Source organism: Rutidosis leptorrhynchoides, chromosome 9 (genome assembly GCF_046630445.1).
Source record: "Rutidosis leptorrhynchoides isolate AG116_Rl617_1_P2 chromosome 9, CSIRO_AGI_Rlap_v1, whole genome shotgun sequence".
Classification (NCBI taxonomy): Eukaryota; Viridiplantae; Streptophyta; class Magnoliopsida; order Asterales; family Asteraceae; genus Rutidosis; species Rutidosis leptorrhynchoides.
The window spans coordinates 164,620,254-165,773,686 of NC_092341.1; the positions used below are offsets into that span (position 1 = coordinate 164,620,254).

The window sequence follows — 1,153,433 nt, forward strand, 5'->3', positions numbered from 1 at the left end:
CACGTAGTTGCTGTTGAATCCAGATGACCTGAGATGTACAGCTGGTCGCGAAAATGTATTCTGCTTCACAAGTGGACTGAGCCATTGCTGTCTGCTTCTTACACTGCCAGGTAACTAGTTTTCTTCCCAGAAATTGACAACCCCCTGATGTTGACTTAAAATCTTTCTTACAACCTCCATAGTCATAATCACTATACGCTGTGAGATCAAAACCATCCTCACACGGATACCATAACCCCAAGCTCGGTGTATCTTGCAAATACCTCAGAATCTTCTTAACCACTAACATATGATGAACATTAGGATTCGCCTGATAACGGGCACACAGACAAACTGCAAACATGATATCTGGTCGAGAAGCTGTAACATACATTAGAGAACCTATGATTCCCATGTATAACGTTTGGTGCACTGAAGCACCCTCACAATCAGGTGATATCCCATGATTCACAGACAACGGAGTCTTAGCTGGTCTTTCTGCTTCCATTTAAAACCTCTTCAGAATATCAGCTACATACTTGGTTTGATGCAAAAAGATGCCTTTATCCGTCTGAACTACCTGCAGACCTAAGAAAAACTTTATCGTTCCCATTGAACTCATTTTGAACTTCTGCTGCATGACGTTCTCAAACTCATCAACCATTCCCTGATCTGTTGACCCGAAGATAATATCATCAACATAAACCTGCACTAACATAAGATGTTGTCCCTTCTTCTTGATGAAAAGTGTTTGATCAATGACACCTCTCCTGAAATCGTTTTCAAGCATATAGTTGGACAACGTTGCATACCATGCTCTCGGAGCTTGGTGAAGACCATAAAGTGCCTTTTCAAGTCGATAAACCTTTTCTGGGAAATGCGGGTCTTCGAAACCGAGTGGTTGTTCAACAAACACTCTTTCATTGATCTCTCCGTACAAAAATGCACTTTTAACATCCATCTGAAAAACTTTAAATCCCATGAAGGATGCAAAGGCCAAGAAAATCCTAATAGCCTCCAGTCTCGCTACCAGAGCAAATACCTCATCATAGTCAATTTCAAGGATCTGTTGATATCCCTTCACCACCAATATAGCTTAGTTTTTGATAACAATACCCTGTTCATCCTTCTTATTTTTCAAAACCCATCGAAGACCATAGGGCACACAACCATGTGGTGGATTGACTAGCTTCCAAACCTTTAAATGTTTAAATTGTAACAGCTCCTCTTGCATTGCACTAACCCACTCGTCATACTTCAATGCCTCAAAGCATCTTTAGGTTCAATTTGGCACACATAACATGAGTGAGCATGCACAAATATTCTTCCTGTCTTATTCAACTATGAATAAAAAGCTGTTACCACATTCGCACTCTCTGTCTGAACATCATCTGCTACTGTTGAACTTACACTTGTCACGGGAACCTCTGATGTAGTCGTAACTCCAGATGTAGAAACTTCATTAGACTTTGCTTGAGGAATACTAATGTGAGGAATGCCTCTTGAATCCACATAATAATCATCAAGATGATTAGGTGGCAGAATAACACGATTGGATCTACGTACACCTCCTGCTTCAGTTGGCGGTTTAGGCACTGTTACAGTTGGTGGTTGATTATATAGAGGATTAAGATGTTTCTCTGTCAGTTGCGTTCGACTAACTTCCTCGTCATCTTCAAGCTCACTATCCTCATCTGTATATACTACCCCGTCCTCATTTGAATCAAAATTACCTCTAACACTCTGCGTGAAATGTCCCGTTCATATTGATTATAAACATTCCATATTAATTGATTTCGTTGCGAGGTTTTGACCTCTATATGAGATGTTTTTCAAAGACTGCATTCATTTTTAAAACAACCATAACCTTTATTTTATCAATAAAGGTTTAAAAAAATATTACGTAGATTATCAAATAATGATAATCTAAAATATACTGTTTACACAAGACCATTACATAATAGTTTACAATAGAAATATATTACATCGACATATGTTTCTTGAATGCAGTTTTTAAACAATATCATACAAACATGGACTCCAATTCTTGTCCTTATTTTAGTATGCAACAGCGGAAGCTCTTAGTATTCACCTGAGAATAAACATGCTTTAAACGTCAACAAAAATGTTGGTGAGTTATAGGTTTAACCTATATATATCAAATCGTAATAATAGACCACAAGATTTCATATTTCAATACACATCCCATACATAGAGATAAAAATCATTCATATGGTGAACACCTGGTAACCGACATTAACAAGATGCATATATAAGAATATCCCCATAATTCCGGGACAACCTTCGGATATGATATAAATTTTGAAGTACTAAAGCATCCGGTACTTTGGATGGGGTTTGTTAGGCCCAATAGATCTATCTTTAGAATTCGCGTCAATTAGGGTGTCTGTTCCCTAATTCTTAGATTACCAGACTTAATAAAAAGGGGCATATTCGATTTCGATAATTCAACCATAGAATGTAGTTTCACGTACTTATGTCTATTTTGTAAATCATTTATAAAACCTGCATATATTCTCATCCCAAAAATATTAGATTTTAAAAGTGGGACTATAACTCACTTTCACAGATATTTCCTTCCTCGGAAATAAGACTTGGCCACGGATCGATTCACGAACCTATACAATTATGTACATATATATCAAAGTATGATCAAAATATAATTACAACCATTTTTATTATGTTTTAAAGATTTGAGTGTATTAAGTCAGTTGTCCTTGTTAGTAACCTACAACTAGTTGTCCACAGTTAGATGTACAGAAATATATTGATATATATTATCTTGAATCAATCCACGACCCAGTGTATACACGTCTCAGGCTAGATCACAACTCAAAGTATATATATTTTTGGAATCAACCTCAACCCTGTATAGCTAACTCTAACATTACTGCATATAGAGTGTCTATGGTTGTTCCAAATAATATATATACATGGGTCGATATGGTATGTCAAAACATTTGCATACGTGTCTATGGTATCCCAAGATTACATAATATATTAGAATACATGTATAATACAATATAAGTTAGCTAGGATATGATTTGTATAGATTTGTTAAACATTTCCCGTAGCTAAAATAATCAAAAAATATCCAATCTTGTTTTACCCATAATATCTTCATTTTAAATCCGTTTTGAGTGAATCCAATTGCTATGGTTTCATATTGAACTTAAGTTTATGAATCTATACAGAAAAAGTATAAGTTTATAGTCAGAATTACAGGTTACAAGTCATTTTTGTAAAGGTAGTCATTTCAGTCGAAAGAACGACGTCTAGATGACCATTTTGGAAAACATACTTCCACTTTGAGTTTAACCATGATTTTTGGATATAGTTTCATGTTCATAAGAAAAATCATTTTCCTAGAAGAACAACTTTTAAATCAAAGTTTATCATAGTTTTTAATTAACTAACCGAAAACAGCCCGCGGTGTTACTACAACGGCGTATATCCGGTTTTACGGTGTTTTTCGTGTTTTCCGATTTTAAATCATTAAGTTAGCATATCATATAGATATAGAACATGTGTTTAGTTGATTTTAAAAGTCAAGTTAGAAGGATTAACTTTTGTTTGCAAACAAGTTTAGAATTAACTAAACTATGTTCTAGTGATTACAAGTTTAAACCTTCAAATAAGATAGCTTTATATGTATGAATCGAATGATGTTATGAACATCATTACTACCTCAAGTTTTCTGGATAAAGCTAATGGAAATGAGAAAAATGGATCTAGCTTCAAAGGATCCTTGGATGGCTTGAAAGTTCTTGAAGCAGAATCATGACACGAAAACAAGTTCAAGTAAGATTTTCACTCGAAATAAGATTGTTATAGTTGTAGAAATTGAATCAAAGTTTGAATATGAATATTACCTTGAATTAGAAAGATAACCTACTATAAATAACAAAGGTTCCTTGATCTTAGATGATTACTTGGAATGGATTAGAAAGCTTGAAAGTAGACTTGCAAACTTAGAAGTATTATTGATTTTTATGAAACTATACTTATGGAATATATGAAGAACACTTAAAACTTGAAGATGAAACTTGAGAGAGATCAATTATATGAAGAAAATTGAAGAATGAAAGTGTTTGTAGGTGTTTTTGTTCGTTGGTATATGGATTAGATATAAAGGATATGTAATTTTATTTTCATGTAAATAAGTCATGAATGATTACTAATATTTTTGTAATTTTATGAGTTATTTCATGCTAGTTGCCAAATTATGGTTTCCACATGTGTTAGGTGACTCACATGGGCTGCTAAGAGCTGATCATTGGAGTGTATATACCAATAGTACATACATCTAAAAGCTGTGTATTGTACGAGTACGGATACGGGTGCATACGAGTAGAATTGTTGATGAAACTGAACGAGGATGTAATTGTAAGCATTTTTGTTAAGTAGAAGTACTTTGATATGTGTCTTGAAGTCTTTCAAAAGTGTATGAATACATATTAAAACACTACATGTATATACATTTTAACTGAGTCGTTAAGTCATCGTTAGTCGTTACATGTAAATGTTGATTTGAAACCATTAAGTTAACGATCTTGTTAAATGTTGTTAACCCAATGTTTATTATATCTAATGAGATGTTAAATTATTATATTATCAAAAAAATTATGATATATTAATATATCTTAATATGATATATATACATTTAAATGTCGTTACAACGATAATCGTTACATATAAGTCTCGTTTTGTAATTCTTGAGCTAGTAGTCTTGTTTTTACATATGTAGTTCATTGTTAACACACTTAATGATATATTTAAATATCATTTTATCATGTTAAATATAGTGTATCAATATCTTAATATGATACATATGTATTTAGTAGACGTTATCATAACGATAATCGTTATATATATCATTTTGAGTTTCTTAACTTAGTAATCTCATTTCTTATGTATATCACACATTGTTAATATACTTAGTGAGATACTTACTCATCATAATCTTATGTCAACCATATATATATGTCTATATATATATATATATATATATATATATATATATATATATATATATATATATATATATACCACAACATGTAGTTTTTACAATTTTGTAACGTTCGTGAATCGCCGGTCAACTTGGGTGATCAATTGTCTATATGAAACTTATTTCATTTAATCAAGTCTTAACAAGTTTGATTGCTTAACATGTTGGAAACATTTAATCATGTAGATAACAATTTCATTTAATATATATAAACATGGAAAAGTTCAGGTCACTATAGTACCTACCCGTTAAATAAATTTCGTCGCGAAATTTTAAGCAGTTGGAGGTGTTGACGAATCTTCTGGAAATAGATGCGGGTATTTCTTCTTCATCTGATCTTCTTGTTCCCAGGTGAACTCGGGTCCTCTATGAGCATTCCATCGAACCTTAACAATTGGTATCTTGTTTTGCTTAAGTCTTTTAACCTCACGATCCATTATTTCGACGGGTTCTTCGATGAATTGAAGTTTTTCGTTGATTTGGATTTCATCTAATGGAATAGTGAGATCTTCTTTAGCAAAACATTTCTTCAAATTCGAGACGTGGAAAGTGTTATGTACAGCCGCGAGTTATTGAGGTAACTCAAGTCGGTAAGCTACTGGTCCGACACGATCAATAATCTTGAATGGTCCAATATACCTTGGATTTAATTTCCCTCGTTTGCCAAATCGAACAATGCCTTTCCAAGGTGCAACTTTAAGCATGACCATCTCTCCAATTTCAAATTCTATATCTTTTCTTTTAATGTCGGCGTAGCTCTTTTGTCGACTTTGGGCAGTTTTCAACCGTTGTTGAATTTGGATGATCTTCTCGGTAGTTTCTTGTATTATCTCCGGACCCGTAATCTGTCTATCCCCCACTTCACTCCAACAAATCGGAGACCTGCACTTTCTACCATAAAGTGCTTCAAACGGCGCCATCTCAATGCTTGAATGGTAGCTGTTGTTGTAGGAAAATTCTGCTAACGGTAGATGTCGATCCCAACTGTTTCCGAAATCAATAACACATGCTCGTATCATGTCTTCAAGCGTTTGTATCGTCCTTTTGCTCTGCCCATCAGTTTGTGGATGATAGGCAGTACTCATGTCTAGACGAGTTCCTAATGCTTGCTGTAATGTCTGCCAGAATCTTGAAATAAATCTGCCATCCCTATCAGAGATAATAGAGATTGGTATTCCATGTCTGAAGACGACTTCCTTCAAATACCGTCGTGCTAAATTTTCCATCTTGTCATCTTCTCTTATTGACAAGAAGTGTGCTGATTTGGTGAGACGATCAACTATTACCCAAATAGTATCAAAACCACTTGCAGTCCTTGGCAATTTAGTGATGAAATCCATGGTAATGTTTTCCCATTTTCATTCTGGGATTTCGGGTTGTTGAAGTAGACCTGATGGTTTTTGATGCTCCGCTTTGACCTTAGAACACGTCAAACATTCCCCTATGTATTTAGCAACATCGGCTTTCATACCTGGCCACCAAAAATGTTTCTTGAGATCCTTGTACATCTTCCCCTTTCCAGGATGTATTGAGTATCTAGTTTTATGAGCTTCTCTAAGTACCATTTCTCTCATATCTCCAAATTTTGGTACCCAAATTCTTTCAGCCCTATACCGGGTTCCGTCTTCCCGAATATTAAGATGCTTCTCCGATCCTTTGGGTATTTCATCCTTTAAATTTCCTTCTTTTAAAACTCCTTGTTGCGCCTCCTTTATTTGAGTAGTAAGGTTATTGTGAATCATTATATTCATAGATTTTACTCGAATGGGTTCTCTGTCCTTTCTGCACAAGGCGTCGGCTACCACATTTGCCTTCCCCGGGTGGTAACGAATCTCAAAGTCATAATCATTCAACAATTCAATCCACCAATGCTGCCTCATATTCAGTTGTTTCTGATTAAATATGTGTTGAAAACTTTTGTGGTCGGTATATATAATACTTTTGACCCCATATAAGTAGTGCCTCCAAGTCTTTAATGCAAAAACAACCGCGCCTAATTCCAAATCATGCGTCATATAATTCTGTTCGTAAATCTTCAATTGTCTAGACGCATAAGCAATTACTTTTGTTCGTTACATTAATACACAACCGAGACCTTGCTTTGAGGCGTCACAATATATCACAAAATCATCATTCCCTTCAGGTAATGACAATATAGGTGCCGTAGTTAACTTTTTCTTTAACAATTGAAACGCTTTCTCTTGTTCATCTTTCCATTCAAATTTATTCCCTTTATGCGTTAATGCAGTCAAGGGTTTTGCTATTCTGGAAAAGTCTTGGATGAACCTTCTGTAGTAACCAGCTAGTCCTAAAAACTGGCGTATGTGTTTCGGTGTTTTCGGGGTTTCCCACTTTTCAACGGTTTCGATCTTTGCCGAGTCCACCTGGATACCTTCTTTGTTCACTATGTGACCGAGGAATTGAACTTCTTCCAACCAAAATGCACACTTTGAAAACTTAGCATACAGTTTTTCTTTCCTCAATACTTCTAGCACTTTTCTCAAATGTTCTTCGCGCTCTTGATCATTCTTTGAGTAAATAAGTATGTCATCGATGAAAACAATGACAAACTTTTCAAGATATGGCCCACACACTCGGTTCATAAGGTCCATGAACACAGCTGGTGCGTTATACAATCCCAACGGCATAACCATAAACTCGTAATGACCATAACGCGTCCTAAAAGCAGTTTTTGGAATATCATCCTCCTTTACTCGCATTTGATGATATCCAGAAAGTAAATTGATTTTCGAATAAACTGACGAGCCTTGTAGTTGATCAAATAAGTCGTCAATTCTCGGTAGTGGATAACGGTTTTTGATGGTAAGTTTGTTCAACTCTCTGTAGTCAATACACAACCTAAATGTATCATCCTTTTTCTTGACAAACAAAACAGGAGCTCCCCATGGTGATGTGCTTGGTCGAATGAAAGCACGTTCTAATAGTTCTTGTAGTTGGCTTTGCAGTTCTTTCATCTCGCTGGGTGCGAGTCTGTAAGGAGCACGAGCTATTGGTGCAGCTCCTGGTACAAGATCTATTTGAAATTCAATAGATCGATGTGGAGGTAGTCCCGGTAATTCTTTCGGAAATACATCGAGAAATTCTTTTGCGACGGGAACATCATTGATGCTCTTTTCTTCAGTTTGTACTTTCTCGACGTGTGCTAGAACAGCATAGCAACCTTTTCTTATTAATTTTTGTGCCTTCAAATTACTAATAAGATGTAGCTTCGTGTTGCCCTTTTCTCCGTACACCATTAAGGGTTTTCCTTTTTTTCGTATAATGCGAATTGCATTTTTGTAACAAACGATCTCTGCTTTCACTTCTTTCAACCAGTCCATACCGATTATCACATCAAAACTCCCTAACTCTACTGGTATCAAGTCAATCTTAAATGTTTCGCTAACCAGTTTAATTTCTCGATTCCGACATATATTATCTGCTGAAATTAATTTACCGTTTGCTAATTCGAGTAAAAATTTACTATCCAACGGCGTCAATGGACAACTTAATTTAGCACAAAAATCTCTACTCATATAGCTTCTATCCGCACCCGAAACAAATAAAACGTAAGCAGGTTTATTGTTAATAAGAAACGTACCCGTAACAAGCTCTGAGTTTTCCTTTGCCTCTGCCGCATTAATATTGAAAACTCTTCCGCGGCCTTGTCCATTCGTGTTCTCCTGGTTCGGGTAATTTATAATAATGTGGCCTGGTTTTCCACATTTATAACAAACTACATTGGCATAACTTGCTCTGACACTACTTGCTCCGCCATTACTCGTTCCGACACCATTTGTTCCTTTCGTTCTGTTAACCCCTGGTCCGTAGAATTCACACTTCGCCGCGCTATGACCATTTCTTTTACACTTGTTGCAAAATTTGGTGCAGAACCCCGAGTGATACTTTTAACACCTTTGGCATAGCTGCTTCTGATTGTTGTTGTTGTTGCGGTTGTTATTGTTGTTGGGATGATTATTGTAGTTGTTGTTGTTGTTGTTGTGCTGTTTGTTGTAGTTGCGATTGATGTTGCGATTGTTGGGATAGTTATTGTTGTTTTGGTGACTCTTATCACCGTTTTCCTCCCACTTTCTTTTTACTAACTTCACGTTGGCCTCTTCGGCTTCCTGTTCTTTAATTCTTCGCTCAATCTGGTTCACTAGTTTGTGAGCCATTCTACATGCCTTTTGTATGGAGGCAGGCTCGTGTGAACTTATATCTTCTTGGATTCTCTCCGGTAACCCTTTCACAAACGTGTCGATCTTCTCTTCCTCATCTTCGAATGCTCTCGGACACAATAGCCACAATTCTGTGAATCATCTTTCGGACGGTACTTCTCGTTCATCAAGTGCTTGAATGCTGACCACGGTAGCTCGTAAGCAGCATCTTGTCCCACTTGCTCTAGATAGGTATTCCACCATGTTAACGCAATACCTGTGAAGGTATGTGTAGCGTACTTAACTTTGTCCTCTTCAGTACACTTACTTATGCTAAACACCGATTCGACTTTCTTGGTCCACCGTTTCAATCCAATTGGTCCTTCGGTTCCATCAAATTCCAAAGGTTTGCAGGCAGTGAATTCTTTGTAGGAGCATCCTACACGATTTCTTGTGCCGTTAGCTGTATTGTTAGATTCAGAGTTATTGTTGGTATGTAGCGCGGCCTGTACTGCGGCTATGTTTGAAGCAAGAAAGGCACGAAATTCCTCTTCGCTCATATTCAAAGTGTGTCGAGTAGTCGGTGCCATTTCCTTCAAAATAGTCAAATGAAACAATTTAATCATACAGAATATTAAGAGTAGGCAATAGTATCTCGTAGCATAATATGAACTCATTTATAAAAGCTTTTTCTTCATATTAGCGTTTTATAAGTTTAAATTCGAGTACTATCTACCCGTTAAGTTCATACTTAGTAGCTAATATACAATTCAACTACTACAATTCCATATGAAAAACTGATTATAATAATATATCACATACATATATTCTTCAAACTTACAACTTCGCTATATTACATATAACATGAAATATAGTACACTATGATACAGGACAGTTTTGAAGATAAATCTAGTTAATACGCAAGTTGTTCAGCAAAAGAAATAAAGACACGTAATTTATAAGTCCACAAACAAGTCATGCATTCTGGTTTTACTAAGACGACTTCCCATCCTTGGTCTTGTGGAAAATAACCGTTATGACCATTAGCTAGGCAGCATGTTGTAATGTCGTCAAAAGGACGAGGGTTTCGTAATGTCCAACAGCCCCGTAATAATCTAAAAACCTTGTTTCTCACCCCAACTACTGAATCCGTCACTTGTGGGAAAGTTTTATTTAAAAGCTGCAATCCAATGTTCTTTTTCTCACTTTGGTAAGAAGCGAACATCACTAACCCGTAAGCATAACATGCTTCTTTATGTTGCATGTTAGAAGCTCTTTCTAATTCACGAAATCCTATGTTGGGATATGTTGAGTCAAAATAGGTTCTTAACCCGTAGCGTAAAATTGTATTTGGGTTCCCCGCATTTAACGCTTTAAAGAAAACACGGCGTAACTTAAAGTCTCCCCAATGTGATATACCCCACCTATCAAAGGAAAGCCTTTTATAAACTAAGGCATTTCTAGAAAGTCTTTCAAATGTTTGACAAGTTAATTTCGCCATAACTAAATGTGATGATGAATTCTGACCGACTCTAGACAAGATTTCCTCAATCATATCCTCTGGTAGGTCTTCTAAAATATTCGATTTTCTACCCTTAACGTCCATTTTGTTTTTATACTGTAAAATAGACAAGGATTAGATTCGTAATAACAAACAATACAAGCAATTTTTACATAGAACATAAAAGTACAAGCATACTACAATACATTTATTACACAACATGCTCACACCCCTCTAATGTGAATCACTGGTTTCTTCTTCTTCGGACTTGGTTCTTTTTCCTAATCTTTTAGGGATATATGATGTTCCTCTAATACGAGTCGTCATTTTCCACATTGGTTTAAAAAAACTTGGTGGTTTAGAGGTTCCCGGGTTATTGTCACGATATTAAAAATACGGGTGTTGACGGTACATATAAAGTTCACCGGGGTCGGAATCAGATTTCTCTATTTTGATGCCTTTTCCCTTATTTTTTTCTTTTGCCTCATTAAATTGGGTCGGGGTAATTTCTATAACATCATCGGAATCCTCATCAGGATCCGATTCATCGGAAAATTGGTAATTTTCCCAATATTTTGCTTCCTTAGCGGAAACACCATTGACCATTATTAACTTTGGTCTATTGGTTGAGGATTTTCTTTTATTTGACCGGTTTTCTGTGGTTCCTACTATTCCCCCCTCCGGAACCTCTTCTTCTTCCGGTTCCTCTTCTTCTGGTTCCTCTTCTTCCGGTTCCGTTTCTTCTTCCGGTTCTTCGGGAACTTGTGAATCTTGCCAATATATATTCGACTCTTCGTTATTATTAGGTGAGGTAATGGGATTTGTGCTAGAGGTAGACATCTATCACACAATATCAAACATGTTAAGAGATTAATATATCACATAATATTTACATGTTAATAATATATAGTTTCCAACAAAAATGTTAAGCAATCATTTTTAAAGAAAACACGGTCGAAGTCCAGACTCACTAATGCATCCTAACAAACTCGATAAGATACACTAATACAAATTTTCTGGTTCTCTAAGACCAACGCTCTGATACCAACTGAAATGTCCCGTTCATATTGATTATAAACGTTCCATATTAATTGATTTCGTTGCGAGGTTTTGACCTCTATATGAGATGTTTTTCAAAGACTGCATTCATTTTTAAAACAACCATAACCATTATTTTATCAATAAAGGTTTAAAAAAAACATTACGTAGATTATCAAATAATGATAATCTAAAATATACTGTTTACACACGACCATTACATAATGGTTTACAATAGAAATATATTACATCGACATATGTTTCTTGAATGCAGTTTTTAAACAATATCATACAAACATGGACTCCAAATCTTGTCCTTATTTTAGTATGCAACAGCGGAAGCTCTTAGTATTCACCTGAGAATAAACATGCTTTAAACGTCAACAAAAATGTTGGTGAGTTATAGGTTTAACCTATATATATCAAATCATAACAATAGACCACAAGATTTCATATTTCAATACACATCCCATACATAGAGATAAAAATCATTCATATGGTGAACACCTGGTAACCGACATTAACAAGATGCATATATAAGAATATCCCCATCATTTCGGGACACCCTTCAAATATGATATAAATTTCTAAGTACTAAAGCATCCGGTACTTTGAATGGGGTTTGTTAGGCCCAATAGATCTATCTTTAGGATTCGCGTCAATTAGGGTGTCTGTTCCCTAATTCTTAGATTACCAGACTTAATAAAAAGGGGCATATTCGATTTCGATAATTCAACCATAGAATGTAGTTTCACGTACTGGTGTCTATTTTGTAAATCATTTATAAAACCTTCATGTATTCTCATCCCAAAAATAATAGATTTTAAAAGTGGGACTATAAATCACTTTCACAGATATTTCCTTCCTCGGAAATAAGACTTGGCCACGGATCGATTCACGAACCTATACAATTATGTACATATATATCAACGTATGATCAAAATATAATTACAACCATTTTTATTATGTTTTAAAGATTTGAGTGTATTAAGTCAGCTGTCCTCGTTAGTAACCTACAACTAGTTGTCCACAGTTAGATGTACAGAAATAAATCGATATATTATCTTGAATCAATCCACGACCCAGTGTATACATGTCTCAGGCTAGATCACAACTTAAAGTATATATATTTTTGGAATCAACCTCAACCCTGTATAGCTAACTCCAACATTACTGCATATAGAGAGTCTATGGTTGTTCCAAATAATATATATACATGGGTCGATATGATATGTCAAAACATTTGTATACGTGTCTATGGTATCCCAAGATTACATAATGTATTAGAATATATGTATAATACAATATAAGTTAGCTAGGATATGATTTGTATATATTTGTTAAACATTTCCCGTAGCTAAAATAATCAAAAAATATCCAATCTTGTTTTACCCATAACTTCTTCATTTTAAATCCGTTTTGAGTGAATCCAATTTGTAACATCCCGCCTTTTTCCGTTTACTTTTCCGTTTAACTATTTAAATCCCGTTATATGTTTATAACATCTCCCGTTAATACGTGTTTTAAAAATATCTCGTCTAGGTAATTCACGCACCCGCAACCGAACTTGAGGGACTAGTTTCTCCAAAATGCCAAAGAGGTGACTAGCCTTTGACTAGTCAACCCCCACCCCCATCTTTTCTTTTTCATTTTCCCTTTTCTTCTTCTACTTCCATATTTTCTCTCAATTTCTCAAACAAGGAATCATCATCTAAATCCAAGCTAGCGGGTGTCTTGCAAAACAAATTACATATTTGAAATCCTTGCAACTTCCTCTTCGATTCCATACCGACTTCATCAAGTTTGGGTAACTTTCTAAAATCACTAGATTTTGTGTTCTTGATATTTTTGAACTTATAAAGTTGTTAATTAGTGTCTATGGCTCAAGTCTAACATGAATATATGATTTATATGCTCGATTTCGTTATTTGAAGTAACTAGCTTGAGTATGAACTTTGGTGTGTTTGATTTGGTGATTTGGTTGTTTGAATGTTGTTAAATGTTATAAATGCATGTATTAAATGTGTTCCTAGTATCACTAGCTTCAAATTGATGTGTAGGTTGCTTGAGAAAACTCCATAAACTTGATTAGTGATTTTGGTGAATTCGGGTTAGGGTTTGATAAGCTTGAAATGAATATTTGATGCACTGAATGACATGAATTGTAGTTAGTAAGTAGTTAGTTGTATTGTATGCTCGATTACCTACAAAACGGCATGTTATATGTATGCATTAAATGCCCGAATCATAAATGTGCACTTATCAAATTTGTGTATTAAATGTGTGCATTAATTGATCATTTACTTTGGAAAGCCGATTGTTACAAATAACATTTTTGGTTGGTGAAATGTATTTAGATGTGTTCTTTGTCAAATTACCTTTCTAACGATATAAGATACGAGTTCTAAGTATTAGCGGTTTGCGAGTTATGCTTGAAAGTGTTTGGAATTGAGACTTGGACATTTGAGACTGACCAGGTACCAGTTCCCGTGTATTGTCGCGGCGCGACAATTTGGGGCCGCGGCGCGGCCTAAGCCGAGTCCAGTTTCTGACCTCTTTTGTCAAAATACGAAAAATGTTTGGCACACTATGGACCTCCGATTCACATGAGACTTGTTCTAACATGCTTATATATGAATAAAAACCTCAGAAAAATAGTTCGGGACCCGACCCGAACGTGTTGACTTTCGTTGACTTTGGCCGACCAAAGTTTGACTTTTTGTCAAACTTAACCAAATGATTATGCAACCTTCCTAACTTGTTTCTGTACTTGTATCTTGCGTGAAACTTGACAATTTGATTCACATGCTACATAATCGAGTCGTAACGAGCCATAGGACTAATTAAACATCTTTGACCTATCGTGTTTACCGTTATTGATACGACCTATTGGTTTAGGTCAAGACTAGCACTATCCTTCGCACACGTTACTTTGTGAAGTACTTTTCATACGTGCACTCAAGGTGAGATCATAGTCCCATCCTTCAAACAACTTTTATGCTTTAAACTATGGGATGAGAAACATATACGTATCATACTTTTACACTTTGAACACAAGTACGAAAACGAACATTCCACGTACGGGTTTGAACAAAAAGCCTCAATTCAATTATCATTAGTTACACTTGCAGGGTGTAAACGTGAACTTTTATTATGTGATCACATGGGCTTGACGAGCCTCATTCGGACGGTTCGCTACCGTTAGCGGATGAAATATATTTTCGGGTCTAGTGTATGTTCTAACACTACGCGAAGGGTGCAAAACAGTTAAGTTTGATAATTGGGTGCCCGCGAAACAAATAACAACTTTGGAATGCAAATGATTTAGATAATCATATTATATTAAATCTTGTGGTTCAAATGCAACGTTTACTAAAACACCTATTGTAACACCCCAGCTTAACATGACCACAATATTGTCCGCTTTGCCAGCAGGAGCACGGCTTTTTCTTGGCGACCACACACGAGAAGCACTTTCCCAGGAGGTCACCCATCCCGGTAGTGCTCTCGCACGAGCACGCTTAACTGCAATGTACTCGCACATCTGCTCTGCCTGTGATCCCAAAACGCGTTGTGTCATTTAAGCGTGAGTATTACCTTATAATCCCATGATCACTCATGTTCGTGGGTGATGTGGGATTTGCCTAGGGTGTTACATTCACCCCCCCTTAGGGACTCATCGTCCTCGATGAGGTTTGCCCCACCACCCCCAACGACACATGAGTGGCTCTGATACCATTCTGTAACACCCCAGCTTAACATGACCACAATATTGTCCGCTTTGCCCGCAGGAGCACGGCTTTTTCTTGGCGACCACACACGAGAAGCACTTTCCCAGGAGGTCACCCATCCCGGTAGTGCTCTCGCACGAGCACGCTTAACTGCAATGTACTCGCACATCTGCTCTGCCTGTGATCCCAAAACGCGTTGTGTCATTTAAGCGTGAGTATTACCTTATAATCCCATGATCACTCATGTTCGTGGGCGATGTGGGATTTGCCTAGGGTGTTACACCTATGATTTCACCAACGTTTTCGTTGACAGTTTTCTATATGTTTTCTCAGTTCCTTAAAAGCTACTTGATACATGCTTCCGCACTCTTTTTGATACTTGCTTGGATGTCGAGTATACATGCATAGATGGAGCGTCTTTTGACTACTTTAAATTGTGTCGCATAGGTTTCATTCGTACGTTAAACATTGTAATGTAACTAGTCTTTCGAACTACATTTGTTAACTTGAAACATTCTTTTTCTTATAAAATAAATGCGACATATTTTGGTCAAAAGTCATAATAAAGACTTATGACCACGCAACGGGACCGAAGTAGTCGGCGCCGTCAAACATGATTTGGTCGGGTCGCTATAAATGGTATCAGAGCGTTGGTTGTAGGGATTTAGAGTTCATTGGTGTCAACCCCGAGTCATAGGGTACATTGGTGAGTCTAGACTACAACCGGCATATAGACTTGAAGTAGGAATTACTTGACTATTTGTGCATTTATACTCGAACGCTTCTACTCATATCTACTCTTATTTCATCTAAATCTCACGTTGTTTAATTTGATTGACACGCCACCTTGACTATATGAAATAATGTCGAATGCACATATGAATCAGGGTAATATAATTTCCGGGATTATATTACGGTGACTCATATGAACGTTCCGACATTATGACATAAAGAATTTAAGGCGAGTCAAGGAAAATTTTCTCTCTATCTTTATTCCATATCACGGTTAGTATTATTTAGAATACTAACCAACGGTATTCTTTTGTTTTGAAGGAACAATGCCTCCTCGTCGTGCATCACGCCGTGAAACACCCGAACAAGCTCTACAATGCATGATAGCCACCGCCGTAGATGCGGCCATGGCCGGTCACTCATCCAACAACAATAACAATAATAATAACAACAACCAAAACAACAACAACAACAACAACAATGGAGCCGGTAACTCAAACGAGGGATGCTCCTATAAAGCCTTCATGGGGTGCAAACCTCACACTTTTGATGGAACCGGGGGACCGGTTGTGCTCACCCGATGGTTTGAGCAAACGGAAGCCGTCTTTAGCATAAGTGGTTGTCGGGACCAAGACAAGGTCAAATACTCCACTCACACTTTCGCCGGTGTCGCTCTTACATGGTGGAATACTTATGTACAATCGGTGGGTACCGATGAAGCTCACGCCCTCTCTTGGGCCGATTTAAGGGAAAAGATGGTCATCGAATATTTCCCTCGCGAAGAAACCCGAAAGCTCGAACAAGAGCTAAGAACCTTGAAGGCGGTCGGAAACGATCTCAATGCCTATAATCAACGATTAGCCGAACTATCCTTAATGTGCCCAAACCTCGTGAACCCCGAATCTCAAAGGGTCGAACTTTATATGTATGGTCTTCCAAAGAGCATCAAACAAGGGGTGATGTCATCCAAACCCGCTAACCTACAACAAGCTTTGAACATGGCCCGCCAATTGATCGAAACGGTTGACGAAATCGTAGTACCGGCGCCTAAAGCCGAGGACAAGTCGGGTAACAACAAAAGAAAATGGGAAGCCCCTCAATCAAGCAACAACTACAACAACAACTTCACCAAAAAGCCTTTCACCTCCGATGCCAAGAAAAGTTATGGCGGAAATAAACCCTTTTGCAACAAATGCCACAAACACCACTATGGTGAATGTAGCAATCTATTTTGCCATCGGTGCCAAAGGGGTGGTCATATGGCCAACGATTGTAGAAGTGTCGCCCCCGTCGCTCAAAAGGTGCCCAATGCACCAAAATCGGGTACTTGTTATGAATGTGGCCAAACGGGTCATTTTAGAAATGCCTGTCCGAAGAAGAAAGCCAACCCCAACACACGCGGCCGAGCTTTCAACATCAACACCGAGGAAGCCCGAGATGACAATGAATTAGTCACGGGTACGTTTCTCCTCAACAACACTTATGTTACTTGTTTATTCGATTCGGGTGCCGATAAGAGTTTTGTATCCAAGACTTTGACTCATTCTTTTAGCACTCCACCACTTCCACTAGATACCACTTATACCATTGAAGTGGCTAATGGGAAACTATTAAGTGCCGACACATATTACCGGGGGTGTACGTTAAACATTTTGGGTAAGGAATTTGAAATTGACTTGATACCCATGGAACTAGGAAGCTTTGATGTAATAATCGGTATGAATTGGTTAGTCAAAACGAAATCTCACATCCTTTGTGATCTTAACGCAATCCGAATTCCTATCGAGAATGGTGAACCTTTGATTGTTTATGGCGATAAGAGTTGCACCAGACTCAACCTCGTTTCGTGCCTTAAAGTTAGAAAACTACTCCGTAAGGGTTGTTTTGCGATCCTTGCCCACGTTAAGAAAGTCAAGTCCGATGAGAAGCATATCGATGATGTGCCTATTGTTAGTGACTTTTTTGATGTATTTCCCGACGAATTGCCGGGTCTTCCACCCCATCGACCGGTTGAATTCCAAATCGATCTTATTCCGGGAGCCGCACCCGTAGCACGTGCACCATATAGACTCGCTCCATCCGAAATGCAAGAATTGCAAAGTCAAATCCAAGAACTACTTGATCGTGGTTTTATCCAACCTAGCCATTCACCTTGGGGCGCTCCGATTTTGTTTGTTAAAAAGAAAGACGGATCCCTACGAATGTGCATTGATTATCGTGAACTAAACAAATTGACTGTTAAGAACCGATATCCTCTTCCTCGCATCGATGACCTCTTTGATCAATTACAAGGGTCTTGCGTATATTCAAAAATCGATCTCCGCTCGGGTTATCATCAATTAAGGGTTAAGGGGGAAGATGTCTCCAAAACCGCTTTCCGAACTCGGTATGGTAGTTATGAATTTCTTGTAATGCCATTTGGTCTCACTAACGCACCGTCGGTGTTCATGGATCTTATGAACCGCGTGTGCAAACCGTATCTTGACAAATTCGTTATCGTGTTCATCGATGATATTTTGGTCTATTCAAAAAGCGAAGAAGAACACGAGGAACACCTCCGACTTGTGCTTGAACTTTTAAGACAAGAAAGACTCTATGCCAAATTCTCCAAGTGTGAATTTTGGTTGAAGGAAGTTCAATTTCTTGGTCATGTTGTAAGTGACCAAGGTATTAAAGTCGATCCATCAAAAATCGAAGCCATTAGTAAATGGGAAACTCCTACTACTCCGACTCACATTCGTCAATTCTTGGGTCTCGCCGGGTACTATCGTAGATTCATCGAAAACTTCTCTTTGGTTGCACGTCCTCTAACCGCATTAACTCACAAGGGAAAGAAATTCATTTGGGCGACCGAGCAAGAATCCGCGTTCCAAATCTTGAAGACAAAGCTTACCACCGCTCCTATCTTGTCACTTCCCGAAGGCAACGATGATTTTGTTGTGTATTGCGACGCCTCGAAACATGGTTTTGGGTGTGTGTTGATGCAACGAACGAAAGTCGTTTCTTATGCTTCTCGACAACTCAAAATTCATGAACGAAACTACACGACACATGATCTCGAACTCGGAGCCGTTGTCTTTGCACTTAAAATGTGGAGACACTATCTTTATGGAACCAAGAGTACTATCTTTACCGATCACAAAAGTCTCCAACACATCTTCGATCAAAAGCAACTAAACATGAGACAACGAAGGTGGATTGAAACCTTAAACGATTACGATTGCGAACTTCGTTACCATCCCGGGAAGGCAAACGTAGTAGCCGATGCCTTAAGTCGAAAAGAAAGAGCGGTGCCTCTTCGTGTCCGAGCCTTAAACATCACCATCCACACCAACCTTAATAGCCAAATTCGGGTAGCCCAAGATGAGGCTCTCAAGTATGAAAACGTTTCACACGAGCTCTTGAACATTCTCATCTCTCGATTCAAAACTAAGGAAACCGGACTCCGATATTTCGCCGGAAGGATTTGGGTGCCTAGTTATGGGAACCTACGAAGTCTCATTTTAGATGAAGCCCATAAGTCACGATACTCGATCCACCCCGGTGCCAATAAGATGTACCACGACCTTAAACAACAATATTGGTGGCCGAACATCAAAAGGGACGTAGCTACTTATGTTTCCAAGTGTTTGACATGTTCCAAAGTCAAAGCCGAACACCAAAGACCGTCCGGACTACTTCAACAACCCGAGATCCTGCAATGGATGTGGGAAAGGATAACGATGGATTTTATCACCAAACTACCAAAAGCGACGGGCGGTTATGATACCATTTGGGTTATTGTTGACCGTCTCACCAAATCCGCACACTTTCTTGCCATGAAAGAGACCGACAAAATGGAGAAACTTGCGCAACTTTACATTAAAGAAATCGTAGCCCGACACGGTGTACCTTTATCGATTATCTCCGACTGAGATGGCCATTTTGTTTCTAGATTTTGGCGTACCTTGCAAGAAGCGTTGGGAACGCGTTTAGACATGAGCACCACATATCATCCTCAAACCGATGGACAAAGCGAACGTACAATTCAAACCTTGGAGGACATGTTACGAGCTTGCGTGGTTGATTTTGGAAAAGCTTGGGACAAGCACTTACCTCTCGCCGAGTTCTCTTACAACAATAGTTATCACGCGAGTATTAAAGCCGCACCTTTTGAAGCGCTATACGGCCGAAAATGTTGTTCACCTCTTTGTTGGGCCGAGGTAGGCGACGTGCAAATCACCGGACCCGAACTCATTCACGAAACCACCGAGAAGATCGTACAAATCCGAGATAGGCTCCGGACGGCCCGGAGTCGTCAAAAGTGCTACACCGACAAAAGACGCAACGACCTCGAATTTCAAGTCGGTGACCGAGTAATGTTAAAAGTTGCACCTTGGAAAGGTGTAATCCGTTTTGGGAAACGCGGGAAGCTAAATCCGCGGTATATTGGTCCTTTCGAAATCTTGGAGCGTATTGGAAACGTTGCTTATCGTTTAGATCTTCCGCCTCAATTGAACTCCGTTCATCCTACCTTCCATGTATCTAACTTGAAAAAGTGTCTTGCTGAACCCGATATCGTCATCCCTCTCGAGGAACTTACTATTGATGACAAGCTTCATTTTGTGGAGGAACCGGTTGAAATTATGGACACCTCCGTCAAGACATTGAAACAAAGCCGAATCCCGATTGTTAAAGTCCGTTGGAATGCCAAAAGAGGACCCGAGTTTACTTGGGAAAGGCAAGATCAAATGCAAAAGAAATACCCTCATTTATTCCCAATTCCGGAAACGCAGGATTCCGAGGAAGAAACAACGACTACTACGCCTACTTAAATTTCGGGACGAAATTTCTTTTAAGGAGTAGGTAATGTAACATCCCGCCTTTTTCCGTTTACTTTTCCGTTTAACTATTTAAATCCCGTTATATGTTTATAACATCTCCCGTTAATACGTGTTTTAAAAATATCTCGTCTAGGTAATTCACGCACCCGCAACCGAACTTGAGGGACTAGTTTCGCCAAAATGCCAAAGAGGTGACTAGCCTTTGACTAGTCAACCCCCACCCCCATCTTTTCTTTTTCATTTTCCCTTTTCTTCTTCTACTTCCATATTTTCTCTCAATTTCTCAAACAAGGAATCATCATCTAAATCCAAGCTAGCGGGTGTCTTGCAAAACAAATTACATATTTGAAATCCTTGCAACTTCCTCTTCGATTCCATACCGACTTCATCAAGTTTGGGTAACTTTCTAAAATCACTAGATTTTGTGTTCTTGATATTTTTGAACTTATAAAGTTTTTAATTAGTGTCTATGGCTCAAGTCTAACATGAATATATGATTTATATGCTCGATTTCGTTATTTGAAGTAACTAGCTTGAGTATGAACTTTGGTGTGTTTAATTTGGTGATTTGGTTGTTTGAATGTTGTTAAATGTTATAAATGCATGTATTAAATGTGTTCCTAGTATCACTAGCTTCAAATTGATGTGTAGGTTGCTTGAGAAAACTCCATAAACTTGATTAGTGATTTTGGTGAATTCGGGTTAGGGTTTGATAAGCTTGAAATGAATATTTGATGCACTGAATGACATGAATTGTAGTTAGTAAGTAGTTAGTTGTATTGTATGCTCGATTACCTACAAAACGGCATGTTATATGTATGCATTAAATGCCCGAATCATAAATGTGCACTTATCAAATTTGTGTATTAAATGTGTGCATTAATTGATCATTTACTTTGGAAAGCCGATTGTTACAAATAACATTTTTGGTTGGTGAAATGTATTTAGATGTGTTCTTTGTCAAATTACCTTTCTAACGATATAAGATACGAGTTCTAAGTATTAGCGGTTTGCGAGTTATGCTTGAAAGTGTTTGGAATTGAGACTTGGACATTTGAGACTGACCAGGTACCAGTTCCCGTGTATTGTCGCGGCGCGACAATTTGGGGCCGCGGCGCGGCCTAAGCCGTGTCCAGTTTCTGACCTCTTTGGTCAAAATACGAAAAATGTTTGGCACACTATGGACCTCCGATTCACATGAGACTTGTTCTAATATGCTTATATATGAATAAAAACCTCAGAAAAATAGTTCGGGACCCGATCCGAACGTGTTGACTTTCGTTGACTTTGACCGACCAAAGTTTGACTTTTTGTCAAACTTAACCAAATGATTATGCAACCTTCCTAACTTGTTTCTGTACTTGTATCTTGCATGAAACTTGACAATTTGATTCACATGCTACATAATCGAGTCGTAACGAGCCATAGGACTAATTAAACATCTTTGACCTATCGTGTTTACCGTTATTGATACGACCTATTGGTTTAGGTCAAGACTAGCACTATCCTTCGCACACGTTACTTTGTGAAGTACTTTTTATACGTGCACTCAAGGTGAGATCATAGTCCCATCCTTCAAACAACTTTTATGCTTTAAACTATGGGATGAGAAACATATACGTATCATACTTTTACACTTTGAACACAAGTACGAAAACGAACATTCCACGTACGGGTTTGAACAAAAAGCCTCAATTCAATTATCATTAGTTACACTTGCAGGGTGTAAACGTGAACTTATATTATGTGATCACATGGGCTTGACGAGCCTCATTCGGACGGTTCGCTACCGTTAGCGGATGAAATATATTTTCGGGTCTAGTGTATGTTCTAATACTACGCGAAGGGTGCAAAACAGTTAAGTTTGATAATTGGGTGCCCGCGAAACAAATAACAACTTTGGAATGCAAATGATTTAGATAATCATATTATATTAAATCTTGTGGTTCAAATGCAACGTTTACTAAAACACCTATGATTTCACCAACGTTTTTGTTGACAGTTTTCTATATGTTTTCTCAGGTCCTTGAAAGCTACTTGATACATGCTTCCGCACTCTTTTTGATACTTGCTTGGATGTCGAGTATACATGCATAGATGGAGCGTCTTTTGACTACTTTAAATTGTGTCGCATAGGTTTCATTCGTACGTTAAACATTGTAATGTAACTAGTCTTTTGAACTACATTTGTTAACTTGAAACATCCTTTTTCTTATAAAATAAATGCGACATATTTTGGTCAAAAGTCATAATAAAGACTTATGACCACGCAACGGGACCGAAGTAGTCGGCGCCGTCAAACATGATTTGGTCGGGTCGCTACACAATTGCTATGGTTTCATATTGAACTTAATTTTATGATTCTATACAGAAAAAGTATAAGTTTATAGTCGGAATTATAGGTTACAAGTCATTTTTGTAAAGGTAGTCATTTCAGTCGAAAGAACGACGTCTAGATGACCATTTTGGAAAACATACTTCCACTTTGAGTTTAACCATGATTTTTGGATATAGTTTCATGTTCATAAGAAAAATCATTTTCCCAGAAGAACAACTTTTAAATCAAAGTTTATCATAGTTTTTAATTAACTAACCCAAAACAGCCCGCGGTGTTACTACAACGGCGTATATCCGGTTTTACGGTGTTTTTCGTGTTTTCCGATTTTAAATCATTAAGTTAGCATATCATATAGATATAGAACATGTGTTTAGTTGATTTTAAAAGTCAAGTTAGAAGGATTAACTTTTGTTTGCGAACAAGTTTAGAATTAACTAAACTATGTTCTAGTGATTACAAGTTTAAACATTCGAATAAGATAGCTTTATATGTATGAATCGAATGATGTTATGAACATCATTACTACCTCAATTTTTCTGGATAAAGCTACTTGAAATGAGAAAAATGGATCTAGCTTCAAAGGATCCTTGGATGGCTTGAAAGTTCTTGAAGCAGAATCATGACACGAAAACAAGTTCAAGTAAGATTTTCACTCGAAATAAGATTGTTATAGTTGTAGAAATTGAATCAAAGTTTGAATATGAATATTACCTTGAATTAGAAAGATAACCTACTATAAATAACAAAGGTTCCTTGATCTTAGATGATTACTTGGAATGGATTAGAAAGCTTGGAAGTAGACTTGCAAACTTGGAAGTATTATTGATTTTTATGAAACTATACTTATAGAATTTATGAAGAACACTTAGAACTTGAAGATGGAACTTGAGAGAGATCAATTAGATGAAGAAAATTGAAGAATGAAAGTATTTGTAGGTATTTTTGGTCGTTGGTATATGGATTAGATATAAAGGATATGTAATTTTGTTTTCATGTAAATAAGTCATGAATGATTACTAATATTTTTGTAATTTTATGAGATATTTCATGCTAGTTGCCAAATGATAGTTCCCACATGTGTTAGGTGACTCACATGGGCTGCTAAGAGCTGATCATTGGAGTGTATATACCAATAGTACATACATCTAAAAGCTGTATATTGTACGAGTACGAATACGGGTGCATACGAGTAGAATTGTTGATGAAACTGAACGAGGATGTAATTGTAAGCATTTTTTTAAGTAGAAATACTTTTATATGTGTATTGAAGTCTTTCAAAAGTGTATGAATACATATTAAAACACTACATGTATATACATTTTAACTGAGTCGTTAAGTCATCGTTAGTCGTTACATGTAAATGTTGATTTGAAACCTTTAAGTTAACGATCTTGTTAAATGTTGTTAACCGTATGTTTATTATATCTAATGAGATGTTAAATTATTATATTATCATGATATTATGATATATTAATATATCTTAATATGATATATATACATTTAAATGTCGTTACAACGATAATCGTTCCATATAAGTCTCGTTTCGTAATTCTTGAGTTAGTAGTCTTGTTTTTACATATGTAGTTCATTGTTAACACACTTAATGATATATTTAAATATCATTTTATCATGTTAAATATAGTGTATCAATATTTTAATATGATACATATGTATTTAGTAGACTTTATCATAACGATAATCGTTATATATATCATTTCGAGTTTCTTAACTTAGTAATCTCATTTCTTATGTATATCACACATTATTAATATACTTAGTGAGATACTTACTCATCATAATCTTATGTCAACTATATATATATATATATGTCTATATATATACCACAACATGTAGTTTTTACAATTTTGTAACGTTCGTGAATCGCCGGTCAACTTGGGTGATCAATTGTCTATATGAAACTTATTTCATTTAATCAAGTCTTAACAAGTTTGATTGCTTAACATGTTGGAAACATTTAATCATGTAGATAACAATTTCATTTAATATATATAAACATGGAAAAGTTCGGGTCACTACACTGCGGACTTGGTTGCGAGCTAGAAACCGGATTCTGAACCTGCGTTGGAATAGTGATAACATTCTCTGAAGAGTTTTGAGAATCAAACAATATCTGAGTCAGGATTTCTTCTTCTGTAGCATCTGGTGGAAGATTGAAGGAATCAAATAACTTATCATATTCAAACTGCCATGCGAACCCTTTACTAACACGAGGTGGAGCATTGCGTTGAATATCGACATCATACCGTTCTTCCACACACTTTGACTCAGTATTATACACTCTTTTGTTTAGATTCCCATATCCCAAGAAGATCCCAGAGACAACCTTTGAATTAAATTTTCCTCCAGCGTCTCGTACCAGAATAGTACAAGGAGCACCAAAGGGTTCAAAATGTTTAATGTTCGGTTTTCTCTTGTGTAACAGTAACCACTAGAACTCTGTTCATCACATAGAATGCAGTACTCACAGCTTCACCGCAGAAAACAATTGGAAGACATGAATCAGCTAGCATTGTTCTTGCGGTTTCAATTAGAGTCCTATTCTTCTTTTCAGCAACACCATTTGACTGTGGTGTATAAGCAGGACTAAACTGTTGTTGTATCCCTCTCTCATTGCAAAACAGCAGCATCTGATTGTTCTTAAACTCTGTACCATTATCAGTACAAATCTTTCTAACCTTCAACTTATATAAACTTTCTAGCTTTAGAATCAAAACTTTAATATGCTCAAAAGTGTCTGACTTGCATTTCAACATCACAACCCACGAGAAACGGGAATATTCATCCGTAACTACCAAGCAATAAGACTCTCCAGTGAGATTTTTACAGTTAACTGGACCAAAGAGATCCATGTGCAACAACTCTAAAGGAATATTAACTGAATGATGTTTCTTGGTAGTATGTGACTTTTTAGTCTGTTTCCCTTGCTTACACGAAAGACAACCTTCAGGAATATAAAAACTCTTAACATTCACACCTTCAACTAATTCATTATGGACTATATTATTCATCTTCCTTAGACTCAGATGACACATACGCTTGTGCCAGATAATCGACTCCTGTTTAGTAGCCTTAGAAACGAAGGCCTGATGGCCTGTAGCTGCTTTAACATGAGCCTTACGCATATCAAGGATATAGAGATCCTTGCACCTTGGAGCCATCATTAAAATCATGTCTTTCGGAATTACAAACTCTTTTCTCAAAATATAACAAAACTTATCATCAAAAGCAACAGAATACTTTTTTCAGCAACTTGTGAAACTGAAAGCAGATTGTTCGACATCTGCTCTACATAATTAACTTTATCAAAGCTGACATTCTCATTAGCAATAACACCCTGAGCAGTAATAAATCCTCCTTCACTACCTGCAAAAGAAACTGGTCCTCCATCCACTATTTTCACATTAGAAAGTAAAGACAAGTTCCCTGTCATGTGCCTGGATGCCCCACTATCAACAATCCAAGTACTACAGAGTGGATTGTAGGCGACCTGCACATTAAAGTAAGAGGATTAGTTAGAAAGAGCCACCCATGCCCTAATGGCAGTGGGTTTCCCATCAACACCAACAACTGGAAACTCCACCCATTGTCCTTTAGATCTAGAAGGACATTCAGGATTTTGAACACCCTTAACTTCTGATTTAGGTTTCCAAACTGTGTTATGCGGTAATGGTTTTCTATAGTAATCATTAGTTTGAAAAAACTTTGTTTCATTTGTTTTCACAGAAGAAGATTTAAACACTGGTGAAGGTGATCTCCTATTAAAGTAACGATTTGGATTAAGATCAACCTCCCTTCGGGGTGTCTGTCGAATGGGTCTACAACTTACAACCCTGTGTCCCAACATCTCACAATTGAAGCAGTTAACATTATCAAAATCATTAGAATGAAACCATTTGCGACTAATTGGTGAAAACTGTCTCCTAGGTGGTTCAGTATGTTGTCTAGTCGTAGGGGGTGACGAGACTTGTTGCTTAACAGTCTGTCGAAGACCAGGCAGAACATACTTGGACACATTACCAGAATTGGAACTCTCACCTTTTGGTGGTTGTTCTACCTTAGGACCTGTTCCGTCTAACACTCCCTTACTAACAAACTTAGGTGACACTCCCTGAGTGTTCTTCTTCTTATTTTGTTTGGGAATCACAGTGCTCTTAGACTGAGCCTTTTGACTTTCAGTCACCTTACTAACATTAGCAGGGTTTTTCAGGATGGTAACCGGTTTAGTGACAAGCCTAAAAGGTTTGTTTTCTTTCTCAGTGTCGATACCAGTATCTGACTCTGTTTCATAGATAACATCTATAGGTTTCTTTGACTCAACCACCTTATTAGAACTCTTAACAGGTGTTTCCTTAGGCTTACCATATCTTGGTTCTACAACCGGACCCTTACATTTCTCATCTGGTTTGTTAATATACTCACCCATAAGTGGTGGGGCAACCTGGTCATAACCTAAACTCTGCTGGTTAAGATGATTAAGAGTCTGTTTCACATAAGTCATCCTCTGCCAGTTGTCAATCCTAGCTTTCTCAGACTCATATTTCAACTTAAATGAATCCTTTTCTGCCTTAAGAGTCTCTATCTGTCCCAAATACATAGTAATCACTTTTCCATCATCTATAACAGTTGATTTTAAGTGACCAACCTGATTTTCTAAAGACTTAATCACATCAACATAGTCTTTCTGTTTATTAAGGTAGAAAAGTGCATCCTCATAGTTCTTTTTATTAGTCCGATTCTCTAAACTTAGGTTCTTAAGTTCAATTATAAGCTTAGGGCAGGTCTCACATATAACAGATATCTCATTAAGCTTAGTGATAATACATTCAAGCCTCTCAATTTCCTGTTCATAACCAATGCATTTAGAACAATTAGAAACTGAGTCATTACATACCTTATCATTACCAGACGTGTTAGCCATGAATTCATAGTCATTTATTCCAACCTGAGAATCTGCATCTGATTCTGATTCGGACTCTGAGCTCGTACTATCTGAGTAATCCGCCTCATAACCTCCTTTACCCTCACCTTGATCTGAACAAACTGGACTCTGAACCGTAACGATCTTCTCATCACCACTCTTAAGATCACAGTTGAGCAAATGTTCCAGCTCTTTCCTGAACCAAGTACCAACATGACAACTCATCCCTTCTTCTTCATCAAACGAATCAGTAGTAAACTCAAGATCTGATAAGTCTTTAGCTTTGCGAAACTTATCATACAACTGATCTTTAATCCTCTTCCTAAAGCAGAATTTCATAAGCTCTTCTGCTCTCTTCAACCTTGCATCACATTTGCACACATAGCATGTGCAATTCGGATTATCCTTACCAGTACAACCTGCATTTTTCCGAACAATTCTCTCTTCTTCATTTTCAGCTTCACTTTTACCTACAAACACAACGTTAGCTTTCTGTGTACCTACCGAGATGGACCAGTCACATACTTCATCAGCATACGTTGTAGTCAAAGCCTTAGATTGAACAGAACCCGAAGATTCTTTCTCTACAATTACATGTTGTGGAGTAACTGAGATGGTTGTATTGTGAAAAGGATCATGAAAACCGGGCTTGGGTGGTCTCATGCAATTTTTCTTAAAGTGACCATATTCATCACAATTGTAGCACCTAACCTTTGACATATCAAAACCAAACTTCGAATCGCGATTTAAACTCAACGACCTTTGTCCTGTTCTCTTCAAGTACTTTCTCGCACCTCTCACAATGCTACCCATACAGTAGAGTATATCCATCCTCTCAAGCTCGTCCTCATCAATCTGATCATAGTCTTCGTTTTCAAGATGACTATTAAGCACTTGTCCACTAATCATATCGTTGTATGAGTTAACAACGATAACTGCCAAAGTCATATCTTCCTGAATAGATTCGATAGATCTCTTCTTGATATTCTCAGTTTGAAATACAGGAGTCTGAGTCTGAGTCTGTTGAATCGGAGAAGCTTCAATCATCTTAATTGTAGAATTCTGAGCTTGTAATTTAGCATTAAAGTAGCCGGACTGAGACAATGGTGCAGACATTTGTGAAGCATTGGCTGTTATGTATGCTGTCTGTAGTGGAGCATGAGTACCAGAAGATGTCCCAGTAGTGGATGCAGCAGCAGCTACAGAACCAAGTCTCTTTCTCTTTGCTTCAACCTGAATGTCCTTCTCCATTAACTTCGATGTAAAAGCTGTCAGTGTTAACGTACGACCTAATGAACTGTACCTGTTCTGAATCTTTTCTATCTCATAATCCTACTTTTCTGGAAGACCATCTTTCAACACCTTGACTGCCTTATCATCAGGCACCTCAATCCCATAGTCTTCCATCTCAGCAACCAATAACCGATATCTCTCCAAAGTTTGTCCTAGAGATTCTGATGGAAGAGCTGCAAACACCCTCCATTCATCCTTCAAATTTACCCTTAGTCGCACGATAAGTAGCTGTACCCTCTGTAGCAGATTGAAGAGCCAACCAGATAGTATACGAGGTTTTGTTTCTGTTCTTAAATTGCTGAGAAATCTCCTTTGACAAAGCTTGCGTTAGCTGAGCATAACATCTACACTCAAGATTGTACTCTTCACGTTCTACAGGACTAAACTGTGTAGTTTCTTTGGGTTCCCCATCTGCTCCGCATGGCCATACATACAGATTCTCAATACATTCCCAAAGTCTAGAATCAACACCATTTATGTAAATAACAAACCTAACTTTCCAGTCCAAGAAGTCTTTAAGATTGTCAAGTCTAGGGTACTTTATTTGATGAACCAGATTCACTTTCATTAAGTAATAGTTTTTGTAGTCCAGGTGCAATTACTAATGCACTGTATTCATTTGTCACATGTTCGTTTGTGTCAGACATTTTAACTGATTGAGTATTAAATTAATGTAGTTATAAGATTCTGTCTCAAAAGAGGATCGGTCGAAGGACAAGACAATCGATCGAAGGTCTATGACAATCGGTCAGAGGTCTATGACTAACGACCGATGGTGTTAACATTGGAACTGAATCTTAGAATTAAGACCTTCGGTCGATGGAAGCTACTATCGGTCGATGGTAGTGGACGATCGGTCGATGGTAAAAACAAATGGTTATATGATATGACAAACTGTTCTCCGGTTCAATATGAGACGATCGGTCGATTGTGTCTGACAAACGGTCGAGGGTCGGGACGAATGGTCGATGGTCAAAGATGATCAGCCGAGGGTAGTTCTTAGGAATACAGGGCAGGAAAAACTAGGGTTTTCGCTAAAACTACAATTTTGATCGATTTTTGACGTTCTAGACTTAAACCAAACCGGTAGAAACCTAGATAATACACCCAGAGACACAAAGAAACACAAAAACACGAGATTCAAACGTAAAAATATCAATTTTTAATCAAAAACCCGTTTTGACCAAAAACCCTAAAAACTCAAACGATGAATTCGACTCAAAAACGTTTAGATCAACAAGCCTACGCTCTGATACCACTTTGTCGACGATCTAGGACCTTAGATTAAACGTTATACCTAGATTAAAGGCGGAAAACAATAAGCTAGGATGACTCGAATACGAGTTTCACTTTGGGATCAATCTAACCAATGAAATATTGATAGAATCGACGCCTAGATGATTGTATTCGGTTGGGGTTTGGTCTGGGACAATGGTAACAGCGAAATACGATGGCTAGAGGGTGAAGGTGTGTAAACTAACAATGTAACACAACACCCGTATTTATACAAAGTTACAGCGACCATCGACCGGTGGTCTCTGACCTACGGCCGATGATGATAGTTGATAATGCTAAAAACGAACATATATTTCATAGCATTATTCCTCAAGAAAGACAAGCTTTTAGTTGCAATTGTTCTATTTACAAGAGATATTCGTTTAAATATTAAAAGTGAAGACAAAAGGCAGATTCGACAAATTGTAGACAAAAAGGTCCAAAGAGCTAAAAAGTACAAAAGACAACTAAAAAGGTTCAAAATATTGATGAGGAACGTCTCAAAATGACAAGAGTACAAGTTACAAGACGCAAAGTACACGATATAAAATAATACGCGAGGACGTCCGAAAATCCGGAACCGGGACCTGAGCCAAGAAGAAACGCCCGACGCAACGGACCAAAAATATCTAGTCTACTATGCACAAGAATATAATATAATATATATATAATTATATATAATTATATATTATATATATTATTATTATTATATTACGTCGGCAAGAAGAAAACAAAAGTAGTTGGCTGAATCCAGGGTGGCCATGCGACTCGCATGGCCAGAAGCACAAAACCATGCGAGTCGCATGGTGTGAGATTGCTGGTCAGGTCCTATAAATAGCCAGTTTTCTGACGAGTTTGAGAGGAGATATATCTCTCTCAATATATACGATTTATATTTATAATTTATATTTTAATTTTAATTATAATTCTAATAATAAGGGTATGTTAGCGAATGTTGTAAGGATGTAAGTCGAAATTCTGTCCGTGTAACGCTACGCTATTTTTAATCATTGTAAGTTATGTTCAACCTTTTTATATTAATGTCTCGTAGCTAAGTTATTATTATGCTTGTTTAAAACGAAGTAATCATGATGTTGGGCTAATTACTAAAATTGGGTAATTGGGCTTTGTACCATAATTGGGGTTTGGACAAAAGAACGACACTTGTGGAAACTAGGCTATGGGCTATTAATGGGCTTTATATTTGTTTAACTAAATGAAAGTTTGTTAATGTTAATATAAAGATTTACAATTGGGCGTCCCTATAAATTACCATATACACTCGATCGGACACGATGGGCGGGGTATTTATATGTACGAATAATCGTTCATTTAACCGGACACGGGAATGGATTAATAGCCACTAGAATAATTAAAACAGGGGTGAAATTACATTCAAGGGTAATTGGTGTAATTGTTAACAAAGTAGTAAAACCTTGGTTTACACGCAGTCGATAACCTGGTGTATTCATTAAACAAAGTATTAAAACCTTGTTACAATTCGAATCCCCAATTAGTTGGAATATTTATCTTCGGGTATAATAATAATTTGACAAGGACACTTGCAATTTATATTTATGACTGATGGACTGTTATGGACAAAAACCAGACGGACATATTGAATAATCCAGGACAAAGGACAATTAACCCATGGGCATAAAACTAAAATCAACACGTCAAACATCATGATTACGGAAGTTTAAATAAGCATAATTCTTTTATTTTATATTTAATTTCCTTTATTTTATATTTAATTGCACTTCTAATTATCGCACTTTTATTTATTGTTATTTTATTTTATCGCACTTTTAATTATCGTACTTTTTAATTATCGCAATTTAATTTTATCGCATTTTTATTATTCGCAATTTCATTATCGTTATTTACTTTACGCTTTAATTTAAAGTCTTGTATTTATTTTATATTTTACATTAGGTTTTAACTGCGACTAAAGTTTTAAAATCGACAAACCGGTCATTAAACGGTAAAAACCCCCCTTTATAATAATAATATTACTTATATATATATTTGTATTTTTATAAAATTAAACTAATATAGCGTTGAGCTTTGCTTAAAGATCTCCCTGTGGAACGAACCGGACTTACTAAAAACTACACTACTGTACGATTAGGTACACTGCCTATAAGTGTTGTAGCAAGGTTTAAGTATATCCATTCTATAAATAAATAAATATCTTGTGTAAAATTGTATCGTATTTAATAGTATTTCCTAGTAAAATTATAAACTATTTTATATACACCTCGTTCGATACCAAGTATTTTTGGCGCCGCTGCCGGGGAACGCTCGAAGCGAAACGCCATATTTTTAATTTTTAAGTTATAATTAGTTTTTGTAAAATTTATATTTTTGTTTAAATAATAAAAAAAAAAAAAAGAGCTTTTAAAAACCGAAAAAAAAAAAAAAAAATATACTTATATATATTTTTAAGATTTTTATTTACAAAATTATCAAATATTTCTATTTTTAGTTTTATAAAAATATAAGTTTTTATTTAAACTATATAAATATTTTATATTAAATAGAAAAAAAAAAAAAAAAAAAAAAATAATAATAATAATCGGGCCAAGGTACTGTAGCAGCCCAACTTTTGGCCTGGATCCGAACACCATGCGAGTCGCATGAGATTTCAACTAAACCCCATGCGAGTCGCATGAGGGGTCTGACAGGGCCACATTCAAACCCTAATTTCGCATTTAATGCGTATTAATTTATTATTATTATTTAAACCCTAGTTTTATTTATTATTATTAATTAAGTTTTAGTTATTTAAATTAATTATTACTTTTAACTAGTTTTAATTATATAATACTTAATACTTTAAATTATAAAATATAAAAATAATATTTTTATAAAATCTAATATTTTTATAACTTTTAATAACTTTTAATATTTTGTACCTTTTTAATCGTTGTAGCGTAATATTTGTATTTTTAGCTCATATTTAATTTTAAACTTAGTTTTCGCTATAGTTATTTTTACTCCTATATTTTTAGGCTTCGCCGTAGAACTCCTTAAGTGCTTTTTCTTTAGACTAAGATTTAGGTGCTTTAGAATTTTGCGACGCCTTTTTACGTTTTAGTTTCTTTTTAAGTTATTTCCATTTGGGATTTAGTTTTTCCTGTAAGCTTTAATATTTTTAGACCTTTTACTATGTATCAATTATCATTTCAATTAGTAATTTCAATTTGCGATTATAATTTTAAGTTAGTTGTAGTAATAAGGTTAGGTTAGTTAAGTATTTTTAAGTTTTTTTTTTTTAAGTTTCTTTTATTTTTCCGTCACCTTTTATTTTTCAACCATTTTTCTTTTTCGACCTTTTTCGACGAACTCTTTGTCTTTCTTATTTCTCGCTATTCTAGTTTTTAGGACTTAGAATTTTATTCTACTTCTTATCTAAATTTCTTAAAATTACGAAAATTTATTTTAAGTAATTAAATTGATAGACATCAAAATTTTCTGGTTCGTAGTAATAGTTGGATTTGTACGTGGACCGGGTTATTGGAGCCAAACAGTCCTCAATTATATTGAGACCAAACGAATCCTGCCCCTCTGCTGCATCTTTTGGCTATTCGAAACGTGGGCAAAATCAGAAAAGTCTATTGATTGGATAACTTATTATAATTTTTCTTTCCTTTTAAAAACTAATAGGATATTCTGTGAATGCACCGAGCAAGACGTTCATCACCTTTTGTACGTTCACCACCTGTAACTCGATCAAGACATCGTTTAACAAATATAACCGCCGTTGATTTTTCTTTAGAATCGTCATCCAGTCGACCAAGTACTTCAGTTCAAATTACCGATAATCCAGTTTTTGAAACCAACCTCACAATTGAGAATCCAGAAAATATTCAGGAACGGTTCATAGATCCTGAACCATTAAACTTTCCTCCGGAACCACCAATCATTCAAACAGAGATTGTTGAGGAACGAACCATTAAATCTGAAGCATCTAGTGATACCGAGTCAACAAATTCAATTATGGAGAATCTGGAACCTTTAAGTATGGAAGACCGAATGAGAGCTAAACGCACTGGCCAAGGTCACGCAATTACTCATCCAGACATTAATGCGCCAGATTATGAAATCAAAGGACAAATTCTACACATGGTGACTAATCAATGCCAATTTAGTGGTGCGCCGAAGGAAGATCCAAATGAACATCTACGTACCTTTAATAGGATCTGCACACTATTTAAAATACGAGAAGTGGAGGATGAACAGATATATCTCATGTTATTTCCCTGGACTTTAAAGGGAGAAGCCAAAGATTGGTTGGAATCGTTACCTGAAGGGGCGATCGATACATGGGACGTTTTAATTGACAAATTTCTTAAACAATTCTTTCCTGCATCTAAAGCCGTAAGACTTCAAGCAGAAATTGTTACGTTCACACAGAAACCAAATGAAACTCTATATGAGGCATGGACAAGATATGGAAAGTTGTTAAGAGGATGTCCGCAACATGGTTTAGACACCTGTCAAATAGTACAAATATTCTACCAAGGATGCGACATCACTACAAGGAAAGATATAGATATAGCAGCTGGTGGTTCTATTATGAAGAAAACCGAAACTGATGCTTACAAAATTATTGATAACACTGCTTCCCACTCACATGAGTGGCACCAAGAAAAAGATATCATTAGATCATCTAAAGCAGCTAGAGCCGATTCTAGCCATGACTTAGATTCCATTTCGGCAAAGATAGATGCTTTCGAAAGACGAATGGAAAAGATGACTAAAGATATTCATGCTATACGAATTAGTTGTGAGCAGTGTGGAGGACCACATTTGACAAAAGATTGTCTAAATATTGAATTAACAATGGAACAAAGAGAGAATATTTCATACATAAACCAAAGGCCTGGAAATAATTATCAGAATAATTATCAACCGCCAAGACCGATTTACAATCAAAACCAGAATTATAACCGAAATATTCCATACAACAACCAACAAGGTCCTAGCAATCAACAAGTATCCAATAATACTTACAATCAGCAAAGACCGAATTTTCAAAACAAACCACCACAACAAACCGATGATAAAAAGCCGAATTTAGAAGATATGATGACGAAGCTAGTTGAAACTCAAACGCAGTTTTTCACATCTCAAAAACAAACCAATGAACAAAATGCTCAAGCATTTAGAAATCAACAAGCTTCTATTCAAAATCTGGAACAAGAAGTAAGTAACCTAGCAAGGTTAATAGGTGAAAGAAAACCGGGAAGTTTACCTAGTGATACAAATGCTAACCCCCGGAATGAAACAGCTAAAGCTATTACCACAAGAAGTGGTACAACACTTAAACCACCTGAAATACCTGTAACTTCTGATGAAACTATTCCTACTCTACAAGAACCAAAACCTGATCAAGATAAGGAAAAAGAACCGGTAGTTGAAAAGGTTAATGAAGATAACACAGTTAAGGATAAACCTTATGTTAAACCATACCAACCACCACTTCCTTATCCGAGTAAAATGAAGAAGGAAAAACTTGAAGCCGAGCAATCCAAATTCTTGGATATGTTTAAACAGATAAATGTAAATCTTCCTTTCATTGATGTGATTTCAGGAATGCCAAGATATGCTAAATTCTTGAAAGATCTAATCACGAATAGAAAGAAAATGGAAGAACTCTCGGCTGTTACTATGAATGCTAATTGTTCAGCAGTGCTGTTGAATAAGATACCAGAAAAACTATCTGATCCAGGAAGTTTCACAATTCCATGTTTTCTGGGTAGTCTTAGTTCAATAGAAGCATTGGCAGACTTAGGTGCTAGTATAAATCTAATGCCGTATTCACTATACGCTAAACTAGACCTTGGAGAATTGAAACCAACCAGAATAAGCATACAACTAGCCGATAGATCAATAAAATATCCTAGAGGGATAATGGAGAACATGCTAGTTAAAGTTGGTACTTTAGTATTTCCAGTAGATTTTGTTGTTTTAGACATGGAAGAAGATTCTCAAGTTCCTCTCATATTAGGAAGACCATTCTTAAACACGGCTAAAGCAATGATAGACGTGTTCGGTAAGAAACTGACCCTAAGTATAGAGGATGAGAGTGTTACCTTTTCAGTTGATAGAGCAATGCAACAACCACAATCTGCAGATGATACATGTTATTATATTAAAACTATAGATGCACATGCAGAATTATTAGAAGAATTTCCAGAATTACAAGGAACAGGAGAATGTTCTTTAGGAGAAGGCAATGAACCAATTGATGAAGCTGAAATGTTAGCTACACTTATAGCTAATGGATATGAACCAACAACAGAAGAAATTCAAATGCTAAAAGAAGAAGACAGATATCGATATAAATCATCGATAGAAGAACCTCCGAAATTAGAGTTAAAGCCGCTTCCAAACCATTTGGAATACGCTTATTTACATGGTGAATCTGAATTACCTGTAATAATATCGTCTTCTCTTACTGAAAATGAAAAATCACAACTCATTTCTGTGTTGAAAGCTCATAAACCAGCCATTGCATGGAAGATTCATGATATTAAAGGAATAAGTCCTTCGTATTGCACACATAAAATCCTTATGGAAGAAGGTCATAAAACGTATGTGCAACGCCAACGAAGACTAAATCCTAATATGCAAGATGTAGTTAAGAAAGAGATTATTAAACTGCTAGATGCAGGTTTAATATATCCAATCTCTGATAGTCCATGGGTAAGCCCAGTTCAATGCGTGCCTAAGAAGGGTGGTATGACTGTCATCACAAATGAGAAAAATGAGCTTATTCCTACTAGGACTGTAACAGGATGGCGTGTATGTATTGATTATAGAAAATTAAATGACGCCACCAGAAAAGATCACTTTCCCTTACCTTTCATAGATCAAATGTTGGAAAGATTAGCCGGAAATAGTTACTATTGTTTTCTAGATGGATTTTCCGGATATTTTCAAATTCCAATAGCACCCGAGGATCAAGAGAAAACCACATTCACGTGCCCTTATGGTACTTTTGCTTACAAACGCATGCCATTTGGACTTTGTAACGCCCCTGCAACCTTTCAAAGGTGTATGATGGCGATTTTTCATGACATGATAGAAGAATGCATGGAAGTATTCATGGATGACTTTTCAGTCTTCGGTGATACATTTAAATCATGTCTAGTTAATCTGGAACGAATGCTAATTAGATGCGAAAAATCAAATCTAGTACTTAATTGGGAGAAATGCCATTTCATGGTTAAAGAAGGCATCGTTCTTGGACATAAAATTTCAAAAGAAGGAATTGAAGTGGATAGAGCTAAAGTAGATGTAATTGCTAAACTTCCACATCCCACCAATGTTAGAGGAGTTAGGAGTTTTCTAGGGCATGCCGGTTTTTACCGACGTTTCATAAAAGATTTTTCTAAAATTGCCACTCCTATGAATAAACTCCTAGAAAAGGATGCGCCATTCATCTTTTCAGATGAATGTATCAAATCTTTTAATATTCTTAAAGAGAAACTCACTAATGCACCGATCATGATAACACCAAATTGGAATCTACCATTTGAACTAATGTGCGATGCAAGTGATTTTGCAATGGGAGCCGTTTTAGGACAAAGGATTGAAAAACGATTTCAACCTATATATTATGCTAGTAAGACATTACAAGGAGCACAAACGAACTATACAACTACTGAAAAAGAACTCCTTGCTATTGTCTTTGCATTTGACAAATTTCGATCATATCTCGTTCTAGCAAAAACGGTGGTCTATACCGACCATTCTGCTCTTAGATACCTATTTTCAAAACAAGATGCTAAACCAAGATTAATCCGTTGGATCTTACTCTTACAAGAGTTTGATATTGAAATCCGAGATAAAAAGGGAGCAGAAAATCTCGCCGCTGATCATCTTTCTCATCTTGAAAATCCCGAATTAGAAGTTCTGAATGAATCGGCCATACAAGACAACTTTCCTGATGAATATCTATTGAAGATAGATTATAAAGAAATCCCATGGTTTGCAGATTATGCAAACTACTTAGTTTGTGGATTCCTTGAAAAAGGATTATCGTACCAAAGACGAAAGAAATTCTTCAGTGATATAAAACACTATTTCTGGGAAGATCCACATCTGTTTAAAAGTTGTCCCGATGAAATAATACGCCGATGTGTATTTGGAGATGAAGCGAGTAAAATTTTAAACCATTGTCACACAGGACCAACAGGAGGGCATTATGGGCCTCAACTAACAGCAAGAAAAGTTTATGAAGCTGGATTCTATTGGCCTACAATTTACAAAGACGCACACCTTCTTTGCAAATCCTGTGATGCATGTCAAAGGGCCGGAAAAATAAGTCAACGTGATGAAATGCCACAAAATGTCATCCAAGTATGTGAAGTATTTGACATTTGGGGTATTGACTTTATGGGTCCATTTCCAAAATCTCATAATAATTTATATATACTCGTAGCCATTGATTATGTATCTAAATGGGCGGAAGCACAAGCTCTCCCAACTAACGATGCACGAGTTGTAGTCAACTTTTTAAAACGTCTTTTTGCAAGGTTTGGAACACCGAAAGCTTTAATAAGTGATCGGGGAACTCATTTTTGTAATAATCAACTTGAGAAAGTTCTTAAAAGATATGGAGTAACTCATAAAATCTCCACCGCATATCATCCACAAACAAGTGGACAAGTTGAAAATACAAACCGAGCTTTAAAACGTATTCTAGAGAAAACCGTAGGATCAAATCCGAAGGAATGGTCCATTAAATTGGAGGATGCACTCTGGGCTTTTAGAACAGCCTACAAAACTCCAATTGGAACCACACCTTTTAGACTTGTTTATGGAAAAGCGTGTCATCTTCCAGTAGAAATTGAACACAAAGCATTTTGGGCTTTGAAGACATGTAATCTTGATTTACATGAAGCCGGACGTCTACGATTAAGTCAACTAAACGAATTAGAAGAATTAAGACATGAAGCATACGAAAATTCGTTAATCTATAAAGAAAGAACGAAGAAATGGCATGATAAAAGAATCAGAAGTTCAAAAGAATTTAAAGAAGGAGACAGAGTTCTTCTTTTCAATTCACGATTCAAGCTATTTCCTGGAAAATTGAAATCAAGATGGTCTGGACCATTCATAGTCAAAAGAGTTTTCCCATACGGAACGATAGAATTAATAAATTCAAATGGGATTGAATTTAAAGTTAATGGTCACAGAGTTAAACATTACATACAGGGTCCGATGGAAGTCGACAACGAAGTTAATCACAATTTCGATACCACAGCTAAATAAGTGTGGGGAGAATCAAGTCTTTAAAGGATAATATGTATTTCTGTTAGAGTTAGATTGTCTGTTTTCGTGTAGTTCTCGAAAATGGAACACGTATGGTCTTTCCCTAGCAGACCCTAAAGAACTAGTCTTCTCCCCCCATTCTGAATTTTTATTTTTTTAGGTTTTTACGAAATGAAGACTGCCTGTGAACTAAACCATGGTCTAATGCTACACGCTTTGATCACTAAAAGAAATAATGACATACTACCGAGTGAATTAGTATCAGTAATCAGAGAAAGAATGGACGGAGTTAGAAAAGGATCCAGATGCGAAGATAATAAGTTACAATTTGGTAAAGGAAAATCAAAATCCGCAGCGAAAAGAAGAGCACGACACCTAGAAAAATGTCACAAATGCGGAAAATGGTCACATGGAGGTAAATGTTCAAATAATCAAACCTATTCAAATACAGAATTTGTTACTTTATGCAGAGACGGACCGTTCATATGTTTAGAAGAAAAGACAATGAATGCTCGAGGTTACGCTTATGCAGCCATGGAAAACCAATTAAACCGACTATCTTATGAATATAATAGATCATATAACTAAGAAATCTATTTCACAGGTATGTCTGTACAGTTTTGTTTTTATTTTTATTTTTATTTTTTTAACCTTTTGATAATAAACGCTAATTTGTTCGCTAAAAAGTATTAAATTGGTATTAAATAAAATTAGGTTTGGCGACCGAAATTATTGATATCATTCAAAAATTTATTACATCACTGCGAAATTTAACGTTTATTCTTAAGGTATAAATATCTTTAATCAATCAACCCAAATTATTTCAAAAATTCGTCATGAGTTAAATTAGGTCTTGGAACCGAAATTACTTTACCGAAAAGAGGGGCGCATATTTTTGATAATATTTGATTAATTAAAGTGGGATAAAAAGACAAAAAGATTTTTAATTTTATTTTTACCATGTTTTTTTAAAATTAATATTTAAATCTTAAATTAATATTGTAAACTTTGTAAAAACAATATATTTAAATTATAAATATTTGAAAAATTAATATAAGTTTGATATGAATTTATGAATTTTTAAATTAAGTTTGGTGTGAATTTTTAATTTTTAAAATATGAATTTTAATTTTATGCATTTCAAATTTTAAGTTTGGTGTGAATTTTTAATTTTTATTTTTTTAATTTTGAATTTTATATTTAAGTTGTGTGAATTTAAAAACAAAAATTTACTTTATCTCATTAAGTTAAGAATATGATTTTTAAAATTCGTCGTAAGTTGAAGACTAGGTCTTTGAACCGAAATTGCTTTACCCGAGGGAGGGACGAGAACTTTTATTATCATTATTTTTAATCTTATTGATTTAAAGTATGCCAAAAACATTAAAAAAAACCCAAAAATCTTAGCTTTTAAAACAATCGCTACAAAAAGACAAATTTTAAAAATTTTGTCGAGGAACGGACTAGGGCATCGTCCCGAAACGACTTCGTCTTAAAAAGAAACAAAATTTTTAAAATTTTATTTAATTATATGTTTTAAAAGTATAAGGTTTATATAAAAAAAAAAAAAAAAAAAAAAAAAAAAAAAAAAAAAAAAAAAAAAAATATTCTGGAAAATACCCCCATGCGAGTCGCATGGGGGAAAGGCTTAAGCCATGCGACTCGCATGGCTGTTAAAAACTGGACAGGATCAAAAAGCAGCCGAGTTCTGCTTCTTTCACAAAACACACACATATACACGAAAACTCTCCCAAATCCTCTCAAAAATCCGCCATTTTTCACCAAATTTCTTGCAAAACTTCACAATAATCATGCCTAGATTCAGTAGTCTCAACCCCTTCAGGAGAAAGGTAAAGATTTCACCCCTAATCTCTTTAAATTCGAATTTTTGTGTTCTTGAGCTAGAAAATTTATATTTTGATTTTGTTAAATTTAGGTGTAATTAGAGCTAAATTGTTGTTATATTATGCATGTATATCCTAGATAGAAGCTATTTAACATGAATTGAAGCTAAAAACTTCAAATTTTTAAGAATCTAGGGTTTGTGTTCTTGAGCAATTTGGGGCTTTTTGATATAAACAGGTTATGGCCGATTTTTGTCATGAATTGTTGCTAAATTAAGTAGTGTAACATGTTTAGGTAGTTAATTGATCCAAACTTTGAGCCTAAACATGTTTTTGAGAATTAAAGTAGACTTTTTAAGTCTAAAAATTCATGAACTTGGATAATTTGATATAAAGGCCATTTGAAACTTGTTTCATTGCTAGTAGTGATTATTTTGGCATGTTATTTAAGATAAATGCTTATGAACTTGATGTACATTTTTCGTATATGCTTATTTGACAAAGTGTAGACTTGACAAAAATAAGAAAATGAGCGCTAGTTTGATTTGAATGCCATGTAACAAGTGTTTAATTGTTATAATAATTATTGTTGACATGTTTAAGAGTTTAAATGTGATAAAACATTGTACACATTTTCGTATGTAAAAGTATATAATTGTTATTTTTAGGAAAATATGTATAAAATATGTTATGAATTGAACATGTCATCATAATTGTTTCAAGTTATTATTTTGCTAACACTAATGCATATTTGGATGCAAAAATTTTGTGTTTAATGTGTTTTGCAGAAAGCCGATACTGGAGGTTCAGGAGCATCATCATCCAGGCAACCAGAGCCCGAACCGCAAATGTTTCATGAACAAGAACAACATATGCAACAAGAAGAAGAAGAACAGGAGGAGCAACATATTCCATATTACGATCAAGATCAATTATTCGTGAATCAGTTTCGTCAATTCGCTCCACATCAAAGGATTCTGAGTTTAGACATTAATGAAGATCAGTTACACCCAAATCTGAGATTTGATAGATGTTGGATAGAGTATCCAGATTATCAAAAGAACATGCACATTCTCTACTTTAAGGTTGTTGAAATGCCAAGGGCAATTGACTGGGTACCTTTGGAAACAGTTGACCTTGCCGAACCGATTCGGGGATTATTGGTGCAAAGGTATGGTAATTCTCAGTTTAACGATTGGATGCGCCTATTTTCCATTCGTAGAACCATATATAGGGAATGGTGTATAGAATTACTTAGTACTATTAAGTTAAACAGTGATGTTAGGAGGATAGATGATAGAAGCTTTATTAGATTTCTGTTAGGTGGACGCATGTACAGAATGTCCATGATAGATTTAGCCAGGGCCTTACAGATTTACACCCCTGCTGAACTTTTGAGCCCCGACTGTAATAGCCTGATTGCCCAAGGAGAAAGGGTAGATAGGGAATTTGATGTTAACGCTGTCTGGAGGCGTATGTCACACTTTAATGAATTTCACGCCAGTGGAAATCATACATACTTAGATATAGACAGAGCTGAACTCCGGGTGATTCATAGATTCTTAGCAAACACAATTACACAAAGGGGTAGGAATAAGGAGAAATTGACCGTAAACGATTTGTTCTACCTTAAGTGTATTAGAGACCCGAGGAGTTTCGTTAACATTCCCTATTGTGTTGGTTATTATCTCGCTAATGTAGTTTCGGGGATGAAATCGGGGAGTATTATAGGTGGTGGTATTTTCATTACTCTCATTGGAGAGTATTTAGGTGTAGATAAGCACCAAGGGGGTCCAATGAACGAAATAGAGGACGGAGGTGAAACTATAAGTTCAAACCTTTATCACGGTGCAAGGGTATTATTGATGAGACGTGGTCGGGTATATCGATACGAGGGACCTCAGCGACAGGTAGAGAGAGGTTCGGATGATGAGATGGAGGAGGCGAACAACATTATAGGAGTTGTTCGGGAGACTGCTCTTGATTTAGGTATTCGTATGGAGGATGAATACATGACGAACTATGATAGGCATATGCAGTACGAGGCATGGCAACGCCGGAATGACTACGAGCATTCCCGGCAACGAGAGCATGACCGATGGGATTATCATCAGCGCCAAATTATAAGCCAGTTGCAGCCTGGTGAGATGTATTATCCGACCCGACCCGCATACTATCCCGCACATCAGCCAGAGATGAGACCACCCTATGATTCATATGATTATGACGCAGCATACCAGTACACCTATAATCAGCCATGGAACCCGGACGCGAACATGAATTGGGATCCCTATCCTAATTATCCTCCTAACCCACCTCCTGATCAGTAGAGATAAGTGGTAATTTTTATTTTTATTTTAAACACTTAACATTTTATTATGTTTATGTAATGTTGGATATTTTATTATTATTGTGTACTAATATTTTTCTTATAGTTTGAAAGTGGGATGCCAAAGTTCCATTTCAAATTGCATGTATGATTATATTTGTATTGTATGTATTCTATTTTATGCACAAAACAGGGTAAAACAACGCGTTTTCAAAGACTGGCATTAAGTTCAGCAAAAGCAAGTAATTTTGACGACAATGATGCAAAATGTATGTGAAATAACAACAAGACGGAATGAACAAATGACGTGCACCATTTATCATTCAGCAAACAAACGCCAATATATTTGGAAACTTTGGTAAAAATTTAATCATTTTCACACAAATCACCCTCAATAATTTAAATTGTTACTGATTTCTTGCAAATGAGGACATTGCAAGATCTTAAGTGTGGGAAGGGGTTAAATTCTTTCGGATTTTAAAATTTTTATATTAAACACTTGGTTACCATTAAAAATACTAGTAAAGCAGTAGTTGTATTAGAATCTAGTGCTCTCTGATAAAAAAGAACAGCCCTAGTCTTATATACTGACTACCCAATTCTAGTAAAATTTTTCAAAATTTTCAATTAAATGAATTCAAAATCATGTTTATACATATTTATGAACGATAAAACTAGGTTTTAACACCGAAATTATTGTTACCTCGGAAAGGACATAAATTGAGAAACAAACTAAAATGTTAAAATTCATTTAAAATGGAATAGAGGACGATAAAAAGGAAAATAAAAGCCAAGTGTGGGAAAATTTACCAAGTTATTTTAAACATATGTCACATATATTTGTAACAAATAACTGAAAATACTTTTGCTTTGGACTAAACTAAACTGTTTTACCCGATGAAAGAAAAGAAGAGATGGATCTATACGATGAATCAATTCCATCACTAAAAGGAAGTAAAGTCTTCCGAAAAAGACACGCGCTTCTTGATTTAGGTCATGAAGTTGTCGTTCAGACCAGCTGTAGGTTGACGAAAAATCTAGAAAAGTCATCACTAAAATCAGCAGGAAATCCACGGACCTCAGCATTAAACAGGGTCGCCAAGTGGTCAGATTTATCCTAACCATGAGAAGGATTTATCTCGTACAATGGGGGGGCACCGTGCAAATTAGCTGGATAAGACTAATGAATCAGATCCCCAGAAAGGATAATCTCCTTAAAGATTAAAAATCAGCTTTTAAGACTGATATTACTCAATCCTAGAGATTGACCTTAAAGATTGAGAATTACAAACTCATGGAATTCAATGATATCTAAACTCAAGCTTGAACGAGAAAATATTTTGATCAAAATTATAAACCGATTTGTTTTCTGAAAAACCCTATTTTCAATGCGTTCATTACCATTGAACGTAAAATCCTAGGAATTCACCTGGAATTCATTAGGTCACCTGAACTAAATCGGGTGTCAACCGTAAGAACGGTGGTTGCATAGCATGGTCAAAGACAGGACCTTGTGCCAGACCGACAAATTATAAGGGTGAGCTTTACTATTGCTCCTACCAAGGATAGTAATTGCGTCCGACACGTTATAGACATAATCAAAAGCATGTCACGGGACATTGCCTTAAACAGTTGCTTGTTCAACGCTTTCCTTTACAACCGGACGGTAGTTTGCCGAAAGGTAATATACGGAACAAGTAAACTGGACGTGTTGCTTTCCAAATACAAGGTTAGCAAGTGGGTGACACAAAACCGCAAGTTTTGAGCTAAAATTTTCAAATTTGAAACCCACCAAACCCAAAAAAAAAAAAAAAAAAAAAAAAAAAAAAAAAAAAAAAAAAAAAAATATTTTGCAAACACCGGTAAAGGGTTATTCCGGAAAACTTATCTAGGGTAAAAACTAGATTTAATTTTCAAAAGATCAAATGTTTTCATAAAGATCCAATTTCCTTAATGGATCTAAATTTTTATAGTCATGTGGGACTGTAAACCATATCGTCACTACCATTGTTTATACCGCCGTATAGAAATCACTGATGTACAAAGTATGAAGAATAAAGAAGTGATTCTAGTATTTCAAGACAATATTGCTTGAGGACAAGCAACGCTCAAGTGTGGGAATATTTGATAATGCTAAAAACGAACATATATTTCATAGCATTATTCCTCAAGAAAGACAAGCTTTTAGTTGCAATTGTTCTATTTACAAGAGATATTCGTTTAAATATTAAAAGTGAAGACAAAAGGCAGATTCGACAAATTGTAGACAAAAAGGTCCAAAGAGCTAAAAAGTACAAAAGACAACTAAAAAGGTTCAAAATATTGATGAGGAACGTCTCAAAATGACAAGAGTACAAGTTACAAGACGCAAAGTACACGATATAAAATAATACGCGAGGACGTCCGAAAATCCGGAACCGGGACCTGAGCCAAGAAGAAACGCCCGACGCAACGGACCAAAAATATCTAGTCTACTATGCACAAGAATATAATATAATATATATATAATTATATATAATTATATATTATATATATTATTATTATTATATTACGTCGGCAAGAAGAAAACAAAAGTAGTTGGCTGAATCCAGGGTGGCCATGCGACTCGCATGGCCAGAAGCACAAAACCATGCGAGTCGCATGGTGTGAGATTGCTGGTCAGGTCCTATAAATAGCCAGTTTTCTGACGAGTTTGAGAGGAGATATATCTCTCTCAATATATACGATTTATATTTATAATTTATATTTTAATTTTAATTATAATTCTAATAATAAGGGTATGTTAGCGAATGTTGTAAGGATGTAAGTCGAAATTCTGTCCGTGTAACGCTACGCTATTTTTAATCATTGTAAGTTATGTTCAACCTTTTTATATTAATGTCTCGTAGCTAAGTTATTATTATGCTTGTTTAAAACGAAGTAATCATGATGTTGGGCTAATTACTAAAATTGGGTAATTGGGCTTTGTACCATAATTGGGGTTTGGACAAAAGAACGACACTTGTGGAAACTAGGCTATGGGCTATTAATGGGCTTTATATTTGTTTAACTAAATGAAAGTTTGTTAATGTTAATATAAAGATTTACAATTGGGCGTCCCTATAAATTACCATATACACTCGATCGGACACGATGGGCGGGGTATTTATATGTACGAATAATCGTTCATTTAACCGGACACGGGAATGGATTAATAGCCACTAGAATAATTAAAACAGGGGTGAAATTACATTCAAGGGTAATTGGTGTAATTGTTAACAAAGTAGTAAAACCTTGGTTTACACGCAGTCGATAACCTGGTGTATTCATTAAACAAAGTATTAAAACCTTGTTACAATTCGAATCCCCAATTAGTTGGAATATTTATCTTCGGGTATAATAATAATTTGACAAGGACACTTGCAATTTATATTTATGACTGATGGACTGTTATGGACAAAAACCAGACGGACATATTGAATAATCCAGGACAAAGGACAATTAACCCATGGGCATAAAACTAAAATCAACACGTCAAACATCATGATTACGGAAGTTTAAATAAGCATAATTCTTTTATTTTATATTTAATTTCCTTTATTTTATATTTAATTGCACTTCTAATTATCGCACTTTTATTTATTGTTATTTTATTTTATCGCACTTTTAATTATCGTACTTTTTAATTATCGCAATTTAATTTTATCGCATTTTTATTATTCGCAATTTCATTATCGTTATTTACTTTACGCTTTAATTTAAAGTCTTGTATTTATTTTATATTTTACATTAGGTTTTAACTGCGACTAAAGTTTTAAAATCGACAAACCGGTCATTAAACGGTAAAAACCCCCCTTTATAATAATAATATTACTTATATATATATTTGTATTTTTATAAAATTAAACTAATATAGCGTTGAGCTTTGCTTAAAGATCTCCCTGTGGAACGAACCGGACTTACTAAAAACTACACTACTGTACGATTAGGTACACTGCCTATAAGTGTTGTAGCAAGGTTTAAGTATATCCATTCTATAAATAAATAAATATCTTGTGTAAAATTGTATCGTATTTAATAGTATTTTCCTGCTAAAATTTAATAGTATTTTATACCCCTCTGCTTTGACATCAATAGTCCCTCGACCGATGGTCTCTATCATCGGTCGATGGTCTGAGCTGCAACCAAACAGCTCGAACCATTTTACGTCATTTCTTAATCAATTCAAACACACAGTATCAATGACAATGTTTATACACGACTGAAATGTAAACGATAATACAAATAGAACTTATTACATCATAAAACTCGGGATTATGCACCAACAAACGTTCGAAGATGGGTCAAAGGATCAGGTTCATACGTGTTGCAGATGTCAAAGATCCAGATAGATTTGCAAGGCTTTTGTGTTTGATCTGGGTTGACAACGTCCGGTTGTTTGCCAAGGAGGCCAAATTCCAAAAAGGTAATCGTAACCCTAATGTGAATAAAGGTTATTCGAATCGAGAACATAAAAGACAGAAGCAATTCGTTTTTAAGAAGGCTGATTTTACTGTTACACCTGCCGAATCATGTTGTAAGACCCAAATATTTATTGTACATAATGTATTTATGGAGTATGATGTGTGTATGAAGTGTACGTGTTGCTTGCTCGAACGTCGAAGGAAACTGGACATTGTCTGAAGTGACAAGGTGTGTACGTATCTTTTCAACCCCAAATAAAGTTTGAGTTGATGTTTCAAAGTCTTACCATTGGAAATAATATCTTATTACGTTTCCAACGATATTTGATTCATCAAAAACGGAGCTACGGTCAAAAAGTTATGGCCAAAACAAGTTTCTGAAATCTGACCTGCATATTGGAGCGGCGCCCCACCATTTGGCGCGGCGCGCCAAAAGCGTCTGATGCGTTTTTTTCAGCATTTTAAGTATTTAAATGAAGGGTATTATGGTCCTTTCGCATATGGACGGTTTTAGGCCACAAATGGCAGTTTGGGGGACTCATTCACCTCCACATATCTTTTTATTTCATTTTCTTTTCCATTTATTTCTCCATTTTCTCTCTAAACTCTAAACACACTCAAGATTCAAGTGGAGATTTGAGGTTCAAGGCTCGTGATTCGACTTTCGGTGCGTGAAGGTTTCTCGTTCCTCTCGTTCTTGGCTACACGAAAGTACAAACGGTAAGTGTTAACTTCAAGATCCATTTTTGATTGATATCTCATATGATTTGGGGTTTAATTTGTGTTAATGATCTTGTTGGTTAGTTTAAAGAACCCCACTAGTCATGAACATGAAGGTTTAAACTAGTGATGATGAAAATGGTTGTTTTAATGAGATTAGGGTTTGATAAAGGTGATTAGTTGATTAAGGAACTTAATTAAAGGGTTTAATTCATCTAAGAGTCTTATGATTAAAGGATTGATGAAAGAACTCATGAACTTGAAAGTTTGACTAGTTTAGTTCATAAAATGGGTTTTTGAGTAAACGGCCCTATAAATTTCGTTTAATGGCTATAAGAGTTAAGATTAGCTATTTCGGGAATGCGGGATGTGATTTCATAAGTTTTGGACTTTTGAGTATTGTTTTATGCATAAAATGGTGTAAAACACACTTTAGGACCAAATGGGCGGGTCGTGTGTTTAAATGAGTGATCGGTTGACCAAACCATGTTTAAATGATGTTGTTGAGGCATAATCACAAGTCATTTGGGATTATGAAGGTTTTCGAGCGAAAAATGGTCATTGGTCAAAGTTGGTCAAGTAGGATGTTCTAGAAGAACATAAGTGTTGTTTGAGTCGAATAAGCATTGTGTGTAGCTTATTTGCATTTATACTTTGCATAGGTGATTTGCGTGAAGTCGGTGGAAGAAGTTAAGATCGCGGGATCCGTTCTTCAAGTATTCGAGGTGAGTGGAATAATTATATGTGTAGGTATATAATGTATCTATTTGTTGTAGCGTGAAATGTGTAGTGTCGAGGTGTTAAGACACCATGTTTCACGTGAAGAGTGTAGCATCGAGGTGTTAAGATGCCACTCGGGTGTAGCAGGTGTTAAGATGCCACCTAGGAGTGTAGTGTCGAGGTGTTAAGACACCACTCCGTAAAAATAATGAGTGATGCATCGAGGTGTTAAGATGCCACTCGGGGTGATGTGCCGAGGTGTTAAGGTGCCACCCTAGGGGTTAGTGGTGCGAGGTGTTAAGTGCCCTAACGGATGTTATGAACACCGATGGCGTTTTCGCGAGCGCCGTTCCCTTGTACTATTGGTTAACCATGGTTATTTGTGTTGTAAGCATATTATATTATTTGAGTTATATTTATATGCGGTTGTTATGCTAGCTTGTGGTATTGGAGATTTATAGCTTGTTATTGTGACGATAAGCTAATTGTGTTTGCTAGCATGTTTGCGGTTTGTGTAAATGTTTGCAAGTAGGTATAATTATATATTTATTCGTATAATTATTGCATTCACTAAGCTTTGATTACCCTCTCGTTGTTTACTATTTTTATAGGTTCGGTTGTGGACAAGGGTAAGGGCATTACCTTGGACTAGAGATCCCGCTTTATTGTAGGGGACGCTTTTGGATGTGTTGACTTTTGGGAGTTTGACCGAGACGTGGGTAGTTTAATCCCAAACGCCATGCTCATAGTGTAGTTTGGTACTTAAACTTTTTGGTGGTCGAAACTCATAAATTGTATTAAACTTGTATTTTGGGTTGTGTGGGCCCCGCTTGTAAAACATCATTTTTATGTTTGAATCGTGGTAGTTTTACATATTTGGATGTGTGGTTAAAAGCGTTTCGTCTAAAAATGTCGGGAACTAGTCGATCTTTTTCGCATTCCAAACTTTTTGGGACAGACCATTTTGGCGCGCCGCGCGGCCATATGGCGCGCCGCGCCATTTGCTGAACGAGCAAATTTTTTTTTGTTTTGTATTTTTACACGAGTTGTTCGTGGTTTGGTTTGGGTTGTTACAAGTGGTATCAGAGCATGGTCTAAGGGATTTAGGTGACTTGAGATAGGTGCCTAGACTTAGACTTTTGTGTGTGCTTAATTTGTTGCGGGACTTGTAGGATTACGGGTCGGAACGGGTTATAGTTAGTGCCTCGTTTGTAAGTGGACTAACGTTTATATTAGTAATGCGGATATTATTAATATATTATTGTGTTGTGTTAATAATTCTCGCGTGTGATTTGTCGTGTAGAATTTGTTTGTGTTTGTTTATATCATCGAGCGGGGCGGTCGTTGTACTAACAAGTTGATACGGCGTGTATGCGTAATAAGGACTTGCAAACCTTATTACGGGTGCAAATAATGTCTAACAAGTTATGTACGACGAGTGTTTAGCAAGATGGAACGGTGTTGTGCGTATGGTTTACACGCTCGTGATCTAATCGTTTGCATTCCTTACAATGAAAATGGAAGATGGATGTGGAACGAGTGAGCCTATTCACGAAGGGAAGGATGAGTTAACGTTAAGGATTGAGGCCGAGTTCGAACGCTATATTTCGATTTTCACCGACAAGGTTAAACAAGTTCTCCAAGAGTCGTTCGAGGGAATAGTGACCGAGATGGTCCGAGACCTAGTGCCTAAGGTCGTGAAGGGAGAGTTAGAAAAGAGGTTTCCTAAACCTCAAGGTGTCGGTGACAAAGGAGCAACTATGGGGATTAAATCTCATGCTCCTAAATTTGCGGATCACTCTTTGGGTAAGAGAAAGTTGGAATCAAGAGGTGCTCCTAGTAAGAGGGCGAGAAGTAAGCCCGAAGGTGTTGAAAAAGTGAAGAAGAGGATTAAGGGAGGTTATGGGCCTACGTGCTTTAGGTGTGGAGGACGAGGTCATTTGGAACGGGATTGTACGAGTGTACCTTTAAGCACAATCAAGTGCTTTATTTGCCAAAAGAAGGGACACCATAAGTCGGAGTGCTCCGAATCGTTTGTCGATCGGGTTAGGAGGTTAGAGCGTGACTATCTGAGGGTCAGTGAAGCGCAAGGGTCCAACGATGATGTTTCAGGTATTTTCGTCTTTGGTACAAATATGCCTTATTATTATTTATTGTGTGCCGATGGATTCATGTATGTATTAGAGACTTAAACTTTGTTTCGTGGTCTAATTAGTCTCAAGTGAGTGTATGTTTCAAAGGTACCCATAAGGGTGGGGGTTAGTGAACTCGGTGAAGATTCGGTTTGTTAGCGATTTTGATGATAGTGCACCGGGGTAGCTTTTGAGTCGTTGACTCGTGGAAATGCGCCCTGGGGACGAATGCATGGCGGTAATACGTAGTATTAGTATGGGTGGAATTCCTAATGGAAACACCCTATGATGACGTTTGTATTGATGGACAAGGGCGTAAGACTTGGTGCAACCAAGCATTTCTTAGTGATGGGGTAAATGATTCTACTAGGCCATAAGAACGGACTTTGATATTAGGTTGTGAGCGCGGGTTCGCTTTTGTAGTGAAAGGGGTGAAACCCTTGAGAGCATGTGTGTATCGTTGACCGGATGCTTTCGTAGTGGTAACGGGTAGAAAGGATTTGATAGTTGGAAAAGTCTACCTTGCGGGTAGCGGTAATTTCGTTCTAAAAGGATACGTGTTATGTTGACATTGTATCATCACTTTAGTGGCGCAATCGGGTGACGGTAGACGTTAGTATTTATTATTATCGAATTGAGCTCTCGAGAATTCAGGAAGAGGGACCGACGCCAAGTATGGTCGTGTACGATGGTAAATGGCGAAATCGTTTGACTTTGTAATCTTGACGATTTGATTTAGGAACGAGGTTCTACGTTGGGAAGTTGGTAGTGTTACATCAAAGAAATTGTGTCGACTTTATTAGGATTTATATTCCTACCGAGGAAGCGTAATGAGATTTGAGAAAGGGTACGATGCCTCATTGTCGTATACTTTGGGTAGTAGTTACGAAATAGCCATTTTGTGTACTACGAGGAAATTAGATATATGTGTTTATCGTCGGGATTTATTGTTAAGGACGAATTCGCGAGAATTCAAGGACTATGACCAATGAGGATATTGGTTGTGTATGTTGATAAGTGGTCATTCCACGGGATGCTATTGTTCGATGATGTGGTTACGAAGCGGAGTTCTAAGTGGGGGAGTTTGTACTCTTGCACGAAGGTGTTCTATTGCAGTGATATTTGGATGATGCTCGTAGGGATTCGAAGCTAGTGTTGAGACCTACATTGGTCGATTGTCGTAAAAGTACGATTTGGAATAAATTGTACTTATGGTTTTTGGATTTAAATTATCACCGAGGTGGTAAGGTGGTAAATCTCATTGGGAGATAAGTTACGTGTTAGACGAGCAAAGTAAGATCCCTCGGTTAAGGGATGTGTATGCCGGATTCTCTTCTAGAGAATTATTGTTGTGTCTATGCGTAATATGGGTGGTTCTTGGCTCGATTGTGGTAGCCGTGTGGTTACCTTTGGGAATAGAGTAATGGGACTTTGAGAAAGGTTACGATGCCTCATTATCGTATACCTTGGGTGGTAGTTACACGATAGCCATTTTGTGAACTACAAGGTGGTTACGTGGTGTTTATTTGGGGTTATCTCTATGTTGACCGTGTTTGACTTATGATAGGTGACGAGGGATATCCGAAAGGATTAGCTCTTCGTTAACCACTCGTGGTTGTGATTGATGGTGAGCGGTTTTTGAAAGGAACCGTTACTTGTAGGGTTATGATGTTAATTGCCCGTATAAATTGTGCACATAGCCGTTTTGTGCACATGGTTGTGAGTGATAGCCGATTTTTACTCACACGTTGGTAAATAGTGATGCGATAGCCGTGTTTCGCTCACATATGGTTGGTAATGTCGCAATAGCAGTTTTTGCACACTACGGATATATCACGATAGCCGTTTTTGTACACCATAGGTTTCGTGTGAAATAACCTTCGCGTTGTTGGACTTGAGAACCACTTGTTGTTTTAAGCTCTGATGGTTCGGTCGTAAGGACCATGTTGTGTGATTAGTGATGTAATAGCCGTATTTTGCTCACGTAATTGGGTAGTTGCGTATTAGCTATGCTTGCGCACTACTAAGGGTGTTAGATGGTAAGTGTTATCCGTAAGGATTCGTCTTTACTTAGTCTTCATCGTTTGGGTTGTTGACCTTAGGTCAATATTTGGTTGTTTTTAGCATTGTACTTGGAAAGGGTACGCTATAGGGTTGATATCTCGATACGAGATCGGTTGAGTTTTTCCCGATGTATGGGGAATTGAGCAGGTTTTAGTGCTCGGATTTTAGTTTCGATAAAATTGCGGGTGATGATTTTAGTTGTTAAAGGCGATTCATTGGGAAGAATTGCTTAGAAAAGTCGGATTGGGACTTATAATTGAGGACCGTTGAGTAGTTCCGGATTGGTTAAGTGGAGAAGATCACGAGGACGTGATCGAGTTTAAGTGGGGGAGAGTTGTAAGACCCAAATATTTATTGTACATAATGTATTTATGGAGTATGATGCGTGTATGAAGTGTACGTGTTGCTTGCTCGAACGTCGAAGGAAACTGGACGTTGTCTGAAGTGACAAGGTGTGTACGTATCTTTTAGACCCCAAATAAAGTTTGAGTTGATGTTTCAAAGCCTTACCATTGGAAATAATATCTTATTACATTTCCAACGATATTTGATTCATCGAAAACGGAGCTACGGTCAAAAAGTTATGGCCAAAACAAGTTTCTGAAATCTGACCTGCATATTGGAGCGGCGCCCCACCATTTGGCGCGGCGCGCCAAAAGCGTCTGATGCGTTTGTTTCAGCATTTTAAGTGTTTAAATGAAGGGTATTATGGTCCTTTCGCATATGGACGGTTTTAGGCCACAAAAGGCAGTTTGGGGGACTCATTCACCTCCACATATCTTTTTATTTCATTTTCTTTTCCATTTATTTCTCCATTTTCTCTCTAAACTCTAAACACACTCAAGATTCAAGTGGAGATTTGAGGTTCAAGGCTCGTGATTCGACTTTCGGTGCGTGAAGGTTTCTCGTTCCTCTCGTTCTTGGCTACACGAAAGTACAAACGGTAAGTGTTAACTTCAAGATCCGTTTTTGATTGATTTCTCATATGATTTGGGGTTTAATTTGTGTTAATGATCTTGTTGGTTAGTTTAAACAACCCCACTAGTCATGAACATGAAGGTTTAAACTAGTGATGATGAAAATGGTTGTTTTAATGAGATTAGGGTTTGATAAAGGTGATTAGTTGATTAAGGAACTTAATTAAAGGGTTTAATTCATCTAAGAGTCTTATGATTAAAGGATTGATGAAAGAACTCATGAACTTGAAAGTTTGACTAGTTTAGTTCATAAAATGGGTTTTTGAGTAAACGGCCCTATAAATTTCGTTTAATGGCTATAAGAGTTAAGATTAGCTATTTCGGGAACGCGGGATGTGATTTCATAAGTTTTGGACTTTTGAGTATCGTTTTATGCATAAAATGGTGTAAAACACACTTTAGGACCAAATGGGCGGGTCGTGTGTTTAAATGAGTGATCGATTGACCAAACCATGTTTAAATGATGTTGTTGAGGCATAATCACAATTCATTTGGGATTATGAAGGTTTTCGAGCGAAAAATGGTCATTGGTCAAAGTTGGTCAAGTAGGATGTTCTAGAAGAACATAAGTCTTGTTTGAGTCGAATAAGCATTGTGTGTAGCTTATTTGCATTTATGCTTTGCGTAGGTGATTTGCGTGAAGTCGGTGGAAGAAGTTAAGATCGCGGGATCCGTTCTTCAAGTATTCGAGGTGAGTGGAATAATTATATGTGTAGGTATATAATGTATCTATTTGTTGTAGCGTGAAATGTGTAGTGTCGAGGTGTTAAGACACCACGTTTCACGTGAAGAGTGTAGCATCGATGTAACGACCCGACAAAATCGTCATTGACGGCGCCGCTAACTTAAGTCCCGTTACGTGGTCGTAGTCCCTATATGAGACTCGTTTGACCAAAATTATGTCTCGTTCTTTTGAAACGTATCATGCTTGCAAAGTTTAGTTTACAAAACCGTTCGACAACAATTTTAAGTTTGCAAAAGTATAAATTATAAATGAGAAAACTTGCGACATAATTAGTTTAAAATCACGGTTGCTATAAATAGAGTAAGATGTAAACGATATGTTTGAATCCAAAGGTGCTATCACTAGCGTATGTATGTATGTATGCTTGACCCCAAGCAAGAAATCAGAGTGTATGCATGTATGCTCCACTCCAAGCAAGTATGAGTGTACGCGGAAGCATGTATCAAATAGCCAAGTATGAACCTGAGAAACATATAGAAAACTGTCAACGAAAAACGTTGGTGAAATCATAGGTGTTTGTAATAAACGTTGTTTTTGAACCACAAGATTTAGTATTCCCATAACGTTGATTATCAAAATCGTTTGCATTCCAAAAGTATTGTTCGCGAGCACCCAATTATCAAGACTTAACATTTCCTTCCATAGAACCCCATCACAATAGTGTTAGAACATACACTGTTTCTAGAAAATATATTTCATCCGTAGACGGTAGCGAACCGTCCGAAATGAGGGTTTGTCAAACCCGTATGGCCACACAATATAAGTTCTCGCTTACACCCTGCAAGTGTAACTAATGATAATCGAATTGAGGATTTTTGTTCTAACTCGCTGTGGAATGTTTGTTTTCCTTGTACTTGTGTTCAAAGTATAAAAGTAAGTAGTACAAAATGTAACAAAGTATATGTTTCTCAGCCCACAATTTAAAAGTATAAAAAGTTGTTGAAAAGGTGGGACTATGATCTCACCTCGAGTGCACGAGTATAAAAGTACTTCACAAAGTAAACGTGTGCATGATAGTTGCTTAGCCTTGACCTAAACAAATAATTTGTATCAATTAACCGGTTACGACACAAGGTCGGGTGAAATGTGTTCAATTAGTCCTATGGCTCGTTACGACTCGATTATGTAGCATGTGAATCACGTTGTCAAGTTTCATGCAAGAATCACGTATAAAAGCATGTTAGAACGATTGCATAAAAGTTTGGTTAAGTTTGACTAAAAGTCAAACTTGGTCAAAGTCAAAGTCAAAGTCAACGGGGTCGGGTCGGGTATCCGACAATTTTCCTAAGCTTAGAATTCATATATAAACATGTTTGCCAAGTTTCATGTTAATCGGAGTTACGAGTAAGCGGGGGTGAAAATGTGAAAATCAAAAGAATTTGGGACAGGCCCAAATGGCGCGCCGCGCGGATTTTGGCGCGCCGCTCCATATAACTGATCAGCAAGTCTGGCAGTTTTCACACTCAAGCACGAATCCAACTTCAAATACCCATAAATCCTAAACCGTAAACATCCAAAACAAGTATCTTATATCGTTGGAAAGGTATTTTGACAAGAAATACAACTAACCACTTTTCATCAAGCAAAAACATCATTTACAATAGCCGAAATCTCGTCAAGTGGTCATTAAATGTTCAAAACTATCGTTTCAAGTTTACAAAACGCATTTTAAGATTCGGGAATGCAATTCACACATATGATATGCCGTTTTGAAGGTAATGAAACATACAATACAACTAATCACTAACTAATAATATTTCATGGCATTCAAAGCATCAAAATTTCCTTTTAGAGTTCATCAAACCCTAATCAAGAATCACAAAACCAATAATCATGTTAATGATGTTTTCTAAATCAACCTACACATCGAATTGATGCTAAAGATGCTAGTAACACTTTTAAAACATAAACTCTAACAATTTAACAACATTAACTCATCCAAAATCAAGGATTAAGCACACCCATTTCAAATGTTCAAACTAGTTACTCAAAACAACGAATCGAGCAAACAAAACATATATTCATGTTATACACGAGCCATAGACACTAAATAACACCATTTCAAGTCAAAAACACGAATTTAGAGAAATCTAGAGTTTTTAGAAACTTTACCCCAAGCTATGAAATTGGTACCAAATCGAAGAGGATGAAGAGAGGATCACGAAAATGTAATTTGTTTTGATGTTTGCTTCTCCAATCGGATTTAGATGATGAATTTGTGAGTTGGGTGTTTATGGTTCAAAAATGGAAGAGAGAAAGGAGGTAGAAGGAGAAGAGGAAAAATGAATGGATGAGATGGGGAGGTGGTGACTAGTCACCAAACATTTGGCCAAATGCCAAGATTAGTCCCTCAAGTTTGTTGTCGGGTGCGGGAGTTAACTAAACGAATATTTCTTAAAACGCTCGAGTAAACGAGTGATGTTATAATTAAATAACGGGAATATTAAGAACGTTAGTCATCGGAAAATACGAATTTAAATAACGAAAGATATTATATAAAAAAAACGGTGTTAAAATTAAATTTAACGGAAAAACGAGGGATGTTACATTATCCACACCTCAAAAAAAATTTCGTCCCGAAATTTAGTTGGAAGTAGTAGTTGTTGTTTCTTCTTCAAAACCTTGCATTGTAAATTCTACGAATAAGTGAGGGTACTACCTTGGGCATTTCAACGAACTTTGACGGTCGGGATTTTACATTGTTTTAAAGTTGGTTTCACAATTCATAATTTCAACCGGTTCTCCTAGGAAGTGAAGTTTGTCATCGATAGTAAGTTCATCAAAAGAAATAACAAGTTCTTGCTCGGCAAGACACTTCTTTAAGTTTGGTATATGGAATGTAGGATGAACGGGGCTCAAATGAATCGAAAAATCTAAATGGCTAGCAACGGGTCCAAAACGCCCCAAGATTTTTAAAAGGATCAAAATATAGCGGATTTAGCTTTCTACGTTTCCCGAAATGAATTACACCTCCTCAAGATGCGACTTTTTACGTTACGCGGTTTTCCACATGGAATTTGAAAAGTTTACGTCTAACAGTGGCATAGCTCCTTTGGCGACTACGGTCGTCTCGAGCCTTTCTGAGGTTAAAGTAGTTTCTTGGTTGTTCCATGAATTAGCTAGGGTTCGGTGGTTTGATTATCATTTACTTGGTTCTACAAAAGGAGAATGACGTTTCCGGTCACATAAGATTTCAAAAGGTGTGACGTTAAGACTTGAATGATAACCATCGGCGTAAGAGAATTTAGTAAAGGCAATGACTTTTCTCAAGAAATTTTGAAGTCGATAACACGAATTCGTTTTATGATTTCCAAGGTTTGAATCGTATGTTTTTTTTTTGGCCCTTCGAGATGCGTTGATGTGTTGTACTCATGTTTAAACGTGGTCCCGGGGCTTTTCGTAAAGCACTCCGAAATCTAGAAGTGAAACAAGAATCTCGATCTGAAATGAGGTACATTTCTGTAAGGTATGTTTGAACGGGTACATCAGGACTCGAAAATGTTAGTTAGAACAAGTTTCTCAAGAAATTTGCGTCGCGAAAGATTTATCTGTTTCCAAAAACGTTTGTCGAAGCAAGTTCTCATCGGTTTCTGAAAACGTTCGTCGGGGCTATTCACCCTCGAGGCGAGTACTAGTATAACGTGAAGAGTATATCTCTCCATTGAAAATTTAGATTCAAAGATTTCCTTATACGGAAGTACGAGTGTAATACGAGAGAAGTTTCCACCTCGGTGTGAGCATAACAGGTATATTGTAGTTCGTTGATAAAACTATGCGAGGACGAGATAGTATTCATGTATAACGTATGTTTAAAGTTGAAAGAATTCGTCATTCATTCGGAAGCATAAATATGGTTCGACAATATTCGAAGGTGTGTCCCCGGTATGGTTGTTGTCAGTACTTTTGGAGTTTTCAGAAGTCCAAACATGAATAGATGAAGTCATGTACATGGCACATGGTGGTGATTAGGTTGATCGAGTCTAACCACCATCACGTGTCATTACAACTTTGGTATGTCTTACCGTAATATAACCACGTTGACCGAGTGTCGTTATATTACGCTAACTCATACCTCCATTCCCACATCACTCCATAGATTCAAGTTCGTGTCATCGTGAAGATCTAAAATGAACAAAATGTAACGACGTCTCAAACGTGACTCGTATTAAATCGAAAGAATTTCTGCAACTCTAAGGAAGCGTTCCCCGAGGGAAGTGTATAAATGATTGTTCACGTCAATGCGGTTCGAGTCAGACAATAATGTATTTAGGTATGAAAAGAGTAACGAGTCATGATAACGAGTAGTACGCAACCGTAGTGATAAATAGTGATGACGATACTCATCTAGAGTGGTGGTGGTAACTTTACAACACTTGTGGATAGTAAGCTGAGACGGGGTGGATAACAACCAAGGAGTCAGAATTCCCGAACTAGAGTGACTAACGAAGTCGTGGTCATCCGTACGCGTATAAACCTTGAATTCACGTGTGTTACCAAAAAGTGGCGGAATACGAGTTCGTATGATGAAGGTTGGGTACCATTAAAAAGTTTGCCTAAGAATGATTCAAGTATAATGCACAAGTATTCAAGTAAGTGCTATCTATAGAAAATGTATGTCAGAATGCAATGGCTAACTATCCGGTTGTAGTCTAGATTCACTAATGCGTCCTAACGACTCTGTCAGACACACTAATGCATATCCTAGTTCCCTACAACCAACGCTCTGATACCATCTGTAACGACCCGAAAAAATCGTCATTGATGGCGCCGCGAACTTAAGTCCCGTTACGTGGTCGTAGTCCCTATATGAGACTCGTTTGACCAAAATTATGTCGCGTTCTTTTGAAACGTATCATGCTTGCAAAGTTTAGTTTACAAAACCGTTCGACAACAATTTTAAGTTTGCAAAAGTATAAATTATAAATGAGATAACTTGCGACATAATTATTTTAAAATCACGGTTGCTATAAATAGAGTAAGTATGTAAACGATATGTTTGAATTCAAAGGTGCTATCACTAGCGTATGTATGTATGTATGCTTGACCCCAAGCAAGAAATCAGAGTGTATGCATGTATGCTCGACTCCAAGCAAGTATGAGTGTACGCGGAAGCATGTATCAAATAGCCAAGTATGAACCTGAGAAACATATAGAAAACTGTCAACGAAAAACGTTGGTGAAATCATAGGTGTTTGTAATAAACGTTGTTTTTGAACCACAAGATTTAGTATTCCCATAACGTTGATTATCAAAATCGTTTGCATTCCAAAAGTATTGTTCGCGAGCACCCAATTATCAAGACTTAACATTTCCTTCCATAGAACCCCATCACAATAGTGTTAGAAAATACACTGTTTCTCGAAAATATATTTCATCCGTAGACGGTAGCGAACCGTCCGAAATGAGGGTTTGTCAAACCCGTATGGCCACACAATATAAGTTCTCGCTTACACCCTGCAAGTGTAACTAATGATAATCGAATTGAGGATTTTTGTTCTAACTCGCTGTGGAATGTTTGTTTTCCTTGTACTTGTGTTCAAAGTATAAAAGTAAGTAGTACAAAATGTAACAAAGTATATGTTTCTCAGCCCACAATTTAAAAGTATAAAAAGTTGTTGAAAAGGTGGGACTATGATCTCACCTCGAGTGCACGAGTATAAAAGTACTTCACAAAGTAAACGTGTGCATGATAGTTGCTTAGCCTTGACCTAAACAAATAATTTGTATCAATTAACCGGTTACGACACAAGGTCGGGTGAAATGTGTTCAATTAGTCCTATGGCTCGTTACGACTCGATTATGTAGCATGTGAATCACGTTGTCAAGTTTCATGCAAGAATCACGTATAAAAGCATGTTAGAACGATTGCATAAAAGTTTGGTTAAGTTTGACTAAAGGTCAAAGTTAAAGTCAAAGTCAACGGGGTCGGGTCGGGTATTCGACAATTTTCCTAAGCTTAGAATTCATATATAAACATGTTTGCCAAGTTTCATGTTAATCGGAGTTACGAGTAAGCGGGGGTGAAAATGTGAAAATCAAAAGAATTTGGGACAGGCCCAAATGGCGCGCCGCGCGGATTTTGGCGCGCCGCTCCATATAACTGATCAGCAAGTCTGGCAGTTTTCACACTCAAGCACGAATCCAACTTCAAATACCCATAAATCCTAAACCGTAAACATCCAAAACAAGTATCTTATATCGTTGGAAAGGTATTTTGACAAGGAATACAACTAACCACTTTTCATCAAGCAAAAACATCATTTACAATAGCCGAAATCTCGTCAAGTGGTCATTAAATGTTCAAAACCATCGTTTCAAGTTTACAAAACGCATTTTAAGATTCGGGAATGCAATTCACACATATGATATGCCGTTTTGAAGGTAATGAAACATACAATACAACTAATCACTAACTAATAACATTTCATGGCATTCAAAGCATCAAAATTTCCTTTTAGAGTTCATCAAACCCTAATCAAGAATCACAAAACCAATAATCATGTTAATGATGTTTTCCAAATCAACCTACACATCAAATTGATGCTAAAGATGCTAGTAACACTTTTAAAACATAAACTCTAACAATTTAACAGCATTAACTCATCCAAAATCAAGGATTAAGCACACCCATTTCAAATGTTCAAACTAGTTACTCAAAACAACGAATCGAGCAAACAAAACATATATTCATGTTATACACGAGCCATAGACACTAACTAACACCATTTCAAGTCAAAAACACGAATTTAGAGAAATCTAGAGTTTTTAGAAACTTTACCCCAAGCTATGAAATTGGTACCAAATCGAAGAGGATGAAGAGAGGATCACGAAAATGTCATTTGTTTTGATGTTTGCTTCTCCAATCGGATTTAGATGATGAATTTGTGAGTTGGGTGTTTATGGTTCAAAAATGGAAGAGAGAAAGGAGGTAGAAGGAGAAGAGGAAAAATGAATGGATGAGATGGGGAGGTGGTGACTAGTCACCAAACATTTGGCCAAATGCCAAGATTAGTCCCTCAAGTTTGTTGTCGGGTGCGGGAGTTAACCAAACGAATATTTCTTAAAATGTAACAACCCAAACCAACCCGCATTAAACCGCGTTAAATTTACAAAATAAAAAAAAATTGCTGAACTGCCACCTGGCGCGGCGCGCCATATAGGCCGTGCGACGCGCCAAACCTGACTGTCCGGAAAGTCTTTAAATGCGAAAATGTTTGACTAGTTCCCGACGTATTTAGACAAAACGCTTTTAACCGCATGTTCAATATATAAAAACTAGCGCGTTCCATTAATAAAATTTAGTTTACGAAGCGGGCCCACATCGGCCGTTTTACGACTTTCGTACGAAAATACAAGTTTTCAACCACATGATTTGTAATACAAAATAAAGCCGAGCATGGCGATTGGGGATACGCTACCCAATCCTAATAAATCCAAAAGCAAGCCCTCTACGCAAACTATGCAAGTCCTCTAATCCTCGCGCTTACCCGAGCCACCATCCGCATGCAATCTATAAAAAGAGTCAACAACGAGAGGGTAAGCTAACGCTTAGTGAGTGAAAATATACTACATACATATATATGTATAAAATGGACACGCCACAATAATAATCAAATAGCGCATACCGAAGCATCCAAGTATAAGGCAAGCTAAACCTAGCATATCGTACGTTCACTAAGCACAAGCTAACAACACCAACAATATAGTAAGTTCGCAAACAACGTTACGAACAATGCCAATAAGCTACAACCAGAAGGTTAGCTACGTCACGTCAATACAACATTATACGTATACAATATATATATAACAACGCGTAAAACTCCCAAGGTTAACCATAACGCTATGGTGCTACCGGCTCGTGGTTCACACCATACGCAATTGAGTCATACTCTTTTATAGTGCTACCGGCTCGTGGTTCACACTCGATGCTACCGGCTCGTGGTTCACATCAATTATTTTATAGTGCTACCGGCTCGTGGTTCACACTCGATGCTACCGGCTCGTGGTTCACATCAATTGTTTTATAGTGCTACCGGCTCGTGGTTCACACTCGATGCTACCGGCTCGTGGTTCACATCTTAGTTTATAGTGCTACCGGCTCGTGGTTCACACTCGATCACACACATGTTATGGCACTACCGGCTCGATGGTTCATACCATAACACCCACAAATAAATACGTCATATACACATACGTATAATTATTCCACTCACAATACTACCCTTCACCATTGGGGTTATATCTAAGTCCGCATCACAATATTAACCCTTCGCCATTGGGGTTATATAATCCACATCATACCGCGTGTGATAATGTACACACAAATTGTGTACCCCGCCAAAGGTGGCCAACTAAAACGCACAACCGTGCCAATTGGACCTATACACAAGTCCATCAAATCCACCTATATGTGAAGTGAGCTCTATAACCAAGAAACACTTCAACTCGACCCGCACCCATCCTACACATACATATGCACATAGGATATTAACACTCACCTTGAAGTCTTGAAGAATGCTTCCAAGTAATCCGCAACTCGCCAATGGAAAATACCTATTCCATTATCACAATTACAACAATACACTTAGAGTGGATTTACAAATCAACCCAATTCGTCACTTAGTGTAATTTCGACCCAAATGCACTTCCAAGCACAAACCGTGCCCAAAACTAACCAATAATCACTAACACAAGTGAGAATGGTCCTAATATGCCAATTAAACCCGAAATCAAGTGTTAAACACGTGTCATACCCATTTTGACACTTAAACCCTAATTTTGACCCATAAGGTCAAAATCTCACCATTTACAAGTTTTGACACCAAAACACATTTAACTTGGTTTTATACTCAACTTAATCCATTTCAAGTTTATAAACCTCATTAAATCGCCCAATGGGTCATAATCACCACCAAACCCTAATTTGACCCAAAGTCACAATTAGTCAACCAAATAACCTTAAATGGGTTTCAATACTTCCAAATCACTAACTTAAGTGATTAAACTCAATTTCAAGTCCTAAACATGGCTAATTAGTTCACCAACCCAAAATCCACCAACAATTAACAATAAACCCAATTACTAGCTTCACTAAACCCATTTCATCACCTAAAAGGGTTTTACCACAAACTAACTCAAAACCCTAACTTGAATATCAAATCAAATAGATGAAATTCAGAGTTTGAGCTTACCAATACTACCACAACGTAGCTAGGAACGAAAGGAACAACTTTAGAACTCGAGCTTTTGATCCAAACGGCCTCCTTCTTCTCCAAAACCCCAAATCTCTCTCTAGAATATCTCTCTCTCTCTCTAGATAGTTGGGAGTGATGAATGGATGTGAAAATGATCCAAAACTGATCCAAACCAGCTAATGTGGCTCACAAATCCGGCCCCAAGTGAAATTACCCAAATACCCTTCATTTAAACCAATTTAAAACAAAGGATTCTGTCAGCGCCAAATGGCGCGGCGCGCCCCAAACCCGCGCGGCGCGCGACCCTACTGAAACAGTTTCTTTTGCATTTTAATTTATATACAATAAAACCCACACCCTTGAACACCATAATACACAAGTATACAAGATAAATATTCGGGTCTTACAACTCTCCCCCACTTAAACTCGATCACGTCCTCGTGATCCTCGTCACTTAACCAAACGGACCACACTCCACGGTCCTCAAACATACGTCCCAATCCGACTTTCCTAGGCAACTCTTCCCAATGAATCACCTCTAACAACCAAAATCGTCACACGCGATTTAACAAATCACAATCCGAGCACTAAAACCATGCTCAATCCCTCACATCGGGAAACTCCACCAATCTCGAACCGAAATATCAACCCTATAGTGTACCCTTTCCAAGTACAATGCTAAAAACAACCACATATCGACCTAAGGTCAACAACCCGAAACGATGAAGACCGAACCAAACGAACTCTTACGGATTACACCAATCACTAAACATCCCTTGTAGTGCGCCATACGACCAATACACAACTACTGTAACATCATAATCCAACGGCTAGAACCGATAGCGCCCAAAACGACTATGGAAACGCAAAACCCAAGGTGTACGAAATCAACCATCGTCACATCCGTAAGAAACATGTGAGCGAAACACGGCTATCGCCTCACTAATCCCACAACATGGTCCTCACGACCCCACCATCGACGTATAAAATGACCGATAGTTCCCGCAACATGGTCCTTACGACCCTACCATTGGTGTATCAAACAACCAATAGATCATACGACACGAAGGCTGGCCGAAAACACATGCGCCCTAGTGAATCCGAACTACACGAGACTCACTACTCAATACAATGACCGAAACCACACGAGTCATTCGTGAATCCGAACTACACGAGATTTACTTCCACAACATCGAGGTTGGCCGAACTACACGAGCCTTAGTAATCCAAAACCACACGCTTCATCGTGAATCCGAAACCACACGCGATTCACAATCTCAACATAGGAATGGTACTCGCATTTCCCACCGGTACTCGCATTTCCCGATAGTGTTACACCATACCGACATAACACTACTCCCTTGATGAAGTCAGCAGACCCCAAAGGTCATACTCCACCAATCTCAACACCGGATGAAGTCAGCGGACCCGAAGATCATGCTTCACCGATATAACACCACGCTCATGATGAAGTCAGCGAACCCCGAAAGTCATGCTCCACCAATCACGTATTCCCATGATGAAGTCAGCGGACCCTAAAGATCATGTTTCATCTAACAACCATACCATAATCGAGCAAGAACCACCTATACCAAACATAGGTACCAAACAATAATTCTCCACAAGAGAACCCGACACACACCTCCCTTAACCGGAGGATTTCACCTTGCTCGCCAAACACGTCCATTATCTCTCAACGAGATTTACCACGTTACCACCTCGGTGATGATTCAAATCCAAACCATAAGTACAATTTATCCGAAATTGTACTCTACCACAAATCGACCAAATCTAGGTCTCGACAACATTTTCCGGATCTACCAAAAGCATCATCCGAAATCTTACACTAAAACTTCCTCGTGCGGGAGTGTAACTCCCCCACTTAGAACCACGTTCCATATCCACAACTCGTACAACCGCACAATGCTACCACAGGTAGACTTTACCAACAATTGAGCTCACACGACCCATTACCACATCTTACTCCAATCTTGAACACACGAAGGATTTTAACCAACCCTTAAACACTTTGTACGAAAAGTGTACCGCAACACAATCGGAGTCGAACACCACGCTAGTAGGTATAAAAGAGGCACCTAATGTCGCGTCATAAAGACTCCATTACCAACACACATCGAGATTTAAAACACTCGATCTCAAGGGTTCCAACCAACCGACGAACCTCATTATTTGTCACTTCAACATCAAAGCGAACACGCGCTTAACAACCAAACACCAAAACCATTTCCGTGGCTTGGTAGAAACGTTTCCCAAATACTAAGGAATGCTTGGTTGCACCAAGTCTTACGCCCTTCGCCCGTCAATCAATCATCAACATAGGGTACTTCCATTAGGAACGTCACCCATAGCATAACATGCACAACAAAGGCACGCAACTCAAACTCAAACGGCATTTAATAAATAATCAAAAGACATATTTATCAAAATTAAACGTACCTTAACGTCTCCTGGCCGTACTAGAATCCGACATACCCGTTCGCGTACCACCCGTGCTCACACTCGGACCCTTAGCCCTCTTACTCGGAGCACCATAAGAAACGACCCTTCGCTCACTTGAAGGTTCACCCTTTTTCGATCGTGAATACGACTCGAAACCTCTAGCCAAGTTGAATAATTCCGAAAACGATTTCGCTTGACCCCGGCTAATTTTAATTTTCAAGTCATCATTCAAGGTCCGATAGAAATCTCCCATCAACAAACGATCATTCCCCAAATACTCCGGACAAAAACGAGCCTTCGCCATGAAGGTCGTCTTGAGAGTACTCAAATCCATAGATCCTTGTCGCAAATTTCGCAACTCATTACGCAATTCCCACAAATCGGCCGAAGTCCGGAACTCCTCGAAGAATTCCTCCTTAAAGTCGTCCCACGATAAAGCCATAAACGTCTCGCCACCGACAAGATCAATCTTACCATCCAACCAATCCCTTGCCCTACCCCGCAACGAACTAGTAGCGAGTCTCGTCTTTCTCTCGGGAGGGCAATCAATAGTACGGAAACACCCTTCGACGTCCGAAATCCAAGTTGTGCTTACCAAAGGATCCGGATTTCCGTCATACATCGGGGGTTTAGTCCTCATGAAGCTCTTAAGATAACGCTCCATTTCACCACTACTTTGAAGTTCAGAATACCTCCTTTCCATTCTTTCTTCTAACGCACCCATTTGCTCCGCAACGGCGGCCGCAACTCTAGTGTTAAACTCCGCGTCATTCGCCTCGGTCTCGTTTCGCGTCGTCATTCTTAAGAATGCAAAACGATTAGTCCACGAACGTGTAAAACCGTACGCACGACACAGCCCCATCTTGCTAAACACTCATCGTACATCACTTGTTAGACACGATTTGCACCCGTAATAAGGTTTGCAAGTTCTTATTACGCACACATGCCGCATCGACTCGTTAGTACAACGACCGTCTCGCTCGATGATATACACAAACACAACCAAAATTCTACGCGGTACAAACACACGCGAGAATTATTATCACAACACAACAACATATTAATAATATCCGCATTACTAATATAAACGTTAGTCAACCTATAGCCAAGGCACTAACCAAACCCATTCCGACCCGTAATCCTACAAGTCCCGCAACAAATTTAGCACACACAAAAGTCTAAGTCTAGGCACCTATCTCAAGTCACCTAAATCCCTTAGACCATGCTCTGATACCACTTGTAACAACCCAAACCAACCCGCATTAAATCGCGTTAAATTTACAAAATAAAAAAAAAAAAATTTGCTGAACTGCCACCTGGCGCGGCGCGCCATATAGGCCGCGCGGCGCGCCAAACCTGACTGTCCGGAAAGTCTTTAAATGCGAAAATGTTTGACTAGTTCCCGACGTATTTAGACAAAACGCTTTTAACCGCATGTTCAATATATAAAAACTAGCGCGTTCCATTAATAAAATTTAGTTTACGAAGCGGGCCCACATCGGCCGTTTTACGACTTTCGTACGAAAATACAAGTTTTCAACCACATGATTTGTAATACAAAATAAAGCCGAGCATGGCGATTGGGGATACGCTACCCAATCCTAATAAATCCAAAAGCAAGCCCTCTACGCAAACTATGCAAGTCCTCTAATCCTCGCGCTTACCCGAGCCACCATCCGCATGCAATCTATAAAAAGAGTCAACAACGAGAGGGTAAGCTAACGCTTAGTGAGTGAAAATATACTACATACATATATATGTATAAAATGGACACGCCACAATAATAATCAAATAGCGCATACCGAAGCATCCAAGTATAAGGCAAGCTAAACCTAGCATACCGTACGTTCACTAAGCACAAGCTAACAACACCAACAATATAGTAAGTTCGCAAACAACGTTACGAACAATGCCAATAAGCTACAACCAGAAGGTTAGCTACGTCACGTCAATACAACATTATACGTATACAATATATATATAACAACGCGTAAAACTCCCAAGGTTAACCATAACGCTATGGTGCTACCGGCTCGTGGTTCACACCATACGCAATTGAGTCATACTCTTTTATAGTGCTACCGGCTCGTGGTTCACACTCGATGCTACCGGCTCGTGGTTCACATCAATTATTTTATAGTGCTACCGGCTCGTGGTTCACACTCGATGCTACCGGCTCGTGGTTCACATCTTAGTTTATAGTGCTACCGGCTCGTGGTTCACACTCGATCACACACATGTTATGGCACTACCGGCTCGATGGTTCATACCATAACACCCACAAATAAATACGTCATATACACATACGTATAATTATTCCACTCACAATATTACCCTTCGCCATTGGGGTTATATCTAAGTCCGCATCACAATATTAACCCTTCGCCATTGGGGTTATATAATCCACATCATACCGCGTGTGATAATGTACACACAAATTGTGTACCCCGGCAAAGGTGGCCAACTAAAACGCACAACCGTGCCAATTGGACCTATACACAAGTCCATCAAATCCACCTATATGTGAAGTGAGCTCTATAACCAAGAAACACTTCACCTTGACCCGCACCCATCCTACACATACATATGCACATAGGATATTAACACTCACCTTGAAGTCTTGAAGAATGCTTCCAAGTAATCCGCAATTCGCCAATGGAAAATACCTATTCCATTATCACAATTACAACAATACACTTAGAGTGGATTTACAAATCAACCCAATTCGTCACTTAGTGTAATTTCGACCCAAATGCACTTCCAAGCACAAACCGTGCCCAAAACTAACCAATAATCACTAACACAAGTGAGAATGGTCCTAATATGCCAATTAAACCCGAACTCAAGTGTTAAACACGTGTCATACCCATTTTGACACTTAAACCCTAATTTTGACCCATAAGGTCAAAATCTCACCATTTACAAGTTTTGACACCAAAACACATTTAACTTGGTTTTATACTTCAACTTAATCCATTTCAAGTTTATAAACCTCATTAAATCGCCAAATGGGTCATAATCACCACCAAACCCTAATTTGACCCAAAGTCACAATTAGTCAACCAAATAACCTTAAATGGGTTTCAATACTTCCGTAATCACTAACTTAAGTGATTAAACTCAATTTCAAGTCCTAAACATGGCCAATTAGTTCACCAACCCAAAATCCACCAACAATTAACAATAAACCCAATTACTAGCTTCACTAAACCCATTTCATCACCTAAAAGGGTTTTACCACAAACTAACTCAAAACCCTAACTTGAATATCAAATCAAATAGATGAAATTCGGAGTTTGAGCTTACCAATACTACCACAACGTAGCTAGGAACGAAAGGAACAACTTTAGAACTCGAGCTTTTGATCCAAACGGCCTCCTTCTTCTCCAAAACCCCAAATCTCTCTCTAGAATCTCTCTCTCTCTCTAGATAGTTGGGAGTGATGAATGGATGTGAAAATGATCCAAAACTGATCCAAACCAGCTAATGTGGCTCACAAATCCGGCCCCAAGTGAAATTACCCAAATACCCTTCATTTAAACCAATTTAAAACAAAGGATTCTGTCAGCGCCAAATGGCGCGGCGCGCCCCAAACCCGCGCGGCGCGCGACCCTACTGAAACAGTTTCTTTTGCATTTTAATTTATATACAATAAAACCCACACCCTTGAACACCATAATACACAAGTATACAAGATAAATATTCGGGTCTTACATAAAACGCTCGAGTAAACGAGTGATGTTATAATTAAATAACGTGAATATTAAGAACGTTAGTCATCGGAAAATACGAATTTAAATAACGAAAGATATTATATAAAAAAAAACGGTGTTAAAATTAAATTTAACGAAAAAACGCGGGATGTTACAATCGAGGTGTTAAGATGCCACTCGGGTGTAGCATCGAGGTGTTAAGATGCCACCTAGGAGTGTAGTGTCGAGGTGTTAAGACACCACTCTATAAAAATAATGAGTGATGCATCGAGGTGTTAAGATGCCACTCGGGGTGATGTGCCGAGGTGTTAAGGTGCCACCCTAGGGGTTGGTGGTGCGAGGTGTTAAGTGCCCTAACGGATGTTATGAACACCGATGGCGTTTTCGCGAGCGCCGTTCCCTTGTACTATTGGTTAACCATGGTTATTTGTGTTGTAAGCATATTATATTATTCGAGTTATATTTATATGCGGTTGTTATGCTAGCTTGTGGTATTGGAGATTTATAGCTTGTTATTGTGACGATAAGCTAATTGTGTTTGCTAGCATGTTTGCTGTTTGTGTAAGTGTTTGCAAGTAGGTATAATTATATATTTATTCGTATAATTATTGCATTCACTAAGCCTTGCTTACCCTCTCGTTGTTTACTATTTTTATAGGTTCGGTTGTGGACAAGGGTAAGGGCATTACCTTGGACTAGAGATCCCGCTTTATTGTAGGGGACGCTTTTGGATGTGTTGACTTTTGGGAGTTTGACCGAGACGTGGGTAGTTTAATCTCAAACGCCATGCTCATAGTGTAGTTTGGTACTTAAACTTTTTGGTGGTCGAAACTCATAAATTGTATTAAACTTGTATTTTGGGTCGTGTGGGCCCCGCTTGTAAAACATCATTTTTATGTTTGAATCGTGGTAGTTTTACATATTTGAATGTGTGGTTAAAAGCGTTTCGTCTAAAAATGTCGGGAACTAGTCGATCTTTTTCCAAATTTTTTGGGACAGACCATTTTGGCGCACCGCTGAACGAGCAAAAAATTTTTTTTGTTTTGTATTTTTACACGGGTTGTTCGTGGTTTGGTTTGGGTTGTTACACATGTGCAAACGGCAAAAACAACTACTGTAACATTGTTCGTAAGAACAAATTGAAGGAACATGTAAGGGGAAAATTGTTGACTCTTCGAAGAAGGTAGTCCTTTTAGAGCACGATTTAGTTCAATTGCCTAACGTTATTAATTTTGTTTTGGTGAAATTTAATGATGTGAATACCTTGGGGAGCGTTAAAACCGTGCTTAAAGAAGAAGGTTTTTGTGGAAGTATATGTTCGTTACGTTGGTGGTTTGCGGGTATGCACGATTTAAGAATTTTGTGATGGATGAGAGATTGGCTTGGATTAATATCATTGGTATGCCATTGTGTGCGTGAAAACGTTCAGCTTTTCATAAGGTAGCCGGGTTAATTGGTAAGTTTATCTCCTCGAATCATGATAATTCATCTAATTTAAGTCTAGGCAAGATGTGTATTTCGACCAGACAAAAGCAACTAATTTCGGAAGAAGTGGTAGTTATCATTAACGGGGTGGAGTACACGGTACGTATTCAAGAGGTGAGTTCGAAATATGTGAATGTGGAAGGTGATTTTTTTAGACCGTGAGTGGGATGATATATCCACTGTACCAACAAATTATGCTGGAAATGAAGGTGATTTTTGAAGTTGAGGATACACCTCAACAGGATGTACATTAGCAGCAACATTCTCCGATGTGAAGGTGACTAATGATCAAATGGATACTCAGGAAAAGGAGGAACCATTTACTAAGGTAACAATTAACCCAGATGTGAAGGTGGCTAATGATCAAATGGATACTCAGGAAATGGAGGAACCGTACAGAGCTCCCTTCATTCCAACATAAGTTGATGGATATGCAGACATATTTCGTAATGAGATAGACTCGGTTGTAGAAACGGGTGCAAAAGTCGGGTTTAATGAGGAGAAACTCAGAGACATATATACACTCGGTGATTAATCAGGTTGGGGTGTAATGGAGTATCGATGAATTTGTTATCAGTGAATATTAGAGGGAGTAAAAAAAGAAAAAAAGGTGTGGATTAAGGAGATGTGTTACGCGAAGGATGTTCATTTTTTGGGTGTACAGGAGTCTAAAATGTCATGGTTAGAACTATTTCGGATATTCTATGTGGGGTAATTTCTCTTTCGATTATGCTTGTAGCTTATCAATAGGATTTTCGGGTGGAATTATCTCTATTTGGGATTCTGAATATTTTATTAAGGATAAGATTTAGTGTGACTCAAATTATGTCATTGTGAAAGGATTTACGGCTCTAGTTATTGAGTCGACAACAAGCGTCGATTTATTGGCGACTTGACTGACTCTTAGAGCCTAAATTAGTTTTCATGCATGATTTAAAACCCATGAAAATTTGATTTTACCACTTTCATGGCATCTCAATTTTATTTTATTTTTTAAAAAACTTTTTCCTACTTATTGGTCGGAGGTCCACTCGGAAGCAATCTCTCTATCCGTCGAATAGAGAGAGTGATGACTTTCTCTACTTTTAAGAGTGTTTTCACTCAGGGTGAAAAAAATGACTTGTCTTTATTCTCGGATAGGGAAATGATTGTCTACATATCACCTCCCCCATATACCACTTATGTAGTATTGGGTATTGTTGTTGTTGTTATTGTTCAAGATGAACGTATATGGTCCGCAAAATAGTCATGACTAAAGGGCTCTCTGGTCTCGGATAGAAGCTTTTATTTGTGACAAACACGGTAATTTTGTGGTATTTGGTGATTTTAATGAGGTACGGGATGAGAATGTGAGATTTGGTTCATTGTTTAATAGAGAAGAGGTGAGTGTTTTTAACTCGTTCATTGGCAACACGGGTCTCATAAATGTCCCGTTAGGTGGTCGAAGATTTACTTGGGTCAATAAAGCCGCAACCAAGATGCGTCGAATAGATAGAGTCCTTGTATCTTCTAAGGTGCTTTCGTTATTTGTAGATATGAAGTTGATCGCATTGCCAAGAGGTTTATCCGACCACCTACCATTATTCTTTCATAACGAGAAGGTAGATTTCGGCCTGATCCCGTTTAAATTTTTTTCATTCTTGGAACAATTATTCGGACCTTGATGACAAGGTTAATGCCGCGTTTAATAATAAAGCATATACCTGTGCGACTGACTTTTAATGATAAACTCAAGGTGGCCAAATCTTCTTTAAAGAGTTCGATAAAAAACAAGAAAATGGACGATAATATAGTGAAAAAAGAGATTCTTGACAAGCTGCTTACTATTGATCTGAAAATCGATGATCATACTGCCACGGAATTATTATTATTACATTAACTATTAGACAAAAATGATGAATAGTATCAGGGACATTTTCGTCATTTTCACCTTTTTTTTTTTTTACAAAATTCCATTTCACCAAAAAAGCCTCCCACACTTTGTTCAAAAATTAAAATCGCCCTCCAAACAGGGGATAAAGTGTCAAATCAACATTTTCATAAAAAATCTTAAATAAATTCCACCCAAATATTCAACGGGTCATATCTTCTCGCTCGCAACGAGTTAAATTTTTCCGGCACCATCGTTAAACTCGAAATAATTTTATGAACACAATGTCACTAACTATACGCAAAACGGATTCTTTTTAAAAAACGCTAAATATTTGGGGTACTTTTCATACACGCTGACTTTCACTTGCAGGCTCCGTAACTATTTTTATCTATTAACAACAAACACATATGAGTCTTATTATTATTTTTTAATTATTTAGTGATTTTTTGGATATATCCCAGTAAATCTTCTACTCTTAAATCATACGAAGTGTTAATATAAGATAACGGCTTAATTGCGTTAAATTTTTAAAAGTCAACAATCACATACCGAAACGCGAAGATACACATATATTGTTAATTTAAAATAACATTTAAATCCTTGACGGTTACACATTTTTGTTCGACTCGAGTTGTGCTTCAACGACATTATCGTTAACCACAAAATAGTTTTACAAACTAAACGCAATAAAAATACATTGAAAACCGAACCCCCGACGCGAAGCGAGGGTTCGAAAACTAGTTAGATTTAAAGTAAAAAAGTGATTTGTCCTTGGAGTTGGATAAAATTTGTAAATTTGAAGACGCGGGTACGATACAAAAAGCCCGCATAAAATGGAATTTCGAGGGTGATGAGAACTCCAAGTTTGTGTATAACGGAAACTCTAGATACTTGGGTGTTAGACATAGTATGGTCCGTGGGTTGATCACGAATGGAGTGATTTTGGTAGATTTTGTTGAGTCACAACAAAATGGAAAGTCACTTGACAAAAGAATTAGCCGGGACTTAGGTACATACAAGTCGGCTAAGCATGTGGGATTGAAGTCCATTTAGATCTTCCAAATTAAGATACTCAATTCCCTTATAGTACAACGCTAGGAGCTGAATTCAATGTGGAAAGCCTACTTTCTGAAGATTGGGACACATGTATTATATATGATCCCAATGTATGTGTTCGGACCCGTAAGATAAAGTGAGGTTGAAGTTAGCGGGAGCAAGATTAAAGAAAACTACCTATATGAGCATGAGGTTTTGCCGCTTCAAGAAAGCTTGAGACTTAGCTTTTGATATGTTCATGAATGGATTAGGACACATGGCTTGTAAAGTGTGTCAAGTTTGGATGGTAGAGAATAAGAAACAGATATGTATATTATCTTCTTGTATTCATATGAATTGATGGGTTCAAATGTTAGAGCACCCTGATGTTCGAATTCTTGAAATGCGTAATATACTAAGATGGAAATTTAATTTCCGAAACATTTCCATTTATGCATTAGTTTGTCTGTTTGTTGGAATTTAGTGGATCAAGGATTACACAAAAATGGGGGAGATTTGTTGGTGATTTTATCATCTAACTAAGGATTTAGGTGTAATTGGATTTGCTAAGTAGAGAAGCTTAGTAATCTATTGATACTCTCAAACGGATTCGGTGAAGTGCAGAGTGCACCCTTCGTAAAGAGTGAAATAGATTGTGGTAATGGAAACGAGAATGTGGTGATTGTTTAATGGTTTAAAATCGTGCCGCCTGACCAGACTGAGGGTGGCACACCGTGCACTATTTGGCACGCCGTGCCAGAGCAGACCTGATCTGAAGCAAAAGTCAAGTGGCACGCCGTGCCACTTGGTGGCATGCCGTGCCAAAACAAAAATTGTGGAATTCAGGAGCAAAGTGGCACGCCATGCTAGTACCTGATTATGAAATTTTTTGAGCAGTTTATTGCTATAACTTGTGACAACCACCACATTTATTCATAACGTATTTTTACATCATTTCTCTGCAAAAACTATCAGAACATATTCATTACAATCATCATTTTTAATTCTCTTTTAGTCAAGAGATTAAGTTATCTTTGTCTTATTCCAATCTAGATTTCGTGCAACCCGTGATTAATTAGGTCAAAATACTTGATTCGAAAAGTGATTCACGATTCAAAGATCAATCCGGTTATCTAGATTCTGGAACTGAAACCCCATTTTTATAACAGATGTCCTATTTTGTCTTCATCGTGTGGAATCTATAAATCATTTTTTATTTTCGTGTGAGATAGCGATCGACATTTGGAGAAAGTTGAGGATTTGGTTGGATATACAATTACCGACTTTTGAAGGATGGGCAGGGTGGTTTGCATGGTTTCAAGATTGGAGAGCGACTACTAGGCACAAAAGATCGGTTATATTCGATTTTGGCGGCTACTTTTTGGATTTTATGGAGGTTCCAGAATTCATTTCTTTTTGCTTCATCAAAGATGAGGAGAAGTGATTTGTTTGATTCGGTTCGTTTGTTTTCTTATAATTGGGTTAGCGATAGAGGAAAAGATTGTATTGGTTAGAACGATTGGTTATTAAAATTATTGTAAAGTTGGTTGTTACTCCCCTCCCTAGCATCTTGCTAGCGAAGGTGGTAGTTTATAATAAATTTTTCGTTCAAAAATAAATAAATAAAGACATTGAAAATTTATGGTTTATGTTGTGTAAAGGGTTTTGAGGATGTGGACATTCAACACATCTGCGAGTCATTTAAGAAGTCCAGTTTGAAACCCCTAGTCTGTTTGCAAGTGTTAGGTTGCATGAATATTTTGGGTTTTATGATTTTGGGCTGGAATGGATGCTTACTTTGTAGTTATTGTTTTTAGGCTCAAAAGAATCCATGTAGGGAAGGATAACTGGGATTTTGTCCTCATGAAAAAAAATTCAAATTGAATGCTAGCAAGTTTATGTTCATCTAATTATTCGTTAGTTATTAGGGTTAAGGCTACTTAATGGTATATACTTTTCTATTTGTTCCGATATACAAAAAAAAAAAATACTATTGTAGGCCATAAAATTTAAAAAAATGTGTTAATATAAACCAACTTAACCTGTTGACCTGATAAATAAGGTTGTTCGTTTGACTTTTTTCTGAAACTTTGACTTCGAAATTCGGACTCATTTCTTCTATTTAAGAGCTGTAAATTTACAGATAGTTTCACGAAGAGATTTCAATCACATCTGTATTTTTACATTTCGGTATAACCTCTCAGATTGATCCGGTTCTCAAATCAAGCATGGTTTTCAATTAAGGATGAACTCGAGATTAAACTCTATGAATTTGTTGATGATTATCAGTTTTGGTGACGTGTGAAACTTCGTTTGATGTTGTGATTCACTAATCTGAATTCAATTTTTTAGTAGAATCATCCTTGATCGATTTCGTAGATTGAGCTTCAAAAAAAGTATACTTTTTTTTTGTTCCAATGTAAGCTATATACCCAAAAATATACTAATGTAGGTCACTGATCAAGCATAGATTAATCAGGCCGGGTTCAGTCCATGCTTGACATCAAAGAAGGGGGATTTAAGGGTCGATTGGGTTTAACTCTCCGGTCCGGAGTACCGTGAATAAGCCCTCACGAGATGATGATCTCTGAAGGGGTGGTTAAACATAAACCCACCATCGACGGGTTATCTGATTGGCGATGGCTCGCGCTGGGAATAGGGTTCGTGAAATGTCCCGTTCTTATTGATTAAAAACGTTCCATATTAATTGATTTCGTTGCGAGGTTTTGACCTCTATATGAGACGTTTTTCAAAGACTGCATTCATTTTAAGACAAACCATAACCTTTATTTCATCAATAAAGGTTTAAAAAGCTTTACGTAGATTATCAACTAATGATAATCTAAAATATCCTGTTTACACACGACCATTACATAATGGTTTACAATACAAATATGTTACAACAAAATAAGTTTCTTGAATGCAGTTTTTACAAAATATCATACAAGCATGGACTCCAAATCTCGTCCTTATTTAAGTATGCGACAGCGGAAGCTCTTAATATTCACCTGAGAATAAACATGCTTTAAACGTCAACAAAAATGTTGGTGAGTTATAGGTTTAACCTATATATATCAAATCATAACAATAGACCACAAGATTTCATATTTCAATACACATCCCATACATAGAGATAAAAATCATTCATATGGTGAACACCTGGTAACCGACATTAACAAGATGCATATATAAGAATATCCCCATCATTCCGGGACACCCTTCGGATATGATATAAATTTCGAAGTACTAAAGCATCCGGTACTTTGGATGGGGTTTGTTAGGCCCAATAGATCTATCTTTAGGATTCGCGTCAATTAGGGTGTCTGTTCCCTAATTCTTAGATTACCAGACTTAATAAAAAGGGGCATATTCGATTTCGATAATTCAACCATAGAATGTAGTTTCACGTACTTGTGTCTATTTTGTAAATCATTTATAAAACCTGCATGTATTCTCATCCCAAAAATATTAGATTTTAAAAGTGGGACTATAACTCACTTTCACAGATTTTTACTTCGTCGGGAAGTAAGACTTGGCCACTGGTTGATTCACGAACCTATAACAATATATACATATATATCAAAGTATGTTCAAAATATATTTACAACACTTTTAATATATTTTGATGTTTTAAGTTTATTAAGTCAGCTGTCCTCGTTAGTAACCTACAACTAGTTGTCCACAGTTAGATGTACAGAAATAAATCGATAAATATTATCTTGAATCAATCCACGACCCAGTGTATACGTATCTCAGTATTGATCACAACTCAAACTATATATATTTTGGAATCAACCTCAACCCTGTATAGCTAACTCCAACATTCACATATAGAGTGTCTATGGTTGTTCCGAAATATATATAGATGTGTCGACATGATAGGTCGAAACATTGTATACGTGTCTATGGTATCTCAAGATTACATAATATACAATACAAGTTGATTAAGTTATGGTTGGAATAGATTTGTTACCAATTTTCACGTAGCTAAAATGAGAAAAATTATCCAATCTTGTTTTACCCATAACTTCTTCATTTTAAATCCGTTTTGAGTGAATCAAATTGCTATGGTTTCATATTGAACTCTATTTTATGAATCTAAACAGAAAAGTATAGGTTTATAGTCAGAAAAATAAGTTACAAGTCGTTTTTGTAAAGGTAGTCATTTCAGTCGAAAGAACGACGTCTAGATGACCATTTTAGAAAACATACTTCCACTTTGAGTTTAATCATAATTTTTGGATATAGTTTCATGTTCATAATAAAAATCATTTTCTCAGAATAACAACTTTAAAATCAAAGTTTATCATAGTTTTTAATTAACTAACCCAAAACAGCCCGCGGTGTTACTACGACGGCGTAAATCCGGTTTTACGGTGTTTTTCGTGTTTCCAGGTTTTAAATCATTAAGTTAGCATATCATATAGATATAGAACATGTGTTTAGTTGATTTTAAAAGTCAAGTTAGAAGGATTAACTTTTTTTTGCGAACAAGTTTAGAATTAACTAAACTATGTTCTAGTGATTACAAGTTTAAACCTTCGAATAAGATAGCTTTATATGTATGAATCGAATGATGTTATGAATATCATTACTACCTTAAGTTCCTTGGATAAACCTACTGGAAAAGAGAAAAATGGATCTAGCTTCAATGGATCCTTGGATGGCTCGAAGTTCTTGAAGCATAATCATGACACGAAAACAAGTTCAAGTAAGATCATCACTTGAAATAAGATTGTTATAGTTATAGAAATTGAACCAAAGTTTGAATATGATTATTACCTTGTATTAGAATGATAACCTACTGTAAGAAACAAAGATTTCTTGAGGTTGGATGATCACCTTACAAGATTGGAAGTGAGCTAGCAAACTTGAAAGTATTCTTGATTTTATGAAACTAGAACTTTTGGAATTTATGAAGAACACTTAGAACTTGAAGATAGAACTTGAGAGAGATCAATTAGATGAAGAAAATTGAAGAATGAAAGTGTTTGTAGGTGTTTTTGGTCGTTGGTGTATGGATTAGATATAAAGGATATGTAATTTTGTTTTCATGTAAATAAGTCATGAATGATTACTCATATTTTTGTAATTTTATGAGATATTTCATGCTAGTTGCCAAATGATGGTTCCCACATGTGTTAGGTGACTCACATGGGCTGCTAAGAGCTGATCATTGGAGTGTATATACCAATAGTACATACATCTAAAAGCTGTGTATTGTACGAGTACGAATACGGGTGCATACGAGTAGAATTGTTGATGAAACTGAACGAGGATGTAATTGTAAGCATTTTTGTTAAGTAGAAGTATTTTGATAAGTGTATTGAAGTCTTTAAAAAGTGTATAAATACATATTAAAACACTACATGTATATACATTTTAACTGAGTCGTTAAGTCATTGTTAGTCGTTACATGTAAGTGTTGTTTTGAAACCTTTAGGTTAACGATCTTGTTAAATGTTGTTAACCCAATGTTTATAATATCAAATGAGATTTTAAATTATTATATTATCATGATATTATCATGTATGAATATCTCTTAATATGATATATATACATTAAATGTCTTTACAACGATAATCGTTACATATATGTCTCGTTTAAAAATCATTAAGTTAGTAGTCTTGTTTTTACATATGTAGTTCATTGTTAATATACTTAATGATATGTTTACTTATCATAGTATCATGTTAACTATATATATATCCATATATATGTCATCATATAGTTTTTACAAGTTTTAACGTTCGTGAATTACCGGTCAACTTGGGTGGTCAATTGTCTATATGAAACATATTTCAATTAATCAAGTCTTAACAAGTTTGATTGCTTAACATGTTGGAAACATTTAATCATGTAAATATCAATCTCAATTAATATATATAAACATGGAAAAGTTCGGGTCACTACAGTACCTACCCGTTAAATAAATTTCGTCCCGAAATTTTAAGCTGTTGAAGGTGTTGACGAATCTTCTGGAAATAGATGCGGGTATTTCTTCTTCATCTGATCTTCACGCTCCCAGGTGAACTCGGGTCCTCTACGAGCATTCCATCGAACCTTAATAATTGGTATCTTGTTTTGCTTAAGTCTTTTAACCTCACGATCCATTATTTCGACGGGTTCTTCGATGAATTGAAGTATTTCGTTGATTTGGATTTCATCTAACAGAATAGTGAGATCTTCTTTAGCAAAACATTTCTTTAAATTCGAGACATGGAAAGTGTTATGTACAGCCGCGAGTTGTTGAGGTAACTCTAGTCGGTAAGCTACTGGTCCGACACGATCAATAATCTTGAATGGTCCAATATATCTTGGATTTAATTTCCCTCGTTTACCAAATCGAACAACGCCTTTCCAAGGTGCAACTTTAAGCATGACCATCTCTCCAATTTCAAATTCTATATCTTTTCTTTTAATGTCAGCGTAGCTCTTTTGTCGACTTTGGGCGGTTTTCAACCGTTGTTGAATTTGGATGATCTTCTCGGTAGTTTCTTGTATAATCTCCGGACCCGTAATCTGTCTATCCCCCACTTCACTCCAACAAATCGGAGACCTGCACTTTCTACCATAAAGTGCTTCAAACGGCGCCATCTCAATGCTTGAATGGTAGCTGTTGTTGTAGGAAAATTCTGCTAACGGTAGATGTCGATCCCAACTGTTTCCGAAATCAATAACACATGCTCGTAGCATGTCTTCAAGCGTTTGTATCGTCCTTTCGCTCTGCCCATCAGTTTGTGGATGATAGGCAGTACTCATGTCTAGACGAGTTCCTAATGCTTGCTGTAATGTCTGCCAGAATCTTGAAATAAATCTGCCATCCCTATCAGAGATAATAGAGATTGGTATTCCATGTCTGGAGATGACTTCCTTCAAATACAGTCGTGCTAACTTCTCCATCTTGTCATCTTCTCTTGTTGGCAAGAAGTGTGCTGATTTGGTGAGACGGTCAACTATTACCCAAATAGTATCAAAACCACTTGCAGTCCTTGGCAATTTAGTGATGAAATCCATGGTAATGTTTTCCCATTTCCATTCCGGGATTTCGGGTTGTTGAAGTAGACCTGATGGTTTCTGATGCTCAGCTTTGACCTTAGAACACGTCAAACATTCTTCTACGTATTTAGCAACATCGGCTTTCATACCCGGCCACCAAAAATGTTTCTTGAGATCCTTGTACATCTTCCCCGTTCCAGGATGTATTGAGTATCTGGTTTTATGAGCTTCTCTAAGTACCATTTCTCTCATATCTCCAAATTTTGGTACCCAAATCCTTTCAGCTCTATACCGGGTTCCGTCTTCCCGAATATTAAGATGCTTCTCCGATCCTTTGGGTATTTCATCCTTTAAATTTCCCTCTTTTAAAACTCCTTGTTGCGCCTCCTTTATTTGAGTAGTAATGTTATTATGAATCATTATATTCATAGATTTTACTCGAATGGGTTCTCTGTCCTTCCTGCTCAAGGCATCGGCTACCACATTTGCCTTCCCCGGGTGGTAACGAATCTCAAAGTCGTAATCATTCAATAATTCAATCCACCTACGCTGCCTCATATTCAGTTGTTTCTGATTAAATATGTGTTGAAGACTTTTGTGGTCGGTATATATAATACTTTTGACCCCATATAAGTAGTGCCTCCAAGTCTTTAATGCAAAAACAACCGCGCCTAATTCCAAATCATGCGTCATATAATTTTGTTCGTGAATCTTCAATTGTCTAGACGCATAAGCAATCACCTTCGTTCGTTGCATTAATACACAACCGAGACCTTGCTTTGATGCATCACAATAAATCACAAAATCATCATTCCCTTCAGGCAATGACAATATAGGTGCCGTAGTTAGCTTTTTCTTCAATAACTGAAACGCTTTCTCTTGTTCATCATTCCATTCAAATTTCTTCCCTTTATGCGTTAATGCAGTCAAGGGTTTTGCTATTCTGGAAAAGTCTTGGATGAAACTTCTGTAGTAACCAGCTAGTCCTAAAAACTGGCGTATGTGTTTCGGAGTTTTCGGGGTTTCCCACTTTTCAACAGTTTCTATCTTTGCCGGATCCACCTTAATACCTTCTTTGTTCACTATGTGACCGAGGAATTGAACTTCTTCCAACCAAAATGCACACTTTGAAAACTTAGCGTACAATTCTTCCTTCCTCAATACTTCTAACACCTTTCTCAAATGTTCACCATGTTCTTGGTCATTCTTTGAGTAAATAAGTATGTCATCAATGAAAACAATGACAAACTTGTCAAGGTATGGTCCACACACTCGGTTCATAAGGTCCATGAACACAGCTGGTGCATTAGTTAAACCAAACGGCATGACCATAAACTCGTAATGACCGTAACGTGTTCTGAAAGCAGTCTTTGGAATATCATCTTCTTTCACCCGCATTTGATGATACCCGGAACGTAAGTCAATCTTTGAATAAACAGACGAGCCTTGTAGTTGATCAAATAAGTCATCGATTCTCGGTAGTGGGTAGCGGTTCTTGATGGTAAGTTTGTTCAACTCTCGGTAGTCGATACACAACCTGAATGTACCATCTTTCTTCTTGACAAACAAAACAGGAGCTCCCCACGGTGATGTGCTTGGTCGAATGAAACCACGCTCTAAAAGTTCTTGTAATTGGCTTTGTAGTTCTTTCATCTCGCTGGGTGCGAGTCTGTAAGGAGCACGAGCTATTGGTGCAGCTCCTGGTACAAGATCTATTTGAAATTCAACGGATCGATGTGGGGGTAATCCCGGTAATTCTTTCGGAAATACATCAGGAAATTCTTTTGCGACGGGAACATCATTGATGCTCTTTTCTTCAGTTTGTACTTTCTCGACGTGTGCTAGAACAGCATAGCAACCTTTTCTTATTAGTTTTTGTGCCTTCAAATTACTAATAAGATGTAGCTTCGTGTTGCCCTTTTCTCCGTACACCATTAAGGGTTTTCCTTTTTCTCGTATAATGCGAATTGCATTTTTGTAACAAACGATCTCCGCTTTCACTTCTTTCAACCAGTCCATACCGATTATCACATCAAAAATCCCTAACTCTACTGGTATCAAATCAATCTTAAATGTTTCGCTAACCAGTTTAATTTCTCGATTCCGACATATATTATCTGCTGAAATTAATTTACCATTTGCTAATTCGAGTAAAAATTTACTATCCAAAGGCGTCAATGGACAACTTAATTTAGCACAAAAATCTCTACTCATATAGCTTCTATCCGCACCCGAATCAAATAAAACGTAAGCAGATTTATTGTCAATAAGAAACGTACCCGTAACAAGCTCCGGGTCTTCCTGTGCCTCTGCCGCATTAATATTGAAAACTCTTCCACGGCCTTGTCCATTCGTGTTCTCCTGGTTCGGGCAATTTCTAATAATGTGGCCCGGTTTTCCACATTTATAACAAACTACATTGGCATAACTTGCTCCGACACTACTTGCTCCGCCATTACTCGTTCCGACACCATTTGTTCCTTTCGTTCTATTAACCCCTGGTCCGTAGACCTCACACTTTGCCGCGCTATGACCATTTCTTTTACACTTGTTGCAAAATTTGGTGCAGAACCCCGAGTGATTCTTTTCACACCTTTGGCATAGCTGCTTCTGATTGTTGTTGTTGTTGCGGTTATTATTGTTATTGGGATGATTGTTGTAGTTCCTGTTGTTGTTGTTGTTGTTGTTGTTGTTGTTGTTGGGCCGTTTGTTGTAGTTGCGATTGATGTTGCGATTGTTGGGATAATTGTTGCGATTATTGTTGTAATTGCTGTTGTTGTTGTATTGGTGATTCTTATCACCGTTTTCCTCCCACTTTCTTTTGATTTGCTTCACATTGGCCTCTTCAGCAGTCTGTTCTTTAATTCTTTCTTCAATTTGGTTCACGAGTTTGTGAGCCATTCTACATGCCTGTTGTATGGAGGCGGGCTCGTGTGAACTTATATCTTCTTGGATTCTTTCCGGTAATCCTTTCACAAACGCGTCGATCTTCTCTTCCTCATCTTCGAATGCTCCCGGACACAATAGGCACAATTCTGTGAATCGTCTTTCGTACGTGGTAATATCAAATCCTTGGGTTCGTAACCCTCTAAGTTCTGTCTTGAGCTTATTGACCTCGGTTCTGGGACGGTACTTCTCGTTCATCAAGTGCTTGAATGCTGACCACGGTAGTGCGTACGCATCGTCTTGTCCCACTTGCTCTAGATAGGTATTCCACCATGTTAACGCAGAACCTGTGAAGGTATGCGTAGCGTACTTTACTTTGTCCTCTTCTGTACACTTACTTATGGCAAACACCGATTCGACCTTCTCGGTCCACCGTTTCAATCCGATCGGTCCTTCGGTTCCATCAAATTCCAAAGGTTTGCAGGCAGTGAATTCTTTGTAGGTGCATCCTACACGATTTCCTGTACTGCTAGATCCAAGGTTATTGTTGGTATGTAGCGCAGCCTGTACTGCGGCTATGTTTGAAGCTAGAAAAGTACGGAATTCCTCTTCATTCATATTCACGGTGTGTCGAGTAGTCGGTGCCATTTTCTTCAAAATAGTTAAATGGAACAAGTTAATCATACAGAATATTAAGAGTAGTTAATAGTATTTCGTAGCATAATATGAACTCATTTATAAAAGCTTTTTCTTCATATTAGCGTTTTATAAGTTTAAATTCGGGTAGTACCTACCCGTTAAGTTCATACTTAGTAGCTAATATACAATTCAACTACTACAATTCTATATGAAAAACTGATTATAATAATATTTCGCGTTCAAACTTTTATACAATATTTTACAAACTTACAATACCGCTTATTTTACATAAAGCATGAAATATAGCACACAATAACTTTGATACAAGATAGTTGTGAAGATAATTCTAGCTAGTACACAAGTCGTTCAGCAAAGGCAATAAAGACACGTAATTCATACGTCCAGAAACAAGTCATGCATTCTGGTTTTACTAGGACTACTTCCCATCCTTGGTCTTGTGCAACATAACCGTTATGGCCGTTGATAAGACAGCGTGTTGTAACGTCGTCAAAGGGACGAGGGTTACGTAATGTCCAACAGTCCCGTAATAATCTAAAAACCTCATTTCTTACCCCAATTACCGACTCCGTCACTTGTGGAAACGTTTTGTTTAATAGTTGTAGCCCGATGTTCTTGTTCTCACTTTGGTGAGAAGCGAACATTACTAATCCGTAAGCATAACATGCTTCTTTATGTTGCATGTTAGCCGCTTTTTCTAAATCACGAAGTCCAATATTCGGATATATTGAGTCAAAATAATTTCTTAATCCGTTGCGTAAAATAGCATTTGGGTTCCCCGCAATATATGCGTCAAAGTAAACACATCGTAACTTATGGGTTTCCCAATGTGATATCCCCCATCTTTCAAACGAGAGTCTCTTATAAACCAAGACATTCTTGGAATGTTCTTCGAATGCCTTACAAACTGATCTCGCCTTAAATAGTTGTGCCGAGGAATTCTGGCCGACTCTAGACAAGATTTCATCAATCATGTCTCCGGGTAGGTCTCTTAAAATATTGGGTTGTCTATCCATTTTGTGTTTTTAAACTGTAAAATAGACAAGAGTTAGATTCATAAAAAAATACTTATTAATACAAGCAATTTTTACATATATCATAAAGCATAAGAACACTATATTACATATATTACACCACATGAATACAACTATCTTATTCCGACTCGCTCGTTTCTTCTTTTTCTTCGGTTTTGGTTCGTTTTGCCAAGTTTCTAGGGATATATGATGTTCCCCTAATACGAGCCGTCGTTGTCCACATTGGTTTAGAAAAACCTGGTGGTTTAGAGGTTCCCGGGTCATTGTTACAACTTAAGGACTTCGGGCGTTGACGATACATATAAAGTTCATCGGGGTTGGAATTAGATTTCTCTATTTTTATGCCCTTTCCCTTATTATTTTCTTTTGCCTTTTTAAATTCAGTTGGGGTAATTTCTATAACATCATCGGAATTCTCGTCGGAATCCGATTCATCGGAGAATTGGTAATCCTCCCAATATTTTGCTTCCTTGGCGGAAACACAATTGACCATAATTAACCTTGGTCGGTTGGTTGAGGATTTTCTTTTACTTAACCGTTTTATTATTTCCCCCACCGGTTCTATTTCTTCATCCGGTTCCGATTCTTCTTCCGGTTCCGATTCTTCTTCCGGTTCCGACTCTTCTTCCGGTTCCTCTTCGGGAACTTGTGAATCAGTCCACGAATCATTCCAATTTACATTTGACTCTTCATTATTATTAGGTGAGTCAATGGGACTTGTTCTAGAGGTAGACATCTATCACATAATATCAAACGCGTTAAGAGATTAATATATCACATAATATTCACATGTTAAAAATATATAGTTTCCAACAAAATTTGTTAAGCAATCATTTTTCAAGTAAACACGGTCGAAGTCCAGACTCACTAATGCATCCTAACAAACTCGATAAGACACACTAATGAAAAATTCTGGTTCTCTAAGACCAACGCTCGGATACCAACTGAAATGTCCCGTTCTTATTGATTAAAAACGTTCCATATTAATTGATTTCGTTGCGAGGTTTTGACCTCTATATGAGACGTTTTTCAAAGACTGCATTCATTTTAAGACAAACCATAACATTTATTTCATCAATAAAGGTTTAAAAAGCTTTACGTAGATTATCAACTAATGATAATCTAAAATATCCTGTTTACACACGACCATTACATAATGGTTTACAATACAAATATGTTACAACAAAATAAGTTTCTTGAATGCAGTTTTTACAAAATATCATACAAGCATGGACTCCAAATCTCGTCCTTATTTAAGTATGCGACAGCGGAAGCTCTTAATATTCACCTGAGAATAAACATGCTTTAAACGTCAACAAAAATGTTGGTGAGTTATAGGTTTAACCTATATATATCAAATCATAACAATAGACCACAAGATTTCATATTTCAATACACATCCCATACATAGAGATAAAAATCATTCATATGGTGAACACCTAGTAACCGACATTAACAAGATGCATATATAAGAATATCCCCATCATTCCGGGACACCCTTCGGATATGATATAAATTTCGAAGTACTAAAGCATCCGGTACTTTGGATGGGGTTTGTTAGGCCCAATAGATCTATCTTTAGGATTCGCGTCAATTAGGGTGTCTGTTCCCTAATTCTTAGATTACCAGACTTAATAAAAAGGGGCATATTCGATTTCGATAATTCAACCATAGAATGTAGTTTCACGTACTTGTGTCTATTTTGTAAATCATTTATAAAACCTGCATGTATTCTCATCCCAAAAATATTAGATTTTAAAAGTGGGACTATAACTCACTTTCACAGATTTTTACTTCGTCGGGAAGTAAGACTTGGCCACTGGTTGATTCACGAACCTATAACAATATATACATATATATCAAAGTATGTTCAAAATATATTTACAACACTTTTAATATATTTTGATGTTTTAAGTTTATTAAGTCAGCTGTCCTCGTTAGTAACCTACAACTAGTTGTCCACAGTTAGATGTACAGAAATAAATCGATAAATATTATCTTGAATCAATCCACGACCCAGTGTATACGTATCTCAGTATTGATCACAACTCAAACTATATATATTTTGGAATCAACCTCAACCCTGTATAGCTAACTCCAACATTCACATATAGAGTGTCTATGGTTGTTCCGAAATATATATAGATGTGTCGACATGATAGGTCGAAACATTGTATACGTGTCTATGGTATCTCAAGATTACATAATATATAATACAAGTTGATTAAGTTATGGTTGGAATAGATTTGTTACCAATTTTCACGTAGCTAAAATGAGAAAAATTATCCAATCTTGTTTTACCCATAACTTCTTCATTTTAAATCCGTTTTGAGTGAATCAAATTGCTATGGTTTCATATTGAACTCTATTTTATGAATCTAAACAGAAAAGTATAGGTTTATAGTCGGAAAAATAAGTTACAAGTCGTTTTTGTAAAGGTAGTCATTTCAGTCGAAAGAACGACGTCTAGATGACCATTTTAGAAAACATACTTCCACTTTGAGTTTAATCATAATTTTTGGATATAGTTTCATGTTCATAATAAAAATCATTTTCTCAGAATAACAACTTTAAAATCAAAGTTTATCATAGTTTTTAATTAACTAACCCAAAACAGCCCGCGGTGTTACTACGACGGCGTAAATCCGGTTTTACGGTGTTTTTCGTGTTTCCAGGTTTTAAATCATTAAGTTAGCATATCATATAGATATAGAACATGTGTTTAGTTGATTTTAAAAGTCAAGTTAGAAGGATTAACTTTTTTTGCGAACAAGTTTAGAATTAACTAAACTATGTTCTAGTGATTACAAGTTTAAACCTTCGAATAAGATAGCTTTATATGTATGAATCGAATGATGTTATGAATATCATTACTACCTTAAGTTCCTTGGATAAACCTACTGGAAAAGAGAAAAATGGATCTAGCTTCAATGGATCCTTGGATGGCTCGAAGTTCTTGAAGCATAATCATGACACGAAAACAAGTTCAAGTAAGATCATCACTTGAAATAAGATTGTTATAGTTATAGAAATTGAACCAAAGTTTGAATATGATTATTACCTTGTATTAGAATGATAACCTACTGTAAGAAACAAAGATTTCTTGAGGTTGGATGATCACCTTACAAGATTGGAAGTGAGCTAGCAAACTTGAAAGTATTCTTGATTTTATGAAACTAGAACTTTTGGAATTTATGAAGAACACTTAGAACTTGAAGATAGAACTTGAGAGAGATCAATTAGATGAAGAAAATTGAAGAATGAAAGTGTTTGTAGGTGTTTTTGGTCGTTGGTGTATGGATTAGATATAAAGGATATGTAATTTTGTTTTCATGTAAATAAGTCATGAATGATTACTCATATTTTTGTAATTTTATGAGATATTTCATGCTAGTTGCCAAATGATGGTTCCCACATGTGTTAGGTGACTCACATGGGCTGCTAAGAGCTGATCATTGGAGTGTATATACCAATAGTACATACATCTAAAAGCTGTGTATTGTACGAGTACGAATACGGGTGCATACGAGTAGAATTGTTGATGAAACTGAACGAGGATGTAATTGTAAGCATTTTTGTTAAGTAGAAGTATTTTGATAAGTGTATTTAAGTCTTTCAAAAGTGTATAAATACATATTAAAACACTACATGTATATACATTTTAACTGAGTCGTTAAGTCATTGTTAGTCGTTACATGTAAGTGTTGTTTTGAAACCTTTAGGTTAACGATCTTGTTAAATGTTGTTAACCCAATGTTTATAATATCAAATGAGATTTTAAATTATTATATTATCATGATATTATCATGTATGAATATCTCTTAATATGATATATATACATTAAATGTCTTTACAACGATAATCGTTACATATATGTCTCGTTTAAAAATCATTAAGTTAGTAGTCTTGTTTTTACATATGTAGTTCATTGTTAATATACTTAATGATATGTTTACTTATCATAGTATCATGTTAACTATATATATATCCATATATATGTCATCATATATTTTTTACAAGTTTTAACGTTCGTGAATTACCGGTCAACTTGGGTGGTCAATTGTCTATATGAAACATATTTCAATTAATCAAGTCTTAACAAGTTTGATTGCTTAACATGTTGGAAACATTTAATCATGTAAATATCAATCTCAATTAATATATATAAACATGGAAAAGTTCGGGTCACTACAGTTCGTAGAACGTTACATGTATATCTAGAATGTCTAGTGGTATATTGTGATTCCGGTAGCGCGGGTAAAGAAGGCGCATAATGGATAGCGCAGTTGGTCCGTACGTTGGTACTCAAAATAGTATGTGTGTGATTTCCCAAGAAACAGATCCTTTGCCTTGTGATTCGAGTCCGTTATTTATAGCTACAGTGCCGTTTGCTTATTGGAGCCACGTGTTCCACGTTGCTTTCTTATATGTACTGTCTGGTCGTTTAGGAGAGGGGACTAGGGAACAGTGTTGTTTCTCTTTGCTAGCTGTCGGTTCTTTTACAGAGATCGTGGTAAGTACAGGACACGTCATCCTCATACAGCGCGCTATTCTAACCTGGCGCACATTTACTTGTGCCTGGAGTGCTAGAACGCGAGGCCTGTGCACATGGTGCAAGTGTGATGCGCAACACGAGCCAATCGAGTATGCGTATCATTAAGTCCCCCAGTTCGATATTATGCGCAAGTATTGCGCATGGTGTCGAACTCAGCTACTATTAACTCCATAATGAAATGTCCCGTTCATATTGATTATAAACGTTCCATATTAATTGATTTCGTTGCGAGGTTTTGACCTCTATATGAGACGTTTTTCAAAGACTGCATTCATTTTTAAAACAACCATAACCTTTATTTTATCAATAAAGGTTTTAAAAACATTACGTAGATTATCAAATAATGATAATCTAAAATATACTGTTTACAAACGACCATTACATAATGGTTTACAACAGAAATATATTACATCGACATATGTTTCTTGAATGCATTTTTTACACAATATCATACAAACATGGACTCCAAATCTTGTCCTTATTTTAGTATGCAACAGCGGAAGCTCTTAGTATTCACCTGAGAATAAACATGCTTTAAACGTCAACAAAAATGTTGGTGAGTTATAGGTTTAACCTATATATATCAAATCGTAACAATAGACCACAAGATTTCATATTTCAATACACGTCCCATACATAGAGATAAAAATCATTCATATGGTGAACACCTGGTAACCGGCATTAACAAGATGCATATATAAGAATATCCCCATCATTCCGGGACACCCTTCGGATATGATATAAATTTCGAAGTACTAAAGCATCCGGTACTTTGGATGGGGTTTGTTAGGCCCAATAGATCAATCTTTAGGATTCGCGTCAATTAGGGTGTATGTTCCCTAATTCTTAGATTACTGATAATGCTAAAAACGAACATATATTTCATAGCATTATTCCTCAAGAAAGACAAGCTTTTAGTTGCAATTGTTCTATTTACAAGTGATATTCGTTTAAATAATAAAAGGTGAAGACAAAAGACAGATTCGACGATTTGAAGACGCAAACGACCAAAAAGCTCAAAAGAACAAAAGACAATCAAAAAGGTTCCAATTATTGATAAGAAACGTCTCAAATTCACAAGAGTACAAGATTCAAAACGCAAAGTACAAGATATTAAATTGTACGCAAGGACGTTCGAAAATCCGGAACCGGGACCAGAGTCAATTCTTAACGCTCGACGCAACGGACTAAAAATTACAAGTTAACTATGTATATAAATATAATATAATATATAATTAATTATATTAATTATATATATATTATATATATATATTAAAAACTGTCGGCAGCCAGAAACTCCAAGGGTGTGAATTGAAAATACCTCTCCGCGACTCGCGGAGTTTGAAGGGCTTTTTGCCGCGAGTCGCGGAGCCCCAAAAATCAAGTCTGGCTATAAATCAACCCGAATTCTGATCAAAAATATATCTTTTTTCTCAATCTCTCTCTCAATATATACGTAAATATATTTATATTTATAATTTATATTTTAATTTTAATTATAATTCTAATAATAAGGGTATGTTAGCGAATGTTGTAAGAGTGTAAGTCGAAATTCTGTCCGTGTAACGCTACGCTATTTTTAATCATTGTAAGTTATGTTCAACCTTTTTATATTAATGTCTCGTAGCTAAAGTTATTATTATGCTTGTTTAAAACGAAGTAATCATGATGTTGGGCTAATTACTAAAATTGGGTAATTGGGCTTTGTACCATAATTGGGGTTTGGACAAAAGAACGACACTTGTGGAAACTAGACTATGGGCTATTAATGGGCTTTATATTTGTTTAACTAAATGAAAGTTTGTTAATGTTAATATAAAGATTTACAATTGGGCGTCCCTATAAATTACCATATACACTCGATCGGACACGATGGGCGGGGTATTTATATGTACGAATAATCGTTCATTTAACCGGACACGGGAATGGATTAATAGCCACTAGAATAATTAAAACAGGGGTGAAATTACATTCAAGGGTAATTGGTGTAATTGTTAACAAAGTAGTAAAACCTTGGTTTACACGCAGTCGATAACCTGGTGTATTCATTAAACAAAGTATTAAAACCTTGTTACAATTCGAATCCCCAATTAGTTGGAATATTTATCTTCGGGTATAATAATAATTTGACAAGGACACTTGCAATTTATATTTATGACTGATGGACTGTTATGGACAAAAACCAGACGGACATATTGAATAATCCAGGACAAAGGACAATTAACCCATGGGCATAAAACTAAAATCAACACGTCAAACATCATGATTACGGAAGTTTAAATAAGCATAATTCTTTTATTTCATATTTAATTTCCTTTATTTTATATTTAATTGCACTTCTAATTATCGCACTTTTATTTATTTTATTTTATCGCACTTTTAATTATCGTATTTTTTAATTATCGCAATTTAATTTTATCGCATTTTTATTATTCGCAATTTCATTATCGTTATTTACTTTACGCTTTAATTTAAAGTCTTGTATTTATTTTATATTTTACATTAGGTTTTAACTGCGACTAAAGTTTTAAAATCGACAAACCGGTCATTAAACGGTAAAAACCCCCCTTTATAATAATAATATTACTTATATATATATTTGTATTTTTATAAAAGTAAATTAATATAGCGTTGAGCTTTGTTTAAAGATTTCCCTGTGGAACGAACCGGACTTACTAAAAACTACACTACTGTACGATTAGGTACACTGCCTATAAGTGTTGTAGCAAGGTTTAAGTATATCCATTCTATAAATAAATAAATATCTTGTGTAAAATTGTATCGTATTTAATAGTATTTTCTGCTAAAATTTAATAGTATTATATACCCCTCTGCTTTGACATCAAGTATTTTTGGCGCCGCTGCCGGGGAGACACTCTTAAAAACCGGAAGCGCAACGCTAATATAATATAAAAAAAAAAACAAGATTTTTAGTTACTTTTATTAAAAATTTGCTTTTGTAGAAATACGTTTTAATTATTCAAAAATATAAAAAACAAAAATATTAGTATTTTTAGGATTTTATTAAATATTTAAGTTTTATAAGTTTCTTTATTTTTATTTTAGTTTATAAAAATATAAGTTTTAATTTTAATATCTTTTAATTATTTAAAAAACAGAAAACAAAATAAAAAAAAAAAAAAAATAAAGAAAAACGCGTAAAAAAGTGAAACCTGTCAACTGTTTTTCTGAACCCCGCGACTCGCGGGGTTTTCCTTTTTATTCACCGCAACTCGCGGAGGGCTTCTGACACACGGACAAAAACCCTAAAACCGCATTAATCACGGGTTATTATTTATTATTATTATTTAAACATTATTATTATTATTATTATTATTAGTTTTAAGTTTTATTTTTATTTATATTTATGTATTTAGTTTTAATAAGTTTTTATTAAATTGTAAAATTAATAGTTTAGTAAAATAAATAATATAAAAATAATATTTTTATAAAAATTGTACTTTTTACAACTTTTTGTATATTTTTATATTTTGTACCTTTTTAATCGTTGTAGCATAATATTTGTATTTTTTTAGCTCATAATTAATTTTAAACTTAGTTTTTGCTATAGTTATTTTTACTCCTAGATTTTTAGGCTTTGCCGTAGAATTCCTTAAGTGCTTTTTCTTTAGACTAAGATTTAGGTGCTTTAGAATTTTGCGACGCCTTTTTAAGTTTTAGTTTCTTTTTAAGTTATTTCCATTTGGGATTTAGTTTTTCCTGTAAGCTTTAATATTTTTAGACCTTTTACTATGTACCAATTATCATTCCAATTAGTAATTTCAATTTGCGATTATAATTTTAAGTTAGTTGTAGTAATAAGGTTAAATTAGTTAAGTATTTTTAAGTTTTTATAAGTTTCTTTTATTTTTTCCGTCACTTTTTATTTTTCAACCATTTTTTTTCTTTTTCGACATTTTTCGACGCGCAATCTTTTTCTTTCTTATTTCTCGCTATTCTAGTTTTAGGACTTAGAATTTTTTCTACTTCTTATCTAAATTTCTTAAAATTACGAAAATTTATTTTAAGTGGTTAAATTAATAGACATCAAAATTTTCTGGTTCGTAGTAATAGTTGGATTTGTACGTGGACCGGGTTATTGGAGCCAAACAGTCCTCAATTATATTGAGACCAAACGAATCCTGCCCCTCTGCTGCATCTTTTGGCTATTCGAAACGTGGGCAAAATCAGAAAAGTCTATTGATTGGATAACTTATTATAATTTTTCTTTCCTTTTAAAAACTAATAGGATATTCTGTGAATGCACCGAGCAAGACGTTCACCACCTTTTGTACGTTCACCACCTTTAACTCGATCAAGACATCGTTTAACAAATATAACCGCCGTTGATTTTTCTTTAGAATCGTCATCCAGTCGACCAAGTACTTCAGTTCAAATTTCCGATAATCCATTTTTTGAACCCAACCTCACAATTGAGAATCCAGAAAATATTCAGGAACGGTTCATAGATCCTGAACCATTAAACTTTCCTCCGGAACCACCAATCATTCAAACAGAGATTGTTGAGGAACGAACTATTAAATCAGAATCATCTATTGATACCGAGTCAACAAATTCAATTATGGAGAATCTGGAACCTTTAAGCATGGAAGACCGAATGAGAGCTAAACGCACTGGCCAAGGTCACGCAATTACTCATCCAGACATTAATGCGCCAGATTATGAAATCAAAGGACAAATTTTACACATGGTGACTAATCAATGCCAATTTAGTGGTGCGCCGAAGGAAGATCCAAATGAACATCTACGTACCTTTAATAGGATCTGCACACTATTTAAAATACGAGAAGTGGAGGATGAACAGATATATCTCATGTTATTTCCCTGGACTTTAAAGGGAGAAGCCAAAGATTGGTTGGAATCGTTACCTGAAGGGGCGATCGATACATGGGATGTTTTAATTGACAAATTTCTTAAACAATTCTTTCCTGCATCTAAAGCAGTAAGACTTCAAGCAGAAATTGTTACGTTCACACAAAAGCCAAATGAAACTCTATATGAGGCGTGGACAAGATATGGAAAGTTATTAAGAGGATGTCCGCAACATGGTTTAGACACCTGTCAAATAGTACAAATATTCTACCAAGGATGCGACATCACTACAAGAAAAGACATAGATATAGCAGCTGGTGGTTCGATTATGAAGAAAACCGAAACTGATGCTTACAAAATTATTGATAATACTGCTTCCCACTCACATGAGTGGCACCAAGAAAAAGATATCATTAGATCATCTAAAGCAGCTAGAGCCGATTCTAGCCATGACTTAGATTCTATTTCCGCAAAGATAGATGCTTTCGAGAGACGAATGGAAAAGATGACTAAAGATATTCATGCTATACGAATTAGTTGTGAGCAGTGTGGAGGACCACATTTGACAAAAGATTGTCTCAGTATTGAATTAACAATGGAACAAAGAGAGAATATTTCATACATAAACCAAAGGCCTGGAAATAATTATCAGAATAATTATCAACCGCCAAGACCTATTTACAACCAAAATCAGAACTATAACCGAAATATTCCATACAACAACCAACAAAGTCCTAGCAATCAACAAGTATCCAATAATACTTATAATCAGCAAAGACCTAATTTTCAAAACAAACCACCACAACAAACCGATGATAAAAAGCCGAATTTAGAAGATATGATGACGAAGCTAGTTGAAACTCAAACGCAGTTTTTCACATCTCAAAAACAAACCAATGAACAAAATGCTCAAGCATTTAGAAATCAACAAGCTTCTATTCAAAATCTGGAACAAGAAGTAAGTAACCTAGCAAGGTTAATAGGTGAAAGAAAACCGGGAAGTTTACCTAGTAATACAAACACTAACCCCCGGAATGAAACAGCTAAAGCTATTACCACAAGAAGTGGTACAACACTTAAACCACCTGAAATACCTGTAACTTCTGATGAAACTATTCCTACTCCACAAGAACCACAACCTGATCAAGATAAGGAAAAAGAACCGGTAGTTGAAAAGGTTAATGAAGATAACACAGTTAAGGATAAACCTTATGTTAAACCATACCAACCACCACTTCCTTATCCGAGTAAAATGAAGAAAGAAAAACTAGAAGCCGAGCAATCCAAATTCTTGGATATGTTTAAACAAATAAATGTAAATCTTCCTTTCATTGATGTAATTTCAGGAATGCCAAGGTATGCTAAATTCTTGAAAGATCTAATCACGAATAGAAAGAAAATGGAAGAACTCTCGGCTGTTACTATGAATGCTAATTGTTCAGCAGTGCTGTTGAATAAGATACCAGAAAAACTATCTGATCCAGGAAGTTTCACAATTCCATGTTTTCTGGGTAGTCTTAGTTCAATAGACGCATTGGCAGATTTAGGTGCTAGTATAAATCTAATGCCGTATTCACTATACGCTAAACTAGACCTTGGAGAATTGAAACCAACAAGAATAAGCATACAACTAGCCGATAGATCAATAAAATATCCTAGAGGGATAATGGAGAACATGCTAGTTAAAGTTGGTACTTTAGTATTTCCAGTAGATTTTGTTGTTTTGGACATGGAAGAAGATTCTCAAGTTCCTCTCATATTAGGAAGACCATTCTTAAACACGGCTAAAGCAATGATAGACGTGTTCGGTAAGAAACTGACCCTAAGTATAGAGGATGAGAGTGTTACCTTTTCAGTTGATAGAGCAATGCAACAACCACAATCTGCAGATGATACATGTTATTATATTCAAACTATAGATGCACATGCAGAATTATTAGAAGAATTTCCAGAATTACAAGGAACAGGAGAATGTTCTTTGGGAGAAAGTAATGAACCAATTGATGAAGCTGAAATGTTAGCTACACTTATAGCTAATGGATATGAACCAACAACAGAAGAAATTCAAATGCTAAAAGAAGAAGATAGATATCGATATAAATCATCGATAGAAGAACCTCCGAAATTAGAGTTAAAGCCACTTCCAAACCATTTGGAATACGCTTATTTACATGGTGAATCTGAATTACCTGTAATAATATCGTCTTCTCTTACTGAAAATGAGAAATCACAACTCATTTCTGTGTTGAAAGCTCATAAACCAGCCATTGCATGGAAGATTCATGATATTAAAGGAATAAGTCCTTCGTATTGCACACATAAAATCCTTATGGAAGAAGGTCATAAAACGTATGTGCAACGCCAACGAAGACTAAATCCTAATATGCAAGATGTAGTTAAGAAAGAGATTATTAAACTGCTAGATGCAGGTTTGATATATCCAATTTCTGATAGTCCATGGGTAAGCCCAGTTCAATGCGTGCCTAAGAAGGGTGGCATGACTGTCATTACAAATGAGAAAAATGAGCTTATTCCTACTAGGACTGTAACAGGATGGCGTGTATGTATTGATTATAGAAAATTAAATGACGCCACCAGAAAAGATCACTTTCCCTTACCTTTCATAGATCAAATGTTGGAAAGATTAGCCGGAAATAGTTACTATTGTTTTCTAGATGGATTTTCCGGATATTTTCAAATTTCAATAGCACCCGAGGACCAAGAGAAAACCACATTCACGTGCCCTTATGGTACTTTTGCTTACAAACGCATGCCATTTGGACTTTGTAACGCCCCTGCAACCTTTCAAAGGTGTATGATGGCAATTTTTCACGACATGATAGAAGAATGCATGGAAGTATTCATGGATGACTTTTCAGTCTTCGGTGATACATTTAAATCATGTCTAGTAAATCTGGAACGAATGCTAATTAGATGCGAAAAATCAAATCTAGTACTTAATTGGGAGAAATGCCATTTCATGGTTAAAGAAGGCATCGTTCTTGGACATAAAATTTCAAAAGAAGGAATTGAAGTGGATAGAGCTAAAGTAGATGTAATTGCTAAACTTCCACATCCCACCAATGTTAGAGGAGTTAGGAGTTTTCTAGGGCATGCCGGTTTTTACCGACGTTTCATAAAAGATTTTTCTAAAATTGCCACTCCTATGAATAAACTCCTAGAAAAGGATGCGCCATTCATCTTTACAGATGAGTGTATCAAATCTTTTAATATTCTTAAAGAAAAACTCACTAACGCACCGATCATGATAACACCAAATTGGAATCTACCATTTGAACTAATGTGCGATGCAAGTGATTTTGCAATGGGAGCCGTTTTAGGACAAAGGATTGAAAAATGATTTCAACCTATATATTATGCTAGTAAGACATTACAAGGAGCACAAACGAACTATACAACTACTGAAAAAGAACTCCTTGCTATTGTCTTTGCTTTTGACAAATTTCGATCATATCTCGTTCTAGCAAAAACGGTGGTCTATACCGACCATTCTGCTCTTAGATACCTATTTTCAAAACAAGATGCTAAACCAAGATTAATCCGTTGGATCTTACTCTTACAAGAGTTTGATATTGAAATCCGAGATAAAAAAGGAGCAGAAAATCTCGCCGCTGATCATCTTTCTCGTCTTGAAAATCCCGAATTAGAAGTTCTGAATGAATCGGCCATAAAAGACAACTTTCCTGATGAATATCTATTGAAGATAGATTATAAAGAAATCCCATGGTTTGCAGACTATGCAAACTACTTAGTTTGTGGATTCCTTGAAAAAGGATTATCGTACCAAAGACGAAAGAAATTCTTCAGTGATATAAAACACTATTTCTGGGAAGATCCACATCTGTTTAAAAGTTGTCCCGATGGAATAATACGCCGATGTGTATTTGGAGATGAAGCTAGTAAAATTTTAAATCATTGTCACACAGGACCAACAGGAGGGCATTATGGGCCTCAACTAACAGCAAGAAAAGTTTATGAAGCTGGATTCTATTGGCCTACAATTTACAAAGACGCACACCTTCTTTGCAAATCCTGTGATGCATGTCAAAGGGCCGGAAAAATAAGTCAACGTGATGAAATGCCACAAAATGTCATCCAAGTATGTGAAGTATTTGACATTTGGGGTATTGACTTTATGGGTCCATTTCCAAAATCTCATAATAATTTATATATACTCGTAGCCATTGATTATGTATCTAAATGGGCGGAAGCACAAGCTCTCCCAACTAACGATGCACGAGTTGTAGTCAACTTTTTAAAACGTCTTTTTGCAAGGTTTGGAACACCGAAAGCTTTAATAAGTGATCGGGGTACTCATTTCTGTAATAATCAACTTGAGAAAGTTCTTAAAAGATATGGAGTAACTCATAAAATCTCCACCGCATATCATCCACAAACAAGTGGACAAGTTGAAAATACCAACCGAGCTTTAAAACGTATTCTAGAGAAAACCGTAGGATCAAATCCGAAGGAATGGTCCATTAAATTGGAGGATGCACTCTGGGCTTTTAGAACAGCCTACAAAACTCCAATTGGAACCACACCTTTTAGACTTGTGTATGGAAAAGCATGTCATCTTCCAGTAGAAATTGAACACAAAGCATTTTGGGCTTTGAAGACATGTAACCTTGATTTACATAAAGCCGGACGTCTACGATTAAGTCAACTAAACGAATTAGAAGAATTAAGACATGAAGCATACGAGAATTCGTTAATCTATAAAGAAAGAACGAAGAAATGGCATGATAAAAGAATCAGAAGTTCAAAAGAATTCAAAGAAGGAGACAGAGTTCTTCTTTTCAATTCACGATTCAAGCTATTTCCTGGAAAATTGAAATCAAGATGGTCTGGACCATTCATAGTCAAAAGAGTTTTCCCATACGGAACGATAGAATTGATAAATTCAAATGGGATTGAATTTAAAGTTAATGGTCACAGAGTTAAACATTACATACATGGTCCGATGGAGGTCGACAACGAAGTTAATCACAATTTCGATGCCACAGCTAACTAAGTGTGAGGAGAATCAAGTCTTTAAAGGATAATATATATTTCTGTTAGAGTTAGATTGTCTGTTTTCGTGTAGTTCTCGAAAATGGAACACGTATGGTCTTTCCCTAGCAGACCCTAAAGAACTAGTCTTCTCCCCCCATTCTGAATTTTTATTTTTTTTAGGTTTTTACAAAATGAAGACTGCCTGTGAATTGAACCATGGTCTAATGCTACACGCTTTGATCACTAAAAGAAATAATGACATACTCCCGAGTGAAATAGTATCAGTAATCAGAGAAAGAATGGACGGAGTTAGAAAAGGATCCAGATGCGAAGATAATAAGTTACAATTTGGTAAAGGAAAATCAAAATCCGCAGCGAAAAGAAGAGCAAGACACCTAGAAAAATGTCACAAATGCGGAAAATGGTCACATGGAGGTAAATGTTCAAATAATCAAACCTATTCAAATACCGAATTTGTTACTTTATGCAGAGACGGACCGTTCATATGTTTAGAAGAAAAGACAATGAATGCTCGAGGTTACGCCTATGCAGCCATGGAAGACCAATTAAACCGACTATCTTATGAATATAATAGATCATATAACTAAGAAATCTATTTCACAGGTATGTCTGTACAGTTTTTATTTTTATTTTATTTTTATTTTTAACCTTTTGATAATAAACGCTAATTTGTTCGCTAAAAAGTATTAAATTGGTATTAAATAAAATTAGGTTTGGCGACCGAAATTATTGATATCGTTCAAAAATTTATTACATCACTGCGAAATTTAACGTTTATTCTTAAGGTATAAATATCTTTAAACAATCAAACCAAAATATTTCAAAAATTCGTCATGAGTTAAATTAGGTCTTGGAACCGAAATTACTTTACCGAAAAGAGGGGCGCATATTTTTGATAATATTTGATTGATTAAAGTGGGATAAAAAAAAAAAGACAAAAAGATTTTTAATTTTATTTTTACTATGTTTTTAAAATTAATATTTAAATCTTAAATTAATATTGTAAACTTTGTAAAAACAATATTTTTAAAATTGTAAATATTTGAAAAATTAATATAAGTTTGGTGTGAATTTATAATATGAATTTTTAAATCAAGTTTGGTGTGAATTTTTAAATTTTTAAAATATGAATTTTAATTTTATGCATTTCAAATTTTAAGTTTGGTGTGAATTTTTAATTTTTAATTTTGAATTTTATATTTAAGTTGTGTGAATTTAAAAACAAAAATTTACTTTATCTCATTAAGTTAAAAATATGATTTTTAAAATTCGTCGTAAGTTGAAGACTAGGTCTTTGAACCGAAATTGCTTTACCCGAGGGAGGGACGAGAACTTTTATTATCATTATTTTTAATCTTATTTATTTAAAGTATGCCAAAAACATTGAAAAAACCCAAAAATCTTAGCTTTTAAAACAATCGCTACAAAAAGACAAATTTTAAAATTTTGTCGAGGGACGGACTAGGACATCGATCCGAAACGACCTCGTCCTAAATAACAAGGGAAACAAAATTTTAAAATTAATTTCTTAATTGTTTTATAAGTTAAAGATTATATAAAAAAAAAAAAAAAAAAAAAAAAAAAAAAAAAAATATAACTCCGCGACTCGCGGAGTTTTAAGTACAAACCTCCGCGACTCGCGGAGGGACCAAATTACAGAAAAAAATAAAACAGCTGCACACGATCAGTCACTCCCACACACACAAAACACAGAAAAATACTGCGAAAAAAACCCGAGAAAACCCACGAAAATCATCCCAAAAACTCGATTTTTCACCGTTAATCTTCAAATTTTTCACTACAATCATGTTGAGGAGGATCTTATCTAAGAATTACTCAAGAAAACAGGTACAATTACACCCCAAATCACCTTTAAATCCGAATTTTAGTGTGTTCTTGAGCATATTTTCATAATTTGAATTTTGTTAATTTTTAGTGTAATTAGTGTTAAATTGTTAGTATATTATGCATGTATAACCTAGATTGATGCTTGTTAACATGATTTGAAGCCAAAAACTTCAAAATCTTTAGAATCTAGGGTTTGTGTTCTTGAGCAAATTTGGGGCTTTTTGATATAAACAGGTTATGGCCGATTTTTGTCATGAATTGTTGCTAAATTGAGTAGTGTAACATGTCTAGGTAGTTAAATGATCCAAACTTTGAGCCTAAACATGATTTTGAGAATTAAAGTGGACTTTTTCAAGTCCAAAATTCATGAACTTGATTTTTGAAAGATAATGCCATTTGAGACTTGTTTATTTGCTAGTAATGATTATTTTGACATGTTATTTGAGTTGAATGCTTATGAACTTAGGCGAAAATTTTCGTATATGCTTATTTGAAAAAGTGTAGATTTGATAAAAATGTGAAAATAAGCTTAAGTTTGATATAAATTGATAATGTCATTGTAATTATTTTGATTGATGATTTTGCTGACACTAATGCATATTTGGATGCACAAAATTTGTGTTTGATGTGTTTTGCAGAATGAAAGGGGTGAATCTTCATCCCAAGCCCGTCATGCTCCTGCTGAGAACTTGGAACAACAGGAGGTAGATAACTACTACAAGCAGGATGTACCTCATCCAGTCATGACCTTTTCAGATATGCACTTGGAACAGTTGCACCCGAACCTGAGATTTGACAGACTTTGGATAGATTATCCAAAATATCAACGGGGTTTGCATACTCTTCATTCAAAGGTTGTTGAGGTACCGAGGGTCATAGAATGGGGACCCTTGGAAGCTGTAGAATTGGCCGGGCCAATTAGGGAATTACTGGTACAGAGGTATGGTAATTCTTCTTTTAATGACTGGATATGTTTATTCACCATACGCAGACCTGTATATAAAGTATGGTGTGAAGAGTTGTTATGTAGTATAGAGTTGAATGATCGGGTAGCTAGTTTAACCGATCGTTCTTTTATTAGATTTTTGTTAGGCGGTTCGATGCGCCACATGTCTTTACTGGACATGGCTCAGGCTTTACGTATATATACGCCTGAGGAATTAGCGTCTGCCGATTGTAGAGGATTGATACTAAACGGTAGGAAAATAGATGAAAATTTTGATACACACGGTGTGTGGAGTCAAATGACAAGCCATCACCGTTTTAAAGGGGGAAACTACTCTTATTTGGATATAGATAGAGCAGAATTAAGAGTAATACATAGATTTTTAGCTAATTCGATTACACAAAGGGGTAAAAACAAAGAAAAGGTAAATGAACAAGATTTGTTTTACCATATGTGTATTCGAGACCCACACAGCGCTGTAAGTATACCATATTGTGTGGGTTATTATTTATCAGCTATGGTTCGAGGGATGCGTCCACATAGCATAATAGGAGGTGGTATTTTTATTACTTTGATTGGTGAATATCTCGGTGTGGATATAAGTCGGGGGGGATTATTAGTAGAAGAGCCGGAACCCCGCGACACTATAGGTTTAAATGTGTACCATGGTGCGAAAGTTTTGAAGCGGCGAAATAACGCCGCAGTACGATACAATGGTAGACATCCACAGGTAGAGAGAAACCAGGAACAAGGTAATGTAGGAGGGGGGAATGAGATGCATAGGTTTATAGCTTCTCAGGAATACGAAAATGCTAGACAGAGAGCATTTGAAGATTGGCAAGTTCATCAGAACCAGATCATAGCGCATTGCCAACATATAGGTAGAAACTATATTCCTACACCGAAACCCGTCTTCCCTCCTTGGTCGATAGAGATGCAGCCACCATATCCTACGTATGACCCTGCCGAGGCATTCTATAGCACTTATGGTTATGCGTGGAACCCCTATTGGTACCAATATCATCCTTAGTTTACTTATTTTTTTTTATTATTTTGTAATTTGTAATTATTGATATATTTAATACTTTTGTTAATATTGTAATCATTTTTATAATTATCTAACTTTTATTCTTAGATTTTAATAATTTTTGAATGTGGGGTAATAAACCAAACTTCAAAAATATGTATATATGTTTGCAGTTTATCTTATGTAAACAACAGGGTAAAACAACGCATTTTCAAAGACTGGCATTAAGTTCAGCAAAAGCAAGTAATTTTGACGACAATGATGCAAAATATATGTGAAATAACAACAAGACGGAATGAACAAATGACGTGCACCATTTATCATTCAGCAAACAAACGCCAATATATTTGGAAACTTTGGTAAAAATTTAATCATTTTCACACAAATCACCCTCAATAATATAATTTGTTACTGATTTCTTGCAAATGAGGGCATTGCAAGATCTTAAGTGTGGGAAGGGGTTAAATTCTTTCGGATTTTAAAATTTTTATATTAAACACTTGGTTACCATTAAAAATACTAGTAAAGCAGTAGTTGTATTAGAATCTAGTGCTCTCTGATAAAAAAGAACAGCCCTAGTCTTATATACTGACTACCCAATTCTAGTAAAATTTTTCAAAATTTTCAATTAAATGAATTCAAATCATGTTTATACATATTTATGAACGATAAAACTAGGTTTTAACACCGAAATTATTGTTACCTAGGAAAGGACATAAATTGAGAAACAAACTAAAATGTTAAAATTCATTTAAAATGGAATAGAGGACGATAAAAAGAAAAATAAAAAGCCAAGTGTGGGAAAATTTACCAAATTATTTTAAACATATGTCACATATATCTATAACAAATAACTGAAAATACTTTTGCTTTGGACTAAACTAAACTGTTTTACCCGATGAAAGAAAAGAAGAGATGGATCTACACGATGAATCAATTCCATCATTAAAAGGAAGTAAAGTCTTCCGAAAAAGACACGCGCTTCTTGATTTAGGTCATGAAGTTGTCGTTCAGACCAGCTGTAGGTTGACGAAAAATCTAGAAAAGTCATCACTAAAATCAGCAGGAAATCCACGGACCTCAGCATCAAACAGGGTCGCCAAGTGGTCAGATTTATCCTAACCATGAGAAGGATTTATCTCGTACAATGGGGAGGCACCGTGCAAATTAGCTGGATAAGACTAATGAATCAGATCCCCAGAAAGGATAATCTCCTTAAAGATTAAAAATCAGCTTTTAAGACTGATATTACTCAATCCTAGAGATTGACCTTAAAGATTGAGAATTACAAACTCATGGAATTCAATGATATCTAAACTCGAGCTTGAACGAGAAAATATTTTGATCAAAATTATAAACCGATTTGTTTTCTGAAAACCCTATTTTCAATGCGTTCATTACCATTGAACGTAGAATCCTAGGAATTCACCTGGAATTCATTAGGTCACCTGAACTAAATCGGGTGTCAACCGTAAGAACGGTGGTTGCATAGCATGGTCAAAGACAGGACCTTGTGCCAGACCGAAAAATTATAAGGGTAAGCTTTACTATTGCTCCTACCAAGGATAGTAGTTGTGTAGTGACCCGAACTTTTCCATGTTTATATATATTAATTGAGATTGATGTTTACATGATTAAATGTTTCCAACATGTTAAGCAATCAAACTTGTTAAGACTTGATTAATTGAAATAGGTTTCATATAGACAATTGACCACCCAAGTTGACCGGTGATTCACGAACGTTAAAACTTGTAAAAAAAAAACTATATGATGACATATATATGGTTATATATATAGTTAACATGATATTATGATAAGTAAACATATCATTAATTATATTAACAATGAACTACATATGTAAAAACAAGACTACTAACTTAATGATTTTGAAACGAGACATATATGTAACGTTTATCGTTGTAACGACATTTAATGTATATATATCATATTAAGAGATATTCGTACATCATAATATCATGATAATATAATAATTTAAAATCTCTTTTGTTATTATAAACATTGGGTTAACAACATTTAACAAGATCGTTAACCTAAAGGTTTCAAAACAACACTTACATGTAACGACTAACGATGACTTAACGACTCAGTTAAAATGTATATACATGTAGTGTTTTAATATGTATTTATACACTTTTGAAAGACTTAAATACACTTATCAAAATACTTCTACTTAACAAAAATGCTTACAATTACATTCTCGTTCAGTTTCATCAACAATTCTACTCGTATGCACCCGTATTCGTACTCGTACAATACACAGCTTTTAGATGTATGTACTATTGGTATATACACTCCAATGATCAGCTCTTAGCAGCCCATGTGAGTCACCTAACACATGTGGGAACCATCATTTGGCAACTAGCATGAAATATCTCATAAGATTACAAAAATATGAGTAATCATTCATGACTTATTTACATGAAAACAAAATTACATATCCTTTATATCTAATCCATACACCAACGACCAAAAACACCTACAAACACTTTCATTCTTCAATTTTCTTCATCTAATTGAAGTCTCTCAAGTTCTATCTTCAAGTTCTAAGTGTTCTTCATAAATTCCAAAAGTTCTAGTTTCATAAAATCAAGAATACTTTCAAGTTTGCTAGCTCACTTCCAATCTTGTAAGGTGATCATCCAACCTCAAGAAATCTTTGTTTCTTACAGTAGGTTATCATTCTAATACAAGGTAATAATCATATTCAAACTTTGGTTCAATTTCTATAACTATAACAATCTTATTTCAAGTGATGATCTTACTTGAACTTGTTTTCGTGTCATGATTTTGCTTCAAGAACTTTGAGCCATCCAAGGATCCATTGAAGCTAGATCCATTTTTCTCTTTTCCAGTAGGTTCATCCAAGGAACTTAAGGTAGTAATGATGTTCATAACATCATTCGATTCATACATATAAAGCTATCTTATTCGAAGGTTTAAACTTGTAATCACTAGAACATAGTTTAGTTAATTCTAAACTTGTTCGCAAACAAAAGTTAATCCTTCTAACTTGACTTTTAAAATCAACTAAACACATGTTCTATATCTATATGATATGCTAACTTAATGATTTAAAACCTGGAAACACGAAAAACACCGTAAAACCGGATTTACGCCGTCGTAGTAACACCGCGGGCTGTTTTGGGTTAGTTAATTAAAAACTATGATAAACTTTGATTTAAAAGTTGTTATTCTGAGAAAATGATTTTTATTATGAACATGAAACTATATCCAAAAATTATGGTTAAACTCAAAGTGGAAGTATGTTTTCTAAAATGGTCATCTAGACGTCGTTCTTTCGACTGAAATGACTACCTTTACAAAAACGACTTGTGACTTATTTTTTCGACTATAAACCTATAATTTTTCTGTTTAGATTCATAAAATAGAGTTCAATATGAAACCATAGCAATTTGATTCACTCAAAACGGATTTAAAATGAAGAAGTTATGGGTAAAACAAGATTGGATAATTTTTCTCATTTTAGCTACGTGAAAATTGGTAACAAATCTATTCCAACCATAACTTAATCAACTTGTATTGTATATTATGTAATCTTGAGATACCATAGACACGTATACAATGTTTCGACCTATCATGTCGACACATCTATATATATTTCGGAACAACCATAGACACTCTATATGTGAATGTTGGAGTTAGCTATACAGGGTTGAGGTTGATTCCAAAATATATATAGTTTGAGTTGTGATCAATACTGAGATACGTATACACTGGGTCGTGGATTGATTCAAGATAATATTTATCGATTTATTTCTGTACATCTAACTGTGGACAACTAGTTATAGGTTACTAACGAGGACAGCTGACTTAATAAACTTAAAACATCAAAATATATTAAAAGTGTTGTAAATATATTTTGAACATACTTTAATATATATGTATATATTGTTATAGGTTCGTGAATCAACAGTGGCCAAGTCTTACTTCCCGACGAAGTAAAAATCTGTGAAAGTGAGTTATAGTCCCACTTTTAAAATCTAATATTTTTGGGATGAGAATACATGCAGGTTTTATAAATGATTTACAAAATAGACACAAGTACGTGAAACTACATTCTATGGTTGAATTATCGAAATCGAATATGCCCCTTTTTATTAAGTCTGGTAATCTAAGAATTAGGGAACAGACACCCTAATTGACGCGAATCCTAAAGATAGATCTATTGGGCCTAACAAACCCCATCCAAAGTACCGGATGCTTTAGTACTTCGAAATTTATATCATATCCGAAGGGTGTCCCGGAATGATGGGGATATTCTTATATATGCATCTTGTTATTGTCGGTTACCAGGTGTTCACCATATGAATGATTTTTATCTCTATGTATGGGATGTGTATTGAAATATGAAATCTTGTGGTCTATTGTTACGATTTGATATATATAGGTTAAACCTATAACTCACCAACATTTTTGTTGACGTTTTAAGCATGTTTATTCTCAGGTGATTATTAAGAGCTTCCGCTGTCGCATACTTAAATAAGGACAAGATTTGGAGTCCATGCTTGTATGATATTGTGTAAAAACTGCATTCAAGAAACTTATTTTGTTGTAACATATTTGTATTGTAAACCATTATGTAATGGTCGTGTGTAAACAGGATATATTAGATTATCATTATTTGATAATCTACGTAAAGCTTTTTAAACCTTTATTGATGAAATAAAGGTTATGGGTTGTTTAAAAATGAATGCAGTCTTTGAAAAACGTCTCATATAGAGGTCAAAACCTCGCAACGAAATCAATTAATATGGAACGTTTTTAATCAATAAGAACGGGACATTTCAGTTGGTATCCGAGCGTTGGTCTTAGAGAACCAGAAAATTTGCATTAGTGTGTCTTATCGAGTTTGTTAGGATGCATTAGTGAGTCTGGACTTCGACCGTGTTTTCTTTAAAAATGATTGCTTAACATTTTTGTTGGAAACTATATATTTTTAACATATGAATATTATGTGATATATTAATCTCTTAACGTGTTTGATATTATGTGATAGATGTCTACCTCTAGAACAAGTCCCATTGACTCACCTAATAATAATGAAGAGTCAAATGTAAATTGGAATAATTTGTGGACTGATTCACAAGTTCCCGAAGAGGAACCGGAAGAAGAGTCGGAACCGGAAGAAGAATCGGAACCGGAAGAAGAATCGGAACCGGATGAAGAAATAGAACCGGTGGGGGAAATAATAAAACGGTTAAGTAAAAGAAAATCCTCAACCAACCGACCAAAGTTAATTATGGTCAATGGTGTTTCCGCCAAGGAAGCAAAATATTGGGAGGATTACCAATTCTCCGATGAATCGGATTCCGACGAGAATTCCGATGATGTTATAGAAATTACCCCAACTGAATTTAAAAAGGCAAAAGAAAATAATAAGGGAAAGGGCATAAAAATAGAGAAATCTAATTCCAACCCCGATGAACTTTATATGTATCGTCAACCCCCGAAGTCCTTAAGTTGTAACAATGACCCGGGAACCTCTAAACCACCAGGTTTTTCTAAACCAATGTGGACAACGACGGCTCGTATTAGGGGAACATCATATATCCCTAGAAACTTGGCAAAACGAACCAAAACCGAAGAAGAAGAAACGAGCGAGTCGGAATAAGATAGTTGTATTCGTATGGTGTAATATATGTAATATAGTGTTCTTATGCTTTATGATATATGTAAAAATTGCTTGTATTAATAAGTATTTTTTTATGAATCTAACTCTTGTCTATTTTACAGTTTAAAAACACAAAATGGATAGACAACCCAATATTTTAAGAGACCTACCCGGAGACATGATTGATGAAATCTTGTCTAGAGTCGGCCAGAATTCTTCGGCACAACTATTTAAGGCGAGATCAGTTTGTAAGACATTCGAAGAACGTTCCAAGAATGTCTTGGTTTATAAGAGACTTTCGTTTGAAAGATGGGGGATATCACATTGGGAAACCCATAAGTTACGATGTGTTTACTTTGACGCATATATTGCGGGGAACCCAAATGCTATTTTACGCAATGGGTTAAGAAATTATTTTGACTCAATATATCCGAATATTGGACTTCGTGATTTAGAAAAAGCGGCTAACACGCAACATAAAGAAGCATGTTATGCTTACGGATTAGTAATGTTCGCTTCTCACCAAAGTGAGAACAAGAACATCGGGCTACAACTATTAAACAAAATGTTTCCACAAGTGACGGAGTCGGTAATTGGGGTAAGAAATGAGGTTTTTAGATTATTACGGGACTGTTGGACATTACGTAACCCTCGTCCCTTTGATGACGTTACAACACGCTGTCTTATCAACGGCCATAACGGTTATGTTGCACAAGACCAAGGATGGGAAGTAGTCCTAGTAAAACCAGAATGCATGACTTGTTTCTGGACGTATGAATTACGTGTCTTTATTGCCTTTGCTGAACGACTTGTGTACTAGCTAGAATTGTCTTCACAACTATCTTGTATCAAAGTTATTGTGTGCTATATTTCATGCTTTATGTAAAATAAGCGGTATTGTAAGTTTGTAAAATATTGTATAAAAGTTTGAACGCGAAATATTATTATAATCAGTTTTTCATATAGAATTGTAGTAGTTGAATTGTATATTAGCTACTAAGTATGAACTTAACGGGTAGGTACTACCCGAATTTAAACTTATAAAACGCTAATATGAAGAAAAAGCTTTTATAAATGAGTTCATATTATGCTACGAAATACTATTAACTACTCTTAATATTCTGTATGATTAACTTGTTCCATTTAACTATTTTGAAGGAAATGGCACCGACTACTCGACACACCGTGAATATGAATGAAGAGGAATTCCGTACTTTTCTAGCTTCAAACATAGCCGCAGTACAGGCTGCGCTACATACCAACAATAACCTTGGATCTAGCAGTACAGGAAATCGTGTAGGATGCACCTACAAAGAATTCACTGCCTGCAAACCTTTGGAATTTGATGGAACCGAAGGACCGATCGGATTGAAACGGTGGACCGAGAAGGTTGAATCGGTGTTTGCCATAAGTAAGTGTACTGAAGAGGACAAAGTGAAGTACGCTACGCATACCTTCACAGGTTCTGCGTTAACATGGTGGAATACCTATCTAGAGCAAGTGGGACAAGATGATGCGTACGCACTACCGTGGTCAGCATTCAAGCACTTGATGAACGAGAAGTACCGTCCCAGAACCGAGGTTAATAAGCTCAAGACAGAACTTAGAGGGTTACGAACCCAAGGATTTGATATTACCACGTACGAAAGACGATTCACAGAATTGTGCCTATTGTGTCCGGGAGCATTCGAAGATGAGGAAGAGAAGATCGACGCGTTTGTGAAAGGATTACCGGAAAGAATCCAAGAAGATATAAGTTCACACGAGCCCGCCTCCATACAACAGGCATGTAGAATGGCTCACAAACTAGTGAACCAGATTGAAGAAAGAATTAAAGAACAGACTGCTGAAGAGGCCAATGTGAAGCAAGTCAAAAGAAAGTGGGAGGAAAACGGTGATAAGAATCACCAATACAACAACAACAGCAATTACAACAATAATCGCAACAATTATCCCAACAATCGCAACATCAATCGCAACTACAACAAACGGCCCAACAACAACAACAACAACAACAACAACAGCAACTACAACAATCATCCCAACAACAATAATAACCGCAACAACAACAACAACAACAATCAGAAGCAGCTATGCCAAAGGTGTGAAAAGAATCACTCGGGGTTCTGCACCAAATTTTGCAACAAGTGTAAAAGAAATGGTCATAGCGCGGCGAAGTGTGAGGTCTACGGACCAGGGGTTAATAGAACGAAAGGAACAAATGGTGTCGGAACGAGTAATGGCGGAGCAAGTAGTGTCGGAGCAAGTTATGCCAATGTAGTTTGTTATAAATGTGGAAAACCAGGCCACATTATTAGAAATTGCCCGAACCAGGAGAACACGAATGGACAAGGCCGTGGAAGAGTTTTCAATATTAATGCGGTAGAGGCACAGGAAGACCCGGAGCTTGTTACGGGTACGTTTCTTATTGACAATAAATCTGCTTACGTTTTATTTGATTCGGGTGCGGATAGAAGCTATATGAGTAGAGATTTTTGTGCTAAATTAAGTTGTCCATTGACGCCTTTGGATAGTAAATTTTTACTCGAATTAGCAAATGGTAAATTAATTTCAGCAGATAATATATGTCGGAATCGAGAAATTAAACTGGTTAGCGAAACATTTAAGATTGATTTGATACCAGTAGAGTTAGGGAGTTTTGATGTGATAATCGGTATGGACTGGTTGAAAGAAGTGAAAGCGGAGATCGTTTGTTACAAAAATGCAATTCGCATTATACGAGAAAAAGGAAAACCCTTAATGGTGTACGGAGAAAAGGGCAACACGAAGCTACATCTTATTAGTAATTTGAAGGCACAAAAACTAATAAGAAAAGGTTGCTATGCTGTTCTAGCACACGTCGAGAAAGTACAAACTGAAGAAAAGAGCATCAATGATGTTCCCATTGCAAAAGAATTTCCCGATGTATTTCCGAAAGAATTACCGGGATTACCCCCACATCGATCCGTTGAATTTCAAATAGATCTTGTACCAGGAGCTGCACCAATAGCTCGTGCTCCTTACAGACTCGCACCCAGCGAGATGAAAGAACTGCAAAGCCAATTACAAGAACTTTTAGAGCGTGGTTTCATTCGACCAAGCACATCACCGTGGGGAGCTCCTGTTTTGTTTGTCAAGAAGAAAGATGGTACATTCAGGTTGTGTATCGACTACCGAGAGTTGAACAAACTTACCATCAAGAACCGCTACCCACTACCGAGAATCGACGACTTATTTGATCAACTACAAGGCTCGTCTGTTTATTCAAAGATTGACTTACGTTCCGGGTATCATCAAATGCGGGTGAAAGAAGATGATATTCCAAAGACTGCTTTCAGAACACGTTACGGTCATTACGAGTTTATGGTCATGCCGTTTGGTTTAACTAATGCACCAGCTGTGTTCATGGACCTTATGAACCGAGTGTGTGGACCATACCTTGACAAGTTTGTCATTGTTTTCATTGATGACATACTTATTTACTCAAAGAATGACCAAGAACACGGTGAACATTTGAGAAAAGTGTTAGAAGTATTGAGGAAGGAAGAATTGTACGCTAAGTTTTCAAAGTGTGCATTTTGGTTGGAAGAAGTTCAATTCCTCGGTCACATAGTGAACAAAGAAGGTATTAAGGTGGATCCGGCAAAGATAGAAACTGTTGAAAAGTGGGAAACCCCGAAAACTCCGAAACACATACGCCAGTTTTTAGGACTAGCTGGTTACTACAGAAGGTTCATCCAAGACTTTTCCAGAATAGCAAAACCCTTGACTGCATTAACGCATAAAGGGAAGAAATTTGAATGGAATGATGAACAAGAGAAAGCGTTTCAGTTATTGAAGAAAAAGCTAACTACGGCACCTATATTGTCATTGCCTGAAGGGAATGATGATTTTGTGATTTATTGTGACGCATCAAAGCAAGGTCTCGGTTGTGTATTAATGCAACGAACGAAGGTGATTGCTTATGCGTCTAGACAATTGAAGATTCACGAACAAAATTATACGACGCATGATTTGGAATTAGGCGCGGTTGTTTTTGCATTAAAGACTTGGAGGCACTACTTATATGGGGTCAAAAGTATTATATATACCGACCACAAAAGTCTTCAACACATATTTAATCAGAAACAACTGAATATGAGGCAGCGTAGGTGGATTGAATTATTGAATGATTACGATTTTGAGATTCGTTACCACCCGGGGAAGGCAAATGTGGTAGCCGATGCCTTGAGCAGGAAGGATAGAGAACCCATTCGAGTAAAATCTATGAATATAATGATTCATAATAACATTACTACTCAAATAAAGGAGGCGCAACAAGGAGTTTTAAAAGAGGGAAATTTAAAGGATGAAATACCCAAAGGATCGGAGAAACATCTTAATATTCGGGAAGACGGAACCCGGTATAGGGCTGAAAGGATTTGGGTACCAAAATTTGGAGATATGAGAGAAATGGTACTTAGAGAAGCTCATAAAACCAGATACTCAATACATCCTGGAACGGGGAAGATGTACAAGGATCTCAAGAAACATTTTTGGTGGCCGGGTATGAAAGCCGATGTTGCTAAATACGTAGGAGAATGTTTGACGTGTTCTAAGGTCAAAGCTGAGCATCAGAAACCATCAGGTCTACTTCAACAACCCGAAATCCCGGAATGGAAATGGGAAAACATTACCATGGATTTCATCACTAAATTGCCAAGGACTGCAAGTGGTTTTGATACTATTTGGGTAATAGTTGATCGTCTCACCAAATCAGCACACTTCCTACCAATAAGAGAAGATGACAAGATGGAGAAGTTAGCACGACTGTATTTGAAGGAAGTCGTCTCCAGACATGGAATACCAATCTCTATTATCTCTGATAGGGATGGCAGATTTATTTCAAGATTCTGGCAGACATTACAGCAAGCATTAGGAACTCGTCTAGACATGAGTACTGCCTATCATCCACAAACTGATGGGCAGAGCGAAAGGACGATACAAACGCTTGAAGACATGCTACGAGCATGTGTTATTGATTTCGGAAACAGTTGGGATCGACATCTACCGTTAGCAGAATTTTCCTACAACAACAGCTACCATTCAAGCATTGAGATGGCGCCGTTTGAAGCACTTTATGGTAGAAAGTGCAGGTCTCCGATTTGTTGGAGTGAGGTGGGGGATAGACAGATTACGGGTCCGGAGATTATACAAGAAACTACCGAGAAGATCATCCAAATTCAACAACGGTTGAAAACCGCCCAAAGTCGACAAAAGAGCTACGCTGACATTAAAAGAAAAGATATAGAATTTGAAATTGGAGAGATGGTCATGCTTAAAGTTTCACCTTGGAAAGGCGTAGTTCGATTTGGTAAACGAGGGAAATTAAATCCAAGGTATATTGGACCATTCAAGATTATTGATCGTGTCGGACCAGTAGCTTACCGACTTGAGTTACCTCAACAACTCGCGGCTGTACATAACACTTTCCACGTCTCGAATTTGAAGAAATGTTTTGCTAAAGAAGATCTCACTATTCCGTTAGATGAAATCCAAATCAACGAAAAACTCCAATTCATCGAAGAACCCGTCGAAATAATGGATCGTGAGGTTAAAAGACTTAAGCAAAACAAGATACCAATTGTTAAGGTTCGATGGAATGCTCGTAGAGGACCCGAGTTCACCTGGGAGCGTGAAGATCAGATGAAGAAGAAATACCCGCATCTATTTCCAGAAGATTCGTCAACACCTTCAACAGCTTAAAATTTCGGGACGAAATTTATTTAACGGGTAGGTACTGTAGTGACCCGAACTTTTCCATGTTTATATATATTAATTGAGATTGATGTTTACATGATTAAATGTTTCCAACATGTTAAGCAATCAAACTTGTTAAGACTTGATTAATTGAAATAGGTTTCATATAGACAATTGACCACCCAAGTTGACCGGTGATTCACGAACGTTAAAACTTGTAAAAAAAAAACTATATGATGACATATATATGGTTATATATATAGTTAACATGATATTATGATAAGTAAACATATCATTAATTATATTAACAATGAACTACATATGTAAAAACAAGACTACTAACTTAATGATTTTGAAACGAGACATATATGTAACGTTTATCGTTGTAACGACATTTAATGTATATATATCATATTAAGAGATATTCGTACATCATAATATCATGATAATATAATAATTTAAAATCTCTTTTGTTATTATAAACATTGGGTTAACAACATTTAACAAGATCGTTAACCTAAAGGTTTCAAAACAACACTTACATGTAACGACTAACGATGACTTAACGACTCAGTTAAAATGTATATACATGTAGTGTTTTAATATGTATTTATACACTTTTGAAAGACTTAAATACACTTATCAAAATACTTCTACTTAACAAAAATGCTTACAATTACATTCTCGTTCAGTTTCATCAACAATTCTACTCGTATGCACCCGTATTCGTACTCGTACAATACACAGCTTTTAGATGTATGTACTATTGGTATATACACTCCAATGATCAGCTCTTAGCAGCCCATGTGAGTCACCTAACACATGTGGGAACCATCATTTGGCAACTAGCATGAAATATCTCATAAGATTACAAAAATATGAGTAATCATTCATGACTTATTTACATGAAAACAAAATTACATATCCTTTATATCTAATCCATACACCAACGACCAAAAACACCTACAAACACTTTCATTCTTCAATTTTCTTCATCTAATTGAACTCTCTCAAGTTCTATCTTCAAGTTCTAAGTGTTCTTCATAAATTCCAAAAGTTCTAGTTTCATAAAATCAAGAATACTTTCAAGTTTGCTAGCTCACTTCCAATCTTGTAAGGTGATCATCCAACCTCAAGAAATCTTTGTTTCTTACAGTAGGTTATCATTCTAATACAAGGTAATAATCATATTCAAACTTTGGTTCAATTTCTATAACTATAACAATCTTATTTCAAGTGATGATCTTACTTGAACTTGTTTTCGTGTCATGATTTTGCTTCAAGAACTTTGAGCCATCCAAGGATCCATTGAAGCTAGATCCATTTTTCTCTTTTCCAGTAGGTTCATCCAAGGAACTTAAGGTAGTAATGATGTTCATAACATCATTCGATTCATACATATAAAGCTATCTTATTCGAAGGTTTAAACTTGTAATCACTAGAACATAGTTTAGTTAATTCTAAACTTGTTCGCAAACAAAAGTTAATCCTTCTAACTTGACTTTTAAAATCAACTAAACACATGTTCTATATCTATATGATATGCTAACTTAATGATTTAAAACCTGGAAACACGAAAAACACCGTAAAACCGGATTTACGCCGTCGTAGTAACACCGCGGGCTGTTTTGGGTTAGTTAATTAAAAACTATGATAAACTTTGATTTAAAAGTTGTTATTCTGAGAAAATGATTTTTATTATGAACATGAAACTATATCCAAAAATTATGGTTAAACTCAAAGTGGAAGTATGTTTTCTAAAATGGTCATCTAGACGTCGTTCTTTCGACTGAAATGACTACCTTTACAAAAACGACTTGTGACTTATTTTTTCGACTATAAACCTATAATTTTTCTGTTTAGATTCATAAAATAGAGTTCAATATGAAACCATAGCAATTTGATTCACTCAAAACGGATTTAAAATGAAGAAGTTATGGGTAAAACAAGATTGGATAATTTTTCTCATTTTAGCTACGTGAAAATTGGTAACAAATCTATTCCAACCATAACTTAATCAACTTGTATTGTATATTATGTAATCTTGAGATACCATAGACACGTATACAATGTTTCGACCTATCATGTCGACACATCTATATATATTTCGGAACAACCATAGACACTCTATATGTGAATGTTGGAGTTAGCTATACAGGGTTGAGGTTGATTCCAAAATATATATAGTTTGAGTTGTGATCAATACTGAGATACGTATACACTGGGTCGTGGATTGATTCAAGATAATATTTATCGATTTATTTCTGTACATCTAACTGTGGACAACTAGTTATAGGTTACTAACGAGGACAGCTGACTTAATAAACTTAAAACATCAAAATATATTAAAAGTGTTGTAAATATATTTTGAACATACTTTAATATATATGTATATATTGTTATAGGTTCGTGAATCAACAGTGGCCAAGTCTTACTTCCCGACGAAGTAAAAATCTGTGAAAGTGAGTTATAGTCCCACTTTTAAAATCTAATATTTTTGGGATGAGAATACATGCAGGTTTTATAAATGATTTACAAAATAGACACAAGTACGTGAAACTACATTCTATGGTTGAATTATCGAAATCGAATATGCCCCTTTTTATTAAGTCTGGTAATCTAAGAATTAGGGAACAGACACCCTAATTGACGCGAATCCTAAAGATAGATCTATTGGGCCTAACAAACCCCATCCAAAGTACCGGATGCTTTAGTACTTCGAAATTTATATCATATCCGAAGGGTGTCCCGGAATGATGGGGATATTCTTATATATGCATCTTGTTATTGTCGGTTACCAGGTGTTCACCATATGAATGATTTTTATCTCTATGTATGGGATGTGTATTGAAATATGAAATCTTGTGGTCTATTGTTACGATTTGATATATATAGGTTAAACCTATAACTCACCAACATTTTTGTTGACGTTTTAAGCATGTTTATTCTCAGGTGATTATTAAGAGCTTCCGCTGTCGCATACTTAAATAAGGACAAGATTTGGAGTCCATGCTTGTATGATATTGTGTAAAAACTGCATTCAAGAAACTTATTTTGTTGTAACATATTTGTATTGTAAACCATTATGTAATGGTCGTGTGTAAACAGGATATATTAGATTATCATTATTTGATAATCTACGTAAAGCTTTTTAAACCTTTATTGATGAAATAAAGGTTATGGGTTGTTTAAAAATGAATGCAGTCTTTGAAAAACGTCTCATATAGAGGTCAAAACCTCGCAACGAAATCAATTAATATGGAACGTTTTTAATCAATAAGAACGGGACATTTCAAGTTGCGTCCGACACGTTATAGACCATAATCAAAAGCATGTCACGGGACATTGCCTTAACAGTTGCTTGTTCAACGCTTTTCTTTACAACCGGACGGTAGTTTGCCGAAAGGTAATATACGGAACAAGTAAACTGGACGTGTTGCTTTCCAAATACAAGGTTAGCAAGTGGGTGACACAAAACCGCAAGTTTTGAGCTAAAATTTTCAAATCTGAAACCCACCAAACCCACAAAAATATTTTGCAAACACCGGTAAAGGGTTATTCCGGAAAACTTATCTAGGGTAAAAACTAGATTTAATTTTCAAAAGATCAAATGTTTTCATAAAGATCCAATTTCCTTAATGGATCTAAATTTTTATAGTCATGTGGGACTGTAAACCATATCGTTACTACCATTGTTTATACAGCCATATAGAAATCACTGATGTACAAAGTGTGAAGAATAAAGAAGTGATTCTAGTATTTCAAGACGATATTGCTTGAGGACAAGCAACGCTCAAGTGTGGGAATATTTGATAATGCTAAAAACGAACATATATTTCATAGCATTATTCCTCAAGAAAGACAAGCTTTTAGTTGCAATTGTTCTATTTACAAGTGATATTCGTTTAAATAATAAAAGGTGAAGACAAAAGACAGATTCGACGATTTGAAGACGCAAACGACCAAAAAGCTCAAAAGAACAAAAGACAATCAAAAAGGTTCCAATTATTGATAAGAAACGTCTCAAATTCACAAGAGTACAAGATTCAAAACGCAAAGTACAAGATATTAAATTGTACGCAAGGACGTTCGAAAATCCGGAACCGGGACCAGAGTCAATTCTTAACGCTCGACGCAACGGACTAAAAATTACAAGTTAACTATGTATATAAATATAATATAATATATAATTAATTATATTAATTATATATATATTATATATATATATTAAAAACTGTCGGCAGCCAGAAACTCCAAGGGTGTGAATTGAAAATACCTCTCCGCGACTCGCGGAGTTTGAAGGGCTTTTTGCCGCGAGTCGCGGAGCCCCAAAAATCAAGTCTGGCTATAAATCAACCCGAATTCTGATCAAAAATATATCTTTTTTCTCAATCTCTCTCTCAATATATACGTAAATATATTTATATTTATAATTTATATTTTAATTTTAATTATAATTCTAATAATAAGGGTATGTTAGCGAATGTTGTAAGAGTGTAAGTCGAAATTCTGTCCGTGTAACGCTACGCTATTTTTAATCATTGTAAGTTATGTTCAACCTTTTTATATTAATGTCTCGTAGCTAAAGTTATTATTATGCTTGTTTAAAACGAAGTAATCATGATGTTGGGCTAATTACTAAAATTGGGTAATTGGGCTTTGTACCATAATTGGGGTTTGGACAAAAGAACGACACTTGTGGAAACTAGACTATGGGCTATTAATGGGCTTTATATTTGTTTAACTAAATGAAAGTTTGTTAATGTTAATATAAAGATTTACAATTGGGCGTCCCTATAAATTACCATATACACTCGATCGGACACGATGGGCGGGGTATTTATATGTACGAATAATCGTTCATTTAACCGGACACGGGAATGGATTAATAGCCACTAGAATAATTAAAACAGGGGTGAAATTACATTCAAGGGTAATTGGTGTAATTGTTAACAAAGTAGTAAAACCTTGGTTTACACGCAGTCGATAACCTGGTGTATTCATTAAACAAAGTATTAAAACCTTGTTACAATTCGAATCCCCAATTAGTTGGAATATTTATCTTCGGGTATAATAATAATTTGACAAGGACACTTGCAATTTATATTTATGACTGATGGACTGTTATGGACAAAAACCAGACGGACATATTGAATAATCCAGGACAAAGGACAATTAACCCATGGGCATAAAACTAAAATCAACACGTCAAACATCATGATTACGGAAGTTTAAATAAGCATAATTCTTTTATTTCATATTTAATTTCCTTTATTTTATATTTAATTGCACTTCTAATTATCGCACTTTTATTTATTTTATTTTATCGCACTTTTAATTATCGTATTTTTTAATTATCGCAATTTAATTTTATCGCATTTTTATTATTCGCAATTTCATTATCGTTATTTACTTTACGCTTTAATTTAAAGTCTTGTATTTATTTTATATTTTACATTAGGTTTTAACTGCGACTAAAGTTTTAAAATCGACAAACCGGTCATTAAACGGTAAAAACCCCCCTTTATAATAATAATATTACTTATATATATATTTGTATTTTTATAAAAGTAAATTAATATAGCGTTGAGCTTTGTTTAAAGATTTCCCTGTGGAACGAACCGGACTTACTAAAAACTACACTACTGTACGATTAGGTACACTGCCTATAAGTGTTGTAGCAAGGTTTAAGTATATCCATTCTATAAATAAATAAATATCTTGTGTAAAATTGTATCGTATTTAATAGTATTTTCTGCTAAAATTTAATAGTATTATATACCCCTCTGCTTTGACATCAATTACCAGACTTAATAAAAAGGGGCATATTCGATTTCGATAATTCAACCATAGAATGTAGTTTCACGTACTTGTGCCTATTTTGTAAATCATTTATAAAACCTGCATGTATTCACATCCTAAAAATATTAGATTTTAAAAGTGGGACTATAACTCACTTTCACAGATATTTCCTTCCTCGGAAGTAAGACTTGGCCACGGATCGATTCACGAACCTATACAAATATGTACATATATATCAAAGTATGATCAAAATATAATTACAACCATTTTTATTATGTTTTAAAGATTTGAGTGTATTAAGTCAGCTCTCCTCGTTAGTAACCTACAACTAGTTGTCCACAGTTAGATGTACAGAAATAAATCAATATATATATATATATATTATCTTGAATCAATCCATGACCCAGTGTATACACGTCTCAGGTTAAATCACAACTCAAAGTATATATATTTTTGGAATCAACCTCAACCCTGTATAGCTAACTCCAACATTACTGCATATAGAGTGTCTATGGTTGTTCCAAATAATATATATACATGGGTCGATATGATATGTCAAAACATTTGCATACGTGTCTATGGTATCCCAAGATTACATAATATATTAGAATACATGTATAATACAATATAAGTTAGCTAGGATATGATTTGTATAGATTTGTTAAACATTTCTCGTAGCTTAAAAGATCAAAAATATCCAATCTTGTTTTACCCATAACTTCTTCATTTTAAATCCGTTTTGAGTGAATCAAATTGCTATTGTTTAGTATTGAACTATAATTTAAGAATACAAACAGAAAAAGTATAGGTTTATAGTCGGAAATTTAAGTTACATGTCAATTACTAAAGAGGTAGTCATTTCTGTCGAAAGAACGACATCTTGATGACCATTTTGAAAAACATACTTTCACTTTGAGTTTAACCAAGATTTTTGGATATAGTTTCATGTTCATATGAAAAATCATTTTCCCAGAAGAACAACTTTTAAATCAAAGTTTATCATAGTTTTTAATAATCCAAACCAAAACAGCCCCCGGTTTCACTACGACGGCGTATATCCGATTTTATGGTGTTCATCGTGTTTCCAGGTTTTAAATCATTAAGTTAGCATATCATATAGATATAGAACATGTGTTTATTTTATTTTAAAAGTAAAGTTAGAAGGATTAACTTTTGTTTGCGAACAAGTTTAGAATTAACTAAACTATGTTCTAGTGATTACAAGTTTAAACCTTCGAATAAGATAGCTTTATATGTATGAATCGAATAATGTTATGAACATCATTACTACCTCAAGTTTTCTGGATAAAACTACTGGAAATGAGAAAAATGGATCTAGCTTCAAAGGATCCTTGGATGGATTGAAATTTCTTGAAGCGGAATCATGACACGAAAACAGTTCAAGCAAGATTTTCACTCGAAATAAGATTGTTATAGTTGTAGAAATTGAATCAAAGTTTGAATATGAATATTACCTTGAATTAGAAAGATAACCTACTGTAAATAACAAAGGTTCCTTGATCTTAGATGATTACTTGGAATGGATTAGAAAGCTTGGAAGTAGACTTGCAAACTTGGAAGTATTCTTGATTTTTATGAAACTATACTTATGGAATTTTTGAAGAACACTTAGAAATTGAAGATAAAACTTGAGAGAGATCAATTAGATGAAGAAAATTAAAGAATGAAAGTGTTTGTAGGTGTTTTTGATAGTTGGTATATGGATTAGATATAAAGGATATGTAATTTTGTTTTCATGTAAATAAGTCATGAGTGATAACTAATTTTTTTGTAATTTTATGAGATATTTCATGCTAGTTGCCAAATGATGGTTCCCACATATGTTGGGTGACTCACATGGGCTGCTAAGAGCTGATCATTGGAGTGTATATACCAATAGTACATACATCTAAAAGCTGTGTATTGTACGAGTACGAATACGGGTGCATACGAGTAGAATTGTTGATGAAACTGAACGAGGATGTAATTGTAAGCATTTTTGTTAAGTAGAAGTACTTTCATATTTGTCTTGAAGTCTTTCAAAAGTGTAAGAATACATATCAAAACACAACATGTATATACATTCTAATGGAGTCGTTAAGTCTTCGTTAGTCGTTACATGTAAGTGTTGTTTTGAAACCTTTAAGTTAACGATCTCAATTAATGTTGTTAACCCAATGTTTATTATATCAAATGAGATGTTAAATTATTATGTTATCATGATATTATGATGTATGAATATCTCTTAATATGATATATACATTAAAATATCGTTACAACGATAATCGTTACATATAAGTCTCATTTCGTAATTCTTGAGTTAGTAGTCTTGTTTTTACATATGTAGTTCATTGTTAACACACTTAATGATATATTTAAATATCATTTTATCATGTTAAATATAGTGTATCAATATCTTAATATGATACATATATATTTAGTAGACGTTATCATAACGATAATCGTTATATATATCATTTCGAGTTTCTTAACTTAGTAATCTCATTACTTATGCATATCACACATTGTTAATATACTTAGTGAGATACTTACTCATCATAATCTCATGTCAACCATATATATATGTCTATATATACCTCAACATGTAGTTTTTACAAATTTGTAATGTTCGTGAATCTCCGGTCAACTTGGGTGATCAATTGTCTATATGAAACTTATTTCATTTTATCAAGTCTTAACAAGTTTTATTGCTTAACACATTGGAAACATTTAGTCATGTAAATATCAATCTCAATTAATATATATAAACATGGAAAAGTTCGGGTCACTACAGTACCTACCCGTTAAATAAATTTCGTCCCGAAATTTTATGCTGTTGAAGGTGTTGACGAATCTTCTGGAAATAGATGCGGGTATTTCTTCTTCATCTGATCTTCACGCTCCCAGGTGAACTCAGGTCCTCTACGAGCATTCCATCAAACCTTAACAATCGGTATCTTGTTTTGCTTAAGTCTCTTAACCTCATGATCCATTATTTCGACGGGTTCTTCAATGAATTGAAGTTTTTCATTGATTTGGATTTCGTCCAACAGAATAGTGAGATCTTCTTTAGCAAAACATTTCTTCAAATTCGAGACTTGGAAAGTGTTATGTACAGCCGCGAGTTGTTGAGGTAGCTCAAGTTGGTAAGCTACTGGTCCGACACAATCTATAATCTTGAATGGTCCAATGTACCTTGGATTTAGTTTCCCATGTTTACCAAATCGAATAACGCCTTTCCAAGGTGAAACCTTAAGCATGACCATTTCTCCAATTTCAAACTCTATATCTTTTCTTTTACTGTCCGCGTAGCTCTTTTGTCGACTCTGGGCGGTTTTCAATCGTTGTTGAATTTGGATGATTTTCTCGGTAGTTTCTTGTATTATCTCCGGACCCGTAATCTGTCTATCCCCCACTTCATTCCAACAAATTGGAGACCTACACTTTCTACCATAAAGTGCCTCAAACGGCGCCATCTCAATACTAGAATGATAACTGTTGTTGTAGGAAAATTCTGCTAACGGTAGGTGTCGATCCCAATTGTTTCCGAAATCAATAACACATGCTTGTAGCATGTCTTCAAGCGTTTGTATCATCGTTTCGCTCTGCCCATCAGTTTATGGATGATAGGCGGTACTCATGTCTAGACGAGTCCCCAATGCATGTTGCAACGTCTGCCAGAACCTTGAAACAAATCTACCATCCCTATCAGAGATAATAGAGACGGGTATTCCATGTCTGGAGACAACCTCCTTCAAATACAATCGCGCCAACTTCTCCATTTTGTCATCTTCTCTCATTGGCAGGAAGTGTGCTGACTTGGTGAGACGATCAACTATTACCCAAATAGTATCATAACCACTTGTAGTCCTTGGCAATTTAGTAATGAAATCCATGGTAATTTTTCCCATTTCCATTTCAGGATTTCAGGTTGTTGTAGTAGACCTGATGATTTCTGATGTTCAGCTTTGACCTTAGAACATGTCAAACATTCTCCTACATATTTAGCAATATCGGCTTTCATACCCAGCCACCAAAAGTGTTTCTTGAGATCTTTATACATCTTCCCACGCTCCGGGATGTATTGAATATCTGGTTTTATGTGCTTCTTTAAGTACCATTTCTCTCATATCTCCAAATCTTGGTACCCAAATTCTATCAGCCCTATATCGGGTTCCATCTTCCCGAATATTAAGATGTTTCTCTGATCATTTAGGTATCTCATTCTTCAACTTTCCTTCTTTTACAACCCCCTGTTGCGCCTCCTTTATTTGAGTAGTAAGGTTAGTACGAATAATTATATTCATAGCTTTTACCCGTATAGGTTCTCTGTCCTTTCCACTCAAAGCGTCAGCTACCACATTCGCCTTCCCCGAGTGGTATCGAATCTCAAAATCATAATTATTCAACAGTTCAATCCACCTGCGTTGTCTCATATTCAGTTGCTTCTGATTAAATATATGTTAGAGACTTTTGTGGTTGGTATATATAATACTTTTGAATCCATATAAATAATGCCTCCAAGTCTTTAATGCAAAAAACAACAGCACCCAATTCCAAATCGTGAGTTGTATAATTTTGCTCGTGAATCTTTAATTGTCTAGACGCATAAGCAATCACCTTCGTTCATTGCATTAATACACAACCGAGACCTTGCTTTGATGTGTCACAATAAATCAAAAAATCATCATTCCCTTCAGGAAATGACAATATAGGTGCCGTAGTTAGCTTTTTCTTCAATAACTGAAACGCCTTCTCTTGTTCATCCTTCCATTCAAATTTCTTCCCTTTATGCGTTAATGCAGTCAAGGGTTTTGCTATTTTGGAGAAATCTTGGATGAATCTTCTGTAGTAACCATCCAATCCTAAAATTTGACGTATATGTGTGACGACCCAGAAATTTCTGACCAAATTTAAACTTAACCTTTATATGTTTCCGACACGATAAGCAGAATTTGTAATGTTGAATCTCAAAAAGTTTGGAACTACATTCATGTAATCAATTATCCTTTGACCGTGTTCGACGATTCATGAACAATTATGAGTATATAGATATGTATATATAATATATAATATTAACTGAAAACATTAACAAAGTATTAGATATATGATACTTTACATGAATGTATTTGTTTCGATATATTTATCGACAGAATTAAGAGATAATATCAAATGATTGAATTATCAGATACATTATGATATGATTACGGGCCTATGTTATGAGGTCCACTGTGATTTACGAAATCTATTCTTTTTGACAACATTCGAAAAATGGTAAAGTGATTTATAAATAAGAACAAATGTGTCAATTAACGAGAACTAAACAAGGGTTAGTGGAAATTCCTGTTTAATTTCCAAGGCATGTTTTATAATATTTTCCTCGTGACCTTGATAAGATAACTATGTTAACTTTCATTTTATTTAATATGAAAATAAGAACGTGGAGTGTAAATAACTTAGATGTTGGATATCGACAAGTTAAGTAACTCGACATTTTTCATTAAGATGATTTCATACGTTTATTTAACCTTTGGACTTTATCCCATGCTTCACCAACAGACTGTAATTTAAAAACTTGAAACCTATTATGAATATATATAATTCTACTTTTCTAAAATGTTTTGTGATATAACGATTTCCATTATTTTAACCTTTTAACAAAATAATTCTTAAATATATTTAGTTTTGGAAAACAAAATTATCATATTTATTTGATTTAGTTTCAAAAGTACAAAAAACGTTTTCAGTTTAAAAAGAACTTTATTATTAAAACGTATATATCTTTTATAAATATTTAGAACCACTTTTGACAACTCATTACTTAACCAGTATGATAAAGATAACGATATTTATATTTTATTTTATTAAATATATATAACGATTTAAATTAATATTATATATATTTATACGCGTATTATACGTATATAGTTTTATACTTTTACTATACTTTAACTTTACATTTACTTTACTTTTATTTTACTTTAACTTTAATAATTCATACTTTAATAATTCACTTTAATAATTCATACTTTAATAATTCACTTTAATAATTCATACTTTAATAATTTACTTTAATAATTCACTTTAATAATTCATACTTTAATAATTCACTTTAATAATTTAAAAATCTATTATAAATAGAATTCAACAGGTTTTATTATTTCATAGAAACTTGAAAATATATTTCTCTAAACTCTCTCAATCGAATTACATATATATATTTTCTTTGTATTATTTCAAGATATTATTAGTATAAATAAAATACTACGACGGAGTTATACTCAGAAGATTTCAAAATAAGTTTTCAAACGGGATAGAGCTAAGAAAATTATGGGTTATAGCTATGGAGGTTATGGGTATTGATCGAGGGTATTGCTCGTGAGGTCAACCTAACATTTATCATTTTCGTTGCATCTACGTACTTTCCTGCAATATTGAATCACAATATTGATACGTTCGTGAATCCGAGACAAACCCTGCACTTGTTCAGTGCCGTCATATACATAATTGCTACGAAATACAGTATTGTGAGTTTCATTTGCTCCCTTTTTAATTGCTTTTGCAATATATATTTTTGGGCTGAGAATACATGCGCTGTTTTATAAATGTTTTACAAAGTAGGTACAAGTACTAAAACTAATTCTATGTGGGTTTAAACCTGAAATATACCCTTAGCTTGGTAACATTAAACTACTTGTCTATGTACGGTAGGCGCGAATCCTAAAGATAGATCTATTGGGCCTGACAAACCCCATCCTGACTATGGGATGCTTTAGTACTTCGAGGTTATTTTAAACACACCTGATCTGGTGTACTTCAGAGGGTAAAACATGAATGTTAAGGCTTGTTACCGGGTGCCTACAACTTATAGAATACTTTTAAACACTTGCAAGTGTACGGATATTTATGGAAACTGAAATCTTGTGGTCTATTACTATTACGGAAATGATTGATTATGATAAACTAATGAACTCACCAACCTTTTGGTTGACACTTTAAAGCATGTTTATTCTCAGGTATTAAAGAATTCTTCTGCTGTGCATTAGCTCATTTTAAGGATATTACCTGGAGTCATTCATGACATACTTTGAAAGACGTTGCATTCGAGTCGTTGAGTTCATCAAGATTAATATTAAGTCAATTATAGTTGGATGTAATATGAAATGGTATGCATGCCATCAATTTTTGATGTAAAGAAAGTTTGTCTTTTAAAAACGTATGCAATGTTTGTAAAACGTATCATATAGAGGTCAAATACCTAGCGATGTAATCAACTATTGTGAATCGTTTATAATGTATATGAACGGGTCCTTTCAATATGCTTCGGAGTTTTTGGGGTTTCCCACTTTTCAACGGTTTCGATCTTTGCCGGGTCCACCTGGATACCTTCTTTGTTCACTATGTGATCGAGGAATTGAACTTCTTCCAACCAAAATGCACACTTTGAAAACTTAGCGTACAGTTTTTCTTTCCTCAATACTTCTAGCACTTTTCTCAAATGTTCTTCATGCTCTTGATCATTCTTTGAGTAAATAAGTATGTCATCGATGAAAATAATGAAAAACTTGTCAAGATATGGCCCACACACTCAGTTCATAAGGTCTATGAACACAGCTGGTGCATTAGTCAATCCAAACAGCATAACCATAAACTCGTAATGACCATAACGCGTCCTAAAAGCAGTTTTTGGAATATCATCCTCCTTTACTCGCATTTGATGATATCCAGAACGTAAATTGATTTTCGAATAAACCGACGAGCCTTGTAGTTGATCAAATAAGTCGTCAATTCTCGGCAGTGGATAACGGTTTTTTGATGGTAAGTTTATTCAACTCTCTGTAGTCAATACACAACCTAAATGTACCATCCTTTTTCTTGACAAACAAAATAGGAGCTCTTCATGGTGATGTGCTTGGTCGAATGAAACCACGTTCTAATAGTTCTTGCAGTTGGCTTTGCAGTTCTTTCATCTCGCTGGGTGTGAGTCTGTAAGGAGCACGAGCTATTGGTGCAGCTCCTGGTACAAGATCTATTTGAAATTCAACAGATCGATGTGGAGGTAGTCCCGGTAATTCTTTCGGAAATACATCGGGAAATTCTTTTGCGACGGGAATGTAACAACCCAAACCAACCCGCGCTTAAACCGTGTAAAATTTACAAAAATAATTTTTTTTTTTGCTGAACTGCCACCTGGCGCGGCGCGCCATATAGGCCGCGCGGCGCGCCAAACCTGACTGTCCGGAAAGTCTTTAAATGCGAAAATGTTTGACTAGTTCCCGACATATTTAGGCGTAATGATTTTAACCCCATGTTCTATATATAAAAACTAGCACGTTCTATTAATAAAATTATGTTTATGAAGCGGGGCCCACATCGACCCAAATTACCCTTTAAGTATCAAAATACAATTTTCGACCGTACGACTTTTAATACAAAACAAAGCCGAGCATGGCGATTGGGGATACGCTACCCAATCCTAATAAATCCAAAAGCAAGCCTTCTACGCAAACTATGCAGGTCCTCTAATCCTCGCGCTTACCCGAGCCACCATCCGCATGCAATCTATAAAAAGAGTCAACAACGAGAGGGTAAGCTAACGCTTAGTGAATGATAATATACTACATACATATATATGTATAAAATGGACACGCCACAAAATAACAAATACCGCATACCGAGGCATCCATATATAAGGCACTTCACTAAGCATACCGTACGATCTCTAAGCAACGAGCTAAAGATACAACAACCATATAAGTTCACCAACGACGATGTGAACAACGCTAAATAGCTACACCCGGAGGGTTAGCTACAACACAACAATACATTAATATATAACAATATAAACGAACAAGGTTAACACCTTAACCCAATACCGAGAACCAAATACCACAATGAAGATTGGCCGAACTACACGAGCCTTAGTAATCCGAAACCACACGAGATTACTATCTTCACAACATCGAGGTTGGCCGAACTACACGAGCCTTAGTAATCCGAAACCACACGAGATTACTACCTCAATAAGATGACCGAACTACACGAGTCACCATGAATCCGAACTACACGAGATTTATTTAGATAAGATGACCGAACTACACGCGTCATCGTGAATCCGGACTACACGTGATTCACTTCTCCAACTCAAAACCCTTCGCCATTGGGGTTATATCATCCACATCACAACCACGTGTGATAGTGTACACACAAAACATGTACCTCGCCAAAGGTGGTCAACCAAAACGCACAACCGTGCCAATTGGATCTAAACGCAAGTCTATCAAATCCACCTATATGTGAAGTGAGCTCTATAACCGAGAACCACTTCACCCGACCCGTACCCATCCTACACATACATACGCACATAGGATATTAACACTCACCTTGAAGTCTTGAAGAATGCTTCCAAGTAAACCGCAACTCGCCAATGGAAAATACCTATTCCATTATCACAATTACAACAATACACTTAGAGTGGATTTACAAATCAACCCAATTCGTCACTTAGTGCAATTTCGACCCAAACGCACTTCCAAGCACAAACCGTGCCCAAAACTAACCAATAATCACTCACACAAGTGAGAATGGTCCTAATATGCCAAATAAACCCGAACTCAAGTGTTAAACACGTGTCATACCCATTTTGACACTTAAACCCTAATTTTGACCCATAAGGTCAAAATCTCACCATTTACAAGTTTTGACACCAAAACACATTTAACTTGGTTTTATACTTCAACTTAATCCATTTCAAGTTTATAAACCTCATTAAATCGCCAAATGGGTCATAATCACCACCAAACCCTAATTTGACCCAAAGTCACAATTAGTCAACCAAATAACCTTAAATGGGTTTCAATACTTCCATAATCACTAACTTAAGTGATTAAACTCAATTTCAAGTCCTAAACATGGCCAATTAGTTCACCAACCCAAAATCCACCAACAATTAACAATAAACCCAATTACTAGCATCACTAAACCCATTTCATCATCTAAAAGGGTTTTTCATCAAACTAACTCAAACCCTAACTTGAATATCAAATCAAATAGATGAAATTCGGAGTTTGAGCTTACCAATACCACCACAACGTAGCTAGGAACGAAAGGAACAACTTTAGAACTCGAGCTTTTGATCAATTCGGCCTCCTTCTTCACCAAAACCCTAAATCTCTCTCTAGAATCTCTCTCTCTCTCTAAAATAGTTTGAGGGTGATGAATGGATGTGAAAATGATCCAAAACTGATCCAAACCAGCTAATATGGCTCACAAATCCGGCCCCAAGTGAAATTACCCAAATACCCTTCATTTAAACCAATTAAAACAAAGGATTCTGTCAGCGCCAAATGGCGCGGCGCGCCCCAAACCCGCGCGGCGCGCGATACTACTGAAACAGTTTCTTTTGCATTTTAATTTATATACAATAAAACCCACACCCTTGAACACCATAATACACAAGTAAGTAAGATAATTATTCGGGTCTTACAACTCTCCCCCACTTAAACTCGATCACGTCCTCGTGATCCTCGTCACTTAACTAAACGGACCACACTCCACGGTCCTCAAACATACGTCCCAATCCGACTTTCCTAGGCAACTCTTCCCAATGAATCACCTCTAACAACCAAAATCGTCACACGCGATTTAACAAATCACAATCCGAGCACTAAAACCATGCTCAATCCCTCACCTCGGGAAACTCAACCAATCTCGAACTGAGATATCAACCCTCTAGCGTAACATTACCAAGTACAATGCTAAAAGCAACCAAGTTTAATTCCTAAAGTCAACAATCCGAAACGATGAAGACCGAACCAAACGAACCCTTACGGATTACACCCATCACTAAACATCCTTTGTAGTGCGCCATACGACCAATACGCAACCACCGTAACATCATAATCCAACGGCTAGAACCGATAGCGCCCAAAATGACTATGGAAACGCAAAACACAAGGTGTACGAAATCAACCATCGTCACACCCGTAACAAACATGTGACCGAAACACGGCTATCGCCTCACTAATCCCACAACATGGTCCTCACGACCCCACCATCGACGTATAAAACGACCGATAGTTCCCGCAACATGGTCCTTACGACCCTACCATTGGTGTATCAAACAACCAATAGATCACACGACACGAAGGCTGGCCGAAAACACACGCGCCCTAGTGAATCCGAACTACACGCGACTCACTACCTTCACCACAACAACAATCGGGAATGGCCGAACTACACGCGCCATAGTGAATCCGAACTACACGAGAGTCACTATCCCGGAGGAATGACCGAACTACACGAGTCAATTGTGAATCCGAACTACACGAGACTCACTCCTCAATACAATGACCGAAACCACACGAGTCATTTGTGAATCCGAACTACACGAGATTCACTTCCACAACATCGAGGTTGGCCGAACTACACGAGCCTTAGTAATCCGAAACCACACGAGATTACTACCTCAATAAGATGACCGAACTACACGAGTCACCATGAATCCGAACTACACGAGATTCATTTAGTTAAGATGACCGAAACCACACGCGTCATCATGAATCCGAAACCACACGCGATTCACAATCTCAACATAGGAATGGTACTCGCATTTCCCACCGGTACTCGCATTTCCGGATAGTGTTACACCATACCGACATAACACTACTCCCTTGATGAAGTCAGCGGACCCCGAAGGTCATGCTCCACCAATCTCAACACCGGATGAAGTCAGCGGATCCGAAGATCATGCTTCACCGATATAACACCACGCTCATGATGAAGTCAGCGGACCCCGAAAGTCATGCTCCACCAATCACGTATTCCCATGATGAAGTCAGCGGACCCTAAAGATCATGCTTCATCAAACAACCATACCATAATCGAGCAAGAACCACCTATACCAAACATAGGTACCAAACAATAATTCTCCACAAGAGAACCCGACACACACCTCCCTTAATCGGAGGATTTCACCTTGCTCGCCAAACACGTCCATTTTCTCTCAATGAGATTTACCACGTTACCACCTCGGTGATGATTCAAATCCAAACCATAAGTACAATTTATCCGAAATTGTACTCTACCACAAATCGACCAAACCAGGTCTCGACAACATTTTCCGGATCTACCAAAAGCATCATCCGAAATCTCACACTAAAACTTCCTCGTGCAGGAGTGTAACTCCCCCACTTAGAACCACGTTCCATATCCACAACTCGTACAACCGCACAATGCTACCACAGGTAGACTTTACCAACAATTGGGCTCACACGACCCATTACCACATCTTGCTCCAACCTTGAGCACACGAAGGATTTTAATCAACCCTTAAACACTTTGTACGAAAAGTGTACCGCAACACAATAGGAGTCGAACACCACGCTAGTAGGTATAAAAGAGGCACCTAATGTCGCGTCATAAAGACTCCATTACCAACACACATCGAGGTTTAAAACACTCGATCTCAAGGGTTCCAACCAACCGACGAAACTCATGATTCGTCACTTCAACATAAAAGCGAACACGCGCTTAACAACCAAACACCAAAACCATTTCCGTGGCTTGGTAGAAACGTTTCCCAAATACTAAGGAATGCTTGGTTGCACCAAGTCTTACGCCCTTCACCCGTCAATCAATCATCAACATAGGGTACTTCCATTAGGAACGTCACCCATAGCATAACATGTACAACAAAGGCACGCAACTCAAACTCAAACGGCATTTAATAAATAATCAGAAGACATATTTATCAAAATTAAACGTACCTAAACGTCTCTTGGCCGCACCCGTCCCCGCTAACTTGGGACATTCCGACTTACGATGTCCTTCTTTTTGGCAATTGAAGCACACCATACCATCACCCTTTGGTACCGAACATTCCCAAGACTTGTGACCCCTCACGCCACAATTGTAACATCTAGCCGCACTAGAATCCGACATACCCGTTCGCGTAGCACACGTGCTCACACTCGGACCCTTAGCCCTCTTACTCGGAGCACCATAAGAAACGACCCTTCGCTCACTTGAAGGTTTACCCTTTTTCGATCGTGAATACGACTCGAAACCTCTAGCCAAGTTGAATAATTCTGAAAACGATTTCGCTTGACCCCGGCTAATTTTACTTTTCAAGTCATCATTCAAGGTCCGATAGAAATCTCCCATCAACAAATGATCATTCCCCAAATACTCCGGACAAAAACGAGCCTTCGCCATAAAGGTCGTCTTGAGAGTACTCAAATCCATAGATCCTTGTCGCAAATTTCGCAACTCATTACGCAATTCCCACAAATCGGCCGAAGTCCGGAACTCCTCGAAGAATTCCTCCTTAAAGTCGTCCCACGATAAAGCCATAAACGTCTCGCCACCGACAAGATCAATCTTACCATCCAACCCACCGACAAGATCAATCTTACCATCCAACCAATCCCTTGCCCTACCCCGCAACAAACTCGTAGCGAGTCTCGTCTTTCTCTCGGGAGGGCAATCAATAGTAGGGAAACACCCTTCGACGTCCAAAATCCAAGTTGTGCTTACCAAAGGATCCGGCTTTCCGTCATACATCGGGGGTTTAGTCCTCATGAAGCTCTTAAGATAACGCTCCATTTCACCACTACTTTGAAGTTCGGAATACCTCCTTTCCATTCTTTCTTCTAACGCACCCATTTGCTCCGCAACGGCGGCCGCAACCCTAGTGTTAAACTCCGCGTCATTCGCCTCGGTCTCGTTTCGCGTCGTCATTCTAAAGAATGCAAAACGATTAGTCCACGAACGTGTAAAACCGTACGCACGACACAGCCCCATCTTGCTAAACACTCATCGTACATCACTTGTTAGACACGATTTGCACCCGTAATAAGGTTTGCAAGTTCTTATTACGCACACATGCCGCATCGACTCGTTAGTACAACGACCGTCTCGCTCGATGATATACACAAACACAACCAAAATTCTACGCGGTACAAACACACGCGAGAATTATTATCACAACACAACAACATATTAATAATATCCGTATTACTAATATAAACGTTAGTCAACCTATAGCCAAGGCACTAACCAAACCCATTCCGACCCGTAATCCTACAAGTCCCGCAACAATTTAAGCACACACAAGTCTAAGTCTAGGCACCTATCTCAAGTCACCTAAATCCCTTAGACCATGCTCTGATACCACTTGTAACAACCCAAACCAACCCGCGCTTAAACCGTGTAAAATTTACAAAAATAAAAAAAAAATTTGCTGAACTGCCACCTGGCGTGGCGCGCCATATAGGCCGCGCGGCGCGCCAAACCTGACTGTCCGGAAAGTCTTTAAATGTGAAAATGTTTGACTAGTTCCTGACATATTTAGGCGTAACGCTTTTAACCCCATGTTCTATATATAAAAACTAGCACGTTCTATTAATAAAATTATGTTTACGAAGTGGGGCCCACATCGACCCAAATTACCCTTTAAGTATCAAAATACAATTTTCGACCGTACGACTTTTAATACAAAACAAAGTCGAGCATGGCGATTGGGGATACGCTACCCAATCCTAATAAATCCAAAAGCAAGCCTTCTACGCAAACTATGCAGGTCCTCTAATCCTCGCGCTTACCCGAGCCACCATCCGCATGCAATCTATAAAAAGAGTCAACAACGAGAGGGTAAGCTTACACTTAGTGAATGATAATATACTACATACATATATATGTATAAAATGGACACGCCACAAAATAACAAATACCGCATACCGAGGCATCCATATATAAGGCACTACACTAAGCATACCGTACGATCTCTAAGCAACGAGCTAAAGATACAACAACCATATAAGTTCACCAACGACGATGTGAACAACGCCAAATAGCTACAACACAACAATACATTAATATATAACAATATAAACGAACAAGGTTAACACCTTAACCCAATACCGAGAACCAAATACCACAATGAAGATTGGCCGAACTACACGAGCCTTAGTAATCCGAAACCACACGAGATTACTATCTTCACAACATCGAGGTTGGTCGAACTACACTAGCCTTAGTAATCCGAAACCACACGAGATTACTACCTCAATAAGATGACCGAACTACACGAGTCACCATGAATCCGAACTACACGAGATTCATTTAGATAAGATGACCGAACTACACGCGTCATCGTGAATCCGGACTACACGCGATTCACTTCTCCAACTCAAAACCCTTCGCCATTGGGGTTATATCATCCACATCACAACCACGTGTGATAGTGTACACATAAAACGTGTACCTCGCCAAAGGTGGTCAACCAAAATGCACAACCGTGCCAATTGGATCTAAACGCAAGTCTATCAAATCCACCTGTATGTGAAGTGAGCTCTATAACCGAGAACCACTTCACCCGACCCGCACCCATCCTACACATACATATGCACATAGGATATTAACACTCACCTTGAAGTCTTGAAGAATGCTTCCAAGTAAACCGCAACTCGCCAATGGAAAATACCTATTCCATTATCACAATTACAACAATACACTTAGAGTGGATTTACAAATCAACCCAATTCGTCACTTAGTGCAATTTCGACCCAAACGCACTTCCAAGCACAAACCGTGCCCAAAACTAACCAATAATCACTCACACAAGTGAGAATGGTCCTAATATGCCAAATAAACCCGAACTCAAGTGTTAAACACGTGTCATACCCATTTTGACACTTAAACCCTAATTTTGACCCATAAGGTCAAAATCTCACCATTTACAAGTTTTGACACCAAAACACATTTAACTTGGTTTTATACTTCAACTTAATCCATTTCAAGTTTATAAGCCTCATTAAATCGCCAAATGGGTCATAATCACCACCAAACCCTAATTTGACCCAAAGTCACAATTAGTCAACCAAATAACCTTAAATGGGTTTCAATACTTCCATAATCACTAACTTAAATGATTAAACTCAATTTCAAGTCCTAAACATGGCCAATTAGTTCACCAACCCAAAATCCACCAACAATTAACAATAAACCCAATTACTAGCATCACTAAACCCATTTCATCATCTAAAAGGGTTTTTCATCAAACTAACTCAAACCCTAACTTGAATATCAAATCAAATAGATGAAATTTGGAGTTTGAGCTTACCAATACCACCACAACGTAGCTAGGAACGAAAGGAACAACTTTAGAACTTGAGCTTTTGATCAATTCGGCCTCCTTCTTCACCAAAACCCTAAATCTCTCTCTAGAATCTCTCTCTCTCTCTCTAAAATAGTTTGAGGGTGATGAATGGATGTGAAAATGATCCAAAACTGATCCAAACCAGCTAATATGGCTCACAAATCTGGCCCCAAGTGAAATTACCCAAATACCCTTCATTTAAACCAATTAAAACAAAGGATTCTGTCAGCGCCAAATGGCGCGGCGCGCCCCAAACCCGCGCAGCGCGCGATACTACTGAAACAGTTTCTTTTGCATTTTAATTTATATACAATAAAACCCACACCCTTGAACACCATAATACACAAGTAAGTAAGATAATTATTCGGGTCTTACAGGGAACATCATTGATGCTCTTTTCTTCAGTTTGTACTTTCTCGACGTGTGCTAGAACAGCATAGCAACCTTTTCTTATTAGTTTTTGTGCCTTCAAATTACTAATAAGATGAAGCTTCGTGTTGCCCTTTTCTCCGTACACCATTAAGGGTTCTCCTTCTTCTCGTACAATGCGTATTGCATTTTTGTGACATACGATCTCTGCTTTCATCTCCTTCAGCTAGTCCATGCCAACAATTACATCAAAACTCCCTAACTCTACTGGTATCAAATCAATCTTAAATATTTCGCTACCCAGTTTAATTTCTCGATTCCGGTATATATAATCTGCTGAAATTAATTTACTGTTTGGTAATTCGAGTAAAAATTTACTATCCAACGGCGTCAATGGACAACTTAATTTAGTACAAAAATCTCTACTCATATAGCTTCTATCCGCACCCAAATCAAATAAAACATAAGCAGATTTATTGTCAATAAGAAACGTACCCGTAACAAGTTCCGGGTCTTCCTGTGCCTCTGCCGCATTAATATTGAAAACTCTTCCTCGGCCTTGTCCATTCGTGTTCTCCTGGTTCGGGAAATTTCTAATAATGTGGCCCGGTTTTCCACATTTATAACAAACTACATTGGCATAACTTGCTCCGACACTACTTGCTCCGCCATTACTCGTTCCAACACCATTTGTTCCTTTCGTTCTATTAACCCCTAGTCCGTAGACCTCACACTTCACCGCGCTATGACCATTTCTTTTACACTTGTTGCAAAATTTAGTGCAGAACCCCGAGTGATACTTTTCACACCTTTGGCATAGCTGCTTTTGATTGTTGTTGTTGTAGCAGTTGTTATTGTTGTTGGGATGATTATTGTAGTTGTTGTTGTTATTGTTGTACCGTTTGTTGTAGTTGCGATTGATGTTGCGATTGTTGGGATAGTTGTTGTTGTTTTGGTGACTCTTATCACCATTTTCCTCCCACTTTCTTTTGACTAGCTTCACGTTGGCCTCTTTGGCCGCCTGTTCTTTAATTCTTCCCTCAATCTGGTTCACTAGTTTGTGAGCCATTCTACATGCCTTTTGTATGGAGGCAGGCTCGTGTGAACTTATATCTTCTTGGATTCTCTCCGGTAACCCTTTCACAAACGCATCGATCTTGTCTTCCTCATCTTCAAATGCTCTCGGACACAATAGGCACAATTCTGTGAATCGTCTTTCGTACGAAGTAATACTGAATCCCTGTGTTTGTAACCCTCTAAGTTTTGACTTGAGCTTATTGACCTCGGTTCTGGGACGGTACTTCTCGTTCATCAAGTGCTTGAATGCTGACCACAGTAGCGCGTAAGCAGCATCTTGTCCCACTTGCTCTAGATAGGTATTCCACCATGTTAACGCAATACCTGTGAAGGTATGCGTAGCGTACTTCACTTTATCTCCTTCAGCACACTTACTTATAGCAAACAACGATTCAACTTTCTTGGTCCACCATTTCAATCCGATTGGTCCTTCGGTCCCATCAAATTCTGAAGTTTTACAGGCAGTGAATTCCATGTAGGAGCATCCTACACGATTTCTTGCACCGTTAGCTGTATTGCTAGATTCAGAGTTATTGTTAGTATGTAGCATGGCCTGTACTGTGACTATGTTTGAAGCAAGAAAGGCACGAAATTCCTCTTCGCTCATATTCAAGGTGTGTCGAGTAGTCGGTGCCATTTCCTTCAAAATAGTCAAATGAAACAAGTTAATCATACAGAATATTAAGAGTATTCAATAGTATCTCGTAGCATAATATGAACTCATTTATAAAAGCTTTTTCTTCATATTAGCGTTTTATAAGTTTATATTCGGGTACTACCTACCCGTTAAGTTCATACTTAGTAGCTAATATGCAATTCAACTACTACAATTCCATATGAAAAACTGATTATAATAATATATCACATACAAATATTCTTCAAACTTACAACTTCGCTATATTACATATAACATGAAATATAGTACACTATGATACAGGACAGTTTTGAAGATAAATCTAGTTAATACGCAAGTTGTTCAGCAAAGGAAATAAAGACACGTAATTCATAAGTCCAGAAACAAGTCATGCATTCTGGTTTTACTAAGACGACTTCCCATCCTTGGTCTTGTGGAAAATAACCGTTATGACCATTTGCTAGGAAGCATGTTGTAATTTCGTCAAAAGGACGAGGGTTTCGTAATGTCCAACAGCCCCGTAATAATCTGAAAACCTTGTTTCTCACCCCAACTACTGAATCCGTCACTTGTGGGAAAGTTTTATTTAAAATGTAACGACCCTGGAATTTCCAACGTTATTTTATTAATAATTATTATTATTAATACGCGTGTTTAAACGAATGTACGTTATTACATTTACATGTTGCCATGATTGCCCGAACTTGACTTTAATTGCCTGAAACGTCTTTGTGACACCCGGAACTTGCACGAATAATATTTTCAAGTATTATTTACATTCATGATTAGTTTTATTAATCATTTTAATTAACTATGGCTATTAGTTAATTACTTGGGCTTTATTTAGTTTAACTTGTTATTATTTGGACTTGGGCTTGTTTAAGGATAATGGACTCATGAATTAAGACTTGTAAGCCCACCCTACATTATTAATGGACCTTTAGCCCATGTCTTGAAAGTGTAAGTATCATTTTTAAATAGAACTAGCTAGTTACTTACATAAAGAATCTAGTTAACATGTAATCCCCATGCATGCATCCTCATTATCCAACTTTTAAGGCTTTTACATGATTAAACTTTTAGACAAACCTCTCCCCCATGGAGCTTGTGAAACCTTCGGCCAAGCTTGGGGATAAGGGGAGTTTCATTTCAATTTTTGCATTACTTACTCACTCTTGATTCTCTCATTTTCTCACACACACAAAACACTCTCAAACTTGCATTCCATTCTCTCTCACATTTCTCTCTTCTTGTAAGTGTTAAGACAACTTGTTCTTCCTCTTTTTTTATTTGATGAAAACCGAATTCAAGGACATCCCATTAATCATCATCATCTTTTGTTACTTGAATACTTGTTTGTTATTATTACTTACTTACTTTGATGTTGTTGTTTACTTACATGCTTTCAAGAATTAAACTTACTAGTTTCTTTCTTCTTTTATCTTGTAATTACAAGATCACTCAAGAACATAAATTACTAGTTATGTTCTACATATAATGTTTCAAAGTTTATAAAGTTCATGGTTGAAAGACATACTCGAAGTTCATGAAGTACGCTTTAAAGTTTACTTTCTAAAGATCAAACTTTGGTTTGAATCTTTAAAGTATGAACAACCATGAATAATTTACTTGTTTACTTGGTTACTTCTTCAATTTATGCACTTTAATTTCATGTAGTTAGTTATATGGTCAAGTACTACAAGTTAGTCTTGATCTCATATCTCTTGAACAAATTAAGTTAACTTTGAAGGTTCAAGAACACACAAATAAGTTTTCTTTAAATATAACTTTGGATCTAGACTTTTGAGTCTTGGATCTTCAAGATCAAACTAAGAACTATGTTCTACTACTTATGATCTTGATTAGTTAGTTAACTTTCAAGTTTATAGTTCATGTAAGTGTCAAACCTAAGACTTTGATGTAACTTTGGTTCATCAAACTACATGCAACTCTTAAGTGAGTTGTGCTTCATGTCTTAGACTTGCACTAGTGTTATGATGGTCAAGACTTGGTTAAGATGATGTAACCACATCCATGAGTTGTACACTTGAAGCTATATGCATCAAGGATGAGAACCATGATGAACATCAAGCACCTAGACCACCGGAACCCTTTTAAACTCACTGTTTCTGTCCAAAACTTTCTGACCTGATGCTTCTGGAACAGACCAGTAGACCTGGGCTGTTCTAACCTTTATTTTTAGATAGAACTTTTCGAGTAGATAACTTTTCATATAGGACTCTTCTTAATCCGAGTTACGGTTTAGGATTTATGGCCCTCCGATCGTTACTATGTCCTTTAACGTTGTGCAGAAATTTCTGACCTACTCTCACTTAGACCGTCGCCACGGTCAAACCAAGACGAGTTTGCTTCTGTAAATTTTACCACACTTAAAAGACTCATAGACGGAGCCATGGCCACTGGTCTCACCTTAATTCAGTAAGGGTATAGGCCGTGGTGACTGACTGAAGTCAGAATTTGTTTTAAACTACTTTCATAAACGAAACCTACTTTACGCCTTTTGTTTAATGATGAATGATGATGACCCTTAAGACCTTAAATACATATTTTTAAGCCTATTAAGACGATTTACTGACTTAGTACTATTTGACTTAGGTTGAGGACTTCGGACCATTTACTTGCACACCTTTCCCGACTACTACTTTACCGCTACATATCATTGTGAGTTATAGCATTCCCTTTTTACTTTAACTTATTTTGGGAACTGAGAATACATGCGGATTTTATGTTTTACATACTAGGCACGATTACTTAAACTTATATATGTGTGGGTTATACAACGGCAGAAATATTCCCTTTACCTCGGTAACGTTTAGTCGTTGGTTTTTGAACCGGTGAACGCGAATCTTAGATATGGATCCATAGGGTTTGACATCCCCACTCGGGCTAGTAGCGCTAGCATTTAACGAGTGTTTAATACTTCGTAGACATACGCACTTGCCAAGTGTACTTTCAGGGGGTATAAACGTTAAGTTAGTTACCAAGTGCCCACGGTTAACATATACTTTTTTTGAAACGCTCGTTGTAGCACTGAAATCTCGTGGCCTACCTTACTTACTGTTATACTTAAACTATAGCTCACCAACCTTTGTGTTGATGTTTTTAAGCATGTATTTCTCAGGTGCTTGAGGTTGCTTCCGCTGTCTTACTTGTTGTGCTGTAGACACCCGCTGCTTAGAGTTGTCCACGCATGAACTACTTTACTTTGCATTCAAACATTAGTACTTTTGAATTATGATACGTAATGACCATTTGGGGTCACGTACACTTAATTATTTCTTCTACTTAGCGAAGCATACTTTTGGAATGTAAAACATTTGATGTCGGTTATGACATCACCTTTTTATCGTGAATGCAACTTCTTTTGTTACAACATATAGTACTTAACCTTGTAATGATCCTGTTGTTGATGATTCGTACACGATGGTTTTGTACGGGGCATCACATTTGGTATCAGAGCATTGATTGTAGGGAATTAGGTTGCATTAGTGAGTCTAAGACCGACCCGAGTAGGATTCACTAATAGGACTAATCTACAACTTGCTAGTTTACTTGTTTCCGCTGAACTTACTGCATGCTGCTGCTTAATTTTTTTTTCACTATATGCCGTATGCTACTACATGATTTCACTACTGCATGATGCTACTTGCTTTCGATTGCATGCTACTTTCATACGAATTACTGTTATTGCCATGCTAGTTACCGTTATACATGATTTAAACTGTTGGCCTATTATTTGCTTGCTTTATGACATACTGATATGGAAAATTTATTTTTCCTTGTTCAGATGTCGGATGTTCCACCTGCTGGCATTACGGGCAGTACAGACTCAGACCCCGTTGCCCTACCTACTGCTATACCTGTTGCTGCTACTGCTGATACACCGGCCCCGACTCCCACTAGTGATCCCGGCGCTTCTACTTCCGGAGCTGGTACTAGTGCACCTGCCCCAGAGTCTGCTCCCGGACCCTCGAGGTCACAGTCCCGCATTGGTGGTATTGAGATCCCCGCGGAGTTCGGGGAAGGGCCGTTTCATAACCACATGCGCACGCCTTGCCGACGCACTCCCGACAGACTTTTAGTCGTGATTCCGCCAGGCAGACACAGACAGATGTTGGCCGCCTTCGGACGCTTCGGATTACCAGCTCAGCCACCAGTGTCACCACCACACGATTCGGATGACTCATCATCCGCCGATTCTTCATCATCAGACGACTCCAGCGATGATGAGGATCCTGCTGATAGACCTATTCAGGCACCCTCCACCCCGCCGAGGAAGCGGTACCGTTTCGACGGCACCGTCATTCCAGGGGTAAATGGAGGTCGTGCTTTTACTGATGCATTTGGCCATCGTCGTAGGGTTACTACTCGTAAACGAGCTGTGCCATACCCTACCGACCCACAGATACGTAAGATTCCCCGTTACGTATTGACTATTCCTGGAACCGTACCACCTAGATTTAGGTACGGACCACTTACATCTAGGGACTAGATTTAGGTACGGACCACTTACATCTAGGGACGTACCGTCTACATCCGGAGTCGGACCATCTACATCAGCACCACCGGCACCACCCGCCCCACCTGCACCGCCTGCCCCACCAGCTCCCTCTAACGAGGAACTGATGAGGGAGATTGAGACTCTCCGAGCTCGAGTCACTGAGCTCGAGGAGCAGTTGGCTCGAGGAGCAGTTCACCCGCCTTCACCGTAGGACCTTGTATTTAGATTTCATGATGTAATCTAGATATAGTTTCATGTATTTCATATGTATTGTACGAACTTATTCAGATGTATGAAACTTATTATTATTAATGAATGGAACTTTGCGTTATTTAATTCTTGCACGATGTTCTATTTACATTGCTGTACGATGATTCTGTGGTATTTGTACCTAGATGCATTATTTAATAACATGTGATGTTTTGATTCCAAGTTGGTTACTATATACTGTATTACTACTACTTGCATGCTGGATTTTGACTTGGGTCAAAATTTTTGTTTAGAATACCATGGCTAACGGAAGATCCACACCTACCGCCGCTCAGATTGAGGACATGATCAACGAACGGGTCGCTGCAGCCCTAGCAGAAAGAAATCTCGAAGCTCCACCGCCACCACCACCGGTTATTCCACCCGTTCGAAATGGGTGTACATACAAGGAATTCCAGAGCTGCAAACCGCATAACTTCAGCGGCACCGAGGGGCCAGTTGGTCTCACCAGATGGTTCAAGAAACTTGAATCAGTATTACGAGTTAGCAACTGTTCGGAGGATAATAAGACCAAGTTTGCATCTTGCACGCTATCTGATGGCGCGCTAACGTGGGGGAACACGTTAGCTCAAGCAAAAGGGATTGATGAGGCGTATGCTACGCCTTGGGAAGAGTTTAAGTGTGCTATGATTGAGGAATACTGTCCAAGAACCGAAATTCAGAAGATGGAAATTGAATTCATGCAGTTGAAGGCCGTAGGGAATGACCTTAACAGTTACAATCGTAGGTTTTTGGAGTTAGCACTGATGTGTTCGACCATGGTCACCCCCAAATTCAAGCGCATGGATAAATACTTCTCGGGACTTCCTAAGTCCATCAAAGAAAATGTCACCTCATCCAAACCACCGAATGTTCCCGAAGCAATGCGCATGGCGCATACTCTCCTGAATCAAATCATCCTTGACGAGCCGGAGAAGGCTAAGTTTGAAGCCGGTAGTAGTGAAAAGAGGAAATGGGACAACAACCACAACAACCACAACAACAACAACAACAACAACAACAACAACAACAGGGGGAGAAACTATGATCAAACCCCCGCCATGAGGCACAACAACGGTGGAAACCCTAATCCCAACAACAACACCAACTCTAACCCGAACTACAAGGGAACCCTACCTCAATGTAAGAGGTGTTACAAACACCACACTGGGTATTGCAATGTTGTTTGTGAGAAATGCCAACGGGCTGGGCATATCGGAAAGGACTGCAAGGTTACTACTTTGAATGGGAAGCCGAACACCAATGGACCTAAGAAGTGCTACGAATGTGGACAGACGGGCCATTTCAGAAACGCATGCCCCAACAAGCGAAAAGATGGCGGGCCACCCCGGGGTAGAGCTTTTAATGTTAATGCAAGGGATGCACGCGATAACCCCGACTTGGTGACAGGTATATTCACAATCAACAATCTTTTAGCTTCTGTCTTGTTTGATACTGGTGCGGATAGAAGTTATGTATGTAGACATTTTTGCGATAAGATTAATTGGTCATTAGTCCCGTTAAAAGAAAGTATGCTTGTCGAGGTCGCAAATGGAAAACTTGAAAAGGTTGACCATATTAGTCGTGGAGCTATTATCAACATAGCTGGTGCAGATTTCGAAATTGATTTGATACCTATCAAACTAGGAAGCTTTGACGTGATCGTTGGTATGGATTGGTTGAGCAAGATAAAGGCCGATATTATCTGTGGAGATAAAGCACTTCGCATACCACAAGGAGATGGCGAACCACTGGTTATCTATGGAGAGAGATGTACCTCGAAGTTGAACCTCATTAGTTGCGTGAAAGCGCAAAAGAGTATGAAGAAGGGACGTTTTGCTGTCCTAGCACATGTGAAAGCGGTAGAAACTGAGGTGAAGAGCGTAAACGACGTTCGAATTGTGAACGAATTTTCCGATGTCTTCCCAGAGGAATTACCTGGATTGCCGCTGCAGAGAGCAGTAGAGTTTCAGATTGATTTAGTGCCAGGAGCTGCACCTGTAGCTCGCGCACCTTATAGACTCGCACCTTCCGAGATGCAAGAATTACAGAGTCAACTACAAGAGCTGTTAGACCGAGGATTTATTTAACCAAGCTTCTCGCCTTGGGGCGCACCTGTGTTGTTTGTGAAGAAGAAGGATGGATCCTTCCGTATGTGTATCGACTACCGTGAACTCAACAAATTGACTATCAAGAATCGGTATCCTCTTCCACGAATTGACGATCTTTTTGATCAACTACAAGGATCGAGCGTTTATTCAAAGATCGATTTGCGATCCGGATATCACCAACTGAGGGTGAAGGAAAGTGACGTGATGAAAACTGCATTCAGGACCCGTTATGGCCATTATGAGTTTCTCGTGATGCCATTCGGTTTGACAAATACACCTGCCGTGTTCATGGACCTCATGAATCGTGTCTGCAAGCCTTACTTGGACAAGTTTGTTATCGTCTTCATAGATGATATCCTCATCTACTCTAAGAGCGAAGAAGAACATGAGCAACACCTCCGATTAGTGCTTGAACTCTTAAGACAAGAGCAACTTTACGCCAAATTCTCCAAGTGCGAATTTTGGTTGAAGGAAGTACAGTTTCTGGGTCATGTGTGAGCGACCAGGGTATCAAAGTTGATCCCACCAAGATTGAAGCCATCAGCAAGTGGGAGACCCCCACTACTCCAACGCATATTCACCAATTCCTAGGTCTCGCCGGTTATTACCGAAGATTCATCGAAGGATTTTCTCTGATTGCGCGTCCTTTGACCGCACTGACTCACAAGGGCAAGAAGTTCATTTGGGAACCCGCACACGAATCAGCATTCCAAACCTTGAAGAAGAAGTTAACCTCCGCACCTATCCTATCACTTCCCGAGGGCAGTGACGACTTTGTTGTTTATTGTGATGCATCGAAGAGTGGTTTTGGTTGTGTACTGATGCAACGATCAAAGGTTATTGCCTATGCTTCTCGACAATTGAAGATTCACGAGCGGAACTACACTACACATGATCTTGAACTTGGAGCCGTTGTCTTTGCGCTCAAATTGTGGAGACATTATTTGTATGAAACTAAGAGCATTATTTTCACCGATCACAAGAGTATCCAGCACATCTTTGACCAGAAGCAACTGAATATGAGACAGCGTCGATGGATCGAGACGCTCAACGACTACGATTGTGAACTCCGTTATCACCCTGGCAAGGCCAATGTTGTAGCTGACGCTTTAAGCCGAAAGGAGAGGACGGCACCTCTTCGTGTTAGGGCTCTGAACATCACCATTCATTCGAACCTCAACAACCAGATCTGAGTAGCCCAAGTTGAGGCTCTCAAGGAGGAGAACATATCTCACGAACATTTGAACATACTTGTCTCTCGATTCGATGTTAGGGAGTCTGGACTCCGATGTTATGCCGGAAGAATTTGGGTACCTTATTATGGAGATCTACGAAACCTGATACTTGATAAAGCACACAAATCAAGATATTCGATTCACCCCGGTGCGGGCAAGATGTACCACGACCTTAAAGAACAGTATTGGTGGCCGAATCTTAAGAAGGACGTTGCAACTTATGTTAGGAAGTGTTTAACTTGTTCGAAATTTAAGGCCGAACATCAGAGACCTTCTGGGTTACTTCAACAGCCGGAAATCCCACAATGGAAGTGGGAAAGGATCACAATGGATTTCATTACTAAGCTGCCGAAGACGGTGGGCGGATACGATACCATTTGGGTTATTGTTGACCGCCTCACCAAATCTGCACACTTCCTAGCGATGAAGGAAACTGATACAATGGAAATACTTGCTCAGTTATACATCAAAGAGGTTGTATCTCGTCATGGTGTACCTTTATCGATCATCTCAGATCACGATCCCCGTTTTGCTTCTAGATTTTGGCGTTCTTTGCAAGAAGCCATGGGAACTCGTCTCGACATGAGCACTGCTTATCATCCCCAGACTGACGGGCAATGTGAACGAATGATCCAAACATTGGAGGACATGTTGCGTGCATGTTTCATTGATTTTGGAAAGGCCTGGGAAAGACATTTGCCACTCGCCGAATTCTCGTACAACAACAGTTATCACTCTAGCATTAATGTTGCACCTTTCGAAGCATTGTATGGCCGTAAGTGCCGATCTCCAATTTGTTGGGCCGAAGTAGGCGAAAAGCAAATCACCGGACCCGAGGTAGTCCACGAAACCACGGAGAAGATTGCTCAGATTCAAGCTAGACTTAAGACTACCCGTGACCACCAAAAGAGTTATGTCGATCTTAAACGTAAAGACTTTGAATTCAACGTTGGTGATCGTGTAATGTTAAAGGTTGCACCTTGGAAAGGTGTGATTCGTTTTGGAAAACGTGGAAAGTTAAACCCACGATACATTGGTACTTTTGAGATCTTGGAATGTGTTGGACCCGTTGCTTACCGTTTGGATCTACCAGCACAATTGAGCTCAGTTCATCCTACCTTCCATGTGTCAAACTTGAAGAAGTGTCTTGCTGCACCCGAACTTATCATACCACTGGAAGAACTTACAATTGACGACAAACTTCACTTTGTGGAAGAACCTGTTGAGATTATGGATCGTGAGATCAAAACTTTAAAACGCAACAAGATTCCGATCGTCTGAGTACGATGGAATGCCAAACGAGGACCTGAGTTTACTTGGGAACGAGAGGATCAAATGATGCGGAAGTATCCTCACCTTTTCCCGACTCCTCCATCTACCTCAGCTTAAATTTCAGGACGAAATTTTCTTTAACAGGTGGGTAATGTAACGACCCTGGAATTTCCAAAGTTATTTTATTAATAATTATTATTATTAATACGCATGTTTAAACGAATGTACGTTATTACATTTACATGTTGCCATGATTGCCCGAACTTGACTTTAATTGCCCGAAACGTCTTTGTGACACCCGGAACTTGTACGAATAATATTTTCAAGTATTATTTACATTCATGATTAGTTTTATTAATCATTTTGATTAACTATGGCTATTAGTTAATTACTTGGGCTTTATTTGGTTTAACTTGTTATTATTTGGACTTGGGCTTGTTTAAGGATAATGGACTCATGAATTAAGACTTGTAAGCCCACCCTACATTATTAATGGACCTTTAGCCCATGTCTTGAAAGTGTAAGTATCATTTTTAAATAGAACTAGCTAGTTACTTACATAAAGAATCTAGTTAACATGTAATCCCCATGCATGCATCCTCATTATCCAACTTTTAAGGCTTTTACATGATTAAACTTTTGGACAAACCTCTCCCCCATGGAGCTTGTGAAACCGTCGGCCAAGCTTGGGGATAAGGGGAGTTTCATTTCAATTTTTGCATTACTTACTCACTCTTGATTCTCTCATTTTCTCACACACACAAAACACTCTCAAACTTGCATTCCATTCTCTCTCACATTTCTCTCTTCTTGTAAGTGTTAAGACAACTTGTTCTTCCTCTTTTTTTATTTGATGAAAACTGAATTCAAGGACATCCCATTAATCATCATCATCTTTTGTTACTTGAATACTTGTTTGTTATTATTACTTACTTACTTTGATGTTGTTGTTTACTTACATGCTTTCAAGAATTAAACTTACTAGTTTCTTTCTTCTTTTATCTTGTAATTATAAGATAACTCAATAAAAAAAAAGTTATGTTCTACATATAATGTTTCAAAGTTTATAAAGTTCATGGTTGAAAGACATACTTGAAGTTCATGAAGTAAGCTTTAAAGTTTACTTTCTAAAGATCAAACTTTGGTTTGAATCTTTAAAGTATGAACAACCATGAATAATTTACTTGTTTACTTGGTTACTTCTTCAATTTATGCACTTTAATTTTATGTAGTTAGTTATATGGTCAAGTACTACAAGTTAGTCTTGATCTCATATCTCTTGAACAAATTAAGTTAACTTTGAAGGTTCAAGAACACACAAATAAGTTTTCTTTAAATATAACTTTGGATCTAGACTTTTGAGTCTTGGATCTTCAAGATCAAACTAAGAACTATGTTCTACTACTTATGATCTTGATTAGTTAGTTAACTTTCAATTTTATAGTTCACGTAAGTGTCAAACCTAAGACTTTGATGTAACTTTGGTTCATCAAACTACATGCAACTCTTAAGTGAGTTGTGCTTCATGTCTTATACTTGCACTAGTGTTATGATGGTCAAGACTTGGTTAAGATGATGTAACCACATCCATGAGTTGCACACTTGAAGCTATATGCATCAAGGATGAGAACTATGATGAACATCAAGCACCAAGACCACCGGAACCCTTTTAAACTCACTGTTTCTGTCCAAAACTTTCTGACCTGATTCTTCTGGAACATACCATTAGACCTGGGCTGTTATAACCTTTATTTTTAGATATAAATTTTCGAGTAGATAACTTTTCATATAGGACTCTTCTTAATCCGAGTTACGGTTTAGGATTTATGGCCCTCCGATCGTTACTATGTCCTTTAACGTTGTGCAGAAATTTCTGACCTACTCGCACTTAGACCGTCGCCACGGTCAAACCAAGACTAGTTTACTTCTGTAAATTTTACCACACTTAAAAGACTCATAGACGGAGCCATGGCTACTGGTCTCACCTTAATTCAGTAAGGGTAGAGGCCGTGGTGACTGACTGAAGTCAGATTTTGTTTTAAACTACTTTCATAAACGAAACCTACTTTACGCCTTTTGTTTAATGATGAATGATGATGACCCTTAAGACCTTAAATACATACTTTTAAACCTATTAAGACGATTTACTGACTTAGTACTATTTGACTTAGGTTGAGGACTTCGGACCATTTACTTGCACACCTTTCCCGACTACTACTTTACCGCTACATATCATTGTGAGTTATAGCATTCCCTTTTTACTTTAACTTATTTTGGGAACTAAGAATACATGCGGATTTTATGTTTTACATACTAGGCACGAGTACTTAAACTTATATATGTGTGGGTTATACAACGGCAGAAATATTTCCTTTAGCTCGGTAACGTTTAGTCATTGGTTTTTGAACCGGTGAACGCGAATCTTAGATATGGATCCATAGGGTTTGACATCCCCACTCGGGCTAGTAGCGCTAGCATTTAACAAGTGTTTAATACTTCATAGACATACGCACTTGCCAAGTGTACTTTCAGGGGGTATAAACGTTAAGTTAGTTACCAAGTGCCCACGGTTAACATATACTTTATCATACTATTTTGAAACGCTCGTTGTAGCACTGAAATCTCGTGGCCTACCTTACTTACTGTTATACTTAAACTATAGCTCACCAACCTTTGTGTTGATGTTTTTAAGCATGTATTTCTCAGGTGCTTGAGGTTGCTTCCGCTGTCTTACTTGTTGTGCTGTAGACACCCGCTGCTTAGAGTTGTCCACGCATGAACTACTTTACTTTGCATTCAAACATTAGTACTTTTGAATTATGACATGTAACGACCATTTGGGGTCACGTACACTTAATTATTGCTTCTACTTAGTGAAGCATACTTTTGGAATGTAAAACATTTGATGTCGGTTATGACATCACCTTTTTATCGTGAATGCAACTTCTTTTGTTACAGCATATAGTACTTAACCTTGTAATGATCCTGTTGTTGATGATTCGTACACGATGGTTTTGTATGGGGCATCACATAAAAGCTGCAATCCGATGTTCTTTTTCTCACTTTGGTAAGAAGCGAACATCACTAACCCGTAAGCATAACATGCTTCTTTATGTTGCATGGTAAAAGCTCTTTCTAATTCACGAAATCCTATGTTGGGATATGTTGAGTCAAAATAGGTTCTTAACCCGTAGCGTAAAATTGCATTTGGGTTCCCCGCATTTAACGCTTTAAAGAAAACACGTCATAACTTAAAGTCTCCCCAATGTGATATACCCCACCTATCAAAGGAAAGCCTTTTATAAACTAAGGCATTTCTGGAAAGTCTTTCAAATGTTTGATAACTTAATTTCGCCATAACTAAATGTGCTGATGAATTCTGACCGACTCTAGACAAGATTTCCTCAAACATATCCTCTGGTAGGTCTTCTAAAATATTTGGTTGTCTACCCTTAACGTCCATTTTGTTTTTATATTGTAAAATAGACAAGGATTAAATTCGTTATAACAAACAATACAAGCAATTTTTACATAGAACATAAAAGTACAAGCACACTACAATACATTTATTACACAACATGCTCACACCCCTCTAATCTGAATCACTGGTTTCTTCTTCTTCGGACTTGGTTCTTTTTCCTAATTTTCTAGGGATATAAGATGTTCATCTAATACGAGCCATCGTTTTCCACATTGGTTTAGAAAAACCTGGTGGTTTAGAGGTTCCCGGGTTATTGTCACAATATTGAAAATACGGGTGTTGACGGTACATATAAAGTTCATCGGGGTAGGAATCAGATTTCTCTATTTTGATGCCTTTTCCCTTATTATTTTCTTTTGCCTCATTAAATTGGGTCGGGGTAATTTCTATAACATCATCGGAATCCTCATCAGGATCCGATTCATCGAAAAATTGGTAATTTTCCCAATATTTTGCTTCCTTAGCGGAAACACCATTGACCATTATTAACTTTGGTCCATTGGTTGAGGATTTTCTTTTATTTGACCGGTTTTATGTGGTTCCTACTATTCCCCCCTCCGGAACCTCCTCTTCTTCTGGTTCCTCTTCTTCCGGTTCCTCTTCTTCCGGTTCCGTTTCCTCTTCTTCCGGTTCTTCGGGAACTTGTGAATCTTGCCAATATATATTCGACTCATCGTTATTATTAGGTAAGTCAATGGGATTTGTGCTAGAGGTAGATATCTATCACACAATATCAAATATGTTAAGAGATTAATATATCACATAATATTTACATGTTAATAATATATAGTTTCCAACAAAAATGTTAAGCAATCATTTTTAAAGAAAACACGGTCGAAGTCCAGACTCACTAATGCATCCTAACAAACTCGATAAGACATACTAATACAAATTTTCTGGTTCTCTAAGACCAACGCTCGGATACCAACTGAAATGTCCCATTCATATTGATTATAAATGTTCCATATTAATTGATTTCGTTGCGAGGTTTTGACCTCTATATGAGACGTTTTTCAAAGACTGCATTCATTTTTGAAACAACCATAACCTTTATTTTATCAATAAATGTTTTAAAAACATTACGTAGATTATCAAATAATGATAAACTAAAATATACTGTTTACACACGACCATTACATAATGGTTTACAACAGAAATATATTACATCGACATATGTTTCTTGAATGCAGTTTTTACACAATATCATTGTGACGACCCGGAAATTTCCGACCAAATTTAAACTTTAATCTTTATATTATTCCGACAAGATAAGCAAAGTTTGTTAAGTTAAATCTCAAGAATTTTAAACTGTGTTCATACATTCATTATAACCTCGACCAAATTCCGACGATTCACGAACCGTTATATATAAATAGATATGTATATGTATATATATATATTATAACTTGAGAATATTAATAAAGTATTAAACGTATAATACTTTACACGAACGTATTTGTTTCAATATGATTTTCGACGAAATTAAAAAAATATATTAAATGGTTGAATTATCAGAAACATTGAATTATGATTACAAATCTCTGTTGAGAGGTCCACTATGATTTGAGAAAATCTATTCCTCTTAACGATATTCAGAATAATTTGTAAAACTATTTATAAATAAAAACAAAAAGTGTCATTTATGAAAGTTAGACAAAAGTTAGTGGAGAATTGGTTTCCATAATATTCTATTAATCTATTTTCAAACGTACAAAGACGTTTTCAGTTTAAAAAGAACTTTATTATTAAAACGTATATAACTTTTATAAATATCTAGAATCACTTTTGACAACTCATTACTTAACCAGTATAATAAATATAACGATATTTATATTTTATTTCATTAAATATATATAATGATTTAAATTAATATTATATATATTTATACGCGTATTACACATACATAGTTTTTATACTTTTACTATACTTTAACTTTACCTTTACTTTACTTTTACTTTACTTTAACTTTAATAATTCACTTTAATAATTCATACTTTAATAATTCACTTTAATAATTCATACTTTAATAATTCACTTTAATAATTCATACTTTAATAATTCACTTTAATAATTCATACTTTAATAATTCACTTTAATAATTCATACTTTAATAATTCACTTTAATAATTCATAATTTAATAATTCACTTTAATAATTCATACTTTAATAATTCACTTTAATAATTCGTACTTTAATAATTCACTTTAATAATTCAAAAATCTATTATAAATAGAATTAAGTAGGTTTCATTATTTCATAAAAACTTGAAAATATATTTCTCTAAACTCTCTCACTCGATTTATATATATAAATATATATATTTGCTCTGTATTATTTCAAGATATTATTAGTATACATAAAATATTACGACGGAGTGCTGTCCGAGTGATTTCAAAATAGTTTTTTTGAATGAGTCGAAGCTAAGGAAATTATGGGTTATAGCTATGGAGGTGATGGGTATGGTTCATGGGTATGCTCGTGAGGTCAATCTAGTGTTTATCATCTCCGTTGCGTCTACGTACTTTCCTGCAATATTGAATCTCAATATTGATACGTTCGTGAATCCGAGGCCAACCTTGCACTTATTAAATGACGTTATATGTATTTTTACTACGAAATACAGTATTGTGAGTTTCATTTGCTCCCTTTTATATATATTTTTGGGACTGAGAATACATGCGCTGTTTTTATAAATGTTTTACGAAATAGGCACAAGTACTAAAACTAATTCTATGTGGGTTTAAACCAGAAATATACCCTTAGCTTGGTAACATTAAACTACTTGTCTATGTACGGTAGGCGCGAATCCTAAAGATAGATCTATTGGGCCTGACAAACCCCATCCTGACTATGGGATGCTTTAGTACTTCGAGGTTATTTTAAACACACCTGATCTGGTGTACTTTAGAGGGTAAAACATGAACGTTAAGGCTTGTTACCGGGTGCCTACAACTTATAGAATACTTTTATACACTTGCGAGTGTACATATATTTATAAACGGAAATCTTGTGGTCTATTAATATATTGAAATGATTGTTATGATAAACCTATGAACTCACCAACCTTTTGGTTGACACTTTAAAGCATGTTTATTCTCAGGTATTAAAGAAATCTTCCGCTGTGCATTAGCTCATTTTAAGGATATTACTTGGAGTCATTCATGGCATATTTTGAAAGACGTTGCATTCGAGTCATTGAGTTCATCAAGATTATTATTAAGCCAATTATAGTTGGATGTATTATGAAATGGTGTGCATGCCGTCAAATTTTGTTGTAAAGAAAGTTTGTCTTTTAAAAACGAATGCAATGTTTGTAAAATGTATCATATAGAGGTCAAATACCTCGCGATGTAATCAACTATTGTGAATCGTTTATAATGTATATGAACGGGTCCTGACATTTGGTATCAGAGCGTTGGTCCTAGCGAACCAGGTCTTATATTAGTGTGTCTAACCGATAGTTGATAGGATACATTAGCAAGTCTGGACTTCGACCTTAGCTGCATATTATAAGTATTGTTTGTCATTCCTAGTGGAAAATTTCCTGCTTATCGTTCCTAAGTGTAGACACGACTTCCTGCACTTATTTGATAGATAGTGTACAGATAAATTCATATCTTAGCGTATCTGCTAATTCATATCTTAGCGTATCTGTTACTGTAGACTTTATCTGACACGTTTCCTTAATTCCCTCCATAATCTACGGGATCTTCTGTACTATGTATAGGTATTCTATATAAATAGAATATCATCCGATATCCGAAAATCATTTCATATCGAAAAATCCTTTATCCAATCGTACGCAATGGAACTCATCACTAGTTCAAATCCCTCGGATTCCGATATGAAGTTTCACTTCAGCTCCAAAAGCAACGTCACCAGAATGAATCAACCAATCAGCCATCCCCAATTCATCTGATGGGTTCGTAGCATCCTTAATCATTGGAGACAAGAAGAAGGTGATCCCTTCCATCCACCACATTGCCCTCTTGGCGAAGAACCTGAAGCACTTACCGGCGAACCTATCCGAAACACCATTTTCTCTCTTATTTCTAGAGTATCTCGTCACGATTACATACTACACAAAATTCTAGATTTTATTTATCCGCTCGTCCGAACCGACAATCACCCCGGTGTAATAGAAGAAGTCAACGAGCTTCGCGCTCGGGTAGTGGCTTTGGAGAATATGGTGCAAAGGTTACAAACACCAGCAGCAGCACCAGCAGCATAAACAGTACCACCATCAGCAACACCAACAGTACCATCACCACCACCAACAACAACATCCACATCCCACACCGCAACATCACAATATGTATCTCAAACATCAACGTCATACGCCCTGTAAATATCCAGGAATATCAACAACAACAAACGATGAAGTATTAATTCATAAACTTCATTGAAGAGATATCTCTGTGGCAGTTATGTAATCTCCAAAATCTTAGAGATTATTTAATTCTGACCGTAAATCGGATGAGTGAACGGAGATGGTAGAGTAGAAACTTTGATCGAAAATGGTGTACGATTTACAAGCTAGAATTGTTTTACCAACAGCATCAACAGGACCGTAGCATCATCAACACAGTCAGTGCCGTCAGTATCGTCAGAATCAACAGCACCTATAACATCACAAACTCTGTCAGTTCAAGAATCATTGTGGACATCATTATGAATCAACAACAAATATATTGTATCAACGAGTTATGAAGTATTAACTCATTTCCAATCGAAAGATTTATATGTATATTTTATATGTATAAATTTTTAAACCATAATAAATCTTCCAGTACTAAGCTATTATGTGTGAATCTTAACTACTCAGTTAATTCATATTACAAATATGCAATGATGTACGTCCTTCGTCCACAACTTAACCATCGTTAATTACAATCTCTGTCTCAATTCAATAAAAAAATCCAATTCATAATAAATCAAGTGTATTATTCGAATATATGTTTGATTTTACACTTTCATCATCGATGTACTCGAAACTTTTCAAATAACATCATTCGTACCTTGCGAAGTTCACAAGAATTTCACGAAAACCAACAAATAACAAAGTAATGATTCATAATTTCAATATTATTGAAGAAATACTTATGCAATTTATAAAGTTTTAGGGATTACTCAATTCTAGTTCCAACCATAAAACAAATGAGTTTAATTTAATATTAACTCATTAAATCTATGTTACATCTAAAGAAAATATACACATATATTTTCATAAAGACTTAAATAAACTTCTTTTGTACAAAATATTAATTGTGAATTTTTTTTAACGGGTAGGTAATACCCGAGAGATATATAAGTTCACAATTAATATATTACATTTTTCGAAACTGATTCAGCAATCATCAACTATACTCCCTACTTTCACAACAATATCCATTCTTTCATATAAATCAAAACAATCATACTCATTCAAATTCAATTACATATTCTGATTTTGAAACCGCATAATTCAATTCGAAATATAACCAATATCATCACTCTTAGATTCCTATATCTTTCAAAGCTATACTTTGACTTCAAAACTGTGTTAGAACATCATGTATATTAACGATTACAATATGTGCTCAAACCCTTCAAAATTCCTGAAGACACTTCAACTAAGGAACAATCGAGATGATGATCCAAACACATGTTACCCACAGTTATACACCTGAAAAACTCTCAAAACCCAAGTCATAGTTCGACACGTATCCGTGTTAGACCCTTTGGCATTTACTAGCTAAAATAACTTTTCAATTCCGTTTCAAAATAGACAGTTTTGTCACAGCTCCAGCAAGTCATCTTCGACTTCTCAATCAAAACAGTCTTATTATAACCTCGATAGATACGTTGCCCTTTCGCCAACGTTACCGGGGAATCGTTTATATTCACCACATTAGCAATAAACTTACCAAAAACTTCATTGATCTTTGACTTTCCAAAAAAAAAAAAATCATTATAATTATCGAAACCCTATCATATACTCATTCGTAACTTATAACAAGAATTGCCATACCAATTATTGAGAATCAGCAATCAGTATTTTGAAACCTCGTAGCATGTCTACATCAACAATTACATATACACACAACGTCTACCTCCAAGACTTACATTCTTTGAATGAGAAATTTCTAAAAAACACCCTAAACTGCGAACCAGTTCTCGAAATTTTGAAAAATGCTGATGAAGCAGCAAAAACTGTAAACGACCTTAACAGTAAAAAGTTGGATGATAAAGGATAGTATATTGGCAAAGCTCAGAAAAAGAGAAGCTTTGGAACTGGAAAACGGATTGAGCAAAGTATGAAGGAGGATGTGGAAAAATCACAAAGGCTGAACCTGCCTTCAAAGAATCCAAATGATTCAGTACTTGTTGAAGTCATTAACGAATACCTTGCTCCTGACTCTAAACCCCTGCGGACAATATCCTTCTTCATCCTCTGGTATTAGACATTCTAAGACATCATCGTATCTTTCATTATAAATATCATCCATACTTCTGAAGATATTTTTATAATTATTCTTATCTGAAATCATTTACCTCTTCGCGCTATCTGTATTATATCATAAAAGAAACTATTTTAGTTTCTAAATTCTGAAACATTCGAGTTTCAAATAGGAATATTCTTGAAGAAGTGTTGGGAGCTGAAGCATGAGTTAGTATAATATAATGACACTTGATCAACGTGATTATATTACAGTAATTCATGCTGAGTTTCTAAATGGAACATGATGATTCACAGATCATAACGTCATCATGTGCTATGTTACACGACTCTTGTATTCTCTTTGATCTCTAAATATCAAGAAAATATTTCTTGATGATTCGGCTTTTTCCGAGGTATTCTGGTAATTTGACAAGTCAAAATCGTGCCATTACAATTTCCTTCCTAGAACATTAACAATGTTCATTCCGAAATTTATATCTGCGAATTCTGGACCATTACAAGCGGTGCTTAATCGCAAGAAGAAGAAACGAAAGGACAAAGCTCCGAACTAGAAATGGGAGTATAAATCATAGCAAATAGAAGAGAGCATTAACTGTGGATGACAATGATTATTTCATTCATTTACGATAACTTCACTCATACGCTTCGAGTAATCGAATTATTTTATCCATTCTTCTTGAACATGATAAAACTCTATAATCGTTATAATAACATTCTCATTGTTAGTATTGACGACCTCTATCAAATTTCGGGGACGAAATTTCTTTAACGGGTAGGTACTGTGACGACCCGGAAATTTCTGACCAAATTTAAACTTTAATCTTTATATTATTCCGACAAGATAAGCAAAGTTTGTTAAGTTAAATCTCAAGAATTTTAAACTGTGTTCATACATTCATTATAACCTCGACCAAATTCCGACGATTCACGAACCGTTATATATAAATAGATATGTATATGTATATATATATTATAACTTGAGAATATTAATAAAGTGTTAAACGTATAATACTTTACACGAACTTATTTGTTTCAATATGATTTTCGACGAAATTAAAAAAATATATTAAATGGTTGAATTATCAGAAACATTGAATTATGATTACAAATCTCTGTTGAGAGGTCCACTATGATTTGAGAAAATCTATTCCTCTTAACGATATTCAGAATAATTTGTAAAACTATTTATAAATAAAAACAAAAAGTGTCATTTACGAAAGTTAGAAAAAAGTTAGTGGAGAATTGGTTTCCATAATATTCTATTAATCTATTTTCAAACGTACAAAGACGTTTTCAGTTTAAAAAGAACTTTATTATTAAAACGTATATAACTTTTATAAATATCTAGAATCACTTTTGACAACTCATTACTTAACCAGTATAATAAATATAACGATATTTATATTTTATTTCATTAAATATATATAACGATTTAAATTAATATTATATATATTTATACGCGTATTATACATACATAGTTTTTATACTTTTACTATACTTTAACTTTACCTTTACTTTACTTTTACTTTAACTTTAATAATTCACTTTAATAATTCATATTTAATAATTCACTTTAATAATTCATACTTTAATAATTCACTTTAATAATTCATACTTTAATAATTCACTTTAATAATTCATACTTCAATAATTAACTTTAATAATTCATACTTTAATAATTCACTTTAATAATTCATAATTTAATAATTCACTTTAATAATTCAAAAATCTATTATAAATAGAATTAAGTAGGTTTCATTATTTCATAAAAACTTGAAAATATATTTCTCTAAACTCTCTCACTCGATTTATATATATAAATATATATATTTGCTCTTTATTATTTCAAGATATTATTAGTATACATAAAATATTACGACGGAGTGCTGTCCGAGTGATTTCAAAATAGTTTTTTTGAATGAGTCGAAGCTAAGGAAATTATGGGTTATAGCTATGGAGGAGATGGGTATGGTTCATGGGTATGCTCGTGAGGTCAATCTAGTGTTTATCATCTCCGTTGCGTCTACGTACTTTCCTGCAATATTGAATCTCAATATTGATACGTTCGTGAATCCGAGGCCAACCTTGCACTTATTAAATGACGTTATATGTATTTTTACTACGAAATACAGTATTGTGAGTTTCATTTGCTCCCTTTTATATATATTTTTGGGACTGAGAATACATGCGCTGTTTTTATAAATGTTTTACGAAATAGGCACAAGTACTAAAACTAATTCTATGTGGGTTTAAACCAGAAATATACCCTTAGCTTGGTAACATTAAACTACTTGTCTATGTACGGTAGGCGCGAATCCTAAAGATAGATCTATTGGGCCTGACAAACCCCATCCTGACTATGGGATGCTTTAGTACTTCGAGGTTATTTTAAACACACCTGATCTGGTGTACTTTAGAGGGTAAAACATGAACGTTAAGGCTTGTTACCGGGTGCCTACAACTTATAGAATACTTTTATACACTTGCGAGTGTACATATATTTATAAACGGAAATCTTGTAGTCTATTAATATATTAAAATGATTGTTATGATAAACCTATGAACTCACCAACCTTTTGGTTGACACTTTAAAGCATGTTTATTCTCAGGTATTAAAGAAATCTTCCGCTGTGCATTAGCTCATTTTAAGGATATTACTTGGAGTCATTCATGGCATATTTTGAAAGACGTTGCATTCGAGTCATTGAGTTCATCAAGATTATTATTAAGCCAATTATAGTTGGATGTATTATGAAATGGTGTGCATGCCGTCAACTTTTGTTGTAAAGAAAGTTTGTCTTTTAAAAACGAATGCAATGTTTGTAAAATGTATCATATAGAGGTCAAATACCTCGCGATGTAATCAACTATTGTGAATCGTTTATAATGTATATGAACGGGTCCTGACAATCATACAAACATGGACTCCAAATCTTGTCCTTATTTTAGTATGCAACAGCGGAAGCTCTTAGTATTCACCTGAGAATAAACTTGCTTTAAACGTCAACAAAAATGTTGGTGAGTTATAGGTTTAACCTATATATATCAAATCGTAACAATAGACCACAAGATTTCATATTTCAATACACATCCCATACATAGAGATAAAAATCATTCATATGGTGAACACCTGGTAACCGACATTAACAAGATGCATATATAAGAATATCCCCATCACTCCGGGACACCCTTCGGATATGATATAAATTTCGAAGTACTAAAGCATCCGGTACTTTGGATGGGGTTTGTTAGGCCCAATAGATCTATCTTTAGGATTCGCGTCAATTAGAGTGTCTGTTCCCTAATTCTTAGATTACTAGACTTAATAAAAAGGGGCATATTCGATTTCGATAATTCAACCATAGAATGTAGTTTCACGTACTTTTGTCTATTTTGTAAATCATTTATAAAACCTGCATGTATTCTCATCCCAAAAATATTAGATTTTAAAAGTGGGACTATAACTCACTTTCACAGATATTTCCTTCCCCGGAAATAAGACTTGGCCACGGATCGATTCACGAACCTATACAAATAAGTACATATATATCAAAGTATGATCAAAATATAATTACAACCATTTTTATTATGTTTTAAAGATTTGAGTGTATTAAGTCAGCTGTCCTCGTTAGTAACCTACAACTAGTTGTCCACAGTTAGATGTACAGAAATAAATCGATTTATATTATCTTGAATCAATCCACGACCCAGTGTATACACGTCTCAGGATAAATCACAACTCAAAGTATATATATTTTTAGAATCAACCTCAACCCTGTATAGCTAATTCCAACATTACTGCACATAGAGTGTCTATGGTTGTTCCAAATAATATATATACATGGGTCGATATGATATGTCAAAACATTTGCATATGTGTCTATGGTATCCCAAGATTACATAATATATTAGAATACATGTATAATACAATATAAGTTAGCTAGGATATGATTTGTATAGATTTGTTAAACATTTCCCGTAGCTTAAAAGATCAAAAATATCCAATCTTGTTTTACCCATAACTTCTTCATTTTAAATCCGTTTTGAGTGAATCAAATTGCAATGGTTTAGTATTGAACTCTAATTTAAGAATCCAAACAGAAAAAGTATAGGTTTATAGTCAAAAATTTAAGTTACATGTCAATTACTAAAGAGGTAGTCATTTCTGTCGAAAGAACGACATCTTGATGACCATTTTGAAAAACATACTTTCACTTTGAGTTTAACCAATATTTTTGGATATAGTTTCATGTTCATATGAAAAATCATTTTCCCAGAAGAACAACTTTTAAATCAAAGTTTATCATAGTTTTTAATTATCCAAACCAAAACAGCCCCCGGTTTCACTACGACGGCGTATATCCGATTTTATGGTGTTCATCGTGTTTCCAGGTTTTAAATCATTAAGTTAGCATATCATATAGATATAGAACATGTGTTTAGTTGATTTAAAAAGTCAAGTGAGAAGGATTAACTTTTGTTTGTGAACAAGTTTAGAATTAACTAAACTATGTTCTAGTGATTACAAGTTTAAACCTTCGAATAAGATAGCTTTATATGTATGAATCGAATGATGTTATGAACATCATTACTACCTCAAGTTTTCTGGATAAAACTACTGGAAATGAGAAAAATGGATCTAGCTTCAAAGGATCCTTGGATGGCTTGAAAGTTCTTGAAGCAGAATCATGACACGAAAACAGTTCAAGTAAGATTTTCACTCGAAATAAGATTGTTATAGTTGTAGAAATTGAATCAAAGTTTGAATATGAATATTACCTTAAATTAGAAAGATAACCTACTGTAAATAACAAAGGTTCCTTGATCTTAGATGATTACTTGGAATGGATTAGAAAGCTTGGAAGTAGACTTGCAAACTTGGAAGTATTCTTGATTTTTATGAAACTATACTTATGGAATTTATGAAGAACACTTAGAACTTGAAGATGGAACTTGAGAGAGATCAATTAGATGAAGAAAAATTAAAGAATTAAAGTGTTTGTAGGTGTTTTTGGTCGTTGGTATATGGATTAGATATAAAGGATATGTAATTTTGTTTTCATGTAAATAAGTCATGAATGATTACTAATATTTTTGTAATTTTATGAGATATTTCGTGGTAGTTGCTAAATGATGGTTCCCACATGTGTTAGGTGACTCACATGGGATGCTAAGAGCTAATCGTTGGAGTGTATATACCAATAGTACATACATCTAAAAGCCGTGTATTGTACGAGTACGAATACGGGTGCATAATAGTAGAATTGTTGATGAAACTGAACGAGGATGTAATTGTAAGCATTTTTTTTAAGTAGAAGTATTTTGATATGTGTATTGAAGTCTTTCAAAAGTGTAAGAATAAATATCAAAACACAACATGTATATACATTCTAATGGAGTCGTTAAGTCTTCGTTAGTCGTTATATGTAAGTGTTGTTTTGAAACCTTTAAGTTAACGATCTCAATTAATGTTGTTAACCCAATGTTTATTATATCAAATGAGATGTTAAATTATTATGTTATCATGATATTATGATGTATGAATATCTCTTAATATGATATATACATTAAAATATCGTTACAACAATAATCGTTACATATAAGTCTCGTTTCATAATTCTTGAGTTAGTAGTCTTGTTTTTACATATGTAGTTCATTGTTAACACACTTAATGATATATTTAAATATCATTTTATCATGTTAAATATAGTGTATCAATATCTTAATATGATACATATGTATTTAGTAGACGTTATCATAACGATAATCGTTATATATATCATTTCGAGTTTCTTAACTTAGTAATCTCATTTCTTATGTATATCACACATTGTTAATATACTTAGTGAGATACTTACTCATCATAATCTCATGTCAACCATATATATATATATATATATATATATATATATATATATATATATATATATATATATATATATATATATATATATGTCTATATATTCCACGACATGTAGTTTTTACAAATTTGTAACGTTCGTGAATCGCCGGTCAACTTGGGTGATCAATGTCTATATGAAACTTATTTCATTTAATCAAGTATTAACAAGTTTGATTGCTTAGCACGTTGGAAACATTTAGTCATGTAAAAATCAATCTCAATTAATATATATAAATATGGAAAAGTTCGGGTCACTACACATAGCAGGTGTGACGTGACAGCCGTCACATCACCTGTTCCGTTGCATTAAATTTTAATCTTATTCCATGCTCATGTTCTGACACGTGTACGGTCAAGATCACTTACAGCCGTCCTTTCCCCTTCTATAAATAAAGCTTTCTTCATTCATTTTTCACTTTTCCTGCTTTTCCATTTTTATTATGGCTTATTGCGCTGATTTTTCCAATGTTGGTTCTATTCCTTCGTCCATCTCGCCTGAATATGTAGCACATCTCGCGAAGCGCTATCCTCCCATGAGATCATTATCAACCGTTGTTCCTGGTCGTTTAGATCGAGCCAACCGTTCTCCTGGTGGGAAGGTGGCCGTATATAGCGCAGTTTTTGAGCGGGGGAATATGCGCATTCCACCCACAAATTTCATTTTCCGCGTGCTTTCTCATTTCAACATTGGTGTGGGTCCGCTAGACCCTGATAGCGCTTGTCGCCTAGTTGTATTCCAGATGTGGTGTAAGGAGAACAATTTTATTCCTACGGTGAACTTGTTCAAAAAATATATTTTCTTTTGAGCGGCTCGATACGGGCTGGTTCGCTTTTCGCGACAATGTTCGATTTACTGGTGAACCAATAGAGGAAAGTCCACCAGACTGGAAAGAATGCTACTTCTTCGTGGATGACACCTTTATCCCCCTAGAGTTTTCGAACGTGGGTTCCTGGCAATAAGGTTTTGATGGGAGCTTAAATTCAACGCAACCTTTAAGTTCAAGCGAGCAGTCAATGTTGGACAAGTGTGTGGGTCGTGCTCTTCCCTTACGTGCGTATAGCAACAACGTATTATATGCCGGTGGGATATCCAAGCATTGGCCAGATCCCAGCTATTATCCTCACTTGAGTCGCAATCTTCAAGGTATGTAGAACTTTCGACTTTCTTTGCTTTTACTTCTTCCTTAACGTTTTTATCTTATGTTGACAGCAATTCCCTTCTCCGAGTATCTTGAATTCTCTTCTTCCGCATCCGTGGCGGTGGACCGTATGCCTTTGGGGAAAGGCTTTTCAGCAAGCTTGCTGTTACCGCGGCCTCTGTGTCTGGTTCTTCACGCAAAAAAAGAAGAAGAAGGTTGTGGCGCAGTATGATGATTTACCCAAGCTGTGTCCCCGTGGGAAACTTGTTCCATCACATAGTGACGCACATGTTCAAAAGAAGTGTAAAAGACCAACCGCTTCCTCCTCGTCAAAGCGCGCTCGTACTGGTATGTTCCGCGTTTCTTTTGTTACGTACGTTGCTTACGCGTTGACGTTACTGATCATTATTACTTCTACCCAGATGACGGGCGCGAGCCTAATGCAAAAGGGGGCATGAACAAACCTCACCCGTCCCCCATTCAAGTCGATAGTGATTCCCCCGTCGAAAAATAGTGTCCTAATTCAACGAGTTCTGCTAAAGGTAAGAGTGTCCAGAGCCCCGGGCAGAGCAATGGGTCTTCTGGCGACGAAATGTCTATAATGAGGAACACCGTGATGAGCCTTTGCGGTAGGCTTGATAAGGCGCAACAGGCTAACAAGAAGATACAGGCGCAACTAGATTGTGCCAGCCGCCAAAATAGCAACCGTGAGGAAATTATTCGTGCGCTTAAGGCACAGTGTGCTGATTCAGAGCGGTAGGCGAAGTCAGCTGTTCATGAGTTAGGGGTATTAAAAGAAGGTCTTCCTCGCATAGTGGATCATCCTTTAAATAGCGATGTTGTGAATGATCGTTACAAGGATTCTTTGAAAGCCATACAGGATGTTGAGCGCCTCCACTTTTGGGACATTGTGAAGGAGCATATTCAGGTGCCTACCGTTCTTCCTAAAGCTATCATGGATTGCCTTATTCCCGAGGCGCACGAAGCTTCCAGGGAGGCTTGCAGAGCCATGCGCCACATTCCTATTCCTCGGGTTGAGGAGTTGGTACGTGATTCACGAGTGACGGCGCAAGATATAGTGGATTCTAAGTTGTAGGTTTACTATGTAATGTCATAATGCGTTATGGCACGTGTAATATTTTATAGCATGTGTATTTTGGAAAAAATAAAAAATAAAAATTACGGCATTGTGACGTGAGTTTATGGTGCACCTATTGCTTGTATTATTGCTTTGTTACCGATAACGTCGTTATTATTACTCTTGGCGTGTCATCGCTAATCTTTATGTGCATTGATGTGCACTCAACGCCCACTTAGATCGCGCACTTGTAGTCGCATCTAAGAGTCTTCCAAACGTTAATCTGGGACTGTGGTCAAGCGCGACCAACGCTTTTTCGTTTATAGTCATGAGTTGCAGATCCCTAGGTCTGCTCGGGTGGAACTAGGTCAACCCAATGGCCGTCGCTCTCCAGTAAATAGTCTAGTCTGCCGCCAAACAGACTTCTGCCGCGCTGGAGCTAGGGAAAGTCATCCCTTAAAGAGGCAGGAATGAAATGTCCCGTTCTTATTGATTAAAAACGTTCCATATTAATTGATTTAGTTGCGAGGTTTTGACCTCTATATGAGACGTTTTTCAAAGACTGCATTCATTTTTAAAACAAACCATAACCTTTATTTCATAAATAAAGGTTTAAAAAGCTTTACGTAGATTATCAAATAATGATAATCTAAAATATCCTGTTTACACACGACCATTACATAATGGTTTACAATACAAATATGTTACATCGAAATCAGTTTCTTGAATGCAGTTTTTACACAATATCATACAAACATGGACTCCAAATCTTGTCTTTATTTTAGTATACAACAGCGGAAGCTCTTAGTATTCACCTGAGAATAAACATGCTTTAAACGTCAACAAAAATGTTGGTGAGAGATAGGTTTAACCTATATATATCAAATCGTAACAATAGACCACAAGATTTCATATTTCAATACACATCCCATACATAGAGATAAAAATCATTCATATGGTGAACACCTGGTAACCGACATTAACAAGATGCATATATAAGAATATCCCCATCATTCCGGGACACCCTTCGGATATGATATAAATTTCGAAGTACTAAAGCATCCGGTACTTTGGATGGGGTTTGTTAGGCCCAATAGATCTATCTTTAGGATTCGCGTCAATTAGGGTGTCTGTTCCCTAATTGTTAGATTACCAGACTTAATAAAAAGGGGCATATTTGATTTCGATAATTCAACCATAGAATGTAGTTTCACGTACTTGTGTCTATTTTGTAAATCATTTATAAAACCTGCATGTATTCTCATCCCAAAAATATTAGATTTTAAAAGTGGGACTATAACTCACTTTCACAGATTTTTACTTCGTCGAGAAGTAAGACTTGGCCACTGTTGATTCACGAACCTATAACAATATATACATATATATTAAAGTATGTTCAAAATATATTTACAACACTTTTAATATATTTTGATGTTTTAAGTTTATTAAGTCAGCTGTCCTCGTTAGTAACCTACAACTAGTTGTCCACAGTTAGATGTACAGAAATAAATCGATAAATATTATCTTGAATCAATCCACGACCCAGTGTATACGTATCTCAGTATTGATCACAACTCAAACGATATATATTTTGGAATCAACCTCAACCCTGTATAGCTAACTCCAACATTCACATATAGAGTGTCTATGGTTGTTCCGAAATATATATAGATGTGTCGACATGATAGGTCGAAACATTGTATACGTGTCTATGGTATCTCAAGATTACATAATATACAATACAAGTTGATTAAGTTATGGTTGGAATAGATTTGTTACCAATTTTCACGTAGCTAAAATGAGAAAAATTATCAAATCTTGTTTTACCCATAACTTCTTCATTTTAAATCCGTTTTGAGTGAATCAAATTGCTATGGTTTCATATTGAACTCTATTTTATGAATCTAAACAGAAAAATTATAGGTTTATAGTCGGAAAAATAAGTTACAAGTCGTTTTTGTAAAGGCAGTCATTTCAGTCGAAAGAACGACGTCTAGATGACCATTTTAGAAAACATACTTCCACTTTGAGTTTAACCATAATTTTTGGATATAGTTTCATGTTCATAATAAAAATCATTTTCTCAGAATAAAAACTTTTAAATCAAAGTTTATCATAGTTTTTAATTAACTAACCCAAAACAGCCCGCGGTGTTACTACGACGGCGTAAATCCGGTTTTACGGTGTTTTTCGTGTTTCCAGGTTTTAAATCATTAAGTTAGCATATCATATAGATATAGAACATGTGTGTAGTTAATTTTAAAAGTCAAGTTAGAAGGATTAACTTTTGTTTGCGAACAAGTTTAGAATTAACTAAACTATGTTCTAGTGATTACGAGTTTAAACCTTCGAATAAGATAGTTTTATATATATGAATCGAATGATGTTATGAACATCATTACTACCTCAAGTTTAGTAGGTAAACCTACTGGAAGTGACAAGAAATGATCTAGCTTCAAAGGATCTTGGATGGCTTGAAAGTTCTTGAAGTAGGATCATGACACAAAAACAAGTTCAAGTAAGATTTTTACTCGAATTAAGATAGTTTATAGTTATAGAAATTGAATCAAAGTTTGAATATGAATATTACCTTGAATAAGAAAGATAACCTACTGTATATAACAAAGGTTTCTTGATCTTAGATGATTACTTGGAATGGATTAGAAAGCTTGGAAGTAAATTAGTAAACTTGAAGGGATTTTTGAAGTGTTCTTGAAGTGTTCTTCCTATGATGATTATAGCTTGATTCTTGAAGTGATTTTTGATGAAGATGATGATTAACTACTGGAAAAATACGTTCATAATAGTGTGTGTGTGTGTTGAGAGAGAATTAGAAAGAGAATTGGAAGTGAAATGGAGTGAATGATGAGTGTTAATTGGTGAGTGGTGAGTGGGGTTAAAAGGAGTTCTAGTTAGTTGACTAGCTCATGGTAGAAGTTAAAATTGATTAGTCATACATGACATAATCAAGAGTGGAATCCCATGCTAGTTCCTATTGGTATATACCTATAGTAAGTACGTTTTGAAGCTGTGTATAATACGGGTAAGAATACGACTAGAATTCTTGATGAAAGAAAAGAATGGAAAAGTAATTGTAACCATTTTCGTTAAGTATGAGTGTTTTGATATATGTCTTGAAGTCTTCCAAAAGTATTTTAAAAGATCTAAATACATTACATGTATATACATTTTAACTGAGTCGTTAAGTCATCGTTAGTCGTTACATGTAAGTGTTGTTTTGAAACCTTTAAGTTAACGATCTCGATTAATGTTGTTAACCCATTGTTTATTATATCTAATGAGATGTTAAATTATTATATTATCATGATATTATGATATATTAATATATCTTAATATGATATATATACATTTAAATGTCGTTACAACGATAATCGTTACATATATGTCTCGTTTCGAAATCCTTAAGTTAGTAGTCTTGTTTATATGTATATAACTCATTGTTGATATACTTATGGAGATACTTACTTATCATAATCTCATGTTAACCATATGTATATCCATATATATATCGTCATGTCGTTTTTACAAGTTTTAACGTTCGTGAATCGCCGGTCAACTTGGGTGGTCAATTGTCTATATGAAACATATTTCAGTTAATCAAGTCTTAACAAGTTTGATTGGTTAACATGTTGGAAACATTTAATCATGTAAATATCAATATCAATTAATATATATAAACATGGAAAAGTTCGGGTCACTACAGTACCTACCCGTTAAATAAATTTCGTCCCGAAATTTTAAGCTGTTGAAGGTGTTGACGAATCTTCTGGAAATAGATGTGGGTATTTCTTCTTCTTCTGATCTTCACGCTCCCAGGTGAACTCGGGTCCTCTACGAGCATTCCATCAAACCTTAAAAATTGGTATCTTGTTTTGCTTAAGTCTTTTAACCTCACGATCCATTATTTCGACGGGTTCTTCGTTGAATTGGAGTTTTTCGTTGATTTGGATTTCATCTAACGGAATAGTGAGATCTTCTTTAGCAAAACATTTCTTCAAATTCGAGACGTGGAAAGTGTTATGTACAGCCGTGAGTTGTTGAGGTAACTCAAGTCGGTAAGCTACTGGTCCGACACGATCAATAATCTTGAATGGTCCAATATACCTTGGATTTAATTTCCCTCGTTTAACAAATCGAACAACGCCTTTCCAAGGTGCAACTTTAAGCATGACCATCTCTCCAATTTCAAATTCTATATCTTTTCTTTTAATGTCAGCGTAGCTCTTTTGTCGACTTTGGGCGGTTTTCAACCGTTGTTGAATTTGGATGATCTTCTCGGTAGTTTCTTGTATAATCTCCGGACCCGTAATCTGTCTATCCCCCACTTCACTCCAACAAATCGGAGACCTGCACTTTCTACCATAAAGTGCTTCAAACGGCGCCATCTCAATGCTTGAATGGTAGCTGTTGTTGTAGGAAAATTCAGCTAACGGTAGATGTCGATCCCAACTGTTTCCGAAATCAATAACACATGCTCGTATCATGTCTTCAAGCGTTTGTATCATCCTTTCGCTCTGCCCATCAGTTTGTGGATGATAGGCAGTACTCATGTCTAGACGAGTTCCTAATGCTTGCTGTAATGTCTGCCAGAATCTTGAAATAAATCTGCCATCCCTATCAGAGATAATAGAGATTGGTATTCCATGTCTGGAGACGACTTCCTTCAAATACAGTCGTGCTAACTTCTCCATCTTTTCATCTTCTCTTATTGGTAGGAAGTGTGCTGATTTGGTGAGACGATCAACTATTACCCAAATAGTATCAAAACCACTTGCAGTCCTTGGCAATTTAGTGATGAAATCCATGGTAATGTTTTCCCATTTCCATTCCAGGATTTCGGGTTGTTGAAGTAGACCTGATGGTTTCTGATGCTCAGCTTTGACCTTAGAACACGTCAAACATTCTCCTACGTATTTAGCAACATCAGCTTTCATACCCGGCCACCAAAAATGTTTCTTGAGATCCTTTTACATCTTCCCCGTTCCAGGATGTATTGAGTATCTGGTTTTATGAGCTTCTCTAAGTACTATTTCTCTCATATCTCCAAATTTTGGTACCCAAATCCTTTCAGCCCTATACCGGGTTCCGTCTTCCCGAATATTAAGATGCTGCTCCGATCCTTTGGGTATTTCATCCTTTAAATTTCCCTCTTTTAAAACTCCTTGTTGCGCCTCCTTTATTTGAGTAGTAAGGTTATTGTGAATCATTATATTCATAGATTTTACTCGAATGGGTTCTCTGTCCTTTCTGCTCAAGGCGTCGGCTACCACATTTGCCTTTCCCGGGTGGTAACGAATCTCAAAGTCGTAATCATTCAACAATTCAATCCACCTACGCTGCCTCATATTCAGTTGTTTCTGATTAAATATGTGTTGAAGACTTTTGTGGTCGGTATATATAATACTTTTGACCCCATATAAGTAGTGCCTCCAAGTCTTTAATGCAAAAACAACCGCGCCTAATTCCAAATCATGCGTCGTATAATTTTGTTCGTGAATCTTCAATTGTCTAGACGCATAAGCAATCACCTTCGTTCGTTGCATAAATACACAACCGAGACCTTGCTTTGATGCGTCACAATAAATCACAAAATCATCATTCCCTTCAGGCAATGACAATATAGGTGCCGTAGTTAGCTTTTTCTTCAATAACTGAAATGCTTTCTCTTGTTCATCATTCCATTCAAATTTCTTCCCTTTATGCGTTAATGCAGTCAAGGGTTTTGCTATTCTGAAAAAGTCTTGGATGAACCTTCTGTAGTAACCAACTAGTCCTAAAAACTGGCATATGTGTTTCGGAGTTTTCGGGGTTTCCCACTTTTCAACAGTTTCTATCTTTGCCGGATCCACCTTAATACCTTTTTTGTTCACTATGTGACCGAGGAATTGAACTTCTTCCAACCAAAATGCACACTTTGAAAATTTAGCGTACAATTCTTCCTTCCTCAATACTTCTAACACCTTTCTCAAATGTTCACCGTGTTCTTGTTCATTCTTTGAGTAAATAAGTATGTCATCAATGAAAACAATGACAAACTTGTCAAGGTATGGTCCACACACTCGGTTCATAAGGTCCATGAACACAGCTGGTGCATTAGTTAAACCAAATGGCATGACCATAAACTCGTAATGACCGTTACGTGTTCTGAAAGCAGTCTTTGGAATATCATCTTCTTTCACCCGCATTTGATGATACCCGGAACGTAAGTCAATCTTTGAATAAACAGACGAGCCTTGTAGTTGATCAAATAAGTCGTCGATTCTCGGTAGTGGGTAGCGGTTCTTGATGGTAAGTTTGTTCAACTCTCGGTAGTCGATACACAACCTGAATGTACCATCTTTCTTCTTGACAAACAAAACAGGAGCTCCCCACAGTGATGTGCTTGGTCGAATGAAACCACGCTCTAAAAGTTCTTGTAATTGGCTTTGCAGTTCTTTCATCTCGCTGGGTGCGAGTCTGTAAGGAGCACGAGCTATTGGTGCAGCTCCTGGTACAAGATCTATTTGAAATTCAACGGATCGCTGTGGGGGTAATCCCGGTAATTCTTTCGGAAATACATCGGGAAATTCTTTTGCAATGGGAACATCATTGATGCTCTTTTCTTCAGTTTGTACTTTCTCGACGTGTGCTAGAATAGCATAGCAACCTTTTCTTATTAGTTTTTGTGCCTTCAAATTACTAATAATATGTAGCTTCGTGTTGCCCTTTTCTTCGTACACCATTAAGGGTTTTCCTTTTTCTCGTATAATGCGAATTGCATTTTTGTAACAAACGATCTCTGCTTTCACTTCTTTCAACCAGTCCATACCGATTATCACATCAAAACTCCCTAACTCTACTGGTATCAAGTCAATCTTAAATGTTTCGCTAACCAGTTTAATTTCTCGATTCCGACATATATTATCTGCTGAAATTAATTTACCATTTGCTAATTCGAGTAAAAATTTACTATCCAAAGGCGTCAATGGACAACTTAATTTAGCACAAAAATCTCTACTCATATAGCTTCTATCCGCACCCGAATCAAATAAAACGTAAGCAGATTTATTGTCAATAAGAAACGTACCCGTAACAAACTCCGGGTCTTTCTGTGCCTCTGCCGCATTAATATTGAAAACTCTTCCGCGGCCTTATCCATTCGTGTTCTCCTGGTTCGGGCAATTTCTAATAATGTGGCCCGGTTTTCCACATTTATAACAAACTACATCGGCATAACTTGCTCCGACACTACTTGCTCCGCCATTACTCGTTCCGACACCATTTGTTCCTTTCGTTCTTTTAACCCCTGGTCCGTAGACCTCACACTTCGTCGCGCTATGACCATTTCTTTTACACTTGTTGCAAAATTTGGTGCAGAACCCCGAGTGATACTTTTCACACCTTTGGCATAGCTGCTTCTGATTGTTGTTGTTGTTGCGGTTATTATTGTTGTTGGGATGATTGTTGTAGTTGCTGTTGTTGTTGTTGTTGTTGTTGTTGGGCCGTTTGTTGTAGTTGCGATTGATGTTGCGATTGTTGGGATAATTGTTGCGATTATTGTTGTAATTGCTGTTGTTGTTGTATTGGTGATTCTTATCACCGTTTTCCTCCTACTTTCTTTTGACTTGCTTCACATTGGGCTCTTCAGCAGTCTGTTCTTTAATTCTTTCTTCAATCTGGTTCACTAGTTTGTGAGCCATTCTACATGCCTGTTGTATGGAGGCGGGCTCGTGTGAACTTATATCTTCTTGGATTCTTTCCGGTAATCCTTTCACAAACGCGTCGATCTTCTCTTCCTCATCTTCGAATGCTCCCGGACACAATAGGCACAATTCTGTGAATCGTCTTTCGTACGTGGTAATATCAAATCCTTGGGTTCATAACCCACTAAGTTCTGTCTTGAGCTTATTGACCTCGGTTCTGGGACGGTACTTCTTGTTCATCAAGTGCTTGAATGCTGACCACGGTAGTGCGTATGCATCGTCTTGTCCCACTTGCTCTAGATAGGTATTCCACCATGTTAACGCAGAACCTGTGAAGGTATGCATAGCGTACTTTACTTTGTCCTCTTCAGTACACTTACTTATGGCAAACACCGATTCGACCTTCTCGGTCCACCGTTTCAATCCGATAGGTCCTTCGGTTCCATCAAATTTCAAAGGTTTGCAGGCAGTGAATTCTTTGTAGGTGCATCCTACACGATTTCCTGTACTGCCAGATCCAAGGTTATTGTTGGTATGTAGCGCAGCCTGTACTGCGGCTATGTTTGAAGCTAGAAAAGTACGGAATTCCTCTTCATTCATATTCACGGTGTGTCGAGTAGTCGGTGCCATTTCCTTCAAAATAGTCAAATGGAACAAGTTAATCATACAGAATATTAAGAGTAGTTAATAGTATTTTGTAGCATAATATGAACTCATTTATAAAAGCTTTTTCTTCATATTAGCATTTTATAAGTTTAAATTCGGGTAGTACCTACCCGTTAAGTTCATACTTAGTAGCTAATATACAATTCAACTACTACAATTCTATATGAAAAACTGATTATAATAATATTTCGCGTTCAAACTTTTATACAATATTTTACAAACTTACAATACCGCTTATTTTACATAAAGCATGAAATATAGCACACAATAACTTTGATACAAGATAGTTGTGAAGATAATTCTAGCTAGTACACAAGTCGTTCAGCAAAGGCAATAAAGACACGTAATTCATACGTCCAGAAACAAGTCATGCATTCTGGTTTTACTAGGACTACTTCCCATCCTTGGTCTTGTGGAACATAACCATTATGGCCATTGATAAGACAGCGTGTTGTAACGTCGTCAAAGGGACGAGGGTTACGTAATGTCCAACAGTCCCGTAACAATCTAAAAACCTCATTTCTTACCCCAATTACCGACTCCGTCACTTGTGGGAACGTTTTGTTTAATAGTTGTAGGCCGATGTTCTTGTTCTCACTTTGGTGAGAAGCGAACATTACTAATCCGTAAGCATAACATGCTTCTTTATGTTGCATGTTAGCCGCTTTTTCTAAATCACGAAGTCTAATATTTAGATATATTGAGTCAAAATAATTTCTTAACCCATTGCGTAAAATATCATTTGGGTTCCCCGCAATATATGCGTCAAAGTAAACACATCGTAACTTATGGATTTCCCAATGTGATATCCCCCATCTTTCGCACGAAAGCCTTTTATAAACCAAGGCATTCTTGGAACGTTCTTCGAATGTCTTACAAACTGATCTCGCCTTAAATAGTTGTGCCGAAGAATTCTGACCGACTCTAGACAAGATTTCATCAATCATGTCTCCGGGTAGGTCTCTTAAAATATTGGGTTGTCTATCCATTTTGTGTTTTTATACTGTAAAATAGACAAGAGTTAGATTCATAAAAAAAATACTTATTAGTACAAGCAATTTTTACATATATCATAAAGCATAAGCACACTATATTACATATATTACACCACACGAATACAACTATCTTATTCCGACTCGCTCGTTTCTTCTTGTTCGGTTTTGGTTCATTTTGCCAAGTTTCTAGGGATATATGATGTTCCCCTAATACGAGCCGTCGTTGTCCACATTGGTTTAGAAAAACCTGGTGGTTTAGAGGTTCCCGGGTCATTGTTACAACTTAAGGACTTCGGGGGTTGACGATACATATAAAGTTCATCGGGGTTGGAATTAGATTTCTCTATTTTTATGCCCTTTCCCTTATTATTTTCTTTTGCCTTTTTAAATTCAGTTGGGGTAATTTCTATAACATCATCAGAATTCTCGTCAGAATCCGATTCATCGGAGAATTGGTAATCCTCCCAATATTTTGCTTCCTTAACGGAAACACCATTGACCATAATTAACCTTGGTCGGTTGGTTGAGGATTTTCTTTTACTTAACCGTTTTATTATTTCCCCCACCGGTTCTATTTCTTCATCCGGTTCCGATTCTTCTTCCGGTTCCGATTCTTCTTCTGGTTCCGACTCTTCTTCCGGTTCCTCTTCGGGAACTTGTGAATCAGTCCACGAATCATTCCAATTTACATTTGACTCTTCATTATTATTAGGTGAGTCAATGGGACTTGTTCTAGAGGTAGACATCTATCACATAATATCAAACACGTTAAGAGATTAATATATCACATAATATTCATATGTTAAAAATATATAGTTTCCAACAAAAATGTTAAGCAATCATTTTTAAAGAAAACACGGTCGAAGTCCAGACTCACTAATGCATCCTAACAAACTCGATAAGACACACTAATGCAAATTTTCTGGTTCTCTAAGACCAACACTCGGATACCAACTGAAATGTCCCGTTCTTATTGATTAAAAACGTTCCATATTAATTGATTTCGTTGCGAGGTTTTGACCTCTATATGAGACGTTTTTCAAAGACCGCATTCATTTTTAAAACAAACCATAACCTTTATTTCATAAATAAAGGTTTAAAAAGCTTTACGTAGATTATCAAATAATGATAATCTAAAATATCCTGTTTACACACGACCATTACATAATGGTTTACAATACAAATATGTTACATCGAAATCAGTTTCTTGAATGCAGTTTTTACACAATATCATACAAACATGGACTCCAAATCTTGTCTTTATTTTAGTATGCAACAGCGGAAGCTCTTAGTATTCACCTAAGAATAAACATGCTTTAAACGTCAACAAAAATGTTGGTGAGTTATAGGTTTAACCTATATATATTAAATCGTAACAATAGACCACAAGATTTCATATTTCAATACACATCCCATACATAGAGATAAAAATCATTCATATGGTGAACACCTGGTAACCGACATTAACAAGATGCATATATAAGAATATCCCCATCATTCCGGGACACCCTTCGGATATGATATAAATTTCGAAGTACTAAAGCATCCGGTACTTTGGATGGGGTTTGTTAGGCCCAATAGATCTATCTTTAGGATTCGCGTCAATTAGGGTGTCTGTTCCCTAATTCTTAGATTACCAGACTTAATAAAAAGGGGCATATTTGATTTCGATAATTCAACCATAGAATGTAGTTTCACGTACTTGTGTCTATTTTGTAAATCATTTATAAAACCTGTATGTATTCTCATCCCAAAAATATTAGATTTTAAAAGTGGGACTATAACTCACTTTCACAGATTTTTACTTCGTCGAGAAGTAAGACTTGGCCACTGTTGATTCACGAACCTATAACAATATATACATATATATTAAAGTATGTTCAAAATATATTTACAACACTTTTAATATATTTTGATGTTTTAAGTTTATTAAGTCAGCTGTCCTCGCTAGTAACCTACAACTAGTTGTCCACAGTTAGATGTACAGAAATAAATCGATAAATATTATCTTGAATCAATCCACGACCCAGTGTATACGTATCTCAGTATTGATCACAACTCAAACTATATATATTTTGGAATCAACCTCAACCCTGTATAGCTAACTCCAACATTCACATATAGAGTGTCTATGGTTGTTCCGAAATATATATAGATGTGTCGACATGATAGGTCGAAACATTGTATACGTGTCTATGGTGTCTCAAGATTACATAATATACAATACAAGTTGATTAAGTTATGGTTGGAATAGATTTGTTACCAATTTTCACGTAGCTAAAATGAGAAAAATTATCCAATCTTGTTTTACCCATAACTTCTTCATTTTAAATCCGTTTTGAGTGAATCAAATTGTTATGGTTTAATATTGAACTCTATTTTATGAATCTAAACAGAAAAAGTATAGGTTTATAGTCGGAAAAATAAGTTACAAGTTGTAAAGGTAGTCATTTCAGTCGAAAGAACGACGTCTAGATGACCATTTTAGAAAACATACTTCCACTTTGAGTTTAACCATAATTTTTGGATATAGTTTCATGTTCATAATAAAAATCATTTTCTCAGAATAACAACTTTTAAATCAAAGTTTATCATAGTTTTTAATTAACTAACCCAAAACAGCCCGCGTTGTTACTACGACGGCGTAAATCCGGTTTTACGGTGTTTTTCGTGTTTCCAGGTTTTAAATCATTAAGTTAGCATATCATATAGATATAGAACATGTGTGTAGTTAATTTTAAAAGTCAAGTTAGAAGGATTAACTTTTGTTTGCGAACAAGTTTAGAATTAACTAAACTATGTTCTAGTGATTACGAGTTTAAACCTTCGAATAAGATAGTTTTATATATATGAATCGAATGATGTTATGAACATCATTACTACCTCAAGTTTAGTAGGTAAACCTACTGGAAGTGACAAGAAATGATCTAGCTTCAAAGGATCTTGGATGGCTTGAAAGTTCTTGAAGTAGGATCATGACACAAAAACAAGTTCAAGTAAGATTTTTACTCGAATTAAGATAGTTTATAGTTATAGAAATTGAATCAAAGTTTGAATATGAATATTACCTTCAATAAGAAAGATAACCTACTGTATATAACAAAGGTTTCTTGATCTTAGATGATTACTTGGAATGGATTAGAAAGCTTGGAAGTAAATTAGTAAACTTGAAGGGATTTTTGAAGTGTTCTTGAAGTGTTCTTCCTATGATGATTATAGCTTGATTCTTGAAGTGATTTTTGATGAAGATGATGATTAACTACTGGAAAAATACGTTCATAATAGTGTGTGTGTGTTGAGAGAGAATTAGAAAGAGAATTGGAAGTGAAATGGAATGAATGATGAGTGTTAATTGGTGAGTGGTGAGTGGGGTTAAAAGGAGTTCTAGTTAGTTGACTAGCTCATGGTAGAAGTTAAAATTGATTAGTCATACATGACATAATCAAGAGTGGAATCCCATGCTAGTTCCTATTGGTATATACCCATAGTAAGTACGTTTTGAAGCTGTGTATAATACGGGTAAGAATACGACTAGAATTCTTGATGAAAGAAAAGAATGGAAAAGTAACTGTAACCATTTTCGTTAAGTATGAGTGTTTTGATATATGTCTTGAAGTCTTCCAAAAGTATTTTAATAGATCTAAATACACTACATGTATATACATTTTAACTGAGTCGTTAAGTCATCGTTAGTCGTTACATGTAAGTGTTGTTTTGAAACCTTTAAGTTAACGATCTCGATTAATGTTGTTAACCCATTGTTTATTATATCTAATGAGATGTTAAATTATTATATTATCATGATATTATGATATATTAATATATCTTAATATGATATATATACATTTAAATGTCGTTACAACGATAATCGTTACATATATGTCTCGTTTCGAAATCCTTAAGTTAGTAGTCTTGTTTATATGTATATAACTCATTGTTAATATACTTATGGAGATACTTACTTATCATAATCTCATGTTAACAATATGTATATCCATATATATATCGTCATGTCGTTTTTACAAGTTTTAACGTTCGTGAATCGCCGGTCAACTTGGGTGGTCAATTGTCTATATGAAACATATTTCAGTTAATCAAGTCTTAACAAGTTTGATTGCTTAACATGTTGGAAACATTTAATCATGTAAATACCAATCTCAATTAATTTATATAAACATGGAAAAGTTCTGGTCAGTACAAGGAACGCGCTAGTATATTACTGTGCGCGTGCAGTTTAAGTCAAGTAGCTATTCTTCTTTCAAAGGCACGAGAAATAATTAATTGAAAATGACTCGTTGCTTTAATCCTACAAAGGCGCGTGGTTTAGTAATTACATGTAAATCTAGACAAAGTAGGTGAGTGATCAATTCTCCTAATTTCTATATTACATATAACATTTTTAAGCGCGGTAGCATGCCAGGTCCGCTTGATAGGATTACCCTTAAGCTATGCCAGTTTGTAAGTTCCGGTGTTACTGGTCCCAATGACCTTATAAGGTCCCTCCTAGTTTGGCCCCAACTTCCCAATGTTTTGGGCCCTGCATGCTTGGTTGTCGCGCCACACAAGATCTCCTACCTTGCATGTCCTTGCCTGCACGCGCTTGTCGTAATATTTTGTAATGCGCTGTTTGTTGGTGGCTTCGCGGATTGTAGCCAATTCACTGCGCTCCTCCGCATAATTCAAATTGGTGCGAAGCCTTTCATCATTTTCACCCTCACTATATGACAAAATTCTTTCTGTTGGGACGGTTATTTCTGCCAGGATTACCACCTCCGAACCGATAAACAAACTAAACGGTGTTTCTCCTCTGCTGTTCTTGTGCGTCATTCTGTGTGCCCATAGGACTTTGGGTAACTCATCCACCCATCCGCTGCGCTTCATTCCTAACCTTGCTTTGATGGCGTGTACAATATCCCTGTTCGTAACCTCACATTGGCCATTAGCCTGAGGGTGTGCAACGTAAGTGAAACGTTGCTTGATGTTCAAATCCTGACACCAGCTGCGGAACAGGTTGTCTTCGAATTATGTGCCATTGTCACTGACAATTTCGTTAGGTATTCCGAACCTGCAAACAATGCTTTCCCAGAAAAAATCTCTGATCTGCTTACTGGTGATGGTGCGTAGGGGTTTCGCTTCCACCCATTTGGTAAAGAAGTCGATAGCTGTAGTAATCCGTCCTAATCCATCTGGACGAATACATTACATTTGGTTACATTGCGAGATACTTGACCTCTATATGAGACATTTTACAAACATTGCATTCGTTTTTAAAAGAAAAACTTTCATTACATCGAAAGTTGACGGCATGCATACCATTTCATAATATATCCAAACTATAAATGACTTGATAATAATCTTGATGAACTCAATAACTCGAATGCAACGTCTTTTGAAATATGTCATGAATGACTCCAAGTAATGTCTCCAAAATGAGCAAATGCACAGCGAAAGATTTCTTTCATACCTGAGAATAAACATGCTTTCAAGTGTCAACAAAAAGGGAGGTGAGTTCATTAGTTTATCATAAACAATCATTTCCATTAATTTAATAGACCACAAGATTTTCATTTTCATTTCTCATAAATATAAGTCCCATGCATAGAGACAAAAATCATTCATATGGATTAAACACCTGGTAACCGACATTAACAAGATGCATATAAGAATATCCCCTATCATTCTGGGACATCCATCGGACATGATAAAAACGAATTCGAAGTACTAAAGCATCCGGTACTTTGGATGGGGTTTGTTAGGCCCAATAGATCTATCTTTAGGATTCGCGTCAATTAGGGGTGCACTAATTCTCAAAATTAGTGATGTTCCCTAATTCTTAGGTTACCAAGCAAAAGGGGCATATTCGGCTTCGATCATTCAACCATATAATGTAGTTTCGATTACTTGTGTCTATTTCGTAAAACATTTATAAAAGTGCATGTATTCTCAGTCCCAAAAATATATATTGCAAAAGCATTTAAAAAGGGAGTAATGAAACTCACTCTACAATATTTTGTAGTAAAAATATTCATACGACGATACTGAACAATGCATGGTTGGCCTCGGATTCACGAACCTATATCATTTGTGTGCTTATTAATATACATAATTGTAATCGATCAAGTTTATATATATTATTGATAATACATTTGTTATATTATATAATATATAGATAAATTTATTATATTTAATTTATCTATCTTATATATCTATTATTTATCATTCATAATAATTAAATTTTATATCAAGATTTATGTATGATAAAAATATATATTTATATATTAGTTTTTACATATGACTTAATTATTATCATTTTAATAATAAAGATATATTGATATGTATTATTAATTATTATTGTAAAAAAAATATCTATTTGTAATAATACTAATAATGATAAGAATTACATTAATAGTGATAATAATAATAGTAATAATAATAATAATGTTACTCTTAGTGCAATTGATAGTTTTAAAAAAAATGATACTTTGAGGCATGTGTTGTTGATGGTACGGGTGCTGTTACTGATGGTACTGTTGGTGCGATGATGTTGCCGAAGCTGGTATGTTTTGCACCATATTTTTCAAGGCTACAACTCAGGCGCGAAGCTCGTTGACTTATTACTCCAGAATGGTTGGCAGTTGGAACAAGCAGATGAATAAGGTTCAGAATTTGAGATAGTATAAAATCGTGACGAGATACTCTGGAAATGAGAGAGAAAATGGTATTACGAATGGGTTCGCCGGTAAATGCTTCAGGTTCTTTGCCAATAGGGCAATATGATGGGTGGAAAGGATCTCCTTCTTCGCATTTCCATTGATTAAGTCGACTACGAACTCAGCCTCAATTCATCCAGAATTGATGATGGCTGATTGGTTGATCCATTCCGGTTACACTGCTTTCAGAGCTCAGGTGAATATCCATATCGGAATAGCTGTCGATATAACTATCGGAATAGTTATCGGAATTCGAGGGACTCAAACTGGTTGAAGGATTCATCTCGTACGATCAGATGGAGGATTTTCGATATGAATTAGATTATAGGATGTAGATTAGTATCCTGTAATACATAATTTACATATGCATATATAATACTAAAATCCCATAAGTTACGGAGGAATCTACGGAAGTTGTTAGGTAAAGTCTATAGTAACAGATACGCTAAGATATAAATTTTTATCTATACACTACTCATGCAATCAATGCAATAAGATGTGTCTAGACTAAGAATGATAAGCAGGTAATTTTCGACAAAAATGATAAGCAAAACTTTTGACATGCGGACACGGTCAAAGTCCAGACTCACTAATGCATCCTAACGACTATCAGTTAGACACACTAATGCAGACCTGGTTCGCTAAGACCACCACTCTGATACCACCTGTAGTAACCCGTCCTAATCTATCTGGACGAATACTTTACATTTGGTTACATCGCGAGGTACTTGACCTCTACATGATACATTTTACAAACATTGCATTCGTTTTTAAAAGACAAACTTTCATTACATCGAAAGTTGACGGCATGCATACCATTTCATAATATATCCAAACTATAAATGACTTGATAATAATCTTGATGAACTCAATGACTCGAATGCAACGTCTTTTGAAATATGTCATGAATGACTCCAAGTAATGTCTCTAAAATGAGCAAATGCACAGCGGAAGATTTCTTTCATACCTGAGAATAAACATGCTTTCAAGTGTCAACCAAAAGGTTGGTGAGTTCATTAGTTTATCATAAACAATCATTTTCATTAATTTAATAGACCATAAGATTTTCATTTTCATTTCTCATAAATATACGTCCCATGCATAGAGACAAAAATCATTCATATGGATTGAACATGAAGTGTCCCGTTCATATTGATTATAAACGTTCCATATTAATTGATTTCGTTGTGAGGTTTTGACCCCTATATGAGACGTTTTTCAAAGACTGCATTCGTTTTTAAAACAAACCATAACCTTTATTTTATCGACAAGGTTAAAAAGACACCACCTAGATTATCCAGAAATGATAATTTAAAAATATCACACTTACACACTACCAATACATATTGGTTTACAATATTAATATGTTACAACAAAGTAAATCTCGAATGTAGTTTTAAACAATATTATACAAGCATGCTGACACCAAATCTTGTACATATATTAGCATGCAACAGCGGAAGCTCTTAATAATCACCTGAGAATAAACATGCTTTAAACGTCAACAAAAATGTTGGTGAGTTATAGGTTTAACCTATATATTTATCAAATCGTAATAATAGACCACAAAATTTCATATTTCAATATACATCCCATACATGGAGATAAAAATCATTCATATGGTGAACACCTGGTAACCGACTTTAACAAGATGCATATAAGAATATCCCCTATCATTCCGGGAAATCCTTCGGACATGATAAAAACGAATTCGAAGTACTAAAGCATCCGGTACTTTGGATGGGGTTCGTTAGGCCCAATTGATCTATCTTTAAGATTCACGTCAATTAGTAGATCGGTTTACTAATTCTTAGGTTACCAAGCAAAAGGGGCATATTCGGCTTCGATCATTCACTCATATAATTTAGTTTCATTTACTTGTGTCTATTTCGTAAAAAATTTATAAAACTGCATGTATTCTCATCCCAAAATATTAGATTTTAAAAGTGGGACTATAACTCACTTTCACAGATTTTTACTTAGGCGGGAAGTAAGACTTGGCCACTGGTCGATTCACGAACCTATACCAAATATGTACATATATATCAAAGTTGTTCAAAATATATTTACAACATTTTTAATACGTTTTAATGTTTTAAGTTTATTAAGTCAGCTGTCTTCGTTAGTAACCTACAACTAGCTGTCCACAGTTAGATATACAGAAATAAATCGATATATATTATCTTGAATCAATCCATGACCCAGTATATACACGTCTCAGGCTAGATCACAACTCAAAGTATATATATTTTTGGAATCAACCTCAACCCTGTATAGCTAACTCAAACATTACTGCATATAGAGTGTCTATGGTTGTTCCAAATAATATATATACATGGGTCGATATGATATGTCAAAACATTTGCATACGTGTCTATGGTATTCCAAGATTACATAATATATTAGAATACATGTATAATACAATATAAGTTAGCTAGGATATGATTAATATAGATTTGTTACCAATTTTCACGTAGCTACAACAAGCAAAATTATCCAATCTTGTTTTACCCATAACTTCTTCGTTTTAAATCCGTTTTGAGTGATTCAAGTTGCTATGGTTTCATATTGAACTTAAGTTTATGAATCTAAACAGAAAAAGTATAAGTTTATAGTCAGAAATACAGATTTTGTAAAGGTAGTCATTTCAGTCGAAAGAACGACGTCTAGATGACCATTTTGGAAAACATACTTTCACTTTGAGTTTAACCATGATTTTTGGATATAGTTTCATGTTCATAAGAAAAATCATTTTCTCAGAAGAACAACTTTTAAATCAAAGTTTATCATAGGTTTTAATTAACTAACCCAAAACAACCCGCGGTGTTACTACGACGGCGTATATCCGGTTTTACGGTGTTTTTCGTGTTTTCAGGTTTTAAATCATTAAGTTAGTATATCATATAGATATAGAACAAGTTTTTAATTGATTTTAAAAGTCAAGTTAGAAGGATTAATGTTTGTTTGCGAACAAGTTTAGAATTAACTAAACTATGTTCTAGTGATTACAAGTTTAAACCTTCGAATAAGGTAGTTTTATATATATGAATCGAATGATGTTATGAACATCATTACTACCTCAGGTTTTGTGGATAAACCTACTGGAAATGAGAAAAATAGATCTAGCTTCAACGGATCCTTGGATGGCTTGAAAGTTCTTGAAGTAGAATCATGACACGAAAACAAGTTCAAGTAAGATCTCCACTCAAAATAAGATTGTTAAAATTGTAGAAATTGAATCAAAGTTTGAATATGAGTATTACCTTGTATTAGAAAGATATCTTACTGTAAATAATAAATATTTCTTGAGGTTGGATGATCACTCAAAGTGGATTTGCAAGATTGGAAGTAAGCTAGCAAACTTGGAACTGTTGTTGGTGTGTTCTTGAGTAGTTGTTTTATAACTTGGTTTATGTATGGATTTATGAACTAGATTGAGCTAGATTTTGATGAAGATCATGAAGAACACTTAGAATATCATCAGAGAACTAGAGAGAGATCAAATAGATAAAAGAAAATTGAAAAATGAAAGTGTATGAGTGAGTGAAGAAAAACGTGAATGAGGCTTAATCATATAGGCTCCATTAGTTTGATTTTTAGTGTAATAATTCATGATAGTTGCCAAAAGGTTGGTTCCACATGTTTGTTGACTATCTAGGGCTGGTAAGAGCTGAATTATTATGTGTATATAACAATAGTATATACGTCTAGGAGCTGGGTATTGTATGACTACGAATACGGGTGCATACGAGTAGTATTGTTGATGAAAATGAATGAGAATGCAATTACAAGCATTTTTGTTAAATAGAAGTACTTTGATATGTGTCTCGAAGTCTTTCAAAAATGTATGAATACATCTTAAAATACTACACGTATATACATTTTAACTGAGTCGTTAAGTCATCGTTAGTCGTTACATGTAAGTGTTGTTTTAAAACCTTTAGGTTAATGATCTTGTTAAATGTGGTTAACTCATTGTTTATTATGTCAAATGAGATGTTAAATTATTACATTATCATGATATTATGATGTATTAATATATATTAATATGTTATATATACATTTAAATGTCGTTACAACGATAATCGTTACATATATGTCTCGTTTCAAAATCCTTAAGTTAGTAGTCTTGTTTTTACATATGTAGTTCATTGTTAATATACTTAATGATATGTCTACTTATCATTTATCATGTTTATATATAGTGTATCAATATCTTAAAATGATTCATATGTATTTAGTAAGACGTTGTTATAACGATAATCGTTATATATATCGTTTTCGAGTTTCTTAATTCAATAGTCTCATTTTTATGTATATAACTCATTGTTAAAATACCTAATGAGATACTTAATTATCATAATATCATGTTATATATATATATATATATATATATATATATATATATATATATATATATATATATATATATATATATATATATATCCATATATATGTCATCATATAGTTTTTACAAGTTTTAACGTTCGTGAATCACCGGTCAACTTGGGTGATCAATTGTCTATATGAAACCTATTTCAATTAATCAAGTCTTAACAAGTTTGATTGCTTAACATGTTGGAAACACTTAATCATGTAAATAACAATTTCATTTAATATATATAAACATGGAAAAGTTCGGGTCACTACAGAACACCTGGTAACTGACATTAACAAGATGCATATAAGAATATCCCCTATCATTCCGAGACATCCATCGGACATGATAAAAATGAATTCGAAGTACTAAAGCATCTGGTACTTTGGATGGGGTTTGTTAGGCCTAATAGATCTATCTTTAGGATTCGCGTTAATTAGGGATGCACTAATTCTCAAAATTAGTGATATTCCCTAATTCTTAGGTTACCAAGCAAAAGGGGCATATTCGGCTTCGATCATTCAACCATATAATGTAGTTTCGATTACTTGTGTCTATTTCGTAAATCATTTATAAAAGCGCATGTATTCTCAGTTCCAAAAATATATATTGCAAAAGCATTTAAAAAGGGAGTAATGAAACTCACTCTACAATATTTTGTAGTAAAAATATTCATACGACGATACTGAACAATGCAGGGTTGGCCTCGAATTCATGAACCTGTATCATTTGTGTGCTTATTAATATACATAATTGTAATCGATCAAGTTTATATATTTTATTGATAATACATTTGTTATATTATAATATATAGATAAATTTATTATATTTAATTTATCTATTTTATATATCTATTATTTATCATTCATCATAACAAAATTTTATATCAAGATTTATGTATGATAAAAATATATATTTATATATTAGTTTTTACATATGACTTAATTATTATCATTTTAATAATAAAGATATATTGATATGTATTATTAATTATTATTGTAAAAAAATATCTATTTGTAATAATACTAATAATGATAAGAATTACATTAATAGTGATAATAATAATAATAGTAATAATAATAATAATGTTACTCTTAGTGCAATTGATAGTTTTAAAAAAAAATGATACTATGATAATTTTTGTTATATTGATACTTTTAATAGAATTGATAATAATAATAATAATAATTCTAATATTATTAATATTGATAATTTACTTTAATAATATAATGATAATAATAATAATAATAACAGTGTTAATAAAAATAATCAGATTTATCATAGACTTCGTGTTAAATTTCTAGACTTATAACTACAGTTCCTATATCTTAAATTCATAATCATATTCATAATTGTACAGATATTCATATAATTATAACCATTTTCTATAATTTTACTATATCGATTTTTATTATTAAATTCAAAATATCACTGTTATTAACATATTCATATTCATTTTAATAATAATAATAATAATAATACAATAATGATAATACTAATAATTTTTAATGATAATACTAGTAATAATAAGGACAATAATATAAGTTTTTATTAACAATAATAAGAATAATGATGATAAAAATGAAAGTTAAAAGGTTATACCCTTTGAAAGCTTCCCTAAAAAGGATTGGTGTAGACCGGATTCGAACCCTCGACCTCTCGCTCACCCGCAAACACCTCATACTATCCCTTTGTTTTGTTATTACCGAAATACCTACTAACCTTAATTTACATGAAATGTCCCGTTCTTATTGATTAAAAACGTTCCATATTAATTGATTTCGTTGCGAGGATTTGACCTCTATATGAGACGTTTTTCAAAGACTGCATTCATTTTTAAAATAAACCATAACCTTTATTTCATAAATAAAGGTTTAAAAATCTTTACGTAGATTATCAAATAATGATAATCTAAAATATCCTGTTTACACACGACCATTACATAATGGTTTACAATACAAATATGTTACATCGAAATCAGTTTCTTGAATGCTGTTTTTACACAATATCATACAAACATGGACTCCAAATCTTGTCCTTATTTTAGTAAGCAACAGCGGAAGCTCTTAGTATTCACCTGAGAATAAACATGCTTTAAACATCAACAAAAATGTTGGTGAGTTATAGGTTTAACCTATATATATCAAATCGTAACAATAGACCACAAGATTTCATATTTCAATACACATCCCATACATAGAGATAAAAATCATTCATATGGTGAACACCTGGTAACCGACATTAACAAGATGCATATATAAGAATATCCCCATCATTCCTGGACACCCTTCGGATATGATATAAATTTCGAAGTACTAAAGCATCCGGTACTTTGGATGGTGTTTGTTAGGCCCAATAGATCTATCTTTAGGATTCGCGTCAATTAGGGTGTCTGTTCCCTAATTCTTAGATTACCAGACTTAATAAAAAGGGGCATATTCGATTTCGATAATTCAACCATAGAATATAGTTTCACGTACTTGTGTCTATTTTGTAAATCATTTATAAAACCTGCATGTATTCTCATCCCAAAAATATTAGATTTTAAAAGTGGGACTATAACTCACTTTCACAGATTTTTACTTCGTCGGGAAGTAAGACTTGGCCACTGGTTGATTCACGAACCTATAACAATATATACATATATATCACAGTATGTTCAAAATATATTTACAACACTTTTAATATATTTTGATGTTTTAAGTTTATTAAGTCAGCTGTCCTCGTTAGTAACCTACAACTAGTTGTCCACAGTTAGATGTACAAAAATAAATCGATAAATATTATCTTGAATCAATCCACGACCCAGTGTATACGTATCTCAGTATTGATCACAACTCAAACTATATATATTTTGGAATCAACCTCAACCATGTATAGCTAACTCCAACATTCACATATAGAGTGTCTATGGTTGTTCCGAAATATATATAGATGTGTCGACATGATAGGTCGAAACATTGTATACATGTCTATGGTATCTCAAGATTACATAATATACAATACAAGTTGATTACGTTATGGTTGGAATAGATTTGTTACCAATTTTCACGTAGCTAAAATGAGAAAAATTATCCAATCTTGTTTTACCCATAACTTCTTCATTTTAAATCCGTTTTGAGTGAATCAAATTGCTATGGTTTCATATTGAACTCTATTTTATGAATCTAAACAGAAAAAGTATAGGTTTATAGTCGGAAAATAAGTTACAAGTCGTTTTTGTAAAGGTAGTCATTTCAGTCGAAAGAACGACGTCTAGATGACCATTTTAGAAAACATACTTCCACTTTGAGTTTAACCATAATTTTTGGATATAGTTTCATGTTCATAATAAAAATCATTTTCCCAGAATAATAACTTTTAAATCAAAGTTTATCATAGTTTTTAATTAACTAACCCAAAACATCCTGCGGTGTTACTAAGACGGCGTAAATCCGGTTTTACGATGTTTTTCGTGTTTCCAGGTTTTAAATCATTAAGTTAGCATATCATATAGATATAGAACATGTGTTTAGTTGATTTTAAAAGTCAAGTTAGAAGGATTAACTTTTATTTGCGAACAAGTTTAGAATTAACTAAACTATGTTCTAGTGATTACAAGTTTAAACCTTCGAATAAGATAGCTTTATATGTATGAATCAAATGATGTTATGAACATCATTACTACCTCAAGTTCCTTGGATAAACCTAATGGAAATGAGAAAAATAGATCTAGCTTCAAAGGATCCTTGGATGGCTTGAAAGTTCTTGAAGCAGAATCATGACACGAAAACAATTTCAAGTAAGATTTCCACTCGAAATAAGATTGTTATAGTTTTAGAAATTGAATTAAAGTTTGAATATGATTATTACCTTGTATTAGAAAGATAACCTACTGTAAGTAACAAAGGTTTCTTGATCTTGGATGATTACTTGGAATGGATTTAGAAAACTTGGAAGTAAACTTGCAATCTTGGAAGTATTCTTGCTTTTATGAAACTAGAACTTTTGGAATTTATGAAGAACACTTAGAACTTGAAGATAGAACTTGAGAGAGATCAATTAGATGAAGAAAATTGAAGAATGAAAGTGTTTGTAGGTATTTTTGGTCGTTGGTGTATGGATTAGATATAAAGGATATGTAATTTTGTTTTCATGTAAATAAGTCATGAATGATTACTCATATTTTTGTAATTTTATGAGATATTTTGTAGTGACCCGAACTTTTCCATGTTTATATATATTAATTGAGATTGATATTTACATGATTAAATGTTTCCAACCTGTTAAGCAATCAAACTTGTTAAGACTTGATTAATTGAAATATGTTTCATATAGACAATTGACCACCCAAGTTGACCGGTGATTCACGAACGTTAAAACTTGTAAAAACTATACGATGACATATATATGGTTATATATATAGTTAACATGTTTTTATTATAAGTATGTATCTCATTAGGTATTTTAACAATGAGTTATATACATAAAAATGAGACTATTAATTTAAGAAACTCGAAAACGATATATATAACGATTATCGTTATAACAACGTCTTACTAGGTACATATGAATCATATTAAGATATTGATACACTTGGTTAATTATGTTAAATGATAAGTAAATATATTATTAAGTGTATTAACAATGAAATACATATGTAAAAATAAGACTACTAACTTAATGATTTCGAAACGAGACATATATGTAACGATTATCGTTGTAACGACATTTAGCTGTATATACATCATACTAAGATATATTATATATCATAATATCATGATAATATAACAATTTAACATCTCATTTGTTATAATAAACAATGGGTTAACAACATTCAACAAGATCGTTAACCTAAAGGTTTCAAAACAACATTTACATGTAACGACTAACGATGACTTAACGACTCAGTTAAAATGTATATACATGTAGTGTTTTAATATGTATTCATACACTTTTGAAAGACTTCAAGACACTTATCAAAATACTTCTACTTAACAAAAATGCTTACAATTACATCCTCGTTCAGTTTCATCAACAATTCTACTCATATGCACCCGTATTCGTACTCGTACAATACCCAGCTTTTAGATGTATGTACTATTAGTATATACACTCCAATGATCAGCTCTTAGCAGCCCATGTGAGTCACCTAACACATGTGGGAACCATCATTTGGCAACTAGCATGAAATATCTCATAAAATTACAAAAATATGAGTAATCATTCATGACTTATTTACATGAAAACAAAATTACATATCCTTTATATCTAATCCATACACCAACGACCACAAACACCTACAAACACTTTCATTCTTCAATTTTCTTCATCTAATTGATCTCTCTCAAGTTCTATCTTCAAGTTCTAAGTGTTCTTCATAAATTCCAAAAGTTCTAGTTACATAAAATCAAGAATACTTTCAAGTTTGCTAGCTCACTTCCAATCTTGTAAGGTGATCATCCAACCTCAAGAAATCTTTGTTTCTTACAGTAGGTTATCATTCTAATACAAGGTAATAATCATATTCAAACTTTGGTTCAATTTCTATAACTATAACAATTTATTTCAAGTGATGATCTTACTTGAACTTGTTTTCGTGTCATGATTCTGCTTCAAGAACTTCGAGCCATCCAAGGATCCATTGAAGCTAGATCCATTTTTCTCTTTTCCAGTAGGTTTATCCAAGGAACTTAAGGTAGTAATGATGTTCATAACATCATTCGATTCATACATATAAAGCTATCTTATTCGAAGGTTTAAACTTATAATCACTAGAACATAGTTTAGTTAATTCTAAACTTGTTCGCAAACAAAAGTTAATCCTTCTAACTTGACTTTTAAAATCAACTAAACACATGTTCTATATCTATATGATATGCTAACTTAATGATTTAAAACCTGGAAACACGAAAAACACCATAAAACCGGATTTACGCCGTCGTAGTAACACCGCGGGCTGTTTTGGGTTAGCTAATTAAAAACTATGATAAACTTTGATTTAAAAGTTGTTATTCTGAGAAAATGATTTTTATTATGAACATGAAACTATATCCATAAATTATGGTTAAACTCAAAGTGGAAGTATGTTTTATAAAATGGTCATCTAGACGTCGTTCTTTCGACTGAAATGACTACCTTTACAAAAACGACTTGTAACTTATTTTTCCGACTATAAACCTATAATTTTTCTGTTTAGATTCATAAAATAGAGTCCAATATGAAACCATAGCAATTTGATTCACTCAAAACGGATTTAAAATGAAGAAGTTATGGGTAAAACAAGATTGGATAATTTTTCTCATTTTAGCTACGTGAAAATTGGTAACAAATCTATTCCAACCATAACTTAATCAACTTGTATTGTATATTATGTAATCTTGAGATACCATAGACACGTATACAATGTTTCGACCTATCATGTCGACACATCTATATATATTTCGGAACAACCATAGACACTCTATATGTGAATGTTGGAGTTAGCTATACAGGGTTGAGGTTGATTCCAAAATATATATAGTTTGAGTTGTGATCAATACTGAGATACGTATACACTGGGTCGTGGATTGATTCAAGATAATATTTATCGATTTATTTCTGTACATCTAACTGTGGACAACTAGTTGTAGGTTACTAATGAGGACAGCTGACTTAATAAACTTAAAACATCAAAATATATTATAAGTGTTGTAAATATATTTTGAACATACTTTGATATATATGTATATATTGTTATAGGTTCGTGAATCAACCAGTGGCCAAGTCTTACTTCCCGACGAAGTAAAAATCTGTGAAAGTGAGTTATAGTCCCACTTTTAAAATCTAATATTTTTGGGATGAGAATACATGCAGGTTTTATAAATGATTTACAAAATAGACACAAGTACGTGAAACTACATTCTATGGTTGAATTATCGAAATCGAATATGCCCCTTTTTATTAAGTCTGGTAATCTAAGAATTAGGGAACAGACACCCTAATTGACGCGAATCCTAAAGATAGATCTATTGGGCCTAACAAACCCCATCCAAAGTACCGGATGCTTTAGTACTTCGAAATTTATATCATATCCGAAGGGTGTCCCGGAATGATGGGGATATTCTTATATATGCATCTTGTTAATGTCGGTTACCAGGTGTTCACCATATGAATGATTTTTATCTCTATGTATGGGGTGTGTATTGAAATATGAAATCTTGTGGTCTATTATTATGATTTGATATATATAGGTTAAACCTATAACTCACCAACATTTTTGTTGACGTTTTAAGCATGTTTATTCTCAGGTGATTATTAAGAGCTTCCGCTGTCGCATACTTAAATAAGGACGAGATTTGGAGTCCATGCTTGTATGATATTGTGTAAAAACTGCATTCAAGAAACTTATTTTGTTGTAACATATTTGTATTGTAAACCATTATGTAATGGTCGTGTGTAAACAAGATATTTTAGATTATCATTATTTGATAATCTACGTAAAGATTTTTAAACCTTTATTGATGAAATAAAGGTTATGGTTTGTTTTAAAATGAATGCAGTCTTTGAAAAACGTCTCATATAGAGGTCAAAACCTCGCAACGAAATCAATTAATATGGAACGTTTTTTAATCAATAAGAACGGGACATTTCAGTTGGTATCCGAGCGTTGGTCTTAGAGAACCAGAAAATTTGCATTAGTGTGTCTTATCGAGTTTTTTAGGATGCATTAGTGAGTCTGGACTTCGACCGTGTTTTCTTTAAAAATGATTGCTTAACATTTTTGTTGGAAAGTATATATTTTTAACATATGAATATTATGTGATATATTAATCTCTTAACGTGTTTGATATTATGTGATAGATGTCTACCTCTAGAACAAGTCCCATTGACTCACCTAATAATAATTAAGAGTCAAATGTAAATTGGAATGATTCGTGGACTGATTCACAAGTTCCCGAAGAGGAACCGGAAGAAGAGTCGGAACCGAAAGAAGAATCAGAACCGGAAGAAGAATCGGAACCGGAAGAAGAAATAGAACCGGTGGGGGAAATAATAAAATGGTTAAGTAAAAGAGAATCCTCAACCAACCGACCAAGGTTAATTATGGTCAATGGTGTTTCCACCAAGGAAGCAAAATATTGGGAGGATTACCAATTCTCCGATGAATCGGATTCCGACGAAAATTCCGATGATGTTATAGAAATTACCCCAACTGAATTTAAAAAGGCAAAAAAAAATAATAAGGGAAAGGGCATAAAAATAGAGAAATCTAATTCCAACCCCGATGAACTTTATATGTACCGTCAACCCCCGAAGTCCTTAAGTTGTAACAATGACCCGGGAACCTCTAAACCACCAGGTTTTTCTAAACCAATGTGGACAACGACGGCTCGTATTAGGGGAACATCATATATCCCTAGAAACTTCGCAAAACGAACCAAAATCGAACAAGAAGAAACGAGCGAGTCGGAATAAGATAGTTATATTCGTGTGGTGTAATATATGTAATATAGTGTGCTTATGCTTTATGATATATGTAAAAATTGCTTGTATTAATAAGTATTTTTTTTATGAATCTAACTCTTGTCTATTTTACAGTATAAAAACACAAAATGGATAGACAACCCAATATTTTAAGAGACCTACCCGGAGACATGATTGATGAAATCTTGTCTAGAGTCGGACAGAATTCCTCGGCACAACTATTTAAGGCGAGATCAGTTTGTAAGACATTCGAAGAACGTTCCAAGAATGCCTTGGTTTATAAAAGGCTTTCGTTCGGAAGATGGGGGATATCACATTGGGAAATCCATAAGTTACGATGTGTTTACTTTGACGCATATATTGCGGGGAACCCAAATGCTATTTTACGCAACGGGTTAAGAAATTATTTTGACTCAGTATATCCGAATATAGGACTTCGTGATTTAGAAAAAGCGGCTAACATGCAACATAAAGAAGCATGTTATGCTTACGGGTTAGTAATGTTCGCTTCTCACCAAAGTGAGAACAAGAACATCGGGCTACAACTATTAAACAAAACATTCCCACAAGTAACGGAGTTGGTAATTGGGATAAGAAATGAGGTTTTTAGGTTATTACGAGACTGTTGGTCATTACGTAACCCTCGTCCCTTTGACGACGTTACAACACGCTGTCTTATCAATGGCCATAACGGTTATGTTCCACAAGACCAAGGATGGGAAGTAGTCCTAGTAAAACCAGAATGCATGACTTGTTTCTGGACGTATGAATTACGTGTCTTTATTGCCTTTGCTCAACGACTTGTGTACTAGCTTGAATTATCTTCACAACTATCTTGTATCAAAGTTATTGTGTGCTATATTTCATGCTTTATGTAAAATAAGCGGTATTGTAAGTTTGTAAAATATTGTATAAAAGTTTGAACGTGAAATATTATTACAATCAGTTTTTCATATAGAATTGTAGTAGTTGAATTGTATATTAGCTACTAAGTATGAACTTAACGGGTAGGTACTACCCGAATTTAAACTTATAAAATGCTAATATGAAGAAAAAGCTTTTATAAATGAGTTCATATTATGCTACGAAATACTATTAACTACTCTTAATATTCTGTATGATTAACTTGTTCCATTTGACTATTTTGAAGGAAATGGCACCGACTACTCGACACACCGTGAATATGAATGAAGAGGAATTCCGTACTTTTCTATCTTCAAACATAGCCGCGGTACAGGCTGCGCTACATACCAACAATAACCTTGGATCTAGCAGTACAGGAAATCGTGTAGGATGCACCTACAAAGAATTCACTGCCTGCAAACCTTTGGAATTTGATGGAACCGAAGGACCGATCGGATTGAAACGGTGGACCGAGAAGGTCGAATCGGTGTTTGCCATAAGTAAGTGTACTGAAGAGGACAAAGTGAAGTACGCTACGCATACCTTCACAGGTTCTGCGTTAACATGGTGGAATACCTATCTAGAGCAAGTGGGACAAGATGATGCGTACGCACTACCGTGGTCAGCATTCAAGCACTTGATGAACGAGAAGTACCGTCCCAGAACCGAGGTCAATAAGCTCAAGACAGAACTTAGAGGGTTACGAACCCAGGGATTTGATATTACCACGTACGAAAGACGATTCAAAGAATTGTGCCTATTGTGTCCGGGAGCATTCGAAGATGAGGAAGAGAAGATCGACGCGTTTGTGAAAGGATTACCGGAAAGAATCCAAGAAGATATAAGTTCACACGAGCCCGCCTCCATACAACAGGCATGTAGAATGGCTCACAAACTAGTGAACCAGATTGAAGAAAGAATTAAAGAACAGACTGCTGAAGAGGCCAATGTGAAGCAAGTCAAAAGAAAGTGGGAGGAAAACGGTGATAAGAATCACCAATACAACAACAACAGCAATTACAACAATAATCGCAACAATTATCCCAACAATCGCAACATCAATCGCAACTACAACAAACGGCCCAACAACAACAACAACAACAACAACAACAGCAACTACAACAATCATCCCAACAACAATAATAACCGCAACAACAACAACAATCAGAAGCAGCTATGCCAAAGGTGTGAAAAGTATCACTCGGGGTTCTGCACCAAATTTTGCAACAAGTGTAAAAGAAATGGTCATAGCGCGGCGAAGTGTGAGGTCTACGGACCAGGGGTTAACATAACGAAAGGAACAAATGGTGTCGGAACGAGTAATGGCGGAGCAAGTAGTGTCGGAGCAAGTTATGCCAATGTAGTTTGTTATAAATGTGGAAAACCGGGCCACATTATTAGAAATTGCCCGAACCAGGAGAACACGAATGGACAAGGCCGCAGAAGAGTTTTCAATATTAATGCGGCAGAGGCACAGGAAGACCCGGAGCTTGTTACGGGTACGTTTCTTATTGACAATAAATCTGCTTACGTTTTATTTGATTCGGGTGCGGATAGAAGCTATATGAGTAGAGATTTTTGTGCTAAATTAAGTTATCCATTGACGCCTTTGGATAGTAAATTTTTACTCGAATTAGCAAATGGTAAATTAATTTCAGCAGATAATATATGACGGAATCGAGAAATTAAACTGGTTAGCGAAACATTTAAGATTGATTTGATACTAGTAGAGTTAGGGAGTTTTGATGTGATAATCGGTATGGACTGGTTGAAAGAAGTGAAAGCAGAGATCGTTTGTTACAAAAATGCAATTCGCATTATACGAGAAAAAGGAAAACCCTTAATGGTGTACGGAGAAAAGGGCAACACGAAGCTACATCTTATTAGTAATTTGAAGGCACAAAAACTAATAAGAAAAGGTTGCTATGCTGTTCTAGCACACGTCGAGAAAGTACAAACTGAAGAAAAGAGCATCAATGATGTTCCCATTGCAAAAGAATTTCCCGATGTATTTCCGAAAGAATTACCGGGATTACCCCACATCGATCCGTTGAATTTCAAATAGATCTTGTACCAGGAGCTGCACCAATAGCTCGTGCTCCTTACAGACTCGCACCCAGCGAGATGAAAGAACTGCAAAGCCAATTACAAGAACTTTTAAAGCGTGGTTTCATTCGACCAAGCACATCACCGTGGGGAGCTCCTGTTTTGTTTGTCAAGAAGAAAGATGGTACATTCAGGTTGTGTATCGACTACCGAGAGTTGAACAAACTTACCATCAAGAACCGCTACCCACTACCGAGAATCGACGACTTATTTGATCAACTACAAGGCTCGTCTGTTTATTCAAAGATTGACTTACGTTCCGGGTATCATCAAATGCGGGTGAAAGAAGATGATATTCCAAAGACTGCTTTCAGAACACGTTACGGTCATTACGAGTTTATGGTCATGTCGTTTGGTTTAACTAATGCACCAGCTGTGTTCATGGACCTTATGAACCGAGTGTGTGGACCATACCTTGACAAGTTTGTCATTGTTTTCATTGATGACATACTTATTTACTCAAAGAATGACCAAGAACACGGTGAACATTTGAGAAAGGTGTTAGAAGTATTGAGGAAGGAAGAATTGTACGCTAAGTTTTCAAAGTGTGCATTTTGGTTGGAAGAAGTTCAATTCCTCGGTCACATAGTGAACAAAGAAGGTATTAAGGTGGATCCGGCAAAGATAGAAACTGTTGAAAAGTGGGAAACCCCGAAAACTCCGAAACACATACGCCAGTTTTTAGGACTAGCTGGTTACTACAGAAGGTTCATCCAAGACTTTTCCAGAATAGCAAAACCCTTGACTGCATTAACGCATAAAGGGAAGAAATTTGAATGGAATGATGAACAAGAGAAAGCATTTCAGTTATTGAAGAAAAAGCTAACTACGACACCTATATTGTCATTGCCTGAAGGGAATGATGATTTTGTGATTTATTGTGACGCATCAAAGCAAGGTCTCGGTTGTGTATTAATGCAACGAACGAAGGTGATTGCTTATGCGTCTAGACAATTGAAGATTCACGAACAAAATTATACGACGCATGATTTGGAATTAGGCGCGGTTGTTTTTGCATTAAAGACTTGGAGGCACTACTTATATGGGGTCAAAAGTATTATATATACCGACGACAAAAGTCTTCAACACATATTTAATCAGAAACAACTGAATATGAGGCAGCGTAGGTGGATTGAATTGTTGAATGATTACGACTTTGAGATTCGTTTCCACCCGGGGAAGGCAAATGTGGTAGCCGACGCCTTGAGCAGGAAGGACAGAGAACCCATTCGAGTAAAATCTATGAATATAATGATTCATAATAACCTTACTACTCAAATAAAGGAGGCGCAACAAGGAGTTTTAAAAGAGGGAAATTTAAAGGATGAAATACCCAAAGGATCGGAGAAACATCTTAATATTTGGGAAGACGGAACCCGGTATAGGGCTGAAAGGATTTGGGTACCAAAATTTGAAGATATGAGAGAAATGGTACTTAGAGAAGCTCATAAAACCAGATACTCAATACATCCTGGAACGGGGAAGATGTACAAGGATCTCAAGAAACATTTTTGGTGGCCGGGTATGAAAGCCGATGTTGCTAAATACGTAGGAGAATGTTTGACGTGTTCTAAGGTCAAAGCTGAGCATCAGAAACCATCAGGTCTACTTCAACAACCCGAAATCCCGGAATGGAAATGGGAAAACATTACCATGGATTTCATCACTAAATTGCCAAGGACTGAAAGTGGTTTTGATACTATTTGGGTAATAGTTGATCGTCTCACCAAATCAGCACATTTCCTGCCAATAAGAGAAGATGACAAGATGGAGAAGTTAGCACGACTGTATTTGAAGGAAGTCATCTCCAGACATGGAATACCAATCTCTATTATCTCTGATAGGGATGGCAGATTTATTTCAAGATTCTGGCAGACATTACAGCAAGCATTAGGAACTCGTCTAGACATGAGTACTGCCTATCATCCACAAACTGATGGGCAGAGCGAAAGGACGATACAAACGCTTGAAGACATGCTACGAGCATGTGTTATTGATTTCGGAAACAGTTGGGATCGACATCTACCATTAGCAGAATTTTCCTACAACAACAGCTACCATTCAAGCATTGAGATGGCGCCGTTTGAAGCACTTTATGGTAGAAAGTGCAGGTCTCCGATTTGTTGGAGTGAAGTGGGGGATAGACAGATTACGGGTCCAGAGATTATACAAGAAACTACCGAGAAGATCATCCAAATTCAACAACGGTTGAAAACCGCCCAAAGTCGACAAAAGAGCTACGCTGACATTAAAAGAAAAGATATAGAATTTGAAATTGGAGAGATGGTCATGCTTAAAGTTGCACCTTGGAAAGGCGTTGTTCGATTTGGTAAACGAGGGAAATTAAATCCAAGGTATATTGGACCATTCAAGATTATTGATCGTGTCGGACCAGTAGCTTACCGACTTGAGTTACCTCAACAACTCGCGGCTGTACATAACACTTTCCATGTCTCGAATTTGAAGAAATGTTTTGCTAAAGAAGATCTCACTATTCTGTTAGATGAAATCCAAATCAACGAAAAACTTCAATTCATCGAAGAACCCGTCGAAATAATGGATCGTGAGGTTAAAAGACTTAAGCAAAACAAGATACCAATTGTTAAGGTTCGATGGAATGCTCGTAGAGGACCCGAGTTCACCTGGGAGCGTGAAGATCAGATGAAGAAGAAATACCCGCATCTATTTCCAGAAGATTCGTCAACACCTTCAACAGCTTAAAATTTCGGGACGAAATTTATTTAACGGGTAGGTACTGTAGTGACCCGAACTTTTCCATGTTTATATATATTAATTGAGATTGATATTTACATGATTAAATGTTTCCAACCTGTTAAGCAATCAAACTTGTTAAGACTTGATTAATTGAAATATGTTTCATATAGACAATTGACCACCCAAGTTGACCGGTGATTCACGAACGTTAAAACTTGTAAAAACTATACGATGACATATATATGGTTATATATATAGTTAACATGTTTTTATTATAAGTATGTATCTCATTAGGTATTTTAACAATGAGTTATATACATAAAAATGAGACTATTAATTTAAGAAACTCGAAAACGATATATATAACGATTATCGTTATAACAACGTCTTACTAGGTACATATGAATCATATTAAGATATTGATACACTTGGTTAATTATGTTAAATGATAAGTAAATATATTATTAAGTGTATTAACAATGAAATACATATGTAAAAATAAGACTACTAACTTAATGATTTCGAAACGAGACATATATGTAACGATTATCGTTGTAACGACATTTAACTGTATATACATCATACTAAGATATATTATATATCATAATATCATGATAATATAACAATTTAACATCTCATTTGTTATAATAAACAATGGGTTAACAACATTCAACAAGATCGTTAACCTAAAGGTTTCAAAACAACATTTACATGTAACGACTAACGATGACTTAACGACTCAGTTAAAATGTATATACATGTAGTGTTTTAATATGTATTCATACACTTTTGAAAGATTTCAAGACACTTATCAAAATACTTCTACTTAACAAAAATGCTTACAATTACATCCTCGTTCAGTTTCATCAACAATTCTACTCATATGCACCCGTATTCGTACTCGTACAATACCCAGCTTTTAGATGTATGTACTATTGGTATATACACTCCAATGATCAGCTCTTAGCAGCCCATGTGAGTCACCTAACATATGTGGGAACCATCATTTGGCAACTAGCATGAAATATCTCATAAAATTACAAAAATATGAGTAATCATTCATGACTTATTTACATGAAAACAAAATTACATATCCTTTATATCTAATCCATACACCAACGACCAAAAACACCTACAAACACTTTCATTCTTCAATTTTCTTCATCTAATTGATCTCTCTCAAGTTCTATCTTCAAGTTCTAAGTGTTCTTCATAAATTCCAAAAGTTCTAGTTACATAAAATCAAGAATACTTTCAAGTTTGCTAGCTCACTTCCAATCTTGTAAGGTGATCATCCAACCTCAAGAAATCTTTGTTTCTTACCGTAGGTTATCATTCTAATACAAGGTAATAATCATATTCAAACTTTGGTTCAATTTCTATAACTATAACAATCTTATTTCAAGTGATGATCTTACTTGAACTTGTTTTCGTGTCATGATTCTGCTTCAAGAACTTCGAGCCATCCAAGGATCCATTGAAGCTAGATCCATTTTTCTCTTTTACAGTAGGTTTATCCAAGGAACTTAAGGTAGTAATGATGTTCATAACATCATTCGATTCATACATATAAAGCTATCTTATTCGAAGGTTTAAACTTATAATCACTAGAACATAGTTTAGTTAATTCTAAACTTGTTCGCAAAAAAAAGTTAATCCTTCTAACTTGACTTTTAAAATCAACTAAACACATGTTCTATATCTATATGATATGCTAACTTAATGATTTAAAACCTGGAAACACGAAAAACACCGTAAAACCGGATTTACGCCGTCGTAGTAACACCGCGGGCTGTTTTGGGTTAGCTAATTAAAAACTATGATAAACTTTGATTTAAAAGTTGTTATTCTGAGAAAATGATTTTTATTATGAACATGAAACTATATCCATAAATTATGGTTAAACTCAAAGTGGAAGTATGTTTTATAAAATGGTCATCTATACGTCGTTCTTTCGACTGAAATGACTACCTTTACAAAAACGACTTGTAACTTATTTTTCCGACTATAAACCTATACTTTTTCTGTTTATATTCATAAAATAGAGTCCAATATGAAACCATAGCAATTTGATTCACTCAAAACGGATTTAAAATGAAGAAGTTATGGGTAAAACAAGATTGGATAATTTTTCTCATTTTAGCTACTTGAAAATTGGTAACAAATCTATTCCAACCATAACTTAATCAACTTGTATTGTATATTATGTAATCTTGAGATACCATAGACACGTATACAATGTTTCGACCTATCATGTCGACACATCTATATATATTTCGGAACAACCATAGACACTCTATATGTGAATGTTGGAGTTAGCTATACAGGGTTGAGGTTAATTCCAAAATATATATAGTTTGAGTTGTGATCAATACTGAGATACGTATACACTGGGTCGTGGATTGATTCAAGATAATATTTATCGATTTATTTCTGTACATCTAACTGTGGACAACTAGTTGTAGGTTACTAACGAGGACAGCTGACTTAATAAACTTAAAACATCAAAATATATTATAAGTGTTGTAAATATATTTTGAACATACTTTGATATATATGTATATATTGTTATAGGTTCGTGAATCAACCAGTGGCCAAGTCTTACTTCCCGACGAAGTAAAAATCTGTGAAAGTGAGTTATAGTCCCACTTTTAAAATCTAATATTTTTGGGATGAGAATACATGCAGGTTTTATAAATGATTTACAAAATAGACACAAGTACGTGAAACTACATTCTATGGTTGAATTATCAAAATCGAATATGCCCCTTTTTATTAAGTCTGGTAATCTAAGAATTAGGGAACAGACACCCTAATTGACGCGAATCCTAAAGATAGATCTATTGGGCCTAACAAACCCCATCCAAAGTACCGGATGTTTTAGTACTTCGAAATTTATATCATATCCGAAGGGTGTCCCGGAATGATGGGGATATTCTTATATATGCATCTTGTTAATGTCGGTTACCAGGTGTTCACCATATGAATGATTTTTATCTCTATGTATGGGGTGTGTATTGAAATATGAAATCTTGTGGTCTATTATTATGATTTGATATATATAGGTTAAACCTATAACTCACCAACATTTTTGTTGACGTTTTAAGCATGTTTATTCTCAGGTGATTATTAAGAGCTTCCGCTGTCGCATACTTAAATAAGGACGAGATTTGGAGTCCATGCTTGTATGATATTGTGTAAAAACTGCATTCAAGAAACTTATTTTGTTGTAACATATTTGTATTGTAAACCATTATGTAATGGTCGTGTGTAAACAAGATATTTTAGATTATCATTATTTGATAATCTACGTAAAGATTTTTAAACCTTTATTGATGAAATAAAGGTTATGGTTTGTTTTAAAATGAATGCAGTCTTTGAAAAACGTCTCATATAGAGGTCAAAACCTCGCAACGAAATCAATTAATATGGAACGTTTTTTAATCAATAAGAACGGGACATTTCATATTTCATGCTAGTTGCCAAATGATGGTTCCCACATGTGTTAGGTGACTCACATGGGCTGCTAAGAGCTGATCATTGGAGTGTATATACCAATAGTACATACATCTAAAAGCTATGTATTGTACGAGTACGAATACGGGTGCATACGAGTAGAATTGTTGATGAAACTGAACGAGGATGTAATTGTAAGAATTTTTGTTAAGTAGAAGTATTTTGATAAGTGTCTTGAAGTCTTTCAAAAGTGTATGAATTCATATTAAAACACTACATGTATATAGATTTTAACTGAGTCGTTAAGTCATCGTTAGTCGTTACATGTAAATGTTGTTTTGAAACCTTTAGGTTAACGATCTTGTTGAATGTTGTTAACCCATTGTGTATTATAACAAATGAGATGTTAAATTGTTATATTATCATGATATTATGATATATAATATATCTTAGTATGATATATATACAGTTAAATGTCGTTACAACGATAATCGTTACATATATGTCTCGTTTCGAAATCATTAAGTTAGTAGTCTTATTTTTACATATGTATTTCATTGTTAATACACTTAATAATATATTTACTTATCATTTAACATAATTAACCAAGTGTATCAATATCTTAATTTGATTCATATGTACCTAGTAAGACGTTGTTATAACGATAATCGTTATATATATCGTTTTCGAGTTTCTTAAATTAATAGTCTCATTTTTATGTATATAAATCATTGTTAAAATACCTAATGAGATACATACTTATAATAAAATCATGTTAACTATATATATAACCATATATATGTCATCGTATAGTTTTTACAAGTTTTAACGTTCGTGAATCACCGGTCAACTTGGGTGGTCAATTGTCTATATGAAACCTATTTCAATTAATCAAGTCTTAACAAGTTTGATTGCTTAACATGTTGGAAACACTTAATCATGTAAATAACAATTTCATTTAATATATATATATAAACATGGAAAAGTTCGGGTCACTACAGTACCTACCCGTTAAATAAATTTGGTCCCGAAATTTTAAGCAGTTGGAGGTGTTGACGTATCTTTTGGAAATAAATGTGGGTATTTCTTCTTCATCTGATCTTCACGCTCCCAGGTGAACTCGGGTCCTCTACGAGCATTCCATCGAACCTTAACAATCGGTATCTTGTTTTGTTTAAGACTCTTAACCTCACGATCCATTATTTCGACGGGTTCTTCAATGAATTGAAGTTTTTCATTGATTTGGATTTCGTCCAACGGAATAGTGAGATCTTATTTAGCAAAACATTTCTTCAAATTTGAGACGTGGAAAGTGTTATGTACAGCCGCGAGTTGTTGAGGTAGCTCCAGTTGGTAAGCTACTGGTCCGACACGATCTATAATCTTGAATGGTCCAATGTACCTTGGATTTAGTTTCCCCTGTTTACCAAATCGAACAACGCCTTTCCAAGGTGAAACCTTAAGCATGACCATTTCTCCAATTTCAAACTCTTTATCTTTTCTTTTACTGTCCACGTAGCTCTTTTGTCGACTCTGGGCGGTTTTCAATCTTTGTTGAATTTGGATGATTTTCTCGGTAGTTTCTTGTATTATCTCCGGACCCGTAATCTGTCTATCCCCCACTTCACTCCAACGAATCAGAGACCTGCACTTTCTACCATAAAGTGCTTCAAACGGCGCCATCTCAATGCTTGAATGGTAGCTGTTGTTGTAGGAAAATTCTGCTAACGGTAGATGTCGATCCCAACTATTTCCGAAATCAATAACACAAGCTCGTAGCATTTCTTCAAGCGTTTGTATCGTCCTTTTGCTCTGCCCATCAGTTTATGGATGATAGGCAGTACTCATGTCTAGACGAGTTCCCAATGCTTGCTGTAATGTCTGCCAGAATCTTGAAATAAATCTGCCATCCCTATCAGAGATAATAGGGATTGGTATTCCATGTCTGGAGATGACTTCCTTCAAATACAGTCGTGCTAACTTCTCTATCTTGTCATCTTCTCTTATTGACAGGAAGTGTGCTGACTTGGTGAGACGATCAACTATTACCCAAATAGTATCATAACCACTTGCAGTCCTTGGCAATTTAGTAATGAAATCCATGGTAATGTTTTCTCATTTCCATTCCGGGATTTCAGGTTGTTGTAGTAGACCTGATGGTTTCTGATGTTCAGCTTTGATCTTAGAACACGTCAAACATTCTCCTACATATTTAGCAATATCGGCTTTCATACCTGGCCACCAAAAATGTTTCTTAAGATCCTTGTACATCTTCCCCGTTCCAGGATGTATTGAGTATCTGGTTTTATGAGCTTCTCTAAGTACCATTTCTCTCATATCTCCAAATTTTGGTACCCAAATTCTTTCAGCCCTATACCGGGTTCCGTCTTCCCGAATATTAAGATGCTTCTCCGATCCTTTGGGTATTTCACCCTTTAAATTTCCCTCTTTTAAAACTCCTTGTTGCGCCTCCTTTATTTGAGTAGTAAGGTTAGTGTGAATCATTATATTCATAGATTTTACTCGAATGGTTCTCTGTCCTTTCTGCTCAAGGCGTCGGCTACCACATTTGCCTTCCCCGGGTGGTAACGAATCTCAAAGTCGTAATCATTCAACAATTCAATCCACCTACGCTGCCTCATATTCAGTTGTTTCTGATTAAATATGTGTTGAAGACTTTTGTGGTCGGTATATATAATACTTTTGACCCCATATAAGTAGTGCCTCCAAGTCTTTAATGCAAAAACAACCGCGCCTAATTCCAAATCATGCGTCGTATAATTTTGCTTGTGAATCTTCAATTGTCTAGATGCATAAGCAATCACCTTCGTCCGTTGCATTAATACACAACCGAGACCTTGCTTTGATGTGTCACAATAAATCACAAAATCATCATTCCCTTCAGGCATTGACAATATAGGTGCCGTAGTTAGCTTTTTCTTCAATAATTGAAACGCCTTCTCTTGTTCATCCTTCCATTCAAATTTCTTCCCTTTATGCGTTAATGCAGTCAAGGGTTTTGCTATTTTGGAGAAATCTTGGATGAATCTTCTGTAGTAGCCAGCCAATCCTAAAAATTGACGTATATGCTTCGGAGTTTTTGGGGTTTCCCAATTTTCAACGATTTCGATCTATGCCGAGTCCACCTGGATACCTTCTTTGTTCACTATGTGACCGAGGAATTGAACTTCTTCCAACTAAAATGCACACTTTGAAAACTTAGCGTACAGTTTTTCTTTCCTCAATACTTCTAGCACTTTTCTCAAATGTTCTTCATGCTCTTGATCATTCTTTGAGTAAATAAGTATGTCATCGATGAAAACAATGACAAACTTGTCAAGATATGGCCCACACACTTGGTTCATAAGGTCCATGAACACAGCTGGTGCGTTAGTCAATCCAAACGGCATAACCTTAAACTCGTAATGACCATAAAGCGTCCTAAAAGCAGTTTTTGGAATATCATCCTCCTTTACTCGCATTTGATGATATCCAGAATGTAAATCGATCTTCGAATAAACCGACGAGCCTTGTAGTTGATCAAATAAGTCGTCAATTCTCGACAGTGGATAACGGTTTTTGATGGTAAGTTTGTTCAACTCTCTGTAGTCAATACACAACCTAAATGTACCATCCTTGTTCTTGACAAACAAAACAGGAGCTCCCCATGGTGATGTGCTTGGTCGAATGAAACCACGTTCTAATAGTTCTTGCAGTTCTTTCATCTCGCTGGGTGCGAGTCTATAAGGAGCACAAGCTATTGGTGCAGCTCCTGGTACAAGATCTATTTGAAATTCAACAGATCGATGTGGAGGTAGTCCCGGTAATTCTTTCGGAAATACATCGGGAAATTCTTTTGCGACGTGAACATCATTGATGCTCTTTTCTTCAGTTTGTACTTTCTCGACGTGTGCTAGAACAGCGTAGCAACCTTTTCTTATTAGTTTTTGTGCCTTCAAATTACTAATAAGATGTAGCTTCATGTTGCCCTTTTCTCCGTACACCATTAAGGGTTCTCCTTCTTCTCGTACAATGCGAATTGCATTTTTATAACATACGATCTCTGCTTTCACCTTCTTCAGCCAGTCCATGCCAACTATTACATCAAAACTCCCTAACTCTACTGGTATCAAATCAATCTTAAATATTTCGCTACCCAGTTTAATTTCTCGATTCCGGCATATATTATCTGCTGAAATTAATTTACCGTTTGCTAATTCGAGTAAAAATTTACTATCTAACGGCGTCAATGGATAACTTAATTTAGCACAAAAATCTCTACTCATATAGCTTCTATCCGCACCCGAATCAAATAAAACATAAGCAGATTTATTGTCAATAAAAAACGTACCCGTAACAAGCTCCGGGTCTTCCTGTGCCTCTGCCGCATTAATATTTAAAACTCTTCCGCGGCCTTGTCCATTCGTGTTCTCCTGGTTCGGGAAATTTCTAATAATGTGGCCCCGTTTTCCACATTTATAACAAACTACATTGGCATAACTTGCTCCGACACTACTTGCTCCGCCATTACTCGTTCCGACACCATTTGTTCCTTTCGTTCTATTAACCCCTGGTCCGTAGACCTCACACTTCACCGCGCTATGACCATTTCTTTTACACTTGTTGCAAAATTTGGTGCAGAACCCCGAGTGATACTTTTCACACCTTTGGCATAGCTGCTTCTGATTGTTGTTATTGTTGTTGTTGTTGTTGTTGTTGTTGTTGTTGTTGTTGTTGTTGTTGCGGTTGTTATTGTTGTTGGGATGATTGTTGTAGTTGATGTTGTTGTTGTTGTTGTTGTTGTTGTTGTTGTTGTTGTTGTTGTTGTTGTTGTTGGACCGTTTGTTGTCGTTGCGATTGATGTTGCGATTGTTGGGATAATTGTTGCGATTATTATTGTAATTGCTGTTGTTGTTATATTGGTGATTCTTATCACCGTTTTCCTCCCACTTTCTTTTGACTTGCTTCACATTGGCCTCTTCAGCCGTCTGTTCTTTAATTCTTTCCTCAATCTGGTTCACTAGTTTGTGAGCCATTCTACATGCCTGTTGTATGGAGGCGGGCTCGTGTGAACTTATATCTTCTTGGATTCTTTCCGGTAATCCTTTCACAAACGCGTCGATCTTCTCTTCCTCATCTTCGAACGCTCCCGGACACAATAGGCACAATTCTGTGAATCGTCTTTCGTACGTGGTAATATCAAATCCTTGGGTTCGTAACCCTCTAAGTTCTGTCTTGAGCTTATTGACCTCGGTTCTGGGACGGTACTTGAAATGTCCCGTTCTTATTAATTAAAAACGTTCCATATTAATTGATTTCGTTGCGAGGTTTTGACCTCTATATGAGACGTTTTTCAAAGACTGCATTCATTTTTAAAACAAACCATAACCTTTATTTCATAAATAAAGGTTTAAAAAGCTTTACGTAGATTATCAAATAATGATAATCTAAAATATCCTGTTTACACACGACCATTACATAATGGTTTACAATACAAATATGTTACATCGAAATCAGTTTCTTGAATGCAGTTTTTACACAATATCATACAAACATGGACTCCAAATCTTGTCCTTATTTTAGTATGCAACAGCGGAAGCTCTTAGTATTCACCTGAGAATAAACATGCTTTAAACGTCAACAAAAATGTTGGTGAGTTATAGGTTTAACCTATATATATCAAATCGTAACAATAGACCACAAGATTTCATATTTCAATACACATCCCATACATAGAGATAAAAATCATTCATATGGTGAACACCTGGTAACCGACATTAACAAGATGCATATATATGAATATCCCCATCATTTCGGGACACCCTTCGGATATGATATAAATTTTGAAGTACTAAAGCATCCGGTACTTTGGATGGGGTTTGTTAGGCCCAATAGATCTATCTTTAGGATTCGCGTCAATTAGGGTGTCTGTTCCCTAATTCTTAGATTACCAGACTTAATAAAAAGGGGCATATTCGATTTCGATAATTCAACCATAGAATGTAGTTTCACGTACTTGTGTCTATTTTGTAAATCATTTATAAAACCTGCATGTATTCTCATCCCAAAAATATTAGATTTTAAAAGTGGGACTATAACTCACTTTCACAGATTTTTTACTTCGTCGGGAAGTAAGACTTGGGCACTGGTTGATTCACGAACCTATAACAATATATACATATATATCAAAGTATGTTCAAAATATATTTACAACACTTTTAATATATTTTGATGTTTTAAGTTTATTAAGTCAGCTGTCCTCGTTAGTAACCTACAACTAGTTGTCCACAGTTAGATGTACAGAAATAAATCGATAAATATTATCTTGAATCAATCCACGACCCAGTGTATACGTATCTCAGTATTGATCACAACTCAAACTATATATATTTTGGAATCAACCTCAACCCTGTATAGCTAACTCCAACATTCACATATAGAGTGTCTATGGTTGTTCCGAAATATATATAGATGTGTCGACATGATAGGTCGAAACATTGTATACGTGTCTATGATATCTCAAGATTACATAATATACAATACAAGTTGATTAAGTTATGGTTGGAATAGATTTGTTACCAATTTTCACGTAGCTAAAATGAGAAAAATTATCCAATCTTGTTTTACCCATAACTTCTTCATTTTAAATCCGTTTTGAGTGAATCAAATTGCTATGGTTTCATATTGAACTATATTTTATGAATCTAAATAGAAAAAGTATAGGTTTATAGTCGGAAAAATAAGTTACAAGTCATTTTTGTAAAGGTAGTTATTTCAGTCGAAAGAACGACGTCTAGATGACCATTTTAGAAAACATACTTCCACTTTGAGTTTAACCATAATTTTTGGATATAGTTTCATGTTCATAATAAAAATTATTTTCCCAGAATAACAATTTTTAAATCAAAGTTTATCATAGTTTTTAATTAACTAACCCAAAACAGCCCGCGGTGTTACTACGACGGCGTAAATCCGGTTTTACGGTGTTTTTCGTGTTTCCAGGTTTTAAATCATTAAGTTAGCATATCATATAGATATAGAACATGTGTTTAGTTGATTTTAAAAGTCAAGTTAGAAGTATTAACTTTTATTTGCGAACAAGTTTAGAATTAACTAAACTATGTTCTAGTGATTACAAGTTTAAACCTTCGAATAAGATAGCTTTATATGTATGAATCTAATGATGTTATGAACATCATTACTACCTCAAGTTCCTTGGATAAACCTACTGGAAATGAGAAAAATAGATCTAGCTTCAAAGGATCCTTGGATGGCTTGAAAGTTCTTGAAGCAGAATCATGACACGAAAACAATTTCAAGTAAGATTTCCACTCGAAATAAGATTGTTATAGTTATAGAAATTGAATTAAAGTTTGAATATGATTATTAACTTGTATTAGAAAGATAACCTACTGTAAGTAACAAAGGTTTCTTGATCTTGGATGATTACTTGGAATGGATTTAGAAAACTTGGAAGTAAATTTACAATCTTGGAAGTATTCTTGATTTTATGAAACTAGAACTCTTGGAATTTATGAAGAACACTTAGAACTTGAAGATAGAACTTGAGAGAGATCAATTAGATGAAGAAAATTGAAGAATGAAAGTGTTTGTAGGTGTTTTTGGTCGTTGGTGTATGGATTAGATATAAAGGATATGTAATTTTGTTTTCATGTAAATAAGTCATGAATGATTACTCATATTTTTGTAATTTTATGAGATATTTCATGCTAGTTGCCAAATGATGGTTCCCACATGTGTTAGGTGATTCACATGAGCTGCTAAGAGCTGATCATTGGAGTGTATATACCAATAATACATACATCTAAAAGCTGTGTATTGTACGAGTACGAATACGGGTGCATACGAGTAGAATTGTTGATGAAACTGAACGAGGATGTAATTGTAAGAATTTTTGTTAAGTAGAAGTATTTTGATAAGTGTCTTGAAGTCTTTCAAAAGTGTATGAATACATATTAAAACACTACATGTATATACATTTTAACTGAGTCGTTAAGTCATCGTTAGTCGTTACATGTAAATGTTGTTTTGAAACCTTTAGGTTAACGATCTTGTTGAATGTTGTTAACCCATTGTTTATTATAACAAATGATATGTTAAATTGTTATATTATCATGATATTATGATATATAATATATCTTAGTATGATATATATACAGTTAAATGTCGTTACAACGATAATCGTTACATATATGTCTCGTTTCGAAATCATTAAGTTAGTAGTCTTATTTTTACATATGTATTTCATTGTTAATACACTTAATAATATATTTACTTATCATTTAACATAATTAACCAAGTGTATCAATATCTTAATATGATTCATATGTACCTAGTAAGACGTTGTTATAACGATAATCGTTATATATATCGTTTTCGAGTTTCTTAAATTAATAGTCTCATTTTTATGTATATAACTCATTGTTAAAATACCTAATGAGATACATACTTATAATAAAATCATGTTAACTATATATATAGCCATATATATGTCATCGTATAGTTTTTACAAGTTTTAACGTTCGTAAATCACCGGTCAACTTGGGTGGTCAATTGTCTATATGAAACCTATTTCAATTAATCAAGTCTTAACAAGTTTGATTGCTTAACATGTTGGAAATACTTAATCATGTAAATAACAATTTCATTTAATATATATATATATAAACATGGAAAAGTTCGGGTCACTACAGTACCTACCCGTTAAATAAATTTTGTCCCGAAATTTTAAGCAGTTGGAGGTGTTGACGTATCTTCTGGAAATAAATACAGGTATTTCTTCTTCATCTGATCTTCACGCTACCAGGTGAACTCGGGTCCTCTACGAGCATTCTATCGAACCTTAACAATCGGTATCTTGTTTTGTTTAAGTCTCTTAACCTCACGATCCATTATTTCGACGGGTTCTTCAATGAATTGAAGTTTTTCATTGATTTGGATTTCGTCCAACGGAATAGTGAGATCTTTTTTAGCAAAACATTTATTCAAATTTGAGACGTGGAAAGTGTTATGTACAGCCGCGAGTTGTTGAGGTAGCTCCAGTTAGTAAGCTACTAGTCCGACACGATCTATAATCTTGAATGGTCCAATGTACCTTGGATTTAGTTTCCCCCGTTTACCAAATCGAACAACGCCTTTCCAAGGTGAAACCTTAAGCATGACCATTTCTCCAATTTCAAACTCTATATCTTTTATTTTACTGTCCGCGTAGCTCTTTTGTCGACTCTGGGCGGTTTTCAATCTTTGTTGAATTTGGATGATTTTCTCGGTAGTTTCTTGTATTATCTCCGAACCCGTAATCTGTCTATCCCCCACTTCACTCCAACAAATCAGAGACCTGCACTTTCTACCATAAAGTGCTTCAAACGGCGCCATCTCAATGCTTGAATGGTAGATGTTGTTGTAGGCAAATTCTGCTAACGGTAGATGTCGATCCCAACTGTTTCCGAAATCAATAACACAAGCTCGTAGCATGTATTCAAGCGTTTGTATCGTCCTTTCGCTCTGCCCATCAGTTTGTGGATGATAGGCAGTACTCATGTCTAGACGAGTTCCCAATGCTTGCTGTAATGTCTGCCAGAATCTTGAAATAAATCTGCCATCCCTATCAGAGATAATAGAGATTGGTATTCCATGTCTGGAGATGACTTCCTTCAAATACAGTCGTGCTAACTTCTCCATCTTGTCATCTTCTCTTATTGGCAGGAAGTGTGCTGACTTGGTGAGACGATTAACTATTACCCAAATAGTATCATAACCACTTGCAGTCCTTGGTAATTTAGTAATGAAATCCATGGTAATGTTTTCCCATTTCCATTCCGGGATTTCAGGTTGTTGTAGTAGACCTGATGGTTTCTAATGTTCAGCTTTGACCTTAGAACACGTCAAACATTCTCCTACATATTTAGCAATATCGGCTTTCATACCTGGCCACCAAAAATGTTTCTTAAGATCCTTGTACATCTTCCCCGTTCCAGGATGTATTGAGTATCTGGTTTTATGAGCTTCTCTAAGTACCATTTCTCTCATATCTCCAAATTTTGGTACCCAAATTCTTTCAGCCCAATACCGGGTTCCGTCTTCCAGAATATTAAGATGCTTCTCCGATCCTTTGGGTATTTCATCCTTTAAATTTCCCTCTTTTAAAACTCCTTGTTGCGCCTCCTTTATTTGAGTAGTAAGGTTAGTGTGAATCATTATATTCATAGATTTTACTCGAATGGGTTCTCTGTCCTTTCTGCTCAAGGCGTCGGCTACCACATTTGCCTTCCCCGGATGGTAACGAATCTCAAAGGCATAATCATTCAACAATTCAATCCACCTACGCTGCCTCATATTCAGTTGTTTCTGATTAAATATGTGTTGAAGACTTTTGTGGTCGGTATATATAATACTTTTGACCCCATATAAGTAGTGCCTCCAAGTCTTTAATGCAAAAACAACCGCGCCTAATTCCAAATCATGCGTCGTATAATTTTGCTCGTGAATCTTCAATTGTCTAGACGCATAAGCAATCACCTTCGTCTGTTGCATTAATACACAACCGAGACCTTGCTTTGATGCGTCACAATAAATCACAAAATTATCATTCCCTTCAGGCAATGACAATATAGGTGCCGTATTTAGCTTTTTCTTCAATAATTGAAACGCCTTCTCTTGTTCATCCTTCCATTCAAATTTCTTCCCTTTATACGTTAATGCAGTCAAGGGTTTTGCTATTTTGGAAAAATCTTGGATGAATCTTCGGTAGTAACCAGCCAATCCTAAAAATTAACGTATATGCTTCGGAGTTTTTGGGGTTTCCCACTTTTCAACGGTTTCGATCTTTGCCGGGTCCACCTGGATACCTTCTTTGTTCACTATGTGACCGAGGAATTGAACTTCTTCCAACCAAAATGCACACTTTGAAAACTTAGCGTACAGTTTTTATTTCCTCAATACTTCTAGCACTTTTCTCAAATGTTCTTCGTGCTCTTGATCATTCTTTGAGTAAATAAGTATGTCATCGATGAAAACAATGACAAACTTGTCAAGATATGGCCCACACACTCGGTTCATAAGGTCCATGAACACAGCTGGTGCGTTAGTCAATCCAAACGGCATAACCATAAACTTGTAATGACCATAACGCGTCCTAAAAGCAGTTTTTGGAATATCATCCTCCTTTACTCGCATTTGATGATATCCAGAACATAAATCGATCTTCGAATAAACCGACGAGCCTTGTAGTTGATCAAATAAGTCGTCAATTCTCGGCAGTGGATAACGGTTTTTGATGGTAAGTTTGTTCAACTCTCTGTAGTCAATACACAACCTAAATGTACCATCCTTCTTCTTGAAAAACAAAACAGGAGCTCCCCATGGTGATGTGCTTGGTCGAATGAAACCACGTTCTAATAGTTCTTGCAGTTGGCTTTGCAGTTCTTTCATCTCGCTGGGTGCGAGTCTATAAGGAGCACGAGCTATTGGTGCAGCTCCTGGTACAAGATCGATTTGAAATTCAACAAATCGATGTGGAGGTAGTCCCGGTATTTCTTTCGGAAATACATCGGGAAATTCTTTTGCGACGTGAACATCATTGATGCTCTTTTCTTCAGTTTGTATTTTCTCGACGTGTGCTAGAACAGCGTAGCAACCTTTTCTTATTAGTTTTTGTGCCTTCAAATTACTAATAAGATGTAGCTTCATGTTGCCCTTTTCTCCGTACACCATTAAGGGTTCTCCTTCTTCTCGTACAATGCGAATTGCATTTTTATAACATACGATCTCTGCTTTCACCTTCTTCAGCCAGTCCATGCCAACTATTACATCAAAACTCCCTAACTCTACTGGTATCAAATCAATCTTAAATATTTCACTACCCAGTTTAATTTCTCGATTCCGGCATATATTATCTGCTGAAATTAATTTACCGTTTGCTAATTCGAGTAAAAATTTACTATCCAACGGCGTCAATGGACAACTTAATTTAGCACAAAAATCTCTACTCATATAGCTTCTATCCGCACCCGAATCAAATAAAACGTAAGCAGATTTATTGTCAATAAGAAACGTACCTGTAACAAGCTCCAGGTCTTCCTGTGCCTCTGCCGCATTAATATTGAAAACTCTTCCGCGGCCTTGTCCATTCGTGTTCTCCTGGTTCGGGCAATTTCTAATAATGTGGCCCGGTTTTCCACATTTATAACAAACTACATTGGCATACCTTGCTCCGACACTACTTGCTCAGCCATTACTCGTTCCGACACCATTTGTTCCTTTTGTTCTGTTAACCCCTGGTCCGTAGACCTTACACTTCACCGTGCTATGACCATTTCTTTTACACTTGTTGCAAAATTTGGTGCAGAACCCCGAGTGATACTTTTCACACCTTTGGCATAGCTGCTTCTGATTGTTGTTGTTGTTGTTGTTGTTGTTACGGTTGTTATTGTTGTTGGGATGATTGTTGTAGTTGCTGTTGTTGTTGTTGTTGTTGTTGGGCCGTTTGTTGTAGTTGCGATTGATGTTGCGATTATTGGGATAATTGTTGCGATTATTATTGTAATTGCTGTTGTTGTTGTATTGGTGATTCTTATCACCGTTTTCCTCCCACTTTCTTTTGACTTGCTTCACATTGGCCTCTTCAGCCGTCTGTTCTTTAATTCTTTCCTCAATCTGGTTCACTAGTTTGTGAGCCATTCTACATGCCTGTTGTATGGAGGCGGGCTCGTGTGAACTTATATCTTCTTCGATTCTTTCCGGTAATCCTTTCACAAACACGTCGATCTTCTCTTCCTCATCTTCGAACGCTCCCGGACACAATAGGCACAATTCTGTGAATCGTCTTTCATACGTGGTAATATCAAATCCTTGGGTTCGTAACCCTCTAAGTTCTGTCTTGAGCTTATTGACCTTGGTTCTGGGACGGTATTTCTCGTTCATCAAGTGCTTGAATGCTGACCACGGTAGTGCGTACGCATCATCTTGTCCCACTTGCTCTAGATAGGTATTCCACCATGTTAACGCAGAACCTGTAAAGGTATGCGTAGCGTACTTCACTTTGTCCTCTTCAGTACACTTACTTATGGCAAACACCGATTCGACCTTCTCGGTCCACCGTTTCAATCCGATCGGTCCTTCGGTTCCATCAAATTCCAAAGGTTTGCAGGCAGTGAATTCTTTGTAGGTGCATCCTACACGATTTCCTGTACTGCTAGATCCAAGGTTATTGTTGGTATGTAGCGCAGCCTGTACTGCGGCTATGTTTGAAGCTAGAAAAGTACGGAATTCCTCTTCATTCATATTCACGGTGTGTCGAGTAGTCGGTGCCATTTCCTTCAAAATAGTCAAATGGAACAAGTTAATCATACAGAATATTAAGAGTAGTTAATAGTATTTCGTAGCATAATATGAACTCATTTATAAAAGCTTTTTCTTCATATTAGCATTTTATAAGTTTAAATTCGGGTAGTACCTACCCGTTAAGTTCAAACTTAGTAGCTAATATACAATTCAACTACTACAATTCTATATGAAAAACTAATTATAATAATATTTCGCGTTCAAACTTTTATACAATATTTTACAAACTTACAATACCGCTTATTTTACATAAAGCATGAAATATAGCACACAATAACTTTGATACAAGATAGTTGTGAAGATAATTCTAGCTAGTACATAAGTCGTTCAGCAAAGGCAATAAAGACACGTAATTCATACGTTCAGAAACATGTCATGCATTCTGGTTTTACTAGGACTACTTCCCATCCTTGGTCTTGTGGAACATAACCGTTATGGCCGTTGATAAGACAGCGTGTTGTAAGGTCGTCAAAGGGACGAGGGTTACGTAATGACCAACAGTCTCGTAATAACCTAAAAACCTCATTTCTTACCCCAATTAGCGACTCCGTCACTTGTGGGAACGTTTTGTTTAATAGTTGTAGCCCGATGTTCTTTTTCTCACTTTGGTGAGAAGCGAACATTACTAACCCGTAAGCATAGCATGCTTCTTTATGTTACATGTTAGCCGCTTTTTCTAAATCATGAAGTCCTATATTTGGATACATTGAGTCAAAATAATTTCTTAACCCGTTGCGTAAAATAGCATTTGGGTTCCCGCAATATATGCGTCAAAGTAAACACATCGTAACTTATGAGTTTCCCAATGTGATATCCCCCATCTTTCAAACGAAAGTCTCTTATAAACCAAGACATTCTTGGAACGTTCTTCGAATGTCTTACAAACTGATTTCGCCGTAAATAGTTGTGCCGAAGAATTCTGACCGACTCTAGACAAGATTTCATCAATCATGTCTCCGGGTAGGTCTCTTAAAATATTGGGTTGTCTATCCATTTTGTGTTTTTATACTGTAAAATAGACAAGAGTTAGATTCATAAAAAAAAATACTTATTAATACAAGCAATTTTTACATATATCATAAAGCATAAGCACACTATATTACATATATTACACCACACGAATACAACTATCTTATTCCGACTCGCTCATTTCTTCTTCTTCAGTTTTGGTTCATTTTGCCAAGTTTCTAGGGATATATGATGTTCCCCTAATACGAGCTGTCGTTTTCCACAACGGTTTAGAAAAACCTGGTGATTTAGAGGTTCCCAGGTCATTGTTACAACTTAAGGGCTTCGGGGGTTGACGATACATATAAAGTTCATCGGGGTTAGAATTAGATTTCTCTATTTTTATGCCCTTTCCCTTATTATTTTCTTTTGCCTTTTTAAATTCAGTTGGGGTAATTTCTATAACATCATCGGAATTCTCGTCGGAATCCGATTCATCGGAGAATTGGTAATCCTCCCAATATTTTGCTTCCTTGGCAGAAACACCATTGACCATAATTAACCTTGGTCGGTTGGATGAGGATTTTCTTTTACTTAACCGTTTTATTATTTCCCCCACCGGTTCTATTTCCTCCTCCGGTTCCTCCTCTTCCGGTTCTGATTCTTCTATCGGTTCTGATTCTTCTTCCGGTTCTTCTTCGGGAACTTGTGAATCAGTCCAATATATATTCGACTCTTCGTTATTATTAGGTGAGTCAATGGGATTTGTGCTAGAGGTAGACATCTATCACACAATATCAAACATGTAAAGAGATTAATATATCACATAATATATACATGTTAATAATATATAGTTTCCAACAAAAATGTTAAGCAATCATTTTTAAAGAAAACACGGTCGAAGTCCAGACTCACTAATGCATCCTAACAAACTCGATAAGACACACTAATGCAAATTTCTGGTTCTCTAAGACCAACGCTCTGATACCAACTGAAATGTCCCGTTCTTATTAATTAAAAATGTTCCATATTAATTGATTTCGTTGCGAGGTTTTGACCTCTATATGAGACGTTTTTCAAAGACTGCATTCATTTTTAAAACAAACCATAACCTTTATTTGATAAATAAAGGTTTAAAAAGCTTTACGTAGATTATCAAATAATGATAATCTAAAATATCATGTTTACACACGACCATTACATAATGGTTTACAATACAAATATGTTACATCGAAATCAGTTTCTTGAATGCAGTTTTTACACAATATCATACAAACATGGACTCCAAATCTTGTCCTTATTTTAGTATGCAACAGCGGAAGCTCTTAGTATTCACCTTAGAATAAACATGCTTTAAACGTCAACAAAAATGTTGGTGAGTTATAGGTTTAACCTATATATATCAAATCGTAACAATAGACCACAAGATTTCATATTTCAATACACATCCCATACATAGAGATAAAAATCTTTCATATGGTGAACACCTGGTAACCGACATTAACAAGATGCATATATAAGAATATCCCCATCATTCTGGGACATCCTTCGGATATGATATAAATTTCGAAGTACTAAAGCATCCGGTACTTTGAATGGGGTTTGTTAGGCCCAATAGATCTATCTTTAGGATTCGCGTCAATTAGGGTGTCTGTTCCCTAATTCTTAGATTACCAGATTTAATAAAAAGGGGCATATTCGATTTCGATAATTCAACCATAGAATGTAGTTTCGCGTACTTGTGTCTATTTTGTAAATCATTTATAAAACCTGTATGTATTCTCATCCCAAAAATATTAGATTTTAAAAGTGGGACTATAACTCACTTTCACAAATTTTTTACTTCGTCGGGAAGTAAAACTTGGGCACTGGTTGATTCACGAACCTATAAAAATATATACATATATATCAAAGTATGTTCAAAATATATTTACAACACTTTTAATATATTTTGATGTTTTAAGTTTATTAAGTCAGCTGTCCTCGTTAGTAACCTACAACTAGTTGTCCACAGTTAGATGTACAGAAATAAATCGATAAATATTATCTTGAATCAATCCACGACCCAGTGTATACGTATCTCAGTATTGATCACAACTCAATATATATATATTTTGGAATCAACCTCAACCCTGTATAGCTAACTCCAACATTCACATATAGAGTGTCTATGGTTGTTCCGAAATATATATAGATGTGTCGACATGATAGGTCGAAACATTGTATACGTGTCTATGATATCTCAAGATTACATAATATACAATACAAGTTGATTAAGTTATGGTTGGAATAGATTTGTTACCAATTTTCAAGTAGCTAAAATGAGAAAAATTATCCAATCTTGTTTCACCCATAACTTCTTCATTTTAAATCCGTTTTGAGTGAATCAAATTGCTATGGTTTCATATTGAACTCTATTTTATGAATCTAAACAGAAAAAGTATAGGTTTATAGTCAGAAAAATAAGTTACAAGTCGTTTTTGTAAAGGTAGTCATTTCAGTAGAAAGAACGACGTCTAGATGACCATTTTAGAAAACATACTTCCACTTTGAGTTTAACCATAATTTTTGGATATAGTTTCATGTTCATAATAAAAATCATTTTCCCAGAATAAAAACTTTTAAATCAAAGTTAATCATAGTTTTTAATTAACTAACCCAAAACAGCCCGCGGTGTTACTACGACGGCGTAAATCCGGTTTTACGGTATTTTTCGTGTTTCCAGGTTTTAAATCATTAAGTTAGCATATCATATAGATATAGAACATGTGTTTAGTTGATTTTAAAAGTCAAGTTAAAAGGATTAACTTTTATTTGAGAACAAGTTTAATATTAACTAAACTATGTTCTAGTGATTACAAGTTTAAACCTTCGAATAAGATAGCTTTATATGTATGAATCGAATGATGTTATGAACATCATTACTCCCTTAAGTTCCTTGGATAAACCTACTGGAAATGAGAAAAATAGATCTAGCTTCAAAGGATCCTTGGATGGCTTGAAAGTTCTTGAAGCAGAATCATGACACGAAAACAATTTCAAGTAAGATTTCCATTCGAAATAAGATTGTTATAGTTATAGAAATTGAATTAAAGTTTGAATATGATTATTAACTTGTATTAGAAAGATAACCTACTGTAAGTAACAAAGGTTTCTTGATCTTGGATGATTACCTGGAATGGATTTAGAAAACTTGGAAGTAAACTTGCAATCTTGGAAGTATTCTTGATTTTATGAAACTAGAACTTTTGGAATTTATGAAGAACACTTAGAACTTGAAGATAGAACTTTAGAGATATCAATTAGATGAAGAAAATTGAAGAATGAAAGTGTTTGTAGGTGGTTTTGGTCGTTGGTGTATGGATTAGATATAAAGGATATGTAATTTTGTTTTCATGTAAATAAGTCATGAATGATTACTCATATTTTTGTAATTTTATGAGATATTTCATGCTAGTTGCCAAATGATGGTTCTCACATGTTTTAGGTGACTCACATGGGCTGCTAAGAGCTGATCATTGGAGTGTATATACCAATAATACATACATCTAAAAGCTGTGTATTGTACGAGTACGAATACGGGTGCATACGAGTAGAATTGTTGATGAAACTGAACGAGGATATAATTGTATGAATTTTTGTTAAGTAGAAGTATTTTGATAAGTGTCTTGAAGTCTTTCAAAAGTGTATGAATACATATTAAAACACTACATGTATATACATTTTAACTGAGTCGTTAAGTCATCGTTAGTCGTTACATGTAAATGTTGTTTTGAAACCTTTAGGTTAACGATCTTGTTGAATGTTGTTAACCCATTGTTTATTATAACAAATTATATGTTAAATTGTTATATTATCATGATATTATGATATATAATATATCTTAGTATGATATATATACAGTTAAATGTCGTTACAACGATAATCGTTACATATATGTCTCGTTTCGAAATCATTAAGTTAGTAGTCTTATTTTTACATATGTATTTCATTGTTAATACACTTAATAATATATTTACTTATCATTTAACATAATTAACCAAGTGTATCAATATCTTAATATGATTCATATGTACCTAGTAAGACGTTGTTATAACGATAATCGTTATATATATCGTTTTCGAGTTTCTTAAATTAATAGTCTCATTTTTATGTATATAACTCATTGTTAAAATACCTAATGAGATACATACTTATAATAAAATCATGTTAACTATATATATAACCATATATATGTCATCGTATAGTTTTTACAAGTTTTAACGTTCGTGAATCACCGGTCAACTTGGGTGGTCAATTGTCTATATGAAACCTATTTCAATTAATCAAGTCTTAACAAGTTTGATTTCTTAACATGTTGGAAACACTTAATCATGTAAATAACAATTTCATTTAATATATATATATATAAACATGGAAAAGTTCGGGTCACTACAGTACTTCTCGTTCATCAAGTGCTTGAATGCTGACCACGGTAGTGCGTACGCATCGTCTTGTCCCACTTGCTCTTGATAGGTATTCCACCATGTTAACGCAGAACCTGTGAAGGTATGCGTAGCGTACTTCACTTTGTCCTCTTCAGTACACTTACTTATGGCAAACACCGATTCGACCTTCTCGGTCCACCGTTTCAATTCGATCGTTCCTTCGGTTCCATCAAATTCCAAAGGTTTGCAGGCAGTGAATTCTTTGTAGGTGCATCCTACACGATTTCCTGTACTGCTAGATCCAAGGTTATTGTTGGTATGTAGCGCAGCCTGTACTGCGGCTATGTTTGAAGCTAGAAAAGTACGGAATTCCTCTTCATTCATATTCACGGTGTGTCGAGTAGTCGGTGCCATTTCCTTCAAAATAGTCAAATGGAACAAGTTAATCATACATAATATTAAGAGTAGTTAATAGTATTTCGTAGCATAATATGAACTCATTTATAAAAGCTGTTTCTTCATATTAGCATTTTATAAGTTTAAATTCGGGTAGTACCTACCCGTTAAGTTCATACTTAGTAGCTAATATACAATTCAACTACTACAATTCTATATGAAAAACTGATTATAATAATATTTCGCGTTCAAACTTTTATACAATATTTTACAAACTTACAATACCGCTTATTTTACATAAAGCATGAAATATAGCACACAATAACTTTGATACAAGATAGTTGTGAAGATAATTCTAGCTAGTACACAAGTCGTTCAGTAAAGGCAATAAAGACACGTAATTCATACGTCCAGAAACAAGTCATGCATTCTGGTTTTACTAGGACTACTTCCCATCCTTGGTCTTGTGGAACATAACCGTTATGGCCGTTGATAAGACAGCGTGTTGTAACGTCATCAAAGGGACGAGGGTTACGTAATGACCAACAGTCTCGTAATAACCTAAAAACCTCATTTCTTACCCCAATTACCGACTCCGTCACTTGTGGGAACGTTTTGTTTAATAGTTGTAGCCCGATGTTCTTTTTCTCACTTTGGTGAGAAACGAACATTACTAACCCGTAAGCATAGCATGCTTCTTTATGTTGCATGTTAGCCGCTTTTTCTAAATCATGAAGTCCTATATTCGGATACATTGAGTCAAAATAATTTCTTAACCCGTTGCGTAAAATAGCATTTGGGTTCCCCGCAATATATGCGTCAAAGTAAACACATCGTAACTTATGGGTTTCCCAATGTGATATCCTCCATCTTTCAAACGAAAGTCTCTTATAAACCAAGACATTCTTGGAACGTTCTTCGAATGTCTTACAAACTGATTTTGCCATAAATAGTTGTGCCGAGGAATTCTGACCGACTCTAGACAAGATTTCATCAATCATGTCTCCGGGTAAGTCTTCTAAAATATTGGGTTGTCTATCCATTTTGTGTTTTTATACTGTAAAATAGACAAGAGTTAGATTCATAAAAGATACTTATTAATACAAGCAATTTTTACATATATCGTAAAGCATAAGCACACTATATTACATATATTACACCGCACAAATACAACTATCTTATTCCGACTCACTCGTTTCTTCTTTTTCGATCTTGGTTCTTTTTGCTAAGTTTTTAGGGATATATGATGTTCCCCTAATACGAGCCGTCGTTTTCCACATTGGTCTAGAAAAACCTGGTGGTTTAGAGGTTCCCGGGTTATTGTAACAACTTAAGAAATACGGGTGTTGACGATACATATAAAGTTCATCGGGGTTGGAATTAGATTTCTCTATTTTTATGCCCTTTCCCTTATTATTTTCTTTTGCCTTTTTAAATTCAGTTGGGGTAATTTATATAACATCATCGGAATTCTCGTCAGAATCCGATTCATCGGAGAATTGGCAATCCTCCCAATATTTTGCTTCCTTAGCGGAAACACCATTGACCATAATTAACCTTGGTCGGTTGGTTAAGGATTTTCTTTTACTTAACCGTTTTATTATTTCCCCCACCGGTTCTATTTCTTCTTCCGGTTCCTCCTCCTCCGGTTCCGATTCTTCTTCCGGTTCCGATTCTTCTTCCGGTTCCTCTTCGGGAACTTGTGAATCAGTCCACGAATCATTCCAAATTACATTTGACTCTTCATTATTATTAGGTGAGTCAATGGTACTTGTATTAGAGGTAGACATCTATCACATAATATCAAACATGTTAAGAGATTAATATATCACATAATATTCACATGTTAAAAATATATAGTTTCCAACAAAATTTGTTAAGCAATCATTTTTCACGTAAACACGGTCGAAGTCCAGACTCACTAATGCATCCTAACAAACTCGATAAGACACACTAATGCAAAATTCTGGTTCTCTAAGACCAACGCTCGGATACCAACTGAAATGTCCCGTTCTTATTGATTAAAAACGTTCCATATTAATTGATTTCGTTGCGAGGTTTTGACCTCTATATGAGACGTTTTTCAAAGACTGCATTCATTTTTAAAACAAACCATAACCTTTATTTCATAAATAAAGGTTTAAAAAGCTTTACGTAGATTATCAAATAATGATAATCTAAAATATCCTATTTACACACGACCATTACATAATGGTTTACAATACAAATATGTTACATCGAAATCAGTTTCTTGAATGCAGTTTTTACACAATATCATACAAACATGGACTCCAAATCTTGTCCTTATGTTAGTATGCAACAGCGGAAGCTCTTAGTATTCACCTGAGAATAAACATGCTTTAAACGTCAACAAAAATGTTGGTGAGTTATAGGTTTAAGCTATATATATCAAATCGTAACAATAGACCACAAGATTTCATATTTCAATACACATCCCATACATAGAGATAAAAATCATTCATATGGTGAACACCTCGTAACCGACATTAACAAGATGCATATATAAGAATATCCCCATCATTCCGGGACACCCTTCGGATATGATATAAATTTCGAAGTACTAAAGCATCCGGTACTTTGGATGGGGTTTGTTAGGCCTAATAGATCTATCTTTAGGATTCGCGTCAATTAGGGTGTCTGTTCCCTAATTCTTAGATTACCAGACTTAATAAAAAGGGGCATATTCGATTTCGATAATTCAACCATAGAATGTAGTTTCACGTACTTGTTTCTATTTTGTAAATCATTTATAAAACCTGCATGTATTCTCATCCCAAAAATATTAAATTTTAAAAGTGGGACTATAACTCACTTTCACAGATTTTTACTTCGTCGGGAAGTAAGACTTGGCCACTGGTTGATTCACGAACCTATAACAATATATACATATATATCAAAGTATGTTCAAAATATATTTACAACACTTTTAATATATTTTGATGTTTTAAGTTTATTAAGTCAGCTGTCCTCGTTAGTAACCTACAACTAGTTGTCCACAGTTAGATGTACAGAAATAAATTGATAAATATTATCTTGAATCAATCCACGACCCAGTGTATACGTATCTCAGTATTGATCACAACTCAAACTATATATATTTTGGAATCAACCTCAACCATGTATAGCTAACTCCAACATTCACATATAGAGTGTGTATGGTTGTTCCGAAATATATATAGATGTGTCAACATGATAGGTCGAAACATTGTATACGTGTCTATGGTATCTCAAGATTACATAATATACAATACAAGTTGATTAAGTTATGGTTGGAATAGATTTGTTACCAATTTTCACGTAGCTAAAATGAGAAAAATTATCCAATCTTGTTTTACCCATAACTTCTTCATTTTAAATCCGTTTTGAGTGAATCAAATTGCTATGGTTTCATATTGAACTCTATTTTATGAATCTAAACAGAAATAGTATAGGTTTATGGTCGGAATAATAAGTTACAAGTCGTTTTTGTAAAGGTAGTCATTTCAGTCGAAAGAACGACGTCTAGATGACCATTTTAGAAAACATACTTCCACTTTGAGTTTAACCATAATTTTTGGATATAGTTTCATGTTCATAATAAAAATCATTTTCCCAGAATAACAACTTTTAAATCAAAGTTTATCATAGTTTTTAATTAACTAACCCAAAACAGCCCGCGGTGTTACTACGACGGCGTAAATCCGGTTTTACGGTGTTTTTCGTGTTTCCAGGTTTTAAATCATTAAGTTAGCATATCATATAGATATAGAACATGTGATTAGTTGATTTTAAAAGTAAATTTAGAAGGATTAACTTTTATTTGCGAACAAGTTTAGAATTAACTAAACTATGTTCTAGTGATTACAAGTTTAAACCTTCGAATAAGATAGCTTTATATGTATGAATCGAATGATGTTATGAACATCATTACTACCTCAAGTTCCTTGGATAAACCTACTGGAAATAAGAAAAATAGATCTAGCTTCAAAGGATCCTTGAATGGCTTGAAAGTTCTTGAAGCAGAATCATGACACGAAAACAATTTCAAGTAAGATTTCCACTCGAAATAAGATTGTTATAGTTATAGAAATTGAATTAAAGTTTGAATATGATTATTACCTTGTATTAGAAAGATAACCTACTGTAATTAACAAAGGTTTCTTGATCTTGGATGATTACTTGGAATGGATTTAAAAAACTTGGAAGTAAACTTGCAATCTTGGAAGTATTCTTGCTTTTATGAAACTAGAACTTTTGGAATTTATGAAGAACACTTAGAACTTGAAGATAGACCTTGAAAGAGATCAATTAGATGAAGAAAATTGAAGAATGAAAGTGTTTGTAGGTGTTTTTGGTCGTTGGTGTATGGATTAGATATAAAGAATATGTAATTTTGTTTTCATGTAAATAAGTCATGAATGATTACTCATATTTTTGTAATTTTATGAGATATTTCATGCTAGTTGCCAAATGATAGTTCCCACATGTGTTAGGTGACTCACATGGGCTGCTAAGAGCTGATCATTTAAGTGTATATACCAATAGTACATACATCTAAAAGCTGTGTATTGTACGAGTACGAATACGGGTGCATACGAGTAGAATTGTTGATGAAACTGAACGAGGATGTAATTGTAAGCATTTTTGTTAAGTAGAAGTATTTTGATAAGTGTCTTGAAGTCTTTCAAAAGTGTATGAATAAATATTAAAACACTACATGTATATACATTTTAACTGAGTCGTTAAGTCATCGTTAGTCGTTACATGTAAATGTTGTTTTGAAACTTTCAGGTTAACGATCTTGTTGAATGTTGTTAACCCATTGTTTATTATAACAAATGAGATGTTAAATTGTTATATTATCATGATATTATGATATATAATATATCTTAGTATGATATATATACAGTTAAATGTCGTTACAACGATAATCGTTACATATATGTCTCGTTTCGAAATCATTAAGTTAGTAGTCTTATTTTTACATATGTATTTCATTGTTAATACACTTAATAATATATTTAATTATCATTTAACATAATTAACCAAGTGTATCAATATCTTAATATGATTCATATGTACCTAGTAAGACGTTGTTATAACGATAATCGTTATATATATCGTTTTCGAGTTTCTTAAATTAATAGTCTCATTTTTATGTATATAACTCATTGTTAAAATACCTAATGAGATACATACTTATAATAAAATCATGTTAACTATATATATAACCATATATATGTCATCGTATAGTTTTTACAAGTTTTAACGTTCGTGAATCACCGGTCAACTTGGGTGGTCAGTTGTCTATATGAAACCTATTTCAATTAATCAAGTCTTAACAAGTTTGATTGCTTAACATGTTGGAAACACTTAATCATGTAAATAATAATTTCATTTAATATATATATAAACATGGAAAAGTTCGGGTCACTACATTACATAACTCGAATTTTTCCAAAACCCAATTAATATCACGGCCCAAGTCTAGAACAAAGTTCACAGCCCAACAATTTGTCTAAGTTCAATTAATAAGAATCAGCCCAATAGAAACAGAAACTAGAACATGCCCAAGTATCAATTAATGGCTCATAACAAAATCACAAGTCTAATTCTCAGTCCAGTATCATGTTTTAATAAATTGCTCGTTGGGTTTTGTGGCTGTGGGGTCGTTTGGAAACAGGAACAACAAACACCTCATCATCTTTAACGACTTCTAATCATCATCGTTAACAACACTTTTTATCATCATCATCGATGAATCATTTCTATCTTCAACATCATATTATCATTATTTAGTTTTTTCTGTATATCATCATTAACCTTCATCACTGGATCACCTTAACTGTAATTATCATACAACATAGGCTTATCATCATCATTAAAATCTACGATCATCTCCTCATCCTTCGCTCTATTTCATCAATTTCGTTTTCCTTATACATTGACTAAAAAAATGATAACAAGCAGTAGCAGTAGCTATAAATAATAGGATTTGAGTGATGGTGGTCTTGGTGGTTAGGTTTGTCGATCAAGAAGCAGAAAAACAAGTGGGTTTGATCTTTTGATTTGAAGTGGTGGTGATCGTATATCATAGAAAAAAATGGTGTTTGGGTCTAGTGATGAACCAATATTAATGAAGGGTGTGAAGATGGTGTGCGTGAGCAGTTGTAACAACAACTTGGAGAGGGTGGTTGTTCGGTTATCATCAGAAACAAAAAGAAATTGGGCAGTAAGAGGTTGGTTCAAGAATATAAGGGTAGTGTGGTGTGTGTGGTTGTAATCAAGTTACAATTTGTATATGTTTATATGTATACATAAATGGTGATGGAGCGGTTTAGGTTGTTTCCAATGTGGTGAGTGATTCAAGTGATGTGTGACGACCCGGAAATTTCCGACCAAATTTAAACTTTATTCTTATATGGTTTCGACACGATAAGCAAAGTCTGTAATATTGAGTCTCAAAAAGTTTTGAATTGCTTAAATATATTCATTTAACCTTTGACTATTTCCGACGATTCACGAATCATTATTTGTAAATAAATATGTATACATATAAATATAAAAATAAAAATATGTATATATATAATAACTTAAAATAATAATATACAATATAATTGTTTTTAAAATAAATCTATATATATATATATATATATATATATATATATATATATATATATATATATATATATATATATATATATATATATAGTATATCAAATATAACCATTTAATAATAGTAACACTCCATGGACGTTTCGATTATTACTTAGAGAAGTTTAATTCAAATTTATGTGATTTTAAAATAAACAGTTAGCCGAAAATGAGTTCTATAAATATTAGGCTTATTAAAAATGTATTTAGGAACTATTTGTTAAGTTTTAACACTTTTTATATTTCACACATAAATAAGAGGGACAATTGATGTAATTTTTATTTAATAAATTAATGATCGAATTTTATACCATAATGACCAAAATAAATAAATATAATTAATTTTAAAATTTGAGATTTTTCCGAACACTTTTAATTCGCCACTGAGTAGCAACGGAGTACGAAAATAATAGTCCGTGAAAACTGTCGGTAGAAAGAAACAATCTATCGATGGCTATACTGTGTGGAATTGAATTTCTTATGTTTACTGTTTTTTCTTTAATTCACATGTCTTAATTATTACTATTATTATAATATGATTACTTTATTATATATATATATATGTAAATGTAATATGTAATGAGTATGATCACATTCAGGAGTTAATCAATTTGCCTTCCTTCTTTGCCTTCTTTCTTCAACTATCTGACATCCACCTTTCTTCTCTCAAACTACCAACAGCCGGAGCACCACATTAATCAAACCTATCGACCACCCATCTAAACCGCCACCAAACTAATTCGTTCCTTGTTGTTCCTGCTAGATAAAACCCAGCACAAAGAACACATCTTCTCTGGTTATTGTTGCAACTGTTCGAAGACTCCACATCATTACAAACTATGACTATCGGTTCACTTGAAGTATTACCATCAAACATCACCTTGATTCATCAAACCACCCGAATCACCTCCTAGTTCTAATCGATCCAATTGTTCTAACTGCTATTCCTGTTTGTAGTTATAATTACCAACACCACCCAACACCTTCGAGTTAAGGTTGTTACTCACCTCCATGTTCATTACCGCTGCAACCACACCACTGTAACCATCACCATCGAAACATCTTTTTTCCTGTTTTCATTCTAAAAGACCATCACCTTTCACCACCATTAAAAACCACCAACCTCAAATGCCTCGTTGATCACCAACCTCACCACCATGCCATCATCAAAACCACCATCGATATTGATAAATTCATTACTACTGCTCGTTTTTCTATTTCAAAGCTTATGAGAATATGATAAAGGAAAAATGTTATCTATATCTCGTGATTACATATATAAGGATAAAAGATGTTTTGAATGTTAAAATACACTACATAATCAACATTTAAAACGAATGGAGTGTGTGGGGCTAGAATCAGGTAATATGGCCGACAATGTGCTGTGTTAGAGGGATATTTACTTACTTAAAGATATATATATTTATCTTATATTCATCTTATACGTAACCAGTTATAGAAAGGGAAAGGACCGAATACTGTTGAGCTTATATTTAATTGTTGGACTGACATTTTTAGGTTGGGCCGTGGTATATAATTTAGATGTTAGGCCAAGTGAATTGTTGGAGCTGTACTCGCTAGCCACACTTCTGTTTTTATACTTTTTATTTACGCAATGAAGATAGGAATATTATAAGTTAATACATAAAATTACAATGGGTTGTAGTGATAAGTTTGATGATTTACGAATGATACATGATACATGGAGTGGCAATGATGAAAAAATGAAAATGATGATAAATAGAGTAGGTTAGATGATAATAATAGATTAAGTATTATGATGGTGTTGATATGATGATTGAATGATAGAAGATGATGATAGTATTATGATGTAAACGATGATGATGATAGTTCCTGTGAGTCATGATAGAAGATGATAATAATTAGTAGACGATGTTGATAAATTGTGAAATGAATCATGATGATAATGTTAAACGGGTATGAGGATGTGACGACCCGGGAATTTCCGACCAAATTTAAACATGATCCTAATCTGAAATTGACACGATAAGCAAAGTCGGTAATGTTGAGTCTCGAAAGTTTCGGAAACAATATTCATGTAATCATTCACCTTTGACTATGCCCGACGATTCAAGAACAATGGTGTGTAAATAAATATGTAAATATATATATATATATATATATATATATATATATATACATATAAATGTATATATATACATAAGTATATATAATGAGTGGAAGTAATAGAAAATAATTTAATCATTTGAATTGAATATGTAAAATAATACATAAAATAGTAATGTTGTGAATTAAAATAAACCTATATGTAGATATATATGATTTCTATACATAATTAATGTTATAACTGTTACAGTTACTTTTAATATTTTTATTAATATCAGTATTATTAATACTATTACATTATATATAAATATGAAATTTGATACAGTTAATTTGTTATATTAATGTTATCATTATCATTATTATGATAACTCATAGTAAAAATATGATTATTATGATTATTATTATAATTATAATTATTATTACTAAAAATCGTTATTTTGATTATAGTTATCATTATAAAACAAATTATTATTTTTTTATCATTAACAATATTATTATCATTACTTTTATAATAACTATTATTATTATTATTATTAATTATTATTATTATTATTAATATAATTATTATTATTAATATTAGTATTATTAATATATTTATATTTATTGATTTTTATTAAAAAATGAAAAATGAATACAGATACGTACGCATTTATAGATATCACTATCATTCTTATTTTTTTTCTTTTGTTTGTTTTTTTTCTTTTTTCCCCTCATACCCGTGAACTCATGTTGATAAGTTTCACTACAATACAATTTATTGATCAAGTCAGGTTACTGCATAAACTAAATCTTGCACGATATATATCTATCACTGCTATTCGAAGAAATCCAATTGAAATAATGAAACAAACCCATTTTTTTGTTGTTCTTTCCGCGAGATGTTTTAACCCATATTCCATTTTCGAATCAAACTTTAAAATCTAATAACTCAATTGTGTTAGGAACAATTCACTTGGGCTATCTGCAAAATATCACGTTCTAATTCTTCCTATTAACTTCGAATTTCGAAGTCAAAGTTTAGGAATGAAAAGTCAAAATTTTCGGTTCATCATAAAATTCGAAACGAATTTGTTGTTTCAAGATAAATTGAGGTTTGAGAAAGTTTTTAGGACTAATGTAAAATCTTTTTCATGTAGAAAGTTTTGGCTAAAACCTTATTAATTTCGAAAAGCAAATTTGAGTTCTTCATTATTATTTTTTTACGAACAGCGAATTTATTTTTTATTTATTTTGGTTCATTTTTTTTGATTCGTGTCTGAGAGTTGAGAATACAATTATTAGTTGTTGTTTCAAAGCTACATCAAATAACATTGTATATTATGATTTAGGGACGCTACAAGTTAGTGAGGAAGAAGAAGAACATAATCTAATAATAAGGTTTATAAGAATTAAGGAGGGTTGTAAAACAGAAAATGGGCTATAGCCCAGCTGGTTCGGCATGTGTGTGTGGGTTCAGGAGGTCTCAGTTCGATTCCTGCGGGTGGCAATTTTTTTTAAAAGCTTTTTGAAGGTAGTTTTCAAAACCAAAAATCTTTATTATTATTATTGTTGTTATTTTTACTTGAATATGAATTTTATTCATTTATATTATCATGATATTAATTATTATTATTATTATTAGGATTAGTATTATTATTATTACTAGTACTAGTATTGAAATCATGATGATTATTATTATGATTAATTATGGTTATTATTATTATTAAGTAAATTATTACTATTATTAACCTTAATACAAGTTATATCATTATTATTATTATGTTAGTTATTATTATTAACTATATTAGTATTAACCTTTAAGAATTAGTAGTATTACCATTACTAATATTATTATTTATAGTATTATTATTATTGTATTATTCTATGCTAGTAATATTATTATGATTCCAAGAATATTAAACATGTTTATTATAATAAAAGGTGTTATGATAAAGATTAGGAAATTGATTAATAAAGATTAAAAATATAGAAATTATGAATGAATATTATTATGAAAATGATTAAAATCTTCACTAAAGTATGTTTTAAAGAAATTATTATAATTAATATTATCATAGTTATTTTAATACAACTTAGCATTATTATCATTATTAATATCATTATTAACATTGTTATTGCTTTCATCATTATTATATAGTATCAATATTATTACCAATATTAGTATTAACATAATTACTAATTTCAAACAAGTGATCCCCATATAAAAATATATTTAACCTAACTATATTAATATTATATTATATATATATATAAATGAAAATATATAAATAAATAATGAAGCTTATACATTAATAAATACAAAAATTTAATCACTAATAATAATAATATATATTTAAACAATTACAATTATATATATTAATGAGTATACAAATGATATAGGTTCGTGAATCCGAGGCCAACCCTGCATTGTTCAATGTTGTCATATGTATTTTTACTACAAAATACAGTATGGTGAGTTTCATTACTCCCTTTTTAAATGCTTTTGCAATATATATTTTTGGGACTGAGAATACATGCGCTGTTTTTATAACTGTTTTACGAAATAGACACAAGTAATTGAAACTACATTATATGGGTGAATGATCGAAGCCGAATATGCCCCTTTTGCTTGGTAACCTAAGAATTAGTAAACCGATCTACTAATTGACGCGAATCCTAAAGATAGATCTATTGGGCCTAACGAACCACATCCAAAGTACTGGATGCTTTAGTACTTCGATGTTGTTTTTATCATGTCCGAAGGATTTCCCGGAATGATAGGGGATATTCTTATATGCATCTTGTTAATGTCGGTTACCAGATGTTCAATCCATATGAATGATATTTTTTGTCTCTATGCATGGGACGTATGTTTATGAGAAATGGAAATATGAAATCTTGTGGTCTATTAAATTTATGAAATGATTATTTATGTTAAACTAATGAACTCACTAACCTTTTGGTTGACACTTTAAAGCATGTTTATTCTCAGGTACGAAAGAAATCTTCCGCTGTGCATTTGCTCATCTTAGAGATATTACTTGGAGTTATTCATGACATATTTCAAAAGACGTTGCATTCGAGTCGTCGAGTTCATCAAGATTATTATTAAGTCAATTATAGTAAGATATATTAAGAAATGGTATGCATGTTGTCAAATTTCCATGTAATGAAAGATTGTCTTGTCAAAAATGAATGCAATGTTTGTAAAATGTATCATATAGAGGTCAAGTACCTCGCGATGTAATCAACTGTTGTGAATTGTTTATAATCGATATGGACTTCGTCCGGATGGATTAGGACGGGTCTCTACAGTTGGTATCAGAGCGGTGGTCTTAGCGAACCGGGTCTTGAATTAGTGTGTCTAACTGATAGTCGTTAGGATGCATTAGTGAGTCTGGACTTCGACCGTGTCTGCATGTCAAAAGTTTTGCTTATCATTTTGTGTCGAAAATTACTTGCTTATCATTCTTAAAGAATCACTTGCTTATCATCCTTAGTCTAGACACATCTTATTGCATTGATTGTATGAGTAGTGTATAGACAAAATTCATATCTTAGCATATCTGCTAATTCATATCTTAGCGTATCTCTTATTGTTACCTTTGCCAGACAGCTTCCGGAGATCCCTCCGTAACTTATGGGATTTTAGTATTATATATGCATATGTAAATTATGTATTGCAGGGTACTAATCTACATCCTATAATCTATTTCTTATCGAAAATCCTTCATCTGATCGTACGAGATGAATCCCTCAACCAGTTCGAGTCCCTCAGATTTCGATTGTTATTCCGATAGTTATTCCGACAGCTATTCCGATATGGATTTTCACTCAAACTCCGAAAGCAGTATAACCAGAATGAATCAACCAATCAGCCATCCTCAATTCATCTGATGAGTTTGTAGTCGACTTAAACAATGGAGACGCGAAGAAGGCGACCCTTTCCTTCCACCAAATTGCCCTCTTGGCGAAGAACCTGAAGCATCTACTGGCGAATCTATAGGAAACACCATTTTCAGCCTCATTTCCAGAGTAGTTCGATACGATTATATTATATCTACAATTCTAAACCTTATTCATCCGCTCGTTCAGACCGACAATCATCCCGGAATAATAGAAGAAGTTAGTGAACTTCGCGCTCGAGTAATCAATTTGGAGAATATGGTGCAAAATTTACCAGCTTCAGCAACATCACCGGCACCAATAGTACCATCAATAACAGCACCAGTACCATCAACAATACATGCCTCAATATCACCATCTGTACTTCGAGTATGATCTTCGTTCGACGTATCGTTTGAAAGGACCCGTCCTAATCCACCTGGACGAAGTCATCAACATTTTGTCCAATTACGATGATCGGCTCCAAGTAATGTCCTTATATTGAGCAAATGCACAGCGGAAGACTTAATTCGTACCTGAGAATAAACATGCTTTAAAGTGTCAACCAAAAGGTTGGTGAGTTCATAGGTTTATCATAACAATCATTTCAATATGTTAATAGACCACAAGATTTCATAATCATAAACATAATACACTCGCAAGTGTATGTAAAGCATTCTAAGTGGTTGAGCACTTGGTAACCATACTTAACATTTAATCAACGTCGCATATTCCCTTTATTATGAAATCTCACTACACCGTACCAAGTGTAGTCACCAAAACGAAGTACTGTGCAACCGTTGAATACTGGTCGTCCAGTTCGGTTGGGGTTGTCAGGCCCGATAGATCTATCAACAGGATTCGCGTTTACAATACCCATGTAAATAGTAGTTACCAAGCTACAGGGAAATATGCCAGTGGTACAACTCAACGTAGAATATATTTTTAAGTACTTGTGTCTATTTTGTAAACATTTATAAAAGCAGCACATGTATTCTCAGCCCAAAAATATATATTGCAAAAGCAATTAAAAAGGGAACAAATGAAACTCACTTTTGCCTTGAAGGTATTTAATTCGACTTGGTCTCCGATAGATATCACGAACCTAACCATATATATAATATATCAACATATTTTCTTTTTAAGTAATCGTTACATATATATATACTTTTAATACTTTTAATATTTTCTTAGTCCGTAGTTAGCGGTCTGATGTTAGTGGTCCACAATTAGTTGCTTAAATAAAATAAATAAAGACCCCATCGTATTCGTATTGATCAGAATTAATCTCGACCCATGGTACCATGTTGTCAAATGACGTGTTGCGTACATAAAGTACCGTGTTGTCAAATGACGTGTTGCGTACAATCATGAGGTCTTATGATTAATCTTCCCGTGTTGTTTACAGGTGGTCCTGAAATATATAAAATCAAATCATAAGTAATTATATATAAAATATCATATTAATTAGAAAAGATATGATTAATTTACTTTTTCTCCAAATATTTTCGTAGCTAAACTAGCTTCGGATACCCAATCTTGTTTTAGTCGTAGTTTCTTCATTACAACTCCGTTTTTGTTGGTTCAACTTGCCACTTCCTTGGATCAAGTCAAATTTTAAGAATATGAACTGAAAATACCTTAGTTTATATTCAAAATCATAGGTTATAGGTCAAACTTTGGTGAAACTTATGAAAGTGATCATTTTCCATCATAAAAACAACATTTAATGATCATTTTTCTAAAAATACTTACACTTTGAGTTAAATCATGAAATTTTTATGTGTTAACATATTCATAAGAAATATCATTTTTCCAGAACATTAACTTCCAATTCAAAGTTCAAGATGGTTTTTAATTATCCAACCCAAAACAGCCCCCGGTTGCACCCTGACGACGTAGATTCAGTTTTTAAGATGTTCTTTGTAAAACCAAGTTATATTTTGTTAGGTTAGCATATCATTATGATATATTACAGGTCTTGAAGTGTTTTAAAAGTCAAGTTAGAAGGATCTATTTAGTTTGCGAACAAGTTTGAAATCATTCAAACCATGTTCTTGTTGTTAAAATTTGATACCACAAAATAAGATAGCTATATGAATATGAATTGAATAAGATTATGAACAAGGTTACTACCTCAAGTTACTTGGACAAAGTTACTTCAAAAGATAAGAAATAATCTTGGAATCAAAGAGTGGTGGAGTTAGATCAAAAGGTTGGAAGTAAACTTCTTCAAATGGGTGGTTATTTTGATATGTTCTTGAAAGAGTTTTCTTATGGTGTTTAAGGCTTGTAATTGATGCTAAATGATGGGGAAAATGCTTGGAGATGATCAAGTATGAAGTTAGGAGTATTTTGAGAGATAAATGAGGGTGTAGATATGAGAAAATAGAGTGAAGAAATGGTGTTCATTTATAAAAACGTTTTTAGTTTATAAAGAAAGAAAAGGATTCCTAATTTTGTTTTCTTACTAATAATTCATACTACATGACAAATTGTAATGACCCGGAAATTTCTGACCAAATTTAAACCTTAATCTTTATATGTTTCTGACACGATAAGCAAAATTTGTAATGTTGAGTCTAGAAAGCTTGAAATTTATATTCGGATGATTAATTACCCTTCGACTATTTGCGACGATTCACGAACCACTATCTGTAAATAAATATTCAAATAGATTATTATATAAATTAAGTATTACATAACTAATAAAGTTAACATTAATATATTAAATCTTGTTATAGGTAAAATATATATATATATATATATAGTTGCTATATTAATTACCTTCATTATTATTAGTAAAATTAAGATTTTTATAACTTTACCAAGGTTATTAGTTGTAACTTCCAAAATCATCTTTAGTAACTACCCTAATTAGAGATATCATTATTATTAATAGCATTACTTGGATATATAATATATAGATAAGAAATTTGATGTATATAAAGTGTTATATAATTAAAATTACTAACAAAATTGTTATCATTATTAGTATTACTATTATTATCATAAATAAAATTTTAATTATTATTTTATATCATTAATACTAGTATTATTATTAATCTTAATATTATTTTGATTATTATTATTATTTCTATTATTATTATTATTATTATTATTATTATTATTATTATTATTATTATTATTATTATTAATACCTTTATTAACTCTAAAATTTATAACTCTATTATTAATATATTTATATTTTTATTAATAATATTAAGTAGATAATAGCAGATATTTTTTTTTTAAAACACGATCATACCTAATTATATAAAAGTTAGAAAATTACAAAATCAGGTTTATTTCAGTATCTGATGTAATTCCATTCCTATACCTGATTGAATAACGTGTCAATTAACATCACTAGATAACAATAGAAATACTGCACAAATCGTGGAATTCTGTTTCATGTATATATTTTTTTTCTTTTCTTTTGTCTGATTTTAAATAAACAGTCGACCATCTTTGTTGCTATAAATCAAATGATCACTCACAGGTTATTAACCATACTAGTCAGACAGTTTACCTTCTCTATCAATTACAACAAAATTACACCAATTTCAAATATAGATTTAAACAGAAAAACCAATCAGAAACTCGTATGACTCTGTACGAGTCACTTTTTACCAAAGGATCGATTTTGAAACATTTTCAAAAATCTACGAATGCAGTTCGATTAGGAATCTAGTACACGAACTTTCTGGAAAGTTTCATGCTCCAATTCCTCAAAATGAATTTTAATTTCGGAGTCAAAGATTTGGTTTTTAAAAGTCAACAAACGTTCTTCAATCGAATTCGAGTTATATGCTATGTTTTAAGTTCAATTAATGGTTTCAGATGTTTCCATGAGTGATTTATAATCTTTTTCATATAGAGATCACTACCTAAAATGATCTAAATTTTAAAATTAGTATTTGAGTTTAATGTGTTCTTCATCACGTCTGTTTTGCTGCTGCTGCTATAATTTTTTTTATTATCCATCCTGTTCTGTGTCGATTAAGGTTACACAACAGGTTGATATGTTTCAATTTTCTTAAATTCGTTGTTATGATTTCTGGGTTGTCAATTGGTCGATTACAGTTTAGGAAGGAGAAGGGAATACAGATATCCCGTTTAAATAAATTTAAGTTATAATTTAAAACAGAAAACGGGCATAGCTCAACTGGTTTAAGTGTGTGTCGGGGTAACGAGAGGTCGGAGGTTCGAGCCCCGTTGTGGGCATATTTTTTTCCACAAGTGCTTTTGAAGGTATAACTCACTACCAAAATTTTTATTATTATTATTATTATTATTATTATTATTATTATTATTATTATTATTATTATTATTATTATTATTATTATTATTATTATTATTATTATTATTATTATTATTATTATTATTATTATTATTATTATCATAAGTAAAATTATTAATACTATCGTAATTATTACTAATAGAATTATCATTATTAAGTTTTGTTACCAAAAATTATTATTTTTATTATTATTATTAGTAAACTTTTCATTTTATTAAAAACTATTATCACTATTATTATTTTTTTATTATTTATGGAATTATAAACATTATTATTATAATTGTTAATATTAAGTATTATCGTTATTATCATCTTTATTATAAATATTATTTTAGTATCATTATAATAATTATACTTTAACAAACAAATGATATTTGTATAAAAATATATATTTTACATACAACTATATTAACATTACCTACCCTCCTGTTAATTGTTATCTATAATAATATAACACAAAATTTATATCTATAATTTTTGATTAACAATTATATTACTAAAATAAAATAAGTACTATAGTGTATATTGGATATATATACATATAAATATAAGTTGTTAGATTGAGGTTACATGTTTTAACATACAAAAATGATATAGGTTCGTGAATCTGAGGCCAACCTTATTCGTGTTCAATGGTGTTATATGTATTTTTACTACAAAATACATTAGGTGAGTATATAGTCCCACTTTTAAACTCTAAATATTTCGGGATGAGAATACATGCATTTTATGATTTACGTTATGGACACAAGTGATTAAAAATATATATTCTACGTTGAGTTGTACCACTGGCATACTTCCCTGTAACTTGGTAACTACTATTTACATGAGGTATTGTAAACGCGAATCCTGTTGATAGATCTATCGGGCCAGACAACCCCAACCGGACTGGACGACCAGTATTCAACGGTTGCACAGTACTTCGTTTCGATAACTACACTTGGTACGGTGTAGTAAGATTTCATAATAAAGGGAATATGCGACGTTGATTAAATGTTAAGTATGGTTATCAAGTGCTCAACAACTTAGAATATTTTTATTTAAACGTTTATGAATATGAAATCTTGTGGTCCATAGTTATAACGCTGCTAGCATCAAACCTATATCTCACCAACTTTATGTTGACGTTTTAAAGCATGTTTATTCTCAGGTACAAATTAAGTCTTCCGCAGTGCATTTGCTCATTTTTAAGGACATTATTTGGAGTCGATCATCGCAATGGGACCAAATATTGATGACTTCGTTCGGGTGGATTAGGACGGGTCATTTCAGTTGGTATCAGAGCGGTGGTCGTAGTGAACCAGGTCTTGCATTAGTGTGTCTAACTAGTAGTTGTTAGAATACATTAATGAGTCTCGACTTCAACCTAGTAGTTGTTAGGTTATGTTAATGAGTCTAGACTTGAATCTGGTCTGCATGTTAAAAGTGTTTGCTTACCACCATTTGTCAAAAAATATCTACTTATCATTCACAGTCTCGACACATCTTATTGCAATTAGTGCATAGATGGTGTAAAGACAAATTCATATCCCATCACATTAAATCTTGTCTGAGACGTTTCCTTAATTTCCGTAATTTACAAGATCTTCTGTACTATATTTAGATATTCTATGCAAATAGAATATCATTCGATATCCGAAAAATCATTTCATATCCAAAAATCCTTTATCTAACCGTACAAGACGGAACTCGCAACCAGTTTAAATTCCTTAGATTCCGACAACTATTTCAGTATGGATTTCGACTCAAGCTCCGAAGAAAGTGTAACCGGAATGGATCAACCAATTAGCCTTCACCAATTCTGGATGAATTGGGGATGGGTTCGTAGTTTACTTAATTATTGGAGACAAGAAGAAGGTGATCCCTTCCAATCATCAAATTGCCCTCTTGGCGATGAACCTGAAGCACTTACCGGCGAACCTGTTCGAGAAACCATTTTCTCTCTTATTTCTAGAGTATCTCGTCACGATTATATATTACATCAAATTTTAGATTTTATTTATCCGCTCGTCCGAACCGACAGTCACCCCGGTGTAATAGAAGAAGTCAACGAGCTTCGCGCTCGGGTAGTGGCATTAGAAAATATGGTGCGAAGGTTACAAACACCAGAAGCAGCACCAGCAGCATAACCAGTACCACCTTCCACAACAACCACATACGCGTCGTAAACCTCAACATCATAATCTGTACCTCGGATATCAACATCACACGCCTCAATATCACCATCTGTACTTCGAGTATGATCTTCGTTCTACATATCATTCTACATCGATTATCTTCGCTTTATATAACATTCTACTTCATTTATCTTCGTTCGACATGGCGATTAAGTAATCTAGTACTAACAATAAATCAAATGAGTTCCATATCTTATTGACTCATTAAATCCATAATTACATCTGAAGAAAATATACATGTATATATATTTTCATAAAGATTGTGATTAAAAATTCTTTCGTACAAACTGTTAATGATGAAAATATTTTAACGGGTAGGTAATACTTGAGGAATATTTAGATTTCACATTAATAAGTTACACTGTACATTCTTCGAATCTGATTCAACGGTCATTTACTATCCTACTTGAAACCATCTATATACGTATCCGTTCATCACAGAATAACCATTCCATTCAAATTTCATATTTGAGTTTTGACTCATCAGAATCCAACAAGTGGCATAACGAAGAAAATATTGGATAAAATAAAAAGTGTTAGAAACAAACAAATTAACTATGATGAATTTGGTTAAGATTCCACGCTAACTGTTCCTAGCTAATTGTACCCAGCTAACTGTTAATTCCGTATTACATTTTATTTATCGCAATTTAATTATCGCAATTTTATTTCTGTTATTTACTTTTACGCATTTTAAATAACGGGACACATATACAAGTTTTTGACTTATCATATCGACCCATCTATATGTATATTTCGGAACAACCATAGACACTCTATATGTAAATGATGGAGTTAGCTATACAGGGTCGAGGTTGATTCCAAAATATATATATAGTTTGAGTTGTGATTAATACTGAGACCGGTACACTGGTCACGATACATATTAATTAATTCAAATATTATAAACTATATATGAATTATTGAACTGCTAACTGTGGACTACAAACATTGGACAATTAAAAGAAATTAAAATATCGATTATAACATATGAAACTAAACAATTCTTCAAGTTTGCCACTTGATTTCATTTTAAACCTCATTTGTACCTTGACGATTACAATCCGCGTTCAAACCTTTCATGATTCTTACAAACACCTCAACCGAGAAGTTGAACCAACCGCACTTCATCTACGGAAGTAAAGATTTATGCACCTGAAAAACTCTCGAACCCAAATTCATAGTTTAACACGTATCCGTGTTGAATTCTTTACCATTTATTAGCAAAAACAACATTACAATTCCTTTTCAAAGTAGCCGATTTTGTCACAGCTTCAGCAAGTTATCTTTGACCTCTCAGAAAGAATAGTCTTATCATAACTTCGATATATATATATACGTTGTTCTTTCGCCATCGTTACCGGAGAACCTTTTATATTCCACTACATTATCAGCAGATGTACCAGCAGATCTTCGTCCCTTTAGCGAAATCAGCAATCAGTATTTTGAAAATCTAGCGGAACTTCTCCAGTCATACCTATAACGTCTATCCCTAAGAATTTCATACTTCGAATATGAAGTTTCTGAAAAACACCCTGAACTGCAAAGTAGTTCTTGAAATGCTGATGAAGCAGCAAAAACTGTAAACGACTTTAACGGTCAAAAGTTTGATGATAAAGAATAGTGTGTTGGTAAAGCTCAGAAAAAGATAAGGTTTGGAACTGGAAAACGGATTGAGCAAACAATGAGGGAGACTCTGAACAAATCACAAGGACTAAACTTGTACATAAAGAATCATGATAATTCTGTATTCGATGAAATCTTTAGCGAACGCCTTGCTTCTGAATCTAAACCCTTACGGGTAAATCTTCATCATCATCCTTCTATATTAGAAAATTCCAAGATATTATCGTATATTTCATTGAAAATACCCCCAATATTTTTGAAGATATCTTCAAAATGTTCTCGTCCGATATTAACTATCTCTCCACACTATCTGTGCTATCTCATAAAAGGAACTGTTTTAGTTTCTATATTCTATAAATCTTTGAATCTAAATTATGAATGTTTTTAAAGTAGTGTTGGGAACTGATACATGAATTAGTATAATATAATGACACTTGATCAACATCATTATATTACAGTAAATCATGTTGAGTTTCTAATGGAATGTGATGATCCACAGTACCATCATCATGTGCCATGTTACACGACTCTTACATTCTATTCAAATTCTAAAAATATCAAGAAAATATTCCTTGATGATTCGGTCTTTTCCAGGATATTCTGGTAAGTTGATAAATCAAAATTTGTTCCATTACCATTTCTATCTTAGAGCATTAAAAATGTTCATTCCAAAATCCATATGTGTGAATTCCGGACCATTACAAGAGATGCTTAGTTGAAAAGGAGGAAAAGAAAAAGAATGAAGCTTCGAAATAAAAAATTGTAGTAAAAATCGCAGCAAATAGGAAAGAGCATTAACTGTGGATGACAAAGATTATAGAAAACAAAAGCAAGGACATTGAAGTATAAGGGAAGATATAAAACCCAACAACCACCCAGAAACTACAAACCATGTATATCAATACGTATTGCAACGTAAAGACACGGGAGAATTAGAAACATTATAATTCCAAGGAAATCATAAAAGTGAATAGATTCTTCTGGCGGCAGATGAAAGAGAAGAATGAAAGATATGAAAGTTAGAAGTATAACAAGAATCAGGATTGGATGGAGCATATTAAGGAATGAGTAGAGGAAGAAAGAATAGAAAGTGTGGAGAATAAGGAAATGAAGGGGTGAATTTATAGAGAAATATCCGACAGAGAAATCGAAACAGATTGCCGCATTTAACCAAAGAAGATCCTAATTTTCTAAATCACCGAAGAACCAAATCTTATTACGTAAGGTTTTCTTTAAATTCCTTAAATTCCGGAAAACAATCATAACCACGTCATCGGTTAAAACAATTCCATATTTACTCATTTCACTCTTTTGTGAAAGTTTCACTCGTGCGCTTCACATGATCGAATCGTTTTATCTATATCTCTCAATAATGATAAAACTCCATTATTACCTCATGTTCGTCATGAAAACATTCCTATTATTATCTATGACGACCTCTATCAAATTTCGGGGACGAAATTTCTTTAACGGGAAGGTACTGTAATGACCCGGAAATTTCCGACCAAATTTAAACCTTAATCTTTATATGTTTCTGACACGATAAGCAAAATTTGTAATGTTGAGTCTAGAAAGCTTGAAATTTATATTCGGATGATTAATTACCCTTCGACTATTTGCGACTCACGAACCACTATCTGTAAATAAATATTCAAATAGATTATTATATAAATTAAGTATTACATAACTAATAAAGTTAACATTAATATATTAAATCTTGTTATAGGTAAAATATATATATATATATAGTTGCTATATTAATTACCTTCATTATTATTAGTAAAATTAAGATTTTTATAACTTTACCAAGGTTATTAGTTGTAACTTCCAAAATCATCTTTAGTAACTACCCTAATTAGAGATATCATTATTATTAATAGCATTACTTGGATATATAATATATAGATAAGAAATTTGATGTATATAAAGTGTTATATAATTAAAATTACTAACAAAATTGTTATCATTATTAGTATTACTATTATTATCATAAATAAAATTTTAATTATTATTTTATATCATTAATACTAGTATTATTATTAATCTTAATATTATTTTGATTATTATTATTATTTCTATTATTATTATTATTATTATTATTATTATTATTATTATTATTATTATTATTATTATTATTATTATTATTATTATTATTAATACCTTTATTAACTCTAAAATTTATAACTCTATTATTAATATATTTATATTTTTATTAATAATATTAAGTAGATAATAGCAGATATTTTTTTTAAAACACGATCATACCTAATTATATAAAAGTCAGAAAATTACAAAATCAGGTTTATTTCAGTATCTGATGTAATTCCATTCCTATACCTGATTGAATAACGTGTCAATTAACATCACTAGATAACAATAGAAATACTGCACAAATCGTGGAATTCTGTTTCATGTATATATTTTTTTTCTTTTCTTTTGTCTGATTTTAAATAAACAGTCGACCATCTTTGTTGCTATAAATCAAATGATCACTCACAGGTTATTAACCATACTAGTCAGACAGTTTACCTTCTCTATCAATTACAACAAAATTACACCAATTTCAAATATAGATTTAAACAGAAAAACCAATCAGAAACTCGTATGACTCTGTACGAGTCACTTTTTACCAAAGGATCGATTTTGAAACATTTTCAAAAATCTACGAATGCAGTTCGATTAGGAATCTAGTACACGAACTTTCTGGAAAGTTTCATGCTCGAATTCCTCAAAATGAATTTTAATTTCGGAGTCAAAGATTTGGTTTTTAAAAGTCAACAAACGTTCTTCAATCGAATTCGAGTTATATGCTATGTTTTAAGTTCAATTAGTGGTTTCAGATGTTTCCATGAGTGATTTATAATCTTTTTCATATAGAGATCACTACCTAAAATGATCTAAATTTTAAAATTAGTATTTGAGTTTAATGTGTTCTTCATCACGTCTGTTTTGCTGCTGCTGCTATAATTTTTTTATTATCCATCCTGTTCTGTGTCGATTAAGGTTACACAACAGGTTGATATGTTTCAATTTTCTTAAATTCGTTGTTATGATTTCTGGGTTGTCAATTGGTCGATTACAGTTTAGGAAGGAGAAGGGAATACAGATATCCCGTTTAAATAAATTTAAGTTATAATTTAAAACAGAAAACGGGCATAGCCCAACTGGTTTAAGTGTGTGTCGGGGTAACGAGAGGTCGGAGGTTCGAGCCCCGTTGTGGGCATATTTTTTTCCACAAGTGCTTTTGAAGGTATAACTCACTACCAAAATTTTTATTATTATTATTATTATTATTATTATTATTATTATTATTATTATTATTATTATTATTATTATTATTATTATTATTATTATCATAAGTAAAATTATTAATACTATCGTAATTATTACTAATAGAATTATCATTATTAAGTTTTGTTACCAAAAATTATTATTTTTATTATTATTATTAGTAAACTTTTCATTTTATTAAAAACTATTATCACTATTATTATTTTTTTATTATTTATGGAATTATAAACATTATTATTATAATTGTTAATATTAAGTATTATCGTTATTATCATCTTTATTATAAATATTATTTTAGTATCATTATAATAATTATACTTTAACAAACAAATGATATTTGTATAAAAATATATATTTTACATACAACTATATTAACATTACCTACCCTCCTGTTAATTGTTATCTATAATAATATAACACAAAATTTATATCTATAATTTTTGATTAACAATTATATTACTAAAATAAAATAAGTACTATAGTGTATATTGGATATATATACATATAAATATAAGTTGTTAGATTGAGGTTACATGTTTTAACATACAAAAATGATATAGGTTCGTGAATCTGAGGCCAACCTTATTCGTGTTCAATGGTGTTATATGTATTTTTACTACAAAATACATTAGGTGAGTATATAGTCCCACTTTTAAACTCTAAATATTTCGGGATGAGAATACATGCATTTTATGATTTACGTTATGGACACAAGTGATTAAAAATATATATTCTACGTTGAGTTGTACCACTGGCATACTTCCCTGTAACTTGGTAATTACTATTTACATGAGGTATTGTAAACGCGAATCCTGTTGATAGATCTATCGGGCCTGACAACCCCAACCGGACTGGACGACCAGTATTCAACGGTTGCACAGTACTTCGTTTCGGTAACTACACTTGGTACGGTGTAGTAAGATTTCATAATAAAGGGAATATGCGACGTTGATTAAATGTTAAGTATGGTTATCAAGTGCTCAACAACTTAGAATATTTTTATTTAAACGTTTATGAATATGAAATCTTGTGGTCCATAGTTATAACGCTGCTAGCATCAAACCTATATCTCACTAACTTTATGTTGACGTTTTAAAGCATGTTTATTCTCAGGTACAAATTAAGTCTTCCGCTGTGCATTTGCTCATTTTTAAAGACATTATTTGGAGTCGATCATCGCAATGGGACCAAATATTGATGACTTCGTTCAGGTGGATTAGGACGGGTCATTTCACAAATCCTAGTTACCTCATATCTAGAGCAGTAATAATGTTGATTAAGATGTTGATTTGATGTGTATATACCAATAGTAAATACGTATAGAAGCTGGGTATGATACGGGTACATATACCCTAGATATATGTATAGAAATCTTGAGGAAACGGAACGAGAATTCAAATATAGCTATCTTTTGTGAATATACTTATATTGTTTTATGTATTTAAGTCCTTAAAAAGTGATTAAATACATTATATATACGATACATGTATAAGAATTATAGATTATAAGTATATATATCAAAGAATGTTACGTATAATTATCGTTTTGAAAACTTAAGTTAGTAGTTTCAAAATATACTTATAACTCATTGTCATTAGTACACAATGAGATGTTAAACCATCCTTAAATCATGTTAAATATATATAAATACATATATATACACAAACGTATAATTATCGTATGTTATATAGTTCGTGATATCATCGGTCATATTGGACGGTCAAACGTTGTGTAAAACTCTTTTCAAAAACACAAGTCTCAACAATTTGGATTGCTTATCATGTTGGTATGGTTTAATTTATGTAAATATTAATCTCATAAGTATAATTTGGTCGGAAAATTCGGGGTCATTACATCGTTCTACCTCATTTATCTTCGTTCGACATGGCGAATATGTAATCTCTAAAGTTTTAGAGATTATTTATTCTAGTTCCAATTTAAAACTAAATGAGTTTAATATTAAGTTAACTTATTAAATCCATGATTACATCTGAAGAAAATATATATGTATATATGTTTTCATAAAGATTGTAATTAAAAATTCTTTTGTACAAACTGCTAATGGTGAAAATATTTTAACGGGTAGGTAATACCCGAGGGATATTTAAGATTTCACATTAATAAGTTACATTGTACGTTCTTCGAATCTGATTCAACAGTCATTTACTATCCTACTTACATCCACAGGTATACGTATCCGTTCACCGCCTAATAACCATTTTCATTCAATTTCATATTTGGATTTTGACCTATCAGAATCCAACAAGTGGCATAATGAAGAAGACATTTGACAAAATAAAATTTGTTAGAAACAGACAAATTAACTATGAGGAATTTTGTTAAGAATCCACGCTAACTGTTCCTAGCTAATTGTTCCTAGCTAACTCATTACATTTTATTTATCGCAATTTAATTATCGCAATTTTATTTATCGTCATTTAATTTCTGTTATTTACTTTACGCACTTTATTTATCGTCATTTAATTTCTGTTATTTATTTTACGCTCTTTAAATATCGGGACACGTATACAAGGTTTTGACATATCATATCGACACACACACACACACACACACACATATATATATATATATATATATATATATATATATATATATATATATATATATATATATATATATATATTATTTGGAATCACCATAGACACTCTATATGCAGTAATTATCGAGTTCTCTATACTGGGTTGAGGTTGATTCTATAATATTATATATACTTTGAGTTGTGATCGAGTCTGAGACATGTACACGGGTCACGATACGTATTAATTAATTCGAATATTATATATTAAACTTTATATGAATTATTGGACTGTCAACTGTGGACTATCGACTGTGGACTAATAAGATTGGACAATTAAAATGAATTATAATATTGATTATAATATATGAAACTAAACAATTCTTCAAGTTTGCCACTTGATTTCATCTTAAACCTCATTTGTATCTTGACGATTACAATATGTGATTCAAACCTTTCATAAATCTTGAAAACATTTCAATCGATAGGATGAACCAACCGCACTCCATCTACGGAAGAAGAAAGATTGATGCATATAGTTATGCACCTGAAAACACTCGGAACCTGAGTAAACGTTTAACACGTATCTGTGCTAACTCCTTGATGTTGTTATTACTGAAAGTAACTTTACAATCTCTCTTCAAATTAGCAAATTTTGTCACAACTTCAACAAATCAACTTTAACTTCCATTCGAATTAGCCTTATTATAACCTCGATATATAAGTTTGCATGTCGTCATCGTTACCAGAGAACCGTTTATATTTCACCACATTAGCAGTAAAATTACCAGCAACTTCAATGAATTTGGACTTTTCGAAAAATCATTATATTCATTGAAACCCCATCTTGTATTCATCTATACCCTGTAACAATAATTGCCATACCAATTACCGGGAATCAGCAATCAGTATTTCGAATCTCGTAGCATTTCTACATCAATAGTTATATGTATACATATAAAAATTATCTCCTAGAATTATGATCTTCAATTCTGAAATTTTGAAAAGGCACCCAGTTTACGAATCGATACTCTGAATGTTGAAAAAGTTGAATGCAGCAGCAGAAACTGTAGGCAACCGTAAACGACTTTAGTCGTTAGAAGTTTGATGATAAAGAATAATATGTTGGAAAAGCTCAGAAACGTTGGAACTGGAAAACGGATAGAGTTAACCATGAAGGAGACCAAGGACAAATACAAGGACCATACCCTATATTCAAAGAATCCAGATAATTCTGGATCCGTTGAAATCTTTAGAGAATATCTTGCTCCGAAGTCATGTTAAAATCTTGCGGAAAACCTTTCTCCATCAACCATCGAACTTAGAAATTCCAAAATATCCTCATCAATATCTTCGATATTTCTGAGGATATTTTCATAAATATTCTCGTCCGAAATTATATACCTCTTCGTGCTTCCTGTGTATCATTATATTGGAAACATTCAATAGAAAATTTAGTACCGAAAAGCAGATTATGCGAAACTATGAAGAAAGCCGTGGACAAATCACAAAGAATAAGTTTGACTTCAAAGAATCCAAATGATTCAATGACTGCTAAAGTCTTTGGCGAATATCTTGCTCTTTACTCTAAACCCTTGCGGACAATAGTTTCCATCATCCTCCGATCTTAGATATTCAAAGATATTATTGTATATTTCATTACAAATATCCTCCATATTTTTGAAGATATTTTCATAACAATTCTTATCTGAAATCAATAATCTCTTCGTGCTATCAGTGTTACATCATATAGAAACTGTTAGTTTCTATATTCTGTAAACTTTCGAGCTTAAAATATGAATGTTATTGAAGTAATGTTGAGAACTGATGCATGAGTTAGTATAATATAATGACATTTGATCAACGTGATTATATTACAGTAAGTCATGCTGAGTTTCTAATGAAACATGATGATTCACAGATCCTAACGTCATCATGTGCCATGTTACACGACTCTTACATTCTGTTAAATCTAGGACCATATCAAGAACATATTTTCTTGATAGTCCTATCTTTTCCTTGAATTCTGGTAATTTGACAAGTCAGATTGTGCTACTACCATTTTCTTCTTAGAACATTAACAATGTTCATTCTGAAACTTATATCTGCGAATTCTGGACCATTACAAGAGATGCCCAATCGCAAGAAGAAGAAACGGAGGGACAAAGTTCCGAAATAGAAATTGGAGTATAAATCGCAACAAATAGGAGGGAGTATTAACTGTGGATGACAATGATTATAGGAAGCAGAAATAGGGATATTGAAATATAAGGGGAGATATAAAGCCTGATAACAACACATAAATTACAAACCGTGTATAGCAATGGTTATTGCAACATAAAGACACGGAAGAATTAAAAATACTATAACCCCAAGGGCAAAGTAGAAGAAAACATATTCTTCTGGTGGAAGATTGAAAAGAGGGATGATAGAAATGATAATTAGGAAAATATCAAGGATTAGAACTGGACTAAGTATTTTCACAATCTTTTGGATGTATGAACCAAGAAAGAAAGTATAGGAATGGTGAGAATAATGGAACGGAGGAGTTTAATTTATAATGGAAATATCAGACCGAGTGATCAAGGCAGATCCCTTATTTAATTATAGAGATCTTAATTTCTTTATTCGCCGAAGAATCAAATCTTTTCGATTTCGAAGATTTTCTATAAATCCCTTGAATTCCAGAATTCAACCAAGACAACGTCAAAAGTTAAGAAGCAACTTAGTTTCTAAATTCAATCGTGACTACGTCACCCGTTAAGTCGAATCTTCATTCTCTCATTTCACTCTTTTGCGATAGCTTCATGCGTGCACTTCGAATAAACGAATTGTTTTATCCATATTACCCAATAGTGATAAAACTATATTTATCAACTCATATTCGTCATGAAAACATTTTTATTGTTAGCCATGATCACCTCACTCAAATTTCGAGACGAAATTTCTTTAACGGGTAGGTATTGTGACGATCCGGGAATTTCCGACCAAATTTAAACATGATCCTAATCTGAAATTGACACGATAAGCAAAGTCAGTAATGTTGAGTCTCGAAAGTTTCGGAAACAATATTCATGTAATCATTCACCTTTGACTATGCCCGACGATTCACGAACAATGGTGTGTAAATAAATATGTAAATATATATATATATATATATATATATATATATATATATATATATATATATATATATACATATAAATGTATATATATACATAAGTATATATAATGATTGGAAATAATAGAAAATAATTTAATCAATTGAATTGAATATGTAAAATAATACATAAAATAGTAATGTTGTGAATTAAAATAAACCTATATGTAGATATATATGATTTCTATACATAATTAATGTTATATGTATATTGTAATATATATATATATATATATATATATATATATATATATATATATATATATATATATATATATATATATATATATATATATATATATATATATATAAATATTAAATGTTATATATATGTTATTATATAGATGTCATAATTAATAATATGTAATATTAAGTTTGATTACGGGTCAAAAATATAATTAAATATAATTGTTACAGTTACTTTTATATTTTTATTAATATCAGTATTATTAATACTATTACATTATATATAAATATGAAATTTGACACAGTTAATTTGTTAGATTAATGTTATCATTATCATTATTATGATAACTCGTAGTAAAAATATGATTATTATGATTATTATTATAATTATAATTATTATTACTAAAAATCGTTATTTTGAATATAGTTATCATTATAAAACAAATTATTATTTTTTATCATTAACAATATTATTATCATTACTTTTATAATAACTTTTATCATTATTATTATTAATTATTATTATTAATATAATTATTATTATTAATAGTAGTATTATTAATATATTTATATTTATTGATTTTTATTAAAAAAAAATGAAAAATGAATACAGATACTTAACGCATTTATAGATATCACTATCATTCTTATTTTTTTTCTTTTTGTTTGTTTTTTTCTTTTTTCCCCTCATACCCGTGAACTCATGTCGATAAGTTTCACTACAATACAATTTATTGATCAAGTCAGGTTACTGCATAAACTAAATCTTGCACGATATATATCTATCACTGCTATTCGAAGAAATCCAATTGAAATAATGAAACAAACCCATTTTTTTTGTTGTTCTTTCAGCAAGATGTTTTAACCCATATTCCATTTTCGAATCAAACTTCAAAATCTAATAACGCAATTGTGTTTGGAACAATACACTTGGGCTATCTGCAAAATATCACGTTCTAATTCTTCCTATTGACTTCGAATTTCGAAGTCAAAGTTTAGGAATGAAAAGTCAAAATTTTCGGTTCATCATAAAATTCAAAACGAATTCGATGTTTCAAGATTAATTAAGGTTTGAGAAAGTTTTTAGGATTGATGTAAAATCTTTTTCATGTAGAACGTTTTGGCTAAAACTTTATTAATTTCGAAAAGAAAATTTGAGTTCTTCATTAATTTTTTTTTTTTTTAGGAACAGAGAATTTATTTTTTATTTATTTTGGTTCATTTTTTTTTTTGATTCGTGTCTGAGAGCTGAGAATACAATTATTAGTTGTTGTTTCAAAGCTACATCAAATAACATTGTATATTATGATTTAGGGACGCTGCAAGTTAGTGAGGAAGAAGAAGAACATAATCTAATAATAAGGTTTATAAGAATTAAGGAGGGTTGTAAAACAGAAAATGGGCTATAGCCCAGCTGGTTCGGCATGTGTGTGTGGGTTCAGGAGGTCTCGGGTTCGATTCCTGCGGGTGGCAATTTTTTTTAAAAGCTTTTTGAAGGTAGTTTTCAAAACCAAAAATCTTTATTATTATTATTGTTGTTATTTTTACTTGAATATGAATTTTATTCATTTATATTATCATGATATTAATTATTATTATTATTATTATTAGGATTAGTATTATTATTATTAATAGTATTGAAATCATGCTGATTATTATTATGATTAATTATGGTTATTATTATTATTATTAAGTAAATTATTACTATTATTAACCTTAATACAAGTTATATCATTATTATTATTATGTTAGTTATTATTATTAACTATATTAGTATTAACCTTTAAGAATTAGTAGTATTACCATTACTAATATTATTATTTATAGTATTATTATTATTATTGTATTATTCTATGCTAGTAATATTATTATGATTCCAAGAATATTAAACATGTTTATTATAATAAAAGGTGTTATGATAAAGATTAGGAAATTGATTAATAAAGATTAAAAATATAGAAATTATGAATGAATATTATTATGAAAATGATTAAAATCTTCACTAAAGTATGTTTTAAAGAAATTATTATAATTAATATTATCATAGTTATTTTAATACAACTTAGCATTATTATCATTATTAATATCATTATTAACATTGTTATTGCTTTCATCATTATTATATAGTATCAATATTATTACCAATATTAGTATTAACATAATTACTAATTTCAAACAAGTGATCCCCATATAAAAATATATTTAACCTAAGTATATTAATATTATATTATATAAAAAAAATGAAAATATATAAATAAATAATGAAGCTTATACATTAATAAATACAAAAATTTTATCACTAATAATAATAATATATATATATAAACAATTACAATTATATATATTAATGAGTATACAAATGATATAGGTTCGTGAATCTGAGGCCAACCATGCATTGTTCAATGTTGTCATATGTATTTTTATTACAAAATACAGTATGGTGAGTTTCATTACTCCCCTTTTAAATGCTTTTGCAATATATATTTTTGGGACTGAGAATACATGCGCTGTTTTTATAACTGTTTTACGAAATAGATACAAGTAATTGAAACTACATTATATGGGTGAATGATTGAAGCCGAATATGCCCCTTTTGCTTTGTAACCTAAGAATTAGTAAACCGATCTACTAATTGACGCGAATCCTAAAGATAGATCTATTGGGCCTAACGAACCCCATCCAAAGTACCGAATGCTTTAGTACTTCGATGTTGTTTTTATCATGTCCGAAGGATTTTCCGGAATGATAGGGGATATTCTTATATGCATCTTGTTAATGTCGGTTACCAGGTGTTCAATCCATATGAATGATATTTTTTGTCTCTTTGCATGGGACGTATGTTTATGAGAAATGGAAATATGAAATCTTGTGGTCTATTAAATTTATGAAATGATTATTTATGTTAAACTAATGAACTCACCAACCTTTTAGTTGACACTTTAAAGCATGTTTATTCTCAGGTACGAAAGAAATCTTCCGCTGTGCATTTGCTCATCTTAGAGATATTACTTGGAGTCATTCATGAAATATTTCAAAAGACGTTGCATTCGAGTTGTCGAGTTCATCAAGATTATTATTAAGTCAATTATAGTAAGATATATTACAAAATGGTATGCATGTTGTCAACTTTCGATGTAATGAAAGATTGTCTTGTCAAAAACGAATGCAATGTTTATAAAATGTATCATATAGAGGTTAATTACCTCGCTATGTAATCAACTGTTGTGAATCATTTATAATCGATATGGACTTCGTCCGAATGGATTAGGATGGGTCTCTACAGTGGAAATGATACAGTAGCGTATAGATGGTGAGGAAGATAAAACGATGATGAGGTAATGAAGAAGATGAAATAGAAAATCGGGTTAAGTAAATTAAGTCCTTGGTATAATCAGAAAAGTTGAGACAGAGGAGAGGTTTGGGAGTGATTTCGGGTTAGCGGGACGTCGCGGGTTCAAACCCGGACATGGGCATTCTTTTTGGGCTACTTATTTGAGTTAGTATTACTATTACCATTACTATTATTATTATCGTATCATTATTAGTATTAATATAAGTATTATTATTATTAATATTATTATTATATGAATTAATAAAATAAGTATCATTATTATTTTTATCATTTTTATTATTAGCATTATTATTAGTATTAGTATTTGTGGTATTATTATCAATATACTCATTAATAAAAGTATTAGTATTATTATTATTAGTAAAATCATTATTTTTATAGTTATCATTACTAGTATTCATTAATATTAAAAATATCATTTTTATAAAAATTATCATTTTTATTAATATAACTATTATTATTATTATTATTATTATAGGATGAAACAACTTTTTATTTATTATTACTAATATTATTTTATCAAATAACTATTAGTTATATAAAACCATATTTACTACATATAATATAACTATACTAATATTTTATTAATAAATATTAATAAATGTAATTTATTAGATTTTAATGGAACACATAATTAAAATAACAATTAATTCACTAATAATACATAAAATTGTTCGATTACCATCATATGTGTTAATATATATATATATATATATATATATATATATATATATATATATATATATATATATATATATATATATATATATATATATATATATATATATATAAATGCTATAGGTTCGTGAATCCAAGGCCAACCCTGCATTGTTCAGTATTGTCGTATGCATATTTTTACTACAAAATATCGTATGGTGAGTTCATTTGCTCCCTTTTACTGAGAATACATGCGCTGTTTTTACAACTGCTTTATTAAATGCTTTTGAAATATATTTTGAACTGCAAATACATGAAATTCTTTTATAAATGTTTGACGAGATAGACACAAGCAAAACATTCCTCGGATGAATTATTATGCAGACAGAAGTTCTGTGGATTATTATTGAATTAGTTAGACGTGATAATTGTCACTAACTGTTGTGAATATTTTTCCCCTGATTATTATTTCTTGGTAACCTAGGAATTAGAATCGGGTATGGCCCTAATTCACGCGAATCCTAAAGGTAGCTACCGGGTTTAACACCCCCACCCAGAATGTTCACTAGACGGAAGAGCTAGTGGGCGTGGTGTTTAGTACTTCAAAGTTTATATGATTATTATACAGACGAGATGTTCTGTTTTGGGGATATTATTGATGCACATTATATGTTAAGGTCGGTTACTAAGCCAATCAATGAATGAAAAGTGAATGTTATGTATCGAGAGAATGATTTTATACACAGGTTATGTGTATGATATTTTGTACACGAGATATGTGTACGGTTACTAAGATTTATGAAAATGGTTTCATACACGAGAAAGGTGTACTGTATTTAAAAGATATCACATGTACATTACAGGTGGGTATAGGATTCGGGCCCATTTGTACCATGCACATTTAAATCTTGTGGTCTATCAAAATTACAGAATTTTATTGTTTTATGATAAACTTATGAACTAACCAACCTTTTAGTTGACACTTTAAAGCATGTCTATTCTCAGGTATGAAAGAAATCTTCCGCTATGCATTTGCTCATATTACATGGAGTCGTTCATGGCATATAGAGGTCAGAACCTCGCAATGGGACCAACTGTTGAAGACTTCGTCCAGATGGATTAGGACAGGTCATTAGAGTTTGTATCCGAGCGGTGGTCTTAGTGAACCAGGTCTTGCATTAGTGTGTCTAACTGATAGTTGTTAAGATGCATTAGTGAGTCTGGACTTCGACCGTGTCTGCATGTCAAAAGTTTTGCTTATCATTTTGTGTCAAAAATTACTTGCTTATCATTCTTAGGGAATCACTTGCTTATCATTCTTAGTCTAGACACATCTTACTGCATTAATTTCATGAATAGTGTATAGACAAAATTCATATCTTAGCGTATCTGCTAATTCATATCTTAGAGTATCTGTTACTGTAAATTTTGCCTAGTATATTCCGTGAATTCCTCCGTAATCTACGAAATATTTTGTTCTAAATATATATATATATATATATATATATATATATATATATATATATATATATATATATATATATATATATATATATATATATTTATAATTAGAATACCACCCGATAGCCGAAAATCATTTTATATAAAAAAAATCCTTTACTCATTCGTACGAAATGGAACTCGTCACTAGTTCAAGTTCTTTAGAACCCGACAGCTATTTCGACATGGATGTTCACCTAAGCTCTGAAAGCAGCGTCATTAGAATGAATCAACCAATCAGCCATCCCCAATTCATCTGATGGGTTCGTAGTCGACTTAATCAATGGAGACACGAAGAAGGCGATCCCTTCCACCAACCGAATTCACCTCTTGGTGAAGAACCGGAAGCACTTACCGGCGAACCTGTCCAAAACACCATATTCACCCTCATTGCCAGGATATCTCACAACAATTATATGATATCCCAAATTCTGAACCTTATTCATCCACTCGTTCTGACCGACAATCATCCCGGAATAATAGAAGAAGTCAACGAATTCGCGCTCGAGTAATCAATTTGGAGAATATGGTGCAAAACTTACCAGCTTCAGCAACATCACCAGCACCAACAGTACCATCAGTAACAGCACCCGTACCATCAATAATCCATGTCTCAACATCTCATTTTGTACCTCGAGTATAATCATCGTTCTACGTATCGTTCTACATCAATTATCTTCGTTCTTCATGGTGATTATGTAATCTCCAATATTTTAGAGATTATGTATTCTAGTTCTAACGGTAAATCAAATGAGATTAATATTATATTAACTCATTAAATTCATGATTACATCTGAAGAAAACATATATGTATATATGTTTTCATAAAGATTATAATTAAAAATTCTTTTGTACAAACTGTTAATGGTGAAAATATTTTAACGAGTAGGTAATACCCGAGGAATATTTAGATTTCACATTAATAAGTTACATTGTACATTCTTCGAATCTGATTCAACAGTCATTTACTATCTATAGTGACCCGAACTTTTCCATGTTTATATATTTTAAATGAATTTATTATTTACATGATTAAGTATTTCCAACATGTTAAGCAATCAAACTTGTTAAGACTTGATTAATTAAAATAGGTTTCATATAGACAATTGACCACCTAAGTTGACCGGTGATTCACGAACGTTAAAACTTGTAAAAACTATATGATGACATATATATGATTATATATATAGTTAGCATGATATTATGATAAGTAAGTATCTCATTAGATATTTTAACATGACTTATATACATAAAAATGATTTTATTGAATTAAGAAACTCGAAACGATATATATAACGATTATCGTTATAACAACGTCTTACTAAATACATATGAATCATATTAAGATATTGATACACTATGTTTAATCATGATAAATGATAAGTAAACATGTCATTAAGTGTATTAACAATGAACTACATATGTAAAAACAAGACTACTAACTTAATGATTTCGAAACGAGACATATATGTAACGATTATCGTGGTAACAACATTTAACTGTATATATATCATACTAAGATATATTAATATATCATAATATCATGATAATGTAATAATTTAACATCTCTTTAAATATAATAAACAATGGGTTAACAACATTTAACAAGATCGTTAACCTAAAGGTTTCAAAACAACATTTACATGTAACGACTAACGATGACTTAACGACTCAGTTAAAATGTATATACATGTAGTGTTTTAATATGTATTCATACACTTTTGAAAGAAATCAAGGCACTTATCAAAATACTTCTACTTAACAAAAATGCTTACAATTACATCCTCGTTCAGTTTCATCAACAATTCTACTCGTATGCACCCGTATTCGTACTCGTACAATACACAGCTTTTAGATGTATGTGAAAGGACCCGTTCATATACATTATAAACGATTCACAATATTTGATTACATTGCGAGGTATTTGACCTCTATATGATATATTTTACAAACATTGCATTCGTTTTTAAAAGATAAACTTTCTTTGCATCGAAAATTGACAGGCATGCATACCATTTCATAATATCCACTATCCAACTATAAATTGATTTAATAATAATCTTTGATGAACTCAATGACTCGAATGCAATGTTCTTCAAAATATGCTATGAAAGACTCCAAGTAATATCTTTAAAATGAGCAAATGCACAACGGAAGATTTCTTTAACACCTGAGAATAAACATGCTTTAAAGTGTCAACCAAAAGGTTGGTGAGTTCATTAGTTTATCATAATCATTTATTTCCATCATTTTAATAGACCACAAGAATTTCATTTCCAGTTCTCATAAATATACGTCCCATGCATAGAGACAAAAATAATCATTCATATGGTGAACACCTGGTAACCGACATTAACTAGATACATATAAGAATATCCCCTATCATTCCGGGATCCTCCTTCGAACATGATATAAATTTTAAAGTACTAAAGCATCCGGTACTTTGGATGGGGTTTGTTAGGCCCAATAGATCTATCTTTAGGATTCGCGTCAATTAGGGTGTCTGTTCCCTAATTCTTAGATTACCAGACTTTAATAAAAAGGGGCATATTCGATTTCGATAATTCAACCATTGAATGTAGTTTCAATTACTTGTGTCTATTTCGTCAAACATTTATAAAAGCGCATGTATTCTCAGTCCCAAAAATATAAAGGGTAAAAAGGCAAATGAAACTCACCATACTTTATTTCGTAGTAAAAATACATATAACGTCATTGAACAAGTGCAAGGTTGGCCTCGGATTCACGAACATAAATTAATTATATATATTTATGTGTTGGTCAATATTTATCTAACAAATTAGGTCAAATCATAGTGTACCACAATCCTAATGCTCGAGACTAATATGCAAAACTCAACAAAAGTAAATTTGACTCAAAATAATTTCCAAAAATCTATACATGATTAATATATAGTTTAAATATCGTCGTTTTATATTTTTAAATATTTTTAAAAGATTTATTAGAGTAAATAATATACTTTATTTATTAATAAATAAAATTTTATATTAAATTTATATAATAAAATATACTTTTATATATATTAAGTAATAAAATTTATAGAGTTCATTTAATATCATAAAGATAATATGATAGGTATTATTAAAGTAAGTTATTACACGTAGTAAAATATGTTTGTATCACATATTTATTTAATAAAATAATATCTATATTGATAGTAAGTAAAAGTTATATTATTTTGAAATAATAATAATTATTATAAAAATATCAATATTTATAATTACTAAGATGACATTATGATAAAACGATAATTCTAATTATGATAACTTTAATATTTACGATAATTTTTAATATTATCTTTAAAATAATAATTCTATTTAAAATAATAACAATAATGATATTTTATAGTAACAATGACATTTCTATTAAAATGATAATTTTTATTAAAATGATAGTTTTAATACTAACGATACTTTTAATAATAATAGTAATGATAAAAAATAATAAGAACGATAATTTTATCTAAATCAATATCTTATAATATTTTAATTTCATCATGATACTCTTACTCATTATTTCCTAATTGTTTCATTTAATAGCTTTTAATCATCTTTTATATCGTGTTCATAATAATGATAATAATAGTAATCAAAATAATTAGGTGTTACAAATATTTGTTTTAATTACACTAATATTAATAATGATAGTTACTATAAAATTACTAACGATAATACTAATAATTATCTTAATGATAATATAGTAATAATAATAATAACAAAAACAATAACCATTTTTAAATAATGATATATATATTAATAATGATAATAATAATAATAATAATAATAATACTAATAATAATAATAATTGGATAATAATAATAATACTAATTATAACTTTAACGATAATAACGATAGTAATAAAAAAAATAACAATTTTTAATGATAAATCCCTTTTATTGATAAAGATAATAATAATGATAATAATAAGATAAAACTAGAACGACGATAAAAACGACGATAATAATAATAATCATTTTTAATAAAAATATAAAAAATTCAATTGATTATAACTTCTAATCCGTTCATCGAAACCATTCGATATCTAAAGGAAAAGTTCTTAATTTTTTGCTAGCTTTCCAAGGACATGCATATCTTATAGCTTATCTCAACCGCAAGTGTAACTAATTCAAGATTCAACCTAACCTGTCTAAGGGCAATATCAAAAGTACAAGCATGCATAATCCTAAATACTCGAGCACTAGTCAGGGATACACTATTAGTATGTAAAAGTTAAATTATGAGTACTCACGTATCAATATTGAGATTCAATATTGCAGGAAAGGTACGTAGACGCAACGAAATTGATAAACACTATATTGACCTCATGAACATACCCATGAACCATACTCAATCACCTCCATAGCTATAACCCATAATTTTCGCTAATCCTATCCTACTCGAAAAACAATTTCGAAATCACTCGGACAGCACTCCGTCATGGGTATGTTCTTGAAATAATACAGAGTAAATATATATATGTAAATCGATTGAGAGAGTTTAGAGAAAAACATTTTCAAGTTTCTATGAAATAATGAAACCTATTGAATTCTATTTATAATAGATTTTTGAATTATTAAAGTGAATTATTAAAGTATGAATTATTAAAGTGAATTATTAAAGTATGAATTATTAAAGTGAATTATTAAAGTAAATTATTAAAGTATGAATTATTAAAGTGAATTATTAAAGTATGAATTATTAAAGTGAATTATTAAAGTATGAATTATTAAAGTGAATTATTAAAGTTAAAGTAAAGTAAAAATAAAGTAAAGATAAAGTTTAAGTATAGTAAAAGTATAAAACTATGTACGTATAATACGCGTATAAATATATATAATATTAATTTAAATCATTATATATATTTAATAAAATAAAATATAAATATCGTTATATTTATCATTCTAGTTAAGTAATGAGTTGTTAGAAGTGGTTCTAGATATTTATAAAAGTTATATACGTTTTAATAATAAAGTTCTTTTTAAATTGAAAATGTTTTTGTACGTTTGAAACTAAATAGATCAATCGAGTCTTTATGAGATTCAATCTTCCACTATCCTATGTCTAGTTCTCAATGATTGATAATTTGTTCTTACTTATAAATCACTTTACCATTTTCCAAATATTGTTAAAATGGAAAGATTTCTCAAATCAACGTGGGTCTTTCAACATAGACTTGTAATCATAAATCAATATATCTGATAATTCAATCATTTGATCTTATCTTCTAATTCCATTGATAAACATTTTGAAATAGGTACAATACTGTAAAGTATTTAATCTAATATTTTGTTTACGTTTTAAGTTATAATATATATACACATATACATATATAATCATATTCGTTTAATGGTTCGTGAATCGTTGGAACTTGGTCGAGGTTGAATGAATGTATGAACATAGTTTAAAATTCTTTAAATTTAACTTAACAAATATTGCTTATCGTGTCGGAAACATATAAAGATTAAAGTTTAAATTTGGTTGGAAATTTCTGGGTTGTCACAGTACCTACCCGTTAAAGAAATTTCGTCCCGAAATTTGAGTGGAAATGTCGTGAATGATAATAAGTATGTTTTCATGATGCATACAGGCTGAAAATTAGAGTTTTATCATCAGCGAATAATTTGGATAAACAATCCATTTATATGAAGAGTACGAATGAAGCTAACATAGAAGAGTGAAATGAGTAAGTGTAGATTCATCTTATCATTTGATGTAGATATGATTGATTCCCAGATTTCAAGGGATTTGAAGAAAATCTTCTTAATAAGATTTGACTCTCCGGTAATCAAGGGAATTAGGATCCGCTTTAAATACGATCGTTCATTTTAATTGTTTTGTTGGAGATTTTCTTATAAATTCACCTCCTTCATTTCCTTAAAACTCACACCTTCTGTTGATGCATTTTATGCAAGTCCCTAGACATCTACCTACGCCCATTGCAGGTACAACAGTTTCAGGCCACCATGATTGCTCGTTATTATCCTATCCGTGTTTGTATGTGGTTACAGGAACTGCAGGAACGAGATTTAGATGTTTGACTATGTTAGACTTAGTCAGATGTACGAGTGAAGCCTCACTAGTACGGCTGACAGGCTCATACGCATGGTTGAGGCTGAGCTAAGTCACAATTACAACCTAAATGAGAAGACACGAGTGAGTGATCACCCGTACGGCTGATGAAGCCAACTCGTACGTGTGATGAATGAATCGTATGGGTGAGTCAACAGCAGGGGTATATAAAGTCTTATGTTCTTCATTTTAGGTTAAGCCTCTCATTTGTTACACACACTCAGATCTAGTGAGCTCCTTCGATTCTCTCTCAGTCCAAATCACCCAGGTGGTGAATAATAGCTCTACATGTTGATCTAATCACACTTGATTTAGTTGTGGTTTGACTAAATTAATCAAAAAAACTTAAACTATTCACTAGAGGGTTTGATTCACTTATTCCGCCATTGTGTGAGTTAAATCTGTTGATTTCTAAGTTCCTAGTCATGTTTCATCACCTTCTATTCTTTCCCCCTCAACTCATATTTTAAAGTATTCATCAATATGCTCCATCCAGTTCTGATTCTCGATATACTTCTAACTTTCATATCGGTCATTCTACTTTTTCATCTACCGCCGGAAGAATCTATTTACTTCTACTATACTCTTGGGTTTATAGTGTTTCTAGTTCTCCCGTGTCTTTATATTGCTATATGCATCGATATATATGGTTTATAATTTCTTGTTTGTCGTTGGTCTTTATATGTTCCCTTATATTTCAAAGTCTCTGCTTCTGTCTTCTATAATCATTATCATTCACAGTTAATGCTCTCTTTTATTTGCTGCAATTTATACCCCAATTTCTATTTTGGAGTTTTGTCCTTTCGTTTCTTCTTCTTGCGATTAAGCACCGCTTGTAATGGTCCAGAATTCACAGATATGAATTTCAGAATGAACATTGTTAATGTTCTAGGAAGGAAATTGTGATGGCACGATCTTGACTTGTCAAATTACTAGAATACTTTGGAAAAGGCCGAATCATCAAGAAATATTTTCTTGATATTTTAGAGGTTAAATAGAATACAAGAGTCGTATAACATGGCACATGATGATGTTATGATCTGTGAATCATCACGTTCCATTTAGAAACTCAGCATGACTTACTTTAATATAATCACATTGATCAAGTGTCATTATATTATACTAATTCATGCTTCAGTTCCCAACACTACTTCAAAATATTACTATTTTAAACTTGAATGTTTCAGAATTTAGAAACTAAAATAGTTTCTTTTATGATGTAATACAGATAGCGTGAAGAGGTAAATGATTTCAAATAAGAAAAATTATGAAAATATCTTCAGAAATATTGAGGATATTTATAATGAAAGATATGATCATATTTTAGAATTTCTAATATCAGAGGATGATGAAGAATACTGTCCGCAGGGGTTTAGAATCAGGAGCAAGGTATTCGTTAATGACTTCAGCAGGTACTGAATCATTTGGATCCTTTGAAGTCAGGTTCAGTCTTTGTAATTTGTCCACAGCCTCCTACCTACTTTGCTCAATCCGTTTTCCAGTTCCAAAACTTCTCTTTTTCTGTGCTTTGCCAGCACACTTCATCATTATCATCCAGCTTTTACCGTTTAAAGTCGTTTATAGTTTTTGCTGCTTCATCAGCATTTTTTCCATTTTCGGAAAACCAATTCGTAGTTCGGAGTGTTTTTCAGAAACTTCACATTCAAATTAAGTCCAGAAGATAGACATTATATATACACATATAACTGTTGGCGTAGACATGCTGCGAGATTTCAAAATACTGATTGCTAATTCCCAATGATTCGTATGGCAATTCTCATTACAAGAGGCGAATGAGTAAATGATGGGTTTCAATGAATAATTATAATGAATTTTTGGAGAGGCTAAAGTCAAAAGGGTAATGAAGTTGTTGGTACATCTACTAATAATGTGGTAAAATGTAAAAGGTTCCCTGGTAATGATGGTGTATATCTCAAGGTTATAATAAGGTTAGTCTAACTGAAAAGTCGAAGTTGACTTGCTGGAACTGTGACCAAACTGGCTACTTTGAATAGGAGTCGAAAAGTTATTTTTGCTAATAAATGCCAAAGAATCTGACGTGGATACGTTGTTTAAACTTTTACTTTGGTTTCAAGAGTTTTTCGGGTACATAACTATGGGTAACATGTGGTTGGATCATCATCTCAATTGCTCATCATTCGAAGTGTCTTCAGAAATTTTCGAAGGGTTTGAACACAGATTGTAATCGTTAACATACATTTGATGTTCTAACACAGTTTTGAAGTCAAAATATAGCGTGTGAAAGATGTAAGGATCTAAGAGTGATGATTTTGGTCATATCTCAAGTTGAATTTTGAGATTTCAAAATCAGAATATGTAATTAAATTTTGAATGAGTATGGTTATTTTGATTTCTATAAAAGAATGTATATTAAGTAGGGAGTATAATGGATGATTTGCTGAATCAGATTCGAAGAATGTAACATATTAATTGTGAATTTATATATCTCTCGGGTATTACCTACCCGTTAAAAAAAATTTCACAATTAATATTTTGTACAAAATAATTTTATTACAGTGTTTATGAAAATATATATATGTATATTTTCTTCAGATGTAACATAGATCTAATGGGTTAATGTTAAATTAAACTCATTTGATTTACGGTTGAAACTAGAATTGAATAATCCCTAAAGGCTTTAAAAAGTACATAACTTTTACGCAGTATTTCTTTAATGAAATTGAAATTATGAATCAATACTTCGTTATTTGTTGATGTATGATGTTCGGTTCGTGGAATTCTTGTGAATTTCGCAAAGTACGAATGATGTTATCTGAAAAGTTACGGGTACATCGATGATGAAAGTGTAAAATCAAATATATACTTGATTTATTATGAATTGGAATTTGTTGAATTGCGACGGAGATTGTAGTTAACGCTGGTTAAGTTGCGGCCGAAGGACGTACATTATTGCATATTTGTAATATGAATTAACCGAGTAGTTAAGATTCACACACAATAGCTTGGCACGGAAAGATTTATTTCAATATATATATATATATATATATATATATATATATATATATATATATATATATATATATATATATATATATATATAATATACATATAATTTCTTCAGAGGGAATGAGTTAATTCTTCATAACTCGTTGATACAATATACACGTTATTAATTCGTAATGATGTCCACAGTGATTCTTGATCTGATGGAGTTTGTGATGTTATCGGTGTTGTTGATTCGGATGTTGACTGTACTGACGATGCTGGTAACGCTGACGGTACTGTTGATGCTGTTGGTAAAGCAAGTTTAGCTTGTTAATCACACACCATTTTTGTCAGGGTTTCTACTCTTCCTTCTATCATTTTGGTTCGCTTAACTGATTTATGGTTAGGGCTAGATTAGATAATCTCTAAGACTTTAGAGATTACATAATCGCCGCGGAAATGTTTCTCCAATGAAGTTATGAATTAATACTTCGTCAGTTATTGTTGTTGGTACTCCTTGGTATCTATGGTGCGTATGACGTTGATGCTCGTGGGATAGATTGTGAAGTTGAGGTTTACGACGCGGTTTTGGTTGAAGGTGGTAATGGTACTGTTGGCGTTGATGATGGTGGTACTGGTTATGCTGCTGATGCTGCTGCTGGTGTTTGTAATCTCTGCACCATATTCTCCAAAGCCACTACCCGAGCGCGAACCTCGTTGACTTCTTCTATTACACCAGGGTGATTGTCGGTTCGGACGAGTGGATAAATAAAATCTAAAATTTGATGTAATATATAATCGTGACGAGATACTCTGGAAATGAGAGAGAAAATGGTGTTTCGGACAGGTTCGCCGGTAAGTGCTTCAGGTTCTTTGTCAAGAGGGCAATGTGGTGGATGGAAGGGATCACCTTCTTCTTGTCTCCAATGATTGAGGAGGCTACGAACCCATCCCCAATTCATCCAGAATAGGTGATGACTGATTGGCTAATCTATTTCAGTCACACTGCTTTCGGAGCTTGAATGGGATTCCATTTCAGAATCTGAGTGACTTGAACTGATGACGAATTCCATTTCGTACGATTGGATAAAGGATTTTTTTTTTTCGATATGAAATGATTTTGGCTAACGGATGGTATTCTAATTATATAGAGATCAAAAGATTTCGTAGATTACGGAGGACTTTGCGGGATATGTCAGGCAAAGTTTAAAGTAACAGATACGACAAGATATGATTTAGCAGATATGCTAAGATATGAATTTTTGTCTATACACTATTCATGCAATCAATGCAGCAAGATGTGTCTTAGACTAAAAATGATAAGCAAGTAATTTCCTGAGGATGATAAGTAGTTAATTTTCGACACAAAATGATAAGCAAAACTTTTGACATGCAGACACGGTCGAAGTCCAGACTCACTAATGCATCCTATCGACTTATCAGTTAGACACACTAATGCAGACCTGGTTCGCTAAGACCACCGCTCTGATACCAACTGAAAAGACCCGTTCATATACATTATAAACGATTCACAATAGTTGATTACATTGCGAGGTATTTGACCTCTATATGATACATTTTACAAACATTGCATTCGTTTTTAAAAGACAAACTTTCTTTGCATCGAAAATTGACAGGCATGCATACCATTTCATAATATCCACTATCCAACTATAAATTGATTTAATAATAATCTTTGATGAACTCAATGACTCGAATGCAACGTTCTTCGAAATATGCTATGACAGACTCCAAGTAATATCTTTAAAATGAGCAAATGCACAGCGGAAGATTTCTTTAACACCTGAGAATAAACATGCTTTAAAGTGTCAACCAAAAGGTTGGTGAGTTCATTAGTTTATCATAATCATTTATTTCCATCATTTTAATAGACCACAAGAATTTCATTTCCAGTTCTCATAAATATACGTCCCATGCATAGAGACAAAAATAATCATTCATATGGTGAACACCTAGTAACCGACATTAACTAGATACATATAAGAATATCCCCTATCATTTCGGGATCCTCCTTCGGACATGATATAAATTTCAAAGTACTAAAGCATCCGGTACTTTGGATGGGGTTTGTTAGGCCCAATAGATCTATCTTTAGGATTCGCGTCAATTAGGGTATATGTTCCCTAATTCTTAGATTACTAGAGTTTAATAAAAAGGGGCATATTTGATTTCGATAATTCAACCATTGAATGTAGTTTCAATTACTTGTGTCTATTTCGTCAAACATTTATAAAAGCGCATGTATTCTCAGTCCTAAAAATATAAAGGGTAAAAAGGCAAATGAAACTCACCATACTGTATTTCGTAATAAAAATACATATAACGTCATTGAACAAGTACAAGGTTGGCCTCGGATTCACGAACCTAAATTAGTTATATATATTTATGTGTTGGTCAATATTTATCTAACAAATTAGGTCAAATCATAGTGTACCACAATCCTAATGCTCGAGACTAATATGTAAAAGTCAACAAAAGTAAATTTAACTCAAAATAATTTCCAAAAATCTATACATGATTAATATATAGTTTAAATATCATCGTTTTATATTTTTAAATATTTTTAAAAGATTTATTAGAGTAAATAATATAATTTATTTATTAATAAATAAAATTTTATATTAAATTTATATAATAAAATATACTTTTATATATATTAAGTAATAAAATTTATAAGGCTCATTTAATATCATAAAGATAATATGATAGGTATTATTAAAGTAAGTTATTACACGTAGTAAAATATGTTTGTATCACATATTTATTTGATAAAATAATATCTATAATGATAGTAAGTAAAAGTTGTATTATTTTGTAATAATTATTATTATTATAAAAATATCAATATTTATAATTACTAAGATGACATTATGATAAAATGATAATTCTAATTATGATAACTTTAATATTTACGATAATTTTTAATATTATATTTAAAATAATAATTCTATTTAAAATAATAACAATAATGATATTTTATAGTAACAATGACATTTCTATTAAAATGATAATTTTTGTTAAAATGATAGTTTTAATACTAACGATACTTTTAATAATAATAGTAATAATAAAAAATAATAAGAACGATAATTTTATCTAAATCAATATCTTATAATATTTTAATTTCATCATGATACTCTTACTCATTATTTCCTAATCGTTTCGTTTAATAGCTTTTAATCGTCTTTTATATCGTGTTCATAATAATGATAATAATAGTAATCAAAATAATTAGGTGTTACAAATATTTGTTTTAATTACACTAATATTAATAATGATAGTTACTATAACAGTACTAACGATAATACTAATAATTATCTTAATGATAATATAGTAATAATAATAATAACAATAACAATAACAATAACAATAACAATTTTTAAATAATGATATATATATATATATATTAATAATGATAATAATAATAATAATAATAATAATAATAATAATAATAATAATAATAATAATAATAATAATAATACTAATAATAATAATAATAATAATTGGATAATAATAATAATACTAACTATAACTTTAACAATAATAACGATAGTTATAAAAAAAATAACAATTTTTAATGATAAATCCCTTTTATTGATAAAGATAATAATAATGATAATAATAAGATAAAACTAGAACGATGATAAAAACGACGATAATAATAATCATTTTTAATAAAAATATCGAAAATTCAATTGATTATAACTTCTAATCCGTTCATCGAAATCATTCGATATCTAAAGGAAAAGTTCTTAATTTTTTGCTAGCTTTCCAAAGACATGCATATCTTATACCTTATCTCAACCGCAAGTGTAACTAATTCAAGATTCAACCTAACCTGTATAAGGGCAATATCAAAAGTACAAGCATGCATAATCCTAAATACTCGAGCACTAGTCAGGGATACACTATTAGTATGTAAAAGTTAAATCATGAGTACTCACGTATCAATATTGAGATTCAATATTGCAGGAAAGGTACGTAGACGCAACGAAAATGATAAACACTATATTGACCTCATGAGCATACCCATGAACCATACTCAATCACCTCCATAGCTATAACCCATAATTTCCTTAATCCTATCCTACTCGAAAAACAATTTCGGAATCACTCGGACAGCACTCCGTCGTAATATTTTATGTATACTAATAATATCTTGAAATAATACGGAGTAAATATATATATGTAAATCGATTGATAGAGTTTAGAGAAAAATATTTTCAAGTTTCTATGAAATAATGAAACCTATTGAATTCTATTTATAATAGATTTTTGAATTATTAAAGCGAATTATTAAAGTATGAATTATTAAATTAAATTATTAAAGTATGAATTATTAAAGTGAATTATTAAAGTATGAATTATTAAAGTGAATTATTAAAGTATGAATTATTAAAGTGAATTATTAAAGTATGAATTATTAAAGTTAATTATTAAAGTTAATTATTAAAGTTAAAGTAAAGTAAAAATAAAGTAAAGGTAAAGTTTAAGTATAGTAAAAGTATAAAACTATGTACGTATAATACGCGTATAAATATATATAATATTAATTTAAATCGTTATATATATTTAATAAAATAAAATATAAATATTGTTATCTTTATCATTCTAGTTAAGTAATGAGTTGTCAGAAGTGGTTCTAGATATTTATAAAAGTTATATACGTTTTAATAATAAAGTTCTTTTTAAACTGAAAATGTTTTTGTACGTTTGAAACTAAATAGATCAATCGAGTCTTTATGAGATTCAATCTTCCACTATCCTATGTCTAGTTCTCAATGATTGACAATTTATTCTTATTTATAAATCACTTTACCATTTTCCGAATATTGTTAAAATGGAAAGATTTCTCAAATCAACGTGGGCCTTTCAACAGAGACTTGTAATCATAATTCAATATATCTGATAATTCAATCATTTGATCTTATCTTCTAATTCCATTGATAAACATTTTGAAACAGATACAATCATGTAAAGTATTTAATCTAATATTATGTTTACGTTTCAAGTTATAATATATATACACATATACATATATAATCATATTCGTTTAATGGTTCGTGAATTGTTGGAACTTGGTCGAGGTTGGATGAATGTATGAACATAGTTTAAAATTCTTTAAATTTAACTTAACAAATATTGCTTATCGTGTCGGAAACATATAAAGATTAAAGTTTAAATTTGGTTGGAATTTTCCGGGTTGTCACAGTATGTACTATTGGTATATACACTCCAATGATCAGCTCTTAGCAGCCCATATGAGTCACCTAACATATGTGGGAACCATCATTTGGCAATTAGCATGAAATATCTCATAAAATTACAAAAATATTAGTAATCATTCATGACTTATTTACATGTAAACAAAATTACACATCCTTTATATCTAATCCATATACCAATGACCAAAAACACCTACAAACACTTTCATTCTTCAATTTTCTTCATCAAATTGATCTCTCTCAAGTTCTATCTTCAAGTTCTAAGTGTTCTTCATAAATTCTATAAGTTCTAGTTTCATAAAATCAAGAATACTTCCAAGTTTGCTAGCTTACTTCCAATCTTGTAAAGTGATTATCTAACCTCAAGAAATCTTTCTTATTTACTGTAAGATATCTTTCTAATACAAGTTAATACTCATATTCAAACTTTTATTCAATGTTTATAACTATAACAATCTTATTTCGAGTGGAAATCTTACTTGAACTTGTTTTCGTGTCATGATTTTGCTTCAAGAACTTTCAAGCCATTCAAGGATCCTTTGAAGCTAGATCTATTTTTTCTCATTTCCAGTAGGTTTATCCACAAAACCTGAGGTAGTAATGATGTTCATAACATTATTCGATTCATATATATAAAACTACCTTATTCGAAGGTTTAAACTTGAAATCACTAGAACATAGTTTAGTTAATTCTAAACTTGTTCGCTAATAAAGTTAATCCTTCTAACTTAACTTTTAAAATCAACTAAACACATGTTCTATATCTATATGATATGCTAACTTAATGATTTAAAACCTGGAAACACGAAGAACACCGTAAAATCGGACATACGCCGTCGTAGTAACACCGCGGGTTGTGTTGGGTTTGATAATTAAAAACTATGATAAACTTTGATTTAAAAGTTGTTCTTCTAGGAAAATGATTTTTCTTATGAACATGAAACTATATCCAAAAATCATGATTAAACTCAAAGTGGAAGTATGTTTTCCAAAATGGTCATCTAGACGTCATTCTTTCGACTGAAATGACTACCTTTACAAAAACAACTTGTAACCTGTATTTCCGACTATAAACTGATACTTTTTCTGTATAGATTCATAAACTTAAGTTTAATATGAAACCATAGCAATTGGATTCACTCAAAACGGATTTAAAACGAAGAAGTTATGGGTAAAACTGAAACAAACCATCCTAATCCATCTGGACGAAGTCATCAACATTAGGTTCCATTGCGATGATCGACTCCAAGTAATGTCCTTAAAATGAGCAAATGCATAGCGGAAGACTTAATTCATACCTGAGAATAAACATGCTTAAAAGTGTCAACTAAAAGGTTGGTGAGTTCATAGGTTTATCATAACAATCATTTCAATATCTTAATAGACCACAAGATTTCATATACACAAACATTTTAATAAAAATATTCTAAGTGGTTGAGCACTTGGTAACCATACTTAACATTTAATCAACGTCACATATTCCCTTTATTATGAAATCTCACTACACTGTACCAAGAGTAGTCACCGAAATGAAGTACTGTGTAACCGTTGAATACTGGTCGTCCAGTCCGGTTGAGGTTGTCAGACCCGATAGATCTATCAACAGGATTCCGCGTTTACAATACCACATGTAAATAGTAGTTACCAAGCTATTAGGAAAGTTATGCAGGGTGGTACAACTCAACGTAGAATATATTTTAAGTACTTGTGTCTATCTCGTAAACAATTATAAAAGCAGCGCATTATTCTCAGCCCAAAAATATATATTGCAAAAGCAATTAAAAAGGGAGCAAATGAAACTCACCATACTGTATTTTGTAGTAAAAATACATATGACGACATTGAACAATTATAGGGTTGGTTTTGGATTCACTAACCTATATCAAGTATATATATATATATTAACACATATAATTAACATGTAATAATAATCAAATTAGTTTATATATATTCCTTATTTAATTTAGTACTGTATTTGTTATTAAAAAATTTTTTTATATATATATATATATATTTAGTGTTGTAATTATATAAAATTTATACTAGATTGCAAATAAAATATATATATTTTATTTATTATACCTTAACTTATGTTTTATCTACATTTAATCTGTATATACATTTAAAGTAATTAATGTTTACAGTTATATCAATGTATATATACATATATTATAGTATTATATTAATAATTTGTTATATGTATCATTTATATAAAAATATGTTTATTATATAATTATATGTAATAAAAAATATGTGTTTATATGTATAGTATTTATTTGTCATAAAAATAATTATAATAATAATAAGTGTTAATAAAATGATAGTTTTAATAATAAAGTCAATCTTATTAAAAATGTTAATTTTTAATGATAATAACAATAGTAATAGTAATACTAATAATAATTATAATACTAACAATAATAATAATAATAATTCTACCTTAAAGTTTCAAGCCTTAAAAAAATAAACGTCCACACCCGGGTTCGAACCCACAACCTCTCGCTAACTCGACACCACACCAAACCACTTCTCTGACTTTGCCTTTCTGATTATAATTCGTTACTAATTATTTATAAACCGTAGTCTGTTGTGAAATGTCCCGTTCTTATTGATTAAAAACGTTCCATATTAATTGATTTCGTTGCGAGGTTTTGACCTCTATATGAGACGTTTTTCAAAGACTGCATTCATTTTTAAAACAAACCATAACCTTTATTTCATAGATAAAGGTTTTAAAAAGCTTTACGTAGATTATCAAATAATGATAATCTAAAATATCCTGTTTACACACAACCATTACATAATGGTTTACAATACAAATATGTTACAACAAAATAAGTTTCTTGAATGCAGTTTTTACACAATATCATACAAGCATGGACTCCAAATCTCGTCCTTATTTAAGTATGCGATAGCGGAAGCTCTTAATAATCACCTGAGAATAAACATGCTTAAAACGTCAAAAAAAATGTTGGTGAGTTATAGGTTTAACCTATATATATCAAATCATAATAATAGACCACAAGATTTCATATTTCAATACACATCCCATACATAGAGATAAAAATCATTCATATGGTGAACACCTGGTAACCGACATTAACAAGATGCATATATAAGAATATCCCCATCATTCCGGGACACCCTTCGGATATGATATAAATTTCGAAGTACTAAAGCATCCGGTACTTTGGATGGGGTTTGTTAGGCCCAATAGATCTATCTTTATTATTCGCGTCAATTAGGGTGTCTGTTCCCTAATTCTTAGATTACCAGCCTTAATAAAAAGGGGCATATTCGATTTCGATAATTCAACCATAGAATGTAGTGTCACGTACTTGTGTCTATTTTGTAAATCATTTATAAAACCTACATGTATTCCCATCCCAAAAATATTAGATTTTAAAAGTGGGACTATAACTCACTTTCACAGATTTTTACTTCGTCGGGAAGTAAGACTTGGCCACTGGTTGATTCACGAACCTATAACAATATATACATATATATCAAAGTATGTTCAAAATATATTTACAACACTTTTAATATATTTTGATGTTTTAAGTCTATTAAGTCAGCTGTCCTCGTTAGTAACCTACAACTAGTTATCCACAGTTAGATGTACATAAATAAATCGATAAATATTATCTTGAATCAATTCACGACCCAGTGTATACGTATCTCAGTATTGATCGCAACTCAAACTATATATATTTTGGAATCAACCTCAACCCTGTATAGCTAACTCCAACATTCACATATAGAGTGTCTATGGTTGTTCCGAAATATATATAGATGTGTCGACATGATAGGTCGAAATATTGTATACGTGTCTATGGTATCTCAAGATTACATAATATACAATACAAGTTGATTAAGTTATGGTTGGAATAGATTTGTTACAAATTTTCACGTAGCTAAAATGAGAAAAATTATCCAATCTTGTTTTACCCATAACTTCTTCATTTTAAATCCGTTTTGAGTGAATCAAATTGCTATGGTTTCATATTGAACTTTATTTTATGAATTTAAACAGAAAAAGTATAGGTTTATAGTCGTAAAAATAAGTTACAAGCCGTTTTTGTAAAGGTAGTCATTTCAGTCGAAAGAACGACGTCTAGATGACCATTTTAGAAAACATACTTCCACTTTGAGTTTAACCATAATTTTTGGATATAGTTTCATGTCCATAATAAAAATCATTTTCTCAGAATAACAACTTTTAAATCAAAGTTTATCATAGTTTTTAATTAACTAACCCAAAACAGCCCGCGGTGTTACTACGACGGCGTAAATCCGGTTTTACGGTGTTTTTCGTGTTTCCAGGTTTTAAATCATTAAGTTAGCATATCATATAGATATAGAACATGTGTTTAGTTAATTTTAAAAGTCAAGTTAGAAGGATTAACTTTTGTTTGCGAACAAGTTTAGAATTAACTAAACTATGTTCTAGTGATTACAAGTTTAAACCTTCGAATAAGATAGCTTTATATGTATGAATTGAATGATGTTATGAACATCATTACTACCTTAAGTTCCTTGGATAAACCTACTGGAAAAGAGAAAAATGGATCTAGCTTCAACGGATCCTTGGATGGCTCGAAGTTCTTGAAGCAGAATCATGACACGAAAACAAGTTCAAGTAAAATCATCACTTGAAATAAGATTGTTATAGTTATAGAAATTGAACCAAAGTTTGAATATGATTATTACCTTGTATTAGAATGATAACCTACTGTAAGAAACAAAGATTTCTTGAGGTTGGATGATCACCTTACAAGATTGGAAGTGAGCTAGCAAACTTGGAAGTATTCATGATTTTATGTAACTAGAACTTGTAGAATATATGAAGAACACTTAGAACTTGAAGATAGAACTTGAGAGAGATCAATTAGATGAATAAAATTGAAGAATGAAAGTGTTTGTAGGTGTTTTTGGTCGTTGGTGTATGGATTAGATATAAAGGATATGTAATTTTGTTTTCATGTAAATAAGTCATGAATGATTACTCATATTTTTTGTAATTTTATGAGATATTTCATGCTAGTTGCCAAATAATGGTTCCCACATGTGTAGGTGACTCACATGGGCTGCTAAGAGCTGATCATTGGAGTGTATATACCAATAGTACATACATCTAAAAGCTGTGTATTGTACGAGTACGAATACGGGTGCATACGAGTAGAATTATTGATGAAACTGAACGAGGATGTAATTGTAAGCATTTTTGTTAAGTAGAAGTATTTTGATAAGTGTATTGAAGTCTTTCAAAAGTGTATAAATACATATTAAAACACTACATGTATATACATTTTAACTGAGTCGTTAAGTCATCGTTAGTCGTTACATGTAAGTGTTGTTTTGAAACCTTTAAGTTAACGATCTTGTTAAATGTTGTTAACCCAATGTTTATAATATCAAATGAGATTTTAAATTATTATATTATCATGATATTATCATGTATGAATATCTCTTAATAAGATATATATACATTAAATGTCTTTACAACGATAATCGTTACATATATGTCTCGTTTAAAAATCATTAAGTTAGTAGTCTTGTTTTTACATATGTAGTTCATTGTTAATATACTTAATGATATGTTTACTTATCATAGTATTATGTTAACTATATATATATATATATATATCCATATATATGTCATCATATAGTTTTTACAAGTTTTAATGTTCGTGAATCACCGGTCAACTTGGGTGGTCAATTGTCTATATGAAACATATTTCAATTAGTCAAGTCTTAACATGTTTGATTACTTAACATGTTGGAAACATTTAATCATGTAAATATCAATTTCATTTAATATATATATATAAACATGGAAAAGTTCGGGTCACTACAGTACCTACCCGTTAAATAAATTTCGTCCCGAAATTTTAAGCAGTTGGAGGTGTTGACGTATCTTCTGGAAATAAATGCGGGTATTTCTTCTTCATCTAATCTTCACGCTCCCAGGTGAACTCGGGTCCTCTACGAGCATTCCATCGAACCTTAACAATCAGTATCTTGTTTTGTTTAAGTCTCTTAACCTCACGATCCATTATTTCGACGGGTTCTTCAATGAATTGAAGTTTTTCATTGATTTGGATTTCGTCTAACGGAATAGTGAGATCTTCTTTAGCAAAACATTTCTTCAAATTCGAGAAGTGGAAAGTGTTATGTACAGCCGCGAGTTGTTGAGGTAACTCAAGTCGGTAGGCTACTGGTCCGACACGATCTATAATCTTGAATGGTCCAATGTACCTTGGATTTAGTTTCCCCCGTTTACCAAATCGAACAACGCCTTTCCAAGGTGAAACCTTAAGCATGACCATTTATCCAATTTCAAACTCTATATCTTTTCTTTTACTGTCCGCGTAGCTCTTTTGTCGACTCTGGGCGGTTTTCAATCTTTGATGAATTTGGATGATTTTCTCGGTAGTTTCTTGTATTATCTCCGGACCCGTAATCTGTCTATCCCCCACTTCACTCCAACAAATCGCAGACCTGCACTTTCTACCATAAAGTGCTTCAAACGGTGCCATCTCAATGCTTGAATGGTAGCTGTTATTGTAGGAAAATTCTGCTAACGGTGGATGTCGATCCCAACTGGTTCAAAAATCAATAACACAAGCTCGTAGCATGTCTTCAAGCATTTATATCGTCCTTTCGCTCTGCCCATCAGTTTGTGGATGATAGGCAGTACTCATGTCTAGACGAGTTCCCAATGCTTGCTGTAATGTCTGCCAGAATCTTGAAATAAATCTGCCATCCCTATCAGAGATAATTGAGATTGGTATTCCATGTCTGGAGACGAATTCCTTCAAATACAGTCGTGCTAACTTCTCCATCTTGTCATCTTCTCTTATTGGCAGGAAGTGTGCTGATTTGGAGAGATGATCAACTATTACCCAAATAGTATCAAAATCACTTGTAGTCCTTGGCAATTTAGAGATGAAATCCATGGTAATGTTTTCCCATTTCCATTCTGGGATTTCGGGTTGTTGAAGTAGACTTGATAGTTTCTGATGCTCAGCTTTGACCTTAGAACACGTCAAACATTCTCCTACATATTTAGAAACATCGGCTTTCATACCCGGCCACCAAAAATGTTTCTTGAGATCCTTGTACATCTTCCCCGTTCCAGGATGTATTGAGTATCTGGTTTTATGAGCTTCTCTAAGTACCATTTCTCTCATATCTCCAAATTTTGGTACCCAAATCCTTTCAGCCCTATACCGGGTTCCGTCTTCCCGAATATTAAGATGCTTCTCCGATCCTTTGGGTATTTCATCCTTTAAATTTCTCTTTTTTAAAACTCCTTGTTGTGCCTCCTTTATTTGAGTAGTAAGGTTATTATGAATCATTATATTCATAGATTTTACTCGAATGAGTTCTCTGTCCTTCCTGCTCAAGGCATCGGCTACCACATTTGCCTTCCCCGGGTGGTAACGAATCTCAAAGTCGTAATCATTCAATAATTCAATCCACCTACGCTGCCTCATGTTCAGTTGTTTCTGATTAAATATGTGTTGAAGACTTTTATGGTCGGTATATATAATACTTTTGACCCCATATAAGTAGTGCCTCCAAGTCTTTAATGCAAAAACAACCGCGCCTAATTCCAAATCATGCATCGTATAATTTTGTTCATGAATCTTCAATTGTCTAGACGCATAAGCAATCACCTTCATTCGTTGCATTAATACACAATCGAGACCTTGCTTTGATGCGTCACAATAAATCACAAAATCATCATTCCCTTCAGGCAATGACAATATAGGTGCCGTAGTTAGCTTTTTCTTCAATAACTGAAACGCTTTCTCTTGTTCATCATTCCATTCAAATTTCTTCCCTTTATGCGTTAATGCAGTCAAGGGTTTTGCTATTCTGGAAAAGTCTTGGATGAACCTTCTGTAGTAACCAGCTAGTCCTAAAAACTAGCGTATGTGTTTCGGAGTTTTCGGGGTTTCCCACTTTTCAACAGTTTCTATCTTTGCCGGATCCACCTTAATACCTTCTTTGTTCACTATGTGACCGAGGAATTGAACTTCTTCCAACCAAAATGCACACTTTGAAAACTTAGCGTACAATTCTTCCTTCCTCAATACTTCTAACACCTTTCTCAAATGTTCACCGTGTTCTTGGTCATTCTTTGAGTAAATAAGTATGTCATCAATGAAAACAATGACAAACTTTTCAAGGTATGGTCCACACACTCGGTTCATAAGGTCCATGAACACAGCTGGTGCATTAGTTAAACCAAACGGCATGACCATAAACTCGTAATGACCGTAACATGTTCTGAAAGCAGTCTTTGGAATATCATCTTCTTTCACCCGCATTTGATGATACCCGGAACGTAAGTCAATCTTTGAATAAACAGACGAGCCTTGTAGTTGATCAAATAAGTCGTTAATTCTTGGTAGTGGGTAGCGGTTCTTGATGGTAAGTTTGTTCAACTCTCGGTAGTAGATACACAACCTGAATGTACCATCTTTCTTCTTGACAAACAAAACAGGAGCTCCCCACGGTGATGTGCTTGGTCGAATGAAACCACGCTCTAAAAGTTCTTGTAATTGGCTTTGCAGTTCTTTCATCTCGCTGGGTGCGAGTCTGTAAGGAGCACGAGCTATTGGTGCAGCTCCTGGTACAAGATCTATTTGAAATTCAACCGATCGATGTGGGGGTAATCCCGGTAATTCTTTCGGAAATACATCGGGAAATTCTTTTACAATGGGAACATCATTGATGCTCTTTTCTTCAGTTTGTACTTTCTCGACGTGTGCTAGAACAGCATAGCAACCTTTTCTTATTAGTTTTTGTGCCTTCAAATTACTAATAAGATGTAGCTTCGTGTTGCCCTTTTCTCCGTACACCATTAAGGGTTTTCCTTTTTCTCGTATAATGCGAATTGCATTTTTGTAACAAACGATCTCTGCTTTCACTTCTTTCAACCAGTCCATACTGATTATCACATCAAAACTCCCTAACTCTACTGGTATCAAATCAATCTTAAATGTTTCGCTAACCAGTTTAATTTCTCGATTCCGACATATATTATCCGCTGAAATTAATTTACCATTTGCTAATTCGAGTAAAAATTTACTATCCAAAGGCGTCAATGGACAACTTAATTTAGCACAAAAATCTCTACTCATATAGCTTCTATCCGCACCCGAATCAAATAAAACGTACGCAGATTTATTGTCAATAAGAAACGTACCCGTAACAAGCACCGGGTCTTCCTGTGCCTCTGCCGCATTAATATTGAAAACTCTTCTGCGACCTTGTCCATTCGTGTTCTCCTGGTTCGGGCAATTTCTAATAATGTGGCCCGGTTTTCCACATTTATAACAAACTACATTGGCATAACTTGCTCCGACACTACTTGCTCCGCCATTACTCGTTCCGAAACCATTTGTTCCTTTCGTTCTGTTAACCCCTGGTCCGTAGACCTCACACTTCGCCGCGCTATGACCATTTCTTTTACACTTGTTGCAAAATTTGGTGCAGAACCCCGAGTGATACTTTTCACACCTTTGGCATAGCTGCTTCTGATTGTTGTTGTTGTTGCGGTTATTATTGTTGTTGGGATGATTGTTGTAGTTACTGTTGTTGTTGTTGTTGTTGTTGTTGTTGTTGTTGTTGTTGGGCCGTTTGTTGTAGTTGCGATTGATGTTGCGATTGTTGGGATAATTGTTGCGATTATTGTTGTAATTGCTGTTGTTGTTGTATTGGTGATTCTTATCACCGTTTTCCTCCCACTTTCTTTTGACTTGCTTCACATTAGCCTCTTCAGCAGTCTGTTCTTTAATTCTTTCTTCAATCTGGTTCACTAGTTTGTGAGCCATTCTACATGCCTGTTGTATGGAGGCGGGCTCGTGTGAACTTATATCTTCTTGGATTCTTTTCGGTAATCCTTTCACAAACGCGTCGATCTTCTCTTCCTCATCTTCGAATGCTCCTGGACACAATAGGCACAATTCTGTGAATCGTATTTCGTACGTGATAATATCAAATCCTTGGGTTCGTAACCCTCTAAGTTCTGTCTTGAGCTTATTGACCTCGGTTCTGGGACGGTACTTCTCGTTCATCAAGTGCTTGAATGCTGACCACGGTAGTGCGTACGCATCGTCTTGTCCCACTTGCTCTAGATAGGTATTCCACCATGTTAACGCAGAACCTGTGAAGGTATGCGTAGCATACTTCACTTTGTCCTCTTCAGTACACTTACTTATGGCAAACACCGATTCGACCTTCTCGGTCCACCGTTTCAATCCGATCGGTCCTTCGGTTCCATCAGATTCCAAAGGTTTGCAGGCAGTGAATTCTTTGTAGGTGCATCCTACACGATTTCCTGTACTGCTAGATCCAAGGTTATTGTTGGTATGTAGCGCAGCCTATACTGCGGCTATGTTTGAAGCTAGAAAAGTACGGAATTCCTCTTCATTCATATTCACGGTGTGTCGAGTAGTCGGTGCCATTTCCTTCAAAATAGTCAAATGGAACAAGTTAATCATACAGAATATTAAGAGTAGTTAATAGTATTTCGTAGCATAATATGAACTCATTTATAAAAGCTTTTTCTTCATATTAGCGTTTTATAAGTTTAAATTCGGGTAGTACCTACCCGTTAAGTTCATCCTTAGTAGCTAATATACAATTCAACTAATACAATTCTATATGAAAAACTGATTATAATAATATTTCGCGTTCAAACTTTTACACAATATTTTACAAACTTACAATACCGCTTATTTTACATATAGCATGAAATATAGCACACAATAAATTTGATACAAGATGGTTGTGAAGATAATTCTAGCTAGTACACAAGTCGTTCAGCAAAGGCAATAAAGACACGTAATTCATACGTCCAGAAACAAGTCATGCATTCTGGTTTTACTAGGATTACTTCCCATCCTTGATCTTGTGGAACATAACCGTTATGGCTGTTGATAAGACAGCGTGTTGTAACGTCGTCAAAGGGACGAGGGTTACGTAATGTCCAACAGTCCCGTAACAATCTAAAAACCTCATTTCTTACCCCAATTACCGACTCCGTCACTTGTGGAAACATTTTGTTTAATAGTTGTAGCCCGATGTTCTTGTTCTCAATTTGGTGAGAAGCGAACATTACTAATCCGTAAGCATAACATGCTTCTTTATGTTGCATGTTAGCCGCTTTTTCTAAATCACGAAGTCCAATATTCGGATATATTGAGTCAAAATAATTTCTTAACCCATTGCGTAAAATAGCATTTGGGTTCCCCGCAATATATGTGTCAAAGTAAACACATCGTAACTTATGGATTTCCCAATGTGATATCCCCCATCTTTCGAACGAAAGCCTTTTATAAACCAAGACATTCTTGGAACGTTCTTCAAATGTCTTACAAACTGATCTCGCCTTAAATAGTTGTGTCGAAGAATTCTGACCGACTCTAGACAAGATTTCATCAATCATGTCTCCGGGTAGGTCTCTTAAAATATTGGGTTGTCTATCCATTTTGTGTTTTTATACTGTAAAATAGACAAGAGTTAGATTCATAAAAAAATACTTATTAATACAAGCAATTTCTACATATATCATAAAGCATAAGCACACTATATTACATATATTACACCACACGAATACAACTATCTTATTCCGACTCGCTTGTTTCTTCTTCTTCGGTTTTGGTTCGTTTTGCCAAGTTTCTAGGGATATATGATGTTCCCCTAATACGAGCCGTCGTTTTCCACATTGGTTTAGAAAAACCTGGTGGTTTAGAGGTTCCCGGGTCATTGTTACAACTTAAGGACTTCGGGGGTTGACGATACATATAAAGTTCATCGGGGATGGAATTAGATTTCTCTATTTTTATGCCCTTTCCCTTATTATTTTCTTTTGCCTTTTTAAATTCAGTTAGGGTAATTTCTATAACATCATCGGAATTCTCATCGGAATCTGATTCATCGAAGAATTGGTAATCCTGCCAATATTTTGCTTCCTTGGCGGAAACACCATTGACCATAATTAACCTTGGTTGGTTGGTTGAGGATTTTCTTTTACTTAACCGTTTTATTATTTCCCCCACCGGTTCTATTTCTTCATCCGGTTCTGATTCTTCTTCCAGTTCCGATTCTTCTTCCGGTTCCGACTCTTCTTCCGGTTCCTCTTCGGGAACTTGTGAATCAGTCCACGAATCATTCCAATTTACATTTGACTCTTCATTATTATTAGGTGAGTCAATGGGACTTGTTCTAGAGGTAGACATCTATCACATAATATCAAACGCGTTAAGAGATTAATATATCACATAATATTCACATGTTAAAAATATATAGTTTCCAACAAAATTTGTTAAGCAATCATTTTTCAAGTAAACACGGTCGAAGTCCAGACTCACTAATGCATCCTAACAAACTCGATAAGACACACTAATGCAAAATTCTGGTTCTCTAAGACCAACGCTCGGATACCAACTGAAATGTCCCGTTCTTATTGATTAAAAACGTTCCATATTAATTGATTTCGTTGCGAGGTTTTGACCTCTATATGAGACATTTTTCAAAGACTGCATTCATTTTTAAAACAAACCATAACCTTTATTTCATAGATAAAGGTTTTAAAAAGCTTTACGTAGATTATCAAATAATGATAATCTAAAATATCCTGTTTACACACGACCATTACATAATGGTTTACAATACAAATATGTTACAACAAAATAAGTTTCTTGAATGCAGTTTTTACACAATATCATACAAGCATGGACTCCAAATCTCGTCCTTATTTAAGTATGCGACAGCGGAAGCTCTTAATAATCACCTGAGAATAAACATGCTTAAAACGTCAACAAAAATGGTGAGTTATAGGTTTAACCTATATATATCAAATCATAATAATAGACCACAAGATTTCATATTTCAATACACATCCCATACATAGAGATAAAAATCATTCATATGGTGAACACCTGGTAACCGACATTAACAAGATGCATATATAAGAATATCCCCATCATTCCGGGACACCCTTCGGATATGATATAAATTTCGAAGTACTAAAGCATCCGGTACTTTGGATGGGGTTTGTTAGGCCCAATAGATCTATCTTAATAAAAAGGGGCATATTCGATTTCGATAATTCAACCATAGAATGTAGTTTCACGTACTTGTGTCTATTTTTTAAATCATTTATAAAACCTGCATGTATTCCCATCCCAAAAATATTAGATTTTAAAAGTGGGACTATAACTCACTTTCACAGATTTTTACTTCGTCGAGAAGTAAGACTTGGCCACTGGTTGATTCACGAACCTATAACAATATATACATATATATCAAAGTATGTTCAAAATATATTTACAACACTTTTAATATATTTTGATGTTTTAAGTCTATTAAGTCAGCTGTCCTCGTTAGTAACCTACAACTAGTTGTCCACAGTTAGATGTACAGAAATAAATCGATAAATATTATGTTGAATCAATCCACGACCCAGTGTATACGTATCTCAGTATTGATCACAACTCAAACTATATATATTTTGGAATCAACCTCAACCCTGTATAGCTAACTCCAACATTCTCATATAGAGTGTCTATGGTTGTTCCGAAATATATATAGATGTGTCGACATGATAGGTCAAAACATTGCATACGTGTCTATGGTATCTCAAGATTACATAATATACAATACAAGTTGATTAAGTTATGGTTGGAATAGATTTGTTACCAATTTTCACGTAGCTAAAATGAGAAAAATTATCCAATCTTGTTTTACCCATAACTTCTTCATTTTAAATCCGTTTTGAGTGAATCAAATTGCTATGGTTTCATATTGAACTCTATTTTATGAATCTAAACATAAAAAGTATAGGTTTATAGTCAGAAAAATAAGTTACAAGCCATTTTTGTAAAGGTAGTCATTTCAGTCGAAAGAACGACGTCTAGATGACCATTTTAGAAAACATACTTCCACTTTGAGTTTAACCGTAATTTTAGGATATAGTTTCATGTTCATAATAAAAATCATTTTCTCAGAATAACAACTTTTAAATCAAAGTTTATCATAGTTTTTTAACTAACTAACCCAAAACAGCCCGCGGTGTTACTACGACAGCGTAAATCCGGTTTTACGGTGTTTTTCGTGTTTCCAGGTTTTAAATCATTAAGTTAGCATATCATATAGATATAGAACATGTGTTTAGTTGATTTTAAAAGTCAAGTTAGAAGGATTAGCTTTTGTTTGCGAACAAGTTTAGAATTAACTAAACTATGTTCTAGTGATTACAAGTTTAAACCTTCGAATAAGATAGCTTTATATGTATGAATCGAATGATGTTATGAACATCATTACTACCTTAAGTTCCTTGGATAAACCTACTGAAAAAGAGAAAAATGGATCTAGCTTCAATGGATCCTTGGATGGCTCGAAGTTCTTGAAGCAGAATCATGACACGAAAACAAGTTCAAGTAAGATCATCACTTGAAATAAGATTGTTATAGTTATAGAAATTGAACCAAAGTTTGAATATGATTATTACCTTGTATTAGAATGATAACCTACTGTAAGAAACAAAGATTTTTTGAGGTTGGATGATCACCTTACAAGATTGGAAGTGAGCTAGCAAACTTGAAAGTATTCTTGATTTTATGTAACTAGAACTTGTAGAATATATGAAGAACACTTAGAACTTGAAGATAGAACTTGAGAGAGATAAATTAGATGAATAAAATTGAAGAATGAAAGTGTTTGTAGGTGTTTTTGGTCGTTGGTGTATGGATTAGATATAAAGGATATGTAATTTTGTTTTCATGTAAATTAGTCATGAATGATTACTCATATTTTTTGTAATTTTATGAGATATTTCATGCTAGTTGCCAAATGATGGTTCCCACATGTGTTAGGTGACTCAAATGGGCTGCTAAGATCTGATCATTGGAGTGTATATACCAATAGTACATACATCTAAAAGCTGTGTATTGTACGAGTACGAATACGGTTGCATACTAGTAGAATTGTTGATGAAACTGAACGAGGATGTAATTGTAAGCATTTTTGTTAAGTAGAAGTATTTTGATAAGTGTATTGAAGTCTTTCAAAAGTGTATAAATACATATTAAAACACTACATGTATATACATTTTAACTGAGTCGTTAAGTCATCGTTAGTCGTTACATGTAAGTGTTGTTTTGAAACCTTTAAGTTAACGATCTTGTTAAATGTTGTTAACCCAATGTTTATAATATCAAATGAGATTTTAAATTATTATATTATCATGATATTATCATGTATGAATATCTCTTAATATGATATATATACATTAAATGTCTTTACAACGATAATCGTTACATATATGTCTCGTTTAAAAATCATTAAGTTAGTAGTCTTGTTTTTACATATGTAGTTCATTGTTAATATACTTAATGATATGTTTACTTATCATAGTATCATGTTAACTATATATATATCCATATATATGTCATCATATAGTTTTTACAAGTTTTAACGTTTGTGAATCACCGGTCAACTTGGGTGGTCAATTATCTATATGAAACATATTTCAATTAATCAAGTCTTAACAAGTTTGATTGCTTAACATGTTGGAAACATTTAATCATGTAAATATCAATTTCATTTAATATATATATATAAACATGGAAAAGTTCGGGTCACTACATGCTGTTTCCCTATTTCTTCTTCATCTTCCTCGTATACCTTCATCAACACTCTTAATCTCATCGTCATTATTTTCATTAATTTCAAGTATCATAACATCCTGAACTTATTATTATTTCATGTATCATTATTATAATCATTCGTTCATTATCGATTAATCAATATTATTGAGCATCGATACTTTTTATAACGACATCATAGTTATCATCACGGCATATTCTTCAACTCATCATCATGATTGATCCGTTTGTAATCATCACTAATTAACATCATCTTTATCATCATTTAGTGGACATCATCTTCCACCGTGTACCATCGTTTCCATCATCGTGACAGACAAACATCATCAACTCAATTTGCAGCGGTGTTTGGAGATCATGAAGGCCCAAAACTATTCAAGCCCGAGTAACAAAATAACTAAACCCAATTAGCATAATTCATATTAACCTAGTTGTGGCCCAATACATAGTCCGATCCATAGCCATTTAAATTAACCCAAACGCATCATTCATCAATCTAGATCAAAGGTTTTGATTCACGGTCATTAAAAAAAAATTACAATGGCAGCACAAAAAAAATACTTCGATTCATCATCATCTTTTAAAATCGAGCAGGAAGTGAGTAGTAGAATTGAAAACAGAAAATAGGAAATAGCAGCGAGTAGGCTGCTTTGTATACCATGTACTATTCATCATCATCATTCTTTCTCGTTCCATGATCATCATCGTTGTCGGTTGTAACAGAAACGGTAGTTGGAACAGGTGCAATTAGTAACTAAGGCTGCTATTCAAACAAAATCAAGTGGACGGCAGTAACGGCATGGCAGTAGAGAGTAAATGAAATATATGGGTGTTTGATAATGATGGTTGTGGTGGTGACCGGTAACAGAAGCAGCAACAGCAATAAATGGGTTTCTGCTAATGAGGTTGTCAACGGAAAACAGATGTGGCAGTACTAGTTTCAATGGTGGTGATGGGTTATGGTGGTGGTTTGATGAGGGTAACGGGTGTGTAGGTGATGATCTCAAATAGTAGCAAACAACAGTGGTCGAGCAGTAATAGTTTTAGTGATTCGATAGTGATGATGAAGTAGTAGGGAAATGGCATCGTGTAGGAGGAAAAAAAACAAGGAGACGGGTTTATAACATAAAGATGTGGTGGTTCTCGTATGGTTGTAGTAGAGGACCGGTTTGAAATGTCCCGTTCATATTGATTATAAAAGTTCCATATTAATTGATTTCGTTGTGAGGTTTTGACCTCTATATGAGACATTTTTCAAAGACTGTATTCATTTTTAAAACAACCATAACCTTTATTTTATCTATAAAGGTTTAAAAAGCATTACGTAGATTATCAAATAATGATAATCTAAAATATACCGTTTACACACGACCATTACATAATGGTTTACAATAAGAATATATTACATCAAAAATAAGTTTCTTGAATGCAGTTTTACATAATATCATACAAGCATGGACTCCAAATCTTGTCCTTATTTTAGTATGCAACAACGAAAGCTCTTAGTATTCACCTGAGAATAAACATGCTTTAAACGTCAACAAAAATGTTGGTGAATTATAGGTTTAACCTATATATATCAAATTGTAACAACAGACCACAAGATTTCATATGTCAATACACATCCCATACATAGAGATAAAAATCATTCATATGGTGAACACCTGGTAACCGACATTAAGAATATGCATATATAAGAATATCCCCATCATTCCGGGACACCCTTCGGATATGATATAAATTTCTAAGTACTAAAGCATCCAGTACATTGGATGGGGTTTGTTAGGCCAAATAGATCTATCTTTAGGATTCGCGTCAATTAGGGTCTCTGTTCCCTAATTCTTAGATTACCAGACTTAATAAAAAGGGGCATATTCGATTTCGATAATTTAACCATAGAATGTAGTTTCACGTACTTGTGTCTATTTTGTAAATCATTTATAAAACCTGCATGTATTCTCATCTCAAAAATATTAGATTTTAAAAGTGGGACTATAACTCACTTTCACAGATATTTCCTTCCTCGGAAAAAAGACTTGGCCACGGATCGATTCACGAACCTATAAAAATATGTACATATATATCAAAGTATGATCAAAATATAATTACAACCATTTTTATTATGTTTTAAAGATTTGAGTGTATTAAGTCAGCTGTCCTCGTTAGTAACCTACAACTAGTTGTCCACAGTTTGATGTACAGCAATAAATCGATATATATTATCTTGAATCAATCCACGACCCAGTGTATACACGTCTCAGGCTAGATCACAACTCAAAGTATATATATTTTTGGAATCAACCTCAACCCTGTATAGCTAACTTCAACATTACTGCATATAGAGTGTCTATGGTTGTTCCAAATAATATAGATATACATGGGTCGATATGATATGTCAAATCATTTGCATACGTGTCTATGGTATCCCAAGATTACATAATATATTATAATACATGTATAATATAATATAAGTTTGCTAGGATATGATTTGAATAGATTTGTTAAACATTTCCCGTAGCTAAAAAGATCAAAAATATCCAATCTTGTTTTACCCATAACTTATTCATTTTAAATCCGTTTTGAATGAATTGAATTGCTATGGTTTCATATTGAACTCTAATTTAAGAATCCAAATATTAAAAGTATAGGTTTATAGTCAGAAATTTAAGTTACATGTCAATTACTAAAGAGGTAGTCATCTCCGTCGAAAGAACGACCTCTTGATGACCATTTTGAAAAACATACTTTCACTTTGAGTTTAACAAGATTTTTGGATATAGTTTCATATTCATATGAAAAATCATTTTTCCAGAAGAACAACTTTTAAATCAAAGTTTATCATAGTTTTTAATTATCCAAACCAAAACAGCCCCCGGTTTCACTACAACGGCGTATATCCAATTTTATGGTGTTCATCGTGTTTCCAGGTTTTAAATCATTAAGTTAGCATATCATATAGATATAGAACATGTGTTTGGTTGATTTAAAAAGTCAATTTAGAAGGATTAACTTTTTTTTTACGAACAAGTTTAGATTTAACTAAACTATGTTCTAGTGATTACAAGTTTAAACCTTCGAGTAAGATAGCTTTATATGTATGAATCGAATGATGTTATGAACATCATTACTACCTCAAGTTTTCTGGATAAAACTACTGGAAATGATAAAAATGGATCTAGCTTCAAAGGATCCTTGGATGGCTTGAAAGTTCTTGAAGCTGAATCATGACACGAAAACAGTTCAAGTAAGATTTTCACTCGAAATAAGATTGTTATAGTTGTAAAAATTGAATCAAAGTTTGAATATGAATATTACCTTGAATTAGAAAGATAACCTACTGTAAATAACAAAGGTTCCTTGATCTTAGATGATTACTTAGAATGAATTAGAAAGCTTGGAAGTAGACTTGCAAACTTGGAAGTATTCTTGATTTTTATGAAATTATACTTATGGAATTTATGAAGAACACTTAGAACTTGAAGATGGAACTTGAGAGAGATCAAATAGATAAAGAAAATTGAAGAATGAAAGTGTTTGTAGGTGTTTTTGGTCATTGGTATATGGATTAGATATAAAGGATATGTAATTTTGTTTTCATGTAAATAAGTCATGAATGATTACTAATATTTTTTTAATTTTATGAGATATTTCATGCTAGTTGCCAAATGATGGTTCCCACATGTGTTAGGTGACTCACATGGGCTGCTAAGAGCTGATCATTGGAGTGTATATACCAATAGTACATACATCTAAAAGTTGTGTATTGTACGAGTACGAATACGGGTGCATACGAGTAGAATTGTTGATGAAACTGAACGAGGATGTAATTGTAAGCATTTTTGTTAAGTAGAAGTATTTTGATAAGTGTCTTGAATTCTTTCAAAAGTGTATGAATACATATTAAAACACTACATGTATATACATTTTAACTGAGTCGTTAAGTCATCGTTAGTCGTTACATGTAAATGTTGATTTGAAACCTTTAAGTTAACGATCTTGTTAAAAGTTGTTAACCCAATGTTTATTATATCTAATGAGATATTAAATTATTATATTATCATGAAATTATGATATATTAATATATCTTAATATGATATATATACATTTAAATATCGTTACAACGATAATCGTTACATATATGTCTCGTTTCGAAATCATTAAGTTAGTAGTCTTGTTTTTACATATGTAGTTCATTGTTAACACACTTAATGATATATTTAAATATCATTTTATCATGTTAAATATAGTGTATCAATATCTTAATATGATACATATGTATTTAGTAGACGTTATCATAACGATAATCGTTATATATATCATTTCGAGTTTCTTAACTTAGTAATCTCATTTCTTATGTATATCACACATTGTTAATATACTTAGTGAGATACTTACTCATCATAATCTCATGTCAACCATATATATATGTCTATATATACCACAACATGTAGTTTTTACAAATTTGTAACGTTCGTGAATCGCCGGTCAACTTGGGTGATCAATTGTCTATATGAAACTTATTTCATTTAATCAAGTCTTAACAAGTTTGATTGCTTAACATGTTGGAAATATTTAGTCATGTAAATATCAATCTTAATTAATATATATAAACATGGAAAAGTTCGGGTCACTACAGTACCTACCCGTTAAATAAATTTCGTCCCGAAATTTTAAGCTGTTGAAGGTGTTGACGAATCTTCTGGAAATAGATGCGGGTATTTCTTCTTCATCAGATCTTCTCATTCCTAGGTGAACTCGGGTCCTCTACGAGCATTCCATCAAACCTTAACAATCGGTATCTTTTTTTGCTTAAGTCTCTTAACCTCATGATCCATTATTTCGACGGGTTCTTCAATGAATTTAAGTTTTTCATTGATTTGGATTTTGTCCAATGGAAGAGTGAGATCTTCTTTAGCAAAACATTTCTTCAAATTCGAGACGTGGAAAGTGTTATGTACAGCAGTGAGTTGTTGAGGTAGCTCCAGTTGGTAAGCTACTAGTCCAACACGATCTATAATCTTGAATGGTCCAATGTACCTTGGATTTAGTTTTCCCCGTTTACCAAATCGAACAACGCCTTTCCAAGGTGAAACCTTAAGCATGACCATTTCTCCAATTTCAAACTCTATATCTTTTCTTTTACTGTCCGCGTAGCTCTTTTATCGACTCTGGGCGGTTTTCAATCGTTGTTGAATTTGGATGATTTTCTCGGTAGTTTCTTGTATTATCTCTGGACCCGTAATCTATCTATCCCCCACTTCATTCCAACAAATTGGAGACCTGCACTTTCTATCATAAAGTGCCTCAAACGGTGCCATCTCAATACTAGAATGATAACTGTTGTTGTAGGAAAATTCTGCTAACGGTAGGTGTCGATTCCAACTGTTTTCGAAATCAATAACACATGCTCGTAGCATGTCTTCAAGCGTTTGTATTGTCCTTTCGCTCTGCCCATCAGTTTGTGGATGATAGGCAGTACTCATGTCTAGACGAGTTCCTAATGCTTGATGTAATGTCTGCTAGAATCTTGAAATAAATCTGTCATCCCTATCAGAGATAATAGAGATTGGTATTCAATTTCTGGAGACGACTTCCTTCAAATACAGTCGTGCTAACTTCTCCATCTTGTCATCTTCTCTTATTGGCATGAAGTGTGCTGATTTGTTGAGACGATCAACTATTACCCAAATAGTATCAAAACCACTTGCAGTCCTTGGCAATTTAGTGATGAAATCCAAGGTAATGTTTTCCCATTTCCATTCCGGAATTTCATGTTGCTGAAGTAGACCTGATGGTTTCTGATGCTCAGCTTTGACCTTAGAACACGTCAAACATTCTCCTACATATTTAGCAACATCGGCTTTCATACCTGGCCAGCAAACTTGTTTCTTGAGATCCTTGTACATCTTCTCCGTTCCAGGATGTATTGAGTATCTAGTTTTATGAGCTTCTCTAAGTACCATTTCTCTCATATCTCCAAATTTTGGTACCCAAATCCTTTCAGCCCTATACCGGGTTTCGTCTTTCCGAATATTAAGATGCTTCTCCGATCCTTTGGGTATTTCATCCTTTAAGTTTCCCTCTTTTAAAACTCCTTGTTGCGCCTCCTTTATTTGAGTAGTAAGGTTAGTGTGAATCATTATATTCATAGATTTTACAAGAATGGATTCTCTGTCCGTTCTGCTCAAGGCGTCGGCTACCATATTGGCCTTCCCCGGGTGGAAACAAATCTCAAAGTCGTAATCATTCAACAATTCAATCCATCTGCGCTGCCTCATGTTTAGTTGCTTCTGATTAAATATATGTTGGACACTTTTGTGGTCGGTATATATAATACTTTTGACCCCATATAAATAATGCCTCTAAGTCTTTAATGCAAAAACAATAGCACCCAATTCCAAATCGTGAGTCGTATAATTTTGCTCGTGAATCTTCAATTGTCTAGATGCATAAGCAATCACCTTCGTTCGTTGCATTAATACACAACCGAGACTTTGCTTTGATGTGTCACAATAAATCACAAAATCATCATTCCCTTCAGGCAATGACAATATAGGTGCCATAGTTAGCTTTTTCTTCAATAACTGAAATTCCATTCAAATTTCTTCCCTTTTTGCTTTAATGCAGTCAAGGGTTTTGCTATTTTGGAGAAATCTTGGATGAATCTTCTGTAGTAACCAGCCAATCGTAAAAATTGACTTATATGCTTCGGAGTTTTTGGGGTTTCCCACTTTTTAACGGTTTCGATCTTTGCAGGGTCCACCTGGATACCTTCTTTGTTCACTATGTGACCGAAGAATTGTATTTCTTCCAACCAAAATGCACACTTTGAAAACTTAGCGTACAGTTTTTCTTTCCTCAACACTTCTAGCACTTTTCTCAAATGTTCTTCGTACTCTTGATCATTTTTTGAGTAAATAAGTATGTCATCGATGAAAACAATGACAAACTTGTCAAGATATGGCCCACACACTCGGTTCATAAGGTCCATGAACACAGCTGGTGCGTTAGTCAATCCAAACGGCATAACCATAAACTCGTAATGACCGTAACACGTCCTAAAAGCAGTCTTTGGAATATCATCCTCCTTCACCCGCATTTGATGATATCCAGAACGTAAATCGATCTTCGAATAAATAGACGAGCCATGTAGTTGATCAAATAAGTCGTCGATTCTCAGTAGTGGGTAGCGGTTCTTGATAGTAAGTTTGTTCAACTCTTGGTAGTCGATACACAACCTGAATGTACCATCTTTCTTCTTGACAAACAAAACAGGAGCTCCCCATGGTGATGTGCTTGGTCGAATGAAATCACGCTCTAAAAGTTCCTGTAACTGACTTTGTAATTCTTTCATTTCGCTGGGTAAGAGTCTGTATGGAGCACAAGCTATTGGTGCAGCTCCTGGTACAAGGTCTATTTGAAATTCAACCGATCGATGTGGGGGTAATCCCGGTAATTCTTTCGGAAATACATCGGGAAATTATTTTGCGACTGGAACATCACTGGTGTTCTTTTCTTCAGTTTGTACTTTCTCGATGTGTGCTAGAACAGCATAGCACCTTTTCTTATTAGTTTTTGTGCCTTCAAATTACTAATAAGATGTAGCTTCGTGTTGCCCTTTTCTCCGTACACCATTAAGGGTTCTCCTTCTTCTCGTACAATGCAAATTGCATTTTTGTAACATACGATCTCTGCTTTCATCTCCTTCAGCCAGTCCATGCCAACTATTACATCAAAACTCCCTAACTCTACTGGTATCAAATAAATCTTAAATATTTCGCTACCCAGTTTAATTTCTCGATTCCGGCATATATAATCTGCTGAAATTAATTTACCGTTTGCTAATTCGAGTAAAAATTTACTATCCAACGGCGTCAATGGACAACTTAATTTAGCACAAAAATCTCTACTCATATAGCTTCTATTCGCACCCGAATCAAATAAAACGTAAGCAGATTTATTGTCAATAAGAAACGTACCCGTAACAAGCTCCGGGTCTTCCTGTGCCTCTGCCGCATTAATATTGAAAACTCTTCCGCGGCCTTGTCCATTCGTGTTTTCCTTTTTCGGACAATTTCTAATAATGTGGCTCGGTTTTCCACATTTATAACAAACTACATTGGCATAACTTGCTCCGACACTACTTGCTCCGCCATTACTCGTTCCGATACCATTTGTTCCTTTCGTTCTGTTAACCCCTGGTCCGTAGACCTCACACTTCGCCGCGCTATGACCATTTCTTTTACACTTGTTGCAAAATTTAGTGCAGAACCCCGAGTGATACTTTTCACACCTTTGACATAGCTGCTTCTGATTGTTGTTGTTATTGCAGTTGTTATTGTTGTTGGGATGATTGTTGTAGTTGTTGTTGTTGTTGTTGTGCCGTTTGTTGTTGTTGCGATTGATGTTGCGATTGTTGGGATAGTTGTTCTTGTATTGGTGACTCTTATCACCGTTTTCCTCCCACTTTCTTTTGACTAGCTTCACGTTGGCCTCTTCGGCCGCCTGTTCTTTAATTCTTCCCTCAATCTGGTTCACTAGTTTGTGAGCCATTCTACATGCCTTTTGTATGGAGGCAGGCTCGTGTGAACTTATATCTTCTTGGATTCTCTCCGGTAACCCTTTCACAAACGCGTCGATCTTCTCTTCCTCATCTTCGATCGCTCTCGGACACAATAGGCACAATTCTGTGAATCGTCTTTCGTACGAAGTAATATCGAATCCCTGTGTTCGTAACCCTCTAAGTTCTGACTTGAGCTTATTGACCTCGGTTGTGGGACGGTACTTCTCGTTCATCAAGTGCTTGAATGCTGACCACGGTAGCGCGTAAGCAGCATCTTGTCCCACTTGCTCTAGATAGGTATTCCACCATGTTAACGCAATACCTGTGAAGGTATGCGTAGCGTACTTCACTTTGTCTCCTTCAGCACACTTACTTATGGCAAACACTGATTCAACTTTCTCGATCCACCATTTCAATCCGATTGGTCCTTCGGTCCCATCAAATTCTGAAGGTTTGCAGGCAATGAATTCCTTGTAGGAGCACCCTACACGATTTCTTGCGCCGTTAGCTGTATTGCTAGATTTAGAGTTATTGTTGGTATGTAGCGCGGCCTGTACTGCGGCTATGTTTGAAGTAAGAAAGGCACGAAATTCCTCTTCGCTCATATTCAATGTGTGTCGAGTAGTCGGTGCCATTTCCTTCAAAATAGTCAAATGAAACAAGTTAATCATACAGAATATTAAGAGTAGTCATTAGTATCTCGTAGCATAATATGAACTCATTTATAAAAGCTTTTTCTTCATATTAGCGTTTTATAAGTTTAAATTCGGGTACTACCTACCCGTTAAGTTCATACTTAGTAGCTAATATACAATTCAACTACTACAATTCCATATGAAAAACTGATTATAATAATATATCACATACAAATATTCTTCAAACTGACAACTTTGCTATATTACATATAACATAAAATATAGTACACTATGATACAGGACAGTTTTGAAGATAAATCTAGTTAATACGCAAGTTGTTCAGCAAAGGAAATAAAGACACGTAATTCATAAGTCCAGAAACAAGTCATGCATTCTGGTTTTACTAAGACGACTTCGCATCCTTGGTCTTGTGGAAAATAACCGTTATGACCATTGACTAGGCAACATGTTGTAATTTCGTCAAAAGGATGAGGGTTTCGTAATGTCCAACAGCCGCGTAATAATCTAAAAACCTTGTTTCTCACCCCAACTACTGAATCCATCACTTGTGGGAAAGTTTTATTTAAAAGCTGCAATCCGATGTTCTTTTTCTCACTTTGGTAAGAAGCGAACATCACTAACCCGTAAGCATAACATGCTTCTTTATGTTGCATGTTAGAAGCTCTTTCTAATTCACGAAATCCTATGTTGGGATATGTTGAGTCAAAATAGGTTCTTAACCCGTAGCGTAAAATTACATTTGGGTTCCCCGCATTTAACGCTTTAAAGAAAACACGGCGTAACTTAAAGTCTTCCCAATGTGATATACCCCACCTATCAAAGGAAAGCCTTTTATAAACTAAGGCATTTCTGGAAAGTCTTTCAAATGTTTGACAAGTTAATTTCGCCATAACTAAATGTGCTGATGAATTCTGACCGACTCTAGACAAGATTTCCTCAATCATATCCTCTGGCAGGTCTTCTAAAATATTCGGTTGTCTACCCTTAACGTCCATTTTGTTTTTATACTGTAAAATAGACAAGGATTAGATTCGTAAAAGATAATTAACAAACAATACAAGCAATTTTTACATAGAACATAAAAGTAGAAGCACACTACAATACATATAATACACAACATGATTACAACCCTCTAATCTGAATCACTGGTTTCTTCTTCTTCGGACTTGGTTCTTTCCCTAATTTTCTAGGGATATATGATGGTCCTCTAATACGAGCCGTCGTTTTCCATATTGGTTTAGAAAAACCTGGTGGTTTAGAGGTTCCCGGGTTATTGTCACGATATTGAAAATACGAGTGTTGACGGTACATATAAAGTTCATCGGGGTCGGAATCAGATTTCTCTATTTTGATGCCCTTTCCCTTATTACTTTCTTTTGCCTCATTAAATTGGGTCGGGGTAATTTCTATAACATCATCGGAATCCTCATCAGGATCCGATTCATCGGAAAATTGATAATTTTCCCAGTATTTTGCTTCCTTAACGAAAACACCATTGACCATTATTAACTTTGGTCCATTGGTTGAGGATTTTCTTTTATTTGACCGGTTTTCTGTGTTTCCTACTATTCCCCCCTCCGGAACCTCTTCTTCTTCCGGTTCCTCTTCTTCTGGTTCCTCTTCTTCCGGTTCCTCTTCTTCCGGTTCCGTTTCCTCTTCTTCCGGTTCTTCGGGAACTTGTGAATCTTGCCAATATATATTCGACTCTTTGTTATTATTCGGTGAGTCTATGGGATTTGTGCTAGAGGTAGACATCTATCACACAATATCAAACATGTTAAGAGATTCATATATCACATAATATTTGCATGTTAATAATATATAGTTTCCAACAAAAATGTTAAGCAATCATTTTTAAAGAAAACACGGTCGAAGTCCAGACTCACTAATGCATCCTAACAAACTCGATAAGACACACTAATGCAAATTTTCTGGTTCTCTAAGACCAACACTCGGATACTAACTGAAATTCCCCGTCCATATTGATTATAAACGTTCCATATTAATTAAATTCGTTTCGAGGTTTTGACCTCTATATGAGATATTTTTCAAAGACTGCATTCATTTTTAAAACAACCATAACCTTTATTTTATCTATAAAGGTTTAAAAAGCATTACGTAGATTATCAAATAATGATAATCTAAAATATACCGTTTACACACGACCATTACATAATGGTTTACAATAAGAATATATTACATCAAAAATAAGTTTCTTAAATGCAGTTTTACATAATATCATACAAGCATGGACTCCAAATCTTGTCCTTATTTTAGTATGCAACAGCGGAAGCTCTTAGTATCCATCTGAGAATAAACATGCTTTAAACGTCAACAAAAATGTTGGTGAGTTATAAGTTTAACCTATATATATCAAATCGTAACAATAGACTACAAGATTTCATATTTCAATACACATCCCATACATAGAGATAAAAATCATTCATATGGTGAACACCTGGTAACCGACATTAACAAGATGCATATATAAGAATATCCCCATCATTCTGGGACACCCTTCGGATATGATATAAATTTCGAAGTACTAAAGCATCTGGTACTTTGGATGGGGTTTGTTAGGCCCAATAGATCTATCTTTAGGATTCACGTCAATTAGGGTGTCTGTTCCCTAATTCTTAGATTACCAGACTTAATAAAAAGGGACATATTCGATTTCGATAATTCAACCATAGAATGTAGTTTCACGTACTTGTGTCTATTTTGTAAATCATTTATAAAACCTGCATGTATTCTCATCCCAAAAATATTAGATTTTAAAAGTGGGACTATAACTCACTTTCATAGATATTTCCTTCCTCGAAAATAAGACTTTTCAACGGATCGATTTACGAACCTATACAAATATGTACATATATATCAAAGTATGATCAAAATATAATTACAACCATTTTTATTATGTTTTAAAGATTTGAGTGTATTAAGTCAGCTATCCTTGTTAGTAACCTACAACTAGTTGTCCACAGTTAGATGTACAGAAATAAATTATATATATTATCTTGAATCAATCCACGACCCAGTGTATACACGTCTCAGGCTAGATCACAACTCAAAGTATATATATATTTGGAATCCACCTCAACCCTATATAGCTAACTCCAACATTACTGCATATAGAGTGTATATGGTTGTTCCAAATAATATATATATATATATATGGGTCGATATGATATGTCAAAACATTTGTATACGTGTCTATGGTATCCCAAGATTACATAATATATTATAATACATGTATAATACAATATAAGTTAGCTAGGATATGATTTGAATAGATTTGTTAAACATTTCCCGTAGCTAAAAAGATCAAAAATATCCAATCTTGTTTTACCCATAACTTCTTCATTTTAAATCCGTTTTGAGTGAATCACATTGCTATGGTTTCATATTGAACTCTAATTTAAGAATCCAAATAGAAAAAGTATAGGTTTATGGTTGGAAATTTAAGTTACATGTCAATTACTAAAGAGGTAGTCATTTCTATCGAAAGAACGACATCTTGATGACCATTTTGAAAAACATACTTTCACTTTGAGTTTAACCAAGATTTTTGGATATAGTTTCATGTTCATATGAAAAATCATTTTTCTAGAAGAACAACTTTTAAATCAAAGTTTATCATAGTTTTTAATTATCCAAACCAAAACAGCCCCCGGTTTCACTACGACGGCGTATATCCAATTTTATGGTGTTCATCGTGTTTCCAGGTTTTAAATCATTAAGTTAGCACATCATATAGATATAGAACATGTGTTTAGTTGATTTTAAAAGTCAAGTTAGAAGGATTAACTTTTGTTTGCGAACAAGTTTAGATTTAACTAAACTATGTTCTAGTGATTACAAGTTTAAACCTTCGAATAAGATAGCTTTATATGTATGAATCGAATGATGTTATGAACATCATTACTACCTCAAGTTTTCCGGATAAAACTACTGGAAATGAGAAAAATGGATCTAGCTTCAAAGGATCCTTGGATGGCTTGAAAGTTCTTGAAGTAGAATCATGACACGAAAACAGTTCAAGTAAAATTTTCACTCGAAATAAGATTGTTATAGTTGTAGAAATTGAATCAAAGTTTGAATATGAATATTACCTTGAATTAGAAAGATAACCTACTGTAAATAACAAAGGTTCCTTGATCTTAGATGATTACTTGGAATGGATTAGAAAGCTTGGAAGTAGACTTGCAAACTTGGAAGTATTCTTGATTTTTATGAAACTATACTTATGGAATTTATGAAGAGCACTTAGAACTTGAAGATGGAACTTGAGAGAGATCAATTAGATGAAGAAAATTAAAGAATGAAATTAATGAGATGTTAAATTATTATATTATCATGATATTATGATATATTAATATATCTTAATATGATATATATACATTTAAATGTCGTTACAACGATAATCGTTACATATATGTCTCGTTTTGAAATCATTAAGTTAGTAGTCTTGTTTTTACATATGTAATTCATTGTTAACACACTTAATGATATATTTAAATATCATTTTATCATGTTAAATATAGTTTATCAATATCTTAATATGATACATATGTATTTAGTAGACGTTATCATAACGAGAATCGTTATATATATCATTTCGAGTTTCTTAACTTAGTAATCTCATTTCTTATGTATATCACGCATTGTTAATATACTTAGTGAGATACTTACTCATTATAATCTCATGTCAACCATATATATATGTCTATATATACCACAACATGTAGTTTTTACAAATTTGTAACGTTCGTGAATCGCCGGTCAACTTGGGTGATCAATTGTCTATATGAAACTTATTTCATTTAATCAAGTCTTAACAAGTTTGATTGCTTAACACGTTGGAAATATTTAGTCATGTAAATATCAATCTCAATTAATATATATAAACATGGAAAAGTTCGGGTCACTACACGATTAGTAGAAGTAAGGAAGAATATATGTGTTTTTGTGTAGCTATATATCGAATATCAGATCAGTGAAAAGAAGGCATATAGATGATTCTCGTTGAAGGATATGCATAATGTGTGCATATTTATATATATATATATTTATAATAATTAACTGTAATAATAATAATGATAATGAATATAATAATAATATAGATATAGCATGTGTGTATTATAGGTTACATAACAAACCAAAAATGGAATCACTTTATATAGCTGTAAACCGATACATCCATCCATCTCCTCGGTCACTTTTTCTCATTTATTAAAATAATATGCAAGTGGAATGCCTTATGAAAATTCTAATGTAAACTGATTTTTGAAAATGGGATCTTATGTTGCAACTTGTAAATAAAGGTATAAGATAATGATATAATAATAAATAAAGTAATAATTATAATATAAAATATAAAATGGTACTAGTAGAAAAAATGTGTGACACAATAATGTCTAGGCAGCTACTTGTGTTATTAGGGTATTATTTTGTACTCCGTTGATAATTAGTTACGGATAAAAGTCTTATGAAAAATCTCAAATTTTTAAATTAACTATATTTATTTATTTTGGTCATTATGGCATAAAATTCAATTATAAATTATTAAATAAAAATTACATTAATTATTTACTCCCAAACCCTAAGTAAAATATAAAAATTTTTAAAATTAAACAAATAGTTCCTAATTACATTTTTAATAAGCCTAAAATTTATAGAACTCATTTTCGTATCACCGTTTATTTTAAAAATTATAAGTTTGAATTTAACTTGCTTAATATCAAACGAAACATCAACGAGTATTACAATCATTTAATATTTATTTTTAATATACTTTATTTATATATAGAAATATATTTTAAATAATAATTATTATAATATCTTATTTTTATTTTATTAAATTTTAATAACAACAACATATAATACTTCAAATTATATTTCGAATTATTATTTATATATACATGCACACATAGCTATTTACAATTAATGGTTCGTGAATCGTCGATAGCAGTCGAAGGTCAATTGAATATATGAAACAGTTCAAAATTTTTGAGACTCAACCTAACAGAATTTGCTTATCGTGTCAAAAATCAAATGTAGATCAAGTTTAAATTTGGTCGGAAATTTCCGGGTCGTCACAGAACCTACCCGTTAAATAAATTTCATCCTGAAATTTGAGTGAGGTCATCATAGCTAACACTAAAAATGTTTTCATGACGAATATGAGTTGATAAATAGGATTTTGTTACCATAGTGTAATGTGAATAAAATGATTCGATTAGTCGAAGCGTATGAGTGAAGTTATCATAAAAGAATGAAATGAGTAAATGTAGATTTTGTCATCTTTTGACGTGGATAGAATTGATTTTCGGAGTTCAAGAGATTTAGAGAAAATCTTCGAAATCTAAAAGATTTGATTCTTTTGCGAGTAAGGAAATTAGGATCTCTCTGATTAAATGCGGAGATCTGTCTTGATTTCTTTACAGATATTTCACTATAAATTTACTTCTTCCATTCCATTACTTTCATCACTCCTTTATCCAATTCCCAAATTTAAAAGATTGTGAAAATGTTTAATCCTATTCTAATCCTTGTCCTTATTCTTACTATCGCAACAATCATTCTCCTTTTCTAACTTCCACCAAAGGAATTCTGTTTTCTTCTACTTCGCCTGTGGGGTTATAGTGTTTTTAATTCTCCCGTGTCTTTATGTCGTGATAAACATTGATATACACCGTTTGTAATTTATGTGTTGTTATCGAATTTTATATCTTCCCTTATGTTTCGGAGCTCTTTGGCTTTTTATTCTCTTCTCGACCTCTAATAAGATGAGTAACGGTCCAGAATTCGTAAGTATGGAGTTTCGAAGGAACTTAATGTTCTAATCCAGAAAGAACGTAATAGTAAGATTTGATTTGTCAAATTACCAGAATTACTGAGAATAGAACTATCAAGAATATATTTTTTTGATATGTTCAGAGGTTAATTAGAATGAAAGAGTTATGTAACATGGCACATAATGATGGTATGATCTACTGTGAACCATCATCACGTTTCATTAGAAACTCAGCATGACTTACTGTAATATAATCACTTTGATCAAGTGTCATTATATTAAACTGACTCATGCATCAATTTCCAATACCACTTCAAAATCATTCATAATTCAAACTCGAATTTTAAAGAAAATTAGAAACTAAATTGGTTTCCTTTATGATGTAATACGAACAGCACGAAGAGATAACTAATTTCGGACAAGAAGATTTATGAAAATATCCTCAAAAATATCGAAGATATTTATGATGATATTTTGGGATTTCTAAGTTCGATGGTTGATGAAGAAAGATTTTCCGCAAGATTTTATCATGACCTCGGAACAAGATATTCTCTAAAGATTTTCATCGGATTCAGAATTACCTGTATCCTTTGAATATAGGGTTTGGTCCTTGTATTTGTCCTTGGTCTCCTTCATGGGTAGCTCAATCTGTTTTTCAGTACCAATTTTTCTATTGAACGTTCCTAACACTCCTTTCTTTATCATTAAACTTTTGGCCGTTTAGACCATCTACCATTTTTCTGTTTCCTCTGCATTTAATGCTACGATATCTGAATCATCGGTTATTAATCCGAGGTGATTTCAGGGGAATTGTGTTTTTAGATGATTAAACGCTGATGGTAATATGGTGGAATATGAAAGGTTCCCCGGTAACAATAAAAGTGCACACATATCTATCAAAGTGATAATAAGGTTGTTTCGAATGAAAAGTCGAAGTTGATTTGCTGGAGCTGTGACAAAATTTGCTACTTTGAGAAGGGATTGTATAGTTATTTTCAGTAATAACAACACTAAAGGAATTAACACAGCTATGTGTTAAACGTTTACTCAGTTTCCGAGAGTTTTCAGGTGCATAACTATATGCATAAATCTTTTCTCTCGTAGATGAAGTGTGGTTGGTTCATCCTCTCGATTTAGGTGTTTTCAAGAATCATGAAAGGTTTGAACGCAGATTATAATCGTCAAGATACAAATGAGGTTTAAGATGAAATCAAGTGGAAAACTTGAAGAATTGTTTAGTTCCATATGTTATAATCAATACTTTAAATTCATTTCAATTGTCCAATAATGGCAGTCCTTAGTTGATAGTCCAATAATCGATTTACATATATATACTCTTAGAATTACCCCACGACGTATTGTATACGTATTGTCTTTGCATCAACCCTGAGACGTATTGTATACGTATTGTCTTAGAATTAACTAAGACGTATTATGTACGTATTGTCTTAGGATTTATCAAAACTTATTGTATACTTATTGTGTTAGGATGTACCAAGAATATTATTATACATTTATACAATTACAGAATTCGTGTACATGTCTCAGACTCGATCACAACTCAAAGTATATATATTATTGTAGAATCAACCTCAACCCTGTATAGCGAAATCAAGCATTACAGCATATAGAGTGTCTATGGTTATTCTGAATAATATATATACATGCGTCGATATGATATGTCAAAACTTTGTATACGTGTCCCGTTATTTAAGTGCGTAAAATAAATAACAGAAATTAAATGACGATAAATAAAATTACGAGAATATAAATTGCGAGAATGTAAATTGCGATAAATAAAATGTAACCAGTTAGCTAAGAACAGTTAGCTAGGAACAGTTAGCGTGGATTCTTAACAAAATTCTTCTCATAGTTAAATTGTTTGTTTCTAACAAATTTTATTTTGTCCAATGTTTTCTTCATCATGCCACTTGTTGGATTCTGAGAAGTCAAAATCCAAATATGAAATTGAATAAAAATGGTTATTTTGTGGTGAACAGACTCATATATCGGTGAATGTATGTAGGATAGTAAAAGACTGTTGAACCAGATTCGCAGAATGTATCGTGTAGCTGATTAATGTGCAATCTAAATATTCCTCGGGTATTACCTACCCGTTAAAATATTTTTACCATTAACAGTTTGTACAAAAGAATTTTTAATTACAATCTTTATGAAAACATATATACATATATATTTTCTTCAGATGTAATCATAGATTTAATGAGTTAATATGATATTAAACTAATATGATTTTCGGTTTGAGCTAGAATAAGTAAACTCTAAGGCTATTAGGAACTACATATTCTTCGCAGAATATTAATGGAGTTATGGGTCAATACTTCATCGGTTATTGTTGTTGGTACTCCTTGGTATCTATGGTGCGTATGATGTTGATGTTCGTGGGACAGATTGTGAATTTGATGTGTGAGATGCGGATGTTGTTGTTGGTGATGGTGATGATACTGTTGGTGTTGTTGGTGGTGGTAATATTTATGCTGCTGGTGCTGCTGCTTGTGTTTGTAACCTTCGTACCATATACTCCAAAGCCACCACCCGAGCGCGAAGCTCGTTGACTTCTTCTATTACACCGGGGTGATTGTCGGTTTGGACGAGTGGATAAATATAATCTAAAATTTAGTTTAGTATATAATCATGACAAAATACTCTAGAAATGAGAAAGAAAATGGTGTTTTGGACAGGTTCACCGGTAAGTGCTTCAGGTTCATCGTCAAAAGGGCAATGTGGCGGATGGAAAGAATCACCTTCTTCTTGTCTCCAATGATTGAGGAGGCTACGAACCCATTCCCAGTTCATCCAGAATAGATGATGACTAATTGGTTGATTCATTCCGGTCACACTGCTTTCAGAGCTTGAGTGGGATTCCATTTCGGAATCCGAGTGACTTCAACTAATGGCGAGTTCCATTTCGTATGATTAAGTAAAGGTTTTTTTTTTTTTTTTTTCAATATGAAATGATTTTTGAATATCGGATGATATTCTAATTACATAGAATACCTATACATAATACAAAAGATCCCGTAGATTACGGAGGGAATTAAGGAAACATGTCAGATATAGTCTACAGTAACAGATACGCTAAGATATGGATTAGCAGATACGCTAAGATATGGATTTGGCTATACACTATTCATGCAATCAATGCAGTAAGATGTGTCTAGACTAAGAGTGATAAGCAAGTGATTCCCTAAGAATGATAAAAAAGTAATTTTTGACACAAAATGATAAGCAAAACTTTTGACATGCAGACACGGTCGAAGTCCAGATTCACTAATGCATCTAAATAACTATCAGTTAGACACACTAATGCAAGACCTGGTTCACTAAGACCACCGCTCTGATACCACCTGAAAGAACCCGTCCTAATCCATCTGGACGAAGTCATCAACATTAGGTTCCATTGCGATGATCGACTCCAAGTAATGTCCTTAAAATGAGCAAATGCACAGCGGAAGACTTAATTCATACCTGAGAATAAACATGCTTAAAAGTGTCAACCAAAAGGTTGGTGAGTTCATAGGTTTATCATAACAATCATTTCAATATCTTAATAGACCACAAGATTTCATATACACAAACATTTTAATAAAAATATTCTAAGTGGTTGAGCACTTGGTAACCATACTTAACATTTAATCAACGTCGCATATTCCCTTTATTATGAAATCTCACTACACTGTACCAAGAGTAGTCACCGAAACGAAGTACTGTGCAACCATTGAATACTGGTCGTCCAGTCCGGTTGGGGTAGTCAGACCCGATAGATCTATCAACAGGATTCCGCGTTTACAATACCACATGTAAATAGTAGTTACCAAGCTATTAGGGAAGATATGCAGGGTGGTACAACTCAACGTAGAATATATTTTAAGTACTTGTGTCTATCTCGTAAACATTTATAAAAGCAGCGCATGCATTCTCAGCCCAAAAATATATATTGCAAAAGCAATTAAAAAGGAGCAAATGAAACTCACCATACTGTATTTTGTAGTAAAAATACATATGACGACATTGAACAATTATAGGGTTGGTCTTGGATTCACGAACCTATATCAAGTATATATATTAACACATATAATTAACATGTAATAATAATCAAATTAGTTTATATATATATTCCTTATTTAATTTAGTACTGTATTTGTTATTAAAATATATATATATATATATATATATATATATATATATATATATATATATATATATATATATATATATTTAGTGTTGTAGTTATATAAAATTTATACTAGATTGCAATTAAAATATATATATTTTATTTATTATATCTTAACTTATGTTTTATCTACATTTAATCTGTATATACATTTAAAGTAATTAATGTTTACAGTTATATCAATGTATATATACATATATAATTAGTATTATATTAATAATTTGTTATATGTATCATTTATATAAAAATATGTTTATTATATAATTATATGTAATAAAAATATGTGTTTATATGTATAGTATTTATTTGTCATAAAAATAATTATAATAATAATAAGTGTTAATAAAATGATAGTTTTAATAATAAAGTCAATCTTATTAAAAATGTTAATTTTTAATGATAATAACAATAGTAATACTAATAATAATTATAATACTAACAATAATAATAATAATAATAATAATAATAATAATAATAATTCTACCTTAAAGTTTCAAGCCTTAAAAAAATAAACGTCCACACCCGGGTTCGAACCCACAACCTCTCGCTAACTCGACATCATACCAAACCACTTCTCTGACTTTGCCTTTCTGATTATAATTCGTTACTAATTATTTATAAACCGTAGTCTGCTGTTTCCCTATTTCTTCTTCATCTTCCTCGTATACCTTCATCAACACTCTTAATCTCATCGTCATTATTTTCATTAATTTCAAGTATCATAACATCTTGAACTTATTATTATTTCAGTATCATTATTATAATCATTCGTTCATTATCGATTAATTAATATTATTGAGCATCAATACTTTTTATAACGACATCATAGTTATCATCACGGTATATTCTTCAACTCATCATCATGATTGATCCGTTTGTAATCATCACTAATTAACATCATCTTTATCATCATTTAGTGGACATCATCTTCCACCGTGTACCATCGTTTCCATCATCGTGACAGACAAACATCATCAACTCGATTTGCAGCGGTGTTTGGAGATCATGAAGGCCCAAAACTATTCAAGCCCGAGTAACAAAATAACTAAACCTAATTAGCATAATTCATATTAACCTAGTTGTGGCCCAATACATAGTCCGATCCATAGCCAGTTAAATTAACCCAAACGCATCATTCATCAATCTAGATCAAAGGTTTTGATTCACGGTCATTAAAAAAATTACAATGGCAGCACAAAAAAAAATACTTCGATTCATCATCATCTTTTAAAATCGAGCAGGAAGTGAGTAGTAGAATTGAAAATAGAAAATAGGAAATAGCAGCGAGTAGGCTGCTTTGTATAACAGGTACAATTCATCATCATTATTCTTTCTCGTTCCATGATCATCATCGTTGTCGGTTGTAACAGAAACAGTAGTTGGAACAGGTGCAATTAGTAACTAAGGCTGCTATTCAAACAAAATCAAGTGGACGGCAGTAACGGCGTGGCGGTAGAGAGTAAATGAAATATATGGGTGTTTGATAATGATGGTTGTGGTGGTGACCGGTAACAGAAGCAGCAACAGCAACAAATGGGTTTCTGCTGATGAGGTTGTCAATGGAAAACAGATGTGGCAGTAGTAGTTTCAATGGTGGCGATGGGTTATGGTGGTGGTTTGATGAGGGTGACGGGTGTGTAGGCGATGATCTTAAATAGTAGCAAACAACAGTGGTCGAGCAGTAATAGTTTTAGTGATTCGATGGTGATGATGAAGTAGTAGGGAAATGGCATCGTGTAGGAGGAAAAAAAAACAAGGAGACGGGTTTATAACATAAAGATGTGGTGGTTCTCGAATGGTTGTAGTAGAGGACCGGTTAGTAGAAGTAAGGAAGAATATATGTGTTTTTGTGTAGCTATATATCGAATATCAGATCAGCAAAAAAAATGCATATAGATGATTCTCGTTGAAGGATATGCATAATGTGTGCATATTTATATATATATTTATAATAATTAACTGTAATAATAATAATAATAATGATATGAATATAACAATAATATAGATATAGCATGTGTGTATTATAGGTTACATAACAAACCAAAAATGGAATCACTTTATGAAATGTCCCGTTCATATTGATTATAAACGTTCCATATTAATTGATTTCGTTGCGAGGTTTTGACCTCTATATGAGACGTTTTTCAAAGACTGCATTCATTTTTAAAATAACCATAACCTTTATTTTATCAATAAAGGTTTTAAAAGCCTTACGTAGATTATCAAATAATGATAATCTAAAATATACTGTTTACACATGACCATTACATAATGGTTTATAATAGAAATATATTACATCGACATATGTTTCTTGAATGCAGTTTTTACACAATATCATACAAACATGGACTCCAAATCTTGTCCTTATTTTAGTATGCAACAGCGGAAGCTCTTAATATTCACCTGAGAATAAACATGCTTTAAATGTCAACAAAAATGTTGGTGAGTTATAGGTTTAACCTATATATATCAAATCGTAACAATAGACCCCAAGATTTCATATTTCAATACACATCCCATACATAGAGATAAAAATTATTCATATGGTGAACACCTGGTAACCGACATTAACAAGATGCATATATAAGAATATCCCCATCATTCCGGGACACCCTTCGGATATGATATAAATTTTGAAGTACTAAAGCATCCGGTACTTTGGATGAGGTTTGTTAGGCCCAATAGATCTATCTTTAGGATTCGCGTCAATTAGGGTGTCTGTTCCCTAATTCTTAGATTACCAGACTTAATAAAAAGGGGCATATTCGATTTCGATAATTCAACCATAGAATGTAGTTTCACGTACTTGTGTCTATTTTGTAAATCATTTATAAAACCTGCATGTATTCTCATCCCAAAAATATTAGATTTTAAAAGTGGGACTATAACTCACTTTCACAGATATTTCCTTCCTCGGAAATAAGACTTGGCCACGGATCGATTCACGAACCTATACAAATATGTACATATATAAAAGGACCCATCCTAATCCATCCGGACGAAGTCCATATCGATTACAAACGATTCACAACAGTTGATTACATCGCGAGGTAATTGACCTCTATATGATAAATTTTACAAACATTGCATTCGTTTTTAAAAGACAAACTTTTGTTACATCGACAGTTGACAGGCATGTAAAGCATTTCATAATATATCCAAATATAATTGACTTAATAATAATCTTGATGAACTCAACGACTCGAATGCAACATCTTTTGAAATATGTCATGAATGACTCCAAGTAATATCTCTAATATGAGCAAATGCAAAGCGGAAGATTTCTTTCGTACCTGAGAATAAACATGCTTTAAAGTGTTAACCAAAAGGTTGGTGAGTTCATTAGTTTAACATAAATAATCATTTCATAATTTTAATAGACCACAAGATTTCATATTTCCATTTCTCGTAAACATACGTCCCATGCATAGAGACAAAAATATCATTCATATGGATTGAACACCTGGTAACCGACATTCACAATTTGCATATAAGAATATCCCCATCATTCCAGGATCCTCCATCGGACATGATATAAATTTCGAAGTACTAAAGCATCCGGTACTTTGGATGGGGCTTGTTGGGCCCGATAGATCTATCTTTAGGATTCGCGTCAATTAGGGTGTCTGTTCCCTAATTCTTAGATTACCAGACTTAATAAAAAGGGGCATATTCGATTTCGATAATTCAACCATATAATGTAGTTTCAATTACTTGTGTCTATTTCGTAAAACATTTATAAAAATTGCGCATGTATTCTCAGTCCCAAAAATATATATTGCGAAAGCATTTAAAAAGGGAATAATGAAACTCACGCATATAAGTATTGTAAAACAGTTAATAAAGCATTTGCATGTATTCTCAGCCCCCAAAAATGTAAAGAGTAAAAGGAGATCAAATGAAACTCACGCATATAAATATTGAAAACAGTTAATAAAGTATTTGCATGTATTCTCAGCCCAAAAATGTAAAGAGTAAAAGGGATTCAAATGAACTCACCTAATGTATTTTGTAGTAAAAATACATATAACGACATTGAACAATGCAGGGTTGACGTTGGATTCACGAACCTATATCATTTATATATATATTAACATCTATAATTGAAATCGAATAAATTGGTGTATTATTCTTAGTGATATAATTATTACACTTAATAGTTTATAAGTTTCATTAATAATATATTTACTTTATTTACTTTAGATAGATAATTATTACTTATTATAAAAACACTAATATAGTTATGTTAATAAAATTAATAATAATAATAATAATTATTATAAAAATGACAATAATAATAATATTAATGATAATTATAATAATAAAAATTTTAAGAACTACCTCTTAAAAATGAATCTTAAAAAGAAAAGACACTTGCAGGGCTCGAACCTATGACCTCTCGCTCATCCTCACCAACACCTAACCATCAAGCTATTGCGTGTTTTTCTGTTTTAACCCATAAACAAAAACCTATAACCCGTTACCTTCTGTTCTCTCTTCTCCTTCTTCTTCTCTCAAATCATACGGCCCCAAACAACAAATAATTACTCCTGCCCAACTGAATTACAGAAGCCCAATATGCTAAATTTAATAAGCCCAAATCTTGTGATGGTTTTTAAGTGGCCTGTTTAAAAGAAATTAAAGGAACTAAACACTGTTATATCAAAGGAAATCACAACCCAATATGAAGTTCGGTTGACACCATCATCATCATCGATCGTATCATCATCATCATCATCATCATACTCAACGAAATCATTATCATCATATTCAACGGCATCATTATCATCATTATAAACATATGTTTATTATCGATCATCTTATTTATCATCGTCGATTCTTATCTTCATCATCACTACAGTAATCATCATTAATTCTCGCATGTTTAACATTCTAATTATTATGATTCTATCATCATCTAATATCGCTATCATCATATGTATTCTCACAATCCTAATATAATCATAAGCATAATCATAATTATCATCGGTTCTAAATTGATTCAAGAACGAAACCCATTACCTATCATCATCTTCATGATCATCTTCGTCTAACCTCATGTATCATCTACCATCATCGCGTACATGTTCATCATTTTTCTTTATTATCTTTACCATCATCAACACGTCCACTGTTCATCACCGGTAACAATATCATCATCATTTATCACCTTCTTCGTGGTTTAAATCTAAACAGAACATATAGACTCAAAAAGAATTAGAGAAAAGCAGAAAAAAAACAACTCGTAGCAGTAGCAGTAACAATTCACTGTTCATCATCATCTTCAATGGTTTTGATGTTTTGGTTTGAGCTTCACTGAAATAGCACGCAACACACACAGAATCGTATATGATTAGCAGTAGCTAGTTCAACATGGTGGCGGTTGTGGTGGCTTTTGATTGATGGTTCTTTGCGACTGTTTTCAAAACGAAATTAGGAGAGAGAGTGAAAGAGAAAGGTGATGGTGATAGGGTGGTTGCAACAGTAGCAGACGACAGTGGAGATGCTACGGTGGAGCTGCTACTGTAGGTGAAGGAGGTGGTTTGATGAAGAAGATGGATAGTGACGGGTTGTTTCATTGGTGGTTTTCGAAGAAACTAGAGAGAGAGGAAGAAGAATGGAGGATGATGGTTGTGGAAGGTTGTCCAATGGTGGTTTATGACTGAATATAGCAGCGGTGGTGACGGCTAGGATGAAGGTTCACCCAAGAGAAGCTATAGATCGAGAGGTGGGATTGCTATATATGCAGGTAATATATGTATATGTTATATATGAGATATAGAATATTAATACATAAAAATATAATATAATGATAACTATGAGTTAATAAAAAAAACGGGTGATTGCCAATTAGGAATAGTATACAATAATTCATCTAGCAGCCATCTAATGATTAATTGTACCGACAGTTTATCCCGGGCGGTTATATCGTGTCCATTGCTAAAACAGTCAACGTATAAAAGTGTTCCTAAAAATCCCAAATTTTTAGATTAAATATATTTAATTATTTCACTCATTACCTGTTTGAAACCTGATCAAAAAGGTTCAAAAATTATTTATTTTCTGTTCCGATTTATATGTACGGAGTACTAATATTTAAATTTAAAAAGGTAAAAATACTTTTAACAAATCTAAAATCTTCGTAATTAATTTACAGTTCAATTTTTATTTTCAAACTTCTTAAACACGTATTAGAACTATATGAACACTGGCGAAATGCAAAAACCGAGTTTGACTGACGTTTACTATTTAAGCTCGATATGATTCATTTTCAATATACACATTCTATATATGTATAAATCAAATCTTAATTAGCAAGTCTAAGTAAATAAATATAATGATTAAATTCTTTTAAACAACTAAATATAATATTATATAATTACAAGTATTATTTATATAATTATATATATATATATTATTATAATCTATAGTTTCCATTAATCTTATTTTATTTTATTTAATATAATATAAATCCTAATAATCATAATATTCTAAATTATATTTCAAATTATTAATACCTATAACTATTTGAATATATATGTTATCTATTTACAAATAGTTGTTCGTGAATCGTCGGGAATGGTCGAAAGCCAAACGATTATATGAAACAGTTCAAAATATTTGTGACTCAACATTACAGACTTTGCTTATCGTATCGAAATCATATAAAGATTAAGTTTAAATTTGGTCGGAAATTCCCGGGTCATCACAATATATATCAAAGTATGATCAAAATATAATTACAACCAATTTTATTATGTTTTAAAGATTTGAGTGTATTAAGTCAGCTATCCTCGTTAGTAACCAACAACTAGTTGTCCACAGTTAGATGTACAGAAATAAATCGATATATATTATCTTGAATCAATCCACGACCCAGTCTATACACGTCTCAGGCTAGATCATAACTCGAAGTATATATATTTTTGGAATCAACCTCAACCCTGTATAGCTAACTCCAATATTACTGCATATAGAGTGTCTATGGTTGTTCCAAATAATATATATACATGGGTCGATATGATATGTCAAAACATTTGCATACGTGTCTATGGTATCCCAATATTACATAATATATTAGAATACATGTATAATACAATCTAAGTTAGCTAGGATATGATTTGTATAGATTTATTAAACATTTCCCGTAGCTAAAAAGATCAAAAATATCCAATCTTGTTTTACCCATAACTTCTTCATTTTAAATCCGTTTTGAGTGAATCAAATTGCTATGGTTTCATATTGAACTCTAATTTAAGAATACAAATAGAAAAAGTATAGGTTTATAGTCGGAAATTTAAGTTACATGACAATTACTAAAGAGGTAGTCATTTCCGTCGAAAGAATGACATCTTGATGACCATTTTGAAAAACATACATTCACTTTGAGTTTAACCAAGATTTTTGGATATAGTTTCATGTTCATATGAAAAATCATTTTCCCAGAATAAAAACTTTTAAATCAAAGTTTATCATAGTTTTTAATTATCCAAACCAAAACAGCCCCCGGTTTCACTACGACGGCGTATATTCGATTTTATGGTGTTCATCGTGTTTCCAGGTTTTAAATCATTAAGTTAGCATATCATATAGATATAGGACATGTTTTTATTTGATTTTAAAAGTAAAGTTAGAAGGATTAACTTTTGTTTGCGAACAATTTTAGAATTAACTAAACTATGTTCTAGTGATTACAAGTTTAAACCTTCGAATAAGATAGCTTTATATGTATGAATCGAATGATGTTATGAACATCATTACTACCTCAAGTTTTCTGGATAAAACTACTGGAAATGAGAAAAATGGATCTAGCTTCAAAGGATCCTTGGATGGCTTGAAAGTTCTTGAAACAGAATCATGACACGAAAATAGTTCAAGTAAGATTTTCACTCGAAATAAGATTGTTATAGTTGTAGAAATTGAATCAAAGTTTGAATATGAATATTACTTTGAATTATAAAGATAAACTACTATAAATAACAAAGGTTCCTTGATCTTAGATGATTACTTGGAATGGATAAGAAAGCTTGGAAGTAGACTTGCAAACTTGGAAGTATTCTTGATTTTTATGAAACTATACTTATGGAATTTATGAAGAACACTTAGAACTTGAAGATGGAACTTGAGAGAGGTTAATTAGATGAATAAAATTGAAGAATTAATGTGTTTGTAGGTGTTTTTGGTCGTTGGTATATGGATTAGATATAAAGGATATGTAATTTTGTTTTTATGTAAATAAGTCATGAATGATTACTCATATTTTTGTAATTTTATGAGATATTTCATGCTAGTTGCCAAATGATGGTTCCCACATATATTAGGTGACTCAAATGGGCTGCTAAGAGCTGATCATTGGAGTATATATACCAATAGTACATACATCTAAAAGCTGTGTATTGTACGAGTACGAATACGGGTGCATACGAGTAGAATTGTTGATGAAACTGAACGGGGATGCAATTGTAAGCATTTTTGTTAAGTAGAAGTATTTTGATAAGTGTCTTGAAGTCTTTCAAAAGTGTATGAATACATATTAAAACACTACATGTATATACATTTTAACTGAGTCGTTAAGTCATCGTTAGTCGTTACATGTAAATGTTGTTTTGAAACCTTTAGGTTAACGATCTTGTTAAATGTTGTTAACCCATTGTTTATTATATCAAATGAGATATTAAATTGTTACATTATCATGATATTATGATATATAATATATCTTAGTATGATATATATACAGTTAAATGTCGTTACAACGATAATCGTTACATATATGTCTCGTTTCGAAATCATTAAGTTAGAAGTCTTATTTTTACATATGTAGTTCATTGTTAATACACTTAATGATATATTTACTTATCATTTAACATAATTAACCAAGTGTATCAATATCTTAATATGATTCATATGTACCTAGTAAGACGTTGTTATAACGATAATCGTTATATATATCATTTTCGAGTTTCTTAATTTAATAGTCTCATTTATATGTATATAACACATTGTTAAAATACCTAATGAGATACATACTTATAATAAAATCATGTTAACTATATATATAACCATATATATGTCATCGTATAGTTTTTACAAGTTTTAACGTTCGTGAATCACCGGTCAACTTGGGTGGTCAATTGTCTATATGAAACCTATTTCAATTAATCAAGTCTTAACAAGTTTGATTGCTTAACACGTTGGAAACATTTAGTCATGTAAATATCAATCTCAATTAATATATATAAACATGGAAAAGTTCGGGTCACTACACTTTATATAGCTGTAAACCGATACATCCATCCATCTCCTCGGTCACTTTTTCTCATTTATTAAAATAATATGCAAGTGGAATGCCTTATGAAAATTCTAGTGTAAACTGATTTTTGAAAATGGGATCTTATGTTGCAACTTGTAAATAAAGGTATAAGATAATGATATAATAATAAATAAAGTAATAATTATAATATAAAATATAAAATGGTACTAGTAGAAAAAACGTGTGACACAATAATGTCTAGGCGGCTACTTGTGTTATTAGGGTATTATTTCGTACTCCGTTGATAATTAGTGACGGATAAAAGTCTTCGGAAAAATCCTAAATTTTTAAATTAACTATATTTATTTATTTTGGTCATTATGGTATAAAATTCGATTATAAATTATTAAATAAAAATTACATTAATTATTTACTCCCAACCCCTAAGTAAAATATAAAAATTTTTAAAATTAAACAAATAGTTCCTAATTACATTTTTAATAAGCCTAAAATTTATAGAACTCATTTTCGTATCACCGTTTATTTTAAAATTACATAAGTTTGAATTTAACTTGCTTAATATCAAACGAAACATCAACGAGTATTACAATCATTTAATATTTATTTTTAATATACTTTATTTATATATAGAAATATATTTTAAATAATAATTATTATAATATCTTATTTTTATTTTATTAAATTTTAATAACAACAACATATAATACTTTAAATTATATTTCAAATTATTATTTATATATACATGCACACATAGCTATTTACAATTAATGGTTCGTGAATCGTCGATAGCAGTCGAAGGTCAATTGAATATATGAAACAGTTCAAAATTTTTGAGACTCAACCTAACAGAATTTGCTTATCGTGTCAAAAATCAAATGTAGATCAAGTTTAAATTTGGTCGGAAATTTCCGGGTCGTCACAGTAACAAATCTATATTAATCATATCCTAGCTAACTTATATTGTATAATACATATATTCTAATATATTATGTAATCTTGTGATACCATAGACATGTATGCAAATGTTTTGACATATCATATCGACCCATCTATATATATTATTTGGAACAACCATAGACACTCTAAATGCAGTAATGTTGGAGTTAGCTATATAGGGTTGAGGTTGATTCCAAAAATATATATAATTTAAGTTGTGATCTAGCCTGAGACGTGTATACACTGGGTCGTGAATTGAGTCAAGATAATATATATCAATTTATTTCTATACATCTAACTATGATCAACTAGTTGTAGGTTACTAACGAGGACAACTGACTTAATAAACTTAAAACATTAAATGTATTAAAAGTGTTGTAAATATATTTTGAACATACTTTGATATATATGTACATATTTGTTATAGGTTCGTGAATCGACCAGTGGCCAAGTCTTACTTTCCGACGAAGTAAAAATCTGTGAAAGTGAGTTATAGTCCCACTTTTAAAATCTAATATTTTGGGATGAGAATACATGCAGTTTTATAAATGTTTTACGAAATAGACACAAGTAATTGAAACTACATTATATGGGTGAATGATCGAAGCCGAATATGCCCCTTTTGCTTGGTAACCTAAGAATTAGTAAACCGATCTACTAATTGACGTGAATCCTAAAGATAGATCTATTGGGCCTAACGAACCCCATCCAAAGTACAGGATGCTTAAGTACTTCGAATTCATTTTTATCATGTCCGAAGGATTTCCCGGAATGATAGGGGATATTCTTATATGCATCTTGTTAATGTCGGTTACCAGGTGTTCACCATATGAAGGAATTTTATCTCTATGTATGGGATGTATATTGAAATATGAAATCTTGTGGTCTATTATTATGATTTGATAATATAGAGGTTAAACCTATAACTCACCAACATTTTTGTTGACGTTTTATGCATGTTTATTCTCAGGTAATTATTAAGAGCTTTCGTTGTTGCATACTAAAATAAGGACAAGATTCCATGCTTGTATGATATTATGTAAAAACTGCATTCAAGAAACTTATTTTTTTATGTAATATATTCTTATTGTAAACCATTATGTAATGGTCGTGTGTAAACGGTATATTTTAGATTATCATTACTTTATAATCTACTTAATGCTTTTTAAACCTTTATCGATAAAATAAAGGTTATGGTTGTTTTTAAAAAATGAATGCAGTCTTTGAAAAATGTCTCATATAGAGGTTAAAACCTCGCGACGAAATCAATTAGTATGGAACGTTTATAATCAATATGACCGGGACATTTCAGTTATTATCCGAGCGTTGGTCTTAGAGAACCAAAAATTTGCATTAGTGTGTCTAATCGAGTTTGTTAGGATACATTAGTGAGTCCGGACTTCGACCGTGTTTTCTTTAAAAACGATTGCTTAACACTTTTGTTGGAAACTATATATTATTAACATGTAAATATTATGTGATATATTAACCTCTTAATGTGTTTGATATTGTGTGATAGATGTCTACCACTAGTACAAATCCCATCAATTCACCTAATAATAAAGAGTCGAATATATTTTGGGAAGATTCACAAATTCCCGAAGAGGAACCGAAAGAAGAGGAACCGGAAGAGGAGGAACCGGAAGAGGAGGAACCGAAAGAAGAGGAACCGGAAGAGGAGGAACTGGAAGAGGAGGAACTGGAAGAAGAAGAGGTTCCGGAGGAAGAAATATTGATACCTATAGTAAATCGATTAAATAAAAGAAAATCCTCAACCAACAGACCAAAGTTAATAATGGTCAATGGTGTTTCCGCCGAGGAAGCAAAATATTGGGAAGATTATCAATTTTTCGATGAATCGGATCCCGATGAGGATTCCGATATTGTTATAGAAATTACCTCGACCCAATTTAATAAAGTGAAAGAAAATAATAAGGGAAAAGGTATAAAAATAGAGAAACCCGATTCCAACCCCGATGAACTTTATATGTATCGGCAACATCCGTATTTCCTAAAATGTAACAATGACCCGGGAACCTCTAAACCACTAAGTTTTTCTAAACCACTGTGGAAAACGACGGCTCATATTAGAGGAACACCATATATTCCTAGAAAATTAGGAAAACGAACCTTGTCCGAAGAAGAAGAAACCAGTGATTCAGATTAGAGGGTTGTAATCATGTTGTGTATTATATGTATTGTAGTGTGCTTGTACTTTTATGTTCTATGTAAAAATTTCTTGTATTATTTGTTAATTATCTTTTATGAATCTAATCCTTGTCTATTTTATAGTATATAAACAAAACTGGACGTTAAGGGTAGACAACCGAATATTTTAGAAGACCTACCAGAGGATATGATTGAGGAAATCTTGTCTAGAGTCGGTCAGAATTCATCAGCACATTTAGTTATGGCGAAATTAACTTGTCAAACATTTGAAAGACTTTCCAGAAATGCCTTAGTTTATAAAAGGATTTCCTTTTATAGGTGGGGTATATCACATTGGGGAGACCGTAAGTTACGCCGTGTTTTCTTTAAATCGTTAAATGCGGGGAACCAAAAGCAATTTTACGCTACAGGTTAAGAACCTATTTTGACTCAACATATCCCAACATAGGATTTCGTGAATTAGAAAGAGCTTCTAACATGCAACATAAAGAAGCATGTTATGCTTACGGGTTAGTGATGTTCGCTTCTTACCAAAGTGAGAAATAGAACATCTGATTGCAGCTTTTAAATAAAACCTTCCCACAAGTGACGGATTCAGTAGTTGGGGTGAGATACAAGGTTTTTAGATAATTACGGGGTTGTTAGACATTACGAAACCCTCATCCCTTTGATGACGTTACAACATGTTGTCTTGTCAATGGCCACAACGGTTATGTTCCACAAGACCAAGGATGGGAAGTAGTCTTAGGAAAACCAAAATGCATGACTTGTTTCTGGACTTATGAATTACGTGTTTTTATTGCCTTTGCTGAATGACTTGCGTATTAAATAGGATTGTTGTCACAACTGTTTTGTATCAAAGTTATTGTGTGCTATATTTCATACTATATGTATAATAGCGGTATTGTAAGTTTGTAAAATATTGTATAAAAGTTTGAATGTGACATATTATTATAATCAGTTTTTCATATAGAATTGTAGTAGTTGAATTGTATATTAGCTACTAAGTATGAACTTAACGGGTAGGTACTACCCGAATTAAAACTATAAAATGCTAATATGAAGAAAAAGCTTTTATAAATGAGTTCATATTATGCTACGAAATACTATTGACTACTCTTAATATTCTATATGATTAACTTAATTCTTTTGAGCTATTTTTGAAGGAAATGGCACTGACGAATCGTCAGAATTTGAACATGAGCGAGGAAGACTTCCGTGTTTTCCTTGCAGCAAACATAGCCGCGGTACAGGCTGCAATGCAAAACAACAACAATAACTCTGAATCTAGCAATACAAATAACGCCACAAGTAATCGTGTAGGATGCTCCTATAAAGAATTCATTGCCTGTAAACCTTTGGAATTCGATGGAACCGAGGGTCCAATCGGATTGAAACGGTGGACCGAAAAGGTTGAATCGATGTTTGCCATAAGTAAGTGTACTGAAAAAGACAAAGTAAAGTATGCTACGCATAGCTTCAAAAGTACTGCATTAACATGGTGGAATACCTACCTAGAGCAAGTGGGACAAGATGCTGCGTACGCACTACCGTGGTCACCATTCAAACATCTGATGACTGAGCAGTATCGTTCTAGAAATGAGGTTAATAAGCTCAAAGTAGAGCTTAAAGGATTATGAACACCAGGTTTTGACATTACCATATACGAATGACGATTCACGGAGTTGTGTTTATTGTGCCCAAGAGCGTTCGAAGATGAAGAGGAGAAAATCGACGCATTTGTAAAAGGGTTACTAGAAAGGATCCAAGAAGATATAAGTTCACACGAGCCCGCCTCCATACAAAAGGCGAGTCGAATGGCTCATAAACTCATAAATCAGATTGAGGAAATAGTTAAAGAGCACGCGGCCGAAGAAGCCAACACGAAACAAATCAAGAGAAACTGGGAAGAAACCAGTGACAAAGGTCACAATTTTAACAATAAACACAACAATCACAATTACAATCGCACCAATTTTCGCAACAACAAACGCAACAACAACAACCACCCCAGCAACAACTACAACAACCGTTTCAACAACAATAACAACCGCAACAACAACAATCCCAATAATAACAACAAGAGGCAGAAACCATGTCAGAGGTGTGAAGGATACCATCCGACTGGGCTCTGTACAGCAGTGTGTACTAAGTGTAAAAGAAAGGGCCATGGTGCGACAAAGTGCGAAATCTACGGATCAATGGCTAAGGGAACAAATAATGCCGGAATAAGTTATGCTGACATTACCTATTTCGGATGCTGGAATAAGGGCCATTACAAAAATGCGTGTCCAAATCAGGGGGATAATAATGGGCAAGGCCGAGGAAGAGTCTTCAACATTAATGCGGTTGAAGCGCAGGAAGACCCGGAGCTTGTTACGGGTAAGTTTCTTATTGACAATACATCTGCTTATATTTTATTTGATTCGGGTGCGGATAGAAGCTATATGAGTAAGGATTTCTGTGCTAAAATAAGTTGTCCATTGACGCCTTTGGATAATAAATTTTTACTCGAATTAGCAAATGGTAAATTAATTACAGCAGATAAGATATGTCAGAATCGAGAAATTAAACTGGTTAGCGAAACGTTTAAGATTGATTTGATACCAGTAGCGTTAGGGAGTTTTGATGTGATAATCGGCATGGACTAGTTGAAAAAGGAGAGAGCGGAAATCGTATGTTACAAAAATGTGATTCGCATTATAAGAGAAAAAGGAAAACCCTTAATGGTGTACGGTGGAAAGAGCAACACGAAGCTAAATCTTATTAGTAATTTGAAGGCGCAAAAACTAATAAGAAAAGGTTGCTATGCCGTTCTAGCACACGTTGAATAAGTCAAACCCGAAGAAAAGAACATCAATGATGTTCCCGTCGCAAAAGAATTTCCCGATGTATTTCCGAAAGAATTACCGGGACTACCTCCACACCGATCTGTTGAATTTCAAATAGATCTCGTACCAGGAGCTGTACCAATAGCTCGTGCTCCATACAGACTTGCACCCAGTGAAATAAAGGAACTCCAAAGCCAATTACAAGAACTCTTAGAGCGTGGTTTCATTCGATTAAGCACATCACCATGGGGAGCTCCTATTTTGTTTGTCAAGAAGAAAGATGGTACATTCAGGTTGTGTATCGACTACCGAGAGTTGAACAAACTTACCATCAAGAACCGTTACCCACTACCGAGAATCGACGACTTATTTGATCAACTACAAGGTTCATCAGTTTATTTGAAGATTGATTTACGTTCCGGATATCATCAAATGCGGGTGAAGGAGGATGATATTCCGAAGACTGCGTTTAGGACGCGTTACGCTCATTACGAGTTTATGGTTATGCCGTTTGGTTTAACTAACACACCAGCTGTGTTCATGGACCTCATGAACCGAGTGTGTGGGCCATATCTTGACAAGTTTGTAATTGTCTTCATCGATGACATACTTATCTACTCAAAGAATGATCAAGAGCACGAAGAACATTTGAGAAAAGTGCTAGAGTTGTTAACGAAAGAAAAACTGTACGCTAAGTTTTCAAAGTGTGCATTTTGGTTGGAAGAAGTTCAATTTTTCGGTCACATAGTGAACAAAGAAGGTATTCAGGTGGATCCGGCAAAGATTGAAACTGTTGAAAAGTGGGAAACCCCGAAAATTCCGAAGCATATACGCCAATTTTTAGGACTGGATGGTTACTACAGAAGATTCATCCAAGATTTTTCCAAAATAGGAAAACCCTTGACTGCATTAATGCATAAAGGGAAGAAGTTTGAATGGAAGGATGAGCAGGAGAAAGCGTTTCAATTGTTGAAAAAAAAAGTTAACTACGGCACCTATATTGTCATTGCCTGAAGGGAATAATGATTTTGTGATATATTGTGACGCCTCAAAGCAAGGTCTCGGTTGTGTATTAATGCAACGAATGAAAGTAATTGCTTATGCATCTAGACAATTGAAGATTCACGAGCAGAATTATACGACGCATGATTTGGAATTAGGCGCGGTTGTTTTTGTATAAAGACTTGGAGGCACTACTTATATGAGGTCAAAAGTATTATATATACCGATCACAAAAGTCTCCAACACATATTTAATCAGAAACAACTAAACATGAGGCAGCGTAGGTGGATTGATTTATTGAATGATTACGATTTCGAGATTCGTTACCATTCGGGGAAGGCGAATGTGGTAGCCGACGCTTTGAGTAGAAAGGACAGAGAACCTATTCGGGTAAATGCTATGAATATAATTATTCGTACTAACCTTACTACTCAAATAAAGGAGGCGCAGCAGGGTGTCGTAAAAGAAGGGAATTTGAAGAATGAAATACCCAAAGGAATAGAGAAACACCTTAATATTCGAGAAGACGGAACCTGGTATAGAGCCGAAAGAATTTGGGTACCAAAGTTTGGAGATGTGAAAAAATGGTACTTGAGGAAGCACATAAAACCAGATACTCAATACATCCCGGAGCTGGAAAGATGTACAAGGACCTCAAGAAACATTTTTGGTGGCCGGGTATGAAAGCCGATATTGCGAGATATGTAGGAGAATGTTTGACGTGTTCTAAGGTCAGAGCTGAACATCAGAAACCATCAGGTCTACTTCAACAACCTGAAATCCCAGAATGGATATGGAAAAATATTACCATGGATTTCATTATTAAATTGACAAGAACTGCAAGTGGTTATGATACCATTTGGGTAATAGTCGATCATCTTACCAAATCAGCACACTTTCTGCCAATGAGAGAAGATGATAAAATGGAGAAGTTGGTGCGATTATATTTAAAGAAAGTTGTCTCCAGACATGGAATACCAATCTCTATTATCTCTGATAGGGATGGCAGATTTGTTTCTAGGTTTTGGCAGATACTGCAACAAGCATTGGGGACTCGTCTAGACATGAATACTGCTTATCATCCACAAAATGATGGGCAAAGTGAAAGGATGATACAGACCCTTGAAGACATACAACGAGCATGTGTTATCGATTTCGGAAACAGTTGGGATCGACACCTACCGTTAGCATAATTTTCCTACAACAACAGTTACCATTCGAGTATTGAGATGGCGTCGTTTGAAGTACTTTATGGTAGAAAGTGCAGGTCTTCGATTTGTTGGAGTGAAGTGGGGGATAGACAAATTATGGGTTCGGAGATAATACAAGAAACTACCGAGAAAATCATCCAAATTCAACAACGATTGAAAACCGCCCAGAGTCGACAAAAGAGCTACGCGGACAGTAAAAGAAAAGATATCGAATTTGAGATTGGAGAGATGGTCATGCTTAAGGTTTCACCTTGGAAAGGTGTTGTTCGATTTGGTAAACGAGGGAAACTAAATCCAAGGTACATTGGACCATTCAAGATTATAGATCGTGTCGGACCAGTAGCTTACCAACTTGAGTTACCTCAACAACTCGCGGCTGTACATTACACTTTCCACGTCTCGAATTTGAAGAAATGTTTTGCTAAAGAAGATCTCACTATTCCATTAGACGAAATCCAAATCAACGAAAAACTTCAATTTATTGAAGAACCCGTCGTAATAATGGATTGTGAGGTTAAAAGACTTAAGCAAAACAAGATACCAATTGTTAAAGTTCGATGGAATACTCGTAGAGGACCCGAGTTCACCTGGGAATGAGAAGATCAGATGAAGAAGAAATGCCCGCACTTATTTCCAGAAGATACGTCAACACCTCCAACTGCTTAAAATTTTAGGACGAAATTTATTTAACGGGTAGGTACTGTAGTGACCCAAACTTTTCCATGTTTATTTATATTAAATGAAATTGTTATTTACATGATTAAGTGTTTCCAACATGTTAAGCAATTAAACTTGTTAAGACTTGATTAATTGAAATAGGTTTCATATAGAGAATTGACCACCCAAGTTGACCGGTGATTCACGAACGTTAAAACTTGTAAAAACTATATGATGACATATATATGATTATATATATAGTTAGCATGATATTATGATAAGTAAGTATCTCATTAGGTATTTTAACAATGAGTTATATACATAAAATTGATTTTATTGAATTAAGAAACTCGAAACGATATATATAACGATTATCGTTATAACAACGTCTTACTAAATACATATGAATCATATTAAGATATTGATACACTATGTTTAATCATGATAAATGATAATTAAACATGTCATTAAGTGTATTAACAATGAACTACATATGTAAAAACAAGACTACTAACTTAATGATTTCGAAACGAGACATATATGTAACGATTATCGTGGTAACAACATTTAACTGTATATATATCATACTAAGATATATTAATATATCATAATATCATGATAATGTAATAATTTAACATCTCTTTAGATATAATAAACAATAGGTTAACAACATTTAACAAGATCGTTAACCTAAAGGTTTCAAAACAACATTTACATGTAACGACTAACGATGACTTAACGACTCAGTTAAAATGTATATACATGTAGTGTTTTAATATGTATTCATACACTTTTGAAAGAATTCAAGACACTTATCAAAATACTTCTACTTAACAAAAATTCTTACAATTAGATCCTCGTTCAGTTTCATCAACAATTCTACTCGTATGCACCCGTATTCGTACTCGTACAATACACAGCTTTTAGATGTATGTACTATTGGTATATACACTCCAATGATCAGCTCTTAGCAGCCCATGTGAGTCACCTAACACATGTAGGAACCATCATTTGGCAACTAGCATGAAATATCTCATAAAATTACAAAAATATTAGTAATCATTCATGACTTATTTACATGTAAACAAAATTACACATCCTTTATATCTAATCCATATACCAATGACCAAAAACACCTATAAACACTTTAATTCTTCAATTTTATTCATCAAATTAATCTCTCTCAAGTTCTATCTTCAAGTTCTAAGTGTTCTTCATAAATTCTATAAGTTCTAGTTTCATAAAATCAAGAATACTTCCAAGTTTGCTAGCTTACTTCCAATCTTGTAAAGTGATTATCCAACCTCAATAAATCTTTCTTATTTACAGTAAGATATCTTTTTAAAACAAGGTAATACTCATATTCAAACTTTGATTCAATTTCTATAACTATAACAATCTTATTTCGAGTGGAAATCTTACTTGAACTTGTTTTCGTGTCATGATTCTGCTTCAAGAACTTTCAAGCCATCCAAGGATCCTTTGAAGATAGATCTATTTTTTCTCATTTCCAATAAGTTTATCCATAAAACTTGATTTAGTAATGATGTTCATAACATCGTTCTATTCATATATATAAAACTACCTTATTCGAAGGTTTAAACTTGAAATCACCAGAACATAGTTTAGTTAATTCTAAACTTGTTCGCTATTAAAGTTAATCCTTCTAACTTGACTTTTAAAATCAACTAAACACATGTTATATATCTATATTATATGCTAACTTAATGATTTAAAACCTGGAAACACGAAGAATACCGTAAAATCGGACATACGCCGTCGTAGTAACATCGCGGGTTGTTTTGGGTTTGATAAAAAAACTATGATAAACTTTGATTTAAAATTTGTTCTTCTGGGAAAATGATTTTTCTTATGAACATGAAACTATATCCAAAAATCATGATTAAACTCAAAGTGAAAGTATGTTTTCCAAAATGGTCATCTAGACGTCGTTCTTTCGACTGAAATGACTACCTTTACAAAAATGACTTGTAACCTGTATTTCTGACTATAAACTTATACTTTTTCTGTATAGATTCATAAACTTAAGTTCAATATGAAACTATAGCAATTGGATTCACTCAAAACGGATATAAAACGACGAAGTTATGGGTAAAACAAGATTGGATATTTTTACTTGTTGTAGCTACGTGAAAATTGGTAACAAATCTATATTAATCATATCCTAGCTAACTTATATTATATAATACATATATTCTAATATATTATGTAATCTTGGGATACCATAGACACGTATGCAAATGTTTTGACATATCATATCGACCCATCTATATATATTATTTGGAACAACCATAGACACTCTATATGCAGTAATGTTGGAGTTAGCTATACAGGGTTGAGGTTGATTCCAAAAATATATATACTTTGAGTTGTAATCTAGCCTGAGACGTGTATACATTGGGTCGTGGATTGGGTCAAGATAATATATATCAATTTATTTCTATACATCTAACTATGATCAACTAGTTGTAGGTTACTAACGAGGACAGCTGACTTAATAAACTTAAAACATTAAATGTATTAAAAGTGTTGTAAATATATTTTGAACATACTTTGATATATATGTACATATTTTTTATAGGTTCGTGAATCGACCAGTGTCCAAGTCTTACTTCCCGATAAAGTAAAAATCTGTGAAAGTGAGTTATAGTCCCACTTTTAAAATCTAATATTTTGGGATGAGAATACATGCAGTTTTATAAATGTTTTACGAAATAGACACAAGTAATTGAAACTACATTATATGGGTGAATGATAGAAGCCGAATATGCCCCTTTTGCTTGGTAACCTAAGAATTAGTAAATATATCTACTAATTGACGCGAATCCTAAAGATAGATCTATTGGGCCTAACAAACCCCATCCAAAGTACCGGATGCTTTAGTACTTCGAATTCGTTTTTATCATGTCCGAAGGATTTCCCGGAATGATAGGGGATATTCTTATATGCATCTTGTTAATGTCGGTTACCAGGTGTTCACCATATGAATGAATTTTATCTCTATGTATGGGATGTATATTGAAATATGAAATCTTGTGGTCTATTATTATGATTTGATAATATATAGGTTAAACCTATAACTCACCAATATTTTTTTTGACATTTTATGCATGTTTATTCTCAGGTAATTATTAAGAGCTTTTGCTGTTGCATACTAAAATAAGGACAAGATTTGGAGTCCATGCTTGTATGATATTATGTAAAAACTGCATTCAATAAACTTATTTTTTTTGATGTAATATATTCTTATTGTAAACCATTATGTAATGGTCGTGTGTAAACGGTATATTTTAGATTATCATTACTTGATAATCTACGTAATGCTTTTTAAACCTTTATCGATAAAATAAAGGTTATGGTTGTTTTTAAAAAATGAATGCAGTCTTTGAAAAACGTCTCATATAGAGGTCAAAACCTCGCGACGAAATCAATTAATATGGAACGTTTATAATCAATATGAATGGGACATTTCACTATCCTACTTACATCTACAGATATACAAATCCGTTCACCACAGAATAACCATTTTCATTCAATTTCATATTTGGATTTTGACTTATCAGAATCCAACAAGTGGCATAATGAAGAAAACATTGGAAAAAAATAAAATTTGTTAGAAACAAACAAATTAACTATGAGAAATTTTGTTAAGAATCCACGCTAACAAAATCCTAGCTAACTGTTCCTAGCTAACTGGTTACATTTTATTTATCGCAATTTATTTATCACCATTTATATTCTCGCAATTTTATTTATTGTCATTTAATTTCTGTATTTATTTTACGCACTTTAGATATCGGGACACGTATACAAGGTTTTGACATATCATATCGACGCATCTATATATATTATTTGGAATAACCATAGACACTCTATATGCAGTAATGATTGAGTTAGCTATACTGGGTTGAGGTTAATTCTACAATAATATATATACTTTGACTTGTGATCGAGTCTGAGACATGTACACGGGTCACGATACGTATTATTTAATTCGAATATTATATATTGAACTATATATGAATTATTGGACTGTTAACTGTGGACTATCGACTGTGGACTAATAACATTGGACAATTAAAATGAATTAAAATACTGATTATAACAATATGAGACTAAACAATTCTTCAAGCTTGCCACTTGATTTCATCTTAAACCTCAATTGTATCTTGACAATTACAATCTGCGTTCAAACCTTTCATAATTCTTGAAAACACTTTAATCGAGAGGATGAACTAACCGCATTTCATCTACGAAAGAAAAGATTGATGCATATAGTTATGCACCTGAAAATACTCGAAACCTGAGTAAACGTTTAACACGTATCTGTGCTAGCTCCATTGGCGTTGCTATTACTGAAAATAACTTTGCAATCCCTTTCCAAATTAGCCAGTTTTGTCACAGCTCCAGCAAATCAACTTCAACTTTTCATTTTAAACAACCTTAACCTTGTTATATATGCGTGCTCTTTTATTGTTACCAGGGAACCTTTTATATTTCACCATATTACCAGCAGACGTACCAGCAACCTCGTTGCTCTTTGGCTTAAATCTCTCCGTCAAATCACTATATTTATCTATTGAAGTCTTATCATGAACTCATCGGCATCTTGTAACGATAATCACCATACCAAATATCGGGAGGTATCAATCGATAATCTCAAATTTCTCAGCGTTTCAACGACAACAATTATATATATATATATATATATATATATATATATATATATATATATATATATATATATATATATATATATATATATATATATATATATATATATATAACTTCTATCTCCTGGATTTGCGAACTTCAATTCTGAATTTCTGAAAATCTCTTTAGCCTATTAATCAGTTTTCTGAGTTTTGAAAAAGCTGATGAAGCAGTGAAAACTGAAGACTGTCTTAACAGTCAAAAGTTTGATAATAAAGAATGACATGCTGAAAAACGAATTGAGCAAACCATGAAGGAGACTCTGAACAAATCACAAGGACTAAACTTGTACATAAAGAATCCAGACGATTCTGTTTCTGATGAAATCTTTAGTGAATACCTTACTTCTGACTCTAAACCCTTACGGACAATATTCTTCATCATCTTCTGATATTAGAAATTCTAAGATATCATCGTATCTTTCATTATAAATATCCTCCATATTTCTGAAGATATTTCCATAATTATTCTTATCTGAAATCATTTATCTCTTCATGTTATCTGTATTACATTATAAAGAAAACTATTTAGTTTCTATATTCTGTAAACCTTCGAGTTTAAAATATGAATGTTTTTGGAAGTAGTGTTGGGAACTGATGCATGAGTTAGTATAATATAATGACACTTGATCAACGTTATTATATTACAGTAAGTCATGCTGAGTTTCTAATGGAACGTGATGATTCACAGATTATAATGTCATCATGTGCCATGTTACACGACTCTTACATTCTACCTAATCTATGAACATATCAAGAACATAATTTCTTGATAGTTCTATCTTTCTCTTGAATTCTGGTAATTCAACCAATCAAGATCGTGCTATTACAATCTCTCTCTTAGAACATCAGTCATGTTCATTCGAAACTTCATATCTACGAATTCCGGATCATTATTCGCTTAACTTAAAGTTGGGAAGAGAAAATCAAAAGGATGGAACTCCAAAATATAAAGAAAATGAAGAGGATGAATTTATAGTGAAATATCCGACAGAGCAATCAAAACAGATTATCGTATTTAACCAAAGAGGATCTTAATTTCCTTAATTACCGAAGAATCGAATCTTATTATGAAGATTTTCTCCAAATCCCTTAATTTCCGAAAATCAACTGTGACTACGTCACCGGTTAAGACGAACCTGTATTTATTCATTTCACTCTTTTACGATAGCTTCACTCGTACTCTTCGAGTAATCGAATTATTTTATCCATATTACTCAACAGTAATAAAACTCTACTTATCAGCACAAATTCGTCAGGAAAGCATTTTTATTGTCAACCATGACCATCCCAATCAAATTTCAGGACGAAATTTCTTTAACGGGTAGGAAATGTGACGACCCGGAAATTTTTGACCAAATTTAAACTTTATTCTTATATGGTTTCGGCACGATAAGCAAAGTCTGTAATATTGAGTCTCAAAAAGTTTTGAATTCCTTAAATATATTCATTTAACCTTTGACTATTTCCGACGATTCACGAATCATTATTTGTAAATAAATATGTATACATATAAATATAAAAATAATAATATGTATATATATATAATAACTTAAAATAATAATATACAATATAATTGTTATTAAAATAAATCTATATATATATATATATATATATATATATATATATATATATATATATATATATATATATATATATATATATATATATATATATAGTATATCAAATATAACTATTTAATAATTGTAATACTCCATGGACGTTTCGATTATTACTTAGAGAAGTTTAATTCAAATTTATGTGATTTTAAAATAAACATTTAGCTGAAAATGAGTTCTATAAATATTAGGCTTATTAAAAATGTATTTAGGAACTATTTGTTAAGTTTTAACACTTTTTATATTTCACCCATAAATGAGAGGGACAATTGATGTAATTTTTATTTAATAAATTAATGATCGAATTTTATACCATAATGACCAAAATAAATAAATATAATTAATCTCAAAATTTGGGATTTTTCCGAATACTTTTAATTCGCCACTGAGTAGCAACGGAGTACGAAAATAATAGTGCGTGAAAACTGTTGGTAGAAAGAAACAAACTATCGATGGCTATACTGTGTGGAATTGAATTTCTTATGTTTACTGTTTTTTCTTTAATTCACATGTCTTAATTATTACTATTATTATAATATGATTACTTTATTATATATATATGTAAATGTAATATGTAATGAGTATGATCACATTCAGGAGTTAATCAATTTGCCTTCCTTCTTTGCCTTCTTTCTTCAACTATCTGACATCCACCTTTCTTCTCTCAAACTACCAACAGCCGGAGCACCACATTAATCAAACCTATTGACCACCCATCTAAACCGCCACCAAACTAATTTGTTCCTTGGTGTTCCTGCTAGATAAAACCCACCACAAAGAACACATATTCTCTGGTTATTGTTGCAACTGTTCAAAGACTCCACATCATTACAAACTATGACTATCGATTCACTCGAAGTATTACCATCAAACATCACCTTGATTCATCAAACCACCCGGATCACCTCCTAGTTTTAATCGATCCAATTGTTCTAACTGCTATTCTTGTTTGTAGTTACGATTACCAACACCACCCTAACACCTTCGAGTTAAGGTTGTTACTCACCTCCATGTTCATTACCGCTGCAACCACACCACTGTAACCATCACCATCGAAACCCAGTTTCTATTTCCTGATCAAAGCAAGATTACCGTCACTCGAAGCAACATGTGACTGTTGTTACCAAACTACCACCTTTTTATTATTACCTTTTTTCCTATTTTTGTTCTAAACGACCATCACCTTTCACCACCATTAAAAACCACCAACCTCAAATTCCTCGTTGATCACCAACCTCACTACCATGCCATCATCAAAACCACCATCGATATTGATAAATTCATTACTACAGCTCGTTTTTCTATTTCAAAGTTTATGAGGATATGATAAAGGAAAAACGTTATCTATATCTCGTGATTACATATATAAGGATAAAAGATGTTTTGAATGTTAAAATACACTACATAATCAACCTTTGTAACGAATGGAGTGTGTAGGGTTAGAATCAGGTAATATGGTCGACAATGTGCTGTGTTAGAGGGATATTTAATTACTTAAAGATATATATATTTATCTTATATTCATCTTATACGTAACCAGTTATAGAAAGGGAAAGTACCGAATACTGTTGAGCTTATATTTAATTGTTGGACTGACGTTTTTAGGTTGGGTCGTGGTATATAATTTAGATGTTAGGCCGAGTGAATTGTTAGAGCTGTACTCGCTAGCCACACTTCTGTTTCTATACTTTTTATTTACGCAATGAAGATAGGAATATTATAAGTTAATACATAAAATAACAATGGGTTGTAGTGATAAGTTTGATGATTTACGAATGATACATGATACATGGAGTGGCAATGATGAAAGAATGAAAATGATGATAAATAGAGTAAGTTAGATGATAATAATAGATTAAATATTATGATGGTGTTGATATGATGATCGAATGATAGAAGATGATGATAGTATTATGATGTAAACGATGATGATGATAGTTCCTGTGAGTCATGATAGAAGATGATAATAATTAGTAGACGATGTTGATAAATCGCGAAATGAATCATGATGATAATGTTAAACGGGTATGAGGAAATGATACAGCAGTGTATAGATGGTGAGGAAGATAAAACGATGATGAGGTAATGAAGAAGATGAAATAGAAAATCGGGTTAAATAAATTAAGTCTTTGGTATAATCAGAAAAGTTGTGACAGAGGAGAGGTTTGGGAGTGATTTCGGGTTAGCGGGACGTCGCGTGTTCAAACCCGGACTTGGGCATTCTTTTTGGGCTACTTATTTGAGGTAGTATTACTATTACCATTACTATTATTATTATCGTATCATTATTAGTATTAATATAAGTATTATTATTATTAATATTATTATTATATGAATTAATAAAATAAGTATCATTATTATTTTTATCATTTTTATTATTAGCATTATTAGTATTAGTATTAGTGGTATTATTATCAGTATAGTCATTAATAAAAGTATTAGTATTATTATTATTAGTAAAATCATTATTTTTATAGTTATCAATACTAGTATTCATTAATATTAAAAGTATCATTTTTATAAAAATTATCATTTTTATTAATATAACTATTATTATTATTATTATTATTATTATTATTATTATTATTATTATTATTATTATTATTATTATTATTATTATTATTATTATTATTATTATTATTATTATTATAGGATGAAACAACTTTTTATTTATTATTACTAATATTATTTTATCAAATAACTATTAGTTATATAAAACCATATTTACTACATATAATATAACTATACTAATATTTTATTAATAAATATTAATAAATGTAATTTATTAGATTTTAATGGAACACATAATTAAAATAACAATTAATTCACTAATAATACATAAAATTGTTCGATTACCATCATATGTGTTAATATATATATAAATGCTATAGGTTCGTGAATCTGAGGCCAACCCTGCATTGTTCAGTATTGTCGTATGCATATTTTTACTACAAAATATCGTATGGTGAGTTCATTTGCTCCCTTTTACTCTTTATATTTTTAGGACTGAGAATACATGCGCTGTTTTTACAACTGCTTTATTAAATGCTTTTTAAATGTGAATACATGAAATGCTTTTATAAATGTTTGACGAGATAGACACAAGCAAAACATTCCTCGAATGAATTATTATGCAGACAGAAGTTCTGTGGATTATTATTGAATTAGTTGGACGTGATAATTCCCACTAATTGTTGTGAATATTTTTCCCCTGATTATTATTGCTTGGTAACCTAGGAATTAGAATCGGGTATGGCCCTAATTCACGCGAATCCTAAAGGTAGCTACCGGGTTTAACACCCCCACCCAGAATGTTCACTAGACGGAAGAGCTAGTGGGCGTGGTGTTTAGTACTTCGAAGTTTATATCATTATTATACAGACGAGATGTTCTGTTTTGGGGATATTATTGATGTGTATTATATGTTAAGTTCGGTTACCAAGCCAAGCAATGAATGAAAAGTGAATGTTATGTATCGAGAAAATGATTTTATACACAGGTTATGTGTATGATATTTTGTACTCGAGATATGTGTATGGTTACTAAGATTTATGAAAATGGTTTCATACACGAGAAAGGTGTGCTGTATTTAAATGATATCGCATGTACATTACAGGTGGGTATAGGATTCGGGCCCATTTGTACCATGCACATTTAAATCTTGTGGTCTATCAAAATTACAAAATTTTATTGTTTTATGATAAACTTATGAACTCACCAACCTTTTGGTTGACACTTTAAAGCATGTTTATTCTCAGATATGAAAGAAATCTTCCGCTGTGCATTTGCTCATATTACATGGAGTCGTTCATGGCATATAGAGGTCAGAACCTCGCAATGGGACCAACTGTTGAAGACTTCGTCCAGATGGATTAGGACGGGTCATTAGATGATGGTGGTGGGTTGCAGAGGTGGCGATGGTGGTGATCTTCAAAAGTGATAGTGGCGGTTTGATAAGAAAGAAGAGAAGAGTCAATGGCTAATGTTCCACAAGTGCATGTAGGTATATGTTATATAAAATTGAATATGGATACAATAATGCATAAAGTAAATATAATAATATCACAGTTCTTAAAAACGTGCAAAGTGAATCCATTTCCATAATTAAGTTGTCGATACTAATACACTGGTGATGATTCATAGTCCATTGCTAAACAGTTAAAATATAAAAGTGTTCCTAAAAATCCCTAATTTTTAAATTAAGTCCATTCATTTATTCTGGTCACTATGGTATAAAATTCGGTCATTAATTGTTAAATAAAAATTACATTAATTATTCACTCCCAATCCCAAGTAAAATATAAAAAGTTTTAGGGGGTGTTTGGATTTGCATTTTGAAAATTGATTATGCGTTTTGAATAATTAGAATCAGATAATCAGTTGTTGTAAAACGTGCTGTAGACAGATAGTGTTTGGATTTGATTATGCTGTTTGATATCGTATTAATCAGATAATCAATTTTTTAGTGTTTGGAAAAATCCAATTGTACAAAATTTAATTGGTAAAATGACTAAATTAGACATCATTATATTAAATAAATAATGAAAAATATAATATCTCTTTAATTAATAATCGAATTCAACAACTAACAAAAAGCTAAAAACTAATTACATTGAACCAATTTATACTCGATAATATATTTATGGTTCTGCTGCTAAGTATATTTGTTATTAACAACATAAACATAATATGAATTGATGGAATATTAAAGATTGGCATATTAATTAATTCATAAATTATAAGAGGTGCAGCTTAGAAAAAAAAAATAAGAGGTGGCTGGTTGTGTTTACTCATAATATATTTGACACATAAAATGATAAATGATAAGAAACAAATATGTGGAGTAGTATAGGCTGAAGGGTGTTGTTGTAAAATGAACCAAATCCAGAAAATGCGTTTTCAAACAGTAAGTAGAAGTTGGATTCTTCAAATCACGTTTTCAAGACTCGTAAATGTAGAAAATCAATTTTTAATTTAAAATTACCAAACACACTTAACTAATTATTTACATTTTAAAAATGCAATAATCAAATAATCAGTTCCATAACGCTAACCCAAACACCCCCTTAAAATTTAATAAATAGCTCCTAAATACATTTTTACAAAGCCTATATTTATAAAACCCATTTTCGAATCACCGTTTATTTTAAAATCACATAAGTTCCTTTTTAACTCGTTTACTATCTATTGAATGACAATTGAGCGTTACCGTCATTTATTAGATAACTTCGAAATCACAAAATATATATTCTATATATATATATATATATATATATATAATCTTTAAATAATAATTATAAAATATTATTATTATTTTTCAACATTGATTATAACAATTACAATATATAATATTTCTTTTTATAATATACATATATATTTATATATATATATATTTAATTATATGCAATTTAATATATAATATATACTGATATTATTTTATATATTTAATTCTAATAATTAAATCATATATTATTTCAAATAATAATTCAAATAAAATTATATATATCTATTTACAAATTAGTTGTTCGTGAATCGTTCGGGAGTAGTTAAAGGTCAAATTATATTATAGTTTACAACTTTGTTACAAAACATTACTGACTTTGTTTATCGTGTCGAAACCATATTAAAATTAAGTTTAAATTTGGTCGAAAATTTCCGGGTCGTCACAATAGCGACCACTAGGTATTCAGCATTCCCAGCGCCCTTTGGGAAAGGTCCCACTATGTCTATAGCCCATTTGTAGAATAACCATGGTGACGTGTATCATAGGGTGTTGTGGCGCTCTGCTAACGGGTGCGTGCAACTGTCATTCCTTGCAAACTATTATCCTTTCTGCCGTGTCACCGTACATTCTGAGCCAATAATACCCTAGTCATTTAATCCTCTCCGTGACTGTCCTCGATCCAGAGTGTAACCGGCAAGATCCTTTATGAATCTCGTCGAAAATCATAGTGGCCTCCTTGGGTCCCACGCAACGTAGGGACGCGCCTAGATAAGATTTCCGATATAGGACTTCCCCTCGCAGTTCGTAATTTGGTGTTTTCACCCTAAACTTCATTGCTTCCTTCTCCCTTTCGGGTAAGGACCCAGTTCGCAGGAATTCTATGATGTCTGTCATCCAAGTCGCTTCTTCCTCTTCGACAAATGCAATCATTACCTCAGGCTCGGTGGATTTCTTGAAAACTTGCTCTACTAGTATCTTCTTTTCTAAAAGGTTGAAGATGAGAGCTGCCAACTTACTAAGTACGTCCACCTATTTGTTCTAACTCCTAGGGATTTGACTGATCCTGAAGTCGATGAATGTATCAGCTAGAGAGTGGACCAGACCCAGGTATGATTGCATGGATTTGTCGTTGGCGTCGAACGGGCCATTTATCTGATTAGCGACTAATTACGAATTATAACAACCCAACTTTTTTGATCATTTTTTTTAACGATCATAGGAATAACAAACTTGAAACTTAGGTTGTCCAAAGTAAACAAACTCGGTTAGAAAACCGAAACTATTGAAAGTAACGAATAGGTAACGAGGTTACCGGAACAAACTATCATCGGTTATCATCATCGAAATATATAAAAAAAATTAACGAAGGACTAACGCGAATAAAATGTGCGGGGACTAAAATGCACATTAATTAAATTAATAAAAACTTAAAAAATAATATATATATATATATATATATATATATATATATATATATATAACCGAAAAAAATTTAATTAATAAATATATATTATTAATAATAATCGGCGAAAAATAAATAAATAAATAAATATGGAATTTAATAAATGAAATGTATTAATTAAATCCTAATTCTAGAATAATCTAATAAGAGTCCTAAACACTATCAAATTCTTAAAACCTTATCCTAACTATACTCCTAACCTCACTCTAATTCTTCGAGCTTATCACTATCATCACATTTGAATTCATTCTAATCCAAATCAAGTTCTAGATCATTCTTTGAGGAGTTTGAGTTGTGATCAAACTCTAACTAGTTGGCTTATAAAAGCACCCTTAAACCTTTACAAATTCATTCATCAAAACCTCACTATTCTCTCATATCTTCCTCTAATTTTCGGCAACCACCACCACCTTCACAATCACCACCGTTGACCACCAAATCACCACCATCACCGCCACCTGATGCTGCTGTCTTTTGCAGCCATAAACCACCGCCACCACCACATGTTTACTACTATTTTGCAGCCAAAAAAGCCACCAAAACAGCTTACAACCATTACCACCTTGTTGTCTTTGTGCAGCTACAGTTGCCGCTAGTCTGATGCTATTTTCTGCAGCCCAAGCCGCCACCTTCTGCAGCTTTTTGCTGCTGTTTTTGGCCGCCAAAAGTCACCACAAACTGCCCCTAAACAGCCCCTGTTGCTGTCCCTTTTTGGTGCTGCTGTCCGCCGCCCGAACCACCACAAAACCATCACTTTTTGGTCACTTTTCGCTGCATTTTTGCTGCTGTACCTGTGCTGCTGTTCGGCCACTTTCTCACCATCAAAAACACCAATTTTCCTTGTTAAAACACTCCTAAGGTATATCATAAATGTAGTGACCCGAACTTTTCCATGTTTATATATATTAATTGAGATTGATATTTACATGACTAAATGTTTCCAACGTGTTAAGCAATCAAACTTGTTAAGACTTGATTAATTGAAATAGGTTTCATATAGACAATTGACCACCTAAGTTGACCGGTGATTCACGAACGTTAAAACTTGTAAAATGTAGTGACCCGAACTTTTCCATGTTTACATATATATTAAATGAAATTTTTATTTACATGATTAAGTGTTTCCAACATGTTAAGCAATCAAACTTGTTAAGACTTGATTAATTGAAATAGGTTTCATATAGACAATTGACCACCCAAGTTGACCGGTGATTCACGAACGTTAAAACTTGTAAAAACTATATGATGACATATATAAGGATATATATAGTTAACATGATATTATGATAAGTAAACATATCATTAAGTATATTAACAATGAACTACATATGTAAAAGCAATACTACTAACTTAATGATTTTGAAACGAGACATATATGTAACGATTATCGTTGTAACGACATTTAATGTATTTATATCATATTAAGAGATATTTATACATCATATTATCATGATAATATAATAATTTAAAATCTCATTTGATATTATAAATATTGGGTTAACAACATTTAACAAGATCGTTAACCTAAAGGTTTCAAAACAACATTTACATGTAACGACTAACGATGACTTAACGACTCAGTTAAAATGTATATACATGTAGTGTTTTAATATGTATTCATACACTTTTGAAAGACTTCAAGACACTTATCAAAATACTTCTACTTAACAAAAATGCTTACAATTACATCCTCGTTCAGTTTCATCAACAATTCTACTCGTATGCACCCGTATTCGTACTCGTACAATACACAGCTTTTAGATGTATATACTATTGGTATATACACTCCAATGATCAGCTCTTAGCAGCCCATGTGAGTCACCTAACACATGTAGGAACCATCATTTGGCAACTAGCATGAAATATCTCATAAAATTACAAAAATATGAGTAATCATTCATGACTTATTTACATGAAAACAAAATTACATATCCTTTATATCTAATCCATACACCAACGACCAAAAACACCTACACACATTTTCATTCTTCAATTTTCTTCATCTAATTGATCTCTCTCAAGTTCTATCTTCAAGTTCTAAGTGTTCTTCATAAATTCTACAAGTTCTAGTTTCATAAAATCAAGAATACTTCCAAGTTTGCTAGCTTATTTCCAATATTGTAGAGTGATCATCCAACCTCAAGAAATCTTTCTTATTTACAGTAAGATATCTTTCTAATACAAGGTAATACTCATATTCAAACTTTGATTCAATTTCTATAACTATAACAATCTTATTTCGAGTGAAAATGTTACTTGAACTGTTTTCGTGTCATGATTCTGCTTCAAGAACTTTCAAGCCATCCAAGGTTCCTTTGAAGCTAGATCCAATTTTCTAATTTCCAGTAGCTTTATCCAGAAAACTTGAGGTAGTAATGATGCTCATAACATCATTCGATTCATACATATAAAGCTATCTTATTCGAAGGTTAAAACTTGTAATCACTAGAACATAGTTTAGTTAATTCTAAACTTGTTCGCAAACAAAAGTTAATCCTTCTAACTTGACTTTTAAAATCAATTAAACACATGTTCTATATCTAATTATATGATATGCTAACTTAATGATATAAAACCTGGAAACACGAAGAACACTGTAAAACCGGACATACGTCGTCGTAGTAACACCGCGGGCTGTTTTGGGTTAGTTAATTAAAAACTATGATAAACTTTGATTTAAAATTTGTTCTTCTGGGAAAATGATTTTTCTTATGAACATGAAACTATATCCAAAAATCGTGATTAAACTCAAAGTGGAAGTATGTTTTCTAAAATGGTCATCTAGACGTCGTTCTTTAGACTGAAATGACTACCTTTACAAAAACGACTTGTAACTTATATTTCCGACTATAAACCTATACTTTTTCTGTTTAGATTCATAAAATAGAGTTCAATATGAAACCATATCAATTTGATTCACTAAAAACGGATTTAAAATGAAGAAGTTATGGGTAAAACAAGATTGGATAATTTTTCTTGTTGTAGCAACGTGAAAATTGGTAACAAATCTATATTAATCATATCCTAGCTAACTTATATTGTATTATACATGTATTCTAATATATTATGTAATCTTGGGATACCATAGACACGTATGCAAATGTTTTGACATATCATGTCAACCCATGTGTATATATTATTTGGAACAACCATAGACACTCTATATGCAGTAATGTGGGAGTTAGCTATACAGGGTTGAGGTTGATTCCAAAAATATATATACTTTGAGTTGTGATCTAGCCTGAGACGTGTATACACTGGGTCGTGGATTGATTTAAGATAATATATATCAATTTTTTTCTGTACATCTAACGTTGGACAACTAAGTTGTAGGTTACTAACGAGGACAGCTGACTTAATAAACTTAAAACATCAAAATGTATTAAAAGTGTTGTAAATATATTTTGAACATACTTTGATATATATGTACATATTTGTTATAGGTTCGTGAATCGACCAGTGGCCAAGTCTTACTTCCCGACGAAGTAAAAATCTGTGAAAGTGAGTTATAGTCCCACTTTTAAAATCTAATATTTTTGGGATGAGAATACATGCAGGTTTTATAAATGATTTACAAAATATACACAAGTACGTTAAACTACATTCTATGGTTGAATTATTGAAATCGAATATGCCCCTTTTTATTAAGTCTGGTAATCTAAGAATTAGGGAACAGACACCCTAATTGACGCGAATCCTAAAGATAGATCTATTGGGCCTAACAAACCCCATCCAAAGTACCGGATGCTTTAGTACTTAGAAATTTATATCATATCCGAAGGGTGTCCCGGAATGATGGGGATATTCTTATATATGCATCTTGTTAATGTCGGTTACCAGGTGTTCACCATATGAATGATTTTTATCTCTATGTATGGGATGTATATTGAAATATGAAATCTTGTGGTCTATTGTTACTATTTGATATATATAGGTTAAACCTATAACTCACCAACATTTTTTGTTGACGTTTTAAGCATGTTTATTCTCAGGTGATTATTAAGAGTTTCCGCTGTCGCATACTTAAATAAGGACAAGATTTGGAGTCCATGCTTGTATGATATTGTGTAAAAACTGCATTCAAGAAACTTATTTCGTTGTAACATATTTGTATTATAAACCATTATGTAATAGTCATGTGTAAACAGGATATTTTAGATTATCATTATTTGATAATCTACGTAAAGCTTTTTAAACCTTTATTGATGAAATAAAGGTTATGGTTTGTTTTAAAATGAATGCAGTCTTTGAAAAACGTCTCATATAGAGGTCAAAACCTCACAACGAAATCAATTAATATGGAACGTTTTTAATCAATAAGAACGGGACATTTCAGTTGGTATCCAAGCGTTGGTCTTAGAGAACCAGAATTTTGCATTAGTGTGTCTTATCGAGTTTGTTAGGATGCATTAGTGAGTCTGGACTTCGACCTTGTTTACTTGAAAAATGATTGCTTAACAAATTTTGTTGGAAACTATATATTTTTAACATGTGAATATTATGTGAAATATTAATCTCTTAACGTGTTTGATATTATGTGATAGATGTCTACCTCTATAACAAGTCCCATTGACTCACCTAAAAATAATGAAGAGTCAAATGTAAATTGGAATGATTCGTGGACTGAATCACAAGTTCCCGAAGAGGAATCGGAAGAAGAGTCGGAACCGGAAGAAGAATCGGAACTGGAAGAAGAATCAGAACCGGAAGAAGAAATAGAACCAGTGGGGGAAATAATAAAACGGTTAAGTAGAAGAAATTCCTCAACCAACCGACCAAAGTTAATTATGGTCAATGGTGTTTCCGCCAAGGAAGCAAAGTATTGGGAGGATTACCAATTCTCCGATGAATCGGATCCCGACAAGGATTCCGATGATGTTATAGAAATTACCCCAACACAATTTAATAAGGCAAAAGAGAACAATAAGGGAAAGGGCATAAAAATAGAGAAATTTGATTCCAAACCCGATGAACTTTATATGTATCGTCAACACCCGTATTTCTTAAGTTGTGACAATAACCCGGGAACCTCTAAACCACCAGGTTTTTCTAAACCAATGTGGAAAACGACGGCTCGTATTAGGGGAACATCATATATCCCTAGAAACTTGGCAAAACGAACCAAAACCGAAGAAGAAGAAACGAGCGAGTCGGAATAAGATAGTTGTATTCGTGTGGTGTAATATATGTAATATAGTGTGCTTATGCTTTATGATATATGTAAAAATTGCTTGTATTAATAAGTAATTTTTTATGAATCTAACTCTTGTCTATTTTACAGTATAAAAACACAAAATGGATAGACAACCCAATATTTTAAGAGACCTACCCGAAGACATGATTGATGAAATCATGTCTAGAGTCGGTCAGAATTCCTCGGCACAACTATTTAAGGCGAGATCAGTTTGTAAGACATTCGAAGAACGTTCCAAGAATGCCTTGGTTTATAAAAGGCTTTTTTTCGAAAGATGGGGGATATCACATTGGGAAATCCATAAGTTACGATGTGTTTACTTTGACGCATATATTGCGGGGAACCCAAATGCTATTTTACGCAACGGGTTAAGAAATTATTTTGACTCAATATATCCGAATATAGGACTTCGTGATTTAGAAAAAGCGGCTAACATGCAACATAAAGAAGCATGTTATGCTTACGGGTTAGAAATGTTCGCTTCTCACCAAAGTGAGAACAAGAACATCGGGCTACAACTATTAAACAAAACGTTCCCACAAGTGACAGACTCAGTAGTTGGGGTAAGAAACAAGGTTTTTAGATTGTTACGGGACTGTTGGACATTACGTAACCCTCGTCCCTTTGACGACGTTACAACACGCTGTCTTATCAACGGCCATAACGGTTATGTTCCACAAGACCAAGGATGGGAAGTAGTCCTAGTAAAACCAGAATGCATGACTTATTTCTGGACGTATGAATTATGTGTCTTTATTGCCTTTGCTGAACGACTTGTGTACTAGCTAGAATTATCTTCACAACTATCTTGTATCAAAGTTATTGTGTGCTATATTTCATGTTATATGTAAAATAAGCGGTATTGTAAGTTTGTAAAATATTGTGAAAAAGTTTGAACGCGAAATATTATTATAATCAGTTTTTCATATAGAATTGTAGTAGTTGAATGGTATATTAGCTACTAAGTATGAACTTAACGGGTAGGTACTACCCGAATTTATACTTATAAAATGCTAATATGAAGAAAAAGCTTTTATAAATGAGTTCATATTATGCTACGAGATACTATTGACTACTCTTAATATTCTGTATGATTAACTTGTTTCATTTGACTATTTGAAGGAAATGGCACCGACTACTCGACAAACCATGAATATGAGCGAAGAGGAATTTCGTACCTTTCTTGCTGCAAACATAGCCACAGTACAGGCTGCGCTACATACCAACAATAACTCCGAATCTAGCAATGCAGCTAACGGCGCAAGAAATCGTGTAGGATGCACCTACAAAGAATTCACTGCCTGCAAACCTTTGGAATTTGATGGAATCAAAGGACCGATCGGATTGAAACGGTGGACCGAGAAGGTCGAATCGGTGTTTGCCATAAGTAAGTGTACTGAAGAGGACAAAGTGAAGTACGCTACGCATACCTTCACAGGTACTGCGTTAACATGGTGCAATACCTATCTAGAGCAAGTGGGATAAGATGATGCTTACGCACTACTGTGGTCAGCATTCAAGCACTTGATGAACAAGAAGTACCGTCCCAGAACCGAGGTCAATAAGCTCAAGACAGAACTTAGAGGGTTACGAACCCAAGGATTTTATATTACTACGTACGAAAGACGATTCATAGAATTGTGCCTATTGTGTCTGAGAGCATTCGAAGATGAGGAAGAGAAGATCGATGCGTTTGTGAAAGGATTACCGGAAAGAATCCAAGAAGATATAAGTTCACACGAGCCCGCCTCTATACAACAGGCATGTAGAATGGCTCACAAACTAGTGAACTAGATTGAGGAAAGAATTAAAGAATAGGCGGCTGAAGAGGCCAATGTGAAGCAAGTTAAAAGAAAGTGGGAGGAAAACGGTGATAAGAATCACCAATACAACAACAACAGCAATTACAACGATAATCGCAACAACTATCCCAACAATCGCAACATCAATCACAACTACAACATATGGCTCAGCAACAACAACAACAATAACAACTACAACAATCATCCCAACAATAATAACAACCGCAACAACAACAACAATCAGAAGCAGCTATGCCAAAGGTGTGAAAAGTATCACTCGGGGTTCTGCACCAAATTTTGCAACAAGTGTAAAAGAAATGGTCATAGCGCGGCGAAGTGTGAGGTCTACGGACCAGGGGTTAACAGAACGAAAGGAACAAATGGTGTCGGAACGAGTAATGGCGGAGCAAGTAGTGTCGGAGCAAGTTATGCCAATGTAGTTTGTTATAAATGTGGAAGACCGGGTCACATTATTAGAAACTGCCCGAACCAGGAGAACACGAATGGACAAGGCCGTGGAAGAGTTGTCAATATTAATGCGGCAGAGGCACAGGAAGACCCGGAGCTTGTTACAGGTACGTTTCTTATTGACAATAAATCTTCTTACGTTTTATTTGATTCGGGTGCGGATAGAAGCTATATGAGTAGAGATTTTTGTACTAAATTAAGTTATCCATTGACGCCATTGGATAGTAAATTTTTACTCGAATTAGCAAACTGTAAATTAATTTCAGCAGATTATATATGCCGGAATCGAGAAATTAAACTGGGTAGCCAAATATTTAAGATTGATTTGATACCAGTAGAGTTAGGGAGTTTTGATGTAATAGTTGGCATGGACTGGCTGAAGAAGGTGAAACCAGAGATCGTATGTTATAAAAATGCAATTCGCATTGTACGAGAAGAAGGAGAACCCTTAATGGTGTACGGAGAAAAGGGCAACACGAAGCTACATCTTATTAGTAATTTGAAGGCACAAAAACTAATAAGAAAAGGTTGCTATGTTGTTCTACCACACGTCGAGAAAGTACAAACTGAAGAAAAGAGCATCAATGATGTTCCCGTCACAAAAGAATTTCCCGATATATTTTCGAAAGAATTACCGGGACTACCTCCACATCGATCTGTTGAATTTCAAATAGATCTTGTACCAGGAGCTGCACCAATAGCTCGTGCTCCTTATAGACTCGCACCCAGCGAGATGAAAGAACTGCAAAGCCAACTGCAAGAACTATTAGAACGTGGTTTCATTCGACCAAGCACATCACCATGGGGAGCTCCTGTTTTGTTTGTCAAGAAGAAGGATGGTACATTTAGGTTGTGTATTGACTACAGAGAGTTGAACAAACTTACCATCAAAAACCGTTATCCACTACCGAGAATTGACGACTTATTTGATCAACTACAAGGCTCGTCGGTTTATTCGAAGATCGATTTACGTTCTGGATATCATCAAATGCGAGTAAAGGAGGATGATATTCCAAAAACTACTTTTAGGACGCGTTATGGTCATTACGAGTTTATGGTTATGCCGTTTGGATTGACTAACGCACCAGCTGTGTTCATGGACCTTATGAACCAAGTGTGTGAGCCATATCTTGACAAGTTTGTAATTGTTTTCATTGATGACATACTTATTTACTCAAAGAATGACCAAGAACATGGTGAACATTTGAGAAAGGTGTTAGAAGTATTGAGGAAGGAAGAATTGTACGCTAAGTTTTCAAAGTGTGCATTTTGGTTGGAAGAAGTTCAATTCCTCGGTCACATAGTGAACAAAGAAGGTATTAAGGTGGATCCGGCAAAGATAGAAACTGTTGAAAAGTGGGAAACCCCGAAAACTCCGAAACACATACGCCAATTTTTAGGATTGGCTGGTTACTACAGAAGATTCATCCAAGATTTCTCCAAAATAGCAAAACCCTTGACTGCATTAACGCATAAAGGGAAGAAATTTGAATGGAGGGATGAACAAGAGAAGGCGTTTCAATTATTGAAGAAAAAGCTAACTACGAAACCTATATTGTCGTTGCCTGAAGGGAATGATGATTTTGTGATTTATTGTGACGCATCAAAGCAAGGTCTCGGTTGTGTATTAATGCAACGGACGAAGGTGATTGCTTATGCGTCTAGACAATTGAAGATTCACGAGCAAAATTATACGACGCATGATTTGGAATTGGGCGCGGTTGTTTTTGCATTAAAGACTTGGAGGCACTACTTATATGGGGTCAAAAGTATTATATATACCGACCACAAAAGTCTTCAACATATATTTAATCAGAAATAACTGAATATGAGGCAGCGTAGGTGGATTGAATTGTTGAATGATTATGACTTTGAGATTCGTTACCACCCGGGGAAGGCAAATGTGGTAGCCGACGCCTTGAGCAGAAAGGACAGAGAACCCATTCGAGTAAAATCTATGAATATAATGATTCACACTAACCTTACTACTCAAATAAAGGAGGCGCAACAAGGAGTTTTAAAAGAGGGAAATTTAAAGGATGAAATACCCAAAGGATCGGAGAAGCATCTTAATATTCGGGAAGTCAAAACCCGGTATAGGGCTGAAAGAATTTGGGTACCAAAATTTGGAGATATGAGAGAAATGGTACTTAGAGAAGCTCATAAAACCAGATACTCAATACATCCTGGAATGGGGAAGATGTACAAGGATCTTAAGAAACATTTTTGGTGGCCAGGTATGAAAGACGATATTGCTAAATATGTAGGAGAATGTTTGACGTGTTCTAAGGTCAAAGCTGAACATCAGAAACCATCAGGTCTACTACAACAACCTGAAATCCCGGAATGGAAATGGGAAAACAATACCATGGATTTAATTACTAAATTGCCAAGGACTGCAAGTGGTTATGATACTATTTGGGTAATAGTTGATCGTCTCACCAAGTTAGCACACTTCCTGGTAATAAGAGAAGATGACAAGATGGAGAAGTTAGCACGACTGTATTTGAAGGAAGTCGTCTCCAGACATGGAATACCAATCTCTATTATCTCTGATAGGGATGGCAGATTTATTTCAAGATTCTGGCAGACATTACAGCAAGCATTAGGAACTCGTCTAGACATGAGTACTGCCTATCATCCATAAACTGATGGGCAGAGCGAAAGGACGATATAAACGATTGAAGACATGCTACGAGCACGTGTTATTGATTTTGGAAACAATTGGGATCAACATCTACCATTAGCGGAATTTTCCTACAACAACAGCTACCATTCAAGCATTGAGATGGCGCTGTTTGAAGCACTTTATGGTAGAAAGTGCAGGTCTCCGATTTGTTGGAGTGAAGTGAGGGATAGACAGGTTACGGGTCCGGAGATAATACAAGAAACTACCGAGAAGATCATCCAAATTCAACAACGGTTGAAAACCGCCCAAAGTCGACATAAGAGCTACGCTGACATTAAAAGAAAAGATATAGAATTTGAAATTGAAGAGATGGTCATGCTTAAAGTTGCACCTTGGAAAGCCGTTGTTCGATTTGGTAAACGAGGGAAATTAAATCCAAGGTATATTGGACCATTCAAGATTATTGATCGTGTCGGACCAGTAGCTTACCGACTTGAGTTACCTCAACAACTCATGGCTGTACATAACACTTTCCACGTCTCGAATTTGAAGAAATGTTTTGCTAAAGAAGATCTCACTTTTCCGTTAGATGAAATCCAAATCAACGAAGAACTTCAATTCATCGAAGAACCCGTCGAAATAATGGATCGTGAGGTTAAAAGACTTAAGCAAAACAAGATACCAATTGTTAAGGTTCGATGGAATGCTTGTAGAGGACCCGAGTTCACCTGGAAATGAGAAGATCAGATGAAGAAGAAATACCCGCATTTATTTCCAGAAGATACGTCAACACCTCCAACTGCTTAAAATTTCTGGATGAAATTTATTTAACAGGTAGGTACTGTAGTGACCCGAACTTTTCCATGTTTACATATATATTAAATGAAATTGTTATTTACATGATTAAGTGTTTCCAACATGTTAAGCAATCAAACTTGTTAAGACTTGATTAATTGAAATAGGTTTCATATAGACAATTGACCACCCAAGTTGACCGGTGATTCAAAATGAACTATATATAAGGATATATATATAGTTAACATGATATTATGATAAGTAAACATATCATTAAGTATATTAAAAATGAACTACATATGTAAAAGCAATACTACTAACTTAATGATTTTAAAACGAGACATATATGTAACGATTATCGTTGTAACGACATTTAATGTATATATATCATATTAAGAGATATTTATACATCATATTATCATGATAATATAATAATTTAAAATCTCATTTGATATTATAAACATTGGGTTAACAACATTTAACATGATCGTTAACCTAAAGGTTTCAAAACAACATTTACATGTAACGACTAACGATGACTTAATGACTCAGTTAAAATGTATATACATGTAGTGTTTTAATATGTATTCATACACTTTTGAAAGACTTCAAGACACTTATCAAAATACTTCTAATTAATAAAAATGCTTACAATTACATCCTCGTTCAGTTTCATCAACAATTCTACTCGTATGCACCCGTATTCATACTCGTACAATACACAGCTTTTAGATGTATATACTATTGGTATATACACTCCAATGATTAGCTCTTAGCAGCCCATGTGAGTCACCTAACACATGTGGGAACCATCATTTGGCAACTAGCATGAAATATCTCATAAAATTACAAAAATATGAGTAATCATTCATGACTTATTTACATGAAAACAAAATTACATATCCTTTATATCTAATCCATACACCAACGACCAAAAACACCTACAAACACTTTCATTTTTCAATTTTCTTCATCTAATTGATCTCTCTCAAGTTCTATCTTCAAGTTCTAAGTGTTCTTCATAAATTCTACAAGTTCTAGTTTCATAAAATCAAGAATACTTCCAAGTTTGCTAGCTTATTTCCAATCTTGTAGAGTGATCATTCAACCTCAAGAAATCTTTCTTATTTACAGTAAGATATCTTTCTAATACAAGGTAATACTCATATTCAAACTTTGATTCAATTTCTATAACTATAACAATATTATTTCGAGTGAAAATCTTACTTGAACTGTTTTCGTGTCATGATTCTGCTTCAAGAACTTTCAAGCCATCCAAGGATCCTTTGAAGCTAGATCCATTTTTCTCATTTCCAGTAGCTTTATCCAGAAAACTTGAGGTAGTAATGATGCTCATAACATCATTCAATTCATACATATAAAGCTATCTTATTCGAAGGTTTAAACTTGTAATCACTAGAACATAGTTTAGTTAATTCTAAACTTGTTCGCAAACAAAAGTTAATCCTTCTAACTTGAATTTTAAAATCAACTAAACACATGTTCTATATCTAATTATTTGATATGCTAACTTAATGATTTAAAACCTGGAAACACGAAGAACACTGTAAAACCGGACATACGCCGTCGTAGTAACATCGCGGGCTGTTTTGGGTTAGTTAATTAAAAACTATGATAAACTTTGATTTAAAAGTTGTTCTTCTGGGAAAATGATTTTTCTTATGAACATGAAACTATATCCAAAAATCATGATTAAACTCAAAGTGGAAGTATGTTTTCTAAAATGGTCATCTAGACGTCGTTCTTTCGACTGAAATGACTACCTTTACAAAAATGACTTGTAACTTATATTTCCGACTATAAACCTATACTTTTTCTGTTTAGATTCATAAAATAGAGTTCAATATGAAACCATAGCAATTTGATTCACTCAAAACGGATTTAAAATGAAGAAGTTATGGGTAAAACGAGATTGGATAATTTTTCTTGTTGTAGCAACGTGAAAATTGGTAACAAATCTATATTAATCATATCCTAGCTAACTTATATTGTATTATACATGTATTCTAATATATTATGTAATCTTGGGATACCATAGACACGTATGCAAATGTTTTGACATATCATATCGACCCATGTGTATATATTATTTGGAACAACTATAGACACTCTATATGCAGTAATGTGGGAGTTAGCTATACAGGGTTGAGGTTGATTCCAAAAATATATATACTTTGAGTTGTGATCTAGCCTGAGACATGTATACACTGGGTCGTGGATTGATTCAAGATAATATATATCAATTTTTTTTCTGTACATCTAACGTTGGACAACTAGTTGTAGGTTACTAACGAGGACAGCTGACTTAATAAACTTAAAACATCAAAATGTATTAAAAGTGTTGTAAATATATTTTGAACATACTTTGATATATATGTACATATTTGTTATAGGTTCGTGAATCTACCAGTGGCCAAGTCTTACTTCCCGACGAAGTAAAAATATGTGAAAGTGAGTTATAGTCCCACTTTTAAAATCTAATATTTTTGGGATAAGAATACATGCAGGTTTTATAAATGATTTACAAAATAGACACAAGTACGTGAAACTACATTCTATGGTTGAATTATCGAAATCGAATATGCCCCTTTTTATTAAGTCTGGCAATCTAAGAATTAGGGAACAGACACCCTAATTGACGCGAATCCTAAAGATAGATCTATTGAGCCTAACAAACCCCATCCAAAGTACAGGATGCTTTAGTACTTCGAAATTTATATCATATCCGAAGGGTGTCCCGGAATGATGGGGATATTCTTATATATGCATCTTGTTAATGTCGGTTACCAGGTGTTCACCATATGAATGATTTTTATCTCTATGTATGGGATGTATATTGAAATATGAAATCTTGTGGTCTATTGTTACGATTTGATATATATAGGTTAAACCTATAACTCACCAACATTTTTTGTTGACGTTTTAAGCATGTTTATTCTCAGGTGATTATTAAGAGCTTTCGCTGTCGCATACTTAAATAAGGACAAGATTTAGAGTCCATGCTTGTATGATATTGTGTAAAAACTGCATTCAAGAAACTTATTTCGTTGTAACATATTTGTATTGTAAACCATTATGTAATAGTAGTGTGTAAACAGGATATTTTAGATTATCATTATTTGATAATCTACGTAAAGCTTTTTAAACCTTTATTGATGAAATAAAGGTTATGGTTTGTTTTAAAATGAATGCGGTCTTTGAAAAACGTCTCATATAGAGGTCAAAACCTCGCAACGAAATCAATTAATATGGAACGTTTTTAATCAATAAGAACGGGACATTTCATAAAAACTATGCAACGACATATATACGGTTATATATATAGTTAACATGATTTTATTATAAGTAGGTATCTCATTAAGTATTTTAACAATGTGTTATATACATAAAAATGAGACTATTAAATTAAGAAACTCGAAAATGATATATATAACGATTATCGTTATAACAACGTCTTACTAGGTACATATGAATCATATTAAGATATTGAAACACTTGGTTAATTATGTTAAATGATAAGTAAATATATCATTAAGTGTATTAACAATGAACTACATATGTAAAAATAAGACTACTAACTTAATGATTTCGAAACGAGACATATATGTAACGATTATCGTTGTAACGACACTCAACTGTATATATATCATACTAAGATATATTATATATCATAATATCATGATAATGTAACAATTTAACATCTCATTTGATATAATAAACAATGGGATAACAACATTTAACAAGATCGTTAACCTAAAGGTTTCAAAACAACATTTACATGTAACGACTAACGATGACTTAACGACTCAATTAAAATGTATATACATGTAGTGTTTTAATATGTATTCATACACTTTTGAAAGACTTCAAGACACTTATCAAAATACTTCTACTTAACAAAAATGCTTACAATTACATCCTCGTTCAGTTTCATCAACAATTCTACTCGTATGCACCCGTATTAGTACTCGTAAAATACACAGTTTTTAGATGTATGTACTATTGGTATATACACTCCAATAATTAGCTCTTAGAAGCCCATGTGAGTCACCTAACACATGTGGGAACCATCATTTGGCAACTAGCATGAAATATCTCATAAAATTACAAAAATATGAGTAATCATTCATGACTTATTTACATGAAAACAAAATTACATATCCTTTATATCTAATCCATATACCAATGACCAAAAATACCTACAAACACTTTCATTCTTCAATTTTCTTCATCTAATTGATCTCTCTCAAGTTCCATCTTCAAGTTCTAAGTGTTCTTCATAAATTCCATAAGTATAGTTTCATAAAAATCAAGAATACTTCCAAGTTTGCAAGTCTACTTCCAAGCTTTCTAATCCATTCTAAGTAATCATCTAAGATCAAGGAACCTTTTTTATTTACAGTAGGTTATCTTTCTAATTCACTTTGATTCAATTTCTACAACTGTAACAATCTTATTTCGAGTGAAAATCTTACTTGAACTGTTTTCGTGTCATGATTCTGCTTCAAGAACTTTCAAGCCATCCAAGGATCCTTTGAAGCTAGATCCATTTTTCTCATTTCCAGTAGTTTAATCCAGAAAACTTGAGGTGGTAATGATGTTCATAACATCATTTGATTCATACATATAAAGCTATCTTATTCGAAGGTTTAAACTTGTAATCACTAGAACAGAGTTTAGTTAATTCTAAACTTGTTCGCAAACAAAAGTTAATCCTTCTATATCTATATGATATGCTAACTTAATGATTTAAAACCTGGAAACACGATGAACACCATAAAATCGGATATACGCTGTCGTAGTGAAACCGGGGGCTATTTTAGTTTGGATAATTAAAAACTATGATAAACTTTGATTTAAAAGTTGTTATTCTGGGAAAATGATTTTTCATATGAACATGAAACTATATCCAAAAATCTTTGTTAAACTCAAAGTGAAAGTATGTTTTTCAAAATGGTCATCAAGATGTCGTTCTTTCGATGGAAATGACTACCTCTTTAGTAATTGACATGTAACTTAAATTTTCGACTATAAAACTATACTTTTTCTATTTGGATTCTTAAATTAGAGTTCAATATGAAACCATAGCAATTTGATTCACTCAAAATGGATTTAAAATGAAGAAGTTATGGGTAAAACAAGATTGAATATTTTTGATCTTTTTAGCTACGGTAAATGTTTAACAAATCTATACAAATCATATCCTAGCTAACTTATATTGTATTATACATGTATTCTAATATATTATGTAATCTTGGGATACCATAGACACGTATGCAAATGTTTTGACATATCATATCGACCCATGTATATATATTATTTGGAACAACCATAGACACTCTATATGCAGTAATGTTGGAGTTATCTATACAGGGTTGAGGTTGATTCCAAAAATATATATACTTTGAGTTGTGATTTAGCCTGAGACGTGTATACACTGGGTCGTGGATTTATTCAAGATAATATATATATATCGATTTATTTCTGTACATCTAACTGTGAACAACTAGTTGTAGGTTACTAACGAGGACAGCTGACTTAATACACTCAAATCTTTAAAACATAATAAAAATGGTTGTAATTATATTTTGATCATACTTTGATATATATGTACATATTTGTATAAGTTCGTGAATCGATCCGTGACCAAGTCTTATTTCCAAGGAAGGAAATATCTGTGAAAGTGAGTTATAGTCCCACTTTTAAAATCTAATATTTTTGGGATGAGAATACATGCAGGTTTTATAAATGATTTACAAAATAGACACAAGTACTTGAAACTACATTCTATGGTTGAATTATCGAAATCGAATATGCCCCTTTTTATTAAGTCTGGTAATCTAAGAATTAGGGAACAGACACCCTAATTGACGCGAAACCTAAAGATAGATCTATTGGGCCTAACAAACCCTATCTAAAGTACCGGATGCTTTAGTACTTCGAAAATTATATCATATCCGAAGGGTGTCCCGGAATGATAGGGATATTCTTATATATGTATCTTGTTAATGTCAATTACCTGGTGTTCACCATATGAATGATTTTTATCTCTATGTATGGGATGTGTATTGAAATATGAAATCTTGTGGTCTATTGTTACGATTTGATATATATAGGTTAAACCTATAACTCACTAATATTTTTGTTGATGTTTAAAGCATGTTTATTCTCAGGTGAATACTAAGAGCTTCCGCTGTTGCATACTAAAATAAGGACAAGATTTGGAGTCCATGTTTGTATGATATTGTGTAAAAACTGCATTCAAGAAATATATGTCGATGTAATATATTTCTATTGTAAACCATTATGTAATGGTCATGTGTAAACAATATATTTTAGATTATCATTATTTGATAATCTACGTAATACTTTTAAAACCTTTATTGATAAAATAAAGGTTATGGTTGTTTTAAAAATGAATGCAGTCTTTGAAAAACGTCTCATATAGAGGTCAAAACCTCGCAACGAAATCAATTAATATGGAATGTTTATAATCAATATGAACGGTACATTTCAGTTGGTATCAGAGCATTGGTCTTAGAGAACCAGAAAATTGCATTAGTGTGTCTTACCGAGTTTGTTAGGATGCATTAGTGAGTCTGGACTTCGACCGTGTTTTTCTTCAAAAACGATTGCTTAACATTTTTTTGTTGGAAACTATATATTATTAACATGTAAATATTATGTGATATATTAATCTCTTAACGTGTTTGATATTGTGTGATAGATGTCTACCTCTAGTACAAATCCTATTGATTCACCTAATAATAATGAAGAGTCAAATATATTTTGGAAAGATTGACAAATTCCCGAAGAGGAACCGGAAGAAGAGGAACCTGAGGAAGAGGAACCAGAAGAAGATGAACCAGAAGAAGAAGAGGTTCCGGAGAGGGGAATAGTAGGAACCACAGAAAACCGGTCAAATAAAAGAAAATCCTCAACCAATGGACCAAAGTTAATAATGGTCAATGGTGTTTCCGCTAAGGAAGCAAAATATTGGGAAAATTACCAATTTTTCGATGAATCGGATCCTGATGAGGATTCCGATGATGTTATAGAAATTACCCCGACCCAATTTAATGAGACAAAAGAAAATAATAAGGGAAAAGGCATCAAAATAGAGAAATCTGATTCCGACCCCGATGAACTTTATATGTACCGTCAACACCTGTATTTTCAATATCGTGTCAATAATCCGGGAACCTCTAAACCACCAGGTTTTTCTAAACCAATGTGGAAAACGACGACTCGTATTAGAGGAACATCATATATCCCTAGAAAATTAGGAAAAGAACCAAGTCCGAAGAAGAAGAAATCAGTGATTCAGATTAGAGGGATGTTAGCATGTTGTGTAATAAATGTATTGTAGTGTGCTTGTACTTTTATGTTCTATGTAAAAATTGCTTGTATTGTTTGTTATTACGAATCTAATCCTTGTCTATTTTACAGTATAAAAACAAAATGGACGTTAAGGGTAGACAACCGAATATTTTAGAAGACCTACATGAGGATATGATTGAGGAAATCTTGTCTAGAGTCGGTCAGAATTCATCAGCACATTTAGTTATGGTGAAATTAACTTGTCAAACATTTGAAAGACTTTCCAGAAATGCTTTAGTTTATAAAAGGCTTTCCTTTGATAGGTGGGGTATATCACATTGGGGAGACTTTAAGTTACGCCGTGTTTTCTTTAAAGCGTTAAATGCGGGGAACCCAAATGCAATTTTACGCTACGGGTTAAGAACTTATTTTGACTCAACATATCCCAACATAGGATTTTGTGAATTAGAAAGAGCTTCTAACATGCAACATAAATAAGCATGTTATGCTTACGGGTTAGTGATGTTCGCTTCTTACCAAAGTGAGAAAAAGAACATCGGATTGCAGCTTTTAAATAAAACTTTCCCACAAGTGACGGATTCAGTAGTTGGGGTGAGAAACAAGGTTTTTAGATTATTACGGGGCTGTTGGACATTACGAAACCCTCGTCCTTTTGACGACATTTGATGTCGAACGAGGTGTATATAAAATAGTTATTATTTTACTAGGAAAACACTATTAAATACGATACAATTTTACACAAGATATTTATTTATTTATAGAATGGATATACTTAAACCTTGCTACAACACTTATAGGCAGTGTACCTAATCGTACAGTAGTGTAGTTTTTAGTAAGTCCGGTTCGTTCCACAGGGAAATCTTTAAACAAAGCTCAACGCTATATTAGTTTACTTTTATAAAAATACAAATATATATATAAGTAATATTATTATTATAAAGGGGGGTTTTTACCGTTTAATGACCGGTTTGTCGATTTTAAAACTTTAGTCGCAGTTAAAACCTAATGTAAAATATAAAATAAATACAAGACTTAAATTAAAGCGTAAAGTAAATAACGATAATGAAATTTCGAATAATAAAAATGCGATAAAATTAAATTGCGATAATTAAAAGTACGATAATTAAAAGTGCGATTAAATAAAATAACAATAAATAAAAGTGCGATAATTAGAAGTGCAATTAAATATAAAATAAAGGAAATTAAATATGAAATAAAAGAATTATGCTTATTTAAACTTCCGTAATCATGATGTTTGACGTGTTGATTTTAGTTTTATGCCCATGGGTTAATTGTCCTTTGTCCTGGATTATTCAATATGTCCGTCTGGTTTTTGTCCATAACAGTCCATCAGTCATAAATATAAATTGCAAGTGTCCTTGTCAAATTATTATTATACCCGAAGATAAATATTCCAACTAATTGGGGATTCGAATTGTAACAAGGTTTTAATACTTTGTTTAATGAATACACCAGGTTATCGACTGCGTGTAAACCAAGGTTTTACTACTTTGTTAACAATTACACCAATTACCCTTGAATGTAATTTCACCCCTGTTTTAATTATTCTAGTGGCTATTAATCCATTCCCGTGTCCGGTTAAATGAACGATTATTCGTACAAATAAATACCCCGCCCATCGTGTCCGATCGAGTGTATATGGTAATTTATAGGGACGCCCAATTGTAAATCTTTATATTAACATTAACAAACTTTCATTTAGTTAAACAAATATAAAGCCCATTAATAGCCCATAGTCTAGTTTCCACAAGTGTCGTTCTTTTGTCCAAACCCCAATTATGGTACAAAGCCCAATTACCCAATTTTAGTAATTAGCCCAACATCATGATTACTTCGTTTTAAATAAGCATAATAATAACTTAGCTACGAGACATTAATATAAAAAGGTTGAACAAAACTTACAATGATTAAAAATAGCGTAGCGTTACACGGACAGAATTTCGACTTACACCCTTACAACATTCGATAACATACCCTTATTATTAGAATTATAATTAAAATTAAAATATAAATTATAAATATAAATATATTTACGTATGAAGAGGAAGAGAAAAAAGATGTTTAAAACTCGGCAGAAAACTGGCTTTTTATAGGACCTGACCAGCAATCTCACACCATGCGACTCGCATGATTTTGTGCTTCTGGCCATGCGAGTCGCATGGCCACCCTGGATCCAGCCAACTACTTTGTTTTCTTCTTGCCGACGTAATATAATAATAATAATATATATAATATATAATTATATATAATTATATATATATTATATTATATTCTTGTGCATAGTAGACTAGATATTTTTGGTCCGTTGCGTCGGGCGTTTCTTCTTGGCTCAGGTCCCGGTTCCGGATTTTCGGACGTCCTCGCGTATTATTTTAAATCGCGTACTTTGCGTCTTGTAACTTGTACTCTTGTCATTTTGAGACGTTCCTCATCAATATTTTGAACCTTTTTAATTGTATCTTGTACTTTTTAGCTCTTTGGACCTTTTTGTCTTCAATTTGTCGAATCTGCCTTTTGTCTTCACCTTTTATTATTTAAACGAATATCTCTTGTAAATAGAACAATTGCAACTAAAAGCTTGTCTTTCTTGAGGAATAATGCTATGAAATATATGTTCGTTTTTAGCATTATCAAATATTCCCACACTTGAGCGTTGCTTGTCCTCAAGCAATATTGTCTTGAAATACTAGAATCACTTCTTTATTCTTCACACTTTGTACATCAGTGATTTCTATACGGCGGTATAAACAATGGTAGTAACGATATGGTTTACAGTCCCACATGACTATAAAAATTTAGATCCATTAAGGAAATTGGATCTTTATGAAAACATTTGATCTTTTGAAAATTAAATCTAGTTTTTACCCTAGATTAGTTTTCCGGAATAACCCTTTACCGGTGTTTTGCAAAATATTTTTGTGGGTTTGGTGGGTTTCAGATTTGAAAATTTTAGCTCAAAACTTGCGGTTTTGTGTCACCCACTTGCTAACCTTGTATTTGGAAAGCAACACGTCCAGTTTACTTGTCCCGTATATTACCTTTCGGCAAACTACCGTCCGGTTGTAAAGGAAAGCGTTGAACAAGCAACTGTTAAGGCAATGTCCCGTGACATGCTTTTGATTATGGTCTATAACGTGTCGGACGCAATTACTATCCTTGGTAGGAGCAATAGTAAAGCTCACCCTTATAATTTGTCGGTTTGGCACAAGGTCCTGTCTTTGACCATGCTATGCAACCACCGTTCTTACGGTTGACACCCGATTTAGTTCAGGTGACCTAATGAATTCCAGGTGAATTCCTAGGATTTTACGTTCAATGGTAATGAACGTATTGAAAATAGGGTTTTCAGAAAACAAATCGGTTTGTAATTTTGATCAAAATATTTTCTCGTTTAAGCTTGAGTTTAGATATCATTGAATTCCATGAGTTTGAATTCTCAATCTTTAAGGTCAATCTCTAGGATTGAGTAATATCAGTCTTAAAAGCTGATTTTTAATCTTTAAGGAGATTATCCTTTCTGGGGATCTGATTCATTAGTCTTATCCAGCTAATTTGCACGGTGCCTCCCCATTGTACGAGATAAATCCTTCTCATGGTTAGGATAAATTTGACCACTTGGCGACCCTGTTTTATGCTGAGGTCCGTGGATTTCCTGCTGATTTTAGTGATGACTTTTCTAGATTTTTCGTCAACCTACAGCTGGTCTGGACGACAACTTCATGACCTAAATCAAGAAGCGCGTGTCTTTTTCGGAAGACTTTACTTCCTTTTAATGATGGAATTGATTCATCGTGTAGATCCATCTCTTCTTTTCTTTCATCGGGTAAAACAGTTTAGTTTAGTCCAAAGCAAAAGTATTTTCAGTTATTTGTTACAGATATATGTGACATATGTTTAAAATAACTTGGTAAATTTTCCCACACTTGGCTTTTATTTTCCTTTTTATCGTCCTCTATTCCATTTTAAATGAATTTTAACATTTTAGTTTGTTTCTCAATTTATGTCCTTTCCGAGGTAACAATAATTTCGGTGTTAAAACCTAGTTTTATCGTTCATAAATATGTATAAACATGATTTTGAATTCATTTAATTGAAAATTTTAAAAAATTTTACTAGAATTGGGTAGTCAGTATATAAGACTAGGGCTGTTCTTTTTTTATCAGAGAGCACTAGATTCTAATACAACTACTGCTTTACTAGTATTTTTAATAGTAACCAAGTGTTTAATATAAAAATTTTAAAATCCGAAAGAATTTAACCCCTTCCCACACTTAAGATCTTGCAATGCCCTCATTTGCAAGAAATCAGTAACAATTTAAATTATTGAGGGTGATTAGTGTGAAAATGATTAAATTTTTACCAAAGTTTCCAAATATATTGGCGTTTGTTTGCCGAATGATAAATGGTGCACGTCATTTGTTCATTCCGTCTTGTTGTTATTTCACATACATTTTGCATCATTGTCGTCAAAATTACTTGCTTTTGCTGAACTTAATGCCAGTCTTTGAAAACGCGTTGTTTTACCCTGTTTTGTGCATAAAATAGAATACATACAATACAAATATAATCATACATGAAATTTGAAATGGAACTTTGGCATCCCACTTTCAAACTATAAGAAAAATATTAGTACACAATAATAATAGAAATATCAAACATTACATAAACGTAATAGAAATGTTAAGTGTTTAAAATAATAAAAATATAAATTACCAACTTATCTCTACTGATCAGGAGGTGGGTTAGGAGGATAATTAGGATAGGGATCCCAATTCATGTTCGCGTCCGGGTTCCATGGCTGATTATAGGTGAACTGGTATGCTGCGTCATAATCATATGAATCATAGGGTGGTCTCATTTCTGGCTGATGTGCGGGATAGTATGCGGGTCGGGTCGGATAATACATCTCGCCAGGCTGCAACTGGCTTATAATTTGGCGCTGATGATAATCCCATCGGCCATGCTCTCGTTGCCGGGAATGCTCGTAGTCATTCCGACGTTGCCATGCCTCGTACTGCATATGCCTATCATAGTTCGTCATGTATTCATCCTCCATACGAACACCTAAATCAAGAGCAGTCTCACGAACAACTCCTATAATGTTGTTCGCATCCTCCATCTCGTCATCCGAACCTCTCTCTACCTGTCGCTGAGGTCCCTCGTATCGATATACCCGACCACGCCTCATCAATAATACCCTTGCACCGTGATAAAGGTTTGAACTTATAGTTTCACCTCCGTCCTCTATTTCGTTCATTGGACCCCCTTGGTGCTTATCTACACCTAAATACTCTCCAATGAGAGTAATGAAAATACCACCACCTATAATACTCCCCGATTTCATCCCCGAAACTACATTAGCGAGATAATAACCAACACAATAGGGAATGTTAACGAAACTCCTCGGGTCTCTAATACACTTGAGGTAGAACAAATCGTTTACGGTCAATTTCTCCTTATTCCTACCCCTTTGTGTAATTGTGTTTGCTAAGAATCTATGAATCACCCGGAGTTCAGCTCTGTCTATATCTAAGTATGTATGATTTCCACTGGCGTGAAATTCATTAAAGTGGGACATACGCCTCCAGACAGCGTTAATATCAAATTCCCTATCTACCCTTTCTCCTTGGGCAATCAGGCTATTACAGTCGGGGCTCAAAAGTTCAGCAGGGGTGTAAATCTGTAAGGCCCTAGCTAAATCTATCATGGACATTCTGTACATTCGTCCACCTAACAGAAATCTAATAAAGCTTCTATCATCTATCCTCCTAACATCACTGTTTAACTTAATAGTACTAAGTAATTCTATACACCATTCCCTATATATGGTTCTACGAATGGAAAATAGGCGCATCCAATCGTTAAACTGAGAATTACCATACCTTTGCACCAATAATTCTCGAATCGGTTCGGCAAGGTCAACTGTTTCCAAAGGTACCCAGTCAATTGCCCTTGGCATTTCAACAACCTTAAAGTAGAGAATGTGCATGTTCTTTTGATAATCTGGATACTCTATCCAACATCGATCAAATCTCAGATTTGGGTGTAACTGATCTTCATTAATGTCTAAACTCAGAATCCTTTGATGTGGAGCGAATTGACGAAACTGATTCATGAATAATTGATCTTGATCGTGATATGGAATATGTTGCTCCTCATGTTCTTCTTCTTCTTGTTGCATATGTTGTTCTTGTTCATGAAACATTTCCGGTTCGGGCTCTGGTTGTCTGGACGATGATGCTCCTGAACCTCCAGTATCGGCTTTCTGTAAAACATATTAAACACAAAATTTGTGCATCCAAATATGCATTAGTGTTAGCTAAATAATAACTTGAAACAATTATGATGACATGTTCAATTCATAACATATTTTATACATATTTTCCTAAAAATAACAATTATATACTTTTACATACGAAAATGTGTACAATGTTTTATCACATTTAAACTCTTAAACATGTCAACAATAATTATTATAACAATTAAACACTTGTTACATGGCATTCAAATCAAACTAGTGCTCATTTTCATATTTTTGTCAAGTCTACACTTTGTCAAATAAGCATATACGAAAAATGTACATCAAGTTCATAAGCATTTATCTCAAATAACATGCCAAAATAATCACTACTAGCTATGAAACAAGTTTCAAATGGCCTTTATATCAAATTATCCAAGTTCATGAATTTTTAGACTTAAAAAGTCTACTTTAATTCTCAAAAACATGTTTAGGCTCAAAGTTTGGATCAATTAACTACCTAAACATGTTACACTACTTAATTTAGCAACAATTCATGACAAAAATTGGCCATAACCTGTTTATATCAAAAAGCCCCAAATTGCTCAAGAACACAAACCCTAGATTCTTAAAAATTTGAAGTTTTTAGCTTCAATTCATGTTAAATAGCTTCTATCTAGGATATACATGCATAATATAACAACAATTTAGCTCTAATTACATCTAAATTTAACAAAATCAAAATATAAATTTTCTAGCTCAAGAACACAAAAATTTGAATTTAAAGAGATTAGGGGTGAAATCTTTACCTTTCTCCTGAAGGGGTTGAGACTACTGAATCTAGGCATGTTTGTTGTGAAGTTTTGCAAGAAATTTGGTGAAAAATGGCGGATTTTTGAGAGGATTTGGGAGAGTTTTCGTGTATATGTGTGTGTATTTGTGAAAGAAGCAGAACTCGGCTGAGCTTTTGATCCTGTCCAGTTTTTATCTGTCATGCGAGTCGCATGACTTTGTAGCCTACCCCCATGCGACTCGCATGGGGGTATTTTCCAGGTATTTTTTAATTTTTTTTTTTTTTTTTTTTTTTTTTTTTTTAAAAAAAAACTTTATTCTTTTAAAACATAGAATTAAATAAAATTTTAAAAATTTTGTTTCTTTTTAAGACGAGGTCGTTTCGGGACGATGCCCTAGTCCGTCCCTCGACAAAATTTTAAAATTTGTCTTTTTGTAGCGATTGTTTTAAAAGCTAAGATTTTTGGGTTTTTTAATGTTTTTGGCATACTTTAAATCAATAAGATTAAAAATAATGATAATAAAAGTTCTCGTCCCTCCCTCGGGTAAAGCAATTTCGGTTCAAAGACCTAGTCTTCAACTTACGACGAATTTTTAAAAATCATATTCTTAACTTAATGAGGTAAAGTAAATTTTTTGTTTTTAAATTCACACAACTTAAATATAAAATTCAAAATTAATAAAAAAAAATAATCACACCAAACTTAAAATTTGAAATGCATAAAATTAAAAATTCATATTTTAAAAATTAAAAATTCACACCAAACTTAATTTAGAAAATTCAAATATTTATAATTTTAAAAATATTGTTTTTACAAAGTTTACAATATTAATTTAAGATTTAAATATTAATTTTAAAAACATGGTAAAAAATAAATTAAAAATCTTTTTGTCTTTTTATCCCACTTTAATCAATCAAATATTATCAAAAATATGCGCCCCTCTTTTCGGTAAAGTAATTTCGGTTCCAAGACCTAATTTAACTCATGACGAATTTTTGAAATATTTTGGGTTGATTGATTAAAGATATTTATACCTTAAGAATAAACGTTAAATTTCGCAGTGATGTAATAAATTTTTGAACGATATCAATAATTTCGGTCGCCAAACCTAATTTTATTTAATACCAATTTAATACTTTTTAGCGAACAAATTAGCGTTTATTATCAAAAGGTTAAAAATAAAAATAAAAATAAAAACTGTACAGACATACCTGTGAAATAGATTTCTTAGTTATATGATCTATTATATTCATAAGATAGTCGGTTTAATTGGTTTTCCATGGCTGCATAGGCGTAACCTCGAGCATTCATTGTCTTTTCTTCTAAACATATGAACGGTCCGTCTCTGCATAAAGTAACAAATTCGGTATTTGAATAGGTTTGATTATTTGAACATTTACCTCCATGTGACCATTTTCCGCATTTGTGACATCGTTCTAGGTGTCGTGCTCTTCTTTTCGCTGCGGATTTTGATTTTCCTTTACCAAATTGTATCTTATTATCTTCGCATCTGGATCCTTTTCTGACTCCGTCCATTCTTTCTCTGATTACTGATACTATTTCACTCGGGAGTATGTCATTATTACGTTTAGTGATCAAAGCGTGTAGCATTAGACCATGGTTTAGTTCACAGGCAGTCTTCATTTTGTAAAAACCTAAAAAAATAAAAATTCAGAATGGGGGGAGAAGACTAGTTCTTTAGGGTCTGCTAGGGAAAGACCATACGTGTTCTATTTTCGAGAACTACACGAAAACAGACAATCTAACTCTAACAGAAATACATATTATCCTTTAAAGACTTGATTCTCCCCACACTTAGTTAGCTGTGGTGTCGAAATTGTGATTAACTTCGTTGTCGACTTCCATCGGACCATGTATGTAATGTTTAACTCTGTGACCATTAACTTTAAATTCAATCCCATTTGAATTTATTAATTCTATCGTTCCGTATGGGAAAACTCTTTTGACTATGAATGGTCCAGACCATCTTGATTTCAATTTTCCAGGAAATAGCTTGAATCGTGAATTGAAAAGAAGAACTCTGTCTCCTTCTTTGAATTCTTTTGAACTTCTGATTCTTTTATCATGCCATTTCTTCGTTCTTTCTTTATAGATTAACGAATTTTCGTATGCTTCATGTCTTAATTCTTCTAATTCGTTTAGTTGACTTAATCGTAGACGTCCGGCTTCATGTAAATCAAGATTACATGTCTTCAAAGCCCAAAATGCTTTGTGTTCAATTTCTACTGGAAGATGACATGCTTTTCCATAAACAAGTCTAAAAGGTGTGGTTCCAATTGGAGTTTTGTAGGCTGTTCTAAAAGCCCAGAGTGCATCCTCCAATTTAATGGACCATTCCTTTGAATTTGATCCTACGGTTTTCTCTAGAATACGTTTTAAAGCTCGGTTGGTATTTTCAACTTGTCCACTTGTTTGTGGATGATATGCGGTGGAGATTTTATGAGTTACTCCATATCTTTTAAGAACTTTCTCAAGTTGATTATTACAGAAATGAGTTCCCCGATCACTTATTAAAGCTTTCGGTGTTCCAAACCTTGCAAAAAGACGTTTTAAAAAATTGACTACAACTCGTGCATCGTTAGTTGGGAGAGCTTGTGCTTCCGCCCATTTAGATACATAATCAATAGCTACGAGTATATATAGATTATTATGAGATTTTGGAAATGGACCCATAAAGTCAATACCCCAAATGTCAAATACTTCACATACTTGGATGACATTTTGTGGCATTTCATCACGTTGACTTATTTTTCCTGCCCTTTGACATGCATCACAGGATTTGCAAAGAAGGTGTGCGTCTTTGTAAATTGTAGGCCAATAGAATCCAGCTTCATAAACTTTTCTTGCTGTTAGTTGAGGCCCATAATGCCCTCCTGTTGGTCCTGTGTGACAATGGTTTAAAATTTTACTAGCTTCATCTCCAAATACACATCGGCGTATTATTCCATCGGGACAACTTTTAAACAGATGTGGATCTTCCCAGAAATAGTGTTTTATATCACTGAATAATTTCTTTCGTCTTTGGTACGATAATCCTTTTTCAAGGAATCCACAAACTAAGTAGTTTGCATAGTCTGCAAACCATGGGATTTCTTTATAATCTATCTTCAATAGATATTCATCAGGAAAGTTGTCTTGTATGGCCGATTCATTTAGAACTTCTAATTCGGGATTTTCAAGACGAGAAAGATGATCAGCGGCGAGATTTTCTTCTCCTTTTTTATCTCGGATTTCAATATCAAACTCTTGTAAGAGTAAGATCCAACGGATTAATCTTGGTTTAGCATCTTGTTTTGAAAATAGGTATCTAAGAGCAGAATGGTCGGTATAGACCACCGTTTTTGCTAGAACGAGATATGATCGAAATTTGTCAAAAGCAAAGACAATAGCAAGGAGTTCTTTTTCAGTAGTTGTATAGTTCGTTTGTGCTCCTTGTAATGTCTTACTAGCATAATATATAGGTTGAAATCGTTTTTCAATCCTTTGTCCTAAAACGGCTCCCATTGCAAAATCACTTGCATCGCACATTAGTTCAAATGGTAGATTCCAATTTGGTGTTATCATGATCGGTGCATTAGTGAGTTTTTCTTTAAGAATATTAAAAGATTTGATACACTCATCTGAAAAGATGAATGGCGCATCCTTTTCTAGGAGTTTATTCATAGGAGTGGCAATTTTAGAAAAATCTTTTATAAAACGTCGGTAAAAACCGGCATGCCCTAGAAAACTCCTAACTCCTCTAACATTGGTGGGATGTGGAAGTTTAGCAATTACATCTACTTTAGCTCTATCCACTTCAATTCCTTCTTTTGAAATTTTATGTCCAAGAACGATGCCTTCTTTAACCATGAAATGGCATTTCTCCCAATTAAGTACTAGATTTGATTTTTCGCATCTAATTAGCATTCGTTCCAGATTAACTAGACATGATTTAAATGTATCACCGAAGACTGAAAAGTCATCCATGAATACTTCCATGCATTCTTCTATCATGTCGTGAAAAATCGCCATCATACACCTTTGAAAGGTTGCAGGGGCGTTGCAAAGTCCAAATGGCATGCGTTTGTAAGCAAAAGTACCATAAGGGCACGTGAATGTGGTTTTCTCTTGATCTTCGGGTGCTATTGGAATTTGAAAATATCCGGAAAATCCATCTAGAAAACAATAGTAACTATTTCCGGCTAATCTTTCCAACATTTGATCTATGAAAGGTAAGGGAAAGTGATCTTTTCTGGTGGCGTCATTTAATTTTCTATAATCAATACATACACGCCATCCTGTTACAGTCCTAGTAGGAATAAGCTCATTTTTCTCATTTGTGATGACAGTCATGCCACCCTTCTTAGGTACGCATTGAACTGGGCTTACCCATGGACTATCAGAAATTGGATATATCAAACCTGCATCTAACAGTTTAATAATCTCTTTCTTAACTACATCTTGCATATTAGGATTTAGTCTTCGTTGGCGTTGCACATACGTTTTATGACCTTCTTCCATAAGGATTTTATGTGTGCAATACGAAGGACTTATTCCTTTAATATCATGAATCTTCCATGCAATGGCTGGTTTATGAGCTTTCAACACAGAAATGAGTTGTGATTTCTCATTTTCAGTAAGAGAAGACGATATTATTACAGGTAATTCAGATTCACCATGTAAATAAGCGTATTCCAAATGGTTTGGAAGTGGCTTTAACTCTAATTTCGGAGGTTCTTCTATCGATGATTTATATCTATATCTGTCTTCTTCTTTTAGCATTTTAATTTCTTCTGTTGTTGGTTCATATCCATTAGCTATAAGTGTAGCTAACATTTCAGCTTCATCAATTGGTTCATTACCTTCTCCTAAAGAACATTCTCCTGTTCCTTGTAATTCTGGAAATTCTTCTAATAATTCTGCATGTGCATCTATAGTTTGAATATAATAACATGTATCATCTGCAGATTGTGGTTGTTGCATTGCTCTATCAACTGAAAAGGTAACACTCTCATCCTCTATACTTAGGGTCAGTTTCTTTCCGAACACGTCTATCATTGCTTTAGCCGTGTTTAAGAATGGTCTTCCTAATATTAGAGGAACTTGAGAATCTTCTTCCATGTCCAAAACAACAAAATCTACTGGAAATACTAAAGTACCAACTTTAACTAGCATGTTCTCCATTATCCCTCTAGGATATTTTATTGATCTATCGGCTAGTTGTATGCTTATTCTGGTTGGTTTCAATTCTCCAAGGTCTAGTTTAGCGTATAGTGAATACGGCATTAGATTTATACTAGCACCTAAATCTGCTAATGCTTCTATTGAACTAAGACTACCCAGAAAACATGGAATTGTGAAACTTCCTGGATCAGATAGTTTTTCTGGTATCTTATTCAACAGCACTGCTGAACAATTAGCATTCATAGTAACAGCCGAGAGTTCTTCCATTTTCTTTCTATTCGTGATTAGATCTTTCAAGAATTTAGCATATCTTGGCATTCCTGAAATCACATCAATGAAAGGAAGATTTACATTTATCTGTTTAAACATATCCAAGAATTTGGATTGCTCGGCTTCAAGTTTTTCTTTCTTCATTTTACTCGGATAAGGAAGTGGTGGTTGGTATGGTTTAACATAAGGTTTATCCTTAACTGTGTTATCTTCATTAACCTTTTCAACTACCGGTTCTTTTTCCTTATCTTGATCAGGTTGTGGTTCTTGTGGAGTAGGAATAGTTTCATCAGAAGTTACAGGTATTTCAGGTGGTTTAAGTGTTGTACCACTTCTTGTGGTAATGGCTTTAGCTGTTTCATTCCGGGGGTTAGCATTTGTATCACTAGGTAAACTTCCCGGTTTTCTTTCACCTATTAACCTTGCTAGGTTACTTACTTCTTGTTCTAGATTTTGAATAGAAGCTTGTTGATTTCTAAATGCTTGAGCATTTTGTTCATTGGTTTGTTTTTGAGATGTGAAAAACTGCGTTTGAGTTTCAACTAGCTTCGTCATCATATCTTCTAAATTCGGCTTTTTATCATCGGTTTGTTGTGGTGGTTTGTTTTGAAAATTCGGTCTTTGCTGATTGTAAGTATTATTGGATACTTGTTGATTGCTAGGACCTTGTTGGTTATTGTATGGAATATTTCGGTTATAATTCTGGTTTTGATTGTAAATCGGTCTTGGCGGTTGATAATTATTCTGATAATTATTTCCAGGCCTTTGGTTTATGTATGAAATATTCTCTCTTTGTTCCATTGTTAATTCAATACTTAGACAATCTTTTGTCAAATGTGGTCCTCCACACTGCTCACAACTAATTCGTATAGCATGAATATCTTTAGTCATCTTTTCCATTCGTCTCTCGAAAGCATCTATCTTTGCTGAAATGGAATCTAAGTCATGGCTAGAATCGGCTCTAGCTGCTTTAGATGATCTAATGATGTCTTTTTCTTGGTGCCACTCATGTGAGTGGGAAGCAGTGTTATCAATAATTTTGTAAGCATCAGTTTCGGTTTTCTTCATAATCGAACCACCAGCTGCTATATCTATGTCTTTCCTTGTAGTGATGTCGCATCCTTGGTAGAATATTTGTACTATTTGACAGGTGTCTAAACCATGTTGCGGACATCCTCTTAACAACTTTCCATATCTTGTCCACGCCTCATATAGAGTTTCATTTGGCTTCTGTGTGAACGTAACAATTTCTGCTTGAAGTCTTACGGCTTTAGATGCAGGAAAGAATTGTTTAAGAAATTTGTCAATTAAAACATCCCATGTATCAATCGCTCCTTCAGGTAACGATTCCAACCAATCTTTGGCTTCTCCCTTTAAAGTCCAGGGAAATAACATGAGATATATCTGTTCATCCTCCACTTCTCGGATTTTAAATAGTGTGCAGATCCTATTAAAGGTACGTAGATGTTCATTTGGATCTTCCTTCGGCGCACCACTAAATTGGCATTGATTAGTCACCATGTGTAAAATTTGTCCTTTGATTTCATAATCTGGCGCATTAATGTCTGGATGAGTAATTGCGTGACCTTGGCCAGTGCGTTTAGCTCTCATTCGGTCTTCCATACTTAAAGGTTCCAGATTCTCCATAATTGAATTTGTTGAATCGGTATCACTAGATGATTCTGATTTAATGGTTCGTTCCTCAACAATCTCTGTTTGAATTATTGGTGGTTCCGGAGGAAAGTTTAGTGGTTCAGGATCTATGAACCGTTCCTGAATATTTTCCGGATTCTCAATTGTGAGGTTTGTTTCAAAAACTGGATTATCGGAAATTTGAACTGAAGTACTTGGTCGACTGGATGACGATTCTAAAGAAAAATCAACGGAGGTTATATTTGTTAAACGATGTCTTGATCGAGTTACAGGTGGTGAACGTACAAAAGGTGATGAACGTCTTGCTCGGTGCATTCACAGAATATCCTATTAGTTTTTAAAAGGAAAGAAAAATTATAATAAGTTATCCAATCAATAGACTTTTCTGATTTTGCCCACGTTTCGAATAGTCAAAAGATGCAGCAGAGGGGCAGGATTCGTTTGGTCTCAATATAATTGAGGACTGTTTGGCTCCAATAACCCGGTCCACGTACAAATCCAACTATTACTACGAACCAGAAAATTTTTATGTCTATCAATTTAACCACTTAAAATAAATTTTCGTAATTTTAAGAAATTTAGATAAGAAGTAGAATAAAAATCTATGTCCTAAAACTAGAATAGCGAGAAATAAGAGAGAAAAAGAGTTCGTCGAAAAAGAAAAAATGGTTGAAAAATAAAAGGTGACGGAAAAATAAAAGAAACTTATAAAAACTTAAAAATACTTAACTAATTTAACCTTATTACTACAACTAACTTAAAATTATAATCGCAAATTGAAATTACTAATTGGAATGATAATTGATACATAGTAAAAGGTGTCTAAAAATATTAAAGCTTACAGGAAAAACTAAATCCCAAATGGAAATAACTTAAAAAGAAACTAAAACTTAAAAAGGCGTCGCAAAATTCTAAAGCACCTAAATCTTAGTCTAAAGAAAAAGCACTTAAGGAATTCTACGGCAAAGCCTAAAAATCTAGGAGTAAAAATAACTATAGCAAAAACTAAGTTTAAAATTAATTATGAGCGAAAAATATAAATATTACGCTACAACGATTAAAAAGGGACAAAATATAAAAGTTATAAAAATATTAGATTTTATAAAAATATTATTTTTATATTATATAATAAAAGTATTAAATTTATAATAAATAAAACTAGTTTAAAAGTAATATAAATAAAATAAAGTAAAAACTTAATTATAATAATAATAATAAAATTTAGGGTTTAATTAATAATAATAATATATTAACCGTAATAAATGCGAAATTAGGGTTTGGATGTGGCCCTGTCAGACCCCTCATGCGAGTCGCATGATTTAAGAGGGTGGGTCATGCGAGTCGCATGACTGAACTGAACCGGTTTAACTGGACAGGTTCAATTTGACAGGTCACGTATATTTAATATTTATTTTCTTTTTTCTGTTTTATATTTAAAATATAAATATATATATATAATTAAAATAAAACTTAATTTTTAAAACTAAAAATAAACTTAAAATACTTTATAATTTTGTAAAAATAAAAGAAAAACTTAAAAAAATATATTTAAAATACTTTTTTTTTTTTCGATTTTAAAAGCTTTTTTTTTTTATATATTTTTTAATTTTTTTAAAAAATATAAATTTTACCAAAACTAATTATAACTTAAAAATTAAAAATATGGCGTTTCGCTTCGGCGATTCCCCGGCAGCGGCGCCAAAAATAACTTGATGTCGAACGAGGTGTATATAAAATAGTTATTATTTTACTAGGAAAACACTATTAAATACGATACAATTTTACACAAGATATTTATTTATTTATAGAATGGATATACTTAAACCTTGCTACAACACTTATAGGCAGTGTACCTAATCGTACAGTAGTGTAGTTTTTAGTAAGTCCGGTTCGTTCCACAGGGAAATCTTTAAACAAAGCTCAACGCTATATTAGTTTACTTTTATAAAAATACAAATATATATATAAGTAATATTATTATTATAAAGGGGGGTTTTTACCGTTTAATGACCGGTTTGTCGATTTTAAAACTTTAGTCGCAGTTAAAACCTAATGTAAAATATAAAATAAATACAAGACTTAAATTAAAGCGTAAAGTAAATAACGATAATGAAATTTCGAATAATAAAAATGCGATAAAATTAAATTGCGATAATTAAAAGTACGATAATTAAAAGTGCGATTAAATAAAATAACAATAAATAAAAGTGCGATAATTAGAAGTGCAATTAAATATAAAATAAAGGAAATTAAATATGAAATAAAAGAATTATGCTTATTTAAACTTCCGTAATCATGATGTTTGACGTGTTGATTTTAGTTTTATGCCCATGGGTTAATTGTCCTTTGTCCTGGATTATTCAATATGTCCGTCTGGTTTTTGTCCATAACAGTCCATCAGTCATAAATATAAATTGCAAGTGTCCTTGTCAAATTATTATTATACCCGAAGATAAATATTCCAACTAATTGGGGATTCGAATTGTAACAAGGTTTTAATACTTTGTTTAATGAATACACCAGGTTATCGACTGCGTGTAAACCAAGGTTTTACTACTTTGTTAACAATTACACCAATTACCCTTGAATGTAATTTCACCCCTGTTTTAATTATTCTAGTGGCTATTAATCCATTCCCGTGTCCGGTTAAATGAACGATTATTCGTACAAATAAATACCCCGCCCATCGTGTCCGATCGAGTGTATATGGTAATTTATAGGGACGCCCAATTGTAAATCTTTATATTAACATTAACAAACTTTCATTTAGTTAAACAAATATAAAGCCCATTAATAGCCCATAGTCTAGTTTCCACAAGTGTCGTTCTTTTGTCCAAACCCCAATTATGGTACAAAGCCCAATTACCCAATTTTAGTAATTAGCCCAACATCATGATTACTTCGTTTTAAATAAGATAATAATAACTTAGCTACGAGACATTAATATAAAAAGGTTGAACAAAACTTACAATGATTAAAAATAGCGTAGCGTTACACGGACAGAATTTCGACTTACACCCTTACAACATTCGATAACATACCCTTATTATTAGAATTATAATTAAAATTAAAATATAAATTATAAATATAAATATATTTACGTATGAAGAGGAAGAGAAAAAAGATGTTTAAAACTCGGCAGAAAACTGGCTTTTTATAGGACCTGACCAGCAATCTCACACCATGCGACTCGCATGATTTTGTGCTTCTGGCCATGCGAGTCGCATGGCCACCCTGGATCCAGCCAACTACTTTGTTTTCTTCTTGCCGACGTAATATAATAATAATAATATATATAATATATAATTATATATAATTATATATATATTATATTATATTCTTGTGCATAGTAGACTAGATATTTTTGGTCCGTTGCGTCGGGCGTTTCTTCTTGGCTCAGGTCCCGGTTCCGGATTTTCGGACGTCCTCGCGTATTATTTTAAATCGCGTACTTTGCGTCTTGTAACTTGTACTCTTGTCATTTTGAGACGTTCCTCATCAATATTTTGAACCTTTTTAATTGTATCTTGTACTTTTTAGCTCTTTGGACCTTTTTGTCTTCAATTTGTCGAATCTGCCTTTTGTCTTCACCTTTTATTATTTAAACGAATATCTCTTGTAAATAGAACAATTGCAACTAAAAGCTTGTCTTTCTTGAGGAATAATGCTATGAAATATATGTTCGTTTTTAGCATTATCAAATATTCCCACACTTGAGCGTTGCTTGTCCTCAAGCAATATTGTCTTGAAATACTAGAATCACTTCTTTATTCTTCACACTTTGTACATCAGTGATTTCTATACGGCGGTATAAACAATGGTAGTAACGATATGGTTTACAGTCCCACATGACTATAAAAATTTAGATCCATTAAGGAAATTGGATCTTTATGAAAACATTTGATCTTTTGAAAATTAAATCTAGTTTTTACCCTAGATTAGTTTTCCGGAATAACCCTTTACCGGTGTTTTGCAAAATATTTTTGTGGGTTTGGTGGGTTTCAGATTTGAAAATTTTAGCTCAAAACTTGCGGTTTTGTGTCACCCACTTGCTAACCTTGTATTTGGAAAGCAACACGTCCAGTTTACTTGTCCCGTATATTACCTTTCGGCAAACTACCGTCCGGTTGTAAAGGAAAGCGTTGAACAAGCAACTGTTAAGGCAATGTCCCGTGACATGCTTTTGATTATGGTCTATAACGTGTCGGACGCAATTACTATCCTTGGTAGGAGCAATAGTAAAGCTCACCCTTATAATTTGTCGGTTTGGCACAAGGTCCTGTCTTTGACCATGCTATGCAACCACCGTTCTTACGGTTGACACCCGATTTAGTTCAGGTGACCTAATGAATTCCAGGTGAATTCCTAGGATTTTACGTTCAATGGTAATGAACGTATTGAAAATAGGGTTTTCAGAAAACAAATCGGTTTGTAATTTTGATCAAAATATTTTCTCGTTTAAGCTTGAGTTTAGATATCATTGAATTCCATGAGTTTGAATTCTCAATCTTTAAGGTCAATCTCTAGGATTGAGTAATATCAGTCTTAAAAGCTGATTTTTAATCTTTAAGGAGATTATCCTTTCTGGGGATCTGATTCATTAGTCTTATCCAGCTAATTTGCACGGTGCCTCCCCATTGTACGAGATAAATCCTTCTCATGGTTAGGATAAATCTGACCACTTGGCGACCCTGTTTTATGCTGAGGTCCGTGGATTTCCTGCTGATTTTAGTGATGACTTTTCTAGATTTTTCGTCAACCTACAGCTGGTCTGGACGACAACTTCATGACCTAAATCAAGAAGCGCGTGTCTTTTTCGGAAGACTTTACTTCCTTTTAATGATGGAATTGATTCATCGTGTAGATCCATCTCTTCTTTTCTTTCATCGGGTAAAACAGTTTAGTTTAGTCCAAAGCAAAAGTATTTTCAGTTATTTGTTACAGATATATGTGACATATGTTTAAAATAACTTGGTAAATTTTCCCACACTTGGCTTTTATTTTCCTTTTTATCGTCCTCTATTCCATTTTAAATGAATTTTAACATTTTAGTTTGTTTCTCAATTTATGTCCTTTCCGAGGTAACAATAATTTCGGTGTTAAAACCTAGTTTTATCGTTCATAAATATGTATAAACATGATTTTGAATTCATTTAATTGAAAATTTTAAAAAATTTTACTAGAATTGGGTAGTCAGTATATAAGACTAGGGCTATTCTTTTTTTATCAGAGAGCACTAGATTCTAATACAACTACTGCTTTACTAGTATTTTTAATAGTAACCAAGTGTTTAATATAAAAATTTTAAAATCCGAAAGAATTTAACCCCTTCCCACACTTAAGATCTTGCAATGCCCTCATTTGCAAGAAATCAGTAACAATTTAAATTATTGAGGGTGATTAGTGTGAAAATGATTAAATTTTTACCAAAGTTTCCAAATATATTGGCGTTTGTTTGCCGAATGATAAATGGTGCACGTCATTTGTTCATTCCGTCTTGTTGTTATTTCACATACATTTTGCATCATTGTCGTCAAAATTACTTGCTTTTGCTGAACTTAATGCCAGTCTTTGAAAACGCGTTGTTTTACCCTGTTTTGTGCATAAAATAGAATACATACAATACAAATATAATCATACATGAAATTTGAAATGGAACTTTGGCATCCCACTTTCAAACTATAAGAAAAATATTAGTACACAATAATAATAGAAATATCAAACATTACATAAACGTAATAGAAATGTTAAGTGTTTAAAATAATAAAAATATAAATTACCAACTTATCTCTACTGATCAGGAGGTGGGTTAGGAGGATAATTAGGATAGGGATCCCAATTCATGTTCGCGTCCGGGTTCCATGGCTGATTATAGGTGAACTGGTATGCTGCGTCATAATCATATGAATCATAGGGTGGTCTCATTTCTGGCTGATGTGCGGGATAGTATGCGGGTCGGGTCGGATAATACATCTCGCCAGGCTGCAACTGGCTTATAATTTGGCGCTGATGATAATCCCATCGGCCATGCTCTCGTTGCCGGGAATGCTCGTAGTCATTCCGACGTTGCCATGCCTCGTACTGCATATGCCTATCATAGTTCGTCATGTATTCATCCTCCATACGAACGCCTAAATCAAGAGCAGTCTCACGAACAACTCCTATAATGTTGTTCGCATCCTCCATCTCGTCATCCGAACCTCTCTCTACCTGTCGCTGAGGTCCCTCGTATCGATATACCCGACCACGCCTCATCAATAATACCCTTGCACCGTGATAAAGGTTTGAACTTATAGTTTCACCTCCGTCCTCTATTTCGTTCATTGGACCCCCTTGGTGCTTATCTACACCTAAATACTCTCCAATGAGAGTAATGAAAATACCACCACCTATAATACTCCCCGATTTCATCCCCGAAACTACATTAGCGAGATAATAACCAACACAATAGGGAATGTTAACGAAACTCCTCGGGTCTCTAATACACTTGAGGTAGAACAAATCGTTTACGGTCAATTTCTCCTTATTCCTACCCCTTTGTGTAATTGTGTTTGCTAAGAATCTATGAATCACCCGGAGTTCAGCTCTGTCTATATCTAAGTATGTATGATTTCCACTGGCGTGAAATTCATTAAAGTGGGACATACGCCTCCAGACAGCGTTAATATCAAATTCCCTATCTACCCTTTCTCCTTGGGCAATCAGGCTATTACAGTCGGGGCTCAAAAGTTCAGCAGGGGTGTAAATCTGTAAGGCCCTAGCTAAATCTTTCATGGACATTCTGTACATTCGTCCACCTAACAGAAATCTAATAAAGCTTCTATCATCTATCCTCCTAACATCACTGTTTAACTTAATAGTACTAAGTAATTCTATACACCATTCCCTATATATGGTTCTACGAATGGAAAATAGGCGCATCCAATCGTTAAACTGAGAATTACCATACCTTTGCACCAATAATTCTCGAATCGGTTCGGCAAGGTCAACTGTTTCCAAAGGTACCCAGTCAATTGCCCTTGGCATTTCAACAACCTTAAAGTAGAGAATGTGCATGTTCTTTTGATAATCTGGATACTCTATCCAACATCGATCAAATCTCAGATTTGGGTGTAACTGATCTTCATTAATGTCTAAACTCAGAATCCTTTGATGTGGAGCGAATTGACGAAACTGATTCATGAATAATTGATCTTGATCGTGATATGGAATATGTTGCTCCTCATGTTCTTCTTCTTCTTGTTGCATATGTTGTTCTTGTTCATGAAACATTTCCGGTTCGGGCTCTGGTTGTCTGGACGATGATGCTCCTGAACCTCCAGTATCGGCTTTCTGTAAAACATATTAAACACAAAATTTGTGCATCCAAATATGCATTAGTGTTAGCTAAATAATAACTTGAAACAATTATGATGACATGTTCAATTCATAACATATTTTATACATATTTTCCTAAAAATAACAATTATATACTTTTACATACGAAAATGTGTACAATGTTTTATCACATTTAAACTCTTAAACATGTCAACAATAATTATTATAACAATTAAACACTTGTTACATGGCATTCAAATCAAACTAGTGCTCATTTTCATATTTTTGTCAAGTCTACACTTTGTCAAATAAGCATATATGAAAAATGTACATCAAGTTCATAAGCATTTATCTCAAATAACATGCCAAAATAATCACTACTAGCTATGAAACAAGTTTCAAATGGCCTTTATATCAAATTATCCAAGTTCATGAATTTTTAGACTTAAAAAGTCTACTTTAATTCTCAAAAACATGTTTAGGCTCAAAGTTTGGATCAATTAACTACCTAAACATGTTACACTACTTAATTTAGCAACAATTCATGACAAAAATTGGCCATAACCTGTTTATATCAAAAAGCCCCAAATTGCTCAAGAACACAAACCCTAGATTCTTAAAAATTTGAAGTTTTTAGCTTCAATTCATGTTAAATAGCTTCTATCTAGGATATACATGCATAATATAACAACAATTTAGCTCTAATTACATCTAAATTTAACAAAATCAAAATATAAATTTTCTAGCTCAAGAACACAAAAATTTGAATTTAAAGAGATTAGGGGTGAAATCTTTACCTTTCTCCTGAAGGGGTTGAGACTACTGAATCTAGGCATGTTTGTTGTGAAGTTTTGCAAGAAATTTGGTGAAAAATGGCGGATTTTTGAGAGGATTTGGGAGAGTTTTCGTGTATATGTGTGTGTATTTGTGAAAGAAGCAGAACTCGGCTGAGCTTTTGATCCTGTCCAGTTTTTATCTGTCATGCGAGTCGCATGACTTTGTAGCCTACCCCCATGCGACTCGCATGGGGGTATTTTCCAGGTATTTTTTAATTTTTTTTTTTTTTTTTTTTTTTTTTTTTTTTTTTTTTTTAAAAAAAACTTTATTCTTTTAAAACATAGAATTAAATAAAATTTTAAAAATTTTGTTTCTTTTTAAGACGAGGTCGTTTCGGGACGATGCCCTAGTCCGTCCCTCGACAAAATTTTAAAATTTGTCTTTTTGTAGCGATTGTTTTAAAAGCTAAGATTTTTGGGTTTTTTAATGTTTTTGGCATACTTTAAATCAATAAGATTAAAAATAATGATAATAAAAGTTCTCGTCCCTCCCTCGGGTAAAGCAATTTCGGTTCAAAGACCTAGTCTTCAACTTACGACGAATTTTTAAAAATCATATTCTTAACTTAATGAGGTAAAGTAAATTTTTTGTTTTTAAATTCACACAACTTAAATATAAAATTCAAAATTAATAAAAAAAAATAATCACACCAAACTTAAAATTTGAAATGCATAAAATTAAAAATTCATATTTTAAAAATTAAAAATTCACACCAAACTTAATTTAGAAAATTCAAATATTTATAATTTTAAAAATATTGTTTTTACAAAGTTTACAATATTAATTTAAGATTTAAATATTAATTTTAAAAACATGGTAAAAAATAAATTAAAAATCTTTTTGTCTTTTTATCCCACTTCACAGGTATTGCGTTAACATGGTGGAATACCTATCTAGAACAAGTGGGATAAGATGCTGCTTACGAGCTACCGTGGTCAGCATTCAAGCACTTGATGAACGAGAATTACCGTCCCAGAACCGAGGTCAATAAGCTCAAGTCAGAACTTAGAGGGTTACGAACACAGGGATTCGATATTACTTCGTACGAAAGACGATTCACAGAATTGCGCCTATTATGTCCCAGAGCGTTCGAAGATGAGGAAGAGAAGATCGACGCATTTGTGAAAGGGTTACCGGAGAGAATCCAAGAAGATATAAGTTCACACGAGCCTGCCTCCATACAAAAGGCATGTAGAATGGCTCACAAACTAGTGAACCAGATTGAGGGAAGAATTAAAGAACAGGCGGCTGAAGATGCCAACGTGAAGTTAGTCAAAAGAAAATGGGAGTTAAACGGTGATAAGAGTCACCAAAACAACAACAACTATCCCAACAATCGCAACATTAATCGTAAATACAACAAACGGCACAACAACAACAACAACAAAAACTACAATAATCATCCCAACAACAATAACAACCTCAACAACAACAACAACAACAACAACAACAACAACAACAACAACAACCACAATCAGAAGCAGCTATGTCAAAGGTGTGAAAAGTATCACTCGGGGTTCTGCACCAAATTTTGCAACAAGTGTAAAAGAAATGATCATAGCGTGGCAAAGTGTGAGGTCTACGGACCAGGGGTTAACAGAACGATAGGAACAAATGGTGTCGGAACGAGTAATGGCGGAGCAAGTAGTGTCGGAGTAAGTTATACCAATGTAGTTTGTTATAAATGTGGAAAACCGGGCCACATTATTAGAAATTTCCCGAACCAGGAGAACACGAATGGACAAGGCCGCGGAAGAGTTTTCAATATTAATGCGGCAGAGGCACAGGAAGACCTGGAGCTTGTTACGGGTACGTTTCTTATTGACAATAAATCTGCTTACGTTTTATTTGATTCGGGTGCGGATAGAAGCTATATGAGTAGAGATTTTTGTGCTAAATTAAGTTGTCCATTGACGCCGTTGGGTAGTAAATTTTTACTCGAACTAGCAAACGGTAAATTAATTTCAGCAGATTATATATGCCGGAATCGAGAAATTAAACTGGGTAGCGAAATATTTAAGAGTGATTTGATACCAGTAGAGTTAGGGAGTTTTGATGTAATAGTTGGCATGGACTGGCTGAAGGAGATGAAAGCAGAGATCGTATGTTACAAAAATGCAATTCGCATTGTACGAGAAGAAGAAGAACCCTTAATGGTGTATGGAGAAAAGGGCAACACGAAGCTACATCTTATTAGTAATTTGAAGGCACAAAAACTAATAAGAAAAAGCTGCTATGTTGTTCTTGCACACGTCGAGAAAGTACAAACTGAAGAAAAGAGTATCAATGATGTTCCCGTCGCAAAAGAATTTCCCGATGTATTTCCGAAAGAATTACCGGGACTACCTCCACATCGATCTGTTGAATTTCAAATAGATCTTGTACCAGGAGTTGCACCAATAGCTCGTGCTCCTTACAGACTCGCACTTAGCGAGATGAAAGAACTACAAAGCCAACTGCAAGAACTATTAGAACATGGTTTCATTCGACCAAGCACATCACCATGGGGAGCTCCTCTTTTGTTTGTCAAGAAGAAGGATGGTACATTTAGGTTGTGTATTGACTACAGAGAGTTGAATAAACTTACCATCAAAAACCGTTATCCACTGCCGAGAATTGACGACTTATTTGATCAACTACAAGGCTCGTTGGTTTATACGAAAATTGATTTACGTTCTGGATATCATCAAATGCGAGTAAAGGAGGATGATATTCCAAAAACTGCTTTTAGGACGCGTTATGGTCATTACGAGTTTATGGTTATGCCATTTGGATTGACTAACGCACCAGCTGTGTTCATGGACCTTATGAACCGAGTGTGTGGGCCATATCTTGACAAGTTTGTCATTATTTTTATCAATGACATACGTATTTACTCAAAGAATGATCAAGAGCACGAAGAACATTTGAGAAAAGTGCTAGAAGTATTGAGGTAAGAAAAATTGTACGCTAAGTTTTCAAAGTGTGCATTTTGGTTGGAAGAAGTTCAATTCCTCGGTCACATAGTGAACAAAGAAGGTATTCAGGTGGACCCGGCAAAGATCGAAACCTTTGAAAAGTGGGAAACCCCAAAAACTCCGAAGCATATACGTTAATTTTTAGGATTAGCTGGTTACTACAGAAGATTCATCAAAGATTTCTCCAAAATAGGCAAACCCTTGACTGCATTAACGCATAAAGGGAAGAAATTTGACTGGAAGGATGAACAAGAGAAGGCGTTTCTGTTATTGAAGAAAAAGCTAACTACGGCACCTATATTGTCATTGCCTGAAGGGAATGATGATTTTGTGATTTATTGTGACGCATCAAAGCAAGGTCTCGGTTGTGTATTAATGCAACGAACTAAGGTGATTTCTTATGCCTCTAGACAATTTAAGATTCACGAGCAAAATTATACGACTCACGATTTGGAATTGGGTGCCGTTGTTTTTGCATTAAAGACTTGGAGGCATTATTTATATGGGGTCAAAAGTATTATATATACCGACCACAAAAGTCTCCAACATATATTTAATCAGAAGCAACTTAATATGAGACAACGCAGGTGAATTGAACTATTGAATGATTATGATTTTGAGATTCGATACCACCCGGGGAAGGCGAATGTAGCGACCCGACCAAATCATGTTTGACGGCGCCGTCTACTTAGGTCCCGTTACGTGGTCATAAGTCTTTAAAACAACGTTTGACCTAAAGATATGTCGCATTCATTTCAAATGTAAAGATTGTTCAAAGTTTACAAGAATAGTTCCACCAAAAGTTACGATACAAAGTTTTAAGTACAAATGAAACTTATGCCACACAATTTAAAAGTAGCCAAAAGACGCTCCATGTATGCATGTATACTCGACATCCAATGCAAGTATCAAAATAATGAGCGGAAGCATGTATCATGTATCGTTCAAGGACCTGAGAAAAACATAGAAATCTGTCAACGAAAACGTTGGTGAAATCATAGGTTTAAGTAAGTAAGTACAAGTGAACCACAAGATTTGCAACCATGAGATAATAGTAATACATTCCAAAAGTTTGTTTCACGAGCACCCAATTATCAATGCTTAACATTCCTTCCATAGAACCCCATCACAATAGCGTTAGAACATACACTGTTTCTCGAAAATACATTTCATTCGTAAACGGTAGCGAACCGTTTGAATGAGGGTTTGTCAAACCCACATGGCCATATAACATAAGTTCTCGCTTACACCCGGCAAGTGTAACTAATGATAATTGAATTGAGGATTTTTGTTCAAACTCGTATGTAGAATGTTTGTTTTCCTGTACTTGTGTTCACTTAGTTAAAAAGGAACGTTTATGTTTTCTCATCCCAAATGTAAGTTTCAAAAGAGTAAAAGTGGGACTATGATCTCACCTTGAGTGCACGTACGAAAAGTACTTCACAAAATAACGTGTGCGAAGGATAGTGCTAGTCTTGACCTAAACAAATAGGTCGTATCAATAACGGTAAACACGATAGGTCAAAGATGTTCAATTAGTCCTATGGCTTGTTACGACTCGATTATGTAGCCTGTGAAATCAAATTGTCAAGTTTCATGCAAGGTACAAGTATATAAACAAGTTAGGAAGGTTGCATAATCATTTAGTTAAGTTTGACAAAAAGTCAAACTTTGGTCGGTCAAAGTCAACGAAAAAGTCAACACGTTCGGGTCGGGTCCCGAACTATTTTTCTGAGGTTTTTAATCATGTATGAGCATGTTAGAACAAGTTACATGTGAATCGGAGGTGCGTAGCATAGCAAACATTATTCGAAAATTGACAAAATTGGACAGACCACTTTGGCGCGCCGCGCGGGTATATGGCGCGCCGCGCCATTACCTGTGCAGAGAATTCTGGCAGTTTTTAAGTTTTATGCACGAACCTAACTTCAAACAATCACCATTTATGATCCGCAAACAATCAAGATGTGACGATCGTTCCAAATCCATATGGACAAACACGTCATTCATCGATTTCATTGCGAGGTATTTGACCTCTATATGATACGTTTTGTAAACATTGCATTCTTTTGAAAAGGCACACCATAAATGATTATTTAAATCAAAAGTTTTCGACATCTGATGATTTCTACATATAGACAATCACCGTAAATAATAGTTTACAATAGTACTTCCTTTGACAATGCAGTCAAAATAAGATACATGGTGATGATTTGGTGAATGCAACGTTTCCTTGAAAAATATGCCATGTACGACTCCATGCACATAGCTTGTCTAACATATAAGCAAACAGCGGAAGACTTCTAGGAAACCTGAGAATAAACATGCTAACAAGTGTCAACACAAAGGTTGGTGAGTTCATAGTTTAGTGTTTCGTATAATCTGTATATAAAAGTGGATCACAAGATTTCAGTTGTTTCATCCAGAAACGTTTATCAAGATATTCTACAAGATTGAGCACCCTGGTAACTAAACTTAACGTATATATAATTTATACCCTTTGTATAATCATCTTAATAATACACGCAAACCAACATGTACGCTTCTCAAATAGCATACGTCCGTTAAAAGGCTAGTGCTCTAGCTCGGACGGGGATATCAAGCCCTATGGATCCATATACTACTACTCGCGCCCACCAGTTCTTATAACCGGCAGTTACTAGTTACCAAAGCTAAGGGATTTTCGGTTCAAACTCGATGTAGAATTTAGTGTGTACTTGTATCCATTTTTAAAATAAAGTGCATGTATTCTCAGCCCAAAAATATAGATTGCAAAAGCAATTAAAAAGGGAGCAAATGAAACTCACGCATATAAATCTAGTATTTTCAGTATTTATAAACAGTCGCATGTATTCTCAGCCCAAAAATATATTGAGTAAAAGGGATCATATGAAACTCACCTTAGCAGCATATAAAGTTGTTCACCAAAATGTGACCGAAACTCGGATTACCAATTAATCGTAGATCTCAACGTATCAATATTGAGATTCAATATTGTAGGAAAGTACGTTGACGTAACGGAGATGATAAACACTAGGTTTGACTTGCGAATATTACCCACGAATATTACCCATAACCTCCATAGCTATAACCCATAATTTCCTTAGCTCTATCCCGCTCGAAACCCATTTTGAAAGTGACACGTTCATAACCTCGTCGTAGTATTTTATGTATAATACTAATAATAACGATATCTAAAAATACTAATAATAATAATAAGATTAATAATAATAATAATAATAATAATAATAATAATAATAATAATAATAATAATAATAATAATAATAATAATATAATTAATAAAATTTACAGAAGAGAAAGAAGAGAAGAAAGGAGTGCACAAATTGAATCATTTTCGCTCGTTTTATAGTGTGGCCAGCCTCTGAGCTCCATGCGATCGCATGGGGAATGTGAGGGGAAACCATGCGATCGCATGGCCCCTTTTCACAGCTCTTATATGCTTGTTTTTATTCTCGTCGACATGTTATAATATAATACGTAAATCAAATTTAAAATTTTAAAAGTCGTATTTATTAAATACTTCAGGGGTATTCTATGTAACTTATAATTAATAATTTCTATCATGTCGTTTTCATGTAAATAGTAAATGAATTAATTTAAATTCAACTATTTAAGCTACACGTTGTACGTTGTGCTTTTCAAATTGTACATTATTAATTTTAACTTCGTTTCTTAAAAAAAATACAAAAATTATATCATAAAAATAAAATGACTTAACACGTAAAATTTTTAATTTGAAATAGCATCGTTTAATAGTAAATTTTTAATCATTTCGTATATAAATATTATTCGCATGATTCCGTATATATCGAAAACTCTTATATTTATTAAAATATGTATATAATACATGTTATGACGTTCGTGAATCGTTGGACAAACACGGTGGTCAACTGTTATATAAAAAATCATTTTCAAAAGTTTTAAAACTTGTCAAAATTCATTGCTTATCATGTCGTAAATATTAAATCATATAGAGAATTGGTTTAAATAAGTCAAAATTTTTTGGGTCATCACAGTACCTCCCCGTTAAAGAAATTTCGTCCCGAAATTTGAGTGAGTTCATCATGGTTAACAATAAAAATGTTTTTATGACGAATATGAGTTGATAAATAGAATTTTTATCACCATTGAATAATACGGATAAAACAATTCAATTACTCGAAGCGTATGAGGGAAGTTATCGTAAAAGAGTGAAATGAAGAATAGAGATGCGTCTTATCTCTTGACGTAGTAACGATTGATTTCCGGAATAGAAAATCTTCATAATCTAAATAAGATTTGATTCTTCGGAATTTGCGGAAATTAAGATTTTCTTTGATTAAATGCGTAATCTGCCTCGATTGCTATGTCTGATATTTTGCTATAAATTAACCTCTTCCATTTTATTTATTTTCATCACTCCTATAATCTTCTTTCTTATTTCATACTTACAAAAAGATTTGTGAAAATGCTTCATCCAGTTCCGATTCTTGATATTTTCTTGGCTATCATATCATTCATTCTTCTTTTTCATCTGCCACCAGAGGAGGTTATTTTCTTCTACTATTACCTTTTGGTTATATTGTTTTTCATTCTCCCGTGTCTTTATATTGCTATATGCATTGATATACACGGTTTGTAATTTCGAGGTTGTTTTCGGGCTTTATATTTTCCATTATATTTCAGAGCTTCATGCTTTCGTTTTCTCTTCCCGACTTTAAGTCAAGTGAATAATGGTCCAGAATTCATAGCCATACATTTCGGAATGAACATAGTTAATGTTCTAAGAAAGAAATTGTAATGACACGATCTTGATTTGTCAAATTACCAGAATATCTGGAAAAGACCGAATCATCAAGAAAAGTATTTTCTTGATATATTTAAAGATTAAATAGAATGAAAGAGTTATGTAACATGGTTCATGATGAGGGTGTGATCTGTGAACCTTTATCACGTTTCATTAGAAACTCAGCATGACTTACTGTAATATAATCACGTTGATCAAGTGTCATTATATTATACTAACTCATGCTTCAATTCCCAACATTACTTCAAAACATCTATTTTTCGAATTTTTCAGATTTTAGAAACTAAAATAGTTTCTTTTATGATGTAACACAGATAGCGCGAAGAGATGAATGATTTCAGATAAGAATGGTTATAAAAAAATATTTTCAGAAATATCGAGGATATTTATAATGAAAGATATGATGATATTTTAGAATTTCTAATATCAGAGGATGATGCGGAAAATCTGTCTGTGAAGGTTTAGAATAAGAAGTAAGATTCTTACTAATGGTTTCAGCAGACACTGAATCATTTGGATTCTTTGAAGGTAGATTTCGTCCTTGTGATTTGTCTACAGCTTTCTTCATACTTTGCTCAACCCGTTTTCAGTTCCAAACCTTCTCTTTTTCTATGCTTTTCCAACACACTACTCTTTATCATCAAACTTTCGACTGTTAAAGTCGTTTATAGTTTTTGTTGCTTCATCAGCATTTTTCCAAAATTCGTAGAACTAGTTTCGTAGTTTGGAGTGTTTTTTCAGAAACTTCACATTCGAAGTATGTAAGTCTAGAAGATAGATGTTATATATATATATATATATATATATATATATATATATATATATATATATATATATATATATATATATATATATATATATATATATATATATATATATATATATAACTGTTGTCGTAGAAAATGCTACGAGATTCAAAATACTGATTGCTAATTCCCGGTGGTTAGTATGGAAATTATTGTTACAAGATGTGGATGAGTACATGATAGGGTTTCAATGAGTATAAGAATTTTTCGAAAGGTCAAGGATTAATAAAGTTGTTTGGTAAATTTACTGCTAATGTGGCGGAACATGAAAGGTTCCCCAGTAACAAAACGTGTATATCAAGGTTACAATAAGGCTTAATCTGAAAAGTTGAAGTTGACTGGTTGGAAGTGTGATAAAACTGGATACTTTGAAAAGAAATTGCAAGATTATTTTCGGTAATAACAATGCTAAAGGATCTTTCTCCGTTTTGAAGTCAAAGTATAGCTTTGAAAGATGTAGAGATCTAAGAATGATGTCACTTGTTAAATCTTGACTTGGATTCTGCTCTGTCAATATCAGAATATGTAATTGAATTTGTATGGAAACGATTGTATATCGCTGTGAGCATTGTTAATAATTTTTGAATCAAAGTTGAAGAATGTACAGTGTAACATATTAATTGCGAACTTATATATTTTTCGGGTATTACCTACACGTTAAAGATTTCACAATTAATACTTTGTACAAAAGAATTTTTATTACCGTCTTTATGAAAATATATGTATGTATATTTTCTTCAGATGTAACAAAGATTTAATGAGTTAATATCATATTAAGCTCATTTAATTTTTGGCTGGATTAGAAATGAATAATCTCTAAAACATTAAAGATTTCATAATCTTCGTGGAGTATTTTACTAATGTAATCAATACTTCGTTATTCAGTTTTATTGATATTTCTTCAGTGAATCATGTTGGTGCTTATGGAACTCTTGCTAACTTCGCAAGGTAAAAATGATGTTTTCTGGAAAGTTTCGAGTATATCGAAAATGAAAATGTAAAATCAATTATGTAATTGAATAATACACTTGGTTTATTATGAAGTGGAATTCATTAAGTTGAAACAGAGATTGTAGTTAACAATGGTTAAGTTGTTAAGGAAGGATGTACATCATTGCATATTAGTAATATGAACTAACCGAGTAGTACCTACCAGTTAAGATTCACACGTAATAGCTTAGTACGAAAATATTTGTTTTGATTTCAAAATTCATATATATTAAATATACATAAATTTTCTTTAGGGGAAATGAGTTAATACTTCATCGGTTATTGTTGCTGGTATTTCATGGTAACTACGGTGCGTATAATGTTGATGCTCGTGGAACAGATTGTGAAGTTAAGGTTTGCGATGCGAATATTGTTGGTGGTGGTAATGGTACTGTTGGTGTTGTTGTCAATGGTACTGTTGATGCCGGTGATGCTGCTGGTGTTTGTAACCTTTGCACCATATTCTCCAAAGCCACTACCCGAGCACGAAGCTCGTTGACTTCTTCTACTACACCGGGATGATTGGTGGTTCGGACGAGCGGATGAATAAGATCCAGAATTTGAGATAGTATATTATCGTGACGAGATACTCTAGAAATGAGAGAGAAAATGGTGTCTCGAACAGGTTCGCCGGTAAGTGCTTCAGGTTCTTCGCCAAGAGGGCAATGTGGTGGATGGAAGGGATCGCCTTCTTCTTGTCTCCAATAATTAAGTAGGCTACGAACCCATCCCCAATTCATCCAGAATAGATGATGGCTAATTGGTTGATCCATTCCGGTTACACTGTCTTCGGAATTCAGGTGAATATCCATATCGGAATAACTGTCAGAGTTTAAGGAATTTGAACTAGATACGGGATCCATCTTGTATAATTAGGGAGATGATTTTTGATATGAATTAGATTATAGAATTTAGTTTGGTATTCTTCAATACATAATTTACATATGTATATATAATACCAAATTCCATAAATCACGGAGAAATTTTCGGAAGAGGTCAGGAAAAGTTTACAGTAACAGGTACGCTAAGATATGAATTTTGTCTATACACTATTCATGCAATCAATGCAGTAAAACGTGTCTAGACTAGGAATGATAAGCAGGTAATTTCCGACAAAAAATGATAAGCAAAACTTTTGACATGCAGACACGGTCGAAGTCCAGACTTACTAATGCATCCTAACAACTATCAGTTAGACACACTCATGCAAGACCTGGTTCGCTAGGACCAATGCTCTGATACCAACTGTGACGATCGTTCCAAATCCATATGGACAAACACGTCATTCATCGATTTCATTGCGAGGTATTTGACCTCTATATGATACGTTTTGTAAACATTGCATTCTTTTGAAAAGGCACACCATAAATGATTATTTAAATCAAAAGTTTTCGACATCTGATGATTTCTACATATAGACAATCACCGTAAATAATAGTTTACAATAGTACTTCCTTTGACAATGCAGTCAAAATAAGATACATGGTGATGATTTGGTGAATGCAACGTTTCCTTGAAAAATATGCCATGTACGACTCCATGCACATAGCTTGTCTAACATATAAGCAAACAGCGGAAGACTTCTAGGAAACCTGAGAATAAACATGCTAACAAGTGTCAACACAATGGTTGGTGAGTTCATAGTTTAGTGTTTCGTATAATCTGTATATAAAAGTGGATCACAAGATTTCAGTTGTTTCATCCAGAAACGTTTATCAAGATATTCTACAAGATTGAGCACCCTGGTAACTAAACTTAACGTATATATAATTTATACCCTTTGTATAATCATCTTAATAATACACGCAAACCAACGTGTACGCTTCTCAAATAGCATACGTCCGTTAAAAGGCTAGTGCTCTAGCTCGGACGGGGATATCAAGCCCTATGGATCCATATACTACTACTCGCGCCCACCAGTTCTTATAACCGGCAGTTACTAGTTACCAAAGCTAAGGGATTTTCGGTTCAAACTCGATGTAGAATTTAGTGTGTACTTGTATCCATTTTTAAAATAAAGTGCATGTATTCTCAGCCCAAAAATATAGATTGCAAAAGCAATTAAAAAGGGAGCAAATGAAACTCACGCATATAAATCTAGTATTTTCAGTATTTATAAACAGTCGCATGTATTCTCAGCCCAAAAATATATTGAGTAAAAGGGATCATATGAAACTCACCTTAGCAGCATATAAAGTTGTTCACCAAAATGTGACCGAAACTCGGATTACCAATTAATCGTAGATCTCAACGTATCAATATTGAGATTCAATATTGTAGGAAAGTACGTTGACGTAACGGAGATGATAAACACTAGGTTTGACTTGCGAATATTACCCACGAATATTACCCATAACCTCCATAGCTATAACCCATAATTTCCTTAGCTCTATCCCGCTCGAAACCCATTTTGAAAGTGACACGTTCATAACCTCGTCGTAGTATTTTATGTATAATACTAATAATAACGATATCTAAAAATACTAATAATAATAATAAGATTAATAATAATAATAATAATAATAATAATAATAATAATAATAATAATAATAATAATAATAATAATAATAATAATAATAATAATAATAATAATAATAATAATAATAATAATAATAATAATAATAAAATTTACAGAAGAGAAAGAAGAGAAGAAAGGAGTGCACAAATTGAATCATTTTCGCTCGTTTTATAGTGTGGCCAGCCTCTGAGCTCCATGCGATCGCATGGGGAATGTGAGGGGAAACCATGCGATCGCATGGCCCCTTTTCACAGCTCTTATATGCTTGTTTTTATTCTCGTCGACATGTTATAATATAATACGTAAATCAAATTTAAAATTTTAAAAGTCGTATTTATTAAATACTTCAGGGGTATTCTATGTAACTTATAATTAATAATTTCTATCATGTCGTTTTCATGTGAATAGTAAATGAATTAATTTAAATTCAACTATTTAAGCTACACGTTGTACGTTGTGCTTTACAAATTGTACATTATTAATTTTAACTTCGTTTCTTAAAAAAAATACAAAAATTATATCATAAAAATAAAATGACTTAACACGTAAAATTTTTAATTTGAAATAGCATAGTTTAATAGTAAATTTTTAATCATTTCGTATATAAATATTATTCGCATGATTCTGTATATATCGAAAACTCTTATATTTATTAAAATATGTATATAATACATGTTATGACGTTCGTGAATCGTTGGACAAACACGGTGGTCAACTGTTATATAAAAAATCATTTTCAAAAGTTTTAAAACTTGTCAAAATTCATTGCTTATCATGTCGTAAATATTAAATCATATAGAGAATTGGTTTAAATAAGTCAAAATTTTTCGGGTCATCACACAAGACAAGTATCTTATACCGTTGGGAAGGTAATTTGACGAGGAAAACAACTAAACACATTTCATCAATCAATCTACCTAATACAACAACCAAAACCGCATCTAATGCTTAACATTAATCGCATACAAGTTCATAAATGCAATTCAATGATTCGGCCAACCAATTTACATGAATGATATGCCGTTTCGAAGGTGATCAAGCATACAATACAACTTAACACTTACAAATAACATTTCATGTCATTCAAAGCATCAAAAGTTCATTTCAAGTTCATCAAACCCTAACCCAAATCCACCAAAACCAATAATCAAGTTTATGAAGTTTTCTAAAACAACCTACACATCAAATTGAAGCTAGTGCTACTAGTAACACATTTAATACTTGCACTTCACCATAACAACAACATTTAAGCAACCAAATTACCAAATCAAACACACCAAAGTTCATATTCAAACTAGTTACTTCAAATAACGAAATCGAACATATAAATCATATATTCATGTTAGACTTGAGCCATAGACACTAATTAACAACTTTATAAGTTAAAAACATCAAGAACACAAAATCTAGTGATTTTAGAAAGTTGCCCAAACTTGATGAAATCGGTATGGAATCGAAGAGGAGGATGAGAGGATTCCGAATATGCAATTTGTTTAGATGGATGCTTGCTCGATTTGATTTGGATGATGAATCCTTGAAGTGGTGTTTGAGAGATTTAGTGAAAGTGTTAGAGAAAAAGGAAAAAGGAAAAGAATAAATGAATGGATGAGAGTGAAGGGTTGACTAGTTGACCTAGTCACCTCTTTGCTCTCTTGGCAACAATGGTCCTTCTAGTTCGGTTGCGAGTGCGTGAATCACCTAAACGAGATAATTTAAAACGCGTATTAACGAAAGATGTTATAAATATATAACGGACTTTAAAATAGTTAAACGGAAAGTAACTGGAAAAAGGCGGGATGTTACATTACCTACTCCTTAAAAGAAATTTCGTCCCGAAATTTAAGTAGGCGTAGTAGTCGTTGTTTCTTCCTCGAAATCTTGCGTTTCCGAATTCACGAATAGATGAGGATACTTCCTTTGCATTTGATCTTGTCTTTCCCAAGTAAACTCGGGTCCCCTTTTGGCGTTCCAACGGACTTTAACAATCGGGATTCGGCTTTGTTTCAATGTCTTGACGGAGGTGTCCACAATTTCAACCGGTTCCTCCACAAAATGAAGTTTGTCATCAATAGTAAGTTCCTCGAGAGGGATGACGATATCGGGTTCGGCAAGACACTTTTTCAAGTTAGATACATGGAAGGTAGGATGAATGGAGTTCAATTGAGGCGGAAGATCTAAACGATAAGCAACAGTTCCAATACGCTCCAAGATTTCGAAAGGACCGATATACCTCGGATTTAGCTTCCCGCGTTTCCCAAAACGGATTACACCTTTCCAAGGTGCGACTTTTAACATTACTCGGTCACCGACTTGAAATTCAAGGTCGTTGCGTCTTTTGTCGGTATAGCACTTTTGACGACTTCGGGCCGTCCTAAGCCTATCTCGGATTTGAACGATTTTCTCGGTGGTTTCGTGAATGAGTTCGGGTCCGGTGATTTGCACGTCGCCTACCTCGGCCCAACAAAGAGGTGAACGACATTTTTGGCCATATAGCGCTTCAAAAGGTGCGGCCTCTATACTCGCGTGATAACTATTGTTGTAAGAGAACTCGGCGAGAGGTAAGTGCTTGTCCCAAGCTTTTCCGAAGTCAACCACGCAAGCTCGTAACATGTCCTCTAAGGTTTGAATTGTACGTTCGCTTTGTCCATCGGTTTGAGGATGATATGCGGTGCTCATGTCTAAACGCGTTCCCAACGCTTCTTGCAATGTATGCCAAAATCTAGAAACGAAACGGCCATCTCGGTCGGAGATAATCGATAAAGGTACACCGTGTCGGGCTACGATCTCCTTAAGATAAAGTTGTGCAAGTTTCTCCATTTTGTCCGTATCTTTCATGGCAATGAAGTGTGCGGATTTGGTGAGACGGTCAACAATAACCCAAATGGTATCATAACCGCCCGTCATTTTTGGTAGCTTGGTGATAAAATCCATCGTTATCCTTTCCCACTTCCATTGCGGGATCTCGGGTTGTTGAAGTAGTCCGGACGGTCTTTGGTGTTCGGCTTTGACTTTGGAACACGTCAAACACTTGGAAACATAAGTAGCTACGTCCCTTTTGATGTTCGGCCACCAATATAGTTGTTTAAGGTCGTGGTACATCTTATTGGTACCGGGGTGAATCGAGTATCGTGACTTATGGGCTTCATCTAAAATAAGGCTTCGTAGGTCCCCATAACTAGGCACCCAAATCCTTCCGGCGTAATATCGGAGTCCGGTCTCCCTAATTTCGAATCGAGAGACGAGAATGTTCAAGAGCTCGTGTGAAAGGTTTTCATCCTTGAGAGCCTCATCTTGGGCTACCCGAATTTGGCTATTAAGGTTTGTGTGGATGGTGATGTTTAAGGCTCGGACACGAAGAGGCACCGCTCTTTCTTTTCGACTTAAGGCATCGGCTACTACATTTGCCTTCCCGGGATGGTAACGAAGCTCGCAATCGTAATCGTTTAAGGTTTCAATCCACCTTCGTTGTCTCATGTTTAGTTGCTTTTGATCGAAAATGTGTTGGAGACTTTTGTGGTCGGTAAAGATAGTACTCTTGGTTCCATAAAGATAATGTCTCCACATTTTAAGTGCAAAGACAACGGCTCCGAGTTCGAGATCATGAGTCGTGTAATTCCGTTCATGAATTTTTACTTGTCGAGAAGCATAAGCAATGACTTTCGTTTGGTGCATCAATACACACCCAAAACCATGTTTCGAGGCATCGCAATATACAACAAAGTCATCATTGCCTTCGGTAAGTGACAAGATAGGAGGGGTGGTTAGCTTCGTTTTCAAGATTTGGAATGCGGATTCATGTTCGGTTGCCCAAACGAATTTCTTTCCCTTGTGAGTTAATGCGGTTAGAGGACGTGCAACCAAAGAGAAGTTTTCGATGAATCTACGATAGTACCCGGCGAGACCCAAGAATTGACGAATGTGAGTAGGAGTAGTAGGAGTCTCCCATTTACTAATGGCTTCGATTTTTGTGGGATCGACTTTAATACCTTGATCACTTACAACATGACCAAGAAATTGAACTTCCTTTAACCAAAATTCACACTTGGAGAATTTGGCATAAAGTCGTTCTTGTCTCAAGAGTTCAAGCACAAGTCGGAGGTGTTCCTCGTGTTCTTCTTCGCTTTTTGAATAGACTAAAATATCATCGATGAATACGATAACGAATTTGTCAAGATACGGTTTGCACACGCGGTTCATAAGATCCATGAACACCGCCGGTGCGTTAGTGAGACCAAATGGCATGACAAGGAATTCATAACTACCATAACGAGTTCGGAAAGCGGTTTTGGAGACATCTTCCCCCTTAACCCTCAATTGATGATAACCCGAGCGGAGATCGATTTTCGAATATACACAAGACCGTTGTAGTTGATCAAAGAGGTCATCGATGCGAGGAAAGGATATCGGTTCTTAACCGTCAATTTGTTTAGTTCACGATAGTCAATGCACATTCGTAGGGATCCGTCTTTCTTTTTAACAAACAAAATCGGAGCGCCCCATGGTGAATGGCTAGGTTGGATAAAACCACGATCAAGTAGTTCTTGGATTTGACTTTGCAATTCTTGCATTTCAGATGGAGCGAGTCTATATGGTGCACGTGCTACGGGTGCGGCTCCCGGAATAAGATCGATTTGGAATTCAACCGGTCGATGAGGTGGAAGACCCGGCAATTCGTCGGGAAATACATCGGAAAAGTCACTAACAATTGGCACATCATCGATGTGCTTCTCATCGGACTTGACTTTCTTAACGTGGGCAAGGATCGCAAAACAACCCTTACGAAGTAGTTTTCTAACTTTAAGGCACGAAACGAGGTTGAGTCTGGTGCAACTCTTATCGCCATAAACAATCAAAGGTTCATCAGTCTCGATAGGAATTCGGATTGCGTTAAGATCACAAAGGATGTGAGATTTCGTTTTGACTAACAAATTCATACCGATTATTACATCGAAGTTACCTAGTTCCATGGGTATCAAGTCGATTTCAAACTCATTACCCAAAATGTTTAACGTACACCCTCGGTAATATGTGCCGGCACTTAATAGTTTCCCGTTAGCCACTTCGATGGTATAAGTGGTATCTAATGGAAGAGGTGGAGTGCTAAAAGAATGAGTCAAAGTCTTGGATACAAAGCATTTATCGGCACCCGAATCGAATAAGCAAGAGACATAAGAATTGTTGAGAAGAAACGTACCCGTGACTAGTTCAGTGTCATCTCGGGCTTCCTCGGTGTTGATGTTAAAAGCTCGGCCGCGCGTGTTGGGGTTATCTTTCTTCTTTGGGCATGCATTCCTATAATGACCCGTTTGGCCACATTCGTAACAAGTGCCCGTCTTTGGTGCATTGGGCCATTTTCGAGTGACGGGAGTGCCACTTTTACAATCGTTGGCCTTATGACCAATTCCTTGGCACCGATGGCAAATTAGCTTACTACATTCGCAAAAGTGATGTTTGTTGCATTTGTTGCAAAGAGGTAGGTTCCCGGCATAACCCTTCTTGCCGTCGAAGGTGTAAGGCTTCTTAGCAAAGTTGTTGTTGTTTGATTGGGAGGGTTCCCACTTTCTTTTGTTGCCGCCCGATTTATCCTCGGCCTTAGGTGCCGGAACTACGATTTCGTCAACCGTTTCTATCAATTTGCGGGCCATGTTCAAAGCTTCTTGATGATTAGTGGGTTTGGATGACATTACTCCGTGTTTGATACTCTTTGGAAGACCATCCATGTAAAGTTCAACCCTTAAAGCTTCGGGGTTCACAAGATTTGGGCACATCAAGGCTAGTTCGGAAAATCGTTGATTATAAGCCTTGAGATCGTTTCTGATCGCCTTTAAAGTTCTTAGCTCTTGTTCGAGCCTTCAGGTTTCTTCACGAGGGAAATATTCGACAATCATCTTTCCCCTCAAGTCGGCCCAAGAGAGGGCGTGAGCTTCATCGGTACCCACCGATTGTACATAAGTATTCCACCATGTAAGAGCGACACCGGCGAAGGTGTGAGTGGAGTATTTGACCTTGTCTTGGTCCCGACAACCGCTTATGCTAAAGACGGCTTCCGTTTGCTCAAACCATCGGGTGAGCACGACCGGTCCCCCGGTTCCATCGAAAGTGTGAGGTTTGCACCCCATGAAAGCTTTATAGGAGCATCCCTCATTTGAGTTACCGGCTCCATTATTGTTGTTGTTGTGGTTGTTGTTATTATTGTTGTTGTTGTTGGATGAGTGACCGGCCATGGCCGCATCTACGGCGGTAGCTATCATCCGTTCGAGAGCTTGTTCGGGAGTTTCATTGCGGCGTACACGACGAGGAGCCATTGTTCCTTCAAGACACAAGAATATCATTGATTAGTATTCTCAATAATACTAACCGTGATATAGAATAAAGATAAAGAGAAGTTTTTCCTAGACTCGCCTTAAATTCTTTATGCCATAATGTCGGAACGTTCATATGAGTCACCGTAATATAATCCCGGAAATTATATTACCCTGATTCATATGTGCATTCGACATCATTTCATATAGTCAAGGTGGCGCGTCAATCAAATTAAACAACGTGAGATTAAGATGAACTAAGAGTAGATATGAGTAGAAGCGTTCGAGTATAAATGCACAAGTAGTCAAGTAATTCCTACTTCAAGTCTATATGCCGGTTGTAGTCTAGACTCACCAATGTACCCTATGACTCGAGGTTGACACCAATGAACTCTAAATCCCTACAACCAACGCTCTGATACCATCTGTAGCGACCCGACCAAATCATGTTTGACGGCGCCGTCTACTTAGGTCCCGTTACGTGGTCATAAGTCTTTAAAACAACGTTTGACCTAAAGATATGTCGCATTCATTTCAAATGTAAAGATTGTTCAAAGTTTACAAGAATAGTTCCACCAAAAGTTACGATACAAAGTTTTAAGTACAAATGAAACTTATGCGACACAATTTAAAAGTAGCCAAAAGACACTCCATGTATGCATGTATACTCGACATCCAATGCAAGTATCAAAATAATGAGCGGAAGCATGTATCATGTATCGTTCAAGGACCTGAGAAAAACATAGAAATCTGTCAACGAAAACGTTGGTGAAATCATAGGTTTAAGTAAGTAAGTACAAGTGAACCACAAGATTTGCAACCATGAGATAATAGTAATACATTCCAAAAGTTTGTTTCACGAGCACCCAATTATCAATGCTTAACATTCCTTCCATAGAACCCCATCACAATAGTGTTAGAACATACACTGTTTCTCGAAAATACATTTCATTCGTAAACGGTAGCGAACCGTTTGAATGAGGGTTTGTCAAACCCATATGGCCATATAACATAAGTTCTCGCTTACACCCGGCAAGTGTAACTAATGATAATCGAATTGAGGATTTTTGTTCAAACTCGTATGTAGAATGTTTGTTTTCCTGTACTTGTGTTCACTTAGTTAAAAAGGTTTCTCATCCCAAATGTAAGTTTCAAAAGAGTAAAAGTGGGACTATGATCTCACCTTGAGTGCACGTACGAAAAGTACTTCACAAAATAACGTGTGCGAAGGATAGTGCTAGTCTTGACCTAAACAAATAGGTCGTATCAATAACGGTAAACACGATAGGTCAAAGATGTTCAATTAGTCCTATGGCTCGTTACGACTCGATTATGTAGCCTGTGAAATCAAATTGTCAAGTTTCATGCAAGGTACAAGTATATAAACAAGTTAGGAAGGTTGCATAATCATTTGGTTAAGTTTGACAAAAAGTCAAACTTTGGTCGGTCAAAGTCAACGAAAAAGTCAACACGTTCGGGTCGGGTCCCGAACTATTTTTCTGAGGTTTTTAATCATGTATGAGCATGTTAGAACAAGTTACATGTGAATCGAAGGTGCGTAGCATAGCAAACATTATTCGAAAATTGACAAAGTTGGACAGACCACTTTGGCGCGCCGCGCGGGTATATGGCGCGCCGCGCCATTACCTGTGCAGAGAATTCTGGCAGTTTTTAAGTTTTATGCACGAACCTAACTTCAAACAATCACCATTTATGATCCGCAAACAATCAAGACAAGTATCTTATACCGTTGGGAAGGTAATTTGACGAGGAAAACAACTAAACACATTTCATCAATCAATCTACCTAATACAACAACCAAAACCGCATCTAATGCTTAACATTAATCGCATACAAGTTCATAAATGCAATTCAATGATTCGGCCAACCAATTTACATGAATGATATGCCGTTTCGAAGGTGATCAAGCATACAATACAACTTAACACTTACAAATAACATTTCATGTCATTCAAAGCATCAAAAGTTCATTTCAAGTTCATCAAACCCTAACCCAAATCCACCAAAACCAATAATCAAGTTTATGAAGTTTTCTAAAACAACCTACACATCAAATTGAAGCTAGTGCTACTAGTAACACATTTAATACTTGCACTTCACCATAACAACAACATTTAAGCAACCAAATTACCAAATCAAACACACCAAAGTTCATATTCAAACTAGTTACTTCAAATAACGAAATCGAACATATAAATCATATATTCATGTTAGACTTGAGCCATAGACACTAATTAACAACTTTATAAGTTAAAAACATCAAGAACACAAAATCTAGTGATTTTAGAAAGTTACCCAAACTTGATGAAATCGGTATGGAATCGAAGAGGAGGATGAGAGGATTCCGAATATGCAATTTGTTTAGATGGATGCTTGCTCGATTTGATTTGGATGATGAATCCTTGAAGTGGTGTTTGAGAGATTTAGTGAAAGTGTTAGAGAAAAAGGAAAAAGGAAAAGAATAAATGAATGGATGAGAGTGAAGGGTTGACTAGTTGACCTAGTCACCTCTTTGCTCTCTTGGCAACAATGGTCCTTCTAGTTCGGTTGCGGGTGCGTGAATCACCTAAACGAGATAATTTAAAACGCGTATTAACGAAAGATGTTATAAATATATAACGGACTTTAAAATAGTTAAACGGAAAGTAACCGGAAAAAGGCGGGATGTTACAGCGAATGTGGTAGCTGACGCTTTGAGTAGAAAGGACAGAGAACCTATACGGGTAAAAGCTATGAATATAATTATTCGTACTAACCTTACTACTCAAATAAAGGAGGCACAACAGGGGATTGTAAAAGAAGGAAAGTTGAAGAATGAGATACCCAAAGGATCAGAGAAACATCTTAATATTCGGGAAGACGGAACTCGATATAGGGCTGATAGAATTTGGGTACCAAGGTTTGGAGATGTGAGAGAAATGGTACTTAAGGAAGCACATAAAACCATATATTCAATACATCCCGGAGCGGGGAAGATGTATAAAGATCTTTAGAAACACTTTTGGTGGCCGGGTATGAAAGCCGATATTGCTAAATATGTAGGAGAATGTTTGACGTGTTCTAAGGTCAAAGCTGAACATCAGAAACCATCAGGTCTACTACAACAACTTGAAATCCCAGAATGGAAATGGGAAAACATTACCATGGATTTCATTACTAAATTGCCAAGGACTGCAAGTGGTTATGATACTATTTGGGTAATAGTTGATCATCTCACCAAGTCAGCACACTTCCTGCCAATGAGAGAAGATGACAAAATGGAGAAGTTGGCGCGATTGTATTTGAAGGAGGTTGTCTCCAGACATGGAATACCCGTCTCTATTATCTCTGATAGGGATGGTAGATTTGTTTCAAGGTTCTGGCAGACATTGCAACAAGCATTGGGGACTCGTCTAGACATGAGCACTGCCTATCATCCACAAACTGATGGGCAGAGCGAAAGGACGATATAAATGCTTGAAGACATGCTACGAGCATGTGTTACTGATTTCGGAAACAGTTGGGATCGACACCTACCGTTAGCAGAATTTTCTTACAACAACAGTTATCGTTCTAGTATTAAGATGGCGGCGTTTGAGGCACTTTATGGTAGAAAGTGCAGGTCTCCGATTTGTTGGAATGAAGTAGGGGATAGACAGATTACGGGTCCGGAGATAATACAAGAAACTACCGAGAAAATCATCCAAATTCAACAACGATTGAAAACTGCCCAAAGTCGATAAAAGAGCTACGCGGACAGTAAAAGAAAAGATATAGAGTTTGAAATTGGAGAAATGGTCATGCTTAAGGTTTCACCTTGGAAAGGCGTTGTTCGATTTGGTAAACGGAGGAAACTAAATCCAAGGTACATTGGACCATTCAAGATTATAGATCGTGTCGGACCAGTAGCTTACCAACTAGAGCTACCTCAACAACTTGCGGCTGTACATAACACTTTCCACGTCTAGAATTTGAAGAAATGTTTTGCTAAAGAAGATCTCACTATTCCATTGGACGAAATACAAATCAATGAAAAACTTCAGTTCATTGAAGAACCCGTCGAAATAATGGATCGTGAGGTTACTTAAGCAAAACAAGATACCGATTGTTAAGGTTCGATGGAATGCTCGTAGAGGACCCGAGTTCACCTGGGAGCATGAAGATCAGATGAAGAAGAAATACCCGCATCTATTTCCAGAAGATTCGTCAACACCTTCAACAGCTTAAAATTTCGAGACGAAATTTATTTAACGGGTAGGTACTGTAGTGACCCAAACTTTTCCATGTTTATATATATTAATTGAGATTGATATTTACATGACTAAATGTTTCCAACGTGTTAAGCAATCAAACTTGTTAAGACTTGATTAATTGAAATAGGTTTCATATAGACAATTGACCACCTAAGTTGACCGGTGATTCACGAACGTTAAAACTTGTAAAAACTATACGATGACATATATATGGTTATATATATAGTTAACATGATTTTATTATACGTAGGTATCTCATTAAGTATTTTAAGAATGTGTTATATACATAAAAATGAGACTATTAAATTAAGAAACTCGAAAACGATATATATAACGATTATCGTTATAACAACGTCTTACTAGGTACATATGAATCATATTAAGATATTGATACACTTTTTAATTATGTTAAATGATAAGTAAATATATCATTAAGTGTATTAACAATGAACTACATATGTAAAAATAAGACTACTAACTTAATGATTTCGAAACGAGACATATATGTAACGATTATCGTTGTAACGACATTTAACTGTATATATATCATACTAAGATATATTATATATCATAATATCATGATAATGTAACAATTTAACATCTCATTTGATATAATAAACAATAGGTTAACAACATTTAACAAGATCGTTAACCTAAAGGTTTCAGATCAACATTTACATGTAACGACTAACGATGACTTAACGACTCAGTGTAAATGTATATACATGTAGTGTTTTAATATGTATTCATACACTTTTGAAAGACTTCAATACACTAATCAAAATACTTCTACTTAACAAAAATGCTTACAATTACATCCTCGTTCAGTTTCATCAACAATTCTTCTCGTATGCACCCGTATTCGTACTCGTACAATACACAGCTTTTAGATGTATGTACTATTGGTATATATACTCCAATGATCAGCTCTTAGCAGCCCATGTGATTCACCTAACACATGTGGGAACCATCATTTGGTAACTAGCAAGAAATATCTCATAAAATTACAAAAATATGAGTAATCATTCATGACTTATTTACATGAAAACAAAATTACATATCCTTTATATCTAATCCATATACCAACGACCAAAAACACCTACAAAAACTTTCATTCTTCAATTTTCTTCATATAATTGATCTCTCTCAAGTTCCATCTTCAAGTTCTAAGTGTTCTTCATAAATTCCATAAGTATAGTTTCATAAAAATCAAAAATACTTCCAAGTTTGGAAGTCTACTTCCAAGCTTTCTAATCCATTCCAAGTAATCATATAAGATCAAGGAACTTTTGTTATTTACAGTAGGTTATCTTTCTAATTCAAGGTAATATTCATATTCAAACTTTGATTCAATTTCTACAACTATAACAATCTTATTTCGAGTGAAAATCTTACTTGAACTGTTTTCGTGTCATGATTCTGCTTCAAGAACTTTCAAGCCATCTAAGGATCCTTTGAAGCTAGATCCATTTTTATTATTTCCAGTAGTTTTATCCAGAAAACTTGAGGTAGTAATGATGTTCATAACATCATTCGATTCATACATATAAAGCTATCTTATTCGAAGGTTTAAACTTGTAATCACTAGAACATAGTTTAGTTAATTCTAAACTTGTTAGCAAACAAAAGTTAATCCTTCTAACTTGACTTTTAAAATCAACTAAACACATGTTCTATATCTATATGATATGCTAACTTAATGATTTAAAACCTGGAAATACGATGAACACCATAAAATCGGATATACGCCGTCGTAGTGAAACCGGGGGCTGTTTTAGTTTGGATAATTAAAAACTATGATAAAATTTGATTTAAAAGTTGTTCTTCTGGGAAAATGATTTTTCATATGAACATGAAACTATATCCAAATATCTTGGTTAAACTCAAAGTGAAAGTATGTTTTTCAAAATGGTCATCAAGATGTCATTCTTTTCGACGGAAATGACTACCTCTTTAGTAATTGACATGTAACTTAAATTTCCGACTAAAAACCTATACTTTTTCTATTTGGATTCTTAAATTAGAGTTCAATATGAAACCATAGCAAATTGATTCACTCAAAATGGATTTAAAATGAAGAAGTTATGGGTAAAACAATATTGGATATTTTTGATCTTTTTAGCTACGGGAAATGATTAACAAATCTATACAATTCATATCCTAGCTAACTTATATTGTATTATACATGTATTCTAATATATTATGTAATCTTGGGATACCATAGACACGTATGCAAATGTTTTGACATATCATATCGACCCATGTATATATATTATTTGGAACAACCATAGACACTCTATATGTAGTAATGTTGGAGTTAGCTATACAGGGTTGAGGTTGATTCCAAAAATATATATACTTTGAGTTGTGATTTACACTGGGTCGTGGATTGATTCAAGATAATATATATCGATTTATTTCTGTACATCTAACTGTGGACAACTAGTTGTAGGTTACTAACGAGGACAGCTGACTTAATACACTCAAATCTTTAAAACATAATAAAAATGGTTGTAATTATATTTTGATCATACTTTGATATATATGTACATATTTGTATAGGTTTGTGAATCGATCCGTGGCCAAGTCTTATTTTCGAGGAAGGAAATATCTGTGAAAGTGAGTTATAGTCCCACTTTTAAAATCTAATATTTTTGGGATGAGAATACATGCAAGTTTTATAAATGATTTACAAAATAGACACAAGTACGTGAAACTACATTCTATGGTTGAATTATCGAAATCGAATATGCCCCTTTTTATTAAGTATGGTAATCTAAGAATTAGGGAGCAGACACCCTAATTGACGCGAAACCTAAAGATAGATCTATTGGGCCTAACAAACCCTATCCAAAGTACCGGATGCTTTAGTACTTCAAAATTTATATCATATCCGAAGGGTGTCCCGGAATGATGGGGATATTCTTATATATGCATCTTTTTAATGTCGGTTACTAGGTGTTCACCATATGAATGATTTTTATCTCTATGTATGGGATGTGTATTGAAATATGAAATCTTGTGGTCTATTGTTACGATTTGATATATATAGGTTAAACCTATAACTCACCAACATTTTTGTTGACGTTTAAAGCATGTTTATTCTCAGGTGAATACTAAGAGCTTCCGCTATTGCATACTAAAATAAGGACAAGATTTGGAGTCCATGTTTGTATGATATTGTGTAAAAACTGCATTCAAGAAACATATGTCGATGTAATATATTTCTAGTGTAAACCATTATGTAATGGTCATGTGTAAACAATATATTTTAGATTATCATTATTTGATAATCTACATAATGCTTTTAAAACCTTTATTGATAAAATAAAGGTTATGGTTGTTTTAAAAATGAATGCAGTCTTTGAAAAACGTCTCATATAGAGGTCAAAACCTCGCAACGAAATCAATTAATATGGAACGTTTATAATCAATATGAACGGGACATTTCAATAAACCCAAGTTTTAAATATACACTTTATATGTACATAATTGTTAATTTATACGCTTAAGTTGTGATATTTATAATGAGTAAAAGTTGGTGAATATGAATATGAATTTAATAAAAGTTGTAAACTTTGATGATAATACTTATATTATGATTATGAATGAAAACTCTTAATTTAAATATAAACTTGTAATACGAATATGATTATGAATAAAGATATATGTATTATGGTTTGATTTTGAATCATGAACATGTAAATATTATGATAATAAGATATGCATTAAACATAAAGATTACAAATTAAACAAAGCTATGATCATAAACTAGGACTCATGGATAATATAAGTTAAGAATATAAAGAGTTTGATTATGAATATTGTTATTATAAGTATTGGGATAATTCCAATTATGAATGTTATAATTATGGATGATGTGAAAGTCTAAGAAGTATATATATATATATATATATATATATATATATATATATATATATATATATATATATATATATATATATATATGTATATATATGTATATATATATATATATGTATATATATGTATATATATATATATATATATGTATATATATGTATATATATATATATATATGTATATATATATATATATATATATATATATATATATATATATATATATATATAATCTTGTATGTATATGTATATAAGTTTTATGGAGTAATTTATCTTTTAAATATAAGATAAGGTGGAAAGATAAGATAATTATAAAAGGTTATTAGATAAAATCTTATCTAACTTATTATCTAAATATAATATAATTTTATAATATTATATTATAAGATATGTAAAACACATTTACATTATACCTGTTATTATAATGCTAAAATAAAAGGTATTAATATTATAATAATACGATATATGTATCATTTATACCATTTATATTATAATATAAATATTATTATTAATCAAACCAAATATTATATACCTAAAATATAACATATCGTGTTGTATTCCTATACACACATTTGAAAGTATTAAAACACATATGAATTATATAAGTATGTAATGAACTATAATCACAAACTAAAAACGTATGACTTTCACGAGTCTCACCGCTACTTACGGTCATGGATGGTGTCTAGGTTGCCAGTTTGGGATATGGTTGTGGATCTCGGATGTCAAGACTTAAAGTCGGATCAAGAGTCCTGGACCCCAGTTACATCTGGCTGTCCATTGACTTACTTGATAGCAACGAGGATCGTTTGAGTTATACAACATCTAAACTGTGAGAATAGTTAACATTGAAAACTCATAAAAGAAACACTGGTAATATATATGAACATATATATCAAACACATAACTATAATGATGACGATGACCATGATGATCCAACTAACTTAAACCTAATGATGATAGGTTGACAACTTTGGTCCACCGCTGCTATTTGCTATCAAACTGTTACTGTGCTAATAAGGTGAGTCATAGTCCCAACTTTTTAACTGTTTTATAAACTGCTTTCGGGGTGAGAATACATGTCATTTTCTGTTTTACAAAGTAGACAAAAGTGCTAAACTTACATTCTATGCTGAGTTATAACTGAAAATCCCTTATCTTTGGTAACTAGTAACTACCAGTTTATAAATTGGTGGGTGCGAATAGATGTATATGGATCCATAGGGCTTGACATCCCCGTCTGTCCGGGTTAGAAACTAACCTAAACTTAATGTTAAGGCTTAGTTATCGGGTGCTCAAACTTATAGAATCTTTTATTATTTTTAAAGGTGCTTGCGAGCATGAAAATGAAATCTTGTGGTCTACACTCTACACTTTATACTACCTAAACCTATGATTCACTCAACCTTCGTGTTGACATTTTTAGCATGTTATTCTCAGGTAATCTACTTTAGCTATGCTTCTACAATAAAAGAAATGTTAGAGGCCAAGCATGGAAACTAAGGATTAAGCATATAGAGTACGAAGACTGGACTTTGACCTTTGGTAATACAGCACGTCAAGGCACGTTTTGACGGGTTTTTACAGTTGGTATCAGAGCTTCAGTTATAGGGAATTAGGTTGCATTAGTGTGTCTGCCTATAGGATGCATTAGAAGCCTAATCTATAACTTGGAATCTAGAAAATTTCCTAACTACTTGATCTTGCTTATACTTGAACTCTAATATGTTTCCATAGATAGAATGTCGCAACTAAACCCTATCGTCATTTTTGGACACTGAATGAAAGTCCTATCCACTCACCCGAATAGCATCTCATGAGTTCCTCTGAATGGAGAGGTCATTCTGACGACTCTAAAAGCGAATCTTCCGAAGAAAAGCCCAAGGAGGACTAGGACGATTCCCACACTGAGGATAACCCTTTATACAATTATTATGACCAAGAGGGTTTCGAGAAAGAAGAGAAATCCAAGGAGAAAGAAGAATCTGAGGAACCACATACCGCTGTACCAAGTCTACAAGACTCGATTTCACCTATTACTCCACCTACTACATCTTTTGTTCCCCGTATACCATCACTCCCTAAAAACCCACGTAAGCGGAAGGGTGTACCTAGCCCTTGTACGCGTCGGGGTAACAAGGATGTTGTACGGTATTATGTCTTGGACGCTTCACCACCCCGTGTCATTCGTCACCATCCTGATACACCATCCACTAGTGCTACAAAACCCTCGCTTACTAACGAGGTTAGAGAATTTATGAAGGTTGTGGAGAAACTGTTATGTAAAGTCATTGTTTTAGAGGGGAATCGTAAGGCCGCATTGACTGATCGGAGAAATGTTAAATGTTTCAGGTGTAATTATGATGATCTACATAATAAGATGACTGCACTCGAGTCACTAGTTATGCCAATGTTACTTAGCCTAGAACGGAGACTTTCCGGAGGAAATAATTCCAACTGATAGGGATTAATTATATATGTTTATTAGTTACATTACCTTATACTACGTTATGTCTAGCGGACGCATTTAGTCCTTTATTTTGAGATACGTACTCTACCACTTTAGGATGTTTATTAATTTCTTTATATTTTGGGATATATACATTGATTGGAACTAAAACATTTTTATAAAGCTTGGGTAGAATACACTTAATTTGAATCCGTTTTATAATATAAGTTCAAACTCATAATGACTACGCTATATTTTTATATAAGAATAAATTATCAATTACACGAAAATTTCACTATACATATATTATTTAATAAACTGCGCAGTCAACTTCGAAAATGTTTATAAAATAAGTACAACCTTATTTGTTTTGAAATACGCATCAAAAGTGTCAAAATTAAGTTATCTATAACATAAAGCCTCATATTTTCAGTTTGTGTCTATAAAAGTATATGTTTTCTGATACTTATAACTTGTTAATCATAGGCGGATCATGCCAACTTGAGCTTATGGGGTAATGCCGAAATGGAAGTATGGGTTAGGGTAATATAATGACCGAGATTATATTACGGTGACTCATATAGAAGTTCTGACATTATAACATAAGGAATAGGAAGCTGGTCGGAATTTGGTAGGCACTGTATAGGGTATAGTAACTTACAAACTTGTGTATAATTAAAATTGTGCATCAAAATTTAATCCTTTTGTTATTCGTGTATATATTTGTTTCACTTCATATCTATTCAGCACTACTTGATACTACCCCTCTCTGTTTGACACTATTCACTACCACACACTACTGAGAGTTTCTTATTAACGACTATACGTAACTTCGACACTATCCCGTACTACTTACTACCGTTTGTTACGATTCGTTGCTTCTCATAACTACTCCAAATTCCGTATATACTTAAATTCCATCGAGATTGTGAACGTTGATGTAATGTGCTGTTTGAAAGAAACATGCCGCCTACAAAAATGTACCAGTCGTCAGAGAATTTCTGAATGTTTTCCTAAAAGAACTTTTCGGCCTTTCAACCTCATCGATCGGAGGAATTTCAAATTGACTTAGTGCCAAGAGCTGCACCTTTTGCTCGATCACCTTATAGGAAGGTACCGTCAAAATTAAAGGAGTTATTGGATTGAGGGTTCATGCAAAGTTCATCACCCTGGGAAGCTCCAATCCTTAGGAAGAAGGATGGCTCTCTACGTATGTGTATCAACTATAGAGAATCGAACAAAATGAAAATCAAGAATAGATACCTGTTGCCAAGGACTGATGATCAGTTCAATCAACTACAAGGATCTTCTATTTATTTGAAAATTGACTTAAGATCCGAATATCACCAATGGAGGGTGAGTGAGGAAGATGTTTTGAAGAAAGTGTTTAGAACACGTTATGGTTATTACGAGTTTTTCAATGATGCCATTCGGTTTAACAACCGCACCCGCCATGTTCAAGGATCTCATGAATCAAGAATGCAAAACCTTAATGGGACAAGTTTGTCATCGTATTTATAAATGACATCTTGGTATACTCGAAGAAAAGAGAAGAAAACGACGAGCATCTGAGATTACTATTGGAGCTACGAGGGAAAGAGAAATTTTACGCTAAATTCTCCAAGTGCGATTTTTGGCTATCAAAAGTGCAATTTCTCGATCACTTAGTTAGTAATCAAGGAATCCAAGTAGACCCAACGAATATTGAAGCTATCAAGAAATGGAAAGTTCCCAAGACGCTGACACAAGTACGACAACTTTTAGGACTCATTGGTTACTATAGAAGATTTATTGAAGATTTCTCAAGAATTGCTTGACCATTAACTTCCTTAACTCACAGAGGCAAGAAGTATACATGGTCCACTGAGCAAGAGGCTGCTACTGAAGCAAAAGTTAACTTCCACACCTATTTTAATATTGCCAGATGGGAATGATGACTTCATTGTGATGCTTCACGCCAAGGATTTGGTTGTGTATTGATACAACGATAGAAGGTCATTGCTTATGCATCACGTCAACCGAAGATTAATGCGCAAAACTACACATCTCATGATTTAAGTAGAAAAGGCTCACCCTGGAAAAGCGAACGTGATTACCGGTGCTTTAAGTCAGAAAGAGAGAGTAAAACCACTACGAGTACGAGCACTAAACGTGGTAGTTTATAAAAACCGACTTCAAGAATTCGAGATGCATAACTCGAAGCACTCAAGAAGGAGAATGTGAGGGATGAATCTATCAAAGGATTGGAGAAGCAATTCGAAGTTAAAAGTGATGAAACTCGATAATATACTGGACGAATTTGGGTACTAACAGCTAACAGCTGGAGGATTAAGGAAGTTGGTGCTAGATGAAGCACATAAGATATTCGATTCAACCAGTTGCCAAAAAAATGTACCATGACCTGAAAATGTTATATTGGTGGCCTGGAATGAAGACTGATATTGCTACTTATGATGGAGCATGTTTGACTTGTTCTAAAGTCATGACCGAGCATCAAAGACCATCAGGCTTATTGCAACAACCTCAGAATTCTGAGTGGAAGTGGGAATCTATTAACATATAATTTAACACAAAGACCATGAGCGGTCACGATACTATTTGGGTAATAGTTGATCGCCTAACCAAACTTACTCATTTTCTACCTAATAAAGGAAACCGACAACATTGAGAAACTGGCACAAACATATTTGAAGAAAGTTGTGCCGAGGCGTGAAGAGCCTATATCTATTATATCTGAACCTGAAAGTCGATTTATCTCACGATTATGGAGATTCTCACAAGAAGCTTTGGGAATGCAACTAGATATGAGCACCGCATACCATCCGCAAAAGATATGATGCAAGCATATGTGGTTAACTTGATAAAGGATGGGATCGATTCTTACCATTAGTTGAACTCTCTTACAATAATAGTTATCACTCGAGCATTAACGCTGCACCGTTCAAAACACTGTGGATATGTATGGCCATCGAACGCACTAGGAGTGTAGCATCTCAACTATGACCACCTCAACAACTTTCCAGAATACACGATATTTTCCGCGTATTAAATTTGAATAAATACCTAGCCAAAGAGAATCTCACCATTCCTACCAATGATATTCAAAACGACGAGAATATGAACTTCATATTGTAGTGGCCCTAAATTTTCCATGATTATATATTAAATGAAAACTATATTTGCATGATTAAATGTTTCCAACATGTTAAGCAATCAAACTTGTTAAGACTTGATTAATTGATATGAGTTTATGTAGACAATTGACCACCCCGTTTGCCTGATGATTCACGAACGTCATAACTTGTAATTATATAATCGTTTTATTTTTTTATGATGTAAGTTTTTATTTTATATATATATAAGAAGAAATATAATTAAATCAAAGATGTACAACTAAAATACTATTTGCTACAGTAAAACACTATTTGCTACAGTAAATTTTTGCTTTGCTACAGTAAAATACTATTCGTTACAGTAAAATACTATTCGCTACAGTAAAAAACTATTTGCTACAGTAATACTATTTACTCGAATTCAATCCGTATTCGTACTCGTACAATACACAACTTCTAAATGTATATACTATTGGTATATACACTTCAATGATCAGCTCTTAGCAGCCTTAATGAGTCACCTAAACATGTGAGAACCATCATTTGGAAACTAGCATGAAATATCTAACAAAAATACAAACTAATGGAACCTTATTTTCAAGGGTAGGATCACGTTTTTCTTCACCAACCATAACACTTTCATTTTCAACTTTTATGCATCAAACTTACCTCTATCAAGTTCTCTCTTGGTGTTCTAAGTGTTCTTCATCATCTTCAACAAAATCTAGCTCAATCTAGTTCATAAATCCAAACCTAGATCAACTTTCAAAACAACTACTCAAGTAAACTTCAAGAACACTTTCAAGTTTGCAAGTCTACTTTCATGCTTTCTAATCCATTCTAAGTAATCATCTAAGATCAAGAAAACTCTGTTATTTACAGTAGGTTATCATTCTAATTCAAGGTAATACTCATATTCCAACTTTGATTCAATTTCTATAACTATAACAATCTTAATTACCAGTAGGAATCTTACTTGAATTTGTTTTCGTGTCATGATTCTACTTCAAGAACTTTCAAGCCATCCAAGATCCTTTGAAGCTAAATCATTTCTTGTCACTTCCAGTAGGTTTACCTACTAAACTTGAGGTAGTAATGATGTTCATAACATCAATCAATTCATATATATATAACTATCTTATTCGAAGATTTAAACTTGTAATAACTAGAACATAGTTTAGTTAACTCTAAACTTGTTCGCAAACAAAGTTAATCCTTCTAAATTGACTTTTAAAATCAACTAAACACATGTTCTATATCTATATGTTATGCTAACTTAATGATTTAAAACCTGGAAACACGAAGAACACCGTAAAATTGGACATACGCCGTCGTAGTAAAACGGGGGCTGTTTTGGGTTAGATAATTAAAAACTATGATAAACTTTGATTTAAAAGTTGTCCTTCTGGGAAAATGATTTTCTTATGAACATGAAACTATATCCAAAAATCATGGTTAAACTCAAAGTGGAAGTATGTTTTTCAAAATGGTCATCAAGACGTCGTTCTTTCGACTGAAATGACTACCTCTTACAAAAATAACTTATAACCTGTATTTTTGACAATAAACTTATACTTTTTCTGTTTAGTTTAATGAATTTCAGTTCATTATGAAACCATAGCAACTTGAATCACTCAAAACGGATTTAAAACGAAGAAGTTATGGGTAAAACAAAATTGGATATTTTTGCTTGTTGTAGCTACGTGAAATATGTAACAAATCTATTCTAACCATAACTTAACTAACTTATATTGTATTATACATGTACTCTAACATATTATGTAACCTTGATAGATCATAGACACGTATACAATGTTTTAACATATCATATCGACCCATCTATATATATTATTTGGGACAACCATAGACACTCTATATGCAGTAATGCTTGAGTTAGCTATACAGGGTTGAGGTTGATTCCAAAATAATATATATACTTTGAGTTGTGATCGATTCTGTGACTTGTAGACACTGGGTCGTGGATTGATTTGAGATAATATATATATTGATTTTTTTCTGCATATCTAACTATGGATAACTAGTTGTAGATTACTAACGTTGGACCGCTAATTTAATAAACTTAAATCATTAAAACGTAATAAAAAAATGTTGTGAATATATTTCGATCATACTTTGATATATATGTGAATCATTTGGATTCTTTAAAGGCATGTTTAGTCTTTGTGATTTATCCACAGCCTCCTTCATGGTTTGCTCAATCCATTTTTCAATTCCAAACTTTCTCGTTTTCAACACACTATTCTTTATCATCAAACTTTTGGCTGTTAAGTGAATCAATCCGTGGCCAAGTCTTAAATTCCGATGAAGTAAAAATCTGTGAAAGTGAGTTATAATCCCACTTTTAATATCAAGTATTTTTGGGATGAGAATACATGCAGTTTTATAAATGTTTTACAAAATAGACATAAGTACGTGAAACTACATTTTATGGTTGAATGATCGAAATCGAATATGCCCCTTTTAGCTTGGTAGCCTAAGAATTATGGAACTGGCCCCTAATTGACGCGAATCCTAAAGGTAGATCTACGGGAACTAACAACCCCCATTCTGGAATTTGGAATGCTTTAGTACTTCGAGTTTATCATGTCCGATGGGTGTCCCAAAATGATGGGGATATTCTATATGCATCTTGTTAATGTCGGTTACCAGATGTTCACCATATGAATGATTTTTATCTCTATGCAGTTTACGAAATGCCTGATATGAGATGGATGTTTATGAAAAGTGAAATCTTGGGGTCTATTATTACAAATTGATATACATATAGGCTAAACCTATAACTCACCAACATTTTTGTTGACGTTTTAAGCATGTTTATTCTCAGGTGATTATTAAGAGCTTCCGCTGTTGCTTGCTAAATTAAGGACAAGATTTGGAGTCAGCATGCTTGTATTATAATGTTTAAAGAAAAACTGCATTCGGAAAATAAATTGTTGTAATATATTATCGTAACCCATTATGTAATGGTCGTATGTAAACGTTGTACTTTAGATTGCCATTATTTGGTAATCTACGCTATGTCTTTTAAACCTTTATCGATAAAGTAAAGGTTATGGTTGTTTTAAAAATCGAATGCAGTCTTTGAAAAACGTCTCATATAGAGGTCAAAATCTCACAACGAAACCAATTAATATGAAACATTTATAATCGATATGAACGGGACATTTCACATATAAGAGCCTGTAGAAGTACTGGACCAAGAGAACATAGATTTAGACAACGCGAGATACCTATAGTTAAGATTCGATGAAACGCACAACGAGGACCCATGTTCATGTGAGAACGTGAAGACCTTAAGGAACAAAAATGTTCCCACTTATTATCAAACGCAACGCCGACTGATGGCTACGACTAAATTTCGGGACGAAATTTCTAATAAAGGGTAGGTACTATAACAACCCAACTTTTTCGATCATTTTTTTTAACGATCATAGGTATAACGAACTTGAAACTTAGGTTGTCCAAAGTAAACAAACTCGGTTAGAAAACCGAAACTATTGAAAGTAACGAATGGGTAACGAGGTTACCAGAACAAACTATCATGGGTTATCATCATCGAAATATATAAAAAAATTAACGAAGGACTAACGCGAATAAAATGTGCGTGGACTAAAATGCACATTAATTAAATTAATAAAAACTTAAAATAATATATATATATATATATATATATATATATATATATATATATATATATATATATATATAACACAAAAAAAATTAATTAATAAATATATATTATTAAGAATAATCGACCAAAAATAAATAAATAAATAAATATGGAATTTAATAAATGAAATGTATTAATTAAATCCTAATTCTAGAATAATCTAATACGAGTCCTAAACACTATCAAATTCTTAAAACCTTATCCTAACTATACTCCTAACCTCACTCTAATTCTTTGAGCTTATCACTATCATCACATTTGAATTCATTCTAATCCAAATCAAGTTCTAGATCATTCTTTGAGGAGTTTGAGTTGTGATCAAACTCTAACTAGTTGGCTTATAAAAGCACCCTTAAACCTTCACAAATTCATTCATCAAAACCTCACTATTCTCTCCTCTCTTCCTTTAATTTTCGGCAGCCACCACCACCTTCACAATCACCACCGCCGACCACCAAATCACCACCATCACCATTACCTGATGCTGATGTCTTTTGCAGCCACAAACCGCCACCACCACCACATGTTTGCTGCTATTTTGCAGCCAAAAAACGCCACCAAAACAGCCCACAACCATCGCCACCTTGTTTTCATTATGCAGCTACAGTTGCCGCTAGTCTGCTGCTATTTTCTGCAGCCTAAGCAGCCACCTTCTGCAACTTTTTGCTGCTGTTTTTGGCCACCAAAAGTCACCACAAACCACCCCTAAACAGCCCCTGCTGCTGTCCCTTTTTGGTGCTGCTGTCTGCCGCCCGAACCGCCACAAAACCGCCACTTTTGGTCACTTTTCGCTGCATTTTTACTGCTGTACCTGTGCTGCTGTTCGGCCACTTTCTTACCATCAAAAACACCAATTTTCCTTGTTAAAAACACTCCTAAGGTATATCATAAAGACACATTTTAAATATACACTTTATATGTACATAATTGTTAATTTATACGCTTAAGTTGTGATATTTATAATGAGTAAAAGTTGGTGAATATGAATATGAATTTAATAAAAGTTGTAAACTTTGATGATAATACTTATATTATGATTATGAATGAAAACTCTTAATTTGAATAAAAACTTGTAATACGAATATGATTATGAATAAAGATATATGTATTATGGTTTGATTTTGAATCAGACATGTAAATATTATGATAATAAGATATGCATTATACATAAAGATTACAAATTAAACAAAGCTATGATCATAAACTAGGACTCATGGATAATATAAGTTAAGAATATAAAGAGTTTGATTATGAATATTGTTATTATAAGTATTAGGATAATTTCAATTATGAATGTTATAATTATGGATGATGTGAAAGTCTAAGAAGTATAAAATGCATAAATATATATATATATACATATATATATATATATATATATATATATATATATATATATATATATATATATATATATATATATATATATATATATATATATATATATATATATATATATATATATGTAAGTATTATGGAGTAATTTAACTTTTAAATATAAGATAAGGTGGAAAGATAAGATAATTATAAAAGGTTATTAGATAAAATCTTATCTAACTTATTATCTAAATATAATATAATTTTATAATATTATATTATAAGATATGTAAAATACATTTACATTATACCTGTTATTATAATGCTAAAATAAAAGATATTAATGTTATAATAATACGATATATGTATCATTTATACTATTTATATTATAATATAAATATTATTATTAATCAAACCAAATATTATATACCTAAAATATAACATATCGTGTTGTATTCCTATACACACATTTGAAAGTATTAAAACACATATGAATTATATAAGTATGTAATGAACTATAATCACAAACTGAAAACGTATGACTTTCATGAGTCTCATCGCTACTTACGGTCATGGATGGTGTCTAGGTTGCCAGTTTGGGATATGGTTGTGGATCTCGAATGTCACAACTTAAAGTCGGATCAAGAGTCCAGGACCCCGGTTACATCTGGCTGTCCATTGACTTACTTGATAGCAACAAGGATCGTTTGAGTTATACAACATCTAAACTGTGAGAATAGTTAACATTGAAAACTCTTAAAAGGAACACTGGTAATATATATGAACATATATATCAAACACATATCTATAATGATGACGATGACCATGATGATCCAACTAACTTAAACCTAATGATGATAGGTTGACAACTTTGGACCAACGCTGCTATTTGATATCAAACTGTTACTGTGTTCATAAGGTGAGTCATAGCCCCAACTTCTTAACTATTTTATAAACTATTTTCGGGGTGAGAATACATGTCATTTTCAGTTTCACAAAGTAGACACAAGTGCTAAACTTACATTATATGCTGAGTTATAACCGAAAATCTCTTAGCTTTGGTTACTAGTAACTACTAATTTATGAAATGGTGGGCTCGAATACATGTATATGGATCCATAGGGCTTGACATCCCCATCCGTCCGGGTTAGAAACTAACCTAAACTTAACGGGCGTATACTATTTGAGGTGGTACATTTTGGTTAGGTGTACATAACAACAGGGGTACTAAACAAACGTTAAGGCTTAGTTACCGGGTGCTCAGACTTATACAATCTTTTATTATTTTTAAAGGTGCTTGCGAGCATGAAAACGAAATCTTGTGGTCTGCACTCTACACTTTATGCTACCTAAACCTATGATTCACTCAACCTTCGTGTTAACATTTTTAGCATGTTATTCTCAGGTAATCTACTTTAGCTACGCTTCCGCAATAAAAGAAATGTTAGAGGTCAAGCATGGAAACTAAGGATTAAAGCATATAGAGTACGAAGACTGGACTTTGACCTTTGGTAATACAGCACGTCAAGGCACATTTTGACGGGGTATTACATGAATTTACATAGGCTTGTAGCTTTTTTACTCCTAACTCATGGGCTATACGCATCCCTGCCAGTAGTGCTTCATATTTTTGCCTCGTTGTTTGTCACCTTAAAGTTGAATCGCAGCGCGTATGGGTGCTCTTCTTGATGCAGACCTGTGAGGATTAAACTTGCACCAGCGCCCTCAGAGCTTGATGCGCCATCGATATAGAGCTCCCATAGTTCGGGGGAAGGCGCGGGGAGTTGTTCAGGGTCACAGATTACTGGCATATCAGCGGCTGTTTCGGCCAAATAGTCGGCCATTACCTGTCCCATAATAGCGCTTCTAGCGTAGTATGCGATTTAATGCTCGCCCATCTCTATCGCCCATTTGGTCAATCTCCCTGATATCTCTGGCTTGTAGAGTAGTTGTCGAATAGGTTGAGTGTGCTTGGAAGTACCTGCGTAGACGGCTGAAAGTGACGACGAGCGCGTATACGAGTTTTTCTATGGGCAGATAGTTTAACTCACTTCATGACAGTGCTTTGCTGATGAAATATACTGGCATTTGAGCGTCTCCTAGCTCGGAAACAAGGACGGAACTAACAGCTTCTTTAGACACCGCATGGTAAAGTATCAGATTTTCACTCGTGATAGGTGCTGTTAACGTAGGGATATCTTTGAGGAGTGCTTTCATCTCTTGGAATGCCTTTTCTGCTTCATCAGTCCATTTGAAATCTGACTTTTTAGCGCAGTCTTTCAAGGTATGAAAGAACGGGAGCGATCTTTCAGCGGCAATCGCGTTAATGTAGCTAATTTCCCATTGAGGCTTTAAACTTGCTTTTTTGTTTTAGGAGAGGGCATTTTTTAAATTGCTTCTATTTTCTTTGTGTTCGCTTTGATTCCACGCGGAGTCACAATGTGCCCTAAGAAGTTTCCCTCTTCTTCTTTAAAGCTACACTTAGCGAGTTTGAGCTTCATATTGATGCTTCTGAGCGTGTTAAATGTTTCAAGAATATCTGCTAGCAATTGCTCCTCGGTGTTACTTTTAATAACGAGGTCGTCGACATACGCCTCAAGGTTGTGCCGAATTTGTTTAGCGAACGATGTATCTATGGTGCGCTGATAGGTAGCACCCGCGTTTTTCAGTCCAAAGGGCATTTTGGTGTAATAGTATATCCCCTGGTCTGTGTGGAATGCGGTCTTCTCTTCGTCTTCCTCAGCCATTAGTATTTGGTGATATCCTTTGTAGGCGTCCAAGAAACACTTAAATCTAAAACTTGCGAGCGACTCGACTTTCCAGTCTATCTCTGGCAACGGATAACTGTCCTTGGGCAAGCTTTGTTTGTATCTTTAAAATCGATGAAGAGCCGCCATGTTCCATCGGATTTGGCTACCAATACGGGGTTAGCCACCCATGTATGGTAGTTCACTTTGCACAGTATGTTAGCCTTTACCAGCTTGTTGACTTCTCTGCGCAATCATTCACTTCTTTCGAGCACTATCGACCGCTTTTTCTGTTTGATAGGGGTCAAATTGGTACTAGCGCGGAGATAATGCTGCGCTATCTCTCACGGTACTCCAGTCATATCGGCATCGCACCAGCAGAACACGTCGGAATTGGAAATGGGTATATTCCTCAGTTTCTCTTTAGTTTCGTGTGTGAGACTCCCCCTATCTTTACCTTCTGTTCCGGATATTCGAGATTAACTACAACCCACCATTCATTCGCACCTTTTTCTTCAGAAGTAGCGCTTCCTTTATCGGTAACAGACGCGCATAAGGCATCCATCGACTTCGATTCAAGGGTGGCGACTCCTTGTTCTGTTAGGAATCGGACCATCCCGTGGATTGTGGATAGTATAGCACCAAATTTTTGAATGGAGGTTCATCCCAGTATAGCATTGTATCTAGAATACAAGCGCACTACACAAAATTCTATGCTCTCAGTTCACTTTTTTAATTTATCCTTGCTGTCTCTCAGCTCCAGCCTCAAGTCTAGAATTCCAATGGGCTACGCTGATTCTCCTGAAAACCCAAACAAGGCTGTGGTCGGAGGCTTGATGGTCTGCCTTGTCGGTGTGGGCAACTGTCAGAATCAATGCTCGTACATGATGTCAACACCACTGCCACCATATGAAGGCGCTTTACACCATGACCTGACTTGGGTAAGTATCCCTGTACTACGATGGGCGCGCAGGAAGTGTTGAACATTCGGATGGCGAGGAATGATATCTCTGTCGCCTCCGAGCTTCCGCCAGGCCAACTTTGCACTTAGTTCCTAGCTGTTGTCGGCAGTTGGCCATTGAATGCACTTATCTTTTCGTAACAGATGCCTGTATATAATAAACAAATGAGTAGTGGACATATAGAGAAAAGATTAATTCAAAACCTTTTAACTTGTATGTCCCAAGGATGGCGCGAAATGATCAAGCATAGATTAATCGTGTCGGGTTCGGTCAATGCTTGACATCAAAGAAGGGGGTTTTAAGGGTCGATTGGGTTTAATTCTTCGGTCCGGAGTACCGTGAATAACCCCTCACGAGATGATGATCTCTGTAGGGGTGGTTAAACATAAACCCATCATCGACGAGTTATCCGGTTGGCGATGGCTCGCGATGAGAATAGGGTTCGTAGAACGTTACCTGTATATCTAGAATGTCTAGTGGTATACTATGAGTCCGGTAGCGATGGTAAAGAAGGCGCTATATGGATAGCGCAGTTGGTCCATACGTTGGTACTCAAAATAGTATGTGTGTGATTTTCTAAAAAACGGATCCTTTGCCTTGTGATCCGAGTCCGTTATTTATAGCTACAGTTCCGTTTGCTTATTAGAGCCACGTGTTCCGCATTGCTTTCTTGTCTGTACTGCGTGGTCATTCAGGAGAGGGGCCAGGGAACAGTACTGTTGCTCTTTGCTAGCTGTCGGTTCTTTTACAAAGATCGTGGTAAGTACAGGACACGTCATCCTCATACAGCAAGCTATTCTAACCAAGCGCACATTTTCTTGCGTCTGGAGTGCTAGAACGCGAGGGTTGTGCACATGGTGCAAGTGTGATGCGCAACACGAGCCAATCGGGTATGCGTATCATTAGTCACATATTTTCAAACAGTGTATCAATGTAAACAAAAGGTGACCTATTTAGCCGGCTAAACATGTTACCTTTTGTTTACATCGATACACTTTTTGAAAGTATGTGACCTACATTAGTATTTTTTTGGATATATGGCCTACATCAGGACAAAAAAAAGTATATGACTCTTGAGTAGCCTTAACCCTAGTTATTATTTAAGTTTATTCGTATTCTTTTTGTGAGTTTAAAAGTCAGGCTAGTTTATTTTTTTTCCTTAGTTGAATTTATATTATTGAAATTTTACTACTTGAAATAAATTAAACTATGAAGGTCCGAGAAGATTGTTTACAGTAAAGCCGAGAAAATTTTGCTAATTATCTTATCATTATTCTTTACCAGATCGCATCCATAACTTCATCCATAACTCCAACAAGTTTCTGTTCAAGTGCACCGATGTTTTTGATTATCCGATTCGTAAAAAAATTGATTTTTAATTTTTGCACTCATTCAATAAAATTTGTGATGCTACCAGCTGACTTACTTATTCAGAAAGATTTTTAAGCAAATTTACAATTGTCTAGCTTATATTTTAGCATACAAAATATGAAATTGAAAGCTAGATATATATGAAAGAAGAAACTATGACTTTTATAGGAAGTGCATAAGATGTGTAGGGAAAATTGAGGGAGGAAGACGACTAGCCACCTATTAATTTCAACTTTAGTGGTATGTGTGAGGAAAAATATATATGTGTGAAAGAAAAATATATTCCCTCCATCTTAATTTGATATTTCAATTCATCTTGCAGATGTTTTAAGATATTACTAGTAATTTTTTGTAAATAAATAAGATAATGAGATATATTCTTATTTTATACATGCAAAACAAAATTGTAAGTAAAAAATAAAAAGTAAAACTGTAATGTAAGAAAAATTAGAATTGACGATTACATTTCTTAATTTGCATATTTTTTTCCTTGAATTATCAAACTGTGACATAGAGAGTAATATATATCTTTTCTTAAAACTCGTAATATTATACACCCTCCGTCCTATATTAATAGTCTAAGTATTTTTTTTAATTAAGATGTAACAATTTAATAATTCACGTCCATATGTAGATAAGAATAATGTGATAAATTTCCTTTATGCCCTTTAGACCACTTTTATCGGTGTCATGGTTGTGGCTATACTGGCAAACGAGTCGAGATGGGTCGGGTTGGGTCAGGGATCAAATTGGTTTGGGTCAAAACGGGTCATTGGTTAAAATGAGTCAGAATTTAAATGGCTCGAACGGGTTGGGTCGAGACTCGGGTCGGGTTGGGTCAAGACCCGGGTAGATTGGGCCGGGCTAGTAAAATTGTTAATGTGGAATTAAGAGATCGATGGCTTAAACAGAAAAGATAATAGAGAATAGTAATTCAACCTTCTCGGTTAAACAAGAACACAGAACCTTCTCAGTTCAAGAAAACAAAACATTCACGATTTTTAATGGTATTTCACGTAATATTCAAAAATAAAAACAGAATTCCAAATAAACATGAGAGTCCTTTTTAAACAAAATACGGATAAAAACTAAAGATAAACATGACTTATAAAATTTAAACAAAGATTCCTTTATTGCTTCCAACTCTTAACATGTTATCCTCGAACAAGTTGTCAGCTTTCATATTTGTTATCTTGATTTTATTTATCACATCCCACTTTTTATTCCCTGACCCAACAAGTGTAACCCATTTAATTGTTAACCTAAATAAATATAACTTGTAGGGTTGGCCCATCTAGATCATACACATATGCATTAATTGTTCTTGTTTGTAGTTTTTGATGTCTCTACCGAACATGCGCCTCGAAAACGTGCCCCAAAAATGCTGGTCAAATACGTACGTCAAAAATGCGCGTCTAAAAACGCGGGTCAAAATGCTCTTCGAAAAATGCCGGGTCAAAAACGCACCTCAAAAATGCTCGTCAAAAAGCACGTGTCGAAATCACTAGTCGAAAGAGCCTCAAAAATGTGCGTCGAAATCGCGGGTAGAAAACTGACAACTGATTTCGACACTTTGTGATAAATGTTATTATTTGGCGAAAAAACGTTCGAAAAAATAAATGATAACTTTCATTGGAATGAATGTTTTGCTTCTGAGTTTTTTTAAAGAGGTTAGAAATTAGGGTTTAGAAATTAGGAGGTTAAAAATTAGGGTTTAACTATTAGGGTTTAGAAATTAAGATTTAGATTGAATTTTTAACATGAACAGTTTAGAGTTTATGATTTAGGAACTTAACCCAAAACACTTAAACCTGAACCCTAAAATCAAAACCAAAACCCTAAACCCTAAATCGGGCTGAATTTCGAAAAAAACACCTCACACAAGATGAAAACAAAACGATGCAAATAAACTCGAATTAAAACATTACTCATGATGAATGTTATTATTTATTTCTTCGAGCGATTTCCCGCCAAAATAATAACATTCTTCACAAAGTGTCTTTTTTAAATGTTCATATTTTCATGTAATCTTAATATTTGAAAAAAAATAAAAAAACAAAAAAATTACATTCCCCCACTTACCCTCAAAAAAGTGATTCTGATTCCCTCTTAATGACAACCATATATATATATATATATATATATATATATATATATATATATATATATATATATATATATATTGTTTTGATGGTACATAGTGATTTAGTATTAAAATTTTGATTAAATTTATATTTTTGTATTATGTAATAATAATATTATTATTATAATTATAATATATAATATTATATATAAATATACATATAATAACATAATAATAATAATAATAATAATAATAATAATAATAATAATAATAATAATAATAATAATAATAATAATAATAATAATAATAATAATAAACTATATATATATATATATATATATTGTTTTTTTGTTTTGATGGTACATAGTGATTTAGTATTAAAATTTTGATTAAATTTATATTTTTATATTATGTAATAATAATAATAATAATATTATTATAATTATAATATATAATATTATATATAAATATACATATAATAACATAATAATAATAATAATAATAATAATAATAATAATAATAATAATAATAATAATAATAATAATAATAATAATAATAATAATAATAATAAACTTAACACTTGAACAGAGAATTATTATAACAACCCATGAAAAACTCATTGATGACCCTGTAGGACCCGTTCAGATCAAATCATAATTGAAATAAAAATGTTCCAAAACCCAATTGGGTCTGTATTGCTTTGATGTGTAGTTATTTTTTTTGAACAGCGATTGGGATCATCCGAGGGGGATTAAACCACTCGTTGCGATCATTTCCCGTTTCGACGATGCCGATGCAGCGATAATAACCCCGCCCCCATCGCTGCCCGGGAGGAAACCTTGAAACCGATCTAAGGGCACGGCCAAGTAAAACCTCCTCCACTTTACCCCCCCCCCCCCCCAAACGATATGAGAAATGTGTCATGGATGGATACTTCATAGCAGGGATGAAATTTTGTGATAATGATGTGTAGTTGCTTTGATGTGTAGTATAGAGAAGGACCCAATGGACCTGTTTGATTGGTTTTAGGTTTTGTTGGTTGAATGTGGGTTAATGCACAAAACGATAAATTTAAGTATGATTAACCAAAGAATATGTTTTAATGATGACACATACATATGCATAAGTGATGACTGACATCTTAACATAAAACACGCAAGGTCACTAATCCATACTTTATCTTGCAAACGACCAAGTTAAACATAGGTTAAAGAATGAAATTAAAAGTTCAGCTAAACACACGGTCGAGGTACGGTCGACCGCATAGTCAATCTTGAAACCCCAAACTGAATTGCAACGCAGTTTTGTGAAAACAAGTTACACGGTCGCCACCACGGTCAACCGCAGTGCGACCGCAGTTTTCTCTGTTACCATTTTCGACCAAATAAAGTTTGACTAGTTCCCGACATCTATAATTCATGAAACCTTTCTCAACATGCTTAGAATAGATGCCTTCTCCATACTCAATTGAGTTTTGGTCATAAAAACACTAATTGTGATTAATTACACATAATGACATCTTAATGACAAATTAATCAAGATTAGGCATAACACATAAGTGTTAATCAATAACTTATGATCTTAATTCTTATCTAGATGTCCTTAGTATGATCATCAAGTACCAACACACTTAAGCCAATGTCACTAGAACAATGATTGCTATTAGAAATGACTTAGTGATTAATTAAGGCAAAATGAGGAACAATGCTCTCAAGGTTAACTAGTAGTGACTTGTAATCCTAAAACACATTTAGATACATTTAGGATGGTCACCAAGTCCCAACTAGAGATTGCTCTTCCCTTCTGCATGTGTTGGACATTAATGTGTACTTACACATTAATCATGCAATATGTTATATTGCAAATTAAACTTATTAAGTGCTTGAATTATAAGTTGTGCAAGTATCTATATGATTGATCCTAGAATAACTATCTCTTGCTATGTGAGTATTACTTGCTACTTATCAATATGGTTAATACTCATAAACTTGTCAACTTGATTAATATGTTTGCTATGTGCTCATTAGTTAGGATTCAAGTGACTAACCTACTCTAATATATTAAGTGTAAAATGGTTCACAATGAAAGTATAGTCAATTCTCTATTTGGTCTAGTCTAAGTAACTAAGGGTGATTGCTTATGACTTAACTTTGATGTCTCTACATACTTCAGGATTATCTTATAGAGACATTATTCAATTAATTTCTAACTAAACTTAAAAAGAACATGACTTGTGATTAATTGAAACTAGGAAGTTAATGACATAGTGACTAGTATTTAGAATTGAACCAAGGGCATTAAAGTGACTAACTAAGTCTTGACCAAACTGAGATTTTCCAAAATATCAATCAAGACACTTCTCCAAGAATGTTGGGTACACCACTTTTGGAATGATTAGTCACTTTCATGCATTAAGACCAAATCTCACACACTTAATGCATATAGTACTTGTATCAGATGTTTGGTTTCTTTTGCAGGTGCTAGAAGAAGTAAAGGTGCCAAAATGTGGTGTTCAAATTTGAGTCAAACGGCTATACAACGGATACCAAATTTGGACTGGAGCACGCACGATCGCACCACGGTCGACCGTGATGTTAATCGTGTATCAACGGCTACTTTTTGAATATCACTATAAAAGGCAAACATTTAAGAGCATTTGAAGTGGACCCTCTTTCATATTTCAAAGGCTTATTTCCAGTGATCACAAGTGCATCAATTACTACTCAAATGTTATCAAGCAAGAGAAGATTCTATGATCTTATAGATATAGAATTGAGTTGTTGTAAACTTACTAATCAAAATCATTTATCTTGTGAGTTTACTTAATGTAATGTATGTCCTAGTATTGTGTTAGGATCATCATTGCAAAGTGTATAAGTCTTGTAACTTCAATTAGTAGAAGCATAGGCTAGCTTAGTGATTTACTTCCTTAAAGGGACTTAGGAAGTTGATTAATCTTATTTGGAGATTAATACTTGTCCAAGGTGAAGACAAGTTGATCTAGGTTAGATTTGATCTTTCAAAGGGATAGAAAGATTAAGTTTGTTGTCTACAAAGAAGTTGAAGACTTGTAAATCGGATCTCCACTGGGTTGGGAGAAAAGTGTTTAGTGAAGCAATAAATCCCGATTGGTGTAATCGGGGAGTGGATTAAGGTGGATTAGTTAACATCCACCCGAACCACTATAAATCCTTGTGTCTATGTTCTTTACATTACTTCATTTATCATTTTGAACATATACACTACACTCATCAAGTTTGAGTTGAGTAGGTTGATCAAAGTTGAATGATCAAAGTTGAATGATCAAAGTTGAATCAAATTTGGTGATCAATCGAATAAGTGTTAAAAACGTATTAAGTAACTATTCACCCCCAACCCTAGTTACTTACATGTTTCATTTTTTCAGACCTAGTTGTAGCCGTCATTGGCCGTCGTAGCTTTGGTGCTGATACTACGGAACGTGGTCGAGCCAGCCGTTGAACCACCACCGTTGATTATGAGACCACTTGCATTGGTTGAAGGCGTTTCTTGTGGTGTCACTTGCCTTTTTGCACTTTTTGGATGAGTAGGACGTGTTTCTTTTTTGAGTGGAGTAGTGGTGGTATTTCTTTTTTGTGTTGGTTAGGAGTATTGTGATGATGTGTTAAAATATAATTGGCTTAGGTATTAAAAGGGGATAAAAATAATATTATTAAATTAATAAAAAATTAAAAAATAAGAAACGGGTGTTTCTTCTCCCGTTGGAATTAAACAGAGGGAAAAGTGACAAAAAAAGAGACACATGGATACGGCCTTTAAGGCATTTCTTGATTGCCATGTTGGCAAGTGACAGGCGTTACAAGTAGCCGATACAAATGGTTAGATGTTCAACAAATGTTTGAAGAACGAAGTGGGTCCCATTATTTTGAATTAAATAAATAAATAAATTTTATAACCGTTGGAGATGGCAACAGATACTTTTTTTCTTTTTTATTTAAACTATATTTATTTTCTATATATATATATACACTACTTCATAATACTATATACCATATCAATCTCAACTCCATTTTACCACTACAAACACTATCTCAAACACTACATCATTATCACAAAATGTCTTCATCAAAAAGAAATCTCAAACATAAACAAAAACAAACACCAAAACAACATTCATCGGGCATTGATAGTGATATGTGGAATTCATTACTTCAAGATACCGCACAACACAATATTGTCACACAAACACCCGCATCATCTTCTATCCCCCAACAAAATTTCACCGACCACAAGGCAGTTTTGGACCGCCTCAGCAAAATTTCGGTTACGAATACGGGTTCGTGGGTTACTGACCACCTCAAGGCGGTTTTGGGGTTACCGATGAGACGACCCGTCCTAATCCATAAGGACGAATAGAATAACATATGATTACATCGCGAGGTATTTGACCTCTATATGATACATTTTACAAACATTGCATTCATTTTTAAAAGACAACCTTTCATTTCATCGAAAGTTGACAGGCATGCATACCATTTCATAATATTCAACTTATAAATGACCTAATCTGTCATTTACTTAATAATAATCTCTATTGAACTCAAAAACTTGAATGCAACATCTTTTGAAATATGCCATGGATGACTCCAAGTAATATCTTTAAAATGAGCAAATGCACAGCGGAAGATTTCTTTCAAACCTGAGAATAAACATGCTTTAAAGTGTCAACTAAAAGGTTGGTGAGTTCATTAGTTTATCATAATCGATCATTTCCATAATTTTAATAGACCACAAGATTTCATTTATTCAATAATCATACACTCGTAAGTGTTTAAAATTCATTCATATGGATTGAACACCTGGTAACCGACATTAACAAAATGCATCTAGAATATCCCCATATATAATCATCGAAGTACTAAAGCAGTTCAAATTCTCTGACTGGGGTGTGTCAAATCCCATAGATCTATCTTTAGGATTCGCATCAATTGGTGGTAATTATAATAAACACCAATTCTTAGGTTACCAATTTCAACGAGGGCGATATCTGGTATAACAATTCAACCATAGAATGTAGTTTCGATTACTTGTGTCTATTTCGTAAAGCATTTATAAAAGTGCATGAATTCTCAGTCCCAAAAATATATATTGCAAAAGCATTTAAAAAGGGAGCAAATGAAACTCACAATACTGTATTTCGTAGTAAAAATACATATAACGTCATTGAACAAGTGCAAGATTGGCCTCGGATTCACGAACCTAAATTAAGTATATATATTTATATGTTGGTTAATATTTGTCTAACATTTTAAGTCAAGTGATAGTGTACCACAATCCTAATGCTCGAGACTAATATGCAAAAGTCAACAAAAGTCAATTTAACTCAAAAATGATTTCCGAAAATTTATACATGATTATTATATAGTTTAAATATCGTCATTTTATATTTTTAAATATATAATTTTTTTAACAGATTTATTAGAGTAAATAATATAATTCATTTATTAATAAATAGAATTTCATATTAAAATTTATATAATAAAAATATACTTTTATATATTTTAATTAATAAAATTTATAAAGTTCATTTAATATCATAAAAAAAATATGATAGATTTTATTAATGTAATTATATTACACGTAGTAAAATATCTTTGTATCGTATATTTATTTGATAAAATAATATTGATAATAATAATAAGTAAAAGTTACATTATTTTGTAATAATAATTATTGTTATTCTATTAATAAATATATTAATATTTATTCTTATATTTATATTTACTAAAAATGATATTATGATAAAATAATAATTCTAATTATGATAACTTTAATATTTACGATACTTTTTAATATTAACTTTAAAATAATAATTTTAATTTAAAAATGATAATAATAATGATATTTTATAATAACAATGTCATTTCTATTAAAATGGTAATGATAGTTTTAATACTAATAATACTTTTAATAATAATAATAATGATAATGATATTTTTATCTAAATCAATATCTTACGATATTTTAATTTCATCATAATACCTATACTCATTATTTCCTTATTGATTCGTTTAATAGCTTTTAATCGTCTTTTATATCGCGTTCATATTAATGATAATAATAGTAATCATAATAATTAGATGTTACTAATATTAGTTTTAATTACAGTAATACTAATAATAATAAATATTATGATAATATTAATGATAATAATAATAATACTAATTATAACTTTAACGATAATAACGATTGCAATAATAATAAAAATAACAATTTTTAATGATAATACCTTTTATTGATAATAATAATAATAATAATGATAATGATGATAATAATAATAATAATAATAATAATAATAATAATAATAATAATAATAATAATAATAATAATAATAATTATAATAATAATAATAATAATAATAATAATAATAATAATAATAATAATAATAATAATTAGATAAAAACTATAACGACGATAATAATAATCATTTTTAATAATAATACAAAAATTCAATTCACTATAACTTCTAATCCGTTCATCGAAACTATTCGAAATCTAAATGAAAAGTTCTTAATTTTTCGCTAGCTTTCCAACGACATGCATATCTTATACCATATCTCAACTGCATATGTAACTAATTCAGGATTCAACTTAACCTATCTAACGACAATATCAAAAATACAAGCATGCATAATCCTATATACTCGAGCACTAGTCAGGGATACACTATTAATATATAAAAGTTAAGTTATGAGTGCTCACGTATCAATATTGAGATTCAATATTGCAGGAAAGGTACGTAGATGCAACTGAGATGATAAACACTAAATTGACCTCACGAGCATACCCATGAACCATACCCATTACCTCCATAGCTATAACCCATAATTTCCTTAGCCCTATCCTACTCATAAAATCCATTTTTAAAATAACACGCGTATGACCTCGTCGTAGTATTTTATATGTAATAATAATAATAATACTACTAATTAAGATTAATAATAATATTAATCTTCATAATAATAATAATTATTATTATATGATATAAATATATATTAGAGAGCAGAGGGAGATCGAGAGATTGAGAATTGTGTGAAAACTGATCCAAATTTGATTGCTTTATAGAAGAGTCCCTCTCCTATACCCCATGCGATCGCATGGGGTCTCTACTTAATGTTCATGCGATCGCATGAAGGAAACTCCAGCTCATAATCCACTTGCTGCTCTGCCGACACTTCTTTCATGTAACATAATTATATATATAATTATTATTTAATATATAATATATTTAATCTTTAGAATTAATTAAATATTATATTATATTCTCGTGTACAGTTGGGCTATAATTTTAGCACCGATGAATTGTACGTTGATGCTCGACTTACGTACCGGTTTCGGTTTTTCAAACGCCCTTTCGTACGCTTAGAAAACTTGTACTTTATATTTCGCGACACGAACCTTTATCAATAATTAGACTTTATGCACCAATAACTATATTACTCCAAGTGTAATCTAATCATTAAAGTGTTTCGGTCATTTGCTTCTATAAATTAATGTCTCGTTGGTTATTAAAATATATTATTTTAAATCAAGCGCTTAATATTACAGTTATAGTTTATTATTTAGAAATATATATATATATATATATATATATATATATATATATATATATATATATATATATAGGTTTATATATATTAGAAATATTTATCTACTAATATAATATTTAGTTTTCAATACTATTTATATTTCAAAGTGTAACTCAAGATCGTTTATATAATAGGGTTTATTATATCATATGACGTTTTCATTTTAAAACTTAACTAAGTATAGTTCATTTATGTACTAGCGTTATCTTAACCTCTTAATGTACTAATTGACAAATTTAAATATCAATCGAATCAATAAGTGAGCGTTACTCTCGTTTACTTAATTAATTTGAAATCAAATATATCTAATATACCTAAACACGTTTTAAATACACGTTGCAAGTTATCAACCAATATACGTTACTTAATCAAATACATTAATAATCTAGTTCTATTATATCGATAAATGCTTTCGTATATTTGGAAACTACATCAATTGATTACTATGTAATTTAGTCTTCCACTAATATTTGTCTAACTCTCGTTAATTGACATATTTGTTCTTACTTGTAAATCACTTAACCATCTTCCGAATATTGTTAAAATGAGAAGATTTCTCAAATCAATGTAGACCTCTCAACAGAGACTTATAATCATAATTCAATGTATCTAATAATTCAATTATTTGATATTATCTTTTAATTCCGTTGATAATTATTTTAAATATATTCAGAAACAAATACGTTCATGTAAAGTATTATACGTCTAATACTTTGTTAACGTTTTCAAGTTATAACATATATATATATATATATATATATATATATATATATATATATATATATATAATCATAACCGTTCATATAATGGTTCGTGAATCATTGGAATTTGGTCGAGGTTAAATGAATGTATGAACACAGTTTAAAATTCTTGAGATTTAACTTAACGAAATTTTCTTATCATGTCGGAATAATATAAAGATAAAGTTTAAATTTGGTCGGAAATTTCCGGGTTCTCACAATACCTACCCGTTAAAGAAATTTCGTCCCGAAATTTGATCGAGGTCGTCATGGCTAACAATAAGGATGTTATTATGATGAATAAGAGTTGATACATAAGGTTTTATCATTATTGACAAATATGGATAAAATAATTCGATTACTCGAAGCATATGAGTGAAGCTATCGTAAAAGAGTGAGATGAGAAAATAGAGATTTGCCTTATCTTTTGAAGTCATCACGGTTGATCTCCGGATTAAGGAAAATCTTTGTAATCTATATAGGATTTGATTTTTCGACGATTAAGGAGATTATGATCCTCGTCGATTTAATATGATAATCCATCTTGATTTCTGTAACATCCCGCCTTTTTCCGTTTACTTTCCGTTTAACTATTTTAAAGTCCGTTATATATATATATATATATATATATATATATATATATATATATATATATATATATATATATATATATATATATATATATATATATATATATATATATATAACATCTCCCGTTGATATGCGTTTTAAATTATCTCGTTTAGGTAATTCACGCACTCGAATGAAACTTGAGGGACTAGACTTTTCAAATGACCAAAGATGTTACTAGGTCAAAGAGTCAAACCTCCTCTCATCCATTCATTTCATCTCTTTCTCTTTACTACTTCAACTTTTTCTCTTAAAATCAAAACCAAAGAATCATCATCCAAATCCGATCTAGCAAGTGTTTTGCAAAACAAATTACATATTTGGAATCCTTGCATCTTCCTCTTCGATTCCATACCGATTTCATTACATTTGGGTAACTTTCTAAAATCACTAGATTTTGTGTTCTTGATGTTTTTAACTCATAAAAGTGTTAATTAGTGTCTATGGCTCAAGTCTAACATAAATATATGATTTGTATGCTCGATCTTGTTGTTTTGAAGTAACTAGCATGAACTTAAATTTTGGTTTGTTGTTCTTGAGATTTAGTTGCTTAAAAGTTGTTAGATGTTAAAGGTTCATGTTTTAATTGTGTTACTAATATCACTAGCTTCAATTTGATGTGTAGGTTGTTTTAGAAAACTTCATAAACTTGATTATTAATTTTGGTGATGTTGGTTAGGGTTTGATAGAACTAAATGTGAACATTTGATATATTGAATGCCATGAATTGTTGTTGATAAGTGTTTAGTTGAATTGTATGCTTGATTACCTACGAAATGGCATATTGCATGTAGGTAGTAAGTTCCCGAATCACCAAACCGCATTTATGAACTTGAATGTAATAAATGTTGAGTATTTAATGCGGTTTTGGTTGTTGTAAGTGGTAGCTTGATTGATGAAATATGCTTAGTTGTTTTCCTCGTCAAAATACCTTTCCGATGATATAAGATACATGTTTTGGTTGTTTGCGGGTCATAAATTGTGTTTGGTTGAGTTTTGGTTCGTGCACTTGTGTGTTTTCAGCATTGTAAACTTGTATACCAATCTGGACACCATCCAGATTCTTGGACGCTGTCCAGTCCTTCAATACTGGACGCTGTCCAGCAAATCTGGTCGCCGTCCAGTTGCACTGCCAGTGACTGTTTTGTTTTTCCATTTTACGAAAAATGTTTGCTATGCGACGCACCTCCGATTCACATGTAACTTGTTCTAACATTCTCACATATGTTTAAAAATCTCAGAAAAATAGTTCGAGACCCGACCCGAATGTGTTGACTTTTTCGTTGACTTTGCCCCGACCCAAGTTGACTTTTAATCAAACTTAACCAAATGTTTGTGCAATCGTTCTAACATGATTTTATACTTGTATCTTGCATGAAACATGACAACTTGACTCACATGCTATAGTAATCGAGTCGTAATGAGCCATAGGACTAATTGAACATCTTTGACCAATCGTGTTTACCGTTATTAATACGACCTATTTGTTTAGGTTAAGACTAGCATTGTTCTTTGCACACGTTTACTTGTTGAAGTACTTTTACATACGTGCACTCAAGGTGAGATCATAGTCCCACTTTTACTCTTTTGAACTTACATTTGGGATGAGAAAACATAAACGTTTCTTTTTACTAAGTGAACACAAGTACAGGAAAACAAACATTCTACATACGAGTTTAGAACAAAATCCTCAATTCGATTATCATTAGTTACACTTGCCGGGTGTAAGCGAGAACTTATGTTGTATGGATCCATATGGGTTTGACAAACCTTCATTCAGACGGTTCGCTGCCATTTACGAATGAAATATATTTTCGAGAAACAGTGTTTGTTATAACACTATTGGGATGGGGTTCTATGGAAGGAATGTTAAGCCTTGATAATTGGGTGCTCGTGAATATTAACTTTTAGAATGTATTACTATTATATCAATGTTACAAATCTTGTGGTTCACTTGCACTTACTTACTTAAACCTATGATTTCACCAACGTTTTCGTTGATAGATTTCTATGTTTTTCTCAAGTCCTTGAACGTTTTGTGATACATGCTTCTGCTCATTACTTTTGATACTTGCTTGGATGTCGAGTATACATGCATACGTGGAGCGTCTTTTGGCTACTTTTAAATTGTGTCGCATATGTTTCAATTGTACTTTAAACTTGTTATGTAACTAGTTGTTGAACTACTTTGTAAACCTTGACACATCTTTACTTTTGAAATGAATGCGACATACTTTTGGTCAAACGTGGTTTTAAAGACTTATGACCACGTAACGGGACCTAAGTAGACGGCGCCGTCAATGACGATTTTGTCGGGTCACTACAGATGGTATCAGAGCGTTGGTTGTAGGGATTTAGAGTTCATTGGTGTCAACCCCGAGTCATAGGGTACATTAGTGAGTCTAGACTACAACCGGCATATAGACTTGAAGTAGGAATTACTTAACTACTTGTGCATTCATACTCGAACATTTCTACCCATATCTAACTCTTATATCATCTTAATCTCACATTGTTTAATTTGATTGACATGCCACCTTGACTATATGAAATGATGTAGAATGCACATATGAATCAGGGTAATATAATTTCCGAGATTATATTACGGCGACTCATATGAACGTTACGACATTATGACATAAAGAATTTAAGGCGAGTCAAGGAAAATTTTCTCTCTATCCTTATTCCATATCATGATTAGTATTATTGAACATACTAATCAACGGTATTCTTGTGTTTTGAAGGAACAATGCCTCCTCGCCGTGTGCCATGCCATGAGACTCTCGAACAAGCTCTACAACGAATGATAGCCACCGCCGTGGATGCGGCCATGGCCGGTCACTCTTCCAACAACAACAACAATAACAACAACCACAACAACAACAACAACAATGGAGCTGGTAATTCAAACGAGGGATGCTCCTATAAAGCTTTCATGGGGTGCAAACCTCATACTTTTGATGGGACCGGGGGACCGGTTACTCTCACTCGATGGTTCAAACAAACGGAGGCTGCTTTTTAGCATAAGCGGTTGTCGGGACCAAGATAAGGACAAATACTCCACTCACACTTTCGCCGGTGTCGCCCTCACATGGTGGAACACCTATGTACAATCGGTGGGTACCGATGAAGCTCACGCCCTCTCATGGGCCGATTTAAGGGAAAAGATGATCGTCGAATATTTACCTCGTGAAGAAACCAGAAGGCTCGAACAAGAGCTAAGAACTTTGAGAGCGGTCGGAAATGATCTCAAGGCCTATAATCAACGATTTTCTGAACTAGCCTTGATGTGCCCAAACCTTGTGAACCATGAATCTTTAAGGGTTGAACTTTACATGGACGGTCTTCCAAAGAGCATCAAACACGGAGTAATGTCATCCAAACCCACTAATCATCAAGAAGCTTTGAACATGGCTCGCAAATTGATAGAAACGGTGGACGAAATTGTAGTGCCGGCACCTAAAGCCGAGGATAAGTCGGGTAACAGCAAAAGAAAATGGGAAGCCCCCCAATCAAGCAACAACAACTTTGCCAAGAAGCCTTTCACCTCCGACGGCAAGAAGGGTTATGTTGGAAACCTACCTCTTTACAACAAATGCAACAAGCATCACTTTGGTGAATGTGGCAAGCTAATTTGCCATCGGTTCTAAGGAGTTGGTCATAAGGCCAACGAATGTAAAAGTGTCACCCCCGTTGCTCGAAAAGGGTCCAATGCACCAAAGACGGTCACTTGTTACGAATGTGGCCAAACGGGCCATTATTGAAATGCATGCCCGAAGAAGAAAGATAACCCCAACACGCGCGGCCGAGCTTTCAACATTAACACCGAGGAAGCCTGAGATGACAATGAATTAGTCACGGGTACGTTTCTTCTCAACAACACTTATGTTACTTGTTTATTTGATTCGGGTGCCGATAAGAGTTTTGTATCCAAGACTTTGACTCATTCTTTTAGCACTCCACCACTTCCACTAGATACCACTTATACCATTGAAGTGGCCAACGGAAAACTATTGAGCGCCGACACATATTACCAGGGATGTACGTTAAACATTTTGGGTAATGAGTTTGAAATAGACTTGATACCCATGGAACTAGGAAGCTTCGATGTAATAATTGGTATGAATTGGTTAGCAAAAATGAAATCTCACATCCTTTGTGATCTTAATGCAATTCGAATTCCTATCTAGAATGGTGAACCCTTGATTGTTTATGGCGATAAGAGTTGCACCGGACTCAACCTCGTCTCGTGCCTTAAAGTTAGAAAACTACTCTGTAAGGGTTGTTTTGCGATCCTTGCCCACGTTAAGAAAGTTGAGTCCGATGAGAAGCATATCGATGATGTGCCAATTGTTAGTGACTTTTCCGATGTATTTCCCGACGAATTACCGGGTCTTCCACCTCATCGACCGGTAGAATTCCAAATCGATCTTATTCCGGGAGCCGCACCCGTAGCACGTGCACCGTATAGACTTGCTCCATCCAAAATGCAAGAATTGCAAAGTCAAATCCAAGAACTACTTAACCGTGGTTTTATTCAACTTAGCCATTCACCATGGGGCGCTCCGATTTTGTTTGTTAAAAAGAAAGACGGATCGCTACGAATGTGCATTGATTATCGTGAACTAAATAAATTGATGATTAAGAACCGATATCCTCTTCCTCGCATCGATGACCTCTTTGATCAACTACAAGGATCTCGTGTATATTCAAAAATCGATCTCCGCTCGGGTTATCATCAATTAAGGGTTAAGGGGGAAGATGTCTCCAAAACCACTTTTCGAACTCGTTATGGTAGTTATGAATTTCTTGTAATGCCATTTGGTCTCACTAACGCACCGGCGGTGTTCATGGAACTTATGAACCGCGTGTGCAAACCATACCTCGACAAATTCGTTATCGTGTTCATCGATGATATTTTGGTCTATTCTAAAACCGAAGAAGAATACGAACAACATCTCTGACTTGTGCTTGAACTCTTGAGACAAGAACGACTCTATGCCAAATTCTCCAAGTGTGAATTTTAGTTGAAGGAAGTTCAATTTCTTGGTCATGTTGTAAGTGATCAAGGTATTAAAGTCGATCCCACAAAAATCGAAGCCATTAGTAAATGGGAGACTCCTACTACTCCTACTTACATTCGTCAATTTTTGGGTCTCGCCAGATACTATCGTAGATTCATCGAAAACTTCTCCTTGGTTGCTCGTCCTCTAACCGCGTTAACTTACAAGGGAAAGAAATTCATTTGGTCAACCGAGCAAGAATCCGCGTTTCAAATCTTGAAGACAAAGCTAACCACCGCTCCTATCTTGTCACCTCCTGAAGGCAATGATGATTTTGTTATATATTGTGATGCCTCGAAACATGGTTTTGGGTGTGTATTGATGCAACGAAAGAAAGTTATTGCTTATGCCTCTCGACAATTGAAAATTCATTAACAGAACTACACAACACATGATCTTGAACTCGAAGCCGTTGTCTTCGCACTTAAAATGTGGAGACACTATCTTTATGGAACCAAGAGTACTATCTTCACCGATCACAAAAGCCTTCAACACATTTTCGATCAAAAGCAACTAAACATGAGACAATGACGGTGGATTGAAACTTTGAACGATTACGATTGTGAGCTTCGTTACCATCCGGGAAAGGCAAATGTATTAGCCGATGCCTTAAGTCGAAAAGAAAGGGCGGTGCCTCTTCGTGTTCGAGCTTTAAACATCATCATTCACACCAACCTCAATAGTCAAATTTGTGTAACCCAAGACGAGGCTCTCAAGGATGAAAACATCTCTCTCGAACACTTGAACATCCTCACCTCTCGATTCGAAGTTAAAGAAACCGGATTCCGATATTTCGTCGGAAGAATTTGGGTGCCTAGTTATGGGGACTTGCGAAGCCTTATTTTAGACGAAGCCCATAAGTCAAGATATTCGATTCACCCCCGTGCCAATAAGATGTACCACGACCTTAAAGAACAATATTGGTGGCCGAACATTAAAAGGGACGTTGCTACTTACGTTGGAAAATGCCTAACTTGCTCCAAAGTCAAAGTCGAACATCAAAGACCGCCCGAACTACTTCAATAACCTGAAATCCCGCAATGGAAGTGGGAAAGGATAACGATGGATTTTATCACCAAACTACCAAAGACGGTTGGCGGTTATGATACTATGTGGGTTATTGTTGACCGTCTCACCAAATCCGCGCACTTCTTAGTCATGAAGGAAACCGACAACATGGAGAAACTCGCACAACTTTACATTAAAGAAATTGTTTCCCGACACGGTGTACCCTTATCGATTATCTCTGACCGAGATGGCCGATTTGTTTCTAGATTTTGGCGTACTTTACAAGAAGCGTTGGGAACACGTTTAGACATGAGCACCGCATATCATCCACAAATCGACGGACAAAGCGAACGCACAATTCAAACTTTGGAAGACATGCTACGAGCTTGTGTTATCGACTTTGGAAAAGCTTGGGATAAGCACTTTCCTCTCGCCGAATTCTCCTACAACAATAGTTATCACGCGAGTATTAACGCCGCACCATTCGAAGCTTTATATGGCCGAAAATGTTGTTCACCTCTTTGTTGGGCCGAAGTAGGCGACACACAAATCACCGGACCAGAACTCATTCATGAAACAACTGAGAAGATCGTTCAAATCTGAGATAGGCTTAGGACGGCCCGAAGTCGTCAAAAGAGCTATACCGACAAACGACGCAACGACCTTGAATTTCAAGTCGGTGATCGCGTAATGTTAAAAGTCGCACCTTGGAAAGGTGTAATCCGTTTTGGGAAACACGGGAAGCTAAATCCGCGGTATATTGGTCCTTTTGAAATCTTGGAATGTGTTGGAACCGTTGCTTATCGTTTAGATCTTCTGCCTCAATTGAGCTCTGTTCATCCTACTTTCCATGTATCCAACTTGAAAAAGTGCCCTTGCCGAACCTGATATCGTCATCCTTCTCGAGGAGCTTACCATTGATGACAAACTTCATTTCGTGGAAGAACCGGTTGAAATTGTAGACACCTCCGGCAAAACGTTAAAACAAAGCCGAATTTCAATTGTCAAGGTCCGTTGGAACGCCAAAAGGGGACCCGAGTTTACTTGTGAAAGACAAGATCAAATGCAAAGGAAGTATCCTCATCTATTCATGAATTCGGAAACGCAAGATCTTGAGGAAGAAACAACGACTACTACGCCTACTTAAATTTCTTTTAAGGAGTAGGTAATGTAACATCCCGCCTTTTTTCGTTTACTTTATGTTTAAGTATTTTAAAGTCCGTTATATATATATAACATCTCCCGTTGATACGCGTTTTAAATTATCTCGTTTAGGTAATTCACGCACCCGAATGAAACTTTAGGGACTAGACTTGCCAAATGACCAAAGATGTTACTAGGTCAAAGAGTCAAACCTCCTCTCATCCATTCATTTCATCTCTTTCTCTTCACTACATCAACTTTTTCTCTCAAAATCAAAACCAAAGAATCATCATCCAAATTCGATCTAGCAAGTGTTTTGCAAAATAAATTACATATTTGGAATCCTTGCATCTTCCTCTTCGATTCCATACCGATTTCATTACATTTGGGTAACTTTCTAAAATCACTAGATTTTGTGTTCTTGATGTTTTTAACTCATAAAAGTGTTAATTAGTGTCTATGGCTCAAGTCTAACATGAATATATGATTTGTATGCTCGATCTTGTTGTTTTAAAGTAACTAGCATGAACTTAAATTTTGGTGTGTTGTTCTTGAGATTTAGTTGCTTAAAAGTTGTTAGATGTTAAAGGTTCATGTTTTAATGGTGTTACTAGTATCACTAGCTTCAATTTGATGTGTAGGTTGTTTTAGAAAACTTCATAAACTTGATTATTGATTTTGGTGATGTTGGTTAGGGTTTGATAGAACTAAATATAAACATTTGATGCATTGAATGCCATGAATTGTTGTTGGTAAGTGTTTAGTTGAATTGTATGCTTGATTACCTACGAAATGGCGTATTGTATGTAGGTAGTAAGTTCCCAAATCACCAAACCGCATTTATGAACTTGAATGTAATAAATGTTGAGCATTTAGTGCGGTTTTGGTTGTTATAAGTGGTAGCTTGATTTATGAAATATACTTAGTTGTTTTCCTCGTCAAAATACCTTTTCGATGATATAAGATACATTTTTTGGTTGTTTGCGGGTCATAAATTGTGTTTGGTTGAGTTTTGGTTCGTGCACTTGTGTATTTTCAGCATAGCAGACCTTTATAGCAATCTGGACGCCGTCCAGATTCTTAGACGCCATCCAGTCCTTCAATACTGGACGCCGTCCAGCAAATCTGGATGCCGTCCAGTTGCACTTCCAGTGACTGTTTTGTTTTGCCATTTTACAAAAAATGTTTGCTATGCTACGCACCTCCGATTCACATGTAACTTGTTCTAACATTGTAACAACCCAACCCGTTAACCAACCGATAACGCGAAATAAAAAAAAATTTAAAACTGATCTGGAGGGTGCGCGGCGCGCACCACTGCCTATGCGCGGCGCGCACAAGGCCCGAGACAGTTCTGACAAAAATGTCCATTTTTCGCGAAAAGATCTTCGACTTCCTGACACTTTTAGACCGAACGCTTTTCACAACAAACTCATATATGTAAAACTCACACGAATCAAACATAAAAATGATCTTTTACAAGCGGGGCCCACACGACCCAAAATACAAGTTTAATACAAGTTTAGAGTTTCGACCACCAAAAAGTTTAAGTTCCAAACTACACAATGAGCATGGCGTTTGGGATTAAACTACCCAACTACCGGTCAAACTCCAAGAGCTACTAAAGCCAAAAGCATCCCCTAGCATCAAGCGGGATCTCTAGTCCAATGCGATGCCCTTACCCTTGTCCAAAACCGAAGAGGTTAAAAATGGTAAACAACGAGAGGGTAAGCAAAGCTTAGTGAATGCAATAATTATACGAATACATATATAATTATTCCACTCACCTTAACAATTAGATGACGATTTCAACCTCCACAAGCTTCAAAGCAAAATACCTAATATAATAAGTACTTGATCAACACACAAGCTAAGTGGACTCAATACTAACACTTACACATGAGCATTTAATGACTTAATGTATTAAATCGCCCATTTATACCAAAACCGCCCAATTAAAGTCAAGACCACCACTAATCACTTTAAAGCTAGTGATTAAGGTCCAACAACACCAACTAATACATAATTAAGGTAATTCATACCCATCTTTCCAAACTAGGTCAATTTATTACCCAAATAACCATTTTAAGACAACACACCCATTTCGGGTCATCCACTAACTAACCAACACCCATTTACTAAATAACTAGGTGTGTTAGCAATTAACTCACCAATTAGGGTTCATAAACATCATTTAATACTTTGAAACCCTAGACTAGTCACCAATTAGTATTCAAGACTCAATTTTACCCAAGAACACCCAAAATCACCAATAATGGGTTTTGTGTTCATCATTTACTCAAACCCTAACCCTTACACTAAATCAAAGTAAGGAAAATAAAATTAGAACATACCACAACCACCACAACGAAGCTAGAGATAAGATGAACGACTTTAATGCTTGAACTTTAACCCAAAACAAGCTCCTTCCTCTTGGATTTAAGCTTTCTCTCTCAAAAATCACAAGCTCTCTCTAGAATCAAAGTTAAAGTGATAAGGTTGTTGATTATGGAGTAATGGTGCTCCACAAACTGACCTATCTGTCTCTAACCCGCCCATAAGTGAATTTACCAAAATGCCCATCAAAATATCTGATTTAAAAAGCTGGAACCCGGCTACAGTAAGGGGTGCGTGGCGCGCTCCCTTTAGTGTGCGCGGCGCGCACTAGGCTCAGCTCACTCAGTGACTTCTGTTTAACAGCACAACATCACCCACACTCTAAGTAACATATTTACACTGCTGTACAAACTGATTAGGGTCTTACAACTCTCCCCCACTTATTCGGATTGCGTCCTCGCAATCCAAGCCGCATGACAAGAGGGAAGATAAACCAAATTCTTCGGGCTCCCAAGTAAACTCGGAACCCTTACTACGACGCCATTGAACTTTAAAAGTCCTAACCTCTTTATGCCTCAACCTTTTGACCTTCTCATCGAGTATGGCAATTGACTCCTCAATATACTCTAACTTATTGTTTAGCGCAATTTCGTCTAACGGCACCCATGATGAATCATCCGCAAGACACTTACGGAGATGGGAAACATGAAATGTATTATGAATCCCCGCAAGCTCTTCGGGTAATTCCAAACGATACGCGACTTCACCAACACGAGCTAAAACTTTAAAGGGACCAATAAACCGAGGAGCTAACTTTCCCCGTTTTCGAAATCGAATAATACCCTTCCATGGCGAAACCTTAAGCATCACCATATCGCCTTCTTGGAACTCAATCAATCGCCTACGTCTATCGGCATACGACTTTTGCCTATCTTGAGCCTTCTTCAAATGTTCCCGAATCAAATCTATCTTGCTATTGGTCTCTAAAACCAAATCGGTACTCCCGATCTCTCTTTGACCCACTTCTCCCCAACAAACGGGAGTTCGACACCTACGCCCATAAAGCATTTCGTAAGGTGGCATCCCGATACTAGTATGATAACTATTATTGTACGAGAATTCCACCAAAGGCAAATGCTCATCATAACTACCACCGAAGTCAATGATGAACGCTCGTAGCATATCTTCCAAAGTTTGATTCGTACGTTCGGTTTGACCGTCCGTTTGAGGATGATACGCCGTGCTCAACTTCAATGCGTACCCATATCTTCATGAAACTTTTCCCAAAACCGAGATGTGAAATGGGTATCTCGATCCGAAATAATAGATATAGGAACCCCATGTCGCGAGACCACTTCCTTGATAAACAACTTAGCCAAGGTCTCCGACGATATCGCTTCTTTAATGGGAAGAAACAAAGCGCTTTTTGTCAATCGGTCAACTATAACCCAAATCGAATCGAATTGGGTTCTCGCCGTTTTAGGTAATTTTGTAATGAAATCCATGGTAATGTGCTCCCATTTCCATTTCGGGATTTCTAACGGTTGCAATTTACCATATGGCTTTTGGTGTTCGGCTTTTACTTGCAAACACGTGACGCATTGCTCAACATACTTCACAACATCACGCTTCATGCCCGGCCACCAATAATCTTTCTTCAAGTCAAGATACATTTTCGTCGCGCCCGGATGAATGGAATATTTTGACTTATGTGCTTCATCAAGTAGTACTCGTCGGTAATCACCCATCTTAGGCACCCACACCCTTCCTTGAAAAGACAACAAACCATGCGGACCCATAGTAATAAACTCCGATTGGCCCACGATTCGCTCCGTATGCTTGTTGTGAACATAAGCCTATATTTGAATCTCACCAAGCTTTTCAAGAAAATCGTTGGTAATAATCAAACGTAACGATCCAACTCGTATCGCCGGATGTTGACTCTTTCGACTCAACGAATCCGCGACCACATTCGCCTTACCCGGATGATAAAGTATTTCACAATCGTAGTCTTTCACCACATCCATCCACCTACGTTGGCGATAATTCAAATCTCGTTGATTAAAGAGATGTTTCAAACTCTTATGATCCGAATAAATCGTACACTTGACACCATACAAGTAATGGCGCCAAATTTTCAACGCATGCACAACCGCCGCCAACTCAAGATCATGAGTCGGATACCTCGTTTCATGTTCCTTTAATTGTCGAGAGGCATAAGCGATGACTTTACCTCTTTGCATTAGAACACACCCGAGACCATTTAAGGAAGCGTCACAATAAACCACCATGTCTTCAACACCTTCCAGTAACACTAACACCGGAGGTTGACACAACTTCTCTTTTAACAATTGAAAAGCAATTTCTTGCTCGTTCTCCCAAACAAACCTCGCATTCTTCCTTGTCAATTTCGTCAACGAAGAAGCGATCTTAGAAAAATCTTGGATAAACCGACGATAATAACCGGCCAATCCGAGAAAACTTCGGATTTCCGTAGGCGTAGTCGGTCGTCCCCAACTCTTCACCGTTTCGATCTTCCCCGGATCTACTTGAATACCGTTTTCATTCACAATATGACCAAGAAATTGAACTTCCCTTAGCCAAAATTCACATTTGGAGAATTTTGCATACAACTTCTCCTTTCGTAGCGTCTTCAATACTTCACGCAAATGACGTTCATGTTCGTTCATACTCTTCGAGTAGACTAGTATGTCGTCAATGAACACTATTACCGACTTGTCCAACATAGGTTGGCACACTCGGTTCATAAGATCCATGAATGCCGCCGGTGCATTCGTAAGACCAAAAGGCATTACCACAAATTCAAAATGCCCATAACGCGTTCGAAAAGCTGTTTTCCCGATGTCTTCCTCACGGACCCGCATTTGGTGATAGCCGGACCGTAGGTCGATTTTAGAGAAATACGTTGCACCTTGAAGTTGATCAAAAAAATCGTCAATCCTAGGTAACGGATAACGATTCTTGATCGTCACTTTATTCAACTCACGGTAATCAATGCACATACGCATACTACCATCTTTCTTCTTCACAAATAACACCGGAGCGCCCCATGGCGAAGCACTCGGTCGAATAAAACCCTTCTCGAGCAACTCTTGGGTTTGATTTAACAACTCTTGCATTTCCGTTGGTGCTAAACGATAAGGAGTTTTAGCAATGGGAGTAGCTCCCGGAACCAACTCAATACGAAACTCAACTTGTCTTTCCGCCGGAACACCCGGTAATTCGTCCGGAAAAACGTCTTCGAATTCACTAACAACCGGAATTTCACGAATAGGTGGTGGCTCATTGCGAGTATCAACAACACGAGCAAGGAAAGCCATGCCACCAGTAACAACAAAACGACGTGCCCGTGCAAAAGTGCATATCGGCACCGGTCTCCTTCGCTTATCACCATGAATAATTAACTCTCCCCCACTTAGGGTCTTCACACAAATAAACTTATCATGGCATGCAATATCGGCTCTATAACGATCGAGCCAATCCATACCAACGACAATATCAAAGTCGCCCAAGGTCATTGGAATGAGATCAATTTTAAAGGTTTCGGCACCAAAAACAACATCACAATTTTCACACACATCAACCACTAGCACCGTCTTGCCGTCCGCTATTTCGACTTCTATAGGACGACTTAACTTAGCTAATGGTCTATTAAGTTTAGGCACAAATTTAGGAGACACAAACGACAAATTTGCACCGCTATCAAAAAGAATCCTTGCCGGATTAGAATTAACCATGTAAGTACCTGAGACAACTTCGTGAGATTGTTTGCCTTCATCATTGGTCATCAAATAGTTGCGACCCCTAGCCGTACCCGCCGCCTTCTCTAACCGCTTCACATTGTCGTTTCACAAGTCGGGACACTCCGGCTTCTTGTGCCCTTCTTTGCCGCAATTAAAACAAGTGACTTTGTTTCCGGAAGATGGTTTCGGACACTCACGAGCCATATGACCCGGTTGCCCACAATTGTAGCACGTATAAGAAAATCCACCGGTAGTGCCCTTCTTTGCACTATTGACACTTTCGGCCCCCCTCTTGCTCTTGCTCTTCTTGCTTGAGGCGTTAGAGTAACTAAAACCCTCAAACTTTCTTTTGGAAAACATGAAATCACTCTTTCTTGGAACCTCCGGCTCAAAACCCCGAGCCAACTCAAACAATTCATCAAAAGTCTTAGCCATACCCCGACTAATCTTCCCCTTGTACTCATCATTCAAAGTACGGTAGAAATCCTTCATGAGCTTATGATCATCACCAACATATTCCGGGCAAAAACGAGTCTTTGCCAAGAATGTAGACTTGAGGGTAACCAAATCCATGGAACCTTGTTGCAAATGGTGCAACTCGTCCCGGATTCTATCGAGGTCAGAAGAAGTTCGGTATTCTTTGAAACATTCTTTCTTGAACTCTTCCCAAGTCAAGCCCATACATTGTTCTTCACCATACAAGTTGATTTTATCGTCCCACCACAACTTAGCTTCTTCGCGTAACATGCTAGAACCATACCTCGTCTTCTTTTCGGGAGGACATTCCGCAGTACGGAAAGCTCCCTCAATATCGAAGATCCAACATGTACTTTTTAAAGGATCCCGCACCCCATTAAACATCGGGGGTTGAGCATCTTTGAAGTTCTTGTAGTGGAAGTCCCGCCTTCCTTCGCCTCCTTCACCACGAGGATAGATATTCCTAGCGTCAAGGGCCTCTTCGATAGTGGCCTTCATTCGTTCATTTATCAGATCGGTCACCTGCCCATCGACCGAATCTTGAAAGACCTTTCGGACGTCCGTAAGAAAATCCGCTTTTAACTTTTTAAAGACGGCCTCAACCTTGGCCGAAAACTCGGCGTCCTCGCTTGTACTTCCGTTATCATGATCGGGACCGTTTCTCGTCTTCATTCTATAAAACGAAATAGGTTAAACCACAAAAACGAAAGGACAATTACATGTGTATATACATATATGCCACACAACTCCATCTCACTCAACAATCGTCGTACATTGCTTGTTTAACCCGATTTGCACTCGTAGTAATGGTAGCTAGTCATTACTACACGAGCACGTCGCGCTAACTCGCTGGTACAACGTCCATCTCGCTTGATGATTGCTAAACACAACACAAACAAATAGCGCATGATTAGTTCACATAAACCTATGCACTAACCATCCCGATCCGACCCAAAGTCCTACTAGTCCCGCATACACGCGCACACAAAAGTCTAAGTCTAGGCGCCTATCTCAAGTCACCTAAATCCCTTAGACCATGTTCTGATACCACTTGTAACAACCCAACCCGTTAACCAACCGATAATGCGAAATAAAAAAAAATTTAAAACTGATCTGGAGGGTGTGCGGCGCGCACCACTACCTATGCGCGGCGCGCACAAGGCCCGAGACAGTTCTGACCAAAATGTCCATTTTTCGCGAAAAGATCTTCGACTTCCCGACACTTTTAAACCGAACGCTTTTCACAACAAACTCATATATGTAAAACTCACACGAATCAAACATAAAAATGATGTTTTACAAGCGGGGCCCACACGACCCAAAATACAAGTTTAATTCAAGTTTAGAGTTTCGACCACCAAAAAGTTTAAGTTCCAAACTACACAATGAGCATGGCGTTTGGGATTAAACTACCCAACTACCGGTCAAACTCCAAGAGCTACTAAAGCCAAAAGCGTCCCCTAGCATCAAGCGGGATCTCTAGTCCAATGCGATGCCCTTACCCTTGTCCAAAACCGAAGAGGTTAAAAATGGTAAACAACGAGAGGGTAAGCAAAGCTTAGTGAATGCAATAATTATACGAATACATATATAATTATTCCACTCACCTTAACAATTAGATGACGATTTCAACCTCCACAAGCTTCAAAGCAAAATACCTAATATAATAAGTACTTGATCAACACACAAGCTAAGTGGACTCAATACTAACACTTACACATGAGCATTTAATGACTTAATGTATTAAATCGCCCATTTATACCAAAACCGCCCAATTAAAGTCAAGACCACCACTAATCACTTTAAAGCTAGTGATTAAGGTCCAACAACACCAACTAATACATAATTAAGGTAATTCATACCCATCTTTCCAAACTAGGTCAATTTATTACCCAAATAACCATTTTAAGACAACACACCCATTTCGGGTCATCCACTAACTAACCAACACCCATTTACTAAATAACTAGGTGTGTTAGCAATTAACTCACCAATTAGGGTTCATAAACATCATTTAATTCTTTGAAACCCTAGACTAGTCACCAATTAGTATTCAAGACTCAATTTTACCCAAGAACACCCAAAATCACCAATAATGGGTTTTGTGTTCATCATTTACTCAAACCCTAACCCTTACACTAAATCAAAGTAAGGAAAATAAAATTAGAACATACCACAACCACCACAACGAAGCTAGAGATAAGATGAACGACTTTAATGCTTAAACTTTAACCCAAAACAAGCTCCTTCCTCTTGGATTTAAGCTTTCTCTCTCAAAAATCACAATCTCTCTCTAGAATCAAAGTTAAAGTGATAAGGTTGTTGATTATGGAGTAATGGTGCTCCACAAACTGACCTATCTGTCTCTAATCCGCCCATAAGTGAATTTACCAAAATGCCCATCAAAATATCTGATTTAAAAAGCTGGAACCCGGCTACAGTAAGTGGTGCGCGGCGCGCTCCCTTTAGTGTGCGCGGCGCGCACTAGGCTCAGCTCACTCAGTGACTTCTGTTTAACAGTACAACATCACCCACACTCTAAGTAACATATTTACAATGCTGTACAAACTGATTAGGCTCTTACAAACATGCTCACGTATGATTAAAAACCTCAAAAAAATAGTTCGAGACCCGACTCGAACGTGTTGACTTTTTCGTTGACTTTGACCCGACCCAAGTTGACTTTTAATCAAACTTAACCAAATGTTTGTGCAATCGTTCTAACATGCTTTTATACTTGTATCTTGCATGAAACGTGACAACTTGACTCACATGCTATAGTAATCGAGTCGTAACGATCCATAGGACTAATTGAACATCTTTGACCAATCGTGTTTACCGTTATTAATACGACCTTTTTGTTTAGGTCAAGACTAGCATTGTTCTTTGCACACATTTACTTGTTGAAGTACTTTTACATACGTGCACTCAAGGTGAGATCATAGTCCCACTTTTACTCTTTTGAACTTACATTTGGGATGAGAAAACATATTCGTTTCTTTTTACTAAGTGAACACAAGTACAGGAAAACAAACATTTTACATACGAGTTTAGAACAAAATCCTCAATTCGGTTATCATTAGTTACACTTGCCAGGTGTAAGCGAGAACTTATGTTGTATGGATCCATATGGGTTTTCACAAACCCTCATTCAGACGGTTCGCTACCGTTTATGAATGAAATATATTTTCGAGAAACAGTGTATGTTCTAACACTATTGTGATGAGGTTCTATGGAAGGAATGTTAAGCCTTGATAATTGGGTGCTCGTGAATATTAACTTTTAGAATGTACTACTATTATATCAATGTTACAAATCTTGTGGTTCATTTGCACTTACTTACTTAAACCTATGATTTCACCAACGTTTTCGTTGACAGATTTCTATATTTTTCTCAGGTCCTTGAATGTTTTGTGATACATGTTTCCGCTCATTACTTTTGATACTTGCTTGGATGTCGAGTATACATGCATACGTGGAGCGTTTTTTTGCTACTTTTAACTTGTGTCGCATATGTTTCAATTGTACTTTAAACTTGTTATGTAACTAGTTGTTGAACTACTTTGTAAACCTTGAAACATCTTTACTTTTGAAATGAATGCGACATACTTTTGGTCAAACGTTGTTTTAAAGACTTATGACCACGTAACGAGACCTAAGTAGACGGCACCGTCAATGACAATTTTGTCGGGTCGCTACAATTTCTATGTCGGATATTTCACTATAAATCCACCTCCTTCGTTTCCTTACAACTCACACCTTCTATTCTTTCTCCCTCAACTCATATTTTAAAGTATTCGTCAATATGCTCCATCCAGTGTTGATTCTTGATATAATCCTAACTTTCATATCTGTCATTCTTCTCTTTCATCAACCAACAGAGCATTTTATTTACTTTTACTTTTACCTTGGGGTTATAGTGTTTTTAATTCTCCCGTGTCTTTATGTTGCAATACGTATTGATATACACGGTTTGTAATATATAGGTTGTTGTTAGGTTTTGTATCTTCTTTTATATTTCTAAGTCCCTGTTTTTGTCTTCTATACTCATTGTTATCCACGGTTAATGTTCCCTTCTATTTGCTGTGATTTATACTCCCATTTCTATTTCGGAGCTTTATTCTTTCGTTTCCTCTTCTTGCGATTAAGCATCACTTGTAATGGTCCAAAATTCGCAGATACGAATTTCAGAAATGAACATAGTTAATGTTCTAAGAAGGAAATTGTAATGGCACGATCTTGATTTGTCAAATTACCAGAATACCTCGGAAAAGACCGAATCATCAAGAAATATTTTCTTGATATTTTAGAGGTTAAAGAGAATACAAGAGTTGTGTAACATAGCACATGATGACGTTATGATCTACGAATCATCACATTCCATTTAGAAACTCAGCATGAATTACTGTAATATAATTACGTTGATCAAGTGGCATTATATTATACTAACTTATGCTTCAGCTCCCAACACTACTTCAAAAATATTCCTATTTTAAACTCGAATGTTTCAGAATTTAGAAACTAAAATAGTTTCTTTTATGATGTAATGTAGATAGCGCGAAGAGGTAAATGATTTCAGATAAGAATAGTTATGGAATACCTTCAGAGATATGAAGGATATTTATAGTGAAAGATACGATGATATCTTAGAATTTCTAATATCAGAGGATGATGAAGAATATTGTCCGCAAGGGTTTAGAGTCAGGAGCAAGGTATTCGTTAATGACTTGAGTAGCTACTGAATCATTTGGATTCTTTGAAGGCAGGTTTAGTCTTTGTGATTTGTCCACAGCCTCTTTCATACTTTGCTCAATTCGTTTTCCAGTTCCAAACCTTCTCTTTTTCTGAGCTTTGCCAACACACTACTCTTTATCATCAAACTTTTTACTGTTAAGATCGTTTATAGTTTTTGCTGCTTCATCAGCATTTCGAAAACTAGTTCGCAGTTTAGGGTTTTTTTTCCAGAAATTTCACATTCGAAGTATGTAAATGTAGAAGATAGACGTTATATGTACACATATAATTGTTGGCGTAGACATGCTGCGAGATTTCAAATTACTGATTGTTAATTCCCGATGATTCGTATGGCAATTGATAGGTCAGATCATGTTGAGATTGAGAGAAAAGATAAGATAGAGTGAGATTCGGTATATAGGAAGAAGACTCGGTATGAGAGAGAATCGGTAAAATTACATTCCACAGCTTCTAGAACTCGGTTACAATGCAATGGCTATCTAATTAGGACTAGTTAGGTTCCTTATATAGCCCTCTTCTAAGGAACCTTCATTTAAGCTTAATTCACATTAACACTATACAACTTCGGGGTCCTAACAATCTCCCCCTTAGTGTTAAATGTGAACTTTACAATATAATCCTATTGTGAAATCTAAAGGAACTTTGTTCCTCTGAAGTGAACTTTAGATTTGAATCCCTTGAGATTCTCATATCTTCGTATATTCACTCTTATTTTGAGACGACTTTTCAATCTTGTGAGAATGTATTTAACAATCTCATTATCTTCAGTTGAATAGCAGTTATTGATCAGTCTCCATCTCATGTATTTGAAAGCATACATCAACGTTCCGTCTGAGTATCTTCTGAAATCTGAGACTCTGATAAAGATCTTTGTATAGTGAGAATTGACAAATACAAACCCATATGGACAGTCGCTCACTTCAAGTAAGGACATGTATCTTAGCTCTTCAATCACTTGATTTGGCGGTTTGATTCCGATCTTTTTGTGTCCAGATTTCAAACCCATTTAAAAATCATGAACAGACATCCATCTCATTGAATCAAGAATAAACCTGTAGACTGCCTTCATTGAAGTGGCATGATAAGTTGTTGCAGATTCATTCAAGTTAATCAAATAATTGTAAATGAAAATAATGTCGTCCATCTTCAGTTTATCAAAATCCGTTTCTGAAAACTGATAATCCTCATCATCCATTCTTGTAATTGAAACAATGGCATCTTCACTTCATCCTTATTAATCATTAAAATCTTATTTATGCTTTTGATCTCTGAATTCCGCTGAATTTGAAGTTTCTCTTCATTCTTCAATTTGAATTTATTGCGAACACTCAGATAAGCTTTGAGATATTCTGGCTTCTTATGATATTTCCATGCACCCAGAACACTCATTGATGCAGAAAGGACAAGATTAGAATTACCATAGATTCTATACGCTTGTTGGTCAATGAATGGTGAACGAAGAATCGTTTTCTCTTCATCCTCACTAAGTTGGTAATCAGCATCACGCTCAAGAACAATCTCTGTAGTTTGAAATGGAACATTCAAATCAGGAGGAGTCATAGTATCTTCTTTGCCATTAGAGAAAATCTCCTTTTTGAAGTGTATTCCAAATTCATCAGTTGGAGATGTCAAGTTAACAAATTGATGATTATTGAATTCATTGGCGATACTTGATGACCCCTTCAAAATATCTTCAATGTTGTCAAAGTTTTGATTGTTCTCTTGAGATGACTTATTCTCTGATTGATCAGCTGCATCCATAATCATTAACATCCCTGAGTCACCCTCTCTCTGACTTTCTGATTCATCTAGAAAACTTTCACACTGGATTTCCTCAATTTCATCACTACCGGAATCAGATATATCAACAACATCTTTATCCTTCTGTTGACTTGATGTACCAGCTTCATAACCACTGGACCGATGACCACTTTGTCTATTCTCCCCCTCATGAATATTATCGGGATCAAAATCATCATGATCAGGCATGTGAATTGGTCCAGGTGACTTGCATGGAGAGAAAGGATACACTATCCTTGCTTGCTCAAGATAAATCATCATAGTCTCGCGAACTTCATCAAGATCAGTCCGTTTAGCAAACTCAGCAAGATAGAGCTCCTCCACCTCATTGTCAGAGAGATACTGTAATCCATATCTATTTGTAATCCGAGAAGGTGACCCAGTTGGTGAAACAACAGTGTAACCATGAACAAAAGCAGCATTAGCAGCATCTGTTGAAGGCGATGTCGATGGAAGTGTTTGAGTTGCCTTGAGGACAGGTAAGGATGATTGTGCGGTATTATTCTTATATGTAGGGCTGTACATACTACTAGTCAGATTCGTGATATCCCCTTCTGATGGAGGTTGGGTAACAACCGGAGTTGTCACCGGCGAAGTTTCTTTCGAAGCATCCGCCTCCATGACTTTAGTCTCATGGGACTCTGACAGAGTAGCAGAACTACCCGTCGGTTTAGCTCTCGCAGAGATATTGCTATATCCGACTCCTGAAATCATTGATATACCATGAGGTGGCAAATCTCTTTCAGTTAAAGACTCTTCCTCCAGACCCTGAGATTCAGAATCCGGAAGAGAAGTGGTTTGATCCAATGAATTACTTTCATAAATCAAGGGATCAGTCTGCTGGAAGTCTGATAAATATCCCGAAGGATTGTCATGTTGACTCGTTTCCATGGGACGCGGTAGATCTCCCTCATCAAGATAAGCCGGACCTCGAGACCCTGTTGTACGTTGAGGCACAGGAGGATTTCCAGCCGATACCCAGGGTGCCTTTTCAAGATTTTTCGGCTCCCCTTCGGCCATTCTGGACTTCAATGATTGAGTTTCCTCAATCGATTGAGTCAACGCAGACTTTAATGCAGAGGAAGACTTTACTTCCTTAGATGCCGAAGCACCTTACTTTGTAGGATTTATTATTAAGTCCTGTTTAGATTGGATGGGCTTAGTGGCCTTTTTACCATCCGTGCGTTTAGATCTCTTGCCTACCGAAACTTGCGCTTCATTTAACGTAGGGCTTACTGTTATTATTGGATGTGATACGAAAATGAGTGAGGGTGACCTAATTGGTTCTAGGTCTTGGTCCGTATCACCAACGGTTGTAGTAACTGTTTGGCAGACGATAGGTGTCGAAGTCCTAGATCTAGTTACTCGTTGGGTTGGCGGAGTCTGAATCATCTCATCAGGAATATATCGAGTTCTCTTAGGAGAATGTTCGGGAGATGATTCAGATGCTGTTGCTGAAGTGTCGGTGTCACTGCTCACTTCGGGTGTTGTAGAAAGGGTTGGTTTAATCCTAGTTGGACTAGGTTCCCTGATCCTCACGGGTTGAGCTTGGTGTGCTGCCCTAGATCGTTTAAGGTTCACCCTAAGTAGAGGATTAGCTGGCCCGGGTGGTTGAACTACAGGTTCCTCTACAACCTCTGGGGCTGGAACCGCGGCGGGTTCAACTTGTTCCTGTTGTACCGGGTTTGGAAGAGGTATTCCTACAGCCTCAAAATAAAAACGCATACGAGTGTCTTGGGGTTCAGCTAGCCTCACTAGCCAATTTGGAATCGGTGCAATGAATTGATTATCAGATACCATCGGGGTATTCATCTTCAGCTCCCCAAATCGTTTCATCTGTAATCCATGTGTACCTGGTACAAATATATTTGCATTTCTGCAAGCATTTATAGCATCATGGATAAAGATACAGAAAAACCTTTCGCATGGGATGTATGAACCCCTTGGTTTATCAACTTGAGCTTGAACCAAGTCCCATATTAGTTCTGCATAGTCAGGAGCTTCTATTCTTATGAAAGAGTAGAACAACTTCAGCAAAGGAACAGTCAGGCTGTCGGATCCACTCCTTGTCATCAGCAAGCATCGGTTGATGATTGAGAAGATCACGTACCACCTTGAATGCAGATATTTCTTCTGAAACTTAGCCGGAGGAACATTGCGGGCTCTGACATAACCAAGATCGAAGACAGATGACATCATCTGTTGAGTAGCAGGAAAAGCAGGAGCATTCTGCACAACAGGAAGTTTGAATATCCTCCTGAAATCATCCTTAGTGATACTCCTCCTCCCTTGAACTCCTCTCAGTTGAAATTCAAAACGAGCTTGTGTTCCCTCTGGATTTTCAGCAGTGGGTTGTGAAGCTTCCACAAACCTAATTGTTCTGTTAAGTAGCTCCAGATCTGTTACAGGTACACTGACTGTAGAGTTTAGAGCAGGCCACAGAGTGCGCCTCTCTAGAATTGTAGTCCAGTAGTTGCAAGGAATGTTGGTTTCAGAGTTGATGAAGTGATTGTTCATCATTTAGCTGTATAAATAAGAAATAGAAGACCACAAGATATTTAACATTAAGCATATATCTCTATTCTTATTATTTGCCTTTGAAATACTTTGTATATGTTTTATCTTTTATATTTTATGATTTTTATGGTTTTTCTAAGATATAAAAATCCTTTATTCTCAAATATGAACAAGTAATTGACAATCATGACATTCATATGATATTCATCACAATACAAATTCATCATGCAAAATCAATTATATAACACAAAGAATCAGAACAACACTTAGTCAATTTTTTAAACACAATTCAAGAAGATTCGGTAGTCATGAAAACTTGAGATTCTATAACCAAATAAGCTTGAGTTTTCAGATCAGAAAGATATAGAATAAACATGTTAAGTGTTTGAAGATAAAAATCAGAAAGTTTCAAGGTACCAAAAGTCAGATTCAGTATCAAGAGAAGAACAGATTCGGTATCTCCAAAATTAACATAAAGTCACTCAAACATGCATATTCTATCATGTAAAATCACAACCATAATCAATTAACCACTCAATTAGAAGCAGATCAACATGTTAATCGTATGAACAGACTCGGTACAGAAGACAGAACATATTCGGTAGATACAGAATCCATCAAACAATCAATTAAACATGTAATCAAACTCGGTCAAATGATATATCAATTAATATAACTCAGAGTAGACAAGAATTCATGTTAATTAACCAAATCAATTGAGTTTAATCAAAGATTAATATAATACGACTCAGACTTGGTATAATCAACAGAATTTCAAAATTGAGAGTCACAATCCAGTTATTTTGATCTTTTCTGGTTGAAAAACATTTAATTATCTCAGATCTACACGAATGTAACTAAAGCAATGATAAAAATGAAATTATACTAAAGATTTGAAGAAATAGAAGAACGGATTCGGTAGATTAGGCAGATTCGGTATGTTCAATTAGACTCGGTAGGTAATTAAGCATAGTAAGAGAGTTAGTTTGACTTTGACCCTCCTTTTATAGATACCGAAGATAAAATACCGAATGGGCTTTACTGAATGGGCCTATTTTACCGAATAGAGTCCACTTTTCAAAACTTTATCAATTTAACTTCAAAATCTTGACAACTTGACTTTTCCTCTTAAAATTCATTTCAATCTTTTCATGAAAAACAATTCTGAGACAATTTTTGAAAAACTTTGAACTTAACGAATCTGTACTGTTGGATGTCAGATTCGGTATAATGCTAAACATAGCATTTATTCAGTAAAAATCAAATATTTTTGGATTTTATCTTTTCCAATTTTTATGAATTTTTCAAAATAAGATTTGTACTTAAAAGAACTTTGAATTTGTGAACAAAGTACAAATCTTCAGTGATACCAATTGTTAAAACGGGTTGCATACTAAGATGTATACAAGCCTTAGTGAATTATTTCAGATATAAAACAAAGAATTTATGAATTCACTTTTGAAAAACAATATTTTTTAGTAATTTTCTCATTTTCTCCCTTTTTCTCCCCCTCAAAATGTGATATACAAGAATGTAAATCAGCATTTTGATAAAATTCCCAAGAAAATGAATTAACTCCCCCTTGAAATATGGTATCAATGAGTTACCTCCCCCTTACGTAACCATTGAACAATTATATCCAGGAAGTTAACATAAATCTAAAGGCTCCCCCTTAAAAGATGATATCCAAAGCATATGAAAGAAGTTGCTCCCCCTAGAAAGTATCTACTCCCCCTAAACACAAGATCCCAAGAATAAGTCCCAACAGATCTAAGGAATATCAAGCACTATGAAATGTCCCGTTCTTATTGATTAAAAACGTTTCATATTAATTGATTTCATTGCGAGGTTTTGACCTCTATATGAGACGTTTTTTCAAAGACTGCATTCATTTTTAAAACAAACCATAACCTTTATTTCATAAATAAAGGTTTAAAAAGCTTTACGTAGATTATCAAATAATGATAATCTAAAATATCCTGTTTACACACGACCATTACATAATGGTCTACAATACAAATATGTTACATCGAAATCAGTTTCTTAAATGCAGTTTTTACACAATATCATACAAACATGGACTCCAAATCTTGTCCTTATTTTAGTATGCAACAGCGGAAGCTCTTAGTATTCACCTGAGAATAAACATGCTTTAAACGTCAACAAAAATGTTGGTGAGTTATAGGTTCAACCTATATATATCAAATTGTAACAATAGACCACAAGATTTCATATTTCAATACATATCCCATACATAGAGATAAAAATCATTCATATGGTGAACACCTGGTAACCGACATTAACAAGATGCATATATAAGAATATCCCCATCATTCCGGGACACCCTTCGGATATGATATAAATTTCGAAGTACTAAAGCATCCGGTACTTTGGATGGGGTTTGTTAGGCCCAATAGATCTATCTTTAGGATTCGCCTCAATTAGGGTGTCTGTTCCCTAATTCTTAAATTACCAGACTTTAAAAAAAGGGGCATATTCAATTTCGATAATTCAACCATAGAATGTAGTTTCACGTACTTGTGTTTATTTTGTAAATCATTTATAAAACCTGCATGTATTCTCATCCCAAAAATATTAGATTTTAAAAGTGGGACTATAACTCACTTTCACAGATTTTTACTTCGTCGGGAAGTAAGACTTGGCCACTGGTTGATTCACGAACCTATAACAATATATACATATATATCAAAGTATGTTCAAAATATATTTACAATACTTTTAATACATTTTGATGTTTTAAGTTTATTAAGTCAGTTGTCCTCGTTAGTAACCTACAACTAGTTATCCACAGTTAGATGTACAGAAATAAATCGATAAATATTATCTTGAATCAATCCACGACCCAGTGTATACGTATCTCAGTATTGATCACAACTCAAACTATATATATATTTTGGAATCAACCTCAACCCTGTATAGCTAACTCCAACATTCACATATAGAGTGTCTATGGTTGTTCCGCAATATATATATAGATGGGTCGACATGATAGGTCGAAACATTGTATACGTGTCTATGGTATCTCAAGATTACATAATATACAATATAAGTTGATTAGGTTATGGTTGGAATAGATTTATTACTAACTTCCACGTAGGTAAAATGAGTAGTTTTTATCAATCTTGTTTTACTCGCCATTTCTTCGTTTCTAATCCGTTTTGAGTGATTCTGGTGGGCACGGTTTTGTATTGAACTTAAATTTATGAATCTAAATAGAAAAAGTATAAGTTTATAGTCATAAATACAAGTTACAAGTTGTTTTTGAAAGAGGTAGTCATTTCCGTCGAAAGAACGACATCTTGATGACCATTTTGAAAAACATACTTTCACTTTGAGTTTAACCATGATTTTTGGATATAGTTTCATGTTCAATAAGAAAAATCATTTTTCCAGAAGTATAGCTTTTAAATCAAAGTTCTTCTTAGCTTTTAATTATCCCAACCAAAACAGCCCCCGGTTTTACTACGACGGCGTATATCCAGTTTTATGGTGTTTATCGTGTTTTCGGGTTTTAAATCATTAAGTTAGCATATCATATAGATATAGAACATGTGTTTAGTTGATTTTAAAAGTCTAGTTAGAAGGATTAACTTTATTTGCGAACAAGTTTAGAATTAACTAAACTATGTTCTAGTGATTACAAGTTTATAACGTTGAATAAGATAGCTTTTTATGTATGAATCGAATGATGTTATGAACATCATTACTACCTCAATTTCCTTGGATAAACCTACTGGAAATGTGAAAAATGGATCTGGCTTCAAAGGATCCTTGGATGGCTTGAAAGTTTTTGAAGCAGAATCATGGCACGAAAATAATTTCAAGTAAGATTTCCACTCGAAATAAGATTGTTATAGTTATAGAAATTGAATTAAAGTATGAATATGATTATTACCTTGTATTAGAAAGATAACCTACTATAAGTAACAAAGGTTTCTTAATCTTGGATGATTACTTAGAATGGATTTAGAAAACTTGGAAGTAAACTTGCAATCTTGGAAGTATTCTTGATTTTATGAAACTAGAACTTTTGGAATTTATGAAGAACACTTAGAACTTGAAGATAGAACTTGAGAGAGATCAATTAGATGGAAAAAATTGAAGAATGAAAGTGTTTGTAGGTATTTTTGGTCGTTGACGTATGGATTAGATATAAAGGATATGTAATTTTGTTTTCATGTAAATAAGTCATGAATGATTACTCATATTTTTGTAATTTTATGAGATATTTCATGCTAGTTGCCAAATGGTGGTTCCAACATGTGTTAGGTGACTCACATGGGCTGATAAGAGCTGATCATTGGAGTGTATATACCAATAGTACATACATCTAAAAGCTGTGTATTGTACGAGTACGAATACGGGTGCATACGAGTAGATTTGTTGATGAAACTGAACGAGGATGTAATTGTAAGCATTTTTGTTAAGTAGAAGTATTTTGATAAGTGTCTTGAAGTCTTTCAAAAATGTATGAATACATATTAAAACACTACATGTATATACATTTTAACTGAGTCATTAAGTCATCGTCAGTCGTTACATGTAAATGCTGTTTTGAAACCTTTAGGTTAACGATCTTGTTAAATGTTGTTAACCCAATGTTTATAATATCAAATGAGATTTTAAATTATTATATTATCATGATATTATGATGTACAAATATCTCTTAATATGATCTATATACATTAAATGTCGTTACAACGATAATCGTTACATATATGTCTCGTTTTAAAATCATTAAGTTAGTAGTCTTATTTTTACATATGTATTTCATTGTTAATACACTTAATGATATATTTACTTATCATTTAACATAATTAACCAAGTGTATCAATATCTTAATATGATTCATATGTACCTAGTAAGACGTTATAACGATAATCGTTATATATATCATTTTCGAGTTTCTTAATTTAATAGTCTCATTTTTATGTATATAACTCATTGTTAAAATACCTAATGAGATACATACTTATAATAAAATAATTTTAATTATATATATAACCATATATATGTCATCGTATAGTTTGTACAAGTTTTAACGTTCGTGAATCACCGGTTAACTTGGGTGGTCATTTGTCTATATGAAACCTATTCCAATTAATCAAGTCTTAATAAGTTTTATTGCTTAACATGTTGGAAACACTTAATCATGTAAATATCAACTTCATTTAATATATATAAACATGGAAAAGTTCGGGTCACTACAGTACCTACCCGTTAAATAAATTTCGTCCCGAAATTTTAAGCTGTTGAAAGTGTTGACGAATCTTCTAGAAAGAGATGTGGGTATTTCTTCTTCATTTAATCTTCACGCTCCCAGGTGAACTCGGGTCCTCTACGAGCATTCCATCGAACCTTAACAATCGGTATCTTGTTTTGTTTAAGTCTCTTAACCTCACGATCCATTATTTTGACGGGTTCTTCAATGAATTGAAGTTTTTCATTGATTTAGATTTCGTCCAATGGAATAGTGAGATCTTCTTTAGCAAAACATTTCTTCAAATTTGAGACGTGGAAAGTGTTATGTACAGCCGCGAGTTGTTGAGGTAGCTCTAGTTGGTAAGCTACTGGTCCGACACGATCTATAATCTTGAATGGTCCAATGTACCTTGGATTTAGTTTCCCCCGTTTACCAAATCGAACAACGCCTTTCCAAGGTGAAACCTTAAGCATGACCATTTCTCCAATTTCAAACTCTATATCTTTTCTTTTACTGTCCGCGTAGCTCTTTTGTCGACTCTGAGCGGTTTTCAATCTTTGTTGAATTTGGATGATTTTCTCGGTAGTTTCTTGTATTATCTCCGGACCCGTAATCTGTCTATCCCCCACTTCATTCCAACAAATCGGAGACCTGCACTTTCTACCATAAAGTGCCTCAAACGGCACCATCTCAATACTAGAATGATAATTGTTGTTGTAGGAAAATTCTGCTAACGGTAGGTGTCAATCCCAACTGTTTCCGAAATCAATAACACATGCTCGTAGCATGTCTTCAAGCATTTGTATCATCCTTTCGCTCTGCCCATCAGTTTGTGGATGATAGGCAGTACTCATGTCTAGACGAGTTCCTAATGCTTGCTGTAATGTCTGCCAGAATCTTGAAATAAATCTGCCATCCCTATCAGAGATAATAGAGATTGGTATTTCATGTCTGGAGACGACCTCCTTCAAATACAGTCATGCGAACTTATCCATCTTGTCATCTTCTCTTATTGGCAGGAAGTTTGCTGATTTGGTGAGACGATCAACTATTACCCAAATAGTATCAAAACCACTTGCAGTCCTTGGCAATTTAGTGATGAAATCCATGGTAATGTTTTCCCATTTCCATTCCAGGATTTCGGGTTGTTGAAGTAGACCTGATGGTTTCTGATGCTCAGCTTTGACCTTAGAACATGTCAAACATTCTCCTACGTATTTAGCAACATCGGCTTTCATACCTGGCCACCAAAAATGTTTCTTGAGATCCTTGTACATCTTCCCCATTCCAGGATGTATTGAGTATCAGGTTTTATGAGCTTCTCTAAGTACCATTTCTCTCATATCTCCAAATTTTGGTACCCAAATCCTTTCAGCCCTATACCGGGTTCCGTCTTCTTGAATCTTAAGATGCTTCTCCGATCCTTTGGGTATTTCATCCTTTAAATTTCCCTCTTTTAAAACTCCTTGTTGCGCCTCCTTTATTTGAGTAGTAAGGTTATTATGAATCATTATATTCATAGATTTTACTCGAATGGGTTCTCTGTCCTTCATGCTCAAGGCGTTGGCTACCACATTTGCCTTCCCCGGGTGGTAACGAATCTCAAAGTCGTAATCATTCAACAATTCAATCCACCTACGCTGCCTCATATTCAGTTGTTTATGATTAAATATGTGTTGAAGACTTTTGTGGTCGGTATATATAATACTTTTGACCCCATATAAATAGTGCCTCCAAGTCTTTAATGCAAAAACAACCGCGCTTAATTCCAAATCATGCGTCGTATAATTTTGTTCGTGAATCTTCAATTGTCTAGACGCATAAGCAATCACCTTCGTTCGTTGCATTAATACACAACCGAGACCTTGCTTTGATGCGTCACAATAAATCACAAAATCATCATTCCCTTCAGGCAATGACAATATAGGTGCCGTAGTTAGTTTTTTCTTCAATAACTGAAACGCTTTCTCTTGTTCATCCTTCCATTCAAATTTCTTCCCTTTATGCGTTAATGCAGTCAAGGGTTTTGCTATTCTGGAAAAGTCTTGGATGAACCTTCTGTAGTAACCAGCTAGTCCTAAAAACTGGCGTAAGTGTTTCGGAGTTTTCGGGGTTTCCCACTTTTCAACAGTTTCTATCTTTGCCGGATCCACCTTAATACCTTCTTTGTTCACTATGTGACCGAAGAATGGAACTTCTTCCAACCAAAATGCACACTTTAAAAATTTAGCGTACAATTCTTCCTTCCTCAATACTTCTAACACCTTTCTCAAATGTTCACCGTGTTCTTGGTCATTCTTTGAGTGAATAAGTATGTCATCAATGAAAACAATGACAAACTTGTCAAGGTATGGTCCATACACTCGGTTCATAAGGTCCATGAACATAGCTGGTGCATTAGTTAAACCAAACGGCATGACCATAAAATCGTAATGACCGTAACGTGTTCTGAAAGCAGTCTTTGGAATATCATCTTCTTTCACCCGCATTTGATGATACCCGGAACGTAAGTCAATCTTTGAATAAACAGACGAGCCTTGTAGTTGATCAAATAAGTCGTCGACTCTCGGTAGTGGGTAGCGGTTCTTGATGGTAAGTTTGTTCAACTCTCGGTAGTCGATACACAACCTGAATGTACCATCTTTCTTCTTGACAAATAAAACAGGAGCTCCCCACGGTGATGTGCTTGGTCGAATGAAACCACGCTCTAAAAGTTCTTGTAATTGGCTTTGCAGTTCTTTCATCTCGCTAGGTGCGAGTCTGTAAGGAGCACGAGCTATTGGTGCAGCTCCTGGTACAAGATATATTTGAAATTCAACGGATCGATGTGGGGGTAATCCCGGTAATTCTTTCAGAAATACATCGGGAAATTCTTTTGCGACGGGAACATCATTGATGCTCTTTTCTTCAGTTTGTACTTTCTCGACGTGTGCTAGAACTGCATAGCAACCTTTTCTTATTAGTTTTTATGCCTTCAAATTACTAATAAGATGTAGCTTCGTGTTGCCCTTTTCTTCGTACACCATTTAGGGTTTTCCTTTTTCTCGTATAATGCGAATTGCATTTGTAACAAACGATCTCTGCTTTCACTTCTTTCAACCAGTCCACACCGATTATCACATCAAAACTCCCTAACTCTACTGGTATCAAGTCAATCTTAAATGTTTCCCTAACCAGTTTAATTTCTCGATTCCGACATATATTATCTGCTGAAATTCATTTACCATTTTCTAATTCGAGTAAAAATTTACTATCCAAAGGCGTCAATGGACAACTTAATTTAGCACAAAAATCTCTACTCATATAGCTTCTATCCGCACGCGAATCAAATAAAACGTAAGCAGATTTATTGTCAACAAGAAACGTACCCGTAACAAGCTCCGGGTCTTCCTGTGCCTCTGCCGCATTAATATTGAAAACTCTTCCGCGGCCTTGTCCATCGTGTTCTCCTGGTTTGGGCAATTTCTAATAATGTGGCCCGGTTTTCCACATTTATAACAAACTACATTGGCATAACTTGCTCCGACACTACTTGCTCCGCCATTATTCGTTCCGACACCATTTGTTCCTTTTGTTCTGTTAACCCCTGGTCCGTAGACCTCACACTTTGAAAGGACCCGTCCTAATCTATCCGGACGAAGTCCATATCGATTATAAACGATTCATAACAGTTGATTATATCGCGAGGTACTTGACCTCTATATGATACATTTTACAAACATTGCATTCGTTTTTGAAAAGACAATCTTTCATTTCATCGAAAGTTGACAGCATACATACCATTTCATAATATCTAACTATAATTGACTAAATAATAATCTTGATGAACTCAACGACTCGAATGCAACGTCTTTTGAAATATGTCATGAATGACTCCAAGTAATAACGTTAAAATGAGCAAATGCACAGCGGAAGATTTCTTTCGTACCTGAGAATAAACATGCTTTAAAGTGTCAACCAAAAGGTTGGTGAGTTCATTAGTTTAACATAAATAATCATTTCATAATTTTTAATAGACCACAAGATTTCATATTTACAATTCTCATAAACATACGTCCCATGCATAGAGACAAAATATCATTCATATGGATTGAACACCTGGTAACCGACATTCACAATATGCATATAAGAATATCCCCATCATTTCCGGGATCCTCCTTCGGACATGATATAAATTTCGAAGTACTAAAGCATCCGGTACTTTGGATGGGGCTTGTTGGGCCCGATAGATCTATCTTTAGAGTTCGCGTCAATTAGGGTGTCTGTTCCCTAATTCTTAGATTACCAGACTATATAGGGCATATTTGATTAAGATCATTCAACCATATAATGTAGTTTTGATTACTTGTGTCTATTTCGTAAAACAGTTATAAAAGTTGCGCATGTATTCTCAGCCCAAAAATATAAATTGCGAAAGCATTTAAAAAGGGAATAATGAAACTCACCTAATGTATTTTGTAGTAAAAATACATACGACTATATTGAACAATGCAGGGTTGGCCTCAGATTCACGAACCTATAATATTTATATATATATTAACACATATAATAACATTTAAACAAGTTTTATATATTATTAATAATATACTTTATAATTTGTATGTTATATTAATAAATAGTTTAATTATAACTATTTTAGATAATTATATATATGATTATAATAAAAATAATTTTATCTATTATTTATATCTTAATTAATATTTAATAATAATAACATTTTAGTTAATTATTAGTATAGTTAGGATATATGTGAAAAAATATATATATATATATATATATTTTTATATAAATACCATTTGTTTATTATAATATTACTAAAATAATAATAATAATAATAATAATAATAATAATAATAATAATAATAATAATAATAATAATAATAATAATAATAATAATAATAATAATGATAAAAATGATAATAATTTTAATAATCTTAGTAATACTAATAATATTATTAATGATATTATTAGTAATAATATTATTGATATCATAATTTAAATCTAATCTTAATCATTTTCTTAATAATATTTGTATTTATAATTTTTATTTTTATAATCTTAACCTCATTAAATCTTAACATTTATGATAATAATAATAATAATAATAATAATAATAATAATAATAATAATAATAATAATAATAATAATAATAATAATAATAATAATAATAAAGAATAATAATAATAAAGAAGATATACCATTTAAAAGCATGTGGGCTTTAATTCAATGTTTAATTTAAGAAGCCCAATTCATCAACCCATTACATTGATCGATCATATGAGTCCAATACCGTGTAAATCAATCTGATTAAATGGCGTATTAGGGTTTCGAGCAGACACACTTATACTGATTCATCATCATCGTCTTCATCGCTATTACCATCACTCTCATCATCTTTTACCCTTATTATTCATCATCATTCATCAATTCGTAATAGGCACAACTCAGAATCCATGATTGAAGCTATGGCGATCGATTTTCACTTGAGGATCTTTGTAAGTAATTCGATTTCTGTTTAATCCATTCGTATGTTAGAAATCTTACTAGGTCAATTGAATTGGTTATGCTGAAATTATGTACATAGTAATAATTTTGATTTTATAAAATTAGTAGTATTTTTTAGAGTTTCGATTGGTTTTGTGGATTTTTGTTTGGGTTATCTAAACTGTACAGGAATGAGTAGCGGTGACAATTTACTTATTATCATCCGATTGTAACAGGAAAACATGAGCAGTTGCAGTAAGGTTTATGGTATAAAGATGGGTGTGTGGAGTTGGGTTTGAAGCTGAGGCAGGAACATTTACATCAGTTGTTTTGTTTCAAGAGTGACAGATGGTAATGATAGAATGACACAGAAACAACAGTGGATGCAGTAGCAGGTAAGAATTTCCATCTTTGATTTAGTTACTCGTTGTCAATGTAACAATTGGTAAAAGACTTTAGGTTGGTCTAGTATTTTGTGGTTTTAATAAATCTTGGATCTTTATAATTAACTTCACTAAATTGTGTATAAGCAGAAATATCATAAGGTTGATGAGAAGATTTTTATATGTTATTGCAGGTTGCTTGAAAGGATAGAAGTTGAGGTTTTGTTTGAAACAGAAACCAAGTGTATTTCGATGGTTATTTTGGGTGATGTTAATTGTGAATAGAAATAGAAGGATGTAGTAGCAGTGACATTAAACAACAACAATTTAATCATCATCATTCGTTGTTGTAACAGGAAGCCGGAGAACATCAGCAGTCTATCGTACATCAATCTGGTTCGAGCTGCACAACTAAAAGGTGTTCGGGTTTGGGCTATTTGGGACAAAATCAATAATAGTTACAGGTACATAAATGATTAAATTCATTTTATATAACTTACTTAGTTGCAGGTAGTTTGTGGTGGTGTTGTATTGAAGTGCTTGTTGATCCGAAGCAAAAAGGATTATAGCGGTATCCAGTTAATAATTTTGATGATCACGTGTTAGTGAATGTATCGATGAAGGGAATGATGTGGGGTGGCGGTGGAATGGTTCTTAACTGAAACAGAAAACATGATGTGCAGCATATTTTCTCTTGGTTTTCGTCAAAACATAAGCAGTTTAAAAGAGTTGGTGGTTTAAGTGACGAGACTAAATTTAATTCGAACCATAAGATAATACATAAGGATCGAGCAGTGAATTGTTCTTGTATGGTTATTGGTGGTGATGCTAGAAAGTGATGGCAGTTATTGTTAAAAGGATGATGTGGTGTTTAGATATATTCCTATGCTATGTATGTATATGCTATATATATAGATAGTTAATATATTATTATGTAATGATTTATATCTATAATATATAATATAATTGATAATTGGATCCTCAATCAATAACAGTAATTTACAATCAATAATAGTATTTGATATATGCAATATAGATTTTATCATATTATAATATGTTTCAAGTGGTTGAATGAATGAAGGAACGTGTAACAGAAAGAGAGAATATCTAAAGTGGTAGGGTTTGTAAATAAAAAGGATGGTGATAGATTTGTATGCAAGTATATGTGGATCATTTCACTCAAGAAAAAAAGGAACATATTATGATAAAAGTTGAGAATGATATGAATCAGAATTGTGTAAATATCTGTCTTTTTATTTTATATTTAATTAATATTATTAATTAATAACAATACTACTAAAAATAATAATTATATTAATAATAATAATGATATCAATTATTATATTTTTTTTATAATAATAATAGTGATAATAATAATAATACTAATTATACTGATAATAAATATAATATAACAGATTACATGTTTCAAATTTCATGTCTATAGCTTATATTAAAAATAATAATACTCATAATAATGATATTAATATTAGTATTAATATTAATATTAATATTTAATAATAATAATGAAAGTAATAATAGTAGCATTAATATAACAGCTATACTTTAATTTGTGATTAAATTAAATATATACTTATATTTATATATCTATGTATATATTTATTTGCAACCAAATGTTCGTGAATCGTTAGGAACAGTCGAATGGTAAATGAATATATGAACACAGTTCAAAGGTTTTGAGACTTCAACATTACAGACTTTACTTATCGTGTCGAAACCATATAAGATTCAAGTTTAAATTTGGTCGGAAATTCCCGGGTCATCACACACTTCGCCGCGCTATGACCATTTCTTTTACACTTGTTGCAAAATTTGGTGCAGAACCCCGAGTGATACTTTTCACACCTTTGGCATAGCTGCTTCTGATTGTTGTTGTTGTTGCGGTTATTATTGTTGTTAAGATGATTGTTGTAGTTGTTGTTGTTGTTGTTGTTGTTGGGCCATTTGTTGTAGTTGCGATTGATGTTACGATTGTTAGGATAGTTGTTGCGATTATTGTTGTAATTACTGTTGTTGTTGTATTGGTGATTCTTATCACCGTTTTTCTCCCACTTTCTTTTGACTTTCTTCACATTGGCCTCTTCAGCAGTCTGTTCTTTAATTCTTTCTTCAATCTGGTTTACTAGTTTGTGAGCCATTCTACATGCCTGTTGTATGGAGGCGGGCTCGTGTGAACTTATATCTTCTTGGATTCTTTCCAGTAATCCTTTCACAAACGCGTCGATCTTCACTTCCTCATCTTCGAACGCTCCCGGACACAATAGGCATAATTCTGTGAATTGTCTTTCGTACGTGGTAATATCAAATCCTTGGGTTCATAACCCTCTAAGTTCTGTCTTGAGCTTATTGACCTCGGTTCTGGGACGGTACTTCTCGTTCATCAAGTGCTTGAATGCTGACCACGGTAGTGCGTAAGCATCATCTTGTCCCACTTGCTCTAGATAGGTATTCCACCATGTTAATGCAGAACCTGTGAAGGTATGCGTAGCGTACTTCACTTTGTCCTCTTCAGTACACTTACTTATGGCAAACACCGATTCGACCTTCTCGGTCCACCGTTTCAATCCAATCGATCCTTCGGTTCCATCAAATTCCAAAGGTTTACAGGCAGTGAATTCTTTGTAGGTGCATCCTACACGATTTCATGTACTGCTAGATCCAAGGTTATTGTTGGTATGTAGCGCGGCCTATACTGCAGCTATGTTTGAAGCAAGAAAGGCACGAGTTTCCTCTTCATTCATATTCAAGGTGTGTCGAGTAGTCGGTGCCATTTCCTTCAAAATAGTCAAATGAAACGAGTTAATCATATAGAATATCAAGAGTAGTCAATAGTATTTCGTAGCGTAATATGAACTTATTTATAAAAGCTCTTTCTTCATATTAGCGTTTTATACTCTTTAATTCAGGTAGTACCTACCCGTTAAGTTCATACTTAGTAGCTAACGTACCATTTCAACTACTACAATTCTATATGAAAAACTAATCACAAATAAATATATATCATATTCAAACCTTTATACAATAACTTGCAAACTTACAATACCGCTATTTTACATATAGCATGAAATATAGCACATAAAACTTTGATACAAAGTAGTTGCGAAGATAATTCTAGTTAATAAATAAGGCGTTCAACAAAGGCAACAAAGACACGTAATTCATACGTCCAGAAACAAGTCATGCATTCTGGTTTTACTAATACCACTTCCCATCCTTGGTCTTGTGGAACGTAACCGTTGTGACCGATAGTATGACAACGTGTTGTAACGTCGTCAAAAGGACGAAGGTTACGTAATGACCAACAATCTCGTAATAACCTAAAAACCTCATTTCTTACCCCAATTACCGACTCCGTCACTTGTGGGAACGTTTTGTTTAATAGTTGTAGCCCGATGTTCTTTTTCTCACTTTGGTGAGAAGCGAACATTACTAACCCGTAAGCATAACATGCTTCTTTATGTTGCATGTTAGCCGCTTTTTCTAAATCATGAAGTCCTATATTCGGATACATTGAGTCAAAATAATTTCTTAACCCGTTGCGTAAAATAGCATTTGGGTTCCCCGCAATATATGCGTCAAAGTAAACACATCGTAACTTATGGGTTTCCCAATGTGATATCCCCCATCTTTTAAACGAAATCCTTTTATAAACCAAGGCATTCTTGGAACGTTCTTCGAATGTCTTACAAACTGATTTTGCCATAAATAGTTGTGCCGAGGAATTCTGACCGACTCTAGACAAGATTTCATCAATCATGTCTCCGGGTAAGTCTTCTAAAATATTGGGTTGTCTATCCATTTTGTATTTTATACTGTAAAATAGACAAGAGTTAGATTCATAAAAGATACTTATTAATACAAACAATTTTTACATATATCGTAAAGCATAAGCACACTATATTACATATATTACACCGCACAAATACAACTATCTTATTCCGACTCACTCGTTTCTTCTTTTTCGAACTTGGTTCTTTTTGCTAAGTTTTTAGGGATATATGATGTTCCCCTAATACGAGCCATCGTTTTCCACATTGGTCTAGAAAAACCTGGTGGTTTAGAGGTTCCGGGGTTATTGTTACAACTTAAGAAATACGGGTGTTGACGATACATATAACGTTCATCGGGGTTGGAATCAGATTTCTCTATTTTTATGCCCTTTCCCTTATTGTTCTCTTTTGCCTTTTTAAATTCAGTTGGGGTAATTTCTATAACATCATCGGAATCCTCGTCAGGATCAGATTCATCGGAGAATTGGTAATCCTCCCAATATTTTGCTTCCTTGGCGGAAACACCATTGACCATAATTAACCTTGGTCGGTTGGTTGAGGATTTTCTTTTACTTAACCGTTTTATTATTTCCCCCACCGGTTCTATTTCTTCTTCCGGTTCCTCCTCCTCTGGTTCCGATTCTTCTTCCGGTTCCGATTCTTCTTCCGGTTCTTCTTCGGGAACTTGTGAATCAGTCCACGAATCATTCCAAATTACATTTGACTCTTCATTATTATTAGGTGAGTCAATGGGACTTGTATTAGAGGTAGACATCTATCACATAATATCAAACACGTTAAGAGATTAATATATCACATAATATTCACATGTTAAAAATATATAATTTCCAACAAAATTTGTTAAGCAATCATTTTTCAAGTAAACACAGTCGAAGTCCAGACTCACTAATGCATCCTAACAAACTCGATAAGACATACAGATGCAAAATTCTAGTTCTCTAAGACCAACACTCGGATACCAACTGAAATGTCCCGTTCTTATTGATTAAAAACGTTCCATATTAATTGATTTCGTTGCGAGGTTTTGACCTCTATATGAGACGTTTTTTCAAAGACTGCATTCATTTTTAAAACAAACCATAACCTTTATTTCATAAATAAAGGTTTAAAAAGCTTTACATAGATTATCAAATAATGATAATCTAAAATATCCTGTTTACACACGACCATTACATAATGGTTTACAATACAAATATGTTACATCGAAATCAGTTTCTTGAATGCAGTTTTTACACAATATCATACAAACATGGACTCCAAATCTTGTCCTTATTTTAGTATGCAACAGCGGAAGCTCTTAGTATTCACCTGAGAATAAACATGCTTTAAACGTCAACAAAAATGTTGGTGAGTTATAGGTTTAACCTATATATATCAAATTGTAACAATAGACCACAAGATTTCATATTTCAATACACATCCCATACATAGAGATAAAAATCATTCATATGGTGAACACCTGGTAACCGACATTAACAAGATGCATATATAAGAATATCCCCATCATTCCGGGACACCCTTCGGATATGATATAAATTTTGAAGTACTAAAGCATCCGGTACTTTGGATGGGGTTTGTTAGGCCCAATAGATCTATCTTTAGGATTCGCGTCAATTAGGGTGTCTGTTCCCTAATTCTTAGATTACCAGACTTAATAAAAAGGGGCATATTCGATTTCTATAATTCAACCATAGAATGTAGTTTCACGTACTTGTGTCTATTTTGTAAATCATTTATAAAACCTGCATGTATTCTCATCCCAAAAATATTAGATTTTAAAAGTGGGACTATAACTCACTTTCACATATTTTTACTTCGTCGCGAAGTAAGACTTGGCCACTGGTTGATTCATGAACCTATAACAATATATACATATATATCAAAGTATGTTCAAAATATATTTACAATACTTTTAATACATTTTGATGTTTTAAGTTTATTAAGTCAGCTGTCCTCGTTAGTAACCTACAACTAGTTGTCCACAGTTAGATGTACAGAAATAAATCGATAAATATTATCTTGAATCAATCCACGACCCAGTGTATACGTATCTCAGTATTGATCACAACTCAAACTATATATATATTTTGGAATCAACCTCAACCCTGTATAGCTAACTCCAACCTTCACATATAGAGTGTATATGGTTGTTCCGCAATATATATATAGATGGGTCGACATGATAGGTCAAAACATTGTATACGTGTATATGGTATCTCAAGATTACATAATATACAATATAAGTTGATTAGGTTATGGTTGGAATAGATTTATTACTAACTTTCACGTAGGCAAAATGAGTAGTTTTTATCAATCTTGTTTTACTCGCCATTTCTTCGTTTCTAATTAGATGAAGAAAATTGAAGAATGAAAGTGTTTGTAGGTGTTTTTGGTCGTTGGTGTATGGATTAGATATAAAGGATATGTAATTTTGTTTTCATGTAAATAAGTCATGAATGATTACTCATATTTTTGTAATTTTATGAGATATTTCATGCTAGTTGCCAAATGATAGTTCCCACATATGTTAGGTGACTCACATGGGCTGCTAAGAGCTGATCATTTGAGTGTATATACCAATAGTACATACATCTAAAAGCTGTGTATTGTACGAGTACGAATACGGGTGCATACGAGTAGATTTTTTGATGAAACTGAACGAGGATGTAATTGTAAGCATTTTTATTAAGTAGAAGTATTTTGATAAGTGTCTTGAAGTCTTTCAAAAATGTATGAATACATATTAAAACACTACATATATATACATTTTAACTGAGTCGTTAAGTCATCGTTAGTCGTTACATGTAAATGTTGTTTTGAAACCTTTAGGTTAACGATCTTGTTAAATGTTGTTAACCCAATGTTTATAATATCAAATGAGATTTTAAATTATTATATTATCATGATATTATGATGTACAAATATCTCTTAATATGATCTATATACATTAAATATCGTTACAACGATAATCGTTACATATATGTCTCGTTTCAAAATCATTAAGTTAGTAGTCTTATTTTTACATATGTAGTTCATTGTTAATACACTTAATGATATATTTACTTATCATTTAACATAATTAACCAAGTGTATCAATATCTTAATATGATTCATATGTACCTAGTAAGACGTTATAACGATAATCGTTATATATATCGTTTTCGAGTTTCTTAATTTAATAGTCTCATTTTTATGTATATAACTCATTGTTAAAATACCTAATGAGATACATACTTATAATAAAATCATGTTAATTATATATATAACCATATATATGTCATCGTATATTTTTTACAAGTTTTAACGTTCGTGAATCACCGGTCAACTTGGGTGGTCATTTGTCTATATGAAACCTATTCCAATTAATCAAGTCTTAATAAGTTTGATTGCTTAACATGTTGGAAACACTTAATCATGTAAATATCAATTTCATTTAATATATATAAACATGGAAAAGTTCGGGTCACTACACACTATACTCTACCATGCCAATCTCTTTGATCAAGAACTTTAGCCTAAGTTCATCTAAGAGCTTAGTGAACATGTCAGCTAATTGCACTTTGGTAGGCACAAAGTATAACTCTACATCCCCTTTCTCTACATAGTCCGTAATGAAATGATAGCGAATATCTATGTGTTTAGTCTTAGAATGCTGGACTGGGTTACTTGTTATTGCAATAGCACTTTGTGAATCACAGTAAATCGGGGTCTTAGAAAACTTAAAGCCATAGTCTGAAAGTTGAATTTGCATCCACAAAACTTGTGAACAACAATGAGCTGCAGCAATGTACTCAGACTCAGCTGTTGATAAAGACACACAGTTCTGCTTTTTGGATGACCAACCAACTAGCCTATTCCCTAACATCTGAATTGATCCAGATGTGCTTTTTCTATCAACATGGCAACCGCCATGATCCGCATCAGTATAAGCAGTGAGATTGAAATCGGATCCATGAGGATACCAGATCCCAAGGTTAGGTGTACCTTTAAGGTACTGAAAAATCCTAACAACCGCTTTGGAATGAGATTTCTTAGGGTTTGACTGAAAGGCACAGACAGTTACAGCAAGTGTAATGTCGGGTCAACTTGCAGTCAGATACATTAAAGAACCAATCATGCTTCGATAAAGTGTAACATCAAAGGGTTCCCCATTAGTATCAGCATCCAGTAAAGTCCTCATTGGGGTTGTCATTGGTTTTAAAGCAGTCATTTTAAAACGTTTTAGCATATCATTGATATACTTTGTTTGACTGAGAAAAATCTCGTTTGGTAATTGTTTTACTTGTAACCCCAAAAAGAAATTTAACTGGTCAAGCATGATCATTTCGAATTTGTTGGCCATAAGGTCACCAAATTCTTTGCATAAGGCCGGGGACGTGGAACCAAAAATAATGTCATCAACGTAAATTTGAACCAAGAGAATGTGACCGTGGTTTTTACAGATGAATAGCATTGTATCAATCGTTCCACGAGAGAAGCCGTTATCCAGCAAATACTTTGTTAAGGTCTCGTACCATGCACGCGGTGCTTGCTTCAGACCATACAAAGCTTTCTCCAAGTAGTATACGTGATTTGGATGAATGGGTCGACAAAGCCTTCTGGTTGATCGACATAGACTTCCTTTTGAAGATGACGGTTCAGAAAAGCAGTTTTGACATCCATTTGAAACACCGTGAACTTCATATGAGAAGCAAATGCAAGGAAAAGACGAATAGGCTCAATCCTAGCAACCGGAGCAAACGTTTCGTCATAATCAATACCCTCTTGTTGTCGATATCCCTTGGCCACAAGACGTGCCTTATTCTGAACCACAATTCCATCAGAATCCTTCTTGTTCTTAAAAATCCACTTAACCCCTATTGGTCGTTGACCAGTTGGTCTTGGAACCAATCGCCATACTTTTAACCATTCAAATTGATTGATCTCTTCTTGCATTGCAACCACCTAGTTCGGATCTAGTAATGCTTGAGCAACCGTTGTTGGTTCAATCTTACTAAGAAAGGCAGTATATAAACACATATTCCAAGTAGCCCTTCGAGTTGAGACTGGAGCAGATGCATCACCAATAATAAGATCTATTGGATGACTTTTAGTCCATCGGTTGTGTGGAAGAGGTTGTACATCAGTGGTATCCATTGAAACATCAACCGTTATTGACGTTGAGCCTTGATCCGCTTGATCTGATGTAACGTTATCTAATGGATTCATTTGATTATCTGGAGAAACAGCTGGAGTTGAATCAACTGTTGAATCTTGAATTGGTTCAAGATTATCAGTAACAGGAGGTGGTAGGGAGGATGAAGAAGCAACAGGTGAATCAGTTGGTGTTGTATCTTCATCAAAAAGACTCTGTTGAGTCTCCACAGTAGTTGACTGAGACGGTGTAATCGGTACGGCTTGAACATTTGAAATCTGTTGAGGAGCATAAAGACTATCAAACAAGATATCCAGTTCCTCTGATGTAACCGTAGGAACAACCTTCGTCGAGAAAATTGAGTTTTGCACGGAAGAAGAAGTAGCCAGGTTAGGATCGAGTTTTGAACTGAGTTGTTCAAAAGCCATTCCCGAAATTTCATTGAACTTGACATTGATGCTCTCTTTAATCATTTTTGTCCGTTTGTGATAAACCCGATAAGCAACTTTGTTCGAAGAATAACCGAGAAATATGGCTTGATCGCCATTTGGATCAAACTTACCGAGGCTGTCAAAATCGTTAAGCACATAGCATATACAACCAAAGACACGGAAATATTTAACATTTGGGCGTCTACCATATAATAACTCATATGGAGTTTTATCAAAACGTTTATTAACAATAGAACGATTTTAGGTATAGCATGCAGTTGAGATGGCATCCCCCCACATTTTTGGAGGTAGTTTGGAGTAAGCAAGCATCGTTCGAGCTGCTTCGCACAACGTACGATTACGTCGTTCGACTACTCCATTCTGTTGGGGGGTCCGAGCAGCAGAAAACTGATGTTCAATACCTTGGTCTTTCAAATAACTATCAAGCAGGTCATTCTTAAATTCTGTCCCATTATCAGTCCGAATGCTCTTAAAATGTTTGTTAAAAGAGCATTGAGTCTTTTTAATGAACTCAATGATAATGGCGAGGGTCTCTGACTTAGTTCGCAAAAGAAAAATCCATGTAAACCGGGTATAGTCATTGACAATGAAAAGCACATGTTTCTTGCTACCGAGGCTAGAAATACGCATGGGTCCACATAAGTCCATATGCAATAATTGCAAACACGATGAAGTACTGGGGTTTTGCTTAAGCGGATGATTACACCGTTTCAGCTTACCCATCTCACATGATGGACACACATGATGCTTATCATAGTGAAAGGTTGGAATACCATCAACTAAGTCTTTAGAGACTAGTCGATTGATACCCTTGTAATTCAGGTGTGACATCCGATGATGCCATAACCATGAATTTTCTTTGGTAGAACGAGTAGCCAAACACATGGTTACATGTGAAGGTGCATCATTGAGGTCAATATTGTATAGTGAAGCACAACGTTTACCAACAAGAAGATCATTTCCTTCGGTGGATTGCACCGAGCATTTTCGACGTTCAAACATAACTTTAAGATCTCCATCGCAGAATTGACTCACACTAAATAAACTGCACCCCAAACCTTCAACATATGAAACCCGTTTGATTGTTATGCCATTTTGCACAAAATCTCCGTAACCCGTTATCGCTGCAATTTCATCATTTCCAAAAGTAACCGTTCCTAGGAATTTGTCAATGAAGTTGACAAGTAAGGATTTATTACCCGTCATGTGTCGAGAACAACCGGAATCGATATACCAAACACAGACGTCGAAACCCTGTAAATGTGAATTTCCTAGAGTTTAGGTACCCAAAGTTTCTTGCGTCCTCTACTGTTAGTACCAGCAATAAACTTTGGATCAAAAACAAGATAATCACGTAAAGCATTATGCAGTTTAGACAATAAAGCATCATTTAAAACCACATTACATGAAGCATCATACGCAATATCAAGTTTTACATCGTTATCAGAAGTCTTAACACACAACTTATTCCAAGTAGATGTTTTTCTCACAGGCGAAAATTGAAAACATGAGATGATTTCCTAGGCCGACTAGCAGATTGCGTTGGTTTGGTTGCTACTTTCTTAGTCGTGGACTTAGGAACCCATACAGATTTGTAATTCAAGTTTGGATTATGACCTGTGACACGAAAAACACCTTTGTTAGTTAGACGTCCAAACTTCTCAGTTGACACATGAGATGATTGATTTTGCAAAATTTCCAATTTGATTTTACGTTCTTTTGCATCATACTCACTTAAATCAGGTTTAGGACTTGTGTGTTGTGTGGACTTTACTGATGTCGTTAAAAGACTCACTTTTGAAGTTTTTGTCATTGGAATCATAGGAATCTTTTCAGTTGACACAGAACCATCGGGAGAATTAACCTTTTTGACAACAAATTGAGTTGTAGAAACAACTTTTGAACCACGATTGCCAAATTGAGAACGTAGAGGATTTTTAAGAATAGTAATGGGTTTTACATCCTTAGATGTTGTTGTTCCCTTCCCCTTCTTAGTAATCCCACCAATACATTCAAGCACATTGGTTTCAACATTAGACGATTGCTTAAGTGTGTTAGCCTGTTTCAGTTGAATTATCTTTTGTTTTAAGCTTTTAATCTCAAGACATAATTCTTTAGTAGAAACTATCACTTCACCCTCCTTAAAAACATAGGAACATTCTTTCTTAGGCGGTGAAGGCAATTTATCACACAGAGCAAGCATTTGTTCTAATGATTGGCACTTAAGTTGCAAGTCAATATTCTCCTTTTCTAGTTGAGCTACTATAAGATTCAAATTACGTACAGCAGGTAAATGCAAATAATAATCGTGCAAAGGATCAAGTTAACTTTCAAAATCTATCAAAGGTTCAATGATCGGTTCAGTATGAGGTTCTACTTTTTCATCTAAAGAATTTTGACCTAGAGATTCTGTCTCAAAGAAAACAGTTAGTTCATGTGCTAGGTCTTCACGGAAAACATTATCAGAACATGCAGGTAAAGCAGGTAGAATTGGTTTCACATCAAAATTTGGTTCATCAAACACCTCATCTATGTTAACAATGCTAGAACTAGGTTTGTTAAACACGTCATTCTCAAGCATTAAAATGTATTTCTCTAGCATGAGTGTAGGAATGTAAACCAATCTACGTGTCGGCTAATAATTAGCACATTGCACATTCTTTTCAGTTTCAACAAGTTCCTTCAAGAAATCAGGATTTGATTTACCCATTTTTGCATTAATTTTCTCATACATTAAGCTAATTTGATGGTATTTTTTAGATTTACGATTAACAATAATATCATCAAAATCAGCATCAGAAGAATGCACAAAATGCGGTCGTAAACCAGCTTGAAAGTAATCAGAATGATATAATCCTGGAATCTTTTTGGAAGCTCCATCTAAGATCTTAGGATCTTCAAAACCCAACCCCCACTTTTCACCATGAATCGTTTTTGGTCTATTCATGAAAATCGTTTATTTTGAAAGTTCCATATCCATGATAGCTTTGGATTGCTCTGTTCGATAGAGTTTTTCCTCATATCGAGCAAGTCGAGCTTTCATTAGAACAGACTCTTTTGATAACGAAGAGATTTCAGTGTCTTTTTCAATTATTGCGTTTTCCAAATGAATAATTTTCTTGTTTAGCTTTGAAAGTGTGGCTTCATGTTGGTTTTTTAAATCAGAAAGATCTTTTTCTAAGAATTGAACTTTTTCAGCAAGTCATTCAGATTTTAAACGATAATCAGTTCGTTCGACTTTAATCGGATGAATTGTCTTTTTAAGATCTTCCAACTCAGATTCCGAGGAGCTGAGTTGGACGGTCAACTTTTGCAATTCCGATTGTAATTTGGATGAAGATGGTTTGGTATCAGAAAGTTTGATTTTATCTTTTAAAACCTTGTTTTCAGATTTTAAGCCTTTGACTTCTTTTGACATTGAGACCAGATTCTTCATCAAGTCATTTTGCATTTTTATAAAATCAGGTGAGATTTCAGTTGATTGTACCTCATCATCGTCAGATGTTGAGTCAGAATTCTCCAATGCTTCCTTAGCTTTGATGAGCTTAGTCACCTTGCAAACATTTGCATGTTCCACCTCTGAGTCTGAATCATCAGTCCAGTAAAACCAAGTATCATCAACCGGTTTCAGCTCTCTCCCAGTTTCCACAATCTTAGCCATCAACATTTTCTTCTTGTAGTAAGCTGCGTCCTTCTTCTTAGGCATCTTGCACTCACGAGAGTAATGACCAGCTTTGCCACAATTGAAACAAATTGAATCTTCCTTCTTAGAATCATCAGCACATTGTTGTTTGGATTGATCAGCTTTCTTGTAGTATGAGGAAGATGATGAGTGTTTGCGTTGATTGCTTGATTTGCCTTTAAACTTGTGTTTGTTCAAGGCGTTTGTGAACATGGCTGCCATCTTGACTAATTCAAGGTGTGAATCATCAACATCAGAAAGATTCAACTCTTCAGAATCAGTTGATTCTTCAACAAGCACTTTCTTGGACAAGCTTTTGGAAGTCGTAAAAGATTTGCTCTTCTTTTTAGCAATTAGGGCAAGAGGATCGCCCGGAGAAGACTCTTTCCTTCTTTCTTGAAGTTTAGACACTTCAGGTTGGTAATGCATAAGAACTCCAACAAGCTCATGAATAGTCAACTTGTCAATCTCTTTGGTAAATCGAACAATGGTTCCATAAGGAAGCCAATCAGTATTGAGCTTTTTGAGGAATTTTATGTTGACTTCAGCATGTACTTTTACAATCTTACACCTTTTCAACTCATTGAGAACACCATTGAAATGACGGTAGGTATCCTTGAGTAGTTCTTCTGGTTCCTGCTTGAAATCTTCATACAATCCCAGAGCCTTATTCAATTTAGTAACGTCTGACATGTCATAACCTTCTTGTTGTCATTTGATCTCATCCCATATATGTTTTGCAGTAGTGTTGCTATCAACATTTTCAAATAGCTCATATGGGATAGCTTGCATGACAATATTCTTAGCCTCTATGTCACCCTGAGCTCTTTCACGTTTATCACCAGAAAGTTCATAGACTGGAATTGGCATACCAGTATCCGGATGAAAATCAACAACTGGACCATCTCTCAGAGAAGCCCAAATATGTTTAGCTTTCTCACCCTTATAGTCTATGTACTGAGTAATACGATGAAGCCACTGAGTGTACTTGCCATCAAACAACACTGGAGGTCGGGAATCTGATCCAATGATAAGAGTATCTTGAGTAGACATCTTAAATTGAGGTAGATTCGGTACAGATTCGGTATTAAACACAATATATGATCAGGGTTCAGTATAAAATCTAACAAGAATGTCAGATTCGGTAAAAGATTCGGTACAGTAGCAGATTCGGTAAGTGGTTCGGTACTGTAGCAGATTCGGTAACAATTCGGTAAACCAGATTCTGTATCAGAAACTGATAAGAATCACAAGTAACACACCTAAATTCGGTATGGATTCGGTAACCACACAACTTGAAGCTTCAGTACCCCTAAAACCAAAGAATTAAGTGAAACCAAGATTCTGATTCGGTAAATGACTCGGTAGTCAAATTCTGTAAAATAATATGTGAAAACATAATCCAATTCCATTGAATTAGATTCGGTAACCTTGCTGCACAAGAAAACAAGTTAGTAACAAACAGAATATCAATGATACCGAAGATTCAGGATACCAAATGTCAACTGTAGTAGTTGACAATACCGAGTCTAAGTCTAAAACTTAGAAATATAACAGAATCCTTTCTCAAACCACACCAATTAGCTGCGTATGAACAAACCGAATGTGATAGAATCACAAACACACCACAATCTGCAACACTTAAGATGAATTTCCAGTAATGAAGCAGATTCGGTATGACAGTTACGATACCGAGTGTTGATCAAATCTTCAAAACTTGAAGAATTGAAGAAATTGAACCGACAGAAATGTGATTTAAAACCTCACGAACACAACTGAATCTTTAAATCTTCACAAAACACCAGAATCAAGCTTGAATTAAGCAATATCGAGAGTTTTAGCCTCAAACTCTAAAAATCAACTTGATTCTCCATAATTGAAGTTAAAAAGCTGTAATGATGATCGAAACTCTTTCTAATAGACCTAATACACCTTCGCTGAACTTATCACAAGAATCTGAATGTCAGATTATCAAATTCGATAATACCGAATCTGATTCATTTTACCGAGAGAATTCAGATTCTATAATCTACAATCTCTGGATCGATATAGTGATGTAGAATCACTTCCTGGAAGCTCTGATACCAAATGATAGGTTAGATCATGTTGAGATTGAGAGAAAAGATAAGATAGAGTGAGATTCGGTATATAGGAAGAAGACTCGGTATGAGAGAGAATCGGTAAAATTACATTCCACAGCTTCTAGAACTCGGTTACAATGCAATGGCTATCTAATTAGGACTACTTAGGTTCCTTATATAGCCCTCTTCTAAGGAACCTTCATTTAAGCTTAATTCACATTAACACTATACAACTTCGGGGTCCTAACAGTAATTCTCGTTACAAGGTGTAGATGAGTAAATGATGGGATCTTGATAAATATAATGGTTTTTTGGAAAATCCTAGATCATTACGGTTGCTGATAAGTTTACTGCTAATGTGATGGAATATAAAAGGTTCCCCGGTAACAAAAGGGTAATTGTATATATCAGGGTTATAATAAGGTTACTCTGAATGAAAAATCGGAGTTGATTTGCTGGAGCTGTGACAGAATTTGCTACTTTGAAAAGGATTCACATGGTTATTTTTGCTAATAAATGCCAAAGGATTTGACGTGAGTACGTGTTAAACTTTTACTTAGGTTTCAAGAGTTCTCCAGATGCATGATTGTGAATATCATGTGATTGGATCATCATCTCGATTGTTCATTGTTTGAAGTGTTGTTGATGCATGTTCTGTAAGTCCCTAGACATCTTGCCTACGTTTGTGATTAGTACTTCAGTTTATGGGATACCATGATTGCTCGTTATTATCCTATCTGTGTTTGTATGTGGTTACAGGTACTGCAGGAATGCGATACGGATGTTTGACTATGTTAGACTTAGTCAGATGTACGAGTGAAGCATCACTCGTATGGCTGACAGGCTCATACGCACGGTTGATGCTGAGCTAAGTCATAATTATAACCTGAATGAGAAGACACAAGTGAGTGATCACCCGTACGGCTGATGAAGCTAACTCGTACGTGTGATGGATGACTCGTACGGGTGAGTCAACAGCAGGGGTATATAAACTCTTATGTTCTTCATTTTAGGTAAAGCCTCTCTCACACACAATCACTCAGATCTGGTTCACCTGATCCGATTCTCTCTCAACCCAAATCACTCCTGGTAGTGAATAATAGCTCTAGGCATTAATCTAATCACAATCCTTGTTGTGGTTTGACTAATTTAATCCCAAAAAGCTACCCATATTCACTTTGATTGGTTTGATTCACTAATTCCGCCTTTGTGTGAATTAAGCCTGTTGATCTCGAAGTTCCTAGTCATGTTTCATCATTGGTATCAGAGCATTGGTTGTGATTTCAACATCATCAAGTGATTTTTGGTGATTAATAGGGTTTATTATTTGGGTTTTTGAGATAAAAGTGATTTTTAATTAAAAAGGGGAATCATTTTTACGTGTGTAATTGTTATTAGAGAGTGTGTTTATGTTTGTTTAGTTCTAATCCAGCTTTTGGACGAAGAAATTGAGGTTTAACATCAATTTTTAGGGTTTTTGGGTGATTTGAGCTGAACAGCAGCTCACACGAGTGGGTCAAAATTTTTGATCACACGCACGGTTGACCACACAGTTGATCGTCACTCGTGAACTCACACGCATGGGTTAGCATAACCTTTTGAGGTTAAGTGACTACAGTCTGATCACACGAGTGATCAAATGGTTGATTGTGACACGTACGAGTAATCACACAAGTGATTGTCACGCGCACGGTTATTACTTAGTGTTCGGTTTTGTTGGTTAAGTACTAACACCTACGCTTGAGTCTGTGACACGTACGGTTGATACTTTCACACGTACGGTTGATACTATCACACGTACGATTGATAACCTGAACCGCACAGTTTACCCTTTAGTAAAGTTTTCAAGATGTTTAATTCAAATGATTACGCATTGGCCGCACCGTTAGTTCAGAGCATTACGAATATGACTCAACGATTACTTCTTGCTGAGAGTGAATCAGGAAGTGGTACGAAATGTCCGAGGTTACTAAATATGGATAATTATTCTACTTGGAAGTCGAGGTTTAAGATTTGGTCTGATGGTCAGGACACGAAGCTTTGGTAGTACATTGAAACCGAATTTCAATGGCCACGTTCACCAATTACGAATGAGTTGTATACATTACACAACATGCCTTCTGAAGAACGTGAGGAGTATAACTTGGAGAAAAAGATGTACTGTAATTTGACGAGTGCTCTTGATGGTCCGATTTTCCATCAATTTCTGTGTCATGATAATTCATTCAAGATATGGGAAGCATTTCGTACTTTCAATGAAGGAAATTCATTTTACAGAACTAGAAAATGTTTAGAATTGAAAGCTGAGTTTGATCGTTTTCACTGGCAAGTTGGAGAGTCTATTACAGAATTGGTTGAAATATTTCGTCATTTACTAGCTGAAATACATAAGCATGATGTAACTATTGAAGAGAAAGACAAAGTGACATGTCTAGCTGGAGCATTACTGTTAGAATGGAATGGTTTTGTATTAACTATGAAAACTAGTGGAGAATTAGCTACTGCTACGGTGAACTCGTTTATTGCAAGACTTCAGGAATAAGAACTAGAGTTGTTAAACAAAGTCAAGAGGTCTAAACAAGTTCAAGACACCAAAATGTACTGTCCAAATGGTTACACACCGCCTAAGTCAGCTCATGCACCATTTCAAACAGCTTTTGCTACGAACAATCAGAATATGTATGGTTTGAATATTAGCAGTGCACCTATTCAACAAACTTCGTATCCACCACAAGTTTCACCATGTTCACTTAACAATCAATCACAGCCTACTTCGAATACTACTGAGTCATCTACACCGACTGCATCAGATGTCCTTTCTGCACTTAAGATCGAAAACATGTGGAAAGCTGGGAAAGAAAAGATTAGTGAAGATATAGCTTTGCTGTCAAGCCTTGTTAATTCTTATGATAGTTATCTTGATGGTCACGTAGGTAATATTCATCTAACAACTGAAGATTATCATCAACTTGATAAAAACGAAGCCGAGAAGATGGATATTATGTGGGGTATGGAAAATCTTGTGAGACGTGCTAGAGATTATGAAGAGTGAACTGGGAAACCGATCAGTCTGACCAAAGATACAAAACTGGGTTTTGATATGAATACTATTACTTGCTTCAACTGTGGAGAATTAGGTCATTTTTCAAGGCAGTGTACAAAACAAAAGAAGCAGGGTAATCGTAATCCGTTCAAGAATTAGAATTATACTTCTCAGAGTCATTCAACTAAACGTGAGATCTACATTACTGATAAAGTAAATGAAGCTGATGAAGCTAAAAGTCCGAACAAAGCTTTGGTTTTTATTCATGGAGACGATGATGATTAGTCTATGAAGTTAAATGTGGCTGACCAACAACCTAAAGCCAACATGGCAAAGATCACCGAAGTAGAAGAAGACTGTGTCACTAGTCAAAACATAATTGAGAAGCTGACTGCTCATGCTGAAAGAGCTGAAGAATTGTCAAGAACCATTCGAAGAGAGAAGGTTCAGAAGCAAGTTGAGAGCAAATTCAAAAAGGCACATGATTCGGTTCCTCGTACACCTGAATCTGGAAGTGTTTCACCGACATCATCAGAGGACTACTACTTCAACAGTTGGAAGGATAAGTATGGTGATACCTCAGTGTTTGAAGACAGTCAAGAAGCAGATCATAGTGAAGAAACATTGGTTGATGTTGATAAGGAATTAGACGAATGGGGTAGAATGATTACTGTTGAATTGGAGATGTTAGTTCTTTTAGGTGAAGGTTCAGACCTCGAGAGTGTAAGTTCAGATGTTGATGATTCAGATGTCAGAATCAGAGGTTGAAGATAAAGCAGATCATACTGGGGTAGATCAAACTGATTTTGAAGCATTGAACAAGCAAGCAGTAGACTTATTGAAGATGTGCTTATCAGCTAGTGATCTTGAAAAGGTTTCTAGTTTGACAAGAGCTAAGGATATATGGGATAGACTTGAAGAGATTCATTTGGGTAAAGATGCTGATACATCAGAGTTTCTTACAGACTCGTCAGAATCAGAAGATGAGCTCGATGATGGAAAGAAGACAGATTTCTTTGCATTTATGGCAGCGACTTCCTCATCAAATAATGCTCAACAGGTATCTTCTGATCCATCTACTATTATTGAATGTGTTAGATGTGCTGAAACTAAGGTAACAATAGATAATTTAACTAAGGCATATGCGAAGATGAAAGAAAAATGGCATGCTGACCATGTGACCACTAAGGTTGAAAATAAGTTGAAATAGCAAATCAAAGTTTATAAAAAACAACTTCATGATCTTAAATGTTATAACTTTGATATAAATCAAGCTTTAGTTAAACGTGTTGACATAATAAACGAATTGAAGAAAGAAAATGAATGTGTTAAAGCTGATTTAGAAGCTATGTCAATTAAGATGAAATGTTGGGCAAGTGCGTCACAATGGAATGCATTAACGGTGGAATTAAATGACACCAAGGGAAAGGGTATTGGATTAAAGGTCGTAGCTCCACCGTTTCAGAACAAATTTGTTAATGCAAATGTTGTTGATGGACAACCAGAAGACTGTATTCCACCTAGTTATAAGGACTATGTTGAGAAGAACAAAATGTGTAGCTCAATTGAGAATGCACCTTCTGATGATACCACTGAAGGATCTTTAGATCATGAGGAAGATAAGAAAACTGGTCTAGGAGATAAGTCGGAGAAAAGGAAGGTGATAACACCTGATGAGAAATTCGGATTATGAAAAATCCAAAGTTTGCTAATAGAGTGGTTCCACCGGTTACACCTAAACCTGTATCTAAACCTGTTCCTAGAAAGAGATCAAATGATTCTCCTGTGTTTGCAAAAACACAAGATCCCTCTTCCTCTAACTCTAATAATCAATATCAATCTAGAGGATATAGAGAATTTTGACAATGTTTTAGTTGTGGTGTGTTTGGACACATTGCTACTAACTGTCTTACAAGGTATAGAACACAAAGATGTAAGATTGATCTCACATATGATGATCACCGATCACATCAAACTCACAGAACAGGTTCACCTGTGCATGATGAAGTTCGTACTAGAAGACATACGACAAATGTTGTCTATGGAGACTATAAGAGAAAGAACTTCAATAGGTCAATTTCCCCTGTGAAGATTAAGGTTCCTAAGAAGGATACCGAGACAAGAGTTGCCGAATCAAGTGATCGAGGTAAAAGCCTATGAATCTAAGGCACAATCACCTTCGTAAAAAGCTAGTCGTAGGAAATACTTTTCCCGTACCAGACCACGAATGAATCGCTCTGAAGATGAGCAAAATGTGAAAAACCAGAAAAGCAATGTTGCTTCTTCTAAACTATCTAAGTTTATGGTTTCAGACGATGAGGTTCCACCTGACTCAAATGGGAAATGGATGGAAGTTCAAGCTATGGGTGTTAATGGACAACCTACTGTCGTCCGGGCGTGGATTCCCATTATCAATTAATTCTTTTAATGTGATATGCAGGGAACCAGGCTACCTGCAAACAACACCTAGATAGTGAATAGCAGCGCTTCGAGACATATGACTGGACAGCTATCTATTCTCTCGGATGTACACCCAATTAAGGGAGGTTATGTTGCATTTGCTGGATGTAAGATCCTGTTTTCTTTTTAGTTTGGATGCCGTCCAAACATCTGGGACGCCGTCCCATTATGAAGGCCTGGACGCCATCCAGAAATCTGGACACCGTCCAGATGATCTGTCGAGCCAAAATTAGGTTTTTAAATATTTTAGATGGGTAAATTGGTAATTTCACTTTGTAGACGAATTAAAGGCCCTAGATCAGTTTGGTTGAGCTTCATTACTCCATTTCTAACCACCAAACCTCATCCACTTCAATTCTAGAGTGAGAGTGCATTTAAGTGTGAGAAAGCTCAAATAGGAGAGGAAGAAGCTTGTTTCGGGTTCTAACTCGAGCATTAAAGTTGTTCATCTCCTCGTTAGCTTCGTTTTGATTGTGGTGGTAAGCCCTAAACTTTATTACCTTAGTTTAATGTGTTTAAGGGTTAGGGTTTGGGTTAGTGTTACACATAAAACCCATTTGTGAGTAATTTGGGGGTTTTGGGTAAGTTTGGGTCATGAAGACCCAAATGATGACTAACCTAGGGTTTTGAAAGGGTAAATGGGTCTTAAAGGCCTAGAAAATCACTAGTATACTTATAGTTAATGTTAGTGGGTGTCATTTGGGTTGTGGGTGACCCAAATGGGTGTGTTGACCTTGAAATGGGTCAAATGGGTCTTTGATGACCTAGGTTGCTTTCATGTATGAAAACGAGTCAACTTGGTGATTTAAATGTGTGTTAAGACCTTAATGGCTAGAATTAGGGTTTTTGGTGAAGTTAACCCATTATTAGGGTTAAGGGTGCAAAATGGGTCGGAATTGCACCTTGGGTCAAAAGACTCTAGATTTTTGAGTGAGTTGCTTGACCGACTTGAGTTGTGAATTAATTATGTACTAAAATGTAATAGGTACGTTACATTGAAGTTGCAAGTTCGGTTATCTTTCACGAAGACTCTAAGGTGAGTGGAATAATTATATGCGTAGGTATATAATGTATTTATTTGTTGTAGCGTGAGATGTGAAGTGTCGATGTGCTAAGACACCACATTTCACGTGACGAGTGAAGTGTCGATGTGCTAAGACACCACTCAAAGTAATGTGACGGGTGAAGTGTCGATGTGTTAAGACGCCACCCGGGGTGAAGTGTCGATGTGTTAAGACACCACCCGGAGTGAAGTATCGATGTGCTAAGATGCCACTCCAAGAGAATAACGGGTGACGTGCCGATGTGTTAAGGCGCCACTCGAGGTGAAGTATCGACGTGTTAAGATGCCACCTCAAGTAAGGTGAAGAGTGAAGTGTCGAAGTGTTAAGACACCACTCCGGGTGAAGTGCCGAAGTGTTAAGGTGCCACCCGGGGTGAAGCATTGAAGTGTTAAAATGCCACCCGTGGGGTTAGTGTGCGAAGTGTTAAGTGCACTAATGGTTGTTGTGAACACCGACGGTCTTTAAACACCGTTCCTTGTACGATTGGTTAACCATGGTCATTGTGTTGTAGTGTAAGCATATTACTTCGTTCATGTTATATACGCTTGTGTTATGCTGGCTTGATTATTGGAGGTTATAGCTTGTATTTGTGACGATAAGCTAATTGTGTTTGTTAGCATGTTTGCGGTATTTGTGTAAGTGATTGCAAGTAGGTAAATTATATATGTATTCGTATAATTATTGCATTCACTAAGCTTTGCTTACCCTCTCGTTGTTTACCTTTTTATAGGCTCGGGCGTTGACAAGGGTAAGAGCGTTCAATTGGATTAGTGGTCTCCCGCTCGTTTTGTTAGGGGATGCTTTTGGGTGTTAGCTTTTGGAGTTCGACCGAGATTGGGTAGTTTAACCCCAAACACCATGCTCTAGTGTCATTTGGAACTTAAACTTATATTTGGTCGAAACTTTTATTTTTGAACGAAACTCGTAAAATGGGCGATGTGGGCTCGTTGATGTAAAACTTGAATTGATGATGAAAATCTCTTAGTTTCACTTATATTGACTTGTGGTAAAAAGGTTTTCGTTTGAAAGTGTCGGGAAGCGGGTTTTCCGCTCGTGTGAGTTGGACCCGTGATCAGTAGCTGGAAGACCATTGGGACGCCGTCCCAATTGCTTGGACGCCGTCCCAGTTGTTTTGAGCTGGACGCCGTCCCAAACTTTGGACGCCGTCCAACCTTTCTGAGCTGGACGGCGTCCAGGATTCTGGACGCCGTCCAGATGCACTGACATAGAAATTTTTTTTGGGTACGCGTCTAAAGGATTTAAGATGTCGGGTTGTTACAAGTGGTATCAGAGCATGGTCTAAGGGATTTAGGCGACTTGAGATAGGTGCCTAGACTTAGACTTTATTGTGTGTACGCTTTATGCGGGACTTGTAGGACTTTGGGTCTAATCGGGAATTGTTAGTGCCTTGATTTATATGAACTAACATTGTGCTAATTGATTTGTGTTGTGTTTAGCAATCATCAAGCGAGATGGAAGTTGCACTAGCAAGTTAATGCGACGTGTTCGCGTAACAATGATTAGCTACCATTGTTACGGGTTCAAATCGTGTCAAACGAGCGATGTACGACGATTGTTGAGCAAGATGGGGTAGTGTGGCGTATATGTATATACCTATGTGTTATGACCTTTCGTTTCGTTGCTTAATTACTTCGTTTTATAGAATGAAGATGAGAAATGGACACGACACCAATGATGGAAGTATGAGTGAGGACGTTGAGTTCACGGCCAAAGTTGAGGCCATCTTTAAACGTCAAAAGGTGGAGTTCCTCGAGGATGTTAAGAAAATGTTTCTAGATACAATTGACGAGCAACTAGTCAATGTAGTAAGGGAGCAAGTTAAGGCCGTGCTTCACGAAGATAATGTGGGAAGACTGGATTTCTCTATAAGAACTTCAAGGATTCTCAACCTCCCACCTTTGAAGGTGAACGAGACCCTCTAAAGAGTGCCCGTTGGATCTCCGATATAGAGGGGCCCTTCCGTACTTGTGAATGTCCTTCCGATAAGAAGACAAGGTACGGATGTGGTATGTTGAGGGGTGATGCTAAGCTGTGGTGGGACGCAAAGCTCCAAGTTTATGGCGAAGAGCAATGCATGGAATTCACGTGGGATGAATTCAAGTCCGAATTTTTCAAGGAATACAGAACTTCGGCCGATCTTACTAGGCTTAAGGACGAGTTACGTTCCTTGAGGCAAGGGTCGATGGATTTGAACACTCTCAAATCCGTGTTTTTGTCCAAGACTCAATTTTGCCCGGAGTATGTCGGGAATGATAAGATGTTGAAGGAAGACTTTTACCGAACATTGAATGATTGTTATCAAGATAAGATTAGTATAATGGTGGTGAAAACTTTTGATGAGTTGTTTGATATGGCCAAAGGTTTTGAGGCGCTCGTATTGAGGAAGAGCGGCTTTACTTTTGGAAAGAGAAAGAGTGAAGGTTCGAACCATTCGAACTTTTCGAACAAAAAGAACAAAAAGGTTTTCGGTAATGATAGTAGTGGGAAGAAAGGTGCTTCCGGGGATTTTTCTTATTCATGTTACAATTGTGAACAAAAGGGCCACATGGCTCGTGAATGTCCAAGTTTATCCTCCGCAACCAAAATCACTTGTTTCAATTGTGGTAAGGAAGGGCACAAAAGGCCCGAGTGTCCCGAGTTGTGCAATGATAATGTTAAGCGGTTAGAGAAGGCGGCGGGTACGGCTAGGGGTCGCAATTATTTGATGACCAATGATGAAGCTAAACGATCGAACGAAGTTGTCTCAGGTACTTTCATGGTTAATTCTAATCCGGCAAGGATACTTTTCGATAGTGGTGCTAACTTGTCGTTCGTGTCACCAAAATTTGTGCCTAAACTTAATAAACCATTAGCTAAGTTAAGTCATCCAGTAGAAGTCGAAATAGCGGACGGCAAGACAGTGCTAGTGGTTGATGTGTGTAAGAATTGTAATGTTGTGTTTGGTGCCGAAAACTTTAAAATCGATCTCATCCCGATGACTTTGGGTGATTTTGATATCGTGGTTGGTATGGATTGGCTCGATCATAATAGAGCCGATATTGCATGCCATGAAAAATTTATTCGCGTGAAGACCCCAAGTGGGGGAGAGTTAATTATTCACGGTGATAAGCGTAGAAGACTTGTGCCGATATTCACTTTTGCACGGGCACGTCGTTTCCTTGTTAGTGGTGGCATGGCTTTTCTTACCCATGTCGTTGATACTCGTGATGAGCCACCACCCATTGGTGAAATTCTGGTGGTTAGTGAATTCGAAGACGTTTTTCCGGACGAATTACCGGGTGTTCCGGCGGAAAGACAAGTTGAATTTCGCATTGAGTTGGTTCCGGGAGCTATTCCCATTGCTAAAACTCCTTATCGTTTAGCGCCAACGGAAATGCAAGAGTGGTTAAATCAAACCCAAGAGTTACTTGAGAAGGGTTTTATGCGACCGAGTGCTTCGCCATGGGGCGCTCCGGTTTTATTCGTGAAAAAGAAGGATGGTAGTATGCGGATGTGCATCGATTACCGGGAGTTGAATAAAGTGACGATCAAGAATCGTTATCCATTGCCTAGGATTGACGATTTGTTTGACCAACTCCAAGGTGCAACGTATTTCTCTAAAATCGACCTACGGTCCGGCTATCACCAAATGCGGGTCCGTGAGGAAGATATCGAGAAAACAGCTTTTCGAACGCGTTATGGGCATTTTGAGTTTGTGGTTATGCCTTTTGGTCTTACGAATGCACCGGCGGCATTCATGGACCTTATGAACCGAGTGTGCCAACCTATGTTGGACAAGTCGGTAATTGTGTTCATCGACGATATACTTGTTTATTCGAAGAGTATGAACGAACATGAACGTCATTTGCGCGAAGTATTGAAGACGTTACGAAAGGAGAAGTTGTATGCTAAGTTCTGCAAATGTGAATTTTGGCTAAGGGAGGTTCAATTCCTTGGCCACATTGTGAACAAAGACGGTATTCAAGCAGATCCGGGGAAGATAGAGACGGTGAAGAGTTGGAGACAACCGACTACGCCTACGGAGGTCCGAAGTTTTCTCGGATTGGCCGGTTATTATCTTCGGTTTATCCAAGACTTTTCTAAGATCGCTTCTTCATTGACGAAATTGACGAGGAAGAACGTGAGGTTTGTTTGGGAGAACGAGCAAGAAATTGCTTTTCAATTGTTAAAGGAGAAGTTATGTCAAGCTCCGGTGTTAGTTTTGCCGGAAGGCGTGGAAGACATGACGGTTTATTGTGATGCCACGTTAAATGGACTCGGGTGTGTTCTAATGCAAAGAGGTAAAGTCATCGCTTATGCCTCTCGACAATTAAAGGAACACGAGACGAGATATCCGACTCATGATCTTGAGTTGGCGGCAGTTGTGCATGCGTTGAAAATTTGGCGCCATTACTTGTATGGTGTCAAGAGTACGATTTATTCGGATCATAAGAGTTTGAAACATCTCTTTCATCACCGAGATTTGAATTATCGTCAACGTAGGTGGATGGATGTGGTAAAAGATTATGATTGTGAAATACTTTATCATCCGGGCAAGGCGCATGTGGTCGCGGATGCGTTAAGTCGAAAGAGTCATCACCCGGCTTTACGATTGGGATTGTTACGTATGATTATTACTAACGATTTTCTTGAAAAACTTGGTGTGACTCAAATAGAGGCTTACGTTCACAACAAGCATGCGGAACGAATTGCGGGGCAATCGGAATTCATTACTATGGGTTCGCGTGGGTTGTTGTCTTTTCAAGGAAGGGTGTGGGTGCCTAAGATGGGGGATTACCGGCGGGTGCTACTTGATGAAGCACATAAATCAAAGTATTCCATTCATCCGGGCGCGACGAAAATGTATCATGATTTGAGGAAGGATTATTGGTGGCCGAGCATGAAGCGTGATGTTGTAAAATATGTCGAACTATGTGTCACTTGTTTGCAAGTTAAGGCCGAGCACCAAAAGCCGTATGGTAAATTGCAACCGTTAGAAATTCCGAAATGGAAATGGGAGCATATTACCATGGATTTCATAACAAAGTTACCTAAGACGGCGAGAACCCAATTTGATACGATTTGGGTGATAGTTGACCGGTTGACGAAAAGTGCTTTGTTTCTCCCTATTAAAGAAGCAATATCGTCGGAGGCCTTAGCTAAGTTGTTTATCAAGGAAGTGGTCTCGCGACATGGGGTTCCTATAACTATTATTTCGGATCGAGATACCCGTTTTACATCTCGATTTTGGGAAAAGTTTCACGAAGATATGGGAACGCAATTGAAATTGAGCACGGCGTATCATCCTCAAACGGACGGTCAAACCGAACGTACGAATCAAACTTTGGAAGATATGTTACGAGCGTGCATTATTGATTTCGGTGGTAGTTGGGATGAGCATTTGCCTTTGGTGGAATTCTCGTACAATAATAGTTATCATACTAGTATCGGTATGCCACCTTATGAGATGCTATATGGGCGTAGGTGCCAAACTCCAATTTGTTGGGGTGAAGTGGGTCAAAGGGAAATCGGGAGTACCGATTTGGTTTTGGAGACGAATAATAAGATTGACATTATTCGGGATCATTTGAAGAAGGCTCAAGATAGACAAAAGTCGTATGCCGATAAACGTAGACGAACGATCGAATTTCAAGAAGGTGATATGGTGATGCTTAAGGTTTCGCCTTGGAAGGGTATTATTCGATTTCGAAAACGGGGAAAGTTAGCTCCCCGGTTTATTGGGCCATTCAAAGTTTTAGCTCGTGTTGGCGAAGTTGCTTATCGTTTGGAATTACCCGAAGAACTTGCGGGGATCCATAATACATTTCATGTTTCCCATCTCCGTAAGTGTCTTGCGGATGATTCTTTGTGGGTGTCGTTAGACGAGATTGTGCTAAATAATAAGTTAGAGTATGTTGAGGAGCCGGTTGCTATACTTGATGAAAAGGTTAAGAAATTGAGAAATAAAGAGGTGAGGACTTTTAAAGTCCAATGGCATCGAAGTATAGGTTCCGAGTTTACTAGGGAGCCCGAAGAGTTTGTCTTGGTTTATCATCCTGCTTGTCATGCGGCGTGGATTGCGAGGTCGCAATCCGGTTCAAGTGGGGGAGAGTTATAAGATCCTATTTTCTTTTTGGTTTGGACGCCGTCCAAACATCTGGGACGCCGTCCCATTATGAAGGCCTGGACGCCGTCCAGAAATCTGGACGCCGTCCAGATGATCTGTCGAGCCAGAATTGGGTTTTTAAATATTTTAGATGGGTAAATTGGTAATTTCACTTGGTGGATGAATTAAAGGCCCTAGATCAGTTTCGTTGAGCTTCATTACTCCATTTCCAACCACCAAACCTCATCCACTTCAATTCTAGAGTGAGAGTGCATTTAAGTGTGAGAAAGCTCAAATAGGAGAGGAAGAAGCTTGTTTCGGGTTCTAACTCGAGCATTAAAGTTGTTCATCTCCTCGTTAGCTTCGTTTTGATTGTGGTGGTAAGCCCTAAACTTTATTACCTTAGTTTAATGTGTTTAAGGGTTAGGGTTTGGGTTAGTGTTGCACATAAAACCCATTTGTGAGTAATTTGGGGGTTTTGGGTAAGTTTGGGTCATGAAGACCCAAATGGTGACTAACCTAGGGTTTTGAAAGGGTAAATGGGTCTTAAAGGCCTAGCAAATCACTAGTATACTTATAGTTAATGTTAGTGGGTGTCATTTGGGTTGTGGGTGACCCAAATGGGTGTGTTGACCTTGAAATGGGTCAAATAGGTCTTTGATGACCTAGGTTGTCTTGCATGTATGAAAACGAGTTAACTTGGTGATTTAAATGTGTGTTAAGACCTTAATGGCTAGAATTAGGGTTTTTGGTGAAGTTAACCCATTATTAGGGTTAAGGGTGCAAAATGGGTCGGAATTGCACCTTGGGTCAAAAGACTCTAGATTTTTGAGTGAGTTGCTTGACCGACTTGAGTTGTGAATTGATTATGTGCTAAAATGTAATAGGTATGTTACATTGAAGTTGCAAGTTCGGTTATCTTTCACGAAGACTCTAAGGTGAGTGGAATAATTATATGCGTAGGTATATAATGTATTTATTTGTTGTAGCGTGAGATGTGAAGTGTCGATGTGCTAAGACACCACATTTCACGTGATGAGTGAAGTGTCGATGTGCTAAGACACCACTCAAAGTAATGTGATGGGTGAAGTGTCGATGTGTTAAGATGCCACCCGGGGTGAAGTGTCGATGTGTTAAGACACCACCCGGAGTGAAGTATCGATGTGCTAAGATGCCACTCCAAGAGAATAACGGGTGAAGTGCCGATGTGTTAAGGCGCCACTTGAGGTGAAGTATCAACGTGTTAAGATGCCACCTCAAGTAAGGTGAAGAGTGAAGTGTCGAAGTGTTAAGACACCACTCGGGGTGAAGTGCTGAAGTGTTAAGGTGTCACCCGGGGTGAAGCATCGAAGTGTTAAGTGCACTAATGGTTGTTGTGAACATCGACAGTCTTTAAAAACCATTCCTTGTACGATTGGTTAACCATGGTCATTGTGTTGTAGTGTAAGCATATTACTTCGTTCATGTTATATACGCTTGTGTTATGCTAGCTTGATTATTGGAGGTTATAGCTTGTATTTGTGACGATAAGCTAATTGTATTTGCTAACATGTTTGTGGTATTTGTGTAAGTGATTGCAAGTAGGTAAATTATATATGTATTCGTATAATTATTGCATTCACTAAGCTTTGCTTACCCTCTCGTTGTTTACCTTTTTATAGGCTCGAGCGTTGACAAGGGTAAGAGCGTTCAATTGGATTAGTGGTCTCCCGCTCGTTTTGTTAGGGGATACTTTTGGGTGTTAGCTTTTGGAGTTCGACCGAGATTGGGTAGTTTAACCCCAAACACCATGCTCTAGTGTCGTTTGGAACTTAAACTTATATTTGGTCGAAACTTTTATTTTTGAACGAAACTCGTAAAATGGGCGATGTGGGCCCGTTGATGTAAAACTTGAATTGATGATGAAAATCTCTTAGTTTCACTTATATTAACTTGTGATAAAAAGGTTTTCGTTTGAAAGTGTCGGGAAGTGGGTTTTCCGCTCGTGTGAGTTGGACCCGTGATTAGTAGCTGGAAGACCATTGGGACGCCGTCCCAATTGTTTGGACGCCGTCCCAGTTGTTTTGAGCTGGACGCCGTCCCAAACTTTGGACGCCGTCCCCCCTTTCTGAGCTGGACACCGTCCAGGATTCTGGACGCCGTCCAGATGCACTGACATAGAAATTTTTTTTTGGTACGCGTCTAAAGGATTTAAGATTTCGGGTTGTTACACTGGAGATAAAGGAGGTCACATTTCAGCTCAAGGTTTATTGAAGAATGATAAAATTAGTTTTGACAAAGTAAACTACTGTCAAGAGCATGCAAACAATTTGTTGTCGGTTTCACAAATCTGTGAAAAATCCTTCAAAGTAGCATTTGATGACGAATTCAGCTACATTTTGAAACCAGAGTTTGTGATTCCTCCAGAAATGATTTTGTTGAAGGCTCCTAGACAAGCTGATTTATACATGCTAGATATGAATGTTGCTACTTCAACTGCTGAACATCATCAAGCTTTTGTTTCTAAAGCGACTGAACAAGATTCTATTACATGGCACAAACGCATGGGTCATTTAAGTTTTCGGAAGATGAACCATCTGGTTCACAACAATCTTGTAGAAGGTATTGATCTTCGATCTTTTCATATTCCAGGAACATGTGTTCCGTGTAAGAAGGGTAAGCAGAGCAAGAAAGCTCATAAGTTGGTGAAGTACAATCCTATCTCTGCTCCACTTGAATTGTTACATATGGATCTTTTTGTTCCAATCCGTTTTGAAAGCATTGATGGAAGTAAGTATTGTCTGGTGGTAACTGATGATTATTCAAGATTCTCTTGGGTAATGTTCTTGAAAGAGAATTCCGATACGTTTGAGAACTTAAAAGTGCTAATCAATCGATTAGAGACAGGTTTTAATTTGAAAGTCAGAAAGATTCGTTGCGACAACGGTACAGAATTCAAGAATCAATTTCTTGCAGGTTTTTGTATTGAAAAAGGTATCAATATGCAGTTCAGTTCTGCATACGCTCCACAGATGAATGGTGTTGCTGAAAGAAAGAATAGGGTTCTGATTGAGACTGCTAGAACTATGCTAGCTGATTCATCTTTACCTGTTCATTTTTGGGGTGAAGCTGTTGCAAATGCTTGTTACACTATGAATCGGGTAGTAACTGTTAAACGACTGGGTAAGACTTGCTATGAGTTATTACATGGGAGAAAACCATCATTGAAGCATCTAGAACCATTTGGTGCGCCGTGCACCATTTTGAAAAGAAAACCAGGAAGTAAGTTTGATTCAAAATGGTTACTAGAGTATTTCTCGATTACAGTTCTCCTAACAAGCGAGTTTTCAACAATGAGACTAGATGTGTTGAAGAATGGTCTGAAGTTGATGTCCAGAGGAATCATACGAAAAGTGTTCCTAAGAGTCATCCTTGGATTTTTTAACTACGATGAGCTGATAGATTCATTTAATCTTGCTCCAGATCAGACGGAGAATGAAGTTGAGTTACAAATGCTGTTTGATTTGCAAAATGAACCAGAAGTGTCTGCCCCTACTTCAACTCCTATACCTACTATCGTTGAACCAGCACAAGATTCAGATCAAGATGTTGATCCAGTGTACGATACCTGCGGATCTGATATTTTGAGTGAAAATTCTGATAATCCTGAAGATGGAGATACCACGAATCTACATCGAGAAATACCTGTTCCCGCATACCCAGTTCCCAGAACTACAGCTGCTCATCCTAGAGAGAACATTATTGGAGATCCGAATGCATGTGTTAGAACAAGAAGACAAGTTCAGTTTGATGGTCAAGTTGATTCTCATATGACAACTGCTGCTGCATATTATGAGTACTCATGTCATATTTCTAGAATAGAGCCAAAGACAACAAAAGAAGCTTTGAAGCATGTTGATTGGGTGATGGCTATGCAAGAAGAGATTCAGCAATTCCATCGTCTAGATATTTGGAAGTTAGTTACTAAGCCACATGGTGCGAAAGTAATCGACCTCAAATGGGTTTGGAAGTGCAAATTCGACAAAAATGGCAATGTTACCCGTAACAAAGCAAGATTAGTTGCTAAAGGTTATCAGCAAGATCCTGAATTTCATTACGATGAAGTTTTCGCTCCTGTTGCCAGATTGGAAGCGATTCGCATTTTCTTGACTTTCGCATCTTTTATGAAGTTTAAAGTTTATCAAATAGATGTTAAGAGTGCACTTCTTTAGGGCAAGCTAAATGAAATAGTATATGTCAGTCAACCTCCGGGTTTTGAAGATCATCTTCATCCTGACAAAGTTTACCGATTACGTCGAGCCCTTTATGGTTTACATCAAGCTCCTAGAGTTTGGTACGGACGATTATCGAGTTATCTCATTGAAAAAGGATATCAAATAGGCACGGTGGACTGTACTCTATTCACAAAAGTTCAAGATGATGACATTATTTTAGTCCAGATTTATGTTGACGATATTATCTTCGGTGCTACTAAGCAGGAACTCGTTGATGAGTTCGAACAGGTGATGAAGGACGAGTTCAAAATGAGTAAATTGGGCCTCTTACACTACTTTCTTGGTTTACAAGTCGAACAGACTAGTAATGGTATTTTTCGTCATCAAGCAAAGTATGTAAATGATATACTCGAACGTTTCGGTATGACTCAAGAATGTCCTGTGTCAACTCCGCTATCTATTAATCATGGTATTTCGCTACAGTGCGAAGGAGAACCTGTTGACCCTACTTACTATCGAGCAATCATCGGATCGCTCATGTATCTCACTGCGTCTAGGCCGGATATTATGTTCGCAACATGTCTGTGGGCTCGTTATCAAGTTAATCCGAATACAGTTCATCTTACAGCTGCCAAAAGAATTCTACATTATCTGTTGCATTCGCCGAATCTCGGCATCTGGTATTCGAACGATGAGAAGTTTGATCTTGTAGCTTATCGCGATTCAGATTATACTGGTTGCAAAATCAACAACAAGTCTACATCAAGAGGATGTCAATTTCTAGGTGAAAGGCTGGTGACCTGGCAATGCAAGAAACAAACTGCAGTTGCTCTTTCCACGTGTGAAGCTGAATATATAGCTGCTGCTAGTTGTTGTTCGCAAGTTGTTTGGATCCAATAACAACTTCGCGATTACGGGCTAAGAATCTCTTTCTCTCCTCTTTATATTGATAATACTGCTGCTATAGCAATTACTAAGAATCCTGTGCAACATTCTAAAACTAAACACATAGGTGTTAAATATCATTTTCTTAGGGATTGCCATGAGAAAAAGATTATTGAGGTTAAGAGAATAGGTACTAAGGACCAAAGGGATGACCTATTCACTAAGGCTTTTGATAAACCTAGGTTCTTACTCCTACTAGAGATGAATGGCATTGTTGATCGAGACAAAGTAATTACGGATGTTGTGTGTGAGGGTTAGTCAAGCTTTTAGACTTTGCATGTAGGATGCATGACATGTAGATTTTTAGTTGTTAACTATCTGTATTGCATATTTTTGCTTCCTGTCTGCATTTTTTTACATAATTTCTTTCAGGATTGCATGCTAGTCTGTAGATATTTTTTGTTTGGTTAAAATGCTAAAACACAAAAAGATTTTATATTTCAGCATTTTAGGGGGAGTATATGATATCAGCAGAAAATACCTAATAAGTGTAAAATGCCTCACCAGAAAATCTTAAAAAGTTGAAAAATCCAAAAATGAGCTTGTTTTGATTAATATGTTGGAAGAATTTACTGTACTGAGAATTGATATATTTGATTAGTAATGACTGATTTGAACGTTTATGTTTATCTATTGTGTGATGTACTGATAGATGTGACTTATGAATTCCTGGCATTAGACAATCATAATAAGAATAATGATCATCTAAGATTCAGAAGTCATGGACGATCTGTAGCATTTGAAGGTAATCACCTATTTATCTCTGAAACTGTATGAAATGATAGTTGTTGAGGAACTCAACAGTCGGTTGAGGGTATCCCCTATCATAATTGATAATCGTTAGAGAAAGATGGTGTTGGATGTCCCCAAGCAATATTCAACGTTGCTCTACCAATTCAGCTTCACAGCTATGAATGGGACATTCAATAGATCATTTAAGGGATTGAGGATTATCTGTTTGGCTGGTGCATACCACGTTGTCATGGGCCTAAGACTTAATAATCGAAACTAAAACCCGAAAATATCAGAGAAAATTAGTTTATGTCTAAGTAAGTGTCCCTTCTCGCTAAAAGTCAAAAAGTATAAGTCTTTATTGCGGACCGTTCAAGCATTTAAGGGAGAACACCTTCGAGTGATCTGAGCACACAACAAAGAAACATGAGTTCATGCATAAAAATGAAAAATCCATTCATGATTGCGTTCAAAATCTATATATCAAAAGACAGTGATATGCTGAAAAATAAAATATCAAAAGAAAATCAATGTCAATAAAATTGGCGTATCAAGATGGCAAAGTCCTGAAAGTATGAAGAATGCTGATTCATGATGTGCTCATAAAGAACTCAGATCATTCTTAATGTGACGCCCCCGCGCAGCTTGAATTTTTTAATCACGACGTTCACACTGAACTATCAAGATTCTTGTCGTCTGCAATTTAGAGTTATATCCATTAAGACTGTAAGTTGGAAAGATACTTACCTAGATATACTATAATACTTAATTATGAAAGTTTAACTTTCGATTCCGTTTTCCATGACAACTTGAACATAAAGAAGTTAAGGGCCTCGAGATTTATTTCGTGTGACGACTGGTCATCAGGCAAGTCTGCTTTAACTGTAGACCAATCCCCGCGGTAAATAGTGCGCCTATTCGGATAATCCAATATACTCTGAGATCAGCCGAGCCAACTAGATTGAAGATTGTCAACACATTGGTAGAAGCCAAAGGCTGACAAGGTTATTCAAAATGCCGTGAGAACCATCATGTTCAATTTGAATGAAGTACATGGAAAGAGATTACGGAAAGTTACGTGTAATGAATTGACAACCTAATAAAAACGCACAATCATAAGTGATGGAAGAATCAAGGATTAATGAACTTAGCATGATCTCAAAAATCATTGCTTTATAGTGTTCAAGTAATTAATGCCAACATGATTGTCGATATGTCCAAAATGAATATGTTCATGTTTAATGAGGATTGATATTAGTAATTACATGATAATAGACATAGACTGGATAATTAGGAATGAACAAAAGAAATTGATTCAATATGTCAGTTCTGATCCATTTTTAAAATAGTTAATCATCTTGCTCACAAAAAGAATGTGGATTTGTATGTCTTATATATCTGTACTGTTAATTTGTTTGCATTGAAAACTATAAAACAACAAAAAAATTTTGGTTTGCATGTTATTGCATTTCATGATAGAATGTCTTTCATTTGTATAATTTTAGGTGCATGACATTTTACATCAGAAAATTCATAAAGATTATATCATTTCATTGGTTTTCTGATTATCCTCTGAGTGCATAACGACATCTGAAAGAACTTCGTTGAGATCAAGATATTGGGCCACCAAATCCATGAGATAGAAGTTTTTAGAGCTTGTGACTGTTTGAAGGACATTGATGATTTAGATTACTAATGAACTTAAGTTGACATTACACTGTAGGATTCACTCTTGGAACACAGAATGATTAGAGTAATAACCTTGTTTAGGTTAGGATTTCTTATCTGCCTAAGTGTTAATGGTCATTTCTTGAAGGTTTAGTGATTTTCGACTCAAGTTGAAAGGGCTTGTTAGATCTAAGATTGCCGAACGAGTCGAAATCCTAAGGTTGTAAAATTTTGAAGTTTTGAAATTGCCTAAGTGCTCACACATATGCTTGATGTGTGAACCGTACGATTGACCACGCATTTGAGGTTAACCATACGGATGACCCTGATCAAACTTATCCTAAGATAATTGGGTCACACGCACGTGTGATTTAGGTGAGATGCGCGTTTGATGGTGGATCGTGTGATCAGCCGCATGGTTGATCAGGAGAGTATAAATAGGGGTGATGAGCTCAGCAGCTCACACTTGTGCACCCAACTTTTTTTTCTCTCTCTAAATTCGATCATCACCGATCAAGCATTCCTTTGCAACAAACGTTAAGCATATTTATACGAATCCAGCCCCACCTATTAGGTATGATTTCATCGAGTTTAGATACCTTAATTTCTTGTTTTAATGAGTCGAAACCCTAAGGGTATATAACTCGAATTTTGTGAAATTGAAGGTTGTTTTGATGTGTATCTGTAATTGTTTTGTGTTTAACGGAACCTTATGATGCTATCGTGATGTAAATCGGTCTATAAAATGCACAATTATGTGATCTTGATGATTTGAAAAAGGCATTTAATACGGGTTTCATCAGACATGCACGAGTGACGTCACTCGCACGCGTGAGACATGACTCGCACGAGTCAGTGCACGGTTGATGATCAACCGTGTGGACCTTTGAGCTCACTCGTTTGTCTTGAATTTATTGATCACTCGTTTAAAAGAGCTGACATGTGTGATTACACGCACGAGTCACCACACGGTTGATTCACTCGCTTATGTTTTAATGCATCAGCCGTGTACCCTGTCTGAAATATTACTACTCAAACGTGTCAACAGTGACACGAGTGATTATATCACTCGCACGGTTGATCTCTCAGCTACATGTGTGACACTGTCACTCGCACGTTTCATCCTGTTTAACATATTTATGACACATTGATGCAAATGCTTTAATGCTTTATGTTGATTGATTTATATATCTAACATCTCTGTTAACTTTTCAGTTTCTGTTTGGATATCATCAGATGGCAGAACAACAATTAAACGTTCCGGTTGTTAACATTGAAGGACAGGGGGAGCAACAAGTTAATCCACAAGCTAATCCTTAAGCTAATCCTATCAATCCACCTGCTCAACAAGAGATTCCATTAGAAATGGGCAAACTGAATAATCAAGTCGCTCTTTATGATACTACTCTTGAAAGAGGTTCTCACTTTAAGGAGATTATCGAGTTTCTTAAGAGATCAAGGATACACACTGCTATTTCTACTGAATGCACTGCATACTACAGTCATCAGAGAGAGTTCTCGAGAAATGCTGTGTTGGATGTTGATGAAGATAAGCTTGTTAGTAAGATTTAAGGTCATGATATTACTTTTTCTAAGGATGTGATTAGAAAGATTTTGGGTTTCAATGACGAGAACTGCTCCCATATGACTATCAGTAGAGAACGAATCCATGGTTGTTTCAGAAGATGTGCTTATTCTGGTTACATTGGCGGTAAATCTGAACTGGTGAAGACATGTCTGCCACCACAGTTTAGATATCTTGCTCATGTGATCATGCATTGCTTGAGTGGATGCAAATCGGGTTTTAATAAGCTGAACGAGAAAGTGCAGAGTATGTTCGTGGCACTTGTTCTCAAGGCTCCATACGATTTTTCTGGTTTTGTTTTCTACTATTTCAAGGCAAACCACTTCAGTTCTTCCCAGAGGTATCTAATATACGCCCGTTTTCTACAATTGATCATTAATGACGCTGCACCTGATTTACCTAAGCTTGAAGAGGATATTATCCACCTGAAGCCGATGAATCCGATTACTTTCTGCAGAATGGAAGAGACAAGGAATGAGGATTTAAAGCCTGACTTTAATAGAAAGCTCATTTGTCATCTTATCAAGGAGAACTATCGATGCCCAGCAGGTTATGCTTGGAGAAATGAGGATTCAGATTCTGACTATGAAGTTACAGATGAGGAAGGTCAAGGTGATAATCAGAAAGCTACTGGTAATGTTCAAGGAGGAGGTAATGTTGATGATGAGATTATCGAGGGTGATGATGAAGCAACTGAGGAGGATACCAGTTTGATTCAAAGGAAGAGGAAAGGAAAGGATCCTATGACCTCAGAACAACTCAAGAAGAAGGAGAAAAGAACAAAGTATTCCTATGATTCACCTCAGAGATCATCACAAGGAGGCTCGAAACAACAAGCTCGGAGAAAGCCATCCGGTTTCATGAAGAATGCAAGGGCTGCTGTTACCTCACCAAAACCTGCCACCACAACACCTCAGGTCACGTCAGATGAATACAAGACACAGCAAAATTTGTTGATGTCATTGATCACAAAAATAACCAATATGGAGAATCAAGCTATTGAGGAGAAGAAGATCAGTAATGCTAAGATTGATTCGTTGGTGGAAGAGAACAAGAGGTTATCTGATAGACTGGACCGTCAGAAGGAAAGAACAGATAAATTGAAGAAGAAGTTTTCGATGATTAAGAGTGAGAACAGGGAGAAGATGAAGAAGTTGAATGAAAGAATTGACCAGCTTACCACGGGTAAAACCAAGTTGATAACGGAGAAAGGAGAAGATTATTCTTCTGATTTGGGAGAAGGTGATGAAAGAGATGAAGAAGAAGATGCTGGAACTAGAGGACCCTCTTTTAATATACCGTTAGTGATACCTATTTGAAGTTTTAATGAATATGGTGAGGTCTTTACTGCTGAATATTATATGAATTATTCAAATGTTTTTAATGATACAGAAAAGGGGGACGTTCCACCAAGTGAGTTTCCTTTGGAATAGCTTACTGCTCTAGCATATGACAGTGAAAATGATACGGAGAATGCAGAGACAGCTGAAGCTGGAAACAAGGCTCCACAAGAAGAGTCATTGTCAAGTATCCCTCCCGAATCAATCTAAAATATCAACTTAAGCGATTTTGATAATTTGTTTGCTAATGAGAAGAGTGAGGATTCTGTTGGTAAGGAAAGTGTTAAAGAGGATGTGATTATTGAATCCGAGGACAAATTTGTGATAGAATCTGATGATGAAGAAGAAGAAGAAGAAGAAGTTGAGATTGTTATGCCTTCGCTTGAGCCATACTCGCATCCGTCACTCAACACCTTAAGTGACTTCTTCAATCTGAGCTGTGAAGAGAAAAGAAAGAACTTAATTGAGTTAGAAAAGGCGAGGAAGGTATACAAAGAACAAGTGAAAGAAGTGGATGTTATGTTAGAAAGAAACAAGAAGATCCGACATGAGAAACTGCTCGTTGAGAAAGAAAGAAAAGAAACTGAATTGAAAGATAAGAAACTCTGAGCCGAACAAGCCAAGGTCGAGGGATGGAATGAAATTCAGGAATGGTTCGTACGTGATAGGGTTAAGGTAAACAGAAACGTTAAGGAAGACGAAGATCGCCAGAGTTGATGGAGACAGGACATTGTTAACCCTGATCAAGTAGATAAGCCAGAGCTCGAGCCAAAGTTTGTTAGTTTCTATGATAAAGGAAAGAGAACCAAGAAGTATACCGAGGGTAAAATACTAAGCTGGGGTTACTTCAAGGAGATTAATTGCTTTGCTATCAAGAGGGAAGGAGGAGTTGATTATATGGCACGTCCTAGCCACTTCAAAACTCTACCTTACTTCGAGATTATGCAACTTGCTAAGCTGAAGATCTTGAACGCTGAAGATAGTGACCTTTCCAAGTGGTTTCAAAGAAAACTCAGATATGAGTACAAGATAGGGAAATGGGATTTCTTTAAGTCAACAGCCACCAGATTCTTCATTCATCCAACAAAGAAGAATTCTAAGGGAGGACCTGCACATGTTGTTAAGTTCCGTCCAGCTAAGTACATGAAGCAATCTCCTTTGATGCCCTTACCCAAGGATATTTGTAAGAACTTCATATGGTGGTTCTATGATGAATTGTCAGAGGAAGCAATGATCTTGACTACTATTGATAAGGATGATGGAAGCATACAGTTCGACAATGTGAGGATTCTAGATCCTATGTGGCTGAGGAACTTGTCGAGATTTGATGTGGAGACTCTTCCCCGCCATCACATTACATTCATTGACAATCGAAAGGAGGAAGCTATGAGATATCAACGTGTGATCGATGTCCTCTATGCATACCTCAACAAAGAAAGTGATGCTCAAAGCTCAAACCAAGTCAAGCCAGCTGATGTGTGTCGAATACTGTGATGCTAGTTTGTATTTTTGTTTGTTTTTGTTTTTGATGATGATGTATTTTGGAGAGAGAGAGAGAATCTGGATATGTAATTGATATTAGACTGATGCTACTTTTAGACTTATATGTATTTCATGAACGTTTACTTTATTGTAATCGATGTTCTAAGTCCTAGGGGGAGTTGTTGATGCATGTTCTGTAAGTCCCTAGACATCTTACCTACGTTTGTGATTAGTACTTCATTTATGGGATACCATGATCGCTCGTTATTATCCTATCTGTGTTTGTATGTGGTTACAGGTACTCTAGGAATGCGATACGGATGTTTGACTATGTTAGACTTAGTCAGACGTACGACTGAAGCATTACTCGTACGGCTGACAGGCTCATACGCACGGTTGATGCTGAGCTAAGTCATTATTATAACCTAAATGAGAAGACACGAGTGAGTGATCACCCGTACGGCTGATGAAGCCAACTCGTACGTGTGATGGATGATTCGTACGGGTGAGTCAATAGCAGGGGTATATAAAGTATTATGTTCTTCATTTTAGGTAAAGCCTCTCTCACACACAATCACTCAGATCTGGTTCACCTGATCCGATTCTCTCTCAACCCAAATCACTCCTGGTAGTGAATAATAGCTCTAGGCATTAATCTAATCACAATCCTTGTTGTGGCTTGACTAATTTAATCCCAAAAGCTACCCATATTCACTTTGATTGGTTTGATTCCCTAATTCCGCCTTTGTGTGAATTAAACCTGTTGATCTCGAAGTTCCTAGTCATGTTTCATCAAGTGTCTTCAGGAATTTCGAGGGGTTTGAACACAGATTGTAATCGTTAATATACATATGATGTTCTAGCACAGTTTTGAAGTCAAAGTATAACTTCAAAAGATGTAGGAATCTAAGAGTGATGCCTTCTGTTAAATCTTGACTTGGATTTTGATTGTCAAAAATTAGAATATGTAATCAAATTTGGATGAAAATGGTTATTTTGATTGCTATGAAAGAATGTGTATCGTTGTGAAGATAGTGAGTATAGTTGATAATTGTTGAATCAGAATCGAAGAATATAACATATTAATTGTGAATTTATATATCTCTCGGGTATTACCTACCCGTTAAAAAAAATTTCACAATTAATATTTTGTACAAAAGAATTTTATTACAGTCTTTATGAAAATATATATGTGTATATTTTCTTTAGACGGAACGTAGATTTAATGAGTTAATATTAAATTAAACTCATTTGATTTACGGTTGAAACTAGAATTGAATAATCCCTAAAGACTTTAGAAATTACATAACTTCTACGGAGTATTTATTCAATGAAATTGAAATTATGAATTAATACTTTGTTATTTGCATGATGTTGGTGTTTGTGGAATTCTTGTGAATTTCGCAAGGTACGAATGATGTTTTCTAGAGAGTTTCGAGTACATCGAAGATGAAAGTGTAAAATCAAACATGCAATTGATTAATACACTTGATTTATTATGAATTTAAATTCATTGAGTTTGAAACAGAGATTGTAGTTAACAATGGTTAAGTCGTTAACGAAAGATGTACATCATTGCATATTAGTAATATGAATTAACCGAGTAGTATCTACCCTTATTCAATTCATTCATAATAGCTTAGTACGAAAAGTTATAATATGGTTTCAAAATATATATATATATATATATATATATATATATATATATATATATATATATATATATATATATATATATATATATATATATATATATATATATATATATATATATATATATATATATATATATAAGATATACACATAAATTCTTCAGTGGAAATGAGTTAATACTTCATAACTCGTTATTTCATAATACTCATTAATGATTGTGATGTCGATATCGTCGATGATTATGGAGCTGGTAAAGCTTGTGGTGCTACAGGTGTTTCTAGTATTGGTGATACTGATGGTGCTGCTGGTGGTACTACCGGTGGCGCTAGTATAACAAGCCTAGCTTGTAAATTTCGCACCATTCTTGTCAGGGTTTCTATTCTTCCTTCTATCATTTTGGTTCACTCATCTGATTTATGGTTAGGGTTAGAATAGATAATCTCTAAGACTTTGGAGATTACATAATCGTCGCAGAATGTTTCTCCAATGAAGTTATGAATTAATACTTCATCGTTTGTTGTTGTTGGTATTCCTTGGTATCTACAGAGCGCATGACATTGGTGCTCGTGGGATAGATTGTAAAGTTGAGGTTTACGACGCGGTTGTGGTTGGGGGTGGTATTGGTACTGTTGGCGTTGATGATGGTGGTACTGGTTATGCTGCTGGTGCTGCTGCTGGTGTTTGTAACCTTAGCACCATATTCTCCAAAGCCACTACCCGAGCGCGCAGCTCATTGACTTCTTCTATTACACCGGGGTGATTGTCGGTTCGGATGAGCGGATAAATAAAATCTAGAATTTGATGTAGTATATAATCGTGACGAGATACTCTGGAAATGAGAGAGAAAATGGTGTTTCGGACAGGTTCGTCGGTAAGTGCTTCAGGTTCTTCGCCAAGAGGGCAATGTGGTGGATGGAAGGGATCACCTTCTTCTTGTCTCCAATGATTGAGGAGGCTACGAACCCATCCCCAATTTATCCAGAATAGATGATGACTGATTGGTTGATCTATTCCAGTCACACTGTTTTCGGAGCTTGAGTGAGATTCCATTTCGGAATCCGAGGGACTTGAACTAATGACGAATTCCATTTCGTACGATTGAATGAAGGATTTTTCGATATGAAATTATTTTTGAATATTGGATGATCTTCTAACTACATAGAATATCTATATATATATATATATATATATATATATATATATATATATATATATATATATATATATATATATATATATATATATATATATAGAGCAAAAGATTTCGTAGATTATGGAGAAATTTACGGAATATGTTAGGTAAAGTTTACAGTAACAAATATGCTAAGATATGAATTAGCAGATACGTTAAGATATGAATTTTGTCTATACACTATTCATGCAATCAATGCAATAAAATGTATCTAGACTAAGAAGGATAAGCAGGTAATTTTCGACAAAAATGATAAGCAAAACTTTTGACATGCAGACACAGTCGAAGTCCAGACTCATTAATGCATCCTAACGACTATCAGTTAGACACACTAATGCATACCTGGTTCCTAAGACCACCGCTCTGATACCACATGAGACGACCCGTCTTAATCCATAAGGACGAATACAATAACATATGATTACATCGCGAGGTATTTGACCTCTATATGATACATTTTACAAACATTGCATTCATTTTTAAAAGACAACCTTTCATTTCATCAAAAGTTGACAGGCATGCATACCATTTCATAATATTCAACTTATAAATGACCTAATCTGTCATTTACTTAATAATAATCTCTATTGAACTCAACGACTTGAATGCAACGTCTTTTGAAATATGCCATGGATGACTCCAAGTAATATCTTTAAAATGAGCAAATGCACAGCGGAAGATTTCTTTCAAACCTGAGAATAAACATGCTTTAAAGTGTCAACCAAAAGGTTGGTGATTTCATTAGTTTATCATAATCGATCATTTTCATAATTTTAATAGACCACAAGATTTCATTTATTCAATAATCATACACTCGTAAGTGTTTAAAATTCATTCATATGGATTGAACACCTGGTAACCGACATTAACAAAATGCATCTAGAATATCCCCATATATAATCATCGAAGTACTAAAGCAGTTCAAATTCTCTGACTGGGGCGTGTCAAAGCCCATAGATCTATCTTTAGGATTCGAGTCAATTGGTGGCAATTATAATAAATACCAATTCTTAGGTTACCAAGTTCAACGAGGGCGATATCCGGTATAACAATTCAACCATAGAATGTAGTTTCGATTACTTGTGTCTATTTCGTAAAGCATTTATAAAAGCACATGAATTCTCAGTCCTAAAAATATATATTGCAAAAGCATTTAAAAGGGAGCAAATGAAACTCATAATACTGTATTTCGTAGTAAAAATACATATAACGTCATTGAACAAGTGCAAGGTTGGCCTCGGATTCACGAACCTAAATTAAGTATATATATTTATATGTTGGTTAATATTTGTCTAACAATTTAAGTCAAGTCATAGTGTACCACAATCCTAATGCTCGAGACTAATATGCAAAAGTCAACAAAAGTCAATTTGACTCAAAAATGATTTCCGAAAATTTATACTTGATTATTATATAGTTTAAATATCGTCGTTTTATATTTTTAAATATATATTTTTTTAACAGATTTATTAGAGTAAATAATATAATTCATTTATTAATAAATAGAATTTCATATTAAAATTTATAAAATAAAAAATACTTTTATATATTTTAATTAATAAAATTTATAAAGTTCATTTAATATCATAAAAATAATATGATAGATTTTATTAATGTAATTATATTACACGTAGTAAAATATCTTTGTATCGTATATTTATTTGATAAAATAATATCGATAATAATAATAAGTAAAAGTTACATTATTTTGTAATAATAATTATTGTTATTCTATTAATAAATATATCAATATTTATATTTACTAAAAATGATATTATGATAAAATAATAATTCTAATTATGATAACTTTAATATTTACGGTACTTTTTAATATTAACTTTAAAATAATAATTTTAATTTAAAAATGATAATAATAATGATATTTTATAATAACAATGTCATTTCTATTAAAATGGTAATGATAGTTTTAATACTAATAATACTTTTAATAATAATAATAATAATGATAATGATATTTTTATCTAAATCAATATCTTACGATATTTTAATTTCATCATGATACCTATACTCATTATTTCCTAATCGATTCGTTTAATAGCTTTTAATCGTCTTTTATATCGCATTCATATTAATGATAATAATAGTAATCATAATAATTAGATGTTACTAATATTAGTTTTAATTATAGTAATACTAATAATAATAAATATTATGATTATGATAATATTAATGATAATATTAATGATAATAATAATAATAATAATAATAATAATACTAATTATAACTTTAACGATAATAACGATAGTAATAATAATAAAAATAACAATATTTAATGATAATACCTTTTATTGATAATAATAATAATAATAATAATAATAATAATAATAATAATAATAATAATAATAATAATAATAATGATAATGATAATAATAATGATAATAATAATAATAATAATAATAATAATAATAATAATAATAATAATAATAATAATAATAATAATAATAATAATAATAATAATAATAATTAGATAAAAACTATAACGACGATAATAATAATCATTTTTAATAATAATACAAAAATTCAATTGACTATAACTTCTAATCCGTTCATCGAAACCATTCGATATCTAAATGAAAAGTTCTTAATTTTTCGCTAGCTTTCCAACGACATGCATATCTTATACCTTATCTCAACCACATATGTAACTAATTCAGGATTCAACTTAACCTATCTAACGACAATATCAAAAATACAAGCATGCATAATCCTATATACTCGAGCACTAGTCAGGGATACACTATTAATATATAAAAGTTAAGTTATGAGTGCTCACGTATCAATATTGAGATTCAATATTGCAGGAAAGGTACGTAGATGCAACTGAGATGATAAACACTAAATTGACCTCACGAGCATACCCATGAACCATACCCATTACCTCCATAGCTATAACCCATAATTTCCTTAGCCCTATCCTACTCATAAAATCCATTTTTGAAATAACACGCGTATGACCTCATCGTAGTATTTTATGTGTAATAATAATAATAATACTACTAATTAAGATTAATAATAATATTAATCTTAATAATAATAATAATTATTATTATTATATGATATAAATATATATTAGATAGAGCAGAGGGAGATCGAGAGATTGAGAATTGTGTGACAACTGATCCAAATTCGATTGCTTTATAGAAGAGTCCCTCTCCTATACCCCATGCGATCGCATGGGGTCTCTACTTAATGTTCATGCGATCGCATGAAGGGAAACTCCAGCTCATAATCCACTTGCTGCTCTGCCGACACTTCTTTCATGTAACATAATTATGTATATAATTATTATTTAATATATAATATATTTAATCTTTAGAATTAATTAAATATTATATTATATTCTCGTGTACAGTTGGGCTGTAATTTTAGCACCGATGAATTGTACGTTGAAGCTCGACTTACGTACCGGTTTCGGTTTTTCGAACGCCCTTTCGTACGCTTAGAAAACTTGTAATCTAATCATTCAAGTGTTTTGGTCATTTGCTTCTATAAATTAATGTCTCGTTGGTTATTAAAATATATTATTTTAAATCAAACGCTTAATATTACAGTTATAGTTTATTATTTGGAAAAAAAAATATATCTATATATATATATATATATATATTTAGAAATATAAGTTTATATATATTAGAAATATTTATTTACTAATATAATATTTAGTTTTTCAATACTATTTATATTTCAAAGTGTAACTCAAGATCGTTTATATAATAGGGTTAATTATATCATATGACGTTTTCATTTTAAAGCTTAACTAAGTATAGTTCATTTATGTACTAGCGTTATCTTAACCTCTTAATGTACTAATTGACAAATCTAAATATCAATCGAATCAATAAGTGAGCGTTACTCTCGTTTACTTAATTAATTTGAAATCAAATATATCTAATATACGTAAACACGTTTTAAATACACGTTGCAAGTTATCAACCAATACACGTTACTTAATCAAAGACATTAATAATCTAGTTCTATTATATCGATAAACGTTTTCGTACATTTGGAAACTACATCAATTGATTACTATGTAATTTAGTCTTCCACTAATATTTGTCTAACTCTCGTTAATTGACATATTTATTCTTACTTGTAAATCACTTAACCATCTTCCGAATATTGTTAAAATGGAAAGATTTCTCAAATCAATGTGAACCTCTCAACAGAGACTTATAATCATAATTCAATGTATCTAATAATTCAATTATTTGATATTATCTTTTAATTCCGTTGATAATTATTTTAAATATATTCAGAAACAAATACGTTCATGTAAAGTATTATACGTCTAATACTTTGTTAACGTTTTCAAGTTATAACATATATATATATATATATATATATATATATATATATATATATATATATATATATATATAATCATAACCGTTCATATAATGGTTCGTGAATCATTGGAATTTGATCGAGGTTAAATGAATGTATGAACACAGTTTAAAATTCATGAGATTTAACTTAACGAACTTTGCTTATCGTGTCGGAATAATATAAAGATAAAGTTTAAATTTGGTCGGAAATTTCCGGGTTGTCACAACCGACCACCACAACATTTCGGAAACCCCCGCTAAAACTTACTACGGAGGAGTTATGAAAATAAGCACAAAGGCGTACGAAGTTTGACGGTTTAAGGCTTCTATATCAACCGATTTCTACCGAAATTCCTCCGGAGCAAATATGATTTGATCATGAAATATTGTAACAAGCTCACCAAAAAATACGCCAAGGAGTACAAGTCCGACGATGAAGATTAAATTATATGTTTTTAACAGGGTTGGTCCCGAGAATTTGAGTGCCCTGAGCTAAGCGGAAAAAAATAGCCCTAACGAATAATTAGTATAAACTATTTAAAGAAACGACAATTAGTAGTCATATCAATAAACATAAAAAAATATAACATTATAATTACATACCGTAATCGTTAACTAATGATTATTGAAGCTCTCCTCGTATTTTTGGTAGCAAAATATTTAATCAATCATTCTTAAGTTTATTTTTTTAGCAAAAAAGAAATGAAGAGGAAAGTGCTTAAGAGGATAGTACATGAGTTTTTTATATAGATTATAATCCTCTTACTTCTTTTGAGATAACTAGTTTTCGAACCCTCGCTTCGCCCCGGGGTTCGGTTTTCAATGTATTTTATTGCGTTTAGTTTGTAAAATTATTTCGTGGCTAACGATGATGTCGTTGAAGCGCAACTTGAGTCGAACTAAAAGGTATAACCCGTGAAAGATTTAAATGTTATTTTAAATTAACAATATATGTGCATCTCCGCGTTTCGCTATGAAATTGTCGACTTTTAAAAATTTAACGCAAAATCAACGTGTATGAAAAGTACCCCAAATATTTAACTTTTTTTAAAAAGAATCCGTTTTGCGTATAGTTAGTGACATTGTGATCGTAAAATTATTTCGATTTTAACAATGATGCTGGAAAAATTTAAATCGTTGCGAGCTAGAAGATATGACCCGTTGAATATTTGGGTGGAGTTTATTTAAGATTTTTTATGAAAATGTTAATTTGACACTTTACCCCCCTGTTTTGGGGGGCGGTTTTAATGTTTGAACAAAGTGTGAGGATTTTTTTTGGCAAAGCGGAAGTTAGTTAGGGGGAAAAATGCAAAATGACGAAAATACCGCGGGTACTATTCATCATTTTTATCTAATAGTTAATATGGTAATTAGAGTGGAAAATGATACTAACATATATTAATGACTTTTATATCCATTTTGATTTATTATTCCAAATAATCCATTATAGACGAAATAACAGATGCATAGTCAATTAGTAACCACATGACAACATATGTTTTTTTTATCTCACATCGGTGACTTAACAGGAAATAATATTGTATAAAATATAAAGGCGTAAAGCTTAATGAATTAAAGATTGGTTTGTTTGGTTTCTTGAGCCCGATTTGTCTTACCTTTTCTTAAATTTTGTGCTTATTAATAATAATTTTCGCACTTCTAAGAAAACGGGCTTAGTAATTTTCGAATATTGGGCCCCTAAAATTGTTGGGCCTTGAGTTTTTAATTTGTAGCTTTTTATTATGTATTTTTTAATTGTATTTTTAATGTAATGTGTGTTTTTAATATTTATGAAACTTTCTATTTTATTATAATTTTTTTTTCTAACATTTTATAAAAAAATAAAAAATAAAATAACATAAATAATAATAATAATAATAAAAATAAGAAAAAATTACGCTGTTGATATCTGTGGTTGTTCACATTTGTATCATAACACCTAAACTTTATTTTTTGCTTAGTTGGTACCTCAGTTTTGCTTAACTATCGTGGTTGACACCCCAGCCTAATTATATATACATTCATTTGGAAAATACAAAAAGACAAGAAAATGGAACTATTCATTTGAAAGTTTTTTGCAATTTTGTCACCTTACCCCCCGGTCTTTACATTATGTTAAATTTCACCCCCTTTTGATTACTTTTTTAATTTTGCCCAACCCTCTAATTTTAAGGGATATATATTAAACACTGTAAAATAATAACACAAAGATATAAGTGGCTGGGTGGCTGGGTGGCCTTTATTGTTTCCAGATGGGTGCAGGTTCGATTCTTGCAGGAGACCTTTTTTTTTCCTTCCTTCCAGACTAGCGATTTTGGGCCCAGTGAAGCGGGCCGACCCGAATACTTGTTATAATCAAATTTTAAGGGTTAACCCCATGCATGTACAATGCATGTGAGGGCAAACTCGTCCTTTTCCATTATTTTTGCTATGATACAAAGCAAAATTACATCATCAAACCTTACACTATTTTTGCTATGATATCATCATTATTTTTGCTATGAACACCTGAGATGTGTGTCATCCATTATGATACAAAGCAAAATGATAGAGATAACAATCTCAAACCTTTCACAATTAACAAATTGTAAATGCAAGTGATGAATACAAAAATACACAGCCAATCGAAAATGAACAAAAAATTAATAGTGATGAACAAAAATGGTGTTCATACCCTCAAATACACAAAAATACACAGCCAAATACTAAATAGTTATGAACAAAAAATTCACGAACAGTAGCTTTGTTCCAAATGGTGTTTATACCTTCAAATCTATTTAATCAAGTTTTAAACTTCAAATTGATGATTTTAATCCATTCATAACACTTTTAGGAACTTATTTCAATAAACAGAACTTATCAAAATGCAATTAAAAGAGGTTAATTTGTGATAAACACTTCCCACAATAACAGCAAACTTTTTTAGATCCAAATAAGAAAATTTTAAATCTAGGTGATTTTAGGTAACTATTTCAAAACAAAAGTTGGTCCAAATCTTGATCCTAACATTTTTTGATTGATTTCAGGACTTCAAAACAATTCAGTAATCCAAATTGAAAATTCAACTTTTAGGTTCAAAAAATTTGTTTATCAAATTAATGATCAAATGAAGGAATTAAGAGCTGAAACTTTGCAGATTGTATCACTATAAGATTTGTAACAACTCTACAATTTTCATTTTTCGATGATTCGTTCTGGATTGTGCTCCCGAGCTTAGCAGTTCGCAAAACTAAAACCGAACGAGTTCTTTAACTTTCTTCTCAATCTGTTGTTGTTAATTATGAATTGATGATTGAAGAAGGTTTGAATAATGTTTAGGAAGATGAATCTGGAATCAATTTGATGTATACTAGTTGATTTTATGATTTGAAGTTTTTGAGGATGAAGATAACCCGAACAGGATATGAACAGATGTGATTTTGATTATAATAAAATCTGTAATCTGACTGATGTGTAACGAAGGTGTATTTTATGATTAGAAAATAAACAAATTTTGTGAAGTCTGGAAACAATGATCTTAATGGGAATCCAAAGAACTAATGCCATTAGCAATACATCGAATACTGTAGCATATCAAATACTCCGTAAGAGTTGGCACAATTGACCAGACTAATACTGGAGGGCTGTAATTTTTGCTTTGTATCATAGCGAAAATAAATAATGGCAAATGATGAATTTGCCTCACATGCATTTCACATGCGAGAGGTTAACCTTAAACTTTGACTGTAGTTATATTGGAGTGCCAACCACGATAGTTAAGAAAAACTGAGGTACCAACTACGCAAAAAAAATAGTTTAGGTGCTATGATGAAAATGTAAACAAATCACAGGTATCAATCGCGTATTTTTTTTCTAATAATAATAATAATAATAATAATAATAATAATAATAATAATAATTATTATTATTATTATTATTATTATTATTATTATTATTATTATTATTATTATTATTATTATTATAATAAAATAATAAATAATATTGAATGTGGAGTCAATGTAATAGGTTTGATAGATGTTAGTGAATGTGGTTGGTAAAGTGAAAGGAAGAAGCTGCTGAAGTGGCGCTGATGTGGTAGCAATGTGGTTCCATAACAGATGTCATGAATAAGAGTGGTCTTATGCATTTTGAAGAAAGTAAGTGGTCAAAGTATAAAGTTAACAAAAAGTAGATTGTGCTTGTGATATTTCGACTGTGTGGTTCGTTTCAGGGAAGTATTTACTTAGAACGAAAGTGATAAGAGTATACAGTAAAGTCCTATAATTTAATAGCTTTAGCTCTCTATATCTGTAAAAGACTATTAAAATACTCTTAAAGTTATCAACCACTAATTTCATTAAACTTCATACTTGCAAGAATATCTATCTATCTATATCTATCTATCTATCTATCTATCTATCTATACAATATTATAAATCAAAGGGATTGAGTCTTATGTGTCGCCTCCTCCTTCTTCCTGTCCATGTGTCATCCGACGTGTATTATGATCATTGGTCAGTTTTTTTCCCGAAATGACCTGGCATCCGGCCTGGCTCCAAATTTGAATTCAAAATCCATAATTTAGGCAGTTACAATCAATTACGAGTAATACTGAAACCGTTTCCTTCCAAAGCATTTTTACTCGGATTCAATTTCGTACTCTTCCACAATCTTTCATCTTCATCTTCATCTCATCAAAATTCAACCTCATATTGTTACACATACAACATCAGATGTGTCGTACCTCACTAAATTCCTCGATCCTTCAATCGATTTACAAACGCAGATTGCCGACCTCTTCAAATCAATTTATCAATTATGTTTTCCTGATCGAATCTCTTTTCCCGTTATCATTACGATTTAATGATTCTTCATCGATAATCAGTGCACTATATGCGAGGAAGGAACAGAATATGATCTATCTTTCATTTATATAAGGTATGTTTAGGGTTTACGATAACCTAATTAATTGTACGATTAGGGCTTCGGTTTGGTTTTTTCAAACAAATTAACTCATATTGATACTATACGCGTAGATTCAAGTATGGAACAGGCGCATTCTCATTATACTAAGAGATTGCGGATCAGTTTGCCACTCAGTATACGCGTAAAAATTTAATTTTTCTATTTAATTGATAATGCTATGTTATATGTTATGCTTAGTGTGGATAAACTCTACCTGAAATTAATAAATTGAATAAAGTTTCATCACGATTGTCTGAAATTGGATTCAGGAAACTGATATTGGAAGGCATGTGAATCGATTGCGAAAGCATACATCCAATGGAGTACGAGCATTAGTGAGCACCTTGTGAGATATGCGTCAACGCTGCTACTGGTACACCTGATGTTCTTGGAGACTGTAATTATTCTCTATCTTTCTTTCTCACCATTTTTCATTTACCCTATTTTTTGTGACCGTTTTGTTCTGTTGGAATTTAGGTCCATTTTGCCAAAGGGTTGTTATGACTCTTGAAGAGAAGATAGTGCCTTACAATACTCATCTTATTAATCTTGATACGAAACCTGAATGATAATTATGATTTCCTTTGTTTTGAGAATCTTGAAAATATCATGTAAAATTGTTTTCTTTTTTGTGAGTTTTTGAAGAATTATATGTTTGTAGGTTTGTTGAAGGGAGCCCCGAAGGGAAAGTTCCTGTGATAACATTAATTTTCTTAGTTTCTTTTTATTTAATATTTGATTAATCTGGATTAATTATTATCTTAATCAACTAGAAGTGGCTGTGATTTTAGTTGAATGAGCTTTTATTTCGTTTGGCTTTAGCCACCTTTAAGAAGATCAAAACAGTTTTGAAATCGATAGTTACCATAAGTTACAATAACCTCAAATTTCTCGATTCATTGCATAGTTTGATCCTACTTTTTTGTCGTGATATTAGATTGTAGGGGGTCGAAGATTTTCCCGAAGTTTGTGGCGTTTTTAAAGAGCAAGGATGAGAACGATGGGACGGAACAAGCTTTGCTTGACGAGTTGAAAGCATTGGATAAACACATCAAGAGTAGTGCATGCTAATATGAAATACCTTTCTTTTGGATCACAGATTGCCTCTCATTCTCAGTCTCAAACCTCATTCAATATTCATTTGCAAGTTGAACCTTGAAGTGCCATAACAATCAAAATCGGCTTCAAAAAGAAACTGTAACACGCCAATTTCGATGAAACAGTTGGCGTGAAATTTCCTGGAATAAAAATAATTTCGATTATATATGTTGAAGATTAAAAAGGTATTTTAATCCTTTTCATTTGATTATATATGTGTTCATTTAAATTAGGGTTGTGCAAAAAATTGAGACTGAAGCTGCTGCCTATTAGGTGTTCGATCGAATGCCCACAGGTTCCATTTTATTCATAATAAATATATATCCTTTAAAGTTGGTTATTGTTTTTAATATTCATCTACTTCCAGTATTTTATCTTTTGTATTTGAAGTTATCCATTTGATTTTTGAGGTTATTCATTTGATTTTTATTGTTTTTGTTTTCTTTAGTTGCAGATTAAGGTAATATTGTCCTTTTTATTTACATAAACAATCAAGGTATGTATTTTCGTTTTAATCATTTTTATATGAGTACGTGTTTCATGCATATAAACTATTTGATGTAATGTTTGACTAAAAACTGATTTTATTGATATAGTGTTTGGTTCAACATCAATAGTGTTAGAGCTACTTTAAGAGTGTGTACGTTACACTCAAATAGTGGATGATGGTTATTATGTACGTTACACTCATATTATGTACATTTTGAAAAAGAAGAAAAACCAGGATATTGAGTTGAGAGATAGTATAGTACAATGGATGTTAGATTTTCTATGCCATATGAGACTGAGTTCTGTATTAATTTTGTTATCATGCTTATTTAAGCTATGCATTTTGTTATAATCATCAGCATTACTTATTATTCGATATGCAGTGTCCCACATATGTTTCTGTGGATATTTTTAATTTATACTTGAAGTTTTTGGGAAGATGGATGTGCCTCATATGTGTTCTATTAAACCTCTCGCTGACACATTTTTTTGAGATTTAAGCAGATCTATTATTAAACCTCTCGCTGAGACATTTTTAATATTAATTTTCATTTATCTCAAATCAGCTGGCCTTCATCATCTTCATTCTTCAAACCCTACTTTACCTCAACTTCAGGTAACCTAACTATTCAATCAATCATTTTTCATAATTTACTTGATATGAGATAAAGTAAATATATTTTTGATTAAATTTGATAACAGGAATTTGGGTTTTTTGGAAATAACAATGCTGGTGAAGGTTCAAGGCTAAACAGGGATTCACAGAGGAGTGTTGCAGACACAACTACTCCTTCTGCGTGTTTACATTCATCGAGCTTTACGAAGTACACTAATAGTGACATGCAAGTGTCTCCCAGTGAGTTTAGCCCTAGGTTACTAGATTTTAATTCCTTCGATACCGAGCTCTTAACCGAGGTATGACCTATTCAGTTTACAAATATATGCATAGACCATATGGTAGATGTTTGAAATATGTGCAGAAATATTATCAAAAGTTCTTATGTACGAATCCAACTTAAACGTTTATTATGTCTATAATGTCCATATTGCTACTGTATCCACTTTACAGCTTCACGTAAACATGTGTCACATCACCCGTTTACAAGTGATAATAAGTTGTAAATTGGTTTTCTGTAGGGCTCCTTCTGTATTTAGTATACTTTTATTACTGCTTCGTGATTATTCTAATTTCAAGATCAGGATACAAGCTGCATCTGCATTAGCTGCCCCACCAACAATATTTACTGAGTCATTTAATCACAGAAATCGTTAAGTAAACCTAACGTGAGATTCAAACTTCAATTTGATGAACTGGTATCCGTATATTATTCACATAGATAAAAGATCATCCACATTATCTACATGAATTCAAGCACCAACAAATTTATTAAGAAAGACTGTTGATTTTTGGCTTCGAATAGAGGAATCAGTTTCGAATCGGTTTGTGAAAGAGGAATCAGTTTCGAATACAGGGGAAGAAGAATCGAAAAGGGATGTTGTTGATCCTGGAAGAACGGTGATGGAAAGCGAAGTGAAATCAGAGGATAATGATAATGGTGATGATCATCATAATGTTAATGATGATGATAAAACTATTTGTAAAAATGAAAAAGAATTGGAAATGAAAATGTCAAAGAAGATTGTGATAAAGAGACTTCCAACAAAGTTGAAGGACCTTCTATAAACTGGTTTGCTTGAAGGATTACCTGTTAAGTATGTTCGCGGCACAAAGGTATATAAATGTAAATATATGTATGTATATGTATAGTATATGTATTTACAACACATTCATATAGTCTGTTATAGTTTTGTAATGTCTTAATTTCATTGTGGCTTATTCAGTAATATAAATATGATATATTAAATTTAAATATCAAACTTACATTGTTGATCAGGTAAAAGTTGTAGATAATGGATTACCAGGTGTGATAAAAGGAACTGGAATATTGTGTTTTTGTGCAGCATGTAGTGGGAAAGAGGTGAGTTTGTTACATTTGGTTTATTCTATACTTTTGTATTATTTTATTATGTGTAGCCTATAAAGATTGTTTGGACGCTGATTAGTAGTATTGGTGATTCGGTAAATGTAGATTGTGTTAGCGTATCTAAGCTTGTTATTAGACATTAATCTTATGTTATGTAAACTTAGTTACTAAGAAAATTTAGTTTTTAAGAAAACTTAGTTACTAAGAAAACTTAACTATTAAGTATTCTTAGCTATTAAGTATTCTTAACTATTAAGAATACTTAGCCATTAAGTATTCTTATCCATTAATGATACTTAGATATTTTAGTATCCTTAATTGTTAATTAATTATCGGTATTCGTGATCCTTAGCTCCTAAGATTTCTTAGAGGTTAAGAAAGTTAGTTTTTTAGCCTATAAATAGATGTTGTAATCAAGAGTTGTATAAGATAACAAATCTTTAAATAATACACTCAATCTTCTAGTTATTTATATTCTACACTTTCATTATTTATTCTAATCTAATTAGCAACAAAGTCTTGCTATTTTAATCTTTAGCAACAAAGTCTTGCTACCTTAATCTTTCAAGTGTAGATTTCTATTCTATTCTTGAACATTTACAGTAGTATCAGAGCTCTCTTCTTAAGGGGCTATTTTATTCAGATAAAGAAATTTTAAACTAGACATGGCATCTAGTTCTGCTGCTCCAGCAATTCCAACATTTAATGGGTTGCACTATCACATTTGGGCAGTAAAGATGAAGACATATTTGAAGTCTCAAGGTTTATGGAAGGTTGTAGATACTGATGAAAATCCTCCAACACTCAGAGCAAACCCAACTGTTGCTCAACTAAGAAATTATGAAGAAGAGTTGCTGAAGAAAAGATAAGGCACTTACTAGTTTACATTCAGGACTTGCTGATCAAATTTTCACCTCAATAATGGACTTGGATACACCAAAAGCTGTGTGGGATAAAATCCAAGATACCTATGAAGGTTCTGATAGAGTAAAAGCTGTCAGATTATTGACTCTCAGACGAGAGTTTTAATTGTTGAAAATGAACGATGATGAACTCGTGAAAGATTATTCATTGCGAATAATGGATGTTGTTAATCAAATTAAACTTCATGGTGATAAGATTTCAGATCAGAAAGTGGTGGAGAAGATAATGATAAGTGTTCCTCAAAAGTTTGAAGCCAAAATTTCCGCAATAGAAGAATCTTGTGATGTTAGCATGTTTACGGTTTTTGAACTAACCAGCAAGCTTCACGCACAAGAACAAAGGGTCTCTATGAGATCTGAAGAAAAGGTTGAAGGTGCTTTTCAAGCTTCTTTAAAAAATAACAAGGCGGGAAATTCAAGAGAAAACACGTATAAGAAAGGAAATTACAAAGCTACTTACTCTCCATGTAAAGTTTGTCAAAATACAAATCATCAAGAAGTTGATTCTTGGTTCAAAGATAAACTAAACTTTAAGTGCAATTTTTGCAAAAAGTTTTGACATATTGAGAAATATTGTAGAGCAAAGAAAAATCAGAGCTAAACAAAGGAACTTCAGTTGGCAAATGTCTCTGAAGAAAATCAGGAAGCAACTGAACACTTGTTCATGGCATCGCATGTCGATTACCAAAAGTAGAGATGTGACTGTTGATGAAGGAGCATATTGGGATTGGAATATAAAAGAAGTTAAAAGGCATGAAGCTTCTATTTCAAATCTCCAAAAAGAAGCTCATTATGATGATCCAGAATTTGATGTCGAAGACACAACTGACACCGAAGTTTTGAGAACCAGAAAAATTGCAGATGTATACGAGTCTTGTAATCATGTTATCATGGAGCCCGAAAGCTATATTGAAGCTTCCAAACACGATGAATGGAATGAAGCCATGAAAGCAGAACTTGAAATGATTAAAAAAAATAAAACATGGAAGCTTGTCGATTTGCTAAAGGATAAGAATGCAATAGGTGTCAAATGGGTGTTTAGAACTAAGTTTCAACCTGATGGTTCAGTTCATAAACACAAAGCAAGGTTAGTAGCGAAAGGATATTCTCAAATTGCCGGTGTGGATTTTAGGGAGACTTTCGCTCCAGCTGCTCGTCATGACATGTTCAAGTTATTGATAGCTCTAGCTGCTCAACGCAATTTGATAATTCATCATCTTGATGTGAAATCTGCGTTTTTGAATGCTGAACTTGAGGAGGAGATTTATGTAAAGCAACCTCAAGGCTTTGAAGTAGCTGGACAAGAAGAAAAAGTATATAGACTATATAACGCACTCTATGGTCTAAAACAAGCACCAAGGGCTTGGTATTCTAAGATCGACGCTCATTTGATGAATCATAATTTTAGGAGGAGTTCAAGTGCATTTTGCTGGAACTCAAAGAAGCAAAGAATTGTCGCACAATCTACTGCATAGGCAGAATATATAGTAATCGCATATGCTCTTAATCATGCTGTTTGGATGAGAAATGTGATGTCCGACTTGGACCTAACTCAAGAATGTCCAACAGTAATCTATTGTGATAACAAGTCTGCTATTATTATAGCAGAGAATCCGGTGCAACACGGAAGAACAAACACATCAATATCAAATATCATACTATTCGAGAAGCCGAGAAGAATGGAAAAGTCTAGCTGAAATATTTGCACCTCTGATGATCAATTGGCAGATATGCTTACAAAGTCTCTTACGGGGATGAAGCTAGATCAATTAAAAATTCGGCTTATGATGTCTAACAACAATCTTAAGGAGGAGTGTTAGCGTATCTAAGCTTGTTATTAGACATTAATCTTATGTTATGTAAACTTAGTTACTAACAAAATTTAGTTATTAAGAAAACTTAGTTACTAAGAAAACTTAACTATTAAGTATTCTTAGCTATTAAGTATTCTTAACTATTAAGAATACTTAGCAATTAAGTATTATTATCAATTAAGGATACTTAGATATTTTAGTATCCTTAATTGTTAAGTAATTATCGGTATTCGTGATCCTTAGCTCCTAAGATTTCTTAGAGGTTAAGAAAGTTAGTTTTTAAGCCTATAAATAGATGTTGTAATCAAGAGTTGTATAAGATAACAAATCTTCAAATAATACACTCAATCTTCTAGTTATTTATATTCTACACTTTCATTATTTATTCTAATCTACTTAGCAACAAAGTCTTGCTATTTTAATCTTTAGCAACAAAGTCTTGCTACCTTAATCTTTCAAGTGTAGATTTCTATTCTATTCTTGAACATTTACAGTGGTATCAGAGCTCTCTTCTTAAAGGGCTATTTTTTTCAGATAAAGAAATTTTAAACTAGACATGGCATCTAGTTCTACTGCTCCAGCAATTCCAACATTTAATGGGTTGCACTATCACATTTGGGCAGTAAAGATGAAGACATATTTGAAGTCTCAAGGTTTATGGAAGGTTGTAGATACTGATGAAAATCCTCTAACACTCAGAGCAAACCCAACTGTTGCTCAACTAAGAAATTATGAAGAAGAGTTGCTGAAGAAAGATAAGGCACTTACTAGTTTACATTCAGGACTTGCTGATCAAATTTTCACCTCAATAATGGACTTGGACACACCAAAAGCTGTGTGGGATAAAATCCAAGATACCTATGAAGGTTCTGATAGAGTAAAAGCTGCCAGATTATTGACTCTCAGACGAGAGTTTTAATTGTTGAAAATGAACGATGATGAACTCGTGAAAGATTATTCATTGCAAATAATGGATGTTGTTAATCAAATTAAACTTCATGGTGATAAGATTTCAGACCAGAAAGTGGTGGAGAAGATAATGATAAGTGTTCCTCAAAAGTTTGAAGCCAAAATTTCCGCAATAGAAGAATCTTGTGATGTTAGCATGTTTACGGTTTTTGAACTAACCAGCAAGCTTCACGCACAAGAACAAAGGGTCTCTATGAGATCTGAAGAAAAGGTTGAAGGTGCTTTTCAAGCTTCTTTAAAAAATAACAAGGCGGGAAATTCAAGAGAAAACACGTATAAGAAAGGAAATTACAAAGCTACTTACTCTCCATGTAAAGTTTGTCAAAATACAAATCATCAAGAAGTTGATTCTTGGTTCAAAGATAAACTAAACTTTAAGTGCAATTTTTGCAAAAAGTTTTGACATATTGAGAAATATTGTAGAGCAAAGAAAAATCAGAGCTAAACAAAGGAACTTCAGTTGGCAAATGTCTCTGAAGAAAATCAGGAAGCAACTGAACACTTGTTCATGGCATCGCATGTCGATTACCAAAAGTAGAGATGTGACTGTTGATGAAGGAGCATATTGGGATTGGAATATAAAAGAAGTTAAAAGGCATGAAGCTTCTATTTCAAATCTCCAAAAAGAAGCTCATTATGATGATCCAGAATTTGATGTCGAAGACACAACTGACACCGAAGTTTTGAGAACCAGAAAAATTGCAGATGTATACGAGTCTTGTAATCATGTTATCATGGAGCCCGAAAGCTATATTGAAGCTTCCAAACACGATGAATGGAATGAAGCCATGAAAGCAGAACTTGAAATGATTAAGAAAAATAAAACATGGAAGCTTGTTGATTTGCTAAAGGATAAGAATGCAATAGGTGTCAAATGGGTGTTTAGAACTAAGTTTCAACCTGATGGTTCAGTTCATAAACACAAAGCAAGGTTAGTAGCGAAAGGATATTCTCAAATTGCCGGTGTGGATTTTAGGGAGACTTTCGCTCCAGCTGCTCGTCATGACATGTTCAAGTTATTGATAGCTCTAGCTGCTCAACGCAATTTGATAATTCATCATCTTGATGTGAAATCTGCGTTTTTGAATGCTGAACTTGAGGAGGAGATTTATGTAAAGCAACCTCAAGGCTTTGAAGTAGCTGGACAAGAAGAAAAAGTATATAGACTATATAACGCACTATATGGTCTAAAACAAGCACCAAGGGCTTGGTATTCTAAGATCGACGCTCATTTGATGAATCATAATTTTAGGAGGAGTTCAAGTGCATTTTGCTGGAACTCAAAGAAGCAAAGAATTGTCGCACAATCTACTGCATAGGCAGAATATATAGTAATCGCATATGCTCTTAATCATGCTGTTTGGATGAGAAATGTGATGTCCGACTTGGACCTAACTCAAGAATGTCCAACAGTAATCTATTGTGATAACAAGTCTGCTATTGTTATAGCAGAGAATCCGGTGCAACACGGAAGAACAAACACATCAATATCAAATATCATACTATTCGAGAAGCCGAGAAGAATGGAAAAGTCTAGCTGAAATATTTGCACCTCTGATGATCAATTGGCAGATATGCTTACAAAGTCTCTTACGGGGATGAAGCTAGATCAATTGAAAATTCGGCTTATGATGTCTAACAACAATCTTAAGGAGGAGTGTTAGCGTATCTAAGCTTGTTATTAGACATTAATCTTATGTTATGTAAACTTAGTTACTAAGAAAATTTAGTTATTAAGAAAACTTAGTTACTAAGAAAACTTAACTATTAAGTATTCTTAGCTATTAAGTATTCTTAACTATTAAGAATACTTAGCAATTAAGTATTATTATCCATTAAGGATACTTAGATATTTTAGTATCCTTAATTGTTAAGTAATTATCGGTATTCGTGATCCTTAGCTCCTAAGATTTCTTAGAGGTTAAGAAAGTTAGTTTTTAAGCCTATAAATAGATGTTGTAATCAAGAGTTGTATAAGATAACAAATCTTCAAATAATACACTCAATCTTCTAGTTATTTATATTCTACACTTTCATTATTTATTCTAATCTACTTAGCAACAAAGTCTTGCTATTTTAATCTTTAGCAACAAAGTCTTGCTACCTTAATCTTTCAAGTGTAGATTTCTATTCTATTCTTGAACATTTACAGTGGTATCAGAGCTCTCTTCTTAAAGGGCTATTTTTTTCAGATAAAGAAATTTTAAACTAGACATGGCATCTAGTTCTACTGCTCCAGCAATTCCAACATTTAATGGGTTGCACTATCACATTTGGGCAGTAAAGATGAAGACATATTTGAAGTCTCAAGGTTTATGGAAGGTTGTAGAGACTGATGAAAATCCTCTAACACTCAGAGCAAACCCAACTGTTGCTCAACTAAGAAATTATGAAGAAGAGTTGCTGAAGAAAGATAAGGCACTTACCTGTTTACATTCAGGACTTGCTGATCAAATTTTCACCTCAATAATGGACTTGGACACACCAAAAGCTGTGTGAGATAAAATCCAAGATACCTATGAAGGTTATGATAGAGTAAAAGCTGTCAGATTATTGACTCTCAGACGAGAGTTTTAATTGTTGAAAATGAACGATGATGAACTCGTGAAAGATTATTCATTGCGAATAATGGATGTTGTTAATCAAATTAAACTTCATGGTGATAAGATTTCAAACCAGAAAGTGGTGGAGAAGATAATGATAAGTGTTCCTCAAAAGTTTGAAGCCAAAATTTCCGCAATAGAAGAATCTTGTGATGTTAGCATGCTTACGGTTTTTTAACTAACCAGCAAGCTTCACGCACAAGAACAAAGGGTCTCTATGAGATCTGAAGAAAATGTTGAAGGTGTAGTGACCCGAACTTTTCCATGTTTATATATATATTAAATGAAATTGTTATTTACATGATTAAGTGTTTCCAACATGTTAAGCAATCAAACTTGTTAAGACTTGATTAATTGAAATAGGTTTCATATAGACAATTGACCACCCAAGTTGACCGGCGATTCATGAACGTTAAAACTTATAAAAACTATATGATGACATATATATGGATATATATATAGTTAACATGATATTATGATAAGTAAGCATATCATTAAGTATATTAGCAATGAACTATATATGTAAAAAGAAGACTACTAACTTAATAATTTTGAAACGAGACATATATGTAACGATTATCGTTGTAACGACATTTAATGTATATATATCATATTAAGATATATTAATACATCATGATATCATGATAATGTAATAATTTAACATCTCATTTGATTTAATAAACAATGGGTTAACAACATTTAACAAGATCGTTAACCTAAAGGTTTCAAAACAACACTTACATGTAACGACTAACGATGACTTAACGACTCAGTTAAAATGTATATACATGTAGTGTTTTAATATGTATTCATACACTTTTGAAAGACTTCAAGACACTTATCAAAATACTTCTACTTAACAAAAATGCTTACAATTACATCCTCGTTCAGTTTCATCAACAATTCTACTCGTATGCACCCGTATTCGTACTCGTACAATACACAGCTTTTAAATGTATGTACTATTGGTATATACACTCCAATGATCATCTCTTGGCAGCCCATGTGAGTCACCTAATACATGTGGGAACCATCATTTGGCAACTAGCATAAAATATCTCATAAAATTACAAAAATATGAGTAATCATTCATGACTTATTTACATGAAAACAAAATTACATATCGTATATATCTAATCCATACACCAATGACCAAAAACACCTACAAACACTTTCATTCTTCAATTTTCTTCATCTAATTGATCTCTCTCAAGTTCTATCTTCAAGTTCTAAGTTTTCTTCATAAATTCTACAAGTTCTAGTTTCATAAAATCAAGAATACTTCCAAGTTTGCTAGCTTACTTCCAATCTTGTAGAGTGATCATCCAACCTCAAGAAATCTTTCTTATTTACAGTAATATATCTTTCTAATACAAGGTAATACTCATATTCAAACTTTGATTCAATTTCTATAACTATAACAATCTTATTTCGAGTGAAAATCTTATTTGAACTTGTTTTCGTGTCATGATTCTGCTTCAAGAACTTTCAAGCCATCCAAGGATCCTTTGAAGCTAGATCCATTTTTCTCATTTCAAGTAGCTTTATCCAGAAAACTTGAGGTAGTAATGATGTTCATAACATCATTCGATTCATACATATAAAGCTATCTTATTCGAAGGTTTAAACTTGTAATCACTAGAACATAGTTTAGTTAATTCTAAACTTGTTCGCAAACAAAAGTTAATCCTTCTAACATGACTTTTAAAATCAACTAAACACATGTTCTATATCTATATGATATGCTAACTTAATGATTTAAAACCTGGAAACACGAAGAACACTGTAAAATCGGACATACGCCGTCGTAGTAACACCGCGGGCTGTTTTGGGTTAGTTAATTAAAAACTATGATAGACTTTGATTTAAAAGTTGTTCTTCTGAGAAAATGATTTTTCTTATGAACATGAAACTATATCAAAAAATCATGATTAAACTCAAAGTGGAAGTATGTTTTCTAAAATGGTCATCTAGACGTCGTTCTTTCGACTGAAATGACTACCTTTACAAAAATGACTTGTAACTTATATTTTCGACTATAAACCTATACTTTTTCTGTTTAGATTCATAAAATAGAGTTCAATATGAAACCATAGCAATTTGATTCACTCAAAACGGATTTAAAATGAAGAAGTTATGGGTAAAACAAGATTGGATAATTTTTCTTGTTGTAGCAACGTGAAAATTGGTAACAAATCTATATTAATCATATCCTAGCTAACTTATATTGTATTATACATGTATTCTAATATATTATGTAATCTTGGGATACCATAGACACGTATGCAAATGTTTTGACATATCATATCGACCCATGTGTATATATTATTTGGAACAACCATAGACACTCTATATGCAGTAATGAGGGAGTTAGCTATACATGGTTGAGGTTGATTCCAAAAAATATATATACTTTGAGTTGTGATCTAGCCTGAGACGTGTATACACCGGGTCGTGGATTGATTCAAGATAATATATATCAATTTTTTTCTGTACATCTAACGTTGGACAACTAGTTGTAGGTTACTAGCGAGGACAGCTGACTTAATAAACTTAAAATATCAAAATGTATTAAAAGTGTTGTAAATATATTTTGAATATACTTTGATATATATGTACATATTTGTTATAGGTTCGTGAATCGACCAGTGGCCAAGTCTTACTTCCCGACGAAGTAAAAATCTGTGAAAGTGAGTTATAGTCCCACTTTTAAAATCTAATATTTTTGGGATGAGAATACATGCAGATTTTATAAATGATTTACAAAATAGACACAAGTACGTGAAACTACATTCTATGGTTGAATTATCGAAATCGAATATGCCCCTTTTTATTAAGTCTGGTAATCTAAGAATTAGGGAACAGACACCCTAATTGACGCGAATCCTAAAGATAGATCTATTGGGCCTAACAAACCCCATCCAAAGTACAGGATGCTTTAGTACTTCGAAATTTATATCATATCCGAAGGGTGTCCCGGAATGATGGGGATATTCTTATATATGCATCTTGTTAATGTCGGTTACCAGGTGTTCACCATATGAATGATTTTTATCTCTATGTATGGGATGCGTATTGAAATATGAAATCTTGTGGTCTATTGTTACGATTTGATATATATATATATATATATATATATATATATATATATATATATATATATATATATATATATATATATATATATATAGGTTAAACCTATAACTCACCAACATTTTTGTTGACGTTTAAAGCATGTTTATTCTTAGGTGAATACTAAGAGCTTCCGCTGTTGCATACTAAAATAAGGACAAGATTTGGAGTCCATGTTTGTATGATATTGTGTAAAAACTGCATTTAAGAAACATATGTCGATGTAATATATTTCTATTGTAAACCATTATGTAATGGTCGTGTGTAAACAGTATATTTTAGATTATCATTATTTGATAATCTACGTAATGCTTTTGAAACCTTTATTGATAAAATAAAGGTTATGGTTGTTTTAAAAATGAATGCAGTCTTTGAAAAACGTCTCATATAGAGGTCAAAACCTCGCAACGAAATCAATTAATATGGAACGTTTATAATCAATATGAACGGGACATTTCAGTTGGTATCCGAGCGTTGGTCTTAGAGAACCAGAATTTTGCATTAGTGTGTCTTATCGAGTTTGTTAGGATGCATTAGTGAGTTTGGACTTCGACCTTATTTACTTGAAAAATGATTGCTTAACAAATTTTGTTGGAAACGATATATTTTTAACATGCGAATATTATGTGATATATTAATCTCTTAATTTGTTTGATATTATGTGATAGATGTCTACCTCTAGAACAAGTCCCATTGACTCACCTAATAATAATGAAGAGTCAAATGTAAATTGGAATGATTCGTGGACTGATTCACAAGTTCCCGAAGAGGAACCGGAAGAAGAGTCGGAACCGGAAGAAGAATCGGAACCGGAAGAAGAATCGGAACCAGAAGAAGAAATAGAACCAGTGGGGGAAATAATAAAACGGTTAATGATAACGCCATTTTCTTACATATATTTTGGGCGTTATCTTGGTCCATTTGTTGATATTTTAAAGACTTTGATGGAGATATCGAGTTATTTGAGCTTAATATGAAGAAAGTGTCAAGTTATGGTTCGTTGGCTCATTAACGATGATTTTTATTGAAGATATAGCCAAAACGGAGTTAGAGTTGAAGATAAACGCGTCTCGGGTGAAAAAGTCAGTTTCCATCGCTTCAGGATGATGTTTATCGCGTTTTGGTCATCGTGATACGTGACAAAGTGCACCAGAACACGACATGGAAAAAAGGGTGTTCTGACCAATCTATCGCGTTTAAACAACCTTTGTCGCGTCCTGGTCATCGCGGAACGCGATGAGGTGGTCGCGGATCGCGATGTTTTGTCGCGGAACGCGACCTGAGTCGGTTTCAGCTGTTTTCCAGATTCTATAAATAGACGAATTTTACCCCAATTTAGGGGATCCAGTTTTAATTTACGAATTTTCTTCCACAGCAACATTAGTTACGAATTTCTTTGTCTTTCTTCATTGTTTTACAAGGGTTTAAGCTACAATATCATTCTTGGTTAGTTTAATCTTTGTATTAACTTTTATTACTTTTATTAATTTGTTCTTCATTCAATTCAATGATTATGTTTAATTGTTCTTATTATTTACTTGTTCTTTGTTTTACCATGAGTAGCTAAATATTTAGTATTCAATTAGATGCATGAACCTAGGTGATGGATTGCGATCTTTTGGTTAATAACAATTAATTAAAATTACACAAGTTTATGTCTAGCTAAGATCCACCATTATTAAAGCTTATTGATTGTTAAATCACAGAAGTTATTAGTTAACTAACGATAGTTAAATTGATTAATAGCTTTTATGTAACAACCCAAACCAACCCACGACAATCCATGTTAAATTTTACAAAAAAAAAAAATTTTGCTGGTGAGAGGTATTGCGCGGCGCGCCATGCTTCCGCGCGGCGCGCGAAATGAAGCTGGCAGCCGGCTGTTTTGTAAGTCCCGATATGCGAAAAAGATCGAGGTGTTCCCGACACCTTTAGCCAAAACGCTTTTACCCGTACATTAATATAAGTAAAACTAACACGATTAATTAATTAAAACGAGTTTTACATCGCGGGGCCCACATATGCCCAAAATACCCCTTTTATACAAAATACAACTTCGACCCAATGAGTTTAAGTTCCAACAAACTACGAGCATGATGTTGGGGATAAACTACCCAATCCTAGGTCGAATCCAAAAGTAATCCAAGCAAGCATCAAAATGGGAAAATCATCTAATCCCGAGCATACCCTTGCCACGTCCGCCTTCGAACCTAAAAATGTAAACAACGAGAGGGTAAGCTAATGCTTAGTGAATGCAATACTTATACGCATACATACATAATCCAATTACTTGCATACACCTACACAACAACACAATAACATTAGCAAACCGCAATAACAAATAAACGATTAATCGTACGTACAACAAGTCAACATCATTAGCATAGAGATCTCAACAATAATACATGCCAAAAACGAATACGTACAATGTTAATAAAATTACACATCCCAATATACCCAATGTCGACATTCGACTCGATGGTGGCCGACGAAGAGTAGTAGGTCAAAATCGTTAACTACTCACCACCCATCGCACGCGTAAGTGGCCGACGAAGAGTAGTAGGTCAAAATCGTTAACTACTCACCACTACGCACCATGAGGCCGACGAAAAGTGCAACCGAAACGTTAACACTTACCTCAATCACAAGGATGGCCGACGAAAAGCGGAACCGCTTACCATCCCACGATAAGTGGCCAACGAAGAGCGGATCCCGAAACGGATAACACTCACCACTTACCCCAACACACATATGTGGCCGACGAAGAGCGATAGGTCAAACATTAATCACTCACCACATATCTAAACATACACATGTAGCCGACGAAGAGTGATAGGTTAAACGTTAATCACTCGCTACATGCCCGAACACACACATGTGACCGACGAAGAGCGATAGGTCAAGCATTAATCACTCGTCACATAACCAAACACACACATGCACACGTGGCCGACAAAGAGCGATAGGTCAAACGTTTATCACTCGCCACATACGCCAAACAAATATAGTCAACGAAGAGCTATCCACGCGGATATCACTCACTATATTTTCCAGCCCAATTATGGTCCCCAAAAAGTGAGTCCTAACGGATGTCACTTACCACACCGCACACAAGCAACCAAATTATATACATAAGCGTATAAATATTCCACTCACCTTGAACACTTGAAGAACGTATCCGCGATCTTACTTCTTCCACCGACTTCACGCAAAATCACCTACGCAAAGTTTCAATGCAAATAAGCTACACGAAATGCTTATCCGACTCAAACAACACTTATGTTCTTCTAGAACATCCTATTGACCAACTTTGACCAAAGACCATTTTTCGCTCGAAAACCTTCATAATCACAAATGACTTGTGATTATGCCTCAACAACATCATTTGAACATGGTTTGGTCATTCGATCACTCATTTAAACACATGACCCGCCCATTTGGTCCTAAAGTGTGTTTTACACCCTAATATGCATAAAACGATACTCACAAGTCCAAAACTTATGAAATCACTTCCCGCGTTCCCGAAATAGCTAATCTTAACTCTTTTAGCCATTAAACGCCATTTATAGGGTTGTTTACTCAAAAACCCATTTTGACCTAAAACTAGTCAAAACACCAAATTGTAAGTTTACACCCCTAATCACCAACAATCCAAGTAGCTAGTGATTTCATCAACTAATTTAGTTTTACAAACCCACAATATCATCATCTAACCCTAGACCCACCAATATTAGGGTTCTTGCACTAAAACTTAACCCGTTTACCCCAAACTTCCAAGAAATGGGTTTTACATCTACTTTAACACAAACCCTGGCATAATAAACGAATTAACACAACTAAATCCGAATTAGGGTTTTACCTTTTGAAGAAAACGAAGCTAGTACAACAACAACACAAGTAATGAGCTTAAACTTGAAGAATCCAAGCTTCTTCTTCCTCTTCTCAAGCTTTCTCACTCTACTCTCACTCTAGAACTTGAGGTTGAAGATGAGAGTGTTTGTGGACTTGAAAATGATCCAAAAGTGGATCTAAAACTGATCTAAAAGCCACAAATCCGTCCACAAGTGAAAGGACCATAATACCCTTCATTTAGACACTTAAAATGCTGAAAAAAACGCATCAGACCCATTCGGCGCGCCGCGCCAAAAGGTAGCGCGCCGCTCCACACTGCAGGTCAGATTTCAGAAACTTGTTTTGGCCATAACTTTTTGACCGTAGCTCCGTTTTCGATGAACCAAATATCGTTGGAAACGTAATAAGATATTCTTTCCATTGGTAAGGCTTTGAAACATCAACTCAAACTTTATTTGGGGTTGAAAAGATACGTACACACTTTGTACCTCAAACAACGTCCAGTTTTCTTCGACGTTCGAGCAAGCAACACGTACCTGCTTCGTACACTTCGTATACGCATCGTACACCATAAATACATTATGTACAATAAATATTTGGGTCTTACAACTCTCCCCCACTTAGAATCGATCACGTCCTCGTGATCCTTGTCACTTAAATTAGCAAGTACCAAAATCCATGGTCCTTCGACATACGTCCAAACTCGATGTCCACAACATTTCCCCCAAATTCGAAGATTTCATACAAATCCTTTAGGCGACCTTACACAAAGTTACCTTTCTGTTTAGAATCATCCTCCGTGATTCACCGATTCTACCAAACCGAGTACTAAGTCTCGCTTCGTCCCCAAACCGGGACAAACTCATGCCTCGACCGCATGACATAAGTAAGCTAACGTTCCATACCTCGTATCAAGTTAGTAACCCCTTTAGCGTACCCTTATCATGTACATCGCTAAAGTAACCGCACAACAATAACATGGCCAACAAGCAAATACAACGGAGCCGACGAAAAGTGAATCCTCACGATTGGATACCACTTGCCCCACATCCTTACGCGTACGTGGCCGACGAAAAGTGAATCCTCGCAATTGGATAATACTTGCCACAATACATATAAACAAATTAAGTATATGCACATACTTAGAATCATTCCACACATCCAGGAATTCCCGCACACAAAATATCCGCACGCGCGAATATCGCCATCACAACCGAGCAAGAACCACCTATATCGCACATAGGCACAAAACAATAATTCTCTAGAAGAGAATCCGACACACACACATCCCTTAACCGAGGGATTTCACCTTGCTCGTCAAACATGTCCATTACCTCTCAACGAGATTTACCACATTACCACCTCGGTGATAATTTAAGTCCAAAATCATAAGTACAATTTTAACCGAAATTGTACTCTATCGCAAACCGACCAAATCTAGGTCCCTACACAAATTTCAGATCCACTATGAGCATCATCCGAAATCTCACACTAAAAACCTATCCTCAAACACTTCGAACGAAAAGTGTACCATAATTTACCCAAACTTTAACCTTGCAAATTCTCCGATTGCCGTAACTAATCAAAGTTTCACCTAGTCACTCATGTACCTAAGGGTTTATCTTCGGTACCCTAAGTACAACATAACCGCATCACCATCGGAGTCGAACACTACGCTTGTAGGTATGGAAAAAGGCACCTAACGTCGCGTCATGTAGACTCCTTCACCAATACACGTCGAGATCAACACTAGATCTCTCGGGTTTTACCCACCCGACGAACCTCACGGTTTAACAACCTCTACACGAGAGCGTACACGCTCTATCATTCGAACACCAAAACCCACACATGTGGCTTGGTATAAACATTTTCCAAATATCAAGGAATGCTTGGTTGCACCAAGTCTTATGCCCTTCGCCCGACAACCGGATCAACAACATAGGGTAATTCCATGAGGAACACTACCCCTCATTACACTACGCACTAACACAAAATGCAACAAACAACATCATAAGTACGTTTCAATAAGATAGTCGAAAAATTACCTGAACACCATCGTCAGGTTCTCATGCATCACTAACTAAATCCGGACACGTCGACCTTCGGTGTCCCTCCTTTTGACAATTAAAACACATAACCTTGTTAGACTTTGCATTCGTACACTCGCGCGACAAATGACCTCGTTCGCCACAATTATAACACGTGGGCACAAAACCACCGGTGCCACTCCTTTTCATGCTCCCGACACCCTCGGTAGCGCTTTTACTCTTCTTGTTCGAAAACGCAGTCGCTTCGAACTTCCGTTTACTAACATCGGACACGCTTGGCTTCGACACCTCCGGTTCGAAACCCCGAGCCAACTCAAACAACTCTTCAAAAGACTTAGCCATTCCCCGACTAATCTTACCCTTAAATTCGTCATTCAGTGTACGGTAGAAATCTTTCATCAACTTGTGATCGTCACCAACGTACTCCGGACAAAAACGAGTCTTTGCTAAAAAGGTAGACTTGAGAGTAACCAAGTCCATCGAACCCTGTCGCAAATTGTGTAACTCGTCCCGGATTCTATCAAGATCGGAAGAAGTTCGGTATTCATCAAAGAACCCGTTTTTGAACTCATCCCATGACAAGCTCATACATTGTTCCTCGCCATACAATTGAATCTTGTCATCCCACCACAACTTGGCTTCTTCACGTAACATACTAGAACCGTACCTCGTTTTCTTCTCGGGAGGACATTCACTAGTACGGAAAGCCCCCTCGATGTCGGAAACCCAACATGTACTCTTCAACGGATCCCTTACCCCATTAAACATAGGAGGTTGTCCATCCTTGAAGTTTTTGTAATGGAAGTCCCGCCTCCCATTTCCTTCACTCCCTTCACCTCGGGGATAAATATTTCTAGCATCAAGCGCTTCCTCGATTGCGACCTTCACCCTTTCATCAATTAGATCGGTTATTTGCCCATCAACCGATTCCCGGAAAACCTTTCTAACATCCTCGAGAAACTCCGCTTTTTGACGTTTAAAGATGGCCTCAACCTTAGTCGTGAACTCAACGTCTTCGTCTTGATCTTCGTTGGCTTGTTTGCTCCTTGTCGTCATTCTAAGAAATGAACTCAGTTAGGAACACAACATGAATAACTTACACACACCACCACGATCAATCGTTAACAAACATATAATATGCCACCGTTCGTACATCCCATCTAGTTCAACACTTGTTGTACATCACTTGCATGACTTGGCTTGCAACCGTAATAATGGTCGCGAAGCATTATTACGCTCACACGCCATGCCGAACTCATGAATACAACAATCATCTCGCTAGATGTTCAACACAACACAACATGATTAGTAACACATAATCAACACATAGTTAAAGCACCTATTCTCAAAGGCACTAACTAGAAACCCGAACCGACCCGAAATCCTACAAGTCCCGCATAAAAGCATACACAAAAGTCTAAGTCTAGGCACCTATCTCAAGTCGCCTAAATCCCTTAGACCATGCTCTGATACCACTTGTAACAACCCAAACCAACCCACGACAATCCATGTTAAATTTTACAAAAAAAAAAATTTGCTGGTGAGAGGTATTGCGCGGCGCGCCATGCTTCCGCGCGGCGCGCGAAATGAAGCTGGCAGCCTGCTGTTTTGTAAGTCCCGATATGCGAAAAAGATCGAGGTGTTCCTGACACCTTTAGCCAAAACGCTTTTAACCGTACATTAATATAAGTAAAACTAACACGATTAATTAATTAAAACGAGTTTTACATCGCGGGGCCCACATATGCCCAAAATACCCCTTTTATACAAAATACAACTTCGACCCAATGAGTTTAAGTTCCAACAAACTACGAGCATGATGTTGGGGGATAAACTACCCAATCCTAGGTCGAATCCAAAAGTAATCCAAGCAAGCATCAAAATGGAAAAATTATCTAATCCCGAGCATACCCTTGCCACGTCCGCCTTCGAACCTAAAAATGTAAACAACGAGAGGGTAAGCTAATGCTTAGTGAATGCAATACTTATACGCATACATACATAATCCAATTACTTGCATACACCTACACACAACACAATAACATTAGCAAACCGCAATAACAAATAAACGATTAATCGTACGTACAACAAGTCAACATCATTAGCATAGAGATCTCAACAATAATACATGCCAAAAACGAATACTGTGATGACCCGGGAATTTCCGACCAAATTTAAACATAATCTTATATGATTCGACTCGATAAGCAAAGTCTATTAAACCGAGTCTCATTATGTTTGAACTATTTCATGATAACATTTGACCTTTAACTATTTCCGACGATTCACGAACCTTTAATTGTAACTAAGAATGTAAATATAAATAATTATATATAAAACTAATTATATTAGTATTAATGAACTATTAAGTAATTTTGTTATTATAAAAGATAACATTTAATAACTAAAGATTTTCATTTTGAATATATATAGTATATTGTATATAAATGATTCAAACATATTTTACCAACGTTATCAAAATATTAAATGTACAATGTTATACTTTGTAGTTAATTGTTTAATATACATAATTAATCATCTACTCAACATTTAAAACATGATTTTATATATATGGTAGTATACATATATACATAAATATAACTATATATATATGATTTTATACATAATTATTATATTATGTATATGTAGAAATTTATAATATATCTATGATGAAATAATGTACTATTTTAATAAATATATATAATACTTACATATATAAAACATTTATATTTTTCATAATTACATACATAAGTATAATATAATTAGTATGTAAATAAATATTATAATATATTTATATTAAAATGCATAAATATATAATATTCAGTATATGTTACAATACATATTACATAATTATTAAATATTACATAATAATAGATGATATTAATAAATTAAATTTAAATACAAATATAGTTGTTGTAGTAATGTTATTTGTATCGTCAAATATCAATATTTGTATTCATAATATCACTTTATATCATATAAAGATGAAATTGGATGTATAAATTAGATTATTATTACTAATATTATTATTATCGATAAAATATTAATATTATCATAATTAGTATGGTATTATTATTATTATTATTATTATTATTATTATTATTATTATTATTATTATTATTATTATTATTATTATTATCATTTTTACAATTATTATTATCATTAATATTATATTTATCATTATTATTAATTTTATTAATATTATTAGATATTAATAGTATTGTTATTATATATTATTATTATTAATTAAAAAAAACAGTAGGGATCTATATTATACGCTTGACCTCTGTATCCTTTATCTCTATTATTATTATTTTTTTTGTTTCTTTCCTGCTCCAAACTCGTGAACCTGTGTTGACATTTTCTCCATTTTTTATCAACCGATCTCTATTATTACAAAATGATTATGTATAATTGCAAATCAAATAAAAAGGAAATCCAATGGGATTAAAGAGCACAGCGATATTTTTTTTTTCTTCTTCTCTGCACGCTCCAATTTTTTTTTCTCTTAATTCAATTTCGAATAAAGTTTCAAAATCTAAAAATGCAGAAAGGTTAGAAATCTTTCTTTGAATCTATCTGCAAAATCTCAACTCTCAAATCTTTATATCGATCTTGAATTTTGAAGTCAAAGTTTAGTTTAAAAAAAGTCAACAATTGTTCTTGAGACAAATTCGCGTTCGTGTATATGTTTCTGATCAAATTGACGATTCCAGTAGTTTTTATACATGTTTAGAAAACTATTTCGTGTTATAAACATTATCTATAATGTTATCTATTACGAAATCAATTTTTTTTGTTTTGTTCCAAGAACCGACGCTGCAGTAGGCCTTTAGTGTTTTTTTTTTTTTTATTTTAGAACCCAAATTATTTTTTTTCTGTAATGTTTTGAAGCTTTAAAAGGAACCCTGATTTTTTTTTTTTTTTTTTTTTTGGTTATTGATGTTTTGTTGAATCCATGAGACTTGTGGAGAAGAAGAGGAATAGAAGAAAAACAGTTTATATATAAAATTTAAATTCGATATTAGTACAGAGAATCAGAATTGGTGGGATGGTCGAGAGTGTTTGCGTGTGAGCATGTGGTCACGAGATCGAGTCCAGAGGACGGTAGTTTCTTTTTTCTTTTTTTGAAACTCTTTTCATGTGAGGTAGTTTTCTTTTCTAATTTTATTATTGTTATTATATATTAATTATTATTAGTATTATTATTATTATTGTGATTGTTTTGATTGTTATTGTTATTGTTATTATTAGTATCATACTTGTTATCATATTTGAAAGTATTATAGACATTACTATTATTATTATGATAGGTATTAATAATATTATTATTAGTAATAAACTTATCATTTTAGTATTTTATCATCATTAGGATTATGATTATGATTATCATTATTATTATTATTATGAAGGAAATAAAAATATATTATTATCATCAATATTAGAATTTGTACCGGTTTATAAATAATAGTATCATCAGTACATTTACAATTAATAATATCATATTTATCAGTATCATCATTAATATTTACTAGTATTATTATGATTATCATTTATCATTTTATAAATATTAGAACCCTTATTATTAACATAAGTATGGTATTAGTATTAATATTATTTTAGAGTTATTATTATTAGTATCATTAACAGTTATCATTTTCATTTTTTTTGCTATTAGTATTATCATTATTAATAAAATTATTATTATTATTATTAGTAAATCATTATTATCTAAATTATTATTTTAACAAATAAATCTTTTGTACACTATATATATACTTATGGTATATACTAGGATTGTATTAATAATTCACATAACAAACTAATAAAATTTTATAAATACAATACTAACCACAAATATATGTATATAAATATATTAATGTCACTATTTATATAAACGTAAATCATTATAGATATATATACATAAAATCGATATATATATAAAATATAACTTAAAATATAATATAAGTATACGTTTTAAAATAAAGGTTAGAATAAATTCTACAAAACTATAATATATAAATAATACATATTAATAAATGAAATTTTGTAACTTACATTATACGTATTAATATATACACAATTGATATAGGTTCGTGAATCCGAGGCCAACCCTGCATTGTTCAATGACGTCATATGTATTTTTACTACAAAATACAGTATCGTGAGTTTCATTTGCCTTTTTACCCTTTATATTTTTGGGCTGAGAATACATGCGCAACTTTTATAACTGTTTTACGAAATTGACACAAGTACGTGAAACTACATTCTATGGTTGGATTATCGAAGTCGAATATGCCCCTTTTTATTAAGTCTGGTAATCTAAGAATTAGGGAACAGACACCCTAATTGACGCGAATCCTAAAGATAGATCTATCGGGCCCAACAAGCCCCATCCAAAGTACCGGATGTTTTAGTACTTCGAAATTTATATCATGTCCGAAGGAGGATCCCGGAATGATGGGGATATTCTTATATATGCATATTGTTAATGTCGGTTACCAGGTGTTCAATCCATATGAATGATATTTTTGTCTCTATGCATGGGACGTATGTTTATGAGAAATGGAAATCTGAAATCTTGTGGTCTATTAAAATGATGGAAACGATTGTTTAAGTTAAACTAATGAACTCACCAACCTTTTGGTTGACACTTTAAAGCATGTTTATTCTCAGGTACGAAAGAAATCTTCCGCTGTGTATTTGCTCATTTTATAGATATTACTTGGAGTCATTCATGGCATATTTCAAAAGACGTTGCATTCGAGTCGTCGAGTTCATCAAGATTATTATCAAGTCAATTATAGTTGGATATATTATGAAATGGTATGCATGCCTGTCAACTTTCGATGTAATGAAAGTTTGTCTTTTCAAAAACGAATGCAATGTTTGTAAAATGTATCATATAGAGGTCAAGTATCTCGCGATGTAATCAACTGTTGTGAATCGTTTATAATCGATATGGACTTCGTCCGGATGGATTAGGACGGGTCTTCACAGTAAACAATCGTTTCCATCATTTTAATAGACCACAAGATTTCAGATTTCCATTTCTCATAAACATACGTCCCATGCATAGAGACAAAAATATCATTCATATGGATTGAACACCTGGTAACCGACATTAACAATATGCATATATAAGAATATCCCCATCATTCCGGGATCCTCCTTCGGACATGATATAAATTTCGAAGTACTAAAACATCCGGTACTTTGGATGGGGCTTGTTGGGCCCGATAGATCTATCTTTAGGATTCGCGTCAATTAGGGTGTCTGTTCCCTAATTCTTAGATTACCAGACTTAATAAAAAGGGGCATATTCGACTTCGATAATCCAACCATAAAATGTAGTTTCACGTACTTGTGTCAATTTCGTAAAACAGTTATAAAAGTTGCGCATGTATTCTCAGCCCAAAAATATAAAGGGTAAAAAGGCAAATGAAACTCACGCATATAAATATTGTAAAACAGTTAATAAAGCATTTGCATGTATTCTCAGCCCCAAAAATGTAAAGAGTAAAAGGGGATCAATGAAACTCACGCATATAAATATTGTAAAACAGTCTTTAAAACAGTGCATGTATTCTCAGTCCAAAAATATAAAGAGTAAAAGGGATTCAAATGAACTCACCAACCTTTTGGTTGACACTTTAAAGCATGTTTATTCTCAGGTACGAAAGAAATCTTCCGCTGTGTATTTGCTCATTTTATAGATATTACTTGGAGTCATTCATGGCATATTTCAAAAGACGTTGCATTCGAGTCGTCGAGTTCATCAAGATTATTATCAAGTCAATTATAGTTGGATATATTATGAAATGGTATGCATGCCTGTCAACTTTCGATGTAATGAAAGTTTGTCTTTTCAAAAACGAATGCAATGTTTGTAAAATGTATCATATAGAGGTCAAGTATCTCGCGATGTAATCAACTGTTGTGAATCGTTTATAATCGATATGGACTTCGTCCGGATGGATTAGGACGGGTCTTCACAAATACGTACAATGTTAATAAAATTACACATCCCAATATACCCAATGTCGACATTCGACTCGATGGTGGTCGACGAAGAGTAGTAGGTCAAAATCGTTAACTACTCACCACCCATCGCACGCGTAAGTGGCCGACGAAGAGTAGTAGGTCAAAATCGTTAACTACTCACCACTACGCACCATGAGGCCGACGAAAAGTGCAACCGAAACGTTAACACTTACCTCAATCACAAGGATGGCCGACGAAAAGCGGAACCGCTTACCATCCCACGATAAGTGGCCAACGAAGAGCGGATCCCGAAACGGATAACACTCACCACTTACCCCAACACACATATGTGGCCGACGAAGAGCGATAGGTCAAACATTAATCACTCACCACATATCTAAACATACACATGTAGCCGACGAAGAGTGATAGGTTAAACGTTAATCACTCGCTACATGCCCGAACACACACATGTGACCGACGAAGAGCGATAGGTCAAGCATTAATCACTCGTCACATAACCAAACACACACATGAACACGTGGCCGACAAAGAGCGATAGGTCAAACGTTTATCACTCGCCACATACGCCAAACAAATATAGTCAACGAAGAGCTATCCACGCGGATATCACTCACTATATTTTCCAGCCCAATTGTGGTCCCCGAAAAGTGAGTCCTAACGGATGTCACTTACCACACCGCACGCAAGCAACCAAATTATATACATAAGCGTATAAATATTCCACTCACCTTGAACACTTGAAGAACGTATCCGCGATCTTACTTCTTCCACCGACTTCACGCAAAATCACCTACGCAAAGTTTCAATGCAAATAAGCTACACGAAATGCTTATCCGACTCAAACAACACTTATGTTCTTCTAGAACATCCTATTGACCAACTTTGACCAAAGACCATTTTTCGCTCGAAAACCTTCATAATCACAAATGACTTGTGATTATGCCTCAACAACATCATTTGAACATGGTTTGGTCATTCGATCACTCATTTAAACACATGACCCGCCCATTTGGTCCTAAAGTGTGTTTTACACCCTAATATGCATAAAACGATACTCACAAGTCCAAAACTTATGAAATCACTTCCCGCGTTCCCGAAATAGCTAATCTTAACTCTTTTAGCCATTAAACGCCATTTATAGGGTTGTTTACTCAAAAACCCATTTTGACCTAAAACTAGTCAAAACACCAAATTGTAAGTTTACACCCCTAATCACCAACAATCCAAGTAGCTAGTGATTTCATCAACTAATTTAGTTTTACAAACCCACAATATCATCATCCAACCCTAGACCCACCAATATTAGGGTTCTTGCACTAAAACTTAACCCGTTTACCCCAAACTTCCAAGAAATGGGTTTTACATCTACTTTAACACAAACCCTAGCATAATAAACGAATTAACACAACTAAATCCGAATTAGGGTTTTATCTTTTGAAGAAAACGAAGCTAGTACAACAACAACACAAGTAATGAGCTTAAACTTGAAGAATCCAAGCTTCTTCTTCCTCTTCTCAAGCTTTCTCACTCTACTCTCACTCTAGAACTTGAGGTTGAAGATGAGAGTGTTTGTGGACTTGAAAATGATCCAAAAGTGGATCTAAAACTGATCTAAAAGCCACAAATCCGTCCACAAGTGAAAGGACCATAATACCCTTCATTTAGACACTTAAAATGCTGAAAAAAACGCATCAGACCCATTCGGCGCGCCGCGCCAAAAGGTCGCGCGCCGCTCCACACTGCAGGTCAGATTTCAGAAACTTGTTTTGGCCATAACTTTTTGACCGTAGCTCCGTTTTCGATGAACCAAATATCGTTGGAAACGTAATAAGATATTCTTTCCAATGGTAAGGCTTTGAAACATCAACTCAAACTTTATTTGGGGTTGAAAAGATACGTACACACTTTGTACCTCAAACAACGTCCAGTTTTCTTCGACGTTCGAGCAAGCAACACGTACCTGCTTCGTACACTTCGTATACGCATCGTACACCATAAATACATTATGTACAATAAATATTTGGGTCTTACATTTTACTAGATTATTGAACGTGAATAATTTAGGAATACGTGAGATTTTATGAGGGACACCGATAATAAAATTAATCGTATAGTGGTTGAACTTGAAATTAGTTGCAATAATTGTGAGGTTGTAAGGGACACCAAACCAACCTAAGTTAGATTATAATCTTGAGTAATATCATTGTGAATTGGTTAGTAACTCTAGGTTAACGACAGTTATACTTAGGTTATTAGTCTTAAACTGTAGGAATCGACAGATAAATACAGTGTCACATCATTATAATTGTTTACTTAACGAGTTTAAACGAGCAATCCTAGCCTAGAGAATTGTAGCTAAGTGGATACCTTTGCTTCTTATTGAATTAAGTTTAATTTACTTTCGCTTTTAATCAATTTTACAACAAAACCCCCCTTTAAATCTTAGAATAATTAATAGTTCAAGTTTTCAATTACCTGCTCTCTGTGGAACGAATTGGTCAAATACTTGTTTAATTACTACACGAACTGGTTATAGTTGCCTGTATTGTGTGATAATCGATAGGTATTTAGCTAATAATTTAGAGTACGAAATTACACATCAACTTTTTGGCGCCGCTGCCGGGGATCGAACCCGCGTCACCCGCGTGACAGGCGGGACTACTTACCACTATACTTACCACTATACTTACAACTTTTTGGCGCCGCTGCCGGGGAGCGGTGTAATTATTGGAAATTTGGTTAAGCTTTTGATTATTCGATCCTTTTGTGAGAAGCAATTCTTACAAAAGTTATTTTTCTGTTTTATTATTTTTGTTTGGATTTACGAGCAGTTTTTGTTGTGGTGTTATCACAGGTTAGGTACCAATAACTCTGGAACAGTCTAGAGTTTACTACACACACAGCAAAGCTAAAGAAGAACAGGAAATCGCCGAGGATTTCGCTGAGTTACCTTTTTATATTCCGGAATTTGAGTATATTAAGGAAGAAGTTAACATGGCTGAAGGAGCAGCAGGACAGACTATGGAAGCGTTGATGAAAGCCACAAAGGCTGGTAACGGACACGTTATCAGGCAACCACCAGTCACTACAGATTTTGAAGTCAAGGGACAGATTCTTAATATGATAACTCATCAATGTCAATTCAGGGGTACACCAAAAGAGGATGCATTCGAGCATCTTCGGAACTTTAAAAGCATTTGCAACTTGTTCAAGATTGCAAATATCGCGGAAACAGTTATCTATTTGAGGGTTTTTCCTTGGTCTTTGAAGGATGACGCCAAGGATTGGTTAGACTCATTGCCTGAAGGTGAAATTGATAGTTGGGCTACAATGGAAGATAAATTTTTGCAACATTTCTTCCCAGCTGCAAAGGCCGCTCAACTGCAGAGCGAAATTAATCACTTTCTTCAGAAGCCACATGAGACACTTTATGATGCTTGAACACGATTCGGAAAAATGTTACGTAATTGTCCTCAACACGGGTTGAACAACTTCAATAAGGTCCAAATTTTCTACAAAGGTGTTAATGTGCCTACGAGGAAAGAACTTGATATTGCTGCAGGTGGTTCTTTGATGAAAAAGACTCCGAATGACGCTTACGAAATCATCTCAGATACTGCCACGCATTCGTATGATTGGCATCAAGAATTAGATGTTTCTCTCTCTTCTCATGTCGTTAGTACCGAAACTAGTGATGAGCTCGCATCGGTTAGAGCACAACTAGCAACTGTTAAAAGACAAATGGAATCGATGACTAAAGAGATGCATGCTATGAAGGTGGGTTGTGAATTATGCCAAGGACCACATCTTACCAAAGTTTGTGATCAAGTATCAATGGAGGAACAGGCTAATTATCTGGGTTATGTTAAGAAGGGAGATTTTGCCGTTAATGAATTTCCAGGTGGAAAACAATTTTTCAATCAGGCGAGCAATATGGGTGGTAACAATTATCAGAGTGGTAATCAAGTTTATCAAGGTAATCAGGGTTATCAGGGCAATCAGAAGGTTTATCCGTACAGGCCGCCTGGGTTTAATAATAGAAATCCGCAAGCACCACCTAGGAATTTCCAGCAGTCTATGCCACCAGTTCAGCAACCAGAAAATAAGATGCCTTCGTTGGAAGAATTGCTAAGGGGTTTTATCATGAAAACAGATGAGAGTATCACTGCTTTGAGGCAAGATGGGGAATCGACAAAACAGCAAGTTAGAAATCAGCAGGCTTCTATTCAGAACTTGGAACGGGATGTAGGACGTATTGCTCAATCGTTATCGGAGAGACCACCGGGTGCTCTCCCAGCTAATACGCAATCTAATCCCAACAACAAGATGCCGGCTAGGAATGAGCACGTGAATGCTATAACCACTCGAAGTGGTTTGGTTACTAACAAGGAGACTCCGAAGTCTTCTCCTATTGTTTCTTCTAATGTTTTGCAGGTACCTATTAATGAGGAGAAAAAGGAGGAAGAGCCTGATTTATAAAAGTCGCTTGACGAAGAGAAAAAGGAAGATGATCTGCCGGAGATCATAACTAAATCACCTCCGTTGAAGGAATACAAATCACCAATTCCATACCCGAAAGCGTTGAAAAAGGATAAGCTCGCTAGTCAATATCAGAAATTTGCAAACATGATTAAGCATATTAGCGTGAACATGCCACTCGCGGAAGTGCTTCAAGGGATGCCTAACTATGGGAAGTTTCTCAAAGATCTTATCTCCAAGAAAGGTAAGTACCATGAGGTATCCGCCGCATTCCTCCATAAGGAATGTTCGGCCATCTTGAAAAAGAGCAAGATGCCTCCAAAATTGGGCGACCCGGGTAGTTTTCTTATCCCTTGTGCTATGGGTAATTCGGAAGTGTATGATGCACTCGCCGACTTAGGTTCTAGTGTTAACCTTATGCCATATTCGTTATATCTTAAACTCGGCCTAGGTGACTTGAAACCTACGAGGATGGGGATTCGCTTAGCGAACCACTCTTTTGATACCCCCATTGGAATAGCCGAGGACATATTGGTAAAGGTTGAGTCACTTGTATTTCCAGTTGATTTCGTGATCTTAGAGATGAGAGAGGACACTAAGGTGCCCATTATTCTAGGTCGACCATTCCTTAACACCGCGGATGCTATCATCCATGTTCAAAAAGAACAACTTAGCCTGGGTGTTGGGAATGAGAGGGTGATTTGTCACATTAATAAAGCCATGAGACACCCTATTTCAACCGATGATGAATGTTTTGCTATTGATGTTATTGACGATTGTGTTGAGCGTGATTTGCAGGAATTGTTAAGTGTAGACACGTCGGATGTAATCATGATGGGTGAAGTCAACGGTGACTTCGACCCGGAAGTTGAGTTGGAGGAATTGCTAAAAGAGGATGAGCTTAAAAAATCGGAATCATTTGAAACTATCCGGTTGAAAAATGAATTCCGTATCAAAACATCTCTCGAAGAACCGCCCACCTTGGAGCTTAAGGAGCTTCCACCTCACATGGAATATGCTTATCTTCAAGGTACGTCCCAATTGCCGGTTATTACTTCTTCGACACTTACCGGCGACCAAAAGGGTCGGTTGGTTTCCGTTCTCAAATCCCACAAAAGGGCAATTGCTTGGAAAACCTCGGACATACCGGGCATCAATCCGGCCTTTTGTACTCATCGAATCCTAATGGAAGATGATTTTAAACTAGTGGTACAAAGGCAACGTCGTCTAAACCCGAATATGAAAGAGGTCATTAAAAAAGAGGTGGTTAAATTGCTCGATGCCGGGTTAATTTATCCCATCTCGGACAGCCCATGGGTAAGCCCTGTTCAAGTTGTGCCCAAAAAGGGAGGCACGACTGTTGTTCTCAACGAGAAGGACGAACTTGTTCCTACTCGTACCGTCACGGGATGGAGAGTTTGTATCGATTATCATCGTTTGAACGACGCCACTAGGAAGGACCACTTCCCGCTTCCATTTATTGATCAAATGCTTGAGCGTTTAGCGGGAAGGGAGTTCTATTGTTTCCTAGATGGATTTTCAGGCTACTTCCAAATCCCCATTGATCCGAAGGACCAAGATAAAACCACATTTACTTGTCCTTTCGGTACCTTTGCTTATCGGCGAATGCCATTCGGGCTATGCAATGCCCCGAGCACCTTTCAAAGGTGTATGGTTGCCATCTTTCATGACATGATCGAGGACTTCATGGAAGTTTTCATGGACGATTTTTTTGTCTTTGGAGACTCTTTCGATTCGTGTCTTGTTAATCTTGAAAAGGTGCTAAAAAGGTGCGAGGAATCAAACCTTGTTCTTAATTGGGAAAAATGCCACTTCATGGTGAAGGAAGGCATTGTCTTAGGGTACAAAATCTCTCGTGCAGGTATTGAGGTTGATAAGGCCAAAATTGATGTTATTTCGGGCCTTCCCAAACCTACAAACGTTAAAGCCATTCGTAGTTTTCTTGGTCATGCGGGATTCTATAGACGGTTTATTAAGGACTTTTCTAAGATTGCCCGACCAATGACTAGACTCCTTGAGAAGGACGTTCCTTTCGACTTTAATATCGAATGAGAGAATGCTTTCAACTTCTTAAAAGAGAAGCTCACACAAGCTCCTATCATGGTATCTCCTGATTGGTCTCAACCTTTCGAGCTCATGTGTGATGCTAGTGATTTCGCACTAGGCGTGGTTTTAGGTCAATGCCACGTTAATCACTTTAAACCTATTTACTACGGGAGTAAGACACTTACGGGGGCTCAATTAAATTATACCACCACGGAAAAGGAGCTCCTTGCGGTCGTCTTTGAGTTTGATAAATTTAGGTCCTATTTGGTGTTGTCTAAAACGGTCGTTTACACCGATCATTTGGCCCTTAAGTACTTGTTCTCCAAACAAGATGCTAAGCCTAGACTCATTCATTGGATTCTTCTTCTCCAAGAATTTGATATTGAGATCAAGGATAAAAAGGGTGCCGAAAATTTAGCCGCAGATCATTTATCTCGTCTTGAAAATCCAAACCTAGAGGAACTCAATGAATCGGACATTCATGATACATTCCCCGATGAGTCCCTTATGGGTATCGAAATTGAATCCGAAACTCCTTGGTTCGCCGATATTGCTAATTATCTAGCCGCGGGCATTCTTTCCAAAGGTTTAACTTACCAACAAAATAAGAAATTCTTTGCGGATATTAAGTTCTACTTTTGGGATGCCCCACATCTTTTCCGAATTGGGGCAGATCAAGTGATTCGTCGTTGTGTTTATGGGAAGGAAGCTCAACAAATTTTAGAGCATTGTCACCAAGGACCCACAGGTGGGCATCTTGGAGCTAACTATACGGCTAAGAAAATCTTTGATTCGGGATTCTATTGGCCTACCATTTTCAAAGATGCTAGTGTGTAGTGACCCGAACTTTTCCATGTTTATATATATTAATTGAGATTGATATTTACATGATTAAATGTTTCCAACATGTTAAGCAATCAAACTTGTTAAGACTTGATTAATTGAAATAGGTTTCATATAGACAATTGACCACCCAAGTTGACCGGTGATTCACGAACGTTAAAACTTGTAAAAACTATATGATGACATATATATGGATATATATATAGTTAACATGATACTATGATAAGTAAACATATCATTAAGTATATTAACAATGAACTACATATGTAAAAACAAGACTACTAACTTAATGATTTTTAAACGAGACATATATGTAACGATTATCGTTGTAAAGACATTTAATGTATATATATCATATTAAGAGATATTCATACATGATAATATCATGATAATATAATAATTTAAAATCTTATTTGATATTATAAACATTGGGTTAACAACATTTAACAAGATCGTTAACCTAAAGGTTTCAAAACAACACTTACATGTAACGACTAACGATCACTTAACGACTCAGTTAAAATGTATATACATGTAGTGTTTTAATATGTATTTATACAATTTTGAAAGACTTAAATACACTTATCAAAATACTTCTACTTAACAAAAATGCTTACAATTACATCCTCGTTCAGTTTCATCAACAATTCTACTCGTATGCACCCGTATTCGTACTCGTACAATACACAGCTTTTAGATGTATGTACTATTGGTATATACACTCCGATGATCAGCTCTTAGCAGCCCATGTGAGTCACCTAACACATGTGGGAACCATCATTTGGCAACTAGCATGAAATATCTCATAAAATTACAAAAATATGAGTAATCATTCATGACTTATTTACATGAAAACAAAATTACATATCCTTTATATCTAATCCATACACCAACGACCAAAAACACCTACAAACACTTTCATTCTTCAATTTTCTTCATCTAATTGATCTCTCTCAAGTTCTATCTTCAAGTTCTAAGTGTTCTTCATATATTCTACAAGTTCTAGTTACATAAAATCAAGAATACTTTCAAGTTTGCTAGCTCACTTCCAATCTTGTAAGGTGATCATCCAACCTCGAGAAATCTTTATTTCTTACAGTAGGTTATCATTCTAATACAAGGTAATAATCATATTCAAACTTTGGTTCAATTTCTATAACTATAACAATCTTATTTCAAGTGATGATCTTACTTGAACTTGTTTTCGTGTCATGATTCTGCTTCAAGAACTTCGAGCCATCCAAGGATCCGTTGAAGCTAGATCCATTTTTCTCTTTTCCAGTAGGTTTATCCAAGGAACTTAAGGAAGTAATGATGTTCATAACATCATTCGATTCATACATATAAAGCTATCTTATTCGAAGGTTTAAACTTGTAATCACTAGAACATAGTTTAGTTAATTCTAAACTTGTTCGCAAACAAAAGTTAATCCTTCTAACTTGACTTTTAAAATCAACTAAACACATGTTCTATATCTATATGATATGCTAACTTAATGATTTAAAACCTGGAGACACGAAAAACACCGTAAAACCGGATTTACGCCGTCGTAGTAACACCGCGGGCTGTTTTGGGTTAGTTAATTAAAAACTATGATAAACTTTGATTTAAAAGTTGTTATTCTGAGAAAATGATTTTTATTATAAACATGAAACTATATCCAAAAATTATGGTTAAACTCAGAGTGGAAGTATGTTTTCTAAAACGGTCATCTAGACGTCGTTCTTTCGACTGAAATGACTACCTTTACAAAAATGACTTGTAACTTATTTTTCCGACTATAAACCTATACTTTTTCTGTTTAGATTCATAAAATAGAGTTCAATATGAAATCATAGCAATTTGATTCACTCAAAACGGATTTAAAATGAAGAAGTTATGGGTAAAATAAGATTGGATAATTTTTCTCATTTTAGCTACGTGAAAATTGGTAACAAATCTATTCCAACCATAACTTAATCAACTTGTATTGTATATTATGTAATCTTGAGATACCATAGACACGTATACAATGTTTCGACCTATCATGTCGACACATCTATATATATTTCGGAACAACCATAGACACTCTATATGTGAATGTTGGAGTTAGCTATACAGGGTTGAGGTTGATTCCAAAATATATATAGTTTGAGTTGTGATCAATACTTAGATACGTATACACTGGGTCGTGGATTGATTCAAGATAATATTTATCGATTTATTTCTGTACATCTAACTGTGGACAACTAGTTGTAGGTTACTAACGAGGACAGCTGACTTAATAAACTTAAAACATCAAAATATATTAAAAGTGTTGTAAATATATTTTGAACATACTTTGATATATATGTATATATTGTTATAGGTTCGTGAATCAACCAGTGGCCAAGTCTTACTTCCCGACGAAGTAAAAAATCTGTGAATGTGAGTTATAGTCCCACTTTTAAAATCTAATATTTTTGGGATGAGAATACATGCAGGTTTTATAAATGATTTACAAAATAGACACAAGTACGTGAAACTACATTCTATGGTTGAATTATCGAAATCGAATATGCCCCTTTTTATTAAGTCTGGTAATCTAAGAATTAGGGAACAGACACCCTAATTGACGCGAATCCTAAAGATAGATCTATCGGGCCCAACAAGCCCCATCCAAAGTACCGGATGCTTTAGTACTTCGAAATTTATATCATATCCGAAGGGTGTCCCGGAATGATGGGGATATTCTTATATATGCATCTTGTTAATGTCGGTTACCAGGTGTTCACCATATGAATGATTTTTATCTCTATGTATGGGATGTGTATTGAAATATGAAATCTTGTGGTCTATTATTATGATTTGATATATATAGGTTAAACCTATAACTCACCAACATTTTTGTTGACGTTTTAAGCATGTTTATTCTCAGGTAATTATTAAGAGCTTCCGCTGTCGCATACTTAAATAAGGACGAGATTTGGAGTCCATGCTTGTATGATATTGTGTAAAAACTGCATTCAAGAAACTTATTTTGTTGTAACATATTTGTATTGTAAACCATTATGTAATGGTCGTGTGTAAACAGGATATTTTAGATTATCATTATTTGATAATCTACATAAAGCTTTTTAAACCTTTATTGATGAAATAAAGGTTATGGTTTGTTTTAAAATGAATGCAGTCTTTGAAAAACGTCTCATATAGAGGTCAAAACCTCGCAACGAAATCAATTAATATGGAACGTTTTTAATCAATAAGAACGGGACATTTCAGTTGGTATCCGAGCGTTGGTGTTAGAGAACCAGAATTTTGCATTAGTGTGTATTATCGAGTTTGTTAGGATGCATTAGTGAGTCTGGACTTCGACCGTGTTTACTTGAAAAATGATTGCTTAACAAATTTTGTTGGAAACTATATATATTTAACATGTGAATATTATGTGATATATTAATCTCTTAACGCGTTTGATATTATGTGATAGATGTCTACCTCTAGAACAAGTCCCATTGACTCACCTAATAATAATGAAGAGTCAAATGTAAATTGGAATGATTCGTGGACTGATTCACAAGTTCCCGAAGAGGAACCGGAAGAAGAGTCGGAACCGGAAGAAGAATCGGAACCGGAAGAAGAATCGGAACCAGATGAAGAAATAGAACCGGCGGGGGAAATAATAAAACGGTTAAGTAAAAGAAAATCCTCAACCAACTGACCAAGGTTAATTATGGTCAATGGTGTTTCCGCGAAGGAAGCAAAATATTGGGAGGATTACCAATTCTCCGATGAATCGGATTCCGATGAGAATTCCGATGATGTTATAGAAATTACCCCAACTGAATTTAAAAAGGCAAAAGAAAATAATAAGGGAAAGGGCATAAAAATAGAGAAATCTAATTCCAACCCAGATGAACTTTATATGTATCGTCAACCCCCGAAGTCCTTAAGTTGTAACAATGACCCGGGAACCTCTAAACCACCAGGTTTTTCTAAACCAATGTGGAAAATTACGGCTCGTATTAGGGGAACATCATATATCCCTAGAAACTTGGCAAAACGAACCAAAACCGAAGAAGAAGAAACAAGCGAGTCGGAATAAGATAGTTGTATTCGTGTGGTGTAATATATGTAATATAGTGTGCTTATGCTTTATGATATATGTAAAAATTGCTTGTATTAAATAGGTATTTTTTTTTATGAAGCTAACACTTGTCTATTTTACAGTATAAAAACACAAAATGGATAGACAACCCAATATTTTAAGAGACCTACCCGGAGACATGATTGATGAAATCTTGTCTAGAGTCGGTCAGAATTCTTCGGCACAACTATTTAAGGCGAGATCAGTTTGTAAGACATTCGAAGAACGTTCCAAGAATGCCTTGGTTTATAAAAGGCTTTCGTTCGAAAGATGGGGGATATCACATTGGGAAATCCATAAGTTACGATGTGTTTACTTTGACGCATATATTGCGGGGAACCCAAATGCTATTTTACGCAATGGGTTAAGAAATTATTTTGACTCAATATATCCGAATATTGGACTTCGTGATTTAGCAAAAGCGGCTAACATGCAACATAAAGAAGCATGTTATGCTTACGGATTAGTAATGTTCGCTTCTCACCAAAGTGAGAACAAGAACATCGGCCTACAACTATTAAACAAAACGTTCCCACAAGTGACGGAGTCGGTAATTGGGGTAAGAAATGAGGTTTTTAGATTGTTACGGGACTGTTGGACATTACGTAACCCTCGTCCCTTTGACGACGTTACAACATGCTGTCTTATCAATGGCCATAACGGTTATGTTCCACAAGACCAAGGATGGGAAGTAATCCTAGTAAAACCAGAATGCATGACTTGTTTCTGGACGTATGAATTACGTGTCTTTATTGCCTTTGCTGAACGACTTGTGTACTAGCTAGAATTATCTTCACAACCATCTTGTATCAAATTTATTGTGTGCTATATTTCATGCTATATGTAAAATAAGAGGTATTGTAAGTTTGTAAAATATTGTGTAAAAGTTTGAATGCGAAATATTATTATAATCAGTTTTTCATATAGAATTGTAGTAGTTGAATTGTATATTAGCTACTAAGTATGAACTTAACGGGTAGGTACTACCCGAATTTAAACTTATAAAACGCTAATATGAAGAAAAAGCTTTTATAAATGAGTTCATATTATGCTACGAAATACTATTAACTACTCTTAATATTCTGTATGATTAACTTGTTCCATTTGACTATTTTGAAGGAAATGGCACCGACTACTCGACACACCGTGAATATGAATGAAGAGGAATTCCGTACTTTTCTAGCTTCAAACATAGCCGCAGTACAGGCTGCGCTACATACCAACAATAACCTTGGATCTAGCAGTACAGGAAATCGTGTAGGATGCACCTACAAAGAATTCACTGCCTGCAAACCTTTGGAATTTGATGGAACCGAAGGACCGATCGGATTGAAATGGTGGACCGAGAAGGTCGAATCGGTGTTTGCCATAAGTAAGTGTACTGAAGAGGACAAAGTGAAGTATGCTACGCATACCTTCACAGGTTCTGCGTTAACATGGTGGAATACCTATCTAGAGCAAGTGGGACAAGACGATGCGTACGCACTACCGTGGTCAGCATTCAAGCACTTGATGAACGAGAAGTACCGTCCCAGAACCGAGGTCAATAAGCTCAAGACAGAACTTAGAGGGTTACGAACCCAATGATTTGATATTACCACGTACGAAAGACGATTCACAGAATTGTGCCTATTGTGTCCGGGAGCATTCGAAGATGAGGAAGAGAAGATCGACGCGTTTGTGAAAGGATTACCGGAAAGAATCCAAGAAGATATAAGTTCACACGAGCCCGCCTCCATACAACAGGCATGTAGAATGGCTCACAAACTAGTGAACCAGATTGAAGAAAGAATTAAAGAACAGACTGCTGAAGAGGCCAATGTGAAGCAAGTCAAAAGAAAGTGGGAGGAAAATGGTGATAAGAATCACCAATACAACAACAACAGCAATTACAACAATAATCGCAACAATTATCCCAACAATCGCAACATCAATCGCAACTACAACAAACGGCCCAACAACAACAACAACAACAACAACAGCAACTACAACAACCATCCCAACAACAATAATAACCGCAACAACAACAACAATCAGAAGCAGCTATGCCAAAGGTGAGAAAAGTATCACTCGGGGTTCTGCACCAAATTTTGCAACAAGTGTAAAAGAAATGGTCATAGCGCTGCGAAGTGTGAGGTCTACGGACCAGGGGTTAATAGAACGAAAGGAACAAATGGTGTCGGAACGAGTAATGGCGGAGCAAGTAGTGTCGGAGCAAGTTATGCAAATGTAGTTTGTTATAAATGTGGAAAACCGGGCCACATTATTAGAAATTGCCCGAACCAGGAGAACACGAATGGACAAGGCCACGGAAGAGTTTTCAATATTAATGCGGTAGAGGCACAGGAAGACCCGGAGCTTCTTACGGGTACGTTTCTTATTGACAATAAATCTGCTTACGTTTTATTTGATTCGGGTGCGGATAGAAGCTATATGAGTAGAGATTTTTGTGCTAAATTAAGTTGTCCATTGACGCCTTTGGATAGTAAATTTTTACTCGAATTAGCAAATGGTAAATTAATTTCAGCAGATAATATATGTCGGAATCGAGAAATTAAACTGGTTAGCGAAACATTTAAGATTGATTTGATACCAGTAGAGTTAGGGAGTTTTGATGTGATAATCGGTATGGACTGGTTGAAAGAAGTGAAAGCAGAGATTGTTTGTTACAAAAATGCAATTCGCATTATACGAGAAAAAGGAAAACCCTTAATGGTGTACGGAGAAAAGGGCAACACGAAGCTACATCTTATTAGTAATTTGAAGGCACACAAACTAATAAGAAAAGGTTGCTATGCTGTTCTAGCACACGTCGAGAAAGTACAAACTGAAGAAAAGAGCATCAATGATGTTCCCATTGCAAAAGAATTTCCCGATGTATTTCCAAAAGAATTACCGGGATTACCCCCACATCGATCCGTTGAATTTCAAATAGATCTTGTACCAGGAGCTGCACCAATAGCTCGTGCTCCTTACAGACTCGCACCCAGCGAGATGAAAGAACTGCAAAGCCAATTACAAGAACTTTTAGAGCGTGGTTTCATTCGACCAAGCACATCACCGTGGGGAGCTCCTGTTTTGTTTGTCAAGAAGAAAGATGGTACATTCAGGTTGTGTATCGACTATCGAGAGTTGAACAAACTTACCATCAAGAACCGCTACCCACTACCGAGAATCGACGACTTATTTGATCAACTACAAGGCTCGTCTATTTATTCAAAGATTGACTTACGTTCCGGGTATCATCAAATGCGGGTGAAAGAAGATGATATTCCAAAGACTGCTTTCAGAACACGTTACGGTCATTACGAGTTTATGGTCATGCCGTTTGGTTTAACTAATGCACCAGCTGTGTTCATGGACCTTATGAACCAAGTGTGTGGACCATACCTTGACAAGTTTGTCATTGTTTTCATTGATGACATACTTATTTACTCAAAGAATGACCAAGAACACGGTGAACATTTGAGAAAGGTGTTAGAAGTATTGAGGAAGGAAGAATTGTACGTTAAGTTTTCAAAGTGTGCATTTTGGTTGGAAGAAGTTCAATTCCTCGGTCACATAGTGAACAAAGAAGGTATTAAGGTGGATCCGGCAAAGATAGAAACTGTTGAAAAGTGGGAAACCCCGAAAACTCCAAAACACATACGCCAGTTTTTAGGACTAGCTGGTTACTACAGAAGGTTCATCCAAGACTTTTCCAGAATAGCAAAACCCTTGACTGCATTAACGCATAAAGGGAAGAAATTTGAATGGAATGATGAACAAGAGAAAGCGTTTCAGTTATTGAAGAAAAAGCTAACTACGGCACCTATATTGTCATTGCCTGAAGGGAATGATGATTTTGTGATTTATTGTGACGCATCAAAGCAAGGTCTCGGTTGTGTATTAATGCAACGAACGAAGGTGATTGCTTATGCGTCTAGACAATTGAAGATTCACGAACAAAATTATACGACGCATGATTTGGAATTATACGCGGTTGTTTTTGCATTAAAGACTTGGAGGCACTACTTATATGGGGTCAAAAGTATTATATATACCGACCATAAAAGTCTTCAACACATATTTAATCAGAAACAACTGAATATGAGGCAGCGTAGGTGGATTGAATTATTGAATGATTACGACTTTGAGATTCGTTACCACCCGGGGAAGGCAAATGTGGTAGCCGATGCCTTGAGCAGGAAGGACAGAGAACCCATTCGAGTAAAATCTATGAATATAATGATTCATAATAACCTTACTACTCAAATAAAGGAGGCGCAATAAGGAGTTTTAAAAGAGGGAAATTTAAAGGATGAAATACCCAAAGGATCGGAGAAGCATCTTAATATTCGGGAAGACGGAACCCGGTATAGGGCTGAAAGGATTTGGGTACCAAAATTTGGAGATATGAGAGAAATGGTACTTAGAGAAGCTCATAAAACCAGATACTCAATACATCCTGGAACGGGGAAGATGTACAAGGATCTCAAGAAACATTTTTGGTGGCCGGGTATGAAAGACGATTTTGCTAAATATGTAGGAGAATGTTTGACGTGTTCTAAGGTCAAAGCTGAGCATCAGAAACCATCAGGTCTACTTCAACAACCCGAAATCCCGGAATGGAAATGGGAAAACATTACCATGGATTTCATCACTAAATTGCCAAGGACTGCAAGTGGTTTTGATACTATTTGGGTAATAGTTGATCGTCTCACCAAATCAGCACACTTCCTGCCAATAAGAGAAGATGACAAGATGGAGAAGTTAGCACGACTGTATTTGAAGGAAGTCATCTCCAGACATGGAATACCAATCTCTATTATCTCTGATAGGGATGGCAGATTTATTTCAAGATTCTGGCAGACATTACAGCAAGCATTAGGAACTCGTCTAGACATGAGTACTGCCTATCATCCACAAACTGATGGGCAGAGTGAAAGGACGATACAAACGCTTGAAGACATGCTACGAGCATGTGTTATTGATTTCGGAAACAGTTGGGATCGACATCTACCATTAGCAGAATTTTCCTACAACAACAGCTACCATTCAAGCATTGAGATGGCGCCGTTTGAAGCACTTTATGGTAGAAAGTGCAGGTCTCCGATTTGTTGGAGTGAAGTGGGGGATAGACAGATTACGGGTCCGGAGATTATACAAGAAACTACCGAGAAGATCATCCAAATTCAACAACGGTTGAAAACTGCCCAAAGTCGACAAAAGAGCTACGCTGACATTAAAAGAAAAGATATAGAATTTGAAATTGGAGAGATGGTCATGCTTAAAGTTGCACCTTGGAAAGGCGTTGTTCGATTTGGTAAACGAGGGAAATTAAATCCAAGGTATATTGGACCATTCAAGATTATTGATCGTGTCGGACCAGTAGCTTACCGACTTGAGTTACCTCAACAACTCGCGGCTGTACATAACACTTTCCACGTCTCGAATTTGAAGAAATGTTTTGCTAAAGAAGATCTCACTATTCCGTTAGATGAAATCCAAATCAACGAAAAACTTCAATTCATCGAAGAACCCGTCGAAATAATGGATCGTGAGGTTAAAAGACTTAAGCAAAACGAGATACCAATTGTTAAGGTTCAATGGAATGCTCGTAGAGGACCCGAGTTCACCTGGGAGCGTGAAGATCAGATGAAGAAGAAATACCCGCATCTATTTCCAGAAGATTCGTCAACACCTTCAACAGCTTAAAATTTCGGGACGAAATTTATTTAACGGGTAGGTACTGTAGTGACCCGAACTTTTCCATGTTTATATATATTAATTGAGATTGAGATTTACATGATTAAATGTTTCCAACATGTTAAGCAATCAAACTTGTTAAGACTTGATTAATTGAAATAGGTTTCATATAGACAATTGACCACCCAAGTTGACCGGTGATTCACGAACGTTAAAACTTGTAAAAACTATATGATGACATATATATGGATATATATATAGTTAACATGATACTATGATAAGTAAACATATCATTAAGTATATTAACAATGAACTACATATGTAAAAACAAGACTACTAACTTAATGATTTTTAAACGAGACATATATGTAACGATTATCGTTGTAAAGACATTTAATGTATATATATCATATTAAGAGATATTCATACATGATAATATCATGATAATATAATAATTTAAAATCTTATTTGATATTATAAACATTGGGTTAACAACATTTAACAAGATCGTTAACCTAAAGGTTTCAAAACAACACTTACATGTAACGACTAACGATGACTTAACGACTCAGTTAAAATGTATATACATGTAGTGTTTTAATATGTATTTATACAATTTTGAAAGACTTAAATACACTTATCAAAATACTTCTACTTAACAAAAATGCTTACAATTACATCCTCGTTCAGTTTCATCAACAATTCTACTCGTATGCACCCGTATTCGTACTCGTACAATACACAGCTTTTAGATGTATGTACTATTGGTATATACACTCCAATGATCAGCTCTTAGCAGCCCATGTGAGTCACCTAACACATGTGGGAACCATCATTTGGCAACTAGCATGAAATATCTCATAAAATTACAAAAATATGAGTAATCATTCATGACTTATTTACATGAAAACAAAATTACATATCCTTTATATCTAATCCATACACCAACGACCAAAAACACCTACAAACACTTTCATTCTTCAATTTTCTTCATCTAATTGATCTCTCTCAAGTTCTATCTTCAAGTTCTAAGTGTTCTTCATATATTCTACAAGTTCTAGTTACATAAAATCAAGAATACTTTCAAGTTTGCTAGCTCACTTCCAATCTTGTAAGGTGATCATCCAACCTCAAGAAATCTTTATTTCTTACAGTAGGTTATCATTCTAATACAAGGTAATAATCATATTCAAACTTTGGTTCAATTTCTATAACTATAACAATCTTATTTCAAGTGATGATCTTACTTGAACTTGTTTTCGTGTCATGATTCTGCTTCAAGAACTTCGAGCCATCCAAGGATCCGTTGAAGCTAGATCCATTTTTCTCTTTTCCAGTAGGTTTATCCAAGGAACTTAAGGTAGTAATGATGTTCATAACATCATTCGATTCATACATATAAAGCTATCTTATTCGAAGGTTTAAACTTGTAATCACTAGAACATAGTTTAGTTAATTCTAAACTTGTTCGCAAAAAAAAGTTAATCCTTCTAACTTGACTTTTAAAATCAACTAAACACATGTTCTATATCTATATGATATGCTAACTTAATGATTTAAAACCTGGAGACACGAAAAACACCGTAAAACCGGATTTACGCCGTCGTAGTAACACCGCGGGCTGTTTTGGGTTAGTTAATTAAAAACTATGATAAACTTTGATTTAAAAGTTGTTATTCTGAGAAAATGATTTTTATTATGAACATGAAACTATATCCAAAAATTATGGTTAAACTCAGAGTGGAAGTATGTTTTCTAAAATGGTCATCTAGACGTCGTTCTTTCGACTGAAATGACTACCTTTACAAAAATGACTTGTAACTTATTTTTCCGACTATAAACCTATACTTTTTCTGTTTAGATTCATAAAATAGAGTTCAATATGAAATCATAGCAATTTGATTCACTCAAAACGGATTTAAAATGAAGAAGTTATGGGTAAAATAAGATTGGATAATTTTTCTCATTTTAGCTACGTGAAAATTGGTAACAAATCTATTCCAACCATATCTTAATCAACTTGTATTGTATATTATGTAATCTTGAGATACCATAGACACGTATACAATGTTTCGACCTATCATGTCGACACATCTATATATATTTCGGAACAACCATAGACACTCTATATGTGAATGTTGGAGTTAGCTATACAGGGTTGAGGTTGATTCCAAAATATATATAGTTTGAGTTGTGATCAATACTGAGATACGTATACACTGGGTCGTGGATTGATTCAAGATAATATTTATCGATTTATTTCTGTACATCTAACTGTGGACAACTAGTTGTAGGTTACTAACGAGGACAGCTGACTTAATAAACTTAAAACATCAAAATATATTAAAAGTGTTGTAAATATATTTTGAACATACTTTGATATATATGTATATATTGTTATAGGTTCGTGAATCAACCAGTGGCCAAGTCTTACTTCCCGACGAAGTAAAAAATCTGTGAATGTGAGTTATAGTCCCACTTTTAAAATCTAATATTTTTGGGATGAGAATACATGCAGGTTTTATAAATGATTTACAAAATAGACACAAGTACGTGAAACTACATTCTATGGTTGAATTATCGAAATCGAATATGCCCCTTTTTATTAAGTCTGGTAATCTAAGAATTAGGGAACAGACACCCTAATTGACGCGAATCCTAAAGATAGATCTATCGGGCCCAACAAGCCCCATCCAAAGTACCGGATGCTTTAGTACTTCGAAATTTATATCATATCCGAAGGGTGTCCCGGAATGATGGGGATATTCTTATATATGCATCTTGTTAATGTCGGTTACCAGGTGTTCACCATATGAATGATTTTTATCTCTATGTATGGGATGTGTATTGAAATATGAAATCTTGTGGTCTATTATTATGATTTGATATATATAGGTTAAACCTATAACTCACCAACATTTTTGTTGACGTTTTAAGCATGTTTATTCTCAGGTAATTATTAAGAGCTTCCGCTGTCGCATACTTAAATAAGGACGAGATTTGGAGTCCATGCTTGTATGATATTGTGTAAAAACTGCATTCAAGAAACTTATTTTGTTGTAACATATTTGTATTGTAAACCATTATGTAATGGTCGTGTGTAAACAGGATATTTTAGATTATCATTATTTGATAATCTACATAAAGCTTTTTAAACCTTTATTGATGAAATAAAGGTTATGGTTTGTTTTAAAATGAATGCAGTCTTTGAAAAACGTCTCATATAGAGGTCAAAACCTCGCAACGAAATCAATTAATATGGAACGTTTTTAATCAATAAGAACGGGACATTTCATAGTGCCTTTATCAAAACTTGTGATGCTTGCCAAAGGGCGGGAAACATCTCCAAAAGAGATGAGATGCCCCAAACAAGTATTCAAGTTTGTGAGATATTTGACATTTGGGGGATAGACTTCATGGGACCTTTTCCCGCATCCAACAAATGCAAATACATCCTTGTGGCAGTTGACTACGTGTCAAAGTGGGTCGAGGCCAAAGCTTTGCCTACTAATGACGCAAGAGTCGTCGTTGACTTCCTTAAAAATCTCTTTTCGCATTTTGGGCTTCCAAAAGCCTTGATTAGTGATCGCAGTACACACTTTGCAAATCAACTACTCGAGAAGGTGCTTAAAAAGTATGGAGTAACCCACCGTTTCTCCACGGCTTACCACCCTCAAACGAGTGGCCAAATTGAGAATACTAACCGCGTACTAAAACGCATTCTTGAAAGAACGGTGAAAAATAATCCTAAGATTTGGAACCGGAAGTTGAATGACGCGCTATGGGCATTTCGAACTGCGTATAAAACGCCCATTGGTACTACACCATTCCGTCTCATTTATGGAAAAGCGTGTCATTTGCCGGTTGAGGTGGTGCATAAGGCGTATTGGGCACTTAAACAGTGTAATACGGACCTTAAGGAAGCGGGAGAACATCGGTTTTTGCAAATTCATGAACTTGAGGAATTGCGAAACCATGCTTATGAGAATTCGCGCATTTATAAGGAGAAGACGAAGTTATGGCATGATGCGCATTTAAAGATGAGAAAAGAATTTGAACCGGGTGATAAAGTTTTGTTATTTCAATCTAAGTTCAAATTCTCCGCCGGAAAGCTTAGGTCACGATGGTCCGGTCCATTCGTGGTGAAGAAGGCTTTTCCGGCCGGGCACGTGGAATTGATAGATAATGAGGGTAGAAGCTTTAAGGTGAATGGTCATAGGTTAAAATTGTATCACGAGGCATTCGATAACTCCAAGAGGGAGGACCTCACCCTCTAACCGAAAGACACATGAGCATGGCCATGAGTCGAGAAAACGACTCGTTAAAAAATCAAATCGTGTAGAGTTTTGTATCTTTTGTTAGGTAAATTTTGTGTATTTTTGCTTTAATTAGAAAACCTTGAAAAATCCAAAAACAATATAAAAGCTAAAAAAAAAAAAAGTCACCAAAACGCGACCAAAACCACCGGAACGCGACAGAATGATGAGAACGGACCCCATAGGTTGTCGCGTTTCAACCTAACTTATCGCGTTTGAATCCAGTTTGTCGCGTAATGCGACAGCTTGTCGCGAAACGCGACACGTTCAGCAGATCGGGGTATTTTAAGGGTTACAGCCTGATTCATCACCACCACTCTTATATTTTTTGTCTATCTCGTATTTTCTGCTCTCAATTGGCCATAACCCATCAATTAAATCTTCAATTTGCTCACGAATCTTCATTTAATCAACAATAACATCATGGCTAGGGTATGATTTAACCTCTTCTTGCTTGTTTTTATTTCCTTCTCATGCTTAATTCGAATTGCATTAGGGTTTAAGTGAAAACCAAGTGTGGGGGTGTGTTTATGTGTTATTGTTTGATTTTTATTGGAGATTATGTATGCTTAACATGTTGTTACTTCGATTTTCATGCCTATTGTTCTATAATCTCGTTCTTTGATTTCTAGGGTTCTTAGGTATGATTAATTGGGGTTTTTGAATTTGTGAGTTAAATTGATATGTTTTGAATGTTGTAAGGTTGTTAGTTGAGTATCATTACCATGAATGCATGTTTAAATTGTCTAGATTTTGATTTTGAATTCTAGCGTTCATGTGTAATTAGGGATTTTGACTTGGTTGACTGGGTTTGACTCAGTTTGACTTTTGGATTGTGTTTAACATGTGCTGATGATATGTATGCTTTGATTACGTGTTTGGATTGTTGATTTACTTAGGTAAAGTTGCATATGTTACTAAGAGGACGATGTTAGTAGATTGATTTGTGTTGATTTGACATCCATGCTTTGAATTGTTTATAACTGTGCGAATTTTCATGATGATTAAGGATGATACTTGGGAATTTGTTCTAAGTGCATGATAGTTGTTGGAGTCTTATATGATCTATGCTTTTGACATATTTTTAAGTGAACATTGCCATTGTGTGCCTTAAGTTTACTTTTGAAGGAATGCAGGGTATAGCTAACGCTAACATGTCCTTTGGGATACATCTTTTTGGTTTGTTCTTGTGTTTGTTTTTCAGACAGGAGGATGTGCTAGTGCTAGGGGTGCCTCAAGTTCCGGTACTGCGGCCGGTGCAGCTCAGGAGGTTGAACCGCAACCTCCAATTGCTCAATCAGAATTGCATGTTAACTTAAGGTTTAATGGTCGATCTGTGATGACCCGAAAATTTTCGACCAAATTTAAACTTAATCTTATATGATTTCGATACGATAAGCAAAGTCTGTTAAACTGAATCTCAAAATTCTTGAACTATTCAATCACCTTTCGGTTATTCACGATGATGCACGAATAATTATATGTAAATAGATACATATACTATAACTTGAAAACGTAACTAAGTGTTGGGTATATGATACTGTGCATTAATCTTATTTGATTGATTACCTGATTGATATATTTAAATACTGAGTTAAAAGATTATGCCAAACGATTCAAGTAAAAGACATTTACTGAGTCTCTTAAGGATTATGATATCATTACGGGTCTCTATTGAGAGGTCCACGTTGATTTGAGAAATCATTCATTTTTAACGGTATTCGGAACAAATGATAAAGTGTTTGTTTAAATAACGTAAGTTGGACACATACAATAATAAGGAATATTAACTGTTGGAATTAGATATATGAATAACCTGTGTTATGTATTTTAAAAACGTGTTTATTAAATATTGAATATATATATTTAAATATAATATTAACTTGGTCATAAAACAATCTGTTATTATATATATAATAACAAATAACGAGACGATGATTTATAGAAGTAAATGACCAAAATACTCGAAAGTTTAAGATATACTTTGAGTGGTATAGTTTAGGAATAATTTAAGACTATATTTTGACAAAGGTACGAGTCGCGAAACGTAATGTACAAGTTTTCTCAACGTACGAAGGGACACTCGAAAAACCGGAACCGGGACATAAGTCGAGTGATGACGTACGACTTATCGGAACAAAAATTACAAGTCAACTATGCATGTGAATTTAATATAATATATAATTAATTATTTAAATTAAATATATTATATATATTATATTAAATTATGTCGACAAACAAAATTACAAAAAATATGTGAGCTGGATCTGACGGCCATGCGATCGCATGACAAATAGGCATAAAACCCATGCGATCGCATGGGCATCAGAATCAGGCCACACCTATAAAAGCTCGAGCATTTTGGTCTCTGTCTTACACACATACATATCATAATCCATATTTATATTATTATTATTATTATTATTATTATTATTATTATTATTATTATTATTATTATTATTATTATTATTATTATTATTATTATTGTTATTATTATTATTATTAAGATTAATATTATTATTAATCTTATTATTATTAATATTATTAATTAGTATTATACATAAAATACTACGACGAGGTTATGAGTGTGTCACTTTCAAAATGGTTTTAAGAGCAGGATAGAGCTAAGGAAATTATGGGTTATTACTAAGGAGGTTATGGGTATTGTTCGAGGGTTATGCTCGTAAAGTCAAACCTAGTAATTATCATCTCCGTTACGTCTACGTACTTTCCTACAATATTGAATCTCAATATTGATACGTAAGCACTCATATTTTATCTTTTATATATTAATTGTGTATCCATGTCTAGTGCTCGAGTATATATATTTATACATGCTTGTATGCTAAATTTCGTCGTTAAACAGTTTATAATGAATCACGAATTAAATACATATATTACTGGTAAAAGGTATATGATATACATGTTTTTGGAAAGCTGGCGAAAAATCAATAATTTTTCATTTAGATATCGAATAGTTTCGATGAACGGATTAAAAGATATGATCAACTGAATTATGATTAACGTTAATTGAAATTGCTTTTGAATTTACAATTAAGATTTAAACAACTTGTTTACGAGATTGATAAATTGGATTTTTGAACATTACCAACCGAGTAAATGAATCCTTATATAAGGTACGTCTCGTTTTGTTAAACAACTGTCAAAATTGACTTTTTGAAACGACTTTGGATAACTTTTGTATGTCGATATCGAGCATTAGGATTGTGATACACTATGACCTGACCTAGCTTGATAGACATTTATTGACCAACATATGTTCTCTAGGTTGAGATCTACGGTTATTTGGTAATCCGAGTTTCGGTCACATTTTGGTGAACGACTTTATATGCTGCTAAGGTAAGTTTCATTGATCCCTTTTTAATTGCTTTTGCAATACATTTTTGGGCTGAGAATACATGCAATTTATTTTAAACGCAATGGATACAAGTACATACTAAATTCTACACCGAGTTTGAACCGAAAATCCCTTAACTTTGGAAACTAGTAACTGTCGGTTATAAGAACCGATGGGCGCGAATAGAGGTATATGGATCCATAGGGCTTGACATCCCCGTCTGTTTCAGGTATAGAAAACTCTAATCTGAACTATAAAATAGACGTATGCTATTTGAGGTTAGTACACATTGGATAGTGTGTATTGTACATGTTGGTTGCATGTTAAACAAGGGTACTTATTAAAATGTTAAAGTTTAGTTACCAGGGTGCTCTGTTATGTAGAATCTATTGATAAACGTTTCTGAATGAAACAACTGAAATCTTGTTATCTACTTTTATATGCAGATTATGCGAAACACTAAAACTATAAACTCACCAACCTTTGTGTTGACACTTGTTAGCATGTTTATTCTCAGGTTCCCTAGAAGTCTTCCGCTGTTTGCTTATATGATAGACAAGCTATGTGTAGCGACCCCGACAAATCGTCAAGTGACGGCGTCGACTACGTAGGTCCCATTACCTGGTCATAAGTCTTTAAAACAGACGTTTGACCCAAAATATGTCGCATCCATTCAAGTGTAAAGATTATTTCAAAGTTTACAAAGATAATTGACCACAAGTTAAGTTACAACGTTAAGTACAAATGAAAACTATGCGACCCAGTTTAAATAAGTTCAAAAGATGCTCCAAAATGCATGTATACTCGACATCCAAGCAAGTATCAAAAGAGTGCGGAAGCATGTATCACTAAGCATTCAAAACCTGAGAAAACATAGAAGAATCTGTCAACGAAAACGTTGGTGAAATCATAGGTTTAGTAAGTATTAAACGTTGTTTTTGAACCACAAGATTTTGTATTTCCATAACGTAGATTATCCAAATCATTTGCATTCCAAAAGTGTTGTTATACGCGAGCACTCAATTATCAAAACTTAACCAACGTTACCCCATCACACAGTGCTAGAACCCACACTATAACACAAAAATATATTTCATCCGCATAACGGTAGCGAACCGTCCGAATGAGGGTTTGTTAAACCCGTATGGCCACACAATATAAGTTCTCGCTTACACCCTGCAAGTGTAACTAATGATAATCGAATTGAGGCATTTTTGTTCTAACTCGCACGTGGAATGTTTGTTTTCACACTTGTGTTCAAAACATAAAAGTAAGTAGTACAAGATGTAACAAAGTATATGTTTTCTCAGCCCACGATTTAAAAGTATAAAAGTTGTTGAAAAGGTGGGACTATGATCTCACCTTGAGCGCGGGAGTTAATAAAGTACTTCAACAAGTAAACGCGTGCAAAGACAAAGCTAGTCTTGACCTAAACATATAGGTTATATCAATATCGGTAAGCACAAACGGTCAAAGATGTTCAATTAGTCCTATGGCTCGTTACGACTCGATTATATTAACATGTGAATCAACTAGTCAAGTTTCATGCAAGTTACAAGTAAATAATCATGTTAGAAAGGTTGCATAAGTATTTGGTTAAGTTTGACAAAAAGTCAAACTTGGTCGGGTCAAAGTCAACGGAAAAGTCAACGGGGTCGGGTTGGGTATCCAACAATTTTTCTAAGTTATATAATCATATATGAGCATGTTGGCCAAGTTTCATGTTAATCGGAGGTCCGTAGCATAGCAAACATTTTACGTCAAAAGATCAAAGCAAACAGCCCATTTTAGTGTATCAGGACGGTGTCCCAAAAATCAGGACGGGGTCCTGATATGAAGAGTGGGACGGCGTCCCAATTGTCAGGACGGCGTCCCAATATGAAGGGTGGGACGGCGTCTAGGTGGTTGGGACGGCGTCCCAAAAGGCTTACAGGTCCTGTTTGCAGAAAACACAAGGCACGAGCCAAACTTCAATCAATCCTAGTTTATGATCCGCAAACAATCAAGACATGTATTTTATATCACCGGAAAGCTCTTTCGACAAGGAACACAACTAGATACATTTCCTAAATCAAATTTATCATTTTAGACAACAAAAATCTCGTCGAAAGTTCGTTAAACGTTCCAAAACAAGGTTTCAAGTTCATCAATTGCAATTCAAGTTTCGGGAATCCAATTTATACATATGATATGCCGTTTTGAAGGTAATGAAACATGTAATACAACTAAACACTTACTAACAACATTTCATGGCATTCAAATCATCAAAAGTTCATTTAAAGTCTATCAAACTCTAACGAAAATTCACAAAAATCAATAGTCAAGAGTTTGATGTTTCCTTAATCAACCTATACATCAAAACGAAGCTAAAGATACTAGTAACACTTTTAAAACATGCACTTTAACAATCTAACAACATTTGATCATCCAAAATCAAGGATTTAGCAAGCAATTTTCATAATGAACTAGTTACTCCCAAAAACAACAAATCGAGCATACAAATTACATACACGACATCACAATGAGCCATAGACACCAATTAACATACTTTTAAGTCAAGAACACGAATTTAAAGAAATCTAGTGTTAAAGAAATGTTACCCAAAATCGAAGTGGTTAGCATCAAATCGAAGAGGATGATGAGAGCATCAAGAATATGTAGTTTGTTTGGATTGAAGCTCGCTTGAACGGATTTGGATGATGATTTAAGGTTTGAATGTTGAGAGAGTTTGAAAGTATCAAAAAGGAAGAAGGAGGTGAAATGAATGGATGGAGGAGAAGGGTTGACTAGTTGACCTAGTCACTAGTTTGACCCTTTGGCGACTTTAGTCCTTCGAGTTCAAATCGGGTGCGGGATATAACCAAACGATTTATTTTAAGTTACACGGGAGTACGGGAGATATTGAAATCCGATAACGAGAATATTTAAAACGTTACATAACAAAGGATACGAATCTAGATACGAAGGGTATTATTTAAAAAGAAAAAAGACGGGCGTTAAAATAATTTAACGGAAAAATGCGGGATGTTACATTATCCACACCTCAAAAGAAATTTCGTCCCGAAATTTAGTTGGAAGTAGTAGTCGATATCTCTTACTCGAGACTTTACGTTGTCAATGTTATGAATAAGTGAAGGCACGTCCTTGAGTGTTCTCATGAATTTGGATAGTTAGGGTATTTCGTTGTATTAAGGTTCGGTTTTTACGATACCTGGTTTCAACTGGTTTTCCTATGAAGAGAAGTTTGTCATCGATAGTTGATGTTTCTAGCAGGATTGCACGTTCCTGTTCCGCAGGACACGTTTCTAAGTTTGTTACATGGTACACAGGGTAAGCGGAAACTTAATTGAGTCAGAAGTTCCAAACGGTAGGAAGCGGTTCCAATACGCCCCAAGGTTTCAAAAGGGTTAACGTGTCGCGAGTTTAACTTTCCCTGATTCTCGAAACGGATTACACCTTTCCAAGGTGCGGGTTCTCAATATTACACTGTTACAGGGATTTTGTGAGGTTTTCATCTAAGTTTGGTATAACTCTTTTGGTGACTATGGGTTGTCTCGAGCCCTTCTCGGACTTGAATGATCTCAATTGTTGTTTCTTGATTGAGTTCAGATTCTGTGTTTTGTTTGCCACATGCGTTGGTTAAATGAACAGGGGTACGACATTAGCGGTCATATAGGGTTTCGGAAAGTGCGGGTGAACACACGAGTGGTAACTACTGTTGTACGAGTGATCTACTAAAGGTGACAATACGAGTTTGTGACATGTCTTTCCAAGACGTAAATCGTTCGTTTGCTCGGTTCATCGGTTTGTGGGTGGTACGTGGTACTCATGTCTAAGCGGGTCTCTAGGGTTTCTTGTAAAACTAGAAGTGAAACGAGTATTTCGATACGGGATAATCGACAAGGATACACCGTGTTGGAATAGAATCTCTTAAGATATGTTTGAACAAGTTAGTTAGGGTTCAAAAAAAAAAAAATGTTCGTTAGGACTATTCACCCTCGTGGCGAATACTAATGTAATGTGAGGAGTTTCTCTATCCATGGAGAAATGTTACAAGGAGTTTCCTTAAACGGAAATGCGAGCGATAAAGATAGGAGTGAAATGAGGACTGAGAATAGGATGAGCTTACATCTCGAGGTTGCCATAACGTGCCTCTAGTTGTCGAAAATTGAAGTCTGGAAGAGAAACAAGATAGTACACGTAATTGTATAGTTCGGGGTTGAATAATAGTTGGCCGATTATCAGAAACACAAGGACGTTAAGTCAAAGAAGAGTGAAGTATCGTTGGATTGTGTGTTATCTTAAATTCCAGTAATATCAGACAGTAACGGTGAAATAACAGAGGTATGTGTGTGGTACGTGATGACGAGAAAGTTGATCGGATCTACAGTTTAGTATTCGAATTCTTCGTGCAAAATAACGAATTTTAGTTACGTTAATTTTGAGTCGAGAGAGTATGCCTTTCGGCGTTCATGTAGAAATATTTCCATGTTTGAGTTCCATCTGTTGCTATACGATTTTAACTAGAAATGTTGGTGTGAAGAATCACGCTCAAGGTTCGAACACGGAGAGGTTTAAAGTTTTCCCTTAGTGAGTTAACGAGTTTAAAAGTCGGGTAACACGAGAAAAGTCAGAAATGAATCTTCGGTGATAACAGGCGAGATCTAAGATTTTACGAATACAAGTCTGAGTTGAGAGAGTTTCATGATTACGTGTGGCTTGATTTCGAGATTGATTGTAATGCCTTGACCATTAACATCATGGTCTAGAAAATTTGACTTCGTTTAACAGAAATTCTCACTCGGAGAATTTGGTATAGAGTTGCTCTTTTCTCAAAGTTCGAGCGTAAGATGATGATGTTGTTCGTTTGCCTTCTTTACTTGAATAAGTTAAGATGTCATCTATAAATATGATAACAGATTTGTCTAGATAAGTTGCATACGTGGTTTAGGAGGTTCATGAATACGGACGGAGTCCTAAATAAATCAAACGGTACTAAGAGGGATTTACAACTAACGTTGCGAGCTCGGAAAATGGCTTAGGAGACATCGTCTCCCTTAACCCCCAATTGATGATAACCAGAACGGAGGTCGATTTGGAATACACGGGATCCACGCAAACAATCATGAGGTAATGGATACGAGGAAGAGAGTATTGGTTTCCAACCGAAAGTTACTTAGTTCACAATAATCTATACATAAATGTAGGGCAACAATTTCTCCTTAATGAATAGGTTTTGAGTTCCTTAGTTCTATAGGTGTCGAGTCCCATTTCTTAACGCATATCCTCCGATAAAATTTATAGGCACACAATATTTTCCGTCGGTCACTTAAATCGTCTAAGTAGTATCTGGGGGAAAGAGGTGGAATATAAAGAGCACGAGTCAAATCCTTGGTTATAAAACGTCTAACGGTACTCGAATCGAATAAGTATGAAATATACGGTTTGTTGTGAAGAAACGTACCCGTGACTAGTCCATCATCGTCTCGGGCATCCTAGGTGTCGATGTTGTAAGTTCAACGACGCGCGTTGGTTTTTGCTTTATTCTTTGGGCATTCATTCCTAAAATGACCCGATTGGCCACATTTGTAGCAAATACTCGGCTTTGGTGCGTCGGGCCCCTTTTGAGTGACGGGGGCGGTACTTCCACAATACTTGGCAATATGACCACTACCTTGGCACCGATGGCAAATTAGCTTGCCACATTCACCAAAATGATGCTTGTGGCATTTGTTGCAAAAAGGTCGTGTTCCGGCATAACTTTTCTTGCCGACGGGGGTGAGAGGTTCCTTGGCAAATTTGTTGTTGTAGTTGCTCGATTGGGGGGCTTCCCATTTTCTTTTGTTGTCACCCGACTCATCCTCGGCTTTAGGTGCCGGCACTTCAATCTCGTCTACCGTTTCGATCAATTGACGGGCCATATTCAGGGCCTCTTGGTGATTACTGGGTTTGGATGACATTACTCCTTGTTTGATGCTCTTGGGAAGACCATCCATGTAAAGTTCAACCCTTAGAGGTTCGGGGGTCACGAGGTTTGGGCACATCAAGGATAGCTCAGAAAATCGTTGATTATATGCCTTTAGGTCATTCCCGACCGCTTTTAAAGTTCTTAGTTCGTGTTCGAGCTTACGGGACTCTTCGCGCGGGAAGTATTCGGTGATCATCTTTTTCTTTAAGTCGGCCCATGAGAGAGTGTGAGCTTCATCGATACCCACCGACAGCACATACGTATTCCACCATGTGAGGGCGATACCGGCGAAAGTGTGGGTGGAATATTTGACTTTGTCTTGGTCCCGACAACCGCTTATGCTAAAAACGGCTTATGTTTGCTCAAACCATCAGGTGAGCACAACCGGTCCTCCGGTCCCGTCGAAGGTGTGAGGTTTGCACCCCATGAAAGTTTTGTAGGAGCAACCCTCGTTTGAATTACCGACTCCATGGTTGTTGTGGTTGTGGTTGTTATTGATGTCGGAGGAGATACTAGCCATAGCCGCACCTATGGCGGTGGCTATCATGCGTTGAAAAGCTTGTTCGGAAGTTTCATTACGTGGCCCGCGACGGGGAGGCATTGTTCCTTCAAGACACAAGAATATCGTTGATTAGTATTCTCAATAATACTAATCATGATAGGGAATGATGATGTAGAGAAAATTTTCCTTGACTCGCCTTAAATTCTTTATGTCATAATGTCAGAATGTCCATATGAATCACCGTAATATAATCCCGGAAATTATATTACCCTGATTCTCATGTGCATTTAACATTACCTCATAAAGTCAAGGTGGCGCGTCAACAAAATTTATCAACGTAAGATCAAGATCGAATACGAGTTAGATATGATAGAAGAGTTCGAGTATAGATGCACAAATAGTCAAGTAATTCCTACTTCAGTCTATATGCCAGTTGTAGTCTAGATTCACCTATGTACCCTATGACTCGGGGTGGACACAAATGAACTCTAAATCCCTACAACCAAGGCTCTGATACCACTTGTAGCGACCCCGACAAATCGTCAAGTGACGGCGTCGACTACGTAGGTCCCATTACCTGGTCATAAGTCTTTAAAACAGACGTTTGACCCAAAATATGTCGCATCCATTCAAGTGTAAAGATTATTTCAAAGTTTACAAAGATAATTGACCACAAGTTAAGTTACAACGTTAAGTACAAATGAAAACTATGCGACCCAGTTTAAATAAGTTCAAAAGATGCTCCAAAATGCATGTATACTCGACATCCAAGCAAGTATCAAAAGAGTGCGGAAGCATGTATCACTAAGCATTCAAAACCTGAGAAAACATAGAAGAATCTGTCAACGAAAACGTTGGTGAAATCATAGGTTTAGTAAGTATTAAACGTTGTTTTTGAACCACAAGATTTTGTATTTCCATAACGTAGATTATCCAAATCATTTGCATTCCAAAAGTGTTGTTATACACGAGCACTCAATTATCAAAACTTAACCAACGTTACCCCATCACACAGTGCTAGAACCCACACTAAAACACAAAAATATATTTCATCCGCATAACGGTAGCGAACCGTCCGAATGAGGGTTTGTTAAACCCGTATGGCCACACAATATAAGTTCTCGCTTACACCCTGCAAGTGTAACTAATGATAATCGAATTGAGGCATTTTTGTTCTAACTCGCACGTGGAATGTTTGTTTTCACACTTGTGTTCAAAACATAAAAGTAAGTAGTACAAGATGTAACAAAGTATATGTTTTCTCAGCCCACGATTTAAAAGTATAAAAGTTGTTGAAAAGGTGGGACTATGATCTCACCTTGAGCGCGGGAGTTAATAAAGTACTTCAACAAGTAAACGCGTGCAAAGACAAAGCTAGTCTTGACCTAAACATATAGGTTATATCAATATCGGTAAGCACAAACGGTCAAAGATGTTCAATTAGTCCTATGGCTCGTTACGACTCGATTATATTAACATGTGAATCAACTAGTCAAGTTTCATGCAAGTTACAAGTAAATAATCATGTTAGAAAGGTTGCATAAGTATTTGGTTAAGTTTGACAAAAAGTCAAACTTGGTCGGGTCAAAGTCAACGGAAAAGTCAACGGGGTCGGGTTGGGTATCCGACAATTTTTCTAAGTTATATAATCATATATGAGCATGTTGGCCAAGTTTCATGTTAATCGGAGGTCCGTAGCATAGCAAACATTTTACGTCAAAAGATCAAAGCAAACAGCCCATTTTAGTGTATCAGGACGGTGTCCCAAAAATCAGGACGGGGTCCTGATATGAAGAGTGGGACGGCGTCCCAATTGTCAGGACGGCGTCCCAATATGAAGGGTGGGACGGCGTCTAGGTGGTTGGGACGGCGTCCCAAAAGGCTTACAGGTCCTGTTTGCAGAAAACACAAGGCACGAGCCAAACTTCAATCAATCCTAGTTTATGATCCGCAAACAATCAAGACATGTATTTTATATCACCGGAAAGCTCTTTCGACAAGGAACACAACTAGATACATTTACTAAATCAAATTTATCATTTTAGACAACAAAAATCTCGTCGAAAGTTCGTTAAACGTTCCAAAACAAGGTTTCAAGTTCATCAATTGCAATTCAAGTTTCGGGAATCCAATTTATACATATGATATGCCGTTTTGAAGGTAATGAAACATGTAATACAACTAAACACTTACTAACAACATTTCATGGCATTCAAATCATCAAAAGTTCATTTAAAGTCTATCAAACTCTAACGAAAATTCACAAAAATCAATAGTCAAGAGTTTGATGTTTCCTTAATCAACCTATACATCAAAACGAAGCTAAAGATACTAGTAACACTTTTAAAACATGCACTTTAACAATCTAACAACATTTGATCATCCAAAATCAAGGATTTAGCAAGCAATTTTCATAATGAACTAGTTACTCCCAAAAATAACAAATCGAGCATACAAATTACATACACGACATCACAATGAGCCATAGACACCAATTAACATACTTTTAAGTCAAGAACACGAATTTAAAGAAATCTAGTGTTTAAGAAATGTTACCCAAAATCGAAGTGGTTAGCATCAAATCGAAGAGGATGATGAGAGGATCAAGAATATGTAGTTTGTTTGGATTGAAGCTCGCTTGAACGGATTTGGATGATGATTTAAGGTTTGAATGTTGAGAGAGTTTGAAAGTATCAAAAAGGAAGAAGGAGGTGAAATGAATGGATGGAGGAGAAGGGTTGACTAGTTGACCTAGTCACTAGTTTGACCCTTTGGCGACTTTAGTCCTTCGAGTTCAAATCGGGTGCGGGATATAACCAAACGATTTATTTTAAGTTACACGGGAGTACGGGAGATATTGAAATCCGATAACGAGAATATTTAAAACGTTACATAACAAAGGATACGAATCTAGATACGAAGGGTATTATTTAAAAAGAAAAAAGACGGGCGTTAAAATAATTTAACGGAAAAATGCGGGATGTTACATTATCCACACCTCAAAAGAAATTTCGTCCCGAAATTTAGTTGGAAGTAGTAGTCGATATCTCTTACTCGAGACTTTACGTTGTCAATGTTATGAATAAGTGAAGGCACGTCCTTGAGTGTTCTCATGAATTTGGATAGTTAGGGTATTTCGTTGTATTAAGGTTCGGTTTTTACGATACCTGGTTTCAACTGGTTTTCCTATGAAGAGAAGTTTGTCATCGATAGTTGATGTTTCTAGCAGGATTGCACGTTCCTGTTCCGCAGGACACGTTTCTAAGTTTGTTACATGGTACACAGGGTAAGCGGAAACTTAATTGAGTCAGAAGTTCCAAACGGTAGGAAGCGGTTCCAATACGCCCCAAGGTTTCAAAAGGGTTAACGTGTCTCGAGTTTAACTTTCCCTGATTCCCGAAACGGATTACACCTTTCCAAGGTGCGGGTTCTCAATATTACACTGTTACAGGGATTTTGTGAGGTTTTCATCTAAGTTTGGTATAACTCTTTTGGTGACTATGGGTTGTCTCGAGCCCTTCTCGGACTTGAATGATCTCAATTGTTGTTTCTTGATTGAGTTCAGATTCTGTGTTTTGTTTGCCACATGCGTTGGTTAAATGAACAGGGGTACGACATTAGCGGTCATATAGGGTTTCGGAAAGTGCGGGTGAACACACGAGTGGTAACTACTGTTGTACGAGTGATCTACTAAAGGTGACAATACGAGTTTGTGACATGTCTTTCCAAGACGTAAATCGTTCGTTTGCTCGGTTCATCGGTTTGTGGGTGGTACGTGGTACTCATGTCTAAGCGGGTCTCCAGGGTTTCTTGTAAAACTAGAAGTGAAACGAGTATTTCGATACGGGATAATCGACAAGGATACACCGTGTTGGAATAGAATCTCTTAAGATATGTTTGAACAAGTTAGTTAGGGTTCAAAAAAAAAAAAATGTTCGTTAGGACTATTCACCCTCGTGGCGAATACTAATGTAATGTGAGGAGTTTCTCTATCCATGGAGAAATGTTACAAGGAGTTTCCTTAAACGGAAATGCGAGCGATAAAGATAGGAGTGAAATGAGGACTGAGAATAGGATGAGCTTACATCTCGAGGTTGCCATAACGTGCCTCTAGTTGTCGAAAATTGAAGTCTGGAAGAGAAACAAGATAGTACACGTAATTGTATAGTTTGGGGTTGAATAATAGTTGGCCGATTATCAGAAACACAAGGACGTTAAGTCAAAGAAGAGTGAAGTATCGTTGGATTGTGTGTTATCTTAAATTCCAGTAATATCAGACAGTAACGGTGAAATAACAGAGGTATGTGTGTGGTACGTGATGACGAGAAAGTTGATCGGATCTACAGTTTAGTATTCGAATTCTTCGTGCAAAATAACGAATTTTAGTTACGTTAATTTTGAGTCGAGAGAGTATGCCTTTCGGCGTTCATGTAGAAATATTTCCATGTTTGAGTTCCATCTGTTGCTATACGATTTTAACTAGAAATGTTGGTGTGAAGAATCACGCTCAAGGTTCGAACACGGAGAGGTTTAAAGTTTTCCCTTAGTGAGTTAACGAGTTTAAAAGTCGGGTAACACGAGAAAAGTCAGAAATGAATCTTCGGTGATAACAGGCGAGATCTAAGATTTTACGAATACAAGTCTGAGTTGAGAGAGTTTCATGATTACGTGTGGCTTGATTTCGAGATTGATTGTAATGCCTTGACCATTAACATCATGGTCTAGAAAATTTGACTTCGTTTAACAGAAATTCTCACTCGGAGAATTTGGTATAGAGTTGCTCTTTTCTCAAAGTTCGAGCGTAAGATGATGATGTTGTTCGTTTGCCTTCTTTACTTGAATAAGTTAAGATGTCATCTATAAATATGATAACAGATTTGTCTAGATAAGTTGCATACGTGGTTTAGGAGGTTCATGAATACGGACGGAGTCCTAAATAAATCAAACGGTACTAAGAGGGATTTACAACTAACGTTGCGAGCTCGGAAAATGGCTTAGGAGACATCGTCTCCCTTAACCCCCAATTGATGATAACCAGAACGGAGGTCGATTTGGAATACACGGGATCCACGCAAACAATCATGAGGTAATGGATACGAGGAAGAGAGTATTGGTTTCCAACCGAAAGTTACTTAGTTCACAATAATCTATACATAAATGTAGGGCAACAATTTCTCCTTAATGAATAGGTTTTGAGTTCCTTAGTTCTATAGGTGTCGAGTCCCATTTCTTAACGCATATCCTCCGATAAAATTTATAGGCACACAATATTTTCCGTCGGTCACTTAAATCGTCTAAGTAGTATCTGGGGGAAAGAGGTGGAATATAAAGAGCACGAGTCAAATCCTTGGTTATAAAACGTCTAACGGTACTCGAATCGAATAAGTATGAAATATACGGTTTGTTGTGAAGAAACGTACCCGTGACTAGTCCATCATCGTCTCGGGCATCCTAGGTGTCGATGTTGTAAGTTCAACGGCGCGCGTTGGTTTTTTCTTTATTCTTTGGGCATTCATTCCTAAAATGACCCGATTGGCCACATTTGTAGCAAATACTCGGCTTTGGTGCGTCGGGCCCCTTTTGAGTGACGGGGGCGGTACTTCCACAATACTTGGCAATATGACCACTACCTTGGCACCGATGGCAAATTAGCTTGCCACATTCACCAAAATGATGCTTGTGGCATTTGTTGAAAAAAGGTCGTGTCCCGGCATAACTTTTCTTGCCGACGGGGGTGAGAGGTTCCTTGGCAAAGTTGTTGTTGTAGTTGCTCGATTGGGGGGCTTCCCATTTTCTTTTGTTGTCACCCGACTCATCCTCGGCTTTAGGTGCCGGCACTTCAATCTCGTCTACCGTTTCGATCAATTGACGGGCCATATTCAGGGCCTCTTGGTGATTACTGGGTTTGGATGACATTACTCCTTGTTTGATGCTCTTGGGAAGACCATCCATGTAAAGTTCAACCCTTAGAGGTTCGGGGGTCACGAGGTTTGGGCACATCAAGGATAGCTCAGAAAATCGTTGATTATATGCCTTTAGGTCATTCCCGACCGCTTTTAAAGTTCTTAGTTCGTGTTCGAGCTTACGGGTCTCTTCGCGCGGGAAGTATTCGGTGATCATCTTTTTCTTTAAGTCGGCCCATGAGAGAGTGTGAGCTTCATCGATACCCACCGACAGCACATACGTATTCCACCATGTGAGGGCGATACCGGCGAAAGTGTGGGTGGAATATTTGACTTTGTCTTGGTCCCGACAACCGCTTATGCTAAAAACGGCTTCTGTTTGCTCAAACCATCGGGTGAGCACAACCGGTCCTCCGGTCCCGTCGAAGGTGTGAGGTTTGCACCCCATGAAAGTTTTGTAGGAGCAACCCTCGTTTGAATTACCGACTCCATGGTTGTTGTGGTTGTGGTTGTTATTGATGTCGGAGGAGATACTAGCCATAGCCGCACCTATGGCGGTGGCTATCATGCGTTGAAAAGCTTGTTCGGAAGTTTCATTACGTGGCCCGCGACGGGGAGGCATTGTTCCTTCAAGACACAAGAATATCGTTGATTAGTATTCTCAATAATACTAATCATGATAGGGAATGATGATGTAGAGAAAATTTTCCTTCACTCGCCTTAAATTCTTTATGTCATAATGTCAGAATGTCCATATGAATCACCGTAATATAATCCCGGAAATTATATTACCCTGATTCTCATGTGCATTTAACATTACCTCATAAAGTCAAGGTGGCGCGTCAACAAAATTTATCAACGTAAGATCAAGATCGAATACGAGTTAGATATGATAGAAGAGTTCGAGTATAGATGCACAAATAGTCAAGTAATTCCTACTTCAGTCTATATGCCAGTTGTAGTCTAGATTCACCTATGTACCCTATGACTCGGGGTGGACACAAATGAACTCTAAATCCCTACAACCAAGGCTCTGATACCACTTGTAGCGACCCCGACAAATCGTCAAGTGACGGCGTCGACTACGTAGGTCCCATTACCTGGTCATAAGTCTTTAAAACAGACGTTTGACCCAAAATATGTCGCATCCATTCAAGTGTAAAGATTATTTCAAAGTTTACAAAGATAATTGACCACAAGTTAAGTTCCAACGTTAAGTACAAATGAAAACTATGTGACCCAGTTTAAATAAGTTCAAAAGATGCTCCAAAATGCATGTATACTCGACATCCAAGCAAGTATCAAAAGAGTGCGGAAGCATGTATCACTAAGCATTCAAAACCTGAGAAAACATAGAAGAATCTGTCAACGAAAACGTTGGTGAAATCATAGGTTTAGTAAGTATTAAACGTTGTTTTTGAACCACAAGATTTTGTATTTCCATAACGTAGATTATCCAAATCATTTGCATTCCAAAAGTGTTGTTATACGCGAGCACTCAATTATCAAAACTTAACCAACGTTACCCCATCACACAGTGCTAGAACCCACACTATAACACAAAAATATATTTCATCCGCATAACGGTAGCGAACCGTCCGAATGAGGGTTTGTTAAACCCGTATGGCCACACAATATAAGTTCTCGCTTACACCCTGCAAGTGTAACTAATGATAATCGAATTGAGGCATTTTTGTTCTAACTCGCACGTGGAATGTTTGTTTTCACACTTGTGTTCAAAACATAAAAGTAAGTAGTACAAGATGTAACAAAGTATATGTTTTCTCAGCCCACGATTTAAAAGTATAAAAGTTGTTGAAAAGGTGGGACTATGATCTCACCTTGAGCGCGGGAGTTAATAAAGTACTTCAACAAGTAAACGCGTGCAAAGACAAAGCTAGTCTTGACCTAAACATATAGGTTATATCAATATCGGTAAGCACAAACGGTCAAAGATGTTCAATTAGTCCTATGGCTCGTTACGACTCGATTATATTAACATGTGAATCAACTAGTCAAGTTTCATGCAAGTTACAAGTAAATAATCATGTTAGAAAGGTTGCATAAGTATTTGGTTAAGTTTGACAAAAAGTCAAACTTGGTCGGGTCAAAGTCAACGGAAAAGTCAACGGGGTCGGGTTGGGTATCCGACAATTTTTCTAAGTTATATAATCATATATGAGCATGTTGGCCAAGTTTCATGTTAATCGGAGGTCCGTAGCATAGCAAACATTTTACGTCAAAAGATCAAAGCAAACAGCCCATTTTAGTGTATCAGGACGGTGTCCCAAAAATCAGGACGGGGTCCTGATATGAAGAGTGGGACGGCGTCCCAATTGTCAGGAAGGCGTCCCAATATGAAGGGTGGGACGGCGTCTAGGTGGTTGGGACGGCGTCCCAAAAGGCTTACAGGTCCTGTTTGCAGGAAACACAAGGCACGAGCCAAACTTCAATCAATCCTAGTTTATGATCCGCAAACAATCAAGACATGTATTTTATATCACCGGAAAGCTCTTTCGACAAGGAACACAACTAGATACATTTCCTAAATCAAATTTATCATTTTAGACAACAAAAATCTCGTCGAAAGTTCATTAAACGTTCCAAAACAAGGTTTCAAGTTCATCAATTGCTATTCAAGTTTCGGGAATCCAATTTATACATATGATATGCCGTTTTGAAGGTAATGAAACATGTAATACAACTAAACACTTACTAACAACATTTCATGGCATTCAAATCATCAAAAGTTCATTTAAAGTCTATCAAACTCTAACGAAAATTCACAAAAATCAATAGTCAAGAGTTTGATGTTTCCTTAATCAACCTATACATCAAAACGAAGCTAAAGATACTAGTAACACTTTTAAAACATGCACTTTAACAATCTAACAACATTTGATCATCCAAAATCAAGGATTTAGCAAGCAATTTTCATAATGAACTAGTTACTCCCAAAAACAACAAATCGAGCATACAAATTACATACACGACATCACAATGAGCCATAGACACCAATTAACATACTTTTAAGTCAAGAACACGAATTTAAAGAAATCTAGTGTTTAAGAAATGTTACCCAAAATCGAAGTGGTTAGCATCAAATCGAAGAGGATGATGAGAGCATCAAGAATATGTAGTTTGTTTGGATTGAAGCTCGCTTGAACGGATTTGGATGATGATTTAAGGTTTGAATGTTAAGAGAGTTTGAAAGTATCAAAAAGGAAGAAGGAGGTGAAATGAATGGATGGAGGAGAAGGGTTGACTAGTTGACCTAGTCACTAGTTTGACCCTTTGGCGACTTTAGTCCTTCGAGTTCAAATCGGGTGCGGGATATAACCAAACGATTTATTTTAAGTTACACGGGAGTACGGGAGATATTGAAATCCGATAACGAGAATATTTAAAACGTTACATAACAAAGGATACGAATCTAGATACGAAGGGTATTATTTAAAAAGAAAAAAGAAGGGCGTTAAAATAATTTAACGGAAAAATGCGGGATGTTACACTATGTGCATGGAGTCTTACATGGCATATTTTTCAAGAAAACGTTGCATTCACCAATTCATCACCATGTACCTTATTTAGACTGCATTGTCAACGGAAGTACTGTTGTAAACTATTATATAAGATGATTGTTTATATGTAGAAATCATCAGATGTCGAAAACCTTTGATTTAATATTCATTTATGGTGTGCCTTTTCAAAAGAATGCAATGTTTATAAAACGTATCATATAGAGGTCAAATACCTCGCAATGAAATCAATGAATGACGTATTCGGCCAAATGGATTTGGAGCGATCGTCACAGTTGGTATCAGAGCGTTGGTCCTAGTGAACCAGGTCTTGCATAAGCGTGTCTAACTGATAGTTGTTAGGATGCATTAGTAAGTCTGGACTTCGACTGTGTCTGCAAGTTAAAAGTTTTGCTTATCATTTCTTGTCGGAAATTACATGCTTATCATTCTTAAGTCTAGACACGTTTTCCTGCATTTATTGCATAAATAGTGTATAGACAAAAATTCATATCTTAGCGTATCAGTTACTGTAAACTTTTCCTGATATCTTCCGAAAATTTCTCCCTGATTTATGGAATTTGGTATTATATATACATATGTAAATTATGTATTGAAGAATACCAAACTAAATTCTATAATCTAATTCATATCAAAAATCATCTCCCTATTTATACAAGATGGATCCCGTATCTAGTTCAAACTCTGACAGCTATTCCGATATGGATATTCACCTGAATTCCGAAGACAGTGTAACCGGAATGGATCAACCAATTAGCCATCATCTATTCTGGATGAATTGGGGATGGGTTCGTAGCCTACTTAATTATTGGAGACAAGAAGAAGGCGATCCCTTTCACCCACCACATTGCCCTCTTGGCGAAGAACCTGAAGCACTTACCGGCGAACCTGTTCGAGACACCATTTTCTATCTCATTTCGAGAGTATCTCGTCACGATAATATACTATCTCAAATTCTGGATCTTATTCATCCACTCGTCAGAACCGTCAATCATCCCGGTGTAGTAGAAGAAGTCAACGAGCTTCGTGCTCGGGTAGTGGCTTTGGAGAATATGGTGCAAAGGTTACAAACACCAGCAGCATCACCGGCATCAACAGTACCACCGACAACAACACCAACAGTACCATTACCACCACCAACAACATCCGCATCGCAAACCTCAACTTCACAATCTGTTCCACGAGCATCAATGTCATACGCACCGTAGTTACCAAGAAATACCAGCAACAATAACCGATGAAGTATTAACTCATTTCCCCCTGAAGAAATTTTATGTATATTTAATATATATGAATTTTGAAATCAAAATAAATCTTTTCGTACTAAGCTATTACATGTGAATCTTAACTGGTAGGTACTACTCGGTTAGTTCATATTACTAATATGCAATGATGTACATCCTTCCTTAACAACTTAACCATTGTTAACTACAATCTCTGTTTCAACCCAATGAATTCCATTTCATAATAAACCAAGTGTATTAATCAATTACATAATTGATTTTACATTTTCAATTTCGATATACTCAAAACTTTCCAGAAAACATCATCTGTGCCTTGTAATGTTCACAAAAAAATTCCACGAGTACCAACATTCTTCACCAAGGAATATCAATAAGAATAAATAATGAAGTATTGATTTCATTAGCGAAATACTCCGCAAAGATTATGTAATCTTTAATATTTTAAAGATTAATCATTTCTAAGTCAAGCCGAAAATCAAATGAGCTTAATATGATATTAACTCATTAAATCTGTATTACATCTGAAGAAAATATACATACATATATTTTCATAAAGACGGTAATAAAAATTCTTTTGTACAAAATATTAATTGTGAAATCTTTAACGGGTAGGTAATACTCGGGAAATATATAAGTTCACAATTAATATATTATACTGTACATTCTTCAACTTTGATTCAAAAAAAAAATTTATTAACAATACTCACAACGATATACAATCGTTTTCATACAAATTCAATCACATATTCTGATATTGACGGATCAGAATCCAAGTCATAACTCTGAACCGGTGACATCATTCTTAGATATCTACATCTTTCAAAGCTATACTTTGACTTCAAAACTGTGCAAGATCCTTTAGCGTTGTTTTTACCGAAAATAATCTTGTAATCCCTTTTCAAAGTATCCAGTATTATCAATCATTCAACCAATCAACCTCGACTTTTCAGATTAGCCTTATTATAATCTTGACATATACATTCTTGTTACCGGGGAACCTTTCATGTTCCACCACATTAGCAGTAAATTTATCAACAACCTCATTGATCCTTGATCTTTCGCAAAATTCTTATACTCATTGAAACCCTATCATGTACTCATCTACATCTTGTAACGGCAATTGCCATACCAACTATCGGGAATTAGCAATAAGTATTTCGAATTTCGCAGCAATTCTACGCCAACAGTTATATATATACATATAATGTCTATCTTCTAGACTTACATACTTCGAATGTGAAGTTTCTGAAAAACATCCCAAACTATGAACTAGTTCTCTGAAATTGGAACAGTGCTGATGAAGCAGCAAAAACTGTAAACGACCTTAACAGTCAAAAGCTTGATGATAAAGAATAGTATGGTGGTAAAGCTGAGAAAAAGAGAAGGTTTGGAACTGAAAAACGGATTGAGTAAAGTATGAAAGAGGCTGTGGATAAATCACAAAGACTGAACCTGCCTTCAAAGAATCCAAATGATTCAGTATCTGCTGAAGCCATTAACGAATACCTTGCTTCCGAATCTAAACCCTTGCGGACAATATTCTTCATCATCCTCTGATATTAGAAATTCTAAGATATCATCATATCTTTCATTATAAATATCCTCCATATTTCTGGAGATAATTCCATAATCATTCTTATCAGAAATCAATTTTATCCTTATGATATCTGTGTTACATCATAAAAGAAACTATTTTAGTTTCTAAATTCTGAAACCTTCGAGTTTAAAATATGAATATTTTTGAAGTGATGTTGGGAGCTGAAGCATGAGTTAGTATAATATAATGACACTTGATCAACGTGATTATATTACAGTAAGTCATGCTGAGTTTCTAAATGGAACGTGATGATTCACAGATCATAACGTCATCATGTGCTATGTCATACGACTCTTGTATTCTAGTTAATCTCTAAAATATCAAGAAAATATTTCTTGATGATTCTATCTTTCCGGATATTCTAGTAATTTAACAAATCAAGATCGTGCCATTACGATTACCTTCTTAGAACATTAACTATGTTCATCCAAAACTCCATACCTATGAATTCTGGACCATTATTCGCTTGACTTGAAGTTGGGAAGGAAAAATAAAAGCATGAAGCTCCGAAATATAATGGAGAATAAAAAGCCCGATAAAAACCCCGAAATTACAAACCGTGTATATCAATGCATATAGAAATATAAAGACATGGGAGAATGAAAAACACTATAACCCCAAGGTAATAGTAGAAGAAAATAACCTCCTCTGGTGGCAGATGAAAAAGAAGAATGAAGGATACGATAGCCAAGAAAATATCAAGAATCAGAACTGGATTAAGCATTTTCAAAATCTATTATGAAGTATGAAATAAGGAAGAAGCTTATAGGAGTGGTGAAAATAAATGAAACGGAAGAGGTCAATTTATAGTAAAATATCAGACATAGCAATCGAGGCAGATTACGCATTTAATTAAAGAAGATCTTAATTTCCTTAAATTCCGAAGAATTAAATCTTATTTAGATTATGAAGACTTTCTATTCCTTAAATTTCGGAAATCAATCGTTACTACGTCAAGAGATAAGATGCATCTCTATTCTCTATTTCACTTTATTACGATAACTTCCCTCATACGCTTCGAGTAATTGGATTGTGTTATCCATATTATTCAACGGTGATAAAACTCTAATTATCAACTCATATACGTCATGAAAACATTTTTATTGTTAGCCATGATGACCTCACTCAAATTTCGGGAAGAAATTTCTTTAACGGGTAGGTACTGTGATGACCCGAAAATTTTCGACCAAATTTAAACTTAATCTTATATGATTTCGATACGATAAGCAAAGTCTGTTAAACTGAATCTCAAAATTCTTGAACTATTCAATTACCTTTCGATTATTCACGATGATGCACGAATAATTATATGTAAATAGATACATATACTATAACTTGAAAACGTAACTAAGTGTTGGGTATATGATACTGTGCATTAATCTTATTTGATTGATTACCTGATTGATATATTTAACTACTGAGTTAAAAGATTATGCCAAACGATTCAAGTAAAAGACATTTACTGAGTCTCTTAAGGATTATGATATCATTACGGGTCTCTATTGAGAGGTCCACGTTGATTTGAGAAATCATTCATTTTTAACGGTATTCGGAACAAATGATAAAGTGTTTGTTTAAATAACATAACTTGGACACATACAATAATAAGGAATATTAACTGTTGGAATTAGATATATGAATAACCTGTGTTATGTATTTTAAAAACGTGTTTATTAAATATTGAATATATATATTTAAATATAATATTAACTTGGTTATAAAACAATCTGTTATTATATATATAATAACAAATAACGAGACGATGATTTATAGAAGTAAATGACCAAAATACTTGAAAGTTTAAGATATACTTTGAGTGGTATAGTTTAGGAATAATTTAAGACTATATTTTGACAAAGGTACGAGTCGCGAAACGTAATGTACAAGTTTTCTCAACGTACGAAGGGACACTCGAAAAACCGGAACCGGGACATAAGTCGAGTGATGACGTACGACTTATCGGAACAAAAATTACAAGTCAACTATGCATGTGAATTTAATATAATATATAATTAATTATTTAAATTAAATATATTATATATATTATATTAAATTATGTCGACAAACAAAATTACAAAAAATATGTGAGCTGGATCTGACGGCCATGCGATTGCATGGCAAATAGACATAAAACCCATGCGATCGCATGGGCATCAGAATCAGGCCACACCTATAAAAGCTCGAGCATTTTGGTCTCTGTCTTACACACATACATATCATACTCCATATTTATATTATTATTATTATTATTATTATTATTATTATTATTATTATTATTATTATTATTATTATTATTATTATTATTATTATTATTATTATTATTATTATTATTAAGATTAATATTATTATTAATCTTATTATTATTAATATTATTAATTAGTATTATACATAAAATACTACGACGAGGTTATGAGTGTGTCACTTTCAAAATGGTTTTAAGAGCAGGATAGAGCTAAGGAAATTATGGGTTATTACTAAGGAGGTTATGGGTATTGTTCGAGGGTTATGCTCGTAAAGTCAAACCTAGTAATTATCATCTCCGTTATGTCTACGTACTTTCCTACAATATTGAATCTCAATATTGATACGTAAGCACTCATATTTTATCTTTTATATATTAATTGTGTATCCATGTCTAGTGCTCGAGTATATATATTTATACATGCTTGTATGCTAAATTTCGTCGTTAAACAGTTTATAATGAATCATGAATTAAATACATATATTACTGGTAAAAGGTATATGATATACATGTTTTTGGAAAGCTGGCGAAAAATCAATAATTTTTCATTTAGATATCGAATAGTTTCGATGAACGGATTAAAAGATATGATCAACTGAATTATGATTAACGTTAATTGAAATTGCTTTTGAATTTACAATTAAGATTTAAACAACTTGTTTACGAGATTGATAAATTGGATTTTTAAACATTACCAACCGAGTAAATGAATCCTTATATAAGGTACGTCTCGTTTTGTTAAACAACTGTCAAAATTGACTTTTTGAAACGACTTTGGATAACTTTTGTATGTCGATATCGAGCATTAGGATTGTGATACACTATGACCTGACCTAGCTTGATAGACATTTATTGACCAACATATGTTCTCTAGGTTGAGATCTACGGTTATTTGGTAATCCGAGTTTCGGTCACATTTTGGTGAACGACTTTATATGCTGCTAAGGTGAGTTTCATTGATCCCTTTTTAATTGCTTTTGCCATACATTTTTGGGCTGAGAATACATGCAATTTATTTTAAACGCAATGGATACAAGTACATACTAAATTCTACACCGAGTTTGAACCGAAAATCCCTTAACTTTGGTAACTAGTAACTGTCGGTTATAAGAACCGATGGGCGCGAATAGAGGTATATGGATCCATAGGGCTTGACATCCCCGTCTGTTTCAGGTATAGAAAACTCTAATCTGAACTATAAAACAGACGTATGCTATTTGAGGTTAGTACACATTGGATAGCGTGTATTGTACATGTTGGTTGCATGTTAAACAAGGGTACTTATTAAAACGTTAAAGTTTAGTTACCAGGGTGCTCTGTTATGTAGAATCTATTGATAAACGTTTCTGGATGAAACAACTGAAATCTTGTTATCCACTTTTATATGCAGATTATGCGAAACACTAAAACTATGAACTCACCAACCTTTGTGTTGACACTTGTTAGCATGTTTATTCTCAGGTTCCCTAGAAGTCTTCCGCTGTTTGCTTATATGATAGACAAGCTATGTGCATGGAGTCTTACATGGCATATTTTTCAAGAAAACGTTGCATTCACCAATTCATCACCATGTACCTTATTTAGACTGCATTGTCAACGGAAGTACTGTTGTAAACTATTATATAAGGTGATTGTTTATATGTAGAAATTATTAGATGTCGAAAACCTTTGATTTAATATTCATTTATGGTGTGCCTTTTCAAAAGAATGCAATGTTTATAAAACGTATCATATAGAGGTCAAATACCTCGCAATGAAATCAATGAATGACGTATTCGGCCAAATGGATTTGGAGCGATCGTCACACGATCCGAGGTAATTAAACAGAGAAAGGCGGATGTGCAAGAATTGATTCGGAAAGAATTTGAACCACACCGGGTGGTTGATTGGAATGTTTTGCAAAGGGGAGGTTTACATGCTACAGTTATGGAGTATTTGCAGTTGGAATGGCGCGGAAATGTGTATAATGATTGGGTTGCTTTCTTTGGTATCCATGAAATAGTTTACCGGGAGTTGGATATCGAGTTTTACGCTACATATGTAATGAACCTTCACCCTAAAAAAGTTGATGATCCAACGTTTATGACTTTTCGTTTGGGTGGGGTTAACCATTCTATGTCATTATTTCAATTGGCTATTTGTTTGGGAATTTATACCGATGAAGAACGAACACGAGTTAGTTTTCGAGATTATCTTTGGAGTGCTGAAAGAGTTATTGATATGATTGATCCTCGTGAATTTAATGCAGCTAGAGTTTGGGGGGATATTGCTTCTGATTCTGAATGGAGCCCGAGTAACTGCCCTTGTGTTCATATCATGGATCTCGCTCTTCGTGCAATTCAACGAATGGTTGCGCATACTATTACACATATAAGAAGTGGGAACGAGAAGGTCTCTTTACCGGACCTTTGGTATGTGAACCAATTTCGAACCAAAACACCTACTTCGGTTGCTTATGGAGTGGCTTATTTTCTTAAACATCAGGGTAGTGGACTTCGTTCTGCGGGAAGTCCGATTCGAGGTGGTCATTTTATCACGAGGATTGCATCGGTTTTTGAGATTGATAGATCGGATATGGAGCGAATTATTACTGAGGCGGTTGTGTTAGGAGAAAATGTTTTTCGAGGAGCAAGAGTGATATCTATTGAGCACGGTCAGGTTATTCCGTATAGGGTTCGTCGTCGCCGTCCCCGAGATGCGCAAGGGGCACATGAGGAGGATGAAGAGATGGCCAAGGGTGGTCAAGATGCAGGTCATGGTGTCGGGGGTCAGAGGTTTACCAACCGAGATTTGATGGAACAGATGCGTACTATGCAGCTCTATAATGAGGAAACCCGAGCACGCTCGGAAAGTCAAATTGCATATGGCATTAGTGAGGTTACGTATCATCACGATTGGCATCGACACAACATGGAGCTTGTTTCTCCTAATACCATCTTTACTCCTGAAAGGACCGCTACTAATCCATCCGGACGAAGCCCTTAACATTTGGTCCCATTGCGATGATCGACTGCAAGTAATGTCCTCAAAATGAGCAAATGCACATCGGAAGACTTAATTCGTACCTGAGAGTAACATGCTTTAAAACGTCAACATAAAGTTGGTGAGATATATAGGTTTGATGCTAGCAGCATAATAACTATGGACCACAAGATTTCATATAATTAAACATAATACACTCGCAAGTGTATGTAAAAGTAGTTGAGCACTTGGTAACCATACTTAACATTTAAATCATCGCAGCATATTCTTAAATAATCGCTACACCGTACCAAGTGTAGTATACAGAAACGAAGTACTGTGCAACCGTTGAAAACTGGTCGTCCAGCCCGGTTGGGGTTGTCAGGCCCGATAGATCTATCAACAGGATTCGCGTTTACATTCCTCATGTAAATATTAGCTACCAAGTATAAAGAAATATGCCATGGTACAACTCAACATAGAATTTATTTTTGATCACTTGTGTCCATAACGTAAATCATAAAATGCATGTATTCTCATCCCAAAATATTTAGAGTTTAAAAGGGACTATATACTCCCCATACTGTATTTTGTAGTAAAAATACATATAACACCATTGATCAATTATAAGGTTGGCCTCAGATTCACGAACCTATATCATTTATATGTATATTAACACATATAGTAGTAATCGAATAAATTTAGATATTATTATTAATTGTTATTTGATTAACTTGCACGTTCTATTAATAACTAAATAAACTATATTTATTTTTATAATCATTAAATAGATAATTAATATGATATAGTTTTATTAAGTATATTTTTTTATATAACTAACTTTTATTCTAATAATAATAATAATACTAGTTATAAAAATGATATTATTAATTTTAATAGAAATGATATCTTTAATGATAATGATAATTTTAATAAATAAATAAAATGATACTTTTAATAATAATATTATTAAAAAAAATGATAAACTTATTAATAATAATAATGAAAATAATAATTTTAATAATAATAATAATAATAATAATAATAATAATAATAATAATAATAATAATAATAATAATAATAATGATAATAATAATAAAAATAATAATTATAATAATACTAACAAAATAGAATACTACCTTAGGAAAGGATTTCAAAAAGATTGTGCCTCATACGAGGCTCGAACCCCCGACCTCTCGATAACCAACATACCCCTTAACCATCCCTCCATGTCTATTTTTCTGAAATATATCCCCTCTAATTGTTTATAACCCGAATTCATTTTCTTGTTACTTCATCTTCTTCATGAGTTATATTGATCCAACAATCATCAATAACTCAAATAATGAATTTATGATTTTAATTACAATCTATAAACGACCACAAAACTAACCAAGGTGTTTTTGAAAAAAAAATATATTAAACGAAAAAAAATTACAGCAATAATACTGCTGTCGCTAACTTTATAAAAAAAATGATTTTCGAATTCGAGCTTGTTTTAGATAATTGTTATAACATGAAATAGTTTGGAAAACATTAATGGGAACATTCTAAATCGTCAATTTAATATAAAACACGAAAACAAATTCGAATTTTCTCATGAACCAAAACAGTTGACTTTTGTATTTAGAGGTTTGACTCCAAAATTAGAATTCAATTCATAAATTCGAGTCTTGAGATCTTACAGATAGTTTTCGTGGATGATTCCCTATGTAATAGCATTTCTAGATTTTGTGATTTGATTTAATTTTGTGATTTCACTTAAAAGTTATATCAAACAGAGGTATTTGGTTCCATTCTCAGTATTTATGTTCTTATTATCGAATTGCAACAATAGATTATATAAAGGATGAGTACCTAATAGACACTGTAACAAGAATTGATAGCATCTTATTTGTTTCTTGGATGTGTTTGACAATGGTTTCATGAGATGAACAGAAAGGAAGAAATTGAAATAAATAAGACAGTGATATAAAGCAAGAAAAAAAAACGTGTATATATCTATTCCTTCTATTTTTATTTTAACATTAATAATTTATAATTTATAATTTATAATTAATAATTATATTACAATAATAATAATAATATTGTTAATATTATAAAAGAATTACTAGTAATTAAATAAAAATCATAATATTAATGATAACGTTAATAACAACAATTTGTATTATTTTCTATTAACAACAATAATGATAGTAATGATAATAATTTATAATAATAATAATTCTTAATAATAATAATAACTAATGACCTCTAAATTATAACTAAATTATACTTGTAATTATTCTTACAATAATACGTATTCTTATAGATTATACTTAATCTTATCAATAAATGTAAATACAATAATAATACTCTTTGATATAATTGTATTTCAAATATAATAGTAATAGTAGTAATATTATTACTGATGACAATGATAACAATTATTATAAAATGTATAATAATATTGTTAATAATGCTAATAATACGAATATTATTAATAATAATATTGATAATAATAATAATACTACATTAATCTATATATATCAAATTATAGTAATCATATTTTTATATATATTTATTTTAATTATAACTTAATTATTTTATATCTTAATTCACATATTTAATTTAATGTTTAAATTATATATTATAATTTCCAATTATTATATGTACATATCTATATACACATAAATGTTCGTGAATCGACAGGCATGGCCAGAGGGTAATTAATTATCCGAATATAGATTTCAAACTTTCTAGACTCAACATTACAAATTTTGCTTATCGTGTCGGAAACATATAAAGATTAGGGTTTAAATTTGGTCGAAAATTTTCGGGTCATTACAGTACCTACCCGTTAAAGAAATTTCGTCCTCAAAATTTGATAGAGGTCGTCATGGATAACAATAAGAATGTTTTCATGACGAATATGAGGTGATAATGGAGTTTTATCATTATTAAGTAATATAGATAAAACAATTCGACAACGCGAAGAGTATAAATGAGGCTATCGCAAAAGAGTGAAATGAGTAAATATGGAATCGTTTTACCCGATGGCGTAGTTATGATTGATTTCCGGAATTCACGGGATTTAAAGAAAATCTTACGTAATAAGATTTGGTTCTTCGGCGATCGGGATCTTCTTTGATTTAATGCGGCAATCTGTTTCAATTTTTCTGTCGGATATTTCACTATAAATCCACCCATTCGTTTTCCTTATTTTCCACCACTCACATTTTCTACTCTTTCTCCTTAATTCCTACATTCACCAATATGCTCCATCCTATTCTGATCCTTGATATATTATTAATTTTCACATCTGTCATTCTTCTTTTTCATCTATCACCAGAATAATCTATTTACTTTTACTATACTCTTGTGTTTATAGTGTTTCTAGTTCTCCCGTGTCTCTATATTGCTATCTGCCTTGATATACATGGTTTGAAATTTCGAGGTTATTATCGGGCTTTATATTCTTCATTATTTTTCGGAGCTTCATGCTTTCGTTTTCTCTTCCCGACTTCGAGTCAAGCGAGTAATGGTCCGGAATTCGTAGGTACGAAATTTAGAATAAACATAGCTAATGCTCTCAGAAAGAAATGGTAATGGCACAAATTTTGATTTGTCAAATTACCAGATTATCCTGGAACAGACCGAATCATCAAGAAATATTTTCTTGATATTTTTAGAATTTGAATAGAATGTAAGAGTCGTGTAACATGACACATGATGATGGTACTGTGAATCATCACATTCCATTAGAAACTCAACATGACTTACTGTAATATAATGACGTTGATCAGGTGTCATTATATTATACTAATTCATGCATCAGTTCCCAACACTACTTCAAAACATTCATACTTCAATTTCGAAGGTTTCAGATTTTAGAAACTAACATAGTTTCTTTTATGTTGTAACACAGATATTACGGAGAGAGAATTGATTTCAGGTAAGAACGTTTATGGAAATATCTTCAGAAATATCGAGGATATTTATAATGAAAGATACGATAATATCTTTGAATATCTAAGATCAAAGGATGATAGAGACTATTGTCCGCAAGGGTTTAGAGTAAGGAGCAAGATATTCGCTAAAGACTTCAATAGGCATTGAATTATTTGAATTCTTTGAAGTCAAACTTATTCTTTGTGATTTGTCCACGGCTTCCTTCATAGTTTCGCATAATCCGCTTTTCAGTACTAAAATTTTCTATCGAGTGTTTCCAATACTTCATTCTTTATCATCAACTTTTGGCCATTAAGCCCATTTACAACATGCTGCTTTGTCAGCATTTTCAAAGTTAACGGATCTGGGTCATCGGTTATCAAACCGAGGTGGTTTTAGGAGAATTGTGTTTTTAGATAATTAAACGCTGATAGTAATATGGTGGAATATAAAAGGTTCTCTGGTACCAATAAATAAGCACGTATATATTCCGAGGTTATAATAAGGTTATTTTGAACGAAAAGTCGAAATCAACTTGCTGGAGCTGTGATAAAATTTGGCTAATTTAGAAAGGGATTGCACAATTATTTTGGATAATAATAACACTAAAGGAATTAACACAGCTATGAGTTAAATGTTTACTCAGTCTCCGAGAGTTTTTCAGGTGCATAAATCTTTTCTTCCGTAGATGAAGGGTGGTTGTTTCAACCCCCCGATTGAGGTATTTTCAAGAATCATGAAAGATTTGAACGCGAATTGTAACTGTCGGGTACAAATGAGGTTTAAGATGAAATCAAGTGGCAAACTTGAAGAATTGTTTAGTTTCATATGTTATAATCAATATTTTAATTCATTTTAATTGTCTAAAGTTAGCAGTCCAATAGTTCGATTGTCCAATAGTCCAATATATTCATATATAATATTCGAATTAATTAATACGTATCGTGACCTGTGTACCGGTCTCAGTATTGATCACAACTCAAACCATATATATATTTTGGAATCAACTCCAACCCTGTATAGCCAACTCTAACATTCACATATAGAGTGTCTATGGTTGTTCCGAAATATATATATAGATGGGTCGATATGATAGATCGAAACCTTGTATACGTGTACCATTATTTAGAGTGCGTAAAATAAATAAATATATATCATGACCCGTGTACAACGTATTGTCTCAGAATTAATCCGACGTATTGTGTACATGTGTCCCGATTTAAAGTGCGTAAAAGTAAATAACAGAAATTAAATGACGATAAATAAAATTGCGAGAATGTAAATTGCGATAATTAAAATGTTACCAATTAGCTAGGAACAGTTAGCTAGGAACAGTTAGCGTGGATTCTTAACAATATTTCAATCAGTTAATCCGCTTGTTTCTAACAAATTTTATTTTGTCCAATGTTTTCTTCATTGTGCCACTTGTTGGATTCTGATAGGTCAAAATCCAAATATGAAATTTGAATGGAAATGGTTATTTTGTGGTGAACGGATACGTATATCAGTGGTTGTAAGTAGGATAGTAAATGACCGTTGAATCAAATTCGAAGAATGTACAGTGTAACTTATTAATGTGAAATCTAAATATTCCTCGGGTACTACCTACCAGTTAAAATATTTTCATCATTAATAGTTTGTACGAAAGAATTTTTAATTACAATCTTTATGAAAATATACTTGCATATATATTTTCTTCGGATGTAATTATGAATTTAATGAGTCAATAGGATATTAAACTCATTTGATTTATCATTATTACTAGATTACATGATCTCTAAAACATTAGAGATTACATAATCGTCATGAGGTAGAACGATATGTAGAACGAAGATCATATTCGAAGTACAGATGGGGATATTGAAGCGTGTGAGGTTGATATCCAAGGTACAGATTGTGATGTTGAGGTTTACGATGCGGTTGTGGTTCAGGGTAATAAGGGTACTGTTGGCGTTGATGATGGTGGTGCTAATTATGCGGCTGGTGCTGCTGCTGGTGTTTGAAACCTTCGCACCATGTTCTCTAAAGCCGTCACGCGAGCGTGTAGTTCGTTAACTTCTGCTAGTACACCGGGATGATTGGTGGTTGGAGCGAGCGAATGAACAATATTCGAAATATGAGATAGTATATAATCGTGACGAGAGACTCTAGAAATAAGAGAGAAAATGGTTTCTCGAACAGGTTCACCGGTAAGTGCTTCAGGTTCATCGTCAAGAGGGCAATTTGGTGGATGAAATGGATCACCTTCTTCTTGTCTCCAGTGATTTAGTATATTACGAACCCTTCCCCAATTCATCCAGAATAGATGATGGGAAATTGGTTGATCCATTCTGGTCACACTGTTGTCGGAGCTCGAGTGAGAATCCATATCGGAATAGTTATCGGGATCGGAGGAATTTGAACTAGATGCGGAATCAACCTTGTATAATCGGGGAAATGAATTTTTGGTATGGAATAGATTATAGAAGTTAGATTTGGTACTCTTCAATACATAATTTACATATGTATATATAATACCAAAATTCCGTAAATTACGAAGAATCTTTGAAAAGATGTCAGCCAAAGTTCAAAGTAACAGATATGCTAAGATATGAATTTTGTCTATACACTATCGATGCACTAAATGCAGTAAGACGTGTCTAGACTTATGAATGGTAAGCAGGCAATTCCCTAAGGATGATAAGATGATTCCCGACTAAATATGATAAGCAAAACTTTTGACATGTAAATACGGTCGAAGTCCAGACTCACTAATGTATCCTAACGACTACCAGTTAGACACACTAATGCAAGACCTGGTTCGCTAAGACCACCGCTCTGATACCAACTGAAAGGACCGCTACTAATCCATCCGGACGAAATCCTTAACATTTGGTCCCATTGCGATGATCGACTCCAAGTAATGTCCTCAAAATGAGCAAATGCACATCGGAAGACTTAATTCATACCTGAGAATAACATGCTTTAAAACGTCAACATAAAGTTGGTGAGATATATAGGTTTGATGCTAGCAGCATAATAACTATGGACCACAAGATTTCATATAATTAAACATAATACACTCGCAAGTGTATGTAAAAGTAGTTGAGCACTTGGTAACCATACTTAACATTTAAATCATCGCAGCATATTCTTAAATAATCGCTACACCGTACCAAGTGTAGTATACAGAAACGAAGTACTGTGCAACCGTTGAAAACTGGTCGTCCAGCCCGGTTGGGGTTGTCAGGCCCGATAGATCTATCAACAGGATTCGCGTTTACATTCCTCATGTAAATATTAGCTACCAAGTATAAAGAAATATGCCATGGTACAACTCAACATAGAATTTATTTTTGATCGCTTGTGTCCATAACGTAAATCATAAAATGCATGTATTCTCATCCCAAAATATTTAGAGTTTAAAAGGGACTATATACTCACCATACTGTATTTTGTAGTAAAAATACATATAACACCATTGATCAATTATAAGGTTGGCCTCATATTCACGAACCTATATCATTTATATGTATATTAACACATATAGTAGTAATCGAATAAATTTAGATATTATTATTAATTGTTATTTGATTAACTTGCACGTTCTATTAATAACTAAATAAACTATATTTATTTTTATATTCATTAAATAGATAATTAATATGATATAGTTTTATTAAGTATATTTTTTTATATAACTAACTTTTATTCTAATAATAATAATAATACTAGTTATAAAAATGATATTATTGATTTTAATAGAAATGATATCTTTAATGATAATGATAATTTTAATAAATAAATAAAATGATACTTTTAATAATAATATTATTAAAAAAAATGATAAACTTAATAATAATAATAATAATAATAATAATAATAATAATGAAAATAATAATTTTAATAATAATAATAATAATAATGATAATAATAATAAAAATAATAATAATAATAATACTAACAAAATAGAATACTACCTTAGGAAAGGATTTCAAAAAGATTGTGCCTCATGCGAGGCTCGAACCCCCGACCTCTCGATAACCAACATACCCCTTAACCATCCCTCCATGTCTGTTTTTCTGAAATATATCCCCTCTAATTGTTTATAACCCGAATTCATTTTCTTGTTACTTCATCTTCTTCATGAGTTATATTGATCCAACAATCATCAATTGCCCAACTCATTTATTTTTCCTAGGGGATCCGTTCGAAGATCATAACATGAGTGATTCGTCAGATTTTGATTCCTATATATCAACCCTTGTGGTACATTATACCATATATATAAGATCCATCTGTATAGATATCACCATCTACATCCAGAAAGCCGTATACTCAAATAACGAATTTATGATTTTAATTACAATCTGTAAACGACCACAAAACTAACCAAGGTGTTTTTGAAAAAAAAAATATATTAAACGAAAAAAAAAATTACAGCAATAATACTGCTGTCGCTAACTTTATAAAAAAAAATGATTTTCGAATTCGACCTTGTTTTAGATAATTGTTATAACATGAAATAGTTTGGAAAACATTAATGGGAACATTCTAAATCGTCAATTTAATATAAAACACGAAAACAAATTCGAATTTCCTCATGAACCAAAACAGTTGACTTTTGTATTTAGAGGTTTGACTCCAAAATTAGAATTCAATTCATAAATTCGAGTCTTGAGATCTTACAGATAGTTTTCGTGGATGATTCCCTATGTAATAGCATTTCTAGATTTTGTGATTTGATTTAATTTTGTGATTTCACTTAAAAGTTATATCAAACAGAGGTATTTGGTTCCATTCTCAGTATTTATGTTCTTATTATCGAATTGCAACAATAGATTATATAAAGGATGAGTACCTAATAGACACTGTAACAAGAATTGATAGCATCTTGTTTGTTTCTTGGATGTGTTTGACAATGGTTTCACGAGATGAACAGAAAGGAAGAAATTGAAATAAATAAGACAGTGATATAAAGCAAGAAAAAAAAACGTGTATATATCTATTCCTTCTATTTTTATTTTAACATTAATAATTTATAATTTATAATTTATAATTAATAATTATATTACAATAATAATAATAATATTGTTAATATTATAAAAGAATTACTAGTAATTAAATAAAAATCATAATATTAATGATAACGTTAATAACAACAATTTGTATTATTTTCTATTAACAACAATAATGATAGTAATGATAATAATTTATAATAATAATAATTCTTAATAATAATAATAACTAATGACCTCTAAATTATAATTAAATTATACTTGTAATTATTCTTACAATAATACGTATTCTTATAGATTATACTTAATCTTATCAATAAATGTAAATACAATAATAATAATACTCTTTGATATAATTGTATTTCAAATATAATAGTAATAGTAGCAATATTATTACTGATGACAATGATAACAATTATTATAAAATGTATAATAATATTGTTAATAATGCTAATAATACGAATATTATTAATAATAATATTGATAATAATAATAATAATAATACTACATTAATCTATATATATCAAATTATAGTAATCATATTTTTATATATATTTATTTTAATTATAACTTAATTATTTTATATCTTAATTCACATATTTAATTTAATGTTTAAATTATATATTATAATTTCCAATTATTATATATACATATCTATATACACATAAATGTTCGTGAATCGAAAGGCATGGCCAGAGGGTAATTAATTATCCGAATATAGATTTCAAACTTTCTAGACTCAACATTACAAATTTTGCTTATCGTGTCGGAAACATATAAAGATTAGGGTTTAAATTTGGTCGGAAATTTTCGGGTCATTACAACTCCTTATGGCACTCGTGTTCCATGGACTCCGGAGTCGACTGGTCCTTATCGGGTTTATGATCGCACAGCAGCTCAGGAGATTTGGGAGGATATGGTTCGACGAAGAGGAGCAGGTTCTAGTTCTCAGTATGATGAAGGTAACCAGGGATGTCAGTCAGGTGGTGGAGGTCCTTATGTTGGGCATATGATGGCTCTTATGGAGGGTATAACCCTTGGTGATTGGATGCGGTGGTGGCAAGCAAAACAAACACTTTTTAATATCGTTTAGTTGTTTTTTATTTTGGATGACTGTAATCTTAATTAGGATGATGGTAGTTGTTAGTATTTAAAACTAATACTTTGGATTTTATATGGGGCGTTTCGGTACCGTGGTGGTACCACCCCATTAATTGTGGTTGTGGTATGTATGTTTTCATTTCAGGTTTCACGGTGGTTGTGCTTTTCTTATTTTTCAAAGTCTGGCAGTAAGTTCAGCACCTTACTTGATTATGATGTTTTGGTGATCGAGTGGATGCCGATGTTCTTATGCTGGCAGTAAGTTCAGCGCCATCGTGCACCGTCTTTCCGCGATCTACGGATCTAAAAATCCGGGTTTCTCTTTTCTTTTCTTTTCCCTTTTTCACTATTTTGTCCTCTCGAATTTATTTTTGATTTTCTGATTTCATGTAAATGAGGGCATTACATGATCTTAAGTGTGGGGGGGAGAGATATAAATTCTCGCGGATATAGTACACTTGGCTTGAGTCTTATTTTTGATTAAATTATTGAAAAATTTGAGAAATTTTAAAATTTTGACTCATTCAAAAAGCCAAGTGTAGTTGTTTTATGAAAGCAAATGTTATCACTTTTGTAAGTTAAAATTGTAGGATGATTCAAGTGCATCCATGAAGGAAGTCAAGTCTTCCGAATGCCCGTCTTACTTGGTGTAGGAGACTACCTAATCTACATCATTTTATACTGACATTGGTTAATACTTCATTTCACGATGTATTACACCGATGTATCGTACTGTGGGAAGAGGAGCCTTGAGCTTCAACCGTGCTGTCTTTTTATGTAAGAGCAATGGCTTCGTGCTAGCGTTTGCTTAGACAACGCACACCATGGCCAAAAGCCATGGTAACCTTTAAAATACGTGAATGTAGTATTTGCTTCCTACATTTTCTTAAAATTAGCATAAAAGCTAAGATGTGTGGGAAGTGGGGTTCAAGGACCTTAAATAAAACTTTAAACAAGTGTTTAAACACTTCCGGGAGAATCGAGTCCTCCCATGTTGTTCTTAGGAAGTAAAGTCTTCCGAACTTGTAAGTAAAGTCTTACAAGTAAAGTTTGTTTCAAAAAACCATTGCTTGAAAGTAAAGTCTTTCAGGTTTCGTGCAATAGACCCTCCGAAAAATTTACACCCAAGGTAGTTCGCTTCAGTGCAAATACCCGTGCGGCTGTCCCATAATTGGGAAGGCTTGTATGCACACCGGCTTTTGAGCCAAATCATGGAATTGATGGACCTCTTAATTAGCCACGTGGGGCACTAATTCCACGAACCTCCGTCAATGCTTTCGCCCTACTATGAGAGAAACCATAGAGTTGTGATAGAAAGCTTGATGAGTGCCGGTCATCCTGTGCCCGGATTGACCCTAAAGATAGGGGTAACCAGTCCCTTACGCTTTGGCGCACCCACCTTAACCTAATTTTTGGAATTGACGATTTTATATGGATTTGACGAATCATTGGTGTTTTGGGGGCATGGAGGTGAAAGAGGGATAGCCACAGCGGGTTGATGAAAGAAGCATACTTCTTGAAGGCTTGAACCTTGTGATTGCTTGTTGAAGATCACCACACATTGGTTTTATTTACTCATGAAGATAGTATTGGTGTATCTTGCTTCCTATTATTGTTGAAGACGCTTCGGGTATGTTTGCTCTTACATTGGATTTTACTATTTTGAAGATAAGCTTACTTGAGGACAAGCAAGGTTCAAGTGTGGGGGATTTTGATAACGCCATTTTCTTACATATATTTTGGGCGTTATCTTGGTCCATTTGTTGATATTTTAAAGACTTTGATGGAGATATCGAGTTATTTGAGCTTAATATGAAGAAGGTGTCAAGTTATGGTTCGTTGGCTTATTAACGATGATTTTTATTGAAGATATAGCTAAAACAGAGTTAGAGTTGAAGATAAACGCGTCTCGGGTGAAAAAGTCAGTTTCCATCGCTTCAGGATGATGTTTATCGCGTTTTGGTCATCGTGATACGTGACAAAGTGCACCAGAACACGACATGGAAAAAAGGGTGTTCTGACCAATCTATCGCATTTAAACAACCTTTGTCGCGTCCTGGTCATCGCGGAATGCGATGAGGTGGTCGCGGATCGCGATGTTTTGTCGCGGAACGCGACCTGAGTCGGTTTCAGCTGTTTTCCAGATTCTATAAATAGACGAATTTTACCCCAATTTAGGGGATCCAGTTTTAATTTACGAATTTTCTTCAACAGCAACATTAGTTACGAATTTCTTTGTCTTTCTTCATTATTTTACAAGGGTTTAAGCTACAATATCATTCTTGGTTAGTTTAATCTTTGTATTAACTTTTATTACTTTTATTAATTTGTTCTTCATTCAATTCAATGATTATGTTTAATTGTTCTTATTATTTACTTGTTCTTTGCTTTACCATGAGTAGCTAAATATTTAGTATTCACTTAGATGCATGAACCTAGGTGATGGACTGCGATCTTTTGGTTAATAACAATTAATTAAAATTACACAAGTTTATGTCTAGCTAAGATCCACCATTATTAAAGCTTATTGATTGTTAAATCACGGAAGTTATTAGTTAACTAACGATAGTTAAATTGATTAATAGCTTTTACTAGATTATTGAACGTGAATAATTTAGGAATACGTGAGATTTTATGAGGGACACCGATAATAAAATTAATCGTATAGTGGTTGAACTTGAAATTAGTTGCAATAATTGTGAGGTTGTAAGGGATACCAAACCAACCTAAGTTAGATTATAATCTTGAGTAATATCATTGTGAATTGGTTAGTAACTCTAGGTTAACGACAGTTATACTTAGGTTATTAGTCTTAAACTGTAGGATTCGACAGATAAATACAGTGTCACATCATTATAATTGTTTACTTAACGAGTTTAAATGAGCAATCCTAGCCTAGGGAATTGTAGCTAAGTGGATACCTTTGCTTCTTATTGAATTAAGTTTAATTTACTTTCGCGTTTAATCAATTTTACAACAAAACCCCCCTTTAAATCTTAGAATAATTAATAGATCAAGTTTTCAATTACCTGCTCTCTGTGGAACGAATTGGTCAAATACTTGTTTAATTACTACACGAACTGGTTATAGTTGCCTGTATTGTGTGATAATCGATAGGTATTTAGCTAATAATTTAGAGTACGAAATTACACATCAGTTAAGTAGAAGAAAATCCTCAACCAACCGACCAAAGTTAATTATGGTCAATGGTGTTTCCGCCAAGGAAGCAAAGTATTGGGAGGATTACCAATTCTCCAATGAATCGGATCCCGACAAGGATTCCGATGATGTTATAGAAATTACCCCAACACAATTTAATAAGGCAAAAGAGAACAATAAGGGAAAGAGCATAAAAATAGAGAAATTTGATTCCAAACCCGATGAACTTTATATGTATCGTCAACACCCATATTTCTTAAGTTGTGACAATAACCCGGGAACCTCTAAACCACCAGGTTTTTCTAAACCAATGTGGAAAAAGATGGCTCGTATTAGGGGAACATCATATATCCCTAGAAACTTGGCAAAACGAACCAAAACCGAAGAAGAAGAAATGAGCGAGTCGGAATAAGATAGTTGTATTCGTGTGGTGTAATATATGTAATATAGTGTGCTTATGCTTTATGATATATGTAAAAATTGCTTGTATTAATGAGTACTTTTTTTATGAATCTAACTCTTGTCTATTTTACAGTTTAAAAACACAAAATGGATAGACAACCCAATATTTTAAGAGACCTACCCGGAGACATGATTGATGAAATCTTGTCTAGAGTCGGTCAGAATTCCTCGGCACAACTATTTAAGGCGAGATCAGTTTGTAAGACATTCGAAAGAACGTTCCAAGAATTCCTTGGTTTATAAAAGGCTTTCGTTCGAAAGATGGGGGATATCACATTGGGAAATCCATAAGTTACGATGTGTTTACTTTGACGCATATATTGCGGGGAACCCAAATGCTATTTTACGCAACGGGTTAAGAAATTATTTTGACTCAATATATCCGAATATAGGACTTCGTGATTTAGAAAAAGCGGCTAACATGCAACATAAAGAAGCATGTTATGCTTACGGGTTAGTAATGTTCGCTTCTCACCAAAGTGAGAACAAGGACATCGGGCTACAACTATTAAACAAAACATTCCCACAAGTGACGGAGTCGGTAATTGGGGTAAGAAATGAGGTTTTTAGATTGTTACGGGACTGTTGGACATTACATAACCCTCGTCCCTTTGACGACGTTACAACACGCTGTCTTATCAACGGCCATAATGGTTATGTTCCACAAGACCAAGGATGGGAAGTAGTCCTAGTAAAACCAGAATGCATGACTTGTTTCTGGACGTATGAATTACGTGTCTTTATTGCCTTTACTGAACGACTTGTGTACTAGCTAGAATTATCTTCACAACTATCTTGTATCAAAGTTATTGTGTGCTATATTTCATGCTATATGTAAAATAAGCGGTATTGTAAGTTTATAAAATATTGTGTAAAAGTTTGAACGCGAAATATTATTATAATCAGTTTTTCATATAGAATTGTAGTAGTTGAATTGTATATTAGCTACTAAGTATGAACTTAACGGGTAGGTACTACCCGAATTTAAACTTATAAAATGCTAATATGAAGAAAAAGCTTTTATAAATGAGTTCATATTATGCTACGAGATACTATTGACTACTCTTAATATTCTGTATGATTAACTTGTTTCATTTGACTATTTGAAGGAAATTGCACCGACTACTCGACAAACCATGAATATGAGCGAAGAGGAATTTCATACCTTTCTTGTTGCAAACATAGCCGCAGTACAGGCTGCGCTACATACCAACAATAACTCCGAATCTAGCATTGCAGCTAACGGCGCAAGAAATCGTGTAGGATGCACCTACAAAGAATTCACTGCCTGCAAACCTTTGGAATTTGATGGAACCGAAGGACCGATCGGATTGAAACGGTGGACCGAGAAGGTCGAATCGGTGTTTGCCATAAGTAAGTGTACTGAAGAGGACAAAGTGAAGTACGCTACGCATATCTTCACAGGTACTGCGTTAACATGGTGGAATACCTATCTAGAGCAAGTGGGACAAGATGATGCTTACGCACTACCGTGGTCAGCATTCAAGCACTTGATGAATGAGAAGTACCGTCCCAGAACCGAAGTAAATAAGCTCAAGACAGAACTTAAAGGGTTACGAACCCAAGGATTTGATATTACCACGTACGAAAGACGATTCACAAAATTGTGCCTATTGTGTCCGAGAGCGTTCGAAGATGAGGAAGAGAAGATCGACGCGTTTGTGAAAGGATTACCGGAAAGAATCCAAGAAGATATAAGTTCACACGAGCCCGCCTCCATACAACAGGCATGTAGAATGGCTCACAAACTAGTGAACCAAATTGAGGAAAGAATTAAAGAACAGGCGACTGAAGAGGCCAATGTGAAGCACGTCAAAAGAAAGTGGGAGGAAAATGGTGAAAAGAATCACCAATACAACAACAACAGCAATTACAACAATAATCACAATAACTATCCCAACAATTGCAACATCAATCGCAACTACAACAAACGGCCCAACAACAACAACAATAACAACAACAACAACAACTACAACAATCATCCCAACAACAATAACAACCGCAACAACAACAACTATCAGAAGCAGCTATGCCAAAGGTGTGAAAAGCATCACTCGGGGTTCTGCACCAAATTTTACAACAAGTGTAAAAGAAATGGTCATAGCGCGGCGAAGTGTGAGGTCTACAGACCAGGGGTTAACAGAACGAAAGGAACAAATGGTGTCGGAACGAGTAATGGCGGAGCAAGTAGTGTCGGAGCAAGTTATGCCAATGTAGTTTATTATAAATGTGGAAACTCGGGCCACATTATTAGAAATTGCCCGAACCAGGAGAACACGAATGGACAAGGCCGCGGAAGAGTTTTCAATATTAATGCGGCAGAGGCACAGGAAGACCTGGAGCTTGTTACGGGTACGTTTCTTATTGACAATAAATCTGCTTACGTTTTATTTGATTCGGGTGCCGATAGAAGCTATATGAGTAGAGATTTTTGTGCTAAATTAAGTTATCCATTAATGCCGTTGGATAGTAAATTTTTACTCGAATTAGCAAACGGTAAATTAATTTCAGCAGATTATATATGCCGGAATCGAGAAATTAAACTGGATAGCGAAATATTTAAGATTGATTTGATACCAGTAGAGTTAGGGAGTTTTGATGTAATAGTTGGCATGGACTGGCTGAAGAAGGTGAAAGCAGAGATCGTATGTTATAAAAATGCAATTCGCATTGTACGAGAAGAAGGAGAACCCTTAATGGTGTACGGAGAAAAGGGCAACACGAAGCTACATCTTATTAGTAATGTGAAGGCACAAAAACTGATAAGAAAAGGTTACTATGCTATTCTAGCACACGTCGAGAAAGTACAAACTGAAGAAAAGAGCATCAATGATGTTCCCGTCGCAAAAGAATTTCCCGATGTATTTTCGAAAGAATTACCGGGACTACCTCCACATCGATCTGTTGAATTTCAAATAGATCTTGTACCAGGAGCTGCACCAATAGCTCGTGCTCCTTATAGACTCGCACCCAGCGAGATGAAAGAACTGCAAAGCCAACTGCAAGAACTATTAGGGAGCTCCTGTTTTGTTTGTCAAGAAGAAGGATGGTACATTTAGGTTGTGTATTGACTACAGAGAGTTGAACAAACTTACCATCAAAAACCGTTATCCACTGCCGATAATTGGCGACTTATTTGATCAACTACAAGGCTCGTCAGTTTATTCAAAGATTGATTTACGTTCTGGATATCATCAAATGCGAGTAAAGGAGGATGATATTCCAAAAACTGCTTTTAGGACGCGTTATGGTCATTACGAGTTTATGGTTATGCCGTTTGGATTGACTAACGCACCAGCTGTGTTCATGGACCTTATGAACCGAGTGTGTGGGCCATATCTTGACAAGTTTGTCATTGTTTTCATCGATGACATACTTATTTACTCAAAGAATGATCAAGAGCACGAAGAACATTTGAGAAAAGTGCTAGAAGTATTGAGGAAAGAAAAATTGTACGCTAAGTTTTCAAAGTGTGCATTTTGGTTGGAAGAAGTTCAATTCCTAGGTCACATAGTGAACAAAGAAGGTATCCAGGTGGATCCGGCAAAGATCGAAACCGTTGAAAAGTGAGAAACCCCAAAAACTCCGAAGCATATACGTCAATTTTTAGGATTGGCTGGTTACTACAGAAGATTCATCCAAGGTTTCTCCAAAATAGCAAAACCCTTAACTGCATTAACGCATAAAGGGAAGAAATTTGAATGGAAGGATGAACAAGAGAAAGCATTTCAATTATTGAAGAAAAAGCTAACTACGGCACCTATATTGTCATTGCCTGAAGGGAATGATGATTTTGTGATTTATTGTGACGCATCAAAGCAAGGTCTCGGTTGTGTATTAATACAACGAACGAAGGTGATTGCTTATGCGTCTAGACAATTAAAGATTCACAAACAAAATTATACGACGCATGATTTGGAATTAGGCGCGGTTGTTTTTGCATTAAAGACTTGGAGGCACTACTTATATGGGGTCAAAAGTATTATATATACCGACCACAAAAGTCTTCAACACATATTTAATCAGAAACAACTGAATATGAGGCAGCGTAGGTGGATTGAATTGTTGAATGATTACAACTTTGAGATTCGTTACAACCCGGGGAAGGCAAATGTGGCTGCCGACGCCTTGAGCAGAAAGGACAGAGAACCCATTCGAGTAAAATCTATGAATATAATGATTCACACTAACCTTACTACTCAAATAAAGGAGGCGCAACAAGGAGTTTTAAAAGAGGGAAATTTAAAGGATGAAATACCCAAAGGATCGGAGAAGCATCTTAATATTCGGGAAGATGGAACCTGGTATAGGGCTGAAAGAATTTGGGTACCAAAATTTGGAGATATGAGAGAAATGGTACTTAGAGAAGCTCATAAAACCAGATACTCAATACATCCTGGAACGGGAAAGATGTACAAGGATCTTAAGAAACATTTTTGGTGGCCAAGTATGAAAGCCTATATTGCTAAATATGTAGGAGAATGTTTGACGTGTTCTAAGGTCAAAGCTGAACATCAGAAACCATCAGGTCTACTACAACAACCTGAAATCCCGGAATGGAAATGGGAAAACATTACCATGGATTTCATCACTAAATTGCCAAGGACTACAAGTGGTTTTGATACTATTTGGGTAATAGTTGATTGTCTCACCAAATCAGCACATTTCCTGCCAATAAGAGAGGATGACAAGATGGAGAAGTTAGCATGACTGTATTTGAAGGAAGTCGTCTCCAGACATGGAATACCAATCTCTATTATCTCTGATAGGGATGGCAGATTTATTTCAAGATTCTGGCAGACATTATAGCAAGCATTAGGAACTCGTCTAGACATGAGTACTGCCTATCATCCACAAACTGATGGGCAGAGCGAAAGGACGATACAAACGCTTGAAGACATGCTACGAGCATGTGTTATTGATTTCGGAAACAGTTGGGATCGACATCTACCATTAGCAGAATTTTCCTACAACAACAGCTATCATTCAAGCATTGAGATGGCGCCGTTTGAAGCACTTTATGGTAGAAAGTGCAGGTCTCCGATTTGTTGGAGTGAAGTGGGGGATAGACAGATTATGGGTCTGGAGATAATACAAGAAACTACTGAGAAGATCATCAAAATTCAACAACGGTTGAAAACCGCCCAAAGTCGACAAAAGAGCTACGCCGACATTAAAAGAAAAGATATAGAATTTGAAATTGGAGAGATGGTCATGCTTAAGGTTACACCTTGGAAAGGTGTTGTTCGATTTGGTAAATGAGGGAAATTAAATCCAAGGTATATTGGACCATTCAAGATTATTGATCGTGTCCGACCAGTAGCTTACCGACTTGAGTTACCTCAACAACTCGCGGCTGTACATAACACTTTCCACGTCTCGAATTTGAAGAAATGTTTTGCTAAAGAAGATCTCACTATTCCGTTAGATGAAATCCAAATCAACGAAAAACTTCAATTCATCGAAGAACCCATCGAAATAATGGATCGTTAGGTTAAAAGACTTAAGCAAAACAAGATAACAATTGTTAAGGTTCGATGGAATGCTCGTAGAGGGCCCGAGTTCACCTGGGAACGAGAAGATCAGATGAAGAAGAAATACCCGCATTTATTTCCAGAAGATACGTCAACACCTCCAACTGCTTAAAATTTCGGGACAAAATTTATTTAACGGGTAGGTACTGTAGTGACCCGAACTTTTCCATGTTTATATATATATATTAAATGAAATTTTTATTTACATGATTAAGTGTTTCCAACATATTAAGCAATCAAACTTGTTAAGACTTGATTAATTGAAATAGGTTTCATATAGACAATTGACCACCCAAGTTGACCGGCGATTCACGAACGTTAAAACTTGTAAAAACTATATGATGACATATATATGGATATATATATATATATATCTATATATATATATATATATATATATATATATATATATATATAGTTAACATGATATTATGATAATTAAACATATCATTAAGTATATTAGCAATGAACTATATATGTAAAAACAAGACTACTAACTTAATGATTTTGAAACGAGACATATATGTAACGATTATCGTTATAACGACATTTAATGTATATATATCATATTAAGATATATTAATACATCATGATATCATGATAATGTAATAATTTAACATCTCATTTGATTTAATAAACAATGGGTTAACAACATTTAACAAGATCGTTAACCTAAAGGTTTCAAAACAACACTTACATGTAACGACTAACGATGACTTAACGACTCAGTTAAAATGTATATACATGTAGTGTTTTAATATGTATTCATACACTTTTGAAAGACTTCAAGACACTTATCAAAATACTTCTACTTAACAAAAATGCTTACAATTACATCCTCGTTCAGTTTCATCAACAATTCTACTCGTTTGCACCCGTATTCGTACTCGTACAATACACAGCTTTTAGATGTTTGTACTATTGGTATATACACTCTAATGATCAGCTCTTAGCAGCCCATGTGAGTCACCTAACACATGTGGGAACCATCATTTACCAACTAGCATGAAATATCTCATAAAATTACAAAAATATGAGTAATCATTCATGACTTATTTACATGAAAACAAAATTACATATCCTATATATCTAATCCATACACCAACGACCAAAAACACCTACAAACACTTTCATTCTTCAATTTTTTTCATCTAATTCATCTCTCTCAAGTTCTATCTTCAAGTTCTAAGTGTTCATAAATTCTACAAGTTCTAGTTTCATAAAATCAAGAATACTTCCAAGTTTGCTAGCTTACTTCCAATCTTGTAGAGTGATCATCCACCCTCAAGAAATCTTTCTTATTTACAGTAAGACATCTTTCTAATACAAGGTAATACTCATATTTAAACTTTGATTCAATTTCTATAACTATAACAATCTTATTTCGAGTGGAAATCTTACTTGAACTTGTTTTCGTGTCATGATTCTGCTTCAAGAACTTTCAAGCCATCCAAGGATCCTTTGAAGCTAGATCCATTTTTCTCATTTACAGTAGCTTTATCCAGAAAACTTGAGGTAGTAATGATGTTCATAACATCATTCGATTCATACATATAAAGCTATCTTATTCGAAGGTTTAAACTTGTAATCACTAGAACATAGTTTAGTTAATTCTAAACTTGTTCGCAAACAAAAGTTAATCCTTCTAACTTGACTTTTAAAATCAACTAAACACATGTTCTATATCTATATGATATGCTAACTTAATGATTTAAAACCTGGAAACACGAAGAACACTGTAAAACCGGACATACGCCGGCGTAGTAACACCGCGGGCTGTTTTGGGTTAGTTAATTAAAAACTATGATAGACTTTGATTTAAAAGTTGTTCTTCTGGGAAAATTATTTTTCTTATGAACATGAAACTATATCCAAAAATCATGATTAAACTCAAAGTGGAAGTATGTTTTCTAAAATGGTCATCTAGACGTCGTTCTTTCGACTGCATATAGAGTGTCTATGGTTGTTCCAAATAATATATACACATGGGTCGATATGATATGTCAAAACATTTGCATACGTGTCTATGGTATCCCAAGATTACATAATATATTAGAATACATGTATAATACAATATAAGTTAGCTAGGATATGATTAATATAGATTTGTTACCAATTTTCACGTTGCTACAACAAGAAAAATTATCCAATCTTGTTTTACCCATAACTTCTTCACTTTAAATCCGTTTTGAGTGAATCAAATTGATATGGTTTCATATTGAACTATATTTTATGAATCTAAACATAAAAAGTGTAGGTTTATAGTCGGAAATATAAGTTACAAGTCGTTTTTGTAACGGTAGTCATTTCAGTCGAAAGAACGACGTCTAGATGACCATTTTAGAAAACATACTTTCACTTTGAGTTTAACCATGATTTTTGTATATAGTTTCATGTTAATAAGAAAAATCATTTTCCCAGAAGAACAATTTTTAAATCAAAGTTTATCATAGTTTTTAATTAACTAACCCAAAACAGCCCGCGGTGTTACTACGCCGGCGTATGTCCGGTTTTACAGTGTTCTTCGTGTTTTCAGGTTTTAAATCATTAAGTTAGCATATCATATAGATATAGAACATTTTTTTAGTTGATTTTAAAAGTCAAGTTAGAAAGATTAACTTTTGTTTGCGAACAAGTTTAGAATTAACTAAACTATGTTCTAGTGATTACAAGTTTAAACCTTCGAATAAGATAGCTTTATATGTATGAATCGAATAATGTTATGAACATCATTACTACCTCAAGTTTTCTGGATAAAGCTACTGGAAAAGAGAAAAATGGATCTAGCTTCAAAGGATCCTTGGATGGCTTGAAAGTTCTTGAAGCAGAATCATGACACGAAAAACAAGTTCAAGTAAGATTTCCACTCGAAATAAGATTGTTATAGTTATAGAAATTGAATCAAAGTTTGAATATGATTATTACCTTGTATTATAAAGATATCTTACTATAAATAAGAAAGATTTTTTGAGATTGGATGATCACTCTACAAGATTGGAAGTAAGCTAGCAAACTTGGAAGTATTCTTGATTTTATGAAACTAGAACTTGTAGAATTTATGAAGAACACTTAGAACTTGAAGATAGAACTTGAGAGAGATCAATTAGATGAATAAAATTGAAGAATTAAAGTTTTTGTAGGTGTTTTTGGTCGTTGGTGTATGGATTAGATATAAAGGATATGTAATTTTGTTTTCATGTAAATAAGTCATGAATGATTACTCATATTTTTGTAATTTTATGAGATATTTCATGCTAGTTGCCAAATGATGGTTCCCACATGTGTTAGGTGACTCATATGAGCTGCTAAGAGCTGATCATTGGAGTGTATATACCAATAGTACATACATCTAAAAGCTGTGTATTGTACGAGTACGAATACGGGTGCATACGAGTAGAATTGTTGATGAAACTGAACGAGGATGTAATTGTAAGCATTTTTGTTAAGTAGAAGTATTTTGATAAGTGTCTTGAAGTCTTTCAAAAGTGTATGAATACATATTAAAACACTACATGTATATACATTTTAACTGAGTCGTTAAGTCATCGTTAGTCGTTACATGTAAGTGTTGTTTTGAAACCTTTAGGTTAACGATCTTGTTAAATGTTGTTAACCCAATGTTTATAATATCAAATGAGATTTTAAATTATTATATTATCATGATAATATGATGTATGAATATCTCTTAATATGATATATATACATTAAATGTCGTTACAACGATAATCGTTACATATATGTCTCGTTTCAAAATCATTAAGTTAGTAGTCTTGCTTTTACATATGTAGTTCATTGTTAATATACTTAATGATATGTTTACTTATCATAATATCATGTTAACTATATATATATCCATATATATGTCATCATATAGTTTTTACAAGTTTTAACGTTCGTGAATCACCGGTCAACTTGGTTGGTCAATTGTCTATATGAAACCTATTTCAATTAATCAAGTCTTAACAAGTTTGATTGCTTAACATGTTGGAAACACTTAATCATGTAAATAACAATTTCATTTAATATATATATATATATAAACATGGAAAATTCGGGTCACTACAGTGCCTACCCGTTAAATAAATTTCGTCCCGAAATTTTAAGTAGTTGGAGGTGTTGACGTATCTTCTGGAAATAAATGTGGGTATTTCTTCTTCATCTGATATTCACGCTCCTAGGTGAACTCGGGTCCTCTACGAGCATTCCATCGAACCTTAACAATCAGTATCTTGTTTTGTTTAAGTCTCTTAACCCCACGATCCATTATTTCGACGGGTTCTTCAATGAATTGAAGTTTTTCATTGATTTGGATTTCATCCAACGGAATAGTGAGATCTTCTTTAGCAAAACATTTCTTCAAATTCGAGACGTGGAAAGTGTTATGTACATTCGCAAGTTGTTGAGGTAACTCAAGTCGGTAAGCTACTGGTCCGACACGATCAATAATCTTGAATGGTCCAATATACCTTGGATTTAATTTCCCTCGTTTACCAAATCGAACAACACCTTTCCAAGGTGTAACCTTAAGCATGACCATCTATCCAATTTCAAATTCTATGTCTTTTCTTTTAATGTCAGCGTAGCTCTTTTGTCGACTTTGGGCGGTTTTCAACCGTTGTTGAATTTGGATGATCTTCTCGGTAGTTTCTTGTATTATCTCCGGACCCGTAATCTGTCTATCCCCCACTTCACTTCAACAAATTGGAGACCTGCACTTTCTACCATAAAGTGCTTCAAACGGCACAATCTCAATGCTTGAATGATAGCTGTTGTTGTAGGAAAATTCTGCTAACGGTAGATGTCGATCCCAACTGTTTCCGAAATCAATAACACATGCTCGTAGCATGTCTTCAAGCGTTTGTATTATCCTTTCGCTCTACCCATCAGTTTGTGGATGATAGGTAGTACTCATGTCTAGACGAGTTCCTAATGCTTGCTGTAATGTCTGCCAGAATCTTGAAATAAATCTGTCATCCCTATCAGAGATAATAGAGATTGGTATTCCATGTCTGGAGACGACTTCCTTCAAATACAGTCGTGCTAACTTCTCCATCTTGTCATCTTCTCTTATTGGCAGGAAGTGTGCTGACTTAGTGAGATGATCAACTATTACCCAAATAGTATCATAACCACTTGCAGTCCTTGGCAATTTAGTAATGAAATCCATGGTAATGTTTTCCCATTTCCATTTCGGGATTTCAGGTTGTTGTAATAGACCTGATGGTTTCAGATGTTCAGCTTTGACCTTAGAACACGTCAAACATTCTCTTACATATTTAGCAATATCGGCTTTCATACCTGGCCACCAAAAATGTTTCTTAAGATCCTTGTACATCTTCCCCGTTCCAGGATGTATTGAGTATCTGGTTTTATGAGCTTCTCTAAGTACCATTTCTCTCATATCTCCAAATTTTGGTACCCAAATTTTTTTAGCCCTATACCGGGTTCCATCTTCCCGAATATTAAGATGCTTCTCTGATCCTTTGGGTATTTCATCATTTAAATTTCCCTCTTTTAAAACTCCTTGTTGCACCTCCTTTATTTGAGTAGTAAGGTTAGTGTGAATCATTATATTCATAGATTTTACTCGAATGGGTTCTCTGTCTTTTCTGCTCAAGGCGTCGGCTACCACATTTGCCTTCCTCGGGTGGTAACGAATCTCAAAGTCGTAATCATTCAACAATTCAATCCACCTACGCTGCCTCATATTCAGTTATTTCTGATTAAATATATGTTGAAGACTTTTGTGGTCGGTATATACAATACTTTTGACCCCATATAAGTAGTGCCTCCAAGTCTTTAATGCAAAAACAACCGCGCCTAATTCCAAATCATGCGTCGTATAATTTTGCTCGTGAATCTTCAATTGTCTAGACTCATAAGCAATCACCTTCGTTCGTTGCATTAATACACAATCGAGACCTTGCTTTGATGCGTCACAATAAATCACAAAATCATCATTCCCTTCAGGCAATGACAATATAGGTGCCGTAGTTAGATTTTTCTTCAATAATTGAAACGCCTTCTCTTGTTCATCCTTCCATTCAAATTTCTTCCCTTTATGCGTTAATGCAGTCAAGGGTTTTGCTATTTTGGAGAAATCTTGGATGAATCTTCTGTAGTAACCAGCCAATCCTAAAAATTGACGTATATGCTTCGGAGTTTTTGGGGTTTCCCACTTTTCAACGGTTTCGATCTTTGCCGGGTCTACCTGGATACCTTCTTTGTTCACTATGTGACCGAGGAATTGAACTTCTTCCAACCAAAATGCACATTTTGAAAATTTAGCGTACAGTTTTTCTTTCCTCAATACTTCTAGCACTATTCTCAAATGTTCTTCGTGCTCTTGATCATTCTTTGAGCAAATAAGTATGTCATCGATGAAAACAATGACAAACTTGTCAAGATATGGCCCACACACTCGGTTCATAAGGTCCATGAACACAGCTGGTGTGTTAGTCAATCCAAACGGCATAACCATAAACTCGTAATGACCATAACGCGTCCTAAAAGCAGTTTTTGGAATATCATCCTCCTTTACTCGCATTTGATGATATCCAGAACGTAAATCAATCTTCGAATAAACTGACGAGCCTTGTAGTTGATCAAATAAGTCGTCAATTCTCGGCAGTGGATAACGGTTTTTGATGGTAAGTTTGTTCAACTCTCTGTAGTCAATACACAACCTAAATGTACCATCCTTCTTCTTGACAAATAAAACAGGAGCTCCCCATGGTGATGTGCTTGGTCGAATGAAACCACGTTCTAATAGTTCTTGCAGTTGGCTTTGCAGTTCTTTCATCTCGCTGGGTGCGAGTCTGTAAGGAGCACGAGCTATTGGTGCAGCTCCTGGTACAAGATCTGTTTGAAATTCAACAGATCGATGTGGAGGTAGTCCCGGTAATTCTTTCGGAAATACATCAGGAAATTCTTTTGCGACGGGAACATCATTGATGCTCTTTTCTTCAGTTTGTACTTTCTCAACGTGTGCTAGAACAGCATAGCAACCTTTTCTTATTAGTTTTTGTGCCTTCAAATTACTAATAAGATGTAGCTTCGTGTTGCCCTTTTCTCCGTACACCATTAAGGGTTCTCCTTCTTCTCGTACAATGCGAATTGTATTTTTATTACATACGATCTCTGCTTTCACCTTCTTCAGCCAGTCCATGCCAACTATTACATCAAAACTCCCTAACTCTACTGGTATCAAATCAATCTTAAATATTTTGCTACCCAGTTTAATTTCTCGATTCCGGCATATATAATCTGCTGAAATTAATTTACCGTTTGCTAATTCGAGTAAAAATTTACTATCCAACGGCGTCAATGGACAACTTAATTTAGCACAAAAATCTCTACTCATATAGCTTCTATCCGCACCCGAATCAAATAAAACGTAAGCAGATTTATTGTCAATAAGAAACGTACCCGTAACAAGCTCTGGGTCTTCCTGTGCCTCTGCCGCATTAATATTGAAAACTCTTTCGCGGCCTTGTCCATTCGTGTTCTCCTGGTTCGGGCAATTTCTAATAATGTGGCCCGGTTTTCCACATTTATAACAAACTACATTGGCATAACTTGCTCCGACACTACTTGCTCCGCCATTACTCGTTCCGACACCATTTGTTCCTTTCGTTCTGTTAACCCCTGGTCCGTAGACCTCACACTTCGCCGTGCTATGACCATTTCTTTTACACTTGTTGCAAAATTTGGTGCAGAACCCTGAGTGATACTTTTCACACCTTTTGCATAGCTGCTTCTGATTGTTGTTGTTGTTGCGGTTGTTATTGTTGTTGGGATGATTGTTGTAGTTGTTGTTGTTGTTGTTGTTGTTGTTGTTGTTGTTGTTGTTGTTGTTGTTGTTGTTGTTGTTGTTGTTGTTGTTGGGCCGTTTGTTGTAGTTGCAATTGATGTTACGATTGTTGAGATAGTTGTTGTGATTATTGTTGTAATTGCTGTTGTTGTTGTATTGGTGATTCTTATCACCGTTTTCCTCCCACTTTCTTTTGACTTGCTTCACATTGGCCTCTTCAGCCGCCTGTTCTTTAATTCTTTCCTCAATCTGGTTCACTAGTTTGTGAGCCATTCTACATGCCTGTTGTATGGAGGCGGGCTCGTGTGAACTTATATCTTCTTGGATTCTTTCCGGTAATCCTTTCACAAACGCGTCGATCTTCTCTTCCTCATCTTCGAACGCTCTCGAACACAATAGGTACAATTCTGTGAATCGTCTTTCGTACGTGGTAATATCAAATCCTTGGGTTCGTAACCCTCTAGGTTCTGTCTTGAGCTTATTGACCTCGGTTCTGGGACGATACTTCTCGTTCATCAAGTGCTTGAATACTGACCACGGTAGTGCGAAAGCATCATCTTGTCCCACTTGCTCTAGATAGGTATTCCACCATGTTAACGCAGTGCCTGTGAAGGTATGCGTAGCGTACTTCACTTTGTCCTCTTCAGTACACTTACTTATGGCAAACACCGATTCGACCTTCTCGGTCCACCGTTTCAATCCGATCGGTCCTTTGGTTCCATCAAATTCCAAAGGTTTGCAGGCAGTGAATTCTTTGTAGTGCATCCTATACGATTTCTTACGCCGTTAGCTCCATTGCTAGATTCGGAGTTATTGTTGGTATGTAGCGCAGCCTGTACTGCGGCTATGTTTGCAGCAAGAAAGGTACAAAATTCCTCTTCGCTCATATTCATGGTTTGTCGAGTAGTCGGTGCCATTTCCTTCAAATAGTCAAATGAAACAAGTTAATCATACAGAATATTAAGAGTAGTCAATAGTATCTCGTAGCATAATATGAACTCATTTATAAAAGCTTTTTCTTCATATTAGCGTTTTATAAGTTTAAATTCGGGTAGTACCTAACCTTTAAGTTCATACTTAGTAGCTAATATACAATTCAACTACTACAATTCTATATGAAAAACTGATTATAATAATATTTCGCGTTCAAACTTTTTCACAATATTTTACAAACTTACAATACCGCTTATTTTACATATAACATGAAATATAGCACACAATAACTTTGATACAAGATAGTTGTGAAGATAATTCTAGCTAGTACACAAGTCGTTCAGCAAAGGTAATAAAGACACGTAATTCATACGTCCAGAAACAAGTCATGCATTCTGGTTTTACTAGGACTACTTCCCATCCTTGGTCTTGTGGAACATAACCGTTATGGCCGTTGATAAGACAGCGTGTTGTAACGTCGTCAAAGGGACGAGGGTTACGTAATATCCAACAGTCCCGTAACAATCTAAAAACCTTGTTTCTCACCCCAACTACTGAGTCCGTCACTTGTGGGAACGTTTTGTTTAATAGTTGTAGCCCGATGTTCTTGTTCTCACTTTGGTGAGAAGCGAACATTACTAACCCGTAAGCATAACATGCTTCTTTATGTTGCATGTTAGCCGCTTTTTCTAAATCACGAAGTCCTATATTCAGATATATTGAGTCAAAATAATTTCTTAACCCGTTGCGTAAAATAGCATTTAGGTTCCCCGCAATATATGCGTCAAAGTAAACACATCGTAACTTATGGATTTCCCAATGTGATATCCCCCATCTTTCGAACGAAAGCCTTTTATAAACCAAGGCATTCTTGGAAAGTTCTTCGAATGTCTTACAAACTGATCTCGCCTTAAATAGTTGTGCCGAGGAATTCTGACCGACTCTAGACAAGATTTCATCAATCATGTCTCCGGGTAGGTCTCTTAAAATATTGGGTTATCTATCCATTTTGTGTTTTTATACTGTAAAATAGACAAGAGTTAGATTCATAAAAAAAATACTTATTAATACAAGCAATTTTTACATATATCATAAAGCATAAGCACACTATATTACATATATTACACCACACGAATACAACAATCTTATTCCGACTCGCTCGTTTCTTCTTCTTCGGTTTTAGTTCGTTTTGCCAAGTTTCTAGGGATATATGATGTTCCCCTAATACGAGCCGTCGTTTTCCACATTGGTTTAGAAAAACCTGGTGGTTTAGAGGTTCCCGGGTTATTGTCACAACTTAAGAAATACGGGTGTTGACGATACATATAAAGTTCATCGGGTTTGGAATCAAATTTCTCTATTTTTATGTCCTTTCCCTTATTATTCTTTTTTGCCTTATTAAATTGTGTTAGGGTAATTTCTATAACATCATCGGAATCCTTGTCGGGATCCGATTCATCAGAGAATTGGTAATCCTCCCAATACTTTGCTTCCTTGGCGGAAACACCATTGACCATAATTAACTTTGGTCGGTTGGTTGAGGATTTTCTTCTACTTAACCATTTTATTATTTCCCCCACTGGTTCTATTTCTTCTTCCGGTTCCGATTCTTCTTCCGGTTCCGACTCTTCTTCCGGTTCCTCTTCGGGAACTTGTGAATCAGTCCACGAATCATTCCAATTTACATTTGACTCTTCATTATTATTAGGTGAGTCAATGGAAATTGTTTTAGAGGTAGACATCTATCACATAATATCAAACACGTTAAGAGATTAATATATCACATAATATTCACAAGTTAAAAATATATAGTTTCCAACAAAATTTGTTAAGCAATCATTTTTCAAGTAAACACGGTCGAAGTCCAGACTCACTAATGCATCCTAACAAACTCGATAATACACACTAATGCAAAATTCTGGTTCTCTAAGACCAACGCTCGGATACCAACTGAAATGTCCCGTTCATATTGATTATAAACGTTCCATATTAATTGATTTCGTTGCGAGGTTTTGACCTCTATATGAGACGTTTTTTAAAGACTGCATTCATTTTTAAAACAACCATAACCTTTATTTTATCAATAAAAGTTTTAAAAGCATTACGTAGATTATCAAATAATGATAATCTAAAATATACTGTTTACACATGACCATTACATAATGGTTTACAATAGAAATATATTACATCGACATATGTTTCTTGAATGCAGTTTTTTACACAATATCATACAAACATGGACTTCAAATCTTGTCCTTATTTTAGTATGCAACAGCGGAAGCTCTTAGTATTCACCTGAGAATAAACATGCTTTAAACGTCAACAAAAATGGTGGTGAGTTATAGGTTTAACCTATATATATATATATATATATATATATATATATATATATATATATATATATATATATATATATATATATATATATATATATATATATATATCAAATCGTAACAATAGACCACAAGATTTCATATTTCAATACGCATCCCATACATAGAGATAAAAAGCATTCATATGGTGAACACCTGGTAACCGACATTAACAAGATGCATATATAAGAATATCCCCATCATTCCGGGACACCCTTCGGATATGATATAAATTTCGAAGTACTAAAGCATCCGGTACTTTGGATGGGGTTTGTTAGGCCCAATAGATCTATCTTTAGGATTCGCGTCAATTAGGGTGTCTGTTCCCTAATTCTTAGATTACCAGACTTAATAAAAAGGGGCAAATTCGATTTCGATAATTCAACCATAGAATGTAGTTTCACGTACTTGTGTCTATTTTGTAAATCATTTATAAAATCTGCATGTATTCTCATCCCAAAAATATTAGATTTTAAAAGTGGGACTATAACTCACTTTCACAGATTTTTACTTCGTCGGGAAGTAAGACTTGGCCACTGGTCGATTCACGAACCTATAACAAATATGTACATATATATCAAAGTATATTCAAAATATATTTACAACACTTTTAATACATTTTGATATTTTAAGTTTATTAAGTCAGCTGTCCTCGCTAGTAACCTACAACTAGTTGTCCAACGTTAGATGTACAGAAAAAATTGATATATATTATCTTGAATCAATCCACGACCCGGTGTATACACGTCTCAGGCTAGATCACAACTCAAAGTATATATATTTTTTAGAATCAACCTCAACCATGTATAGCTAACTCCCTCATTACTGCATATAGAGTGTCTATGGTTGTTCCAAATAATATATACACATGGGTCGATATGATATGTCAAAACATTTGCATACGTGTCTATGGTATCCCAAGATTACATAATATATTAGAATACATGTATAATACAATATAAGTTAGCTAGGATATGATTAATATAGATTTGTTACCAATTTTCACGTTGCTACAACAAGAAAAATTATCCAATCTTGTTTTACCCATAACTTCTTCATTTTAAATCCGTTTTGAGTGAATCAAATTGCTATAGTTTCATATTGAACTCTATTTTATGAATCTAAACAGAAAAATATAGGTTTATAGTTGAAAATATAAGTTACAAGTCGTTTTTGTAAAGGTAGTCATTTCAGTTGAAAGAACGACGTCTAGATGACCATTTTAGAAAACATACTTCCACTTTGAGTTTAACCATAATTTTTGGATATAGTTTCATGTTCATAATAAAAATCATTTTCCCAGAAGAACAACTTTTAAATCAAAGTTTATCATAGTTTTTAATTAACTAACCCAAAACAGCCTGTGGTGTTACTACGCCGGCGTATGTCCGGTTTTACAGTGTTCTTCGTGTTTCCAGGTTTTAAATCATTAAGTTAGCATATCATATAGATATAGAACATGTGTTTAGTTGATTTTAAAAGTCAAGTTAGAAGGATTAACTTTTGTTTGCGAACAATTTTAGAATTAACTAAACTATGTTATAGTGATTACAAGTTTAAACCTTCGAATAAGATAGCTTTATATGTATGAATCGAATGATGTTATAAACATCATTACTACCTCAAGTTTTCTGGATAAAGCTACTGGAAATGAGAAAATGGATCTAGCTTCAAAGGATCCTTGGATGGCTTGAAAGTTCTTGAAGCATAATCATGACACGAAAAACAAGTTCAAGTAAGATTTTCACTCGAAATAAGATTGTTATAGTTATAGAAATTGAATCAAAGTTTGAATATGAGTATTACCTTGTATTAGAAAGATATCTTACTGTAAATAAGAAAGATTTCTTGAGATTGGATGATCACTCTACAAGATTGGAAGTAAGCTAGCAAACTTGAAAGTATTCTTGATTTTATGAAACTAGAACTTGTAGAATTTATGAAGAACACTTAGAACTTGAAGATAAAACTTGAGAGAGATCAATTAGATGAAGAAAATTGAAGAATGAAAGTGTTTGTAGGTGTTTTTGGTCGTTGGTGTATGGATTAGATATAAAGGATATGTAATTTTGTTTTCATGTAAATAAGTCATGAATGATTACTCATATTTTTGTAATTTTATGAGATATTTCATGCTAGTTGCCAAATGATAGTTCCCACATGTATTAGGTGACTCACATGGGCTGCTAAGAGCTGATCATTGGAGTGTATATACCAATAGTACATACATCTAAAAGCTGTGTATTGTACGAGTACGAATACGGGTGCATACGAGTAGAATTGTTGATGAAACTGAACGAGGATGTAATTGTAAGCATTTTTGTTAAGTAGAAGTATTTTGATAAGTCTCTTGAAGTCTTTCAAAAGTGTATGAATACATATTAAAACACTACATGTATATACATTTTAACTGAGTCGTTAAGTCATCGTTAGTCGTTACATGTAAGTGTTGTTTTGAAACCTTTAGGTTAACGATCTTGTTAAATGTTGTTAACCCAATGTTTATAATATCAAATGAGATTTTAAATTATTATATTATCATGATAATATGATGTATGAATATCTCTTAATATGATATATATACATTAAATGTCGTTACAACGATAATCGTTACATATATGTCTCGTTTCAAAATCATTAAGTTAGTAGTCTTGCTTTTACATATGTAGTTCATTGTTAATATACTTAATGATATGTTTACTTATCATAATATCATGTTAACTATATATATATCCATATATATGTCATCATATAGTTTTTACAAGTTTTAACGTTCGTGAATCACCGGTCAACTTGGGTGGTCAATTGTCTATATGAAACCTATTTCAATTAATTAAGTCTTAACAAGTTTGATTGCTTAACATGTTGGAAACACTTAATCATGTAAATAACAATTTCATTTAATATATATATAAACATGAAAAAGTTCGGGTCACTACATTAGCTATACAGGGTTGAGGTTGATTCCAAAAATATATATACTTTGAGTTGTGATCTAGCCTGAGACGTGTATACACTGGGTCGTGGATTGATTCAAGATAATATATATCAATTTTTTTCTATACATCTAACGTTGGACAACTAGTTGTAGGTTACTAACGAGGACAGCTGACTTAATAAACTTAAAACATCAAAATGTATTAAAAGTGTTGTAAATATATTTTGAATATACTTTGATATATATGTACATATTTGTTATAGGTTCGTGAATCGTCCAGTGGCCAAGTCTTACTTCCCGACGAAGTAAAAATCTGTGAAAGTGAGTTATAGTCCCACTTTTAAAATCTAATATTTTTGGGATGAGAATACATGAAGGTTTTATAAATGATTTACAAAATAGACACAAGTACGTGAAACTTCATTCTATGGTTGAATTATCGAAATCGAATATGCCCCTTTTTATTAAGTCTGGTAATCTAAGAATTTGGGAACAGACACCCTAATTGACGCGAATCCTAAAGATAGATCTATTGGGCCTAACAAACCCCATCCAAAGTACCGGATGCTTTAGTACTTTGAAATTTATATCATATCCGAAGGGCGTCCCGGAATGATGAGGATATTCTTATATATGCATCTTGTTAATGTCGGTTACCAGGTGTTCACCATATGAATGATTTTTATCTCTATGTATGGGATGTGTATTGAAATGTGAAATCTTGTGGTCTATTGTTACGATTTGATATATATATATATATATATATATATATATATATATATATATATATATATATATATATATATATATATATAGGTTAAACCTATAACTCACCAACATTTTTGTTGACGTTTAAAGCATGTTTATTCTCAGGTGAATACTAAGAGCTTCCGCTGTTGCATACTAAAATAAGGACAAGATTTGGAGTCCATGTTTGTATGATATTATGTAAAAACTGCATTTAAGAAACATATGTCGATGTAATATATTTCTATTGTAAACCATTATGTAATGGTCGTGTGTAAACAGTATATTTTAGATTATCATTCTTTGATAATCTACGTAATGCTTTTGAAACCTTTATTGATAAAATAAAGGTTATGGTTGTTTTAAAAATGAATGCAGTCTTTGAAAAACGTCTCATATAGAGGTCAAAACCTCGCAACGAAATCAATTAATATGGAACGTTTATAATCAATATGAACGGGACATTTCAGAAGGTGCTTTTCAAGCTTCTTTCAAAAATAACAAGGCGGGAAATTCAAGAGAAAACACGTATAAGAAAGGAAATTACAAAGCTACTTACCCTCCATGTAAAGTTTGTCAAAATACAAATCATCAAGAAGTTGATTGTTGGTTCAAAGATAAACCAAACTTTAAATGCAATTTTTGCAAAAAGTTTGGACATATTGAGAAATATTGTAGAGCAAAGAAAAATCAGAGCCAAACAAAGGAACTTCAGTTGGCAAATGTCTCTGAAGAAAATCAGGAAGCAACTGAACACTTGTTCATGGCATCGCATGTCGATTACCAAAAGTAGAGATGTGACTGTTGATGAAGGAGCATATTGGGATTGGAATATAAAAGAAGTTAAAAGGCATGAAGCTTCTATAACGACCCTCACTTTTTCACTTCCATATTTACTAAATTACTCTTAGGGTTTTCTGTGTACTTACTTTCTAATTGTAAACTTGCTTGAACAAAACGTTGACCGAATAGTAAATTTTTAGTCGACATTTCCTGTTAAGTAAAGTTATGTGTTTCTGTTGTGCTATAACTATTAAACTGCAAAGTAATAAATAAAATGTGACATATTTATAAACAATAAAAAAATTGGGGAACAATTAAAATTAAATAAATGATAAGCTTCTATCCCTATTCTAATCAAATACAAAGTCCCATTTAAGCTTTATCTTGAACTAATTAAATAAACAATTAAAGAGATAAGATTAAGTTAAAGAGTCCAAGTATTCTTAAACTTCCATGAGTTCCATGGACTAATCCTAAAAGGAATAAAAGTCCTAACTTACCTCAAATTACATGCCTATATAAACCTCTTGATTCACAATATAATTCATTCACCACAAGAAAAAAAGAAAAAAAAAAAAAAAAAAAAAACAAGTTACTCTTGTATTCTCAAAATCACGATTACCCAGCCCAATATCATTCCCTTGCTCGATAAAACTCCAACTCAAAAGCACACCCTTCAGCTGAGATTGCTGGCCGAAAACCACCATCATAACACTCCTTTTCGGTTGCTTATGTTAGCCGAGAATCAACCCAAAACCGCTCCATCACCGCCACTTTTTGCTGCCTTTTTGCAGCCCCCTGTCCGCCACATTCTGCAGCCTCTGCTGCTGTTTCTGTGCACCTAAAACAGTCCACGAGTCACCCTACTGCAGATCCTGGATCGGTGCTGCTGTCCGCCATAAACCTGCCACCAAACCGCCACCATCACAGTCCGTTTTTGCCGTCTGTTTGCAGCCCTATGTCGCCACACTTCTTACTGTTTTTGCAGCTGTGAACCATCATCAAACACCACCCAAAACCGCCCCAAAACCGCCCCAAAACAGCCCCCAAAGCTGCGCTGTTGCTGCTTCTTTTTCTGTTGTGGCTGCGCGACCAAAACAGGCCCGAGAACCTCGCGTATAGTCAAATTTGCTGCTGTATTTTTCTGCTTCTGTTATGGATTATAATCACCACCATTCGTCATCTTTTTCTTGCTCCAATCCACCTTGAGGTATCCTAAAATCTCTAAGTTAATTATACTTTTTTTTTATTGGTTTCTTTTAATTATTATGTTATTGGTATCATCATGAACTTGAACTAAATAAACATATGAATATGAATTATGGATATGAAGTATGAATAAGCTAAGAACAAGATGATGGTTAAATATGCTATATGTTATGGTAAATAAAAGAATATTGTTTATGAGCAATACTAATAAAATTAATGATTAATGAATATGTTAAAAGATTATGTTATGAATATGTTATTAACATAATACAGATATGCTGAAGTTGGTACATATAAAGTTATTATATTAATCTTTAATCGTCATAATCGTTTGTGCATGGCATGCATAAATATAAGTATAAACATTTAAATATACGGACTTTAAACTCAACACATACTACATACCATAACATATAATGTTGCTACGTATTGAAAATATGTAAAGGTTCCAACTTTATTATAAACACGTTCTGTATAAATATTAAAACAACTTACACAAAGGTATATGTATATGGATTGTTAATTAGAACTTGAAAAGATGATAAATATATTAATGCATATGTATCGTGATGTATATGTATATGTATTATGTTCAATTTTTAATATATGATAATTAGAAGATAGTTATAAACGTGTATACATTGTGTATGTATGTATGAATGTATATTATGTAAGTTATGTTAAGTTAGTAAATATAATAATGAAAAGTAATAAGTGTGTATATATATATATATATACACACACACACACACACACACACACACACATATATATATATATATATATATATATATATATATATATATATATATATATATATATATATATATATATATGTATCATCTTACACTTATCTATATGTAACACATACACTTAATATATATATACCATATAGTTATGAATACATACATAATAATAATAAAGAATATATGTATATGTATGTATCACATAGAAGTATATTTATAAATGTAACATATAATGTTAGGTATACATAATAGTTGATTAAAGTAAATAACAATACTATTATTAGTATAACTTATACACTTAACTATATAGTAACACTTAATTACACTAAGTATATTATCACTTATATATATATAATTAAATAAGTACATTAACAACTTTTCTCGAAAATGGTAACTGTTAATATAGTTTTGCTATATTAAAAAACAAACTTTATGTCTATTAGACATTAACTAATCGAATATAATATCTCTAGGTTGAGATCTCCGTGTTCAACACTCCGATCATATAACTTGCATTGAATATATATCTGCTATTAAGGTGAACTTCATAGCCCCTCTTTTTACTATTTCTTAACTGTTTTATAAACTTTGGGGTGAGACACATGCTTGCTTTCAAACTGTTTTACGCTTAGACACAAGTACCCGCAAACTGTTTAACTGTGCTGACATGCTTTGATTCATGCTAAATCCCTACCATGATATCGTTAATTACTGGAATTTGGTAAGCTTAGTTATTGTGAATAGCGCTATTGGGAGTGACGTCTCAAACTATTTGACCGTTGGTCTTTGGTTACATAATAATGATTACGACACTGACAGTTCAAGGTGTCCAGGGGTAACTTTGTTTACGTTTCGATATCATAACTTCAACATTTACTTTTGATAACTAAATCTTGTGGTCTAAAAACTTATTATAATTGTTAAACCTATGTTGTTCACTCAACCATTTGTGGTTGACACTTTTAAGCATGTTTTGTCTCAGGTACTTAGATACTTTGCTTCCGCTGTAGAACTCTGCTGTTATTTAGAAGTCAAGCCAAGTACTGGGACCAGAGTTAACATCCGCGTCAATGGCGATTTTGGCGGGGTGTTACAGCTTCTATTTCAAATCTCCAAAAAGAAGCTCACTATGATGATCCAGAATTTGATGTCGAAGACACAACTGACACCGAAGTTTTGAGAACCAGAAAAATTGCTGATGTATACGAGTCTTGTAATCATGTTATTATGGAGCCCGAAAGCTATATTGAAGCTTCCAAGCAAGACAAGCAACACACTCTTGACAAAGCAAATTGTACAAAAGTTAAGTGTTTATGGTATTATATCTATTGTATTCGAGGTGTCAACATCAGCGGGTCAGGCATGTTGGTAAATGAGGCAAAATGGGTTTAGGTTGAAACAAGTTATATTCAATATCGGCTTGAGATAGGTTGGTTAGATTGCTTGCAACTATGCCTCTCTTTTCTAACACAGACGGGTCGGGTAGGTTGGATAATAAGGCAAAATGGGTTTTTGTTAAAACAAGTTCTCATAAAGTTTCTCAAAAGGTATCACTAATTTAGAGTTCTTGCATTAGGTTTGTTACTTTACTTAAGAAGGGATAATTTTCAATCATCTACCATGCATGAATTTGTTGGTATGATTTCGAAGGGATAATCTTCATTATCTAACATGAATTTGTCTTTTTTGTTGTGTTCAATACCTTTATGGAGTGGGTCACTTCCGAATTATTTCAAACCATTTTCTCTAAGTTAGCTTAATCTATCACTCGATTAAAAGTAAAAAACATATCCTAAAATGACTTATAAATTAGGTCATAATTGCCACCGTCATACTTTATCTTGGATTTTGTTGTTTTGTTTATAAGACACTTGATTCTTATATGTTATATGTATTATACAACATGGATTCTTCAGTTTTGGGAAATGTATTATACAAGATGGATTCTTAGTATTGATCCTGCTTCTTGGAACCCTGACCTTCTTACTTCTTGGAGGAAAATCCCTTATGGTATTATTATTCACGTAGCCGCTAATATATGGATTACGTTTTAAGTGTTTCACATCTAGATGTTGAAGTAACAGGGGGTCAATTGGATCAAAGGGGTCAAGAGTGATTTGAAGTTGCTCAAAGTGCATTTTGTACAACTCTTTGTAAAGACGGACAGAATGTTGCAACCGTCGAGCATTTGCTCTCAGCTTTAGAAGTCACAGGTGTTGATAATTGTCAAGTAGAAATCGTTACATCTCATAATGATGAAATGTTAGCTGAGTTATTAACACATACCAAATTACGCAAATTTAGGAGTTCCTAATGCTTAGGTTATTTTGAACTCGAGAACAATGTTGATAATATGTTTTGTTTTTTGAACAGTGATAATATGAACATTTTTAGTTAGTTTGGTCTTATGTTTGTGTGTTGGTTTATTTGATGACTTTTTTTTGTGTTTAATTAAAAGTTTTCTTACTGAGCTGTTAGTTATTATTGAAATTGAAATTTGTGTTGGTCTATAATTTTGTAAATATCTTTCATTCCTATAGAGTTAGTCTAAATTTTACAATCATATATACAAATACTTGGTATTAATATTAACGCATTCGAATACTATATATCTGAGCTGCCGTGCAACGCACGAGCTCTTAATCTATGTGTTTTGTGTAAAACAATAATAAATAACCAGAGTTCACCCACAACAATACTTATGAACTGTCTTTATCATATCGTTAATTGATATATAACATTTTACTATTCAAGTTTGTTTTTTTTTTAAAGAAGTGAATTTCCAGTTTTGAGAAATTTTGATACCCCGCAAAAATGTGTTGGTAAGATTATATTTTTTTAACATTTATTATTTACAAAAATAGCTTATAAGTGACTAAAGTATTTATCGCATATACTACTATATAATAGTGTTGCTATTTACTGAAATATTGTGCGTTGTTTAAATTGATATAACTATATATCTATTTTTTGTAGCGTCTGTCAAACGAAATGATGTTACTACCTGGACTACGCAATGGTAAAACAGTGTCGTGCTTCAGTTTGGCTAAACGGAAGTACAAATGGAGGTTGAAACAAGAGAAGTCGAAGAAGAAACCAAATCTCTGTGTCTTATGGATTTACACGTTTTCAAAAAAAAAGTCGTCTAAAGCCTGACACAAAATATTTATTCAATTACCGCTATAAAGAGCCTTCTTTTTATTTTTTTCCAAATGCCAACAATAAATAAATTACACTTATGATATGAATAAATTTATTAACACATATTATCAACTTTTTAGTGATGTAAATTTTTTTTTTTACTATACAACTTCAACACACAGCAAGATTTAGGACAATGATCGTATAATATCGCTATTGAATATACGTTGGCAATGTACTATATAAAGTTTTTATACAACTTCAACACACAACAAGATATAGGACAATGATCGTATAATATCGCTATTGAATATACGTTGGCAATGTAATATATAAAGTTTTTGTAAGAGTCCCCGTACAACGCACGGGCTCAATAAATCTAGTATTGTATAATTCATATCAACTGGTAAATAGGTCAGGCATTGTGTCAAAGAAATATTTTAGCTATATTGTGCTTAACATTAAACCTACCAAAGGCCAAGTAGGTCTAGATTCAGGAACTTTTTTCTAACTCGCAGGTATACATGCAAAAATATTAACCCTTGACGGGTATATGAGCAAAAATATTATTCTTCACATTTTGTTCAGAGAGTGGGAATGAATTCTATTACCCTTTGACGGGTATAGTCGATTGAAGAAAAAATAATGGTGGGCAAATCACAGGTATAGAAGATATGTATGGTTTGGTTGGGTTGGAGTTAACGTCATGTTGTGACGTTTGCTAGTTTCGAGCCTGGCCGGTTGCCTATCTCTTTGTTTCTCTCGGTTCGGTCCTTCATTTTTTGATAAATGCCTCCTTTATATAGTTTTCGTTATTTTTACAAAAAAAAAAAAAAAAGTAAAAAAAAAATAATAATCTGTACTCGCCTCTCACCGATGTCATTCCTAGAGAAAGGTGAGTTAAATGGCAGTAGAATAGTTTAAAAACGAGAATAACCTCACGTGCTTGTCACCTGTGAGTATTTAATGAGATTTCAATAACGGTCGTTAGTAAAATAGATCAAACACATAATTAGTGGAAACTACATTCAAGAAAAGCTTTGTCGCTGTTGTGCTATATGAGCCGAACTTCAAAAACCAATCTTTTATTTTTCTATGAAAATTTTGTAAACGCATAATTTCTCATGAATTATTATACTCCACTCCGTAAGAGAGAACAAACGGATAACATTATATGGATTTTGTTTGGTTTTCAAAGACAACAAAGGAGCACCAGAAAAATAAAGTAAATTAACTTCATCCACCAATATCTCACCCAAATCAGACTCACATACACAAATTTAGCGCGCCAAAGACTTGGCTTTCCACTAGCTCTGTCTCTGTGTTATCTCATCCTCTCTTTTCTTTTCTAAACCGAAAATAAAATAAAATAAATAAAGAGTGTGTAAAATGGCAATGGCGTTGGCTCTTCGCAGGCTCTCGTCTTCTGCTGACAAGCCGCTACAGCGTCTCTTCAATGGCGGTCATATTTATTCCATGGTTTGTTTCCATTTTTTTTCTTCTTTTTTTTTTTTTTTATAAATTTTTGTGTAAAAGTGTGTAGTGTAATTTATTTATTTTTTGTTTGAAATACAGTCTTCTTTGCCTAGCGAAGCTGTGTACGAAAAAGAAAGGCCTGGAGTCACTGTGAGTTTAATATTATAATTGAATTGAATTCGTTTGGTTGATGATACTGTGTGTAGTTTTAATGGTGGATAAGTGTTCATGTTTGTAAAATTACAGTGGCCAAAGCAATTGAATGCTCCTCTCGAGGTTGTGGATCCTGAAATTGCCGACATTATTGAGCACGAAAAAGCTCGTCAATGGAAGGTCATCTCTCTTTCAAGCCCTAATTTTAGATTTATAGGGCTTTTACTATTTGTTATGTAAGCCAGTAAGTGTCAATTGATGAAATGGATTCAATTGAATATTCAAAACCAATTAGGTCTTAATCTGTTATATTTAGATAATAAAAACTTGTGAATTTTAAAAGTACTGGAACAAATGGTGTTCGTATTAAAATATCTGCAAAGTTACTTGGTAGTTTCAAAATCTAATAAGATTCTAAATGGATTTGTGGTTTAGACAAATTATGGTAGATGAATCAGTGAATTACCTTACTCACTAATCATCATAAACTGAATGGATTCATAAGGCTGTCTATTATTATTATTACATAACACAATATAATTAGACATTTGAATAGTAAACAGTATGCACCATGTTTTTTTTTTTTTTTTTTTTTTTTTTTTGGATGTGAAAATGAAACTGACAAACACTTTTTACTCTGTTTATTAAGGGTCTTGAACTCATACCCTCAGAGAACTTTACCTCCCTATCAGTGATGCAAGCAGTTGGATCTGTAATGACCAACAAATACAGTGAAGGTTATCCAGGTGCTAGATATTATGGTGGAAACGAGTAAGCAATCTACTTTTACTTCAATCATACACTGACATATAATGTTTAATATTTATATTCTGCATCTAACATTAAGTAATTCAATATTAGCTTGCATTTTGATTTTGAGATGATACACATATTTCTAGGTACATTGACATGGCAGAAACTTTGTGTCAGAAGCGTGCCTTGGAAGCCTTTCGTTTAGATCCTGCTAAATGGGGAGGTACTCACATAACACATTACACTTGTAATTTCAACTTGAATTTTTTTTTTTTTTTTTGTTTTTGTCCTAGTTTTAAGATCGGTCTAATTATTGTTTATGAATCGATGCAGTGAATGTGCAATCTCTTTCGGGGTCACCAGCTAATTTCCAAGTCTACACTGCATTATTGAAGGCTCATGACAGAATCATGGCACTTGATCTTCCTCATGGTGGACATTTGTCACATGGTTATCAGGTGCTAAATGATCCATTCACTTTTTTTTTTTTTTTTTTTTCTTTCCAAAAAGAACTAATGGCCATTTTTTCCTTAAAGTTCAATGATGACTATAGTAACGATGAATTTCCTCCATAAGAAGTAATCTGACTTTATATTTGTCTTAATATATAGACTGATACAAAGAAGATATCTGCGGTATCTATATTCTTCGAGACTATGCCGTATAGGTTAAACGAGAGCACTGGCTACATTGATTATGACCAGGTACCTATCATTTTTTTTTATTTATTATTTACTTATTATTCATGTTTGACCTTTATGTGAAATTTTGATATATATGACCGTGAATTCTTGTTTTCAGTTGGAGAAAAGTGCAACACTCTTCAGGCCAAAATTGATTGTTGCTGGTGCAAGTGCTTATTCTCGTTTGTATGACTATGCACGTATTCGCAAGGCAAGTACCATCAGATTAAATCCTTAATAGCTTTATGAACATGACTAAATTTTGTATTAATGTTAACAAATAATGTCATGTATTTTTAACAGGTATGTGACAAACAAAAGGCCATTCTGTTGGCAGATATGGCCCACATTAGTGGGTTGGTTGCAGCTGGTGTCGTCCCATCCCCATTTGAGTACGCTGATGTCGTGACCACCACAACCCACAAGTCGCTCCGGGGCCCACGAGGTGCCATGATCTTCTATAGAAAGGGTCTTAAAGAAGTTAACAAACAAGGCAAAGAGGTAAATAAATTTCTCCACCTAATAAGAATTGATTGTTAATTTCCATATTATCTTTTGAAAGCACAAAAATTTATGTACTATAATTGTTATCCTGGAAGGTGCTGTACGATTTTGAAGACAAAATCAACCAGGCAGTTTTTCCTGGACTTCAAGGGGGCCCACACAACCACACTATCACTGGGTTGGCAGTTGCATTGAAACAGGTTTGCTACTTCCATGAACAAGTTAAGATAAAAGTTTTGACAATGTGCGTTAATACGTTTAGTATAATTCTTTTGAAATATATGAATTTATGTGCCTACAGACAACAACAGCAGAATACAAGGCATATCAAGAGCAAGTCATGAGTAATTGTGCCAAGTTTGCAGAGGTATGAATAATGGACCTATCTCTCGGTGACCCGTTTTCAAGTTCAAGCAGCACTTTAACAATTTATTTATTTTATTTTCATTCATCAGACTTTATCTAAGAGCGGATACGAGCTTGTCTCTGGAGGAACAGAGAACCATTTAGTTTTGGTCAACTTGAAACCAAAGGTAAACTATAGGATAGTATTATCAAAATTTTATTAAACATATAGTATAACTCTACTTGATATTGATATTGATAATTGATATTGATATATAGAATCACAAGTTGTTGTTTACATATATCTTATAATAATAACAGGGAATCGATGGTTCAAGAGTTGAAAAGGTATTGGAAGCTGTTCACATTGCAGCCAATAAAAACACTGTCCCCGGAGATGTGTCCGCCATGGTTCCTGGTGGTATCCGAATGGGTGAGGAGCATTTCATTGTAAACTTTTATTTATTTTTTGGTAAATCTTATTCAATCAATATTTTCTGACAAATTTACGACTTCATTTCTTTTAGGAACCCCTGCTCTTACTTCGAGGGGATTTGTTGAAGAGGATTTCGCTAAAGTTGCCTACTTTTTTGACCTTGCTGTAAAATTAGCTCTGAAGATCAAGGGTGAAGCCAAAGGTATACTAAACTACTTATAAGCACAGTTAGTCACATACACATACATGCATCATCTTATATGTTCAACATAAAGCGTGTTTGAATATTATGTAATACGATTTTTAAAATTATTGTGTTTTGTGAATCAGGGACAAAGTTGAAGGACTTTGTGGCTGCAATGGAGTCAAGTAACTTCCAATCGGAGCTTTCAAAGCTCCGCCTTGATGTGGAAGAATATGCCAAACAATTCCCAACAATCGGGTTTGAGAAGGAAACCATGAAATACAAAAACTAAGGTGTCATACAAGCCAGGTATGGATTTACAAGGACTTGGTCACATGATAATGATAATGATAATGGTCACATGATAATGATAATCTTAGTGAAAAAAACTCACTCTCCACGGTAGCCTGAATAGAGAAAACCTCCCATTATTTAATGTTTACTAGCAAACTAATTAAACAATTTACTATATAGTTGATCTCAGTCAAATATCTAATGGTCAGATATCTGTTATGTGTAATTCATGGAGCAGGCACTAGCTTTGGATAATGATATTGGCTTAAAAGGTGGAGGTGAGTTTAAGCGGATGCTTCCATTTTAAAATATGGAGCCATTTACCATTATATCAGGAATGTGACTATAAAGCCTTTTCTGTGTGAAACTTTGAAGAATCTTGACTTCATTTGTATCCATCTGTATATGTAAATCATTGGAGGTTTATGATATACCAATAAAACTTTATATTTGTCTCAATCGATTACATTTGGTCTCATACAGCTAATATATAACCTAAAAACATCCACAAATAAGAAATATAATGAACAAGTATATATGAAAGGGAACCGAATTCATATCACTTTAGTGATGGATTAACATACATGACCTTTAATTTGATGGATGGACGTGCTTTAACAAATCTGCTATTAGTTGAACACGATGTAGTTAGACATACAGGTTATTTCGATTTCTAAAATGAATTTTGCAGTCGTATTGTTACAAACTGCAGAGTTAAAACATAATACGGAGTATTATGCATTTGTACCTTCGGTATCCGTGACTTACAAATTAACAAATCTTTTTCGTTTTGCATCTCTTTTATGGCTTTTCTACATGTCCAAAAAGATGGTGTTTTTTTCTTTTTTTAAATTTTTCCCAAAAAAAGATTAAGATTTGAAAATTTGTGAAGTTGAATGTAATATTGTCCGGCTGATACCCACATTATCGTCAAGTAGACGCCACATCATCATCCTTTTTGGAAAATTATAAAATTTACATATCTTTCTTGCCCATTTTCGTATTTTATGTTACCTTTTGGACATTCCAATCATATTACCTCAGAAAAGGATGATGGTGTGGCGTCTATGTGGCGCCTACATGACGATGATGTGGACGCCAGCTGGACAATATTACCCCAAATTTTACACATTTTCAAATATTAATCCTCTTTGAGAAAATATGGAAAAACACATTTTTTGAGCATCTAGAAAAGTTAAAACTATTTTTGCTAGCTATTTAGGTAAATTACGTGACTCTTATGGGCCATTTCCCATGATAAAAATTATAGTGATAAATAACCTCAAGATATCTTAGTAGTTGAGGCCATAATATTTTTACAAGAGGTCTAAAATTCAATTCAGACATCAATATCAACATATTTAGAAATAAGCATAACCCTCTTTGAACGTGTATATTTGACTAAATATAATTCACACATGTAATTTGATTTATGGGTTGACGAGTTTTTATTGGGCTATTGATCAAAACGCCCATTTTTGTAACTCTCTAAAAGAATTCTCCCACAAAAATTCGTAATTGTCAAAATGCACACGCACATCGTAAGCTAACCTTGCAACCATGCGACTCGTGTGTTATCGGCCATTATCGAGAAATTCTGACTCGCGAGATGTCATTTCTGCAACCATTAAACCAAACTAAAATACCTATTACACTACTCCATCACATGCGCCAAAGTATAACAACGTAGGGACCGTTATTAGTAAGGTCGAGAAAATGTAATAACTTTGTAAGCAACATTCCAAACTGCAATGGAGCCATGAACGTCTCCATAGCGTATTGCATTTGGTTATGTTGGTTCGGATAACTTTATATATCTTTTTTGCATTGTGTTTTAGTTGAGAAAGAAGAACCATTTGAGAATTTATACAAACGTCCCAAGAACCATCAACAATTGTTATAACATCGTTTATGTTCGTACGCGTATAGGGTTCCGACACAAGATGATCTCCAAAATCATAAGTGTTATTGTATAGTATTGTTATTTGGGAGGCCTAATACGCTTAAAATTGGCTTTTATATGCAACACACAAATGGAACTCCCTAATACGGAGAGGAAAAACATGAAAATTATCCATTTATAAGACAAACTAAGACAAGAGACTCAAACATTGAAAGGACCCGTCCTAATCCACCTGGACGAAGTTGATGATGTAGCGTGAGGGTACGAAATAGTATTATTTTTAATACAAAATACTACAAAATATGACACAAGTTTTATTAATTTACGGATGGGATATACCTAAACCTTGCTACAACACTATAGGCAGTGTACCTAATCGTAGAGTAGTGTAGTTTTTAGTAAGTCCGGTTCGTTCCACAGGGAGCTGGTGATACTTACTATATTTTTAACTATATTTATATAAAATATATATAATTATATAAGTAGTAATATTATTATAAAAGGGGGGTTTTACCGTTTAATGACCGGTTTGTCGATTCTATATTTTAAGCGTAAAGATAAATGACGATAATTAAAGTGCGTAAAATAATGACAATAAATAAAATGACAGTAAATAAAATTGCGAGTAATAAAATGACAGTAAATAAAGATACGATGAGAAATATAATAAAAGAATTATGCTTATTTAAACTTCCGTAATCATGATGTTTGACGTGTTGATTTTAATTTATTACCATGGGTTAATTGTCCTTTGTCCTGGTTTATTTGATACCTCTATCTGGTTTTTGTCCATAATAGTCCATCGGTCATAAATATAAAGTGCGAGTATCCTCGTCAAATTACCCTTATACCCGAAGTCAAATATTCCAACTGATTAAGGATTTAAACTGTGACGCAGTTATCACTTCTGTCAACAATTACACCAGTTATCACTGTATGTAATCCACCCCTGTTTTAATTAGTTTATGAATATTAATTCATCCACTTGATCAGAATGAATAATCAATTACCCAACCCAATTGATTAATTAAATGATTATAACAGATTCCATATGAACATCACTAAATAGGACAACCATAATCATTATTAATTATTAGGTTAATTAATTTGAAGATAGGTTCGACAGACTCCAATGAGTTGTCACTCAATTAGACAATACCCCCCATCTATTAATAGTCAATAGTTCAATTTCCACAAGTGTCGGTCTTTTGCCCAAACCTTAATTATGGTCCAAAGTTCAATAACCCCTTCTTAATATTTTAGCCCAACATCACGATTACTTCGGCTCAAATAAGCATAATAATAACTTAGTTACGATACATTAATGTAAAAAGGTTGAACATAACTTACAATGATTAAAAATAGCGTAGCGTTACACGGACAGAATTTCGACTTACACACTCAAACGATCTCTATCATAAATCTTATTATTATTATAATTTAAAATTAAAATTAAGATTATTGTTATATCTTATTAAGTTAACATTATGATAGAGATATAGAATATAGATATTGGATATTAGATATAGATATTTGATCGATATATAGATAAAAAGAGGATAGAAAAAGTTGTGTTTTCATCGATCGAATACACTGCCTTGCGAATTCTGAATTTGATTTTTCACTTACGACCCCTGAACTATGCTCAATTAACAACTTTTTATTATTTAATATTATTCTTATTATGAATTATTTAAATATTATATTTTATTCTTGTGCATAGTTGACTCGTAATTTTTACACCGTTGCGTCGAGCGTTGAGAGTTGACTCATGTCCCGGTTTCGGATTTTCGAACGTCCTTGCGTACAATTTAATATCTTGTACTTTGCGTTTTGTAACTTGTACTCTTATCATTTTTAGACGTTCTTCATCAATAATTTGAACCTTTTTAATTGTATCTTGTACTTTTTAGCTTTTTGGACCTTTTTGTCTTCAAATCGTCGTTTTCGCCTTTTGTCTTCGCACTTATTTAAAATAAACGAATATTACTTGAAAATGGAACAATTGCAACTAAAATCTTGTCTTTCTTGGGGGATTTTGCTATGAAATATATGTTCCTTTTTAGCCTTATCAATATCTCCACACTTGAGCGTTGCTTGTCCTCAAGCAATACAGTCTTGAAATAATATAATACATCACACGAATCACTTCTTTATTCTTCACACTTTGTACATCAGTGATTTTGATAGAGCGGTATAAACAATGATATTAACAATAGAACCATGGTTAAAGGTGGGTGTGTCATCCACAGTTGCCTTGGGTTTAGGTCAACGACACTTGCAATCAAATAGCCGATTTACTTTCGGTTTCCAAAGCAAAGTGCACATTTGAAAGGCGGTTTACAGTCCCACATGACTATAAAAATGTAGATCCTTTAGGAAATTGGATCTTTATGAAAACATTTGATCTTTTAAAAATTCAAGCTAGATTTTACCCTAGACAAGTTTTCTGATTTGACCCACCATCGGTGTTACAAAATATATTTGTGGATCAATATTTTGGCTAAAAACATTTAGGTTCGTGTAATCCACTGCTATCCCGGTATCGGAAAGCACACATCCAATTTACTTGTTCCGTATATTACCTTTCGGTAAACTACCGTCCGGTTGTAAAGGAAAGCGATGACAAGAAACTGTTAAGGCAATGTCTCGTGACATGCATTTGATTATGGTCTAAAAACGTGTCGGATGCTAGTACTATCCTTGGTAGGAGCAATAGTAAAGATCATCCTATAATTTTTCGGTCTGGCACAAGGTCCTGTCTCCGACCATGCTATGCAACCACCGTTCTTACGGTTGACACCCGATTTTGTTCAGGTGACCTAATGAATTCCAGGTGAATTCCTAGGATTTTACGTTCAATGGTAATGAACGCATTGAAAATGGGTTTTCAGAAAACAAATCGGTTTGTATTTTTGATCAAAATATTTTCTCGTTCAAGCTCGAGTTTAGATATCATTGAATTCCATGAGTTTGAATTCTCAATCTTTAAGGTCAATCTCTAGGATTGAGTAATATCAGTCTTAAAAGCTGATTTTTAATCTTTAAGGAGATTATCCTTTCTGGGGATCTGATTCATTAGTCTTATCAAGCTAATTTGCACGGTGCCCCCCCATTGTACGAGATAAATCCTTCTCATGGTTAGGATAAATCTGACCACATGGCGACCCTGTTTGATGCTGAGGTCCGTGGATTTCCTGCTGATTTTAGAGATGACTTTTCTAGATTTTTCGTCAACCTACAGCTGGTCTAGACGACAACTTCATGACCTAAATCAAGAAGCGCGTTTCTTTTTCGGAAGACTTTACTTCCTTTTAATGATGGAATTGATTCATCGTGTAGATCCATCTTTCTTTCAAAAGTATTATAGTAAATCGGGTAAAACTGATTAGTATCATCCAAAACAAAAGTACCTGCAATAATCTTGTACAAAGATATGTGATAGATAGTTTTTAATTGAATAACTTGGTACATTCTCCCCACACTTAGTTTCTTTCTTTGCCTTTTTATTCTCCTTTATTTCATTTTAAATGAATTCAAGCATTTTAGGTTGTTTCTCAATTTATGTCCTTTCCGAGGTAACGATAATTTCGGTATTATCACCTAGTTTTCACCGTTCATAAATATGTATAAACATGATTTTGATTTCATTTAATTGAAAATTTTTCAAATTTTCACAAAATTTGGCAAATAAACCAAGTATAAACCTGAGAGAATTTATAACCCTTCCCCACACTTAAGATCATGCAATGCCCTCATTTGCATGAAATCAGACTATAATTTAAATTCATGAGGGTGATTAGCGTAGAAAAGTGATTAAAAATACCGAGTTTGTAATTACAAAGCTCGTCGAATGATAGATGGCGCCTCATCGTTCATTCCTTCATTTGTTATATCATATTTGTTGTTTTGCGTCTTGTCGTCAAAATTAGTACCTTTTGCTGAATTTTAATGACAGTCTTTGAAAGTGCATTGTTTTACCCTGTTTTGTACATAAGATAAAATACAAACATATATATATATATATATTTTTGAAGTTTGGTTTATAACCCCACTTTTCAAAAATTTATAAAGTATAATATTTTTGGCATACTTTAAATCAATAAAATTAAAAATAATGATAACAAAATTTGTCGCCCCGCCCTCAGGTAAAGCAATTTCGGCTCAACGACCTAGTCTTTAACTCACGACGAATTTTAGAAATCTTTTTTTTTTTTTTTCAACTTAAAGAAATAAAGTAAATTTTTATTTTAAAAACACACAAAACTTAAATTTAAAAAGCATAAAAATTTATATAAAACCTACAAGACAAAAATTCAGAATGGAGGGAGAAAACTAGTTCTTTAGTGTCTGCTAGCGGAAAAGACCAATCTGATTCCATTCTCGGAACTACACGAGAACAGAACAACTAACTCTAGACAGCATTTTCTTTTTTAGAACATTTGAATCTCCCCACACTTAGGTAGCTGTGGTGTCGAAATTGTGATTAGCTTCATCGTCAATTTCTCTTGGCCCATAATCAACTTGCATATCTGTGACTTTCTCTTTAAGCCATTGGTCGGATTCCTGTGTAATATCCACAATTTCAACTAGCTTCACCTTTTCTTTAGGCGATAGATTGGATACTAATCGGTTACATAACTTAAAGTTCCCCTTACTTCTAGCATCGCGAATCCGTTTAATAAGTTTCTTCATTGAACTATTAATAACGGGATCATTTAATTTCGTATCAACAACGGGGTTCTTTATTATCAGGTCATCATTAGGTGTTACTTCATCTTCCCCACACTTAGGCGTTTCATTATTATTAAGCACTACCGTTGGAGTTTGTAAAACAACATGGTTGTTACCAATCGTTTTTGCTGGTTCAATGGTTTTGGTTGGTGGAGATTTAGACTTTCGAATCATAAAGGTGATCGATTTGTTACCACTTTTAAGTGTCATTCTTCCATTTCCTACATCAAAGAACGCCCCGGTGGACGCTAAGAATGGGCGACCTAAAATTAGAGGAATGTTTGAGTCCTCTTCTATGTCAATGACAATGAATTCGACTAGAAAGGTTAAATTACCTACTTGAATGGGTAGGTTGTCAGCAATTCCAACTGGGTGTTTAATGGTTTGATCAAAGAGTCGAACACTCATATCCGTTGGACTTAACTTACCTACTCCTAATCTCTTATATAATGAAAGAGGCATAACACTTACACTTGCACCTAAATCTGCTAGTGCATCATACATGACACAATCACTAAGTAGACAAGGAACAATAAATTCACCCGGATCACCTATCCTAGGAGGAGGTTTTGGTGGAACTGTCTTCACCGGGTTTACTTCTACGGCTTTTGTTTCTTGTACTTTCTTATTCTTTTTCTTCTTCTTTCCAGAGGTATCACAAACTTTATTACCTATTACTTGCTCATACTCAACTCCTTTTCTTGGAAACGGGATGGGTGGTCTGTATGGTGCCACCACTGGCTTTACATACTCGGGTGGTGGTCGTGGTGTAACTTCTTCATTGTTACTTACATCTAAAACCTTCCCATCTTCTGATGCTGGTTTTTCAGAATTTGTTGAAACCATATTAACATTTTCATTCCGAGGATTTACTTCAGTATTACTCGGTAGCTTTCCTTGTTTCCTTTCACTCATCATGCTAGCAAGAGTACCTACGTGTTTTTCTAGATTCAAAATGGAAGCTTGTTGAGTTCTTAATGACTGATCAAACCTCTCATTCGTTTGGGTTTGAGATGTAATAAATTGTGTTTGAGATTCCATTAGCTTTGCCATCATTTCTTCTAGATTTGGCTTTTTTTCTTCGATTTGTTGTGGTGGTTTATACAAGCCATGTCTTTGTTGATTGAAAGTGTTGGTTTGAGTTGGTTGGTTATTTGGACCTTGTTGGTTGTACGAGTTATTGTTTGGTCCATTTGGATTGTAAAGAATGTTTTGATTTCGATTGAAGTTTAGCCTTGGCGGTTGATAATTATTTTGATAATTATTTCCAGGCCTTTGGTTCATATAGGAAACATTCTCTCGTTGTTCCATCATTGGTTCAATGTGACAATCTTTCGTTAAGTGTGGTCCACCGCATTGCTCACAACTAATTCGTATTGCGTGAATATCTTTATTCATCTTTTCCATTCGTCTTTCGAAAGCATCTATTTTTGCTGAAACGGAATCAAAGTCATGGCTAGAATCGGCTCTAGCCACTTTAGATGAACGAAAAATATCTTTTTCTTGGTGCCACTCATGCGAGTGGGAGGCTGTGTTATCAATAATTTTGTAAGCTTCAGTTGCGGTTTTCTTCATAATGGAACCACCAGCTGTTATGTCGATGTCTTTTCGTGTAGCAACGTTGACACCTTGGTAGAATATTTGTACTATTTGATAAGTGTCTAAACCGTGTTGAGGACATCCTCTCAACATCCTTCCGAATCTTGTCCACGCCTCATATAATGTTTCATTTGGCTTTTGCGCGAACGTAACAATTTCTCCTTGAAGTCTCACGGCTTTAGATGCCGGAAAGAATCTTTTAAGAAATTTCTCAACTAAAACATCCCATGTGTCAATCGCCCCTTCAGGTAACGATTCTAACCAATCTTTGGCTTCTCCCTTTAAAGTCCAGGGAAACAACATGAGATAGATCTGCTCATCTTCCACTTCTCGGATTTTGAATAGTGTACAAATTCTTTTAAACGTACGAAGGTGTTCGTTAGGATCTTCATTCGGTGCACCACTGAATTGGCATTGGTTAGTTACCATGTGTAGGATTTGTCCTTTAATTTCATAATCTGGAGCATTAACTTCTGGTTTAATAATGGCGTGACCTTGGCCCGTGCGTTTAGCCCTCATTCGATCTTCCATACTTAGAGGTTCTAGATTTTCCATGATTGGATTTGTTGTATCCGAATCACTAGAGGATTCTGATTTAACGGTTTGGGGTTCAGGATCTTGGAATTGTCCTTGAATATCTTCCGGGTTCTTAGTTGTGAAATCGGGTTCAAAAGATGGATTATCGGAAATTTGAATTGGAGTACTTGGTCGACTAGATGACGATTCTAAAGAAAAATCAACGGCGGCGATATTTGTTAAACGATGTCTTGATCGAGTTACAGGTGGTGAACGTATGACCGGCGGTGAACGTCTTGCTCGGTGCATTCACTGAATATCCTATTAGTTTTTAAAAAGGAAAGAAAAATTATATAAGTTATCCAATCAATAGACTTTTCTGATTTTGCCCACGTTTCGAATAGCCAAAAGATGCAGCAGAGGGGCAAGATTCGTTTGGTCTCAATATAATTGAGTACTGTTTGGCTCCAATAACCCAGTCCACGTACAAATCCAACTATTACTACGAACCAGAAAATTTTGATGTCTATCAATTTAACCACTTAAAATAAATTTTCGTAATTTTAAGAAATTTAGAGAAGAAGTAGAAAAAAATCTAAGTCCTAAAAACTAGAATGGCGAGAAATAAGAGAGAAAAAGAGTGCGCGTCGAAAAGTGTCGAAAAATGAAAAAGACGAAGAGTGGTTTGTAAACACGCGGTTAATCCAACCTTATAACGATCACTATCTTAAAATTAAAGCTACAAATGGAGATCACTAATTGGAATTGTAATTGATACATAGGTAAACGCGTCGAAAAATAAAAATAAGAAAATAGCGCGAAAAATGGCGTCGCAAAATTCTAAAGCACCTAAAACTTAGTCTAAGGAATAAGCACTTAAGGGATTTTACGGCAAAGCCTAAAAATCTAAAAATGAAAATAACTATGGCAAAACTAAACTTAATACTAAAAGTTGTGACTGAGTCTAAAAATCTAAAGGTAATAAAACTTAAAATAATTTTTTTTTTTTTTACGTTTTTTTTTTTTTACGTTTTTGTTTTTTTTTTTTACGTTTTTTTTTTTTATATTTTTGCAAATATAAATTAAAAATATAGCATTTTAGTGCTCCCCGGCAGCGGCGCCAAAAACTTGATGTTGTAGCGTGAGGGTACGAAATAGTATTATTTTTAATACAAAATACTACAAAATATGACACAAGTTTTATTAATTTACGGATGGGATATACCTAAACCTTGCTACAACACTATAGGCAGTGTACCTAATCGTAGAGTAGTGTAGTTTTTAGTAAGTCCGGTTCGTTCCACAGGGAGCTGGTGATACTTACTATATTTTTAACTATATTTATATAAAATATATATAATTATATAAGTAGTAATATTATTATAAAAGGGGGGTTTTACCGTTTAATGACCGGTTTGTCGATTCTATATTTTAAGCGTAAAGATAAATGACGATAATTAAAGTGCGTAAAATAATGACAATAAATAAAATGACAGTAAATAAAATTGCGAGTAATAAAATGACAGTAAATAAAGATATGATGAGAAATATAATAAAAGAATTATGCTTATTTAAACTTCCGTAATCATGATGTTTGACGTGTTGATTTTAATTTATTACCATGGGTTAATTGTCCTTTGTCCTGGTTTATTTGATACGTCTATCTGGTTTTTGTCCATAATAGTCCATCGGTCATAAATATAAAGTGCGAGTATCCTCGTCAAATTACCCTTATACCCGAAGTCAAATATTCCAACTAATTAAGGATTTAAACTGTGACGCAGTTATCACTTCTGTCAACAATTACACCAATTATCACTGTATGTAATCCACCCCTGTTTTAATTAGTTTATGAATATTAATTCATCCACTTGATCAGAATGAATAATCAATTACCCAACCCAATTGATTAATTAAATGATTATAACAGATTCCATATGAACATCACTAAATAGGACAACCATAATCATTATTAATTATTAGGTTAATTAATTTGAAGATAGGTTCGACAGACTCCAATGAGTTGTCACTCAATTAGACAATACCCCCCATCTATTAATAGTCAATAGTTCAATTTCCACAAGTGTCGGTCTTTTGCCCAAACCTTAATTATGGTCCAAAGTTCAATAACCCCTTCTTAATATTTTAGCCCAACATCACGATTACTTCGGCTCAAATAAGCATAATAATAACTTAGTTACGATACATTAATGTAAAAAGGTTGAACATAACTTACAATGATTAAAAATAGCGTAGCGTTACACGGACAGAATTTCGACTTACACACTCAAACGATCTCTATCATAAATCTTATTATTATCATAATTTAAAATTAAAATTAAGATTATTGTTATATCTTATTAAGTTAACATTATGATAGAGATATGGAATATAGATATTGGATATTAGATATAGATATTTGATCGATATATAGATAAAAAGAGGATAGAAAAAGTTGTGTTTTCATCGATCGAATACACTGCCTTTTATAGGCGAATTCTGAATTTGATTTTTCACTTACGACCCCTGAACTATGCTCAATTAACAACTTTTTATTATTTAATATTATTCTTATTATGAATTATTTAAATATTATATTTTATTCTTGTGCATAGTTGACTCGTAATTTTTACACCGTTGCGTCGAGCGTTGAGAGTTGACTCATGTCCCGGTTTCGGATTTTCGAACGTCCTTGCGTACAATTTAATATCTTGTACTTTGCGTTTTGTAACTTGTGCTCTTGTCATTTTTAGACGTTCTTCATCAATAATTTGAACCTTTTTAATTGTATCTTGTACTTTTTAGCTTTTTGGACCTTTTTGTCTTCAAATCGTCGTTTTCGCCTTTTGTCTTCGCACTTATTTAAAATAAACGAATATTACTTGAAAATGGAACAATTGCAACTAAAATCTTGTCTTTCTTGGGGGATTTTGCTATGAAATATATGTTCCTTTTTAGCCTTATCAGAAGTCATCAACATTTGGTCCCATTGCGATGATCGGCTCCAAGTAATGTCATTATATTGAGCAAATGCACAGCGGAAGACTTAATTCGTACCTGAGAATAAACATGCTTTAAAGTGTCAACCAAAAGGTTGGTGAGTTCATAGGTTTATCATAACAATCATTTCAATATGTTAATAGACCACAAGATTTCATAATCATAAACATAATACACTCGCAAGTGTATGTAAAGCATTCTAAGTGGTTGAGCACTTGGTAACCATGCTTAACATTTAATCAACGTCGCATATTCCCTTTATTATGAAATCTCACTACACCGTACCAAGTGTAGTCACCAAAATGAAGTACTGTGCAACCGTTGAATACTGGTCGTCCAGTCCGGTTGGGGTTGTCAGGCCCGATAGATCTATCAACAGGATTCGCGTTTACATTACCCATGTAAATAGTAGTTACCAAGCTACAGGGAAATATGCCAGTGGTACAACTCAACGTAGAATATATTTTTAAGTACTTGTGTCTATTTTGTAAACATTTATAAAAGCAGCGCATGTATTCTCAGCCCAAAAATATATATTGCAAAAGCAATTAAAAAGGGAGCAAATGAAACTCACTTTTGCCTTGAAGGTATTTAATTCGACTTGGTCTCTGATAGATATCACGAACCTAACCATATATATAATATATCAACATATTTTCTTTTTAAGTAATCGTTACATATATATATATATATATACTTTTAATACTTTTTATATTTTCTTAGTCCGTAGTTAGCAGTCCGATGTTAGTGGTCCACAATTAGTTGCTTAAATAAAATAAATAAAGACCTCATCGTATTCGTATTGATCAGAATTAATCTCAACCCATGGTACCATGTTGTCAAATGACGTGTTGCGTACATAAAGTACCGTGTTGTCAAATGACGTGTTGCGTACAATCATGAGGTCTTATGATTAATCTTCTCGTGTTGTTTACGGGTGGTCCTGAAATATATAAAATCAAATCATAAGTAATTATATATAAAATATCATATTAATTAGAAAAGATATGATTAATTTACTTTTTCTCCAAATATTTTCGTAGCTAAACTAGCTTCGGATACCCAATCTTGTTTTAGTCGTAGTTTCTTCATTACAACTCCGTTTTTGTTGGTTCAACTTGCCACTTCCTTGGATCGAGTAAAATTTTAAGAATATGAACTGAAAATACCTTAGTTTGTATTCGAAATTATAGGTTATAAGTCAAACTTTGGTGAAACTTATGAAAGTGATCATTTTCCATCATAAAAACAACATTTAATGATCATTTTTCTAAAAATACTTACACTTTGAGTTAAACCATGAAATTTATATGTGTTAACATATTCATAAAAAATATCATTTTTCCAGAACATGAACTTCCAATTCAAAGTTCAAGATGGTTTTTAATTATCCAACTCAAAACAGCCCCCGGTTGCACTCCGACGACGTAGATTCGGTTTTTAAGATGTTCTTTGTAAAACCAAGTTATATCTTGTTAGGTTAGAATATCATTATGATATATTACAGGTCTTGAAGTGTTTTAAAAGTTAAGTTAGAAGGATCTATTTAGTTTGAGAACAAGTTTGAAATCATTCAAACTATGTTCTTGTTGTTAAAATTTTATACCACAAAATAAGATTGCTATATGAATATGAATTGAATAAGATTATGAACAAGGTTACTACCTCAAGTTACTTGGACAAAGTTACTGAAAAAGATAAGAAATAATCTTGGAATCAAAGAGTGGTGGAGTTAGATCAAAAGATTGGAAGTAAACTTCTTCAAATGGGTGATTATTTTGATATGTTCTTGAAAGAGTTTTCTTATGGTGTTTAAGGCTTGTAATTGAAGCTAAATGATGGGAAAAATGCTTGGAGATGATCAAGTATGAAGTTAGGAGTATTTTGAGAGAGAAATGAGGGTGTAGGTATGAGAAAATGGAGTGAAGAAATGGTGTTCATTTATAAAAACGTTTTTAGTTTATAAAGAAAGAAAAGGATTCCTAATTTTGTTTTCTTACTAATAATTCATACTACTTGACAAATCCTAGTTACCTCATATCTAGGGCAGTAATAATGTTGATTAGGATGTTGATTTAATGTGTATATACCAATAGTAAATACGTATAGAAGCTGGGTATGATACGGGTACATATACCCTAGATATGCGTATAGAAATCTTGAGGAAACGGAACGAGAATTCAAATATAGCTATCTTTTGTGAATATACTTATATTGTTTTATGTATTTAAGTCCTTAAAAAGTGTTTAAATACATTATATATACGATACATGTATAAGAATTATAGATTATAAGTATATATATCAAAGAATGTTATGTATAGTTATCGTTTTGAAAACTTAAGTTAGTAGTTTCAAAATATACTTATAACTCATTGTCATTAGTACACAATGAGATATTAAACCATCCTTAGATCATATTAAATATATATAAATACATATATATACACAAACGTATAATTATCGTATGTTATATAGTTCGTGATATCATCGGTCATATTGGACGGTCAAACGTTGTGTAAAACTCTTTTCAAACACACAAGTCTCAACAATTTGAATTGCTTATCATGTTGGTATGGTTTAATTTATGTAAATATTAATCTCATAAGTATAATTTGGTTGGAAAATTCCGGGTCATTACAGTACCTACCCGTTAAAGAAATTTCGTCCCCGAAATTTGATAGAGGTTGTTATGGATAACAATAAGAAGGTTTTCATGACAAATATAAGGTGATAATGGAGTTTTATCATCATTGAGTAATATAGATAAAATGATTCGATTATGCGAAGAATATAAATGAGACTATCTTAAAAGAGTGAGATGAGTAAAATATATTCGTCTTAACCGATGACGTAGTTATGATTGATTTCCGGGATTTAAGGGATTTAAATAGAATCTTACGTAATAAGATTTGGTTCTTTGGTGATTAAGGAAATCAGGATCTTCTTTGATTATAAGCAATAATCTGTTTCGATTGCTCTGTCGGATATTTCACTATAAATTCACCCCTTCGTTTCCTTATTTTCCACGACTCACACCTTCTATTCTTTCTCCCTTGATTCTTACTTTAAAGCATTCATCAATATGCTCCATCCAGTCCTGATTCTTGATATACTCCTAACTTTTATATCTGTCATTCTTCTTTTTCATCTACCACCAGAAGAATCTATTTACTTCTACTATACTCTTGTGTTTATAGTGTTTCTAATTCTCCTGTGTCTCTATATTGCTATCTGCATCGATATACACGGTTTGTAATTTCAGGGTTATTATTGGAGTTTATATTCTTCATTATTTTTCAGAGCTTCATGCTTTCGTTTTCTCTTCCCGACTTCGAGTCAAGCGAGTAATGGTCCGGAATTCGTAGATATGAAATTCAGAATGAACATAGCTAATGCTCTAAGAAGAAAATGGTAATAGAATGATTTTGATTTGTTAAATTACCAGAATACCCTGGAGAAGACCGAGTCATCCAGAAAAATATTCTCTTGATATGTTTAGAGATTAGATAGAATGTAAGAGTCGTGTAAATGGCACATGATGACGGTACTGTGAATCATCATGCTTCATTAGAAATTCAGCATGACTTATTGTAATATAATGACGTTGATCAAGTGTCATTATATTATACTAATCCATGCTTCAGTTCCCAACACTACTTCAAAACATTCATATTTTAAACTCGATGGTTTCAGAATTTAGAAACTAACACAGTTTCTTTTATGTTGCAGATATTACGGAGAGATAAATGATCTCAGATAAGAATAGTTGTGAAAATATCGCCAGAAATATGGAGGATATTTATAATAGAACATAAGAGAATATCTTAGAATTTCTAATATCAATGGATGATGAAGAAGATTTGTCTGTGAAGGTTTAGAATGAGAAATAAGATGTTTGCTAACGATTTCAGCAGGCACAGAATCATTTGGATTCTTTGAAGGCAAACTTATTCTTTGTGATTTGTCCACGGCTTTCTTCATAGTTTCGCATAATCCGCTTTTCGGTACTAAATTTTCTATCGAGCGTTCCTAACACTCCTTTCTTTATCATCAAACTTTTGGCCATTAAGATCATCTATAACATGCTGCTTCGTCGGCATTTTCAAAGTTAACTGATCTGGGTCATCGGTTATCAAACCGAGGCAGTTTCAGGATAATTGTGTTTTTTAGAATGATTAATCGCTGATGGTAATATTGTGGAATATAAAAGATTCCCCAGTAACAATAAAGAGTACGCATATATATCGCGGTTATAATAAAGTTGTTTCGGATGAAAAGTCGGAGTTGACTTGCTGGAGCTGTGACAAAATTAGCTACTTTGGAAAGGGATTGCAAAACGATCTTCGGTAATAACAATGTCAAAGGAACTAGAACAGATACGTGTCAAACGTTTACTCAGTTTCCGAGGGTTTTTCAGGTGCATAACTATATGCATCAATCTTTTCTTCCGTAGATGAAGTGCGGTTGGTTTATCCTCTCGATTGAGGTGTTTTTAAGAATCATGATAGATTTGAACGCTGATTGTAATCGTCGAGATACAATGAGGTTTAAGATGAAATCAAGTGGCAATCTTGAAGAAATGTTTAGTTTCATATGTTATAATCAATATTTTAATTCATTTTAATTGTCCAATGTCATTAGTCCACTGTCGATAGTCCACAGTAACAGTCCAATAATTCATATATAGTTTAATATATAATATACGAATTAATTAATACGTTTCGTGACCCGTATACGTCTCAGACTCGATCACAACTCAAACTATATATATTATTGTAGAATCAACCTTAACCCTGTATAGAGAACTCGATCATTACTGCATATAGAGTGTCTATGGTGATTCCAAATAATATATATAGATGCGTCGATATGATATGTCAAAACATTGTATACGTGTCCCGATATTTAAAGTGCGTAAAATAATTACAGAAATTAAATGACGATAAATAAAAGTGCGATAATTAAATTGCGATAAATAAACTGCGATAAATAAAATGTAATCAGTTAGCTAGGAACAGTTAGCTGGAACAGTTAGCGTGGATTCTTAACAAAATTTTTCATAGTTAATTTGTTTGTTTCTAATAGATTTTATTTTGTCATATGTTTTCTTCATATGCCACTTGTTGGATTCTGGGAAGTCAAAATCCAAATATGAAATTGAATGAAAATGGTTATTCTGCGGTGAACGGATACGTATATCGGTGGTTGTAAGTAGGATAGTAAATGATTGTTGAATCAGCTTCGACGAATGTACAATGTAACTTATTAAGATGAAATCTAATTATTCCTCGGGTATTACCTACCCGTTAAAAAAAATTTTCACCATTAATATTTTGTACAAGAGAACTTTTAATTACAATCTTTATGAAAACATATATACATATATATTTTCTTCAGATGAAATCATGAATTTAATGAGTTAATATGATATTAATCTCATTTGCTTTTCGGTTTGAGCTAGAATAAGAAATCTCTAAAACTTTTTGAAACCATATATTCTTCGCAGAATATCAATGAAGTTATGGATCAATACTTTATCGTTCATTATTGTTGGTACTCCTTGGTATCTATGGTGCGTATGATGTTGATGTTTGTGGGACAGATTATGATGTCGAGACGTGTGATGCGGATGTTGTTTGTTAGTGGTGATGATGGTATTGTTGATGTTATTGATGGTGGTGCTGATTATGCTGCTGGTGCTACTGCTGGTGTTTGCAACCTTCGGACCATGTTCTCCAAAGCCGTCACGCGAGCGCGAAGTTCGTTAACTTCTGCTAGTACACCGGGATGATTAGCGGTTGGAGCGAGCGAATGAACAAGATTTGTAATATGGAATAGTATATAATCGTGACGAGATACTCTAGAAATGAGAGAGAAAATGGTGTTTCAAATAGGTTCGCCGGTAAGTGCTTCAGGTTCATCGCCAAGAGGGCAATTTGGTGGATGGAATGGATCACCTTCTTCTTGTCTCCAGTGATTTAGTATATTACGAACTCATCCCCAATTCATCCAGAATAGATGATGGGAAATTAGTTGATCCATTCCGGTGACGCTGCTTTCGGAGCCCGAATGGAAATCCATATCGGCATAACTGTCAGAATCTGAAGAATTCGAACTAGATGCGGAATCCATCTTGTATAATGGGGAAAATGAATTTTTGGTATGGAATAGATTATAGGTATTAGATTTGGTACTCTTCAATACATAATTTACATATGTATATATAATACCAAAATCCCGTAAATTATGGAGAATCTTTGAAAAGGTATCAGTCAAAGTTCGCAATAACAGATATGCTAAGATAAGAATTCGTCTATACACTATCAATGCAGTAAATGCAATAAAACGTGTCTAGACTTATGAATGATAAGCAGGTAATTACCTAAGGATGATAAGCAGATGATTTCTGACTAGAAATGATAAGCAAAACTTTTGACATGTAGACACGGTCGAAGTCCAGACTCATTAATGCATCCTAACAACTACTAGTTAGACACACTAATGCAAGACCTGGTTCGCTACGACCACCGCTCTGATACCAACTGAAAGGACCCATCCTAATCCACCTGGACGAAGTCATCAACATTTGGTCCCATTGCGATGATCGGCTCCAAGTAATGTCCTTATATTGAGCAAATGCACAGCGGAATACTTAATTCGTACCTGAGAATAAACATGCTTTAAAGTGTCAACCAAAAGGTTGGTGAGTTCATAGGTTTATCATAACAATCATTTCAATATGTTAATAGACCACAAGATTTCATAATCATAAACATAATACACTCGCAAGTGTATGTAAAGCATTCTAAGTGGTTGAGCACTTGGTAACCATACTTAACATTTAATCAACGTCGCATATTCCCTTTATTATGAAATCTCACTACACCGTACCAAGTGTAGTCACCAAAACAAAGTACTGTGCAACCGTTGAATACTGGTCATCCAGTCCGGTTGGGGTTGTCAGGCCCGATAGATCTATCAACAGGATTCGCGTTTACATTACCCATGTAAATAGTAGTTACCAAGCTACAGGGAAATATGCCAGTGGTACAACTCAACGTAGAATATATTTTTAAGTACTTGTGTCTATTTTTTAAACATTTATAAAAGCAGCGCATGTATTCTCAGCCCAAAAATATATATTGCAAAAGCAATTAAAAAGGGAGCAAATGAAACTCACTTTTGCCTTGAAGGTATTTAATTCGACTTGGTCTCCGATAGATATCACGAACCTAACCATATATATAATATATCAACATATTTTCTTTTTAAGTAATCGTTACATATATATATATACTTTTAATACTTTTAATATTTTCTTAGTCCGTAGTTAGCAGTCCGATGTTAGTGGTCCACAATTAGTTGCTTAAATAAAATAAATAAAGACCCCATCGTATTCGTATTGATCAGAATTAATCTCAACCCATGGTACCATGTTGTCAAATGACGTGTTGCGTACATAAAGTACCGTGTTGTCAAATGACGTGTTGCGTACAATCATGAGGTCTTATGATTAATCTTCTCGTGTTGTTTACGGGTGGTCATGAAATATATAAAATCAAATCATAAGTAATTATATATAAAATATCATATTAATTAGAAAAGATATGATTAATTTACTTTTTCTCCAAATATTTTCGTAGCTAAACTAGCTTCGGATACCCAATCTTGTTTTAGTCGTAGTTTCTTCATTACAACTCCGTTTTTGTTGGTTCAACTTGCCACTTCCTTGGATCGAGTCAAATTTTAAGAATATGAACTGAAAATACCTTAGTTTGTATTCGAAATCATAGGTTATAGGTCAAACTTTGGTGAAACTTATGAAAGTGATCATTTTCCATCATAAAAACAACATTTAATGATCATTTTTCTAAAAATACTTACACTTTGAGTTAAACCATGAAATTTATATGTGTTAACATATTCATAAAAAATATCATTTTTCCAGAACATGAACTTCCAATTCAAAGTTCAAGATAGTTTTTAATTATCCAACTCAAAACAGCCCCCGGTTGCACTCCGACGACGTAGATTCGGTTTTTAAGATGTTCTTTGTAAAACCAAGTTATATCTTGTTAGGTTAGAATATCATTATGATATATTACAGGTCTTGAAGTATTTTAAAAGTTAAGTTAGAAGGATCTATTTAGTTTGAGAACAAGTTTGAAATCATTCAAACTATGTTCTTGTTGTTAAAATTTTATACCACAAAATAAGATTGCTATATGAATATGAATTGAATAATGTGACGACCCGGAAATTTTCGATCAAATTTAAACTTAATCTTTATATGATCTCGACATGATAAGTAAAGTCTATTTAATCGAATCTCAAAATTTTTGAACTATTTTCATACATTTCTTTGACTTCGACAATTTTTGACGATTCACGAATTGATATAAATGTGTGTGTCATCAGTTAAGTCAAACATGTATTTATTCATTTCACTCATTTGTGATAGCTTCACTTATACTCTTCGAATAATCGAGTTGATTTATCCATATTTCTTAATGATGATAAAACTCTATTTATCAACTCATATTCGTCATGAAAACATTCTTATTGTTAGACATGATAATCCCACTCAAATTTCGGGACGAAATTTTTTTAACGGGTTGGTACTGTGACGACCCGGAAATTTTCGATCAAATTTAAACTTAATCTTTATATGATCTCGACATGATAAGTAAAGTCTATTTAATCGAATCTCAAAATTTTTGAACTATTTTCATACATTTCTTTGACTTCGACAATTTTTGACGATTCACGAATTGATATAAATGTGTGTGTCTATATATATATATATATATATATATATATATATATATATATATATATATATATATATATATATATATATATATATATATAATTATAATTATTATTATTATATATATATACATACATACACAGTACATGGACACTACATGTAAAATTTTTATAATAATAAAATAGGATAAATGAAACATTGATTCACGAGTTTTTGTTATATTACCAACAAATTGATAATAATTGATTACTTTAAATAAAAAGATAAATTCCACTAGTACAATATATTACATGTTATCCTTATTCCTTATCACATTATAATATATGATAATTAATACGGAGTAATTAATAATATATATAACTATATAGAGTATAATATATACTAATAATTAATATTAATATATATTACAATAGATAGATAGACACTTATTCTCAAACTATAGTGGAGGTTGAATGGTTATAACCCTGGCCTTCCATAGCGGAGGTCATAGCGGAGGTCATGAGTTCGATTCCAGGCACCCACAGTTATCCACTTATGGTCACGGAGGTTCGCCTGCAATGACTCCGGGCTGCTCGAGTAGCGAGTAGTCGCCATGGGATTAGTCAAGTTGACCGTTTAGATACTCAGGTTATAAAAAAAAAAAAAGACACGTTTGATTTCTTGAAGTGGATAGAGGTCATACTCACAATTGGGTTATCCCACATTTATTATTACCCTTGTCCTCTTCGATTTATTATTCCAAAATCATCACTCATAAACCAAGATGCATGTATCATGTTTATATTTTTTTTGGTTAAACTAGTGACAGACTATAATTTATGATTAGGTTTACAAGAGTTAAGACCAAAATAAATATATATATTTAATTTTATAAAAATTGGAATTTTTAGGTAGATTTTTAACTGTCCCTGATTAGCAACGGACCTCGGGATACAGTCAGTGAAATATTAAATTAAACGTCGGTAGTTAGAATACAAAAAGGGACGATTTAATTTTCTGCATTTTTTTATTATGGATTATTATATACATCCTTTCATTTTCACTTAAAGAACACTTCACATGCACTTGTACATACATGATATAATATATATTATGCATGCCAACCGATACCCACTAGTTTTATTTTTTAGTTTCTTTCACAAATTCTAATTATCAATATTATATACATGTGTCTTATCTTAGTCTAACATGAAAGCAAGTGGTTTCTTATTTCTGTTACTGTTCGAAATTTTTTTCACTTTCATCAAACGTTTTATTGTCCTATAAATACCAAGAACCATCTTGATCTTGCAACACCCATTTGATCATCCCCTTGCATCATCACCAGCTTCATCAAACACCTGCAACACTTTGTTTTTATTTGCGTGTGAGAACGCACCATCACCTTTCTACTTGCAACTGGCTTCCTGTTTTCTAATATGATCGACCAACACCTAGTTGCTACTGTTGCTTTCAGTTTCTACTTCTACATCCACCATGGAATACCACAAACCCATCACCAATATTTTCTTGTTTCCTTCGTGAACCCACAACAAAACCACCATCTATGGTCATGAGAAGACCACTCGTGACTGTTGCTATTCATGTTTCTTTATTCCAAGGCGACATGAAAAACCATTAACCATCATCTTTATCATCATCATGTTTTACCATAACCACCACATATAAACTCTTCTTCGAATCACCATCAAAACCCACCATCTTTAAACCCGTTTAACCTCCCACATCATTCATTGGAAAGAAGGTGTCAAAGCATTATAAACAACTTAGGAAACACATCGAAATGGGACATAGACAAGCAGTGTCGTGATGTTAGTACGATCAGTACAAACTCGGTTCCGTTTGGAAGATATATTTCATCAAAACTTAGTATGTTAATATTTTCTTTCACTATTAGAATCATCTAGTGTTCGTATATATAATTGAAAGTGAATGAAGCCATCGTTAAATACATTGAAATCGTAGCTATATGTCGTTAAAGGTGAATCGGTACCTATACATTTAAACCAAAAGTCCATTATATACAAGGATCTCATAGTTATATCTAAAAATCAAGTTTCATATAAATAAATTATGTCAAAAATTGAAGGGCGTAAAAGAATTTTGAAACTCGGTTTGTAGATGCATATCAGGAAACAAGAAATTATTGATATCAATACTTACACTTTAAGTCCCTAGATTAATGGCTATATTACAAATTAGATATAAAGAATCATATATGTAAACCTATCCCTCAAATATGTATTATTTTACAAACTATATAATATTTAAAATATAAAACATTCTCATAAAATATTCTCTTAAACTAAAGTCTTAAGATATTAAAATAAGATGACATGTGATAAAGAGTTGATACCATGCATTTTTCTGTTTTGATGCTTGAACTCTAAAAATGGTTAGAAACGAGATCTAATAATTACGGGACAACAGAATACATCTTGGACTTTATGCAACTTTAGAATAGGTCATATACAATAATAATACTGACTTATTAAAATGTTGTGAAAATAAAGCTAGTAGTTACTAGGTTTAGTTAAGACATTTTTTTTTAGTTTGTGTCGTTATTAATATATCCAAAATAATTTAGGTCATACTCATTTTAGGTAGATCGCTTGTTTACACTAGTAGCTGTGTATTTTTGCCGCGCGTCATAAAGTGAGTTCATTTGCTCCCTTTTACTCTTTACATTTTTGGGACTGAGAATACATGCGCTACATTTACAACTGCTTTATTAAATGCTTTTGAAATACATTTTGAACTGCTAATACATGAAATGTTTTTATAAATGTTTGACGAGATAGACACAAGCAAAACATTTCTCGAATGAATTATGTGGACGTGATAATTGCCACCATTGAATTATGTGGACGTGATAATTGCTACAATTGATATGAATATTTTTCCCCTAATTATTATTGCTTGGTAACCTAAGAATTAGGAACATCACTAATTTTGAGAATTAGTGCACGCCTAATTGACGCGAATCCTAAAGGTAGCTACCGGGTTTAACACCCCCACCCAGAATGTTCACTAGACCGAAGGGCTAGTGGGCGTGGTGTTTAGTACTTCGAAGTTTATATGATTATTATACAGACGAGATGTTCTGTTTTGGGGATATTATTATGCGCATTATATGTTAAGGTCAGTTACCAAGCCAAGCTATGAAAGAAACGAAAAATGAATGTTATATATCGAGAGAATGATTTTATACACAGGTTATGTGTATGTTATTTTTGTGCACAAGATATGTGTACGGCTACTAAGATTTATGAAAGATGATTTTGTACACGAAAAATGTGTACTGTATTTGAAAGATATCGCATGTACATTACAGGTGGGTATAGGATTCGGGCCTATTTGTACCATGCAGGATTTAAATCTTGTGGTCTATCAAAATAATAAATTTTATTGTTTTATGATAAACTTATGAACTCACCAACCTTTTGGTTGACACTTTAAAGCATGTTTATTCTCAGGTATGAAAGAAATCTTCCGCTGTGCATTTGCTCATTTTAAGGACATTACTTGGAGTCGATCATTGCTCTGGGATCAAATGTTGATGACTTCATCCAGATGGATTAGGACGGGGTATGACATGTGGTATCAGAGCGGTGGTCTTAGCGAACCAGGTCTGCATTAGTGTGTCTAACTGATAAGTCGTTAGGATGCATTAGTGAGTCTGGACTTCGACCGTGTCTGCATGTCAAAAGTTTTGCTTATCATTTTTAGTCGGAACTCATCTACTTATCATTCTTAGTCTAGACACATCATACTGCAATGATTGCATGAATAGTGTATAGACAAAATTCATATCTTAGCGTATCTGCTAATTCATATCTTAGCGTATATGTTATTGTTACCTTTGCCTGACAGATTCCTTAGATTCCTCCGTAACTTATGAAATTTTAGTATTATATATACATATGTAAATTATGTATTGCAGGGTACTAATCTACATCCCATAATCTATTTCTTATCGAAAATCCTTCATCTGATCGTACGAGATGAATCCCTCAACCAATTCGAGTCCCTCAGATTCCGATAGCTATTCCGATAGTTATTCCGACAGTTATTCTGACATGAATGTTCACCTAAGCTCCGGAAGCAGCGTCACCAGAACGAATCAACCAATCGGCCATCCCCAATTCATCTGATGGGTTCGTAGTCGACTTAATCAATGGAGACAAGAAGAAGGTGATCCATTCCATCCACCACCTTCCCCTCTTGGCGAAGAACCTGAAGCACTTACCGGTGAACCAGTCCGAAATATCATTTTCATCCTCATTTCCCAAATAACTCATCATGATTACATAATATCTCAGATTCTAAACCTTATTCATTCGCTCGTTCCTACCGACAATCATCCCGGAGTAATAAGTCAACGAGCTTCGCACCCGAGTTGTAGCCTTGAAAAAATATGGTGCAAAATGTACCAGCTTCAGCAACATCACCGGCACCAACGGTACCATCAGTAACAACACAAACCACAACAACACGCGCCTCAACATCACAATTTGTAGCTCAAGAATAATCATCGTTCTACGAATCGTTCTACATAAACTATCTTCGTCCTTCATGGCGATTATGTAATCTTTAATGTTTTATAGATTATGTACTCTAGTTCTAGCCGTAAATCTGATGAGTTTAATATCACATTGACTCATTAAATCCATGATTACGTCTGAAGAAAATATATATGTATATATGTTTTCATAAAGATTGTAATTAAAATTTTTATTGTACAAACTGTTAATGGTGAAAATATTTTAACGGGTAGATAATACCAGAGGAATATTTAGATTTCGCATTAATAAGTTACACTGTACATTCTTCAAATCTGATTCAACAGTCATTTACTATCCTACTTACATCCACAGATATACGTAACAATTCACCACAGAATAATCATTTTCATTCAATTTCATATTTGGATTTTGATTTATCAGAATCCAACAAGTGGCATAATGAAGAAAACATTTGACAAAATAAAATTTATTAGAAACAAACGAATTAACTATGAGAAATGTTGTTAAGAATCCACGCTAACAAAATCCTAGCTAACTGTTCCTAGCTAACTGTTAATTCCGTATTACATTTTATTTATCGCAATTTATTTATCGCAATTTAATTATCGCAATTTATTTATCGCAATTTAAATTCTCGCAATTTTATTATCGTCATTTAATTTCTGTTATTTATTTTACGCACTTTAAATGTCGGGACACGTATACAATGTTTTGACATATCATATCGACACATCTATATATATTATTTGGAATAACCATAGACACTCTATATGCAGTAATGTTGGAGTTAGCTATACAGGGTTGAGGTTGATTCTACAATAATATATATATAGTTTGAGTTGTGATCGAGTCTGAGACATGTACACGGGTCACGATACGTATTAATTAATTCGAATATTATATATTAAATTATATATGAATTATTGGACTGTTAACTGTGGACTATCGACTGTGGACTAATGACATTGGACAATTAAAATGAATTAAAATATTGATTATAACATATGAAACTAAACATTTCTTCAAGTTTGCCACTTGATTTCATCTTAAACCTCATTTGTATCTTGATGATTACAATCTGCATTCAAACCTTTCATGATTCTTGAAAACACCTCAATTGAGAGGATGAACCAACCGCACTTCAACTACGGAAGAAAAGATTGGTACATATAGTTATACAACAGAAAACACTCCGAACCTGAGTAAACGTTTAACACGTATCTGTGCTATCTCCTTTGGCATTGTTATTACCGAAAATAACATTGCAATTCATTTTCAAACTAGTCAATTTTGTCACAGCTCCAGCAAATCAACTTCAAGTTTTCATTCGAATAAACCTTATTATTAAGATTACACCATCATCATCGTTACTAGAGAATCGTTTTTATACCACCACATTAGCAGTAAACTTACCAGTAACTTCATTACTCAATAACTTAAGTCACTCCGAAGAATTATTATATTCGTTTATTAAAACCCTATCATATACTCATTCCGCGTTTTGTAACGATAATTGCCGTACCAGTTATCAAGAATCAGCAATCAGTATATTGAAATCTCGCAGCATGTCTACATCAACAGTTATATGTATACATATAACATTTATCTCTTAGAATTATGAACTTTAATTCTGAAATTCTGAAAAGCACTCTAGCTTACGAATCAGATCTCTAAGTTCTGAAAAATGAATCGAGCAAACCATGAAGTAGACCAAGGACAAATACAAGGACCAAACCCTGTATTTAAAGAATCCTGATGATTCCGTATCTGATGAACTCTTCAGCGAATATCTTGCTCCTTATTCATTCTAAATCCTTGCGAAAGGATTTTCTTCATCAACCTTCGATCTTAGAAATTCCAGAATATCGTCATAAATATCTTCGATATTTCTGAAGATATTTTCATAACTACCCTTATCTGAAATCAGTTATCTTTTCACATTATCTGTATTACATCATAAAGGAAACTGTTTAATTTCTATATTCTGTAAATTTCAAGTTTAAATTATGAATGTTTTTGAAGTAATGTTGGGAACTGATGCATGAGTTGGTATAATATAATGACACTTGATCAACGTGATTATATTACAGTAAGTCATGCTGAGTTTCTAATGAAATGTGATGATTCACAGACCATAACGTCATCATGTACCATGTTACACGACTCTTACAGTCTACCTCATCTCCAAACATATTAAGAACATATTTTCTTAATGTTTCTATTTTTCCGGATATTCTGGTTATTTGACGAATCAAGATCGTACTATTACCACTTCTTTCTTAGAACATTAACTATGTTCATTTCAAAATTCACATCTATGAATTCTGGATCATTATTCGTTTGACTTAAAGTCGGGAAGAGAAAAATAAAAGTACGGAACTCCAAAATACAGAGGAAATGAAGAGGGTGGATTTATAATAAAACATCCGACAGAGCAATCAAAATAGATTATCGCATTTAACCAAAGAGGATCTCAATTTCCTTAATTATCGAAAAACCAAATTTTATTTCAAAAATTTCCTCTAAATCTCTTAAAATCCAGAAATCAACCGTGACTATGTCATCAGTTAAGTCAAACATGTATTTATTCATTTCACTCATTTGTGATAGCTTCACTTATACTCTTCGAATAATCGAGTTGATTTATCCATATTTCTTAATGATGATAAAACTCTATTTATCAACTCATATTCGTCATGAAAACATTCTTATTGTTAGACATGATAATCCCACTCAAATTTCGGGACGAAATTTTTTTAACGGGTTGGTACTGTGACGACCCGGAAATTTTCGATCAAATTTAAACTTAATCTTTATATGATCTCGACATGATAAGTAAAGTCTATTTAATCGAATCTCAAAATTTTTGAACTATTTTCATACATTTCTTTGACTTCGACAATTTTTGACGATTCACGAATTGATATAAATGTGTGTGTCTATATATATATATATATATATATATATATATATATAATTATTATTATTATATATATATATATACATACACAGTACATGGACACTACATGTAAAATTTTTATAATAATAAAATAGGATAAATGAAACATTGATTCACGAGTTTTTGTTATATTACCAACAAATTGATAATAATTGATTACTTTAAATAAAAAGATAAATTCCACTAGTACAATATATTACATGTTATCCTTATTCCTTATCACATTATAATATATGATAATTAATACGGAGTAATTAATAATATATATAACTATATAGAGTATAATATATACTAATAATTAATATTAATATATATTACAATAGATAGATAGACACTTATTCTCAAACTATAGTGGAGGTTGAATGGTTATAACCCTGGCCTTCCATAGCGGAGGTCATAGCGGAGGTCATGAGTTCGATTCCAGGCACCCACAGTTATCCACTTATGGTCACGGAGGTTCGCCTGCAATGACTCCGGGCTGCTCGAGTAGCGAGTAGTCGCCATGGGATTAGTCAAGTTGACCGTTTAGATACTCAGGTTATAAAAAAAAAAAAAAGACACGTTTGATTTCTTGAAGTGGATAGAGGTCATACTCACAATTGGGTTATCCCACATTTATTATTACCCTTGTCCTCTTCGATTTATTATTCCAAAATCATCACTCATAAACCAAGATGCATGTATCATGTTTATATTTTTTTTGGTTAAACTAGTGACAGACTATAATTTATGATTAGGTTTACAAGAGTTAAGACCAAAATAAATATATATATTTAATTTTATAAAAATTGGAATTTTTAGGTAGATTTTTAACTGTCCCTGATTAGCAACGGACCTCGGGATACAGTCAGTGAAATATTAAATTAAACGTCGGTAGTTAGAATACAAAAAGGGACGATTTAATTTTCTGCATTTTTTTATTATGGATTATTATATACATCCTTTCATTTTCACTTAAAGAACACTTCACATGCACTTGTACATACATGATATAATATATATTATGCATGCCAACCGATACCCACTAGTTTTATTTTTTAGTTTCTTTCACAAATTCTAATTATCAATATTATATACATGTGTCTTATCTTAGTCTAACATGAAAGCAAGTGGTTTCTTATTTCTGTTACTGTTCGAAATTTTTTTCACTTTCATCAAACGTTTTCTTGTCCTATAAATACCAAGAACCATCTTGATCTTGCAACACCCATTTGATCATCCCCTTGCATCATCACCAGCTTCATCAAACACCTGCAACACTTTGTTTTTATTTGCGTGTGAGAACGCACCATCACCTTTCTACTTGCAACTGGCTTCCTGTTTTCTAATATGATCGACCAACACCTAGTTGCTACTGTTGCTTTCAGTTTCTACTTCTACATCCACCATGGAATACCACAAACCCATCACCAATATTTTCTTGTTTCCTTCGTGAACCCACAACAAAACCACCATCTATGGTCATGAGAAGACCACTCGTGACTGTTGCTATTCATGTTTCTTTATTCCAAGGCGACATGAAAAACCATTAACCATCATCTTTATCATCATCATGTTTTACCATAACCACCACATATAAACTCTTCTTCGAATCACCATCAAAACCCACCATCTTTAAACCCGTTTAACCTCCCACATCATTCATTGGAAAGAAGGTGTCAAAGCATTATAAACAACTTAGGAAACACATCGAAATGGGACATAGACAAGCAGTGTCGTGATGTTAGTACGATCAGTACAAACTCGGTTCCGTTTGGAAGATATATTTCATCAAAACTTAGTATGTTAATATTTTCTTTCACTATTAGAATCATCTAGTGTTCGTATATATAATTGAAAGTGAATGAAGCCATCGTTAAATACATTGAAATCGTAGCTATATGTCGTTAAAGGTGAATCGGTACCTATACATTTAAACCAAAAGTCCATTATATACAAGGATCTCATAGTTATATCTAAAAATCAAGTTTCATATAAATAAATTATGTCAAAAATTGAAGGGCGTAAAAGAATTTTGAAACTCGGTTTGTAGATGCATATCAGGAAACAAGAAATTATTGATATCAATACTTACACTTTAAGTCCCTAGATTAATGGCTATATTACAAATTAGATATAAAGAATCATATATGTAAACCTATCCCTCAAATATGTATTATTTTACAAACTATATAATATTTAAAATATAAAACATTCTCATAAAATATTCTCTTAAACTAAAGTCTTAAGATATTAAAATAAGATGACATGTGATAAAGAGTTGATACCATGCATTTTTCTGTTTTGATGCTTGAACTCTAAAAATGGTTAGAAACGAGATCTAATAATTACGGGACAACAGAATACATCTTGGACTTTATGCAACTTTAGAATAGGTCATATACAATAATAATACTGACTTATTAAAATGTTGTGAAAATAAAGCTAGTAGTTACTAGGTTTAGTTAAGACATTTTTTTTTAGTTTGTGTCGTTATTAATATATCCAAAATAATTTAGGTCATACTCATTTTAGGTAGATCGCTTGTTTACACTAGTAGCTGTGTATTTTTGCCGCGCGTCATAAAGTGAGTTCATTTGCTCCCTTTTACTCTTTACATTTTTGGGACTGAGAATACATGCGCTACATTTACAACTGCTTTATTAAATGCTTTTGAAATACATTTTGAACTGCTAATACATGAAATGTTTTTATAAATGTTTGACGAGATAGACACAAGCAAAACATTTCTCGAATGAATTATGTGGACGTGATAATTGCCACCATTGAATTATGTGGACGTGATAATTGCTACAATTGATATGAATATTTTTCCCCTAATTATTATTGCTTGGTAACCTAAGAATTAGGAACATCACTAATTTTGAGAATTAGTGCACGCCTAATTGACGCGAATCCTAAAGGTAGCTACCGGGTTTAACACCCCCACCCAGAATGTTCACTAGACCGAAGGGCTAGTGGGCGTGGTGTTTAGTACTTCGAAGTTTATATGATTATTATACAGACGAGATGTTCTGTTTTGGGGATATTATTATGCGCATTATATGTTAAGGTCAGTTACCAAGCCAAGCTATGAAAGAAACGAAAAATGAATGTTATATATCGAGAGAATGATTTTATACACAGGTTATGTGTATGTTATTTTTGTGCACAAGATATGTGTACGGCTACTAAGATTTATGAAAGATGATTTTGTACACGAAAAATGTGTACTGTATTTGAAAGATATCGCATGTACATTACAGGTGGGTATAGGATTCGGGCCTATTTGTACCATGCAGGATTTAAATCTTGTGGTCTATCAAAATAATAAATTTTATTGTTTTATGATAAACTTATGAACTCACCAACCTTTTGGTTGACACTTTAAAGCATGTTTATTCTCAGGTATGAAAGAAATCTTCCGCTGTGCATTTGCTCATTTTAAGGACATTACTTGGAGTCGATCATTGCTCTGGGATCAAATGTTGATGACTTCATCCAGATGGATTAGGACGGGGTATGACAAATAAGATTATGAACAAGGTTACTACCTCAAGTTACTTGGACAAAGTTACTGCAAAAGATAAGAAATAATCTTGGAATCAAAGAGTGGTGGAGTTAGATCAAAAGGTTGGAAGTAAACTTCTTCAAATGGGTGGTTATTTTGATATGTTCTTGAAAGAGTTTTCTTATGGTGTTTAAGGCTTGTAATTGAAGCTAAATGACGGGGAAAATGCTTGGAGATGATCAAGTATGAAGTTAGGAGTATTTTGAGAGAGAAATGAGGGTGTAGGTATGAGAAAATGGAGTGAAGAAATGGTGTTCATTTATAAAAACGTTTTTAGTTTATAAAGAAAGAAAAGGATTCCTAATTTTGTTTTCTTACTAATAATTCATACTACTTGACAAATCCTAGTTACCTCATATCTAGGGCAGTAATAATGTTGATTAGGATGTTGATCTAATGTGTATATACCAATAGTAAATACCTATAGAAGCTGAGTATGATACGGGTACATATACCCTAGATATGCGTATAGAAATCTTGAGGAAACGGAACGAGAATTCAAATATAGTTATCTTTTGTGAATATACTTATATTGTTTTATGCATTTAAGTCCTTAAAAAGTGATTAAATACATTATATATACGATACATGTATAAGCATTATAGATTATAAGTATATATATCAAAGAATGTTACGTATAGTTATCGTTTTGAAAACTTAAGTTAGTAGTTTCAAAATATACTTATAACTCATTGTTATTAGTACACAATGAGATGTTAAACCATCCTTAGATCATGTTAAATATATATAAATACATATATATACACAAACGTATAATTATCGTATGTTATATAGTTCGTGATATCATCGGTCATATTGGACGGTCAAACGTTGTGTAAAACTCTTTTCAAACACACAAGTCTCAACAATTTGGATTGCTTATCATGTTGGTATGGTTTAATTTATATAAATATTAATCTCATAAGTATAATTTGGTCGGAAAATTCCGGGTCATTACAAACATTAAGTATTCAAAACAATGTCTGGTACGGTTCAGATTTGAAATTTGACAACTACCAGATACGATAGCTTTCAAAGGAATATCACGAGAAGATATTTCAAATTAACAATTAAGTATACGAGAAACATATGCAACTTTAGGTGTAAACAACTTAGAAATCATGTTGTCTACCTTTAGAGGTGAAAACGTTATCTAAAGGAAATGAAGAATAATCTAGAAATTTTAAGAAAATCTTATCCATATGACATAGTCGCAAGTCTCAAGAGCTTACCAGTTAGTCGCAAGTTGCAAGCCCACCATGCAACCTTGTCTAATGACCCGTCCTAATCCATCTGGACAAATACATTACATTTGGTTACATCGCGAGGTACTTGACCTCTATATGATACATTTTACAAACATTGCATTCATTTTTAAAAGACAAACTTTCTTCACATCGAAAGTTGACGGCATGCATACCATTTCATAATATATCCCACTATAATTGACTTAATAATAATCTTGATGAACTCGACGACTTGAATGCAACGTCTTTTGAAATATGTCATGAATGATTCCAAGTAATATCTCTAATATGAGCAAATGCACAGCGGAAGATTTCTTTCATACCTGAGAATAAACATGCTTTAAAGTGTCAACCAAAAGGTTGGTGAGTTCATTAGTTTAACATAAATAATCATTTTTATCATTTTAATAGACCACAAGATTTTCATTTTCATTTTCATTTTCATTTCTCATAAATATACGTCCCATGCATAGAGACAAAAATCATTCATATGGTGAACATCTGGTAACCGACCTTAACAAGATGCATATAGAATATCCTCATCATTCAGGGACTCCCTTCAGACATGATAAATTCGAAGTAATAAAGCATCCGGTACTTTGGATGGGGCTTGTTGGGCCCAATAGATCTAGCTTTTAGGATTCTCGTCAATTAGGGTGTCTGTTCCCTAATTCTTAGATTACCAGACTAAAAAGGGGCATATTCGGTTTAATAATCTAGCCATAGAATGTAGTTTTAAGTACTTGCGTCTATTTCGTCAAACATTTATAAAAGCAGCGCATGTATTCTCAGTCCCAAAAATATATATTGCAAAAGCATTTAAAAAAGGGAGCAAATGAAACTCACTATAATGTATTTTGTAGTAAAAATACATATGACGACATTGAACAATGCAGGGTTGGCCTCGGATTCACGAACCTATATCATTTATATATTTATTAACACATATAATTGTAATCAAATAAATTCATATATTATATATTAAATTATATATCTTATATATTTAATTTGTATATATTTAATAGTTAATATCTATATAGTTTAATATTATATTTAAAATCAATAATTTGTTATATGTAAATATTTATATAAATAATCTTAATATATAATTATATGTAATATCATGATAGTTGTAGAAAATATTTATTTGTTATAATAATATTGTTAATATAAAAGTAGTAATCATAATAATAATATTAATACTAATATTAATGATAATGATAATGATAATGATAATACTACTACTAATAATACTAACTATAAAAATAATGATTTTACTAATAATACTAACATTTATTTAAAAAAAATATAATGATAATAATGATAAGAATAATAATAATGATAATTAAATAAATTAAATAACTACCTCAAAGATGTAGTCCTAAAAAAAATGCCCAAGTCCGGGTTTGAACCCTCGACATCCCGCTAACCCGACAACATCCTTAACCATTCCTCTGTTGTTACAATTCTGATTAAACTAGCAAACTAAAATCTTTTTACCCGTCATCATCATCATCACTCTTACCCATATTTTGCTAATCACATTTCACGGCCCAACATCATAATAGGATTTCGGCCCAATTAATTACACGGCCCAACACTAGTTTATAAGCCCAAGATAATTATTATTCAAGCCCACTATTCCATGCCTATTTTAATTAAGGCCCAATTGTAATTAAAGCCCACTTAACAATTAAAAACCCAAGATGCATATCACAATTTTTGGGTTTTTGTTTCTGTGGTGTTCGATCAAGATCAAACCAAGCAGCCTATCGACATATCACTATCATCATCATCTTTCCATCATCTAATCATAATCATCATCATAACCTCATTACCTATTTCATCATCATCATCACCATCATGATATCCATTATCATCTCATTTTATTATCATTATCACTTCTTCATACATCATACATCATAAACTCGTGATCATCATCATCATAACTATAACCGTATACCTCACCATCTTCATCATCATATTATAACTGTAATTATGGATATCTTATCATTGAAAGAAAAAAATACCCAAGCAGAAGTAACTAGTTGTCGATCAACGGAAGTTAAATTCAATTTAGAACAAGTTTTTTTTTTTAAATTAAGTGTGATATGGCTTTGGCCCATGCTATATTAGAAACCCAAGACAGCCTGATCCACAAAACTTTCGTGGGCTTTGGTTCCGGAACTTCGAAAGGGATCAGAAGCAAGGAAAAAAAATTATGTATGCAGTTAACATATATTATTTATCTAACCCCACCAATACACATTATCTAATTATTCTTTTGTTCAGCACCACTATCATTATTATTATTGTGTCCTTCACCATTATTTTTCTTTCATCCATTTTGCTTTCAATCGAATCCTTACAGCACCAGCATAGAACCGTAGGTATAGTAGCTCCGGTAAACTGTGATAGTGGTGAAAGGTTCTTGGTGGTGGTAACTTCACGATGGTGATGTTGACGATTTTAAAGTGTGAAGATGGGGAGTGTTATTAAATGGGTGGTGGCTTGTGATGATGGTGGGTTTACGATGGGGTGATGGTGGATGATGGTCTCATGGAAGTGGTGATGACATGATGCTCAACAAAAATGGTATTGGTGAAGGTGATGGTTCAAAAAGGTGGCGAGGTTGAAGGTTCATCAAACAGAAATAAAATCTAGCTAGAATAGAGAGGGAGGGAAGAGATGAAAGGTGAAGGTGGTGGTGTCCATGGTGGTTGTCGCATCATGGTTCGTGTGTTGGTGTTTTGATCAATGAACCAAAACAGAAGAAAAATAATAAATAGAGTGATGGTTACCGGCGGTTGTTAAAGGTGGTGACTGGTAGTGATGATCAAGCAAGAGGTGATCGAATGATAACATGATGATGATGATGATCGATGGGTTATGGTTGTGGTAAAACCGATGGTGTTTAATCATGGTTAAGAGAGAGAGGAATGGACGAGAGAGAGGTGGAAGATGGCGTGTGGTGGTGGTATCCGTATGTTGGTTCCTGGTTGTAGACGATGGTGAATATGATGAGGAGATGGTTGATCGAATGAGCTAGATGGTGGTGGGTGTTCTTGAAGAAGAAGAGTAAAAATGGGTTTATCATTCTTACTTGCAACATATTTATGTATATTAATTTATATATAGAAAGAATTACTGGATGGTGAGACAAGAAAGCAAGAGAAACACTAATATTATACATATAATTAACTTTTCAAATTTTTAAATGCGTAGGAGTCAATCACGCACATTAGACAAGTTTTTCAATTAAGCATATTACTTAATTTACTTGATTCCAATTTCAGTTAGACGTTTAGATCAAACATAAATCAAAAACTTTAATAATAATAATTATAATATAATTTAAAATATAAACGTGTAATTAAGTTAGCCGTCGTCTACTATTTCCTTCACGGGCTGGTATATCGTACCCCGTTGTGTAACTTAGTGCTGAATAAAAGTGTTCAGAAAAATCCCATATTTTTAAATTAACTATATTTATTTATTTTGGTCATTATGGTATAAAATTTGATCCTTAATTTGTTAAATAAAAATTACATCAACTGTCCCTCTCATTTATGGGTGAAATATAAAAAGTGTTAAAACTTAACAAATAGTTCCTAAATACATTTTTAATAAGCTTAAAATTTATAAAACTCATTTTCGTATCACTGTTTATTTTAAAATTACATAAGTTTGAATTTTAACTTGCTTAATATCAATCGAATGACAATTGAGTGTTACTGTCATTTACTAAATAGATTCGAATTCACAAAATATATATTTAATATACTTTATTTATATATAGAGATATATTTTAAGTAATAATTATTATAATATCCTATTTTTATTTTATTAATTTTTAATAACAATAACATACAATACTTCAAATTATATTTCGAAATATTATTTATATATACATACACACATATCTATAATTGAATATATGAACATCGTTTCTAAAATTTTCTAAACTCAACATTACATACTTTGCTTATCGTATCGGAATCATATAAAGACTAAGTTTAAATTTGGTCGAAAATTTTCGGGTCGTCACAGTACCTACCCGTTAAAGAAATTTCGTCCCGAAATTTGAGTGAGGTCGTCATGGCTAACAATAAAAATGTTTTCATGACGAATAAGAGTTGATAAATAGAGTTTTATTACTGTTGAGTAATATGGATAAGATAATTCAATTATTCGAAGAGTACGAGTGAAGTTATCACAAAAGAGTGAAATGAGTAAATGCAGGTTAGCCTTAACCGGTGACGTAGTCACGGTTGATTTAGAGAAAATCTTCGTAATTAGATTTGATTCTTCAATAATTAAGGAAATTAAGATCTTCTTTGGTTAAATGCAATAATCTATTTAGATTGCTCTGTCGGATATTTCACTATAAATTCATCCTCTTCATTTCCTTTATATTTTGGAGTTCCATCCTTTTGCTTTCTCTTCCCGACTTTAAATCAAGCGAATAATGGTCCAGAATTTGTATGTATGAAGTTTCGAATGAACATGACTAATGTTCTAAGAGATAAATTGTAGTGGCACGATCTTGATTGGTTAAATTACCAGAAGCTACGGGAAAAGATAGTACTATCAATAAATATGTTCTTGATATGTTTATAAGTTAGATAGAATGTAAGAGTCGTGTAACATGGCACATGATGACGTTATAATCTGTGAATCATCACGTTTCATTAGAAACTCAGCATGACTTACTGTAATATAATCACGTTGATCAAGTATCATTATATTATACTAATTCATGCATCAATTTCTTTACATTTCTCCAGAATTCCTTCATAAATTAAACTTAAATTTTACAGAAGTTTCCAATATAATGAAACACAGGAAGCATGAAGAGGTATATAATTTCGGACGAGAATATTTATGAAAATATCCTCAGAAATATCGAAGATATTTATGATGATATTTTGGAATTTCCAAGTTCGAAGGTTGATGAAGAAAAATTTTCCGCAAGATTTTAACATGACTTCGGAGCAAGTTATTCTCTAAAGATTTCAACGGAACCAGAATTACCTGGATTCTTTGAATATAGGGTATGGTCCTTGTATTTGTCCTTGGTCTCCTTCGTGGTTAGCTCCATCCGTTTTCCAGTTTCAACTTTTTTTGAGCTTTTCCAACATACTATTCTTTATCATCAAACTTCTGACGATTAAGATCGTTTACGGTTGTCTACAGTTTTCTGCTGCTTCATTCAGCTTTTTCAAAGTTCAATGTATTAATTCGTGGACTGGGTGCTTTTCAAAATTTCAGAATGGAAGGTCATAATTCTAAGAGATAAAGGTTATATGTATACCTATAATTGTTGTTGTAGAATTGTTGCGAGATTCAAAATACTGATTGCTGATTCCCGATAATTGGTATGGCAATACTCGTTACAAGATGTAGACGAATATATGATAAGGTTTTAGTGAACAAATATAATGGTTCTTCGATGAGACTTAAGCCAATGAGTAATGAAGTTGCTGGTAAATTTACTGCTAATGTGGCGGAATATAAAAGGTTCCCCGATAACGATGACGAAAGGCAGACTTATATATCAAGGCTATAATAAGGCTAATCCGAATGAAATTCGAAGTTGACTTGCTGGAGCTGTGACAAAATTTGCTAATTTGGAAAGAAATTGCAAAGTTATTTTCGGTAATAACAATGTTAAAGGAATTAGCACAACTACGTGTTAAACGTTTACTCAGTTTCTGAGAGTTTTTCAGGTGCATAACTATATGCATCAATCTTTTCTTCCGTAGGTAAAGTGCGGTTGGTTCATCCTTTCGATTGAGGTGTTTTCAAGAATCATGAAAGGTTTGAACGCAAATTGTAATCGTCAAGATACAAATGAGGTTTAAGATGAGATCAAGTGACAAACTTGAAGAAATGTTTAGTTTCATATGTTATAATTAATATTTTAATTCATTTTAATTGTCCAATGTTATAAATCCACAGTCGATAGTCCACAGTAACAGTCCAATAATTCATATATAGTTTAATATATAATATTTGAATTAATTAATACGTATCGTGACCCGTGTACATGTCTCAGACTTGATCACAACTCAAAGTATATATATTATTGTAGAATCAACATCAACCTTGTATAGCTAACTCAATCATTACTGCATATAGAGTGTCTATGGTTATTCCAAATAATATATATAGATGCGTCGATATGATATGTCAAAACCTTGTATACGTGTCCCGATATTTAAAGTGCGTAAAATAAATAACAGAATTTAAATGACGATAAATAAAATTGTGAGAATATAAATTACGATAAATAAATTGTGATAAATAAAATGTAATCAGTTATCTAGGATCAGTTAGCTAGGAACAGTTAGCGTGGATTCTTAAAAAAATTTCTCATAGTTGATTTGTTTGTTTCTAACAAATTTTATTTTTGTCCAATGTTTTCTTCATTATGCCACTTGTTGGATTCTGATAGGTCAAAATCCAAATATGAAATTGAATGAAAATGGTTATTCTGTGGTGAACGAATTTGTATATCTGTGAATGTAAGTAGAATAGTAAATGACTGTTGAATCAACTTCGAAGAATGTACAGTGTAATTTATTAAGGTGAAATCTAAATATTCCTCGGGTATTACCTACCCGTTAAAATATTTTTACCGTTAAAAGTTTGTACGGAAGAATTTTTAATTACCATCTTTATGAAAACATATATACATATATATTTTCTTCAGATATAATCTTAGATTTTATGAGTTAATATGATATTAAGCTCATTTGATTTTCGATTAGAACTAGAATACATAATCTCAAAACATCAGAGATTACATAATTGCCATGTCGAACGAAGATAATTGATGTAGAATGATACGTAGTATGATGATTATAATCGAGGTACAGAATGAGATGTTGAGGCGTGTGTTATTGATGGTACGGGTGCTGTTACTGATGGTACTGTTGGTGGCGGTGATGTTGCTGAAACTGGTATGTTTTGCACCATATTTTCCAAGGCTACAACTCGAGCGCGAAGCTCGTTGACTTCTTCCATTATTCCGGGATGATTGTCGGTCGGAACGAGCGGATGAATAAGGTTTAGAATTTTAGAAAGAATGTAATCGTGGTGAGATATTCGGGAAATGAGGGTGAAAATGGTGTTTCGGACAGGTTCGCCGTTAAGTGCTTCAGGTTCTTCACCAAGAGGTGAATTCGGTTAGTGGAAGGGATCGCCTTCTTCGCGTCTTCATTGATTAAGTAACTACAAACCCATCAGATAAATTGGGGATGGATGATTGGTTGATTCATTCTGGTGACGCTGCTTTCGGAGCTTAGGTGAACATCCATGTAGAAATAACTGTCGGAATTTGTGGGACTTGAACTAGTTGTGAGTTCCATCAGGTACGGTTAGATAAAGGGTTTTTGATATAAAATTATTTTCGGATATCGGATGATATTCTAATTACATAGAATACCTGTCTATAGTACAGAAGATCCCGTAACTTACGGAGGGAATTAAGGAAACGTGTCAGATAAAGTCTACAGTAACAGATACGCTAAGATATGGATTAGCAGATACGCTAAGATATGAATTCGTCTATACACTAATCATGCAATCAATGTAGTAAGAGGTGTCTAGACTAAGAATGATAAGCAGGTAATTTCCTAAGGATGATAAGCAGATGATTTTCGACTAGAAATGATAAGCAAAACTTTTGACATGCAGACACGGTCGAAGTCCAGACTCATTAATGCATCCTAACAACTACTAGTTAGACACACTAATGCAAGACCTGGTTCGCTAAGACCACCGCTCTGATACCAACTCTAATGACCCGTCCTAATCCATCTGGACGAATACATTACATTTGGTTACATCGCGAGGTACTTGATGTAACAACCCTGGATTTTTCCAACGTTTATTTATTAATAATTGTTATTATTAATACTTGTGATTAAACGAATGTATGTTATTACATTTACATGTTGCCATGATTGCCCGTACTTGACTTTTAAGTGCCCGAAACGTCTTTCTGACACACGAAACTTCACGAATAATACTTTTAGAGTATTATTTACATTCATGATTAGTTTTATTAATCATTTTAATTAACTAAGGTTATTAGTTAGTTACATGGGCTTTAAATGGATTTATTTGTTAATTAATTGAACTTGGGCTTTACTAGTGTAATAGACTCATGATATTGGGCTTATAAGCCCACCCTACCTTTTAAGTGGACTAACTAGCCCACTCTTCCACTTGTAAGTATTATTTAGAGAAATGAACTAGTTAGTTTACTTTCAAGTTTGTAACTTATTTTTACTTTTAAAGTTCATGTAAGTGTTAGATCTAAGACCTTGATGTAACTTTGGTTCATCAACTTCATACAACTCTTAAGTGAGTTGATCTAAATGTCTTAGACTCACACTTGTGTCATAATTGTCAAAACTTAATTAGTATTACTTTTATATTTTATGTATGTGTTAAATCTATGACTTTGATGTAACTTTGGTTCATCAAAATACTTGCAACACTTACGTGAGTTGTGCTTCATGTCTTAGACTTACACTTGGGTTATGATGGTCAAACCATGGTAAATATGATGTAAACACATCAATGAGTTATACACTTGAAGCTATAGGCATCAAGGACGAGAACCATGATGAACATCAAGTACCAAACTCACCGGAACCCATTATTTTTCTGCTTTCTGTATTCTACCTACTGTTTTCTGGTTTCTGTAACAGACCAGTAGACCTGGGCTATTGTGATTATGATTTTCAAATATATCTTTTCGATTAGATAATTTTTCATATAGGACTCGTCTTAATCCGAGTTACGGTTTAGGATTTATGGCCCTCCGATCGTCACTATGTCCTTTTAACGTTGTGCAGAAATTTCTGACCTACTCGCACTTAGACCATCACGACGGTCAAAAGAAGACAAGTTTGCTTCTGTAAATTTTACCACACTTAAAGGACTCGTATACGGAGACATGGCCACTGGTCTCACCTTAATTCAGTAAGGATAGAGGCCGTGGTGACTGACTGAAGTCAGCCTTTGTTTTAAACTACTTTCATAAACGAAACTTACTTTACGCCTTTTGTTTGATGATGAATGATGATGACCTTTAAGACCTTATTTACGTACTTTTAAACCTATTCAGACAATTTACTGACTTAGTACTATTTGACTTAGGTTGAGGACTTTCGGACCGATTACTTGCACACTTTTCCCAACTCGACTTTACGACTACTTTATCATTGTGAGTTATAGCATTCCCTTTTTACTTTAACTTATTTTGGGAACTGAGAATACATGCGGATTTTATGTTTTACATACTAGGTACGAGTACTTAAACTTTATATATGTGTGGGTTATATAACGGCAGAAACATTCCCTTTAGCTCGGTAACGTTTAGTCATTGGTTTTTGAACCGGTGAACGCGAATCTTAGATATGGATCCATAGGGTTTGACATCCCCACTCGGGCTAGTAACGCTACTATTTAACGAGTGTTTAATACTTCGTAAACATACGCACTTGCCAAGTGTACTTTCAGGGGGTATAAACGTTAAGTTAGTTACCAAGTGCCCACGGTTAACATATATTTTATCATACTGTTTTGAAACGCTCTTTGTAGCACTGAAATCTCGTGGCCTACCTTACATACTGTTATACTTAAACTATAGCTCACCAAACTTTGTGTTGACGTTTTAAAGCATATTTTTCTCAGGTGCTTGAGGTTAGCTTCCGCTGTGTACTAGTCGTGCTGTAGACACCCGCTGCTTAGAGTTGTTATCGCATGAACTACTTTATTTTGCATTCAAACATTAGTACTTTTGAACTATGACTTGTAACGACCATTGTGGTCACATACACTTATTATTTGCTTCTACTTAGTGAAGCGTGCTTTTGGATTGTAAAACATTTGATGTCGGTTATGACGCCACCTTTTTATCGTGAATGCAACTTCTTTTATTACAGCATATATTACTTAACCTTGTAATGATCCTGTTGTTGATGATTCGTACATGATGGTTTTGTACGGGGCATCACATTTAGTATCAGAGCATTGGTTGTAGGGAAATAGGTTGCATTAGTGAGTATAAGACCGACCCGAGTAGGATTCACTAATAGGACTAATCTATAACTTGCTAGTTTACGTGTTTCTACTGAACTTACTGCATGCTGCTGCTTACTTTTACTGCTATATGCCGTATGCTATTACATGATTTCACTACTGCATTATATTACTTGCTTTCGATTGCATGCTACTTCTGTACGATTCGTTATTATTGCCATGCTACTTATTGTTATACATGATTTAAACTGTTGGCCTAATACGTGCTTGCTTTATGACTTCTGACATGGAAAATTTATTTTTCCTTGTTCAGATGTCGGATGTTCCACCTGCTATCGTTTTGGGCAGTTTAGACTCGTCAGCCACCCCACCTGCTGCTGCTGCCGACACACCGATCCCGCTACCCACGAGTGACCCCGACGCTTCATCTTCCGGGACTAGCAGCCAGGCGCCTGCACCAGTGGCTACTATTGGCAGACACGTGGACCCTACAGAGATTCCAGCTCCGTCTATTCCCAGATCCTCAGAGCCACAACCTCACATCGGTGGTGTTGTGATTCCCGCGGAGTTCGGGGAAGGGCCATTCCGTAACCATATGCGCATGCCGTGCCGACGCGCTCCTAATGGACGTTTAGTGCCGATTCTACCATTCAGACACAGAGAGATGTTGGCTGCCTTTGGACTGCCAGTTCAGCCACCCGTGCCACCACCACATGATTCGGATGACTCATGATCCGCCGATTCTTCATCAGATGATCCTTCATCAGACTCCAGTGACGACGAGGACCCTGCTGATATACCTATTTAGCCACCCTCTACCCCGCCGAAGAAGCGATATCACTTCGACGGTACCATCATTTCGGGGATTAACAGAGGCTGTGCTTTCACTGACGCATTTGGTCGGCGTCGTAGGGTTACTGCTCGTAAGCGGCTTGTGCCGTACCCTGTCGACCCACAGATACGTAAGGTTCCCCGTTACGTACTGACTATTTCTGGAGCCGGAACGTCTGCACCTCGTTTCGTGAGGTCTGCACCACCCGCACCACCTGCATCATCGGCACCACCTGCACCGCCGGCACCGCCTGCCCCACCATCTCTCACAGTCGAGGAATTGACAAGGGAGGTGGGAATCCTCCTAGCTCGGGTTACTGAGCTCGAGGAGCAGTTGGCTCAGGTTTTAGACATCCTACACCCACCTTCACCGTAGGACCTTTTGTATTAGATTTCATGATGTAATCTAGTTGTAGTTTATTGTATTACTCATGTATTGTACGGACTTATTCAGATGTATGAAACTTATTATTAATGAATGAAAACTTTGTGATGTTACTTTTTGCACAAGTGTTCTATTTACGTTACTGTATGGTGTTTTGCGGTACTTGCATCAACTTGCGTTACTTAATTAACATGTGTGGTGCTGTTTACATGTTGGTTGTTATATACTATATTATTATATATTGAATGCTGGATTTTGACTTGAGTCAAAATGTTTGTATAGAACACCATGGCTAACGGTCGATCCACACCTACTGCTGCTCAAATTGAAGAGATGATCCAAGAACGTGTAGCCGCAGCCATTGCGGAAATGCAACCCCAAGCTTCACCGCCACCGCCACCACCACCGGTTATTCAACCCGTTCGAAATGGGTGTACTTACAAGGAATTACAGGGCTGTAAACCACATAACTTTAGCGGCACTGAGGGACCGGTTGGTCTCACCAGATGGTTCGAGAAACTTGAATCAGTATTCCGAGTTAGCAACTGTTCGGAGGACAACAAAACTAAATTTGCTTCTTTCACGCTGTCTGACGGTGCGCTCACGTGGTGGAACACAATGGCACAGGCACAAGGCATTGATGAGGCGTATGCTACGCCATGGGAAGAATTTAAATGTGCCATGATTGAGGAGTATTGTTCGAGAACCGAAATCCAAAAGATGGAAATAGAATTCATGCAGTTAAAGGCCGTTGGGAATGACCTTGATGGTTACAATAGGAGATTTTTGGAACTAGCCCTGATGTGTCCGACAATGGTCACCCCCGAATTCAAGCGAATGGAGAGATACTTCTGGGGACTCCCTAAGAGCATTAAGGGAAACGTCACCTCGTCCAAACCACCGAATGTTCCTGAAGTGATGCGCATGGCGCATACTTTGATGAATCAAATAACCATCGATGAACCGGAGAAAACTAAGTCTGAAGCGGGTACTAGTGAGAAGCGCAAATGGGATAACCACAACAACAATAACAACAACAACAACAGGGGAAGGAACTATGATCAAAACCCGGCGAAACGACATGAGGGTTTCAGAGGAAACAACAACGGTGGAAATCCCAACCCCAACAACAACACCAACTCCAACCCGAACTACAAGGGAACCCTACCTCAATGCAAGAGGTGTTACAAACACCACACTGGGTATTGCAATGTTGTCTACGAGAAGTGCCAACGGTCTGGGCATGTTGGAAAAGACTGCAAGGTCACCACCTTGAATGGGAAGCCGAACCCCACAGGGCCAAGAAAGTGTTACGAATGCGGGCAGACGGGCCATTTCAGAAATGCGTGTCCAAATAAGCGAAAAGATGGCGGACCACCCTGCGCTAGAGCCTTCAATGTTAATGCAAGGGACGCACGCGAAAACCCCGACTTGGTGACAGGTATATTCAAAATCAACAATCTTTTAGCTTCTGTCTTGTTTGATACTGGTGCGGATAGAAGTTATGTATGTAGACATTTTTGCGATAAGATTAATTGGTCATTAGTCTCGTTAAAAGAGAGTATGCTTGTCGAGGTCGCCAATGGAAATCTTGAGAAAGTTGACCATATTAGTGGAGGAGCTATCATCAGCATAGCTGGTGTAGATTTCGAAATTGACTTGATACCTATCATACTGGGAAGTTTTGACGTGATCGTTGGTATGGATTGGTTGAGCAAGATAAGGGCCGATATTATCTGTGGAGATAAAGCTCTTCGTATACCACAAGGAGATGGCGAGCCACTGGTTATCTATGGAGAGAGAGTACCTCGAAGTTGAACCTCATTAGTTGCGTGAAAGCGCAAAAGATTATGAAGAAGGGACGTTTTGCTGTCCTAGCACATGTGAAAGCGGTAGAAACTGAGGTGAAGAGCGTGAACGACGTTCGAATTGTGAACGAATTTTCTGATGTCTTCCCTGAAGAATTGCCTGGATTACTGTCGCCAAGAGCAGTAGAGTTTCAGATTGATTTAGTGCTAGGAGCTGCACCTGTAGCTCGCGCACCTTATAGACTCGCACCTTCCGAGATGCAAGAATTACAGAGCCAACTACAAGAACTGTTAGATCGTGGATTTATCCAACCAAGTTTCTCGCCTTGGGGCGCACCTGTGTTGTTTGTGAAGAAGAAGGATGGATCCTTCCGTATGCGTATCGACTACCGTGAACTCAACAAATTGACAATCAAGAATCGGTATCCTCTTCCACGAATTGATGATCTTTTTGATCAACTACAAGGATCGAGCGTTTACTCAAAGATCGATTTATGATTAGGTTATCACCAGTTGAGGGTGAAGGAAAGTGACGTGATGAAAACTGCATTTAGGACCCGTTATGGTCATTATGAGTTTCTCGTGATGCTATTCGGATTAACCAATGCACCTACCGTGTTCATGGATCTCATGAATCGTGTCTGCAAGCCGTACTTGGATAAGTTTGTTATCGTCTTCATAGATGATATCCTCATCTACTCCAAGAGCGAAGAAGAGCATGAGCAACACCTCCGACTAGTACTTGAACTCTTGAGGCAAGAGCAACTTTACGCCAAATTCTCCAAGTGTGAATTTTGGTTGAAGGAAGTCCAGTTTCTGGGTCATGTTGTGAGCGACCAGGGTATCAAAGTTGATCCCACCAAGATTGAAGCTATCAGCAAGTGGGAGACCCCCACTACTCCGACTCATATTCGCCAATTCCTAGGTCTCGCCTGTTATTACCGAAGGTTTATCGAAGGTTTCTCTCTGATTGCGCGTCCTTTGACCGCGCTGACTCACAAGGGCAAGAAGTTCATTTGGGAACCCGCACAGGAATCAGCATTTCAAACTTTGAAGAAGAAGTTAACCACCGCACCTATCCTATCACTTCCTGAGGGCAGTGACGACTTTGTTGTTTACTGTGATGCATCGAAAAGTGGTTTTGGTTGTGTACTGATGCAACGATCAAAAGTTATTGCCTATGCCTCCCGTCAACTGAAGATTCACGAGCGGAACTACACTACACATGATCTTGAACTTGGAGCCGTTGTCTTTGCACTCAAATTGTGGAGACATTATTTGTATGGAACTAAGAGCACTATCTTCACCGATCACAAGAGTCTCCAGCACATCTTCGATTAGAAGCAACTGAATATGAGACAGCGTTGATGGATCGAGACGCTGAACGACTATGACTGTGAACTACGTTATCATCCTGGCAAGGCCAATGTTGTAGCTGACGCTTTAAGCCGAAAGGAGAGGACGGCACCTCTTCGTGTTAGGGCTCTGAACATCACCATCCATTCGAACCTCAACAGCCAGATCAGAGTAGCCCAAGATGAGGCTCTCAAGAAGGAGAATATATCTCACGAACATTTGAACAGACTTGTCTCTCGATTCGAGGTTAGGGAGTCTGGACTTCGATGTTATGCCGGAAGAATTTGGGTACCTCTTTATGGAGATTTACGGAATCTTATACTTGATGAAGCACACAAATCGAGATATTCGATTCACCCTGGAGCGGCCAAAATGTACCACGACCTTTAAGAACAGTATTGTTGGCCGAATCTTAAGAAGGACATTGCAACTTATGTTGGGAAGTGTTTGACTTGCTTGAAGGTTAAAGCCGAGCATCAGAGACCTTCTGGTTTGCTTCAACAACCAGAAATCCCATAATGGAAGTGGGAACGGATAACAATGGATTTTATCACTAAGCTACCAAAGACGGTGGGCGGATACGATACCATTTGGGTTATTGTTGACCGCCTTACCAAATCTGCACACTTCCTAGCAATGAAGGAAACTGATACAATGGAGAGACTTGCTCAACTATACATTAAGGAGGTTGTATCTCGTCACGGTGTACCTTTATCGATCATCTCCGATCGCGATCCCCATTTTGCTTCTAGATTTTGGCGTTCTTTGCAAGAAGCCATGGGAACTCGTCTTGACATGAGTACTGCTTATCATCCTCAGACTGACGGGAAAAGTGAGCGAACGATTCAGACTTTGGAGGACATGTTGAGTGCATGTGTTATCGATTTCGGAAAGGCCTGGGAAAGGCATTTGCCACTTGTCGAATTTTCTTACAACAACAGTTATCACTCGAGCATTAATGCTGCACCTTTTGAAGCATTGTATGGCCGTAAGTGCCGATCCCCTATTTGTTGGGCCGAAGTAGGCGAAAAGCAAATCACCGGACCCGAGGTAGTCCACGAAACCACGGAGAAGATTGCTCAGATTCAAACTAGACTTAAGACTGCTCGTGACCGCCAAAAGAGTTATGCCGATCTTAAACGTAAGGACTTTGAATTCAACGTGGGCGACCGTGTAATGTTAAAGGTTGCACCTTGGAAAGGTGTGATCCGTTTTGGAAAATGTGGAAAGTTAAACCCACGATACATTGGTCCTTTTGAAATTTTGGAATGTGTTGGACCCGTTGCTTACTGTTTGGATTTACCAGCACAATTGAGCTCAGTTCATCCTACCTTCCACGTGTCAAACTTGAAGAAGTGTCTTGCTGCACCCGAACTTATCATACCACTGGAAGAACTTACAATTGATGACACTCCACTTCGTGGAAGAGCCTGTTGAAATTATGGACCGTGAGGTCAAAACTTTGAAACGCAACAAGATTCCGATCGTCCGAGTATGATGGAATGCCAAATGAGGACCTGAGTTTATTTGGGAGCGAGAGGATCAAATGATGCGGAAGTATCATCACCTTTTCCCGACTCCTCCATCTACCTCAGCTTAAATTTCGGGATGAAATTTTCTTTAACAGGTGGGTTATGTAACAACCCTGGATTTTTCCAACGTTTATTTATTAATAATTGTTATTATTAATACTTGTGATTAAACGAATGTATGTTATTACATTTACATGTTGCCATGATTGCCCGTACTTGACTTTTAAGTGCCCGAAACGTCTTTCTGACACACGAAACTTCACGAATAATATTTTTAGAGTATTATTTACATTCATGATTAGTTTTATTAATCATTTTAATTAACTAAGGTTATTAGTTAGTTACATGGGCTTTAAATGGATTTATTTGTTAATTAATTGAACTTGGGCTTTACTAGTGTAATGGACTCATGATATTGGGCTTATAAGCCCACCCTACCTTTTAAGTGGACTAACTAGCCCACTCTTCCACTTGCAAGTATTATTTAGAGAAATGAACTAGTTAGTTTACTTTCAAGTTTGTAACTTGTTTTTACTTTTAAAGTTCATGTAAGTGTTAGATCTAAGACCTTGATGTAACTTTGGTTCATCAACTTCATACAACTCTTAAGTGAGTTGATCTACATGTCTTAGACTCACACTTGTGTCATAATTGTCAAAACTTAATTAGTATTACTTTTATATTTTATGTATGTGTTAAATCTAAGACTTTGATGTAACTTTGGTTCATCAAAACACTTGCAACACTTAAGTGAGTTGTGCTTCATGTCTTAGACTTACACTTGGGTTATGATGGTCAAACCATGGTAAAGATGATGTAAACACATCAATGAGTTGTACACTTGAAGCTATAGACATCAAGGATGAGAACCATGATGAACATCAAGTACCAAACTCACCGGAACCCATTATTTTTCTGCTTTCTGTCTTCTACCTACTGTTTTCTGGTTTCCGTAACAGACCAGTAGACCTGGGCTATTGTGATTATGATTTTCAAATATATCTTTTCGAGTAGATAATTTTTCATATAGGACTCGTCTTAATCCGAGTTACGGTTTAGGATTTATGCCCCTCCGATCGTCACTATGTCCTTTTAACGTTGTGCAGAAATTTCTGACCTACTCGCACTTAGACCGTCGTCACGTTCAAACGAAAACGAGTTTGCTTCTGTAAATTTTACCACACTTAAAGGACTCATATACGGAGACATGGCCACTGGTCTTACCTTAATTCAGTAAGGATAGAGGCCGTGGTGACTGACTGAAGTCAGCCTTTGTTTTAAACTACTTTCATAAACGAAACTTACTTTACGCCTTTTGTTTGATGATGAATGATGATGACCTTTAAGACCTTATTTACGTACTTTTAAACCTATTCGGACGATTTACTAACTTAGTTCTATTTGACTTAGGTTGAGGACTTTCGGACCGATTACTTGCACACTTTCCCGACTCGACTTTACGACTACTTTATCATTGTGAGTTATAGCATTCCCTTTTTACTTTAACTTATTTTGGGAACTGAGAATACATGCGGATTTTATGTTTTACATACTAGGCACATGATATTGCTCAAAATAGACATATCATTAGTCGCAATATCAAGTCATTTTCATTGTTTTACATTTTTATTTGTATTATTTCCTTGTATATTTCATTGTATTGTAATTAAGCATAGAATCATTGTATACTTGAAGAAATGTTGCAGATAATGAATGAAACAATTCAAAGATCAAAACCAGAACAAGAAACGAAGAAACAAAAACATGCACCCTGGGTGTGCACTCAGCGCACGCACCGCGCACGCCACCGCGCACGACCAATTTTGATCAGAAAGTTGCTTAAACAAAACATAAATGCGCACCGCGCAAAATTAAAGTGTGCACTCCGCGCACTACAGTGCGTACCGCGCACATCCTCCGCGCACGATCCCCTTTTTCGTCTATAAAGTAGATCTGAGACGTGTAATCGAGCTGTAAAGTAAAAGGTGGTAGGTGGCTAGTGCGCCCCGTGCACCTACTTTTGTGCGCGCCGCGCACGCTGGCTTTTCCAGCTATATTCTTCCTTTTTAAGCCCCTTTCCAGCTTCATTCTTCAGACACCATTACACAGTCATTTTTAGAGGCAGAGGTTACGATTCAAGGTGATCCTTGGAGTAATCCAGGATCACCTAATCCATCATTTCAATCCGGATTCAAGAATCATCAGGATCATCATCCAAGATTCATATCAAAGGTCGATTCTTGTTATCACAATGAATTCTATCTTTATTTCCAGTTTGTTATTGTCTTTAAATATGATTGTTAGCTAGTTCTTTTTATGCTTTTCTAGATTAATAACCAAGATGTTGATTGTTACTTTGGTTGATTGATTGTTCTTATGTATGATAGTTTGATGTTTGAATACAAGAACCATTCTTGTTAAGTTTAATCTTTTCGATATAACTAGTTAGTATACTTGTTCAACTAAGAAACACCATCTTGCTGATTTAGTATATTGATTTACACCTAGTGACAAGTGTTTGCCCGTCTTTTACCAAAAGGGGTAAGTTGCGTTCAAACGGTTAGTCTATATAGGAATGTAAGAACGACTCTTGTAGATACTCTCAGATAGCTTAATTGATATGTGTAGTTGTCTAGGTGAGCGATCAATTCCCTAGAATCTGTTATACATATTTTCACTACTCAATTCCATATAGCTAATAGGTGTTAGAAATTTGCCTTATCTAGTGACGTTTATAGGGATCCTATTACTACACTTAATTGATTACTTGGGTTGGGTGAATTGAGCATTTAACTGGACCAAGGGAATGAACTAAGCTAAACCATGTAACGACCCAGATTTTTCCAATCGTTTTATACTTATGAGATTAATATTTGCATAAATTAAACCTTACCAACATGATAAGCAATCCAAATTGTTAAGACTTGTGTTTTTGAAAAGAGTTTTACACAACGTTTGACCGTCCAATTTGACCGATGATATCACGAACTATATAACATACGATAATTATACGTTTGTGTATATATATGTATTTATATATATTTAACATGATCTAAGGATGGTTTAACATCTCATTGTGTACTAATGACAATGAGTTATAAGTATATTTTGAAACTACTAATTTAAGTTTTCAAAACGATAACTATACGTAACATTCTTTGATATATATACTTATAACCTATAATGCTTATACATGTATCATATATATAATGTATTTAGTCACTTTTTAAGGACTTAAATACATAAAACAATATAAGTATATTCACAAAAGATAGCTATATTTGAATCCTCGTTCCGTTTCCTCAAGATTTCTATACGTATATCTAGGGTATATGTACCCGTATCATACCCAGCTTCTATACGTATTTACTATTGGTATATACACACCAAATCAACATCCTAATCAACATTATTACTGCCCTAGATATGAGGTAACTAGAATTTGTCAAGTAGTATGAATTATTAGTAAGAAAACAAAATTAGGAATCCTTTTCTTTCTTTATAAACTAAAAACGTTTTTATAAATGAACACCATTTCTTCACTCCATTTTCTCATACCTACACCCTCATTTCTCTCTCAAAATACTCCTAACTTCATACTTGATCATCTCCAAGTATTTTCCCCATCATTTAGCTTCAATTACAAGCCTTAAACACCATAAGAAAACTCTTTCAAGAACATATCAAAATAACCACCCATTTGAAGAAGTTTACTTCCAACCTTTTGATCTAACTCCACCACTCTTTGATTCCAAGATTAGTTCTTATCTATTGCAGTAACTTTGTCCAAGTAACTTGAGGTAGTAACCTTGTTCATAATCTTATTCAATTCATATTCATATAGCTATCTTATTTTGTGGTATAAAATTTTAACAACAAGAACATAGTTTGAATTATTTCAAACTTGTTCGCAAACTAAATAGATCCTTCTAACTTGAATTTTAAAACACTTCAAGACCTTTAATATATCATAATGATATGCTAACCTAACAATATATAACTTGTTTTTACAAAGAACATCTTAAAAACTGAATCTACGTCGTCGGAGTGCAACCGGGGGCTGTTTTGGGTTGGATAATTAAAAACCATCTTGAACTTTGAATTGGAAGTTCATGCTCTGGAAAAATGATATTTCTTATGAATATGTTAACACATAAAAATTTCATGGTTTAACTCAAAGTGTAAGTATTTGTAGAAAAATAATCATTAAATGTTGTTTTTATGATGGAAAATGATCACTTTCATAAGTTTCACCAAAGTTTGACCTATAACCTATGATTTCGAATACAAACTAAGGTATTTTCAGTTCATATTCTTAAAATTTGACTCGATCCAAGGAAGTGGCAAGTTGAACCAACAAAAACGGAGTTGTAATGAAGAAACTACGACTAAAACAAGATTGGGTATCCGAAGCTAGTTTAGCGACGAAAATATTTGGAGAAAAAGTAAATTAATCATATCTTTTCTAATTAATATAATATTTTATATATAATTACTTATGATTTGATTTTATATATATTTCAGGACCACCCGTAAACAACACGAGAAGATTAATCATAAGACCTCATGATTGTACGTAACACGTCATTTGACAACACGGTACTTTATGTACGCAACACGTCATTTGACAACATGGTACCATGGGTCGAGATTAATTCTGATCAATACGAATACGATGGGGTCTTTATTTATTTTATTTAAACAACTAATTGTGGACCACTAACATCGGACTGCTAACTACGGACTAAGAAAATATTAAAAGTATATATATATATATGTAACGATTACTTAAAAAGAAAATATGTTGATATATTATATATATGGTTAGGTTCGTGATATCTATCGGAGACCAAGTCGAATTAAATACCTTCAAGGCAAAATGTGAGTTTCATTTGCTCCCTTTTTAATTGCTTTTGCAATATATATTTTTAGGCTGAGAATACATGCGCTGCTTTTATAAATGTTTACAAAATAGACACAAGTACTTAAAAATATATTCTACGTTGAGTTGTACCACTGGCATATTTCCCTGTAGCTTGGTAACTACTATTTACATGGGTATTGTAAACGCGAATCCCGTTGATAGATCTATCGGGCCTGACAACCCCAACCGGACTGGACGACCAGTATTCAACGGTTGCACAGTACTTCGTTTTGGTGACTACACTTGGTACGGTGTAGTGAGATTTCATAATAAAGGGAATATGCGACGTTGATTAAATGTTAAGTATGGTTACTAAGTGCTCAACCACTTAGAATGCTTTACATACACTTGCGAGTGTATTATGTTTATGATTATGAAATCTTGTGGTCTATTAACATATTGAAATGATTGTTATGATAAACCTATGAACTCACCAACCTTTTGGTTGACACTTTAAAGCATGTTTATTCTCAGGTATTAAAGAAATCTTCCGCCGTGCATTAGCTCATTTTAAGGATATTACTTGGAGTCATTCATGACCTACTTTGAAAGACGTTGCATTCGAGTCGTTGAGTTCACCAAGATTAATATTAAGTCAATTATAGTTGGATGTAATATGAAATGGTATGCATGCCGTCAATTTTTGATGTAAAGAAAGTTTGTCTTTTAAAAACGAATGCAATGTTTGTAAAACGTATCATATAGAGGTCAAATACCTCGCGATGTAATCAACTATTATGAATCGTTTATAATGTATATGAACGGGTCCTTTCAGTTGGTATCAGAGCGGTGGTCTTAGCGAACCAGGTCTGCATTAGTGTGTCTATCTGATAGTCGTTAGGATGCATTAGTGAGTCTGGACTTTGACCGTGTCTGCATGTCAAAAGTTTTGCTTATCATTTCTTGTTGAAAATAACTGCTTATCATTCTTAGGGAATCATTTGCTTATCATTCTTAGTCTAGACACATCTTACTGCATTGATTGCATGAATAGTGTATAGACAAAATTCATATCTTAGCGTATCTGCTAATTCATATCTTAGCGTATCTGTTACAGTAAACTTTGCCTGGCATATTCCGTAAATTCCTCCGTAATCTACAAAATATTTTGTTCTATATATATAGATATTCTATGTAATTAGAATACCACCCGATAGCCGAAAAAATCATTTCATATCAAAAAATCCTTTATTCAATCATACGAAATAGAACTCGTCACTAGTTGAAGTCCCTCGGATTCCGATATGGAATACCACTCAAGCTCCGAAAGCAGTGTGACCGGAATGGATCAACCAATCAGCCATCATCTATTCTGGATGAATTGGGGATGGGTTTGTAGCCTCCTTAATCATTGGAGACAAGAAGAAGGCGATCCTTTCCATCCACCACATTGCCCTCTTGGTGAAGAACCTGAAGCACTTACCGGCGAACCTGTCCGAAACACCATTTTCTCTCTCATTTCCAGAGTATCTCGTCACGATTATATACTACACCAAATTCTAGATCTTATTTATCCGCTCGTCCGAACCGACAATCACCCCGGTGTAATAGAAGAAGTCAACGAGCTTCGCGCTCGGGTAGTGGCTTTGGAGAATATGTTGCAGAGGTTACAAATACCAGCAGCAGCACCCACAGCATAACCAGTACCACCATCATTAACGCCAATAGTACCATTATCACCCCCAACCACAACTGCGTCTTAAACCTCAACTTTACAATCTGTCCCACGAGCACCAATGTCATACGCTCTGTAGATACCAAAGAATACCAACAACAACAAACGATGAAGTATTGATTCATAATTTCATTGAAGAAACATTATGCGACGATTATGTAGTCTCTAAAGTCTTAGAAATTATCTACTCTAGCCCTAACCATAAATCAGATGAGTGAACCAAAATGATAGGAGGAAGAGTAGAAATCCTGACAAGAATGGTGCGTGATTTACTTGTTTTACCAACAGCATCAGTAGTACCATTAGCATCACCAGCATAGTCACTACCGTCAGCATTGTCACAATTAGCAGCACCTATAACATCACAAGCTCCGTCAGTTCAAGAATCACCGTGGACATCATTACTAATCAATAACGCGTATAATGAAGTATTGATCACAGTAGTGAAATACTCTGTGAAGATTATGTAATCTCTAATGTTAGAGATTATTCATTTCTAACTCCAGCCTAAGATCAAATGAACTTAATTTAGTATTAATTCATCAAATCTGTATTACACCTGAAGAAAATATACACATGTATATTTTCATAAAGATTGTAATAAATTTCTTTTGTACAAAATATTAATTGTGAAATTTTTTTTAACGGGTAGGTAATACTCAAGAGATATATAAAATTCACAATTAATATGTTACATTCTTTGAATCTGATTCAGCAATCATCAACTATACTCACTATTGTCATAACAATATACATTCTTTTATAGAAATCAAAACAACCATTCTCATCCAAATTTGATTACGACAAAAAGAAATTCAAGTCAAGACTTAACAGAAGACATCACTCTTAGGACTCTTACATCTTTCAAAACTATACTTTGACTTCAAAACTATGCTAGAACATCATTCGATTTTTGGAACCCAGAAAAATATTTGTATTATTCAAAGTCCTAAAACATCAAATGTATATTAACAATTACAATTTATGATCAAACCCTTCGAAATTTCCGAAGACACTTCAAATAATGGACAATCGAGATGATGATCCAACCACACATTACCCGCAGTCTTGCACCTGAAAAGCTCTCGAAACCAAGGACAAAATTTAACACGTATTCTCGTTAAATCTTTTAGCATTTATTAGCAAAAATAACTTTGCGATTCCTTTTCAAAATAGCAAATTTTGTCACAGTTTCAGCAAGTCAACCTCGACTTTTCATTCGAAGTAGCCTTATTATAACCAGTAATACATACGATTACCCTTTTATTACCAGGGAACCTTTTATATTCCACGACATTATCAGCAGATGTACCAGCAACTCGTTACCCCTTTGGCGGAATCAATAATTGGTATTTTGAAATCTTGCAGCATTTCTATTTCGGCAGTTATATATATATATATATATATATATATATACAACATCTATCCCCAAGAATTACATATTTCAAATGTGAAGTTTCTGAATAATGCTCCAGTCTACGAATTAGTGCTATTAAGTTTTGGAAAAGACTGATAAAGTGGTAAAGAAAATAGACAACAATTACGGTCAGAAGTTTGACAATAAAGAATAATAGATTGGAAAAGCTCGAACGAAAAATTTGGTACTGGAAAACGGATTGAGTAAAGTATAAAGGAGGTCATGAACAAATCACAATGACGAAATCTACCTTCACAGGATTCAAATGATTCAGTGTCTGCTGAAACCGTTAGTAAGAACCTTACTCCTTATTCTAAACCTTCACAGATAGATTTTCCGCGTCATTCCCTGATCTTAGATATTCTAAGATATCATCGTATTTTTCATTATAAATATCTCCAATATTCCTGAAGATATATTCCCAACTATCCTCATCAAAAATCATTTATCTCTTCACAATATTTGCGTTACAACATAAAAGAAACTGTGTTAGTTTCTAAATTCTGAAAAATTCGAGTTTAAAATATGAATGTTTTGAAGTAGTGTTGGAAACTGAAGCATGAATTAGTATAATATAATGACACTTGATCAACGTGATTATATTACAGTAATTCATGCTGAGTTTCTAAATGGAACATAATAATTCACAGATCATAACGTCATCATGTGCCATGTTACACAACTCTTACATTCTACCCAATCTCCAAACATATTAAGAACATATCTCCTTGATAATTCTATCTTTTCGGACATTCTGGTAACTTACCAAATCAAGATCGTGCAATTACTATTTCCTTCTTAGAACATTAACTATGTTTATTTCAAAATCCATACCTACAAATTCCGGACCATTATTCGCTTGACTCGAAGTCGGGAAGAGAAAACAGAAGTATGGAACTGTTGAATATAAAAGAAAACATAAAGCTTGACAACAACAAATAAATTACAAACAGTGTATATCAATACGTATTGCAACGTAAAGGCAAGGGAGAATTAACAATACTATAACCCCAAGGTAATAGTAGAAATAAATAAAATCCTCCGGAGGTAGATGAAAAAGAAGAATGACAGAGATGAAAGTTAAAAGTATATCCAGGATCAGTACTGGATGAAGCATACTAATAAATGTTTTAAAGTATGAATTGAGGGAGGAAGAATAGAAGGTATGAGTTGTAAGGAAATGAAGGGAGGTGGATTTATAGTAAAAGATCCGACAGAGCAATCAAAATAGATGATCGCATTTAAAGCGGATTCTAATTTCCTTGATTATGGAAGAATCAAATCTCATTATGAAGATTTTACTCCAAATCTCTTGAACTTGGAAATCAATCCTATCTACGTCAAAAGATATGACGAATCTATACCTACTCATTTCACCCTTTGGTGATAGCCTCACTCGTACTCTTCACAAAAATCAAATTGCTTTATCAATATTACTTGATGATAATAAAACTCTAATTTCCAACTCGTATACGTCATGAAAACATACTTGTTGTCAGCCATGACCATCCCATTCAAATTTCGGGACGAAATTTATTTAACGGGTAGGTACTGTAACGACCCGGATTTTTCCAATCATTTTATACTTATGAGATTAATATTTACATTAATTAAACCTTACCAACATGATAAGCAATTCAAATTGTTGAGACTTGTGTTTTTGAAAAGAGTTTTACACAACGTTTGACCGTCCAATTTGACCGATGATATCACGAACTATATAACATACGATAATTATACGTTTGTGTATATATATGTATTTATATATATTTAACATGATCTAAGGATGGTTTAACATCTCATTGGGTACTAATGACAATGAGTTATAAGTATATTTTGAAACTACTAACTTAAGTTTTCAAAACGATAACTATACGTAACATTCTTTGATATATATACTTATAACCTATAATGCTTATACATGTATCATATATATAATGTATTTAATCACTTTTTAAGGACTTAAATACATAAAACAATATAAGTATATTCACAAAAGATAGCTATATTTGAATCCTCGTTCCGTTTCCTCAAGATTTCTATACGTATATCTAGGGTATATGTACCCGTATCATACCCAGCTTCTATACGTATTTACTATTGGTATATACACATCAAATCAACATCCTAATCAACATTATTACTGCTCTAGATATGAGGTAACTAGAATTTGTCAAGTAGTATGAATTATTAGTAAGAAAACAAAATTAGGAATCCTTTTCTTTCTTTATAAACTAAAAACGTTTTTATAAATGAACACCATTTCTTCACTCCATTTTCTCATACCTACACCCTCATTTCTCTCTCAAAATACTCCTAACTTCATACTTGATCATCTCCAAGCATTTTCCCCATCATTTAGCTTCAATTACAAGCCTTAAACACCATAAGAAAACTCTTTCAAGAACATATCAAAATAACCACCCATTTGAAGAAGTTTACTTCCAACCTTTTGATCTAACTCCACCACTCTTTGATTCCAAGATTATTTCTTATCTTTTGCAGTAACTTTGTCCAAGTAACTTGAGATAGTAACCTTGTTCATAATCTTATTCAATTCATATTCATATAGCTATCTTATTTTGTGGTATAAAATTTTAACAACAAGAACATAGTTTGAATGATTTCAAACTTGTTCGCAAACTAAATAGATCCTTCTAACTTGACTTTTAAAACACTTCAAGACCTGTAATATATCATAATTATATGCTAACCTAACAAGATATAACTTGGGTTTACAAAGAACATCTTAAAAACTGAATCTACGTCGTCGGAGTGCAACCGGGGGCTGTTTTGGGTTGGATAATTAAAAACCATCTTGAACTTTGAATTGGAAGTTCATGTTCTGGAAAAATGATATTTCTTATGAATATGTTAACACATAAAAATTTTATGGTTTAACTCAAAGTGTAAGTATTTTTAGAAAAATGATCATTAAATGTTGTTTTTATGATAAAAAATGATCACTTTCATAAGTTTCACCAAAGTTTGACCTATAACCTATGATTTTGAATACAAACTAAGGTATTTTCAGTTCATATTCTTAAAATTTGACTCGATCCAAGGAAGTGGCAAGTTGAACCAACAAAAACGGAGTTGTAATGAAGAAACTACGACTAAAACAAGATTGGGTATCCCAAGCTAGTTTAGCGACGAAAATATTTGGAGAAAAAGTAAATTAATCATATCTTTTCTAATTAATATGATATTTTATATATAATTACTTATGATTTGATTTTATATATATTTCAGGACCACCCGTAAACAACACGAGAAGATTAATCATAAGACCTCATGATTGTACGCAACACGTCATTTGACAACACGGTACTTTATGTACGCAACACGTCATTTGACAACATGGTACCATGGGTCGAGATTAATTCTGATCAATACGAATACGATGGGGTCTTTATTTATTTTATTTAAACAACTAATTGTGGACCACTAACATTGGACTGCTAACTACGGACTAAGAAAATATTAAAAGTATATATATATATATATATATATATATATATATATATATATATATATATATATATATATATATATATATATATATATATATATATATATATATGTAACGATTACTTAAAAAGAAAATATGTTGATATATTATATATATGGTTAGGTTCGTGATATCTATCGGAGACCAAGTCGAATTAAATACCTTCAAGGCAAAATGTAAGTTTCATTTGCTCCCTTTTTAATTGCTTTTGCAATATATATTTTTGGGCTGAGAATACATGCGCTGCTTTTATAAATGTTTACAAAATAGACACAAGTACTTAAAAATATATTCTACGTTGAGTTGTACCACTGGCATATTTCCCTGTAGCTTGGTAACTACTATTTACATGGGTATTGTAAACGCGAATCCTGTTGATAGATCTATCGGGCCTGACAACCCCAACCAGACTGGACGACCAGTATTCAACGGTTGCACAGTACTTCGTTTTGGTGACTACACTTGGTACGGTGTAGTGAGATTTCATAATAAAGGGAATATGTGACGTTGATTAAATGTTAAGTATGGTTACCAAGTGCTCAACCACTTAGAATGCTTTACATACACTTGCGAGTGTATTATGTTTATGATTATGAAATCTTGTGGTCTATTAACATATTGAAATGATTGTTATGATAAACCTATGAACTCACCAACCTTTTGGTTGACACTTTAAAGCATGTTTATTCTCAGGTATTAAAGAAATCTTCCGCTGTGCATTAGCTCATTTTAAGGATATTACTTGGAGTCATTCATGACCTACTTTGAAAGACGTTGCATTCGAGTCGTTGAGTTCACCAAGATTAATATTAAGTCAATTATAGTTGGATGTAATATGAAATGGTATGCATGCCGTCAATTTTTGATGTAAAGAAAGTTTGTCTTTTAAAAACGAATGCAATGTTTGTAAAACGTATCATATAGAGGTCAAATACCTCGCGATGTAATCAACTATTATGAATCATTTATAATGTATATGAACGGGTCCTTTCAAACCATTAGTTGACATAGGAGTGGATCATGATCAACACATCATTGGCATGATCATCATTTAAGTCTTTAGACTAGTTGAATTAATTGATTACAAATAGGAGGTCTTAGATGACAAGAACATCACTTGCGTCGTGTAATCCCGTTTGAGTGTTTGCGCAAGACTACTCTTGATAAATCGATTAATTAGTTCTCGTGCATAGTCAATCAATCCGGTCTTAATCCTAAAACAACAATCAACAATCGAGGGTAAAAAGTCTAGAAGAGCATATTTGTTTAATTTGATATAAAAACTGTCTTTCATCTTCATAAACATAAAATACCAAAAATATTGTCTTTAAACTTATTCCTTTATTGATTTGCCCATCGTTAAAGGGTAACCCAATATCTTGTACTTGTTTGATTTCATTTATTTTAGCTTAATCACAATTTAGTTTATACAATCTTAATTTGCACATATAACTGTCCTTGGAACGATACACGGATTTTACCATTATCTATACTACTACACGATCGGGTACACTGCCCGTTAGTGTGTGTAATCTTTAAAACCGGTATTTTCCATACAACAATTCATATACCACTTTTCGCACATCAAGTTTTTAGCGGCGCTGCCGGGGACAGTTGTGTCAAGATAAGAATTGTTGACTAAGTTGTGATTATTATTTTTTTTAGATTTTATCATTTTTTTTGTAGAATTTTTATTATTATTTTTTTCTTTCACTGTTTAGTGTCGGTGCTTTTATTCTTTTCTAGTTTTTGTCAGTTGCAGGAAAATGGTTGACCATATGAATATGACAATGGGTGAGAGAATGAGAGTAGAACGGAGGAAACTAATCGAATTATATTTATCTCCTAGTGTTACCAACGAGGGGTACCAAGAGAAAGAAGAAAATGAAGTTGTGGTTAACACTAAAAACATGTCTATGAAAGAAAGGATGATAGTCGAAGGTTTCTGCCCGTGTTTTTATGGGTCTTGGCAATGTTGCATGAATCCGAACGTAAAACATTCGAGTCCCCTACCCACTATGCAACTTGCTACCGATCATTATTCACCGTTGATTCTGTTTCCAAATGTGACAGAATCCAGTCTAGCTCCACAATTTGTAACTTCACAATCTATTTTGCAAGACGAACTGGTTGTTGAAAAATGTACTTGTTTAGATCCACTTTCTGAGCTTTTGCAGGATTTCCCCGAGTTACATTCTTACTCTTCTAGTTATATAGATGAGATTGTGTTAAAGGAGGTAGACGGTTTGCTACTCGTTCTCATGGCTAATGGTTATGAACCTACAACTGAAGAATTAAAGGAATTGAAGCTGGAAATTGAGCCCCGCTCAATAGTTGAGATTCACAGCGGGTCCATGCTTATTCCAGAGGATGTCAATTTGGGGAAGAAAATCTTTAAAGACCCATTTGACCAACATCCACCAATAAGAATAAAAGTTTTACAGAAAGTCGCACATGGAGAGGAGTCGTATGTTAACCCTCGGGTTAGGTCATCCTTTTTCGGGAAACTGAAAAAGGATTTATCACATATAATATACACCACCCGAGGTGTAAATGATTGGCTCACTATTTTGATTCGTGAAACTTTTTCCACCGACTTCACGTCTCGTCCGATAAAGTGTGGGGGAGTTTAACCCCACTAGGCATTAAATTCTGGGGTCGAGTCGAGTGCATGAAAATTGCACGAGGTTTTTCAAGGTTTTAGTGAAACTAGCATTAAAATTCAGCAAGGTACCTATCAAATTAGAATTTGTGTGATGAAGATCAAAGAATGAAGGATGCACCATTGCTCACCTATACTCCACGATCTCCGGTTTTTGAACCTAGGTTTTTCGAACTCCTTTTTCTCACTATTGTCCTCTCGAATTTAAATTTTACTAAGTAATGAGGGCATTACTTAATCTTAAGTGTGGGGGGATGGTATAAATTCTCGCGGGTATTCAAACGGTATGCAACTTGGCTTATTTTCGCATTTTAATGGGAAATTTTAAAATTTTTGAAAGAAAAGACTTAACGAAAAAGCGAAGTGTGGGGGATTTTACCAATCTTTTCGAATTACTATCAGCAAATTTTGCAAGTAAAGTGTTTTAAGGTACTTTTAGCTTGAAAATAAAACGAATAAAATGTCACTAAACTTAAAGGATGCATATAGTTCATCCATGAAGGAAGTAAAGTCTTCCAAATTTTTGCCTTACTTGATATAGCAAACTTCCTAAACTATATCATTTCATACCAATATTATATCACGATATAAAGGTACAGTGGGAAGGGAAAGTCTTGAACTTTCAAACCCGAAAATAAACTTGGTAGGGTAAATCCAAGTCGCTATCCAGTGCAAGACCGATTACGGTGTATAAGCTGGAGCAGGATCTGTCCCGCGCGATAGCTTAGTCTTCGCAGTTTTAACCCTTGATTTAAATGTACAAATTATCATGAAAGACTGATATTTATATCGCGTCAGGGGGCGCCCGGTTAAGAGTTCCATGATACTACAATCATGGGGGCGGATAGCTTGCTAATCGCCGACTGAGACTTAGGTTTTCAGTTACCCTCAACCGAAATTTGAGGTTAAAACCCGGAAAACGTGTCTAGTGTAAAAACTAGCATGGCATTTTAAAAAATCAGAAAACATTTTCACAAGATCCAATTTTCCCTAAAGATCCAAAATTTTTCGGAGCTTACAACAAAGTTCTTTTCTCCCGATCATTCCAAATGTGTGTGTGTGTGTGTGTGTGTTTCATATAGCGTGAGTTTGGTGTTCCAAAAAAAAATGTGTGTGTTTCGTCTACTTCGTGTGATTAGTGTAAACTTGTGTACTATATTGTGTGAGTGTGATTCCAATAAATGTGTGCTCCAATAAATGTGTGTGTTTCATATTTTTGTTTTGTATTCGAGTGTTTAAAACAAGAATTGCTTGAGGACAAGCAAGAGATAAGTGTGGGGGATTTTGATATTGCTCAAAATAGACATATCATTAGTCGCAATATCAAGTCATTTTCATTGTTTTACATTTTTATTTGTATTATTTCCTTGTATATTTCATTGTATTGTAATTAAGCATAGAATCATTGTATACTTGAAGAAATGTTGAAGATAATGAATGAAACAACTCAAAGATCAAAACCAGAACAAGAAACAAAGAAACAAAAATGTGCACCCTGGGTGTGCACTCCGCGCACGCACCGCGCACAACCAATTTTGATCAGAAAGTTGCTTAAACAAAACATAAATGCGCACCGCGCAAAATTAAAGTGCGCACCGCGCACATCCTCCGCGCACGATCCCGTTTTTCGTCTGTAAAGTAGATCTGAGACGTGTAATCGAGCTGTAAAGTAAAAGGTGGTAGGTGGCTAGTGCACCCCGCGCACCTACTTTTGTGCGCGCCGCGCACGCTGGCTTTTCCAGCTATATTCTTCCTTTTTAAGCCCCTTTCCAGCTTCATTCTTCAGACACTATTACACAGTCATTTTTAGAGGCAGAGGTTACGATTCAAGGTGATCCTTGGAGTAATCCAGGATCACCTAATCCATCATTTCAATCCGGATTCAAGAATCATCAGGATCATCATCCAAGATTCATATCAAAGGTCGATTCTTGTTATCACAATGAATTCTATCTTTATTTCCAGTTTGTTATTGTCTTTAAATATGATTGTTAGCTAGTTCTTTTTATGCTGTCTAGATTAATAACCGAGATGTTGATTGTTACTTTGGTTGATTGATTGTTCTTATGTATGATAGTTTGATGTTTGGATACAAGAACCATTCTTGTTAAGTTTAATCTTTTCGATTCAACTAGTTAGTATACTTGTTCAACTAAGAAACACCATCTTGCTGATTTAGTATATTGATTTACACCTAGTGACAAGTGTTTGCCCGTCTTTTACCAAAAAGGGTAAGTTGCGTTCAAACGATTAGTCTATATAGGAATGTAAGAATGACTCTTGTAGATACTCTCAGATAGCTTAATTGATATGTGTAGTTGTCTAGGTGAGCGATCAATTCCCTAGAATCTGTTATACATATTTTCACTACTCAATTCCATATAGCTAATAGGTGTTAGAAATTTGCCTTATCTAGTGACGTTTATAGGGATCCTATTACTACACTTAATTGATTACTTGGGTTGGGTGAATTGAGCATTTAACTGGACCAAGGGAATGAACTAAGCTAAACCATTAGTTGACATAGGAGTGGATCATGATCAACACATCATTGGCATGATCATCATTCAAGTCTTTAGACTAGTTGAATTAATTGATTACAAATAGGAGGTCTTAAATGACAAGAACATCACTTGCGTCGTGTAATCCCGTTTGAGTGTTTGCGCAAGACTACTCTTGATAAACTGATTAATTAGTTCTCGTGCATAGTCAATCAATCCGGTCTTAATCCTAAAACAACAATCAACAATCGGGGGTAAAAAGTCTAGACGAGCATATTTGTTTAATTTGATATAAAAACTGTCTTTCATCTTCATAAACCTAAAATACCAAAAATATTGTCTTTAAACTTATTCCTTTATTGATTTGCCCATCGTTAAAGGGCAACCCAATATCTTGTACTTGTTTGATTTCATTTATTTTAGCTTAATCACAATTTAGTTTATACAATCTTAATTTGCACATATAACTGTCCTTGGAACGATACACGGATTTTACCATTATCTATACTACTACACGATCGGGTACACTGCCCGTTAGTGTGTGTAATCTTTAAAACCGGTATTTTCCATACAACAATTCATATACCACTTTTCGCACATCAGCACGAGTACTTAAACTTTATATATGTGTGGGTTATATAATGGCAGAAACATTCCCTTTAGCTCGTTAACGTTTAGTCATTGGTTTTTGAACCGGTGAACGCGAATCTTAGATATGGATCCATAGGGTTTGACATCCCCACTCGGGCTAGTAGCCCTAGCATTTAACGAGTGTTTAATACTTCGTAAACATACGCACTTGCCAAGTGTACTTTCAGGGGGTATAAACGTTAAGTTAGTTACCAAGTGCCCACGGTTAACATATACTTTATCATACTGTTTTGAAACGCTCTTTGTAGCACTGAAATCTCGTGGCCTACCTTACATACTATTATACTTAAACTATAGATCACCAACCTTTGTGTTGACATTTTAAAGCATGTTTTTCTCAGGTGCTTGAGGTTAGCTTCCGCTGTGTACTAGTCGTGCTGTAGACACCCGCTACTTAGAGTTGTTATCGCATGAACTACTTTATTTTGCATTCAAACATTAGTACTTTTGAACTATGACTTGTAACGACCATTGTGGTCGCATACACTTATTATTTGCTTCTATTTAGTGAAGCGTGCTTTTGGATTGTAAAACATTTGATGTCGGTTATGACGTCACCTTTTTATCGTGAATGCAACTTCTTTTATTACAGCATATAGTACTTAACCTTGTAATGATCCTGTTGTTGATGATTCGTACTCGATGGTTTTGTACGGGGCATCACACTTGACCTCTATATGATACATTTTACAAACATTGCATTCGTTTTTAAAAGACAAAGTTTCTTCACATCGAAAGTTGACAACATGCATACCATTTCATAATATATCCCACTATAATTGACTTAATAATAATCTTGATGAACTCGACGACTCGAATGCAACGTCTTTTGAAATATGTCATGAATGATTTCAAGTAATATCTCTAATATGAGCAAATGCACAGCGGAAGATTTCTTTCATACCTGAGAATAAACATGCTTTAAGGTGTCAACCAAAAGGTTGGTGAGTTCATTAGTTTAACATAAATAATCATTTTTATCATTTTAATAGACAACAAGATTTTCATTTTCATTTATCATAAATATACGTCCCATGCATAGAGACAAAAATCATTCATATGGTGAACACCTGGTAACCGTCCTTAACAAGATGCATATAGAATATCCCCATCATTCAGGGACTCCCTTCGGACATGATAGATTCGAAGTACTAAAGCATCTGGTACTTTGGATAGGGCTTGTTGGGCCCAATAGATCTAGCTTTAGGATTCGCGTCAATTAGGGTGTCTGTTCCCTAATTCTTAGATTACCAGACTAAAAAGGGGCATATTCAGTTTAATAATCCAGTCATAGAATGTAGTTTTAAGTACTTGTGTCTATTTCGTCAAACATTTATAAAAGCAGCGCATGTATTCTCAGTCCCAAAAATTTATATTGCAAGAGCATTTAAAAAGGGAGCAAATGAAACTCACTATAATGTATTTTGTAGTAAAAATACATATGACGACATTGAACAATGCAGGGTTGGCCTCGGATTCACGAACCTATATCATTTATATATTTATTAACACGTATAATTGTAATCAAATAAATTCATATATTATATATTAAATTATATATCTTATATATTTAATTTGTATATATTTAATAGTTAATATCTATATAGTTTAATATTATATTTAAAATCAATAATTTGTTATATATAAATATTTATATAAATAATCTTAATGTATATTATATGTAATATCATGATAGTTGTAGAAAATATTTATTTGTTATAATAATATTGTTAATATAAAAGTAGTAATCATAATAATAATATTAATACTAATATTAATGATAATGATAATGATAATGATAATGATAATACTACTACTAATAATACTAACTATAAAAATAATGATTTTACTAATAATACTAACATTTATTTAAAAAAATATAATGATAATAATGATAAGAATAATAATAATGATAAGTAAATAAATTAAATAACTACCTCAAAGATGTAGTCCTAAAAAAATGCTCAAGTCCGGGTTTGAACCCGCGACATCCCGCTAACCCGACAACATCCTTAACCATTCCTCTGTTGTTACAATTCTGATTAAACTAGCAAACTAAAATCTTTTTACCCGTCATCATCATCATCACTCTTACCCATATTTTGCTAATCACATTTCACGGCCCAACATCATAATAGGATTTCAGCCTAATTAATTACACGGCCCAACACTAGTTTATAAGCCCAAGATAATTATTATTCAAGCCCACTATTCCATGCCTATTTTAATTAAGGCCCAATTGTAATTAAAGCCCACTTAACAATTAAAAACCCAAGATGCATATCACAATTTTTGGGTTTTTGTTTCTGTGGTGTTCGATCAAGATCAAACCAAGCAGCCTATCGACATATCACTATCATCATCATCTTTCCATCATCTAATCATAATCATCATCATAACCTCATTACCTATTTCATCAACATCATCACCATCATGATATCCATTATCATCTCATTTTATTATCATTATCACTTCTTCATACATCATACATCATAAACTCGTGATCATCATCATCATAACTATAACCGTATATCCTCACCATCTTCATCATCATATTATAACCGTAATTATGGATATCTTAACATCGAAAGAAAAAAATACCCAAGCAGAAGTAACTAGTCGTCGATCAACGGAAGTTAAATTCGATTTAGAACAAGTTTTTTTTAAATTAAGTGTGATATGGCTTTGGCCCATGCTATATTAGAAACCCAAGACAACCTGATCCACAAAACTTTCGTGGGCTTTGGTTCCGGAACTTCGAAAGGGATCAGAAGCAAGGCAAAATTTTTTATGTATGCAGTTAACATATATTATTTATCTAACCCCACCAACACACATTATCTAATTATTCTTTTGTTCACCACCACTATCATTATTATTATCGTGTCCTTCACCATTATTTTTCTTTCATCCATTTTGCTTTTAATCGAATCCTTACAGCAACAGCATAGAACCGTAGGTACAGTAGCTCCGGTGGACTGTGATGGTGGTGAAAGGTTCTTGGTGGTGGTAACTTCACGATGGTGATGTTGACGGTTTTAAAGTGTGAAGATGGGGAGTATTATTAAATGGGTGGTGGCTTGTGATGATGGTGGGTTTACGATGGGGTGATGGTGGATGATGGTCTCGTGGAAGTGGTGATGACATGATGCTCAACAAAAATGGTATTGGTGAAGGTGATGGTTCAAAAAGGTGGCGAGGTTGGTGGTTCATCAAACAGAAATAAAATCTAGCTAGAATAGATAGGGAGAGAAGAGATGAAAGGTGAAGGTGGTGGTGTCCATGGTGGTTGTCTCATCATGGTTCGTGTGGTGGTGTTTTGATCAATGAACCAAAACAGAAGAAAAATAATAAATAGAGTGGTGGTTACCGGCGGTTGCTAAAGGTGGTGACCGGTGGTGATGATCAAGCAAGAGGTGATCGAATGATAACATGATGATGATGATGATGATGATCGATGGGTTATGGTTGTGGTAAAACCGATGGTGTTTGATCATGGTTAAGATAGAGAGAGGAATGGACGAGAGAGAGGTGGAAGATGGCGTGTGGTGGTGGTTTCCGTATGTTGGTTCGTGGTTGTAGACGATGGTGAATATGATGAGGAGATGGTTGATCGAATGAGCTAGATGGTGGTGGGTGTTCTTGAAGAAGAAGAGTAAAAATGGGTTTATCATTCTTACTTGCAACATATGTATGTATATTAATTTATATATAGAAAGAGTTACTGGATGGTGAGACAAGAAAGCAAGAGAAACACTAATATTATACATATAATTAACTTTTCAAATTTTTAAATGCGTAGGAGTCAATCACGCACATTAGACAAGTTTCTCAATTAAGCATAGTACTTAATTTACTTGATTCTAATTTCAGTTAGACGTTTAGATAAAACAGAAATCAAAAACTTTAATAATAATAATATAATAATAATTATAATATAATTTAAAATATAAACGTGTGATTAAGTTAGCCGTCGTCTACTATTTCCTTCACGGGCTGGTATATCGTACCCCGTTGTGTAATTTAGTGGCGAATAAAAGTGTTCAGAAAAATTCTATATTTTTAAATTAACTATATTTATTTATTTTGGTCATTATGGTATAAAATTTGATCCTTAATTTGTTAAATAAAAATTACATCAACTGTCCCTCTCATTTATAGGTGAAATATAAAAAGTGTTAAAACTTAACAAATAGTTCCTAAATACATTTTTAATAAGCTTAAAATTTATAAAACTCATTTTCGTATCACTGTTTATTTTAAAATTACATAAGTTTGAATTTTAACTTGCTTAATATCAATCGAATGACAATTGAGTGTTACTGTCGTTTACTAAATAGATTCGAATTCACAAAATATATATTTAATATACTTTATATATTTTAAATAATAATTATTATAATATCCTATTTTTATTTTATTAATTTTTAATAACAATAACATACAATACTTCAAATTATATTTCGAAATATTATTTATATATACATACACACATATCTATTTACAATTAATTGTTTGTGAATCGTCGAGAGCAGTTGAAGGTCAATTGAATATATGAACATCGTTTCTAAAATTTTCTAAACTCAACATTAAATACTTTGCTTATCATATCGGAATCATATAAAGACTAAGTTTAAATTTGGTCGAAAATTTCCGGGTCGTCACACCTTGCGCCTCGTGTAGTCTCGATCATGACTGAGAATTCCCAGCTCGCGACTTGGAATTTCACGGTCATGACCGAGACCACACGAGTAGCAAGGTCGCAAGGGTGTCATGCGACTTGCGAGATAATTTTGACAATTACGATTTTTTAAGGGCGAACCCTTATAGAAACTTTGAAAACTGGCCATTTTGATCAGTACCCTACTTTTATTTATATTAGGGAAAAGAAAGGAAAAAATGTTTAATTGAGTTTTGTATAAATATATTACCCTTCCATTTTACAAAGGGGTGATGATTCGTACATCACCAATTTTTAGTCATACACCACCAAACATATTTTACAGTGTTATACTGTGCAACATTATAATGCATGTTTGGTAGTGTACGATTAAAACTTGATAGTGTACGGATCACTTTCTTTTACAAAGAGTGTTCATAAATAAAATTTGAATTTAAGATGTCCATTTAATATGTTATCTGAAGTAATTAATTTTTTTAATAAAGTAACCATGAAAAATATTATAAGTTAATGTTTTGCTGACTTTTATATATAAAAAGGATAAAATTATTCATTTTTAGTACGAGTATTATTTTAAGCAGTGAGTTGATTTTTCCACATCTAAATTATTTAATCCACCACAAATTGTGCATTAATAAATTGTAATGTACAACTAAATAATGTATATCTGTGATGGATGAAGTAATTTCAATAGTTTTAAGTAATCAACATTTAATTTGTGAATTTTGAGGTTGTTTTTGGAATTACATTTCCCCTTTTTGACAAACACTGACCTGAAAATACCACACACCATCATCATCAAGTTTGCCTAAAAATCCGTTGCTTAAAAATCACACAACAACAAATCCTCATTCTCATCATCACCGAATCATCTGCCGATCGAGAAATCAGAATCAACGGTTGATAAGAATGGCACGAGCAGGTGGAATAACGAATGCGGTAAACGTAGGAATTGCAGTACAAGCTGATTGGGAGAATCGAGAATTCATCTCTCATATCTCTCTCAATGTTCGTCAATTATTTGATTTCCTCGTTCAATTCGGTAATTATTCACCTGATCTCTCTGTTTTAGGTTTCCGTTTACTTAATCTACGAAGAATTTGCGACTCATATTCTTCTATATAAAGTTTAGTTTGATATTTCGATTTGTTTTATGCTGATCCTTGTAAATTTTATACTGCATTTCGATATCGATACACGACGAATATATTTCGAAAAAAAAAAATAGTTACAAAAATACTTGTATGAACTATCAATTTAGAAACAATATTGGAAGTTAAATACGAATATCTTGCTTCATTTTTGTTCTATAATTGGTGGATTCTGTATATTTTTTTTATGGAACATGGCCTGAATTAAGGACTACGTGTATCATCTGAATTGCGTATTGAACTACACCATTGTGCATTAGTAGAGAACAAAACATAATTTACACAGCGATATCATTGATAGATAAGTAGATAAAAGATACTGCGTTGATGATAATGATGACCCTATAATATATGAATTTAGGAATTAGATTCAATTGCTGTTTAAGTTAACGTTCTCTATACAACTTACAACTTAGGATGCTAGTCACCCTTTTTGCTAATAAAGAACTATATCTGGATTATAATCATGTAGGATGCCGTGAAACCTTTTAATTTACCGCTCTTATGTGTTTATAGAAGATGTTTTCTCTTGCAGAAGCTACAACAAAGAGCAAACTCGCATCTCTGAATGAGAAACTCGATACGTTAGAGCGTCGTCTGGAATTGATTGAAGTGCAAGTTGGTACTGCTACAGCCAATCCAAATTTATTCAAGACTTGATTTACTGTAGAAAAATTAAAAGGCCTACATACAAGTGCCTGCCTTCAAAACTGTGAGCTGATTAGCTTGTTTAATATTTAGTATGATACTATGAAGATTGCTTGCTTACTTTATGCATATTTAATTTGTTTCTTTTGTCCACAATTGTAACTGGAAGAGCTCTATACTCTCTATTTGTTGTTTATGCATCTATATGAACTTCTTTAGAGGATGATAATGATTAATATGCAATATTTTAATAGCTAAATTATCTAATCATCTTGTTAATTATAATCAGTGAATCATTGTGAGAACAAAACAATGAATTCTGATCATGGATAATATTTATTTGATATTGACTTTGGTTAGTTTATTTGCTGCATGAATAGCATATGCATGCGAATCCACATATTTATGCCCCAAAACCAAGGTTGTAAAAGTTGCGAGTCGGAGAAGAGTCGTTTAGGACCTTTCAGGGATGAGACGTGGATGAGTTGGGCGTCCACCAATGTTGACTCTTAGTAATAAATAAATTAAACATACAAAATCTTATTGTATATTTTTTTAGTTTGACCAACTTTGACTCAGCCCGACTTTGAGCCGTCTATTAGCATTGACCAGTTTTTTAGGTGTTTTTGGACGACTCGACTGAACAACAGTGCCCAAAACCATTACGGACAGAGGCTGAATTTATTCTAATTGAGATGTTATTGTTAAATATGCCATTATTCCAGGTGATGATCCGCACAAGTTTCCGAGTCTTAATTCGCCTATTAAAATTTCCACTTTTTTATCTGCTTTTTTTTTTTAATTATTTTATTATCATCACACCTCTTATGATGTGTGATGATCCCTCTTATGATGTGTGATTAATGTTTTTTTGTCAAATGTCAAGTCACTTTTGCTCTTCACATGAGTTTCATCTAAAGACTCGTTAGTTGTACATTATTAACTCTCCATATTATGCTTCTCTTTTCATTATCATATTGGATTGGATATTGGATATTGGATCTGACACCTTAGAATGTAAAAATAGATTAATATTCTGAATAATATAGTCATATATTACTTTGGTATTATTAAAGTAGCCGAAGATCTATGATGTACAGGTTCATCCCCATATATAATCACTATGCTAAAATCTACAATATATGAATTTGTAGCAACTGAGATTGAGTTGTTGTAGATAAAAAAAATACAGAAATATAGAATATTTACTTATTAACATTATTATATTATTATAGGCTACATTTAGACAGTAGTCTCCTACAAATTTATCTTGGTTGTGGAGGAGCTGGTTGTGAAAGGAGAGATTCTGGTTCTGATGGAGTTGGTGTGGGTATTATAGGTAAATGAGACATTGGTCTCTCGATTGAAAACCGATTGGATCCTCCAAAACTATCCATGGATTTCATGTATTCAGATGCATTATTTTCTATAATTAAAGCATCTTCTAGCTCACGCACAATGTCAACCATGGATGGTCTATAAGCTGAAAATGGCTCAATACATGCTAATGCCACTTCCACAACTCTCCACATTGCCTCTGTGTGATATCCTCCTTTTATACTTGGATCCACTATTTCATCGATTCTAGAGTTTCTTATATACGGTTTTGCCTGCATAGAATATGTGGTGATCATCAATTAGTGGCAATTGCATTATCATTATGTAAGTAAGTTTGGTTTAGAATATTAGACAATGTTGTAAAAGTTAGTTTGGGACTAGCCCATCCCAACTCGCCCAAAAACACCTTAAAAGTCTGTCATCGCTAAAAATTCGGGTTAAAGTCGGGTTGAGTCGACCGAGTCGGGTCAAAGTTGGTCAAATCAAAGTCAATTTTAGGTCAAAACGTTTGTATTTTTTTGATATTAAACTTTGTGCCATATACCTATTTTTGGAAAATTGATATTGTTAGATATATTTATGTGTAATATTAATATGGTCAACTTCTGTTTATTACTAACAGTGTACAATGGTCAATGTCCGAATCGACCGACTCGTCCCTCCAAGGTCCCGACCGACTCGTCCCAGACTAGCAACTTTTACAACCTTGATATTAAATATACTTATTCCCGCCCAACGTTGAATCTTTGAAACATACCCATTCAACCAAACTCCACTCGTTTCGTGGCCTGTGTATATTTAGAGGCTCTCGCCCGGTTATAATTTCAAGAAGCACAACCCCATAGCTAAAGACGTCACTCTTGGCGGATAAATTCTGGGTTGAATAGTACCTGGCAAGCCCGAAACTTTGTAAATATCTATACTATTTGCTCAGTGTTAGTCAACTTAAATTTAAACTAAAAATACAAAAAGAAAAATATTTCCATTTTTCAAATTCAAAAACTTGTGCTTACTCTGGATCCAAGTATCCAGCTGTTCCCCTTACTTCTAGGGAGGCATTACTATCTCCTTCTTGAGGTGCATATTTTGAAAAGCCAAAGTCGGCGACCTTGGGACACATGCTATGGTCTAACAGTATGTTACTTGATTTCACATCCCTGTGTATCACTGATCGTCCCGAAAACGTATGAAGATATGTCAAACCTGCAGGAAGCAACTGTTTATTACTGCTATACTTGACAATAAGACATGAATCATAATTTTACATTTATCAAAATGCAACAGGAACAAAGAGATTCACAAGTTTTTTAACTTTTGACTTGAACTGTCAATTTGCAAACCATTTACTCATTAATATATTGATTTGGGTTATGGGTTGAATGAGTCTAACAGGTCAAACTGACTGAAAGAGTCCCAAAGTTTTTTTTTTTTTTTTTAATCCATACAGTCTCTTAATTGGTAGTCAGATTTATTGTTCAAAATTGGTTAAAACAGTCAAAGTTGGTCAACGTTCTGACTAGTTAGTTTACAACCTTGTGACATGGTGCATGAGATGTGCTATGGAGTCTAACTTACCTCTAGCAGATCCTAGAGCTATAGAAAGTCTGGTGGGCCAGTCTAGTGCTCTTCGCTTTGATGCTTCACCTGTTATAACAGAGGCAACCTTTAAATGGTGTAATATAGTGATTGAAAATAAACTTCCCATGTGGAGAATACATACCATATAGCCGATCTTGTAGGGACCCATTAGACATAAATGGATAAACTAGAATTTGTTGGTCATTTTCACAGCAGTACCCGAGAAGTGGTACCAAATTCTCATGCCGAATAGCTGATAGAAGGTTCAACTGTAGACAAAAATATCAATAAAAACTATATATATAGTCAATACTGTGATAACAGCTATATATATAAAAATTATATATATTTTCACCTCATTGTTAAATTCACGGGTTCCTTGTGTTGAAGTTGCTGACCGGACCTTTACAGCTACTTCTTGACCATCGTTTAGAGTACCACGGTAAACAGATCCAAAACCGCCTTCACCAATCAAGGTTTTGTACTGTTGTATTGCACTTTCTATCTGCTCAAGAGTAAAACTCTCTATGGATATTTCCTTCAAACTGATATCATCTTTGCTACTTTGAATTGCGTAAATCGCATCTGCATTTCAGGTTTGTTTTAGTTTGGAAATGCGCTTTTGTTCCACTTGCACAAATGTAAGTTCAAAATATATACTGAATGAAACTGTAGATATGCAATATATAGTATTTCAACTATTACCATAATTTTACTATGTTACTTATTTCAGGAAAAAAATAGAATCATAGGATCTAATTTGACAATAATGTAAGTAATTTCTTTTGGCACTTTAGCACTTTTGAAAATTATACAGATAGTTTCCTGTGTTTTTTACGAAATTACACCAATCATTCTTGTCTTTTGAAAATTACACCGATAGTACCTGACTTACAAAAAAGTGTACGTTGATGGTCCCTGATTTCCTTCAAATGTGTGGATCGTCCTTCCTATTATCGCACATTCTAACATAGGGACCATTAACGTACAATTTTATACAAGTCTGGGACTATCGCTGCAATTTATAAAAGATTGGGACGATTTGTGTAATTTCCTGCAAATCACAGGGACGACCGCCGTGTAATAATAAATCAATTAGGGATGATCAGTACAATATGCAAAAAATAAGGATGATTGATGTAATTTCAAACAGGGACTATACCATTACTATTACTCTAAAAATGTTAAATATTAATTAATGAAACAATGAGTTGTAATTACTTGCATCCATAAATTTGCTTGAAAACAAAGGGACCAATGAGATGGCGACATGTGGCGCGAAAATCACATGTGATTGAAAAAAAAATTCGAAAATTTTTTTTTTAATTTTTTTTTCAAATTTTTTTTCCGAAAATTTTTTTTCGAAATTTTAAAAAAAAAAAATCATATGTAATTATGCATGTCAATCACATGTGATTGTAAACCCAATCACATGTGATTATAAACCCAATCACATGTGATTATGCATGGCAAATCCAATCATGTGATTGTACAATTCAATCACATGTGATTGTGCAGTGTAAAAAAAAAAATTTATAAAATTTTTTTTTTTTTTAAATTTCGAAAAAAAAATTTAAAATTTTTTTTTTCAAAAAAAATTTTTTGAATTTTTTTTCAATCACATGTGATTTTCGCGACACGTGTCGCACTCTCATTGGTCCCTTGAATCTCAACTTAATTTATGGACTCAAATGAATATTACTGGTGAAACAATATACTCACTCTTAGTCATTATATGTCTTTTCCCTTCTGATCGCTTGTCAACCATCTTCCTTCTCTTGTAAATGCAAATTACACAAGCGATTATCACTCCAATAACCAATAAAGCCACACCTGCTATTAAAATGATGCGTCGATGATGCGATGATTTTTGTCCCCTGCACATTCCATAACTAAAACCAAACTACTTTTATATTTTGTATGACAACATATATGCATATCCATATACATACAATACCATTTTATTTTATTCTTAAATATTAATGTTGTAATCCTTACTCTGTAGCAATAGTGTGTGAAATTTTACTTGTTGGAAGCTCGTTGTTCAAATCTTTATTGCAGCCGTAGTATCTACAGGCAGATACAAACACGTAAACTAATTGGATTTTTTGTTCAGTAATTTGCATCAAACAGGTTAGAGAACTCACAACTGTGTCAAGTGTGTAAGGGTGAAAAGCGAGTCCGGCAATTTTCCTGTGAAATTATTGTTTTGCAGGTCCCTAACATTTTGAATTCAGTAAGTAATTTATTATTGTGAAATTATAAAAAGTGGAGTAATATTTAACTGGTGATAAATAATACTACTGATTTTGAAGGGAAAGAAAATTACATTGAGGCGAGAACCGATGAAGATGGGAATACGGGGATACTGTTGGTGAATTGATTAAAGCTCACATTTCTGTAGTTCACAATCAAAAAGGTAAGCTACTTATAATAACTTTTTGACTTCTGTAATTTTAATTTTTTTGTTAAAAAATTAGTTTAAGTAGCGTATTTTACAGCTCTATAAGATGAGTCAACATCGTGATGCTCTGTGCAAGTTCTCCCCGAAATTTTCCATAAGATAGATCCCTGCAAAAGAAATATATATATATATATATATATATATATATATATATATATATATATATATATATATATATATATATTATTTACATTTTTTTCTTCATTTTAGTATTAACTACTTTTTTTTTTGTTTTTGTTTTTTCTATTTTGTTAACTAGAGATGATCTTAAAAACTCACAGTTTAGTTATGACTGTTGTTCCGTTGACTTGGGTGCAATTCACGCCATGCCAGCTATTCGGCAGACATGGGTCGCCTGTCCAACTTTGTAAAATCTCGTTATCCTTGTTCTCCACCAACAGCTCGTTTTTTATCTTAAAAATCACATCAACTGTAGGAGGTAAATCTGATTCGTTAATAGACTAGTTCTTTTGGTAACGGCATAAAAAAATAGGTACTTAAAGCTTTGTTAAATTACCATCTTCTTGATCAGTAGCTTGAAGCAACTGGCGTACTTGGAAAATTTCGTAAGCGTTGCAAATTGGTCCGAACTGAGATTCTTTAGAATCTTTTAATAAGGTCAAATTCAGAAATTGGCTTGCTGTGAAGTTTAATTTGAGAGCCTTATAGTTGGAACCATTAGACATCACATCAATCTGCTCCCGTTTTTGATCATTTATGTATACATCGAAAACTCGTTGTCCTGTTTGCACTGAGCCATTAAGTTCTAAAAAGTAGAGGTAGATGATATAATCAGTGTACTCTGATCGAAAATTATGAAGAAATTCCAAACGATCTGGATTGGTTTGGGCTGTATTTAGAACTTCGATAGGAGGAAACAGTTGTGTGCCAGTTGGAACAACGGTATTGGTGGGCTCTAGTGTTGTGGAATTGCTGTTTTGGTTCGAGTCTGAACCAGCTTTCCAGATTCGATCAAACGGGTCTTGCGGGAACCTGAAATTGCATATTTAAATATCAACTACGTCTCACTTTCTATATAATTAGGCCTAATTACTATAGTTTAGCTAACCATCAGACCGCCTAGTGATTAACGTTCTGATATTCTCACAAGAGATCTATTAGAATATGTGGATGACTCAACTCAATTATATAGATGAGCTCGGTCCATTAGAGTATATTAGGGTTTTGTATGTTCCTATGTAATCTATATATAGTTATCAATAATATACAATAACCTATATGGTTTCTATGATTCTATAAGACTAACGTTCAAACCTCACTAGCAGCACTTTCTTTTTCTTGCCGGCGTCAACAATGTTTACAAGATAACCCGATTATGCCGCACACATCAGAGTAAAAATACTCGCAATATACTAAATAAAACTAGTGAAATAACCTGTGAAATCACGGGTTTGTTCAAACAAAAGTGTTTAATGATATGTTTTAGGTATTAAGTGAATGTAAATACTAAAATCATTTAGTTTAATGAACCGTGAAACCAATGGTTCCAACTAAGAAACTTGTTGTTTTTACAAACATATTGATATATTTAATTTGATCAGAATAAATGTACATTTATTCTCCCACCCCATCTTCCAATTTTCATCACAATTACTATTTTTCTTGTTATAAATGACTACATTACAGCCTTTTATTGAGACATGAATTTCGCATACATATGTAACGTAATTAATCCCGTAAAAAAATTCACATTTGAATAATAATTATATTATAATTATAAGCATAATAATAAAGTTTGCTTTAAAATTGAGTATTTATATTTATAATAATAATTATTAGTAATCATAAATGCCTTTTCAAAAATTAAAATACAACTATTATATGAAAGTTGTACAATATGCTTCAATGTTTGTACATGTGTTCATGAGCTGTTCTGTAAAATATTGTACAATTTATTTTAAAATTTATACATATGGTCATGATGTGTTTTATTATAGGGTTGTACATAATGTTTGAATGCTTCAAATATTGTACATATGATTATGGCGGTGTTTTACCATAAGGTTGTACATAATGCTTCAAGTATTCTACATACGGTCATGAGAGTGTTTTATCATAAGGTTGTACATAATGCTTCATATATTATACAATTAACATGTTAATATTTTTATTAAATACAATTAATTATTTTAATGACATCATCATGGGGATTTAAATTTTTTCTATTTATTTTTGAATTTTTGTTAAGCTTGAATAATCTTTATTTATGACATCATCATTTTAGAGACAGTTTAATGATATGTTTTAAGTATTAAGTGAACGTAAATGCTAAAGTTATTTAGTTTAATGACCAGTGGGACCACAGAGTCCGACTTAGAAACTCGCCAGCTGAACATTTCATCAAACACCTAAAATGCATATTAAACAATCTACATCCAATCATAAGAGATAATATAGATTGTCATTTTATTTTAAAAGTGTAAATTAAAATATAAATTTAGAATTGGTTTCTTCTGCCTAGCTTTTATACATTCTCCTAGTTAAATCAAAATAATTAATTAAAATAATTCAAAATTATTTAATTTTAATAATTAAAATAATTATTAATAAGATTTAATAATAATAATAATTAAATAATAAGATTTTTTTTTTGAAAAGCAATTAATTAATAAGATTTAATTTTAATTCAAAATTATTTAGATTAATGACATCACCCACCATGCTTAAATTTTTTTTTCTTTTTGATTTTTTCTTAACAAAAGAATTAACCTAATAATGACATCATCATTTTAGAATTTTAATATTAACTATAGATATAAAGCGACGTGAACATCTTGATACATCTTTACTGAATAAAATTTGTTCTACTAACATACTCCAAATCTTAGAAAGTGATGTACCTTATATCTTCTCTTGTGTTCCCAACATCAATTCTACTCACCATTTTGAGAACGCTTGAAGGCTCTCCATAATCAAAATCTAATGGCCTTAATTCGATCTTGGAGACATAAGGATTTCCTTGTCTCTTTAATAGACAGAAATCGATGTAATCGTTAGTAGCTCTTACAATCCCTTCAACCTCAACTTCATATGATGAGTTCACTTGCCCAATTGGACTAATACCAATCGAAACATTAAAAAAAGTTGTTGTAGGTCCGTCGTTCAAATCTTCTGACGGAAATGTTCCCCTGATAAGATAATCTTGACCTTTTATAGTAGGCAAGTCGTAACACCATTTTGTACCATAGTTGGTGTTGAAGAATCGAGCTTGATCATTGGTTGTACCGTTTTGTTGTGGTGTCACTATGTCTTGGCATTGTCCGTTGTCAGAGAACCATTTATCATCTGGTACCCATGTGATGTGATTTGGATCAGTGTAATTAGAATCAGCACAACATTGTATGCTTACAAAATCTGCACAATATAGAATATTTGGTGTTAACAGAAATGAAACCTGTTTAGACTAATATTTGTTTAGTGATCCTTTCAACCTACCGATCAAGTTTCTATACTTTGACAATCTTATCATATATTTTACTTGATCTGCCTACAAGGGCGATTCTAATTTATTGAAGTTACATGACACTATTAGTTTGGAATTTATTTTTACAAAGTATCATTTAAATTATTTAAATTTTATAGGACACTCATAAATTTAACCATACGACTGTTCGCCTCCCCTCTGGTATTGAAGACTTAGTAGCGGAGGCTTTTGAAGTACCTTTTACCTAATTTCAAGAGTATGGAGCCACGTCGTTCAATCGACTGACTTCCTTGGGGTCATTACTTCCTAGGAAATCAGTTTTTTGAAGGTAAACTAATATATGTAATTAATAATTTTTAAGAAATAAATTAGGAATCCTGTAAGTATGGATTCTAGATTCGCCAGCATAGGATGAATGTTACGATATGATTATTGCAAGTATGCATTCTTCAAACTTTATTTTAACTAAGAATATTCAAATAATAACGAATACCTTCTTGTGAAGAGGTTGATTGGATGACTATGAAGATGTAGAGTACCATAAAGCAGCAAACCAGTTTCGAATTCTGGTAATTTGTTCCTTCCATTATCCCACTTTCAATAGTTTAAGTTTATCCATCTGATGATCAAATTCATAACCTTATAACTAAATTCCTACCATCCCTTAATAACCGAAAATCTTGCTTTTATTTCATGAATCCGATCCATTTTTGTCTCTCAAAGTGTTGACCAACTGGGAGTTCCTGTTGTGTACTTGGATTAAATTTCCAAAACTAAACTGTGATTTACAACTTCAAATTTGTGAAAAAAAGAGGATGAATCTTGGTGATTTTGAAGGGAAAATACCATAAGAAATATAATAATAATAGGGTTCTTGGAAGGGAGAAATTAATGGTAGTATAAGGGGTTTGACTTCAAAAATCAAAGAATTGCAGATGCCTTGAAGGGAAGATGAGAAAGAAAATGCTTAATTATTAATTAAAATAGAATAGAATAGAATAGTTAAACATAAATTCTCAATCAGTTTGCTAGTGTTTTCCAATAATTAACAATTATTCAATTCAAATGGTTTTGTTAGTTTTTTAGTGATCAAGGTGTGCATTGTTTATGTTAAACTAATCTAATTGTATTAATTAATTAAGGTAAGGTTAAGGCGGAGCAATTTTTCATCTTGGTGCTTCTTCCGTCTCTCTCTTTGTCTGCTACCTTAGAATCCAACATCATGAAATTTATTATTTATTCAAAAACGCTCATTGATTGTGACCTTCAACCACCAATCACCTCTCTCCAACTAGACACTAATAGCCACCAATTGCTGGTTTGTGTTCTTGCATGGTTGGGGCCAACTTGTATCATGAAATGTGACTTAAACAACTTGATTCATGAAAAGTGACCTTAACAACTTGATTTATACTTTTTAAAGCATGTTCTCATCAAGTTGAGGTTGCGTTGCTCCGGCTCAGTTGGGCAATATACTGAGGTTCAAATGATTGAATTTGCGCCAACACCTTTTGCTTGTACTCTATATTCTCCGAGACTGATTCACATTAGACCGTATGTAACGGTTGGAATTCACTCCCGTTGAATCTGAGGTGGACACAAGCAACGTGGAATTCACTCCCGTTGAATCTGAGGTGGACACAAGCAACGCATCACCAACACCCGTATCCATGTGTTGGATTGAAATCTTGATCCACGTTGGTTGAATTGCAACGGAATAAGCAACGGCCGTTGCCTTGATTTTTATATTTTTTTATTATTATAAAAATATTAATTTTATCTCCTTTTTAATACTTACCCAATTATATTTTGACACATCACCATAATACTCCTAACAAACACCAAAAACCAACATCACCACTACTCTACTCAACAACACAACACGTTCTAGTCACTAAAAAAGTGCAAAAAATGCACAACACGAACCCACAACACAAACTATCACTACAAATGGTCTTAGATTTAAAATCAATAATTTTTAACTATGATGTAAATGCTGTGACCATTTCTCAAGTGTTCCTCAGCAACTAAAGATTTTAACATGGGAGGTGATCCTTCCACATAAACTTTTAGTCCATCCACACCAATATATGTAAAGTGACTAGTTTACCCTTCAAGTTAAGTTAAGTTAAGCTAATTAATGTAATAATCAATTGAAAAATAACAAAATTCTCACATTCTTTTCCCCACCTACCCCCCAATTCTAAATACGGAGTATGAGATTAGTCTTAATCATTTGAGATCCAATAACCATCATCACCACCATGAAATCCGATATCATTTTACAAAGCTATTGCACTATATTTTAGGAGACTTCGGTAACGAAGTGCTACCACGCACTACCCTGGGCAAAACGCTGAAAATTAGATAAACAATAACCACATCCTCCCAACGATTGTATTAAATGTTGGAAATTTAGTGTAATTGAGGGATTTAATCTACACTTGTAAACGGGTTAGGAGGTACGGAGTGTACACCCATTAAGTGATAGATTGCCCGGACCCGAAAGTGGTTTTCCATTATCACAAATTTGAGTGATTACGGAAGTATTATTCCTGCACTAGGTGAAACATCTCCATCGTGGAAATAAAACAAACAACTTTATGTAAAGGATTTGTTTTAGATTTGAAAACGATTTCCTAGATTTGGTTGTTGGAAATAAAATAAACAACTTTATGTAAAGGATTTGTTTTAGATTTGAAAACGATTTCCTTGATTTGGTTGTTGGAAATAAAACAAACAACTTTATGTAAAGGATTTGTTTAGATTTGAAAACGATTTCCTTGATTTGGTTGTTGGAAATAAAACAAACAACTTTATGTAAAGGATTTGTTTTAGATTTGAAAACGAAATTAGTTAGTGAAACATCTCCATCGTGGAATAATACTTATTTTTGGGTGCCTATAAATAAGGACTATCATTTATGAGAATAAGATATACGAAAAACACCTTAATACTCTTATGCAAAAGAGTTCTTGTTTACTGCCAATAACAAGAACTAATCTCTGTCTTATCCCAAAGTGATATTCGTGTAACCCAGGCAATAAGGGTCGAATAATTACTTTCGGAAAGTGATACCACGATTCAGTGATTTATCCGGCTATCGATTATTTTACCCTACACGAAATTTCAATAAAACCTCCAACAATCGAAAGTAATTATACGTTATAATCGATGGCGGCTACGATGAAACACATGACGGCGAATTTCTCCAAACTTGATAAGTTTGAGGGAATTGATTTTAGGAGATGGCAAAAGAAGATGCACTTCTTTCTGAGCAGCATGAGTGTGGTGCACGTACTCAGCACACCAATTCCTGAAGATCATGGTGATGATGCCACTATTGAACAAATTCGGAAAAGGTGCAAGTGGGAGAACGATGACTACATCGCTAGAGGTTTAATCCTCAATGGTATGGCTGATTCCCTTTTTGATATTTACCTAAATGTTGAATCTTCTAAAGAACTATGGGACTGTTTAGAAACCAAGTATATGTCTGAGGATGCTTTTAGTAAAAAGTTCCTTGTGAGTAATTTTAATAATTACAAGATGGTCGATTCTAGACCGGTCTTGGAACAATACAATGAGCTCATTCGTATACTTGGTCAATTCACACAACATAATATGAACATGGATGAGTCTATTCAAGTCTCAAGCATAATTGATAAACTGCCTCCATCTTGGAAAGAATTTAAACATTCTTTGAAACATAAGAAGGAGGAGTTAACTCTTGTTGAGTTGGGTAGTCATATGCGTATTGAGGAATCCCTCAGGTTGCAGGATAATGACAAGCCAAAGAGCAACGAAGTTGCTGGTACGTCTGTTGTCAATATGGTGGAACATAAAAAGTTCACTAGTAATAATGACAAAAAGGGCAAACGTAAACATCAAGGTTATAACAAGGCTAATCCGAACAAGAAGTCTAAATTGACTTGTTGGAAGTGTGGTAAAACTGGACACATGAAAAAGGATTGCAAGGTTAACTTTGGTAATAATAATGCCAAAGGATCTAGCACAAGCGGTTCGGGAAATGGTTTAAACAACCACAACTCGAAAGGTCAGAATATATTTAATAATTCAAATGAGAATTATTATGTTTCATATATATCTGAGGCTTATTTTGTGCAGGATGATGATGTCGCGTGGTGGGTTGACTCGGGAGCCACCACCCATGTATGCAAGGATAGATTTTGGTTCAAGACTTACGAGTCCGTGACTGATGGATCAATTCTTCATATGGGAAATGAGTCAACAGCCTCTGTTCATGGACGTGGAAGTGTGGATTTGTGTTTTAGTTCTGGAAAAACTATTTGTTTGTTTGATGTTTTGCATGTACCACAAATAAGGAAAAATTTGGTTTCCAGTAGTGTGTTAAATTGTTGTGGTTATAAACAAGTGATTGAATCTGATAAGTTTGTTTTGTCAAAACATGGTATGTTTGTTGGTTTTGGTTATTTATGCAATAGAATGTTTAGACTTAACATTAATCACTTGAATGTTAATTTTGCTTTTATATCTACTTCTAGCATAAATAATTCTACACTTTGGCATGCTAGACTAGGACATATACACTTTAAAAGAATGCAAGATATGTCTAAAGATGGATTAATACCGGTTTTTGACATGAACAATGAAAAGTGTAAAACGTGTATGTTAACAAAGATCACTAAGAAACTATTTCAAAATGTACATCGTGATACTGAAATTTTGGAATTAATACATAGTGATTTATGTGATTTGCATGCTACTCCTACTTTAGGGAACAAGAAATATTTTGTGACTTTTATTGATGATGCTTCTAGATTTTGCTATGTTTATTTGTTACATACTAAGGATGAAGCATTAGATAAATTTAAAATATTTAAAACTGAAGTAGAATTACAACAAAAGGCTTTGATTAAAAGACTTAGAACAGATAGGGGAGGTGAATACATTGACCAATCGTATTTCCAATCCGTTGGTATTATCCATGAGACCACAGCTCCTTATACTCCACAACAAAATGGTATATCTGAAAGGAAGAATAGGGTCCTTAAGGAAATGGTTAATTCCATGTTATCCTATTCGGGTTTAAGTGAAGGATTTTGGGGGGAAGCTATGTTAACAGCTTGTTATTTGCTTAATAGAGTTCCTAACAAAAGAAACAAGATTACACCTTATGAACTTTGGAATAAAAGGAAACCTAACTTGAATTATCTTCGGGTATGGGGCTGTAGGGCGGTTGTAAGACTACCTGATCCCAAGAAGAAAAGTTTAGGTGAAAGAGGTATAGATTGCATATTTGTTGGATATGTTGAACATTCCAAGGCATATAGGTTCTATGTAATAGAGCCTAATGAGTTTGTTTCAATCAATTCTGTGATTGATTCAAGGGATGCAATCTTTGATGAAAATCGATTTTCATCTATACCTAGACCAAAGGATATGATTCCAAGTAACAATGGAATCAATAAGGATTGTAATGATGAAGTCTCTGAAAAGGCTGTTGATCAGTCACTTGAGCTTCGAAAAAGCAAAAGAAAAAGGAAACCTAAATCATTTAGACCAGATTTTCAACTATACTTAGTTGAAGGTTCTAGGGATGATGTTTCTACCCAATATTCGTATTGTTTCAATGTTGATGATGATCCTAAAACATATGATGAAGCAATGAGGTCTCAGGATGTTGCATTCTGGAAAGAGGCAATTAATGATGAGATAGATTCTATCATGGGCAATAACACTTGGGTGTTAGCTGATCTACCTCCTGGTTGCAAACCATTGGGTTGCAAATGGATTTTCAAAAAGAAGATGAAGGTGGATGGAACTATTGAAAAGTTCAAGGCAAGGTTAGTCATTCAAGGCTTTAGACAAAAGTCTGGAATTGACTATTTTGATACTTATGCTCCCGTGGCACGTATCACTACCATTAGACTGCTGATTGCTTTGGCTACGATTCACAATCTAGTTATTCACCAGATGGATGTGAAGACAGCATTCTTGAATGGTGAATTGGATGAGGAGGTTTATATGAACCAACCTCCGGGCTTTGTCATGCCAGGAAATGAAGGCAAGGTGTGCAAACTTGTGAAATCCTTATATGGTTTGAAACAAGCACCTAAGCAATGGCATCAAAAGTTTTATGAAGTGATTTTATCTAGTGGTTTTAAATTAAACCAAGCAGATAAATGTGTATATAGTAAATTTGATGATTCTGGTAAAGGAGTTATAATTTGTCTATATGTTGATGACATGTTAATCTTTGGGACTGACCAAAGTCAGGTTGATTTAACAAAAGAATTTTTGTCATCAAAATTCTCCATGAAAGATATGGGGGAGGCTGACGTTATCCTTGGCATTAGGATCAAACGTGAAAGCAAAGGAATTTCGATTTGTCAATCTCATTATATTGAGAAGGTGTTGAAAAAGTTCAATTGCTTTGAATGTAATCCTGTGAGTACCCCTGTTGATCCAAGTGAGAAGCTTATGCCTAATCAAGGTGAAGCTGTATCACAACTTGAGTATTCTCAGGTGATTGGCTGTTTGATGTACGCCATGACTTGTACAAGGCCGGATATTGCTTTTGCTGTGGGAAAACTGAGTAGATATACTAGTAATCCTAGTACTCATCACTGGCAAGCAATTAGGCGGGTACTGAAGTACTTGAAGAAAACTATGGACTATAGTTTATCTTATAATGGGTTTCCTTCGGTAATAGAAGGATATTCTGATGCGAGTTGGATAACCAATATTGAAGATCATTCTTCAACGAGTGGTTGGGTGTTCTTGTTTGGGGGATGTGCTATTTCATGGGCTTCTAAGAAGCAGACATGTATTACCAACTCAACGATGGAATCTGAGTTTGTTGCTTTAGCTGCTGCTGGTAAAGAAGCATAATGGCTTAGAAACTTGATCCATGAGATACCATTATCGCCTAAACCTATAGCACCCATGTCTATCCATTGTGATAGTGCTGCGACATTGGCAAAGGCTTATAGCCAGATGTACAATGGAAAGTCTAGACACTTAGGTGTCAGACATAGCATGATTCGTGAACTCATCATGAATGGGGTGATTTCTATAGTGTTCGTGAGGTCACACCAGAATTTAGCTGATCACTTGACGAAGGGATTGGCAAGAGACTTGGTGAACAAGTCTGCTGTGGGGATGGGTTTAAAGTCCACATAAATTTCTAATTATAAGATACCCAATTCCTTTCTGATGAAAATTAGAAGTTGAATTCAATGTGGAAGGCTTATACTTAGAAATTTGGAGTACAAAATTTTGTATCATCCCAAGGTAAGGTATGTACTCGGACCTGTTGAAGGTGAGGATGAAGTTTAGCTTCTTAATGGTTTATTTGAAAAAATGCAATAGCAGGTGCATGACTGAAATGAACTACCTATGTGAATGTGAAGTTTTGCTGCTTCAACAAAGCTTGGACTTTTGCTTTAGATACATTCATGAATGGATATGGACACATGGCTTGTAAAGTGTCAGGATAGCTTTAGAGTATTTGAAAACTTATGTGTATGTTATTTTCAGTTATTCAAATGGGTTGAAGGGTTCAATTCTTAGAACACCCCGATTCTCGAATATTTGGAATGTGTAATGTACTAAGGTGAAAATTCAATCTTCAAGATATTTTCATTTATGCATAAGTTTTTGTTTTAATTTGTTTAATTCTCATGAAACGAATTGCACTAAATTGGGGAGGATTGTTGGAAATTTAGTGTAATTGAGGGATTTAATCTACACTTGTAAACGGGTTAGGAGGTACGGAGTGTACACCCATTAAGTGATAGATTGCCCGGACCCGAAAGTGGTTTTCCATTATCACAAATTTGAGTGATTACGGAAGTATTATTCCTGCACTAGGTGAAACATCTCCATCGTGGAAATAAAACAAACAACTTTATGTAAAGGATTTGTTTTAGATTTGAAAACGATTTCCTAGATTTGGTTGTTGGAAATAAAATAAACAACTTTATGTAAAGGATTTGTTTTAGATTTGAAAACGATTTCCTTGATTTGGTTGTTGGAAATAAAACAAACAACTTTATGTAAAGGATTTGTTTAGATTTGAAAACGATTTCCTTGATTTGGTTGTTGGAAATAAAACAAACAACTTTATGTAAAGGATTTGTTTTAGATTTGAAAACGAAATTAGTTAGTGAAACATCTCCATCGTGGAATAATACTTATTTTTGGGTGCCTATAAATAAGGACTATCATTTATGAGAATAAGATATACGAAAAACATCTTAATACTCTTATGCAAAAGAGTTCTTGTTTACTGCCAATAACAAGAACTAATCTCTGTCTTATCCCAAAGTGATATTCGTGTAACCCAAGCAATAAGGGTCGAATAATTACTTTCGGAAAGTGATACCACGATTCAGTGATTTATCCGGCTATCGATTATTTTACCCTACACGAAATTTCAATAAAACCTCCAACAATAAACCCAGATCCATGACAAACTCACAAATTTAAAAATTATAGCCCTCGATTTATCCACAAAGGTAGTGAATTATGGTGTGTAGACACCAGATTTGGAGTTTATGAATGAAAAATGGATATCGGTTGATCATATACATAGCATTGTATATGTATATTTTATTAGCTAAGGGCTAGAAGCAGAAGCTATACGAGCTATGGCCAAAAGGTTTGGAATATTCGCTTAAAATAAAGATAGCGGGTCAGTTTTCGCGCTAATAAAAGACTGCGGGTCATTTCGCTAAGTTTCCGCGGTTAATTAAGCATTCCGCAGACCGCGGATATTTCGAATACTATAAATAGAGAGCATTGCCTCTCATTTATAGGTTGTTGATTTTCTGTCATTTGCTCTAGCCTTTGTGATTTTCACTTGTGATCTCGCCCAAGGAATTTCTACATTGCGCTAAGGTGAATCATGCTAATTGACAATCAAGTCCGGGTCAGGGTGTTTGATCACTTGATTGATAAAGTGAAAGACGATCATCGGGGCCCAAAATAATCATCAAACATCCATCCTCCATCTTATTATTGCACTCAATCCTTAATTAAGTAATAACTTGATATAGGATTGATCAATTGGCGCCATCCGTGGGACACGTTTTAAGAATTAAACTGGAAATTTTTTGTTTTGTGCTATCAAACGATTAATTGACTTGTTTAATTCTAATCGTGTGTTATTTTGATGATACACAGGCGAATGCATTTGTAATTGGCGGTAAATTGTTTGATTAATTGAAATATTGAGCAATATCGGAATGGATAGCGGTATTGCTGTCGCTGTGCAAGCGAATGTTCAAAAAAGAGGAAGAAAACGAAAGTCGGTAAAAATGTATCAAAATTGGCAGTTCGCGCCAATTAGTTTTCCAAAAATACAGAGCAATGATTTCTCTGAACTGCCGATAGTAGTATCGTGCAAAATTGCGGAAGCTGGAATCACGATCATGAAAGTTCATGATGATAATGGCAGTAGCGTTGATATTGTTTATGACCAATGTTTTGTTCAACTGCCGGAGAGTCTCAGAGCAACTTTACAACCAACCGCAGCTTCGCTAACCGGTTTTGCTGGAGAATCCTCATCGCCTATGGGGATTTTGCCCTTAGATGTTGAACTCGTTGATGAAAATAATGATGGTTTAGCGCGTCGAGCACGGCTAGATTTCTATGTTATGCGCACCTCATCTCGCTGATGTTATGCGAGGTGTATACGAAATAGTTATATTTTTATTGCAAAATACTATTAAATACGATACAATTTTACACAAGTTATTTATTTATTTATAGAGTGGATATACCTAAACCTTGCTACAACACTATAGGCAGTGTACCTAATCGTAAAGTAGTGTAGTTTTTAGTAAGTCCTGTTCGTTCCGCAGATAGCTAGCCAAGTTTAACGCTATATTTTTAAACTGTATATATGTGTGTGTGTGTGTGTGTGTATATATATATATATATATATATATATATATATATATATATATATAAGTAGTATTATTATTATTATAAAAAGGGAGTTTTACCGTTTAATGACCGGTTTGTCAATTTTATGTCTTAAGTCGCAATTAAAACCTAATGTAAAATATTAAAAATAAATACAACTTAATTTAAAGCGTAAAGTAGATGACGATAAATAAAAGAGCGATAATTAAAAGTGTGATAAATAAAATGACAGTAAATAAAAGTGCGATAATTAAAAGTACGATAATTAATGATGCGATGAAATATAAAATAAAGGAATTATGCTTATTTAAAATTCCGTAATCATGATGTTTGACGTGTTGTTTTTAATTTATTACCATGGGTTAATTGTCTTTTGTCCTGGATTATTCGATATGTCCATACGGTTTTGTCCATAATAGTCCATCGGTCATAATTATAAAGTGCGAGGATCTTCGTCAAATTAACCTTATAACCGAAGTCAAATATTCCAACTAATTGGGGATTCGAACTGTAACAAGGTCTTAATACTTTGTTTAATGAATACACCAGGTTATCGACTGCGTGTAATCCAAGGTTTGACTACTTTGTTAACAGGTACACCAATTACCCTTGAATGTAATCCACCGCTGTTTTAATGAGTCCATTAACTATTAATCCATTCCCGTGTCCGGTAAAATGAACAATTTTTCGTATTTATAGATATCCCGCCCACCGTACCTGATTAAGCGTATGTGGTTATTTATAGATACATCGAATTGTAACCTTTATATTAAATTAACGAGGTATCGTTTAGTTAATATAAAGCCCATTAATAGTCCATAGTCTAATTTCCACAAGTGTCGTTCTTTTGTCCAAACCCCAATTATGGTAAAAAGCCCAATAACACAATCTTAATATTTAGCCCAACATCACGATTACTTCAGCTTAAATAAGCATAATAATAACTTAGCTACGAGACATTAATTTAAAAAGGTTGAACATAACTTACAATGATTAATAACAGCGTAGCGTTACACGGACAGAGTTTCGACTTACAAACTTAAAATATTCGCTAACATAACCTTATTATTATTAAACTTTAATATTAAAATTATAATTAAAATATAAATATAATATATATTTAAGAGAGTGAGAGATTAGAAAAAGGTGCGTTAAATTCGGCCAGAATTCGTGAAATTTATAGGACCTGACATGCTACTGTAACATCCCGCCTTTTTCCGTTTACTTTTCCGTTTAATGATTTAAATTCCGTTATATGTTTATGACATCCCTCGTTAATACGCGTTTTAAAAATATCTCGTTTAGGTAATTCACGCACCCGCAACCAAACTCGAGGGACTAGTTTCGCCAAAGTGCCAAGGAGGTGACTAGCTTTTGACTAGTCAACCCTACCTCCCATCTTTTTCATTTCATTTCTCTTTTCTTTCATTACTTCCTTATTTTCTTTCAAATCTCCATTACAAGAATCATCATTTAATTCCAATCGAGCAATCTTCAATCAAAACAAATTACATATTTGGAATCCTTGCAACTTCCTCTTCGATTCCATACCGATTTCATTACATTTGGGTAACTTTCTAAAATCACTAGATTTTGTGTTCTTGATGTTTTTAACTTATAAAGTTGTTAATTAGTGTCTATGGCTCAAGTCTAACATGAATATATGATTTATATGTTCGATCTTGTTATTTTTGATAACTAGCATGAACTTGAAAGTTTGGTGTGTTTGATTGATGATTTGGTTGCTTAAATGTTGTTAAATGTTATAAATGCATGTATTAAATGTGTTCCTAACATCACTAGCTTCAATTTGATGTGTAGGTTGTTTTAGAAAACTTCATAAACATGATTTGTGATTTTGATGTTATTGGTTAGGGTTTGATAGAATTGAATGTGAACATTTAATGTATTGAATGCCATGAATTGTGGTTGGTAAGTAGTTAGTTATATGCATGCATTAAGTTCCTGAATCCTATTTTGTGCATTTATGAACTTGAGCATTTATGATGAACATTAATTGATCATTTATTTTGAAAAGTCGATTGTTACAAATGATGTTTTTGGTTGTTGAAATGTGCTTAGTTGTTTTCCTTGTCAAAAGAGCTTTCCAACAATATAAGATGCGAGTTCTAAGTGTTTGCGATTTGTGTTTTATGCATAAAAAGGTTTTGGTTTGAGACTTAGAAAACTGAAACTGGCCAGGTACCAGCTCGCGTGTATTGCCGCGGCGCGGCCAGCCTATGTCGCGGCGCGACATTAGGCGTGTCCAGGTTCTGACCTCCTTGTCCAATATACGAAAATGTGTGGCATGCTATGGACCTCCGATTCACATGAAACTTGTTCTAACATGCTTATATATGAATAACTAGCACAGAAAAATAGTTCGGGACCCGACCTGAACGTGTTGACTTTTTCGTTGACTTTGACCCGACCAAAGTTTGACTTTTTGTCAAACTTAACCAAATGATTGTGCAATCTTTCTAACTTGTTTCTATACTAGTATCTTGCATGAAACTTGACAATTTGATTCACATGCTACATAATCGAGTCGTAACGAGCCATAGGACTAATTGAACATCTTTGACCTATCGTGTTTACCGTTATTGATACGACCTAATTGTTTAGGTCAAGACTAGCATTGTCCTTTGCACACGTTACTTTGTGAAGTACTTTTCATACGTGCACGCAAGGTGAGATCATAGTCCCATCTTTCAAACAACTTTTATGCTTTAAACTATGGGATGAGAAACATATACGTATCATGCTTTTACACTTTGAACACAAGTACGAAAACGAACATTCCACGTACGGGTTTGAACAAAAATCCTCAATTCAATTATCATTAGTTACACTTGCAGGGTGTAAATGTGAACTTATATTATGTGATCACATGGGCTTGACGAGCCTCATTCGGACGGTTCACTACCGTTAGCGGATGAAATATATTTTCGGGTCTAGTGTATATTCTAACACTACGCAAAGGGTGCAAAACAATTAAGTTTGATAATTGGGTGCCCGCGAAACAAATAACAACTTTGGAATGCAAATGATTTTGATAATCATATTATATTAAATCTTGTGGTTCAAATGCAACGTTTACTAAAACACCTATGATTTCACCAACGTTTTTCGTTGACAGTTTTCTATATGTTTTCTCAGGTCCTTGAACGCTACTTGATACCTGCTTCCGCGCTCTTTTTGATACGTGCTTGGATGTCGAGTATACATGCATAGTTGGAGTGTCTTTTGACAACTTTTAAATTGTGTAGCATAGGTTTCATTCGTACGTTAAACTTTGTAATGTAACTAGTCTTTGAACTACTTTTATAAACTTGAAACATCCTTTTACTTATGAAATGAATGCGACATATTTTGGTCAAACGTCATGTTAAAGACTTATGACCACGTAACAGGACCTAAGTAGACGGCGCCGTCAAACATGATTTGGTCGGGTCGCTACAACTACAGTGTGCCATGCGATCGCATGGAATTTATTCCTCCAGGACATGCGATCGCATGGCCGTCATTTCCTGCTCACAAAGCACAATAAACGTGGGCTGCTCGTATTTATAATAATATATAATATAATATATATAATTTTATATAATTATATATATATTATATTATATTCTTGTACTCCGTTGACTTGTAATTTTAACTCCGTTGCATCGCGCGTTGATAGTTGGTTCATGTCCCGGTTCCGGATTTTCGAACGTCCTTGCGTACAATTTAATATCTTGTACTTTACGTTTCGCAGCTCGTACTCTTGTAACTTTTAGACGTTTCTTATCAATAAATTGAACCACTTGGATTGTACTTTGTACTCTTTAGCTTTTTGGTCGTTTGCGTCTTCAAATTGTCGAATCTGTCTTTTGTCTTCACCTTTTAATATTTAAACGAATATCACTTGTAAATAGAACAATTGCAATTAAAAGCTTGTCTTTCTTGAAGGATAATGCTATGAAATATATGTTCGTTTTTAGCATTATCAAATATTCCTACACTTGAGCGTTGCTTGTCCTCAAGCAATATAAAACTTGAATATAACTTTACTAGAATCACTTCTTTATTCTTCACACTTTGTACATCAGTGATTTTAATACGGCGGTATGAACAATGATAGTAACGATGTGGTTTACAGTCCCACATGACTATAAAAATTTAGATCCTTTAGGAAATTGGATCTTTATGAAAACATTTGATCTTTTGAAAATTCAATCTAGCTTTTACCCTAGATAAGTTTTTCGGAATAACCCTTCACCGGTGTTTGCAGAATGTTTGTGTGGGTTTTTTTTGGGTTTCAGATTTGAAAATTTTAGCTCAAAACTTATAGTTTTGTGTCACCCACTTGCTAACCTTGTATTAGGAAAGCAACACGTCCAGTTTACTTGCTCCGTATATTACCTTTCGGTAAACTACCGTCCGGTTGTAAAGGAAAGCGTTGAACAAGCAACTGTTGAGGCAATGTCCCGTGACATGCTTTTGATTATGGTCTATATCGTGTCGGATGCAATTACTATCCTTTGTAGGAGCAATAGTAAAGATCACCCTATACCATGCTATGCAACCACCGTTCTTACAGTTGACACCCAATTTGGTTCAGGTGACCTAATGAATTCCGGTGAATTCTTAGGATTTTACGTTCAATGGTAATGAACGCATTGAAAATAGGGTTTTCAGAAAACAAATCGGTTTGTAATTTGATCAAAATATTTTCTCGTTCAAGCTCGAGTTTAGATATCATCGAATTCCATGAGTTTGAATTCTCAATCTTTAAGGTCAATCTCAAGGATTGAGTAATATCAGGCTTAAAAGCTGATTTTTAATCTTTAAGGAGATTATCCTTTCTGGGGATCCGATTCATTAGTCTTATAAGCTAATTTGCACGGTGCCCCCATTGTACGAGACAGATCCTCTCATGGTTAGGATAAGTCTGACCACTTGGCGACCCTGTTTGATGCTGAGGTCCGTGGATTTCCAGCTGATTTTCGAGAAAACTTTTTAAGGTTTTTCGTAGACACTACAACTGGTCTGGACGACAACTTCGTGACCTAAATCAAGAAGCTCGTGTCTTTTTCTCGAAAGACTTTACTTCCTTTTAAATTCCATTACAATAAACTGGGTAAAACTGATTAATATCGTCCTAAACAAAAGTATCTTCAATTATTTGTACAAAAATATGTGATATATGTTCTAAATAACTTGGTAAATTTTTCCCACACTTGGCTTTTATTTTTCTTTCTTTGCCTTTTTATTCTCCTCTATTCTATTTTAAATGAATTCAAGCATTTTAGGTTGTTTCTCAATTTATGTCCTTTCCGAGGTAACAATAATTTCGGTGTTAACACCTAGTTTTATCGTTCATAAATATGTATAAACATGATTTTGAATTCATTTATTTGAAAATTTTTAAAAATTTTACTAGAATTGGGTAGTCAGTATATAAGACTAGGGCTGTTCTTTATTATCAGAGAGCACTAGATTCTAATACAATTACTGCGTTACTAGTATTTTTAATGGTAACCAAGTGTTTAAATTAAAATTTTAAAAATCCGAAAGAATTTAACCTCTTCCCACACTTAAGATCTTGCAATGTCCTCATTTGCAAGAAATCAGTAACAATTTAAATTATTGAGGGTGATTAGTGTAAAAAATGATTAAAATTTTACCAAAGTTTCCAAACATATTGTTTTATGCTTTGAATGATAAATGGTGCACTTAATTTGTTCATTCCGTCTGTTGTTACATCACACTTGTTTTTCATTTTGTCGTCAAAATTAATAGCTTTTGCTGAACTTAATGCCAGTCTTTGAAAATGCGATGTTTTACCCTGTTGTGTACATGAGATAAAATACATACAATACAAATATAAACATGCATGGTAATTTGAAATGAAACTTAATATCGCACTTTCAAATTACAAAAATAAAATATTAGTACAAAATAATAAAAATATAAAACATTACATTAAAGTATCAAAATGTTAAATGTTTAACATAAATAGATAAAAATAATAAAAGATAAGACATCACCAATGGAACACTATTGATTTGGATAGGGGTTCCAGTTCATATCATCGTTTGGGTTCCATGGTTGGTGATAGGTGTTCTGGTAGGCTTGATTGAGGTCGTACATGTCAAAGGGTGGTCGCATGTCGGGCTGATGTGGTGGATAGTAAGCAGGTCAAGTCGGGATGTAGTTATTTGGTACCTGATATGATAGCTGGCTCATGATTTAGTGCTGATGAACTTGCCAGCTATCGTGTTGGCGTCGCCTGGAAGTCTCATACTCATTCGCGACTTGCCACTGCTCATACCGACGATGCATATCCTCATTAGTCATTTCTACCTCATCTATACGCTGGAAAACGTCAGTAGCACTATCCCTAATGACATCCCTAATGTCATCCGCTTCCTCCATCTCCTCATCCGAACCCCTCTCTACCTGTGGATGGCGGCCCTGATATGGTATTGCCTGATTGCGTCTCCTAGTCAATACCGTTGCACCTTGATAGACTTGCAAACCTAAAGTCTCGTCTTGTTCCCTACATACCATCATCGGACCCCCTTGATCCCTATCTCCACCTAAATACTCTCCAATGAGAGTAACAAAAATACCTCCTCCTATTATTCCCCCGTCCTGTATTCCTTCCACCATTTTGGACAGATAAAAACCAACACAGTAGGGGATATTAACAAAGCTTCTAGTGTCTCGAATGCACTTAAGGTAAAATAAATCGTGTAAGGTCATTTTCTCCTTGTTGTTACCTCTTTGTGTAATCGAGTTTGCTAAGAATCTATGTATTATACGAAGCTCGGCTTTATTAATATCTAAATAGGTGTGTCTTCCTCCCAGCGTAAACACATTAAAATATGACATACGCCTCCAGATGGCGTTAGCGTCAAAATTTATATCTACCCGCTCACCATGATAAATCAAATTTGTACAATCAGGTGATAGCAATTCAGCGGGAGTGTAAATCTGTAAAGCCCTGGCCATGTCCAGCATGGACATCCTGTACATCCTACGGCCAAGTAAAAATCTAAGAAAACTCTTATCATCTAACCTATCTACATCTTTATTAAAAGCTATAGTACTCATTAGCTCAACACACCACTCTTTATATACGGGCCTATGAGTGGTAAATAAACGTTCCCAATCGGAAAAAGAAGAGCTGCCATGCCTTTGGATTAGATTCAGCCTAACTGGGTTAGCTAGGTGTACCCTTTCCAAAGGCTCCCAATCTATTACCATTGGTACTTCTACATTTTTTGTCCAAAGCTTAAATTTGTTACTTTGGTACGTCGGGTAATCTCTCCAACTTCTATCAAATCTTAAATTGGGATGCAACTGTTCTTCATAAATTGTTGGGTGTTCTATTATATGGTAAACGGGAAATACTACGTAGGTAATAAAAAATTGTGGTTCTGGTTCATAGTATTGCACGTGTTGATCATAATATTGTTGTTGTTCAGGTTGTTGTTCCGGTTCATGATATTGCATCTCTGGCTGTGGTTCCGGATCAGGTTGCCTAGACGATGATGCACCGTCCGTATCTGTATTTCTATGCAAAATACATTAAATACAAAATTTGTGCATCCAAATATGTATTAGTGTTAGCAAAATACTCCCCCCGTCCCTAAATTATTGTCCAGTATTCCATTTTGGGTTGTCCCAAATTAATTGTCTACTTCCATAAATAGAAAGGAAAGGAGATATTTCATTGGTGGATCTGGAGAGAGAAGATATTTCATTGGTGGAGAAATAAAGTTAGTGGGATTTCCTAAAACTGTGTGTTTTTTGTCTGGGGACAATTAATCTAGGACGGAGGGAGTAACAAATTAAAACAATTACAATAACATGTTTAATCCATATTAAACTTATACTCATTTTCATATTTTTATCAATTCTACAATTTTTTAAATAAGCACATATGAAAATGTTTACAAAGTTCATAAGCTTTTATCTCAAATAACATGTCAAAATAATCATTACTAGCAATTAAACAAGTTTCAAATGGCATTTATATCAAATTAATTAAGTTCATGAATTTTAGACTTAAAAAGTCCACTTTAATTCTCAAAAATCATGTTTAGAATCAATGTTTGGATCATTTAGCAACCTAAACATGTTACACTACTCAATTTAGCAATAATTCATGACAAAAATCGACCATAACCTGTTTATATCAAAAAGCCTCAAATTGCTCAAGAACACAAACCCTAGATTTCTAAATTTTTTGAAGTTTTTAGCTTCAAATCATGTTAAATAGCATCAATCTAGGTTATACATGTACAATATACTAACAATTTAACTCTAATTACACTAGAAATTATCAAACTTAAATTAGGTAAAATTTAGCTCAAGAACACTATAATTCAAATTTAAAGAGTTTTAGGGGTAAAATCTTTATCTTTTTGCTTCCCCACCTGAAGAAAGGCATGATTATAGCTAATTATAGTGACATATTTCGATGATTTTGGTAAAAAAATGAAGATTTTAGAGAGTGTTTGTGTGTGTGTTCGTGTTTGAGTGTGTGTGAAAGTGGAGACAGAACAGGCGACTGGAAATTTTGTATCTGTCCAGCATTCTGCTTCCATGCGATCGCATGGTATTGAAGCACAAACCCCATGAGATCGCATGGGGTGTATTTTCCTTTTTTTTTTTTTTTTATAAAACCTTTTACTTATAAAACAATTAATTAATTTTAAAAATTTATTTTCTTTTAGAATGAGGGCGTTTCGGTACGTTCACCTAGTTCGTCCTTCGACAAAATTTTAAAATTTGTCATTTTTAAGCGTTATTTTAAAAGCTAAGGTTTTTGGATTTTTTTAATGTTTTTGGCATACTTTAATTCAATAAGATTAAAAATAATGGTAACAAAATTTCTCGTCCCTCCTTCGGGTAAAGCAATTTCGGTTCAATGACCTAGTCTTCAACTCACGACGAATTTTTAGAAATCACATTTTTAACTTAATGAAATAAAGTACATTTTTGTTTTTAAATTCACAACAAACTTAAATTTAAAATGCATAAAATTAAAAATTCATATTAATATCATTAATATTTTTATACATTAATTTCACAAACTTATATGAAAAATATTAATTTTTAAAATATTTAAAAACTTAAATATATTAGTTTTAAAAATTTACAATAATAATTTAATATTAATATATTAATTTTAAAAACAAGGTAGAAATAAAATTAAAAATCTTTTTGGTCTTTTTTTTCCACTTTAATAAATCAAATATTATTTTCCTAGTTTTACTCCTGACAATTTTTTGAAATATTTTGGATTGATTGATTAAAGATATTTATACCTTAAGAATAAACGGTAAATTTCGCAGTGATGTAATAAATTTTTGTATGATATCAATAATTTCAGTTTCGCATACCTAATTTTATTGAATATCAATTTAATACTTTATAGCGAACGATTAAGCGTTTATTATCAAAAGGTTAAAAGCAATAAATAAAAACAAATAAAAATAAATAAAAACTGTACATACTTACCTGTGAGATAGAATTCTCAGTGACCTGCTTTAGCCGATTCATAGGAGAGTCGTGTGATTTGGTTTTCCATAGCTACATAAGCGTAACCTCGATTCTTTAATAACTTTTCTTCTAAACATATGAACGGTCCTTCTCTGTATAGAGTAACAAATTCGGTATTTGAATATGTTTGATTATTCGAACATTTACCTTCGTGTGACCATTTTCCGCATTTATGACATCTTTCAAGGTGTCGTGCTCTTCTTTTTGTTGTGGATTTTGATTTTCCTTTACCAAAATGTATCTTTTTATGATTGTTCACGAGTTCATTTCTCACTTCGTCCATTTTGCCTCTTATGAATGATACCACTTCACTCGAGAGTGTGTCATTATTACGTTTAGTAATCATAGCGTGTAGTAGTAGACCATGGTTCAGATCAAAGGAATTATTCATCTCGTAAAACCTAAAAGAAATAAAAATTCAGAATGGAGGGAGAAGACTAGTTCTTTAGGGTCTGCTAGGGAAAGACCATTTCGGATTCCATTTTCAAGAACTACACGAAAACAGAAAATCTAACTCTAACAGAAATACATATTACCCTTAAAAAAACTTGATTCTCCCCACACTTAATTAGTTGTGGTGTCGAAATTGTGATTAACTTCGTTATTAACTTCCATTGGACCATGTATGTAATGTTTAACTCTGTGATCATTAACTTTAAATTCAATCCCATTTGAATTTATCAACTCTATTGTTCCATATGGGAAAACTCTTTTGACTATGAATGGTCCAGACCATCTTGATTTCAATTTTCCAGGAAATAGCTTGAATCGTGAATTGAAAAGAAGAACTCTGTCTCCTTCTTTAAATTCTTTTGAACTTCTGATTCTTTTATCATGCCATTTCTTCGTTCTTTCCTTATAGATTAACGAATATTCATATTCTTCATGTTTCAATTCTTCTAATTCGTTTAATTGACTTAATCGTAGATGTCCGGCTTCATGCAAATCAAGATTACATGTCTTCAAATCCCCAAATGCTTTGTGCTCAATTTCTACTGGAAGGTGACATGCTTTTCTGTAAACAAGTTTAAAAGGTGTGGTTCCAATTGGAGTTTTGTTGGCTGTTCTAAAAGCCCAGAGTGCATCCTTCAATTTCATGGACCATTCCTTCAGATTTGATCCTACGGTTTTCTCTAGAATACGTTTTAAAGCTCGGTTGGTATTTTCAACTTGTCCACTTGTTTGTGGATGATAAGCGGTTGAGATTTTATGAGTTACTCCATATCTTTTGAGAACTTTCTCAAGTTGATTATTACAAAAATGAGTACCCCGATCACTTATTAAAGCTTTCGGTGTTCCAAACCTTGCAAAAAGACGTTTTAAGAAGTTGACTATAACTTGTGCATCATTAGTTGGGAGAGCTTGTGCTTCCGCCCATTTAGATACATAATCAATGGCAACGAGAATGTAGAGATTATTATGAGATTTTGGAAATGGACCCATAAAGTCAATACCCTAAATGTCAAATACTTCACATACTTGAATGACATTTTGTGGCATTTCATCACGTTGACTTATTTTTCCGGCCCTTTGACAAGCATCATAGGATTTACAAAGAAGGTGTGCGTCTTTGAAAATTGTAGGCCAATAAAATCCAGCATCGTAGACTTTTCTTGCTGTGAGTTGAGGCCCATAATGCCCTCCTGTTGGTCATGTGTGACAATGGTTTAAGATTTGACTAGCTTCATCCCCGAATACACATCGGCGTATTATTCCATCGGGACAACTTTTAAACAAATGTGGATCTTCCCAAAAATCATTAAAGAATTTCTTTCGTTTTTGGTACGACAACCCTTTTTCAAGGAATCCACATACTAAGTAGTTTGCATAGTCTGCAAACCATGGAATTTCATTATAATCGATTTTCAAAAGATATTCATCAGGAAAGTTATCTTGTATGGCCGATTCATTTAGAACTTCTAATTCAGGATTTTCAAGACGAGAAAGATGATCAGCTGCGAGATTTTCTTCTCCCTTTTTGTCTCGGATTTCAATATCGAACTCTTGTAAGAGTAAGATCCAACGGATTAAACGTGGTTTGGCATCTTGTTTTGAAAATAGGTATCTAAGAGCAGAATGGTCAGTATAGACTACCGTTTTTGCTAGAACGAGATACGAACGAAATTTGTCAAAAGCAAAGACAATAGCAAGGAGTTCTTTTTTAGTAGTTGTGTAATTCGTCTGTGCTCCTTGTAACGTCTTACTAGCGTAATAGATAGGTTGAAATCGTTTTTCAATCCTTTGTCCTAAAACGGCTCCCATTACAAAATCACTTTCATCGCACATGAGTTCAAATGGTAGATTCCAATTTGGAGTTATCATGATCGGCGCATTAGTGAGTTTTTCTTTAAGAATATTAAAAGATTTGATGCATTCATTTGAAAAGATGAATGGAGCATCCTTTTCTAGGAGTTTATTCATAGAAGTGGCAATTTTAGAAAAATCTTTTATGAAACGTCGGTAAAAATCGGAATGCCCTAGAAAACTCCTAACTCCTCTAACATTGGTGGGATGTGGAAGTTTAGCAATTACATCTACTTTAGCTCTATCCACTTCAATTCCTTCTTTTGAAATTTTATGACCAAGAACGATGCCTTCTTTAACCATGAAATGGCATTTCTCCCAATTAAGAACTAGATTTGATTGTTCGTATCTAATAAGCATTCGTTCAAGATTAACTAGACATGTTACAAAAGTATCACCGAAGACTGAAAAGTCATCAATGAAAACTTCCATGCATTCTTCTATCATGTCGTGAAAAATCGCCATCATGCACCTTTGAAAGGTTGCAGGGGCGTTGCATAGTCCAAATGGCATGCGTTTATAAGCAAAAGTACCATAAGGGCACGTGAAGGTGGTTTTCTCTTGGTCCTCGGGTGCTATTGGAATTTGAAAGTATCCGGAGAAACCGTCAAGAAAATAATAGTAACTATTCCCGGCTAACCTTTCCAACATTTGATCAATGAAAGGTAAGGGAAAGTGATCTTTTCTGGTGGCGTCATTTAATTTTCTATAATCAATACAAACACGCCATCCTGTTACAGTCCTAGTAGGAATAAACTCATTTTTTCATTTGTGATGACAGTCATGCCACCCTTCTTAGGTACGCATTGAACTGAGCTTACATATGGACTATCAGAGATTGGATAAATTAAACCTGCATCTAGCAGTTTAATAATTTCTTTCTTAACAACATCTTGCATATTAGGATTTAGTCTTCGTTGGCATTGCACATATGTTTTATGACCTTCTTCCATAAGGATTTTATGTGTGCAATACGAAGGACTTATACCTTTAATGTCATGAATCTTCCATGCAATAGCTGGTTTATGAGCTTTTAGCACAGAAATGAGTTTAGATTTTTCATTTTCCGTAAGAGAAGACGATATTATTACAGGTAATTCAGATTCACCATGTAAATAAGCGTATTTCAAATGGTTTGGAAGTGGCTTTAACTCTAATGTCGGTGGTTCTTCTATCGATGATTTGTATCGATATCTGTCTTCTTCTTTTAGCATTTGAAGTTCTTCTATTGTTGGTTCGTAATCATTAGCAATGAGTGCGGCTAACATTTCAGCTTCATCAATTGGTTCAGTTCCTTCTCCTAAAGAACATTCTTCTGTTCCTTGTAATTCTGGAAATTCTTCTAACAATTCTGCATGTTAATCTATAGTTTGAATATAATAACATGTATCATCTGCAGATTGCGGTTGTTGCATGGCTCTATCAACAGAAAAGGTAACACTCTCGTCCTCTATACTTAGGGTTAGTTTCTTACCAAACACGTCTATTATTGCTTTAGCCGTGTTTAAGAATGGTCTTCCTAATATGAGAGGAACTCGAGAATCTTCTTCCATGTCCAGAATAACCAAATCTACTGGAAATACTAAAGTAACAACTTTAACTAGCATGTTCTCCATTATCCCTCTAGGATATTTTACCGATCGATCGGCTAGTTGTATGCTTATTCGTGTTGGTTTCAATTCTCCAAGGTCTAGTTTAGCGTATAGTGAATACGACATTAAATTTATACTAGCACCTAAGTCTGCCAATGCTTCTATTGAACTATGACTACCCAGAAAACATGAAATTGTAAAACTTCCTGAATTTGAGAGTTTTTCTGGTAGCTTATTCAACAACACTGCAGAACAATTAGCATTCATAGTAACAGCTGAGAGTTCTTCCATTTTCTTTCTAATTGTGATTAGATCTTTCAGAAATTTAGCATATCTAGGCATTCCTGAAATCACATCAATGAAAGGAAGATTGACATTTATTTGTTTAAAAATATCCAAGAATTTGGATTGCTCGGCTTCAAGTCTTTCTTTTCTCATTTTACTCGGGTAAGGAAGTGGTGGTTGGTATGGTTTAACATAAGGTTTAGCCTTAACTGTGTAATCTTTATTAACCTTTTCAGCTACCGGTTCTGATTCCTTCTCTTGTTTAGGTTATGGTGCCTGTGTAATAGGAATATCGTCATCAGAAATTACAGGCATTTCAGGTGGTTCAAGTGTAATACCACTTCTCGTAGTAATGTCTTTAGCTTTTTCATTCCGGGGGTTAGCATTTGTATCGCTAGGTAAACTTTCCTATTTTCTTTCACATATCAACCTTGCTAGGTTGCTTACTTCTTGTTCCAGATTTTGAATAGAAGCTTATTGATTTCTAAATGCTTGAGCATTTTGTTCATTAGTTTGTTTCTGAGATGTGAAAAACTGCGTTTGAGATTCAACTAGCTTCGACATCATATCTTCTAAATTTGGCTTTTTATCATCGGTTTGTGGTGGTTTATTTTGAAAAATAGGTCTTTGCTGATTGTAAGTATTATTGGATACTTGCTGATTGCTAGGACCTTGTTGATTGTTGTAAGGAACATTTCGGTTATAATTCTGATTTTGATTGTAGTTTGGTCTTGGCGGCTGATAATTATTCTGATAATTATTTCCAGGCCTCTGGTTTATATATGAAACATTCTCTCTTTGTTCCATTGTTTGTTCAATACTGAGACAATCTTTTATCAAATGTGGTCCTCCACACTGCTCACAACTAATTCGTATTGCGTGAATATCTTTAGTCATCTTTTCCATTCGTCTCTCGAAAGCATCTATCTTTGCGGAAATGGAATTAAAGTCATGGATAGAATCAGCTCTAGCTGCTTTAGATGATCTAACGAAGTCTTTTTCTTGATGCCACTCATGTGAGTGGGAAGCAGTGTTATCAATAATTTTGTAAGCTTCAGTTGTAGTTTTCTTCATAATGGAACCACCAGCTGCTATGTCGATGTCTTTTCGTGTAGTAATGTTGCATCCTTGGTAGAATATTTGTACTATTTGATAAGTGTCTAAACCATGCTGCGGACATCCTCTCAACAACTTTCAAAATCTTGTCCATGCCTTATATAGAGTTTCATTTGGATTTTGTGTGAACGTAACTATTTCTCCTTGAAGTCTCACGGCTTTAGATGCAGGAAAGAATTGTTTAAGAAATTTTTCAACTAAGACATCCCATGTATCAATCGCCCCTTCAGGTAACGATTCTAACCAATCTTTGGCTTCTCCCTTTAAAGTCCAGGGAAATAACATGAGATAGATCTGTTCATCCTCCACTTCTCTGATCTTGAATAGAGTACAAATCCTATTAAAGGTAAGAAGATGTTCGTTTGGATATTCCTTCGGCGCACCACTAAATTGGCATTGATTAGTTACCATGTGTAGGATTTGTCCTTTGATTTCATAATCTGGTGCATTAATGTCTGGTTGAGTAATGGCATGACCTTGGCCAGTGCGTTTAGCCCTCATTCGGTCTTCCATACTTAGAGGTTCCAGATTTTCCATGATTGAAATTGTTGAATCTGAATCACTAGAGGATTCTGACTTAATGGTTTCTTCCTCGACAATCTCTGGATGAGTGATTTGTGGTTCAGGAGGAATGATTAATGGTTCAGGATCTCTGAATTGTCCCTGAATATCCTCCGGATTCTCAATTGTGAGGCCGGGTTCAAAAAATGAATTATCGAAAATTTGAATCAGAGTACTTGGTCGACTAGATGACGATTCTAAAGAAAAATCAACGGCGACAATGTTGGCTAGATGTCTTAATCGAGTTACAGGTGGTGAACGTATGAAAGGTGGTGAACGTTTTGCTCGGTGCATTCACTGAATATCCTATAAGTTATAAAAATAAAAATTATATAAGTTATCAAATTAATAGACTTTTCTGATTTTGCCCACGTTTCGAATAGCCAATAGATGCAGCAGGTAGCCATGACCCTTTAAATCAGAAGCCCACAACTCGCCACTAACAAATCCAACTATTACTACGAACCAGAAAATTTTGGATGTCTATCAATTTAACCACTTAAAATAATTTTCGTCGAAATTTAAAGAAAAGAAAGAAAATTCAATGTCCTAAAAACTAGAGCGTCGAGAAATAAGAAAGAAAAAGAGTGCGTCGAAAAACGTCGAAAAATAAAAGGTCGAAAAATAATAATAAGAAAGTAAAGCGTCGAAACTCAAAAGTCTAAAAACTAAATATTAAAAGTTGCGTCTAAAGGTATTAAAGCTTAAAAGGAATTCTATATCCAAAACGACAATAACTTAAAAAGTACTAAAATCTTAAAACGGCGTCGCAAAATTCTAAAGCACCTAAATCTTAGTCTAAAGAAAAAGCACTTAAGGGATTTTACGGCAAAGCCTAAAAATCTAGAAATAAAAATAACTACGGCAAAAATTAGCTTATAACTAATTACGAACGATAAAATATACAATATACGAATAAAAAGATACAAAATATAAAAATAAAACTTAAAGTTATAAAAATACAATTTTTATAAATATATTATTTTTATATTACTTATAAAAGTACCAAGTTATAATAAAAACTTAATTAATATTAATTTATTAAAACTAAGAATTAAAATATTAAATAATTAAAACCCTAATTAATAATTAATTAATTATAATTATTATTAATACTTTAACCCTAATCGTACGTCCAAGGTTTCAGTTCTGTCAAATCAGCTCATGCGATCGCATGAGCTGAGTGTTTTAATACCATGCGGTCGCATGGTTTCGGGTACCAGGCCAATTGTTTGGGCTGCTACAGTTGGGCCCGATTACTTTTACTTATTTTTTTTCTTCTGTTTTTAAATTATAAAAAATATAATATATAATAAAAACTTATATTTAAAAAAAAATAATTATTAGTTTTTGTAAATTAAAAACTTTTTTTTTAATAGCGTTTCGCTTCTGCATTTAAGATGTTCCCCGGCAGCGGCACCAAAAATACTTGATGTTATGCGAGGTGTATACGAAATAGTTATATTTTTATTGCAAAATACTATTAAATATGATACAATTTTACACAAGTTATTTATTTATTTATAGAGTGGATATACCTAAACCTTGCTACAACACTATAGGCGGTGTACCTATGTAGTGTCCCGAACTTTTCCATGTTTATATATATTAAATGAGATTGATATTTACATGATTTAATGTTTCCAACATGATAAGCAATCAAACTTGTTAAGACTTGATTATTTGAAATGAGTTTCATATAGACAATTGACCACCCAAGTTGACCGGCGATTCACGAACGTTAAAAACTTGTAAAAACTACATGATGTAATATAAATGGATATATATATGGTTAACATGAGATTATGATAAGTAAGTATCTCTTTAAATATGTTAACAATGAGTTATATACAAACAAATGAGATTATTGTTTTAAGAAACTCGAAAATGATATATATAACGATTATCGTTATAACAACGTCTTACTAAATACATATGTATCATATTAAGATATTGTTAAACTATATTTAACATGATAAAATGATAATTAAGTAAATCATTAAGTGTGTTAACAATGAACTACATATGTAAAAACAAGACTACTAACTTAAGGATTTCGAAACGAGACATATATGTAACGATTATTGTTGTAATAGTATTTTAACATATATATATGATGTTAAGATATATTTATACACCATGTTATTATGATAAAATAACAATTTAACATCTTATTTAAGTATTATAATAATGGATTAATTACATTTAACAAGATCGTTAAATTAAAGGTTTCAAAACAACACTTACATGTAACAACTAACGGTGACTTAACGACTCAGTTAAAATGTATATACATGTAGTGTATTAATATGTATTAGTACACTTTTGGAAGACTTCATGACATATATCAAAGTACTTCTACTTAACAAAAATGCTTACAATTACATCCTCATTCATTTTCATCAACAATTCTACTCGTATGCACCCGTATTCGTACTCGTACAATACACAGCTTCTAAGATGTATATACTATTGGTATATACACTCAATCATAAGCTCCTTAGCAGCCCATGTGAGTCATTAAACATTTGGGAACCATCATTTGGAAACTAGCATGAAATATCTCACAAAATTACAAAAAATATTATAAATCATTCATGAATTATTTACATAAAAACAAACTTACACATCCTTTATATCTAATCCATATACCAACGACCAAAAACACCTACAAACACTTTCATTCTTCAATTTTCTTCATCTAATTTATCTCTCTCAAGTTCTATCTTCAAGTTCTAAGTGTTCTTCATAAATTCTATAAGTTCTAGTTTCATAAAATCAAGAATACTATCAAGTTTGCAAGATTACTTCCAAGCTTTCTAATCCAATCCAAGTAATCATCTAAGCTCAAGAAATCATCTAAGCTCAAGAAATCTTTCTTATTTACAGTAAGATATCTTTCTAATACAAGGTAATAATTATATTCAAACTTTGATTCAATTTCTATAACTATAACTATCTTATTTCGAGTTGAAATCTTACTTGAACTTGTTTTCGTGTCATGATTCTACTTGAAGAACTTTCAAGCCATCCAAAAATCCTTTGAAGCTAGATCAATTTTTGTCACTTCAAGTAGGTTTACCTACTAAACTTGAGGTAGTAATGATGTTCATAACATCATTCGATTCATATATATAAAACTATCTTATTCGAAGATTTGAACATGTAATCACTAGAACATAGTTTAGTTAATTCTAAACTTGTTCGCAAACAAAAGTTAATCCTTCTAACTTGACTTTTAAAATCAACTAAACACATGTTCTATATCTATATGATATGCTAAGATAATGATTTAAAACCTGGAAACACGAAAAACACCGTAAAACCGGACATACGCCGTCGTAGTAACACCGCGGGCTGTTTTGGGTTTGATAATTAAAAACTATGATAAACTTTGATTTAAAAGTTGTTCTTCTGGGAAAATTATTTTTCTTATGAACATGAAACTATATCCAAAAATCATGGTTAAACTCAAAGTGGAAGTATGTTTTTTAAAATGGTCATTAAGACGTCGTTCTTTCGACTGAAATGACTACCTCTTACAAAAATGACTTGTAACTTATATTTCCGATTATAAACCTATACTTTTTATGTTTAGATTCATAAAATAGAATTCAATATGAAATCATAGCAATTTGATTCACTCAAAACGGATTTAAAACGAAGAAGTTATGGGTAAAACAAGATTGGATATTTTTTTATTGTTGTAGCTACGGGAAATATTGTAATAATTCTATACAAATCATATCCTAGCTAACTTGTATTGTATTATACATGTATTCTAATATATTATGTAATCTTGGGATACCATAGACACGTATGCAAATGTCTTGACATATCATATCGACTCATCTATATATATTATTTGGAACAACCATAGACACTCTATATGCAGTAATGTTGGAGTTAGCTATACAGGGTTGAGGTTGATTTCAAAAATATATATACTTCGAGTTGTGATCTAGCCTGAGAGACGTGTATACACTGGGTCGTGGATTGGATCAAGATAATATATATCAATTTATTTTCTGTACATCTAACTATGGACAACTAGTTGTAGGTTACTAATGGGGACAGCTGACTTAATAAACTTAAAACATTAAAACATATTAAAAATGCTGTAAATATATTTTGAATGAAAGGACCCGTTCATATACATTATAAACGATTCACAATAGTTGATTACATTGCGAGGTATTTGACCTCTATATGATACATTTTACAAACATTGCATTCGTTTTTAAAAGACAATCTTTCTTTACATCGAAAATTGACAGGTATGCATACCATTTCATAATATCCACTATCCAACTATAAATTGATTTAATAATAATCTTTGATGAAATCAATGACTCGAATGCAACGTTCTTCGAAATATGCTATGAAAGACTTCAAGTAATATCTTTAAAATGAGCAAATGCACAGCGGAAGATTTCTTTAACACCTGAGAATAAACATGCTTTAAAGTGTTAACCAAAAGGTTGGTGAGTTCATTAGTTTATCATAATCATTTATTTCCATCATTTTAATAGACCACAAGAATTTCATTTCCAGTTCTCATAAATATACGTCCCATGCATAGAGACAAAAATAATCATTCATATGGTGAACACCTGGTAACCGACATTAACAATATGCATATAAGAATATCCCTATCATTCCGGGATCCTCCTTCGGACATGATATTAATTTCGAAGTACTAAAGCATCCAGTACTTTGGATGGGGCTTGTTGGGCCCGATAGATCTATCTTTAGGATTCGCGTCAATTAGGGTGTCTGTTCCCTAATTCTTAGATTACCAGACTTAATAAAAAGGGGCATATTCGATTTCAATCATTCAACCATATAATGTAGTTTCGATTACTTGTGTCTATTTCGTAAAACAGTTATAAAAGCAGTGCATGTATTCTCAGTCCCAAAAATATATATTGCAAAAGTATTTAAAAAGGGAGTAATGAAACTCACGCATGTAACTATTGTAAAACAGATAATAAAGCATTTGCATGTATTCTCAGCCCAAAAACGTAAAGAGTAAAAAGGGCAAATGAAACTCACACATATAAATATTGTAAAACAGTTAATAAAGCATTTGCATGTATTCTCAGCCCAAAAATGTAATGAGTAAAAAGGGAGCAAATGAAACTCACACATATAAATATTGTAAAACAGTTAATAAAGCATTTGCATGTATTCTCAGCCCAAAAATGTAATGAGTAAAAAGGGAGCAAATGAAACTCACCATACTGTATTTCGTAGTAAAAATACATATAACGTCATTGAACAAGTGCAAGGTTGGCCTCGGATTCACGAACCTATATTAATTATATATATTTATATGTTGGTCAATATTTGTATAACAATTTAGGTCAGGTCATAGTGTAATCCTATCCTATAGCTCGAGTCTGACTCTACAGTATAGTAACATGTTATATTACTCATGCTCAATTAAGATTCTAGTAAAAGGTGACGTGTGAAACAACGTAACACAAATGGTTTCATAATCATAAAATAGTATTTTAGGTTTTTTTTTTTTTTATAGAGAAAATCAACACAAAAAGTTAACTGAAAAGTTAACAGGAAAAGTCAAAGTTCAAAGTCAAAAGTCAAAGGTTAAAGTCAAAAGTCAAAGGTCAAAGTAAAAATGAGGTCGCATGCAAATATATAATAACTTATACAAAAATGATTTTCGGTCAAACATGACTAAACGGGTCACTTCAGCTATTTTTAGAAAAATTATCGGAACTCGGATTGATAAACGGCCAAAGATAAAAGTTACACATTACCAAAAAGATTAAGCATAAATATTACAGAAGTAAATTAAACCTAGACAACTCGTAGTTGCCAACGCGTTTTCGGCGTTTCAAAGTTAATTTTTCAGCTTTAATAAATTTACAAAAGTGACCGAGTAGCCTACTTTGGAGATTTTTAGAAAATTCCTCAAAACTCGTATTGACAAACGGTCAAAGCCTGTAAATTCTCGTTACCACAAAGATATAACATGATTTTTGGCAAGAGTAAACACATATCATTTTTGGCCGACCATGACAACTGATACAAAACTGACATTTTTAAATAAAAAAGTTTCAGCTCTTTTTAGAATTTTAAAATGTGACCAAACTGTCAACTTTGATAATTTTTAGAAAAATCGTCGAGACTCGAATTGACAAACGGCCAGAGTCGTTTGTTAGACCTTACATCAAAGAATTCAGTGGTATTTTTTTTATATATGAAACAACGCAGATCAACGAGAATTTCAGTTCCCGTTTCGACATTTCATCAAAATTTGCAAAACATCTTTTGTCCATAACTTGACAACCGTTCAACGAAACGAGACGTGCTTTATATGAAAATTCATCTACTCGACGAGTAGAATCCAAATAACCACTTTTTATAACCCATAAAATTAGTTCACTAATAATCATCAGCAATTTTAATTACGAAATTAATTATGCATTTTGTTTATTTCATAACTTTCTAACCGTTACTTGGATTCAAGTGATTCTTAAACCAAAATTCAACTATTTTTCGCTAGCTTTCCAACCACATGCATATCTTATACCTTATCTCAATCGTATATGTAACTAATTCAGGAATCAACATAACCTATCTAATGGCAATATCAAAAGTACAAGCATGCATAATCCTATATACTCGAGCACTAGTCAGGGATACACTATTAGTATGTAAAAATTAAATTATGAATACTCACATATCAATATTGAGATTCAATATTGCAGGAAAGGTACGTAAACGCAACGGAGATGATAAACACTATATTGACCTCACGAGCATACCCATGAACCATACTCAATCACCTCCATAGCTATAACCCATAATTTTCTTAATCCTATCCCACTCGAAAAAACAACTTCGAAATCACTCGGACAGCACTCTGTCGTAATATTTTATGTATACTAATAATATCTTGAGATAATACGGAGTAAATATATATATGTAAATCGATTGAGAGAGTTTAGAGAAAACTATTTTCAAGTTTCTATGAAATAATGAAACCTATTGAATTTTATTTATAATAGATTTTTGAATTATTAAAGTGAATTATTAAAGTATGAATTATTAAAGTGAAATATTAAAGTATGAATTATTAAAGTGAATTATTAAAGTATGAATTATTAAAGTGAATTATTAAAGTATGAATTATTAAAGTGAATTATTAAAGTATGAATTATTAAAGTTAAAGTAAAGTAAAAATAAAGTAAAGGTAAAGTTTAAGTATAGTAAAAGTATAAAACTATGCACGTATAATACGCGTATAAATATATATAATATTAATTTAAATCGTTATATATATTTAATAAAATAAAATATAAATATCGTTATCTTTATCTTTATCATACTAGTTAAGTAATGAGTTGTCAAAAGTGGTTCTAGATATTTATAAAAGTTGTATACGTTTTAATAATAAAGTTCTTTTTAAACTGAAAACGTTTTTGTACGTTTAAAACTAAATAGATCAATCGAGTCTTTATGAGATTCAATCTTCCACTATCCTTTGTCTAGTTCTCAATGATTGACAATTTGTTCATATTTATAAATCACTTTACCATTTTCTGAATATTGTTAAAATGAAAAGATTTCTCAAATCAACGTGGGCCTTTCAACAGAGACTTGTAATCATAATTTAATATATCTAATAATTCAATCATTAGATCTTATCTTCTAATTCCATTGATTAACATTTTGAAACAGATATAATCATATAAAGTATTTAATCTAATATTTTGTTTACGTTTCAAGTTATAATATATATACACATATACATATATAATCATATTCGTTTAATGGTTCGTGAATCGTTGGAACTTGGTCGAGGTTGAATGAATGTATGAACATAGTTTAAAATTCTTGAAATTTAACTTAACAAATATTGCTTATCGTGTCGGAATCATATAAATATTAAAGTTTAAATTTGGTTGGAAATTTCCGGGTTGTCACAGTACCTACCCGTTGAAGAAATTTCGTCCCGAAATTTGAGTGGAAAGGTCGTGAATGATAATAAGTATGTTTTCATGAAGCATATGGGCTGAAAATTAGAGTTTTATCATCAGCGAATAATTTGGATAAACAATCCATTTATATGAAGAGTACGAATGAAGCTAACATAGAAGAGTGAAATGAGTAAGGGTAGATTCATCTTATCATTTGACGTAGATATGATTGATTCCCAGATTTTAAGGGATTTGAAGAAAATCTTCTTAATAAGATTTGACTCTCCGGTAATCAAGGGAATTAGGATCCGCTTTAAATGCGATCATCCATTTTAATTGTTCTGTCGGAGATTTTCTTATAAATTCACCTCCTTCGTTTCCTTACAACTCACACCATCTGTTGATGCATTTTATGCAAGTCCCTAGACATCTACCCACGTCCATTGCAGGTATAACAGTTTACAGGCCACCATGATTGCTCGTTATTATCCTATCCGTGTTTGTATGTGGTTACAAGAACTGCAGGAACGAGATTTAGATGTTTGACTATGTTAGACTTAGTCAGACGTACGAGTGAAGCCTCACTAGTACGGCTGACAGGCTCATACTCATGGTTGATGCTGAGCTAAGTCACAATTACAACCTAAATGATAAGACACGAGTGAGTGATCACCCGTACGGTTGATGAAGCCAACTCGTACGTGTGATGAATGAATCATATGGGTGTGTCAACAGCAGGGGTATATAAAGTCTTATGTTCTTTATTTTAGGTTAAGCCTCTCATTTGTTACACACACTCAGATCTAGTGAGCTCCTTCGATTCTCTCTCAGTCCAAATCACCCAGGTGGTGAATAATAGCTCTAGGTGTTGATCTAATCACACTTGATTTAGTTGTGTTTTGACTAAATTAATCAAAAAAAAACTTAACCTATTCACTAGAGGGTTTGATTCACTTATTCTGCCATTGTGTGAGTTAAATATGTTGATTTCTAAGTTCCTAGTCATGTTTCATCACCTTCTATTCTTTCCCCCTCAACTCATATTTTAAAGTATTCATCAATATGCTCCATCCAGTTCTGATTCTCGATATACTTCTAACTTTCATATCGGTCATTCTTCTTTTTTTCATCTACCGCCGGAAGAATCTATTTACTTCTACTATACTCTTGGGTTTATAGTGTTCCTAGTTCTCCCGTGTCTTTATATTGCTATATGCATCGATATATATATGGTTTATAATTTCTGGTTTGTCGTTGGGCTTTATATGTTCCCTTATATTTCAAAGTCTCTGCTTCTGTCTTCTATAATCATTATCATTCACAGTTAATACTCTCTTTTATTTGCTGCAATTTATACCCCAATTTCTATTTCGGAGTTTTGTCCTTTCGTTTCTTCTTCTTGCGATTAAGCACCGCTTGTAATGGTCCAGAATTCACAGATATGAATTTCGAAATGAACATTGTTAATGTTCTAGGAAGGAAATTGTGATGGCACGATCTTGACTTGTCAAATTACTAGAATACCTTGGAAAAGGCCGAATCATCAAGAAATATTTTCTTGATATTTTAGAGGTTAAATAGAATACAAGAGTCGTATAACATGGCACATGATGATGTTATGATCTGTGAATCATCACGTTCCATTTAGAAACTCAGCATGACTTACTGTAATATAATCACGTTGATCAAGTGTCATTATATTATACTAATTCATGCTTCAGTTCCCAACACTACTTCAAAATATTCCTATTTTAAACTTGAATGTTTCAGAATTTAGAAACTAAAATAGTTTCTTTTATGATGTAATACAGATAGCGCGAAGAGGTAAATGATTTCAAATAAGAAAAATTAAGAAAATATCTTCAGAAATATGGAGGATATTTATAATGAAAGATATGATGATATTTTAGAATATCTAAGATCAGAGGATGATGATGAATATTATTCACAAGGGTTTAGAGTCAGGAGTAAGGTATTTGATAATAATTTCAGCAGACACTGAATCATTTGGATTCTTTGAAGGCAGGTTTAGTCTTTGTGATTTGTCCATAGCCTCCTTCATGGTTTGCTTAATCCGTTTTCCAGTTCCAAACCTTTTCTTTTTCTAAGCTTTTCCAACACACTATCCTTTATTATCAAACTTTTGACTGTTAAGGTCGTTTACAGTTTTTGCTGCTTCATCAGCATTTTCCAAACTTCGGAGAACTAGTTCGCAGTTTAGGGTGTTTTTCAGAAACTTCACATTCAAAGTTTATAAGTCTAGGAGATAGACGTTATATATACACCTATAACCATTGACAGAGACATGCTGCAAGATTTCAAAATACTAATTGCTGATTCCCAGTAATTGGCATGACAATTCTTGTTACAAGATGCGGATGAGTAAATGATGGGGTTTCGATAAATATAATGACTTTTCGGAAAGTCAAAGATCAGTGAAGTTGTTGGTAAGTTTATTTTTAATGTGGTGAGACATAAAAGGTTCTACGGTAACGATGACGAAAGGGCAACGTCTATATCAAGGTTATAATAAGCCTGTTTCAACTGAAAAGTCGAAGTTGACTTGATAAAGATGTGACAAAACTGACTAATTTGAAAAGAAATCGCAAAGTTATTTTTGCTAATAAATGCCAAAGGGTCTGACACGGATACGTGTTAAATTATGACTCTGGTTTCGAGAGCTTTTCAGATGCAAGACTGTGGTTAATATGTGGTTGGATCATCATCTCGATTGTTCATTATTTGAAGTGTCTTCAGGAATTTCGAAGGGTTTTGAACACAGATTGTAATCGTTAACATACATTTGATGTTGTAACATAGTTTTGAAGTCAAAATATAGCTTGTGAAAGATGTAAGGATCTAAGAGTGATGATTTTGGTCATATCTCAAGTTGAATTTTGAGATTTCAAAATCAGAATATGTAATTAAATTTTGAATGAGTATGGTTGTTTTGATTTCTATAAAAGAATGTATATTGTTGTGAAAGTAGGGAGTATAATGGATGATTTGCTGAATCAGATTCGAAGAATGTAATATATTAATTGTGAATTTATATATCTCTCGGGTATTACCTACCCGTTAAAAAAAGTTTCACAATTAATATTTTGTACAAAAGAATTTTATTACAGTCTTTATGAAAATATATATATATATATATATATATATATATATATATATATATATATATATATATATATATTTTCTTCAGATGTAACATAGATTTAATGAGTTAATGTTAAATTAAACTCATTTGATTTACGGTTGAAACTAGAATTTAATAATCCCTAAAGGCTTTAAAAAGTACATAACTTTTACGCAGTATTTCTTTAATGACATTGAAATTATGAATCAATACTTCGTTATTTGTTGATGTATGATGTTCGGTTCGTGGAATTCTTGTGAATTTCGCAAAGTACGAATGATGTTATCTGAAAAGTTTCGGGTACATCGATGATGAAAGTGTAAAATCAAATATATACTTGATTTATTATGAATTGGAATTTGTTGAATTGCGACAGAGATTGTAGTTAACGCTGGTTAAGTTGCGGCCAAAGGACGTACATTATTGCATATTTGTAATATGAATTAACCGAGTAGTTAAGATTCACACACAATAGCTTAGCACGGAAAGATTTATTTTTATTTCAAAATATATAAAATATACATATAATTTCTTCAAAGGGAATGAGTTAATTCTTCATAACTCGTTGATACAATATACGGGTTATTGATTCGTAATGATGTCCATAGTGATTCTTGAGCTGATGGAGTTTGTGATGTTATAGGTGTTGTTGATTCTGATGTTGACTGTACTGATGATGCTGGTGACGCTGACGGTACTGTTGATGCTGTTAGTAAAACAAGTTTAGGTTGTTAATCACACACCATTTTTGTCAGGGTTTCTACTCTTCCTTCTATCATTTTGGTTCGCTTAACTAATTTATGGTTAGGGCTAGATTAGATAATCTCTAAGACTTTAGAGATTACATAATCTGTGCGGAATGTTTCTCCAATGAAGTTATGAATTAATACTTCGTCGGTTATTGTTGTTGGTATTCCTTGGTATCTACAGGGCGTATGACATTGGTGCTCGTGGGACAGAGTGTAAAGTTGAGGTTTACGACGTGGTTGTGGTTGGGGTGGTAATGGTACTATTGGCGTTGATGATGGTGTTACTGGTTATGCTGCTGATGCTGCTGCTGGTGTTTGTAATCTCTGCACCATATTCTCCAAAGCCACTACCCGAGCGCGAAGCTCGTTGACTTCTTCTATTACACCGGGGTGATTGTCGGTTCGGACGAGCAGATAAATAAAATCTAAAATTTGATGTAATATATAATCGTGACGAGATACTCTGGAAATGAGCGAGAAAATGGTGTTTCGAACAGGTTCGCCGGTAAGTGCTCCAGGTTCTTCATCAAGAGGGCAATGTGGTGGATGGAAGGGATCACCTTCTTCTTGTCTCCAATGATTGAGGAGGCTACGAACCCATCCCCAATTCATCCAGAATAGGTGATGACTTATTGGTTGATCTATTCCGGTCACACTGCTTTCGGAGCTGGAGTGGGATTCCATTTCGAAATCCGAGGAACTTGAATTAATGATGAATTCCATTTCGTACAATTGAATAAGGATTTTTTTTTTTCGATATGAAATGATTTTCGGTTATCGGATGGTATTCTAATTACATAGAATATCCATATATATAGAACAAAAGATTTCATAAATTACGGAGGAATTTACGGGATATATCAGGCAACGTTTACAGTAATAGATACGATAAGATATGATTTAGCAGATACGCTAAGATATGAATTTTTGTCTATACACTATTCATGCAATCAATGCAGCAAGACGTGTCTTAGACTAAAAATGATAAGCAGGTAATTTCCTGAGGATGATAAGTAGTTAATTTTTGACACAAAATGATAAGCAAAACTATTGACATGCAGACACGGTCGAAGTCCAGACTCACTAATGCATCCTATCGACTTATCTGTTAGACACACTAATGCAGACCTGGTTCGCTAAGACCACCGCTCTGATACCAACTGAAAGGACCCGTTCATATACATTATAAACGATTCACAATAGTTGATTACAGTGCGAGGTATTTGACCTCTATATGATACATTTTACAAACATTGCATTCGTTTTTAAAAGACAATCTTTCTTTACATCGAAAATTGACAGGTATGCATACCATTTCATAATATCCACTATCCAACTATAAATTGATTTAATAATAATCTTTGATGAAATCAATGACTCGAATGCAACGTTCTTCGAAAATTCAAGTAATATCTTTAAAATGAGCAAATGCACAGCGAAAGATTTCTTTAACACCTGAGAATAAACATGCTTTAAAGTGTCAACCAAAAGGTTGGTGAGTTCATTAGTTTATCATAATCATTTATTTCCATCATTTTAATAGACCACAAGAATTTCATTTCCAGTTCTCATAAATATACGTCCCATGCATAGAGACAAAAATAATCATTCATATGGTGAACACCTGGTAACCGACATTAACAATATGCATATAAGAATATCCCCATCATTCCGGGATCCTCCTTCGGACATGATATTAATTTCGAAGTACTAAAGCATCCGGTACTTTGGATGGGGCTTGTTGGGCCCGATAGATCTATCTTTAGGATTCGCGTCAATTAGGGTGTCTGTTCCCTAATTCTTAGATTACCAGACTTAATAAAAAGGGGCATATTCGATTTCGATCATTCAACCATATAATGTAGTTTCGATTACTTGTGTCTATTTCGTAAAACAGTTATAAAAGCAGTGCATGTATTCTCAGTCCCAAAAATATATATTGCAAAAGTATTTAAAAAGGGAGTAATGAAACTCACGCATGTAACTATTGTAAAACAGATAATAAAGCATTTGCATGTATTCTCAGCCCAAAAATGTAAAGAGTAAAAAGGGCAAATGAAACTCACACATATAAATATTGTAAAACAGTTAATAAAGCATTTGCATGTATTCTCAGCCCAAAAATGTAATGAGTAAAAAGGGAGCAAATGAAACTCACACATATAAATATTGTAAAACAGTTAATAAAGCATTTGCATGTATTCTCAGCCCAAAAATGTAATGAGTAAAAAGGGAGCAAATGAAACTCACCATACTGTATTTCGTAGTAAAAATACATATAACGTCATTGAACAAGTGCAAGGTTGGCCTCGAATTCACGAACCTATATTAATTATATATATTTATATGTTGGTCAATATTTGTATAGCAATTTAGGTCAGGTCATAGTGTAATCCTATCCTATAGCTCGAGTCTGACTCTACAGTATAGTAACATGTTATATTACTCATGCTCAATTAAGATTCTAGTAAAAGGTGACGTGTGAAACAACGTAACACAAATGGTTTCATAATCATAAAATAGTATTTTAGGTTTTTTTTTTTATAGAGAAAATCAACACAAAAAGTTAACTGAAAAGTTAACAGGAAAAGTCAAAGTTCAAAGTCAAAAGTCAAAGGTTAAAGTCAAAAGTCAAAGGTCAAAGTAAAAATGAGGTCGCATGCAAATATATAATAACTTATACAAAAATGATTTTCGGTCAAACATGACTAAACGGGTCACTTCAGCTATTTTTAGAAAAATTATCGGAACTCAGATTGATAAACGGCCAAAGATAAAAGTTACACATTACCAAAAAGATTAAGCATAAATATTACAGAAGTAAACTAAACCTAGACAACTCGTAGTTGCCAACGCGTTTTCGGCGTTTCAAAGTTAATTTTTCAGCTTTAATAAATTTACAAAAGTGACCGAGTAGCCTACTTTGGAGATTTTTAGAAAATTCCTCAAAACTCGTATTGACAAACGGTCAAAGCCTGTAAATTCTCGTTACCACAAAGATATAACATGATTTTTGGCAAGAGTAAACACATATCAGGCCAACCATGACAACTGATACAAAACTGACATTTTTAAATAAAAAAGTTTCAGCTCTTTTTAGAATTTTAAAATGTGACCAAACTGTCAACTTTGATAATTTTTAGAAAAATCGTCGAGACTCGAATTGACAAACGGCCAGAGTCGTTTGTTAGACCTTACATCAAAGAATTCAGTGGTATTTTTTTTATATATGAAACAACGCAGATCAACGAGAATTTCAGTTCCCGTTTCGACATTTCATCAAAATTTGCAAAACTTCTTTTGTCCATAACTTGACAACCGTTCAACGAAACGAGACGTGCTTTATATGAAAATTCATCTACTCGACGAGTAGAATCCAAATAACCACTTTTTATAACCCAGAAAATTAGTTCACTAATAATCATCAGCAATTTTAATTACGAAATTAATTATGCAATTTGTTTATTTCATAACTTTCTAACCGTTACTTGGATTCAAGTGATTCTTAAACCAAAATTCAACTATTTTTCGCTAGCTTTCCAACCACATGCATATCTTATACCTTATCTCAATCGTATATGTAACTAATTCAGGAATCAACATAACCTATCTAATGGCAATATCAAAAGTACAAGCATGCATAATCCTATATACTCGAGCACTAGTCAGGGATACACTATTAGTATGTAAAAATTAAATTATTAATACTCACATATCAATATTGAGATTCAATATTGCAGGAAAGGTACGTAAACGCAACGGAGATGATAAACACTATATTGACCTCACGAGCATACCCATGAACCATACTCAATCACCTCCATAGCTATAACCCATAATTTCCTTAATCCTATCCCACTCGAAAAAACAACTTCGAAATCACTCGGACAGCACTCCGTCGTAATATTTTATGTATACTAATAATATCTTGAGATAATACGGAGTAAATATATATATGTAAATCGATTGAGAGAGTTTAGAGAAAACTATTTTCAAGTTTCTATGAAATAATGAAACCTATTGAATTTTATTTATAATAGATTTTTGAATTATTAAAGTGAATTATTAAAGTATGAATTATTAAAGTGAATTACTAAAGTATGAATTATTAAAGTGAATTATTAAAGTATGAATTATTAAAGTGAATTATTAAAGTATGAATTATTAAAGTGAATTATTAAAGTATGAATTATTAAAGTTAAAGTAAAGTAAAAATAAAGTAAAGGTAAAGTTTAAGTATAGTAAAAGTATAAAACTATGTATAATACGCGTATAAATATATATAATATTAATTTAAATCGTTATATATATTTAATAAAATAAAATATAAATATCGTTATCTTTATCTTTATCATACTAGTTAAGTAATGAGTTGTCAAAAGTGGTTCTAGATATTTATAAAAGTTGTATACGTTTTAATAATAAAGTTCTTTTTAAACTGAAAACGTTTTTGTACGTTTGAAACTAAATAGATCAATCGAGTCTTTATGAGATTCAATCTTCCACTATCCTTTGTCTAGTTCTCAATGATTGACAATTTGTTCATATTTATAAATCACTTTACCATTTTCCGAATATTGTTAAAATGAAAAGATTTCTCAAATCAACGTGGGCCTTTCAACAGAGACTTGTAATCATAATTTAATATATCTGATAATTCAATCATTTGATCTTATCTTCTAATTCCATTGATTAACATTTTGAAACAGATATAATCATATAAAGTATTTAATCTAATATTTTGTTTACGTTTCAAGTTATAATATATATGTAGTGACCCGAACTTTTCCATGTTTATATATATTAATTGAGATTGATGTTTACATGATTAAATGTTTCCAACATGTTAAGCAATCAAACTTGTTAAGACTTGATTAATTGAAATAGGTTTCATATAGACAATTGACCACCCAAGTTGACCGGTGATTCACGAACGTTAAAACTTGTAAAAAAACTATATGATGACATATATATGGTTATATATATAGTTAACATGATATTATGATAAGTAAACATATCATTAATTATATTAACAATGAACTACATATGTAAAAACAAGACTACTAACTTAATGATTTTGAAACGAGACATATATGTAACGTTTATCGTTGTAACGACATTTAATGTATATATATCATATTAAGAGATATTCGTACATCATAATATCATGATAATATAATAATTTAAAATCTCTTTTGATATTATAAACATTGGGTTAACAACATTTAACAAGATCGTTAACCTAAAGGTTTCAAAACAACACTTACATGTAACGACTAACGATGACTTAACGACTCAGTTAAAATGTATATACATGTAGTGTTTTAATATGTATTTATACACTTTTGAAAGACTTCAATACACTTATCAAAATATTTCTACTTAACAAAAATGCTTACAATTACATTCTCGTTCAGTTTCATCAACAATTCTACTCGTATGCACCCGTATTCGTACTCGTACAATACACAGCTTTTAGATGTATGTACTATTGGTATATACACTCCAATGATCAGCTCTTAGCAGCCCATGTGAGTCACCTAACACATGTGGGAACCATCATTTGGCAACTAGCATGAAATATCTCATAAGATTACAAAAATATGAGTAATCATTCATGACTTATTTACATGAAAACAAAATTACATATCCTTTATATCTAATCCATACACCAACGACCAAAAACACCTACAAACACTTTCATTCTTCAATTTTCTTCATCTAATTGAACTCTCTCAAGTTCTATCTTCAAGTTCTAAGTGTTCTTCATAAATTCCAAAAGTTCTAGTTTCATAAAATCAAGAATACTTTCAAGTTTGCTAGCTCACTTCCAATCTTGTAAGGTAATCATCCAACCTCAAGAAATCTTTGTTTCTTACAGTAGGTTATCATTCTAATACAAGGTAATAATCATATTCAAACTTTGGTTCAATTTCTATAACTATAACAATCTTATTTCAAGTGATGATCTTACTTGAACTTGTTTTCGTGTCATGATTTTGCTTCAAGAACTTTGAGCCATCCAAGGATCCATTGAAGCTAGATCCATTTTTCTCTTTTCCAGTAGGTTCATCCAAGGAACTTAAGGTAGTAATGATGTTCATAACATCATTCGATTCATACATATAAAGCTATCTTATTCGAAGGTTTAAACTTGTAATCACTAGAACATAGTTTAGTTAATTCTAAACTTGTTCGCAAACAAAAGTTAATCCTTCTAACTTGACTTTTAAAATCAACTAAACACATGTTCTATATCTATATGATATGCTAACTTAATGATTTAAAACCTGGAAACACGAAAAACACCGTAAAACCGGATTTACGCCGTCGTAGTAACACCGCGGGCTGTTTTGGGTTAGTTAATTAAAAACTATGATAAACTTTGATTTAAAAGTTGTTATTCTGAGAAAATGATTTTTATTATGAACATGAAACTATATCCAAAAATTATGGTTAAACTCAAAGTGGAAGTATGTTTTCTAAAATGGTCATCTAGACGTCGTTCTTTCGACTGAAATGACTACCTTTACAAAAACGACTTGTAGCTTATTTTTCCGACTAGAAACCTATACTTTTTTTGTTTAGATTCATAAAATAGAGTTCAATATGAAACCATAGCAATTTGATTCACTCAAAACGGATTTAAAATGAAGAAGTTATGGGTAAAACAAGATTGGATAATTTTTCTCATTTTAGCTACATGAAAATTGGTAACAAATCTATTCCAACCATAACTTAATCAACTTGTATTATATATTATGTAATCTTGAGATACCATAGACACGTATACAATGTTTCGACCTATCATGTCGACACATCTATATATATTTCGGAACAACCATAGACACTCTATATGTGAATGTTGGAGTTAGCTATACAGGGTTGAGGTTGATTCCAAAATATATATAGTTTGAGTTGTGATCAATACTGAGATACGTATACACTGGGTCGTGGATTGATTCAAGATAATATTTATCGATTTATTTCTGTACATCTAACTGTGGACAACTAGTTGTAGGTTACTAACGAGGACAGCTGACTTAATAAACTTAAAACATCAAAATATATTAAAAGTGTTGTAAATATATTTTGAACATACTTTGATATATATGTATATATTGTTATAGGTTCGTGAATCAACCAGTGGCCAAGTCTTACTTCCCGACGAAGTAAAAATCTGTGAAAGTGAGTTATAGTCCCACTTTTAAAATCTAATATTTTTGGGATGAGAATACATGCAGGTTTTATAAATGATTTACAAAATAGACACAAGTACGTGAAACTACATTCTATGGTTGAATTATCGAAATCGAATATGCCCCTTTTTATTAAGTCTGGTAATCTAAGAATTAGGGAACAGACACCCTAATTGACGCGAATCCTAAAGATAGATCTATTGGGCCTAACAAACCCCATCCAAAGTACCGGATGCTTTAGTACTTCGAAATTTATATCATATCCGAAGGGTGTCCCGGAATGATGGGGATATTCTTATATATGCATCTTGTTATTGTCGGTTACCAGGTGTTCACCATATGAATGATTTTTATCTCTATGTATGGGATGTGTATTGAAATATGAAATCTTGTGGTCTATTGTTACGATTTGATATATATAGGTTAAACCTATAACTCACCAACATTTTTGTTGACGTTTTAAGCATGTTTATTCTCAGGTGATTATTAAGAGCTTCCGCTGTCGCATACTTAAATAAGGACAAGATTTGGAGTCCATGCTTGTATGATATTGTGTAAAAACTGCATTCAAGAAACTTATTTTGTTGTAACATATTTGTATTGTAAACCATTATGTAATGGTCGTGTGTAAACAGGATATTTTAGATTATCATTATTTGATAATCTACGTAAAGCTTTTTAACCTTTATTGATGAAATAAAGGTTATGGTTTGTTTAAAAATGAATGCAGTCTTTGAAAAACGTCTCATATAGAGGTCAAAACCTCGCAACGAAATCAATTAATATGGAACGTTTTTAATCAATAAGAACGGGACATTTCAGTTGGTATCCGAGCGTTGGTCTTAGAGAACCAGAAAATTTGCATTAGTGTGTCTTATCGAGTTTGTTAGGATGCATTAGTGAGTCTGGACTTCGACCGTGTTTTCTTTAAAAATGATTGCTTAACATTTTTGTTGGAAACTATATATTTTTAACATATGAATATTATGTGATATATTAATCTCTTAACGTGTTTGATATTATGTGATAGATGTCTACCTCTAGAACAAGTCCCATTGACTCACCTAATAATAATGAAGAGTCAAATGTAAATTGGAATGATTTGTGGACTGATTCACAAGTTCCCGAAGAGGAACCGGAAGAAGAGTCGGAACCGGAAGAAGAATCGGAACCGGAAGAAGAATCGGAACCGGATGAAGAAATAGAACCGGTGGGGGAAATAATAAAACGGTTAAGTAAAAGAAAATCCTCAACCAACCGACCAAAGTTAATTATGGTCAATGGTGTTTCCGCCAAGGAAGCAAAATATTGGGAGGATTACCAATTCTCCGATGAATCGGATTTCGACGAGAATTCCGATGATGTTATAGAAATTACCCCAACTGAATTTAAAAAGGCAAAAGAAAATAATAAGGGAAAGGGCATAAAAATAGAGAAATCTAATTCCAACCCCGATGAACTTTATATGTATCCTCAACCCCCGAAGTCCTTAAGTTGTAACAATGACCCGGGAACCTCTAAACCACCAGGTTTTTCTAAACCAATGTGGACAACGACGGCTCGTATTAGGGGAACATCATATATCCCTAGAAACTTGGCAAAACGAACCAAAACCGAAGAAGAAGAAACGAGCGAGTCGGAATAAGATAGTTGTATTCGTGTGGTGTAATATATGTAATATAGTGTTCTTATGCTTTATGATATATGTAAAAATTGCTTGTATTAATAAGTATTTTTTTTATGAAACTAACTCTTGTTTATTTTACAGTTTAAAAACACAAAATGGATAGACAACCCAATATTTTAAGAGACCTACCCGGAGACATGATTGATGAAATCTTGTCTAGAGTCGGCCAGAATTCTTCGGCACAACTATTTAAGGCGAGATCAGTTTGTAAGACATTCGAAGAACGTTCCAAGAATGTCTTGGTTTATAAGAGACTTTCGTTTGAAAGATGGGGGATATCACATTGGGAAACCCATAAGTTACGATGTGTTTACTTTGACGCATATATTGCGGGGAACCCAAATGCTATTTTACGCAACGGGTTAAGAAATTATTTTGACTCAATATATCCGAATATTGGACTTCGTGATTTAGAAAAAGCGGCTAACATGCAACATAAAGAAGCATGTTATGCTTACGGATTAGTAATGTTCGCTTCTCACCAAAGTGAGAACAAGAACATCGGGCTACAACTATTAAACAAAACGTTTCCACAAGTGACGGAGTCGGTAATTGGGGTAAGAAATGAGGTTTTTAGATTATTACGGGACTGTTGGACATTACGTAACCCTCGTCCCTTTGATGACGTTACAACACGCTGTCTTATCAACGGCCATAACGGTTATGTTGCACAAGACCAAGGATGGGAAGTAGTCCTAGTAAAACCAGAATGCATGACTTGTTTCTGGACGTATGAATTACGTGTCTTTATTGCCTTTGCCGAACGACTTGTGTACTAGCTAGAATTGTCTTCACAACTATGCCGAACGACTTGTGTACTAGCTAGAATTGTCTTCACAACTATCTTGTATCAAAGTTATTGTGTGCTATATTTCATGCTTTATGTAAAATAAGCGGTATTGTAAGTTTGTAAAATATTGTATAAAAGTTTGAACGCGAAATATTATTACAATCAGTTTTTCATATAGAATTGTAGTAGTTGAATTGTATATTAGCTACTAAGTATGAACTTAACGGGTAGGTACTACCCGAATTTAAACTTATAAAACGCTAATATGAAGAAAAAGCTTTTATAAATGAGTTCATATTATGCTACGAAATACTATTAACTACTCTTAATATTCTGTATGATTAACTTGTTCCATTTAACTATTTTGAAGGAAATGGCACCGACTACTCGACACACCGTGAATATGAATGAAGAGGAATTCCGTACTTTTCTAGCTTCAAACATAGCCGCAGTACAGGCTGCGCTACATACCAACAATAACCTTGGATCTAGCAGTACAGGAAATCGTGTAGGATGCACCTACAAAGAATTCACTGCCTGCAAACCTTTGGAATTTGATGGAACCGAAGGACCGATCGGATTGAAACGGTGGACCGAGAAGGTTGAATCGGTGTTTGCCATAAGTAAGTGTACTGAAGAGGACAAAGTGAAGTACGCTACGCATACCTTCACAGGTTCTGCGTTAACATGGTGGAATACCTATCTAGAGCAAGTGGGACAAGATGATGCGTACGCACTACCGTGGTCAGCATTCAAGCAATTGATGAACGAGAAGTACCGTCCCAGAACCGAGGTCAATAAGCTCAAGACAGAACTTAGAGGGTTACGAACCCAAGGATTTGATATTACCACGTACGAAAGACGATTCACAGAATTGTGCCTATTGTGTCCGGGAGCATTCGAAGATGAGGAAGAGAAGATCGACGCGTTTGTGAAAGGATTACCGGAAAGAATCCAAGAAGATATAAGTTCACACGAGCCCGCCTCCATACAACAGGCATGTAGAATGGCTCACAAACTAGTAAACCAGATTGAAGAAAGAATTAAAGAACAGACTGCTGAAGAGGCCAATGTGAAGCAAGTCAAAAGAAAGTGGGAGGAAAACGGTGATAAGAATCACCAATACAACAACAACAACAATTACAACAATAATCGCAACAATTATCCCAACAATCGCAACATCAATCGCAACTACAACAAACGGCCCAACAACAACAACAACAACAACAACAACAGCAACTACAACAATCATCCCAACAACAATAATAACCGCAACAACAACAACAATCAGAAGCAACTATGCCAAAGGTGTGAAAAGAATCACTCGGGGTTCTGCACCAAATTTTGCAACAAGTGTAAAAGAAATGGTCATAGCGCGGCGAAGTGTGAGGTCTACGGACCAGGGGTTAATAGAACGAAAGGAACAAATGGTGTCGGAACGAGTAATGGCGGAGCAAGTAGTGTCGGAGCAAGTTATGCCAATGTAGTTTGTTATAAATGTGGAAAACCAGGCCACATTATTAGAAATTGCCCGAACCAGGAGAACACGAATGGACAAGGCCGTGGAAGAGTTTTCAATATTAATGCGATAGAGGCACAGGAAGACCCGGAGCTTGTTACGGGTACGTTTCTTATTGACAATAAATCTGCTTACGTTTTATTTGATTCGGGTGCGGATAGAAGCTATATGAGTAGAGATTTTTGTGCTAAATTAAGTTGTCCATTGACGCCTTTGGATAGTAAATTTTTACTCGAATTAGCAAATGGTAAATTAATTTCAGCAGATAATATATGTCGGAATCGAGAAATTAAACTGGTTAGCGAAACATTTAAGATTGATTTGATACCAGTAGAGTTAGGGAGTTTTGATGTGATAATCGGTATGGACTGGTTGAAAGAAGTGAAAGCGGAGATCGTTTGTTACAAAAATGCAATTCGCATTATACGAGAAAAAGGAAAACCCTTAATGGTGTACGGAGAAAAGGGCAACACGAAGCTACATCTTATTAGTAATTTGAAGGCACAAAAACTAATAAGAAAAGGTTGCTATGCTGTTCTAGCACACGTCGAGAAAGTACAAACTGAAGAAAAGAGCATCAATGATGTTCCCATTGCAAAAGAATTTCCCGATGTATTTCCGAAAGAATTACCGGGATTACCCCCACATCGATCCGTTGAATTTCAAATAGATCTTGTACCAGGAGCTGCACCAATAGCTCGTGCTCCTTACAGACTCGCACCCAGCGAGATGAAAGAACTACAAAGCCAATTACAAGAACTTTTAGAGCGTGGTTTCATTCGACCAAGCACATCACCGTGGGGAGCTCCTGTTTTGTTTGTCAAGAAGAAAGATGGTACATTCAGGTTGTGTATCGACTACCGAGAGTTGAACAAACTTACCATCAAGAACCGCTACCCACTACCGAGAATCGACGACTTATTTGATCAACTACAAGGCTCGTCTGTTTATTCAAAGATTGACTTACGTTCCGGGTATCATCAAATGCGGGTGAAAGAAGATGATATTCCAAAGACTGCTTTCAGAACACGTTACGGTCATTACGAGTTTATGGTCATGCCGTTTGGTTTAACTAATGCACCAGCTGTGTTCATGGACCTTATGAACCGAGTGTGTGGACAATACCTTGACAAGTTTGTCATTGTTTTCATTGATGACATACTTATTTACTCAAAGAATGACCAAGAACACGGTGAACATTTGAGAAAGGTGTTAGAAGTATTGAGGAAGGAAGAATTGTACGCTAAGTTTTCAAAGTGTGCATTTTGGTTGGAAGAAGTTCAATTCCTCGGTCACATAGTGAACAAAGAAGGTATTAAGGTGGATCCGGCAAAGATAGAAACTGTTGAAAAGTGGGAAACCCCGAAAACTCCGAAACACATACGCCAGTTTTTAGGACTAGCTGGTTACTACAGAAGGTTCATCCAAGACTTTTCCAGAATAGCAAAACCCTTGACTGCATTAACGCATAAAGGGAAGAAATTTGAATGGAATGATGAACAAGAGAAAGCGTTTCAGTTATTGAAGAAAAAGCTAACTACGGCACCTATATTGTCATTGCCTGAAGGGAATGATGATTTTGTGATTTATTGTGACGCATCAAAGCAAGGTCTCGGTTGTGTATTAATGCAACAAACGAAGGTGATTGCTTATGCGTCTAGACAATTGAAGATTCACGAACAAAATTATACGACGCATGATTTGGAATTAGGCGCGGTTGTTTTTGCATTAAAGACTTGGAGGCACTACTTATATGGGGTCAAAAGTATTATATATACCGACCACAAAAGTCTTCAACACATATTTAATCAGAAACAACTGAATATGAGGCAGCGTAGGTGGATTGAATTATTGAATGATTACGATTTTGAGATTCGTTACCACCCGGGGAAGGCAAATGTGGTAGCCGATGCCTTGAGCAGGAAGGATAGAGAACCCATTCGAGTAAAATCTATGAATATAATGATTCATAATAACATTACTACTCAAATAAAGGAGGCGCAACAAGGAGTTTTAAAAGAGGGAAATTTAAAGGATGAAATACCCAAAGGATCGGAGAACCATCTTAATATTCGGGAAGACGGAACCCGGTATAGGGCTGAAAGGATTTGGGTACCAAAATTTGGAGATATGAGAGAAATGGTACTTAGAGAAGCTCATAAAACCAGATACTCAATACATCCTGGAACGGGGAAGATGTACAAGGATCTCAAGAAACATTTTTGGTGGCCGGGTATGAAAGCCGATGTTGCTAAATACGTAGGAGAATGTTTGACGTGTTCTAAGGTCAAAGCTGAGCATCAGAAACCATCAGGTCTACTTCAACAACCCGAAATCCCGGAATGGAAATGGGAAAACATTACCATGGATTTCATCACTAAATTGCCAAGGACTGCAAGTGGTTTTGATACTATTTGGGTAATAGTTGATCGTCTCACCAAATCAGCACACTTCCTACCAATAAGAGAAGATGACAAGATGGAGAAGTTAGCACGACTGTATTTGAAGGAAGTCGTCTCCAGACATGGAATACCAATCTCTATTATCTCTGATAGGGATGGCAGATTTATTTCAAGATTCTGGCAGACATTACAGCAAGCATTAGGAACTCGTCTAGACATGAGTACTGCCTATCATCCACAAACTGATGGGCAGAGCGAAAGGACGATACAAACGCTTGAAGACATGCTACGAGCCTGTGTTATTGATTTCAGAAACAGTTGGGATCGACATCTACCGTTAGCAGAATTTTCTTACAACAACAGCTACCATTCAAGCATTGAGATGGCGCCGTTTGAAGCACTTTATGGTAGAAAGTGCAGGTCTCCGATTTGTTGGAGTGAGGTGGGGGATAGACAGATTACGGGTCCGGAGATTATACAAGAAACTACCGAGAAGATCATCCAAATTCAACAACGGTTGAAAACCGCCCAAAGTCGACAAAAGAGCTACGCTGACATTAAAAGAAAAGATATAGAATTTGAAATTGGAGAGATGGTCATGCTTAAAGTTTCACCTTGGAAAGGCGTTGTTCGATTTGGTAAACGAGGGAAATTAAATCCAAGGTATATTGGACCATTCAAGATTATTGATCGTGTCGGACCAGTAGCTTACCGACTTGAGTTACCTCAACAACTCGCGGCTGTACATAACACTTTCCACGTCTCGAATTTGAAGAAATGTTTTGCTAAAGAAGATCTCACTATTCCGTTAGATGAAATACAAATCAACGAAAAACTCCAATTCATCGAAGAACCCGTCGAAATAATGGATCGTGAGGTTAAAAGACTTAAGCAAAACAAGATACCAATTGTTAAGGTTCGATGGAATGCTCGTAGAGGACCCGAGTTCACCTGGGAGCGTGAAGATCAGATGAAGAAGAAATACCCGCATCTATTTCCAGAAGATTCGTCAACACCTTCAACAGCTTAAAATTTCGGGACGAAATTTATTTAACGGGTAGGTACTGTAGTGACCCGAACTTTTCCATGTTTATATATATTAATTGAGATTGATGTTTACATGATTAAATGTTTCCAACATGTTAAGCAATCAAACTTGTTAAGACTTGATTAATTGAAATAGGTTTCATATAGACAATTGACCACCCAAGTTGACCGGTGATTCACGAACGTTAAAACTTGTAAAAAAACTATATGATGACATATATATGGTTATATATATAGTTAACATGATATTATGATAAGTAAACATATCATTAATTATATTAACAATGAACTACATATGTAAAAACAAGACTACTAACTTAATGATTTTGAAACGAGACATATATGTAACGTTTATCGTTGTAACGACATTTAATGTATATATATCATATTAAGAGATATTCGTACATCATAATATCATGATAATATAATAATTTAAAATCTCTTTTGATATTATAAACATTGGGTTAACAACATTTAACAAGATCGTTAACCTAAAGGTTTCAAAACAACACTTACATGTAACGACTAACGATGACTTAACGACTCAGTTAAAATGTATATACATGTAGTGTTTTAATATGTATTTATACACTTTTGAAAGACTTCAATACACTTATCAAAATATTTCTACTTAACAAAAATGCTTACAATTACATTCTCGTTCAGTTTCATCAACAATTCTACTCGTATGCACCCGTATTCGTACTCGTACAATACACAGCTTTTAGATGTATGTACTATTGGTATATACACTCCAATGATCAGCTCTTAGCAGCCCATGTGAGTCACCTAACACATGTGGGAACCATCATTTGGCAACTAGCATGAAATATCTCATAAGATTACAAAAATATGAGTAATCATTCATGACTTATTTACATGAAAACAAAATTACATATCCTTTATATCTAATCCATACACCAACGACCAAAAACACCTACAAACACTTTCATTCTTCAATTTTCTTCATCTAATTGAACTCTCTCAAGTTCTATCTTCAAGTTCTAAGTGTTCTTCATAAATTCCAAAAGTTCTAGTTTCATAAAATCAAGAATACTTTCAAGTTTGCTAGCTCACTTCCAATCTTGTAAGGTAATCATCCAACCTCAAGAAATCTTTGTTTCTTACAGTAGGTTATCATTCTAATACAAGGTAATAATCATATTCAAACTTTGGTTCAATTTCTATAACTATAACAATCTTATTTCAAGTGATGATCTTACTTGAACTTGTTTTCGTGTCATGATTTTGCTTCAAGAACTTTGAGCCATCCAAGGATCCATTGAAGCTAGATCCATTTTTCTCTTTTCCAGTAGGTTCATCCAAGGAACTTAAGGTAGTAATGATGTTCATAACATCATTCGATTCATACATATAAAGCTATCTTATTCGAAGGTTTAAACTTGTAATCACTAGAACATAGTTTAGTTAATTCTAAACTTGTTCGCAAACAAAAGTTAATCCTTCTAACTTGACTTTTAAAATCAACTAAACACATGTTCTATATCTATATGATATGCTAACTTAATGATTTAAAACCTGGAAACACGAAAAACACCGTAAAACCGGATTTACGCCGTCGTAGTAACACCGCGGGCTGTTTTGGGTTAGTTAATTAAAAACTATGATAAACTTTGATTTAAAAGTTGTTATTCTGAGAAAATGATTTTTATTATGAACATGAAACTATATCCAAAAATTATGGTTAAACTCAAAGTGGAAGTATGTTTTCTAAAATGGTCATCTAGACGTCGTTCTTTCGACTGAAATGACTACCTTTACAAAAACGACTTGTAGCTTATTTTTACGACTAGAAACCTATACTTTTTTTGTTTAGATTCATAAAATAGAGTTCAATATGAAACCATAGCAATTTGATTCACTCAAAACGGATTTAAAATGAAGAAGTTATGGGTAAAACAAGATTGGATAATTTTTCTCATTTTAGCTACATGAAAATTGGTAACAAATCTATTCCAACCATAACTTAATCAACTTGTATTATATATTATGTAATCTTGAGATACCATAGACACGTATACAATGTTTCGACCTATCATGTCGACACATCTATATATATTTCGGAACAACCATAGACACTCTATATGTGAATGTTGGAGTTAGCTATACAGGGTTGAGGTTGATTCCAAAATATATATAGTTTGAGTTGTGATCAATACTGAGATACGTATACACTGGGTCGTGGATTGATTCAAGATAATATTTATCGATTTATTTCTGTACATCTAACTGTGGACAACTAGTTGTAGGTTACTAACGAGGACAGCTGACTTAATAAACTTAAAACATCAAAATATATTAAAAGTGTTGTAAATATATTTTGAACATACTTTGATATATATGTATATATTGTTATAGGTTCGTGAATCAACCAGTGGCCAAGTCTTACTTCCCGACGAAGTAAAAATCTGTGAAAGTGAGTTATAGTCCCACTTTTAAAATCTAATATTTTTGGGATGAGAATACATGCAGGTTTTATAAATGATTTACAAAATAGACACAAGTACGTGAAACTACATTCTATGGTTGAATTATCGAAATCGAATATGCCCCTTTTTATTAAGTCTGGTAATCTAAGAATTAGGGAACAGACACCCTAATTGACGCGAATCCTAAAGATAGATCTATTGGGCCTAACAAACCCCATCCAAAGTACCGGATGCTTTAGTACTTCGAAATTTATATCATATCCGAAGGGTGTCCCGGAATGATGGGGATATTCTTATATATGCATCTTGTTATTGTCGGTTACCAGGTGTTCACCATATGAATGATTTTTATCTCTATGTATGGGATGTGTATTGAAATATGAAATCTTGTGGTCTATTGTTACGATTTGATATATATAGGTTAAACCTATAACTCACCAACATTTTTGTTGACGTTTTAAGCATGTTTATTCTCAGGTGATTATTAAGAGCTTCCGCTGTCGCATACTTAAATAAGGACAAGATTTGGAGTCCATGCTTGTATGATATTGTGTAAAAACTGCATTCAAGAAACTTATTTTGTTGTAACATATTTGTATTGTAAACCATTATGTAATGGTCGTGTGTAAACAGGATATTTTAGATTATCATTATTTGATAATCTACGTAAAGCTTTTTAACCTTTATTGATGAAATAAAGGTTATGGTTTGTTTAAAAATGAATGCAGTCTTTGAAAAACGTCTCATATAGAGGTCAAAACCTCGCAACGAAATCAATTAATATGGAACGTTTTTAATCAATAAGAACGGGACATTTCAATATATACACATATACATATATAATCATATTCGTTTAATGGTTCGTGAATCGTTGGAACTTGGTCGAGGTTGAATGAATGTATGAACATAGTTTAAAATTCTTGAAATTTAACTTAACAAATATTGCTTATCGTGTCGGAATCATATAAATATTAAAGTTTAAATTTGGTTGGAAATTTCCGGGTTGTCACATTGAACATACTTTGATATATATGATCTTTTTTGTTATAGGTTCGTGAATCAACCAGTGGCCAAGTCTTACTTCCCGACGAAGTAAAAATCTGTGAAAGTGAGTTATAGTCCCACTTTTAAAATCAAATATTTTGGGATGAGAATACATGCAAATTTATAAATGTTTTACGAAATAGACACAAGTAAATGAAACTACTTTATATGGGTGAATGATCGAAGCCGAATATGCCCCTTTTTAGCTTGGTAGCCTAAGAATTTGGGAACAGACCCCCAAATTGACGCGAACCTAAAGATAGATCTACCGGGCCCAACAAGCCCCATTCTGGAATTTAGAATGCTTTAGTACTTCGAAATTATCATGTCTGATGGGTGTCCCGGAATGATGGGAATATTCTATATGCATCTTATTAATGTCGGTTACCAGGTGTTCACCGTATGAATGATTTTTATCTCTATGTATGGGATGTATTGAAATATGAAATCTTGTGGTCTATTATTTCGATTGATAAATATACAGGTTAAACCTATAACTCACCAACATTTTTGTTGACATTTAAAGCATGTTTATTCTCAGGTGATTATTAAGAGCTTCCGCTGTTGCATACTAAAATAAGGACAAGATTTGGAGTCCATGCTTGTATGATATTATGTAAAAACTGCATTTAAGAAACTTATTTTTGATGTAATATATTCTTATTGTAAACCATTATGTAATGGTCATGTGTAAACGGTATATTTTAGATTATCATTATTTGATAATCTACGTAATGCTTTTTAAACCTTTATCGATAAAATAAAGGTTATGGTTGTTTTAAAAATGAATGCAGTCTTTGAAAAACGTCTCATATAGAGGTCAAAACCTCGCGACGAAACCAATTAATATGGAACGTTTATAATCAATATGAACGGGACATTTCAACCTAATCGTAAAGTAGGGTAGTTTTTAGTAAGTCCCGTTCGTTCCGCAGGGAGCTAGCTAAGTTTAACGCTATATTTTTAAACTATATTTGTATATATATATATATATATATATATATATATATATATATATATATATATATATATATATATATATATATATATATATATATATATATATATATATATATATATATATATATATATATATATATATATATATATATAAGTAGTATTATTATTATAAAAAGGGGGTTTTACCGTTTAATGACCGGTTTGTCGATTTTATGTCTTAAGTAGCAATTAAAACCTAATGTAAAATATTAAAAATAAATACAACTTAATTTAAAGCGTAAAGTAGATGACGATAAATAAAAGAGTGATAATTAAAAGTGCGATAAATAAAATGACAGTAAATAAAAGTGCGATAATTAAAAGTAAGATAATTAAAGATGCGATGAAATATAAAATAAAGGAATTATGCTTATTTAAACTTCCGTAATCATGATGTTTGACGTGTTGATTTTAATTTATTACCATGGGTTAATTATCCTTTGTCCTAGATTATTCGATATGTCCATACGGTTTTGTCCATAATAGTCCATCGGTCATAATTATATAGTGCGAGGATCTTTGTCAAATTAACCTTATATCCGAAGTCAAATATTCCAACTAATTGAGGATTCGAACTGTAACAAGGTCTTAATACTTTGTTTAATGAATACACCAGGTTATCGACTGCGTGTAATCCAAGGTTTTACTACTTTGTTAACAATTACACCAATTACCCTTGAATGTAATCCACCCCTGTTTTAATGAGTCCATTAACTATTAATCCATTCTCGTGTCCGGTAAAATGAACAATTATTCGTTTTTATAGATATCCCGCCCACCGTACCCGATTAAGCGTATGTGGTTATTTATAGATACATCAAATTGTAACCTTTATATTAAATTAATGAGGTATCGTTTAGTTAATATAAAGCCCATTAATAACCCATAGTCTAATTTCCACAAGTGTCGTTCTTTTGTCCAAACCCAAATTATGGTACAAAGCCCAATAACCCAATCTTAATATTTAGCCCAACATCACGATTACTTCAGCTTAAATAAGCATAATAATAACTTAGTTACGAGACATTAATTTAAAAAGGTTGAACATAACTTACAATGATTAATAATAGCGTAACGTTACACGGACAGAGTTTCGACTTACAAACTTAAAGCATTCGCTAACATAACCTTATTATTATTAAACTTTAATATTAAAATTATAATTAAAATATAAATATAATATATATTTAAGAGAGTGAGAGATTAGAAAAAGGTGCGTTAAATTCGGCCAGAATTCGTGAAATTTATAGGACCTGACATGCTACAGTGTGCCATGCGATCGCATGGAATTTCCTCCTCCAGGCCATGCAATCGCATGGCCATCATTTCCTGCTCACAAAGCACAATAAACGTGGGCTGCTCGTATTTATAATAATATAAAATATAAAATATATAATTTTATATAATTATATATATATTATATTATATTCTTATACTCCGTTGACTTGTAATTTTAGCTCCGTTGCGTCGCGCGTTGATAGTTGGTTCATGTCCCGGTTCTGAATTTTCGAACGTCCTTGCGTACAATTTAATATCTTGTACTTTGCGTTTCGCGGCTCGTATTCTTATAACTTTTAGACGTTTCTTATCAATAAATTGAACCACTTGGATTGTACTTTATACTCTTTAGCTTTTTGGTCTTTTGCGTCTTCAAATTGTCGAATCTGTCTTTTGTCTTCACCTTTTAATATTTAAACGAATATCACTTGTAAATAGAACAATTGCAATTAAAAGCTTGTCTTTCTTGAAGGATAATGCTATGAAATATATGTTCATTTTTAGCATTATCACTAGCTATAACATGTTGTTAGGTAGAATTGCCTTTGGTAAATTCAGAATTGTTCCATCCACAATTCATGGCATGATTAAATTCGCAACACATAAAGGTATCGCGACAATAACTTCAACAAGCATCATGCCCATTTGTGTGGCTGTTAATGTAAAAAATGCAAAACAAGAAACCGCTGATGCTTCGGATAGCATGGTAGTGATTAATCCTGCATATCCTGAGCAAAAAATTTAAGTGGGATGCAATGTTAGTGCGGACACAAGGAAACAAATTGTGCAGTTACTTGTGCAGTTGGTGTGAAAATGATATGACTGGTGTTCCGCGTCATATTGCGGAGCGTAGACTCAATGTAAATCCAACTTTAAAACCTGTAGTGCAGAAGCGTAGAGGTATGGCCCCAGACCGCGTAAAATGACTATGCGAAGAAGTAACAAAATTGGTGCGAGCTGGAATTGTACGCGAAGTTCAATACCAATCATGGATTGCGAATCCAGTGTTGGTGAAAAAGCCTGATGGTTCATGGAGAATGTGTATTGATTTTAAGGATTTAAATAAGGCATGCCCTAAGAATAATTATCCACTCCCAGAAATTTATTTGAAAGTGGAATCATTGCATACTTTTCCATATAAATGTTTTTTGGACGCGGCAAGGGGATATCATCAGATTCCAATGGCTCAAGAGGATGCATATAAAATCGCATTTCATATTGACAAGGGCATATACTCTTATATAATGATGCCTTTTGGTTTAATTAATGCGGGTGCGACATATTAGCGTTTTGATTGACACCGCGTTTGAAAAGAAAATTGGGCGTAATCTTGAGGCTTATATTGATGATTTGGTAATTAAAAACACAACGCAAGAGCGAATTGTTGAAGATATACGCGAAACATTTGACACGCTGCGCAGAATTAACATGAAGCTCAATCCGCTAAAATGTAGTTTTGGCGAAACTGAAGGAAGGCAATTACCGTTTTTCAAAACTTTAAAAGGTTGTTTGAAACAAAAAAGCTTTGTTTGGACAAGCGAAGCAGAAACCGCGTTAACGATTAAAGAAGTGCAAAGTTTGACGGGAAAGTTAGCTGCATTAACGCGCTTCTTGTCTAAAGCTGCTGAAAGGCAATTACCGTTTTTCAAAACTTTAAAAGGTTGTTGGAACAAAAAAGCTTTGTTTGGACAAGCGAAGCAGAAACCGCGTTTTAAGAAATGAAGAAGTTGTTGAAAACTTTGCCTATGTTAACAGCGCCAGTTGATGGCGAAATTATCTACCTATATGTGTCAGTGGCAAATGAAACTTTTGGCTCAGTTTTAGTTGCGGAAAGGGATAAAATACAAAAACCTGTGTATTTTGTTAGTAAAGCTCTTACAGGAAGTGAAATAAACTTTGCGCCGATAGAGAAGTTTGTGTATGTGCTCATTTTAACATCGCGAAGGTTAAGAAGATACTTTCAAGGGCATCCAGTGCATGTGTTAACTAACATGCCGATCAAGCAAGTCTTAACAAAGCCAGAAATATTTGGTAGACTCGCGTTGTGGGCAGTAGAGTTAGGTGCTTATCAAATTTCTTACCTTCCGCGCAGTGCTGTAAAGGGCCAGGTTTTGGCGGATTACCTCGCTGAAATGACAGGGGAGTTGAAGGTGATTAATGAGCGAACATCATTAAAACCAGTGGTTGGTGAAACTTGGGATTTGTTTACTGATGGAGCTTCGTGTGCAGAAGGCACAGGTGCGGGTTTGGTCTTGGCAAGCCCAAGTGGTGAAGAGAATACGTATGCATTACGTTTTAATTTTGATGTCACAAATAATGAAGCAGAATATGAAGCATTACTCGCTGGTTTAAATATTGCGCGAAAAATGAATATCACTAAGTTGCGGGCATTTAAAGATTCACAGTTAGTAGCAAATTAGTTTAATGGTTCTTTCAAAGCACATGATTCTTCAATGCAGAAATATTTGCAGTTATTGAAAGAATTAGCAGAGCGGTTTGAGTATTTTGAACTCGCGCAAGTGCCAAGAAGTCAAAATAAGAAGGCGGATGCTTTGAGTAAATTGGCTGCTCTAACGTTTTCGCACTTTCAAAAACAAGTTTGGGTTGAAGAATTGCCAAGCAAATCAATTGATAACGACTTAATGGTTGCACCTGTTGAAGAGGAACAGCCAAATTGGATGGGACCAATCTTGCAATACATTCGCAGTGATGTTTTGCTAAGAGATAAGCGTGAAGCTCGCCTAGTAAGAGAGCGAGCACCAATGTGTAGTGACCCGTCCTAATCCACCTGGACGAAGTCTTCATCAGATGGTCCCATTGTGAGGTTCTAACCTCTATATGCCATGAATGACTCCAAATAATATCTCTAATATGAGCAAATGAACAGCAGAAAATTTCTTTCATACCTGAGAATAAACATGCTTTCAAGTGTCAACCAAAAGGTTGGTGAGTTCATAGGTTTATCATAAAACAAAAAAAATATTTCATCATTTTGATAGACCACAAGATTTAAATCCTGCATGGTATAAATGGGTCTGAATCCTATACCCACCTGTAATGTACATGCGATATCTTTTAAATACAGTATACATTTCTCGTGTACGAAATCATCTTTCATAAATCTTAGTAACCGTACACATATCTTGTGCACAAAAATAACATACACATAACCTGCGTATAAAATCATTCTCTCGATACATAACATTCACTTTTAATTGCTTTCATAGCTTGGCTTGGTAACCGACCTTAACATATAATGCGCATAATAATATCCCCAAAATAGAACATCTCGTCTGTATAATAATCATATAAACTTCGAAGTACTAAACACCACACCCACTAGCCCTTCCGTCTAGTGAACATTCTGGGTGGGGGTGTTAAACCCGGTAGCTACCTTTAGGATTCGCGTCAATTAGGCGTGCACTAATTCTCAAAATTAGTGATGTTCCCTAATTCTTAGGTTACCAAGCAATAATAATCAGGGAAAAAATATTCATATCAATTGTGGCAATTATCACGTCTACATAATTCAATAGTGGCAATTATCACGTCCACATAATTCATTCGAGGAATGTTTTGCTTGTGTCTATCTCGTCAAACATTTATAAGAGCATTTCATGTATTCGCAGTTCAAAATGTATTTCAAAAGCATTTAATAAAGCAGTTGTAAAAGTAGCACATGTATTCTCAGTCCCAAAAATGTAAAGAGTAAAAGAGAATCAAATGAACTCACCATACGATATTTTGTAGTAAAAATATGCATACGACGATACTGAACAATGCATGGTTGATCTCAGATTCATGAACCTATATCAATTATGTATATTAACACATATAATAGTAATTAAATAATTTCATTTATTAATCTTATAATATTTATATATTAAGTGTTGTAGTTATATGAAATTTATTATAAATCCTAATTAATACCTATATTTTATGTATATTTTATATCTTAGATTATATGTTATCTATATTTATTTTGTATATATATTTAAAGTAATTAATATTTATACATATGATATTATATTTATATTCATATATAATTAGTATTTTATCAAAAATCAACTATTTGTTATACAGATATGTTCAATATATAATTATATGTAGTATTAATATAAGTATACTTTTATATACAAAATATTTATTTGTTATGAAAATAATACTAATGATAATAATAATAATAATAATAATAATAATAATAATAATAATAATAATAATAATAATAATAATAATAATAATAATAATGATAATATTAATATTAATACTACCTTTGAAGAAAAAGCTCCAAAAAGAAAATAAACTGCATCCGCTCGGGCTCGAACCCAAGACCTCTCGTTCAAGTACCACTCCCTTAACCACTACTCTGCCACAGCTATTTCTGATTATAACCATATTTAATTTTATGTAACCCGTTATATTTCGTTTGCATTTCCTTATTCTTAATCTCTTTGGCCCAACTTATCTTTGGCCCAACAGAACTTTCATAACCCAAATATTTACAAGTCCAATTATGTGGTTAATTAAATCCACCAGTGATCCATTAACATTATGAAGGGTTTTGTTTCTTCTTCTATTTATATAAAAAAACAATGGAATAGAAAAACATGGGTGATGGTTTGTGTTGGATTCGATCAGGCATAATCTAATACAGATTCCTCATCACGATCACATCATTCCATTGAAACAGACCCATCGTCATCATCTCATCTCGTCACAGGATTATTATTACGTTCGTATCATTCTTCATCAACACATTATCACTATCATCTTTCTCCATCTTTCATCACCATCAACTTAATCGTCATGAAATGTTATCATCATAGTTATCTTCATATCCATCATCGCTTCATTGTGTATATATCATCATCATTATCCTTAATACATCATCATCGGGCATCATACATCTTCTATCATCATTAATCGTAACCGTATCACGTATCATAACTTAATTATAATCAACCTATCATCCTACATATAGTACCATATAGGCATCATCTTCTCATCTCTAACCCATCATGATAATTATCTCACTAACGTTGTCACTACCATCATCATCATTACTCCCTTCGTTCTAGATTTCGTAAAGAAAAAGAAAAGAAAAAGGAACTGCAGTTGTAATCGATCAATGGAGGAACCACCTAAGTAGTGATACGGCCCAACAACAGTTTATTAATCCTTAGTTTATACCAACCCAATTTGCAATTAATGGCCCAATCTCATTTAATCAAATCACGGTCCAGTTTAACTAGTGTGTATATGACCTGGTGCAGTAAATTAATAGGGTTTGGCACATAAGTTTGAAGTACCTGGTCCACCATTCACGCATGTTCAATAAGTGGGGCGAACATCTCAATCAAGGAGACATGAGTGGGTTGTTGAATTATTACCATGCTCTTTGTATAATTAACGATGGGGATTTAGAAATAACAAGAGGTACACTTTATACTTTTCCTCTTAATATAATAACGTTTCTTTTTCTTCCACTTCAATCATGTTCACTAATCTTCAGCAAGTTTTCTTTCATTTCATAACATAAGGTTACTTTTGTAAGTTTGTTTTGAGGGCTGTGTTTAATCATGGAAGAAACAGGAAACAAGCGAGCTGCTATAGTATATTACTGGTGGTTTCATAAGAAGGTTGATGGCGACACAGTAACAGTAAGAGCTGTAACTTGATCAGCGAAAACAACAGTTGTAACAGCTTCTTTTGTTTGATTCTAGTAACAATGATCAGCAATAAGGGAGATAAAAAATAGCAGGTGTGCTTTTAAGGATAAAAGGTGGTGGTTCTCGGACTGAATAGATAATCAGAAAACAAAAAAATATAGTTGTAGGTGTGTGGCGATATATGGGTCTTCCATAGTGTTCGAATGTGACGACTTGTGGTGATGGTTTGGTTTATAGAAGTAGAAACAAAAAGAAAAGTAGTTGTGGATTGAAATAGAAGTAATTAACATGTTAGTTTGATATGGTTGGCATTTCTTAAGGTGATGATGGTGGTTTCAAGTGGTGTCGTGAAGATGATCAAGAAAGATATTAGTGTTGTATTGGTGGTTTTGATCATGAGTTTTCAAAGAACGAAAGGTGGTGATCTCTCTCCCCCTGTAATGTAGTATTCCATATATAAAGTGAAAGGTGGTGATGGTTGTCGACAGAAGTATTCGAGCCAGGAAGGAACAAACAAAAATATATAAAGCAGAAAGTGAAGTGTAACATATTCGTACGATATATACAGCACAAGATTTGATTACAGTTTGTTTCGTAGCTTTGATTGGGTCGACAGGAGAATCAATCGGGTACACATAAAAAAATATATATACAAGTTGAATAAAATTTGATTGTGTAGTACTTATTGAGGTCGACGGGTAACAAAATTCAGACAGGATTATATAGTAACAAGATATGAAGGACGATTGTGAAGTCGACGTGTAACAGAACGAAGACAGGGTTCTTCGAACAAGAAGAAGAAAACAAGAAATTATAAGTCAGATGTAACAAATTCGTACATTCTTCTGTTACTCATTCCTATCCAAGTTTGTTTTTGTTCTTGTGATTAAATCTTGATTTGTACTCGATTAGAGCCAGAAAGACAAATTACATAAAGTAGGATTGTAACGTGAAACAGATCTGTCTGAATTCGAATATACAATACTATTGATTTCTATATGTATCTGTATATAATATGTACCTATATATAATACTGATTTCTAATATGTATCTGTATATATAAATTAGTATATATATCTATAATTATATATCTGCATGTATATTATCTGTATAATATAATTAAATTAATAACTATAGTATTAATACTCATAATATTATAAATAAAAATAATAACCATTTATAAAAATATTATTATTACTGATAATAATAATATCTATAAGATTTATAATAATAACATTATTAATAATAATAATATTAATTATAATATTACTAATAATATTAATGATGCTTATAAAATTAATAATAATAATATTAGTAATAATAATATTATAACAATTTATTTTTATCACACTTCTTATCCATATATTATATTTTGAGATTAATAATAGCTAATAATACTGATTTTATTATTAATGAAAGTAGTCACAGTATTAATAGTATAATAACTATATTTTTAACTTGTAATTACATTTAATATATATACATATTCATTTACACAATTGCTCGTGAATCGTCGGCAATGGTCGAGGGGTAATTGCATATGTGAAAATAGTTCAAAAGTTTTGAGACTCAACAACACAGACTTTGCTTATCGTATCGAAATCATATAAAGATTAAGTTTAAATTTGGTCGAAAATTTTCGGGTCGTCACAGTACCTACCGGTTAAAGAAATTTCGCCAAAATTTGAGTGTGGTCATCATGGCTAATAATAAAAAATGTTTTCATGACGAATATGAGTTGATAAATAGAGTTTTATCATTATTGATTAATATAGATAAAACGATTCGATTATGTGAAGCGTACGAGTGAAGCTATCACAAAAGATTGAGATAGAGATTTAACTTTTGACGTAGATACGGTGGATTTCCTGAATTCAAGGAATTTAAAAGAAAATCTTGGAAATCTATAAGATCTGATTCTTCGGGATTTATGGAAATTAAGATCTCTTTAATTAAATGCGGTAATCTACCTCGATTGCTACGTTGGATTTTTCACTTATAAATTCACCTTCTTTGTCTCCTTTTTGACCCCACTCTCATCCTACTTCAAGTCAAATGAATAATGGCCCAGAATTTGTAGGTATAGAGTTTTGAATGACATTAATATTCTAAGCAGAGAGGAACGTATTAGCATGATTTGATTTGTCGAATTACTAGAATATTCGGAAAAGATAGAATTATCAAGTAATTATGTTCTTGATATGTTTAGAGGTTAAATAGAATGAAAGAGTTATGTATCATGGTACATGATGAGGGTATAATCTGTGAATCATCACGTTCCAATAGAACTTCTAGCATGACTTACTGTAATATAATCACGTTGGCCAAGTGTCATTATATTATACTAACTCATGCTCAGATTCTTAACACTTCTCCAGAATTCATTAATAATTTATACAGAATATTGAAAACTAAAACAGTTTTCAATATGATGTGATACAGATAGCACGAAGAGATAGATAATTTCGAATAAGAATATTTATGAAAATATCTTTAGAAATATCGAAGATATTTATGATGATATTTTGGAATTTCTAAGTTCGAAAGTTGAAGAAGAAAAATTTTCCGCAAGATTTTAACATGACTTCAGAGTAAGATATTCTCTAAAGATTTCATTGGATTCAGAATTACCTAGATTCTTTGAATATAGGGTTTAGTCCTTGTATTTGTCCTTGGTCTCCTTCATGGTGTACTCAATCCGTTTTTCAGTACCAAATTTTCTATCGAGCGTTCCCAACATTCCATTCTTTATTATCAAACTTTTAGCCATTTAGACCATCTACAATTTTGCTGTTTCCTCTGCATTTAATGCTACCATATCTGAATCGTCGGTTATCAATCTGAGGTGGTTTCAAGAATTTCGAAGGGTTTGAATGAAGATTGTAACCATCAAGATACAAAGGATGTTTAAGATGAAATCAAGTGGCAAACTTGAGGAAATATTTAACTTTAGAAGATGTAGCTTATTAATGATATTTTAAATCAAAATGTGTTATAATTAATATTTCCTACTCTTTTAATACTTTTTAATTGTCCAAAGTTAGTAGTCTAATACTCTAAGGTTCGTATAGGTTTAAAGTTTTTCATAGTTAATTAATTGGTTACTAATCAATTTTATTTCGTCCATTATTTTCTTCATTATGCCACTTGTCAAAACTTGACTTGGATTCTGATCGGTCAAAATCCGAATATGAAATTGAATTTTAATGAAGATAGTTGTTTTTCAGTGAGCAGATATAGATGTGGATGTAGGTAGGATAGTTCAATGACTGCTGAATCGAATTTGAAGAATGTACAGTATAACATGTTAATGTGAAATCTAAATATTCCTCGGGTATTACCTACCCGTTAAAATATTTTCACCATTAAGAGTTTGTACAAAAGAATTTTTAATTACAATCTTTATGAAAATATACTTACATATATATTTTCTTCAGATGCAATCGTGTATTTAATGAGTTAATATGATATTAAACTCATCTGAGTTATGGTTAGAACTTAGAGTACATAATCTCTAAAACATTAGAGATTACACATTTGCCATGTCGAACGAAGATAAATGAGGTAGAACGATACATAGAACGAAAATTACTCGATGTAAAATGAATATGTAGAACGAAGATAAATGGTGTAGGACGTCATGTAGAACAAGATTATACTTGAGGTACAAATTTTGAGGTTGAGGCTTGTGATGCGGATGTTGAGGCTTGTGTTGTTGGTAGTATTGGTGCTGTTGGTACTGATGCTGGTGGTGCTGTTGATGTCGGTGATGTTGTTGAAGCTAGTAATTTTTGCACCATAATTTCCAAAGCCACTACTCAAGCGCGAAGCTCGTTGACTTCTTCCATTACTCCACGATGATTGGCAGTTGGAACAAGTAGATGAATAAGGTTTAGAATTGTAGATAATATATAATCGTTGCTAGATATCCTGGAAATGAGAGTTAAAATGGTGTTTCGGACCGGTTCACTGGTAAGTGCTTCAGGTTCTTTGTCAAGAGGTGAATTCGGTTGGTGGAAAGGATCGACTTATTCTCGTCTTCATTGATTAAGTCGACTACGAACCCATCAGATGAATTGGGGATGTCTTATTGGCTGATTCATTTTGGTGACACTATTTCTGGAGCTTAGGTGAACATCCATGTTGGAATAGTTGTCGGGTGCTGAAAAACTTGAACTACTGACGAGTTCCATTTCGTACGATTGAGTAAAGAATTTTTCGATAGAAAATGATTTTCGGATATCGGATGATATTCTAATTACATAGAATGCCTATACATAGTACAGAAGATCCTGTAGATTACGGAGGGAATTAATGAAACATGTCAGATAAAATCTACAGTAACAGATACGCTAAGATATGAACTTTGTCGATACACTATTTATGCAATCATTGCAGTAAGATGTGTCTAGACTAAGAATGATATGCAGGCAATTTCCGACAAAAATGATAAACAAAAACTTTTGACATGCAGACACGGTCGAAGTCCAGAATCACTAATGTATCCTGATGACTTATCAGTTAGACACACCAATGCAGACCTGGTTCGCTAAGACCACCGCTCTGATACCACCTATAGTGACCTGTCCTAATCCACCTGGACGAAGTCTTCATCAAATGGTCCCATTGCGATATCCTGACCTCTATATGCCATGAATGACTCCAAGTAATATCTCTAATATGAGCAAATGCACAGTAGAAGATTTCTTTCATACCTGAGAATAAACATGCTTTCAAGTGTCAACCAAAAGGTTGGTGAGATCATAGGTTTATCATAAATAAAAAAAATTCATCATTTTGATAAACCACAAGATTTAAATCCTGCATGGTAAAAATGGGCCTGAATCCTATACCCACCTGTAATGTACATGCGATATCTTTTAAATACAGTACACCTTTCTCGTGTATGAAATCATCTTTCATAAATCTTAGTAACCGTACACATATCTTGTGCACAAAAATAACATACACATAACCTATGTATAAAATCATTCTCTCGATACAAAACATTTACTTTTCATTGCTTTCATAGCTTGGCTTGGTAACCGACCTTAACATTTAATGCGCATAATAATATCCCCCAAATAGAACATCTCGTCTGTATAATAATCATATAAACTTCGAAGTACTAAACACCACGCCCACTAGCCCTTCCGTCTAGTGAACATTATCGATGGGGGTGTTAAACCCGGTAGCTACCTTTAGGATTCGTGTCAATTAGGCGTGCACTAATTCTCAAAATTAGTGATGTTCCCTAATTCTTAGGTTACCAAGCAATAATAATCAGGGGAAAAATATTCATATCAATTGTGGCAATTATCACGTCCACATAATTCAATGGTGGCAATTATCACGTCCACATAATTCATTCGAGGAATGTTTTTCTTGTGTCTATCTCGTCAAACATTTATAAGAGCATTTCATGTATTCGTAGTTCAAAATGTATTTCAAAAACATTTAATAAAGCAGTTGTAAAAGTAGCGCATGTATTCTCAATCCCAAAAATGTAAAGAGTAAAAGGGAATCAAATGATCTCACCATACGATATTTTGTAGTAAAAATATGCATACGACGATGCTGAACAATGCATGGTTGACCTCAGATTCACGAACCTATATCAATTATATATATTAACACATATAATAGTAATCAAATAATTTCATTTATTAATCTTATAATATTTATATATTAAGTGTTGTAGTTATATGAAATTTATTATAAATCCTAATTAATACCTATATTTTATGTATATTTTATATCTTAGATTATATGTTATCTATATTTATTTTGTATATATTGGAATTCAATATAACAACATGTTCTTAATGTAAATATAATTACTAAACCAATTTAGTAAGATTTATAGCAAGCGGAAGCAAGATTTATTAAGAAAACAAGTGTATATATTTAACCATTTATTTGAATTCCAAGTAGATATCAAGTCGTGATTATATGCTTACAATAAAAGGATGTTTAGTGATTATACCTTCTCCAAGTTAGGAGGTTAATGAATGATGATGAAGATGATGAACAAGTGTGTAAAACCCTAAGCCTTTGATGTACCAAAACCACCCTTGATTTAAGTTAGGATTTAGACACTTAATGAGCTAAACAACCAAGCAAGAACCTCTTCCTTTTAAGCTCACTGATTTTGGACAGCAGCTATCTCCAAGAGTTGATGATGAATGGAGCTTCAAAACAATGAAACCTCAAGTGATTATACCCCAAACTTTACACCAACACCTAATACTATAGTTAGGATTTAATGACACTTGAAAACAAGTTTGCAAAATAAGAAATGAACCTTTTTTTTCTGCTGAAAACTCACGACAGAATACAGCACTCTTGAAGTGTTTTTGTGCAGTTTTTGATGTATATTTGCAAGTGCATTCACCTCTCACTTGAGTCAATTGCATGGCTTTAGAGACAAGCATGTGTATGAGGAGTTGTGCACTCAAAAGCAACAAAAAATTAGCATGAGATGCTCCATTGGAGACACAAAATTCTGCCACTCTTCCTGGGTTATATTTTTATATAATTGGATTGTTTATAAAACAAATTATATAAATCCATGTATTTATTTTGTTACTTGCATATTTTATAAAACCATTTATAAAATATAACACATTATAATTATTTACACCTATAAATAATTAAATCCTCATTGTATAAATTATCCAAATAATTTATCTCAAGTGATAATATTTTAGAAAACCGATTTTCTAAAATCCAAGTGTCGCGTATTTACTTAACGATCCAATCGCTAAGATTAAATACATTTAAAGTGTCGGTAAGCTTGTTATTGGGTATGACCCGACTTGGATCATAACATATTAGCCACATTAATTAAATATGTCTCTCGGGCATACGAAAAACCTTCAATCTCCCACTTGCACGAGAAACATAAGAAATTTAATGCAAGCGACGGATACCACCTAACGACTGTCCATCACCCCCAATATGTTATGACTTTGTGCCATTCAATAACACCATCCCTTTCGAGTTCCCATCTCAAATATGAATAGGTCAATCTTTTCATTTATCCTTTCATCCTAGATGTCATGTTAAATCCAAGAGATACAGAGTGATCACTCTCTTATAGATTTAACTTTATCAGGCCTTAGACATCTAACTCTCAACGAATAAGAGGGACAAATTCCATCTTGATTACATACGTCCTAGATATATACTTTGTATTACACCTGAGCTCTTCCTTATGAACTACCATATTTCAGAATAGCGAAGCAAAGAATCAAGGTACAATACTTAGTGAATATCCGAACCCAATATGCATCTCAGGTCAGAGGATACAATGATATTCGCCTTTACTCAAGATTACATGTGATCAACCACAAAGGCTCCATATAGTAAATCTTGAGGGCGGGTCTTCCAACATTTATATCCCACAAATATCTATGAACCTTGGTTGCAACCATGCCCCACATTCAACTCTTGAACGTATACCAATCCGAGTTCATAATAGTCTAAACCTAACACTTGTTCTCACAAATGTGATCGACTACGGAATTTAGAATAATTACTTATTCATGGATAAAATGTGCAAAATAGGAACATGACTCAAGATTAATAATACCATAATTATATTAATGAGTTTGAACAAATTTCATTCCGTTATAATACATAAAATAGATCATGACCAATCACTAGAATATCGAAGCCCTAATGCACAAACATGTCCCGCATGTTTTGCTCCATGTAAGAGCTTCGTGAGAGGATCCGCTATATTAAGATCTGTGTGAACTTTGCGAATACATATATTTCCCTTTTCAACTTCATCCCTTATGTAGTTGAATCTCTGCTCAATGTGACGGGTCTTTTGGTGAGCATGAGGTTCCTTGATTTGAGCAATCACACCCTCGTTGTCACAAAAGATTTCAAGAGAGTCCTGAATGGAAGGGACCACTCCTAAGTCGTCAATGAATTTCTTCATCCATGCAGCTTCCTGAGCTGCCAATGAGGCGGCAATGTACTCTGACTCTGTAGTGGATAATGCAACAACATCCTGTTTTGAACTCTTCCAAGAGACCGCACCTCCATTTAATGTGAATACATAACCGGATTGTGATCGAGAATCATCTCGATCAGTTTGGAAACTCGCGTCCATGTAACCCTTTACTGCGAGTTCCTCCTCACCAGACCCATATATTAGAAACATATCCTTAGTCCTCCTAAGGTATTTTAATATACTTTTGACAGCAATCCAATGACTGTTTCCTGGGTTATTCTGGTATCTACTTGTCAGGCTAAGAGCGCATGACACATCCGGTCTAGTGTATATCATTGCATACATGATTGACCCAATGGCAGACGCATATGGGACTTTCTTCATTCTCTCCTGTTCATCTTTCGTGGTGGGGCACTGAGATGAACTGAGAAGTGTTCCCTTTTGAATAGGTACCAAACCTTTCTTAGAGTTCTCCATCTTGAACCTTTTCAAGATCTTTTCAATGTATGTACTTTGATTCAAACCTATCAGTTTCTTGGATCTATCCCTGTAGATCCCAATCCCCAAAACGTATTGTGCTTCTCCAAGATCCTTAATGGAGAAGCATTTACTTAGCCAAGTTTTAACACCTTGCATTTTCAGAATATCATTTCCAAATAACAATATATCATCCACATATAGTACAGGGAACATGATTGTGCTCCCACTAGCTTTCTTGTATACACATGCTTCATCACCATTTTTAATGAAGCCAAATTTCTTGGCCTCCTCATTAAAACGATGATTCCACATTCTAGATGCTTGTTTCAATCCGTAGATTGACTTCTTTAACTTTCATACCTTTTTAGGATATTTTGGATCAACAAAACCTTTGGGCTGAACCATATAGACATCTTCCTCAAGATGTCCATTTAGGAAAGCGGTCTTGACATCCATTTGCCATATTTCATAATCATAATGAGCAGCAATGGCAAGTAGTATCCTAATAGACTTTAGCATTGCCACAGGTGTAACGACCCGGAAATTTCAGACCAAATTTAAACCCTAATCTCTATATGTTTCCGACACGATAAGCAAAAACCCTAATGTTGAGTCTAGAAAGTTTGAAATCTATATTTGGATAACTAGATACCCTTTTACCAAGCCTGACGATTCACGAACATTATGTGTATACTTGATTTATACTTATTTGGTAACATTAACGAAGTATTAGATATACAATATTAGGTTTCGATATAAGAATACTATATTCATCGGCGAGAGTAAAAGATATTAGGATTTTATAAATATTTGAAACTGTCTTTGTCAAACTATTAACGAGTCATTTTAATAAGATTAAGAGTTTAAACGTTTTCTTAAAAGCCATAGTTTTTCTAGAAACCTTTTGTCATTTCGTAGACATTGACGGTCCGAGATTTTAATAAAAATAAATATTTAAATAAAACGTGTTAATTAAATATATATATGTATTTTACAATACAACTAAATATAATATTAAACGTTTTCAATTTAAAAATATATTTTGAAAAATAACTAAACTTTAATTTATATGAATAAATGACCACAATGCTCAAAAGGTTAAGTTATATTTTTAGTGGGATTGTTTTTATAATCCATTATTTTGACAAAGGTACGAGTCACAAAACTTAAAGGGCTAATTTTCTCAGCGTACGAAACTTTGTTTGGAAAACCGGAACCGGGGCTTTGGTCAAGTGACAGCGTAAAAGTAAATTTTGTAAAAATTATATTTTTACCATTAATATAAATATAATAAAATATTTAATTAATTATTAAATTAAATAAATAAATATAAATAATTCATGTCGGCAGATTGTATTTATATTTGTGCACATGTTTTTTTTTATTTATTAAATTATTATTATAATTATTATTATATTATTATTTAATAAATATCTATTACTATTTGTGTTTTATGTCTTTATAAACTAGTGATTACGGAGTAATATATATACATATAGTCACACCCTTTCATATATATGTAACTTAGGATATAAGCATCACCGCTACCCTCCTCCCTTCGTTGATGCACCACCGGCCATCACTACACCACCAACGGCTACCATCACCGTAGTCACCATATCACCACGTCGATCCACCATCTTCACGTTTTACTTTTCTTTCTCCTCTCGATAGCCACAAGCAATCACAACTACAACACCCATTTTTTTTTCTTCTGCCCAGCTGTCCATCGAAGATCACCACCACCACACTTCATCACCACCTTGAATAGTTGTTAATGTTTGAAGGCTACTGTTTCTGTGTTGTTCGAAAACCACCATAATCGAGTCATCACTACAACCGTTGTAATTTTCCTTCTCGTCCATGTATTGCTGCTACAGTTGTCTCTTTGTTTTATGTTTAACGTAAAATGGAATTGAACGATGTTGATTATGGGATACGGTTCCAGAACTCTAATACTACTTGTTCTATTTGCGTTAAAAAAAAAAGTTAATCGCATGTTATTGTTTTGTTTCCCCACACACCCACTTGTTTCATAAAGGTGGTCAAGTTGATAATAAGATAAAGAAAAAAAAAAAAAATTAAATGATGATGGTTACGAGCTGATGGACGAAGATATGATGACATTTAGATACATGTTATACAAATATTAATGCGAGATTATACAGAATAGATTGTTGGTGCAATGGTTTAGTGGAAGGAGTGTTAACCAAGGGATCACTAGTTCAAAACTAGGCAATAACATTTTTTTTTAAGTATTAACTAGCAAAACTGCTGTACGGCTTGGCTTGCTGATGGGCCGAGGCTTCTCTCCTGTTGGGCCGAGGCTTTTCTCCCGTTGGGCCAAGACTTCCTCATATGTTGGGCCAAAATTTAGCTAAAAGAAAGTATGTTCCAATAAAATTAGAAAGAAATAGGTGGAGCATTGGATAGGGAAATAGTTGGTTAGCGAGAGGTTTTGGGTTCGAGTCCCGTCGGTGACAAAGCTTTTTAGAAAGGCTTACACTTGAGGTAGCTGTTAAATTTTTATTATTATTATTATTTCCTTATTATTATTATTAAGTATTATTATTATTACTATTATTTTTATTAAAAGTATCATTATAATTAAAACTATCAAAATTATTATTTTTTTTGTAAAACTATCATTGTTCTTATCTTTAATAGAATTATCAATGTTATTATTATGATTAGCATTATTATTTATTTACATCTATATTAATACAATAACAAAATATTATTATTATTTTCATATTAACAATATCATTATAACAAATAAATATTTTCTAAATAAAAATATATATTTATTACAAATTAAAGATTTAATATATATAAAAATTTGGAATAAATTTATCCAATTACGATTATATGTGTTAATATATAAATATACAAATGATATAGGTTCGTGAATCCGAGGCCAACCTTACACATGTTCAATGACGTTATATGTATTTTTACTACAAAATACAGTATGGTGAGTAAATAGTCCCACTTTTAAACTCTAAATATTTCGAGATGAGAATACATGCATTTTATGATTTACGTTATGGACACAAGTGATTAAAAATATATATTCTACGTTGAGTTGTACCACTGGCATACTTCCCTGTAACTTGGTAACTATTATTTACATGAGGTATTGTAAACGCGAATCCTGTTGATAGATCTATCGGGCCTGACAACCCCAATCGGACTGGACGACCAGTATTCAACGGTTGCACAGTACTTCGTTTCGGTGACTATACTTGGTACGGTGTAGTAAGATTTCATAATAAAGGGAATATGCGACGATTAAATGTTAAGTATGGTTATCAAGTGCTCAACAACTTAGAATATCTTTATTAAAACGTTTATATATGAAATCTTATGGTCTATAGTTATAACGCTGCTAGCATCAAACCTATATATCTCACCAACTTTATGTTGACTTTTTAAAGCATGTTATTCTCAGGTACGAATTAAGTCTTCCGCTGTGCTTTTGCTCATGTTAAGGACATTACTTGGAGTCGATCATCGCAATGAGGCCAGATATTGATGATTTCGTCCAGGAGGACTTGGTCGGGGTTTGACAGAATGGTATCAGAGCGTTGGTCTTAGCGAACCAGGTCTTGCATTAGTGTGTCTAACTGGTAGTTGTTAGGATACATTAGTGAGTCTGGACTTTGACCGTGTCTGCCTGTCAAAAGTTTTGCTTATCATTTCTAGTCGGAAATCATCTGCTTATTATCCTTAGGAAATTGCCTGCCTATCATTCTCAGGTCTAGACACGTTCTACTGCATTTAGTGCATCGATAGTGTATAGACGAAATTCATAACTTAGCGTATCTCGATAATTCCTATCTTGGAGTATATGTAGATTTGCCTGTCATATGCCGTAGGTTCCTCTGTAGGCTACGAAATCTTTTGTTTTATATGTAGATATTCTATGAAGTTAGAATATCATCCTATATTCGAAAATCATTTCACATCGAAGATCCATTCCATTCATTGATTTTCTCTTGGCAATGAACCTGAAAGCACTTACCGGCGAACCTGTTAGAGAAACCATTTACCTTCTCATTTTTAGAGTATTCCGTTACGAATATATATTATCCTATATTTCGAATCCTACTCACCCGCTCGTTCCAATCGTCAATCATCCCGACATAACAAAAGAAGTTAACAAACTACGTGCTCGAGTAATGGCTTTGGAGAATCTGGTGCGGAGGTTACAAACATCAGCAGCAGCACCAGCAGTATAATCCGTACCACCATCGTCAACACCGACAATACACTTATCATTCCAACCACAATCACGTCGTAAATCTCAACATCACTATCTGTACCTCGAATATCAATATCACACGCTTCAATACCATCATCTGTACTTCAAGTATAATCCTCGTTCTATATATCATTTTACATCGATTATCTTCACTTTACGTAACATTCTACCTCATATATCTTCGTTCGATATAGTGATTATGAAATCTCTAATGTTTTAGAGATCAAGTAATCCAATATTAACGATAAATCAAATGAGTTTAATATCTTATTGACTCATTAAATCCATAATTTCATCTGAAGAAAATATATATGCAAGTATATTTTCATAAAGATCTTAATTAAAAATTCTTTCGTACAAACTATTAATGATGAAAATATTTTAACGGGTGGGTAGTACCCGAGGAATATTTAGAATTCACATTAATAAGTTACACTGTACATTCTTCGAATTTGATTCAACGATCATTTACTATCCTACTTACAACTACCGATATACGTCTCCGTTCACCCCAGATTAACCATTTCTATTTAAATTTCATATTTGGATTTTTACCTATCCGAATCCAACAAGTGGCATAAAGAAGAAACATTGGACAAATTAAAAATTGTTAGAAACACACGAATTAACTAATTGAAAATCTGTTAAGGATTCCACGCTAACTGTTCCGGCTAACTGTTCCCAGCTAACTGATTAACATTTAATTTATCGCAATTTACATTCTCGCAATTTTATTTATTGTTATTTAAATTCTGCACTTTACATACCGTCGGGACACATGTACAACAATACGTCGGATTAATTCTGAGACAACACGTTGTATAATGGGTCATGATATATATTTATTTATTTTACGCACTTTAAATAACGGGACACGTATACAAGGTTTCGACTTATCATAATGACCCATCTATATATATATTTCGGAACAACCATGGACACTCTATATGTGAAGGTGGGAGTTGGCTATACAGGGTCGGAATTGATTCCAAAATATATATATACTTTGAGTTGTGATCGACACTGAGACCGGTACACGGGTCACGATACGTATTAATTAATTATGTATATTAAATTATATATGAATATATTGAACTATTGAATTATTGGACCATTGGACAATCGGACAATAGACTGCTAACTATGGACAAGTAAAATGAAATAAAATATTGATTATAACATATGAAACTGAACTAATCTTCAAGTTTGCCACTTGATTCTATTTTAAACCTCATTCGTATCCTGACAATTACAATTCGCGTTCAAATTTTTCATGATTCTTGAAAACACCTCGATTGAGAAATTGAACCAGCCACACCTCGTTTATGGAAGAGAGATTCATGCATAAGGTTATGCACCTGAAAAACTTTCAAAAACCGAAGTTATAGTTAAAACGTATCCGAGTCAAAATTCCTTATCATCCATTAGCAAAAGCAACCCTACGATTCCTTTTCAAGTAGCCAATTTTGTCACAGCTCCACTTCGACTTCTCAGTAAAACTAGTCTTATTATCATCTCGATATAAATACGTTGTCCTTTTGCTGTCGTTACTGGAGAACCTTTTATATCCCCGACATCATCAGCAAATATACCAGCAGCTCGTTATCTCTTCGGCGGAATCCGTAAATAGTATTTTGAAAATCTCGTAGCACTTCTCCAGTTATACCTATAATATTTATTCCTAAGAAATTCATACTTCGAATGTGAAGTTTCTGAAAAACGCCCTAAACTATGAAGTAGTTCTTGAAATGCTGATGAAGCAGCAAAAACTGTAAACGACTTTAACAATCAAAAGATTGATGATAAAGAATGGTATGGTGGTAAAGCTAAGAAAAGAGAAGGATTGGAACCGGAAGACGGATTGAGCAAAGTATGAAAGAGGCTGTGGATAAATCACAAGGACTAAACCTGCTTTCAAAGAATTCAAACGATTCAGTGCCTGCTAAAATCGTTAGTAAGAACCCCATTCCTCATTATAAACCTTCACAGACAAATCTTCCTCGTTATCCATCGATATCATTGTGCCTTTCATTGTAAATATCCTCAATATTTCTGAAGATATATTCACAACTTATCTGAGATCATGAATCCCTCCGTAATATCTGTGTTACAACATAAAAGAAGCCGTGTTAGTTTCTCAATTCTGAAACCTCTGAAGTTAAAATATGAATGTTTTGAAGTAGTGTTGGGAACTGATGCATGAATTAGTATAATATAATGAAACTTGATCAACTTCATTATATTACAGTAAGTCATGTTAAGTTTCTAATGGAATGTGATGATTCACAGTACCGTCGTCATATAACATGTTACACGGCTCTTACATTCTATCCAATTCCAAAACATATTAAGAACAAATCATCTTGATAGTTCTATTTTCCTGGATATTCTGGTAATTTAACAAATCAAAATTGTGCCATTACCATTCCTTTCTAAGTACATTAGTTATGTTCATTCCAAATCTCATACCTACGAATTCCGGACCATTAGAAGAGACGCTTAACCGTAAGAAGAGGAAACGAAAGAATGAAGCTTAGAAATAAAAATTTGGGGTATAGATCGCAGCAAATAGGAGAAATCATTAACTGTGGATGACAATGATTGTAGAAGACAGAAGTAGGAACATCGAAATATAAGGGAAGATATAAAACCCAACAACCACCCAGAAATTACAAACCGTGTATATCAATACGTATTGCGACGTAAAGACACGGGAGAATTAGAAACATTATAATTCCAAGGAAATCATAAAAGTGAATAGTTTCTTCTGGCGGCAAATGAAAAAGAAGAATAAAAGATATGAAAGTTAGAAGTATAATAAGAATCAGGATTGGATGGAGCATATTAAGAATGAGTAGAGGAAGAAAGAATAAAAGGTGTGGAGAATAAGGAAACGAAGGGGGTGGATTTATAGCAATATATCTGACAGAGAAATTGTAACATCCCGCGTTTTTCCGTTAAATTTATTTTTAACACCGTCTTTTTTTTTAAATAATATCTTTCGCTATTTAAATTCCCAATTTCCGTTGACTAACGTTTATAATATTCTCGTTATTTAATTATAACACCACTCGTCTACTCGAGCGTTTTTAAAATATTTCGTTTGGTTAATTCCCGCACCCGCTTTGAAACTTGAGGGACTAGTTCCGCCACTTGACCAAAGAGGTGGCTAGTAGTTGACTAGTCAACCACTCACCACCTCCACCCCTCATTCATCCATTTCTTTTTCCTTCTTTCCTTCTTTTTTTCTCTCAAGAACACCAACATAAATCATCATCTAAATCCGGATCGGGAAGCAAACTTCAAAACAAATTACATATTTGGAATCCTCTCTTCATCCTCTACAATTTGATACCAACTTCATCTCGTTTGGGTAACTTTCTAAAAACTCTAGATTTCTATAAATTCGTGTTTTTGACTTGAAATGGTGTTAGTTAGTGTCTATGGCTCGTGTATAACATGAATATATGTTTTGTTTGCTCGATTCGTTGTTTTGAATAACTAGTTTGAACATTTGAAATGGGTTTGCTTAATCCTTGATTTTGGATGAGTTAATGTTGTTAGATTGTTAAAGTGCATGTTTTAATTGTGTTACTAGTATCACTAGCTTCGTTTGGATGTGTAGGTTGATTAAGAAAACTTCAAAAACCCGATTAATGATTTTGTGATGTTTGACTAGGGTTTGATAGTTCTTGACATGAACATTTGGATGTTTAAATGCCATGGAATGTTAATTGTTAGTGTTTAGTAGTAATGTATGCTTCATTACCTTCAAAACGGCATATCATATGTGTGAATTGGATTCCCGAAACTTAAAATGCAATTGATGAACTTGAAACTTTGAAAATGGACTTTTAAACGATCACTTGACGAGAAATCGGTTATGGAAAATGTTGTTTTTGTTTGATGATAAGTGCTTAGTTGTGTTCCTTGTCAAAAGAGCTTTCCAACGGTATAAGATACGTCTTCTAGTTGTTTACGGTTTGCGTTTTATGGTTGTTTGAAGTTTTGACCAAGACTTGAACATTTGAAACTGACCTGGCACCAGACCACGTTATTTGTCGCGCCGCGGAGCAATTTGTCGCGCCGTGGCCCAAAGGGTGATTTTAGAACATGTTTTTCAGGCTTTCTGACCTTCAAAATAGGCATTTGTCGCGCCGCGGAGCAATTTGTCGCGCCGCGACAATTGCCTGTTTCATCCGAACTTCAGCAAACTTGTTTTGGCCATAACTTTTTGACCGTAACTCCGTTTTCGATGAATCAAATATCGTTGGAAACGTAATAAGATTTCCTTTCTAATGGTAAGGTTTTGAATTGTCAACTCAAACTTTATTACAATCGTTCTAACATGCTTTTATACTTGATTCTTGCATGAAACTTGACAACGTGATTCACATGCTATACTATTCGAGTCGTAACGAGCCATAGGACTAATTGAACACATTTCACCCGACCTTGTGTCGTAACCGGTTAATTGATATAACTTACTTGTTTAGGTCAAGGCTAAGCAACTTTCATGCATACGTTACTTTGTGAAGTACGTTTATACTCGTGCACTCGAGGTGAGATCATAGTCCCACCTTTTCAACAACTTTTTATACTTTAAATTGTGGGCTGAGAAACATATACTTTGTTACATTTGGTGCTACTTACTTTTATACTTTGAACACAAGTACAAGGAAAACAAACATTCCACAGCGAGTTAGAACAAAAATCCTCAATTCGATTATCATTAGTTACACTTGCAGGGTGTAAGCGAGAACTTATATTGTGTGGCCATACGGGTTTGACAAACCCTCACTACGGACGGTTCGCTACCGTCTACGGGTGAAATATATTTTTGAGAAACAGTGTATGTTCTAACACTATAGTGATGGGGTTCAATGGAAGGAAACGTTAAGTCTTGATAATTGGGTGCTCGCGAACAATACTTTTGGAATGCAAACGATTTTGATAATCAACTATGGGAATACTAAATCTTGTGGTTCAAAAACAACGTTTACAAATACATCTATGATTTCACCAACGTTTTTCGTTGACAGTTTTCTATATGTTTCTCAGGTTCATACTTGGCTATTTGATACATGCTTCCGCGTACACTCATACTTGCTTGGAGTCGAGCATACATGCATACACTCTGATTATTTGCTTGGAGTCAAGATACATACATGCATACGCTAGTGATAGCACCTTTGGATTCAAACATATTGTTTACATACTTACGCTATTTATAGCAACTGTGTTTTTCAACTTATATTATGTCGCAAGTTATTTCATTTATACTTTATGACTTTTGTAAACTTAGACTTGTTGTCGAACGGTTTTGTAAACTAAACTTGCAAGTCTTGTACCTTTCAAATGAATGCGACATAATTTTGGTCAAACGAGTCTCATATAGGGACTACGACCACGTAACGGGACCTAAGTAGTCGGCGCCGTCAATGACGATTTGGTCGGGTCGCTACAGATGGTATCAGAGCGTTGGTTGTAGGGAACTAGGACGTGCATTAGTGTGTCTAACAGAGTCGTTAGGACGCATTAGTGAGTCTAGACTACAACCGGATAGTTAGCATTTGCATTCTGACATACATTTGCTATAGATAGCACTTACTTGACTACTTGTGCATTATACTTGAATCATTCTTAGGCAAACTTTTTTAATGGTACCCAACCTTCATCCTACGAACTCGTATTCCGCCACTTTTTGGTAATACACGTAAATTCATGATTCATACATGTATGGATGACGACGACTTCATTAGTCACACTCGTTCGGGAACTTTGTCTCCCGGATTGTTATTTGCCACCGTTTCAACTTACTATCGGTTTCCCACTGGTGTTTCTTACTATCTACTTTTTGGTGTTACTACCATCACTACTCTAGGTGAGTATCGTCATCAACATTTATCACTACGGTTGCGTGCTACTCGTTACTCTTTTCATACCTGAATACAATATTGTCTGACTCGAACCACATTGACGTGAACAATCAACTATACACTTCCCTCGGGGAACGCATCTTCAGAGTTGCACCAATTCTTTCGATTTAATACGAGTCACGTTTGAGACGTCGTTACATTTTGTTCATTTTAGATTTTCGCGATTACACGAACTTGAATCTATAGAGTGATGTGGGAATGGAGGTATGAGTTAGCGTAATATAACGACACTCGATCAACGTGGTTATATTACGGTAAGACATACCAAAGTTCTAGTGACGCGTGATGGTGGTTAGACTCGATCAACCTAAACACCACCATGTGCCATGTACATGACTTCATCTTTTCAGGTTTGGACATCCGAAAACTCCGAGAATATTTATAACAACCATACCGGGGACACACCTTCAATTATTGACAAATTATATTTATACTACCGAATGAATTACCGATTCCATTCGACTTCAACCGTATGTCACACGGGTATACTAGCTCGTCCTCACGCAGTCTTGCTGACTAACTACAATTTACTCGTTATGCTCGCATCGAGGCGGAAACTTCTCTCGCCTTATACTTGTAATTCTGGTTCAGGAAATCTTTCATTTTAAATTCTCAATGGAGGGAGACTCGCCACGTTATACTAGTATTCACCTCGAGGGTGAATAGTTCCGACGAACGTTTTTCTTTCAGAAACCGATGAGGACTTGCCCCGACGAACGTTTTTGGAAACTGATAAATCTTTCGCTACGCGAATTTTCTTGAGAAACTTGTCCTAACAAACTTGTCTAAATATACCTTACGGAATGTACTCCGTAGACTTCGGAGTGCCTCACAAAAAGCCTCGGGACCACGTTTAGACATGGGTACCGCGTACCATCCACAACCCGACGGACCGAACAAACATACGATTTAAGTCTTGAAAACCATAATACGAATTTGTATTACCAACTTCAAATTTACTTGAGAAAAGTATTTTCCTTTAGCTTAATCCTCGTACTACAATGATCTTCATTCGAGTTTTAACGTCACGCCTTTTGAAACCACATGTGACCGGAAACGTCATTCTCCTTTGACGAACCAAGTAAACGATGACCAATTCACCGGGGCCGAGGTTATTCATGAGCAACCGAGAAAATTTATTCATATTCAGGCAAAACCCTACGCGACTCGTAATCACCAAGAGCTACGCCGATGTTAGACGTAAACATTTCAAATTCCGCGTGGGAAACCGCGTCACGTTAAGAGTCGCACCTTGGAAAGGTGCAATCCATTTCGGGAAAACGTAGGAAGCTAAATCCGTGATATTTTAATCCTTTTGAAATCTTGGGGCGTTTTAGACCCGTCGCTAGCCGTTTAGACTTTTCCGACTCATTTTGGGTCTCCGTTTATCCTACATTCGATGTATCAACTCAAAGACGTGTTTTGCGAAACGAGAACTTGTTATCTCCTCTGATGAACTCACTATCGACGATAAACCTCACTTCCTAGGAGGACCGGTTGAAACCATAAATCGTGAAGCCAAACCTTAAAACAACATATGATCCCGACAGTCAAAATTCGTTGAAATACCCTAGAACGTACTTCTCCCTCATTCGTAGAATTGGCAACACAAAATCTCGAGGAAGATTCAACAACTACTACTTCCAACTAAATTTCGGGACGAAATTTCTTTTGAGGTGTGGATAATGTAACATCCCGCGTTTTTCCGTTAAATTTATTTTTAACACCGTCTTTTTTTTTAAATAATATCTTTCGCTATTTAAATTCCCAATTTCCGTTGACTAACGTTTATAATATTCTCGTTATTTAATTATAACACCACTCGTCTACTCGAGCGTTTTTAAAATATTTCGTTTGGTTAATTCCCGCACCCGCTTTGAAACTTGAGGGACTAGTTCCGCCACTTGACCAAAGAGGTGGCTAGTAGTTGACTAGTCAACCACTCACCACCTCCACCCCTCATTCATCCATTTCTTTTTCCTTCTTTCCTTCTTTTTTTCTCTCAAGAACACCAACATAAATCATCATCTAAATCCGGATCGGGAAGCAAACTTCAAAACAAATTACATATTTGGAATCCTCTCTTCATCCTCTACAATTTGATACCAACTTCATCTCGTTTGGGTAACTTTCTAAAAACTCTAGATTTCTATAAATTCGTGTTTTTGACTTGAAATGGTGTTAGTTAGTGTCTATGGCTCGTGTATAACATGAATATATGTTTTGTTTGCTCGATTCGTTGTTTTGAATAACTAGTTTGAACATTTGAAATGGGTTTGCTTAATCCTTGATTTTGGATGAGTTAATGTTGTTAGATTGTTAAAGTGCATGTTTTAATTGTGTTACTAGTATCACTAGCTTCGTTTGGATGTGTAGGTTGATTAAGAAAACTTCAAAAACCCGATTAATGATTTTGTGATGTTTGACTAGGGTTTGATAGTTCTTGACATGAACATTTGGATGTTTAAATGCCATGGAATGTTAATTGTTAGTGTTTAGTAGTAATGTATGCTTCATTACCTTCAAAACGGCATATCATATGTGTGAATTGGATTCCCGAAACTTAAAATGCAATTGATGAACTTGAAACTTTGAAAATGGACTTTTAAACGATCACTTGACGAGAAATCGGTTATGGAAAATGTTGTTTTTGTTTGATGATAAGTGCTTAGTTGTGTTCCTTGTCAAAAGAGCTTTCCAACGGTATAAGATACGTCTTCTAGTTGTTTACGGTTTGCGTTTTATGGTTGTTTGAAGTTTTGACCAAGACTTGAACATTTGAAACTGACCTGGCACCAGACCACGTTATTTGTCGCGCCGCGGAGCAATTTGTCGCGCCGTGGCCCAAAGGGTGATTTTAGAACATGTTTTTCAGGCTTTCTGACCTTCAAAATAGGCATTTGTCGCGCCGCGGAGCAATTTGTCGCGCCGCGACAATTGCCTGTTTCATCCGAACTTCAGCAAACTTGTTTTGGCCATAACTTTTTGACCGTAACTCCGTTTTCGATGAATCAAATATCGTTGGAAACGTAATAAGATTTCCTTTCTAATGGTAAGGTTTTGAATTGTCAACTCAAACTTTATTACAATCGTTCTAACATGCTTTTATACTTGATTCTTGCATGAAACTTGACAACGTGATTCACATGCTATACTATTCGAGTCGTAACGAGCCATAGGACTAATTGAACACATTTCACCCGACCTTGTGTCGTAACCGGTTAATTGATATAACTTACTTGTTTAGGTCAAGGCTAAGCAACTTTCATGCATACGTTACTTTGTGAAGTACGTTTATACTCGTGCACTCGAGGTGAGATCATAGTCCCACCTTTTCAACAACTTTTTATACTTTAAATTGTGGGCTGAGAAACATATACTTTGTTACATTTGGTGCTACTTACTTTTATACTTTGAACACAAGTACAAGGAAAACAAACATTCCACAGCGAGTTAGAACAAAAATCCTCAATTCGATTATCATTAGTTACACTTGCAGGGTGTAAGCGAGAACTTATATTGTGTGGCCATACGGGTTTGACAAACCCTCACTACGGACGGTTCGCTACCGTCTACGGGTGAAATATATTTTTGAGAAACAGTGTATGTTCTAACACTATAGTGATGGGGTTCAATGGAAGGAAACGTTAAGTCTTGATAATTGGGTGCTCGCGAACAATACTTTTGGAATGCAAACGATTTTGATAATCAACTATGGGAATACTAAATCTTGTGGTTCAAAAACAACGTTTACAAATACATCTATGATTTCACCAACGTTTTTCGTTGACAGTTTTCTATATGTTTCTCAGGTTCATACTTGGCTATTTGATACATGCTTCCGCGTACACTCATACTTGCTTGGAGTCGAGCATACATGCATACACTCTGATTATTTGCTTGGAGTCAAGATACATACATGCATACGCTAGTGATAGCACCTTTGGATTCAAACATATTGTTTACATACTTACGCTATTTATAGCAACTGTGTTTTTCAACTTATATTATGTCGCAAGTTATTTCATTTATACTTTATGACTTTTGTAAACTTAGACTTGTTGTCGAACGGTTTTGTAAACTAAACTTGCAAGTCTTGTACCTTTCAAATGAATGCGACATAATTTTGGTCAAACGAGTCTCATATAGGGACTACGACCACGTAACGGGACCTAAGTAGTCGGCGCCGTCAATGACGATTTGGTCGGGTCGCTACAGAAATCAGAACAGATTATTGCATTAATCAAAGAAGATTTTGTTTCCTAAATCACCGCAGAACTAGATCCTATTACGAAGATTTTCTTTCCGTAAATTTCAGAAATCAATCATAACCACGTCATCGGTTAAAACAATTTCATATTTACCCATTTCACTCTTTTGTGATAGCTTCACTCGTACGCTTCACATGATCGAATCGTTTTATCCATATCTTCCAATAATGATAAAACTCTATTATTACCTCATATTCGTCATGAAAACATTCCTATTGTTATTTATGACAACCTCTACCAAATTTCGAGGACGAAATTTCTTTAACGGGTGGGTACTGTAACGACCCAGAAATTTCCGACCAAATTTAAACCCTAATCTCTATATGTTTCCGACACGATAAGCAAAAACCCTAATGTTGAGTCTAGAAAGTTTGAAATCTATATTTGGATAACTAGATACCCTTTTACCAAGCCTGACGATTCACGAACATTATGTGTATACTTGATTTATACTTATTTGGTAACATTAACGAAGTATTAGATATACAATATTAGGTTTCGATATAAGAATACTATATTCATCGGCGAGAGTAAAAGATATTAGGATTTTATAAATATTTGAAACTGTCTTTGTCAAACTATTAACGAGTCATTTTAATAAGATTAATAGTTTAAACGTTTTCTTAAAAGCCATAGTTTTTCTAGAAACCTTTTGTCATTTCGTAGACATTGACGGTCCGAGATTTTAATAAAAATAAATATTTAAATAAAACGTGTTAATTAAATATATATATGTATTTTACAATACAACTAAATATAATATTAAACGTTTTCAATTTAAAAATATATTTTAAAAAATAACTAAACTTTAATTTATATGAATAAATGACCACAATGCTCAAAAGGTTAAGTTATATTTTTAGTGGGATTGTTTTTATAATCCATTATTTTGACAAAGGTACGAGTCACAAAACTTAAAGGGCTAATTTTCTCAGCGTACGAAACTTTGTTTGGAAAACCGGAACCGGGGCTTTGGTCAAGTGACAGCGTAAAAGTAAATTTTGTAAAAATTATATTTTTACCATTAATATAAATATAATAAAATATTTAATTAATTATTAAATTAAATAAATAAATATAAATAATTCATGTCGGCAGATTGTATTTATATTTGTGCACATGTTTTTATTTATTTATTAAATTATTATTATAATTATTATTATATTATTATTTAATAAATATCTATTACTATTTGTGTTTTATGTCTTCATAAACTAGTGATTACGGAGTAATATATATACATATAGTCACACCCTTTCATATATATGTAACTTAGGATATAAGCATCACCGCTACCCTTCTCCCTTCGTTGATGCACCACCGGCCATCACTACACCACCAACGGCTACCATCACCGTAGTCACCATATCACCACGTCGATCCACCATCTTCACGTTTTACTTTTCTTTCTCCTCTCGATAGCCACAAGCAATCACAACTACAACACCCATTTTTTTTTCTTCTGCCCAGCTGTCCATCGAAGATCACCACCACCACACTTCATCACCACCTTGAATAGTTGTTAATGTTTGAAGGCTACTGTTTCTGTGTTGTTCGAAAACCACCATAATCGAGTCATCACTACAACCTTTGTAATTTTCCTTCTCGTCCATGTATTGCTGCTACAGTTGTCTCTTCGTTTTATGTTTAACGCAAAATGGAATTGAATGATGTTGATTATGGGATACGGTTCCAGAACTCTAATACTACTTGTTCTATTTGCGTTTAAAAAAAAAAAAAAAGTTAATCGCATGTTGTTGTTTTGTTTCCCCACACACCCACTTGTTTCATAAAGGTGGTCAAGTTGATAATAAGATAAAGAAAAAAAAATAATAAATGATGATGGTTACGAGCTGATGGACGAAGATATGATGACATTTAGATACATGTTATACAAATATTAATGCGAGATTATACAGAATAGATTGTTGGTGCAATGGTTTAGTGGAAGGAGTGTTAACCAAGGGATCACTAGTTCGAAACTAGGCAATAACATTTTTTTTTAAGTATTAACTAGCAAAACTGCTGTTGGGCTTGGCTTGCTGATGGGCCGAGGCTTCTCTCCTGTTGGGCCGAGGCTTTTCTCCCGTTGGGCCAAGACTTCCTCATATGTTGGGCCGAAACTTAGCTAAAAGAAAGTATGTCCCAATAAAATTAGAAAGAAATAGGTGGAGCATTGGATAGGGAAATAGTTGGTTAGCGAGAGGTTTTGGGTTCGAGTCCGGTCGGTGACAAAGCTTTTTAGAAAGGCTTACACTTGAGGTAGCTGTTAAATTTTTATTATTATTATTATTTCCTTATTATTATTATTAAGTATTATTATTATTACTATTATTTTTATTAAAAGTATCATTATAATTAAAACTATCAAAATTATTATTTTTTTTGTAAAACTATCATTGTTCTTATCTTTAATAGAATTATCAATGTTATTATTATGATTAGCATTATTATTTATTTACATCTATATTAATACAATAACAAAATATTATTATTATTTTCATATTAACAATATCATTATAACAAATAAATATTTTCTAAATAAAAATATATATTTATTACAAATTAAAGATTTAATATATATAAAAATTTGGAATAAATTTATCCAATTACGATTATATGTGTTAATATATAAATATACAAATGATATAGGTTCGTGAATCCGAGGCCAACCTTACACATGTTCAATGACGTTATATGTATTTTTACTACAAAATACAGTATGGTGAGTATATATTCCCACTTTTAAACTCTAAATATTTCGGGATGAGAATACATGCATTTTATGATTTACGTTATGGACACAAGTGATTAAAAATATATATTCTACGTTGAGTTGTACCACTGGCATACTTCCCTGTAACTTGGTAACTATTATTTACATTAGGTATTGTAAACGCGAATCCTGTTGATAGATCTATCGGGCCTGATAACCCCAACCGGACTGGACGACCAGTATTCAACGGTTGCACAGTACTTCGTTTCGGTGAGTATACTTGGTACGGTGTAGTAAGATTTCATAATAAAGGGAATATGCGACGATTAAATGTTAAGTATGGTTATCAAGTGCTCAACAACTTAGAATATCTTTATTAAAACGTTTATATATGAAATCTTGTGGTCTATAGTTATAACGCTGCTAGCATTAAACCAATATATCTCACCAACTTTATGTTGACTTTTTAAAGCATGTTATTCTCAGGTGCGAATTAAGTCTTCCGCTGTGCTTTTGCTCATGTTAAGGACATTACTTGGAGTCGATCATTGCAATGAGGCCAGATATTGATGATTTCGTCCAGGGGGACTTGGTCGGGGTTTGACAATAGGCGAAAAAGTTTCATCATAGTCAACCCCTTGAGTTTGAGTGAAACCTTTTGCTACAAGTCTAGCTTTATATGTATCTAAGTTTCCATGTATGTCGGATTTCATTTTGAAAAGCCATTTACAATCAACTAGCCTAGAGCCAGGAGGTTGCACAACAAGTTTCCAAACTTGGTTGTCATACATGGATTGCATCTCAGCATTCATGGCTTCCTGCCATTTATCTTTATCAATCCTTGATAAAGCATCTTGGTAGTTTGTGGGTTCATCCAAATCAACCACATATCAACCATCCATGAGAAACCCATATCTCTCAGGAGGATTACTAATCCTACCAGATCTGAGAACGTCTTGTGTATTTTGATCATCCATTTGATCATTCTCAACATTTTCATGTTGAGTGCTAGTGTCAACCAATTGTGTATCATCTACTTGATCTTGAACCTCTTCAAGATCTATCTTCCTTTCACTATTTCCTTCCATTAGGAACTTAGTTTCAAGGAATTCAGCCTTTCGAGCAACAAATACATTTTGCTCGGTTGGATCATAGAAATAGTATCCCATATCATCCTTGGGGTATCCTATGAAGATACACTTCGTGGATCGAGCATTCAACTTATTAGGGACGTAACGCTTAGGATAAGCTTCATATCTCCATACCTTTAAGTATGATAGAGATGGAGGTTTTCCAAACCACATCTCATGAGGAGTTCGTTCCACTTTCTTGGTTGGGGCCATATTTAGAATACGACCCGCGGAGCATAGAAAATAACCCCAGAATGATAGAGGTAACGAGCTTCTAGCCATCATAGATCGAACCATATCCATTAGGGTTCGGTTCCTCCTTTCGGATACACCATTAAGCTGTGGTGTCCCGGGTGGAGTAAGTTGCGAGATAATCCCACAACTTCTAAGATGATCTTGGAAAACATCGCTTAGGTATTCACCCCCTCTATCGGTACGAAGTACCTTGATTGTCTTATTGAGTTGATTTTGTACTTCATTTTGATATTCCTTGAATGCTTCAAAAGTTTCGTCCTTATGTCTTAACAAGTAGACATATCCGAAACGACTAAAGTCATCAATGAAAGTGACGAAGTATCTTTCACCTTTCCTAGTCATGGGCTTAAAGGGTCCACATACATCCAAATGTATTAATCCCAATAAGTCTTTAGCCCTTTCATAGGTCCCTTTAAAAGGTGCTTTAGTCATTTTGCCTTGTAAACAAGATTCACATACATCAAACGAGTCTAGTTCATTTGATTTCAAAAGTCCATTCTTTTGAAGTGTATGCATTCAATTCTTGTTTATGTGACCAAGGCGGCAATGCCATAAGTATGAATCACTCAAATCCCTTTTGAGTTTCTTGGTGTTTGCATGGAACATTGAGCTATTGTATGATGTGTCATCATGAACCAATTCATAAATACCATTCGAAGGCGAAGCCTTGAAATAGAACACATTATCTAAAGAAACATGGATATCATCATTAATGAAATTAAGATTAAAACCATATTGTTTCAAATAGGATACAAAAATAATGTTTCGTGATAAATCGGGTGCATACAAAACATTTTTCAAAATAAGCTCCAAACCACTTGGAAGCTTTAAAACAAAGTCTCCATGAGCTTTCACTTGCACCCTTGCTCCATTTCCCATGAAGAGACTTGTTGTTCCCGCATCTTGATTACTTCTTTTGAACCCCTGCAAAGAATTGCAAATATGAGTTCCACATCCTGTGTCTAATACCCATTTATTAGAAGAAGTAATACTAAGCTCAATGTATACCATATATACATTACCTGAGGTTTGCCCTGCATCCCTCTTCTCTTTCAACTCCTTCAGGTAGACCGGGCAGTTGCGTTTCCAGTGACCCATTTCACCGCAACCAAAGCACGGATGTTCCTTGGGGTTAGCCTTTTCGGCAACCTTTTGCTTCTTGTTGTTGTTGGTTGGGGTAACTATCTTCCCCTTTCCCTTGCCCTTGCCTTGGTAGGTGGGTCCTTTCCTCTTAGCCGCCTTCGGCTTAAAAGTGTTATTGTTTTTGGACCCGCCTTCATTGATCATAACATGGGTGAAGCCCTTTTACCCATGCTCGCTTCGGCCGTCTTAAGCATGGCATGTAATTCGCCAATGCTTTTATCCCAACCATTCATGTTATAGTTTAACACGAATGTGTCAAACCTCTTTGACAAGGAGTTAAGGATAAGGTTCGTGGCTAATTCGTTAGATACGTTGCAATTTATACGGTTTGCTCGATCAATCAGGCTTTTCATCTTAAGGACATAAGATGAAACAGATTGGGTGTCGTCCATCCGACATGCATGAAGCGCTCGAACCGTTTCAAAGCGCTCGACACGAGCTTGTTGAAGGAACATCTCCTTCAACTATGTGATCATTTCATATGCACTATGATGCTCAAAATCCTTTTGGAGTTCGGGTATCATAGTCCCAAGCATGAGGCAAGAAACTTGCAACGAATCGGTGCAATATTTCTCCCAATAAGCCATGCCTTCTATATCATCCTCGTCCGGTTGATCGGGAATGGGGTCTTCCAACACATACGCCCTATCCTCTAGTTTGAGGACAATTCTTAGATTGTGGAACCAATCCATGAAGTTCGTATGGTTGAGTTTTTCTTTTTCGAGGATTGACCTCAACGATAGGTTGTTAAAGTTTATAGGTTCATTTGGAATGTTGTTGTTATTGGCGGCCATCTACAAAATTTAACAAAGTTATTTAAGTATCAATTTTAATTTAACAAACAATACCCTTTAAATCCAATTGATATTTATTAAATTTTAGAATCCAACGGTAAACCAAATTTCAGTTAGGTGACCTTTATCCCGTCATTTGATTTAGCTAGGTAGTCATTGCATGACAATTGCAATCCTTTTGCAACTTCTAAGTTATGGGATCATGCAATCCTTTTGCATGGCATATTTATCCCATCAACGCCTATTTGTTTCTCATGCTTCGGTGACCCTAAGTTCATGATTCCCAAATCAAGTCGTCTTACTTGTGTAAACTTGTAAATTTAACATACAAGTGGTTAGGTGACCTTTATCCCACAAGTGTGCGAAATTCACCTTAATCATATTAGTTTGCTCATAACGGTTAGGTGACCTTTATCCCATTATGAGTTCCCTAATATTTTTAAGTGTCACACAAAAGGATGGCGTTTAACTTGTTTGCCTTGTTAATAAGGGATTTTAAGTTTTCATTAATTCTAGTTTGAGAAAACTTTTATCTCATACACCAACATGCATTTAGTGTATGGTTTATTTGAAATCCATTTTCAAGTTTTGTAATTTTAGCCAATTACTTGATATAAACCATTTTATATATGATCCTTATCATGTTCTTTATAACCGTTTATTAATGTCCTTTTAGCCGTTTTTAATTTAACCATTTAAATTGACGTTTTGCATGTCGTTAATAATGTTTAATTTAACCAATTAAATTGTCATTTTTCTTGTTGTTAACTTGTATGATTAACTTGCAGCATACAAACATACAATCCACAATCATACAAAACAACCATGCATGCAAAACAAATATGTTCACAATCAAGCCAATTAGGTAGACATTTGCTTAGTCGAAAACAAATGCCACCGGAAAGGGTTATAACACAAAGTAGGAGATTTTAAATCTCCCACTTAATCTTGCATCCAAATGCTTCTTCTTGTGTTCTTCAAGTCTTCATCATCTTCATCATTTTACAAAATATATCTAATACCTTTTTCTAAAAATGAAAAAACAACCTAATCTATTTTACATACCAAATATAAAATAAATTACATAACCAAAATTAACATTACATACCATATAAATAATTAATTTTACAAACCAAATTGAATGAATATTATTACATACCAAATGAATAAATATAAATCATTCAAACATGCAACCAAACACAAGGTCAAGGCTATGATTGTGAACATGAACATGCAACCAAATATGACCAAAATGGAAGAACCAAAACCCATTTTGGAACCCCTATATTTCAGCCATTAACTCACACCCATCCAAACCCATGAATTTTTACAATCTACTTTCATGCATGTTGATAAATTGTAAATATAGTGGGTTTAAAACAACATCTTGAAGCATATTTCAACAACTTCGGCTCTAGATACCATTATTGGAATTCAATATAACAACATGTTCTTAATGTAAATATAATTACTAAACCAATTTAGTAAGATTTATAGTAAGCGGAAGTAAGATTTATTAAGAAAACAAGTGTATATATTTAACCATTTATTTGAATTCCAAGTAGATATCAAGTCGTGATTATATGCTTACAATAAAAGGATGTTTAGTGATTATACCTTCTCCAAGTTAGGAGGTTAATGAATGATGATGAAGATGATGAACAAGTGTGTAAAACCCTAAGCCTTTGATGCACCAAAACCACCCTTGATTTAAGTTAGGATAGACACTTAATGAGCTAAACAACCAAGCAAGAACCTCTTCCTTTTAAGCTCACTGATTTCGGACAGCAGCTATCTCCAAGAGTTGATGATGAATGGAGCTTCAAAACAATGAAACCTCAAGTGATTATACCCCAAACTTTACACCAACACCTAATACTATAGTTAGGATTTAATGACACTTGAAAACAGCTTGCAAAATAAGAAATGAACCCTTTTTTTTGCTGAAAACTCATGACAGAATACAGCACTCTTGAAGTGTTTTTTTGCAGTTTTTGATGTATATTTGCAAGTGCATTCACCTCTCACTTGAGTCAATTGCATGGCTTTAGAGACAAGCATGTGTATGAGGAGTTGTGCACTCAAAAGCAACAAAAAATTAGCATGAGATGCTCCCTTGGAGACACAAAATTCTGCCACTCTTCATGGGTTATATTTTTATATAATTGGATTGTTTATAAAATAAATTATATAAATCCATGTATTTATTTTGTTACTTGCATATTTCATAAAACTATTTATAAAATATAACACATTATAATTATTTACACCTATAAATAATTAAATCCTCATTGTGTAAATTATCCAAATAATTTATCTCAAGTGATAATATTTTAGAAAACCGATTTTCTAAAATCCAAGTGTCGCGTATTTACTTAACGATCCAATCGCTAAGATTAAATACATTTAAAGTGTCGGTAAGCTTGTTATTGGGTATGACCCGACTTGGATCATAACATATTAGCCACATTAATTAAATATTTCTCTCGGGCATACGAAAAATCTTCAATCTCCCACTTGTACGAGAAACATAAGAAATTAATGCAAGCGACGGATACCACCTAACGACCGTCCATCACCCCCAATATGTTATGACTTTGTGCCATTCAATAACACCATCCCTTTCGAGTTCCCATCTCGAATATGAATAGGTGAATCTTTTCATTTATCCTTTCATCCTAGATGTCATGTTAAATCCAAGAGATACAGAGTGATCACTCTCTTATAGATTTAACTTTATCAGGCCTTAGACATCTGACTCTCAACGAATAAGAGGGAAAAATTCCATCTTGATTACATACGTCCTAGATATATACTTTGTATTACACCTGAGCTCTTCCTTATGAACTACCATATTTCAGAATAGCGAAGGAAAGAATCAAGGTACAATACTTAGTGAATATCCGAACCCAATATGCATCTCAGGTCAGAGGATACAATGATATTCGCCTTTACTCAAGATTACATGTGATCAACCACAAAGGCTCCATTTAGTAAATCTTGAGGGCGGGTCTTCCAACATTTGTATCCCACAAATATCTATGAACCTTGGTTGCAACCTTGCCCTACATTCAACTCGTGAACGTATACCAATCTGAGTTTATACCAACCTTGCCCCACATTCAACTCGTGAACGTAAAGAAAAAGAAAAGAAAAAGGAACTGCAGTTGTAATCGATTAATGGAGGAACCACCCAAGTGGTGATACGGCCCAACAGCAGTTTATTAATCCCAAGTTTATACCAACCCAATTTGCAATTAATGGCCCAATCTCATTTAAGCAAATCACGGTCCAGTTTAACTAGTGTGTATATGACCTGGTGCAGTAAATTAATAGGGTTTGGCACATAAGTTTGAAGTACCTTGTCCACCATTCACGCATGTTCAATAAGTGGGGCAAACATCTCAATCAAGGAGACATGAGTGGGTTGTTGAATTATTACCATGCTCTTTGTATAATTAACGATGGGGATTTAGAAATAACAAGAGGTACACTTTATAATTTTCCTCTTATTATAATAACGTTTCTTTTTCTTCCACTTCAATCATGTTCACTAATCTTCAGCAAGTTTTCTTTCATTTCATAACATAAGGTTACTTTTGTAAGTTTGTTTTGAGTGCTGTGTTTAATCATGGAAGAAACAGGAAACAAGTGAGCTGCTATAGCAGATTGCTGGTGGTTTCATAAGAAGGTTGATGGCGACACAGTAGCAGCAAGAGCTGTAACTTGATCAGCGAAAACAACAGTTGTAACAGCTTCTTTTGTTCGATCCTAGTAACAATGATCAGCAACAAGGGAGAAAAAAATAGCAGGTGTAGTTTTAAGGATAAAGTGAAGTGTAACATATTCGTACGATATATACAGCACAAGATTCGATTACAGTTTGTTTCGTAGCTTTGATTGGGTCGACAGGAGAATCAATCGGGTACACATAAAATATATATATATATATATATATATATATATATATATATATATATATATATATATATATATATATATATACAAGTTGAATAAAATTTGATTGTGTAGTACTTATTGAGGTCGACGGGTAACAAAATTCAGATAAGATTATACAGTAACAAGATTTGAAGGACGATTGTGAAGTCGACGTATAACAGAACGAAAACAGGGTTCTTCGAACAAGAAGAAGAAAACAAGAAATTATAAGTCAGATGTAACAAATTCGTACATTCTTCTGTTACTGATTCCTATCCAAGTTTGTTTTTGTTCTTGTGATTAAATCTTGATTTGTACTCGATTAGAGGCAGAAAGACAAATTACATTAAGTAGGATTGTAACGTGAAACAGATCTGGATTCTGAATTCGAATATACAATACTACTGATTTATATATGTATCTGTATATAATATGTAGCTATATATAATACTGATTCCTAATATGTATCTGTATATATAAATTAGTATATATCTCTGTAATTATATATATGTATGTATATTATCTGTATGATATAATTAAATTAATAATTATAATATTAATACTCATAATATTATAAATAATAATAATAACCATTTATAAAAATAATAATATTACTGATAATAATAATATCTATAAGATTTATAATAATAACATTATTAATAATAATAATATTAATTATAATATTACTAACAATATTAATGATGATAATAATATTAATAATAATAATATTAGTAATAATAATATTATAACAATTTATTTTTATCACACTTCCTATCCATATATTATATTTTGAGATTAATAATAGTTAATAATACTGATTTTATTATTAATGAAAGTAGTCATAGTATTAATAGTATAATAACTATATTTTTAACTTGTAATTACATTTAATATATATACATATTCATTTACACAATTGCTCGTGAATCGTCGGCAATGGTCGAGGGGTAATTGCATATGTGAAAATAGTTCAAAATTTTTGAGACTCAACAACACAGACTTTGCTTATCGTGTCGAAATCATATCAAGATTAAGTATAAATTTGGTCGAAAATTTTCAGGTCGTCACACAATGTATATCATTCAAAATGATATTTTATATCGTAAATCATAATGCGGCCCAATGATGCGATGTATTGGACCAATTGAGGCAGAAATGATAGTTGAAGAAGTGCATAGAGGTTCTTGTGCACTACATTCAGGTTATAAAACTATTGCGGCGAAAATTATGCTGATGGGTTACTTTTGGTCATCCCTGTATCGCGATGTTGCAAAAATTGTTAAGCGATGTAAAAGTTGCCAAAGGCATGCTCCGCAGAATCGGATGCCAAGGCATGATATGATTCCTGTTAGTTCGCCATGACCATTTCACAAGTGGGCTATTAACATTGTAGGGCCATTCCCCGAAGGACTTGGCAATGTCAAGTTTCTAATTATGGCAATTGACTATTTTATAAAATGGGTTGAAGCTAAGGAGGTTCGCACTATCACTGGCGTGCAAGTGCGAAATTTTGTGTGGGAATGCATTGTCTGCAGATTCGGTATTCCGCGTGAGTTGGTTAGTGATAATGGCATACAAATAGCGAATGATCCTTTTAAGACATGGTGCACTGATTTGAATATAATACAAAAATTTACATCAGTGGCGCATCCACAGGGTAATGGCTTATGCGAAGTAACCAACTGTGATATTTTAAGCGGTATTAAAAAGAGGTTATGCGAAAAGCAAACTGGTTGGGTAGATGAATTACCCAATGTGTTGTGGGCATATCGTACTACTTTCAAGAAAAGCACAGGGGAAACACCTTTTAGTTTGGTATATGGCTCTGAGGCATTAATACCCACTGAAATTCTTGTGCCAACGCATAAAGTCGCTAACTTTGAAAAAGAAGCAAATGATAAACAGCAAATTGCCAAGTATTATAACAAAAGAGTGCGTGCTTTGTCATTTGACGTTGGCGAATGGGTGTTGCGAAATAATGATGCAAGTAGGGATGGCAATGGCCACCCGATCCAGTGGATATCCACCCGATCCACCCGCTTCGTGATGGATATGGATGAACTTAAATGGATATGTATACGGATATGGATGAACCTAAATGGATATGCATATGGATATGGATATGGATATGGATGAAAAGTTTCATCCATGGATATATCCATCACCACCCAAAATACAAATACAAATACATAAATATAGATATATGCTTACATATTTACTATTGCAAGTTCATTTACCGTTATATTACATTTTGATTTCAACCTTACAACGAAATAACTATTATATATCACAATAAAACACGCATATCTAATAAAATAAAGTTACAAATTTCATATTTAATTTTTCATAATCCATGTTTTATAGTAAATTTAACAAATTTTGTTATGTCATCGACAAAGATCACACATTCTTATGAATAGATTTTAATTATGTCATGTTATAGTTATTTTTTCTATACTACGTTTGCTTATTTTAATCGCATATTAGAGAATATTATAACAATTTTTTAATATGCATTGGATATCCATTAACCCGCATAATCCATTGGATATGAATATGGATGGATGACCTGAAACTAAATGGATATGGATATGGATATGGATGAACAAAAACAAAATGGATATGGACATGGATACGGCATCACCCGATCCATATCCGATCCATTGCCATCCCTAGATGCAAGTAGAGTAGAAAAACTTTGCAAATTAGGACCTAAATGGGAGGGTCCTTATCAAGTTGTGGCAGTTAATGCGGCCGGTTCATATAAGCTTGCAGATGAGGAAGGGCGAACTTTAACTAATGCATGGCATGCTGCTTTATTAAAGCGATATTATGCATAACTTTGCAAAAATCATATGAAGGCTGAGTTGTATATGTGCAAAGTGCGAAATTAGTTGCAAGGCCTATGCTTGATATTCTTGTTATGTGTTTTTATTTTTAATTTTTGCAAGTCTTGATCACACTTGTAAAAGTTTCAAAAGTAGACACTTGTACGAATATGCGAAATTTTGTTTGCGAAATACTCAAAGTTTATGAAATATTTCTGTAGTTTTTCGTTTCATATTTTTGGCATATTTCGTGAAAGCTAAGTAGTGAAGTGATGAAATTGCACACTTACACAGAAAATGATTATTGCGAAAGGAATCTAAAATCCTAAGTGTTTGATGTTGCCATACTTAGATGCTTCGCAATGCTAATTGATTGCCTAAGGATCGCTTTGGCAGACTTAGAAGGTTCATAACGTATAAATATATACACATACAGATTGTTTCGCAAAAGTACATACTTATTATGTGCACGATAATAAAAGTTGGAAATTGCAAAGGACAAGTTCCATGTTATGAATATTAATTGATGAAAGCGCTATATAAATAAAAGTACTTGCAAATATAAGAATAGTGAAAATTTTATTAATAATAATGCAGAGACAGCTGCGCGCTGTTATACAAAGCGAAATTCTATTCCTTGGATAAGTCAAGCTTGATGATGTCATCTGCAGTGACATCCTCTTGCTCGCTATTGCTGTTATCTTAGGGAAGGGAATTTTGGCTATGCCTTTTTGAGCGACAGAATATGCTGATTGCGCCTCTTCTAACGAACAAAGGCGATCAGATATTGTAGTTGGTAGCGGATCTGGCAATGGGCAGTTGATGGCAATCTGATCCATAAACTCTACCCTCTCGCGTAGTTTTAACGCGGTAGCGAATGTTGAAAAATTTGTAGAAACAGGCTTGGAGTTGAGAATTTTTCTAGCCAGTTCGGGGAGATGTTGGCGAAGCTTGGTGAACTCAAGCTCCGCAGAAGCTTTAGAAGCAAGAGCGCTGTCCCGCTCTGCCGTTAGCTTCGCCACATCCTCCGACAGTGCTTTAATGGTGGCGTGAAAGTTGTTTTCTTTCTCAGCTGCAGCAGAAACTTGCAGTTTCAAGACATCCACCGTAGTTTTTGCCGCGATGAGTTCATAGGATAGGTTAACACAGCGTTTTTCGCTATCTTTAGCCTTGATCTTCTCAGTATTGTACTTCAACTGTTCAGCCTTTTCAATGTTCTTGACGGCATATCATATCATACGCTGAATTAAAGCACATATAAAAGTTCTGAACAAAGCTATTGTGCGCGTCAAGCGCAGAGAATTTTGAAAATTTGCGGCGAAGCTCTCCTGGAATTGCCAACTTCATTTGTTGGCGCTGATCCAGTGCTGCCGCATAAGAAGCGTAAGTATATCCCGACAAGCCATCAATTCTCACACCGTAAGAGTCGGGTGGAGTACGGAATAATTCAGTGATTTGCTCCGCAGTGTGTGGGCTGGGAAAAATTGGATTGAAAGGCGAACCCCCTACAACACAATGCAATTAATACGCTGGTAACATAAAAATGTAGTGAGTATTATAAATATGAAATCATGTTTGTGACATACCAGTTTGCTGGTCCCCTTCATATTCCGATGTAATTGGATTATCGTGAAAGGCGGTATCATGTTGTTTGAGTTTTTTATTTTGAGATGATGGCGGCATTTGGTACAGTCGTTTGGTGGAACTCGTTTTCAATGGGGGAGATTTAGATGTTAGATCGACAATTGGAATTGTTTGCTTCTCTTGTTTGGTTCCTTTTTCGGAAGATGCAGCTGACTTGGATTCCGGGCTTGTTAATAGCCTATTAATTAGTGCCTTTGGGTCAGCCGTGCTATCCACTTCATCAATCTTCATTTTCAATTGGAAAAGAGTTGCAAGTAATGTGTAAAGTTGTAAAGGTTGATTGAAAAATTTAGTAATTGCGTAGTATCTCAGAGAAGCGAGTAGGGAATTTGTGATTATGGATCACAATATGTATAGGGAAGCAATTGATTATGTTAATTATCCTCTGTGATAATTCAAATGGTAATATTTTTGATAAAAACGGTAACTTTGTTTGCTATAACGGTAACAAAGGCAAAGCAAAAAATGTTTCAATGCGGATAATGGTCAAGATAACCACTGGCTTTACATACTCGGGTGGTGGTGGTGTTGTAACTTCTTCATTGTTACTCACATCTAAAACCTTCCCATCTTCTGGTGTTGGTTTTTCAGAATTCGTTGACACCATATTAACATTCTCATTCCGAGGATTTACTTCAGTATTACTCGGTAGCTTTCCTTGTTCCCTCTCTCTCATCATGCTAGCAAGAGTTCCTACGTGTTTTTCTAGATTCAAAATGGAAGCTTGTTGAGTTCTTAATGACTGATCAAACTTTCATTTGTTTGGGTTTGAGATGTAATAAATTGTGTTTGAGATTCCATTAGCTTTGCCATCATTTCTTCTAGATTTGGCTTTTTCTCTTCGGTATGTTGTGGTGGTTTATACAAGCCAGGTGTTTGTTGATTGAAAGTGTTGTTTTGAGTTGGTTGGTTATTCGGAACTTGTTGGTTATACGAGTTATTGTTGGGTCCATTTGGATTGTAAAGAATGTTTTGATTTCGATTGAAGTTTGGCCTTGGCGGTTGATAATTATTTTGATAATTATCTCCCGGCCTTTGGTTCATGTAGGAAACATTCTCTCGTTATTCCATGGTTTGTTCAATGTGACAATCTTTCATTAAGTGTGGTCCACCGCATTGCTCACAACTGATTCGTATTGATTGAATATCTTTTTTCCTCTTTTCCATTCGTCTCTCGAAAGCATCTATTTTTGCGGAAACGGAATCAAAGTCATGGCTAGAATCGGCTCTAGCCGCTTTAGATGATCGAAAGATATCTTTTTCTTGGGGCCACTCATGTGAGTGGGAGGCTATATTATCAATGATTTTGTGAGCTTCGGTTGCGGTTTTTTTTCATAATGGAACCACCAGCTGTTATGTCGATGTCTTTTCGTGTAGCAATGTCGCATCCTTGGTAGAATATTTGTACTATTTGATAAGTATCTAAACCGTGTTGAGGACATCCTCTAAACAATTTTCCAAATCTTGTCCATGCCTCATATAGAGTTTCATTTGGCTTTTGCGTGAACGTAACAATTTCTCCTTGAAGTCTCACGGCTTTAGATGCCGGAAAGAATTGTTTAAGAAAATTTTCAACTAAGACATCCCATGTATCTGTTGCCCCTTCAGGTAACGATTCTAACCAATCTTTGGCTTCTCCCTTTAAAGTCCAGGGAAATAACATGAGATAGATTTGTTCATCCTCCACTTCTCGGATTTTAAATAGAGTATAGATCCTATTAAAGGTTCGAAGATGTTCATTTGGATCTTCCTTCGGCGTACCACTATATTGGCATTGATTAGTTACCATGTGTAGGATTTGTCCTTTGATTTCATAATCTGGCACATTAATGTCTGGCTTAATAATGGCGTGACCTTGGCCCGTGCGTGTGGCTCTCATTCGGTCTTCCATACTTAGTGGTTCTAGATTTTCCATGATTGAGTTTGTTGAATCTGAATCACTAGAGGATTCTGATTTAACAGTTTGTGGTTCAGGAGGAATGATTAGTCGTCCAGGATCTCTGAGTTGTCCCTGAATATCCTCCGGATTCTCAATTGTGAGGTCGGGTTCAAAAAATGGATTATCGGAAATTTGAGTTGGAGTACTTGGTCGACTAGATGACGATTCTAAAGAAAAATCAACGGCGACAATATTGGCTAGATGTCTTGATCGAGTTACAGGTGGTGAACGTATGAAAGGCAGTGAATGTTTTGCTCGGTGCATTCATTGAATATCCTATTAGTTATAAAAGATAAAAATTATATAAGTTATCAAATTAATAGACTTTTCTGATTTTGCCCACGTTTCGAATAGCCAATAGATGCAGCAAGTAGCCAGGACCCTTTAAATCGGAAGCCCACAACTCGCCACTAACAAATCCAACTATTACTACGAACCAGAAAATTTTGGATGTCTATCAATTTAACCGCTTAAAATAATTTTTCGTTTTGAAATTTTAGAGAAGAAATAGAAAATTCTATGTCCTAAAAACTAGAGCGTCGAGAAATAAGAAAGAAAAAGAATGCGTAGAAAAACGTCGAAAAAATAAAAGGTTGAAAAATAAGCGTCGAAAAACAAATAGTCGAAAAATAAAAATAAGAAAATAAAGCGTCGAAACTTAGAATTCTAAAACCTTAAGTCTAAAAGTTGCGTCTAAAGTTATTAAAGCTTAAAAGGAATTTTATATCCAAAACGACAATAACTTAATTAGCACTAAAATATATAAACGGCGTCGCAAAATTCTAAAGAGCCTAAATCTTAATCTAAAGAAAAAACACTTAAGGGATTTACGACAAAGTCTTAAAATATATAAATAACTACGGCAAAATACTAAATTAAAACTAATTACGATGAAAAAATATATACAAATTACGAATTAAACGATTAAAATATACAATTTATAAAAAGAAATAAAAATGAAAATATTACTTATTTTTATAAAAATATTATTTTTATATAATTATTTTATAAAAGTATTTAATATAATAAACTTAATAAAACTAAAAATAAAAACTAAAATATTATACAATTAAAACCCTAATTATGTTAATTAATAATAATTATTTATTAAAAACCCTACTCGTATTAATTAAGTCATAGGATCAGCCTGTCAGAGCAGGTCATGCGGTCGCATGAGTTATTAAGGCTCTGTTCATGCGATCACATGAAATCGGATACCAGGCTTGGTGTTAGGCTTCTACAGTACTAGGCCCGAATAATTTTTAATATATATATATTTTTTTCTGTTTACTGATTTTTAATAAAATAAAAATAACATAACTTAAATAAAACTTATAAATTAAAAAAAAATAATTTACTTATTAGTTTTTATAAGTTTTAACAATAAAAATATAAACTTTTTAATTAAAATACTTAAAAATATAGAAATATATATATATATATATATATATATATATATATATATATATATATATATATATATATATATATATATATATATATATATATATTTTCTTTTTATATTTTAAAAACTTATATATTTTTACAAGACTAGCTTAAAACTAATTTTTATTTTTTTATTTTATTATAGCGTTTCGCTTAGTTCCCCGGCAGTGGCACCAAAAATAATTGATGTGCGTAGAGGTGTATACGAAATAATTATATTTTTACTACAAAATACTATTAAATACGATAAAATTTTACACAAGTTATTTATTTATTTATAGAGTGGATATACCTAAACCTTGCTACAACACTTATAGGCAATGTACCTAATCGTACAGTAGTGTAGTTTTTAGTAAGTCCGGTTCGTTCCATAGGGAGCTAGCCAAGTTTAACGCTATATTTTTAACAACTATATTTATATAAAATAAATATATAATTATATATAATAATATTATTATAAAAGGGGTTTTTTTTACCGTTTAATGACCGGTTTGTCGATTTTAAATAAAGCGTAAAGATAAATGACGATAATATAAATGACAGAATTTAAATTGCGATAAAGTAAATTGCAGTAATTAAAATGATAGTAAATAAAGGTATGATGAAATATGAAATAAAAGTATTATACTTATTTAAACTTCCGTAATCATGATGTTCGACGTGTTGATTTTAATTTATTACCCGGGTTAATTGTCCTTTGTCCTGGATTATTTGATACCTATTTGGTTTTTGTCCATAATAGTCCATCGATCATAATTATAAAATGCTCGTCAAATTAAACTTATTCCCGAAGTCAAATATTACAACTAATTAGGGATTCGAACTGTAACAAGGTTTTAAAACTTTGTTAATAATTACACCAGGTTATCGACTGCGCGCAATCCAAGGTTTTAATACTTTGTTAACAATTACACCAATTATCCTTGTATGTAATCCACCCCTGTTTTAATGAGATATGAATATTAATTTACCCACTTGATCAGAATGAATAATCAATTACCCAACCCGAATAATTAATTAAATGATCGTAAAAGATGTCATATAAACGTCACTAAATAGGACATACATAATCATTTTAATAATTATTAGATTAACTAATTTGAAGATAGGTTCGATAGGTTCCAATGAGTTGTCGCTCAATTAGACAATACCCCTTATCTATTACTGAAGGTTTTCGTATGCCCGAGAGACATATTTAATTAATGTGGCTAATATGTTATGATCCAAGTCGGGTCATACCCAATAACAAGCTTACCAACACCTTAATCGTATTTGATCTTAATGAATGGATCATTAAATCAATACGCGACACTTGGATTTTTGAAAATCGGTTTTCTAAAATATTATTACTTGAGATAAATTATTTGGATAATTTGTAAATTAAGGACTTAATTGTTTATAAGGATAAACAATACATTGTGTTATATTTTATAAAAGGTTTATAAAATAAATATGTATGTAACTTAACAAGTCATGTTTTTTTTATACAAGTTTTATAAAAATAAAAGGGTTATTTTATATAAAACCCATGTGAAGTGGAATGCAGATTTTGGGACTCCAAGACAAGCATCCCATGCTTGTTTTGTTACTTTTAACATAACACAAGTATTAAGGTACATGGGTATCAAGTCCTTGACTCAAGAGAGAATACATAATACATCCATACATGCAAAAACACTCTCTTTTTCAAACTTGCTGCATTCTGGCCGAATTTTGGAGCTAGAATAAAGAGTCCTTGAGCTTGTTTGGAAGCTCATCTTCAAGTGTCAATAAATCCTAACCATAGTATTAGGTGTTGGGTAAAAGTTTGGGGTATTATCTCTTGAGGTTTCATAGTTTTGAGGCTCCATTCACCATCATCTTTCTAGTTGCTGCTGATCAGAATTTTGGGTGCAAATAAAAGGGTTTTAAGCTTGGTTAATTAGCTAGTTAAGTGTCTAAATCTTAACTAACTTAAAGGGTGGTGTTGGTTCATCAAAGGATTAGGGTATTGCACACTTGAGGGTTCATTTTAAAGCTCCATTCTTCAACATCTTCATCATCACTTACAAGCTTGGAGTAGGTATAAACTCTTTACTTGCTTGTAGTTTGTAAGCATACTTCATAACTTGATCCTAATTGGGATTTAACTTTAATTGGTTAAAGATTAACAAGTTTAAATGGTAATAACAACATGCTTCCGCTTTAATTTGATTCTTAAAAGGTTTTATGTATCATGAAACTTGTTAAATCCCAACAATGGTATCTAGAGCCGAAGTTGTTGAAATATGCTTCGAGATGTTTTTTTGAACCCGCTAGATTTTTGCATTTTATGAACATGCATGATAGTAGAATGCAAAAATTTTCGGTTTTGGGTGGGTGTATGTTTTGGCCGAATTCAGGAGACCTAAAAGTGGGTTTGGGTTCTTCCATTTTGGTCATATTTTGGTTGTATGTAAAAGGTCACAATCTTAGCCTTGACCTTGTGTTTGGTTGCATGCTTTTTTGGTTGATTATTCATTCATTTGGTATGTAATAATAATTATTCTTTTGGCATGTAATTTATTTATTCATTTGGTTATGTAATTTATTTTATATTTGGTATGTAAAATAGATTAGGTTGTATTTTCATTTTCTAGAGAAAAATGTATTAGGATATATTTTTTGTAAAGAGTATGAAGATGCAAAAGATGGAGCAAAAGAAGAACACATGCATTTTGGATGCAAGATTTAGTGGGAGATGTTAAATCTCCTACTTTGTGTTATAACCCATTTACCGGTGACATTTGTTTTCGGCTAAACAAATGTCCACCAAAAGGCTAGATTGTGAACATATTGTTTTGCATGGTTGGTTGTTTATTGTATGATTGTGGATTGTATGTTTGTATGCTACAAGTTAATCACACAAGTTAACAACAAGAAAAATGACATTTAATTGGTTAAATTAACATTAAAATCGACATGCAAAACGTCAATTTAAATGGTTAAATTAAAAATGGCTAAAAGGACATTAATAAACGGTTATTAACAACATGATAAGGATCATATATATAAAATAGATTATATCATGTAATTGGCTAAAATTACAAGACTTGAAAATGGATTTCATACAAACCATACACTAAATGCATGTTGGTGTATGGTGTAAATGTTTTCTCAAACTAGAAATAATGAAAACTTAAAATCCCTTAATCGACAAGGTAAACAAGTTTAACGCCATCCTTTTGTGGGACACTTAAACATAGTAGGGAACTCATAATGGGATAAAGATCACCTAACCGTTATGAGCTAACTAATATGGTTAAGGTAAAATTCGCATGCTTGTGGGATAAAGGTCACCTAACCACTTGTATGTTAATTTTACATGTTTACACAAGTAGGACGACTTGATTTGGGAATCATGAACTTAGGGTCACCGAAGCATGAGGAACAAATAGGCGTTGATGGGATAAATATGCCATGCAAAAGGATTGCATGATCCCATAATTTGGAAGTTGCAAAAGGATTGCAATTGTCATATAAATGACTACCTAGCTAAATCAAATAACGGGATAAAGGTCACCTAACCGAAATTTGATTTACCGTTGGATTCTAATATTTAATACGTCAATTAAAATTTAAAAGGGTATTGTTTATTAAATTTAAAATTGATACTTAAATGAACTTTGCAAATGAAGATGGCCGCCAATAACAACAACATGCAAAACGCAACTATTAACTTGAACAACCTATCGTTAAGGTCTCTCCTCGAGAAAGACAAACTCAACCATACGAACTTTATGGATTGGTTCCGCAATCTTAGGATTGTCCTCAAACTTGAGGATAAGGCGTATGTGTTGGAAGACCCCATTCCCGATCAACCCGACGAGGATGATACGGAAGGCATGGCTTATTGGGATAAGTATTGCGCCGATTCGGTGCAAGTCGCTTGCCTAATGCTTGGGACTATGATACCCGAACTCCAAAAGGATTTCGAGCATCATACTGCATACGACATGATCACGCAATTGAAGGAGATGTTCCTTCAACAAGCACGTGTCAAGCGCTTCGAGACCGTTCGAGCGCTTCATGCATGTCGTATGGATGACTCCCAATCCGTTTCATCTTATGTCCTTAAGATGAAAAGCCTCATTGATCGCGCAAACCGTCTTAATCTCAACATATCTAATGAGCTAGCCACGGATCTTATCCTAAACTCCTTGTCAAAGAGGTTTGACCAATTTGTAATTAATTACAATATGAATGGGATGGATAAGACCATTGGCGAACTTCATGGCATGCTTAGGACGGCAGAAACTAGCATGGGTAAGAGGACTTCACCCGTGCTAATGATCAATGATGATGGGTCCAAAGGTAACAACACCTCTAAGCCAAAGGCAGCTAAGAGAAAAGGACCCGCCCATCAAGGCAAGGGAAAGGGGAGAATGGTTACCCCAACCAAAAACAAGAGCAAGAAGCAAAAGGTTACCGGACAAGCAAACCACAAAGAAGACCCGTGCTTCCGTTGCGGTGAAATGGGTCACTGGAAACGCAACTGCCCGGTCTACCTTAAGGAGTTGAAGGAAAAGAGGGATGCGGGGCAAACCTCAGGTAATATATATATGGTATATATAGAGCTTAGTATTACTTCTTCTAATACATGGGTATTAGACACTGGATGTGGAACTCACATTTGCAATTCTTTGCAGGGGTTCAAAAGAAGTAGCAAGCAAATGGGAACATCAAGTCTCTTTATGGGTAATGGAGCCAAAGTGCAAGTGAAGGCTCAAGGAGACTTTGTATTAAAGCTTCCAAGTGGTTTGGAACTTATTTTGAACAATGTTTTGTATGCACCGGATTTATGTCGAAACATTATTTCAGTTTCCCGTTTAAAACAACGTGGTTTTTATCTTAATTTTGTTAATGATGATATCCACGTTTATTTAGATAATGTATTCTATTTTAAGGCTTCGCCTTCAAATGGAATTTATGAATTGATTCATGATGACACATCATCTAGTAGCTCAATATACCATACTAGCACCAAGAAACTCAAAAGGGATTTGAGTGATTCCTACTTATGGCATTGTCGCCTTGGTCACATAAACAAGAATCGAATGCATACACTTCAAAAGAATGGCCTTTTGAAATCAAATGAACTAGACTCGTTTGATGTATGTGAATCTTGTTTACAAGGCAAAATGACTAAAGCACCTTTCAAAGGGACCTATGAAAGGGCTAAGGACTTATTAGGATTAATACATTCGGATGTATGTGGACCCTTTAAGCCCATAACTAGGAACGGTGAAAGATACTTCGTTACTTTCATTGATGACTTCAGTCGTTTCGGATATGTCTACTTATTAAGACACAAGGACGAAACTTTTGAAGCATTCAAGGAATATCAAAACGAAGTACAAAATCAACTCAATAAGACAATCAAGGTACTTCGTACCGATAGAGGAGGTGAATACCTAAGCGATGCTTTCCAAGATCATCTTAAAAGTTGTGGGATTATCTCGCAACTTACTCCTCCTGGAACACCCCAACTTAATGGAGTTTCTGAAAGGAGGAACCGAACCCTAATGGATATGGTTCGATCTATGATGGCTAGAACCTCATTACCTATATCATTTTGGGGTTATTGTCTATGCTCCGCGGCTCGTATTTTAAATATGGCCCCAACCAAGAAAGTGGAACGAACTCCTCATGAGATGTGGTTTGGAAAACCTCCATCTCTATCATACTTAAAGGTATGGGGATGTGAAGCTTATCCTAAGCGTTACGTCCCTAATAAGTTGAATGCTCGATCCACGAAGTGTATCTTCATAGGATATCCCAAGGATGATATGGGATATTATTTCTATGATCCTTCCGAGCAGAATGTATTTGTTGCTCGGAAGGCGGAATTCCTTGAAACTAAGTTCCTAATGGAAGGTAATAGTGAAAGGAAGATAGATCTTGAAGAGGTTCAAGATCAAGTAGATGATACACAATTGGTTGACACTAGCACTCAACATGAAAATGTTGAGAATGATCAAAGTATACAAGACATTCGCAAATCTGGTAGGATTAGTAATCCTCCTGAGAGATATGGGTTTCTCATGGATGATTGCTATGTGGTTGATTTGGATGAACCAACTAACTACCAAGATGCTTTATCAAGGATTGATAAAGATAAATGGCAGGAAGCCATGAACGCTGAGATGCAATCCATGTATGACAACCAAGTTTGGGAACTAGTTGTACAACCTGCTAGCTCCAAGTTAGTTGATTGTAAATGGATTTTCAAGATGAAAACCGACATGCCTGGAAACTTAAATACATATAAAGCCAGACTTGTAGCAAAAGGTTTCACTCAAACTCAAGGGGTTGACTATGATGAAACCTTTTCGCCTGTGGCAATGCTAAAGTCTATTAGGATATTATTTGCCATTGCTGCTCATTATGATTATGAAATTTGGCAAATGGATGTCAAAACCGCTTTCCTAAATGGATATCTTGAGGAAGATGTCTATATGGTTCAACCTGAGGGTTTTGTCGATCCGAAACATCCTAAAAAAGTATGTAAGTTAAAGAAATCAATCTACGGATTGAAACAAGCATCTAGAATGTGGAATCATCGTTTTAATGAGGAAGCCAAGAAATTTGGCTTCATTAAAAATGGTGATGAAGCTTGTGTATACAAGAAAGCTAGTGGGAGCACTATCATGTTCCTTGTATTATATGTGGATGATATATTGTTATTTGGAAACGATATTTCGACAATGCAAGGTGTTAAGACTTGGTTGAAAAGCTGCTTCTCCATTAAGGATCTTGAAGAAGCACAATACATTTTGGGGATTAGGATCTACAGGGATAGATCCAAGAAATTGATAGGTTTGAATCAAAGTGCATACATTGAAAAGATCTTGAAAAGGTTCAAGATGGAGAACTCTAAGAAAGGTTTGGTACCTATTCAAAGAGGAACGCTCCTTAGTTCATCTCAGTGTCCCACCACAAAAGATGAACAGGAAAGAATGAAGAAAGTCCCATATGCGTCTGCTATTGGTTCAATCATGTATGCGATGATATGCACTAGACCGGATGTGTCATGCGCTGTTAGCCTGATAAGTAGATACCAAAATAACCCAGGAAACAGTCATTGGATTGCTGTTAAAAGTATATTGAAATACCTTAGGAGGACTAAGGATATGTTTCTAATATATGGGTCTGGTGAGGAGGAGCTCACTATGAAAGGTTACGTGGACGCGAGTTTCCAAACTGATCGTGATGATTCTCGATCACAATCCGGTTATGTCTTCACATTAAATGGAGGTGCGGTCTCTTGGAAGAGTTCAAAACAGGATGTTGTTGCCTTATCCACTACAGAATCAGAGTACATTGCCGCCTCATTGGCAGCTCAGGAAGCTGCATGGATGAAGAAATTCATCGACGACTTAGGAGTAGTCCCTTCCATTCAGGACCCTCTTGAGATCTTTTGTGACAACGAGGGTGCGATTGCTCAAATCAAGGAACCTCGTGCTCACCAAAAGACACGTCACATTGAGCGGAGATTCAACTACATAAGGGATGAAGTTGAAAAGGGAAAGATATGTATTCGCAAAGTTCACACAGATCTTAATATAGCGGATCCTCTCACGAAGCTCTTACATGGAGCAAAACATGCAGGACATGTTTGTGCATTAGGGCTTCGATATTCTAGTGATTGGTCATGATCTGTTTTAAGTATTGTAACGGAACGAAATTTGTTCAAACTCATTAATATAATTATGGTGTTAATTTATTAATCATGAGTCAGGTTCCTATTTTGCATATTTTATCCATGAATAAGCTATTATTCTAAATTCCGTAGTCGATCACATTTGTGGGAGCAAGTGTGAGGTTTAGACTATTATGAACTTGGATTGGTATACATTGACGGAATGAATGTGGGGCAAGGTTTCAACCAAGGTTCATAGATATTTGTGGGATACAAATATTGGAAGACCCGCCCTCAAGATTTACTGAATGGAGCCTTTGTGGTTGATCACGTGTAATCTTGAGTAAAGGCGAATATCATTGTATCCTCTGACCTGAGATACATATTGGGTTCAGATATTTATCGAGTATTGTGCCTTGATTCTTTCCTTCGCTATTCTGAAATATGGTAGTTCATAAGGAAGAGCTCAGGTATAATGCAAGGTATATATTTAGGACGTATGTAGTCAAGATGGAATTTGTCCCTATTATTCGTTGAGAGTCAGATGTCTAAGGCCTGATAAAGTTAAATCTAAAAGAGAGTGATCACTCTGTATTTCTTGGATTTAACATGACATCTAGGGCGAAAGGATGTGATGAAAGATTCACCTATTCATATTCGATATGGGAACTCGAAAGGGATGATGTTATTGAATGGCACAAAGTCATAACATATTGGGGGTGATGGACGGTCGTTAGGTGGTATCCATCAATTGCGCATTAATTTCTTATGTTTCTCGTGCAAGTGGGAGATTGAAGGTTTTCGTATGCCCGAGAGACATATTTAATTAATGTGGCTAATATGTTATGATCCAAGTCGGGTCATACCCAATAACAAGCTTACCAACACCTTAATCGTATTTGATCTTAATGAATGGATCATTAAATCAATACGCGACACTTGGATTTTTGAAAATCGGTTTTCTAAAATATTATTACTTGAGATAAATTATTTGGATAATTTGTAAATTAAGGACTTAATTGTTTATAAGGATAAACAATACATTGTGTTATATTTTATAAAAGGTTTATAAAATAAATATGTATGTAACTTAACAAGTCATGTTTTTTTTATACAAGTTTTATAAAAATAAAAGGGTTATTTTATATAAAACCCATGTGAAGTGGAATGCAGATTTTGGGACTCCAAGACAAGCATCCCATGCTTGTTTTGTTACTTTTAACATAACACAAGTATTAAGGTACATGGGTATCAAGTCCTTGACTCAAGAGAGAATACATAATACATCCATACATGCAAAAACACTCTCTTTTTCAAACTTGCTGCATTCTGGCCGAATTTTGGAGCTAGAATAGAGAGTCCTTGAGCTTGTTTGGAAGCTCATCTTCAAGTGTCAATAAATCCTAACCATAGTATTAGGTGTTGGGTAAAAGTTTGGGGTATTATCTCTTGAGGTTTCATAGTTTTGAGGCTCCATTCACCATCATCTTTCTAGTTGCTGCTGATCAGAATTTTGGGTGCAAATAAAAGGGTTTTAAGCTTGGTTAATTAGCTAGTTAAGTGTCTAAATCTTAACTAACTTAAAGGGTGGTGTTGGTTCATCAAAGGATTAGGGTATTGCACACTTGAGGGTTCATTTTAAAGCTCCATTCTTCAACATCTTCATCATCACTTACAAGCTTGGAGTAGGTATAAACTCTTTACTTGCTTGTAGTTTGTAAGCATACTTCATAACTTGATCCTAATTGGGATTTAACTTTAATTGGTTAAAGATTAACAAGTTTAAATGGTAATAACAACATGCTTCCGCTTTAATTTGATTCTTAAAAGGTTTTATGTATCATGAAACTTGTTAAATCCCAACAATTACTACCTCCGTCCCACCACAAGTGTCCACATTTCTATTTTGGGATGTCCTATTTCAAGTGTCCACTTTGTGTTTCAACCAATGAGAAGAGGTTATTCCGGAGAGAGAAAATGTCTGATTGGTGGAGAATGAAGTTAGTGGAATTTCCTAAAACTGTGTGCAAAAAGTAAGTGGACACTTGTAATGGGACGGAGGGAGTAATAGTCATAGTCCAATGTCTACAAGTGTTGGTCTTTTGTCCAAACCTTAATTATGGTACAAAATCTAATAACCCAATCTTAATTTTTAGTCCAACATCACGATTACTTTGGCTCAAATAAGCATAATAATAACTTAGTTACGAGACATTAATTTAAAAAGGAAGAACATAGCTTACAGTGATTATTTATCGCGTAGCGTTACCCGGACAGAGTTCCGACTTAAAACCCGTAAAACATTTCTTACAATAACCCAATTATTATTAAACTTAAATTAAAATTAAAATTATAAATATATATATTTATATTACAGATGAAGAGAAGAGAAAAAGATATATATAATACATCGAATTCGTTGGCTTTTATAGATGTGGCCTCATAATTGAAGCCATGCGATCGCATGGAAATGCTTCTTCCAGGCCATGCGATCACATGGCCAGCTGGATCCAGGTCAATCTCTTTTGTTTTTAGCTTGTCGATGTTTTATTTAAATATATATAATATATAAATAATTTATATAATTATTTAATTATTATATTATATTCTTGTGCATAGTAGACTTGTAATTTTTAGTCCGATGCGTCGTGCGTTGATAGTTGCCTCAGGTCCCGGTTCTGGATTTTCGAACGTCCTTTCGTACTATTTAATATCTTGTACTTTGCGTTTTGCAATTTGTAATTTGCACAAAAAATTATTTTCCTTAACTCCCAAAATCCGCGCAAGTCTTTAACTCACTTTTAGTGGCACTTTTGAGTGCACTATGGCTTTAGTGGCACTTTTCAGGCTTTAGTGGCACTTTTTCTTCAATTCTTTAATCCTCGTGCTTTTTCTTCACATTTATTTATTTAAACGATTACAACTTAAAAATAGAATAATTACAACTAAAAACTTTACATATTGGGATGATATTGCGACTAAATATATGTTCGTTTGGAGCACTATCAAATATCCCCACACTTGAGCGTTGCTTGTCCTCAAGCAATACAGAAGTTGAAATTAAATCACACGAATCACTTCTTTATTCTTCACACTTTATACATTAGTGATTTTGATACGGCGGTATAAACAATGATAGTAACAATGTGGTTTACAGTCCCACATGACTATGAAAATTTAGATCCTTAAGGAAATTGGATCTTTATGAAAACATTTGATCTTTTGAAAATTCATTCTAGCTTTTACCCTAGATAAGTTTTCCGGAATAACCCTTCACCGGTGTTTGCAAAATATTTTTGTGGGTTTTGTGGGTTTCAGATTTTAAAATTTTAGCTCAAAACTTGCGATTTTGTGTCACCCACTTGCTAACCATGTATTGGGAAAGCAACACGTCCAGTATACTTGCTCTGTATATTACCTTTCGGTAAACTACCGTCCGGTTGTAAAGGAAAGCGTTGAACAAGCAACTGTTAAGGCAATGTCTAATGACATGCAGATGTTCATGGTCTAAAACGTGTCGGATGCAATTACTATCCTTTGTAAGAGCAATAGTAAAGATCACCCTATAATTTTTTGGTCTGGCACAAGGTCCTGTCTTCGACCATGCTATACAACCACCGTTCTTACGGTTGACACCTGATTTGGTTCAGGTGACCTAATGAATTCCAGGTGAATTCCTAGAATTTTACGTTCAATGGTAATGAACGCATTGAAAATAGGTTTTCAGAAAACAAATCGGTTTTAATTTGATCAAAATATTTTCTTGTTCAAGCTCGAGTTTAGATATCATCGAATTCCATGAGTTTGTAATTCTCAATCTTTAAAGTCAATCTCAAGGATTGAGTAATATCAGGCTTAAAAGCTGATTTTTAATCTTTAAGGAGATTATCCTTTCTGGGGATCTGATTCATTAGTCTTATCAAGCTAATTTGTACGGCGCCCTCTCCATTTTACGAGACAGATCCTCTCATGGTTAGGATAAGTCTGACCACTTGGCGACCCTGTTTGATGTTGAGGTTCGTGGATTTCCTGCTAATTTTAGAGATGAGTTTTCTAGATTTTTCGTCAACCTACAGCTGGTCTGGACGACAACTTCCTGACCTAAATCAAGAAGTGCGTGTCTTTTTCGAAAGACTTTACTTCCTTTTAATGATGGAATTGAATCATCGTGTAGATCCATCTATTCTTTCAAAGGTATTACAATAAATCGGGTAAAACTGATTAGTTTAGTCCAAAGCAAAAGTACCTGCAATAATCTGTACCAAATATATGTGATATGTGTTTTAGAGAACTTGGTAAATTCTTCCCACACTTAGCTTTTATTTATTTTTATTGTTTTCTTTGCCTTTTTATTTTTCTCTATTCCATTTTAAATGAATTCTAAAGTTTTGAGTTGTTTCTCCATTTATGTTCTCTCTGAGGTAACAATAATTTTGGTATTATCACCTAGTTTATCGTTAATAAATATGTATAAACATGATTTTGAATTCATTTAGTTGAAATTTTTTCAAATTTTCACAAAATTTGGCAATTATACTAAGTGTAAACCCGAGAGAATTTATAACCCTTCCCCACACTTGAGATCATGCAATGCCCTCATTTGCATGAAATCAGACTATAATTATAAATTCATGAGGGTGATTAGTGTATAAAAGTGATTAAAAATACCGAGTATGCAAACATATTATTTTATATCACATTTGATATTTTGCGTCTTGTCGTCAAAATTAGTAGCTTTTGCTGAACTTAATGTCAGTCTTTGAAAGTACGATGTTTTACCCTGTTTTGTACATAAGGTAATCTACAAACATACATAATATTTTTATTATTATTTTTTTTATAAAATCTTTAGTTATTAAAACAATTTAAATGAATAATTTTTTAAAATTTTGTTTCCTTTTACTTTAAGTAGTTTCGGTATGTTTACCTAGTCCGCCCTCGACAAAATTTAAAATTTGTCGTTAAAGCGATTGTTTTAAAAATAAGATTTTTGGGCTTTTTTTTTTAATTTTTTTATTATTATTTTTTTGGTATACTTTAGATCAATAATATTAAAAATAATGATAACAAAATTTGTCGCCGGGCCCTCGGGTAAAGCAATTTCGGTTCCATGACCTAGTCTTCAACTTACGATGAATTTTAGAAATCATTTTTTTAAACTTAATGAAATAAAGTAAATTTTATTTTTAAATTCACACAAAACTTAAATTTAAAAAAAATGCGTACAAAACTTACAAAACAAAAATTCAGAATGGGGGGAGAAAACTAGTTCTTTAGTGTCTGCTAGTGGAAAAGACCAATCGGATTCCATTCTCGGAACTACATGAGAACAGAACAACTAACTCTAGACAACGTTTTCTTTTTAGAACATTTGAATCTCCCCCCACTTAGGTAGCTGCGGTGTCGAATTTGTGATTAACTTCATTGTCAATTTCTTTTAGACCATAATCAACTTGCATATCTGTGACTTTTGCTTTAAGCCATTGGTCGGATTCCTGTGTAATATCCACAAATTCAACTAGTTTTGCCTTTTCTTTTGGCGATAGATTGGATACTAACCGGTTACATAACTTAAAGTTCCCCTTGGTTCTAGCATTGTGAATCCGTTTAATAAGTTTCTTCATTGAACTATTAATAACGGAGTCATTTAATTTCGTATCAACAACGGGGTTCTTTGTTATCAGGTCATCATTAGTTGTTACTTCATTTTCCCCACACTTAGGCGTTTTATTATTGTTAAGCACTACCGTTGGAGTTGGTAAATCAATATGGTTCTTACCAATCGTTTTTGTTGGTTCAACGGTTTTGGTTGGTGGAGATTTAGACTTTCGACTCACAAAGGTGATTGATTTTTCATCATTACTAAGTGTCATTCTACCCTCTCGTACATCAAATAACGCCCCGGTGGACGCTAAGAATGGTCAACCTAAAATTATAGGAATGTTTGGGTCCTCTTCTATGTTAATGACAATAAATTCGACTAGAAAGGTTAAATTACCTACTTGAACGGGTAGGTTGTCAGCAATTCTAACTGGGTGCCTAATGGTTTGATCAAAGAGTCGAACACTCATCTCTGTTGGACTTAACTCACCTACTCCTAATCTCTTATATAATGAAAGAGGCATAACACTCACACTCGCACCTAAATCTGCTAGTGCATCATACATGACACAATCACTAAGTAGACAAGGAACGATAAATTCACCCGGATCACCCAACCTTGGTGGAGGTTTTGGTGGAACTGTCTTCACTTTTACGGATTTTGTTTCTTGTACTTTCTTATTCTTCTTCTTCTTTCCAGAGGTTTCACAAACTTTATTACCTAATACTTGCTCATACTCAACTCCTTTTCTTGGAAACGGGATGGGTGGTCTGTATGGTGTCACCACTGGCTTTACATACTCGGGTGGTGGTGGTGTTATAACTTCTTCATTGTTACTCACATCTAAAACATTCCCATCTTCTGGTGTTGGTTTTTCAGAATTCGTTGACACCATATTAACATTCTCATTCCGAGGATTTACTTCAATATTACTCGGTAGCTTTCCTTGTTCCCTCTCATTCATCATGCTAGCAAGAGTTCCTACGTGTTTTTCTAGATTCAAAATGAAAGCTTGTTGAGTTCTTAATGACTGATCAAACCTTTCATTTGTTTGGGTTTGAGATGTAATAAATTATGTTTGAGATTCCATTAGCTTTGCCATCATTTCTTCTAGATTTGGCTTTTTCTCTTCGGTATGTTGTGGTGGTTTATACAAGCCAGGTCTTTGTTGATTGAAAGTGTTGTTTTGAGTTGGTTGGTTATTCGGACCTTGTTGGTTATACGAGTTATTGTTGGGTCCATTTGGATTGTAAAGAATGTTTTGATTTCGATTGAAGTTTGACCTTGGCGGTTGATAATTATTTTGATAATTATCTCCCGGCCTTTGGTTCATGTAGGAAACATTCTCTCGTTGTTCCATGGTTTGTTCAATGTGACAATCTTTCATTAAGTGTGGTCCACCGCATTGCTCACAACTGATTCATATTGCGTGAATAACTTTATTCATCTTTTCCATTCATCTCTCGAAAGCATCTATTTTTGTGGAAACGGAATCAAAGTCATGGCTAGAATCGGCTCTAGCCGCTTTAGATGATCGAAAGATATCTTTTTCTTGGTGCCACTCATGTGAGTGGGAGGCTGTATTATCAATGATTTTGTGAGCTTCGGTTGCGGTTTTTTTAATAATGGAACCACCAGCTTTTATGTCGATGTCTTTTCGTGTAGCAATGTCGCATCCTTGGTAGAATATTTGTACTATTTGATAAGTATCTAAACCGTGTTGAGGACATCCTCTCAAAAACTTTCCAAATCTTGTCCATGCCTTATATAGAGTTTCATTTGGCTTTTGCGTGAACGTAACAATTTCTCCTTGAAGTCTCACGGCTTTAGATGCCGGAAAGAATTGTTTAAGAAATTTTTCAACTAAGACATCCCATGTATCAATTGCCCCTTCAGGTAACGATTCTAACCAATCTTTGGCTTCTCCCTTTAAAGTCCAGGGAAATAACATGAGATAGATTTGTTCATCCTCCACTTCTCGGATTTTAAATAGAGTACAGATCCTATTAAAGGTTCAAAGATGTTCGTTTGGATCTTCCTTCGGCATACCACTATATTGGCATTGATTAGTTACCATGTGTAGGATTTGTCCTTTGATTTCATAATCTGGCACATTAATGTCTGGCTTAATAATGGCGTGGCCTTGTCCCGTGCGTGTGGCTCTCATTCGGTCTTCCATATTTAGCGGTTCTAGATTTTCTATGATTGAGTTTGTTGAATCTGAATCACTAGAGGATTCTGATTTAACGGTTTGTGGTTCAGTAGGAATGATTAGTCGTTCAGGATCTCTGAGTTGTCCCTGAATATCCTCCGAATTCTCAATTGTGAGGTCGGGTTCAAAAATGGATTATCGGAAATTTGAATTGGAGTACTTGGTCGACTAGATGACGATTCTAAAGAAAAATCAACGGCGACAATATTGGCTAGATGTCTTGATTGAGTTACAGGTGGTGAACGTATGAAAGGTGGTGAACGTTTTGCTCGGTGCATTCACTGAATATCCTATTAGTTATAAAAGATAAAAATTATATAAGTTATCAAATTAATAGACTTTTCTGATTTTGTCCACGTTTTGAATAGCCAATAGATGCAGCAAGTAGCCAGGACCCTTTAAATCGAAAACCCACAACTCGCCACTAACAAATCCAACTATTACTACGAATCAGAAAATTTTGGATGTCTATCAATTTAACCGCTTAAAATAATTTTTCGTTTTGAAATTTTAGAGAAGAAATAGAAAATTCTATGTCCTAAAAACTAGAGCGTCGAGAAATAAAAAAGAAAAAGAATGCGTCGAAAAACGTCGAAAAAATAAAAGGTCGAAAAATAAGCGTCGAAAAACAAATAGTCGAAAAATAAAAATAAGAAAATAAAGCGTCGAAACTTAGAATTCTAAAAACTTAAGTCTAAAAGTTGCGTCTAAAGGTATTAAAGCTTACAAGGAATTCTATATCCAAAACGGTAATAACTTAATTAGCACTAAAATATATAAACGGCGTCACAAAATTCTAAAGAGCCTAAATCTTAATCTAAAGAAAAAACACTTAAGGGATTTTACGGCAAAGTCTTAAAATCTATAAATAACTACGGCAAAATACTAAATTAAAACTAATTACGAATGAAAAAAAATATACAAATTACGAATTAAACGATTAAAATATACAATTTATAAAAAGAAATAAAAATGAAAATATTACTTATTTTTATAAAAATATTATTTTTATATTATTATTTTATAAAAGTATTTAATATAACAAACTTAATAAAACTAAAATTAAAAACTAAAATATTATACAATTAAAACCTAATTATGTTAATTAATAATAATTATTTATTAAAAACCCTACTCGTATTAATTAAGTCTTAGGATCAGCCTGTCAGAGCAGGTCATGCGGTCGCATGAGTTATTAAGGCTCTGTTCATGCGATCGCATGAAATCGGATACCAGGCTTGGTGTTGGGCTTCTACAGTACTAGGCCCGAATAATTTTTAATATATATATATATATTTTTTTTCTGTTTACTGATTTTTAATAAAATAAAAATAAGATAAATTAAATAAAACTTATAAATTAAAAAAAATAATTTACTTATTAGTTTTTATAAGTTTTAACAAGAAAAATATAAACTTTTTAATTAAAATACTTAAAAATATAGAAATATATATATATATATATATATATATATATATATATATATATATATATATATATATATATATATATATATATATATATATATATATATATATATATATATATATATATATATATATATATATATATATATATATATTTTTTTTTTTTCTTTTTATATTTTAAAAACTTATATATTTTTACAAGACTAGCTTAAAACTAATTTTTTTTTTTATTTTTTTTATTATAGCGTTTCGCTTAGTTCCCCGGCAGTGGCGCCAAAAATACTTGATGTGCGTAGAGGTGTATACGAAATAGTTATATTTTTACTACAAAATACTATTAAATACGATGCAATTTTACACAAGTTATTTATTTATTTATAGAGTGAATATACCTAAACCTTGCTACAACACTTATAGGCAGTGTACCTAATCGTACAGTAGTGTAGCTTTTAGTAAGTCCGGTTCGTTCCACAGGGAGCTAGCCAAGTTTAACGCTATATTTTTAACAACTATATTTATATAAAATATATATATAATTATATATAATAATATTATTATAAAAAGGGTTTTTTTACCGTTTAATGACCGGTTTGTCGATTTTAAATAAAGCATAAAGATAAATGACGATAATATAAATGACAGAATTTAAATTGCGATAAAGTAAATTGCAGTACTTAAAATGACAGTAAATAAGGGTACGATGAAATATGAAATAAAAGTATTATGCTTATTTAAACTTCCGTAATCATGATGTTCGACGTGTTGATTTTAATTTATTATCCGGGTTAATTGTCCTTTGTCCTGGATTATTTGATACCTATTTGGTTTTTGTCCATAATAGTCCATCGGTCATAATTATAAAATGCTCGTCAAATTAAACTTATTCTCGAAGTCAAATATTCCAACTAATTAGGGATTTGAACAGTAACAAGGTTTTAATACTTTGTTAATAATTACACCAGGTTATCGACTGCGCGCAATCCAAGGTTTTAATTGTAGCGACCCCGACAAATCGTCAATTGACGGCATCGACTACTTAGGTCCCATTGCGTGGTCATAGGTCTTTAACGTGACGTTTGACCAAAGATATGTCGCATTCCTTTCAAAAATAAAGATTGTTTCAAAGTTTACAAGAATTGTTCATCCAAAAGTTACGTTACAAAGTTATAGTTACATGTGAAACCTATGCGACACAGTTTTAAAGAAAGTCAAAAGACGCTCCATGAAATGCATGTATACTTGACATCCAATGCAAGTATCAAATAATGAGCGGAAGCATGTTTCACATATCGTTCAAAGACCTGAGAAAAACATAGAAATCTGTCAACGAAAACGCTGGTGAAATCATAGGTTTAAGTAAGTAAGTGAGTAAAAGTAAGTGAGCAAAAGTAATTCGAACCACAAGATTTGCAACATTGATAAAATAATAGTACATTCTAAAAGTTAATATTCACGAGCACCCAATTATCAAGGCTTAACATTCCGTCCGTTGAACCCCATCATAATAGTGCTAGAACAACACTGTGTCTTGAAAATATATTTCATCTGTGGACGGTAGCGAACCGTCTGAGATGAGGGTTTGTCAAACCCATATGGCCATACAACATAAGTTCACGCCTACACTTACACCCTGCAAGTGTAACTAATGATAATCGAATTGAGGATTTCGTTCTAAACTCGTATGTAGAATGTTTATTTTCCGGTACTTGTGTTCACTTAGTTAAAAAGAAACGTTTATGTTTTCTCATCCCAAATACAAGTTCAAAAAAAGTAAAAGTGGGACTATGATCTCACCTTGAGTGCAAGATTGTAGCAGTACTTCAACAAGTAAATGTGCAAAGAACAATGCTAGTCTTGACCTAAACAAATAGGTTGTATCAATAACGGTAAACACGATCGGTCAAAGATGTTCAATTAGTCCTATGGCTCGTTACGACTCGATTATAAAGCATGTGAATCAAATTGTCAAGTTTCATGCAAGATACAAGTAAAGAATCATGTTAGAAAGATTGCATAATCATTTGTTTAAGTTTGACAAAAAGTCAAACTTTGGTCGGTCGAAGTCAACGAAAAAGTCAACACGTTCAGGTCGGGTCCCGAACTATTTTTCTGAGGTTTTTATTCATGTATAAGCATGTTAGAACAAGTCTCATGTGAATAAGAGGTGCGTAGCATAACAAATATTTTCCAAAAATGGACAAAGTTGGACAGCCTACTTTGGCGCGCCGCGCGGGTATATGGCGCGCCGCGCCATTACCTGTGCAGAGAAATCTGGCAGTTTTTAAGTTTTATGCACGAACCTAACTTCAAACAATCACCATTTATGACCCGCAAACAACCAAAACATGTATCTTATATCATCGGAAAGGTATTTTGACAAGGAACACAACTAACTACTTTTCATCAAGTGAAAACATCATTTACAATAACCGATTTCTCGCCAAGTGGTCATTCAAGGTCCATTTTCAAAGTTTCAAGTTCTTGAAATGCATTACATGATTCGGGAATCCAATCCACACATATAATATGCTGTTTCGAAGGTAATTACTCATGCAATACAATTAAACACTTACTAACAACATTTCATGGCATCCAAAGTATCAAAAGTTCATTTCAAGTTCATCAAACCCTAATCAAAATTCATAAAAATCACAAATCATGTATTTGAAGTTTTCTTAATCAACCTACGCATCAAAACGAAGCTAGTGATACTAGTAACACAATTAAAACATGAACTTTAACAATTTAACAACATTTAATCTTCCAAAATCAAAGATTAAGCAAACCCATTTTCAAGTGTTCAAACTAGTTACTCAAATCAACAAATCGAACAAACAAAACATATATTCATGTTATACACGAGCCATAGACACTAATTAACACTTTTATAATTCAAAAACATCAAGAACACAAAATCTAGTGATTTTAGAAAGTTACCCAAATGAGATGAAATTGGTATCAAGTCGAAGAGGATGAAGAGAGGATTCCAAATATTTAATTTGTTTTGTGAAACACTTGCTAGATCATGAATGGATGATGAATTCTTTGTTTGGAGAATTTAGATAAAATGTGAAAGTATGAGAAGAAAATGAAAATGAAAATGAAAATAATGAATGGAGGAGGTGGTGTTTGACTCCTTTGACCTAGTCAAATCTTTGACACTTTGGCAAGTTTAGTCCCTCAAGTTTGTAATCGGGTGCGGGAATTAACTGAATGAATATTTTAAATTACACGAGAGAACGAGAGATGTTATAATCCAATGACGAAAATATTTTGAGAATGTAAGCTAATGGAGGATACGAATCGAGATACTGAGGATATTATTAAAATAAAAAGACGGGCGTAAAAATAATTTAACGGAAAAATGCGGGATGTTACATTACCCACACCTTAAAAGAAATTTCGTCCCGATATTTAGTTGGAAGCAATAGTCGTTGTTTCTTACTCGAGACCTAGTGTTGTCAATGCTATGAATAAGTGAAGATACATTCTTGGGCATTCCCACAAATTTTGATAGTCGAGATCTCAGTTTATATTAAGACTTGGTTTTACGATCCACAATTTCAACCAGTTTCCCATGAAGGGGATTTGCCATCAATAGTAAGTTTATCTAGGAGAGTAGCACGTTCCTGTTCCGTAGGACACGTCTCTAAGTTTGTTACATGGAACGTAGGGTAAACGAAAACTTAATTGAGTCGGAAGTTCTAAACGGTAGGAGCGGTTCCAATACGCCCCATGGTTTCAAAAGGATTAATATATCGCGGTTTTAACTTTACCTGATTCCCGAAACGGATTACACCTTCCCAAGGTGCGAGTTCTCAATATTACACGGTTACTGACTTGGGATTCGAGAGGTTTACGTCGAATATCGGTATAGCCCTTTTGGCGACTACGGGTCGTCTTGAGTCCTTCTCGGACTTGTACGATCTCAACTGTTATTTCTTGAATGAGTTCGGATCCGGTGATTTGCTTGCCACATGCTTTGGTCCAACGAATAGGGATATGACATTTGCGGTCATATAGGGTTTCGGAAGTGCGGCGTTAATACACGAATGGTAACTGCTGTGTGAGAGGAGACAACTAAAGGCAACAATACAAGTTTGTAACATGTCTTTCCAAGATGTGAAACGTACATTTGTTTGGCCGTTGGTTGTGGATGATACGTGGTACTCATGTTTAAACGTGTCTCTAAGGCTTCTTGTAACACTAGAAGTGAAACGAGTATTGTGATCCGAGATAATCGACAATGGTACATCGTGTTGGAATAGAATTAAGATATGTTTGAACAAGTTAGTTAGGGTTTGAAAACGTTCATTGGAACAAGTTCCTTATCAGCTACAGAGAACGTTTTCCAGGGCTATTCACCCTCGTGGTGAATACTAGTAATACATGATGAGTCTCTCTCTCCATTGAGAAAGTATATAAAAGGTTTTCTTATACAAAAGTACAAGCGAAAGGACAGGAGTGGAATGAGAACTTAGAATAGGATGAGTTCACATCCTGAGGTAGCCATATCACGCATCTAGTGGTCAAATGTTGAGACCTGGTGGGAAAACGAGACAGAACACGTAGTTGTATAGTTCGGGGTCGAGTAGTAGTTGTCCGTATCATGAGCATGAGGACGATAAGTCAAAGAGAAAGGAAGTATCCTTGGATTGTGTGTTATCTTGGGTCCCAGTAATATCAGACGGTCATAGTGAAATAACAGTGTTATGTAACGTGGTACGTGGTGATGAGAAGATTGATCGGATCCATAATTAAGTATTCCAATCGTTCGTGCAAAAATAACGAATTTCAGTTTCCTTGATTTCGAGTCGAGAGAGTATGCCTTTCGGGCGTTCAAGTAGAAATATTTCCATATTTGAATTTCATTGTGTTAAATGAATTTAGCTAGTAAGGTTGGTGTGAATAATCGCGTTAAAAGTTCGGACACAGAGAGGTTTAGTCCTTTCCTGGGGGAGTTAACGGGGTTAAAGGACGAGTAACACGAGAAAAAGTCGAAAATGAATCTGCGGTAATAATCGGCGAGATCTAAGATTTTACGAGTACAAGTCAGAGTCGTGAGGGTTTCTCGATTACGTGTGGTTCCGATTGTGAGATGTATTGAAATACTTTGACCACTAACAACATGGTCAAAAGATTGGACTTCGTTTAACCAAAATTCTCACTTGGAGAATTCGGCGTAGAGTTGCTCTTTTCTCAAGAGTTCGAGCGTAAGATGGAGACGTTGTTCGTTTTCTTCTTTACTTGAATAGGTTTATAACATCAATTATAAGTATGGTAACGATTTTTGTCTAGATAAGTTTACAAACGCGGTTCAGGAGGCCTAGGAATACGGGCGGAGGCGTAAATAATCGAACGGTACTAAAAGAAATTTACAACTATCGTAGCGAGTTTTAAAAACGGGTTAGGAGACATCTTCTCCCTGATCCCTCAATTGATGATAATCGGAACAGAGGTTGGTTTAGAATATACGCGAGATTCATGTAAATAATCATGAGGTCATGGATACGAGGAAGACGGTATCGGTTTTCACCCGAAAGTTACTTAGTTCCAATGATCTATACATAATTGTAGGGAAACATTTCTCCTTAACGAATAGGTTTTGAGCTCCTTAGTTCTATAGGTGTCAAGTCACAATTCAAATTATCCACCCAATAAGTTTAACGTATATCCTCCGATAAAATTTATCGATACACAAAAATTTTTCGTTGGTCACTTAAATGGCGTAAGTAGTACCTAGGGAAAATGGTGGAGTGCAAAGAGTAGGCTCCTAGCCTTGGATACAAAACATTTATCGACATCCGAATCGAATAAACATGAAACATGATAATTTCGAGAAGAAACATACCCGTGACTAGTTGTCATCTCGGGCTTCCTCGGTGTTAATGTTGAAGTCGCGTGCGTTGGGGTTGATTTTCTTCTTTGGGCATTCATTCCTAAAATGACCCGTTTGGCCACATGCGTAGCAAGTGACCGACTTTTGTGTGTTGGGTCCCTTTTGTGTGATGGGGGTGGCACTTCCACAATATTTAGCCATATGACCCCTTCCTTGGCATCGGCAGCAAATTAGCTTGCCACATTCACCAAAGTGATGTTTGTAGCATCTGTTGCAAAAAGGCTTACTACATTCACCAAAATGATGTTTGTGGCACTTGTTACAATAAGACAGGTACCCGGCGTAACCTTTCTTGCCGTCGGAGGTGAAAGACTTCTTGATGAAGTTGTTGTTGTAGTTGCTCGATGGAGAGACTTCCCATTTTCTTTTGTTGTTACCCAGTTGGTCCTCAACCGTTGGTGTCAGCGCTTCAATTTCATTCACCGTTTTTATAGATTGGCGGGCCATCGTTAAAGCCTCTTGTAGGTTGGCGGGTTTGAATGATACTACCTCGTGGTGAATGCTCTTTGGGAGGCCTTCCATGTAAAGTTCAACTCTTAGGGATTCAGGAGTCATGATGTTCAGGAAACTTAAGGCTAGTTCGACAAACCGTTGATTATAAGCTTCAAGGTCATTCCCGACCGTTTTTAAATTCCTTAGCCCCTGTTCGAGCCTTTGAGTTTCGTCACGCGGGAAGTATTCAGTGATCATTCTTTCTCTTAATTCGGTCCAAGAGAGTGTGGGCTTCATCGATACCCACCGATTGTACATGCGTGTTCCACCATGAGAGAGCAACACCGGTGAAAGTGAGGGTGGAGAATTTGACCTTATCTCAGTCTCGACAACCGCTTATGCTAAAAAAGGATTCCGTTTGATCAAACCATCGGGTGAGAGCAACCGGTTCCCCGGTTCCATCGAAAGTGGGAGGATTGTACTTCATGAAGTTTTTGTAGGAGCAACCTTCATTTGAATTACCGGCCCCACGATTGTTGTTGTTGGAAAAGTGATCGGCCACGGACGCACCCACGGTGTTGGTTATCATTAATTGAAGAGCTTGTTCTAGAGTTTCGAGAGGAGTATTGTGTTGTCTTTGGTGAGCCATTGTTCCTTCATGACACAAGAATATCGTTGATTAGTATTCTTAACAATACTTATCGTGATATGGAATAATGATGAAGAGAAAAAATTTTCCTTGACTCGCCTTAAATTCTTTATGTCGTAATGTCGGAACGTTCATATGAGTCACCGTAATATAATCCCGGCAATTATATTACCCTGATTCATATGTGCATTCGACATTATTCTATAAAGTCAAGGTGGCGCGTCAATCAAATTAAACAATGAAAGATTTAGATGAAGCGAGAGTTAGTTATGAATAGAAACGTTCGAGTATAAATGCACAAATAGTCAAGTAATTCCTACTTCAAGTCTATATGCCGGTTGTAGTCTAGATTCACTAATGTACCCTATGACTCGGGGTTGACACCTATGAACTCTAAATCCCTACAACCAAAGCTCTGATACCACTTGTAGTGACCCCGACAAATCGTCAATTGACAGCATCGACTACTTAGGTCCCATTGCGTGGTCATAGGTCTTTAACGTGACGTTTGACCAAAGATATGTCGCATTCCTTTCAAAAATAAAGATTGTTTCAAAGTTTACAAGAATTGTTCATCCAAAAGTTAAGTTACAAAGTTATAGTTACATGTGAAACCTATGCGACACAGTTTTAAAGAAAGTCAAAAGACGCTCCATGAAATGCATGCATACTCGACATCCAATGCAAGTATCAAATAATGAGCGGAAGCATGTTTCACATATCGTTCAAAGACCTGAGAAAAACATAGAAATCTGTCAACGAAAACGTTGGTGAAATCATAGGTTTAAGTAAGTAAGTGAGTAAAAGTAAGTGAGCAAAAGTAAGTCGAACCACAAGATTTGCAACATTGATAAAATAATAGTACATTCTAAAAGTTAATATTCACGAGCACCCAATTTTCAAGGCTTAACATTCCGTCCATTGAACCCCATCATAATAGTGCTAGAACAACACTGTGTCTCGAAAATATATTTCATCTGTGGACGGTAGCGAACCGTCCGAGATGAGGGTTTGTCAAACCCATATGGCCATACAACATAAGTTCACGCCTACACTTACACCCTGCAAGTGTAACTAATGATAATCGAATTGAGGATTTCGTTCTAAACTCGTATGTAGAATGTTTGTTTTCCGGTACTTGTGTTCACTTTGTTAAAAAGAAACGTTTATGTTTTCTCATCCCAAATACAAGTTCAAAAAAAGTAAAAGTGGGACTATGATCTCACCTTGAGTGCAAGAGTGTAGCAGTACTTCAACAAGTAAATGTGCAATGAACAATGCTAGTCTTGACCTAAACAAATAGGTTGTATCAATAACGGTAAACACGATCGGTCAAAGATGTTCAATTAGTCCTATGGCTCGTTACGACTCGATTATAAAGCATGTGAATCAAATTGTCAAGTTTCATGCAAGATACAAGTAAAGAATCATGTTAGAAAGATTGCATAATCATTTGTTTAAGTTTGACAAAAAGTCAAACTTTGGTCGGTCAAAGTCAACGAAAAAGTCAACACGTTCGGGTCTGGTCCCGAACTATTTTTCTGAGGTTTTTATTCATGTATAAGCATGTTAGAACAAGTCTGTAATAACCCAAACCAACCCGCGGACAAACCACGTGAAAATACAAAATAAAAAAAAAATTGCTGCACAGTGAACTGGCGCGGCGCGCAAGGATGGCCGCGTGGCGCGCCATTCGGTTCTGTCCGGAAAGTCTCAAAATGCGAAAAAGATTGACTAGTTCCCGACACTTTTAGACGAAACGCTTTTTACCATACCTCCAAATATGTAAAACTAACCTGTTTCAAATATAAAATCAATGTTTTACAAGCGCGGCCCACATCGGCCGTTTTACGAGTTTAAGACAATTTACGAGTTTCGACCACCAAAATGTTTAAGTTCCAAACTACACAATGAGCATGGCGTTTGGGATTAAACTACCCAACTATCGGTCAAACTCCAAGAGCTACTAAGCCAAAAGCGTCCCCTAGCATCAAGCGGGATCTCTAGTCCAAAACGATGCCCTTACCCTTGTCCAAAACCGAACCTATAAAAATAGTCAACAACGAGAGGGTAAGCAAAGCTTAGTGAATGCAATAATTATACGAATACATATATAATTATACCTACTTGCATACACTTACACACCAAACCGCAAACACGCTAGCATACACATTTAGCTTATCGTCACAATAACAAGCTATAAATCTCCAATACCACAAGCTAGCATAACAACCGCATATGAATATAACTCGAATAATATAATACGCTTACAACACAAATAACCATGGTTAATGAAAGAACCCGTTCATATACATTATAAACGATTCACAATAGTTGATTACATAGTGAGGTATTTGACCTCTATATGATACGTTTTACAAACATTGCATTCGTTTTTAAAAGACAAACTTTCTTTACATCTAAAATTGACGGCATGCATACCATTTCATATTACATCCAACTATAATTGACTTAATATTAATCTTGATGAACTCAACTACTCGAATGCAACGTCTTTCAAAGTATGTCATGAATGACTCCAAGTAATATCCTTAAAATGAGCTAATGCACAGCGGAAGATTTCTTTAATACCTGAGAATAAACATGCTTTAAAGTGTCAACCAAAAGGTTGGTGAGTTCATTAGTTTATCATAATCAATCATTTTCGTAATAGTAATAGACCACAAGATTTCTGTTTATAAATATATGTACACTCGCAAGTGTATAAAAGTATTCTATAAGTTGTAGGCACCCGGTAACAAGCCTTAACGTTCATGTTTTACCCTCTGAAGTACACCAGATCAGGTGTGTTTAATATAACCTCGAAGTACTAAAGCATCCCATAGTCAGGATGGGGTTTGTCAGGCCCAATAGATCTATCTTTAGGATTCGCGCCTACCGTACATAGACAAGTAGTTTAATGTTACCAAGCTAAGGGTATATTTCTGGTTTAAACCCACGTAGAATTAGTTTTAGTACTTGTGTCTATTTCGTAAAACATTTATAAAACAGCGCATGTATTCTCAGCCCAAAAATATATATTGCAAAAGCAATTAAAAAGGGAGCAAATGAAACTCACAATACTGTATTTCGTAGCAATTATGTATATGACGGCACTGAACAAGTGCAGGGTTTGTCTCGGATTCACGAACCTATATTAAGTATATATATTTATATGTTGGTCAATATCTGTCTAACAATTTAGGTCAAGTCGTAGTGTATCACAATCCTAATGCTCGAGACCGACATGCAAAAGTCAACAAAAGTCAACTTAACCCAAAATGACTTCCAAAATCTATACATGTTTATTATATAACTTATATATTTTATATATTTAAATATATTTATCAGATCTTATTATACTAAATAATACAAGTCATTTATTAATAAATAAAAATTTATATTTAAATTCATATATGATAAAAATATACTTTTATATATCTCATGTAATAAAATTTATAAAATTCACTTAATATCATAAAAATATAGTGGTATGTATTATTAATGTAATTATATTACGTGTGGTAAAAATATCTTTGTACGCATATTTATTTGATTAAATAATATTGATAATAATAATAATGATAAAAATAATAAAATGATAGTTTCAATAAAAATATTAATTTTTAGTAATAAATATTAAAATTAATAATAATTCAGTTGACCATATCTTTTAATCCGTTCATCGAACCCACACGATTTCTAAATGAAAAGTTATTAATTTTTCTTTAGCTTTTCAACGACATGCATATCATATACCTTATCTCAGTAGCATATGTATCAAATTCGTGATTTATCATAAACTATTTAACGACGAAACTAAGCATACAAACATGCATAATTATATATACTCGAGCACTAGTCAAGGATACACTATTAATATATAAAAGATAAGATATGAATGCTCACGTATCAATATTGTGATTCAATATTGCAGGAAAGTACGTAGACGTAACGAAAATGATAAACGTTAGGTTGACCTCACGAGCAATACCCTCGAACAATACCCATAACCTCCATAGCTATAACCCATAATTTCCTTAGCTCTATCCCGTTTGAAAACTTATTTTGAAATCGTCTGAATATAACTCCGTCGTAGTATTTTATGTATACTAATAATATCTTGAAATAATACTAAGTAAATATATATATATATATATATATATATATATATATATATATATATATATATATATAATTCGATTGAGAGAGTTTAGAGAAATATATTTTCAAGTTTCTATCAAATAATGAAACCTATTGAATTCTATTTATAATAGATTTTTGAATTATTAAAGTGAATTATTAAAGTATGAATTATTAAAGTGAATTATTAAAGTATGAATTATTAAAGTGAATTATTAAAGTATGAATTATTAAAGTGAATTATTAAAGTATGAATTATTAAAGTGAATTATTAAAGTGAATTATTAAAGTGAATTATTAAAGTTAAAGTAAAGTAAAAGTAAAATAAAAGTAAAGTAAAGGTAAAGTTAAAGTATAGTAAAAGTATAAAACTATGTACGTATAATACGCGTATAAATATATTTAATATTAATTTAAATCGTTATATCATAAAACATTTTAGAAAAGTAGAATTATATATATTCATAATAGGTTTCAAGTTTTTAAATTACAGTCTGTTGGTGAAGCATGTGATAAAGTCCAAAGGTTTAATAAACGTATGAAATCATCTTAATGAAAAATGTCGAGTTACTTAACTTGTCGATATCCAACATCTAAGTTATTTACACTCCACGTTCTTACTTATAGATCACTTTACCATTTTCCGAATATTGTCTAAAAGAATAGATTTCTTAAATCATAGTGGACCTCATAACATTGGCCCGTAATCATATCATAATGTATCTGATAATTCAATCATTTGATATTATCTCTTAATTCTGTCGATAAATATATCGAAACAAATACGTTCATGTAAAGTATCATATATATCAAATACTTTGTTAATGTTTTCAGTTATTATATATTATATATACATATCTATATACACATAATTGTTCGTGAATCGTCGAACACGGTCAAAGGGTAATTGATTACATGAATGTAGTTCCAAACTTTTTGAGATTCAACATTACAAATTCTACTTATCGTGTCGGAAACATATAAAGGTTAGGTTTAAATTTGGTCGGAAATTTCCAGGTCGTCACAGTACCTACCCGTTAAAGAAATTTCGTCCCGAAATTTGATCGAGGTCGTCATGGTTAACTTTAAAAATGTTTTCATGACGAACATGAGTTGATAAATAGAGTTTTATCATCATTGAGTAATATAGATAAAACAATTTGATTACGCGAAGAGTATAAGTGAAGCTATCGCAAAAGAGTGAAATGAGTAAACGTATATTCGTTTTAACCGATGACGTAGTTATGATTGATTTTCGGAATTCATGGAATTTAAAGAAAATCTTTGCAATAAGATTTGGTTCTTCGGCAATTAAGGAAATCAGGATCTTATTTGATTAAATGCGATAATCTGTCTCTATTTCTCTATCTGATATTTTACTATAAATCCACCCCTTCGTTTCTTTATTTCCACAGCTCACACCTTCTAGTCTTTCTCCCCAATTCATACTTTAAAGCATTCGTTAATATGCTTCATCCAGTATTGATTCTTGATATACTCTTAACTTTCATATCTGTCATTCTTCTTTTTCATCTACCACCGGAAGAAGTTATTTTCTTCTACCATTACCTTGGGGTTATTGTGTTTTTCATTCTCCCGTGTCTTTATATTGCTATACGCATTGATATACAAGGTTTGTAATTTCGGGGTTGTTATCGGGCTTTATATTCTCCATTATATTTCGGAGCTTCATGCTTTCGTTTTCTCTTCCCGACCTTAAGTCAAGAGGATAATGGTCCAGAATTTGTAGATATGAATTTTTGGATGAACATAGTTAATGTTCCAAGAAGAAAATCGTAATGGCACGATCTTGATTTGGCAAATTACCACAATATCCGAAAATATAGAGCTATCAAGATGATATGTTCTTAATATGTTTAGAAATTGGGTAGAATGTAAGAGTCGTGTAAATAGTACATGATGACGGTATGTTCTGCGAATCATCACGTTCCATTAGAAACTCAGTATGACTTACTGTAATATAATCACATTGATCAAGTGTCATTATATTATACTAACTCATGCTTCGAGTTCCCAACACTACTTCAAAAACATTCCTATTTTAAATTCGATTTTTTTTTCTTCTTCAGAATTTAGAAACTAACACAGTTTCTTTTTATGTTGTAACGCAGATATTGCGAATAGATAGAAGATTTCGGATAAGAATAGTTGTGAAAATATCTTCAGAAATATCGAAGATATTTATAATAAAAGATACGATGATATCTTAGAATTCTTAACATAGATGGATGATGAAGAAGATTTATCTGTGAAGGTTTAGAATAAGAAGTAAGGTGTTTGCTAACGATTTCAGTAGACACTGAATCATTTGGATCCTTTGAAGGCAGGTTTAGTCTTTGTGATTTGTCCACAGCCTCCTTCATGGTCTGCTCAATCCGTTTTCCAGTTTCAAACCTTCTCTTTTTCTCAGCTTTACCACCATACTATTCTTTATCATCAAACTTTTGACTCTTAAAGTCGTTTACAGTTTTTGCTACTTCATCAGCATTTTTCCAATTTCGAAGAACTAGTTCATAGTTTGGGATGTTTTTCAGAAAATTCACATTCAAAGTATGTAAGTCTAGGAGATAGACGTTATATGTATACATATAACTTTTTACGTAAAATTGTCGCAAAATTCAAAATACTGATTGCTAATTCCCAGTAGTTGGTGTGACAATTATTGTTACAGGATGTAGGTGAGTACATGATGAGGTTTTAATGAATAAGTATAGTGGCTTTTCGGAGAGGCTTAAGTCGAAGGTTAATGAAGTTGTTGATAAGTTTACTGCTAATGTGGCGAGATATGAAAGGTTCCCCGGTAACAATGATAAAGGGGTAATTGTTATAATAAGGTTTATTCGTATAAACAAATGAAGGTGATTTGTTGATGCTATGACAAAACTGTCTATTTTGGAAAAAGATTGAAAAATTATATTTGGTAATAAATATCAAAGGATCTGACACGGATACGTGTTAAACTATAACTTTGGTTTCGAGAGCTTTTCAGGTGCATGACAGTGGGTAATGTGTGGTTGGATCATCATCTCGCATGTCTTTAAGAATTTCGAAGTGTTTGAACACATAATGTAATTGTTAATATACATATGATGTTCTAAGATTTTGAATGATACAAATATTTTTGTGAGTTTCATGAATAGAAATGAGGTTCTAGGACAGTTTTGAAGTCAAAGTATAGTTTTCAAAGATGTAGAAATCTAAGAGTGATGATTTCGGTTATTTCTTGAATCGAATTCTGAGATTTCAAAATCAGAATATGTAATTAGATTTTGAATGAGTATGGTTGTTTTGATTTCTATAAAAGAATGTATATTGTTGTGAAAGTAGGGAGTATAATGGATGATTTGCTGAATCAGATTCGAAGAATGTAACATATTAATTGTGAATTTATATATCTCTCGGGTATTACCTACCCGTTAAAAAAATTTCACAATTAATATTTTGTACAAAAGAATTTTATTACAGTCTTTATGGAAATATATATGTGTATATATCTTCAGATGTAATATAGATTTAATGAGTTAATATTAAATTAAACTCATTTGATTTATGGTTAAGGCTAGGATAGATAATTTCTAAACTTTAGAAATTACATAATCGTCGTAGAATGTTTCTCCAATGAAGTTATGAATCAATACTTCATCGTTGTGGTATTCCTTGGTATCTACATGGCGTATGACGTCGATGCTCGTGGGACAGATTGTGAAGTTGAGGTTTGCGATGCGGTTGTTGTTGGTGGTGGTAATGGTACTGTTGATGTTGTTGATGGTGGTACTGGTTATGCTGCTGGTGCTGCTGCTGGTGTTTGTAACCTTTGCACCATATTCTCCAAAGCCACTACCCGAGCGCAAAGCTCGTTGACTTCTTCTATTACACCGGGGTGATTGTCGGTTCGAACGAGCGAATAGATAAGATCTAGAATTTGGTGTAGTATATAATCATGACGAGATACTCTGGAAATGAGAGAGAAAATGGTGTTTCGGACAGGTTCGCCGGTAAATGCTTCAGGTTCATTGCCAAGAGGGCAATGTGGTGGATGAAAGGGATCACCTTCTTCTTATCTCCAATGGTTAAGTAGATTACGAACCCATCCCCAATTCATCCAAAATAGATGATGGCTAATTGGTTGATCCATTCCGGTCACGCTGCTTTCGGAGCTCATGTGAAAATCCATATCGGCATAGCTGTCGAAATCCGAGGAACTCGAACTGGTTGAGGGATCCATCTTGTATGATCAGGGAAAGAATTTTTGGTATGAAATAGATTGTAGAATTTAAATATGGTATTCTTCAATACATAATTTACATATGTATATATAATACCAAAATCCCATAAATTACGAAGGAATCTTTGAAAGATGTCAATAAAAGTTCACAGTAACAGATATGCTAAGATAAGAATTCGTCTATACATTATTATGCAATAAATGTAGGAAAACGCGTCTAGACTTAAGAATGATAAGCAGGTAATTTCCTAAAGATGGTAAGTAGATGATTTTCGACTAAAAATGATAAGCAAAACTTTTGACATGCAGACACGGTCGAAGTCCAGACTCACTAGTGCATCTTAACAACTATCAGTTAGACACACTAATGCAAGACCTGGTTCGCTAAGACCACCGCTCTGATACCAACTGAAAGAACCCGTTCATATACATTATAAACGATTCACAATAGTTGATTACATCGCGAGATATTTGACCTCTATATGATACGTTTTACAAACATTGCATTCGTTTTTAAAAGACAAACTTTCTTTACATCTAAAATTGACGGCATGCATACCATTTCATATTACATCCAACTATAATTGACTTAATATTAATCTTGATGAACTCAACTACTCGAATGCAACGTCTTTCAAAGTATGTCATGAATGACTCCAAGTAATATCCTTAAAATGAGCTAATGCACAGCGGAAGATTTCTTTAATACCTGAGAATAAACATGCTTTAAAGTGCCAACCAAAAGGTTGGTGAGTTCATTAGTTTATCATAATCAATCATTTTCGTAATAGTAATAGACCACAAGATTTCTGTTTATAAATATATGTACACTCGCAAGTGTATAAAAGTATTCTATAAGTTGTAGGCACCCGGTAACAAGCCTTAACGTTCATGTTTTACCCTCTGAAGTACACCAGATCAGGTGTGTTTAATATAACCTCGAAGTACTAAAGCATCCCATAGTCAGGATGGGGTTTGTCAGGCCCAATAGATCTATCTTTAGGATTCGCGCCTACCGTACATAGACAAGTAGTTTAATGTTACCAAGCTAAGGGTATATTTCTGGTTTAAACCCACGTAGAATTAGTTTTAGTACTTGTGTCTATTTCGTAAAACATTTATAAAACAGCGCATGTATTCTCAGCCCAAAAATATATATTGCAAAAGCAATTAAAAAGGGAGCAAATGAAACTCACAATACTGTATTTCGTAGCAATTATGTATATGACGGCACTGAACAAGTGCAGGGTTTGTCTCGGATTCACGAACCTATATTAAGTATATATATTTATATGTTGGTCAATATCTGTCTAACAATTTAGGTCAAGTCGTAGTGTATCACAATCCTAATGCTCGAGACCGACATGCAAAAGTCAACAAAAGTCAACTTAACCCAAAATGACTTCCAAAATCTATACATGTTTATTATATAACTTATATATAGTCGTTTTATATATTTAAATATATTTATCAGATCTTATTATACTAAATAATACAAGTCATTTATTAATAAATAAAAATTTGTATTTAAATTCATATATGATAAAAATATACTTTTATATATCTCAAGTAATAAAATTTATAAAATTCACTTAATATCATAAAAATATAGTGGTATGTATTATTAATGTAATTATATTACGTGTGGTAAAAATATCTTTGTACGCATATTTATTTGATTAAATAATATTGATAATAATAATAATGATAAAAATAATAAAATGATAGTTTCAATAAAAATATTAATTTTTAGTAATAAATATTAAAATTAATAATAATTCAGTTGACCATATCTTTTAATCCGTTCATCGAACCCACACGATTTCTAAATGAAAAGTTATTAATTTTTCTTTAGCTTTTCAACGACATGCATATCATATACCTTATCTCAGTAGCATATGTATCAAATTCGTGATTTATCATAAACTATTTAACGACGAAACTAAGCATACAAACATGCATAATTATATATACTCGAGCACTAGTCAAGGATACACTATTAATATATAAAAGATAAGATATGAATGCTCACGTATCAATATTGTGATTCAATATTGCAGGAAAGTACGTAGACGTAACGAAAATGATAAACGTTAGGTTGACCTCACGAGCAATACCCTCGAACAATACCCATAACCTCCATAGCTATAACCCATAATTTCCTTAGCTCTATCCCGTTTGAAAACTTATTTTGAAATCGTCTGAATATAACTCCGTCGTAGTATTTTATGTATACTAATAATATCTTGAAATAATACTAAGTAAATATATATATATATATATATATATATAATTCGATTGAGAGAGTTTAGAGAAATATATTTTCAAGTTTCTATCAAATAATGAAACCTATTGAATTCTATTTATAATAGATTTTTGAATTATTAAAGTGAATTATTAAAGTATGAATTATTAAAGTGAATTATTAAAGTATGAATTATTAAAGTGAATTATTAAAGTATGAATTATTAAAGTGAATTATTAAAGTATGAATTATTAAAGTGAATTATTAAAGTGAATTATTAAAGTGAATTATTAAAGTTAAAGTAAAGTAAAAGTAAAATAAAAGTAAAGTAAAGGTAAAGTTAAAGTATAGTAAAAGTATAAAACTATGTACGTATAATACGCGTATAAATATATTTAATATTAATTTAAATCGTTATATCATAAAACATTTTAGAAAAGTAGAATTATATATATTCATAATAGGTTTCAAGTTTTTAAATTACAGTCTGTTGGTGAAGCATGTGATAAAGTCCAAAGGTTTAATAAACGTATGAAATCATCTTAATGAAAAATGTCGAGTTACTTAACTTGTCGATATCCAACATCTAAGTTATTTACACTCCACGTTCTTACTTATAGATCACTTTACCATTTTCCGAATATTGTCTAAAAGAATAGATTTCTTAAATCACAGTGGACCTCATAACATTGGCCCGTAATCATATCATAATGTATCTGATAATTCAATCATTTGATATTATCTCTTAATTCTGTCGATAAATATATCGAAACAAATACGTTCATGTAAAGTATCATATATATCAAATACTTTATTAATGTTTTCAGTTATTATATATTATATATACATATCTATATACACATAATTGTTCGTGAATCGTCGAACACGGTCAAAGGGTAATTGATTACATGAATGTAGTTCCAAACTTTTTGAGATTCAACATTACAAATTCTACTTATCGTGTCGGAAACATATAAAGGTTAGGTTTAAATTTGGTCGGAAATTTCCAGGTCGTCACAGTTAACCAATAGTACAAGGGAACGGCGCTCGCGAAAACGCCATCGGTGTTCATAACATCCGTTAGGGTACTTAACACCTCGCACCACTAACCCCTAGGGTGGCACCTTAACACCTCGGCACATCACCCTGAGTGGCATTTAACACCTCGATGCATCACTCATTATTTTTACGGAGAGGTGTCTTAACACCTTGACATTACACTCCTAGGTGGCATCTTAACACCTCGATGCTACACCCGAGTGGCATCTTAACACCTCGATGCTACACATTTCACGCTACAACAAATAGATACATTATATACCTACACATATAATTATTCCACTCACCTTGTCGCCTTGAAGAATGCTACTGAATAATCTGCAACTCGTCAATGGAAAGTACCTATTCCATTATCACAAATTCAACAACACACTTAGATTGGATTTACAAACCAACCCAATTTGACACTTAGTGCAAATTTGACCCAAATGCACTTCCAAGTACAAACCGCGCCCAAAATTAACCAATAATCACTAACACAAGTGAGAATGGTCTTAATACGCTAATTAAATCCAATCATAGGTGTTAAACACCTATCTTTCCCATAAAGACACTTAAACCCTAATTTGACCCATAAGAAGTCAATAACATGCCATTAGCAAGTTTTGACACAAAAACATATTTAACTCGGTTTTATACTTCAACTTAATCCATTTTAAGTTTATAAACCTTACTAAATCGACAATTGGGTCATAACCGTCACCAAACCTTAATTTTGACCCATAGTCAAAATTAGTCAACCAAATAACCCTAAATGGGTTCCAATACTTCCATAATCACTAAACCTAGTGATTAAACACAAATTCAAGTTCTAAACATAACCAATTTGTTCACCAACCCAAAATCCACCAACACTAACAATAAACCCGATTACTAGCATCACTAAACCACTTCATGAGTCTAAATGGGTTTATCAACAAATCAAGTTCAAACCCTAACTTTGAATAGCAAAATCAACAATGAAATTCGGAGTTAGAACTTACCAATACCGCCAAAATGATGCCGTTGACGAGTAGAACAACTTTAATGCTTTAGGTTTGACCCGAAACAACCTCCTTCTTCTCCAAATGGAGTTCTCTCTCACTAGAACTCAATCTCTCTCTAGGGTTTGAGGATGGGAGTGTTTGTGTGGGTGAGAAATGAGCTCCAATGGAGTTCTAGGTCAGTCTTGATGACCCCAAATCGACCCTAATTGAAAAGACCAAAGTACCCCTCATTTAAACCTTTTAAAAAGGCTGAAAATTGCCTCTGCAGCAATCGGCGCGCCGCACCAGAAGGTGGAGCGCCGCTCCAAATAACTGGAAATTGTGGTCGAGCCCAAAACAGGTTTCAGCAACTTGTTTTGGCCATAACTTTTCGACCGTAACTCCGTTTTCGATGAATCAAATATCGTTGGAAACGTAATAAGATATTCTATCCAATGGTAAGGCTTTGAAACATCAACTCAAACTTTATTTGGGGTTGAAAAGATACGTCACACCTTGTCACTTCGGACAACGTCCAGTTTCCTTCGACGTTCGAGCAAGCAACACGTACACTTCATACACGCATCATACACCATAAATACATTATGCACAATAAATATTTGGGTCTTACAACTCTCCCCCACTTAAACTCGATCATGTCCTCGTGATCTTCTCCACTTAACCAATTCGGAACTACTCAACGGTCCTCAATTATAAGTCCCAATCCGACTTTTCTAAGCAATTCTTCCCAATGAATCGCCTTTAACAACTAAAATCGTCACCCGCGATTTTATCGAAACTAAAATCCGAGCACTAAAACCTGCTCAATCCCCCATACATCAGGAAAACTCAACCGATCTCGTACCGAGATATCAACCCTATAGTGTACCCTTTCCAAGTACAATGCTAAAAACAACCAAATATCGACCTAAGGTCAACAACCCAAACGATGAAGACCAAGTAAAGACGAATCCTTACGGATAACACTTACCATCTAACACCCTTAGTAGTGCGCAAACATAGCTAATACGCAACTACCCAATTACATGAGCAAAATACGGCTATTACATCACTAATCACACAACATGGTCCTTACGACCGAACCATCAGAGCTTAAAACAACCAGTGGTTCTCAAGTCCAACAACGCGAAGGTTAGTTCACACGAAACCCATGGTGTACAAAAACGGCTATCGTGATATATCCGTAGTGTGCAAAAACGGCTATTGCAACACTACCAACCATATGTGAGCGAAACACGGCTATCGCATCACTATTTATCAACGTGTGAGTAAAAATCATTTATCACTCACAACCACGAGTGGTTAACGAAGAGCTAATCCTTCCGGATATCCCTCGTCACCTATCTTAAGTCAAACGCGGTCAACATAGAGATAACCCCAAATAAATACCACATAATCACCTTGTAGTTCACAAAATGGCTATTGTGTAACTACCACCCAAAGTATATGATAATGAGGCATCGTAACCTTTCTCAAAGTCCCATTACTCTATTCCCAAAGGTAACCACACGGCTATCACAATCGAGCCAAGAACCACCCACATTACTCATAGACACAACAATAATTCCCTAGAAGAGAATCCGGCATACACATCCCTTTACCGAGGGATCTTACCTTGCTCGTCGAACACGTAAATTATCTCCCAATGAGATTTACCACCTTACCACCGCGGTGATAATTTAAATCCAAAAACCGTAAGTATAATTTATTCCAAATCGTACTTTTACCACAATCGACCAATGTAGGTCTCAACACTAGCTTCGAATCCCTACGAGCATCGTCCAAATATCACTGCAATAGAACACCTTCGTGCAAGAGTACAAACTCCCCCACTTAGGACTCTGCTTCGTAACCACATCATCGAATAATAGCATCCCGTGGAATGACCACTAACCTAACAACTAATGCGCCAAATCGCATTACCGTAACTCCTATGAGAGAGACGAGGTTCACCCGTCTTGCATCTCTTAATACGCACGTTACCATAATCTTGCTCCAACCTTGAGCATACGAAGGAATTTAACCTATCCTTAAACTCTTTGAACGAAGAGTCTACCACAATTTACACAAACCTTACACTTGCAATAATCCAATTGCTATAGTTTGTCAAATTTCCACCTAGTCACTCATGTACCTAAGGGTTTCTATCCGGTACCCTAAGTACAATGTAGCCGCAACACCATCGGAGTCGAATACCACGCTAGTAGGTATGAAAGAGGCACCTAACGTTGCGTCCCGTAGACTCCATTTCCAACATACATCGAGACCCAAAACACTCGATCTCAAGGGTTCTATCCACCCGTCGAACCTCATGGTTCAACAACTTCAACACGAAAGCAAAATGCTCTAATAATCGAACACCAATGCACATACCTATGGCATGGTAGAAACATTTCCTAACACTAAAGAATGCTTGGTTGCACCAAGTCTTACGCCCTTCACCCGACAACCAAACGTCATCATAGGGTGTTTCCATTAGAAATGCCACCCATACTAATACTACGTATTACCGCCATGCATTCGTCCCCAGGGCGCATTTCCACGAGTTAACGACTCAAAAGCTACCCCGGTGCACTGTCATCAAAATCGCTAACAAACCGAATCTTCACCGAGTTCACTAATCCCGCACCCTTATGGGTACCTTTGAAACATACACTCACTTGAGACTAATTAGACCACGAAACAAAGTTTAAGTCTCTAATACATACATGAATCCATCGGCACACAATAAACAATAATAAGGCATATTTGTAGCAAAGACGAAAATACCTGAAACATCATCGTTGGACTTCTGTGCTTCACTATCCATCGAATACTCGCGCTCTAACCTCTTAACTCGATCGGCGAACGATTTGGAACACTCCAACCTTTTGTGTCCCTCCTTTTGGCAATTAAAGCACATGATCGTACTTGAAGGCATATTTGCACAATCGCGTGTCATATAACCTTGTTGTAAATGATCATAACCCGTAGGCGCAAAATCCCCCAACTTATAATCTCTTTTAGCAATCATTTAGGACACTTTGGCTTTTGGTGCCCTTCCTTCCAACAGTAAAAACATAACTTCTTGCCCGACGGGCACTAGCGAGCCTTATGTCCCCTTTGCCCACATTTGTAACACTTCAACCCACAGGGGCCCGACGCTCCCTTCTTCATGCTACTAGCCACCTCAATTACACCTCTACTTTGATTATTAAACAACTCAGGACACTCCGACTTCCGGTGTCCCTTTCTTCGACACTTGAAGCATATGTCTTCTTTAAGAGGCGCAAGCGTGCAATCACGTGACAGGTGACCCTTTTTAGCACAATTATAACACGTAGGTACATGACCTCCCTTACTCCTCTTCTTCACGTTTCCGACGCCTTCAGGCGCACTTTTTGTCCTCTTACCAGTAGCACTTGGCTCCAATCTTGCAAGTACATCCTCATTACTACTACCTCGAGGTTTAGAAAACCTCTTCTCAAACTCTTCCCTTACAACCTTAGTCACTTGGTCTCAGACCATTTCGGTTACTCGTCCTTCGATTGACTCTTTGACTACTTGACCAACTCCGTTGGCGAAACCCCAGACGTATTGCTCAATCGCGGTGTCAACCATTACCGCTAACTCGCCCTTCCTTTCATGAGTAGGCCCTTCCGTTCCGTATTCATCTTCCGTCTTCATTCTTAAGAAATGAAATAGATTAACCAATGGAACGAAAAGATATAACACGTATGTATATATATATATATATATATACATATACCACACTACCCCATCTTGCTCAACAATCGTTGTACATTGCTTGTTTGACATGATTTGCACCCGTAACAACGGTAGCTAGTCGTTGTTACGCGAGCACGTCGCGTTAACTCGCTAGTACAACGTCTATCTCGCTTGATGATTGCTAAACACAACACAAACAATTAGTACATGATTAGTTCACATAAACCTATGCACTAACCAATCCCGTTCCGACTCAAAGTCCTACAAGTCCCGCATAACGCGCACACAAAAAGTCTAAGTCTAGGCGCCTATCTCAAGTCACCTAAATCCCTTAGACCATGCTCTGATACCACTTGTAACAACCCAAACCAACCCGCGAACAAACCACGTGAAAATACAAAATAAAAAAAATTTGCTGCACAGTGAACTGGCGCGGCGCGCCAGGATGGCCGCGCGGCGCGCCATTCGGGTCTGTCCGGAAAGTCTCAAAATGCGAAAAAGATTGACTAGTTCCCGACACTTTTAGACGAAACGCTTTTTACCATACCTCCAAATATGTAAAACTAACCTGTTTCAAATATAAAATCAATGTTTTACAAGCGGGGCCCACATTGGCCGTTTTACGAGTTTAATACAATTTACGAGTTTCAACCACCAAAAAGTTTAAGTTCCAAACTACACAATGAGCATGGCGTTTGGGATTAAACTACCCAACTATCGGTCAAACTCCAAGAGCTACTAAGCCAAAAGCGTCCCCTAGCATCAAGCGGGATCTCTAGTCCAAAACGATGCCCTTACCCTTGTCCAAAACCGAACCTATAAAAATAGTAAACAACGAGAGGGTAAGCAAAGCTTAGTGAATGCAATAATTATACGAATACATATATAATTATACCTACTTGCATACACTTACACACCAAACCGCAAACACGCTAGCATACACATTTAGCTTATCGTCACAATAACAAGCTATAAATCTCCAATACCACAAGCTAGCATAACAACAACATATGAATATAACTCGAATAATATAATACGCTTACAACACAAATAACCATGGTTAACCAATAGTACAAGGGAACGGCGCTCGCGAAAATGCCATCGGTGTTCATAACATCCGTTAGGGCACTTAACACCTCGCACCACTAACCCCTAGGGTGGCACCTTAACACCTCGGCACATCACCCTGAGTGGCATCTTAACACCTCGATGCATCACTCATTATTTTTACGGAGTGGTGTCTTAACACCTCGACATTACACTCCTAGGTGGCATCTTAACACCTCGATGCTACACCCGAGTGGCATCTTAACACCTCGATGCTACACTCTTCACGTGAAACGTGGTGTCTTAACACCTCGACACTACACATTTCACGCTACAACAAATAGATACATTATATACCTACACATATAATTATTCCACTCACCTTGTCGCCTTGAAGAATGCTACCGAATAATCTGCAACTCGTCAATGGAAAGTACCTATTCCATTATCACAAATTCAACAACACACTTAGATTGGATTTACAAACCAACCCAATTTGACACTTAGTGCAAATTTGACCCAAATGCACTTCCAAGTACAAACCGCGCCCAAAATTAACCAATAATCACTAACACAAGTGAGAATGGTCTTAATACGCCAATTAAACCCAATCATAGGTGTTCAACACCTATCTTTCCCATAAAGACACTTAAACCCTAATTTGACCCATAAGAAGTCAATAACACGCCATTAGCAAGTTTTGACACCAAAACATATTTAACTCGGTTTTATACTTCAACTTAATCCATTTTAAGTTTATAAACCTTACTAAATTGAAAATTGGGTCATAACCGTCACCAAACCCAAATTTTGACCCATAGTCAAAATTAGTCAACCAAATAACCCTAAATGGGTTCCAATACTTCCATAATCACTAAACCTAGTGATTAAACGTAAATTCAAGTTCTAAACATAACCAATTTGTTCACCAACCCAAAATCCACTAACACTAACAATAAACCCGATTACTAGCATCACTAAACCCACTTCATGAGTCTAAATGGGTTTATCAACAAATCAAGTTCAAACCCTAACTTTGAATAGCAAAATCAACAATGAAATTCGGAGTTAGAACTTACCAATACCGCCAAAATGATGCCGTTGACGAGTAGAACAACTTTAATGCTTGAGGTTTGACCTGAAACAACCTCCTTCTTCTCCAAATGGAGTTCTCTCACACTAGAACTCAATCTCTCTCTAGGGTTTGAGGATGGGAGTGTTTGTGTGGGTGAGAAATGAGCTCCAATGGAGTTCTAGGTCAGTCTTGATGACCCCAAACCAACCCTAATTGAAAAGATCAAAGTACCCCTCATTTAAACCTTTTGAAAAGGCTGAAAATTGCCTCTGCAGCAATCGGCGCGCCGCGCCAGAAGGTGGAGCGCCGCTCCAAATAACTGGAAATTGTGGTCGAGCCCAAAACAGGTTTCAGCAACTTGTTTTGGCCATAACTTTTCGACCGTAACTCCGTTTTCGATGAATCAAATATCGTTGGAAACGTAATAAGATATTCTATCCAATGGTAAGGCTTTGAAACATCAACTCAAACTTTATTTGGGGTTGAAAAGATACGTACACACCTTGTCACTTATGACAACGTCCAGTTTCCTTCGACGTTCGAGCAAGCAACACGTACACTTCATACACGCATCGTACACCATAAATACATTATGTACAATAAATATTTGGTTCTTACAAAGTCTCATGTGAATCGGAGGTGCGTAGCATAGCAAATATTTTCCAAAAATGGACAAAGTTGGACAACCTACTTTGGCGCGCTGCGCGGGTATATGGCGCGCCGCGCCATTACCTGTGCAGAGAAATCTGGCAGTTTTTAAGTTTTATGCACGAACCTAACTTCAAACAATCACCATTTATGACCCGCAAACAACCAAAACATGTATCTTATATCATCGGAAAGGTATTTTGACAAGGAACACAACTAACTACTTTTCATCAAGCGAAAACATCATTTACAATAACCGATTTCTCGCCAAGTGGTCATTCAAGGTCTATTTTCAAAGTTTCAAGTTCTTGAAATGCATTACATGATTCGGGAATCCAATCCACACATATGATATGCCGTTTCGAAGGTAATTACTCATGCAATACAACTAAACACTTACTAACAACATTTCATGACATCCAAAGTATCAAAAGTTCATTTCAAGTTCATCAAACCCTAATCAAAATTCACAAAAATCACAAATCATGTATTTGAAGTTTTCTTAATCAACCTACGCATCAAAATGAAGCTAGTGATACTAGTAACACAATTAAAACATGAACTTTAACAATTTAACAACATTTAATCTTTCAAAATCAAAGATTAAGCAAACCCATTTTCAAGTGTTCAAACTAGTTACTCAAATCAACAAATCGAACAAACAAAACATATATTCATGTTATACACGAGCCATAGACACTAATTAACACTTTTATAATTCAAAAACATCAAGAACACAAAATCTAGTGATTTTAGAAAGTTACCCAAATGAGATGAAATTGGTATCAAGTCGAAGAGGATGAAGAGAGGATTCCAAATATGTAATTTGTTTTGTGAAACACTTGCTAGATCATGAATGGATGATGAATTCTTTGTTTGGAGAATTTAGAGAAAATGTGAAAGTATGAGAAGAAAATGAAAATGAAAATGAAAATAATGAATGGAGGAGGTGGTGTTTGACTCCTTTGACCTAGTCAAATCTTTGACACTTTGGCAAGTTTAGTCCCTCAAGTTTGTAATCGGGTGCGGGAATTAACCGAACGAATATTTTAAATTACACGAGAGAATGAGAGATGTTATAATCCAATGAAGAAAATATTTTAAGAATGTAAGCTAATGGAGGATACGAATCGAGATACTGAGGATATTATTAAAATAAAAAGACGGGCGTTAAAATAATTTAACGGAAAAATGCGGGATGTTACAATAATACTTTGTTAACAATTACACCAATTATCCTTGTATGTAATCCACCTCTATTTTAATAAGATATGAATATTAATTTAGCCACTTGATCGGAATGAATAATCAATTACCCAACCCGAATAATTAATTAAATGATCGTAAAAGATGTCGTATAAACGTCACTAAATAGGACATACATAATCATTTTAATAATTATTAGATTAACTAATTTGAAGATAGGTTCGACAGGTTCCAATGAGTTGTCGCTCAATTAGACAATACCCCTTATCTATTAATAGTCATAGTCCAATGTCTACAAGTGTCGGTCTTTTGTCCAAACCTTAATTATGGTACAAAATCTAATAACCCAATCTTAATTTTTAGTCCAACATCACGATTACTTCAGCTCAAATAAGCATAATAATAACTTAGTTACGAGACATTAATTTAAAAAGGAAGAACATAGCTTACAGTGATTATTTATCGCGTAGCGTTACCCGGACAGTGTTCCGACTTAAAACCCGTAAAACATTTCTTACAATAACCCAATTATTATTAAACTTAAATTAAAATTAAAATTATAAATATATATATTTATATTACAGATGAATAGAAGAGAAAAAGATATATATAATACATCGAATTCATTGGCTTTTATAGATGTGGCCTCATAATTGAAGCCATGCGATCGCATGGAAATGCTTCTTCCAGGCCATGCGATCGCATGGCCAGCTGGATCCAGGTCAATCTCTTTTGTTTTTAACTTGTCGACATTTTATTTAAGTATATATAATATATAAATACTTTATATAATTATTTAAATATTATATTATATTCTTGTGCATAGTAGACTTGTAATTTTTAGTCCGATGCGTCGTGCGTTGATAGTTGCCTCAGGTCCCGGTTCCGGATTTTCGAACGTCCTTTCGTACTATTTAATATCTTGTACTTTGCGTTTTGCAATTTGTAATTTGCACAAAAAATTATTTTCCTTAACTCCCAAAATCCGCGCAAGTCTTTAACTCACTTTTAGTGGAACTTTTGAGTACACTATGGCTTTAGTGGCACTTTTCAGGCTTTAGTGGCACTTTTTCTTCAATTCTTTAATCTTCGTGCTTTGTCTTCACATTTATTTATTTAAACGATTACAACTTAAAAATAGAATAATTACAACTAAAAACTTTACATATTGGGATGATATTGCGACTAAATATATGTTCGTTTGGAGCACTATCAAATATCCCTACATTTGAGCGTTGCTTGTCCTCAAGTAATACAGAACTTGAAATTAAATCACACGAATCACTTCTTTATTCTTCACACTTTATACATTAGTGATTTTGATACGGCAGTATAAACAATGATAGTAACAATGTGGTTTACAGTCTCACATGACTATGAAAATTTAGATCCTTAAGGAAATTGGATCTTTATGAAAACATTTGATCTTTTGAAAATTCATTCTAGCTTTTACCCTAGATAAGTTTTCTGGAATAACCCTTCACCGGTGTTTGCAAAATATTTTTGTGGGTTTTGTGGGTTTCAGATTTTAAAATTTTAGCTCATTTGAAGCACTATCACTCCTCTATTGCCAATTGATTTTTGAGTACTAAGGAACTTGTGAGCTAATTTGTAGCACATGTTGTTGGATCTAAACGATCCAACTAATAGTATCAAAGCTAAATTTGTTGTTCGGATAAGGATGGTGCAACATTGAAGCAAGTTGGGCAATTATTGTTGGAGATTATCGGTTAAAAAGATGCAAACTATAGTCTCACACCTGATATTGAAATAAACAAATTTATGGTTGTAAACTTCAGCCTATCACAAATTAATGTTAAAGTACTTTTATATGTATTTTTTGAATTCCGTTTAAAAACTATCTACTACATCACAAAAGGGTGAATATATGTCGTTAATTCTTAATGTTACTTCACCAATTTGAGAAAATATCCAAAGGCCTAACAAATTTGGGGAGTACATGTAATGGTGTATCATATGGTTTACACTCATAAAAATATCATTTCTATACACAATAAATGTTTGGAACACATAAAAACAGTGTTAGAAGCATTTTTTAATATTTCCCCGCTCAGCGTGTTCCGTCAAGAACAATAAATAAATTACATATCAAGCTCCCCAACATTTTGCGTAAGCCCTGAAGGTAGCTTTCTATGCTTAAGCCGTTAAATAAGCATGTGAGCAGCACACATGCCACGTCACTATTTAACATAATTTCGGTTGCGTAAATTCCACGTAATTCAATCAATAGCAGCATGACACGTGTCTCCGAATATCACGGAGCACTCATGCCTATAAATTGGCCACGTGGATCATCATTTTACAACTAGTTGGACTTGTGGTAGAGAAAACATTTTCTCTCTCACATAGTACTTTCTCACTCTATAACTTAAACACTTAGCTGCAGAGCGCTAGACAGACCAACTCATAGTTTGGTTTCGCAAGATTGGTAAAGCTACCCCACGACATTTTGGCCGTGAACCGAGTCTGCAGGGATCCGTCCCAGGGGAAAATATCAATCGGAAATCTACCTCATCACACTAAGTAGTTCTAGCTTTGTACTGATACTTGTTAGCCGCTAAATGGAAATAGTTGCAACATATGGCACCATCCAGTTTAAAGAATCACATAAACACAAAAAGTTCATCTGCCATAGCAGGTGATGTACTTCCAGCAAGTACACCAATGGAAACAAATGATGGACTTCTAATTGAAGATGTACCACCTACTCAGGAAACGTTAGAGCAAATCCAAGAAGAGGACGAACACATAAGTGAAGAAATTCGAGAAGAAATAATAACCGAGACAGTAACACGTTTCAAAACGTTAACCACAGATACAAGTAAACCAAGTCAATGGCGTATAAGGCGTGGATTACAAGCCACACAATTCATGAAAACATCATCAAGTAAAATAAAACATGCATTTGCAAAGCAGAAGATAACAAAGCAACAACTGTCATGACTATTAACAAAATTGGGAATTTCATTTGAAGATTCAGATAAAGAAAAAGATGAATTATTTTTTAATGATGAAATGGAATATGAAGAAGAAGAAGAGGAGGGGCAAATTATTTCTGAAAAAATGGCAACCAAAATGTTAATAGAATTTTTACAAAAACAACACCACTTAAGTACAAATAAAAGTTAGCACAACTAGCTATCCGTGCAATAGTAGTGAAAAATTTCTTTGCACTTATAACAGGAGAACAAGCAACAAAGCCACTAATAATGGCCGAGTCAACTCAATGTTTTGTAAATCATGAAATGTCCCGTTCATATCAATTATAAACATTTCATATTAATTGGTTTCGTTGCGAGGTTTTGACCTCTATATGAGATGTTTTTCAAAGACTGCATTTGTTTTTAAAACAAACCATAACCTTTATTTTATCGATAAAGGTTTAAAACATTACGAAGATTATCAAATAATGATAATCCAAGATATAGCGTTTTCACTCGACCATTACATAATGGTTTACAATAATATTACACAATAACTTAAGTCTTCGAATGCAGTTTTTAAACAATATTATACAAACATGCTGACTCCAATTCTTGTCTTTAATTTAGCATGCAACAGCGGAAGCTCTTAATAGTCACCTGAGAATAAACATGCTTAAAACGTCAACAAAATGTTGGTGAGTTATATGTTTAATCTATATATATATATATCAAATTGTAATAATAATAGACCACAAGATTTCATTTTATAAACATAATCCTCAAGCAGAATCTTCTCGTCTGCATTAAGGTAAAATCATTCATATGATGAACACCTGGTAACCGACATTAACAAGATTCATATAGAATATCCCCAAAACAGAATCCTCTCATCTGTATAACAGAATCCTCTCGTCTGTATAAAAATTGAAGTACTAAAGCATCCGAACCTCAGATGGGGTTTGTTAGGCCCATAGATCTATCTTTAGGATTCACGTCAATTAGGGGTACTGTTCCCTAATTCTTAGGTTACCAAGCTAAAGGGGGCATATTCGATTTAGATAATCCAACCATAGAATGTAGTTTCAATTACTTGTGTCTATTTCGCAAAACATTTATAAAACTACATGTATTCTCATCCCAGAAATATTAGATTTTAAAAATGGGACTATAACTCACTTTCACAGATTTTTCCTTCGTTGGAAATAAGACTTGGCCACTGGTCGATTCACAAACCTATAACAAATGTGTACATATATATCAAAGTATGATTGAAATATATTCACAACATTTTTTATTACGTTTTTATGATTTAAGTTTGTTAAGTTAGCAGTCCTCGTTAGTAACCTACAACTAGTTGTCCACAGTTAGATGTACAGAAATAAATCAATATATATTATCTTGAATCAATCCACGACATAGTGTATACACGTCTCAGGCTAGATCACAACCCAAAGTATATATATTTTTGGAATCAACCTCAACCCTGTATAGCGAACTCGAACATTACAGCATATAGAGTGTCTATGGTTATTCCAAATAATATATATAGATGGGTCGATATGATATGTCAAAACATTGTATATGTGTCTATGGTATCCCAAGATTACATAATATACATTAGAATACATGTATAATATAATATAAGTTAGCTAGGATATGATTAGTGTAGATTTGTTGTAAAATTTTCGTAGCTACAACAAGTAAAATTTTCCAATTTTGTTTTACCCACAATTTCTTCGTTTTAAATCCGTTTTGAATGATTCAAGTTGCTAAGGTTTCATAATGAACTGTAATTTATGAAACTAAATAGAAAAAGTATAAGTTTATAGTCGAAAATATAGGTTACAAGTTATTTACTAAAGAGGTAGTCATTTCCGTAGAAAGAACGACATCTTGATGACCATTTTGAAAAACATACTTTCATTTTGAGTTTAACCATGGTTATTGGATATAGTATCATGTTTATATGAAATATCATTTTTCCAGAAAACAAACTTCCAATTCAAAGATTAAGATAGTTTTTATTTTTCTAACCCAAAACAGCCTCCGGTTTTACTACGACGGCGTATGTCCGGTTTTACGGTGTTCATCGTGTTTCCAGGTTTTAAATCATCAAGTTAGCATATCATATAGATATAAAAAATGTGTTTAGTTGATTTTAAAAGTCAATTTAGAGAGATTAACTTTATTTGCAAACAAGTTTAGAATTAACTAAACTATTTTCTAGTGATTACAAGTTTAAATCTTCGAATAAGATGGTTTTATATGTATGAATCGAATGATGTTATGAACATCATTACTACCTTAATGTTAGTAGGTAAACCTACTAGAAAAGAGAAATATAGATCTAGCTTCAAAGGATCCTTGGATGGCTTGAAAGTTCTTGAAGCATAATCATGACACGAAAACAAGTTCAAGTAAGATTTTCACTCGAAATAAGATTGTTATAGTTATAGAAATTGAATCAAAGTTTGAATATGAGTATTACCTTGAATTAGAAAGATATCTTACTGTAAATAAGAAAGATATCTTGAGATTAGATGATCACTTGAAATGAATTTGCAAGATTGGAAGTAAGCTAGTAAACTTGAAAGTGTTTTTGGTGTGTTCTTGAGTATTTGTTTTGTAAGTTGATCTAGGTTAGGATTTATGAGCTAGATTGAGCTAGATTTTAATGAAGGTGATGAAGAACACTTAGAACATCAAGAGAGAACAAGAGAGAGATAAGTTTGATGCATGAAAGTTGAAAAATGAAAGTGTTATGGTTGGTGAAGAAAAATGTGATCCTACCCTTGAATATAAGGTTCCATTAGTTTGTATTTTTTTTAGATATTTCATGCTAGTTGCCAAATGATAGTTCCCACATGTTTAGGTGACTCATTAAGGCTGCTAAGAGCTGATCATTGAAGTGTATATACCAATAGTATATACGTCTAGAGGCTGGGTATTGTACGAGTACGAATACGAGTAAATTGTGTTTACTGCAGTAAATAGTATTTTACTGTAGCAAATAGTCTTTACTGTAGCAAATAATATTTTACTGTAGCAAATAGTATTTCACTGTAGCAAATAGTGTTTACCGTAGCAAATAGTATTTTACTGTAGCAAATAGTATTTTACTATAGCAAATAGTGTTTTACTGTAGCAAATAGTATTTTACTGTAGCAAATAGTGTTTTACTGTACATCTTTGATTTAATTGTATTTCTTCTTATATATATATATATATATATATATATATATATATATATATATATATATATATATATATATATATATATATATATATATATAAAATAAAAACTTACATCATAAAAAAAAATAAAATGATTATATAATTATCACAAGTTATGACATTCGTGAATCATCAGGCAAACTGGGTTGTCAATTGTCTACATGAAACTCATTTCAAATAATCGAGTCTTAACAAGTTTGATTACTTAACATGTTGGAAACATTTAATCATGTAAATATCAATTTCATTTAATATATAATCATGGAAAAGTTCGGGTCACTACAAATCACATAGCAAATTACCCACTTTCAAGGAATTTAGGAATACCGTCATCAATTGGAGTTTTTGATGGAACGACAGATGCAAAAGATTTTTAGAAATGTTTAAAGGTGTAATGCATTTACAACATTGAGAATATAATGACCCTCATTTTTCCATTCTATATTTTTCTTATTAAATGCTCAACAATATAATTAAACTTAATGATCTAACTATAATCAATGATTGTTAAGCGTTAAGAATTATAAAGCAATATTAATTAACTTTGTGTAATAATTGACAAGTTAATAAAAAGATAAAAATAATGAGTTTATTAATTTTTGTGAACAAAACAAATAACCTTAAACCTTGTACACTTAAATAATCAAACTTGGATAATTAAGGAACCATTTAAGCTAATCTAAAGTACAAGGACTAAAGTGAAAAAGTTGCACCCTAATTCTCCTAACCCTAGCCAATTTTTAAAGGGGGTAAAATTACCCTTTTGCCCTCCTAATTTTCGGCCCAAGCAACCCTCCATCACCTCCTCATTTAACCTAACTTGTTCCCAAAGTAATTCCTAATTAAACCCTAATTCTAGAATTCTCTAATCACTCCTATAAATAGAGACCTAGGCTAAACCATTTTCTTGTACCAAATCACAATCACAATTCTCTCTCAAAATCTCTCTCCCTCTCTCTAATTTTTGGCCAAAAACCGAAAATCACCACCACCACCATCGAATTCATCATCATCATCTTCAAGGGTTTTTCAAGTGATCTTCAAGCTCGTTCTTCGTGTTCTTCATAGATCTTCAAGATGTTCTTCGTTTCAAGGGTTTTGATTTTCATCTTCAAGTCATCATCATCTTTTCTTGTTAATCTTCATCATTGTTCATCAAGGTAAAAACCCTAGATCCAAAACTTTTAAATCTTACTTTCAATTCATGTTTTCATAATTGCATTCATGCATGATCTTAACATCTATATTGTTTATGTAAAAAAAATAAAATATGCATATACATATACATACATACGGCTACATATATAAAAAAAAGTTTTGTTTAGATCTTAAAAACCTTAAGGATTCACTAAGATTGTGTTAGGGTAGTTATATTTGGAAAGTAGATACACATTACATATATATGTATTTACTAATAAAAGTATATATATACATATATATACACGACTACATATATATATAAAAAAATAAAAATACTATATATATATATATATATACATATACACGAAATATACATATATACATACCTAAACCCTAATTAAACCTAAACACTAATTATTAAACCCTAATTAAATAAAACCCTAATACATTAAATAAAACTCTAATCATTACCTAATCATTACTTCACTAAACCCTAAACCTAATGATACTATTAAACATTTATCACATAAACCCTAATCATTAAATATTACTTTAATTAATTAAACCTAATTAATTAATACTACTACTTAACCCTAATACTATTTATACTACAAACTACTACTTATAATACTACTTAACACTTATACACTCATACTACTACTATCACTTAAAATATACTACTTATAGTATGACACACGATTACAATAGTCATTCACGATAACGTGTGATTACTCGAACGTCAACGCTACTTAAGGCTTATTGTGATCCTTGGTACCACTATGGGACGCTTGTGGATTACGAATGCCAAACTTAGATTTTGGTCAAGAAATCCTGGGCCAACCAGTAACAATTGGTCATTCTGGTGACTTGGCGGTGGAATAGATGTTTGGATATGGTGTGTAGTGACCCGAACGTTTCCATGTTTATATATATTAAATGAAATTGTTATTTACATGATTAAATGAAATAAGTTTCATATAGACAATTTATCACCCAAGTTGACCGGCGATTCACGAAAGTTACAAAATTGTAAAAACTATATGTTGTGGTATATATATAGACATATATATATGGTTGACATAAGAGTATGATGAGTAAGTATCTCACTAAGTATATTAACAATGTGTGATATACATAAGAAATGAGATTACTAAGTTAAGAAACTCGAAATGATATATATAACGATTATCGTTACGATAACGTCTACTAAATACATATGTATCATATTAAGATATTGATACACTATATTTAACATGATAAAATGATATTTAAATATATCATTAAGTGTGTTAACAATGAACTACATATGTAAAAACAAGACTACTAACTTAATGATTTCGAAACGAGACATATATGTAACGATTATCGTTGTAACGACATTTAAATGTATATATATCATATTAAGATATATTAATATATCATAATATCATGATAATATAATAATTTAACATCTCAATAGATATAATAAACATTGGGTTAACAATATTTAACAAGATCGTTAACTTAAAGGTTTCAAATCAACATTTACATGTAACGACTAACGATGACTTAACGACTCAATTAAAATGTATATACATGTAGTGTTTTAATATGTATTCATACACTTTTTAAAGACTTCAAGACACATATCAAAGTACTTCTACTTAACAAAAATGCTTACAATTACATCCTCCTTCAGTTTCATCAACAATTCTACTCGTATGCACCTGTTTTAGATGTATGTACTATTGGTATATACACTCTAATGATCAGCTCTTAGCAGCCCATGTGAGTCACCTAACATATGTGGGAACCATCATTTGGCAACTAGCATGAAATATCTCATAAAATTACAAAAATATTAGTAATCATTCATGACTTATTTACATGAAAACAAAATTACATATCCTTTATATCTAATCCATATACCAACGACCAAAAACACCTACAAACACTTTCATTCTTCAATTTTCTTCATCTAATTGATCTCTCTGAAGTTCCATCTTCAAGTTCTAAGTGTTCTTCATAAATTCCATAAGTATAGTTTCATAAAAATCAAGAATACTTCCAAGTTTACAAGTCTACTTCCAAGCTTTCTAATCCATTCCAACTAATCATCTAAGATCAAGGAACCTTTGTTATTTACAGTAGGTTATCTTTCTAATTCAAGGTAATATTCATATTCAAACTTTAATTCAATTTCTACAACTATAACAATCTTATTTCGAGTGAAAATCTTACATGAACTTGTTTTCGTGTCATGATTCTGCTTCAAGAACTTTCAAGCCATCCAAGGATCCTTTGAAGCTAGATCCATTTTTCTCATTTCCAGTTGCTTTATCCAGAAAACTTGAGGTAGTAATGATGTTCATAACATCATTCGATTCATACATATAAAGCTATCTTATTCGAAGGTTTAAACTTGTATTCACTAGAACATAGTTTAGTTAATTCTAAACTTGTTCGTAAACAAAAGTTAATCCTTCTAAATTGACTTTTAAAATCAACTAAACACATGTTCTATATCTATATGATATGCTAACTTAATGATTTAAAACCGAAAAACACGAAAAACACCGTAAAACCGGATATACGCCGTTGTAGTAACACCGCGGACTGTTTTGGGTTAGTTAATTAAAAACTATGATAAACTTTGATTTAAAAGTTGTTCTTCTGGGAATATGCAAAAATCATGGTTAAACTCAAAGTGGAAGTATGTTTTTCAAAATGGTCATCTAGACGTCGTTCTTTCGACTGAAATGACTACCTTTACAAAAACAACCTATAACCTATAATTCCGACTATAAACTTATACTTTTTCTGTATAGATTCATAAACTTAAGTTCAATATGAAACCATAGCAATTGGACTCACTCAAAACGGATTTAAAATGAAGAAGTTATGAGAAAAACAAGATTGGATATTTTTTGATTATTTTAGCTATGGGAAATATTTAACAAATCTATACAAATCATATCCTAACTAACTTATATTGTATTATACATGTATTCTAATATATTATGTAATCTTGGGATACCATAGATACGTATGCAAATGTTTTGACATATCATATCGACCCATGTATATATATTATTTGGAACGACCATAGACACTCTATATGCAGTAATGTTGGAGTTAGCTATACAGGGTTGAGGTTGATTCCAAAAATATATATACTTTGAGTTATGATCTAGCCTGAGACATGTATACACTGGGTCATGGATTGATTCAAGATAATATATATCGATTTATTTCTGTACATCTAACTGTGGACAACTAGTTGTAGGTTACTAACGAGGACATCTGACTTAATACACTCAAATCTTTAAAACATAATAAAAATGGTTGTAATTATATTTTGATCATACTTTGATATATGTGTACATATTTGTATAGGTTCGTGAATCGATCCGTGGCCAAGTCTTATTTCCGAGGAAAGAAATATCTGTGAAAGTGAGTTATAGTCCCACTTTTAAAATCTAATATTTTTGGGATGAGAATACATGTAGGTTTTATAAATGATTTACAAAATAGACACAAGTACGTGAAACTACATTCTATGGTTGAATTATCGAAATCGAATATGCCCCTTTTTATTAAGTCTGGTAATCTAAGAATTAGGGAATAGACTCTCTAATTAACGCGAATCCTAAAGATAGATCTATTGGGCCTAACAAACCCCATCCAAAGTACCAGATGCTTTAGTACTTCGAAATTTATATCATATCCGAAGGGTGTCCTGGAATGATGGGGATATTATTATATATACATCTCGTTAATGTCGGTTACCAGGTGTTCACCATATGAATGATTTTTATCTCTATGTATGGGATGTGTATTGAAATATGAAATCTTGTGGTCTATTATTACGATTTGATATATATAGGTTAAACCTATAACTCACCAACATTTTTGTTGACGTTTAAAGCATGTTTATTCTCAGGTAAATACTAAGAGCTTCCGCTGTTGCATACTAAAATAAGGACAAGAATTGGAGTCCATGTTTGTATGATATTGTTTAAAAACTGCATTCAAGAAACATATGTCGATGTAATATATTTCTATTGTAAACCATTATGTAATGGTCGTGTGTAAACAGTATATTTTAGATTATCATTATTTGATAATCTACGTAATTTTTTTTAAAACCTTTATTGATAAAATTAAGGTTATGGTTGTTTTAAAAATGAATGCAGTCTTTGAAAAACGTCTCATATAGAGGTCAAAACCTCGCAACGAAATCAATTAATATGGAACGTTTATAATCAATATGAACGGGACATTTCATGGTGCACAATGTCAAACCCGACAATAGTAATCATACATTTAGTTATCTTCACAATTAATAGGTGGTAGACTTATTAAGGACAACTCACTAGTGTTCGACACTAACTTACTAAAAGTGGAAATTACTAAAAATGGAAACTTGCTAAAAGTAGAAACTTACTAGGAATGAAACTTAGTAAAACGAACTATACTTAAAACACTTGCATACTTAAACTTAAATTTGGGCAAAACGTTTAACTATTCTTAAATGTCAATAGGTTGACTTCCTCCTCATTCATCCAAACTTTCTATTCCGAGGAATAACTCTCTCCCCTACTTACTAAGGTGAATTTCATAGCCCCACTTTATATACAACTTATTTAACTTCTTGGGGTGAGACACATGCTAATATTACTATTTACAATTTAGACAAAAGTACCAACTGTTAAACTATGCTATACCCGGATATGTTCGACTAAGTCCCTACAGTGATATTTTTAATTGCTCGTTAAATGCATTCTTAATTATTGGGGGTTGGCCTATCGGGAGTAACGTCCCTGATACATTTGACCAAGTAATTGTATTACTTAATAATGAAATTAAACCGACAAGTATATTGGCAAGATTCACAAGTTCCCGAAGAACCGAAAGAAGAAACAGAACCGGAAGAAGAGGAACCAGAAGAAGAGGAACCGGAAGAAGAAGAGGTTCCGGAGGGGGGAATAGTAGGAACCACAGAAAACCGGTCAAATAAAAGAAAATCCTCAACCAATGGACCAAAGTTAATAATGGTCAATGGTGTTTCCGCTAAGGAAGCAAAATATTGGGAAAATTACTAATTTTTCGATGAATCGGATCCTGATGAGGATTCCGATGATGTTATAGAAGTTACCCCGACCCAATTTAATGAGGCAAAAGAAAATAATAAGGGAAAAGGCATCAAAATAGAGAAATCTGATTCCGACCCCGATGAACTTCATATGTACCGTCAACACCCATATTTTCAATATCATGACAATAACCCGGGAACCTCTAAACCACCAGGTTTTTCTAAACCAATGTGGAAAACGACGACTCATATTAGAGGAACATCATATATCCCTAAAAGATTAGGAAAAAGAACCAAGTCCGAAGAAGAAGAAACTAGTGATTCAGATTAGAGGGGTGTGAGCATGTTGTGTAATAAATGTATTGTAGTGTGCTTGTACTTTTATGTTCTATGTAAAAATTGCTTGTATTGTTTGTTATTACGAATCTAATCCTTGTCTATTTTATAGTATAAAAACAAAATGGACGTTAAGGGTAGACAACCGAATATTTTAGAAGACCTACCAGAGGATATGATTGAGGAAATCTTGTCTAGAGTCGGTCAGAATTCATCAGCACATTTAGTTATGGAGAAATTAACTTGTCAAACATTTGAAAGACTTTCCAGAAATGCCTTAGTTTATAAAAGGCTTTCCTTTGATAGGTGGGGTATATCACATTGGGGAGACTTTAAGTTACGCCATGTTTTCTTTAAAGCATTAAATGCGGGGAACCCAAATGCAATTTTACGCTACGGGTTAAGAACCTATTTTGACTCAACATATCCCAACATAGGATTTCGTGAATTAGAAAGAGCTTCTAACATGCAACATAAAGAAGCATGTTATGCTTACGGGTTAGTGATGTTCGCTTCTTACAAAAGTGAAAAAAAGAACATCGGATTGCAGCTTTTAAATAAAACTTTCCCACAAGTGACGGATTCAGTAGTTGGGGTGAGAAACAAGGTTTTTAGATTATTACGGGGCTGTTGAACATTACAAAACCCTCGTCCTTTTGACGACATTATAACATGCTGCCTAGCCAATGGTCATAACGGTTATTTTCCACAAGACCAAGGATGGGAAGTCGTCTTAGTAAAACCAGAATGCATGACTTGTTTCTGGACTTATGAATTACGTGTCTTTATTTCCTTTGCTGAACAACTTACGTATTAACTAGATTTATCTTCAAAACTGTCCTGTATCATAGTGTACTATATTTCATGTTATATGTAATATAGCGAAGTTGTAAGTTTGAAGAATATTTGTATGTCATATATTATTATAATCAAGTTTTTCATATGGAATTGTAGTAGTTGAATTGTATATTAGCTACTAAGTATGAACTTAACGGGTAGGTAGTACCCGAATTTAAACTTATAAAACGCTAATATGAAGAAAAAGCTTTTATAAATGAGTTCATATTATACTACGAGATACTATTGACTACTCTTAATATTCTGTATGATTAACTTGTTTCATTTGACTATTTTGAAGGAAATGGCACCGACTACTCGACAGACCTTGAATATGAGCGAAGAGGAATTTCGTGCCTTTCTTGCTTCAAACATAGCCGCAGTACAGGCCGCGCTACATACCAACAATAACTCTGAATCTAGCAATACAGCTAACGGCACAAGAAATCGTGTAGGATGCTCCTACAAAGAATTCACTGCCTGCAAACCTTTGGAATTTGATGGAACCGAAGGACCAATTGGATTGAAACGGTGGACCGAGAAAGTCGAATCGGTGTTTGCCATAAGTAAGTGTACTGAAGAGGACAAAGTTAAGTATGCTACGCATACCTTCATAGGTATTGCGTTAACATGGTGGAATACCTATCTAGAGCAAGAGGGACAAGATGCTGCTTACGCGCTACCGTGGTTAGCATTCAAGCACTTGATGAACGAGAAGTACCGTCCCAGAACCGAGGTCAATAAGCTCAAGTCAGAACTTAGAGGGTTACGAACACAGGGATTCGATATTACTTCGTACGAAAGACGATTCACATAATTGTGCCTATTGTGTCCGAGAGCATTCGAAGACGAGGAAGAGAAGATCGACGCATTTGTGAAAGGGTTACCGGAGAGAATCCAAGAAGATATAAGTTCACACGAGCCTGCCTCCACACAAAAGGCATGTAGAATGGCTCACAAACTAGTGAACCAGATTGAGGGAAGAATTAAAGAACAGGCGGCCGAAGAGGCCAACGTGAAGTTAGTCAAAAGAAAGTGGGAGGAAAACGGAGATAAGAGTATCAAAACAACAACAACTATCCCAACAATTGCAACATCAATCGCAACTACAACAAACGGCACAACAACAACAACAACAACAACTACAACAATCATCCCAACAACAATAACAACCGCAATAACAACAACAATCAGAAGCAGCTATGCCAAAGGTGTGAAAAGTATCACTCGGGGTTCTGCACCAAATTTTGCAACAAGTGTAAAAGAAATGGTCATAGCGCGGTGAAGTGTGAGGTCTACGGACCAGGGGTTAACAGAACGAATGGAACAAATGGTGTCGGAACGAGTAATGGCGGAGCAAGTAGTGTCGGAGCAAGTTATGCCAATGTAGTTTGTTATAAATGTGGAAAACTGGGCCACATTATTAGAAATTGCCCTAACCAGGAGAACATGAATGGACAAGGCCGCGGAAGAGTTTTCAATATTAATGCGGCAGAGGCACAGGAAGACCCGGAGCTTGTTACGGGTACATTTCTTATTGACAATAAATCTGCTTACATTTTATTTGATTCGGGTGCGGATAGAAGCTATATGAGTAGAGATTTTTGTGCTAAATTAAGTTGTCTATTGACGCCGTTGGATAGTAAATTTTTACTCGAATTAGCAAACGGTAAATTAATTTCAGCAGATAATACATGTCGGAATCGAGAAATTAAACTGGTTAGCGAAACATTTAAGATTGATTTGACACCAGTAGAGTTAGGGAGTTTTGATGTGATAATCGGTATGGACTGGTTGAAAGAAGTGAAAGAAGAGATCGTTTGTTACAAAAATGCAATTCGCATTATACGAGAAAAAGGAAAACCCTTAATGGTGTACGGAGAAAAGGGCAACACGAAGCTACATCTTATTAGTAATTTGAAGGCACAAAAACTAATAAGAAAAGGTTGCTATGCTGTTCTAGCACACGTCGAGAAAGTACAAACTGAAGAAAAGAGCATCAATGATGTTCCCGTCGCAAAAGAATTTCTCGATGTATTTCCGAAAGAATTACCGGGACTACCTCTACATCGATCTGTTGAATTTCAAATAGATCTTATACCAGGAGCTGCACCAATAGCTCGTGCTCCTTACAGACTCGTACCCAGCGAGATGAAAGAACTGCAAAGCCAACTACAAGAACTATTAGAACGTGGTTTCATTCGACCAAGCACATCACCATGGGGAACTCCTGTTTTGTTTGTCAAGAAGAAGGATGGTACATTTAGGTTGTGTATTGACTACAGAGAGTTGAACAAACTTACCATCAAAAACCGTTATCCACTGCCGAGAATTGACGACTTATTTGATCAACTACAAGGCTCGTCGGTTTATTCGAAAATCGATTTACGTTCTGGATATCATCAAATGCGAGTAAAGGAGGATGATATTCCAAAAAATGCTTTTAGGACGCGTTATGGTCATTACGAGTTTATGATTATGCCGTTTGGATTGACTAACGCACCAGCTGTGTTCACGGACCTTATGAAACGAGTGTGTGGGCCATATCTTGACAAATTTGTCATTGTTTTCATCAATGACATACTTATTTATTCAAAGAATGATCAAGAGCACGAAGAACATTTGAGAAAAGTGCTAGAAGTATTGAGGAAAGAAAAACTGTACGCTAAGTTTTCAAAGTGTGCATTTTGGTTGGAAGAAGTTCAATTCCTCGGTCACATAGTGAACAAAGAAGGTATCCAGGTGGACCAGGCAAAGATCGAAACCGTTGAAAAGTGGGAAACCCCGAAAACTCCGAAACACATACGCCAGTTTTTAGGACTACCTGGTTAGTACAGAAGGTTCATCCAAGACTTTTCCAGAATAGCAAAACCCTTGACTGCATTAACGCAAAAAGGGAAGAAATTTGAATGGAAAGATGAACAAGAGAAAGCGTTTCAATTGTTAAAGAAAAAGTTAACTACGGCACCTATATTGTCATTACCTGAAGGGAATGATGATTTTGTGATATATTGTGACTCCTCAAAGCAAGGTCTAGGTTGTGTATTAATGCAACGAACGAAAGTAATTGCTTATGCGTCTAGACAATTGAAGATTCACGAACAGAATTATTCGACGCATAGCGGTTGTTTTTGCATTAAAGACTTGGAGGCACTACTTATATGGGGTCAAAAGTATTATATATACCGACCACAAAAGTCTTCAACACATATTTAATCAGAAACAACTGAATATGAGGCAGCGTAGGTGGATTGAATTGTTGAATGATTACGACTTTGAGATTCGTTACCACCCGGGGAAGGCAAATGTGGTAGCCGACGCCTTGAGCAGAAAGGACAGAGAACCTATTCGAGTAAAATCTATGAATATAATGATTCACAATTACCTTACTACTCAAATAAAGGAGGCGCAACAAGGAGTTTTAAAAGAAAGAAATTTAAAGGATGAAATACCCAAAGGATCCGAGAAGCATCTTAATATTTGGGAAGACGGAACCCGGTATAGGGCTGAAAGAATTTGGGTACCAAAATTTGGAGATATGAGAGAAATGGTACTTTGAGAAGCTCATAAAACCAGATACTCAATACATCCTGGAACGGGGAAGATGTATAAGGATCTCAAGAAACATTTTTGGTGGCCAGGTATGAAAGCCAATGTTGCTAAATACGTAGGGGAATGTTTAACGTGTTCTAAGGTTAAAGTGGAGCATCAGAAACCATCAGGTCTACTTCAACAACCCGAAATTCTGGAATGGAAATGGGAAAACATTACCATGGATTTCATCACTAAATTGCCAAGGACTGCAAGTGGTTTTGATACTATTTGGGTAATAGTTGATCGTCTAACCAAATCAGCACACTTCCTGCCAATAAGAGAAGATGCCAAGATGGAGAAGTTAGCACGACTGTATTTGAAGGAATTCGTCTCCAGACATGGAATACCAATCTCTATTATCTCTGATAGGGATGGCAGATTTATTTCAAGATTCTGGCAGACATTACAGCAAGCATTAGGAACTCGTCTAGACATGAATACTGCCTATCATCCACAAACTGATGGGCAGAGTGAAAGAACGATACAAACGCTTGAAGACATGCTACGAGCATGTGTTATTGATTTCGGAAACAGTTGGGATCGACATCTACCGTTAGCAGAATTTTCCTACAACAACAGTTACCATTCAAGCATTGAGATGGCGCCGTTTGAAGCACTTTATGGTAGAAAGTGCAGGTCTCCAATTTTTTGGAGTGAAGTGGGGGATAGACAGATTTCGGGTTCGGAGATAATACAAGAAACTACCGAGAAGATCATCCAAATTCAATAACGGTTGAAAACAGCCCAAAGTCGACAAAAGAGCTACGCCGACATTAAAAGAAAAGATATAGAATTTGAAATTGGAGAGATGGTCATGCTTAAAGTTGCACCTTGGAAAGGCATTGTTCGATTTGGCAAACGAGGGAAATTAAATCCAAGGTATATTGGACCATTCAAGATTATTGATCGTGTCGGACCAGTAGATTACCGACTTGAGTTACCTCAACAACTCGCGGCTGTACATAACACTTTCCACGTCTCGAATGTGAAGAAATGTTTTGCTAAAGAAGATCTCACTATTCCGTTAGATGAAATCCAAATCAACGAAAAACTTCAATTCATCGAAGAACCCGTCGAGATAATGGATCGTGAGGTTAAAAGACTTAAGCAAAACAAGATACAAATTGTTAAGGTTCGATGGAATGCTCGTAGAGGAACTGAGTTCACTTGGAAACGAGAAGATCGGATGAAGAAGAAATACCCGCATCTATTTCCAGAAGATTCGTCAACACCTCCAACTGCTTAAAATTTCGGGACGAAATTTATTTAACGGGTAGGTACTGTAGTGACCCAAACTTTTCCATGTTTATATATATTAAATGAAATTGTTATTTACATGATTAAATGTTTCCAACATGTTAAGCAATCAAACTTGTTAAGACTTGATTAAATTAAATAAGTTTCATATAGACAATTGATCACCCAAGTTGACCGGCGATTCACGAACGTTACAAAATTGTAAAAACTACATGTTGTGGTATATATATATAGACATATATATATGGTTGACATAAGAGTATGATGAGTAAGTATCTCACTAAGTATATTAACAATGTGTGATATACATAAGAAATGAGATTACTAAGTTAAGAAACTCGAAATGATATATATAACGATTATCGTTACGATAACGTCTACTAAATACATATGTATCATATTAAGATATTGATACACTATATTTAACATGATAAAATGATATTTAAATATATCATTAAGTGTGTTAACAATGAACTACATATGTAAAAACAAGACTACTAACTTAATGATTTCGAAACGAGACATATATTTAACGATTATCGTTGTAACGACATTTAAATGTATATATATCATATTAAGATATATTAATATATCATAATATCATGATAATATAATAATTTAACATCTCATTAGATATAATAAACATTGGGTTAACAACATTTAACAAGATCGTTAACTTAAAGGTTTTAAATCAACATTTACATGTAACGACTAACGATGACTTAACAACTCAGTTAAAATGTATATACATGTAGTGTTTTAATATGTATTCATACACTTTTGAAAGACTTTAAGACACATATCAAAGTACTTCTACTTAACAAAAATGCTTACAATTACATCCTCCTTCAGTTTCATCAACAATTCTACTCGTATGCACCCGTATTCGTACTCGTACAATACACAGCTTTTAGATGTATGTACTATTGGTATATACACTCCAATGATAAGATTTTAGCAGCCCATGTGAGTCACCTAAAACATGTGGGAACCATCATTTGGCAACTAGCATGAAATATCTCATAAAATTAAAAAAATATTAGTAATCATTCATGACTTATTTACATGAGAACAAAATTACATATCCTTTATATCTAATCCATATACCAACGACCAAAAACACCTATAAATACTCTCATTCTTCAATTTTTTCATCTAATTGATCTCTCTCAAGTTCCATCTTCAAGTTCTAAGTGTTTTTCATAAATTCCATAAGTATAGTTTCATAAAAATCAAGAATACTTTCAAGTTTGCAAGTCTACTTCCAAGCTTTCTAATCCATTCCAAGTAATCATCTAAGATCAAGGAACCTTTGTTATTTACAGTAGGTTATTTTTCTAATTCAAGGTAATATTCATATTCAAACTTTGATTCAATTTCCACAGCTATAACAATCTTATTTCGAGTGAAAATCTTACTTGAACTTGTTTTCATGTCATGATTCTGCTTCAAGAACTTTCAAGCCATCCAAGGATCCTTTGAAGCTAGATCCATTTTTCTCATTTCCAGTTGCTTTATCCAGAAAACTTGAGGTAGTAATGATGTTCATAACATCATTTGATTCATACATATAAAGCTATCTTATTCGAAGGTTTAAACTTGTAATCACTAGAACATAGTTTAGTTAATTCTAAACTTGTTTGCAAACAAAAGTTAATCCTTCTAACTTGACTTTTAAAATTAACTAAACACATGTTCTATATCTATATGATATGCTAACTTAATGATTTAAAACAAGAAAACACGAAAAATACCGTAAAATCGGATATACGCCGTTGTCGTAACACCTCGGGCTGTTTTGGGTTAGTTAATTAAAAACTATGATAAACTTTGATTTAAAATTTGTTCTTCTGGGAAAATGATTTTTCTTATGAACATGAAACTATATCCAAAAATCATGGTTAAACTCAAAGTGGAAGTATGTTTTCCCAAATGGTCATCTAGAAGTCGTTCTTTCGACTGAAATGACTACCTTTACAAAAATGACTTGTAACCGGTAATTCCGACTATAAACTTATACCTTTTCTGTATAGATTCATAAACTTAAGTTCAATATGAAACCATAGCAATTGGATTCACTCAAAACAGATTTAAAATGAAGAAGTTATGGGTAAAACAAGATTGGATATTTTTTGATTATTTTAGCTACGGGAAATGTTTAACAAATCTATACAAATCATATCCTAGCTAACTTATATTGTATTATACATGTATTCTAATATATTATGTAATATTGGGATATCATAGACACGTATACAAATGTTTTGACATATCATATCGACCCATGTATATATATTATTTGGAACAACCATAGACACTCTATATGCAGTAATGTTGGAGTTAGCTATACAGGGTTGAGGTTGATTCTAAAAATATATATACTTTGAGTTATGATCTAGCCTGAGACGTATATACACTGGGTCGTGGATTAATTCAATATAATATATATCGATTTATTTTTGTACATCTAACTGTGGACAACTAGTTGTAGGTTACTAACGAGAACAGCTGACTTAATACACTCAAATCTTTAAAACATAATAAAAATGGTTGTAATTATATTTTGATCATACTTTGATATATATGTACATATTTGTATAGGTTCGTGAATCGATCCGTGGCCAAGTCTTATTTCCGAGGAAGGAAATATCTGTGAAAGTGAGTTATAGTCTCACTTTTAAAATCTAATATTTTTGGGATGAGAATACATGCAGGTTTTATAAATGATTTACAAAATAGACACAAGTACGTGAAACTACATTCTATGGTTGAATTATCGAAATTGAATATGCCCCTTTTTATTAAGTCTGGTAATCTAAGAATTAGGGAACAGACACCCTAATTGACGTGAATCCTAAAGATAGATCTATTGGGCCTAACAAACCCCATCCAAAGTACCGGATGCTTTAGTACTTCGAAATTTATATCATATCCGAAGGGTGTCCCGGAATGTTGGGGATATTCTTATATATGCATCTTGTTAATGTCGGTTACCAGGTGTTCACCATATGAATGATTTTTATCTCTATGTATGGGATGTGTATTGTAATATGAAATCTTGTGATCTATTGTTACGATTTGATATATATGGGTTAAACCTATAACTCACCAACATTTTTGTTGACGTTTAAAGCATGTTTATTCTCAGGTGAATACTAAGAGCTTCCGCTGTTGCATACTAAAATAAGGACAAGAATTGGAGTCCATGTTTGTATGATATTGTTTAAAAACTGCATTCAAAAAACATATGTCGATGTAATATATTTCTATTGTAAACCATTATGTAATGGTCGTGTGTAAACAGTATATTTTAGATTATCATTATTTGATAATCTACGTAATGTTTTTTTAAAACCTTTATTGATAAAATAATGGTTATGGTTGTTTTAAAAATGAATGCAGTCTTTGAAAAACGTCTCATATAGAGGTCAAAACCTCGCAACGAAATCAATTAATATGGAACGTTTATAGTCAATATGAACGGGACATTTCATGGTGCACAATGTCAAACCCGACTATAGTAATCATACATTTAGTTATCTTCACAATTAATAGGTGGTAGACTTATTAAGGACAACTCACTAGTGTTCGACACTAACTTACTAAAAGTGGAAATTACTAAAAATGGAAACTTGCTAAAAGTAGAAACTTACTAGGAATGGAACTTAGTAAAACGAACGATACTTAAAACACTTGCATACTTAAACTTAAATTTGGGCAAAACTTTTAACTATTCTTAAATGTCAATAGGTTAACTTCCTGCTCATTCATCCAAACTTTCTATTCCGAGGAATAACTCTCTCTCCTACTTACTAAGGTGAATTTCATAGCCCCACTTTATATTGTGCACAACTTATTTAACTTCTTGGGGTGAGACACATGCTAATATTACTATTTACAATTTAGACAAAAGTACCAACTGTTAAACTATAGCAAGTACCAACTGTTAAACTATGCTATACCCGGATATGTCCGACTAAGTCCCTAAGTGATATTTTTAATTGCTCGTTAAATGCATTCTTAATTATTGGGGGTTGGCCTATCGGGACTAACGTCCCTGATACATTTGACAAAGTCATTGTATTACTTAATAATGAAATTCAATCGACAAGTATAGACACAACTTGTCATTGGGGCAAACTTTGTACGTTTAGTCTAAATATCACGAATTGGCATAACTTTTTGATCCCTGCGAGATCAACCTTATAAACTAAATCTTGTGGTCTAAAACAACGGTCAAACATTTTTGTTAAACCTATGAACTTCAATCAACCTTTTTGGTTGACACTTTAGCATGTTTGTCTCAGGTGCCGGTTGATCAAGCCTATTTACTTAGTGCTTATGTGATGCTACTTGGACTTAGGATCAAGAGATATCGCATTTATTATTTTTGCATTTGAAACAATTACTTTATTGTAATTCCCATTATTGTAACGACATTTCATTTTCTGCTGCGTACTCAATAAAGTTTGTTCTTATCATTTAGTATTGTTCTCGTATATTATAATATGTTGGTTTATTTGATATTAATGTCACATTCACCCAGGCCCTAATTGGGGGTGTGATAGATTGGTATCAGAGCCAAGTTGGCTGTTATAGAGAACCAGGATTGCATCTTTATTTGTGCCTTATTTGCTAGCTTTGGTGCCTTAGCAATCTAGGAAACTATAACCTTTCCTGCCTTAACATTTATGCTTTACTAAAATTGACTCAAAGATTCTAATCAAAGTCTCTTTCCTAATGTTAGGATGTCAAGCTCAAGCGTTAATCAACCAAATAAAATGACTCTCATCAAATCTTCTGAAGAAATGGCTCGCTTTAAACCTACCAACGAAGTAGGTGTTGGACACTCTTCAACTTCGAGACGAGTCCAAAGCCCACCTTATGGTCTTGGTGGTCCTCCCTCACCAAACTATAGTCCGAATACTTTACCTAAGTCTCCCGACTACTATCCAACCCCAAGAATTGAAGACAAGGGGAAACGCCCTGCTGATTTTAAAGAAGATGGCCCGTCTAAGAAAAGAGCCCGATCTTCTTCTTATGATAACCATAACGCCATGTGTGAAATCATGAATCTGCAAACGACTACCGAGAAGAACATCGATGGTTTGCTTCGCCATATTGCAAGGATCGAGGCTCGAATGGATGAAAAGGACCTAGTGATCAAGAAACTTTTGGACGAGAATGCGGAAGAGATAAAGTTGGTGAAGTATGAGGAAGAAAGTAACACCCGTTGGGGAAAGCAATCACTTGCTCATCTCAAGGAGAATGTTGATTTCTGGTTGGATATGGAAAGAAATCGAGTCAACAAGCAGCTTGCTCTAAAGGGATACGATAACAACACATTCAACAGCCGCGTTACAAACCTCTACGATAACCTCGAGTATCTCTATGAGAAGCAAAAAGCGTGGAACGAGAAAGTTGATGAGTTAATGAAGAATGTTGAGGGCGAGAAGAAGAAATATGAAGATTACTTCAATCTTAATATTTCCTAGTTTATTTTTCCAATTTCCTATCTTTGTAAAGGCTATGCCTTAATGATAATGCTAAAAACGAACATATATTTCATAGCATTATCCCTCAAGAAAGACAAGCTTTTAGTTACAATTGTTCTATTTACAAGTGATATTCGTTTAAATAATAAAAGGTGAAGACAAAAGACAGATTCGACGATTTGAAGACGCAAACGACCAAAAAGCTAAAAAGTACAAAGTACAATCAAAGTGGTTCAAATTATTGATGAGAAACGTCTAAAAATTACAAGAGTACGAGCCGCAAAATGCAAAGTACAAGATATTAAATAGTACGAAAGGACGTTCGAAAATCCAAAACCGGGACCAGAGTCAACTCTCAACGCGCGATGCAACGGACTAAAAATTACAAGTCAACTATGCACATGAATATAATATAATATATAATTAATTCTTAAAATTATATATATATTATATTATATATTAAAACCGTCGGCAAACAAGAAAACAAAGTTATGTGAGCTGTCCCTAGACTCTATGCGATCGCATGACAAATGCAAAGGAAGCCCATGCGATCGTATGGCCCCAAAAGTCTGGCCACATCTATAAATTTTGCAGTTTTCAGCCGAATATCAGACACCTAATTCAATCTCTCTCTCTCTCTCACGATATATATATATATATATATTATAATTTTAATTTTAATTTTAATTTAAGATTAATAATAATAAGGGTATGTTAGCGAATGTTGTAAGTGTGTAAGTCGAAATTCTGTCCGTGTAACGCTACGCTATTATTAATCATTGTAAGTTATGTTCAACCTTTTTAAATTAATGTCTCGTAGCTAAGTTATTATTATGCTTATTTAAATTAAAATAATCGTGATGTTGGGCAAAAATATTAAAGTCGGGGTAATTTGGCTTTGTACCATAATTGGGGTTTGGACAAAAGAACGACACTTGTGGAAATTAGACTATGGGCTATTAATGGGCTTTATATTTGTTTAATTGAATGATAGTTCGTTAATTTAATATAAAGATTTACAATTGGACGTACCTATAAATAACTATATACACTCGATCGGACACGATGGGCGGGATATTTATAAGTACTAATAATCGTTCATTTGACCGGACACGGGAATGGATTAATAGTCAATGGGCTCATTAAAACAGGGGTGGATTATATGCAAGGACACTTGGTGTAATTGATAATAAAGTATTAAAACCTTATTACAGTTTAAGTCCCCAATTAATTGGAATATTTGACTTCGGATATAAGGATAAATTGACGAGGACACTCTCACTTTATATTTATGACTGATGGACTGTTATGGACAAAAACCAAATGGACATATTGAATAATCCAGGACAAAGGACAATTAACCCATGGTAATAAACTAAAATCAACACGTCAAACATCATGATTACGGAAGTTTAAATAAGCATAATTCTTTTATTCCATATTTCATCGCAATTTTATTTACTGTCATTTTATTTATCGCACTTTTAATTATCGTACTTTTTAATTATCGCACTTTTATTTATCGTCATTTTATTTATCGCACTTTAAATTATCACACTTTAATTATCGTTATTTACTTTACGCTTCAAATTAAGTTATATTTATTTTTAATATTTTACATTAGGTTTTACCTGCGACTTAAGACATAAAATTGACAAACCGGTCATTAAATGGTAAAACCCCCCTTTATAATAATAATACTATATATATATATATATATATATATATATATATATATATATATATATATATATATATATATATATATATACAAATATAGTTTTAAAAATATAGCGTTAAACTTGGCTAGTTCCCTGTGGATGAACCGGACATACTAAAAACTACACTATTGTACAATTAGGTACACTGCCTATAAGTGTTGTAGCAAAGTTTAGGTATATCCACTCTATAAATAAATAAATAACTTGTGTAAAAATGTATCGTAATTAATAGTATTTCGTCATAAAAATATAACTATTTCGTACCCCTCTGCTTTAACATCAAGTATTTTTGGCTCTGCTGCCGGGGACTTCTTAAACGCCGGAAGCAAAACGCTATATATATATATATATATATATATATATATATATATATATATATATATATATATATATATATATATATATATATATATATATATATATATATATATATATATATATATATATATATAAAAGATTTTTATTAAGTTTTAATTTCTTTTTGTAAAAATACGTTTTAAATATTAAAAATACAAAAATATAAAAAGAAAAACTAAATATATATATTTTTAAGAGTTTGTTTAAAATATAAAGTTTTTCTATTTTTATTTTAGTTTTTAAAAATTAAGTTTTTATTCATTTTATATAAATAAATTAAAAACAGAGAAAAAAAATAATAGTAAAAAGTAATCGGGCCGATCACTGTAGCAGCCCAACTTTCTGGCCTGGATCCACAACCCATGCGACCGCATGAGACAGTCTGACACGCCTGGTCTGAACCTGGTACTGCATTAATTACGGAGTATAATTTAATTATTATTATTATAAACCTTAATTAGGGTTAATTATTATATTAATTAATTTTAGTTTTAATTAATTTGTAATATTTAGTTTAAATTAGTTTTATTAGGTATAAAATTAATACTTTTATAAAATAAATAATATAAAAATAATATTTTTATAAAAATTTTATTTTTATTACTTTAAGCCTATTTTTATATTTTGTATATTTTTAATCGTTAAAGCGTAATTTTATAATTTTTCGCTCGTAATTAGTTCGTAACTTATTATTTTTCCGTAGTTATTTTATATTTCTAGATTTTTAGACTTTACCGTAAAATCCCTTAAGTGCTTTTTCTTTAGACTAAGATTTAGATGCTTAGAGTTTTACGACGTCGCTTATCGCTTTAATATTTAATAGATTTTAGTGACTTTTTAAGTTTTTGCCGTTTTGGATTTAGAATTCTTTTAAGCTTTAATACCTTTAGACGTAAGTTTTAAATTTTAGTTTTTAGACTTTTAAGTTTCGACGCTGCATTTTATTGTTTTTCGAAACTTATTTTTCGACCTTTTATTTTTTTCGATATTTTTTGACGCATTCTTTTTCTTTCTTATTTCTCGACGCTCTAGTTTTTAGGATATAGAATTTTCTATTTCTTCTCTAAAATTTCTTTAAATTTCGACGAAAAATTATTTGAAGTGGTTAAATTGATAGACATCTAAAATTTTCTGGTTCGTAGTAATAGTTGGATTTGTTAGTGGCGAGTTGTGGGATTCCGATTTAAAGGGTCCTGGCTACCTGCTGCATCTATTGGCTATTCGAAACGTGGGCAAAATCAGAAAAGTCTATTAATTTGATAACTTATATAATTTTTATTTTTTTTATAACTAATAGGATATTCAGTGAATGCACCGAGCAAAACGTTCACCACCTTTTATACGTTCACCACCTGTAACTCGATCAAGACATCTAGCCAATATTGTCGCCTTTGATTTTTCTTTAGAATCGTCATCCAGTCGACCAAGTACTCCAATTCAAATTTTTGATAATTCATTTTTTGAACCCGACCTCACAATTGAGAATCCGGAGGATATTCAGGGACAATTCAGAGATCCTGAACCACTAATCATTCCTCCTGAACCACAAATCACTCATCCAAAGATTGTCGAGGAAGAAACCATTAAATCAGAATCCTCTAGTGATTCAGATTCGACCAATTCAATCATGGAGAATCTGGAACCTCTAAGTATGGAAGACCGAATGAGAGCTAAACGCACTGGCCAAGGTCATACAATTACTCAACTAGACATTAATGCGCCAGATTATGAAATCAAAGGACAAATCCTACACATGGTAACTAATCAATGCCAATTTAGTGGTGTGCCGAAGTAAGATCCAAATGAACATCTTCGAACCTTTAATAGGATCTGTACTCTATTTAAAATCCAAGAAGTGGAGGATTAACAGATATATCTCATGTTATTTCCTTGAAGATATATCCCTGTACTCTATTTAGAATAGTTACCTGAAGGGGTGATTGATACATGGGATGTCTTAGTTGAAAATTTTCTTAAACAATTCTTTCTGGCATCTAAAGCTGTGAGACTTCAAGGAGAAATAGTTACGTTCACACAAAAGCTAAATGAAACTCTATATGAGGCATGGACAAGATTTGGAAAGTTGTTAAGAGGATGTCCTCAACATGGTTTAGATACTTATCAAATAGTACAAATATTCTACCAAGGATGCGACATCACTACAAGAAAAGACATCGATATAGCAGCTGGTGGTTCCATTATGAAGAAAACCGCTACTGAAGCTTACAAAATTATTGATAACACTGCTTCCCACACACATGAGTGGCATCAAGAAAAAGATATCGTTAGATCATCTAAAGCGGCTAGAGCCGATTCTAGCCATGACTTTGATTCCATTTCCGCAAAGATAGATGCTTTTGAAAGATGAATGGAAAAGATGACTAAAGATATTCACTCAATACGAATTAGTTGTGAGCAGTGTGGAGGACCACATTTAACAAAAGATTGTCTCTGTATTGAACAAACAATGGAACAAAGAGAGAATGTTTCATATATAAACCAAAGGCCTAGAAATAATTATCAGAATAATTATCAACCGCTAAGACCAATTTACAATCAAAATCAGAATTATAACCAAAATGTTCTATACAACAATCAACAAGGTCCTAGCAATCAACAAGTATCCAATAATACTTACAATCAGCAAAGACCTATTTTTTCAAATAAACTACCACAAACCGATGATAAAAAGCCAAATTTAGAAGACATGATGTCGAAGCTAGTTGAATCTCAAACGCAATTTTTCACATCTCATAAACAAACTAATGAGTAAAATGTCCAAGCATTTAGAAATCAACAAGCTTCTATTCAAAATCTGGAACAAGAAGTAAGTAACATAGCAAGGTTGATAGGTGAAAGAAAATCGGGAAGTCTACCTAGCGATACAAATGCTAACCTCCGGAATGAAACAGCTAAAGCCATTACCACGAGAAGTGGTATTACACTTAAACCATCTGAAATACCTGAAATTTCTGATGACTCTATTCCCACTCCACAAGTACCTCAACATGAGCAAGATAAGGAAACAGAACCGGTAGTTGAAAAGGTTAATGAAGATAACACAGTTAAGGCAAAATCTTATGTTAAACCATACCAACCACTGCTTCCTTACCCAAGTAAAATGAGAAAAGAAAGACTTGAAGTCGAGCAATCCAAATTCTTAGATATGTTTAAACAAATAAATGTAAATCTTTCTTTAATTGATGTGATATCAGGAATGCCAAGATATGCTAAATTCCTGAAAGATCTAATCACAAATAGAAAGAAAATGGAAGAACTCTCGGCTGTTACAATGAATGCTAATTGCTCTGCAGTACTGTTGAATAAACTACCAGAAAAATTATCAGATCCAGGAAGTTTCACAATTCCATATTTTCTGGGTAGTCTTAGTTCAATAGAAGCATTCGCAGATGTAGGTGCTAGTATAAATTTAATGCCGTTTTCACTATACGCTAAACTAAACCTTGGAGAATTGAAACTAACACGAATAAGCATACAACTAGCAGATCGATCAGTAAAATATCCTAGAGGGATAATGGAAAACATACTAGTTAAAGTTGCTACTTTAGTATTTTCAGTAGATTTTGTTATTCTGGACATGGAAGAAGATTCTCAAGTTCCTCTCATATTAGGAAGACCATTCTTAAACACGGATAAAGCAATAATAGAAGTGTTCGGTAAGAAACTGACCCTAAGTATAGAGGACGAGAGTGTTACCTTTTCTATTGATAGAGCCATGCAACAACCGCAATCTACAGATGATACATGTTATTATATTCAAACTATAGATTCACATGCAGAATTGTTACAAGAATTTCCAGAATTACAAGGAACAGGAGAATGTTCTTTAGGAGAAGGAACTGAACCAATTGATGAAGCTGAAATGTTAGCCGCACTCATGGCTAATGAATATGAACCAACAACAGAACTTTAAATGCTAAAAGAAGAAGACAGATATCGATACAAATCATCGATAGAAGAACCACCGACATTAGAGTTAAAGCCACTTCCAAACCATTTGGAATACGCTTATTTACATGGTGAATCCAAATTACCTGTAATAATATTGTCTTCTACTGAAAATGAAAAATCTCGACTTATTTCTGCGCTAAAAGCTCATAAACCAGCTATTGCATGGAAGATTCATGATATTAAAGGAATAAGTCCTTCGTATTGCACACATAAAATCCTTATGGAAGAAGGTCATAAAACGTATGTGCAACGCCAATGAAGACTAAATCCTAATATGCAAGATGTTGTTAAGAAAGAAATTATTAAACTGCTAGATGCATGTTTAATTTATCCAATCTCTGATAGTCCATGGGTAAGCCCAGTTCAATGCGTACCTAAGAAGGGTGGCATGACTGTCATCACAAATGAAAAAATGAGCTTATTCCTACTAGGACTGTAACAGGATGGCATGTTTGTATTGATTATAGAAAATTAAATGACGCCACCAGAAAAGATCACTTTCCCTTACCTTTCATTGATCAAATGTTGGAAAGATTAGCCGGAAATAGTTACTATTGTTTTCTTGACGGTTTTTCCGGATACTTTTAAATTCCAATAGCACCCGAGGACTAAGAGAAAACTACGTTCACGTGCCCTTATGGTACTTTTGCTTATAAACACATGCCATTTGGACTTTGCAACGCATCTGCAACCTTTCAAAGGTGTATGATGGCGATTTTTCACGACATGATAGAAGAATACATGGAAGTTTTCATGGATGACTTTTCATTCTTCGGTGATACTTTTGAAACATGTCTAGTTAATCTTGAACGAATGCTTATTAGATGCGAACAATCAAATCTAGTTCTTAATTGGGAGAAATGCCATTTCATAGTGAAAGAAGGCATCGTTCTTGGTCATAAAATTTCAAAGGAAGGAATTGAAGTGGATAGAGCTAAAGTAGATGTAATTGCTAAACTTCTACATCCCACCAATGTTAGAGGAGTTAGGAGTTTTCTAGGGCATGCAGGTTTTTACCGATGTTTTCTACATCCCACCAACGTTAAAGGAGTTAGGAGTTTTTTACACATGGCAACTAATAAATGCCAATTTAGTGGTGCGCCGAAGGAAGATCCAAACGAACATCTTCGTACCTTTAATAGGATCTGTACTCTATTTAAAATCAGAGAAGTGGAGGATGAACAGATCTATCTCATGTTATTTCCCTGGACTTTAAAGGGAGAAGCCAAAGATTGGTTAGAATCATTACCTGAAGGGGCGATTGATACATGGGATGTCTTATTTGAAAAATTTCTTAAACAATTCTTTCCGGCATCTAAAGCCGTAAGACTTCAAGGAGAAATTGTTACGTTCACACAAAAGCCAAATGAAACTCTATATGAGGCGTGGACAAGATTTGGAAAATTGTTAAGAGGATGTCCGCAACATGGTTTAGACACTTATCAAATAGTACAAATATTCTACCAAGGATGCGACATCACTACACGAAAAGACATAGATATAGCAGCTGGTAGTTCCATTATGAAGAAAACCGTAACTGAAGCTTACAATATTATTGATAACACTGCTTCCCACTCACATGAATGGCATCAATAAAAAAATATCGTTATATCATCTAAAGTAGCTAGAGCCAATTCTAGCCATGTCTTTGATTCCATGTTCGCAAAGATAGATGCTGTCGAGAGACGAATGGAAAAGATGACTAAAGATATTCACTCAATACGAATTAGTTGTGAGCAGTGTGGAGGACCACATTTGACAAAAGATTGTCTCAGTATTGAACAAACAATGGAACAAAGAGAGAATGTTTCATACATAAATCAAAGGCCTGGAAATAATTATCAGAATAATTATCAACCGCCAAGACCAATCTACAATCAAAATCAGAATTATAACCGAAATGTTCCATACAACAACCAACAAGGTTCTAGCAATCAACAAGTATCCAATAATACTTATAATCAGCAAAGACCTATTTTTCAAAATAAACCATCACAAACCGATGATAAAAAGCCAAATTTAGAAGATATGATGTCGAAGCTAGTTGAATCTCAAACTCAATTTTTCACATCTCAGTAACAAACCAATGAACAAAATGCTCAAGCATTTAGAAATCAACAAGCTTCTATTCAAAATCTGGAACAAGAAGTAAGCAACCTAGCAAGGTTGATAGGTGAGAGAAAATCGGAATGTCTACCTAGCAATATAAATGCTAACCCCCGGAATGAAACAGCTAAAGTCATTACCACAAGAAGTGGTATTACACTTAAACCATCTGAAATGCCTGTAAATTCTGATGACTCTATTCCTACTCCATATGCACCACAACCTGAGCAAGAGAAGGAAAAAGAACCGGTAGTTAAAAAGGTTAATGAAGATAATACAGTTAAGGCTAAACCTTATGTTAAACCATACCAACCACCACTTCCTTACCCGAGTAAAATGAGAAAAGAAAGACTTGAAGCCGAGTAATCCAAATTCTTGGATATATTTAAACAAATAAATGTAAATCTTCCTTTCATTGATGTGATTTCAGGAATGCCTAGATACGCTAAATTCTTGAAAGATCTAATCACAAATAGAAAGAAAATGGAAGAACTCTCGGCTGATACTATGAATGCTAATTGTTCTACAATGCTGTTGAATAAGATACCAGAAAAATTATTAGATCCAGGAAGTTTTACAATTCCATGTTTTCTGGGAAGTCTTAGTTCAATAGAAGCATTGGAAGACTTAGGTGCTAGTATAAATCTAATGCCGTATTCACTATACGCTAAACTAGACCTTGGAGAATTGAAACCAACACGAATAAGTATACAACTAGCCCATCGATCAGTAAAATATCCTAGAGGGATAATGGAGAACATGCAAGTTAAAGTTGGTACTTTAGTATTTTCAGTAGATTTTGTTATTCTAGACATGGAAGAAGATTCTCGAGTTCCTCTCAAATTAGGAAGACCATTCTTAAACACGACTAAAGCAAAAATAAACGTGTTCGGTAAGAAACTGACCCTAAGTATAGAGGACGAGAGTGTTACCTTTTTTGTTGATAGAGCCATGCAACAACCGCAATCTGCAGATGATACATGTTAATATATTCAAACCATAGATTCACATGCAGAATTGTTAGAAGAATTTCCAGAATTACAAGGAATAGGAGAATGTTCTTTAGGAGAAGGAACTGAACCAGTTGATGAAGCTGAAATGTTAGCCACACTCATAGCTAATGATTATGAATCAACAACAGAAGAACTTCAAATGTTAAAAGAGGAAGACAGATATCGATACAGATCATCGATAGAAGAACCACCAACATTAGAGTTAAAGCCACTTCCAAACCATTTGGAATACGCTTATTTACATGGTGAATCTGAATTACATGTAATAATATTGTCTTCTCTTACTGAAAATGAAAAATCTCAACTCATTTCTGTGCTAAAAGCTCATAAATCTTCTATTGCATGGAATATTCATGACATTAAAGGCATAAGTCCTTCGTATTGCACACATAAAATTCTTATGGAAGAAGGTCATAAAACTTATGTGCAACGCCAACGAAGACTAAATCCTAATATGCAAGATGTTGTTAAGAAAGAAATTATTAAACTGCTCGATGCAGGTTTAATTTATCCATTCTCTGATAGTCCATGGGTAAGCCCAGTTCATTGTGTACCTAAGAAGGGTGGTATGACTGTCATCACAAATGAAAAAAAATGAGCTTATTCCTACTAGGACTGTAACAGGATGGCATGTTTGTATTGATTATAGAAAATTAAATGACGCCACCAGAAAAGATCACTTTCCCTTACCTTTCATTGATCAAATGTTGGAAAGATTAGCCAAAAATAGTTACTATTGTTTTCTTGACGGTTTCTCCGGATACTTTCAAATTCCAATAGCACCCGAGGACCAAGAGAAAATCACATTCACATGCCCTTATGGTACTTTTGCTTACAAACGCATGCCATTTGGACTTTGCAACGCCCCTGCAACCTTTCAAAGGTGCATGATGGCATTTTTTCATGACATGATAGAAGAATGCATGGAAGTTTTCATGGATGACTTTTCAGTCTTCGGTGATACTTTTGAAACATGTCTAGTCAATCTTGAACGAATGCTTATTAGATGCGAACAATCAAATCTAGTACTTAATTGAGAGAAATGTCATTTCATGGTTAAAGAAGGCATCGTTCTTGGTAATAAAATTTCAAAGAAAGGAATTGAAGTGGATAGAGCTAAAGTAGATGTAATTGCTAAACTTACACATCCCACCAATGTTAGAGGAGTTAGGAGTTTTCTAGGGCATGCCGGTTTTTACCGACGTTTCATAAAATATTTTTCTAAAATTGCCACTCCTATGAATAAACTCCTAGAAAAGGATGCTCCATTCATCTTTTCAGATGAATGCATCAAATCTTTTAATATTCTTAAAGAAAAACTCACTAATGCGCTGATCATGATAACTCCAAATTGGAATCTACCGTTTGAACTCGTGTGCGATGTAGGTGATTTTGCAATGGGAGCCGTTTTAGGTCAAAGGATTGAAAAACGCTTTCAACCTATTTATTATGCTAGTAAGACGTTACAAGGAGCACAAATGAATTACATAACTACTAAAAAAGAACTCCTTGCTATTGTCTTTGCTTTTGATAAATTTTGTTCATATCTTGTTCTAGCAAAAACGGTGGTCTATACCGACCATTCTGCTCTTAGATACCTATTTTCGAAACAAGATGCCAAACCACAATTAATCCGTTGGATCTTACTCTTACAACAGTTCGATATTGAAATCCGGGATAAAAAGGGAGCAGAAAATCTCGCCGCTGATCATCTTTCTCGTCTTGAAAATCCTGAATTAGAAGTTCTAAATGAATCGGCCATACAAGATAACTTTCCTGATGAATATCTTTTGAAGATCGATTATAACAAAATTCCATGGTTTGCAGACTATGCAAACTACTTAGTATGTGGATTCCTTGAAAAAGGGTTGTCATACCAAAAACGAAAGAAATTCTTTAGTGATATAAAACACTATTTTTGGGAAGATCCACATCTGTTTAAAAGTTGTCCCTATGGAATAATATGCCGATGTGTATTCGGGGATGAAGCCAGTCAAATCTTAAACCATTGTCACACAGGACCAACAGGAGGGCATTATTGAAATGTCCCGTTCTTATTGATTAAAAACGTTCCATATTAATTGACTTGTTGCGAGGTTTTGACCTCTATATGAGACGTTTTTCAAAGACTGCATTCATTTTTAAAACAAACCATAACCTTTATTTCATAAATAAAGGTTTAAAAAGCTTTACGTAGATTATCAAATAATGATAATCTAAAATATCCTGTTTACACACGACCATTACATAATGGTTTACAATACAAATATGTTACATCGAAATCAGTTTTTTGAATGTAGTTTTTACACAATATCATACAAACATGGACTCCAAATCTTATCCTTATTTTAGTATGCAATAGCGGAAGCTCTTAGTATTCACCTGAGAATAAACATGCTTTAAACGTCAACAAAAATGTTGGTGAGTTATAGGTTTAACCTATATATATCAAATCGTAACAATAGACCACAATATTTCATATTTCAATACACATCCCATACATAGAGATAAAAATCATTCATATGGTGAACAACTGGTAACCGACATTAACAAGATGCATATATATAAGAATATCCCCATCATTCCGGGACACCCTTCGGATATGATATAAATTTCGAAGTACTAAAGCATCCGGTACTTTGGATGGGGTTTGTTAGGCCCAACAGATCTATCTTTAGGATTCGCGTCAATTAGGGTGTCTGTTCCCTAATTCTTAGATTACCAGACTTAATAAAAAGGGGCATATTCGATTTCAATAATTCAACCATAGAATGTAGTTTCACGTACTTGTGTCTATTTTGTAAATCATTTATAAAACCTGCATGTATTCTCATCCCAAAAATATTAGATTTTAAAAGTGGGACTATAACTCACTTTCACAGATTTTTACTTCGTCGGGAAGTAAGACTTGGCCACTGGTTGATTCACGAACCTATAACAATATATACATATATATCAAAGTATGTTTAAAATATATTTACAACACTTTTAATATATTTTGATGTTTTAAGTTTATTAAGTCAGCTGTCCTCGTTAGTAACCTACAACTAGTTGTCCACAGTTAGATGTACAGAAATAAATCGATAAATATTATCTTGAATCAATCCACGACCCAGTGTATACGTATCTCAGTATTGATCACAACTCAAACTATATATATTTTGGAATCAACCTCAACCCTGTATAGCTAACTCCAACATTCACATATAGAGTGTCTATGGTTGTTCCGAAATATATATAGATGTGTCGATATGATAGGTCGAAACATTGTATACGTGTCTATGGTATCTCAAGATTACATAATATACAATACAAGTTGATTAAGTTATGGTTGGAATAGATTTGTTACCAATTTTCACGTAGCTAAAATGAGAAAAATTATCCAATCTTGTTTTACCCATAACTTCTTCATTTTAAATCCGTTTTGAGTGAATCAAATTGCTATGGTTTCATATTGAACTCTATTTTATGGATCTAAACAGAAAAGTATAGGTTTATAGTCGGAAAAATAAGTTATAAGTCGTTTTTGTAAAGGTAGTCATTTCAGTCGAAAGAACGACGTCGAGATGACCATTTTAGAAAACATACTTCCACTTTGAGTTTAACCATAATTTTTGGATATAGTTTCATGTTCATAATAAAAATCATTTTTTCAGAATAACAAATTTTAAATCAAAGTTTATCATAGTTTTTAATTAACTAACCCAAAACAGCCCGCGGTGTTACTACGACGGCGTAAATCCGGTTTTACGGTGTTTTTCGTGTTTCCAGGTTTTAAATCATTAAGTTAACATATCATATAGATATAGAATATGTGTGTAGTTAATTTTAAAAGTCAAGTTAGAAGGATTAACTTTTGTTTGCGAACAAGTTTAGAATTAACTAAACTATGTTCTAGTGATTACGAGTTTAAACCTTCGAATAAGATAGTTTTATATATATGAATCGAATGATGTTATGAACATCATTACTACCTCAAGTTTAGTAGGTAAACCTACTGGTTTCATCACGTTTTATATATACTGGAAGTAAGATTTTTACTCGAATTAAGATAGTTTATAGTTATAGAAATTGAATCAAAGTTTGAATATGAATATTACCTTGAATAAGAAAGATAACCTACTGTATATAACAAAGGTTTCTTGATCTTAGATGATTACTTGGAATGGATTAGAAAGCTTGGAAGTAAATTAGTAAACTTGAAGGGATTTTTGAAGTGTTTTTGAAGTGTTCTTCCTATGATGATTATAGCTTGATTCTTGAAGTGATTTTTGATGAAGATGATGATTAACTACTGGAAAAATACGTTCATAATAGTGTGTGTGTGTTGAGAGAGAATTAGAAAGAGAATTGGAAGTGAAATGGAGTGAATGATGAGTGGTAATTGGTGAGTGGTGAGTGGGGTTAAAAGGAGTTCTAGTTAGTTGACTAGCTCATGGTAGAAGTTAAAATTGATTAGTCATACATGACATAATCAAGAGTGGAATCCCATGCTAGTTCCTATTGGTATATACTCATAGTAAGTACGTTTTGAAGCTGTGTATAATACGGGTAAGAATACGACTAGAATTCTTGATGAAAGAAAAGAATGAAAAAGTAACTGTAACCATTTTCGTTAAGTATGAGTGTTTTGATATATGTCTTGAAGTCTTCCAAAAGTATTTTAATACATCTAAATACACTACATGTATATACATTTTAACTGAGTCGTTAAGTCATTGTTAGTCGTTACCTGTAAGTGTTGTTTTGAAACCTTTAAGTTAACGATCTCAATTAATGTTGTTAACCCATTGTTTATTATATCTAATGAGATGTTAAATTATTATATTATCATGATATTATGATATATTAATATATCTTAATATGATATATATACATTTAAATGTCGTTACAACGATAATCGTTACATATATGTCTCGTTTCGAAATCCTTAAGTTAGTAGTCTTGTTTATATGTATATAACTCATTGTTAATATATTTATGGAGATACTTACTTATCATAATCTCATGTTAACCATATGTATATCCATATATATATATCGTCATGTCGTTTTTACAAGTTTTAACGTTCGTGAATCGCCGGTCAACTTGGGTGGTCAATTGTCTATATGAAACATATTTCAATTAATCAAGTCTTAACAAGTTTGATTGCTTAACATGTTGGAAACATTTAATCATGTAAATATCAATCTCAATTAATATATATAAACATGGAAAAGTTCGGGTCACTACAATTATGGGCCTCAACTCACAGCAAGAAAAGTCTATGACGCTGGATTCTATTGGCCTACAATTTTCAAAGACGCACACCTTCTTTACAAATCCTGTAATGCATGTCAAAGGGCAGGAAAAATAAGTCAACGTGATGAAATGCCATAAAATATCATTCAAGTATGTGAAGTACTTGACGTTTGGGGCATTGACTTTATGGGTCCATTTCCAAAATCTGATAATAATCTATACATTCTCGTTGCCATTGATTATGTATCTAAATGGGCTGAAGCACAAGCTCTCACAACTAACAATGCACGAGTTGTAGTCAACTTCTTAAAACGTCTTTTTGCAAGGTTCGAAATACCGAAAGCTTTAATAAGTGATCAGGGTACTCATTTTTGTAATAATCAACTTGAGAAAGTTCTCAAAAGTTATGGAGTAACTCATAAAATCTCAACCGCGTATCATCCACAGACAAGTGGACAAGTTGAAAATACCAATCGAGCATTAAAATGTATTCTAGAGAAAACCGTAGGATCAAATCTGAAGGAATGGTCCATGAAATTAGAGGATGCACTCTGGGCTTTTAGAACAGCCTACAAAACTCCAATTGGAACCACACCTTTTAAACTCATTTACGGAAAAGCATGTCATCTTCCAGTAGAAATTGAACACAAAGCATTTTGGGCTTTGGAGACATGTAATCTTGATTTGCATGAAGCCGGACGTCTACGGTTAAGTCAATTAAACGAATTAGAAGAATTAAGACATGAAGTATACGAAAATTCGTTAATCTATAAAGAAAGAACGAAGAAATGACATGATAAAAGAATCAGAAGTTCAAAAGAATTTAAAGAAGGAGACAGAGTTCTTCTTTTCAATTCACGATTCAAGCTATTTCCTGGAAAATTGAAATAAAGATGGCCTGGACCATTCATAGTCAAAAGAGTTTTCCCATATGGAACAGTAGAATTAATAAATTCAAATGGGATTGAATTTAAAGTTAATGGTCACAGATTTAAACATTACATAGATAGTCCAATGGAAGTTGAAGATGAAGTTAGTCACAATTTTGACACCACAGCTAACTAAGTGTGGGAAAATTCTAATCTTTTTAGGGTAATATGTATTTCTGTTAGAGTTAGATATTTTATTTTCGTGTAGTTCTTGAGAATGGAATCCGAATGGTCTTTCTCTAGCAGACCCTAAAGAACTAGTCTTCTCCCTCCATTCAAAATTTTTATTTTTTTAGGTTTTACGAGATGAAGAATTTCTTTGATTTGAACCATGGTCTAATGCTAAAATGCTTTGATTACTAAACGTAATAATGACACACTCCCAAGTGACCTGGTGTTAGTAATAAGAGGCAGATGTGACGAAGTAAGGAAAGAACTCAGGAAAGATTATCATAAGACACATTTTGGTAAAGGAAAATCAAAATCCGCAACAAAAAGAAGAGCATGATACCTTGAAAGATGTTATAAATGCGGAAAATGGTCACACGAAGGTAAATGTTACAATAATCAAACATATTCAAATACCGAATTTGTTACTCTATGCAGAGAAGGACCGTTCATATGTTTAGAAGAAAAGATATTGAAGAATCGAGGTTACTCTTATGTAGCTATGGAAAACCAAATCACACGACTCTCCTATGAGTCAGCTAAAGCAGGTCTCTGAGAATTCTATCTCACAGGTAAGTATGTACAGTTTTTATTTGTTTTTATTTATTGCTTTTAACCTTTTGATAATAAACGCTGAATCATTCGCTATAAGTATTAAATTGATATTCAATAAAATTAGGTATGCGTAACCGAAATTATTGATATCATACAAAAATTTATTACATCACTGCGAAATTTACCGTTTATTCTTAAGGTATAAATATCTTTAATCAATCAATCCAAAATATTTCAAAAATTCGTCAGGAGTAAAACTAGGTAATATAGCCGAAATTACTTTACCGAAAAGAGGGGCGCATATTTTTGTTAATATTTGATTGATTAAAGTGGGATAAAAGACCAAAAATATTTTTCATTTTAATTTTTACCTTGTTTTTAAAATTAATATATAAATATCAAATTATTAATGTAAATTTTTAAAATCAATATATTTAAGTTTTTAAATATTTTAAAAATTAATATTTGTTTGTAAAATTAATGTATAAAAATATTAATGATATTCATATGAATTTTTAATTTTATGCATTTTAAATTTAAGTTTAGTGTGAATTTAAAAACAAAAATTTACTTTATTTCATTAAATTAAAAAATTGATATCTAAAATTCGTCGTGAGTTGAAGACTAAGTCGTTGAACCGAAATTGCTTTACCCAAGGGAGGGACGAGAAATTTTGTTATCATTATTTTTAATCTTATTGAATTAAGGTATGCCAAAAATATTTAAAAAAAAAAATAAAAAAATACCAGACCCCATGTGATCGCATGGGGTTTCCTTGTAAAATTCATGCGGTCACATGAAGGTTAAAATCTGGCCAGGATCATAAAGTCAGTCGAGCTGCTCTTTCTTCTCACAAACACACACATACACGAAACTCTCCTAAAAATCACCCATAAATTCGCCATTTTTCACCAAAATTCACCAAATTTCTCACAATAATTCGCTTTAATCATGAAATTGTTCAGAAGTTTTTCAAAGAAGGTAAAGATTTCACCCCTAAAACTCTTAAAAATTAAATTTTAGTGTTCTTGAGCTAATTTATACCTAATTTGATTTTGTTAATTTCTAGTGTAATTAGAGTTAAATTGTTAGTATATTATGCATGTATAACCTAGATTGATGCTATTTAACATGATTTGAAGCCAAAAACTTCAAAAATTTTAGAAATCTAGGATTTGTGTTCTTGAACAATTTGGGGCTTTTTGATATAAACAGGTTATGGCCGATTTTTGTCATGAATTATTGCTAAATTAAGTAGTGTAACATGTTTATGTAGCTAAATGATCCAAACTTTGATCCTAAACATGATTTTTGAGAATTAAAGTGGACTTTTTAAGTCTAAAATTCATGAACTTGATTAAATTGATGTAAATGTCATTTGAAACTTGTTTAATTGCTAGTAATGGTTATTTTAACATATTATTTAGGTAGAGTGCTTATGAACTTTGTAAACATTTTCATATATGCTTATTTGAAAAAGTGTAGAATTGATAAAAATATGAAAATGAGTATAAGTTTAATATGGATTAAACATTTTATTGTAATTATTTTAATTTGTTATTTTGCTAATACTAATGCATATTTGGATGCACAAATTTTGTGTTTAATGTGTTTTGCAGAGATATACCGATACTGATGGTGCATCATCATCATCTAGACATCCTGCTCTGGAACCACAGCCAGAGATGCAATATGAGCCACAATATGATCCGCAACAACAACAACCTGATCAACACATACCATACTATGATCCGCAATAAGAATATGTTAATGCCTACGTTCAATTTCTGATTCATCCAATAATAGAACACCCAACGATTCATGAAGAACAGTTGCATCCTAATTTGAGATTTGATCGAAGTTGGAGAGATTACCCAACGTACTAAAGTAACAAATTTAAACTGGTAACGAAAAATGTAGAAGTACCGAGGGTAATCGATTGGGAGCCTTTGGAAAGGGTCCAACTAGTTAACTCAGTTAGGCAGCATCTGATCCAAAGGTATGGGAACTCTTCTTTTCCCGATTGGGAATGTTTATTCACCATTCGTAGGCCTGTATATAAAGAGTGGTGCGTTGAGCTTATGAGTACTATTTCACTTAATGCGGATGTAGTTAGGTTAGACGATAGGAATTTTCTTAGATTTTTACTTGGCCGTAGGATGTATAGGATGTCCATGCTGGACATGGCCAGGGCTTTATAGATTTACACTCCTGGTGAATTACTACTACCTGATTGTACAAATTTAATTTATCATGGTGAAAGGGTAGATATGAATTTTGACGCGGACGCCGTCTGGAGGCGTATGTCAAATTATAATGTTTTTACGCTGGGAGGAAGACACTTCTATTTAGATATTAACAAAGCAGAGCTACGTATTATACATAGATTTTTAGCTAATTCGATTACACAAAGAGGTAAAAACAAGGAGAAGATGACCTTACACGACTTATTTTACCTTAAGTGTATTCAAAACACTAGAAGCTTTGTTAATATCTCCTACTGTGTTGGTTTTTATCTGTCCAAAATGGTGGCAGGAATACAGGACTGGGGAATAATAGGAGGAGGTATTTTTGTTACTCTCATTGGAGAGTATTTGGGTGTAGATAGGGATCAAGGGGGTCCACTGATGGTGTGTAGGGAACAGGTTGACACTTTAGGTTTGCTGGTCTATCAGGGTGCAAAGATATTAAAGAGCATAAGCAATCAGGCAGTACCATATGATGGTCGTCATCCACAGGTAGAGAGAGGTTCAGATGAGGAAATGGAGGAACCCGATGACATTAGGAATGTCATTAGGGAAGTTATGACTGACGTTTACCAGCGTATATATGAGGTAGAAATGACAAACGAGGCTAGACATAGTCAGTTCGAGCAGTGGCACGCCGAGAATGTGTACGAGCATTCTAGGCAACGACAGCATGATAGATGGCACTATCATCAGTATCAAATCATGAGCCAGCTATCACCTCAGGTACCAAATAACTACGTATCGACCTGACCTGCTTACTATCCTCCACACCAGCTCGATATGCGACCACCATTTACTCTCTACGACCCTAACCAGGCCTATTAGTACACCTATAACCAACCGTGGAACCCACCCGACGACATGAACTGGAACCCCTATCCAGATTGATATAGTTCCCGTTGGTGATTTTTATCTTTTATTATTTTTATTTACTTATGTTTAAAACATATAATATTGTGATACATTTATGTAGTTTTTAACATTTTTTTTATTTTGTTACTAATATTTCATATTTATAATTTGAAAGTGAGATGTTAAGTCCCATTTCAAATTACCATGCATGTTATTATTTGTATGTATGTATTTTGTCAATTGTACACAATAGGGTAAAACAGCGCATTTTTAAAGACTGACATTACGTTCAGCAAAAGCTACTAATTTTGACGACAAAACTAAAAAAAAATGTGATGTAACAACAAGACGGAAAGAACAAATGATGTGCACCATTTATCATTCAACAAACAAACGCCAATATGTTTGGAAACTTTGGTAAAATTTATCATTTTTCTACGCTAATCACCCTCAATAATTTAAATTATTACTGATTTCTTGCAAATGAGGGCATTGCAAGATCTTAAGTATGGGAAGGGGTTAAATTCTTTCGGATTTTTAAAATTTTTAACTTAAACACTTGGTTACCATTAAAAATACTAGTAACGCAGTAGTTGTATTAGAATCTAGTGCTCTCTGATAATAAAGAACAACTCTTGTCTTATATACTGACTACCCAATTCTAGTAAAAATTTTCAAAATTTTCAAATAAATGAATTCAAAATCATGTTTATACATATTTATGAACGATAAAACTGAAGGTATTTCGTATGCCCGAGAGACATGTTAAATTAATGTGGCCACTATGTTATGATCCAAGTCGGGTCATACCCAATAACAAGCTTACCAACACCTTAATCGTATTTATTCTTAATGAATGGATCATTAAATGAATACGCGACACTTGGATTTTAGAAAATCGGTTTTCTAAAATATTATTACTTGAGATAAATTATTTGGATAATTTATATGATAAGCATTTAATTATTTGCAAGATTAAATAGTTATGTTGTGATACATTTTATAAAAGGGTTTATAAAATATAAGTAACAATGCATGGTATATTATTTAGCAACAAGTTTATAAAAATTAAAAAGTTGCAAATTTTATAAAACCCCTTCATGGGGGACGGTTTTGGAGAGACCAAGGGGTCTTACCCATGCTCTTTTGCTACTTTTGAGATGACACAATATCACATACACATGCTTAATTAATCTACCCATGCTTTGACTCAAGTAATACAAGACTACATGCATTTTCAAACATGAAAGATATAAGAAAAACACTCTCCCTTTTTGAGCTGCATTCTGGCCGAAATTTTAGGTAAGAAAAGAGAGTTCTTAGGCTTGTTTGAAAGCTTGTTTTCAAGTGTAAATAAATTCTAACCATAGTATTAGGTGTTGGGTAAAGTTTGGGGTATAATCTCTTGAGGTCTCATCATTTTGAGGCTTGCATTCATCATCATTTCCGGGTTGCTGCTGGCTGAATTTTCTCAGCAAATAGAAGAGGTTTCTAGCTTGGTTTTATAAGAGCTTAAGTGTGTTAATCCTAACATAACTTAAGGGTGGTGTTGGTGCATCAAAAGCTTGGAGTTTTCGCACTTACTAAGCTCCATCTTCATCATCCTTTTAACCTCCTATCTTGGAGAAGGTATAACATCTATACTCCCTTGTGTTTTGTAAGTATATTTCACAACTTGATCCTAATTGGGATTTAACTTTAATTGGTTAAAGATTTACAAGTTTTAAAATGGTAATTTAACGCTTCCGCAAAACTTATTTCTTGAATGATTATAAGTATTATGAAACTTGTTAAATCCCAACAATGGTATCTAGAGCCGAAGTTGTTGAAATATGCTTCAAGATGGTTATTAAACCCACTATAATTTTGCATTCTATGAACATGCATGAAGTAGAATGTAAAATTTTCGGTTTTGAGTGGTTTGTCATTTTGGCCAAAATCACTTGTGATTCTGTGTTGCCAATCACTTGTGATTCTGTGTTGCCGATCACTTGTGATTCTGTATTGCCGATCACTTGTGATTCTGTATTGCCAATCACTTGTGATTCTGTGTTGCAGATCACTTGTGATTCTGTGTTTCCAATCACTTGTGATTCTGTATTGCCTATCACTTATGTTGATGATGTTCACAATCTAAGCCTTGACCTTGTGTTTGGTTGCATGCATGGTTGATTGATATTTATTCAATTGGTTTGTAATAATATTTATTCATTTGGCATGTAATAATTCATTTGGTTATGTAATTTATTTTATATTTGTATGTAAAATAGATTAGGTTGTAATTTCATTTTTTAGACAAAATGTATTAGGATATATTTTGTAAAATGATGAAGAATGATGAAGACTTGAAGAACACGTGAAGAAGCATTTGGATGCAAGGTTAAGTGGGAGATTTGAAATCTCCTACTTTGTGTAATTACCCCTTACCCGGTGGCATTTTGTTTTCGGCTAAACAAAATGCTTACCAAAAGGCTTGATTGTGAACATGTTATTTTGCATGCTTGGTTGTTTATTGTATGATTGTGGATTGTATGTATGCTACAAGTTAATAACACAAGTTAACAACAAACTAAAATGACAATTTAATTGGTTAAATTCAAATGGCAAAAGACGTTAATAAATGGTTATTAAGAATTAGAAACGGATTGCACATATAAAATGGTTTATATCAAGTAATTGGCTAAAATTACTAGACTTGAAAATGGATTTCAAATAAACCATACACTAAATGCATGTTGGTGTATGGCATATATGTTTTCTTAAACTAGAATAAAGAAAGCCGAAAATCCCTTTAAAACTAAAACAAGGTAAACAAGTTTAACGCCATCCTTTTGTGGAAACACTTAAAAATATTAGGGAACTCTTAACGGGATAAAGGTCACCTAACCGTTATGAGCAAACTAATATGATTGAGGTGAATTTCACACACTTGTGGGATAAAGGTCACCTAACCACTAGTATGCTGAATTTACACGTTAGCACAATAGGACGACTTGATTTGGGAATCATGAACTTAGGGTCACCGAAGCATGAGGAACAAATAGGCGTTGATGGGATAATATGCCATGCAAAAGGATTTCATGATCCCATAACTTAGAAGTTGCAAAAGGATTGCAATTGTCAAATAATGACTACCTAGCTGAATCAAATAACGGGATAAAGGTCACCTAACCAAAATTTGATTTACCGTTGGATTCTAATATTTAATAAGTCAATTAATATTTAAAGGGTATTGTTTATTAAATTTAAAACGATACTTAAATGAACTTTGTTAAATTTTGTAGATGGCCGCCAATAACAACAACATGCAAAACGCACCCATTAACTTGAACAACCTATCGTTAAGGTCTCTCCTCGAGAAAGACAAACTCAACCATACGAACTTTATGGATTGGTTCCGCAATCTTAGGATTGTCCTCAAACTTGAGGATAAGGCGTATGTGTTGGAAGACCCCATTCCCGATCAATCCGACGAAGATGATACGGAAGGCATGGCTTATTGGGATAAGTATTGCGCCGATTCGGTGCAAGTCGCCTGCCTAATGCTTGGGACTATGATACCCGAACTCCAAAAGGATTTCGAGCATCATACTGCATATGACATGATAACACAATTGAAGGAGATGTTCCTTCAACAAGCACGTGTCGAGCGCTTCGAGACCGTTCGAGCGCTTCATGCATGTTGTATGGACGACTCCCAATCCGTTTCATCTTATGTCCTTAAGATGAAAAGCCTCATTGATCGCGCAAATCGTCTTAATCTCAACATATCTAATGAGCTAGCCACGGATCTTATCCTAAACTCCTTGTCAAAGAGGTTTGACCAATTTGTAATTAATTACAATATGAATGGGATGGATAAGACCATTGGCGAACTTCATGGCATGCTTAGGACGGTAGAAACTAGCATGGGTAAGAGGGCTTCACCCGTGCTAATGATCAATGATGGTGGGTCCAAAGGTAATAACACCTCTAAGCCAAAGGCGGCTAAGAGGAAAGGACCCGCCCATAAAGGCAAGGGAAAGGGGAGGATGGTTACCCCAACCAAAAACAAGAACAAGAAGCAAAAGGTTGCCGAACAAGCAAACCCCAAGGAAGACCCGTGCTTCGGTTACGGTGAAATGGGTCACTGGAAACGCAACTGCCCGGTCTACCTTAAGGAGTTGAAGGAGAAGAGGGATGCGGGGCAAACCTCAGGTAATATATATATGGTATATATTGAGCTTAGTATTACTTCTTCTAATACATGGGTATTAGACACTGGATGTGGAACTCACATTTGCAATTCTTTGCAGGGGTTCAAAAGAAGTAGCAAGCAAGCGGGAACATCAAGTCTCTTTATGGGTAATGGAGCCAAAGTGCAAGTGAAGGCTCAAGGAGACTTTGTATTAAAGCTTCCAAGTGGTTTGGAACTTATTTTGAACAATGTTTTGTATGCACCGGATTTATGTCGAAACATTATTTCAGTTTCTCGTTTAAAACAATGTGGTTTTTATCTTAATTTTGTTAATGATGATATCCACGTTTATTTAGATAATGTATTCTATTTTAAGGCTTCGCCTTCAAATGGAATTTATGAATTGGTTCATAATGATACATCATCTAGTAGCTCAATATACCATACTAGCACCAAGAAACTCAAAAGGGATTTGAGTGATTCCTACTTATGGCATTGTCGCCTTGGTCACATAAACAAGAATCGAATGCGTACACTTCAAAAGAATGGACTTTTGAAATCAAATGAGATGGACTCGTTTGATGTATGTGAATCTTGTTTACAAGGCAAAATGACTAAATCACCTTTCAAAGGGACCTATGAAAGGGCTAAAGATTTATTGGGATTAATACATTCAGATGTATGTTGACCCTTTAAACCCATGACTAGGAATGGTGAAAGATACTTTGTTACTTTCATTGATGACTTTAGTCGTTTCGGATATGTCTACTTATTAAGACACAAGGACGAAACCTTTGAAGCATTCAAAGAATATCAAAACGAAGTACAAAATCAACTCATCAGGACAATAAAGGTACTTCGTACCGATAGAGGAGGTGAATACCTAAGTGATACTTTCCAAGATCATCTTAGAAGTTGTGGGATTATCTCGCAACTTACTCCACCCGGGACACAACAGCTTAATAGTGTATCCGAAAGGAGGAACCGAACCCTAATGGATATGGTTCGATCTATGATGGCTAGAAGCTCGTTACCTCTATCATTCTGGGGTTATTGTCTATGCTCCGTGGCTCGTATTTTAAATATGGCCCCAACCAAGAAAGTGGAACGAACTCCTCATGAGATGTGGTTTGGAAAACCTCCATCTCTATCATACTTAAAGGTATGGGGATGTGAAGCTTATCCTAAGCGTTACGTCCCTAATAAGTTGAATGCTCGATCCACGAAGTGTATCTTCATAGGATATCCCAAGGATGACATGGGATATTATTTCTATGATCCAACCGAGCAAAATGTATTTGTTGCTCGAAAGGGTGAATTCCTTGAAACTAAGTTCCTAATGGAAGGAAATAGTGAAAGGAAGATAGATCTTGAAGAGGTTCAAGATCAAGTAGATGATACACAATTGGTTGACACTAGCACTCAACATGAAAATGTTGGGAATGATCAAATGGATGATCAAAATACACAAGACGTTCGCAAATCTGGTAGGATTAGTAATCCTCCTGAGAGATATGGGTTTCTCATGGATGGTTGCTACTTGGTTGATTTGGATGAACCAACAAACTACCAAGATGCTTTATCAAGGATTGATAAGGATAAATGGCAGGAAGCCATGAACGCTGAGATGCAATCCATGTATGACAACCAAGTTTGGGAACTGGTTGTACAACCTACTGGCTCAAGGCTAGTTGATTGTAAATGGCTTTTCAAAATGAAAACCGATATACATGGAAACTTGGATACATATAAAGCTAGACTTGTAGCAAAAGGTTTCACTCAAACTCAAGGGGTTGACTATGATGAAACTTTTTCGCCAGTGGCAATGCTAAAGTCTATTAGGATATTATTTGCCATTGCTGCTCATTATGATTATGAAATATGGCAAATGGATGTCAAGACCGCTTTCCTAAATGGACATCTTGAGGAAGATGTCTATATGGTTCAGCCTGAGGGTTTTGTTGATCCGAAATATCCTAAAAAGGTATGCAAGTTAAAGAAGTCAATCTACGGATTGAAACAAGCATCTAGAATGTGGAATCATCGTTTTAATGAGGAGGCCGAGAAATTTGGCTTCATTAAAAATGGTGATGAAGCTTGTGTATATAAGAAAGCTAGTGGGAGCACTATCATGTTCCTTGTACTATATGTGGATGATATATTGTTATTTGGAAATGATATTCCGGCAATGCAAGGTGTTAAGACTTGGTTAAGTAAATGCTTCTCCATTAAGGATCTTGGAGAAACACAATACGTTTTGGGGATTGGGATCTACAGGGATAGATCCAAGAAACTGATAGGTTTGAATCAAAGTGCATACTTTGAAAAGATCTTGAAAAGGTTCAAGATGGAGAACTCTAAGAAAGGTTTGGTACCTATTCAAAGAGGAACGCTCCTTAGTTCATCTCAGTGCCCCACCACGAAAGATGAACAGGAGAGAATGAAGAAAGTCCCATATGCGTCTGCCATTGGGTCAATCATGTATGCAATGATATGCACGAGACCGGATGTGTCATGCGCTCTAAGCCTGACAAGTAGATACCAGAATAACCCAGGCAACAATCATTAGATTGCTGTCAAAAGTATATTGAAATACCTTAGGAGGACTAAGGATATGTTTCTAATATATGGGTCTGGTGAGGAGGAACTCGCTGTAAAAGGTTACGTGGACGCGAGTTTCCAAACTGATTGAGATGATTCTCGGTCACAGTCCGGTTATGTCTTCACATTAAATGGAGGTGCGGTCTCTTGGAAGAGTTCAAAACAGGATGTTGTTGCATTATCCACTACAGAGTCGGAGTACATTGCCGCCTCATTGGCAGCTCAGGAAGCTGCATGGATGAAGAAATTCATCGACGACTTAGGAGTAGTCCCTTCCATTCAGGACCCTCTTGAGATCTTTTGTGACAACGAGGGTGCGATTGCTCAAATCAAGGAACCTCGTGCTCACCAAAAGACCCGTCACATTGAGCGGAGATTCAACTACATAAGGGATGAAGTTGAAAAGGGAAAGATATGTATTCACAAAGTTCACACAGATCTTAATATAGCGGATCCTCTCACGAAGCTCTTACATGAATCAAAACATGCAGGACATGTTTGTGCATTAGGGCTTCGATATTCTAGTGATTGGTCATGATCTGTTTTAAGTATTGTAATGGAACGAAATTTTTCAAACTCATTAATATAATTATGGTATAAATTTATTTTGAGTTATGTTCCTATTTTGCATATTTTATCCATGAATAAGTAATTATTCTAAATTCCGTAGTCGATCACATTTGTGGGAACAAGTGTGAGGTTTAGACTATTATGAACTTGGATTGGTATACATTCACGGGATGAATGTGGGGCAAGGTTGCAAGCAAGGTTCATAGATATTTGTGGGGCACAGATATTGAAAGACCCGCCCTCAAGACCTACTAAATGGAGCCTTTGTGGTTGATCACATGTAATCTTGAGTAAAGGCGAATATCATTGTATCCTCTGACCTGAGATACATATTCAGTTCAGATATTTACCAAGTATTGTACCTTGATTCTTTCCTTCGCTATTCTGAAATATGGTAGTTCATAAGGAAGAGCTCAGGTATAATGCAAGGTATATATTTAGGACGTATGTAGTCAAGATGGAATTTGTCCCTCTTATTCGTTGAGAGTCAGATGTCTAAGGCCTGATAAAGTTAAATCTAGAAGAGAGTGATCACTCTGTATCTCTTGGATATAACATGACATCTAGGACAAAAGGAAATATTGAAAGATTCACCTATTCATATTCGAGATGGGAACTCGAAAGGGATGATGTTATTGAATGGCACAAAGTCATAACATATTGGGGGTGATGGAGGGTCGTTAGGTGGTATCCATCACTTACATTAATTTCTTATGTTTCTCGTGCAAGTGGGAGATTGAAGGTATTTCGTATGCCCGAGAGACATGTTAAATTAATGTAGCCACTATGTTATGATCCAAGTCGGGTCATACCCAATAACAAGCTTACCAACACCTTAATCTTATTTATTCTTAATGAATGGATCATTAAATGAATACGCGACACTTGGATTTTAGAAAATCGGTTTTCTAAAATATTATTACTTGAGATAAATTATTTGGATAATTTATAGGATAAGCATTTAATTATTTGCAAGATTAAATAGTTATGTTGTGATACATTTTATAAAAGGGTTTATAAAATATAAGTAACAATGCATGGTATATTATTTAGCAACAAGTTTATAAAAATTAAAAAGTTGCAAATTTTATAAAACCCCTTCATGGGGGACGGTTTTGGAGAGACCAAGGGGTCTCACCCATGCTCTTTTGCTACTTTTGAGATGACACAATACCACATACACATGCTTAATTAATCTACCCATGCTTTGACTCAAGTAATACAAGACTACATGCATTTTCAAACATGAAAGATATAAGAAAAACACTCTCCCTTTTTGAGCTGCATTCTGGCCGAAATTTTAGGTAAGAAAAGAGAGTTCTTAGGCTTGTTTGAAAGCTTGTTTTCAAGTGTAAATAAATCCTAACCATAGTATTAGGTGTTGGGTAAAGTTTGGGGTATAATCTCTTGAGGTCTCATCATTTTGAGGCTTGCATTCATCATCATTTCCGGGTTGCTGCTGGCTGAATTTTCTCAGCAAATAGAAGAGGTTTCTAGCTTGGTTTTATAAGAGCTTAAGTGTGTTAATCCTAACATAACTTAAGGGTGGTGTTGGTGCATCAAAAGCTTGGAGTTTTCGCACTTACTAAGCTCCATCTTCATCATCCTTTTAACCTCCTATCTTGGAGAAGGTATAACATCTATACTCCCTTGTGTTTTGTAAGTATATTTCACAACTTGATCCTAATTGGGATTTAACTTTAATTGGTTAAAGATTTACAAGTTTTAAAATGGTAATTTAACGCTTCCGCAAAACTTATTTCTTGAATGATTATAAGTATTATGAAACTTGTTAAATCCCAACAAAAACTAGGTGTTAACACCGAAATTATTGTTACCTCGAAATGGACATAATTGAGAAACAACCCAAAATGTTATAATTCATTTAAAATGGAGTAGAGGAAAATAAAAAGGCAAAGAAAGGAAAATAAAAGCCAAGTGTGGGAAAAATTTACCAAGTTATTTAGAACATATGACACATATTTTTGTACAAATAATTGAAGATATTTTTGTTTTGGACGATATTTATCAGTTTTACCCAGTTTATTGTAATATAAAAGAAAGTAAAGTCTTCCGAGAGAAAAAGACACGTGCTTCTTGATTTAGGTCAGGAAGTTGTCGTCCAGACCAGTTGTAGAGTCTACGAAAAACCTTGAAAAGTTTTCTCGAAAATTAGCTGGAAATCCACGGACCTCAGCATCAAATAGGGTCGCCAAGTGGTCAGACTTATCCTAACCATGAGAAAATCTGTCTCGTACAATGGGGGCACCATGCAAATTAGCTTATAAGACTAATGAATCAGATCCCCAGAAAGGATAATCTCCTTAAAGATAAAAAAAAATCAGCTTTTAAGCCTGATATTACTCAATCCTTGAGATTGACTTTAAAGATTGAGAATTATAAACTCATAGAATTCGATGATATCTAAACTCGAGCTTGAACGAGAAAATATTTTGATCAAAATTACAAACTGATTTGTTTTCTGAAAACCCATTTTCAATGCGTTCATTACCATTAAACGTAAAATCCTAAGAATTCACTGGAATTCATTAGGTTACCTGAACCAAATCGGGTGTCAACCGTAAGAATGGCGGTTGCATAGCATGGTAGAAGACATGACCTTGTGCCAGACTGAAAAACTATAGGGTGATCTTTACTATTGCTCCTACCAAGGATAGTAATTGCATCCGACACGATATAGACCATAATCAAAAGCATATCACGGGACATTACCTCAACAGTTGCTTGTTCAACGCTTTCCTTTACAACCGGACGGTAGTTTACCAAAAGGTAATATACGGAGCAAGTATACTGGACGTGTTGCTTTCCTAATACAAGGTTAGCAAGTGGGTGACACAAAACCATAAGTTTTGAGCTAAAATTTTCAAATCTGAAACCCACAAAACCGACAAAAACAATTTCGCAAACACCGGTGAAGGGTTATTCCGAAAAACTTATCTAGGGTAAAAGCTAGATTGAATTTTCAAAAGATTAAATGTTTCATAAATATCCAATTTCCTAAAGGATCTAAATTTTCATAGTCATGTGGGACTGTAAACTACAACGTTACTATCATTGTTCATACCGCCAAATTGAAATCACTGATGTACAAAGTGTGAAGAATAAAGAAGTGATTCTAGTATTTTTATTTCAAGACTATATTGCTTGAGGACAATCAAAGATCAAGTGTGGGAATATTTGATAATGCTAAAAACGAACATATATTTCATAGCATTATCCCTCAAGAAAGACAAGCTTTTAGTTGCAATTGTTCTATTTACAAGTGATATTCGTTTAAATAATAAAAGGTGAAGACAAAAGACAGATTCGACGATTTGAAGACGCAAACGACCAAAAAGCTAAAAAGTACAAAGTACAATCAAAGTGGTTCAAATTATTGATGAGAAACGTGTAAAAATTACAAGAGTACGAGCCGCAAAACGCAAAGTACAAGATATTAAATAGTACGAAAGGACGTTCGAAAATCCGGAACTGGGACCAGAGTCAACTCTCAACGCGCGACGCAACGGACTAAAAATTACAAGTCAACTATTCACATGAATATAATATAATATATAATTAATTCTTAAAATTATATATATATTATATTATATATTAAAACCGTCGGCAAACAAGAAAACAAAGTTATGTGAGCTGTCCTTAGACTCCATGCGATCGCATAGCAAATGCAAAGGAAGCCCATGCGATCCCATGGCCCCAAAAGTCTGTCCACATCTATAAATTTTGCAGTTTTCAGCCGAATATCAGACACCTAATTCAATCTCTCTCTCTCACGATATATATATATATATATATATATATATATATATATATATATATATATATATATATATATATATATATATATATATATATATATATATATATATATATATATTATAATTTTAATTTTAATTTTAATTTTAATTTTAATTTAAGATTAATAATAATAAGGGTATGTTAGCGAATGTTGTAAGTGTGTAAGTCAAAATTCTGTCCGTTTAACGCTACGCAATTATTAATCATTGTAAGTTATGTTCAACCTTTTGAAATTAATGTCTCGTAGCTAAGTTATTATTATGCTTATTTAAATTAAAGTAATCGTGATGTTGGGATAAAATACTAAAGAAGGGGTAATTGGGCTTTGTACCATAATTGGGGTTTGGACAAAAGAACGACACTTGTGGAAATTAGACTATGGGCTATTAACGGGCTTTATATTTGTTTAATTAACTGATAGTTCATTAATTTAATATAAAGATTTACAATTGTACGTACCTATAAATAACCATATACACTCGATCGGACACGATGGGCGGGATATTTATAAGTACTAATAATTGTTCATTTGACCGGACACGGGAATGGATTAATAGTCAATGGACTCATTAAAACAGGGGTGGATTATATGTAAGGACACTTGGTGTAATTGATAATAAAGTATTAAAACCTTATTACAGTTTAAGTCCCCAATTAGTCGGAATATTTGACTTCGGATATAAGGATAAATTGACGAGGACACTCACACTTTATATTTATGACTGATGGACTGTTATGGACAAAAACCAGATGGACATATTGAATAATCCAGGACAAAGGACAATTATCCCATGGTAATAAACTAAAATTAACACGTCAAACATCATGATTACGGAAGTTTAAATAAGCATAATTCTTTTATTTCATATTTCATCGCAATTTTATTTACTGTCATTTTATGTATCGCAATTTTAATTATCGTACTTTTTAATTATCGCACTTTTATTTATCGTCATTTTATTTATCGCACTTTAAATTATCGCACTTTAATTATCGTCATTTACTTTACGCTTTAAATTAACTTATATTTATTTTTAATATTTTACATTAGGTTTTAACTGCGACTTAAGACATAAAATCGACAAACCGGTCATTAAACGGTAAAACCCCCTTTTATAATAATAATACTACTTATATATATTTATATACAAATATAGTTTTAAAAATATAGCGTTAAACTTGGCTAGTTCCATGTGGACGAACCGGACTTACTAAAAACTACACTACTATACGATTAGGTACACCGCCTATAAGTGTTGTAGCAAGGTTTAGGTATATCCACTCTATAAATAAATAAATAACTTGTGTAAAAATGTATCGTATTTAATAGTATTTCGTAATAAAAATATAACTATTTCGTACCCCTCTGCTTTAACATCACTTAAACTATTTCTATTTCCGAATCGTGTATTAAAAAGGCTTATTAATGCCTCTCTCTAATAATATAAAGTGTTCTATTAATATCATGCGATATCAATGCTTTATTTTATTCTTACTTATAATTGCCCAAACTTATAACTTGTCACCTTACCAAACTTATGTTCACTTCTATGTAGTGACATCATGGTTCGTCCAGCTGCACCTACTGGTAACAACATCGTGTTGACCACTGAGCAATTCCAACAGTTGCTTGCTGCTGCCCAAGGTAACGCTCAAGCTAATAATGTTAACACCCAACCGAAATCTTGTTCTTACAAGGAATTTACAAACTGCCATCCTCCTGCTTTCAAGGGAAATGAAGAGGCTATCGAACTAGTTCGATGGTTCGAGAAGCTAGATCTATCTTCCGTGTTTGCAACTACGGGGATAATGATCGGGTCAAATATGCCACTAGCTCATTAGCTGGCAATGCTTTGACTTGGTGGACTGCTCATGCTAAGTCCGTGGGGATTGACAATGCTAATGAAATTCCATGGGACGAACTCAAAAGCATGATGGTTAATAAATTCTGTCCTAGGAGTCAAGTTCAAAAGCTTAAAGCCGAGTTCTGGGAACTCAAGGTGAATGGTACCAATATTGAAAGCTATACCAACCATTTTCTTGAGCTTTCTACTTTGTGTCCCGAGATATTTCCTACCGAAGCAAGAATAATTGAAAGGTATATTGAAGGTCTCCCCGAGGATGTTCAGGGGAATGTTATCGCTGCCGAGAAGGTTACTCTTAATGCTGTGATTCTCATGGCATAAAATCTGATGTTGCCAAGAGAAGAAGGGCGTCGGCTAATAAGCAGGTTGACACTAAGAGCAATGAAGGTAAAAGGAAGTTTGAGCTTTGTCAAGGTTCAACTCAGAATGTTAGTAAGAAGCCGACGGATAGTACAAGGACGAATTATAACGGCACTTATCCTTTTTGTATTCGTTGTGAAAGGCATCACCCGGGGCGGTGTACTGTTACTTGTTCATTGTGTAAGAAAGTGGGACACGTTGCTAAGATGTGTAAGACTCCTCCAAAGGATAAAGCTATTGTTCCTGCCAAAGCTCCTCCTATTTGTTACACTTATGGAGAAAAGAGACACATTAGTCCAAATTGTCCTAAAAAGAAATATACTCCCGCTGCTGGAGCCAACACGACTGCTGCAAAGGGTCGTGCGTTTGTTCTTACTGCTGGTGAAGCCCGAGATGAAGATGAGGTCATCACGGGTACGTATCTTGTCAATAATTGTTACGCAACTATTTTATTTGATACGGCTGCCGATAAAAGTTACGTATCTAGTGAATTTTGTACCCTATTTACTGAAAAAGCCTCAACCCTTAGAATCTAAACGATTAGTAGAAGTAGCCAATGGAAAGATCATGAAAGTCGATAAAATCTATAAAAACTGCAATCTAATCTTAGCCAACAAAGAATTTAAGATAGACCTTTTGCCGGTCGAGCTCGAAAGTTTTGATGTCGTAGTTGAAATGGATTGGTTACGTCCATTACATGCTGCAATCTTGTGTTTTGATAAAACCGTTAACATTCCGTTGGGAAATGGAGAGACTCTACTCATTCAAGGCGACAAGAGTGGTTCTAATCTTAACATTATCTCTTGTATTAAAACCCGCAAATACCTTATGAAAGGTTATCCAGCTATTCTAGCCTACGTTAAGTTATTGAATCGAAAGAGAAGTGTATTGAAGATGTACTAGTGGTTAAAGACTTTCTCGATGTATTTCCTGAAGATCTTCCTGGTCTTCTACCTCCTCGACAAGTTAAATTCCAAATTGATTTAGCTCCCGGTGCTGCTCCTATTGCTAAAGTACCATACCTTTTAGCACCTTCCGAAATGAAGGAACTTTCTAACCAACTCTAAGAACTATTGGATAAAGGTTTCATTCGTCCAAGCTATGTAGTGACCCAAAATTTTCCATGTTTATATATATTAATTGAGATTGATATTTACATGATTAAATGTTTCCAACATGTTAAGCAATCAAACTTGTTAAGACTTGATTAATTAAAATATGTTTCATATAGACAATTGACCACTCAAGTTGACCGGTGATTCACGAACGTTAAAACTTGTAAAAACTATATGATGACATATATATGGATATATATATAGTTAACATGATAATATGATAATTAAACATATCATTAAGTATATTAACAATGAACTACATATGTAAAAACAAGACTACTAACTTAATGATTTTTAAACGAGACATATATGTAACGATTATCGTTGTAAAGACATTTAATGTATATATATCATATTAAGAGATATTCATACATGATAATATCATGATAATATAATAATTTAAAATCTCATTTGATATTATAAACATTGGGTTAACAACATTTAACAAGATCGTTAACCTAAAGGTTTCAAAACAACACTTACATGTAACGACTAACGATGACTTAACGACTCAGTTAAAACGTATATACATGTAGTGTTTTAATATGTATTTATACACTTTTGAAAGACTTCAATACACTTATCAAAATACTTCTACTTAACAAAAATTCTTACAATTACATCCTCGTTCAGTTTCATCAACAATTCTACTCACATGCACCCGTATTCGTACTCGTACAATACACAACTTTTAGATGTATGTACTATTGGTATATACACTCCAATGATCAGCTCTTAGCAGCCCATGTGAGTCACCTAACACATGTGGGAACCATCATTTGGCAACTAGCATGAAATATCTCATAAAATTACAAAAATATGAGTAATCATTCATGACTTATTTACATGAAAACAAAATTACATATCCTTTATATCTAATCCATACACCAATGACCAAAAACACCTACAAACACTTTAATTCTTCAATTTTCTTCATCTAATTGATCTCTCTCAAGTTCTATCTTCAAGTTCTAAGTGTTCTTCATAAATTCCAAAAGTTCTAGTTTCATAAAATCAAGAATACTTTCAAGTTTGCTAGCTCACTTCCAATCTTGTAAGGTGATCATCCAGCCTCAAGAAATCTTTGTTTCTTACAGTAGGTTATCATTCTAATACAAGGTAATAATCATATTCAAACTTTGGTTCAATTTATATAACTATAACAATCTTATTTCAAGTGATGATCTTACTTGAACTTGTTTTCGTGTCATGATTCTGCTTCAAGAACTTCGAGCCATCCAAGGATCCATTGAAGCTAGATCCATTTTTCTCTTTTCCAGTAGGTTTATCCAAGGAAATTAAGGTAGTAATGATGTTCATAACATCATTCGATTCATACATATAAAGCTATCTTATTCGAAGGTTTAAACTTGTAATCACTAGAACATAGTTTAGTTAATTCTAAACTTGTTCGCAAACAAAAGTTAATCCTTCTAACTTGACTTTTAAAATCAACTAAACACATGTTCTATATCTATATGATATGCTAACTTAATGATTTAAAACCTGGAAACACGAAAAACACCGTAAAACCGGATTTACGCCGTCGTAGTAACACCGCGGGCTGTTTTGGGTTAGTTAATTAAAAACTATGATAAACTTTGATTTAAAAGTTGTTATTCTGATAAAATGATTTTTATTATGAACATGAAACTATATCCAAAAATTATGGTTAAACTCAAAGTGGAAGTATGTTTTCTAAAATGGTCATCTAGACGTCGTTCTTTCGACTGAAATGACTACCTTTACAAAAACGACTTGTAACTTATTTTTCCGACTATAAACCTATACTTTTTCTGTTTAGATTCATAAAATATAGTTCAACATGAAACCATAGCAATTTGATTCACTCAAAACGGATTTAAAATGAAGAAGTTATGGGTAAAACAAGATTGGATAATTTTTCTCATTTTAGCTACGTGAAAATTGGTAACAAATCTATTCCAACCATAACTTAATCAACTTTTATTATATATTATGTAATCTTGAGATACCATAGACACGTATACAATGTTTCTACCTATCATGTCGACACATCTATATATATTTCGGAACAACCATAGACACTCTATATGTGAATGTTGGAGTTAGCTATACAGGGTTGAGGTTGATTCCAAAATATATATAGTTTGAGTTGTGATCAATACTGAGATACATATACACTGGGTCGTGGATTGATTCAAGATAATATTTATCGATTTATTTCTGTACATCTAACTGTGGACAACTAGTTGTAGGTTACTAACGAGGACAGCTGACTTAATAAACTTAAAACATCAAAATATATTAAAAGTGTTGTAAATATATTTTGAACATACTTTGATATATATGTATATATTGTTATAGGTTCGTGAATCAACCAGTGGCCAAGTCTTACTTCCCGACGAAGTAAAAATCTGTGAAAGTGAGTTATAGTCCCACTTTTAAAATCTAATATTTTTGGGATGAGAATACATGCAGGTTTTATAAACGATTTACAAAATAGACACAAGTACGTGAAACTACATTCTATGGTTGAATTATCGAAATCGAATATGCCCCTTTTTTATTAAAGTCTGGTAATCTAAGAATTAGGGAACAGACACCCTAATTGACGCGAATCCTAAAGATAGATCTATTGGGCCTAACAAACCTCATCCAAAGTACCGGATGCTTTAGTACTTCGAAATTTATATCATATCCGAAGGGTGTCCCGGAAATGATGGGGATATTCTTATATATGCATCTTGTTAATGTCGGCTACCAGGTGTTCACCATATGAATGATTTTTATCTCTATGTATGGGATGTATATTGAAATATGAAATCTTGTGGTCTATTATTATGATTTGATATATATAGGTTAAACCTATAACTCACCAACATTTTTGTTGACGTTTTAAGCATGTTTATTCTCAGGTGATTATTAAGAGCTTCCGCTGTCGCATACTTAAATAAGGACGAGATTTGGAGTCCATGCTTGTATGATATTGTGTAAAAACTGCATTCAAGAAACTTATTTTGTTGTAACATATTTGTATTGTAAACCATTATGTAATGGTCGTGTGTAAACATGATATTTTAGATTATCATTATTTGATAATCTACGTAAAGTTTTTTTTAAAACCTTTATTGATAAAATAAAGGTTATGGTTTGTTTTAAAATGAATGCAGTCTTTGAAAAACGTCTCATATAGAGGTCAAAACCTCGCAACGAAATCAATTAATATGGAACGTTTTTAATCAATAAGAACGGGACATTTCAGTTGGTATCAGAGCGTTGGTCTTAGAGAACCAGAATTTTGCATTAGTGTGTCTTATCGAGTTTGTTAGGATGCATTAGTGAGTCTGGACTTCGACCGTGTTTACTTGAAAAATGATTGCTTAACAAATTTTGTTGGAAACTATATATTTTTAACATGTGAATATTATGTGATATATTAATCTCTTAATGCGTTTGATATTATGTGATAGATGTCTACCTCTAGAACAAGTCCCATTGACTCACCTAATAATAATGAAGAGTCAAATGTAAATTGGAATGATTCGTGGACTGATTCACAAGTTCCCGAAGAGGAACCGGAAGAAGAGTCGGAACCGGAAGAAGAATCAGAACCGGAAGAGGAGGAACCGGATGAAGAAATAGAACCGGTGGGGGAAATAATAAAATGGTTAAGTAAAAGAAAATCCTCAACCAACCGACCAATGTTAATTATGGTCAATGGTTCCGCCAAGGAAGCAAAATATTGGGAGGATTACCAATTCTCCAATGAATCGGATTCCGACGAGAATTCCGATGATGTTATAGAAATTACCCCAACTGAATTTAAAAAGGCAAAAGAAAATAATAAGGGAAAGGGCATAAAAATAGAGAAATCTAATTCCAACCCCGATGAACTTTATATGTATCGTCAACCCCCGAAGTCCTTAAGTTGTAACAATGACCCGGGAACCTCTAAACCACCAGGTTTTTCTAAACCAATGTGGAAAATTACGGCTCGTATTAGGGGAACATCATATATCCCTAGAAACCTGGCAAAACGAACCAAAACCGAAGAAGAAGAAACGTGCGAGTCGGAATAAGATAGTTGTATTCGTGTGGTGTAATATATGTAATATAGTGTGCTTATGCTTTATGATATATGTAAAAATTGCTTGTATTAATAAGTATTTTTTTTATGAATCTAACTCTTGTCTATTTTACAGTTTAAAAACATAAAATGGATAGACAACCCAATATTTTAAGAGACCTACCCGGAGACATGATTGATGAAATCTTGTCTAGAGTCGGTCAGAATTCCTCGGCACAACTATTTAAGGCGAGATCAGTTTGTAAGACATTCGAAGAACGTTCCAAGAATGTCTTGGTTTATAAGAGACTTTCTTTTGAAAGATGGGGGATATCACATTGGGAAACCCATAAGTTAAGATGTGTTTACTTTGACGTATATATTGCGGGGAACCCAAATGCTATTTTAAGCAACGGGTTAAGAAATTATTTTGACTCAATATATCCGAATATTAGACTTCGTGATTTAGAAAAAGCGGCTAACATGCAACATAAAGAAGCATGTTATGATTACGGATTAGTAATGTTCGCTTCTCACCAATGTGAGAACAAGAACATCGGGCTACAACTATTAAACAAAACGTTTCCACAAGTGACGGAGTCGGTAATTGGGGTAAGAAATGAGGTTTTTAGATTATTACGGGACTGTTGGACATTACGTAACCCTCGTCCCTTTGACGACGTTACAACACGCTGTCTTATCAACGGCCATAACGGTTATGTTCCACAAGACCAAGGATGGGAAGTAGTCCTAGTAAAACCAGAATGCATGACTTGTTTCTGGACGTATGAATTACGTGTCTTTATTGCCTTTGTTGAACGACTTGTGTACTAGCTAGAATTATCTTCACAACTATCTTGTATCAAAGTTATTGTGTGCTATATTTCATGCTTTATGTAAAATAAGCGGTATTGTAAGTTTGTAAAATATTGTATAAAAGTTTGAACGCGAAATATTATTATAATCAGTTTTTCATATAGAATTGTAGTAGTTGAATTGTATATTAGCTACTAAGTATGAACTTAACGGGTAGGTACTACCCGAATTTAAACTTATAAAACACTAATATGAAGAAAAAGCTTTTATAAATGAGTTCATATTATGCTACGAAATACTATTAACTACTCTTAATATTCTGTATGATTAACTTGTTCCATTTGACTATTTTGAAGGAAATAGCACCGACTACTCGACACACCGTGAATATGAATGAAGAGGAATTCCGTACTTTTCTAGCTTCAAACATAGCCGCAGTACAGGCTGCGCTACATACCAACAATAACCTTGGATCTAGCAGTACAGGAAATCGTGTAGGATGCACCTACAAAGAATTCACTGCCTGCAAACCTTTGGAATTTGATGGAACCGAAGGACCGATCGGATTGAAACGGTGGACCGAGAAGGTCGAATCGGTGTTTGCCATAAGTAAGTGTACTGAAGAGGACAAAGTGAAGTACGCTACACATACCTTCACAGGTTCTGCGTTAACATGGTGGAATACCTATCTAGAGCAAGTGGGACAAGACGATGCGTACGCACTACCGTGGTCAGCATTCAAGCACTTGATGAACGAGAAGTACCGTCCCAGAACCGAGGTCAATAAGCTCAAGACAGAACTTAGAGGGTTACGAACCCAAGGATTTGATATTACCACGTACGAAAGACGATTCATAGAATTGTGCCTATTGTGTCCGGGAGCATTCGAAGATGAGGAAGAGAAGATCGACGCGTTTGTGAAAGGATTACCGGAAAGAATCCAAGAAGATATAAGTTCACACGAGCCCGCCTCCATACAACAGGCATGTAGAATGGCTCACAAACTAGTGAACCAGATTGAAGAAAGAATTAAAGAACAGACTGCTGAAGAGGCCAATGTGAAGCAAGTCAAAAGAAGGTGGGAGGAAAACGGTGATAAGAATCACCAATACAACAACAACAGCAATTACAACAATAATCGCAACAATTATCCCAACAATCGCAACATCAATCGCAACTACAACAAACGGCCCAACAACAACAACAACAACAACAACAACAACAACAACAGCAACTACAACAATCATCCCAACAACAATAATAACCGCAACAACAACAACAATCAGAAGCAGCTATGCCAAAGGTGTGAAAAGAATCACTCGGGGTTCTGCACCAAATTTTGCAACAAGTGTAAAAGAAATGGTCATAGCGCGGCGAAGTGTGAGGTCTACGGACCAGGGGTTAATAGAACGAAAGGAACAAATGGTGTCGGAACGAGTAATGGCGGAGCAAGTAGTGTCGGAGCAAGTTATGCCAATGTAGTTTGTTATAAATGTGGAAAACCGGGCCACATTATTAGAAATTGCCCGAACCAGGAGAACACGAATGGACAAGGCCGCGGAAGAGTTTTCAATATTAATGCGGCAGAGGCACAAGAAGACCTGGAGCTTGTTACGGGTACGTTTCTTATTGACAATAAATCTGCTTACGTTTTATTTGATTCGGGTGCGGATAGAAGCTATATGAGTAGAGATTTTTGTGCTAAAATAAGTTGTCCATTGACGCCTTTGGATAGTAAATTTTTACTCGAATTAGCAAATGGTAAATTAATTTTAGCAGATAATATATGTCGGAATCGAGAAATTAAACTAGTTAGCGAAACATTTAAGATTGATTTGATACCAGTAGAGTTAGGGAGTTTTGATGTGATAATCGGTATGGACTGGTTGAAAGAAGTGAAAGCGGAGATCGTTTGTTACAAAAATGCAATTCGCATTATACGAGAAAAAGGAAAACCCTTAATGGTGTACGGAGAAAAGGGCAACACGAAGCTACATCTTATTAGTAATTTGAAGGCACAAAAACTAATAAGAAAAGGTTGCTATGCTGTTCTAGCACACGTCGAGAAAGTACAAACTGAAGAAAAGAGCATTAATGATGTTCCCATTGCAAAAGAATTTCCCGATGTATTTCCGAAAGAATTACCGGGATTACCCCCACATCGATCCGTTGAATTTCAAATAGATCTTGTACCAGGAGCTGCACCAATAGCTCGTGCTCCTTACAGACTCGCACCCAGCGAGATGAAAGAACTGCAAAGCCAATTACAAGAACTTTTAGAGCGTGGTTTCATTCGACCAAGCACATCACCGTGGGGAGCTCCTGTTTTGTTTGTCAAGAAGAAAGATGGTACATTCAGGTTGTGTATCGACTACCGAGAGTTGAACAAACTTACCATCAAGAACCGCTACCCACTACCGAGAATCGACGACTTATTTGATCAACTACAAGGCTCGTCTGTTTATTCAAAGATTGACTTACGTTCCGGGTATCATCAAATGCGGGTGAAAGAAGATGATATTCCAAAGACTGCTTTCAGAACACGTTACGGTCATTACGAGTTTATGGTCATGCCGTTTGGTTTAACTAATGCACCAGCTGTGTTCATGGACCTTATGAACCGAGTGTGTGGACCATACCTTGACAAGTTTGTCATTGTTTTCCTTGATGACATACTTATTTACTCAAAGAATGACCAAGAACACGGTGAACATTTGAGAAAGTTGTTAGAAGTATTGAGGAAGGAAGAATTGTACGCTAAGTTTTCAAAGTGTGCATTTTGGTTGGAAGAAGTTCAATTCCTCGGTCACATAGTGAACAAAGAACGTATTAAGGTGGATCCGGCAAAGATAGAAACTGTTGAAAAGTGGGAAACCCCGAAAACTCCGAAACACATACGCCAGTTTTTAGGACTAGCTGGTTACTACAGAAGGTTCATCCAAGACTTTTCCAGAATAGCAAAACCCTTGACTGCATTAACGCATAAAGGGAAGAAATTTGAATGGAATGATGAACAAGAGAAAGCGTTTCAGTTATTGAAGAAAAAGCTAACTACGGCACCTATATTGTCATTGCCTGAAGGGAATGATGATTTTGTGATTTATTGTGACGCATCAAAGCAAGGTCTCGGTTGTGTATTAATGCAACGAACGAAGGTGATTGCTTATGCATCTAGACAATTGAAGATTCACGAACAAAATTATACGACGCATGATTTGGAATTAGGCGCGGTTGTTTTTGCATTAAAGACTTGGAGGCACTACTTATATGGGGTCAAAAGTATTATATATACCGACCACAAAAGTCTTCAACACATATTTAATCAGAAACAACTGAATATGAGGCAGCGTAGGTGGATTGAATTATTGAATGATTACGACTTTGAGATTCGTTACCACTCGGGGAAGGCAAATGTGGTAGCCGATGCCTTGAGTAGGAAGGACAGAGAACCTATTCGAGTAAAATCTATGAATATAATGATTCATAATAACATTACTACTCAAATAAAGGAGGCGCAACAAGGAGTTTTAAAAGAGGGAAATTTAAAGGATGAAATACCCAAAGGATCGGCGAAGCAACTTAATATTCGGGAAGACGGAACCCGGTATAGGGCTGAAAGGATTTGGGTACCAAAATTTGGAGATATGAGAGAAATGGTACTTAGAGAAGCTCATAAAACCAGATACTCAATACATCCTGGAACGGGGAAGATGTACAGGGATCTCAAGAAACATTTTTGGTGGCCGGGTATGAAAGTCGATGTTGCTAAATAAGTAGGAGAATGTTTGACGTGTTCTAAGGTCAAAGCTGAGCATCAGAAACCATCAGGTCTAGTTCAACAACCCGAAATCCCAGAATGGAAATGGGAAAACATTACTATGGATTTCATCACTAAATTGCCAAGGACTGCAAGTGGTTTTGATACTATTTGGGTAATAGTTGATCGTCTCACCAAATCAGCACACTTCCTGCCAATAAGAGAAGATGACAAGATGGAGAAGTTAGCACGACTGTATTTGAAGGAAGTCGTCTCCAGACATGGAATACCAATCTCTATTATCTCTGATAGGGATGGTAGATTTATTTCAAGATTCTGGCAGACATTACAGCAAGCATTACGAACTCGTCTAGACATGAGTACTGCCTATCATCCACAAACTGATGGGCAGAGCGAAAGGACGATACAAACGCTTGAAGACATGCTACGAGCATGTGTTATTGATTTCGGAAACAGTTGGGATCGACATCTACCGTTAGCAGAATTTTCCTACAACAACAGCTACCATTCAAGCATTGAGATGGCGCCATTTGAAGCACTTTATGGTAGAAAGTGCAGGTCTCCGATTTGTTGGAGTGAAGTGGGGGATAGACAGATTACGGGTCCGGAGATTATACAAGAAACTACCGAGAAGATCATCCAAATTCAACAACGGTTGAAAACCGCCTAAAGTCGACAAAAGAGCTACGCTGACATTAAAAGAAAAGATATAGAATTTGAAATTGGAGAGATGGTCATGCTTAAAGTTGCACCTTGGAAAGGCGTTGTTCGATTTGGTAAACGAGAGAAATTAAATCCAAGGTATATTGGACCATTCAAGATTATTGATCGTGTCGGACCAGTAGCTTACCGACTAGAGTTACCTCAACAACTCGCGGCTGTACATAACACTTTCCACGTCTCGAATTTGAAGAAATGTTTTGCTAAAGAAGATCTCACTATTCCGTTAGATGAAATCCAAATCAACGAAAAACTTCAATTCATCGAAGAACCCGTCGAAATAATGGATCGTGAGGTTAAAAGACTTAAGCAAAACAAGATACCAATTGTTAAGGTTCGATGGAATACTCGTAGAGGACCCGAGTTCACCTGGGAGCGTGAAGATCAAATGAAGAAGAAATACCCGCATCTATTTCCAGAAGATTCGTCAACACCTTCAACAGCTTAAAATTTCGGGACGAAATTTATTTAACGGGTAGGTACTGTAGTGACCCAAACTTTTCCATGTTTATATATATTAATTGAGATTGATATTTACATGATTAAATGTTTCCAACATGTTAAACAATCAAACTTGTTAAGACTTGATTAATTAAAATATGTTTCATATAGACAATTGACCACCCAAGTTGACCGGTGATTCACGAACGTTAAAACTTGTAAAAACTATATGATGACATATATATGGATATATATATAGTTAACATGATAATATGATAAGTAAACATATCATTAAGTATATTAACAATGAACTACATATGTAAAAACAAGACTACTAACTTAATGATTTTTAAACGAGACATATATGTAACGATTATCGTTGTAAAGACATTTAATGTATATATATCATATTAAGAGATATTCATACATGATAATATCATGATAATATAATAATTTAAAATCTCATTTGATATTATAAACATTGGGTTAACAACATTTAACAAGATCGTTAACCTAAAGGTTTCAAAACAACACTTACATGTAACGACTAACGATGACTTAACGACTCAGTTAAAATGTATATACATGTAGTGTTTTAATATGTATTTATACACTTTTGAAAGACTTCAATACACTTATCAAAATACTTCTACTTAACAAAAATGCTTACAATTACATCCTCGTTCAGTTTCATCAACAATTCTACTCGCATGCACCCGTATTCGTACTCGTACAATACACAGCTTTTAGATGTATGTACTATTGGTATATACACTCCAATGATCAGCTCTTAGCAGCCCATGTGAGTAACCTAACACATGTGGGAACCATCATTTGGCAACTAGCATGAAATATCTCATAAAATTACAAAAATATGAGTAATCATTCATGACTTATTTACATGAAAACAAAATTACATATCCTTTATATCTAATCCATACACCAACGACCAAAAACACCTACAAACACTTTCATTCTTCAATTTTCTTCATCTAATTGATCTCTCTCAAGCTCTATCTTCAAGTTCTAAGTGTTCTTCATAAATTCCAAAAGTTCTAGTTTCATAAAATCAAGAATACTTTCAAGTTTGCTAGCTCACTTCCAATCTTGTAAGGTGATCATCCAACCTCAAGAAATCTTTGTTTCTTACAGTAGGTTATCATTCTAATACAAGGTAATAATCATATTCAAACTTTGGTTCAATTTCTATAACTATAACAATCTTATTTCAAGTGATGATCTTACTTGAACTTGTTTTCGTGTCATGATTCTGCTTCAAGAACTTCGAGCCATCCAAGGATCCATTGAAGCTAGATCCATTTTTCTCTTTTCCAGTAGGTTTATCCAAGGAAATTAAGGTAGTAATGATGTTCATAACATCATTCGATTCATACATATAAAGCTATCTTATTCGAAGGTTTAAACTTGTAATCACTAGAACATAGTTTAGTTAATTCTAAACTTGTTCGCAAACAAAAGTTAATCCTTCTAAATTGACTTTTAAAATCAACTAAACACATGTTCTATATCTATATTATATGCTAACTTAATGATTTAAAACCTGGAAACACGAAAAACACCGTAAAACCGGATTTACGCCGTCGTAGTAACACCGCGGGCTGTTTTGGGTTAGTTAATTAAAAACTATGATAAACTTTGATTTAAAAGTTGTTATTCTGAGAAAATGATTTTTATTATGAACATGAAACTATATCCAAAAATTATGGTTAAACTCAAAGTGGAAGTATGTTTTCTAAAATGGTCATCTAGACGTCGTTCTTTCGACTGAAATGACTACCTGTACAAAAACGACTTGTAACTTTTTTTTCTGACTATAAACCTATACTTTTTCTGTTTAGATTCATAAAATATAGTTCAATATGAAACCATAGCAATTTGATTCACTCAAAACGGATTTAAAATGAAGAAGTTATGGGTAAAACAAGATTGGATAATTTTTCTCATTTTAGCTACGTGAAAATTGGTAACAAATCTATTCCAACCATAACTTAATCAACTTGTATTGTATATTATGTAATCTTGAGATACCATAGACACGTATACAATGTTTCGACCTATCATGTCGACACATCTATATATATTTCGGAACAACCATAGACACTCTATATGTGAATGTTGGAGTTAGCTATACAGGGTTGAGGTTGATTCCAAAATATATATAGTTTGAGTTGTGATCAATACTGAGATACGTATACACTGGGTCGTGGATTGATTCAAGATAATATTTATCGATTTATTTCTGTACATCTAACTGTGGACAACTAGTTGTAGGTTACTAACGAGGACAGCTGACTTAATAAACTTAAAACATCAAAATATATTAAAAGTGTTGTAAATATATTTTGAACATACTTTGATATATATGTATATATTGTTATAGGTTCGTGAATCAACCAGTGGCCAAGTCTTACTTCCCGACGAAGTAAAAATCTGTGAAAGTGAGTTATAGTCCCACTTTTAAAATCTAATATTTTTGGGATGAGAATACATGCAGGTTTTATAAACGATTTACAAAATAGACACAAGTATGTGAAACTACATTCTATGGTTGAATTATCGAAATCGAATATGCCCTTTTTTTATTAAAGTCTGGTAATCTAAGAATTAGGGAACAGACACCCTAATTGACGCGAATCCTAAAGATAGATCTATTGGGCCTAACAAACCCCATCCAAAGTACCGGATGCTTTAGTACTTCGAAATTTATATCATATCCGAAGGGTGTCCCGGAAATGATGGGGATATTCTTATATATGCATCTTGTTAATGTCGGTTACCAGGTGTTCACCATATGAATGATTTTTATCTCTATGTATGGGATGTATATTGAAATATGAAATCTTGTGGTCTATTATTATGATTTGATATATATAGGTTAAACCTATAACTCACCAACATTTTTGTTGACGTTTTAAGCATGTTTATTCTCAGGTGATTATTAAGAGCTTCCGCTGTCGCATACTTAAATAAGGACGAGATTTGGAGTCCATGCTTGTATGATATTGTGTAAAAACTGCATTCAAGAAACTTATTTTGTTGTAACATATTTGTATTGTAAACCATTATGTAATGGTCGTGTGTAAACAGGATATTTTAGATTATCATTATTTGATAATCTACGTAAAGTTTTTTTTAAAACCTTTATTGATGAAATAAAGGTTATGGTTTGTTTTAAAATGAATGCAGTCTTTGAAAAACGTCTCATATAGAGGTCAAAACCTCGCAACGAAATCAATTAATATGGAACGTTTTTAATCAATAAGAACGGGACATTTCAAGCTAGTCCCATTGGGAGCTCCTATTCTGTTCGTTAAGAAGAAGGATGGTACGTTGAGGATGTGCATTGATTACTGTGAACTCAACTAGCTTACTATCAAGAGTCGTTATCCGTTGCCACGTATTAATGATCTATTCGACCAACTTCAAGGGTCAAGTGTTTATTCAAAGATTGATTTGAGGTCCGGTTATCACCAACTCAAAGTCAATGAATCCGATATTCCTAAGACTGCTTTTCGCACTCGTTATGGGCACTATGAATTTTATGTTATGCCTTTTGGCTTAACTAATGCTCCTGCCATATTCATGGATCTTATGAATCGTTTCTGCAAGCCGTATCTTGACAAATTTGTCATTGTATTCATTGACGACATCTTGATTTACTCAAAGAGTGAGAAAGAACATGAGCAGCATTTGCGCATGATTCTTGAACTCTTACGGAAGGAACAACTCTACGCTAAATTTTCAAAGTGCGAGTTTTGGCTCAAAACCGTATAATTTCTTGGACATGTTGTTGATAATAACAGAATACATTTCGATCTAGCTAAGATTACCGCTATTCAGAACTGGGAGATACCAAAGACTGCGAAGCGTATTCGTCAATTTTTGGGACTTGCCGGTTATTATCGAAGATTCATAAAAGATTTTTCTCTTCTTGCTAAACCTCTTACAAAGCTAACTCACAAAGGGAAGAAGTTTGAGTGGTCCGAAGAACAGGAATCTGCTTTCAAGGTTCTGAAGGATAAGTTGACCACAGCCCCGATTCTCTCCTTACCTGAAGGTACTGACGACTTTGTAGTTTACTGCGATGCCTCAAAGCAAGGCTTTGGTTGTGTTTTAATGCAACGTGAATAGGTTATTGCCAATGCATCTAGACAGTTGAAGAAACACGAGGAGAACTATACCACACATGACCTTGAGTTAGGTGCCGTGGTATTCGCATTAAAGATATGGAGACATTATCTGTATGGTACCCATTTACAGTGTACACTGACCATAAAAGTCTTCGACACATCTTTGATCAAAAACAGCTGAATACGAGGCAAAGCCGATGGCTCAAGTTATTGAACGATTATCACTGTGAGCTGAAGTATCATCCCGGCAAGGCGAATGTGGTCGCCGATGCCCTTAGTCAAAAAGACGATGTTAAACGTGTTCGTGCTTTGAATCTGAAAATCAAATCGAATCTCATATCACGAATCTGTGAAGCTCAACTTGAAGCTATCAAACCAACACTTATCGAAGGTGAAGGACCTATCGGTTTCGAGAACCAACTCCAAGTGAAAGCTAATGGTACACGGTACTTTGGTAATAGAATTTGGGTCCCTCGTTTCGGTAATCTCCGTAAGCTAGTCTTGGATGAAGCACATAAGACTAGGTACTCTATTCATTCCGGTTCAAGTAAGATGTATCACGATGTGAAGGAATTCTACTGGTGGACTAACATGAAATCTGACATAACTACTTATGTTAGTAAGTGTCTCACTTGTTTGAAAGTCAAGGCTAAACATCAAAAGCCCTCTAGTCTGTTGACACAACCTGATATCCCGCAGTGGAAGTGGGAATGCATCACTATGGACTTCATTACTAAGTTGCCTAAGACTTCAAATGGTAACGATACTATTTGGGTCATAGTTTATCGTCTTACTAAATCTGCACATTTCATACTGATCAAGGAAACCAACAAGATGGAGAAATTATCACAGCTTTATATTAAAGAAATTGTCTCACGTCATGGGGTTCCTATCTCTATTATTTTCGATCGCGACGGTCGATTCGTTTCTAGATTCTGGAATACTTTGCAATCTGCTCTTGGAACTTCACTCGACATGAGTACAGCCTATCATCCACAAACTGATGGTCAAAGTGAATGAACTATTCAAACCTTGGAAGATATGCTACGTGCTTGTGTAATCGATTTCGGCAAAGGTTGGGATAGACACTTGTCTTTGGTTGAATTTTCCTACAACAACAGTTATCACTCTAGCATTAAAGCTGCACCTTTTGAAGCTTTATATGGCCGGAAATGTAGATCCCCTTTGTGTTGGGATGAACTCGAGGATAGACATTTAACTGGTCCTGAAATTATCCATGAAACTACCGAAAAGATCGTTCAGATTAAGCAACGATTAGAAACTGCCCGTAGCCGACAAAAGAGCTATGCCGATAAGAAGCGAAAGGATATAGAATTCCAAGTTGGAGATAAAGTCATGTTGAAAGTATCATCTTGGAAAGGCGTTGTCCGTTTCGATAAATGAAGCAAACTCAGTCCACGATATGTTTGACCTTTCACAGTCACTCAAAGAGTCGGTCCCGTGGCGTACTGATTAGAACTACCAACTGAACTTAGCCAAGTACATGATGTGTTTCATGTCTCGAATCTTAAAAGGTGTCTTGCTGATGACACACTTGTTATTCCTTTGTAATGTATATATATATATCCGCATTGATGAGCAAATGCATTTCGTTGAAGAACCTATAGAAATCATGGAAAGAGAGGTCAAACAAACGCGTAAAAGCAACATACCTATCGTTAAAGTCCATTGGAATTCGCGTAGAGGCCCCGAATATACCTGGGAACGCAAAGACTACATGATACGGAAATATCCCCATCTCTTCTCAACTGCTGATGCAAACGAGGAATCTACCTAAAACTTCGAGACGAAGTTTCGAATAACGGGGAGGTACTATAACGACCCTCATTTTTCCATTCTATATTTTTCCTTATTAAATGCCCAGCAATATAATTAAACTTAATGATCTAACTATAATCAATGATTGTTAAGCGTTAAGAATTATAAAGCAATATTAATTAACTTTGTGTAATAATTGACAAGTTAATAAAAAGATAAAAATAATGAGTTTATTAATTTTTGTGAACAAAATAAATAACCTTAAACCTTGTACACTTAAATAATCTAACTTGAATAATTAAGGAACCATTTAAGCTAATCTAAAGTACAAGGACTAAAGTGAAAAAGTTGCACCCTAATTCTCCTAACCCTAGCCGATTTTTAAAGGGGGTAAAATTACCCTTTTGCCCTCCTAATTTTTGGCCCAAGCAACCCCCCATCACCTCCTCATTTAACCTAACTTGTTCCCAAAGTAATTCCTAATTAAACCTAATTCTAGAATTCTCTAATCACTCCTATAAATATAGACCTAGGCTAAACCATTTTCTTGTACCAAATCACAATCACAATTCTCTCTCAAAATCTCTCTCCCTCTCTCTAATTTTCAGCCAAAAACCGAAAATCACCACCACCACCATCGAATTCATCATCCTCATCTTCAAGGGTTTTTCAAATGATCTTCGATCTCGTTCTTCGTGTTCTTCATAGATCTTCAAGGTGTTCTTCGTTATTCAAGGGTTTTGATCTTCATCTTCAAGTCATCATCATATTTTCTTGTTAGTCTTCATCATTGTTCATCAAGGTAAAAACCCTAGATCCAAAACTTTTAAATCTTACTTTCAATTCATGTTTTCATAATTACATTCATTCATGATCTTAACATCTATATTGTTTATGTAAAAAAAATAAAATATGCATATACATACACATACATACATACGGCTACATATATAAAAAAAAGTTTTGTTTAGATCTTAAAAACCTTAAGGATTCACTAAGATTGTGTTAGGGTAGTTATATTTGGAATGTAGATACACATTACATATATATGTATTTACTAATAAAAGTATATATATATATACATATATATACACGACTACATATATATATAAAAAAATAACAATACTATATATATACATATACACGAAATATACATGTATACATACCTAAACCCTAATTAAACCTAAACCATAATTATTAAATTCTAATTAAATAAAACCCTAATACATTAAATAAAACCCTAATCTTTACCTAATCATTACTTCACTAAACCCTAAACCTAATAATACTATTAAACATTTATCACATAAACCCTAATCATTAAATACTACTTTAATTAATTAAACCTAATTAATTAATACTACTACTTAACCCTAATACTATTTATACTACAAACTACTACTTATACTACTACTTAACACTTATACACTCATACTACTACTATCACTTAAAATATACTACTTATAGTATGACACACGATTACAATAGTCATTCACGATAATGTGTGATTACTCGAACGTCAACGCTCCTTAAGGCCTAGGGTGATCCTTGGTACCACTATGGGATGTTTATGGATTACGAATGCCAAACTTAGATTTTGGTCAAGAAATCCTGGGCTAACCGGTAACAATTGGTCATTCTGGTGACTCGGCGGTGGAATAGATGTTTGGGTATGGTGCACAATGTCAAACCCGACTATAGTAATCATACACATAGTTATCTTCACACTTAATAGGTGGTAGACTTATTAAGGACAACTCACTAGTGTTCGACACTAACTTACTAAAAGTGGAAATTACTAAAAATGGAAACTTGCTAAAAGTAGAAACTTACTAGGAATGGAACTTAGTAAAACGAACTATACTTAAAACACTTGCATACTTAAACTTAAATTTGGGCAAAACATTTAACTATTCTTAAATGTCAATAGGTTGACTTCCTGCTCATTCATCCAAACTTTCTATTCCGAGGAATAACTCTCTCTCCTACTTACTATGGTGAATTTCATAGCCCCACTTTATATTGTGCACAACTTATTTAACTTCTTGGGGTGAGACACATGCTACTTTTACTATTTACAATTTAGACACAAGTACCAACCGTTAAACTATGCTATACCCGGCTATGTCCGACTAAGTCCCTACAGTGATATTTTTAATTACTCGTTAAATGCATTCTTAATTATTGAGGGTAGGCCTATCGGGAGTTACGTCCCCGTTACATTTGACCAAGTCATTGTATTACTTAATAATGAAATTAAACCGACAAGTATAGACACAACTTATCATTGGGAAAAACTTTGTACGTTTAGTCTAAATATCACGAATTGGCATAACTTTTTGATCCCTGCGAGTCAACCTTATAAACTAAATCTTGTGGTCTAAAACAACGGTCAAACATTTTTGTTAAACCTATGAACTTCACTCAACCTTTTTGGTTGACACTTTATGTAACATCCTGCATTTTTCTGTTAAATTATTTTAACGCCCGACTTTTTTTTTATAGATAATATATTCCGTTATCTAAATTCGTACCTTTCGTTGACTAACGTTCTAAATATTTCCATTATTTGGTTATAACATCTCTCGGTTACTCTAGCGTTTTTAAAATATTCGTTCGGTTAATTCACGCACCCACTTTGAAACTTGAGGGACCGAAGTTGCCAAGTGGGCAAACTAGTTGACTAGGTCAACTAGTCAACCCACTCTTTCCACCATTAATTTCATTTTCACCTCCTCAAATCTTTCTCTCTTTTCTCTACTTCCATTTTTGAACTCAAACACCCAAATCATTCATTCATAATCTAAATTCGATCTAGGAGGCTTACAACAAAACAAATTACATATTCGTGATCCTCTCATCATCCTCTACATTTTGGTACCAATTTCATCTTGTTTAGGTAACATTTCTAAAACTCTAGATTTCTATAATTCGTGTTTTTGACTTGAAATGGTGTTAGTTAGTGTCTATGGCTCGTGTGTAGCATGAATATATGATTTAATTGCTCGATCTTGTTGTTTTGCATAAACTAGCATGAACTTGAAATGGGTTTGTTTAATCTTGAATTTTGGATGATTAAATATTGTTTAAATGCTAAAGTTCATGTATTAAATGTGTTACTAGCATCATTAGCTTCAATTTGATGCGTAGGTTGATTTGGAAAATATCACTAAAATGATTATTGTTTTTGTGATTCTTGGTTAGGGTTTGATAGCTTTTAAAATGAACTTTTGATCCTTTGAATGCCATGAAATGTTATTAGTAAGTGTTTAATTGTATTGTATGTTTAATTACCTTCGAAACGGCATATCATATGTGTAGATTGGATTCCTGAGTCAAGAAATGCATTTTACGAACTTGAAACTTTAATTTTGAACGTTTAACGATCATTCGACGAGGTTTTTTTTATTTTAAATGATGAACTTGATTAATGAAATGTGTTTATTTATATTCTTCGTCAAAATACCTTTCCAACGATATAAGATACGTGTTTTGAATGTTTACGGTTCATAAGTTATGGTTGTTTGAAGTTGGATACGTCTAAGTGTTAAACTGCCCCAGAATTGCTGAACCAGACACAGATGCAGCACATCTGCCTTGGATGCGGTGCATCTTCCTTGGATGCGGCGCATCTGAGGCAGACTACCCAAAAAAGTGTGTTTTCGTTTAATTCTAGCTATGCTACGCACCCCCGATAGACATGAAACTTGGCCAACATGCTCATATATGATTTCTAAGCTTAGGAAAATAGTTCGGGACCCGACCCGAACGTCTTGACTTTTTCGTTGACTTTGACTTTGACCAAGTTTGACTTTTAGTCAAACTTAACAAAACACTTATGCAATCGTTCTAACGTGCCTTTATACTTGATTCTTGCATGAAACTTGACAACGTGATTCACATGCTATACTATTCGAGTCGTAATGAGCCATAAGACTAATTGAACACATTTTTCCCGACCTTATGTCGTGACCGGTTAATTGATACAACTTACTTGATTAGGTCAAGGCTAAGCAACTATCATTCACACGTTTACTTTGTGAAGTACATTATACTCGTGCACTCGAGGTGAGATCATAGTCCCATCTTTCAACAACTTTTATACTTTTAAATCATGAGATGAGAAACATATACAGTTTTATACTACATACTTTTATACTTTGAACACAAGTACGAAAACAAATATTCCACAGCGAGTTAGAACAAAAAGCCTCAATTTGATTATCATTAGTTACACATGCAGGGTGTAAGCGAGAACTTATATTATATGATCACATGGGCTTGACGAGCATCATTCGGACGGTTCGCTACCGTTAGCGAATGAAATATATTTTCGGGTTTAGTGTACGTTCTAACACTACGTAACAGGGTGCAAAATAGTTAAGTCTTGATAATTGGGTGCTCGCGAACATACTTTTGGAATGCAAACAATTTGGATAATCAACTATACAAAATCTTGTGGTTCAAAAACAACGTTTACAAACACATATGATTTCACCAACATTTTTCGTTAACACTTTTCTATATGTTTCTCCGGTTCATGAATGGCTATTTGATACATGCTTCCGCGTACACTCATACTTGCTTGGGTTCAAGCATACATGCATACACTTTGATTACTTGCTTAGAGTCAAGCATACATGCATACGCTAGTGATAGCACCTTTAGATTCAAACAAATGTTTAAATACTTACGCTATTTATAGCAACCGTGATTTTCAACTAATTATGTCACAAGTTATTTCATTTATACATTACTAATTTTGTAAACTTAAACTTGTTGTCGATCCGTTTGGTAAACTAAACTTTGTAAGTCTTATGCGTTTCAAATGAATGCGACATAATTTTGGTCAAACGTGTCTCATTTAGGGACTATGACCATGCAACGGGACCTAAGTTAACGGCGCTGTAAATGACGATTTTGTCGGGTCGCTACAGATGGTATCAGAGCGTTGGTTGTAGGGATCTAGGATGTGCATTAGTGTGTCTGACATAGTCGTTAGGACGCATTAGTGAATCTAGACTACAACCGGATAGTTAGCCATTCCATTCTAACATACATTTGCTATAGATAGCACTTACTTGACTACTTGTGCATTATACTTGAATCATTCTTAGGCAAACTTCTTAATGGTACCAAGTTTTTCATCATACGAACTCGTATTCTGCAACTTTTGGGTAACACACGTAAACTTAAGATTCATACGCGTAAGGACGACGATGACTTCATTAGTCATAATTGTTCGGGAACTCTGTCTCCCAGATTATTATTCGCCACCGTTTAAACTTACTATCGGTGTCACACCGGTGTTCCTTACTATCTACCGCTTCTTGTTACTACCATCACTACTCTAGGTGAGTATCGTCATCACTATTTATCACTACGGTTGCATACTATTCATTATCATGATTCGTAACACTTCTCGTACCGGAATAAATTATTGTTTGACTTGAACCGCATTGACGTGAACAATCATTTATACACTTTCCTCGGGGAACGCTTCTTTAGAGTTGCACAAATTCTTTCGATTCAATACGAGTCACGTTAGAGACGTCGTTACACTTTGTTCATTTTAAATTTTCATGATTACACGAACTTGAATCTATGGAGTGATGTGGGAATGGAGGTATGAGTTAGTGTAATATAATGACACTCGATCAATGTGGTTATATTACGGTAAGTCATACTAAAGTTCTAATGACTCGTGATGGTGATTGGACTCGATCAACCTAATCACCACCATGTGCCATGTACATGACTTCATTTTTCTTGTTTGAACATCCCACAACTCCAAGAATACTGATAACAACCATACCCGGGACACATCGTCGATTATTGTCGAACCATATTTATGCTTCCGAATGAATGAAAAATTCTTGCAACTTCAAATGTATGTTACACGTGTATACTATCTCGTCTTCGCGCAGTTTTATCGATGAACTACGATATGTTGGTTATGATCACATCGAGGCAGAAACTTCTCTCGCATTACACTCGTACTTCCATATAAGGAAATCTTTTATCTAAATTCTCAATGGAGAGAGAGACTCTTCACATTATACTAGTATTCACCACGGGGGAGAATAGTCCTAACGAATATTTTAAGAAACCGATAAGAAACTTGTTCCAACAAATGTTTTCAAGTCCTAACAAACTTGATCAAATGTATCTTAAAAGAACTGTACCTCATTTCGGATCGAGATCCTCATTTCACTTCTAAATTTCGGTGTGCTTTACAAAAAACCTCGGGACCACGTTTAAACATGAGTACAACACATCAACCTCATCCTGAAGGACCAAGCAAACATACGATTCAAACCTTGGAAACCATAATACGAGTTCGTATTATCGACTTCAAATTTACTTGAGGAAAAATACTTGTCCTTAGTCAAATTCACTTATCACAAAATTTTCTTTCGTGTATTAACACCGCACCTTTTCAAAACTTTATATGACCGCAATTATCGTTCTACAATTTGTTGGGCCGACGTAGGCAACAATCAAACCACCGGAATCGAACTCATTCATGAAATAACCGTTAAGATCGTTCAAATCCAAGAGAGGCCTAAGACAATCCGTAGTCTTCAAAAGAGCCATGCAAATGTTAGACGTAAACCTCTCGAATTCCAAGTGGGAAACCGCGTAACATTAAAAGTCGCACCTTGAGGAGGTGTAATCCGTTTCGGGAAACGTAGGAAGCTAAATCCATGATACATTAATCCTTTTGAAATCTTGGGGCGTATTGGACCCGTTACTTACCGTTTCGAATTCCCAATTCAAACAAATTCCGTTCACCCTACATTCTGTGTATCAAACTTAAAGACGTATCTTGTGAACAAGAACTTGTTATCCTTTTCGATGAGCTTACTATCGATGATAAACTTCACTTCCTAGGAGGACCGATTGAAACTATGAATCGTGAAACCAAATTTAGAAACAAAGTAAAACCCCGATTTTTGAAGTTTGTTGAAATACCCAAGGAAGTACCTTCACTTATCCGTAGAATTGACAACACAAGATCTCGAGGGAGAAAAAACGACTACTACTTCCAACTAAATTTCGGGATGAAATTTCTTTTAAGGTGTAGGTAATGTAACAACTCGCATCTTTCCGTTAAATTATTTTAACGCCCGTCTTTTTTTTTAGATAATATCTTCCGTTATCTAAATTCGTACCTTTCGTTGACTAACGTTCTAAATATTTCCGTTATTTGATTATAACATCTCCCGGTTACTCTAGCATTTTTAAAATATTCGTTCGGTTAATTCACGATCCCGCTTTGAAACTTGAGGGACCGAAGTTGCCAAGTGGGCAAACTAGTTGACTAGGTCAACTAGTCAACCCACTCTTTCCAACATTCATTTCATTTTCACCTCCTCATCTCTCTCTCTTTTCTCTACTTCCATTTTTGAACTCAAACACCCAAATCATTCATTCATCATCTAAATTCAATCTAGGAAGCTTACAACAAAACAAATTACATATTCGTGATCCTCTCATCATCCTCTACATTTTGGTACCAATTTCATCTCGTTTGGGTAACATTTCTAAAACTCTAGATTTCTCTAATTCGTGTTTTTGACTTGAAATGGTGTTAGTTAGTGTCTATGGCTCGTGTCTAGCATGAATATATGATTTAATTGCTCGATCTTGTTGTTTTGCATAAACTAGCATGAACTTGAAATGGGTTTGTTTAACCTTGAATTTTGGATGATTAAATATTGTTTAAATGCTAAAGTTCATGTATTAAATGTGTTACTAGCATCATTAGCTTCAATTTGATGTGTAGATTGATTTGGAAAACATCACTAACATGATTACTGTTTTTGTGATTCTTGGTTAGGATTTGATAGCTTTTAAAATAAACTTTTGATGTTTTTAATGCCATGAAATATTATTAGTAAGTGTTTAGTTGTATTGTATGTTTAATTACCTTCGAAACGGCATATCATATGTGTAGATTGGATTCACGAGTCAAGAAATGCATTTTACGAACTTGAAACTTTAATTTTGAATGTTTAACGATCATTCGATGAGGTTTTTGTTATTTTAAATAATGAACTTGATTGATGAAATGTGTTTAGTTGTATTCTTCGTCAAAATATCTTTCCAATGATATAAGATACGTGTTTTGAATGTTTACGGTTCATAATTTATGATTGTTTGAAGTTGGATACGTCTAAGTGTTAAACTGCCCCGGAATTGCTGAACCAGACACAGATGCGGCGCATCTGCCTTGGATGCGGCGCATCTGAGGCAGACTGCCCAAAAAAGTCCATTTTCATTTAATTCTAGCTATGCTACGCACCCCCGATTGACGTGAAACTTGGCCAACATGCTCATATATGATTTCTAAGCTTAGGAAAATAGTTCGGGACCCGACCCGAACGTGTTGACTTTTTCGTTGACTTTGACTTTGACCAAGTTTGACTTTTAGTCAAACTTAACCAAACACTTATGCAATCGTTCTAACGTGCCTTTATACTTGATTCTTGCATGAAACTTGACAACGTGATTCACATGCTATACTATTCGAGTCGTAATGAGCCATCGGACTAATTGAACACATTTCGCCCAACCTTGTGTCGTAATCGGTTAATTGATACAACTTACTTGATTAGGTCAAGGTTAAGCAAGTATCATGCACACGTTTACTTTGTGAAGTACATTATACTCGTGCACTTGAGGTGAGATCATAGTCCCATCTTTTAACAACTTTTATACTTTTAAATCATGGGATGAGAAACATATACAGTTTTATACTACATACTTTTATACTTTGAACATAAGTACGGAAACAAACATTCCACAGCGAGTTAGAACAAAAAACCTCAATTCGATTATCATTAGTTACACTTGCAGGGTGTAAGCGAGAAATTATATTATGTGATCACATGGGCTTGACGAGCCTCATTCGGACGGTTCGCTACCGTTAGCGGATGAAATATATTTTCGGGTTTAGTGTATGTTCTAACACTACGTAACAGGGTGCAAAACATTTAAGTCTTGATAATTGGGTGCCTGCGAACATACTTTTGGAATGCAAACAATTTGGATAATCAACTATACAAAATCTTGTGGTTCAAAAACAACATTTACAAACACCTATGATTTCACCAACGTTTTTAGTTGACAGTTTTCTATATGATTCTCAGGTTCATGAATGGCTATTTGATACATGCTTCCGCGTACACTCATACTTTCTTGGGGTCAAGCATACATGCATACACTTTGATTACTTGCTTGGAGTCAAGCATACATGCATACGCTAGTGATAGCACCTTTGGATTCAAACAAATGTTTAAATACTTACGCTATTTATAGCAACAGTGATTTTCAACTAATTATGTCGCAAGTTATTTCACTTATACATTACTACTTTTGTAAACTTAAACTTGTTGTCGATCCATTTGGTAAACTAAACTTTGTAAGTCTTATGCGTTTCAAATGAATGCGACATAATTTTGGTCAAACGTGTCTCATTTAGGGACTATGACCACACAACGGGACCTAAGTTAACGGCGCCATCAATGACAATTTTGTCGTGTCGCTACACTTTAGCATGTTTGTCTCAGGTGCCGATTGATCAAGCGTATTTACTTACTGCTTATGTGATGCTACTTGGACTTAGGATCAAGAGATATCGCATTTATTATTCTTGCATTTGAAACAATTACTTTATTGTAATTCCCATTATTGTAACGATATTTCATTTTTCGCTGCATACTCAATAAAGTTTGTTCTTATCATTTAGTATTGTTCTCGTATATTATAATATGTTGTTTTATTTGATATTAAAGTCACATTCACCCAGGCCCTAATTGGGGGTGTGATAGAGAAAATGAAGTAGCTTGTCACATGTTTCCTATGGTTCTTGAAAGGACCCGTCCTAATCCACCTGGACGAAGTCATCAACATTTGGTCCCATTGCGATGATCGGCTCCAAGTAATGTCCTTATATTGAGCAAATGCACAGCGGAAGACTTAATTCGTACCTGAGAATAAACATGCTTTAAAGTGTCAACCAAAAGGTTGGTGAGTTCATAGGTTTATCATAACAATCATTTCAATATGTTAATAGACCACAAGATTTCATGATCATAAACATAATACACTCGCAAGTGTATGTAAAGCATTCTAAGTGGTTGAGCACTTGGTAACCATACTTAACATTTAATCAACGTCGCATATTCCCTTTATTATGAAATCTCACTACACCATACCAAGTGTAGTCACCAAAACGAAGTACTGTGCAACCGTTGAATACTGGTCGTCCAGTCCGGTTGGGGTTGTCAGGCCCGATAGATTTATCAACAGGATTCGCGTTTACAATACCCATGTAAATAGTAGTTACCAAGCTACAGGGAAATATGCCAGTGGTACAACTCAATGTAGAATATATTTTTAAGTACTTGTGTCTATTTTGTAAACATTTATAAAAGCAGCGCATGTATTCTCAGCCCAAAAATATATATTGCAAAAGCAATTAAAAAGGGAGCAAATGAAACTCACTTTTGCCTTGAAGGTATTTAATTCGACTAGGTCTCCGATAGATATCACGAACCTAACCATATATATAATATATCAACATATTTTCTTTTTAAGTAATCGTTACATATATATATACTTTTAATACTTTTAATATTTTCTTAGTCCGTAGTTAGCAGTCCGATGTTAGTGGTCCATAATTAGTTGCTTAAATAAAATAAATAAAGACCCCATCATATTCGTATTGATCAGAATTAATCTCGACCCATGGTACCATGTTGTCAAATGACGTGTTGAGTAAATAAAGTACCGTGTTGTCAAATGACGTGTTGCGTACAATCATGAGGTCTTATTATTAATCTTCTCGTGTTGTTTACGGGTGGTCCTGAAATATATAAAATCAAATCATAAGTAATTATATATAAAATATCATATGAATTAGAAAAGATATGATTAATTTACTTTTTCTCCAAATATTTTCGTAGCTAAACTAGCTTCGGATACCCAATCTTGTTTTAGTCGTAGTTTCTTCATTACAACTCCGTTTTTGTTGGTTCAACTTGCCACTTCCTTGGATCGAGTCAAATTTTAAGAATATGAACTGAAAATACCTTAGTTTGTATTCGAAATCATAGGTTATAGGTCAAACTTTGGTGAAACTTATGAAAGTGATCATTTTCCATTATAAAAACAACATTTAATGATCATTTTTCTAAAAATAATTACACTTTGAGTTAAACCATGAAATTTTTATATGTTAACATATTCATAAGAAATATTATTTTTCCAGAACATGAACTTCCAATTCAAAGTTCAAGATGGTTTTTAATTATCCAACCCAAAACAGCCCCCGGTTGCACTCTGAGACGTAGATTCAGTTTTTAAGATGTTCTTTGTAAAACCAAGTTATATCTTGTTAGGTTAGCATATCATTATGATATATTACAGGTCTTGAAGTGTTTTAAAAGTCAAGTTAGAAGGATCTATTTAGTTTGCAAACAAGTTTGAAATCATTCAAACTATGTTCTTGTTGTTAAACTTTTATACCACAAAATAAGATAGCTATATAAATATGAATTGAATAAGATTATGAACAAGGTTACTACCTCAAGTTACTTGGACAAAGTTACTGCAAAAGATAAGAAATAATCTTGGAATCAAAGAGTGGTGGAGTTAGATCAAAAGGTTGGAAGTAAACTTCTTCAAATGGGTGGTTATTTTGATATGTTCTTGAAAGAGTTTTCTTATGGTGTTTAAGGCTTGTAAATGAAGCTAAATGATGGGGAAAATGCTTAAAATGATCAAGTATGAAGTTAGGAGTATTTTGAGAGAGAAATGAGGGTGTAGGTATGAGAAAATGGAGTGAAGAAATGGTGTTCATTCATAAAAACGTTTTTAGTTTATAAAGAAAGAAAAGGATTCCTAATTTTGTTTCTTACTAATAATTCATGATACTTGACAAATCCTAGTTACCTCATATCTAGGGCAGTAATAATGTTGATTAGGATGTTGATTTGATGTGTATATACCAATAGTAAATACATATAGAAGCTGGGTATGATACGGGTACATATACCCTAGATATACGTATAGAAATCTTGAGGAAACGGAATGAGAATTCAAATATAGCTATCTTTTGTGAATATACTTATATTGTTTTATATATTTAAGTCCTTAAAAAGTGATTAAATACATTATATATACAATACATGTATAAGCATTATAGGTTATAAGTATATATATCAAAGAATGTTACGTATAGTTATCGTTTTGAAAACTTAAGTTAGTAGTTTCAAAATATACTTATAACTCATTGTCATTAGTACACAATGAGATGTTAAACCATCCTTAGATCATGTTATATATATATATAAATACATATATATACATAAACGTATAATTATCGTATGTTATATAGTTCGTGATATCATCGGTTAAATTGGACGGTCAAACGCTGTGTAAAACTCTTTTCAAAAACATAAGTCTCAACAATTTGGATTGCTTATCATGTTGGTAAGGTTTAATTAATGTAAATATTAATCTCATAAGTATAAAACGATTGGAAAAATCCGAGTCGTTACAGTACCTACCCGTTAAATAAATTTCGTCCCGAAATTTGAATGGGATGATCATGGCTGACAATAAGTATGTTTTTATGACGTATACGAGTTGGAAAATAGAGTTTTATTATCATCAAGTAATATTGATAAAGCAATTTGATTTTTGTGAAGAGTACGAGTGAGGCTATCACCAAAGGGTGAAATGAGTAGGTATAGATTCGTCATATCTTTTGACGTAGATAGGATTGATTTCCAAGTTCAAGAGATTTGGAGTAAAATCTTCATAATGAGATTTGATTCTTAGATAATCAAGGAAATTAGAATCCGCTTTAAATGCCATCATCTATTTTGATTGCTCTGTCGGATCTTTTACTATAAATCCACCTCCCTTCATTTCCTTACAACTCATACCTTCTATTCTTCCTCCCTCAATTCATACTTTAAAACATTTATCAGTATGCTTCATCCAGTACTGATCCTGGATATACTCTTAACTTTCATCTCTGTCATTCTTCTTTTTCATCTACCTCCGGAGGATTTTATTTATTTCTACTATTACCTTGGGGTTATAGTATTGTTAATTCTTCCGTGCCTTTACGTTGCAATACGTATTGATATACACGGTTTGTAATTTATTTGTTGTTGTCGAGCTTTATATTTTCTTTTATATTCAACAGTTCCATACTTCTGTTTCCTCTTCCCGACTTCGAGTCAAGCGAATAATGGTCCGGAATTCGTAGGTATGAATTTTGAAATAAACATAGTTAATGTTCTAAGAAGGAAATAGTAATTGCACGATCTTGATTTGGTAAGTTACCAGAATGTCTGAAAAGATAGAATTATGAAGGAGATATGTTCTTAATATGTTTGGAGATCGGGTAGAATGTAAGAGTTGTGTAACATGGCACATGATGACGTTATGATCTGTGAATCATTATGTTCCATTTAGAAACTCAGCATGACTTACTGTAATATAATGACGTTGATCAAGTGTCATTATATTATACTAATCCATGCTTCAGTTCCCAACATTACTTCAAAACATTCATATTTTAAACTCGAATTTTTCAGAATTTAGAAACTAACACAGTTTCTTTTATGTTGTAACGCAAATATTGTGAAGAGATAAATGATTTTTGATGATGATAGTTGGGAATATATCTTCAGGAATATCGGAGATATTTATAATGAAAAATACGATGATATCTTAGAATATCTAAGATCAGGGAATGACGCGGAAAATCTGTCTGTGAAGGTTTAGAATAAGGAGTAAGGTTTACTAACGGTTTTAGCAGACACTGAATCATTTGAATACTTTGAAGGTAGATTTCGTCATTGTGATTTGTCCACGACCTCCTTTATACTTTGCTCAATCCGTTTTCCAGTACCAAATTTTTCGTTCGAGCTTTTCCAATCTATTATAATTTATTGTCAAACTTCTGACCGTAATTGTTGTCTACTGTCTTTACCACTTTATCAGTCTTTTCCAAAACTTAATAGCACTAATTCGTAGACTGGAGCATTTTTCAGAAACTTCACATTTGAAATATGTAATTCTTGGGGATAGACGTTGTATATATATATATATATATATATATATATATATATATATATATATATATATATATATATATATATATATATATATATATATATATATATATATAACTGCCGAAATAGAAATGCTGCGAGATTTCAAAATACCAATTGTTGATTCCGCCAAAGGGGTAACGAGTTGCTGGTACATCTGCTGATAATGTCGTGGAATATAAAAGGTTCCCTGGTAACAAAAGGGTAATCTTATGTATTACAGGTTATAATAAGGCTACTTCGAATGGAAAGTCGAGGTTGACTTGCTGAAACTGTGACAAAATTTGCTATTTTGAAAAGGAATCGCAAACTTATTTTTGCTAATAAATGCTAAAAGATTTAACGCGGATACGTGTTAAATTATGTCCTTGGTTTCGAGAGCTTTTCAGGTGCAAGACTGCGGGTAATGTGTGGTTGGATCATCATCTCGATTGTCCATTATTTGAAGTGTCTTCAGGAATTTCGAAGGGTTTGATTATAGATTGTAATCGTTAATATACATATGATGTTTTAGGACTTTGAATGATACAAATATTTTTCTGGGTTCCAAGAATCGAATGATGTTCTAGCATAGTTTTGAAGTCAAAGTATAGTTTTGAAAGATGTAAGAGTCCTAAGAGTGATGTCTTCTGTTAAATCTTGACTTGGATTTCTTTTTGTCGTAATCAAATTTAGATGAGAATGGTTGTTTTGATTTCTATGAAAGAATGTATATTATTGTGAAGGTAGTGAGTATAGTTGATGATTGTTGAATCAGAGTCGAAGAATATAATCATATTAATTGTGAATTTATATATCTCTCGGGTATTACCTACCCGTTAAAAAAAAAAATTCACAAGTAATATTTTGTACCAGAGAATTTTATTACAATCTTTATGAAAATATATGTACATATATATCTTCTTCAGATGTAATCATGAATTTAATAAGTCAATATAATATTAGACTCATTTGATTTTCGGTTTCAGCTAGAATAAGTAATCTCTAAAACGATTGGGAACCACATATTCTTCACAGAATATTAATGAAGTTATGGATCAATACTTCATTATTTATTCTTATATATATTTCCTTAGTGAATCATGCTGATACTCATTGAACTCTTGCTAACTTCGCAAGATATGAATGTTGTTTCCCAGTAAGCTTCGAGTACATTGAAGATGAAAGTGTAAAATCAAACATATTATTGAATAATACACTTGGTTTATTATAAAACAAAATTCATTGAATTGAAACAGGGATTGTAGTTAACGATGATTAAGTTGCTAACGAAGGACGTACATCATTGCATATTTGTAATATGAATTTAAACGAGTAGTATCTACCCTTTTTCAATTCATACTTAATATCTTAGTACGAAAAGATTTATTTTAGTTTCCGAATTCATATATATAAAATATTTATATAAATTCTTCAGAAGAATGAGTTAATACTTCATAACTCGTTGATGCAATATACGCGTTATTGATGATGTCCACGGTGATTCTTGAACTGGTGGAGCTTGTGATGTTAAAGTTGCTGACGATTCTAACGATGTTGACAACACTGACTGTGTTGGTGAGGCTAAGGGTACTGCTGATACTGTTGGTAAAATAAGTCTAGCTTATACCTTACGCATCATTCTTGTCAAGGGTTTCTACTCTTCCTTTTATCATTTCTGTCCACTCATCTGATTTATGGTTAAGGCAGAAATAGGTAATCTCTATGTCTTTAGAGATTACATAATCACCATAGAATATTTCTCCGATTAAGTTATGAATCAATACTTCATCGTTTGTTGTTGTTGGTACTTCTTGGTATCTATGGTGCGTATGATGTTGATGTTTGTGGGACATATTATGATGTCGAGACGTGTGATGCGGATGTTGTTTGTTAGTGGTGATGATGGTATTGTTGATGTTATTGATGGTGGTGCTGATTATGCTGCTGGTGCTGCTGCTGGTGTTTGCAACCTTCGCACCATGTTCTCCAAAGCCATCACGCGAGCGCGAAGTTCGTTAACTTCTGCTAGTACACCGGGATGATTGGCGGTTGGAGCGAGCGAATGAACAAGATTTGTAATATGGGATAGTATATAATCGTGACGAGATACTCTAAAAATGAGAGAGAAAATGGTGTTTCGAATAGGTTCGCCGGTAAGTGCTTCAGGTTCAAAACCAAGAGGGCAATTTGGTGGATGGAATGGATCACCTTCTTCTTGTCTCCAGTGATTTAGTATATTACAAACCCATCCCCAATTCATCCAGAATAGATGATGGGAAATTGGTTGATCCATTCCGGTGACGCTGCTTTCGGAGCCCGAATGGAAATCCATATCGGCATAACTGTCGGAATCTGAAGAATTCGAACTAGATGCGGAATCCATCTTGTATAATGGGGAAAATGAATTTTTGGTATGGAATAGATAATAGGAGTTAGATTTGGTACTCTTCAATACATAATTTACATATGTATATATAATACCAAAATCCCGTAAATTACGGAGAATCTTTGAAAAGATATCAGTCAAAGTTCGCAATAACAGATATGCTAAGATAAGAATTCATCTATACACTATCAATGCAATAAATGCAGTAAAACGTGTCTAGACTTATGAATGATAAGCAGGTAATTTCCTAAGGATGATAAGCAGATGATTTTCGACTAGAAATGATAAGCAAAACTTTTGACATGTAGACACGGTCGAAGTCCAGACTCATTAATGCATCCTAACAACTACTAGTTAGACACACTAATGCAAGACCCGATTTGCTACGACCACCGCTCTGATACCAACATAAAGGACCCGTCCTAATCCACCTGGACGAAGTCATCAACATTTGGTCCCATTGCGATGATTGGCTCCAAGTAATGTCCTTATATTGAGCAAATGCACAGCGGAAGACTTAATTCGTACCTGAGAATAAACATGCTTTAAAGTGTCAACCAAAAGGTTGGTGAGTTCATAGGTTTATCATAACAATCATTTCAATATGTTAATAGACCACCAGATTTCATAATCATAAACATAATACACTCGCAAGTGTATGTAAAGCATTCTAAGTGGTTGAGCACTTGGTAACCATACTTAACATTTAATCAACATCGCATATTCCCTTTATTATGAAATCTCACTACACCATACCAAGTGTAGTCACCAAAACGAAGTACTGTGCAACCGTTGAATACTGGTCGTCCAGTCCGGTTGGGGTTGTCAGGCCCGGTAGATCTATCAACAGGATTCGCGTTTACAATACCCATGTAAATAGTAGTTACCAAGCTACAGGGAAATATGCCAGTGGTACAACTCAACATAGAATATATTTTTAAGTACTTGTGTCTATTTTGTAAACATTTATAAAAGCAGCGCATGTATTCTCAGCCCAAAAATATATATTGCAAAAGTAATTAAAAAGGGAGCAAATGAAACTCACTTTTGCCTTGAAGGTATTTAATTCGACTAGGTCTCCTATAGATATCACGAACCTAACCATATATATAATATATCAACATATTTTCTTTTTAAGTAATCGTTACATATATATATAAATATATATATATATATATATATATATATATATATATATATATATATATATATATATATATATATATACTTTTAATACTTATAATATTTTCTTAGTCCGTAGTTAGCAGTCCGATGTTAGTGGTCCACAATTAGTTGCTTAAATAAAATAAATAAAGACCCCATCGTATTCGTATTGATCAGAATTAATCTCGACCCATGGTACCATGTTGTCAAATGACGTGTTGCGTACATAAAGTACCGTGTTGTCAAATGACGTGTTGCGTACAATCATGAGGTCTTATGATTAATCTTCTCGTGTTGTTTACGGGTGGTCCTGAAATATATAAAATCAAATCATAAGTAATTATATATAAAATATCATATGCATTAGAAAAGATATGATTAATTTACTTTTTCTCCAAATATTTTCGTAGCTAAACTAGCTTCGGATACCCAATCTTGTTTTAGTCGTAGTTTCTTCATTACAACTCCGTTTTTGTTGGTTCAACTTGCCACTTCCTTGGATCGAGTCAAATTTTAAGAATATGAACTGAAAATACCTTAGTTTGTATTCAAAATCATAGGTTATAGGTCAAACTTTGGTGAAACTTATGAAAGTGATAATTTTCCATCATAAAAACAACATTTAATGATCATTTTTCTAAAAATACTTACACTTTGAGTTAAACCATGAAATTTTTATCTGTTAACATATTCATAAGAAATATTATTTTTCCAGAACATGAACTTCCAATTCAAAGTTCAAGATGGTTTTTAATTATCCAACCCAAAACAGCCCCCGGTTGCACTCTGAGACGTAGATTCAGTTTCTAAGATGTTCTTTGTAAAACCAAGTTATATCTTGTTAGGTTAGCATATCATTATGATATATTACAGGTCTTGAAGTGTTTTAAAAGTCAAGTTAGAAGGATCTATTTAGTTTGCGAACAAGTTTGAAATCATTCAAACTATGTTCTTGTTGTTAAAATTTTATACCACAAAATAAGATAGCTATATAAATATGAATTGAATAAGATTATGAACAAGGTTACTACCTCAAGTTACTTGGAAAAAGTTACTGCAAAAGATAAGAAATAATCTTGGAATCAAAGAGTGGTGGAGTTAGATCAAAAGGTTGGAAGTAAACTTCTTCAAATGGGTGGTTATTTTGATATGTTCTTGAAAGAGTTTTCTTATGGTGTTTAAGGCTTGTAAATGAAGCTAAATGATGGGGAAAATGCTTAAAGATGATCAAGTATGAAGTTAGGAGTATTTTGAGAGAGAAATGAGGGTGTAGGTATGAGAAAATGGAGTGAAGAAATGGTGTTCATTCATAAAAACGTTTTTAGTTTATAAAGAAAGAAAAGGATTCCTAATTTTGTTTCTTACAAATAATTCATGATACTTGACAAATCCTAGTTACCTCATATCTAGGGCAGTAATAATGTTGATTAGGATGTTGATTTGATGTGTATATACCAATAGTAAATACATATAGAAGCTGGGTATGATACGGGTACATATACCCTAGATATACGTATAGAAATCTTGAGGAAACGGAATGAGAATTCAAATATAGCTATCTTTTGTGAATATACTTATATTGTTTTATATATTTAAGTCCTTAAAAAGTGATTAAATACATTATATATACGATACATGTATAAGCATTATAGGTTATAAGTATATATATCAAAGAATGTTACGTATAGTTATCGTTTTGAAAACTTAAGTTAGTAGTTTCAAAATATACTTATAACTCATTGTCATTAGTACACAATGAGATGTTAAACCATCCTTAGATCATGTTATATATATATATATATATATATATATATATATATATATATATATATATATATATATATATATAATACATATATATACACAAACGTATAATTATCGTATGTTATATAGTTCGTGATATCATCGGTTAAATTGGACGGTCAAACGTTGTGTAAAACTCTTTTCAAAAACATAAGTCTCAACAATTTGGATTGCTTATCATGTTGGTAAGGTTTAATTAATGTAAATATTAATCTCATAAGTATAAAACGATTGGAAAAATCCGGGTCGTTACAGTTCTGCAAAAAAATGGCTAGGGAATGGTTTGCGAGTTTACCGGCTAGAAGCTTAATTAGTTACTTGGTTATATCCTAACTCTAAACAAGGAGAAGGGTTTAGTCCACCTGCAAAAACCAGAGACTTTTCACTAATAATTTTATGCACAATGTTACAGGATATTAGAGTTACATTATATAGGGGATTAAGCAAATCGTTTCCTTAACTAAACTAACTTTTTGCGGAAGAAAGCCTTGCAGTCTGCAAGGGAGGTCTCGCGAACCACGAGACATACAAAATTGAACTTCACAACCTCTCACGACCTGTGAGAGGAAGTGTGTGAACCGCGAGAGCCCTCGGCCTGTTTTCATGCATTCTACGTGACATAACTTCAACCTCGTGACTTGCGAGCCGTTTTTGACCCGAATCATTTGATGATAGTTGATCAAGCATAAAAAGATTCGAGGGGTTCGGTTCATGCGAGATCAACAATAATGAGGGGTTTAAGGGTTTTTTGAGTTTAACTCTCCGGTCCAGAGTACCATGAATAACCCTCATACGAGACAAAGATCTCAGAAAGGGTGGTTAAACATAACCCGCCATCATTCGGGTTAACCGGAGTTGATGGCCCAAGGGCGATGTTAGGATTTACGTGGTGTGCGTTACCTGAAATCGCTAAGTCTTTGTGAGTGCTATGCCGGTTGCGAGGGTTAGCTGAGGTGAAAGCACTTGAGAGTATATTTTTTGTGAGTCAAGTGGAATGTAATTCCAGAAGTGTGTTATTCTCATAATCCATTCTAGTTACGCCTATTTATACGTGTTGGCTTTTGTCCCTTAGTGCCACGTAAGGAGACAAAGAGGATATGTTGTTGGCACGTCGTATTGTCTTTGTCCTTTTATTCTAAAAAGCTGGAAAAGTGCTACCATTAACTTAGTGTTGTCCCATTTATACCATGCTGTCCTTTTCTGTCTGTTCTGCACAGTCAGGATCACGTCATGCAGCCACAGGTGTCCTTTCTTCTTTTGTGTTGCCATAGTACTTCTCTAGCCTTATCCGTTTCTTAATGTGGCACTATGTTCAAAATGCGCGGTCAATGTTTGCAAGTTCATCTCAAAGCGTGACGAGATTACGTGCTAGTCAGTATAAGATATGAGCTCGACGCGACTTATGTGGGGTGACGCGCGAAGATATGGTATAGCGCATATAGATGTGCAACTATGCGCATATAGATGTGAAACTATGAGCATCATTAAGTCCCCCCACTTTTATATTGTGCGCTATTTATTGTGCGTGATGTAGAACTTTAATCATGTTACGTAGTGCGCAAAAAAGGTGAGTTTAGTGCAAAGTGTTGTGCACGATGTAGAACTTCTAATGATGACGTTAAGCGCGTCGGAGAGCTGCATTTAATGCAAAGAAGCGTGTGTGTTACATAACTCGAATTATTTCGCATAGTGCACTAGGTCAGCGCATTTAATGCCAGGGTGGTTTTTACGGATTGTCAGTCTGTTCAGCGCGAGAAACCATGAAGTCAATCATCATTCTACCATAGGTCACTGTAGCCCATCACTCAGAAACTATAAGCATAATCATTACTACAACCTAATCACTGTAGCACATCAGTTCCCTCTTCGTTGGATCTGTGACACGTGTTCGAACACGATGCGCCTTCCATTTTTTTTATGTTCTCCTTCTCATCCCTATAAATACCTTCCTCCTTTTTACAAAGTGTTCACTACTTACATGCCTTCTTCTTCTTCAAGCTACCAACTAGATATTTTTCATCTTCTTTTCTTTCATTTTCCCATAAGATTTTATCTTTTTCTTTCTTCGTTACTGGAACTTACCACCTCAAAGCTCTTCTTTGATAATCCTTCGACAGGGTTTGGAGGGTATTATGGGGGATCATCTCCTCCTTTATTCCTTTAGCCTTGTTTCTCCTAGTTTCGGTGATCACATCAATAATCCTCCTACGGATAGAGTAGCTATGTTTTTACAAGTTATGCAGTCCGACACCCTTCAGGGGATAATGTTCCCTTTGTTGGCGTTAAGTTGCATGTGTTCAACGGTTGCGTAACTTTTGAGGAGGAGGTTTCACGCACATGTATGAGATTCAATGATCATAATGTTATAGTATCCATCCCTCCTGTTATAAACGGAGGGATTCGGTGTACCAAGGCATTTCTTCCCGCAGGACGGTGCAAGGATGTTGACAAGAGCGAGGAGGAGTTCTACAGGAAGAAAAGTGGTAAGTGCGTTACATTGCGCATTTTTTTAGCTTTCTCTCTTTCTTTTTTTAACGCGCAATCACTTGTTTTTCATTGGCGCGGCCATTGCCAAAGTTGTGTGCGACCTTCTCCAGAATGCGTTCTTGTGTTCTATCAGACTGCCAACTCGAGATGATGTACGCGCGCGACCCTATTTGTCGTCCAAGAAATAGTAAGATCCAGCAAGTTTCTGCTCCCTGCCCTTTGTTGGGTTGGGTTTGTTGATTATTGGTTGGAAGTTGATTGGGTCCTTACTCACATTTGGGCAGGATCCATTTATAAACGATAACTCGGTTTGCTAAGTTGACTGTTATCACGAAGTTACTTTCAACCACAAAAGCAGTCTTCTTAGCATGCAGTATGATATCGGCTAAAAAGTCACGTTTTCACCCTGGTATTAAGGCCCCAAAACAATAAAGTTCCGAGCTTTATCGCCAAAATACCCACTTCGTCGGTTGAAATTGAAGAACAAGTGATTAAGAAGACGGTGTATGATGACCCGTCCAAATCCATTTGGAAGAATACATCATTCATCGATTTCACAGTGAGGTACTGACCTCTACATGATACGTTTTGAAAACATTGCATTCTCTTGAAAAGGCACACCATTAATGAATATCTAATTCCAAGGTTTTTGACATCTGATGATTTATACATATAGAAAATCACCGTAAATAATAGTTTACAATACTACATCCATTGATAATGCAGTCAAAATAAGATACATGGTGATGATTTTGTGAATGCAAACTTTTTACGAATAACGCATGTATGAATCCATACACATAGCTTGTATAACGTATAAGCAAACAGCGGAAGACTTCTAGGAACCTGAGAATAAACATGGTTAAAAGTGTCAACACAAAGGTTGGTGAGTTCATAGTTTTAATGTTGCGCATAATCTGTATATAAAGGTGGATCACAAGATTTCAGTTGTTTCATCCAGAAAAGGTTATCAAAATATTCTACAAGATTGAGCACCCTGGTAACTAAACTTTAATGTATATATAATAAGTACCCCTGTTTTAATATACATGCAACCAACATGTACAATACATGCAAACCAACGTGTACTAAACTCAAATAGCATACGTTTGTTTTATAGTTCAGGCTAGGGTTTCTATACCTGGAACAGACGGGGATGTCAAGCCCTATGGATCCATATACAACTATTCGCGCCCACCAGTTCTTATAACCGGTAGCTACTAGTTACCAAAGCTAAGGGATTTTCGGTTCAAACTCTGTGTAGAATTTAGTATGTACTTGTGTCCATTGCATTTAAAATAAAGTGCATGTATTCTCAGCCCAAAAATATAGATTGCAAAAGCAATTAAAAAGGGATCGATAAACTCACCTTAGCAGCACATAAGGTCATTCACTGAAATGTGACTGAAACTCGGAATGCAAAATAACCGTAGATCTCAACCTAGAGAACATATGTTGGTCAATACATGTCTAACAAGCTAGGTCAGGTCATAGTGTATCACAATTCTAATGCTTGAAAACGTTAACAAAAGTCATCTCAAAAGTCAACCTGACCCAATATGATCTTTAAATCTATACATGTTTATTAACATAATATAAGTCTTGATAATTGAACGAATTCATAGTTTATCAAACTCAAAATATTATTTATTTCAGGAGCTATATTATATTTAAATCATCATGGCAATCGAAAATATTTTATTATTTCACATAGCTTTCCAATACTTGTAAAATCAGATTATAGTGTTTATAAAGCTTTAAAACATGATAAGACGGTCAACTTTGACAATTGTTCAATAAAATGAGACGTGCCTTATATATAAATTCATTTACTCGATTAGTAATATTTAAAAATTCAATTTATCAATCTCATAGACAAGTTGTTTAAATATTTATTTACCATTTCAAACACAATTTCAATTAACGTCAAACATAATTTAGTTGACCATATCTTTTAATCCGTTCATCGAAATCACGCGATTTCTAAATGAAAAGTTATTAATTTTTCGATAGCTTTTCAACAACATGCATATCATATACTTTATATTAGTAGCATATGTATCAAATTCATGATTCATCATAAACTATCTAACGACAAAATTAAAGCATACAAGCATGCATAAACATATATTCTCGAGCACTAGACATGGATACACTATTAATATATAGAAGATAAGATATGAATGCTCACGTATCAATATTTTGATTCAATATTGCAGGAAAGTACGTAGACGCAACGAAAATGATAAATGATAGGTTGACCTTTAACTCATGATCATAACCCCCAAGTAATACCCATAACCTCCATAGCTATAACCCAAAATTTCATTAGCTCTATCCCGCTCGAAAAGCTTGTTTTGAAATCGTTTGGGCATAACCTCGTCGTAATATTTTATGTATACATAACTAATATAAATAATTATATAAGATTAATAATAATAATAATAATAATAATAATAATAATCTTAATAATAATAATAATAAAATAATAATAATAATTATGATGATGAATATGATATGGAGTAATATGTGAAGTTTATGAATGTCTTCGCAGAAATGATCGATCATATATATAGAATAAATATAATAATATAATATAAATATAATATAATAATATAATAAAGTAATAATAAAATAATAATAATATAGAATCAAACGTGGAATTTAAAAGCCGCCCATGTTTTGTCATTTCTACCGACAGTTTTCACGGACCGGTATTTCGTACTCTGTTGCTAATAATTGACGGGTAAAAGTATAAATAAAAAGGATTTCACTTTTTATAATTGAACACATATATTTATTTTGGTTTTAAGCTTTATAAACTAGTTGTAAAAGGTCCATTTATTTATAAAATTACTATATACGTTCGATGTAGAGTGTACGTACTAGTCTGCTGATCATTTTGTGCCACCGTGAATTATTGAATTCGTTTAATTCAAACAAATTAACAAATTTTAATATTTTTAAAAGTCGAATTTATTAAATACTTCAGGGGTATTTTATGTAACTTATAATTAATAATTTCTATCATGTCGTTTTCATGTGAATAGTAAATTAATTAATTTCATTTCATTTACTATTCATATGAATAGTAAATAAATTAATTTCGGTTCAACTATTTAAGTTACATTATTGTACGTTGTGCTTTACTGCTTGTACATCTTTGATTTAATTCCGTTTCTTCTTATAAATTAAAAAATTTACATCATAAAAATATAATGATCATATACGTAAAAAAAATTAATTTGAAATTGCATCATTCAATAGTATATTTGTATTATTTAGTATATAAATATTATTCGCATGTTTCCGTATATATATATAATTATCACAAGTTATAACGTTCGTGAATCGTTAGACAAACAGGGTGGTCAACCGTTATATAAAACTCATTTACAAAATTTTTAAAACTTGTCAGAATTCATTTCTTATGATGATGAAAATATTAAATCATATAAAGATTTGGTTCAAAATAAGTCAAAATTTTCCGGGTCATCACACAGTGCAAAAAGAATCAAGAAAATCGGAGCTAAAACGAAGATTCTAGAGCGAAAACGGTGAAAGACAAGAAATCAAGTTACGATCCAGCGAATCAACAAGCCAAATGGCCTACCAAGCGGCCTGCCAATATGGTAAACGGCCTGCCACACGCCCAGATCAAACGGCCACAACAAATGGGCAAGCCTGGCAAACGGCCCCTGCAAACGGCTGGCCAAACGGCCTGCCAGCCGTTTGCAGGCAAAACTCAAGCTTATTTAAAGGGTCTTTGTCATTCATTTCAACACACACTTCAATTCACTTATTTCTCTCTCTTTCTACAATATTAGTCATATTTTCAAGGTCTTCAACTCCGTGCGGGAAACCTAGTACCCGGAGAAGAACGCCAAAGGTTGTATTAGGAGCGGTTTGGAGTTTGAAGTTGTCACTTTTGTATTCGGAACTCGTTTAATCTACTGGTACTTCTATCCTTTGTCTTTATATAATGTTTTCCATTATTATGCCTTGTGATATTTTTTCCATGATTAGCGAGTAGTTATCTTTAGTGTATGTTATGATGTAGTCAGTTATAATGTCAAAATAATATTATGGCTTGTGTATGTTGTCGAGATGCTTTTCGATTATGCTTTGAACTCAATTTATTTTCCAACTAATAGAACATAGTTATTGGCTCTGTTATTGGGAAGTCGCGAACCCCGATTCAGAGTACACTATCTGTGTCACCCCTTAGTAAGAGAAGTCTATCAGATACAACGTAAGTTTGACTGAGGCACACTGGTTGTAGTAAGTCCACCGAGCCTTGGATTCTGAGTGAGGACTCTTTCGTAGTGAAACATTTAACCAGACCCCTAGTACATTGTCAGTCCTAGACCATGCTAGTGTAGTCATCGAGCATATAAACTTCGTACGTGCACGCTGAAGCACAACGGTTGCTGAAAGTTGTACCTCTGCTAAGTAAGGTCATGGAACCCGGTCAGTGCTGATTAGTACACTTCACCATAACGTGGTCTCAAGCATTGCACCCTGCTTGAGGGATTCTTGGTTAATTAAAGAACTGTTTATTTGAACACATACAGGATTGGACCAATAGGATAACTAAACGCGTTCATGGAAGTCAAACCTGACTTGGCAATGGTATTCTTTATGGTTGAACTCTTTTTAAGGGCCTAACTATCTTTTAAACCCAATCACTAACGAAAGCATTGAAGCACATCACGTCTCTCGGATATGGAAAACCCTGTGTCCTATTATGCTTAAGAAAGTTTAGACCATTATGGAATGTTAATACATCACCCAACCGAGTCGATCAATTGGATGAGTCATCTGAACGTGTATGCCTGTAGTCAGACTGCACGAGCGTCGGGGGTAAGGGATGTTGCTGTCTATTCGGAATCTTCAAGCCTATCGCATCACCCGGTGACATGTCTTATGACAGGGGCGTTTAGGACTAGTGTAATGAATATAAGGTCACTGCCTATCCATGAGCCAGCATTCCATAATCCCGGCAAAGTAACTGACAAAATCATAGCATGCACTTGTTTTAACCTTATCTGAATTGCAAATTTTATCTCATTTACTTTATTTTATTTTATAAACTAGAAAACCCAAAATTAGGTAACAAACCACTACTCCAACACCTTTGGATTATCTTAGGCTTTAGATATAGGTTCGATTCTACTGATATCTTAAAAATATGACCCTAGGTCATACTTCCCTTACTCATAATAAGGAGTAGTACGATTTAGGCCCCGCTAAATATAAATTTAAAACCAATTACCCTCCTGTTGGTGGATGATTCTGGCGCCTAGCGGCCTAACGACACCGCATAAACAAAACCATCCATTTCGACCATATCAAGAGGGTAACAAGTTTTTGGTGCCGTTGCCGAGGACTTGGTATCAGACAATACTGCTTTTATCAAACTCAGTCACCAACATTTAGTGGTGTCTATGAAAGACAATTATACACGAACATGGTTGTTGGATTTTTCGAACAGTCTCCAATTATATTGGAACCAAAAGGATCATGTCTCTCCGTAGTCGGCCTGGCCTCTTGGTTTTGAATAGTTCGAGTGAAGCTCTGATATCGAAATACCATGAAATCAGTAGCAAGAACCAAAAACATATCTAAATTTAGGATAATTAGATTACCTAATAATTAGATTATATTATCTTAGACTACTTTAGATTAAGACTACCTTACATTACCTTAGATTACCTTACACTACTTTAGAATAGCCTTAGATTTCTTTAGACTAAAATAGGAACTTAGCTTATCTGCTTAAAATTTTAAAACAAAAAGGCATACCTAGTGTATGACCCAAACTCGATCTAGACCAGGGCCGTTATTATTCGTACCTGATCCAGACGCAATAATCTCTAAAGCACGCAAGGAAGCACGAATTAGAAATCGAATGGCGTTACGCATTACTTTAGCAGCAAACACAAAACCCTCAATTGAAGGTCGAGGAGAACCGATCAGATTCCCAGAGATTCAAGGACACTCGTTCGAATTAAAACATCACATTATACAGCTCATCCAAAATGGATGTCAATTCCATGGACTACCAAATGACGATCCTAATTCTCACCTTGATAAATTCATATCTCTTTCGAACTCCTACAAACAGCCAGGGATAGGACAAGATATAGTCCAGCTATACTTGTTCCCCTATTCTATCACTCATCATGCATAAACATGGTTTGAAGGATTGGAAAAAGATTCCATCACGTCATGGACGGAGATGGCTACTAAATTCCTAACCAAATATTTCCCTCTTTCTAAACAAACCAAACTGCAGGATCGTTAACAAAGTTATGATGAATCTCTTTACACTGCATGGGAGCAATTCAAAACCCTGTTGAAGAAATGCCCTAATCAGCAGTTAGAACGGTCAGCCCAAATCTGTACCTTCTATAATGGTCTTACGGTAAATCATAGGACGACGATCGATGCTATCGCTCAAGCAAATCTAATGAACCAAACTGCAGACGAAGCATGGGAGTTGCTCGAGAACATGACAATGCATCATCATGACTGAAATAGTGGTGAAACAACTTCATCACCCGCATCACTCTCCGTACTTAATAATCAAACGGTGGCCATCAAATCTCTCACAGAAAAGATGGAATCTCTTGCCAAACAACTCGGAGAATTGAAGACGCAGCCGCAGCAGGTTAACCAGGTCCAGGCCTGTGTTAATTGTACCAACCCACAACCCACTGAAGAATATCAAGTTGAGTACGAGGACCCTGACGATTCTGTCTGTTAGGTTCAATACCCATCTCGTCAATCAAATCCCTGATTCAATCAACAACCTAGGGTTTACCAATTCCAAAGAAGCAGCCAGCCTTTTCGCTATCGTTACCCACCTTATCCACCCCAACAATCTAAATTCACCTACAATCAACCACTTCCACTCACTAGACACCAGCTGAGGAAAATTCCCTAACCACCCAAATTATGAAAGTAACCAACCCGACTCTCGGAGCTGATGATCAGTTAACACAGTTCATCCAAGGACAACAACAGCTAAATCAGAGAACATCATCTAACATCATCTATATAAGACCAGACGAAGATACTAATGAGAAATCAATTGGCTCTGCTCAAAAGTCTAGAAATGCAGTTCGGACAGTTATCACAACGCCTTGAAACCCGACCTCAAGGAAGGTTACCTAGTAATACTATGCAAAATCCCCACATAGAGGAGGCTAAACAAATGGATTTAAAATCTCAGAGGAAGAACCACGAAGAAGGTCGGCTAGGCTGAAGAACAAATCGACATATACTCCGAAGCTGTCCACTGCAACTCTAGTTCGTATACCTTACCCTGGAAGGCTACATGAGGAACCATCCAAGCTTGATTCCTTCAAACTCGATGGAAGATTCCTGGACACCATGTCGAAAGTTTCCAACTAGAAGAGATACATCCGAAGGATTTTCTCTACATAGGAAAGGATACCATATTCTAACAAAATTCCACTAAGTGAAGAATGCTCGGCATTACTCAGAAACTCTCTACCGCAGAAGCTAGGAGATACGGGCCGATTCATTTTTCCGTGTTCAATCTACCAATCTGGAACCATTCATGCGCTAGCAGATTTAGGAGCAAGTATCAACCTAATCCCCTACTCTATCTATAAGAGATTAGAGTTAGGAGACTTGTCACTAACTAAAATGACAATCCAACTTGCCGATCGCACAATTCGATATCCTAAGGGCATAGTTGAGAATGTCTTGGTGATAGTCGATAAATTCTTATACCCTACAGATTTCGTAGTGATGGACATTCAGGAAGACCTACATACACCAATAGTGTTAGGAATACCTTTCATTAAAACGGCCAGGATTGTCATTGATGTGTACAATCAAACCTTGATCTTACGATCACATGGGGAGAGCGTTACCTTCAAAATTGATCGACCTACCGATCTTTCTGGACAGGCATAGAAGTTTTCTATTTCCACCAGACGGATCACTTCCGATGATGAGTCTCCACCACCAGCCGATGATATCGAGATGGGTGTCGAATAACAGTCTGCTAACGACCTAGAAATGAAAAAAGAGGATCCCAATGAAGAAGTAGAGGAAGAGGAAAAACCTGAGGAGGAAGAAGAAATGGAAGACGTAAAAGAAACTGCGATAATACTCTCTCCAAGCCGGGAACATTACGAAGAATTAATGAGGCTTGAGACAGAAGATCACAGTTTTAATCATTCGTTTCAAGAAGAAGACTGATAAGGTTGATGTTAAGGATATAGAAATTGACCCTGCAAGTGTCGAAGTGAAGAACCAGAATACTGAAGAATCTCGTTCATCAGACGAATCTTCAGGCGACTATTATACCAACGATGATGAGGAAGAGCAACATGAAGACATTCTGGATAACTCATATTCTCCATCCGAACCAGATCGAGAGGAGCCGGACTCTTCTTCAGATCTAATTCCAGTCATATCCACTCACACCAACATGATAACCTTCATCAATGACACCGATGAATTTGAAGATATTCTCGAAGCCATCCATAAATCAACAATTGATTTCACGCTATGCTTAACAGAACGAATCATGGCTATTAAAGACGAATACAACCTCTATCTACAGAGAGAAGAAAATAATATTGAAATCCTAGAAGAGCGCATTCAAGACTTTATCAATACCCTTCACGATCATATCAACCGCCAAGAAAGGCAACGAGTGCACAATTCAGTGGGTCGCACTATTCTGGAGACAAGATTATGTCGTGATCAGAAGAACATTTACTCCAAGGTCTACAATGCCTTAGCCGGATCTGCACTTTCCTTCTCAGTAAGTCAACGAGCACTACTGACTCTCATCCGGAAGCATATGGATATTTCCACCAGACGCCCGACTTATCACCCTGATTTGAAATGATCGAGGATATTCACAGCTTCTTCGCTCTCTTAGAAAGAGATAATTTCGAAAGCACACCAGGGAGGCTAGTGATTCACGTAACAATAGATCACCACGCTGATCTGATTATCGAAGAGTTACGAGACGCAGTCACAGAAGAAGTAAGACGAAACAATCTATTTTCTTATCTTGAACCAGACCAAGTCAACATTGCCACCTACATTACAAAGCAGATATCACGTATCTTCCAAGAATCCACAGATCCTAGTTTCACATTCAAAGCTGGATGTCGGGAGATATATTCAAAGATGGTGACATTAATGCTTGGGTCTGGGCTGCTTTTCACTTCTTTCCAGCTTCACCTCTTGGCTAATATGTCCAAAGCAACAGACTCCTACTATGGAGACCACCGATCAGAAGATTTTGAGATACTAAAGATACAATTTCTGACACTATTTGAAGATACAAGAAATGAACATCCTATCAGAGAAGTAATCACCACCAGCACTGCCTCAATGATTGACATTCATGGATCAATCAGCAGAGCAGTGGATCATATTCTTATCGGACGTCAAGATTTGTCACGAGCTGAAACTGCGCATTATCTCTCTTTCCGAAGATCTTCAAGAGAAGTACCGGATCTGCTACCACATTTGGTCCGACACTTTCTCAGGATTTATCCACCAAGACTCATATTCCCTCGCGAAGACCAAGATTATAACTACCAGAGGGGAATGATTTCTTTTTAGGCATCATTATGGTCGAGCCAACGACCTTAAAAAAGAGCTTCTCGGGAGGAAACGCATGCAATAAAGTAGAGTAGAAGAATAAAGGATGACAAATGAGCCGATAAATAAAGGACGAGACTTCCAAGATTGCAAGCCAGCCAGCACCTTCACAAAGCAACCACATCTACTGGGGGGTACTCCTTTCTTCCCGTTACTAGCTCAAATTTTACATTATGCCTCATCCTAGCTTATCACTAAGTGTGGGATTCCAACCCAAATAAACACTAGACAAATATTCCCAAATCTTCAACTAAAACTCCTAAATGTGGGATACACACTAGGAACATTGAGGACAATCTTCGTCTAAGTGTGGGATGTTGGTATAAACTTTTTATGCTATATCCAAATAACCCATTATGAAGATTCCAAGTTCTTAAACCAAATTTCAAAATTTTTAACAAGAGAAAGCCTTCCCGAAAAAGTATTTTTGAAAACCTGAAACGTATGTAAATAAAATTAAGGCTTAAGTAAGGTGGAAATCTTGTTAGGACGAACCAAATCTCTAATAGAGCATTGCATGACTAGGCATTATCGACCTAAATTGATTATGGTGAGGCACCTAAATAAGACCAACATTTATCTTTAATACTTCGCTATTTTCCGTTAAGAGTGCCGATGTCTGTGCTCAGAATCAGAACTTGCTCTAGATCTACATTTCCAAGTAATGAAATTGATTCGGTTATAATCAGAAGAGCTAGCCATTTGTCGAAATAAGCCTTTCACACCTACACTACTTCTACCACACCACCTTATCCACATCATCTTTACTATCACTCGAAAAACCAGAAAATGAGATTCCTTCCGAAAATCCGATGTTATAAACCTCTCAAGTATCATGGCAAAGATCTTGAAAAAGTTTACCGGCAAAAACTTTCTCGAGATTAAATCTACAAAAAAAAAATTCAAAGTTCTGAAAAAAGGAGCCGAACTTATAAAGAGAAACGCCGAATAAGAACTCGACCACAAATGCTTATCACTCCAAAAAGGAAAAATAGTTCAAAAGTGCTTCTCGAAAATACCAGCACTCCTATCTATCTTAAATTTTCCGAAATTCTTAATAAATATATTTAAAGACTATTTTACCCTTTTTCTCACCCTTAAAATAACTTCACTACCACTCCAAAATTACTTTCCATCATTGACGAATGACCTAGAAGCTATGCTTACTACTGTTTTCACATTTGTAGCAAGGATTTGAGTCTTTATCAAGCTTATGATGATGGGTGCAACATGACTGGCTATGAGTGAATTCATTTATTAGATCTATAGGGAACCCTAAACACTTGAGTGATTTGAGTGACCCGTGAAAGCTAGCCTAAGTCATGTAACCTCCTGATGTTATGCGAGGTGTATATGAAATAGTTATATTTTTATTGCGAAATACGATAATGCTAAAAACGAACATATATTTCATAGCATTATCCCTCAAGAAAGACAAGCTTTTAGTTGCAATTGTTCTATTTACAAGTGATATTCGTTTAAATAATAAAAGGTGAAGACAAAAGACAGATTCGACGAATTGAAGACGCAAACGACCAAAAAGCTTAAAAGTACAAAATACAATCAAAGTGGTTCCAATTATTGATGAGAAACATCTCAAAATTACAAGAGTACAAGACGCGAAACGCAAAGTGCAAGATATTAAATTATACGCAAGGACGTTCGAAAATCCGGAACCGGGACCAAAGTCAACTCTCAACGCTTGACGCAACGGACTAAAAATTACAAGTCAACTATGCACATAAATATAATATAATATTTAAATAATTCTTATAATTATTTATATATTATATTTATATATTAAACCGTCGGCATACAAAGAAACAAACTCATGTGAGCTGGAAAAAGAGGCCATGCGATCGCATGGCCTGGAAGCTTTAATTCCATGTGATCGCATGGTGGTAGGTGACAGACCACATTGCTATAAATTCGCGTGTTTTGGTTCAATATATATCATATATCCATCTCTCTATCTATACGTAAATATATTTATATTTATATTTTAATTTTAATTTTAATTTTAAATTCTAATAATAACGGTATGTTAGCGAATGTTGTAAGGTGTAAGTCGAAATTCTGTCCATGTAACGCTACGCTATTTTTAATCACTGTAAGTTATAGTTAATGTTATTTTTAATTTAATGTCTCGTAGCTAAGTTATTATTATGCTTATTTAATTCCGAAGTAATCATGATGTTAGACTAAATTATTAAGATTGGGTAATTGGGCTTTGTACTGAAATGTCCCGTTCTTATTGATTAAAAACGTTCCATATTAATTGATTTCATTGCGAGGTTTTGACCTCTATATGAGACGTTTTTCAAAGACTGCATTCATTTTTAAACAAACCATAACCTTTATTTCATCAATAAAGGTTTAAAAAGCTTTACGTAGATTATCAAATAATGATAATCTAAAATATCCTGTTTACACACGACCATTACATAATGGTTTACAATACAAATATGTTACAACAAAATAAGTTTCTTGAATGCAGTTTTTACACAATATCATACAAGCATGGACTCCAAATCTTGTCCTTATTTAAGTATGCGACAGCGGAAGCTCTTAATAATCACCTGAGAATAAACATGCTTAAAACGTCAACAAAAATGTTGGTGAGTTATAGGTTTAACCTATATATATCAAATCGTAACAATAGACCACAAGATTTCATATTTCAATACACATCCCATACATAGAGATAAAAATCATTCATATGGTGAACACCTGGTAACCGACAATAACAAGATGCATATATAAGAATATCCCCATCATTCCGGGACACCCTTCGGATATGATATAAATTTCGAAGTACTAAAGCATCCGGTACTTTGGATGGGGTTTGTTAGGCCCAATAGATCTATCTTTAGGATTCGCGTCAATTAGGGTGTCTGTTCCCTAATTCTTAGATTACCAGACTTAATAAAAAGGGGCATATTCGATTTCGATAATTCAACCATAGAATGTAGTTTCACGTACTTGTGTCTATTTTGTAAATCATTTATAAAACCTGCATGTATTCTCATCCCAAAAATATTAGATTTTAAAAGTGGGACTATAACTCACTTTCACAGATTTTTACTTCGTCGGGAAGTAAGACTTGGCCACTGGTTGATTCACGAACCTATAACAATATATACATATATATCAAAGTATGTTCAAAATATATTTACAACACTTTTAATATATTTTGATGTTTTAAGTTTATTAAGTCAGCTGTCCTCGTTAGTAACCTACAACTAGTTGTCCACAGTTAGATGTACAGAAATAAATCGATAAATATTATCTTGAATCAATCCACGACCCAGTGTATACGTATCTCAGTATTGATCACAACTCAAACTATATATATTTTGGAATCAACCTCAACCCTGTATAGCTAACTCCAACATTCACATATAGAGTGTCTATGGTTGTTCCGAAATATATATAGATGTGTCGACATGATAGGTCGAAACATTGTATACGTGTCTATGGTATCTCAAGATTACATAATATATAATACAAGTTGATTAAGTTATGGTTGGAATAGATTTGTTACCAATTTTCACGTAGCTAAAATGAGAAAAATTATCCAATCTTGTTTTACCCATAACTTCTTCATTTTAAATCCGTTTTGAGTGAATCAAATTGCTATGGTTTCATATTGAACTCTATTTTATGAATCTAAACAAAAAAAGTATAGGTTTCTAGTCGGAAAAATAAGTTACAAGTCGTTTTTGTAAAGGTAGTCATTTCAGTCGAAAGAACGACGTCTAGATGACCATTTTAGAAAACATACTTCCACTTTGAGTTTAACCATAATTTTTGGATATAGTTTCATGTTCATAATAAAAATCATTTTCTCAGAATAACAACTTTTAAATCAAAGTTTATCATAGTTTTTAATTAACTAACCCAAAACAGCCCGCGGTGTTACTACGACGGCGTAAATCCGGTTTTACGGTGTTTTTCGTGTTTCCAGGTTTTAAATCATTAAGTTATCATATCATATAGATATAGAACATGTGTTTAGTTGATTTTAAAAGTCAAGTTAGAAGGATTAACTTTTGTTTGCGAACAAGTTTAGAATTAACTAAACTATGTTCTAGTGATTACAAGTTTAAACCTTCGAATAAGATAGCTTTATATGTATGAATCGAATGATGTTATGAACATCATTACTACCTTAAGTTCCTTGGATGAACCTACTGGAAAAGAGACAAATGGATCTAGCTTCAATGGATCCTTGGATGGCTCAAAGTTCTTGAAGCAAAATCATGACACGAAAACAAGTTCAAGTAAGATCATCACTTGAAATAAGATTGTTATAGTTATAGAAATTGAACCAAAGTTTGAATATGATTATTACCTTGTATTAGAATGATAACCTACTGTAAGAAACAAAGATTTCTTGAGGTTGGATGATCACCTTACAAGATTGGAAGTGAGCTAGCAAACTTGAAAGTATTCTTGATTTTATGAAACTAGAACTTTTGGAATTTATGAAGAACACTTAGAACTTGAAGATAGAACTTGAGAGAGTTCAATTAGATGAAGAAAATTGAAGAATGAAAGTGTTTGTAGGTGTTTTTGGTCGTTGGTGTATGGATTAGATATAAAGGATATGTAATTTTGTTTTCATGTAAATAAGTCATGAATGATTACTCATATTTTTGTAATCTTATGAGATATTTCATGCTAGTTGCCAAATGATGGTTCCCACATGTGTTAGGTGACTCACATGGGCTGCTAAGAGCTGATCATTGTAGTGTATATACCAATAGTACATACATCTAAAAGCTGTGTATTGTACGAGTACGAATACGGGTGCATACGAGTAGAATTGTTGATGAAACTGAACGAGAATGTAATTGTAAGCATTTTTGTTAAGTAGAAGTATTTTGATAAGTGTATTGAAGTCTTTCAAAAGTGTATAAATACATATTAAAACACTACATGTATATACATTTTAACTGAGTCGTTAAGTCATCGTTAGTCGTTACATGTAAGTGTTGTTTTGAAACCTTTAGGTTAAGGATCTTGTTAAATGTTGTTAACCCAATGTTTATAATAACAAAAGAGATTTTAAATTATTATATTATCATGATATTATGATGTACAAATATCTCTTAATATGATATATATACATTAAATGTCGTTACAACGATAAACGTTACATATATGTCTCGTTTCAAAATCATTAAGTTAGTAGTCTTGTTTTTACATATGTAGTTCATTGTTAATATAATTAATGATATGTTTACTTATCATAATATCATGTTAACTATATATATAACCATATATATGTCATCATATAGTTTTTTTACAAGTTTTAACGTTCGTGAATCACCGGTCAACTTGGGTGGTCAATTGTCTATATGAAACCTATTTCAATTAATCAAGTCTTAACAAGTTTGATTGCTTAACATGTTGGAAACATTTAATCATGTAAACATCAATCTCAATTAATATATATAAACATGGAAAAGTTCGGGTCACTACAGTACCTACCCGTTAAATAAATTTCGTCCCGAAATTTTAAGCTGTTGAAGGTGTTGACGAATCTTCTGGAAATAGATGCGGGTATTTCTTCTTCATCTGATCTTCACGCTCCCAGGTGAACTCGGGTCCTCTACGAGCATTCCATCGAACCTTAATAATTGGTATCTTGTTTTGCTTAAGTCTTTTAACCTCACGATCCATTATTTCGACGGGTTCTTCGATGAATTGGAGTTTTTCGTTGATTTGGATTTCATCTAACGGAATAGTGAGATCTTCTTTAGCAAAACATTTCTTCAAATTCGAGACGTGGAAAGTGTTATGTACAGCCGCGAGTTGTTGAGGTAACTCAAGTCGGTAAGCTACTGGTCCGACACGATCAATAATCTTGAATGGTCCAATATACCTTGGATTTAATTTCCCTCGTTTACCAAATCGAACAACGCCTTTCCAAGGTGAAACTTTAAGCATGACCATCTCTCCAATTTCAAATTCTATATCTTTTCTTTTAATGTCAGCGTAGCTCTTTTGTCGACTTTGGGCGGTTTTCAACCGTTGTTGAATTTGGATGATCTTCTCGGTAGTTTCTTGTATAATCTCCGGACCCGTAATCTGTCTATCCCCCACCTCACTCCAAAAAATCGGAGACCTGCACTTTCTACCATAAAGTGCTTCAAACGGCGCCATCTCAATGCTTGAATGGTAGCTATTGTTGTAGGAAAATTCTGCTAACGGTAGATGTCGATCCCAACTGTTTCCGAAATCAATAACACATGCTCGTAGCATGTCTTCAAGCGTTTGTATCGTCCTTTCGCTCTGCCCATCAGTTTGTGGATGATAGGCAGTACTCATGTCTAGACGAGTTCCTAATGCTTGCTGTAATGTCTGCCAGAATCTTGAAATAAATCTGCCATCCCTATCAGAGATAATAGAGATTGGTATTCCATGTCTGGAGACGACTTCCTTCAAATACAGTCGTGCTAACTTCTCCATCTTGTCATCTTCTCTTATTGGTAGGAAGTGTGCTGATTTGGTGAGACGATCAACTATTACCCAAATAGTATCAAAACCACTTGCAGTCCTTGGCAATTTAGTGATGAAATCCATGGTAATGTTTTCCCATTTCCATTCCGGGATTTCGGGTTGTTGAAGTAGACCTGATGGTTTCTGATGCTCAGCTTTGACCTTAGAACACGTCAAACATTCTCCTACGTATTTAGCAACATCGGCTTTCATACCCGGCCACCAAAAATGTTTCTTGAGATCCTTGTACATCTTCCCCGTTCCAGGATGTATTGAGTATCTGGTTTTATGAGCTTCTCTAAGTACCATTTCTCTCATATCTCCAAATTTTGGTACCCAAATCCTTTCAGCCCTATACCGGGTTCCGTCTTCCCGAATATTAAGATGCTTCTCCGATCCTTTGGGTATTTCATCCTTTAAATTTCCCTCTTTTAAAACTCCTTGTTGCGCCTCCTTTATTTGAGTAGTAATGTTATTATGAATCATTATATTCATAGATTTTACTCGAATGGGTTCTCTATCCTTCCTGCTCAAGGCATCGGCTACCACATTTGCCTTCCCCGGGTGGTAACGAATCTCAAAATCGTAATCATTCAATAATTCAATCCACCTACGCTGCCTCATATTCAGTTGTTTCTGATTAAATATGTGTTGAAGACTTTTGTGGTCGGTATATATAATACTTTTGACCCCATATAAGTAGTGCCTCCAAGTCTTTAATGCAAAAACAACCGCGCCTAATTCCAAATCATGCGTCGTATAATTTTGTTCGTGAATCTTCAATTGTCTAGACGCATAAGCAATCACCTTCGTTCGTTGCATTAATACACAACCGAGACCTTGCTTTGATGCGTCACAATAAATCACAAAATCATCATTCCCTTCAGGCAATGACAATATAGGTGCCGTAGTTAGCTTTTTCTTCAATAACTGAAACGCTTTCTCTTGTTCATCATTCCATTCAAATTTCTTCCCTTTATGCGTTAATGCAGTTAAGGGTTTTGCTATTCTGGAAAAGTCTTGGATGAACCTTCTGTAGTAACCAGCTAGTCCTAAAAACTGGCGTATGTGTTTCGGAGTTTTCGGGGTTTCCCACTTTTCAACAGTTTCTATCTTTGCCGGATCCACCTTAATACCTTCTTTGTTCACTATGTGACCGAGGAATTGAACTTCTTCCAACCAAAATGCACACTTTGAAAACTTAGCGTACAATTCTTCCTTCCTCAATACTTCTAACACCTTTCTCAAATGTTCACCGTGTTCTTGGTCATTCTTTGAGTAAATAAGTATGTCATCAATGAAAACAATGACAAACTTGTCAAGGTATGGTCCACACACTCGGTTCATAAGGTCCATGAACACAGCTGGTGCATTAGTTAAACCAAACGGCATGACCATAAACTCGTAATGACCGTAACGTGTTCTGAAAGCAGTCTTTGGAATATCATCTTCTTTCACCCGCATTTGATGATACCCGGAACGTAAGTCAATCTTTGAATAAACAGACGAGCCTTGTAGTTGATCAAATAAGTCGTCGATTCTCGGTAGTGGGTAGCGGTTCTTGATGGTAAGTTTGTTCAACTCTCGGTAGTCGATACACAACCTGAATGTACCATCTTTCTTCTTGACAAACAAAACAGGAGCTCCCCACGGTGATGTGCTTGGTCGAATGAAACCACGCTCTAAAAGTTCTTGTAATTGGCTTTGCAGTTCTTTCATCTCGCTGGGTGCGAGTCTGTAAGGAGCACGAGCTATTGGTGCAGCTCCTGGTACAAGATCTATTTGAAATTCAACGGATCGATGTGGGGGTAATCCCGGTAATTCTTTCGGAAATACATCGGGAAATTCTTTTGCAATGGGAACATCATTGATGCTCTTTTCTTCAGTTTGTACTTTCTCGACGTGTGCTAGAACAGCATAGCAACCTTTTCTTATTAGTTTTTGTGCCTTTAAATTACTAATAAGATGTAGCTTCGTGTTGCCCTTTTCTCCGTACACCATTAAGGGTTTTCCTTTTTCTCGTATAATGCGAATTGCATTTTTGTAACAAACGATCTCCGCTTTCACTTCTTTCAACCAGTCCATACCGATTATCACATCAAAACTCCCTAACTCTACTGGTATCAAATCAATCTTAAATGTTTCGCTAACCAGTTTAATTTCTCGATTCCGACATATATTATCTGCTGAAATTAATTTACCATTTGCTAATTCGAGTAAAAATTTACTATCCAAAGGCGTCAATGGACAACTTAATTTAGCACAAAAATCTCTACTCATATAGCTTCTATCCGCACCCGAATCAAATAAAACGTAAGCAGATTTATTGTCAATAAGAAACGTACCCGTAACAAGCTCCGGGTCTTCCTGTGCCTCTACCGCATTAATATTGAAAACTCTTCCACGGCCTTGTCCATTCGTGTTCTCCTGGTTCGGGCAATTTCTAATAATGTGGCCTGGTTTTCCACATTTATAACAAACTACATTGGCATAACTTGCTCCGACACTACTTGCTCCGCCATTACTCGTTCCGACACCATTTGTTCCTTTCGTTCTATTAACCCCTGGTCCGTAGACCTCACACTTCGCCGCGCTATGACCATTTCTTTTACACTTGTTGCAAAATTTGGTGCAGAACCCCGAGTGATTCTTTTCACACCTTTGGCATAGTTGCTTCTGATTGTTGTTGTTGTTGCGGTTATTATTGTTGTTGGGATGATTGTTGTAGTTGCTGTTGTTGTTGTTGTTGTTGTTGTTGTTGGGCCGTTTGTTGTAGTTGCGATTGATGTTGCGATTGTTGGGATAATTGTTGCGATTATTGTTGTAATTGCTGTTGTTGTTGTATTGGTGATTCTTATCACCGTTTTCCTCCCACTTTCTTTTGACTTGCTTCACATTGGCCTCTTCAGCAGTCTGTTCTTTAATTCTTTCTTCAATCTGGTTCACTAGTTTGTGAGCCATTCTACATGCCTGTTGTATGGAGGCGGGCTCGTGTGAACTTATATCTTCTTGGATTCTTTCCGGTAATCCTTTCACAAACGCGTCGATCTTCTCTTCCTCATCTTCGAATGCTCCCGGACACAATAGGCACAATTCTGTGAATCGTCTTTCGTACGTGGTAATATCAAATCCTTGGGTTCGTAACCCTCTAAGTTCTGTCTTGAGCTTATTGACCTCGGTTCTGGGACGGTACTTCTCGTTCATCAAGTGCTTGAATGCTGACCACGGTAGTGCGTACGCATCATCTTGTCCCACTTGCTCTAGATAGGTATTCCACCATGTTAATGCAGAACCTGTGAAGGTATGCGTAGCGTACTTCACTTTGTCCTCTTCAGTACACTTACTTATGGCAAACACCGATTCAACCTTCTCGGTCCACCGTTTCAATCCGATCGGTCCTTCGGTTCCATCAAATTCCAAAGGTTTGCAGGCAGTGAATTCTTTGTAGGTGCATCCTACACGATTTCCTGTACTGCTAGATCCAAGGTTATTGTTGGTATGTAACGCAGCCTGTACTGCGGCTATGTTTGAAGCTAGAAAAGTACGGAATTCCTCTTCATTCATATTCACGGTGTGTCGAGTAGTCGGTGCCATTTCCTTCAAAATAGTTAAATGGAACAAGTTAATCATACAGAATATTAAGAGTAGTTAATAGTATTTCGTAGCATAATATGAACTCATTTATAAAAGCTTTTTCTTCATATTAGCGTTTTATAAGTTTAAATTCGGGTAGTACCTACCCGTTAAGTTCATACTTAGTAGCTAATATACAATTCAACTACTACAATTCTATATGAAAAACTGATTATAATAATATTTCGCGTTCAAACTTTTATACAATATTTTACAAACTTACAATACCGCTTATTTTACATAAAGCATGAAATATAGCACACAATAACTTTGATACAAGATAGTTGTGAAGACAATTCTAGCTAGTACACAAGTCGTTCAGCAAAGGCAATAAAGACACGTAATTCATACGTCCAGAAACAAGTCATGCATTCTGGTTTTACTAGGACTACTTCCCATCCTTGGTCTTGTGCAACATAACCGTTATGGCCGTTGATAAGACAGCGTGTTGTAACGTCATCAAAGGGATGAGAGTTACGTAATGTCCAACAGTCCCGTAATAATCTAAAAACCTCATTTCTTACCCCAATTACCGACTCCGTCACTTGTGGAAACGTTTTGTTTAATAGTTGTAGCCCGATGTTCTTGTTCTCACTTTGGTGAGAAGCGAACATTACTAATCCGTAAGCATAACATGCTTCTTTATGTTGCATGTTAGCCGCTTTTTCTAAATCACGAAGTCCAATATTCGGATATATTGAGTCAAAATAATTTCTTAACCCGTTGCGTAAAATAGCATTTGGGTTCCCCGCAATATATGCGTCAAAGTAAACACATCGTAACTTATGGGTTTCCCAATGTGATATCCCCCATCTTTCAAACGAAAGTCTCTTATAAACCAAGACATTCTTGGAACGTTCTTCGAATGTCTTACAAACTGATCTCGCCTTAAATAGTTGTGCCGAAGAATTCTGGCCGACTCTAGACAAGATTTCATCAATCATGTCTCCGGGTAGGTCTCTTAAAATATTGGGTTGTCTATCCATTTTGTGTTTTTAAACTGTAAAATAGACAAGAGTTAGATTCATAAAAAAATACTTATTAATACAAGCAATTTTTACATATATCATAAAGCATAAGAACACTATATTCCATATATTACACCACACGAATACAACTATCTTATTCCGACTCGCTCATTTATTCTTCTTCGGTTTTGGTTCGTTTTGCCAAGTTTCTAGGGATATATGATGTTCCCCTAATACGAGCCGTCGTTGTCCACATTGGTTTAGAAAAACCTGGTGGTTTAGAGGTTCCCGGGTCATTGTTACAACTTAAGGACTTTGGGGGTTGACGATACATATAAAGTTCATCGGGGTTGGAATTAGATTTCTCTATTTTTATGCCCTTTCCCTTATTATTTTCTTTTGCCTTTTTAAATTCAGTTGGGGTAATTTCTATAACATCATCGGAATTCTCGTCGGAATCCGATTCATCGGAGAATTGGTAATCCTCCCAATATTTTGCTTCCTTGGCGGAAACACCATTGACCATAATTAACTTTGGTCGGTTGGTTGAGGATTTTCTTTTACTTAACTGTTTTATTATTTCCCCCACCGGTTCTATTTCTTCATCCGGTTCCGATTCTTCTTCCGGTTCCGATTCTTCTTCCGGTTCCGACTCTTCTTCCGGTTCCTCTTCGGGAACTTGTGAATCAGTCCACAAATCATTCCAATTTACATTTGACTCTTCATTATTATTAGGTGAGTCAATGGGACTTGTTCTAGAGGTAGACATCTATCACATAATATCAAACACGTTAAGAGATTAATATATCACATAATATTCATATGTTAAAAATATATTGTTTCCAACAAAAATGTTAAGCAATCATTTTTAAAGAAAACACGGTCGAAGTCCAGACTCACTAATGCATCCTAACAAACTCGATAAGACACACTAATGCAAATTTTCTGGTTCTGTAAGACCAACGCTCTGATACCAACTGAAATGTCCCGTTCTTATTGATTAAAAACGTTCCATATTAATTGATTTCGTTGCGAGGTTTTGACCTCTATATGAGACGTTTTTCAAAGACTGCATTCATTTTTAAACAAACCATAACCTTTATTTCATCAATAAAGGTTTAAAAAGCTTTACGTAGATTATCAAATAATGATAATCTAAAATATCCTGTTTACACACGACCATTACATAATGGTTTACAATACAAATATGTTACAACAAAATAAGTTTCTTGAATGCAGTTTTTACACAATATCATACAAGCATGGACTCCAAATCTTGTCCTTATTTAAGTATGCGACAGCGGAAGCTCTTAATAATCACCTGAGAATAAACATGCTTAAAACGTCAACAAAAATGTTGGTGAGTTATAGGTTTAACCTATATATATCAAATCGTAACAATAGACCACAAGATTTCATATTTCAATACACATCCCATACATAGAGATAAAAATCATTCATATGGTGAACACCTGGTAACCGACAATAACAAGATGCATATATAAGAATATCCCCATCATTCCGGGACACCCTTCGGATATGATATAAATTTCGAAGTACTAAAGCATCCGGTACTTTGGATGGGGTTTGTTAGGCCCAATAGATCTATCTTTAGGATTCGCGTCAATTAGGGTGTCTGTTCCCTAATTCTTAGATTACCAGACTTAATAAAAAGGGGCATATTCGATTTCGATAATTCAACCATAGAATGTAGTTTCACGTACTTGTGTCTATTTTGTAAATCATTTATAAAACCTGCATGTATTCTCATCCCAAAAATATTAGATTTTAAAAGTGGGACTATAACTCACTTTCACAGATTTTTACTTCGTCGGGAAGTAAGACTTGGCCACTGGTTGATTCACGAACCTATAACAATATATACATATATATCAAAGTATGTTCAAAATATATTTACAACACTTTTAATATATTTTGATGTTTTAAGTTTATTAAGTCAGCTGCCCTCGTTAGTAACCTACAACTAGTTGTCCACAGTTAGATGTACAGAAATAAATCGATAAATATTATCTTGAATCAATCCACGACCCAGTGTATACGTATCTCAGTATTGATCACAACTCAAACTATATATATTTTGGAATCAACCTCAACCCTGTATAGCTAACTCCAACATTCACATATAGAGTGTCTATGGTTGTTCCGAAATATATATAGATGTGTCGACATGATAGGTCGAAACATTGTATACGTGTCTATGGTATCTCAAGATTACATAATATATAATACAAGTTGATTAAGTTATGGTTGGAATAGATTTGTTACCAATTTTCACGTAGCTAAAATGAGAAAAATTATCCAATCTTGTTTTACCCATAACTTCTTCATTTTAAATCCGTTTTGAGTGAATCAAATTGCTATGGTTTCATATTGAACTCTATTTTATGAATCTAAACAAAAAAAGTATAGGTTTCTAGTCGGAAAAATAAGTTACAAGTCGTTTTTGTAAAGGTAGTCATTTCAGTCGAAAGAACGACGTCTAGATGACCATTTTAGAAAACATACTTCCACTTTGAGTTTAACCATAATTTTTGGATATAGTTTCATGTTCATAATAAAAATCATTTTCTCAGAATAACAACTTTTAAATCAAAGTTTATCATAGTTTTTAATTAACTAACCCAAAACAGCCCGCGGTGTTACTACGACGGCGTAAATCCGGTTTTACGGTGTTTTTCGTGTTTCCAGGTTTTAAATCATTAAGTTAGCATATCATATAGATATAGAACATGTGTTTAGTTGATTTTAAAAGTCAAGTTAGAAGGATTAACTTTTGTTTGCGAACAAGTTTAGAATTAACTAAACTATGTTCTAGTGATTACAAGTTTAAACCTTCGAATAAGATAGCTTTATATGTATGAATCGAATGATGTTATGAACATCATTACTACCTTAAGTTCCTTGGATGAACCTACTGGAAAAGAGAAAAATGGATCTAGCTTCAATGGATCCTTGGATGGCTCAAAGTTCTTGAAGCAAAATCATGACACGAAAACAAGTTCAAGTAAGATCATCACTTGAAATAAGATTGTTATAGTTATAGAAATTGAACCAAAGTTTGAATATGATTATTACCTTGTATTAGAATGATAACCTACTGTAAGAAACAAAGATTTCTTGAGGTTGGATGATCACCTTACAAGATTGGAAGTGAGCTAGCAAACTTGAAAGTATTCTTGATTTTATGAAACTAGAACTTTTGGAATTTATGAAGAACACTTAGAACTTGAAGATAGAACTTGAGAGAGTTCAATTAGATGAAGAAAATTGAAGAATGAAAGTGTTTGTAGGTGTTTTTGGTCGTTGGTGTATGGATTAGATATAAAGGATATGTAATTTTGTTTTCATGTAAATAAGTCATGAATGATTACTCATATTTTTGTAATCTTATGAGATATTTCATGCTAGTTGCCAAATGATGGTTCCCACATGTGTTAGGTGACTCACATGGGCTGCTAAGAGCTGATCATTGTAGTGTATATACCAATAGTACATACATCTAAAAGCTGTGTATTGTACGAGTACGAATACGGGTGCATACGAGTAGAATTGTTGATGAAACTGAACGAGAATGTAATTGTAAGCATTTTTGTTAAGTAGAAGTATTTTGATAAGTGTATTGAAGTCTTTCAAAAGTGTATAAATACATATTAAAACACTACATGTATATACATTTTAACTGAGTCGTTAAGTCATCGTTAGTCGTTACATGTAAGTGTTGTTTTGAAACCTTTAGGTTAAGGATCTTGTTAAATGTTGTTAACCCAATGTTTATAATAACAAAAGAGATTTTAAATTATTATATTATCATGATATTATGATGTACAAATATCTCTTAATATGATATATATACATTAAATGTCGTTACAACGATAAACGTTACATATATGTCTCGTTTCAAAATCATTAAGTTAGTAGTCTTGTTTTTACATATGTAGTTCATTGTTAATATAATTAATGATATGTTTACTTATCATAATATCATGTTAACTATATATATAACCATATATATGTCATCATATAGTTTTTTTACAAGTTTTAACGTTCGTGAATCACCGGTCAACTTGGGTGGTCAATTGTCTATATGAAACCTATTTCAATTAATCAAGTCTTAACAAGTTTGATTGCTTAACATGTTGGAAACATTTAATCATGTAAACATCAATCTCAATTAATATATATAAACATGGAAAAGTTCGGGTCACTACATGTACCATAATTGGGGTTTGGACAAAAGAACGACACTTGTGGAAATTAGACTATGGGTTATTAATGGGCTTTATATTAACTAAACGATACCTCGTTAAATTAGTATATAGACTTAAAATTTGACGTATTTATATATAACCACATACGCTTGACTGGGTACGGTGGGCGGGATATCTATAAATACCAATAATTGTTCATTTTACCAGACACGGAACTGGATTAATAGTTAATAGACTTGTTGAAACAGGGGTGGATTACATTCAAGGGTAATTGGTGTAATTGTTAATAAAGTAGTAAAACCTTGGTTTACACGCAGTCGATAACCTGGTGTATTCATTAAACAAAGTATTAAAACCTTGTTACAATTCGAATCCCCAATTAGTTGGAATATTTGACTTCGGGAATAAGAATAATTTGACGAAGACTTTTGCACTTTATATTTATGCCTGATGGACTATTATGGGCAAATCCATATGGACATATCGAATAATCCAGGACAAAGGAAAATTAACCCATGGGAATAAACTAAAAACAACACGTCAAACATCATGATTACGGAAGTTTAAATAAGCATAATTCCTTTATTTTCATATTTAATTGCACTTCTAATTATCGCTCTTTTATTTATTGTCATTGTATTTAATTGCACTTTTAATTATCGTACTTTTTAATTATCACACTTTTATTTATCGCAGTTTCATTATCATTATTTACTTTACGCTTTAAATTAAATCTTTTATTTATTTAATATTTTTACATTAGGTTTTAACTGCGACTAAAGTTTTAAAAATCGACAAACCGGTCATTAAACGGTAAAAACCCCCTTTTTATAATAATAATATTACTTATATATATATATTTGTATTTTTATAAGTTAAACTAATATAGCGTTAAGCTTGTTTAAAAGATTCCCTGTGGAACGAACCGGACTTACTAAAAACTACACTACTGTACGATTAGGTACACTGCCTATAAGTGTTGTAGCAAGGTTTAGGTATATCCATTCTATAAATAAATAAATATCTTGTGTAAAATTTTATCGTATTTAATAGTATTTCGTTGTAAAAATAATACTATTTCCTAGTACACCTCGCACACATCAAGTATTTTTGGCGCCACTGCCGGGGACATTCTTGCTTAAACGCCGGAAGCGCAACGCTATAAAAAAAAGATTTTTATTAATTTTTAGTTTCCTTTTGTAAAAATACGTTTTTGTAAAAATACGTTTTAAATATATGAAAATATAAAAAGAAAAACAAAAATATAAATATAAATATTTTTAAGAGTTTGTTAAATATTTATAAAATTATAAAGTTTCTTTATTTTTATTTTAGTTTTTTTTAAATACAAGTTTTTATTTATTTATATATTTATTTATTAAAACATAAAACAGAAAAAAAATATATTAAAAACATTCGGCCCGATTACTGTTACAGCCCAACCCTGGCCCGAAATCTTTATCCATGCGATCGCATGGATTTTTAACTTGAGGACCATGCGATCGCATGGCCCTGTCTGACACGCCAACTGTTGACCTAAATCAGCATTAATTACGGAGTTTATTATTATTATTATTATTATTATTATTTAAACCCTAATTAGGGTTTTGTTATTTAATTAATTAAGTTAGTTTTAGTATTAAATTTATATATTTAGTTTAATTAGTTTAATTAAATTATAAAATTAATAGTTTTAATAAATAAATAATATAAAAATAATATTTTTATAAAAATTGTACTTTTTACAACTTTAAGTATATTTTTATATTTTGTTCCTTTTTAATTTATTTTAGCGTAATATTTGTATTTTTCGCTCGTTTTTAGTTTTAAGTCATAGTTTTTGCCATAGTATTTTTTACTTCTAGATTTTTAGGCTTTGCCTTAAAATCCCTTAAGTGTTTTTTCTTTAGACTAAGATTTAGATGCTTTAGAATTTTGCGACGCTGTTCTAAGTTTTTAGTACCTTTTTAAGTTATTTCCATTTGGGATATATAGTTTTTCTTTTAAGCTTTAATATTTTTAGACGCAACTTTTAATTCTTAGTTTTTAATTCCTTTTTAAGTTTCGACGCGCTACTTTCTTATTTTTATTTTTCGACGCCTATTATTTTTCGACCTTTTATTTTTCGACCTTTTTCGACGCGTTCTTTTTCTTTCTTATTTCTCGACATTCTAGTTTTTAGGACTTAGATTTTTTTCTATTTCTTATCTAAAATTTCTTTAAATTTAAACGAAAAATTATTTTAAGTGGTTAAATTGATAGACATCAAAATTTTCTGGTTCGTAGTAATAGTTGGATTTGTACGTGGACCGGGTTATTGGAGCCAAACAGTACTCAATTATATTGAGACCAAACGAATCCTGCCCCTCTGCTGCATCTTTTGGCTATCCGAAATGTGGGCAAAATCAGAAAAGCCTATTAATTGGATAACTTATATAATTTTTCTTTCCTTTTAAAAACTAATAGGATATTCAGTGAATGCATCGAGCAAGACGTTCACCACCTTTTGTACGTTCACCACCTGTAACCAGATCAAGACATCTAGCAAATATTTTCGCCATTGATTTTTCTTTAGAATCGTCATCCAGTCGACCAAGTACTCCAATTCAAATTTCCGATAATCCATTTTTTGAACCCGACCTCACAATTGAGAATCCGGAGAATATTCAGGGACAATTCATAGATCCTAAACCATTAATCTTTCCTCCGGAACCACCAATCATTCAAACGGAGATTGTCGAGGAACGAACCATTAAATCAGAATCCTCTAGTGATTCAAATTCAACAAATTCAATCATGGAGAATCTGGAACCTCTAAGTATGGAAGACAGAATGCGAGCTAAACGCATTAGCTAAGGTCACGCAATTACTCAACCTGACATTAATGCGCCAGATTATGAAATCAAGGGACAAATTCTACACATGATAACTAATCAATGCCAATTTAGTGGTGCGCCGAAGGAAGATCCAAATGAACATTTTCGTACCTTTAATAGGATCTGCACACTATTTAAAATCAGAGAAGTGGAGGATGAACAGATATATCATGTTATTTCCCTGGACTTTAAAGGGAGATGCCAAAGATTGGTTGGAATCGTTACCTGAAGGGGCGATTGATACATGGGACGTTTTAGTTGAAAATTTTCTTAAAAAATTCTTTTCGGCATCTATAGCCGTGAGACTTCAAGGAGAAATTGTTACGTTCACACAAAAGCCAAACGAAACTCTATATGAGGCATGGACAAGATTTGGAAAGTTATTAAGAGGATGTCCGCAACATGGTTTAGACACCTGTCAATTAGTACAAATATTCTACCAAGAATGCGACATCACTACAAGAAAAGACATCGATATAGCAGCTGGTGGTTCCACTATGAAGAAAACAGCGACTGATGCTTACAAAATTATTGATAACACTGCTTCCCACTCACATGAGTGGCACCAAGAAAAAGATATCATTAGATCATCTAAAGCAGCTAGAGCCGATTCTGCCCATGTCTTAGATTCTATTTCTGCAAAGATAGATGCTGTCGAGAGACGAATGGAAAAGATGACTTAAGATATCCACTCAATACGAATTAGTTGTGAGCAGTGTGGAGGACCACATTTGACAAAAGATTGTCCCAGTATTGAACTAACAATGGAACAAAGAGAGAATGTTTCATACATAAACTAAAGGCCTGGAAATAATTATCAGAATAATTATCAACCGCCAAGACCGATCTACAATCAAAATCAGAATTATAACCGAAATGTTCCATACAACAACCAACAAGGTCCTAGCAATCAACAAGTATCCAATAATACTTACAACCAGCAAAGACCTGTTTTTCAAAACAAACCACCACAAACCGATGATAAAAAACCAAATTTAGAAGACATGATGTCGAAGCTAGTTGATTCTCAAACTCAGTTTTTCACATCTCAAAAACAAACGAATGAACAAAATGCTCAAGCATTTAGAAATCAACAAGCTTCTATTCAAAATCTGGAACAAGAAGTGAGCAACCTAGCAAGGTTGATAGGTGAAAGAAAATTGGAAAGTCTACCAAGTGATACAAATGCTAACCCCCGGAATGAAACAGCTAAAGCCATTACCACAAGAAGTGGTATTACACTTAAACCACCTGAAATACCTGTAATTTCTGATGAAGCTATTCCTACTCCACAAGAACCACAATCTGAGCAAGATAAGGAAAAAGAACCGGTAGTTGAAAAGGTTAATGAAGATAACACAGTTAAGGCTAAACCTTATGTTAAACCTTACCAACCACCACTTCCTTACCCGAGTAAAATGAAAAAAGAGAGACTTGAAGCCGAGCAATCCAAATTTTTGGATATGTTTAAACAGATAAATGTCAATCTTCCTTTCATTGATGTGATTTCAGGAATGCCTAGATATGCTAAATTTCTGAAAGATCTAATCACAAATAGAAAGAAAATGGAAGAACTCTCGGCTCTTACTATGAATGCTAATTGTTCAGCAGTGCTGTTGAATAAGATAGCAGAAAAATTATCAGATCCAGGAAGTTTCACAATTCCATGTTTTCTGGGTAGTCTTAGTTCAATAGAAGCATTGGCAGACTTAGGTGCTAGTATAAATCTAATGCCGTATTCACTATACGCTAAACTAGACCTTGGAGAATTGAAACCAACAAGAATAAGTATACAACTAGCAGATCGATCAGTAAAATATCCTAGAGGGATAATGGAGAACATGCTAGTTAAAGTTGGTACATTAGTATTTCCAGTAGATTTTGTTATTCTGGACATGAAAGAAGATTCTTGAGTTCCTCTCATATTAGGAAGACCATTCTTAAACACGGCTAAAGCAATAATAGACGTGTTTGGTAAGAAACTGACCCTAAGTATAGAGGACGAGAGTGTTACCTTTTCTATTGATAGAGCAATGCAACAACTGCAATCTACAGATGAAACATGTTATTATATTTAAACTATAGATTCACATGCAGAATTGTTAGAAGAATTTCCAGAATTACAAGGAACAGGAGAATGTTCTTTAGGAGAAGGAACTGAACCAATTGATGAAACTGAAATGTTAGCTACACTTAGGGCTAATGGATATGAACCAACAACAGAAGAAATTCAAATGCTAAAAGAAGAAGACAGATATCGATATAAATCATTGATAAAAGAACCACCGACATTAGAGTTAAAGCCACTTCCAAACCATTTGGAATACGCTTATTTACATGGTGAATCTGAATTACCTGTAATAATATCGTCTTCTCTTACTAAAAATGAAAAATCTCAACTCATTTCTGTGTTAAAAGCTCATAAACCAGCTATTGCATGGAAGATTCATGATATTAAAGGAATAAGTCCTTCGTATTGCACACATAAAATCCTTATGGAAGAAGGTCATAAAACGTATGTGCAACGCCAACGAAGACTAAATCCTAATATGCAAGATGTTGTTAAGAAAGAAATTATTAAACTGCTAGATGCAGGTTTAATTTATCCAATCTCTGATAGTCCATGGGTAAGCCCAGTTCAATTCGTACCTAAGAAGGGTGGCATGACTGTCATCACGAATGAGAAAAATGAGCTTATTCCTACTAGGACTGTAACAGGATGGCGTGTTTGTATTGATTATAGAAAATTAAATGACGCCACCAGAAAAGATCACTTTCCCCTACCTTTTATTGATCAAATGTTGGAAAGATTAGCCGAAAATAGTTACTATTGTTTTCTTGATGGTTTTTCCGGATATTTTCAAATTCCAAAAGCACCCGAGGACCAAGAGAAAACCACGTTCACATGCCCTTATGGTACTTTTGCTTACAAACGCATGCCATTTGGACTTTGCAACGCCCCTGCAACCTTTCAAAGGTGCATGATGGCGATTTTTCACGACATGATAGAAGAATGCATGGAAGTTTTCATGGACGACTTTTCAGTCTTCGGTGATACATTTGAAACATGTCTAGTTAATCTTGAACGAATGCTTATTAGATGCGAACAATCAAATCTAGTTCTTAATTGGGAGAAATGCCATTTCATGGTCAAAGAAGGCATCGTTCTTGGACATAAAATTTCAAAGGAAGGAATTGAAGTGGATAGAGCTAAAGTAGATGTAATTGCTAAACTTCCACATCCCACCAATGTTAGAGGAGTTAGGAGTTTTCTAGGACATGCCGGTTTTTACCGACGTTTTATAAAAGATTTTTCTAAAATTTCCACTACTATGAATAAACTCCTAGAAAAGGATGTTCCATTCATCTTTTCAGATGAATGTATCAAATCTTTTAATATACTTAAAGAGAAACTCACTAATGCGCCGATCATGATAACTCCAAATTGGAATCTACCATTTGAACTAATGTGCGATGCAAGTGATTTTGCAATGGGAGCCGTTTTAGGACAAAGGATTGAAAAACAATTTCAAACTATATATTATGCTAGTAAGACGTTACAAGGAGCACAAACAAATTATACAACTACTGAAAAAGAACTCCTTGCTATTGTCTTTGCTTTTGACAAATTTCGTTCATATCTCGTTCTAGCTAAAACGGTGGTCTATACCGACCATTCTGCTCTTAGATACCTATTTTCGAAACAAGATGCTAAACCACGATTAATCCGTTGGATCTTACTCTTACAAGAGTTCGATATTGAAATTCGAGACAAAAAGGGAGCAGAAAATCTCGCCGCTGATCATCTTTCTCGTCTTGAAAATCCCGAATTAGAAGTTCTAAATGAATCGGCCATGCAAGACAACTTTACTGATGAATATCTATTGAAGATTGATTATAGTAAAATTCCATGGTTTGCAGATTATGCAAACTACTTAGTATGTGGATTCCTTGAAAAAGGATTATCGTACCAAAAACAAAAGAAATTCTTTAGTGATATAAAACACTATTTCTGGGAAGATCCACATTTGTTTAAAAGTTGTCGCGATGGAATAATACGCCGATGTGTATTCGGGAATGAAGCTAGTCAAATCTTAAACCATTGTCACACAGGACCAACAGGAGGGCATTATGGGCCTCAACTCACAGCAAGAAAAGTTTACGATGCTGGATTCTATTGGCCTACAATTTTCAAAGACGCACACCTTCTTTGCAAATCCTGTGATGCTTGTCAAAGGGCCGGAAAAATAAGTCAACGTGATGAAATGCCACAAAATGTCATTCAAGTATGTGAAGTATTTGACATTTGGGGTATTGACTTTATGGGTCCATTTCAAAAATCTCATAATAATCTCTATATTCACGTTGCCACTGATTATGTATCTAAATGGGCGGAAGCACAAGCTCTCCCGACTAACAATGCACGAGTTGTAGTCAACTTTTTAAAACATCTTTTTGCTAAGTTTGTGTAGTGACCCGAACTTTTCCATGTTTATATATATTAATTGAGATTGATATTTACATGATTAAATGTTTCCAACATGTTAAGCAATCAAACTTGTTAAGACTTGATTAATTGAAATATGTTTCATATAGACAATTGACCACCCAAGTTGACCGGCGATTCACGAACGTTAAAACTTGTAAAAATGACATGACGATATATATATGGATATACAGATGGTTAACATGAGATTATGATAAGTAAGTATCTCCATAAGTATATTAACAATGAGTTATATACATATAAACAAGACTACTAACTTAAGGATTTCGAAACGAGACATATATGTAACGATTATCGTTGTAACGACATTTAAATGTATATATATCATATTAAGATATATTAATATATCATAATATCATGATAATATAATAATTTAACATCTCATTAGATATAATAAACAATGGGTTAACAACATTAATTGAGATCGTTAACTTAAAGGTTTCAAAACAACACTTACATGTAATGACTAACGATGACTTAACGACTCAGTTAAAATGTATATACAAGTAGTGTATTTAGATGTATTAAAATACTTTTGGAAGACTTCAAGACATATATCAAAACACTCATACTTAACGAAAATGGTTACAGTTACTTCTCCATTCTTTTCTTTCATCAAGAATTCTTGTCGTATTCTTACCCGTATTATACACAGCTTCAAAACGTACTTACTATGAGTATATACCAATAGGAACTAGCATGGGATTCCACTCTTAATTATGTCATGTATGACTAATCAATTTTAACTTCTACCATGAGCTAGTCAACTAACTAGAACTCCTTTTAACCCCACTCACCACTCACCAATTACCACTCATCATTCACTCCATTTCACTTCCAATTCTCTTTCTAATTCTCTCTCAACACACACACACTATTATGAACGTATTTTTCCAGTATTTAATCATCATCTTTATCAAAAATCACTTCAAGAATCAAGCTATAATCATCATAGCAAGAACACTTCAAGAACACTTCAAAAATCCCTTCAAGTTTACTAATTTACTTCCAAGCTTTCTAATCCATTCCAAGTAATCATCTAAGATCAAGAAACCTTTGTTATATACAGTAGGTTATCTTTTGTATTCAAGGTAATATTCATATTCAAACTTTAATTCAATTTCTATAACTATAAACTATCTTAATTCGAGTAAAAATCTTACTTGAACTTGTTTTTGTGTCATGATCCTACTTCAAGAACTTTCAAGCCATCCAAGATCCTTTGAAGCTAGATCATTTCTTGTCACTTCCAGTAGGTTTACCTACTAAACTTGAGGTAGTAATGATGTTCATAACATCATTCGATTCATATATATAAAACTATCTTATTCGAAGGTTTAAACTCGTAATCACTAGAACATAGTTTAGTTAATTCTAAACTTGTTCGCAATCAAAAGTTAATCCTTCTAACTTGACTTTTAAAATTAACTACACACATGTTCTATATCTATATGATATGCTAACTTAATGATTTAAAACCTGGAAACACGAAAAACACCGTAAAACTGGATTTACGCCGTCGTAGTAACACCGCGGGCTGTTTTGGGTTAGTTAATTAAAAACTATGATAAACTTTGATTTAAAAGTTTTTATTCTGAGAAAATGATTTTTATTATGAACATGAAACTATATCCAAAAATTATGGTTAAACTCAAAGTGGGAGTATGTTTTCTAAAATGGTCATCTAGACGTCGTTCTTTCGACTGAAATGACTACCTTTACAAAAACGACTTGTAACTTATTTTTCTGACTATAAACCTATACTTTTCTGTTTAGATTCATAAAATAGAGTTCAATATGAAACCATAGCAATTTTATTCACTCAAAACGGATTTAAAATGAAGAAGTTATGGGTAAAACAAGATTGGATAATTTTTCTCATTTTAGCTACGTGAAAATTGGTAACAAATCTATTCCAACCATAACTTAATCAACTTGTATTGTATATTATGTAATCTTGAGATACCATAGACACGTATACAATGTTTCGACCTATCATGTCGACACATCTATATATATTTCGGAACAACCATAGACACTCTATATGTGAATGTTGGAGTTAGCTATACAGGGTTGAGGTTGATTCCAAAATATATATAGTTTGAGTTGTGATCAATACTGAGATACGTATACACTGGGTCGTGGATTGATTCAAGATAATATTTATCGATTTATTTCTGTACATCTAACTGTGGACAACTAGTTGTAGGTTACTAACGAGGACAGCTGACTTAATAAACTTAAAACATCAAAATATATTAAAAGTGTTGTAAATATATTTTAAACATACTTTGATATATATGTATATATTGTTATAGGTTCGTGAATCAACCAGTGGCAAAGTCTTACTTCCCGACGAAGTAAAAATCTGTGAATGTGAGTTATAGTCCCACTTTTAAAATCTAATATTTTTGGGATGAGAATACATGCAGGTTTTATAAATGATTTACAAAATAGACACAAGTACGTGAAACTACATTCTATGGTTGAATTATCGAAATCAAATATGCCCCTTTTTATTAAGTCTGGTAATCTAAGAATTAGGGAACAGACACCCTAATTGACGTGAATCCTAAAGATAGATCTATTGGGCCTAACAAACCCCATCCAAAGTACCGGATGCTTTAGTACTTCAAAATTTATATCATATCCGAAGGGTGTCCCGGAATGATGGGGATATTCTTATATATATGCATCTTGTTAATGTCGGTTACCAGGTGTTCACCATATGAATGATTTTTATCTCTATGTATGGGATGTGTATTGAAATATGAAATCTTGTGGTCTATTGTTACGATTTGATATATATAGGTTAAACCTATAACTCACCAACATTTTTGTTGACATTTAAAGCATGTTTATTCTCAGGTGAATACTAAGAGCTTCCGCTGTTGCATACTAAAATAAGGACAAGATTTGGAGTCCATGTTTGTATGATATTGTGTAAAAACTGCATTCAAGAAACTGATTTCGATGTAACATAATTGTATTGTAAACCATTATGTAATGGTAGTGTGTAAACAGGATATTTTAGATTATCATTATTTGATAATCTACGTAAAGCTTTTTAAACCTTTATTTATGAAATAAAGGTTATGGTTTGTTTTAAAAATGAATGCAGTCTTTGAAAAACGTCTCATATAGAGGTCAAAACCTCGCAATGAAATCAATTAATATAGAACGTTTTTAATCAATAAGAACGGGACATTTCAGTTTGGAACACCGAAAGCTTTAATAAGTGATTGGGGTACTTATTTTTGTAACAATCAACTTGAGAAAGTTCTTAAAAGATATGGAGTAACTCATAAAATCTCCACCGCTTATCATCCTCAAACAAGTAGACAAGTTGAAAATACCAACCGAGCTTTAAAACGTATTCTAAAAAAACCGTAGGATCAAATCCGAAGGAATGGTCCATTAAATTGGAGGATGCACTCTGGGCTTTTAGAACAGCCTACAAAACTCCAATTGGAACCACACCTTTTAAACTCGTTTACGGAAAAGCATGTCATCTTCCAGTAGAAATTGAACACAAAGCATTTTGGGCTTTGAAGACATGTAATCTTGATTTACATAAAGCCGGACGTCTACGATTAAGTCAATTAAACGAATTAGAAGAATTAAGACATGAAGCATATGAAAATTCTTTAATCTATAAGGAAAGAACAAAGAAATGGTATGATAAAAGAACCAGAAGTTCAAAAGAATTTAATGAAGGAGACAGAGTTCTTCTTTTCAATTCACGATTTAAGCTATTTCCTGGAAAATTGAAATCAAGATGGTCTGGACCATTCATAGTCAAAAGAGTTTTCCCATATGGAATAGTAGAGTTAATAAATTCAAATGGAATTGAATTTAAAGTTAATAGTCACAGAGTTAAACATTACATACATGGTCCGATGGAAGTTGATAATGAAGTCAATCATAATTTCACCACCCAAGAAAACCCTAAAAATGAAAACATAAATATGTTATCAACAACATATGAAAAATCAAAATTGGAAAATAGGGAGGATTCAAATTAGAGTGATGAAGAAGAATTCTTATACAAACCTCTCATTCCAAGAAATGAAGAAAAATGTGAACAAGAAGTTCAAATAGAAGTGAAAGAACCAAGAAAAGAACACCCGAAAAAGTTTTACAAACCAACTCGACTTACTAAAGCAGGAGACCCGGGTGAATTTATCATTTCTTGCTTGCTTAATGATGGTGCTGTATATAATGGTCTCGCAGATTTAGGAGCAAGTGCAAATATTATGCCTCTTTCGTTATACAAAAGATTAGGTATGGGTAAATTAAAACTAACAAAAATAGGTGTTCAATCATTTGACCTAACCATTAAACACCCGGTTGGAATAACAAATAATTTACTTGTTAACGTGGGAAGTTTGACCTTTGTTGCAAACTTCATAGTGATTAATATGGAGGAAAACCTTGATATTCCTCTAATTTTAGGCCGCCCATTTTTAGCAACCACCGAGGCATTCATTGAAGTAAGAGAAGGTAAAATGACACTTAGGGATGGTGATAAATCAATCACCTTTGTGAATCGAAAGTTTAGATCTCCACCAACCAAAACTGTTAGACCAATAAAAACGCATAAGTATGGGGAAGATGAAGAAACACTTAATGATGATCTGATCACAAAGAACACCGTTGATGATAAGAAATTAGATGAACCCGTTTTTAACAGTTCAACGAAGAAACTTTATAAACGGATTCACGATGCTAAGATTAAGGGAAACTTTAAGTTATGTAACCGATTAATATCCAATTTATCGCCAAAAGAAAAGGCGATGTTAGTTGAATTTGTGAAAGTTACGGAGGAAATCAACAAATGGATTGAAGTAAAAGTCAGAGATATACAAGTTGTTGATGATCCAATTGAAAATAACGTTAATCACAATTTCAACTAAGTGTGGGGAGAATCGAATCTTTTTATGGTAATATGTATTTCTGTTAGAGTTAGATTTTTTGTTTTCGTGTAGTTCTCGAAAATGGAACCCGAATGGTCTTTCCCTAGCAGACCCTAAAGAACTAGTCTTCTCCCCCCATTTTGAATTTTTATTTTTTTTAGGTTTTACGAGATGAAGACTTCCTGTAAACTAAACCATGGTCTAATGCTACACGCTTTGATCACTAAACGTAATAATGACACCCTTCCAAGTGAAATAATATCATTAGTCAGAGGTAAATTGGACGGAGTAAGAAAAGAATCCAGGAACGAAAATAATAAATTACAGTTTGGTAATGAAAAATCAAAATCCGCTGCGAAAAGAAGAGCACGACACCTTGAAAGATGTCACAAATACGGAAAATGGTCACACGAAGGAAAATGCTCAACGAATCAGACATATTCCAATACCGAATTCGTTACTTTATGCAGAGATGGACCGTTCATATGTTTAGAAGAAAAAACATTAAATGCTCGAGGTTACGCCTATGTAGCTATGGAAAATCAATTAGTCTGACTATCTTATGAGTGGGCTAAATCATATCACTAAGAATACTATCTCACAGGTAATTATGTACAGTTTTTATTTTTATTTTTATTTTTAACCTTTTGATAATAAACGCTAATTTGTTCGCTATAAAGTATTAAATTGGTATTCGATAAAATTAGGTATGCGTGACCGAAATTATTGATATCATACAAAAATTTACTACATCACTGCGAAATTTACCGTTTATTCTTAAGGTATAAATATCTTTAATCAATCAACCCAAAATATTTCAAAAATTTGTCATAAGTTAAACTAGGTTATGATACCGAAATTACTTTACCGAAAATAGGGGCGTATATTTTTGATAATATTTGGTTGATTAAAGTGGGATAAAAGACCAAAAAGATTTTTAATTTTATTTTTACTTTGTTTTTAAAATTAATATTAAATTAATATTGTAAACTTTTTAAATCAATATATTTAAAATTGTAAATATTTAAAAAATTAATATTTTTAATATAAGTTTGTATATATAAAAACAAAAATATAATATAAGTTTGGTGTGAATTTTTAATAATAATATGAATTTTTAATTTTATGCATTTTAAATTTAAGTTTGGTGTGAATTTAAAAACAAAAATATACTTTATTTCGTTAAGTTAAAAATTTGATTTTTAAAATTCGTCGTGAGTTGAAGACTAGGTCGTTGAACCAAAATTGCTTTACCCAAGGGAGGGACGAGAACTTTTGTTATCATTATTTTTAATCTTATTGAACTAAAGTATGCCAAAAACATTTAAAAAACCCAAAAATCTTCACTTTTAAAACTGAGCTTAAAAATGACAAATTTTAAAGTTTTGTCAAGGGACGGACTAGGACAATGATCCGAAACGCCCTCATCCTAAAAAGAAACAAATTTTTAAAATTTAAGTTAATCATGTGTTTTAAAAGTTATAAGGTTTTATAAAAAAAAAAGTAAAAGTTACTGTACCCGGACCCCATGCGATCGCATGGGGTTTGCACTCCAAACTCATGCGATCGCATGAGGCTGAAAAATTGGCCAGGATCAAAAGTCAGTCGACCTGCTTCTGCCTCACACCAACACACACACAACACATACGAAAACACACTCAAATCCTCTCTAAAATTCACAATTTTTCACGGTAATTCGTCAAATTTCTCGCTCTAATCATGAAATTGTTCAGAAGTTTATCAAAAAAGGTAAAAATTACACCCCTAAACTCTTAAATTCTCTAGTTTTTGTGATAATTACCAATATTTTATCTAATGCAATTTTGTTAATTTCTAGTGTAATTAGTGTTAAATAGTTAGTATTTTATGCATATATAACCTAGATTGATGCTATTTAACATGATTTGAAGCCAAAAACTTCAAAATTGCATTAGGTAAAATATTTCTTTTTAATTTTATATTTTAATTGGTGTAATTATTAACCCATTGTCTATACGTAAATATATTTATATTTATATTTATATTTTAATTTTAATTTTAATTTTAAATTCTAATAATAAGGGTATGTTAGCGAATGTTGTAAGTGTGTAAGTCAAAATTCTGTCCGTGTAACGCTACGCTATTTTTAATCACTGTAAGTTATGGTTAATGTTATTTTTAATTTAATGTCTCGTAGCTAAGTTATTATTATGCTTATTTAATGCCGAAGTAATCATGATGTTAGACTAAATTATTAAGATTGGGTAATTGGACTTTGTACCATAATTGGGGTTTGGAAAAAAAGAACGACACTTGTGGAAATTAGACTATGAGCTATTAGTGGGCTTTATATTAACTAAACGATACCTCGTTAAATTAATATATAGACTTATAATTTGACGTATTTATATATTACCACATACGCTTGACTGGGTACGGTGGGCGGGATATCTATAAATACCAATAATTGTTCATTTTACCGGACACGGAACTGGATTAATAGTTAATAGACATGTTGAAACAGGGGTGGATTACATTCAAGGGTAATTGGTGTAATTGTTAACAAAGTAGTAAAACCTTGGTTTACACGCAGTCGATAACCTGGTGTAATCATTAAACAAAGTATTAAAACCTTGTTACAATTCGAATCCCCAATTAGTTGGAATATTTGACTTCGGGAATAAGAATAATTTGACGAAGACTTTCGCACTTTATATTTATGCCTGATGGACTATTATGGACAAATCCGTATGGACATATCGAATAATCCAGGACAAAGGACAATTAACCCATGGGAATAAACTAAAAACAACACGTCAAACATCATGATTACGGAAGTTTAATTAAGCATAATTCCTTTATTTTTCATATTTAATTGCACTTCTAATTATCGCTCTTTTATTTATTGTCATTGTATTTAATTGCACTTTTAATTATCGTACTTTTTAATTATCGCACTTTTATTTATCGCAATTTCATTATCATTATTTACTTTACGCATTAAATTAAATCTTTTATTTATTTAATATTTTTACATTAGGTTTTAACTGCGACTAAAGTTTTAAAAATTGACAAACCGGTCATTAAACGGTAAAAATCCCCTTTTTATAATAATAATATTACTTATATATATATTTGTATTTTTATAAGTTAAACTAATATAGCGTTAAACTTGTTTAAAAGATTCTCTGTGGAACGAACCGGACTTACTAAAAACTACACTACTGTACGATTAGGTACACTGCCTATAAGTGTTGTAGCAAGGTTTAGGTATATCCATTCTATAAATAAATAAATATCTTGTGTAAAATTGTATCGTATTTAATAGTATTTCATTGTAAAAATAATACTATTTTCTAGTACACCTCGCACACATCAAAATTTTTAGAAATCTAGGGTTTGTGTTCTTGAGCAATTTGGGGCTTTTTGATATAAACAGATTATGGCCGATTTTTGTCATGAATTATTGCTAAATTGAGTAGTGTAACATGTTTAGGTAGTTAAATGATCCAAACATTGATCCTAAACATGATTTTTGGAGATTAAAGTGGACTTTTTAGGTGCAAAATTCATGAACTTGATTAATTTGATATAATTGCCATTTGAGACTTGTTTAATTGTCAGTAATGACTATTTTGACATGTTATTTGAGTTAAATGCTTATGAACTTTGTCTACATTTTCATATGTGCTTATTTGAAAAAGTATATAATTGTAAAAATTATGAAAATGCATATAAGTTGAAGTTTGATTTAACATGTTATTGTGATTGTTTTAAATTGTTATTTTGCTAACACTAATGCATATTTGGATGCACAAATTTTGTGTTTAATGTGTTTTGCAGAGAGCCGATACTGGAGGTTCATCATCATCATCATCTATACGACAACAGGAACAACAACATCAGCCTGATCAACATGTACCTTATTATGATCCGCTATAGTTTGTTAATGAATTCATAGTATTTCCGATGCACCCACCTGTAGAATACCCAACGATTCCTGAACACACATTGCATCCTAATCTGAGATTCGATAGACAATGGAGAGATTACCCGGCATATCAAAGTAATAAATTCAAATTAATAACGAAAGATGTAGAGGTGCCTAGGGTAATTGATTGGGATCCTTTGAAAACGGTCCAACTAGCTGACCGTGTTAGGGAGCGTCTGATTCAAAGGTATGGCAGTTCTTCTTTTACTGATTAGGAACGTCTATTCACCATTCGTAGACCTGTATATAAGGAATGGTGTGTTGAGCTGATGAGTACTATAGCATTAAATGTAGATGTAGATAGATTAGATGATAGAAGTTTTCTTAGGTTTATACTTGGCGGTAGGATGTACAGGATGTCCATGCTGGACATGGCTAGGGCATTACAGATATATACGCTCGCTGAATTGCTACTACCCGATTGTATGAATTTGATTTATCGTGGTGAAAGGGTAGATAGGAATTTTGATGCGAACACCGTCTGGAGGCTTATGTCGGACTATAATGTTTTTGGGCGGGGAGGAACACATACCTACTTACATATTAACAGAGCCGAGCTTCGTATAATTCATAGATTTTTGGCTAACTCGATTACACAGAGAGGTCACAACAAGGAAAAATTGACCTTACATGATTTATTTTACCTAAAGTGTATTCGAGACCCAAGAGGCTTTGTTAATATCCCTTAATGTGTTGGTTTTTATTTATCTAAGATGGTTGAAGGAATACAGGAAGGGAGGATTATTGGAGGAGGTATTTTTGTTACTCTCATTGGAGAGTATTTGGGTGTAGATAAGGACCAAGGGGGTCCACTTTTGGAATGTAAGGAACATGTTGAGCTTTTAGGATTGAGAGTTTATGCGGGTGCTAAGGTATTGAAGAGTAGACACAACCAGGCAATACCCTATGTAGGTAGTCATCCGCAGGTAGAAAGAGGATCAGACGAGGAGATGGAGGAAGCGGACGCCATTAGGGATGTCATTCGGGAGGCTATGACTGATTTCTACCAGCGTGTAGATGAGGTAGACATGACAAACGCGGAGAGATTTTGTCGGATGGAGCAGTGGCAAGCTCGGAATGATTACGAGCATTCCAGGCAACGACAGCGTGATAGATGGGACTATCATCAGTGTCAGATTATGAGCCAGTTGTCACCTCATGATCACTACGTTCCGACCCGACCCACTTACTATCCTCCACACCAGCCCAAGATGAGACCGCCTTATACTCTCTACGACCTTAACCAGGCATACCAGTACACCTATCACCAACCATGGAACCCGGACGATGACATGAACTCGAACCCCTATCCATGATTGATATAGTTCCTGTTGGTAATTTTTATGATTGTTATCTTTTTATTATTTCTGTTTATTTATGTTTAAACACATTATATTATGATACTTTTATTGTAATGTTTAATATTTTTATTATGTTGTACTAATGTTTCATATTTGATTTGAAAGTGGGATTTTAAGTCCCATTTCAAATTACCATGCATGTTTATATTTGTATTGTATGTATATTGTCGATTGTACAAAACAGGGTAAAACAGCGCATTTTCAAAGACTGGCATTAAGTTCAGCAAAAGCTAGTACTTTTGACGACAAAACGAAAAACAAATGTGATGTAACAACAAGACGGAATGAACAAATGATGTGCACCATCTATCATTCAGCAAACAAACACCAATATGTTTAGAAACTTTGGTAAAATTTAATCATTTTTCTACGCTAATCACCCTCAATAATTTAAATTGTTACCGATTTCTTGCAAATGAGGACATTGCAAAATCTTAAGTGTGGGAAGGGGTTAAATTCTTTCAGAATTTTTAAATTTTTTTATACACTTGGTTACCATTAGAAATACTAGTAACACAGTAGTTGTATTAGAATCTAGTGCTCTCTGATAATAAAGAACAGCCCTAGTCTTATATACTGACTACCCAATTCTAGTAAAATTTTTCAAAATTTTCAAATAAATGAACTCAAAATCATGTTTATATATATTTATGAACGATAAAACTAGGTGTTAACACCGAAATTATTGTTACCTCGGAAAGGACATAAATTGAGAAACAAACCAAAATGTTAGAATTCATTTAAAATGGAATAGAGGACAATAAAAAGAAAAATAAAAGCCAAGTGTGGGAAAATTTACCAAGTTATTTAAAACATATATCACTTATTTTTGTACAAATAACTGAAGATACTTTTGCTTTGGACTAATCTAAACAGTTTTACCAAATTTACTGTAATATATTTGAAAGAAAGATGGATCTACACGATGAATCAATTCCATCATTAAAAGGAAGTAAAGTCTTCCAAAAAAGAAACGCGCTTCTTGATTTAAGTCATGAAGTTGTCGTCCAGACCAGCTGTAGGTTGATGAAAAATCTCGAAAAGTCATCTCTAAAATCAGCAGGAAATCCACGGACCTCAGTATCAAACAGGGTCGCCAAGTGGTCAGACTTATCCTAAACATGAGAGGATCTGTCTTGTAAAATGGGGAGAACGCCGTGCAAATTAGCTGGATAAGACTAATGAACCAGATCCCCAGAAAGGATAATGTCCATAAAGATCAAAAATTAGCTTTTAAGCCTGATATTACTTAATCCTAGAGATTGAACTTAAAGATTGAGAATTACAAACTCATAGAATTCGATGATATCTAAACTCGAGCTTGAACGAGAAAATAGTTTGATCAAATTTACAAACCGATTTGTTTTCTGAAAACCCATTTTTAATGCGTTCATTACCATTGAAAGTAAAATCCTAGGAATTCACCTGGAATTCATTAGGTCACCTAAACCAAATCGGGTGTCAACCGTAAGAACGGTGGTTGCATAGCATGGTCAAAGACAGGACCTTGTGCCAGACTGGAAAATTATAAGGGTGAGCTTTACTATTGCTCCTACCAAGGATAGTAATTGCATCCGACACGTTATAGACCATAATTAAAAGCATGACAGGGGACATTGCCTTAACAGTTGCTTGTTCAACTCTTTCCTTTACAACCGGACGGTAGTTTACTGAAAGGTAATATACGGAACAAGTATACTGGACGTGTTGCTTTCCCAATACAAGGTTAGCAAGTGGGTGACACAAAACCGCAAGTTTTGAGCTAAAGTTTTCAAATCTGAAACAGACCAAACCCACAAAAATAATTTGCAAACACCGGTGAAGGGTTATTCCGGAAAACTTATCTAGGGTAAAAGCTAGATTTAATCTTCAAAAGATCAAATGTTTTCATAAAGATCCAATTTCCTTAATGGATCTAAATTTTTATAGTCATGTGGGACTGTAAACCACATCGTTACTACCATTGTTTATACCGCCGTATAGAAATCACTGATGTACAAAGTGTGAAGAATAAAGAAGTGATTCTAGTATTTTTATTTCAAGACTATATTGCTTGAGGACAAGCAACGCTCAAGTGTAGAAATATTTGATAATGCTAAAAACGAACATATATTTCATAGCATTATCCCTCAAGAAAGACAAGCTTTTAGTTGCAATTGTTCTATTTACAAGTGATATTCGTTTAAATAATAAAAGGTGAAGACAAAAGACAGATTCGACGAATTGAAGACGCAAACGACTAAAAAGCTCAAAAGTACAAAATACAATCAAAGTGGTTTCAATTATTGATGAGAAACGTCTCAAAATTACAAGAGTACAAGACGCGAAATGCAAAGTGAAAGATAATAAATTATACGCAAGGACGTTCGAAAATCCGGAACCGGGACCAAAGTCAACTCTCAACACTCGACGCAACGGACTAAAAATTACAAGTCAACTATGCACATAAATATAATATAATATTTAAATAATTCTTATAATTATTTATATATTATATTTATATATTAAACTGTCGGCATACAAATAAACAAACTCATGTGAGCTGGAAAAAGAGGCCATGCGATCGCGTGGCCTGGAAGCTTTAATTCCATGCGATCGCATGGTGGTAGGTGACAGGCCACATTGCTATTAATTCGCGTGTTTTGGTTCAATATATATCATATATCCATCTCTCTATCTATACGTAAATATATTTATATTTATATTTATATTTATATTTTAATTTTAATTTTAAATTCTAATAATAAGGGTATGTTAGCGAATGTTGTAAGGGTGTAAGTTGAAATTCTGTCCGTGTAACGCTACGCTATTTTTAATCACTGTAAGTTATGGTTAATGTTATTTTTAATTTAATGTCTCGTAGCTAAGTTATTATTATGCTTATTTAATGCTGAAGTAATCATGATGTTAGACTAAATTATTAAGATTGGGTAATTGGGCTTTGTACTATAATTGGGGTTTGGACAAAAGAACGACACTTGTGGAAATTAGACTATGGGCTATTAATGGGCTTTATATTAACTAAACGATACCTCGTTAAATTAATATATAGACTTATAATTTGACGTATTTATATATAACCACATACGCTTGACTGGGTACGGTGGGCTGGATATCTATAAATACCAATAATTGTTCATTTTACCGAACACGGAACTGGATTAATAGTTAATAGACTTGTTGAAACAGGGGTGGATTACATTCAAGGGTAATTGGTGTAATTGTTAACAAAGTTATAAAACCTTGGTTTACACGCAGTCGATAACCTGGTGTATTCATTAAACAAAGTATTAAAACCTTGTTACAATTCGAATCCCCAATTAGTTGGAATATTTGACTTCGGGAATAAGAATAATTTGACCAAGACTTTCGCACTTTATATTTATGCCTGATGGACTATTATGGACAAATTCGTATGGACATATCGAATAATCCAGGACAAAAGAAAATTAACCCATGGGAATAAACTAAAAACAACACGTCAAACATCATGATTACAGAAGTTTAATTAAGCATAATTCCTTTATTTTCATATTTAATTGCACTTCTAATTATCACTCTTTTATTTATTATCATTGTATTTAATTGCACTTTTAATTATCGTACTTTTTAATTATCGCACTTTATTTTCATATTTATTTGACCTCCATATGATACGTTTTACAAACATTGCATTCGTTTTTAAAAGACAAACTTTCTTTACATCTAACATTAATGGAATGCATACCATTTCATATTACATCCAACTATAATTGACTTAATATTAATCTTGATGAACTCAACGACTCGAATGCAACTTCTTTCAAAGTATGTCATGAATGACTCCAAGTAATATCCTTAAAATGGGCTAATGCACAGCGAAAGATTTCTTTAATACCTGAGAATAAACATGCTTTAAAGTGTCAACCAAAAGGTTGGTGAGTTCATTAGTTTATCATAATCAATCATTTTCGTAATAGTAATAGACCACAAGATTTCATATACATAAACGTTTTAATAAAAATATTCTAAGTGGTTGAGCACTTGGTAACCATACTTAACATTTAATCAACGTCGCATATTCCCTTTATTATGAAATCTCACTACACTGTACCAAGTGTAGTCACTGGAACGAAGTACTGTGCAACCGTTGAATACTGGTCGTCCAGTCCGGTTGGGGTTGTCAGGCCCGATAGATCTATCAACAGGATTCGCGTTTACAATACCGCATGTAAATGGTAGTTACCAAGCTATTAGGGAAAAATATGCAAAGTGGTACAACTCAACGTAGAATATGTTTTTAGTACTTGTGTCTATTTCGTAAAACAGTTATAAAACAGTGCATGTATTCTCAGCCCAAAAATATATATAAAAAGGGAGTAATGAAACTCACAATACTGTATTTCATAGCAATTATGTATATGACGGCACTGAACAAGTGCAGGGTTTGTCTCGGATTCATGAACCTATATTAAGTATATATATTTATATGTTGGTCAATATCTGTCTAAAAATTTAGGTCAAGTCGTAATGTATCACAATCCTAATGCTCGATACCGACATGCAAAAGTCAACAAAAGTCAACTTGACCCAAAATGACTTCCAAAATCTATACATGTTTATTATATAACTTATATATAGTCGTTTTATATATTTAAATATATTTATCAGATCTTATTATACTAAATAATACAAGTCATTTATTAATAAATAAAATTTATATTTAAATTCATATATGATAAAAATATACTTTTATATATATCAAGTAATAAAATTTATAAAATTCACTTAATATCATAAATATATAGTGGTATGTATTATTAATGTAATTATATTACGTGTGGTAAAAATATCTTTGTACGCATATTTATTTAATAAAATAATATTGATAATAATAATAATGATAAAAATAATAAAATGTTCGTTTCAATAAAAATATTAATTTTTAGTAATAAAGATAATTTTAGTAATAACATCAACCGATAACAATTATAATAATCGTTTTAATAATAATATTAAAATTAATAATAATTTAGTTGACCATATCTTTTAATCCGTTCATCGAACCCACGCAATTTCTAAATGAAAAGTTATTAATTTTTCTTTAGCTTTTCAACGACATGCATATCATATACCTTATCTCAGTAGCATATGTATCAAATTCGTGATTTATCATAAACTATTTAACGACGAAACTAAGCATACAAACATGCATAATCATATATACTCGAGCACTAGTCAGGGATACACTATTAATATATTAAAGATAAGATATGAATGCTCACGTATCAATATTGTGATTCAATATTGCAGGAAAGTATGTAGACGCAACGAAAATGATAAACGTTAGGTTGACCTCACGAGCAATACCCTCGAACAATACCCATAACCTCCATAGCTATAACCCATAATTTTCTTAGCTCTATCCCGTTTGAAAACTTATTTTGAAATCGTCTGAATATAATATATACTAATAATATCTTGAAATAATACTAAGTAAATATATATATGTAATTCAATTGAGAGAGTTTAGAGAAATATATTTTCAAGTTTCTATGAAATAATGAAATCTATTGAATTCTATTTATAATAGATTTTTGAATTATTAAAGTGAATTATTAAAGTATGAATTATTAAAGTATGAATTATTAAAGTGAATTATTAAAGTGAATTATTAAAGTATGAATTATTAAAGTGAATTTTTAGAGTATGAATTATTAAAGTGAATTATTAAAGTGAATTATTAAATTTAAAGTAAAGCAAAAGTAAAGTAAAAGTAAAGTAAAGGTAAAGTTAAAGTATAGTAAAAGTATAAAACTATGTACGTATAATAAGCGTATAAATTTATTTAATATTAATTTAAATCGTTATATCATAAAACATTTTTGAAAAATAGAATTATATATATTCATAATAGGTTTTAAGTTTTTAAATTACAGTCTGTTGGTGAAGCATGGGATAAAGTCCAAAGGTTTAATAAACGTATGAAATCATCTTAATGAAAAATGTCGAGTTACTTAACTTGTCGATATCCAACATATAAGTTATTTACACTCCACGTTCTTACTTATAGATCACTTTACCATTTTCCGAATATTGTCAAAAAGAATAGATTTCTTAAATCACAGTGGACCTCATAACATTGGCCCGTAATCATATCATAATGTATCTGATAATTCAATCATTTGATATTATCTCTTAATTCTGTAGATAAATATATCGAAACAAATACGTTCATGTAAAGTATCATATATCTAATACTTTGTTAATGTTTTCAGTTAATATTATATATTATATATACATATCTATATACACATAATTGTTCGTGAATCGTCGAACACGGTCAAATGGTAATTGATTACATGAATGTAGTTCCAAACTTTTTGAGATTCAACATTACAAATTCTGCTTATCGTGTCGGAAATATATAAAGGTTAGGTTTAAATTTGGTCGGAAATTTCCGGGTCGTCACAGTACCTACCCGTTAAAGAAATTTCGTCCCAAAATTTGATCGAGGTCGTCATGGCTAACCATAAAAATGTTTTCATGACGGATATGTGTTGATAGATAGGATTTTATTACCATAGAGTAATATGGATAAAATGATCCGATTACTCGAAGCGTATGAGTGAAGCTATCACAAAATAGTGGAATGAGGAAAATAAGTTTTGTCATAATTTTTGACGTAGTCATGGTTGAATTCCGGAATTCAAGGGATTCAAAAAAAAATCTTGGAAATCTATAAGATCTGTTTCTTCGAGATTTAAGGAAATTAGGATCTCTTTAATTAAATGCGATGATCTGTCCCGATTACTACGTCTGATATTTCCCTTATATATTTACCTTTTCCATTCCATTAGTTTTTACCACTTCTATACTCAATATTAATTTTAAAAGATTGCGAAAATGCTTAATCCAGTTCTAATCCTTGTCCTTATCCTTACTATCGCAACAATCATTCTCCTTTTCCAACTTCCACCAGAGGAATCTGTTTTCTTCTACTTCGCCCTTGGGGTTATAGTGTTTTTAATTCTCCCGTCTCTTTATGTTGTGATAAACATTGATATACACGGTTTGTAATTTATGTGTTGTTATTGGACTTTATATTCTCCCTTATATTTCGGAGTTTCATACTTTTATTGTCTCTTCCCGGCTTTAAGTCAAGCGAATAATGGTCCAGAATTAGTAGGTATGAAGTTTTGGATGAACATAGTTAATGTTCTAAGAAGGAAATCATAATGGTACGATCTTGATTTGGCAAATTACCAGAATATCCGGAAAGATAGAACTATCAAGAAGATATGTTCTTAATATGTTTGGAGATTTGGTAGAATGTAAGAGTCGTGTAAATGGCACATGATGACGGTATGTTATGCGAATCATCACATTCCATTAGAAACTCAGCATGAATTACTGTAATATAATCACGTTGATCAAGTGTCATTATATTATACTAACTCATGCTTCAGTTCCCAACACTACTTCAAAACATTCATATTTGAATTTTTTTTCCAGAATTTAGAAACCAACACAGTTTCTTTTATGTTGCAGATATTATGGAGAGATAAATGATCTCAAATAAGAACAGTTGTGAAAATATCTCCAAAAATATGGAGAATATGTATAATGAGAGATACAAAGATATCTTATAATATTTAAGATAAGATGATGATGAAGAATAAGGTCCGCAAAGGTTTAGAGTCAGGAGCAAGGTATTCGTTAATGACTTCGTCAGAAACAGAATCATCAAGATTCTTTAAATACAGACTTTGGTCCTTGTATTTGTCCTTGGTCTCCTTCACGGTCTGCTCAATCCATTGTTCAGTACCAACTCTTCTCTTTTTCTGGGCTTTACCAACACATTATTCTTTGTCATCAAACTTTTAACTATTAAAGTCGTTTACAGTTTCTGCTGCTTCATTAGCATTTCGAGAACTAATTCACAGTTTGAGATGTTTTTTAAAAACTTCACATTCGAAGTGTGTAAGTTTAGGAGACAGACGTTATATGTATATATAACTATTGAAGTAGAAACGCTGCGAGATTTCAAAATACTGATTGCTGATTTTCAGTAATTGGTATGGCAATTCTTGTTGCAAGATGCGGATGAGTAAGAGATGGAGTTTCAATGAATAAGTATAGTGACTTTTCGGAGAGGTTTAAGTCAAAGGTTAATGAAGTTGTTGATAAGTTTACTGCTAATGTGGTGAGATATGAAAGGTTCCCCAGTAACGATGGTGAAAGGGCAGCGTATCTATCGAAGTTATAATAAAATTAGTTTTACTGAAAATTCGAAGTTGACTTGTTAGAGCTGTGACAAAACTGGCTACTTTGAAAAGAATCGTAAGGTTGTTTTTGCTAATAAATGCTAAAGAATTCAACGCGGGTACGTGTTAAACTATGACTTTGGGTTCGAGAGTTTTTCAGGTACAAGACTTCGGGTAATGTGTGATTGGATCATCATCTCGATTGTTCCTTAATTGAAGTGTCTTCCGAAATTTCGAAGCGTTTTAAATGCAGCTTGTCATTGTCAATATCCAAAGGATAAATTCGTCATAAATCTCGATTGATTCTCGTATCCTTTTGAGTGTTACAATTAAAAGTGATGTTCTATCACAGTTTTGAAGTCAAAGTATAGCTTTGAAAAAATGTAAGGATCTAAGAGTGATGGTTTTGCTTATATCTCGAGTTGCATTATGAGATTTCAAAAATCAGAATAGGTGATTGAATTTGAATGAGTATGGTTGTTTTGATTTCTTATAAAAGAAGGTATACTGTTGTGAAAATAGGGAGTATAGTTGATGATTTACTGAATTAGAATCGAAGAATCTAATATATTAATTGTGCATTTATATATCTCTCGGGTATTACCTACCCGTTAAAAAAAATGTCAAAAATAATATTTTGAACAAGAATTTTTCATTACAGTCTTTATGAAAATATATGTATGTATATTTTCTTCAGATGTAATACAGATTTAATGAGTTAATATCATATTAAGCTCATTTGATTTTCAGCTTGGATTAGTAAAGAATAATCTCTAAAACATTAGAGATTACATAATCTTCGCGGAGTATTTCGCTAATGTAATCAATACTTCAATATTTATTCTTATAGATATTTCCTTAGTGAATTATGCTGATGCTCATAGAACTCTTGCTAACTTCACAAGATACGAATGTTGTTTTCCAGTAAGTTTCAAGTACATTGAAGATGAAAGTGTAAAATCAAACATGTTATTGAATGATACACTTGGTTTATTATGAAACCGAATTCATTTAATTGAATCAAAGATTGTAGTTATGATGGTTAGGTTGTTAACGAAGGATGTAATTTAACTGAGTAGTATCTACCCTTTTTCAATTCATATTCAATAGCTTAGTACGAAAGATTTTTATAGTTTCAGCATTCATATATATAATATATATATATATATATATATATATATATATATATATATATATATATATATATATAATTTCTTCAGAAGAATGAGTTAATACTTCATAACTCGTTGATACAAAATACTCGTTGTTGATCAATGATGACGTCCACGGTGATTCTTGAACTGACGAAACTTGTGATGTTATAGGTGCTGCTAGTGCTGATGATGCTGACAGTACTGACGGTGATGGTGGTGCTGACGATATTATTGATGCTGATGATACTACCGATAACTGCTGATGATGCTGCTGAAGCTTGTGGTATTGAGGCTTGCGATGTGGATGTTACTGGCGGTATTGGTTATGCTGCTGATGGTGTTTGTAATCCTTGCACCATGTGTTCCAAAGCCACTACTCGGGCGCGAAGTTCGTTAATTTCTGCTAGTACGCCGGGATGATTGGCGGTTGGAACTAGTGAATGAATAAGATTCGCAATATGGGATAGTATATAATCATGACGAGATACTCTAGCAATGAGTGAGAAAATGGTGTCTCGAACAGGTTCGCCGGTAAGTGCTTCAGGTTCATCGCCAAGAGGGCAATGTGGTGGATGGAAGGGATCACCTTCTTCTTGTCTCCAATGGTTGAGTTGACTATGGACCCATCCCCAATTCATCCAAAATAGATGATGGGAAATTGGTTGATCCATTCCGGTGATGCTACTTTCGGAGCTCAGGTAGATATCCATATCGGAATAGCTGTCGGAATCTGAGGAATTCGAACTGGTTGAAGGATCCATCTCATAGGATCAGGGAAAGAATTTTTGGTATGAAATAGATTGTAGAATTTAGATTTGGTATTCTTCAATTACATAATTTGCATATGTACATATAATACCAAAATTCCGTAAATTACGGAGAATCTTTGAAAAGATGTCAGTCAAAGTTCACAGTAATAGATGTGCTAAGATAAGAATTCGTCTATACACTATTATGCAATAAATGCAGGAAAACGCATCTAGACTTAAGATGATAAGCAGGTAATTTCCTAAGGATGATAAGTAGATGATTTCCGACTAGAATTGATAAGCAAACTTTTTGACATGCAGACACGGTCGAAGTCCAGACTCACTAATGCATCTTAACAACTATCAGTTAGACACACTAATGCAAGACCTGATTCGCTAAGACCACCGCTCTGATACCAACTGAAAGGACCCGTTCATATACATTATAAACGATTCACAATAGTTGATTACATCGCGAGGTATTTGACTTCTATATGATACGTTTTACAAACATTGCATTCGTTTTTAAAAGACAAACTTTCTTTACATCTAACATTGACGGCATGCATACCATTTCATATTACATCCAACTATAATTGACTTAATATTAATCTTGATGAACTCAACGACTCGAATGCAACTTCTTTCAAAGTATGTCATGAATGACTCCAAGTAATATCCTTAAAATTGGCTAATGCACAGCGAAAGATTTCTTTAATACTTGAGAATAAACATGCTTTAAAGTGTCAACCAAAAGGTTGGTGAGTTCATTAGTTTATCATAATCAATCATTTTCGTAATAGTAATAGACCACAAGATTTCATATACATAAACGTTTTAATAAAAATATTCTAAGTGGTTGAGCACTTGGTAACCATACTTAACATTTAATCAACGTCGCATATTCCCTTTATTATGAAATCTCACTACACTGTACCAAGTGTAGTCACTGAAACGAAGTACTGTGCAACCGTTGAATACTGGTCGTCCAGTCCGGTTGGGGTTGTCAGGCCCGATAGATCTATCAACAGGATTCGCGTTTACAATACCGCATGTAAATGGTAGTTACCAAGCTATTAGGGAAAAATATGCAAAGTGGTACAACTCAACGTAGAATATGTTTTTAGTACTTGTGTCTATTTCGTAAAACAGTTATAAAACAGTGCATGTATTCGCAGCCCAAAAATATATATAAAAAGGGAGTAATGAAACTCACAATACTGTATTTCGTAGCAATTATGTATATGACGGCACTAAACAAGTGCAGGGTTTGTCTCGGATTCATGAACCTATATTAAGTATATATATTTATATGTTGGTCAATATCTGTCTAAAAATTTAGGTCAAGTCGTAGTGGATCACAATCCTAATGCTCGATACCGACATGCAAAAGTCAACAAAAGTCAACTTGACCCAAAATGACTTCCAAAATCTATACATGTTTATTATATAACTTATATATAGTCATTTTATATATTTAAATATATTTATCAGATCTTATTATACTAAATAATACAAGTCATTTATTAATAAATAAAATTTATATTTAAATTCATATATGATAAAAATATACTTTTATATATCTCAAGTAATATAATTTATAAAATTCACTTAATATCATAAAAATATAGTGGTATGTATTATTAATGTAATTATATTACGTGTGGTAAAAAATATCTTTGTACGCATATTTATTTGATAAAATAATATTGATAATAATAATAATGATAAAAATAATAAAATGATCGTTTCAATAAAAATATTAATTTTTAGTAATAAAGATAATTTTAGTAATAACATCAACTGATAACAATTATAATAATCGTTTTAATAATAATATTAAAATTAATAATAATTTAGTTGACCATATCTTTTAATCCGTTCATCGAACCCACGCAATTTCTAAATGAAAAGTTATTAATTTTTCTTTAGCTTTTCAACGACATGCATATCATATACCTTATCTCAGTAGCATATGTATCAAATTCGTGATTTATCATAAACTATTTAACGACGAAACTAAGCATACAAACATTCATAATCATATATACTCGAGCACTAGTCAGGGATACACTATTAATATATTAAAGATAAGATATGAATGCTCACGTATCAATATTGTGATTCAATATTGCAGGAAAGTATGTAGACGCAACGAAAATGATAAACGTTAGGTTGACCTCACGAGCAATACCCTCGAACAATACCCATAACCTACATAGCTATAACCCATAATTTTCTTAGCTCTATTCCGTTTGAAAACTTATTTTGAAATTGTCTGAATATAATATATACTAATAATATCTTGAAATAATACTAAGTAAATATATATATGTAATTCGATTGAGAGAGTTTAGAGAAATATATTTTCAAGTTTCTATGAAATAATGAAACCTATTGAATTCTATTTATAATAGATTTTTGAATTATTAAAGTGAATTATTAAAGTGAATTATTAAAGTGAATTATTAAAGTATGAATTATTAAAGTGAATTTAAAGTATTAATTATTAAAGTGAATTATTAAAGTGAATTATTAAAGTTAAAGTAAAGTAAAAGTAAAGTAAAAGTAAAGTAAAGGTAAAGTTAAAGTATAGTAAAAGTATAAAACTATGTACGTATAATAAGCGTATAAATTTATTTAATATCAATTTAAATCGTTATATCATAAAACATTTTAGAAAAATAGAATTATATATATTCATAATAGGTTTCATGTTTTTAAATTACAGTCTGTTGGTGAAGCATGGGATAAAGTCCAAAGGTTTAATAAACGTATGAAATCATCTTAATGAAAAATGTCGAGTTACTTAACTTGTCGATATCCAACATCTAAGTTATTTACACTCCACGTTCTTACTTATAGATCACTTTACCATTTTCTGAATATTGTCAAAAAAATAGATTTCTTAAATCACAGTGGACCTCATAACATTGGCCCGTAATCATATCATAATGTATCTGATAATTCAATCATTTGATATTATCTCTTAATTCTGTCGATAAATATATCGAAACAAATACGTTAATGTAAAGTATCATATATCTAATACTTTGTTAATATTTTCAGTTAATATTATATACTATATATACATATCTATATACACATAATTGTTCGTGAATCGTCGAACACGGTCAAATGGTAATTGATTACATGAATGTAGTTCCAAACTTTTTGAGATTCAACATTACAAATTCTGGTTATCGTGTCGAAAATATATAAAGGTTAGGTTTAAATTTGGTCGGAAATTTCCGGGTCGTCACAATATGTCCATACGGTTTTTGTCTATAACAGTCCATCAGTCATAAACATTGTTAATGATTACACCGGGTTATCGACTGTGTGCAATCCAGGGTTTTAATACTTTATTATCAATTACACCAAGTGTCCTTGTATGTAATCCACCCCTGTTTTAATGAGTCCATTGACTATTAATCCATTCACGTGTCCGGGTAAATGCACGATTATTAGTATTTATAAATATCCCGCCCATCGTGTCCGATCAAGTGTATATGGTTATTTATAGATACGTCAAATTATAAATCTCTATATTAAATTAACGAACTATCATTCAGTTAAACAAATATAAAGCCCATTAATAGTCCATAGTCCAATTTCTACAAGTGTCGATCTTTTGTCCAAACCCCAATTATGGTACAAAGCCCAATTACCCCGTCTTTAATATTTTGCCCAACATCACGATTACTTCGGCTTAAATAAGCATAATAGTAACTTAGCCACGAGACATTAATTTAAAAAGGTTGAACATAACTTACAATGAGTATTAATCGCGTAACGTTACATGGACAGAATTTCAACTTACAAACTTAAAAGATTCGCCAACATAACCTTATTATTATTAAACTTAAATTAAAATTAAAATTAAAATATAAATATAATATATATTTAAGAGCCTATTGTGTTTAGATATCAATGAGCCTATTGTGTTTTCTACCTTTAGTAGTGGCACATATAATTTCTAAGGCTTCCTAGTTAGATGCTTTTAGCTACCAATATGTAATGAGATCAAGAAAGTCGTGATACAAGTTTGACTATTTAACTTTTTTTTTTTTTTTTGGCTAAAAAACGATAACATTAAAACTAAGTCTTTTCATCAATAGATGAATAGACGAACATGGAAAGAAAAAAGAACCAAAAGCGCTGCGAGGCTCGAAAGCAGTAAACGAACTCTAACATTATAAAACTTTTTCTTTCTTGATCTTCATACATCTTCAAGCATATTCATACAATCTTCATCGATATTGGATTCAACAATTGATTTTAGAGCGGGTGCTAGATCCAATCAAGTCCCGATCCTATTCAATAAACGTGTTTGCGCATGAATATCTTCAATCCTTCAAAGCGAATCTTCATATCTTCAAATCAACGAATACTTAAAAAATTCATAATATCATAAAAACTTCAGATCACTACTTCAATCTTGTTATTTTCATTTTAATCGATTATACTCCTCATCATGTTTTCGTTTTCTTATTTATTTTCATTTTAATCGATTATACTCCTCATCATGTTTCACATTCCCACATCACCTTTTACACCCCATTCTTCCAACCGCCGCCACTACAATTCCAGCACCACCTCCGACCACATCCAATATAGACCCATCAACGAAGGCACTTGGGTTAAAGTCGAACATGGTAACCGAAAAAACCCATCCACTTCTCACATCAAAACCGGTTCCCATAACCCTAACCCTAAAATCACCAATCCCAACTCATCTTCTAATCTCATATATAATCACTTTAAACAACGAGAATCATCAATAAACCTCATCAAACAATTCGGAAAACACAATACTAACTCTTCACCACCCCTAAAACCGATCGATAAGGATCGAATCACTTCCTACTTGTTCTACAACTTTCCTGACAATTGGACATCAGTGGACTTATGGGCCATTTTCAAAAGATATGGGAACATCCATGAAGTTTAAATTCCTAAAAAAACCCTTAAAAATGGCAAAAGGTTCGGGTTTTTCCGATTAATCGATGTTCCTGAATACCACAAAGAATCATTGGCTAGAAGACTTAACCTGGTTATTGCTGGGGACTGACGTTGTGCGAGGTGTACAAGAAATAGTTATATTTTTGTTGCGAAATACTATTAAATACGATACAATTTTACACAAGTTATTTATTTATTTATAGAGTGGATATACCTAAACCTTACTACAACACTTATAGGCAGTGTACCTAATCGTACAGTAGTGTAGTTTTTAGTAAGTCCTGTTCATTCCGCAGGGAGCTAGCCAAGTTTAACGCTATATTTATTTTAAACTATATTTGTATAAAATATATATATATATATATATATATATATATATATATATATATATATATATATATATATATATATATATATATATATATATATATATATATATATATAAGTAATATTATTATTGTTATAAAAGTGGGGTTTTACCATTTAGTGACTGGTTTGTCGATTTTATGTCTTAAGTCGCAATTAAAACCTAATGTAAAATATTAAAAATAAATATAACCTAATTTAAAGTGTAAAGTAAATAACGATAATAAAAGTGCGATAATTTAAAGTGCGATAAATAAAATGACGATAAATAAAATTGCGATAATTAAAAAGTATGATGTTTGACTTGTTGATTTTATATTTATTACCATGGGTTAATTGTCCTTTGTCCTGAATTATTCAATATGTCCATACAGTTTTTGTCCATAACAGTCCATTAGTCATAAATATAAAGTGCGAGTGTCCTCGTCAAATTATCCTTATACCCTAAGTCAAATATTCCAACTAATTGAGGACTTAAACTGTAATAAGGTTTTAATACATTGTTAATGATTACACCAGGTTATCGACTGTGTGCAATCCAAGGTTTTAATACTTTATTATCAATTACACTAAGTGTCCTTGTATGTAATCCACCCCTGTTTTAATGAGTCCATTGACTATTAATCCATTCCCGTGTCCGGTTAAATGAATGATTATTAGTATTTATAAATATCCCGTCCATCGTGTCCGATCGAGTGTATATGGTTATTTATAGTTACGTCAAATTATAAATCTGTATATTAAATTAACAAACTATCATTCAGTTAAACAAATATAAAGCCCATTAATAGTCCATAGTCCAATTTCTACAAGTGTCGGTCTTTTGTCCAAACCCCAATTATGGTACAAAGCCCAATTACCCCGTCTTTAATATTTAGCCTAACATCACGATTGCTTCGGCTTAAATAAGCATAATAATAACTTAGCTACATGACATTAATTTAAAAAGGTTGAACATTACTTACAATGAGTATTAATCGCGTAGTGTTACACGGACAAAATTTCGACTTACAAACTTACAACATTCGCCACTATAACCTTATTATTATTAACTTAAACTTAAAATTAAAATTAAAATTAAAATTAAAATTAAAATTAAAATTAAAATTAAAATTAAAATTAAAATTAAAATTAAAATTAAAATTAAAATTAAAATATAAATATAAATATAAATATAAATATAAATATAAATATAAATATAAATATATATTGAGAGTGAGAGAGATTGAATTATATTCTGTATATTTCGTCGACCAAACGTTGCAATTTATAGTACTTGGCTTGCTAAAGGGCCTCGTGTGACGGAATGATATTTACACTACCTGGCTATGCGATCGCATGGCTAGCTGTACCAGCTCACATTATCATTTAAAACGTGGGCTGCTCGATTATTTAATATATATAATATAATATATATAATTTTATATAATTAATTATATATTATATTATATTCTTGTGCATCGTTGACTTGTAATTTTAGCTCCGTTGGGTTGCGCGTTTATAGTTGGTTCATGTCCCGGTTCTGGATTTTTGAACGTCCTTGCGTACAATTTAATATCTTGTACTTTGCGTTTCGCGGCTCGTACTCTTGTAATTTTTAGACGTTTCTCATCAATAATTTGAACCACTTTGATTGGACTTTGTACTTTTTAGCTTTTTGGTCGTTTGCATCTTCAAATCGTCGAATCTGTCTTTTGTCTTCACCTTTTATTATTTAAACGAATATCACTTTTAAATAGAACAATTGCAACTAAAAGCTTGTCTTTCTTGAGGGATAATACTATGAAATATATGTTTGTTTTTAGCATTATCAAATATTCCCACACTTGAGTGTTACTTGTCCTCAAGCAATATAGAACTTGAATATAACTTTACTAGAATCACTTCTTTATTCTTCACACTTTGTACATCAGTGATTTTAATACGGCGGTATGAACAATGATAGTAACGTTGTGGTTTACAGTCCCACATGACTATAAAAATTTAGATCCTTTAAGGAAATTGGATCTTTATGAAAACATTTGATCTTTTTGAAAATTCAATCTAGCTTTTACCCTAGATAAGTTTTCCAGAATAACCCTTCACCGGTGTTTGCAAATTGTTTTTGTGGGTTTTGTGGGTTTCAGATTTGAAAATTTTAGCTCAAAACTTGCGGTTTTGTGTCACCCACTTACTAACCTTGTATTGGGAAAGCAACACATCCAGTATACTTGCTCCGTATATTACCTTTCGGTAAACTACCATCCGGTTGTAAAGGAAAGCGTTGAACAAGCAACTTTTAAGGCAATGTCCCGTGACATGCTTTTGAATATGGTCAATATCGTGTCGGATGCAATTACTATCCTTTGTAAGAGCAATAGTAAAAATCACCCTATAATTTTTTGGTCTGGCACAAGGTCCTGTCTTCGACCATGCTATGCAACCACCATTCTTACGGTTGAAACCCGATTTGGTTCAGGTGACCTAATGAATTCCAGGTGAATTCCTAGGATTTTACGTTAAATGGTAATGAACGTATTGAAAATAGATTTTCAGAAAACAAATCGGTTTATAATTTTGGTCAAAATATTTTCTCGTTCAAGCTCGAGTTTAGATATCATTGAATTCTATGAGTTTGTAATTCTCAATCTTTAAGGTCAATCTCAAGGATTGAGTGATATCAGGCTTAAAAGCTGATTTTTAATCTTTAAGGAGATTATTCTTTCTGGGGATTTGATTCATTAGTCTTATAAGCTAATTTGCACGGTGCCCCCCATTATACGAGATAGATCCTCTCATGGTTAGGATAAGTCTGACCACTTAGCGACCCTGTTTGATGCTGAGGTCCGTGGATTTCCAGCTGATTTTCGAGAAAACTTTTCAAGGTTTTTAGTAGACTCTACAACTGGTCTCGACGACAACTTCCTGATCTAAATCAAGAAGCGCGTGTCTTTTTCTCGGAAAACTGTACTTCCTTATAAATTCTATTTATATTACAATAAACTGGGTACAACTGATTAATATCGTTCAAAACAAAAGTATCTTCAATTATTTGTACAAAAATATGTGATATATGTTCTAAATAACTTGGTAAATTTTTTCGCACACTTGGCTTTTATTTTCCTTTCTTTGCCTTTTTATTCTCCTCTATTCCATTTTAAATGAATTCAAGTGTTTTGAGTTGTTTCTCAATTTATGTCCTTTCCGAGGTAATAATAATTTCGGTGTTAACACCTAGTTTTATCATTCATAAATATGTATATACATGATTTTGAATTCATTTATTTGAAAAAAAAAATTTAAAATTTTTACTAGAATTGGGTAGTCAGTATATAAGACTAGGGCTGTTCTTTATTATCAGAGAGCACTAGATTCTAATACAACTACTGCATTACTAGTATTTTTAATGGTAACCAAGTGTTTAAATTAAAATTTTAAAAATCCGAAAGAATTTAACCCCTTCCCACACTTAAGATCTTGCAATGCCCTCATTTGCAAGAAATCAGTAACAGTTTAAATTATTGAGGGTGATTAGCGTAAAAAGATGATTAAAATTTTACCAAAGTTTCCAAACATATTATTGTATGCTTTGAATGATAAATGGTGCACATCATTTGTTCATTCCGTCTATTGTTACATCAAACTTGTTTTTCATTTTGTCGTCAAAATTAATAGCTTTTGCTGAACTTAATGCCAGTCTTTGAAAATGCACTGTTTTACCCTGTTGTGTACATGAGATAAAATACATACAATACAAATATAAACATGCATGGTAATTTGAAATGGGACTTAATATCCCACTTTCAAATTACAAAAATGAAATATTAGTACAAAATAATAAAAATATTAAACAGTACATTAAAGTATCAAAATGTTAAATGTTTAGCATAAATAGATAAAAATAATAAAAGAGAAGACATCACCAATGGAATACTATTGATTTGGATAGGAGTTCCAGTTCATATCGTCGTTCGGGTTCCATGGTTGGTGATAGGTGTTCCGGTATGCTTGATTGGGGTCGTATAGGTCATAGGGTGGTCGCATGCCGGGCTGATGTGATGGATAGTAAGCAGGTCGAGTCAGGATGTAGTTATTTGGTACCTGATATGATAGATGGCTCATGATTTAGTGCTGATGAACTTGCCAGCTATCGTGTTGGCGTCTCCTGGAAGTCTCATACTCATTCGCGGCTTGCCACTGCTCATACCGACGATGCCTATCCTCATTAGTCATTTCTACCTCATCTATACGCTGGAAAATGTCAGTAGCACTATCCCTAATGACATCCCTAATGTCATCCGCTTCCTCCATTTCCTCATCCGAACCCCTCTCTACCTGTGGATGTCGGCCCTGATATGGTATTGCCTGATTGCATCTCCTAGTCAATACCTTTGCACCTTGATAGACTTGCACACCTAAAGTCTCGTCCTGTTCCCTACATACCATCATCGGACCCCCTTGATCCATATCTACACCTAAATACTCTCCAATGAGAGTAACAAAAATACCTCCTCCTATTATTCCCCCTTCCTGTATACCTTCCACCATTTTGGACAGATAAAAACCAACACAGTAGGGGATATTAACAAAGCTTCTAGTGTTTCGAATATACTTAAGGTAAAATAAATCGTGTAAGGTCATTTTCTCCTTGTTGTTACCTTTTTGTGTAATCGAGTTTGGTAAGAATCTATGTATTATACGAAGCTCGGCTTTATTAATATCTAAATAGGAGTGTCTTCCTCCCCGCTTAAACACATTAAAATTTGACATACGCCTCTAGATGGTGTCAGCGTCAAAATTTCTATCAACCCGCTCACCATGATAAATCAAATTTGTACAATCAGGTGATAGTAATTCAGCGAGAGTGTAAATCTGTAAAGCCCTGGCCATGTCCAGCATGGACATCCTGTACATCCTACGGCCAAGTAAAAATCTAAGAAAACTCTTATCGTCTAACCTATCTACATCCTTATTAAAATCTATAGTACCCATTATCTCAACACACCACTCTTTATATACAAGCCTACGAGTGGTAAATAAACGTTCCCAATCGGTAAAAGAAGAGCTGCCATACCTTTGGATTAGATGCTGCCTAACTGGGTTAGCTAGGTGGACCCTTTCCAAAGGCTCCCAATCTATTACCCTTGATACTTCTACATTTTTGGTCCAAAGCTTAAATTTGTTACTTTGGTACGTCGGGTAATCTCTCCAACTTCTATCAATCCTTAAATTGGGATGCAACTATTCTTCATGAATTGTTGGGTGTTCTATTATATGGTGAATGGGAAATACTACGTAGGCAATAAAAAATTGTGGCTCCGGCTTATAGTATGGTACGTGTTGATCATAATGTTGTTGTTGTTCAGGTTGTTGTTCCGGTTCGTGATATTGCATCTCTGGCTGTGGTTCCGGATCAGGTTGCCTCGATGATGATGATGCACCATCAGTATCAGTATTTCTTTGCAAAACACATTAAACACAAAATTTGTGCATCCAAATATACATTAGTGTTAGCAAAATAACAAACTAAAACAATTATAATAACATGTTTAATCCATATTAAACTTATACTCATTTTCATATTTTTATCAATTCTATACTTTTTCAAATAAGTATATATGAAAATGGTTACAAAGTTCATAAGCTTTTATCTCAAATAACATGTCAAAATAATCATTACTAACAATTAAACAAGTTTTAAATGGCATTTATATCAAATTAATCAAGTTCATGAATTTTAGACTTAAAAAGTCCACTTTAATTTTCAAAAATCATGTTTAGGATCAATGTTTGGATCATTTAGCTACCTAAACAAGTTACACTACTTAATTTAGCAATAATTCATGACAAAAATCGACCATAACCTGTTTATATCAAAAAGCCCCAAATTGCTCAAGAACACAAACCCTAGATTTCTAAAATTTTTGAAGTTTTTGGCTTCAAATCATGTTAAATAGCATCAATCTAGGTTATACATGCATAATATACTAACAATTTAACTCTGATTACACTAGAAATTGACAAAATCAAATTAGATAAAAATTAGCTCAAGAACACTAAAATTTGAATTTAAAGAGTTTTAGGGGTGAAATCTTTACCTTCCTGCTTCCCCATCTGAGAAAAGACATGATTATAGCGGATTATTGCAAGAAATTTAGTGAATTTTGGTGAAACAATGAAGATTTTTTGGGTGTTTTTGAGAGTGTTTTCGTGTTTGTGTGTGTTGTGATAAGGCAGAACAGCTCGCTGGAAATTTGTAATCTGCCCAGATATCTGTCCTCATGCGATCGCATGAGGTTACAGGGTAAATCCCATGCGATCGCATGAGGTCCCTGATCTTTTTTTTATTTATTTTTTTATTTTTTTAATTTTTTTATATAAAACCTTTTACTTATAAAACACTTAATTAATTTTAAAATTTTGTTTTTTTTAGAATGAGGACGTTTCGGATCGTTGTCCTCGTTTGTCTCTCGACAAAATTTTAAAATTTGTCATTTTAAAGCGATTGTTTTAAAAGCAAAGTTTTTTGGGTTTTTTAAATGTTTTTGGCATACTTTAAATCAATAAGATTAAAAATAATGATAATAAAATTTCTCGTCCTGCCCTCGGGTAAAGCAATTTCGGTTCAACGACCTAGTCTTCAACTCACGACGAATTTTAAAAATCATATTTTTAACTTAATGAAATAAAGTAAATTTTTGTTTTTAAATTCACACCAAACTTAAATTTAAAATGCATAATAAAATTTCATACAAATATCATTAATATTTAAGTATATTAGTTTTAAAAACTTATATTAAAAATATTAGTTTTTTAAAATATTTAAAAACTTAAATATATTGGTTTTAAAAATTTACAATAATAAAATAATATTAATTTAAAAACAAGGTAAAAATTAAAATTAAAAATCTTTTTGGTCTTTTATCCCACTTTAATCAATCAAATATTAACAAAAATATACGTCCCTCTTTTTGGGTAAAGTAATTTCGGCTATTTTACCTAGTTTTACTCCTGACGAATTTCTGAAATACTTTGAATTGATTGATTAAAGATATTTATACCTTAAGAATAAACGGTAAATTTCGCAGTGATGTAATAAATTTTTGTATGATATCAATAATTTCCGTTTCGCATACCTAATTTTATTGAATATCAATTTAATACTTTATAGCGAACGATTCAGCGTTTATTATCAAAAGGTTAAAAGCAATAAAAAAACAAATAAAAACTGTACATGCTTACCTGTGAGAAAGAATTCTCAAAGACCTGCTTTAGCCGACTCATAGGAGAGTCGTGTAATTTGGTTTTCCATAGCTACATAAGCGTAACCTCGATTTTTCAATAACTTTTCTTCTAAACATATGAACGGTCCTTCTCTGCATAGAGTAACAAATTCGGTATTTGAATATGTTTGATTGTTCGAACATTTACCTTCATGTGACCATTTTTCGCATTTATGACATCTTTCAAGATGTCGTGCTCTTCTTTTTGTTGCGGATTTTGATTTTCCTTTACCAAAATGTGTTTTATGATGATCTTTCCTGAGTTCTTTCCTTACTTCATCCATTTTTCCTCTTATGAATGATACCAGTTCACTCGGGAAGATGTTATTATTACGTTTAGTAATCATATCATGTAGTAGTAGACCATGGTTCAGATCAAAGGAATTCTTCATCTCGCAAAACCTAAAAGAAATAAAAATTCAGAATGGAGGGAGAAGACTAGTTCTTTAGGGTCTGCTAGGGAAAGACCATTCGGATTCCATTCTCGAAAACTACACGAAAATAAAATATGTAACTCTAACAGAAATACATATTACCCTAAAAAGATTCGAATCTTCCCACACTTAGTTAGCTGTGGTGTTGAAATTGTGATTAACTTCATCTTCAACTTCCATTGGATTATCTATGTAATGTTTAACTCTGTGACCATTAACCTTAAATTCAATTCCATTTGAATTTATCAACTCTATTGTTCCATATGGGAAAACTCTTTTAACTATGAATGGTCCAGACCATCTTGATTTCAATTTTCCAGGAAATAGCTTGAATCGTGAATTGAAAAGAAGGACTCTGTCTCCTTCCTTAAATTCTTTTGAACTTCTGATTCTTTTATCATGCCATTTCTTCATTCTTTCCTTATAGATTAACGAATTTTCGTATGCTTCATGTCTCAATTCTTCTAATTCGTTTAGTTGACTTAACCGTTGACGTCCTGCTTCATGTAAATCAAGATTACATGTCTTTAAAGCACAAAATGTTTTGTGCTCAATTTCTACTGGAAGATGACATGCTTTTCCGTAAACGAGTTTAAAAGGTGTGGTACCAATTGGAGTTTTGTAGGCTGTTCTAAAAGTCCAAAGTGAATCCTCCAATTTCATGGACCATTCCTTAGGATTTGATCCTATGGTTTTCTCTAGAATACATTTTAATGCTCAGTTGGTATTTTCAACTTGTCCACTTGTTTGTGGATGATAAGCGGTTGAGATTTTATGAGTTACTCCATATCTTTTGAGAACTTTCTCAAGTTGATTATTACAAAAATGAGTACCCCGATCACTTATTAAAGCTTTCGGTGTTCCGAACCTAGCAAAAAGATATTTTAAAAAGTTGACTACAACTCATGCATCATTAGTTGGGAGAGCTTGTGCTTCCGCCCATTTAGATACGTAATCAATAGCAACGAGAATGTAGAGATTATTATGAGATTTTGGAAATGGACCCATAAAGTCAATACCCCAAATGTCAAATACTTCACATACTTGAATGACATTTTGTGGCATTTCATCACGTTAACTTATTTTTCCAGCCCTTTGACCAGCATCACAAGTTTTACAAAGAATGTGTGCATCTTTGAAAATTGTAGGCCAATAGAATCCAGCGTCATAAACTTTTCTTGCTGTGAGTTGAGGTCCATAATGCCCTCCTGTTGGTCATGTGTGACAATGGTTTAAGATTTGACTAGCTTCATCTCCGAATACACATCGGCGTATTATTCTATCGGGACAACTTTTAAACAAATGTGGATCTTCCCAGAAATAGTGTTTTATATCACCAAAGAATTTCTTTCGTTTTTGGTACGACAACCCTTTTTCAAGGAATCCACATACTAAGTAGTTTGAATAGTCTGCAAACCATGAAATTTCATTATAATCTATCTTCAATAGATATTCATCAGGAAAGTTATCTTGTATAGACGATTCATTTAGAACTTCTAATTCAGGATTTTCAAGAAGAGAAAGATGATCAGCGGCGAGATTTTCTCCTCCCTTTTTGTATCGGATTTCAATATCGAACTCTTGTAAGAGTAAGATCCAACGGATTAATCGTGGTTTAGCATATTGTTTTGAAAATAAGTATCTAAGAGCAGAATGGTCGGTATAGACCACCGTTTTAGCTAGAACGAGATAGGAACGAAATTTGTCAAAAGCAAAGACAATAGCAAGGAGTTCTTTTTTAGTAGTTGTGTAATTCGTTTGTGCTCCTTGTAACGTCTTACTAGCGTAATAAATAGGTTGAAATCATTTTTCAATCCTTTGTCCTAATACGGCTCCCATTGCAAAATCACTTGCATCGCACATAAGTTCAAATGGTAGATTCCAATTTAGAGTTATCATGATCGGCGCATTAGTGAGTTTTTCTTTAAGAATATTAAAAGATTTAATGCATTCATCTGAAAAGATAAATGGAGCATCCTTTTCTAGGAGTTTATTCATAGAAGTGGCAATTTTAGAAAAATCTTTTATGAAATGTCGGTAAAAACCGACATGCTCCAGAAAACTCCTAACTCCTCTAATATTGGTGGGATGTAGAAGTTTGGCAATTACATCTACTTTAGCTCTATCCACTTCAATTCCTTCCTTTGAAATTTTATGACCAAGAACGATGCATTCTTTAACCATGAAATGGCATTTCTCCCAATTACGAACTAGATTTGATTGTTCGCATCTAATAAGCATTCGTTCAAGATTAACTAGACATGTTTCAAAAGTATCACCGAAGACTGAAAAGTCATTCATGAAAACTTCCATGTATTCTTCTATCATGTCGTGAAAAATCGCCATCATACACCTTTGAAAGGTTGCAGGGGCGTTGCAAAGTCCAAATGGCATGCGTTTATAAGCAAAAGTACCATAAGGGCACGTGAACGTGGTTTTCTCTTGGTCCTCGGGTGCTATTGGAATTTGAAAGTATCCGGAAAAACCGTCAAGAAAACAATAGTAACTATTTTCGGCTAATCTTTCCAACATTTGATCAATGAAAGGTAAGGGAAAGTGATCTTTTCCGGTGGCGTCATTTAATTTTCTATAATCAATATAAACATGCCATCCTGTTACAGTCCTAGTAGGAATAAGCTCATTTTTTCATTTGTGATGACAGTCATGCCACCCTTCTTAGGTACGCATTGAACTGGGCTTACCCATGGACTATCAGAGATTGGATAAATTAAACATGCATCTAGCAGTTTAATAATTTCTTTCTTAACAACATCTTGCATATTAGGATTTAGTCTTCGTTGGCGTTGCACATACGTTTTATGACCTTCTTCCATAAGGATTTTATGTGTGCAATACGAAGGACTTATTCCTTTAATATCATGAATCTTCCATGCAATAGCTGGTTTATGAGCTTTTAGCATAGAAATAAGTCGAGATTTTTCATTTTCAGTAAGAGAAGACGATATTATTACAGGTAATTTGGATTCACCATGTAAATAAGCGTATTCCAAATGATTTGGAAGTGGCTTTAACTATAATGTCGGTGGTTCTTCTATCGATGATTTGTATCGATATCTGTATTCTTCTTTTAGCATATGAAGTTCTTCTGTTGTTGGTTCATATTCATTAGCCATGAGTACGGCTAACATTTCAGCTTCATCAATTGGTTCAGTTCCTTCTCCTAAAGAACATTCTCCTGTTCCTTGTAATTCTGGAAATTCTTGTAACAATTCTGCATGTGAATCTATAGTTTGAATATAATAACATGTATCATCTGTAGATTACGGTTGTTGCATGGCTCTATCAACAGAAAAGGTAACACTCTCATCCTCTATACTTAGGGTCAGTTTCTTACCGAACACTTCTATTATTGCTTTAGCCGTGTTTAAGAATGGTCTTCCTAATATGAGAGGAACTCGAGAATCTTCTTCCATGTCCAGAATAACAAAATCTACTGGAAATACTAAAGTAGCAACTTTAACTAGTATGTTTTCCATTATCCCTCTAGGATATTTTACTGGTCTATCTGCTAGTTGTATGCTTATTCGTGTTGGTTTCAATTCTCCAAGGTTTAGTTTAGCGTATAGTGAAAACGGCATTAAATTTATACTAGCACCTAAATCTGCCAATGCTTCTATTGAACTAAGACTACCCAGAAAATATGGAATTGTGAAACTTCCTGGATCTGATAATTTTTCTGGTAGTTTATTCAACAGTACTGCAGAGCAATTAGCATTCATTGTAACAGCCGAGAGTTCTTTCATTTTCTTTCTATTTGTGATTAGATTTTTCAGGAATTTAGCATATCTTGGCATTCCTGATATCACATCAATGAAAGGAAGATTTATATTTATTTGTTTAAACATATCTAAGAATTTGGATTGCTCGACTTCAAGTCTTTCTGTTCTCATTTTACTTGGGTAAGGAAGCAGTGGTTGGTATGGTTTAACATAAGATTTTGCCTTAACTGTGTTATCTTCATTAACCTTTTCAACTACCGATTCTGTTTCCTTATCTTGCTCAGGTTGAGGTACTTGTGGAGTGGGAATAGAGTCATCAGAAATTTCAGGTATTTCAGGTGGTTTAAGTGTAATACCTCTTCTCGTGGTAATGGCTTTAGCTGTTTCATTCCGGATGTTAGCATTTGTATCGCTAGGTAGACTTCCCAGTTTTCTTTCACCTATCAATCTTGCTAGGTTACTTACTTCTTGTTCCAGATTTTGAATAGAAGCTTGTTGATTTCTAAATGCTTGGGCATTTTGTTCATTAGTTTGTTTCTAAGATGTGAAAAATTGCGTTTGAGATTCAACTAGCTTCGACATCATGTCTTCTAAATTTAGCTTTTTATCATCGTTTTGTGGTAGTTTATTTGAAAAAATAGGTCTTTGCTGATTGTAAGTATTATTGGATACTTGTTGATTGCTAGGACCTTGTTGATTGTTGTATGGAACATTTTGGTTATAATTCTGATTTTGATTGTAGATTGGTCTTTGCGGTTGATAATTATTCTGATAATTATTTCCAGGCCTTTGGTTTATATATGAAACATTCTCTCTTTGTTCCATTGTTTGTTCAATACAGAGACAATCTTTTGTTAAATGTGGTCCTCCACACTGCTCACAACTAATTCGTATTGAGTGAATATCTTTAGTAATCTTTTCCATTCGTCTTTCGAAAGCATCTATCTTTGCGGAAATGGAATCAAAGTCATGGCTAGAATCGGCTCTAGCCGCTTTAGATGATCTATCGATATCTTTTTCTTGATGCCACTCATGTGTGTGGGAAGCAGTGTTATCAATAATTTTGTAAGCTTCAGTAGTGGTTTTCTTCATAATGGAACCACCAGCTGCTATATCGATATTTTTTCTTGTAGTGATGTCACATCCTTGGTAGAATATTTGTACTATTTGATAAGTATCTAAACCATGTTGAGGACATCCTCTTAAAAACTTTCCAAATCTTGTCCATGCCTCATATAGAGTTTCATTTGGCTTTTGTGTGAACGTAACTATTTCTCCTTGAAGTCTCACGGCTTTAGATGCCGGAAAGAATTGTTTAAGAAAATTTTCAACTAAGACATCCCATGTATCAATCGCCCCTTCAGGTAACGATTCTAACCAATCTTTGGCTTCTCCCTTTAAAGTTCAGGGAAATAACATGAGATATATCTGTTCATCCTCCATTTCTCGGATTTTAAATAGAGTACAGATCCTATTAAAGGTTTGAAGATGTTCGTTTGGATCTTACTTCGGCACACCACTAAATTGGCATTGATTAGTTACCATGTGTAGGATTTTTCCTTTGATTTCATAATCTGGCGCATTAATGTCTGGTTGAGTAATTGCATGACCTTGGCCAGTGCGTTTAGCTCTCATTCGGTCTTCCATACTTAGAGGTTCTAGATTTTTCATGATTAAATTTGTTGAATCTGAATCACTAGAGGATTCTGAATTAATGGTTTCTTCCTCGACAATCTCTGGATGAGTGATTTGTGGTTCAGGAGGAATGATTAGTGGTTCAGGATCTCTGAATTGTCCCTGAATATCCTCCGGATTCTCAATTGTGAGGTAGGGTTCAAAAAATAGATTATCGGAAATTTGAATTGGAGTACTTGGTCGACTAGATGACGATTCTAAAGAAAAATAAACGGCGACAATATTGGCTAGATGTCTTGATCGAGTTATAGGTGGTGAACGTATGAATGGTGGTGAACGTTTTGCTCGGTGCATTCACAGAATATCCTATAGGTTATAAAAGGTTAAAATAATATAAGTTATCAAATTAATAGACTTTTCTAATTTTGCCCACGTTTCGAATAGCCAATAGATGCAGCAGGTAGCCAGGACCCTTTAAATTGGAAGCCCACAACTCGCCACTAACAAATCCAACTATTACTACAAACCAAAAAATTTTGGATGTCTATCAATTTAACCACTTAAAATAATTTTTCGTCAAAATTTAAAGAAAATAAAGAAAATTCTATGTCCTAAAAACTAGAGCGTCGAGAAATAAGAAAGAAAAAGAGTGCGTCGAAAAACGTCGAAAAAATAAAAGGTCGAAAAATAAAGATAAGAAAGAAAAATGTCGAAAATTAAAAGTCTAAAAACTAAAAATTAAAGCTTACGTCTAAAGGTATTAAAGCTTAAAAGGAATTCTATATCCAAAACGGCAATAACTTAAAAAGTACTAAAATCTTAAAACGGCGTCGCAAAATTCTAAAGCACATAAATCTTAGTCTAAAGAAAAAGCACTTAAGGGATTTTACGGCAAAGCTTAAAAATCTAGAAATAAAGTAACTACGGTAAAATACTAAGTTACGAACTAATTACGAACGATAAATATACAAATTACTATTAAACGATTAAAAAGATACGAAATATAAAAATAAAACTTAAAGTTATAAAAATACAGTTTTTATAAAAATATTATTTTTATATTATTTATTAAAAAGGGTACAAATTTATAAATTAATAAAACAAATTAAAACTTAAAATACAAAATTAAATAAAACTAAAACTAATTATTATTTAATTTAAACCCTAATTACTAATTAATTAATAATAATAATTAATAAATCTTAACCCTAATCCGTACCAACAAAGGTTTCAGGCGTGTCAGACAACACCATGCAGTCGCATGGGTTTTCTACACTGCAGCCATGCGATCGCATGGGCTGTAGATTCAAATTAAATGCAGGTCGAAAAAATGCAGGCTCAGTTTTGTTTATATTTTATTTTATTTTTTTAACTTTTTTACTTTTTACTTTATATTCTTTACTAAATTTATATAAGTAATATTTATAACAAAAAATTTTTAAAATACTTTTATACTTGATAAAATATATTTTCTTTTTACACACTTAAATAGATATATATATATATATATATATATATATATATATATATATATATATATATATATATATATATATATATATATATATATATATATATATATATATATATATTTATGTTTTTATATTTTTGTATTTTTAACAAAATATTTTTACAAAATAAGAAATATTATATTTTTACAAAAATATCTTAAAAACTAAATTTTTTATAGCATTTCACTTTCGGCGTTGTTAAGTTCCCCGGCAGCGGCGCCAAAAATACTTGATGTTATGCGAGGTGTATACGAAATAGTTATATTTTTATTGCGAAATACTATTAAATACGATACAATTTTACACAAGTTATTTATTTATTTATAGAGTGGATATTCCTAAACCTTGCTACAACACTATAGGCAGTGTACCTAATCGTAAAGTAGTGTAGTTTTTGGTAAGTCCGGTTCGTTCTGCAGGGAGCTAGCCAAGTTAACGCTATATTTTTTAAAATATTCTTGTATATATATATATATATATATATATATATATATATATATATATATATATATATATATATATATATATATATATATATATATATATATATATATTTATAAGTAGTATTATTATTATAAAAGCGGGTTTTTACCATTTAATGACCGGTTTGTCGATTTTATGTCTTAAGTCGCAATTAAAACCCAATGTAAAATATTAAATATTCAAATGACTTAATTTCAAGCGTAAAGTAAATGACGATAATAAAAGTGTGATAAATAAAATGACAGTAATAAAATTGCAATAATTTAAAAGTACGATAATTAAAAGTGCGATAAGATATAAAATAAAGGAATTATGCTTATTTAAACTTCCATAATCATGATGTTCGACGTGTTGATTTTAATTTATTACCATGGGTTAATTGTCCTTTGTCCTGGATTATTCAATATGTCCATACGATTTTTGTCCATAACAGTCCATCAGTCATAAATATAAAGTGCGAGTGTCCTCGTGAAATTATCCTTATACCCGAAGTCAAATATTCCAACTAATTGGGGACTTAAACTGTAATAAGGTTTAATACATTGTTAATGATTACACCAGGTTATCGACTGTGTGCAATCCAGGGTTTTAATACCTTATTATCAATTACACCAAGTGTCCTTGTATGTAATCCACCCCTATTTTAATGAGTCCATTGACTATTAATCCATTCCCGTGTCCGGTTAAATGAACGATTATTAGTATTTATAAATATCTCGCCCATCGTGTCTAATCGAGTGTATATGGTTATTTATAGATACGTCAAATTGTAAATCTCTATATTAAATTAACGAACTATCATTCAGTTAAACAAATATAAAGCCCATTAATAGCCCAAAGTCCAATTTTCACAAGTGTCGGTCTTTTGTCCAAACCCCAATTATGGTACAAAGCCTAATTACCCCGTCTTTAATATTTAGCCCAACATCACGATTAATTTGGCTTAAATAAGCATAATAATAACTTAGCTACGAGACATTAATTTAAAAAGGTTGAACATAACTTACAATGAGTATTAATCGCGTAGCGTTACACGGACAGAATTTTAACTTACAAACTTAAAACATTCGCCAACATAACCTTATTATTATTAAACTTAAATTAAAATTAAAATTAAAATATAAATATAATATATATTTAAGAGAGTGAGAGATAGATTGAATTATGTGTCTAAAATTCGTCCGAAAAACACTTCAATTTATAGATGTGGCAAGTGGCTGGGTGCCATACGATCACATGGGATTAAGCCTTCCTGGCCATGCGATCGCATAGCCGTCATTTCCTGGTCACATTGCATTTTAAACGTGGGTTGCTCGTATTTATTTAATATATAATATAATATATATAATTTTATATAATTATATATATATTATATTATATTCTTGTACTCCGTTGACTTGTAATTTTAGGCCCGTTGCGTCACGCGTTGATAGTTGGTTCATGTCCCGGTTCTGGATTTTTGAACGTCCTTTCGTACGATTTAATATATTGTACTTTGCGTTTTGCGGCTCGTACTCTTGTAACTTTTAGACGTTTTTCATCAATAAATTGAACCTCTTGGATTGTACTTTGTACTTTTGAGCTTTTTGGTCATTTGCGCCTTCAATTCTTCGAATCTGTCTTTTGTCTTCACCTTTTATTAATTAATCGAATATCACTTGTAAATAGAACAATTGCAACTAAAAGCTTGTCTTTCTTGAAGGATAATGCTATGAAATATATGTTCGTTTTTAGCATTATCACCTCCTCGCATGACTCATCTTATTTTCTGATCTTATAATAAAAGCAAACCGCTTAGGCTATTAGAAAAGAAACTCTAGAAAGATTTCTTAAAATAAAATGAGAAGTTTGCTTGAGGACAAGCAGAGTCTAAGTGTGAGATATTTGATATCGGCTAAAAAGTGACGTTTTCACCCCGGTATTAAGGCCCCAAAAAAAAGTTCCGAGCTTTATCACCAAAATACCCGCTTCGCCGGTTGAAATTGAAGAACAAGTGATTACGAAGACGGAGCAAAAAGAATCAAGAAAATCGGAGCAAAAACGAAGATTTTAGAGCGAAAATGGTGAAAGACAAGAAATCAAGTTACGATCCAGCGAATCAGCAAACCAAATAGCCTGCAAAACGGGCTGCCAAATGTCCTGCCAGTATGGCAAACGGACCACCACACACCCTGATCAAACGGCCACAACAAACGGGCAAGCCTGCCAAACGGCCCCTTAAACAGCCTGCCAAACGGCTTGCCAAACGGCCTGCCAGTCGTTTGCAGGAAAAACTCAAGCTTATTTAAAGTGTCTTTGTCATCCATTTCAACACACACTTCAATTCACTTCATTCTCTCTCTTTCTACAATATTAGTCATACTTTCAAAGTCTTCATCTCCGTGCGAGAAACCTAGTACCCAGAGAAGAACGCTGAAGATTGTATTAGGAGCGGTCTGGAGTTTGAAGTTGTCACTTTTGTATTCGGAACTAGTTTAATCTACTGGTACTTCTATCCTTTGTCTTTATATAATGTTTTCCATTATTATGCCTTGTGATATTGTTGCCATGATTAGCAAGTAGTTATCTTTAGTGTATGTTATGATGTAGTCAGTTATAATGCCGAAATAATATTTTGGCTTGTGTATGTTGTCGAGATGCTTTCCGATTATGCTTTGAACTCAATCGCTTTTCCAACTAATAGAACGTAGTTATTGGCTCTTTTATTGGGAAGTCGCGAACCCCAATTCAGGGTACACTGTCTCTGTCACCTAGTTTGACTGAGGCACACCGGTTGTAGTAAGTCCACCGAGCCTTGAATTCCGACTGAGAACTCTTTCGTAGTGAAACATCTAACTAGACCCCTAGTACATTGTCGGTCCTAAACCATGCTAGTGTAGTCACCAAGCATATAAACTTCGTACGTGCACACTGAAGCAAAACGGTTGCTGTAAGCTGTACCTCTGCTAAGTAAGGTCATGGAACCCCGTCAGTGCTGATTAGTACACTCCACCATAACACGGTCTCAAGCATTGCACCCCGCTTGAGGGATTCTTGGTTAATTAAGGAATTGTTTGTTTGAACACATAAAGGATTGGACCGTTAGGATAACCAAACGTGTTCATGGAAGTCAAACCTGACTTGGCTATGTTGTTCTTTATGGTTGAACTCTTTTTAAGAGCCTAACTATCTTTTAAACCCAATCACTAATGAAAGCATTGAAGTACATCACGTCTCTCGGATATGGAAAACCCTGTGTCCTATTATGCTTAAGAAAGTTTAAACCATTGTTGAATGTTAATACATCACCCAACTGAGTCGCTCAATTGGAAGAGCCGTCTAAACGTGTATGCCTGTAGTCAGGCTGCACAGGCTTCAGTGGTAAGGGACGTTGCTGTTTATTCAGAATCTTCAAGCCTATCGCATCACCCAGTGACATGTCTTATGACAGGGGCGTTTAGGACTAGTGTAATGAATACAAGGTCAATGCCTATCCATGAGCCAGCATTCCATAATCCCGGCCAAGTAACTGACAAAATCATAGTATGCACTTGTTTTAACCTTATCTGAATTGAAAATTTTATCGCATTTAATTTACTTTATTTTATAAACTAGAAAACCCAAAATTAGGTAACAAACCACTACTCCTGCACCTTAGGATTATCTTAGGCGTTAGATATAGGTCCGATTCTACTGATATCTTAAAAATACGACCTTAGGTCATACTTCACTTACTTATAATAAGGAGTAGTACGATTTAGGCTCCGCTAAATATAAATTTAAAACCAATTACCATCCTGTTGGTGGTTGATTCTGACACCTTGCGGCCTAACGACACCGCATAAATAAAACTGTCCATTTCGGCCATATCACCGTATAAATCTCTTTAATTTTTGTAATGGTAGTATGTTGTTTAGGGGTAAGATGTCTTTTAAAAGCTTCTTATCCTACTAACTATTCGATTTAGAGAGGCTATATGCGCTGTATCTTCGCAAGTGCGCAGAAGTTATCTGAAAGGGAAGACTCTAGAGGCATACCTGTATATGAATGTTCGTCTTGTAACTTCTTTCGTTCATGTATTATACGTGTATCGTGCTTTTTGTAATGAATGCTTAATGAGATGAAACTTTTTAAGTAATGCTTCTTGTTGTTCACGTTATTACTGGTAGTACTTGTACTTAAAAAATGTGCACACATGATACCGGGTCCAGAACCGTATTTGTGAATTATGGTGACACCAATTGTGCGCATCGACTTAATCGTTTCAAGCACGTTACGTGTGTGGCTTAAATAAGTTAAATCTGTTAATCGTATATTATACTCAAGGCATGTCAATGCATGATATATCATATATGCTATTGTACACACAACATAGACTTAAATCACGCACCCTAATAGCTGCGCATCGAGAGTCTTCAAGTGCACCAACACTTAGGACTACGGTCAAGGGCAATCAACCCTATCGCTTATAGTCATGACTTGCAGATCTCGTATTCTGCTCGGGCGTGGCTAGGATAAACCAATGTCCGTCACCTCCGGTAATAAAATCTAGCTTGTCGCCAAACAAGCTTCTGCCGCGTGGGGGTTGGAGAAAACAACCCTTCAAAGGCAGGAGTGCGAATGGTATTCGCGACTGTACGCACCAGTCCAAGTTAAAAAGCTACTTTGCATTATATATGGCACAAAGATTTTTGCAGACAATATCTTGGAAAACAAAAGAAACATAGGAAGATTGCCGACATTGATTACAATAGATTTTTCTGCTAACGCAGTTACATAGGTGGTGTGATGGTATTCTTTCTAGGAACAACACATAAAAAACATGACTTGAGTTATGAAGATTCTAAACATGTCCTTGCATTTTACTACGCGCAGCTTAATGGCTGAACGTTGTGACTCATGACATCCTCATCTCCTTTGACTAGGTCACTGCCCTTTCCGTCTTCCATTATGTTGTTCCCTGAGACCTATTTAGACCAGTTCAATGTTTTTTTGTAAATCAGAGAATGAGCGTAAGTATGCGTTAATGTGCATTTAAATGTGTGTCTTATGTTTCGGATTATACAAGATTGTGCTCATTTAAATGTGGTAAGCGCACTGAACTGTTTGCGCGTTTTAAGCATCTATTCAGATCAAGTAATCATCCTAAAATCCTGAAACTAGCAATTAGTGAATTACTTGGTTGTTGTGTAACATCCCGCCTTTTTCCGTTTACCTTCCGTTATGTTATTTTAAAGTCCGTTATATAATTATAACATCTTCCGTTATTACGCGTTTTAAAATATTTCGTTTAGGTAATTCATGCAACCATTTCCTAAGTCGAGGGACTAATGTTGTCATTTGAGCAAAGATTTGACTAGGTCAAGGGTCAAACCCTTCCTCCTCCATTCATTCATCCTCCTCTTTCTCTAATACTTCCACATTTTTCTCTCAACACACTCAATCAAAGAATCATCATCTAAATCCGATCTAGCAAGTGTTCATCAAAACAAATTACATATTTGGAATCTTTGCATCTTCCTCTTCAAATCCATACCAATCTCATTGCATTTGGGTAAATTTCTAAAAACACTAGATTTTGTGTTCTTGATGTTTTTAACTTATAAAATGTCATACCCCGTCTAAATTTTTCCTGAACGAATTCAATAACATCTGGTACCATTGCGATGAACGGACCTCTATATGCCATGAACGACTCCATGTAATATGAGCAAATGCACAGCGGAAGATTTCTTTCATACCTGAGAATAAACATGCTTTCAAGTGTCAACCAAAAGGTTGGTGAGTTCATAGGTTTATCATAAAACAATAAAATTCATTATTTTGATAGACCACAAGATTTAAATCCTGCATGGTACAAATGGGCTAGAATTCTATACCCACCTGTAATGTACATGCGATATCTTTCAAAAAACAGTACACCTTTCTCGTGTACGAAATCATCTTTCATAAACCATAGTAACTGTACACATATCTCGTGCACAAAAATAACATACACATAACCTGTGTGTAAAATCATTCTCTCGATACATAACATTCACTTTTCATTGCTTTCATAGCTTGGTTTGCTAACCGACCTTAACATATAATGCGCATAAATAATATCCCCAAAACAGAACCTCTCGTCTGTATAATATATAAACTTCAAAGTACTAAAGCAGTTCAAATTCTCCGACTGGGACGTGTTAAAGCCCATAGATCTATCTTTAGGATTCACGTAAATTAGGGCCATACCCGATTCGAATTCTTAGGTTACCAAGCAATAATAATCAGGGGAAAATATTCATATCAATTGGTAGCAATTATCACGTTCACATAATTCAATGGTGGCAATTATCATGTCCACATAATTCATTCGAGGAATATTTTGCTTGTGTCTATCTCGTCAAACATTTATAAAAGCATTTCATGTATTCATAGTTCAAATATATTTCAAAAGCATTTAATAAAGCAGTTGTAAAAACAGCGCATGTATTCTCAGTCCCAAAAATGTAAAGAGTAAAAGAGAATCAAATGAACTCACCATACTGTATTTTTTAGTAAAAATACATATGACGAAAACGAACAAGTGTAGGGTTGGCCTTAGATTCACGAACCTATATCAAGTATGCATATTAACACATATAATAATATTCAAATAAATATTTATTTTTATATTAGTAATATACTTGTGATATTAAATGTAATTTATAGTCACTTAAATATTTCTATTTTTTATATATTTCATTAGGTTATGATGATAATATATTATATACTTTATTAATATATTTAGAATAAATACTTAGTATCAATATTTTTTTTGTTTAAATACCCATAATTTTTAATATGATAATATTTTTAATAAATTTGAGTTATATTAAAACGTAAATGAACAAAAAGTATTTTATTAGTAAAAGTAGTATACTTATTATATATACTTCTATATATCAAATGTTTGTATCTAACTTATAATATCTATCTAACTTATAATATCTATCTTTTTAGTTTGAGATCATAAAAATATAGTTTAGTTATATTTTATATACAAGATACATTTAAAACTAAAGTTATAGTTAGTAATATTAATTATAATAATAATAATAGTAAAAATAATATTAACATTAATAAAAAGATAAATTTAAAAATAGTGATACTTTTAGTATTAATGATTATAATAATAGTAATACTGATAATAATAATAACTATAGTAATAATTTTTCTACTAATAATAATAATGATAATAATTTTTAAAATAATAATACTAATAATGATAATCATATTAATACTAATAATGATGTTGTTAGTAATAATAAATCTAATAATGTTTAATTATAATAATAATAATAATAATAATAATAATAATAATAATAATAATAATAATAATAATAATAATAATAATAATAATAATAATAATAATAATAATAATAATAATAATAATAATAATAGTAATAATAATAATAATAATAATAATAATAATAATAATAATAATAATAATAATAATAATAATAATAATAATAATAATAATAATGTAGTGACCCAAAATTTTCCATGTTTATATATATTAATTGAGATTGATATTTACATGACTAAATGTTTCCAACGTGTTAAGCAATCAAACTTGATAAGAATTGATTAAATGAAATAAGTTTCATATAGACAATTGATCACCCAAGTTGACCGGCGATTCACGAACGTTACAAAATTGTGAAAACTACATGTTGTGGTATATATAGACATATATATATGGTTGACATGAGATTATGATGAGTATGTATCTCACTAAGTATATTAACAATGTGTGATATACATAAGAAATGAGTTTACTAAGTTAAGAAACTCGAAATGATATATATAACGATTATCGTTATGATAACGTCTACTAAATACATATGTATCATATTAAGATATTGATACACTATATTTAACATGATAAAATGATATTTAAATATATCATTAAGTGTGTTAACAATGAACTACATATGTAAAAACAAAACTACTAACTCAAGAATTACGAAACGAGACTTATATGTAACGATTATCGTTGTAACGATATTTTAATGTATGTATCATATTAAGAGATATTCATACATCATAATATCATGATAATATAATAATTTAACATCTCATTTGATATAATAAACATTGGGTTAACAACATTAATTGAGATCGTTAACATAAAGGTTTCAAAACAACACTTACATATAACGACTAACGAAGACTTAACGACTCCATTAGAATATATATACATGTTGTGTTTTGATATGTATTCTTACACTTTTGAAAGACTTCAAGACAAATATCAAAGTACTTCTACTTAACAAAAATGCTTACAATTACATCCTCGTTCAGTTTCATCAACAATTCTACTCGTATGCACCCGTATTCGTACTCGTACAATACACAGCTTTTAGATGTATGTACTATTGGTATATACACTCTAATGATCAGCTCTTAGCAGCCCATGTGATCACCTAACACATGTGGGAACCATCATTTGGCAACTAGCATGAAATATCTCATAAAATTACAAAAATATTAGTAATCATTCATGACTTATTTACATGAAAACAAAATTACATATCCTTTATATCTAATCCATATACCAACGACCAAAAACACCTACAACCACTTTCATTCTTCAATTTTCTTCATCTAATTGATCTCTCTCAAGTTCCATCTTCAAGTTCTAAGTGTTCTTCATAAATTCCATAAGTATAGTTTCATAAAAATCAAGAATACTTCCAAGTTTGCAAGTCTACTTCCAAGCTTTCTAATCTATTCCAAGTAATCATCTAAGATCAAGAAACCTTTGTTATTTACAGTAGATTATATTTCTAATTCAAGGTAATATTCATATTCAAACTTTGATTCAATTTATACAACTATAACAATCTTATTTCGAGTGAAAATCTTACTTGAACTGTTTTCGTGTCATGATTCTGCTTCAAGAACTTTCAAGCCATCTAAGGATCCTTTGAAGCTAAATCCATTTTTCTCATTTCTAGTAGTTTAATCTAGAAAACTTAAGGTAGTAATGATGTTCATAACATCATTCGATTCATACATATAAAGCTATCTTATTCGAAGGTTTAAACTTGTAATCACTAGAACATAGTTTAGTTAATTCTAAACTTGTTCGCAAACAAAAGTTAATCCTTCTAACTTGACTTTTAAAATTAACTAAACACTTGTTATATATCTATATGATATGCTAATTTAATGATTTAAAACCTGGAAACACGATGAACACCATAAAATTGGATATACGCCGTCGTAGTGAAACCGGGGGCTGTTTTGGTTTGGATAATTAAAAACTATGATAAACTTTGATTTAAAAGTTGTTCTTCTGGGAAAATGATTTTTCATATGAACATGAAACTATATCCAAAAATCTTGGTTAAACTCAAAGTGAAAGTATGGTTTTCAAAATGGTCATCAAGATGTCGTTCTTTCGACGGAAATGACTACCTCTTTAGTAATTGACATGTAACATAAATTTCCGACTATAAACCTATACTTTTTCTGTTTGGATTCTTAAATTATAGTTCAATATGAAACCATAGCAATTTGATTCACTCAAAACGGATTTAAAATGAAGAAGTTATGGGTAAAACAAGATTCGATATTGTTATTCTTTTTAGCTACGAGAAATGTTTAACAAATCTATACAAATCATATCCTAGCTAACTTATATTGTATTATACATGTATTCTAATATATTATGTAATCTTGGGATACCATAGACACGTATGCAAATGTTTTGACATATCATATCGACCCATGTATATATATTATTTGGAACAACCATAGACACTCTATATGCAGTAATGTTGGAGTTAGCTATACATGGTTGAGGTTGATTCCAAAAATATATATACTTTGAGTTGTGATTTAGCCTGAGACGTGTATACACTGGGTCGTGGATTGATTCAAGATAATATATATCGATTTATTTCTGTACATCTAACTGTGGACAACTAGTTGTAGGTTACTAACGAGGACAGCTGACTTAATACACTCAAATCTTTAAAACATAATAAAAATGGTTGTAATTATATTTTGATCATATTTTGATATATATGTACATATTTGTATAGGTTCGTGAATCGATCCGTGGCCAAGTCTTATTTCCGAGGAAGGAAATATCTGTGAAAGTGAGTTATAGTCCCACTTTTAAAATCTAATATTTTTGGGATGAGAATACATGCAGGTTTTATAAATGATTTACAAAATAGACACAAGTACGTGAAACTACATTCTATGGTTGAATTATCGAAATCGAATATGCCCCTTCTTATTAAGTCTGGTAATCTAAGAATTAGGAAACAGACACCCTAATTGACGCGAAACCTAAAGATAGATCTATTTGCCTAACAAACCCCATCCAAAGTACCGGATGCTTTAGTACTTCGAAATTTATATCATATCCGAAGGGTGTCCCGAAATGATGGGGATATTCTTATATATGCATCTTGTTAATGTCGGTTACCAGGTGTTCACCATATGAATGATTTTTATCAATATGTATGGGATGTGTATTGAAATATGAAATCTTGTGGTCTATTGTTTCGATTTGATATATATAGGTTAAACCTATAACTCACCAACATTTTTGTTGACGTTTAAAGCATGTTTATTCTCAGGTGAATACTAAGAGCTTCCGCTGTTGCATACTAAAATAAGTACAAGATTTGGAGTCCATGTTTGTATGATATTGTGTAAAAACTGCATTCAAGAAACATATGTCGATGTAATATATTTCTATTGTAAACCATTATGTAATGGTCGTGTGTAAACAGTATATTTTAGATTATCATTATTTGATAATCTACGTAATGTTCTTATAACCTTTATTGATAAAATAAAGGTTATGGTTGTTTTAAAAATGAATGCAGTCTTTGAAAAACGTCTCATATAGAGGTCAAAACCTCGCAACGAAATCAATTGATATGGAACGTTTATAATCAATATGAACGGGACATTTCAAATAATATGAATAATAAGTATACTACCTTAAAGAGTAGCTTCCTAAAAAAAATGTCACAGCTCGGGCTCGAACCCGTGACCTCTCGTTCACCAACACAACAACTTAACCATTTAACCCTTTGTTGGATTCTATAATATCTCGATTGTTTATATATATAATCCGTACGAATCTGTTACCATTTTCATAGACCCTAATCATCACTCATGATCATCAATATCTTAACCGATCGTCATCATCAATCATTATATCTGATCGAATTATCTTACATTACGTCTTTATCATTACCACCATTTTCATCATCTATTGCATCATGAATCATCATTTTCATTTATCCTATCCGAATCATCAACACTCGTGACTTAGTCATTTTTGTTCGCATCATCTTCCCAATCCCCACCACATCATTAATCAGTTTTGTAAATCGAATGCAGCAGCAAGACAAATAGCAAGGTATTTTGCAGTAACTAAACCGATTTACATTTGCATGTATATTGGCTTATTTATGTTGGGTCTTGGCCCAATGACTCAAGAATATATATACGGCCCAAATAAAAAAAACAAGCTGATTAGGCCCATCATAGAAGTTTGAAGATCTGCGGCCTGGTTAAAATCCATATTAAATTTCTTGCCGGTTACACAGCAGATGCATGGTTTTGGGGCACGTGTACTTGAAGGAAACAACCATGATCTACCATATTGGTTTGTTAGCTAATGGGGATTATCTTGTTTATTGAATGTCAGCAAGAAAAAGAGAAAGGTGGCTCAACAAAACTAGGGATTCGGTCCACTCAATTATGCAGCCAATTTAATTTAATCAACAACATAAAGGTATTTCTGTGCCTTTATCTTTTAAACCATGAACTAGTGGGGTTCGGTTTATATTAAGACATAAACGTGGCCCAAGATAATTCCGGTATCCAGCGTTTTCAAAAAAAAATAGTGTTAGCTTTTCTAAAGTTGTCGGCCATAGTGGGAAAAGAAAACAACATGTAATCATCATCATTATTTATTTATTCCCTTCGATTGTAGATAATTCAACGAGCATAAAATATCACAGTTCTCATAATCCTTTTGGTGGGTTTTAATTAACAGCAACAATAAGATAAAGGAATAGAAGAGGTGGTAGTTGTAGTAGTGTAAGGTGAGGCGATTCTTGGTGGTGGTCGTTCATGTTTGAAGGGTGTTGATGGGTGGCCGATGGTGGACTGTAATACTCGTGGGTGGTTAGTTTAGTCGTCATCCAGCAGAGGCAGTTTACAGAAACAAAAATCAACGATAGTGGTACATGCCTTGGTTGTTTTCGGAGAAGCATAAACGCGAGATTTTGGTGATGGTTCATGGCTTTAAAATGGGTTACATGAGATGGTGTTACCATGGTGATCCGATGGGAGGAGGTGATTAATGATTATAGTTTACACAGGAGATATTGAGTAGGTGATGGTTGGTTGTTCGAAGATCGTTGTAATGTGATGATACCCGATATGGGTTTGGTTTGTCGAAGAAATCCCAAGGAAGAAAGAAGTAGATGTATGAAATGGAAAGTGGGTTTTTGTTCAATCAAATATAGTCATGAGAATGGTGCGAAGCTTCAATGATTGTTAAAGGTAACCGGTTATTGATTAGGTTGATCGATGTCGTTTTATTCATTGATGAAGAAATCGAAGATGGATAGGATGGAGAAGAAAAGAGTAAGGTAATGGTGATAAAAAACACACGAGATTTAAGTTGTCATTCTCTATCACTCTATGTATATGTATTATAATGTATATTATTTACAGAGAGAGGTATATAAATTTACTATATCCTATTTACAATTCACCTAATATGATCGTTGACAGAATTATTAGAGCCAGAAAGGAAAGCCAAAAAGAATAGTAATTAGATAGAGACATGAAACAGAAATTGTTTATATTAGTGAATTTGATTTTGACGTCTAACAAGATCAAAGGCAGGAAGAATCAAATCAGTGGAAAGGAATAAAAATAAAGATTGATCACAATTGTTAACAGATATTTGGATTCACCCTAGTGTTTTAGATTCTGATTTGTACGAAAAGAAACCAATCAGCTATAGCTTGAAAAGGATTGGAAACAGAATTGGATAATTCATCTACTGCGAATATTTCTGATTTGTTTGTATTCAAGATAATTGGATTCTTAATTTGTACGATTTGTCAAACAAATATAATATGAAAGCAACGTGCAACTGATTCAAAATTCTCCAATTCGTATATATGTAGTTTTACAAAAATGATACTATTAATTAATAATTATAATTATATTAATAATATTAATAATAACCCTATTAATAATAATATTAATAAGAGTAATATTAATAATATACTGATATCAATAATAATGATATTAAAAATAAAAATGATATTAATAACATTATTAATAACATTACAAAAATATTAATATTATATTATTAATTATAATAATAATATCAATATTAGTAATATAACAAATTATACATATCAGTTTTTATATATATCTTTATATCTTACATTAGAATTTATAATGGTTGATAATACAAATATTTGTATTAATATTAACATTAACATTAGTACTAATAGTGAATGTAATGATCATAACATTTATATAACATTTATATTTTAACTTGTGATTACATATAATATATTAACCTTACATTTAGTTAATTATGTAATACTTGTTTTATACCATAACATATTTGAATATTTATCATTTACATATTTTATATATATCACAATATAATAATTATTAATAGTAATCATACATACATAGATATATATATATATATATATATATATATATATATATATATATATATATATATATATATATATATACAAATTCTTTTTACTTATTTATTTTGTATTATATTTTACATACATAATTTTAATGTTTACATTATATTTTATAATTATTATATATTTTTGTATTTGTATATATATATATATAATTATACATATTTATTTTCAAACAACTGTTCGTGAATCGTCGGGAATAATCGAAGGTTAACCGAATCCATATAAACAGTTCAAAAATTTTGAGACTCAACCTATCAGACTTTGCTTAGCGTGTCGAAACCATATAAGAATTAAGTTTAAATTTGGTCGGAAATTTTTGGGTCGTCACAGTACCTACCCGTTAAAGAAATTTCGTCCCAAAATTTGAGTGAGGTCATCATGACTAACAATAAAAATGTTTTTATGACAAATATGAGTTAATAAACAGGGTTTTATCATTATTGATAAATATAGATAAAACGATTCGATTATGTGGAGCGTTCGAGTGAAGCCACCAAAGAGTGAAATGAGATAATAAAGGTTCGTCTTAACTCTTGATGTAGTTATGGTTGATTTCCGGAATTCAAGGAAATTTTGAGAAAATCTACGTAATCTATATAAGATTTGATTCTTCGGTGAGTAAAGAAAATAAAATCTCTTTAGTTAAATGCGATGATCTGTCTCGATTATTCTGTCTGATATTTTCATTATAAATTAAACTTTCTCCGTTCCATTATTTTCATCCTTCCCATACTTTCCTTTCTCAATTCATTCTTCCAAAAGATTTTGAAAATACTTATTCCAGTTCTGATCATTGCTCTTAGGTAAAGTGATCAAGACGTCTCGGAGCAAGATATTCTCTAGAGATTTCATTGGATACAGAATTATCTGGATTCTTAGATTATAGGGTATGGTCCTTGTATTTGTGCTTGGTTTCCTTCATGGTTAGCTAAATCCGTTTTTCAGTAATAAATTTTCTATCGAACATTCCTAACTCTCCATTCTTTATCATCGACTTTTGGCCATTTAGACCATCTATAATTTTGGTGTTTCCTCTGCATTTAATGTAGCCATATCTGATTCATTGGTTATCAATTCGAGGTGGTTTCAGGAGAATTATGTTTTTAGATGATTAAACGCTGATGGTAATCGTCAAGATACGAATGATTGTTTAGGATTAAATCAAATGGCAACTTATATATCAAAGTTATAATAAGGCTAATCCGAATGAAAGTCGAAGTTTATTTGCTGGAGCTGTGACAAAATTGGCTAATTTTGGAAACGTAATTGTAAAGTTATTTTCGGTAATAACACGCCAATGGATCTGGCACAGTTTTGAATTTAAAGTGTGGCTTTGAAAGATGTAGGAATCTAAAAGTGATGTCTTCTCTTAAATCTTGACTTGGATTTTGATCTGTCAAAATCCAAATATGAAATTAAATTTGAATGAAAATGTTTATTCTTTGGTGAACGGATACGTATATATGTGGTTGTAAGTAGGATAGTATATGATTGTTGATTCGGATTCGAAGAATGTACATGGTAACTTATTAATGTGAAACTAAATATTCCTCGGGTATTACCTACCCGTTAAAATATTTTCACCATTATCAGTTTGTACAAAGAATTTTTAATTACAATCTTTATGAAAACATATATACATATATATTTTCTTCAGATTTAATCATGGATTTAATGAGTTAATATGATATTAAACTCATATGATTTTCGGTTTGAGCTAGAATAAGTAATCTCTAAAACTATTAGGAATCACATATTCTTCGTAGAATATTAATGAAGTTATGGATCAATACTTCATCGTTAACTATTAGGAATCAAATATTCTTCGCAGAATATTAATGAAGTTATGGATCAATACTTCATCGGTCATTGTTGTTGGTACTCCTTGGTATCTATGGTTCGTATGATGTTGATGTTCAAGGTATAGGTTTTGATGTTGGGGTGTGGCATGCGGATGTTGCTGTTGGTGGTACTGTTGGTGCCATTGATGTTGCTGAAGCTGGTACATTTTGCACCATGTTTTCCAAATTGATTTCTCGAGCGCGAAGCTCGTTGACTTCTTTCATTATTCCGGGATGATTGTTGGTCGGAGCAAGCGGATGAATAAGGTTTAGAATAGTAGATATTTTGTAATCATTGCGAGATATCCTGGAAACGAGAGTGAAAAATGATGGTTCGAACAGGTTCGTCGGAAAGTGCTTCAGGTTCTTTGCCAAAAGGGCAATATGGCTGGTGGAAGGGATCACCTTCTTCGCATTTTCATTAATTAAGTTTACTTCGTACCCATTCTCATTTCATCCTTAATTTATGATAGCTAATTGGTTGACCCATTCCGGTTACACTGCTTTCAGAGCTCGAGTGGAAATCCATATCGGAATCCGAGGAACTTGAACTGTTGCAGAATTCATCTTACACGGTTAGATAAAGGATTTTTGATATAAAATTATTCTCGGATATCGGATGATATTCTATCTACATGAATACTTTTATATAGCACAGAAGATCTCATAGATTACGGAGGGAATTAAGGAAACGTGTCAGACATGGTCTAATGTGATGGAATATGAATTCTTCTGTACCCCATCTATGCAATAATTGCAATAAGACGTGTCGAGACTGAAATGATAGGTAGATATATTTCGACAAAGAATGATATGCAAACTTTTGACATGCAGACCAGGTTCAAGTCCAGACTTATTAATATATCATAACAACTACTAGGTCGAATTCCAAACTCATTAATGCATCCTAACAACTATTAGTTAGACACACTAATGCAAAACCTGGTTCGCTAAGAAAACCGCTCTGATACCACATGTCATACAGTGGGGACAACCACCCTCCCACCCAGTGCCTTCCCAGCTAACCGCCTAGTGACCACTGAGTGTACCTCAGATACTGATTTTAGGGTCTGCCTCTCGGCTACTGCCAACCCTCGTAAGGGATCGCCAGGAGTAAGAGCCAATGCTTCACCACAGGTCACACTATGAGAACCTTCTTTACGACTAACCCGCCACACATGGACACGGTTATACCAGCTCTGATACCACATGTCATACCCCGTCTAAATTTTTACTGAACGAATTCAATAACATCTGGTACCATTGCGATGAACGGACCTCTATATGCCATGAACGACTCCATGTAATATGAGCAAATGCACAGCGGAAGATTTATTTCATACCTGAGAATAAACATGCTTTCAAGTGTCAACCAAAAGGTTGGTGAATTCATAGGTTTATCATAAAATAATAAAATTCATCATTTTGATAGACCACAAGATTTAAATCCTGCATGGTACAAATGGGCCCGAATCCTATACCCACCTGTAATGTACATGCGATATCTTTTAAATACAGTACACCTTTCTCGTGTACGAAATCATCTTTCATAAACCTTAGTAACCGTACACATATCTCGTGCACAAAAATAACATACACATAACCTGTGTGTAAAATCATTCTCTCGATATATAACATTCACTTTTCATTGCTTTCATAGTTTGGCTTGGTAACCGACCTTAATGTGATGACCCGGGAATTTCTGACTAAATTTAAACTTAATCTTTATATGATTTTGACACGATAAGTGAAGTCTGTAATATTGAGTCTCAAAAAGTTTTAGAACTACATTCATGTAACCAATTACCCTTTGACTACTCCCGACGATTCACGAACAATTGTTGTTAATAAATAGATGTATATATAAAAGATATAAATATCATGTGTTGAAAATTATAATATCTATATTTCATTATAAAATAATATAGTAAATAGATATATAATATATATATATATATATATATATATATATATATATATATATATATATATATATAACATTAATAATGTATTTATATTTACATATATAATATATGATATAACAACAAGTTAGAAAATTATATTATTACTACTTTCATTATTATTAATATCATTATTAGTGATATTAACAAATGTTAAATATTAAATTCTAATAAATTTAAGATTATGATTAACAAAATAAAATACTTAGATATAAATATAACTATAGGAATAATTAAAAATTGTTATATATTGGTTATCATGATTAATATTAATATTATTATTAATATTATTACTTTTATGTTTATAATTATCATTATTACTAAAGTCATAAGTAAAATTATCATATAAATAAGACAATTCATCATTTATATAGTTAATGATAAGTATTATTAGTATCATCATAATTGTTAATGTTATTATTAATTACTAATATTAATATTATGATTATTTATAAAATTATTATTATTATTCATAATCATATTATTGTTAAATATTAATATAAATTATATAATATATAAAAACAACAAGGGTACGAATCTTTTGTATATCTATCGACCCTGTATCAAATTATATTCTTGTCTGTTAAAGTAATAAATTGAAATCCATTATCTGTATAGAAACAAAGAATTCAGTTATCCATCAAACTCAATTAGTGAATTGAATTACTATTGTGATTGAGCAAACACCACCTCACCTATCTATCACTTTTCCTTTTACCTTTCTATTACCAATTCCATCACTATTGTACGCATTATTGAAACTAGTCACTGTGTGTGTCTCAACTTTATTTAACTACTCAAGATATATACTAGATAGAGGGAATATATACATATACAACACTTGAGATTTATGATCTCCGTCTCTTGATTCTTCTATCTCATCGACTTCCAAACTCGCTTGCCACCACCTTCTTCACCAAACCACAACCTTTAAACCATCATCATCAACGACAGCTTACTGTCACCAAACACCATCCATTACCACCGTTTCCAATCACCACCCTAACTCCGACCAAGAACCACACTTATTCCACCACCGTAAACAACAACTGCTACCATCAACTTAAGAATCATCTCAACCTCATCACCTTCGACATGTTCCGTCCCTTTTTCTCTCACCCTCTCTATCTATCTCTCTTTATTGTACATGCTTAAAAACAAACCCAACTAACCATAATCAAGTACCATCATCGACGACCCACAACTATATGTTACTACTCGTTGACATTATTTTCTGTTTTATAGTTGGAACCCAGATCAACATCTTTAACAAACTCTCGAACACCCATACCAAATTCACTTAGACTGCTTTACAATTTGTACTCGTTCCAGCATTCTTCTTTCGGTTTCCGTTCGAATAACAAAACAACCATTAACCACAACCATATTTCTGTTTCGCTGCTGCATCTGTTTATCTTCTTCTGATCAAACGAAATTGCAGCTATAGGTTATATTTTTTTTTCCCTTTAAACTATGAACAAAGAAATTAAAGAAGATGATGTTATATAGATATTAAAGGCGATGGTGGATTAGTGGTTGTAAAAATAATCGAGTAGGTATGATGATATGATTAATATGATAATGGAAAATAAAGGATAGTGGCCAAACTTTTTATGTTATTTTATCATTCCAACACCGACGTTATTTTTTTCTTTTAAACCAACACGTTACATGGCTATTCCTTCAATTGGGCTTGGGTGGTCGTTAGTGGGCTGAGACATTGGATTGCTATATTCTATTTTTGGTTAGCCCAAAACTTGATTGCATTATTTAGCCTAGATACTTCGTATGATATCTGTTGGATCAAGACGTTAAAAAGAATGATAGGTTAGTATGAATGCTGAGCTGTGACAACGATTAGGAGAAATGGTGAGTAAGATGATGATGGTACGTATTTGATGAAATAACGATAAGATGATGATGTATTTAAATGATTTGGAGATATTGATTTTAATGATGGCGGTTTGGATGATGTTTCATAGATGATGATAGTGGGTTTATAATAAAAAGATGTTAATGATGATGATTAATGGCGATAATAAAAATCAAGATGAATGGTGAAGGTGTAGCATGAAAATGATAATCGTTGATAATAATGACGGATTGATTATGAAGAGATCACGATATGATGAGGATTCTATTCGTTTATAAATTCTAAAACAAACAGAATATAGGTTGTTACAAATTGTGATTTGCTGGGCGAATTGATCTTTGAAGAAGAAGATGAATTAGGGATAAACAGCTATATTAGATAAATAGATAAAGAATGGATGTATAATCAGTAACACAGAAATAGCTCCATGGTTCTGGGTGTTACCAAGAGTACGAGAGGTCCTAGGTTCAATCTTGGTCTTGGGCATAAATTTTTTTTTAAGATGAAGGAGAAATAGAAACATAACAGTTTAAGTATGTTTGGGGTTACAACTAAATATAGGAAAACGTAATCAGACGAACGGTATGGGGTGTTGTGGGTGAGCAAGAAGTCTCGGTTTCGAAACCGGGCAATGGTGTTTTATTTTTGGAAAGCTTGATTCTTAAGGTAGTAATATTAATAATATTATTTTTATTCTTATTATTATTATCATTATTATTATTATTATCATTATTATTATTATTTATTATTATTATTATTAGTATTATCATTTTTTTACAAGAATCATTATTTTTATTAATAGTATGGTTTTTATAACAAATTATTGGTTTTTGATATAATACCAATTACAAATATATACATATATTTTAATATAACTATATGTACGAATATTGATTATTCTACAAATAACTATATATAAAATATAACTAAAAGATATAAAACATAAATAAAGTATATATATCTATATAACTACTACACTTAATATACATAAATATTATATAGAAGGGATTATGTGATTAAAGGTGATAATATATATATATACTTGTTATAGGTTCGTGAAATCCGAAGCCAACCCTGCATTGTTCAATATAGTCTTATGTATTTTTACTACAAAATACATTACGGTGAGTTTCATTTGCCCTTTTTACTCTTTACATTTTTGGGCTGAGAATACATGCAAATGCTTTATTAACTGTTTTACAATATTTATATGCGTGAGTTTTCATTACTCTCTTTTTAAATGCTTTTGCAATATATATTTTTGGGACTGAGAATGCATGCGCTTTTATAAATGTTTTACGAAATAGACACAAGTAATCGAAACTACATTATATGGTTGAATGATCGAAACTAAATATGCCCCTTTATAGTCTGGTAATCTAAGAATTAGGGAACAGAAACCCTAATTGACGCGAACTCTAAAGATAGATCTATCGGGCCCAACAAGCCCCATCCAAAGTACCGGATGCTTTAGTACTTCGAAATTTATATCATGTCCGAAGGAGGATCCTGGAATGATGGGGATATTCTTATATGTATATTGTGAATGTCGGTTACCAGGTGTTCAATCCATATGAATGCTATTTTTGTCTCTATACATGGGACATATGTTTATGAGAAATGGAAATATGAAATCTTGTGGTCTATTAAAAATTATGAAATTATTATTTATGTTAAACTAATGAACTCACCAACCTTTTGGTTGATAGTTTAAAGCATGTTTATTCTCAGGTATGAAAGAAATCTTCCGCTGTGCATTTGCTCATTTTAAAGTTATTACTTGGAGTCATTCATAATATATATCAAAAGACGTTGCATTCGAGTCGTCGAGTTCATCAAGATTATTGTTAAGTCAACTATAGTTGGATATATTATGAAATGATATGCATTGTCGTCAACTTTCGATGTAAGGAAAGTTTGTCTTTTAAAAACGAATACAATGTTTGTAAAATGTATCATATAGAGGTCAATTATCTCGCGATGTAATCAACTATTGTGATTCGTTTATAATCGATATGGACTTCGTCCGGATGGATTAGGACGGGTCCTTTCAGTTGGTATCAGAGCGGTGGTCTTAGTGAACCGGGTCTGCATTAGTGTGTCTAACTGATAAGTCGTTAGGATGCATTAGTGAGTCTGGACTTTGACCGTGTCTGCATGTCAAAAGTTTTGCTTACCATTTTGTGTCAAAAATTTCCTGCTTATCATTCTTAGAGAATCACTTGCTTATCATCCTTAGTCTAGACACATCTTATTGCATTAATTGCATGATTAGTGTATAGACAAAAATTTATATCTTAGCATATCTGCTAATTCATATCTTAACGTACCTGTTATTGTTACCGATGCTTGACAGCTTCTGTAGATTCCTCCGTAACTTGTGGGATTTTAGTATTATATATGCATATGTAAATTATGTACTGCAGGGTACTAATCTATATCCTATAATCTATTTCTTATCGAAAATCCTTCATCTGATCGTACGGGATGAATCCCTAAACCAGTTCGAGTCCCTTAGATTCCTATAGCTATTCCGATATTTATTCCGACAGCTATTCCGACATAGATGTTCACCTAAGCTCCGAAAACAGCGTCATCGGCATGAATCAACCAATCAACCATTATCAATTCATCTGATGGGTTCGTAGTCGACTTAATTAATAGAAACGCACAGAAGGCAATCCCTTCCACCAACCGAATTCACCTCTTGACAATGAACCTGAAGCGTTTACCGGCGAACCTGTACGAGACACCATTTTCAGTCTCATTTCCGGGGTAACTTGACAAGATTATATTCTATCCATAATTCTGAACCTTATTCATCCACTCGTTCCGACCGACAATCATCCTGGAGTAATAAGTCAACAAACTTCGCGCTCGAATAATCAATTCGGAGAATATGGTGCAAAATGTACCAGCTTCAGCAACATTACCGCCACCAACAGTACAATCAATAACAGCACCAGTACCATCAACAATTTATGCTTCAATATCATTATCTGTACCTTGAGTATGATCTTCGTTCGACATGTCGAATATGTAATCTCTAAAGTTTTAAAGATTATTTATTCTAGTTCCAACCGAAAAGCAAATGAGTTTAATATTATATTAACTCATTAAATCCATGAATACATCTGAAGAAAATATATATGTATATATGTTTTCATAAAGATTGTAATTAAAAATTCTCTTGTACAAACTGTTAATGGTGAAAATATTTTAACGGGTAGGTAATACCCGAGGACTATTTAAATTTCAAATTAATAAGTTACATTGTACGTTCTTCAAATCTGTTTCAACAGTCATATACTATCCTACTTTCATCCACCGATATACAAATCCGTTCACCACAGAATAACCATATTCATTCAATTTCATATTTGAATTTTGACCTATCAGAATCCGACAAGTGGCATAATGAGGAAACATTGGAAAAAAATAAAAATTTGTTAGAAACAAACAAATTAACTATGAGAAATTTTGTTAAGAATCCACGCTAACAAAATCCTATCTAACTGTTTCTAGCTAATTGTGGACTAATCAACTGAGGACTACCAACAATGGACAATTAAAATGAATTAAAATATTGATTATAACATATGAAACTAAATAATTCTTCAAGTTTGCCACTTGATTTCATATTAAACCTCATTGTATCTTGACAATTACAATATGCGTTCAAACCTTTCATGATTCTTGAAAACACCTCAATCAAGAGGATGAACCAACCACACTTCATCTACGGAGGGAAAGATTTATGCATTTAGTTATGCACCTGGAAACTCTCGGCAACTGAGTAAAAGTTTACCACGTAGCCGCGTCAGATCCTTTGGCATTTATTAGCAAAAAAAATAATTTTGCGATCTTTTTTCAAAGTAGCAAATTTTGTCACAGCTTCAGCAAATCAACTTCGACTTTTCGTTCGAAACAACCTTATTATCACCTTGATTATTATGTATGTTCTTTTATTGTTACCGGGGAACCTTCCATATTTTACCATATTACTAGCAGACGTACCAGCAACCTCGTTGCTTCTGGGTTTAAATCTCTCCGATAAATCATTATATTTCTTCATTGAAACCCTATCATATACTCATCCGCATCTTGTAACGAGAACTACCATAACAATTACCGGGAATCAACAATCAGTACTTTGAAAACTCACAGAAAATCTACATCAACAGTTATATATAAGACATTTATCTCTTAGAATTATGATCTCTCATTCTGAAATTCTGAAAAGCACTCAGTCACAAATCAATACTCTGAATGTTGAAAAAGCTGAATGAAGCAGCAGAAACTGTAGATAATCGTAAACGACCATAATCATCGAAAGTTTAATGATAAAGAATAGTATGTTGGAAAAGCTCAGAAAAGTTGGAACTGGAAAACGGATTGAGCTAACCATAAAGGAAACCAAGGAGAAATACAAGTAACATACCCTAAATTCATAGAACCCAGATAAATCTAGATCCGTTGAAATCTTTAGAGAATATCTTGCTCCGAAGTCATGTTAAAATCTTGCGGAAAAATCTTTCTCCATCAACCATCGAACTTAGAAATTCCAAAATATCATCATCAATATCTTCGATATTCTGAGGATATTTTCATAAATATTCTCGTCCGAAATTATATACCTCTTCGTGCTTCCTGTGTATCATTATATTGGAAACATTCAATAGAAAATTTAGTACCGAAAAGCAGATTATGCGAAACTATGAAGAAAGCCGTGGACAAATCACAAAGAATAAGTTTGACTTCAAAGAATCCAAATGACTCAATGTCTGCTAAAAAGTCTTTAGTGAATATCTTGCTCCTTACTCTAAACCCTTATGGATAATAGTTTCCATCATCCTCTAATCTTAGATATTCAAAGATATTATCGTATATTTCATTACAAATATCCTCCATATTCTGAAGATATTTTCATAACTATTCTTATCTGAAATCATTCATCTCTTCGCGCTATCAGTGTTACATTATATAGAAACTGTTATTTTCTATATTCTGTAAACTTTCGAGCTTAAAATTTGAATGTTATTGAAGTAATGTTGGGAACTGATGCATGGGTTAGTATAATATAATGACACTTGATCAACGTGATTATATTACAGTAAGTCATGCTGAGTTTCTAATGGAACGTGATGATTCACAGATCATACCGTCATCACGTGCCATGTTACATAACTCTTTTATTTAAATTAACTTCTGAACATATCAAGAAAATATATTCTTGATAGTTCTATTCTCAGTGATTCTGGAAATTTGACAAATCAAATCGTGCTAATACGTTCTTTCTTATTTAGAACATGATGTTCATTCGAAACTCCATACTTATGAATTCTGGACCGTTACTCGCTTTACTAGAGGTCAAGAAGATAATAAAAAGGCAAAGAGCTCCAAAATATAAGAGAAAATATAAAGCCCAATAACAACATGGAGATTACAAACCATGGATATTAATACGAATAGCAATATAAAGATACGGTATAATTAAGAATAGTATCACCCCAAAGTAATAGTAGAAGTAAACAGATTCTTCTGATGGAAGATTGAAAAGAAGGATGATAGAAATAATAAATAGGAAAATATTAGGGATTAGAACTGGACTAAGCATTTTCACAATCTTTTGGATGTATGAACTAAGAAAGAAAGTATAGGAATGGTGAGGATAATGGAACGGAAGAGCTCAATTTATAATGGAAATATCAGACAGGGTAATAAAGGCAGATCACCGTATTTAATTATAGAGATCTTAATTTCCTTACTCGCCGAAGAATCAAATCTTTTAGATTTCGAAGATTTTCTTTAAATCCCTTGAATTCCGGAATTCAACCCTGTTTACGTCAAAAGCTAGGGAAAATCTTATTTTTTCTTCAATTCACTCTTTTGCGATAGCTTCATTCGTATCCTTAGAATAATCAAATTATTTTATCATTATTATTCAATGATGATAAACCTCTAATTATCAACTCATATTGGTCATGAAAACATTTTTATTGTTAGTCATGACCACCTCACTCAAATTTAGGGATGAAATTTCTTTAACGGGTAGGTACTGTGATGACCCGGGAATTTCCGACTAAATTTAAACTTAATCTTTATATGATTTTGACACGATAAGTGAAGTCTGTAATATTGAGTCTCAAAAAATTTTAGAACTACATTCATGTAACCAATTACCCTTTAACTACTCCCGACGATTCACGAAAAATTGTTGTTAATAAATAGATGTATATATAAAAGATATAAATATCATGTGTTGAAAATTATAATATCTATATTTCATTATAAAATAATATAGTAAATAGATATATAATATATATATATAACATTAATAATGTATTTATATTTACATATATAATATATGATATAACAACAAGTTAGAAAATTATATTATTACTACTTTCATTATTATTAATATCATTATTAGTGATATTAACAAATGTTAAATATTAAATTCTAATAAATTTAAGATTATGATTAACAAAATAAAATACGTAGATATAAATATAACTATAGGAATAATTAAAAATTGTTATATATTGGTTATCATGATTAATATTAATATTATTATTAATATTATTACTTTTATGTTTATAATTACCATTATTACTAAAGTCATAAGTAAAATTATCATATAAATAAGACAATTCATCATTTATATAGTTAATGATAAGTATTATTAGTATCATCATAATTGTTAATGTTATTATTAATTACTAATATTAATATTATGATTATTTATAAAATTATTATTATTATTCATAATCATATTATTGTTAAATATTAATATAAATTATATAATATATAAAAACAACAAGGGTACGAATCTTTTGTATATCTATCGACCCTGTATCAAATTATATTCTTGTCTGTTAAAGTAATAAATTGAAATCCATTATCTGTATAGAAACAAAGAATTCAGTTATCCATCAAACTCAATTAGTGAATTGAATTACTATTGTGATTGAGCAAACACCACCTCACCTATCTATCACTTTTCCTTTTACCTTTCTATTACCAATTCCATCACTATTGTACGCATTATTGAAACTAGTCACTGTGTGTGTCTCAACTTTATTTAACTACTCAAGATATATACTAGATAGAGGGAATATATACATATACAACACTTGAGATTTATGATCTCCGTCTCTTGATTCTTCTATCTCATCGACTTCCAAACTCGCTTGCCACCACCTTCTTCACCAAACCACAACCTTTAAACCATCATCATCAATGACAGCTTACTGTCACCAAACACCATCCATTACCACCGTTTCCAATCACCACCCTAACTCCTACCAAGAACCACACTTATTCCACCACCTTAAACAACAACTGCTACCATCAACTTAAGAATCATCTCAACCTCATCACCTTCGACATGTTCCGTCCCTTTTTCTCTCACCCTCTCTATCTATCTCTCTTTATTGTACATGCTTAAAAACAAACCCAACTAACCATAATCAAGTACCATCATCGACGACCCACAACTATATGTTAACTACTCGTTGACATTATTTTCTGTTTTATAGTTGGAACCCAGATCAACATCTTTAACAAACTCTCGAACACCCATACCAAATTCACTTAGACTGCTTTACAATTTGTACTCGTTCCAGCATTCTTCTTTCGGTTTCCGTTCGAATAACAAAACAACCATCAACCAAAACCATATTTCTGTTTCGCTGCTGCATCTGTTTATCTTCTTCTGATCAAACGAAATTGCAGCTATAGGTTATATTTTTTTTCCCTTTAAACTATGAACAAAGAAATTAAAGAAGATGATGTTATATAGATATTAAAGGCGATGGTGGATTAGTGGTTGTAAAAATAATCGAGTAGGTATGATGATATGATTAATATGATAATGGAAAATAAAGGATAGTGGCCAAACTTTTTATGTTATTTTATCATTCCAACACCGACGTTATTTTTTTCTTTTAAACCAACACATTACACGGATGTTCCTTCAATTGGGCTTGGGTGGTCGTTAGTGGTCTGAGACATTGGATTGCTATATTCTATTTTTGGTTAGCCCAAAACTTGATTGCATTATTTAGCCTAGATACTTCGTATGATATCTGTTGGATCAAGACGTTAAAAAGAATGATAGGTTAGTATGAATGCTGAGCTGTGACAACGATTAGGAGAAATGGTACGTAAGATGATGATGGTACGTATTTGATGAAATAACGATAAGATGATGATGTATTTAAATGATTTGGAGATATTGATTTTAATGATGGCGGTTTGGATGATGTTTCATAGATGATGATAGTGGGTTTATAATAAAAAGATGTTAATGATGATGATTAATGGCGATAATAAAAATCAAGATGAATGGTGAAGGTGTAGCATGAAAATGATAATCGTTGATAATAATGACGGATTGATTATGAAGAGATCACGATATGATGAGGATTCTATTCGTTTATAAATTCTAAAACAAACAGAATATAGGTTGTTACAAATTGTGATTTGCTGGGCGAACTGATCTTTGAAGAAGAAGATGAATTAGGGATAAACAGCTATATTAGATAAATAGATAAAGAATGGATGTATAATCAGTAACAGAGAAATTGCTCCATGGTTCTGGGTGTTACCAAGAGTACGAGAGGTCCTAGGTTCAATCTTGGTCTTGGGCATAAATTTTTTTTTTTAAGATGAAGGAGAAATAGAAACATAACAGTTTAAGTATGTTTGGGGTTACAACTAAATATAGGAAAACGTAATCAGACGAATGGTATGGGGTGTTGTGGGTGAGCAAGAAGTCTCGGTTTCGAAACCGGGCAATGGTGTTTTATTTTTGGAAAGCTTGATTCTTAAGGTAGTAATATTAATAATATTATTTTTATTCTTATTATTATTATCATTATTATTATTATTATCGTTATTATTATTATTATTTATTATTATTATTATTAGTATTATCATTTTTTTTACAAGAATCATTATTTTTATTAATAGTATGGTTTTTATAACAAATTATTGGTTTTTGATATAATACCAATTACAAATATATACATATATTTTAATATAACTATATGTACGAATATTGATTATTCTACAAATAACTATATATAAAATATAACTAAAAGATATAAAACATAAATAAAGTATATATATCTATATAACTACTACACTTAATATACATAAATATTATATAGAAGGGATTATGTGATTAAAGGTGATAATATATATATACTTGTTATAGGTTCGTGAAATCCGAAGCCAACCCTGCATTGTTCAATATAGTCTTATGTATTTTTACTACAAAATACATTACGGTGAGTTTCATTTGCCCTTTTTACTCTTTACATTTTTGGGCTGAGAATACATGCAAATGCTTTATTAACTGTTTTACAATATTTATATGCGTGAGTTTTCATTACTCCCTTTTTAAATGCTTTTGCAATATATATTTTTGGGACTGAGAATGCATGCGCTTTTATAAATGTTTTACGAAATAGACACAAGTAATCGAAACTACATTATATGGTTGAATGATCGAAACTGAATATGCCCCTTTATAGTCTGGTAATCTAAGAATTAGGGAACAGAAACCCTAATTGATGCGAACTCTAAAGATAGATCTATCGGGCCCAACAAGCCCCATCCAAAGTACCGGATGCTTTAGTACTTCGAAATTTATATAATGTCCGAAGGAGGATCCCGGAATGATGGGGATATTCTTATATGTATATTGTGAATGTCGGTTACCAGGTGTTCAATCCATATGAATGCTATTTTTGTCTCTATACATGGGACGTATGTTTATGAGAAATGGAAATATGAAATCTTGTGGTCTATTAAAAATTATGAAATGATTATTTATGTTAAACTAATGAACTCTCCAACCTTTTGGTTGATAGTTTAAAGCATGTTTATTCTCAGGTATGAAAGAAATCTTCCGCTGTGCATTTGCTCATTTTAAAGTTATTACTTGGAGTCATTCATAACATATATCAAAAGACGTTGCATTCGAGTCGTCGAGTTCATCAAGATTATTGTTAAGTCAACTATAGTTGGATATATTATGAAATGATATGCATTGTCGTCAACTTTCGATGTAAGGAAAGTTTGTCTTTTAAAAACGAATGCAATGTTTGTAAAATGTATCATATAGAGGTCAATTACCTCACGATGTAATCAACTATTGTGATTCGTTTATAATCGATATGGACTTCGTCCGAATGGATTAGGACGGGTCCTTTCACTTAACATATAATGCGCATAAATAATATCCCCAAAATAGAACCTCTAGTCTGTATAATATATAAACTTCGAAGTACTAAAGCAGTTCAAATTCTCTGACTGGGGCATGTCAAAGCCCATAGATCTATCTTTGGGATTCGCGTGAATTAGGGCCATAACCGATTCTAATTCTTAGGTTACCAAGCAATAATAATCAGGGAAAAATATTCATATCAATTGGTGGCAATTATCACGTCCACGTAATTCAATGGTGGCAATTATCATGTCCACATAATTCATTCGAGGAATGTTTTGCTTGTGTCTATCTCGTCAAATATTTATAAAAGCATTTCATATATTCGCAGTTCAAATATGTTTCAAAAGCATTTAAAAAACCAGTTGTAAAAACAGCGCATGTATTCTCAGTCCCAAAAATGTAAAGAGCAAAAGGGAATCAAATGAAGTCACCATACTGTATTTTGTAGTAAAAATACATATGACGACAATGAACAAGTGTAGGGTTGGCCTTAGATTCACGAACCTATATCAAGTATGCATATTAACACATATAATAATATTCAAATAAATATTTATTTTTATATTAGTAATATACTTGTGATATTAAATGTAATATTTATAGTTACTTAAATATTTCTATTTTTTATATATTTCATTAGGTTATGATGATAATATATTATATACTTTATTAATATATTTAGAATAAATACTTAGTATCAATATTTTTTTGTTTAAATACAAATAATTTTTAATATGATAATATTTTTAATAAATTTGAGTTATATTAAAACGTAAATGAACAAAAAGTATTTTATTAGTAAAAGTAGTATACTTATTATATATACTTCTATATATCAAATGTTTGTATCTAACTTATAATATCTATCTTTTTAGTTTAAGATCATAAAAATATAGTTATATTTTATATACAAGATACATTTAAAACTAAAGTTATAGTTAGTAATATTAATTATAATAATAATAATGATAAAATAATATTAACTTTAATAAAAAGATAAATTTAAAAATAGTGATACTTTTAGTATTAATGATTATAATAATAGTAATATTGATAATAATAATAATAACTACAGTAATAATTTTTATACTAATAATAATAATGATAATAATTTTTAAAATAATAATACTAATAATGATAATCATAATAATACTAATAATGATGTTGTTAGTAATAATAAATCTAATAATTTTTAATTATAATACTAAAAATAATAATAATAATAATAATAATAATAATAATAATAATAATAATAATAATAATAATAATAATAATAATAATAATAATAATAATAATAATAATAATAATAATAATAATAAGTATAGTACCTTAAAGAGTAGCTTCCTAAAAAAATGTCACAACCCGGGCTCGAACCCGTGACCTCTCGTTCACCAACACAACACCTTAAGCATTTAACCCTTTGTTGGATTCTATAATATCTCGATTGTTTATATATATAATCCGTACGAATCTGTTACCATTTTCATACACCCTAATCATCACTCATGATCATCAATATCTTAACCGATCATCATCATCAATCATTATATCTGATCGAATTATCTTACATTACGTCTTTATCATCACCACCATTTTCATCATCTATTGCATCATGAATCATCATCTTCATTTATCCTATCTGAATCATTAACACTCGTGACTTAGTCATTTTTGTTCTCATCATCTTCTTAATCCCCACCACATCATTAATCAGTTTTGTAAATCGAATGCAGCAGCAAGACAAATAGCAAGGTATTTTATAGTAAATAAATCGATTTACACTTGCATGTATATTGGCTTATTTATGTTGGGTCTTGGCCCAATGACTCAAGAATATATATACGACCCAAATAAAAAAAAACAAGCTGATTAGGCCCGTCACAGAAGTTTGAAGATCTGCAGCCTGGTTCCAGTCCATATTAAATTTCTTGCCGGTTACACAGCAGATGCATAGTTTTGGGGCACGTGTACTTGAAGGAAACAACCATGGTCTACCATATTGGTTTGTTAGCTAATGGGGATTGTCTAGTTTATTGAATGTCGGCAAGAAAAAGAGAAAGGTGGCTCAACAAAATAAGGGATTCGGTCCACTCAATTATGCAGCCAATTTGAAATGTCCCGTTCATATTGATTATAAACGTTCCATATTAATTGATTTCGTTGAGAGGTTTTGACCTCTATATGAGACGTTTTTTCAAAGACTGCATTCATTTTTAAAACCACCATAACCTTTATTTTATCAATAAAGGTTTTAAAAAAATTACGTAAATTATCAAATAATGATAATCTAAAATATACTGTTTACACACGACCATTACATAATGGTTTACAATAGAAATATATTACATCGACATATGTTTCTTGAATGCAGTTTTTACACAATATCATACAAACATGGACTCCAAATCTTGTACTTATATTAGTATGCAACAGCGGAAGCTCTTAGTATTCACCTGAGAATAAACATGCTTTAAACGTCATCAAAAATGTTGGTGAATTATAGGTTTAACCTATATATATCAAATCGTAATAATAGACCACAAGATTTCATATTTCAATACACATCCCATACATAGAGATAAAAATCATTCATATGGTGAACACCTGGTAACCGACATTAACAAGATGCATATATAAGAATATCCCCATCATTCCGGGATACCCTTCGGATATGATATAAATTTCGAAGTACTAAAGTATCCAGTGCTTTGGATGGGGTTTGTTAGGCCCAATAGATCTATCTTTAGGATTCGTGTCAATTAGGGTGTCTGTTCCCTAATTCTTAGATTACCAGACTTAATAAAAAGGGGCATATTCGATTTTGATAATTCAACCATAGAATGTAGTTTCACGTACTTGTGTCTATTTTGTAAATCATTTATAAAACCTGCATGTATTCTCATCCCAAAAATATTAGATTTTAAAAGTGGGACTATAACTCACTTTCACAGATATTTCCTTCCTCGAAAATAAGACTTGGCCACGGATCGATTCACGAACCTATACAAATATGTACATATATATCAAAGTAAGAACAAAATATAATTACAACCATTTTTATTATGTTTTAAAGATTTGAGTGTATTAATTCAGTTGTCCTCGTTAGTAACCTACAACTAGTTGTCCACAGTTAGATGTACAGAAATAAATCGATATATATTATCTTGAATCAATCCACGACCCAGTGTATACACATCTCAGGCTAGATCACAACTTAAAGTATATATATTTTTGGAATCAACCTCAACCCTGTATAGCTAACTCCAACATTACTGCATATAGAGTGTCTATGGTTGTTCCAAATAATTTATATACATGGGTCGATATGATATGTCAAAACATTTTCATACGTATCTATGGTATCCCAAGATTACATAATATATTAGAATACATGTATAATACAATATAAGTTAGCTAGAATATGATTTGTATAGATTTGTTAAACATTTCTCGTAGCTAAAATGATCAAAAATATCCAATCTTCTTTTACCCATAACTTCTTCATTTTAAATCGATTTTGAGTGAATCAAATTGCTATGGTTTCATATTGAACTCTAATTTAAGAATCCAAACAGAAAAAGTATAGGTTTATAGTCAGAAATTTAAGTTACATGTCAATTACTAAAGAGGTAGTCATTTCCGTCGAAAGAACGACATCTTGATGACCATTTTGAAAAACATACTTTCACTTTAAGTTTAACCAAGATTTTTGGATATAGTTTCATGTTCATATGAAAAATCATTTTCCCAGAAGAAAAACTTTTAAATCAAAGTTTATCATAGTTTTTAATTATCCAAACCAAAACAGCCCCCGGTTTCACTACGGCGGCGTATATCCGATTTTATGGTGTTCATCGTGTTTCCAGGTTTTAAATCATTAATTTAGCATATCATATAGATATAGAACATGTGTTTAGTTGATTTTAAAAGTCAAGTTAGAAGGATTAACTTTTGTTTGCGAACAAGTTTAGAATTAACTAAACTATGTTCTAGTGATTACAAGTTTAAACCTTCGAATAAGATAGCTTTATATGTATGAATCGAATGATGTTATGAACATCATTACTACCTCAAGTTATCTGGATAAAACTACTAGAAATGAGAAAAATGGATCTAGCTTCAAAGGATCCTTGGATGGCTTGAAAGTTCTTGAAGCAGAATCATGACACGAAAACAGTTCAAGTAAGATTTTCACTCGAAATAAGATTGTTATAGTTGTAGAAATTGAATCAAAGTTTGAATATGAATATTACCTTGAATATGAAAGATAACCTACTATAAATAACAAAGGTTCCTTGATCTTAGATGATTACTTGGAATGGATTAGAAAGCTTGGAAGTAAACTTGCAAACTTGGTATTATTCTGATTTTTATGAAACTATACTTATGGAATTTATGAAGAACACTTAGAACTTGAAGATGGAACTTGAGAGAGATCAATTATATGAATAAAATTGAAGAATGAAAGTGTTTGTAGGTGTTTTTAGTCGTTGGTATATGGATTAGATATAAAGGATATGTAATTTTATTTTCATGTAAATAAGTCATGAATGATTACTAATATTTTTGTAATTTTATGAGATATTTCATGCTAGTTGCCAAATGATGGTTCCCACATGAGTTAGGTGACTCACATGGGCTGCTAAGAGCTGATCATTGGAGTGTATATACCAATAGTACGAGTACGAATACGGGTGCATACGAGTAGAATTGTTGATGAAACTGAACGAGGATGTAATTGTAAGCATTTTTGTTAAGTAGAAGTACTTTGATATGTGTCTTGAAGTCTTTCAAAAGTGTAATAATACATATCAAAACACAACATGTATATACATTCTAATGGAGTCGTTAAGTCTTCGTTAGTCGTTACATGTAAGTGTTGTTTTGAAACCTTTAAGTTAACGGTCTCAATTAATGTTGTTAACCCAATGTTTATTATATCAAATGAGATGTTAAATTATTATATTATCATGATATTGTGATGTATGAATATCTCTTAATATGATATATACATTAAAATATCGTGACAACGATAATCGTTAAATATAAGTCTCGTTTCGTAATTCTTGAGTTAGTAGTCTTGTTTTTACATATGTAGTTCATTGTTAACACACTTAATGATATATTTAAATATCATTTTATCATGTTAAATATAGTGTATCAATATCTTAATATGATACATATGTATTTAGTAGACGTTATCATAATGTTAATCGTTATATATATCGTTTCGAGTTTCTTAACTTAGTAATCTCATTTCTTATGTATATCACACATTGTTAATATATTTAGTGAGATACTTACTCATCATAATCTTATGTCAACCATATATATATGTCCATATATAACACAACATGTAGTTTTTACAGTTTTGTAACGTTCGTGAATCGCCGGTCAACTTGGGTGATCAATTGTCTATATGAAACTTATTTCATTTAATCAAGTCTTAACAAGTTTGATTGCTTAACACGTTGGAAACATTTAGTCATGTAAATTTCAATCTCTATTAATATATATAAACATGGAAAAGTTCGGGTCACTACAGTACCTACCCGTTAAATAAATTTCGTCCCGAAATTTTAAGCTGTTGAAGGTGTTGACGAATCTTCTGGAAATAGATGCGGGTATTTCTTCTTCATTTGATCTTCATGCTCCCAGGTGAACTCGGGTCCTCTATGAGAATTCCATCGAACCTTAATAATCGGTATCTTGTTTTGCTTAAGTCTCTTAACCTCACGATCCATTATTTCGACGGGTTCTTCAATGAATTGAAGTTTTTCATTGATTTGGATTTCGTCCAACGGAATAGTGATCTTCTTTAGCAAAACATTTCTTTAAATTCGAGACGTGGAAAGTGTTATGTACAGCCACGAGTTGTCGTGGTCGCTCCAGTTGGTAAGCTACTGGTCCGACACGATCTATAATCTTGAATGGTCCAATGTACCTTGGATTTAATTTCCCCCGTTTACCAAATCAAACAACGCCTTTCCAAGGTGAAACCTTAAGCATGACCATTTCTCTAATTTCAAACTCTATATCTTTTCTTTTACACTCCGCGTAGCTCTTTTGTCAACTCTGGGTGGTTTTCAATCGTTGTTGAATTTGGATGATTTTCTCGGTAGTTTCTTGTATTATCTCCGGACCCGTAATCTGTCTATCCCCCACTTCATTCCAACAAATCGGAGATCTGCACTTTCTACCATAAAGTGCCTCAAATGGCACCATCTCAATACTATAATGATAAATGTTGTTGTAGGAAAATTCTACTAATGGTAGGTGTCGATCCCAACTATTTCCGAAATCAATAACACATGCTTGTAGCATGTCTTCAAGCGTTTGTATCGTCCTTTCGCTCTGCCCATCAGTTTGTGGATGATAGGCAGTACTCACAATGCTTGTTGCAATTTCTGCCAGAACCTTGAAACAAATCTACCATCCCTATCAGAGATAATAGAGATGGGTATTCCATGTATGGAGACAACCTTCTTTAAATACAATCGCGCCAACTTCTCCATTTTGTCATCTTCTCTCATTGGCAGGAAGTGTGCTGACTTGGTAAGACGATCAACTATTACCCAAATAGTATCATAACCACTTGCAGTCCTTGGCAATTTAGTAATGAAATCCATGGTAATGTTTTCCCATTTCCATTCCGGGATTTTAGGTTGTTGTAGTAGACCTGATGGTTTCTGATGTTCAGCTTTGACCTTAGAACACGTCAAACATTCTCCTACATATTTAGCAATATCGGCTTTCATACCCTGCCACCAAAAGTGTTTCTTGAGATCTTTATACATCTTTCCCGCTCCGGGATGTATTGAATATCTGGTTTTATATGCTTCTTTAAGTATCATTTCTCTCACATCTCCAAACCTTGGTACCCAAATTCTATCAGCCCTATATCAGGTTCTGTCTTCCTGAATATTAAGATGTTTCTCTGATCCTTTGGGTATCTCATTCTTCAACTTTCCTTCTTTTACAACTCCCTGTTGCGCCTCCTTTATTTGACTAGTAAGGTTAGTACGAATAATTATATTTATAGCTTTTACCCCTATAGGTTCTCTGTCCTTTCTACTCAAAGTGTCGGCTACCACATTCGCCTTCCCCGGGTGGTATCGAATCTCAAAATCATAATCATTCAACAGTTCAATCCACCTGCATTGTCTCATATTCAGTTGCTTCTGATTAAATATATGTTGGAGACTTTTGTGGTCGGTATATATAATACTTTTGACCCCATATAAATAATGCCTCCAAGTCTTTAATGCAAAAACAACAGCACCCAATTCCAAATCGTGAGTTGTATAATTTTGCTCGTGAATCTTCAATTGTCTAGACGCATAAGCAATCACCTTCGTTATTTGCATTAATACACAACCGAGACCTTTCTTTGATGCGTCACAATAAATCACAAAATCATCATTCCCTTCAGGCAATGACAATATAGGTGCCGTAGTTAGCTTTTTCTTCAATAACTGAAACGCCTGCTCTTGTTCATCCTTCCATTCAAATTTCTTCCCTTTATGCGTTAATGCAGTCAAGGGTATTGCTATTTTAGAGAAATCTTGGATGAATCTTCTGTAGTAACCAGCCAATCCTAAAAATTGACGTATATGCTTCGGAGTTTTTGGGGTTTCCCACTTTTCAACGGTTTCGATCTTTGCCGGGTTCACCTGGATACCTTCTTTGTTCACTATGTGACCGAGGAATTGAACTTCTTCCAACCAAAATGCACACTTTGAAAACTTAGCGTACAGTTTTTCTTTCCTCAATACTTCTAGCACTTTTCTCAAATGTTCTTCGTGCTCTTGATCATTCTTTGAGTAAATAAGTATGTCATCGATGAATACAATGACAAACTTGTCAAGATATGGCCCACACACTCGGTTCATAAGGTCCTTGAACACAACTGGTGCGTTAGTCAATCCAAATGGTATAACCATCCTAAAAACAGTTTTTGGAATATCATCCTCCTTTACTCGCATTTGATGATATTCAGAACGTAAATCGATTTTCGAATAAACCGACGAGCCTTGTAGTTGATCAAATAAGTCATCAATTCTCAGCAAAGGATAACGGTTTTTGATGGTAAGTTTATTCAACTCTCTGTAGTCAATACACAACCTAAATGTACCATCCTTCTTCTTGACAAACAAAACAGGAGCTCCCCATGGTGATGTGCTTGGTCGAATGAAACCATGTTCTAATAGTTCTTTCAGTTGACTTTGCAGTTCTTTCATCTCGCTGGGTGCGACTCTGTAAGGAGCACGAGCTATTGGTGCAGCTCCTGGTACAAGATATATTTGAAATTCAATAGATCGATGTGGAGGTAGTCAAGATAATTCTTTCAGAAATACATCGGGAAATTCTTTTGCGACAGGAACATCATTGATGCTATTTTCTTTAGTTTGTACTTTCTCGACGTGTGCTAGAACAGCATAGCAACCTTTTCTTATTAGTTTTGTGCCTTCAAATTACTAATAAGATGTAGCTTCGTGTTGCCCTTTTCTCCGTACACCATTAAGGGTTCTTCTTCTTCTCGTACAATGCGAATTGCATTTTTGTAACATACGATCTTTGCTTTCATCTCCTTCAGCCAGTCCATGCCAACTATTACATCAAAACTCCCTAACTCTACTGGTATCAAATCAATCTTAAATATTTCGCTACCCAGTTTAATTTCTCGATTCCGGCATATATAATCTGCTAAAATTAATTTACCGTTTGCTAATTCGAGTAAAAATTTACTATCCAATGGTGTCAATGGACAACTTAATTTAGCACAAAAATATCTACTCATATAGTTTCTATCCGCACCCGAATCAAATAAAACGTAAGCAGATTTATTGTCAATAAGAAACGTACCCGTAACAAGCTCCGGGTCTTCCTATGCCTCTGCCGCATTAATATTGAAAACCCTTCCGCGGCCTTATCCATTCGTGTTCTCCTGGTTCGGGCAATTTCTAATAATGTGGCACGGTTTTCCACATTTATAACAAACTACATTGGCATAACTTGCTCCGACACTACTTGCTCCACCATTACTCGTTCCGACACCATTTGTTCCTTTTGTTCTGTTACCCCCTAGTCCGTAGACCTCACACTTCACCGCGCTATGACCATTTCTTTTACACTTGTTGCAAAATTTGGTGCAGAACCCCAAGTGATACTTTTCACACCTTTGGCACAGCTGCTTCTGATTGTTATTGTTGTTGCGGTTATTATTGTTGTTGTGATGATTGTTGTAGTTGTTGTTGTTGTTGTTGTGCCGTTTGTTGTAGTTGCGATTGATATTGCGATTGTTGGGATAATTGTTGTTGTTTTGGTGACTCTTATCACCATTTTCCTCCCACTTTCTTTTGACTAACTTCACGTTGGCCTCTTCAACCGCCTGTTCTTTAATTCCTCCCTCAATCTGGTTCACTAGTTTATGAGCCATTCTACATGCCTTTTGTATGGAGGCAGGCTCGTGTGAACTTATATCTTCTTGGATTCTCTCCAGTAACCCTTTCACAAACTCGTCGATCTTCTCTTCCTCATCTTCGAACGCTCTCGGACATAATAGGCACAATTCTGTGAATCGTCTTTCGTACGACGTAATATCGAATCCCGTTGTTCGTAACCCTCTAAGTTCTGACTTGAGCTTATTGACCTCGTTTCTGGGACGGTACTTCTCGTTCATCAAGTGCTTGAATGCTGACCACGGTAGCGCGTAAGCAGCATCTTGTCCCACTTACTCTAGATAGGTATTCCACCATGTTAACGTAATACATGTGAAGGTATGCGTAGCGTACTTCACTTTGTCTCCTTCAGCACACTTACTTATGGCAAACACCGATTCAACTTTCTCGGTCCACCGTTTCAATCCGATTGGTCCTTCGGTCCCATCAAATTCTGAAGGTTTACAGGCAGTGAATTCCTTGTAGGAGCATCCTACATTATTTCTTGCGCCGTTAGCTGTATTGCTAGATTTAGAGTTATTGTTGGTATGTAGTGCGGCCTGTACTGCGGCTATGTTTGAAGCAAGAAAGGCACAAAATTCCTCTTCGCCCATATTCAAGGTGTGTCGAGTAGTCGGTGCCATTTCCTTCAAAATAGTCAAATGAAACAATTTAATCATACAGAATATTAAGAGTAGTCAATAGTATCTCGTAGCATAATATGAACTCGTTTATAAAAGCTTTTTCTTCATATCAGCGTTTTATAAGTTTAAATTCGGGTACTACCTACCCGTTAAGTTCATACTTAGTAGCTAATATACAATTCAACTACTACAATTCCATATGAAAAACTGATTATAATAATATATCACATACAAATATTCTTCAAACTTACAACTTCGCTATATTACATATAACATGGAATATAGTACACTATGATACAGAACAGTTTTGAAGATAAATCTAGTTAATACACAAGTTGTTCAGCAAAGGAAATAAAGATACGTAATTCATAAGTCCAGAAACAAGTCATGCATTCTGGTTTTACTAAGACGACTTCCCATCCTTGGTCTTGTGGAAAATAACCGTTATGACCATTAGCTAGGTAGCATGTTGTAATGTCGTCAAAAGGACGAGGGTTTCGTAATGTCCAACAGCCCCGTAATAATCTAAAAACCTTGTTTCTCACCCCAACTATTGAATCCGTCACTTGTGGGAAAGTTTTATTTAAAAGCTGCAATCCGATGTTCTTTTTCTCACTTTGGTAAGAAGCGAACATCACTAACCCGTAAGCATAACATGCTTCTTTATGTTGCATGTTAGAAGCTCTTTCTAATTCATGAAATCCTATGTTGGGATATGTTGAGTCAAAATAGGTTCTTAACCCGTAGCGTAAAATTGCATTTGGGTTCCCCGCATTTAACGCTTTAAAGAAAACACGGCGTAACTTAAAGTCTCCCCAATGTGATATACCCCACCTATCAATGGAAAGCCTTTTATAAACTAAGGCATTTCTGGAAAGTCTTTCAAATGTTTGACAAGTTAATTTCGCCATAACTAAATGTACTGATGAATTCTGACCGACTCTAGACAAGATTTCCTCAATCATATCCTCTGGTAGGTCTTCTAAAATATTCGGTTGTCTACCCTTAACGTCCATTTTGTTTTTATACTGTAAAATAGACAAGGATTAGATTCGTAATAACAAAAAATACAAGCAATTTTTACATAGAACATAAAAGTACAAGCATACTACAATACATTTATTACACAACATGCTCACACCCCTCTAATTTGAATCGCTGGTTTCTTCTTCTTCGAACTTGGTTCTTTTTCCTAATCTTCTAGGGATATATGATGTTCCTCTAATACGAGTTTTCTACATTGGTTTAGAAAAACATGGTGGTTTAGAGGTTCCCGGGTTATTGTCACGATATTGAAAATACGGGTGTTGACGGTACATATAAAGTTCATCGGGGTCGGAATCAGATTTCTCTATTTTGATGCCTTTTCCCTTATTATTTTCTTTTTCCTCATTAAATTGGGTCGGGGTAATTTCTATAATATCATCGGAATCCTCATCAGGATCCGATTCATCGGAAAATTGGTAATTTTCCCATTATTTTGCTTCTTTAGCGGAAAATTGGTAATTTTATTTGACCGGTTTTCTGTGGTTCCTACTATTCACCCCTCCGGAACCTCTTCTTCTTCTTCCGGTTCCTCTTCTTCCGGTTCCTCTTCTTCTGGTTCCGTTTCCTCTTCTTCCGGTTCTTCGGGAACTTGTGAATCTTGCTAATATATATTCGACTCTTCGTTATTATTAGGTGAGTCAATGGGATTTGTGCTAGAGGTAGACATCTATCACACAATATCAAACATGTTAAGAGATTAATATATCACATAATATTTACATGTTAATAATATATAGTTTCCAACAAAAATGTTAAGCAATCATTTTTAAAGAAAACACGGTCGAAGTCCAGACTCACTAATGCATCCTAACAAACTCGATAAGACACACTAATGCAAATTTTCTGGTTCTCTAAGACCAATGTTCGGATACCAACTGAAATGTCCCGTTCATATTGATCATAAACGTTCCATATTAATTGATTTCGTTGCGAGGTTTTGACCTCTATATGAGACGTTTTTCAAAGACTGCATTCATTTTTAAAACAACCATAACCTTTATTTTATCAATAAAGTTTTTAAAAGCAATACGTTGATTATCAAATAATGATAATCTAAAATATACTATTTACACATGACCATTACATAATGGTTTACAATAGAAATATATTACATCGACATATGTTTCTTGAATGCAGTTTTTACACAATATCATATAAACATGGACTCCAAATCTTATCCTTATTTTAGTATGCAACAGCGGAAACTCTTAGTATTCACCTGAGAATAAACATGCTTTAAATGTCAACAAAAATGTTGTTGAGTTATAGGTTTAACCTATATATATCAAATTGTAACAATAGACCACAAGATTTCATATTTCAATACACATCCCATACATAGAGATAAAAATCATTCATATGGTGAACACCTGGTAACCAACATTAACCAGATGCATATATAAGAATATCCGCATCATTCTGGGATACCCTTCGGATATGATATATATTTCGAAGTACTAAAGCATCTGGTGCTTTAGATGGGGTTTGTTAGGCCAAACAGATCTATCTTTAGGATTCGCGTCAATTAGGGTGTATGTTCCCTAATTCTTAGATTATCAGACTTAATAAAAAGGGGCATATTCGATTTCGATAATTCAACCATAGAATGTAGTTTCACGTACTTGTGTCTATTTTGTAAATCATTTATAAAACCTACATGTATTCTCATCCCAAAAATATTAGATTTTAAAAGTGGGTCTATAACTCACTTTCACAGATATTTCCTTCCTCGAAAATAAGACTTGGCCACGGATCGATTCACGAACCTATACAAATATGTACATATATATCAAAGTATGATCCAAATATAATTACAACCATTTTTATTATGTTTTAAAGATTTGAGTGTATTAAGTCAGTTGTCCTCGTTAGTAGCCTACAACTAGTTGTCCACAGTTAGATGTACAAAAATAAATCGATATATATTATCTTGAATCAATCCACGACCCAGTGTATACACGTCTCAGGCTAGATCACAACTCAAAGTATATATATTTTTTGGAATCAACCTCAACCCTGTGTAGCTAACTCCAACATTACTGCATATAGAGTGTCTATGGTTGTTCCAAATAAAATATATACATGGGTCGATATGATATGTCAAAACATTTGCATACGTGTCTATGGTATCCCAAGATTACATAATATATTAGAATACATATATAATACAATATAAGTTAGCTAGGATATGATTTGTATAGATTTGTTAAACATTTTCCGTAGCTAAAAAGATCAAAAATATCCAATCTTGTTTTACCCATAACTTCTTCATTTTAAATCCGTTTTGAGTGAATCAAATTGCTATGGTTTCATATTGAACTCTAATTTAAGAATCCAAACATAAAAAGTATAGGTGTATAGTCGGAAATTTAAGTTACATGTCATTACTAAAGAGGTAGTCATTTCCATCGAAAGAACGTCATCTTGATGACCATTTTGAAAAACATACTTTCACTTTAAGTTTAACCAAGATTTTTGGATATAGTTTCATGTTCATATGAAAAATCATTTTCCCAGAAGAAAAACTTTTAAATCAAAGTTTATCATGGTTTTTAATTATCCAAACCAAAACAGCCCCCGGTTTCACTACGACAGCGTATATCCGATTTTATGGTGTTCATCGAGTTTCCAGGTTTTAAATCATTAAGTTAGCATATCATATAGATATAGAACCTGTGTTTAGTTGATTTTAAAAGTCAAGTTAGAAGGATTAACTTTTGTTTGCGAACAAGTTTAGAATTAACTAAACTATGTTCTAGTGATTACAAGTTTAAACCTTCGAATAAGATAGCTTTATATGTATGAATCGAATGATGTTATGAACATCATTACTACCTCAAGTTTTCTGGATAAAACTACTGGAAATGAGAAAAATGGATCTAGCTTCAAAGGATCCTTGGATGGCTTGAAAGTTCTTGAAGCAGAATCATGACACGAAAACAGTTCAAGTAAGATTTTCACTCGAAATAAGATTGTTATAGTTGTAGAAATTGAATCAAAGTTTGAATATGAATATTACCTTGAATATGAAAGATAACCTACTGTAAATAACAAAGGTTCCTTGATCTTAGATGATTACTTGGAATGGATTAGAAAGCTTGGAAGTAAACTTGCAAACTTGGTATTATTCTTGATTTTTATGAAACAATACTTATGGAATTTATGAAGAACACTTAGAACTTGAAGATGGAACTTGAGAGAGATCAATTAGATGAAGAAAATTGAAGAATGAAAGTGTTTGTAGGTGTTTTTGGTCATTGATATATGGATTAGATATAAAGGATATGTAATTTTGTTTTCATGTAAATAAGTCATGAATGATTACTAATATTTTTGTAATTTTATGAGATATTTCATGCTAGTTGCCAAATGATGGTTCCCACATCTGTTAGGTGACTCACATGGGCTGCTAATAGCTGATCATTGGAGTGTATATACCAATAGTACATACATCTAAAAGCTGTGTATTGTACGAGTACGAATACGGGTTCATACGAGTAGAATTGTTGATGAAACTGAACGAGGATGTAATTTTAAGCATTTTTGTTAAGTAGAAGAACTTTATATGTGGCTTGAAGTCTTTCAAAAGTATAAGAATACATATCAAAACACAACATGTATATACATTCTAATGGAGTCGTTAAGTCTTCGTTAGTCGTTACATGTAAGTGTTGTTTTGAAACCTTTAAGTTAACGGTCTCAATTAATGTTGTTAACCCAATGTTTATTATATCAAATGAGATGTTAAATTGTTATATTATCATGATATTATGATGTATGAATATCTCTTAATATGATATATACATTAAAATATCGTTACAACGATAATCGTTACATATAAGTCTCGTTTCGTAATTCTTGAGTTAGTAGTCTTGTTTTTACATATGTAGTTCATTGTTAACACACTTAATGATATATTTAAATATCATTTTATCATTTTAAATATAGTGTATCAATATCTTAATATAATACATATGTATTTAGTAGACGTTATCATAACGATAATCGTTATATATATCATTTTGAGTTTCTTAACTTAGTAATCTCATTTCTTATGTATATCACACATTGTTAATATATTTAGTGAGATACTTACTCATCATAATCTTATGTCAACCATATATATATGTCCATATATACCACAACATGTAGTTTTTACAATTTTGTAACGTTCGTGAATCGTCGGTCAACTTGGGTGATCAATTGTCTATATGAAACTTATTTCATTTAATCAAGTCTTAACAAGTTTGATTACTTAACACGTTGAAAACATTTAGTCATGTAAATATCAATCTCTATTAATATATATAAACATGAAAAAGTTCGGGTCACTACACAATTTAATTTAATCAACAACATAAAGGTATTTCGGTGCCTTTATCTTTTTAACCATGAACTACTGGGGTTCGGTTTATATTAAGACAGAAACATGGCCTAAGATAATTCCGGTATCCAGCGTTTTCAAAAAAAAATAGTGTTAGCTTTTCTAAAGTTGTCGGCCATAGTGGGAAAAGAAAGCAACATGTAATCATCATTATTGTTTATTTATTCCCTTGATTGTAGATAATTCAACGAGCATAAAATATCACAGTTCTCATATTCCTTTTGGTGGGTTTTAATTAATAGCAACAATAAGATAAAGGAATAGAAGAGGTGGTAGTTGTAGTAGTGTAAGGTGAGGTGATTCTTGGTGGTGGTCATTCGTGTTTGAAGGGTGTTGATGGGTGGTCGATGGTGGACTGCAATACTCGTGGGTGGTCGGTTTAGTCATCATCTAACAGAGGCAGTTTACATAAACAAAAATGAATGATAGTGGTACGTGCCTTGGTTGTTTTCGGAGAAGCATAAACGCGAGATTGTGGTGATGGTTCATGGCTTTAAAATCGGTTACATGAGATGGTGTTACCATGGTGATCCGATGGGAGGAGGTGATTAATGATTGTAGTTTACACAGGAGATATTGAGTAGGTGATGGTTGGTTGTTCGAAGATCGTTGTAATGTGATGATACCCGATATGGGTTTGGTTTGTCGAAGAAATCCCAAGGAAGAAAGAAGTAGATGTATGAAATGGAAAGTGGGTTTTTGTTCAATCAAATATAGTCATGAGAATGGTGCGAAGCTTTAATGATTATTAAAGGTAACCGGTTATTGATTAGGTTGATCGATGACATTTTATTCATTGATGAAGAAACCGAAGACGGATAGGATGGAGAAGAAAAGAGTAAGGTAATGGTGATCAAAAACACACGAGATTTAAGTTGTCATTCTCTATCACTCTATGTATATGTATTATAATTTATATTATTTACAGAGAGAGGTATATAAATTTACTATATCCTATTTACAATTCACCTAATATGATCGTTGACAGAATTATTCGAGCCAGAAAGAAAATCCAAAAAGAATAGGAATTAGATAGAGACATGAAACAGAAATTGTTTGTATTAGTGAATTTGATTTCGACGTCTAACAAGATCAAAGGCAGGAAGAATCAAATCAGTGGAAAGGAATAAAAATAAAGATTGATCACAATTGTTAACAGATATTTGGATTCACCCTAGTGTTTTAGATTCTGATTTGCACGAAAAGAAACCAATCAGCTACAGCTTGAAAAGGATTGGAAACAGAATTGGATAATTCATCTACTGCGAATATTTCTGATTTGTTTGTATTCAAGATAATTGGATTCTTAATTTGTACAATTTGTCAATCAAATATAATATGAAAGCAACGTGCAACTAATTCAAAATTCTCCAATTCGTATATACGTAGTTTTACAGAAATGATACTATTAATTAATAATTATAAATATATTAATAATAATTAATAATATTAATAATAACCCTATTAATAATAATATTAATAAGAGTAATATTAATAATATACTGATATCAATAATAATGATATTAAAAATAAAAATGATATTAATAACATTATTAATGATACTAATAATATTAGTTACAAAAATATTAATATTATATTATTAATTATAATAATAATATCAATATTAGTAATATAACAAATTATACATATCAGTTTTTATATATATCTTTATATCTTACATTAGAATTTATAATGGTTGATAATACAAATATTTGTATTAATATTAACATTAGTACTAATAGTGAATATAATGATCATAACATTAGTATAACATTTATATTTTAACTTGTAATTACATATAATATATTAACCTTACATTTAGTTAATTATGTAATACTTGTTTTATACCATAACATATTTGAATATTTATCATTTACATATTTTATATATATCACAATATAATAATTATTAATAGTAATCATATATATATATATATATATATATATATATATATATATATATATATATATATATATATATATATATATATATATATATATATATATATATATATATATATATATATATATATATATATATATATATACAAATTCTTTTTACTTATTTATTTTGTATTATATTTTACATACATAATTTTAATGTTTACATTATATTTTATAATTATTATATATTTTTGCATTTGTATATATATAATTATACATATTTATTTACAAACAACTGTTCGTGAATCGTCGAGAATAGTCGAAGGTTAACTGAATCCATATAAACAGTTCAAAAATTTTGAGACTCAACCTATCAGACTTTTCTTAGCGTGTCGAAACCATATAAGAATTAAGTTTAAATTTGGTCAAAAATTTCTGGGTCGTCACATAAAAGTGTTAATTAGTGTCTATGGCTCAAGTCTAACATGAATATACGATTTGTATGCTCGATCTTGTGTTTTAGTGTAACTAGCATGAACTTGAATTTTGGTGTGTTGATCTTGTGATTTGGTTTCTTAAATGTTGTTAGATGTTAAAAGTTCATGTATTAAATGTGTTACTAGCATCACTAGCTTCATTTTGATGTGTAGGTTGATTAAGGAAACTTCATTAACATGATTATTGTTTTGGTGATTTGGGTTAGGGTTTGATAGGTTTGATTATGAACTTTGATGCATTAAATGCTATGAAATGTTATTGATAAGTGTTTAGTTGTAATGTGTGTTCAATTACCTTCGAAACGGCATATCATACATGTAAATTGGTTGCCCGAATCATGAAACGCATTTAATGAACTTGAGTGTAATAAATGGTGAGCATTTAATGCAATTTTGGATGTTGTAAATGTTAAATTGATTGATGAAATGTACTTAGTTGCATTCCTCATCAAAATACCTTTCCGATGATATAAGATACATGTTTTGATTGTTTGCGGATCATAAATTGTGATTGTTTGAAGTTTGGTTCGTGCACTTGTGTAATTTCAGCAAGCAGACCTGTGCACTGATCTGGACGCCATCCAGATTCTTGGATGCCGTCCAGGCCTTCAAATCTGGACGCCGTCCAGATGAACTACCAGGTTCTATTTTGGTTGGCCATTTACCATTTAATTCTAACTATGCTACGCACCTCCGATTCACATGTAACTTGTTTTAACATGCTCATATATGATTAAAAACCTCATAAAAATAGTTCGGGACCCGACCCGAACGTGTTGACTTTGACTCGACCAAAGTTGACTTTCGTTTAAACTTAACCAAATACTTATGCAATCATCCTAACATGCTTTTATATTTGAATCATGCATGAAACTTGGCAACGTGATCCACATGCTATATGTAATCGAGTCATAACGAGCCATAGGACTAATTGAACAACTTTGACCAATCGTGTTTACCGTTATTGATACAGCCTACTTGTTTAGGTCAAGACTAGCAATTGTCCTTGCACACATTTACTTGTGAAGTACTTTATTACTCGTGCACTCAAGGTGAGATCATAGTCCCACTTTTACTCTTTTAAACTTACATTTGGGATGAGAAAAACATAATCGTTTCGATTAACAAAGTGAACACAAGTACGAAAACAAACATTCTACGTACGAGTTAGAACAAAATCCTCAATTCGATTATCATTAGTTACACTTGCTGAGTGTAAGCGAGAACTTATGTTGTATGGCCATATGGGTTTGACAAACCCTCATTCGGACGGTTCGCTACCGTTATGCGGATGAAATATATTTTCGAGAAACAGTGTATGTTCTAACACTATTTGTGATGGGGTAACGTTAGTTAAGCATTGATAATTGGGTGCTCGTGATAACAACTTTTAGAATTTTCTTACTATTACTTCAACGTTATAAATCTTGTGGTTCAACTTACCTACGTACTCACTTACTAAACCTATGAGTTCACCAACATTTTCGTTGACATATTTTCTATATTTTTCTCAGGTCCTTGAACGATATGTGTTACATGCTTCCGCTCACTATTTTGGCACTTGCTTGGATGTCGAGTATACATGCATACATGGAGCATCTTTTGACTTTACATTTAAACTGTGTGGCATAGGTTTCATTTTTACGTAAAATGTTGTAACATCACTAGTTGTAGAACTACTTTTGTAAACTTGAAACATCTTTACATTTAAAATGAATGCAACATATTTTGGTCAAACGTCATATTAAAGACTTATGATCACGTAATGGAACCCAAGTAGACGGCACCGTCAATGACAATTTTGTTGGGTCGCTATAGATGGTATCAGAGCGTTGGTTGTAGGGATTTAGAGTTCATTGGTGTCAACCCCGAGTCATAGGGTACATTATTGAGTCTAGACTACAACCGGCATATAGACTTGAAGTAGGAATTACTTGACTAGTTGTGCATTTATACTCGAACTCTTCTACTCATATCTAACTCTTATTCCATCTTAGTCTCACATTGTTTAATTTAATTGACACGCCACCTTGACTATATGGAATAATGTCGAATGCACATATGAATTAGGGTAATATAATTGCCGGGATTATATTACGGTGGCTCATATGAACTTTCCGACATTATGACATAAAGAATTTAAGGCGAGTCAAGGAAAATTTTCTCTTTATCCTCATTCCATATCACGGTTAGTATTATTGAGAATACTAATCAACGATATTCTTGTGTTTTGAAGGAACAATGCCTCCTCGCCGTGTACTAGCAATGAAACACCCGAACAAGCTCTACAACGAATGATAGCCACCGCTGTAGATGCGGCCATGGCCAGTCACTCATCCAACAACAACAACAATAACAACAACAACAACAACAACAACAACAACAACAACAACAACAACAACAACAACAACAATGGAGCCGGTAACTCAAACGAGGGATGCTCCTACAAGGCTTTCATGGGGTGCAAACCTCATACTTTTGATGGGACCAGGGGACCGGTTATGATCACCCGATGGTTTGAACAAACAGAAGTCGTCTTTAGCATAAGCGGTTGTTGGGACCAAGAGAAGGTCAAATATTCCACCCACATTTTCGCCGGTATCGCTCTCACATGGTGGAACACGTATGTACAATCGGTGGGTACCGATGAAGCCAGGCACTCTCTTGGTTCGACTTAAAGGAAAAGATGATCATAGAATACTTCCCATGTGAAGAAACTCGTAAGCTCGAGCAAGAGCTAAGGACTCTAAAAGCGGTCGAAAACAACCTCAAGGCTTATAATCAACGATTCGTTGAGCTATCCTTGATGTGCCCAAACCTCGTGAACCCCGAGTCTTTAAGGGTTGAGCTTTACATGGATGGTCTTCTAAAGAGCATCAAACACGGGGTAATGTCATCCAAACCCACTAATCATCAAGAAGCTTTGAATATGGCCCGTAAATTAATAGAAACGGTGGACGAAATCGATGTACTGGCACCTAAATCCGAGGATAAGTCAGGTAACAACAAAAGAAAATGGGAAGCCCCCCAAACAAGCAACAACAACTTTACCAAAAAGCCTCTCACCTCCGACGGCAAGAAAAGTTATGCTGGAACCAAACCTTTTTGCAACAAATGCCACAAGCATCATTTTGGTGAATGTGGCACGCTAATTTGCCACCAGTGCCAAGAAGTTGGTCACATGACCAAAGATTGTAGAAACGTCGCCCCCGTCGCTCAAAAGGGGCCCAATGCACCAAAGGCGGTTACTTGTTACGGATGTGGCCAACAAGGTCATTATAGAAATGCATGCCCAAAGAAGAAAGATAACACCAATACGTGCGGCCGAGCTTTCAACATTAACACCGAGGAAGCCCGAGATGACAATGAGCTAGTCACGGGTACGTTTCTTCTCAACAATTACTATGTCTCTTGCTTATTCGATTCGGGTGTCGATAAGAGTTTTGTATCCAAGACTTTGACTCATTCTTTTAGCACTCCACCACTTCCACTAGATACTACTTATACCATTGAAGTGGCCAACGGTAAACTATTGAGTGCCCACAAATTTTATCGGGGGTGTACGTTAAACTTAATGGGTGAAGAGTTTGAAATTGACTTGGTACCTATAGAACTAGGGAGCTTTGATGTAATCATTGGTATGGATTGGCTAGCCAAAACAAAATCTCACATTCTTTGTGATCTTAAATCGATTCAAATTCCTATCGAGAATGGTGAATCCTTGATTGTCTATGGCGATAAGAGTTGCACCGGACTCAACCTCGTCTCGTGCCTTAAAGTTGAAAAGTACCTTCGTAAAGGTTGTTTTGCGATTCTAGCCCACGTTAAGAAAGTTGAAACCGACGAGAAGCATATCAATGATGTACCAATTATTAGTGACTTTTCCGATGTATTTCCAGACGAATTGCCGGGACTTCCACCTCATCGTCCGGTTGAATTCCAAATCGATCTTATTTCGGGGGCCGCACCCATAGCACGTGCACCGTATAGACTTGCTCCATACGAAATGCAAGAATTGCAAAGTCAAATTCAAGAACTACTTGACCGTGGTTTTATCCAACCTAGCCATTCACCATGGGGCGCTCCGATTTTATTCGTTAAGAAGAAATATGGATCCTTACGAATATGTATCGACTATCGTGAACTAAATAAATTGACGGTTAAGAACTGATATCCTCTTCCATGCATCGATGACCTCTTTAATCAATTACAAGGATCTCGTGTATATTCGAAAATCGATCTCCGCTCGGGTTATCATCAATTAAGGGTTAAGGGGGGAAGATGTCTCCAAAACCGCTTTCCGGACTCGTTATGGTAGTTATGATATTCTTGTAATGCCATTTGGTCTCACTAACGCACCGGCGGTGTTCATGGACCTTATGAACCGCGTGTGCAAACCGTATCTCGATAAATTCGTTATTGTGTTCATCGATGACATCTTGGTCTATTCTAAAAGCTAATAAGAACACGAACAACACCTTCGACTCGTGCTCGAACTCTTGAGACAAGAATGACTCTATGCCAGGTTCTCCAAGTGTGAATTTTGGTTGAAGGAAGTTCAATTTCTTGGTCATGTTGTAAGCGATCAAGGTATTAAGGTCGATCCCGCAAAAATCGAAGCCATTAGCATATGGGAGACCCCTACTACTCCTACTCACATTCGTCAATTCTTGGGTCTCGCCGGGCACTGATGTGTGTGAGGTGTAGTACGAAATAGATTATATTTTACTACGAAATCCTATTAAATACGATACAATTTTACACAAGTTATTTATTTATTTATTGAATGGGATATACCTAAACATTGCTACAACACTTATAGGCAGTGTACCTAATCGTAAAGTAGTGTAGTTTTTAGTAAGTCTGGTTCGTTCCACAGGGAGCTCACTAAGTTTAACGCTATATTTATTTTAAACTATATTTGTATATGTATATATATTTGTATATATATGTATATATATATGTGTGTGTCTGTGTGTCTGTGTGTCATGTCTTTTTGTTTCGTTATTTAACCTATTCCGTTTAGTGACCGATTTGTGACCGATTTGTCGATTTTATGATAAAAGGGGAGTTTTTACCGTTTAGTTACCGATTTGTCGATTTTATGTCTTAAGTCACAATTAAAACCTAACGTAAAATATTAAATATAAATACAACTTAATTTAAAGCGTAAAGTAAATGATGATAAATAAAAGTGCGATAATTAAAAGTGCGATAATTTAAAGTACGATAAATAAAATGACGATAAATAAAATGACGGTAAATAAAAGTACGATGAGATATAAAATAAAGGAATTATGCTTATTTAAACTTCCATAATCATGATGTTCGACGTGTTGATTTTAATTTATTACCATGGGTTAATTGTCCTTTGTCCTGGATTATTTGATATGTCCATCTGGTTTTGTCCATAATAGTCCATCGGTCATAATTATAAAGTGCGAGAGTCTTCGCCAAATTAAACTTATACCCGAAGTCAAATATTCCAACTAATTGGGGATTCGAACTGTAACAAAGTCTTAATACTTTGTTTAATAAATACACCAGGTTATCGACTGCGTGTAATCCAAGTTTTTAATATTTTGTTAACAATTATACCAATTACCGTTGAATGTAATCCACCCCTGTTTTAATGAGTCCAGTGACTATTAATCCATCCCTGTGTCCGGTCAAATGAACAATAATTCATATTTATAAATATCCCGCCCACTGTACCCGATTAAGCGTATGTGGTTATATATAGATACGTCAAATTGTAACCTTTATATTAAATTAACGAGGTATCGTTTAGTTAATATAAAGCCCATTAATAGCCCATAGTCTAATTTCCACAAGTGTCGATCTTTTGTCCAAACCTCAATTATGGTACAAAGCCCAATAACCCCGCCTTTAATATTTAGCCCAACATCACGATTACTTTGATTTAAATAAGAATAATAATAACTTAGCTACGAGACATTAATTTAAAAAAGTTGAACATAACTTACAATGAGTATTAATCGCGTAGTGTTACACGGACAGAGTTTCGATTTACAAACATAAAACATTTGCCACTATAACCTTATTATTATTAACTTAAAATTAAAATTAAAATTATAAATATAAATATATTGAGAGAGAGTAAGATATATGATATGGTGTGTGTAAATCGGCCAGAATTCGTTGCAATTTATAGACCTGACCACAACTTTATTGCCATGCGATCGTATGGCCCCCTTTTACAGCTCAGGTACTTTTGTTTTCTTATTTGCCGATGGTTTTTAATATAAATATAATATATAAATAATTTATAGAATTATTTATATATTATATTATATTCGTGTGCATAGTTGACTTGTAATTTTAGCTCCGTTGCGTCACGCGTTGATAGTTGGTTCATGTCCCGGTTTCGGATTTTCGAACGTCCTTGCGTACTATTTAATATCTTGTACTTTGCGTTTTGCGGCTTGTACTCTTGTAATTTTGAGACGTTTCTCATCAATAAATTGAACCACTTGGATTGTACTTTGTACTATTTAGCGTTTTGGTCATTTGCGTCTTCAAATCGTCGAACCTGTCTTTTGTCTTCACCTTTTATTATCTAAACGAATATCACTTGTAAATAGAACAATTGCAACTAAAAGCTTGTCTTTCTTGAGGGATAATGCTATGAAATATATGTTCGTTTTTAGCATTATCAAATATTCCCACACTTGAGCGTTGCTTGTCCTCAAGTAATATAAAACTTGAATATAACTTTACTAGAATCACTTCTTTATTTTTCACACTTTGTACATCAGTGATTGTAATATGGCGGTATGAACAATGATAGTAACATTGTGGTTTACAGTCTCACGTAACTATAAAAATTTAGATCCTTTAGGAAATTGGATCTTTATGAAAACATTTGATCTTTTTGAAAATTCAATCTAGCTTTTACCCTAGATAAGTTTTCCGAAATAACCCTTCACCGGTATTTGCAAAATGTTTTTGTGGGTTTTGTGGGTTTCAGATTTAAAAATTTTAGCTCAAAACTTATGGTTTTGTATCACCCACTTGCTAACCTTGTATTGGGAAAGCAACACGTCCAGTATACTTGCTCCGTATATTACCTTTCGGTAAACTACCGTCCGGTTGTTAAGGAAAGCGTTGAACAAGCAACTGTTAAGGCAATGTCTAATGACATGCTTTTGATTATGGTTTATATCGTGTCGGATGCAATTACTATCCTTTGTAGGAGCAATAGTAAAGATCACCCTATAGTTTTTCGGTCTGGCACAAGGTCCTGTCTTCGACCATGCTATGCAACCACCGTTCTTACGGTTGACACCCGATTTGGTTCAGGTGACCTAATTAATTTCGGTGAATTCTTAAGATTTTACGTTCAATGGTAATGAACGCACTGAAAATGGTTTTCAGAAAACAAATCGGTTTGTAATTTGATCAAAATATTTTCTTGTTCAAGCTTGAGTTTAGATATCATTGAATTCCATGAGTTTGAATTCTCAATCTTTAAGGTCAATCTCAAGGATTGAGTAATATCAGGCTTAAAAGCTGATTTTTAATCTTTAAGGAGATTATCCTTTCTAGGGATCTGATTCATTAGTCATATAAACTAATTTGCACGGTGCCCCCTATTGTACGAGACAGATTCTCTCATGGTTAGGATAAGTCTGACCACTTGGTGACCCTGTTTGATGATGAGATCCGTGGATTTCCAGCTGATTTTCGCGAAAACTTTTCAATGTTTTTCGTAGTCTCTACAACTGGTCTGGACGACAACTTCCTGACCTAAATCAAGAAGCGCGTGTCTTTTTCTCGGAAAACTTTACTTCCTTTTAAATTCTATTACAATAAACTGGGTAAAACTGATTAATATTGTTCAAAACAAAAGTATCTTTAATTATTTGTACAAAAATATGTGATATATGTTTTAAATAACTTGGTAAATTTTTTCCACACTTGGCTTTTATTTTTCTTTCTTTGCCTTTTTATTCTCCTCTATTCCATTTTAAATGAATTCAAGCATTTTGGGTTGTTTCTCAATTTATGTCCTTTCCGAGGTAACAATAATTTCGGTGTTGACACCTAGTTTTATCGTTCATAAATATGTATAAACATGATTTTGAGTTCATTTAGTTAAAAAAAATTTAAAACATTTACTAGAAGTGGGTAGTCAGTATATAAGACTATGGTTGTTCTTTATTATCAGAGAGCACTAGATTCTAATACAACTACTGTGTTACTAGTATTTTAACGGTGGCTATTAAACCAAGTGTATAAGTCAAAAAAAAAAATTTAAAACTGAAAGAATTTAATCCCTTCCCACACTTAAGATCTTGCAATGCCCTCATTTGCAAGAAATCGGTAACAATTTAAATTATTGAGGGTGATTAGCGTAGAAAAATGATTAAATTTTACCAAAGTTTCCAAACATATTGTTGTTTGTGTTGAATTATAAATGGTGCACATCATTTGTTCATTCCTGCAGTTGTTATTTCACGTATATTTTGCATCTTGTCGTCAAAATTAGTTGCTTTTGCTAAACTTAATGCCAATCTTTGAAAATGCGCTGTTTTATCCTGTTGTGTACATGAGATAAAATACATACAATACAAATATAAACATGCATGGTAATTTGAAATGGGACTTAATATCCCACTTTCAAATTACAAAAATGAAATATTAGTATACAATAATAAAAATGTTAAATATTACATAAAAGTATCACAATGTTAAATGTTTAACATAAATAGATAAAAATAATAAAAGATAAGACATCACCAATGGAACACTATTGATTTGGATAGGGGTTCCAGTTCTTATCATCGCCCGGGTTCCATGGTTGGTGATAGGTGTTCTGGTAGGCTTGGTTGGGGTCGTACAGGTCAAAGGGTGGTCGCATGTCGGGCTGATGTGGTGGATAGTAAGCAGGTCGAGTCGGGATGTAGTTATTTGGTACCTGATATGATAGCTGGCTCATGATTTGGTGCTGATGAACTTGCCAGCTATCGTGTTGGCGTCGCCTGGAAGTCTTATACACATTTGCGGCTTGCCACTGCTCATACTGGCGATGCCTATCCTCATTACTCATTTCCACCTCATCTATACGCTGGAAAACATCAGTAAAACTATCCCTAATGACATCCCTGATGTCATCTGCTTCCTCCATCTCCTCATCCGAACCTCTCTCTACCTGTGGATGGGTGCCATGATATGGTATTGGCATATTGTGCCTCCGTTTTAGTACCTTTGCACCCTGATAAACCTGCAAGCCTATACTCTCGGCTTATTCCTCAACTACCATCATTGGACCCTCGTGTTCCCTATCCATACCTAAATACTCTCCAACGAGAGTAACAAAAATACCTCCTCCTATTATTCCCCCATCCTGTATACCTTCCACAACTTTGGACAACTAAAACCCAACACAGTAGGGAATATTAACAAAGTCTCTAGTGTCTCGAATGCACTTAAGGTAAAATAAATCGTTTAGAGTCATTTTTCCTTGTTTTTACCTCTTTGTGTAATCAAGTTAGCTAAAAATCTATGTATTATACGAAGCTCTGCTTTGTTAATATCTAAATAGGAGTGTCTTCCTGCCCGTGTAAACATTAAAATTTTACATACGCCTCCATACGGCGTTAGCGTTAAAATCTCTATCTACCCTCTCACCGTGATAAATTAAAGTTGTACAATCAGGTGATAATAATTAAGTGAGGGTGTAAATTTGTAAAGCTCTAGCCATGTCTATCATAGACATCCTGTACATCCTACCCCCAAGTAAAAACCTAAGAAAAGTCTTATCATCTAACCTATCTAAATCCTTATTTAAGGCTATAGTACTCATTAGCTCAACACACCACTCCTTATATACAGGCCTACGATGTGACGACCCGAAAATTTCCGACCAAATTTAAACTTAATCTTTATATGTTTTGACACGATAAGCAAAGTCTATATTGTTGAATCTCATATATTTTGAAGTGTTTTCATATATGCAATTACCCTTTGACTGTGCTCGACGATTCACGAACCTTTAATTGTAACTAGGAATGTAAATAAAAATAATTATATATGTAAATAATTGTATTAGTATTAACGAACTATTAGGTAATTTAGTTATTGTGCAAGATAACTTTAAATAACCAAAGATTATTATTTTGAATATATATAGTATATTGTATATAAATGGTTCAAACATATTTTGCCAACGTTATCAAAATATTAAATGTATAATGTTATACTTTGTGATTAATTGTTTAAAATACATAATTAATTATCTACTTAACATTTAAAACATAATTGTATATATATAGTAGTATACATATATATAAATATAAATCTATATATGATTTCTAACCAAATTATAATGTAATATATATAAAATGTATAAACATTAAATATTTAACGAATGTTATCGTATAATATATTATGTAATTATTAAATATTACATAAATTTAATAAATTGTAGATATAAAGTGTAAATACAAGTTAAGAATATAGTCGTTATAATAACCATATTATTACTTTCATTATTAGTACTAATATCAATATCAATATCAGTTTTATGTATGTATATATATATTAAAATCGTAATCTAAATATTATTAGTTAATAAAATTGTTATTATTAGGTATTTGTATTAAAATTATTGTTAATGTGACTATTATTAAGAATTATAAGTATTATGATTATTAGTATTATTGTTGTTGTTAAAAATATTAGTACCATTATAGTTAGTATATTTGTTATTAATAATATTATTGATATATATATATATATATATATATATATATATATATATATATATATATATATATATATATATATATATATATATATATATTGTAATTATTATCATTATCGGTAGTAATATTATTATGGTTATTATTATTTTATAATTATTATTATTATTACTTATAATATTAAAAGCATCATTTTTATAGTTATAATAATAAGGTTAATTAAATTACATAAGCATAGGTATATACATATTGATTTATATATATATATATATATATATATTATAATACAGATATATACATATACTGTTATATACAACAAATATATATATTAGTATACATACAGATACAAATGCAGGAAAATACAGCTATAAATTACGGATATATATACATATATGTAACTACATGTATAGATAAAGATATACACTAATATATATATATATATAAACTCAGATTCGTACGTTTTTTTATTTATTTATTTATTCAGTACCTGATATTATTTTTGGTGCTTTCTGTTCATCTGTGAGCTTGTGTCAAAGTACCCATCTCTATTATTAAGCTAACAGCCAATTGATAATGAATCATTCAATTATACATCACATATTCTGTCACAACCACTTTCACCTACTCTAATCAATGGATTAAAAACAGAAGTCTGTGAAAACTGAATCCGTTCGTTCCTTGTTACCCAACTTTTTAGCCAACTCACGATTTTAAACGAAATTTCAAAATGTAAAAATGCAAAGTTACTAGGAATCGTTCGTTTAAACTTGATGCAAAGTTTCAAGGTTTAATTTTTCGTATTGATTAACAATTTTGGAGTCAAAGTTCTTGAAAAATAAAGTCAAACAGTTTGATTACAGCAAAATTCGAAATCATATGAATGTGTCTGGTTAAATTAATGATACCTAAAGTTTATAAAAGTGATTTGCAACATCTTTCATATAGAAAATTTCTGTTAAAACAGTCTATAATGTCAATTTCGATTTAAGGTGAAAACGTACCCATGTTTTTCTGTTCCAGTTCTGTTTTAATAAATTTTAGGTTGTTTTAATAAACGAAACTCGATCTTTAATCGTTCTGTATCATTTATAAATCTTAAAACTAAATTTGTAAAACGTTAGTGATTGAGATTGATACCTGGTCGACTAGTTGCTGAGGAAGAAGATGATTACGGGTTAGGGTTAAAAGCAACTAAAATCATACATTAACAGAAAAGTAGGGTGGCTCAGTTGGTTGGGAGGATGTGTCGGGTATCGAGAGGTCGCGGGTTCGAGCCCGGCTCGTGGCGGATTTTTTTTTATGAAGCTTAATAAGGTAGTTACCTAATTATTATTATCATTTTATTTTTATTATTATTATTATTATTATTATTACTATTATTATGATTATTGTTATTAGTGTTATTATTATGATTATTGATATTGTTGTTATTATTATTATTGATATTATAAATATTATAATAGTTATTATTAGTATGAAGATAAGTATTATAACAATTATCGTTATTATTACTAAAAGTATTATTAATGTTATTATTATTGATTTATCATTTTAAATACTATTATTATTATTATTATTATTATGATTATGACTAGGATCATTGTTATTGTTATCATAAAGATAATACAAGTTATTATTATTATTTTCACTAATATTAGTATTAATGTCATTTTTGTAATTATTAGTATTACTATCATTATTATTAACATAATTACCATTTTTAACAATAACATTATTAATATTAGTATTATCAATATCAAGAAAGTTATAATTATTAATAAATCATTATTAGCAAAACCAACATTTTTGTTACAGATAAATATTTTGTATCTAACACATACTTAATACATATATTATAATTATATTAATAATTTATATAACTCTATATATATATATATATATATATATATATATATATATATATATATATATATATATATATATATATATATATATATATATATATATATATATATATATATGTTGGTCCCTTAATAACAACAGGAGTATTGTAGAGGGGGGGTGAATACAATTCTTTTCTTAATTAACTAGTCAGTTAAACACGTTTAGTATTCTGTAGTAAATAAGATAGAGTCACAGGTAATTTTCAACTGTTATTCTTTATTGATTAAATCAGAAAGAATCACAACTATCCTTGGCGGAAATGATAGTTGGTTGATACAGATTACCTAGATTATAGCTAAGAGATAAACTAAAGCTATTACACGGTTTTGACTCTAACAGATAAACCCACACCACTAGTTTTTACAATAGTGGATACAACAATATATATAGTAGTTCTATTAACCGTGTAATTAATCTATTGTCCACTAGTACATTGGATGCCTTGTACTTGTGGGGACAATTGTGTCAGAAGGCGTGCTCTCCTTCTTTCCTCTTAGGTAGCTATTTGCAGGAACCCACCAATTCGGTTTGGCACTACCATTTGATTTAAACAAATGGAATGTTGTGTTCCCTAGGTATGAATAAAGTATAACACATGTCTGCACATGCGTTCCACTTCTGCATTCCCACGTTGTCTTGTAAGGTCACTTGTCAGCCGCCGACTCCTGTCCTTTTCTGTTCAACTTTGTCTTCGACTTCTGTTGAATAGTGCGTTGATGTAGACCACTCTGGGAAACTACCATGCTTGTAATGGAGCATGGCTGTCTTGTGTTGTATGCTAATATCCAGACTTACTGGTCCTTCATATGCTGAGTCACTCGATATTCTTGATTTGCTGGGTGCACATCCTGTGCTGATTCGAAGAATACATTTCTACCTTGTGCTGATAGACTAGGCAGCATACTAAACACTCGACACAGCTATATTAGCTGACTATACATAAACAAACGTGTGCTGGCTGCACATAACACTTTAGTGCAAATAAATATTGTTTTGTCATAATTAAATCCTTAATTATTTTGGGGACTCAACAATCTCCCCCTATTTGATGATGACAAAACCTATGACTTGAAGAGAAAACACTAAAGCCAGCACTTAGGGACCTAGAGAGAGTAGACAGTAAATTCGTCCCTTTAAGTTTGTTTTGGGATCTTTTGATGAGTTATCTATATCTTATAATTTGATATGATTTTGAAGATAAACTCACTTTACTTACATTACATCAGATATATACAATAATTACAAGATAATTCATAATTATAAGTAAATTACAAAGATACAAGTTAAGCACATAGGAGACTATCTATCTTTATCCCTTTCTCTTTCTCTTTCTTCATCAGATAGCTCCTCTTGTTTAATCTTCCAGGCTTCAGGGAACAGGAGAGGTAATTCAGCAGGGTCAAAAACAGGGATGGAAGGAGGTAGAACAATTCGGCTTCTCCCAGTTGGTCCTTCACCAGTAGGTTGCTTCCCTTTAGGCTTTTGAGCAAGAAATTCATCAACATCAACTACTGGTGCATTCCCAAACTTAGTTGCCTTCTTGAACAGCTGTTGGAGTTCAGTCTTAAGAGCACTCTTGATAGCACTCTCACCTTTACCAATGAAATACTCCAAGATTTCTATCCATTCACTGAATCCAAGAGTTCTTAAGTCATCAAAACTAATCCTTTCTTGAACATTGTTCTCCCTGACAACATTGAAAGCCCTTTTTGTCCCCCTGTTTACCTTGATAATTCTGCAGGGATTAGATCTTCTATTCATCACATTACCATACCTGCTCTTATAATAAGTATCAGGAAACTCAATATTGTGATCAGGTACTACAGGAGCAGTGGTAGGTACTTTCTCAGCAGTTTCTATCTTATTAAAAACCTTATCCTGTTCTTTGACAATGGCTCTGGCTAGTTTGAGGGACTCAGCCTGTTGCTCTCTGTCAGCAGCCAATCTGTCTTCAATATCCTGAAGCCTTGATCGTTCAGCAAGTTCAGCATCAGCAGCTTCTCTGGCTTCCCTTTCAGCAGCTAAACCCATCAGATAATCATCATAAGAAATGTTCAGGGATCTTACTGCTTCAACCATCTTTCTACCCTCTTCAGTACTAAGGGCAGCACAATACTCCCTTATATCCATACCCAGCTGGAGAGCATCTTCAAAATGAATTCTTTCATCAGTAGTGGAGAGCCTGAGACCACTGTTATTCAAGTACACCCTAATGTCAACGCCAAAGGTTAGTGCGGCAATATAGTGTGGCTGATCAAGAGGGTGATGCAGCAGCCTGACTTGACGAATTCTTTCATTAAGTTCAATTTGTCTTTGTTCAAGCAACTCTGGAACAGTGATCTGAAGTCTGTAGGCATCTCTTTCATCTGGGTTCATTTTTCTGATGTTCGGCTCACCATGGGTTACTGAGTCATCTTCCCAAGTGATATGTTTGTCATGAACCCTTGGGGAAGATGGAGGATACATAGATGATTCATAGCTGCCAGATGAACTAACTGGATGCTGATTGACCCGGTTATCCTGTGTTCTGTCAAAGTAAACTTGAATCTGGGGAGGAAGAGGAGATAGAACAAATGTTTGGCCGTCTCTTCCCCAGACTGTGAAGTGAGCAGGATCAACCGTTTCATCACCTACTTGTTTAGCACCCAGCTCAACCGACTTTGCTGGGTCTTCAACACTTGTACTACCCAGCAGCACACTTCTGGCTGGGTCTTCTATCACAGCACTCCTTGCTGTGTCATCAATGCCAGCTGACTGATTAGTATCAGCTGGCTCAACCACATCAGTACCTTCATCAGCTGCCTCGAATAGGGGTCCTTTCCTCAGGGGCTGATTGTCCCTAGGAGCAGATTTCACCCTGTATTTGTCAATAGGCCTGGGTTCAGCTGATGGTTCTTGTGTCGATACTGGTTGAATAGGAGGCAGGTAAGGAACAATAGCAAGATGCTCCCCCTGTCTAATAACATCATCATCATTAAGGATGATTGTTTCTGCTGGCTGTGTTTGTTGTGTAGCTGGCTGAGCAGCAGATGTTGATTGAGGAGTAGAGCTGGCTTCTAACATAGCATCAACCCATTTCATGAAAATATCAGCTCTAACTCCACCAGTTGACTCAGTAGAATCAAGGTAATCTTTCATCTCAGCAGGAGTCATGTTCCTGATTCTTTCTGCTCTCTGTGCATACAGCTTTGCCCTCTGTCTGTTGTATTTGACCATGAACTTGGCATTTCTTTTTCTTGCCTCTTTTCTGTGTTTATCAAAGGCAGTCAGGTCATCATCGACTTCCATTGCTTTTGGACTCAGCCATCTTCTGTGCATAATCTTACGACGTTTAAGTTCAGCAAAGGCCTCAAACTTGGCATTGAAGGCATCATCTAGTTCCTGCTGTCGCTTTTGATGTCTCTCTAACTTCCTCTTCATTTTACGTTCAATAGATTGAGACAGCACAAAAGCTTCAGCTACAACCATATCAGAAACATCACTGGGCTTACTGCCAGAACCAATATTATCCACTGGTGTGGCAGACACACTGGGTTGAGTACCACCAGTTGCCTGTGCACCACCAGCTTCAGTATGAGCGTTGCTGGGCTTAGGGCCAGTGTCTTCACCATCACCATCTCCATCTCTCCTGGGTTGTTTAGGAGCCTTTTCATGTTCATGCTCCCCCTCAGACTGTTTTCTCTTTTTAGATTTCTTTTTGGACTTTTTCTCCCCCTTTTTGTCATCAGCACGGGCAGTAGGGTGAATAGAAGGGGAGACAGTAGCATCAAGATCACTGTCTGACTGAGGAGCAGAGAAGGCAAAATTGTTCCACTCAGAAACCTCTAGAGTAAGATGGGCACCAGGATCCACACCAAATTGTCTTAGCAGAAGATTGGAGGATCTAACTTCATTCCTGGCTACACCCATAGCCATTTGTTCAACGATGGCCCGAACATCACCTTGCAAAGCAGCCATTCGTTGCATGTTTTCAACCATCTGAACATAGGCAGCAGCAGGAATCATGTTAGCCATTTGAGCTTCCTGCGATTCCAATCTCTCGTGTAACACCATGTTCTCCTCATTTAAGAAAGTATTTCTGCGGTTAGCAGCATCCAAATCAGCTTGGAGGCGGGTGATATTTTCACAGTACTCATTGTGAGAGAGAATTCGCCTTTCAAGCTCCTCTTCATCTTCGTGGTGCTTTGTGATTGCTTCGACTGCCACATCAGCAAAAGCACACACCTGCTGGAGTTTAAGATCAATAGGAGATGTAACAGCCTCTCCAGCAGATCTGACAGCAGCAGAGACACTATCAACAATAGCTCTGCGAATAGTTTCCTCCAAATTTGGTGTGATCCCTTGCAGTGTCTTATAGACAGCAAAGGTGGAAATATCAGCAACCTCATCTGCATTGAACTTTAAGTATGCAGAGGTTGAAGGTTGGTCAGCACAAGCTAACAGAGGAGTATCACCGTGGGGTGGTGGAGATGGAAGGTCAGGAGCTGACTCATCATCATGATCACCATCGTTTTTACCTTCGCCCGAAGGCTTAGAACCACTGATATCCTTGTCAGCATTACTATCAGCATTGTCATCAGTAAGATCCACTGGTTTGTCTTTGGAACCAGTCACGTTATCATGAATGACTGGTTCGCCCTTACCAGTACCTTCATCAGCATCCTCATCAGAAGAAGATGAGGAGGAAGAAGCTGAGGAAGAAGAAGGTACTGGCGAATCAGGGACATTTTGCATAACACACTTACCAGTAGTAGGATCGATGACAAACTTGAGAGGCCTCCATGTACCAGGAAATGGTGAAGCAGCTGGAGCCATACCAAAAACATGATAGTAAGGCTGTTCATTGATTTGCTCCAGCAGGGCTATCCTCTCATAAATTTCTTCTCTAGCTGGTCTATCAAGCTGAGATAATAGCTCAACCATCTCTTCACGAGGTAATCTGCTGGCTGAGACTATCGCAGATTCGGGATCAATGGTCAGCTGATCGACCAGCATAGCAATCTTGGGAGAGATGGAAGCTCCCTTGAAAATGAAGTTAGGAACAACTTCATCTGGATCTGGTACCTGCACAACATATGGCTTTGTTTCCTCAGTAACAGAAGCCTTAGTCGAATCAGTAGTTGTGTCAGCAGAGGTACCAGCATCCTTAACATCAGCAACATGTGCACCAGAATCAGAACCAGGAATGACAATAACATTAGCTGCATTCGGCTGAATGGTTTCAAACTCCATCTCAGCAGTTGGTTCAGTAGCAACCAAAATCGGACCAATAGGATGACGAACTGCCGATTCTGTAAGAACTTGACGTTCCATAGAAGAAGAATCAGAAGAATCAGCAGGCTCATTAGACATTAATGCAGAGTCCACTCTTGGCTGGGTGACAGGTTCATCAAGAAGAACATCCTTGACAATATTGTCAATAACCTTCTCAAGAACAGGAGGTTCTTCCATGATAACATCTTCCACACCAGCAGCAGCAGAATCAACAGTACTAGCATCAGCACCACCAGTAACAGAATCAGTGGCGCCAACACCAGTAGCAGAGGCAGCAATATCACCAGTAGGAATAACAACATCTTTATTTTGCTCCCCCTCTGCCTGTTCATCTACCCTGCTAAGAACTGAAACAATAGAACAAGTTATGTTAGCAACCGTAGAACCAAATAAATTTGACTCAACAATTGCATCTGTTTTTGGTCTCTGGGGACAGACTTGTGATTTGGTTAGCCCTTCGAATGAGACAGAAGAAGGTGTATGTAAGTACAGCGGTGACTCTGCTGACTCATTGGCAACACATGTTGACCCAGATAGTGTAAGAGATCTGGCTGGTAATGATGTAGGAGTGCGACTCTTATCAGTATCCGAGTAACATACTGGCTGTGCAGTCACCTGAGCTGGTTCAACACGATGAAGACCCAGCTCAAGCCAGCTTTGGGGGTCAGTTAAGTTCTCTGCTGGTTGTACTGTCAGCAGAGAGTATTGCAATAAGTTCATTTCAGAAAAATGTGGAAGTGCCTGGTTAGACGAGTATGGGTTGCTACTCTTCTTGACACCAGTTTTAAAACCAGTCAGCTTGGGAGCCAGGGTTATACCGTTAACTCCCTCAACATTTTTCAAGTCAGCAGTTAAAAAATTTTCAATTAAGTTAGATTGTTCTGCTGTTTGGTCTAGAAACGCACCAGGTTCCATAGCTACATCCTTTGCAGGAGCAGCAGCTGAGACTGGTGCAATCTCCCCTGTGGTTCGCTTGGAGCCAGCTTTAGCACGCTTAGGTTTGCCTGTTACCAAGAAATAGATGAGCAACGGATTCCAACACTAGAATTGGGTAGTCAGTATATAAGACTAGGGCTGTTCTTTATGATTAGAGAGCACTAGATTCTAATACAACTACTGCTTTACCAGTATATGAGACGGTGGCTGTACTAGTTGAGGTAGCTGGCTGCTTCCTTCGCGTTGCTGGCTTTCGCTGAGGACCCTCCCCCTCAGCTGGTGCAGAACCAGAGGCAGTCGATTGGGTGGCTCCACGACGAGCAGCAAGATACTCGTTCATTGCTGGTGTCAACTCAGCATATGGAGCAGCAGGTACATCCTTTGGCATACCCCCTTGTTTTACTGGGACCTCAAATGATTGATCAGCAATTTGCTGATAAGCTTCACCCAGTTCACTTTCAAATACCAGGCTTAAGAATCGTGGAAATGGAATCAAGTTGGTTCTTAATCTAGCAGTCACCATTTCCCTTAGCCTCAAATAAATTTCAAGGGCGTAATCGATGTTCCTGTTGAACAACAACCCATGACCAAGCTTGAGCTCAAAATCTGAGCATTGATCAAAGCTTCCTGACTTTTGACTCATGCACTGAGTCATCAACCCAAAGAAGTAGTACCACAGAGGTGGCATATGCTTTCTCAACGGTGTATGTGCCACTGGTCCAGCAAACCCAATGGTCTCCAACACCTCCCTTCTTAATTCGTCACTAGTAGGTGAAGCAACAAATGGTCCACCGGGCAATTGAAGAGCACGTCTAATAGCTTCGACGGTGACAGAGCAATTTAGGGTTTCAGTCACCATGCCACGAATACATGGAACGTTGCCGGGAGTGGTGGCAACAGTGGCAGTATACCAAAATCGTGCCAAACAGGCAGCATAGAATCGGGAAGGTACACCGGTGATGGCTCTTGCCAGAGGTGATTGACGGATGTATTCGATGAGGGCCTCATACCCTTTGTTAACCTTCGATTTGGGAATAGAGAGGGCATGTGCAGCATTGCCTCTAGATAGGCAAATCAGTGAGTGATCAGGTGCATTGGGAGCCCTAATCAGGTTGGGGTGGAGATTGAACAGTGGTCCTTGAACGACGTGTTCTTGAACCACCGGTTCCTCCGGTGCCGGTGCCGGTTGTGGGGCAGGTTGTGGTTGCTGTTGTGGTTCGACTGTTTGAGGTTATTGCTGCTGTTGTTCCTCTTGCTGGCTTGCAGCACGTGGTGATTGCTGTTGTTGTTCTGCCATTGATGAGTGTAGGATGAAGATTTGAAGATTGAAAAGATTTTGAGAGTAAAAGTGTGTGTGTTTTGAAAAATGAATAACCGAAGGTTATTTTGTAAGATGAAACACACTTTTATCCGTTGTGATTGGGTGAAAAAGTGCAGGAGAGAGAAAATTACTGTCATCTGCAGGCGCGTGGGCAGATGTGACAGACTGGCACGTTTTCAAATGGAGACAGACGGTTGACATGACATTTATACGGCTTAAACACTCATTACTCCCATACAGCATTAAATGCATCAGATTTCATTTCAAACAAATTGATTTAAAACCTCAAAAATAATTTTTTGTATTAAATACAAAATACTTTTGTTACATTTAATATGTCATGAATTTAATTTAAATCATTGGAAGTAAATGAGTTTCCAGTTTTAAGGAATCATTAAATTTGGAGAGCTATTTATTAATTCATTTAAAACATTTAAGTAACCAAAATATAAAAGACCTTGCTGTGCTGGTTGTTTGACATGTAGGCAGTAAGTAAATAAATGTGACTTACTGGTTTGCCCTACACGTTGTAGAGCCAGCACACCAACAAAAGTTGTCCTTTATTTAAAGCTCAAGCATACCCAGCTCAGAGATGAGATAGTTAAAACGTTTCTCATCTAATGGCTTTGTAAATAGGTCTGCTAATTGCTGGTCTGTAGAAATAAAATGTAACTCAACATCACCCTTTTGAACATGATCCCTTATGAAATGATACCGAACATCGATGTGCTTAGTCCTTGAGTGCATCACAGGATTGTTGGTGATAGCAATTGCACTGGTGTTGTCACAGTAGATTGGAGTTTTTGTAACATGAACACCATAGTCCTTTAGCTGGCTTTGCATCCACAGTACTTGAGCAGTACAACTACCAGCAGAGACATATTCTGCTTCAGCAGTGGATGTGGACACAGTATTTTGCTTTTTGCTTGTCCAGCTGACTAGCCTACTACCCAGTAACTGGCACCCACCAATAGTACTTTTCCTGTCTATTTTACACCCTGCAAAGTCAGCATCTGAATACCCAATTAGTTCAAAATCCTGGTCTTTGGGATACCAAAGACCACGTTTAGCAGTACCTTTTAGGTATCTGAATATTCTTTTTACTGCCAGCAAGTGTGACTCTTTAGGATCAGCTTGATATCTGGCACAGAGACATGTGGCGAACATAATATCTGGTCTACTGGCTGTGAGATAAAGTAGGGATCCAATCATACCTCTATATTCAGTGATATTGACTGGTTCACCATTTGGATCAGCATCTATTTTAATGGATGCTGCCATTGGAGTCCCTATGTCTTTTAAACAGGTCAGACCAAATTTCTTTAACATATCTTTGATATATTTATCTTGACTTATGAATATTCCATCATCAAGTTGTTTGATCTGCAATCCTAAAAAGTATTGCAGATCTCTTTGTAAACTCATTTCATATGCCTTTGACATACGTTTTGAAAAATCTTGACAATGTTTTTCATTTTTAGAACCATAAATAATATCATCCACATATATCTGTACCAACAAGAGATCACCATCTATCTCTTTTGAGAATAGAGTGGTATCAATTGTTCCAACTTTAAAACCTATACCAGTGAGATACACATGAAGTGTCTCATACCATGCTCTTGGAGCCTGTTTAAGGCCATAAAGAGCTTTGTCTAACTTGTAGACATGGTCTGGATATTTACTGCTTACAAAACTAGGAGGCTGTTTGACATAAACTTCTTCTTGCAGCTTCCCATTCAGAAATGAAGATTTAACATCCATCTGAAATACTCTAAAGTTCATCCTAGCAGCATATGCTAAGAACAATCTGATAGCTTCCATCCTAGCCACTGGTGCATAAGTTTCCCCATAATCCAATCCTTCTTCCTGTCTAAACCCTTGAGCAACCAATCTTGCTTTGTTTCTGATAACGACACCATCTTCATCCATCTTGTTTTTAAACACCCACTTAGTACCAATGATCTTCTTTGTCTTATCCTCAGGTTCAGGTACCAATGTCCACACTTTGTTCCTATCAAACTGAGTAATTTCTTCTTGCATTGAACCAACCCAGCTAGGATCTAGAAGTGCTTCCTCAGGACACGTGGGCTCAATGGTAGACACAAAATTAACATGCATACAAAAGTTACTGGTAGCATGCCTCCGTGTTTTAACACCACTCGCAAGATTACCAATAATCTGCTCAATCGGATGCTCCCTTGTCCATTTGGTGTTATGAACAGGTGAGCTGGTTGTAGAACACACAGCATCTTGATCATCAGCTGGTTCAGATGAGTGAGCAGCAACAGAAGGTTGCTGATCAATATCAGTAGAATCAGTACCAGCTTGTGATCTCTCAGAACCAGCAGACCTAGGCTCAAGTTGCAGCACTTCAGTAGAGCCAGTAGGTCCACTTGGTTTAGACACAGATGGAACAGAATGTTCCATTTCATCATCAGAGAACCCAGCAGCATGGATTGGTGAGGGTTGTGCTGCTGGCTCTTCATCATCAAGAGCTTGCTGAGTAGGCTCTTCAAACAGTAACACTTCATCTTCACGATCAGTAGATGAAGCAGAGGCAGTTTCATCGAATGTAACATTAATGGATTCTTCAAAACAACCTCTTCTTTTGTTGTAGACCCTATATGCCTTTGACATGTTGGAATATCCAAGGAATATACCTTCATCAGCTTTAGCATCGAATTTGCCCAGCTGATCCCTATTATTTAGAATGTAACAGGGAGTGCCAAATACATGAAGAAATGAAATTGAGGGTCTTCTTCCTTTGAGAACTTCATAAGCAGTTTTCTGATGTCTTTTCACAATAAGAGATCTATTCTGGGTAAAACAGGCAGTATTCACAGCTTCTGCCCAGTAGGAATTCTTCAACCCAGACTCAGCCAACATAGATCTTGCTGCTTCAATGAGAGTTCTGTTTCTTCTTTCTGCAACACCATTTTGCTGAGGTGTTCTCACAGCAGAGAAATTTTGGGAAAGACCTTTGTCAGCACAAAATTCTTCTAATGTAGCATTTCTGAATTCTGTACCATGATCACTTCTTAGTTGCTTCACCAGTTGCCCATTCAAAAGCTCCATTCTTTTGATAAAATTGATGATTTCATCAGCAGCTTCACTCTTTTGCCTCAGAAAGAACACCCAAGTGTATCTCGAGTATTCATCAACAATAACCAGTGTATACTTCTTCCCACTACAGCTGGCCACATTCACTGGACCAAATAGATCCATATGAAGTAAGTGAAATGGTTTCTCAACAGATGAGATTTGCTTTGATTTGAACGAGGCATGGTGATGTTTTCCCTTTTCACAACCAGGACACAATCTGTCCTTCACATAAGACATTGTGGGTAGCCCAGACACCAAACTTCTACTGGATAATTTGTGAATATCTTTGAAGTTGAGATGTGAGAGTCTCTTGTGCCATAACCACTTCAGGTTGTCTGCTGCCTTCGAATAGAAACAAGTATCAGTTGTTGTGACTGCTGTGTTCATGTCAATTTGATACATGTTTTCATGACGTTTTGCAGTCAGCAGTGGCTTCCCTGTCTTATCAAAAATAGTACCAATTTTCTTTCTGAATTGGACTATCTTATTCTTGCTTGTCAGTTGGCTTATGCTTAGTAAGTTATGTTTAAGCCCAACTACATATGCAACATTTGAGAACGTGACATTCCCATTTGTCAAAGTACCAAAACCCTTTGTGTAACCCAACGAATTATCTCCATACGAAACAACTGGACCATCCTTTTCCTGATAGTCCATCAGCAGGGACTTACTTCCGGTCATATGTCTCGAACAACCACTGTCGAGATACCAGATTTGCTTGTTTTGAATGCCCTGCATAATAACTTAGAGATTAGTTCTTTTTGGGAACCCATCCAAGGATGGGTTCTGAAGGAGTCACCTTTGATGACTTCTTCTTTTCTACTGGCTTGCTAGAAGAAGCAGCAGATGGGGTTTGGGTTTGAGTACACTGGTTAGCCAGGTGAGCTTTGCTGCCACATTTGTAGCATTTTCTCACTTTTGGCTTTTGTGGCTGGTCATGCACAGATCTAATAAGGGCAGTAGGATCGGGTCGACTTTTAGTTACTGCCTCAATTAGCTGGTCAAGCTTGGCTGTCATTATCTCAGTGATAGACAGCTCATCAGTCGAGTCAATTTTTGCTTTTCCCTTATGGGCAGCTTTCCTTTTGGAACCAGTACCATGACCATGGCGAACTGTCTTTCCTTTATCATTTGACAAGTTAGCGTGGGAAGTTGCTGGCTTGTCTTCTGATGCTGATGAACCAGTAGGTATCTTAACTGCTGCCTTAGATTTGCCAGTATTTCGTTTCACTGGCTTGTCTGCAGCTACTGGGTGACCAGTAGATTGGTCATCAGCTGGCTTAGCACTGGTAGAACTCGAACACGAAGGGGAATCAGTTGGTTTAACTTTTCTCAAATTGTTTGCAGTGATTTCCCTTTTAATACGTCTTTCTTTCGGAGTCATGTAGTGGATGCTTGAGGGGTCAGTAGTCTCATCAATTGAGTTACTGGCTTCTCTTGCTCTAACTTCATCCTCCAAAATTTCTTTCATGGCTGGTGGTGGGGACACAGTAGGTCTAACAAATTTGTTTGTCACAACCTTTTTACCTTCAACTATCTTGGCAAAAGTATTTGGCAAGACAGCTTCAGGATCAGTTTCAAGAATCGGGTCCATGAAAGTAACTTCTGCAATAGCAGCAGCAGCAGCATAGTCACCAGCAAAGAAGGCTTGAACTTGGGCAGGCACCTGCTCGTTAACACATTTAGCTGTGCGTTGAGCAGATGTGCACCATGAAGCAACAACTCTTTTGAGATTGTCCAGCTGGGTCTTGACTTCTGCTGCCTCAACGTGAAGAGTTTCTAAAGCAAAGTTTTGTTTTTCAAGTTTGGAAATTGTATCTTTTAAGATCTTAATTTCATCATTTTTGCCTTTGAGTTTTTCATTTAAAGATTTGTTATTAGATTTCAAACTCTCTTCTCGTTTGCAGCTTCTGCATAAATCAATTCTTAGGTAGTCAAACATTTCAGCTTTTTCATCATCAGTATAAGTTCGAAAATTATCAACCTTATACATCATTTCAGTTTTCCATTGAGGAGAATCTCTGTTTTGATCAGCTTCCCTCATATCAGCCAAAAACGTACTACCACCATCATCCTCATCAGACTCCTCTACCTCTTTGGCCATCAAACACATCTTTTTACCAGTAGCATAACCAGCACCATCATCATCAGTATCACTATCAGAAGATGAGGACATGCTGGCTTCATCCCAGTCATGATGTTCAGCAACTAGAACCTTTTCTGGCTGTTTACCCTTCTTGTCAGTCTTTGCACTTTCCTTCATCTGAGCTTTCATAGCTTTGTACTTGTTTTTGTACTTATCAGCTTTTGAGAAAGAGTTAGCATGTGACGTGGAAGGTTTCTTGGACATGCATTCAGCAGCAAAATGTCCAACCTTCCCACAATTAAAGCACTCAGATTTAGGACCCTTGACTGACTTGCTGTTGTACCTAGCATTTGGCTTTTTGCTCCCTTTGTATGACTTGCTGGTTCTACTACGATTGAACCTTTTGAACTACCTAGCCAGCAGAGCCATACCTTCAGCAAACCCTTCTACATCACTTTCATCTGTACTGCTTTCTTCAGACCCAGTACCACTTTCCTCAACACTATCAGCTGACTCTTGTTCTGCCAGTAACTTTTGAACCAGTAAAGCTTTTTGAGCTTTCTTCCATTTAGCAGCAGCAATAAGAGCAGCATCATCATTTTTAGACTATTTTGAAGTGGTGGGGGCAGACCTAAAGTTTTCTTTCATGTTAAGTTCAAACTTGGCTTCTGCCTTCTCATGATTCCAAAGGGAACTGTAGAGAGAAGACAGGTTAAAGTTCTTTAGGGTCTGTGTGGTTCTTAATGGGTCAGTAACAGGTTTCCATTTACATGGCAGTGCATCAATGAATTTGTTCACTTGTTCAAATTCAGTGTAGGTTACATTTAAAGTGGTCAGGTCTGCTATCAAAGAGTTAAATCTAATGAAGGTTTGCTTAAGGGTTTCATTCTTATAGGCAAAGAACATTTCATATTCTCTTTTAAGAGCAATCATCCTGTTCTGCCTAACTTCTCCCATACCCTCATAGGTGACATCTAGGTAGTCAAGCATAAGCTTAGCATTTTCTTTTCCCTTGATCAGTTTGAACAGTGGGTTAGGCAAAGTTATGGCTAACAGGGTTCTGATTTTAGGGTCAAGACCAACTCGACGTTTATCCTCATCATCCCATCTAGAGGGAGTGAGAATAACCTCTCTGCCAGGGATGGCAGGAGTGTCAGCTGTTGCTGGTGCACTACCAACTGTCTCAGTGGGAACAAAAGGGCCATCTTTGGCAATTCCAGGCATGAGTGAATCCACAGACTCGAGATGGAGCATGAACCTTGCCTTCCAGGTTTCATACTCATCTTCATCAAACTTAGGTGGTCTGTTAGACGAGCCATTCTCAAGGTAAGCTGAGTTTGAATACGAAGCCATAAGAGAATTCAGATCCAAGATATTAATTATCAAGACTGAAGCTCTGATACCAGTTGTTGGTCCCTTAATAACAACAGGAGTATTGTAGAGGGGGGGTGAATACAATTCTTTTCTTAATTAACTAGTCAGTTAAACACGTTTAGTATTATGTAGTAAATAAGATAGAGTCACAGGTAATTTTCAACTGTTATTCTTTATTGATTAAATCAGAAAGAATCACAACTATCCTTGGCGGAAATGATAGTTGGTTGATACAGATTACCTAGATTATAGCTAAGAGATAAACTAAAGCTATTACACGGTTTTGACTCTAACAGATAAACCCACACCACTAGTTTTTACAATAGTGGATACAACAATATATATAGTAGTTCTATTAACCGTGTAATTAATCTATTGTCCACTAGTACATTGGATGCCTTGTACTTGTGGGGACAATTGTGTCAGAAGGCGTGCTCTCCTTCTTTCCTCTTAGGTAGCTATTTGCAGGAACCCACCAATTCGGTTTGGCACTACCATTTGATTTAAACAAATGGAATGTTGTATTCCCTAGGTATGAATAAAGTATAACACATGTCTGCACATGCGTTCCACTTCTGCATTCCCACGTGGTCTTGTAAGGTCACTTGTCAGCCGCCGACTCCTGTCCTTTTCTGTTCAACTTTGTCTTCGACTTCTGTTGAATAGTACGTTGATGTAGACCACTCTGGGAAACTACCATGCTTGTAATGGAGCATGGCTGTCTTGTGTTGTATGCTAATATCCAGACTTACTGGTCCTTCATATGCTGAGTCACTCGATATTCTTGATTTGCTGGGTGCACATCCTGTGCTGATTCGAAGAATACATTTCTACCTTGTGCTGATAGACTAGGCAGCATACTAAACACTCGACACAGCTATATTAGCTGACTATACATAAACAAACGTGTGCTGGCTGCACATAACACTTTAGTGCAAATAAATATTGTTTTGTCATAATTAAATCCTTAATTATTTTGGGGACTCAACAATATATATATATATATATATATATATATATATATATATATATATATATATATATATATATATATATATATATATATATAAACGTATTAACAATTAATTATGTAAATACTTATATATATAACAAATTAGGTATTTTTAATATAATACTATATATGTATATAGAGTAATATAACTATATTTATATATATACAAAATAAACATATATAAAACATAATTTAATATATAATACAGTATATGATTTTAAATGGAATTTAGTATACATTTTATATAACTACTATTAGTAATATACAAATGATATGTATGTATGTATATGTATATATATATATATATATATATATATATATATATATATCAAAAATATATTTAATACATACAACATAACGAAAATTAATATTTTTAATATAAAAATTAAATATAAGAAACATATATATATATATATATATATATATATATATATATATATATATATATATATTATTAATATAAAAAGGATATAACTAATAAAGTTATATATATATATATATATATATATATATATATATATATATATATATATATATACATTTGTTCGATTACAACTATGTATATTGACAAATATACAAATGATATAGGTTCGTGAATCCGAGGCCAACTCTACTTTTGTTCAATGTCGTCATATGTATTTTTACTACAAAATACAGTATGGTGAGTTTCATTTGCTCCCTTTTTAAATGCTTTTGTAATATATATTTTTGGGACTGAGAATACATGCGCTGCTTTTATAAATGTTTTACGAAATAGACACAAGTAATCGAAACTACATTCTATGGTTGGATTATCTAATCGAATATGCCCCTTTTTGGCTTGGTAGCCTAAGAATTATGGAAATGGCCCCTAATTGACACGAATCCTAAAGATAGATCTATGGACCTTGACACGTCCGATTCGGGTTACAAATGCTTTAGTACATCGATTATCATGTCAATGAGAGTCCCGGAATGATGGGGATATTCTATATGCATCCTGTTAGTTTGGTTATCAAGCGTTCACCATATGAATGATTTTTATCTCTATGCAGTTTTCAAAATGCCTGATATGAGATGTATATTTATGGAAAATTTGAAATCTTGTGGTCTATTAAAATTATGAAAATGATCGATTATGATAAACTAATGAACTTACCAGCCTATTGGTTGACACTTTGAAGCATGTTTATTCTCAGGTATTAAAGAAATCTTCCGCTGTGCATTTGCTCATATTAGAGATATTACTTGGAGTCATTCATGACATATTTCAAAAGACGTTGCATTCGAGTCGTCGAGTTCATCAAGATTATTACTAAGTCAATTATAGTTGGATATATTATGAAAAGTTATGCATGCAGTCAACTTTCGATGTAATGCAAGTTTGTCTTTTAAAAATGAATGCAATGTTTGTAAAATGAATGCAAGTTTGTAATCGATATGGACTTCATCCAGATGGATTAGGACGGGTCGCTTCAGTTGGTATCAGAGCGGTGGTCTTAGCGAACCAGGTCTTGTAGTAGTGTGTCTAACTGGTAGTTGTTTAGATGCATTAGTGAGTCTGGACTTCGACCGTGTCTGCATGTCAAAAGTTTTGCTTATCTTTTCGTGTCAAAAATCATCTACTTATCATCCTTAGGAAATTGCCTGCTTATTATTCCTAGTCTAGACACATCTTATTGCATTGATTGTATGAATAGTGTATTGACAAACCCATATCTTAGCATATCTATTACTGTAGACTTTATCTGACACGTTTCCTTAATTTTCTCCGTAATCTACGGGATCTTCTGTACTATATTAAATGTTATATATACTTAGATTATTATCCGATAATCAAAAATCATTTCATATCGAAAATTCTCTAACTGATCATAAGAGATGGATCCTACACTTAGCTTAGATTCCATTAGTTTCGGAAGCAATTTCGAGATGCGTATTGAAGTGGACTCCGAAGTCAATGAACCCGAAGTGTCTCCACCGTTTAGCTATTTTTCTTTCTGGAGGAGATAGGGTGGGTTCGAGACTTACTCACTCGATGGAGAAATGAAGAAGGCGAGCCCTACCGTAAACCAAACTTACCTCCTAACATCGGAGAAAACGATGTATTCACCAGTGAACCTATGCGCAACACTGTATTCACCCTTCTTGCTAAAGTTTTCCACCTCGAAGGTCGCGTTACTACAATCTCAGAAAATATTAAACCTCTACTTCCGAATACCAATCGAAGGGGAATATTAGAAGAAGTTAGGGAACTTCGAATTGATAATCAAGATCTATCGAATCAGATGAGTGGATGGATAGAAATGATAGAGGGTAGGATAGAAAACCTGACAAGGATGGTGCGTGATCTACAAGTTATACTTACTACACCAACATCATCACCAACCTCAGCACCAACAACACTTGTAGCACCGACAGCAACAGTACCACCATCAGCAGCACCAACAGCATAACCAATACCAATAACAACATCATCACAAGTCTCAACCTCGCAATCTATACCTTAAGCATAATCATCGTTCTACATAAACTATCTTCGTCCTTTATGGCGATTATGTAATCTCTAATGTTTTAGAGATTATGTACTCTAGTTCTAGCCGCAAATCTGATGAGTTTAATATCACATTAACTCATTAAGTCTATAATTACGTCTGAAGAAAATATATATGTATATATGTTTTCATAAAGATTGTAATTAAAAGTTTTATTGTACAAACAGTTAATGGTAAAAATATTTTAACGGGTAGGTAATACCCGAGGAATATTCAGATTTCACATTAATAAGTTACAATGTACATTCTTCGAATCTGATTCAACAGTCATTTATTATCCTGCTTACATCCACATATATATGAATCTGTTCACCACAGAATAACCATTTTCATTAAATTTCATATTTGGATTTTGATTTATCAGAATCCAACAAGTGGCATAATGAAGAACAAATTTGACGAAATAAAAATTTGATAGAAACAAACAAATTAACTACGAAAATTTTTGTTAAGAATCCACGCTAACTGTTCCAGCTAACTGTTCCTAGCTAACTGATTACATTTTATTTATCGCAGTTTATTTATCGCAATTTAATTATCGAAATTTTATTTATAGTCATTTAATTTCCGTTATTTACTTTACGCATTTTATTTATCGTCATTTAATTTCTGTATTTATTTTACGCACTTTAAATATCGGGACACGTATACAAGGTTGACATATCATATCGATGCATATATATATATATATATATATATATATATATATATATATATATATATATATATATATATATATATATATATATATATATATATATATATGTATATATGTATATTATTTGTAATAACCATAGACACTCTATATGCAGTAATGATCGAGTTCTCTATACAGGGTTGAGGTTGATTCTACAATAATATATATACTTTGAGTTGTGATCGAGTCTGAGACATGTACATGGGTCACGATACGTATTAATTAATTCGAATATTGTATATTAAACTATATATGAATTATTGAGTTAGTGACTGTGGACTGCTAACTGTGGACTACCAAAATTGGACAATTAAAATGAATTAAAATATTGATTATAACATATGAAACTAAACAATTCTTCAAGTTTGCCACTTGATTTCATTTTAAACCTCATTTGTATCTTGACGATTACAATCTGCGATTCAAACCTTTCACAAGTCTTGAAAACACTTCAATCGATAGGATGAACCAACCGCACTCCATCTACGGAAGAAGAGATTGATGCATATAGTTATGCACCTGAAAACACTCGGAACCTGTGTAAATGTTTAAAACATAGCTGTGTTAATCCCTTTAGCGTTATTATTACCGAAAATAACTTTACAATCTCTTTCCAAATTAGCCAATTTTGTCACAGCTCCAACAAGGCAACTTCGACTTTTCGTTCAAAACAACCATATTATAACCTTGATATATATGCATGCTCTTTTATTGTTATCGGGGAACCTTTTATATTCCACCATATTACCAGCAGATGTACCAGCAACCTCATCGCTCCTTTTTTTAAATCTCTCCGACAAATCACTATATTTACCTATTGAAGTCTCATGATGTACTCATCCGCATCTTGTAACAAAAATTGCCATACCAATTACCAGGAATTAGCAAATCTGTATTGTGAGTCTCGCAACGTTTCCACATCAATAGTTATATGTATCCATATAATATTTATCTCTTAGAACTATGATCTTCCATTCTGAAATTCTAAAAAGCACCCATTCTGCGAAATTAATACTCTAAATTTTGAAAAGTTGAGTGAAGCAACAAAAAATGTAAATGACCTCAATGGCCAAAAGTTTGATGATAAAGAATGGAGTGTTGGGAACGCTCGATAGAAAAGTTGATACTGAAAAATGGATTGCGCTAACCATGAAGGAGACCAAGGACAAATACAAGGACCAAACCCTATATTCAAAGAATCCAGATGATTCTGTATCAGATAAAATCTTTAGAAAATATCTTGCTCCGTACTCATGTTAAATCTTGTGGAAAAATTTTTCTTCATCAACCTTCGAACTTAGAAATTCCAAAATATCATCATAAATATCTTCGATATTTCAGAGGATATTTTCATAAATATTATTGTCCAAAATTATTTATCTCTTTGCGCTATCAGTGTTACATCATATAAGAAACTATTAGTTTCTATATTCTGTAAACTTTTGAGTTTAAACTATGAATGTTTTTGAAGTAGTGTTGGGAACTGATGCATGAGTTAGTATAATATAATGACACTTGATCAACGTGATTATAATACAGTGAGTCATGCTGAGTTCCTAATGGAACGTGATGATTCACATACCATATCGTCATCATGTGCCATGTTACATAACTCTTTCATTCTGCTTAACTTCTGAACATATCAAGAAAGTATATTCTTGATAGTTCTATTCTTAGTGATTCTGGTAATTTGACAAATTAAATCGTGCTATTATGTTCTTTCTTATTTAGAACATTAAGTTCATTTGAAACTCCATATCTACGAATTCTGGACCATTACTTGATCTATTTAATATCGGGAAGAGAAAACAAAAGCATGGAGCTCCGAAATATAAAGGAGGATATAAAGCTCAATAACAACACGGAGGTTACAAACCATGAATAATAATACGAATAACAATATAAAGACACGGTATAATTAAGAATAGTATCACCCCAAGCTTATATTAAAAGTAAACGGATTTTCTGGTGGAAGATTGAAAAGAAGGATGCCATAAATGATAATTAGGAAAATATCAGGGTTTAGAATTGGAATAAGCATTTTCACAATCTTTTGAATTTGGGAATTGAGTATAGACGTGGTGAAAACTAATGGAACGGAAAAGGTAAATTTATAATGGAAATATCAGATGTAGTAATTGGGACAGATCATCGCATATAATTAAAGAGATCCTAATTTCCTTAAATCTCGAAGAAACAGATCTTATAGATTTTCAAGATTTCCTCTAAATCCCTTGAATTCCGAAATTCAATCGAGACACTGTCAAAAGTTAAGACGAACCTTATTTTCCTAAATTCAACCATGACTACGTCAAAAGTTATGACGAATCTCTATTTATTCATTTCACTCTTTTGTGATAGCTTCATTCGTGCTCTTCGAATAATCGAATTGTTTTATCCATATTACCCAATGATGACAAAACTCTAATTATCAACTCATATTCGTCATGAAAACAATTTTATTGTTAGCCATGATCACCTCACTCAAATTTCAGGACGAAATTTCTTTAACGGGTAGGTACTGTGACGACCCAGAAATTTCTGACCAAATTTAAACTTAATCTTTATATGTTTCGACACGATAAGCAAAGTCTGTATTGTTTAATTTCATATATTTTGAAGTGTTTTCATATATGCAATTACCCTTTGACTGTGCTCGACGATTCACGAACCTTTAATTGTAACTAGGAATGTAAATAAAAATTTATATATGTAAATAATTGTATTAGTATTAATGAACTATTAGGTAATTTAGTTATTGTGCAAGATAACTTTAAATAACTAAAGATTATTATTTTGAATATATATAGTATATTGTATATAAATGGTTCAAACATATTTTGCCAACGTTATCAAAATATTAAATGTATAATGTTATACTTTGTGATTAATTGTTTAATATACATAATTAATTATCTACTTAACATTTAAAACATAATTGTATATATATAGTAGTATACATATATATAAATATAAATCTATATATGATTTCTAATAAAATTATAATGTAATATATATAAAATGTATAAACATTAAATATTTAACGAATGTTATCGTATAATATATTATGTAATTATTAAATATTACATAAATTTAATAAATTGTATATATAAAGTGTAAATACAAGTTAAGAATATAGTCGTTATAATAACCATATTATTACTTTCATTATTAGTACTAATATCAATATCAATATCAGTTTTATGTATATATATATTAAAATCGTAATCAAAATATTATCAGTTAAAAAAATTGTTATTATTAGGTATTTGTATTAAAAGTATTGTTAGTGTGACTATTATTAAGAATTATAAGTATTATGATTATTAGTATTATTGTTGTTATTAAAAATATTAGTACCATTATAGTTAGTATATTTGTTATTAATAATATTATTGATATATATATATATATATATATATATATATATATATATATATATATATATATATATATATATATATATATATATATATATATATATATATATATATATATATATGTATATATATATATATATATATATATATATATATATATATATTTGTAATTATTATCATTATCGGTAGTAATATTATTATGGTTATTATTATTTTATAATTATTATTATTATTACTTATAATATTAAAAGCATCATTTTTATAGTTATAATAATAAGGTTAATTAAATTACATAAGCATAGGTATATACATATTGATTTATATATATATAAATCAATATGTATATATATTATAATACAGATATATACATATACTGTTATATACAACAAATATTTATATTAGTATACATACAGATACAAATACAGGAAAATACAGCTATAAATTACGGATATATATACATATATGTAACTACAGGTATAGATAAAGATATACACTGATATATATATATATATATATATATATATATATATATATATATATATATATATATATATATATATATATATATATATATATAAACTCAGATTCGTACGTTTTTATTTATTTATTTATTTATTCAGTACCAGATATTATTTTTGGTGCTTTCTGTTCGTCTGTGACCTTGTGTCAAAGTACCCATCTCTATTATTAAGCTAACAGCCAATTGATAATGAATCATTCAATTATACATCACATATTCTGTCACAACCACTTTCACCTACTCTAATCAATGGATTAAAAACAGAAGTCTGTGAAAACTGAATCCGTTCGTTCCCTGTTACCCAACTTTTTAGCCAACTCACGATTTCAAACGAAATTTCAAAATGTAAAAATGCAAAGTTACTAGGAATCGTTCGTTTAAACTTGCTACAAAGTTTCAAGGTTTAATTTTTCGTATTGATTAACAATTTTGGAGTCAAAGTTCTTGAAAAATAAAGTCAAACAGTTTGATTACAGCAAAATTCGAAATCATATGAATGTGTCTGGTTAAATTAATGATACCTAAAGTTTATAAAAGTGATTTGCAACATCTTTCATATAGAAAATTTCTGTTAAAACAGTCTGTAATGTCAATTTCGATTTAAGGTGAAAACGTACCCATGTTTTTCTGTTCCAGTTCTGTTTTAATAAATTTTAGGTTGTTTTAATAAACGAAACTCGATCTTTAATCATTCTATATCATTTATAAATCTTAAAACTAAATTTGTAAAACGTTAGTGATTGAGATTGATACCTGGTCGACTAGTTGATGAGGAAGAAGATGATTACGGGTTAGGGTTAAAAGCAATTAAAATCATACATTAACAAAAAAGTAGGGTGGCTCAGTTGGTTGGGAGGATGTGTCGGGTATCAAGAGGTCGCGGGTTCGAGCCCGGCTCGTGGCGGATTTTTTTTATGAAGCTTAATAAGGTAGTTACCTAATTATTATTATCATTTTATTTTTATTATTATTATTATTATTATTATTATTATTATTATTATTATTATTATTATTATTATTATTATTACTATTATTATGATTATTGTTATTAGTGTTATTATTATGATTATTGATTTTGTTGTTATTATTATTATTGATATTATAAATATTATAATAGTTGTTATTAGTATGAAGATAAGTATTATAACAATTATCGTTATTATTACTAAAAGTATTATTAATGTTATTATTATTGATTTATCATTTTAAATACTAGTATTATTATTATGATTATGACTAGGATCATTGTTATTGTTATCATAAAGATAAAACAAGTTATTATTATTATTTTCACTAATATTAGTATTAATGTCATTTTTGTAATTATTAGTATTACTATCATTATTATTAACATAAGTACCATTTTTAACAATAACATTATTAATATTAGTATTATCAATATCAAGAAAGTTATAATTATTAATAAATCATTATTAGCAAAACCAACATTTTTGTTATAGATAAATATTTTGTATCTAACACATACTTAATACATATATTATAATTATATTAATAATTTATATAACTATAAATATATATAACGTATTAACAATTAATTATGTAAATACTTATATATATAACAAATTAGGTATTTTTAATATAATACTATATATGTATATAGAGTAATATAACTATATTAATCACTCCAGATATATATATATATATATATATATATATATATATATATATATATATATATATATATATATATATACAAAATAAACATATATAAAACATAATTTAAGATATAATACAGTATATGATTTTAAATGGAATTTAGCATAAATTTTATATAACTACTATTAGTAATATATATATATATATATATATATATATATATATATATATATATATATATATTAATATAAAAAGGATATAACTAATAAAGTTATATATATATATATATATATATATATATATATATATATATATATATATATATATATATTTGTTCGATTACAACTATGTATATTGACAAATATACAAATGATATAGGTTCGTGAATCCGAGGCCAACCCTACTTTGGTTCAATGTCGTCATATGTATTTTTACTACAAAATACAGTATGGTGAGTTTCATTTGCTCCCTTTTTAAATGCTTTTGTAATATATATTTTTGGGACTGAGAATACATGCGCTGCTTTTATAAATGTTTTATGAAATAGACACAAGTAATCGAAACTACATTTTATGGTTGGATTATCGAATCGAATATGCCCCTTTTTTAGCTTGGTAGCCTAAGAATTAGGGAAATGGCCCCTAATTGACGCGAATCCTAATGATAGATCTATGGACCTTGACACCTCCCATTCGGGTTACGAATGCTTTAGTACTTCGATTATCATGTCCAATGAGAGTCCCGGAATGATGGGGATATTCTATATGCATCCTGTTAGTTCGGTTATCAAGCGTTCACCATATGAATGATTTTTATCTCTATGCAGTTTGCGAAATGCCTGATATGAGATGTATATTTATGGAAAATTTGAAATCTTGTGGTCTATTAAAATTATGAAAATGATCGATTATGATAAACTAATGAACTCACCAACCTTTTGGTTGACACTTTAAAGCATGTTTATTCTCAGGTATTAAAGAAATCTTCCGCTGTGCATTTGCTCATATTAGAGATATTACTTGGAGTCATTCATGACATATTTCAAAAGACGTTGCATTCGAGTCGTCGAGTTCATCAAGATTATTACTAAGTCAATTATAGTTGGATATATTATGAAATGTTATGCATGCCATCAACTTTCGATGTAAAGCAAGTTTGTCTTTTAAAAACGAATGCAATGTTTGTAAAATGTATCAAATAGAGGTTAAATACCTCGCGATGTTATCAACTATTGTGAATCATTTGTAATTGATATGGACTTCGTCCAGATGGATTAGGACGGGTCGCTTCATACGAGTGGTAAATAAATGTTCCCAATCAGTAAAAGAAGAGCTGCCATACCTTTGGATTAGATGCTGCCTAACTGAGTTAACTAGGTGGACCCTTACCAAAGGCTCCCAATCTATTACCCTTGGTACCTCTACATTTTTGGTCCAAAGCTTAAATTTGTTACTTTGGTACGTCGGGTAATCTCTCCAACTTCTATCAAACCTTAGATTGGGGTGTAACTCCTCTTCATGAATTCTCGAGTGTTCTATTACATGGTGAACGGGAAATCTACGTAGGCGGTAAAAAATTGTGGCTCCGGCTCATAGTATGGTACGTATTGATTATAATGTTGTTGTTGTTCAGGTTGTGGTTCCGGTTGCGGTTCTTGATCAGGTTCTTGTTCAGGTCATCTAGACGATGATGCACCGTCTTTATCTGTATTTCTCTGCAAAACACATTAAACATAAAATTTGTGCATCCAAATATGCATTAGTGTTAGCAAAATAACAAATTAAAATAATTACAATAACATGTTTACTCCATATTAAACTTATACTCATTTTCATATTTTTATCAATTCTACAATTTTTTCAAATAAGCATATATGAAAAGGTATAAAAAGTTCATAAGCATTCAACTTAAGTAACATGTTAAAATAATCATTGCTAGCAATTAAACAAGTTTCAAATGGCATTTATATCAAAATAATCAAGTTCATGAATTTAAGACTTAAAAAGTCTACTTTGATGCTCAAAAAGCATGTTTAGGATCAAAGTTTAGATCATTTAGCTACCTAAACATGTTACACTACTTAATTTAGCACTAATTCATAACAAAAATCGGCCATAACCTATTTATATCAAAAAGCCCCAAATTGCTCAAGAACACAAACCCTAGATTTCTAAAAATTTTGAAGTTTAAGGCTTCAAATCATGTTAAATAGCATCAATCTAGGTTATACATGCATAATATACTAACAATTTAACTCTAATTACACTAAAAATTATCAAAATCAAATTAGGACAAATATTTGTAATTATCACAAAAATTAGAATATTTATGAGTTTAGGGATGAAATTCTTACCTTTCTGCTTCCCCATCTGAGAAAAGACATGATTGTAGCGGATTGTGGTACGAAATTTGGTAAATTTTGATGAAAAAAATCGTGAAATATGAGAGGGTTTTGATGGTTGTTCGTGTATGTGTGTGTTAAATGTGGGGAAGACAGAACCAGTCGATGCTTTTTTTATCTGTCCAGTTTTTCAGCTCCATGCGATCGCATGGTTTCTAGGCACAAACCCCATGCGATCGCATGGGGTGTAACTCTTTTTTTTATATATAAAACCTTTTGCTTATAAAACAAATGATAAATTAATTTTAAAATTTTGTTTTCTTTTTAGAATGAGGGCGCTTCGGTATGTTGACCTAGTTCGTTCCTCGACAAAATTTTAAAATTTGTCATTTTAAAGCGTTGTTTTAAAAGCTAAGATTTTTGGATTTTTTTAATGTTTTTGGCATACATTAGATCGATAAAAATAAAAATAATGATAATAAAATTTCTCATCCCGCCCTTGGGTAAAGCAATTTCGGTTCAACGACCTAGTTTTCAACTTAAGACGAATTTTAAAAATCAATTTTTTTAACTTAATGAAATAAAGTACATTTTTTTTTTTTAAATTCACACCAAACTTAAAATGCAAATAATTTTATATTAATAATATTTATATATATAGTAATTTTACAAACTTTCATTTAAAATATTATAATTATATATATTAATTTTAAAAACAAGGCGAAAATAAAATAAAAATCTTTTTGATCTTTTATCCCACTTTAATCAATCAAATATTATCAAAAATATACGTCCCACTTTTGGATAAAGTAATTTCTGCTAAATTACCTAGTTTTACTCCTGACGAATTTCTGAAATATTTTGGATTGATTGATTAAAGATATTTATACCTTATGAATAAACGGTAAATTTCGCAGTGATGTAATAAATTTTTGTATGATATCAATAATTTTGGTTTCGCATACCTAATTTTATTGAATATCAATTTAATACTTTATAGCGAACGATTCAGCGTTTATTATCAAAAGGTTAAAAGCAATAAAATAAAATAAAACTGTACATACTTACCTGTGAAAAAGAATTCTCAGAGACCTGCTTTAGCCGACTCATAGGAGAGTCGTGTGATTTGGTTTTCCATAGCTACATAAGCGTAACCTCGATTCTTTAATAACTTTTCTTCTAAACATATGAACAGTTCTTCTCTGCATAGAGTAACAAATTCGGTATTTGAATATGTTTGATTGTTCGAACATTTACCTTCGTATGACCATTTTCCGCATTTATGACATCTTTCAAGGTGTCGTGCTCTTCTTTTTGTTGCGGATTTTAATTTTCCTTTACCAAAATGTATCTTATGATGATCTTTCTGAGTTCTTTCCTCACTTCGTCCATTTTGCCTCTTATGAATGATACCACTTCACTCGGGAGTGTGTCATTATTACGTTTAGTAATCAAAGCGTGTTGTAGTAGACCATGGTTCAAATCAAAGGAATTCTTCATCTCGTAAACCTAAAAAAAAAAAAATTCAGAATGGGGGGAGAAGACTAGTTCTTTAGGGTATGCTAGGGAAAGACCATTCGGATTCCATTTTCGAGAACTACACGAAAACAGAAAATCTAACTCTAACAGAAATATATATTATCCTTAAAAAGACTTAATTCTCCCCAAACTTAGTTAGCTTTGGTGTTGAAATTGTGATTAACTTCATTGTTATCTTCAATTGGATCATCAACAATTTGCATATCTCTGTTTTTGGCTTCAAGCCATTGATTGATTTCTTCTGTAACATTCACAAATTCAATTAACATTCCCTTTTCTTTAGACGAAAAATTGGATACTAATCGGTTACATAACTTAAAGTTCCCCTTAATCCTAGCATCTTGAATCCTTTTATAAAGTTTCTTCATTGAACTGTTGAAAACGGGTTCATCTAATTTCATATCAATAAAGGGGTTCTTTGTTATCGGGTTATCATTAGGTGTTTCTTCATTGTAGCGACCCCGACAAATCGTCAAATGACGGCGTCATCTACGTATGGTCCCATTACATGGTCGTAGGTCTTTATAACAAGGTTTGACCGAAAAGTATGTCGCATTCATTTCATAAATAAGGGTGTTTCAAAGTTTACAAAAGTAGTTTCCATAACAAGTACATAACAATGTTTAAAGTTTGTATGAAACACGTGCGACACGATTAAAAGTAGTCAAAAAGATGCTCCACGTATGCAAGTATACTCGACATCCAATGCAAGTATCAAAAAGTATGAACGGAAGCATATATCACCTAAGTTCAAGGACCTGAGAAAAACATAGAGAATCTGTCAACGAAAACGTTGGTGAAATCATAGGTTTAAATAAGTAAGTGAGTAAAAGTAAGTTGAACCACAAGATTTGCAACATCGATAAAGTCATAGTACATTCTAAAAGTTAATATTCACGAGCACTCAATTATCAAAGATTAACATTCCATCCGTTGAACCCCGTAATAATAGTGTTAGAACATACACTGTTTCCCGAAAATATATTTCACCCGTAGACGGTAGCGAACCGTCCGAAGTGAGGGTTTGTCAAACCCATATGGCCATATAACATAAGTTCTCGCTTACACCATCTGATGTAACTAATGATAATCGAATTGAGGATTTGTGTTCAAACTCGTATGTAGAATGTTTGTTTTCCCTGTACTTGTGTTCACGTAGTTTAAAAGAACGTTTATGTTTTCTCATCCCAAAAGTAAGTTCAAAAAGAGTAAAAGTGGGACTATGATCTCACCTTGTATACACGAACCAAAAAGTACTTCGACAAGTAACGTGTGCAAAGAACAATGCTAGTCTTGACCTAAATAATTAGGTTGTATCAATAACGATAGTCACGAAGGGTCAAAGATGTTCAATTAGTCCTATGGCTCGTTACGACTCGATTATATTAACATGTGAATCAACTAGTCAAGTTTCATGCAAGTTACAAGTAAATAATCATGTTAGAAAGGTTGCATAAGTATTTGGTTAAGTTTGACAAAAAGTCAAACTTGGTCGAGTCAAAGTCAACGGAAAAGTCAACATGTTCGGGTCGGGTCTCGGACAAATTTTCTATGCTAGTTATTCATATATAAGCATGTTAAAACAAGTTGCAAGTGAATTGGAGGTCTAGAACATCCCAAACATTTTTCGTCAAATGACAACCCAAACAGCCAGTTTTAGTACAATGGGACGGCGTCCCAAATGGCTAGACGGCGTCCCAAAATGAAGGGTGGGACGGCGTCCTGATATCCTAGACGGCGTCCAGGTTCAAAAGGTGGGACGGCGTCCCCAGTATCTGGACGGCGTCCTGATCGGTTTCCAGGCCCTGTTTGCTGTATTTCCTAAGTGCACGAACCAAAACACAAACCAACACATTTCATGACCCGCAAACAATCAAGATATGTATCTTATATCATCGGAAAGGTAATTAAGCATACAACACAACCTAACACTTACAACTAACATTCCATGTCATTCAAATCATTAAAAGTCCATTTTAAGTTCATGAAACCTTAACCTAAATTCACCAAATTTCATAATCAAGTTTAGGAGGTTTCATTAATCAAACTATACATCATAATGAAGCTAGTAACACTAGAAACACAATTAAAACATGAACTCGTAGCATCAAACAACATATGAACACTCAAATTTCAAGATTAAGCATGTCATCTTTCAATATGAACTAGTTACATCAAAATATCAAAAACGAGCATACAAATCACATAAACAAACTAGACTCGAGCCATAGACACTAATTAACAACCTTATAACTTAAAAATCTCAAGAACACAAGAATTAGTGATTTTAGAAAGTTACCCAAAATTGATGAAATCGGTATGGAAACGAAGAGGAGATCACGAGGAGTTCAAATATGCAATTTGTTTTGATCGAATCCTTCTTGAACGAATTTGGATGATGATTGAAGGTTTGAGGGTTTTGAGAGAAAAGGTGAAGTAGTAAAATGAAAGAGATGAATGAATGGATGAGAATAAGGGTTGACTCTTTGACCTAGTCAAATGTTTCAACCTTTGGCAAGTTTGGTCCCTCAACTTTAAACCGGGTGCGGGAATTACCTAAACGAGATAATTCAACGCATATTAACGGGATGTGTTATAAACATATAACGGAACTTAAATAGTTAAACGGAAAAGTAAACGGAAAAAGGCGGGATGTTACATTACCTACACCTTAAAAGAAATTTCGTCCCGAAATTTAGGTAGGCGTAGTAGTCGTTGTTTCTTCCTCGGAATCTGACGTTTCCGGGACCGGGAATAGATGAGAGTGTTTCTTTCGCATTTGATCTTCTCTTTCCCAAGTAAACTCGGGTCCCCTTTTGGCGTTCCAACGGACCTTAACAATCGGGATCCGGCTTTGTTTTAATTCCTTCTCGACGTAGTCCACAATTTCAACCGGTTCCTCCACAAAATGGAGTTTGTCATTAATAGTAAGTTCCTCGAGAGGGACGATGATATCAGGCTCGGCAAGACACTTCTTCAAGTTAGATACATGAAAAGTAGGATGGACGGAGCTTAGTTGAGGCGGAAGGTTTAAACGATAAGCAACGGTTCCAATACGCTCTAAGATTTCGAAAGGACCAACGTACCGCGGATTTAGTTTCCCACGTTTCCCAAAACGGATGAAACCTTTCCAAGGTGCGACTTTTAACATGACGCGGTCACCGACTTGAAATTCGAGGTCCTTGCGTCTTTTGTCGGTATAGCATTTTTGACGACTCCGGGCCGTCCGAAGCCTATCTCGGATTTGAAGAATCTTTTCGGTTGTTTCGTGAATGAGTTCGGGCCCGGAAATTTGCACGTCACCCACTTCGGCCCAACAAAGAGGAGAGCGACATTTTCGACCATATAACGCTTCAAAATGTGCGGCCTTAATACTCGCGTGATAACTATTATTGTAAGAGAATTCGGCGAGAGGTAAGTGATTATCCCAAGCTTTTCCAAAATCAACAACGCAGGCTCGTAACATATCCTCTAAGGTTTGTATTGTACGTTCACTTTGCCCATCGGTTTGGGGATGATATGCGGTGCTCATGTCCAAACGCGTTCCCAACGCTTCTTGTAACGTACGCCAAAATCTAGAAACGAAACGACCATCTCGGTCGGAGATAATCGATAACGGTACTCCGTGTCGGGCTACAATCTCTTTAATGTAAAGTCGTGCAAGTTTCTCCATTTTGTCGGTTTCTTTCATGGCGAGAAAGTGCGCGGATTTGGTGAGACGGTCAACAATGACCCAAATTGTATCATAACCGCCCGACGTTTTCGGTAGTTTGGTGATAAAATCCATCGTGATCCTTTCCCACTTCCATTGCGGGATCTCGGGTTGTTGAAGTAACCCGGACGGTCTTTGGTGTTCGGCTTTGACTTTAGCGCAAGTCAAACAATTGGCGACGTATCTAGCAACCTCCTTTTTGATGTTCGGCCACCAATATTGTTCTTTAAGGTCATGGTACATCTTATTGGCGCCGGGATGAATCGAGTATCGCGATTTGTGGGCTTCGTCTAGGATGAGGTTTCGTAGATCGCCATATCTAGGTACCCAAATTTTTCCGGCGTAATATCGAAGTCCGGTCTCCTTAACTTCGAATCGGGAGACGAGAATGTTCAAAAGTTCGCGTGCGATGTTGTTGTCCTTAAGAGCTTCATCTTGGGCTACCCGAATTTGGCTATTAAGGTTGGAGTGGATGGTGATATTCAAAGCTCGGACACGAAGAGGCACCGCTCTTTCCTTTCGACTTAAGGCATCGGCCACTACATTTGCCTTCCCGGGGTGGTAACGAAGCTCGCAATTATAATCGTTCAAGGTCTCAATCCACCTTCGTTGTCTCATGTTTAGTTGCTTTTGATCGAAGATATGTTGGAGACTTTTGTGATCGGTAAAGATAGTACTCTTGGTACCAAGAAGATGATGTCTCCATAGCTTAAGTGCAAAGATGACGGCACCGAGTTCAATATCATGTGTCGTGTAGTTTCGTTCGTGAACCTTGAGTTGTCGAGAGGCATAAGCAATGACTTTCTTTCGTTGCATTAGTACACACCCATAACCGTTTTTCGAGGCATCACAATATACAACAAAATCATCATTGCCTTCGGGAAGTGACAAGATAGGAGCGGTGGTTAGTTTATTTTTCAAGATTTGGAAAGCGGTTTCTTGTTCGGATGTCCAAACGAATTTTCGTTCCTTGTGAGTTAACGCGGTTAAAGGACGAGCGATTAGGGAGAAATCCTTGATGAATTTACGATAGTATCCGGCGAGACCCAAGAATTGACGAATTTGAGTAGGAGTAGTAGGAGTCTCCCATTTACTAATGGCTTCGATTTTTGCGGGATCGACTTTAATGCCTTGATCACTTACAACATGACCAAGAAATTGAACTTCCTTTAACCAAAATTCACACTTGGAGAACTTGGCATATAGTTGCTCTTTTCTCAAGAGCTCGAGCACGAGTCAGAGATGTTCTTTGTGTTCCTCTTCGCTTTTAGAATAGACCAAAATATCGTCAATGAACACGATAACGAATTTGTCGAGGTAAGGTTTGCACACGCGGTTCATGAGATCCATGAACACCGCCGGTGCGTTAGTGAGACCGAAAGGCATGACAAGGAATTCATAACTACCATAACGAGTCCGGAAAGCGGTTTTGGAGACATCTTCCCCCTTAACCCTTAGTTGATGATAACCCGAACGGAGATCGATTTTTGAATATACACGAGAACCTTGTAGTTGATCAAAGAGATCATCGATGCAAGGAAGGGGATATCGGTTCTTAACCGTCAATTTGTTTAGTTCACGATAATCAATGCACATTCGTAGGGATCCGTCTTTCTTCTTGACGAATAAAATCGGAGCGCCCCATGGTGAATGGCTAGGTTGAATGAAACCACGGTCAAGTAACTCTTGGATTTGACTTTGTAATTCTTGCAATTCGGATGGAGCGAGTCTATATGGTGCACGCGCTATGGGTGCGGCTCCTGGAATAAGATCGATTTGAAATTCAACCGGTCGATGAGGTGGAAGACCCGGTAATTCGTCGGGAAATACATCGGAAAAGTCACTAACAATTGGCACATCTTCGATGCGCTTTTCGTCAGCCTCGACTTTCTTAACGTGAGCAAGAATCGCGAAACAACCCTTGCGAAGTAGCTTTCGAACTTTAAGGTACGAAACGAGATTGAGTCCGGTGCAATTTTTGTCGCCATAGACAATTAATGGTTCACCATTCTCGATAGGAATTCGGATTGCGTGAAGATCGCAAAGAATGTGAGATTTATTTTTGACCATCCAATTCATACCGATTATTACATCAAAACTCCCTAATTCCATGGGTATCAAGTCAATTTCAAATTCCTTACCCAAAATGTTCAAAGTACACCCCAGGTAATATGTGTCGGCACTTAAGTGTTTTCCGTCGGCCACTTCGATGGAATAAGTAGTATTTAAAGGGTGGGGTGGAGTGCAAAGGGTAGGAGCCAAAGTCTTAGACACAAAACATTTATCGGCACCCGAATCGAATAAGCAAGTAACATAAGAGTTATTGAGAAGAAACGTACCCGTGACTAGTTCATTGTCATCTCGGGCTTCCTCGGTGTTGATGTTAAAGGCTCGGCCTCGGTTGTTGGGGTTGGCTTTCTTTTTCGGGCATTCGTTCTTATAATGGCCCGTTTGGCCACATTCGTAACAAGTGACCGTTTTTGGAGGATTGGGCCCCTTTCGAGCAACGGGGGCGGCGCTTGTGCAATTGTTGGCCCTATGACCAACACCTTGGCAACGGTGACAAACTAGCTTGTTACATTCGCCGTGATGATGCTTGTGGCATTTGTTGCAAAAAGGTAAGTTTCCGACATAACCCTTCTTGCCGTCGTTGTTGAAAGGCTTTTTGGTGAAGGTGTTGTTGTAGTTGGTTGATGGAGTGGCTTCCCATTTCCTTTTGTTGCCACCCGACTTGTCCTCGGCCTTAGGAGCCGGCACTACGACTTCGTCAACCGTTTCAATTAGTTGGCGAGCCATGTTCATAGCGGCTTGATGAGTAGTGGGTTTGGATGACATCACCCCTTGTTTGATGCTTTTTGGAAGACCGAGCATGTAGAGCTCAATCCTTTGAGATTCAGGGTTAACAATATTAGGACACATCAAGGATAGTTCGGCGAAGCGTTGATTATAAGCTTTAAGATCGTTTCCGACCGCTTTCAAAGCTCTTAGTTCTTCCTCAAGCTTTCGGGTTTCTTCGCGTGGAAAATATTCAACAATCATTTTTTCCCTTAGATCGGCCCAAGAGAGGGCATGAGCTTCATCGGTACCCACCGATTGAACATAGGTGTTCCACCATGTTAGAGCAATTCCGGAGAAAGTGTGGGTGGAGTATTTGACCTTGTCTTGATCCCGACAACCGCTTATGCTAAAGACGGCCTCGGTTTGTTCAAACCAACGAGTAAGCACAACCGGTCCCCCGGTTCCATCATAAGTGTGAGGTTTGCACCCCATGAAAGCTTTGTAGGAGCACCCTTCGCTAGAGTTACCGGCTCCTTGGTTATTGTTGTTGTGGTTGGTGTTATTGTTATTGTTAGACGAGTGACCGGCCATGGCCGCATCCACAGCGGTGGCTATCATGCGTTGTAAGGCTTGTTCGGGAGTTTCGTTGCGTCGTACACGGCGAGGAGCCATTGTTCCTTCAAAACAAAAGAATACCGTTGGTTAGTATTCTAAATAATACTAACCGTGATATGGGATAAAGATAGAGAGAAAATTATCCTTGACCCGCCTTAAATTCTTTATGTCATAATGTCGGTATGTTCATATGAGTCACCGTAATATAATTTCCGGGAATTATATTACCCTAATTCATATGTGCATTCGACATTACATCATATAGTCAAGGTGGCGTGTCAATTAAATTATATAACGCAAGATTTAGATAGAATAAGAGTAGATATGAGTAGAAGAGTTAGAGTATAAATGCACAATTTGTCAAGTAATTCCTATGTCAAGTCTATATGCCGGTTGTAGTCTAGACTCACCAATGTACCCTATGACTCGGGGTTGACACCAATGAACTCTAAATCCCTACAACCAAAGCTCTGATACCACTTGTAGCGACCCCGACAAATCGTCAAATGACGGCGTCATCTACGTATGGTCCCATTACATGGTTGTATATCTTTATAACAAGGTTTGACCGAAAAGTATGTCGCATTCATTTCATAAATAAGGGTGTTTCAAAGTTTACAAAAGTAGTTTCCATAACAAGTACATAACAATGTTTAAAGTTTGTATGAAACACGTGCGACACGATTAAAAGTAGTCAAAAAGACGCTCCACGTATGCAAGTATACTCGACATCCAATGCAAGTATCAAAAAGTATGAGCGGAAGCATATATCACCTAAGTTCAAGGACCTGAGAAAAACATAGAGAATCTGTCAACGAAAACGTTGGTGAAATCATAGGTTTAAATAAGTAAGTGAGTAAAAGTAAGTTGAACCACAAGATTTGCAACATCGATAAAGTCATAGTACATTCTAAAAGTTAATATTCACAAGCACTCAATTATCAAAGCTTAACATTCCGTCCGTTGAACCCCATAATAATAGTGTTAGAACATACACTGTTTCCCGAAAATATATTTCACCCGTAGACAGTAGCGAACCGTCCGAAGTGAGGGTTTGTCAAACCCATATGGCCATATAACATAAGTTCTCGCTTACACCATCTGATGTAACTAATGATAATCGAATTGAGGATTTGTGTTCAAACTCGTATGTAGAATGTTTGTTTTCCCTGTACTTGTGTTCACGTAGTTTAAAAGAACGTTTATGTTTTCTCATCCCAAAAGTAAGTTCAAAAAGAGTAAAAGTGGGACTATGATCTCACCTTGTATACACGAACCAAAAAGTACTTCGACAAGTAACGTGTGCAAAGAACAATGCTAGTCTTGACCTAAACAATTAGGTTGTATCAATAATGATAGTCACGAAGGGTCAAAGATGTTCAATTAGTCCTATGGCTCGTTACGACTCGATTATATTAACATGTGAATCAACTAGTCAAGTTTCATGCAAGTTACAAGTAAATAATCATGTTAGAAAGGTTGCATAAGTATTTGGTTAAGTTTGACAAAAAGTCAAACTTGGTCGAGTCAAAGTCAACGGAAAAGTCAACATGTTCGGGTCGGGTCTCGGACAAATTTTCTATGCTAGTTATTCATATATAAGCATGTTAAAACAAGTTGCAAGTGAATTGGAGGTCTAGAACATCCCAAACATTTTTCGTCAAATGACAACCCAAACAGCCAGTTTTAGTACAATGGGACGGCGTCCCAAATGGCTAGACGGCGTCCCAAAATGAAGGGTGGGACGGCGTCCTGATATCCTAGACGGCGTCCAGGTTCAAAAGGTGGGACGGCGTCCCCAGTATCTGGACGGCGTCCTGATCGGTTTCCAGGCCCTGTTTGCTGTATTTCCTAAGTGCACGAACCAAAACACAAACCAACACATTTCATGACCCGCAAACAATCAAGATATGTATCTTATATCATCGGAAAGGTAATTAAGCATACAACACAACCTAACACTTACAACTAACATTCCATGTCATTCAAATCATTAAAAGTCCATTTTAAGTTCATGAAACCTTAACCTAAATTCACCAAATTTCATAATCAAGTTTAGGAGGTTTCATTAATCAAACTATACATCATAATGAAGCTAGTAACACTAGAAACACAATTAAAACATGAACTCTTAGCATCAAACAACATATGAACACTCAAATTTCAAGATTAAGCATGTCATCTTTCAATATGAACTAGTTACATCAAAATATCAAAAACGAGCATACAAATCACATAAACAAACTAGACTCGAGCCATAGACACTAATTAACAACCTTATAACTTAAAAATCTCAAGAACACAAGAATTAGTGATTTTAGAAAGTTACCCAAAATTGATGAAATCGGTATGGAAACGAAGAGGAGATCACGAGGAGTTCAAATATGCAATTTGTTTTGATCGAATCCTTCTTGAACGAATTTGGATGATGATTGAAGGTTTGAGGGTTTTGAGAGAAAAGGTGAAGTAGTAAAATGAAAGAGATGAATGAATGGATGAGAATAATGGTTGACTCTTTGACCTAGTCAAATGTTTCAACCTTTGGCAAGTTTGGTCCCTCAACTTTAAACCGGGTGCGGGAATTACCTAAACGAGATAATTCAACGCATATTAACGGGATGTGTTATAAACATATAACGGAACTTAAATAGTTAAACGGAAAAGTAAACGGAAAAAGGCGGGATGTTACATTCATCTTCCCCACACATAGTCATTTTTATGGGTTCAACAGTTTTGGTTGGTGGAGATCTAAACTTTTGGTTCACAAAGGTAACCAATTTGTCACCATCCCTAAGTGTCATTCTACCTTCTCTTACATCAATGAATGCTTCGGTGGTTGCTAAAAATGGGCGACCTAAAATTAGAGGAATATCAAGGTCTTCCTCCATAATAATAACTATGAAGTTTGCAACAAAGGTTAAACTTCCCACTTTAACAAGTAAATTATTAGTTATTCCAACCGGGTGTTTAATGGTTTGGTCAAATAATTGAACACCTATGCTGGTTGGTCTTAATTTACCCACACCTAATCTTTTGTATAAGGAAAGAGGCATAACATTTGCACTTGCTCTTAAATCTGCGAGTCCATTATACATAGCACCATCATTAAGCAAGCAAAAAATGATAAATTCACCTGGGTCTCCTACTTTAGTAAGTAGAGTTAGTTTGTTAACCTTTTCCGGGTGATCTTTTCTTGGTTCTTTTACTTCTACTTGAACTTCTTGTTCACATTTTTCTTCGTTTCTTGGAATGGGAGGTTTGTATAGGAATTCTTCTTCGTCACTCCAATTTGAAACTTCCCCGTCTTCCAATTTTGGTTTTTCATATGTTGTTCATAACGTATTTATGTTTTCATTCCGAGGGTTTTCTTGGGTGGTGAAATTATGATTGACTTCATTGTCAACTACCATTGGACCATGTATGTAATATTTAACTCTGTGACCATTAACTTTAAATTCAATCCCATTTGAATTTATCAACTCTATTGTTCCATATGGGAAAACTCTTTTGACTATGAATGGTCCAGACCATCTTGATTTCAATTTTCCAGGAAATAGTTTGAATCGTGAATTGAAAAGAAGAACTCTATCTCCTTCTTTAAATTCTTTTGAACTTCTGATTCTTTTATCATGTCATTTCTTTGTTCTTTCTTTATAGATTAACGAATTTTCATATGCTTCATGTCTTAATTCTTCTAATTCGTTTAATTGACTTAACCGTAGACGTCCGGCTTCATGCAAATCAAGATTACATGTCTTCAAAGCCCAAAATGCTTTGTGCTCAATTTCTACTAGAAGGTGACATGCTTTTCCGTAAACGAGTTTAAAAGGTGTGGTTCCAATTGGAGTTTTGTAGGCTGTTCTAAAAGCCCAGAGTGCATCCTCCAATTTTATGGACCATTCCTTCGGATTTGATCCTACGGATTTCTCTATAATACGTTTTAAAGCTCGGTTGGTATTTTCAGCTTGTCCACTTGTTTGTGGATGATAAGCAGTTGAGATTTTATGAGTTACTCCATATCTTTTGAGAACTTTCCCAAGTTGATTATTACAAAAATGAGTACCCTGATCACTTATTAAAGCTTTCGGTGTTCCGAACCTTGCAAAAAGACGTTTTAAAAAGTTGACTACAACTCGTGCATCATTAGTTGGGAGAACTTGTACTTCCGCCCATTTAGATACATAATCAATGGCAACGAGAATGTAGAGATTATTATGAGATTTTGGAAATGGACCCATAAAGTCAATACCCCAAACGTCAAATACTTCACATACTTGAATGACATTTTGTGGCATTTCATCACGTTGACTTATTTTTCCGGCCCTTTGACAAGCATCACAGGATTTACAAAGAAGGTGTGCGTCTTTGAAAATTGTAGGCCAATAGAATCCAGCGTCGTAGACTTTTCTTGCAGTGAGTTGAGGACCATAATGCCCTCCTGTTGGTCCTGTGTGACAATTGTTTAAGATTTGACCAGCTTCATCTCCGAATACGCATCGACGTATTATTCTATCAGGACAACTTTTAAATAAATGTGGATCTTCCCAAAAATAGTGTTTTATATCACTAAAGAATTTCTTTCGTTTTTGGTACGACAACCCTTTTTCAAGGAATCCATATACTAAGTAGTTTGCATAGTCTGCAAACCATGGAATTTCATTATAATCGATCTTCAAAAGATATTCATCAGGAAAGTTGTCTTGTATGGCCGATTAATTTAGAACTTCTAATTCGGGATTTTCAAGACGAGAAAGATGATCAGCGGCGAGATTTTCTGCTCCCTTTTTGTCTCGGATTTCAATATCGAATTCTTGTAAGAGTAAGATCCAACGGATTAATCATGGTTTAGCATCTTGTTTTGAAAATAAGTATCTAAGAGCAGAATGGTCGGTATAGACCACCGTTTTGGCTAGAACGAGATATGAACGAAATTTGTCAAAAGCAAAGACAATAGCAAGGAGTTCTTTTTCAGTAGTTGTGTAATTCGTTTGTGCTCCTTGTAACGTCTTACTAGCGTAATAAATATGTTGAAATTGTTTTTCAATTCTTTGTCCTAAAACGGCTCCCATTGCAAAATCACTTGCATCGCACATAAGTTCAAATGGTAGATTTCAATTTGGAGTTATCATGATTGGCGCATTAGTGAGTTTTTCTTTAAGAATATTAAAAGATTTGATACATTCATCCGAAAATATGAATGGAGCATCCTTTTCTAGGAGTTTATTCATAGGAGTGGCAATTTTAGAAAAATCTTTTATGAAACGTCGGTAAAAACCGGCATGCCCTAGAAAACTCCTAACTCCTCTAACGTTGGTGGGATGTGGAAGTTTAGCAATTACATCTACTTTAGCTCTATCCACTTCAATTCCTTCCTTTGAAATTTTATGACCAAGAACGATGCCTTCTTTAACCATGAAATGGCATTTCTCCTAATTAAGAACTAGATTTGATTGCTCGCATCTAATAAGCATTCGTTCAAGATTAACTAGACATGTTTCAAAAGTATCACCGAAGATTGAAAAGTCATCCATAAAAACTTCCATGCATTCTTCTATCATTTCATGAAAAATCGCCATCATGCACCTTTGAAAGGTTGCAGGGGCGTTGCAAAGTCCAAATGGCATGCGTTTGTAAACAAAAGTACCATAAGGGCACGTGAATGTGGTTTTCTCTTAGTCCTCGGGTGCGATTGGAATTTGAAATTATCCGGAGAAACCGTCAAGAAAACAATAGTAACTATTTTCGGCTAATCTTTCCAACATTTGATCAATGAAAGGTAAGGGAAAGTGATCTTTTCTGGTGGCGTCATTTAATTTTCTATAATCAATACAAACATGCCATCCTGTTACAGTCCTAGTAGGAATAAGCTCATTTTATTCATTTGTGATGACAGTCATGCCACCCTTCTTCGGTACACATTGAACTGGGCTTACCCATGGACTATCAGAGATTGGATAAATTAAACCTGCATCTAGCAGTTTAATAATTTCTTTCTTAATAACATCTTGCATATTTGGATTTAGTCTTCATTGGCGTTACACATATGTTTTATGACCTTCTTCCATAAGGATTTTGTGTGTGCAATACGAAGGACTTATACCTTTAATATCATGAATTTTTCATGCAATAGCTGGTTTATGAGCTTTTAGCATAGAAATGAGTTGAGATTTTTCATTTTCATTAAGAGAAGACGATATTATTACAGGTAATTCAGATTCACCAAGTAAATAAGCGTATTCCAAATGGTTTGGAAGTGGCTTTAACTCTAATATTGGTGGTTCTTCTATCGATGATTTGTATCGATATCTGCCTTCCTCTTTTAACATTTGAACTTCTTCTGTTGTTGGTTCATATTCATTAGCCATGAGTGTAGCTAACATTTCAGCTTCATCAATTGGTTCAGTTCCTTCTCCTAAAGAACATTCTCCCGTTCCTTGTAATTCTGAAAATTCTTGTAACAATTCTGCATGTGAATGTATAGTTTGAATGTAATAACATGTATCATCTGTAGATTGCGGTTGTTACATGGCTCTATCAAAAGAAAAAGTAAAACTCTCGTCCTCTATACTTAGGGTCAGTTTCTTACCAAACACGTCTATTATTACTTTGGCCGTGTTTAAGAATGGTCGTCCTAGTATGAGAGGAACTCGAGAATCTTCTTCCATGTCCAGAATAACAAAATCTACTGGAAATACTAAAGTACCAACTTTAACTAGCATGTTCTCCATTATCCCTCTAGGATATTTTACTGATCGATTGGCTAGTTGTATGCTTATTCGTGTTGGTTTCAATTCTCCAAGGTCTAGTTTAGCGTATAATGAATATGGCATTAAATTTATACTAGCACCTAAGTCTGCCAATGCTTCTATTGGACTAAGACTACCCAGAAAACATGGAATTGTGAAACATCCTAGATCAGAGAGTTTTTCTGGTAGTTTATTCAATAGCACTGCAGAATAATTAGCATTCATTATAACAGCCGAGAGTTCTTCCATTTTCTTTCTATTTGTGATTAGATCTTTCAAGAATTTAGCATATCTTGGCATTCCTGAAATCACATCAATGAAAGGAAGATTGATATTTATTTGTTTAAACATATCCAAGAATTTGAATTGCTCGGCTTCAAGTCTTTCTTTTCTCATTTTACTTAGGTAAGGAAGCGGTGGTTGGTATGGTTTAACATAAGGTTTAGCCTTAACGGTGTTATCTTCATTAACCTTTTCAACTACCGGTTCTGTTTCCTTATCTTGCTAAGGCTGTGGTGCCTGTGGAGTAGGAATAGAGTCATCAGAATTTACAGGCATTTCAGGTGGTTTAAGTGTAATACCACTTCTCGTGGTAATGGCTTTAGTTGTTTCATTCCGGGGGTTAGCATTTGTATCGCTAGGTAGACTTCCCGATTTTCTTTCACCTATCAACCTTGCTAGGTTGCTTACTTCTTGTTCCAGATTTTGGATTGAAGCTTGTTGATTTCTAAATGCTTGAGCATTTTGTTCATTAGTTTGTTTCTGAGATGTGAAAAACTGCGTTTGAGATTCAACTAGCTTCGACATCATATCTTCTAAATTTGGCTTTTTATCATCGGTTTGTGGTAGTTTACTTTGAAAAATAGGTCTTTTCTTATTGTAAGTATTGTTAGATACTTGTTGATTGCTAGGACCTTGTTGGTTGTTGTATGGAACATTTCGGTTATAATTCTAATTTTGATTGTAATTTGGTCTTGGCGGTTGATAATTATTCTTATAATTATTTCCAGGCCTTTGGTTTATATATGAAACATTCTCGCTTTGTTCCATTGTTTGTTCAATACTGAGACAATCTTTTGTCAAATGTGGTCCTCCACACTGCTCACAACTAATTCGTATTGCGTGAATATCTTTCGTCATCTTTTCCATTCGTCTCTTGAAAGCATCTAACTTTGCAGAAATGGAATTAAAGTCATGGCTAGAATCGGCTCTAGCCGCTTTAGATGATCTAACGATATCTTTTTCTTGGTGCCACTCATGTAAGTGGGAATTATCAATAATTTTGTAAGCTTCAGTTGCGGTTTTCTTCATAATGGAACCACCAGCTGCTATGTCAATGTCTTTTCGTGTAGTAATGTCGCATCCTTGGTAGAATATTTGTACTATTTGATAAGTATCTAAACCATGTTGAGGACATCCTCTCAACAACTTTTCAAATCTTGTCCATGCCTCATATAGAGTTTCATTTGGCTTTTGCGTGAACGTAACAATTTCTCCTTGAAGTCTCACAGCTTTAGATGCCGGAAAGAATTGTTTAAGAAATTTTTCAACTAAGACATCCCATGTATCAATCGCCCCTTCAGGTAACGATTCTAACCAATCTTTGACTTTTCCCTTTAAAGTCCACGGAAATAACATGAGATAGATCTGTTCATCCTCAACTTCTCTGATTTTGAATACAGTACAGATCCTATTAAAGGTTCGAAGATGTTCATTTGGATCTTCCTTCGGCGCACCACTAAATTGGCATTGATTAGTTACCATGTGTAGGATTTGTCCTTTGATTTCATAATCTGGCGCATTAATGTCTGGTTAAGTAATTGCATGACCTTGGCCAGTACGTTTAGCCCTCATTCAGTCTTCCATACTTAGAGGTTCCGGATTTTCCATGATTGAATTTGTTGAATCTGAATCACTAGAGGATTCTGACTTAATGGTTTCTTCCTCGACAATCTCTGGATGAGTGATTTGTGGTTCAGGAGGAATGATTAATGGTTCAGGATCTCTGAATTGTCCCTGAATATCCTCCGGATTCTCAATTGTGAGGCCGGGTTCAAAAAATGAATTATCGGAAATTTGAATCGGAGTACTTGGTCGACTAGATGACGATTCTAAAGAAAAATCAACGGCGACAATGTTGGCTAGATGTCTTAATCGAGTTACAGGTGGTGAACGTATGAAAGGTGGTGAACGTTTTGCTCGGTGCATTCACTGAATATCCTATTAGTTATAAAAATAAAAATTATTAAAGTTATAAAATTAATAGATTTTTCTGATTTTACCCACGTTTCGAATAGCCAATAGATGCAGCAGGTAGCCAGGACTCTTTAAATCGGAAGCCCACAACTCGCCACTAACAAATCCAACTATTACTACGAACCAGAAAATTTTGGATGTCTATCAATTTAACCGCTTAAAATAATTTTTTCGTCGAAGTTTAAAGAAAATAAAGAAAATTCTATGTCCTAAAAACTAGAGCGTCGAGAAATAAGAAAGAAAAAGAGTGCGTCGAAAAATAAAAGGTCGAAAAATAAGCGTCGAAAAACAAACTAAATCTTACGTCTAAAGGTATTAAAGCTTAAAGGAATTCTATATCCAAAACCGCAATACTTAATTAGGCATTAAAATCTATTTAAAACTAAAACGATAAGCGAAGTCGTAAAATTCTAAAGCGTCTAAATCTTATTCTAAAGAAAAAGTACTTAAGGGATTTTACGGCAAAGCCTAAAAATTTAAGAATATAAAATTAACTATGGCAAAAACTAGTCTTAAACTAATTACGAATGAAAAATATACAAATTACGAATTAAACGATTAAAAATATACAATTTATAAAAAGAAACAAAAAAAATGATAAAATTACTTATATTTTATTTTATAAAAATATTATTTTTATATTATTATTTTATAAAAGTATTAATTTATATATTAATAAAACTAATTAAAACTTAAGAATACAAAATTAAATAAAAACTAAAACTAATTAATATTAAATATAACCCTAATCTTAATCAATTAATAATAATAATAAATAATCAAACCCTAACCGTAATTAATGCTGTATGAGGTATGGCCTGTCAAACTAACTCATGCGATCGTATGAGTTCTGGTGCTATGGGCCATGCGGTCGCATGGAGTGCAGATTCAAATATGGTGCAGGCCGAAATTTTTGCAGGCTCAGCGGTTTTATTTCTTTTTTTTTTTTTACTTTTTACTTTGAATTTTTTTTTTTTATAATCTTTACCAAATTAATATAAGTAATATTTATAATCTTATATTTTTAAGAACTAAAAAAAATACTTTTATACTTTATAAAAAAAATTATATTTTCTTTTTATTTAAACACTTAAATAGATATATTTTTGTATTTTAATGTTTAAAACTTCTTATATTTTTATAAAAATAGAATAAAAACTAAATATATATATTTTTTATAGCGATGCTTTCGACGTTGTTGAGTTCCCCGGCGGTGGTGCCAAAAATACTTGATGTGTGCGAGATGTAGTACGAAATAGATTATATTTTACTACGAAATACTATTAAATACGATACAATTTTACACAAGTTATTTATTTATTTATTGAATGGGATATACCTTGTAGAGACCCGTCCTAATCCATCTGGACGAAGTCACCAACATCTGGTCCCATTGCGATGATCGACTCCAAATAATGTCTTTAAAATGAGCAAATGCACAACGGAAGGTTTCTTTCATACCTGAGAATAAACATGCTTTCAAGTGTCAACCAAAAGGTTGGTGAGTTCATAAGTTTATCATAAAACAATAAAATTCATCATTTTGATAGACCACAAGATTTAAATGCTGCATGGTACAAATGGGCCCGAATCCTATACCCACCTGTAATGTACATGCGATATCTTTTTAATACAGTACACCTTTCTTGTGTACGAAATCATCTTTCATAAATCTTAGTAACCGTACACATATCTCGTGTACATAATATAATACACATAACCTGTGTAAAAAAAATCATTCTCTCGATACATAACATTCACATCAATTGGTGGCAACTATCATGTCCACATAATTCAATGGTGGCAATTATCATGTCCACATAATTCAATGGTGGCAAATATCATGTCCACATAATTCAATAATAATCCGCAGAACTTCTGTCTGCATAATAATTCATTCGAAGAATGTTTTACTTGTGTCTATCTCGTCAAACATTTATAAAAGCATTTCATGTATTCGCAGTTCAAAATATATTTCAAAAGCATTTAATAAAGCAGTTGTAAAAAAACAGCGCATGTATTCTCAGTCCTAAAAATGTAAAGAGTAAAAGAGAATCAAATGAACTCACGCATATAATTATTATAAAACAGTTAATAAAGCATTTGCATGTATTCTCAGCCCAAAAATGTAATGAATAAAAAGGGAGCAAATGAACTCACCATACTGTATTTTGTAGTAAAAATAAATTTTACGATATTGAACTAATGTAGGGTTGGCATTGAATTCACGAACCTATATCAGTTTTGTATATATTAAATATTAAAACATATATTGAACATGTAATGGCATTCAGACTAGGTGTTATATATATTATATATATTAATATATTACTTATTTAAAATAGTAATGTATTTTTAATTTCCAATGTTATATATGTATATATATATATATATATATATATATATATATATATATATATATATATATATATATATATATATATATATATATATATATATATCTACTTATGTTATTTTTATATTAAAATAGTAGATTAGATATACTTATGATATATGTAATAAATACATTTCTATATAAATATCTTTTGTTGGTAAAAAATAATAATTTTAATCATACTAAAATAATTTGTATTAATAATAATAATAATAATAATAATAATAATAATAATAATAATAATAATAATAATAATAATAATTCACTACCTCAAGAATAAAGCCCTCTAAAAAGAATACGCTCCTGCCTGGACTCGAAACTACGACCACTCGCTCAAACAACAACAGCACAAACCACTCAACCATTTCTGCTGTTCTGTTATAAATCGTAGCCCATTTATATCTATATACGGTTCTATCTGTCAGCCCAACTTTGTTAGTCCATTAAAAATATATCCTTCAGCCCATTTTAGAGATAATAATTAAACTAAGCCCACGTAAGAAATCTAAAGTTTTTGTGTTTGATTCTCGAACAGACAACCCAGCAAACATACACGTTCATTATCATTATTTAATCGTGATCTCTTCATAATCAAACCGCCATCATCTTCTCACGATCATAATATTGTCAATATCATCCTCATCATCATTTATCCTAACATGATCATCTCTAACCTCATTTATCATCTTCCTCATCAACTATATCTCGTGTGTAAAATCAAGCATATATAGAAATTGAATTTCGTGATCACTGATCACCAATCTCTCGCAACACCAATTTTTTAATTCCTCACCATCATCGTTTGAAATTGTTTTTAACCGTTTCAATATCACTATCAAATATATTAGAAGGAGAAAACAGGAAACGTATTACATAATAGGAAATCGTTTGTAATTGTAGAGAATTGGGCTTTGATTATAAACATAAAACAGATGGGTTTTTGCTTTGACCCAACAGCAGCTCAATATAAATGACAGCCCAATATTAATGATCCAGTAGCAACAGTAGCTGATTTTAAATGTTGTAATAGAAACAAGTAACAACTGCCGTTGTAGTGAGCATCCTAAACAGAAGAAACGAAGCAGTTGTGGTGGGTACGAGTCCAAACAGGAAGAAGAATAAAAACACATAAATGACAGCTATGGAGTGGTTGTTACATACATTATAAAATTTCAATTGGTTAACCACAATTGTCCACCACTATGTCTTCAATTTGTCCTCCATATATTATAATCTTTCTTGATAATCTTTTCTTTCAAGACATAAAAAAAATGTTCGATAGGTGTGATGGCTCGTTGGTGATTGAAACAGAAAACATGGGTTCGTTTGGAGTGATGGTTTACTATGGTTGTTGTGGAATCATGGTGGTGACCTTCGATGGGTGTTGAACAAGAAAAACAGAAAAGGTTATTACATCAAATAAAATGATTTCGGTGATGGTTGTTTTAAGGTGATGGTTAGGTTTTAGTGATGGAGATGGTGGTAGTCACTTAGTCTGTTCTAAACATGAAGGTGAAAAACAAACGTGGCAGCTTATTGGGTCTTCGATCAAGATTATTATAGGAAACGCCATAGTTGCAGTAAATTCTATGGTGGTAAAAGAAACAAAAGTGGCGGATGGGGTGGCGGTTGATCTAGGTTGAAGATAGTTGATCGTGGTGTAGCGGGTTTGATGGTGGTGGTGTTGCGATGGTAGGGGTGTTCGACAGTAGCAGGTGAATTAAACCAAAATGATGAAGAACGTTTTTGTTTATCAAAACTTGCGGTCGCCATTATGAGACTATAAGCTTTGATCATTATATGTAACGGTATAGATATAGAAAAAAAATGTACATATAGATGATAGAATTTGTGTCCTCAAGTGATACACTGGGCAATGGAGAAAGTAAATATATAACAAGATGAAAGTGAAAGTGGTGTGTTTGTGTAAGTTAATCAGGAATAATTCGGGATAATATATAAATATATGTGTGTGGGTTCTAGCATGAAATAGAGTATAATAAAAGTGTGATGGTAATTCAAGACTAAAGCAGAAAAGAAAATTGAAGTGTTTTCCTTGTTTGACTGGACAGAAATATACAGATATATTACTGCAATCAATAATCCATAATTATTAATATAAATATAAATATAAATATTAATGATAGTAGCAACAATAATGTGTTGAAAAGCAAAGAGTTGAAAAACAAAGAGCAAAACAACAAATTTTTGAATTTGCATGAGGGTTCTTGTCGATGATGCATGAATGTGTATGTGTTATTATCTTTGAAATAATAATGATCAAATAATGATACTGGGTGTGATATGTCCCTCAAACAAACAAAAATAATAATAATAAAATAAATCTATACAATATCCCATCGATCCTACTAAAATAAAGTAAAAAATTAAACAATAAGTGGACTACCATTCATTTGGTTCATATGATGACACTTTATACAAGTGTCAATTTCCCCATTGAAAATTTAAAATATGTTGTATGCACTCTGTTGATTAATAGAGGATCTTTTCTTTTAAAAAAATGAAATCAGGAATAAACAATTCCTACGTTAAATAATAGATTTTGTAAATTCGTGTATTATTTACATATTTAGTTATATTAAGTAAATCATATATTATTTTAGATTACATTTCAAGTTATTATTTATATGTCTATATTTAAATATATGTACTTATTTATTTATAAGTAATGTTCGTGAATCGTCGGGAATGGTCGAAGGTTAATTGAGTATATTAAAACAGTTTAAAAATTTCGACACTCAACATTACAGACTTTGCTTATCGTGTCGAAATAATATAAAGATTAAGTTTAAATTTGATAGGAAATTTCCGGGTCGTCACATACCTAAACCTTGCTACAACACTTATAGGCAGTGTACCTAATCGTAGAGTAGTGTAGTTTTTAGTAAGTCCGGTTCGTTCCACAGAGAGCTCACTAAGTTTAACGCTATATTTATTTTAAACTATATTTGTATATATATATATATATATATATATATATATATATATATATATATATATATATATATATATATATATATATATATATATATATATATATATATATATATATATATATATATAAGTAGTATTATTATTATGATAAAAGGGGGGGTTTTTACCGTTTAGTGACCGGTTTGTCGATTTTATGTCTTAAGTCACAATTAAAACCTAATGTAAAATATTAAATATAAATAGAACTTAATTTAAAGCGTAAAGTAAATGATGATAAATAAAAGTGCGATAATTAAAAGTGCGATAATTTAAAGTACGATAAATAAAATGACGATAAATAAAATGACGGTAAATAAAAGTACGATGAGATATAAAATAAAGGAATTATGCTTATTTAAACTTCCGTAATCATGATGTTCGACGTTTTGATTTCAATTTATTACCATGGGTTAATTGTCCTTTTCTTGGATTATTTGATATGTCCATCTGGTTTTGTCCATAATAGTCCATCGGTCATAATTATAAAGTGCGAGAGTCTTCGCCAAATTAACCTTATACCCGAAGTCAAGTATTTCAACTAATTGGGGATTCGAACTGTAACAAGGTCTTAGTACTTTGTTTAATGAATACACCAGGTTATCGACTGCGTGTAATCCAAGGTTTTAATACTTTGTTAACAATTACACCAATTACCCTTGAATGTAATTCACCCCTATTTTAATGAGTCCGGTGACTATTAATCCATCCCCGTGTCCGGTCAAATGAACAATAATTCGTATTTATAAATATCCCGCCCACCGTACCCGATTAAGCATATGTGTTTATATATAGATACGTCAAATTGTAACCTTTATATTAAATTAACGAGGTATCGTTTAGTTAACATAAAGCCCATTAATAGCCCATAGTCTAATTTCCACAAGTGTCGATCTTTTGTCCAAACCTCAATTATGGTACAAAGCCTAATAACCCCGTCTTTAATATTTAGCCCAACATCACGATTACTTTGATTTAAATAAGCATAATAATAACTTAGCTACGAGACATTAATTTAAAAAGGTTGAACATAACTTACAATGAGTATTAATCGCGTAGTGTTACACGGACAGAGTTTTGACTTACAAACTTAAGACATTCGCCACTATAACCTTATTATTATTAACTTAAAATTAAAATTAAAATTAAAATTATAAATATAAATATATTGAGAGAGAGTAAGATATATGATATGGCGTGTGTAAATCGGCCAGAATTCGTTGCAATTTATAGACCTGACCACAACTTTACTTCCATGCGATCGCATGGTTTTTGTGCCTCCAGGCCATGCGATTGCATGGCCCCCTTTTACAGCTCAGGTACTTTTGTTTTCTTATTTGCCGACGGTTTTTAATATAAATATAATATATAAATAATTTAAAGAATTATTTATATATTATATTATATTCGTGTGCATAGTTGACTTGTAATTTTAGCTCCGTTGCGTCGCACATTGATAGTTGGTTCATGTCCCGGTTCCGAATTTTCGAACGTCCTTGCGTACTATTTAATATCTTGTACTTTGCGTTTTACGGCTTGTACTCTTGTAATTTTGAGACGTTTCTCATCAATAAATTGAACCACTTAGATTGTACTTTGTACTTTTTAGCATTTTGGTCGTTTGCGCCTTCAAATCGTCGAACTTGTCTTTTGTCTTCACCTTTTATTATCTAAACGAATATCACTTGTAAATAGAACAATTGCAACTAAAGGCTTGTCTTTCTTGAGGGATAATGCTATGAAATATATGTTTGTTTTTAGCATTATCATGTCCAACTAGCAGTTTAATAATTTCTTTCTTAACAACATCTTGCATATTTGGATTTAGTCTTCGTTGGCGTTGCACATATGTTTTATGACCTTCTTCCATAAGGATTTTGCGTGTGCAATACGAAGGAATTATACCTTTAATGTCATGAATTTTCCATGCAATAGTTGGTTTATGAGCTCTTAGCATAGAAATGAGTTGAGATTTTTCATTTTCAGTAAGAGAAGACGATATTATTACAGGTAATTCAGATTCACCATGTAAATAAGCGTATTCCAAATGGTTTGGAAGTGGCTTTAACTCTAATATTGGTGGTTCTTCTATCGATGATTTATATCGATATATGTCTTCCTCTTTTTACATTTGAAGTTCTTCTGTTGTTGGTTAATATTCATTAGCCATGAGTGTAGTTAACATTTCAGCTTCATAAATTGGTTCAGTTCATTCTCCTAAAGAACATTCTCCCGTTCCTTGTAATTCTGGAAATTCTTGTAACAATTCTGCATGTGAATCTATAGTTTGAATGTAATAACATGTAACATCTACAGATTGCGGTTGTTGCATGGCTCTATCAACAGAAAAGGTAACACTCTCGTCCTCTATACTTAGGGTCAGTTTCTTACCAAACACGTCTATTATTGCTTTGGCCGTGTTTAAGAATGGTCTTCCTAGTATGAGAGGAACTCGAGAATCTTCTTCCATGTCCAGAATAACAAAATCTACTGGAAATACTAAAGTACCAACTTTAACTAGCATGTTCTCCATTATCCCTCTAGGATATTTTACTGATCGATCGGCTAGTTGTATGCTTATTCGTGTTGGTTTCAATTCTCCAAGGTCTAGTTTAGCGTATAATGAATATGGCATTAAATTTATACTAGCACCTAAGTCTGCCAATGCTTCTATTGAACTAAGACTACCCAGAAAACATGGAATTGTGAAACTTCCTGGATCAGAGAGTTTTTCTGGTAGTTTATTCAATAGCACGAACAATTAGCATTCATTGTAACAGCCGAGAGTTCTTCCATTTTCTTTCTATTTGTGATTAGATCTTTCAAGAATTTAGCATATCTTGGCATTCCTAAAATCACATCAATGAAAGAGAAGATTGACATTTATTTGATTAAACATATCCAAGAATTTGGATTGCTCGGCTTCAAGTCTTTCTTTTCTCATTTTACTTGGGTAAGGAAGCGGTGGTTGGTATGGTTTAACATAAGGTTTAGCCTTAACTGTGTTATCTTCATTAACCTTTTCAACTACCGGTTCTGTTTCCTTATCTTGCTCAGGCTGTGGTGCATGTGGAGTAGAAATAGAGTCATCAGAATTTACAGGCATTTCAGGTGATTTTAGTGTAATACCACTTCTCATGGTAATGGCTTTAGCTGTTTCATTCCGGGGGTTAGCATTTGTATCGCTAGGTAGACTTCCCGGTTTTCTTTCACCTATCAACCTTACTAGGTTGCTTACTTCTTGTTCCAGATTTTGGATTGAAGCTTGTTGATTTCTAAATGCTTGAACATTTTGTTCATTAGTTTGTTTCTGAGATGTGAAAAACTGTGTTTGAGATTCAACTAGCTTCGACATCATATCTTCTAAATTTGGCTTTTTATCATCGGTTTGTGGTGGTTTATTTTGAAAAATAGGTCTTTGCTGATTATAAGTATTGTTAGATACTTGTTGATTGCTAGAACCTTGTTGGTTGTTGGTCTTTACTGATTGTAACTATCGTAGATTCATCGAAAACTTTTCTTTGGTTGCACGTCCTCTAACCGCGTTAACTCACAAGGGAAAGAAATTCATTTGGGCAACCGAACAAGAATCCGCGTTTCAAATCTTGAAGACAAAGCTAACCACTGCCCCTATCTTGTCACTTCCAGAAGGCAATGATGATTTTGTTGTATATTGTGATGCCTCGAACCATGGTTTTGGGTGTGTATTGATGCAACGAAAGAAAGTCATTGCTTATACCTCTCGACAACTAAAAATTCATGAATGGAACTACACGACCCATGATCTCGAACTCAGAGTCGTTGTCTTTGCACTCAAAATGTGGAGACATTATCTTTATGGGACCAAAAGTACCATCTTCACCGATCAAAAAAGCCTCCAACACATCTTCGATCAAAAGCAACTAAACATGAGACAACGACGGTGGATTGAAACTTTGAGCGATTACGATTGTGAGCTTCGTTACTATCCGGGAAAGGCAAATGTAGTAGCCGATGCCTTAAGTCGAAAAGAAAGAGCGGTGCCTCTTCGTGTCCGAGCTTTAAACATCACCATCCACACCAATCTCAATAACCAAATTCGGGTAGCCCAAGACGAGGCTCTCAAGGATGAAAACATCTCTCTCTCGAACACTTGAACGTCCTCACCTCTCGATTCGAAGTTAAAGAAATCGGACTCCGATATTTTGCCGGAAGAATTTGGGTACCTAGTTATGGGGACCTACGAAGCCTTATTTTAGATGAAGCCCATAAGTCAAGATATTCGATTCACCCCGATGCCAATATGATGTTACACGACC

The 1,153,433-nt window shown here is 34.1% G+C and overlaps 7 protein-coding genes, 1 long non-coding RNA gene and 2 other non-coding genes across 10 annotated transcripts; 8 read left to right on the forward strand and 2 right to left on the reverse strand.

Moving 5' to 3' along the window:
* Positions 1-182,409: 182,409 nt before the first annotated feature.
* LOC139868445 (uncharacterized) lies at positions 182,410-183,049 on the reverse strand. The gene is made up of 2 exons (XM_071856777.1): positions 183,015-183,049; positions 182,410-182,905 (listed from the first exon to the last, which is right to left on the reverse strand). Exons 1-2 carry the CDS (start codon positions 183,047-183,049, stop codon positions 182,410-182,412), a joined length of 531 nt encoding a protein of 176 aa, XP_071712878.1.
* A 339,283-nt stretch (positions 183,050-522,332) lies between these two features.
* Positions 522,333-525,768, forward strand: LOC139868446 (glutathione S-transferase DHAR2-like). Its single transcript, XM_071856778.1, has 8 exons — positions 522,333-522,341; positions 522,424-522,444; positions 522,506-522,551; positions 522,632-522,722; positions 522,816-522,849; positions 523,076-524,357; positions 524,444-525,473; positions 525,637-525,768. Exons 1-6 carry the CDS (start codon positions 522,333-522,335, stop codon positions 523,223-523,225), a joined length of 351 nt encoding a protein of 116 aa, XP_071712879.1. The 3' UTR covers positions 523,226-524,357; positions 524,444-525,473; positions 525,637-525,768.
* A 112,178-nt stretch (positions 525,769-637,946) lies between these two features.
* On the forward strand, positions 637,947-642,061 carry LOC139866063 (serine hydroxymethyltransferase 1, mitochondrial-like). Its single transcript, XM_071854188.1, has 16 exons — positions 637,947-638,253; positions 638,350-638,400; positions 638,497-638,583; positions 639,053-639,174; positions 639,303-639,379; positions 639,490-639,614; positions 639,768-639,860; positions 639,958-640,050; positions 640,143-640,340; positions 640,439-640,543; positions 640,645-640,710; positions 640,799-640,876; positions 641,010-641,121; positions 641,216-641,326; positions 641,455-641,617; positions 641,841-642,061. The coding sequence occupies exons 1-15, from the start codon at positions 638,164-638,166 to the stop codon at positions 641,598-641,600; spliced, it is 1,554 nt and encodes a 517-aa protein (XP_071710289.1). The 5' UTR covers positions 637,947-638,163; the 3' UTR covers positions 641,601-641,617; positions 641,841-642,061.
* Positions 642,062-713,159: 71,098 nt separating this feature from the next.
* On the forward strand, positions 713,160-714,451 carry LOC139867673 (protein BRICK 1). The gene is made up of 2 exons (XM_071856037.1): positions 713,160-713,443; positions 714,088-714,451. Exons 1-2 carry the CDS (start codon positions 713,311-713,313, stop codon positions 714,210-714,212), a joined length of 258 nt encoding a protein of 85 aa, XP_071712138.1. The 5' UTR covers positions 713,160-713,310; the 3' UTR covers positions 714,213-714,451.
* An 818-nt stretch (positions 714,452-715,269) lies between these two features.
* LOC139865649 (nodulation receptor kinase-like) lies at positions 715,270-723,831 on the reverse strand. The gene is made up of 15 exons (XM_071853728.1): positions 723,519-723,831; positions 722,442-722,955; positions 720,098-720,573; positions 719,860-720,010; positions 719,616-719,687; positions 719,446-719,514; positions 719,264-719,335; positions 719,115-719,186; positions 718,839-719,008; positions 717,472-717,701; positions 717,259-717,385; positions 717,114-717,182; positions 716,552-716,741; positions 716,296-716,428; positions 715,270-715,810 (listed from the first exon to the last, which is right to left on the reverse strand). Exons 1-15 carry the CDS (start codon positions 723,610-723,612, stop codon positions 715,466-715,468), a joined length of 2,784 nt encoding a protein of 927 aa, XP_071709829.1. The 5' UTR covers positions 723,613-723,831; the 3' UTR covers positions 715,270-715,465.
* LOC139865651 (uncharacterized) lies at positions 717,492-719,658 on the forward strand. Its single transcript, XR_011765043.1, has 3 exons — positions 717,492-717,712; positions 719,233-719,352; positions 719,432-719,658. It is a non-coding gene; the product is annotated as an uncharacterized lncRNA (long non-coding RNA).
* Positions 723,832-781,877: 58,046 nt separating the features above from the next.
* Positions 781,878-782,333, forward strand: LOC139868447 (uncharacterized). Its single transcript, XM_071856779.1, has one exon. The coding sequence runs from the start codon at positions 781,878-781,880 to the stop codon at positions 782,331-782,333; it is 456 nt and encodes a 151-aa protein (XP_071712880.1).
* A 731-nt stretch (positions 782,334-783,064) lies between these two features.
* LOC139868450 (uncharacterized) lies at positions 783,065-783,394 on the forward strand. Its single transcript, XM_071856780.1, has one exon. The coding sequence runs from the start codon at positions 783,065-783,067 to the stop codon at positions 783,392-783,394; it is 330 nt and encodes a 109-aa protein (XP_071712881.1).
* A 253,885-nt stretch (positions 783,395-1,037,279) lies between these two features.
* LOC139869894 (small nucleolar RNA R71) lies at positions 1,037,280-1,037,386 on the forward strand. Its single transcript, XR_011766474.1, has one exon. It is a non-coding gene; the product is annotated as a small nucleolar RNA R71 (small nucleolar RNA).
* A 105,506-nt stretch (positions 1,037,387-1,142,892) lies between these two features.
* Positions 1,142,893-1,142,999, forward strand: LOC139869834 (small nucleolar RNA R71). The gene has a single exon (XR_011766408.1). It is a non-coding gene; the product is annotated as a small nucleolar RNA R71 (small nucleolar RNA).
* Positions 1,143,000-1,153,433: the final 10,434 nt, after the last annotated feature.

Excerpts from the sequence above, each read along its gene's own strand:
- LOC139868445 (XM_071856777.1), bottom strand. The coding sequence starts at position 183,049 with ATGGGTGGAAGCGAAACCCCTACGCACCATCACCA. Across the intron at positions 182,906-183,014 it reads ACCCCTACGCACCATCACCA|CTGGTGTCAGGATTTGAACA; the intron begins GTAAGCAGATCA and ends CCTGTTCCGCAG.
- LOC139868446 (XM_071856778.1), top strand. Across the intron at positions 522,723-522,815 it reads CTTGATACGAAACCTGAATG|GTTTGTTGAAGGGAGCCCCG; the intron begins ATAATTATGATT and ends ATATGTTTGTAG. Across the intron at positions 522,850-523,075 it reads GCCCCGAAGGGAAAGTTCCT|TTTGTCGTGATATTAGATTG; the intron begins GTGATAACATTA and ends TGATCCTACTTT.
- LOC139866063 (XM_071854188.1), top strand. The coding sequence starts at position 638,164 with ATGGCAATGGCGTTGGCTCTTCGCAGGCTCTCGTCTTCTGCTGACAAG. Across the intron at positions 638,401-638,496 it reads AAGAAAGGCCTGGAGTCACT|TGGCCAAAGCAATTGAATGC; the intron begins GTGAGTTTAATA and ends GTAAAATTACAG. Across the intron at positions 641,122-641,215 it reads TCCTGGTGGTATCCGAATGG|GAACCCCTGCTCTTACTTCG; the intron begins GTGAGGAGCATT and ends CATTTCTTTTAG.
- LOC139867673 (XM_071856037.1), top strand. The coding sequence starts at position 713,311 with ATGGCACGAGCAGGTGGAATAACGAATGCGGTAAACGTAGGAATTGCA. Across the intron at positions 713,444-714,087 it reads TGATTTCCTCGTTCAATTCG|AAGCTACAACAAAGAGCAAA; the intron begins GTAATTATTCAC and ends TTTCTCTTGCAG.
- LOC139865649 (XM_071853728.1), bottom strand. The coding sequence starts at position 723,612 with ATGGAAGGAACAAATTACCAGAATTCGAAACTGGTTTGCTGCTTTATG. Across the intron at positions 719,688-719,859 it reads ACAACAGTCATAACTAAACT|GGATCTATCTTATGGAAAAT; the intron begins GTGAGTTTTTAA and ends TTTCTTTTGCAG. Across the intron at positions 719,515-719,615 it reads TTGACTCATCTTATAGAGCT|AAATGTGAGCTTTAATCAAT; the intron begins GTAAAATACGCT and ends TGTGAACTACAG.
- LOC139868447 (XM_071856779.1), top strand. The coding sequence starts at position 781,878 with ATGCGGGTGCGACATATTAGCGTTTTGATTGACACCGCGTTTGAAAAG.
- LOC139868450 (XM_071856780.1), top strand. The coding sequence starts at position 783,065 with ATGCAGAAATATTTGCAGTTATTGAAAGAATTAGCAGAGCGGTTTGAG.